This window comes from Pristiophorus japonicus, chromosome 3 (assembly GCF_044704955.1).
Source record: "Pristiophorus japonicus isolate sPriJap1 chromosome 3, sPriJap1.hap1, whole genome shotgun sequence".
Taxonomy (NCBI): Eukaryota; Metazoa; Chordata; class Chondrichthyes; family Pristiophoridae; genus Pristiophorus; species Pristiophorus japonicus.
Genome location: NC_091979.1, coordinates 269086274 through 270239706, shown reverse-complemented (window position 1 = coordinate 270239706; position 1153433 = coordinate 269086274). Strand labels below are relative to the sequence as shown.

Genomic DNA, 1153433 nt, shown 5'->3' with positions numbered 1-1153433 from the left:
CCAGAATGATTGTTTGGTAGTAATTAAGACATTACACTGAAATGAACAAGCCTTAATTTTTTTTTGCCGAGTTTAGTTCATATCTCTGAGGTAAGCACAGGAACTCCATGCCGTTCCATGTATTTCAATGGGGAGCCAGAAGATGCCATTTTCGCAAAGCTTATGGAGGAATATCGCATCTCGGACAGCAACTTTCAGATTTCCGCATTTAAGTGTGGTCGCCAGTAGTTACTGTCCGAGTTCCACGTAAATAACACTGAGCGCTGTTAGACTCATTGTTATTTGTACAGGAAAATCCAGACCTATATCTTTCTGCTTATCTTCCACACTTTCTTTTTCTGAAAGTTTCCGACACGCTTTCTCTCGGGTTGTCTCTGTTTTGCTCTATAGGATCCCAGCTGAAGTGGTACTAGGACTGCTATACACTCCCACGGTTTTGTACTACTGGAGTGGACAGTTAACCTCATTAGATTCAGCTAGGTCAGCTCATGGATTTCACTAGAAGCTTTTACCTGCATATTTGTCATGAGTCCAGGGATTTGTAGGGGATGGGATATTCAGACCGCAGCATCTTTTAAAGAGCTACTGTTCCCACTTCCGGCCAACTTTTCTATTGGCTGCAGGAAATAAAACTGTCCTCTTTACTGTAAACTGATGGATGTTTTGCCACACGAGGTACAGCAAAGCAGGGAGCATTTATAATGCTGAGGAGAACTGATCTTTGCACTATAATGTGCTGCAAGTATGGTGAAGCTGGCTCATCAATCCAACTCTATATTTCAGACCCATAGGTCATGGGAGCAGATGAGGGAAAAGATCTCTGGCTTGAAGGAGTGTGCCATGTTAAGTCTAATAACAGGTTTTCAATTCTGATTAAAACTATGGACATAGCATCTGGCCTAAAGCACTGATTGAAACATGGTGGAGTATCATGTGAAGGCTCTGTGCTGGAGGTGGAGCCAAACAAGATGCGACTGGTTTACAGATTGTTACTGGTCGTTCTACAAAGGTAGATATGAAACAATAGTGAGGAAACAGATACAGTGTATGTTAGGACTAGAGATATTCAAACTGTCTAGCATAGCAAAGGACTCGAGACTATGTCCCCTATGTTTTAGTTTCCCCTATGAGTGGAAATATCCTCTCTGCATCCACCTTGTCGAGCCCCCTCATTATCTTGTGTTTCAATAAGATCACCTTTCATTCTTCTGAACTCCAATGTGTATAGACCCAAACTATTCAACCTATCCTCATAAGTCAACCACCTTATCTCCGAAATCAACCAAGTGAACCTTCTCTGAACAACCTCCAATGCAAATGTATCCTTCCTTAAATACGGAGACCAAAATAGTATGCAGTACTCCAGGTGTGGCCTCACCAATACCCTGTAGAGTTGTAGCTGGACTTCTCTGCTTTTATACTCTATCCCTTGCAATAAAGACCAATATTCCATTTGCCTTTGTGATGACTTGCTGTACCTGCATACTAACTTTTTGTGTTTCATGCACAAGGACCCCAGGTTTCTCTGTACTGCAACATTTTGCAAATGTTCTCCATTTAAATTATAACTTGCTTTTCTATTATTTCTGCAAAAGTGGATAACCACATATTTTCCTACATTATACTCTATCTGGCAAATTTTAGCCCACTCACTTAGCCTGTCTATATCCCTTTGCAGATTTTTTGTGTCCTCCTCAAAATTTGCTTTCCCACCCATCTTTGTATCATCAGCAAACTTGGCTACATTACACACGGTCCCTTCATCCAAGTCATTAAAATAGATTGTATATAGTTGAGGCCACAACACCGATCCCTGCGGCACCCCACGAGTCACTGATTGCCAACCGGAAAATGACCCATTTATCCCGACTCTCTGTTTTCTGTTAGTTAGCCAATCCTCTATCCATGCTAATATATTACCCCCAAACCTGTGCGTTTTTATCTTGTGCAGTAACCCCTTATGTGGCACCTTATCGAATGCCTTCTGGAAATCCAAATACACCACATCCACTGGTTTCACCTTATCCACCCTGCTCGTTACATCCTCAAAGAATTCCAGCAAATTTGTTAAACATGATTTCCCTTTCATAAAACCATGCTGACTCTGCTTGATTGAATCATGCTTTTCCAAATGTCCTGCTACTGTTTCCCTAATAATGGACTCCAGCATTTTCCCAATGACAGATGTTCGGCTAACTGGTCTATATTTTCCTGCTTTTTGGCTACCTCCTTTTTTAAAATAGGGGCTTTACAGTTGCGGTTTTCCAATCCGCTGGGACCGTTCCAGAACCCAGGGAATTTTGATAGATTACAACCAATGCATCCACTATCTCTGCTGCCACTTCTCATAAGACCCTAGGATGTAAGCCATCAGGTCCAGGGGACTAATGCGCCTTTATTCCCATTATTTTACCTAGTACTACTTCATCAGTGATAGTGATAGTATTAAGTTCCTCCCTCCCTATAGCCACTTGATTATCTACTATTGGGATGTTTTTAGTGCCTTCTACGGTGAAGACTGATACAAAATATTTGTTCAACGTCTCTGCCATTTCCCTGTTCTTCATTATTAATTCCTCAGTCTCATCCTCCAGAGGACCAACATTTACTTCAGCCACTCTTTTCCTTTTTATGAACCCGTAGAAATGCTTACTATCTGTTTTTATATTTTGCTGCTGAATTCTTTGTCAAATTGGTTTCCGATCTCCTGGACTTCGGGGGACATCGCTAGACTACGTTTCTGCTTTGAACTATACTGGATTACATCAGTATATTTCTGCACCGGATTATACTGTAATGCATCTGCTATTTCTCCATCTCTGCTGCTGAAAGATTATTTTTTACCTTTTGACTGCGGCTGTGTCTCTGCTGAACTGTTGAACTGGTTCTACTGGTTTTTCAGCTCTGCTGGCTTCTAGAAGAAATAGGAGCAGGAGAAGGCCATATGGCCCCTCGAGCCTACTCCGCCATTTAATATGATCATGGCTGATCCGATCATGGACTCAGGTCCACTTCCCTGCCTGACGCAGTATTCCAGGTATGGCCTCACCAATAACCTGTACAACTGTAGCAAGACTTCCCTACTTTTATACTGTATTCCTTTTGCAATAAAGGTCAAGATTCCATTGGCTTTCCTGATCACTTGCTGTACCTGCATACTAACATTTTGTGTTTCATGCACAAATACCTCCAAGTTCCGCTGAACTGCAGCACTTTGCAATCTTTCTCCGTTTAAATAATAACTTGCTCTTTGAATTTTTTTCTGCCAAAGTGCATGACCTCACACTTTCCAACATAATACTCCATCTGCCAAATTTTTGCCCACTCACTTAGCCTGTCTATGTCCTTTTGCAGATTTTGTGTGTCCCCCTCACACATTGCTTTTCCTCCCATCTTTGTATCGTCGGCAAACTTGGCCACGTTACACTCAGTCCCTTCTTTCAAGTTATTAATATAGCTTATAAATAGTTGGGGTCCCAGCACTGATCCCTGTGGCACCCCACTGGTTACTGATTGCCAACGCGAGAATGAACCATTTATCCCTACTCTCTGTTTTCTGTTTGTTAGCCAATCCACTATCCATGTTAATATACTACCCCCAACGCTGTGAACTTTTATCTAGTGCAGTAATCTTCTTTGTGACACCTTGTCAAATGCCTTCTGGAAATCCAAATACACTACACCACTGGTTCCCTTTATCCACCCTGTTCATTACATCCGCAAAGAATTCTAGCAAATTTGTCAAACGTGACTTCCCCTTCATAAATCGTTGCTGACTCTGCCTGACCGAATTTTGCTTTTCCAAACGTCCTGCTACTGCTTCTTTAATAATGGACTCCAACATCTTTACAACCACAGATATTAGGCTAACTGGTCTATAGTTTCCTGCTTTTTGTCTGACTCCTTTTTTAAATAGGTGCATTACATTTGCAGTTTTCCAATCTGCTGAGACCTCCCCAGAAACCAAGGAATTTTGGTAGATTACAACCAATGCATCCACTATCCCTGTCGCTACTTCTCTCAAGACCCTACGAAGCAAGCCATCAGGTCCAGGGGATTTATCTGCCTTTAGTCCCATTATTTTACTGAGTACCACCTCCTTAGTGAAGTGATTGTGTTAAGTTCCTCCCTCCCCCCCATAGCCCCTTGACTATCCACTGTTGGAATATTATTAGTGTCCTCTACCGTAAAGACTGATACAAAATATTTGTTCAGAGTTTCTGCTATCTCCATGTTCCCCATTACTAATTCCCCGGTCTTGTCCTCCAAGGGACCAAAATTTACTCTAGCCACTCTTTACCTTTTTATATACCTATAGAAACTCTTGCTATCTGTTTTTATATTTTGTGCTAGTTTATTTTCATAGTCTATCTTCCCATTCTTAATCATTGTGGTTTAACTTTTTCTCCACTGCTTTGATCTACAGTGATCTCTCAATTTCGCCATCATCTTTCTGCACCACTACAACTCTTTCCTATGGCAACAACATCCATTCTCGAACTCTCTACACTTCAAATAGCTTATGGACTTCACTCGCCTGCTTTGCACAGCAGTCAATTGATGCTCCATGCCGGCCCCATCCTGCTTATGTTGGCTTTATCCTTCCATGGGACCTCTGACTTTGATCCTGGTCTCCCTACTATTGTATATGATTAATTACTACATTTAAACAGGCCTATGTAACCTGAGCATTTCCCTTGTGTCCATTGGTATGTCCACTTTGGCTGCCACTCTGGACCCGGGCTATTCAATACTTTTCCTTTTCTCTCTATCCTTCTGTGACCGCGCTCTCCTGTCGTCAAGCCTTCTTTCATCTCTCCTCTGTCGGACACTTAATCCTAACAAATCCCTACCCCAATCCATCATTATTCTTCGACCTTACTACTCTCCTGCCCCATCCCAGGCTTGATTCCCTCTTAGATAAGCCTACAGCTTCCCTCTGTGCCTCTCTTGGCATCCTCCAAACATGGTGCAGTATCAGCATAATTGAAAGAGCTTGCAAAGTATAGACACAGCTTTTCAAACCTTTGACACCTGCACTTCCATCTCCATAATTTTGCAGGCTGAACTTTGTGGCTGACATTCAATACTTTCCCCTAAGGTCACACAACACTTTTGCATGTGGTGGCACCAAAGCAAATTGATGCATGAAACTATTTTATGCCACTTTGTCATACATTCACACAAGATGTTGATTATGCAGGTAACAGCTCAGATAGATTCACCTTGGAGGATTCCGTTAGTTAAGGTCAGAGTCAGGCAGGAGCACCTGGTGAAACACCCAGAACCATTGAAGAGGAATCCGTATAAGTGGCAGCAGAGGAGCAGCTGAAAGGAGCCCAGACGGAAACATAATTCTGTTCCATAAATTCTTAGTTTATAGGGACTGCATAAACAAAGGAGCTGATTAATTAGCAGGAGTGCTTGAAGCTGTATTCATGTTGTTATTTTCATATCTGGTTATCTCTTGGTGATCTTCGCATTGTTTTTGTTTTTCTTTTCAGATAGGTGTAATGGGTGCTGTGGCAGGACAGGGTAGGGAACTAATGAAGGTCACAAGTCACATTTTGTGGTGGCAGCTGTGGGGAAAGTGTAGCTTGTAGGACTAGTGCATGCATTGAGATCATGCCACGAACCTTGTGTTGCTTTGATGGTATCGTCTTCCAGACTGGTCCTATTTTTAGTAACCCATGCCCATCACGGATTCTGTTTCCTATCACCATCTTGTTTGTACTGCATAACAAACCCTTCTGCTTCACACTATTGCTTCAAGTTCCCTAACATTGTCATGTTGCACCTCAATTCAAGGAGGAACTGCATGGATAAAGGAGGTCGGTAAAATTGCTGGAAGAGCAATTTGGGTCAGACCAGACCTGAAAAATTCTTATGACTTGTCCAGAAATGTTATTGATTCCGCTCAGAAAGCGGAAGAGCAAGGTAATTGTCCTTTGGAGAAAGATGGAGCCAAAGTATTGGAAGCTTTGGGGATATAACAATAGTGACAGGGAATCACCTCCTTGGGAGGTGCCTGGCATTTAGAGAGGCAAACCATAGGATTACATAGGATTGCATTGGGCATACAGCACAGAAACAGGACATTCGGCTCAAAAAGTACATGCCGGTGTTTATGCTCCACTCACGCCTCCTCCCGTCTTTCTTCCTCTAAATCTATCAGCATAACTCTCTATTCTCTTCTCCCTCATATGCATGTCTAGCCTCCCCTTGAATGCATCTATATTATTCGCATAAACCACTCCCTGTGGTAGCGAGTTCCACATTCACACCACTCTTTGACTAAAGAAATTTCAAGCCAATTAATAAAATTTATTCACTTTTTGTTTTTATGTTTCAAAATAATAGTATTCACTTTGAACCATAGCAGCCCAGTCAATCCTATTCTGGGAGAATCTGTAACAGGCCACGTGTGACTCTCTTGACTTTGAAAAAACAGACATAATGTTACTACAAGCATTACAATAGCCTAGAAATTGGATAAAGCCAGAAAACAGGCACGGGCAGGAACACAAAAGACAAACACTAAGGGAATGCAGAAAGGAGATTAGTTGACATTGTTGTTATGATTTGGAATTGATACATTTATAATTTATGTTTGGAATGTTTGTTTTGTCGTGGCTCTCATTTCAGCTCTGTGCCCAGGAGGACGCTGTGATGTTCCGTGATAGAGGGATGGTAAGGTGGGGAAGTGGTGAGCAATGTGGATCTGGGATTTTAACCATTGGAACTGATGAGGCGCTCACAGGCAGCCCATCTGGAACGGGGATCAGCTGCTTGCCACCTACCTCCCAGCCCCATCTCTTCCTCCGTCGCCTCCTCTTTATCCTCATCCTCTTCCTGATGTGACGAAGGGCGATTTGTTGCAAACATCCCTGACAATAAGAAGAACTTTAATACAGATGATAACTTTTAATGATGACCAAACATTACTTTAAAATGCAAGTTGAGAACAAAGAATGTGGAAGAACATTTTTTAACAGACATTATTTATACTAAAGAAGTTGTAGCCAAGGACAAATCTGGATTTGCTATGAAACCAGTGGAACCGGCCAGCATTGTCTTGAGATAAGATCCTCATTAAACTGCAACAAGTAACATGTATGATGAAGTAAGCCCACTATATTTTGATCCAATCATAAACAACAAGGCGAAAAGCCATGCTTGAAGGAACCAATCATTGGGGTATGCACGTGAATGCCACAAGAAGAATCGGAGCACAAAAAATATAAGTACAGACATAACATCTAGTTTTTTTTTACTACAGTCGATGAGGACAAACGTGTCCAGGTCTAAAGAAGAGAAGACGTCTAAAGAATTCCACGGACTTCAAGTGATCGGCTGTTTGGCCATCCGGGCACTTGAAGTCTCCAGTGCAGGGCTAGTTGTGTTTTTTTTTAAATCCTTATGTTAGTGTGTTTCTGTTCGAGTGCATTCATGTCTACAAACCCTACTCTAACACCTAAGGTGGGAGGTGTGAAAGTCATAAATAATTCCTATCGTGGTACTGGAACCAGTGTGGCAAGGACTGCGCCTCATGATGGCCAAGTTGTGGAGCATGCAGCAGACCACCATGAAATGGGACACCCGCCCCGGCAGATACTGGAGGGCTCCTGCTGAGCAGTGAAGGAAGCGGAACTATTACTTCAGCATCCCGATGGTCTGCTCCATGATGTTGTTCGTGGCAGCAGGGCTCTCATTATTGAGTGCTAGCCACAAATGATGGAGTTGCGGAGGGGAATCATTAACCAGGTGCAGAGCGGATAGCCCTTGTCTCTGAGCAGTCGCCCTCGAGTTTGCTGTGCTGGCTGGAAAATTGCTGGCACACCAGACTGACGCAGGATGAAGGCATCATGACTGCTGCCAGGATAGTGGGAATTCTGTCGTCGCACATCAACTGCGTGATAGCCTTTGTGTTTACTGACTATCTCAGGATAGGTATGCACCGCCCGTAAAGCTACATGTGTGCAGTCGTAGGCACACTGCACCATCCAGGCAATGCCACATGCATGTTTCTCCTGCTTCTCTCTTCAGAGAGAAGACAATGAAGTCCCATATCCTGGAAGGATCCGGTGGCGAAACAATTGAGGGCCACAGTGACCTTAAGGGCCACTGGCAATGCTGTCGTTGCCCTGCTCTGAGGCTGTAGGTCTGGTTACTGAAGTTGGCAGAATTCTGTGACCACCTCCTTGGTGATGCGGAGCCTCCTGAAACACTCCTCCTGGCTTAACTGCAGGTAGGAGAAATGCTCTCGGAAGCCCCATGGTGAGTAAAGCCTCCTGCTGAGAACCCTTCTGCCCCACCTTCTCCCTCTGTGGGCATCTTCTCTTTTTCGCTACCTTTGCTCCATCTCCCTATCATACTCGAGCGCGAGGGGGAATGTAAGTAGAGCCTCCATGACAGGGAGCAAGTGGTATGACCAGAACTATTTAAATGAGAGCAAGGCGTTCTCCACTTGCAACAATACTCTCTGTCAACTCACCAACTTTAAATAACTGTAGAAAACTCCAAACAGTTGCACAAACTTTCAGAGCCAGTAGAAATGAAAACACAAGTCAGCTGCAAGTTGTTGATGATCCCTGATGTTCAGCTGGTCGTGATTTGGAGAGGGCGCTGAATGGCCTGAGAAACAAGTGATTCCCAGGTGTTTCAAAGAGGAATATTTGGCAAATATGCCCATAATTTATTCATTTCAAGTTCTCCTTAAATGATGAGTGATCAAATTAAAACGAGATTTAATTAACGAGAAGCATAATAGCTGGAAGCCTGTATTGGCAATTTATAGGTTTGAACAATTAGTCATGTTTGTTTAATAATTTTCCTTCCATTCTCATATAAATTTAACACATACCTTTAGGCGCTTGCATGGAATAGTAATTTGCAGCAAAGCCACGTCTATTTCCAAGGTAATCAGATCTAAAATGAACGGTCATGGTGTTGGACGATGATGTAAACATCATGTTTGATTCTGTGCATATTTGTGCAATCAAAGCAGAATCTGTTGAATTCCCATCATATATTGCAACATAATCATATCGACAAACTGGTGTAAATTGAACCCTGGGGAGAGAATGATCATAGATTTAAAATATATTTTGCAGTATTCCTTTTTTTACATGATCAATTTACTTCATAAACCATGCAGTACATATGCTCGCACATACAATCATCATTAGGAGACACTGGACACCTATCCAAAACATAACGATGCAGGGATCAAGGATCGATCAGTCATCCAACCAAATATTTCCACAGATAATATACAATTTGCCTGAATATGGATGCTTACCAATTTATTTAATCTTCTGAGGGAATACTTCTGTAATATTTTTTTATGAGCTTTAATGTCATCAAGAAAGACACCAAAATATCTTTCTAGCTACAATTTCCGTTGTTCAAACCTGGCTTGTTTCTTTCTATTCTAGCATTGCACCTAGAATAAGATTTTTTCATTGATCATAACATTCTGTTTTGAAATCGGGCCTAAAGGGATTTCCACCTCATGCGAGGCTGTTGGAAATATGAAAGGTGGAATAATCTGCTACTTTTCTGAAACATTACATGAGGGGCCTTGTGGCAATTTACCTATAAAGCAACGATTACCCCACTCTCTCAAGAATCATTGAATTCAGAAAGATTGGTGTGGAGTTTGTCTTGGGCATTATAGTAAGTTCTGATGAAAGGTCATCGACCTGAAACATTAACTCTGTTTCTCTCTCCACAGATGCTGCCTGATCTGCTGAGTATTTCTGGAAATGTTCCGTTTTTATTTCAAATTTCCAGCATCAGCAGTATTTTGCTTTTATATTATATCAGGTTTAGTGTTTGGCTTTACAGGATTAAACAGCTGCTGATAACAGCTTATCTTCCTGTCTATTTCCAACTGGAGGCTGTATCTCAGTAATCGGCATCTTTCCTTACGTGGATTAATCAAAATCTCAACAGCCTGTAATTTGCGGTCAGCGATGAAGCAATGGCTTTAAATTGATTGTAGCACTGTCAAAAGGAGATCCCTAACATAGAGCAGCAGTGATCTAGCTGTCTAAGCAGTAAATTAAATTGGATAATTCTCACAGAACGCAAACCAGGAAATTAAACGCACATTTAAATGTTTTAAACTTTTGTTTACAGAGAGTAAAATAAAGATTTGGACATGGACATATCATAAACAAACATTTTTTTAAAGTTTAAAGTTTTTTTATGATGTTAAAAATCTAGATATTTTCTTTCAGAATGGAATGGAGAAATTTGAGATTCCACAAATATAAAATTTGTCTTTCAGGGGCAGAATGGTTGTACAGAAGTCAATACACAATTAAAACCCCAGTTACACCTATTCCAACAAGGCTTAACTTTTTATGGCGTGTTTACCAGTGATATTACAGCAGAAAAGCATAAGTTTTCGCCAGTTCAATTGATTTCACTGATTGCCAGCTCTGGGGAGATCCACAATTCAGCCTATGGAAGAGCAGGGAATGACTGACCGTAACTTCAGGATTTCCGTGTTTAGCTGCACATGCGTTAAATCCTGAGGTTTCAGTCAATGTCAGAGCAGTAATGATGGTGAATGCTGACAGTTTGCCATCATTACAGCCACAAAATCCAGGCCAATATTAATTAATTCTCCAGCCTTGACTGATACTGAGATGTTGTGTTCAGCTGGAGGACACAGTGAGAAGCTGAGTGACAGCTGGCCAGGGAGGAACTGATCTGATGCATCACTCAGCTGAGATAATTTTGCATCCTCAAAATTTGACATAATGCAAATCTCTGTGATAGTCCTTTTTCACTGACAAAACAGAAAATACCACCTCTTCTGTGGGGAGGGCTTCAGTTTAAAAGTACTCACCTGGAATATTGATGCCCCTTAAGTGAATCCATCAAGAAAATTATTTGGTAATAGCTGTCTCTGACGTTATCTACAGTTAAAATGTGGAAGTGGCAACACTGTTACTTACTGAAGCTCAATAAATTGCAAGATTATTATGCGTAAAATGTCCACACGTATGTGCCAGATGCATTGTATATTATTTGGATAGTTCTTTGGATAATTAGGGCTGTTAAAACTTCCACTTTCAGTGAGAAGATATCCTCCACATGCTCCTGCAGCTAGTAACAATGAAAAAATGAGTAGATGAGTAACAATAACAAACATTTTTAGTGCCCAAAATTTCACCTCCTCTCCTCTCCTGAGGATTTCCCCCCTCACTGGACTATAGTTCGATGGGCACTGGTGTCACTCTTGTACCTCACTCAACTAGCTGCTATTCTTATTTGAGTTTTGACAATGAATGCTGAGATGCCCCGTGACTGTTGCAGGCATTGAAGCTGAGCTTGATTTTGTTGTTTTCTAACATCCACACATCTGCAGTCCCAGCAGGGTTCATTGGATAGAGATCGAGAGGAAATCCTGAGTGATTTTCTTACATTACAACAGTGACTACACTTTTTTTTTAAGTACTTAAATGATTGTAAAGTGCTTTGAGGCATATTGAGGCCGTGAAAGGCTTTATATCAAAGCAAGTCTTTCTTTCTTATGTTGATTTTCCTCTTTTAACCCGGAGATGCCAATGTCATTTCGAGCAATCCTACTGCAGCCCTGATTGAGATCACCTAACTGGACATACACAAGCAAACCAACATACGTCATTCCAGGTCATTGCACGCTTAGACAGCTAAATACACTTTCAGGCATTAATTGCTCATGAGGTTAAACATTTGTTTGTTTCTTGTTCTGTAATTGTGGCTCCATTTGTCTTTCAACTTCTAAATTCTTTCCAGCTCCTCTTTGGGATGATTTTGCTCTCAGCGGCGAACGAACAATGTCAGCCATTTGTTATAATCGCACCCTCCCATAGACTTTCTACGGGGTTTTGCACTGAAATTTAATGGGGTGGATTTTTGGCTTTGTTCTGCGAAAACGGCAGCGATACGTGAATCTTACCGTTTTTGCTGCACTACCATTTTTAGGCCGAACTTTCAGGTTTTACATTTGCACCAGGGGCACATCGTTAAGGGGGCGTTGCACGAGGATTCGCGTTGCAAAAATGCGAGTTTCACCAAATTTAGTCCTGGACAAGGAGCACTGCGTGAGAGGCCTTGGGAGGGGGAAAAAAACATTCAAAAAACATTTACAAGACACTTATCTATCGAATCGCTGAAAAAAATAAAAACTTTAACTTACCTTTCTGCAGGTTTTCATACTTACCACTGCTGGTAGGGCTGCACCAACAGGTTTGACCTGTCAGTATTCTGAGCGTGGCATATGGGTCGGGAGAGAGCTGAAAGTCTGACCGTAACGCAATCCACAGCGTTGTACGTCAGCGCACCTCTCCCTGGCGGTACGTCCCATCGTCGCCACAAACAATAAGCCAAGGATCCCGCCCGGACTTTGTGACTGGGATTTCGCTACGGAGGGTCAAATCGCAGCGAAAACCCGGTTGTAAATTTCTGAAAAATCCGTCCCTATATAAATTGGATGTGCTTATTTGTACTGCAAAATTGGCCAACATGCTCCACCCTTTGTTTCTGAATGATCCCCTTGGAGGATAAGCCACACCCTGAAGTTTCACAGGAATGTGTCATTGGAACCCCCCTATCCCAAGGTCTCACTGACTTTGCAAATTGTAACTTGATCCACTTTGACTTCTTCAAGTCATAGAGGACAGAGCTCCCCAGAAGACAACAAGGGCCAGCCAAAGTCCTGTACCCCAGTTCAAGTACATCCCTCCTCCAGCCAGTGCCTTACCCCAGTCCAAGTACTTGCCTGCACCAGCTGAAGTTCCTTACCCCAGCGCAAGTGCATTCTCCCACCTCTGCCCCGCCGACCATTGATGGGGCATTGTGTACGGATTGTTAACAGGTTTATTGGGTATGAAGTGAATAGTGGCAGTGTGGTGACTTCTGGATATCATCCACTCCAACGATGTCCCTTGTAGGGGGTTGGAAGAACATGCTCCACCTTCCCTGAGTTCCCACTCTCCCCTCTGATCCCCCGCGCCCACCCCCACGTCTCTCTCTCTCTCTCTCCCCCCCGGTCTCTCACTCTCCATCTGCCCCTTCCCCCCCCCCCGCAGCTTCTCACACTCTCCCCCCTCCCCCAGCTTCTCACACTCGCCCCCCCCCCCCGCCACCAGTTTCTCATGCTCACCCCCCCAGTTTCTCACTCCCCCCCCCCCAGCTTCTCACTCTCCCCCCCCCAGCTTCTCACTTTCTCTCCCCCCCACCAGCTTCTCACTGTCCACACACCCCCAGCCTATCTCTTCCCCCCCAGCTTTTCTCTCTCCACCCCCCAGCCTCTCACTCTCTCCCCCCCCCAGCCTCTCACTGTTGCCCCCACCCCCAGCCTCTCACTGTTGCCCCCACCCCCAGCCTCTCATTCTCCCTCCCCACCCCCCAGCCTCTCACTCTCCCCCAACTCAGCCTTTCACTCCCCCCCAACTCAGCCTCTCACTCCCCCTGGGCTCTCACTTTTCCCAGCCCCTCACTATTCCCCCCCCCCCAGCCTCTCACTATCCCCCAGCCTCTCACTATCCCCCCCATCCACAGCCTCTCACTATCCCCCCACCCACAGCCTCATTATCACCTCCCCAGCCTCTCACGCTTCCCCCCACCAGCCTTTCACTGTCCCCCCAGGCTCTCACTGTTCCCCTCCCCCGCCTCTCACTCCCCCGAGCCTCTCACTGTCCCGAGCTGGCGCGAGGTCTGAGGCTGTCCTCCCGTTTCCACGGCGACCGCGTCTCTGGTCTCTATGGGAACCAGTATCACGTGCCGGCGGGGCGCCTGCTTCACATCGGCAAAGCAGGCCGAGTGAAGGCAACGTATTTGCCAGCACAGATGCTGGGGATGGTCCGGAGTCTTTAACAGTGAGGAGGAGCGAATAAAAACTAGTAGCGGTCAGGGGGAGAGGAGATTGAAGAAAGGCCGCGGCAGCATGGCGGACAGCCCCAGATACTCCAATGAAGCGTGCACGAAACTTGAGCGGCAGATTTCGGCGCTGCAGCTGACCTACAATCCCAGGCCGCCGCCCAAATCGCGCAAAACCGCGGCCAGGAGCTCAGCGATTCTCTTGTGTGGCGACAGAGCGGGACTTTGTTCTGTTCCAGCAGCTGCCTGAAGTTCTTCTCACGCTCCCAGCAAACCAGTCGGTGCTGGGGAGCTGCACACAGGGCCACCAACCCCAGTCACCAGTATAAAGCCAAATTACACACACAAATGCTAGTTCGTTCTTTCTAATGGAGAACTGCTTGGACACACCTTGTAACATCACAAATTTCACCAGTAATACAGAAGCAGAATACTGCGGATGCTGGAAATCTGAAGTAACAAAATCAACAGATGCTGCCTGAACTGCTGAGTGTTTCTAGCATTCTCTGTTATTTCAAATTAGACGTATATTTATCGACCTGAATGGTTTATTTTCTGGTAGAATTTTATGGTCAGTAGCTTGCAACAATACTACTACTAAATGCTCATGTATTTGATCTGCTATGTAAATATGAATGTATTGTAGTTTAAAATAAAAATTCCTAAAATTGATCTGCCTAGTTTTTCTGAGGAGGCCTGCTTCGTGGGATAGGTGCAATGTGATAGAGAACTTTTTAAAATTTCATTTCGGCAAAGACTTCACCCCTTAAGTAGCTATGTCACAACTCCTCCTGAGTGGTTATTCCCAATTGTGTATTTGCTTATTCCATACTTTAAGAACCACTACTTTTTCAATTTAGTAAAATAGTTACTTTTAATTATCATAACACAGTCAATTGATGATTTCTGTGATCTCATAATATTGTTTGTGAAAGCAAAGATGCTGTTATGAGGGATCGGTGTGATGCTTTCCACAGTTGAAGAGAAGGAGGGGAGAGGGGAGGCGGGGGAAGAGGAGGGGGGAGGAGGGAGTTGGAAGAGGAGCGTGAGGGAAGGGGAGATGGAGGTGAAGCACCTTGGGATTCTTTATTACATTAGAGGTGCTATATAGATACAAATTGTTGTATCAATTAAGTACATGGGGAAGCACTGACAACCTTTAGATTATTACTGCCCTTTACACTTTCATATCCATAATTTTCCAGTTTGTAGCAGACACTTAAAATTGCTTTTAAATTCATACATAACTTTGCATGTTGTGGTATCAGATGAAACTGATGCATGAAATTACTTGCATGTTGCTTTGACATACAATGATACAAAGTAGGATGTAGACTGGTCACTGGGTGGCACACATAGAAACATAGAAAATAGGTGCAGGAGTAGGCCATTCGGCCCTTCTAGCCTGCACCGCCATTCAATGAGTTCATGGCTGAACATGCAACTTCAGTACCCCATTCCTGCTTTCTCACCATACCCCTTGATTCCCCTAGTAGTAAGGACTTCATCTATAGAAACACAATACTCTTCAAAATGCTATCAGTCATACATCTTTTCTGGCATTAAAGTTAGTTACTTTCCCTGCTTAAACTGTTTTCCCAGGTTTCCATAGCTCTTCCGCTGAAGTTACAGTGGATCAGCAGGAGAATCCATGTGGAAATTTATCCCAAGGAGTTTGAAATTAAGAAAACTAGGAAGATAATAAGCTGATACTTATTTCACTTTATTTCCCCAATGCATTCAAGCAAAGTAATCAAAAATCATTTTTCTGTACAATAATGTTTTCAGATTTGATTCATAACATTCTCAGAATCGTTCCATGAATCACATCCAAGGACTATTCAAAAAGGACTGAGTGCCCACTGCAGAAAACTCAGTAATTTGATACAGAAATCTGAGTCAGGCGGATCTGCAGTACTCCAGGCCACTGTCGATGATTGACCAGCCAGTCTTGCTCATTAATGGGGCTCGGAGCAGCAGGCCTGTCACTTGGAGTTTGGATTCTCACCACTTGGCTCCAAGAAACCCTTCATGCCAATACCCTATTGGGTAGTGTGATCTTGGCTGGATAAGCAGAGAGCAGCTATTGAATACTGTGCTGTTAAGTTACATGGATTCAGCCAGTTAAACTACCATAATACCCCTGCATACACTGAGGCATCCCTGAGTCTTAGTTTTTGCCAACCTGTAATTACGTTCTCCAATTTAGGTAAGTTGGATGTGTCCCTCAGTGGGATATGCATTTCATATTGAGTAAACACAGTCTACCTGTATGAATTTCTCAATAGATTGGTTTGATCAGGTACTTGGCATGTGCCCTCTTTTGATTGGGCAGCATTTAGAAACTGGGCTGTGGTCAGAGGCACAACTTAAGAGTAAGCAGGAAACCCACTCCATCGCACCTGTGTTGCAACTGAGTGGAAGATCTAGCAGTTTACCAGCAACTGAAGCAAGGCTATCTGGCCTATAAATTTCTGGGGTTGTTCTTCTCTCCTTTCTCAAAGAGGGGAAATCACATTTCCCACCTTCCAGTTCTTGAGTATAATTTTTCTTTTCAAAAATTAGAGTCAATGTCTCCACTATTTCTTCCCTAGCTCGTGGAGTTTCCTTGACACTGAGGAGACAGAATGTAGATTAGGTGAGTGCTTCACTGAATGTCTTCATTTTGCCTGCAAATTTGATCCTAACCTTTGTTACGCAAATTTGTTAGACCCATCTATGAAATGCTATTCATTCATTAAAGGGGCACGGGCCATTCATTTATCTACAGTATATATTAAAGAGACTAACATGTTCACATTTCCAAACCAAATCTACAGGACACAAACCTATACAGGATCCTGCTTATCAGGACTTCAAATCCTGCCTTTCCATCTAATCCATCATATAAGCTTGTTTCATTTCTTAATATCACCTTAACACATGGAGACATTTAACATTTTAATAGCAATAAATATATCTCTTACCTTGTGCTGCACTTTTGTTATTGCCATGAAAAGCAAAAGTAATGAGAAAAACATTTAAAAGAACTGTTCCAACGGATGCCATTTTCTCATTTCAAATGTAAGATAAAGTTCTAACCTGTACCTTTTTATTTAAAGACAATTGTGTTGTCATTTGACTCATTGGGAAATGTTCTTTTCTTCACCACATGAAATATATGTACAATATGAATGAGCCATTGTTTGTGTATGTGAGCATCAAAATGGAAATTGTATTAGATTGTTAAATATTAATCTCACTGCTCATTGGCCATAATTGTTTACAGGGGAAACATCAAAAGGCTGCATCGATCAGTAATCTGAGCGGTGATGTTACTTTGAAAGGCATTCTTAATGTTGGCAAAGAAAGCACATCCTACTGGTGCAGGGTATGAGCTCAAACATTTTTTGTTAAACAGACTAAATGATCTGTACTGGGGCCTCAGCTTTTCATCATATATCTTAATGACTTGCAGGAAGAGAGAGGGAGGTGTTTATACAAGTTTACAGATGAAACTAAGTTAGGAGGCACAGTAGGTTGTGTAAATGCGAGCAGGAAATTGCAAAGGGACATAGCCTAAGTGAGGAGAAAACTATGACAGATAAAGCTCAGTGTGGGGAAGTGTAAGGTTTGGATCTAGAAAGACAAATCGTAATATTTTTTAGGAAGTGGGGAGGAGCAAAGGGATTTAGATGTCCAGGTACACAAATCACTAAAAGCTGATCCACAGGTTAAAAAAAAGTAATCCAGAGGCTAAATTAATGATGGCATTTACCTCAAGGGAATTGGAATTCAAATGTGAGTAAGTGATGCTTCAGTTGTACAAATCGATGGGTAAAGTTGGATAAACTAACTGTTGCACAGAAATATATATTTGTAGATAATATTATTGTAACTCAGACTCTTGTATAGTAGGTAAAATAACCTAAAAGCATCATTCTTACATATTTTAGCACTTTTCCGTGCCCTGAAATTACATTGTGGGATACTGAAATACAAATGCACATTGTGTTCACCTAAAGTTCCTCTTTCTGCTATTTTACTGGAGGTTTCAACCCATTTATTTTAAAATAGAATGTTTTAATGTTTGAACATTAATATCCCATGGACTCATTTCAGATTTCGGGTCCTTTTTTAAATTGGATACCTTAGAAAATTTCCTCTGGTTGCTATCTGTTTAGCACATTACAAATGGAGTAGGAAAATTTCCTGTGTGTTGGGTTTTCAATTGCATAGTCATTTATTCTTACCCTTAATACAAGGAAATATATGGGTGTCTGGTTAATATTTATTTAACAAATCAATGATGCATTTGATAATTGTGTTAACCATGGCTTAGTGGTAGTACTCTCACCACTGAGTCAGAAGTTTCTAGATTCAAGTTCCACTCCAGGGATTTGGGATTACAAAATCTCGGCTGACACTCCAATGCAGTACTGAAGGACTGCTGCACTGTCGAGGTGCCATCTTCCAGATGTAATGTTAAGCTGAGGCCGCATCTGTCGCCTCGGGTGGACATAAAAGAACATAAGAAATAGGGGCAGGAGTGGGCCATCCGGCCCCTCGAGCCTGTTCCGCCATTCAATACGATCATGGCTGATCTAATCTTGGCCTCAACTCCACTTTACTGCCTGTTCCCCACTACACTATAATTCAAAAATCTGTCTCTCTCAGCCTTGAATGTATTCAATTATTCAGCGTCCCACAGCTCTCTGGGGAAGAGAATTCCAAAGATTCACGACCTTCTGAGAGAAGAAATTCCTCATCTCTGTCTTAAATGGGCAACCACTTATTCTGAAACTATGCCCCCTCGTTCTAGATTCCCTCATGAGGGTAAAGATCCCATGGCACCTTTCAAAGAAGAGCAAGGGAACTTTCCCATGTGTCCTGGCAAATATTTAACTTTCAAACAGCATCACTAAAACAGGTTATCTGGTCATTAGGCGGGAGTCGAGAGAGGCAGCGGCCTATAAAAGGCTCAGCAGTCCGGGGAGCGTCGAGAGAGGCGGGAGTCGAGAGAGGCAGCGGCCTATAAAAGGCTCAGCAGTCCGGGGAGCGTCGAGAGAGGCGGGAGTCGAGAGAGGCAGCGGCCTATAAAAGGCTCAGCAGTCCGGGGAGCGTCGAGAGAGGCGGGAGTCGAGAGAGGCAGCGGCCTATAAAAGGCTCAGCAGTCCGGGGAGCGTCGAGAGAGGCAGCGGCCTATAAAAGGCTCAGCAGTCCGTGGAGCGTCGAGAGAGGCGGGAGTTGTGCAGCTCCAGCTGAGAGAAGTCAAAAAGAAGTAGAAAGAAATCAAAAGGTGACGTCACAGCCAACGTGGTAAGTGATTGGCTGCTGATTGGTGAGTAGTTTTTTTTTTCTTTATTAGTCAGTAACTTTTAACATTGTTGTCGGCAATTTAAGTGTATCTAAGGGTTAAGTCATGGCAGGACAGCTCGGTCACGTGATATGCTCCTCCTGTACCATGTGGGAACACGGGGACAACACCAGTGTCCCTGACGACTACATGTGCGGGAAGTGTGTCCACCTCCGGCTACTGACGGTCCGCGTTGCGGAGTTGGAGCTGAAGGTGGATTCACTCTGGAGCATCCACGATGCTGAGAATGACGTGAGTATCACGTGTAGCGAGTTGGTCTTACCGCAGGAGAAGGGTCCACAGCCAGCGAGGGAATGGAAGACCAGCAGGAAGAGTAGTGCAAGGAAGATAGTGCAGGGGTCCCCTGTGGTCATCCCACTGCAAAACAGATACACTGCTTTGAGTGCTGTTGAGGGGGATGACTCATCAGGAGTGGGCAGCAGCAGCCAAGTTCATGGCACCGTGGCTGGCTCTGTTGCACAGGAGGGCAGGAAAAAGAGTGGGCGAGCGATAGTGATAGGGGATTCAATTGTAAGGGGAATAGATAGGCGTTTCTGCGGCCGCAACCGAGACTCCAGGATGGTATGTTGCCTCCCTGGTGCAAGGGTCAAGGATGTCTCGGAGCGGGTGCAGGACATTCTAAAAAGGGAGGGAGAACAGCCAGTTGTCGTGGTGCACGTTGGTACCAATGACATAGGTAAAAAAAGGGATGAGTTCCTACGAAATGAATTTAAGGAGCTAGGAGCTAAATTAAAAAGTAGGACCTCAAAAGTAGTAATCTCAGGATTGCTACCAGTGCCACGTGCTAGTCAGAGTAGGAATCGCAGGATAGCTCAGATGAATACGTGGCTTGAGCAATGGTGCAGCAGGGAGGGATTCAAATTCCTGGGGCATTGGAACCGGTTCTGGGGGAGGTGGGACCAGTACAATCCGGACGGTCTGCACCTGGGCAGAATCGGAACCAATGTGCTCGGGGGAGTGTTTGCTAGTGCTGTTGGGGAGGAGTCAAACTAATATAGCAGGGGGATGGGAACCAATGCAGGGAGATAGAGGGAAACAAAAAGGAGGCAAAAACAAAAGACAGAAAGGAGATGAGGAAAAGTGGAGGGCAGAGAAACCCAAGGCAAAGAACAAAAAGGGCCATTGTACAGCAAAATTCTAAAAGGACAGAGGGTGTTAAAAAAACAAGCCTAAAGGCTTTGTGTCTTAATGCAAGGAGTATCCGCAATAAGGTGGATGAATTAACTGTGCAAATAGATGTTAACAAATATGATGTGATTGGGATTACGGAGACGTGGCTCCAGGATGAGCAGGGCTGGGAACTCAACATCCAGGGGTATTCAACATTCAGGAAGGATAGAATAAAAGGAAAAGGAGGTGGGGTAGCATTGCTGGTTAAGGAGGAGATTAAGGCAATAGTTAGGAAGGACATTAGCTTGGATGATGTGGAATCTATATGGGTAGAGCTGCAGAACACCAAAGGGCAAAAAACGTTAGTGGGAGTTGTGTACAGACCTCCAAACAGTAGTAGTGATGTTGGGGAGGGCATCAAACAGGAAATTAGGGGTGCGTGCAATAAAGGTGCAGCAGTTATAATGGGTGACTTTAATATGCACATAGATTGGGCTAACCAAACTGGAAGCAATACGGTGGAGGAGGATTTTCTGGAGTGCATAAGGGATGGTTTTTTAGACCAATATGTCGAGGAACCAACTAGGGGGGAGGCCATCTTAGACTGGGTGTTATGTAATGAGAGAGGATTAATTATCAATCTCGTTGTGCGAGGCCCCTTGGGGAAGAGTGACCATAATATGGTGGAATTCTGCATTGGGATGGAGAATGAAACAGTTAATTCAGAGACCATGGTCCAGAACTTAAAGAAGGCTAACTTTGAAGGTATGAGGCGTGAATTGGCTGGGATGGATTGGCGAATGATACTTAAGGGGTTGACTGTGGATGGGCAATGGCAGACATTTAGAGACCGCATGGATGAACTACAACAATTGTACATTCCTGTCTGGCATAAAAATAAAAAAGGGAAGGTGGCTCAACCGTGGCTATCAAGGGAAATCAGGGATAGTATTAAAGCCAAGGAAGTGGCATACAAATTGGCCAGAAATAGCAGCGAACCTGGGGACTGGGAGAAATTTAGAACTCAGCAGAGGAGGACAAAGGGTTTGATTAGGGCAGGGAAAATGGAGTATGAGAAGAAGCTTGCAGGGAACATTAAGACGGATTGCAAAAGTTTCTATAGATATGTAAAGAGAAAAAGGTTAGTAAAGACAAACGTAGGTCCCCTGCAGTCAGAATCAGGGGAAGTCATAACGGGGAACAAAGAAATGGTGGACCAATTGAACAAGTACTTTGGTTCGGTATTCATTAAGGAGGACACGAACAACCTTCCGCTTATAAAAGGGGTCGGGGGGTCTAGTAAGGAGGAGGAACTGAGGGAAATCCTTATTAGCCGGGAAATTGTGTTGGGGAAATTGATGGGATTGAAGGCCGATAAATCCCCAGGGCCTGATGGACTGCATCCCAGAGTACTTAAGGAGGTGGCCTTGGAAATAGTGGATGCGTTGACAGTCATTTTCCAACATTCCATTGACTCTGGATCAGTTCCTATGGAGTGGAGGTAGCCAATGTAACCCCACTTTTTAAAAAAGGAGGGAGAGAGAAAACAGGGAATTATAGACCGGTCAGCCTGACATCGGTAGTGGGTAAAATTATGGAATCAATTATTAAGGATGTCATAGCAGTGCATTTGGAAAGAGGTGACATGATAGGTCCAAGTCAGCATGGATTTGTGAAAGGGAAATCATGCTTGACAAATCTTCTGGAATTTTTTGAGGATGTTTCCAGTAGAGTGGATAGAAACATAGAAACATAGAAAATAGGTGCAGGAGCAGGCCATTCAGCCCTTCTAGCCTGCACCGCCATTCAACGAGTTCATGGCTGAACATGAAACTTCAGTACCCACTTCCTGCTTTCACGCCATACCCCTTGATCCCCCGAGTAGTAAGGACTTCATCTAACTCCCTTTTGAATATATTTAGTGAATTGGCCTCAACTACTTCCTGTGGTAGAGAATTCCACAGGTTCACCACTCTCTGGGTGAAGAAGTTTCTCCTTATCTCGGTCCTAAATGGCTTACCCCTTATCCTTAGACTGTGACCCCTGGTTCTGGACTTCCCCAACATTGGGAACATTCTTCCTGCATCCAACCTGTCCAAACCCGTCAGAATTTTAAACGTTTCTATGAGGTCCCCTCTCACTCTTCTGAACTCCAGTGAATACAAGCCCAGTTGATTCAGTCTTTCTTGATAGGTCAGTCCCACCATCCCGGGAATCAGTCTGGTGAATCTTCGCTGCACTCCCTCAACAGCAAGTATGTCCTTCCTCAAGTTAGGAGACCAAAACTGTACACAATACTCCAGGTGTGGCCTCACCAAGGCCCTGTACAACTGTAGCAACACCTCCCTGCCCCTGTACTCAAATCCCCTCGCTATGAAGGCCAACATGCCATTTGCTTTCTTAACCGCCTGCTGTACCTGCATGCCAACCTTCAATGACTGATGTACCATGACACCCAGGTCTCGTTGCACCTTCCCTTTTCCTAATCTGTCACCATTCAGATAATAGTCTGTCTCTCTGTTTTTACCACCAAAGTGGATAACCTCACATTTATCCACATTATACTTCATCTGCCACGCATTTGCCCACTCACCTAACCTATCCAAGTCACTCTGTAGCCTCATAGCATCCTCCTCGCAGCTCACACTGCCACCCAACTTAGTGTCATCAGCAAATTTGGAGATACTACATTTAATCCCCTCGTCTAAATCATTAATGTACAATGTAAACAGCTGGGGCCCCAGCACAGAACCCTGCGGTACCCCACTAGTCACTGCCTGCCATTCCGAAAAGTACCCATTTACTCCTACTCTTTGCTTCCTGTCTGACAACCAGTTCTCAATCCACGTCAGCACATTACCCCCAATCCCATGTGCTTTAACTTTGCACATTAATCTCCTGTGTGGGACCTTGTCGAAAGCCTTCTGAAAGTCCAAATATACCACATCAACTGGTACTCCTCTGTCCACTTTATTGGAAACATCCTCAAAAAATTCCAGAAGATTTGTCAAGCATGATCTCCCTTTTACAAATCCATGCTGACTTGGACCTATCATGTCACCATTTTCCAAATGCGCTGCTATGACATCCTTAATAATTGATTCCATCATTTTACCCACTACTGAGGTCAGGCTGACCGGTCTATAATTCCCTGCTTTCTCTCTCCCTCCTTTTTTAAAAAGTGGGGTTACATTGGCTACCCTCCACTCGATAGGAACTGATCCAGAGTCAATGGAATGTTGGAAAATGACTGTCAATGCGTCCGCTATTTCCAAGGCCACCTCCTTAAGTACTCTGGGATGCAGTCCATCAGGCCCTGGGGATTTATCGGCCCTCAATCCCATCAATTTCCCCAACACAATTTCCCGACTAATAAAGATTTCCCTCAGTTCCTCCTCCTTAATAGACCCTCTGACCACTTTTATATCCGGAAGGTTGTTTGTGTCCTCCTTAGTGAATACCGAACCAAAGTACTTGTTCAATTGGTCTGCCATTTCTTTGTTCCCCGTTATGACTTCCCCTGATTCTGACTGCAGGGGACCTACGTTTGTCTTTACTAACCTCTTTCTCTTTACATACCTATAGAAACTTTTGCAATCCGCCTTAATGTTCCCTGCAAGCTTCTTCTCGTACTCCATTTTCCCTACCCTAATCAAACCCTTTGTCCTCCTCTGCTGAGTTCTAAATTTCTCCCAGTCCCCAGGTTCGCTGCTATTTCTGGCCAATTTGTATGCCACTTCCTTGGCTTTAATACTATCCCTGATTTCCCTTGATAGCCACGGTTGAGCCAACTTCCCTTTTTTATTTTTATTTTTACGCCAGATAAGGGAGAACCAGTTGATGTGGTATATTTGAACTTTCAGAAGGCGTTCGACAAGGTCCCACACAAGAGATTGATGTGCAAAGTTAGAGCACATGGGATTGGGGGTAGTGTCCTGACATGGATTGAGAACTGGTTGTCAGACAGGAAGCAAAGAGTAGGAGTAAATGGGTACTTTTCAGAATGGCAGGCAGTGACTAGTGGGGTACCGCAAGGTTCTGTGCTGGGGCCCCAGCTGTTTACACTGTACACTAATGATTTAGATGAGGGGATTAAATGTAATATCTCCAAATTTGCGGATGACACTAAGTTGGGTGGCAGTGTGAGCTGCGAGGAGGATGCTGTGAGGCTGCAGAGCGACTTGGATAGGTTAGGTGAGTGGGCAAATGCATGGCAGATGAAGTATAATGTGGATAAATGTGAGGTTATCCACTTTGGTGGTAAAAACAGAGAGACAGACTATTATCTGAATGGTGACAGATTAGGAAAAGGGGAGGTGCAAAGAGACCTGGGTGTCATGGTACATCAGTCATTGAAGGTTGGCATGCAGGTGAGGCAGGCGGTTAAGAAAGCAAATGGCATGTTGGCCTTCATAGCAAGGGGATTTGAGTACAGGGGCAGGGAGGTGTTGCTACAGTTGTACAGGGCATTGGTGAGGCCACACCTGGAGTATTGTGTACAGTTTTGGTCTCCTAACCTGAGGAAGGACATTCTTGCTATTGAGGGAGTGCAGCGAAGGTTCACCAGACTGATTCCCGGGATGGCGGGACTGACCTATCAAGAAAGACTGGATCAACTGGGCTTGTATTCACTGGAGTTCAGAAGAATGAGAGGGGACCTCATAGAAACATTTAAAATTCTGACGGGGTTAGACAGGTTAGATGCAGGAAGAATGTTCCCAATGTTGGGGAAGTCCAGAACCAGAGGTCACAGTCTAAGGATAAGGGGTAAGCCATTTAGGACCGAGATGCGGAGGAACTTCTTCACCCAGAGAGTGGTAAACCTGTGGAATTCTCTACCACAGAAAGTTGTTGAGGCCAATTCACTAAATATATTCAAAAAGGAGTTAGATGAGGTCCTTACTACTAGGGGGTCAAGGGGTATGGCGAGAAAGCAGGAATGGGGTACTGAAGTTGAATGTTCAGCCATGAACTCATTGAATGGCGGTGCAGGCTAGAAGGGCCGAATGGCCTACTCCTGCACCTATTTTCTATGTTTCTATGTTTCTATTATCACATTGCTGTTTGTGGAGCTTGTTGTGTGCAAATTATCTGGTGCATTTCCTACACTACACTCCAAAAAGTACTTAATTGGCTGTAAAATGCTTTGTGACGTCCCAAGGTTGTGAAAGGCACAAGTGTTTCTTTCTTTATACAACACAACCCATTACATGCAGCACCCATGAGACTGGTACCAAAGATAACTGACGTGCAACGGACTCATCAGGATGTCAGAAGAACGTCACCTTGAAAGCTCACACTAGCCTCTGCAAGACTAAGCTGAAGTCGCTAAGGGTGTGTTGTAGCTTTTCATTAAATCATAGAATAGTACATCACAGAAGGTGGTCATTTGGCCAATCGAGTCTGCACCGGCTCTTTCAAAGAGTTAGTAACGTTCTATTATGTAAACATATTCTCCCTGTGGCTTGTTCATCTCTCTTTAATGTATCTGTGCAATACCATCTATCTTTTGTTCATTGTTCTCTCTGCATGAGGAACCATGGATATCAACCCATAGCCTTTTAGTTCCTTATCACTATATGCTGGATTGCACAACTAACTTATTCATAATGTTGCATTCTATCCTGTCTGTTGAATATCTGGCCTTATGCCCAGTACATTTCTTATCTCTTCCCTCGAACATTTAGTGAGTACTAAGTTATAAATCTGGCCTTACCTTGACCTGTGTGTCATCGCTTGCAACTGCTGCATAATTCGTTTTAGTATGTGTGTGTGTGTATATATATATGTCTTGTATTAGAAAATATCTATTAGGGATATTCGACCTGGTCTACCTATGCTAACACAATGGTCCCAATATTAATTGGGAGGCAAGGAGGATATGGGGGAAGCCGTAATGGGCCGACGAATGTGGCAAGGCCGGGGACATAGAGGCCCCGCTGATCTCAATGGTGGGGCCTCATTTAAATAAAAGAATGCATTCTCGCACGACACAACTGGCCAAAATGACAGTCCGGCTGGCAGGTGGAAGAACAAACAAGCGGATGGTCCCCAACAGTTAGTGGGGTTTGGGGTTTCAGGCTACAATAAAGGCTGGACGAAGTCTTGGAGCAATTGGGCTGGGGGATAGCCCGGTTCAAAGGAGGTCCAAGGCTTCCTTGTGAGCCCCGGTGGAGCACCCAATCCTGGCCCACAAGGAAACTTGAAAAATAAATTTCAAACTCACCTGCTGGCTCTCTTCTGGCCCAGGATTAAGCTCCTGGCAGTTTTGGCCTGACAGAGGAGCCTACACTGCCCTCACCCCCACTGAGGCCTCCGGTTGATATTGCAACTCGGGACCTGATGACATTGGGACCTGATGACCAGAACCGATTTGCATATTTAAAACAGGACCTGCCTTCCTTCCTGCAAGTGTCCTGCTCACCTGCTCAAAAGATCAGTTTAACATGGAACACACCAAAAAGGAAGCAGGGTCAGTGGGGGGGCAACTGACTGACATCTGTTATTTTAACTGCCCGCCACTAGGTTTCCATCAGGTGGGGACAGTTAAAGTCGGGGTCGGACTGGAAATTCAGTACTGTCCGTTTTGAGGTGTTGTTTCTGGCGGGGTGGTAAGTATATCGCCCTCAAAGTTTGTGCCTCCTACCGAGAAATTTGGTTGAATCACACCAAGAGGGAGAGGGGGCTGCTAAATCTGGTGTTCTACAACTCTCCTAGGGCGCTTCAACCAAAAATCTCAGCGCTAAAATGGAAGGCGAAATGGGCATGCTCCGGAGTCTGCTATAGATCCTGGGCCAAGCCGATTCTTAAAGGCTTGGCACGACAAGTATATGCATGCGCAGTTCCAATTGTGCGCTCAGAGCGGTAAATGGGAGGAGTAGGAAGGCCGCCAGTGTGCACACCGCTTCTCAGCCATGGCCATTCAGGCCTTGATAGATGCAATTGAACGGAGGTGGCATGTGCTGCAGCTACCAGGAGGGAGGAGGTCCATCCCATGAGTTTTCCGCAGACTTTGGACGGAGGTGAACCACTACGTTTCTGCAAGAGACACGGTGCCGAGAACTGTGACACAATGACCTCACTAGAGTTGTTGGGGTGAGTACCCTTTGTAATAATGTACCAATGTCATTATGTGAACCTCACTGTTTCACAGAATGTAAAGTCTTTGCAGTACCTGCCTCTTCTTTATGTATTCCAGGCCATGGTCTTGGTTGGAGAAGCCACCTGAAAAGTTGAGGCTCAGTTCACCAGCCATACCCTGTGCATGCAAGCGTCATGCACCTCCTTGTTCCCTACTCAGTCACACCCCTCCTTGTACTACCCTTTTACTCTCTTTATATGCGTTTGCAAAACGTCAGCCTGATCTGTAATCCTAGGTGGCTCTCCCCTCATCCCACCATTCCCAAAGGCACTATGCGCAGCCACTCTGATTCTAATGGACATCTGCACACTGCCAGACAGTAGGAGCTATTCTACTATGAAAGGCACATGTGCCACACTATGAGCTGCACACTCATTCACACCACCTTGTTTTCCTTATTGCAGACAAAATTGGCTCAAAATAGTAGAGAGCAGCAGCACACTGGAGGTGGGGAGCCTGATATACAGGACCTCACTGAGGTCTAGGAGCAAGTGTCCGCCCTCATGGGCACACCAGTTGACGCATGAGCGGGCAGCAAAGCAGAGCCCCCTGTGGATAGTGACGGTATGTGAATGGCATTTGTGATTTATGTGAGATCTGTGACCCTTGATAGCAAATGGCCTACCCCCTTTACATATAAATGTCCAATGTGCCCTGCCCTGTGCTAACCACACTTCTGTTGCTTTGTGCTTGCAGATGATGAGCTGGAAGCACGACAGCCTGCCCATGACCCGTCAACATCGTCCGACAGGGGAGATGACGAGGGAGGGGATAACCTGCTGCGGTCTACACCTGAGCCATCCGAGATTGCTGCCACTGATGCTGAGGTGCTGCCGTCCATAGCCGGGCCTTCCAGGCCCAGAGCTTGTCCAAGCGTCCTGCTAGACCGTCTGCATTGTCTCCACCACACACACAGCAGCCCTCAAGCAGCCCTGCTGCAGGCACCGAGGCAAAATTACAGAGGAGCACTCGGTGTGGGAGGGGAGTCAAGGCAAGGGGTGGCAAATGACACAGGAAGTCTGATTGAAAACTTTGGCCACCATGGATAGATGTCCTCATTGTGTAAATAATGGTTGAAAATATATCGTTGCATTGTTTCACACATCCTATTGTTGTAATATGCCACATGGATGCTGCTCTGGGATGACTAATGGAAGAGGCCTTTGTCCAGACATTGTTTAAGTTCATTGTGTTTGATGGTGTTCAACGGGACGTTGTTTTTTTTTCTCACTTGCTGGTGAGGGGTTTTGTTGTGTTGTTTGAGGTGACTATGTTGGTGACTGTTCACCACCTAAGTACTCAGTAGAAGCAAGTCTTCTGAAGGACTGCCTATGATGATGGTTACATAAGAACATAAGAATTAGGAACAGGAGTAGGCCATCTAGCCCCTCGAGCCTGCTCCGCCATTTAACAAGATCATGGCTGATCTGGCCGTGGACTCAGCTCCACTTACCCGCCCGCTCCCCGTAACCCTTAATTCCCTAATTGGTTAAAAATCTATCTATCTGTGACTTGAATACATTCAATGAGCTAGCCTCAACTGCTTCCTTGGGCAGAGAATTCCACAGATTCACAACCCTCTGGGAGAAGAAATTCCTTCTCAACTCTGTTTTAAATTGACTCCCCTGTATTTTGAGGCTGTGCCCCCTAGTTCTAGTCTCCCCGACCAGTGGAAACAACCTCTCCGCCTCTATCTTGTCTATCCCTTTCATTATTTTAAATGTTTCTATAAGATCACCCCTCAACCTTCTGAACTCCGAGTAAAGACCCAGTTTACTCAATCTATCATAAGGTAACCCCCTCATCTCTGGAATCAGCCTCGTGAATCGTCTCTGTACCCCTCCAAAGCTAGTATATCCTTCCTTAAGTAAGGTGACCAAAACTGCACGCAGTACTCCAGGTGCGGCCTCACCAAGACCCTATACAGTTGCAGAAGGACCTCCCTGCTTTTGTACTCCATCCCTCTCACAATGAAGGCCAACATTCCATTTGCCTTCCTGATTACCTGCAAACTAACTTTTTGGGATTCATGCACAAGGACCCCCAGGTCCCTCTGCACCGCAGCATGTTGTAATTTCTCCCCATTCAAATAATATTCCCTTTTACTGTTTTTTTTCCCAAGGTGGATGACCTCACAATTTCCGACATTGTATTCCATCTGGCAAACCTTAGCCCATTTGCTTAACCTATCTAAATCTCTTTGCAGCCTTTCTGTGTCCTCTACACAACCCGCTTTCCCACTAATCTTTGTGTCATTTGCAAATTTTGTTACACTACACTCTGTCTCCTCTTCCAGGTCATCTATGTATATTGTAAACAGTTGTGGTCCCAGCACCGATCCCTGTGGCACACCACTAACCACCGATTTCCAACCCGAAAAGGACCCATTTATCCCAACTCTCTGATTTCTGTTCGCCAGCCAATTCTCTATCCATGCTAATACATTTCCTCTGACTCCGCGTACCTCTATCTTCTGCAGTAACCTTTTGTGTGGCACCTTATCAAATGTCTTTTGAAAATCTAAATACACCACATCCATCGGTACACCTCTATCCACCATGCTCGTTATATCCTCAAAGAATTCCAGTAAATTAGTTAAACATGATTTCCCCTTCAAGAATCCATGCTGTGTCTGCTTGATTGCACTATTCCTATCTAGATGTCCCGCTATTTCTTCCTTAATGATAGTTTCAAGCATTTTCCCCACTACAGATGTTAAACTAACTGGCCGATAGTTACCTGTCTTTTGTCTGCCCCCTTTTTTTAAACAAAGGCGTTACATTAGCTGCTTTCCAATCCGCTGGTACCTCCCCAGAGTCCAGAGAATTTTGGTAGATTATAACGAATGCATCTGCTGTAACTTCCGTCATCTCTTTTAATACCCTGGGATGCATTTCATCAGGACCAGGGGACTTGTCTATCTTGAGTCCCATTAGCCTGTCCAGCACTACCCCCCTAGTGATAGTGATTGTCTCAAGGTCCTCCCTTCCCACATTCCTGTGACCAGCAATTTTTGGCATGGTTTTTGTGTCTTCCACTGTGAAGACCGAAGCAAAATAATTGTTTAAGGTCTCAGCCATTTCCACATTTCCCATTATTAAATCCCCCTTCTCATCTTCTAAGGGACCAACATTTACTTTAGTCACTCTTTTCCGTTTTATATATCTGTAAAAGCTTTTACTATCCGTTTTTATGTTTTGCGCAAGTTTACCTTCATAATCTATCTTTCCTTTCTTTATTGCTTTCTTAGTCATTCTTTGCTGTCGTTTAAAATTTTCCCAATCTTCTATTTTCCCATTAACCTTGGCCATCTTATACGCATTGGTTTTTAATTTGATACTCTCCTTTATTTCCTTGGTTATCCGCGGCTGGTTATCACTTCTCTTACCGCCCTTCTTTTTCACTGGAATATATTTTTGTTGAGCACTATGAAAGAGCTCCTTAAAAGTCCTCCACTGTTCCTCAATTGTGCCACCGTTTAGTCTGTGTTTCCAGCCTACTTTAGCCAACTCTGCCCTCATCCCACTGTAGTTTCCTTTGTTTAAGCATAGTACGCTCGTTTGAGACACTACTTCCTCATCCTCAATCTGTATTACAAATTCAACCATACTGTGATCACACATATCGAGAGGATCTTTTACGAGGGGATCATGTATTATTCCTGTCTCATTACACAGGACCAGATCTAAGATAGCTTGCTCCCTTGTAGGTTCTGTAACATACTGTTCTAATAAACAATCCCGTATGCATTCTATGAATTCCTCCTCTAGGCTACCCCTTGTGATTTGATTTGACCAATCGATATGTAGATTAAAATCCCCCATGATTACTGCCGTTCCTTTTTCACATACCTCCATTATTCCCTTGATTATTGCCCTCCCCACCGTGAAGTTATTATTTGGGGGCCTATAAGCTACACCCACCAGTGACTTTTTCCCCTTACTATCTCTAATCTCCACCCACAGTGATTCAACATTTTGTTCATTAGAGCCAATATCGTCTCTCACAACTGCCCTGATATCATCCTTTATTAACAGAGCTACCCCACCTCCTTTCCCTTCTTGTCTATCTTTCCGAATTGTCAGGTACCCCGGTATGTTTAATTCCAAGTCTTGGCCACCTTGCAACCACGTTTCTGTAATGGCCACCAAATCATACCCATTTGTAATGATTTGTGCCGTCAACTCATTTACTTTATTTCGAATGCTGCGTGCCTTTAGGTAGAGTGTTTTAATACTAGTTTTTAAACCATGATTTTTAGTTTTGACCCCTCCTGCAGCCCCTTTATATTCAGTGGCCCTTTTTATTTTTTGCCTTGGGTTTCTCTGCCCTCCACTTTTACTCATCTCCTTTCTGTCTTTTGCTTTTGTCTCCTTTTTGTTTCCCTCTGTCTCCCTGCATTGGTTCCCATCCCCCTGCCATATTAGTTTAACTCCTCTGTTAATGAAGTGTTAGTTTGATCGTTTTGCATTGGCATCTTGTGTACGATTGTGCACTTGTACGGAGATGTGCCATTATCGCAGTGCATAGTCAGTATAAGTTGCATTCCTCAACTTCCTCCATTCAAGAGAACCGGTGAATTATGAGCCGCTGACGTGTGGCACCCTTATTGTCTGCTCGATGATGTTGTGGGTGGCCAAATGGCTGTCATTGTAGCGATGCTCCGCTTGTGTGTTGGGGTTGCGGAAGGGTATCATTAGCCAGGTGACTAGGCTGTATTCTTTGTCCTCGAGCAGCCAGCCACGCCGCTACAATGGTGGCTGAAACAATTGTGGCACAGTGATCTTATGCAGGATGAACGCATCATGGGTGCTCCCTCGATAGTGGGCATTCACTGCGAGGATGCGCTGTGTGTGGTCGCACACCAGCTGCACGTTCAGGGAGTGGTATCCCTTTCGGTTTCTGAATACCTCGGAGTACTCGAATGGTGCTTGCAAGGCTATGTGTGTGCAGTTAATGGCTCCCCGAACCTTTGGGAAGCCTGAAATCCTGCCAAAACCACATGCCAACTCATTCTGGCTCTCCCTGCTCATTGGGAACGTCATGAAGTCCATTCTGTGGGCGTAGAGACCCTTTGTGATGTGGCGAATGCAACGATGGGCAGCGTATTGAGAGTCATTGCATATGACTGGATAAGGTCCGACAAGACGAATTTAGGGAGCTAGGAGCTAAATTTAAAACTTAGCACCTCAAAAGTAGTAGTCTCAGGATTGCTACCAGCGCCACCTGCTAGTCAGAGTAGGAATCGCAGGATAGCTCAGAGGAATACGTGGCTTGAGGAGTGGTGCAGAAGGGGGGGATTCAAATTCCTGGGACATTGGAACAGGTTCTGGGGGAGGTGGGACCAGTACAAACCAGATGGTCTGCACCTGGGAAGGACCAGAACCAATGTCCTAGGGGGAGTGTTTGCTAGTGCTATTGGGGAGGGGTTAAACTAATATGGCAAGGGGATGGGACCTTGTGCAGGTAGACAGAGGGAAGTAGAAGGGGGTGGAAGCAAAAGATAGAAAGAAGAAAAGTAAAAGTGGAGGGCAGAGAAACCCAAGGCAAAAAGGGCCACATTACAGCAAAATTCTAAAGGGGCAACGTGTGTTAAAAAGACAAGCCTGAAGGCTCTGTGCCTCAATGCAAGGAATATTCGTAATAAGGTGGACGCATTAACTGCGCAGATAGCAGTTAACGGATATGTTGTAATTGGTATCACGGAGACATGGCTCCAAGGTGACCAAGGCTGGGAACTCTACATCCAGGGGTATTCGACATTCAGGAAGGATAGACAGAAAGGAAAAGGAAGTGGGGTGGCGTTGCTGGTTAAAGAGGAAATTACTGCAATAGTAAGGAAGGACATTAGCTTGGATGACGTGGAATCGGTATGGCTGGAGCTACGGAATACCAAACAGCAGAAAACGCTAGTGGGAGTTGTGTACAGACCACCAAACAGTAGTAGTGAGGTTGGGGACAGCATCAAACAAGAAATTGGGGATTAGTGCAATAAAGGTACAGCAGTTATCATATCTACATATTGATTGGGCTAACCAAACTGGTAGCAATGCGGTGGAGGAGGATTTCCTGGAGTGTATTAGGGATGGTTTTCGAGACCAATATGTCGAGCAACCAACTAGAGAGCTGGCCATCCTAGACTGGGTGATGTGTAATGAGAAAGGACGAATTAGCAATCTTGTTGTGCGAGGCCCCTTGGGGAAGAGTGACCATAATATGGTAGAATTGTTTATTAAGATGGAGAGTGACACAGTTAATTCAGAAACTAGGGTCCTGAACTTGGGGAAAGGTAACTTCGATGGTATGAGACGTGAATTAGCTAGAATAGACGGGCGAGTGATATTTAAAGGGTTGACGGTGGATAGGCAATGGCAAACATTTAAAGATAACATGGATGAACTTCAACAATTGCACATCCCTGTCTGGAGTAAAAATAAAACGGGGAAGGTGGCTCAACCGTGGCTAACAAGGGAAATTAAGGATAGTGTTAAATCCAAGGAAGAGGCATATAAATTGGCCAGAAAAAGCAGGAAACCTGAGTACTGGGAGAATTTTATAATACAGCCGAGGAGGACAAAGGGTTTAATTAGGAGGGGGAAAATAGAGTATTAGAGGAAGCTTGCTGGGAACATAAAAACTGACTGCAAAAGCTTCTATAGATATGTGAAGAGAAAAAGATTAGTGAAAACAAACATAGGTCCCTTGCAGTCAGAGCCAGGTGAATTTATAATGGGGAACAAAGAAATGGTGGACCAGTTAAACAAATACTTTAGTTCTGTCTTCACGAAGGAAGAGACGAATAACCTTCCGGAAATACTAGGGGACCGAGGGTCTAGTGAGGAGAAACTGAAGGAAATCCTTATTAGGCAGGAAATTGTGTTAGGGAAATTGATGGAATTGAAGGCCGATAAATCCCCGGGGCCTGATAGTCTGCATCCCAGAGTACTTAAGGGAGTCGCCCTAGAAATAGTGAATGCATTGGTGATCATTTTCCAACAGTCTATCGACTCTGGATCAGTTCCTATGGACTGGCGGGAAGCTAATGTAACACCACTTTTTTAGAAAGGAGGGAGAGAGAAAATGGGTAGTTATAGACCGGTTAGCCTGACATCAGTAGTGGGGAAAATGTTGGAATCAATTATTAAAGATGAAATAGCAGAGCATTTGGAAAGCAGTGACGGGATCGGTCCAAGTCAGCATGGATTTATGAAAGGGAAATCCTGCTTGACAAATCTTCCAGAATTTTTTGAGGATGTAACTGGTAGAGTGGACAAGGGCGAACCAGTGGATGTGGTGTATTTGGGCTTTCAAAAGGTTTTTGACAAGGTCCCACACAAGAGATTGGTGTGCAAAATTAAAGCATGTGGTATTGGGGGTAATGTACTGACATGGATAGAGAACTGGTAGGCAGACAGGAAGCAGAGAGTCGGGATAAACGGGTCCTTTTCAGAATGGCAGGCAGTGACTAGTGGGGTGCTGCAGGGCTCAGTGCTGCGAACCCAGCTCTTTACAATATACATTAATGATTTAGATGAAGGAATTGAGTGTAATATCTCCAAGTTTGCAGAAGACAATAAGCTGGGTGGCGGTGTGAGCTGTGAGGACGACACTAAGGCTGCAGGGTGATTTTGGACAGGTGAGGTGAGTGGGCAAATGCATGGCAGATGCAGTTTAATGTGGATAAATGTGAGGTTATCCACTTTGGTGGCAAAAACACAAAGGCAGAATATTATCTGAATGGCAGCAGATTAGGAAAAGGGAATGTGCAATGAGACCTGGGTGTCATGGTACATTAGTCATTGAAAGTTGTCATGCAGGTACAGCAGGCAGTGAAGAAGGCAAATGGTATGTTGGCCTTCATAGCTAGGGGATTTGAGTATCGGAGCAGGGAGGTCTTACTACAGTTGTACAGGGCCTTAGTGAGGCCACACCTGGAGTATTGTGTTCAGTTTTGGTCTCCTAACTTCAGGAAGGACATTCTTGCTATTGAGGGAGTGCAGCAAAGGTTCATCAGACTGATTCCCGGGATGGCGGGACTGACCTATCAAGAAAGACTGGATCAACTGGGCTTGTATTCACTGGAGTTCAGAAGAATGAGAGGGGATCTCATTGAAATGTTTAAAATTGTGATGGGTTTAGATAGGTTAGATGCAGGAAGAATGTTCCCAATGTTGGGGAAGTCCAGAACCAGGGGACACAGTCTTAGGATAAGGGGTAGGCCATTTAGGACTGAGATGAGGAGAAACTTCTTCACTCAGAGAGTTGTTAACCTGTGGAATTCCCTACCGCAGAGTTTTGTTGATGCCAGTTCATTGGATATATTCAAGAGGGAGTTAGATATGGCCCTTGCGGCTAACTGGATCAAGGGGTATGGAAAGAAAGCAGGAAAGGGGTACTGAGGTGAATGATCAGCCATGATCTTATTGAATGGTGGTGCAGACTCAAAGGGATGAATGGCCTACTCCTGCACCTGTTTTCTATGTTTCTATGTCTCCTAATGCAGCCTAATGGAAGGAGCCGGAGGCATAGAAGGCCAGCGCCATAGTGACCCTCACTGCGACGGGCAGCACAGTCCTGGTGCCGATGTGGGACTGCAAGTCTGCCTGTAGGAGATGGCATATCTCTGTCAACACTTTCTTTTGGAAGCGCAGCCTTCTCACACACTGCGAGATGGCGATATGAGTGTTGATGCCTGTAAACCCATGGGGCTCCTGTCCAGATATCTACAGCCTTGACTCATTTGTGGCCCCACATGGCCAACAGCCCTTCTGTCTTGACGCCGCCTAACAAGAGCATGGAGTTGGCGATATTGGCAAACTAGTAATGCACCCATTAAATTATTTCACTCAAGTTGTTAGAACCCTGTAATGGCAGATAAATCTGCCGCTTTAAAGTCAGAGGTTCATGCAGTATACTTTGCTGAAACATTGCAATCCGTGGGAGCATGATTAATGCTCCTCCTCCCTCCCTTTAGAAGCTGCAGATAGCGCCAACGGAAAGTGGTACCGCCTCGTTTCTCGGACATGATTAGGGGCGGATGCAAATCCGGCACCAAATTTCCTGCTTACCAAAATGCAAGACGCATTACCGCCCCCTCCAGGGCACTAACAGAGGCGCTAAACATCTGAATTTTCAGCCCCATGTCTTATTTCTTACTAAATTATAAAAGCATCGTAAAATAATTACTTTATGATTTCACTAAAAGTAGCTATCAGAGAAAAATTTCCTGCTATGCTTACAATGTGATTAACATAGGGACAAGAGGAAAACTGCCCTTTGGGGAATTCCATTAAGTTCAATGTTGCCCTCAATCCTCAACCAACATCACTAAACAGATCAACTGGACATTTTGTAGAATCATAGAAATGTGCAGCACGGAAGGTGGCCATTCGGCCCATTGTAACCGTGCCGCCCGACAAAGAGCATTCCAGCCAAATCCCACTTTCCAACTCTTGGGCCGTAGCCTTGTAGCTTATGGCACTTCAAGTGCATATCCAAGTACTTTTTAAATGTGATGAGGGTTTCTACCTCTACTACCCTTTCAGCCAGTGAGTTCTAGACCCCAACCATCCTCTAGGTGAAAACATTTCCCCTTAAATCCCCTCTCAACCTCCTACCAATTACTTTAAATTTGACTCACTGCTGTTTGTGTAACCTTACTGTGCACAAATTGTCCGCCGCGTTTGTCTACAAACCAGGCCTACACTTCAAACGTAATTAATTGGCATGGCGTGCTAAATAAATGATGTTCTTTCCTTCTTTATTTTCTTTCCTATTTCCTTGTATGACAGATGTGACAACCTGGTAATAATGGTAGTCAGCTTCTTGCAAAAGCTTAATAAAGTGTGACTGTGCCATTCAGATGAAAATACTTTATTGATTTACTATTTATTTTAAGTAAAAAGGTTTTTTTTGCAACAGATTTAATGAAAACAGAAACAATTGGACAAATAAATTCAACCATTATTTGTGTTCTAATTATCAATTATTGAAACACGATGGATATGCTATTATTTATTTTAACTTGATCTTAGCAGCCAAGTTAGTTGCTTCAGATAATCTTTGAAGTAATTTTGATCAACTCTTGCAATAAGTTTGCTGAATGATTGGTAAGTAGTGTTGCATTTTGTAACATTAGTTCTGTAGTTTAGTGGAACTGAACTACAGAACCAGTGGGAAGCTGTTTAACCTTCGCCACCTCCAGGCCAGGTCCAAGATCAAGATTAACCCAACCTCTGTCGTTGAGCTACATCGACTTCTGCGTCTGCGCACATTCTGAGGCTGAACTCCAGGATATAGTCGACGTATTTACTGAGGCATACGAAAGCATAGGCCTTATGCTAAACATCCGTAAGGCAAAGGTCCTCCACCAGCCTGTCCTCGCCACACAGCACTGCCCCTCCCACCCCAGTCATCAAGATCCAAGGCGCGACCCTCGACAATGTGGACCATTTCCCATACCTCGGGAGCCTCTTATCAACAAAAGCAGACATTGATGAGATTCAACACCGCCTCCAGTACGCCAGTGCAGCCTTCGGCCGCCTGAGGAAAAGTGTGTTCAAAAACCAGGCCTTCAAATCTACCACCAAGCTCATGGTCTACAGAGCTGTAGTAATACCTGCCCTCCTGTATGGCTCAGAGACATGGACCATGTACAGTTGACACCTCAGGTCGCTGGAGATATATCACCAACGATGTCTCCACAAGATCCTACAAATCCCCTGGGAGGACAGGCGCACCAACATCAGCGTCCTCGTCCAGGCTAACATCCCCAGCATTGAAGCACTGACCGCACTCTATCAGCTCCGCTGGGCAGGCCACATAGTTCGCATGCCAGACACGAGACTCCCCAAGCAAGTGCTCTATGTGGAGCTCCTTCACGGCAAACGAGCTAAAGGTGGGCAGCTGAAACATTACAAGGACACCCTCAAAGCCTCCCTGATAAAGTGTGACATTCCCAATGACACCTGGGAATCCCTGGCCAAAGACCGTCCTGTGAAGAAAGTGCATCTGGGAGGGCGCTGAGCACTTTGAGTCTCAACACCGAGAGCGAGCAGAAATCAAGCGCAGGCAGTGGAAAGGGCGTGTGGCAAATCAGTCCCATCCACCCCTTCCCTCAACGACTATCTGTCCCACCCGTGACAGAGTCTCTGACTCTCGTATTGGACTGTTCGGCCACCAAAGAACTCATTTCAGGAGTGGAAGCAAGTCTTCCTCGATTCCGAGGGACTGCCTATGATGATTTGATCATCTTGAATATCGGCTGTTAGGACCACTTCAAAGCAGAATTCCACATACTATTCTATTTGGTGGGTGGTTACATTTGGAAAATTGCCTCACATCCGCTCACAAGCACATTCCCTTTGGCTCCTGCGTAGTTTTAGTGCCGTGATAACCAATCCTGAAACAGCGCAACCAGAACCAACAAAGACAGGGCAAATGGTAAACTAGATGGATAGTTGTCTCATCAGCTTCGTTCACTTCTTTATCCAGTCCTGAAAGACATTCAAAACACTCTCATTTTTGAAATAATCTTTTGAAGTAATGACCAGCCACATAAATACTGTGGCTACAAGAGCAGGAGGTGAGACAGAGGCTGGGTATTCTGTGGTGAGTGTCTCACCTCCTGACTTCCCAAAGGCTTTCCACCATCTACAAGGCATATGTCAGGAGTGTGATGGCATACTCTCCACGTGCCTAGATGAGTGCAGCTCCAGCAGCACTCAAGAATTTCAACAACATCCAGGACAAAAGCAAAATACTGCAGATGCTGGAATCTAAAATAAAAACAGAAAATGCTGGAAATCTCAGCGGGTCAGGCAGCATCTGTGGAGAGAAAAACAGAGTTAACGTTTCGGGTCAACGACCCTTTGTCAGAACTGGCCAGTGTTCAAAAATAACACATTCTTAAGAAGCACTGAAAGGGGGAGGGGAAGAAACAACAAGAGGAAATGTCTGTGATCGGGTGGAAAGCAGGAGAGTTTAGAGAGACAAAAGGGGTGATGGGCCGAATTGAAATGGTAATGCCAGGAATTAGAAAAAGATTAGTCAAGATAGGGTGTGAATGGTGGAATAATGACCGTTGGAGACAAGAAGAAAAACCGGCCCGGGGGGGAAAGGGAGCCAAAGATGGGCAGCGGTTATGCGCTGAAATTATTGAACTCAGTATTGGGTCCAGAAGGCTGTAAAGTGCCTAAACGAAAGATATGGTGCCATTCCTCGAGCATGCGTTGAGCTCATTAGAACAGTGTAAGAGGCCAAGGACGGAGAGGTCTGAGTGGAATGGAGTATTAAAGTGACAGACAACTGGAAGCTCAGGGTCACCCTTGTGGACTGAATGGAGATGCTCCGCAAAGCGGTCACCCAATCTACGCTTGGTCTCGAGGCAAATACAGTATACTAAATGAAAGAAATACAAGTAAATCGCTGTTTCACCTGGAAGGAGTATTTGGGGTCCTGGATAGTGGGAAGGGAGGAGGTAAAAAGGCAGATGTTGCATCCCCTGTGCTTGCACGGAAAGGTGCCGTGGCAAGGGGAGGGGATGCTAGGGATGACTGTGGAATGGACCTGGGTGGAGGGAGCGGTCCCTTCGGAATGCTGAGGGCGGGGTGGGAAAGTTGTGATTGGTGGTGGGATCACGCTGGAGGTGGCGGAGGATGATCCCCTGAACGTGGAGATTGGCGGGGTCTCATGGTGGACATTGGTATAAAGCGGTACAATAACAAATACAGGACAACTTGGCAGAAATGTTTTTTTTTTTTTGAAATTCGTAGCCAATCGTTCCAATTCTTTGTCAAATCACAAACGCCAGAGGTCACCTTGCACACATCAAGGATCACTCTGCGCCAATGCTCTTAGCTCTGCACCGTTCCTGGAAGTACTGCAATACCAGGTTCGTGCCATGGAGGTGGATGGGTCAGGTCCCCCACACACCTCCGTGGAGGTGGATGGGTCAAGCCACCCCACCCACCTCCCACAACTTGGAAGAATTTTTTTTTTTTTTTTTTTTAAATTCGTAGCCAATCGTTCCAATTCTTTGTCAAATCACAAACGCCAGAGGTCACCTTGTACATGCCAAGGATCACTCTGCGCCAATGCTCTTAGCCAAAAGGCCTAGAGCCACTGCACCGTTCCTGGAAGTACTGCAATACCAGGTTCGTGCCATGGAGGTGGATGGGTCAGGTCCCCCACACACCTCCGTGGAGGTGGATGGGTCAAACCTCCCCACCCACCTCCTGGCAGAAATAGCAAAACAAGGGCTAGTGCCAGGACAAAGCAGCCAGCTTGATTGGCACCCAATCCACCACCTTAAACATGTACTCCCTCCACCACCAGTGCAACGTGGCTGCAGTGTTTACCATCTACAAGATGCACTGCAACAACGCACCAAAGCATCTTTGACAGTACCTCCCAAACCCGCAACCTCTACCTTCTAGCTTGACACGGGCAGCAGGCGCATGGAAACACCATCACCTCCAAGTCACACCCTTTCCTGACTTGGAAATATATTGGCATTCCTTCATTGTTACTGGATCAAAATCCTGGAACTCCCTCCCTAACAGCATTATGGGAGTACCTACACCACGCGGACTGCAGCAGTTCAAGAAGTGGCTCACCACCAGCATCTCAACTGCAGTTAGGGATGGACAATAAATGCTGGCCCACATCCCAGGAATAAATAAAAAAAATTACTGTACCAGTTGCTGGAGCTACAAAATGAAGACCGTTACTGCATATTATTGAAACTCAATTTTACAATTTAGCTCTGCTTTTAGGTGATATATTCAGAAAATACAATGAATTGGCTCACCTGTCGCTTCATCATATTTTAGGACCCACTGAATTGAAAAAAGATCTATCAGAACATCAGTGCTTCCCTTTGAAGAACTTGTGGCCCTCTTTTGCCGAGACTTGAACCCACGATAACACCAAGAAGAATAATCATAAGCTTTACAGACCACAAGTTTACACTGCAGGTGGATTGAAGAATGAAGGTTCATGAATTTAAATCTTACAGCACTGTTGGATGGTGAGGGATATGCATTGTAAGTCTCAGCCCTTATACGCCTGTAAAACAAATATTTCAATATTAATTCCAGAACATAAAATCTCAATCCAAACTAGTGTTTCAATGAAAATATAAACGTATTGCTATATTACAGCTGTTTGAGACTGCCTAGTGTGGTACAAAGCCAGCAGACTCAAGTTATATTGCCCATCCCCAGGCCACTTCAGAGGGGAGTTAACAGTCAAACTAGGAGACATTTCATAATTTTTAAAAAAATTCATGTGTTGGACCCATTAGATGTTAATATGAAAAGCAACAAAAGGAGCACATTTTTAAACTTCAATTTCTAATAATTCACTATCAGCACATTAAACATCGTTGAAAAAGCTTTTTCACGTCTTGAAATGCTAACGATTTAATCATAAAATCCATTCATTTTAATTGAGAGTTTCAATTTGAAACTTTTGAACTGTTTTTATGACCTTACAGAGAAAAACACAGTTCTGATGCAATATCATATTTTGGATAAACTGCAATATTTCTAACTTAGTTAGAATATTCCATCTAATTTTGATGCAGGATTTAACACTTTTTACCCATTCTTGATTAGACCATAGGTCCTAGATGTCAAGTGGAATCTAGAAGGGGATGCTGTGCAGGTGTCCAGAAATACGACAAGATCAGTGTCAGAACTGTTCAGGTTAAGTTGCAGGAACATGTCCTGCCTCAGGTCCACATAGTAAGGTGGTTCTAGCACTGGCCTGGTGAATGATGACGTGTCGAAGAATGTCATGCTGACATTAAACATGCCAGATTCTGTCATCTTTTGTCACATACATTAAGTTAAACATTGTATCCTGTTGCATTTCACAGCCAATATTGATATGTAGGTTTCTTTCACAAGTTATAACTGGGTCAGAAGATGAAGATCGGATGGTGTTGGAATAAGTGATACTGCCATTGTTTCCCTGTGTGTAGAATTTACACTTTTTCAAAAATGAAATATTTAATGCACAGTAGATGGTAGCGACCACTGAACAAATTCATATTTTCAAAGTATTAAAAAAATCACAAAGTTGTGGTTTACGGTCTGAAATAAAATTAGTTCCAACTACAATTCTGCATTGACGAAGGATTTCAACATAGTGAGGCTTTAAGGAGGAGGATGATGTGTAGGTTAGCATATTTTCAGTTTAGGAGGAACAAGGGAAAAAATTCAAAGGGCACTGACAGTAGATAAAAAGAAAAATGAGACAGTTTGTGATAAAAGGATATTGGAGGCTCGGATTGAGGAAGGGATCACACTTTTTCATTTATCTTGTCCAGGAGTATGAGAGGGTTATCTGTCCAGATATTTGCAGTATTCAAGTCTTTGAAAAGCCCAAATTTGCCCGAGAGTTAAAAGCGGTTTCATTACACAAATGCAAAAGACATGGAGAATATCAAAATACATTGAGAGTGTGATGAAGGTTACTGGTGGCACATGTGATCCAGAGGAAATAGATGAATGCAGAGTGGAATCATCAGCAAAAAAGGTGGAGGATCTCATTGATATAAAGAAGGAATAGAGTAGGAGAGGATAGACCATGAGGATACAGGGGGTAATAGAATACAAGTCAAAGAATGAGCCATCAATGGCAGAAAAATAGATTGATTTAAGATGCAGTCAAGAACATAGGTAGGAAGGGCTTAGCACCAAACCCTCTCAGAAACTTTGAAGAATCCAAAACAATGACAAAAGATTCACCAAACTATCTGAGTGTAAAACGCTTGTGCCAAAACCATAGGTGGTAGATAATTTGAGCGCCAACAACAATATCTATAACTTTAGAAAGTATTTATGCAAGGGCAATAGTGCGAGAGTACGAGGGTTCATTTTGAACATTTTTACAATTATATCATGGGGAATGGAGGAATACTTGCTTTTCTTTTGCGAGTCAACCCTCCCAGCACTGTTTCTCTTACCTGCCATACTGTACCACATCTATTAAGTGATCTTTTGAACACCACATCATTCGCTGTTATAATTGATCTGCAGTTTCGATCATTCAGGTAAAGATAATGCTGATTAAAACCCAGAAGTTTGAGATAGGACCTACTAATTTTTGCTTCCATATAGTATGTTGAACAGGTTAACATATCTGGAAAATAAATTCGAATATATGAGAGCTGCATTTTTTTGCACTATCAAAATAAGTTACATTTTTAAAACTAAATGAGTGACAGTCACCCACGGTATTAAAAGAGATGGCGGAAGTTATAGCAGATGCATTCGTTATAATCTACCAAAATTCTCTGGACTCTGGGGAGGTACCAGCGGATTGGAAAGCAGCTAATGTAACGCCTCTGTTTAAAAAGGGGGGCAGACAAAAGGCAGGTAACTATAGGCCGGTTAGTTTAACATCTGTTGCGGGGAAAATGCTTGAAGCTATCATTAAGGAAGAAATAGCGAGACATCTAGATAGGAATAGTGCAATCAAGCAGACGCAACATGGATTCATGAAGGGGAAATCATGTTTAACTAATTAGAAATGAAAACTACTTGAAAAACACATAATCTGCACCGACCCCAGTATCTAAAAGTATCACTTTGCTGCATTTCTCTTCATCATTCGGCAGTACCATTTGTCAATACAAGATTGGAACTCCGGTTATAGAGACCTGTGTTCAACCATTGTTTCAAAAAGGAGCATACAGGCCCTGTGCCAATGCCTGCTAGTTCTGCCACTTATAGAACCACACTGAGAAGGGACGGATTTCTTTGAAGCCAAATAACCTTTAGATAGAGGAATGCCTTCTTTCAAAAAAAAAATGGTTTACTGCTGGAAAGATGATCTATAATGTCTGTAAACTCCATCACTCAGTATAGTGTTCAGCTAGTGTCTCTCAGTGTAAGTACACACGCGGGAACGAGAGACTACAATTGATAAGGTTGTCGATTATCAATATTATAAACTTCACCTCTTTGATTTAATGTTTCCACGTAGGATAAAAGCAAAAGATCGATTTAATACTCAATTAGCAACAGAATTTGTATCAAAAACAGAAAAATTGGAACTAAAATTCCTGCCTTTGCTAATTTTAGTAAGAAGTGTTATTTTTCACCAAAATTACCAAAGTTAGGAATTTCAGCCCCACTGAATGTAAACACACAAAATGACTTCTCTGCTGTAACATGAGGGTGGATTGTATTCATATGACATTTAATTTCAAAAACTTTTAAAGACTTATAAAAGGATTTGAGGTTTCAGTCAAGTTTCCCAGCTCCCCGATATGAAGCTTTGCTCTGTGTGTTTCATCCAAGTGGTCCCTGAGATTGGAAACAAAACTCTGATTCTTTCCTGTGATATATATTAAATATCATCTAAGTTATTTTTTGGCTCCTTATTTTCTCTTTCAACCCAGAGATTCATCACATTGTGCTGCATCTGACTGAACCTATTCCCCAAATTAAAAATAATTTGTTTTCAGAAGGTCTTCGTCACATTCAGTTGAACGTATTTCTCCTTTGCAGCCGCTCTTTCTATCGTACTCGGTGTTGCTGCAGGTTGTTCTCATATGTTTCTACTTTTATGAGATATTTGTAGTTAGTGAGCTGGAGGGACTTGGCGGCTGTTGTGTGTGTGTGTGTGTATGCGCGAGTTTTAAAGCTGTACAATCAGTCAAGGTTCTGCACCACCCGAGATTTAATTCCTTCAGCTGCATCAGAAGAAATACCACTTGGAGTGGGAGGAGGAAGATCCAGTTGTGGTCCATGTGGGCACCAATGACATAGATAGGATAGAGAAAGAGGTTCAGCTGAAAACGTATGCGCAGCTAGGGGCCAAATTAAAAAGTAGAACCACAAAGGTAATAATCTCTGGATTACTATCTGAGCCACGAGCAAATTTGCATCGGGTAAATAAGAACAGAGCGTTAAACTCAAAGACTGGTGTGGAAGAAATGGGTTTTGGTTCATGGGGCACTGGCACCAGTACTGGGATAAGAGGGAGCTGTTCTGATGGGATGGGCTTCACTTGAACCGTGCTGGGGCTATTGTCTTGGCGAATCAAATAACTAGGGCTGTAGAGAAGGCTTTAAACTAGTTAGTGGGGACGGGGTGGGGGTGGGGGTGGGGGAGGGGAGTGGAGTTCAGGTGAGTGGAAGTTTAAAATGTCAAAGAGCAAGGAGAAAGCAATAGAGTAGGTTAGCACTGGGGGAATTGATAAGCAAGTGTGACAGGAAAGGACAGAAAGTCTAAACATAAGAGTGTATCAGAAAGTAGGGTCAAAGCAGGGAATTTTAATAAAAAAACAAAATTAAAAGCTCTTTATCTGAATGCATGCAGCATTCGTAACAAAATAGATGAGTTGACGGATAGATATAAATGGGTATGATCTGATAGCCATTTCAGAGACGTGGTTGCAAGGTTACCAAGGCTTGGAACTAAATATTCAAGGGTATCTGACAATTCGGTAGGATAGGTAGAAAGGAAAAGGAGGTGGCTAGCATTGTTAATAAAGGATGCGTTCAGTGCAGTAGTGAGAAATAATATTGGCTCAGAAGTTCAAGGTGTAGAATCAGTTTGGGTGGAGACAAGGAATAATAAGGGGAAGAAGTCACTGGTGGGCATAGTCCAGAGGCCCCCTAACAGTAGCTACATTGTTGGATGGAGTATAAATCAAGAAATAATGGAGGCTTGTAAAAAAGGAATGGTAATAATCATAGGCGATTTTAATCTTCATATCGATTGAACAAATCAAATTAGCCAAAGTAGCCTTGAGAAAGAATTCATAATATCTGGGATAGTTTCCTTGAAAAGTACATTGCAGAATTAACCAGGGAGCAGGCTATCTTAGATCTGGTACTGTGTAATGAGACAGGATTGATAAATGATCTCCTAGTAAAGGATCTTCTAGGAAAGAGTGATTATAGCATGGTTGAATTTCAAATTCAGTTGGAGGGTGAGAAAGTCGGATTTCAAAACAGTGTCCTAAGCTTAAAAAAAGGAGACTACAAAGGTATGAGGGCAGAGTTGGCTAAAGTGGACTGGGAAAATAGATTAAAGTGTAAGACGGTTGATGAGCAGAGGCGGACATTAAAGGAGATATTTTATAACTCAACAAAAATATATTCCAACGAGAAGGAAAGACTTTCAGAGAAGGGATAACCATCCGTGGCTAACTAAGGAAATAAAGGATGGTATCAAATTGAAAACAATGGCATACAAAGTGGCCAAGATTAGTGGGAGGCCAGAGAATTGGGAAACTTAAAAAAAACAGCCAAGAGTGACTAAAAAAATAATAGAGGGAAGATAGAATATGAAAGTAAACTAGCAAGAAATATAACAGATTGGAAGAGTTTTTACAGGTATATAAAAAGAGAGTGGCTAAAGTAAATGTTGGTCCCTTAGAGGATGAGTCTGGGGACTTAATTATGGGAAACTGGAAAATGGCAGAGAATTTGAACAAATATTTTGTATCGGTCTTCATGGTAGAAGACACGATAAACGTCCCAATAATGGATAATCAAGGGGCTTTAGGGAGAGAGGAACTTAAAACAATCACTATCAATAAAGATGTAGTACTCAGTAAAATAATGGGATGAATGGTGGAAAAGACCCCTGGACTTGATGCCTTGCATCCTAGGGTCTTAAAAGAAGTGGCTGCAGAGATACTGGATTCATTGTAATCTACCAAAATTCCCTGGATTCTGGGGAGGTCCCAACAGATTGGAAAACCACAAATGTAATGCCGCTATTTAAAAAAAGGAGGAAGACAGGAAGCAGGAAACTATAGACCATTTAGTCGAACATCTGTCGTTAGGAAAATGCTGGCGTCCATTATTAAGGAACCAGTTGCAGGACATTTGGAAAAGCATAATGCAGTCAAGCAGAGTCAGCATGGTTTTATGAAAGGGAAATCATGTTTGACAAATTTACTGGAGTTCTTTTGAGGATGTAACGAGCAGGGTGGATAAGAAGGAACCAGTGGATGTGGTATATTTGGATTTCCAGAAGGCATTCGATAAGGTGCCTCATAAAAGGTTGCTGCATAAGATAAAAGTTCAAGGGGTTGGGGGTAATATATTAGCATGAATAGAGGATTGGCTAACTAACAGAAAACAGAGAGTCGGGATAAATGGGTAATTTCCCGGTTGACAAACTGTAACTAGTGGGGTGTCACAGAGATCGGTGCTGGGGCCTCAACTATTTACAATCTATATTAATGCTTTGGATGAAGAGACCGAGTGTAATGTAGCCAAGTTTGCTGATGATACAAAGATGGGTGGGAAAGCCAAGTTGTGAGGAGGGCACAGAAAATTTGCAAAGGGATATACATAGGCTAAGTGAGTGGGCAAAAATTTGGCAGATAGAGTATAATGTGGGAGAAAAAAATAAAGAAGCAAATTATTATTTAAATAGAGAAAAATTACAAAATGCTGCAGTACAGAGGGAGTTGGGGGTCCTTGTGCATGAAACACAACAAGTTAGTATGCAGGTACAGCAAGTAATCAGGAAGGCAAATGGAATGTTGGCCTTTATTGCAAGGGGGATAGAGTATAAAAGAAGAGAAGTCCTGCAACAACTGTACAGGGTATTGGTGAGGCCACACCTAGAGTACTACGCACAGTTTTGGTCTCCTTATTTAAGGAGGGATATACATGCGTAGGAAGCAGTTCAGAGATTGATTCCTGAGATGAAGGGGTTAACTTACGAAGAAAGGTTGAGTAGGTTGGGCCGATATTCATTGGCGTTCAGAAGAATGAGAGGTTATCTTATTGAAAGATATAAGACTATGAGGGACTCAACAAGGCAGATGCAGAGAGGATGTTTCCATTCATGGGAGCATCTAGAACTAGGAGACATCGTTTCAGAATAAGGGGTCGCCCATTTAAAACTGAGATGAGGAGGAATTTCTTCTCTGAGGGTTGTAAATCTGTGGAATTCTCTGACCCAGAGAGCTGTGGAGGCTGGGTCATTGAATAGACCAGGTGGAGATAGACAGATTTTTGAGCAATAAGGGAGTAAAGGGTTATGGGGAGTGGCAGGAAAATGGAGTTGAGTCTATGATAGATCAGCCATGATCTTATTGAATGGCGGAGCAGGTTCGAGGGGGCAAATGGCTTACTCCTGCTCTTATTTCTTATGTTCTTATTAAATAGAGCGTCTTCAAGTAAACATCAGGAAGACATTACTGAATTAGCCCTAATCACCATATTCTGGGCAAAAAGGAGGATGGTGAATGAAACGAGGAGAATAGAGGGTGTTGTAAGTAACACTGGGGACTCCAAAGCGACAAAGATTCCAAGAAATAAAATTGAAGCCAAGTTACTTTTTAAATACATTTTTTAAAATTAATTTGTCATTTTATTGTAACACAGCTCTTTGCATTTTAATTTGTGTTTTTATTACTTGTTCAGTTCCACGGCAATGAAAACAAACAAGCTCCCGGGAGCACCTGCTTTCACCAACCTTAAGAATTTGTCTGTAATTGTTGGCCAGTTGATGGGCAAATAGCCCAACATTGCAACAGCAATTGTGAGTTCCAAGGCGGTTCGGATTATGTGTTAAGCGCAAGCGGAAATCCTGAACTTGCAGTGTATTTCAAAGGCGGTATGACGGCGTACTCTGAGTACGCTATCATACCCACCGCAAAATCCACAATGTCAAAATATAAAACACATGTTCATAATTCAGCCTTTACTTGATGTGTATACCTTTTTAAATTAGTTTCCTGAGTAAAGCAAGAACCATCCCAGGAAGACTGTTCACATGTCAAGATAAAAAGTGATCACAACTACTTTGAAAGCATGGAGTAGATTTTCAACTTGCCGCCAGTGAGTAAAACTAGCATTGTGATTGCCTGAAATCAATGAAAATGCGAATCAGACGGTTTCTGTAATGGGCGCCGATCTATCTGCAAGGCCTGTTTTATGCCCGGGTGGTAAGTTGAAAATCTTCATCTTTAAACCTTTTGGCTTAATTTGTCATGAAACATAATGATAGGGCCTTTTTAATGGCAATTTAAATGTGAAGGATGCATTCATTCCTAATTTCTCTACAATTCTTCTAATTTAAAGTACATTATGCTTGCATTGGAGGCTGTTCAGAGAAGGTTCACTTGGTTGATTCCGGAGATGAGGGGGTTGACTTATTAGGATAGCTGGAGTAGGTTGAGCCTATACACACTGGAGTTCAAAAGAATGAGAGTTAATCGTATTGAAACTTATAAGATAATGAGGGGGCTCGGCAAGGTGGATGCAGAGAGGATATTTCATAGGGGAAACTAAAACTAGGGGACATAGTCTTAGAATAAATTGGCCTCCCATTTAAAACTAAGATGAGGAGGCTGGGTCATTGAATATATTTAAGATGGAGATAGACAGATTTTTGAGTGATAAGGGAGTAAAGGGTTATGGGGAGCAGGCAAGAAAGTGGAGCTGAGCCCATGATAGATCAGCCATGATATTGAATGGCGGAGCAGGCTCGAGGGGCCAAATGGCCTACTCTTGCTCCTAGTTCTTATGTTCTTGCAATTTTGAGGCAAGAAATGTAACCAACCTCACCATCATTGATTGGTAGAGAGTAGTAGTTTGCAGTAAATCCATGTCTAGTTGTACTGGAATCAGAGCTAAAAAATATTGTCATACTGTTGGACGATGATGTAAATATCTGATTTGATCCATGACAGATTTTTGAAAGCAAAGAAGAGTTTGTTGAAGGCCCATCGTATATTGCAATATAATCAAATAAGCAAGTTGATGTAACTTCCAGGCTGTCAAGAAAATCATAGTTTGAAAATGAATTTCATAGTAATCCTTTTTTTTTAATCAACTTACTTAATAAATCAGGCATTAATAAATGTGTCTGCATGTACAAACACCATTAGAAGGCATTTCAGGATCTAAACAAAGAACATAAGAAAATATTGGATAAGTATAGGCTACTCAATCCATCCACCCCATTCTTCAACCGATGTAGTCTAATTTGCCTTAGCATATACAAATTTATTTGTAAAATTTCTCTCTCAACTTTTCAAGGCTAGCAAGCATATACTTGAACATCTATCAATTTCCATTGTTCAACCCAGGATGCTTTCTTCCCACATATAATAATTTTGAACACTTTTCCTCAGCAAGTCTGCTCCCAATTCAAATTAAATAGCTTCCTTACATCCTGAATTGTGCCCCTTTGATATTTTTTCCAGAGACTTAGTTTGATTTTGTGAGTTCTCTTCATAACTTAAGAATTCTTCACTCATTGTAACTCTTTGGAACTCTCTGCCCCAGAGGGCTGTGGATGATTATCAAGGCTGAGATAGGTAGGTTTTTGGTCTCGAGGGGAATCAAGGGATATGAAGATCAGACGGAAAGTGGAGTTGAGGTTGATGATCAGCCATGATCTTATTGAATGGCGGGGCAGGCTCGAGGGGCTGTATGACCTACTCCTGCTCCTATTTCTCATGTTCTTAAGAATTACTGCCAGGGATTTCTGTAACTTCAACAGAAGATATGCAGGTATATCGGGTGGTCCGAACAAACAATTTTCCATCACAGTTATGGCAGCAAATTGGGAGACCCTGGAGGAATTTCTTCTCTGGCTCCTATACAATGTAACACTGTCATTGATACAAGGCAGAAATATAACTTGTTTTGCCTTATAATCAAATGTTTTTGAGATGTATCCTGGTATTTGATTGTCCTCGTAGATAATAGCTTCATATTGATGGAGCACTTTAAGTGAATGATTAATAATCACACCCAAATCTTTTGCATTTCCATTTTTGACAATGAACAATCCTTCATTGTACACACATAGATTACATTGCCTAAACCAATATTCATTAGCTTATGTTTATCTAGCTAAGATTTGTCTGTCTTTCTCTCTGCTATCTGATTAATTGGTCCATATACCTTTGAATATTTCCAGTCTCCCTTGTACTTGTTACATGATCACAAATCAGGCAATATTGCAGCAAAATTCTCAGGGCAATAATATTGCAAGGTCTACCATTGCATTCCTACCCCAATCTCTAATTTCATGTCTCCCCAACCGGTTTGAAATCTGACTGAGCAATAGTAAACAGAAGATAATCATTGAATAAAGTTTTGTCTAGGAGCATTGACCAACGCAGAACTGCAAGTGTCTGCTCTGGGTCTCTGCTGCTCCCACTATTCAGGACTGATACTGCAGAGGGTATTTGTACTGTTAGAACATTTACTGGCTACTGGACAGAAAGCAGAGTAGTGGTGAATGGTTGTTTTTCAGACTGAAGTGACCTTTCCAGTGGTTTTTCCAAAGGAGTCACTATTAGGACCATTGCTCTTTTTGATATATATCAATGACCTGGCATAATTTCAAAGTTTACAGATGATACAAAAGTTGGAAATGTAACCAATGAGGAGGATAGTAACAGACTTCAGGAGGCCATAGACAGCCTGGTGAGATGGGCAGACACATTGCAAATTAAATGAAATTGAGTGCAGAGAAGTGTGAAGTGATACATTTTGATAGAAAGAATGAGATGATCCAATATGAACTACGTGGTACAATTTTAAAGGGGGTGCAAGAACAGAGAGATCTGGGATGTATATACACAAATCTTTGAAGGTGACAGGACAAGTTGAGAAAGCTGTTAAAAAAGCATATGGGATCCTTGACTTTTTAAATAGAGATATGGGGGGTGATATTTTTTTTTAAATTAGCGCCAGGCACGAATGTTTTTCAGCTTTCAAACAATTTTGTGTTTGCACTTCAGGAAGGAAGTGGAGCACTAAATCAAGCGCTCCACTTCCTTCCTGGAGTGCTACAGGACGCTGCATAATGGGCCGTGCAGCCCTGCCGCGTTCCGAAGCTCCTTCCCTCCATTAAATAGAAATGCCATCGCTGCAGGATCTGCATTGGGACCAGTTAGCTGGACCCTGATGGCAGCATGTGATCCAGCCCCATGCACTCCAGCAGAGAGCCAGGCTGATCAATCGCAGCCGAAGAGGAATCAAAAATATTGAAATGCACTATTTTTGAGATATTATACTTCGCTCAGCCACCGCCCCTTGAACTTTCGCCCCTGAAGTGCCCAGCCCCCCAATCACCGCCTCCTGCAGGAGCCGGTGTTTTCGCCCAGCAATGCTGGAGGGGGATGGAACCGAAGTTCGGGTCTGGGGCGCTACTGGGGCGATGCACATGGCAATGATGTCACGATCTCCAGGCAAAGGAGATCGGGGCACAACATCCTACCATCGCTGCAAACCTCCCTCCGAAGTTAGCAGGAGTCGTTCATCTCGGCGCGCCCGGTTGGAAAGGCGTTAGTGCCCTGTTATCAACCAACAAAGGCGATAACAGGAGGCGCAAAGGAGGCCAATTTCTAGGCCATAGAGTACAAAAGCAAGGAAGTTATGCTAAACCTTTATAATACACTAATGCAGCTGAACCCTAAACAATGTATCAACTCTGGGCACCACACATTAGGAAGGTTGTCAAGGACTTGGAGGTGGTGCAGAAGAGATTTACGAGAATGGTACCAGGGATGAGGGACTTCAGTTATGTGGAGAAGCTGCGTTCTCCTTGGAGCAGAGCAGGTTCAAAATCATGAAGGGTATTGACAGAGTAAATAAGGAGAAATAGTTTCTAATGACAGAAGGATCAGTAACCTGAGGTTACAGATTTAGAGTGATTGGCAAAAGAACCAGAGGCGACATGGGGAAACATTTTTTTTACGCAGTAAGTTGTGATCTGGAATACTCTGCCTTAAAGGATGGAGGAAGCAGATTCAATAACAACATTAAAAAGATAATTGGATATATACTTGATTTACAGGGCTATGGGAAAAGAGCAGGGGAGCCAGGTTAATTGGATTTCTCTACCAAAGAACCGGTACAGCCACTATGGGTTGAATGGCCTCTTTCTATGCTGTGTCATTCTATGATTCTATGGGTTCCAGTCTTCATTACTTTTGATCCTTTGTAACTTTTTTTGATTCTGTGATCGAGGTATTGTATCTTTGAGAAGGAGATATGGGTAAAATTTAATCTATAGCATTCTCTGTACAGATCCATTCCACAAATTTCTCTCTGATAACCAGAAAAAACAATTCCTCCATCCATTAATGTAATAAAGTGCATTAAAAACGTGCAGTTAAAAATGAGAGAAATTACTCTATATTTGCAACAAACCCATTCCCACATCCCCATGAATTTCCTCTGTGCATGGGGGAATTGAGGCCCAGCAGCACTCGAGAAGGGCAGACTGAATTCTGGAGAGGGGTGGGTGCCAACCCCCCCAGAAAGAAGTAATGGTTTTCTCCAAGGGACTACTCTGGAATAATTCCTTTAAAAAATATATTTTTTCCTTCAGGGGTCCAGGCCACAATCCCAGGCTGGACCCCACGTCCACCGGTTCGACGAGGTATGCCAGATTAATTGGGTTCCCCTGAGGACTAGAAAAACAAGTCCTCCTAATGTAGCGAGCCCTGATCATAATTTTGTCCCTCCAAATGGACTTCCATTGAAGATATCGCAGCAATACACTGGATTGGTCACAGATTTTGGTGGCTTTGAATATTATATAACCAGTGTAAGGACGTTAGAAATAGGAAGATTGAAATAGTTTGCAATTTCTCCACAACATATGAGAGGGACTTGTGGAAAATTATGCAGTAAAAAAGTGACTTCTGAAAAATCTCTAAAATAATTGTAGTTTCTGGGAACACATTTAGGAAAGAATGCTCATTTAAACATGTGATGGTGAACTGACCCAAGACAAATTGTTATCTCTGTTTTGACATCCAAAAACATTGGTCATTGCTCCCAATCATTTCCCCATTTCACCCTGGAAAGGATTCAATGAAGAATTGGTATGGAGACTGAAATCAGGTATTATGTTGAACCTTTACAGGATTACATACTAAACCAATAACTGTTAGGCTTCCTGCCCATCAACAGCTGAAGCTGGGCAGGGACCTGCATTTCTTAACTGAATGTCGACTCTGGATGAAAAACAAAAGCTTAACATGGATGGATTTTTGAATCTTAACTGATGCTGAAGATTTGAGTTGTGATCAGGTGGCAGAATCAGCATCTGGGACCAGGAAGCATGTGATCTCTATTCAGCTGGGTATCAGCTGGCCAGAGAAAGAGCTATCTGATGCATTGGTTAGTTCTGGGAGTTTTTCCTGTGTAAACTGACATAACAGATTTCTATAATACTGTTTTTTGAAGACAAAATGGAGAATTCCTCCTTTCTGTCTTTCTGAGGGCTAAAGTTCAGTTTAAAAGTATTCACCTAGAGGCCAAGAATGTGATCCTAGCACAGCACTTTTGGCACTATTGGTCTCCCTCACTGTGTTGTAATTCAAGTGGCTCTATCAGCAATAGTTAATTGACAGCAAATTCTAAAACCATTATTTACATAAAAATGACAATGAAAACATTTATACTTAATGTCAGTAAATTCCAGCTTCATTGTTTGATTTCTGTTCACTTGTATGTACCAAGTGCACCATGCATTATTTAGATAGGAGTATGGATAACCTTGACTGATAACAGACCCATTGGCACCTCCAAGATACCCTCCACAAGAGCCACCTTTTAAGAGTCAGGAAGTGGATACGTTCAGGTGGATCAGTACATGGCAAAAGAACGACATTTTCTTTTTTTTGCCTCCCTACCAATATTCTTTGCCAATTTTCCTTTCCTCACTTTCTCTCTTGAACCCATTTAATCCTTGTTGGAATGAGGTTCCACAGCTGGCAGTCACCCTCCAGTACCTTGCTAAAGTGACTGTTGGTCTAATGTGAGCCTTGACAGTAAATATTCACAGGTTATCTGTTGGGCCATCACAGCTGAGCCTGATACTGATTCCACCAATGGTAGTTATTACTCTGCAATCAGAAGTGGGAACACTGATTGGACCTGTTCTTTACCTCCCTTTCTAATCTGGGTATTTCCTGTTTGTATGGCTCAGCTGCTTACTGAATAAACTTGCAGAGCGTTTGCTGGAGGCAGATATGTATCAATCAACAATAAAAGTTTACATAAGAATTTGATTCTGGAAGGCTGGTTGCAGAAAGTGGTCTAAATATCAATGTTTGGAATTCTTGCCCTTGTTCATAAAACGGTGAACTTTGTGATTATTAGGTGTGAATGTCAATATTGGACAATGGAAGATCTGAACTTCTGCAGCAGGGTGACATTTCTAATCAAATCCAATCTTCACCGACTTGCTTCCTTTTGTTACTTTTGTACAGACCATTTTGCTTCTGTAGTTTAAAGGGAATTTCAAAGACAATTCTAACATTTGCAACATTACTAGCATTTGAACTTTGGATATTTAATCTGCCCCCATTGTCAAATTTTCATTACACAATTATGTCAAACTGTTGACTATAATGGCCCTATTGTTGAGAAGCCCACCAACACTTCAGGCCCCAATCTCCTTCGCCCATAAGCAACTTCCTGTTCCCAGCCATGGTGCGTTCTCAAGACCAGCCCAAATCTGCACTTTAAGTGATGCTAATATGCTGACCTAAAGAAATTGGGTCCGAATAGCACAATTTCAGTTGAGTCTTTTTAAGCCTGCCAATAGCTATTCTAATGTAAAGGTCTTAGTGGTGTCCCGAGATTGGAGGATCTGTGAGCCATGGTGCAATAAAACTTAACACTGGTCATCGTCAGGGCACCAATTGGAGAAATGGAGCACGGTTTTTGCCAAGACCATCAGTATTACTTTTCCTAACTATAATATTTTGGTATAAAGTTTCCCATCTGCAGTCTTGGGCCTGAGTCCTGCGCCACTCTCAGGAAATTGGGGTTTTCACACATGCAATTTGCTGATACCGAAATATTCCGTGCTGGCACCACAGGATCAGAAAATTGACCCTTTCATCTTTCTCTTTTGAGGCTCCACAACTCCTCGCACTATGCCATACTACACTGGTGATCATTCTTGTATCACCGATAATTACCAGGGACATTTTATGATTAATTATCTAAGCTGGAAAATGATACAATGACATGGCATTTTTTCTCAGTTTTCTTGGATAATCTCATTTTAATTTTCCACGAGTTGAATGATCCTGTGCTTTCACAGTGGATATTTTGATAATCCGTGACAGAACACATCAACACAAACACCTAAAATCTTTGCCATTTTTTCCCATTTAAGATGATTGGATAAACATAAGAAATAGGAGTAGGCCATCTTGCTCCTCAAGCTTGCGCCGCCATTTATTAAGATCATGGCTGATCTGATCATGGACTCAGCTCCACAGCCCTGCCCGCTCCCCATAGCCCTTTATTCCCTTATTGCTCAAAAATCTGTCTATCGCCGCCTTAAATATATTCAATGACCCAACCTCCACAGCTCTCTGGGGCAGAGAATATCATAAATTTACAACCCTCTTTGGGAAGAAATTCCTCCTCATCTCAGTTTTAAATGGCCGGCCCCTTATTCTGAGACTGTCCCCTAGTTTTAATTTCCCCTATGAGTGGAAATATCCTCTCTGCATCCACCTTGTCGAGGCCCCTCATTATCTTACATGTTTCGATAAGATCACCTCTAATTCTTCTGAACTCTACTCAACCTCTCTTCGTAAGTCAACCCCCTCATCTCCGGAATCAACCTAGTGAACCTTCTCTAAACAGCCTTCAATGCAAGTATATCCTTCCTTAAATATGGAGCCCAAAACTACGCAGTACTCCAGGTGTGGACTCACCAATACCCTGTACAGTTGTTGCAGGACTTCTCTTCTTTTATACTCCATTCCCCTTGCAATAAAGGCCAACATTCCATTTGCCTTCCTGATGACTTGCTGTACCTGCATACAAACCTTTTGTGTTTCATGCACAAGGGCACCCCCAGGTCCCTCTGTACTGCAGCACTTTGCAATTTTTCTCCATTTAAATTATAATTTGCTTTTCTATTTTTTTTTGCCAAAGTGGATAACTTCACATTTTCCCACATTATACTCCATCTGCCAAATTTTTGCCCATTCACTTAACCTGTCTATATCCCTTTGCAGATTTTTTGTGTCCTCCAGAAAGATGAGTGGGAAAGCAAATTATATCATCAGCAAACTTGGCTACATTACCCTCGGTCTCTTCATCCAAGTCATTAATACAGATTATAAATAGTTGAGGACCCAGCATCAATCCCTGCGGCACCCCACTAGTCACTGTTTGCCAACCGAAAAATGACCCATTTATCCCGACTCTCTGTTTTCTGTTAGTTAGCCAATCCTCTCTCCATGCTAATATATTACCCCCAGCCCCGTGAACTTTTATCTTGTGCATTAACCATTTATGTGACACCTTATCAAATGCCTTCTGGAAACCCAAATACACCACATCCACTGGTTCCCCTTATCCACCCTGCTCATTATATCCTCAAAGAACTTGTCAAACGTGATTTCCTTATCACAAAACCATGCTGACTCTGCTTGATTGAATTATGCTTTTCCAAATGTCCTGCTACTGCTTCCTTAATAATGGACTGCAGCATTTTCCCAATGCCAGATGTTAGGCTAACTGGTCTATAGTTTCTTGCTTTTTGTCTGCCTCCTTTTTAAAATAGGGGCATTACATTTGCAGTTTTCCAATCCACTGGGACTGCCCCAGAATCCAGGGAATTTTGGTAGATTACAACCAATGCATCCACTATCTCCTCAGCCACTTCTTCTAAGACCCTAGGATGTAAGCCATCAGGTCCAGGGTACTTGTCTGCCTTTATTAGTCTCATTATTTTACTGAGTACTACTTCATTAGCGATAGTGATTGTATTGACTTCCTCCCTCCCTATAGCCCCTTGATTATCCACTATTGGAATGTTTTTAGTGTCTTCTACCGTGAAGACCGATACAAAATATTTGTTCAATGTCTCTGCCATTTCCCCGTTCTCCATTATTAATTCCCCAGTCTCATCCTCTATGGGACTAACATTTACTTTAGCCACTCTTCCTTTTTATGTACCCGTAGAAACTCTTTACTATCTGTTTTTATATTTCGTGCTAGTTTATTTTCATAATCTATCTTCCCTCTCTTTATCATTTTTTTAGTCATTCTTTGCAGGCTTTTAAAAGTTTCCCAATCCTCTGGCCTCCCACTAGTCTTGGCCACATTGTATGCTTGTGTGTATCACAAAATGATATAAAGATTATTTATTAATACAAAAGTAAAATACTGCGGAAGCTGAAATAAAAATTATGGAAATACTCAACAGGTCAGGCAGCATGTGTGGAGAGAGAAACACAAAATGGGGAAGGAGGGAGAGAGAGAAACACAAACTGGCGGAGAAAGAGTGAGAGAAATAAACTGAAGGGAGAGAAACGCAAAATGGGGTAGGGAGAGAGAGAAAGAAATACAAACTAGGGGAAGGAGAGAAACACAAAATGGCATCATGCCCAAGTAGGGGGATAGCGGAAAGGCTTCTCTTTCCACAAGCGAACCCCCTGATATAAGGGGTCGACACTCGTCCCAACCCATGTAGCAACCCTCGAAGTTAGTAGACGGAGATGGAAGGCAAGGTTCAACGATCTTTAATCACAAACGGTCCGGGAGCAATTTCTCAACACAGCCGCCTGTGAGTGGAAATGCTCTCCGAACAGCAAAATCATACATCTTTTATACAATATTCAAAGACCCCTTTGCTTCCCCAGTACAACCTCCCACGACTCCTGATTGGGTTATCTTATCAGTAATACCTTGGATTGACAGACCAGTGTCTTAAGGCAGTTTCAGGCCTTATCTAGGGTCTATGTGTAGTTCTTCAGTGTGTATCTAAAGTCTCCTTCACAGTGTCTTACCTTGTATTCCTTCCCCCTCTCCCCCCCGCCGAGAATGTACCTTGGCAGCCTTCGGCTCATGCATCAATATTATCAGGTCTGCCTTGAATTTAATTGAGTCAAATGTTAATCCTACATGTCTTTTCTCCTTGTCCTCACAGATTGTCCTTTGCCCTTTGTCCTCTGCACTGGAATGTGTGGGGTCAGCTATACACTTTTCTGGCTAACTAACCGGGTCGGTTTAGAAGTCTGCACTTAAAACATTTGTTTTGTATATACCCCTAATGCCAGATCTATTTTTCCTCTTGCACCCACCAGTGAGTTCTGCCACTGCCCCTGCTGAGGTAGGCGGGGTAGAAAAGCAGGCAAACCCCCGCCATGCTTCCACCCTTCCCTCCACTCCCCCGTTCCCTCCCTCCCTCCCTGCCAATCCCTGCCAAAGATGCTGCAAATGCTGACGGAAAATTGTCAGTGTAGGTGAGTGCCGGTTTACCCCCACAAACCGTGAAAGGGTAAGATATGTTCCCACCGACTCCTTTTGTCAGATGGCTAATGTAGTTCTGAAACAGCAAATACTTCATTTCAGTATTAATTTGGGGACCTGCTGGCCTTGTGCACCATCCCGCACTGTCCTGGTCAACAAGATGTAAAACATTAATTATACCCATTTGAAATGGGTCTACATAAGAACATAAGAAATAGGAGTAGGCCATACGGCCCCTCGAGCCTGCTCCGCCATTCAGTAACATCATATCTGATCATGAACTCAGCTCCACTTCCCTGCCCACTCCCCTTAGCCCATTATTGTTTAAGAAACTGTTTATTTCTGTCTTAAATTTATTCAATGTCCCAGCTTCCACAGCTCTCTGAGGCAGCAAATTCCACAGATCTACAACCTGCTGAGAGAAGAAATTTCTCCTCATCTCAGTTTTAAATGGGTGGCCCCTTATTCTGAGATTATGCTCTCTAGTTCTAGTCTCCCCCATCAGTGGAAACATCCTCTCTGCATCCACCTTGTCAAGCCCCCTCATAATCTTTATATGTTTTAAGATCACCTCTCATTTTTCTGAATTCCAATGAGTAGAGGCCCAACCTACTCAAGCTTTCCTCATAAGTCAACCCCCTCATTTCCGGAATCAACCTAGTGAACCTTCTCTGAACTGCCTCCAAAGCAAGTATATCCTTTCATAACTATGGAAACACAAACTGCACGCAGTATTCCAGGTGTGGCCTCACCAATTCCCTATATATCTGTAGCAAGACTTCCCTGCTTTTATACTCCATCCCCTTTGCAATAAAGACCAAGATTCCATTGGCCTTCCTGATCACTTGCTGTAGCTGCATACTATCCTTTTATGTTTCATGCACAAGTACCCCAAGGTCCCGTTGTACTGCAACACTTTGCAATCTTTCTCCAGTTAAATAATAACTTGGTTTTTGATTTTTTTTCTGCCAAATTGCATGACTTCACACTTTCTAACATACTCCATCTGCCAAATTTTTGACCACTCACTTAGCCTGTCTATGTCCTTTTGCATATTTTTTTGTGTCCTCACACATTGCTTTTCCTCCCATCTTTGTATTGGTTATGTTACACTCAGTCCCTTCTTTCCAGTTGTTAATATAGATTGTAAATAGTTGGGGTCCCAGCACTGATCCCTGTGGCACCCCACTAGTTACTGATTGCCTGCCAACCAGAGAATGAAACATTTATCCCGACACTCTGTTTTCTGTTAGTTAGCCAATCCTCTATCCGTGCTGATATATTACCCCCAACCATGTGAACTTTTATCTTGTGCAGTAACCTTTTATGTGGCACCTTGTCAAATGCCTTCTGGAAGTCCAAATACACCACATCCACTGGTTCCCCTTTATCCATCCTGTTCGTTACATCCTCAAAGAACTCCAGCAAATTTGTCAAACATGACTTCACCTTCATAAATCCATGCTGACTCTGCCTGACCGAATTTTGCTTTTCCAAATGTCCTGCTACTGCTTCTTTAATAATGGACTCCTCCCAACCACAGATGTTGATGCACCTTTGTGCCTCCAGCTGTAAATTGCATCTCCTTTTCACCAGCACCATTAGTGGCACCAACAGGGAATTCCCTTTGAAACCTATCAGACATGTTTGGAAGAAGAGGACCACCTACGGAGGCATGCCGAGCACTTCATGCTGCAGAAAAGATGCCCTATGCGACCTGCCAATACACAAACACCAGTATCTGCACACTGGAAAGGATTTAATGTTAGTTTGAGGTCATTTTGAGTAGCTTTTGATCTATTTAGTCTAACAGTGCTAGTCAAAATAATGGCCCGGATTCTGCAGTGGGTAATGACGATGCTGTCATTATCCCTCTGAAATTGACCGCAACTTCAGTATTTAGCGCATGCGTAGCGATTTTTAGGTTTGCTGTCTGTGAGAATTTGTCAATGTAATTAGCTGCTTAGACAGCTTGATGATGTCACCACTGCTCTAAGCTAAGAATCCGCTATTGACACCGCTACAATCAACTACACGTCAAGGAAGCTGAGGTTCTCGTCAGAGGTCACGGGATCGGCATCATATCACCGCTGACCGCAAATTAGGAGCCAACAAAAATAAAGCCATAGTTAATATTTGTCATAGTTATTCAAGCCTCAAGATTTGTGCAATACTTTTGAGAAGCTTAAAAAAATTATTGGGACCAATCTTCAAGAAGGTGACATCTGGCAGTTTCACTGAAATTGAATCTGCGGCACTCATTTCTACCGCTGACCTGCTAAAGTTCACGGGGTCAGGAATAGTGGGCAAGAGGAGACGCGCCCCCTGCTGGAAATGTAGGTGGAAGATTGTCAGACCAGGGGAGAGCTGGAGTGCCTCTCCTGGGCCCACAAAGATATTCTGGGCCGCTGTCACTCCGAGTACCCCGGAAATGTTCCCTGCTGGAACCACAGAAGCAGAAAATGACCCCTTTAATCTTACTCTTCTGCTCCACATCCCCTCAGACAATTCCACAGTACGCTGGTGATTATTCTTGTATCACCAATATTTACCAGAGAAATTTTGTGTGTGTTGAATTGGGCTAGAAATGGCATGACAGCTATTTTTGGAGAATCACGTTTTCATTTTCCGCACGAGCTGAATAATTCTGTGTTTTCACAATTAACATTTTGATAATCAGTGACAGAACACAGCAACACAACTGTCTGGAAGGAGAGAAGTCTTTGCTATTTTCTTCTATTGAAGGCCAAACAAAATACAATTTCTCATCAAATACAGCAATCCCTGTACCCCAAAATGATATAAAGATTATTCAAGTTCTGCACAAGGGAAAATATGTTGGCACCTAACAAACTGAATATTCAGGTAACTTGTTTGCTATCACTTTTGCCTTTATATGCAATGTTGTAATTTTAATATGCGATGAACAATAAAGATTACATTACAAGAATGATAGAGCTACTTAACATTGTAATAAAAGAGCATTAAAATAGTACAATGTGGAACACAGTACTTAGCTACGTCTATAATATGCAGTATACAAACTCTTTACCAAATTAATAATGTGATTTACCAAATATAGCCATTAAGATTCATTGTTGATTTAAAAAGGGTCAGCAAATGTACAAAGCAACAATTTTTTTTAAAACAATGTATTTAAATCTTACTGACCTGATGGAGTTGAATAAACACTGCAGTATCCTATAGAGGAACACATTCAGTTGATTTGCTTTATCAACCTCAGACAATTTCATTCACGCTGATAGAAATATTAAAATAACACATGACAAAAATGAAATTATCAGCTATGATTGACATTTACAAACATACAAACAATGATGAATGGGAAAAGGCCCAATAGTGCAGCCAGCCCGTCACACACAACATATAATATACACTCCCCCATCACACCCGGATACCATGTAATCTCTTGGGCGAGGTGAATAAAAATAATCAAAACTAATCCAGGAGATTACTCTGACTCTCATTAACGTGATACAGTTACCACCTTTTGTACAAAGTTATCCCCACCTCAGCTAGAAACAGAACTTGTTCTTGTTTGAAGGAATTCAGTGAATCAGTGTTCACTGCTCAAACCACCAGCCTGTTCCACAGGTCCACAATTCTCACTGGAAAAGACTATCTCCTAACATCTATCCTAGTTCTGCCTTCACATAACTTGAGATTGTGACCTCTGGTCCTCCCTATTCTACTTACTTGAAATAAACAGATTACACAAACACAATCTATTCCCATCATCATCTTATAAACCTCAATCACGTCACCCCTAAATCTAAGCTTCTCTGAAGTGCAGATTCCCAGCTCTTTTGAGCTTTTCGTGGTAACTAAATGCTTCAAACTGGGAATTAATCCATGGCCCTCCTCTGTACCCTATCCAAGGCCTCAACATCACCCACAATGTGAGGGGATCAAAACTGAATATAATATTCCATCCAGTGTTCATGCAACGGAAATAAAAACTATTGCTTCTTTGCACCAAGATTGTGTAGCACAAACCTGTCTGTTGCTTACATAAATCATATCTAAGTTACTTGTTTTGGAATGTACAATTGCATAAAGAGTGAAAGGCTTTTGTGTCAATTTAGCTCATCATAGCAAATATTTTCTCTGGTCACTATGTGTTAGTGACATTGAACACATAGCTGGAAAAATTCCTCTGATTACTATTTATAGCACAATAATAAACACCTTATTGGAGCATAGTTAGGATTTTACTACACATTTCAAGCATAGAAAATGTTTCCATCGTCTTTATGATATCATTAATTAAGTAGTGACTTGAATGAATCTTCCCCGTCTATCATTTCAGTCTCGGCCCAGGCCCTGTTTGTACAAGTTACATCTCCTTGTTTAATTTCAACTGTGTGTCTCTCCAGTCTTTGTTAAATCAGTAATATGTCCAGTTCAGCTTTGAATATTTCTAGCCAGTGAACTAGATGGTAGTCTATTCCTTAGGTTAATAGCCCAATCTCTGCTGTTATCCTTCATTCATAATTTAGTCGTGAGTCCCTTAGTTCTGATTCAAGCACTCCAGCTTTGTTCTCCAGGTACAACACACAAACAATTCCTCAACCACTATATTGAGTCCTTTTCAATTTTTAAAATGCTGAAATATGGTTTGCATAGACCAAAAACTATTTGGCTTTTTGTTTGAAAACTGTAATCACAACACATATGGCCAGGGATAGATTAACACATGGACCTACTGGGCCTGTAGACAAGGACCTCAACAAAGTATGGGACCCTTGCCAAAGGCTGCATGCAAATATGCTTAATATTGCTTAATACAATGTGATAGGATTTAAATTTCAGCGAAGTCCAGGGAACTAAAGACCAGTCAGCTTAACAGTGGTAGTAGGAAAAATAATGTAATCCCTACTGAAGGAGAAAATAGAAAAATATCAAGACATAGACATAGACATAGAAAATAGGTGCAGGAGTAGGCCATTCGGCCCTTCGAGCCTGCACCACTGTTCAATGAGTTCATGGCTGAACATGCAACTTCAGTACCCCATCCCTGCTTTCTCGCCATACCCTTGATTTCCCTAGTAGTAAGGACTATATCTAACTCCTTTTTGAATATATTTAGTGAATTGGCCTCAACAACTTTCTGTGGTAGAGAATTCCACAGGTTCACCACTCTCTGGGTGAAGAAGTTTCTCCTCATCTCGGTCCTAAATGGCTTACCCCTTATCCTTAGACTGTGACCCCTGGTTCTGGACTTCCCCAACATTGGGAACATTCTCCCTGCATCTAACCTGTCTAAACCCATCAGAATTTTAAACGTTTCTATGAGGTCCCCTCTCATTCTTCTGAACTCCATTAAATACAAGCCCAGTTGATCCAGTCTTTCTTGATATGTCAGTCCCGCTATCCCGGGAATCAGTCTGATGAACCTTTGCTGCACTCCCTCAATAGCAAGAATGTCCTTCCTCAAGTTAGGAGACCAAAACTGGACACAATACTCCAGGTGTGGCCTCACCAAGGCCCTGTACAATTGTAGTAACACATCCCTGCCCCTGTACTCAAATCCCCTCGCTATGAAGGCCAACATGCCATTTGCCTTCTTAACTGCTTGCTGTACCTGCATGCCAACTCTCAATGACTGATGTACCATGACACCCAGGTCTCGTTGCACCTTCCCTTTTCCTAATCTGTCACCATTCAAATAGTCTGTCTCTCTGTTTTTACCACCAAAGTGGATAACCTCACATTTATTCACATTATACTTCATCTGCCATGCATTTGCCCACTCCCCTAACCAATCCAAGTCACCTTGCTGCCTCATAGAATCCTCCTCGCAGCTCACACTGCCACCCAACTTAGTGTCATCCGCAAATTTGGAGATACTACATTTAATCACCTCGTCTAAATCATTAATATATAATATAAACAGCTGGGGCCTCAGCACAGAACCTTGCGGTACCCCATTAGTCACCATTCTGAAAAGCACCCATTTACTCCTACTCTTTGCTTCCTGTCTGCCAACCAGTTCTCAATCCATGTCAGCACACTACCCCCAATCCCATGTGCTTTAACTTTGCACATTAATCTCCTGTGTGGGACCTTGTTGAAAGCCTTCTGAAAGTCCAAATACACCACATCAACTGGTACTCCCTTGTCCACTCTACTGGAAACATCCTCAAAAAATTCCAGAAGATTTGTCATGCATGATTTCCCTTTCACAAATCCATGCTGACTTGGACCTATCATGTCACCTCTTTCCAAATGCGCTGCTATGACATCCTTAATAATTGATTCCATCATTTTACCCACTACCGATGTCAGGCTGACCGGTCTATGATTCCCTGTTTTCTCTCTCCCTCCTTTTTTTAAAGTGGGGTTACATTGGCTACCCTCCACTCCATAGGAACTGATCCAGAGTCTATGGAATGTTGGAAAATGACTGTCAATGCATCCGCTATTTCCAAGGCCACCTCCTTAAGTACTCTGGGATGCAGACCATCAGGCCCTGGGGATTTATCGGCCTTCAATCCCATCAATTTCCCCAACACAATTTCCCGACTAATAATGACTTCCGTCAGTTCCTCCTTCTTACTAGATCCTCTGACCCCTTTTATATCCGAAGGTTGTTTGTGTCCTCCTTAGTGAATACCAAACCAAATTACTTGTTCAATTGGTCTGCCATTTCTTTGTTCCCAGTTATGACTTCCCCTGTTTCTGACTGCAGGGGACCTACGTTTGTCTTTATTAACCTTTTTCTCTTTACATATCTATAGAAGCTTTTGCAGTCCATTTTAATGTTCCCTGCAAGCTTCCTCTCGTACTCTATTTTCCCTGCCCTAATCAAACCCTTTGTCCTCCTCTGCTGAGTTCTAAATGTCTCCCAGTCCCTGGGTTCGTTGCTATTTCTGGCCAATTTGTATGCCACTTCCTTGGCTTTAATACTTTCCCTGATTTCCCTTGATAGCCATGGTTGAGCCACCGTCCCTTTTTTTTTTACGCCAGACAGGGATGTACAATTTTTGTAGTTTATCCATGCGGTCTCTAAATGTCTGCCATTGCCCATCCACTGTCAACCCCTTAAGTATCATTCGCCAATCTATCCTAGCCAATTCACGCCTCATAGCTTCAAAGTTACCCTTCTTTAAGTTCTGGACCATGGTCTCTGAATTAAATGTTTCCTTCTCCATCCTAATGTAGCATTCCACTATATTATGGTCACTCTTCCCCAAGGGGCCTCGCACAACGAGATTGCTAATTAATCCTCTCTCATTACACAACACCCAGTCTAAGATGGCCTCCCCCCTAGTTGGTTCCTCGACATATTGGTCTAGAAAACCATCCCTTATGCACTCCAGGAAATCCTCCTCCGCCATATTGTTTCCAGGTTGGTTAGCCCAATCTATATGCATATTAAAGTCACTCATGATAACTGCTGCACATTTATTGCATGCACCCGTAATTTCCTGTTTGATGCCCTCCCCAACATCACTACTACTGTTTGGAGATCTGTACACAGCTACTGTTTGGAGGTCTGTACACAACTACTGTTTGGAGGTCTGTACACAGTGACCAAAAATATTAACATGCACAGTCAATATGGATTTCTAAAGGGTATGTTTTGCTTGACCAATCTCATTGAATTCTTTGAAAAGGTAACAGTGAAAGTAGACAAGGGTAATGTAATAGATGTAATATATCCAGATTTACAATAGGCTTTCGATAATGTACCACATTATAGACTAATGAATAAGGTCAGAGCATACGGCGTCATGGACAATTAGCAGAATGGATAGCTTGCTGGCTGAAAGACTGAAAGCTGAGAGTAGGTTAAAGGGTAGCTATTCAGAATGGCAGATGGTGGGTGCTGGTGTTCCACAAGGATGGACACTGTTCACAATTTATATTTAACGATTTAGACTTTGGAATCAAAAACACTTTCTAAATTTGAGGACGACACCAAATTGGGAGGGATAGTCAACACTGGGGATGATTGCCATTAATTACAAGACATGAATAACTTGAAGAATGGGCATATAATTGGTAAATTATTTTTAACATGGGTAAATGTGAGTTATTACATTTTGGTTAAAAAAATGAGGTCACCAATGCTACCCCTATTAACTGCACGGTCCATTAAATATACCATTGAAAAGCCGGTGATCGGCCTGCGTAAGTCATCCAGACAACTGCGTGGCCACGGAGCTCAAGGGGAACGTTGGAGATCATATATTACTTGGAAAATAAGAATCTAAATTGGGTAGTTGAGCAAAGGGATCTGGGAATACAATTACACAAATCACTAAAAGTTGTGACACAGGTCAATAAGGCCAAAACAAAAGCAAATCAAGCACAAGGGTTTATTTCTACAGGGATACAACTGAAAAGTAGAGAGGTTATGCTAAACTTTTATCAAACCTTGGTTAGACCACACTTGCAATATTCTGTGCAATTCTGGTCTCCATATTATAAAAAGGATATAGAAACAATGGCAAAAAAGATTTACAAGGATGATATCAGAACTGTGAGGTTATACCTATCAGGAAAGGATGAATAGGCTGGGTCTCTTTTCACTTGAAAAGGGGAAGCTGGGCAGTGATCTAATATAGGTTATTTAAAGGTTTTGATAGAGTGGATACAGAGAGAGTGTTTCTAATTGTGGGGAAGAGCAAAACTAGAAGTCATCAATATAAGATAGTCACCAAGAAATCAAATAGGGAATTCAGAAGTAACTTCTTTACCTAGAGAGTGATGGAAATGTGAAACTTGCTGCCACAGGGAGTGGCTGAGATGAATAGTATAGATACATTTAAGTGGAAGCTATATAATCTTATGAGGGTGAAGGAAATAGAGGATTATGCTGATAGTTAGATGAGTAAGGATGGGTGGCGTCACGAGTGCAGCATAAACGCCTGCATGGACTGATTGGGCCAAATTGGCAATTTCTACGCTGTATATTCTATGTCATTCTATAAGTGTAATATATTGTAATATTATATGCTTTTTATTAATGCATGTTCTGCTCAAGATAGGGGAATCAAGGGGTATAGTGAGAAAGCAGGAATGGGGTACTGAAGTTGCATGTTCAGCCATGAACTCATTGAATGGCGGTGCAGGCTAGAATGGCCGAATGGCCTACTCCTGCACCTATTTTCTATGTTTCTATGTTTTGGAACATAACAAATTGAAACCTAGTTGGAAACATTTACATGGATATACAATGTACAATACAGATTACATTAAAATAATGTTAGAACTACTTAACATTGTAATAAAATAGCATCAAACTAGTACAATGTAGATCACACTGCTCAGCTACGTGAATAACATGTAGACTTTAGACAGAAGCACACAAAGACTTTATCAAATCAACAACGTGATTTTCTGAGTACAGCCATTAAGATTAATCATTGATTTATAGAGGGTCAGCAAATGTACAATGCAACAAATTTTTAAAAGGATGAATTTGATTATGACTGACCTGTAGTAGGACCATCGCAGTATCCTGTAGAGGAACACATTCAGTTTATTTGCTTGGTCAAGTGTTTTTGAAGAATTGTTTACATTCATTCTCATTTAAATATTAATTTAATACATAATTAAAATGATTTATTTTTAATAAAAGGGAATCTCATTTAGGTTAGACACTCTAGGCTCATCCTCGGCAAAGATTTCCTCTACTCAATATGGGTTAGTGATATTTCATACAGAGCGGAAGAAATCCTCCGATTGCTATTTGTAGCAAAACAATAAACATCTTATTTTGGAACATGGATGGATTTTACTACAAATTGCAAACATATACAATATTTCCATTGTATTTATGGCATCACTAACAAGTAGCAATTTGAGGGAATCTTCCTCAAACATAATTTCAGTCTAAGCCCGGGACCTGTTCGGACAATTTGCATCTCCTTCTTGCTTAATCTCAAGCCTGTGTCCCTGTTAAATTATAATCTGTCCAGTTCAGTTTTGAATACTTCCAGCCAATGTACATTCTTTAAAGAGGTGATACTGTATTCTATATGCTATCAGCTAAACTCTGCTGTCATCCATCAGTCAGATTTTAGTTGCTTGTCTCTTTGACTTGATTCAAGCGCTTTAACTCTCTTCTCCAAGTATAACACAAAACAAAAAATCCCAGCAACCATACTGAATCCCTTATTATTTTTAAAATGCTGGAATATGGTCTGCATTGAAAGAAAATTGGTCTTATGTGCCCAAGGGCCTCAGCCGGTGATCAGGATGTCGTCTTGAAACACAATGGTGCGCGGAACAGATTTCAGCAAACTCTCCATGTCTCCATGTTTCTCTGGAAAATGGCTGCAGCCGAGCGAATCCCGACAGGGCACCTGTGGTATATAAACAGTCCTTTGTGTGTGTTGATGCACGTCCGTCATTTCAAAGATTCAGCCAGCTCTTGTGTCATGTAGGCGGCGGTTGGTCCAACTTGGTGAACGACTTCACCCATCCCCATCCCCCCCCCCGCCGCTAACGTTATGAACAAGTCATCTGACTTGGGCAGCGGGTACTGGTCCTGTAGTGAGACTCAGTCAATTGTTACCTTGTAGTCTCCGCAGATTCTGACCGTGCCATCGCTTTTCAACATGGGAACAATTGGACTGGACCATTCGTTGAACTAGACTGGCGTTATCATTCCTTCGCGTTGGAGTCTGTCCAGTTCGATCTCGACTTTCTCCCTCATCATGTACGGAACCACCCGAGCCTTGTGATGGACGGGCCGTGCATTGGGGCCTAGATGGATCTGTACCTTGGCGCCTGTGAAGTTGCCGCTGCCTGGTTCGAATAGCAAGGGAAACTTGCTCAGCACTTGAGCACACGAGGTGTCATCCACTGAAGAGAGTGCTTTGATGTCGTTCCAATTCCATCTAATCTTTTCGAGCCAGCTTCTGCCGAACAGCGTTGGGCCATTGTCTGGAGCAATCCACAATGATAGGACATGCACAGCTTCATCATACGATATCTTCGCTGCCGCACTTTCAATTACTGGTATGAGCTCTTTGGTGTAGGTACGCAGCTTTGCATTAATCGGGCTCAGTTTGGGCCTTTGTGCCTTATTGCCCCACAATTTCTCAAGCGTTCTGGCTCATTATTGACTGACTCGCACCCGTGTCCAACTCCATGGATACTGGAACTCCATTTAATTTGACTTTCAGCATTATAGGAGGGCTCTTGGTGCTGAAGGTGTACCCTATACACTTCTTCCTCGGGTTGAGTTGCCTGTGCTGTGTGATCTGCACCAGATAAATCATCCTCTGCCACGTGGTATGTCGCAGCACGTTTGCACATTCGCTGGCGGTGCCCCACACGTAGTGCTTGAATTGACATTGATGGGCCCGATAATTGCCCCCACAACATCAACACGGTGCTAATGGATTCACAATCACCCCCGATGGCAGACTCTGAGTCATCACCGGTCTTGCAGCCGCAGATGTATAGGCCCTGCCATATGCAGTTCGGCCTGCTAGCGACGTCATTTTATGCACAGTACTTGCCGGTGAGCTTCGATGTTGAGAAGATATCTGTTTGGTGTTATCGTCCGTGGTCATGCTTGCCTGGGCGATTGCAATGCCCCTGCTCTGGTCTAGGGTTTCGGCAACCAGTAGCTTTCGAAGAATGACTTCGTGGCTAATTCCAAGCACAAAGAAGTCCAGCAACATTTCCCCCAACGCAGCTCCAAAATTGCAAGATCCCGCGAGACATCTCAGGTCGGCGACATAATCCGCCACGTCCTCCATGGCTCCTGGAGCGATGGTGCGTGTAAAAATGATACCTGGCCATGAGGATACTCTCCTTCGGCTTGAGGTGGTCACGAACCAGCGTGCACAATTCTGTATATTCCTTCTCCGTTGGTTTTGTCGGTGTGAGCAGATTCTTCATGAGGTCGTATATTTTAGGCCCACAGATGATGAGGAGAACCGCCCCGTGCTTGACCACATTAGTGACTCCTTCCAGCTCATTGGCTATGGAGTACTGGTCGAGACACTCGACGAAGGCTTCCCAATCATCACCCTCTACAAATCTCTCTAATATTCCAACGGCAGCCATGGTTGTGTGAAGGTTCGTATTCTGTTACTCGTCGCCAATTGTTATGTATGAAAGAACTCCATGAGGCCGAGTACTGTGAGCTAAACGTAGTGTGACCTTAGTCCTTGATTACAACTCCAGAGTGCCTAAACAACATGGCAGCCAACCTTTTATACTGGCTCTGCACGTGTGTGCAGGTGACCATTAGGACTCTTAACAGTCGCGCCCTCTGGTGGCAAGTATTACATAGTTGCATACATAACAACATGGACCTACTGGGCCTGTGCACAAGGGCCTCAGCAAAGTATGGGACCCTTGCCAGAGGCTGCATGCAAATATGCTTAATATTGCTTAATACAATGTGATAGGATTTAAATTTCAGCTAAGTCCAGGGAACTAAAGACCAGTCAGCTTAACATCAGTAGTAGGAAAAATAATGTAATCCCTGCTGAAGGAGAAAATAGAAAAATATTTAGTGACCAAAAATATTAACGTGCATAGTCAATATGGATTTCAAAAGGGTAAGTCTTGCTTGACCAATCTCATTGAATTCTTTGAAAAGGTAACAGTGAGAGTAGACAAGGGTAATGTAATAGATGTAATATATCTAGATTTACAATAGGCCTTCGATAACGTACCACATTATAGATTAATGAATAAGGTCAGAGTATACAGTGTCATGGACAATTAGAAAAATGGATAGCTTGGTGGCTGAAAGACTGAAAGCTGAGTGTAGGATAAAGGGTAGCTATTCAGAATGGCAGATGACTGTTGTTCACAATTTATATTTAATGATTTAGACTTTGGAATCAAAAACACAATTTTAAAATTTGAGGACGACACCAAATTGGGAGGGTTAGTCAACACTGAGGTTGACTGCCATTAATTACAAGACATGAATAATTTGATAATTAGTAAATTAATTGGTAAATTATTTTTAACATTGGTGATTGTGAGTTACTACATTTTGATTTTAAAAAAATATGAAGGTCACCAATGCTACCCCTAATTTATTTTAGACATGTGCAGTCCCTTTAAAAGGCTGCACGGCCCATTAAAATTTCACACATGCGTGAAATATACCATTGAAAAGCCGGTGATCGGTCTGCATAGGTCATCCAGACAACTGCGTGGCCACGGAGCTCAAGGGGAATGTTGGAGATCATATATTACTTGGAAAATAAGAATCTAAATTGGGTAGTTGAGCAAAGGGATCTGGGAATACAATTACACAAATCACTAAAAATTGTGACACAGGTCAATAAGGCCATAACAAAAGCAAATCAAGCACAAGGGTTTATTTCTAGAGGGATACAACTGAAAAGTAGAGAGGTTATGCTAAACTTTTATCAAACCTTGGTTAGACCACACTTGGAATACTATGTGCAGTTCTGGTTGCCATATTATAAAAAGGATATAGAGGCAATGGTAAGAAAGATTTACAAGGATGATATCAGAACTGTGAGGTTATACCTATCAGGAAAGGATGAATAGGCTGGGTCTCTTTTCACTTGAAAAGAGAAGGCTGGGCAGTGACCTAATATAGGTCATTTAAAGGTTTTGATAGAGTGGATACAGAGAGTATATTTCCAATTGTGGGGAAGAGCAAAACTAGAGGCCATCAATATAAGATAGTCACCAAGAAATCAAATAGGGAATTCAGAAGTAACTTCTTTACCTAGAGAGTGATGGAAATGTGAAACTTGCTGCCACAGGGAGTGGCTGAGATGAATAGTATAGATGCATTTAAGTGGAAGCTATATAATCTTATGAGGGAGAAGATAATAGAGGGTTATATTCTACGTAATTCTATGTAAGTGTAATATATTGTAATATACGCTTTATTATTAATGCAGTATGCGATCATTCTATGGGCCTAATTTTTCATCTATTTTACTACACAAATGTATTTTAACAGATCGACTGGGACGGCGAGGGCAAGATTGTGTGGCACATGCAGGGGATTTCCGATTGTTCTTGATGTCCAGGACACCAAGAGCTAGATTTTAGTTGGGCTTGCGCTTCTATTGGCACCCCGGAGAGGCGGTAATATGTATGCAAATGATATCCGGCCGGGCAACCAGCTTCCAGTGCCTCGCCGGGAAATTTGGTGCCGGTTTTGCGGGGGCGCTGAGCAGTTACACCCGGGAGCATCGAGACGGTGTGCAACGCTCCTGGTTTTAAAAGCAATATGATTTTTGTTCCACGCTAACGCTGTAGTGTGCCGTAGTAGGACCACCTGGTAAAGCGGGCGGTCCGAGCTGTTCCAGCTGTGGTCACGGAAAGAAGGACTATTTTTGCAATTTATCTTTATGTGGGGTGAGCAAGATACTGGAATGTTTTTTTGTCTTTTTTAGGCAATTTTTTTCCTGCCAGGGAAGCCTCTCTTAGGACGCTCTGAGGCGAGCTCTTTAGCAACGAATTGTCCGCACCGGCCGACAAAGAGCCACACGGCCTTCGTTCAGCAGCCCTGAAGGTTACTTATAAACCAATGAACAATAGCAGACAGGTAAAGAGCATCCAACCAGTCTGCCCCACACAACTGCGATACCCCATGTATCCCAACATTTAACACTCCACCCCATCCGGAGCCATGTAATCCCCTGGGAAACGTAAAGAAACAGATATAAACCCAGGCCAATTGGGTAAAAAATCTGGAAAAATTTTCTCCGACCCATTCAGAAGATCGCAACTAGTCCAGGAGATCACTCTGGCTGTATTAGATTCCATCATGTACTTATCATCGTATCTGCGCCATTCAACAAGAGGTTATCCAGTCTAATCCCACTTACCAGTTCTAGGTCCGTAACCCTCAAGGTTATGGCACTTCAAGTGCACATCCAAGCACCTTTTAAATGTGGTGCGGGTTGTGGGGGTGTGGAACTCACTGCCTCCACCACCATTCCAGGCATGAGATCCACACCCCCACAACCCTCTGCATGAAGAAGCTTCCCCTCAAATCCCCTCTAACTCTTCCACCAACCACCTTAAACAAATGCGCCCTCATAATTGACCCCTCTACCAAGGGAAATAGGCCCTTGTTATCCACTATATTCAGGCCCCTCAAAATTTTATACATCTCAATGAGGTCTCCCCTCAGCCTCCTCTGTTCCAAGGAGAACAAATCCAGTCTATCCAATCTGTCCTCATAGCTAAGATTCTCCATTCCAGGCAGCATCCTCGTAAATCTCCTCTGCACCCTCTCTAGTGCAATCACGTCCTTCCTTTCATGCGGTGACCAGAACTGCTCGCAGTATTCCAGCTGTGGCCTAACCAGTGTATTATACAATTTAAGCATAACCTCACTGCTCTTGTATTCTATGCCTCGGCCAATAAAGGCAAGCATTCCGTATGCCTTCTGAACCACCTTATCCACCTGGCCTGCTACTTTCAGGGATCTGTGGACAAGTACTCCAAGGTCCCTTTGTTCATCTACACTATCATTTAATGTGTATACCCTTTCCTTATTAGCTCTTCCCCCCCCAAATGCATTACCTCATACTTCTCCGAATTAAATTCTATTTGCCACTGTTCTGCCCATCTGACGAGTAGATTGATATCCTCCTGTAGTCCATGACTTTTCTCTTCATTATTAACCACACAGCCATACAGCCAATTTTAGTGTAATCTGCAAACTTTTTAATCATACCCCCAACATTTAAATCTAGATCCTTGATGTATACCACAAAAAGTAAGGGACCCAGTACTAAGCCCTGCGGAACCCCACTGGAAACATCTATCCAGTCACAAAAACATCCATCAACCATTACCCTTTGCTTCCTACCTCTAAGCCAATGTTGGATTCAACTTGCCACTTTGCTCTGGATCCCATGGGCTTTTACTTTCATGACCAGTCTACCATGTGGGACCTTATCAAAAGCTTTGCTAAAGTCCATATACACTACATTGTACACACTACCCTCATTGACCTTCCTGGTTACCTCCTCGAAAAATTCAAACATGATCTTCCCTTAACAAATCCGTGCTGACGGTCCCTGATTAATCCTTGCCTTTCTAAAGGTAGATTTATCCTGCCCTTCAGGATTTTTTCTAATAATTTTCCCACCATGGAGATTAGGCTGACAGGCCTGTAATTACTCGGCCGATTCCCTTTCTCCCTTCTTAAATAATGTATTTGCTTTTACATACTTTTGCAGAATATTGACATGAATAAAATGAATCATTTTAAATATTGCAGCAATGATAATTTTTAAAAGCAGTGTTTTTGTAAATATTTCAGAATGTAACATTATGCCACAATGTATTGACCTGTGTCACAACTTTTAGTGATTTGTGACTTTAACATACATTATGACAGTGACTACACTCCAAAAAGTACTTCATTGGCTGTAAAGCGCTTTGAAACGTCTGGTGGTCGTGGAAGACGCTATATGAATCCAAGTCTTTTTTTGTGTATTTGTACTCCCAGATCCCTTTGCTCCACTACCCACTTGAGATTCTTATTTTCCAAGTGATACGTGGCCTCCATTTACCTCCTGGGACTCACAGGTATTCTCTCCTTTATCTGTGGAATTAACCCCAACACAAACACTTTCCAAAGCAGTGAAGCAGGAGAACAAACTCAACATGTCTGCTCTCTCAAAGGGATGTATTTCGAAGAAGAGCAGAGAAGTTATCCCTGGTGTCCTGGCCAATATTTACCCCTCAATCAACATAACAAAAAAAAAAGATTACCTGGTTATTATCACATTGCTGTTTATGGGAGCTCGCTTGTGCGCAAATTGGCTTCTGTGTTTCCTACATCATAACAGTGGCTACACTTCAAAAGTAGTCAAAAAGATAAATGCATTATTAACCAGAATATTTTTCATACCTGATCAAGACTCAAAGCTCGTTCAATCTTTTTGAATAGCATTACAGAGAGAAAAGTGACCAAGAAATGTTGTGGTGCGGTGATAATCGCCTGTTCCACTTGGATTGCGCCCACCAAAGATGCTGCAAATGCTGGTGGAAGATTGTCAGTCCAGGAGAATGCTGGTTTCCCCCCATCCCTAGAAAGGGTGAGAGGGAAGTCCCACTGGCTCCTTCTGACAGCTGGTCAATTGTAGTTCCCAAACGGTGAATGTTGCATTTAAATATTAATTTGGGGTTGTGCTCATCCCACACCAACTCCCACTGTCCTGGTCCACAGGATATAAAGCATTAATTATGCCCATTTAAAAGGGATCTGAAACATGTTTGTGCACCTATTGTAAATTACTTCTCCTTTCCCCCAGCGCCATTAGCGGTACTAAAATATTTCAAAGGGAAATCCCCTGTCTGACATGTTTTGTTGCTCCACAACCTCTCACACTGTGCGGTGGTACACTGGTGATTGTTCTTGTATCACCAATAATTACTGGAGAAATTATATGTTTGTTCAACTGGGATTAAAAATTATATAATGACATGACATTTTTTATCAAATGAAATCTCATTTAGATTATTCAATCTAGGCTCATCCTTTGCAAAGATTTCCTCTACTCAATATGAGTTAGTGACATTGCATACATTGTGAAAGAAATCCTCTGATTGCTATTTGTAGCAAAATAATTAACATCCTGTTTTGGAACATGGATGGATTTTACTACAAATTGCAAACATAGAAAATCTTTCCATTGTATTTATGACATCACTAACAAGTAGCAATTTGAGGGAATCTTCATCAAACATCACTTCAATCTAGGCCCAGGATCTGTTTGGACAAGTTGCATCTCTTTCTTGCTTAATCTCAAGCCTGTGTCTCTACTCCCTGTGAAACTAGTACTATTTCCAGTTCAGTTTTGAATACTTCCAGCCAGTGTGCATTCTGTAAACTAGGTGGTAGTCTATTCCATCTGCTATGAGCCCAAATTCTGCTCTCATCCATCAGTCAGATTTTAGTTTGATTCAAGCACTTTAACTCTACTCTCCAAGTATATAACAAAACAAAAAATCACAATAACTATACTGATTCCCTAAGTATTTTTAAAATGCTGGAATATGGTCTGTATTGGAAAAAAGTATTTGGTCTTTTGATTATAAACTGTACCTATTGTCGGGGCGGACTCACACACGGACCCACAGGGCTTGTGCCCAAGGACCACCGCCAAATGTAGGAGCTCCTGCCAAGGAACGCATGCAAATATGCTTCATTTAATTGTAGTATTTTGTGATATGACTCAAATTTAATTTAAGGTTACTACATTGTGATACACAATTTGCTTTATTATTAATGCATTGTGCAAATATCTCAGAATATAACAATAAGCCACACCCTGCAAAATGTTGCATGAAACTGTCAGCATTTACCTCCTCCCACTCACTGGGGATCTCTGCTTTCTTACTGGAATTAACCTCACCACAAACACTGTCCAAGTGAAGCATGAGAATAAACTCAACAAGTTGAAGCAAATGTCCCAAAGACTGGACACCTGTAACTGAACTGAGTTACTGTATTTCAGATTGACACGTTTCAATATTTGAAGTACTACAGGACAAGTCGGACCTTAATCTCATAGATCACATCATTTTCAACTTTTGTGCAGATCGCCCAAAAATGGGCGTTATTTCCGGCATGAGCGGTAAATATGGGTTTTCAGATCACCGGATTTTCACCCATTTTCAAAGCCCCTAGTTTCTATTTTAAAAATTGGGCGTTACCGCAAGTGATCTGAAATAAGCGTTAGCGTTAAATCTCTCTGACCTTCTGTCGTAAAGTGTCGCCGCCCTTAGCAACGGCATGGCAACGCTCGTTTCCCGCGATTCAGGAGGTCAGGGGTCATCATTACATGCGCATAAGAGGAGACAGAGAGAGAGGGAGCAGACAGGGAGTGGAGGTGTGTGTGGGGGTGTGTTGTGGGTGCTTGTTTGGCTGCTTTGGGAGGTAGGAGGGAGAATTTCGAGCTTTATAGCAAATTGTGCGAAAAAAGTTAACTGTTACCAGCCAGATATTTTCAGGAATTTGGTGCCTATAATGGAGGGAGTGGAGGAGGTGACACAGCATGCTGTGAAGACTGATGCTGGTGAGAGCAGTGAGCTGGGAGAGGAATCAAATTGGAGGACGAAAGAGGAGGTTCTCTGACGAAGCAAATGCCTCCCTCATGCAGGAGGTCGACTCAGGCTGGGGTGATTTGACCCAGTGAGGGCGTGGGAAGCCCTACCCAAAGGACTACCAGAAGATATGGGCCGAGATAGTCGAGGTAGTCTCGTCGGCGACCAATGAGGTTCATGAGAGCAATCAATGCCGCAAGCGATGGAACGACCTTGTCAGATCCACAAGAGTAAGTATTATATTTATTTACTTATATATTTAACTAATTTTGATTTGTAAGAGGCATGAGTGACTATAATCAAATGTGAGGTCTTTCACTTTTACTGGGAAGGTTGTACTCAAAGTCTGCGGTCACGGTGTACGCCCTTAGGTAAAGAATGATAATTATCATAGGATGAGGTCCTACGAAACGAATTTAAGGAGCTAGGAGCTAAATTAAAAAGTAGCACCTCAAAAGTAGTAATCTCGGGATTGCTACCAGTGCCACGTGCTAGTCAGAGTAGGAATTGCAGGCTAGCGCAGATGAATACGTGGCTTGAGCAGTGGTGCAGCAGGGAGGGATTCAAATTCCTGGGGCATTGGAACCGGCTCTGGGGGAGTTGGGACCAGTACAAAGCGGACGGTCTGCACCTGGGCAGGACCGGAACCAATGTCCTAGGGGGAGTGTTTGCTAGTGCTGTTGGGGAGGAGTTAAACTAATATGGCAGGGGGATGGGAACCTATGCAGGGAGACAGAGGGAAACAAAAAGGAGACAAAAGCAAAAGACAGAAAGGAGATGAGGAAAAGTGGAGGGCAGAGAAACCCAAGACAAAAAACAAAAAGGGCCACTGTACAGCAAAATCCTAAAAGGACAAGTGGTGTTAAAAAAACAAGCCTGAAGGCTTTGTGTCTTAATGCAAGGAGTATCCGTAATAAGGTGGATGAATTAACTGCAAATAGATGTTAATAAATATGATGTGATTGGGATTATGGAGACGTGGCTCCAGGATGATCAGGGCTGGGAACTCAACATCCAGGGGTATTCAACATTCAGGAAGGATAGAATAAAAGGAAAAGGAGGTGGGGTAGCATTGCTGGTTAAAGAGGAGATTAATGCAATAGTTAGAATGGACATTAGCTTGGATGATGTGGAATCTATATGGGTAGAGCTGCAGAACACCAAAGGGCAAAAAACGTTAGTGGGAGTTGTGTACAGACCTCCAAACAGTAGTAGTGATGTTGGGGAGGGCATCAAACAGAAAATTAGGGGTGCACGCAATAAAGGTGCAGCAGTTATCATGGGTGATTTTAATAAGCACATAGATTGGGCTAACCAAACTGGAAGCAATACGATGGAGGAGGATTTCCTGGAATGCATAAGGGATGGTTTTCTAGACCAATATGTCGAGGAACCAACTAGGGGGGAGGTCATCTTAGACTGGGTGTTGTGCAATGAGAAAGGATTAATTAGCAATCCCGTTGTGCGAGGCCCCTTGGGGAAGAGTGACCATAATATGGTGGAATTCTGGATTAGGATGGAGAATGAAACAGATAATTCAGAGACCATGGTCCAGAACGTAAAGAAGGGTAACTTTGAAGGTATGAGGCGTGAATTGGCTAGGATTGATTGGCGAATGATACTTAAGGGGTTGACTGTGGATGGGCAATGGCAGACATTTAGAGACCGCATGGATGAACTACAACTATTGTACATTCCTGTCTGTCGTAAAAATAAAAAAGGGAAGTTGGCTCAACCGTGGCTATCAAGGGAAATCAGGGATAGTATTAAAGCCAAGGAAGTGGCATACAAATTGGCCAGAAATAGGAGTGAACCTGGAGACTGGGAGAAATTTAGAACTCAGCAGAGGAGGACAAAGGGTTTGATAGGGCAGGGAAAATGGAGTACGAGAAGAAGCTTGCAGGGAACATTAAGACGGATTGCAAAAGCTTCTATAGATATGTAAAGAGAAAAAGGTTAGTAAAGCCAAACGTAGGTCCCCTGCAGTCAGAATCAGGGGAAGTCATAACGGGGAACAAAGAAATGGCGGACCAATTGAACAAGTACTTTGGTTCGGTATTCACGAAGGAGGACACTAACAACCTTCCGAATATAAGAGGGGTCAGAGGGTCTAGTAAGGAGGAGGAACTGAGGGAAATCCTTATTAGTCGGAAAATTGTGTTGGGGAAATTGATGGGATTGAAGGCCAATAAATCCCCAGGGCCTGATGGACTGCATTCCAGAGTACTTAAGGAGGTGGCCTTGGAAATAGCGGATGCATTGACAGTCATTTTCCAACATTCCATTGACTCTGGATCAGTTCCTATCGAGTGGAGGGTAGCCAATGCAACCCCACTTTTTAAAAAAGGAGGGAGAGAGAAAACAGGGAATTATAGACCGGTCAGCCTGACATCGGTAGTGGGTAAGATGATGGAATCAATTATTAAGGATGTCATAGCAGCGCATTTGGAAAGAGGTGACATGATAGGTCCAAGTCAGCATGGATTTGTGAAAGGGAAATCATGCTTGACAAATCTTCTAGAATTTTTTGAGGATCTTTCCAGTAGCGTGGACAAGAGAGAACCAGTTGATGTGGTATATTTGGACTTTCAGAAGGCTTTCGACAAGGTCCCACACAAGAGATTAATGTGCAAAGTTAAAGCACATGGGATTGGGGGTAGTGTGCAGACATGGATTGTGAACTGGTTGGCAGACAGGAAGCAAAGAGTAGGAGTAAATGGGTACTTTTCAGAATGGCAGGCGGTGACTAGTGGGGTACCGCAAGGTTCTTTGCTGGGGCCCCAGCTGTTTACACTGTACATTAATGATTTAGACGAGGGAATTAAATGTAGTATCTCCAAATTTGCGGATGACACTAAGTTAGGTGGCAGTGTGAGCTGCGAAGAGGATGCTATGAGGCTGCAGAGCGACTTGGACAGGTTAGGTGAGTGGGCAAATGCATGGCAGATGAAGTATAATGTGGATAAATGTGAGGTTATCCACTTTGGTGGTAAAAACAGAGAGACAGACTATTATCTGAATGGTGACAGATTAGGAAAAGGGGAGGTACAACGAGACCTGGGTATCATGGTACATCAGTCATTGAAGGTTGGCATGCAAGTACAGCAGGCGGTTAAGAAAGCAAATGGCATGTTGGCCTTCATAGCGAGGGGATTTGAGTACAGGGGCAGGGAGGTGTTGCTACAGTTGTACAGGGCCTTGGTGAGGCCACACCTGGAGTATTGTGTACAGTTTTGGTCTCCTAACCTGAGGAAGGACATTCTTGCTATTGAGGGAGTGCAGCGAAGGTTCACCAGACTGATTCCCGGGATGGCGGGACTGACCTATCAAGAAAGACTGGATCAACTGGGCTTGTATTCACTGGAGTTCAGAAGAATGAGAGGGGACCTCATAGAAACGTTTAAGATTCTGATGGGTTTGGACAGGTTAGATGCAGGAAGAATGTTCCCAATGTTGGGGAAGTCGAGAACCAGGGGTCACAGTCTAAGGATAAGGGGTAAGCCATTTAGGACCGAGATGAGGAGGAACTTCTTCACCCAGAGAGTGGTGAACCTGTGGAATTCTCTGCCACAGAAAGTTGTTGAGGCCAATTCACTAAATATATTCAAAAAGGAGTTAGATGTGGTCCTTTCTACTCGGGGGATCAAGGGGTATGGTGAGAAACCAGGAATGGGGTACTGAAGTTACATGTTCAGCCATGAACTCATTGAATGGCGGTGCAGGCTAGAAGGGCCGAATGGCCTACTCCTGCACCTATTTTCTATGTTTCTATGTTTCTATGTTTCTATAACTGACAGATGTAATCATGATTATTATGTGTTTTATCAGTCTCTGTGACAGTACCTAGCAAGGATATCACACAATGATCTCATGCCACATCGTCCTGTTTCCTTTTACAGAAGAAGCTTTCGAGGAATAGGACCGAGCAAAGGCGAACGGGTGGGGGCCCACCAGTCATCAGCGACTTCACTGACATCGAGGAAGGGGTGCTCTCACTAGTGGGGACCCACCCCCCGGACGGCCACGATGGCAGCTGCAGTGATGCCACGCGAGTAAAATATACACCATTGCGTGATGTGAAGTCAATAGGTGCCACACCCATTCATATCCGAACAATAATATATGATAATTGCTCAAAGTGTCCTGTAAATAATGCTGGCCTCGTGAGAATCATTGCAATGCAGAATGTGTTGATGGTCATGAAATGTGATGTCTGTGATGATTTTGATAGCGGTGGTGCTTTTGTCGTGCATATGCTGAGTGTAGCGCTGGACTCACCTTGTGACCCTAGCACCTCCTTCTCCTCGAATAACCTCATTTGTGTTTTGCAGCTCAGCCAGCAGCATGTCCCAAGGCAAGACCACTGAGCCCAGAAGGTGGGGGCGCAGGACCGCACTCGGCGGTCGATCGTACACCTGGTGCTGAGGAGCTACGATTCTCGCCCGTCAGTCTGCTGGGTCTGATCTCAACAGATAATAGCGCAGACTTTGAGGAGCCGGCATCGCCAGGCTCCAGAAGGCATTTGACCTCAAGATCATCGAGTGCTCCACCGGCCATTCCCACCTCCACTCTGGAGGTACTGGGCCCAAGCACCTCACCATAGGGCACCCCAGGTGTCCCCAGGACAGCGCCGATCCCGTGGAGGTTTTGTCGACGCTGCAGGTCTGCTCCACAAGTGCCAGATGAGAGGGGCGACATGGTAGAGTTGTCCAGGAGGGCTGTTGACATAGGTCACCAGATCCTCCAGCCATTGGGGGGCATATCCCGACAGCTGGCCAGCATCTCTGGCACCATGACGGAGTACGTTCCGCGGATGGCGGAGGCCCTGGAGGCGATAGCCAGGAACACTGGTGGCACAGGCCTCCCATTGGTCCTCGAGCGTGGCACTCCACCCCTAGGTTCTGCACCCCCAGTGCCAATGACATAAGAGGCAGGAGCAAGATCCTGCTTCTGGATCTGAGAATGTTCCCACCTCGGTACCCCCTGCTCCCATATCCGTGCAACCACTGGCTCTGCCTTCATCCCCCCCCCCCCCCCCCCCCGCAATGAGGCACCGCCTGAGGAGCGTCTCGGCCAGGCGGCGTGGAGCGAGGAGGGGAAGGTGTAGAGGTGTTGCGCATTGTCTCAGATAGCTGGACTGTTACGCACCGGTGATTCCTTAACATGAAAGGGTATAATTAAATTTAACTTCAATCAACTTAAACTTTAACTGGCACCAAGGTGATGCCCACCATTGATGTCTGAGCTGCACACACAGCTGTCCAACCCCTCTCCTCCTCTTCCTCTCTCTCCTGTGATGGACCATCAGTCCTTTCTGGCAATTCTTTCCCCCTCCTGAGTGGTCCAGGCATCTAAAGCACTGCTTAAGCACACCAATGGTTTTCTGGACCACATTGCGTGTGGCTCTTTGGCTCTTGTTGTATCGCTTCTCGGCCTCGGTGTGGGTAGTCACGCAGGGGGGTTATCAGCCAGGTGGCTAGGCCATATCGTTTGTCACCAAGCATCCAGCATTGACCTTGTGGCTGACTGGTAAACATGTCAGATACAGCGCTCTGACACAGGATGTGAGTCTCATCGATGCTGCCCGGAAATTTGGCATTCACTACTATCATTATCTTGTTGTGGTCGACAACTAGTTGGACCTTCAGGGAATGAAATCCTTTTCGGTTGCGAAAAACCTCTGCTTCCTGAGAAGGTGCCCGCATGGTGATGTGCGTACAGTGTATTGCTCCCTGCACCTTGGGGAAGTTTAGCAATTCTGTAGAATCCTAGCGCCCTGTCAGTCTGAGCCTCCGTGGTCATAGGGAAGCTGATAAAGTCCATCCTATGTGCATCCTGGGCTTCAGTGACCTGTCCAATGCAGCAACGTGAGGCATGCTGAGACATAGCGCAAATGTCGACCGCGGAGGCCTGAAAGGAACCGGACGTGTAGAACGACAGTACCGCGGTGACCTTGACCTCGATGGACAGTGATGTCCTGAAGGTGCTGGCAGGCTGCAGATCTGCCCTGATGAGCTGGCATATCTCACTGATAACCACTTTGTGGAAGCGCAGTCTCCGAAGGCAGGTGTTCTCTGATAAGTCGAGGTAAGACCGCTTCTCCTTGTAAGTGCGGGGGGTGTATGGTCTGGTCCACCTCATCAGTTTGGCACGTCTTCGATTGGGCGCATAATACTGTGGATTAGACGTTGTGCCATTTGCACTCTGCAGCATTTGCATTGTAATTGATGCAGGCTGAGAAATGGCTGGCCCCATTCCAATCACTGTAAATATAATGCTGATTGTTCACAAGCAATAAATTTCCCCACTAAGGCACCTAAAGTAAAATCCAATCGTCCACAGTATGATATAATGTCTGTTCAGATGGTCACATCACCTGAAAAGAACTCCAGAGTACATCCAAACTCCCCCGAAGTTGCAATGAAGCGATGTGTGATTTAAAAAATGGCGTCCACACCGCTGTGATTAGTTCAGATCAGCGAGATTGTGGGCGATATGTGTGCGAGGTGCTGAAAGTGACGCTGGGCGATATGCTGGGCGTTAGTTTCGGCAAATGTGATCTTTACGACAAAAAAAAGTGGGCGGTTGATATTAATGAATCTCGGCGTTAAGTACGTGCCGAAAATAACGCTGGGCTTTATTATGGGCGTTGGGTTCGCCCATTCTGATAATTCCGTCCAAAAAAAGTGGCGGGCGGTAGTATTTTTTCTCACTGTTACGTACATGCCGAATGTAACACTTGGCGATAAGTGACAGAGAAATGGGCATCAGTTTCCATTTTGTGCCTATATGGGTGTTACACCTCATTTCAGCGTTAAAATGGACATTAAGTGGGCGGTATGCATGCAAAAATAATGGAAAATCTAGCCCATGAACCAAATCACCCCTAATCTTTTATATTCCAGGGAATACAAGCCTAGTTTATGTAATCTCTCCTCATAATCTAACCCTTGGAACCCTGGTAATATTCTGGTGAATCTGTGCTGCACTCCTTCCAAGGCCAATATATCCTTCCTTGGGTGTGTGCCCAGAATTGTGCAAGTACTCCAGATGAGGTCTATCCAGGGCTTTGTACAGATGTAGCAAGACTACCTCGCCTTTACTTTCTAGATCTCTAATTATAAGCGCTAACAATACATTATTTTCTGCACCTAACTACTACATTTTAGTGATCTGTGCACACGGACCCCTAAATCTCTTGGGACCTCTACCATTTAAATAATACTCGGATTTATGCTTTTTTATTCCAAAATGGATGACCTCACACTTGCCTGCGTTGAAATCCACCTGCCACAGTTTCACCCTGTAGGATCTGTTTCTCCCCCGACCACCCCCAACTGTAAAATGGGCTGTGGAATGGAATATGTAAACCCACGGACATGGTGGGACTGCTTTATAAATCCCAAACCTCAGTACAAACACTCAGAGGGTGGGCTATACAGTAAGGGGTTAACTGAAACATTACAGCGAAACTGACTCATTGAGAGACTCCTGCCATCGATCTTTTCAACATAGATATCATCATAGGCAGTCCCTCGGAATCGAGGAAGACTTGCTTCCACATTTAAAATGAGTCCTTAGGTGGCTGAACAGTCCTATACGAGAACTACAGTCCCTGTCACAGGTGGGACAGATAGCCGTTGAGGGAAAGGGTGGGTGGGACTGGTTTGCCGCACGCTATTTCCGCTGCCTGCGTTTGATTTCTGCATGCTCTCGAGACTCGAGGTGTTCAGCGCCTTCCTGAATGCACTTCCTCCACTTAGGGCAGTCTTTGGCCAGGGACTCCCAGGTGTCAGTGGGGATGTTGCAGTTTATCAGGTAGATTTTGAGGGTGTCCTTGTAACGTTTCCTCTGCCCACCTTTGTCGTGAAGTTCCGAGTAGAGCGCTTGTTTTGGGAGTCTCGTGTCTGGCATGTATACCTCGAGAGCTTCTTATCAACAAACGCAGACATTGACGACGAGATTCAACACTGCCTCCAGTGCAGCCTTTGGCCGCCTGAGGAAAAGAGTGTTCGAAGACCAGGCTCTCAAATCTGCCACCAAGCTCGTGGTCTACAGGGTTGTAGTAATACCCGCAGGGAAGTGGAGCTGAGTCCATAATCAGATCAGCCATGATCTTATTGAATGGCGGAGCAGGCTTGAGGGGCAATATGGTCTACTCCTGTTCCTATTTCTTATGCTCTTATGTTCTCTCCCACAAATCCCCTTGGAGGACAGACGCACCAACATTAGCATCCTCGACCAGGCCAACATCCCCAGCATTGAAGCACTGACCACACTTGATCAGCTCCGCTGGGCAGGCCAACATAGATAATAGCACCAGATGATGGCCATTCATGCTTTCAATGGTCTCTGCCATTGCAGCGAAACTATGACTGATCGAGAGACAATGATACAGGATACGCTATCGATCTAATCAACACAGACAATAGCACCAGAAGTGGGACATTCACACCTTCACTGGTCCCTGTAAAAGAGGAAAAGAGGACATTCACACATTTCTCAACTGTAGAGCCAGCTTTTGCATTGTACTACACAACAGGAGAGCTGATCATGCCCCTGTCTGGGCCAGGGAGTGGAAGTAACCATCGGAAGTAATATGTCTCTACTTATCTGTAGAATAACTCTATGAGGCCTAGTGCTGTGCTTGAACTGCCGTGACCTTAGTCTCTTTATTGTCTGCAGAGTGCCTCCACCGCATGGTGACCAGCCTTTTATACAGCTCCTGCCTGGGCCTCCCACAGTTGCACCCTCTAGTGGTACCAGCATAGTATATACACAGCATATACATATATGACAACATTCCCCCCCCCCCCCCAAAGTCTTTGATGCGAGTTAGTTACAGGTTGAGGCAATCTGGAACTCTGCGCTCCCTGGTTGATTGTCTGAGTGTCACTTCTGGCATGGGTGAGTTGGTCAGGCCACTGCTGTCTTGCAGCACTGTTGGTCTGACTGGACTGTTGGAAATGGTGGGATTGTCCTTGTGGTTGGCAGCTAGGTCTGTTGCTGATTGGGTGTGTGTAGGTGGATCGCTGAAGGTAAGGTCCTCTTCCGGTAGTTCCTGGTTACCTGTAAATTGCAATTTGGTCTGGTCCAAATGCTTTCTGCACGTTTGTCCGTTAAGCAGTTTGACAACAAATACTCTATTCCCCTCCTTGGCGAAACAGTGCCAGCGACCCATTTGGGGCCATGACCGTGATTCAGCACAAACACTGGGTCATTTACAGTGATGTCACGTGATACAGTCGTGCGATCATGGTACATGTTTTGCCGACAATGCCTGGTTTTCACCTGATCGTTGAGGTCAGGGTGGACTAAGGAGAGCCTGGTTTTGAGTGCACGTTTCATTAGTAACTCCGCAGGGCGGACCCCGGTGGGCGAGTGGGGTCGTGTCCTGTAATTGATCAGCACCAGGGATAGGCGGGTTTATAAGGAGCCTTCTGTGACGCATTTCAAGCTCTGCTTTTAGGTTTGGACTGCCCGCTCCGCTTGGCCATTGGATGCGGGCTTGAATGGGGCAGACCTGACATGCTTGATGCCATTGCGGGTCATGAATTCATTGAATTCTGAGCTGGTGAAACACGGACTATTGTCGCTGACCAGAATGTCGGGCAAGCCATGGGTGGCGAACATGGCCCTGAGGCTTTCAATGGTGGCGGTGGACGTGCTGGATGCCATTATTACACATTCGATCCACCTAGAGTAGGCGTCCACTACAACGAAGAACATTTTTCCTAGAAAGGGGCCTGCATAATCTACGTGGATCCTGGTTTTGAGGGCTGGGACCTCAGACTGAGTGGAGCCTCCCAGGGGGCATTGCTCAATTGTGAGCAAGTGTTACAATGGCGCACGCACGACTCCAAGTCCAAGTCAATGCCGGGTCACCAGACGTGGGACCTGGCGATAGCCTTCATTATGACTATGCCTCGGTGGGCACTGTGTAGGTCGCGTATGAAGGTTGCCCTGCCTTTTTTTGGCAGGACGACGCAGTTGCCCCATAAGAGGCAATCCGATTGGATGGACATTTCGTCTTTATGATGGTGAAACGGCTTTATCTCGTCTTGCATTTCTCTTGGGACCGCTGACCAGCCGCCATTGAGGATGCAACTTTTTACAAGAGATAACACAAGGTCCTGGTTGGTCCAGGTCCTGATCAGGCGGGCTGTTACGGGTGACCCTTCGTTTTCGAAGATGTCCATGACCAGGCACAAGTTGGCAGACTGCGCCATTTCCACCCCGGTGGTGGGCAGCAGTAGCCGGCTGAGGGCATCGGCGCAGTTCTCAGTGCCTGGCCTGTGGCGAATCGTATAATTGTAGGCCGACCGTGTTAGTGGCCATCTTTGGATTCGTGACTAAGCATTGGTGTTTATGCCTTTGCTTTCCGAAAGCAGTGAGATTAGGGGCTTGTGGTCGGATTCTAACTCGAACCTGAATCCGAACAAATACTGGTGCCTTTTTTTTACTCCATAGACACAGGCCAAAGCCTCTTTCTCGACCATACTGTAGGCTCTTTCGGCCTTGGACAGACTTTTAGACGCATATGCAACCAGTTGGAGTTTGCCCGCTACATTTGCTTGCTGTAAAACACACCCGACACCGTACGACGACGTGTCACATGCTAAAACTAGACATTTACCTGGGTCATACAATACAAGCAACTTGTTCGAACACAGCAAGTTTCTGGCCTTTTTGAAGGCGGTCTCTTGATTTTGACCCCAAACCCAGTCATCTCCCGTGCGATGGTTCGAGCAAGATGTTCAACCCTGGAAGAAAGTTACTGAAATAGTTGAGGAGTCCCAGGAACGAGCGCAGCTCCGTTACATTTCATGGTCTGGGTGTATTCTTGATGGCCTCTGTCTTCGAGTCCGTGGGCCTGATGCCGTCTGCCGCAATCTTCCTCCCCAGGAATTTTACCTCTGGCGCCAGGAAGACACACTTGGATCGTTTCAACCGGAGTCCAACTCTGTTTAGTCGACTTAAAACCTCTTGCAGGTTGTGCAGGTGTTCGGTGGTGTCACGACCAGTGATTAGGATGTCATCCTGAAATACAACGGTGTGTGGAACCAATTTCAACAAACTCTCCATGTTCCTTTGGAAGATGGCTGCAGCTGAGCGGATCCCGAACGGGCACCTGTGATACAAAAACCGTCCCTTGTGTGTGTTGATGCACGTTAATTTTTTCGACGACTCAGCCAGCTTCTGGGTCAGGTTAGATCCAGCTTGGTGAATGCTTTTTCCCTGCTAATGTCGCTTTGGGTAGCGGGTACTGGTCCTGTAATGAAACTCGGTTGATCGTTACCTTGTAGTCGCCGCAGATTCTGACGTGCCATCGCTCTTAAGTACTGGAACAATCGGGTTGGCCACTCGTTGAATTCGACTGGTGATTGATTCCCTCACGTTGAAATCTGTCCAATTCGATCTCCACTTTCTCCGTCATCATGTAAGGGACCGCTCGAGCCGTGTGATGAACAGGCCGTGCCTCGGGGACCAAGTGGATCTGCACTTTAGCACCTGTGAAGTTGCCGATGCCTGTTTCAAATGGGGATGGGAACTTGCTCAGCACTTGAGCACAGGAAACATCGTCCGCTGAAGATAGTGCTCTGACATCTTCCCAGTTCCACCGAATCTTCCCCATTCAACTTCTGCCAAGCAGCGTTGGCCCGTCGCCTGGTACAACCCACAGTGGCAATTAGTGTATCTCTCCATCATAGGATTCTTTTACGTTCGCACTGCCGATAACTGGGATCAGTTCCTTGGTGTAAGTGCACAGCTTTGTCTGAATCGGCTCTGCTTGGGTCTTTGTTCTTTGTTGCCCCACAGCCTCTCAAATGCCTTCTGGCTCATAAGTGATTGACTCGCCCCCGTGTCCAATTCCATGGAAACAGGAATGCCATTTATCTTGACTTTCATCATCATTGGTAGTGAAGGTATGCACCCCGTGCACTGCTTCCTCGGGCTGAGTCGCCTCTCTAGCTTGTACGTTATGATCCTCAGAAACCTCCTGCCGACTCCTCTGCCATGTTTTGCGTCGCAGTTCTTCTGCACATTCGCTGTGGGTGGCCCTTTTGGCCGCAGTCTTTGCACACATAATGTCTGAATCAACACAGACGGACCCGATGGTTGCCCCTGCAACACCAGCATGTTAAATGATTCACATTTACACCCCTTGGCGGACTCTGAGACGGACTAATTCTTTGATCAACAGTTATTTTCTGCACAGTACTTGCCAGTGAGTTTTGATTCTGGGAGAATTTTAACATTGAGGTCATGAACATCTGGCTTGAGGTGATGGTCCCGTCCCGTCGCGAAAACGTCCCGCAGCACATTGTTGAGGCCTCTCTGCCTATCGTTTCATAATCTGCGCTAGATTCATGGCCATCTGCAGACTCTTCATTGACACAGTGAGTCATATTTCTCTTACACATTCGCTGGAGGTAGCCCTTTGTGCTGCAGCCCATACATAAATAAAGTGACACTGGTGAGCCCTGTGATTCCCTCCTTACTCGATTAGCCCCCCCCTCGGCGGACACTGAGTTAAGGGCTCGCGTTCTACAGTCCAGCCTCTAAAAGGCGCCACTCGGTGCATAGTACCTGCCAGGTTTGAGTCCTGAGGGTGAGTCATCCACCTAGAGCTGCAGGTCGAGGTCATGAATGCCTGGCTCACAGAGATGGCTTTCTGCAGTGTGACTGTGGTATCCGCCGACAGTAGCTTATGAAGAAGGCTCCCATGGCCAATTCCAATGACAAAAATGTCCCGCAGCGCTTCGTTGAGGTGGTCGCCGAAATCACACGGTGCCGCCAGCCTCCTGAGGTCTGCGGCGTATTTCGCGATTTCCTGGCCTTCGGGCCATCGCTGTGTGTAGAACCAGTGTCTGGCTGTGAGGTTGCTCTCCTTGGGCTTGAGTTGCTCTTGGATCAATGTTACGCGCTCCTCGTACATCTTGGTCATTGTCTTCGCTGGTGCCAGCAAGTCCCTGACGAGGCCATAGACGGTGGGCCCACAACTGGTTAGCAGGATAGCTCTGCGCTTATCAGCCAGTGTGGCCGGGTTGTCTCCTGCCAGGTCGCTTGCTGCGAAGAAATGGTCGAGCCTCTCCACAAGGGCGTCCCAATCAGCACCATCAGCGAACTGCTGCAACGTACCAAGGGTAGCCATTTTCGCGTGAAAGTCCGTAATCTCGTCGCCAATTGTTATATCCTTGGATGTTTCAATAATGACCCCATGAGGCAATGTGTTGAACTGTAGTGACCTTGGTCCTTTATTTGTTAACTCCAGAGTGAGCATCACACCTGGTGGCCTGCCTTTTATACTAGGCCTGGCACACCTGTACAGGTAACCTACAAGTCTCCCACTGCTGTGCTCTCTGGTGGCACACCTCATGATTGTACAAACAGCAGCCATGTAGGATACATGACAGCCAGGAAATTTCTCAAGAAGATCATATCAGTCAGTTTTCCTGGGACTGTGTCCCAATTGAAATCAACCACGCACCCTGTTAAAGTTCATGGCTGATTTCAATTGGGTCGTAGTCCCAGGAAAACTGACTGATATCATCTTCTTGAGGAATTTCCTGGCCATTGCTTTTCTTGAATGTTTCCCAAAAGGATTGTGCAAAGTTTGAGTAGTTGAGAAAAATAGTGAGAAAAACTGAAATATGTTTTTAAAAAAGGCTTCTAAACATTTGCGATATAAGTTTGAAATGAAACATCAGCGAGAGAGCAAAATGAACACAGTGGGGCATTCTGCACAAGCCCACGATGTTCCTTACCAGTAGAAGTGGTAGTATTCTTTCAACTCTACACATGGTACAGAGATCTGTGGGCATAGACGGGGTAATGTTGACTTTTAGCCTTATATCAGCTCGGCCTCTCTTTAAATGCCTCTCCTGATTTTTATTTGAATGGAAATGAAAATTGGGAGAGATGTTTAATCGGTGGTGGAGCCGTTATCGTGCATTTTATACTTTCACCAAAAGTTATAATTGCTACCAGAGTGTTTAACATGGGATGGCTACTGTTTGATAACATGGAAGCGATGTGGGCTAAAATACTATCGGATACCTTAGGGTATCTAGATAGTATTTTTGTCCCTGAACTGCCCTGTTTGCATCTGGAAATGGGGCATCAGTGGTTGGAAAATGGAGTGGGATTTGGTCCCAGCTCAATTTGCACCGCATTCTAGGGCCACACAATTTACCAGAGTGTGTCAGATTTTTCTGGTACATGGAGCTCCCATATGAAACAGGTGGGAGCTTCATTTTGCATGATTAAAAAGTGGCGTGGAAGGACACTGCCACATTTTAGGGCCCATGGGAGTGGTTGACACCGAGCATGTGATATGTTAACAAACATGGCTTCCGGGTAGAACTGTGCAGAGCATATGGCTTTATTGTTATTACATCATTAATCCACTAGGTTGCTCTACAACACTTCTCCCTCCTTATTGCAGAAGTTAGTCATAACAAATAATCATTGTACATGACTTGCATGGTATACACAACTCTTTTATACATTTCTCAAGTGGAACCCATTTTATGTTTACAAGTTCTATAGAATTCTGTAACACAAACAAAATATATGAACTTATTTTCCATATTTGCAGATTAAACTTAACCACTAGTTTTCTGTTTCAAAGAGCATACCTCATTTGTTGAACAGAACTTTCTGAACTTGTTGTAGGACTTTGACTCATTCTAGGCTGAGCCTGAGGAGAGCTTTTCTCCAAGGGCTGACCTTGATCTACATTTGGACTCTCTACATTTTCAGACTATTTTTCTGCCTGACTCGGACTCATACTTAAATTCAGACTTTCTCTTGGATTTGTTTCTGGTACATCTTGTTATGTCTTGAATAAAGAGTCAGACTAGATACTGCAAGCTCAAGGTAAGGTGTGACCGTAGTCCTTTATTACAGATCTCAGAGTGCCTCTCCAGCCTGTGAGGCCTCCTTATATACAGCTACTCCCAAGGGATTGTGGGATCCCTTGGGACTCCAGGGAATAAGCCCTCTGGTGGTTAGACATGGTATTTACAGGTTTACATACATAACAGCACTACCATCCCCCCCCCTCCACCCCCTGCCCCAAAGTCAATAGTGTAACTATTTACAATGTGAATCAATCTGGGGTCTTCCTTTCCGTGGTTGATCGTCTTGGTGCAAATGCTGGTTTTGGTGAGTCATTTGTTGGGTCCTCGCTGGGCTGCTGTGCAGCTGGCCTTGCTGGACTGATGAGGGTGATGGGTTCTGCTTCGTGGTCAACTGCTGGGTCGGTTGCCACTTGTGTGTGTGTTGGAGGGTCTATTGTGGGTTGTTCTGGATAGTCCATAAATCTGAGTTTGGTATGGTCCAGGTGTTTCCGGCAGGTGAGTCCATTTGAGAATTTGACCACAAGCACCCTACTCCCCTCTTTGGTCAAAACAGTGCCAGGAAGCCACTGTTGGGACCTTGTCCATAGTTCAAGACAAATACAGGATCATTTATCTCAATTTTGTGTGACACATATGCGCGATCATGATATGTATTCTGTTGAAGCCGCATGCTCTCCACCTGTTCGAGTAGATCAGGGTGTATTAACGAGAGTCTTGTCTTGAGTGCCCTTTTCATGAGCAGTTCAGCGGGAGGGACCCCAGTGAGCGAGTGGAGTCTTGTGCGGTAACTAAGCAGGACTCGGGATAAGCGAGTCTGCAGTGAGCCTTCAGTTATCCTTTTCAAGCTCTGCTTGATTGTTTGAACTGCTCGTTCTGCCTGACCGTTGGACGCTGGTTTAAACGGGGCAGATGTGACATGTTTGATCCCATTGCTGGTCATGAACTCCTTGAACTCGGCACTGGTAAAGCACGGCCCATTGTCACTTACAAGGACATCAGGCAGGCCATGCGTGGCAAACATGGCCCATAGGCTTTCAATGGTGATAGCGGACGTGCTTGCCAACATTAGCACACATTCAATCCATTTGGAGTACGCATCTACAACCACGAAGAACATTTTTCCCAAGAATGGGCCTGCATAGTCGACATGGACCCTGGACCACGGATTGGAGGGCCAAGACCATAAACTTAGTGGGGCCTCCCTGGGTGCATTGCTCAACTGTGAACATGTATTACATTTGTGCACGCAGGACTCTAAGTCTGCATCGATACAGGGGCACAATACGTGGGATCTGGCTATCGCATTCATCATTAATATGCCAGGGTGGGTACTGTGGAGGTCACTAATGAAGGTGTCCCTGCCCTTTTTTGGCACCACTACCCGATTACCCCATAGGAGGCAGTCTGCCTGTATAGACATTTCATCTCTGCGCCGCTGGTACGGCTTTATTTCTTCCTGCATCTCTAATGGGACACTAGACCAACTCCCGTGGAGCACACAGTTTTTTACTCAGGACAGTAAGGGGGCCTGGCTCGTCCAGGTTCTAATCTGTCGGGCGGTAACAGGTGATTGCTCACACTCGAATGCTTCCATTACCATGGCTAAATCTGTGGGCTGTGCCATCTCCACCCCTGTGGTGGGCAATGGCAGCCTACTGAGAGCATCGGCACAGTTTTCTGTGCCTGGCGTATGGCGGATGGCGTAGTTGTATGCGGACAACGTGAGCGCCCATCTCTGGATGAGGGCCGTGCATTCATATTTATCCCCTTACTTTCAGAAAAGAGGGATATAAGCGGCTTATGGTCGGTTTCCAATTCAAATTTGAGTCCGAACAGATATTGATGCATTTTCTTTACCCCGTAAACACACGCTGACGCTTCTTTTTCAATCATACTGTAGGCCCTCTCGACCTTAGACAGATTTCTGGATGCATAAGCAACCGGTTGCAATTTCCCAAATTCATTAGCTTGTTGCAATACACACCCGACCCCGTACGACGACGCATCACATGCTGGTACCAAACGTTTACATGGATCGTACAACACAAGCAATTTGTTTGAACATAACAGCTTCCTAGCTTTCTCAAAGGCATTTTCTCAGCTTTTGCCCCATACCCATTCATCTCCTTTACGCAGTAAAGAGTGCAGGGGTTCTAACAATGTGCTAAGACCCGGTAAGAAGTTATCAAAATAGTTTAGGGGTCCTAGAAACGACTGCAGCTCCGTCACGTTATGTGGGCTCGGTGTGTTCTTGATTGCCTCCGTCTTCGAATCGGTGGGCCTGATGCTGTCCGCCGCGATTCTTCTCCCCAGGAACTCCACTTCAGGCGCCAGGAAAACGCACTTCAAGTGTTTTAGCCTGAGCCCCACACGATTAAGCCAACTAAGAACCTCCTCCAGGTTCTGCGGGTGCTCGACGGTGTCCTGACCTGTAACCAAGATGTCGTCCTGGAAGACCACGGTGCGCAGGACCAACTTCAGCAAGCTTTCCATGTTCCTCTGGAATATCGCCACGGCTGATCGAATCCCAAACGGGCATCTGTTGTAAATGAAGAGACCTTTGTGCGTGTTGATGCAGGTGAGGCCTTTCGATGATTCTTCCAGCTCCTGCATCATGTAGGCCGAGGTCAAGTCCAGCTTCGTGAATGTTTTCCCTCCTGCCAGCGTCGCAAGTAGGTCGTCTGCCTTCGGTAGTGGGTATTGATCCTGCAGTGAGAAACGATTGATAGTTACTTTGTAATCACCACAGATTCTGACGGTGCCGCCTCCCTTGAGGACTGGAACAATCAGACTGGCCTATGCATTGAATTTGATCGGCGAAATGATGCCCTCTCATTGCAGCCGGTCCAGCTCGATCTCCACCCTCTCTCTTATCATGTAAGGTACCGCTCTCGCCTTGTGATGGATGGGTCATGCCCCCGGAATTAAATGGATCTGCACTTTTGCTCCTTGGAACTTCCTGATGCCTGGTTCGAACTGCGAGGGGAACTTGTTTAGGACCTGGGCACAGGAGGTGTCGCCGACGGATGAAAGCACTCAGACGTCGTCCCAGTTCCAGCTTATCTTTCCCAGCCAGCTCCTGCTGAACAGCGTGGGGCCATCGCCCGGTACCACCCAGAGTGGTAACTCATGCACCGCTCCATCGTAGGAGACCTTTACGGTAGCACTGCTGATTACAGGGATCAGTTCCTTTGTTCTCAGTTTAGTATGTTCTCAGTTTAGTATGAATAGGAGTCAGGACTGGCCTTGAGGCCTTGCTACACCACAATTTATCGTAAGTCTTTTTGCTCATTATGGACTGGCTTGCGCCCATGTCCAGCTCCATGGACACTGGGAGTCCATTTAATTCAACCTTCAGCATTATCGGGGGACACTTTGTGGTAAATGTGTGCACCCCATATACCTCTACCTCCTTGGTCTGAGGCTCTGGTTCATCGTGATCCACCATGGATCTGTCCTCCTCTGCAACATGGTGGTTTGCAGGATTAGCAGGGTTTGCAGCTCGCCTGCACATGCGTTGGAGGTGTCCCATTGTTCCACAGCCCTTGCAAACGTATCCTTTGAAGTGGCATGAATGGAATCGATGATCACCCCTGCAGTGCCAACAAGGTGTTAATGGCCTTGTATTCACCACCCTTGATGGTGGACTCTGAGTCACCTGCGGACGTGCAGCTGCAGGTGTGTAAGTCCTGCCCTGTACATTTCGATTCGAAAACAACGTTACTTTATTCACAGTACTTGCAGCAGCACTCATGTGCTGAGAAATTTGTTTGGTATTGTCACTGGTGGCGATAAACACCTGGGCTATCGCTATGGCTTTACTCAAGGTTGGGGTCTCTACAGTAAAAAGTTTGTGAAGTATTACTTCATGGCCAATGCCAAGTGCATGTGCTCCAAGTGTCCTTCAAATTCGCAATGTCCTGCAAGGTGCCTTAGCTCGTCGACGTAGCTCGCCACTTCCAACCTTCAGATCTCTTTACGTGTAAAACCGATACCTCACCATCAGAACACTTTCCTTCGGGTTTAGATGCTCCCAGACCAATGTGCACAACTCATCGTATGACTTATCTGTGGGTTTTGCTGGAGCGAGCAGATTTTTCATGAGGCCATACATTGGTGCCCCGCAAATGGTGAGGAGGATCGCCTTTCATTTGGCAGTGTTTGCTTCTCCTTCCAGCTCGTTGACCATGAAGTATTGGTTGAGTCGCTCCATGAAGGTTTCCCATTCATCTCCCTCCAAATATTTCTCCAGGATGCTCACGGCTCTTTGCATTGTTGCGGTGGGGTTAGTCATTTGTATCTTGTCGTCAGTTGTTATGTCTTGAATAAAGAGTCGGGCTAGATACTGCAAGCACAAAGTAAGGTGCGACCGTAGTCCTGTATTACAGATCTCAGAGTGCCTCTCCAGTCTGTGAGGCCTCTTTATATACAGGTGTTCCCAAGGGATTGTGGGATCCCTTGGGACTCCAGGGGATAAGCCCTCTGGTGGTTAGACATAGAATTTACAGGTTTACATACATAGCACATCTGATGTAGGATTTGCTACTGGTATTCTACTTGTAACAAGACTATCTAATTCATCAGAATAAATTGAATCATCCCAACTTTCAACTCCTTCCACATCTGTAGGTAAGATATGATCAATGTGAACAAACCTAACCTTTCCATGATCAAACATCTTGAACAAATATGTGCAAGAGGCGCTATCTTTGCTACTCTTCATGATAACCATTTTAAACATTTATGGTGAGGGTTCTTCACTCTAACCTTCTGGTTCAATTTCACACTTCTCTCACTTTCTTACTCTACCTTTCTCATTACTCTCTTTCTGCCTTGATTGCTTCTCTTCTACTGACTGTGCCAAGTTTGGCTTTAACAATGAAAACCTGGTTTGTGGCTGTCGTTTGAGAAACAACTCTGCTGTTTCTATACCAGTCTCTTCAGCTGTGACTGGCAGCTCATCAATGTATGAGAAATAGAACAGTTCTTCCCTATTGACTTGTGATGAGTATGGCAACCTGGACATAGTATCAACATTACTGTGATCAGCTGATCATCTATATTCAATGCCATACTTATATGCTGACAAAATCAAAAACCATCTCTTCATTCGGGCTGCAGCTAAGGTCGGAACTGGGGACTTTGGATGGAGGATTTCTGTCAGGAGCTTATGATCAGTAACTATGGTAAACTTATGACCAAACAAGTATTTGTGAACCTTCTTGACCCCAAAAATCAGTGCAAAAGCTTCCCTTTCGATTTGTGCATAATTCCACTCACTGGCACTGAGAGTGATTGAAGCAAAAGCAATTGGTCTCTCCTCCCAACTATCTGATACATGAGCGATCACTGCCCCAACTCAGTAGGAGAGGCATCACATGCTAGCTTGATCTCCTTAGATACGTCATAGTGAACTAACATGGTACTCTCTACCAACTGGCATTCTTTTTATCACTTCAATTTTTTCAACAGCTCATTCAGTGGATGTAACACAGTAGCCACATTTCTGTAATAATTCAAAAGATCCTAAAATTTCATAGTTCAGAGTCATTCTGATTGGGTGGGTGCATTTCTGATTGCATTCAGCTTTACTTTGTTTGGATGTAAACCATCTTTGTCTATTCTATGCCGTACGTACTCCACTGAGTTTTGAAACATCTCATACTTGTGAGCAGTCACTTGTACTCTGTGCTTCTCCAGCTGTTTGAGCACTTTGTTCAACATCTTATCATGGATTTAACTATTCGGTGCTGAAATGAGTATGACATCTAAATAACACACTACCCCTTCAATCCCTTGCAAAATTTGGTTCATCACCCCCTGGAATATGTCGGGGGCAGAAGACACTCCAAATGGTAGCTTATTGAACTGATATAGGCCGAGATGAGTATTTATTGTCAAGCAGAACTTGGACTCTACATCTAAGGTAGGCGTTTGTTAGATTTAACTTTGAAAAAATCTGGCCACCTGTCAGCGTGTGAACAAATCTTCCACATTTGGCAACATATTGGGTAGATTACATTCAAGAACCTGGTTTATGGTTACCTTATAATCACCACACAACCTTACCTTACCATCTGACTTAGGTGCAACAACAATGGGTGTAACTCAATTACTTAGATCTACCTTAGAGATAATGTCCTCAGTTTCTCGTCTTTTGAGTTCTTGCTCAACTTTCTCCTTTAGTGCCTATGATACAGGATGTGGCTTGCAGCCCTTCTGCACTCTGACACTCGCCTTGAAGTCTTGGATCAGACTGCCTGTTTCGCAGAACACCTTCGGGTACTGCTTGATGGCATCATCTTTTAATGCAAATTTTGTTTCCACAAATAAAAATCTCATTCCAATCCAGCTGCAGTGATCTTAATCAATTTCTACCGATCAAGGCAGGCTTGGCTCCTGCCATTACTATGAGAGGCAAGTTCTGATACTGATCCTTGTATTTCCCTGGTATGGTGACACTTCCTATCATCATCATTATCATCATAGGCGGTCCCTTGAACGAGGATGACTTGCTTCCATGAGTTCACAGGTGTTTTGATGAAGGAGCCGATGTTCCAGTCCTGAACTCCAATTGAGGGGGTGAAAGATGCCTGTGCGTGAATTTTTTTTAATGCGTGGTGACCGTTGCATATCAGCCACCACACGGGCTTGACAGAGCTAGGCCTTTATCCAGTGGCAAGGGTTAACTAGGACGACCGGATACAGGGATTAGCTCTCCTGATTAGCCTCGCAGTTATAGCTTTGATTTCTCGAGTCGATAATCATGCAACTTGTCGAGATATAGTGATTCTGGTACTACGCTCACGGATGCACCAGTGTCAATTTTCATGGGTATCCTGGTTCCTGCGATATCTACTTGGATGATGTTACTTTGCGAATTGCTGTTAGATAGCTTCATGCTCCTGATGACGTGAATCTCCAGAAGTTCCTTGTCCTGCTGCTTCTCTTCAATGCTATGTAGTGTCTGCCGATTTCTACTTCTAGCATTGGCAGTCAGTTTACTCTTCTGTTGGTATGCCTTCGCAAGATGTCTAGTTTTCATACAGTAGAAACACTCTGCCTTGACATATGGACAGCTTTAAATGAGGTGTTATACCAGGCACAAATAGCATGACTTCAATGCACTGTTACCTTGGCCAGTTTCTGAGGCCTTGGGGCCCAGCTGCCTTTTACTTTAGGCCTGCAGCAGATTCACTTCAGTTATCTGACGATTGGAAATGGCACGAAATTCTCAGGAGTATCGGTCGGATAGATCCATCGACATAGCTGTCCGACAAGCTAAATCAAAAGTCAAGTTAGGGGTTACATAGAAACATAGAAAATAGGTGCAGGAGTAGGCAATTCGGCCCTTCAAGCCTGCACCACCATTCAATAAGATCATGGTTGATCATTCCCTCAGTACCCCTTTCCTGCTTATCCCTTCTCCATACCCCTTGATCCATTTAGCCGTAAGGGCCATATCTAACTCTCTCTTGTATATATCTAATGAACTGGCGTTAACAACTCTCTGCGGTAGAGAATTCCACAGGTTAACAACTCTCTGAGTGAAGAAGTTTTTCCTCATCTCGGTCCTAAATGGCTTATCCCTTATCCTTAGACTGTGACCCCTGGTTCTGGACTTCTCCAACATCGGGAACATTCTTCCTGCATCTAACCTGTTCAGTCCCATCAGAATGTTATATGTTTCTACGAGATCCCCTCTCATTCTTCTAAGCTCCAGTGAATACAGGCCCAGTCGATCCAGTCTCTCCTCATATGACAGTCCAGCCATCCCAGGAATCAGTCTGGTGAACCTTCGCTGCACTCCCTCAATAGCAAGAACATCCTTCCTCAGATTAGGAGACCAAAACTGAACACAATATTCCAGATGAGGCCTCACCAAGGCCCTGTACAACTGCAGTAAGATCTCCCTGCTCCTATACTCAAATCCCCTAGCTATGAAGGCCAACATGCCATTTGCCTTCTTCACCGCCTGCTGTACCTGCATGCTAACTTTCAATGACTGATGTACAATGACACCAGGTCTCGTTGCACCTCCCCTTTTCCTAATCTGCCACCATTCAGATAATATTCTGCCCCCATGTTTTTGCCACCAAAGTGGATAACCTCACATTTATCCACATTATACTGCATCTGCCATGCATTTGCCCACTCACCTAACCTGGTCAAGTCATCCTGCAGCCTATTAGCATCCTCCTCACAGCTCACACCGCCACCCAGCTTAGTGTCATCTGCAAACTTGGCGATATTACACTCAATTCCTTCATCTAAATCATTGATGTATATTGTAAGTAGCTGGGGTCCCAGCACTGAGCCCTGCGGCACCCCACTAGTCACTGCCTGCCTTTCTGAAAAACGACCCGTTTATCCCGACTCTCTGCTTCCTGTCTGCCAACCAGTTCTCTATCCACGTCAATACATTACCCCCAATACCATGTGCTTTAATTTTGCACACCAATTTATTGTGTGGGACCTTGTCAAAAGCCTTTTGAAAGTCCAAATACACCACATCCACTGGTTCTCCCTTGTCCACTCTACCAGTTACATCCTCAAAAAATCTAGAAGATTTGTCAAGCATGATTTCCCTTTCATAAATCCATACTGACTTGGAACAATCCTGTCACTGCTTTCCAAATGTGCTACTATTTCATCTTTAATAATTGATTCCAACATTTTCCCCACTACTGATGTCAGGCTAACCGGTCTATAATTCCCCGTTTTCTCTCTGCCTCCTTTCTTAAAAAGTGGTGTTACATTAGCCACCCTCCAGTCCATAGGAACTGATCCTGAGTTGATAGACTGTTGGAAAATGATCACCGATGCATCCACTATTTACAGGGCCACTTCCTTAAGTACTCTGGGATGCAGACTATCAGGCCCTGGGGATTTATCGGCCTTCAATCCCATTAATTTCCCTAACACAATTTCCTGACTAATAAGGATTTCCTTCAGTTGCTCTTTCTCACTAGACCCTCGGTCCCCTAGTATTTCCGGAAGGTTATTTGTGTCTTCCTTCGTGAAAACAGAACCAAAGTATTTGTTCAATTGGTCTAACATTTCTTTGTTCCCCATTATAAATTCACCTGATTCTGACTGCAAGGGACCTATGTTTGTCTTCTTTAGGTTTGATGATGGTCCCGAATCAGAGCACACAATTCCTCATAGGTCTTTTCCGTTGGACGTGCACGTGGGAGCAGATTCTTTATGAGGCCATAGATTTTTGGACCACAAACCGTGTGGAAAACCGCCCTGCACCTCATTGCGTCAGTGTCTTCATCCATCTTGTTGGCCATGAAGTACTGGTCGAGGCGATCTGTAAAATCCTCCCAGTCTTCTCCCTCCACGAATCACTCCAGGATTCCAACGGTGCTCATTCTTTTTGTGTGCATAAAAGTTCGTATTGTGCCTTATCGCCAAATGTTGCGTATGCAATAACTCAATAGGCTTAGTACCATGAACTCAATCAGGTGCGACCTGACTCTGCTTTATTATCTCTCAAAGTGAGGATTAAACATGGAGGCTTTCTTTATTTGCAAGGGCTGCACGTGCGGGTCAGTGGCCCAACCACCTCCGACCGTTGCTCTCCCTGGTGGCAGATAAACCCAGGCATACACACATTACACCCCCAAAACAGTGAAGCAGGTTTTTAACCACATTTTTTCATTGAGCCAAATAAAATGTCAGGACACCAAACCATTTTGGACCTCAAGAAATGAAACCAACCATTAAAACAAGTACAGTTCAGTATGACTACCTTTCCTCTTGTCATAAAGTTTTCAGGGATTGGTAAGCAGCCATAGATTTAATGTTTCATTGAAAATGTCTCTGTTTCCATTTTCAGGTGTGTTGCAAGTACAAAGCACCTTCCTTCAATCTCCTAGAGTGTTCACCAAAGTGAATTTTGGAGGTAACTGCACACCTACAGATGTGCCAGCTCCAGGTATACCATAGCCTAGCAGACCATTGCCATGATGGCTTCAGAAGGGGGTGGTCTTTGTCATCCCATGTGGATGAAGAAAGGCCTCGGACATCGGCAACCTGGACTTCCAGAAAACTTTCAGTGAAATCCTGCAAGAAAGGCATGTACACAAATTTATGCATTGGATATCCTAGGTAAAACCTAGAGGTGGATAAAGAATTGAGTGAAAGAGAGGAAGTAGCAAGTACAAGCCAGGTGGTGTCAGGCTGGGGAAATGGACTAAGCGGATTGCCCAAACAATAAAGCAGAGGACCCTGTTTCTAATCTACTTAAATCAACTGGATGCAGAAATTCAATGCAAGTTGGTCAGATGTGGAGATGAAACTTAATTATGGAAACTACAGAATGATCTAGGCAAAAATGCAAATGGGCAGAGTTATGGTTGTTGAAACTCAATATAAATGTATGTAATGTGTTCCCCAATGAACACATGGGCATAGTTACTCAGTGGCTCAGTTGGTGGCACATTCATCCCTGAGTCAGAAGGTTGTGGGTTCAAGTCGCACTCCAGAGACATGAACACAAAAATCTTGACTGACACTCCAGGGCTCGTACTGAGGGAGTGCCGCACTGTCCGAGGTGTCGTCTTCAGATGAGACGTTAAATCGAGACCCCGTCTGCTCTCTCAGGTGGATGTAAAAGATCCCATGGCACTATTATGAAGAAGAGCAGGGGAGTTATCCCCGGTGTCCTGGTCTATATTTATCCCTCAACCAACATAACAAAAACAGATTATCTGTTCATTATCACATTGCTGTTTTGGGGAGCTTGCTGAGTGTTTTGGCTGCTGTGTTCCCTGCATTACAACAGTGACTGCATTTCAAAAAGTACTTCATTGGCTGTAAAGCACTTTGAGACGTCTTGTGGTCGTGGAAAGCGCTGTATAAATGTAAGTCTTAAACTGGCTCAGTCCATCAACTGCCGAATCCCTCCAGACTCAACTACACCAATGCTCTTCTGGCCGGCTTGAAATCCTTCATAAACTTCATCTCATCCAGGACTCTGCTGCCTGTATCATATTCCACACTAAGTTTCGCATATCTATCATCCCTGTGCTTCCTGACTTACATTGGCTCCTGGTGCCCCAATGATCCAAATTTAACATTCTCATCATAATGTTCAAATCTGTTCATGGGCTTGCCCCTTCTTACCTCTAACCTTCTTACACCCTCTGAGAACTCTGCATTCCTCCAACTCTAGTCTCTTGTGCATCCCCTGCTCCCTTCGCCCTACGATTGGCAGCCGTGCCTTCAGCCATCTGGGCCCTAAGCTTGGAATGCCCTCCCTAAATGTCTCTGCCTCTCTAAACTTTAAGACCCTCTTGAAAACCAAACCCAGTCTGATTGCACTTCTGTGAATATATATTCATAGAAGAGATTCATAATGAGAGACTGAGTAGGTTGGGGCCTATATTCTCTGGAGTCCAGAAGAATGAGATATGATCTCATTGAAACATATAAGATTCTGAAGGGAATTAGCAGGGTAGATGCTGAGAGGTTGTTTACCTTGGCTGGAGGGTTTAGAACTAGCAGGCATAGTCTCAGGATAAGGGGTCGGCCATTCAAGACTGAGACGAGGCGCAACCTCCTCACTCAGAGGGCTATGAATCACCGGAACTCTCGTCAACAATTTACTTCTGATTCGTTCATTTTTCAACCCACAAGCAAAGTGGTCACAGAAAGCTCGGACCTGAAAGTTTCCAAAATGACAGTGAATGGATAGCTTTTTTTAAAGCTACAATTTATTCACTGATACCTTCGTCATTTAATTGATCGCCTGTTTGAAAACGATAACTTTCAGCAATTTCATGGGGCTCAGGACTGTAGTGCTGTTATAACCTGGTTAGAATCTCCGTCAGTGGCGTGTTCTTCGGCTTGGTGGGAACAAGCAAATCTTTCAGGGTTTCATACACCTCGAGGCCTACTTCAGTCAAGAATATAGCCCATTTCATTTCTAAAACTGCTCGGTTACGGTTTATATCATCGGGGACTTTGACAATACTATTGCAGTGAAAAACATTTCTAGCCACTGGATATACACTCCACATACGCTCCAAAAGTCTCTCGGTCATGATGGAACTCACCCAAGCGCCCTCTTATTCCCATAGGCATGGCCATGTGGACTCTGGCAACGACAGTTCAACCACGTGTGCTCAAAATTTACCTCAGATTTTTAAGCTTTTCTGCAAAACGAAGAACCTTTAACAGGCCCTCCATCAGTTAGCGGGGTTATTCTCCAACAAAAATTTCAGCTAGGGAATCCAACAATTGTTTATACACACAATTGCACAACATGGCTCCCAGGTAGAACTATGCAGAGCACATGGCTTTATTGTTATTACATCAGTAGTCCACTAGGTGGCTCTACAACAGAGCAAGCCCATGGGGCTAGACTTTCCGCTATGGTCACTATTGCCCAAAAATGACCGCTATTTCCAGCCTTAGTGTTTTTTTTATTTTTCAGGATCGCTGGAATATCGCCTATTTTAAAAACCGGTCGTTTCACCTTTGTAATTTGGGCGATAGCCTTAGCGATGCGAAATGGACCTTAGCGATGTATTCAGTCATGCAAAGCTGGCGTCCATGGCAATGGCCATTCTGCGCAAGCGCGTTTTCTTTCAGGCAAAGAACTTTTCCCACAGGGGTTGACAGAGAGAACAGGGGACCTGGTCCCCATCAATAACATTATAGGATCTCTCTTTTATTCTAGCCCCTGTTGCTTTATAAAATAAAATCTATCAGCCAATTGAGGTGAACTCCATTTCCTTCCTCATGGGATGACATACCCTAGTTCTGCTTCTACTTGTACTGTGGACCAGAAGGGGGAGAAATCCATGATTAATATTAACCCTGACATTACAGCAATGTACTTGTATGTAACTTTTCACATTTTATTCTCCCATCTCTCTTCTGCAGCATGTGATTAGTGATCAATACTGGTTGAGAAATTACAGCCCCCGCCCCCCCCCCCATCACTATAAATCACTATAAATGCCCTTAATTTGTCCTCAACAAATACAAAGTGATTAGATGATTGGCAAGAGTCAAAAAGGCCCTTAAAATCACTCACAAATTGATTCTCCTGACAGCCTTTTATTACAAATCCTCCCTGTAGTGCCGAGTAATGCCAAGTTATTGCAGCTTTTCTTCAGCCAATTTTTGGGCCAGTGATCATTTGGGCGAATTGTGGGCGAAATGTCGAAAGTAGCACTCAGCGATAATCTGGGCCATTATGAGCACTATTCTCGGCCTTGTACGAGGGTGCTGTAAGGGTAAAAAGGAGGCTTCTCTCCCTCGGGTTGGATTAACTGATATAGTTAATCGACACCTCGCCCGTCTGTTGGGGTAAAAGGAAGGCTTCTCTCCCTCGGGGTGGATTAACTGATAGTTAATCGACACCTTGCCCAGCTCCCACTGTATAACGACCCCTGAACTAAACAAATGAAACCTCAGGTTTACCGGCTTTATTTCGAGCAATGCACGGGAAGGTTCAGTCTAAACCTTCGAAATACAAGAGTTTTCAAGTATAATTTATACAGATTTTGGAGAGGAGCTACCCTCCTACAAAATCATCGATAGGTCTATTGCTATCAGCGGAGTTACATTGATTTGTCAACTCTTATCAGACTGGCTCTGAGTGGTAGATACAACTGACCATCTCCCATCAATGTGTTGTTCCATTATTTGCCCTCTACCCCAGACTGCAAGTCGCCTGGAGTAACTGTACAAAAATACCGGCTTCCTTATCTCTTCCTCAGAGACTTCTAATCAAAAATTGCTGACTTCAGCTGTTTAAGTGTTACTAAGGTTAAGGATACAGTTTAAGTTATTGCTTTGTGCTATACCGACATAAGCAAGTGTTACATACATAGGCAATTTCTTAGACCCTCCTAATACTGATTAGTTCGCCATCTTCAGCATAATTCTGACCACCTATTTGTAACTCCTACAATTTATCCCTTACAGTGACGTCATATTTTTTTTTAATGTAGGCCGGGCGAAGCAGCTCATTCAGCAGTGCTGAAAGTTGGGCTGGCGATAAATGGGCTATAATCGGGTACTAGTTTCCACTCTTCAGCAAATATGGGCAATTGCCTGCATCTCAGCTCTTATATGGGCGCTAACTGGGCGATGATGTGCCGAAAGTCTAGCCCCAATTGGTAAGCTTGTAGGAAGGAAGCCTCTAATGGACCTGTTTTTTTTCACTCTCAGGATATGAGCTTCACTGGCAAGGTAAGCCTTTATTGCCCATCCCTAATTGTGCTGAACCTTCTTCATGAACCGCTGCTGTCCGTGTGGTGAAGGTATTCCCACAATGCTGTTAGGTAGGGAGTTCCAGGATTTTTGCCAGTGACGATGAAGGAACAGTGATATATGTCCAAGATAGTGTGTGACTGGGACTGAAACTTGAAGGTTCTGATGTTCCCTTGCACCACTGCCTTTGTCCTTCCAGGTGCTGGAAATCATAGTTTTTGAGAAATACTGCAGGTAGAAAAGTCTTTAAAAGGTCCACAATTTTACCAGGTACATGTTTCAAGCAATGTTCGCGTTGGTCTGGTGGTTCTGCGCAGACCGCTCAACAGCTTTGCAATTTAAATAACCGCGCATACTGCAAAGAATTTAATGTCTCACGTAGCCAGTTAAAGCGCCCGCGCAACAAAACGAAATTACAGGGAATATTGGTTTTAAGCCGTTTAAAGATACATCTTATAATTTTCAGAACAGTCACAACTATTCATAAAAGGCTTAGTGCCAGGAATTAAAAGTAAAATGAAAAGAAAATTATAAGATGTATCTTTAAACGGCTTAAAACCAATGTTCCCTGTAATTTAGTTTTGTTGCGTGGGCCCTTTAACTGGTTACGTGGGCCATCAGCTCAGAGGATCCTGCTTGGAAAACCCTCTGGTGCCATTGAAGGGAGCCAGTGCTAATAAACAAATAATCAGAACTGTCACAACTATCCATAAAAGGCTTAGTGCCAGGAATTAAAAGTAAAATGAAAAGAAAATTATACCCTTATCTCCACCCTGTCACCCCACACACATCTGCAGAGAGAGTTAACATACCTTGTATTGTGTTCCTAACACAGATGAGGCCGCACACAGGGAGGTTAAAGCAACAGTGACCTCAGTCTTTAATAAGACACTCCAGAGTGAGGAACAGGCCTGAGGGAGGGGCCGGCTTATGTAAAGTAAATGAGTTGACAGCACAAATCATTACAAATGGGTATGATTTGGTGGCCATTACAGAAACGTGGTTGCAGGGGGGCCAAAACTGGGAATTAAACATATAGGGGTATCTGACGATTCGGAAAGATAGACAAGAAGGGAAAGGAGGTGGGGTAGCTCTGTTAATAAAGGATGATATCAGGGCAGTTGTGAGAGACGATATTGGCTCTAATGAACAAAATGTTGAATCATTGTGGATGGAGATTAGAGATAGTAAGGGGAAAAAGTCACTGGTGGGCGTAGTTTATAGGCCCCCAAATAATAGCTTCACAGTGGGGCGGGCAATAATCAAGGGAATAATGGAGGCATGTGAAAAAGGAACGGCAGTAATCATGGGGGATTTTAACCCACATATCGATTGGTCAAATCAAATCGCACAGGGTAGCCTGGAGGAGGAATTCATAGAATGCATACGGGATTGTTTCTTAGAACAGTATGTTACAGAATCTACAAGGGAGTAAGCTATCTTAGATCTGGTCCTGTGTAATGAGACAGGACTAATAAACGATCTCCGAGTAAAAGATCCTCTCGGAATGAGTGATCACAGTATGGTTGAATTTGTAATACAGATTGAGGGTGAGGAAGTAGTGTCTCAAATGAGCGTACTATGTTCAAACAAAGGGGACTACAGTGGGATGAGGGCAGAGTTGGCTAAAGTAGACTGGAAACACAGACTAAATAGTGGCACAATTGAGGAACAGTGGAGGACTTTTAAGGAGCTCCTTGATAGTGCTCAACAAAAATATAGTCCAGTGAAAAAGAAGGGCGGTAAGAGAAGGGATAATCAGACGTGGATAACCAAGGAAATAAAGGAGAGTATCAAATTAAAAACCAATGCGTATAAGGTGGCCAAGGTTAGTGGGAAAATAGAAGATTGGGAAAATTTTAAACAACAGCAAAGAATGACTAAGAAAGCAATAAAGAAAGGAAAGATAGATTACGAAGGTAAACTTGCGCAAAACATAAAAACAGATAGTCAAAGCTTTTACAGATATATAAAACGGAAAAGAGTGACTAAAGTAAATGTTGGTAATCAGGAAGGCGAATGGAATGTTGGCCTTCATTGCAAGAGGGATGGAGTACAAAAGCAGAGAGGTCCTGCTGCAACTGTACAGGGTATTGGTGAGGCCGCACCTGGAGTACTGCGTGCAGTTTTGGTCACCTTACTTAAGGAAGGATATACTGGCTTTGGAGGGGGTACAGAGATGATTCACGAGGCTGATTCCGGAGATGAGGGGGTTACCTTATGATGATAGATTGAGCAGACTGGGTCTTTACTCGTTGGAGTTCAGAAGGATGAGAGGTGATCTTATAGAAACATTTAAAATAATGAAAGGGATAGACAAGATAGAGGCAGAGAGGTTGTTTCCACTGGTAGGGGAGACTAGAACTAGGGGGCACAGCCTCAAAATACGGGGGAGCAATTTTAAAACTGAGTTGAGAAGGAATTTCTTCTCCCAGAGGGTTGTGAATCTGTGGAATTCTCTGCCCAAGGAAGCAGTTGAGGTTAGCTCATTGAATGTATTCAAGTCACAGATAGATAGATTTTTAACCAATAAGGGAATTAAGGGTTACAGAGAGCGGGCGGGTAAGTGGAGCTGAGTCCACGGCCAGATCAACCATGATCTTGTTGAATGGCGGAGCAGGCTCGAGGGGCTAGATGACCTACTCCGGTTCCTAAATACAGTGCTCCCAAAGGATGCTGGAATTCCTTGGGACTTCAGGGGATGAGCTCCCTGGTGGCTGAACATGGGAGTGCATGCTTTACAGATGCACAACATCACTCCCCCCCGCCCCCCCCACCACACTCAAAGTGAAAACTATTTACAAGGTGAGGCGGTCAGGAGCCTTTCTTTCCCTGGTGGACTGCCTTGGTACAAATGTCTGTTCTGGTGTGTTGGCTGTGCCCTCGCTGTGCTGGCGTGTTGTTGGCCCTGCAGGGCTGCTGGGTGAGCCTGGCCTTGCTGGGCTGTTGGGCATGATGGGTTCGATTTCCTGGTCCGGTGTGGTGTCATTGATTCTTTGGGTGTGTGTTGTAGGCTCGAAAAAGGTGGTGTCTGCTGTGGGTTGTTCAGGACAGTCTGTGAACCGCAGCCTCGTTTGGTCCAGGTGCTTTCTGCAAATTTGTCCATTGTCTAGTTTGACTACATACACCCCACTCCCTTCTTTAGCTATCACCGTGCCCGCGATCCACTTGGGACCATGTCCATAGTTTAGCACATACACAGGGTCATTCAGATCAATTTCCCATGACACAGTGGCACGACCATTGTTTACATTTTGTTGCTGCCGCCTGCTCTCTACCTGATCATGCAGGTTGGGGTGAACCAACGAGAGTCTGGTTTTAAGTGTCCTTTTCATGAGTAGCTCAGCCGGGGGCACCCCTGTAAGCGAGTGGGGTCACGTGCGGTAGATGAGCAGTACTCGGGACAAGCGGGTTTGGAGTGAGCCTTCTGTGACTCATTTAAGGCTCTGTTGTACTGCCCGCTCTGCCTGCCCATTGGAGGCTGGTTTAAACAGGGCCGAGGTGACATGTTTGATCCCATTGCGGGTTATGAATTCTTTAAATTCGGCACTGGTGAAACATGGCCCGTTGACACTGACCACTATGTCAGGCAGGTCGTGGGTGGCAAACATGGCCCTCAGGCTTTCAATGGTGGCGGTGCTTCCCGACATTATTTCACATTCAATCCATTTTGAAAAAGCATCCACCACCACCAGGAACATTTTACCGAGGAACGGGCCCGCATAGTCGACATGGATCATCGACCATGGTCTGGAGGGCCAGGACCACAAACTTAGTGTTGCCTCAACTGAGCACATACGCTGCATTGCCGTACACAGGACTCTAAATTAGAGTTGATATCAGGCCACCACACGGGGGATCTGGCTATCGCTTTCATCATTACTATACCCGGGTGTGTGCTGTGGAGATCCGAGATGAATGTCTCCCTGCCCTTTTTTGGTAGCACTACGCGGTTACCCCACAACAGGCAGTCTGCCTGAATGGACAGCTCGTCCTTTTGCCGCTGGAACGGTTTGGTTGGCTCTTGCATTTCAATGGGGATGCTGGCCCAGCTCCCACACAGTACACAGTTTTTTACTAGGGACAGCAGAGGATCTTGGCTGGTCCAAGTCCTAATCTGGCGGGCCGTGACAGGTGATTTATCATTTTCAAACGCTTCCATGACCATCAACAAGTCTGAGGACTGCACCACCATCAACAAGTTTGCAGGCTGCGCTATTTATACCCCCGTGGTGGGCAATGGTAGCCGACTGAGAGCATCCGCACAATTTTCGGTGTCTGGCCTGTGGCGGTTGATATAGTTATACACTGATAGCGCGAGTGCCCATCTTTATATGCGGGCTGAGGCATTAGTATTTATCCCCTTGTTTTCAGTGAACAGTGATGTGAGGGGCTTGTGATCGGTTTCCAGCTCAAATTTGAGGCCAAACAGGTACTGATGCATTTTCTTTACTCCGAACACACACACACTAATGCCTCTTTCTCAATCATGCTGTCGGCCCTCTCGGCCTTAGACAAGCTCCTGGAAGCATAGGCGACAGGTTGCAACTTCCCCGCAACGTTAGCTTGTTGTAATACACACCCGACTCCATACGACGATGCGTCACATGCTAGCACAAGTCTTTTACCCACGGGTTATACAGTACAAGCAGCTTGTTGGAGCATAAAATGTTTCTGGCTTTCTCAAAAGCAATTACTTGATTTTTTTCCCCATACCCAGTTCTCACCTTTGCGCAATAACACATGTAGGGGCTCTAAAAGGGTGCTTAACCCCGGTAGGAAGTTACCAAAATAGTTGAGGAGTCCCAGGAATGACCGCAGCTCCATGGCGTTCTGTGGCCTGGGCGCATTCCTGTGGGCCGAATGCCTTCCGCTGTGATCTTTCTCCCCAAAAACTCCACTTCTGTTGCCATGAAGACGCATTTCAACTTCTTCAGCCACAGCCCTACGCGATCCAGGTTTTGTAGGTGCTCGGTGGTGTCCCAACCCGTGACCAATATTTCGTCCTGAAAGACCACCGTGTGTGGTACCGACTTGAGTAGGCTCTCCATGTTTCTCTGGAAGATCGCTGCAGCCGACCGAATTCCAAACAGGCATCTGTTGTAGATGAACAGTCCCCTGTGCGTGTTGATGCAGGTGAGTCCCTTCAAAGACTCCTCCAGCTCCTGCGTCATGTAGGCCGAAGTCAGGTCGAGCTTGGTGAATGTCTTGCCTCCTGCCAGCGTCGTAAATAGGTCGTCTGCCTTAGGTGGCGGGTATTGGTCCTGTAGCGAGAAACGATTAATAGTTACTTTATAATCGCCGCAAATCCTGACCGTGCCATCACTTTTGAGTACTGGAACAATCGGGCTGGCCCACTCGCTGAATTCCATTGGGGAGATGATGCTCTCGCGTTGCAGTCTGTCCAGCTCGATTTCCACTCTCTCCCTCATCATGTGAGGTACCGCTCGCACCTTGTGGTGAATGGATCGTGCCTCTGGGACCAAGTGGATCCGCACCTTCGCCCCGAAAAAGTTTCCAATGCCTGGCTCAAAAAGGGAAGGAAATTTGTTAAGAACCTGGATACATGAGGCCTCATCGACATGTGATAGCGCTCAGATATCATCCCAGTTCCAGCGGATTTTGCCCAGCCAGCTCCTTCCAAGCAGTGTGGGGCCATCGTCTGGGACAATCCAGAGTGGCAGTTCATGCACTGTGCCCTCGTAGGTGACCTTGACCATGGCGCTGCCCAGGACAGTGATAAGCACTTTGGTGTTCATTCTCAGTTTTGTGTGGATGGGGCTCAGGGCTGGTCTGAGTGCCTTGTTGCACCATAGTCTCTCAAACATCTTTTTACTCATGATGGATTGGCTAGCGCCTGTGTCCAGTTCCATGACTACGGGTAAGCCATTCAATTTTACGTTTAGCATTATAGGTGGACATTTCGTCGAAAATGTGTGCACCCCGTGTACTTCAGAATCTGCCTCCTCTCTCTGAGGCTCGAAATTGCTTTGATCCACCATGGACCGATCTTCCTCTGCCACGTGGTGGGTAGCAGGTTTTGCAGAGCTTGCAGCTTGTTTGCAAGCTTGTTGGAGGTGTCCCATTGTTCCACAGCTCTTGCAAATGTACCCTTTGAAGCGGCATGAATATGCTGAATGGAGGCCTCCACAACGCCAGCAAGGTGAGAATTGCCTTGCATTCATCCTTTGTTGGAGACTCTGAGTTATCTGGGTCACCTGAGGTCTGCTGGCAGTTGCAGACTCGTGGGTTCTGCCCTGTATATTTCTGCTCGCAAACACAGTTCCAGTTAATTTATGAACATTGCTAGCACTTGTGTGCTGAGAGATTTGTTTGGTGTTATCACTGATGGACATAAATGCCTGTGCTATCGCAATGGCCTTACCGAGGGTCGGTGTCTCTACAATCAAAAGTTTTCGTAGGATGGTCTCGTGGCCAATGCCCAGTACAACAAAGTCTCTGAGCATTTGCTCCAGGTAGCCATCAAACTCACATTGTCCTGCAAGTCGCCTTAGCTCAGCGACGTAGCTCACCACTTCCTGACCTTCAGACAGTGCTCCCAAGGGATGCTGGGATCGCTTGAGACTTCAGGGGATGAGCTCCCTGGTGGCGGAACATGGGAGTGCATGCTTTACAGATACACAACACTTTGCAGTAACAGACATTGTGCTGGGGAAGTCTTTTATGGACCTGGAAACGAGTGCATGTATCTCTAACTTTCTCCAATTGATTTTAAGACTCCCAAGGAACCAGAAACATCATGGCATTAATTCAAGAGTGTATTTTGCTATCTCACTGAATGTTTAATTTTGAATTTATTTCGCAAAGTTTTGTATGTCGTTTATAAACACATAATAAAAAATAGATCCAAGCAAATTCTGATTTTCAAAAATATTGGAAAAGTAGCTGTTTGAATATCACAGCTGGGCATATCCAAGGCAACAAATTAGCCAATATTTTGATATTAATAAGTTGTGTTATGAATCAACAACTGAGGGACCAAATATCTCACCACTGATAATGTGAAACTGTGTGAATAATGTAGATAATTTAAGATCTAATAAATAATCTGGTGTCACACTGAAAAACTTAATGTAGCTAATAGGAGGAGGGTGGATTACCGCTTTGACTGATTCCAGTGTAGTGCACATCTTTTCCCTTTGTTTCCAAGTTTGGATGGATTGTTAGATACAACACCATATATTAAAAAAAAGTTTACTGAGACTCAATCAGAGTGCAGGGTATCTGCAATTCTGCAAATGACTCAGACACTACATACTGAACTCCATTAGGATGATAAATGCAACCACACTTGTTTCAGTCAACCAAAGTGACTTGACTTGAATTAAATAATTTTATTTGCTGCACTACACATCCCAATTCACAGGTAAGCATGTTACTTTCTTGCACAACTTACACATTACTGACCCCAGTATCAGCACATGTTTGCTGGCTTCATACTGTGAGGCTAATAATCCAATTCTGGTGCACTGACACCATCTCAGATCACCCCAAGTTCAAGTGGTTCCAGCAGCCCCTTAAGAGGGAGAGAAATAGCTGCAGCAAGTGAATGGTTCCATTTAATGTATACAGCAGTTTCAGAGATGATGCTGGAGGAGGAGCTGCTCAGAAAAGTGGAGCTGAGGGCCATCCGTCATTGAAGAGTAACAGCACAGCAGCCTGGATGTAGCTGGCACGAAATATCAATGTTGTTCATACCTTGAACCGAGGAATAGGTGAAGAAGAAATGTTCTAGTCTCAGGAAGGTTGCAAGTTAGGTTCTGGTCATGTGTAGCTTAATTTTATGATAGTAGGAAAATACAACTGTTATCAACTGTTCAGTATTTTCCAAAGGTACAGGTTTTCCCTTGTTTTACCAGGGCACCATGTATGCTGCCATGACAATGCATTTGCCCAGGAGCATATTTCAACAGTCATCAAGCAAGCAGCCAACACAAAGGGGTTGAATTTCCATAGATGTTCTCCCGATTGTCCCCTGCAACTTTGCCGGAAGATCCGTGGAAACCCAGGAGACATTGTGAAAATGGTATTTATGCTATTTCTCTGAGGGTCCTTAGGGTCATTCACCAAAGTTACGATGGATGATCAGGAGAACTTCCACAGAAATTCAACCCCAAGTGCTTGCATTCACATAAAGTGTCTGCAGGTGAGGCCACTGAATGGCACACATTCTCCCTCAGGTTCTTCTTTCCAACATTTGTCCATTTTCTATCAGCATGTGGGAAATGGCCACACTTAATGATACATGCAGATTGAAAAGTACAGCTAACATGTGAACCTTGATGTGCAAGGAATGGGCTTGAGAGATTCTGTACATGGTAGCAATAGGGAAATTCAGGGTGGGCACACCTAATTCTGCTAAAGCACAATCTTAAAACTCAGGAGAAAAATTGCTAAGGGGTGAAATTCGATAAGGCCCAAAAACAGACACGGCACTGTGGGGCAAGATTGGCTCCTGTCTGTTTAGAAAGCACAGGCAGCACATTAAGTTGGTGCTGCCTGCTAATTTGAATGAATTTAGTGCACACGTAGCGACGCTGCATTTTCTTAAAGAAGGACTGTCAGTTTTGAAAGCAATCTCGAGCCCTTAAAGGTGAACTGCCTTCTACAAAAAAAATTAAATGTCATTCCAAACTAGGTAGTCAGCTCTTAAAGCTGAATGGTCTTCTGCACATAAAAATGCTAAAAGTGCTTCAGCAGTAACACAATGGCTCAACAGGCCAGGCAAAGGGTCTCGCTCACAACACTCCAGCTTTGTGCAGGGGCTTAGCACCGGAAGGGAGATACTCTACCCACAGAGCACCAGGAGGCCCTCCAGTAAATAGGATGTAGGACCAGATCGCTGAAGCGGTCACAGCCAGCAGTGTTGCTCCCAGGACCCAGCTCCTGTGCCCAAACAAGCTTCATTGCCTCAGACATGTGGTCAAGGTCAGTGAATGCATTTTGAAAAGCTGTCTCCTACTAACTGCACCACTAGCCTAAATGCACGACCCTCCCTCCCCATCACTCACCTACCAACAATCTCTGCCAAACACGAGGCACACCTCATATTCCTAGCTTCACCTCACCCCTTTGGAGGAGACAGTGCTGGTCATTTTGGCAGGGGCATGGCTGAGACCTTGGCCACCAGTGGAGCAAAAAGAATACAAGATGCTGGTATCCTCATACATTATACTCCTCCTCGCATCCCACTTCCCCCTCATCCCACAATCTCTTCTGAAGTACAAGCTGCACATGGTGTAAACATGTACCTCTTGTTTTCTTTCCATCCCCTCACCACAATCCCACCCTTCCTCATTTCAGACACTCAAGAAACCCACTCTACCCAACCAGCGATTGACCCAAGAAGAAGAAACACCGTCACTTGATCTGACACTCCCAGCCACCAGCTCCTCGAGGTTGTCCTGCAAGGCCATCTGTAGACTTCCCCACTGAAAGTCAGCAGCCTTTCCACCAGCCATGCTGCAGCCACTGGGGTAGCACTGCCTGACATCACTCGGCTAGGCAAAGGCACACACAATATACTCACTAAGGGAATGCACAATGGTGATTAGTTGATTTTTTGATGTAATAAAGTTGGATTGGAAAGTTTGCTTTGTGGTGACTTTTATTTCAGCATTGTGGCCAAGAGGATACTGTGATGGTCAGTAACAGAGAGAAGGTAAGGTGTGGGTCAAATATTGAAAGGGGAATTGGGGTTGTGGTCACTGGTACTGCAGGCAGATGATTTGATCCTCGATATCCCGGTCAGAAAGGGGTTGTCTGGGTTGCATCCTTCCACTGAGTCCTTTTCTGCTTCTTACATAGAAACATAGAAAATAGGAGCAGTAGTAGAGCATTTGATCATGGCCGATCCTCTATCTCAACATCATATTCCCACGTTTTCCCCATACCCCTTGATGCCTTTTGTGTTGAGAAATCTGTCTACCTCCTTCTTAAATATACTCAGTGACTTGGCCTCCGCCAAGTAGGGAATTCCACAGGTTCACGGCCCTCTGAGTGAAAAAATGTCTTCTTATCTCAGTCCTAAATTTCCTACCCCGTATCCTGAGACTGTGACCCCTTGTTCTAGACTTTCCAGCCAGGGGAAACATCCTCCCCGAATCCAGTCTGTCCAGCCCTGTCAGAATTTTATACGTTTCAATGAGATCCTCTCTCATTCTTCTAAATTCTTGTGAATACAGGCCTAGTCGACCCAATCTCTCCTCATACAACATTCCTGCCACCCCAGGAATCAGTCTGGTGAACCTTTGCTACACTCCCTCTATGGCAAGTATATCCTTTCTTAGGTAAGGAGACCAAAACTGCACAAAATGCTCCAGGTGTGGTCTCACCAAGGCCCTGTATAACTGTAGTAAGACATCCTTGCTCTTGTACTCAAACCCTCTTGCAATGAAGGCCAACATACCATTTGCCTTCCTAACTGCTTGCTGCACCTGCATGTTTGCTTTCAATGACTGGTGTACAAGGACACCCAGGTCCCTCTGTACATCGACATTTCCCAAGCTATCACAATTTAAATAATACTTTTAACTTGATGTTTTTTCTACCAAAGTGGATAACTTCACATTTATCCACATTATACTGCATCTGATGTGTTTGCCCACTCACTCAACCTATCTAAATCGCCTTGCAGTGTCTTTGCATTCTCCTCACAACTCACAATCCAACCTAGTTTTGTGTCATCAGCAAACTTGGAAATATTACATTTGGTTCCCTCATCCAAATCATTTAGATATATATATTGTGAATAGCTGGGGCCCAAGCACAGATCCCTGTGGTACACCACTAGTCACTGTCCGCCATCCCAAAAAAGACCTGTTTATTCCTACTCCCTGTTTCCTGTCAGTTAACCAATTTTCAATCCGTGCCAATATATTACCCCCAATCCTATGTGCTTTAATTTTAACCTCTTATGTGGGACTTTATCAAAGGCCTTCTAAACATTCAAATACACTACATCCACTTGTTCTCCCTTATCTATTCTATCAGTTACATCCTCAAAAAACTCCAGTAGGTTTATCAAACATGATTTTCCTTTCATAAATCCATGTTGACTTTGTCTAATCCCATTGTTTATTATCTAAGTGTGCCGTTATCACATCCTTTACAATAGACTAGCATTTTCCCTACTACTGATGTTAGGCTAACCGGTCTGTAGTTCCCTGTTTTCTCTCTCCCTCCTTTTTTAAATAGTGGGGTTACATTTGCCACCCTCCAATCTGCAGGAACTGTTCCACAATCTATAGAATTTTGGAAGATGACAACCAATGCATCCACTATTTCCATGGCTACCTCTTTAATACTTTGGGGTGCAGATCATCAAGCCCTGGGGATTTATCAGCCTTTAGTCGCATTTGTTTCTCCAGCACTATTTTCTTACTAATAATCATTTCCTTTAATTCCTCTTGCTCACTAGACTCTTGGTTCCCTAGCATTTCTGGGAGGCTATTTATGTCCTCTTCCGTGAAGACAGAACCAAAGTATTTATTTAATTGTTCTGCCATTTCCTTGTTCCCCATTATAAATTCTCCCATTTCTGCGTTTCTGTCTGTAAAGGACTTACATTTGTCTTCACTAATCTTTTTCTTTTTACGTACTTGTAGAAACTTTTGCAGTTGTTTTTTATGTTCCTTGCAAGTTTACTCTCATACTCTATTTTTCCCCTCTTAATCAATCTCTTGGTCCTTTTTTGCTGGATTCTAAACTGCTCCCAATCCTCAGGCTTGCTACTTTTTCTGGTAACTTTGTATACCTCCTTTTTGGATCTAATACTATCCTTAATTTCTTTTGTTAGCCATGGTTGGGCCACTTTTCCTTTTGTGTTTTTACACCAGAAAGGAATGTATAACTATTGCAATTCATGCATTTGTTCCTTAAATATTAGCCACTTCTTGCTCCTCTTCCCTCTGCGAGAAGCTTGTCCCCTTTGCTGCCTCTGCTTCATTTCCATGTGATGTTGCAATCCATGGGAGACTGCAACTAGAGCCCCCAGGATTGTGAGCAAGTTGTGTTCTCAGAGGTCTTCCTTTAACATCTAAAGCCTTGGAAGCATTCAGCAGTACTCCCTGCTCACTAATGTTTTAAATGTATTGCACCAAGTCATTAACTCCAATAAAACGTTAAAAAAAACCTCCAAAAGCTGAAATCGAAATTTACCTGAAAGATGTGTGTATCCCTTTAAGAAGCGCTGACAGTGTCTCTATCCAACTATTGCACGCACGTTGTTCCATGCATGCTTAGGAGAGGGTAGTATGGAGAGTGGTGATGTCCAAAATTGCAGTCATGCAACAATTCCGGCGTTGCACACCAATTGATGTCACGATCGGCATATTTAGATGGGAGAAGCAAGTGCAGGCAATGGCAACGCTGCCGACCTCTCAAAAATGGTGGCTGCCAGGTCCTGCGCCAGAAGTGAGCAGAAGTGAAGCAGCCACCGTTTTAAAAATAAAACCAGCCTTAATATCTGGCGCTACGACTTCAAATTTCTAGTGTCTCAGCGCCCAAACTACTATCACACTTTGCCGACGAGCTGCCCGTTTCTCTCCACAGCTCCAGGGTTTAATGGAAATGAGGCCCGAGGCCCAATATCAGGGCACAGAAATTTCTAGGTCACAGAAGCTGAGCCACATTAAGAGGGTTGGCCAACATTTTGGGTCAAAGAGATGGGTTTTTAAGGAGGGTGTTAAAGGAGGAGAGGGAGATGGTGAGGAATCGGGGTTTAGGGAGGTAGTTCTGGAGTGCAGTATGAGCATGGCTGAAGGCACAGCCACCGCCACCAATGTCAAAACAAATGGTTCACCCAGCCTAAGTTTTATGTAAAATAAAGTAGATAATAGTAATGGGTCATGCAACATATCATTTATTGTTTTACTAGTTGTAAAAGGTAACAATCTTATTTCAGTAACAAGTATTTTTTTGCGATTGGTGTTTTGATTCTCAGTAAAAGCCAACAATGGACCATTAAGGCAGCATCATCGAGACACTGCAACATCTGTAAATTATTCTCATTTGTTTAACTTAATTACAGCATTTTAGAATCATTATGAAACAGTTTTAAACAACTCATGTTTTAATTATGACCATTACATATTTTTGACCAGCTATCAGTTTTATCCATGTCATAAATTTGTAACATGATTGGTAATCGTGTTAAGTTTGATAATCGTTGTGATTGCTGATTGCGAGGATCACTTCATCAAAGTAAAGGGGCATGAATTTTACAAGAGCGGAATTCCATATATTCTTTTTTCATTAAAGACACTTGGTGATTGGTTTGCTGGGAATGATGCCTCACAGCTGTTGATAAGAATATCCTCTGTGCTGATCCTGTACGGTTTTAGTACCGTGACAACCAATATTGAAGTGACTCTGACCAGAACCATCAAAGACAGGACAAATGGCAAAGTGGATTCAATAAATTGTCTTCGAAATAACTTTCAGCTCTGCAAGATATTTAAAGAATTATATTTTCAATACAACTACCTAAGTATTTGATATTTATTTCTAACTTTCAAATAACTAAACTTAATGTGATACTATGCAATAAAGTCATGAAGCTAATTTATAATGACGAAACACACCAAATAATTACATACTAAAAGTTAAGTAAGTGAGGGTAATAATGCAATAAAATGCAAAGCATTACTGCACACACGGCAAACTTCATTTCTGAATATACAATGCTTTTTGATGACATCAGTCTGGAAGCTGATAACTGAGCAATCCTTGAGTCTTACAAATCAACCTGCTGAGCATATGATTTACTCAGTATGTAAAGTAAAAATTGGGCTTTAGTTCCCATTGAACAGTGGAGTCATCAGAGACACATTGCTCATCCCAACTTGGTGCTCTGCTGCTTTCGGGCACTTGCTCCACCCCAGCAGGCTCCAGATCGCTCCACCACCTCCCCCGCAACACTGCATCCCCCCCACCCCAAGTCTCTGAACTCCCCCCCCCCCCACCGTGCTCTGTCCAATCCGGACTCCGCCGCGTTTACTCCCCATCCCCGATGGCTGCCTGCCGCGGCTGTGTTTGGTGCTGGGCTCTTGGACCGAGCCTTTGGGGAAAGGCCGCGAGGAGGGTCCTGCAAGGTGAGAATTCGTGGAAAATCAGCGTCCCACCTATGGACATTGGTGACAACCTCACAAACCGGACATTCTCATTCCCCGTCAATATTCACGCTAATTTTTTAACTAAATATGATTTTTTTTTTGGTCTCACAGAGAGAGATTGATGATTGCACCAGAACCTGAGGGATGTTGATGAGACATTATGATGCTGAGCTCATATTTATGTTACAATAACAAATAAAACTGCTTTTCCCAAGAATACTGTGGGTACATAAGAAATAGGAGCAGGAGTAGGCCACCTGGCCCTTCGAGCCTATCTCCGCAATTTAATAAGATCCTGTCTGATCTGATCATGGACTCAGCTCCACTTCCCTGCCCGCTCCCCTTAACCCTTTCTTCCTTTATCGCTCAAAAATCTGTCTATCTCCGCCTTAAATATATTCAATGAGCCAGCCGCCACAGCTCTCTGGGGCAGAGAATTCCACAGATTTACAGCCCTCTGAGAACAGAAATTCCTCCTCATCTCAGTTTTAAATGGGCGGCCCCTTATTCAGAGACTATGTCCCCAAGTTTTAGTTTCTCCTATGAGTCTCTGCATGTACCTTGTTGAGCCCTCCCATTAGCTTACATGTTTCGATAAGATTACCTCTCATTCTTCTGAACTCCAATGTGTGTAGGCCCAACTTACTCAACCTATCTTCATAAGTCAACAATAAGTTACGGACTGAGTAAATGTGCCCACAATTCCTTTGATCTAAATTTCTCTTCAAATCTTTCGCGATTCAACTGAAAATGTGTTTAATTTTTGTAAAACATAATGGATAGAATCATTCTTCACATTGATAGTTCTTTTGTGCTGTCCAGGCACATTCAATAGACAGGGGCCAGATTTGCCAGACCCCCCCTCTGCTGAGATACTGAACAGCTGCCCAAAGCATAACTTTTTACACCTTTTTCTGGTGGTATCATAATATATTCAGTGCATCACATGACAACTGGGCTGAAATTTTGAAAATTAAATAATGTTCGGTGTGAACAACATGAATAAAAGTCCAAAATGATTTTTTCACATATTTTGGTGAGTTCCAATTCATGTTGACCAATTCTGTTACGTTCTAGTTTCATGCCTTCCTATAGTACTGGATTGCGGCTTGCCGCAATGCCTCTGACCTGAAAAATTTCTACGAATTCACCTGGTGGTCCCGGAGGTACGGAGACCTCTGGTCCTGGGCCTCTATGCGAAGGCCTGCAGGCACGTAAGCACATTGTACGCGTCCCTGGGATCACGTGGGCCGGCCCAAAACACACAAGCACGTAAAATATATATTTTTTAAAACACATATTTAAAATTTATAAAAATGGAATTTAATTAATTATTTAACACGGAAATATTTTTTGAAAAATAAATTTACATATTTTAAGGGATCTAAAATAAACTTACCTTATTTAATAAGATTTCAAATGTTTGAATTATTGAAAATCAATATCTTTTTCTGTCCTTCAAAAGTCTTAGGCTGATTGCAAGTTCCAGGTTTAGGCACTTGCGCTATGCATGCCTAAACCCGGAGCTTGCGAGGCCACTACGCGCGCGTGCGCACCTTGTACTTACCAGTAGGGGCCGCCAATTCAGGGCCATGAAGAGTGCATCACAACAACCCAAGTCACATGAGAATCAGGTGAAAAATTTATTTAGCCGAAAATTCTGGCCTCGCCGGGTCCGTACAAAGTGCGCACAGACACAGCGAGGTTTTGCAAAAGCCAGTTTTTGGGGCACAATGCACATGCATCAAAAACGGTCTTTTCCAAACTATCAAGATTTATCTGTCATTTATCTTGACAGATCCTCCGCATCCCCGGGAGAAGGACATCCGCGCGGGAAAGATTGGTCTATTTGCCCAACCCAGCGAATGTCCTTCAAACTTTTACGTCTGGTAAAAGCAGGCACATAGCTTACTTTTGCCAGCGTAAGACTTTTAAACATATAAAAATGTAATTTAATCATTAATTTTTATGTTAAAAACCCTGTCCATTAAGGTAAGTTTACTTTTAATCTATTAAAACACATTTAAAAAAATTCCAAAAAAGACATTTTTTTCTAAAACATTTAATTACATTTAATTTCAATTAATTTTAAATATGTGAGGTGTTTTTTAATTTATTATGCTGTGTTTCTTGTTAGGAGGGTTTTCTCATTGATAGTAATGGGAGACCATACAAACGGAGATCCCATTTTTATCAATGAGAATACTACCTAGTTTAAAAAAAGGAGGCAGACAAAAAGCAGGAAACTATAGACCAGTTAGCCTAACAGCTGTGGTTGGGAAAATGTTGTAGTCCATTATTAATGAAGCAGTAGCAGAACATTTGGAAAAGCAAAATTCGGTCAGGCAGAGTCAGCATGGACTTATGAAGGGGATGTCATATTTAACAAATTTGCTGGAGTTCTTCAAGGATGTAACGAACAGGATGGATAAAGGGGAACCAGTGGACGTGGTGTATTTGGACTTCCAGAAGGCATTTGACAAGGTGCCAAATAAAAGGTTACTGCACAAGATAAAAGTTTACGGGGTTGGGGGTAATATATTAGCATGGATAGAGGATTGGCTTACTAACAGAAAACAGAGAGTCGAGATAAATGGTTCATTCTCGGATTGGCAATCAGTAACTAGTGGGGTGCTGCAGGGATTAGTGCTGGGACCCCAACTATTTACAATCTATATTAACGACTTGAAAGAAGGGACCGAATGTAACGTAGCCAAGTTTGCTGACGATACAAAGATGGGAGGAAAAGCAATGTGTGAGGACACAAAAAATCTGCAAAAGGAAATAGACAGGCTAAGTGAGCGGGCAAAAATTTGGCAGATGGAGTATAATGTGGAAAGTGTGAGGTCATGCACTTTGGCAGAAAAAAATCAAAGAGCAAGTTATTATTTAAATGGAGAAAGATTGCAAAGTGCTGCAGTACAGCGGGACTTGGGGTTACGTGCATGAAACACAAAAGGATAGTATGCAGGTACAGCAAGTGATCAGGAAGGCCAATAGTATCTTGGCCTTTATTGCAAAGGAGATGGAGTATAAAAGCAGGGAAGTCTTGCTACAGTTATACAAGGTATTGGTGAGGCCACACCTGGAATAGTGCGTGCAGTTTTGGTTTCCATATTTACGAAAGGATATACTTGCTTTGGAGGCAGTTCAGAGAAGGTTCACTAGGTTGATTCTGGAGATGAGGGGGTTGACTTATGAGGAAAGGTTGAGTAGGTTGGATCTCTACTCATTGGAATTCAGAAGAATGAGAGGTGATCTTATCGAAATGCATAAGATTATGAGGGGGCTTGACAAGGTGGATGCAGAGAGAATGGTTCCATTGATAGGGAAGACTAGAACTAGAGGGCATAATCTTAGAATAAGGGGCCGCCCATTTAAAATTGAGAGGAGGAGAAATTTCTTCTCTCAGAGGGTTGTGAATCTGTGGAATTCGCTGCCTCAGAGCTGAAGAAGCTGGGACATTCAATAAATTTAAGGCGGAAATAGACTGTTTCTTAAACAATAAGGGGATAAGGGGTTATAGGGAGTGGGCAGGGAAATGGAGCTGAGTCCATGATCAGATCAACCATGATCGTATTAAATGGCGGAGCAGGCTCGAGGGGCCGTATGGCCTAATCCTGCTCCTATTTCTTATGTTCTTATGTTCTAGTGATTGGTGGTCCAGGCCCACGTGACTCTAGCATTTCCGCACATATAGGGAAGTCATCTCCCCGTACGCTGCACATCGAATGAAGGCCTCTGACCAGAATCGAAGGTGCCTCTGTGACCACCAGGTATTTTCGTAATTTTCTTTTCAGATCGGAGGCGTTCGTCCGAAGGAAGCCTCCAACCGCAATTTCCCCCCCATTAAAACCTGTGTGCTATGATTGGTAAAAATTTTTTTTAAAATGAATTACAATTTGCTCGACCATTATAGGGTTTAAGCTACTACATTACATTTTTAGATGAAAAGGTTATAATTTATTTGTCCCACAGAAAGAGATTGATGATTGCACTGGAAGCTGAGGGATGTGTATGAGGCATTTTGATGCTGATCTCAGAAATTTTAAATAGAGTCAGCTAGTCAAACAGACTTTTATTCAAGGTGATTGTCATTGATAAATCAATATTGCAATAATAAAATCAAGAAAAATTGTGTCCACTGTTGGAAATAAGAGGAAAAAGAAGCTTCTAAATAACTAAGAAAAATGGTTTGGTGGTAAAATGATGGATGAACAAATACTACAAATCCACCTAGCTTGGTAGGTCAATTTTTAAAAATAATGTAAATAACTTGCAATAATCAGTTTAGGGAAAGCAAGCAGGAAGTTACTTGCATCTTAATCAGGTTTCATCCAGTGGTTTGTAAAATTGTTTAAACCAGGAAAATAGTGTCACTAATTTTCAATTACCATTATTGTCAATTACAAAGTTCCTGTTTAGAGCATGTTAAGTGTGGCAGCTATTTTGGGCAGCAACAGGTGTTCAATAAATGGTTTGCACCTCATTAAGGTGCAATTACTTATTATACTTACATCTCTAAGTGGTATTAACTAATACCGAAGATATTTGATAGAAAATTGTGAACACAGTGATTGACCAGTGTGGTGAACAGGAGCAGTTTTCAAGCCTCAGTTGGATGTTCTTAATGACTCAATAATACAGGATTTCTCCTGTGATGCCCGAAAGTCATGTTTACTTTTGGTAATTTCCTATTTAAATAATTCTATGTCAAGAATTCATCCACTGACGGCAGTTTGCAATTAAAGCCATTCCTTCAGTTCCTCTTATTTACACATATCCATGTAACCATTGAAATAATTTGGTATCATTCAACACAATTGTTGAAAGCATTAAAACGTTGACGTGTTCATAACATCACTAACATGATTTTTAATTGCTATCAGTAAGTGAGAGGATGTTGTTTTATCACAGGAGCATTATATTATATATTGCACAATTTATTTTTATAAATATATATACAATCTGGCAAGTGTTTTTTTTAATTCAATCCTGGGAATCAAGGCCAGCATTTATTAGTGTGGGAGAAGTGGGTTTTGATTCATGGGGCATTGGCACCAGTACTGGGGTAACAGGAGCTGTTCCATTGGGACGCGCTTCATTTGAACCATGTTGGGACCAGTGTCCTGGTGAATCGAATAACTAGGGCTATAGCTAGGGCTTTAAACTAAATAATGTGGGGGGGGGGATTTAAAAAGTGAAAGAGAAAGGAGAAGGCAATAGTGCAGGGTAGCGATGGGGTAATGTTAACCAGAGTGTGACAGGAAGGGATGGAGCGTATAAACATGAGAATGCATCAGAAAGTGGGGTCAGAGTAGGGAAAAATAGTAAAATGACAAAATTAAAAGCTCTTTATCTGAATGCACGCAGCATTCGTAACAAGATAGATGAGTTGTCGGCACAAATAGAAATAAATGTGTATGATCTGATAGCCATTACAGAGATGTGGTTGCAAGATGACCAAGGCCGGGTACTGAATATTCAAGGGTATTTGACATTTCAAAAGGATAGGCAGAAAGGAAAAGCAGGTGGGCAGTTCTGTTAATAAAGGATGAGATCAGTGCAGTAGTGAGAAATGATATTGGCGCAGAAGATCAAGATGTAGAATCAGTTTGGGTGGATATAAGAAATAATAAGGGAAAGAAGTCACTGGTGGGAGTAGTCTATAGGCCCCCTAACAGTAACTACACTGTAGGACAGAGGATAAATCAAGAAATAATGGAGGCTCGTCAGAAAGGTACTGTAATAATCGTGGGCGATTTTAATCTTCATATAGATTGGACAAATCAAATTGGCCAAGGTAGCCTTGAGGAAGAGATCATAGAGTGTATTCGGGATGGTTTCTTAGAACAATACGTTGTGGAACCAACCAGGGAGCAGGCTATTCTAGATCTGGTAATGTGTAATGAGATAGGATTAATTAATGATCTCTTAGTAAAGGATCCTCTAGGGAAGAGTGATCAAAGCAGGTTAGAATTTCAACTTCAGTCTCATACTAGTGTCCTGAACTTAAATAAAGGCAATTACAAAGATATGAAGACAGAGTTGGCTAAAGTGGACTGGGAAAATAGATTAAAGTGTAAGACGGTAGATAAGCAGTGGCAGACATTTAAGGAGATATTTCAAAACTCTTAGCAAAGATATATTCCAGTGAGAAAGAAAGACTCTAAGAGAAGGATGAACCAGCCGTGGCTAACTAAGAAAGTTAAGGATGGTATCAAGTTGAAAATAAAGGCATACAATGATGTGAAGATTAGTGTTCGGCCAGAGGATTGGGAAATTTTTAGAAACCAACAAAGGATGACAAAAAAACAATAGAGAGAAGATAGATTGAGAGTAAACTAGCAAGAGATATAAAAACAGACAGTAGGAGCTTTTACATGTATATAAAAAGGAAGAGAATAGCTAAAGTAAGCATTGGTCCCTTAGAGGATGAGACTGGGGAATTAATAATGGGAAACAGGGAAATGGCAGAGACTTTGAACAAATATTTTGTATCAGTCTTCACAGTAGAAGACACTAAAAGCATCCGGATAATAGATAATCAAGGGGCTATAGGGAGGGGGGAACTTAAAACAATCACTATCACTAGAGAAAAAGTATTTGGCAAACTAATGGGACTAAAGGTTAACAAGTCCCCTGGAACTGATGGCCGGCATCCTAGGATCTTAAAAGAAGTGACTGCAGAGCTAGTGGATGCATTGGTTGTAATGTACCCAAATTCCCTGGATTATGGCGAGGTCCCAGTGGATTGGAAAACCGCAAATGTAACGCCCTATTTAAGAAAGGAGGGTGACAGAAAGTAGGAAATTATAGATCAGTTAGCCTAACATCTGCCATTGGTAAAATTATGGAGTTCATTATTAAGGAAGTAGTGGCAGGACATTTAGAAAATCATAATACAGTCAAGCAGAGTCAGCATGGTTTTATAAAAGGGAAATCATATTTGACAAATTTGCTGGAGTTCTTTGAAGATGTAACAATCAGGGTGGATAAGGGGGAACCAGTGGATGTAGTGTATTTGGATTTCCAGAAGGCATTCAATAACATGCCACATAAATGGTTGCTGCACAAGATAAGATCTCACAGGGTTGAGAGTAATATATTAATTATCATGGATAGAGGATTGACTAACTAACAGAAAACAGAGAGTCAGGATAAATGAGTCATTTTCCGGTTGGCAAACTGCAACTAGTGGGGTGCCACAGGGATTAGTGCTGGGACCTCAAGTATTTACAATCTATATTAATGACTTGGATGAAGGGACCGAGTGTAATGTAGCCAAGTTTGCTGATGATGCAAAGATGGGTGGGAAAGCAAGTTTTGAAGAGGACACAAAAAATCTGCAAAGTGATATAGATAGGCTAAGTGAGTGGCAAACATTTAGCAGATGGAGCATAATGTGGGAAAATATGGAGTTATCCACTTTGGTAGGAAAAATAAAAAAGCAAATTAATATTTAAATGGAGAGATTACAAAATGCTACGGTACAGGGGGTCCTTGTACATGAAACTCAAAAAGTTAGCATGCAGGTACAGCAAGTAATTAGGAAGGCAAATGGAATGTTGGCCTTTCTTGTAAGGGGGATGGAGTATAAAAGTAGGGTAGTCTTGCTACAACTGTACAAGGTGTTGGTGAGACCACACCTGGTGTATCACATACAGTTTTGGTCTCCTTATTTAAGGCGGGATATACTTGCATTGTAGATAGTTCAGAGAAGGTTCACTAGGTTAATGCCCGAGATGAAGAGGTTGTCTTATGAAGAGAGGTTGAACAGGTTGGGACTATACTCATTGGAGTTTTGAAGAATGAGAGGATAGAACTAGGGAGGCCGGACAGGAGTGCATTGAATGGTCAAATCTAGAGGTGATAAAGGCATATATGGGTTTTAGCAGCCAATAGTTGAGGCAGGGTGGAAAAAGGTGATACTACGAAGGTGGAAATGGGCCATTTTAGTGATAGAATGGATATGAGGTAGGAAGCTCAAATCGTGATCAAATTTGACACCAAGATTGCGAACAGACCTGGTCAGCCTTAGACATTTGGAGGGAAGAGATAGAATCAGTGGAAAGAGAATGGAGTTTCTTTGCCCTTGCTACCCTCAGTGCTTCTTCCAAGTAATGATCAACATGGAGCAGTACTGATTAATGAACTGAGGGAGGGCGATAATCAGCAAGAGGTTTCCTTGCCCATGTTTGACCTGATGCCATGAGTCCAGAGTCAATGTTGAGGACTCCCAGGGCCACTCTCTTCCAACTGTATAGCACTGTGCCGCCACCTCTGGTGGGTCTGCCCGTGGGACAACACATACCATTAATGGTGATGGAGGAATCTGGGTCGTTGCCTAAAATGTATGATTCTGTGAGTATGATTAGTCAAGGGAACCCTGCAGGGTTGACTGGGCAGGGAGTGCCTTTATCCGGTGCCAAGGTCGATGCCAGGTATTCCATCCAGTTTCATTCTTATTGTAGCTTTTTTGTAGCGGTTTGATACAATGTGATTGCTAGTCCATTTCAGAGAGAATCACATATAGGCTAGACCAGGTAACGACAGCAGATACTGTTGTCAAACTCATTCTGTTTCTTGATCATCGTCTTGTTTGGATTGTGTAAAAAATCCTTCTGCTTCACTCTATTGCTTCAAGTTCCCTAACATTGTCATGTTGCTCCTCAACTCAAGGAGGAACTGCATTGATAAAGAAGGGTGTGAAAATTGCTGGAAGACTCCGGTTGGGTCGGACCAGGCCTGAACAATTCTTATGACTTGTCCAGAAATGTTATTGATTCCGCTCAGATAGCAGAAGAGCAAGGTAATTGTCCTTTGGAGAAAGGTGGAGCCAAAGTATTGGGAGCTTTGGGGATATGACAGTAGTGATGGGGAGCAGAGCTGAATCACCTCCTTGGGAGGTGCCTGGTGTCTAGAGAGGATTACATAGGATTGCATTGGATATACAGCACAGAAACAGGACATTCGGTCCAACCAGTCAATGCCGACGCTTATGCCCTACTCGCGCCTCCTCCCGTCTTTCCTCATCTAACTCTATCAGCATAGCCCTCTATTCTCTTCTCACTCATATGCTTATCTAGCCCCCCCCCCTTAAATGCATCTATACTATTCGCTTCAATCACTCCCTGTGGTAGTGAGTTCCACATTCTCACCACTCATTGGGTAGGTGATAAACTAGTCACAAACAACAACTTTTCCCACTTTTATACCATCATTAATATAACAAAGTATTGCTGAGGTTCACCTAGGTGAGCAGTGGTGGAACAAGGATGAGCAGCAGCAACTGAAGGCATATTAACTTGCAGAGCAATGGCGGGGAAGACCTGGCGCAAAACATCTCCAACTCCTTTTTCTTTCTGTGTGGCTTGGGAAACAAGTGATTCCCAGGTGTTTCAAAGAGGAATATTTGGCAAATATGCCCATAATTTATTTATTTAAAGCTCTCCTTAAATGTTCAGTGATCAAATAAAAACTGGATTTAATTAACGAGAAGCATAATAGCTGGAAGCCTGTATTGGCACTTCATAGCTCTGTTCAATTAGTCATGTATGTGTAATAATTTTCCTTACCATTCTAATATAAATTTAACACTTACCTTTAGGCGCTTGCATGGAATAGTACTTTGCAACAAAGCCACGTCTATTTCCAAAGTGATCAGATCTAAAATTAACTATCATGGTGTTAGACGATGATGTAAACATCTTGTTTGATTTAATGCATATTTTTGCAATCAAAACAGAATGTGTTGTGTTCCCATCATATATTGTAATATAATCATGTTGACAACCTCTTGCAGGTGGAACCCTGGGGAAAGAATGATCATAGATTTAAAATATATTTTACAGTATTCCTTTTTTTACAGTACATATGCTCGCACATACAATCATCATTAGGAGACAGTGGACACCTATCCAAAACATAACGATGCAGGGATCAAGGATCGGCCATTCAGTCATCCAACCCAATATTTCCACAGATAATATACAATTTGCCTGAATATGGATGCTTACCAATTTATTTAATCTTCTGAGGGAATACTTCTGTAATATTTTTCACTAAGCTTTAATGTCATCAAGAAAGACACCAGAATATTTTTCTAGCTACAATTTCCGTTGTTCAAACCTGGCTTGTTTCTTTCTATTCTAGCATTGCACCTACAATAAGATTTTTTCATTGATCATAACATTCTGTTTTGAAATCGGGCCTAAAGGGATTTCCACCTCATGCGAGGCTGTTGGAAACATGAAAGGTGGAATAATCTGCTACTTTCCTGAAACATAACATGAGGGGCCTTGTGGCAATTTACCTATACTGCAACGATTACCCCACTCTCTCAAGAATCAATGAATTCAGAAAGATTGGTGTGGAGTTTGTCTTGGGCACTATAGTAAATTCTGATGAAAGGTCATCAACCTGAAACATTAACTCTGTTTCTCTCTCCACAGATGCTGCCTGACCTGCTGAGTATTTCTGGAAATGTTCTGTTTTTATTTCAGATTTCCAGCATTAGCAGTATTTTGCTTTTATATGATATCAGGTTTAGTGTTTGGCTTTACAGGATTAAACAGATGCTGAAAACAGCTTATTCCCAACTGCAGGCCGTATACTTACTTGGATTAATCAAAAACTCAACGGCCCTGGAATTTGCGGTCAGTGATGAAGCAATGGTTTTAAATTGATTGTAGCACTGTCAAAAGGAGATCCCTAGCAGAGAGCAGCAGTGATCTAGCTGTCTAAGCAGCCAATTACATTGAATAATTCTCACAGACAGAAAACCAGGAAATTAAACGCACATTTAAATGTTTTAACTTTTTTTTTACAAAGAGTAAAATAAAGATTGGGACTTGGATATATCATAAACAAACATTTTTTTTTAAGTTTAAAGTTTTTTTTATTATGTTAAAAATCTAGATATTTTCTTTCAGAATGGAATGGAGAAATTTGAGATTCCACAAATATAAAATTTGTCTTTCAGGGGCAGAACGGTTGTTCAGCAGTCAATACACAATTAAAACCCCAGTTACACCTATTCCAACAAGGCTTAACTTTTTATGGCATGTTTACCAGCGATATTACAGCAGAAAAGCATAAGTTTTTGCCAGTTCAATTGATTTCACTGATTGCCAGCTCTGGGGAGATCCACAATTCAGCCTGTGGAAGAGCAGGGAATTCTGACCGTAACTTCAGGATTTCTGTCTTTAGAAACATAGAAACATAGAAAATAGGTGCAGAAGCAGGCCATTCAGCCCTTCTAGTCTGCACCGCCATTCAATGAGTTCATGGCTGAACATGAAACTTCAGTACCCCCTTCCTGCTTTCTCGCCATAACCCTTGATCCCCCGAGTAGTAAGGACTTCATCTAACTCCCTTTTGAATATATTTAGTGAATTGGCCTCAACTACTTTCTGTGGTAGAGAATTCCACAGGTTCACCACTCTCTGGGTGAAGAAGTTTCTCCTCATCTCGGTCCTAAATGGCTTACCCCTTATCCTCAGACTGTGACCCCTGGTTCTGGACTTCCCCAACATTGGGAACATTCTTCCTGCTTCTAACCTGTCTAAACCCATCAGAATTTTAAACGTTTCTATGTGGTCCCCTCTCATTCTTCTGAACTCCAGTGAATACAAGCCCAGTTGATCCAGTCTTTCTTGATAGGTCAGTCCCACCATCCCGGGAATCAGTCTGGTGAATCTTCGCTGCACTCCCTCAATAGCAAGAATGTCCTTCCTCAAGTTAGGAGACCAAAACTATACACAATACTCCAGGTGTGGCCTCACCAAGGCCCTGTACAACTGTAGCAACACCTCCCTGCCCCTGTATTCAAATCCCCTCGCTATGAAGGCCAACATGCCATTTGCTTTCTTAACCGCCTGCTGTACCTGCATGCTAACCTTCAATGACTGATGTACCATGACACCCAGGTCTCGTTGCACCTTCCCATTTCCTAATCTGTCACCATTCAGATAATAGTCTGTCTCTCTGTTTTTACCACCAAATTGGATAACCTCATATTTATCCACATTATACTTCATCTGCCATGCATTTGCCCACTCACCTAACCTATCCAAGTCACTCTGCAGCCTAATAGCATCCTCCTCGCAGCTCAGACTGCCACCCAACTTAGTGTCATCCGCAAATTTGGAGATACTGCATTTAATCCCCTCGTCTAAATCATTAATGTACAATGTAAACAGCTGGGGCCCCAGCACAGAACCTTGCGGCACCCCACTAGTCACTGCCTGCCATTCTGAAAAGTACCCGTTTACTCCTACTCTTTGCTTCCTGTCTGACAACCAGTTCTCAATCCACGTCAGCACACTACCCCCAATCCCATGTGCTTTAACTTTGCACATTAATCTCTTGTGTGGGACCTTGTCGAAAGCCTTCTGAAAGTCCAAATATACCACATCAACTGGTTCTCCTTTGTCCACTTTACTGGAAACATCCTCAAAAAATTCCAGAAGATTTGTCAAGCATGATTTCCCTTTCACAAATCCATGCTGACTTGGACCTATCATGTCACCATTTTCCAGATGCACTGCTATGACATCCTTAATAATTGATTCCATCATTTTACCCACTACTGAGGTCAGGCTGACCGGTCTATAATTCCCTGTTTTCTCTCTCCCTCCTTTTTTAAAAAGTGGGGTTACATTGGCTACCCTCCACTCCATAGGAACTGATCCAGAGTCAATGGAATGTTGGAAAATGACTGTCAATGCATCCGCTATTTCCAAGGCCACCTCCTTAAGTACTCTGGGATGCAGTCCATCAGGCCCTGGGGATTTATCGGCCTTCAATCCCATCAATTTCCCCAACACAATTTCCCGACTAATAAAGATTTCCCTCAGTTCCCCCTCCTTACTAGACCCTCTGACCCCTTTTATATCCGGAAGGTTGTTTGTATCCTCCTTAGTGAATACCGAACCAAAGTACTTGTTCAATTGGTCTGCCATTTCTTTGTTCCCCGTTATGACTTCCCCTGATTCTGACTGCAGGGGACCTACGTTTGTCTTTACTAACCTTTTTCTCTTTACATACCGATAGAAACTTTTGCAATCCACCTTAATGTTCCCTGCAAGCTTCTTCTCGTACTCCATTTTCCCTGCCCTAATCAAACCCTTTGTCCTCCTCTGCTGAGTTCTAAATTTCTCCCAGTCCCCAGGTTCGCTGCTATTTCTGGCCAATTTGTATGCCACTTCCTTGGCTTTAATATTATCCCTGATTTCCCTAGATAGCCACGGTTGAGCCACCTTCCCTTTTTTATTTTTACGCCAGACAGGAATGTACAATTGTTGTAATTCATCCATGCGGTCTCTAAATGTCTGCCATTGCCCATCCACAGTCAACCCCCTAAGTATCATTCGCCAATCTATCCTAGCCAATTCACGCCTCATACCTTCAAAGTTACCCTTCTTTAAATTCTGGACCATGGTCTCTGAATTTACTGTTTCATTCTCCATCCTAATGCAGAATTCCACCAGATTATGGTCACTCTTCCCCAAGGGGCCTCGCACAATGAGATTGCTAATTAATCCTCTCTCATTACACAACACCCAGTCTAAGATGGCCTCCCCCCTAGTTGGTTCCTCAACATATTGGTCTAGAAAACCATCCCTTATGCACTCCAGGAAATCCTCCTCCACCGTATTGCTTCCAGTTTGGCTAGCCCAATCTATGTGCATATTAAAGTCACCCATTATAACTGCTACACCTTTATTGCATGCACCCCTAATTTCCTGTTTGATGCCCTCCCCAACATCCCTATTACTGTTTGGAGGTCTGTACACAACTCCTACTAACGTTTTTTGCCCTTTGGTGTTCTGCAGCTCTACCCATATAGATTCCACATCATCCAAGCTAATGTCTTTCCTAACTATTGCATTAATCTCCTCTTTAACCAACAATGCTACCCCACCTCCTTTTCCTTTTATTCTATCCTTCCTGAATGTTGAATACCCCTGAATGTTGAGTTCCCAGCCCTGATCATCCTGGAGCCACGTCTCCGTAATCCCAATCACATCATATTTATTAACATCTATTTGCACAATTAATTCATCCACCTTATTGCGGATACTCCTTGCATTAAGACACAAAGCCTTCAGGCTTGTTTTTTTAACACCCTTTGTCCTTTTAGAATTTTGCTGTACAATGGCCCTTTTTGTTCTTTGCCTTGGGTTTCTCCGCCCTCCACTTTTCCTCATCTCCTTTCTGTCTTTTGCTTTTGCCTCCTTTTTGTTTCCCTCTGTCTCCCTGCATTGGTTCCCATCCCCCTGCCATATTAGTTTAAATCCTCCCCAACAGCACTAGCAAACACTCCCCCTAGGACATTGGTTCCGGTCCTGCCCAGGTGCAGACCGTCCGGTTTGTACTGGTCCCACCTCCCCCAGAACCGGTCCCAATGCCCCAGGAATTTGAATCCCTCCCTGCTGCACCACTGCTCAAGCCACGTATTCATCTGCGCTATCCTGCGATTCCTACTCTGACTATCACGTGGCACTGGTAGCAATCCCGAGATTACTACTTTTGAGGTCCTACTTTTTAATTTAGCTCCTAGCTCCTTAAATTCGTTTCGTAGGACCTCATTCCTTTTTTTACCTGTGTCGTTGGTACCAATGTGCACCACGACAACTGGCTGTTCTCCCTCCCATTTCAGAATGTCCTGCACCCGCTCCGAGACATCCTTGACCCTTGCACCAGGGAGGCAACATATCATCCTGGAGTCTCGATCGCGGCCGCAGAAACGCCTATCTATTCCCCTCACCATTGAATCCCCTATCACTATTGCTGTCCCACTCTTTTTCTTGCCCTCCTGTGCAGCAGAGCCAGCCACGGTGCCATGAACTTGGCTGCTGCTGCCCTCCCCTGATGAGTCATCCCCCTCAACAGTACTCAAAACAGCGTTAAATCCTGAGGTTTCAGTCAATGTCAGAGCAGTAATAATGGTGAATGCTGACAGTTTGTCATTATTACAGCCACAAAATCTAGGCCAATATTAATTAATTCTCCATCCTTTACTGATACTGAGTTGTTGTGTTCAGCTGGAGGACCCAGTGAGAAGCTGAGTGACAGCTGGCCAGGGAGGAACTGATCGGATGCATCAGTCAGCTGAGATTATTTTGCATCCTCAAAAATTTGACGTAATGCAAATCTCCGTGATAGTCCTTTTTCACTGACAAAACAGAAAATACCAACTCTTCTGTGGGGAGAACTTCAGTTTAAAAGTACTCAACTGGAATATTGATGCCCCTTAAGTGAATCCATCAAGAATAGTTATTTGGTAATAGATGTCTCTGACATTATCTACAGTTAAAATGTGGAAGTGGCAACACTGTTACTTACTGAAGCTCAGTAAATTTCAACTTTATTACTTGTAACTTGTTCACACGTATGTGCCAGATGCATTGCATATTATTTGGATAGTTCTTTGGATAATTAGGGCTGTTAAAACTCCCATTTACAGCCAGAAGATACCCTCCACATGCTCTTGCAGCTAGTAACAATGAAGAAATGAGTAGATGAGTAACAATAACAAGCAATTTTACTGCCCAAAATTTCACCTCCTCTCCTCTCCTGAGGATTTCCCCCCTCGCTGGACAATAGTTTGATGGGGACTGGTGTCACTCTTGTACCTCACCCAACTAGCTGCTATTCTTATTTGAGTTTTGACGGTGAATGCTGAGATGCCCCGTGACTGTTGCGGGCATTGCAGCTGAGCTTGATTTTGTTCTTTTCCAACATCCACACATCTGCAGTCCCAGCAGGGTTCATTGGATAGAGATCGGGAGAGGAAATCCTCGGTGCTTGTGTTCTTTTAACCCAGAGATGCCCCTTATCTATTTTGATGGTGCTTCATTCCTCCTTAGGGTATGATTCAACAAGCATCAGTTGGCCTCCAATACCTCACTCAGGTGGTTGATAATTGTTAATTCTTGTGGGGTAGAAATTCATCTGGTCCATTTTCGTATAATGGAAAAATGAGGTCCAATTTCTAGCCCTCGATCAGAGTGAGTATTCAGACTATTTGAGGAAGGTTTCATTCACACACAGATTGCTGGAAGAACTCTAAATATTCATGTTTGTACTTTTTCCCTCTCTTAAGGAAGAAAAGATGAACTCTGTACTGATCAAGAGATGAATGCTAATAACGGAGTATGGATTATGTTCCAATTTCAAGAAAACGGAAATCCTGCAACAGTGACATATCTGATCAATCCATTCTTCATGACTTGTTTCCTTTTCATTATTCAAATCCATTTTCTTATTTACATTTGCAACATATTTATATCATTACCAGAAAATGGACTGGGGACATTTATATAACATTATCATGCATACATTAATATTCAGAAGCAATATATGTCAATCATCAACAACTAAAAATATTTTTGACAGATACAAGATGAATGATTTAATTCAAAGTTTTCCATTCAGGGCATCATAGTAGCATTACCATTTTCAGGTGTTCTGGATCTTAAAGCTCTCAGATGCCATAAAGTCATCCAATGAAAATTAGAAATCCTTTCAAGAAATTTCCACTGCATGGGCCTTTCCTTCTCTCCAGGGCCTGAGGCTAGAGTGCTGGTCTGTTCCCAGAGCTTGGATTAATCAACACTGAGTATCTAACTCCTGTTGACAAATTCTCTGGACATTGTAATTTTCACCTTGCTGTTGTCAAATATAATTTCTAGCATGTACCTCAAAAACCCACTTCACATGATAATCAGGATGGTAACTGGGCTGGAAAGTTTTATGCCCTGTTAACTATTTCTGTGTGAGAGAAAGATGCATCTTGGGAATTTGAGTGTTCACCCTTTCCTGATGAAGCATTAAATGCATCACAACAACTTAAATCACATTAAACCAGACAGAAAGTTTAGAAAATAACAATGGTATGTGTGAATGATAGGAAAAATTTCAAAAATGAAAACTTTTTTCAGTATTTTGTATAGCTTTCAATAAGCTCAACCATCTTCCTTTGTGCAATGTCTCTTCTCTTAGGTGATCCCTCGTATCGAGGATGACTTGCTTCCACACAAAAAAGGGATGAGTTCACAGGTGTTTCAATGAAGGACCTGACATTCCATTCCAGATCTACATTTTGAAGGGTAGAAGATGCCTGTGCATGGATTTTTTTAACGTGTGGTGGCCATTGCACCCCAGCCACCACATGGGCTTGACAGGTCTTGGTCCAGTGACAAGGATTAACCAAGATGACTGGAGACCAGCTCTGCTGCACGGACTGAGTGCACACACATATCGCAGTGTGGGCTGGCCTATGCTGCCCCTGGGCCCTCAGCTCTTCTGGGCATCGAACTCACACTTCTCCTGGGCCCTGACCACGTTGCTTTACAATCTCTCACTGCTCGTTTGCCCCAACCTCGCCGTTCATCTGCTGCTTGTCGCCTCTCCTGCTGTACCTGCCCACACTCCAATCAGCAATCTTGATTTTGGTGACGTACAATCCAGTCGCTTGTGATATATTCACAGAGCACAGCACACACAGCTTCCTAACATGGCAGGCAACTCTCTCGGAAGTCTCCAGAAATCTGCCTAGTTCTGTTTATTATTAACCCTGCACTTGCAGTACACAATATGTCCACATCCACAGTTTGGAGCTACAAACATTACAAGCTTACAGACATTACACTTCTCCCTCCTTAATGAAGAAGCCATCATAACAAACATCATACACTTTCATGTTTATACATAACACAGGATATAAACTTTTTTTTTCCATATTTACAAATTTAACTTTACCACTTGTTTTCTGTTTCGAAGAGAATACCTTCGCTCTCGAACAGAACCTTCCAAACATGGTCTCGAATCTAAACTCATTCGAGGCTCATCCTGAGGAACGTTTTCCTCCACGGAATTTCCTTGATTTTCATTTGAACTCACTCTAACTTCAGGCTCTATGTTTTCCTGACTCGGACTCAGACTTTCATTCTGATTCTCTCCTGGATTTGTTTCCAGTACATTGGATTTAGGATTTGCTACTAGTATATCAAAACTATCTGATGAGTCAGAAATAATTGAATCATTCCCACCTTCAACCCCTTCCATGTCTGGAAGTAAAATATGATCAATATGAACAAACCTAACCTGTCCATTATCAAACGTCTTTACCAAATATATGCGAGGATCACATATCTTCACCACTCTTCCTGGTAACCACTTTAACCATTTATGGTGATGGTTCTTCACTCTCACCTTCTGGTTTAATTTCACACTTCTCTCTTTTACTCGACCTTTATCATGATTCTCTTTCTGTCTTAATTGTGTCTCTTCTACTGACTGTGCCAAGTTTGGTTTTAACAACAAGAATCTGGTTCATGGCTGTCGTTTGAGAAACAACTCTGCTGGTGTTCTACCAGTAGTTGTATGAGGAGTATTCCGATATGTAATCAAAAAATTAGCCAATTTGTGATCCAATGACAACTGTCGTTTCCTTGGATTTGGATCGAACATTTGTTTTATGAGGGCACGTTTTACAATTTGTACAGTGCGCTCTGCTGTACCATTCAAAACAGGATGGTATGGTGGAACGTTGGTATGTTTCACACCATGTTTGCTCGTGAATTGTGCAAATTCTTCTGAACGAAATTGTGGTCCACTATCCGAAACAATCTCTTCAGGGAGGCTAAATGAAGAAAATAATTTTCGTAAAATGTCCAATGTTTTACTTGTTGTTATTTTCCACAGCAGAAACACCTCTACCCACTTCAAATGGCTATCAATCACAATGAACAATTTTTGACCTTCTAACTCAGCAAAATCAATATGTAGCCTTTGCCACACCCTGGGAGGCCATTTCCATGGCTGTAATGGTGCTGGTGGTGGTTGCTTGCTTACCGATTGACATGTCGTACACTGACTCACGATGTACTCTATATCTTTATATCTTTATCAAGATCTGGCCACCATAAATAACTGCGTGCAAAACTCTTGGTCAAGCACATTCCCAGGTGCTGGTCATGGAGGTCTCCTAATAATTTGGACCTGAATTTATTTGGTATAACCACTCTTGCACCCCACATGATACAATCTTTATCAACTGATAATTCATTCCTACAAATGAAGAATGGATGTGTATCTTTGTCTGTTACCTGATTTGGCCATCCATTTGCAATATACTCATACAGCTTTGACATCACTGGGTCACGTTTGGTTGCTCCACCAATCTCTTCAGCTGTGACTGGCAGTTCATCAATGTATGAAAAATAACACACTTCTTCCCTATCGGGTGTAACTTGTGATGGGGAAGGCAATCTATACAGCATCAGCATTACTGTGATCAGCTGATCGTCTGTATTCAATATCATATGTATATGCTGACAAAATCAAAGTCCATCTCTGCATTCGGGCTGCAGCTAATATTGGAATTGGGGACTTTGGAAGGTGGATTGCTGTTAGGGTCTTATGGTCCATAACGATGGTAAACTTACGACCATACAAGTATCTGTGAAACTTCTTGACCCCAAAAATTAATGCCAAAGCTTCCCTTTCAATTTGCGCATAATTACTCTCACTGGCACTGAGAGTGCGTGAAGCAAAAGCAATTGGTCTCTCCTCCCCACTACTTAATACATGAGAGATTACTGCCCCAACTCCATATGGAGAGGCATCACATGCTAGCTTAATCTCCTTAGATATGTCATAGTGAACTAACATGGTGCTCTCTACCAATTTGCTTTTACACTCCTTGAATGCTGTATCGCATTCTTTTGACCACTTCCAATGGACCTGTTTTTTCAAAAGTTCATTCAGTGGATGTAATACTGTAGCCAAATTTGGTAGGAACTTCCCATAATAGTTCAAAAGACCCAAGAATGAACAAAGTTCAGTGACATTCCTGGGAGTGGGTGCATTTCTGATCGCATCCAATTTTTCCATGGTTGGATGTAAACCATCTTTGTCTACTCTGTACCCTAAGTACTCAACTGACTTTTTAAATAACTCACACTTACAAGCAGACACTCTGTGCTTCTCTAGCCGTTTGAGGACTTCATTCAATATGTTATGAATTTGCCTATTTGGTGCTGAAATTAGTATTTCATCCAAATAACATACTACCCCTTCAATACCTTGCAAAATCTGGTTCATCACCCCTTGGAATATGGCAAAGGTGGAAGACACCCCAAACGGTAGCCTATTAAATTGATATAGGCCTAGATGAGTATTTATAGTCAAACATGACTTAGACTCCTCATCTAGTTCAAGCTGTAAGTAGGCATTTGTAAGATCCAGTTTTGAGAAGATCTGACCACCTGTCAGTCTTGTGAACAAATCTTCTATATTCAGCAATGTATTGGGGACATTACCCTCTACAACCTAGTTTACGGTTACTTTATAAGCACCACACAATCTTACCTTAACATCAGACTTAGGTACAACAACAATGGGTGTAGCCCAATTACATCGATCTATCTTACAAATAATGTTCTCAGTCTCTAATCTTTTGCGTTATGCTCAACTTTCTCCTTGAGTGCATATGGTATGGAACGTGGCTTGTAGTAAACCGATCTAGTGCCCTTCTGTACCCTGACACTCGCCTTGAAGCCTTGGATCGGACTGCCCGTTTCGCAGAACACCTTCGGATACTTCTTGATAACCTCATCCGTTGATGAAAATCTCGCTTCCACACAGAAAATCTTACTCCAATCCAGCTTCAGTGAGCTCAACCAATTTCTTCCTAGTAAGGCAGACTTATCTCCTTTCACTACTATTAGAGGCAAGTTCTGAAATTGATCTTTATATTTCACCGGTACAGTGATATGACCTACCACAGGAATTTTCTCTCCAAAGTAGCCTCGCAGCTCTCTCTTGGATTTCTCCAGTTAAAAATCATGCAATTTGCCGCGGTATAGTGACTCCGGTACTACACTCACGAATGCACCCGTGTCAATTTCCATTGGTATCTTGAATCCCGCAACATCTATGTGGATTTTGATGCTTTCCGAATCGCTGTCCGTTAACCTCGTGCTCCTGACGACGTGTAATCCAACATTTCCTCGTCCTGTTGTTGTTCTTCCATGCTATGTAGTCTCTTGGGATTTCTACTCATAGCTTTGAACGCTGGACTCATAACTTTAAAAGCTGGTTTACCCTTCAGTCGGCATGCCTTCGCAAGATGCCCAGTCTTCCTGCAGAGGAAACACTCTGCCTTCACGTATGGCCAACTTTGAGCAATGTGTTGTCCCAAGCACCTATAGCACGACTTCGCCGATCTGTTAGAATTTCCAGTTTCTGAGACTTTCGGCCATGCCCGTCTTTTACTTTGAACCTGCAGGTGATTTACCTCGGTTGACTGATGACCGTAATCATTATTTAATTCTCGGGAATATTGTTCGGCCATATCCATTGACCTCGCTATCTGACAAGCAACCTCAAAAGTCAAGTCATCCGTCGTCAATAACTTCCTTCTGATCGCATCATTTTTCATCCCACAAACAAAACGATCCCGTAATACTCGGTTTTGAAAGTTTCCAAAATTACAGTGCATCGATAGCTTTTTTAATGCTACGATGTAATCACTGATACTTTCAACGGCCTTTTGATTCCGAATCCTGAAACGATAGATTTCAGCAATTTCTAACAGTTTGGGGTTATAGTGCTGCTCCAGCTTCGTTAAAATCTCTTTAAGCGTTGTGTCCTTTGGCTCGTCAGGCACAAGCAGATTTACAAGGGTTTCGTATAATGTCGGACCTGCCTCCGATAAGAAGATCGCTTTCTTATGTTCCAACACAGCCTGGTTCTGGACTGCGTTGTCTGGAACTTCGATTATGTTATTTGCAGTGAAATACATTTCTAGCCGATCCACATACGCTTTAAAACGTTCCCGGTCGTGTCTATATTCTCCCAAATGTCCCATTACACCTGCCATTTTAATCTCTAGCTGTTCACACCGTGTGCTGTATTTTACCTCGGATTTTTGTAGCTTTTTCCAAAGACAGAAACTTCCAAAGTCTCTCTGTCGGCTGGCTGAATCCTTCACCAACAAAATTTAAGCTTTAAATCATCCGAAAAATCCCATCTTCCATCGCCAAATGTGATATATTCACAGAGCACAGCACACACAGCTTCCTAACATGGCAGGCAGCTCTCTCGGAAGTCTCTGGAAAACTGCCCAGTTCTGTTTATTATTAACCCTGCAGTTGCAGTACACAATACGTCCACATCCACAGTGTGGAGCTACAAACATTACAAGCTTACAGACATTACAGCCCTTCTCCAAGTCGTCGCCCTCCTGCACCAGCTCGTGCTGCTCCCTGAAGTGGCCTGCCTCCACACTGCTCCGGGTCGCCGCACCTCTGCTCGGTTTATGGCCCCGACCTGCGGCTGGTGGTTTGTCGCCGGTCAGAGGTGCGGTGGCCCGGGAGCAGCATGTGTTAAGTATGACTCCAGCCACTGGAGAAATTTCCCCAATTCCTATTCACCTCAGTTATACTAGGGCTCCTTGGTGACACACACACGGTTGAATACTGCCTTGATGTCAAGATCAGTCACTTTCACCTCATCTCTGGAATTCACTTTTGTCCATATTTGGAGCGAGACCCTAACAAGATCCGGAGCGAAGTGAACGTGATGGAACCCAAATTAAGCATCGGTGAGCAGGTTATTGGTGAATAAATGCCACTTGATAGCATTGTTGATAATTTCTTCCATCACTTTGCTGATGACTGATAATAGGCTGATTGGACGGGTTGGATTTGTCCTGCTTTTTGTGGACAGAAAATACCTGGGCAATTTTCCACATCGTCATGTCGATGCCACTGTTGTAGCTGTACTGGAACAGCTTGGCTAGAGGCGCGGCTAGTTCTGGAGCACAGATCTTCAGCACTACAGGGGGATGTTGTCAGGGTCCATAGCCTTTGCTGTATCCCAATGTGCTCAGCCCTTAAGTGAAATCACGTGGAGTGAATCGAATTGGCTGAAGACTGGCATCAGTGGTGGTGGGGACTGCAGGAGGAAGCTGAGAAGGATCATCCACTCGGCACTTCTGGCTGAAGATGGTTGCGAATGCTTTAGCATTCTCTTTCATGTTGACGTGCTGGGCTCTGCCATCGCTGAGGATGGAGATGTTCATGTCCTCCTTCTCCCATTATTTGCTTTATTGCCCACTACCATTCGTGACTTGATGTGGCAGGACTGCAGAGCTTTGATCTGATCCATTGGTTGTGGGAATGCGTAGCATGCTCCTTCTGCTGTTTAACATGCATGTTGTAGCTTTACCAGGTTGTCACCTCTTTGTCAGGTACACCTGTTGCTGCTCCTGGCATGCTCTTCCGCACACCTGAAGCCATGAGACTTCATGGGGTTCAGAGTCAATGTTGAGGACTCCCAGGGCCACTCCCACCCAACTGTATACCACTGTGCCTTAACCTCTGCTATGTCTGTCCAGTGGGACAGGGCATAACCAGGGATGGTGATAGAGGAGTCTGGAACATTGGCTGATAGATATGATTGTTTGAGTATGACTGTATCAGGCTGCTGCTTGACTAGTCTGTGGGACAGCTCTCCCAACTTTGGCACTAGACCCCATATGTTAATGAGGTGGACTTTGCAGGATCGACTGGGCTGGGAGTGCCTCCAAGTTCGAATCTGATGCCTATGTTGATGTTCATAGAACATAGATAAATTACGACACAGAAAGAGGCCATTTGGCCCATCATGTCCGTGCTCGTCGATAAAGAGCTACCCAGGCTAATCCCACCTTCCAGCTCCTGGTTCGTAGCCCTGTAGAGTATGGCTCTTTAAGTGCATATCCAGGTACTTTATAAATGCGCTGAGGATTTCTGCCTCCGCCACCCTTTCAGGCAGTGAGTTCCAGACTCCCATCACCCTCTTGGTGAAGAAATCTTTTTTCATCTCCCCTCTAATCCTTCTACCAACTACGTTAAATCTATGCCCCCTGGTTGACCCCTCTGCTAAGGGAAATAGGTTCTTCCTATCCAATCTATCTAGGTCCCTCATAATCCTCCTTTCCAAAGAAAACAACTCCGGCCTATCCAATCTTTCCTCATACCTAAAGTTTTCCAGTCCTGGCAACATCCTCGGAAATCCTCGTAAAGTTGTGGTCCATCTGGTTCTATTCTTCTTACTCATTATTCTAATGGCTTGTTAAACCGGAGCAGCTAATTGCACCATTTCAGACAGCAGTTTAGCATCAAACACATTGGTGTGGGACTGGATTCACATATAGATCAGGAGGGCAGATTTCCTTCCCTAAAGGACATGAGTGAACCACTAGAGTTCATGGACACGTTTACAGATATCAGCTTTTTATTCGAGATTGATTTTGTTTTATTTAAACCGGAATTAAAATTCACAAATTGCCATGGTGGTATTTGAACTCATGTCTCTGGATGACTGGTTCAGGCCTCTGGATTACTCAGTCACAAACATAATCATCATCATAGGCAGTCCCTTTAAATGAGGATGACTTGCTTCCACGCCAAAAAGGATGAGTTCACAGATGTTTCAACGAAGGACCTAATATTCCAGGTCCTGAACTACATCCTAAAGGGTGGAAGGTTCCTGTGCGTGGATTTTTTTTAACATGTGGTGGCCGTTGCACACCAGCCACCACACGGGCTTGACAGAGCTAGGTCTTGGTCCAGTGGCAAGGGTTATCCAGATGACTGGAGACCTGCTCTGCTGCACAGACCTAGTGCACACACATATCGCAGTGTGAGCTGGCCCGTGCTGCCCCTGGGCCCTCGCCTCTTCTGGCCCTGAACTCACGCCTCTCCCGGTCCCGATCACATCCCTCTACAATCTCTTGCCGTGACATCGCCACTCCTGCTGTGTCTGCCCATGCTCCAATCATCGACCTGGACCTTGATGACGTTCAGGGCACTTTGAATTTTGAAAGGCGTTCGAGCGCACTGAAGGATGTCTCTGTCAACTTCATGTGAAAGCCGGTGATTTTGCCGGTGCTCGCCTTCTCACATGACAACCCGTAATGCTGGTCCTCATCGAGTGCCGCCGCCATCTTGGACTGGCGCCTCCGTCCCTCGCATCGTCCACGTTCCCCCTCCCGTTCCTTCCCCGGGCTCAGAAGCAACAACACAGCAGAGTGACCGAGGAGGTAACTGTGGGGCAAGCAGCTGCCACTCAACTTCTTTGGACAACCACATAACCACTACACTACCGTATCCTGAATTAGAGTGGAAATCAGGAGCTAATTTTCCCAATTAATTTTGCAACTGACTGAGCACTGACACAGATAATAAACTAGTAGAGAACAACAATTTTTTCCACTTACGAAGCATGTTTAACATAATGGGGCAGATTTTACAATGGGTATGACATCGTACTCTGAGAGTGCACTGTCATACCGCCTTTGAAATATACCGCAGGTTCGGTATTTCTGCGTGTGCTTGCACATGCTCAAAATCCCAAACTTGGGATCTGTCAAGATACACCTTGACAGATGATCCGCACCAATGGGGAAATACTCAATGCTGACGCAGAGTTGGGCTAATTGCTCACCAATTGCCCAGCAATTACAGACGATTTTGTTACAGTGAGTGAAAGCAGGCATAGGAGCCTGTTTTACTGTGAAAGGAACCCGGAACATGTGCAGGCATTTTCTGTCGTGTTTCCTGACAGCGGGTGTACTTTGAGAGTTACCGAAAAAGTTGTTGGGGCAATAAAATGTTGCTGAGGTTCACAGAAGTGAGGAGTGGTGGAGCAAGGATTAGGCACAGTAACTAAATATATGTTAATATGCAGAGCAATGGCGGTAGAGACCTTGTGCAAAGGGTCTACAATTGCTTTTTCTCTCTGGGCCTGGGAAATCAGTGATCCCCAGGTGTTACAGAGAGGAATATTTGGTGAATATGTCCATAATTTATTCACTTAATATTCTGTTTGCATGTTTGATGATGAAATTATGAATGGAAGCCTTTGTTGACCCTTAATGGCTCTTTGAGACTAGTCATACATATTGAATCATTTCCTTCTATTCTAATTTAAACTGCATTGAACAAGACAATAAATTTAACAGACTTACATGGCTTGGAGACGTACTGTGCAGAAAAGCCTGTTCCAGAACTATTGAAACCAGTTATAAAATGAACCGTCATACTGTTGGAGGATGATTTAAATGTATCCTCTGATTGGGTACATATTTTTCCCAACAAAGGAGAAGTTATTGAATGCCCATCATATATTTCGATACGATCAATCTCACAATTTGGTGCAGTTACCACCCTGTGGACAGATGACCATAGATTGAAAATGTATTTTGCAGTAAACCTTTTTTACATTATCAATTTACATATTACCCATGAACCATATACATATACACAGGCAAAAACCATCAGGAGACATTGGACACCAATTCAAAACATAAAGAAGCATGGAATAAGGATCGGGCATTCAGTCATCCAGCCCAATTATGCCACATATCAAGTCTAATTTTCCTTAACATGATCCTAACTCCGTCTTTCGGCTGAGACATTAAACCAAGACCCCGTCTGCTCTCTCAGGTGGATGTATAAGATCCCATGGCACTATTCGTAGAAGAGCAGGGGAGTTATCCCTGGTGTCCTGACAGTATTTATCATTCAATCAACATTAAAAAAAAATTGATTATCTGGTCATTATCATATTGCTGTTCGTGGGAGCCTGCTGGGCACCAATTGGCTGCCATGTTTCCTACATTATAACACTTCAAAAAGTACTTGATTGGCTGTAAAGCCCTTTGTGATGCCCTGAGGTCATGAAAGGCACTGCATAAAGGTTGGGTCTATTTGCGCACCAGATTTCAGATTGGTTTCCTTGGAGGACAAGACACACCCAGCAGTTTATCTGGAATGTGTAATGTGAAAGAGATCCTGCTTGCCGAAGTAATCAAGTATTTTGCAATGTACCAAACCTTCACCCCACCCAAGCTTCTGATATTTTCCCTCCCCAACAAGTTCCCGACCTTCCCCCCCCCCCCCCATAGATGGGGCATTGTGTGTGTGTCACGGATTGTTGAGGTTCATTAGATATGAAGTGAATAGTGACAGTGGTTTCTGACCTTCTCCCGCTCCCGCCCCGCTCCACCCCAGGGTTCCTGACCTCTCCCCTCTAGTTCCTGACCTCCTCTCCCCCTTCCGATCCCCTCTTCCCACCAGTCTCTATCTCTCCCCAGTCTCTCGCACTCTCTCCCCCAGTCTCTCGCTCCCTCGATCCCTCTCTCTCTCACCCCAGTCTCTCTCTCTCACCCCAGTCTCTCTCTCTCACCCCAGTCTCTCTCTCTCTCTCTCCCGCACCCTCAGTTTTTCTCTCATTCTCTCTCCCTTTCTCCCACTGTTTCTCTCCCTCTCTCACCCTCCTTCGATTCTCGATCTTCCCCGCCCCCAACAAATGTTCTGACTGGTCTTCTCCGCACGGAGCCAAAGAAAGTGTGGCTCACGGTGCAGGCCGCAACTGGGTACCTTGCATGCACAGCTTCGGTATACCGCACGCATGGGTAGATGGTCGCAGAGGTATTCGTGCAACTAATCACAGCGCTATATAACTGCAAGTCTTTCTTTCTTATTTAATCAATCTTGAGAGGGAATATTGCTGTAATGTTTCTCAATGACATAAAGTCCTAGAAATTGGATATAGCCACGAAATGGTCATTGTTAAGTCCATACGATGTTATGCTGCACCACCTGAAAATGGTCCAGGTAGCGTACAAAATTTGTGCTCACGCCTCATTAACATGATTATAATCATGATTTCAGCACTAAAGCTGCTGCTCATTGGCTTAACACTCAACAGGTGGACCAATCAGAAGCAGAAGCAATGAATACATAGAAATGGCAACACTTTGTACCTGGGAGAAAGCCAGGAGGTTCTCTGACGAGTTCTGGAGGCACTTGGAGCCGTGGAGAGGAGGCAGGCTATCCATTATCCCCAAAGTGGCAGAAATACCTCGTCCTGTACCATGTGGCAGGAGATAGCGGACTATGTGATGGCCAGCACTGTGGTGCCACAATCCGCCATCCAGTGCAGGAAGAAGTTTAAGGACCTCACATGGTCAAGGTGAGTGAAGGCTTCAGCAAGTGCCATATACCTCCATCTGCACCACAAGCCCCACACACTGCTCACTACACCACATCCCGAGCATTCACCTACCAACAATCTCTACTTATCACCACTCCGATCTCACAATCACACCTCTACTTCACCCTCACAACCTTACCACTGCTGCAACACTCACACCCACATCTCACAGCTTGCGCACACTGACAGCTATTCAACTGGGGCAGGCACATCACCCAAAACACACTTCTCTTTCTCTTGCAGGTCAAGCTGACACATAATTGCCAGGAGCAGCAGCAGACGAGCAGGGACCAGGCTGAAATGCAGGACTTCAGCCAGCTAGAGGGACAAGTACTCCAGCTTATTGGTGGCATGTGGTGGAAGCCGTGGCAACCAGCAAGGTTCAACCCCTTGGGGGCAACAATGGTATGTTCACTATCCTGGCCAAGACACATGCCCACTCGTCCTGCTTCTCCCTGCTCAGAGAGAAGGTAACGTAGTCCCTTCTCCTGGCGTACAGAATCTCAGTGACCTCCTGGATGCAGCGATGGATGGTGAATGGGGATGTTAGCAATGTCTCCTGCTGAAGACTGGAAGGATCAACTGGTGAAGAATTTGAAGGACACAGTGGCTTTGACTGCCACTGGGAGAGCCGTGGTCACCCTGCTCTGAGGCTGCAGGTCTGATTGCAGGAGGTGGCAGCGTTCTGTGACCCCCTCCTTGGTGAAGTGTAGCCTCCTAATACAGTGCTTCTTAAGTGCAGGTAAGAGAAGTGCTGTCTGAATACCCTCAGAGGATAAGGCCTCCTGTTGAGACCCCTCAAGGCCCTCTTCCTCCATCTCCGTGCGCATGTTCCCATCTTCCTCAGTGCCTCTACTCCCTTTGCCGAAGATCCTGGAGCACAAGGTTTTAAATGGGCGGTCCCTTATTCTAAGATTATGCCCCTTAGTTCTATTCTCCCCTATCAGTGGAAACATCCTCTCTGCATCCACCTTGTCAAGCCCCCTCATAATCTTATACGTTTCGATAAGATCAACTCTCATTCTTCTGAATTCCAATGAGTAGAGGCCCAAACTACTCAACCTTTCCTCATAAGTCAACCCCCTCATCCCCGGAATCAACCTTGTAAACCTTCTCTGAACTGCCTCCTTTCGTAAATATGGAAACCAAAACTGCATGCAGTATTCTAGGTGTGGCCTCGCCTATACCCTGTATAACTGTAGCAAGACTTCCCTGCTTTTATATTCCATCCCCTTTGCAATAAAGGCCAAGATTACATTGGCCTCCCTGATTACTTGTAGTACCTGCATACTATGTGAGGCTGTTGGAAATAGGAAAGTTGAAAAAATCGGATACTTTTCCACACCGTTACATGAGGTGACTTGTGGAAAATTACCTATAAACCAACCATTACTCCATTTCTTCCTACAACCCCAAATCTCTCTGTTCCTACACCCAATTTAAAATTGTATAATTGAAATAACATTGTTCTCCTCATTCTTCCTACCAAAATATATCACTTCACATTTCTGTATTAACTTTCATCTACCATGTGTCTGCCCATTTCACTAGTCTGTCTGTCTTCCTGAAGTCTGTTACTATCCTCCTCATTGTTTACAAATTTCTGAGTTTTGTATCATCTGCAAACTTTGAAATTATACCCGTTATGCCCAAGTCCAGGTCACTAATAGATATCAAAAAGAGCAGTGGTCCTGTTGACCACTGCTAGGGAAAAGCACTGTATACTTCCTTCCATGCTGAAAACAACCATTCACCACTACTCTCTCTCTCTCCCTCAGCCAATTTTTTAACCATGCTGAAACTGTCGCTTTAATCCCATGGGCTTTAATTTTGCTAACCAGTCAATTTTGTGGTACTTTGTCAAACGCCTTTTGAACATCCATGGGCTGAAATTCCCCTGTTGTGTGCCTCCCGTTAGCAGCGTCGGGAGATGCCAATGGGGCACACCTGTTTTTGCCCAGGGGCGGGTGGGGGTGCTACTGACTCCCGCGAAATTGCACGGGAGTTACTGAAGACGCTGACATGGTAGCGCCGCGTAATGCTAGTAGCGCCTGGGGCTGCCGCCCAACCGCCGATGTCATCGCCATGCACAGCGACCCCTTAGTGACCCGTGGTGACCCCTTTGTGCCCCGCGGCTGAAATTGACCAACGCCCTATGAGGCTGCAGCAAGCGGTGTCAGCGGCAGTCTCGCGGGTCGCGAACCGGGCTGACATCTGCTCATGGAGCAGAAGTTAATGGGGAGGTGCGCTGCGCCGCACGCCGCCATTTTCTCGATTTGGCAGACTCACTGGTCAGCCCATCTTCAGTCTCCTTGGTATGATCCAAGCTGCCATCGTGCAGCCCGGCACTCCGTTTGGGTGTGGGGCTGTGGCCTCAGCACCATGCCACCCTGGTCACCCAGTGGAGGCCATCAGAGGCCCTGCAGAGTGTGCAGCGGCCCTCCCCTTTAACGGAAGGGGAGGTGCACTGAAACGCGTCAGCGCCATGAGGAGAAGCTGTGTAGCGCTGCCGATTGTGCCCAAATTGTGCCCCAGATACTGCCTCAACGGGAAATAGAGCACATGAAGTCCCTCCCTGACTGGATTGCCACCCCCAAATGAGGCACTAGGGAATTTCACCCCCCAGATACATAACCTCAACCGCACTACCCTCATCAACCCTCTCCGTTATTATCTACAGTTAAAATGTGTAAGTGGAAACGCTAGTACTTACTCAAGGTGAGTGATATTCAACTTTACTTTGTGCCTTTTGCTCACACGTATGTACCAGGTGCATTGGGCATAGTTTGGATATTGGTTTGGATAATTGGGGCTGGCAAAAGATCCAGTATTATGCACAAGATTCCCTCCACATGAGGATCCACCTTTAACAATGAAAAAAACAAGTAATTGAGTAACAATTAGACTGGACTTTTTTTCTCAGAATAATTTCACCTTCTGTCCTTTCCTGAAGATTCCACCCCCTCCCGCCCGCCCCCCCACCTCCCTTGATAGGAAATCCTGATTTATTTTCTACTATTAGCCCAGAGATGCTAGATGCTCCTCACCATCTTTTTGTGAACAAGCACCAGTGAGCCTCCACTACCTCATATGTGGCTCATAATTATTATGGGGTAGAACTTTATCTGGCCCATTTTTGTAAAACGGGAATACGAGATCCAATTTCTACTTTTCCATCACAGTGAGTCTTCACAAACTACTTGAGTGTGGGGGTGCAGGAAGGTTTCATTCAGACCTCTGGTTGCTGGGAGAACTCTAAATATCCATGTTTGCACTTTTGCCCTCAGTTAAAGGAACAATGATGAATTATATACTGATCAAGAGAGGAATGTTAATAGCGGAGTATAGATTATATTCCAATTTCAGAAAAAATAAATCCTGCAACAGTGTGACATATCTGATCAACCCAATCTAATGCTCACCCATTCTCCATGACTTGTTTCCTTTTCATTATTCAAATCCATTTTCTTATTTACATTTGCAACATATTTACATCATTACCAGCAGATGGACTGGGGATATTTACATCACATTGATAAATATCAAATCTTCATTGCATAAATATAGGTACAACAGCCCAAATCCGAAGTTCTAAAAACCGTAATTGTCTGAAAACCGGATATTGGGCAGATCGCAGAAGTCGGTGTCCGGAAGCAAGGAAATCTATTCCAAAAACCGCACATTTTTTTTAAACGCCGCAAATACAGACCTGCTCCTGAGCCTTTCTGAATGCCCTATGACCCTGACCCATGTGAGACCCGAGCCAACCCGACCTAACCCATGTGACCCGAGCCACCACCCACCTGACCCACGTACTCCCCTCGATCAGGCCCCACCCAAGCTGACTCAATCGCTGTGGTCTTCCCGGTTTTTAAAGGTCTATGCAGGTACAGGGTATTGTGAATTTGTGTTGTTTGCAAACATGTTAAAAAGGTCAACAGATACCCTAATGGGTAAAACAGATAGTACAAAGAGGAAGCATAATTCATTGTTAAATCTCAAGAAAGTGGCGTTATTCCTAGATTAGATAGAAATGGTTCAGTGAGAAGATTGAGTGAGGAGTATGGTATTGGAATCTCCACCATTTATAATATAAAAGAACAGATCATGAAGTTTTATGCAAAAAGTGACATTCAGAAAGAAATGAGTAAAACTATGCATACGCCTAAAAGTGATGAGTTGGATCGAGTAATAATGGAGTGGCGACAGAGGAGAAGTGAAAAGGTTGCTTTGTCTGACCCAATGGTGGTGCAACAAGCCAAGATATTCCATGCAGAACTGGAGATTGAAACTCCATGCGACTCTTCAGGTTGGCTAACCCAATTTAAAAGGCGTCATGGCAACAGGCAATTGAAAGCATGTGGTGAAAAAGCCTCAGCAGATCATGAGGCAGCTGAAGATTTTATCGATGAGTTTGTTAAACTAATTGCTGATAACCTTTCGGCTGAACAAATGTCTAATGCTGACGAGACAGCACAGTTTTGGCGCTGCGTACCGAGAAAGACATCAGCAACAGCAGAAGAATCGCAGCCATCAGATGTAAACGACGCCAAAGATAGAGTGACTGTGCTTGTGCAAATCCGGCTGGGACACACAAGTGTAAGCTTATGGTCACCAGGAAAATCCAGCGTCCAAGATGTTTCAAGGGCGTGAGAGTATTGGCAGTGCATTATTATGCTAATAAGAAAGCATGGGTAACCAGGGTAATCTTTCTGAACTGGTTAGAGAAGCATTTTGTTCCGCAGGCTCGTGCTCATTGCACGGCAGCTGGCCTTGAAGAAAACTGCAAAATATTCTTGCTGCTAGACAATTGCTCAGCACATCTAGTAAAGGATAATGTCCACGGAATCTATTTGCCTCCCAATGTAACAAATGGACCAAGGAAGTTTGAGATCGATGAAGTGTCTCTACAAAACAAATTCAGAGGTGTTTGCTTAGTGCTGTGAACAGAGGCATGGGTATAACCATGTTCTCAAAAGGTTTCTCTGAAGGACACCATATGGGCAGCTGCTGATGTGTGGAATGAGGTATCTAGAGACACCTTGGCCAATGCTTGGCATAAATCTCTGGCCAGCAACTATGTTTATTGAAGATGACATAGAAACATAGAAAATAGGTGCAGGAGTAGGCCATTCAACCCTTCGAGCCTGCACCACCATTCAATAAGATCATGGCTGATCATCCCCTCAGTACCACTTTCCTGCTTTCTCTCCATACCCCTTGATTCCCTTAGCCGTAAGGGCCATATCTAACTCCCTTTTGAATATATCCAATGAACTGACATCAACAACTCTCTGCGGTAGGGAATTCCACAGGTTAACAACTCTGAGTGAAGAAGTTTCTCCTCATCTCAGTCCTAAATGGCCTACCCCTTATTCTAGCACTGTGTCCCCTGGTTCTGGACTTTCCCAACATCGGGAACATTCTTCCTGCATCTAACCTGTCCCGTCCCGTCAGAATCTTATATGTTTCTATGAGATCCCCTCTCATCCTTCTAAACACCAGTGAATAAAGGCCCAGTTGATCCAGTCTCTCCTCATATGTCAGTCCTGCCATCCTGCCAAGGCCCTGTACAACTGCAGGAAAACCTCCCTGCTCCTATACTCAAATCCCCTAGCTATGAAGGCCAACATACCATTTGCCTTCTTCACCGCCTGCTGTACCTGTATGCCAACTTTCAAAGACTGATGAACCATGACACCCAGATCTCGTTGCACCTCCCCTTTTCCTAATCTGCTGCCATTCAGATAATATTCTGTCTTCGTGTTTTTGCCCCCAAAGTGGATAACCTCACATTTATCCACATTATACTGCATCTGCCATGCATTTGCCCATTCACCTAACCTGTCCAAGTCACCCTGCAGCCTCTTAGCAGCCCCCTCACAGCTCACACCGCCACCCAGTTTAATGTCATCTGCAAACTTGGAGATATTACTCTTAATTCCTTCATCCAAATCATTGATGTATATTGTAAAGAGCTGGGGTCCCAGCACTGAGCCCTGCAGCACTTCACTAGTCACTGCCTGCCATTCTGACGATGATGATGCCTTTGAAGACTTTCATGTGTCCAGGGAGAAGGAAATGATTGTTGAGCTCTTAGAATACGCAAAAGGGCTGACTTGTGAAGTTGCGCTAGAATTGAATGAAGAGGATGTCACAGAAGTCATGGACATAGACAATGATGCTCCCATTGTGCATGCAGTGACAGATGAAGAAATTATGGCCATGGTTTTGCATCCTTAGGAAAAGGATGACGATGCTGATGTTTATAATCAAGTCAAAAAAGTGTCCATTGACAAAGCAATCAATCTTTGTCAAGAATTAATTACCGCCCTAGAGCAACAAAACTGCATTAAGTGAAGAGGAAATAATGCAGGTGTATAAAATTTGGGGAAAAATTAATCAAACAAAAGCCCAAATTACTTAAACAATTAAAATTAGTCGATATGTTTCGAAGGGTAGCGCAGAAGAATGCCCAAGACCTACAGCCTGCAACTACACCAGTAATTGCCACATTTGTAAATCCTATTGCTGGCCCATCTTCAGCCCCAGACATCATAGCTGAGCCCTCTACCTCAAGCACATCCTCCAGCCAATTGTAACCTGTACCTATTTCTGAGCAGCTTACTTACGAAGAGGATCATAAGAAGGAAGATTATTCTTAAAACATTACAGGGTACCTGTATTCTGTTTCAAACCTGTATTCTGTTTAACAAAATAAAAACCTTATTTATTATATTTCATGCTTTGAGTACATTCCTTTTCATATTTTAAGTACAGTTTAAGCTGTACATACCTTTTCAAAGATAAATCCGGAAAAATACGCAGCGCCTCAACGTTGTTGGATTCGGGCCCTTGGATTTTCTACTCTGAAATCCGGAAATACACGAAACTAGGCCCAAGGGTTTCTGGGTTCGGGACGTCTGATTTCTTCTCCAAAATCCAGAAAACCGAAAAATGAAATGGCCTCAGTCCCGAAGTTTCCGGTTTCGGGATGTTCTACCTGCATGCTTAAATTGTACACTGTGATGCCCCTACAGTTGAGCAGCCGACTGACTACTGGTTCTCCTGGTCTCCCTCAGTACTTTCAATGGGAGATCAGCAGAAAGTCTGGAGATAAGGCATAAACAGCAATTTACACAATTTCTGCAGGATTTCCACCCAAGCTACAGCAAAAAATCAATTATCTCCAGATTTTCTGCTGACTTGTGGAAATTCTACCATACTGTCTAGCGGGACACTTTTATGGCATCTTAATATAATAAAATGTTGCTGAGATTCACTGAGGTTAACAAGTGAATCCCAGGCGTTAGAGAGGAACATTTGGGCGAGCAGGTCCATAAAATCTTTATTTAAAGTTCTCTCTTAATGTTTGGTGATGACATTGAAACTGAATTTAATTAACCTGAAGCTTAATGGATGGAAGCATGTGTTGATCCTTAATGGCTCTTTCAAACTAGTCACATATGCTAAATCATTATCCTCCATTCTAATTTAAACTGCATTGAACAAGAGAAGTCATTTAACATACTTACTATACTGCGATGACAGGATGTAGTAACTTGCAGAAAAGCCACGTAAGCTTTTATTACCATCAGATCTAAAAGTAACGGTCATGTTGTTTGATGATATAAACATATTGTTTGATGGAGTACATGCTGTTGCAATCAATTCAGAATCTGTTGAAGGCCCATCATATATTTTAATATAATCCTTCGTGCAACTTGGTGAAACTTCAAATCTGTGGAGAGAATGATCATAGATTGAAAATATATTTTGCAGAAATACCTTATTTCATTATTAATTTACTGCATAGAACATGCCAGAATATCTTGCTATCTGCTAGTTCCACTTTTAATCCTGCATGGTTCCTTTCTATTCTAATTTTGTAACCGCGTCCTCAGCATCATTACCCTCAGAATAAGATGTTTTCATTCGTCATAGATATTGGGTGTAAAGGAATTTCCACTACCATGTTAGGCTGTTGAAAATAGAAAAGGGGGAGAAATCTGCAATTTTTCTGCATCATAACATGAGGGAATTTGTGGCAAATTACCTATAAACCAACCATTGTCCCATTCCCTCTGAAAATGTGACTCAAGGATCAGTGAAGTCAAAAAGATTGGTGTGGAGTTTGACTCCGGCACTATATTGAGTTTAGCGTTTGGCTTTACAGGATTAAACAGAAGCTGATAACCGTTTATCTTTCTGTCTATCTCCAGCTGGGGGTGGGGGAGAGGGGAGAGGAGAGGAGTCCGGGGCACTAACCATCGCAAATTTTCCAGCACTACGCGGAGAGCTGCGTAGCACTGGCGGAAACACAGGGCCCTCCCTTTCCATTAAAGGAGAGGGCACGCTGCAGACTCTGCATTAGGGAAAAGGGGCCACTGCTAGACTACTAGGGAGCCGGATGTCGTGGCAGCAGCCTGGCACAGAAGCAGAGTGCTGGGCTGCAACATCGCGGCACGGACCCCGTGGTATGAAGATCAGAAGGCCGCAACTGGTAATTCGGCCATTTTAAAAAAGTTTCAGCGCCGCACCTCCCCTTTAATTTCCCCCCCCATGAGCGGCCTAAAGCACGGTATGTGCTATATCTATCGCGGGCATCGCCCGTAGCAGCCATTAGCGGTGCCATGCCGTGCCAAAGGTTGTTTGTGCCTCCTGTTGGGGGTGTGGGGGGTGCAGACAACCCTTTAATTCTCCAGCTTTGACTGATTCTGAGATGTTGAGTTGTGATCAGCTGGTAGAACCCAATGAGAAGCTGAGTGACGGCTGGCCAGAGAGGAACTGATCTGATGTATCACTAAGATGAGATTTTTTTCCAACCTTAAAATTTGTCAAATCGCAGATCTCCATGATGGTCCTTTTTCACTGACAAACAGAGAAATACCATCTCTTCTGTCGGGAAAACTGATCAAAAGTACTCACCTGAGGTATTGATGACCCTTAAGTGAATCCATCTGAGAGAATTATTTGGCAATAGGTACCTCTGACATTATCTACAGTTAAAATATGTAATTGGAAACACTGGTACTTACTCAAGCACACTGAAATCCAACCTTATTTTTCGGTCATTGGGTGCACTTAAGTACCAGGTGCAGTTTGCATTATTAGGATAGTGGTGTGGATAACTGGGGCTGGCAAAAGATCCATTGTCACCATGAAGATGCCCTCCACATCCGCTTCCAGCTAGTAACAATAAAGAAATAAGTAACAATAAAAGATTTTATTTCTCTTCCAAAATTTCACCTTCTCTCCTCTCCTGAGGATTTCCCCCCTCGCTGGATTATAATTCGATGGGCACTAGTCACACTTGTGTACCTCACTCAACTAGCTGTTATTCTTATTTGAGTTTTGACAGTGAATGCTGAGATGCCCCGTTGCAGGCATTGCAGCTGAGCTTGATTTTGTTATTTTCTAACATCCACACATCTGCAGTCCCAGCAGGATTCATTGGATAGTGATCGAGAGACAAAATCTTTGGTGATTTTCTTACATTACAAAGTGACTACACTTTCTTTTTTAAGAACTTGAATGATTGTAAAGTGCTTTGAGGCATACAGGCCATGAAAGGCTTTATATCAATGCAAGTCAGTCTTTCTTATGTTGATTTTCCTCTTTTAACCCAGAGATGCCAAGGTCATTTAGAGCAATCCTACTGCAGCCCTGATTGAGATCACCTAACTGGACATACACAAGCAAACCAACATATGTCATTCCAGGTCATTGCACGCTTAGACAGCTAAATATACTTTCAGGCATTAATTGCTCATGAGGTTAAACATTTGTTTGTTTCTTGTTCTGTAACTGTGTCTCTCAACTTCTAAATTCTTTCCATCACCTCTTTGGGCTGATTTTGCTCTCAGCAGCGAATGAACGATGCCAGCCATTTGTTACACTTGCACCCTCCCACAGACTTTCTATAGGGTTTTGCACAAGCTTAATGGGCCAGATTTTGGCCTTCGGCTTTTTTCTGTGAGAATGCTAGCGAAAGGTGCAACTTACTTTTTTTGCTGCGCTACCATTTTTAGGCCAAACTTTTGGGTTTTACGTTTGCGCCAGAGGCACATCGTTAAGGGGCAAATCTGCAAGTTTCACCAAATTTAGTCTGGGGCCGGGAGCACTGCGAGAGAGGTCTTGGGAGGGGAAAAACAAAATTCAAAAAAACATTTACAAGACACTTATCTATCGAATCGCTGAAAATTTTTAAAAAAATAAAACTTTAACTTATTTAAATTTATTTAAATCTTTTTTTTTTAATTCTCCAACAATAATTATGATCTGAAGGAATGAGACTGAACTCTTGTAAAAGTTAACTTTCAGTGCCAGAAAGATTATTTGGTAGTAATTAAGACATTCCACGCCATTACACTGGAATGAACAAGCCTTAATTTTTTTTTGCCGAGTTTAGTTCATATCTCTGAGGTAAGCACAGGAACTCCATGCCGTTCCATGTATTTCAATGGGGAGCCAGAAGTTGCCATTTAGGCGAAGCTTATGAAGGAATATCGCATCTCGGATAGCAACATTCAGATTTCCGCATTTAAGTGTGGTCGCCAGTAGTTGCTGTCCGAGTTCCACGTAAATAACACTGAGCGCTGTTAGCCTCATCGTTACTTGTAGAGGAAAATCCAGACCTATATCTTTCTACTTATATTCCACACTTACTTTCTTCTGAAAAGTTCCGACAGACTTTCTCTCGGGTTGTCTCTGTTTTGCTCTATAGGGTCAAATCAGTGATCCCGGCTGAAGTGGTACTGGGACTGCTATACACTCCCATGGTTTTGTACTACTGGAATGGACAGTTAACCTCATTGGATTCAGCTAGGTCAGCTCATGGATTTCACTAGAAGCTTTTACCTGCATATATGTCATGAGTCCAGGGATTTGTAGGGGATGGGATATTCAGACCGCAGTATCTTTTAAAGAGCTACTGTTCCCACTTCCGGCCAACTTTTCTATTGGCTGCAGCCAATAGATCATAATTAAAACTGTCCTCTTTACTGTAAACTGGTGGATGTTTTGCCGCACGAGGTACAGCAAAGCAGGGAGCATTTATAATGCTGAGGAGAACTGATCTTTGCACCATAATGTGCAGCAAGTATGATGGAGATGGCTCATCAATCTAACTCTATATTTTATAAGAACATAAGAAATAGAAACAGGAATATGCCATACGGCCCCTCGAGCCTGCTCCACCATTCAATAAGATCATGGCTGATCTGATCACGAACACAGCTCCACTTCCCCACCCGCTCCCCATAACCCCTTATCGTTTAAGAAACTGTCTATTTCTGTCTTAAATTTAGTCAATGTCCCAGATTCCATAGCTCTTTGAGGCAGTGAATTCCACAGATTTACAACCCTCTGAGAAAAGAAATTTCTCCTCATCTCAGTTTTAAATGGGTGGCCCTTATTCTAAGATCATTCCCTCTAGTTCTAGTCTCCCCCATCAGTAGAAACATCCTCTCTGCATCCACCCTGCCAAGCCCCCTCATAATCTTATACGTTTCGATAAGATCACCTCTCATTCTTCTGAATTCCAATGAGTAGAAGCCTAACCTACTCATCCTTTCCTCATAAGTCAACCCCACCATCTCCGGAATAAACCTAGTGAACCTTCTCTGAACTGGCTCCAAAGCAAGTATATCCTTTCATAAATATGGAAACCAAAACTACACGCAGTACTTGTCATGTATCCTACATGGTTACTGCTTGTACTATTACAAGGTGTGCCACTAGAGGGCACCGCAGTGGGAGACTTGCAGGTTACCTGTACAGGTGTGCCTGGCCTAGTATAAAAGGCAGGCCACCAGGTGTGATCCTCACTCTGGAGTTATCAATAAAAGGACTAAGGTCACTACAGTTCAAGTACAACACATTGCCTCGTGGAGTCATTATCAGAGCATCTAAAGACATAACAGTACTCCAGGTGCGGCCTCACCAATACCCTGTATAACTGTAGCAAGACTTCCCTGCTTTTATACTCCATCCCCTTTGCAATAAAGGCCAACATTCCATTGGCCTTCCTGATCAATTGCTGTATCTGCATACTTTCCTTTTGTGTTTCATACACAAGTACCCCCAGGTCCCCCTGTACTACAGCACTTTGCAATCTTTCTCCATTTAAATAATAACTTGCTCTTTGATTTTTTTCTGCCAAAGTGCATGACCTCACACTTTCCAACATTATACTGATTTCAGACCCATAGGTCATTGGAGCAGATGAGGGAAAAGATCTCTGGCTTGAAGGAGTGTACCATGTTGGAGTGTGCCAAGTTAAGTCTAACAACAGGTTTCCAATTCCGATTAAAACTATGGACATAGTATCTGGCCTCAAGCACTGATTGAAACATGGTGGAGTATCATGTGAAGGCTCTGTGCTGGAGGTGGAGCCAAACAAGATGCGATTGGTTTACAGATTGTTACTGGTCATTCTACAAAGATAGATGTGAAACAATAGTGAGGAAACAGATACAATGTATGTTAGGATGAGAGATATTCAAACTGTCAAGCATAACAAAGGACTAGAGTAATCAAGATGGCTCCTGGGCTGGCAGCTCCTTTCTGAGCTGCTCTTCGCTTCAACTATATCCGTGGTCATCCATTGTCATCTTTTGCCCTTTCTTCCCCAAATCTTCCTTCTTCCATTGCTTAAGATATCCTGCCTTTGATAGTGAGGGCATTTCAGCCCAAACTACAAGTTCAAACTAGAAGTTTAAAGCTATTCCTGCAGAGTCCACTGCCCATTCCCCAGTGCCTTTGTTCTCACTGGGCTCCTTCAATCGCTGGGTCTCTGAAGAAGCTTGATTTCCCACACTGAATTATTCACGAACAGGACTTTGTTGCTCTACTAACTACCTCGAGAACAGGACTCCGCGGCTATGGCTTTGCTCTGCTTTCAGTCGCTTCAAGTCTTTAAGAACATAAGAACATAAGAAATAGGAGCAGGTGTAGGCCATTTGCCCCCTCGAGCCTGCTCCACCATTCAATAAGATCATGGCTGATCTGATCAAGGACTCAGCTCCACTTCCCTGCCCACTCCCCATAACCCTTTATTCACTTATTGCTCAAAAATATGTCTATCTCCGCCTTAAATATATTCAATGACCCAGCCTCCACATTTCGCTGGGGCAGAGAATTCCATAGATTTACAACCCTCAGAGAGAAGAAATTTCTCCTCATCTCAGTTTTAAATGGGCGGCCCCTTTTTCTAAGACTATGTCCCCTAGTTTTAATTTCCCCGATGAGTGGAAATATCCTCTCGGCATCCACCTTGTCGAGCCCCCTCATTATCAAGTTTCAATAAGATCACCTCTCATTCTTCTGAACTCCAATGTGTATAGGCCCAACCTACTCAACTTATTCTCATGTCAACCCCCTCATCTCCGGAATCAACCTAGTGAACCTTCGTTGAACAGCCTCCAATGGAAGTATATCCTTCCTTTAAATGCGGAGACCAAAACTGTACGCAGTACTCCAGGTGTGGCCTCACCAATATCCTGTACAGTTGTAGCAGGACTTCTCTGCTTTTATACTCTATCCCCTCGCAATAAAGGCCAACATTCCATTTGCCTTTCTGATTACTTGCTGTACCTGCATACTAACCTTTTGTGTTTCATGTAAGAAACTCCCAGGTATCTCTGTACTGCAGCACTTTGCAATTTTTCTCCATTTAAATTATAATTTGCTTTTCTATTATTTCTGCCAAAGTGGATAACTTCACATTTTCCCACATTATACTCCATCTGCCAAATATTAGCCCACTCACTTACCCTGTCTATATCCCTTTGCAGATTTTTTGTGTCCTCCTCACAATTTGCTTTCCCACCCATCTTTGTATCATCAGCAAACTTGGCTACATTACACTCAGTCCCTTCATCCAATTCATTAATATAGACTGTAAATAGATGAGGCCCCAGCACCGATCCCTGCGGCACCCCACGAGTCACTGTTTGCCAACCGGAAAATTACTCATTTATCTCGACTCTTTGTTTTCTGTTAGTTAGCCAATCCTCTATCCATGCTAATATATTACCCCAACCCATGAGTTTTTATCTTGTGTAGTAACCTCTTATGTGGCACCTTATCGAATGCCTTCTGGAAATCCAAATACACCACATCCACTGGTTCCCCCTTATCCACCCTGCTCATTACATCCTCAAAGAATTCCAGCAAATTTGTCAAACATGATTTTCCTTTCATAAAACCATGCTGACTCTCCTTGATTGAATCATGCTTTTCCAAATGTCCCACTACTGCTTCCCTAATAATGGACGCTAGCATTTTCCCAATGACAGATGTTAGGCTAACTGGTCTATAGTTTTCTGCTTTTTGTCTACCTCCTTTTTTAAATAGGGGTGTTACATTTGCGGTTTTTCAATGGCCGGAACCGCCCCAGAATCCATGGAATTTTGATAGATTACAATCAATGCATCCACTATCTCTGCTGCCACTTCTCAAGACCCTAGGATGTAAACCATCAAATCCAGGGGACTTGTGTGCCTTTAGTCACATTATTTTACCTAGTACTATTTCATTAGTGATAGTATTAAGTTCCTCCCTCCCTATAGCCCCTTGATTATCCACTATTGGGATGTTTTTAGTGTCTTCTACCGTGAAGACCAATACAAAATGTTTGTTCAACACCTCTGCCATTTCCCTGTTCTCCATTATTAATTCCCCAGTCTCATCCTCCAGGGGACCAACATTTACTTTAGCCACACTTTTCCTTTTTATGTACCTGTAGAAACTCTTACTATCTGTGTTTATATTTTGCTGCTGAATTCTTTGTCATATTGGTTTCCGATCTCCTGGACTTTGGTGGACATCGCTAGACTACGTTTCTACTTTGAACTATACTGGATTACATCACTACATTTCTGCACTGGATTATACTGTAATACCTAGCTGCTATTTCTCCATCTTTGCTACTAAAAGATTATTTTTTACCTTTTGACTGTGGCTGTGTCTATGTTGAACTGGTTCTATTGGTTTTTCAGCTCTGCTGGTTTCTAGCTAACAGCCGCTGCTTCACTTGCTGTCCAATGACTCATTCCACCAGTTTTCAATTTTGCTGATAGCTGGCTTGTGGTTTTACTTCTTCTCCACTGCTTTGATCTACAGTGACCTCTCAATTTCGCCATCAGCTCTCTGCACCACTACCTATGGCAATATCCTCCATTCTCGAACTCTCTACACTTCAAATAGCTTATGCACTTCGCTCGCCTGCTTTGGACAGCAGTCCATCGATGCTCCATGCCGGCCCCATCCTGCTTATGTCGGCTTTGTCCTGCCACAGAAAGTTGTTGAGGCCAATTCACTAAATATATTCAAAAAGGAGTTAGATGAGGTCCTTACTACTAGGGGGATCAAGGGGTATGGCGAGAAAGCAGGAATGGGGTACTGAAGTTGAATGTTCAGCCATGAACTCATTGAATGGCGGTGCAGGCTAGAAGGACCGAATGGCCTACTCCTGCACCTATTTTCTATGTTTCTATGGGACCTCTGACTTTGACCCTGGTCCCCCTACTATTGTATCGATTAATTACTATGTAACCTGATCGTTTCCCCTGTGTCCATTTGCATGCGCACTTTGGCTGCCACTCTGGACCCGGGCTATTCAATACTTTTCCACTTTTCCCCCCATTTTCCTTTTCTCTTTATCCCTCTGTGACCCCCTCCCCTGCCTCCTTACGAGCAGCAACCCCAACTGTCCCATCCTCTCTCACCAACCTTCCTGCCCAGCTTGCCCACTGGGGGCTAATCTTGCCACTATCCTCCCTATCCAACTCATCCCCACACCCCCACCCCCAGCACTGACCCAGTGGACACTGGCAGAAAAGTAGCCATCACTGACGCGCTCCAAATTTCCCTCCAGAATGTCCATTCACTTGCTAACAAGACCCTTGCTATCCATGAGCTTATCGATGATTGCATCGACATCATGGCCCTGATGGAAACTTGGTTGAGGGGTGATGACACATTACCCTTCAATGAAGCCGCCTCACCTGGCTATACCTTCCACCACTTGCCCCACTCAAACTACCGTGTTAGCGGTGTGGCTCTCATTAGTAAATCACACCTTGGTCTGGCCTCCTACTCCTCAGGCACTTTCTCCTCCTTTGAGCATCTCTCCTTATTCCATTCCTCTCAACTCTCATTTAAAATTCTCATTTTGGAAATCCTGGTTGATCTTCTTTTACCTCAGAGATTCTGGATCCCCGCCACCTCTTTTTTTTGAGGGTAGTTCACTTCTCCCTGGGGTATGGCTCAACAAACACCAGTTGGCCTCCAGTACCTCATTCAAGTGGTTGATAATTTTTAATTCTTTTGGGACAAAAAATAGTATAGCCCATTTTTTTCAAAGTACCGAGTACCAATTTCTACCCCTCCTTCTGCGTGAGTATTGATAAGCTATTCCACTATGGAGGTCTTCACATTTGAGTAACAAAGTTGCAGTCAGACCTCAAGTTGAAGAAAGAACTCAAAATATCCAACTTTAGACTTCCACCTCTATTAAAGGATAAAAAGGTAAGTTCTGTCCTGATCGAGAGGAATGTTAACACTGAAGTATAGATTATGATCTAATGCCTTAAAAACTGAAATTCAGCAACAGTGTGCCATATCTGATCAACTCAATCTAATGCTCACCCATTCTCCATGTTATCTTTTCATTATTCAAATCCATTATCTTGTTTACATTCATAACATATTTATAACTTTAACAACATATTGATTGTGGACATTCTGTATCACACTGATAAATTTCTAATTTCATTGTTTAATTATGCTTAAATTGTACTCTGTGCAGTCGACCAACGCTCAGTGCTCAGGCTCCCACACGAAGAAAGGCCACTTGGGCAAAGTAGCAAAGGACTGGTGCTGTGTGAAAAACTGCAGCCCATCATAAATCCCTACTTTCAGAAATGTCCCAAGCACAGTGCTCCAAACATGGTGCAACATCAGCATCAGTGAAAGAGCTTGCAAAGTGCAGACACAGCCTTCCAAACCTTTGACACCTGCACTTCCATCTCCATAATTTTGCAGGCTGAACTTTGTGGCTGACATTCAATACTTTCCCCTGAGGTCACCAAAGCAAATTGATGCATTAAACTATTTTATGCCGCTTTGTCATATATTCACACAAGATGTTAATTATGCAGGTAACAGCTCAGATAGATTCACCTTGGAGGATTCAGTTAGTCAAGGTCAGAGTCAGGCAGGAGCACCTGGTGAAATACCCAGAACCATTGAAGAGGAATCCGTATAAGTGGCAGCAGAGGAGCAGCTGAAAGGAGCCCAGACGGAAACATCATTCTGTTCCATAAATTCTTAGTTTATAGGGACTGCCTAAACAAAGGAGCTGATTAATTAGCAGAAGTGCTTGAAGCTGTACTCATGTTGTTATTTTCATATCTGGTTATCTCTTGGTGATCTAATTGTAATGGGTGCTGTGGCAGGACAGGGTAAGGAACTAATGAAGGTCACAAGTCACATTTTGTGGTGGCAGGTGTGGGGTAAATGTAGATTGTAGGATGAGTGCCACGAATATTGTCGTGTTGCTTTGATGGTTTTGCCTTCCAGACTCATCCTCTTTTTAGTAACCCATGCCCATCATGGATTCTGTTTCCTATCACCATCTTGTTTGCACTGCATAACAAACCCTTCTGCTTCACACTATTGCTTCAAGTCCCCTAACATTGTCATGTTGCACTTCAATTCAAGGAGGAAATGCATGGATAAAGGAGGTCGATAAAATTGCTGGAAGATCAATTTGAGTCGGACCAGGCCTGAAAAATTCTTATGACTTGTTCAGAAATGTTATTGATTCCACTCAGATAGCGGAAGAACAAGTTAATTGTCCTTTGGAGAAAGGTGGAGCCAAAGTAGTGGGAGCTTTGGGGATATAACAGTAGTGACGGGGAGCAGAGCTGAATCACCTCCTTGGGAGGTGCCTGGTATCTAGAGTGGCAAATCATAGGGTTACATGGGGTTACATGGCATTGCATTGGATATACAGCACAGAAACAGGACATTAGGCTCAACCAGTCCATGCCGGCGTTTATGCTCCACTCATGCCTCCTCCCATCTTTCCTCATCTAAATCTATCAGCATAACCCTCTATTCTCTTCTCCCTCAAATGCATGTCTTGCTTCCCCTTAAATGCATCTACAGAGCGATGGTAAGATGCAGAAGTGGTGAGCAATGGGGATCTGGGATTTTAACCATTGGAACTGATGAGGCGCTCACAGGCAGCCCATCTGGAACAGGGATCAGCTGCTTGCCACCTACTGCCCAGCCCTATCTCTTCCTCCATCAACTTCTCTTTATCCTCAACCTCATGTTCTTTATCCTCATCCTCCTCCTGATGTGACGAAGGGCGATTTGTTGCAAACATCTCTGACAACAAGAAGAACTTTAATACAGCTGAGAACTTTTAATAATGACTATACCTTACTTTAAAATGCAAGTTGAGAAGAAAGAATGTGGAGGAACACTTTTTAACAGACATTACTCATACAAAAGAAATTGTAGCCAAGGACAAATCTGGATTTGTCATGGAAACATAGAAACATAGAAACATAGAAAATAGGTGCAGGAGGAGGCCATTCGGCCCTTCTAGCCTGCACCGCCATTCAATGAGTTCATGGCTGAACATTCAACTTCAGTACCCCATTCCTGCTTTCTCGCCATACCCCTTGATCCCCCTAGCAGTAAGGACCTCATCTAACTCCTTTTTGAATATATTTAGTGAATTGGCCTCAACAACTTTCTGTGGTAGAGAATTCCACAGGTTCACCACTCTCTGGGTGAAGAAGTTCCTCCGCATCTCGGTCCTAAATGGCTTACCCCTTATCCTTAGACTGTGACCCATGGTTCTGAACTTCCCCAACATTGGGAACATTCTTCCTGCATCTAACCTGTCTAACCCCGTCAGAATTTTATATGTTTCTATGAGGTCCCCTCTCATTCTTCTGAACTCCAGTGAATACAAGCCCAGTTGATCCAGTCTTTCTTGATAGGTCAGTCCCGCCATCCCGGGAATCAGTCTGGTGAACCTTCGCTGCACTCCCTCAATAGCAAGAATGTCCTTCCTCAGGTTAGGAGACCAAAACTGTACACAATACTCCAGGTGTGGCCTCACCAATGCCCTGTACAACTGTAGCAACACCTCCCTGCCCCTGTACTCAAATCCCCTTGCTATGAAGGCCAACATGCCATTTGCTTTCTTAACCGGTGGAACTGGCCAGCATTGTCCCTGTGGTAGTGAGTTCCACATTCACACCACTCTTTGACTAAAGAAATTTCAAACCAATTAATAAAATGAATTCACTTTTTGTTTTTATGTTTCAAAATAATAGTATTCACTGTAAACCATAACAGCCCAGTCAATCTTATTGTGGGAGAATCCGTGACAGGCCACGTGTGACTCACTTGATTTTGAAAAAACAGACATAATTGGTACTACAGGCATTACATTAGCCTAGAAATTGGATAAGGCCAGAAAACAGGCACGGGCGGGAACACGAAAGACAGACACTAAGCGAATGCACAAAGGAGATTAGTTGACGTTGTTATGATGACTTGGAATTGATAAATTTATAATTTATGTTTGGATCAGTTCCTGTGGACTGGAGGGTAGCTAATAGAAACATAGAAACAAAGAAAATAGGTGCAGGAGCAGGCCATTCAGCCCTTCTAGCCTGCACCGCCATTCAATGAGTTCATGGCTGAACATTCAACTTCAGTACCCCCTTCCTGCTTTCACGCCATACCCCTTGATCCCCCGAGTAGTAAGGACATCATCTAACTCCCTTTTGAATATATTTAGTGAATTGGCCTCAACTACTTTCTGTGGTAGAGAATTCCACAGGTTCACCACTCTCTGGGTGAAGAAGTTTCTCCTTATCTCGGTCCTAAATGGCTTACCCCTTATCCTTAGACTGTGACCCCTGGTTCTGGACTTCCCCAACATTGGGAACATTCTTCCTGCATCCAACCTGTCCAAACCCGTCAGAATTTTAAACGTTTCTATGAGGTCCCCTCTCACTCTTCTGAACTCCAGTGAATACAAGCCCAGTTGATCCAGTCTTTCTTGATAGGTCAGTCCCACCATCCCGGGAATCAGTCTGGTGAATCTTCGCTGCACTCCCTCAATAGCAAGAATGTCCTTCCTCAAGTTAGGAGACCAAAACTGTACACAATACTCCAGGTGTAGCCTCACCAAGGCCCTGTACAACTGTAGCAACACCTCCCTGCCCCTGTACTGAAATCTCCTCGCTATGAAGGCCAACATGCCATTTGCTTTCTTAACCGCCTGCTGTACCTGCATGCCAACCTTCAATGACTGATGTACCATGACACCCAGGTCTCGTTGCACCTTCCCTTTTCCTAATCTGTCACCATTCAGATAATAGTCTGTCTTTCTGTTTTTACCACCAAAGTGGATAACCTCACATTTATCCACATTATACTTCATCTGCCACGCATTTGCCCACTCACCTAACCTATCCAAGTCACTCTGCAGCCTCATAGCATCCTCCTCGCAGCTCACACTGCCACCCAACTTAGTGTCATCCGCAAATTTGGAGATACTACATTTAATCCCCTCGTCTAAATCATTAATGTACAATGTAAACAGCTGGGGCCCCAGCACAGAACCCTGCGGTACCCCACTAGTCACTGCCTGCCATTCCGAAAAGTACCCATTTACTCCTACTCTTTGCTTCCTGTCTGACAACCAGTTCTCAATCCACGTCAGCACACTACCCCCAATCCCATGTGCTTTAACTTTGCACATTAATCTTCTGTGTGGGACCTTGTCGAAAGCCTTCTGAAAGTCCAAATATACCACATCAACTGGTACTCCTTGGTCCACTTTATTGGAAACATCCTCAAAAAATTCCAGAAGATTTGTCAAGCATGATCTCCCTTTCACAAATCCATGCTGACTTGGACCTATCATGTCACCATTTTCCAAATGCGCTGCTATGACATCCTTAATAATTGATTCCATCATTTTACCCACTACTGAGGTCAGGCTGACCGGTCTATAATTCCCTGCTTTCTCTCTCCCTCCTTTTTTAAAAAGTGGGGTTACATTGGCTACCCTCCACTCCATAGGAACTGATCCAGAGTCAATGGAATGTTGGAAAATGACTGTCAATGCATCCGCTATTTCCAAGGCCACCTCCTTAAGTACTCTGGGATGCAGTCCATCAGGCCCTGGGGATTTATCGGACTTCAATCCCATCAATTTCCCCAACACAATTTCCCGACTAATAAAGATTTCCCTCAGTTCCTCCTCCTTACTAGACCCTCTGACCCCTTTTATATCCGGAAGGTTGTTTGTGTCCTCCTTAGTGAATACTGAACCAAAGTACTTGTTCAATTGGTCCGCCATTTCTTTGTTCCCCGTTATGACTTCCCCTGATTCTGACTGCAGGGGACCTACATTTGTCTTTACTAACCTTTTTCTCTTTACATACCTATAGAAACTTTTGCAATCCGCCTTAATGTTCCCTGCAAGCTTCTTCTCGTACTCCATTTTCCCTGCCCTAATCAAACCCTTTGTCCTCCTCTGCTGAGTTCTAAATTTCTCCCAGTCCCCAGGTTCGCTGCTATTTCTGGCCAATTTGTATGCCATTTCCTTGGCTTTAATACTATCCCTGATTTCCCTAGATAGCCACGGTTGAGCCACCTTCCCTTTTTTATTTTGACGCAAGACAGGAATGTACAATTGTTGTAATTCATCCATGCGGTCTCTAAATGTCTGCCATTGCACATTCACAGTCAACCCTTTAAGTATCATTAGCCAATCTATCTTAGCCAATTCATGCCTCATACCTTCAAAGTTACCCTTTTTTAAGTTCTGGACCATGGTCTCTGAATTAACTGTTTCATTCTCCATCCGAATGCAGAATTCCACCATATTATGGTCACTCTTCCCCAAGGGGCCTCGCACAATGAGATTGCTAATTAATCCTCTCTCATTACACAACACCCAGTCTAAGATGGCCTCCCCCCTAGTTGGTTCCTCGACATATTGGTCTAGAAAACCATCCCTTATGCACTCCAGGAAATCCTCCTCCACTGTATTGCTTCCAGTTTAATGTAACACCACTTTTTAAAAAGGGAGGGAGACAGAAAGTGGGTAATTATAGACCGGTTAGCCTGAACATCAGTAGTGGGGAAAATGTTGGAATCAATTATTAAGGATGAAATAGCAGTGCATTTGGAAAGTAGTGACAGGATCGGTCCAAGTCAGCATGGATTTATGAAGGGGAAATCATGCTTGACAAATCTTCTGGAATTTTTTGAGGATGCAACTAGTAGAGTGCACAAGGGATGTGGTATATTTCGATTTTCAAAAGGCTTTTGACAAGGTCCAACACAAGAGATTGGTGTGCAAAATCAAAGCACATGGTATTGGGGATAATGTACTGACGTGGATAGAGAACTGGTTGGCAGACAGGAAGCAGAGAGTCGGGATAAACGGGTCCTTTTCAGAATGGCAGGCAGTGATTAGTGGAGTGCCGCAGGGCTCAGTGCTGGGTCCCCAGCTCTTTACAATATACATCAATGATTTGGATGAAGGAATTGAGTGTAATATCTCCAAGTTTGCAGATGACACTAAAATGGGTGGTGGTGTGAGCTGTGAGGGGGATTCTAAGAGGCTGCAGGGTGACTTGGACAGGTTATTGGAGTGGGCAAATGCATGGCAGATGCAGTATAATGTGGATAAATGTGAGGTTATCCACTTTGGGGGCAAAAACACGAGGACAGAATGATACCTGAATGGCGGCAGATTAGGAAAAGGGGAGGTGCAACAAGACCTGTGTGTCATGGTTCATCAGTCTTTGAAAGTTGGCATACATGTACAGCAGGCAGTGAAGAAGGCAAATGGTATGTTGGCCTTCATAGCTAGGGGATTTGAGTATAGGAGCAGGGAGGTCTTACTACAGTTGTACAGGGCCTTGGTGAGGCCTCACCTGGAATATTGTGTTCAGTTTTGGTCTCCTAAACTGAGGAAGGACATTCTTGCTATTGAAGGAGTGCAGCGAAGGTTCACCAAACTGATTCCTGGGATAGCAGGACTGACATTTGAGGAGAGACTGGATCAACTGGGCCTTTATACATTGAAGTTTAGAAGGATGAGGGGGGATCTCATAGAAACATATAAGATTCTGACGGGACGGGACAGGTTAGATGCGGGTAGACTGTTCCTGATGTTGGGGAAGTCCAGAACCAGGGGACACAGTCTTAGAATAAGGGGTAGGCCATTTAGGACTGAAATGAGGAGAAACTTCTTCACTTAGAGAGTTGTTAACCTGTGGAATTCCCTGCCGCAGAGAGTTGTTGATGCCAGTTCATTGGATATAGTCAAAAGGGAGTTAGATATGGCCCTTACGGCTAAGGGGATCAAGGGGTATGGAGAGAAAGCAGGAAAGGGGTACTGAGGGAATGATCTTATTCAATTATGTTTTCTATGAATGTTTGTTTTGTTGCGGCTCACATTTCAGCTCTGTGCCCAGGAGGACGCTGTGATGTTCCATGATAGAGGGATGGTAAGGTGGGGAAGTGGTGAGCAATGTGGATCTGGGATTTTAACCATTGGAACAGATGAGGTGCTCACAGGCAGCCCATCTGGAATGGGAATCAGCTGCTTGCCACCTACCTTCCGGCCTCATCTCTTCCTCCGTCGCGTCCTCTTTATCCTCATCCTCCTTCTCTTTATCCTTATCCTCATGCTCTTTATCCTCATCCTCCTCCTCTTTATCTTCATCCTCCTCCTGATGTGACGAAGGGCGATTTGTTGCAAACACCTCTGACAACAAGAAGAACTTTAATACAGCTGAGAACTTTTAATGATGACTATACCTTACTTTAAAATGCAAGTTGAGAAGAAAGAATGTGGAGGAACACTTTTTAACAGACATTACTCAGACAAAAGAAATTGTAGCCAAGGACAAATCTGGATTTGTTATGGAACCAGTGGAACTGGCCAGCATTGTCCCTGTGGTAGTGAGTTCCACATTCACACCACTCTTTGACTAAAGAAATTTCAAACCAATTAATAAAATGTATTCACTTTGTTTTTATGTTTCAAAATAATAATATTCACTGTAAACCATAGCAGCCCAGTCAATCATATTCTGGGAGAATCCGTGACAGGCCACGAGTGACTCTCTTGACTTTGAAAAAAACAGATATAATTGGTATTACAGGCATTACAATAGCCTAGAAATTGGATAAGGCCAGAAAACAGGCACGGGCGGGAACACAAAAGACAGACACTAAGTGAATGCACAAAGGAGATTAGTTGACGTTGTTATGATGACTTGGAATTGATACATTTATAATTTATGTTTGGATCAGTTCCTGTGGACTGGAGGGTAGCTAATGTAACACCACTTTTTAAAAAGGGAGGGAGACAGAAAGCGGGTAATTATAGACCGGTTAGCCTGAACATCAGTAGTGGGGAAAATGTTGGAATCAATTATTAAGGATGAAATAGCAGTGCATTTGGAAAGCATTGACAGGATCGTCCAAGTCAGCGTGGATTTATGAAGGGGAAATCATGCTTGACAAATCTTCTGGAATTTTTTGAGGATGCAACTAGCAGAGTGCACAAGGGAGAACCAGTATATTTGGTATATTTGGATTTTCAAAAGGCTTTTGACAAGGTCCAACACAAGAGATTGGTGTGCAAAATCAAAGCACATGGTATTGGGGGTAATATACTGATGTGGATAGAGAACTGGTTGGCAGACAGGAAGCAGAGAGTCGGGATAAACGGGTCCTTTTCAGAATGACAGGCAGTGACTAGTGGATTGCCGCAGGGCTCAGTGCTGGGTCCCCAGCTCTTTACAATATACATCAATGATTTGGATGAAGGAATTGAGTGTAATATCTCCAAGTTTGCAGATGACACTAAAATGGGTGGCGGTGTGAGCTGTGAGGGGGACGCTAAGAGGCTGCAGGGTGACTTGGACAGGTTAGGGGAGTGGGCAAATGAATGGCAGATGCAGTATAATGTGGATAAATGTGAGGTTATCCACTTTGGGGGCAAAAACGCAAGGACATAGAAACATAGAAACATAGAAAATAGGTGCAGGAGTAGGCCATTCGGCCCTTCTAGCCTGCACTGCCATTCAATGAGTTCATGGCTGAACATTCAACTTTAGTACCCCATTCCTGCTTTCTCGCCATACCCCTTGATCCCCCTAGTAGTAAGGACCTCATCTAACTCCTTTTTGAATATATTTAGTGAATTGGCCTCAACATCTTTCTGTGGTAGAGAATTCCACAGGTTCACCACTCTCTGGGTGAAGAAGTTCCTCCGCATCTCGGTCCTAAATGGCTTACCCCTTATCCTTAGACTGTGACCTCTGGTTCTGAACTTCCCCAACATTGGGAACATTCTTCCTGCATCTAACCTGTCTAACCCCGTCAGAATTTTAAATGTTTCTATGAGGTCCCCTCTCATTCTTCTGAACTCCAGTGAATACAAGCCCAGTTGATCCAGTCTTTCTTGATAGGTCAGTCCCGCCATCCCGGGAATCAGTCTGGTGAACTTTCGCTGCACTCCCTCCACAGCAAGAATGTCCTTCCTCAGGTTAGGAGACCAAAACTGTACACAATACTCCAGGTGTGGCCTCACCAATGCCCTGTACAACTGTAGCAACACCTCCCTGCCCCTGTACTCAAATCCCCTTGCTATGAAGGCCAACATGCCATTTGCTTTCTTAACCGCCTGCTGCACCTGCATGCCAACCTTCAATGACTGATGTACCATGACACCCAGGTCTCTTTGCACCTCCCCTTTTCCTAATCTGTCACCATTCAGATAATAGTCTGTCTCTCTGTTTTTACCACCAAAGTGGATAACCTCACATTTATCCACATTATACTTCATCTGCCATGCATTTGCCCACTCACCTAACCTATCCAAGTCGCTCTGCAGCCTCACAGCATCCTCCTCGCAGCTCACACTGCCACCCAACTTAGTGTCATCCGCAAATTTGGAGATACTACATTTAATCCCCTCATCTAAATCATTAATGTACAGTGTAAACAGCTGGGGCCCCAGCACAGAACCTTGCGGTACCCCACTAGTCACTGCCTGCCATTCTGAAAAGTACCCATTTACTCCTACTCTTTGCTTCCTGTCTGACAACCAGTTCTCAATCCATGTCAGTACACTACCCCCAATCCCATGTGCTCTAACTTTGCACATCAATCTCTTGTGTGGGACCTTGTCGAACGCCTTCTGAAAGTCCAAATATACCACATCAACTGGTTCTCCCTTATCCACTCTACTGGAAACATCCTCCAAAAATTCCAGAAGATTTGTCAAGCATGATTTCCCTTTCACAAATCCATGCTGACTTGGACCTATCATGTCACCTCTTTCCAAATGCACTGCTATGACATCCTTAATAATTGATTCCATCATTTTACCCACTACCGATGTCAGGCTGACCGGTCTATAATTCCCTGTTTTCTCTCTCCCTCCTTTTTAAAAAGTGGGGTTACATTGGCTACCCTCCACTCCATAGGAACTGATCCAGAGTCAATGGAATGTTGGAAAATGACTGTCAACGCATCCACTATTTCCAAGGCCACCTCCTTAAGTACTCTGGGATGCAGTCCATCAGGCCCTGGGGATTTATCGGCCTTCAATCCCATCAATTTCCCCAACACAATTTCCCAGCTAATAAGGATTTCCCTCAGTTCCTTCTCCTTACTAGACCCCCCGACCCCTTTTATAACCGGAAGGTTGTTCGTGTCCTCCTTCGTGAATACCGAACCAAAGTACTTGTTCAATTGGTCCGCCATTTCTTTGTTCCCCGTTATGACTTCCCCTGATTCTGACTGCAAGGGACCTACATTTGTCTTTACTAACCTTTTTCTCTTTACATATCTATAGAATGATACCTGAATGGCGGCAGATTAGGAAAAGGGGAGGTGCAACGAGACCTGTGTATCATGGTTCATCAGTCTTTGAAAGTTGACATACAGGTACAGCAGGCAGTGAAGAAGGCAAATGGTATATTGGCCTTCATAGATGGGGGATTTGAGTATAGGAGCAGGGAGGTCTTACTACAGTTGTACAGGGCCTTGGTGAGGCCTCACCTGGAATATTGTGTTCAGTTTTGGTCTCCTAAACTGAGGAAGGACGTTCTTGCTATTGAAGGAGTGCAGCGAAGGTTCACCAAACTGATTCCTGGGATAGCAGGACTGACATTTGAGGAGAGACTGGATCAACTGGGCCTTTATACATTGGAGTTTAGAAGGATGAGGGGGGATCTCATAGAAACATATAAGATTCTGACGGGACGGGACAGGTTAGATGCGGGTAGACTGTTCCTGATGTTGGGGAAGTCCAGAACCAGGGGACACAGTCTTAGAATAAGGGGTAGGCCATTTAGGACTGAAATGAGGAGAAACTTCTTCACTTAGAGAGTTGTTAACCTGTGGAATTCCCTGCCGCAGAGAGTTGTTGATGCCAGTTCATTGGATATAGTCAAAAGGGAGTTAGATATGGCCCTTACGGCTAAGGGGATCAAGGGGTTTGGAGAGAAAGCAGGAAAGGGGTACTGAGGGAATGATCTTATTCAATTATGTTTTCTATGAATGTTTGTTTTGTTGCGGCTCACATTTCAGCTCTGTGCCCAGGAGGACGCTGTGATGTTCCATGATAGAGGGATGGTAAGGTGGGGAAGTGGTGAGCAATGTGGATCTGGGATTTTAACCATTGGAACAGATGAGGTGCTCACAGGCAGCCCATCTGGAATGGGAATCAGCTGCTTGCCACCTACCTTCCGGCCTCATCTCTTCCTCCGTCGCGTCCTCTTTATCCTCATCCTCCTTCTCTTTATCCTTATCCTCATGCTCTTTATCCTCATCCTCCTCCTCTTTATCTTCATCCTCCTCCTGATGTGACGAAGGGCGATTTGTTGCAAACACCTCTGACAACAAGAAGAACTTTAATACAGCTGAGAACTTTTAATGATGACTATACCTTACTTTAAAATGCAAGTTGAGAAGAAAGAATGTGGAGGAACACTTTTTAACAGACATTACTCAGACAAAAGAAATTGTAGCCAAGGACAAATCTGGATTTGTTATGGAACCAGTGGAACTGGCCAGCATTGTCCCTGTGGTAGTGAGTTCCACATTCACACCACTCTTTGACTAAAGAAATTTCAAACCAATTAATAAAATGTATTCACTTTGTTTTTATGTTTCAAAATAATAATATTCACTGTAAACCTTAGCAGCCCAGTCAATCATATTCTGGGAGAATCCGTGACAGGCCACGAGTGACTCTCTTGACTTTGAAAAAAACAGATATAATTGGTACTACAGGCATTACAATAGCCTAGAAATTGGATAAGGCCAGAAAACAGGCACGGGCGGGAACACAAAAGACAGACACTAAGTGAATGCGCAAAGGAGATTAGTTGACATTGTTATGATGATTTGGAATTGATACATTTATAATTTATGTTTGGATCAGTTCCTGTGGACTGGAGGGTAGCTAATGTAACACCACTTTTTAAAAAGGGAGGGAGACAGAAAGCGGGTAATTATAGACCGGTTAGCCTGAACATCAGTAGTGGGGAAAATGTTGGAATCAATTATTAAGGATGAAATAGCAGTGCATTTGGAAAGCTTTGACAGGATCGTCCAAGTCAGCGTGGATTTATGAAGGGGAAATCATGCTTGACAAATCTTCTGGAATTTTTTGAGGATGCAACTAGCAGAGTGCACAAGGGAGAACCAGTATATTTGGTATATTTGGATTTTCAAAAGGCTTTTGACAAGGTCCAACACAAGAGATTGGTGTGCAAAATCAAAGCACATGGTATTGGGGGTAATATACTGATGTGGATAGAGAACTGGTTGGCAGACAGGAAGCAGAGAGTCGGGATAAACGGGTCCTTTTCAGAATGACAGGCAGTGACTAGTGGATTGCCGCAGGGCTCAGTGCTGGGTCCCCAGCTCTTTACAATATACATCAATGATTTGGATGAAGGAATTGAGTGTAATATCTCCAAGTTTGCAGATGACACTAAAATGGGTGGCGGTGTGAGCTGTGAGGGGGACGCTAAGAGGCTGCAGGGTGACTTGGACAGGTTAGGGGAGTGGGCAAATGAATGGCAGATGCAGTATAATGTGGATAAATGTGAGGTTACCCACTTTGGGGGCAAAAACGCAAGGACATAGAAACATAGAAACATAGAAAATAGGTGCAGGAGTAGGCCATTCGGCCCTTCTAGCCTGCACCGCCATTCAATGAGTTCATGGCTGAACATTCAACTTCAGTACCCCATTCCTGCTTTCTCGCCATACCCCTTGATCCCCCTAGTAGTAAGGACCTCATCTAACTCCTTTTTGAATATATTTAGTGAATTGGCCTCAACAACTTTCTGTGGTAGAGAATTCCACAGGTTCACCACTCTCTGGGTGAAGAAGTTCCTCCACATCTCGGTCCTAAATGGCTTACCCCTTATCCTTAGACTGTGACCTCTGGTTCTGGACTTCCCCAACATTGGGAACATTCTTCCTGCATCTAACCTGTCTAACCCCGTCAGAATTTTAAATGTTTCTATGAGGTCCCCTCTCATTCTTCTGAACTCCAGTGAATACAAGCCCAGTTGATCCAGTCTTTCTTGATAGGTCAGTCCCGCCATCCCGGGAATCAGTCTGGTGAACTTTCGCTGCACTCCCTCCACAGCAAGAATGTCCTTCCTCAGGTTAGGAGACCAAAACTGTACACAATACTCCAGGTGTGGCCTCACCAATGCCCTGTACAACTGTAGCAACACCTCCCTGCCCCTGTACTCAAATCCCCTTGCTATGAAGGCCAACATGCCATTTGCTTTCTTAACCGCCTGCTGCACCTGCATGCCAACCTTCAATGACTGATGTACCATGACACCCAGGTCTCTTTGCAACTCCCCTTTTCCTAATCTGTCACCATTCAGATAATAGTCTGTCTCTCTGTTTTTACCACCAAAGTGGATAACCTCACATTTATCCATATTATACTTCATCTGCCATGCATTTGCCCACTCACCTAACCTATCCAAGTCGCTCTGCAGCCTCACAGCATCCTCCTTGCAGCTCACACTGCCACCCAACTTAGTGTCATCCGCAAATTTGGAGATACTACATTTAATCCCCTCATCTAAATCATTAATGTACAGTGTAAACAGCTGGGGCCCCAGCACAGAACCTTGCGGTACCCCACTAGTCACTGCCTGCCATTCTGAAAAGTACCCATTTACTCCTACTCTTTGCTTCCTGTCTGACGTCTGACAACCAGTTCTCAATCCATGTCAGTACACTACCCCCAATCCCATGTGCTCTAACTTTGCACATCAATCTCTTGTGTGGGACCTTGTCGAACGCCTTCTGAAAGTCCAAATATACCACATCAACTGGTTCTCCCTTATCCACTCTACTGGAAACATCCTCCAAAAATTCCAGAAGATTTGTCAAGCATGATTTCCCTTTCACAAATCCATGCTGACTTGGACCTATCATGTCACCTCTTTCCAAATGCACTGCTATGACATCCTTAATAATTGATTCCATCATTTTACCCACTACCGATGTCAGGCTGACCGGTCTATAATTCCCTGTTTTCTCTCTCCCTCCTTTTTAAAAAGTGGGGTTACATTGGCTACCCTCCACTCCATAGGAACTGATCCAGAGTCAATGGAATGTTGGAAAATGACTGTCAACGCATCCACTATTTCCAAGGCCACCTCCTTAAGTATTTTGGGATGCAGTCCATCAGGCCCTGGGGATTTATCGGCCTTCAATCCCATCAATTTCCCCAACACAATTTCCCGGCTAATAAGGATTTCCCTCAGTTCCTCCTCCTTACTAGACCCCCCGACCCCTTTTATAACCGGAAGGTTGTTCGTGTCCTCCTTCGTGAATACCGAACCAAAGTACTTGTTCAATTGGTCCGCCATTTCTTTGTTCCCCGTTATGTCTTCCCCTGATTCTGACTGCAGGGGACCTACGTTTGTCTTCACTAACCTTTTTCTCTTTACATATCTATAGAATGATACCTGAATGGCGGCAGATTAGGAAAAGGGGAGGTGCAACGAGACCTGTGTATCATGGTTCATCAGTCTTTGAAAGTTGGCATACAGGTACAGCAGGCAGTGAAGAAGGCAAATGGTATGTTGGCCTTCATAGCTAGGGGATTTGAGTATAGGAGCAGGGAGGTCTTACTACAGTTGTACAGGGCCTTGGTGAGGCCTCACCTGGAATATTGTGTTCAGTTTTGGTCTCCTAATCTGAGGAAGGACGTTCTTGCTATTGAAGGAGTGCAGCGAAGGTTCACCAAACTGATTCCTGGGATGGCAGGACTGACATATGAGGAGAGACTGGATCAACTGAGCCTTTATACATTGGAGTTTAGAAGGATGAGGGGGGATCTCATAGAAACATATAAGATTCTGACGGAACGGGACAGGTTAGATGCGGGTAGAATGTTCCCGATGTTGGGGAATTCCATAACCAGGGGACACAGTCTTAGAATAAGGGGTAGGCCATTTAGGACTGAAATGAGGAGAAACTTCTTCACTTAGAGAGTTGTTAACCTGTGGAATTCCCTGCCGCAGAGAGTTGTTGATGCCAGTTCATTGGATATAGTCAAAAGGGAGTTAGATATGGCCCTTACGGCTAAGGGGATCAAGGGGTATGGAGAGAAAGCAGGAAAGGGGTACTGAGGGAATGATCTTATTCAATTATGTTTTCTATGAATGTTTGTTTTGTTGCGGCTCACATTTCAGCTCTGTGCCCAGGAGGACGCTGTGATGTTCCATGATAGAGGGATGGTAAGGTGGGGAAGTGGTGAGCAATGTGGATCTGGGATTTTAACCATTGGAACAGATGAGGTGCTCACAGGCAGCCCATCTGGAATGGGAATCAGCTGCTTGCCACCTACCTTCCGGCCTCATCTCTTCCTCCGTCGCGTCCTCTTTATCCTCATCCTCCTTCTCTTTATCCTTATCCTCATGCTCTTTATCCTCATCCTCCTCCTCTTTATCTTCATCCTCCTCCTGATGTGACGAAGGGCGATTTGTTGCAAACACCTCTGACAACAAGAAGAACTTTAATACAGCTGAGAACTTTTAATGATGACTATACCTTACTTTAAAATGCAAGTTGAGAAGAAAGAATGTGGAGGAACACTTTTTAACAGACATTACTCAGACAAAAGAAATTGTAGCCAAGGACAAATCTGGATTTGTTATGGAACCAGTGGAACTGGCCAGCATTGTCCCTGTGGTAGTGAGTTCCACATTCACACCACTCTTTGACTAAAGAAATTTCAAACCAATTAATAAAATGTATTCACTTTGTTTTTATGTTTCAAAATAATAATATTCACTGTAAACCATAGCAGCCCAGTCAATCATATTCTGGGAGAATCCGTGACAGGCCACGAGTGACTCTCTTGACTTTGAAAAAAACAGATATAATTGGTATTACAGGCATTACAATAGCCTAGAAATTGGATAAGGCCAGAAAACAGGCACGGGCGGGAACACAAAAGACAGACACTAAGTGAATGCACAAAGGAGATTAGTTGACGTTGTTATGATGACTTGGAATTGATACATTTATAATTTATGTTTGGATCAGTTCCTGTGGACTGGAGGGTAGCTAATGTAACACCACTTTTTAAAAAGGGAGGGAGACAGAAAGCGGGTAATTATAGACCGGTTAGCCTGAACATCAGTAGTGGGGAAAATGTTGGAATCAATTATTAAGGATGAAATAGCAGTGCATTTGGAAAGCATTGACAGGATCGTCCAAGTCAGCGTGGATTTATGAAGGGGAAATCATGCTTGACAAATCTTCTGGAATTTTTTGAGGATGCAACTAGCAGAGTGCACAAGGGAGAACCAGTATATTTGGTATATTTGGATTTTCAAAAGGCTTTTGACAAGGTCCAACACAAGAGATTGGTGTGCAAAATCAAAGCACATGGTATTGGGGGTAATATACTGATGTGGATAGAGAACTGGTTGGCAGACAGGAAGCAGAGAGTCGGGATAAACGGGTCCTTTTCAGAATGACAGGCAGTGACTAGTGGATTGCCGCAGGGCTCAGTGCTGGGTCCCCAGCTCTTTACAATATACATCAATGATTTGGATGAAGGAATTGAGTGTAATATCTCCAAGTTTGCAGATGACACTAAAATGGGTGGCGGTGTGAGCTGTGAGGGGGACGCTAAGAGGCTGCAGGGTGACTTGGACAGGTTAGGGGAGTGGGCAAATGAATGGCAGATGCAGTATAATGTGGATAAATGTGAGGTTATCCACTTTGGGGGCAAAAACGCAAGGACATAGAAACATAGAAACATAGAAAATAGGTGCAGGAGTAGGCCATTCGGCCCTTCTAGCCTGCACTGCCATTCAATGAGTTCATGGCTGAACATTCAACTTTAGTACCCCATTCCTGCTTTCTCGCCATACCCCTTGATCCCCCTAGTAGTAAGGACCTCATCTAACTCCTTTTTGAATATATTTAGTGAATTGGCCTCAACATCTTTCTGTGGTAGAGAATTCCACAGGTTCACCACTCTCTGGGTGAAGAAGTTCCTCCGCATCTCGGTCCTAAATGGCTTACCCCTTATCCTTAGACTGTGACCTCTGGTTCTGGACTTCCCCAACATTGGGAACATTCTTCCTGCATCTAACCTGTCTAACCCCGTCAGAATTTTAAATGTTTCTATGAGGTCCCCTCTCATTCTTCTGAACTCCAGTGAATACAAGCCCAGTTGATCCAGTCTTTCTTGATAGGTCAGTCCCGCCATCCCGGGAATCAGTCTGGTGAACTTTCGCTGCACTCCCTCCACAGCAAGAATGTCCTTCCTCAGGTTAGGAGACCAAAACTGTACACAATACTCCAGGTGTGGCCTCACCAATGCCCTGTACAACTGTAGCAACACCTCCCTGCCCCTGTACTCAAATCCCCTTGCTATGAAGGCCAACATGCCATTTGCTTTCTTAACCGCCTGCTGCACCTGCATGCCAACCTTCAATGACTGATGTACCATGACACCCAGGTCTCTTTGCACCTCCCCTTTTCCTAATCTGTCACCATTCAGATAATAGTCTGTCTCTCTGTTTTTACCACCAAAGTGGATAACCTCACATTTATCCACATTATACTTCATCTGCCATGCATTTGCCCACTCACCTAACCTATCCAAGTCGCTCTGCAGCCTCACAGCATCCTCCTCGCAGCTCACACTGCCACCCAACTTAGTGTCATCCGCAAATTTGGAGATACTACATTTAATCCCCTCATCTAAATCATTAATGTACAGTGTAAACAGCTGGGGCCCCAGCACAGAACCTTGCGGTACCCCACTAGTCACTGCCTGCCATTCTGAAAAGTACCCATTTACTCCTACTCTTTGCTTCCTGTCTGACAACCAGTTCTCAATCCATGTCAGTACACTACCCCCAATCCCATGTGCTCTAACTTTGCACATCAATCTCTTGTGTGGGACCTTGTCGAACGCCTTCTGAAAGTCCAAATATACCACATCAACTGGTTCTCCCTTATCCACTCTACTGGAAACATCCTCAAAAAATTCCAGAAGATTTGTCAAGCATGATTTCCCTTTCACAAATCCATGCTGACTTGGACCTATCATGTCACCTCTTTCCAAATGCACTGCTATGACATCCTTAATAATTGATTCCATCATTTTACCCACTACCGATGTCAGGCTGACCGGTCTATAATTCCCTGTTTTCTCTCTCCCTCCTTTTTAAAAAGTGGGGTTACATTGGCTACCCTCCACTCCATAGGAACTGATCCAGAGTCAATGGAATGTTGGAAAATGACTGTCAACGCATCCACTATTTCCAAGGCCACCTCCTTAAGTACTCTGGGATGCAGTCCATCAGGCCCTGGGGATTTATCGGCCTTCAATCCCATCAATTTCCCCAACACAATTTCCCGGCTAATAAGGATTTCCCTCAGTTCCTCCTCCTTACTAGACCCCCCGACCCCTTTTATAACCGGAAGGTTGTTCGTGTCCTCCTTCGTGAATACCGAACCAAAGTACTTGTTCAATTGGTCCGCCATTTCTTTGTTCCCCGTTATGACTTCCCCTGATTCTGACTGCAGGGGACCTACATTTGTCTTTACTAACCTTTTTCTCTTTACATATCTATAGAATGATACCTGAATGGCGGCAGATTAGGAAAAGGGGAGGTGCAACGAGACCTGTGTATCATGGATCATCAGTCTTTGAAAGTTGACATACAGGTACAGCAGGCAGTGAAGAAGGCAAATGATATATTGGCCTTCATAGATGGGGGATTTGAGTATAGGAGCAGGGAGGTCTTACTACAGTTGTACAGGGCCTTGGTGAGGCCTCACCTGGAATATTGTGTTCAGTTTTGGTCTCCTAAACTGAGGAAGGACGTTCTTGCTATTGAAGGAGTGCAGCGAAGGTTCACCAAACTGATTCCTGGGATAGCAGGACTGACATTTGAGGAGAGACTGGATCAACTGGGCCTTTATACATTGGAGTTTAGAAGGATGAGGGGGGATCTCATAGAAACATATAAGATTCTGACGGGACGGGACAGGTTAGATGCGGGTAGAATGTTCCTGATGTTGGGGAAGTCCAGAACCAGGGGACACAGTCTTAGAATAAGGGGTAGGCCATTTAGGACTGAAATGTGGAGAAACTTCATCACTTAGAGAGTTGTTAACCTGTGGAATTCCCTGCCGCAGAGAGTTGTTGATGCCAGTTCATTGGATATAGTCAAAAGGGAGTTAGATATGGCCCTTACGGCTAAGGGGATCAAGGGGTATGGAGAGAAAGCAGGAAAGGGGTACTGAGGGAATGATCTTATTCAATTATGTTTTCTATGAATGTTTGTTTTGTTGCGGCTCACATTTCAGCTCTGTGCCCAGGAGGACGCTGTGATGTTCCATGATAGAGGGATGGTAAGGTGGGGAAGTGGTGAGCAATGTGGATCTGGGATTTTAACCATTGGAACAGATGAGGTGCTCACAGGCAGCCCATCTGGAATGGGAATCAGCTGCTTGCCACCTACCTTCCGGCCTCATCTCTTCCTCCGTCGCGTCCTCTTTATCCTCATCCTCCTTCTCTTTATCCTTATCCTCATGCTCTTTATCCTCATCCTCCTCCTCTTTATCTTCATCCTCCTCCTGATGTGACGAAGGGCGATTTGTTGCAAACACCTCTGACAACAAGAAGAACTTTAATACAGCTGAGAACTTTTAATGATGACTATACCTTACTTTAAAATGCAAGTTGAGAAGAAAGAATGTGGAGGAACACTTTTTAACAGACATTACTCAGACAAAAGAAATTGTAGCCAAGGACAAATCTGGATTTGTTATGGAACCAGTGGAACTGGCCAGCATTGTCCCTGTGGTAGTGAGTTCCACATTCACACCACTCTTTGACTAAAGAAATTTCAAACCAATTAATAAAATGTATTCACTTTGTTTTTATGTTTCAAAATAATAATATTCACTGTAAACCATAGCAGCCCAGTCAATCATATTCTGGGAGAATCCGTGACAGGCCACGAGTGACTCTCTTGACTTTGAAAAAAACAGATATAATTGGTACTACAGGCATTACAATAGCCTAGAAATTGGATAAGGCCAGAAAACAGGCACGGGCGGGAACACAAAAGACAGACACTAAGTGAATGCACAAAGGAGATTAGTTGACGTTGTTATGATGATTTGGAATTGATACATTTATAATTTATGTTTGGATCAGTTCCTGTGGACTGGAGGGTAGCTAATGTAACACCACTTTTTAAAAAGGGAGGGAGACAGAAAGCGGGTAATTATAGACCGGTTAGCCTGAACATCAGTAGTGGGGAAAATGTTGGAATCAATTATTAAGGATGAAATAGCAGTGCATTTGGAAAGCATTGACAGGATCGTCCAAGTCAGCGTGGATTTATGAAGGGGAAATCATGCTTGACAAATCTTCTGGAATTTTTTGAGGATGCAACTAGCAGAGTGCACAAGGGAGAACCAGTATATTTGGTATATTTGGATTTTCAAAAGGCTTTTGACAAGGTCCAACACAAGAGATTGGTGTGCAAAATCAAAGCACATGGTATTGGGGGTAATATACTGATGTGGATAGAGAACTGGTTGGCAGACAGGAAGCAGAGAGTCGGGATAAACGGGTCCTTTTCAGAATGACAGGCAGTGACTAGTGGATTGCCGCAGGGCTCAGTGCTGGGTCCCCAGCTCTTTACAATATACATCAATGATTTGGATGAAGGAATTGAGTGTAATATCTCCAAGTTTGCAGATGACACTAAAATGGGTGGCGGTGTGAGCTGTGAGGGGGACGCTAAGAGGCTGCAGGGTGACTTGGACAGGTTAGGGGAGTGGGCAAATGAATGGCAGATGCAGTATAATGTGGATAAATGTGAGGTTACCCACTTTGGGGGCAAAAACGCAAGGACATAGAAACATAGAAACATAGAAAATAGGTGCAGGAGTAGGCCATTCGGCCCTTCTAGCCTGCACCGCCATTCAATGAGTTCATGGCTGAACATTCAACTTTAGTACCCCATTCCTGCTTTCTCGCCATACCCCTTGATCCCCCTAGTAGTAAGGACCTCATCTAACTCCTTTTTGAATATATTTAGTGAATTGGCCTCAACAACTTTCTGTGGTAGAGAATTCCACAGGTTCACCACTCTCTGGATGAAGAAGTTCCTCCGCATCTCGGTCCTAAATGGCTTACCCCTTATCCTTAGACTGTGACCTCTGGTTCTGGACTTCCCCAACATTGGGAACATTCTTCCTGCATCTAACCTGTCTAACCCCGTCAAAATTTTAAATGTTTCTATGAGGTCCCCTCTCATTCTTCTGAACTCCAGTGAATACAAGCCCAGTTGATCCAGTCTTTCTTGATAGGTCAGTCCCGCCATCCCGGGAATCAGTCTGGTGAACTTTCGCTGCACTCCCTCAATAGCAAGAATGTCCTTCCTCAGGTTAGGAGACCAAAACTGTACACAATACTCCAGATGTGGCCTCACCAATGCCCTGTACAACTGTAGCAACACCTCCCTGCCCCTGTACTCAAATCCCCTTGCTATGAAGGCCAACATGCCATTTGCTTTCTTAACCGCCTGCTGCACCTGCATGCCAACCTTCAATGACTGATGTACCATGACACCCAGGTCTCTTTGCAACTCCCCTTTTCCTAATCTGTCACCATTCAGATAATAGTCTGTCTCTCTGTTTTTACCACCAAAGTGGATAACCTCACATTTATCCACATTATACTTCATCTGCCATGCATTTGCCCACTCACCTAACCTATCCAAGTCGCTCTGCAGCCTCACAGCATCCTCCTTGCAGCTCACACTGCCACCCAACTTAGTGTCATCCGCAAATTTGGAGATACTACATTTAATCCCCTCATCTAAATCATTAATGTACAGTGTAAACAGCTGGGGCCCCAGCACAGAACCTTGCGGTACCCCACTAGTCACTGCCTGCCATTCTGAAAAGTACCCATTTACTCCTACTCTTTGCTTCCTGTCTGACGTCTGACAACCAGTTCTCAATCCATGTCAGTACACTACCCCCAATCCCATGTGCTCTAACTTTGCACATCAATCTCTTGTGTGGGACCTTGTCGAACGCCTTCTGAAAGTCCAAATATACCACATCAACTGGTTCTCCCTTATCCACTCTACTGGAAACATCCTCCAAAAATTCCAGAAGATTTGTCAAGCATGATTTCCCTTTCACAAATCCATGCTGACTTGGACCTATCATGTCACCTCTTTCCAAATGCACTGCTATGACATCCTTAATAATTGATTCCATCATTTTACCCACTACCGATGTCAGGCTGACCGGTCTATAATTCCCTGTTTTCTCTCTCCCTCCTTTTTAAAAAGTGGGGTTACATTGGCTACCCTCCACTCCATAGGAACTGATCCAGAGTCAATGGAATGTTGGAAAATGACTGTCAACGCATCCACTATTTCCAAGGCCACCTCCTTAAGTATTTTGGGATGCAGTCCATCAGGCCCTGGGGATTTATCGGCCTTCAATCCCATCAATTTCCCCAACACAATTTCCCGGCTAATAAGGATTTCCCTCAGTTCCTCCTCCTTACTAGACCCCCCGACCCCTTTTATAACCGGAAGGTTGTTCGTGTCCTCCTTCGTGAATACCGAACCAAAGTACTTGTTCAATTGGTCCGCCATTTCTTTGTTCCCCGTTATGACTTCCCCTGATTCTGACTGCAGGGGACCTACGTTTGTCTTTACTAACCTTTTTCTCTTTACATATCTATAGAATGATACCTGAATGGCGGCAGATTAGGAAAAGGGGAGGTGCAACGAGACCTGTGTATCATGGTTCATCAGTCTTTGAAAGTTGGCATACAGGTACAGCAGGCAGTGAAGAAGGCAAATGGTATGTTGGCCTTCATAGCTAGGGGATTTGAGTATAGGAGCAGGGAGGTCTTACTACAGTTGTACAGGGCCTTGGTGAGGCCTCACCTGGAATATTGTGTTCAGTTTTGGTCTCCTAATCTGAGGAAGGACGTTCTTGCTATTGAAGGAGTGCAGCGAAGGTTCACCAAACTGATTCCTGGGATGGCAGGACTGACATATGAGGAGAGACTGGATCAACTGAGCCTTTATACATTGGAGTTTAGAAGGATGAGGGGGGATCTCATAGAAACATATAAGATTCTGACGGAACGGGACAGGTTAGATGCGGGTAGAATGTTCCCGATGTTGGGGAATTCCATAACCAGGGGACACAGTCTTAGAATAAGGGGTAGGCCATTTAGGACTGAAATGAGGAGAAACTTCTTCACTTAGAGAGTTGTTAACCTGTGGAATTCCCTGCCGCAGAGAGTTGTTGATGCCAGTTCATTGGATATAGTCAAAAGGGAGTTAGATATGGCCCTTACGGCTAAGGGGATCAAGGGGTATGGAGAGAAAGCAGGAAAGGGGTACTGAGGGAATGATCTTATTCAATTATGTTTTCTATGAATGTTTGTTTTGTTGCGGCTCACATTTCAGCTCTGTGCCCAGGAGGACGCTGTGATGTTCCATGATAGAGGGATGGTAAGGTGGGGAAGTGGTGAGCAATGTGGATCTGGGATTTTAACCATTGGAACAGATGAGGTGCTCACAGGCAGCCCATCTGGAATGGGAATCAGCTGCTTGCCACCTACCTTCCGGCCTCATCTCTTCCTCCGTCGCGTCCTCTTTATCCTCATCCTCCTTCTCTTTATCCTTATCCTCATGCTCTTTATCCTCATCCTCCTCCTCTTTATCTTCATCCTCCTCCTGATGTGACGAAGGGCGATTTGTTGCAAACACCTCTGACAACAAGAAGAACTTTAATACAGCTGAGAACTTTTAATGATGACTATACCTTACTTTAAAATGCAAGTTGAGAAGAAAGAATGTGGAGGAACACTTTTTAACAGACATTACTCAGACAAAAGAAATTGTAGCCAAGGACAAATCTGGATTTGTTATGGAACCAGTGGAACTGGCCAGCATTGTCCCTGTGGTAGTGAGTTCCACATTCACACCACTCTTTGACTAAAGAAATTTCAAACCAATTAATAAAATGTATTCACTTTGTTTTTATGTTTCAAAATAATAATATTCACTGTAAACCATAGCAGCCCAGTCAATCATATTCTGGGAGAATCCGTGACAGGCCACGAGTGACTCTCTTGACTTTGAAAAAAACAGATATAATTGGTATTACAGGCATTACAATAGCCTAGAAATTGGATAAGGCCAGAAAACAGGCACGGGCGGGAACACAAAAGACAGACACTAAGTGAATGCACAAAGGAGATTAGTTGACGTTGTTATGATGACTTGGAATTGATACATTTATAATTTATGTTTGGATCAGTTCCTGTGGACTGGAGGGTAGCTAATGTAACACCACTTTTTAAAAAGGGAGGGAGACAGAAAGCGGGTAATTATAGACCGGTTAGCCTGAACATCAGTAGTGGGGAAAATGTTGGAATCAATTATTAAGGATGAAATAGCAGTGCATTTGGAAAGCATTGACAGGATCGTCCAAGTCAGCGTGGATTTATGAAGGGGAAATCATGCTTGACAAATCTTCTGGAATTTTTTGAGGATGCAACTAGCAGAGTGCACAAGGGAGAACCAGTATATTTGGTATATTTGGATTTTCAAAAGGCTTTTGACAAGGTCCAACACAAGAGATTGGTGTGCAAAATCAAAGCACATGGTATTGGGGGTAATATACTGATGTGGATAGAGAACTGGTTGGCAGACAGGAAGCAGAGAGTCGGGATAAACGGGTCCTTTTCAGAATGACAGGCAGTGACTAGTGGATTGCCGCAGGGCTCAGTGCTGGGTCCCCAGCTCTTTACAATATACATCAATGATTTGGATGAAGGAATTGAGTGTAATATCTCCAAGTTTGCAGATGACACTAAAATGGGTGGCGGTGTGAGCTGTGAGGGGGACGCTAAGAGGCTGCAGGGTGACTTGGACAGGTTAGGGGAGTGGGCAAATGAATGGCAGATGCAGTATAATGTGGATAAATGTGAGGTTATCCACTTTGGGGGCAAAAACGCAAGGACATAGAAACATAGAAACATAGAAAATAGGTGCAGGAGTAGGCCATTCGGCCCTTCTAGCCTGCACTGCCATTCAATGAGTTCATGGCTGAACATTCAACTTTAGTACCCCATTCCTGCTTTCTCGCCATACCCCTTGATCCCCCTAGTAGTAAGGACCTCATCTAACTCCTTTTTGAATATATTTAGTGAATTGGCCTCAACATCTTTCTGTGGTAGAGAATTCCACAGGTTCACCACTCTCTGGGTGAAGAAGTTCCTCCGCATCTCGGTCCTAAATGGCTTACCCCTTATCCTTAGACTGTGACCTCTGGTTCTGGACTTCCCCAACATTGGGAACATTCTTCCTGCATCTAACCTGTCTAACCCCGTCAGAATTTTAAATGTTTCTATGAGGTCCCCTCTCATTCTTCTGAACTCCAGTGAATACAAGCCCAGTTGATCCAGTCTTTCTTGATAGGTCAGTCCCGCCATCCCGGGAATCAGTCTGGTGAACTTTCGCTGCACTCCCTCCACAGCAAGAATGTCCTTCCTCAGGTTAGGAGACCAAAACTGTACACAATACTCCAGGTGTGGCCTCACCAATGCCCTGTACAACTGTAGCAACACCTCCCTGCCCCTGTACTCAAATCCCCTTGCTATGAAGGCCAACATGCCATTTGCTTTCTTAACCGCCTGCTGCACCTGCATGCCAACCTTCAATGACTGATGTACCATGACACCCAGGTCTCTTTGCACCTCCCCTTTTCCTAATCTGTCACCATTCAGATAATAGTCTGTCTCTCTGTTTTTACCACCAAAGTGGATAACCTCACATTTATCCACATTATACTTCATCTGCCATGCATTTGCCCACTCACCTAACCTATCCAAGTCGCTCTGCAGCCTCACAGCATCCTCCTCGCAGCTCACACTGCCACCCAACTTAGTGTCATCCGCAAATTTGGAGATACTACATTTAATCCCCTCATCTAAATCATTAATGTACAGTGTAAACAGCTGGGGCCCCAGCACAGAACCTTGCGGTACCCCACTAGTCACTGCCTGCCATTCTGAAAAGTACCCATTTACTCCTACTCTTTGCTTCCTGTCTGACGTCTGACAACCAGTTCTCAATCCATGTCAGTACACTACCCCCAATCCCATGTGCTCTAACTTTGCACATCAATCTCTTGTGTGGGACCTTGTCGAACGCCTTCTGAAAGTCCAAATATACCACATCAACTGGTTCTCCCTTATCCACTCTACTGGAAACATCCTCCAAAAATTCCAGAAGATTTGTCAAGCATGATTTCCCTTTCACAAATCCATGCTGACTTGGACCTATCATGTCACCTCTTTCCAAATGCACTGCTATGACATCCTTAATAATTGATTCCATCATTTTACCCACTACCGATGTCAGGCTGACCGGTCTATAATTCCCTGTTTTCTCTCTCCCTCCTTTTTAAAAAGTGGGGTTACATTGGCTACCCTCCACTCCATAGGAACTGATCCAGAGTCAATGGAATGTTGGAAAATGACTGTCAACGCATCCACTATTTCCAAGGCCACCTCCTTAAGTATTTTGGGATGCAGTCCATCAGGCCCTGGGGATTTATCGGCCTTCAATCCCATCAATTTCCCCAACACAATTTCCCGGCTAATAAGGATTTCCCTCAGTTCCTCCTCCTTACTAGACCCCCCGACCCCTTTTATAACCGGAAGGTTGTTCGTGTCCTCCTTCGTGAATACCGAACCAAAGTACTTGTTCAATTGGTCCGCTATTTCTTTGTTCCCCGTTATGACTTCCCCTGATTCTGACTGCAGGGGACCTACGTTTGTCTTTACTAACCTTTTTCTCTTTACATATCTATAGAATGATACCTGAATGGCGGCAGATTAGGAAAAGGGGAGGTGCAACGAGACCTGTGTATCATGGTTCATCAGTCTTTGAAAGTTGGCATACAGGTACAGCAGGCAGTGAAGAAGGCAAATGGTATGTTGGCCTTCATAGCTAGGGGATTTGAGTATAGGAGCAGGGAGGTCTTACTACAGTTGTACAGGGCCTTGGTGAGGCCTCACCTGGAATATTGTGTTCAGTTTTGGTCTCCTAATCTGAGGAAGGACGTTCTTGCTATTGAAGGAGTGCAGCGAAGGTTCACCAAATTGATTCCTGGGATGGCAGGACTGACATATGAGGAGAGACTGGATCAACTGAGCCTTTATACATTGGAGTTTAGAAGGATGAGGGGGGATCTCATAGAAACATATAAGATTCTGACGGAACGGGACAGGTTAGATGCGGGTAGAATGTTCCCGATGTTGGGGAATTCCATAACCAGGGGACACAGTCTTAGAATAAGGGGTAGGCCATTTAGGACTGAAATGAGGAGAAACTTCTTCACTTAGAGAGTTGTTAACCTGTGAAAATCCCTGCCGCAGAGAGTTGTTGATGCCAGTTCATTGGATATAGTCAAAAGGGAGTTAGATATGGCCTTTACGGCTAAGGGGATCAAGGGGTATGGAGAGAAAAAAGGAAAGGGGTACTGAGGGAATGATCAGCCATGATCTTATTGAATGGTGGTGCAGGCTCGAAGGGCCAAATGGTCTATTCCTGCACCTATTTTTCTATGTTTCTATGTTTTCTATGAATGTTTGTTTTGTTGTGGCTCTCATTTCAGCTCTGTGCCCAGGAGGATGCTGTGATGTTCCGTGATAGAGGGATGATAAGGTGGCGAAGTGGTGGGCAATGGGAATCTGGGATTTTTATCATTGGAACTGATGAGGTGCTCACAGGCAGCCATCTGGAACAGGGAGCAGCTGCTTGCCACCTACCTCCCGGCCTCATCTCTTCCTCCGTCGCCTCCTCTTTATCCTTATCCTCCTTCTCTTTATCCTTATCATCATGCTCTTTATCCTCATCCTCCTCCTCTTTATTCTCATCCTCCTCCTGATGTGACGAAGGGCGATTTGTTGCTAACATCTCTGACAACAAGAAGAAACATAGAAACACAGAACATAGAAACATAGAAAATAGGTGCAGGAGCAGGCCATTCAGCCCTTCTAGCCTGCACCGCCATTCAATGAGTTCATGGCTGAACATGAAACTTCAGTACCCCCTTCCTGCTTTCTCACCATACCCCTTGATCCCCCGAGTAGTAAGGACTTCATCTAACTCCCTTTTGAATATATTTAGTGAATTGGCCTCAACTACTTTCTGTGGTAGAGAATTCCTCAGGTTCACCACTCTCTGGGTGAAGAAGTTTCTCCTCATCTCGGTCCTAAATGGCTTACCCCCTATCCTTAGACTGTGACCCCTGGTTCTGGACTTCCCCAACATTGGGAACATTCTTCCTGCATCTAACCTGTCTAAACCCGTCAGAATTTTAAACGTTTCTATGAGGTCCCCTCTCATTCTTCTGAACTCCAGTGAAGCACTGTTGATCCAGTCTTTCTTGATAGGTCAGTCCCCCATCCCGGGAATCAGTCTGGTGAATCTTCGCTGCACTCCCTCAATAGCAAGAATGTCCTTCCTCAAGTTAGGAGACCAAAACTGTACACAATACTCCAGGTGTGGCCTCACCAAGGCCCTGTACAACTGTAGCAACACCTCCCTGCCCCTGTACTCAAATCCCCTCGCTATGAAGGCCAACATGCCATTTGCTTTCTTAACCACCTGCTGTACCTGCATGCCAACCTTCAATGACTGATGTACCATGACACCCAGGTCTCGTTGCACCTTCCCTTTTCCTAATCTGTCACCATTCAGATAATAGTCTGTCTCTCTGTTTTTACCACCAAACTTCAATACAGCTGAGAACTTTTAATAATGATTATACCTTACTTTAAAATGCAAGTTGAGAAGAAAGAATGTGGAGTAACACTTTTTAACGGACATTACTCATACAAAAGAAATTGTAGCCAAGGACAAATCTGGATTTGTCATGGAACCAGTGGAACTGGCCAGCATTGTCCCTATGATAGTGAGTTCCACATTCACACCACTCTTTGACTAAAGAAATTTCAAACCAATTAATAAAATGTATTCACTTTTTGTTTTTATGTTTCAAAATAATAATATTCACTGTAAACCATAGCAGCCCAGCCAATCATATTCTGGGAGAATCCGTGACAGGCCACGAGTGACTCTCTTGACTTTGAAAAAAACAGATATAATTGGTACTACAGGCATTACAATAGCCTAGAAATTGGATAAGGCCAGAAAACAGGCACGGGCGGGAACACGAAAGACAGACACTAAGCGAATGCACAAAGGAGATTAGTTGACGTTGTTATGATGACTTGGAATTGATACATTTATAATTTATGTTTGGATCAGTTCCTGTGGACTGGGGGGTAGCTAATGTAACGCCACTTTTTAAAAAGGGAGGGAGACAGAAAGCGGGTAATTATAGACCGGTTAGCCTGAACATCAGTAGTGGGGAAAATGTTGGAATCAATTATTAAGGATGAAATAGCAGTGCATTTGGAAAGCATTGACAGGATCGTCCAAGTCAGCGTGGATTTATGAAGGGGAAATCATGCTTGACAAATCTTCTGGAATTTTTTGAGGATGCAACTAGCAGAGTGCACAAGGGAGAACCAGTGGATGTGATATATTTGGATTTTCAAAAGGCTTTTGACAAGGTCCAACACAAGAGATTCTGACGAGACGGGACAGGTTAGATGCGGGTAGAATGTTCCCGATGTTGGGAAAGTCCAGAACCAGGGGACACAGTCTTAAAATAAGGGGTAGGCCATTTAGGACTGAGAAGAGGAGAAATTCTTCACTCAGAGAGTTGTTAACCTGTGGAATTCCCTGCCGCAGAGAGTTTGTTGATGCCAGTTCATTGGATATATTCAAGGGGGAGTTCGATATGGCCCTTACGGCTGAAGGGATCAAGGGGTATGGAGAGAAAGCAGGAAAGGGGTACTGAGGGAATGATCAGCCATGATCTTATTGAATGGTGGTGCAGGCTCGAAGGGCCGAATGGCCTACTTCCGCACCTATTTTTCTATGTTTTCTATGAATGTTTGTTTTGTCGTGGCTCTCATCTCAGCTCTGTGCCCAGGAGGACGCTGTGATGTTCTGTGATAGAAGGATGATAAGGTGAGGAAGTGGTGAGCAATGGGGATGTGGGATTTTAACCATTGGAACGGATGAGGCGCTCAGAGGCAGCCCATCTGGAACGGTGATCAGCTGCTTGCCACCTACCTCCCAGCCCCATCTCTTCCCCTGTCACCTTCTCTTTATCCTCATCCTCCTTCTCTTTATCCTCATCCTCCTCCTGATGTGACGAAGGGCGATTTGTTGCAAACATCTCTGACAAAAAGAACTTTAATACAGCTGAGAACTTTTAATGATGACTATACCTTACTTTAAAATGCAAGTTGAGAAGAAAGAATGTGGAGGAACACTTTTTAACAGACATTACTCATACAAGAAAAGTTGCAGCCAAGGACAAATCAGGATTTGCTATGGAACCGACCAGTATTGTCTTGAGATAAGATCCTCATTAAACTGCAACAAGTAAAATGTATGATGAAGTAACCTCACTAAATGTTGATCCAATCATAAACAACAAGGAAAAAAGCCATGCTTGAATGAATCAATCATTGGGGTATGCACGTGAATGCCACAAGAAGAATCACAGCACAAAAAATATAAGAATGCACATGATATCTAGTGTTTTTACAACAGTCGACGAGAACAAACGTGTCCTGGTCTAAAGAAGAGAAGACGTCTAAAGAATTCAGCGGACTTCGAGTGATCGTCGGTTTGGACAACCGGGCAATTGAAGTCTCCAGGGCTGGTCTAGTTGTGTTTTTTATTCAATCCTTATGTTAGTGGTTAAATAAAAGATCTCTGTGCGAGAGATAGTATATGTGTATGTTTCTGTTAAAGTAGATTCAAGTCTACAAACCCTACTCTAACACTTAACGTGGGAGGTGTGAAAGTCATAAATAATTCCTATAGTGGTCCCGGAACCCGTGTGGCAAGGGCTGTGCCCTCACGATGGCCAAGTTGTGGAGCATGCAGCATAACACCATGAAATGGGACACCCGCTCCGGCAGATACTGGAGGGCTCCTGCTGAGCGGTGAAGGAAGCGGAACTGTTGCTTCAGCACCCCGATGGTCTGCTCCATGATGTTGTTCGTGGCAGCAGGGCTCTCATTATTGAGTGCTAGCCACAAATGTGGGATTGCGGAGGGGGATCATAAACCAGGAGCAGAGCGGATAGCCCTAGTCTCTGAGCAGCCGCCCTCGGGTTGGCTGTGATGGCTGTAACATTGCTGGCACACCAGACTGACGCAGGATGAAGGCATCATGAGTGCTGCCAGGATAGCGGGAATTCTGTCATCGCGCATCAACTGCGTGATATCCTTCGCGTTTACCGACTATCTCAGGATTGGTATGCGCCGCCCGTAAAACTACGTGTGTGCAGTCGTTCACGCCATGCACCATCCAGGCAATGCCACATGCATGTTTCTCCTGCTTCTCTCTGTTCAGAGAGAAGACAATGAAGTCCCATATCCTGGAATGATCGGTGGGGAAACAATTGAGAGCCACGGTGACATTAAGGGCCACTGGCGGTGCTGTCGTTGCCCTGCTCTGAGACTGTAGGTCTGGTCGCAGAAGGTGGCAGAGTTCTGTAACCACCTCCTTGGTGATGTGGAGCCTCCTAAAACACTCCTGCTGGCTTAACTGCAGGTAGGAGAAATGCTCTCGGAAGCCCCTTGATTAGTAAAGCCTCCTGCTGAGAACCCTTCTGCCCCACCTCCTCCCTCTGCGAGCATCTTCTCTTTTTCGCTACCTTTGCTCCATCTCTCTATCATACTCAAGCATGAGGGGGATTGCAAGTAGAACTCCCATGACAGGGAGCAAGAACTATATGACCAGGACTATTTAAATGAGACAAAGGCGTTCTCCACTTGCAACAATGCTCCCTGTCAATTCACCAAATTTAAATAACTGTAGAAAACTCCAAACAGTTGCACAAACTTTCAGAGCCAGTAAAAATGAAAACACAAGTCAGCTGCAAATTGTTGATGATCCCTGATGTTCAGCTGGTCGTGATTTGGAGAGGGCGCTGGATGGCCTGAGAAACAAGTGATTCCCAGGTGTTTCAAAGAGGAATATTTGGCAAATATGCCCATAATTTATTTATTTCAAGTTCTCCTTAAATGTTGAGTGATCAAATTAAAACGGGATTTAATTAACGAGAAGCATTAAGATCTATTGGTACTTAATAGGTCTGAACAATTAGTCATGTATGTTTAATAATTTTCCTTGCATTCTCATATAAATTTAACACATTTACCTTTCGGCGCTTGCATGGAATAGTAACTTGCAGCAAAGCCACGTCTATTTCCAAGGTAATCAGATCTAAAATGAACGGTCATGGTGTTGGACGATGATGTAAACATCAAGTTTGATTTTGTGCATATTTGTGCGATCAAAGCAGAATCTGTTGAATTCCCATCATATATTGCAACATAATCATATCGACAAACTGGTGTAAATTGAACCCTGGGGAGAGAATGATCATAGATTTAAAATATATTTTGCAGTATTCCTTTTTTTACATGATCAATTTACTTCATAAACCATGCAGTACATATGCTCGCACATACAATCATCATTAGGAGACACTGGACACCTATCCAAAACATAACGATGCAGGGATCAAGGATCGGCCATTCAGTCATCCAACCCAATATTTCCACAGATAATATACAATTTGCCTGAATATGGACACTTACCAATTTATTTAATCTTCTGAGGGAATACTTCTGTAATATTTTTCTCTGAGCTTTAATGTCATCAAGAAAGATACCAGAATATCTTTCTAGCTACAATTTCCATTGTTCAAACCTGGCTTGTTTCTTTCTATTCTAGCATTGCACCTAGAATAAGATTTTGTCATTGATCATAACATTCTGTTTTGAAATCGGGCCTAAAGGGATTTCCACCTCATGCGAGGCTGTTGGAAATATGAAAGGTGGAATAATCTGTTACTTTTCTGAAACATAACACGAGGGGCTTTGTGGCAATTTACCTATAAAGCAACGATTACCCCACTCTCTCAAGCATCATTGAATTCAGAAAGATTGGTGTGGAGTTTGTCTTGGGCATTATAGTAAGTTCTTATGAAAGGTCATCGACCTGAAACATTAACTCTGTTTCTCTCTCCACAGATGCTGCCTGATCTGCTGAGTATTTCTGGAAATGTTCTGTTTTTATTTCAGATTTCCAGCGTCAGCAGTATTTTGCTTTTATATTATATCAGGTTTAGTATTTGGCTTTACAAGATTAAACAGATGCTGATAACAGCTTATCTTCCTTTCTATTTCCAACTGGAGGCCGTATAGCTGAGCAGGAATCAGCATCTTTCCTTACGTGGATTAATCAAAAACTCAACAACCTTGGAATTTGCGGTCAGCGATGAAGCAATGGTTTTAAATTGATTATAGCGCTGTCAAAAGGAGATCCCCAGCATAGAGCAGCAGTGATCTAGCTGTCTAAGCAGTCAATTACATTGAATAATTCTCGCAGACAGCAAACCAGGAAATTAAACGCACATTTAAATGTTTTAAATGTTTTTTACAGAGAGTAAAATAAAGATTGGGACTTGGACATATCATAAGCAAACATTTTTTTAAAGTTTAAAGTTTTTTTATTATGTTAAAAATCTAGATATTTTCTTTCAGAATGGAATGGAAAAATTTGACATTCCACAAATATAACATTTGTTTTTCAGGGGCAGAATGGTTGTACAGCAGTCAATATACAATTAAAACCCCAGTTACACCTATTCCAACAAGGCTTAACTTTTTATGGCATGTTTACCAGTGATATTACAGCGGATAAGCATAAGTTTTTGCCAGTTCAATTGATTTCACTGATTGCCAGCTCTGGGGAGATCCACAATTCAGCCTGTGGAAGAGCAGGGAATGACTGACCGCAACTTCAGGATTTCCGTGTTTAGCTGCCCATGCGTTAAATCCTGAGGTTTCAGTCAATTTCAGAGCAGTAATGATGGTGAATGCTGACAGTTTGCCTTCATTACAGCCACAAAATCCAGGCCAATATTAATTAATTCTCCAGCCTTGACTGATTCTGAGATGTTGTGTTCAGCTGGAGGACCCAGTGAGAAGCTGAGTGACAGCTGGCCAGGGAGGAACTGATCGGATGCATCACTCAGCTGACATTATTTTGCGTCCTCAAAATTTGACATAATGCAAATCTCTGTGATAGTCCTTTTTCACTGACAAAACAGAAAATATCACCTCTTCTGTGGGGAGAACTTCAGTTTAAAAGTACTCACCTGGAATATGGATGCCCCTTAAGTGAATCCATCAAGAATAGTTATTTGGTAATAGATGTCTCTGACATTATCTACAGTTAAAATGTGGAAGTGGAAACACTGTTACTTACTGAAGCTCAGTAAATTGCAACTTTATTATTTGTAAAATGTCCACACGTATGTGCCAGATGCATTGTATATTATTTGGATAGTTCTTTGGATAATTAGGGCTACTAAAATTTCCATTTCCAGCGAGAAGATACCCTCCACATGCTCTTGCAGCTAGTAACAATGAAGAAATGAGTAGATGAGTAACAATAACAAGCATTTCTACTGCTCAAAATGTCACCTTCTCTCCTCTCCTGAGGATTTCACCCCTCACTGGACTATAGTTCGATGGGGACTGATGTCACTCTTGTACCTCACCCAACTAGCTGCTATTCTTATTTGAGTTTTGATGGTGAATGCTGAGATGCCCCGTGCCTGTTGCGGGCATTGCAGCTGAGCTTGATTTTGTTCTTTTCCAATATCCACACATCTGCAGTCCCAGCAGGGTTCATTGGATAGTGATCGAGAGAGGAAATCCTCGGTGCTTGTGTTCTTTTAACCCAGCGATGCTAGACGCCCCTCACCTATTTTCATTCCTCCCTGGGGTATGATTTAACAAGCACCAGTTGGCCTCCAATACCTCACCCATGTGGTTGATAATTGTTCATTCTTGTGGGGTAAAAATTCATCTGGTCTATTTTCGTATTATGGAAAAATGAGGACCAATTTCTAGCCCTCGATCAGAGTGAGTATTCAGACTATTTGAGGAAGGTTTCATTCACTCACAAATTGCTGGAAGAACTCTAAATATTCATGTTTGTACTTTTTCCCTCTCTTAAGGAAGAAAAGATGAACTCTGTACTGATCAAGAGATGAATGCTAATAACGGAGTATGGATTATGTTCCAATTTCAGGAAAACGGAAATCCTGCAACAGTGACATATCTGATCAACCCATTCTTCATGACTTGTTTCCTTTTCATTATTCAAATCCATTTTCTTATTTACATTTGCAACATGTTTATATCATTACAAGAAAATGGACTGGGGACATTTATATAACATTATCATGCATACATTAATATTCAGAAGCAATATTGGTCAATCAACAACTAAAAATATTTTTGACAGATACAAGATGAATGATATAATTCAAAGTTTTCCATTCAGGGCATCATAGTAGCATTACCACTTTCAGATATTCTGGATCTTAAAACCCTCAGATGCCATAAAGTCATCCAATGAAAATTAGAAATCCTTTCAAGAAGTTTTCACTGCATGGGCCTTTCCTTCTCTCCAGGGCCTGAGGTCTGTTCCCAGAGCTTGGATTAATCAACACTGAGTATCTAACGCCTGTTGACAAATTCTCTGGAAATTGTAATTTCATCTTGCTGTTGTCGAATAGCATTTCATAGCTAGGTCTAACAAATTTGTGTAGCAAAGGTAAGGATCAAATTTGTGGGCAAAATGAAGACGTTCAGTGAAGTGCTCACCTAATCTATGTTCTGTCTCCTCAGTATCAAGGAAACTCCACTGTAGCAGCAAAAACATCATTCTGAATTGGAGGAAATACACATAAATTGCTGTCTTAAATTGATGGAGTATTTGGGACTTTGAACTGGTGCAATTTAAAGTAAAGGTGAATACATGCAAAGTATTCTCATGACCACTGATCATTTATCTACATTATATATTTATTAAAGAGACTGCCATGTTCACATTTCCAAACCTACATCTACAGGACACAAACCTATGCAGGATCCTGCTTATCAGGACTTCAAATCCTGCCTTTCCATCTAATCCATCATATAAGCTTGTTTCATTTCTTAATATCACCTTAACACATGGAGATATTTAACATTTTAATCGCAATAAATATCTTTTTTACCTTGTACTGCACTGTTGTTGTTGCCATGAAAAGCAAAAGTAATGAGAAAAACATTTAAAAGAACTGTTCCAACAGATGCCATTTTCTCATTTCAAATGGAAGATAAAGTTCTAGCCCCGTACCTTTTTATTTAAAGACAATTGTGTTGTCATTTGACTCACCACATGAAATGTATGTACAATATGAATGAGCCATTGTTTGTGTATGTGAGCATCAAAATGGAAATTGTATTAGATTGTTAAATATTAATCTCACTGCTCATTGGCCATACTTGTCTACAGGGGAAACATCAAAAGGCTGCATAGATCAGTAATCTGAGCGGTGATGTTACTTTGAAAGGCACTCTTAATGTTGACAAAGAAAGCACATCCTACGGGTACAGGATTTGAGCACAAACATTTTTACTTAAACAGAGCAAATGATCTGTACTGGGGCCTCAGCTTTTCACCATATATATTTAATGACTTGAAGGAAGAGATAGAGAGGTATATATACAAGTTTACAGATGAAACTAAGTTAGGAGGCACAGTAAGTTGTGTAAATGCGAGCAGGAAATTGCAAAGGGACATAGACTAAGTGAGTGGGGAAAACTGACAGATAAAGCTCAATGTGGGGAATGTAAGGTTTGGATCTGAGGAAGACAAATCGTAATGTATTTTTTAGGAACTGGGGAGGAGCAAAGGGATTTAGATATCCATGTACACAAATCACTAAAAGCTGGTCCACAGGTAGAAAAAGTAATCAAGTGGCTAAATTAATGATGGCCTTTACCTCAAGGGAATTGGAATTCAAATGTGAGTAAGTGATGCTTCAGTTGTACAAATCGATGGGTAAAGTTGGATAAACTAACTGTTGCACAGTGTTACGTTTAGAATAACTCCACAAGACTGTAAATGTTCAGCTCAAACTGTTGTGACCTCGGTCTCTTTATTGTAACTCCAGAGTGAGGAGGCAGCATGGTAGTCTGCTTTTTATACCTGCTTGCCCAGGGTGTGTAGGTGACCCTTGGGTCTCCCACAGCTGCGTCCCTGGTAGCAAGTCTTACACTTTGGTAGTGTTTACATACATAACATCATCCCCCCCCCCCAAAGTCTTATGTACAAGTTATTCACATTTTGAAGTGATTCGGAGCTCTGCGTTCCCGGGTTGATTGCCTGAGTTGAATTCCTGGCATGGGTGAGTCAGTCGGATCAACAACTCTCCCTGCCACAGAGAGTCATTGATGCCAGTTCATTGGATATATTCAAGAGGGAGTTAGATCTGGCCTTTACGGCTAAAGGGATCAAGGGTATGGAGAGAAAGCGGGAAAGGGGTACTGAGGTGAATGATCAGCCATGATCATATTGAATGGTGGTGCAGGTTTGAAAGGCTGAATGACCTACTCCTGCACCTATTTTCTATGTTTCTATGTTTCTTGTATCATTGCTGTACTGCAGTCTGGCTGGTCTGATCGGACTGTCGGGCATGGTGTGTTCATCCTCGTGGTTGACGGCAAGGTCGATTGGGTGTGTGTGGGTGGATCAATGATAGTAATGTCCTCTTCAAACTGTTCTTGGTTGTCAGTGAACAATAGTTTGGTCTGATCCAAGTACTTTCTGCACGTTTGTCCATTCAAAAGTTTGACAACAAACAGTTTATTCTCCTCCTTGGCTAACACAGTGCCAGCAACCCATTTGGGACCATGACCATAATTAAGATCAAACACAGGGTCATTAGTCTCAATGTCGCGTGATAGAGCCGCGTGATCGTGGTACATGTTATGCCGGTGACGCCGGGTTTCGACATGATCATTGAGATCCGGGTGGACTAAGGAGAGCCTGGTTTTGAGTGCTCTCTTCATTAGCAATTCTGCAGAGGGAACCCTGATAAGTGAGTGGGGTCGCGTGCGGTAGCTGAGCAGAATCCAAGATAGCCGGGTCTGCAGGGAACAGTCCGTCACACATTTGAAGCTCTGCTTGAAGGTTTGGACTACCCGGTCCGCTTGACCATTGGATGCGGGTTTAAATGGCGCAGACCTGACATGCTTAATGCCATTGCAGGTCATGAACTCATTGAATTCCAAGCTGGTGAAACATGGTCCATTGTCACTAACAAGGACGTCGGGCAAACCATCGATGGCGAACATGGCCCGGAGGTTTTCAATGGTGGCAGTGGACGTACATGATGACATTATTGTACATTCAATCCATTTAGAGTAAGCGTCCACTGCTACTGGGAACATCTTTCCTGGAAAGGGGCCAGCGAAATCTACATGGACCCTGGACCACGGTTTGGAGGGCCATGACCACAGACTCAGTGGGGCCTCCCTTGGTGCATTGCTCAACTGTGAGCAAGTGTTACATTGGTGTACGCATGACTCCAATTCTGTGTCAATGCCGGGCCACCAAACGTGCGACCTGGTGATAGCCTTCATCATGACTATGCCTGGGTGGGTACTGTGATGGTCATGTATAAACATTTCCCTGCCTTTTTTTGGCAAAATTACACAATTCCCCCATAGGAGGCAGTCTGAATGGATGGGCATTTCGTCCTTGCGTCAGTGGAACGTCTTAATTTCGTCTTGCATTTTCCCTGGGACCGCCAACCAGCTCCCTTTGAAATCGCAGCTTTTTACTAGTGATAGCACCGGGTCCTGGCTAATCCACGTCCTGATCTGGGGAGCCGTGATGGGTGCCCCCTCGCTCTCAAATGCATCCATTACAAGGAACAAGTCTGCGGGTTGCGCCATTTCTACCCCGGTGCCTGGTCTGTGGCGGGTTACATAATCATAAGCAGATAACGTTAGTGCCCATCTTTGGATGTGGGACGAAGCATTGGTGAGAACAATGAAATGAACGGCTTGTGGTCGGTTTCGAGCTCGAACCGGAGCCCAAATAGGTAATGGTGCATTTTCTTAACCCTGTATACGCATGCTAATGTTTCTTTCTCAACCATACTGTAGGCTTTTACAGCCTTAAATAAGCTTCTGGACGCATATGCAACCGGTTGCAGTTTGCCTGGCACATTTGCTTGCTGTAACACACAACCGACCCCTTACGAAGGTGCATCACAAGCTAGTACTAAACGTTTACACGGATCATACAATACAAGTAACTTGTTAGAGCTTAGCAGGTTTCTGGCCTTATTAAAGGCTGTCGCTTGAGATTTACCCCACACCCAGTCGTCACCCTTGCGTAGCAATAAATGCAATGGTTCCAGCAAAGTGCTCAACCCCGGTAGAAAGTTATCAAAATAGTTGAGCAGTCCCAGGAACGAACGCAGCTCCGTCACGTTCTGTGGTCTGGGTGCATTCTTGATGGCCTCTGTCTTGGAGTCCGTGGGTCTGATGACGACCGCCGCAATCTTTCTCCCGAGAAATTCGACCTCTGGCGCCAGGAAAACACACTTGGAATGTTTCAGCCCAAGTCCCACTCTGTCCAGTCATTTGAGAACCTCTTCCAGTATTCAGTGGTGTTGCGGCCAGTGATCAAGATGTCACCTTGGAACACCACGGTGTGCGGAACTGATTCCAGCAGACTTTCCATGTTCCTATGGAAGAGGGCCACCGCCGAGTGAATCCCAAAGGGGCATCTGTGGTTTATGAACAGTTCTCTGTGCGTGTTGATGCAAGTCAATTTTTTTGAAGGTTCAGCCAGCTCCTGTGTCATGTAAGCAGAGGTTAGATCCAGCTTGGTGAATGATTTCCCACCTGCTAGTGTTGCAAACAGGTCATCTGCTTTGGGTAGTGGGTACTGGTCCTGTAACGAGACTCGGTTGATCGTTACCTTGCAATCCCTGCAGATTCTGACCGTCCCATCGCTCTTCAACACCGGCACAATTGGACTGGCCCACTCGTTGAACTCGACTGGCGATATGATCCCCTCTCGTTGAAGTCTGTCCAGCTCGATCTCGACTTTCTCTCGCATCATGTATGGAACCGCTCGGGCCTTGTGATGAACGGGTCGTGCATCAGGGAGTGGATGGATCTGCACTTTGGCGCCTGTGAAGTTGCCGATGCCTGGCTCGAACAATGATGAGAATTTGTTTAGCACTTGGGCGCACGAGGTGTCATCCTCCGAAGACAGTGCTTTGATGTCGTCCCAGTTCCATCGGATCTTTCCTATTCAGCATCTGCCGAACAGCGTTGGACCATCGCCTGGTACAATCCATAGTGGTAAATCATGCACAGCTCCATCATACAATACCTTCACTGCCGCACTGCCAATGACTGGTATGAGCTCTTTGGTATAAGTGCGCAGCTTGGTGTGGATTGGACTTAGTTTTGGCCTTTGTGCCTTGTTGCCCCACAGCTTCTCAAAAGCCTTCTGGCTCATAATTGACTGACTCACCCCCGTGTCCAATTCCATGGAAACTGGAATGCCATTTAATTTGACTTTTAACATTATCGGAGGGCTTTTGGTGGTGAATATACTTCCTCTTCAGCCTTCAGTTGAGTTCCCTCTCTTACTCGTTCAGTGTGATCCACGCCAGATCGGTCATCTTCTGCCGACTCTGCCACGTGGTGAGTCGCAGCACGTCTGCACATTCGCTGGAGGTGCCCCATTGTTCCACAGCCCTTGCACACGTAGTGCTTGAATTGACATTGATGAGCTCGATTACCCCCGCAGCGCCAAAATGGTGCTAATGGATTTACATTCACGCCCCACGGCGGGCTCTGAGTCATCCTAGGTCTGGCCTCTGCGGGCGTGTAGGCCCTGCCATGTACAGTTCTGCCTGCTGAAGGCGTTATTTTATGCACAGTACTTGCCGGTGAGTGCCGATGCTGCAGTGATATCTGTTTGGTGTTATTGTTCGTGGACATAAAAGCTGGGCTATCGTGATGGCCTTGCTCAGATCTAGGGATTCGGCAGACAGCAGTTTGCAAAGAATGACCTCGTGGCCGATTTCAAGCACGAAAAAGTCCCGCAACACTTCCCCCAAAAATCCAGCAAATATGCATGGTCTTGCAAGGCGTCTTAGGTCAGCGACATAGCTCGCCACGTCCTGGCCCTCGGAGCGGTGGTGCATATAAAAGCAATACCTGGCCATCAAGATGCTCTCCTTCGGCTTGAGATGTTCCAGAACCAGCGTGCACAGCTCTTATCCGTTGGTTTCATTGGTGCTAGCAGATTTTGATTAAACCATATATCGTGGACCCACAAACTGTAAGGAGAATTGCTCTCCACTTGATCGTGGTTTCTTCCTTTTCCAGCTCGTTGGCCATGAAGTACTCCAGGGGCTGGAGTACAAAATCTCGGCTGACACTCCAATGCAGCACTGAAGGAGTGCTGCACTGTTGAGGTGCCATCTTCCAGATGTAATATTAAACTGAGGCTACATCTGCGCTCTCAGGTGGACATATAAGAACATAAGAAATAGGGGCAGGAATGGGCAATGTGGCCCCTCGAGCCTGCTCCGCCATTCAATAAGATCATGACTGATCTGATCTTGGCCTCAACTCCACTTTATTGTCTGTTCCCCATAACCCTTGACTACCCTATAGTTCAAAAATCTGTCTATCTCAGCCTTGAATATATTCAATTACTCAGCTTTCCACAGCTCTCTGGGGAAGAGAATTCCAAAGATTCACGACCTTCTGAGAGAAGAAATTCCTCATCTACATCTTAAATGGGTGACCCCTTATTCTGAAGCTATGCCCCCTAGTTCTAGATTCCCTCATGAGGGTAAAGATCCCATGGCACCTTTCAAAGAAGAGCAAGGGAACTTTCCCCTGTGTCCTGGCAAATATTTATCTTTCAAACAGCATCACTAAAACAGGTTATCTGGTCATTATCACATTGCTGTTTGTGGAGCTTGCTGTGTCCAAATTGTCCACACTACACTCCAAAAAGTACTTAATTGGCTTAAAATGCTTTGTGACGTCCCAAGGTTGTTTCTTTCTTTATACAACACAACCCATTACATGCAGCACCCATGAGACTGGTACCAAAAATAACTGACGTGCAACGGACTCATCAGGATGTCAGAAGAACGTCACCTTGAAAGCTCACACTAGCCTCAGCAAGACTAAGCTGAAGTCGCTAAGGGTGTGTTGTAGCTTTTCATAGAATCATAGAATAGTACATCACAGAAGGTGGTCATTTGGCCAATCGAGTCTGCACCGGCTCTTTCAAAGGGTTAGTAATATTCTATTATGTAAACATATTCTCCCTGTGGCTTGTTCATCTCTGTTTAATGTATCCGTGCAATACCATCTATCTTTTGTTCATTGTTCTCTCTGCATGAGGAACCATGGATATCAACCCATAGTCTTTTAGTTCCTTATCACTTTTTGCTGCATTGCATAACTAACCTATTCATAATGTTGCATTCTATCCTGTCTGCTGACTATCTGGCCTTATGCCCAGTACATTTCTTATCTCTTCCCTCAAACATTTAGTGAGTACTAAGTTATAAACCTGTCCTTACCTTGACCTGTGTGTCACCTCTTGCAACTGCTGCAGAATTCGTTTTAGTATGTGTGTATATGTCTTGTATTAGAAAATACCTATTAGAGCTATTCTACCTGGTCGACCTATGCTAACACAATGGTCCCAATATTAACGGGGAGGCAAGGAGGGTATGGGGGATGCCGTAATGGCAAAGCCGGGGACATGGAGGCCCTGTTGATCTCAATGGTGGAGCCTCATTTAAATAAAATAATGCATTCTCGCACGACACAACTGGCCAAAATGACAGTCCGGAGGGCAGGTGGAAGAACAAACATGCGGATGGTCCCCAACATTTAGTGGAATTTGCAGCTTCAGACTACAATAAAGGCTGGACGAAGTCTTGGAGCAATTGGGCCTGGGCGTAACCCTGGTTCAAGGGAGGCCCAAGGCTTCCTCGTGAGCCCGATGGAGAACCCACTCCTGGCCCACAAGGAAACCTCACTTGCTGGCCCTCTTCTGGCACAGGATCAAGTTCCAGGCAGTTTTGGCCTGACAGAGGAGCTTACAGTGCCCTCACCCCCACTAAGGTTGATATTGCAGATCAGCACCTGATTACCAGACTCGATTTGCATATTTAAAACAGGACCCTGTTCATCTGTTCAAAAGATCAGGTTAACATGGAACACACCAGAAAGGAAGCAGGGTCAGTGGGGGCAACTGACTGACACCTGTTATTTTAACTGCCCACCGCTTGGCTTCCATCAGGTGGGGGCAGTTAAAATCAGGGTCGGGCTGGAAATTCAGTACTGCCCATTTTAAGGCATTATTCCTAGCGGGGCGGTAAGTATATCGCCCTCTAAAAGTTTGTGCCTCCTACCAAGAAATTTGGTTGAATCACACCAAGACGGAGCGAGGGTGTTAAATCTGGTGTTCTACAATTCTCCTCGGGCGCTTCAACCAAAAATCTCAGCGCTAAAATGGAAGGCGAAATGGGCATGTTCTGGAGTCTGCTATAGATCCTGGGCCAAGCCGATTCTTAAAGACTCGGCACGACAAGTATACGCATGCGCAGTTCCAAATGTGCACTCTGAGAGCGGTAAAATGGAGGAGTAGGAAGATCGCCAGTGTGCACACCGCTTCTCAACCACGGCCGTTCAGGCCTTGATAGATGCAATTGAAAGGAGGTGGCATGTGCTGCAGCTACCAGGAGGGAGGTGACCCATCCCATGAGTTTTCCGCAGGCTTTGGAGGGAGGTGGCCCAGGACGTTTCTGCAAGCGACACGGTGCCGAGAACTGCGATACAATGTCGGAAGAAGTTCAGCAACCTCACTAGGATTGTCAGGGTGAGTACCCTTTGTATTAATGTACCAATGCCATTATGTGAACCTCACTGTTTCACAGAATGTAAAGTCTTTGCTGTACCTGCCTCTTCTCTATGTATTCCAGGCCATGGTCTTGGTTGGTGAAGCCACCTGAAAAGTTGAGGCTCAGTTCGCCAGCCATGCCCTGTGCATGCAAGCGTCATGCACCTCCTTGTTCCCTACTCAGTCATATCCCTCCTTGCACTACCTTTTACTCGCTTGATATGCCTTTGCAAAACATCAGCCAGATCCGTAATCCTAGGTGGCTCTCACCTCATCCCACCGTTCCCACATGCACTATGTGCAGCCACGCAGATTCTAATGGACATCTGCACACTGCCAGACAGTAGGAGCTACTCTACACGATGAGTTGCACACTCATTCACACCTTGTTTTCCTTATTACAGGTGAAATTGGCTCACAATCGTAGAGAGTAGCAGCACACTGGAGGTGGGGAGCCTGATATATAGGACCTCACTGAGGTTGAGGAGCGAGTGTCCGCCCTCATTGGGCGCATCAGTTGGCACGTGAGCGGGCAGCAAAGCAGAGCCACCTATGGATAGTGACGGTATGTTAATGGTGTTTGTGATTTATGTGAGATCCATGACCCTTGATAGCAAATGGCCTACCCACTTTACATATAAATGTCAAATGCGCCCTCCCCTGCTGCTATCCACACTTCTGTTGTTTTGTGCTTACAGATGATGATCTAGAAGTGCGGCAGCCTACCCGTGATCCATCAACACCGGCCGGCGGATGGGGGAGATGACAAGGGAGGGGATAACAGTGACTTAGCGGGACACTCCATCAGTACCACCGAGTGGGGACACTACATTGGTCGAAGACTCTGAATTCTTGGGATTCAAAGAATCTTTGGCTCCTGGCCCCAAAGGCCTACAGCAACGCACAGCGCGAGAGAAAGCTCAGAGGCCAGCTCCCCAGAGGGTGAGTCAGCCCAGAAGTCCTGCTGAGACACAGGCAGCTATGTCCAGGGAGTCCATGCAAATGCACTGCAAGTCATGGGTGCATTGGAGAAGGTCCTGCAGAGCACGGATGCACTTGCTCTGAGGTTGGGGGAGGCCGCCTCAAGCATTGCCTATGCCTCTCAGGCGCCCACTGAGCCCATCCTTGCCCGCTTACAGAGGGAGATGGACTCAATGAGTGACAGTGGAGTCCCAGAGGGGATGGCGTGTGCCATGGTTGACGTGGGAGCAGCTATCGTATCACAGGCCCAAGCAATGCAAGGACTTTGTGATGTGATGTCAGTGATTGCTGGCATGAACTCGAAGGCTGCTGTGTTTCAGGCTCAGTATGCTCTGAGTCAGTCGCAGAATGATGTCATGCACACACTGACTGCTGCAATCCTCTCGGTGTTCACCACAGTCCAACAGGGAAGTGACGGTGCTGAAGCAGGCCAGCAATGTGTGCTCACACATATTGCTATGAATGCTGAAGCTCCACCCCGGGTGAGTGGCAGCGGAGCGCTGGAACTGGAAAGTTCTGTCCTTGCTCAAGGTGACAGCATTCCGGCTCCCACCAGTGCCACTCAGCCTTTGCACCTGTCACGGTCTAGACCTGAGCCATCCAAGAGTGCTGCCGCTGATGCTGAGGTGTTGGAGTCCACAGCCGAGCCTTCCAGGCCCAGAGCTGGTCCAGGCATCCTGCTAGACCGTCTGTATTGTCTCCACCACACACACAGCAGCCCTCAAGCAGCCTTGCTCCAGGCACTGAGGCAACATTACGGAGGAGCACTAGGCATGGGAAAGGGGTCAAGGTAAGGGATGGCAAATGCCACAGGAAGTCTGACTGAAGACTTTGGCCACCATGGACAATGTCCTAATCGTGTAAATAATGGTTGGAAATCTGTCGGTGCATTGTTCGACATATCCTATTGTTGTAAGTGTGTGTGCCTAATATGCCACATGGATGCTGCTCTGGGATGACTAACGGAAGGGGCCTTTGTCCAGACATTGTTTAAGTTCATTGTGTCTGATGGTGTTTCAATGGAACGTTGTTTTTTTTACTTATTGGTGAGGGGTTTTGTTGTGTTGTTTGAGGCGACTACGTTGGCATTGTTAATAAAATGTTAGTTTGATCATTTTGCATTGGCGTCTTGTGTATGATTGTGGACTTTTACTGAGATGTGCCATTATCGTAACGCATAGTTAGTATAAATTGCATTCCTCAGCTTCCTCCATTCAAGAGAACCTGATGAATTATGAGCTGCTGACGTGTGGCACCCTTATTGTCTGCTCGATGATGTTGCGGGTGGCCACATGGCTGTCATTGTAGCGATGCTCCGCTTGTGTGGTGGGATTGCGGAAAGGGATAATTAGCCAGGTGACTTGGCTGTATCCTTTGTCCTCGCGCAGCCAGCCACGCCACTCCCATGGTGGCTGAAACGATTGTGGCACAGTGATCTTATGCAGGATGAATGCATCATGGGTGCTCCCTGGATAGCGGGCATTCACTGCGAGGACACGCTGCGTGTGGCCGCACACCAGCTGCATGTTCAGGGAATGGTATCCCTTTCGGTTTCGGAATACCTCGGAGTACTCGAATGGTGCTTGCAAGGCCATGTGTGTGCAGTTGAACCTTCGGGAAGCTTGCAATCTATCCAAAACCACACGAAAAGTCATTCTGAATCCCACTGCTCATTGGGAACGTTATGAAGTCCAGTCTGTGGGCATAGAGAGCCTTGGTGACGTGGCGAATGCAGTGATGGGCAGCGTATTGAGAGACATTGCATATGTCCCCTAATGCAGCCTGGAAGGAGCCATTGGCATATTAGGCCAACACCACAGCGACCTTCACTTCGACGGACAGCGCAGTCCTGGTGCCGATGTGAGGCTGCAAGTCTGCCTGTAGGAGATGGCATATCTCTGTCAGCACTTCCTTTTGGAAGCGCAACCTTCTCACACACTGCGAGGTGGCGGTCTGAGCGTTGATGCCTGTAAACCCACGGGGGTAAGGCCTCCTGTCCAGACGTCTACAGCCTCAACTCATTTGTGGCCCAACATGGCCAACAGCTCTTCTGTTTTGACGCTGCCTAACAAGAGCATGCAGTAGGCGATAATGGCAAACTAGTAATGCACCCATTAAATTATTTCACTCAAGTTGTAATGGCAGATAAATCTGCCGCTTTAAAGTCAGAGGTTCATGTAGTGTGCTCTGCTGAAACACTGCACTCAATGTGACCTCCGATTAATGCTCCTTCTCCCTCCCTTTAAAGAGGCTGCAGATAGCACCAATGGAGGGTGGTACCGCCTCGTTTCTCGAACATGATTAGGAACGGACGCAAAACCAGCACCAAATTTCCCGGTTACCAAAATTCAAGACACATTACCGCCCCCTCCAGGGCACTAACAGAGGTGCTACACATCTGAATTTCCAGCCCTATGTTTCTTATTTCTTACCAAATTGTAAAAGCATTGTAAAAGAATGAATTTATGATTTCACTGCCATGCTTACAATGTGATTAACACATAGGGACTGGAGGAAAACTGCCCTTTGGGGAATTCCATTGGGTTCAATGTTGCCCTCCATCCTCAATCAACATCACTAAACAGATCAACTGGACATTTTGTAGAATCATAGAAATGTGCAGCACGGAAGGTGGCCATTTCGGCCCATTGTAACCGTGCCGCCCGACAAAGAGCATTCCAGCCTAATCCCACTTTCCAACTCTTGGTCCGTAGCCTTGTAGCTTATGGCACTTCAAGTGCATATCCAAGTACTTTTTAAATGTGATGAGGGTTTCTGCCTCTACTACCCTTTAAGGCAGTGAGTTCTGGACCCCAACCATCCTCTAGGTGAAAACATTTCCCCTCAAATCCCCTCTAAACCTCTTACCAATTACTTTAAATTTGACTCATTGCTGTTTGTGTAACCTTACTGTGCACAAATTATCCGCCACGTTTGTCTACAAACCAGGCCTACACTTCAAACATAATTAATTGGCATGACGTGCTAAATAAATGATGTTCTTTCCTTCTTTATTTTCTTTCCTATTTCCTTGTACGTTCCCATGTATGACAGATGTGACAACCTGGTAATAATGGTAGTCAGCTTCTTGCAAAAGCTTAATAAAATGCGACTGTGCCATTAGATGAAAATACTTTATTGATTTACTATTCATTTTAGGTAACAAGTTTTTTTTGCAACAGATTTAATGAAAACAGAAACAATTGGACAAATAAATTCAACCATTATTTGTGTTCTAATTATCAATTATTGAAACACGATGGATATGCTATTATTTATTTTAACTTGATCTTAGCAGCCAAGTTAGTTGCTTCAGATAATCTTTGAATTAATTTTGATCAACTCTTGTGTTTCGCTCTTGCAATAAGTTTGCTGAATGATTGGTAAGTAGTGTTACATGTGATCATCTTGAATATTGGTTGTTAGAGCACTTCAAAGCAGAACTCCACATACTATTCTATTTAGTGGGTGGTTACATTTGGAAAATTGCCTCACATCCGCTCACAAGCACATTCCTTTTGTTGGCTCCTATGTAGTTTTAGCGCCGTGACAACCAATCCTGAAACAGCCGCAACCAGAACCAACAAAGACAGGGCAAATGGTAAACTGGATTGGATAGTTGTCTCATCAGCTTCGTCCACTTCTTTATCCAGTCCTGAAAGACATTCAAAACACTTTCTTATTTCTAAAATAATCTTTTGAAGTAATGACCAGCCACATAAATACTGTGGCTACAAGAGCAGGTCAGAGGCTGGGTATTCTGTGGTGAGTGTCTCACCTCCTGACTTCCCAAAGGCTTTTCACCATCAACAAGGCATATGTCAGGAGTGTAATGCAATACTCTCCACGTGCCTAGATGAGTGCAGCTCCAGCAGCACTCAAGAAGTTCAACAACATCCAGGACAAAAGCAAAATGCTGCGGATGCTGGAATCTAAAATAAAACAGAAAATGCTGGCAATCTCAGCGGGTCAGGCAGCATCTGTGGAGAGAAAAACAGAGTTAACGTTTCGGGTCAACGACCCTTTATCAGAACTGGCACGTGTTCGAAGCACTGAAAGGGGAGGGGAAGAAAGAACAAGAGGAAATGTCTGTGATAGGGTGGAAGGCAGGAGAGATTAGAGAGACAAAAGGGATGATGGGCAGAATTTAAATGGTAATGCCAGGAGTTAGAAAAAGATTAGTCAAGATAGGGTGTAAATGGCGAAATAATGACCGTTGGAGACAAGAAGAAAAACATGGGCCCGGGGGGGGAGGGACGGGGAAAGGGAGCCAAAGATGGGCAGCGGTTATGCTTTGAAATTATTGAACTCAATGCCGAGTCCAGAAGGCTGTAAAGTGCCTAAATGAAAGATAAGGTACTGTTCTTCGAGCTTGCATTGAGCTCATTGGAACAGTGTAGGAGGCCAAGGACGGAGAGGTCAGAGTGGAGTGGAGAATTAAAGTGACAAATGACCGGAAGCTCAGGGTCACGCTTGTGGACTGAATGGAGGTGTTCCGCAAAGCGGTCACCCAATCTACGCTTGGTCTTGAGAAGACCACATCGTGAGCAGCGAATACAGTATACTAAAGTGAAAGAAGTACAAGTAAATCGCTGTTTCACCTGGAAGGAGTATTTGGGGCCCTGAATAGTGGGAAGGGAGAAGGAAAAAGGGCAGGTGTTGCATCTCCTGCACTTGCACGGAAAGGTGCCATGGGAAAGGGAGGGGGTGCTGGGGATGACTGCGGAATGGACCAGGGCATCGCGGAGGGAGCGGTCCCTTAAGAATGCTGAGAAGGGAGGGGAGGGAAAGTTGTGATTGGTAGTGGGATCATGCTGGAGGTGGCGGAAATGGCAGCGGATGATCCCTTGAATGTGGAGATTGGCGGGGTCTCATGGCGGATATTGGTATAAAGCGGTACAATAACTAACACAGGACAACTTGGCAGAAATAGCAAAACAAGGGACAAGGGCCAGTGCCAGGACAAAACAGCCTGCTTGATTGGTACCCCATCCACCACCTTAAACATGTACTCCCTCCACTACTGGTGCAACGTGGCTGCAGTGTTTACCATCTACAAGATGCACTGCAACAACTCGCCATAGCATCTTCTACAATACCTCTCAACCCGCAAGCTCTACCTTCTAGATTGACAAGGGCAGCAGGCGCATGGGAACATCACCAGCTCCAAGTTCCCCTCCAAGTCGCACACCTTCCTAATTTAGAAATATATTGGCGTTCCTTCATCGTCATTGGGTCAAAATCCTGGAACTCCCTCCCTAACAGTACTATGGGAGTACCTTCACCACGCGGACTGCAGCAGTTCAAGAAGTGGCTCACCACCACCTTCTCAACGGCAAGTAAGGATGAGCAATAAATGCTGGCCCACATCTCCGGAACTAATAAAAAAATTACTGTACCAGTTGCTGGAGCTACAAAATGAAGACTGTTGACAAATCTTCTGGAATTTTTTGAGGATGTAACTAGTAGAGTGGGCAAGGGAGAACCAGTGGATGTGGTGTATTTGGACTTTCAAAAGGCTTTTGACAAGGTCCCACACAAGAGATTGGTGTGCAAAATTAAAGCACATGATACTGGGGGTAATGTACTGACGTGGATAGAGAACTGGTTGGCAGACAGGAAGCAGAGAGTAGGGATAAATAGGTCCTTTTCAGAATGGCAGGCAGTGACTAGTGGGGTGTCGCAGGGCTCAGTGCTGGGACCCCAGCTATTTACAATATACATTAATGATTTAGATGAAGGAATTGAGTGTAATATCTCCAAGTTTGCAGATGACACTAAACTGGGTGGCGGTGTGAGCTGCGAGGAGGAGGCTAAGAGACTGCAGGGTGACGGACAGGTTAAGTGAGTGGGCAAATGCATGGCATATGCAGTCTAATGTGGATAAATATGAGGTTATCCACTTTGGGGGCAAAAACACGAAGGAAGAATATTATCTGAATGGTGGCAGATTTGGAAAAGGGGAGGTGCAATGAGACCTGGGTGTCATGGAACATCAGTCATTGAAAGGTGGCATGCAGGTACAGCAGGCGGTGAAGAAGGCAAATGGTATGTTGGCCTTCATAGCTAGAGGTTTTGAGTATAGGAGCAGGGAGGTCTTACTGCAGTTGTACAGGGCCTTGGTGGGGCCTCACCTGGAATAGTGTGTTCAGTTTAGTCTCCTAATCTGAGGAAGGACGTTCTTGCTATTGAAGGAGTGCAGCGAAGGTTCACCAGACTGATTCCCGGGATGGCTGGACTGACATATGAGGTGAGACTAGATTGACTGGGCCTTTATTCACTGGAGTTTAGAAGGATGAGAGGGGATCTTATAGAAACATATAAAATTCTGACGTGATTGGACAGATTAGATGCAGGAAGAATGTTCCCGATGTTGGGGAAGTCCAGAACCAGGGGACACAGTCTAAGGATAAGGGGTAAACCATTTAGGACTGAGATGAGGAGAAACTTCTTCACTCAGAGAGTTGTTAATCTGTGGAATTCCCTGCCGCAGAGAGTTGTTGATGCCAGTTCGTTGGATATATTCAAGAGGGAGTTAGATGTGGCCCTTACGGCTAAAGAGATCAAGGGGTATGGAAGAAAAGCAGGAAAGGGGTACTGAGGGAATGCTCAGCCATGATCTTATTGAATGGTGGTGCAGGCTCGAAGGGCCAAATGGCCTACTCCTGCACCTATTTTCTATGTTTCTATGTTTCTATGCACATTATTGAAACTCAATTTCACAATTTAGCTCTGCTTTTAGGTGATATATTCAGAAAATACCATGAATTGGCTCACCTGTCGCTTCATCATATTTTAGATTTTTTTTCAATTCAATAGGTCCTATCAGAACATTAGTGCTTCCCTTTGAAGAACTTGTGGCCCTCTTTTGCCGAGACAGGCATCCACGGTAACACCGAGAAGAGTAATCGTAAGCTTTACAGACCACAAGTTTACACTGCAGGTAGACTGAAGGATGAAGGTTCATGAATTTAAAGGCACTGAATTTAAATCGTGCAACACCGTTGGATGGTGAGGGATATGCATTGTAAGTCACATCTCTTTTACACCTATAAAACAAATATTTCAATATTAATTCCAAAACATAAAATTTCAGTCCAAACTAGTGTTTGCAGACCGCATTGCGGCACTGGAGCTGCGCATGGATTCACCCGCGATGCTGAGGATGTCATGAATAGCACATTTAGTGAGTTGGTGACACCACAGGTAAAGGCTACACAGGCAGATAGGGAAAGGGTGACCAGCAGGAAGAGCAGGGGAAGAAAGGTAGAGCAGGTGTCCCCTGCGGTCATCTCCCTCCAAAACAGATATACCGTTTTGGGTACTGTTGGGGGAGATGGCTCATCAGGGGAAGGCAGCAGCAGCCAAGTTCATGGCACCATGGGTGGCTCTGTTGCACGGGAGGGTAGGAAAAAGAGTGGGAGAGCTTTAGTGATAGGGGATTCTATTGTAAGAGGAGTAGATAGACATTACTGCAGCCGCAAACGAGACTCCTGGATGGTATGTTGCCTCCCTGGTGCAAGGGTCAAGGATGTCTCGGAACTGCTGCAGGTCATTTTGGAGGGGGAGGGTGAACATCCAGCTGTCGTGGTGTATATAGGTACCAACGATATAGGTAAAAAAACGGGATGAGGTCCTACAAGCTGAATTTAGGGAGGTGGAGTTAAATTAAAAAGTAGGGCCTCAAAAGGTAGTCATCTCAGGATTGCTACCAGTGCCATGTGCTATGTCAGAGTAGGAATAACAGGATAGTTCAGATGAATACGTGGCTTGAGGAGTGATACAAGGGGGAGGGATTCAAATTTCTGGGACCGGTTCTGGGCGAGGTGGGACCAGTACAAACCGGATGGTCTGCACCTGGGCAGGACTGCAACCGATGTCCTCGGCAGAGTGTTTGCTGGTGCTGTTGGGGAGGGTTTAAACTAATATGGCAGGGGGATGGGAATCTACACAGGGAGGCAGAGGGAAGTAAAAAGGGGGCAGAAGCAAAAAGTAGGAAGGAGAAAAACAAGAGTGGAGGGCAGAGAAATCAAGGGCAAAAATCAAAAAGGGTCACATTGCAACATAATTCTAAAAGGACAAAGAGTGTTAAAAAAACAAGCCTGAAGGCTCTGAGTCTCAATGCGAGGAGCATTCGTAATAAGATGGATGAATTAACTGCGCAGGTAGCTGTTAACGGATATGATGTAATTGGGATTACGGAGACATGGCTCCAGGGTAACCAAGGCTGGGAACTCAACATCCAGAGGTATTCAATATTCAGGAAGGATAGACAGGAAGGAAAAGGAGGTGGAATAGCGTTACTGGTTAAAAGAGGAGATTAACGCAATAGTAAGGAAGGACATTAGCTTGGATGATATGATCTATATGGGTAGAGCTGCGAAACATCAAATGGCAGAAAACGTTAGTGGGAGTTGTGTACATACCACCAAACAGTAGTAGGGAGGTTGGGGATGGCATCAAACAGGAAATTAGGGACGCGTGCAATAAGGGTACAGCAATTATCATGGGTGACTTTAATCTACATATAGATTGGGCTAACCAAACTGGTAACAGTACTGTGGAGGAGGATTTCCTGGAGTGTATAAAGGATGTTTTTCTAGACCAATATTAGTCGAGGAACCAACTAGAGAGCCGGCTATCCTTGACTGGGTCTTGTGTAATGAAAGAGGATTAATTAGCAATTTGGTTGTGCGAGGCCTCTTGGGGAAGAGTGACCATAATATGGAAGAATTCTTCATTAAGATGGAGAGTGATACAGTTAATTCTGAGACTAGGGTCCCGAACTTAAAGGTAACTTCGATGGTTTGAGACGTGAATTGGCTAGGATAGACTGGCAAATGATACTTAAAGGACTGACAGTGGATAGGCAATGGCAGACATTTAACGATCACATGGATGAATTACAGCAATTCTATATCACTGTCTGGAGTAAAAATAAAAAGGGGAAGGTGGCTCAACCGTGGCTAACAAGGGAAATTAGGGATAATGTTAAATCCAAGGAAGAGGCATATAAATTGGCCAGAAAAAGCAGCAAACCTGAGGACTGGGAGAAATTTAGAATCCAGCAGAGGAGGACTAAGGGTTTAATTAGGAGGGGGAAAATAGAGTACGAGAGTAAGCTTGCAGGGAACATAAAAACGGACTGCAAAAGCTTCTATAGATATGTGAAGAGAAAGAGATTAGTGAAGACTAATATAGGTCCCTTGCAGTCAGAATCAGGTGAATTCATAATGGGGAACAAAGAAATGGCAGACCAATTGATTAAAACCTTGGTTCTGTCTTCACTAAGGAAAAACAAATAACCTCCCGAAAATAATAGGGCTAGCGAGAAGGAGGAACTGAAGGAAATCCTTATTAGTCAGGAAATTGTGTTCGGGAAATTGATGGGATTGAAGGCCGATAAATCCTCAGGGCCTGATAGCCTGCATCCCAGAGTACTTAAGGAAGTGGCCCTAGAAATAGTGGATGCATTGGTGGTCATTTTCCAACATTCTATTGACTCTGGATCAGTTCCTATGGATTGGAGGGTAGCTAATGTAACCCCACTTTTTAAAAAAGGAGGGAGAGAGAAAACAGGGAATTATAGACCAGTTAGCCTGACATCAGTAGTGGGGAAAATGTTGGAATCAATTATTAAAGATGTAATAGCAGCGCATTTGGAAAGCAGTGACAGGATCGGTCCAAGTCAGCATGGATTTATGAAAGGGAAATCATGCTTGACAAATCGTCTAGAATTTTTTGAGGATGTAACTGGTAGAGTGGACAAGGGAGAACCAGTGGATGTGGTGTATTTGGACTTTCAAAAAGCTTTTGACAAGGTCCCACACAAGAGATCGGTGTGCAAAATTAAAGCACATGGTATTGGGGGTAATGTATTGACATGGATAGAGAACTGGTTGGCAGACAGGAAGCAAAGAGTAGGAATAAACAAGTTATTTTCAGAATGGCAGGCAGTGACTAATGGGGTACCGCAAGATTCAGTGCTGGGACCCCAGCTATTTACAATATACATTAATGACTTAGATGAAGGAATTGAATGTAATATCTCCAAGTTTGCAGATGACACTAAGCTGGGCGGCAGTGTGAGCTGTGAGGAGGATGCTAAGAGGCTGCAGGGTGACTTGGACAGGTTAGGTGAGTGGGCAAATGCATGGCAGATGCAGTATAATGTCAATAAATGTGAGGTTATCCACTTTTTGGTGGCAAAAGCAGGAAGTCAGACTAATATCTGAATGGTGACAGATTAGAAAAAGGGGAGGTGCAACGAGACCTGGGTGTCATGGTACATCAGTCATTGAAAGTTGGCATGCAGATACAGCTGGCGGTGAAGGCGACAAATGGCTTGTTGACCTTCATAGCTAGAGGTTTTGAGTATAGGAACAGGAGGTCTTACTGCAGTTGTTCAGGGCCTTGGTGAGGCCACACCTTGAATATTGTGTACAGTTTAGTCTCCTAATCTGAGGAAAGACATTCTTGCTATTGAGGAAGTGCAGCAAAGGTTCACCAGACTGATTCTCGGGATGGCAGGACTGACATATGAAGAAAGACTGGATCGACTAGGCTTATATTCAATGGAATTTAGAAGAATGAGAGGGGATCGCATAGAAACATATAAAATTCTGACAGGATTGGACAGGTTAGATGCAGGAAGAATGTCCCCGATGTTGAGGAAGTCCAGCACCAAGGGACACAGTCTAAGGATAAGGGGTAAGCCATTTAGGATCAAGATGAGGAGAAACTTCTTCACTCAGAGAATTGTGAACCTGTGGAATTCTCTACCAGAGAAAGTTGTTGAGGCCAGTTCATTAGATATATTCAAAAGGGAGTTAGATGTGACCTTTACAGCTAAAGGGATCAAGGGGTATGGAGAGAAAGCAGGAATGGGGTACTGAAGTTGCATGATCAGCCATAATCGTATTGAATGATGGTGCAGGCTCGAAGGGCCGAATGGCCTACTCCTGCACCTATTTTCTATCTTTCTATGTTTCAATGAAAATATAAATGTATTCCTATATTACAGCTGTTTGAGACTGCTTAGTGTGGTACAAAACCAAAAGTTATATTGCCCATCCCCAGGCCACCTCAGAGGGGAGTTAACAGTCAAACTAGGATACATTATATGATTTTTAAAAATTCATGTGTGGGACCCATTAGCTGTTAATATGAAGAGCAACAAAAGGAGCACATTTTTAAACTTAAATTTCTAATAATACATTATCAGCACAAATAAATGATTGAAAAAGCTTATTCACATCTTGAAATGCTAATGATTAAATCATAAAATCCATTCACTTTAATTGAGAAAGATTCAATTTGTAACTTTTGAACTGTTTTTATGACATATTACTTTACAGAGCAGAGCGCAATTCTGATCCAAATTATTTTGGATAAACTGCAATATTTCTAAATTAGTTAGGAATATTCCATCTAATTTTGATGTAGGATTTAACACTTCTTACCCATTCTTGATTAGATCATAGGTCCTAGATGTCCCGTTGAATCTATAAGGGGATGCTGTGCAGGTGTCCACAAATACGACAAGATCAGTGTCAGAACTGTGCAAGTTAACTTGCAGGAACATGTCCTGCCTCAGGTCCACATAGTAAGGTGATTCTAGCACTGGCCTGGTGAATGATGACGAGTGGAAGAATGTCATGCTGACATTAAACATGCCAGATTCTGTTATGTCATCTTTTGTGTCATCTTTTGTCACATACATTATCTTAAACATTGTATCCTGTTGCATTTCACAGCCAATATTGATCTGTAGGTTTCTTTCACGAGTTATAACTGAGTCAGAAGATGAAGATCGGATGGTATTGGAATAAGTGATACTGCCATTGTTTCCCTGCATGTAGAATGTACATTAGAATTTAAATTTTTTAGAAGATGAAATACTTAATGCACAAGAGATGGTAGCAACTACTGAACAAATTAATATTTTCAAAGTATTAAAAAAATCACAAAGTTGTGGTTTACAGTCTGAAATACAATTAGTTCTAGGAGAAAAACTACAATTCTGCATTGTCTAAAGATTTCAACATAGTGATGCTTTAAGGAGTAGGAAGGTGTGTAGGATAGCATATTTTCCATTTAGGAGGAACAAGGGAAAAAATTCAAAGGGCACTGACAGTAGATAAAGAGAAAAATATGAGACAGTTTGTTATTGTGTCTGTAAGCACTCTAGTAATGACTCCACGAGGTAAGGTATTGTACTTGAACTGTTGTGGCCTTAGTTCATTTATTGCAGCTCCTGAGTGAGAGTACAGCATGGTGAGCTTCCTTTTATACTTGGTTACCTGTAATGTACAGATGACCCCTAGGTCTCCACCAGTTGCACCCTCTGGTGGTGCAGGCATAGTGTAAACAGTGCGAAGAAACATCCAGTAGTCTTATGTTACTGTACATTGAATGTACAGTGTATATACTTACATTATACATACACAACATCACTCCCCCCTAAGTCTTGTGCCACTGGCCTTTGCACTGTGTGCTCTGGCCCTAGACTTGAGTGCCCAAAGCTCTTGCACCTTGTCTACGCTTTGGTTGGCTGTAGACCTCAAGTACTTATTGCCACGACATTGGGAAATGTTCTGCAGTGGACGGTTGGTGGTTGCAATGGGGGTTGAGTGGGTTCTGGGTGTGATCCATGTGTGTCCATGCCTACATACATCCATTTCCCCTCCCCCTCTCCCCCCCATACATAGACCATGTGTGTGGCTCAACACTTGCATGTGCATACATGTACAGAAGGAAAGAACCAAAAAAAAGAGAACATAGGATTAATTACCTCACTGTTTGGATTTTGCAGTAGTGGAACAAGTACATTTTACAGGTAAGGTACATACGTGGTATCACAGTCTTGCCCCTTGGGTGTAGGTGCAGGAGGATGAGGACGCTAGTTCCAGAGTAACCGGACTGTGTCCAAGTTGTCTGATGGCGGCGCTACACCCCCTGCCAGCTGGGTGGGCTCGGATTGCTCACCTGGCTAAGTCTCAGGGCCTTTGCCGTTGCCCAGTGGTGGCAGAGCTACAGGAATGTGTGGCCTCCTTGTCCTCCTTTGAGGGCTACATGTCTCCCTGTTGCCCTTCAGCGGTAGTGGGAGCCTGGTCATCCCAGGTCCCGTTGGGAGGGCTGGAGGGTGCTAGCCTCTTGCTCCCGGTATGGACCCTGGTGGCCAGAAAGGTAGAGCCGATCTGGGGCAGGGTACCAATAGTGGTGCCTTTGCTGTCCGCTGATTTCTGGCCCTGCAGCTGGTATGCTCCCTCTGTGCGTGGCCACACTTCCTGGGGCATCACATTGGTCCCGGAGGCGCAGGCTACATGATCGGGTAGCTCGCTGGACCTGGGTGCTTCCGACGGGAGGTTGCCCTTGGTTTTGTCAGCCTATATGTAGAACCCGGCATCACACATCATTTCTTCATTTAAGTAATGATGTTATATTGGCTCCGACCGCAATCGCCCGACTCGACACTGTTAGTTGCCTTTACATACTCACATTTGTCAATTACATCTTTTCCATGTGTATTACCGGAATCGCTGTACAAAATCACATTTACATACTTGCATTTGTCAATTACATCTTTTACATGTGTATTACCGGCATCGTTGTATAAAGAGTGGAACTGTCCCTTTAATTGTGATGGGTTGCCGGTCTCCTTTAAGAGGGCCTTGCAATCTTTACCCCAATCAGGTTCACTGCTCGGTATCACGTGTTGCTCCCTCAACGCTGCCCCTTGTGGTCTGGCCGCTGCCATCTTTACTTCAGGCGCTTCACCTCGTGGTGCGGGCGCCATCTTCTCTCTCTCCATGAGGTAGGCTGCAGTGATCCTTTTCTCCCCAGGTTCTGCCATGGAAACAGGGAAGTTACCTTCTCCGCTGATTTTCTTCCTCCGGAATCCTGCCACTGGAGCCTGGAAGATGAAGTCGGGTCGTTTGGGCTGGATCATCTCGCAGTTGGGTTGAGCGGTCTGTGTCATCTCCACGCAGTTGAGTTGGACGGTTGAATTTTTAGATGTTGTGCTGGATCCAAATTTGGAGCCGTGTAGGACGTCGCTCCAACAGATTTGGATTTGTTTCATCCATCTTCTTCCTAGCAAGTAATTTGTGCATCGCGCCGTCATGGGACACGCTGCCAATGACCGTGATGACGTCGTTTGTGTAGGTGAGCAGCTTCACCTGGATCGGGATCATTTTAGGTCGTTCGATTGGATTGTCCCAGAGTTTCTCAAAGGCTGCCCGATTCATCAGCGATTGGCTCGCCCATGTCCACCTCCATCGAGACTGGAACACCGTTGATCTCAACTTCCATTTTCAACGGAGAACTCTCGGTGGAGCAGGTAAACACACCGTACACCTCTTCGTGGGGCTGAACTGCCTCCTGGACTCTCTCTTCCTCTTCATCAGCGCTGAAGTCCGGATGATCAGCAAACTCGGTGCACATTCGCGAGAGGTGGCCCTTTGTGTTACAGCCTTTGCAACTATAGTCTTTGTAGTGGCACTGGTGGGCAATGTGATTCACTCCACAGTGCCAGCATGGGCCTGACCGGTTGGCTCCATGTGGCGGACTCAGGGTTGCGGGACTCGGGGTTCTGTTCTCTCCAGCCTGAGAGAGACCACTTGCAGCAGCCTTGCCTTTAAAAGGCGGCAGTTGTTTCACAGTACTTGCCGGGTTAGAGTCCTGGGGGTGAGTCATCATTCGTTTGGAATCACAGGCCGAGGCCATGAACGCCTGGCTGATGTTAATTGCCTTCTGCAGGATGACCGTGGTATCCGCAGAAAGCAGCCAGTGGAGAAGGCCCTCGTGGTCGATAACGAAGATGTCCCGCAGCGCTTCGGTGAGATGGTCGCCAAAATCACACGGTGCAGCCAATCGTCTCAGGTCTGCAGCATATTTTGCGATTTCTTGGCCTTCAGGCTGCTAGTGTGAGTAGAACCAGTGTCTGGCTGTGAGGATGCTCTCTTTAGGTTTGAGCTGTTCCTGTATCTTTGTTACGTGCTCCGCATATGTTTTGGGTGTTGTCTTCTCTGGGACTAGCAAGTCCCTGACAAGGCCATAGACTGTGGGCCCACAACTGCTGAGCAGGATAGCTCTGCACTTATCAGCCAGCGAGGTCGGTGTGTCTCCCACCAGGTCGTTCGCAATGAAAAAGTGTTTGAGCCTTTCCACAAAGGCATCCCAATCTTCCCCATCGGCGAATTGTTGAAAGTTGCCAAGGTTAGCCATTTTTTGCGTGGAAATTCGTAATCTCATCGCCAGTTATTGTGTCTGTAAGCACTCTAGTAATGATTCCATGAGGTAAGGTATTGTACTTGAACTGTGGTGACCTTAGTCCATTTATTGCAACTCCTGAGTGAGGGTACAGCATGATGAGCTCCCTTTTATACCTGGTTACCTGTAGTGTACAGGTTGACCCCTAGGTCTCCACCAGTTGCACCCTCTGGTGGTATAGGCATAGTGTATACAGTGTGAAGATACATCCAGTAGTCTTATGTAACTATACATTGAGTGTACAGGGTATATACTTATGTTATACATACACAACATTTGTGATAAAAGGATATCAGAGGCTCGGGATGAGGGAGGGATCACACTTTTTCATTTGTCCTGTCCAGGAATATGAGAGGGGTGCTGGAAAAATCTGCCCAGATATTTGCAGTATTCAAGTCTTGGGCAAATTTGGGCTTTTCAGAGAGATAAAAGCTGTTTCATTACACAAATACAAAAGACATGGAGAATATCAAAATACATTGCGAGTGTGGTGAAGGTTACATATACTGATGGCATGTGATCCAGAGGAAATAGATGAATGCAGAGTGGAATCATCAGCAAAAAGATGGTGGATCTCATTGATATAAAGAAGGAATAGAGTAGGAGAGGATAGACCATGGGGACACAGGGGGTAATAGAATACAAATCAAAGAATGAGCCATCAATGGCAGAAAAATAGATTGAGTTAAGATGCAGTCAAGAACATAGGTAGGAAGGGCTGAGCACCAAACCCTATCAGAAACTTTGAAGAATCCAACACAATGACAAAAGATTCACGAGAGCAGAACGGTTGTGCCAAAACCATAGGTGGTAGATAATTTGAGCACCAACAACAATATCTATAACTTTAGAAAGTATTTATGCAAGGGCAATAGTGCAATAGTTGAAAGGGTATGAGGGTTCACTTTGTACATTTTTACAATTATATCATGGGGAATGGAGGAATACTTGCTTTTCTTTTGCGAGCCAACCCTCCCAGCACTGTTTCTCTTACCTGCCATACTGTACCACATCTATTAAGTGGTATTTTGAACACCACATCATTCGCTGTTATTATTGGTCTGCAGCTTCGATCATTCAGGTAAAGATAATGCTGATTAAAACCCAGAAGTTTGAGATAGGACATAGTAATTTTTGCTTCCATATAGTATGTTGAACAGGTTAACATATCTGGAAAATAAATTAGAACATGACCTTATGAATCCTATACATTAGAAATGAAAACTACTTGAAAAACACATTATCTGCACCGACCCCAGTATCTAAAAGTATCACTTTGCCGCATTTCTCTTGATCATTCGGCAGTACCATTCGTCAATACAAGATTGGACCTCCGGTTATAGAGACCCGTGTTCAACCATTGTTTCAAAAAGGAGCATACAGGCCCTGTGCCAATGCCTGCTAGTTCTGCCATTTATAGAACCACACTGAGAAGGGACGGATTTCTTTGAAACCAAATAACCTTTAGATAGAGGAATGCTGCCTTTCTTCCAAAAAAAATGTTTTACTGCTGGAAAGATGATGATCTATAATGTCTGTAAACTCCATCACTCAGTATAGTGTTCAGCTAGTGTCTCTTAGTCTAAGTACACACACGGGAACTAGAGACTACAATTGATAAAGTTGTTGATTATCAATCGTATAAACTTCACCTCTTTGATTTAATGTTTCCATGTAGGATAAAAGCAAAAGATCGATTAATACTCAATTATCAACAGAATTTGTATTATCAAAATCTGAAATATTGGAGCTAAAGTTCCTGCTGTAAGGGGGTAAAGTATACAGCCAGATGGTCACCAGAGTGCGTACTGAAGGTAGTGAATTGATCTGATACGTAAAATGGTTCAGATTTAAAGGGCTTATCAGTATTAGAAGGTTGTGAGGAGTCGGGAGTTCCTCCACCTCAAGGTAGGGATTGTAAGATATCACCTATTGACAGATTGTATGTAAAACTTGTTTATAAATGATAGAAAATGGCAGTATAACATAAAATGAAAACTTTACATATTCAAGTCCCAAATAAGGGAATGGCATGGAATCAGGTTAAAGGGAATAGCTTTGCTTGTGTGTTTATCTTTAAAAACTGCAGACTAAGATGGAAATGCCAGAGCAAGGTTAAGACTGCGGAACAACACATTCCAAAGGGAAATGGAGAGGTTGTGAAACCACTCAGCAGCCAGTCTGATAAGGATTAATGAATCAATATAGCTTCGTAAATCAGCTGTAAACCAACCGGAACCTAGTGTTCACGAGGCCACCATGCCTTGAAAACTGTATAACTATGTGTGTAGAACCCTTGTTCTTTGAAGGTTCTGTTGGAAAGCTTCCCCTGCATATGCTTGAATATAGATCGGAATATTGAACCAAGGTTTCGTCTGAGTGATTCTGTAGTCGCTCTATGGGTGGGTGTCGAATACTTATTTCAAGGAATTCACCTTGAAGAAGAGAAGTCTTCTTTTTACCCCAACACCTGTCTTTGCTAATTTTAGCAAAAAGTGCACTTTAGTAAGAAGTGTTATTTTTCACCAAAATTATCAAAGTTAGGAATTTCAGACCCACTGAATGTAAACACACAAAGTGACTTCTCTATTGTAACGTGAGGGCAGATTGCATTCATGTGACATTTAATTTCAAAAACTTTTAAAGAATTTTAAAAACGTTTAAAGACTTGTAAAAAGATTTGCGGTTTCAGTCAAGTTTCCCAGCTCCCCGATGTGAAGCTTTGCTCTCTGTCTGTTTCATCCAAGTGGTCCCTGAGATTGAAAACAAAACTCTGATTCTTTCCTGTGATATACATTAAATATCTTCTAAGTTATTTTCTGGGCTCCTTATTTTCTCTTTCAACTCAGAGATTCATCACATTGTGCTGCATCTGACTGAACCTATTCCCCAAATTAAAAATAATTTGTCTTCAGAAGGTCTTCGTCACATTCAGTTGAATGTATTTCTCCTTTGCAGCCGCTCTCTCTATCGTACTCGGTGTTGCTGCAGGTTGTTCTCATATGTTTCTACTTTTATGAGATATTTGTAGTTAGCGAGCTTTCAGTGCAATGGCAGGGACTTGGCCGCTGTGTGTGTGTGTGTGTGTGTGTGTGTGTGTGTGCGTGCGAGTTTTAAAACTATACAATCAGTCGAGGTTCTGCACCACCCGAGATTTAATTCCTTTAGCTGCACAAAGAAAGCATCAAGAGAAATACCACTTGGAGTGGGAGGGGGAAGATCCAGTTGTCATAGTCCACGTGGGCACCAACGACATAGATAGGACAGAGAAAGAGGTTCCACTGAAAAAGTATGAGCAGCTAGGGGCCAAATTAAAAAGCAGAACCACAAAGGTAATAATCTCTGGATTACTACCTGAGCCACGAGCAAATTTGCATCGGGTAAATAAGATCGGAGAGTTAAACACGTGGCTCAAAGACTGGTGTGGAAGAAATGGGTTTTGGTTCCTGGGCACTGGTAAGAGGGAGCTGTTCCGATGCGACAGGGTTCACTTGAACCAAGCTGGGACTAGTGTCTTGGCGAATCAAATAACTAGGGCGGTAGAGAGGGCTTTAAACTAATTAGTGGGGTGGGGAATACGGGTGAGTGGAAGTTTAAAATGTCAAAGAGCAAGAAGGCAATACAGCAGAGTAGCACTGGGGGAAATGATAACCAAAGCGTGATAGCAAGGGACAGAATGTATAAACATAAGAGTGTATCAGAAAGTGGGGTCAAAACAGGGAAAAATGGTAAAAAAAGAACAAAATTAGAAGCTCTTTATCTGAATGCACGCAGCATTCGTAACAAAATAGATGAGTTGACGGCCTGAATGGGTATGATCTGATAGCCATTACAGAGACGTGGTTGCAAGGTGACCAAGGCTTGGAACTAAATATTCAGGGGTATCTGACAATTCAGAAGGATAGACAAAAAGGAAAAGGAGGTGGGGTAGCACTATTAATAAAGGATGAGATCAGTGCAGTAGTGAGAAATTATACTGGCTCAGAAGATCAAGATGTAGAATCAGTTTGGGTGGAGATAAGGAATAATAAGGGGACGACGTCACTGGTGGGCGCAGTCTATAGGCCCCCTAACAGTAGCTACACTATTGGATGGAGTATAAATCAAGAAATAATGGAGGCTTGTAAAAAAGGAACGGCAATAATCATGGACGATGTAATCTTCATATTGATTGGACAAATCAAATTGGCCAAGGTAGCCTTGAGGAAACATTCATACAATGTATACGGGATAGTTGCCATGAACAGTACATTGCGGGACCAACCAGTGAGCAGGCTATCTTAGATCTGGTACTGTATAATTAGACAGGATTAATAAATGATCTCCTAGTAAAGGATCCTCTAGGAAAGAGTGATCATAGCATGGTTGAATTTCAAATTCAGTTGGAGGGTGAGAAAGTTGGATCTCAAAACAGTGTCCTAAGCTTAAATAAAGGAGATTACAAAGGTATGAAGGCAGAGTTTGCTAAAGTGGACTTGGAAAATAGATTAAAGTGTAAGACGGTTGATGAGCAGTGGTGAACATTTAAGAAGATATTTCATAACTCTCAACAAAAATATATTCCAATGAGAAGGAATAACCATCCATTGGTTATTCTAAGGAAATAAAGGATGGTATCAAATTGAAAACAATGGCATACAAAGTGGCCAAGATTAGTGGGAGGCCAGAGGATTGAGAAACTTTAAAAAACCAGCAAAGAGCGACGAAAAAAATAATAAAGAGAGGGAAGATTGATTATGAAAGTAAACTAGCAAGAAATATAAAAACAGATAGTAAAAGTTTCTGCAGGTATATAAAAAGGGAGTGGCTGAAGTAAATGTTGGTCCCTTAGAGAATGAGTCTGGGGAATTAAGAATGGGGAACAGGGAAATGACAGAGACTTTGAACAAGTATTTTGTATCAGTCTTCACAGTAGAAGAGACAAAAAACATCCGAACAATGGATAATCAAGGGGCTATAGGGAGGGAGGAACTTAAAACAATCACAATCACTAAAGAAGAATACTCGGTAAAATAATGGGACGAAAGCTGGATAAGACCCCTGGACCTGATGGCTTGCATCCTAGGATCTTAAAAGAAGTGGCCGCAGAGATACTGGATTCATTGGTTGTGATCTACCAAAATTCCCTGGATTCTGGGGAGGTCCCAGCAGATTGGAAAACCACAATGTAACGCCCTTATTTAAAAAAGGAGAAGACAGAAAGTAGGAAACTATAGATCAGTTAGTCTAACACCTGTCGTTGGGAAAATGCTGGAGTCCATTATTAAGGAACCAGGACATTTAGAAAAACAAAATTCAGTCAAGCAGAGTCAGCAAAGTTATATGAAAGGGAAATCATGTTTGACAAATTTGTTGGAGTTCTTTCAGGATGTAACGAGCAGGGTGGATAAGGAGGAACGAGTGGATATGGTGCATTTGGATTTCCAGAAAGCATTCGATAAGGTGCCACATAAAAGGTTGTTGCACAAGATAAAAGTTCATGGGGTTGAGGGTAATATATTAGCATGGATAGAGGATTGACTAACTAACAGAAAACAGAGAGTCGGGATAAATGGGTAATTTTCCGGTTGGCAAACAGTAACTAGTGGTGTGTCACAGGGATCGGTGCTGAGGCCTCAACTATTTACAATCTATATTAATGCTTTGGATGAAGGGACCGAGTATAATGTAGCCAAGTTTGCTGATAATACAAAGATGGGTGGGAAAGCAAGTTGTGAGGGGGACACAGAAAATCTGCAAAGGAATATAGACAGGCTAAGTGAGTGGGCAAAAAATTGGCAGATGGGAGTATAATGTGGGAAATTGTGAGGTTATTCACTTTGGCAGAAAAAATAAAGAAGCAAATTATTATTTAAATAGAGAAAAATTACAAAATGCTGCAGTACAGAGGGACCTGGGGGTCCTTGTGCATGAAACACAAATAGTATGCACGTACAGCAAGTAATCAGGAAGGCAAATGGAATGCTGGCCTTTATTGCAAGGGGGATAGAGTATAAAAGAGGAGAAGTCCTACAACAACTGTACAGGGTATTGGTGAGGCTGCACCTAAAGTACTGCGTACAGTTTTGGTCTCCTTATTTAAGGAGGGATATATTTGCATTGGAGGCAGTTCAGAGAAGGTTCACGAGGTTGATTCCTGAGATGAAGCAGTTGACTAATGAAGAAAGGTTGAGTAGGTTAGGCCGATACTCATTGGAGTTCAGAAGAATGAGAGGTGATCTTATTGAAACATATAAGATAATGAGGGGGCTTGACAAGGTAGCTGCAGAGAGGATGGCCCCAAGTTTCCATATGATTTGCTCCTGATTTTTAGGAGCAACTGGTGTAGAACGGAGTATCTTAGAAATCGGAATTCTTGTCATTTAGTTTGCTCCAGTTCTAGTCAGTTAGAACAGTTTCACTTTGGAACAGAATTTTTTTTTCAAAAGGGGGCGTGTCCGGCCACTTACGCCTATTTTCAAAGTTTCGTCAGTGAAAACTTACTCCAAACTAACTTAGAATGGAGTAAGTGAAGATTTTTGTACGCTCGAAAAAACCTTGTCTACACTTTAGAAAATCAGGCGTAGGTTACAAATCAGGCGTAGGGAATGGGGGAGGGGGGTTTAAAGGGAAGATTACAAACATTAAACACTTCAGTTTTACAAATAAAGAGCCATCATCAATAATAAATGATAAATACATCAATAAATCAACCAATAAATCAATCAAAAAAAATTAATAAGAAATAATTTTTTTTTTAAATCAATAAATAAAACATTTTCTACTTACCGACTGCAGCACCGGGAGCCCTCCAACAGCGTGCTGGGATGCCCCCCGCAGTGTGTCTCTGTCAGTGCCTCTATCTCTCTGTCTGTCAGTGTGTGTCTCTCATTCTCTGTCTATCAGTATCTGTGTTTCTGATAGCGAGGGGAGGGGGAGGAGGGGGGTAGAGGGAGAGAGGGGGGTAGCAGAGGGAGGGAAGGGGAGAAGGGGGAGGGATGGGGGAGAAGGGGGAGAAGGGGGAGGGGGGAGAAGGGGGTGAGAAGGGGATAAAGGGGAGAAGGGGGAGAAAGGAGATGGGGGAAAGGAGATGGGGGGAAAGGAGATGGGGGGGAAGGAGATGGAGGGGGGAAAGGAGATGGGGGAAGGAGATGGGGGGGAGGAGATGGGGGGGAAGGAGATGGGGGGAAGGAGATGGGGGAAGGAGATGGGGGGAAAGGAGAAGGGGGGAAAGGAGAAAGGGGGGGGAAAAGAGAAGGGGGAGGGAGGCTGAACGGGCCGGGCCCGAGACTTCGGGCAGGGCCCGTCCCCAGCACCAGATTTACAGGTAGGTGGCGTTGGGTTGGGGGGGTGGTGGGAGGGAGGTCGGTTCGGTTTGGGTCGGGGGGAGGGAGGGAGAGGGAGGTCAGGTCGGGGGGAGGGAGGTCAGGTTGGATCCAGTCCGGGGGGGGGGGGAAGCGGGAGTCGGGTCGGGTCCGGTCCGGGGGCGGGGGAAGCGGGAGTCGAGTCGGGCCGGTTCCGGTCTGGAGGGGGGGGGGGGGGCGGGAAGCGGAAGTCGAATCGGATCGGGAGGAAGCAGGAGCTGGCCGTGGGAGGAGCCTTATTCACGCAGCCCAAGTGAGGCCATTCGGCCAGGGCTAGGGGCTGCGTGCTTCGGGCCCCTCCCACACAGTTTCGGGCACCTGGAGCTACTGCACTTGCGCGGCCACTGTAGCGCGCATGTGCAGAGGTCCCAGCACTGTTTTCAGCGCAGGGACCTGGCTCCGCCCCCTACAGCTCCTGCTGCGCTGCGCTGAGGGCCAGAGGACCTGCAGGGAGGTGGAGAATCTGGAGGGTTTTTTTAGGCGCACTTTGTGGCGCGAAAAACGGGCGTCCAGGTCGGGACTGCGCCGTTCTAGGCGTGGCTCGAAACTTGGGCCCGATGTTTCCACTCATGGGGGAAATCTAGAACTAAGTGGCATAGTTTCAGAATAAGAGGTCACCCATTTAAAACTGAGATGAGGAGGAATTTCTTCTCTCAGAGGGTTGTAAATCTGTGGAACTCTCGGCCCCAGAGAGCTGTGGAGGCTGTGTCATTGAATAGACCAGGTGGAGATAGACAGATTTTTGAGCGATAAGGGAGTAAAGGGTTATGGGGAGTGGGCAGGAATGTGGAGCTGAGCCCATGATAGATCAGCCATGATCTTATTGAATGGCGGAGCAGGTTCGAGGGGCCAAATGGCCTTCTACTGTTCCTATTTCTTGTGTTCTTATTAAATAGAGCGTCTTCAGGAAGACATTAGTGAATTAGTCCGAATCACCATATTGTGGGCAAAAAGGAGGATGGTGAACGAAACGAGGAAGGTAGAGAGTGTTATAAGGAATACATTATTTTTTAAATTAATTTGTCATCAGTTAATTTTATTGCAACACAACTCTTCGAATTTTAATTTGTGTTTTTATTACTCGTTCAGTTGCACGGCAATGAAAACAAACAAGTTCCTGCACCTGCTTTCACCAACCGTAAGAGTTTGTCTGTAATTGTTGGGAAGTTGGTGGGCAAATAGCCCAACACTGCACCAGCAATTGTGAGTTCCAAGGCGGTGCGGATGACGTGCTAGGCGCAAGTGGAAATCCTGAACTTACGGTGTAGTTCAAAGGCGGTATGACGGCGTACTCTCAGAGTACGCTGTCATACCAACCGCAAAATCCACAACGTCAAAATATAAAACACATGTTCGTAATTCAGCCTTTACCTGGTGTATATACCTTCTTAAACTAGCTTCCTGAGTAAACCATCCCAGGAAGACTGTTCACATGAAAAGATAAAACGTGACCACAACTACTATGAAAACATGGAGTAGATTTTCCACTTGCCGCCAGTGAGTAAAACTAACATTGCGATTGCCTGAAATCAATGAAAATGCAAATCAGGCGGTTTCTGTAATGGTCGCCGATCTGCAAGGCCTGTTTTATGCCCCGGTGGTAAGTTGAAAATCTTCATCTTTAATCCTTTTGGCTTAATTTGGCTTAATTTGTCTTGAAACATAGGGCCTTTTTAATGGCAATTTAAATGTGAAAGATGCATCAATTCCCAATTTCTCTACAATTCTTCTAGTTTAAAGTACATTCTACTTGCATTGTAGGCTGTTCAGAGAAGGTTCACTCGGTTGATTCTGGAGATGAGAGGGTTGACTTATTAGGATAGCTGGAGTAGGTTGGGCCTATACACACTGGTGTTCAGAAGAATGAGAGTTGATCGTATTGAAACTTATAAGATAATGAGGGGGCTCGACAAGGTGGATGCAGAGAGGATATTTCCACTCATAGGGGAAAGTAAAACTAGGGGACATAGTCTTAGAATAAGGGGCCGCCCATTTAAAACTGAGATGAGGAGAAATTTCTTCTCTCAGAGGGTTGTAAATCTATGGAATTCTCTGCCCCAGAGAGCTGTGGAGGCTGGGTCATTGAATATTTTTAAGGTGGAGATGAACAGATTTTTGAACAATAAGGCGTAAAGGGTTATGGCGAGCGGGCAGGGAGGTAGAGCTGAGCCCATGATAGATCAGCCATGATCTTATTGAATGGCGGAACAGGCTCGAGGGGCCAATTTCTTATGTTCTTATTACAATTTTGAGGCAAGAAATGTAACAAAGCTCACCATCATTGATTAGTAGAGAGTAGTAGTTTGCAGTAAATCCACGTCTAGTTATACTGGAATCAGAGCTAAAAAATATTGTCATACTGTTGGACGATGATGTAAATATCTGATTTGATCCATGACAGATTTTTGAAAGCAAAATAGAGTTTGTTGAAGGCCCATCGTATATTGCAATATAATCAAATGAGCAATTTGATGTAACTTCCAGGCTGTCAAGAAAATTATCATAGTTTGAAAATGAATTTCACAGTAATCCATTTTTCTTAATCAGCTTACTTAATAAATCAGGCATTAATAAATATGTCTGCATGTACAAACACCATTAGAAGGCATTTCAGGATCTAAACAAAACATCAGAAAATATTGGACAAGTATAGGCTACTCAATCCATCCACCCAATTCTTTCAACCGATGTAGTATAAGTTGCCTTAGCATATACAAATTTACTTGTAGAATTTCTCTCCCAACTTTTCAAGGTTAGAAAATATAGAAACATAGAAAATAGGTGTAGGAGTAGGCCATTCGGCTCTTCGAGCCTGCACCACCATTCAATAAGATCATGGCTGATCATTCACCTCAGTACCCCTTTCCTGCTTTCTCTCCATACCCCTTGATCCCTTTAGCCGTAAGGGCCATATCTAACACCCTCTTGAATATATCCAATGAACTGGCATCAACAACTCTCTGTGGCAGGGAATTCCACAGGTTAACAACTCTCTGAGTGAAGAAGTTTCTCCTTATCTCAGTCCTAAATGGCCCACCCCGTATCCTAAGACTATGTCCCCTGGTTCTGGACTTCCCCAACATCGGGAACATTCTTCCCACATCTAACCTGTCTCAAGCATATACTTGAACATCTATCAACTTCCATTGTTCAACCCAGGATGCTTTCTTCCCACATAATTTTGAACACTTTTCCTCAGCATTTCTGCTCCCAATTCAAATTAAATAGCTTCCTTACATCCTGAATTGTGCCCCTTTGATATTTTCTCCAGTAGGATCTAATTTGATTTTGGGAGTTCTCTTCATCACTTAAGAATTCTTCACTTATTGTAACTCTTTGGAATTCTCTGCTCCAGAGGGCTGTGGATGCTTAATCTTTGAGTATATTCAAGGCTGAGATAAGTAGATTTTTGGACTTTCGGGGAATCAAGGGAAATGGAGATCGGACGGGAAAGTGGAGTTGAGGTTGATGATCAGCCATGATCTTATTGCATGGTGGAGGAGGCCTATTCCTGCTCCTATTTCTTATGTTCTTAAGAATTACTGCCAGGAATTTCTGTAACTTCAGCAGAAGATATGTAGGTACATCGGATGGACCGAGCAAACAATTTTCCATCATAGTTATGGCAGCAAATTGGGAGACCCCGGAGGAATTTCTTCTCTGGCATTGTAACACTGTCATTGATACAAGGCAGAAATATAACTTGTTTTGCCTTATAATCAAATGTTTGTGAGATGTTTCCTGGTATTTGATTGTCCTCGTGGATAATAGCTTCAGTGAATGATTAATAATCACATCCAAATCTTTTTTCATTTCCATTTTTGACAATGAACAATCCTTCATTGTACACAAATAGATTACCTTTCCCGATCCAATATTAGCTTATGTTTATCTTGCTAAAATTTGTCTGTTTTTCTCTCTGCTATCTGATTAGTTGGTCCATCTACCTTTGAATATTTCCAGTCTCCCTTATACTTGTTACATGATCACAAATCAGGCAGTATTGTAGCAAAATTCTCAGGGCAATCATATTGCAAGGTCTACCATTGCATTCCTACCCCAATCTCTAATTTCACGTCTCCCCCAGCCAGTTTGAAATTTGACTGGGCAATAGTAAACAGAAGATAATCATTGAATAAAGGCTTTGTCTAGGAGCACTGACCAACGCAGAACTGCAAGTGGCTGCTCTGGGTCCCTGCTGCTTCCACTATTCATAACTGATACTGCAGAGGTATTTCTACTGTTAGAACATTTACTGGCTACTGGGCAGAAAGCAGAGAGTAGTGGTGAACAGTTGTTTTTCAGACTGGAGTGACATATACAATGGTGTTTCCTAAGGGTTGATATTAGGACCACTGCTCTTTTTGATATATATTAATGACCTGGCATAATTTCAAAGTTTGCAGACGATTCTGAAGTTGGAAATGAGAAGGATAGTAACAGACTTCAGAAGGAGACAGCCTGGTGAGCTGGGCAAACACATGGCAGATGCAATTTAAGGCAGAGAAGTGTGAAGTGATACATTTTGGTAGAGAGCATGAGAAGAGGCAATATGAACTAAATGGTCCAATTTTAAAGGGGGTGCAGGAACACAGAGACCTGGTGTGTATATACACTAATTTATAAAGGTGACAGGACAAGTTGAGAAGGCTGTTATAAAAGCATATGGGATCCTTGATTTTTTAATCGAGGCATAGAGAACAAAAGCAAGGAAGTTATGCCAAACCTTTCTAATACACTAGTTAGGCCGCATCTGCATTACTGTGTTCAATTCTGGGCACCACACCTTAGGAAGGTTATCAAGGTCTTGGAAACGGTGCAGAAGATATTTACTAGAATGGTACCAGGGATGAGGGACTTCAGTTATGTGGAGAAACTGGAGAAGCTGAGGTTGTTCTCCTTAAAGCAGAGCAGGTTCGAAATCATGAAGGGTTTTGACAGAGTAAATAAGGATAAACAGTTTCCAATGGCAGAAGGCTCGGTAACCAGAGGTCACAGATTTAGGGTGATTGGCAAAAGAACCAGAGGCGTCACGAGGAAACATTTTTTTTCATGCAATAGTCGTGATCTGTAATGCTCTGCCTAAAAGGATGGAATAAGCAGATTCAATAATAACATTAAAAAGAGAATTGGAAGTATTGGAGGGAAAAATTTACAGGGAAACAGTAAGGGAACTCGGTTAATTGGATAGCTCTACCAAAGAACTGGCACAGGCATGATGGGCCGAATGGCCTCCTTCTATACTGTATTATTCTGTGGGTTCGAGTCTTCATTACTTTTGATCCTTTGTAACTTTTTATGATACAGTGGTCGAGGTCTTGCTTATCTTTATGAGAAGGTGGTGATGTGGGTAAAATCTCATCTATGATGGTGAACGACCCAAGACTAGCTGCCATCTCTGTTTTGACATCCGAAAACATTGGTCATTGCTCCCAACCATTTCCCCATTTCACCCTGGAAAGGGTTCAATGACGTACTGTATGAAGAATTGGTGTGGAGACTGAATCAGGCATTATGTTGAATCTCTTTACCATTTTGACTTTACAGGATTACATACTAAACCGATAACTGTTAATCTTCCTACCCATCACAAGCTGAAGATCATTTAGCTGGGCAGGGACCTGCATTTCTTAACTGAATGTCAACTCTGGATGAAAAACAAAAGCTCAACATGGATTGATATTTGAACCTTGAAGATTTGAGTTATGATCAGGTGGCAGAATCTGCATCTGGGACCAGGAAGCATACTGATCTATATTCAGCTGGATATCAGTCAATCAGTGAAAGACCTATCTGATGCATTGGTTAGTTCTGGGAGTTTTTCCTGTGTAAACTGACGTAACAGATTTTTATACTACTGTTTTTTGTAGACAAAATGGAGAATCCATCCCCTCAGTGTTTCTGAGGGGTATACTTCAGTTTAAAAGTATTCACCTAGTGGCCATGGGGCCCAAGTTTCCCTAAAAAAAAATAATGGCGCTTACTTACCTGGATGTCCGTTTTGATTTAGCCCCTCATGCTGAAAATAAAAAAACAAAAGTTTCCTTCCACCACGCGCACCTTCTGGCACCGGCACTACCCGAGCTGAACTCGCAGGGCGGGGCTTCAAGTGTGCGCCGGAACTGCACAGTGCATGTGCTCCAGAAATAAAAACGGGCAAGTAATTGAAATAATTTTTTTTAAATATATAAGCGCGTTGCGCATGCTGAAAAAAAAACCAAACTGGCCTGAATGCAGTTTAACATCGCAGGAGCAACATTCGTACTAAGTTTTCATTTAACATTTTTATTTTTATATTTAGTTACTGGTAATGTAGAATTTTAAATTGTGCTAATAGTTAAAGTTTTAGCGAGGGAGTCCATTCGGCCGGGGATAGGAGCGGGCCAGCACGGATTTCTCCAACTGAAGGCAAGGTTTTTTCCTTCGGTGATTATAGGATCTGTGCGCCGGGTTAAAAATTTTCATAGGGTGGAAACCTGGTCTTAAGCCCAGAAATGGTGCGGGAACCTTCTTCACAGGTACACCAGCGCCAGAATGTATGGCGGCAAATATTCTGGCACTGGTAGTACACGCCGGCACGCCAAGACTGGGGAATCTTTGAACTGGCTTTCAGTGACAAAAAGCTCACTGGGCGCCGAATAAACAGCGCCCAGTGCTGGGGAAAATTTGGACCCATAAAAGTGATTCTACCACAGCACCTTTGACACTCAACATCAAATTATTGGTTGCCCCCAACTGTTGTAATTTAAGTGAATCTATCAGCAATAGTTAATTTACAGCAAATACCCCTGCCATTATTTACATTAAAAATGAAAGTGAAAACATTTTTACTTACTCAATGTCAGTAAATTTCAGCTTTATTCTTTGATTTCTGTCTACTCGAATGTACCAAGTGCATCGTGCATTATTTGGATAGGAGTATGGATAACCTTGACTGATAATAGATCCAAAGACACTTTCATGATACCCTCCACAAGAGCCATCTATGAACAGTAAGGAAATGGATAAGGTCAGGTGGGGAAATACATGGCAAAAGAACAACCATTTTCTTTTTCTTCTCCCTACCAATATTCTTTGGCAATTTTCCTTTCTTCACCTTTCTTTAACCCATTTAATCCTTGTTGGAATAAGGTTCCACAGCTGACAGTCACCTTCTAGTACCTTGCTTAAGTGACTGTTGGTCTCATGTGAGCCTTGACAGTGAATGTTCACAGGTTATCTGTTGGGCCATCACAGCTAAGCCTGATTCTGATTTCATCAATGGCAGTTACTAGGCTGCAATCAGAAGTAGGAACACTGATTGAACCTGTTCTTTATCTCCTATTTGAATCCGGGCTCTGAGGCCTATTGTAGCATCCTTATCATTGCCCTGGCTGAGACCAGCGAACCCAATTGGGAATCAAAGGCTGGGATTTTACTAACCTCGGCGAGTCCGTGGCGGGCACGCAGGTTGGGACCTCCCCATGAGATCATCATAGCCTAGTTGCACATTGCACATGAGCGCACAAGCAGTGATGTGGTCAGGAGGACCTGGGTGCAGTGCCACAAACGTTTCAATTATCTCAGTCGATCACGAAACATTAGTACAAAGCCACACGCAACCTTACCGGCTGTGCCTCATATCACATCCCCAACACTCTGCCTTCCCTACACTATTCCTGCACATCCTTACTCACACCAACTTACCTTGCACCTCAACCCATCCCTCTATCTATATTATCACAACTCCATCTCACTAACCACCCCTCACACTCACCCTCATCCTAGTGCAATCATACCAACTAACAACACACAAGGGTAGGCACTTGGGTGTTTTATGTAATGTTCATGTCAAATTTCTGTTAATGTGCTGTCAAACTTTGAAATCTTTATTTTCAACACTGCCTTCTTGGACACATCCGCATGCACTTTTGGAAGTGGCTTAATGAGTTGCAGTGAATGCTGAGACATAACCCTACTCCCGTAATGAAGATGAGTGTGAAAGGCTTGGGAATTGTAGGGATGCTTTATAGTGTTGGCGTGGGGTGGTACGACCTGGCGCATCATGTGGCAGCCAGGGTGTACAGTGCCAAGCGAAGTAAATCTGGCCATGGTGAGGTCATCCCTGGCCTCCCAGGCAGAAACGTGGTCGGGTGCTGGTGCCCTCTGTCCTGTGCAGCATCAGGTAATTGCGGAGAAGGTTGGTGTGTTGTAGGTGCTGCTGGTGTGAGGGCTCAGATCGTGGTGGGATTCTGAGGATCAAGCTGAGAGAATATAAAGGGCACCCATGCTGATGCAATACATGGCAGGTGAAGTAGAGATGACATAAGCTATCTGTCAACAGTGAGAGAGGTAATAAGGTCAGACTAGATGGAGTAAAGTCTGTTGTGGAAATGTCGTGAGGAAGAGCTTGTGGCTGAGGGAGCTTTTACTGTACATTTGGAACTGTCAACTCATCAGCTGATTCAAAGGCCATTGAAAATTTTCATTGCTCAATTATGTCAAGCTGTTGACTATAATGGTCTCATTGTTGAGTAACCCACCAACTGCTGCATATGTAACTGTACCCAATCACCAGTCATTGTTCTCATGAAATAGGAGGTCATGTAGAGATCATTGGAAGAAAAATATTGAAGCAAGCACATAAGTGCTCAGACCTCACTTAGAACTCAGCCCTGATATTTTCTTTGGAGAAACTGCTCAGTCTACAGTTTCTGTTTAAAGAAAGAGATGAGGAGCATTTAAAATTATTTACCTGATACTGGCGCTGAAAAGATTTTAAAAAAGTACAGATTAAAATTCAAAAAAGGTATTAGTTTACCATAAACAAATAATGATAAAATATTTTTGGCAGGAATAAGATTAACAGGTATGAAACATAGAATTTACAACATCTAATCAATACTAAATATCATTCAATTATTCATTCTCAGTTCTATCCATGTAGATTTTGGAAGTCAACAACATTGAATTTTTTCATAGCTATTCGCAGGGGCACCAATATACACAACTGCAAACATAGTAAAATTTTACTTACGAGTAGGCTTTGCAGTAAGATTACAGTGACCTATAAATAGAATAATTGGAAGCAGTAAGTTAGTGTATCAAATATTTTGAAAGTACAGGTTGTACCTCTCCAATCTGGGACTCTTTAATCTGGAAACATCCCTGGTCCGGCATCATTCCCGGCGGGGATGGCGTCCCACACTGTTCATGAAGGTAAGCGGGCAAGGAAAGGGAAGGCAGGCAGCTGACTGAGGTGCCAAAGATTGAAAAAAAATGGAGATCCTGAGTGACGAAATGTTGCGCAGTAGGCTTCTGCGCAGCAAATGCGCAGAACGCAGCTGGGTTGTTGTCAGCAGCGTTGTCAGCAGTTGCCTCCAGAAAAAGAGCTCCAAACCAGCACCGTGAGAGAGGGAGGCCCGAGATTTCAGCTGTGTTTTCCCGCGCTTCCTGGCTCTGTGCAGAGCTGTGGCTTTGTGTGGGTGGTGTCCTGGTTTCACGTGTTTCCTGGAGGCTAACTGAGGTGCCGAGGATTGAAAAAAATGGAGATTCTGAGCGATGAAATGATGCGCAGTAGCCTTCTGCGCATGCGCAAATCCAGCTTCAGGGTCGGGACTCCACCTTGTCTGGAAAAGATCAGCAAACTAACGCAGAGAAGGAGTGAGGCTGGAGCTTTGCAGCCGGAGCGTGGCGGAGGCGTTCAGGGGCCCGAGCGCTGTGATCAGGACATGATAAGTCTAGGATCGGCATGACCTCCCATGGTCCGGAAAATTCTCTGGTATGGCACCGGTCAGGTCCCAAGGTGTTGGACTGCAGAGGTACAGCCTGTGCCTCATTTATACTCAGATCCACATTAACATTAATCTTACTAAACTAAGAATTTGAGGTAATTTTTCAAATTTATGCTAACAACAGGCAGGCTTGTGCAGCAGCTGAAATTCAGTTATGCACAGCATGTGATTCTCTGTCCATTTCAGTTCATCCGTGGGATTCCTTACCACCACCCAGAAACATCTTTATTCCTGGCATCAACCCTCGGAACATCTTCACTCCTGATACTGATCCCAAGAACACCATCGCTCCCGATACTGACCCCAAGAACACCATCGCTTCTGATACTGACTCCAGTAACAGCTTTGCTCCCAACGTCGACCCCAGGAACAAATTAACTCCTGACCTTGGTGCCAGAAACACCTTTACTCCTGCCTTCAACCCCAGGAACATCTTAACTGCTGACATCAACTCCAGGAACACCTTAAATCCTGCTGTTGACTTCAGGAATGCGTTCATCTCTGACATCTACCCCAGGAATATCTTTGCTTGTTACTTTGACCCAAGCAACACTTTGGCTGCTGACACTGACCTCAGGAACATCTTCAGTCTTGACATCAATCTCAGGAACGCCTCTGTTGCTGGTCTCAGCCTCAGGAATGTCGCTGCTCCTGACCTCTGCCCCAAGCTATCTTTGTCCTCAGCCTCAGACACATTGGAGTAATTTAAACATTCACAGTTGCCCATTATACACCCAATCTATGATAAATGGGCGGACGATCCGATATCACCCATTTTACGCATTCGGCGAAAGTTAAAAATACCACTGAAAGGTCAATATGCCTCAGATTCCAGACTTCCCCATTCCCAGTTGGCAGGTATCAGGAAACCAATCCATATTCATCACTACTTCAACTTGGCCCTTTTCTTACACTTTGTCCGCCAGCTCTGTTGCCTGACATGGTGTTGTATTCTCTCTACCAACTCTTTGCTCTTGTCTTCAAGCTGCATCCCTCACCAGCTTGCTCCTCTTCCCAAACCATGGCCTCAACCCCTAATATATCACACTATGGGTGATCTACTAGTCTATAATAAAATGTTTTTCTTAATATGGAAGGTTTTTTTTATCATTTCATTTTTTTGTAAACTTTAACAAACATCTATGTGCCAGTTTCAGTTTTAATAGTTCTCTTACCGTTATTGATGTAAGAACAGTGGTCACAAAAGTCATAGCAACAGTTGCCATTATAGCCACAGTTGTAATCACAGGAACAGCCTGATGAATATTCCCCACAGTTGTATCTGCATGAGCCATATCCTGTTGTACAGTAAATATTAGGTTACAGCTTAAATTATTTTCTGATGTTAGAAAAAGATATGTAGATCTCTTCCTGTGTCTGAGGCTAGATGCACAGGGTTGCCTGAGCACACCGAACATCAGGAAATCTGGTAGATCCAAGCACACGACTATAAAGGAATCTGATATTCACTGTGCCCAGGCGACCCAGTGCAAAAGACAGCAAATCACAAATATTTTGGTTTTCATTGGAATAAAGCATTAACAGAGCAGCCGGCACCTGAACATTGAGATGCCTTCTGTGACTCTCCAAAGGGTTACAGAATTTCTGTCACCCTATCATGACACTCTCCTTTCATTGTCCCCACCCCTTAAAATTTTACTTATAAGCAACTTCCTGTTCCCATCCACGGTGCGTTCCCAAGACCAGTCCAAATCTGCACTTTAAGTGATGCTAATATGCTGATGTGGAGAAATTAGGTTCAAATAGCACAATTTCAGTTGAGTCTGTTTAGAGTCTGCCGCTAGATATTCTAATCTAAAGGGCTTAGTGGTGATCAGAGATTGCCAGAGATTACCAGTGTTACTTTTCGTACCTGTAATATTTTGGTATAAAGTTTCCCGACTGCACACTCGGGCCTGAGTCCTGCCCTACTATCGGTAATCAGGGATTACACATGCAAATTACTGCCATGCAAATCTTCCATGCTGGCACCACAGAAGCAGAAAATTTACCCTTTAATTTTTCTCTTTTGCTGCTCCACAACCTTGCGCACTGTGCCATGGTGCATTGGCGATTACTCTTGTGTCACTGATGATTATCAATGTAAAGGCAATAGCGCAGTCATTGGAGCAATAAGAGCAGTCAACTTCATGAGGGACTGCATGAACGAGGCTTATCAATGAGTAAAGAGAAACATGGAATGGGAATAACTGAGACTGAAAATGTAGCAAAGGAAAGGCGTAAGCTCAGAGGTACATATCTTGAGAATGGTGATAGGGATACTGTGTGGAACAGAGGTCTTAGGGGAGTCCAGATACTGGAGGATCCGAGTTCACATTAGGAAAGAACCAAATGGAGAAATGCAGAGCAATTCCTTGCCAAGAGCATCAATATTACTTTTCCTCACTTGGAGATTTTTGGTAAAAAGTTGCATTTTCCCATCTGCACTCTCAGAGTCTCGTCCACTAGGAGTATTTATCAAAAGCATGAAAAAAGGCGTTACTTTTAGTGTGAAAATATTACTCACCTTCAGTAGTTGTATTAGCACTGCAGTATCCTGTAGAAAAACACAATTATTTAGCTTTGGCCAGTGTTATTAAACAATCGTATTATATTCATACTCATAGAAACATTAATTTAACATATATTGAAAAGAAAATGAATATAGCTGTCATTGACATTATTATCAGCTATAATTGACATTTTCATCTAGGTTTCATGTATTAAGTCATTTATTTAGGAACACACAATGGTATGAAGATGAAAAGGCTTTTGTGTCAATCTAGCTCATTTTAGACATAGATTTTCCCTGGTTATATCAGTGACTTTGCATACATAATGTAAGAATTCCTCCGATTGCTATTGCTAGCAGATTAATAAACATCTTCTTTTGGAAAGTGGTTACAATTTTACTGCAAATTGCAAACATAGGAAATCTTTCCATCATGTTCATGACATCACTAACAAGTAGAAACTTGAGGGAATCTTCCCCATCCATCATTTCCATCTTCTACAAGTTGCATCTCCTTCCTTGTTCAATCTCAAGCCTGTGTCCTTCTGCTCCCTGTTAAGTCAGTAACCTGTCCAATTCGGTTTTGAATGCTTCTACTGAGTCTACATTCAGTTAACTAGGTGGCAGCTTATCCCATACGTTAGCAGGACAAACTCTGCTGTTATCCTTCAGTCAGAATTTAATTGTGGGTTCCTTAGGTTTGATTCATGAACATCGGCTCTGTTCTCCAAGTATAACATAATAAAAAACATGCGCACAACCACTATACTGTTCATCTTCCATTTTGAAATTGCTGAAATATGGGGCCCAAGTTTCCACACGAAAAAAAACGGGTGCCCCTCCGAGCTCGGCGCCCGTTTTTCGCGCCCACAACGGCGCCTAAAAAAAACCGCGCGATTCTGGAGCGTTCTGCAGCTCCTTGTCTGCCTGGCGCGGTGTGCAGGAGGGCGGAGCCTACACTCGCGCCGATTTTGTAAGTGGGAGGGGGCGGGTACTATTTAAATTAGTTTTATTCCTGCCGGCAACGCTGCTTGTGCACGTTGGAGCGTTCGCACATGCTCAGTGTGAAAAAAACATTGTCACTCGGCCATTTTTGTAGTTCTTTGCAGCTGTTTAATATTTGAACATTTTTTAATAAAAGCACATTGCCATCAGCACATCAGCACTGAGGCTTCCTGCAGCAGTGAGAAAGCCTCAGAAAGTTGAGGCAGCCGTTTCCCTCCCCACCCCCGCCCGCCGTCGGGAACGCACTGAATGGCTCTCCCCCCCGTCCCGTCCCCGCGGAAACGCACTGAACGGCCCTCCCGCCCCGGCGGGAACGCACTGAATGGCTCTCCCCACCCACCCCCCCCCCCCCCGCCCCGGCGGGAACGCACTGAATGGCTCTCCCCCCCGTCCCGTCCCCGCGGAAACGCACTGAACGGCTCTCACCCACCCCCCGCCCCAGCGGGAACGCACTGAACGGCTCTCCCCTCCCGCCCCGGCAGGAACGCACGGAACGGCTCCCTCCCCCGCGGGAACGAACGATGGCTGAAGCACTTTCACACAGGTAGGAAGATGGTTTATTTAATCTTTTCTTTGCTTATAAATGTTTATTCAGGTTGGATTTATTTGTATAATATTTGTAGAAGTATAAATAAGAATTTATTGTAGAATTTAATGACTTCCCTCTCCCCCCCTCCCCCCCCCCCCCCCCACTTCGTTCTAATTTGTAACCTGCGCCTGATTTTTTAATGTGTAGAACAGGTTTTTTCAGTTCTACAAAAATCTTCACTTGCTCCATTATACTTTAGTTTGGAGTACGTTTTCACTGTGGAAACTTTGAAATCAGGCGTCAGTGGCCGGACACGCTCCCTTTTGAAGAAAAAATTCTGTTCCAAAGTAGAACTGTTCTACCTCACTAGAACTGCAGAAAAAAAATGTGGAGAATTGCGATTTCTAAGATAGTTCGTTCTCCACCAGTTGCTCCTAAAAATCAGGCGCAAATCATGTGGAAACTTGGGCCCATGGTGCTCGTCTAAAATAGTGTTTAGCCTTTTGATTAAAAAATCTAATCACAACAGCTATTGCCCAGGTACAATGTATTTGCAGTTATCCTCTTTTGCAGAACTTAGACATGAATAAATTTAAAAGTTCAGTTTTTGTAAAAATGTTGCATGAAACTGTCAGGATTTACCTCCTCCCATTCACTGGCGATCTCTTCTTTCTTACTGCAATTAACCTCACCACAAACACTGTCCAAAGCAGCAAAGCATGAGAACAAACTCAACAAGTGGAAGGAAACATGCCAGTAGTAACCAAACTGAGTTATTGTATTTCAGACTGACCGGGTTTAACATTTGAAGGTTATAGGTCAGATCTGTCCTGACAATATCAGGAATCACATTATACACTGCAGAAAAATCTCTCACATCATCAGGATTCAGCTATACTGATTCTCAATATGAGCAATAATCTTCAATTATGTCCCATTGGTAATTCTGATAGACTTTTTATCATATTTTTTAACTATGACATATATTTGAATATTAGTTTATTTTCTGAAAGTTCTCTTACCGTTATTCATGTAAGAACAGTGGTCACAGAAATCAGGGCAACAGTTGCCATAATAATCACAGTTGTAATCACAGGAACAACCTGATGAATATTCCCCACAGTTGTATTTGCATGAGCCATATCCTGTATAGTACAGTAAATGTTAGATTAGATCTGAAATTATTTTATGTGAAACAAGTTTGCAGCTTACAATTTTAAAATAGATGTAAGGAACTTTTATCATTCTAAAATGGATCAATATATTCTCTGTATCTTAGCTCATCCTCTGTGGCCAGGGTCTAAAGTTCAATGCCAATTACTCAAACCTCATAAATTCAATTCTTATTTTTTGCTACAAACCAAATATCTATTGTTCACCCTTCCACGTGACGTCATAGTAGCTCACTCCATAAAGCACTTTGTGCCCAGAGATTTCTGCCCAGGCCGGTACTAATTCACAGCTGCAATCTGGGAGGGGGTGCTGAGTCCAGGGGAAGCACAGACCAGAGGCATCATTTGCAGCAACATGAAAGGATGGAAAATCAGAATGACGGTCACTCTGGGAGACTTTCCCACAACCCACAGCAGCCTGTAAGGGTGGTGTTGGCACAGACTGTGGGTTATAAATTCGCTTTGGGATATTGCAAAATGGACTGTATCACGTGGACTGCTTGTTAAAGGCCCCAAATGATATTCTGTTTCATTGAAGTCAATGGAACTGAGTATTGGGGGATGGAGGGGCATGTAACATCTACTCCAGAGCATCCTCTCAGCAAAGGATTAACGTGTCACGTGGAGAACATTTTTTGAATCTGTGCGGCGACCCCTCAGCACACGCGCCGACCACCTACCGCCCCGCGAGGCTGGCGCAAGCAGCTGTCAACGCCAGCGTCATGAGTCACGAAGCTGGCCGACATCTGCTCATGCAGTGGACGTTAAAGGGGAGGTCAGCAACGGCTGGTGCCACCATTTTACCATTTTTGCCAACTCTCGGGTCGGCTTCCCTACCTGTATTTTTGCGTGGTCCAGGCCGCCATCATGCAGCCCGGCACTCCGTTTTGGGTGCTGGTCTGTAGGCCCAGCACCATGCTGCCCTGGTAGCCTAGTGGAGGCCATCAGAGGCCTTACAGTGTGGGCAGTGGCCCTCCCCTTTAAGCAAAGGGGAGGAACGTTGAAGCACGTCATCCCGTTAGCGCCGCTGTCCTGCCCCTAAAAGAAGTGGAGCACGCAAGAGTGAGCTCCATTTCCTTTGAAGGGTGGTAAGCTCTATTCAGCAGCCGGGGCGGGACTTCTGCGCCGGGCGCAGGAAGTCCCAGCAGGCTACCGCCCGCAATTGGGGCACAGGGCAATTACGCCCCCTTTATCTTTAAACGTTTTGGCTTCATTTGTAGTGAAACATAATGATAGAGCCTTTTTAATGGCAAATTAAATGTGAAAGATGCATCAATAGCTAATTTCTCTACAATTCTTCTAGTTTGAAGCACATTGCAATTTTGAGACAAGAAATGTAATGAAGCTCACCATCATTGAGAGAGTAGTAGTTTGCAGTAAATCCACGTCTAGTTACACTGGAATCAGATCTAAAAAATATTGTCATACTGTTGGACGATGATTTAAATGTCTGATTTGATCCATGACAGATTTTTGAAAGCAAAATAGAGTTTGTTGAAGGCCCATCGTATATTGCAATATAATCATATGAGCAAGTTGATGTAACTTCCAGGCTGTCAAGAAAATGATCATAGTTTGAAAATGAAATTCATAGAAATACTTTTTTTTTTATCAGCATACTTAATAAATCGACATTAATAAATATGTCTGCATGTACAAACACTATTAGAAGGCATTTCAGGATCTAAACAAAAAACAGAAGAAAATATTGGACAAGTATAGGCTACTCATTCCATCCACCCCATTCTTTCAACTGAGGTACAGCCTGTAGTATAATTTGCCTTAGCACATACAAATTTACTTGTAGAATTTCTCTCCCAACTTTTCAAGGCTAGCAAGCATATACTTGAATATCTATCAACTTTCATTGTTCAACCCAGGATGCTTTCTTCCCACATATAATAATTTTGAACACTTTTCCTCAGAATTTCTGCTCTCAATTCAAATTAAATAGCTTCCTTACATCCTGAATTGTGCCTCTTTGGTATTTTCTCCAGTAAGACTTAGTTTGATTTTGCGAGTTCTCTTCATAACTTAAGAATTCTTCACTCATTGTAACTCTTTGGAATTCTCTGCCCCAGAGGGCTGTGGATGCTTATCAAGGCTGAGATAGGTAGATTTTTGGTCTCGAGGGGAATCAAGGGATATGAAGATCAGACGGAAAGTGGAGTTGAGGTTGATGATCAGCCATGATCTTATTGAATGGCGGAGCAGGCTCGAGGGGCTGTATGACCTACTCCTGCTCCTATTTCTCATGTTCTTAAGAATTACTGCCAGGAATTTCTGTAACTTCAACAGAAGATATGCAGGAACATCGGGTGGACCGAGCAAACAATTTTCCATCACAGTTATGGCAGAAAATTGGGAGACCCCGGAGGAATTTCTTCTCTGGTACCTTTACAATATAACACTGTCATTGATACAAGGCAGAAATATAACTTGTTTTGTCTTATAATCAAATCTTTTTGAGATGTAATCTGGTATTTGATTGTCCTCGTAGATAATAGCTTCATATTGATAGCGCACTTGCATGATTAATAATCACACCCAAATCTTTTTTGCATTTCCATTTTTGACAATGAACAATCCTTCATTGTACACACATAGATTACCTTTCCCGATCCAATATTCATTAGCTTATGTTTATCTAGCTAAGATTTGTCTGTCTTTCTCTCTGCTATCTGATTAATTGGTCCATATACCTTTGAATATTTCCAATCTCCCTTATACTTGTTACATGATCACAAATCAGGCAATATTGCAGCAAAATTCTCAGGGCAATCATATTGCAAGGTCTACCATTGCATTCCTACCCCAATCTCTAATTTCATGTCTCCCCCAGCCAGTTTGAAATCTGACTGAGCAATAGTAAACAGAAGATAATCATTGAATAAAGTTTTGTTGAAGAGCATTGACCACCGCAGAACTGCAAGTGTCTGCTCTGGGTCTCTGCTGCTCCCACTATTCAGAACTGATACTGCAGAGGGTATTTGTACTGTTAGAACATTTACTGGCTACTGGACAGAAAGCAGAGTAGTGGTGAACAGTTGTTTTTCAGACTGGAGTGACCTTTCCAGTGGTTTTTCCAAAGGGGTCGCTATTAGGACCATTGCTCTTTTTGATATATATCAATGACCTGGCATAATTTCAAAGTTTACAGATGATACAAAAGTTGGAAATGTAACCAATGAGGAGGATAGTAACAGATTTCAGGAAGCCATAGACAGCCTGGTGAGATGGACAGACACATTGCAAATGAAATTGAATGGAGATAAGTGTGAAGTGATACATTTTGATAGAAAGAATGAGATGATCCAATATGAACTACATGGCACAATTTTAAAGGGGGTGCAAGAACAGAGAGACCTGGGATGTATATACACAAATCTTTGAAGGTGACAGGACAAGTTGAAAAAGCTGTTAAACAAGCATATGGGATCCTTGACTTTTTAAATAGAGACGAGGGGGAGATATTCTGGAGCGCCCTATTTTTAAAACTTAGCGCCAGTCACTAATGTTTTTCAGCTTTCAAACAATTTTGTGTTTGCACTCCAGGAAGGAAGTGGAGCACTAAATCAAGCGCTCCACTTCCTTCCTGGAGCGCTACAGGATGCTGCATAATGGGCCGTGCAGCCCTGCCGCGTTCCGAAGCTCCTTCCCTCCATTAAAGGGAAGTGCCATCGCTGCAGGATCTGCATTGGGACCAGTTAGCTGGACCCCGACGGCAGCATGTGATCCAGCTCCACGCACTCCAGCAGAGAGCTAGTCTGATCGATCGCAGCCGAAGAGGAATCAAAAATATTGAAATGCACCATTTTTGACATATTATACTTACCTCAGCCACCGCCCCTTGAACTTTCGCTCCTGAAGTGCCCAGCCTCCCGGTCAACATCTCCTGCAGCTGCCGGCCTTTTCGCCCAGCAATGCTGCGGGGGGACGGAACCGAAGTGTTGGACTGGGGCGCAACTGGGACGATGCACATGGCAATGACGTCACGATCTCCAGGCGAAGGAGATTGGTGCGCAAAATCCTACCACCGCTGCAAACCTCCCGCCGAAGGTAGCGGGAGTCGTTCATCTCACCGCGCCCGGTTGAAAAGTCGTTACTGCCTTGTTATCACCCAACAAAGGCGATAACAGAAGTTGCTTCGGAGACCAATTTCTAGGCCATAGAGTACAAAAGCAAGGAAGTTATGCTAAACCTTTATAATACAATAATGCAGCTGAACTCTAAACAATGTATCAACTCTGGGCACCACACATTAGGAAGGTTGTCAAGGACTTGGAGATGGTGCAGAAGAGATTTACGAGAATGGTACCAAGGATGAGGGACTTCAGTTATGTGGAGAAGCTGGGTTCTCCTTAGAGCAGAGCAGGTTCAAAATCATGAAGGGTATTGACAGAGTAAATAAGGAGAAATAGTTTCTAATGACAGAAGGATCAGTAACCTGAGGTTACAGATTTAGAGTGATTGGCAAAAGAACCAGAGGAGATGTGAGGAAAAAAATTTTTTACGCAGTAAGTTGTGATCTGGAATACTCTGCCTTAAAGAATGGGGGAAGCAGATTCAATAACAACATTAAAAAGAGAATTGGATATATACTTGAAGGGAAAAATTTACAGGGCTATGGGAAAAGAGCAGGGGAGCCAGGTTAATTGGATTTCTCTACCAAAGAACCGGTACAGCCACTGTGGGCTGAATGGCCTCTTTCTATGCTGTGTCATTCTATGATTCTGTGGGTTCCAGTCTTCATTACTTTTGATCCTTTGTAACTTTTTATGATACTGTGGTCGAGGTATTGTATCTTTGAGAAGGAGATATGGGTAAAATTTAATCTACAGCATTCTCTGTGCAGATCCATTCGACAGATTTCTCTCTGATAAGCAGAAAAAACAATTCCTGCATCCATAAACATAATAAAGTGCATTAAAAAGGTGCAATTAAAATTATTTGAGAGAAATTACTCTATATTTGCAACAAACCCATTCCCACATCCCCATGAATTTCCTCTGTGCATGGGGGAATTGAGGCCCAGCAGCACTCGAGAAGGGCAGACTGAATTCTGGAGAGGGGTGGGTACCAACCCCCCCAGAAAGAAGTAATGGTTTTCTCCAAGGGGCTACTCTGGAATAATTCCTTTAAAAAAATATTTTTTCCTTCAGGGGTCCAGGCCACAATCCCAGGCTGGACCCTACATCCACCGGTTCAGCGAGGTATGCCAGGCCTCATCGATACTGGGTTCCTCTGAGGACTGGAAAAACAAGAAGTCCTAATGTAGCGAGCCCTGATCTTAATTTTGTCCCTCCCAATGGACTTCCATTGAAGATATCGCAGGAATACATTGGAATGGTCACAGATTTTTGTGGCTTTGAATATTATATAACCAGTTTAAGGATGTTAGAAATAGGAAGATTGGAATAGTTTGCAATTTCTCCACAACATATGAGAGGGACTTGTGGAAAATTATGCAGTAAAAAAGTGACTTCTGAAAAATCTCTAAAATGACTCTAGTTTCTGGGAACACATTTAGGAAAGAATGCTTATTTTAACATGTGATGGTGAACTGACCCAAGACAAATTGTCATCACTGTTTTGACATCCAAAAACATTGGTCATTGCTCCCAACCATTTCCCCATTTCACCCTGGAAAGGATTCAATGAAGAATTGGTATGGAGACTGAAATCAGGTATGATGTTGAACCTTTACAGGATTACATACTAAACCAATAACTGTTAGGCTTCCTGCCCATCAACAGCTGAAGCTGGGCAAGGACCTGGATTTCTTAACTGAATGTCGACTCTGGATGAAAAACAAAAGCTGAACATGGATGGATTTTTGAACCTTAACTGGTGCTGAAGATTTGAGTTGTGATCAGGTGGCAGAATCAGCATCTGGGACCAGGAAGCATGTGATCTCTATTCAGCTGGATATCAGTCGGCTGGGGAAAGAGCTATCTGATGCATTGGTTAGTTCTGGGAGTTTTTCCTGTGTAAACTGACAGAACAGATTTCTATAATACTGTTTTTTGTAGACAAAATGGAGAATTCCTCCTTGTTGTCTTTCTGAGGGCTATACTTCAGTTTAAAAGTATTCACCTTGAGGCCAAGAATGTGATCCTAGCACAGCACTTTTGGCACAACATTAAATTATTAGTCCCCCTCACTGTGTTGTAATTCAAATGACTATCAGCAATAGTTAATTGACAGCAAATACTACAGCCATTATTTACATTAAAATATGAAAATAAAAACATTTGTACTTACTCAATGTCAGTAAATTCCAGCTTTATTGTTTGATTTCTGTTCACTCGTATGTACCAAGTGCATCGTGCATTATTTAGATAGGAGTATGGATAACCTTGACTGATAACAGACCCATTGGCACCTCCAAGATACCCTCCACAAGAGCCACCTATTAAGAGTCAGGAAGTGGATATGTTCAGGTGGATCAATATATGGCAAAAGAACGACCATTTTCTTTTTTTGCCTCCCTACCAATATTCTTTGCCAATTTTCCTTTCCTCAATTTCTCTCGAACCCATTTAATCCTTGTTGGAATAAGGTTCCACAGCTGGCAGTCACCCTCTAGTACCTTGCTAAAGTGACTGTTGGTCTTATGTGAGCCTTGACAGGAAGTGAAAAAATTTCTAGCATGTTCTCAGTCAACTTTGTTTAATCATCTTTGCTCCCAATCGATCAGCCTAGCACTCTGCTGCAATACATTAGGCTGATTGGGCTGGATCGCAGCTGCCATCGGGGACCAGGTAAGATTTTGCCTTGCAGAGCCTGCAGCAATGGCGCTTCCCTAAAAGGGTGGGGAAGAGCCTTCCAACATGGCAGCACTGCACACCTACCACCCTGCCTGCTTCCTGATTTAGCACTCTACTTCCTTCCTTGAGCTACCATTAGGCCAACAGTTTGCTCCAGCCATTAGCTTATTCTGTTGAGCCCAGAGACCAATTTCCTCAGCTAGTTCACATCAACTATACTGATCACAAACACATGAAACTCATTGAATAAAATCTGTTTCAGAGTCATCTATCGCACTCTAAGAATGGCTTTAGCTCTAGCTTTGACTGGTGCAGGATATTATGGAAAGGGTTTAGTGTTAGTTTGAAAACAGTTTTAGTACCTGTTGCATTTGTTGTTCTTGCAGCATCACCTGTCACAATATTAAAAAGAAAGTCATAATTCAATGGAATTTCATTCATTAGTATTCAAGTCTCAAACTTTGCTGAAGATCTTTGAAAAGCACTCAACAAAAAACAGTGGCTATGAAATTCCTCAGCAATGTGATATCTGACTGGTGGAAGGTTGTACAGCCAGGTGTGTGCCTGTTTCTCCACACCCCCAGAAAGGATAAGATGCCGGGTCCACTGCCTCCTTTTGTCAAGGATGATCTGATTGTGTGCAGCTGGCAATAGGTTAGCAACTTTTTCTGCAGGCCCTGACACACCTACCTGGCAATGACCATGGACAACTGTCTTTTCAAGGTCTGGGTCAGCATAGAGGCAAATGCAGAGCTGTGTCATCAGCTGCAAAAACTCCCGCAGCTCCCAAGCCATATAACACTGTCACATTCAGTGACAGTAATGATCAGCCATGGTCTTAAATACTGCTCTATGACCTTGCAGATATGCTGCAAAGCTGATACATGAGGATAATGTCATGGACTGGCACAGGGATCCTTGTAACCATCTCACATGGCACCACCTCTAATTTAGCAGTCAAGCAGGGGTCAGATGTTGGGCTGGTTCCTCTTTTGTCAGTAGACTCATTCTGTGGATTGCCTATCGCTTCACCTTTCATTGTCTAGTTTAAGCTTCTTGCCCCTTCAGCCACGGCAAAGCCTGCTAGTGCATTGAGATGCCATCTGTGGTTCTCCAAAGGATTTCATGATTGTTGTCACCCTATCATGACACTCTCCTTTAGTTGTCCCCACCCTGTTAAACTTTACTTATAAGCAACTTCCTATTCCCAGCCATGGTGCATTCCCCAGACCAGCCCAAATCTGCACTTTATGTGATGCTAATATGCTGACCTACAGAAATTGAGTTCGAATAGCACAATTTCAGTTGAGTCTGTTTAAGCCTGCCAGTAGCTATTCTAATGTAAAGGTCTTCGTGGTGTCCTGAGATTGGAGGATCTGAGAGCCATGGTGCAATAAAACTTAACACTGGTCATCGTCAGGGTACCAAATGGAGAAATGGAGCACGGCTTTTGCCAAGACCATCAGTATTAATTTTCCTAACTATAATATTTTGGTATAAAGTTTCCCATCTGCAGTCTTGGGCCTGACTCCTGCCCCACTATTAGGAAATTGGGGTTTTCACACATACAATTTGCTGATATGCAAATATTCTGTGCTGGCAACACAGAAACACAAAATTTGCTCTTTAATCTTTCTGTTTTGATGCTCCACAACTCCTCACAATGTGCCATACTAAACTGGTGATCATTCTTGTATCACTGATAATTACCAGGGACATTTTATGATTAATTATCTAAGCTGGAAAATTATACAATGGCATAACATTTTTTCTCAATTTTCTTCGAGAATCTCATTTTCATTTTCCACATGAGCTGAAGGATTCTGTGTTTTCACAGTGGATATTTTGACAATCGTGGCAGAACACAGAAACACAAATACCTAAAATCTTTGCCATTTTTTCCTATTTAAGGTGATTGGATAAACATAAGAACATAAGAAATAGGAGCAGGAGTAAGCCATCTGGCCTCTCGAGCCTGCTCCACCACTTAATAAGATCATGGCTGATCTAATCATGGAGTCAGCTCCACATCGCTGCTCGCTTCCCATGACCCTTTATTTCCTTATCGCTCAAAAATCTGTCTATCTCCGCCATAAATATATTCAATGACCCAGCATCCACAGCTCTCTGGGGCAGAGATTCCCATAGATTTACAATTCTGAAAAAAGAAATTCCTCCTCATCTCAGTTTTAAATGGACGACCCCTTATTCTGAGACAATGGGCCCAAGTTTCCACAGGATAAAAAACGGGCGCCCCTCCGAGCTGGGCGCCCGTTTTCCGCGCCTAAAACGGCACCAGAAAAAAAACGCACTATTCTCGAGTGCTTTGCAGCTCCATGTCGGCCTGGCGTGGCGCCCAGGGGGGTAGAGCCTACACTCGCGCCGATTTTGTAAGTGGGAGGGGGCGGGTACTATTTAAATTCGTTTTTTTCCTGTCGGCAACGCTGCGCGTGCTCGTTGGAGCATTCGCGCACGCGCCGTGTGAAGGAAACATTGGCACTCAGCCATTTTTGTAGTTCTTTGTAGTTGTTTAATTTTTGAACATTTTTTAATAAAAGCACATTGCCATCAGCACATCAGCACTGAGGCTACCCTTCTCACTGTCTCCTTCCCCTCCCCACCCTCCACGGTAACAAACGGCAGTTTCCTCCCCCTCCCTCCCCTCCACGGCAACAAACCGCTGTCTCTTTCCCCTCCCTCCGCTCCACAGCAACAAACCGCTGTCTCCTTCCCCTCCCTCCCCTCCACGGCAACAAACGGCGGTTTCCTCCCCCTCCCTCCCCTCCACGGCAACAAACCGCTGTCTCCTTCCCCTCCCTCCCCTCCACGGCAACAAACGGCGGTTTCCTCTCCCTCCCTCCCCTCCACGGCAACAAACCACTGTCTCCTTCCCCTCCCTCCCCTCTGCGGCAACAAACGGCTCCCTCCCCCGCGGGAACGAACGATGGCTGAAGCACTTTCACACAGGTAGGAAGATGGTTTATTTAATCTTTTCTTTGCTTATAAATGTTTATTCAGGTTGGATTTATTTGTATAATATTTGTAGAAGTAAAATAAGGATTGATTGTAGAATTTAATGACTTTCCTTCCCCCCCCCCCTCCGCCCCCCACCTCGTTCTGGACGCCTAATTTGTAACCTGCGCCTGATTTTTTAATGTGTAGAACAGGTTTTTTCAGTTCAAAAAAATCTTCACTTGCTCCATTCTACTTTAGTTTGGAGTACATTTTCACTGTGGAAACTTTGAAATCAGGTGTCAGTGGCCGGACACGCCCCCTTTTGAAGAACAAATTCTGTTCCAAAGTAGAACTGTTCTACCTCACTAGAACTGCAGAAAAAAAAATGTGGAGAATTGCAATTTCTAAGATAGTCCGTTCTCCACCAGTTGCTCCTAAAAATCAGGCGCAAATCATGTGGAAACTTGGGCCCTATGTCCCCTAGTTTTAGTTTCCCCTATGAGTGGAAATATCCTCTCTGCATCCACCTTGTCATGGCCCCTCATTAACTTACATGTTTCGATAAGATCACCTCTCATTCTTCTGAACTCCAATGAATATAGGCCCAACCAACTCAACCTATTTTCACATTTCAACCCCCTCATCTCTGGAATCAACCTAGTGAACCTTCTCTGAAATGCCTCCAAAGCAAGTATATCCTTCCTTAAATACGGAGACCAAAACTCCACGCAGTACTCCAGCTGTGGCCTCACCACTACCCTGTACAGTTTTAGCAGGATTTCTCTGCTTTTATACTCTATCCCCCTTGCAATAAAAGCCAACATTGTATTTGCCTTCCTGATTACTTGCTGTACCTGCATACAAAGCTTTTGTGTTTCATGCACAAGAATCCCCAGGTCCCTCTGTACTGCAGCACTTTGCAAATTTTTCTCCATTTAAACTATAATTTGCTTTTCTATTTTTTCTGCCAAACTGGCTAACCTCACTTTTTCTCACACTATACTCCATCTGCCATCTTTTTGTCCACTCGCTTAGCCTGTCTATATCCCTTTGCAGATTTTTTGCATCCTCCTCAAAATTTGCTTTCCCACCCATCTTTGTATCATCAGCAAACTTGGCTACATTACACTCGGTCCCTTCATCCAAGTCATTAATATAGATTGTAAATAGTTGTGGATCCAGCACCGATCCCTGCGGCACCCCACAAGTCGCTGTTTGCCAACCGGAAAATGACCCATTTATCCCGTCTCTCTGTTTTCTGTTAGTTAGCCAATCCTCTATCCATGCTAATGTATTACCCCCAACCCCGTGAACTTTTATCTTGTGCAATAATCTTTTATGTGGCACCTTATCGAATGCCTTCTGGAAATCTAAATACACCACATCCACTAGTTCCACCCCGCTCGTTACATCCTCAAAGAATTCCAGCAAATTTGTCAAACGTGATTTCCTTTTCATAAAACCATGCTGACTCTGTTTGATTGAATCATGCTTTTCCAAATATCCAACTACTGCTTTCTTAACAATGGACTCCAGCATTTTCCCAATGACAGATGTTAGGCTAACTGGTCTATAGTTTTCTGCTTTTTGTCTGACTCTTTTTTTAAATCGTGGCATTACATTTGCGGTTTTCCAATCCGCTGGGACCGCCCCAGAATCCGGGAAATTTTGGTAGATTACAACCAATGCATCCACTATCTCTGCAGCCACTTCTTTTAAGACCGTAAGATGTAAGCCATCAGGTCCAGGGGGACTTGTCCGCCTTTAGTCTCATTATTTTATCAAGTACTACTTCATTAGTGATAGTGATTGTATTAAGTTCCTCCCTGCCCATAGCCCCTTGATTATCCACGATTGGGATGTTTTTAGTGTCTTCTACCATGAAGACCAATACAAAATATTTGTTCAATGTCTCTGCCATTTCCCTGTTCTCCATTATTAATACCCCAGTCTCATCCTTTCGGGGAACAACATTTACTTTAGCCATTCTTTTTCTTTTTAAGTACCTGTAGAAACTCTTATTATCTGTTTTTATATTTCGTGCTACTTTACTTTCATAATCTAGCTACCCTCTCTATCATTTTTTTAGTCGTTCTTTGCTAGCTTTTAAAAGTTTCCCAATCCTCTGGCCTCCCACTAGTCTTGGCCACATTGTATGCTTGTGTGTCATCACAAAATGATATAAAGATTATTCATTAATATAAAAGCAAAATACTTCGGATGCTGAAATAAAAATTATGGAAATACTCAACAGGTCAGGCAGCATGTGTGGAGAGAGAAACACAAAATGGGAGAGGGAGAGAGAGAAACACAAACTGGGGGAGAGAGAGAAACACAAACTGGCGAAGGGCGAGAGAAACACAAACTGGAGAGGAAGAGAGAGAAACACAAAATGGGGGAGGGAAGAGAGAAAGAAGCACAAACTAAGGGAGGAAGAGAGAGAAACGCAAAATGAGGGAGGGAGAGCGAGAGAGAAATACAAAGTAGGGGAAGGAGAGAAACACAGAATGGCATCATGCCCACCAGTGAGTTCTGCCCCTGACCCTGCTGAGGTAGGTGGGGTAGAAAAGCAGGCAAACTCCTGCCACGCTTCCACCCTTCCCTCCCCCGTCCACCCCCCCAACCCCCGCCAATGATGCTGCAAATGCTGACGGAAAATTGCCAATCTAGGTGAGTGCCAGTTTACCCCCACAAGCCCTAGAAAGGGTAAAATGGGTTCCCACCGACTCCTTTTCTCAGAGGGCCAATGTCGTTCTCAAACAGCAAATACTTCATTTCAGTATTAATTTGAAGACCTGCTGGTCTTGCACACCATCTCCCACTGTCCTCGTCAACAAGATGTAAAACATTAATTGTACCCATTTGAAATGGGTCTGAAACACCTTTGTGCCTCCAGCTGTAAATTACATCTTTTCGCCAGCACCATTAGTAGCACCAACAGGTTTCAAAGAGAATTCCCTATTTGGAAGAAGAGGACCACCTACGGAGGCATGCCAAGCACTTCATGCTGCAGAAAAGATGTCATGTGCGACCTGCCAATAGGTCACGGGATCGGCATCACAATGTTCCCTGCTGGAACTACAGAAGCAGAAAATGTCCCTTTGATATGTCCTTACTATACAGTATACATGCACACGAGGCCCATACTTGAGAGAAGGTCACTCTGTGACCAGTTACCTTTATTACCAAGACCTCAAGTCATGAAAGTGCGTAGAACTTCCACTTTTATACCTGAAAATCCAGTTTAGGAGTGTCTCCCACAAGTTCACCGCCTTGTGGTCAATGTTCTCAAGGTGCACAACTTAGGTCAGCTTATACATGGGTTACAATGATAGTTGAATACATGACACCCTTTAATCTTGCTCTTCTCCTGCTCCACATCCCCTCAGACAATGCCACAATACGCTGGTGATTATTTTTGTATCACCGTTATTTACCAGAAAAATTTTGTATGTGTTCAACTGAGCTAGAAATGGCATGACAGCTATTTTTGGGGAATCACGTTTTCATTTTACACGCGAGCTGAATAATTCTGTGTTTTCACAGTGAACATTTTGATAATCAGTGACAGAACACAGCAACACAACTGCCTGGAAGGAGAGAAGTCTTTGCTATTTTATTCTATTGAAGGCCAAAGAAAACACAATTTCTCATCAAATACAGCAATCCCTGTACCCCAAAATGATATAAAGATTATTTAAGTTCTGCTCAAGGAAAAATATGTTGGCACCTAACAAACTGAACATTCAGGTACCTTGTTTGCTTTCAGTTTCACCTTTATATGCAATGCTGTAATTTTAATCTCAGATGAACAATACAGATTGCATTAAAAGAATGTTAGAGCTACTTAACATCGTAATAAAAAAGCATCAAAATAGTACAATCTGGAACACAGTGCTTAGCTACGTCAATAATATGCAGTATACAAAGCCTTTACCAAATTAATAATGTGATTCGCTGAGTATAGCCATTAAGATTCATTGTTGATTTAAAAAGGGTCAGCAAATGTACAAAGCAACATTTTTTTTTAAACAATGTACTTAAATCTTACTGACCTGATGGAGTTGAATAAGCACTGCAGTATCCTATAGAGGAAAACATTCAGTTGATTTGCTTTATCAACTTCAGACAACTTCATTCACGCTCATAGAAATATTAAAATAACACATGACAATAATGAAATTATCAGCAATGATTGACATTTACAAACATACAAACTATGACGGACGGAAAAAGGCCCAATGGTGCAGCCAGCCCGTCACACACAACATATAATATCTACTCCCCCATCCCACCCGGATACCATGTAATCTCTTGGGCGAGGTGAATAAAAATAATCAAAACTAATCCAGGAGACTATTCTGACTCTCATTAATGTGATACAGTACCACATTTTGTACAAAGTCATCCCCACCTCAGCTAGAATCAGAATTTATTCTTGTTTGAAGGAATTCAGTGAATCGGTGTTCACTGCTCAAACCAGCAGCTGATCCACAGGTCCACAATTCTCAGGGAAAAGAACTACCTCCTAGTTCTGCCTTCACATAACTTGAGATTGTGACCCCTGGTCCTCCCTATTCTACTTACTTGAAACAAACAAATTACAAAAACACAATCTATTCCCTTCATCATCTTATAAACCTCAATCAAGTCACCCCTAAATTTAAGCTTCTCTGAAGTGCAGATTCCCAGCTCTTTTGAGCTTTTCGTGGTAACTAAATGCTTCAAACTGGGAATTAATCCGTGGCCCTCCTCTGTACCCTATCCAAAGCCTCAATATCACCCATCATGTGAGGGGATCAAAACTGGACATAGTATTCCATCCAGTGTTCATGCAACGGAAATAAAAACCATTGTTTCTTTGCACCAAGATTGTGTCGCACAAACCTTTCTGTTGCTTACATAAATCATATCTAAATTACTTGTTTTGGAATATACAATGGCGTAAAGAGGGAAAGGCTTTTGTGTCAATCTAGCTCATCATGGCAAAGATTTTCTCTGGTCACTATGTATTAGTGACATTGAACAAATAGCTGGAAAAATTCCTCTGATTACTAGTTATAGCACAATAATAAACACCTTATTGGAGCATCGTTAGGATTTTACTACACATTTCAAGTATAGAAAATGTTTCCATCGTCTTTATGATATCACTAATTAAGTAGTGACTTGAATTAATCTTCCCCGTCTATCATTTCAGTCTCGGCCCAGGCCCTGTTTGTACAAGTTACATCTCCTTGTTTAATCTCAACTGTGTGTCTCTCCAGTCTCTGTTAAATCAGTAATCTGTCCAGTTCAGCTTTGAATACTTCTAGCCAGTGAACTAAATGGTAGTCTATTCCTTAGGTTAATAGCCCAATCTCTGCTGTTATCCTTCATTCATAATTTAGTCATGAGTCCCTTAGTTCTGATTCAAGCACTCCAGCTTTGTTCTCCAGGTATAATACAAAAACAATTCCTCAACCACTATACTGAGTCCTTATCCATTTTTAAATTGCTGATAATATGGTCCGCATAGATCAAAAACTATTTGGCCTTTTGTTTGAAAACTGTAATCACAAAACATATGGCCAGGGATAGATTAACACATGGACCTACTGGGCCTGTGCACAAGGGCCTCAGCAAAGTATGAGACCCTTGCCAAAGGCTGCATGCAAATATGCTTAATATTGCTTAATACAATGTGATAGGATTTAAATTTCAGCTAAGTCCAAGGAACGAAAGACCAGTCAGCTTAACATCGGTACTAGGAAAAATAATGCAATCCCTCCTGAAGGAGGAAATAGAAAAATATCTAGTGACCAAAAATATTAACGTGAACAGTCAACATGGATTTCAAAAGGGTATGTCTTGTTTGACCAATCTCATTGAATTCTTTGAAAAGGTAACAGTGAGAGTGGACAAGGGTAATGTAATAGATGTAATATATCTATATTTACAATAAGCCTTCGATAACGTACCACATTATAGACTAATGAATAAGGTCAGAGCATACAGGGTCATGGACAATTAGCAGAATGGATAGCTTGCTGGCTGAAAAACTGAAAACTGAGAATAGGGTAAAGAGTAGCTATTCAGAATGGCAGATGGTGGGTAGTGGTATTCCACAAGGATGGGCCCTGTTGTTCACAATCTATATTTAATGATTTAGACTTTGGAATCAAAAACAATTTCTAAATTTGAGGACGACACCAAATTGGGACGGATAATCAACACTAAGGATGACTGCCATAAATTACAAGACATGAATAACTTAAAGAATGGGTATATGGTAAATTATTTTTAACATAGGTAAATGTGAGTTATTACATTTCGGTTAGAAAAAAATAAGGAGGTCACCAATGCTACCCCTAATTTATTTTAGGCATGCGCGGTCCCTTTAACAGACTGCACGGCCCATTAAAATTTCACACATGTGTGAAATATACCATTGAAAAGCCAGTGATCGGCTTGCATAGGTCATCCAGATAATTGCGTGGCCACGGAGCTCAAGGGGAATATTGGAGATCATATATTACTTGGAAAATAAGAATCTAAATTGGTAGTTGAGCAAAGGGATCTGGGAGTACAATTACACAAATCACTGACAGTTGTGACACAGGTCAATCAGGCCATAACAAAGGCAAATCAAGCACAAGGGTTTATTTCTAGAGGGATATAACTCAAAAGTAGAGAGGGTATGCTAAACTTTTATCGAATCTTGTTAGACCACACTTGGAGTACTGTGTGCAGTTCTGGTCGCTATATTATAAAAAGGATATAGAGGCAATGGCAAAAAAGATTTACGAGGATGATAACAACTGTAAGGTTATACCTATCAGAAAAGAATGAATAGGCAGGGTCTCTTTTCACTTGAAAAGAGAAGGCTGGGCAGTGACCTAATATAAGTCATTTAAAGGTTTTGATAAGAGTGGATAAAGAGAGTGTGTTTCCAATTGTGGGGAAGAGTAAAACTAGAGGCCATCAATATAAGATAGTCACCAAGAAATCAAATAGGGAATTCAGAAGTCACTTCTTTACATAGAAACCCAGAGAGTTGTGAGAATGTGAAACTTGCTGCCACGGGCAGTGGTTGAGGTAAATAATATAGATGCATTTAAGTGGAAGCTATATAATCTTATGAGGGAGAAGGAAATAGAGGGTTATGCTGATAGAGTTAGATGAGGAAGGATGGGTGGCGTCACGAGTGCAGCATAAATGCCTGCATGGACTGATTGGGCCAAATTGTCTTTTTCTGCACTGTATATTCTATGTAAGTGCAGTATGCAAACATTCTATGGGCCTAATTTTTCATCTATTTTACTACACAAATGTATTTTAATGGATCGGCTGGGCCGGCGAGGGCAGGATTGTGTGGCACATGCAGGGGATTTCCAATTGTTCTTGATGTTCAGGACACAAAGGGCTAGATTTTAGTTGGGCTTGCGCTACTATTGGCACCCCGAAGGGACGGTAATATGTATGCAAATGATATCCGGCCGGGCAGCCAGCTTCTGGTGCCGGTTTGGCGGAGGCGCTGAGTAGTACCACCCGGGAGCGTTGAGACGGTGTGCAATGCCCCTGGTTTCGACAGCACTATGATTTTTGTTCCGCGCTAACGCTGTAGCACCCCATAGTGCGCCGTAGTGGGACCGCCTGGGAAAGCGAGCGGTCTGAGCTGTTCCAGCGGCAGTCAGGGAAGGAATGACTATTTTTGCAATTTATCTTTATGTGTGGTGAGCAAGATATTGGGAATGTTTTTTGTGTTTTTTTAGGCAATGTTTTTTTTCCAGGGAAGCCACTCTTAGGGCGCTCCGAGGCCTGCTCTTTAGCAACGGAGTCTCAGTTGCTCATCCGGCCTTGCGCCCTAAGAGAGGTGTATAACACCTCCCTTAGCGTTCTGCAACACACTCAGGGCCTAGCTGCTGAATTTTGTGGCTGGAAACGCAAACCATTTCCTGGCGCAAACTTTACCACCCCGCCGTCATTATCATAGAAACACAGACATTTATAGCGCAGAAAGAGGGCATTCCGGCCCATCATGCCCGCACCGGCCACACGGCCCTCGTTCAGCAGCCCTGAGGGTTACGTATAAACCTATAAACAATGAACAATGGCGGACAGGTAAAGAGCATCCGGCCCAACCAGTCTGCCCCGCACAACTGCGATACCCCATGTATCGCAAAATTTTACACTCCACTCCACACAGAGCCATGCGATCTCCGGGGAGAGGTAAAAAATCATAAAAACCCAGGCCAATTGGGGAAAAAAATCTGGGAAAATTCTTTTCCGACCTATCCAGGCGATTGAAACTAGTCTAGGAGATCACTCTAGCCGTATCAGATTCCATGATGTACTTACCATTGTGTGTGGGCCAGTAAACAAGAGGTTATCCAGTCTCATCCCACTTACCAGCTCTAGGTCCATAACCCTGCAGGTTACGGCACTTCAAGTGCCCATCCAAGCACCTTTTAAATGTGGTGCGGGTTTCTGCATCCACCACCCTTCTAGGCAGTGAGTTCCAGACCCCACAACCCTCTGCGTGAAGAAGCTTCCCCTCAAAACCTTCCACCAATCATCTTAAACCTATTCCCCCTCGTAATTGACCCCTCCACCAAGGGAAATAGGCCCTTACTATCCTCGTAAATCTCCTCTGCACCCTCTCCAGTGCAATCACGTCCTTCCTATAATACGGCGACCAGAACTGCACGCAGTATTCCAGCTGTGGCCTAACCAATGTATTATACAATTTAAGCATAACCACCCAGCTCTTGCATTCTATGCCTCGGCCAATAAAGACAAGCATTCCGTATGCCTTCTTAACCACCTTATCCACTTGGCCTGCTACTTTCAGGAATCTGTGGACAAGCACCCAAAGGTCCCTTTGTTCATCTACACTTCTAAGTAGCCTACCGTTTAATGTGTATACCCTTTCCTTATTAGCTCTCCCCAAGTGCATTACCTCACACTTCTCTGAATTAAATTCCATATACCACTGTTCTGCCCACCTGACCAATAGATTGATATCCTCCTGCAGTCCATGACTTTCCTCTTCATTATTAACCACACAGCCAATTTTAGTGTCATCTGCAAACTTTTTAATCATACCCTCTATATTCAAATCTAGATCATTGATGTATACCACAAAAAGCAAGTGACCCAGTACTGAGCCCTGCGGAACCCCACTGGAAACATCCTTCCCGTCACAAAAACACCCATCAACCATTACCCTTTGCTTCCTACCTCTAAGCCAATTTTGGATCCAACTTGCCACTTTGCCCTGGATCCCATGGGCTTTTACCTTCGTGACCAGTCTGCCATGTGGGACCTTATCAAAAGCTTAGCTAAAGTCCAAATACACTACATCGTACGCACTACCCTTCATCGACCCTCGTGGTTACCTCGTCGAAAAATTCAATCAGCTTAGTCAAACACGATCTTCCCTTAATAAATCCTTGTCAACTGTCCCGGATTAATCTTTGCCTTTCTAAATGTAGATTTATCCTGTCCTTCAGCATTTTTTCCAATAATTTTCCCACCACGGAGATTAGGCTGACTGACCTATCGCTTTCTCCCTTTGAAACAAGGGTACCACATTAGCAGGCCTCCAGTCCTCCAGCACCATGCCTGAATCCAAAGAGGACTGCAAAATGATGGTCAAAACCTCTGCTATTTCCTCCCTTGCTTCGCTCAACAGCCTGGGATGCATTTCATCCGGGCTTGGGGAGTTATCGCCCGAAACAGCCTCCAATTGAAAATCCAGCCCCAAGAATCTTACTCCTGCTCTGCCTCTTTCCCAGATATAATGTATTTGTTTTTACCCACTTTTGCAGAATATTGACATGAATAAAATTAATCATCTTAAATATTGCAGCAATGATCATTTTTAAAAGCAGTGTTTTTATAAATATTTCAGAATGTAACATTATGCCACAATGTATTGACCTGTGTCACAACTTTTAGTGATTTGTGACTTTAACATACATTATAACAGAGACTACACTCCAAAAAGTACTTTCTTGGCTGTAAAGCGCTTTGAGATGTCTGGTGGTCGTGAAAGGCGCTATATAAATCCAAATCTTTTTTTTTTGTGTATTTGTACTCCCAGATCCCTTTGCTCCACTAACCCCTTGAGATTCTTATTTTCCAAGTAATATGTGACCTCCATTTACCTCCTGGGACTCATAGGTATTCTCTCCTTTATCTGTGGAATTAACCTCAACGCAAACACTTTCCAAAGCAGTGAAGCAGGAGAACAAACTCAAAAAGTCTGCTCTCTCAAGTGGGCATATTTCAAAGAAAAGCAGGGGAGTTATCCCTGTTGTCCTGGCCAATATTTATCCCTCAATCAACATAACAAAAAAAAGATTATCTGGTCATTATCACATCACTGTTTATGGGAGCTCGCTTGTGCGCAAATGGCTGCCGTGTTTCCTACATCATAACAGTGTCTACACTCCAAAAGTACTTCATTGGCAGTAAAGTGCATGGAAATATCCAGTGATCGTGAAAGGCGCTATATAAATTTAAGTCTTTCTTAAATCTTTTAAATGTCCCAAAGACCCGACATCAGTAATTGAACTGTGTTACTGTATTTTAGACCGACTCGTGCCAACATTCGAAGGAGTTGACCATAATCTCATGGATCACATTATAGACTGCTGAAAAAACATTTCACATCATCAGGACTCAGCTACACTGATTCTCAATATGAGCAATAATCTTCAATAAAGTCCCATTGGTAATTCTGCCAGTCATTTTATCATTTTAGTTTTTAACTTCAACACATTTTGTTTGTTTTCTAAAAACTCTCTTACCGTTATTAATGTAAGAACAGTGGTCACAGAAGTCATGACAGCAGTTGCCATTATAACGACAGTTGTAATCACAGGAACAACCTGATGAATATCCCCCACAGTTGTATCTACATGAGGTATATCCTGTTATACAGTAAATGTTAGGTTAGATCTGAAATTAATTTTATTGCAAACAAGATTGCAGCTTACAATTTTAAAATAACTGTAATTCATTTTTAGAATTATAAAGTGGACCAATATATATTCTTGAGGACATTTTCTATACCTGTTGTCCATGCTGGTTCAGGAATGTCTGTCAAAAAAAATAAAGATAAATGCATTATTAAACAGAATATTTTTCATACCTGATCAAGACTCAAAGCTCGTTCAATCTTTTTGAACAACAGAGAAAAGTGACCAGGAAATTTTGTGGTGCGGTGATAATCGCCTGTTCCGCTTGGATTGCACCCACCAAAGATCATTCATGTTCTGCTCAATATAGAATGCATTGGAATATAACAAATTGAAACCTATTTTGATTTCATTTTTCCATATATATATATAATGCTGGAATTTATTTTCCGATGAACAATACAGATTACATTATAAGAATGTTAGAGCTACTTAACATTGTAATAAAACAGCATCAAAATAGTACAATGTAGAACACACTGCTGAGCTATGTCAATAATATGTAGGGGCAGAAATTGGTCAAACACATGGTCCGCACGTTTTTCGGCGGTCCGTCGTTTTTTACTGCCCGGTATCTCTGGGGCTGAGTGGGCGGGAATTTCATCGAATTTTTCTCGGCGGTAAGTCGAGCAGAGTGCAGTGGGCAGGAATGGAGTGCAGTTGGCGAAATGCAGCGGAGAGGCCTTTGTACTCAGGAATCTTCGGCTCCTGAGTTGTGTGCACGCGCATGCTGCTGTGAAGCTCAGCCCCCCGAGAGGCACTGACAAGAGGCCAGAGACGGCCGGCTGGAGAGCATTGTGGCGCGGCCTGAGATCGCTGTGTTTGGTGGCTGGGGGGGGGGTGGCGAGAAGAGATCGCTGTGGGGTGTGGGTGGCGGAAGAGATCGCTGTGGGGGGGTGAAAGAGATCGCTGTGGGGGGAGAGAGGGAGAGAGATCGCTGTTGGGGGGTCGCAGAGATCGCTGTGAGGGGGGAAGGGATCACTGTGGGGGAGGGCAGGGAGAGATCGCTGTGGGGGAGGTAAGAGATGGCTGTTGGGGGGGGGAAGAGATCGCTGTGGGGGGAGAGAGATCGCTGTGGGGGGAGAGAGATTGCTGTGGGGGGAGAGAGATCGCTGTGGGGGGAGAGAGATCGCTGTGGGGGGGGAGAGATCGCTGTGGTTGGGGGGGGGAGAGATCGCTGTGGGTCGAGAGAGACCGCTTTGGGTCGAGAGAGATCGCTGTGGGAGGAGAGAGATCGCTGTGGGGGGAGAGAGATCGCTGTGGGGGGAAAGAGATCGCTGTGGGGAGAGAGAGATCGGTGTGGGGGAGAGAGATCGATGTGGGGGAGAAAGATCGCTGTGGGGGTGGGGAGAGAGATCGCTGTGGGGGGGAGGGGCGCGGGGAGAGAGTTTGTGGTGTGGAGGCGGGGGAAGAGATCGCTGTGGGGTGTGGGTGGCGGAAGAGATCGCTGTGGGGGGGTGAAAGAGATCGCTGTGGGGGGAGAGAGGGAGAGAGATCGCTGTTGGGGGGTCGCAGAGATCGCTGTGAGGGGGGAAGGGATCACTGTGGGGGAGGGCAGGAAGAGATCGCTGTGGGGGAGGTAAGAGATGGCTGTTGGGGGGGGGAAGAGATCGCTGTGGGGGGAGAGAGATCGCTGTGGGGGGAGAGAGATTGCTGTGGGGGGAGAGAGATCGCTGTGGGGGGGGAGAGATCGCTGTGGTTGGGGGGGGAGAGATCGGTGTGGGTCGAGAGAGACCGCTTTGGGTCGAGAGAGATCGCTGTGGGAGGAGAGAGATCGCTGTGGGGGGAGAGGGATCGCTGTGGGTGGTGAGGGGGGGGGGGGAAAGAGATCGCTGTGGGGAGAGAGAGATCGGTGTGGGGGAGAGAGATCGATGTGGGGGAGAAAGATCGCTGTGGGGGTGGGGAGAGAGATCGCTGTGGGGGGGGCGGAGAGAGAGATCGCTGTAGAGGGAGGGAAAGATCGCTGAAGGGGGGGGGAGAGAGATCGCTGTGGGGGGAGAGAGATCGCTGTGAGGGGGGGGGAAGAGAGATCGCTGTGGGGGGGGGGGGGAGAGAGATCGCTGTGGGAGGGGGGGAAGAGAGATCGCTCTGGGGGAGAGTGATCGCTGTGTGGGGGGGAGAGCGATCGCTGTGTGGGAGAGAGATCGTTGTGGGGGGGGGAGAGATCGCTGTCGGGGGGGAGAGAGATCGCTTTGGGGGGGGAGAGAGATCGCTGTGGGGGAGAGAGATCGCTATGGGGGAGAGAGATCGCTGTCGGCGGGGGGAGAGAGATCGCTGTGGGGGGAGAGAGATTGCTGTGGGGGAGAGAGAGATCGCTGTCGGGTGGGGGGAGAGAGATCGCTGTGGGGGGGGAGAGATCGCTGTGGGGGAGAGAGATCGCTGTAGTGGGGGGAGAGAGATCGCTGTGGGGGGGGAGAGATCGCTGTGGGGGAGAGAGATCGGTGTGGGGGGAGAGAGATCGCTGTGGGGGAGAGAGATCGCTGTGGGGGAGAGAGAGATCGCTGTGGGGGAGAGAGATCGCTGTGGGGGAAAGAGATCGCTGTGGGGGGGGGGAGAGATCGCTATGGGGGAGAGAGATCGCTGTGGGGGAGAGAGATCACTGTGGGGGGGGAGAGATCGCTGTGGGGGAGAGAGATCGCTGTGGGGGAGAGAGATCGCTGTGGGGGGGAGAGTGATCGCTGTGGGGGAGAGAGATCGCTGTGGGGGGGAGAGATCGCTGTGGGGGGGAGAGATCGCTGTGGGGGAGAGAGATCGCTGTGGGGGAGAGAGATCGCTGTGGGGGAGAGAGATCGCTGTGGGGGGAGAGAGATCGCTATGGGGGAGAGAGATCGCTGTGGGGGGAGAGAGATCGCTGTGGGGGAGAGAGATCGCTGTGGGGGAGAGAGATCGCTGTGGGGGAGAGAGATCGCTGTGGGGGAGAGAGATCGCTGTGGGGGAGAGAGATCGCTGTGGGGGAGAGAGATCGCTGTGGGGGAGAGAGATCGCTATGGGGGGGGAGATCGCTGTGGGGGAGAGAGATCGCTGTGGGGGGAGAGAGATCGCTGTGGGGGAGAGAGAGATCGCTGTGGGGGAGAGAGATCACTGTGGGGGAGAGAGAGATCGCTGTGGGGGAGAGAGATCACTGTGGGGGAGAGAGATCGCTGTGGGGGAGAGAGATCGCTATGGGGGAGAGAGATCGCTGTGGGGGAGAGAGATCGCTGTGGGGGAGAGAGATCGCTGTGGGGGAGAGAGATCGCTGTGGGGGAGAGAGATCGCTGTGGGGGAGAGAGATCGCTGTGGGGGAGAGAGATCGCTGTGGGGGGGGAGATCGCTGTGGGGGAGAGAGATCGCTGTGGGGGAGAGAGATCGCTGTGGGGGAGAGAGATCGCTGTGGGGGAGAGAGATCGCTGTGGGGGAGAGAGATCGCTGTGGGGGAGAGAGATCGCTGTGGGGGAGAGAGATCGCTGTGGGGGAGAGAGATCGCTGTGGGGGAGAGAGATCGCTATGGGGGGGGAGATCGCTGTGGGGGAGAGAGATCGCTGTGGGGGGAGAGAGATCGCTGTGGGGGAGAGAGAGATCGCTGTGGGGGAGAGAGATCACTGTGGGGGAGAGAGAGATCGCTGTGGGGGAGAGAGATCACTGTGGGGGGAGAGATCGCTGTGGGGGAGAGAGATCGCTGTGGGGGAGAGAGATCGCTGTGGGGGAGAGAGATCGCTGTGGGGGAGAGAGATCGCTATGGGGGAGAGAGATCGCTGTGGGGGGAGAGAGATCGCTGTGGGGGGAGAGAGATCGCTGTGGGGGAGAGAGAGATCGCTGTGGGGGAGAGAGATCACTGTGGGGGAGAGAGATCGCTGTGGCGGGGGGGAGAGATCGCTGTGGGGGAGAGAGATCACTGTGGGGAAGAGAAATCGCTGTGGGGGGGGAGAGATCGCTATGGGGGAGAGAGATCGCTGTGGGGGAGAGAGATCGCTGTGGGTAGGGGGGGGAGATCGCTGTGGGTGGGGGAGAGATCGCTGTGCGGGGGGAGAGAGATCGCTGTTGGGGGAGAGAGATCGCTGTGGGGGAGAGAGATCGCTGTGGGGGGGGGGAGAGAGATCGCTATGGGGGGGAGAGAGATCGCTGTGGGGGAGAGAGATCGCTGTGGGGGGAGAGAGATCGCTGTGGGGGAGAGAGATCACTGTGGGGGGGGAGAGATCGCTGTGGGGGAGAGAGATTGCTGTGGGGGAGAGAGATCGCTGTGGGGGAGAGAGATCGTTGTGGGGGGGAGAGATCTGTGTGGGGGGGAGAGAGATCGCTGTGGGGGGGGGAGAGATCGCTGTCGGGGGGGGAGAGATCGCTGTGAGGGGAGAGAGATCACTGTGGGGGGGGAGAGATCGCTGTGGGGGAGAGAGATCGCTGTGGGGGAGAGAGATCGCTGTGGGGGAGAGAGATCGTTGTGGGGGGGGAGAGATCTGTGTGGGGGGGAGAGAGATCGCTGTGGGGGGGGAGAGATCGCTGTCGGGGGGAGAGAGAGATCGCTGTGGGGGGGAGAGAGATCGTTGTGGGGGGGAGAGATCGGTGTGGGGGGGAGAGAGATCGCTGTGGGGGGGGAGAGATCTGTGTGGGGGGGAGAGAGATCGCTGTGGGGGGGGGAGAGATCGCTGTCGGGGGGGGAGAGAGATCGCTGTGGGGGGGAGAGAGATCGTTGTGGGGGGGAGAGATCGGTGTGAGGGGGAGAGAGATCAGTGTGAGGGGGAGAGATCGGTGTGGGGGGGAGAGAGATCGGTGTGGGGGGGAGAGATCAGTGTGGGGGGAGAGATCAGTGTGGGGGGAGAGATCGGTGTGGGGAGGAGAGAGATCGCTGTGGAAGGGAGAGAGATCGCTGTGGGGGGGGGAGAGAGAGATCGCTGTGGGGGGAGGAGAGAGATTGCTGTGGGGGGGGAGAGAGATCGCTGTGGGGGGGGGGAAGAGAGATCGCTGTGGGGGGGGGAGAGATCGCTGTGGGGGGGAGAGAGATCGCTGTGGGGGGGGAGAGAGATCGCTGTGGGGGGGGAAGAGAGATCGCTGTGGGGGGGAGAGAGATCACTGTAGGGGGGGAGAGATCGCTGTGGGGGGGGAAGAGAGATCGCTGTGGGGGGGAGAGAGATCACTGTAGGGGGGGAGAGATCGCTGTGGGGGAGAGAGATCGTTGTGGGGGGGAGAGAGATCGCTGTGGGGGAGAGAGATCGTTGTGGGGGGGAGAGAGATCGCTGTGGGTGAGAGAGATCGTTGTGGGGGGGGGAGAGATCTGTGTGGGGGGGAGAGAGATCGCTGTGGGGGGGGAGAGATCACTGTCGGGGGGGAGAGAGATCGCTGTGGGGGGGAGAGAGATCGTTGTGGGGGGGAGAGATCGGTGTGGGGGGAGAGATCGGTGTGGGGGGGAGAGAGATCGCTGTGGAGGGGAGAGAGATCGCTGTGGGGGGGGGGAGAGAGATCGCTGTGGGGGGGTGGAGAGATCGCTGTGGGGGGAGAGAGATCGCTGTGCGGGGAGAGAGATCGCTGTGGGTGGCGGAGGGGAGAGATTGCTGTTGGTGGGGGGAGGGGAGAGATCGCTGTGGGTGGGGGGAGAGATTGCTGTTGGTGGGGGGAGGGGAGCGATCGCTGTGGGTGGGGAGGTGAAATCGCTGTGGGTGGGGAGGGGGGAGATCGTGTGGTTGAGGGGGGGAGATCGCTGTGGGTGGGGGGGGGAAGATCGCTGTGGGTGGGGGGGGAGATCGCTGTGGGTAGGGTGGGGAGAGGAGATCGCTGTGGGTGGGGGGAGGGGAAATATCGCTGTGTGTGGGGTGGGGAGGGAGATCGCTGTGCGTGGGGGGAGAGATCGCTGTGGGTGGGGTGGGGGCGAGATCGCTGTGGGTGGGGTGGAGATCGCTGTGGGTGGGGGGGAGGGTTCGCTGTGGGGGCGGGAAGAGATCGCTGAGGGGGCGGGAAGAGATCGCTGTGGGGAGGGGGATCGCTGCGGGTCGGGGGGTAGAGATCTCTGTGGGGGGGAGATCCATGTTGTGGGGGGGGAGATCGCTGTGGGCTGGGGTGAGATTGCTGTGGGAGGTTGAGATCCATTTGGGGGGGAAGATCGCTGTGGGGTGGGGAAGGAGATCGCTGTGGGGTGGTTGAGATCCATGTGGGGGGGGGAGATCGCTGTGGGGGAAGGGGGAAGAGATCGCTGTGGAGAGAGGGAAGAGATCACTGGGGGCGTGGGGGGAAGAGATCACTGGAGGGGGGAAGAGATCGCTGTCGGGGGGGGGAGAGATACATGTGTGGTTGAGATTGCTGTGGGGTGAGATCCATGTGGGGTTGAGATTGCTGTGGGAGGGGGTGAGATCGCTGTTGGCGGGGGGAAGAGATCGCTGTGGGGGAGAGAGAGACTAGGGTGTGGGAGAGACTGGGGGCTGAGAGACACTAACATTTTTATTATAGTTAATTATTATAGTTAATTAATAAAGGAGTGAATAAGGCTTTATTGGAACAATTATATTATTGCCTTACTACCATCCATTTAAAAATACATTAAACTGTGGAGAACTATAAAGATCAAACAAGCCTGTCAGCTCTGTGTACATACCGCCCACTAAAGATCGACTTAAAAGCACCTTCTCCAGGATGGTATGCAGCTCCGGTGGTATGTCAGTGGTAAGTCACGAATTTTGCACTTTTGGGCAGTATGTTGGCGGTCTGCATCGACAGGTGGTGTGCGTACCGCCCGGCAGTATGTCGCTGATGAATTTTCCGCCAGGCGGTATGTCGGCGGTATGTAGGTGGTTTTTGACAAAAATTGCATTTTTGGGCTGTACGCCAGTGATATGTGGGCGGTATGTCCACCAATTTCGGGCAGTTTAGGCAGAAGCATACAAAGACTTTATCAAATCAACAATGTGATTCTCTGAGTACATCTATTAAGATTAATCATTGCTTTATAAAGGGTTAGCAAATGTACAAACCAACAATTTTTTTTAAAAGGATGAATTTGAGTATTACTCACCTGTAGTACTGTCACCACAGTATCCTGTAGAGGAACACGTTCAGTTTATTTGCTTTGTTAAGAGTTTTTGAAGAATTCTCATTGAAGTATTAATTTAACACATAATTAAAATGATTTTTTATCAAAGGAAACCTCATTTAGGTTATTCAATCTAGGCTCAACCTCTGCAAAGATTTCATCTACTCAATATGGGTTAGTGACATTGCATACATAGTGGAAGAAATCCTCTGACTGCTGTTTGTAGCAAAATAATTAACATCTCTTTTGGAACATGGATGGATTTTACTAAAAATTGCAAACATAGAATATCTTTCCATTGTATTTATGGCATCACTAACAAGTAGCAACTTGAGGGAATCTTCCCCGAACATAATTTCAGTCTAGGCTCGGGATCTGTTTGGACAAGTTGCATCTCCTTCTTGCTTAATCTCAAGCCTGTGTCTCTACTCCCTGTGAAACCAGTACTATTTCCAGCTCAGTTTTGAATACTTCCAGCCAGTGTGCATTCTGTAAACTAGGTGGTATTCTATTCCATCTGCTATGAGCCCAAACTCTGCTGTCATCCATCAGTCAGATTTTAGTTGCGTGTCCCTTTGATTTGATTCAAGCACTTTAACTCTATTCTCCAAGTATAACACAAAACAAAAATTCACAACAACTATACTGATTCCCTAAGTATTTTTAAAATGTTGGAATATGGTCTGCATTGAAAAAAGGTACTTGGTCTTTTGATTATAAACTGTACCTATTGTCGGGGCGGACTCACACACGGGCCCACAGGACCTGTGCCCAAGGACCACTCCCAAATGTAGGAGCTCCTGCCAAGGGACACATGCAAATATGCTTCATTTAATTTGTAGTATTTTGTGATATGAATCAAATTTAATTTATGGTTACGACATTGATACACAATTTGCTTTATTATTACTGTATCGTGTAAATATCTCAGAATATAACAATAAGCCACACCCTGCAAAATGTTGCATGAAACTGTCAGCATTTACCTCCTCCTACTCACTGGGGATCTCTGCTTTCTTCCTGGAATTAACCTCACCACAAACACTGTCCAAAGCAATGAAGCATGAGAACAAACTCAACAAGTTGAAGCAAATGACACCTGTAACTGAACTGAGTTACTGTATTTCAGACTGACACGTTTCAATATTCGAAGTAGTACAGGACAAGTCGGACCTTAATCTCATGGATCACATCATACACTGCTGAAAATCATTTCACATCATCAGGACTCAGCTACACTGATTCTCAATGATAGTCATTTTATCATTTTATTTGGTTAACTTTAACACATACTTAAATATTTGTTTATTTTCTGAAAATTCTCTTACCGTTATTAATGTAAGAACAGTGGTCACAGAAGTCATGACAGCAGTTGCCATTATAACGACAGTTGTAATCACAGGAACAACCTGATGAATATCCCCCACAGTTGTATCTGCATGAGCCTGTATACAGTAAATGTTAGGTTAGATCGGAAATTAACTTTATTACAAACAGGTTTGAATATTACAATTTTAAAATAAATGTAATGAACTTTTATCATTCTAAAGTGAACGATATATTCACTTGAGGACAGTTTCTCTACCTGTTGTCTGTGTTGGTGCACATCGGAAGATAGGAAGATAGGAACAGGGGTAGGGCATTCAGCCCTTCAAGTCTGTTCTGCCATACAATGAGATTGTGCCTGATCTATGTCTTAACTCCATTCACCTGCCTTGGCTCCATATCTTGTTATAACCTTGTCTAGCAAAAATCTAGATCTCAGTTTAAAATATATTAATTAGCCTCTACTGCTTTTTGTGGGAGAAAGTTCCCACCCTTGCATGAAGAAGTGTTTCCTAACTTCTCTCCTGAAAGGTCTGGCTCAGATTTTAAGGTCATGTCCCCTTGTCCTAGACACCCACCCCACCAGCAGAAAATGTGTCTCTCTACCCTATCAATTCTTTTCAAAATCCTAAAGACCTAAACCAAATCACCCCTAATCTTTTATATTCCAGGGAATACAAGCCTAGTTTATGTAATCTCTCCTCATAATCCAACCCTTGGAACTCTGGTAATATTCTGGTGAATCTGTGCTGCACTCCTTCCAAGGCCAATATATCCTTTCTAGGGTATGTGCCCAGAACTGTGCACATTACTCCAGATGAGGTCTAACCAGGGTTTTGTACAGCTGTAGCAAGTCTACCTCGCATTTACTTTCTAGATCTCTAATTATAAACACTAACATTACAATCTTTTCTGCACATAACTACTACATTTTAGTGATCTGTACAGACCCCTAAAATCTCTTTGGACCTCCACTGTTCCCAGTTTTTCACCATTTAAATAATACTCGGAGCTGTGCTTTTTTGGTCCAAAATGGGTGACGTCACACTTGCCTGCGTTGAAATCCATCTGCCACAGTTTAGCCCAGTAGGATCTATTTCCTCCCCCCACCTTCAACTGTAAAATGGGCTGTAGAATGCAATATGAAAAGCCACGGACATGGTGGGACTGTTTAATAGAACCCAAATCTCAGTACAAACACACATTACAGCGAAAATGACTCATTGAGAGACTCCTGCCATCGATGTAATCAACATAGACGATGGCCATTCACACATTCAATGGTCTCTGCCATTGCTGCGAAATTATGACTCATTGGGCCCAAGTTTCCACACACGCCTAGAATGGCGCAGTCCCGACCTGGACGCCCATTTTTCGCGCCACAAAGTGCGCCTCCACCTATTCTCCACCTACCTGCAGGTCCTCTGGCCCTCGGCGCAGCCAGCACGAGCTGAAGGGGGGCGGAGCCAGGTCCCTGTGCTGAAAACAGTGCCGGGACCTCTGCACATGTGCGCTACAGTGGGCACGCAAGTGCAGTAGCTCCAGGCGGCGAACTGTGTGGGAGGGGCCCGAAGCACGCAGCCCTTAGCCCTGGCCGAATGGCCTCACTGGGGCTGCGTGAATAAGGCTCCTCCTACGGCCAGCTCCTGCTCCCCCCCCCTCCCCCCGGATCAGACCCGACATCCGCTCTCCCCTGCCTCCGGACCAGACCCGACACCCGCTCCCCCCCCCCCCCCCCAGACCAGACCCGACACCCGCTCCCCCCCACCCGGACGAGACCCGACACCCACTCCCCCCATCCCCCGGACCAGACCTGACACTCGCTCCCCCCCTCCTCCCCCCCCGGACCAGACCCGACACCCGCTCCCCCCCCACCCGGACCAGACCCGACACCCGCTCCCCCCCCCCCGACTGACCCGACCCACGCTCCTGTTCCCGCTCCGCCGCCCCCCCCCCCCCCCCGACTGGACCCGACCCGCGCTCCTGTTCCCGCTCCCCGCCCCCCGACTGGACCCAACCCGACCCGCGCTCCTGCCCCCCGACCCGACTCCCGCTCCCGGACTGGATCCGACCTGACCTCTCCCCCCCCTCTCTCTCTCTCTCTCCATCTCTCCCTCCCCCCCTCCCTCTCTCTCTCCCTCCCCCCTCCCTCTCTCTCCCCCTCCCTCTCTCCCCCCCTCCCCCCCTCCCTCTCTCTCCCCCCCTCCCCATCCCTCTCTCTCTCTCTCTCTCTCCCCCTCCCTCTCTCTCTCTATCTCCCTTCCCCCCCGACCCCCCGACCCGAACCGAACCTCCCGACCCGACCCAACCCAACGCCACCTACCTGTAAATCTGGTGCTGGGGACGGGCCCTGCCCGAGGTCTCGGGCCGGCCCGTTCAGCCTTCGGTCCCGAAAGGCCTGCCTGAAGCACTTTCACACAGGTAGGAAGATGGTTTATTTAATCTTTTCTTTGCTTATAAATGTTTATTCAGGTTGGATTTATTTGTATAATATTTCTTTAAGTATAAATAAGGATTTATTATAGAATTTAATGACTTCCCTTCCCCCCACCTCATTCTGGACGCCTAATTTGTAACCTACGCCTGATTTTTTAATGTGTAGAACAGGTTTTTTCAGTTCTACAAAAATCTTCACTTGCTCCATTCTAACTTAGTTTGGAGTACGTTTTCACTGTGGAAACTTTCAAATCAGGCGTCAGTGGCCGGACACGCTCCCTTTTGAAGAAAAAATTCTGTTCCAAAGTAGAACTGTTCTACCTGACTAGAACTGCAGAAAAAAAAATGTGGAGAATTGCGATTTCTAAGATAGTCCGTTCTCCACCAGTTGCTCCTAAAAATCAGGCGCAAATCATGTGGAAACTTGGGCCCATTGAGAGACAAAGATACATAATACCTGCCATCGATCTAATCAACACAGACAATAGCATCAGAAGAGAGACATTCACACCATCACTGGTTTCTTTTAAGAAGGAAAAGAGGACATTCACACATTCCTCAACTGTGGAGCCAGATCTGTTACCAAGGAAGGTTTTGCATTGTATTACACAGCAGGAGAGATGATCATGCCCCTGTCTGGGCCAGGGAGTGGAAGTTACCATCGGAAGAGTCCACAGGGGAAGAGCAGGAAATATGTTTGTTGCTGTGATATGATGCCCCATAAAAGGAGGACCACTTCGGAGCGAGGGCACTGCAGTGAACAAGGATGCAGGGTGGTCACCTGGTCCCGGGCTACAATCAACACCAGAACAACCAGCTGTGAGTGATTGTAAGTTTCAGTCAAATCATAGGGGATTTTGTCTGAGTAGTTTTGTAATCGCAATCAAATCGCGGAAGGGTTTAAACTGATATTTCGTGTTAGGTTTCAGGTAACATAAGAACATAAATAGGAGCATAAGTAGGCCACTTGGCCCCTCGAGCCTGCTCCGCCATTCAATAAGATCATGGGCTCAGCTCCACTTCCCTGCCCACTCCCCATAACCCTTTACGCCCTTATCGTTCAAAAATCTGTCTATCTCCGCTTTAAATATATTCAATGACCCAGCCTTCAAAGCTCTCTAGGGCAGAGAATTCCACAGACTTACAACCCTCTAAGAGAAGGAATTCCTCCTCATCTCAGTTTTAAATGGGCGACCCCTTATTCTAAAACTATGTCCCCTAGTTCTAGATTCCCCTATAAGTGGAAACACCCTCTCTGCATCCAACTTGTCAAGCCCTTTCATTATCTTATATGTCTCAATAAGATCACCTCTCATTCTTCTGAAGTCCAATGAGTACAGGCCCAACCTGCTCAACCTTTCTTCATAAGTCAACCCTTTCATCTCAGGAATCAACCGAGTGAACCTTCTCTGAACTGCCATGGAGACCAAAACTGTACGCAGTACTCTAGTTGTGGCCTCACCAATACCCTGTGCAATTGTAGCAGATCTTCTCTGCTTTTATACTCTCTCCCTCTTGCACAAAAGGCCAACATTCCATTTGCCTTCCTGATTACTTGCTGTAATTGCATACTAACTTTTTGTGTTTCATGCACAAGGAACCCCAGGTCCCTCTGTACAGCAGCATTTTATAAATTTTCTTCATTTAAATAATAATTTGCTTTTGTATTATTTCTGCCAATGTGTAGGGGTTGTCTTCTGATCTGTGTTAGTACGGTCGAATCTCAGAAAGGTTGGGTACTGGGGAATAGCACAAGCTCAATAAACATAACTTCGTGTTAGGTTTCAGGTAACCTCGTGTAGGGGTTGTTTATTGTCGGTTCTGTGTTATTCCACTCTAATCTTGGGGAGGTTGGGTACTGGGAAATAGCGCAAGTTCAATAAACGTACAAGTTTAAGGTTGAGCCAAAACCCTGTGCCGTGTGTATTTTGTTCTTCGAAATCCTGAAGTCAAGAACTGTTGGTGAGGGGTTGTGGAATCTCTTACAACCAAGATATATGGCTGTCTATTATGTTATTATCTACATCATTAATAAATATAGTGAATAGCTGAGGCCCCAGCACAGATCCTTGTGGGACATCACGAGTAACTTCTTTTCAATTAGTGTACATACCAATTATCCCTACTCTCTATCTTCTACCGCCGAATCAATCTCTTAACCAGGTCAAAAATTTGCCTTCAATTTCAAGAGCTTTAATTTTAGCTAATAGTCTCTTATGTGGAACCTTCTCGAATGTCTTCTGCAATTTAATATATATTGGCCCTGTATTGAACTAAATTATTTTTTGAACAAACCCCAGAGTTCATCTGTCGTTTTACCCGATAACAGTTTTGATCATTTTACTGTTGTCAGTCTCTGCCTCATCCCATTGAAATTCACTTTACCAAAATCGAGAATTTTAGTAATCGTGTTAAGTTTCATCTTTTCAAACTCAGCACTGAATTTGATCATATTATGATCACTTTTAGATAAATGTTTCCTTACTGTTAGATTATTAATTACGTCTGGCTCATTACTAAATCTAGTATGGCCTGCTCTTATCATTTTTTTCATCTTTAAACTATCGTTTTTATAATTGTTTCTGATTAAACCCTCTCCCCTTATTTATTAGTTTAAAGTCCTTACAAAGGGTGAGAGGGAGGTCCCACAGGCTCCTTTTTTTCAGGTGGCCAATTGTAGTTTCCAATTGGCGAATGCTTTATTTCAGTATTATTTTGGGGACGTGCTCATCATACATAAGATCTCCCACTGTCCTGGTCAATAAGATGTAAAATAATGATAATGCCCACTTGAAATGGCTCTGATACTCCTTTGTGCCTCCAGCTGTATATTACTTATCCTTTCCCCAGCACCATTAGCAGCACCAACAGGTTTCAAACGCAATTCCCTATCAGACATGTTTGGAAGAAGAGGAGGACCTACAGAGGGATGCCAAACACTTTAAGAACATAACATAAGAAATAGAAGCAACAGTAAGCCATTCGGCCCCTCAAGCCTGCTCTTCCATTCAGTAAGATCTTGGCTGATCTTCTACCTCAACTCCACTTTCCTGCACTATCCCCATATCACTTGATTCCCTTAATATCCAAAAATGTATCGGTCTCTGTCTTCAATATACTCAAAGACTGAGCTTCCACTGCCCTCTGGGGTAGAGAATTCCAAAGATTTACCACCCTCTGAGTGAAGAAGTTTCTCCTCATCTCAGTCCTAAATGGCCGATCCCTAACTCTGAGACTGTGACCCCTGATTCTAGACTGCCCAGCCAGAGGAAACATCCCTCCTGTATCGTACCTGTCAAGCCCTGTAAGAATTTTGCATGTTTCAATTAGATCAGCTCTCATTACTCTAAATTCTAGAGAGTCCACTCATTCTCTCCTTATAGAACAAGCCCCCCATCCCAGGAATCAGTCTGCTGAACATTCGTTACACTCCTTCTATGGCAAGTATATCCTTCCTTCGGTAAAGTGACAAAGACTGTACACAATACTCCAGGTGCGTTCTCACCAGGACCCTATATAATTGCCGTAAGATGCCTTGACTCTTGTACTCACATCCTCTTGTAATAAAGGCCACATACCATTTGCTTTCTTAATTGCTTGCTATATCTGCATGTTATCTTTCAGTGATTCGTTTACAAGGACATCGATATCCCTCTGAACAATAACATTTCCCAATCTCTCACCATTTAAAAAATACTCTGCTTTTCTATTTTTTCTATCAAAGTGGATAACTTCACATTTCTCCACATTATATTCCATTTGCCATGTTCTTGCCCACTCACTTAGCCTGTCTATATCCCCTTGATGCCTCTTTGCAGCCTCCTCACAACTTACATTCCCACCGAGCTTTGTATCATCAGCAAACTTGGATATATTATATTTGGTCCCCTCATCCAAATCATTGATATCGATTGTGAATAGCACTGATCCTTGTGGTACCCCAGTTATAGCCTGCCAACTCGAAAATGACCCATTTATTCCTACTCTCTGTTTTCTGTCAGTTAACCAATCCTCAAATCCATGCTAGTATATTACTCCCAATCCCATGAGCCCTAATTTTATTTAATAACCTCTTGCGTGGCACCTTATCGAATGCCTTCTGAAAATCCAAATGCATCACCTTACCTGTTTTGCTAGATACAACCTCAAAGATTCACAAATATGTCAAACATGATTTCCCTTTCATAAATCCATGTTGACTCTGTCCAATCCTATTATCCTTTTCTAAGTGCCCTGTTACCACGTCCTTCATAATATTCTAGCATTTTCCCTACCACTGATGTCAGTTGCTACAGAAAAGATGCCCTGTGCTACCTGCCAATACACAAACACCAGCATCTGTAAACTGGAAAGGATTTAAGATTATTTTGAGGATATTTTTGGGTACCTGTTGTTGTTGATGGTTCAGTAGTAACAGCTGTCAAAATAATAAAAACAAAGCCATAATTAATATTTTTCTCAATGACTCAAACTTTGCACAATCATTTTGCAAAACATTCAAGAAAAAGCAACATCCTCAAGAAGATGATATCCGTCAGTTTCACTGGGACTACGGCGAGTGAAATTGGTCATGAACCCTGTTAACGTTCATGGGGTCTGGAAAGATGCTGGAAACGTAGGTGGATATTTGCCGGTCCAGGGGAGAGCTGGAGTCACTCTCTGGGGCCCACAAAGATATCCTCGGCTGCTGTTGCCCCGGGCTGGAATCACAGCAGTGGAAAATGTCACTTTAATATTTCTTTTTTGCTGCTCCACAACCTCTCACACAACCTCTCACACTGTGCCATACTACACTGGTGATCATTGTTGAATCACTGATAATTACCAGGGACATTTTAGGATTAATTATCGAGGCTAGAAAATTATACAATGACACGACATTTTTTTCTCAGTTATCTTGGAGAATCTCATTTTCATTTTCTGCACTAGTTGAATGATTCTGTGTTTACACGGTAAACATTTTGACAATCAGCAACATAAATGCCTAAAAGAGAAGTCTTTGCCATTTTCTTCTATTTAAGGCGATGGAAAAAACAATTTCACATCAAATGTAACAATGTTCGTAGTCACAAAATGATAAGGATGAATACAAAAGCAAAATACTGCGGATGCTCAAAATCTGAAATAAAAACAGAAAAATGAAGGAAATACTCAGCAGGTCAGGCAGCATCTCCAGAGAGAAAGCAACACGAACTAGAGAGGGAGAGAAACACAAACTGGAGGAGAGAGGGAGAGAAACAGAAAATGGGGGAGGGAGAGAGAGAAAGAAACACAAACTAAGGGAGGGAGGGGAGAGAAACACACACTAAGGGCTCAATTTTCCCCAGTATTTGCGCCATTTTTTTTTGAGTAGGCTGCTCTTCCTCGCATAACTCAAAAATCCCCAGTTTCCCCAATCAATTTGCACCAGCGTAACTCAGTTAGTTACGTTTTTTTTTTGTTAAGTTTTTTTTTCCTCAAAAGGGGGCGTTACCAGCCACCTACGCCAATTCTGGCCATTTAGGTAACTTTGACCAGCTAATAGTGACTCCATTTCTACTTAGGCCAGTGTATGTGGCCCCTCGAGAAAACCCTTGCGGAGAGTTTAAAAAATCGGCGCAGGTAAGTACATAGGAGGCCATTCGACCTGGGCTAGCGGCGGGAAGCAGAGCGGACCTGGACCAGCACAAATTCGAGGGCCACAGAGCGGCGGAAAGGCACCGGAGAAGCTCGGGGTGAAGGGAGCAAGCTGGCCAGCATGAAATCGGGAGCCACAGAGCGGCGGGAAGGGACCGGAAAGGCTTGGGGTAAAGGGAGCAAGCTGGCCGGCCAAAATCGTGGGCCACAGAGCGGCGGAAAGGCACCGGAGAGGATCGGCAAGGGTGGGTACGCACCGCAGCTGACCAGGAAGGCACCTCACTCGGAGCTCTGCTGCGCAAGCGCGGCCTTTCAGAACATCAAGAACGTCAGTTTTTCCCCCCACGCATGTGCAGCAGGCCCGGCTCCTTTTTCCAGCGCAGGCTGCAGACTCCACACACCGAGGCGACCGGCCACACTGCGCGGCTGCAGAATAGAGGCCAAACATCGGGGAAACTTCAGAGATTTTTTTCTGGAGCATCTTTTTACCGAATTAAGCGGCGCAATTCAGGCAATACACCAGAAAACAGGCTCAGGGAAAATTGAGCCCAAAGAGAGGGAGGGAGAGAGAAATAGGGGTTATGGGGAACGGGCAGGGAAGTGCAGCTGAGTCCATGATCAGATCAGCCATGATCTTATTGAATGGCGCAGCAGGCTCGAGGGAGCGTATGGCCTACTCTTGCTCCTATTTCTTATGTTCTTAACACAGACTGGGGAGGGGGGAAGAGAGAGAAACACAAACTGGGAGAGGGAGGGAGAGTGATCACAAAATGGGGGAGAGTGAACGAGAGGGAAATACAAACTAGGGAGAGGAAAGAAACACAAAATGGCATTGTGCCCACCACTGAGTTCTGCCGCTGACCCTGCTGAGGTTCACAGGATATAGGAAGGGGTAGAGAAGAAGCAGGCAATCAACTCCCATCCCTCTCCCAAACCCTCACCAAAGATGCTGCAAATGATGACAGAAAATTGCCAGCCGAGGTGAGTGCCGGTTTAACCCCACCAACCATAGAAAGGATAAGAGGAGATCAACTACACGTCGAGGAAGCTGAGGTTCTTGCCACAGAGATTGCGAGATCGGCATCGCATCGCCGCTGACCTCAAATTAAGGGCCAAATGAAGCCATAGTTAATACTTTTCATAGTTATTCAAGCCTCAAACTTTGTGCAACACTTTTGAGAAGCTTGAAAAAACAATACTGGAAACACTACTCAAGAAACTGACATCCGGCAGTTTCACTGAAATTGAATCTGCAGCAGTGAAATCTACTGCTGACCCTGCTAAAGTTCACGGGGTCAGGAATAGTGGGCAAGAGCAGACGCGCCCCCTGCAACGGGCTGGAAATGTAGGTCAAAGATTGCCAGACCAGGGGAGAGCTGGAGTGCCTCTCCCATGCCCACAAAAATATTCTGGGCCACTGTCACTACGGGTCCCACGGAAATGTTCCCTGCTGGAACCACAGAAGGAGAAAATGTCCCATTGAAACTTGCTCTTCTGCTCCACAACCCTTCTGGCAATGCCACGGTACACTGGTGATTATTCTTGGATCACCGATATTTACAGAATAAATTTTGTATGTATTCAACTGGGCTAGAAATGGCATGACAGCTATTGTTGGAGAATCTCGTTTTCATTTTCCGCACGAGCTGAATAATTCTGTGTTTTCACAGTGAACATTTTGATAATCAGTGACAGAACACAGCAACACAACCACATAGAAGGAGAGAAGACTTTGTGAGAGATATTAACATTGTAATAAAACAGCAACAAAATAGTACAATGTAGAACACCACTGCTTAGCTACGTCAATAATAGGGCTGGATTTTAGGCCCTTTCGAGAAATGCGGTGGGGCGCTGAAGACCTCACCGCCGCCTTTCACGCCGTTCCAGGGTGAAACCCGGAGCGCAAAATACCAGAAAATCCAGCCCATAGACTTTAGACACAAGCATACAAAGACTTTATCAAATCAACAATGTGATTCTCTGAGTACAGCCATTAAGATTAATCGTTAATTTATAAATGGTCAGCATATGTACAAACCAACAATTTTTTTAAAAGGATGAATTTGATTGTTACTGACCTGTAGTAGGACTACCGCAGTATCCTGGAGAGGAACACATTCAGTTTATTTGCTTTGTCAAGTGTTTTTGAAGAATTTGCTCACATTCATTCTCATTGAAATATTAATTTAACACATAATTAACATGATTTTTTAATAAAAGGCGCTCTCATTTAGATTATTTGCTCTAGGCTCATCCTCATCAAAGATTTCCTGTGCTCGATATGGGTTAGTGACATTGCACAGATAGCGGAAGAAATCCTCTGATTGCTATTTGTAGCAAAATAATATACATCTTCTTTTGGAACATGGATGGATTTTACTACAAATTGCAAACATAGAAAATTTTTCCATTGTATTTATGGCCTCACTAACAAGTAGCAACTTGAGGGAATCTTCCTCAAACATCACTTCAGTCTTGGCCCAGGACCTGTTTGGACAAGTGGCATCTCCTTCATCCTTAATCTCAAGCCTGTGTCTCTTTACTCCCTGTTACATTGTAATCTGTCCAGTTCAGTTTTGAATACTTCCAGCCAATGTACATTGTGTAAACAAGGTTATAATCCATTCCATCTGTTATCAGCCCAAACTCTGTTGTCATCCATCAGTCAGATTTTAGTTGGACCAAGACCGTGCAAAGTGGAGGAAAAACATCCGGGAAGGTGCTGAACACCTCAAGTTTCTTCGTCTAGAGCAAGCTGAAGCCAAGCATCGACAGCGGAAGGAGCGCGCGGTAACTGAGGCATCCCTCCTACCTGTTCCTTCAACCACCGTCTGCCCCACCTGTGACAGAGACTATCGGTCCCAGACTCTTCAGTCACCTGAGAACTCATTTTTAGTGCGGAAGCAAGTCATCCTCGACTCCGAGGGAATGCCTATGATGATAATTTAGTTGCAAGTTCCTTATATTTAATTCAAGCACTCTATATAACACAAAACAAAAGTTCGCAACTATACTGATTCCCTTCGTATTTTTAAAAACATAGGAACATAGAAAATAGGTGCAGGAGTAGGCCATTCAGCCCTTCGAGCCTGCACCACAATTCAATAAGATCATGGCTGATCATTCCCTCAGTATCCCATTCCTGCTTTCTCTCCATACCCCTTGATCCCCTGAGCCGTAAGGGCCATATCTAACTCCCTCTTAAATATTTCCAATGAACTGGCATTAACAACTCTCTGCGGCAGGGAATTGCACAGGTTAACAACTCTCTGAGTGAAGAAGCTTCTCCTCATCTCAGTCCTAAATAGCCTACCCCTTATCCTAAGACTGTCCCCTGGTTCTGGACTTCCCCAACATCGGGACATTCTACCCGCATCTAACCTGTCCCGTCCCATCAGAATCTTATATGTTTCTATGAGATCCCCTCTCATCCTTCTAAACTCCAGTGTCTAAAGGCCCAGTTGATCTATTCTCTCCTCATATGTCAGTCCTGCCATCCCGGGAATCAGTCTGGTGAACCTTCGCTGCACTCCCTCAATAGCAAGAACGTCCTTCCTCAGATTAGGAGACCAAAACTAAACACAATATTCCAGGTGAGGCCTCACTAAGGCCCTGTACAATTGCAGTAAGACCTCCCTGCTCCTATACTCAAATCCCCCAGCTATGAAGGCCAACATACCATTTGCCTTCTTCACCGCCTGCTGTACCTGCATGTCAGCTTTCAATGACTAATGAGCCATGACACCCAGGTCTCGTTGCACCTCCCCTTTTCCTAATCTTCTGCCATTTAGATAATATTCTGTCTTCGCGTTTTTGCCCCAAGAGTGGATAACCTCACATTTATCCACATTATACTGCATCTGCCATGCATTTGCCCACTCACCTAACCTGTCCAAGTCACCCTGCAGCCTCCAAGCGTCCCCTTCACAGCTCACACCGCAACCCACTTTAGTGTCATCTGCAAACTTGGAGATATTACACTCAATTCCTTCATCCAAATCATTGATGTATATTGTAAAGAGCTGGGGTCCCAGCACTGAGCCCTGCGGCACTCGACTAGTCACTGCCTGCCATTCTGAAAAGGACCCATTTATCCCTACTCTCTGCTTCCTGTCTACTAACCAGTTCCCTATCCACGTCAGTATATTAACCCCAATACCATGTGCTTTGATTTTGCACACCAATCTCTTGTGTGGGACCTTGTCAAAAGCCTTTTGAAAATCCAAATACACCACATCCACTGGTTCTCCCTTGTCCACTCTACTAGTTACATCCTCAAAAAATTCCAGAAGATTTGTCAAGCATGATTTCCCCTTCATAAATCCATGCTGACTTGGAACGATCCTGTCACTGCTTTCCAAATGTGCTGCTATTTCATTCTTAATAATTGATTCCAACATTTTCCCCACTACTGATGTCAGGCTAACCATCTATAATTACCCGCTTTCTCTCTCCCTCCCTTTTTAAAAAGTGGTGGTACGTTAGCTACCCTCCAGCCTATAGGAACTGATCCAGAGTCGATATACTGTTGAAATAGCATCCACTATTTCTAGGGCCACTACCTTAAATACTCTGGGATGCAGACTATCAGGCCCCGGGGATTTATCAGCCTTCAATCCCATCAATTTCCCTAATACAATTACCCGCCTAATAAGGATATCCTTCAGTTCCTCCTTCTCACTAGACCCTCGGTCCTCTAGTACTTCCGGAAGGTTATTTGTATCTTCCTTCGTGAAGACAGAACTAAAGTATTTGTTCAATTGGTCTGCCATTTCTTTGTTCCCCATTATCATTTCACCTGAATCAGACTGCAAGAGACCTACATTTGTCTTCACTAATCTTTTTCTGTTCACATATCTATAGAGGCTTTTGTAGTCAGTTACTGTGTTCCTGGCACGTTTCTTCTCGTACACTATATTCCCCCTCTTAATTAAACCCTTTTTCCTCCTCTGCTGAATTCTAAATTTCTCCTCGTCCTCAGGTTTGTTGCTTTTTCTGGCCAATTTATATGCCTCTTCCTTGGATTTAACACTATCCTTAATTTCCCTTGTTAGCCACGGTTGAGCCACCTTCCCTGTTTTATTTTTACTCCAGACAGGGATATACAATTGCTGAAGTTCATCCATGTGATCTTTAAAAGTTTGCCATTGCCTATCCACCTTCAACCCTTTAAGTATCATTTGCCAGTCTATTCTAGCCAATTCACGCCTCAAACCATTGAAGTTATCTTTCCTTAAGTTCAGGACTCTAGTTTCTGAATTAACTGTGTCACTCTCCATCTTAATAAAGAATTCTGCCATGTTATGGTCACTCTTCCCCAAGGGGCCTCATACAACAAGATTGCTAATTAGTCCTTTCTCATGACACATCACCCAGTTTAGGATGGCCAGCTCCCTAGTTGGTTCCTCGACGTATTGGTCCAGAAAACCATCCCTAATACATTCCAGGAAATCCTCTTCCACCGCATTGCTACCAGTTTGGTTAGCCAAATCAATATGTAGATTAAAGTCACCCATGATAACTGCTTAGGCATGCATCCCTAATTTCTTGTTTGATGCTGTCCCCAACCTTACTACTACTGTTTGGTCGTCTGTACACAACTCCCTCTAGCGTTTTCTGCCCCTTGGTATTCCGTAACTCCACCCATACTGATTCCACGTCACCCAAGCTAATGTCCTTTCTTACTATTGCATTAATTTCCTCTTTAACCGGCAATGCCACCCCGCCTCCTTTTCCTTTCTGTCTATCCTTCCTAAATGTTGAATACCCTTGGATGTTGAGTTCCCAGCCTTGGTCACCCTGGAGCCATGCCTCCGTGATGCCAATTACATCATAACCGTTAACTGCTATCTGCGCAGTTAATTCGTCCACCTTATTCCAAATACTCCTCGCATTGAGGCACAGAGCCTTCAGGCTTGTCTTCCTAACACACTTTGCCCTTTTAGAATTTTGGTTAATGTGGCCCTTTTTGCTTTTTGCCTTAGGTTTCTCTGCCCTCCACTTTTACTTTTCTTCTTTCTATCTTTTGCTTCTGCCCTCATTCTACTTCCCTCTCTCTCGTTGCTGGAATAAGATCTGCATTGGAAAAAAGTACTTTTTCATTATAAAATATACGTTTTGCTAGGCGGACTCACACACGGGTCCATAGGGCCTGTGCCCAAGGGCCTCAGCCAAATATGGGAGCTCCTGCCAAAAGACGCATGCAAATATGCTTCATTTAATTGTAGTATTTTGCGATTTGAATCAAATTTAATTTGAGCTTACTATATTGTGATACATTTGGCTTCATTATTAATGTAGTGTGTCAATATCTCAGAATATAACATCAAGCCGTACCCCTGCAAAATATTGCATAAAATTGTCAGTATTTATCTCCTCCCACTCACTGGTGATCTCTGCTTTCTTACTGGAATTAACCTCACCAGAAGCACTATCCAAAGCAGTGAAGCATGAGAACAAATTCAACAAGTTGAAGCAAATGTCCCAAAGCCGGACACCTGTAACTGAACTGAGTTATTGTATTTCAGACTGACCCGGTTTTAATATTGGAAGGTTACAGGACAGATGTGTTCTGACAATAATCTCTAGGATCACATTCTACACTGCAGAAAAATATCTCACATCATCAGGACTCAGCCACACTGATTCTCAATATGAGCAATAATCTTCAATCAAGTCCTATTGTTAATTCAGACATTATTCTTAGCAGTTTATTTCTTAACTTTTACATTTAAATATTAATTTATTTTCTAAAAGTTCTCTTACCGTAATTTATGTAAGAACACTGGTCACAGAAGTCAGGGCAACAGTTGCCATAATAACCACAGTTGTAATTACAGGAACAACCTGATGAATATCCCCCACAGTTGTATCTGCATGAGCCTGTATACAGTAAATGTTAGGTTAGATCGGAAATTAACTTTATTACAAACAGGGTTGAATATTTCAATTTTAAAATAAATATAATGAATTTTTATCATTCTAACGTGGATCAATATATTCACTTGAGGACAGTTTCACTACTTGTTGTCTGTGTTTGTCCACAGAGGAAGACAGTAAGATAGGAACAGGTGTTGGCCATTCAGCCCCTCAAGACTGCTCTGCCACACAATGAGATTGTGCCTGATCTGTGTCTTAACTCCATTCACCTGCCTTGGCTCCATATCTTGTTATAACCTTGTCCAGCAAAAATCGAGATCTCAGCTTAAAATATATTAATTGAGCTCGCCTCTACTGCTTTTTGTAGGAGAAAGGTTCACACTTCTTCCACCCTTGCGTGAAGAGATGTTTCCTAACTTCTCTCCTGAAAGGCCTGGCTCTGATTTTAAGGTCATGTCCCCTTGTCCCAGACACCCACCCCACCAGCAGAAAATGTTTCTCTCTCCCCTGTCAATTCTTTTTTAAATCCTAAAGACCTAAACCAAATCACCCCTAATCTTTTATATTCCAGGGAATACAAGCCTAGTTTATGTAACCTCTCCTCATAATCCAGCCCTTGGAACCCTGGTAATATTCTGGTGAATCTGTGCTGCATTCCTTCCAAGGCCAATATATCCTTCCTAGGGTGTGTGCCCAGAACTGTGCACAGTACTACAGACGAGGTCTAACCAGGGATTTGTATAGCTATAGCAAGACATCCTTGCCTTTACATTCTAGACCTCTAGTTATCAAGGCTAACATTACATTCTTTTCTTCACCTACCTACATTTTAGTGATCTGTGTACACGGACCCCTAAATCTCTTTGGACCTCTACTTTTCACCATTTAAATAATACTCGGAGCTATGCTTTTTTGGTCCAAAATGGATGACCTCACACTTGCTTGCATTGAAATTCATCTGCCACAGTTTTGTCCACTCATTTAATCTATAAATGTCAATTTGTAATTTTATGCTCCAGTCGACACTTACTATACAACTAATTTTAGCTAATAGTCTTTTATGAGGAACCTTATCGAATGTCTTGTGGAATTGAATATATATTGGCCCTGTATTGAACTAAATTATTTTTTGAACTCACCCTACTGTTCATCTGTAGTTTTACCCAATAATAGTTTTGAGCAGTTTACTGTAGTCAGTCTCTGTCTCATCCCATTGAAGTTCACTTTACCAAAATTTAGAATCAATTGTGTTAAGTTTCTTCTTTTCAAACCTAACATTAAATTCGTTCATATGATCACTTTTACATAAATGTTCCCTTATTGTTAGATTATTAACTAAGTCTGGTTCATTACTAAATCTCGTATGGCCTGCCCTCTTGTTGATTCTAGAACATATTGCTCCAGAAAACTATCTTGAATGCACTCGAGAACTCCATTACCTTTCTGACTTGGATTACTCTACTCTTCCCAATCTATATGATAATTAAAGTCTCCCATTAAAACAACTTTGCTTTTGCAAAAGCCTCTCAAATCTCCGAATTAAAACATTCTGCCATTTCTTTGGTGCTTTCAGGAGACCTGTAGACTACTCCCATTACAATTTTATGTCCTCCCTTATTCTTCAATTCCAGCCATAGTCTCTGCTGATTGCTTTCCATAACTTATATCCTCTCATACTAATATTGTAATAGTATCTTTAATCAATACGGCGACAACTCCTCCTCTTCCACTTTCCCTTTTATTCGAAAGACCTTATAGCCTGGAATATTTAACTCCCAATCATGACCAGCTTGCAGCCATGTCTCTGTAATGGCCACCCTGTCATACCCTCTAAGCTGTATTTTAGCCAATAAATTACTCCATTTATTTCTTAGACTCCCTGGGTTATAAAACTCCTATTTGGGCAAGAGACCTGTCCTTCTGGCCTGATGCTGCCTTTCTCACAACTTAACACATTTCTTATTTGTCACTCCTACTGCAACTAGTTTAGTTATTATAGTATTCACTTCACCTGGTGTATCTATATACTGTTTGTGACCTGATGTTTGCTCTTATCCTTTTGTTCATCTTTAAATTATCATTTATATAATTGTTTCTGATTAAGCCCTCTCCTCCTGTTTAAAGTCCTTACAAAGGGTGAGAGGGATGTTGCCAGGTGGCCAATTGTAGTTTCCAAATGGCGAATGCTTTATTTCAATATTATTTGGGGATGTTGCTCATCGTGCACAAGATCTCCAACTGTCTTCGTCGACAAGATGTAAAATAATGATAATGCCCATTTGAAATGGGTCTGGTACACCTTTGTGCCTCCAGCTGTAAATTACTTCTCCTTTCCCCAGCACCATTAGTGGCACCAACAGGTTTCAAAGCGAATCCCCTATCAGACATATTTGGAAGAGGAGGACCTATGGAGGGACGCCAAACACTTTAAGAACATAACAACTTAAGAACATAACAAATAAGAGCAGGAGTAGGTCATTCGGCCCCTTGAGCCTGCTCTGTCATTCAGTAAGATCTTGGCTGATCTTTTACCTCAACTCCACTTTCCTGCACTATTCCCCTATCACTTGATTCCCTTAATATACAAAAATCTATCAATCTCTGTCTTCAATATACTCAAAGACTAAGCCTCCACTGCCCTCTGTGTTAGAGAATTCCAAAGAGTTACCATCCTCTGAGTGAAGAAGTTTCTCCTCATTTCAGTCTTAAATGGCCCAGACCTTACTCTGAGACTGTGACACTGGCTCCAGACTCCCCAGCCAGAGGAAACATCCTCCCTGTATCATACCTGTCAAGCCCTGTAAGAATTTTGTATGTTTCAATTAGATCACCTCTCATTCTTCTAAACTCTAGAGAATATAGGCCTAGACTACTCAATCTCTCCTTATAGGACTATCCCACCATCCCAGGAATCAGTCTGCTGAACATTCATTTAACTCCCTCTATGACAAGTGTATCCTTCCTCAGGTAAGACCAAAACTCCACAGAACACTACAGGTGTGTTCTCACCAGGACCCTATATAATTGCAGTAAGATGCCTTGACTCTTATACTCAAATCCTCTTGTAATAAAGGGCAAATACCATTTGTTTTCTTAATTGCTTGCTTTACCTGCACGTTAACTTTCAGTGATTCGTGTACAAGGGCACCGAGGTCCCTCTGAACACCAACATTTCCCAATCTCTCACCATTTAAAAAATACTCTGCTTTTCTATTTTTCCGACCAAAGTGGATAACTTCACATTTCTCCACATTTGCCATGTTCTTGTCCACTCACCTAGCCTGTCTATATCTCCTTGACACCTCTTTGCAGCCTCCTCACAGCTTACTTTCCCACCTCGCTTTGTATCATCAGCAAACTTGGATATATTATATTTGGTCCTCTCATCCAAATCATTGATATAGATTGTGAATAGCTCAGATTACAAGCACCGATCCTTGTGGTACCATACTAGTTACAGCCTGCCAACCTGAAAATGACCTATTTATTCCTACTCTCTGTTTCCTGTCCATTAACCAATCCACAAATCCATGCTAGTATATTACCCCCAATCCCATGAGTCCTAATCTTATTTAATAACCTCTTGCGTGGCACCTTATCGAATGCCCTCTGAAAATCCAAATACACCACCTATTTACAATCTCAAAGATCTCAAAGATTTGTCAAACATGATTTCCCTTTCATAAGTCCGTGTTGACTCTGCCCAATCCTATTATTCTTTTCTAAGTGCCCTGTTACCACATCCTAAATAATAGATTCTAGCATTTTCCCAACGACTGATTTCAGTTGCTGTAGAAAAGATGCCTTGTGCTACCTACCAATACACAAACACCAGCATCTGCAAACTGGAAAGGAATTAAGGTTATTTTGAGGATATTTTTGAATACCTGTTGTTGTAGATGGTTCAGGAGTAACGGCTGTCAAAATAATAAACACAAAGCCATAATTAATATTTTTCTCAACTACTCAAACTTTGCACAATCCTTTTGCGAAACATTCAAGAAAAAGCAATGGCCAGGAAATTCCTCAAGAAGATGATATCAGTCAGTTTTCCTGGGACTACGCCCCAACTGAAATCCACCACGAACCCTGTTAAAGTGCACGCGGTCCAGGATAGTAGCCAAGAGGAGACAACACCCCTCCCCCGGACCCTCCCCCTCCACCCTCGCCCCCACCTGCAAAGATGCTGGAAATGTAGGCGGTAGTTTGCCAGACCAGTGGAGAGCTGGAGTCCCTTTCTGGGGCCCATAATTATATCCTGGGCCGCTGTCAGAAATGACTTGGGCTAGAATCACAGCAGTGGAAAATGTCCCTTTATTATTTCTTTTTTGCTGCTCCACAACCCGTCACACTGTGCCATGCTACACTGGTGATCATTCCTGAATCAGCAATACTTACCAGGAACATTTTATGATTAATTATCCAGGCTGGAAAATTATACAATCACACAACATATTTTCTCAGATATCTTGGAGAATCTCATTTTCATTTTCCGCACTAGTTGAATGATTCTCTGTTTACACGGTAAATATTTTGACAATCAGCAACATAAATGCCTAAAAGAAGAGAAGTCTTCGCCATCTTCTTCTATTTAAAGCGATGGGAAAAACAATTTCACATCAAATGCAACAATGTTTGTAGTGACAAAATGATATAAGGATTATTCATGAATACAAAAGCAAAATACTTCGGATGCTTGAAATCTTAAATAAAAACACAAAAAGGATGGAAGTCAGGCAGCATCTGCAGAGAGAAAACAACACGAACTGGAGAGGGAGCGAGAGAAAAACACCAACTGGGGAGGGAGGGAAAGAAACACACAATGGGGGAGTGAGAGAGAGAAAGAAACACAAAATAAGGGAAGGAGGGAGAGAGAAACACAAACTAAGGGACGGAGGGAGAGACAAACACAAACTGCGGCGAGGGGAAGAGAGAGAAAAACAAAATGGGGGAGAGTGAGCGAGAAAGAAATACAAACTAGGGGTTGGAAAGAAAGGCAAAATGGCATCGTGCCCACCACTGAGTTCTGCCGCTGACCCTGCTGAGGTTCGCGGGGTATAGGAAAGGGTAGAGAAGAAGCAGGCAAACCGCTCCCACCCCTCCCCGCAACCCTCACCAAAGATGCTGCAAATGATGACAGATGATTGTCAGCCTAGGTGAGTGTCGGTTTACTCCCACCACCCCTAGAAAGGGTAAGAGGGGACCCCACCGGCACCTTTTGTGAGATGGCCACGGTAGTTCTCAAGTGGCAAATGCTTCATTTCAATATTAATTTGGGGACCTGATGGTCTTGCACACCATCTCCCACTGTCCTGGCCAACAAGATGTAAAACATTAATTATACCCATTTGAAATCGGTCTGATGCAACTTTGCGCCACCAGCTGTGAATTACTTCTCCTTTCCCCAGCACCATTAGTGGCACCAACAGGTTTCAAAGGGCATCACCTATCGGACATGTTTAAAATAAGAGGACCTACAAATGGATATAAAGCACTTCATGCTGCTGAAAAGATGTTCTGTGTAACCTGCCAATACACAAACACCAGTATGTGCAGACTGGAAAGAATTTAACATTAGTTTGAGGTCATTTTGAGTAGCTGTTGATCTATTTCGTCTAGTAGGGACGGTCAAAATACTGGGCCGGATACAGCAATGGATAATGACGACGAACTGTCAGCATTCGCTGTCATTAACCCTCTGAAACTGACCATAACTTCAGGATTTAGCGCATGCGCAGCTAAACACAGAAATCCTGAAGTTGCAGTCAGTAATTCACTGATCCGACAGAGGCTGTGCTGTGACATCGCTGCCCCCCACCTAGCTGGCAATTAGTGAGATCAGTGAAACTGAAGAAAATTTGGGCTAAGCTCGCTGTTAAACGCCCCATTGAATGTTGAGCCTTTTAGGAATAGGTGTAATTGGGGTTTTAATAGCATATTGTGTGCTAAACAAATTTTCTGGCCCTGAAATACTAATCTTATATTTGTGGAATGTCAAATTTCTCTCTTATGATAAAGATTACGAGATTTAAAAATGTATATATATATATATATTTTTGAAGTTTGTTCATCATATTTCAGCTCATATCTTAAGTTCATGTGTATTTCCCAATCTTTATTTCACTCTTTGTAACATTTTTTAAAATAGTAGATAATCAGCGCTTTTGACTCAGATTTGCTGTCTTTGAGAATTCTTCAATGTCATTGGCTGCTTAAACAGCTTGATGACATCACTGCTGCTCTAAGCTGGCAATCCGCTATTGACAGCACTGCAATCAACTACACGTCGAGGAAGCTGAGGTTCTTGCCACAGAGATCGCGAGATCGGCATCGCATCGCCGCTGACTGCAAATTAGGGGCCGACAAAAATGAAGCCATAGTTAATACTTTTCATAGTTATTCAAGCCTCAAACTTTGTGCAATACTTTTGAGAAGCTTGAAAAAACAATACTGGGAACACTCCTCAAGAAAGTGACATGTGGCAGTTTCACTGAGACTGCGTCTGCAGTGAAATCTGCCGCTGACCCCACTGATCCGGGGCGAGGAATAGTGGGCAAGTGGAGACGCACACCCTGCAAGGTGCTGCAAATGTAGGTGGAAGATTGCCAGAGCAGGGTAGTGCCTCTCCCAGGCCCACAAAGATATTCTGGGCCGCTGTCACTCGGGTCCCCCGGAAATGTTCCCTGATGGAACCACAGAGGCAGAAAATGTCCCCTTTAATATCTTGCTCTTCTCCAGCTATACAACTCCTCAGACAATGCGACGGTACACTGGTGATTATTCTTGGATCACCGATATTTACTAAATAAATTGTGTGTGTTTTCATCTGGGCTAGAAATGGCATGACAGCTATTTTTGGAGAATCTCATTTTCATTTTCCGCACGAGCTGAATAATTCTGTGTTTTCACAGTGGACATTTTAATAATCAGTGACAGAACACAGCAACACAACCACATAGAAGGAGAGAAGACTTTGCTGGAGATATTAACATTGCAATAAAACAGCATCAAAATAGTACAATGTAGAACACACTGCTTAGCTACGTCAATAATAGGGCTGGATTTTAGGCCCTTTCGAGAAATACGGTGGGGCGCTGAAGACCTCACCGCTACCTTTCACGCCGTTCCAGGGTGAAACCCGGAGCGCAAAATACCAGAAAATCCAGTCCATAGACTTTAGACACAAGCATACAAAGACTTTATCAAATCAACAATGTGATTCTCTGAGTACAGCCATTAAGATTAATCGTTAATTTATAAATGGTCAGCATATGTACAACCCAACAATTTTTTTAAAAGGATGAATTTGATTGTTACTGACCTGTAGTAGGACTACCGCAGTATCCTGGAGAGGAACACATTCAGTTTATTTGCTTTGTCAAATGTTTTTGAAAAATTCGCTTACATTCATTCTAATTGAAATATTAATTTAACACATAATTAAAATGATTTTTTTATAAAAGGCGCTCTCATTTAGATTATTTGCTCTAGGCTCATCCTCATCAAAGATTTCCTCTACTCAATATTGATTAGTGACATTGCACACATAAGGGAAGAACTCCTCTGATTGCTATTTGTAGCAAAATAATAAACACCTTCTTTTGGAACATGGATGGATTTTACTACAAATTGCAAACATAGAAAATGTTTCCATTGTATTTATGGCCTCACTAACAAGTAGCAACTTGAGGGAATCTTCCTCAAGCATCACTTCAGTCTCGGCCCAGGACCTGTTTGGACAAGTGGCATCTCCTTCATCCTTAATCTCAAGCCTGTGTCTCTTTACTCCCTGTTACATTGTAATCTGTCCAGTTCAGTTTTGAATACTTCCAGCCAGTGTACGTTCTGTAAACAAGATTATAATCCATTCCATATGTTATCAGCCCAAACTCTGCTGTCATCCATCAGTCAGATTTTAGTTGGCCCAAGACCATGCAAAGTGGAGGAAAAGCATCCGGGAAGGCGCTTAATACCTCGAGTTTCTTCGTCGAGAGCAAGCTGAAGCCAAGCATCGACAGCGGAAGGAGTGCGCGGTAACCGAGCCACCTCACCTACCCGTTCCTTCAACCACCGTCTGCCCCACCTGTGACAGAGACTGTAGGTCCCACATTGGACTCTTCAGTCACCTGAGAACTCACTTTTAGTGCGGAAGCAAGTCATCCTCGACTCCAAGGGAATGCTTTTGATGATGATTTAGTTGTGAGTCACTTACATTTGATTCAAGCTCTCCATGTATAACACAAAACAAAAATTCACAACTATACTGATTCCCTTCGTATTTTTAAAATGCTGGAATAAGCTCTGCATTGAAATAAAGCACTTTTTTGATTATAAACTGTACCTTTTGCCGGGTGGACTCACACATGGGCCCACAGGGCCTGTGCCCAAGGGCCTCAGCCAAATATGGGAGCTCCTGCCAAGGGACACATGCAAATATGCTTAATTTAATTGGAATATTTTGTGGTTTGAATCAAACTTAATTTGAGCTTCCTATATTGTGATACAATTGGCTTTATTATTAATGTAGTGTGCAAATGTCTCAGAATATAACATCAAGCCACACCCCGACAAAATGTTGCATGAAACTGTCAGCATTTGTCTCCTCCCACTCAGTGGTGATCTCTGCTTTCTTACTGGAATTAACCTCACCAGAAGCACTATCCAAAGCAGTGAAGCATGAGAACAAACTCAACAAGTTGAAGCAAATGTCCCAAAGCCGGACACCTGTAACTGAACTGAGTTATTGTATTTCAGACTGACCCGGTTTTAATATTTGAAGATAACAGGAAAAGATGTGTTCTGACAATAATCTCAAGGATCACGTTCTACACTGCAGAAAAATATCTCACATCATCAGGACTCAGCTACACTGATTCTCAATATGAGCAATAATCTTCAATCAAGTCCTATTGTTAATTCAGACATTATTCTTATCAGTTTATTTCTTAACTTTTACATTTAAATATTAATTTATTTTCTAAAAGTTTTCTTACCGTAATTTATGTAAGAACACTGGTCACAGAAGTCAGGGCAACAGTTGCCATAATAACCACAATTGTAATTACAGGAACAACCTGATGAATATCCCCCACAGTTGTATCTGCATGAGCCTGTATACAGTAAATGTTAAGTTAGATCGGAAATTAACTTTATTACAAACAGGGTTGAATATTACAATTTTAAAATAAATGTAATGAACTTCTTTCATTCTAAAGTGATCAATATATTCACTTGAGGACAATTTCTTTTCCTGTTGTCTGTGTTTGTGCACATCGGAAGATAGGAACAGGAATACGCCATTCAGCAACTCAAGTCTGTTCCACCCATTCAATGAGATCATGGCTGATATGTGTCTTATCTACAGCCACCTGCCTTGTCTAGCAAAAATCTATCAATTTCAGGTTTAAAATTATTAATTGTGCTGGCCTCTACTGCTTTTTGTTGGAGAGAGTTCCACACTTCTCCCACCCTTTGCATGAAGAAGTATTTCCTAACTTCTCTCCTGAATTAGCTGGCTCTGATTTTAATTCATGTCCCCTTGTCCTAGACACCCCCCACTAGCTGAAAAAGTTCCTCTCTCCACTGTCAATTCTTTTCACGATCCTATAAACCTAAACCAAATCGCCCCTTGATCTTTTATATTCCAGGGAATAAAAGCCTCGTTTATGTCATCTTTATTCATAATCTAACCCTTGGAACCTTGCTAATATTTTGGTGAATCTGTGTTGCATTCCTTCCAAGGCCGATATATCCTTCCTAGGGTGTGTGCCCAGAACTGTGCACAGTACTCCAGACGAGGTCTAACCAGGGACTTGTACAGCTGTAGCAAGACTTTCTTGCCTTTACATTCTAGACCTCTAGTTATCCAGGCTAACATTAAATTTTTTTCTTAAACTACTTACATCGTAGTGATCTGTGTACACGGACCCCTAAATCTCTTTGGACCTCTACTTTTCACCATTTAAATAATACTCGGAGTTATCCTTTCTTGGTCCAAACTGGATGACCTCACACTTGCTTGCATTGAAATTCATCTGCCACAGTTTTGCCCACTCATTTAATCTATAAATGCCAATTTGTAATTTTATGCTCCAGTCGACACTTGCTATACAACTAATTTTAGCTAATAGTCTTTTATGTGGAACCTTATCGAATGTCTTCTGGAATTGAATATATATTGTCCTGTGTTGAACTAAATTATTTTTTGAACTCACCCCACTGGTCATCTGTAGTTTTACCCGATAACAGTTTTGAGCAGTTTACTGTAGTCAGTCTCTGTCTCATCCCATTGAAGTTCGCTTTACCAAAATTTAGAATCAATTGTGTTAAGTTTCTTCTTTTCAAACCTAACATTAAATTCGTTCATATTATGATCACTTTTACATAAATGTTCCCTTATTGTTAGATTATTAACTAAGTCTGGTTCATTACTAAATCTCGTATGGCCTGCCCTCTTGTTGATTCTAGAACATATTGCTCCAGAAAACTATCTTGAATGCACTCGAGAACTCCATTACCTTTCTGACTTGGATTACTCTACTCTTCCCAATCTATATGATAATTAAAGACTCCCATTAAAACAACTTTGCTTTTGCAAAAGCCTCTCAAATCTCCGAATTAAAACATTCTGCCATTTCTTTGGTGCTTTCAGGAGACCTGTAGACTACTCCCATTACAATTTTATGTCCTCCCTTATTCTTCAATTCCAGCCATAGTCTCTGCTGATTGCTTTCCATAACTTATATCCTCTCATACTAATATTGTAATAGTATCTTTAATCAATACGGCGACAACTCCTCCTCTTCCACTTTCCCTTTTATTCGAAAGACCTTATAGCCTGGAATATTTAACTCCCAATCATGACCAGCTTGCAGCCATGTCTCTGTAATGGTCACCCTGTCATACCCTCTAAGCTGTATTTTAGCCAATAAATTACTCCATTTATTTCTTAGACTCCCTGGGTTATAAAACTCCTATTTGGGCAAGAGACCTGTCCTTCTGGCCTGATGCTGCCTTTCTCACAACTTAACACATTTCTTATTTGTCACTCCTACTGCAACTAGTTTAGTTATTATAGTATTCACTTCACCTGGTGTATCTATGGCACTGTTTGTGACCTGATGTTTGCTCTTATCCTTTTGTTCATCTTTAAATTATCATTTATATAATTGTTTCTGATTAAGCCCTCTCCTCCTGTTTAAAGTCCTTACAAAGGGTGAGAGGGATGTTGCCAGGTGGCCAATTGTAGTTTCCAAACGGCGAATGCTTTATTTCAATATTATTTGGGGATGTTGCTCATCGTGCACAACATCTCCAACTGTCTTCGTCGACAAGATGTAAAATAATGATAATGCCCATTTGAAATGGGTCTGGTACACCTTTGTGCCTCCAGCTGTAAATTACTTCTCCTTTCCCCAGCACCATTAGTGGCACCAACAGGTTTCAAAGCGAATCCCCTATCAGACATATTTGGAAGAGGAGGACCTATGGAGGGACGCCAAACACTTTAAGAACATAACAACTTAAGAACATAACAAATAAGAGCAGGAGTAGGTCATTCGGCCCCTTGAGCCTGCTCTGTCATTCAGTAAGATCTTGGCTGATCTTTTACCTCAACTCCACTTTCCTGCACTATTCCCCTATCACTTGATTCCCTTAATATACAAAAATCTATCAATCTCTGTCTTCAATATACTCAAAGACTAAGCCTCCACTGCCCTCTGTGTTAGAGAATTCCAAAGAGTTACCATCCTCTGAGTGAAGAAGTTTCTCCTCATTTCAGTCTTAAATGGCCCAGACCTTACTCTGAGACTGTGACACTGGCTCCAGACTCCCCAGCCAGAGGAAACATCCTCCCTGTATCATACCTGTCAAGCCCTGTAAGAATTTTGTATGTTTCAATTAGATCACCTCTCATTCTTCTAAACTCTAGAGAATATAGGCCTAGACTACTCAATCTCTCCTTATAGGACAATCCCACCATCCCAGGAATCAGTCTGCTGAACATTCATTTAACTCCCTCTATGACAAGTGTATCCTTCCTCAGGTAAGACCAAAACTCCACAGAACACTACAGGTGTGTTCTCACCAGGACCCTATATAATTGCAGTAAGATGCCTTGACTCTTATACTCAAATCCTCTTGTAATAAAGGGCAAATACCATTTGTTTTCTTAATTGCTTGCTTTACCTGCACGTTAACTTTCAGTGATTCGTGTACAAGGGCACCGAGGTCCCTCTGAACACCAACATTTCCCAATCTCTCACCATTTAAAAAATACTCTGCTTTTCTATTTTTCCGACCAAAGTGGATAACTTCACATTTCTCCACATTTGCCATGTTCTTGTCCACTCACCTAGCCTGTCTATATCTCCTTGACACCTCTTTGCAGCCTCCTCACAGCTTACTTTCCCACCTCGCTTTGTATCATCAGCAAACTTGGATATATTATATTTGGTCCTCTCATCCAAATCATTGATATAGATTGTGAATAGCTCAGATTACAAGCACCGATCCTTGTGGTACCCTACTAGTTACAGCCTGCCAACCTGAAAATGACCTATTTATTCCTACTCTCTGTTTCCTGTCCATTAACCAATCCACAAATCCATGCTAGTATATTACCCCCAATCCCATGAGTCCTAATCTTATTTAATAACCTCTTGCGTGGCACCTTATCGAATGCCCTCTGAAAATCCAAATACACCACCTATTTACAATCTCAAAGATCTCAAAGATTTGTCAAACATGATTTCCCTTTCATAAGTCCGTGTTGACTCTGCCCAATCCTATTATTCTTTTCTAAGTGCCCTGTTACCACATCCTAAATAATAGATTCTAGCATTTTCCCAACGACTGATTTCAGTTGCTGTAGAAAAGATGCCTTGTGCTACCTACCAATACACAAACACCAGCATCTGCAAACTGGAAAGGAATTAAGGTTATTTTGAGGATATTTTTGAATACCTGTTGTTGTAGATGGTTCAGGAGTAACGGCTGTCAAAATAATAAACACAAAGCCATAATTAATATTTTTCTCAACTACTCAAACTTTGCACAATCCTTTTGCGAAACATTCAAGAAAAAGCAATGGCCAGGAAATTCCTCAAGAAGATGATATCAGTCAGTTTTCCTGGGACTACGCCCCAACTGAAATCCACCACGAACCCTGTTAAAGTGCACGCGGTCCAGGATAGTAGCCAAGAGGAGACAACACCCCTCCCCCGGACCCTCCCCCTCCACCCTCGCCCCCACCTGCAAAGATGCTGGAAATGTAGGCGGTAGTTTGCCAGACCAGTGGAGAGCTGGAGTCCCTTTCTGGGGCCCATAATTATATCCTGGGCCGCTGTCAGAAATGACTTGGGCTAGAATCACAGCAGTGGAAAATGTCCCTTTATTATTTCTTTTTTGCTGCTCCACAACCCGTCACACTGTGCCATGCTACACTGGTGATCATTCCTGAATCAGCAATACTTACCAGGAACATTTTATGATTAATTATCCAGGCTGGAAAATTATACAATCACACAACATATTTTCTCAGATATCTTGGAGAATCTCATTTTCATTTTCCGCACTAGTTGAATGATTCTCTGTTTACACGGTAAATATTTTGACAATCAGCAACATAAATGCCTAAAAGAAGAGAAGTCTTCGCCATCTTCTTCTATTTAAAGCGATGGGAAAAACAATTTCACATCAAATGCAACAATGTTTGTAGTGACAAAATGATATAAGGATTATTCATGAATACAAAAGCAAAATACTTCGGATGCTTGAAATCTTAAATAAAAACACAAAAAGGATGGAAGTCAGGCAGCATCTGCAGAGAGAAAACAACACGAACTGGAGAGGGAGCGAGAGAAAAACACCAACTGGGGAGGGAGGGAAAGAAACACACAATGGGGGAGTGAGAGAGAGAAAGAAACACAAAATAAGGGAAGGAGGGAGAGAGAAACACAAACTAAGGGACGGAGGGAGAGACAAACACAAACTGCGGCGAGGGGAAGAGAGAGAAAAACAAAATGGGGGAGAGTGAGCGAGAAAGAAATACAAACTAGGGGTTGGAAAGAAAGGCAAAATGGCATCGTGCCCACCACTGAGTTCTGCCGCTGACCCTGCTGAGGTTCGCGGGGTATAGGAAAGGGTAGAGAAGAAGCAGGCAAACCGCTCCCACCCCTCCCCGCAACCCTCACCAAAGATGCTGCAAATGATGACAGATGATTGTCAGCCTAGGTGAGTGTCGGTTTACTCCCACCACCCCTAGAAAGGGTAAGAGGGGACCCCACCGGCACCTTTTGTGAGATGGCCACGGTAGTTCTCAAGTGGCAAATGCTTCATTTCAATATTAATTTGGGGACCTGATGGTCTTGCACACCATCTCCCACTGTCCTGGCCAACAAGATGTAAAACATTAATTATACCCATTTGAAATCGGTCTGATGCAACTTTGCGCCACCAGCTGTGAATTACTTCTCCTTTCCCCAGCACCATTAGTGGCACCAACAGGTTTCAAAGGGCATCACCTATCGGACATGTTTAAAATAAGAGGACCTACAAATGGATATAAAGCACTTCATGCTGCTGAAAAGATGTTCTGTGTAACCTGCCAATACACAAACACCAGTATGTGCAGACTGGAAAGAATTTAACATTAGTTTGAGGTCATTTTGAGTAGCTGTTGATCTATTTCGTCTAGTAGGGACGGTCAAAATACTGGGCCGGATACAGCAATGGATAATGACGACGAACTGTCAGCATTCGCTGTCATTAACCCTCTGAAACTGACCATAACTTCAGGATTTAGCGCATGCGCAGCTAAACACAGAAATCCTGAAGTTGCAGTCAGTAATTCACTGATCCGACAGAGGCTGTGCTGTGACATCGCTGCCCCCCGCCTCCCCCCCCCACCTAGCTGGCAATTAGTGAGATCAGTGAAACTGAAGAAAATTTGGGCTAAGCTCGCTGTTAAACGCCCCATTGAATGTTGAGCCTTTTAGGAATAGGTGTAATTGGGGTTTTAATAGCATATTGTGTGCTAAACAAATTTTCTGGCCCTGAAATACTAATCTTATATTTGTGGAATGTCAAATTTCTCTCTTATGATAAAGATTACGAGATTTAAAAATGTATATATATATATATATTTTTGAAGTTTGTTCATCATATTTCAGCTCATATCTTAAGTTCATGTGTATTTCCCAATCTTTATTTCACTCTTTGTAACATTTTTTAAAATAGTAGATAATCAGCGCTTTTGACTCAGATTTGCTGTCTTTGAGAATTCTTCAATGTCATTGGCTGCTTAAACAGCTTGATGACATCACTGCTGCTCTAAGCTGGCAATCCGCTATTGACAGCACTGCAATCAACTACACGTCGAGGAAGCTGAGGTTCTTGCCACAGAGATCGCGAGATCGGCATCGCATCGCCGCTGACTGCAAATTAGGGGCCGACAAAAATGAAGCCATAGTTAATACTTTTCATAGTTATTCAAGCCTCAAACTTTGTGCAATACTTTTGAGAAGCTTGAAAAAACAATACTGGGAACACTCCTCAAGAAAGTGACATGTGGCAGTTTCACTGAGACTGCGTCTGCAGTGAAATCTGCCGCTGACCCCACTGATCCGGGGCGAGGAATAGTGGGCAAGTGGAGACGCACTGCAAATGTAGGTGGAAGATTGCCAGAGCAGGGTAGTGCCTCTCCCAGGCCCACAAAGATATTCTGGGCCGCTGTCACTCGGGTCCCCCGGAAATGTTCCCTGATGGAACCACAGAGGCAGAAAATGTCCCCTTTAATATCTTGCTCTTCTCCAGCTATACAACTCCTCAGACAATGCGACGGTACACTGGTGATTATTCTTGGATCACCGATATTTACTAAATAAATTGTGTGTGTTTTCATCTGGGCTAGAAATGGCATGACAGCTATTTTTGGAGAATCTCATTTTCATTTTCCGCACGAGCTGAATAATTCTGTGTTTTCACAGTGGACATTTTAATAATCAGTGACAGAACACAGCAACACAACCACATAGAAGGAGAGAAGACTTTGCTGGAGATATTAACATTGCAATAAAACAGCATCAAAATAGTACAATGTAGAACACACTGCTTAGCTACGTCAATAATAGGGCTGGATTTTAGGCCCTTTCGAGAAATACGGTGGGGCGCTGAAGACCTCACCGCTACCTTTCACGCCGTTCCAGGGTGAAACCCGGAGCGCAAAATACCAGAAAATCCAGTCCATAGACTTTAGACACAAGCATACAAAGACTTTATCAAATCAACAATGTGATTCTCTGAGTACAGCCATTAAGATTAATCGTTAATTTATAAATGGTCAGCATATGTACAACCCAACAATTTTTTTAAAAGGATGAATTTGATTGTTACTGACCTGTAGTAGGACTACCGCAGTATCCTGGAGAGGAACACATTCAGTTTATTTGCTTTGTCAAATGTTTTTGAAAAATTCGCTTACATTCATTCTAATTGAAATATTAATTTAACACATAATTAAAATGATTTTTTTATAAAAGGCGCTCTCATTTAGATTATTTGCTCTAGGCTCATCCTCATCAAAGATTTCCTCTACTCAATATTGATTAGTGACATTGCACACATAAGGGAAGAACTCCTCTGATTGCTATTTGTAGCAAAATAATAAACACCTTCTTTTGGAACATGGATGGATTTTACTACAAATTGCAAACATAGAAAATGTTTCCATTGTATTTATGGCCTCACTAACAAGTAGCAACTTGAGGGAATCTTCCTCAAGCATCACTTCAGTCTCGGCCCAGGACCTGTTTGGACAAGTGGCATCTCCTTCATCCTTAATCTCAAGCCTGTGTCTCTTTACTCCCTGTTACATTGTAATCTGTCCAGTTCAGTTTTGAATACTTCCAGCCAGTGTACGTTCTGTAAACAAGATTATAATCCATTCCATATGTTATCAGCCCAAACTCTGCTGTCATCCATCAGTCAGATTTTAGTTGGCCCAAGACCATGCAAAGTGGAGGAAAAGCATCCGGGAAGGCGCTTAATACCTCGAGTTTCTTCGTCGAGAGCAAGCTGAAGCCAAGCATCGACAGCGGAAGGAGTGCGCGGTAACCGAGCCACCTCACCTACCCGTTCCTTCAACCACCGTCTGCCCCACCTGTGACAGAGACTGTAGGTCCCACATTGGACTCTTCAGTCACCTGAGAACTCACTTTTAGTGCGGAAGCAAGTCATCCTCGACTCCAAGGGAATGCTTTTGATGATGATTTAGTTGTGAGTCACTTACATTTGATTCAAGCTCTCCATGTATAACACAAAACAAAAATTCACAACTATACTGATTCCCTTCGTATTTTTAAAATGCTGGAATAAGCTCTGCATTGAAATAAAGCACTTTTTTGATTATAAACTGTACCTTTTGCCGGGTGGACTCACACATGGGCCCACAGGGCCTGTGCCCAAGGGCCTCAGCCAAATATGGGAGCTCCTGCCAAGGGACACATGCAAATATGCTTAATTTAATTGGAATATTTTGTGGTTTGAATCAAACTTAATTTGAGCTTCCTATATTGTGATACAATTGGCTTTATTATTAATGTAGTGTGCAAATGTCTCAGAATATAACATCAAGCCACACCCCGACAAAATGTTGCATGAAACTGTCAGCATTTGTCTCCTCCCACTCAGTGGTGATCTCTGCTTTCTTACTGGAATTAACCTCACCAGAAGCACTATCCAAAGCAGTGAAGCATGAGAACAAACTCAACAAGTTGAAGCAAATGTCCCAAAGCCGGACACCTGTAACTGAACTGAGTTATTGTATTTCAGACTGACCCGGTTTTAATATTTGAAGATAACAGGAAAAGATGTGTTCTGACAATAATCTCAAGGATCACGTTCTACACTGCAGAAAAATATCTCACATCATCAGGACTCAGCTACACTGATTCTCAATATGAGCAATAATCTTCAATCAAGTCCTATTGTTAATTCAGACATTATTCTTATCAGTTTATTTCTTAACTTTTACATTTAAATATTAATTTATTTTCTAAAAGTTTTCTTACCGTAATTTATGTAAGAACACTGGTCACAGAAGTCAGGGCAACAGTTGCCATAATAACCACAATTGTAATTACAGGAACAACCTGATGAATATCCCCCACAGTTGTATCTGCATGAGCCTGTATACAGTAAATGTTAAGTTAGATCGGAAATTAACTTTATTACAAACAGGGTTGAATATTACAATTTTAAAATAAATGTAATGAACTTCTTTCATTCTAAAGTGATCAATATATTCACTTGAGGACAATTTCTTTTCCTGTTGTCTGTGTTTGTGCACATCGGAAGATAGGAACAGGAATACGCCATTCAGCAACTCAAGTCTGTTCCACCCATTCAATGAGATCATGGCTGATATGTGTCTTATCTACAGCCACCTGCCTTGTCTAGCAAAAATCTATCAATTTCAGGTTTAAAATTATTAATTGTGCTGGCCTCTACTGCTTTTTGTTGGAGAGAGTTCCACACTTCTCCCACCCTTTGCATGAAGAAGTATTTCCTAACTTCTCTCCTGAATTAGCTGGCTCTGATTTTAATTCATGTCCCCTTGTCCTAGACACCCCCCACTAGCTGAAAAAGTTCCTCTCTCCACTGTCAATTCTTTTCACGATCCTATAAACCTAAACCAAATCGCCCCTTGATCTTTTATATTCCAGGGAATAAAAGCCTCGTTTATGTCATCTTTATTCATAATCTAACCCTTGGAACCTTGCTAATATTTTGGTGAATCTGTGTTGCATTCCTTCCAAGGCCGATATATCCTTCCTAGGGTGTGTGCCCAGAACTGTGCACAGTACTCCAGACGAGGTCTAACCAGGGACTTGTACAGCTGTAGCAAGACTTTCTTGCCTTTACATTCTAGACCTCTAGTTATCCAGGCTAACATTAAATTTTTTTCTTAAACTACTTACATCGTAGTGATCTGTGTACACGGACCCCTAAATCTCTTTGGACCTCTACTTTTCACCATTTAAATAATACTCGGAGTTATCCTTTCTTGGTCCAAACTGGATGACCTCACACTTGCTTGCATTGAAATTCATCTGCCACAGTTTTGCCCACTCATTTAATCTATAAATGCCAATTTGTAATTTTATGCTCCAGTCGACACTTGCTATACAACTAATTTTAGCTAATAGTCTTTTATGTGGAACCTTATCGAATGTCTTCTGGAATTGAATATATATTGTCCTGTGTTGAACTAAATTATTTTTTGAACTCACCCCACTGGTCATCTGTAGTTTTACCCGATAACAGTTTTGAGCAGTTTACTGTAGTCAGTCTCTGTCTCATCCCATTGAAGTTCGCTTTACCAAAATTTAGAATCAATTGTGTTAAGTTTCTTCTTTTCAAACCTAACATTAAATTCGTTCATATTATGATCACTTTTACATAAATGTTCCCTTATTGTTAGATTATTAACTAAGTCTGGTTCATTACTAAATCTCGTATGGCCTGCCCTCTTGTTGATTCTAGAACATATTGCTCCAGAAAACTATCTTGAATGCACTCGAGAACTCCATTACCTTTCTGACTTGGATTACTCTACTCTTCCCAATCTATATGATAATTAAAGACTCCCATTAAAACAACTTTGCTTTTGCAAAAGCCTCTCAAATCTCCGAATTAAAACATTCTGCCATTTCTTTGGTGCTTTCAGGAGACCTGTAGACTACTCCCATTACAATTTTATGTCCTCCCTTATTCTTCAATTCCAGCCATAGTCTCTGCTGATTGCTTTCCATAACTTATATCCTCTCATACTAATATTGTAATAGTATCTTTAATCAATACGGCGACAACTCCTCCTCTTCCACTTTCCCTTTTATTCGAAAGACCTTATAGCCTGGAATATTTAACTCCCAATCATGACCAGCTTGCAGCCATGTCTCTGTAATGGTCACCCTGTCATACCCTCTAAGCTGTATTTTAGCCAATAAATTACTCCATTTATTTCTTAGACTCCCTGGGTTATAAAACTCCTATTTGGGCAAGAGACCTGTCCTTCTGGCCTGATGCTGCCTTTCTCACAACTTAACACATTTCTTATTTGTCACTCCTACTGCAACTAGTTTAGTTATTATAGTATTCACTTCACCTGGTGTATCTATGGCACTGTTTGTGACCTGATGTTTGCTCTTATCCTTTTGTTCATCTTTAAATTATCATTTATATAATTGTTTCTGATTAAGCCCTCTCCTCCTGTTTAAAGTCCTTACAAAGGGTGAGAGGGATGTTGCCAGGTGGCCAATTGTAGTTTCCAAACGGCGAATGCTTTATTTCAATATTATTTGGGGATGTTGCTCATCGTGCACAACATCTCCAACTGTCTTCGTCGACAAGATGTAAAATAATGATAATGCCCATTTGAAATGGGTCTGGTACACCTTTGTGCCTCCAGCTGTAAATTACTTCTCCTTTCCCCAGCACCATTAGTGGCACCAACAGGTTTCAAAGCGAATCCCCTATCAGACATATTTGGAAGAGGAGGACCTATGGAGGGACGCCAAACACTTTAAGAACATAACAACTTAAGAACATAACAAATAAGAGCAGGAGTAGGTCATTCGGCCCCTTGAGCCTGCTCTGTCATTCAGTAAGATCTTGGCTGATCTTTTACCTCAACTCCACTTTCCTGCACTATTCCCCTATCACTTGATTCCCTTAATATACAAAAATCTATCAATCTCTGTCTTCAATATACTCAAAGACTAAGCCTCCACTGCCCTCTGTGTTAGAGAATTCCAAAGAGTTACCATCCTCTGAGTGAAGAAGTTTCTCCTCATTTCAGTCTTAAATGGCCCAGACCTTACTCTGAGACTGTGACACTGGCTCCAGACTCCCCAGCCAGAGGAAACATCCTCCCTGTATCATACCTGTCAAGCCCTGTAAGAATTTTGTATGTTTCAATTAGATCACCTCTCATTCTTCTAAACTCTAGAGAATATAGGCCTAGACTACTCAATCTCTCCTTATAGGACAATCCCACCATCCCAGGAATCAGTCTGCTGAACATTCATTTAACTCCCTCTATGACAAGTGTATCCTTCCTCAGGTAAGACCAAAACTCCACAGAACACTACAGGTGTGTTCTCACCAGGACCCTATATAATTGCAGTAAGATGCCTTGACTCTTATACTCAAATCCTCTTGTAATAAAGGGCAAATACCATTTGTTTTCTTAATTGCTTGCTTTACCTGCACGTTAACTTTCAGTGATTCGTGTACAAGGGCACCGAGGTCCCTCTGAACACCAACATTTCCCAATCTCTCACCATTTAAAAAATACTCTGCTTTTCTATTTTTCCGACCAAAGTGGATAACTTCACATTTCTCCACATTTGCCATGTTCTTGTCCACTCACCTAGCCTGTCTATATCTCCTTGACACCTCTTTGCAGCCTCCTCACAGCTTACTTTCCCACCTCGCTTTGTATCATCAGCAAACTTGGATATATTATATTTGGTCCTCTCATCCAAATCATTGATATAGATTGTGAATAGCTCAGATTACAAGCACCGATCCTTGTGGTACCCTACTAGTTACAGCCTGCCAACCTGAAAATGACCTATTTATTCCTACTCTCTGTTTCCTGTCCATTAACCAATCCACAAATCCATGCTAGTATATTACCCCCAATCCCATGAGTCCTAATCTTATTTAATAACCTCTTGCGTGGCACCTTATCGAATGCCCTCTGAAAATCCAAATACACCACCTATTTACAATCTCAAAGATCTCAAAGATTTGTCAAACATGATTTCCCTTTCATAAGTCCGTGTTGACTCTGCCCAATCCTATTATTCTTTTCTAAGTGCCCTGTTACCACATCCTAAATAATAGATTCTAGCATTTTCCCAACGACTGATTTCAGTTGCTGTAGAAAAGATGCCTTGTGCTACCTACCAATACACAAACACCAGCATCTGCAAACTGGAAAGGAATTAAGGTTATTTTGAGGATATTTTTGAATACCTGTTGTTGTAGATGGTTCAGGAGTAACGGCTGTCAAAATAATAAACACAAAGCCATAATTAATATTTTTCTCAACTACTCAAACTTTGCACAATCCTTTTGCGAAACATTCAAGAAAAAGCAATGGCCAGGAAATTCCTCAAGAAGATGATATCAGTCAGTTTTCCTGGGACTACGCCCCAACTGAAATCCACCACGAACCCTGTTAAAGTGCACGCGGTCCAGGATAGTAGCCAAGAGGAGACAACACCCCTCCCCCGGACCCTCCCCCTCCACCCTCGCCCCCACCTGCAAAGATGCTGGAAATGTAGGCGGTAGTTTGCCAGACCAGTGGAGAGCTGGAGTCCCTTTCTGGGGCCCATAATTATATCCTGGGCCGCTGTCAGAAATGACTTGGGCTAGAATCACAGCAGTGGAAAATGTCCCTTTATTATTTCTTTTTTGCTGCTCCACAACCCGTCACACTGTGCCATGCTACACTGGTGATCATTCCTGAATCAGCAATACTTACCAGGAACATTTTATGATTAATTATCCAGGCTGGAAAATTATACAATCACACAACATATTTTCTCAGATATCTTGGAGAATCTCATTTTCATTTTCCGCACTAGTTGAATGATTCTCTGTTTACACGGTAAATATTTTGACAATCAGCAACATAAATGCCTAAAAGAAGAGAAGTCTTCGCCATCTTCTTCTATTTAAAGCGATGGGAAAAACAATTTCACATCAAATGCAACAATGTTTGTAGTGACAAAATGATATAAGGATTATTCATGAATACAAAAGCAAAATACTTCGGATGCTTGAAATCTTAAATAAAAACACAAAAAGGATGGAAATACTCAACAAGTCAGGCAGCATCTGCAGAGAGAAAACAACACAAACTGGAGAGGGAGCGAGAGAAAAACACCAACTGGGGAGGGAGGGAAAGAAACACACAATGGGGGAGTGAGAGAGAGAAAGAAACACAAAATAAGGGAAGGAGGGAGAGAGAAACACAAACTAAGGGACGGAGGGAGAGACAAACACAAACTGCGGCGAGGGGAAGAGAGAGAAAAACAAAATGGGGGAGAGTGAGCGAGAAAGAAATACAAACTAAGGGTTGGAAAGAAAGGCAAAATGGCATCGTGCCCACCACTGAGTTCTGCCGCTGACCCTGCTGAGGTTCGCGGGGTATAGGAAAGGGTAGAGAAGAAGCAGGCAAACCGCTCCCACCCCTCCCCGCAACCCTCACCAAAGATGCTGCAAATGATGACAGATGATTGTCAGCCTAGGTGAGTGTCGGTTTACTCCCACCACCCCTAGAAAGGGTAAGAGGGGACCCCACCGGCACCTTTTGTGAGATGGCCACGGTAGTTCTCAAGTGGCAAATGCTTCATTTCAATATTAATTTGGGGACCTGATGGTCTTGCACACCATCTCCCACTGTCCTGGCAAACAAGATGTAAAACATTAATTATATCCATTTGAAATCGGTCTGATGCAACTTTGCGCCACCAGCTGTGAATTACTTCTCCTTTCCCCAGCACCATTAGTGGCACCAACAGGTTTCAAAGGGCATCGCCTATCGGACATGTTTAAAATAAGAGGACCTACAAATGGATATAAAGCACTTCATGCTGCTGAAAAGATGTTCTGTGTAACCTGCCAATACACAAACACCAGTATGTGCAGACTGGAAAGAATTTAACATTAGTTTGAGGTCATTTTGAGTAGCTGTTGATCTATTTCGTCTAGTAGGGACGGTCAAAATACTGGGCCGGATACAGCAATGGATAATGACGACGAACTGTCAGCATTCGCTGTCATTAACCCTCTGAAACTGACCATAACTTCAGGATTTAGCGCATGCGCAGCTAAACACAGAAATCCTGAAGTTGCAGTCAGTAATTCACTGATCCGACAGAGGCTGTGCTGTGACATCGCTGCCCCCCGCCTCCCCCCCCACCGAGCTGGCAATTAGTGAGATCAGTGAAACTGAAGAAAATTTGGGCTAAGCTCGCTATTAAACGCCCCATTGAATGTTGAGCCTTTTAGGAATAGGTGTAATTGGGGTTTTAATAGCATATTGTGTGCTAAACAAATTTTCTGGCCCTGAAATACTAATCTTATATTTGTGGAATGTCAAATTTCTCTCTTATGATAAAGATTGCGAGATTTAAAAATGTATATATATATATATATTTTTGAAGTTTGTTCATCATATTTCAGCTCATATCTTAAGTTCATGTGTATTTCCCAATCTTTATTTCACTCTTTGTAACATTTTTTAAAATAGTAGATAATCAGCGCTTTTGACTCAGATTTGCTGTCTTTGAGAATTCTTCAATGTCATTGGCTGCTTAAACAGCTTGATGACATCACTGCTGCTCTAAGCTGGCAATCCGCTATTGACAGCACTGCAATCAACTACACGTCGAGGAAGCTGAGGTTCTTGCCACAGAGATCGCGAGATCGGCATCGCATCGCCGCTGACTGCAAATTAGGGGCTGACAAAAATGAAGCCATAGTTAATACTTTTCATAGTTATTCAAGCCTCAAACTTTGTGCAATACTTTTGAGAAGCTTGAAAAAACAATACTGGGAACACTCCTCAAGAAAGTGACATGTGGCAGTTTCACTGAGATTGCGTCTGCAGTGAAATCTGCCGCTGACCCCGCTGACCCGGGGCGAGGAATAGTGGGCAAGTGGAGACGCACACCCTGCAAGGTGCTGCAAAATGTAGGTGGAAGATTGCCAGACCAGGGGAGAGCTGGAGTGCCTCTCCCGGGCCCACAAAGATATTCTAGGCCGCTGTCACTCGGGTCCCCCGGAAATGTTCCCTGATGGAACCACAGAGGCAGAAAATGTCCCCTTTAATATCTTGCTCTTCTCCAGCTATACAACTCCTCAGACAATGCGACGGTACACTGGTGATTATTCTTGGATCACCGATATTTACCAAATAAATTGTGTGTGTGTTCATCTGGGCTAGAAATGGCATGACAGCTATTTTTGGAGAATCTCATTTTCATTTTCCGCACGAGCTGAATAATTCTGTGTTTTCACAGTGGACATTTTAATAATCAGTGACAGAACACAGCAACACAACCACATAGAAGGAGAGAAGACTTTGCTGGAGATATTAACATTGCAATAAAACAGCATCAAAATAGTACAATGTAGAACACACTGCTTAGCTACGTCAATAATAGGGCTGGATTTTAGGCCCTTTCGAGAAATGCGGTGGGGCGCTGAAGACCTCACCGCCGCCTTTCACGCCGTTCCAGGGTGAAAGCCGGAGCGCAAAATACCAGAAAATCCAGTCCATAGACTTTAGACACAAGCATACAAAGACTTTATCAAATCAACAATGTGATTCTCTGAGTACAGCCATTAAGATTAATCGTTAATTTATAAATGATCAGCATATGTACAACCCAACAATTTTTTTAAAAGGATGAATTTGCTTGTTACTGACCTGTAGTAGGACTACCGCAGTATCCTGGAGAGGAACACATTCAGTTTATTTGCTTTGTCAAGTGTTTTTGAAGAATTCGCTTACATTCATTCTCATTGAAATATTAATTTAACACATAATTAACATGATTTTTTTATAAAAGGCGCTCTCATTTAGATTATTTGCTCTAGGCTCATCCTCATCAAAGATTTCCTGTGCTCGATATGGGTTAGTGACATTGCACAGATAGCGGAAGAAATCCTCTGATTGCTATTTGTAGCAAAATAATATACATCTTCTTTTGGAACATGGATGGATTTTACTACAAATTGCAAACATAGAAAATGTTTCCATTGTATTTATGGCCTCACTAACAAGTAGCAACTTGAGGGAATCTTCCTCAAACATCACTTCAGTCTTGGCCCAGGACCTGTTTGGACAAGTGGCATCTCCTTCATCCTTAATCTCAAGCCTGTGTCTCTTTACTCCCTGTTACATTGTAATCTGTCCAGTTCAGTTTTGAATACTTCCAGCCAATGTACATTGTGTAAACAAGGTTATAATCCATTCCATCTGTTATCAGCCCAAACTCTGCTGTCATCCATCAGTCAGATTTTAGTTGGACCAAGACCGTGCAAAGTGGAGGAAAAACATCCGGGAAGGCACTGAACACCTCAAGTTTCTTCGTCGAGAGCAAGCTGAAGCCAAGCATCGACAGCGGAAGGAGCGCGCGGTAACTGAGGCATCCCCCCTACCTGTTCCTTCAACCACCGTCTGCCCCACCTGTGACAGAGACTATCGGTCCCAGACTCTTCAGTCACCTGAGAACTCATTTTTAGTGCGGAAGCAAGTCATCCTCGACTCCGAGGGAATGCCTATGATGATAATTTAGTTGCAAGTTCCTTACATTTAATTCAAGCACTCTATATAACACATAACAAAAGTTCGCAACTATACTGATTCCCTTCGTATTTTTAAAAACATAGGAACATAGAAAATAGGTGCAGGAGTAGGCCATTCAGCCCTTCGAGCCTGCACAACAATTCAATAAGATCATGGCTGATCATTCCCTCAGTATCCCATTCCTGCTTTCTCTCCATACCCCTTGATCCCCTGAGCTGTAAGGGCCATATCTAACTCCCTCTTAAATATTTCCAATGAACTGGCATTAACAACTCTCTGCGGCAGGGAATTGCACAGGTTAACAACTCTCTGAGTGAAGAAGCTTCTCCTCATCTCAGTCCTAAATGGCCTACCCCTTATCCTAAGACTGTGTCCCCTGGTTCTGGACTTCCCCAACATCGGGACATTCTACCCGCATCTAACCTGTCCCGTCCCATCAGAATCTTATATGTTTCTATGAGATCCCCTCTCATCCTTCTAAACTCCAGTGTCTAAAGGCCCAGTTGATCTATTCTCACCTCATATGTCAGTCCTGCCATCCCGGGAATCAGTCTGGTGAACCTTCGCTGCACTCCCTCAATAGCAAGAACGTCCTTCCTCAGATTAGGAGACCAAAACTAAACACAATATTCCAGGTGAGGCCTCACTAAGGCCCTGTACAATTGCAGTAAGACCTCCCTGCTCCTATACTCAAATCCCCCATCTATGAAGGCCAACATACCATTTGTCTTCTTCACCGCCTGCTGTACCTGCATGTCAGCTTTCAATGACTAATGAACCATGACACCCAGGTCTCGTTGTACCTCCCCTTTTCCTAATCTTCTGCCATTTAGATAATATTCTGTCTTCGCGTTTTTGCCCCAAGAGTGGATAACCTCACATTTATCCACATTATACTGCATCTGCCATGCATTTGCCCACTCACCTAACCTGTCCAAGTCACCCTGCAGCCTCCAAGCGTCCCCTTCACAGCTCACACCGCAACCCACTTTAGTGTCATCTGCAAACTTGGAGATATTACACTCAATTCCTTCATCCAAATCATTGATGTATATTGTAAAGAGCTGGGGTCCCAGCACTGAGCCCTGCAGCACGCCACTAGTCACTGCCTGCCATTCTGAAAAGGACCCATTTATCCCTACTCTCTGCTTCCTGTCTACTAACCAGTTCTCTATCCACGTCAGTATATTAACCCCAATACCATGTGCTTTGATTTTGCACACCAATCTCTTGTGTGGGACCTTGTCAAAAGCCTTTTGAAAATCCAAATACACCACATCCACTGGTCTCCCTTGTCCACTCTACTAGTTACATCCTCAAAAAATTCCAGAAGATTTGTCAAGCATGATTTCCCCTTCATAAATCCATGCTGACTTGGAACGATCCTGTCACTGCTTTCCAAATGTGCTGCTATTTCATTCTTAATAATTGATTCCAACATTTTCCCCACTACTGATGTCAGGCTAACCGTCTATAATTACCCGCTTTCTCTCTCCCTCCCTTTTTAAAAAGTGGTGGTACGTTAGCTACCCTCCAGCCTATAGGAACTGATCCAGAGTCGATATACTGTTGAAATAGCATCCACTATTTCTAGGGCCACTACCTTAAATACTCTGGGATGCAGACTATCAGGCCCCGGGGATTTATCAGCCTTCAATCCCATCAATTTCCCTAATACAATTACCCGCCTAATAAGGATATCCTTCAGTTCCTCCTTCTCACTAGTCCCTCGGTCCTCTAGTACTTCCGGAAGGTTATTTGTATCTTCCTTTGTGAAGACAGAACTAAAGTATTTGTTCAATTGGTCTGCCATTTCTTTGTTCCCCATTATCATTTCACCTGAATCAGACTGCAAGAGACCTACATTTGTCTTCACTAATCTTTTTCTGTTCACATATCTATAGAAGCTTTTGCAGTCAGTTTTTGTGTTCCTGGCACGTTTCTTCTCGTACACTATATTCCCCCTCTTAATTAAACCCTTTTTCCTCCTCTGCTGAATTCTAAATTTCTCCTCGTCCTCAGGTTTGTTGCTTTTTCTGGCCAATTTATATGCCTCTTCCTTGGATTTAACACTATCCTTAATTTCCCTTGTTAGCCACGGTTGAGCCACCTTCCCTATTTTATTTTTACTCCAGACAGGGATATACAATTGCTGAAGTTCATCCATGTGATCTTTAAAAGTTTGCCATTGCCTATCCACCTTCAACCCTTTAAGTATCATTTGCCAGTCTATTCTAGCCAATTCACGCCTCAAACCATTGAAGTTATCTTTCCTTAAGTTCAGGACTCTAGTTTCTGAATTAACTGTGTCACTCTCCATCTTAATAAAGAATTCTGCCATGTTATGGTCACTCTTCCCCAAGGGGCCTCATACAACAAGATTGCTAATTAGTCCTTTCTCATGACACATCACCCAGTTTAGGATGGCCAGCTCCCTAGTTGGTTCCTCGACGTATTGGTCCAGAAAACCATCCCTAATACATTCCAGGAAATCCTCTTCCACCGCATTGCTACCAGTTTGGTTAGCCAAATCAATATGTAGATTAAAGTCACCCATGATAACTGCTTAGGCATGCATCCCTAATTTCTTGTTTGATGCTGTCCCCAACCTTACTACTACTGTTTGGTCGTCTGTGCACAACTCCCTCTAGCGTTTTCTGCCCCTTGGTATTCCGTAACTCCACCCATACTGATTCCACGTCACCCAAGCTAATGTCCTTTCTTACTATTGCATTAATTTCCTCTTTAACCGGCAATGCCACCCCGCCTCCTTTTCCTTTCTGTCTATCCTTCCTAAATGTTGAATACCCTTGAATGTTGAGTTCCCAGCCTTGGTCACCCTGGAGCCATGCCTCCGTGATGCCAATTACATCATAACCGTTAACTGCTATCTGCGCAGTTAATTCGTCCACCTTATTCCAAATACTCCTCGCATTGAGGCACAGAGCCTTCAGGCTTGTCTTTCTAACACACTTTGCCCTTTTAGAATTTTGGTTAATGTGGCCCTTTTTGCTTTTTGCCTTAGGTTTCTCTGCCCTCCACTTTTACTTTTCTTCTTTCTATCTTTTGCTTCTGCCCTCATTCTACTTCCCTCTCTCTCGTTGCTGGAATAAGATCTGCATTGGAAAAAAGTACTTTTTCATTATAAAATATACGTTTTGCTAGGCGGACTCACACACGGGTCCATAGGGCCTGTGCCCAAGGGCCTCAGCCAAATATGGGAGCTCCTGCCAAAGGACGCATGCAAGTATGCTTCATTTAATTGTAGTATTTTGCGATTTGAATCAAATTTAATTTGAGCTTACTATATTGTGATACATTTGGCTTCATTATTAATGTAGTGTGTCAATATCTCAGAATATAACATCAAGCCGTACCCCTGCAAAATGTTGCATAAAATTGTCAGTATTTATCTCCTCCCACTCACTGGTGATCTCTGCTTTCTTACTGGAATTAACCTCACCAGAAGCACTATCCAAAGCAGTGAAGCATGAGAACAAATTCAACAAGTTGAAGCAAATGTCCCAAAGCCGGACACCTGTAACTGAACTGAGTTATTGTATTTCAGACTGACCCGGTTTTAATATTGGAAGGTTACAGGACAGATGTGTTCTGACAATAATCTCTAGGATCACATTCTACACTGCAGAAAAATATCTCACATCATCAGGACTCAGCCACACTGATTCTCAATATGAGCAATAATCTTCAATCAAGTCCTATTGTTAATTCAGACATTATTCTTAGCAGTTTATTTCTTAACTTTTACATTTAAATATTAATTTATTTTCTAAAAGTTCTCTTACCGTAATTTATGTAAGAACACTGGTCACAGAAGTCAGGGCAACAGTTGCCATAATAACCACAGTTGTAATTACAGGAACAACCTGATGAATATCCCCCACAGTTGTATCTGCATGAGCCTGTATACAGTAAATGTTAGGTTAGATCGGAAATTAACTTTATTACAAACAGGGTTGAATATTTCAATTTTAAAATAAATATAATGAATTTTTATCATTCTAACGTGGATCAATATATTCACTTGAGGACAGTTTCACTACTTGTTGTCTGTGTTTGTCCACAGAGGAAGACAGTAAGATAGGAACAGGTGTTGGCCATTCAGCCCCTCAAGACTGCTCTGCCACACAATGAGATTGTGCCTGATCTGTGTCTTAACTCCATTCACCTGCCTTGGCTCCATATCTTGTTATAACCTTGTCCAGCAAAAATCGAGATCTCAGCTTCAAATATATTAATTGAGCTCGCCTCTACTGCTTTTTGTAGGAGAAAGGTTCACACTTCTCGCACCCTTGCGTGAAGAGATGTTTCCTAACTTCTCTCCTGAAAGGCCTGGCTCTGATTTTAAGGTCATGTCCCCTTGTCCCAGACACCCACCCCACCAGCAGAAAATGTTTCTCTCTCCCCTGTCAATTCTTTTTAAAATCCTAAAGACCTAAACCAAATCACCCCTAATCTTTTATATTCCAGGGAATACAAGCCTAGTTTATGTAATCTCTCCTCATAATCCAACCCTTGGAACCCTGGTAATATTCTGGTGAATCTGTGCTGCATTCCTTCCAAGGCCAATATATCCTTCCTAGGGTGTGTGCCCAGAACTGTGCACAGTACTCCAGACGAGGTCTAACCAGGGATTTGTATAGCTATAGCAAGACATCCTTGCCTTTACATTCTAGACCTCTAGTTATCAAGGCTAACATTACATTCTTTTCTTCACCTACCTACATTTTAGTGATCTGTGTACACGGATCCCTAAATCTCTTTGGACCTCTACTTTTCACCATTTAAATAATACTCGGAGCTATGCTTTTTTGGTCCAAAATGGATGACCTCACACTTGCTTGCATTGAAATTCATCTGCCACAGTTTTGCCCACTCATTTAATCTATAAATGTCAATTTGTAATTTTATGCTCCAGTCGACACTTACTATACAACTAATTTTAGCTAATAGTCTTTTATGTGGAACCTTATCGAATGTCTTGTGGAATTGAATATATATTGGCCCTGTATTGAACTAAATTATTTTTTGAACTCACCCTACTGTTCATCTGTAGTTTTACCCAATAATAGTTTTGAGCAGTTTACTGTAGTCAGTCTCTGTCTCATCCCATTGAAGTTCACTTTACCAAAATTTAGAATCAATTGTGTTAAGTTTCTTCTTTTCAAACCTAACATTAAATTCGTTCATATGATCACTTTTACATAAATGTTCCCTTATTGTTAGATTATTAACTAAGTCTGGTTCATTACTAAATCTCGTATGGCCTGCCCTCTTGTTGATTCTAGAACATATTGCTCCAGAAAACTATCTTGAATGCACTCGAGAACTCCATTACCTTTCTGACTTGGATTACTCTACTCTTCCCAATCTATATGATAATTAAAGTCTCCCATTAAAACAACTTTGCTTTTGCAAAAGCCTCTCAAATCTCCGAATTAAAACATTCTGCCATTTCTTTGGTGCTTTCAGGAGACCTGTAGACTACTCCCATTACAATTTTATGTCCTCCCTTATTCTTCAATTCCAGCCAGGTCTCTGCTGATTGCTTTCCATAACTTATATCCTCTCATACTAATATTGTAATAGTATCTTTAATCAATACGGCGACAACTCCTCCTCTTCCACTTTCCCTTTTATTCGAAAGACCTTATAGCCTGGAATATTTAACTCCCAATCATGACCAGCTTGCAGCCATGTCTCTGTAATGGCCACCCTGTCATACCCTCTAAGCTGTATTTTAGCCAATAAATTACTCCATTTATTTCTTAGACTCCCTGGGTTATAAAACTCCTATTTGGGCAAGAGACCTGTCCTTCTGGCCTGATGCTGCCTTTCTCACAACTTAACACATTTCTTATTTGTCACTCCTACTGCAACTAGTTTAGTTATTATAATATTCACTTCACCTGGTGTATCTATAGCACTGTTTGTGACCTGATGTTTGCTCTTATCCTTTTGTTCATCTTTAAATTATCATTTATATAATTGTTTCTGATTAAGCCCTCTCCTCCTGTTTAAAGTCCTTACAAAGGGTGAGAGGGATGTTGCCAGGTGGCCAATTGTAGTTTCCAAACGGCGAATGCTTTATTTCAATATTATTTGGGGATGTTGCTCATCGTGCACAACATCTCCAACTGTCTTCGTCGACAAGATGTAAAATAATGATAATGCCCATTTGAAATGGGTCTGGTACACCTTTGTGCCTCCAGCTGTAAATTACTTCTCCTTTCCCCAGCACCATTAGTGGCACCAACAGGTTTCAAAGCGAATCTCCTATCAGACATATTTGGAAGAGGAGGACCTATGGAGGGACGCCAAACACTTTAAGAACATAACAACTTAAGAACATAACAAATAAGAGCAGGAGTAGGTCATTCGGCCCCTTGAGCCTGCTCTGTCATTCAGTAAGATCTTGGCTGATCTTTTACCTCAACTCCACTTTCCTGCACTATTCCCCTATCACTTGATTCCCTTAATATACAAAAATCTATCAATCTCTGTCTTCAATATACTCAAAGACTAAGCCTCCACTGCCCTCTGTGTTAGAGAATTCCAAAGAGTTACCATCCTCTGAGTGAAGAAGTTTCTCCTCATTTCAGTCTTAAATGGCCCAGACCTTACTCTGAGACTGTGACACTGGCTCCAGACTCCCCAGCCAGAGGAAACATCCTCCCTGTATCGTACCTGTCAAGCCCTGTAAGAATTTTGTATGTTTCAATTAGATCACCTCTCATTCTTCTAAACTCTAGAGAATATAGGCCTAGACTACTCAATCTCTCCTTATAGGACAATCCCACCATCCCAGGAATCAGTCTGCTGAACATTCATTTAACTCCCTCTATGACAAGTGTATCCTTCCTCAGGTAAGACCAAAACTCCACAGAACACTACAGGTGTGTTCTCACCAGGACCCTATATAATTGCAGTAAGATGCCTTGACTCTTATACTCAAATCCTCTTGTAATAAAGGGCAAATACCATTTGTTTTCTTAATTGCTTGCTTTACCTGCACGTTAACTTTCAGTGATTCGTGTACAAGGGCACCGAGGTCCCTCTGAACACCAACATTTCCCAATCTCTCACCATTTAAAAAATACTCTGCTTTTCTATTTTTCCGACCAAAGTGGATAACTTCACATTTCTCCACATTTGCCATGTTCTTGTCCACTCACCTAGCCTGTCTATATCCCCTTGACGCCTCTTTGCAGCCTCCTCACAGCTTACTTTCCCACCTCGTTTTGTATCATCAGCAAACTTGGATATATTATATTTGGTCCCCTCATCCAAATCATTGATATAGATTGTGATTAGCTCAGGTCTTAAGCACCGATCCTTGTGGTACCTTACTAGTTACAGCCTGCCAACCTGAAAATGACCTATTTATTCCTACTCTCTGTTTCCTGTCCATTAACCAATCCTCAAATCCATGCTAGTATATTACCCCCAATCCCATGAGTCCTAATCTTATTTAATAACCTCTTGCGTGGCACCTTATCGAATGCCCTCTGAAAATCCAAATACACCACCTATTTACAATCTCAAAGATCTCAAAGATTTGTCAAACATGATTTCCCTTTCATAAGTCCGTGTTGACTCTGCCCAATCCTATTATTCTTCCTGTCCATTAACCAATCCTCAAATCCATGCTAGTATATTACCCCCAATCCCATGAGTCCTAATCTTATTTAATAACCTCTTGCGTGGCACCTTATCGAATGCCCTCTGAAAATCCAAATACACCACCTATTTACAATCTCAAAGATCTCAAAGATTTGTCAAACATGATTTCCCTTTCATAAGTCCGTGTTGACTCTGCCCAATCCTATTATTCTTTTCTAAGTGCCCTGTTACCACATCCTAAATAATAGATTCTAGCATTTTCCCAACGACTGATTTCAGTTGCTGCAGAAAAGATGCCCTGTGCTACCTACCAATACACAAACACCAGCATCTGCAAACTGGAAAGGAATTAAGGTTATTTTGAGGATATTTTTGAATACCTGTTGTTGTAGATGGTTCAGGAGTAACGGCTGTCAAAATAATAAACACAAAGCCATAATTAATATTTTTCTCAACTACTCAAACTTTGCACAATCCTTTTGCGAAACATTCAAGAAAAAGCAATGGCCAGGAAATTCCTCAAGAAGATGATATCAGTCAGTTTTCCTGGGACTACGCCCCAACTGAAATCCACCACGAACCCTGTTAAAGTGCACGCGGTCCAGGATAGTAGCCAAGAGGAGACAACACCCCTCCCCCGGACCCTCCCCCTCCACCCTCGCCCCCACCTGCAAAGATGCTGGAAATGTAGGTGGTAGTTTGCCAGACCAGTGGAGAGCTGGAGTCCCTTTCTGGGGCCCATAATTATATCCTGGGCCGCTGTCAGAAATGACTTGGGCTAGAATCACAGCAGTGGAAAATGTCCCTTTATTATTTCTTTTTTGCTGCTCCACAACCCGTCACACTGTGCCATGCTACACTGGTGATCATTCCTGAATCAGCAATACTTACCAGGAACATTTTATGATTAATTATCCAGGCTGGAAAATTATACAATCACACAACATATTTTCTCAGATATCTTGGAGAATCTCATTTTCATTTTCCACACTAGTTGAATGATTCTCTGTTTACACGGTAAATATTTTGACAATCAGCAACATAAATGCCTAAAAGAAGAGAAGTCTTCGCCATCTTCTTCTATTTAAAGCGATGGGAAAAACAATTTCACATCAAATGCAACAATGTTTGTAGTGACAAAATGATATAAGGATTATTCATGAATACAAAAGCAAAATACTTCGGATGCTTGAAATCTTAAATAAAAACACAAAAAGGATGGAAATACTCAACAAGTCAGGCAGCATCTGCAGAGAGAAAACAACACAAACTGGAGAGGGAGCGAGAGAAAAACACCAACTGGGGAGGGAGGGAAAGAAACACACAATGGGGGAGTGAGAGAGAGAAAGAAACACAAAATAAGGGAAGGAGGGAGAGAGAAACACAAACTAAGGGACGGAGGGAGAGACAAACACAAACTGCGGCGAGGGGAAGAGAGAGAAAAACAAAATGGGGGAGAGTGAGCGAGAAAGAAATACAAACTAGGGGTTGGAAAGAAAGGCAAAATGGCATCGTGCCCACCACTGAGTTCTGCCGCTGACCCTGCTGAGGTTCGCGGGGTATAGGAAAGGGTAGAGAAGAAGCAGGCAAACCGCTCCCACCCCTCCCCGCAACCCTCACCAAAGATGCTGCAAATGATGACAGATGATTGTCAGCCTAGGTGAGTGTCGGTTTACTCCCACCACCCCTAGAAAGGGTAAGAGGGGACCCCACCGGCACCTTTTGTGAGATGGCCACGGTAGTTCTCAAGTGGCAAATGCTTCATTTCAATATTAATTTGGGGACCTGATGGTCTTGCACACCATCTCCCACTGTCCTGGCCAACAAGATGTAAAACATTAATTATATCCATTTGAAATCGGTCTGATGCAACTTTGCGCCACCAGCTGTGAATTACTTCTCCTTTCCCCAGCACCATTAGTGGCACCAACAGGTTTCAAAGGGCATCGCCTATCGGACATGTTTAAAATAAGAGGACCTACAAATGGATATAAAGCACTTCATGCTGCTGAAAAGATGTTCTGTGTAACCTGCCAATACACAAACACCAGTATGTGCAGACTGGAAAGAATTTAACATTAGTTTGAGGTCATTTTGAGTAGCTGTTGATCTATTTCGTCTAGTAGGGACGGTCAAAATACTGGGCCGGATACAGCAATGGATAATGACGACGAACTGTCAGCATTCGCTGTCATTAACCCTCTGAAACTGACCATAACTTCAGGATTTAGCGCATGCGCAGCTAAACACAGAAATCCTGAAGTTGCAGTCAGTAATTCACTGATCCGACAGAGGCTGTGCTGTGACATCGCTGCCCCCCACCTAGCTGGCAATTAGTGAGATCAGTGAAACTGAAGAAAATTTGGGCTAAGCTCGCTGTTAAACGCCCCATTGAATGTTGAGCCTTTTAGGAATAGGTGTAATTGGGGTTTTAATAGCATATTGTGTGCTAAACAAATTTTCTGGCCCTGAAATACTAATCTTATATTTGTGGAATGTCAAATTTCTCTCTTATGATAAAGATTACGAGATTTAAAAATGTATATATATATATATATTTTTGAAGTTTGTTCATCATATTTCAGCTCATATCTTAAGTTCATGTGTATTTCCCAATCTTTATTTCACTCTTTGTAACATTTTTTAAAATAGTAGATAATCAGCGCTTTTGTCTCAGATTTGCTGTCTTTGAGAATTCTTCAATGTCATTGGCTGCTTAAACAGCTTGATGACATCACTGCTGCTCTAAGCTGGCAATCCGCTATTGACAGCACTGCAATCAACTACACGTCGAGGAAGCTGAGGTTCTTGCCACAGAGATCGCGAGATCGGCATCGCATCGCCGCTGACTGCAAATTAGGGGCCGACAAAAATGAAGCCATAGTTAATACTTTTCATAGTTATTCAAGCCTCAAACTTTGTGCAATACTTTTGAGAAGCTTGAAAAAACAATACTGGGAACACTCCTCAAGAAAGTGACATGTGGCAGTTTCACTGAGATTGCGTCTGCAGTGAAATCTGCCGCTGACCCCGCTGACCCGGGGCGAGGAATAGTGGGCAAGTGGAGACGCACACCCTGCAAGGTGCTGCAAATGTAGGTGGAAGATTGCCAGACCAGGGGAGAGCTGGAGTGCCTCTCCCGGGCCCACAAAGATATTCTAGGCCGCTGTCACTCGGGTCCCCCGGAAATGTTCCCTGATGGAACCACAGAGGCAGAAAATGTCCCCTTTAATATCTTGCTCTTCTCCAGCTATACAACTCCTCAGACAATGCGACGGTACACTGGTGATTATTCTTGGATCACCGATATTTACCAAATAAATTGTGTGTGTGTTCATCTGGGCTAGAAATGGCATGACAGCTATTTTTGGAGAATCTCATTTTCATTTTCCGCACGAGCTGAATAATTCTGTGTTTTCACAGTGGACATTTTAATAATCAGTGACAGAACACAGCAACACAACCACATAGAAGGAGAGAAGACTTTGCTGGAGATATTAACATTGCAATAAAACAGCATCAAAATAGTACAATGTAGAACACACTGCTTAGCTACGTCAATAATAGGGCTGGATTTTAGGCCCTTTCGAGAAATGCGGTGGGGCGCTGAAGACCTCACCGCCGCCTTTCACGCCGTTCCAGGGTGAAACCCGGAGCGCAAAATACCAGAAAATCCAGTCCATAGACTTTAGACACAAGCATACAAAGACTTTATCAAATCAACAATGTGATTCTCTGAGTACAGCCATTAAGATTAATCGTTAATTTATAAATGGTCAGCATATGTACAACCCAACAATTTTTTTAAAAGGATGAATTTGATTGTTACTGACCTGTAGTAGGACTACCGCAGTATCCTGGAGAGGAACACATTCAGTTTATTTGCTTTGTCAAGTGTTTTTGAAGAATTCGCTTACATTCATTCTCATTGAAATATTAATTTAACACATAATTAACATGATTTTTTTATAAAAGGCGCTCTCATTTAGATTATTTGCTCTAGGCTCATCCTCATCAAAGATTTCCTGTGCTCGATATGGGTTAGTGACATTGCACAGATAGCGGAAGAAATCCTCTGATTGCTATTTGTAGCAAAATAATATACATCTTCTTTTGGAACATGGATGGATTTTACTACAAATTGCAAACATAGAAAATTTTTCCATTGTATTTATGGCCTCACTAACAAGTAGCAACTTGAGGGAATCTTCCTCAAACATCACTTCAGTCTTGGCCCAGGACCTGTTTGGACAAGTGACATCTCCTTCATCCTTAATCTCAAGCCTGTGTCTCTTTACTCCCTGTTACATTGTAATCTGTCCAGTTCAGTTTTGAATACTTCCAGCCAATGTACATTGTGTAAACAAGGTTATAATCCATTCCATCTGTTATCAGCCCAAACTCTGCTGTCATCCATCAGTCAGATTTTAGTTGGACCAAGACCGTGCAAAGTGGAGGAAAAACAGAAGGAAAAAAAAGAGCTGGGGTCCCAGCACTGAGCCCTGCGGCACTCCACTAGTCACTGCCTGCCATTCTGAAAAGGACCCATTTATCCCTACTCTCTGCTTCCTGTCTACTAACCAGTTCCCTATCCATGTCAGTATATTAACCCCAATACCATGTGCTTTGATTTTGCACACCAATCTCTTGTGTGGGACCTTGTCAAAAGCCTTTTGAAAATCCAAATACACCACATCCACTAGTTCTCCCTTGTCCACTCTACTAGTTACATCCTCAAAAAATTCCAGAAGATTTGTCAAGCATGATTTCCCCTTCATAAATCCATGCTGACTTGGAACGATCCTGTCACTGCTTTCCAAATGTGCTGCTATTTCATTCTTAATAATTGATTCCAACATTTTCCCCACTACTGATGTCAGGCTAACCGTCTATAATTACCCGCTTTCTCTCTCCCTCCCTTTTTAAAAAGTGGTGGTACGTTAGCTACCCTCCAGCCTATAGGAACTGATCCAGAGTCGATATACTGTTGAAATAGCATCCACTATTTCTAGGGCCACTACCTTAAATACTCTGGGATGCAGACTATCAGGCCCCGGGGATTTATCAGCCTTCAATCCCATCAATTTCCCTAATACAATTACCCACCTAATAAGGATATCCTTCAGTTCCTCCTTCTCACTAGTCCCTCGGTCCTCTAGTACTTCCGGAAGGTTATTTGTATCTTCCTTCGTGAAGACAGAACTAAAGTATTTGTTCAATTGGTCTGCCATTTCTTTGTTCCCCATTATCATTTCACCTGAATCAGACTGCAAGAGACCTACATTTGTCTTCACTAATCTTTTTCTGTTCACATATCTATAGAAGCTTTTGCAGTCAGTTTTCGTGTTCCTGACACGTTTCTTCTCGTACACTATATTCCCCCTCTTAATTAAACCCTTTTTCCTCCTCTGCTGAATTCTAAATTTCTCCTCGTCCTCAGGTTTGTTGCTTTTTCTGGCTAATTTATATGCCTCTTCCTTGGATTTAACACTATCCTTAATTTCCCTTGTTAGCCACGGTTGAGCCACCTTCCCTGTTTTATTTTTACTCCAGACAGGGATATACAATTGCTGAAGTTCATCCATGTGATCTTTAAAAGTTTGCCATTGCCTATCCACCTTCAACCCTTTAAGTATCATTTGCCAGTCTATTCTAGCCAATTCACGCCTCAAACCATTGAAGTTATCTTTCCTTAAGTTCAGGACTCTAGTTTCTGAATTAACTGTGTCACTCTCCATCTTAATAAAGAATTCTGCCATGTTATGGTCACTCTTCCCCAAGGGGCCTTATACAACAAGATTGCTAATTAGTCCTTTCTCATGACACATCACCCAGTTTAGGATGGCCAGCTCCCTAGTTGGTTCCTCGACGTATTGGTCCAGAAAACCATCCCTAATACATTCCAGGAAATCCTCTTCCACCGCATTGCTACCAGTTTGGTTAGCCAAATCAATATGTAGATTAAAGTCACCCATGATAACTGCTTAGGCATGCATCCCTAATTTCTTGTTTGATGCTGTCCCCAACCTTACTACTACTGTTTGGTCGTCTGTGCACAACTCCCTCTAGCGTTTTCTGCCCCTTGGTATTCCGTAACTCCACCCATACTGATTCCACGTCACCCAAGCTAATGTCCTTTCTTACTATTGCATTAATTTCCTCTTTAACCGGCAATGCCACCCCGCCTCCTTTTCCTTTCTGTCTATCCTTCCTAAATGTTGAATACCCTTGAATGTTGAGTTCCCAGCCTTGGTCACCCTGGAGCCATGCCTCCGTGATGCCAATTACATCATAACCGTTAACTGCTATCTGCGCAGTTAATTCGTCCACCTTATTCCAAATACTCCTCGCATTGAGGCACAGAGCCTTCAGGCTTGTCTTTCTAACACACTTTGCCCTTTTAGAATTTTGGTTAATGTGGCCCTTTTTGCTTTTTGCCTTAGGTTTCTCTGCCCTCCACTTTTACTTTTCTTCTTTCTATCTTTTGCTTCTGCCCTCATTCTACTTCCCTCTCTCTCGTTGCTGGAATAAGATCTGCATTGGAAAAAAGTATTTTTTCATTATAAAATATACGTTTTGCTAGGCGGACTCACACACGGGTCCATAGGGCCTGTGCCCAAGGGCCTCAGCCAAATATGGGAGTTCCTGCCAAAGGACGCATGCAAATATGCTTCATTTAATTGTAGTATTTTGCGATTTGAATCAAATTTAATTTGAGCTTACTATATTGTGATACATTTGGCTTCATTATTAATGTAGTGTGTCAATATCTCAGAATATAACATCAAGCCGTACCCCTGCAAAATGTTGCATAAAATTGTCAGTATTTATCTCCTCCCACTCACTGGTGATCTCTGCTTTCTTACTGGAATTAACCTCACCAGAAGCACTATCCAAAGCAGTGAAGCATGAGAACAAATTCAACAAGTTGAAGCAAATGTCCCAAAGCCGGACACCTGTAACTGAACTGAGTTATTGTATTTCAGACTGACCCGGTTTTAATATTGGAAGGTTACAGGACAGATGTGTTCTGACAATAATCTCTAGGATCACATTCTACACTGCAGAAAAATATCTCACATCATCAGGACTCAGCCACACTGATTCTCAATATGAGCAATAATCTTCAATCAAGTCCTATTGTTAATTCAGACATTATTCTTAGCAGTTTATTTCTTAACTTTTACATTTAAATATTAATTTATTTTCTAAAAGTTCTCTTACCGTAATTTATGTAAGAACACTGGTCACAGAAGTCAGGGCAACAGTTGCCATAATAACCACAGTTGTAATTACAGGAACAACCTGATGAATATCCCCCACAGTTGTATCTGCATGAGCCTGTATACAGTAAATGTTAGGTTAGATCGGAAATTAACTTTATTACAAACAGGGTTGAATATTTCAATTTTAAAATAAATATAATGAATTTTTATCATTCTAACGTGGATCAATATATTCACTTGAGGACAGTTTCACTACTTGTTGTCTGTGTTTGTCCACAGAGGAAGACAGTAAGATAGGAACAGGTGTTGGCCATTCAGCCCCTCAAGACTGCTCTGCCACACAATGAGATTGTGCCTGATCTGTGTCTTAACTCCATTCACCTGCCTTGGCTCCATATCTTGTTATAACCTTGTCCAGCAAAAATCGAGATCTCAGCTTCAAATATATTAATTGAGCTCGCCTCTACTGCTTTTTGTAGGAGAAAGGTTCACACTTCTCGCACCCTTGCGTGAAGAGATGTTTCCTAACTTCTCTCCTGAAAGGCCTGGCTCTGATTTTAAGGTCATGTCCCCTTGTCCCAGACACCCACCCCACCAGCAGAAAATGTTTCTCTCTCCCCTGTCAATTCTTTTTAAAATCCTAAAGACCTAAACCAAATCACCCCTAATCTTTTATATTCCAGGGAATACAAGCCTAGTTTATGTAATCTCTCCTCATAAGCCAACCCTTGGAACCCTGGTAATATTCTGGTGAATCTGTGCTGCATTCCTTCCAAGGCCAATATATCCTTCCTAGGGTGTGTGCCCAGAACTGTGCACAGTACTCCAGACGAGGTCTAACCAGGGATTTGTATAGCTATAGCAAGACATCCTTGCCTTTACATTCTAGACCTCTAGTTATCAAGGCTAACATTACATTCTTTTCTTCACCTACCTACATTTTAGTGATCTGTGTACACGGACCCCTAAATCTCTTTGGACCTCTACTTTTCACCATTTAAATAATACTCGGAGCTATGCTTTTTTGGTCCAAAATGGATGACCTCACACTTGCTTGCATTGAAATTCATCTGCCACAGTTTTGCCCACTCATTTAATCTATAAATGTCAATTTGTAATTTTATGCTCCAGTCGACACTTACTATACAACTAATTTTAGCTAATAGTCTTTTATGTGGAACCTTATCGAATGTCTTGTGGAATTGAATATATATTGGCCCTGTATTGAACTAAATTATTTTTTGAACTCACCCTACTGTTCATCTGTAGTTTTACCCAATAATAGTTTTGAGCAGTTTACTGTAGTCAGTCTCTGTCTCATCCCATTGAAGTTCACTTTACCAAAATTTAGAATCAATTGTGTTAAGTTTCTTCTTTTCAAACCTAACATTAAATTCGTTCATATGATCACTTTTACATAAATGTTCCCTTATTGTTAGATTATTAACTAAGTCTGGTTCATTACTAAATCTCGTATGGCCTGCCCTCTTGTTGATTCTAGAACATATTGCTCCAGAAAACTATCTTGAATGCACTCGAGAACTCCATTACCTTTCTGACTTGGATTACTCTACTCTTCCCAATCTATATGATAATTAAAGTCTCCCATTAAAACAACTTTGCTTTTGCAAAAGCCTCTCAAATCTCCGAATTAAAACATTCTGCCATTTCTTTGGTGCTTTCAGGAGACCTGTAGACTACTCCCATTACAATTTTATGTCCTCCCTTATTCTTCAATTCCAGCCATAGTCTCTGCTGATTGCTTTCCATAACTTATATTCTCTCATACTAATATTGTAATAGTATCTTTAATCAATACGGCGACAACTCCTCCTCTTCCACTTTCCCTTTTATTCGAAAAACCTTATAGCCTGGAATATTTAACTCCCAATCATGACCATCTTGCAGCCATGTCTCTGTAATGGCCACCCTGTCATACCCTCTAAGCTGTATTTTAGCCAATAAATTACTCCATTTATTTCTTAGACTCCCTGGGTTATAAAACTCCTATTTGGGCAAGAGACCCGTCCTTTGGCCTGATGCTGCCTTTCTCACAACTTAACACATTTCTTATTTGTCACTCCTACTGCAACTAGTTTAGTTATTATAGTATTCACTTCACCTGGTGTATCTATGGCACTGTTTGTGACCTGATGTTTGCTCTTATCCTTTTGTTCATCTTTAAATGATCATTTATATAATTGTTTCTGATTAAGCCCTCTCCTCCTGTTTAAAGTCCTTACAAAGGGTGAGAGGGATGTTGCCAGGTGGCCAATTGTAGTTTCCAAACGGCGAATGCTTTATTTCAATATTATTTGGGGATGTTGCTCATCGTGCACAACATCTCCAACTGTCTTCGTCGACAAGATGTAAAATAATGATAATGCCCATTTGAAATGGGTCTGGTACACCTTTGTGCCTCCAGCTGTAAATTACTTCTCCTTTCCCCAGCACCATTAGTGGCACCAACAGGTTTCAAAGCGAATCCCCTATCAGACATATTTGGAAGAGGAGGACCTATGGAGGGACGCCAAACACTTTAAGAACATAACAACTTAAGAACATAACAAATAAGAGCAGGAGTAGGTCATTCGGCCCCTTGAGCCTGCTCTGTCATTCAGTAAGATCTTGGCTGATCTTTTACCTCAACTCCACTTTCCTGCACTATTCCCCTATCACTTGATTCCCTTAATATACAAAAATCTATCAATCTCTGTCTTCAATATACTCAAAGACTAAGCCTCCACTGCCCTCTGTGTTAGAGAATTCCAAAGAGTTACCATCCTCTGAGTGAAGAAGTTTCTCCTCATTTCAGTCTTAAATGGCCCAGACCTTACTCTGAGACTGTGACACTGGCTCCAGACTCCCCAGCCAGAGGAAACATCCTCCCTGTATCGTACCTGTCAAGCCCTGTAAGAATTTTGTATGTTTCAATTAGATCACCTCTCATTCTTCTAAACTCTAAAGAATATAGGCCTAGACTACTCAATCTCTCCTTATAGGACAATCCCACCATCCCAGGAATCAGTCTGCTGAACATTCATTTAACTCCCTCTATGACAAGTGTATCCTTCCTCAGGTAAGACCAAAACTCCACAGAACACTACAGGTGTGTTCTCACCAGGACCCTATATAATTGCAGTAAGATGCCTTGACTCTTATACTCAAATCCTCTTGTAATAAAGGGCAAATACCATTTGTTTTCTTAATTGCTTGCTTTACCTGCACGTTAACTTTCAGTGATTCGTGTACAAGGGCACTGAGGTCCCTCTGAACACCAACATTTCCCAATCGCTCACCATTTAAAAAATACTCTGCTTTTCTATTTTTCCGACCAAAGTGGACAACTTCACATTTCTCCACATTTGCTATGTTCTTGTCCACTCACCTAGCCTGTCTATATCCCCTTGACGCCTCTTTGCAGCCTCCTCACAGCTTACTTTCCCACCTCGCTTTGTATCATCAGCAAACTTGGATATATTATATTTGGTCCCCTCATCCAAATCATTGATATAGATTGTGAATAGCTCAGGTCCCAAGCACCGATCCTTGTGGTACCCTACTAGTTACAGCCTGCCAACCTGAAAATGACCTATTTATTCCTACTCTCTGTTTCCTGTCCATTAACCAATCCTCAAATCCATGCTAGTATATTACCCCCAATCCCATGAGTCCTAATCTTATTTAATAACCTCTTGCGTGGCACCTTATCGAATGCCCTCTGAAAATCCAAAAACACCACCTATTTACAATCTCAAAGATCTCAAAGATTTGTCAAACATGATTTCCCTTTCATAAGTCCGTGTTGACTCTGCCCAATCCTATTATTCTTTTCTAAGTGCCCTGTTACCACATCCTAAATCATAGATTCTAGCATTTTCCCAACGACTGATTTCAGTTGCTGCAGAAAAGATGCCCTGTGCTACCTACCAATACACAAACACCAGCATCTGCAAACTGGAAAGGAATTAAGGTTATTTTGAGGATATTTTTGAATACCTGTTGTTGTAGATGGTTCAGGAGTAACGGCTGTCAAAATAATAAACACAAAGCCATAATTAATATTTTTCTCAATACTCAAACTTTGCACAATCCTTTTGCGAAACATTCAAGAAAAAGCAATGGCCAGGAAATTCCTCAAGAAGATGATATCAGTCAGTTTTCCTGGGACTACGCCCCAACTGAAATCCACCACGAACCCTGTTAAAGTGCACGCGGTCCAGGATAGTAGCCAAGAGGAGACAACACCCCTCCCCCGGACCCTCCCCCTCCACCCTCGCCCCCACCTGCAAAGATGCTGGAAATGTAGGTGGTAGTTTGCCAGACCAGTGGAGAGCTGGAGTCCCTTTCTGGGGCCCATAATTATATCCTGGGCCGCTGTCAGAAATGACTTGGGCTAGAATCACAGCAGTGGAAAATGTCCCTTTATTATTTCTTTTTTGCTGCTCCACAACCCGTCACACTGTGCCATGCTACACTGGTGATCATTCCTGAATCAGCAATACTTACCAGGAACATTTTATGATTAATTATCCAGGCTGGAAAATTATACAATCACACAACATATTTTCTCAGATATCTTGGAGAATCTCATTTTCATTTTCCGCACTAGTTGAATGATTCTCTGTTTACACGGTAAATATTTTGACAATCAGCAACATAAATGCCTAAAAGAAGAGAAGTCTTCGCCATCTTCTTCTATTTAAAGCGATGGGAAAAACAATTTCACATCAAATGCAACAATGTTTGTAGTGACAAAATGATATAAGGATTATTCATGAATACAAAAGCAAAATACTTCGGATGCTTGAAATCTTAAATAAAAACACAAAAAGGATGGAAATACTCAACAAGTCAGGCAGCATCTGCAGAGAGAAAACAACACAAACTGGAGAGGGAGCGAGAGAAAAACACCAACTGGGGAGGGAGGGAAAGAAACACAAAATAAGGGAAGGAGGGAGAGAGAAACACAAACTAAGGGACGGAGGGAGAGACAAACACAAACTGCGGCGAGGGGAAGAGAGAGAAAAACAAAATGGGGGAGAGTGAGCGAGAAAGAAATACAAACTAGGGGTTGGAAAGAAAGACAAAATGGCATCGTGCCCACCACTGAGTTCTGCCGCTGACCCTGCTGAGGTTCGCGGGGTATAGGAAAGGGTAGAGAAGAAGCAGGCAAACCGCTCCCACCCCTCCCCGCAACCCTCACCAAAGATGCTGCAAATGATGACAGATGATTGTCAGCCTAGGTGAGTGTCGGTTTACTCCCACCACCCCTAGAAAGGGTAAGAGGGGACCCCACCGGCACCTTTTGTGAGATGGCCACGGTAGTTCTCAAGTGGCAAATGCTTCATTTCAATATTAATTTGGGGACCTGATGGTCTTGCACACCATCTCCCACTGTCCTGGCCAACAAGATGTAAAACATTAATTATACCCATTCGAAATCGGTCTGATGCAACTTTGCGCCACCAGCTGTGAATTACTTCTCCTTTCCCCAGCACCATTAGTGGCACCAACAGGTTTCAAAGGGCATTGCCTATCGGACATGTTTAAAATAAGAGGACCTACAAATGGATATAAAGCACTTCATGCTGCTGAAAAGATGTTCTGTGTAACCTGCCAATACACAAACACCAGTATGTGCAGACTGGAAAGAATTTAACATTAGTTTGAGGTCATTTTGAGTAGCTGTTGATCTATTTCGTCTAGTAGGGACGGTCAAAATACTGGGCCGGATACAGCAATGGATAATGACGACGAACTGTCAGCATTCGCTGTCATTAACCCTCTGAAACTGACCATAACTTCAGGATTTAGCGCATGCGCAGCTAAACACAGAAATCCTGAAGTTGCAGTCAGTAATTCACTGATCCGACAGAGGCTGTGCTGTGACATCGCTGCCCCCCGCCTCCCCCCCCACCTAGCTGGCAATCAGTGAGATCAGTGAAACTGAAGAAAATTTGGGCTAAGCTCGCTGTTAAACGCCCCATTGAATGTTGAGCCTTTTAGGAATAGGTGTAATTGGGGTTTTAATAGCATATTGTGTGCTAAACAAATTTTCTGGCCCTGAAATACTAATCTTATATTTGTGGAATGTCAAATTTCTCTCTTATGATAAAGATTACGAGATTTAAAAATGTATATATATATATATTTTTGAAGTTTGTTCATCATATTTCAGCTCATATCTTAAGTTCATGTGTACTTCCCAATCTTTATTTCACTCTTTGTAACATTTTTTAAAATAGTAGATAATCAGCGCTTTTGACTCAGATTTGCTGTCTTTGAGAATTCTTCAATGTCATTGGCTGCTTAAACAGCTTGATGACATCACTGCTGCTCTAAGCTGGCAATCCGCTATTGACAGCACTGCAATCAACTACACGTCGAGGAAGCTGAGGTTCTTGCCACAGAGATCGCGAGATCGGCATCGCATCGCCGCTGACTGCAAATTAGGGGCCGACAAAAATGAAGCCATAGTTAATACTTTTCATAGTTATTCAAGCCTCAAACTTTGTGCAATACTTTTGAGAAGCTTGAAAAAACAATACTGGGAACACTCCTCAAGAAAGTGACATGTGGCAGTTTCACTGAGACTGCGTCTGCAGTGAAATCTGCCGCTGACCCCACTGATCCGGGGCGAGGAATAGTGGGCAAGTGGAGACGCACACCCTGCAAGGTGCTGCAAATGTAGGTGGAAGATTGCCAGAGCAGGGGAGTGCCTCTCCCAGGCCCACAAAGATATTCTGGGCCGCTGTCACTCGGGTCCCCCGGAAATGTTCCCTGATGGAACCACAGAGGCAGAAAATGTCCCCTTTAATATCTTGCTCTTCTCCAGCTATACAACTCCTCAGACAATGCGACGGTACACTGGTGATTATTCTTGGATCACCGATATTTACCAAATAAATTGTGTGTGTGTTCATCTGGGCTAGAAATGGCATGACAGCTATTTTTGGAGAATCTCATTTTCATTTTCCGCACGAGCTGAATAATTCTGTGTTTTCACAGTGGACATTTTAATAATCAGTGACAGAACACAGCAACACAACCACATAGAAGGAGAGAAGACTTTGCTGGAGATATTAACATTGCAATAAAACAGCATCAAAATAGTACAATGTAGAACACACTGCTTAGCTACGTCAATAATAGGGCTGGATTTTAGGCCCTTTCGAGAAATGCGGTGGGGCGCTGAAGACCTCACCGCCGCCTTTCACGCCGTTCCAGGGTGAAACCCGGAGCGCAAAATACCAGAAAATCCAGTCCATAGACTTTAGACACAAGCATACAAAGACTTTATCAAATCAACAATGTGATTCTCTGAATACAGCCATTAAGATTAATCGTTAATTTATAAATGGTCAGCATATGTACAACCCAACAATTTTTTTAAAAGGATGAATTTGATTGTTACTGACCTGTAGTAGGACTACCGCAGTATCCTGGAGAGGAACACATTCAGTTTATTTGCTTTGTCAAGTGTTTTTGAAGAATTCGCTTACATTCATTCTCATTGAAATATTAATTTAACACATAATTAACATGATTTTTTTATAAAAGGCGCTCTCATTTAGATTATTTGCTCTAGGCTCATCCTCATCAAAGATTTCCTCTACTCAATATTGATTAGTGACATTGCACACATAAGGGAAGAACTCCTCTGATTGCTATTTGTAGCAAAATAATAAACACCTTCTTTTGGAACATGGATGGATTTTACTACAAATTGCAAACATAGAAAATGTTTCCATTGTATTTATGGCCTCACTAACAAGTAGCAACTTGAGGGAATCTTCCTCAAGCATCACTTCAGTCTCGGCCCAGGACCTGTTTGGACAAGTGGCATCTCCTTCATCCTTAATCTCAAGCCTGTGTCTCTTTACTCCCTGTTACATTGTAATCTGTCCAGTTCAGTTTTGAATACTTCCAGCCAGTGTACGTTCTGTAAACAAGATTATAATCCATTCCATATGTTATCAGCCCAAACTCTGCTGTCATCCATCAGTCAGATTTTAGTTGGCCCAAGACCATGCAAAGTGGAGGAAAAGCATCCGGGAAGGCGCTTAATACCTCGAGTTTCTTCGTCGAGAGCAAGCTGAAGCCAAGCATCGACAGCGGAAGGAGTGCGCGGTAACCGAGCCACCTCACCTACCCGTTCCTTCAACCACCGTCTGCCCCATCTGTGACAGAGACTGTAGGTCCCACATTGGACTCTTCAGTCACCTGAGAACTCACTTTTAGTGCGGAAGCAAGTCATCCTCGACTCCAAGGGAATGCTTTTGATGATGATTTAGTTGTGAGTCACTTACATTTGATTCAAGCTCTCCATGTATAACACAAAACAAAAATTCACAACTATACTGATTCCCTTCGTATTTTTAAAATGCTGGAATAAGCTCTGCATTGAAATAAAGCACTTTTTTGATTATAAACTGTACCTTTTGCCGGGTGGACTCACACATGGGCCCACAGGGCCTGTGCCCAAGGGCCTCAGCCAAATATGGGAGCTCCTGCCAAGGGATACATGCAAATATGCTTAATTTAATTGGAATATTTTGTGGTTTGAATCAAACTTAATTTGAGCTTCCTATATTGTGATACAATTGGCTTTATTATTAATGTAGTGTGCAAATGTCTCAGAATATAACATCAAGCCACACCCCGACAAAATGTTGCATGAAACTGTCAGCATTTGTCTCCTCCCACTCAGTGGTGATCTCTGCTTTCTTACTGGAATTAACCTCACCAGAAGCACTATCCAAAGCAGTGAAGCATGAGAACAAACTCAACAAGTTGAAGCAAATGTCCCAAAGCCGGACACCTGTAACTGAACTGAGTTATTGTATTTCAGACTGACCCGGTTTTAATATTTGAAGATAACAGGAAAAGATGTGTTCTGACAATAATCTCAAGGATCACGTTCTACACTGCAGAAAAATATCTCACATCATCAGGACTCAGCTACACTGATTCTCAATATGAGCAATAATCTTCAATCAAGTCCTATTGTTAATTCAGACATTATTCTTATCAGTTTATTTCTTAACTTTTACATTTAAATATTAATTTATTTTCTAAAAGTTTTCTTACCGTAATTTATGTAAGAACACTGGTCACAGAAGTCAGGGCAACAGTTGCCATAATAACCACAATTGTAATTACAGGAACAACCTGATGAATATCCCCCACAGTTGTATCTGCATGAGCCTGTATACAGTAAATGTTAAGTTAGATCGGAAATTAACTTTATTACAAACAGGGTTGAATATTACAATTTTAAAATAAATGTAATGAACTTCTTTCATTCTAAAGTGATCAATATATTCACTTGAGGACAATTTCTTTTCCTGTTGTCTGTGTTTGTGCACATCGGAAGATAGGAACAGGAATACGCCATTCAGCAACTCAAGTCTGTTCCACCCATTCAATGAGATCATGGCTGATATGTGTCTTATCTACAGCCACCTGCCTTGTCTAGCAAAAATCTATCAATTTCAGGTTTAAAATTATTAATTGTGCTGGCCTCTACTGCTTTTTGTTGGAGAGAGTTCCACACTTCTCCCACCCTTTGCATGAAGAAGTATTTCCTAACTTCTCTCCTGAATTAGCTGGCTCTGATTTTAATTCATGTCCCCTTGTCCTAGACACCCCCCACTAGCTGAAAAAGTTCCTCTCTCCACTGTCAATTCTTTTCACGATCCTATAAACCTAAACCAAATCGCCCCTTGATCTTTTATATTCCAGGGAATAAAAGCCTCGTTTATGTCATCTTTATTCATAATCTAACCCTTGGAACCTTGCTAATATTTTGGTGAATCTGTGTTGCATTCCTTCCAAGGCCGATATATCCTTCCTAGGGTGTGTGCCCAGAACTGTGCACAGTACTCCAGACGAGGTCTAACCAGGGACTTGTACAGCTGTAGCAAGACTTTCTTGCCTTTACATTCTAGACCTCTAGTTATCCAGGCTAACATTAAATTTTTTTCTTAAACTACTTACATCGTAGTGATCTGTGTACACGGACCCCTAAATCTCTTTGGACCTCTACTTTTCACCATTTAAATAATACTCGGAGTTATCCTTTCTTGGTCCAAACTGGATGACCTCACACTTGCTTGCATTGAAATTCATCTGCCACAGTTTTGCCCACTCATTTAATCTATAAATGCCAATTTGTAATTTTATGCTCCAGTCGACACTTACTATACAACTAATTTTAGCTAATAGTCTTTTATGTGGAACCTTATCGAATGTCTTCTGGAATTGAATATATATTGTCCTGTGTTGAACTAAATTATTTTTTGAACTCACCCCACTGGTCATCTGTAGTTTTACCCGATAACAGTTTTGAGCAGTTTACTGTAGTCAGTCTCTGTCTCATCCCATTGAAGTTCACTTTACCAAAATTTAGAATCAATTGTGTAAAGTTTCTTCTTTTCAAACCTAACATTAAATTCGTTCATATTATGATCACTTTTACATAAATGTTCCCTTATTGTTAGATTATTAACTAAGTCTGGTTCATTACTAAATCTCGTATGGCCTGCCCTCTTGTTGATTCTAGAACATATTGCTCCAGAAAACTATCTTGAATGCACTCGAGAACTCCATTACCTTTCTGACTTGGATTACTCTACTCTTCCCAATCTATATGATAATTAAAGACTCCCATTAAAACAACTTTGCTTTTGCAAAAGCCTCTCAAATCTCCGAATTAAAACATTCTGCCATTTCTTTGGTGCTTTCAGGAGACCTGTAGACTACTCCCATTACAATTTTATGTCCTCCCTTATTCTTCAATTCCAGCCATAGTCTCTGCTGATTGCTTTCCATAACTTATATCCTCTCATACTAATATTGTAATAGTATCTTTAATCAATACGGCGACAACTCCTCCTCTTCCACTTTCCCTTTTATTCGAAAGACCTTATAGCCTGGAATATTTAACTCCCAATCATGACCAGCTTGCAGCCATGTCTCTGTAATGGCCACCCTGTCATACCCTCTAAGCTGTATTTTAGCCAATAAATTACTCCATTTATTTCTTAGTCTCCCTGGGTTATAAAACTCCTATTTGGGCAAGAGACCTGTCCTTCTGGCCTGATGCTGCCTTTCTCACAACTTAACACATTTCTTATTTGTCACTCCTACTGCAACTAGTTTAGTTATTATAGTATTCACTTCACCTGGTGTATCTATGGCACTGTTTGTGACCTGATGTTTGCTCTTATCCTTTTGTTCATCTTTAAATTATCATTTATATAATTGTTTCTGATTAAGCCCTCTCCTCCTGTTTAAAGTCCTTACAAAGGGTGAGAGGGATGTTGCCAGGTGGCCAATTGTAGTTTCCAAACGGCGAATGCTTTATTTCAATATTATTTGGGGATGTTGCTCATCGTGCACAACATCTCCAACTGTCTTCGTCGACAAGATGTAAAATAATGATAATGCCCATTTGAAATGGGTCTGGTACACCTTTGTGCCTCCAGCTGTAAATTACTTCTCCTTTCCCCAGCACCATTAGTGGCACCAACAGGTTTCAAAGCGAATCCCCTATCAGACATATTTGGAAGAGGAGGACCTATGGAGGGACGCCAAACACTTTAAGAACATAACAACTTAAGAACATAACAAATAAGAGCAGGAGTAGGTCATTCGGCCCCTTGAGCCTGCTCTGTCATTCAGTAAGATCTTGGCTGATCTTTTACCTCAACTCCACTTTCCTGCACTATTCCCCTATCACTTGATTCCCTTAATATACAAAAATCTATCAATCTCTGTCTTCAATATACTCAAAGACTAAGCCTCCACTGCCCTCTGTGTTAGAGAATTCCAAAGAGTTACCATCCTCTGAGTGAAGAAGTTTCTCCTCATTTCAGTCTTAAATGGCCCAGACCTTACTCTGAGACTGTGACACTGGCTCCAGACTCCCCAGCCAGAGGAAACATCCTCCCTGTATCATACCTGTCAAGCCCTGTAAGAATTTTGTATGTTTCAATTAGATCACCTCTCATTCTTCTAAACTCTAGAGAATATAGGCCTAGACTACTCAATCTCTCCTTATAGGACAATCCCACCATCCCAGGAATCAGTCTGCTGAACATTCATATAACTCCCTCTATGACAAGTGTATCCTTCCTCAGGTAAGACCAAAACTCCACAGAACACTACAGGTGTGTTCTCACCAGGACCCTATATAATTGCAGTAAGATGCCTTGACTCTTATACTCAAATCCTCTTGTAATAAAGGGCAAATACCATTTGTTTTCTTAATTGCTTGCTTTACCTGCACGTTAACTTTCAGTGATTCGTGTACAAGGGCACCGAGGTCCCTCTGAACACCAACATTTCCCAATCTCTCACCATTTAAAAAATACTCTGCTTTTCTATTTTTCCGACCAAAGTGGATAACTTCACATTTCTCCACATTTGCCATGTTCTTGTCCACTCACCTAGCCTGTCTATATCTCCTTGACACCTCTTTGCAGCCTCCTCACAGCTTACTTTCCCACCTCGCTTTGTATCATCAGCAAACTTGGATATATTATATTTGGTCCCCTCATCCAAATCATTGATATAGATTGTGAATAGCTCAGGTCCCAAGCACCGATCCTTGTGGTACCCTACTAGTTACAGCCTGCCAACCTGAAAATGACCTATTTATTCCTACTCTCTGTTTCCTGTCCATTAACCAATCCTCAAATCCATGCTAGTATATTACCCCCAATCCCATGAGTCCTAATCTTATTTAATAACCTCTTGCGTGGCACCTTATCGAATGCCTCTGAAAATCCAAATACACCACCTATTTACAATCTCAAAGATCTCAAAGATTTGTCAAACATGATTTCCCTTTCATAAGTCCGTGTTGACTCTGCCCAATCCTATTATTCTTCCTGTCCATTAACCAATCCTCAAATCCATGCTAGTATATTACCCCCAATCCCATGAGTCCTAATCTTATTTAATAACCTCTTGCGTGGCACCTTATCGAATGCCCTCTGAAAATCCAAATACACCACCTATTTACAATCTCAAGATCTCAAAGATTTGTCAAACATGATTTCCCTTTCATAAGTCCGTGTTGACTCTGCCCAATCCTATTATTCTTTTCTAAGTGCCCTGTTACCACATCCTAAATAATAGATTCTAGCATTTTCCCAACGACTGATTTCAGTTGCTGCAGAAAAGATGCCCTGTGCTACCTACCAATACACAAACACCAGCATCTGCAAACTGGAAAGGAATTAAGGTTATTTTGAGGATATTTTTGAATACCTGTTGTTGTAGATGGTTCAGGAGTAACGGCTGTCAAAATAATAAACACAAAGCCATAATTAATATTTTTCTCAACTACTCAAACTTTGCACAATCCTTTTGCGAAACATTCAAGAAAAAGCAATGGCCAGGAAATTCCTCAAGAAGATGATATCAGTCAGTTTTCCTGGGACTACGCCCCAACTGAAATCCACCACGAACCCTGTTAAAGTGCACGCGGTCCAGGATAGTAGCCAAGAGGAGACAACACCCCTCCCCCGGACCCTCCCCCTCCACCCTCGCCCCCACCTGCAAAGATGCTGGAAATGTAGGCGGTAGTTTGCCAGACCAGTGGAGAGCTGGAGTCCCTTTCTGGGGCCCATAATTATATCCTGGGCCGCTGTCAGAAATGACTTGGGCTAGAATCACAGCAGTGGAAAATGTCCCTTTATTATTTCTTTTTTGCTGCTCCACAACCCGTCACACTGTGCCATGCTACACTGGTGATCATTCCTGAATCAGCAATACTTACCAGGAACATTTTATGATTAATTATCCAGGCTGGAAAATTATACAATCACACAACATATTTTCTCAGATATCTTGGAGAATCTCATTTTCATTTTCCGCACTAGTTGAATGATTCTCTGTTTACACGGTAAATATTTTGACAATCAGCAACATAAATGCCTAAAAGAAGAGAAGTCTTCGCCATCTTCTTCTATTTAAAGCGATGGGAAAAACAATTTCACATCAAATGCAACAATGTTTGTAGTGACAAAATGATATAAGGATTATTCATGAATACAAAAGCAAAATACTTCGGATGCTTGAAATCTTAAATAAAAACACAAAAAGGATGGAAATACTCAACAAGTCAGGCAGCATCTGCAGAGAGAAAACAACACGAACTGGAGAGGGAGCGAGAGAAAAACACCAACTGGGGAGGGAGGGAAAGAAACACACAATGGGGGAGTGAGAGAGAGAAAGAAACACAAAATAAGGGAAGGAGGGAGAGAGAAACACAAACTAAGGGACGGAGGGAGAGACAAACACAAACTGCGGCGAGGGGAAGAGAGAGAAAAACAAAATGGGGGAGAGTGAGCGAGAAAGAAATACAAACTAGGGGTTGGAAAGAAAGGCAAAATGGCATCGTGCCCACCACTGAGTTCTGCCGCTGACCCTGCTGAGGTTCGCGGGGTATAGGAAAGGGTAGAGAAGAAGCAGGCAAACCGCTCCCACCCCTCCCCGCAACCTTCACCAAAGATGCTGCAAATGATGACAGATGATTGTCAGCCTAGGTGAGTGTCGGTTTACTCCCACCACCCCTAGAAAGGGTAAGAGGGGACCCCACCGGCACCTTTTGTGAGATGGTCACGGTAGTTCTCAAGTGGCAAATGCTTCATTTCAATATTAATTTGGGGACCTGATGGTCTTGCACACCATCTCCCACTGTCCTGGCCAACAAGATGTAAAACATTAATTATACCCATTTGAAATCGGTCTGATGCAACTTTGCGCCACCAGCTGTGAATTACTTCTCCTTTCCCCAGCACCATTAGTGGCACCAACAGGTTTCAAAGGGCATCGCCTATCGGACATGTTTAAAATAAGAGGACCTACAAATGGATATAAAGCACTTCATGCTGCTGAAAAGATGTTCTGTGTAACCTGCCAATACACAAACACCAGTATGTGCAGACTGGAAAGAATTTAACATTAGTTTGAGGTAATTTTGAGTAGCTGTTGATCTATTTCGTCTAGTAGGGACGGTCAAAATACTGGGCCGGATACAGCAATGGATAATGACGACGAACTGTCAGCATTCGCTGTCATTAACCCTCTGAAACTGACCATAACTTCAGGATTTAGCGCATGCGCAGCTAAACACAGAAATCCTGAAGTTGCAGTCAGTAATTCACTGATCCGACAGAGGCTGTGCTGTGACATCGCTGCCCCCGCCTCCCCCCCCCACCTAGCTGGCAATCAGTGAGATCAGTGAAACTGAAGAAAATTTGGGCTAAGCTCGCTGTTAAACGCCCCATTGAATGTTGAGCCTTTTAGGAATAGGTGTAATTGGGGTTTTAATAGCATATTGTGTGCTAAACAAATTTTCTGGCCCTGAAATACTAATCTTATATTTGTGGAATGTCAAATTTCTCTCTTATGATAAAGATTACGAGATTTAAAAATGTATATATATATATATATTTTTGAAGTTTGTTCATCATATTTCAGCTCATATCTTAAGTTCATGTGTATTTCCCAATCTTTATTTCACTCTTTGTAACATTTTTTTAAATAGTAGATAATCAGCGCTTTTGACTCAGATTTGCTGTCTTTGAGAATTCTTCAATGTCATTGGCTGCTTAAACAGCTTGATGACATCACTGCTGCTCTAAGCTGGCAATCCGCTATTGACAGCACTGCAATCAACTACACGTCGAGGAAGCTGAGGTTCTTGCCACAGAGATCGCGAGATCGGCATCGCATCGCCGCTGACTGCAAATTAGGGGCCGACAAAAATGAAGCCATAGTTAATACTTTTCATAGTTATTCAAGCCTCAAACTTTGTGCAATACTTTTGAAAAGCTTGAAAAAACAATACTGGGAACACTCCTCAAGAAAGTGACATGTGGCAGTTTCACTGAGATTGCGTCTGCAGTGAAATCTGCCGCTGACCCCGCTGACCCGGGGCGAGGAATAGTGGGCAAGTGGAGACGCACACCCTGCAAGGTGCTGCAAATGTAGGTGGAAGATTGCCAGACCAGGGGAGAGTTGGAGTGCCTCTCCCAGGCCCACAAAGATATTCTGGGCCGCTGTCACTCGGGTCCCCCGGAAATGTTCCCTGATGGAATCACAGAGGCAGAAAATGTCCCCTTTAATATCTTGCTCTTCTCCAGCTATACAACTCCTCAGACAATGCGACGGTACACTGGTGATTATTCTTGGATCACCGATATTTACCAAATAAATTGTGTGTGTGTTCATCTGGGCTAGAAATGGCATGACAGCTATTTTTGGAGAATCTCATTTTCATTTTCCGCACGAGCTGAATAATTCTGTGTTTTCACAGTGGACATTTTAATAATCAGTGACAGAACACAGCAACACAACCACATAGAAGGAGAGAAGACTTTGCTGGAGATATTAACATTGCAATAAAACAGCATCAAAATAGTACAATGTAGAACACACTGCTTAGCTACGTCAATAATAGGGCTGGATTTTAGGCCCTTTCGAGAAATACAGTGGGGCGCTGAAGACCTCACCGCCGCCTTTCACGCCGTTCCAGGGTGAAACCCGGAGCGCAAAATACCAGAAAATCCAGTCCATAGACTTTAGACACAAGCATACAAAGACTTTATCAAATCAACAATGTGATTCTCTGAGTACAGCCATTAAGATTAATCGTTAATTTATAAATGGTCAGCATATGTACAACCCAACAATTTTTTTAAAAGGATGAATTTGATTGTTACTGACCTGTAGTAGGACTACCGCAGTATCCTGGAGAGGAACACATTCAGTTTATTTGCTTTGTCAAATGTTTTTGAAAAATTCGCTTACATTCATTCTAATTGAAATATTAATTTAACACATAATTAAAATGATTTTTTTATAAAAGGCGCTCTCATTTAGATTATTTGCTCTAGGCTCCTGCTCAGGAAAGATTTCCTCTACTCAATATGGATTAGTGACATTGCACACATAAGGGAAGAACTCCTCTGATTGCTATTTGTAGCAAAATAATAAACACCTTCTTTTGGAACATGGATGGATTTTACTACAAATTGCAAACATAGAAAATGTTTCCATTGTATTTATGGCCTCACTAACAAGTAGCAACTTGAGGGAATCTTCCTCAAGCATCACTTCTGTCTCGGCCCAGGACCTGTTTGGACAAGTGGCATCTCCTTCATCCTTAATCTCAAGCCTGTGTCTCTTTACTCCCTGTTACATTGTAATCTGTCCAGTTCAGTTTTGAATACTTCCAGCCAGTGTACGTTCTGTAAACAAGATTATAATCCATTCCATATGTTATCAGCCCAAACTCTGCTGTCATCCATCAGTCAGATTTTCGTTGGCCCAAGACCATGCAAAGTGGAGGAAAAGCATCCGGGAAGGCGCTTAATACCTCGAGTTTCTTCGTCGAGAGCAAGCTGAAGCCAAGCATCGACAGCGGAAGGAGTGCGCGGTAACCGAGCCACCTCACCTACCCGTTCCTTCAACCACCGTCTGCCCCACCTGTGACAGAGACTGTAGGTCCCACATTGGACTCTTCAGTCACCTGAGAACTCACTTTTAGTGCGGAAGCAAGTCATCCTCGACTCCAAGGGAATGCTTTTGATGATGATTTAGTTGTGAGTCACTTACATTTGATTCAAGCTCTCCATGTATAACACAAAACAAAAATTCACAACTATACTGATTCCCTTCGTATTTTTAAAATGCTGGAATAAGCTCTGCATTGAAATAAAGCACTTTTTTGATTATAAACTGTACCTTTTGCCGGGTGGACTCACACATGGGCCCACAGGGCCTGTGCCCAAGGGCCTCAGCCAAATATGGGAGCTCCTGCCAAGGGACACATGCAAATATGCTTAATTTAATTGGAATATTTTGTGGTTTGAATCAAACTTAATTTGAGCTTCCTATATTGTGATACAATTGGCTTTATTATTAATGTAGTGTGCAAATGTCTCAGAATATAACATCAAGCCACACCCCGACAAAATGTTGCATGAAACTGTCTGTATTTATCTCCTCCCACTCAGTGGTGATCTCTGCTTTCTTACTGGAATTAACCTCACCAGAAGCACTATCCAAAGCAGTGAAGCATGAGAACAAACTCAACAAGTTGAAGCAAATGTCCCAAAGCCGGACACCTGTAACTGAACTGAGTTATTGTATTTCAGACTGACCCGGTTTTAATATTTGAAGATAACAGGAAAAGATGTGTTCTGACAATAATCTCAAGGATCACGTTCTACACTGCAGAAAAATATCTCACATCATCAGGACTCAGCTACACTGATTCTCAATATGAGCAATAATCTTCAATCAAGTCCTATTGTTAATTCAGACATTATTCTTATCAGTTTATTTCTTAACTTTTACATTTAAATACTAATTTATTTTCTAAAAGTTCTCTTACCGTAATTTATGTAAGAACACTGGTCACAGAAGTCAGGGCAACAGTTGCCATAATAACCACAATTGTAATTACAGGAACAACCTGATGAATATCCCCCACAGTTGTATCTGCATGAGCCTGTATACAGTAAATGTTAGGTTAGATCGGAAATTAACTTTATTACAAACAGGGTTGAATATTACAATTTTAAAATAAATGTAATGAACTTCTTTCATTCTAAAGTGATCAATATATTCACTTGAGGACAATTTCTTTTCCTGTTGTCTGTGTTTGTGCACATCGGAAGATAGGAACAGGAATACGCCATTCAGCAACTCAAGTCTGTTCCACCCATTCAATGAGATCATGGCTGATATGTGTCTTATCTACAGCCACCTGCCTTGTCTAGCAAAAATCTATCAATTTCAGGTTTAAAATTATTAATTGTGCTGGCCTCTACTGCTTTTTGTTGGAGAGAGTTCCACACTTCTCCCACCCTTTGCATGAAGAAGTATTTCCTAACTTCTCTCCTGAATTAGCTTGCTCTGATTTTAATTCATGTCCCCTTGTCCTAGACACCCCCCACTAGCTGAAAAAGTTCCTCTCTCCACTGTCAATTCTTTTCACAATCCTATAAACCTAAACCAAATCGCCCCTTGATCTTTTATATTCCAGGGAATAAAAGCCTCGTTTATGTCATCTTTATTCATAATCTAGCCCTTGGAACCTTGCTAATATTCTGGTGAATCTGTGTTGCATTCCTTCCAAGGCCGATATATCCTTCCTAGGGTGTGTGCCCAGAACTGTGCACAGTACTCCAGACGAGGTCTAACCAGGGACTTGTACAGCTGTAGCAAGACTTTCTTGCCTTTACATTCTAGACCTCTAGTTATCCAGGCTAACATTAAATTTTTTTCTTAAACTACCTACATCGTAGTGATCTGTGTACACGGACCCCTAAATCTCTTTGGACCTCTACTTTTCACCATTTAAATAATACTCGGAGTTATCCTTTCTTGGTCCAAACTGGATGACCTCACACTTGCTTGCATTGAAATTCATCTGCCACAGTTTTGCCCACTCATTTAATCTATAAATGCCAATTTGTAATTTTATGCTCCAGTCGACACTTACTATACAACTAATTTTAGCTAATAGTCTTTTATGTGGAACCTTATCGAATGTCTTCTGAAATTGAATATATATTGCCCTGTGTTGAACTAAATTATTTTTTGAACTCACCCCACTGGTCATCTGTAGTTTTACCCGATAACAGTTTTGAGCAGTTTACTGTAGTCAGTCTCTGTCTCATCCCATTGAAGTTCGCTTTACCAAAATTTAGAATCAATTGTGTTAAGTTTCTTCTTTTCAAACCTAACATTAAATTCGTTCATATTATGATCACTTTTACATAAATGTTCCCTTATTGTTAGATTATTAACTAAGTCTGGTTCATTACTAAATCTCGTATGGCCTGCCCTCTTGTTGATTCTACAACATATTGCTCCAGAAAACTATCTTGAATGCACTCGAGAACTCCATTACCTTTCTGATTTGGATTACTCTACTCTTCCCAATCTATATGATAATTAAAGACTCCCATTAAAACAACTTTGCTTTTGCAAAAGCCTCTCAAATCTCCGAATTAAAACATTCTGCCATTTCTTTGGTGCTTTCAGGAGACCTGTAGACTACTCCCATTACAATTTTATGTCCTCCCTTATTCTTCAATTCCAGCCATAGTCTCTGCTGATTGCTTTCCATAACTTATATCCTCTCATACTAATATTGTAATAGTATCTTTAATCAATACGGCGACAACTCCTCCTCTTCCACTTTCCCTTTTATTCGAAAGACCTTATAGCCTGGAATATTTAACTCCCAATCATGACCAGCTTGCAGCCATGTCTCTGTAATGGCCACCCTGTCATACCCTCTAAGCTGTATTTTAGCCAATAAATTACTCCATTTATTTCTTCGACTCCCTGGGTTATAAAACTCCTATTTGGGCAAGAGACCTGTCCTTCTGGCCTGATGCTGCCTTTCTCACAACTTAACACATTTCTTATTTGTCACTCCTACTGCAACTAGTTTAGTTATTATAGTATTCACTTCACCTGGTGTATCTATAGCACTGTTTGTGTCCTGATGTTTGCTCTTATCCTTTTGTTCATCTTTAAATTATCATTTATATAATTGTTTCTGATTAAGCCCTCTCCTCCTGTTTAAAGTCCTTACAAAGGGTGAGAGGGATGTTGCCAGGTGGCCAATTGTAGTTTCCAAACGGCGAATGCTTTATTTCAATATTATTTGGGGATGTTGCTCATCGTGCACAACATCTCCAACTGTCTTCGTCGACAAGATGTAAAATAATGATAATGCCCATTTGAAATGGGTCTGGTACACCTTTGTGCCTCCAGCTGTAAATTACTTCTCCTTTCCCCAGCACCATTAGTGGCACCAACAGGTTTCAAAGCGAATCCCCTATCAGACATATTTGGAAGAGGAGGACCTATGGAGGGACGCCAAACACTTTAAGAACATAACAACTTAAGAACATAACAAATAAGAGCAGGAGTAGGTCATTCGGCCCCTTGAGCCTGCTCTGTCATTCAGTAAGATCTTGGCTGATCTTTTACCTCAACTCCACTTTCCTGCACTATTCCCCTATCACTTGATTCCCTTAATATACAAAAATCTATCAATCTCTGTCTTCAATATACTCAAGGAGTAAGCCTCCACTGCCCTCTGTGTTAGAGAATTCCAAAGAGTTACCATCCTCTGAGTGAAGAAGTTTCTCCTCATTTCAGTCTTAAATGGCCCAGACCTTACTCTGAGACTGTGACACTGGCTCCAGACTCCCCAGCCAGAGGAAACATCCTCCCTGTATCGTACCTGTCAAGCCCTGTAAGAATTTTGTATGTTTCAATTAGATCACCTCTCATTCTTCTAAACTCTAGAGAATATAGGCCTAGACTACTCAATCTCTCCTTATAGGACAATCCCACCATCCCAGGGATCAGTCTGCTGAACATTCATTTAACTCCCTCTATGACAAGTGTATCCTTCCTCAGGTAAGACCAAAACTCCACAGAACACTACAGGTGTGTTCTCACCAGGACCCTATATAATTGCAGTAAGATGCCTTGACTCTTATACTCAAATCCTCTTGTAATAAAGGGCAAATACCATTTGTTTTCTTAATTGCTTGCTTTACCTGCACGTTAACTTTCAGTGATTCGTGTACAAGGGCACCGAGGTCCCTCTGAACACCAACATTTCCCAATCTCTCACCATTTAAAAAATACTCTGCTTTTCTATTTTTCCGACCAAAGTGGATAACTTCACATTTCTCCACATTTGCCATGTTCTTGTCCACTCACCTAGCCTGTCTATATCCCCTTGACGCCTCTTTGCAGCCTCCTCACAGCTTACTTTCCCACCTCGCTTTGTATCATCAGCAAACTTGGATATATTATATTTGGTCCCCTCATCCAAATCATTGATATAGATTGTGAATAGCTCAGGTCCCAAGCACCGATCCTTGTGGTACCCTACTAGTTACAGCCTGCCAACCTGAAAATGACCTATTTATTCCTACTCTCTGTTTTCTGTCCATTAACCAATCCTCAAATCCATGCTAGTATATTACCCCCAATCCCATGAGTCCTAATCTTATTTAATAACCTCTTGCGTGGCACCTTATCGAATGCCCTCTGAAAATCCAAAAACACCACCTATTTACAATCTCAAAGATCTCAAAGATTTGTCAAACATGATTTCCCTTTCATAAGTCTGTGTTGACTCTGCCCAATCCTATTATTCTTTTCTAAGTGCCCTGTTACCACATCCTAAATAATAGATTCTAGCATTTTCCCAACGATTGATTTCAGTTGCTGCAGAAAAGATGCCCTGTGCTACCTACCAATACACAAACACCAGCATCTGCAAACTGGAAAGGAATTAAGGTTATTTTGAGGATATTTTTGAATACCTGTTGTTGTAGATGGTTCAGGAGTAACGGCTGTCAAAATAATAAACACAAAGCCATAATTAATATTTTTCTCAACTACTCAAACTTTGCACAATCCTTTTGCGAAACATTCAAGAAAAAGCAATGGCCAGGAAATTCCTCAAGAAGATGATATCAGTCAGTTTTCCTGGGACTACGCCCCAACTGAAATCCACCACGAACCCTGTTAAAGTGCACGCGGTCCAGGATAGTAGCCAAGAGGAGACAACACCCCTCCCCCGGACCCTCCCCCTCCACCCTCGCCCCCACCTGCAAAGATGCTGGAAATGTAGGTGGTAGTTTGCCAGACCAGTGGAGAGCGGGAGTCCCTTTCTGGGGCCCATAATTATATCCTGGGCCGCTGTCAGAAATGACTTGGGCTAGAATCACAGCAGTGGAAAATGTCCCTTTATTATTTCTTTTTTGCTGCTCCACAACCCGTCACACTGTGCCATACTACACTGGTGATCATTCCTGAATCAGCAATACTTACCAGGAACATTTTATGATTAATTATCCAGGCTGGAAAATTATACAATCACACAACATATTTTCTCAGATATCTTGGAGAATCTCATTTTCATTTTCCACACTAGTTGAATGATTCTCTGTTTACACGGTAAATATTTTGACAATCAGCAACATAAATGCCTAAAAGAAGAGAAGTCTTCGCCATCTTCTTCTATTTAAAGCGATGGGAAAAACAATTTCACATCAAATGCAACAATGTTTGTAGTGACAAAATGATATAAGGATTATTCATGAATACAAAAGCAAAATACTTCGGATGCTTGAAATCTTAAATAAAAACACAAAAAGGATGGAAATACTCAACAAGTCAGGCAGCATCTGCAGAGAGAAAACAACACAAACTGGAGAGGGAGCGAGAGAAAAACACCAACTGGGGAGGGAGGGAAAGAAACACACAATGGGGGAGTGAGAGAGAGAAAGAAACACAAAATAAGGGAAGGAGGGAGAGAGAAACACAAACTAAGGGACGGAGGGAGAGACAAACACAAACTGCGGCGAGGGGAAGAGAGAGAAAAACAAAATGGGGGAGAGTGAGCGAGAAAGAAATACAAACTAGGGGTTGGAAAGAAAGGCAAAATGGCATCGTGCCCACCACTGAGTTCTGCCGCTGACCCTGCTGAGGTTCGCGGGGTATAGGAAAGGGTAGAGAAGAAGCAGGCAAACCGCTCCCACCCCTCCCCGCAACCCTCACCAAAGATGCTGCAAATGATGACAGATGATTGTCAGCCTAGGTGAGTGTCGGTTTACTCCCACCACCCCTAGAAAGGGTAAGAGGGGACCCCACCGGCACCTTTTGTGAGATGGCCACGGTAGTTCTCAAGTGGCAAATGCTTCATTTCAATATTAATTTGGGGACCTGATGGTCTTGCACACCATCTCCCACTGTCCTGGCCAACAAGATGTAAAACATTAATTATACCCATTTGAAATCGGTCTGATGCAACTTTGCGCCACCAGCTGTGAATTACTTCTCCTTTCCCCAGCACCATTAGTGGCACCAACAGGTTTCAAAGGGCATCGCCTATCGGACATGTTTAAAATAAGAGGACCTACAAATGGATATAAAGCACTTCATGCTGCTGAAAAGATGTTCTGTGTAACCTGCCAATACACAAACACCAGTATGTGCAGACTGGAAAGAATTTAACATTAGTTTGAGGTCATTTTGAGTAGCTGTTGATCTATTTCGTCTAGTAGGGACGGTCAAAATACTGGGCCGGATACAGCAATGGATAATGACGACGAACTGTCAGCATTCGCTGTCATTAACCCTCTGAAACTGACCATAACTTCAGGATTTAGCGCATGCGCAGCTAAACACAGAAATCCTGAAGTTGCAGTCAGTAATTCACTGATCCGACAGAGGCTGTGCTGTGACATCGCTGCCCCCCACCTAGCTGGCAATTAGTGAGATCAGTGAAACTGAAGAAAATTTGGGCTAAGCTCGCTGTTAAACGCCCCATTGAATGTTGAGCCTTTTAGGAATAGGTGTAATTGGGGTTTTAATAGCATATTGTGTGCTAAACAAATTTTCTGGCCCTGAAATACTAATCTTATATTTGTGGAATGTCAAATTTCTCTCTTATGATAAAGATTACGAGATTTAAAAATGTATATATATATATATATTTTTGAAGTTTGTTCATCATATTTCAGCTCATATCTTAAGTTCATGTGTATTTCCCAATCTTTATTTCACTCTTTGTAACATTTTTTAAAATAGTAGATAATCAGCGCTTTTGTCTCAGATTTGCTGTCTTTGAGAATTCTTCAATGTCATTGGCTGCTTAAACAGCTTGATGACATCACTGCTGCTCTAAGCTGGCAATCCGCTATTGACAGCACTGCAATCAACTACACGTCGAGGAAGCTGAGGTTCTTGCCACAGAGATCGCGAGATCGGCATCGCATCGCCGCTGACTGCAAATTAGGGGCCGACAAAAATGAAGCCATAGTTAATACTTTTCATAGTTATTCAAGCCTCAAACTTTGTGCAATACTTTTGAGAAGCTTGAAAAAACAATACTGGGAACACTCCTCAAGAAAGTGACATGTGGCAGTTTCACTGAGACTGCGTCTGCAGTGAAATCTGCCGCTGACCCCACTGACCCGGGGCGAGGAATAGTGGGCAAGTGGAGACGCACACCCTGCAAGGTGCTGCAAATGTAGGTGGAAGATTGCCAGAGCAGGGGAGAGCTGGACTGCCTCTCCCAGGCCCACAAAGATATTCTGGGCCGCTGTCACTCGGGTCCCCCGGAAATGTTCCCTGATGGAACCACAGAGGCAGAAAATGTCCCCTTTAATATCTTGCTCTTCTCCAGCTATACAACTCCTCAGACAATGCGACGGTACACTGGTGATTATTCTTGGATCACCGATATTTACCAAATAAATTGTGTGTGTGTTCATCTGGGCTAGAAATGGCATGACAGCTATTTTTGGAGAATCTCATTTTCATTTTCCGCACGAGCTGAATAATTCTGTGTTTTCACAGTGGACATTTTAATAATCAGTGACAGAACACAGCAACACAACCATATAGAAAGAGAGAAGACTGCTGGAGATATTAACATTGCAATAAAACAGCATCAAAATAGTACAATGTAGAACACACTGCTTAGCTACGTCAATAATAGGGCTGGATTTTAGGCCCTTTCGAGAAATGCGGTGGGGCGCTGAAGACCTCACCGCCGCCTTTCACGCCGTTCCAGGGTGAAACCCGGAGCGCAAAATACCAGAAAATCCAGTCCATAGACTTTAGACACAAGCATACAAAGACTTTATCAAATCAACAATGTGATTCTCTGAGTACAGCCATTAAGATTAATCGTTAATTTATAAATGGTCAGCATATGTACAACCCAACAATTTTTTTAAAAGGATGAATTTGATTGTTACTGACCTGTAGTAGGACTACCGCAGTATCCTGGAGAGGAACACATTCAGTTTATTTGCTTTGTCAAGTGTTTTTGAAGAATTCGCTTACATTCATTCTCATTGAAATATTAATTTAACACATAATTAACATGATTTTTTTATAAAAGGCGCTCTCATTTAGATTATTTGCTCTAGGCTCATCCTCATCAAAGATTTCCTGTGCTCGATATGGGTTAGTGACATTGCACAGATAGCGGAAGAAATCCTCTGATTGCTATTTGTAGCAAAATAATATACATCTTCTTTTGGAACATGGATGGATTTTACTACAAATTGCAAACATAGAAAATTTTTCCATTGTATTTATGGCCTCACTAACAAGTAGCAACTTGAGGGAATCTTCCTCAAACATCACTTCAGTCTTGGCCCAGGACCTGTTTGGACAAGTGACATCTCCTTCATCCTTAATCTCAAGCCTGTGTCTCTTTACTCCCTGTTAGATTGTAATCTGCCCAGTTCAGTTTTGAATACTTCCAGCCAATGTACATTGTGTAAACAAGGTTATAATCCATTCCATCTGTTATCAGCCCAAACTCTGCTGTCATCCATCAGTCAGATTTTAGTTGGACCAAGACCGTGCAAAGTGGAGGAAAAACATCCGGGAAGGCACTGAACACCTCAAGTTTTTTCGTCGAGAGCAAGCTGAAGCCAAGCATCGACAGCGGAAGGAGCGTGCGGTAACTGAGGCATCCCTCCTACCTGTTCCTTCAACCACCGTCTGCCCCACCTGTGACAGAGACTATCGGTCCCAGACTCTTCAGTCACCTGAGAACTCATTTTTAGTGCGGAAGCAAGTCATCCTCGACTCCGAGGGAATGCCTATGATGATAATTTAGTTGCAAGTTCCTTACATTTAATTCAAGCACTCTATATAACACAAAACAAAAGTTCGCAACTATACTGATTCCCTTCGTATTTTTAAAAACATAGGAACATAGAAAATAGGTGCAGGAGTAGGCCATTCGGCCCTTCGAGCCTGCACAACAATTCAATAAGATCATGGCTGATCATTCCCTCAGTATCCCATTCCTGCTTTCTCTCCATACCCCTTGATCCCCTGAGCTGTAAGGGCCATATCTAACTCCCTCTTAAATATTTCCAATGAACTGGCATTAACAACTCTCTGCGGCAGGGAATTTCACAGGTTAACAACTCTCTGAGTGAAGAAGCTTCTCCTCATCTCAGTCCTAAATGGCCTACCCCTTATCCTAAGACTGTGTCCCCTGGTTCTGGACTTCCCCAACATCGGGACATTCTACCCGCATCTAACCTGTCCCGTCCCATCAGAATCTTATATGTTTCTATGAGATCCCCTCTCATCCTTCTAAACTCCAGTGTCTAAAGGCCCAGTTGATCTATTCTCTCCTCATATGTCAGTCCTGCCATCCCGGGAATCAGTCTGGTGAACCTTCGCTGCACTCCCTCAATAGCAAGAACGTCCTTCCTCAGATTAGGAGACCAAAACTAAACACAATATTCCAGGTGAGGCCTCACTAAGGCCCTGTACAATTGCAGTAAGACCTCCCTGCTCCTATACTCAAATCCCCCAGCTATGAAGGCCAACATACCATTTGCCTTCTTCACCGCCTGCTGTACCTGCATGTCAGCTTTCAATGACTAATGAACCATGACACTCAGGTCTCGTTGCACCTCCCCTTTTCATAATCTTCTGCCATTTAGATAATATTCTGTCTTCACGTTTTTGCCCCAAGAGTGGATAACCTCACATTTATCCACATTATACTGCATCTGCCATGCATTTGCCCACTCACCTAACCTGTCCAAGTCACCCTGCAGCCTCCAAGCGTCCCCTTCACAGCTCACACTGCAACCCACTTTAGTGTCATCTGCAAACTTGGAGATATTACACTCAATTCCTTCATCCAAATCATTGATGTACATTGTAAAGAGCTGGGGTCCCAGCACTGAGCCCTGCAGCACTCCACTAGTCACTGCCTGCCATTCTGAAAAGGACCCATTTATCCCTACTCTCTGCTTCCTGTCTACTAACCAGTTCCCTATCCACGTCAGTATATTAACCCCAATACCATGTGCTTTGATTTTGCACACCAATCTCTTGTGTGGGACCTTGTCAAAAGCCTTTTGAAAATCCAAATACACCACATCCACTGGTTCTCCCTTGTCCACTCTACTAGTTACATCCTCAAAAAATTCCAGAAGATTTGTCAAGCATGATTTCCCCTTCATAAATCCATGCTGACTTGGAACGATCCTGTCACTGCTTTCCAAATGTGCTGCTATTTCATTCTTAATAATTGATTCCAACATTTTCCCCACTACTGATGTCAGGCTAACCGTCTATAATTACCCGCTTTCTCTCTCCCTCCCTTTTTAAAAAGTGGTGGTACGTTAGCTACCCTCCAGCCTATAGGAACTGATCCAGAGTCGATATACTGTTGAAATAGCATCCACTATTTCTAGGGCCACTACCTTAAATACTCTGGGATGCAGACTATCAGGCCCCGGGGATTTATCAGCCTTCAATCCCATCAATTTCCCTAATACAATTACCCGCCTAATAAGGATATCCTTCAGTTCCTCCTTCTCACTAGACCCTCGGTCCTCTAGTACTTCCGGAAGGTTATTTGTATCTTCCTTCGTGAAGACAGAACTAAAGTATTTGTTCAATTGGTCTGCCATTTCTTTGTTCCCCATTATCATTTCACCTGAATCAGACTGCAAGAGACCTACATTTGTCTTCACTAATCTTTTTCTGTTCACATATCTATAGAAGCTTTTGCAGTCAGTTTTTGTGTTCCTGGCACGTTTCTTCTCGTACACTATATTCCCCCTCTTAATTAAACCCATTTTCCTCCTCTGCTGAATTCTAAATTTCTCCTCGTCCTCAGGTTTGTTGCTTTTTCTGGCCAATTTATATGCCTCTTCCTTGGATTTAACACTATCCTTAATTTCCCTTGTTAGCCACGGTTGAGCCACCTTCCCTGTTTTATTTTTACTCCAGACAGGGATATACAATTGCTGAAGTTCATCCATGTGATCTTTAAAAGTTTGCCATTGCCTATCCACCTTCAACCCTTTAAGTATCATTTGCCAGTCTATTCTAGCCAATTCACGCCTCAAACCATTGAAGTTATCTTTCCTTAAGTTCAGGACTCTAGTTTCTGAATTAACTGTGTCACCTCCATCTTAATAAAGAATTCTGCCATGTTATGGTCACTCTTCCCCAAGGGGCCTCATACAACAAGATTGCTAATTAGTCCTTTCTCATGACACATCACCCAGTTTAGGATGGCCAGCTCCCTAGTTGGTTCCTCGACGTATTGGTCCAGAAAACCATCCCTAATACATTCCAGGAAATCCTCTTCCACCGCATTGCTACCAGTTTGGTTAGCCAAATCAATATGTAGATTAAAGTCACCCATGATAACTGCTTAGGCATGCATCCCTAATTTCTTGTTTGATGCTGTCCCCAACCTTACTACTACTGTTTGGTCGTCTGTGCACAACTCCCTCTAGCGTTTTCTGCCCCTTGGTATTCCGTAACTCCACCCATACTGATTCCACGTCACCCAAGCTAATGTCCTTTCTTACTATTGCATTAATTTCCTCTTTAACCGGCAATGCCACCCCGCCTCCTTTTCCTTTCTGTCTATCCTTCCTAAATGTTGAATACCCTTGAATGTTGAGTTCCCAGCCTTGGTCACCCTGGAGCCATGCCTCCGTGATGCCAATTACATCATAACCGTTAACTGCTATCTGCGCAGTTAATTCGTCCACCTTATTCCAAATACTCCTCGCATTGAGGCACAGAGCCTTCAGGCTTGTCTTTCTAACACACTTTGCCCTTTTAGAATTTTGGTTAATGTGGCCCTTTTTGCTTTTTGCCTTAGGTTTCTCTGCCCTCCACTTTTACTTTTCTTCTTTCTATCTTTTGCTTCTGCCCTCATTCTACTTCCCTCTCTCTCGTTGCTGGAATAAGATCTGCATTGGAAAAAAGTATTTTTTCATTATAAAATATACGTTTTGCTAGGCGGACTCACACACGGGTCCATAGGGCCTGTGCCCAAGGGCCTCAGCCAAATATGGGAGCTCCTGCCAAAGGACGCATGCAAATATGCTTCATTTAATTGTAGTATTTTGCGATTTGAATCAAATTTAATTTGAGCTTACTATATTGTGATACATTTGGCTTCATTATTAATGTAGTGTGTCAATATCTCAGAATATAACATCAAGCCGTACCCCTGCAAAATGTTGCATAAAATTGTCAGTATTTATCTCCTCCCACTCACTGGTGATCTCTGCTTTCTTACTGGAATTAACCTCACCAGAAGCACTATCCAAAGCAGTGAAGCATGAGAACAAATTCAACAAGTTGAAGCAAATGTCCCAAAGCCGGACACCTGTAACTGAACTGAGTTATTGTATTTCAGACTGACCCGGTTTTAATATTGGAAGGTTACAGGACAGATGTGTTCTGACAATAATCTCTAGGATCACATTCTACACTGCAGAAAAATATCTCACATCATCAGGACTCAGCCACACTGATTCTCAATATGAGCAATAATCTTCAATCAAGTCCTATTGTTAATTCAGACATTATTCTTAGCAGTTTATTTCTTAACTTTTACATTTAAATACTAATTTATTTTCTAAAAGTTCTCTTACCGTAATTTATGTAAGAACACTGGTCACAGAAGTCAGGGCAACAGTTGCCATAATAACCACAGTTGTAATTACAGGAACAACCTGATGAATATCCCCCACAGTTGTATCTGCATGAGCCTGTATACAGTAAATGTTAGGTTAGATCGGAAATTAACTTTATTACAAACAGGGTTGAATATTTCAATTTTAAAATAAATATAATGAATTTTTATCATTCTAACGTGGATCAATATATTCACTTGAGGACAGTTTCACTACTTGTTGTCTGTGTTTGTCCACAGAGGAAGACAGTAAGATAGGAACAGGTGTTGGCCATTCAGCCCCTCAAGACTGCTCTGCCACACAATGAGATTGTGCCTGATCTGTGTCTTAACTCCATTCACCTGCCTTGGCTCCATATCTTGTTATAACCTTGTCCAGCAAAAATCGAGATCTCAGCTTCAAATATATTAATTGAGCTCGCCTCTACTGCTTTTTGTAGGAGAAAGGTTCACACTTCTCGCACCCTTGCGTGAAGAGATGTTTCCTAACTTCTCTCCTGAAAGGCCTGGCTCTGATTTTAAGGTCATGTCCCCTTGTCCCAGACACCCACCCCACCAGCAGAAAATGTTTCTCTCTCCCCTGTCAATTCTTTTTAAAATCCTAAAGACCTAAACCAAATCACCCCTAATCTTTTATATTCCAGGGAATACAAGCCTAGTTTATGTAATCTCTCCTCATAATCCAACCCTTGGAACCCTGGTAATATTCTGGTGAATCTGTGCTGCATTCCTTCCAAGGCCAATATATCCTTCCTAGGGTGTGTGCCCAGAACTGTGCACAGTACTCCAGACGAGGTCTAACCAGGGATTTGTATAGCTATAGCAAGACATCCTTGCCTTTACATTCTAGACCTCTAGTTATCAAGGCTAACATTACATTCTTTTCTTCACCTACCTACATTTTAGTGATCTGTGTAAACGGACCCCTAAATCTCTTTGAACCTCTACTTTTCACTATTTAAATAATACTCGGAGCTATGCTTTTTTGGTCCAAAATGGATGACCTCACACTTGCTTGCATTGAAATTCATCTGCCACAGTTTTGCCCACTCATTTAATCTATAAATGTCAATTTGTAATTTTATGCTCCAGTCGACACTTACTATACAACTAATTTTAGCTAATAGTCTTTTATGTGGAACCTTATCGAATGTCTTGTGGAATTGAATATATATTGGCCCTGTATTGAACTAAATTATTTTTTGAACTCACCCTACTGTTCATCTGTAGTTTTACCCAATAATAGTTTTGAGCAGTTTACTGTAGTCAGTCTCTGTCTCATCCCATTGAAGTTCACTTTACCAAAATTTAGAATCAATTGTGTTAAGTTTCTTCTTTTCAAACCTAACATTAAATTCGTTCATATGATCACTTTTACACAAATGTTCCCTTATTGTTAGATTATTAATTAAGTCTGGTTCATTACTAAATCTCGTATGGCCTGCCCTCTTGTTGATTCTAGAACATATTGCTCCAGAAAACTATCTTGAATGCACTCGAGAACTCCATTACCTTTCTGACTTGGATTACTCTACTCTTCCCAATCTATATGATAATTAAAGTCTCCCATTAAAACAACTTTGCTTTTGCAAAAGCCTCTCAAATCTCCGAATTAAAACATTCTGCCATTTCTTTGGTGCTTTCAGGAGACCTGTAGACTACTCCCATTACAATTTTATGTCCTCCCTTATTCTTCAATTCCAGCCATAGTCTCTGCTGATTGCTTTCCATAACTTATATCCTCTCATACTAATATTGTAATAGTATCTTTAATCAATACGGCGACAACTCCTCCTCTTCCACTTTCCCTTTTATTCGAAAGACCTTATAGCCTGGAATATCTAACTCCCAATCATGACCAGCTTGCAGCCATGTCTCTGTAATGGCCACCATGTCATACCCTCTAAGCTGTATTTTAGCCAATAAATTACTCCATTTATTTCTTAGACTCCCTGGGTTATAAAACTCCTATTTGGGCAAGAGACCTGTCCTTCTGGCCTGATGCTGCCTTTCTCACAACTTAACACATTTCTTATTTGTCACTCCTACTGCAACTAGTTTAGTTATTATAGTATTCACTTCACCTGGTGTATCTATAGCACTGTTTGTGACCTGATGTTTGCTCTTATCCTTTTGTTCATCTTTAAATTATCATTTATATAATTGTTTCTGATTAAGCCCTCTCCTCCTGTTTAAAGTCCTTACAAAGGGTGAGAGGGATGTTGCCAGGTGGCCAATTGTAGTTTCCAAACGGCGAATGCTTTATTTCAATATTATTTGGGGATGTTGCTCATCGTGCACAACATCTCCAACTGTCTTCGTCGACAAGATGTAAAATAATGATAATGCCCATTTGAAATGGGTCTGGTACACCTTTGTGCCTCCAGCTGTAAATTACTTCTCCTTTCCCCAGCACCATTAGTGGCACCAACAGGTTTCAAAGCGAATCCCCTATCAGACATATTTGGAAGAGGAGGACCTATGGAGGGACGCCAAACACTTTAAGAACATAACAACTTAAGAACATAACAAATAAGAGCAAGAGTAGGTCATTCGGCCCCTTGAGCCTGCTCTGTCATTCAGTAAGATCTTGGCTGATCTTTTACCTCAACTCCACTTTCCTGCACTATTCCCCTATCACTTGATTCCCTTAATATACAAAAATCTATCAATCTCTGTCTTCAATATACTCAAAGAGTAAGCCTCCACTGCCCTCTGTGTTAGAGAATTCCAAAGAGTTACCATCCTCTGAGTGAAGAAGTTTCTCCTCATTTCAGTCTTAAATGGCCCAGACCTTACTCTGAGACTGTGACACTGGCTCCAGACTCCCCAGCCAGAGGAAACATCCTCCCTGTATCGTACCTGTCAAGCCCTGTAAGAATTTTGTATGTTTCAATTAGATCACCTCTCATTCTTCTAAACTCTAGAGAATATAGGCCTAGACTACTCAATCTCTCCTTATAGGACAATCCCACCATCCCAGGGATCAGTCTGCTGAACATTCATTTAACTCCCTCTATGACAAGTGTATCCTTCCTCAGGTAAGACCAAAACTCCACAGAACACTACAGGTGTGTTCTCACCAGGACCCTATATAATTGCAGTAAGATGCCTTGACTCTTATACTCAAATCCTCTTGTAATAAAGGGCAAATACCATTTGTTTTCTTAATTGCTTGCTTTACCTGCACGTTAACTTTCAGTGATTCGTGTACAAGGGCACCGAGGTCCCTCTGAACACCAACATTTCCCAATCTCTCACCATTTAAAAAATACTCTGCTTTTCTATTTTTCCGACCAAAGTGGATAACTTCACATTTCTCCACATTTGCCATGTTCTTGTCCACTCACCTAGCCTGTCTATATCCCCTTGACGCCTCTTTGCAGCCTCCTCACAGCTTACTTTCCCACCTCGCTTTGTATCATCAGCAAACTTGGATATATTATATTTGGTCCCCTCATCCAAATCATTGATATAGATTGTGAATAGCTCAGGTCCCAAGCACCGATCCTTGTGGTACCCTACTAGTTACAGCCTGCCAACCTGAAAATGACCTATTTATTCCTACTCTCTGTTTCCTGTCCATTAACCAATCCTCAAATCCATGCTAGTATATTACCCCCAATCCCATGAGTCCTAATCTTATTTAATAACCTCTTGCGTGGCACCTTATCGAATGCCCTCTGAAAATCCAAATACACCACCTATTTACAATCTCAAAGATCTCAAAGATTTGTCAAACATGATTTCCCTTTCATAAGTCCGTGTTGACTCTGCCCAATCCTATTATTCTTTTCTAAGTGCCCTGTTACCACATCCTAAATAATAGATTCTAGCATTTTCCCAACGACTGATTTCAGTTGCTGCAGAAAAGATGCCCTGTGCTACCTACCAATACACAAACACCAGCATCTGCAAACTGGAAAGGAATTAAGGTTATTTTGAGGATATTTTTGAATACCTGTTGTTGTAGATGGTTCAGGAGTAACGGCTGTCAAAATAATAAACACAAAGCCATAATTAATATTTTTCTCAACTACTCAAACTTTGCACAATCCTTTTGCGAAACATTCAAGAAAAAGCAATGGCCAGGAAATTCCTCAAGAAGATGATATCAGTCAGTTTTCCTGGGACTACGCCCCAACTGAAATCCACCACGAACCCTGTTAAAGTGCACGCGGTCCAGGATAGTAGCCAAGAGGAGACAACACCCCTCCCCCGGACCCCCCCCTCCACCCTCGCCCCCACCTGCAAAGATGCTGGAAATGTAGGTGGTAGTTTGCCAGACCAGTGGAGAGCTGGAGTCCCTTTCTGGGGCCCATAATTATATCCTGGGCCGCTGTCAGAAATGACTTGGGCTAGAATCACAGCAGTGGAAAATGTCCCTTTATTATTTCTTTTTTGCTGCTCCACAACCCGTCACACTGTGCCATGCTACACTGGTGATCATTCCTGAATCAGCAATACTTACCAGGAACATTTTATGATTAATTATCCAGGCTGGAAAATTATACAATCACACAACATATTTTCTCACTTGGAGAATCTCATTTTCATTTTCCGCACTAGTTGAATGATTCTCTGTTTACACGGTAAATATTTTGACAATCAGCAACATAAATGCCTAAAAGAAGAGAAGTCTTCGCCATCTTCTTCTATTTAAAGCGATGGGAAAAACAATTTCACATCAAATGCAACAATGTTTGTAGTGACAAAATGATATAAGGATTATTCATGAATACAAAAGCAAAATACTTCGGATGCTTGAAATCTTAAATAAAAACACAAAAAGGATGGAAATACTCAACAAGTCAGGCAGCATCTGCAGAGAGAAAACAACACGAACTGGAGAGGGAGCGAGAGAAAAACACCAACTGGGGAGGGAGGGAAAAAAACACACAATGGGGGAGTGAGAGAGAGAAAGAAACACAAAATAAGGGAAGGAGGGAGAGAGAAACACAAACTAAGGGACGGAGGGAGAGACAAACACAAACTGCGGCGAGGGGAAGAGAGAGAAAAACAAAATGGGGGAGAGTGAGCGAGAAAGAAATACAAACTAAGGGTTGGAAAGAAAGGCAAAATGGCATCGTGCCCACCACTGAGTTCTGCCGCTGACCCTGCTGAGGTTCGCGGGGTATAGGAAAGGGTAGAGAAGAAGCAGGCAAACCGCTCCCACCCCTCCCCGCAACCTTCACCAAAGATGCTGCAAATGATGACAGATGATTGTCAGCCTAGGTGAGTGTCGGTTTACTCCCACCACCCCTAGAAAGGGTAAGAGGGGACCCCACCGGCACCTTTTGTGAGATGGCCACGGTAGTTCTCAAGTGGCAAATGCTTCATTTCAATATTAATTTGGGGACCTGATGGTCTTGCACACCATCTCCCACTGTCCTGGCCAACAAGATTAAAACATTAATTATACCCATTTGAAATCGGTCTGATGCAACTTTGCGCCACCAGCTGTGAATTACTTCTCCTTTCCCCAGCACCATTAGTGGCACCAACAGGTTTCAAAGGGCATCGCCTATCGGACATGTTTAAAATAAGAGGACCTACAAATGGATATAAAGCACTTCATGCTGCTGAAAAGATGTTCTGTGTAACCTGCCAATACACAAACACCAGTATGTGCAGACTGGAAAGAATTTAACATTAGTTTAAGGTCATTTTGAGTAGCTGTTGATCTATTTCGTCTAGTAGGGACGGTCAAAATACTGGGCCGGATACAGCAATGGATAATGACGACGAACTGTCAGCATTCGCTGTCATTAACCCTCTGAAACTGACCATAACTTCAGGATTTAGCGCATGCGCAGCTAAACACAGAAATCCTGAAGTTGCAGTCAGTAATTCACTGATCCGACAGAGGCTGTGCTGTGACATCGCTGCCCCCCGCCTCCCCCCCCACCTAGCTGGCAATCAGTGAGATCAGTGAAACTGAAGAAAATTTGGGCTAAGCTCGCTGTTAAACGCCCCATTGAATGTTGAGCCTTTTAGGAATAGGTGTAATTGGGGTTTTAATAGCATATTGTGTGCTAAACAAATTTTCTGGCCCTGAAATACTAATCTTATATTTGTGGAATGTCAAATTTCTCTCTTATGATAAAGATTACGAGATTTAAAAATGTATATATATATATATATTTTTGAAGTTTGTTCATCATATTTCAGCTCATATCTTAAGTTCATGTGTATTTCCAAATCTTTATTTCACTCTTTGTAACATTTTTTAAAATAGTAGATAATCAGCGCTTTTGATTCAGATTTGCTGTCTTTGAGAATTCTTCAATGTCATTGGCTGCTTAAACAGCTTGATGACATCACTGCTGCTCTAAGCTGGCAATCCGCTATTGACAGCACTGCAATCAACTACACGTCGAGGAAGCTGAGGTTCTTGCCACAGAGATCGCGAGATCGGCATCGCATCGCCGCTGACTGCAAATTAGGGGCCGACAAAAATGAAGCCATAGTTAATACTTTTCATAGTTATTCAAGCCTCAAACTTTGTGCAATAATTTTGAGAAGCTTGAAAAAACAATACTGGGAACACTCCTCAAGAAAGTGACATGTGGCAGTTTCACTGAGATTGCGTCTGCAGTGAAATCTGCCGCTGACCCCGCTGACCCGGGGCGAGGAATAGTGGGCAAGTGGAGACGCACACCCTGCAAGGTGCTGCAAATGTAGGTGGAAGATTGCCAGACCAGGGGAGAGCTGGAGTGCCTCTCCTGGGCCCACAAAGATATTCTGGGCCGCTGTCACTTGGGTCCCCCGGAAATGTTCCCTGATGGAACCACAGAGGCAGAAAATGTCCCCTTTAATATCTTGCTCTTCTCCAGCTATACAACTCCTCAGACAATGCGACGGTACACTGGTGATTATTCTTGGATCACCGATATTTACCAAATAAATTGTGTGTGTGTTCATCTGGGCTAGAAATGGCATGACAGCTATTTTTGGAGAATCTCATTTTCATTTTCCGCACGAGCTTAATAATTCTGTGTTTTCACAGTGGACATTTTAATAATCAGTGACAGAACACAGCAACACAACCACATAGAAGGAGAGAAGACTTTGCTGGAGATATTAACATTGCAATAAAACAGCATCAAAATAGTACAATGTAGAACACACTGCTTAGCTACGTCAATAATAGGGCTGGATTTTAGGCCCTTTCGAGAAATACGGTGGGGCGCTGAAGACCTCACCGCTACCTTTCACGCCGTTCCAGGGTGAAACCCGGAGCGCAAAATACCAGAAAATCCAGTCCATAGACTTTAGACACAAGCATACAAAGACTTTATCAAATCAACAATGTGATTCTCTGAGTACAGCCATTAAGATTAATCGTTAATTTATAAATGGTCAGCATATGTACAACCCAACAATTTTTTTTAAAGTATGAATTTGATTGTTACTGACCTGTAGTAGGACTACCGCAGTATCCTGGAGAGGAACACATTCAGTTTATTTGCTTTGTCAAATGTTTTTGAAAAGTTCGCTTACATTCATTCTAATTGAAATATTAATTTAACACATAATTAAAATGATTTTTTTATAAAAGGCGCTCTCATTTAGATTATTTGCTCTAGGCTCCTCCTCAGAAAAGATTTCCTCTACTCAATATGGATTAGTGACATTGCACACATAAGGGAAGAACTCCTCTGATTGCTATTTGTTGCAAAATAATAAACACCTTCTTTTGGAACATGGATGGATTTTACTACAAATTGCAAACATAGAAAATTTTTCCATTGTATTTATGGCCTCACTAACAAGTAGCAACTTGAGGGAATCTTCCTCAAGCATCACTTCAGTCTTGGCCCAGGACCTGTTTGGACAAGTGGCATCTCCTTCATCCTTAATCTCAAGCCTGTGTCTCTTTACTCCCTGTTACATTGTAATCTGTCCAGTTCAGTTTTGAATACTTCCAGCCAGTGTACGTTCTGTAAACAAGATTATAATCCATTCCATATGTTATCAGCCCAAACTCTGCTGTCATCCATCAGTCAGATTTTAGTTGGCCCAAGACCATGCAAAGTGGAGGAAAAGCATCCGGGAAGGCGCTTAATACCTCGAGTTTCTTCGTCGAGAGCAAGCTGAAGCCAAGCATCGACAGCGGAAGGAGTGCGCGGTAACCGAGCCACCTCACCTACCCGTTCCTTCAACCACCGTCTGCCCCACCTGTGACAGAGACTGTAGGTCCCACATTGGACTCTTCAGTCACCTGAGAACTCACTTTTAGTGCGGAAGAAGTCATCCTCGACTCCAAGGGAATGCTTTTGATGATGATTTAGTTGTGAGTCACTTACATTTGATTCAAGCTCTCCATGTATAACACAAAACAAAAATTCACAACTATACTGATTCCCTTCGTATTTTTAAAATGCTGGAATAAGCTCTGCATTGAAATAAAGCACTTTTTTGATTATAAACTGTACCTTTTGCCGGGTGGACTCACACATGGGCCCACAGGGCCTGTGCCCAAGGGCCTCAGCCAAATATGGGAGCTCCTACCAAGGGACACATGCAAATATGCTTAATTTAATTGGAATATTTTGTGGTTTGAATCAAACTTAATTTGAGATTCCTATATTGTGATACAATTGGCTTTATTATTAATGTAGTGTGCAAATGTCTCAGAATATAACATCAAGCCACACCCCGACAAAATGTTGCATGAAACTGTCAGCATTTGTCTCCTCCCACTCAGTGCTGATCTCTGCTTTCTTACTGGAATTAACCTCACCAGAAGCACTATCCAAAGCAGTGAAGCATGAGAACAAACTCAACAAGTTGAAGCAAATGTCCCAAAGCCGGACACCTGTAACTGAACTGAGTTATTGTATTTCAGACTGACCCGGTTTTAATATTTGAAGATAACAGGAAAAGATGTGTTCTGACAATAATCTCAAGGATCACGTTCTACACTGCAGAAAAATATCTCACATCATCAGGACTCAGCTACACTGATTCTTAATATGAGCAATAATCTTCAATCAAGTCCTATTGTTAATTCAGACATTATTCTTATCAGTTTATTTCTTAACTTTTACATTTAAATACTAATTTATTTTCTAAAAGTTTTCTTACCGTAATTTATGTAAGAACACTGGTCACAGAAGTCAGGGCAACAGTTGCCATAATAACCACAATTGTAATTACAGGAACAACCTGATGAATATCCCCCACAGTTGTATCTGCATGAGCCTGTATACAGTAAATGTTAAGTTAGATCGGAAATTAACTTTATTACAAACAGGGTTGAATATTACAATTTTAAAATAAATGTAATGAACTTCTTTCATTCAAAAGTGATCAATATATTCACTTGAGGACAATTTCTTTTCCTGTTGTCTGTGTTTGTGCACATCGGAAGATAGGAACAGGAATACGCCATTCAGCAACTCAAGTCTGTTCCACCCATTCAATGAGATCATGGCTGATATGTGTCTTATCTATAGCCACCTGCCTTGGCTCCACCACACCTTTTTATAACCTTGTCTAGCAAAAATCTATCAATTTCAGGTTTAAAATTATTAATTGTGCTGGCCTCTACTGCTTTTTGTTGGAGAGAGTTCCACACTTCTCCCACCCTTTGCATGAAGAAGTATTTCCTAACTTCTCTCCTGAATTAGCTGGCTCTGATTTTAATTCATGTCCCCTTGTCCTAGACACCCCCCACTAGCTGAAAAAGTTCCTCTCTCCACTGTCAATTCTTTTCAAAATCCTATAAACCTAAACCAAATCGCCCCTTGATCTTTTATATTCCAGGGAATAAAAGCCTCGTTTATGTCATCTTTATTCATAATCTAACCCTTGGAACCTTGCTAATATTCTGGTGAATCTGTGTTGCATTCCTTCCAAGGCCGATATATCCTTCCTAGGGTGTGTGCCCAGAACTGTGCAAAGTACTCCAGACGAGGTCTAACCAGGGATTTGTATAGCTGTAGCAAGACTTTCTTGCCTTACATTCTAGACCTCTAGTTATCCAGGCTAACATTACATTTTTTTCTTAAACTACCTACATCGTAGTGATCCGTGTGCACGGACCCCTAAATTTCTTTGGACCTCTACTTTTCACCATTTAAATAATACTCGGAGTTATCCTTTCTTGGTCCAAACTGGATGACCTCACACTTGCTTGCATTGAAATTCATCTGCCACAGTTTTGCCCACTCATTTAATCTATAAATGCCAATTTGTAATTTTATGCTCCAGTCGACACTTACTATACAACTAATTTTAGCTAATAGTCTTTTATGTGGAACCTTATCGAATGTCTTCTGGAATTGAATATATATTGCCCTGTGTTGAACTAAATTATTTTTTGAACTCACCCCACTGGTCATCTGTAGTTTTACCCGATAACAGTTTTGAGCAGTTTACTGTAGTCAGTCTCTGTCTCATCCCATTGAAGTTCGTTTTATCAAAATTTAGAATCAATTGTGTTAAGTTTCTTCTTTTCAAACCTAACATTAAATTCGTTCATATTATGATCACTTTTACATAAATGTTCCCTTATTGTTAGATTATTAACTAACTCTGGTTCATTGCTAAATCTCGTATGGCCTGCTCTCTTGTTGATTCGAGAACATATTGCTCCAGAAAACTATCTTGAATGCACTCTTGAACTCCACTATCTTTCTGACTTGGGTTACTCTGCTCTTCCCAATCTGTATGAAAATTAAAGTCTCCCATTAAAACAACTTTGCTTTTGCAAAAGCCTCTCGAATCTCCGAATTAAAACATTCTGCCATTTCATTTCTGCTTTCAGGAGGCCTGTAGACTACTCCCATTACAATTTTAAATCCTCTCTTATTCCTCAATTACAGCCATAGTCTCCGCTGATTGCTTTCCGTTACTTATATCCTCTCATACTAATGTTGTAATAGTATCTTTAATCAATATGGCGACAACTCCTCCTCTTCCACTTTCCCTATTTATTCTAAAGACCTTATATCCTGGAATATTTAACTCCCAATCGTGACCAGCTTTCAGCGATGTCTCTGTTATGGCCACCCTGTCATACCCTCTAAACTGTATTTATTTCTTATACTTCCTGTGTAATAAAACCCTATTTGGGCAGGACACTTGTCCTTCTGGCCAGATGCTGCCTTTCTCACAACTTAACACATTTCTTATTTGTCACTCCTAATGCAACTAGTTTAGTTATTATAGTATTCCCTTCCTCTGGTGTAGCTATAGCACTGTTTGTGACCTGATCTTTGCTCTTAAACTTTTTTCATCTTTAAATTATAATTTTTATAATTGTTTTGATTAAGCCCTCTCCCCCTATTTATTAGTTTAAAGTCCCTACAAAGGGTGAGAGGGAAGCCCCAGCCTGCTCCTTTTGTCAGGTGGCCAATTGTAGTTTCCAAACGGCGAATGCTTTATTTCAATATTATTTTGGGAACGTGCTCATCGTGCACAAGATCTCCCACTGTCCTTTTCGACAAGATGTGAAATAATGATAATGCCCACTTGAAATGGGTCTGATACATCTTTGTGCCTCCAACCATAAATTACTTCTCCTTTCCCCAGCACCATTAGCGGCACCAACAGGTTTCAAAGCGAATCCCCGATCAGGCATCTTTGGAAGAGGAGGACCTACGAAGGGACGCCAAGCTTTTTAAGAACATAGCAACATAAAACATAACAAATAAGAGCAGGAGTAGGCCATTCGGCCCCTCGAGCCTGTTCTGCTATTCAGTAAGATCTTGGCTGATCTTCTACCTCAACTCCACTTTCCTGCACTATCCCTATATCACTTGATTCCCTTAATATACAAAAATCTATCGATCTCTGTTTTCAATATACTCAAAGACTGAGCCTCCGCTGCCGTCTGGGGTGGAGAATTCCAAAGATTTACCATCCTCTGAGTGAAGAAGTTTCTCCTCATTTCAGTCCTAAATGGCCCACCCTTTACTCTGAGACTGTGACACTGGTTCTAGATGCCCCAGCCAGAGGAAACATCCTCCCTGTATCGTACCTGTCAAGCCCTGTAAGAATTTTGTATGTTTCAATTAGATCAGCTCTCATTCTTCTAAAATCTAGAGAATATAGGCCTAGTCTACTCAATCTCTCCTTATAGGACAATCCCACCATCCCAGGAATTAGTCTGCTGAACATTCGTTACACTCCCTCCATGGCAAGTATATCCTTCCTCAGGTAAGAAGACCAAAACTCCACAGAACACTACAGGTGTGTTCTCACCAGGACCCTATATAATTGCAGTAAGATGCCTTGACTCTTATACTCAAATCCTCAATAATAAAGGCCAAATACCAGTTGTTTTCTTAATTGCTTGCTATACCTGCACATTAGCTTTCAGTGATTCGTGTACAAGGACACCGAGATCCCTCTGAACACCAACATTTCCTAATCTCTCACCATTTAAAAAAAAATACTCAGCTTTTCTATTTTTCCTACCAAAGTGGATAACTTCACATTTCTGCACATTATATTCCATGTGCCATGTTCTTGTCCACTCACCTAGCCTGTCTATATCCCCTTGACGCCTCTTTGCAGCCTCCTCACAGCTTACATTCCCATCTCACTTTGTATCATCAGCAAATTTGGATATATTATATTTGGTCCCCTCATCCAAATCATTGATATAGATTGTGAATAACTGAGGTCCCAAGCACTGATCCTTGTGGTAGCCCACTAATTACAGCCTGCCAACCCGAAAATGACTCATTTATTCCTACTCTCTGTTTTCTGTCCATTAACCAGTCCTCAAATCTATGCTAGTATATTACCCCCAATCCCATGAGTTCTAACATTTAATAACCTCTTGCGTGGCACCTTATCGAATACCTTCTGAAAATCCAAATACATCACCTAGTTACAATCTCAAAGACTCATAGATTTGTCAAACATGATTTCCCTTTCATAAATCCATGTTGACTCTGCCCAATCCTATTATTCTTTTCTAAGTGCCCTGTTACCACATCCTAAATAATAGATTCTAGCATTTTCCCTACTACTTTTGTCAGATGCTGCAGAAAAGATGCCCTGTGCTACCTGCCAATACACAAACACCAGCATCTGCAAACTGGAAAGGATTTAAGGTTATTTTGAGGATATTTTTGAGTACCTGTTGTTGTAGATGGTTCATGAGTAACAGCTGTCAAAATAATAAAAACAAAGCCATAATTAATATTTTTCTCAACTACTCAAACTTTGCACAATCTTTTTGCGAAACATTCAAGAAAAAGCAATGGCCAGGAAATTCCTCAAGAAGATGATATCAGTCAGTTTTCCTGGGACTACGCCCCAATTGAAATCCGCCACGAATCCTGTTAAAGTTCACGGGGTTCAGGATAGTAGCCAAGAGGAGACAACACCCCTTCCCCGGACCCTCCCACTCCGCAGCCCCCACCTGCAAAGATGCTGGAAATGTAGGTGGTAGTTTGCCAGACCAGTGGAGAGCTGGAGTCCCTCTCTGGGGCTCACAATGATATCCTTGGGCACTGTCACCAAGGACCCGTGTTGGAATCACAGCAGTGGAAAATATCCATTTATTATTTCTTTTTTGCTACTCCACAACCCCTTCTTGAATTCTTGAATCACCGATAATTACCAGGGACATTTTATGATTAATTATCCAGGCTGGAAAATTATACAATGACACAACATTTTTTTCTCAGTTATCTTAGAGCATCTCATTTTCCGCACTAGTTGAATGATTCACTGTTTACACCGTAAGTATTTTGACAATCAGCAACATAAATGCCTAAAAGAAGAGAAGTCTTCGCCATTTTCTTCTATTTAAGGCGATGGGAAAAACAATTTCACATCAAATGCAACAATGTTTGTAGTGACAATAAAAAAGCAAAATGCTGCAGATTCTCGAAATCTTAAATAAAAATACAAAAAGGATGGAAATACTCAGCAAGTCAGGTAGCATCTGCAGAGAGAAAGCAACACGAACTGGAGAGGGGGAGAGAGAAACAGCAACTGGGGATGGAGGGAGGGAGAGAGACACAAAATGGGGGAGTGAGAGAGAGAAACACAAACTAAGGGAGGGAGGGAGAGAGAAACACAAACTAAGGGAGGGAGGGAGAGAGAAACACAAACTAAGGGAGGGAGGGAGAGAGAAACACAAACTGAGGAGAGGGGAAGAGAGAGAAAAATAAAATGGGGGAGAGTGAGCGAGAGAGAAATACAAACTCGGGGTAGGAAAGAAACACAAAATGGCATTGTGCCTGCCACTGAGTTCTGCCATTGACCCTGCTGAGATTTGCGAGGTATAGGAAAGGGTAGAGAAGAAGCAGGCAAACTGCTCACACCCCTCTCCTCAACCCTCACCAAAGATGCTGCAAATGATGACAGATGATAGCCAGCCTAGATGAGTGCCGGTTTACTCCCACCACTCCTAGAAAGGCTAAGAGGGGATTCCACCTTTCGTGAGATGGCCAATGTAGTTCTCAAGTGGCAAATGCTTCATTTCAATATTAATTTGGGGACCTGATGGTCTTGCACACCATCTCCACTGTCCTGGCCAACAAGATGTAAAACATTAATTATACCCATTTGAAATCGGTCTGATGCAACTTTGCGCCACCAGCTGTAAATTACTTCTCCTTTCCCCAGCACCATTAGCGGCACCAACAGGTTTCAAAGGGAATCCCCTTTCAGACATGTTTAGATTAAGAAGAGAATCTATAAAGGGATATGAAGCACTTTATGCTGCAGAAAAGATGCCCTGTGCAAGCTGCCAATACACAAACATGAGCCTGTGCAGACTGGAAAGAATTTAACATTAGTTTGAGATCATTTTGAGTAGCTGTTGATCTATTTGGTCTAGTAAGGCCGGTCAAAATACTGGGCCAGATGCGGCAATGGGTAATGACGATGAACTGTCAGCGTTCGCTGTCATTAACCCTCTGAAACTGATCATAACTTCAGGATTTAGCGCATGCGCAGCTAAACACAGAAATCCTGAAGTTGCGGTCAGTAATTCACTGCTCCGACAGAGGCTGTGCTGTGACATCGCTGCCCCCGCCTCCCCCCCCACCTGGCTGGCAATCAGTGAGATCAATGGAACTGAAGAAAATTTGAGCTTTTCCACGCTAAGATCGCTGTTAAACACCCCATTGAATGTTGAGCCTTTTGGGAATAGGTGCAATTGGGGTTTTAATAGCATATTGTGTGCTAAACAAACTCTGGCACTGAAATACTAATCTTATATTGTGGAATTTCAAATTTCTCTCTTATGATAAAGATTACGAGATTTTTAAGAAATATATATATATTTTTAAAGTTTTTTCATCATATTTCAGCTAATATCTTAAGTTCATGTGTATTTCCCAATCTTTAATTTACTCTTTGTAATATTTTTTTAAATTGTAGATAATCAGCGCTTTTGACTCAGATTTGCTGTCTTTGAGAATTATACAATGTCATTGGCTGCTTAAACAGCTTGATGATGTCACTGCTGCTCTAAGCTGGGAATCCGCTATTGACAGCACTGCAATCAACTACATATTAAGGAAGCTGAGGTTCTTGCCACAGATCATGAGATCGGCATCGCATCGCCGCTGACCGCAAATTAGGGGCCAACAAAAATAAAGCCATAGTTAATACTTTTCATACTTATTCAAGCCTCAAACTTTGTGCAATACTTTTGAGAAGCTTGAAAAAACAATGTTGGGAACACTCCTCAAGAAAGTGACATCTGGCAGTTTAACTGAGATTGCGTCTGCAGCAGTGAAATCTGCCGCTGACCTACTAAAGTTCACGGGGTCAGAGATAGTGGGCAAGGTGATGGAAACGTAGGTGGAAGATTGCCAGACCACGAGAGAGCTGGAGTGCGTCTCCCGGGCTCACAAAGATATTCTGGGCTGCTGTCACCCTGGGTCCCCTGGACATGTTCCCTACTGGAACCACAGAAGCAGAAAATGTCCCCTTTAATCTTGCTCTTCTCCTGCTCCACGTCCTCTCAGATATTGCCACGGTACACTGGTGATTATTCTTGTATCACTGATATTTACCGGAGAAATTGTGTGTGTGTTTAACTGGGCTAGAAAAGGCATGACAGCTATTTTTCATTATCCGCACCAGCTGAATAATTCTGTGTTTTCACAGTGGACATTTCGATAATCTGTGATAGAACACAGCAACACAATTGCCTAGAAGGAGACAAGTGTATGCTATTTTTTTATATTGGAGGCCAAAGAAAACAATTTTTCATCAAATACAGCAATACCTGTACGTCAATAAAATAAACAAAGACTTTACCAAATCAATAATGTGATTCGCTGAGTACAGCCATTAAGATTCATTGTTGATTTAAAAAGGGTCAGCAAATGTACAAAACTATCACCGTCGCCTTTATATGCAATGCTGTAATTTTAATCTCCGATGAACAATACAGATTACATTAAAAGAATGTTAGAGCTACTTAATATTGTAATAAAAGAGCATCAAAATAGTACAATGTGGAACACAGTGCTTAGCTCCGTCTAAAATATGCAGTATATAAAAACTTTACAAAATTAATAATGTGATTTGCTGAGTATAGCCATTACGATTCATTGTTGATTTAAAAAGGGTCAGCAAATGTACAAAGCAACAATTTTTTTTAAATAATGTACTTAAATCTTACTGACCTGATGGAGTTGAATAAGCACTGCAGTATCCTATAGAGGAACACATTCAGTTGATTTGCTTTATCAACTTCAGATAATTTCATTCACATTCATAGAAATATTAAAATAACACATGACAAAAATGAAATTATCAGTTATGATTGACATTTACAAACATACAAACAATGACGGATGGGAAAAGGCCCAATGGTGCAGCCAGCCCGTCACACACAACACATAATATATACTCACCCATCCCACCCGGATACCATGTCATCTCTTGGGCGAGGTGAATAAAAATAATCAAAACTAATCCAGGAGACTAGTCTGACTTTCATTAATGTGATACCGTACCATCTTTTGTACAAAGTTATCCCCATCTCAGCTAGAATCAGAACTTGTTCTTGTTTGAAGGAATTCAGTGAATCGGTGTTCACTGCTCGAGCCAGCAGCCTGTTCCACAGGTCCACAATTCTATGGGAAAAGAACTACCGCCAAACATCTATCCTAGTTATGCCTTCATATAACTTGAGATTGTGACTCCTGCTCCTCCCTATTCTTTTTACTAGAAACAAACAGATCACATTAATACAATCTATTGCCTTCATCATCTTATAAACCTCAATCAAGTCACCCCTAAATCTAAGCTTCTCTGAGGAGCTTTTTGTGGTAACTAAATGTTTCAAACTGGGAATTCATCTGTGGCCCTCCTCTGTACCCTATCCAAGTCTCAATATCACCCATAATGTGAGGGGATCAAAACTGGACACAGTATTCCATCTAGTGTTCATACAACGAAAATAAAAAACATTGCTTCTTTGCACCAAGGTTGTGTAGCACAAACCTGTCCTTTGTTTACACAAATCGCATCCAAGTTATTTCTTTCGGAATAAACAATGGTGAAAAGAAGAAAAGGCTTTTGTGCCAATCAATTCATCCTCGGCAAAAATTTACTCTGGTGACTATGTGTTAGTGACATTGAATAAATAGCTGGAAAAATTCTTCTGATTGCTGTTAGAATAATAAACACCTTATTGGAGCACAGTCAGTGTAAAATCTTTCATCTTTCATGACATCACTAACAAGTAGCAATTTGAGGGAATCTTCCTCGTCTGTCATTTCAGTTTAGTTCCAGGACCTGTTTGGACAAGTTGCATTTCCTTCCTTGCTTAATCTCAACCGTATGTCTCTCAGTCCCTGGTAAATCAGTAATCTGTCTAGTTCAGTTTTGAATGCTTCACATTCAGTGAACTAGGTGGTAGTCTATTCTTTACGTTAATAGCCCAAACTCTGCTGTTATTCTTTATTCAGAATTTAGTCGCAAGCCCCTTAATTTTGATTCAAACACTCCAGCTCGGTTCTCCAGGTATAACACAAAAAACATTTCCTCAACCACTATATTGATTCCCTGTGAGGTTTTTAGCTGCTGGATTATGGCCTGCATAGAAAAAAAAGTTTCTGGCCTTTTGTTTGAAAACTATAATTACAACACATGGCCAGGTGTGGATTGACATATGGGCCCATAGGGCCTGTGCCCAAGAGCATCAGCAAAATATGGAAAACCTGCCAGAGTCTGCATGCAAATATGTGTAATACATTGTGATATGCTTTAAGATTCATTTAATTAGTATATTGTCATATTATATAGTTCGTTATTAATGCCATGTGCAAATTTTCTATGGGCCTTTTTTCATCCATTTTATTACACAAATGTGTTCTTATGGATCGGAACGGTGGGGGAGAAGGGGTGGCTGTGAGGCACATCAGAATCTTGGCCTTTATTGCAAAGGGGATGGAGTATAAAAGCAGGGAAGTCTTGCTACAGTTATACAGGGTATTGGTGAGGCCACACCTGGAATACTGCGTGCAGCTTTGGTTTCCATATTAACAAAAGGATATACTTGCATTGGAGGTAGTTCAGAAAAGGTTCACTAGGTTGATTCTGGAGATGAGGGGGTTGACTTACGAGGAAAGTGCCATATATGTAACCACAATGTAACACCACTGTATTACTGTATACACTCAACCTAGATGCACACCTTGGCCACAAGGAGTGAACTTGTGGGAGACACTCCTTACCTGATCACACAGGTATAAAAAGGGAGGTCCCACGCAGGGTCATCGTCTTTGGAGTCCTGTGAATAAAGAGTTAAGGTCACAGAGTGACCTTGTTCCCAGAACGTGCCTCGTGTGGTTTCATGCTATAGAGTAAGGACTTTACATTGGCAACGAGAAACGGGAATTCACGGCCCACGAGAATGGCCACCGGTATCACAGAGGAACGGTACTGTGTTGGGGAAGACTGGGATGATTTTGTCGAGAGGCTTCAGCAAAGCTTCGATACGAAAGAATGGCTGGGGGATGCAGCGGCCGACAAGTGAAGGGCTCATCTTTTGGCCAGCTGCGGACCTAAGACTTACGCGCTCATGAAGGACTTACTAGCACCCAAAAAGCCGGCGGACAAAACCTTTGAAGAACTTAGCAAATTGATTGGGGAGCACCTCAAACCGGCGAGTAGCATACATATGGCCCGACACAGATTCTACACCCACCGACGTCGTGAAAGACAGAGCATACCGGACTTCGTAGCGGACCTCCGGCGTTTGGCCAGCCTCTGTAAGTTCACAGACGCCTGCAGGGGGGAGATGCTAAGGGACTTCTTTATCGAGGGCATCGGTCATGTGGGAATTTTCCGCAAATTAATTGAGACCAAGGATTTGATCTTGGAAGCGGTGGCGTTGATGGCTCAAATTTTCATGGCGGGGGAGGAAGAGCCGAAAATAATATACGCGCACAATTCTGCCTCTAACGCATGATGGATCAGGGAGTCAAAATCATCAATGCAACTCAGAGCACCTATTTCTTATGTTCTTACGATACCCAAATGGTCTTGGTGCCCAGGTCCTCAAGCAATCTTATAAGAACATAAGAAATAGGAGTAGGAGTAGGCCTTTTGGCCCCTTGAGCCTGCTCCACCATTTAATAAGATCATGGCTGACCTGATCATGGGCTCAGCTCCATTTCCCTGCCCGCTCCCCATAACCCTTTATTCCCTTATTACTCAAAAATCTGTCTATCTCTGCCTTAAATATATTCAATGATCCAGCCTCCACAGATCTCTGGGGCAGAGAATTCCATAGATTTACAACCCTCAGAGAAGAAATTCCTCCTCTTAATCTTAATCCAGCTCTGCCTATTGCTCAGATATGTTTTTACCCAATTTTGCCGAATATTGGCATGAATAAAATGAATCACCTTAAATATTACAGCAATGAACATTTTAAAATTGTAAATATTTCAGAATATAACTTTATGCTCCACCACTGCAAAGTGAAGCATGACCATAAACTCAACAAGTTAAAGGAAATATCCCAAAGACCGGACACCTGGAACTGATCTGAGTTTTTGTATTTCAGACTGACCCGGTTTTAATATTTGAAGGCGTATAGGACAGATCTGTCCTGACAATCTCTCAGATCACATTATATACTGTAGAAAAATATATCATCATCAGGACTCAGCTACACTGATTCACAATTTGAGTAATAATTTTCAATAAAGTCCTATTGATAAATTTGACAGTCCTTTTATAATTTTCTATTTTAATTTTAACATATATTTAAATATTAGTTATTTTTGAAAGTTCTCTTACCGTAATTTATGTGAGAACAGTGGTCACAGAAGTCATGACAACATGTGCCATAATAACGGCAGTTGTAATCACAGGAACAACCTGATGAATGTCCCCCACAGTTGTATCTGCATGAGTCATATCCTGTACAGTACAGTAAATGTTAGGTTAGATCTAGTTTTTGTTAACAAGGTTGCCGATTACAATTTTGAAATAAATAGGATCATTTGTATTTTATTAAGGTGGTTTACTGCTTAATCCTCAGCTTAAGTTGTATTTTGTGGTCAGGATCTAAAGTTTAATTGTTGCCAATGGAGCAAACAGAAGTTAAACATTCTTGGCGCTAAATTCATTTGTGCCCATCAGTCACTCTTCCTACTGACCACACCAAAATAATTTCAATCTTACCTTTGCTGGGTCTCTTCTGCTCTATCGCCTATGGACCTAATTGGAGAGTGCACAGCGCACAATCTAATTAGTTCTCTCCTAAAATGGCAATCTAGTCCAATGGACTTTCAAGGACCCTGGTTTGCATATTGAAACTTGCCTACCTCCTGAAACAGGAAGGTGCTAGGCTACCGAGCAGAAAGCCCCATTCAAAATGGTGGCGGGCTGACTGTAGGGGTTAATGGGGTGGTAAGGCTACAGATCCCATTTTTAGGCCCTTACCAACCCGTTAACGCTGATTTTCCAGTGAAAGTCAGGCCAAACATATGAAGTATAATGGCTCTGTCATTTTCTTACTCATAAGAGAACAAGATTAACATTTTTGATCAGAATCCCGATAAACACACAATTTTCTTTACTCCTTAGAGAAGTGATGAAAAGTTATATTAAAGCAAGATATTGTTATTGATTATAATGGAAACTGTACATTTAGGCTTTAGGAGGAGGAAATAGATTCATCTCTCATTCCTGCTCCAAATGCAGGAATTGTCCTGGATGTACCCCAATCGCTTCATATGTGGTTGCGCCTCTGACTAAATCTTTTAATAGTTGCAATGAATATATACTTCAACAAGTTAATGAGCGACACAGAATTTTTTGGCTGACAGAACAGAATCAGCTCCTGTGACTTTAGGTTTAAAGCACAAGGACTGATACCAGTTCTGACTCTGGCTGACGCAGTATAATCAGGACAACATTTAATTTTTAGCTTGAGCACATTTTCATTACCTGTTGTTTCTGAACCTATTGTACGGTCTGTCAAAATAATGAAAACAAAGTCAATGGTTTGACATCCCCCATCATACACCAGAAACCCTGGAAATATCCTTAGAGATAGAGTGGGCTAAAATATAGCAGAAACTGTACTTTCAGGCAAGCAAGAGTAGCTTATGAGCAGATGCTCCCCTCATACCAGACAGACCGCTTTTGTTTTCGGAAGTCTTAATCTCCTGATAATCAGCTCAGACAACAGTACAAAAGTACTTACTATCATTACTAAATCATCATCAAAACATGCCCTGCATGATGTAAGGCTCATAGCTTAACCATGTGAAACCTAGGTGAACCACCAACGTCTATAATGCAGGACGCTGCCAGTGTTAAGAGTAGAAGAAAAGATAACCCTGGAAGAAATAATTCAGCTATTACCAATGTTGGGTGATAAAATGCAGAAAATTGTAAAAGGAAGGAAATATTGAATGAGATTAGGTGCGCCACAGTTTTAAGGTTCAAGGAAAAATGATTTAGGACATGTGCAAGGAATCCCAGAGCCAGAAATTGCGTAGCGCCCCGTTTGGAGTGATACATTTACACTCCTTCAAAAGTTATCACCAGGCCGAAAAGATTTCTTGGTTCCGGGAACTTCTACTTTAGCACTCCAAGAGGGAAATGGAGTGCTAAATCAAGCACCGTCACTTCCCTTAGAGCACTGAAGAGAATGAGGGGGCGGTAGCAGCAGAGCGCTGAACAATGTTCAGTTCAGCACTGCCGTCTTTAGAGGCTCCTTCCCTTGCTTAAAGGGAAGGGCCAATGATGGGTTCAATCACTCTTCATGCTCTGTCAGTTGGGCCATGAGACCTGCACTTCATGCATAGCAGCCCCAAGCACTCAGAGCACAGGGCTGAGGAATCGCAAAGTCAAAAGAAATCAGGATGCACCTGACTGGGGAGAGAAATCAATTTTACCCTACCTGACCAATATTGCCTTTAAATATCGCTCCCCAACCAGCCAGCTGAGGTGACAAGGCCTCCTGCAGCTACCTTTGTTGATGTCCGGCGATGCTGCAGCAGGCGGGAGCGGCTATCACATCCGGGGCACTAATGGGGCACTGCGCACCGGATGACGTCACAATCTATGGGGCGCAAGAGATCGAGGTGGTAAGTGTTAGCACCAGCGCAAAACCGCCAGGGAAATTTGTGGACGTCAGTGAATTCACCGCACCCGATTGGTAACCCCTTAGTGCCCTGTTACTGTCCCCCGCCCCCTGCAGGTGCTAATGGGGGGCGCAAACCAGGTAAATTTCTCCCGCCTAGAGTTCAACACAGTAAGGGTGAAGGACGACCTTTAATATGGAATATCCGCTGCTCAGCAAGAACAAAAAGGAAGGTTCAGAGGAACACTGACCATAGTAGCATCAATAAAATAGAGAGACACAGCAAAGGTTATGGTGGAGAGAGGCAATTTGGTGAGTGCAAGAATACCCAAGAGATGACCATTTCTTTTCTTGTATCCTATCCAGGAGTGTGATAAAGAATTTAGAAGAACCTCCTGAAATTTTGGACAGATTTGTGCTTTGCAGAGAGTTGAGAGTTGTTGAAAGGAAAGAAGCATGAAAGAGGAAACTAAATTTGAAGGCAGTATCTTTCAATTAAGATGTTAAACCAAGTCTGCCCTCTCATGTGGACATAAAAGATTCCACAGCACTATTCAAAGAAATTCGACACAGCCTTTGGTTATGGAATAGAACAAGCACACCTTGTAAAGTCATCAAGGGGAAACACAAGCATAAGGTACAGAGCACACTTGCAATACAAATACTACTAAATAAAATTAATCTTTTCATCTCTCCTCACTAAGGACAGTATTGTTGGCTATGTCCTGCTTAGTGTTAAAAGTTCTATGCCATCCCAGTTGGTGTCTTCATTCCACTGGAAAAGTAATAAAGGTGATTCCCCTGACAAACATGTCATGAGTCAATTACTTTATACAGGTATGTACTGTGGACTGGTTTCTCTGTCAGATGCCCCTACACTGGAATGGAAGAATCTTCTTGCATAGAAGCTTAATGCTATAGTGGCATTTACAATTACATGTAAAGCCACTCTCCCCTTGGTTAACAGATGCCATAGCCTGATTACTACTTCTACAGTCAAGTTCAGGCAACAAGTAAAAATACGGGGAAGGTGACTCAACTGTGGCTAACAAGGGAAATTAGGAATAGTGTTAAATCCAAGGAAGAGGCATATAAATTGGCCAGAAAAAGCAGTAAACCTGAGCACTGGGAGAAATTTAGAATTCAGCAGAGGAGGACAAAGGGTTTAATTAGGAGGGGGAAAATAGAGTATGAGAGGAAGCTTGCTGGGAACATAAAAACTGACTGCAAAAGCTTCTATAGATATGTGAAGAGAAAAAGATTAATGAAGACAAATGTAGGTCCCTTGCAGTCAGAATCAGGTGAATTCATAATGGGGAACAAGGAAATGGCAGACCAATTGAACAAATACTTTGGTTCTGTCTTCACTAAGGAAGACACAAATAACCTCCCGAAAATACTAGGGGACCGAGGGTCTAGCAAGAAGGAGGAACTGAAGGAAATCCTTATTAGTCAGGAAATTGTGTTAGGGAAATTGTTGGGGTTGAAGGCCAATAAATTCCCAGGGCCTGATAGTCTGCATCCCAGAGTACTTAAGGAAGTGGCCCTAGAAATAGTGGATGCATTGGTGATCATTTTCCAACACTCTATCGACTCTGGATCAGTTCCTATTGATTGGAGGGTAGCTAATGTAACATAACTTTTTAAAAAAGGAGGGAGAGAGAAAACGGGGAATTATAGACCGGTTAGCCTGACATCAATAGGAAAATGTTGGAATCAATTATTAAAGATGAAATAGCAGTGCATTTGGAAAGCAGTGACAGGATTGGTCCAAGTCAACATGGATTTATGAAAGGGAAATCATGCTTGACAAATCTTCTAGAAGTTTTTGAGGATGTAACGAGTAGAGTGGACAAAGGAGAACCAGTGGATGTGGTGTATTTGGATTTTCAAAATGCTTTTGACAAGGTCCCACACAAGAGATTGGTGTGCAAAATTAAAGCACATGGTATTGGGGGTAATGTATTGACATGGATAGAGAACTGGTGGACAGACAGGAAGCAGAGAGTTGGGATAAAAGGGGCCTTTTCAGAATGGCAGGCAGTGACTAGTGGGGTGCCGCAGGGCTCAGTGCTGGGACCCCAGCTATTTACAATATACATCAATGATTTAGATGAAGGAATTGAGTGTAATATCTCCAAGTTTGCAGGTGACACTAAGCTGAGTAGAGGTGTGAGCTGTGAGGAGGATGCTAAGAGGCTGCAGGGTGACTTGGACAGGTTCGGTGAGTGGGCAAATGCATGGCAGATGCAGTATAATGTGGATAAATGTGAGGTTATCCACTTTGGTGACAAAAACATGATGACAGAATATTATCTGATTGGCGGCAGATTAGGAAAAGGAGAGGTGCAACGAGACCTGGGTGTCATGGTACATCAGTCATTGAAGGTTGGCATGCAGGTACAGCAGGCAGTGAAGAAGGCAAATGGCATGTTGGCCTTCATAGCTAGGGGATTTGAGTATAGGAGTAGGGAGGTCTTACTGCAGTTGTACAGGGCCTTGGTGAGGCCTCAACTGGAATATTGTGTTCAATTTTGATCTCCTAATCTGAGGAAAGACGTTCTTGCTATTGAGGGCATGAAGCAAAGGTTAACCAGACTGATTCCCGGGATGGCAGGACTGACATATGAGGAGAGACTGGATCAACTGGTCCTGTATTCACTGGAGTTTAGAAGAATGAGAGGGGATCTCATAGAAACATATAAAATTCTGACGGGACTGCACAGGTTAAATGCAAGAAGAATGTTCCCAATGTTGGGGAAGTCCAGAACCAGGGGTCATAGTCTAAGGATAAGGGGTAAGCCATTTAGGACCGAGATGAGAAATTTCTTCACTCAGAGAGTTGTTAACCTGTGGAATTCTCTACCGCAGAGAGCTGTTGATGCCAGTTCGTTAGATATATTCAAGAGGGAGTTAGATATGGCCCTTACGGCTAAAAGGATCAAGGGGTATGGAGAGAAAGCAGGAAAGACGTACTGAGGTGAATGATCAGCCATGATCTTATTAAATGATGATGCAGGCTCGAAGGGCCGAATGGCCTACTCCTGCACCTATTTTCTATGTTTCTATGTTTCTATGTTTCTATCGATCTTCTTATTCAGATATGAGTCACTTGATCTGTAAAAACAGGTCCTTCGGTATTGACGGAAGTAAACATACTGCCTGAAGTCTCATTGGATCTGACAATGTCCTCTCATTAATTATTCCCCTCATCCTGCAGCTCTACGGGAATAGCCAGAGGGATTCACAGCCTCCCAACTTAGTTAGCTGCCTTGTACTCAGCAGCAATTGTCAAGACTTTAGGAAAGTGTGGCTTAACAGACTGAAGGCTTCAGCAAAAAGGAAGAAATATAGAAGTAAATAAAAATGTGCAGGATGTTTATTGTATAAGTAGATAAATGCTCACTGCCAAAAAACTAGACTTCAACAGCAACTGAAACAACAGCAATCTTTCTCTAAGAAGCACTCGAGAGTAGGCCAGGCCTATTTATCGATTGTCATTCATCTTATATGGGTCAAGTGCTTTGCTGAAATTTGTGAAATCTGCGTGAGACCTGATATACATAAAATTTTAATTTAAATGAGGTCTATAAAAACCTGAGGCGGGCTTGTTTGCTCACCCAAAAGTCCTAGCTGTCCTAGTTTGCCGTGAATTGGGCACATGAGCCCGAACCATGACCACCATCAGTGAGGTTTTGTGCTGTCAGCAGAGCCTGGTTAATTCTATCTTATAATGTAGTAAAAACAGAATTCCAACATCCTGGACATCTGCTTTCTTACTATGGATAAGACATAGACTGGCAAAACTTAATGTACCATCAGCTCTTCGATAGCGAGAAAATCTTAACATTTTCTTCCAGGGATGGTATATAACCGTAGGTCTTCCAGTGTGAAGTGCACAGACTGATTGTTTAGACAGAAATATTACTCAACCACCTTAATTTACCACTCTAATTACAGGTGTATCTTTGCTTCACACTGGACAGTCTTGAAAAAAATCAGCTTACAATTAAGAATATTTTCATTACCTGTTGTTGGAATAAAGTATCCTGTCAATATTAAAAAAGTGGCAGTTAGTAAAAAATATTTTCATACTTAATCAAATTTTAAAATATGTTTTTCATCTACTCGCTTATGTTCTTATCAACAAGAAGTGAAGCAGGCTTATTACTCGCTGCTGTGAAAGCCTGAACACAGAACTCTCCATTTCACTCTCACAATACAGTTCCTCGTCATTTCTACTTTTATCTCTCAAAAACATGATGACACTGATGCAAATCAAAGCGTGAAACCATATCATTTTTCGTTCTTCACTTTTTACTTAACGCTTTTTAAGAGGTTAAACATACTCAAATGACCAAACTCGTAATGACGTGAACTGCCCTTCCTTCAATTCAGTCACTTTAAGATAATAATTTATCAGTATCACTTTTAAACAATGCAACATTTAACATATCAATAACGAGTAATCTTTCGCTTACCGTAGCTCTTGGCATGGAAAGTCAAAGTAATGAGAAAGACATGTAAAAGCACTCTTGCTTTGGATGCCATTTTCTCATGTGGTGCAAGGTTATGAACAACTACTTTAATTTATAGCCAAACTGGTGGGCTGGGTGTGTTATAAGCTTCTATAAAATCAAGTCATATAATTTGTTATTCGCTGTTAAATGTATATACTTTCAAAATTGCTCCTAATAAACTCACAGCGCAAATTGCAATGTTTGTTAATATCAAACATAGCTGTGTAAATATCACAAATGGTATTTTATTGTATTCTTAGATGATGTCCACATTGGACTTTGGGCAAGTTAGTTTTATTAACTGTGAATATGAACACCTTAGGCAAATAACCCTTTAAACTTGCATTTCCTGGTTCATCAAAATAGACCCCACACCTGCTAACAAGTGCAGTTTAACGTTATCAAATCAAGTGAAGTCACCTGCTCTCCAGTGTACAGCTTGTTTATATTCTATATTATATTTGTAATATTATTTTCTGCTGACCGGTATAGTGTCAGCAAAATTTGTGCTATACTGCTATTTGAACTTATCTTAGAAAGCTGCATCACAATGTCACTCCACTTCTATTCTGTGTATAACATCATAATACAGTTCACTTGACTGAGTTCAAAGAACCGGTGGCAGGACCATGTCAAATTGATCCATCAGCCTCATAAAGTGCGTGCAGTGAGCGCTGCACCGGGATCTTGCCCTGATTCAGGCGCGATCCAATTTCTAGGCCATTAAACAAAATGGAGGACAAGTTGATAAAGGTGTTATAAAAAGCGTATCACATGTTTTATAAATAGGGGTATTGAATACAAATATAAATGAGGTAATACTAAACCTAAACAAATCATTGGTTAAGTCAAAGTTAGAGTATTCGTCAGAAATTTTATCCGCGACAACTTCTGGTTACCCATTTTATCTGGAGTTTCAACCGATCATCTACCAAAGTTATAGCAGCCGATTAGGAGAACCCCTGAGGAAATTGTGTCTATTTTAGATCCCCGACTTTAGGAACGCTGTCAAGGCCATGGAGAGAGTGCAGTAGACACTCACTAAGGTGACATCATGAATGAGAGGGATGAGGAGAAACCAGAGAGACTAGGGAACAAAGAAGGTGAACACAAGTCTGATGACTAAAGAAGGTTAACAGAAGTGGCCTTGGCACTTTATTCTCCTTGCATCGATGTTTTGCTATTCCTCCCCGCCCCCCCACCCTTCCATAATGATGGCATAGAGAGGTATGCCCATGGGGGGAATACCATACTCCAGTCATTCTGATTATGTTGGGAGGTTGCTGATTCAAAAACGTAGAGGTGGAGATGGTCCAAATACAGGTCTCAGTTTGAAAAATTGTGAAAAAATGGGTTGAAATTGTGTCTATAAAGTAAGAAGTCAGCAAGCAATGTTTAGAGACTGGACAGCAGCAATGCGTGTTTTATATGGATCTAACTTTCTCACAGTGGAGAAAGATTAGGAAATTCTGAGCACATCACTACTGAGTGAATGGTGCTCCTAGTGAAGTGAGCCCCATGGACCTTGGGCGGCTGGAACATCAAAGCTGCCAAAAAGATCGAGGAAACTCGCATTCAGCATTTCAACGGGATATAATGTGCTAAACGCGAGATTCCTTGATCTTTTTTAGTGCAATGTTGGTGTAATAACAGCCTAGGTTTGAAGACAGAGGAAATTCAGGCTCATGACTTTTATCTTGCTGATGTTAAGTTCGCTCATCCAATTACAGGAAGAATGCATGGTCGGAATTAGTTGCAGCAATCTCCAGGGCCTCGATATTAATCCCTGCATGATGGGCAAGAGAGAGTCGGAGGGGTAAGTAGCTAAATACGGGAAACGCATCCACAACACGTCACACAGTGCACGCACCTGCCGTCTTTTTTATGGCGGCAGATATTGGGGCGTCCAAGTGTGTAGGAGGCGGCGTACTTAATTAATATATTTAGCTCAGGCTCCCACAATGCAATTGGGAGTCCAATTTAAAATTGACTTGTGGTGCGAGTTTCCCAAAGATCTGATAACCCAGCTGCCGGCTCCACAAGATGTGCCTTTTTCAGCACTCCTTGTGGGCCAGGAAGAGCAGGAGTGCTTCCCCCCGGACTATTAAGGAAGTCTTCAGCCTCCCCCGCTCAACCCTCGCGACTGCCAACCCCGGGATGGTGGGACGGACCTACCAAGAAAGACTGGATCAACTGGGCTTGTATTCACTGGAGTTCAGAAGAATGAGAGGGGACCTCATAGAAACGTTTAAAATTCTGACGGGTTTAGACAGGTTAGATGCAGGAAGAATGTTCCCAATGTTGGGGAAGTCCAGAACCAGGGATCACAGTCTAAGGATAAGGGGTAAGCCATTTAGGACCGAGATGAGGAGAAACTTCTTCACCCAGAGAGTGGTGAACCTGTGGAATTCTCTACCAAAAGAAAGTAGTTGAGGCCAATTCACTAAATATATTCAAAAGGGAGTTAGATGAAGTCCTTACTACTCGGGGGATCAAGGGGTATGGCGAGAAAGCAGGAATGGGGTACTGAAGTTTCATGTTCAGCCATGAACTCATTGAATGGCGGTGCAGGCTAGAAGTCTGAATGGCCTGCTCCTGCACCTATTTTCTATGTTTCTATGTTTCTGTGACACAGCTGCACGATCGTGATACGCTTGCTGACTTTTTTTTCTATATTCAACACGATTATTCAAGTCAGGGTGTACAAGAGATAGCTTGGTCTTAAGATCTTTCATGATCATTAAGTCAGCAGGCAAGATCCCGGTAAGCATGTGTGGTCTTGTCCTGTAACTACGCAGTATGCATGACAGCCGGGTCTGCAGTGACCCTTGGGTTACTTGCTTCATACTGTGCTTTATGATTTGGAAAGCACCTTCTGCTTGCCCATTGGATGCAGGTTTGAATGGTGCTGACCTGACATGTTTGATACCATTGAGTTTCATGAACTCTTGAAACTCCTGACTAGTAAAGCACGATCTGTTGTCGCCAACAACGATGTCAGGCAGACCATGTGTCGCGAACATGACACTGAGATTCTCAATGGTAGCTGTGGATGTGCTGGATGACATGATTATACACTCTATCTGTTATCTATGCAGTAAAGGTTCAAACTGAGTACTGTTTAATGAAGCAAGGTACAACCTTGCTTCTGCTTTATTTAGGCCCAATGTGCCTGACTCACAAAATGACTGGCCTTTTATACCAGAGCAGCATCATGTGCGTGCAACAATGACACCATCTGGTGGCTACAAACAGCATATACATATATGACAATACCCTCCTCTGAGATCTTATCACAGTCTTTCACAGGTTGAGACGGTCCGGTGCTTTATGCTCCCGGGTTGACCGTCTCAGTTCGATTCCGGCCTTGGTGAATGTGCGGGGTCTTTTGTGGCTGGTGGCTGGATGGCTGACTTGTTGGGGGTGGCAGTGGCCATATCAGGAATTGCAAGTCCATTTTTATTGAACAAGTCTGTGATGGAAATTCCGGGTTCACTGATGACCCTCTAGTCCACTGAAGGCTGCTGGTAGGTTGGTTGGTCATCGGCGGTTTCTTCGTCTGACTGCTCTGGCTCGTCTGTGTGCCTCAGCTTTGTTTAATCCATGTGTTTCCTGCACGTTTGTCCATTCTTGAGCTTAATAATAAATAATCTGTTGCCCTCCTTGGCCATGACCGTACCAGCAATCCATTTGGGACCCTGACCGTAATTCAACACATATACCAGATCATTAACAGAAATCTCATGTGACACAGTTGAGCGATCGTGGTACCCTCATTGACTCTGTCTTCTGTATGCAACATGATTACTTAAATCCGGATGTACAAGAGATAATTTGGTCTCAAGACCTCTTTTCATCATGAGTTCAGCAGGCGAGACCCCTGTGTGTGTGTGTGGGGTCTTGTCCTGTAACTCAGCAGTATGCAAGACAAGCGGGTCTGCAGTGACCCTTGGGTTACTCTCCTGATGCTTTGCTTGATAATTTGTACTGCACTTTCTGCTTGCCCATTGGACGCAGGCTTGAATGGTGCTGACCTTACATGCCGTTAAATTTTCCAAACTCCTGAAACTCTTGACTGGTGAAGCACGACCCATTGTCGCTCACCACTATGTTAGGCAGACTATGTGTCGCGAACATGACATTGAGATTCTCTATGGTTGCCGTGGACGTACTGGATGACATGATTATGCATTCTATCCACTTCGAATCAGCATCCACCACCACTAAAAACACCTTGCCCAGGAAGGGACCTGCAAAATTTACATGGATCCTGAACCAACGTTTGGATGGCCATGACCATAGACTCAGCGGAGATTCTACTGGTCCCCTGCAGTCAGAATCAGGGGAAGTCATAACGGGGAAGAAAGAAATGGCAGACCAATTGAACAAGTACTTTGGTTCGGTATTCACTAAGGAGGACACAAACAACCTTCTGGATATAAAAGGGGTCAGAGGGTCTAGTAAGGAAGAGGAACTGAGGGAAATCTTTATTAGTCGGGAAATTGTGTTGGGGAAATTGATGGGACTGAAGGCCGATAAATCCCCAGGGCCTGATGGTCTGCATCCCAGAGTACTTAAGGAGGTGGTCTTGGAAATAGCGGATGCATTGACAGTCATTTTCCAACATTCCATTGACTCTGGATCAGTTCCTATGGAGTGGAGGGTAGCCAATGTAACCCCACTTTTTAAAAAAGGAGGGAGAGAGAAAACAGGGAATTATTGACCGGTCAGCCTGACATCGGTAGTGGGTAAAATGATGGAATCAATTATTAAGGTTGTCATAGCAGCGCATTTGGAAAGAGGTGACATGATAGGTCCAAGTTAGCATGGATTTGTGAAAGGGAAATCATGCTTGACAAATCTTCTGGAATTTTTTGAGGATGTTTCCAGTAGAGTGGACAAGGGAGAACCAGTTGATGTGGTGTATTTGGACTTTCAGAAGGCTTTCGACAAGGTCCCACACAAGAGATTAATGTGCAAAGTTAAAGCACATGGGATTGGGGGTAGTGTGCTGACGTGGATTGAGAACTGGTTGGCAGACAGAAAGCAAAGAGTAGGAGTAAATGGGTACTTTTCAGAATGGCAGGCAGTGACTAGTGGGGTACCGCAAGGTTCTGTGCTGGGGCCCCAGCTGTTTACATTGTACATTAATGATTTAGACGAAGAGATTAAATGTAGTATCTCCAAATTTGCGGATGACACTAAGTTGGGTGGCAGTGTGAGCAGCGAGGAGGATGCTATGAGGCTGCAGAGTGACTTGGATAGGTTAGGTGAGTGGGCAAATGCATGGCAGATGAAGTATAATGTGGATAAATGTGAGGTTATCCACTTTGGTGGTAAAAACAGAGAGACAGACTATTATCTGAATGGTGCCAGATTAGGAAAAGGGGAAGTGCAACGAGACCTGGGTGTCATGGTACATCAGTCATTGAAGGTTGGCATGCAGGTACAGCAGGCGGTTAAGAAAGCAAATGGCATGTTGGCCTTCATAGCGAGGGGATTTGAGTACAGGGGCAGGGAGGTGTTACTACAGTTGTACAGGGCCTTGGTGAGGCCACACCTGGAGTATTGTGTACAGTTTTGGTCTCCTAATTTGAGGAAGGACATTCTTGCTATTGAGGGAGTGCAACGAAGGTTCACCAGACTGATTCCCGGGATGGCGGGACTGATATCAAGAAAGACTGGATCAACTGGGCTTGTATCCACTGGAGTTCAGAAGAATGAGAGGGGACCTCATAGAAACGTTTAAAATTCTGATGGGTTTAGACAGGTTAGATGCAGGAAGAATGTTCTCAATGTTGGGGATGTCCAGAACCAGTGGTCACAGTCTAAGGATAAAGGGTAAGCCATTTAGGACCGAGATGAGGAGAAACTTCTTCACCCAGAGAGTGGTGAACCTGTGGAATTCTCTACCACAGAAAGTTGTTGAGGCCAATTCACTAAATATATTCAAAAAGGAGTTAGATGAAGTCCTTACTACTAGGGGGATCAAGGGGTATGGCGAGAAAGCAGGAATGGGGTACTGAAGTTGCATGTTCAGCCATGAACTCATTGAATGGCGGTGCAGACTCGATGGGCTGAATGGCCTACTCCTGCACCTATTTTCTATGTTTCTATGTTTGCTGAGCTGCATGCAGGTGTTGCACTGATGCACGTATGCTTCCAGCTCAGAATCAATGCCTGGCCACCATACGTGGGACCTAGCAATGGCCTTCATCATCACTATATCAGGATGTGTGCTGTGAAACTCACGCACAAACCTCTCTCTCCCTTTCTTAGGCATTACAACTCGATTGCCCCACAATATGCAATCTGCTTGAATACACAGTTCGTCCTTGCAACGAATGTACGGTTTGGCCTCCTCGCACATTAGCTTAGATATGGCAGACCAATCCCCTTTGAGGATGCAACCCTTTACCACCGATAATATCGGGTCCTGGGTGGTCCAGGTCTTAACTTGTTGAGATGTGACAGGGGTACCTTCACTCTCAAAAGCATCCATGATTAACATTAAATCTGCCGGTAGTGGCGTTTCCACCTCCGGTGTGGGCAACGGCAACCAGCTCAAAGCATCGGCACAATTCTCTGTGCCAGGTCTGTGGCGAATGACATAATCATAGTCAGATAATGTCAGCGCCCACCTTTGGATGTGGGATGAAGCGTTGGTATTGATACCTTTGCTCTCGGAAAACAACGAAATGAGCGTCTCGTGATAAGTCTCTAATTCAAACCTCAGACCGAGAAGGTATTGATGCATCTTTTTAACACCGTACACACATGCTAAAGCTTCTTTTTCTACCATACTGTAGGCTCTTTCTGCTTTAGACAAACTTTTGGATGCATACGTGACAGGTTGAAGTTTCCCCGACTCATTGGCTTGTTGTAACACGCAACCAATTCCAAATGACGATGCGTAACAGGACAAAACTAAACGTTTACATGGATCATAATGTACCAGCAGCTTGTTCGAGCAAAGCAGATTGGTGTCTTTCTCGAAAGCTCTGTCTTGCAATGCGCCTCACACCCAGTTGTTGCCTTTTCTCAATAGCATGTGCAGTGGTTCAAGTAAGGTGCTCAATTTAGGTAGGAAGTTACCAAAGTAGTTGAGTAGACCCAGGAACGAATGCAGCTCCATCATGTTCTGCGGCTTGGGTGCATTCTTGATGGCTTTGGTTTTCACATCAGCGGCGATTTTCCTCCCGAGGAATTCGAACTCTGGTGCTATGAAGACGCACTTCGAGCGTTTAAGTCTGAGTCCCTCTCTGTCCAAACGCAGTAGAACCTCTTCCAAGTTGTTCAGATGTTCCTTGGAGTCACGACCGGTAATCAGGATGTCATCTTGGAACACGACGCTTCTGGGAACGGACTTCAGTAGACTTTCCATATTCCTCTGGAATATTGCTGCAGCCGAGCGAATTCCAAATGGGCACCTGTGTTAAAATAAACAGTCCTTTGTGCATGTTAATGCACGTAAGTCTCTTCGACGTCTCGACCAACTCCTGTGTCATATAAGACGACGTCAAGTCCAGTTTTGTGAACGACTTTCCTCCAGCTAGCGTCGCAAACAAGTCATCAGACTTCGGTAACGGGTACTGATCTTGTTTTGAAACCCTGTTGATCGTAGCCTTGTAATCTCAACAGATTCTGACTGTGCCATCACTTTTCAGCACAGGAACAATGGGGCTGGCCCATTCATTACTTTCAACCGGTGATATGATCCCTTCATGCTGGAGTCTGTCCAGTTCAATTTCGACCTTCTCCCTCATAAAGCCCGAGCTTTATGATGGACGGGTCTTGCATTTGAGTCCACATGGATCTGCACCTTGGCTCCCGTAAAGTTGCTGATTCCTGGTTCGAACAGCGAGGTGAACTTGCTCAGTACTTAGGCACATGTATCTTTCTCCGATGACAATGCCTTGATGTCATTCCAATCGCATCTGATTTTTTCAAGTCAGTTCCTGCCGAACAGCGTTGGGTCATTGCCTGGGACAATCCATAGTGGTAACTCGTGAACCGCACCATCATACAACATTTTAATTGTGGCACTGCCAATCACCTTTATCAGTTCTTTGGTGTACGTGTGCAACTTGGCATTGACTAGACTCAGCCTGGGCCTCACAGCCTTAGTATCCCACAACTTATCGAATACCCTCTGGCTCATTATTAATTGACTCGCCCCTGTGTCCAGTTCCACCGATACAGGTACCCCATTAAATTTCATGTTGATCATTATTGGTTTGCTCTTAGTTAGGAACGAGTACAGTCCATACACTACCTCCTCTGGTATCTCAGATTGCATATCCGGATCCGCGCTAGTCTGACCATCATCCTCCACGTGGTGTGTCGCAGCATGCTTGCTCATCTGCGGACACTTGCGCTGGAGATGCGCAACTCTCAGACAGCCTGTGCAACTATATTGCTTAAATCGGCACTGCTGGTGCCAGTGATTTCCCCCACAATGCCAACACGGAGAAAGCGGATGCATTCCCGCTGGCAAACTTTGAGTAGCCACAGGTTTCGCGTACGCTGTCGGGTAGGATCTGCCGAACGCCGAATCAATCATATTTACAGTACTTGCCGAGTTTCGATTTTTCACTGATATTTGCTTTAGACTTCTATCCGTCGTCATGCAGGACTGAGCAATCGTGATGGCCCTGTTCATGCCCAACGTCTCCACCGCCAGTAGTTTACGCAGGATCACCTCGTGGTTGATGCCGGTTACAAAGAAGTCCTGTAACATGTCTGCCAACACAGCCCCGAATTTACATGGTCTCACTAGACGTCTCAGGTCGGCAATGAATTCCGCCGCATTCTGGCCCTCTGAGCGAACATGCGTGTAAAATCTGTATGTCGAGATGATGATGCCTTCGTCTGGCTTAAGGTGGTCTTGTACCAGTGTACACAATTCTTTATACGTTTTCTCTGTTGGACTCACAGGCAGGAGTAGATTCTTTATCAGACCATAAATTTTTGGACCACAAACCGTGAGGAACACCATCTGGCGCTGATCTGCATCACCGACCTCCTCCATTTTGTTGGCCACGAAGAACTGGCTCAAATGGCTCACAAAGTCTGCCCTCCTTCCACGAATCGCTCCAACAATCCAACTGTGCTCATTTTTGCATGCAATGGTTCTTGTTGTCTTGTCGCCAAATGTTGTGTATGCAATAACTGTTAGACTGAGTACTGTTTAACTCCAAGAGGTATGACCTTGGCTCTGCTTTATTAAGGCCCAAAGTGACTAATATACAAATGGTTGGCCTTTTATACTTGGGCTGCACACACATGCGTGCAGCCCAATGGTCTCCAACAGTGACGCCATCTAGTGGCTAGTGATCCCAAAAGTACATACATGACAGGATGAAAACCTTCAGAGGGCTAGCATGTGTTGCAGGATGTGAGGGAAAGTGAAATATAGAATTCCACGTGAACAAAAGACCTGCTGAGCAGGTCAGTAGCAGCAATGATCTTCTGGCAAGTAGAAGGCAGAACAGTGGCAGTTGGAAGTTGGAGCGGGTATTTTTAGAGGGGGAGCTGTGGTGGGGTTTTTCTCTTTACATAGCGCAGTTGCCTAATAAGATAGTCTTGTATGCTTGTATCTACAGAATATTATTGCATTATTTAATTGTATCTTTTTATAACTTTTGACCAACACACATGTTTTTGACATAATTCAGTATGGTACTCTTCCCAAGCTATTTTGTAATTTACTTTCATCTTGACTGTGTTGTGTATTCTCCATATCTGTTTGTATTTGTTCAAACAAACACAAAACCCACTCTGTGAATTCACCAAGTCATAAAATTGATAATTTGGAAGCAGCAGTCTTATTTAACTGGGCTGCTGACTCTATCACACCTTATTACACATTCCCCTCTCCATAATTATATACAGGCTTTCCCTCGCATATAATCGCTCCATCTTTCTCACACTCATGGTACAGATTTTTGTCTTTAGTTCCTGGTTGCAACACAGAGGCAAAAATCGGGTGAAGAGAATTACATATTCACAGCAGAGCCCACCCAATTAATGCCATTCATATCAAATATGTTTGTCTGTGTATTTTAAATGGGTAAGCACCTAAATTAATATAATGGACAAAATCATTTTGGACAAACATGGTAAGCATTTGTGCCTTAATATTCATGAATTATAAGTTCAACATCCAAAAATAAGCCCTTTAGCCCCATAATTCCATAGGGTAAATTTTCATCTTTGTCAACTGGGCAATAATCTGGTAGAAAAGATCGTCTGAAAACAAAAGAAGCCTCACATCTGAGCATAATCATTTCATTGAGTTGTTTAAAAGTGTACCAGTCATCTTGCAATGTCTGTTGGAAACTGGAAGTCTAGTATCCGCATCTGTGCAGTGGTCCATGACTGCTTAATGTAACTGCAGTAGGGCCTGTGGCATCTCTGTGACCATCTCCTGCAGAACGCCCCACAGACCAAAGTTCTAAGCTCACTGCAGTTTCTCTCATGAATTCTGTGGCTGGACTCTACTGTACAGGAATCTCCCATCTGGATTCAACATGCCAGGGGGATTGGATTGAGGAATTCTGGAGGCAGGCTTGCACAACACCTCACTGCTGCCAATGGTGTGTCCCACGCTGATCACAGGACATCCTGAGGCGTGCCCAGGAGCAGAGATGGCAAAGATGAGGGGCCTGCTCCCAGATCCATCCCACTCAATCACCCTGCTCAAATGGTTGTGCCAGATACCAATCAGGACCTTGGGATCAATTTTTCCCAAGCCCGTTTTCTGGTGTATTGCCAGAGTTACGCCGTGTTTTCTAGGCCAGAAATATTTTGGCAAACTTTCCCCGATGTATAATTCGAATTTGGCGCTGCGCAGCATGTCCAGTCTCCTCGGAGGGTGGAGTCTGCTGTCTGCGCCAAAAAACAATACCGTACCTTCTGCGCATGTGCAGAAAAAAACATTACGTTTTTGACATCGTTCCAATGGACGCGCATGCTCAGTACAGCTCGGATTTGGCAATCACCCATTTTTCAAGAGCCAGTTATGTGTGGGTGAGGAGTGCTGTGTGAGAGAGCATTGGAAAAATCACAGCTGGAGCAATACAAGATGCAACGCGGACCAAGGACCAAGAATTTCTTGCTGGAAGAAGTGGAGGCACTAGTTACTGTGATTGAGAACAGATGGCAGGAGCTGGATACCAGCAGAGGTCACATAAAAGTTCCACCGAAAGAAATGAAGAAACGCTGGAACCAAGTTGTAGAAGATTACTGCAATGGTGAACACCTCAAGATCTGGAAGCCAGTGTAAAAAGAAATGGCAGGACCTTGGTCAAGTAGTTAGTGTAAATAATATTTTCATTTATTCAATGCAATTGTAAATGTGACCCACTGTGTATGTCCCACCCAGCAAAGACATCCTGTCTAAAAAGTTGCATTTTCATCTTTGCAGAGGAAAGTGGCACACAACAAAACGGAAAGAACTCGAACAGGAGGAGGCCCGGCAAATCTGCACCCACTGAAACCCTTGGAAGAGAGGGTCGCTGCTTTGATGGGTCCAGCCTGGAGAAAAACAATCAGTACTGCACAAGCTGGGCCCACACTTGAGGGAGAGGGTAAGTCCTGCAAATTCATCGTGGCCCTTCAAATCAACCCACTGCCTGGCCTGCGATGTGTGAGCCTACTCATGCCACCCATCCTGCCCCCTCCTCTGCTGTTAACCATTTGTCTGTTCTGTTATATTTTGCAGAACTGGAGGCCAACCCTGACGATGCAGAAGATTATTCAGACGAGGATGAGCCTGAAGAGGAGAACATCTTACAATCCAACCGTCCAGACCAAGAACATGGGGGGGGGAGGGGGAGTGGACTGAGCTGGATGAAGCTCCCACTGTTGTAGTGAATATGGAGGATGTGCCACTCATGGAGGTGCCAGCCCCTTCCGTGACTAGTGGTTTGAGTGTTGGTGGGACATTCCACGGTTTCACTCCTTCCAAGGTTGCGGCTCCCTGTAGTGGGGTGCAGCGAGGCACACCCAAGGCCCCACCGTCCAAGGCTGCGGTCCCAGTGGGATGCAGTGAGCCACACCCAGGGTGAGGAGGGGAAGGAGAGCGCGACCATGCTCTCCTGAGATGCAGGATGTAACAGATGTGGTTCAGATGACGTCATTGAGTGAGGAGAGCATTGACCTTACCCGATCACTCCTGGACACTATCAGTGGGGTGAGTGATGAGGTAACGGGACTGTCGGGAGAAGTAACAACACTCGCCGGGACCATCAGTGAGGGAATAGTGGCCATGAGGGAGGGAATGTCAGAGGTAGTGCAAACCACGTCACTGGTCATGAGGGAGGGAATGTCAGAGGTAGTGTAAACCACATCACTGGCCATGAGGGAGGGAATGTCAGAGGTAGTGCAAACCACGGCACTGGCCATGAGGAAGGGAATGTCAGAGGTAGTGCAAACCACATCACTGGCCATGAGGGAGGGAATGTCAGAGATAGTGCAAACCACGTCACTGGCATTGAGTGAGGGAATGTCAGAGGTAGTGCAAACCACATCACTGGCCATGAGGGAGGGAATGTCAGAGGTAATGCAAACCACATCACTGGCTATGAGGGAGGGAATGTCAGAGGTAGTGCAAAGAACGGCACTGGCCACGAGGGAGAGAATGTCAGAGGTAGTGCAAACCATGACACTGGCATTGAGTGAGGGAATGTCAGAGGTAGGAATGGCCATTGGGGAGGGATTGTTGCAGTCCGCTAGACACTGTCAGGGTGCATGAGGGATGGCATGTTGGAGTTATCTGCTGCAATAAGGGAACACGCCCAGACCCCGCGTCCATTGACAGAATCAACTGCCATTCCCACTGCAATCCCCACACCAGCCTCTGAAGAGCCCCAAGCTGGGCCCTCCAATTTGCGGCCTGATGTTGAAACCCCCCACCCTCAAGGGGCGTGCAGTACCCGAGATGTTAGAAGAAGCTTGGTACCAAGCCCAAAAGCACTGCGCCACCGCCTGCGGGCAGGGGTGGTGGAGAATCGAAGACCAAGTGCAGTGGGCAGTCTTAGACTAAGGGGGATGAGAGATGGGTGCAGCCTTTCTTTGCTGCTGTTGTTGTTGTTATTATTGTTAATGTTGTAACTGTTCTCAAATTTAGTTTTTTGTAAGTTATGTAAATTTATATAAGTTTATAAGTGATTTTAAAGTTTTTAAGTGATCTTAAAGAATGATATTAAAGCAAAGTTTGATACAAGAATAATTTTATTAAAGTTAAGTACATTGTAAACTTTTGAATAAAATATTTCACATTAAAACTGAATCATGTTCCATTAACACAACACAACAACATTACGGAACAGCTCCAAACAATAAACATATCCATGTGGAATAGAAGCATTTACGGATGAACTGCTGGCGCAAGGCTTGAGCAATCGTTAAAGGGGCACGATGGCCCGCCCTCCTCCGCCATCGTGCTCTGGCCTCAGGCACTTGCATGGCTTCCTCATCCTCATCCTCCTCCTCCTCCTCCTGCTCGTCACCTGCATCTTCCACATCATTTTCATCAGCCACTCTCATCGCAGGTGCTGCTGCCTCATGATGGCTAAGTTATACAGAATGCAGCACACAACAGTGAACTGACCGACAGTCTCAGGGGAGTACAGCAAGTAGCCTCCAGAATGGTCTAGGCATCGGAAACGCTGTTTCAATAAGCTAATGGTTCTCTCAATGATGCTGCATGTCGCAATGTGCAACATGTTGTATTGACGGTCAGCTTCCGTCTGGGTTATGTGTAGTGGCATCATGAACCAGGTGGCAAGGCCGTACCCTTTGTCTCCCAGTAGCCAGCTCTGCCCTTCTGGCTGCTGCTCAAACATGGCAGATATAACGCTGTTGCATAGGATGAACGCATCATGGGTGCTGCCAAGGTATCTTGCATCGACTGACATTATGCGATGCATGTCGTCACACACGAGCTGCACATTAATGGAGTGGAAGCCTTTTCTATTCCGGTACATCTTGGAATCCTGCAAAGGTGCTCGCAAGGCAATGTGGGTACAATCAATGCAGCCCTGTACCTTTGGGAAGCCAGCAATCCCGGAGAAGCCCACAGCACTGTCATGGATTGCTTGGGCGGTCATAGGAAACTTGATGAAGTCATTCCTCCGCGCATACAGTGCAGCTGTGACCTGGCGAATGGAGACATGTGTTGCATGCTGAGAGATGGCGCACACATCCCCAGTTGTAGCTTGAAACGATCTGGAGGCATAGAATGAAAGTGCAGCTGTAACCTTCACTTCAACTGACAAAGCAGTCCTCCTGACGCTTCTCGGCTGCAGGTCTGGTTTCACCAACTCACGGATCTCACGGACAACTTCTTTGCGGAAACGCAGCCTTCTGACACAGACTGCATCACTCAGGTGCAGGACGAACGCCTGTCTCGATATACCCGAGGTGGGTAAGGCCTCCTGCCCAGCACCCTACGGGCTCTGATGTTCCTGATGCGACGAGCTCTAATCAATTTTCTCCTACATAGCACCATGATGCAGAAGGCTTGCACAAGGTATGGCATTGTCAGTATTGCCCCCATACTTAAAGTTAAACTTTCAAAGAAGCTCAAAACATCAGGAAAGCAGGCAGCAGATTCGCAGTTCTCTCTCTCCCCAACATCTGTATGGATGGACCAAACACAAAGGTCTTGTGACCTCTCCTCTCTCCGCTCCGCCCCCCCACCCCTGCCCTTGAGTCTTGTGACCTCTCTCTCCCTCCCCCTCCCCAGGCTACAAGCCATAAGATCGGCTATCTCTCTCCCTCCCCAGGCTACAAGCCATAAGATCGGCTATTTCTCTCCCTCCCCGGCTACAAGCAGTAAAATCGGCTATCCCTCTCCCTCCTCAGCTACAAGCCGTAAGATCAGCTATCTCTCTCCCTCCCCGGGTTACAAACCGTAAGATCCTCTCTCTCTCTCTCTCTCCCCGGGCTACAAGCCATAAAATCGGTTATCTCTCCCTCCTTTCCTCTCTTGCGCCCCCCCCCCTCCCTGGCCTCCCCACCAAGCTTATTTTGTAGCCGAACCCCGAGCCACTGTGTCTGGATGCAAGGTCAATTCTGCCGGCCAAACCTACAACCCTCCGGGCCTTCTTCAAGACGTTTGGTGGTGGCATGTGAGTGAGTTAAAAAAATGAGAAAACTTGTGAAATCTAACAAATTTACACTTCTACGTTGACAGGTAAAAAAAAAGTTGAACTTTATTATTGATTTTGATAGCGTTCTTGACTCCCTCCAAAATCTTCAATTTAAAAACAATGACATATTTCCAATGCAGATTTGTGAATGTGCGCTGGTTTCTTAAACTCACCAGAAAGGTTTTGGGGAGTGGCCAGATACGCCAACGTAATGGAGAAAAATGTTGGCCAAACTGCGAACAATTGAAAAAAACGGCAGATATAAGGGAACGCCCCCTCTGAGGTGAAAAAAAACTGTCCTAGAAAAATCGTAACTAAGTCCATTGCACCGGCGCAGATCGCAGAGGGAAAGTTTGAAAAAAAAAGTACGCAAAAAATTTAACCTAATACGCCTAAAAAGCAGCCTACTCCAAAAAAAACTGCGCAAATCACTGGGGAAAATTGAGCCCCATGTAAAGATCACCCTATCCAGTTCGTATAACAAGGTAGTCTCATTGTTACACTCCTCCGAATTACTCTATTGTAGCCTAGATATTGGGTAACAAAAGTAAACTCCTGATCGTAAGTGATGTAGGTCCGCTCACAAGAGTCACTGGCAACACGAGCCCAGCAGACTATCCAAGGCAGGTCCGAGATTTGTACCAATGGCCATTAGGTGAGAACATTGCTAGGCTAAGCTCTGATGGTGCCCTTGGTCAATTAGTCCACCAGAAATCACAAATGTAGACTGGCTTTTTGGACAAAGTAAAGTAGAGCTTTTGATGCCTATGGAACAGTTTTTATTACACCTGGGAGAGGAAAGAAAAGGGATGATTTTAAAGGTAATTAATATCCATAGAGCCTTTCTTCCTATGAGGGAAGAAGTTGGGGAAAATAAAACATTTCCAGCATGATAACCACTACCACTATTTTCAAATAATATTTTTTAATGCCAGATGCCAGATAATAACAGAAAACAGAGAGTCGGGATAAATGGCTCATTCTCTGGTTGGCAATCAGTAACTAGTGGGGTGCCGCAGGGATCAGTGCTGGGACCCCAACTATTTACAATCTATATTAACAACCTGGAAGAAGGGACCGAGTATAATGTAATCATTGGCCCTGAAATTCCGTTTTGTCCTTCTCACGGGCATTTTAGAGAAAAAATACGCACCTAAAGCTGCTGCCCACGTTTGACTTTCCGATGCTGAGGCCTCTGCTGACTGCGATTCGCAGCGCGTGCGTGCACAGGCCTGGAGCTGGAGTCACATGGCTCTGGGCAGCCAATCAGGTAAAGTATCATAGTAATAGGAGTTCCGCAAGGTCCTAAACTCCTATTACATTGATTGAGAAACAGCCCCAAACCCCCAAAACACAGCCCCAAACACCCAAAACACTAATTAAAAAATAGAAAATATACACCACATTAATTTAAATTAAAGTTATTAATGTCTTAAAAAATATATATTTTCCCGATTTAAAAAAATAAACTTACCGTTGTGGGGAGGGTTTTTAATGATAAAATGTTTTCATAACTTTATTTTTATATATTTTTGCGTTTTTTTAAAACACTTGCGCCTGTAAAAGTAGGCTATGCGCCTGCTTTTTCAGGCGCAAGATTTTTGAGGACATTTGTATGCGTAAATATCGGAAATTTGCACTTACAAATGTTCTCACTTCCGATCTACGGATGATCTGTCAAGCCAGAAACTTGACAGATCGGAAAAGCTGGTTTTCAGCGCATTGCGCGCCGAAAACTGGCTTTTCCAATGCTTTCCCAGATCCATACAAACTTCGTACGGACCCGGGAACGTCAGAATTTCAGGGCCTATATTAATGGCTTGGAAGAAGGGACTGAGTGTAACTGTCATGTATCCACCAGATGGTGTCATTGTTGGAGGCCACTGAGCAGCACGCACTTGGTGCTGCTCTGGTATAAAAGGCAAGTTGTTATTTAAGTGGAGAAAGATTGCAAAGTGCTGCAGTACAGCGGGACCTGGGGGTACTTGTGCATAAAACACAAAAAGGATAGTATGCAGGTACAGCAAGTGCTTTTATTGCAAAGGGGATGGAGTATAAAAGCAGGGAAGTCTTGCTACAGCTATATAAGGTATTGGTGAGGCCACATCTGGAATACTGCGTGGAGTTTTGGTTTCCATATTTATGAAAGGATATATTTGCTTTGGAGGCAGTTCAGAGAAGGTTCACTAGGTTGATTCCGGGGATGAGGGGGTTGGCTTATGAGGAAAGGTTGAGTAAGTTGGGTCTCTACTCATTGGAATTCAGAAGAATGAGAGGTGATCTTATAGAAACGTATAAGATTATGAGGGGACTTGATAAGGTGAATGCAGAGAGGATGATTTCACTGATGGGGGAGACTAGAACTAGAGGGCATGATCTTAGAATAAGGGGCCACCCATTTAAAACTGAGATAAGGAGATATTTCTTCTCTCAGAGGGTTGTGAATCTGTGAATTTGCTGCCTGAGAGAGCTGTGGAAGCTGGGACATTGAATAAATTTAAGACAGAAATAGACAATGTCTTAAACGATAAGGGACTAAGGGGTTATGGGGAACAAGCAGGAAAGCGGAGCCAGCTCCATGATCAGATCAGCCATGATCTTATTGAATGGTGGAACAGGCTTGAGGGGCCGTATGGCTTACTCCTCCTCCTATTTCTTATGTTCTTATGTCATCAGCACAGATGTTACACTATCATTTTTAACTTTAAATCAAAAAAACAGACCAACCCTCAAACCAGCAGGTCAGAGGTTACAAAAAGCTTGGGAGGGAAATTGGGGGCGGTAACAGCCACGAGGTGGGATTTCCTGAGACAGGCGCAAAATTCCTGCTCCACGACCTAAATTTGGGTTATCACCCCCGAGATCAAGTGGAGCGCAAAATAACGCACTCCACTTACTCTGTGGGGTGCGAGTGGGACAGAAAGAATCCGAGAGAGGCGCAGTGCTATGCGGTGGGACGCGTAACGCTGCCGCATAGAAAGTGCCCTCCCCTTCATTAAAGGGGAGGGCCAAGCTGCCGACTCTGCGGGTCCCTACCTGGACCACTGGGAAGCAGGGTGCCATGGCATTCGCCTGGCACTCAACCGGAGTGCCGGGCTGCAAGACTGTGCATGGACCCCGCGATCCAGCATTCAACGGGCCGTGACCTGTAAGTCAACCGATTTTTTTTTAAAGCGGCATCTCCCCTTTAACTAGCGCTCCGCGAGCAGCCATGCCCCCGAAGCTGTCGATGGCATCGCCTGGCACAGCTTCAGAGGGCACTCCCAAATTTTGCTCTGGGACGAAAACGGGTCGCTATGCACGGTGATGATGTCGCCATCACAGGGGCGCTACTGGTTACTGTCGCCGCTAAATTCCACTAGCCTGGGCAAAAAGCCATTTGTTTCCCATTAGCACCACTAACGGGAGGAGCAAATAACCCGAATTTCTCCCCCTTTGTCTTTGTTACATTTAACGGTATATCTTTTGTTTTTACTTCTTTACTTTAAGAAAGAATGTTCCCAATGTTGGGGAAGTCCAGAACCAGGGGACACAGTCTAAGGATAAGGGGTAAGCCATTTAGGACCGAGATGAGGAGAAACTTCTTCACCCAGAGAGTGGTGAACCTGTGGAATTCTCTACCACAGAAAGTAGTTGAGTCCAATTCACTAAATATATTCAAAAGGGAGTTAGATGAAGTCCTTACTACTCGGGGGATCAAGGGTTATGGCGAGAAAGCAGGAAGGGGGTACTGAAGTTTCATGTTCAGCCATGAACTCATTGAATGGCGGTGCAGGCTAGAAGGGCTGAATGGCCTGCTCCTGCACCTATTTTCTATGTTTCTATGTTTCTATGTTACCTGATGAAAAATCAATTTGCCTTTAAATTCCCAGTACTTTGTCAGGTCATTTCCTTCTGGGTCATATTTAATCTATATATATCTAAAATAGTTTTTATTTATCAACGTGGAAGCAAGTCATCCTCGATTCAAGGAACTGCCTATAATGATGATTTTATCAACTTCAACATTACTTAAATCTTGTTCTCTAACTTGGAAAACATTCAACATCTCAGCCACTAGATGGCACTACACTCAACATTTACATCTCAAAGATTGTGAACAAAATTAGTTCTGAAACAAAATAACTTGCATTTATTTATCACCTTTAACGTAGTAAAACATCCCAAGGTGCTTCACAGGAGCGTTATCAAGCAAAATTTGACACTGAGCCACATAAGGAGATATTAGGACAGGTGACCAAAAGCTTGGTCAAAGAAGTAGGTTTTAAGGAGGAGAGATAGAGAGGTGGAAAGGTTTAGGGAGGGAATTCCAGAGCTTAGGGCCTGGGCAGCTAAAGGCATGGCCATCAATGGTGGAGCAATGAAAATCTGGGATGCGCAAGAGGCCAGAATTGGAGGAACACAGAAGTTTCAGAGAGTTGTAGGGCTGGAAAAGGTAACAGAAATAGGGAGGGGTGAGGCCATGGAGGGATTTGAAAACAACGATGAGAATTTTGAAAATCGAGGCAGTGCCAGATCAGGAGCCAATGTAGGTCAGCGAGCACAAGGGTGATGGGTGAGCAGGACTTAGTGCAAGTTAGGATATGGGTAGCAGAGTTTTGGATGAGCTCAAGTTTACAGAGGGTGCAAGGTCGGCCAGGAGGGCTTTGGAATAGTCGATTCTAGAAGGAAAAGACTTGCATTTATATAACGTCTTTCATGACCACCGGACGTCTCAAAGCACTTTAGAGCCAATGAAGTACTTTTGGAATGCAGTCACTGTTGTAATGTGGGAAACGCGGAACCAATTTGTGCACAGCATGCTCCCACAAACAGTTATGTGCTAATGAGCAGATAATCTATTTTTGTTATGTTGATTGAGGGATAAATATTGGCCAGGACACCAGGGATAACTCCCCTGCTCTTCTTTGAAATAGTGCCATGGGATCTTATACGTCCACCTGCGAGAGCAGAAGGGGCCTCAATTTAACATCTCATCCAAAAGGCGGCACCTCCGACAGTGCAGTATTCCCTCAGCACTGCACTGGAGTGTCAACCGACTTGAACCCACAAGCTTCTGACTCAGAGGCGAGTGTGCTACCCACTAAGCCACAGCTGAATAGAGTCTAGAGATAACAAAGGCATGGATGATGGTTTCAGCAACAGATGAGCTGAGACAGGGGCAGAGACGGACGATGTCACGGTGTTGGGGGTAGGCCATCTTGGTGATGGAGAGAATATATAGCCAAAAGTTCAGCTCAGGGTGAAATAGGAGGTCAAGGTTGTGAACATTCGGGTTCAGCCTCAGACAGTGAGAGGGATGGATTCAGTGGCTAGGGGTTTGTGGCGGGCACCAAAGACAATAGCTTCAGTCTTCCCAATAGTTAATGCGATTATAAAAGTAGGTGAAAATTCAACCTTGCAATGTTTGGCAGATTGCAAATTGTTTTCAATTTATACAAAAAAATTTATGATTTAATATATCACGACTCCAAAAAATAAGCTGGAAACTATTACTTATCATAGAGAAAATTACCTTAATTCACTTCATAGAGGAGAAAAGACAGACACCGAGCACATGGGTTAAGGAGAGGGGAGAAAAGGTATGGGCAAACAGGTAGCTTTTGAGAAGGTATTTAAAGGCAGGAAGAAATTAAGTCAGGGGAAGGGGTTTAGGAAGTAAGTTCCAGAGGGTACAACTGAGACAGCTGAAAGCTCTGCCACCAATGATGGACTGGAGAGATGGGAGCGATGTAAAGAAGGCAAGAGTTAAAGGAAACAAAGGCTTAGTGTGGGTAATAACAATCTAGCATAGACATGAACGTAGAGTGAAGTGAGGCCTTCGAGGGATTTATAGAGAAGTACAAGGATTTTCAAATCGATGCAATTGGGGATATGGAGTCAGTGTAGGTCAGAGGGAATTGGAATGATGGGAAAGTGACAAACAATTGTACATCCCTGTCTGGAGTAAAAATAAAACGGGGAAGGTGGCTCAACCATGGCTAACAAGGGAAATTAAGGATAGTATTAAATCCAAGGAAGAGGCATACAAATTAGCCAGAAAAAGCAGCAAACTGGAGGTCTGGGAGAAATTTAGAATTCATCAGAGGAGGACAAAGGGTTTAATTAAGAAAGGGAAAATAGAGTACGAGAGGAAGCTTGCCGGAAATATAAAAACTAACTGCAAAAGCTTCTATAGACATGTGAAGAGAAAAAGATTAGTGAAGACAAACGTAGGTCTCTTTCAGACAGATTCGGGTGAATTTATAATGGGGAACAAAGAAATGGCAGACCAATTGAACAAGTACTTTGGTTCTGTCTTCAAAAAGGAAGACACAAATAACCTTCCGGATGTACTAGGCGACCGAGGGTCTATTGAGAAGGAGGAACTGAAGAATATCCTTATTAGGCGGGAAATTGTGTTAGGGAAATTGACGGGATTGAAGGCCGATAAATCCCCAGGGCCTTATAGTCTACATCCCAGAGTACTTAAAGAAGTGACCCTAGAAATAGTGGATGCATTGGTGATAATTTTCCAGCAGTTTATCATCTCTGGATCAGTTCCTATGGACTGGAGGGTTGCGAATGTAACACCACTTTTTTTAAAAAGGAGGGAGAGAAAACGGGTAATTATAGACCGGTTAGCCTGACATCAGTAGTGGGGAAAATGTTGCAATCAATCATTAAGGATGAAATAGCAGCGCATTTGTAAAGCAGTGATAGGATTAGTCCATGTCAGCATGGATTTATGAAAGGGAAATCATGCTTGACAAATCTTCTGGAATTTTTTGAGGATGTAACGAGTAGAGTGGACAAGGGAGAACCAGTGGATGTGGTGTATTTGGACTTTCAAAAGGCTTTTGACAAGGTCCCACACAAGAGATTGGTGTGCAAAATCAAAGCACATGGTATTGGGGGTAATGTACTGACGTGGATAGAGAACTGGCTGGCAGACTGGAAGCAGATAGTCGGGATATACGGGTCCTTTTCAGAATGGCAGGCAGTGACTAGCGGAGTGCCGCAGGTCTTGGTGCTGGGACCCCAGCTCTTTACAATATATATTAATGATTTAGATTGTAAAGTCCTCACTCTACAGCATGAAACTACACGAGGCACATTCCAGGGACAAGGCCACTCTGTGACCTTAACTCTTTATTACAGGACTCCATAGTGATGACCCTGCATGGGACCTCTCTTTATATACCTGTGTGATCAGGTAAGGAGTATCACCCACAAGTTCACCCCTGTGGTCAAGGTGTGCATCTAAGTTGAGTGTATACAGTAGTGCAGTGGTGTTACATTGTAGTTACAAACATGACATCACCTTCCCCCCCCCCCCCACAAAAGTCTTACTGGAATCACAGGTTTAGTCTTTCAGGTCGTCTACGCTCCCTCGTGGAGCGCCGCAGTTGGGGCTCTGGTTGTTGGACACTGACGTGAGTGTCTGTCACCTGTGGTGATTCCGGCCTGACCGCAGGGACTATGCATTCTTCTGTTTGCTCTTGTTGCACGTTCGCTGGCAGTAGTGTGAGCGCCATTTCATGGTCTTCTTCAGGTTCCTCCGTGTCCATGCTGAACCTTTTTTTTACTTGGTCCAGATGCTTACGGCATATCTGATCATTGTTGAGTTTTACCACGATGACCCTATTCCCCACTTTGCCAATTACAGTACCCTCAAGCCATTTGGGCCCTATGGCGTGATTGAGGATGAATACTGGATCATTTATTTCTATACATCTCCCCCTTGAATTACGGTCATGGTACTCATTTTGTGATTTGCGCTTGCCCTCAACGATGTCAGTCAGGACTGGGTGGATGAGGGACAACCGAGTTTTGTGTCCGTTTCATGAGTAACTCTGCGGGCGGGTCCCCCGTGAGCGAATGTGGGCGGGATCTATAGGCCAGCAGGAGGCGGGATAGGCGGCATTGTAGGGAGGGTCCTTGATTCCTGAGCATACCTTGCTTAATGATTTGGACTGCCCGTTCCACCTGGCCATTGGAGGCCGGCTTGAACGGCGCAGTCCTGACGTGGTTGATGCCATTGCCCGACATAAACTCACAGAATTCATAGCTCATGAAACATGGGCCATTATCACTAACCAGGATGTCCGGCATGCCATGGGTTGCAAAGATCGCACATAGTCTTTCCACGGTGGTGGATGACGTGCATGAATTCAGGATGATGCACTCGATCCATTTCGAGTACGCATCGAATACAATGAGGAACATCTTCTCCATGAACAGGCCCACATAGTCAACATGAATGCGTGACCATGGCTTGGTGGGCCAGGGCAATGGGCTGAGCGGGGCCTCCCTGGGGGCATTACCCAACTGGGCACAGGTCGTGCACCTGCGAACACAGTGTTCCAAGTCTGAATCAATCCCAGGCCACCAAACGTGTGACCGGGCAATGGCCTTCATCATCATATTGCCTGGGTGCTCGCTGTGGAGTTCCTTGATGAATGCCTCCCTGCCCTTCTGGGGCATGACTACCCGGCTGCCCCATAGTAGGCAGTCGGCTTGGATGGAGAGCTCATCCATCCGTCTGTGGAACGGTCTGACCTCCTCAGGGCATGCTCCGTGTGCGGGCGCCCAATCCCCAGTCAGGACACATTTCTTAATCAAGGATAGGAGGGGATCTCTGTTTGTCCAGATTTTGATCTGGCGGGCTGTGATGGGGGAGCCCGCACTGTCAAAGGCATCGACAGCCATGACCATCTCAGCGCTTTGCGCAGATGCCCCCTCAGTGGTGGCCAGTGGGAGCCTGCTGAGCGCATCAGCACAGTTTTCAGTGCCGGGCCGGGCGGATGGAGTAGTCATAAGCAACTAGCGTGAGAGCCCACCGCTGTATGCGAGCTGATGAGTTGGCATTGACAGCCTTGCTGTCTGACAACAGGGATGTGAGTGGCTTGTGGTCCGTCTCTAATTCAAACTTCCTACCGAAGAGGTACTGATGCATTTGTTTTACACCATCGACACATGCAAGCGCTTCCTTCTCGACCATCCCATAGCCCCGTTCTGCTTGAGCGTGCGACCTGGAGGCATAAGCCACAAGTTGTAGCTGACCCTCAGCATTACCCTGCTGCAACACGCACCCAACCCCATAGGACGATGCATCACATGTCAGAACTAAATGTTTATAGGGATCGTACAGGGTCAACAACTTGTTTGAACAAAGTAGGTTTCGCTTCCGATCAAAAGCCCGTTCCTGATAGTCCCCCAAAACCAATTGCAACTCTTATGCAGGAGCACGTGTAGCGGCTCCAACAACGTGCTCAATTTCAGCTGAAAGATCCCGAAATAGTTCAACAGTCCCCGGAATGATCGCAGCTCTGATGTGTTGCAGGGCCTGGGTGCTCGTCGAATCGCCTCTGTTTTGGATTCGGTGGGCCGAATCCCATCTGCAGCAACCCTCTTGCCCAGAAACTCAACCTCAGGAGCTAAGAACATGCATTTAGACTTCTTGAGTCACAGGCCTACCCGGTCCAGTCGGTGTAGCACCTCCTCCAGGTTGTGGAGGTGTTCCTCGGTGTCTCGACCCGTAATGAGGATGTCATTCTGGAATACGATCATTCCCGGAATGGATTTAAGCAGGCTTTCCATGTTACGTTGAAAAATCGTGGCCGCTGATCGAATGCCAAACGGGCACCTGTTATACGCAAACAGTCCCTTGTGCGTGGTGATGGTGGTCAGTAGTTTGGATTCGTCGGCCAGTTCCTGGGTCATATCGGCTGAAGTGAGGTCCAACTTGGTGAACAGCTTGCCACCTGCCAGCGTAGCGAAAAGGTCCTCCGCTCTTGGGAGCGGGTATTGGTCTTGTCGGGACACCCGATTGATGGTGGCCTTGTAGTCGCCACAGATCCAGACAGAGCCATCCGCTTTTAGAACGTGAACAATGGGGCTCGCCCAGTTGCTGAATTCAACAGGCAAGATGATGTCCTCTCGCAACAGCCGGTCCAATTCACTCTCCATTTTTTCCCGCATCACATACGGCACCGCTCTGGCTTTGTGGTGCACTGGCCTGGCATCTGGGGTGATGTGTATCACTACTTTAGTGCCTTTGAAAGTCCCGACACCCGGTTGGAATAGTGACTCGAATTGTTGTAGGACTTGTGAGCACGAACTTCGCTCCACCGAGGACATTGCGTGACCGTCCCCCCACTTCCAGATCATCTCGGCTAACCAGCTCCTCCCCAACAGTGCGGGACCATTGCCCGGGACAATCCAGAGTGGCAGCCGGTTCACTAACCCATTGTGTGTGACAGCCATCATTGCACTGCCTAACACCGGAATGATTTCTTTGGTGTAAGTCCGTAATTGTGTCTCAATACGTTCTAATTTGGGTCTGCTGGCTTTGAGTGGCAATAGCTTCTCAAATTGCTGAAGGCCCATGAGTGACTGGCTGGCCCCAGTGTCCAGCTCCATGCGTACTGGGATACCGTTCAACAAAACCCTCATCATCATTGGTGGCGTTTTGATGTATGAACTGTGAATATTCGCCGCATGGACCTCGGCGTCCATCGATTTGCCACAAAGGTCATCCTGCCTCACAGAACCCTCTTCTGGTCCATCCGCCTCATATGTTAATCTGATTGCAGGTTTTCTGCACATTCGAGCTAAATGGCCACTGAGATTGCAGTTTCTGCAGACAAACTATTGGAGTCTGCAAGATCTGGCTGAGTGTTTTCCCCCACACCTCCAGCATGAGTTAAAGTTTCCATTGTTGGGGACAAAGGGACTATGACCAGGAATTCCACGCTGACTGTCCCTTTGACTGCTCTTAAGTACCCTATTAGTGGGTGTCAATGGCCCCATCGCGGGCCGCATTGTCCAGTGATGGCATGCATGTCCGTTCAGCCTGCCATTGTCTCTGTTGAGGTCCTGTTCTGGGGCCTACTGCTGCTTGGTAAATGTCAGACTGCCCCTGCTTGCCTGCGGGGCTCTGAGTAACATTGACAATGTTGACTCCCTGATCCATCGCCGCAATGGAGGCAAAATTGCACGCGTAAATCATTTTAGTCTCTTCCTCCCCCGCCATGAAAGTTTGAGCTAACAACGCACCCGCTTCCAAGGTCAAGTCCTTGGTCTCAATTAATTTGCGAAAAATTCCCGCATGACCGATACTCTCGATAAAGAAGTCCCTTAGCATCTCCCCCCTGCAGGCGTCTGTGAACTTACAGAGGCTGGCCAAACGCCGGAGGTCCGCTACAAAGTCCGGTATGCTCTGTCCTTCACGACGTCAGTGGGTGTAGAATGTGTGTCGAGCCATGTGAATGCTGCTCACCAGTTTGAGGTGCTCCTCGATTAATTTGCTAAGCTCGTCAAAGGTTTTGTCCGACGGCTTTTCGGGTGCCAGTAAGTCCTTCATGAGCGGATAAGTCTTTGGCCCGCAGCTGGTCAGGAGATGAGCCCGTCGCTTGTTGGCCGCGGCATCCCCCAGCCAGTCTTTCGTAACGAAGCTTTGCTGAAGCCTCTTGACAAAATCGTCCCAGTCTTCCCCAACACAGTACCGTTCCTCGTGTGTCATGAATTCCCGTTCCTTGTCGCCAATGTAAAGTCCTTACTCGACAGCATGAAACCACGCGAGGCATATTCCAGGGACAAGGCCACTCTGTGACCTTAACTCTTTAGTCACAGGACTCCAGAAGTGAAGACCCTGCTTGGGACCTCCCTTTATATACCTGTGTGATCAGGTAAGGAGTGTCTCCCACAAGTTCATTCCCTGTGGTCAAGGTGTGCATCTAAGCTGAGTGTATACAGTAGTACAGTGGTGTTACATTGTAGTTACAAACATGACATAGATGATGGAATTGAGCATAATATCTCCAAGTTTGCAGATGACACTAAACTGGGTGGCGGTGTGAGCTGTGAGGAGGACGCTAACTTGGACAGGTTACTTGGACAGGTTAGGCGAATGGGCAAATACATGGCAGATGCAGTATAATGTGGATAAATGTGAGGTTATCCACTTTGGGGGCAAAAACACGAAGGCAGAATATTATCTGAATGGCGGCAGATTAGGAAAAGGGGAGGTGCAGCGAGACCTGGGTGTCATGGTTCATCAGTCCTTGAAAGTTGGCATGCAGGTACAGCAGGTGGTGAAGGCGGCAAATGGTATGTTGGCCTTCATAGCTAGGGGATTTGAGTATAGGAGCAGGAAGATCTTACTGCAGTTGTACAGGGCCTTGGTGAGGCCTCACCTGGAATATTGTGTTCAGTTTTAGTCTCCTAATCTGAGGAAGGACGTTCTTGCTATTGAGGGAGTGCAGCGAAGGTTCACCAGACTGATTCCAGGGATGGCTGGACTGACATATGAGGAGAGACTGCATCAACTGGGCCTTTATACACTGGAGTTTAGAAGGATGAGAGGGGATCTCATAGAAACATATAAGATTCTGACAGGACTGGGCAGGTTAGTTGCGGGAAGAATGTTCCCAATATTGGGGAAGTCCAGAACCAGGGAACACAGCCTTAGGATAAGGGGCAGGCCATTTAGGACTGAGATGAAGAGAAACTTCTTCACTCAGAGAATTGTTAACTTGTGGAATTCCCTGCTGCAGAGAGTTGTTGATGCCAGTTCATTGGATATATTCAAGAGGGAGTTAGATATGGCCCTTACAGCTAAAGAGATCAAGGGGTATGGAGAGAAAGCATGAAAGGGGTACTGAAGGTATGATCAGCCATGATCTTATTGAATGGTGGTGCAGGCTCGAAGGGCCGAATGGCCTACTCCTGCATCTATTTTCTATGTTTCTAACGAGAACAAGTTGGAGTTTGTGGAGGGTTGAGCTTGGGAGACTAGCGGAGTCTGCAGGTGGCAAAATCGTGGGCAAGGAGTGAGGCAGGCATTGGTCGTGGTGGGAGTGAGGCAGGCAATGGTGTCTTGGTGGTGGTTAGGATGTGGAATTTGAACCTGAACTGTGGACCGAGTAGGAAACCAATGTTGCAGATTGTCTGTTGCAGCATGGGTGAACAGGGGAAGAGAGTGAAGGAATCACTAGCAAGGTTATGGAGTTTGTACAATGCTTTGACATTCTTGATATTGAACTGAAGTAAAATTTGGTTCATCCATGTCCTAATATGTTGGAGAGGCATTCTGACATAATATGGGTAGTTGTGGAGTTTAAAGTAGTGGCAGACAGATAGAGTTGCATATGGAAACTGCTCCAGTGTCTATAGATGATGTAACTGAGAAGAAACATACAAATGACAAAAATAATAGGGCCAAGGATAGAGCCTTGGGAAACACCAGAGGTGGTCATGTGGGACAGGAGGAGAAAACCTTGCTGGAGATGGGCTGTTTGCAATGACACAAGTAGTAGCGTGACCTCACAAGGTCAGTCTAATGGAGGTGGACCAGAGAGGAGATATAGTGAAACAGAATGGCTTGGATGACCATGTTAAATGCCATGGAGAAGTCAAAGAGAACAATGCACTGTGGTTGCAACGCTCAGACTTTGACCAGGAAGGTCTTGATCCTGTGGATGGGGAGAAAACCAGGCTGGAAGGATCACTTTGTGGGAAGGGTCTTCACAGAATCACAACAATACCTTCAAGCATCTTGAAGAAAGGGAAGTTTTAGATAGGGCTTTTTTCAGGGTGGGGTGATAGTTTACGGTTTGAAGGGAACAGGGATAGACCCTGAACAGAAGGAACCATTCACAAAGTTGACAAGCATAGAGGAAGCACAGATGACTGGTCAGGAGCTGAGTAGAGACGGATCAAAGGAGTAGGAGGTGGGTCTCAAGGAGGAGATGAACTTGAAGAGGGCAGTGAGGAGATGGGAAGAAACGACAAAATAATACAGGCTTGGGTGGGGCAGCTGACGCAAAATCATCTCAAATCGTGAAAATGAAACAGTCCATAAGTTCTTCAAACTTGGAGCTAGAGGTGAGAGGGAGGGAATGGGAGAAAGGAGTTGGAGGAGATTCCAAAACTGAAAGGGATGCCACTCCATGATTGTACAGATCGTTTGCGACAATACTCAGCGCATCAGGTCTCCGATTTAATTGTGGTGCGCATCATGGCAGTAAATGCCGACTATCCAGGGAGCATCCATGATGCTTTCATCTTGCATGAGCAGTGTCTCATGCTTGTTCAAGCGTCAACCACAAGGCCAGAGCTGGATGCTGGAGGACAAAGGTTACAGCTTTGCCACCTGGCTCATGACCGCCCCCCACTCCGGAAACCTCAGACAGAAGCTGAGCATTGCTACGAGAGCCATATAGTCACACGCAACATCGTCGAACAGACAATTGGAGTGCTCAAGCAGCGCTTCCAATGCCTGGACCACTCTGGAGGCTACCTGCAATACTCCCTTCAGCAGGTCTCCGAGTTCATTGTGGTGTGCTGCATGCTACACAACTTAGCCATCATGAGGGAACAGGATTTGCCACTGGGGACTGCAGGACCTCAGGAGAAAGGGGAGGAGGAGGACGAGGACGAAGAGCCTGGCGAGGAACCCATGCCGCCACCACCACCATCACAGGGGAGGCCTCATAGAGCTTTCACCACTGCAAAACCCCTACGTCAGCAGTTCATAATTCAATGCTTTGCTTGAAGAGCTGGACCGTTGCCTGGCCACTCTATCTCACCATGTTGACTATTCCCCCTTATTCTTCAAATGAGTCACTACACAGGAATAGTTAAGGTGAACAAAATAATTTATTAAACATTGTAACTTGAATAACATTTATTAAACATTGTAAACATAATTTGGAAACTGGAATAAAATGTGTTTAACATTATTGTGAACTTTGATAACTTAACAGAATTGGTAAACTTTTAAAACTTTTATAAAATAACAAAACAACAACGAAACAACAACCCCTGCACCGAACATCTTTTACCTCCGGCCCCGCCTCCCCCCCCCCGCCCCCCTCACTCTAACATCCCCTCCCTCGTGTCATGACCCTACCCAAGGGGGCAACAAGATGTTGCGCAGCAAGGCGGACAGAGTCCTGCTGTATTAAGGGGAGTGACAATGGAGACGTCATGTGTGGATCCACTGGAGAAGTTCAGGGTGTGGAAGGCCCGGCTTCTGAGTGACGAGCCTCTTGCTCGGCCTCACCACTCACAGGTGATGTCGGTCTGGGTGTGACACTGAGGAGTGTAGTCTCAAAGAAGGAGGCCATCAATTGCGTGTGGGCATTGGCAGCCTCAGTGGTTTCTTGGCTCGCACGGACAATCTGTGACCCGACCTCCGTCCCGTTCGCAGATAGTGCCGCAATGCTTGCGGGAATCCTATCCAATACCTCTAGGAGTTGTCAGGTGAGCTGGACGCTCTCCCTGGACAGTCCCACCATGTCCAGGTGTGCATCTGCCTGTCTGTCAGCAGACCGGCTTTGCCGACTCACCCTCCAGAGACAGCATATGGGATTCAACCCCAGTAGTGCACTGCTGCATGCCACTTGTACTTGGGGCCTCGGATGGCTCAAAGCCCAAAAATGTTTCTTCCTCGGACGAAATGCTGTCCGGAGAAAAAAAGGTGTCGAGTGCATCAGCCACCACCCCCCCCTCCCCTGCCTCCGGAATAGCCTGCTCGGTCTGCTCCTCTCCTTGAAGTTCCTTGCCCTCCTCCTTCTGACGGCCTGAGGTAGAGGCTTCCATTGGAGAATGTGACTCATCATCTGGAAATAGAAAACAACAGACGAGTGGTTAGCAGCAGGGGAAGGGACATGGTGACATGAGTAAGATCACATAGCACAGGCTCATTTGAATGACCACCGCTAATCCATTAAATGTAGTCCAGAGACACTGCATCACATTGTCCCAACTCGAGTCCAGAGACACATCACATTGCCCCAACCCTGGTCCACAGACTCTGCATGACATTGCCCCAACCTTAGTCCACAGACACGACATAAAAATTGCCCCGACCCAGCCCGGGGATTTTGCAGGACTTGCCCTCAGTTTCGAACGGGGGCTCAGCACCCCATGGGCAATTGCCTTCCGAGGCACCGATCAGACCGGCCACTCATTCATCCAGGTATGTCAGAGGCATGGTTCTGGGTGTACCGCCACTGCTCCCGGTGGTTGTGGGACAGCTTTCCCTGCAAAGATGACAATGGGAATGGTTATCAGAGGGCCCATCTGCTCTTGTGGCACACAGACAGCCATCAAAGCACTTATACCATACTGTGTGCATTTAATACAGTCCTCTGTTTAATGGCCTTGGAAGTTGCACGTGGTTCGTGAGGAAGACATCGAAGTGCAGAAACATCTTTTAACATATCAGAAAGCAATCTTAATAATGTGTAAAGATCATTCATGGCAAATAAGGTGCAACACTAAGCCTACTATACCAGCATGTGCCAGATTTATAATTTAAGTAATGAAGGAGTGCATCAATAAAAATATTACTTACTCTAAGGACCCTACAATGGTCATTGAACCTCTTGCGGCACAGGGTGTGGGCCCTTTGGATGGCATCGATACAACACACCTCCTCAGCGATGCTGGTCTAAATGCGATGAAAAACTGCTGGGAGGGTTTACTTGCACAACTCCTGTTTAAATTCTGCCCATCTCCTTTCCACAGCAGTGACAAGGACCTGTTGGTCTCATTACTAAATTTTCTGGCTCGCTGCCTGCTCCCATCTCCTTCCATCGTGAATTTAATCTAAACATGGCTGATTCAGCCCTGGGTGTACTGCGCATGTGCGGGCGCTCCCCGACAGCTGACCAAAAACATGGGAGGAAGAAAAAAATGGCAAAAAAAAAATTCCAAAAAAAATTTCCACATGCGCAAAATCCGATTTTTTTTTTTCCGGTCGCAAATTTCACTTCCCGCGCACAAATTCAGCTGTACAATGCCGTATTTATCGCTATCGCTCTTCACCATTTGGCAAACTTTGAGAGCTCTGACGGCAACGGTACCCTACGCCCCCAAAAATTTTTTCACCATGATTATCGTCCAAAAATGGGCGAAATCGCTAAAACCCGAAATTCTAGCTCAAACTGTACAAAAGTTATAGAGAATCAATGTCAAAACACATCAAATATTTTATCTCCTGTTGGACCTGCCATGCTTACTCCTATCCATGAAGAAGGAAAAATCTACCAAAATGTAAAAATAAAAACAGGGGGGTATTTTTCTGTCTCCTGATCGTCCTATGATGTCAGGTAATGTCTATTTCTCACGTGCCTTACTTGTTGTTTGCTGATGCTGGGCATATTTCCAGCTGTTTTACATATTGTCAGCGAGGGCCAGGAAGGACTACTGCTTCAGATTTGATGCTTGCACGAAGGAGAGAGTGAGAAGTTGTGCACTGCAGTATACTTTAAAGGCCTGCACCAGCATAATGCGGAAAGGGACTTTGGCACCAGTGGCTACTGCTTGTGCCAGCAGTTAAGTCCCCTGTATCAGCACAGGGCAGTCCAACAGAAGCAAATAATTTTTCCTCTTGCTGAACCAATGTCTGAATATCTAAATAAAGGGAAAGTTGCTGGCTGCACCTTTAAGCATTCCTTGATCTAAAGCTGCAGCCTAGTAACTGCTTGAGACCAGTTTCCATGGGTTGATCTCCATTCTTGTGACTACGTCAGATAAATCCCATTTAATGCCTTTGCCTGCTTCATTTGGCCCCAGGAATTGTAATATGCAAGAGGGACAGAAACCTGCTATCCTAAGTCTCTGTCCCATTTCTTATCCACAATGCACAGGGTGTCAGCCGTAGCTCAGTCGTAGCGCTCTCACCTCTGAGTCAGGAGGTTGTGGGTTCAAGTCCCATTCCCAAGACTTGAAGCACAAGTGTACTACCGAGGGAATACTGCATTGTCTGGAGGTACCATCTTTCAGTTGAGATGTTACCTCCAGACAATGCAGCATTGTCAGTTAAACCGAGAACCCGTCTGCCCTCTCAGGTGGCCATAAAAGATCCCATGGCACAATTTCGAAGAAGTGCAGATGAGTTCTCCCCAGTCCTGACCCATATTTATCCCTCAACCCACATCACTGAAACAGATAATCTGGCTATTATCACATTGCTGTTTGTGAGACCTTGCTATGCTGCTGCATTTCCTACGTTACAACAGTGACTATGGGGGTGGAATTTTCCGGGGGGGGTCAGCGGGCGCGATCGGTGGTGGGTCCGGTCAGAAAGTGTTTTTTTTGACAACAGGTCGGGACCCCGCTGTCATGCGCCATTACCAAATATCGAATCTGCCAGCACTGAGCTGAGTGTCCTCCTGTTGTAGAGAGTAGAAATAATATATAGACTTAGGCATTAGGCACCTGCTGGATATTTAAAACTCACATAAGCTTAAATGGACACACACATAAAATGGCTGCCCAGGCATGATGGGAAACCAGGTAGTCAAGCTGTGAACTGTTGAACGTTCACTGACCGAGCAATAACCCTGTGAGGCCCACTGTAGGAATGCCTGGGAAGGCAGAGATAAGAAGGAAGCCATCTCCTGTGAACAAGGCCATAAACCAATTAATTCCCCAGGAAGAAAGATAAGAGGGAAACCATTTGCTGTAAACAAGGCTACAAACCAATTATTTCTCCCAGATGAAAGAACTAGGGAGAGAACATATAAAGTCATCGATCAACCCAAATTGACAATGGTTCCCTGGTTACTAGGAGAATTCTATTGGATTAAAAAACCTATATGTAATCTATAATCGTTATGATTGGCTTGTGTCCAGCCGTGATGAGCTGTGTAACTGCAGTAAGCTGTTTTTGTAACTGTTGTAAAACATATAAAGGTACATGTAACTCTTTGTTCTGTGAAGAGAAACCTGGATACGGTCCTGAGTTTTTCCTTCCCGCTGAGCGTAATAAAGCTGCTTCAGCATTGGAACCGACCCTGAGTGTTGAGTGATTCTTCAGAGAAAACACTAACGCTAACAATGGCGTAGTCGACGGGATTTCCCGGAGTCGCTGGACGCCCTTGGAAAAAAACCCGGGTGAGTATAAAAAACAATTTTTAAGTATAAAGGGTGCGGAAGGTGGAAGCTGGTTGATCGACATGAGGAGACGGTCTAATATCTCAAACGCCTAGCCTGAGCCTGAATTAAGAGGACTTTTGTCCCACGTGACGGCCAGGAACCAAGTAGGCGTAGGGAACACACTTAGACCGTGGGATCGTGATACCGAGAGACATCTTCCGGACCCAGTAGTGTAATTTGAAATACCCCGGGGTAGAACCAAGCGGTGTACAGCGGCTAACGGAATCCAAACCTGTGAACAGGGTCGGACCAACGGGCTGAGCGGTGGTAGGTAGTCGTTAAGGATACGTAGAGCACTGCGGGAATTGCTTAAACGCGTTTTTAAGAATTGTATAAGTTTGTGTAACAGCAGAACTTGTGACCTGACAGTAGCCAAGAGACAGTTTACTACAAGTCGCGCTAGAAAGAAAGCGGACCGCTGAGAGTAGATTCCTAACGATACCAGTCCTACCCAGGAATGGCCATGAAAACAAGTAAACTCGAGTGGGGACCAGAAGGGTCGCTTACCCGCCACCTGGCGGAAAAACAAAAGAAGCTAATTAGTTATGTGAGGAATTATTTAGATAAAACTACGAATTCCCTGAAAGGTCATGGATCCAAAAATAGAGCCGGCCAAAACAAGAAGAGAGACTGTTGTAAATGTCTGATCGTTGAGTGAGAAGTGTCTGTGTGATTTTTGACTGCAGAATGAATTTTTGTTTTATGTTTTCATGTTCCGAAAGCCTGGTTGGAAGAGGAATGCAAGTGTCTGTTTATTTTAGAAACAGAGTGAAAGTCTTTTTTTTTTAAACCCTTTGTAATGTTGTCCTGTATGTGGGAAGTTTTAAGACATTTAAGTTAGAAACGCAGGTGTGGATTTATTCGGATGATAAGTTACGGAGCTAGGAGAATAAACAAATAAAGAATAGGTTTGTTGAGCAAAATATTTATTTGACATGCTCACTTACTTGCCGAAAGAAAACATGCAATGATTGATTGGGTTGAAAGACATAAATTTAGTCTCGGAATGAGATAAAGAATGCTTTAAAAAAAAAGAGCTTCTAAAAAAAAAAAGTTTTAAATAAAGATTGAAATTACAAAGTTTGAATTGGGATTTTGAGATATTCAGAGAAGGCACAGGAAATACTGAGGTGGATTTTAAAAAAAAGATTAAATTAAATCTGATCAGGTCAAACTCCTGGGCAAGTGGCGAGCTATCTGCGAAGGTGTAAAAGGAACTTTTGGAAAATGTTAAAAAACAGCAAGCTTTAGTAACGGCTTTGAAACTGGAGCATTTTGAGATAACGAAAGGCAGCACTCAAACTCTCAAAGCTGGTCTCCATTCCAGTTATGGAGAAAAAGAAAAAGATAAAGACGCCACTTTGAAAGTAAACAAATTAACAACTTTATGGAGTTACGAACCCTCCGTGTAAAATACAAAACCTAATTTGAAGAAAGAAAAAAAGATGTAACGGACTAAATGGAAAAAGACATAACTTACTAAATACTAGTTGATGTTTGCTGTGAAAAAGATATTGGTTTAATTAGAAGAGAAAAAAAAATAATTGGAATAAGTAAAAAACACTCTACATGGATTCGAATTTTCAATTATGAAAAAGTTTCAATGCAGTTTGAAAAGATTTCCAAAATGTCCCGAACAGTCTAAACAAGCAGGAGGGTTTTGAAGATAACGAGGAGAAAGAGAGAAAAAAAAACAGAATTGAATTTCAGTAAACAAAATTGCTATTGTATGTGTGGTCTTGTTTTAAAACAATTTAAAAAAAAAAATTCTTTGGCAAGTACTTGAATTAGAAGTTAAGAAAACATTGGAGTTTACTCTAATGATTTATGCTGTTTAACGGATTCCTAATTTCGAAGCCAGTTTTGAAGGCACAAAGACTTTTTTTTCAGATGATTACGTGAAGTCACGTAATGACATCAGGTCTTCTTACAAACCTGGAAAGGAGTTAACCCTTTCCATTGACAGCCGTTTTATACTGAACATTATTAATTTGGATTTCTTAATAGGGAAAAAAAAGACTCACCTAACAGAGGAAACAAAAATAAAAACAGAACTAGCTTATGTAATAATACTTGCCTGATACAATAAAGAAATAGATATTCAATAAAACAAATTGAAGAGTTAAAAGCTAAGATAAACAGGCTGGAAGAGATAACGGGACTAGACGGATAGTGCAGTGCGCAGCCATAGCACCATCACCTCTGGCAATAGAGCCAATGTACCCCACGGTGGGTAGGTGTAGTCCACAAACCCAACCTAACGGTAAAGCAGACAGCGATGTTTGGAGGAATAGCTTTGGCCTTGGTCATAATAGGAGTTTGGGTAATATTTAAGTGGGTAAAGACACGGGCGCACGCCCTACAGATTCAGCTCGAAATGGTTCGATTATAACCTTGTCCTTCTGATTTTGCAGGGTGACAGGGACACTCGTAGAGCAAAAAAACTTAACCCCTGGTGACGACCAGGCCGTCTGTTTAAAATTACAGATAATACTTACCGGAATGGGAATACGAAAGGCGCTACTCGTAATATGGATAGCCCTGCGACATGCACGTACCCTGGGCAACACCGACGGACAGCAGAGCACGCTGGAAATAAACAACTATATGAACTATGGAGTCTTGTTTAATTTAACGGACGGAATGTGCATCCCAGCAACCAAGGACTGGAGCAAGGACAGGACTTATTTTAATGCATGGTTACAAGTGAATCCTAATAAGAATCCTAATAAGAATAAGAGTATGTGTACAGTGCTCCACGGGTATAAGGAGCAGATGCATTAAACGGAGGGATGTCAAAGGGCCTGATGAATGTACTTTCGGCATAATTTGCGCGCCTCCGGGACAATCCCAGCAATCAGTCATCCGCAAGAAGGGAATGGGGCTGTGTGGGTATTACGAGGAGGCGGGGGCGGCTGCAATATAATTGTATGTATGTTTCTCACCCCCTCCGACACCGCGCCCCATAAGAATCACTACATTGCCCGAAGAACTGCCTTGTCCCATAACTACTAAGGGACCAGAAAATGGGATTGCAATGTACAACGAAGGGGAATTATTGTATGATAATGTTAAACATGAAATTGTGCCTGTTCTGATCAATATTTCAGGCATCCAGATGCCGGAATATTGTACCGAACAGTCAAGGAAGATGTACAATGTATTAAGTAAAGTCGTAATGCAGCAGGCTGCCGATGCCATGGGTGCCAGTAAGTTCCGGGGACAGGGGTTAGCACCCAGGGTGAAGAGGGAAATAGTAAATGATGTTGCTACCGTTTTCAATACAGGAACCTCCGTAGTGAACTCGATAGACATACAAGGGCTAAATGAGAGGGTAGAACAGCTTAAAGGGGTGATGAAGGGGTTATTGGAGAGGGTGGAGCAAAACCAGGAAGACCAGGCCAACCTAGGAAAGGAGGGGGCCGAAATCCAGTTGGATGGCATCTCAGTCCTGGAAGCTCACGCTAAAACCATCAATCACCTCATTGATAGAGAACAAGAAGATACAATAAAGCAAAGACAGGGGCAACTCTGTCATGCTTATGGTCTGTGGATGGTGGGACAGATCCGCCACAACCTCAACCAGATCCAACGCGGGGAGGTACCCGATTGGATAGACAGTTCACATTTAGCTCAGTTGGCGAACCAAAGGGGGACACTGGATAATTGTACTCTGAAGGGACTGACCCGAGTATACCCCGCAATTCCAGATTGCCAGATGGGTAGGACTACCGGGATAGGGATAGTCCTGTTGATCCCTATAGCAACGCCGGACTCAGGGCCGTTCCCCTTATACCAACTAGAGAATATCGGAGTAATACGGGAAAATGTCTCCATACGCTACTACCTAACCACCACCTCTGCCGTTCGTTGAAACAACATATTTACCGGGATTTCCCTAGCAGATTGCAAGCAAAGGGGGGGAAATCACAGTATGCCCTCACCCGGTGGGCCGAGGCGAACTAGACGAGTGCGGGTTTAACCGAACCAATGGGTGTGTACTAGAAATAGTGCCCGCACACATGCACTTCGCGAGGGCAGGCTACGGAGGGAGGGGAAGATACTGCGTCTCTACCACAGAGCGTTCATACCAGTATAATGACCTACAGTGCCCTATACCGCAGCCAAACTTTTGCTTTACACCGCTACGACCTGTCGCGATCGGGCAAGCACATATCACCCAGGTTAGGCGCCGGAAGTCCGAAGTTATTGAAGTAACTGATCAGCTCCATGATCATTTGCAGGATTATGACGAGCCAGAGCAAGTCCCTATCCCACATCTAACCGAGGTATTACGGGAGTTAAGGCTCAGAGTGGGGCAATCCGTAAAACTCTATCACCAGATACAAACTAAAATCAAAGAACTGGAAGAAGATACCGAGGTAGACTTACAAAGTCAGAGTTGGTGGAGAAAAGTCTGGGACTGGGGAATAAATGTGAACATCCACCCATGGATCCGAATTATTTCACACACACTGGTCGGGATACAATTAATCTTAGCAATAACATGGGGCGTGATGGCCTGCCAGGTATGCAGGCGCCACAAACGGCGGAAACGGACCAATCACCGTTCCCTGGATATTAAACAAGCCTGTTTGATAAGGGGACGGGAGGAGCTAGCCTTTGTTAATTTGATCTAAGCAACCGGGACTCCTGAAACCGCGTGACTGGCCAGCACGTTGAGGCAAGGAGTACCGGGCAGTGCACAAATATCAGATAAAGGCAGTACGGTCGGTTAAAAGGGGACTAGGACTAGTCCCTTTACCGAAAGGGGGGAATTGTTGTAGAGAGTAGAAATAATATATAGACTTAGGCATTAGGCACCTGCTGGATATTTAAAACTCACATAAGCTTAAATGGACACACACATAAAATGGCTGCCCAGGCATGATGGGAAACCAGGTAGTCAAGCTGTGAACTGTTGAACGTTCACTGACCGAGCAATAACCCTGTGAGGCCCACTGTAGGAATGCCTGGGAAGGCAGAGATAAGAAGGAAGCCATCTCCTGTGAACAAGGCCATAAACCAATTAATTCCCCAGGAAGAAAGATAAGAGGGAAACCATTTGCTGTAAACAAGGCTACAAACCAATTATTTCTCCCAGATGAAAGAACTAGGGAGAGAACATATAAAGTCATCGATCAACCCAAATTGACAATGGTTCCCTGGTTACTAGGAGAATTCTATTGGATTAAAAAACCTATATGTAATCTATAATCGTTATGATTGGCTTGTGTCCAGCCGTGATGAGCTGTGTAACTGCAGTAAGCTGTTTTTGTAACTGTTGTAAAACATATAAAGGTACATGTAACTCTTTGTTCTGTGAAGAGAAACCTGGATACGGTCCTGAGTTTTTCCTTCCCGCTGAGCGTAATAAAGCTGCTTCAGCATTGGAACCGACCCTGAGTGTTGAGTGATTCTTCAGAGAAAACACTAACGCTAACACCTCCTGTGCAACCAGGCTACGTTGGTCTCCTGGGGAGATCTCTTGGAATGGAAGAGACCCTCCCTGTGTGCTGTGACTTCCTCTATAAGCGTGGGAGAGCACTATAGAACACGAACAGCACAAGTGTCAAAATAAGGTTGTGCATGGTCCCTTTAAGGAAACGGGCTGATGACGCGGGGAAACGTGTTAGGTGGGCTTAACAAGCCCAATCAGAGGAAAATCATTCTACATAGCGGGCTGGAGCCGGGACCTGCCACTGACATCGCCAGCCACAGACCCGCCGAGGTAGGGAAAATCTCGATCTATATTTCAGAAATACTTAATTGGTTAAGCATTTTGGGAGGTTCTGAGGTCATGAATAGTGTGATATAAATACATGTCTATGTATATAAAATGGTGCACAGCAGCTTCACGGATGGGAAAATCACTGCCATAATCTCTTATCCAGTGAATTCAACCAACCTACGTATGCAGCATGTTCAATCAGCTTGCAAACAAATTGCATCACTACTGGTTGAATATAAGTAGGCCCAAGTCATGCTGAAAAATCACTTACAGAAGGAAAAGATACAGCAACGAAAAGTCACATTCCCAATAATGAGAGAATTCAAAAGAAGTAACAGAATATCTTCAATACTAACAAATCCAAATTAATAAAACTAATAATTTGCTTTAAAAATAGTGAAATAATCACTCTGTACAAATCAGTGGAAAAGAAAGTCAGGCACAGAGAAGGACGGGAAGAACTTTGGCAAAGAAACAGAAAAAAAAAACTGTGGCTCCAGTTTATTTAATTAATTCTGCAATTTAATTTCTGCAGTTTAAATCAGAATGCTAATGGTTTCCATGGCATTTGGTAACAGTGGAAACCTATTCATGTAACACTTGTTTAGGCCAAGCAACTTGCACTTACAGCTGAATTACAGCTGAGCTGGCATAAAAATAATTGCAAGAAATATTAGAACATAAGTCAGGAAATACTTTCACACAGAATGCATATTCAGCTAAAACTGGTAATCACCTCCAAATAAATCTTCCCTGGTCCACGACCTTCCAAAATTGGGAATTGATATTTGAATACAGATAGTGAAATAGAACAATTCTCCAGTGTTTTTATAAACTCGTTATTGCATTATCAATTCGTTGTTACTGGCAATCACACAAAGCTACAGTATTAATGTGATGGTCAAAATAAAATATAGAGAGGGATACTTGAACTGATTTTACTTTGTATACTTATGCCTCGGTTTTTCTTGAGAGTTTGCTGTTTAATATTTCAGACCCAGGGAAACAAGTCCAAGCTTCCTGTGGGTAATTTTCTGACTTCACATTCAGACAGGGAGCCTTCATCGCTGAGAGTGCATAACTGAAGTGTGGGCTCACTGTACATGATTTCTGACCATTAATCTAAACATTTGGAAAATCGTGCACAGTGCACCCGAATTTCTCATATGTATTCCTAGCACCCCCTGAGAGCATTGTTTTTACTTGTTAGATTTGGAGCGGCTTCTGAATATATTTATAGACATTAGAGGCGAAACTGGTCTTTGGCAATAGCGAATCAGCAGCCCTTTTTACACCCTGCGATTGGAAAAGGAAATTGTGCGGGGTGTAAAACAGGCTGCCGATTTGTTAATGGCAAAAAAGCAATTTCCCACCATTCTCGGACGTGATACATTTATACTGCAGCTGCAGATTGGAGACCAACAATGATTGGTTGAAGCTAAGAAGTATCTTGTTTATACTGCCTAGCTCAAACTGCAATTTCCTGCCCTGGAGACAGCTGTTCACATGCTTGATTATATGTATACAGAGCTCCCTTCCCAGCAGTTAAAATTTAAAACTTATTAATTACTGTTGTTGATCTTTGTGGACTAATGTTTAAACATTTGTGTGGCATTCCTTGGTCTGCTATTTTGGTGACAACATTAACCTATTTAAAATAAATGGACTAAAAATAGTGGGCAGAGGAATATCACCAATAGCAACTACTGGGTTTAACTGTTTTGAGAGTGTTGCTGAGAATTGAATCAACTGCAGCACTGGACTTACTTACCTGGGACTGCCTCTTCCAAGACCATTAGGCTCTGGAGTCAGGCTTCAATTCAAAAGTTATACTGTAATGCAAGTTAGCATTGGCGAGAAGCAGAGAGCACTTTAAATCAGAGGTAAAGTTGCAGTATAAACACTGTAGCAAATGTAAGATTTAAAATCTTTGAAAAGTTTGGTAAACTCATAAGATGGACAGAAGGAACTTTATATATACTGCACAGAAATATAGTTGAAAAAACATAAAATTTTTCACTAAACCAAATTATTTACTCGTGTTTTGGAGACTGGGCATTTCAAAATGTAATTTGTAATTAATAATTGTAGAACACACAAAGAGCTGCACGTATTATTTAGAGTGTTGAACAATAAAGTAAAGGCTCAAATATATAACCGTTTCAACATTCCTTGCATCATTTATTTATTACACCACAAGAATAATTAAATTAATTGTTCAAAAGTCAGAAAATTAAGTAATAAATTACATTTTGGGTCAATTTTAATTTTCTGCACCTTTGTCTTTATAAATCTACAGATTTGATTTCATAAATGGGGTGAATTCTTGGGGCATCTCCAGCTCCGTCGCTGTAACTTTGGTGGAAACTCGGCTTATATGCTTAATAGGGGATTCCGCCGAAGTTACACTGGCGGAGCAGAAGTCCAGAGGAAATTCATCTCCACAGAATCTGATGCCTACAATTACTGGCATATGTATCTGTAGCATGAGTCAAAAGTCAACAAAATATGTTTTGTGTTGTATATTTAAATGTCCACATTGGAGTCTCTGACAAAAGGCAAAGAATATTATATTTATTGTGTGTAATTATTTTCAGCTGAATCAATAGAGGGAGAGGGAGACAGCTGTTTGGAAAAGTGAAATATCTGGCCAACTTGGAGCCATGACAAATAAATCATAATGTCTAAATTTGAATGAGTTATTGCTTTATAGACAGACCACAGTTAACTATTAGTTACTTAGCCACATCAGAATCCAATAGTCAGTTAAATTACAAATGTTCAACAAAATCACTTGTCTCAGTCTATTCAGAGTTGCACTGGTATACTCATGGGCATAGAAAATAAATTGTGGGAGAAAAGATGGTCGTCTTTGACTCTGACTACATTCCTATATATCCCACTCACTGGACTGCTGTAGTTCTTCACCTCTGAGAGGAAGAGAAATGAGGCAGTTCACCAAGACATTACAATGTGTGACAATGTCTTATTCAACAAATTAATCCCCTATTCTTTACTTTAAAAATATTATTTTCCAGTTACACAGAACATTGCACTCACAACCAGTTCAAAGTCGTTTTGAATGATGTTAAAGTTGGGCTTTGACTAGGCTGCCAAACTGATAAGTAGCGCACTTCACTGCTGGTGGAAAAAAAAACACCCAATCCTGTCCTATCCAGTAGGAACACACTTTTTGAGTAACAATTACAGTGGCAGATTTCAAGAAGTCCATAATCCAAACTGCACTGCTGCTGCTGCATGAAGGAGGAAGAATGGTAGCCAGAGACAACACTGATTGAATGAAGAAGGTGGCATGGACGAAGTACGTAGTCATTATCATTTAAGATCAATAACTAAATTGCAGATGTGACTGCCGGACTGGATAGCGAAAGGAAATGTAGTAGATGTAATGTGGAATTTCAGAAAGTGTTCAATAAGGTATCGCACAAGAAGCTTGTTATAAAACATTCAGATGCATGATATTGGAGGAAATGTAGCAGCATCAATAGAAAGTTGACTGATGGACAGGAAGCAAAGTTAGAGTGACTGGGGTTGGTGCTGGGTCCTTTTTTGTTCTTGACGGGTATATACAGATAATTTGGACTTTGGTACAAGGAACAGTTTTAGAATTTGCTGAGGGCACAAAAGTAGGGGGGTTGGCAGTGAGGTGGACTGTAAAAGGCTTCAGATGAGTAGAATAAGCAGACAATTAACTGATCCAATTTAATGTGAATATATGCGAGATAATATAGTTGAGGAGTAAAACAAAGATCAGGAATATACACTGAAATGGAAAGGTGCTGAAGGATATGGATGATCAGGGGTTCAAATATATAATGACTGGAAGTGCGAGTGTAGGTAAATAAAGCCATAAAAAAGTCAAAAACATTCTGGGTTTTATAAATAGGGGCATAGAGTACAAGAGTAAAGAAGTAACGATGAATTTGTACAAACTATTGATTCGGCCTCAGTTTTAGATACCTATTATGGACAGGACATCAAAGCCATATAGGATTTACAGTGTAGCTTAGCCAGGATGCTGCTAAGGATGGGAAACAGTAGTGATGAGGAGAGACTTGAAATACAGTGATTATTTCCACAGCAACAGAAAAGGCTAAGAAGGGATTTAATAGATCTTTTGGAAATGATAAAGGATTTTGAGAGAGTGAATAGGGGAAGATTATTTCATCTTATAGATCACATGGATGAACTTCAACAATTGTACATCCCTGTCTGGAGTAAAAATAAAACAGGAAAGGTGGCTCAACCATGGCTAATAAGGGAAATTAAGGATAGTGTTAGATCCAAGGAAGGGGCATAAAAATTGGCCAGAAAAAGCAGCAAACCTGAGGGCTAGGAGAAATTTAAAATTCAGCAGAGGAGGACAAAGAGTTTAATTAGGAGGGGGGAAATAGAGTACTAGAGGAAGCTTGCTGGGAACATAAAAACTGACTGCAAAAGTTTCTATAGATATGTGAAGAGAAAAAGATTAGTGAAGACAAACGTAGGACCCTTGCAGTCGGACTCAGGTGAATTTATAATGGGGAACAAAGAAATGGCAGACCAATTGAACAAATACTTTGGTTCTGTCTTCACGAAGGAAGACACAAATAACCTTCCGGATGTACTAGGGGACCGAGGGTCTAGTGAGAAGGAAGAACTGAAGGATATCATTATTAGGCGGGAAATTGTGTTGGGGAAATTGATGGGATTGAAGGCCAATAAATGCCCGGAGCCTGATTATCTGTATCCCAGAGTACTTAAGGAAGTGGCCTAGAAATAGTGGATGCATCGGTGATCATTTTCCAACAGTCTATCGACTCTGGACCAGTTCCTATGGACTGGAGGGTAGCTAATGTAAAACCATTTTTTAAAAAGGGAGGGAGGGAGAAAGCAGGTAATTATAGACCGGTTAGCCTGACATCGGTAGTGGGGAAAATGTTGGAATCAATTATTAAGGATGAAAAAGCAGCACCTTTGGAAAGCAGTGACAGGATCGGTCAAAGTCAGCATGGATTTATGAAGGGGAAATCATGCTTGACAAATCTTCTGGAATTTTTTGAGGATGTAACTAGTAGAGTGGACAAGGGAGAACCAGTGGATGTGGTGTATTTGGACTTTCTTTCAAAAGGCTTTTGACAAGGTCCCACAGAAGAGATTGGTGTGCAAAATCAAAGCACATGGTATTGGGGGTAATGTACTGGCGTGGATAGAGAATTTGTTGGCAGACAGGAAGCAGAGAGTCGGGATAAACGGGTCCCTTTTGAAATGGGAGGCAGTGACTAGTGGAGTGTCGCAGGGCTCAGTGCAGGGACCCCAGCTCTTTACAATATACATTAATGATTTGAATGAAGGAATTGAGTGTAATATCTCCAAGTTTGGAGATGACACTCAACTGGGTGGCGGTGTGAGCTGTGAGTAGGATGCTAAGAGGCTGCAGGGTGATTTGGACAGGTTAGGTGAGTGGGCAAATGCATGGCAGATGCATAATAATGTGGATAAATGTGAGGTTATCCACTTTGGTGGCAAAAACACGAAGGCAGAATATTATCTGAATGGTGGCAGATTAGGGAAAGGGGAGGTGCAACAAGACCTGGGTGTCATGGTTCATCAGTCGTTGAAAGTTGGCGTGCAAGTACAGCAGGCGATGAAGAAGGTTGGCCTTCATAGCGAGGGGATTTGATTATACGAGCAGAGAGGTCTTACTGCAGTTGTAGAGGGCCTTGGTGAGACCTTTCTTTCCAGTTGGAGCATGGAATGCTTTTCAATGGAAGTGGTTGAGGCAAAGACCATTGCATCTTTTAAAGGAAAATTGGATAAATATTTGAAATAGAATAAGATACATCATTATTATCATTGGCATACAGGGATATGAGGACAGCAGATCAACGGGTTTCATTTTTAGCAAGTGGTCTTCCTTGGAGCTGTAAACTTCGATGGTTTTATCCCACTATCCATTTGGATTCATTGTAACACAGATAATCTAAAAAAAATGGATCAAGTCCTGAGTTAAGTCAAGTGAAAATTAGAGTAAACATTCTTCCCTTCTTATTTGTTGGCTTTACACCTATTAATTGAGTGAATGAAGGCAAAGCCCTTTCTTTTTGGTACTCAAATGGCTTTTTTTGCTTTTAATTAATATTTTTATAAATTTTCTGTTAATCAAAATAAAGAAAATCAGCCCTAGGAAATGAAAGCCTTTCCCACTTTTGCCATCATGGAACTTTCCTAAGTGAGATAAAGCAAAGAAGTAAAACTCCAGGGGGGCAAAATTGGTCGTCCCCCCATCTCTCAGCGGTATGCCGGTGGTATGTCATTTCATATCGCCGGGTACCGCTGGGCAGAGTGTAAGTGATCTTCGTCACTTTTCTCTCGGCGGTATGTCGAGCTGAGTGCAGCGGGCGGAGCGGAGTGCATCCAGCAGTCTGCGGGCGGAGAGTCATTTTCACTTAGGAATCTTTGCCCAAGTCGTGCGTGACATGTCCTTACTATACAGTATAAATGCACACGAGGCCCATACTTGAGAGAAGGTCACTCTGTGACCAGTTACCTTTATTACCAAGACCTCAAGTGATGAAGGTGGGTGGAGCTTCCCCTTTTATACCTGAAATCCAGGTTAGGAGTGTCTCCCACAAGTTCACCACCTTGTGGTCAATGTTCTCAAGGTGTACAACTTAGGTCAGCTTATACATGGGTTACAATGATAGTTGAATACATGACATCACCTCCCCCCAAAGTCTTATTGGGGTCACAGGTTAAGTCTCTCTGGTGGTTTGCACTCCCTTGTGGAGCGCCTGAGTTGGGGCTCCGGTTGTTGGGCGCTGGCCTGAATGTCTGCTGTTTGCAGTGCCTCAGGCCTGTCCGGACTGCTCACAGTGACTGGGCTCTCCTCCACTTGGTTCCGGTGTTCGGTCACCTGTGGTGGAGTAAACTCTACGTCGTGTTCGTCCTCTGCTTCTTCTATGGGGTTGCTGAACCTCCTTTTAGTTTGATCCATGTGTTTGCGGCAGATTTGTCCATTGGTAAGTTTAACTACCAAAACCCTATTCCCCTCTTTGGCAATCACAGTGCCTGCAAGCCATTTGGGCCCTGCAGCGTAATTAAGGACAAAAGCAGGTTCATTGACATCAATACATCGCGCCCTCGCATTCCTGTCATGGTAGTCACATTGTGACTGACGCCTGCTCTCAACAATTTCTTTCATAGTAGGGTGTATAAGGGATAACCTGGTTTTGAGCGTCCTTTTCATTAGCAGCTCTGTAGGTGGAACCCCTGTGAGCGAATGTGGTCGGGATCTATTGGCCAACAGGAGGCGTGATAAGCGGCTTTAACAGGTGTTGATGGCCCCATTACTGGCCGCATTGTCCATTGCGATGGCATGAATCACCGTTCAGCTAGCCATTGTCTCTGTTGAATTCCCCCTTTGGGTTCGACTACATGCTGGGGCATGTCCGATTGCCCTTGTCTGCCTAGAGAACTGTGTGCCGCGTTAACAATGTTGACTCCCTGGTCGTTTGCCACATTTGAGCCAAGATTTTTGTCATACATCATTCTGGTCTCTTCCTCCCGAGATAAATGTCTGGGCTATCAGAGCCGTCGCTTCCAAGGTCAAGTCTTTGGTCTCAATCAGTTTCCTGAAAACCCCAGCGTGCCCGATGCCCTCAATAAAAAAGTCTTGCAGCATCTCCGCTCTGCATGCATCTGGGAACTTACATAGGCTTGTCAGTCGCTGGAGATCTGCCACGAAGTCTGGAACGCTTTGCCCTTCTCGGTGCCGGTGCGTGTAAAACCGGTGTCTCGCCATGTGCATGCTGCTCGCCAGTTTAAGGTGTTCCCCCGATCAACTTACTGAGCTCTTCAAACGTCTTGTCCGCTGGCTTCTCTGGCACTAGAAGGTCCTTCATCAGGGAATACGTTCTGGATCCACAAACCGTCAGATGAGCCCTGCGTTTATCGGTCGAATCCTGTCCCAACCATTCCTTAGTGACAAAACTTTGCTGTAGTCTCTCAATAAAGTCGTCCCAATCATCACCAACACAGTACCTCTCTTCTGTGCTGCTAGTGGCCATGCTCGCATGGTTTAAATCCCAGTTTCTCGTCGCCAATGATATGTCCTTACTATACAGTATAAATGCACACGAGGCCCATACTTGAGAGAAGGTCACTCTTTGACCAGTTACCTTTATTATCAAGACCTCAAGTGATGAAGGTGGGTGGAGCTTCCCCTTTTATACCTGAAAATCCAGGTTAGGAGTGTCTCCCACAGGTTCACCCCTTGTGGTCAATGTTCTCAAGGTGTACAACTTATACATGGATTACAATGATAGTTGAATACATGACAGTGCGCACGCGCATGCCGCTGCGAAGCTCCACCCCCCGAGAGGGACAGACGAGAATCCACAGAGACTGCCAGCCTGAGAGCAATGTGCAGATATGTGGGGTGGGGGGAAGATCGCTGCTTGGGGGCAGGGCGGGGGCGGAAGTGAGAGATAAAAACATATTCACAGATAAAGATGCATACCGTCGACTGAAGATCGACTTAAAACCACCTTTTCCAGGGCAGTCTGCCGGTGGTAAGTCATCAATTTGGCAATTTTGGGCGGTGTGCATGGGCGGACGGTGTGCATGGACGGATGCATACCACCCGGCGGTATATCGCTGATGACTTTTCCGCCGGGCGATATGTAGATACTTTTCGATCAATTTGGTTATTTTGGGCGGTAAGTCGGCGGTCTGTCCACCAATTTCGGGCCCCATTTGTTTTTCCCTATGTGCCTTGGCTGTAATCTAAGACCAACATCTGCTACTATACCTGTGAGAATGTCTCCATATGTTACACCAGCCATCATTATGTTCTCTCTGAATTAGATTGCCAGTGTAATGTTGTTGAGCTGCACCCAGCAGTTTTTTGTTGTGCTAAATAGGACCTGGATTAAAACCATGCAGTTTATTTACTTACTGCCCTTTCAGCCAAAGCGAAATGGCTGTCATCTTATCAGTCTGATGTCAAGATAGTGTGTCAACCCACTGAACTATACAGTTCTATAATGATGGGATGGAGAGAGGGGAGGAAGTACAAACAGGCAGAGTTGGAGGGTTGAAGGGTGCAGAAAGAGACACAGGGCCCTTGGGTCTATTTTGTCCAGAACAAGGTTAGAGATACGGATAGTGATTACTCTCCAGCAACAGATGAATAAAACAATGAGGTTTGAATCATAAAGGTGTAGATGTAGATAGATGCCGAGCAGTTTTGCTTGGTTATGCTTGGAGGTCCAAAATAAAGACTTGGATTTCGATAGTGCCTTTCACGACCACTGGACATCTCAAAGCGCTTTAGTCAATTAAGTACTTTTGGAGTGTAGTCACTGTTGTAATAAGAAACTCGGCAGCCAATTTGCGCACAGAATGCTCCCACACACAGTAATATGATGGTGCAGAACTTTCCCTTGTGATTAAGGTGGGTGAATTTGAAAAAAAGTTTTATTTAAGATGTGCGTTTGATGGGAAAAATGTCATTTTCTGATGTTTATCTCTAAACTATCAAAATTCAGCCACTATGAGATTTTAGTTGTGAAGAAGCCAGCTAAGTGTTTGGATTCTTGCCTGCAATCCTTGAACCCCCTCTCACACGCTTGGAAGATGACGCAATGTTAAAGATTGGAGCAATCATGGAGTCAGCAACACACCCAGCTGTCTTATTCTCCTAGGTAACTGTGTTCATACTGGGGAATTTTACCCTTGTTAAAGTTTTTCGCTAGCCTCTCCCACATCCCATTTAACTTGTGCATTCACATAGACATTCTTTCTTTCGAAGTATACTGGAAAGTGTGATTTATTTTCCGCACTGAATTGAAGGTGGATTTCCTGTAGGAACACAGCCTTAAATCCGTTTCAGCGTGAACTGAAATGTGGAAGATAATCTTAAAGAAAAAGATAGCTGAGATTATGTAGATGGATTGACAGGATCTGCTCTTTTCTGTCCAATCATTTATTAATTTAGTTCTAATGTAATACCTGTTGGAATCTTTGCACGACTTGCAAAACTCTTGAATCAATAAAAGTTAATGTTTTTTTGAAATTAAGATGACAAATCCAATATTTTGGGGATTCAATTATTGCTGTACAGTCAAACAATGCTAAAAAAAAACAGGTTAAGAGAGAGGGTCAATATATCAATCATGCACAAAAAATGACTTACTGTGCAGCTTATCTAAACAGTGTTTCAGTTAGTGGAAGGATTTGCTTAGGAAGGTTTGGGAGAAAACCGCAAACAATTGCAAATTAAATATTACCATTTGGATCAAATTCAGTCTTTGTTTATAGTTTGAACCCTATTTCCTCTTCCCCACCAGATGGTTGTTGCTGCTTTCTGTGATCATGTTTCATTTTCTGGCTGAGAAGGTTGGACAGTCTACATACATCTGGAGTGTCAAAGCTTTTTGTCTTTCTAGGCCAAACAGACATGTACCAAGGAGCCTCCAGAATCACATTTAAATCCATGCTTCCATTAACTTGCATACATCAAGTTGCAGGTACTAACCTTGCTGTTCTGATTAAGGATTTATTTACCAGTGAGGCAACATTGCTAATAACAGCCTTTTCTAAACCCAAGGCCTTCAAAATTTCAACAGCCTAAACCAGCAAAGAAGAAATATAAGTGCAAATGGGAATGACCTGACAAGTTTTTTAGGGCTGGATTCCCAGGGTCCAAGGGCCATATGTGACCTGAATACATTCAGTTTGCACATCCCTGGTCCAGAACACATGTATCTCCACAACCAATGACAATGTTGCTACATCATTCAATACTGGCCTTATTAGCTTTTCCTTCCCAGTAAGGTGAAGTGGCTCACCACTTTGAAGTCTATTATCCAGGGCCAGAAATTCTCACCCATTGAAAAGACTCAAGATTGAATGATGTTTGAGACTAGGATTTAAATTGAGTGCTCTGAATGGGAGGTACTGGATCACTGTTCAGATTAATATATTATATATATGTAGAATATCCTCGCCGTCACTAGGACTGCCTACTTCCACTTCTGTAACATCACCCAACTCCACTCCTGTCTCAGCTCATCTGCTGCTGAACCCTCATCCATGCCTTTGTTACCTTTAGATGTGAGTATTCCAACGCTCCTGGCCAGCTTCCTATCTTCCACCCTGTATAAAATTAGGGCTCAATTTTCCTCAAAGCTTTTTTTTGGCATACTTGAAGAGTTACGTCCGTTTTTTTGGGGCCCAAGTACGCCAAAAAAATGTTCTAAGTTTCCCAGTTGGATTTCTTCATTTTGGCGTGGCCTAACTGGTCCTTTAATTTTGAGGGCAGAGCCTTGATCTGCGCTAAAAAGATCGGGTTGCCACAGTAACCAGGCACACAATGCGAGCTGAGGCTGCAAAGTGAAACATACAGCCAGCTCCCAACACATTAAAACACATTGGATCAACTTAAAAACACATTAAAATATGTTGCAGCAACTTACCTCCAATTATTAAAGCCGACCGTTCCCCGCCCCGAGCTCTGGCCGAAGGGCTTGCAGGTCGTGTTGCCTCGCTCGCCCTGAGCCCCTTGCCGGTGCTGGTCCAGCTCCCCCAGTCCCGCTCCACCACCCCCCAGTCCCAAGTGCCTTGACGGTCCGCTCCTCCACACCTAGCCGTGGCTGAAGGGCTTGCCGGTCCGCTTGCCTACACCTAGCCGAAGGGCTTGCTGGTCCACTCGCTTGCACCTACCCCTGGCTGAAGGGCTTGCCGGTCCACTCCCCCACCCCTAGCCCTGGCTGAAGGGTTTGCCAGTCCGCTCCCCCGCTCCTAGCCCTGGCCAAAGGGCTTCCGGTACACTCCCCCGTCCCTATCCCAGGCCGAGTGGCCTCCCAGTCCGTTCCCGCACCCCTAGACCAGGCCAAATGCCCTCCTCCCGCCCAGTCCCCGCACTTATCTACATTGGAAAGGTTTCCCCCACACCCTCTCTCCCCCGCACTCTCCCTCTCTCTTCACACCCGTCCCTCCCTCTCTTATCTTTCCTGCTGCTGCTGTCCGGGCGTCTGCTGCACTTACCTGCGCCAACTTCTTTACCTGTGCCAATTTCTTTAGCTCTCCAAAAGGTTTTTCTGCAGAGGCCACATACGTTGGCCTAAGCAGAACTGGAGCAACTCTCATCTGGCCAAACGTGCCTAAATGGCCAGAATTGGCGTGGGTGGCAGGTTACGCCCCCTTTGGCTGAAAAAAACTTACTTAAAAAAATTGTAACTGAGTTAGGCTGGTGCAAACTGATTGGGGGAACTGTTTTTTTTAAACTAGGGCCAAAAAAAGCAGCCTGCTCCAAAAGACCAGCACAAATCACTCGGAAAAATTGAGCCTTTAAACTCATCCAGAAATCTGCTGCCCGTAGTCTAACTTGCACCAAGTCCCATTCACCCATCATTTCCGTGCTTGCTACATTGGCTCCCGGTTGAGCAATGCCTCGATTTTAAAATTCTCATCGTTGTTTTCAAATCCCTCCATGGCCACGCCCCTCCCTATCTCTGTAACCTCCTCCAGCTCTACAACCCTAAAAAGGGAACAGTAATAATCATGGGTGATTTCAACCTCCATATTGATGCAACAAATCAAATTGGTCAGGGTAGCCTTGAGGAGGAGTTCATAGAGTGCGTAAGGGACGGGTTCCTTGAGCAATATGTAACGGAACCAACCAGGGGGCAGGCTATCTTAGATCTGGTCCTGTGTAATGAGACAGGATTAATAAATTTGATCTCCTAGTAAAGGATCCTCTAAAAATGAGTGATCATAGCATGATTGAATTTCAAATTGAGATGGAGGGTGAGAAAGTTGGATCTCGAACCAGCGTACTAAGCTTAAATAAAGGAGACTATGAAGGTATGAGGGCAGAGTTAGGTAAAGTGGACTGGGAAAATAGATTAAAGTGTAGCACAGTTGATGAACAGTGGTGTATAGTTAAGGAGATATTTCACAACTCTCAAGAAAAATATATTCCAGTGAGGAGGAATGAGTGTAAGAGAAAAGATAGCCATCCGTGGCTCACTAAGGAAATAAAGGACGGTATCTTTTACAAAAGGCTTTTGACAAGGTCCCGCACAAAAGATTGGTGTACAAAATCAAAGCACATGGTATTGGGGGTAATGTACTGACGTGGATAGAGAACTGGTTGGCAGACAGGAAACAGAGAGTTGGGATAAACGGGTCCTTTTCAGAATCGCAGGCAGTTACTAGTGGGGTGCCGCAGGGCTCAGTGCTGGGAGACAGAGGGAAATGCAGGGAGACAGAGGGAAACAAATTGGAGACAGAAGAAAAAGATAGAAAGGAGATGAGTAAAAGTGGAGGGCAGAGAAACCCAAGGCAAAAAACAAAAAGGGCCACTTTGCAGCAAAATTCGAAAGAGTCTCAGTGTGTTAAAAAGGCAAGCCTGAAGGCTCTGTGCCTCAATGCGAGGAGTATTCGGAATAAGGTGGACGAATTAACTGTGCAGATAGCAGTTAATGTGGTTGGCATCACGGAGACATGGCTCCTGGGTGACCAAGGCTGGGAACTCAACATCCAAGGGTACTCAACATTTAGGAAGGATAGACAGAAAGGAAAAGGAGGCGGGGTGGCGTTGCTGGTTAAAGAGGAAATTAAGGCAATTGTAAGGAAAGACATTAGCTTGGATAATCGGTATGGGTGGAGATACGGAATACCAAGGGGCAGAAAACGCTAGTGGGAGTTGTGTACAGACCTCCAAACAATAGTAGTGATGTTGGGAGGGCATCAAACAGGAAATTAGGGGTGCATGCAATAAAGGTGCAGCAGTTATCATGGGCGACTTTAATATGCATATAGATTTGGCTAACCAAACTGGAAACAATACGGTGGAGAAGGATTTCCTGGAGTGCATAAGAGATGGTTTTTGAGACCAATATGTCGAGGAACCAACTAGGGGGGGGGGGAGGCCATCTTAGACTGGGTGTTGTGTAATGAGAGAGGATTAATTAGCAATCTCGTTGTGCGAGGCCCCTTGGGGAAGTGACCATAATATGGTGGAATTCTACATTAGGATGGAGAATGAAACAGTTAATTCAGAGACCATGGTCCAGAACTTAAAGAAGTGTAACTTTGAAGGTATGAGGCCTGAATTGGCTAGGATAGATTGGCGAATGATGCTTAAGGGGTTGACAGTGGATGGGCAATGGCAGACATTTAGAGATCGCATGGATGAACTACAACAATTGTACATCCCTGTCTGGCATAAAAATAAAAAAGGGAAGGTGGCTCAGCCGTGGCCATCAAGGGAAATCAGTGATAATATTAAAGCCAAGGAAGTGGCATACATATTGGCCAGAAATAGCAGCGACCCTAGGGACTGAGAGAAATTTAGAACTCAGCAGAGGAGGACGAAGAGTTTGATTAGAGCAGGGAAAATAGAGTACAAGGGGAAGCTTGCAGGGAACATTAAAATGGACTGCAAAAGCTTCGAGAGATATGTAAAGAGAAAAAGGTTAGTAAAGACAAACGTAGGTCCCCTGCAGTCAGATCAGGGGAAGTCATAACTGGGAACAAAGAAATGGCAGACCAATTGAACAAGTACTTTGGTTCGGTATTCATTAAGGAGGACACAAACAACCTTCCAGATATAAAGGGGGTCAGAGGGTCTAGTAAGAAGGAGGAACTGAGGGAAATCCTTATTAATCGGGAAATTATGTGGGGGGAATTGATGGGACTGAAGGCCGATAAATCACCAGGGCCTGATGGTCTGCATCCCAGAGTACTTAAGGAGGTGGCCTTGGAAATAGCGGATGCATTGACAGTCATTTTCCAACATTCCATAGACTCTGGATCAGTTCCTATCGAGTGGAGGGTAGCCAATGTAACCCCACTTTTTAAAAAAGGAGGGAGAGAGAAAACAGGGAATTATAGACCGGTCAGCCTGACATCGGTAGTGGGTAAAATGATGGAATCAATTATTAAGGATGTCATAGCAGCGCATTTGGAAAGAGGTGACATGATAGGTCCAAGTCAGCATGGATTTGTGAAAGGGAAATCATGCTTGACAAATCTTCTGGAATTTTTTGAGGATGTTTCCAGTAGAGTGGATAAGGGAGAACCAGTTGATGTGGTGTATTTGGACTTTCAGAAGGCTTTCGACAAGATCCCACACAAGAGATTAATGTGCAAAGTTAAAGCACATGGGATTGGGGGTAGTGTGGTGACGTGGATTGAGAACTGGTTGTCAGACAGGAAGCAAAGAGTAGGAGTAAATGGATACTTTTCAGAATGGCAGGCAGTGACTAGTGGGGTACCGCAAGGTTCTGTGCTGGGGCCCCAGCTGTTTACATTGTACATTAATGATTTAGATGAGGGGATTAAATGTAGTTTCTCCAAATTTGCAGGTGACACTAAGTTGGGTGGCAGTGTGAGCTGCGAGGAGGATGCTATGAGGCTGCAGAATGACTTGGATAGGTTAGGTGAGTGGGCAAATGCATGGCAGATGAAGTATAATGTGGATAAATGTGAGGTTATCCACTTTGGTGGTAAAAACAGAGAGACAGACTATTATCTGAATGGTGACAGGTTAGGAAAAGGGGAGGTGCAACAAGACCTGGGTGTCATGGTACATCAGTCATAGAAGGTTGGCATGCAGGTACAGCAGGCGGTTAAGAAAGCAAATGGCATGTTGGCCTTCATAGGGAGGGGATTTGAGTACAGGGGCAGGGAGGTGTTACTACAGTTGTACAGGGCCTTGGTGAGGCCACACCTGGAGTATTGTGTACAGTTTTGGTCTCCTAACTTGAGGAAGGACGTTCTTGCTGTTGAGGAAGTGCAGCGAAGGTTCATCAGACTATGATTCCCGAGATGGCGGGACTGACATATCAAGAAAGACTGGATCAACTGGGCTTGTATTCACTGGAATTCAGACAAATGAGAGGAGATCTCATAGAAATGTTTAAAATTCTGACAGGTTTAGACAGGGTAGATGCAGGAAGAATGTTCCCAATGTTGGGGAAGTCCAGAACCAGGAGTCACAGCCTAAGGATAAGGGGTAAGCCATTTAGATCATAGATCATAGAAAATAGGCGCAGGAGCAGGCCATTCAGCCCTTCTAGCCTGCACTGCCATTCAATGAGTTCATGGCTGAACATGAAACTTCAGTACCTCCTTCCTGCTTTCTCGCCATACCCCTTGATCCCCCGAGTAGTAAGGACTTCATCTAACTCCCTTTTGAATATATTTAGTGAATTGGCCTCAACAACTTTCTGTGGTAGAGAATTCCACAGGTTCACCACTCTCTGGGTGAAGAAGTTTCTCCTCATCTCGGTCCTAAATGGCTTACCCCTTATCCTTAGAATGTGACCCCTGGTTCTGGACTTCCCCAACATTGGGAACATTCTTCCTGCATCTAACCTGTCTAAACCCGTCAGAATTTTAAACGTTTCTATGAGGTCCCCTCTCATTCTTCTGAACTCCAGTGAATACAAGCCCAGTTGATCCAGTCTTTCTTGATAGGTCAGTCCCACCATCCCGGGAATCAGTCTGGTGAATCTTCGCTGCACTCCCTCAATAGCAAGAATGTCCTTCCTCAAGTTAGGAGACCAAAACTGTACACAATACTCCAGGTGTGGCCTCACCAAGGCCCTGTACAACTGTAGCAACGCCTCCCTGCCCCTGTACTCAAATACCCTCGCTATGAAGGCCAACATGCCATTTGCTTTCTTAACCGCCTGCTGTACCTGCATGCCAACCTTCAATGACTGATGCACCATGACACCCAGGTCTCGTTGCACCTTCCCTTTTCCTAATCTGTCACCATTCAGATAATAGTCTGTCTCTCTGTTTTTACCACCAAAGTGGATAACCTCACATTTATCCACATTATACTTCATCTGCCATTCATTTGCCCACTCACCTAACCTATCCAAGTCACTCTGCAGCCTCATAGCATCCTCCTCGCAGCTCACACTGCCACCCAACTTAGTGTCATCCGCAAATTTGGAGAAACTACATTTAATCCCCTCGTCTAAATCATTAATGTACAATGTAAACAGCTGGGGCCCCAGCACAGAACCTTGCGGTACCCCACTAGTCACTGCCTGCCATTCTGAAAAGTACCCATTTACTCCTACTCTTTGCTTCCTGTCTGACAACCAGTTCTCAATCCACGTCAGCACACTACCCCCAATCCCATGTGCTTTAACTTTGCACATTAATCTCTTGTGTGGGACCTTGTCGAAAGCCTTCTGAAAGTCCAAAAATACCACATCAACTGGTTCTCCTTTGTCCACTTTACTGGAAACATCCTCAAAAAATTCCAGAAGATTTGTCAAGCATGATTTCCCTTTTACAAATCCATGCTGACTTGGACCTATCATGTCACCATTTTCCAAATGCGCTGCTATGAGATCCTTAATAATTGATTCCATCATTTTACCCACTACTGAGGTCAGGCTGACCGGTCTATAATTCCCTGTTTTCTCTCTCCCTCCTTTTTTAAAAAGTGGGGTTACATTGGCTACCCTCCACTCCATAGGAACTGATCCAGAGTCAATGGAATGTTGGAAAATGACTGTCAATGCATCCGCTATTTCCAAGGCCACCTCCTTAAGTACTCTGGGATGCAGTCCATCAGGCCCTGGGGATTTAACGGCCTTCAATCCCATCAATTTCCCCAACACAATTTCCCGACTAATAAAGATTTCCCTCAGTTCCTCCTCCTTACTAGACCCTCTGACCCCTTTTATATCTGGAAAGTTGTTTGTGTCCTCCTTAGTGAATACCGAACCAAAGTACTTGTTCAATTGGTCTGCCATTTCTTTGTTCCCCGTTATGACTTCCCCTGATCTGACTGCAGGGGACCTACGTTTGTCTTTACTAACCTTTTTCTCTTTACATACCTATAGAAACTTTTGCAATCCGCCTTAATGTTCCCTGCAAGCTTCTTCTCGTACTCCATTTTCCCTGCCCTAATCAAACCCTTTGTCCTCCTCTGCTGAGTTCTAAATTTCTCCCAGTCCCCGGGTTCGCTGCTATTTCTGGCCAATTTGTATGCCACTTCCTTGGCTTTAATACTATCCCTGATTTCCCTAGATAGCCACGGTTGAGCCACCTTCCCTTTTTTATTTTTACGCCAGACAGGAATGTACAATTGTTGTAATTCATCCATGCGGTCTCTAAATGTCTGCCATTGCCCATCCACAGTCAACCCCTTCAGTATCATTCGCCAATCTATCCTAGCCAATTCACGCCTCATACCTTCAAAGTTACCCTTCTTTAAGTTCTGGACCATGGTCTCTGAATTAACTGTTTCATTCTCCATCCTAATGCAGAATTCCACCATATTATGGTCACTCTTCCCCAAGGGGCCTCGCACAATGAGATTGCTAATTAATCCTCTCTCATTACACAACACCCAGTCTAAGATGGCCTCCCCCCTAGTTGGTTCCTCGACATATTGGTCTCGAAAACCATCCCTTATGCACTCCAGGAAATCCTCCTCCACCGTATTGCTTCCAGTTTGGCTAGCCCAATCTATGTGCATATTAAAGTCATCCATTATAACTGCTGCACCTTTATTGCATGCACCCCATATTTCCTGTTTGATGCCCTCCCCAACATCACTACTGCTGTTTGGAGGTCTGTACACAACTCCCACTAACGTTTTTTGCCCTTTGGTGTTCTGCAGCTCTACCCATATAGATTCCACATCATCCAAGCTAATGTCTTTCCTAACTATTGCATTAATCTCCTCTTTAACCAGCAATGCTACCCCACCTCCTTTTCCTTTTATTCTATCCTTCCTGAATGTTGAATACCCCTGGATGTTGAGTTCCCAGCCCTGATCATCCTGGAGCCACGTCTCCGTAATCCCAATCACATCATATTTGTTAACATCTATTTGCACAGTTAAATCATCCACCTTATTGCGGATACTCCTTGCATTAAGACACAAAGCCTTCAGGTTTGTTTTTTTAACACCCTTTGTCCTTTTAGAATTTTGCTGTACAGTGGCCCTTTTTGTTCTTTGCCTTGGGTTTCTCTGCCCTCCACTTTTCCTCATCAGAGGACCGAGATGAGGAGAAACTTCTTCACCCAGAGTGGTGAACCTGTGGAATTCTCTACCACAGAAAGTTGTTGAGGCCAATTCACTCAAATATATTCAAAAAGGAGTTAGATAAATTCCTACTACTAGGGGGATCAAGGGGTATGGCGAGAAAGCAGGAATGGGGTACTGAAGTTGCATGTTCAGCCATGAACTTATTGAATGGCGGTGCAGGCTCGAAGGGCCGAATGGCCTACTCCTGCACCTATTTTCTATGTTTCTATGACCCCAGCTCTTTACAATATACATTAACAATTTGGATGAAGGAATAGAGTGTAATATCTCCAAGTTTGCGGATGACACGAAACTGGGTGGCGGTGTGAGCTGTGAGGAGGACGCTAAGAGGCTGCAGATTAGGTGAGTGGGCAAATGCATGGCAGATGCAGTGGATAAATGTGAGGTTATCCATTTTGGGGGCAAAAACATGAAGGCAGAATATTATCTGAATGGCGACAGACTAGAAAAAGGGGAGGTGCAACGAGACCTGGGTGTCATGGTTCATCAGTCACTGAAAGTGGGCACGCAGGTACAGCAGGCGGTAAAGAAGGCAAATGGTATGTTGGACTTCATAGCTAGCGGATTTGAATATAGGAGCAGGGAGGTCTTACTGCAGTTGCACAGGGTCTTAGTGAGGCCTCACCTGGAATATTGTGTTCAGATTTGGTCTCCTAGTCTGAGGAAGGACATTTTTGCTATTGAGGGAGTGCAGCGAAGGTTCACCAGACTGATTCCAGGGATGGCTGGGCTTTCATATGAGGAGATTGGATCAACTGGGCCTGTATTCACTGGCGTTTAGAAGGATGAGAGGGGATCTCATAGAAACATATAAGATTCTGATGGGACTGGACAGGTTAGATGCGGGAAGAATGTTCTCGATGTTGTGGAAGTCCAGAACCAGGGGACATAGTCTTAGGATAAGGGGTTGGCCATTTAGGACTGAGATGAGGAGAAACTTCTTCACTCAGAGAGTTGTTGACCTGTGGAATTCCCTGTCGCAGAGAGTTGTTGATGCCAGTTCATTGGATATATTCAAGAGGGAGTTAGATATGGCCCTTACGGTTAAGGGGATCGAGGGGTATGGAGAGAAAGCAGGAAAGGGGTCCTGAAGGAGTGATCAGCCATGATCTTATTGAATGGCGGTGCAGGCTCGAAGGGCCGAATGGCCCACTCCTGCACCTATTTTCTATGTTTCTATCCAATTAAAAACAAGGGCATACAATGTGGCCAAAACTAGTGGGAGGACAGAAGACTGGGAAGCTTTTAAAAGCCAGCAAAGAACGACTAATAAAATGGTTAAGAAAGGGAAGATAGACTATGAAAATGAACTAGCACGAAATATAAAAACAGATAGCATGAGTTTCTATAGGTTTATAAAAAGGAAAAGGGTGGCTAAAGTAAATGTTGGTCCCTCAGAGGACGAGACCGGAGAATTAGTAATGGGGAAGATGGAGATGGCAGAAACTCCGAACAAATATTTTGTATCAGTCTTTACAGTACAGGACACTAACAATATTCTGACAGTGGATAGTCTAGGGGCTATAGGGGGGGGAGGAACTTAACACAATCACAATCACGAAGGACGTAGTACTCAGTAAGATAATGGGACTAAAGGCAGATTAATCCCCTGGACCTGATGGCTTGCATCCTCGGGTCTTAAGAGAAGTAGCGGCAGGGACATTGGATGCATTGGTTGTAATTTGCCAAAATTCCCTGGATTCTGGGGAGGTCCCAGCTGACTGGAAAACTGCAAATGTAACGCCCCTATTTAAAAAAGGAGGCAGACAAAAAACAAGAAACAGTAGACCAGTTTGACTAACATCTGTGGTTCGGAAAATGTTGGAGTCCATTATTAAGGAAGCAGTAGCAGGACATTTGGAAAAAAAAAATTCGGTCAGGCAGAGTCAGCATGGATTTATGAAGGGGAAGTCATGTTTGACAAATTTGCTGGAGTTCTTTGATAATGTAACGAACAGGGTGGATAAAGGGGAACCAGTGAATGTTGTGTATTTGGACTTCCAGAAGGCATTTGACAAGGTGCCACATAAAAGGTTACTGCACAAGATAAAAGTTCACGAGGTTAGGGGTAATATATTAGCTTGGATAGAGGATTGGCTAACTCACAGAGAACAGAGAGTCAGGATAAATAGTTAATTCTCTGGTTGGCAACCAGTAACTAGTGGGGTGTCGCAGGGATCAGTGCTGGGACCCCAATTATTTACAATCTATATTAACAACTTGGAAGAAGGGACCGAGTGTAATGTAGCCAAGTTTGCTGACAATACAAAGATGGGAGGAAAAGCAATGTGAGGAGGAGGGGACACAAAATCTGCAAAAGGACATAGACAGGCTAAATGAGTGGGCAAAAAATTGGCAGATGGAGTACAATGTTGGAAAGTGTGAGGTCATGCACTTTGGCAGAAAAAAATCAAAGAGCATGTTATTATTTAAATGGAGAAAGATTGCAAAGTGCCGCAGTACAGCGGGACCTGGGGGTACTTGTGCATGAAACACAAAAGGATAATATGCAGGTACAGCAAGTGATCAGGAAGGCCAATGGTATCTTAGCCTTTATTGTAAAGGGGATGGAATATAAAAGCAGGGAAGTCTTGCTGCAGCTATAGAAGGTTTTGGTGAGGCCACACCTGGAATACTGCATGCAGTTTTGGTTTCCATATTTACGAAAGGATTCCGGGGATGACTTATGAGGAAAGGTTGAGTAGGTTGGGCCTCTACTCATTGGAGTTCAGAAGAATGAGTGGTGATCATATCGAAACGTATAAGATTATGAGGGGGTTTGACAAGGTGGATGCAGAGAGGATGTTTCCACTGATGGGGGAGACCAGAACTAGAGGGCACGATCTTAGAATAAGGGGCCACCCATTTAAAACAGAGATGAGGAGAAATTTCTTCTCAGTGTTGTAAATCTGTGGAATGTGCTGCCTCAGAGAGCTGTGGAAGCTGAAACATTGAATAAATTTAAGACAGAAATAGAGTTTCTTAAACGATAAGGGGATAAGGGGTTATGGGGAGCAGGCAGGGAAGTGGAGCTGAGTCCATGATCAGATCAGCCATGATTTTATTGAATGGCAGAGCAGGCTCGAAGGGCCGTATGACCTTATCCTGTTCCTATTTCTTATGTTCTTATGAGATATCTGCACTCCTCCAATTCTGGCCTCTTGTGCATCCCCGATTTTAATCGCCCCACCATTGGCGGCCTTGCCTTCAGCTGCCGGGGCCTTAATCTCTGGAAATCCTCCCTAAATCTCTCCAACTCTCTCCTCCTTCAAGATGTTCCTTAAAACCTACCTCATGTACTTATGTTCTTCTGTTCATCAGCCCTAATATCTCCTTATATGGCTCAGTGTCAAATTTAGTTTGACAACGTTCCTGTGAAGCACCTTGGGACATTTTATTATATTAAAAGATGCTATAAATTTAAGTTGTTGTTGTTGCTGTAGATGTTGTCTAGTACTAATGGAATAGAAAGATTTGCAAAGTCTATGCAGTATCAACAGAGTTAAATAGCCAGCAAGTTACACAACTTGCCCTAGATTTTTTTTTAGAGCTCTTTCTGAAGCCAGCTTGCTTTTTTGGCACAAAAAGTTGACCACAGAACCGTTTCTCAAGATGCTTTCAATTCTTTACCACTTTGTATGGTAATATCATTTCATAGCATTCCTGTTATTTCTCAAGATCGTTTTGGTGTGTTAACATAGTCAACACACCAAAACCATTTTTAATTTATATATTGCAAAACTTAATCCCTCATCCGACATTAAATCAAATTATTTTTTTAACATGAATGGCATTTATCTTTTGGTAGCTATAAACCTTTGAAATCTTTTCTGTTTTTCCATGTCTGTTTACTCCCTATTTTTATTGAATGTTGAAAACTGCATGACTTAATACCACAAGTTCGCTCACAATAACTGAATCACAACTGAGTCATGCAACAGCAGGCAAGAAAAACCAGATCATCAATTTGGTAGGATGGAACTATCAAACAATTTCAGCGTTTGTATTGCTGGAGAAAATTTAATAACTTTTATTTCTTTCACTAATTAATGTATGTTGAACATTTCTCTTTCAACAACAGCTTGTATTTATATAGCAGCTTTAACATAGTAAAGCGCCCCAAGGTGTTTCACAGAAGTATTATAAAACTGTCGAGCCACATAAGGAAAAATTAGTGCAGATGGCCTGGACATCTAATTAACTCTGTTGATATTGGATAGACTTTGCTAACCTTTCTATGCCAGTAGTGCGAGACAACATCGACAACAAAACATGCCTTTAACATAGTAAAACATCTCAAGGTGCTTCACAGGAGCGTTATCAAACTAAATTTGACACCAAGACACATAAGGAGATATGTAAATAAATGTAGTTTACAATTTTCCAACCTAACTTCAATTATTTTGGCTTATTTATAACAGTGTTTAATGTTTACAGTGATAGACAATTTCCATTTAGGAAAGCTATTGAAAATAATTGTCAATACCTGGGATATACTCCAATGCATGAGGATTAGTTTCCTTTAGTGCTAACCAAAACTGCTGCTAATGCATTAAGGGCTGGATTTTAGGCTTTTATGTTTTCAGGGCGATAATGGCGGCGGGGCGGGAAAATTAGCGGCCGAGAACAGTTTGCGTCTTAGTTGTTAAATTGGGGCATCTGGGCCCTGCGTCAGGAGGCTTAGCTCTAAGGGAGGCGTTGTACAGCTACCTCTCTTAGCGCTAGGATGGGAAACTCCCGAGCTAAACAGCCAGCCAGGGAGTGCTCCGAGGGAGGTCTGTTAGGGGGAGGAAACCTAAGAAAAACACTTTTTTCCCCAAAACATTGCCCACGCCACCGCAACACAAATCGCACAAAAAAAATTAAAAGAAAAAACAATCGCACTTACTTCTGGAGTACATAAGCTTCCTTTCCACTGCCGGGATTCTTGGGCCGCTCGGATTTCCCAGGCGGTCATTGTGCGCGTACTTCCGGGCGGACGGATCAGGCAAAACACAAAACAACTAGAGGCGTTGCACAGCGGGCGCAGTTTTTTAGGGCGCTCCTGTTCGCGCTACCGCAAAATCCGACCAGAGGATCACTGCGGGGTGCTGGAGACTTCACCGCTGCCTTTCTCGCTACTCCAGGGCAAACCCGGAGCGCAAAGGTCTGGAAAATCCAGGCCTTAGTTTTTGATCCTTCTGTTCAATTACTTTGAATACAAAAAATGATGACCACATGATAGTATCTACATTTATGCTTTTGCTAATTGCCAGATAAATGGTGACTTTATTTTATGATTCTGATATGTATTAATATCCCGTCTCCATTCTTGCTATTACAATATTAGCTTCTCTACGTATAAATAATTGAAGTTCAGGTGTTGCACAATAGGGTGGAGTGGCCACAGTGATAACCCTTCTTGTATCGTTTTTTTTAATTGTAACACCGATGGGGCTAGACTTTCCATTCGTAACTTTCGGTATATAATTAATGCCGGGAATTAGCTGAACCGCCCACCCATATTTTTTTAAGAAAGTTTGACATCCTCACTCATGCACCGCCCAGAAGACTGTTTATAATGGAAACTAACGCCCAAATACCGCAGATTATCGGCAAGCGCTACTTTCGACATCTCGCACATATACCGCCAAAATGATCACTCATCCAAAAAGACGCTCAAGAAAAGCTGCACTCACCTGACCTTAATTCAGCGGTATGGACGCCATTTTGTAATTCGGAGGACTTTTCATAAAAGGCTGCTTCAAGTTCATGGGAGCATTGAAGTAATTTGCGAGTGCTTTTAAAGTCATTTTAAAATCTCATGACAACCATCTAATCACATTGTGGTTAATTTTGAATATCTATTGCGTTTGTAGAGAACAATTTAATAATTTTGAAGACATAATAGGGCATTTATAGTAATGGGACCTGTAATTTCTCTACTGCAGAATAGAGATGGGAGAAGGTTTATTGAAGATAAAGAGGTAAGGAGGAGACCTTACACCCAAGACATTTACAGGGATAAGCGATCACATACCTGGACGTGTCCGATAACACTTGCATTAGGAGGCTGCGCTTCCAAAAGGAGGTCATCAGTGAGATATACCAGCTAATTAAGGGAGATCTGCAGCCTACCAGCACCATCAAGACCGCACAGCCCGTTGAGGTCAAGGCTACTGCGGCACATTCCTTCTATGCATCGGGCTCCTTTCAGGCCTCAGCTGGTGACATGTTCGGTATCTCTCAGCACACCACACATTGCTGCATTCGACAGGTGAGGGAAGCCCTTTACGCTCGCAGGATGGATTTTATAAACTTCCCTATGACTAGGGAGGCACAGACTGAGAGGGCTTTGGGTTTCTCGAAAATAGCAAACTTCCCCAAGGGAGCAATAGACTGTACGCACATTGCCCTGCGAGCACCTTTTCAGGATGCAGAGGTGTTTCAGATCCGAATGGGATTCCACTTCCTGTATGTGCAACTTGTTGTCGACCACAAGCAAATAATCATGGCAGTAAATACAAAATTTCCAGGGAGCATCCATGATGTGCACATCTTGAGTGAAAGCACTGTCACTGACCTGTTTAACAGTCAGCCACAAGGTCACAGTTGGATGCTGGGGGAGAAAGGATGTGGCCTTGCCACCTGGCTCATGACCCCTCTGCCCCAAACGGAAGCCGAAAAGCGCTACAACAAAAGCCATATAGCCACAGGCAATATCGTTGAAATATAATTGGAGTGCTTAAGCAGCGCTTCAGATGCCTGGACCACTCAGGAGGCGACTTACAATACCACCCATAGCAGGTCGCTGAGTTCATTGTGGTGTGCTGCATGTTGCATAACTTAGCTATCAAGAGGGGACAAGAATTGCCAGATGGAACTGCCGGTCCACCTCAGGAGGGGAGGTGGAAGAGGAGGACGAGGACCTCGGGGAGGACAATCAGGCTGGCGTTGAAGCCATGCCACTACCCCACCCTAGACCACAGGAAAAGCCCCGTGGTATTTACGCAGCTGCAAGATTGTTGCGTCAGCAGCTCATAAATGGTCGCTTTGAGTGGAATTACGTTGGTGACAGTTACAGTTGCGTTACGTTTCATCCTTGCCTGGTCTGGCCTCGTCATTGCTTGCAAACCTTGTATTGATGTTTAACCTTTCTGTTATAGGAAGACACTGCAGAACATTAAGTTAAATAAAAATATTTAATGATTACAAAATTTTTTAAGTCATTTTTTTAACAAATATATAAACATCCATCTACCCCCCACCCCAACAGTGAACATTTTTTAAATAACAGTAACAACAGCATAATATATAACAAACTTTCAAAAACAATTATAAATATAACAGCCACCCACCCACCCGTCAACAAATTTACTAATAATACAAAATACAAAAAAATACAGTCCCCCCTCTCCCACTACTTGCGGCCACGCCTCACCTTGCCTTTATCCCCCCCTGGTCTGAACCCCCCCCCTCTCAGACTTACACCTCCCCCTTCTACCCACACCAAGCAGCTTTGTAGCAGGACACCTCGAATGCTGCTGCTGTGTGGGGGCTGACGATGGCAGTCACAGTTGAGGCTGGAGAGGACGTTTCCAAAGAAACATCCTCTGAGTCAGAAGCAACTGCTTCCTCCTGACTTGCATCCGTCGACAATGGTGGTACGGCACCTTGGGTTGAGTGCCGTATCCTGAGACCACAGCCTGCCATCTGGCATCCATGGAATCGGCTATTCTCTATATTGCTGCAACCATCCGCGGCATCTCCTCAGAGACCAACGCAATCAGAGCGGCAACATGACCAGTTAACCTGCCCATTGCCTGGAGGAGCTCTCGACCAATGTCGACGCTCGTCTGAGACAGTTGTATCATGTCCAGGTTAACATCTGCCGGTCTGGGAGCAATCCGACCTCGCCGAACCAACCTCCGCAGGGTTGGCGTAGGCATTAAACCACTCGGGGTGCAAGGAGCTTGGCCCCACTGCTTCTTCATTGGAGGAGGACATGGCCGCAGGAACATTAGAAGAGCCTGCTACAGGCTCATCTTCCATCTCCTCACTGTCCTTGGTGGACAAAAGCACATGCAAGCAATGGAGAGGCTCTTGCCTCATCGCCTCCAGATACAGGATGGGGAGGCTGGGGCGCCTGCGAAGCCTGGGGACCTAGAAAACATAAATGAGTTTAGAAGAGCAGGGGATGCCAGGGTGATATGAGAATGCTTATGCTACGCAGGCATATGTACGAGGAGCAACACTACTGCTATAAATATCACTGACGGACGTCACATATAATTAACATCATAATAGTACAGAATCTGCATTGCATTATAATGATATTTCATGACCTCATCATTAATTACATAACATTACAACAATCATATATTATACTGAAATTACATTAAATTACTTTAAATCACCAATGGTTTATACATTACTCATGTGGCGCAAGAATGAGTTCAGCACCTCCACGGGCAGTGAGCTGGCACAGATTTGCCAGTCCTCCTCCAGACCGCCTCTGCTCGGCATGTTTTTTTTGACAGTTTCCTCTCCAAAGGTGACAAGAGCATGGCATAAGCTCATTCCCTAGGTACTAATACAGATATTACTAGATACTATTACTATTACACAACACACAGATAATCCACAATTAGTCATCGCCCTTGCTATTCATCATTAACATTATATGCTAATACACTTCGTATGCAAGTGAATTGAATGAAATTTATTCTACGGTCTAAGAATAAATTTAATAAGATCATGGTTAGGAACTAACGCATGACATCAAGATTACCAGCTGAGTTACAATCCAGCAGATCTACATTTGAATTAATGAGTCATTGCATCATTACAATTATAATTATAAATTTAATACTTATTCTTTCGGAACCAACAAGGTCGTTCCAGCGCTTGCGGCACTGGTTTGGCTCATGGACATTGTGTGCCGCTGATGAATTGACTTCGGCGATCTCTGCCCAAATTCTCTGATACACCCTGGGGGATGGTTTCCCACGACCATCCCAGGTCAATTGGGCCCAACAAGTTTCCACCTTGTGGACTAGGGCAGCATTTGCCTCTTCCGAAAACTGCTTGGCACGCCTTCTGCCACCTCACCAAGATCACTCCCTTCACCCACCTCCTCCATCTCTCCAGCATCACTTAACACAGCCTCCTCGACGTATTCCATTATTTATTTTTAATTACTCCCCTCAAAAAACAACAGGTCCTCAAACACTCGACTCTCTCTCTCTCTCTCTCTCTCTCTATTTCAATCGTTCTGCACATTGTTCTGACATCCCGAATCGCGGGACAAGTTAATCACCTAAAAAAAACACGCATGCACAGACCGGCCGTTGCTATGGACGCCGGCCTTGCACAACGGAATAAATCGCTAACATCCATTTCACATCGCTACGGCTAACGCCCAAATTAAAAAAGCGAAACTAGCAATTTTTAAAATGGACGATATTCCGGCGATCCTGAAAAATAATACCGCTAACGCCGGAAATTTTTGGGCGATATAGATGTCAATGGAAAGTCTAGCCCATAAAGTCTAAAAATTATAATTGCAAAAATCCTTTTGATGTTCAGCACAGTTGTAGATTAGGAATGAGGCTGCAAGCAGTCAGTATTACAATGAAATTCTAGCATCCTTCAATTACTGAAAAAAATACTAATATTGTTAGACTCACAACTTAAAACCTATGCTGCAGAAAATAACTTCAGACCTGCATCAAGTGCTATTTTAAAAAGCTGGTACTGACTTCTGTAGTGAGCATGCTACATAATTTCCAAACTGTATAAGGACACTGAACAACATGTTAAGTTCTTGGCAAATCCCCGACTAAAGGGTTGCCTGAGGGCATTTAGGAAGAAGTGTATATAAAGATAGAGACCCTTCTAGAGGACTGAGACCATGATGACCCCTATTGGACATCCTGGAGAGATACATGTTGGACATCTTGGGGAGTTAAGAGTTAACAGTCAAACTTCTTTGTATCTTAAAGCAACAGGCTTTCCAATATAAACAGGATGACTTTAAAGTGTTGTAAAAGGAATGTAATGCTTGTTTTCTGAGATGTAACGTGCTTTGTAAGGAAATCCATTAAATCCAGATAGCAGTTAGTAAAGCTTTTACTTTAAAGATGCTAGTAAATGTTACGTCAGGAAGTCTCATGTAGGGGAAGTGGTTCTGAGGTAAACTATTGCAAACTGTTTACATGGATATTCTGTTTTCAAAGGATTTGAGGAATGGATATTGTGTTCAAAGGATTTGGGGAATGGATATTCTGTGTTCAAAGGATTTGGGAAGTAGATACGTCATAGAGGCTTATCTATGACATTTTCCTTTGATGTAGTCAAAAGATGGCATTTAAACAATTTGTCAGAGTGTGCTCGAAAGATACAGAAATCAGGAAAAAGCCATCCTCTGTATAGTTAAAGATTGATCACCTTTACTGTATATCAATAGACTCTGTTCCATATACTCCACTATGAAGTCTCGTGCTTACTCAAAATGTGCTGTTGGGAACCTGAGGAGAAAGAAGATTGACTGCGAACAACCCCCTGAAAACAATGATCAGAAATTGCATATTAAATATGCATTCCCTTACTGTTTAAAGTAATTATTATTTGTAAGGAGGGAGCTCTTGTTCTTGGAGAGACAGCACATGAAAAATAACCTCCACATCCACATGTCATAACTTTTTGGGAAAAAAAGTGCAGGCATGTACTTACATTGCTACAGGCAAGCTGCACCCCCATCAAGTACCGAAACAAAATGTTCTGGAAAGGAGCCATACATGTGGGCGTGGAACTGCTATTAAACTATCAACTCCCAAACTTTTGGAACTAGTTAAAACTCTCAGCATTCTGTCTGCATATTGCAAAATAACCAACATAAAATAGTACTAAAAGGAGATTCTTCCAAAAATATTAGTAGAATAGAAAGAAATATACATTCAACATTGTCTTTAGGGAGTTTCATTCATATTTATTTTAACATTAACACTATCAGCTCCAACAAGAAACTTTTTATTTTAATGTTTAAAACAATATTGACGGATACTGTCTGTGTGCCCAATCTGTTCAAAAGTTAAACATGTGAAAATGGTGGTGCAATGCAGGTAGAAATTGCCGATGGATTACTTGGCCATGTTTAGTGCTGTTTTCAGGATTGCCACGATTCAAAGCTCGATTCAAGGAAATTAAACAGCTGTGAACACTTCTGTCTAGACATTTAGATTTTCCAATCAGAATCCAGCCTGTCCAGAGGTGGGGCAGAATGAGATTCACGCCCGTCCTATTAATGAGCGCTGACCTCACAATAATTCCCAGGGTTGGCAAGCTCATCTATTGTCAGGTGGAAAATAGTGAGCTGCTGCAGGATGGAAAGGCCTGCGGGGGCTTAAAGGGCTAGCCATCAACTCAGCAGTGTAGCAATGTCTATGAGATCACCTACAGGGCAGAAAGTCACCAGCTTTATGGACTCTGTTGTGGAAGTACTGCAGCTGGAGATCAGACAGAGAAGACAAGCTCTCTTTGGAACCGTGATGCAAGGCCTCAAAGAGATCTCTTCAGGCCTAATGATGGGCAGTGGCCAGGACAGACATTGCCAACTCCAACATCCCATGCACTGCCATTCAATGCCCCAAAACGTTTAATGACGTTACCAGATCAGGAAAGGTAAGAGAAGTCAACCACTGCTTCAATGCTTCTAATAAGCATGTCTACCACATAAAATGCTCCTCACACTGTATTAATGGCTGGAATTTTCCAGGTGGACATCGGGCGGGATCGGTGGTGGGTTGGGTGCGAAAGTGGATTTTTTTGACAGTGGGTCAGGACACCGCTATCAACCCGCTTTTCCCAATGTCAGGTCAGTCAGCGTGAGCAGATCCGACAAGCAGCGGTGTGGGACCCAATTAATCTCATTAACATCTAGTTGACAGATCAACAGGCTTTTTTAACTTACCTTTTCACTTTAACTTCATGGCTACGGGAACCACACTCTTCGGGGACCACGGCTGTCAACATGAGACGTGAGTTGAATGGCCATTGCTCCAGTTGATTACTTTGACAGCTTCAAATGTACAGTAAAAACTCCCACCTGACAGATCTTCACTTTCCTCAGCCACAAGTTGTATCTCAGTCCATTTCCAGCACAGATTCCAAATGCTTTCCACTTTCCACTCTCCATCCAGTATCACCTCATTGGAAGAACTCTCATCACTGACAGAATGCTTCTGTCATCTCTACTTCACCTGCCATCTATTCCATGACATGGGTGCCCTTTATACTATCTCACTTGGTCCTCAGAATCCAAACATGGTCAGCCATAACACCAGCATCACCAGAAACACCAGCACCACCAACAACACCAACCTTCTCCGCAATCAACTGACACTGCACAGGACAGATGACCACAGCCTGGGAGGCCACAGATGGCTTTACCATGGCAAGATTTACTTCACTTGATGCTGTACACCTTGGCTGCCACATGACGCTCCAGGTTGGCACCACCCTATGCCAGCATCATAAAGCATCCCTGCAATGCCCAAGCCGTTACTTTCACATGCATCACCATTGCGGGGAATACTGTTATGTCTCACCATTCACTGCAACTCACCAAGCCACTTCCAAAGGTGCACACAAATCTGTCCAAGAACACAAAATGTTCAAATAAAGATTTCAATGTTTGACACCACATCAACAGAAACTTTGCATGAACATTAGATAAAACACATAAGTGGCTACCCTCGTGTGGGTTAGTTGGTATGGTAGCACGAGGATGAGGGCGAGTGTGAGGGGTGGCTAGTGAGATGGGGATGTGATAATAGACACAGAAAGAGGGCTGTGTGGAGGTGCAACTTAATTGTTGTGAGTAAGGATGTGCAAGAGTAGGGTAGAGAAGGCAGAATGATGGGGATGTGATGAGAGGCACAGCAGCATGAAGGTAAGTGTAGCTTTGTACTAATGTTTGGTGATCCAATGAGATCATTGAAAGGTTTGCGCCACTGCACCCAGGTCCTCCTGATGACATCACTGCTTGTGCCCTCCTGTGCAATGTGCAACCAGGCAGCGTTGGTCTGCTAGAGAGGTGTCTTCCGCCCATCAGAAGGGAAGAGGACCGCACTGCGTGGTCTGACTCCCTCCATAAGCATGTGGGGGGGGGGGGGAAGTCATGGGAGAGCCTGGATGCAGCCCTGCATCTCTGTGCAGTTATTGGCAGTGTTTGCAGCACTCAATGCTGTAGAACACTGACAGCACAAATGTTAAAATAAAGTTGGCCATGGACCCTTAGAAACATAGAATCATAGAAAATAGGTGCAGGAGCAGGCCATTCAGCCCTTCTAGCCTGCACCGCCATTCAATGAGTTCATGGCTGAACATGAAACTTCAGTACCCCCTTCCTGCTTTCTCGCCATAACCCTTGATCCCCCGAGTAGTAAGGACTTCATCTAACTCCCTTTTGAATATATTTAGTGAATTGGCCTCAACTACTTTCTGTGGTAGAGAATTCCACAGGTTCACCACTCTCTGGGTGAAGAAGTTTCTCCTCATCTCGGTCCTAAATGGCTTACCCCTTATCCTCAGACTGTGACCCCTGGTTCTGGACTTCCCCAACATTGGGAACATTCTTCCTGCATCTAACCTGTCTAAACCCGTCAGAATTTTAAACGTTTCCATGAGGACCCCTCTCATTCTTCTGAACTCCAGTGAATACAAGCCCAGTTGATCCAGTCTTTCTTAACCGCCTGCTGTACCTGCATGCTAACCTTCAATGACTGATGTACCATGACACCCAGGTCTCGTTGCACCTTCCCTTTTCCTAATCTGTCACCATTCAGATAATAGTCTGTCTCTCTGTTTTTACCACCAAAGTGGATAACCTCACATTTATCCACATTATACTTCATCTGCCATGCATTTGCCCACTCACCTAACCTATCCAAGTCACTCTGCAGCCTAATAGCATCCTCCTCGCAGCTCACACTGCCACCCAACTTAGTGTCATCCGCAAATTTGGAGATACTGCATTTAATCCCCTCGTCTAAATCATTAATGTACAATGTAAACAGCTGGGGCCCCAGCACAGAACCTTGCGGCACCCCACTAGTCACTGCCTGCCATTCTGAAAAGTACCCGTTTACTCCTACTCTTTGCTTCCTGTCTGACAACCAGTTCTCAATCCACGTCAGCACACTACCCCCAATCCCATGTGCTTTAACTTTGCACATTAATCTCTTGTGTGGGACCTTGTCGAAAGCCTTTTGAAAGTCCAAATATACCACATCAACTGGTTCTCCTTTGTCCATTTTACTGGAAACATCCTCAAAAAATTCCAGAAGATTTGTCAAGCATGATTTCCCTTTCACAAATCCATGCTGACTTGGACCTATCATGTCACCATTTTCCAGGTACACTGCTATGACATCCTTAATAATTGATTCCATCATTTTACCCACTACTGAGGTCAGGCTGACCGGTCTATAATTCCCTGTTTTCTCTCTCCCTCCTTCAAGGAAACTGGCTGATGACGCGTCATGAAATGGCGTCATCAGATCCACTTCCTCTAATTGGACCGGCAAACGAGCTGGGCGGGGTCAACAAGCCCTACCAAGGGAAAATCATTTGGACAGCGGGATGGAGCCAGCAGTGGGGTGAGGACCTGCCACTGACGTCGCCCGCCACGGAGCCGCCGAGATGAGCAGAATCCCGGCCAAAATGTCTGAATTAATTACCATGAAAACTGGTAAGGTACTGCAGTACCCTTTGCCCCCACGCCTGCACCTGAAATGCTCCTTCATTCACATCCTACTTGCATTCATCCCAGAAATACCTGACCTGAAACATAATTGCTTTTTGCAATGTCCTGTCATTACACCCATTATGGCCTTTTATTGCCTAAGCCCCAAGCTCTGGAACTCCCTGCCTAAACCTCTCCGCTTCTCTATCTCTCCTTCCTCCTTCAAGATGCTCCTTAAAACCTACCTCTTTGATCAAGCTTTTGGTCATCTGCTCTAATTTCTCCTTATGCTGCTCAGTGTCAATTTTTTTGTCTCATAACACTCCTGTGAAGCACCTTGGGATGTTTCACTACGTTAAAGGCACTATATAAATACAAGTTGTTGTTGCTGTTGTTGTTGTATGCTGTTGTTGCCTGCATGTCATAGGAGCAAAGGGCAATTCCCACCTTTTGCTTTCTTTTTGCAAGGAGAAGACAGCCCATAATAGTTGAAAGAGATGTTCAAGACTGCTTAGACTGTCATCCAGCGCATTTCTCTTTGGGTCACTCCCTGTTTGGGCTGTCTGTGATCTGATGCTCGAGGAGTGTGAATAAAGGTGCATGCTGTGAAGTGCTGGTATCGTCAGGGGCTGAGGGAGCCTGTATGTTCTTGCCTCAGTACAATTAGAAGAGGAAAACAGTAAGAAAGATTAGAATGGTCTCCAGAGGAGTGCAGCTCACTTCGATACACCATCAATTCGAGAACACCCTCCACCCAAACCTCAGATCTCTAATCCTGTATGAGGAGTAGGTATTATTAATCCTGGAGAGCATGTGTTGACTGAATGTTCATCATGTCATTGTGCTTCTGTTGTACAGGAGCAGCCAAGAGGGTTTGAGGAGCGGCCCATAAAAGGGCATGACCGTTGGGGAGCAGCGACAGGAGCAGCCAGGAGTTCGAGGAGCTAGCTGGTGCAGGGGCAGGGGCAGAAGGTAAACAAAGAAATAAAAATAAATTGAAGTATGACGTCACAGCCAAGTGGGTAAGTGATTGGCTGGTGGATTGGTGAGTATTTGATCTTTTTCTTATTTTATCAGTTGGAAACCTTTGGCATTGTTGACAAATTAAGTCATTTAAGGGTTAAGTCATGGCAGGAGAGCCCAGACTCGTGTCATGCTCCTCCTGTGCTATGTGGGAAGTCAGGGATGCTACCAGTGTCCCTGACTACTAAGTGTGCAGGAAGTTTGTCCAGCTGCAGCTCCTGACAGACCGCATTGCGGCACTGGAGCTGCGCATGGACTCACTCTGGAGCATCCGCGATGCTGAGGATGTCGTGAATTGCACGTTTAGTGAGTTGGTCACACCGCAGGTAAAGGTTACTCAGGCAGACAGGGAATGGGTGACCATCAGGCAGAGCAGTGGAAGGAAGGTAGTGCAGAGGTCCCCTGCGGACTTCTCCCTACAAAACAGATACACTGTTTTGGATAGTGTTGGGGGAGATGACTCATTAGGGGAAGGCAGCAGCAGCCAAGTTCGTGGCACAATGGGTGGCTCTGCTGCACAGGAGGGCAGAAAAAAGAGTGGGAGAGCTATTGTGGTAGGGGATTCTAATGTAAGGGGAACAGATAGGCATTTCTGCGGCCGCAAACGAGACTCCAGGATAGTATGCTGCCTCCCTGGTGCAAGGATCAAGGATGTCTCGGAGCGGCTGCAGCGCATTCTGGAGGGGGAGGGGGAACAGCCGGCTGTCATGGTGCATATATGTACCAACGATATAGGTAAAAAACGGGATTAGGTCCTACAAGCTGAATTTAGGGAGCTAGGAGTTACATTAAAAAGGACCTCAAAGGTAGTTATCTCAGGACTGCTACCAGTGCCATGTGCTAATCAGAGTAGGAATTGCAGGATAGCTCAGATGAATACATGGCTTGAGGAATGGTGCAAGGGGAACGGATTCAAATTCCTGCGACAATGGAACCAGTTCGGGGGAGGTGGGACCAGTACAAACCGGACGGTCTGCACTTGGGCAGGACCGGATCCTATGTCCTAGGTGGAGTGTTTGCTAGTGCTGTTGGGGAAGGGTTAAATTAATATGGCAGGGGGATGGGAACCTATGCAGGGAGACAGAGGGAAGTAAAAAGGGCGAAGCAAAAGGTAGGAAGAAGAAAAGCAAGAGTGGAGGGCAGAGAAATTAAGGGCAAAAATCAAAAAGGGCCACATTACAACATAATTCTAAAAGGACAGTTAAAAGAAACAAGCCTGAAGGCTCCGAGTCTCAATGCAAGGAGCATTCGCAATAAGGTGGACGAAGTAACTGCGCAGATAGCTGTTAACGGATATGATGTAATTGGGATTACGGAGACATGGCTCCAGGGTAACCAAGGCTGGGAACTCAACATCCAGAGGTATTCAATATTCTGGAAGGATAGACAGGAAGGAAAAGGACGTGGGTAGCGTTAATGTTAAAGAGGTTAACGCAATAGTAAGGAAGGATATTAGCTTGGAAGATGTGGAATCTATATGGGTAGAGCTGTGAAACACTAAAGGGCAGAAAATGTTAGTAGGGGTTGTGTACAGACCATCAAACAGTAGTAGGGAGGTTGGGGATGGCATCAAACAGGAAATAAGGGACGCGTGCAATAAGGATACAGCAATTATCATGGGTGACTTTAACCTACATATTGATTGGGCTAACCAAACTGGTAGCAATACTGTGGAGGAGGATTTCCTGGAGTGTATAAGGGATGGTTTTCAAGACCAATATGTCGAGGAACCAACTAGAGAGCAGGCCATCCTAGACTGGGTCTTGTGTAACGAGAGAGGATTAATTAGCAATCTGGTCGTGCGTGGCCCCTTGGGGAAGACTGACCTATAATACAGTAGAATTCTTCATTAAGATGGAGAGCGACACAGTTAATTCAAAGACTAGGGTCCTGAACTTAAAGAAAGGAAACTTCGATGGTATGAGACGTGATTTGGCTAGGATAGACTGGCGAATGAAACTTGAAGGGTTGATGGTGGATAGGCAATGGCAGACATTTAAAGATCACATGGATGAATTACAACTATTGTACATCCCTGTCTGGCGTAAAAATAAAACAGGAAAGGTGGCTCAACCGTGGCTAACAAGGAAAATTAAGGATAGAGTTAAATCCAAGGAAGAGGCATATTAATTGGCCAGAAAAAGCAGCAAACCTGAGGACTGAGAGAAATTTAGAATTCAGCAGAGGAGGACTAAGGGCTTAATTGGAAGGGGGAAAATAGAGTATGAGAGTAAGCTTGCAGGGAACATAAAAACTGACTGCAAAAGCTTATGTGAAGAGAAAAAGATTAGTGAAGACAAATGTAGGTCCCTTGCAGTCAGAAGCAGGTGAATTCACAATGGGAAACAAGGAAATGGCAGACCAAATGAACAAATATTTTGGTTCTGTCTTCACTCAGGAAGACACGAATAACCTCCCGAAAATACTAGGGGACCGAGGGTCGAGCGGGAAGGAGGAACTGAGGGAAATCCTTATTAGTCAGGAAATGGTGTTAGGGAAATTGAAGGGACTGAAGGCCGATAAATCCTCAGGGCCTGATAGTCTGCATCCCAGAGTACTTAAGGAAGTGGCCCTACAAATAGTAGATGCATTGGTGGTTATTTTCCAAAATTCCATGGACTCTATGAATTGGAGGGTAGCTAATGTAACCGCACATTTTAAAAAAGGAGGGAGAGAAAACATGGAATTATAGACCGGTTAGCTTGAAAATGCTGGGGAAAATGCTGGAATCAATTATTAAAGATGTAATAGCAGCACATTTGGAAAGCAGCGACAGGATCGGTTCAAGTCAGCATGGATTTATGAAAGGGAAATTATGCTTGACAAATCTTCTAGAGTTTTTTGAGGATGTAACTAGTAGAGTGGATAAGGGAGAACCAGTGGATGTGGTGTATTTGGACTTTCAAAAGGCTTTTGACAAGGTCCCACATGAGAAATTAGTGTGCAAAATTAAGGCACATGGTATTGGGGGTAATGTATTGACGTGGATAGAGAACTGGTTGACAGACAGGAAGCAAAGAGTGGGAATAAACGGGTCCTTTTCAGAATGGCAGGCAGTGACTAGTGGGATGCCGCAAGGTTCAGTGTTGGGACCCCAGCTATTTACAATATATATTAATGATTTTGACAAAGCAATTGAATGTAATATCTCCAAGTTTGCAGATGACACTAAGCTGGGTGGCAGTGTGAGCTGTGAGGAGGATGCTAAGAGGCTGCAGAGTGACTTGGACAGGTTACGTGAATGGGCAAATGCACGGCAGATGCAGTATAATGTGGATAAGTGTGAGGTTATCTACTTTGGTGGCAAAAACAGGAAGGCAGATTATCAGCTGAATGGTGACAGATTAGTAAAAGGGGAGGTGCAAAGAGACCTGGGTGTCATGGTACATCAGTCACTGAAGGTACGCATGCAGGTACAGCAGGCAGTAAAGAAAGCAAATGGCATGCTGGCCTTCATAGCTAGAGGATTTGGGTATAGGACCAGGGAGGTCTTACTGCAGTTGTACAGGGCACATCTTGAGTATTGTGTGCAGTTTTGGTCTCCTAATCTGAGCAAGTACATGCTTGCTATTGAGGGAGTGCAGCGAAGGTTCACCAGACTAATTCCTGGGATGGCAGGACTGACATATGAAGAAAGAATGGATCAGCTAGGCTTATACTCACTGGAATTTAGAAGAATGAGAGGGGATCTCATAGAAACATATAAAATTTTGATGGGACTGGACAGGTTAGATGCAGGAAGAATGTTCGCGATGTCGGGGAAGTACGGAACCAGGGGTCACAGTCTAAGGATAAGGGGTAAGCCATATAGGACCGAGATGAGGAGAAACTTTTTCACCCAGAGAGTGGTGAACCTATGGAATTCTCTACCACAGAAAGTTGTTGAGTCCAGTTCGTTGGATATATTCAAAAAGGGAGTTAGATGTGGCCCTTACGGCTAAGGGATCAGAGGGTATGGAGAGAAAGCAGGAGTGGGGTACTGAAGTTGCATGATCAGCCGTGATCATATTGAATGGCGGTGCAGGCTCGAAGGGCCGAATGGCCTGCTCCTGCACCTATTTTCTATGTACCCAGCCTATGGTCAATGAACCATATTATAACCCTCGTGTCACTCCAACTGAAAGTGAAGTGAGCTGCACTCCTCTGGAGATCATTCTAATCTTTCTTACTGTTTTCCTCTTCTAATTGTACTGAGGCAAGAACATACAGGCTCCCTCAGCCCCTGACGATACCAGCACTTCACAGCATGCTCCTTCATTCACTCTATCCTTCTCGAGCATCAGATCACAGTTAGCCCAAACAGTTAGGAAATGACCCAAAGAGAAGCGCGCTGAATGACAGTCTAAGCAGAAATCTGAACAGTTGATGATGGTACATGAGTCGAGAAATATTATTGGCCAGAAGGTGAGAAGACATCACCCCTTGGCTGAAGAACATGGGGATCTGGAGTTTATGGATCCTGGTTTAAAAGAACGATGCTAGCAGAGCCACAAGCATTGGGGCTGCACATTGGTTGAACCTACTTGCAGGATGCGTAGTAGACTGGTGGATGGTTTAACAACACTGCAAGCCACCATAGGAGCAAGTGGCACTTCCAGCGATATCTGTAGCACAGGTGACAAAGGCACCAGGGAGTCTCGTTGCTCATACTGCTGTCATTAAGGCCCGGAATGCCAGACTGGAGAGGGTTGTCTCTTCCGGCTTAGACAGGCCACCAACCACTTTTGATAGCTGCACGTGGCCTGTGCTGGAGCTATGCTGTACCTCCAGCACAGGGCTATACGCAGGGCTGTAGCACGTGGCATAAGTCAGTGATGGCTTCCTTTGTAAAAGGATGCCCCTGGAGGGAGAAGCAGCTCTGCCTGTCTATTTCGGTGTGGTTTGGGCAGGGGAAGACCAGCTCAAAGAACAAGGTGGAGGTTACACCTTCTTCTGGAAAGGCAAACCAGAGGAAAAATGCCACCTCCACGGAGTCGGTTTCACCATCAAGAATGAGTTGGTCGACCGCCTCATAGACTCCCCCTGCGGGATTAGCGAACGTCTCATGACATTCCAACTCACCCTATCCCGGAACCAGTGTGACAGTTATCAGTGCGTACGCCCCAACACTTGACGCAACAGATGATGCCAAAGAGGGATTTTACGCCAGCCTCGAACAATCCCTGTCCCGCATCCCTACAAACTAATCCTCCTCGGCGACTTCAACGCCAGGGTCGGTAAGGACACAGACCTCTGGGGAGGCATGATCGGCAGAGAGGAGGTAGGGAAATCTCTCCAGCGGTACCCTGCTCCTGACAAAATGCCTGGAACACAACCTTGTCATCACCAACACCTTGTTCTGCCAGAGGGACAAGTACAAGGCATCGTGGCAACACGCTCGCTCCAAACACTGGCACCTGCTCGACTACGGTCATCGTTCAAGCCAGGGATCGTAAGGACATGCGCATTACCCGCGCCATGACTGGAGTCGACAGCTACTGGACGGACCACCGCCTAATCTGTCATCAACACCAATATAGCCCCAAAGCGGCAACGGCAGCAGAAGCAGTGCCGCAGAAAAATTAACGCCGGGGCACTCAAAGACCCAGCTAAGAGAGCCCTATGCAGCCAGCACCACTGCTAACCTGGTGACCCTTGATGACCCCGAAAGGCAGAGTGCCCACAGTTCTTGGTCTGCCCTCCGGGCCACCATAACCAGTGCCTGGAAAGAGACGCTCAGTCACTCAACCAAGAAACACCAGGACTGGTTTGATGAGAATGACCAGGCGATCCAAGAGTTAATAAATAGCAAGCGCATGGCATTTCTGAACCTAAAACAACCCAACTCGGGAGCAGCAAAGCAGCTTTACAGACGGCTTAAGGCTGAGGATCAGCAAAAAACCCGCAACCTAAAGAAGGTGGATGGAGAAAGCACAGGAGATTCAGCAGCTGGCCGACAGCCATGATATACGAGGATTCTTCACCGCAGTCAAGGCCACTACAGCCCAAGCACCCACGGCCCCACCCCACTGCTGGCCAAGAACGGGGAGACACTCAACAAGGACACCGAGGCAGTCAGGACCTGCTGGAAGGAGCACTTTGAAGATCTCCTTAATCGAGACCCTGCCTTTGACATGAGTATCTTCGACTCCATCCCGCAGCATGCTACCCACCACCACCTCAGCAATACCCCATCCCTGCATGAGGTAGAAAAGGCCATCCGTCAACTCAAGAACATCAAGGCATCAGGAGTGGATGGAATCCCCGCTGAGGCACGAAAATATGGTGGAGAGGCACTATTAGCATGAATGCATGACCTCATCTCTCTTATCTGGAAGGAGAGCATGTCGGGAGATCTCAGAGATGCAGTAATTGTGACCATCTTTTAAAAAAGTGACAAGTCCAACTGCAGCAACTACAGAGGAATCTCTTTGTTATCAGCCGCTGGGAAAGTCTCTAGAGTCCTCCTCAACCGCCTTCTCCCTGTGATTGAGAAGCTCCTCCCGGAGTCATAGTGCGGATTCCGTCCCCTATGGGGCACAACGGACATGATCTTTACGGCGTGACAACTACAAGAGAAATGCAGGAAACAGCACCAACCCCTTCTTTGACCTTACTCTGTTAACCACAAGGGACTATGGAGCGGCCTCCTCCATTTCGGCTGCCCCCAAAAGTTTGTCGCCATCCTCCGCCTGCTCCATGACGACATGCAAGCCGTGATCCTGATCAATGGATCCACCACAGACCCAATTCACATCCAGACCGGGGTCAAACAGGGCTGTATCATTGTGTCAACCCTCTTCTCGATCTTCCTCACTGCAATGCTCCACCTCACACTCAATAAGCTGGAGTGAAACTAAACTATAGAACCAGTGGGAACCCGTTCAACCTTCATCGCCTCGAGGCCAGATCCAAGACCGTCCCATCCTCTGTCGTCGAGCTACAATATGCGGATGACACTTGCGCCTGCGCACAGAGGCTGAACTCCAATTCATCGTCAACATCTTCACCAAGGCGTACGAAAGCATGGGCCTTACGCTAAACATCTGTAAGACAAAGGTCCTCTACCAACCTGGCCCCAGTCATCAAGATTCACGGCGTGCTCTGGACATCGTAAACCACTTTCCATACCTCGGGAGCCTATTATCAGCAAGGGCAGACAGAGACGACGAGGTTCAACACCGCCTCCAGTGCGCTAGCGCAGTCTTCGGCCGCCTGAGGAAGAGAGTGTTTGAAGATCAGACCCTCAAATCTGCCAACAAGCTTAAGGTCTACAAGGCTGTAATGATACCCGCCCTCCTGTATGGCTCAGAGTCGTGGGCCATAGACAGTAGACACCTCAAATCGCTGGAAAAATACCAATGATGTCTCCGCAAGATTCTGCAAATCCCCTGGGAGGACAGACGCACCAACGTTAGTGTTCTCCATTAGGCCAACATCCCCAGCATCAAAGCACTGACCATACTCGGCCAGCTCCGTTGGGCAGGCCACATTGTTCGCATGCCTGATACAAGACTCCCAAAGCAAGCGCTCTACTTGGAACTCCTACATGGCAAGCGAGCCTCAGGTGGGCAGAGAAAATGTTTCAAGGACACCCTCAAAGCCTCCATGATAAAGTGCAACATCCCCACCGACACCTGGGAGTCCCTGGCCAAATATCGCCCTAAGGGGAGGGTGCTGAGCACCTCGAGTCTTGTCGCCGAGAGCATGCAGAAAACAAGCGTAGGCAGCAGAAGGAGCGTGCGGCAAACCAGACTCCTCACCCACCCTTTCCTTCAATGACTGTCTGTACCACCTGTGACAGAGACTGTAATTCCCATATTGGACTGTTCAGTCACCTGAGAACTCACTTTTGAAGTGAAAGCAAGTCTTCTTCTATTTCAGGGGACTGTCTATGATGATGGTTTCAGCAGGTGTGTGTCTTGTGCCTGCAGGGGGGCCAGACCAGCCTGGGGTTCTTCTCCTTTACTTACAAAAAGGAAAGTTTTGCATTTATATAGCACCTTTCAGGACCACCCGGCGTCTCAAAGCACTTTACAGCCAATTAAGTACTTTTAGAGTGTAGTCACTGTAATGTGGGAAACGCGGGAGCCAATTTGTGCACAGCAAACTCCTATAAACAACATTCTGATAATGACCAGATAATCTGTTTTGTTATGTTGATTGAGGGATAAATATTGGCCAGGAGACCGGGGATAACTCCCATGCTCTTCTTCAAAATAGTGCCATGGGATCTTTTACAACCACCTGAGAGAACATACGGGACCTCGGTTTAACAACTCATCTGAAAGACGGCACCTCCGAAAGTGCAGCATTCCCTCAGCACTATACTGGAGAGTCAGCCTGGATTTATGTGCTCAAATCCCTGGATCGGGTCTTGAACCCACAACCTTCTGACTCAGAGGCAAGTGTGCTACCCATTGTGCCACAGCTGAAACATGAGAATTCCCAACGGGAAACCCTTAGTGCTCGGATTGAAATGGGGGTGGGGCAGCAGAAAAATGGCCGGCCCACACTAAATGGCATGGTCAGATGTAAAAGTAGTTTGGCGACAGCAAAAAACAAAAATGAAAAATTTAGCTGCTGGGTTGTGTAAATTATCTTTTGCACCTAACAAATCTGGACGTGGCTTTTACTCAAATGAACTGACACCAAGGCAGAAAGGATGGAAAATGAGGCATGCAACATTATCTTGTCATTACTGCCTCATTTTAATCCATCTGCTTCTCCCAGTTACTGGAAGTGATGATGGCAGAAAATAGGACGGGTGTTAAAGTGGGTGGAGTAGTAACAGAGCAGAACCGCGCCCATTCTGTGTTCCTCCTCAAGTGAATAACAGTTCATTGGGCCGCCAGCAATGGGAAATCCTGGTGACCTTTTCAAAACTTTCCAAAAGCATCCATAGTAACTAAAGTGACAATGGACTTGTATTTCACCAGCATTGTTGATGCATTACAGAATTGTTATATCTCAGATGATAATTAGAAATTTATATGATGAAATGGAATATTTTTATATAAATGTGCAATTGTTAAAAATGACTTTAAATTTGTCTTGGGTGTCAAGGTAGAAAACTGTTTAGTTAAGCATATGGGGCTCAATTTTCCCCCAGTGATTTGCGCTTTTTTTTGGCACACCGCTTTTTTTGGCATAAGTTAAAAATTTTAAGTTTCCCCAAGGAATGTGCGCCAGCGTAATTCAGTTAGTTACCATTTTTTTAAGTTAGTTTTTTTGCGTCATAGAGGGCATAACCTGATATCTGTGCCAGTTTTTGTCAATTATGTAAGTTTGCCCCCCAAAAAAATCTCCTGGGTCAGCGTATATGACCACTCCCGAACAACCTTCTGATGAGTTAAGACAAACCAGCGCGCATTGACAAAATTGGCACAGAAAGATGCCATTGTTTTTCAGCAAAGTTTTGGAGGGAGTCAAGAACAATTAAATATGCATAAAAGATTTTTTTTTACCTTATAACGCAGTAAAAGGAAGTTTGATGGAATTTTCTAAGTTTTCATTTTTTTTCAACTGACACGCCACCACCGAACATCTGCAAACAGGGCTCGAGGGTCGGAGTGTCGGCCGGCAGAATCGGTCCTGCGCCCGGACACAGGGCCTCGGGTGTAAAAGCCCGGGGGCAGGGGGTGGTGGGGGAAGCTGTGGAACACATACGGAAGGCATCAGAAGCCTGCACTGCGCATCAAATCAAACCCATATGGGAGGGGAGCTGTGGATGCCATATGGAAGGCATCAGAAGCCTGCACCACCCATCAAATCAAGCCCGGGTGGGTGGGGGGGGGAAAAGAGTGCTGAGGAAGGCATACAGAAGGCATCAGAAGCCTACACTATGCATCAACTGTAGCCCAGGGGGTTGGGGGGTGGGGTTTCCCGATCACTATGCCTGCTCAGACCTGGTTGTGGTCCATACAAACCATGTGGGGAGAGAGAACAAAGAATCTTGTCCTGCCTGCCTACCGTTTTGAGCTTCTTGCAAAGGTAAAATTTAAGCATGGGGGCAATACAGACAATGCCATACCTAGTGCAAGCCTTTTACATGATAGTGCTGCAGAGGACACAATTGATTGGACGTCATCGCATGAGGAACCTCAGAGCCCGTAGGGTGAAGGGCAGGAGGCCTTATCCACAGCGGGTATATCGAGACAGGCGTTCGTACCTACACCCGAGTGATGCAGACTGTGTCAGAAGGCTACGTTTCCGCAAAGAAATTGTAACTGAGATCTGAGAGTTAGTAAAAGCAGATCTGCAACCGAGAAGTGTCAAGAGGACTGCTTTGTCAGTTGAAGTGAAGGTTATAAGCTGCACGTTCATTCTATGCATCTGGATCGTTCCAGGCTACAATTGGGGATGTGTGCACCATTTCTCAACATGCAACATATATCTGCATTTGGCAGGTGATTGCTGCACTATATGGTGGGAGGAATGACTACATAAAATTCCCCATGACCGCCCAGGAAATGTGTGACAGGGCTGTGGGCTTCTCCAAGATTGCTGGCTTCCCAAATGTACAGGGTTGCATTGATTGTACTTGAGAGCACCTTTGGAGGATTCAGAGATGTACAGGAACAGAAAAGGCTTCCACTCCATGAATATGCAGCTCGTGTGTGACGACATGTATTGCATCATGTCAGTTGATGTAAGATACCCTGGGAGCACCCATGATGCGTTCATTCTACGCGAGAGCGCGAGAACTGCCATGTTTCAGCAGCAGCCAGAAGGGTACAGCCTTGCCACCTGGCTCATGTCGCCCCGACTTGTAAACCGGACGGAAGCTGACCGGGAATACAACATGTCGCACATTGCAATGCGCAGCATCATAGAGAGGACCGCTGGCATCTTGAACCAGCATTTCCAATGCCTGGACCATTCCGGAGGCTACTTGCAATACTCCCCTGAGATTGTCGGTCAGTTCACTGTTGTATGCTGCATGCTGCATAACTTAGCCATCATGAGGCAGCAGCAGCTGGTAGTAGAAGACCCACCTGAGGTGACAGTGGCTGATGATGATGAGGAAGATGCAGATGATGAGGAGGAGGAGGAGGAGGACGACAAGGAAGCCACGCAACTACCTAAACCCAGAGCACGACGGCGGAGGAGGACGGGCCGTCGTGCCCCTTTAACGATTGCTCGAGCCTTGTGCCAGCAGCTCATCCATGAACGCTTTGTTGCCTGAAGGCTCAGTGGCAACTATTCCACATGGACCATGTTTACTGTTTGGACCTGTTCCGTAATGTTGTGTTGATGGAATAATTGATGGAAATAATTCTTGTTTACTTCAAAAAGTTATGTTAATAATTTGTGTCGAACAAATAATGGAAATGATTCAGTTATAATTTAAATATATTTTATTCAAAAGTTTAACAAACATTTGTTTGTACTTCACTTAACTTTAATAAACATTCTTGTATCAAACTTTAAAGTTTTCACTTAAGATCACTTACAAACTCGAAGATCACTTACGAACTTTTACTAACTTGTAAATTTACATAACTTACAAAAAACTTTTAACATGAGAACAGTTACAACAGTAACAACAATAACAACAGCAGCAAAGAAAGGCTGCACCCATCTCTCCTCCACCTTATTCAAAGGGCGCAGCATTTCTTATCAAACTTATTCTTTCGAACATCTCGGGTAATGCGCCGGTAATATGGAAGGCCCGGCTTGGGCCTCTTCAGAGGCTGGTCTAGGGAGTGGCAGTTGATTCTGTCAATGAGCATGGGGTCTGAGTGTATTCCCTTATTGCAGCAGCTAACTCCAACATTCCCTTCCTCATGTGCCTTGACAAGTGTCTCAACTACCTCCAACATCCCCTCCCTCATGTTCACCGGCAGTTTCTCACCTACCTGTGACATGCCCTCCCTCATATTGAGCAAACGTGTGTCAACTACCTGCAATATTCCCACCCCCATGGTCAATGACAGTACATCAGTTACCTGCGATATTCCCTCCCTCACGTTCCCGGACAACGTTCTCATCTCTCATGAGTGTGTTACTTCTCCTGACAGTCCCAATACCTCAGCACCCACCCCACTGATGGTGTCCAGGAGTGATCGGTAAGGTCAATGCTCTCCGCACTCATTGCCATCATCCGAACCACATCTGTTAGATCCTGCACCTCAGGAGAGCATGGTCGAGCTCTCTTTCCCCTCCTCACCCTGGATGTGGCTCCAGCATCTCAGTGGGACCCGCAGCCTCGGACGGTGGGGCCCTGGGTGTGCCTTCCTGCATCCCACTGGAACCCGTAGCCTGGGACGGTGTGGCCCTGGGTGTGCCTCGCTGCATCCCACTGGGACCCACAGCCTTGGATGGTGGGAAACCATGGAATGTCCCATCACTCAAACCACTACTCAGAGAAGGGCCAAGTACCCCCTCCAAAGTGAGTACAACAGTGGGGACTTCATCCATCCCCTCCTCCTCACCCCCATGCTCTTGGTCTGGAAGGTGGGATTGGAAGATGTTTTCTTCAGGCTCGTCCTCATCTGAAACTTCTTCTGCATCGTCAGGGTTGGCCTCAAGTTCTGCAAAATATAACAGAACACAGACAAATGGTTAGCAGCAGAGGAGGGGGCAGAGTAGCATGAGTAGACACACACAGCGCAGGCAGCAGGCTGATTTGAAGGACCACAATGAATGATAGCACATTGCACCAACCAAAGCGTAGCTGACAGAGACATCCCCATGAACCGAATCTTGGTTAGCCAGCGCAGTACTTAACATTTAGCAAAGACAGACTGTGGAATTTGCAGGACTTATCCTCTCCCTCAAGTGTGGGCCCAGCTTGTGCAGTGGTGATTGCTTTTCTCCAGGCAGGACCCATCAAAGCAGCAACCCTCTCTTCCAAGGTTGTCAGTGGGTGCAGATTTGCCGGGCCTCCTGCTGTCCAAGTTCTTTCTCGTTTGTTGTGTGCCACTTTGCTCTGCAAAGATGAAAATATAGCTTTTTAGAGGGCATCTTTCTGCTGGGTGGGTCATATACAGATGGTCACATGTACAATTGCAATTCCTGTGAATAAATGAAAATATTACTTACACTAACTACTTGACCAAGGTCCTGCCACTTCTTTTTGCACTGGCCTCCAGACCTCGGGGTGGTCACCATTGCACAGTAATCTTCTGAAAGTTGGTTCCAGTATTTCTCCATTTCTTTGGGTGGAACTTTTATGTGACTTCTGCTGGTGTCCAGCTCCTGCCATCTGCCCTCAATCACAGTAACTAGTGCTTCCACTTCATCCTGTAAGAAATTCTTGGTCCTTGCGCCGCGTTGCATCTTGTATTGCAGCTCCGATTTTTCCTATGAGAATTAAAGTTCTTACACACAACTGGCTCTTTAAAAATAGCCGATTGCAGACCAGGAGCTGTACTGCGCATGCGCGCCCATAGGAATCATGTCAAAAACATCCTTTTTTTTCGCGCATGCGCAGAAGGGGCAGCATCGTTTTATCGGCGCAGACATTTGGTTCCACCCCTCTCCCGAGGCTAGAGGACAGGCTGCACGGAGCCAATTTAAAAAAGCAGAGCAGGGAAACTTGCCACATTTATTTATTGAGCAGTTGTGGTGTAACTCTGGCAATATGCCAAAAAACGGCTTTGGGTAAAATTGAGCCCATGAAGTGGAACAAGTGGGGCTAGGCTAACATTATAATAGCAATGCTTGAATTGTTAGTAAAGTGCATCTTTGAAATAAATGCTGTAGATGGTATGGTTCTTCACCTGGACTAAGACCTGGCTCGGTCAAGCCCGTGTTGTGTGCAACGGCCATCACACGTTAAAAAAAAATCCATGCACAGGCATCTTCCACCCTTCAAGATGTAGTTCTGGATCTGGAATACTAGGTCCTTCATTGAAACACCTGTGAACTCATCCGTTTTTGGCATGGAAGCAAGTCACCCTCGCTTCGAGGGACTGCCTATGATGATGATGATGATCTTCACCTCGGCATGATGGGATACTTGACCACGGGTATCTTTAGAGACAGCTAGCTCATTTAGAAGCTTGGGAAAATTACTCATCGTTATGTTCAGAACGAGACGATAGGGAGAATGAAGGCCAAATAGGAGTTGCCATGGGAATGGGAGGCTCAAGGCTTGGAGGAATTAAGATAACTCGATTGATGTGATACAAGCGTTGGAATAGTCTATATTGATTTATGACTGTCTCAAAAAACCCAAGTTACAGTAACTTGTGTACTATAAATGTATGCTGCAAACTTCGAGCGGGTGCGTCGAGGAGGCGGCCGATAAAAGTCCGGGGAGTCGGAGGCAGCGGGACTTCGAGCGGGTGCGTCGAGGAGGCGGCCGATAAAAGTCCGGGGAGTCGGAGGCAGCGGGACTTCGAGCGGGTGCGTCGAGGAGGCGGCCTATAAAAGTCCGGGGAGTCTGAGGCAGCGAGACTTCGAGCGGGTGCGTCGAGGAGGCAGCCTATAAAAGTCCGGGGAGTTGGAGAGGCCTACCGGTGCAGCTGCAGCAGGGAGGCAAAAAAGTAGAAAGAAATCGAAAGGTGACATCACAGCCAAGGGGGTAAGTGATTGGCTGGTGATTGGTAAGTAGTTTTTCTTTTTCTTTTCTATATCAGTAAGTAACCTTTTAGCATTGTTGTTGCCAAATTAAGTTAATCTAAGGGTTAAGTCATGGCAGGACAGCTCGGACACGTGTTGTGCTCCTCCTGTACTATGTGGAAAGTCAAGGACGCTTCTGGTGTCCCTGACGACTACGTGTGCGGGAAGTGTATCCGCCTCCAGCTCCTGACGGGCCGCATTGCGGCACTGCAGCTGCGGGTGGATGAACTCTGGAGCATCCACGATGCTGAGAATGACGTGAATAGCACATTTAGTGAGTTGGTTTTACCGCAGGTAAAGGATACATAGCCAGATAGGGGATGGGTGACCAACAGGAAGAGCAGTGAAAGGAAGATAGTGCAGGGGTCCCCTGCGGTCATCCCCCTGCAAAACAGATACACCGCTTTGGGTACTGTTGCAGGTGATGACTCATCAGGGGAGGGCAGCAGCAGCCAAGTTCATGGCACCGTGGGTGGCTCTGCTGCACAGGAGGGCAGGAAAAAGAGTGGGAGAGTTATAGTGGTAGGGGATTCTATTGTAAGGGGAATAGATAGGCGTTTCTGCGGCCACAAACGAGACTCCAGGATAGTATGTTGCCTCCCTGGTGCTAGGGTCAAGGATGTCTCAGAGCGGCTGTAGGACATTCTGAAAAGGGAGGGTGAACAGCTAGTTGTTGTCATGCATATAGGTATCAACGATATGGGTAAAAAAACAGGATGAGGTCCTATGAGACGAATTTAGGGAGCTAGGAGCTAAATTAAAAAGTAGGACCTCAAAAGTAGTAATCTCAGGATTGCTACCAGTGCCACGTGCTAGTCAGAGTAGGAATCACAAGATAGCTCAGATGAATACGTGGCTTGAGGAGTGGTGCAAGAGGGAGGGATTCAAATTGGAACCGGTTCTGGGGGAGGTGGGACCAGTACAAACCAGAAGGTCTGCACCTGGGCAGGACCGGAATCAATGTCCTAGGGGGAGTGTTTGCTAGTGCTGTTGCACAGGAGTTATGGCAGGGAGATGGGAACCTATGCAGGGAGACAGAGGGAAATAAAATGGAGACAGAAGCAAAAGACAGAAAGGAGAAGAGTAAAAGTGGAGGGCAGAGAAACTCAAGGCAAAAAACAAAAACAAAAAGGGCCACATTACAGCAAAACTCTAAAGGGGCAAAGTGTGTTAAAAGGCCAAGCCTGAAGGCTCTGTGCCTCAATGTGAGGAGTATTCGGAATAAGGTGGATGAATTAACTGCGCAGGTAGCAGTTAACGGATACGATGTGATTGGCATCACGGCGACATGGCTCCAGGGTGACCAAAGCTGGGAACTCAACATCCAGGGGTATTCAACATTTAGGAAGGATAGACAGAGAGGAAAAGGAGGCGGGGTGGCACTGCTGATTAAAGAGGAAATTAATGCAATAATAAGGAGGGACATTAGCCTGGATGATGTGGAATCGGTATGGGTGGAGCTGCAGAATACCAAAGGGCAGAAAAAGCTAGTGGGAGTTGTGTACAGACCACCAAACAAGTAGTAGTGAGGTTGGGGACAGCATCAAACAAGAAATAAGGGATGTGTGCAATAAAGGTACAGCAGTTATCGTGGGCGACTTTAATCTACATATTGATTGGGCTAACCTAACTGGTAGCAAAGCGGTGGAGGAGGATTTCCTGGAGTGTATTAGGGATGGTTTTCTGGACCAATATGTCGAGGAATCAACTAGACAGCTGGCCATCCTAGACTGGGTGATGTGTAATGAGAAGGGACTAATTAGCAATCTTGTTGTGCGAGGCCCCTTGAGGAAGAGTGACCATAATATGGTAGAATTCTTTATTAAGATGGAGAGTGACACAGTTAATTCGGAAACTAGGGTCCTGAACTTAAGGAAAGGTAACTTCGACGGTATGAGGCGTGAATTGGCTAGAATAGACTGGCAAAGGATACTTAAAGGGTTGACGGTGGATAGGCAATGGCAAACATTTAAAGATCACATGGATGAACTTCAACAATTGTACATCCCTATCTGGAGTAAAAATAAAATGGGGAAGGTGGCTCAACCGTGGCTAACAAGGGAAATTAAGGATAGTGTTAAATCCAAGGAAGAGGCATATAAATTGGCCAGAAAAAGCAGCAAACCTGAGGACTGGGAGAAATTTAGAATTCAGCATTGGAAGGTTTAATTAAGAGGGGGGAAAATAGAGTACAAGAGGAAGCTTGCCGGGAATTTAAAAACTGACTGCAAAAGCTTCTTTGGATATGTGAAGAGGAAAAGATTAGTGATTAGTGAAGTAGGTCCCTTGCAGTCGGATTCAGGTGAATTTATAATGGGGAACAAAGAAATGGCAGACCAACTGAACAAATACTTTGGTTGTGTCTTCACGAAGGAAGGCACAAATAACCTTCCGAATGTCTAGTGGGTCTAGTGAGAAGGAGGAACAGAAAGATATCCTTATTAATCAGGAACTTGTGTTAGGGAAATTGATGGAATTGAAGGCCGATAAATCCCCAGGGCCTGATAGTCTGCATCCCAGAGTACTTAAGGAAGTGGCCCTAGAAATAGGGGATGCATTGGTGATCATTTTCCAACAGACTATCGACTCTGGATCAGTTCCTATGGACCGGAGGATAGCTAATGTAACCCCACTTTTTAAAAAAGTAGGGAGAGAGAAAACAGGTAGTTATAGACTGATTAGCCTGACAGCAGTAGTGGGGAAAATGTTGGAATCAATCATAGCAGCGCATTTAGAAAGCAGTGACAGGATCGGTCCAAGTCAGCATGGATTTATGAAAGGGAAATTATGCTTGACGAATCTTCTGGAATTTTTTGAGGATGTAACAGCAGAGTGGACAAGGGAGAACCAGTGGATGTGGTGTATTTGGACTTTCAAAAGGCTTTTGACAAGGTCTCGCACAAGAGATTGGTGTGCAAAATCAAAGCACATGGTATTGGGGGTAATGTACTGACGTGGATAGTAAGCTGGTTGGCAGACAGGAAGCAGAGTGTCAGGATTAACGGGTCCTTTTCAGAATGGCAGGCAGTGACTAGTGGAGTGCCACAAGACTCGGTGCTGGGACCCCAGCTCTTTACAATATACATTAACGATTTAGATGAAGGAATTGAGCGTAATATCTCCAAGTTTGCAGATGACACTAAAACTGGGTGAGCTGTGAGGAGGACGCCAAGAGGCTGCAGGATGACTTGGACAGGTTAGGTGAGTGGGCAAATGCATGGCAGATGCAATATAATGTGGATAAATGTGAGGTTATCCATTTTGGGGGCAAAAACACGAAGGCAGAATATTATCTGAATGGCGGCAGATTAGGAAAAGGGGAGGTACAGCGAGACCTGGGTGTCATGGTTCATCAGTCTTTGAAAGTTGGCATGCAGGTACAGCAGGCGGTGAAGAAGGCAAATGGTATGTTGGCCTTCATAGCTAGGGGATTTGAGTCTAGGAGCAGGAAGGTCTTACTGCAGTTGTACAGGGCCTTGGTGAGGCCCCACCTGGTATATTGTGTTCAGTTTTGGTCGTCTAATCTGAGGAAGGACGTTCTTGCTATTGAGGGAGTGCAGCAAAGGTTCACCAGACTGATTCCTGGGATGGCAGGACTGACATACGAGGAGAGACTGGATCGACTGGGCCTGTATTCACTGGAGTTTAGAAGGATGAGAGGGGATCTCATAGAAACATATAAAATTCTGACAGGACTGGACAGGTTAGATGCAGGAAGAATGTTCCCGATGTTGGGGAAGTCCAGAACCAGGGGACATAGTCTAAGGGTAAGGGGTAAGCCACTTAGGACTGAGGTGAGGAAGAACTTCTTCACTCAGAGTTGTTAACCTATGGAATTCCCTACCGCAGAGAGTTGTTGATGCCAGTTCATTGGATATATTCAAGAGGGAGTTAGATATGGCCCTTGCGGCTAAAGGGATCAAGGGGTATGGAGAGAAAGCTGGAACGGGGTACTGAAGGAATGATCAGCCATGATCTTATTGAATGGTGGCGCAGGCTCGAAAGGCCGGATGGCCTACTCCTGCACCTATTTTCTATGTTTCTAAGTTTCATATTCAAGTGGAGAACAAGAACTGGCTATTTTGGTGTGCGTAAAGATTTCCCAGGAAAACTATATGAATGACAATTATTGAGAAGACAGACAATGTCTTAGCCCATATAAAACGATGTAAAATTATATTGGTATGATGAGAAAAGGGAAGTGATGGTGCTCATTGGGCAACTTGAAATTATTCAAATTCCCTTATTGCAACTGTTAAAAATGAACAGGGAACCCTCTATTAATAGTGGCTAATAATCAATCACTTTATACAAGTTTTACTTGAGATTACTTTACAATGAATCATTTTGCGAATGAACTAGATGGTTCTTTAAATTGTTGTCTCCTCCTTACCTGTTAGAAGAAGCAAAAAACACTATAATTGTGCTAACTAGGTTTACCTCCTTCCTTAATGTGGATCACAAATTATTAGGTAAAATACTTACAAAATTAAAATTAGAATTACGAACGTGTTCTGCTTTCCATTCACAATGACAGACAATTCTGTAATTTTACTTTGACTTGAGTGCAGGGTTTCTCAGTAACTGTTTTTTTTTCTCCTGGACGCAAAAGAAAGGTTTTTCTCCACTGTACTTCACAGAAAGTTGGCTGGATCCACCAGTTATAAAATGACTTGTACGTGCAGATATCCATATTGGTTACTTAACGGAATTCAATTTCATTTTTCATTAGTCCCAAGGAACTAGATATGTAAGCGCTCATTCTTCATTACTATTTATTCTGGCATTGAAAGTTTCATTGGAAATCAGTAGAATTCTCCAAGATACTGAGGAACAACATGAGAGAAACCAGATAGACAGAACTGCATAATATGCCGAGGATTAGTTATTGTCAAATTCAACAACTAGTGATTGGCCTCCCAATTCAAAACCAGCCAACCCTCTGTGGCAGACTTGGTAATCTGATACCTCAGCCAGGCAGGCCCACAGTATTACAATACACTGTTGATGATTGAAAAGCCAGCCTAGCACAATAATGGAACCTGGAGCATTGGACCCGTCACTGGAGGCTGGAATTTATTCGATTCAACTCCAAATAACCCTGGCAATCAAAGCAGCAATGAGTGATGGCCACCTTTGTGTGTGGCTGCATCAAGCTGTGCACCGACTCCCGGTACACAAACACCAAGTGTCACTACGTTCTGAGATTCTACCTGTCCCCGGTGTTGCGAAGGATGGGTCTGGCCACGCTGCCGCGAAACGCCCCCACCAGTTGCACCATGCCTGTCCACCTGTCCTTCGTGGAAAAGTTTTTCAGAAAAACCCCCTTGACCACAAGGCCATAAAGCAGTGGTCGGCACGCAACGTCCTGGACACCCTACGAAAGGAGAGGGTGGACCCTGTTGGGTAGTTCCCCGAGCAGACTGTCAAACTCGTCTGGCAGAACATCTCATCGCCAGAGCTTTCACACAAGCACCAAGACCTAGCTTGGTTGGTGGTGAGGAGGGCCCTACCCGTCAGATCCTTCAAGCACAGCCGGGGTTTCAGAGACACGGCACTCTGCCCCCGAGTTGGCTGTGGTGCGGACGAGACAGTCATCCATCTCCTTTGGGATTGCCCCTTTGCAAGGCAGGTCTGGATGGAGATGCAGTGGTTGCTGTCGAGGTTCATCCCAAGCAGCTCCGTAACACAGGACTCTGTGCTCTACGGGCTGTTCCCAGGGACACACACCGAGACAGACATCATCTGCTGCTGGAGGGCCATCAACTCGGTGAAAGGCGCACTTTGGTCTTGCTGAAACTTGCTGGTCTTCCAGAGCAAGGAGAAGTCCACGTCTGCATGTTGCAGACTGGCGCAATCCAAGATCCAGGAGTACGTGCTGAGGGATGCATTAAAAATTGGTACAGTCGTCGCAAAGGCACGGTGGGGAAGAGCCACAGTTTAAAGCCCTTCCGCCACGATAAACCCAGGGGCTGGAATCAGTATAAAACTCCCCTCGGGCTGTACTTGTAAACTTTCTGTATACCTAGAGCACCGTGATCTGAAAAAACCTATGCAGTGCCATGTATAATGCAAGTTCTGTTTAGTAATGTATGTCGCAAAGAAATGTAACTGGACCCTCATTCATTCCGTGTACCGTATAGTGTCACTAGTAAATGAATTTGATGACTGTATTACAATGTATCCTGGATTATACTGAAATGTACCTCGAAATGTAAAGCAAGCAAATGAATTGAACGGAACTGCTGTCAGCATCCAAATGTATTGCATGGAATTGCTGACCGCATCCAAATGTACTGAACTGTCTTCCAATGTATTGTGCAAATTTGTTATATGAATAAAGTATATTTTGAAATTTTTAAAAAAGCAATGAGGAGGGCGGTCCTGGACAAGCAGTGGGAGGTTACACATGTTCTGCGCTGGTTCACTTTTAACTGGTTATATATATTTTACAAATATTTTTCATTCTAACTTACCTTTAGAACTTTGGGAGTCTAAAACCAGGAAAGTCAGAGCTGCACTGCCAGGGCTCCTCATTATAAAATGCTGCCCACCACAATCTCTCACATTCTTCCTCGCAGTTTGCTATGCTCTCTAATTTGGTAGTAGCAGCATACTTTGAAATCATTCCTTTTGCGCCTCTGATCAAATCATTCTATAAATGGAAAGCAAGAGAGATTCCAGTACCGATATCTGGGGCAGATCACGACCCATATCCTACCAACTAAAATACATCTATTTACCTTTACTCTTTCTCAGTTGGACACTGACGATTACATGGCACTTTTCAAAGAGCAGGGAGCTGATCTTTTGACCAACATTCTTCTATCAACAAATACCAGCAAAAACAGATTAACAGGTCATTCATCTTATTGCTATTTGTGGAACATTGACGGAATAGAATAACTGTTTGAGTTTCTCGACATAATGGCCTGAAAATGGCGCAGCCCCGAGCTGCACGCCTGTTCTTCGCGCCTAAAAGTGCACAGGAAAAAAACTGTTTAATTCTCCAGCTCCTCGGAGCTCGAACTCAGCTTGGCGCGGCGCGCACATCACAGCGGGGGGCGGAGCCAGACACTCGCGCCGATTCTCTAAGCAGTGGGGGGCGGGTCTAATTCAAATGAGCCAACGTCGTGCCGGCAACCCTGCGCGTGCGCATTGGAGCTTGCGCGCACGCGCAGTGTGAAACAAACATTGGCACTTGGCCATTTTTAAAGGGACTGGAGAAAAAGTGAAGATTTGTCTCTTGGACCCCTGGAAAGGCTTGTAATTTGATTTTTGTGATATTGTTGTGTGTGAGGGAGTGCTTTTAGCAGCACTGTTGAATAAACCACCTGCTGAAATCAGTGAGTTCAGCTTTTCACTGCTAAACTTGCAGAACCGGTGCTGCATTGGTGCATGCAAATTAAGGACTGTGTGTTTTGAGAAATAAGAGTGCCAATTCAACTTTGCAATGGATCAACGTCCACGAAGAACAAAGAATTTCTTGCATGAGGAAGTAGAGATATTAGTCAACATAATTGAGCAGAGATGGCAGGAGCTTGATACCAGCAACAGAGGTCGCATAAAAGTGCCACCAAAAGAAATGAATAAACGGTGGAACCAAGTTGCAGAAGATTACTGCACAGTGGTGCATATCATGAGATCTGGAAGCCAGTGTAAAAAGAAATGGCATGACCTTGGTCAAGTAGTTAGTGCAAGTAATATTTCCCATTTTTAATTTAATCGTAATTGTAACCTGGCTATCTGTATGCCCCATCTTGCAGACTGACACACTCTGTAAAAAGTTATATTTTACTCTTTGCAGAAGAAATTGGCCCACAACAAAAGGGAGGCAACTTGGACAGGAGGAGGCATGCCCAATCTGCAACAACTGACACCCTTGGAACAAAGGGTAGCTGCTATGATGAGTCGTACATGGAGAAAAGCAATCAGTACAGCACAAGCTGGACCCGCACGCGAGGAAGAGAGTAAGTCCTGAAAATGCATCGTGGCCCTTTAAATCAACCTGCTGCCTAACCTGCTATTTGTGAGAGTACTCATGCCACCCATCCAGCCCCCTCCCTTGCTGTTAAACATTTGACTGTTCTGATGTATTTTTCAGGACATGATGATGATGATGATGATGCTGCTGCCAACCCTGAGGATCCTGAGGGTACAGAACAAAAACCAGTACAACTAGCTGCAGACGAACCAGACTGGATGATGGCACCGATGACTGAAATGTCTGCAGGGGAGAGCTTCCAAATTAATGTTTATGAGCCCCCATCAAGGGGCATCAGAGTTTCAACCCCTAGCATAGGTCTTGGTTCCACCTTCCATGGTTTTGCTTCCGATGTTGCGGGTCCCAGTGGTGCTGCTGGTATAATGCAGCATTCTACAGTCAGTGCACTACCATCCGAGTCTGCGCCTCCCTCTCGCATAGGTTCTGGTTCCACCTACTATGGTTTTGATTCCAACGCTGCAGGTCCCAGTGCTGCTGCTTCCGATATCATGGAGCAGTTTACACCCATTCGTCCAACATCCCAGCCCATAGCTCGCACTCGAGTGCTGTCGTCTGGAACACCGAGCTCCCCAACATCCCAGCCCGAGCCTCTCTCTCTAGTACTGCCGTCTGCAACACAGAGCGTCCCAGTCCCAGCCCGCGCCTCCGTGTAGTGGTGCCGCTTGCAACACAGAGCGTCCCACCGTCCGTGCCCGCGCCTCCCAGTGTCGTGGTGCCACGAGGCAGACCCAGGCAGAGGAGGAGATTGGAGACACGTTCTCCTGAGATGCAACGTGCAACAGATGCGGATCAGGTTGTGACATTGGGTATGGAGACCAATGAGTTTACCCGATCACTCATCGGTGGCGTCGGTGCAGTGGATGAAGAGTTGACGGTCCCGACGGGAGAAATAGCAGTAATGACACGGGAACTTAGAGAGGGAATGTCCGAGGGAGTGCAATCGACGGCACAGGCCGTCAGGGAGGGCATGCAAATGACGGCACAGGCCATCAGGGAGGGCATGCAAGTGTCGGCACAAGCTGTCAGGGAGGGCCTGGTTGAGGTAGCTGCTGCAATAAGGGCATACAGCCCAGCCAATCAAATGACACCCCCATGAGGAAGTGAACATTTACTGAGATATGGATGAGACATGGTTGCAGCCTTTCTTTGCTGCTTTTGTTCTTGTTCTTGATGTAGCTGTAGTAGCGTTTTTCAAATTGAAATTGTTTTGTAAGTTTTGTAACTTTACAACTTATAAGTGATCTTATGGGTTTTAAGTGATCTTATAGTATTTTTTTGTATCTTATTTAATTTTGCATCTAAAAATTGATCTTGAAGTTTAAGTGATCTTAGAGTGTAAAATTTTTCACCTAGAAATTATTTTGTAACTTTTGTAACTTTACAAGTTTTTAAGTGATCTTCAAGAGTCATATTAAAAAATATAGTTTGATACAACAAATATTTTATTACAGTGACGTTAACTTTTCAATAAAATATTTTTTCATTAAAACTGTTTCATGTTCCATTAACACAACACAACGTAGGAACAACTGCAAAGAATAAACATGTCCATGCGCAAAAGTGGTCGCAGAGCCCTCAGTCATCAGTAGTTGAAGCATTCACGGATGAGCTGCTGGCGCAAGGCTCGAGCAATCGTTAAAGGGGTACGATGGACGGCCCTCCTCCGACCTCGTGCTCCGGCATCAGGCACTTGCATGCTTTTCTGATCGTCGTTATCATCCACATCCTGGTCTTCCGTAATACTATCATCATGCACTGGACCCTCACGTAGGTCTTCTGGTTCCACTACCAGCTCCTGTTGCCTCATGATGGCCAAGTTATGAAGCATGCAGCACACAACAGTGAAGTGACCGACAATCTGAGGAGAGTATAGCAACTGTCCTCCGGAATGGTCCAGGCATCAGAATCGCTGTTTCAATATGCCAATGGTCCTCTCAATGATGCTGCGCGTCGCAATGTGCGCCATGTTGTATTGACGGTCAGCTTCTATCTGTGTCATGCGTAGGAGCGTCATGAGCCAGGTGGTCAGGCCGTGCCCTTTGTCTCCCAGTAGCCAGCTCTGCCCTTCTGGCTGCTGCGGAAACATGTCAGATAGAACGCTGTCACGTAGGATGAACGCATCGTGGGTGCTGCCAGGGTATCTCGCATTGACTGACATGATGCACTGCTTGTCGTCACACACGAGCTGCACATTGATAAGAGTGGAAACCTTTCCTATTTCGGTATTGCTCAGAATCCTCCACAGGTGCTCGCAAGGCTATGTGGGTACAATCAATGCAGCCCTGTACCTTTGGGAAGCCGGCAATCCTGAAGAAGCCCATAGCCCACATGGATCGCTTGTGCGGTCATTGGGAAATTGATTAAGTAATTCCTTCGCGCATACAGTGCAGCCGTGACCTGGTAAATGCAGGGATGTATTGCACGTTGAGAGATGGCACACACATCTCCAATTGTAGCCTGAAACGATCCCGAGGCATAGAAAGAAAGTGCAGCTGTTACCTTCACTGCAACAGACAGGGCAGTTGGCGTTCTGCTTCTGGGCTGCAAATCTGCTCTCACCATATCACAGATCTCAGTGACAACTTCTCTGCGAAAACGCAGCCTTTTCACACAATCAGCCTCGCTCATGTCCAGGTACGAGCGCCTGGCTCGATATTGTCGATGTGGGTAAGGTCTCCTGCCCATCAACCTACGGGCTACGACGTTCCTGGTGCGGTGAGCTCTAATCAATTCTCTCCTATGCAGTGAATTGATGGCGAACCATTGCATAATACGTGGTGTTGACAATGCAGCACCCATTCTGCAAATTTAAATATAAAACTGTCGATGTGGCTGCCTCTCCCTGTCCAAATGGCCTCAGTCCCCCTCACAGCTCGAAGGCTGCTTGATTGCTGTGTCTTTGCCTGCTGTCCAGTCACTGACGATGCCCCTATCCCGTGGTCAAATGGCCTCAGTCCCCTCACAGCTCGAAGGCTGCTGCTGTATCTTCGGCTGCCGTCGAGCCACTGACGCCGCCCCTATCGCATGGCCGAATGGCCTCAACCCCCTTGGAAAGCTGCGTGCGTCGGTGTTGATTCTTCGGCTGCTGGCCAGCCACTAACGGAATGAAGGCCTGCCTGAAGCACCGCAGCTCAGCTCGAAGGCTGCTTGCTGCCGCTGTTGGGGCTGCCGTTGAGACACTGACGCCACACCCCTACCTGTCGCCAACATGAAAGGCCTGCCTGAAGCACAGCAGCTCGAAGGCTGCTGCTGTTTCACACAGGTAGGAACATGGATTATTTAATCTTTTCTTTGCTTATAATTTTTTATTCAGGTTGGATTTATTTGTATAATATTTGTATAAGTATGACTAAGGATTGATTGTAGAATTTAATGACTTCCCTTCCCCCCCTTGTTCCCTATGCCTAATTTGTAACCTACGCCTGATTTTCTAAAGTGTAGACAAGGTTTTTTCGAACGTACAAAAATCTTCACTTACTCCATTCTAAGTTAGTTTGGAGTAAGTTTTCACAGGCGTAAGTGGCCGGACACGCCCCCTTTTGAAAAAAAAATTCTGTTCCAAAGTGAAACTGTTCTAACTGACTAGAACTGGAGCAAACTAAATGCCAAGAATTCAAATTTCTAAGATACTCCGTTCTAAACCAGTTGCTCCAAAAAAACAGGAGCAACTCAGGCCGAAACTTGGCCCCAATAAGTCACTGCACTTCAAAAGTGTGAACTACTTTCAGCTGTTTCAATGGCAAAGTGATTATGTAAATGTAAGTCTGAAGTTCCATTTTACTCCGTCATAACACCAACAGGAGTCTGGCAAACATCAGAAATGGCAGTAACAAAGCTGCACCAGGATCCTGCTGTTTTCATGAGTCTCTGAGTGTCCCCATAAGTGATGAGGCCTTCACCTACCCATTACAAGGCCACTGACATCAGGAGGTGGCCCCACAGGCAAAGCTGGGAACAGGAACTCACTGCCCTATAAGTTCCCATTTCCCTGGCTTAGTCAGGAGCCAGTGCAGGAGTGGAGGCTGGTACAAGGCACTCCAGCCTCCAGATGAATAAAAGCAAGGCCCACTCAAGAGAGGATGGGCCCAGGCAAGGAGGGTGTCTTGGGCCCCAAAGACATGGCCATAATATTTTAGAAAATATTTATTGGATTGGGCCACTTCCAAGGGGGCAAATGAAGAGATTTGGGGGGACCAAATGGGAGATTGCTCGTATGAAGGCTCAGGTGAAGGCTTGGGTCTGGGAAACCCTTCAGTCCTTAAATGGCAGGAGGGCATGGGAGAGGGCTCTCTACGAGCATGCCAGTCTCATGCAAATAAGGTGCCCTCCCACAAACACTGTCAACTCTGGTGGGCTCGGCACGGAGGTGCATGGGTGGGCACAATCCAAGCACACTGTTGGGTTCGTAGCCTGCAAACTTTAGCATCTCACAGCTCTCAAAGTTTACAAGGGTAACAGAAATCCAACAAGCCTTTTTGTTAAAGCAACTCATTTCCTCAGAAGAAAGAAACTTTGAACAACAATTATAGGATCAGCTTGTTTTAAATCTTACTTCAGATCAAAGTTCAAGTCCCTTTGCGAGTTATTATATATTTAAGAAAGATTCAATTAATTTTATATTTTTGAATTTTTTTTTATTCATCAGGCTAATTGTAGGCAGTTATAGAAAATGAAATACTTAGTACTTTTTATACATAAATCACGTAGAACACAGGTCAGATTCAGAATAATGTTCCCTCCACTTTGGTCCAGTATTTCCTCTGTGCACATTTGTAATAAAATAGTAAACATGTTCTTTTACAGATGTGTTTACAATTTCACGACACATCACACAAAAGAAAGCTTTTCCCAAATGCCTAAACCACAACTTCATCTAAGCATCCCCTCCTGCACCAGTGTTTATTTTTTAGTGAGTGTGAAACATTTTGATGTCTCCGAGTGCAATTTCCAATTAAGCAGCAACCTGTTTATAATTATGGTCAGATTTGTGCTGCGGACTCATAATTTAGGACTCCAATAATCAGCCAAGAGAAGAGACTCTCGGGCCATCGTTCTGCTGTGTTATACATTCTTCCAGAATTGAACTCAAATGCAGGACACTTTTGAAAATTAATTGTATTTACATTTTTTTTCCAGGAGCTTTCTATCTTCCAGCTAAGCCCTGAAAAATCTCCATGTACACGCCACTTCACTCTGGATTAGACCTACCCAGCTGTTCACCTCACATGTTGATTATCCTTTACTGTGAAGAATGTCCCATCGGTCTTAAATTTGCATTTTGCTATTTTGAACATATGCTTTTGTCCTAATGCTATGATTTACTTTGAAGTTTTCCAAATATACCTTTTCTGCATTGTTTGCCATTTTGCTGGTTAAATGTCTCAGCAGCCTATTTTCAAGGCTAAAAAAAAGCCCAAGCTTTTCCAATCGTTTCTCTTAACTCAGTCCGCTGATGTTCGAGATCAATCTGAGGACTCTTCTTTGAGCTGTCTCCAAGGCTTATATAGCGTCTAGAGTTAGACACAGTACTCAGTGTACACTGCACTATAAAACATAATTTCGCGTGTTTGCGTGAAGCATTTTGACATAAAGATTACAATATAAATGCAAGAAAACATTACTCACTGCACCACAGATTGAGCAGCATATCTGTACATTGTCCTACTGTCAAAGAAACTTGTTTGAAATTGTTCTTGTGGTGCCAGGAAGAGCAAGTGTGGATAATCTGGGCCGTAATCGCCCCGAGCATCCTCCCTCCACAATCATGACGCCCTCACCCTTGCCGAACGTATCTTGCTCCAAGGTGCCCGATTTTGCGACTGCCTGAATTGCATCGGGATCCCCATTTGGCGCTCACTGCTTTCGGCCCGGACCTCAAACTGACTCCCGCCTTTCTGTCCAGCAACGGCCCGACTGCCGGCGCGCGCCTCTCTGCCGTTGGCTCAAAAGTTTAAATTGGCCGCGTGACTGTAAGGTGCACCTTGAAAAGTATTCCTGACTGGAGATCTTCCCAAGGGCTCAGTAGTTGGTGGTGTGGTATTAAGCTGTATGAAACAAGAGTATGCAGATTCATTCCCAGGTGTGCAATAAATTACCTCATAGTAGAAACACAAAAATTGACTTCAGTATCCCTGGTCTGGGAAGAAGAGAGAAAATCGCCCAGTTACTGTTCAGTGTTCCCCGTTCGAAAAGCCATGCACGTAACGTACTGGCAGGCTCAACTGTTGAGATTCCCAAACATGCCGATTGGTATCAGGGTTACGGGCATATGTGTAACTACACAACTAGTTTTAGAGGAGAACATTAGAAAAGAATAAAAGTGCAGATAGCGCCTTTCACGACCTCAGGATGTCTCAAAGTGCTGTGCAGCCAATCAAGTACTTTTTTAAGTGTAGTCACAGCCAGTTGTCGTGGTGCACATTGGTACCAACGACATAGGTAAAAAAAGGGATGAGGTCCTACGAAACGAATTTAAGGAGCTAGGAGCTAAATTAAAAAGTAGGACCTCAAAAGTAGTAATCTCGGGATTGCTACCAGTGCCACGTGATAGTCAGAGTAGGAATCGCAGGATAGCGCAGATGAATACATGGCTTGAGCAGTGGTGCAGCAGGGAGGGATTCAAATTCCTGGGGCATTGGGACCGGTTCTGGGGGAAGGTGGGACCAGTACAAACCGGACGGTCTGCACCTGGGCAGGACCGGAACCAATGTCCTAGGGGGAGTGTTTGCTAGTGCTGTTGGGGAGGATTTAAACTAATATGGCAGGGGGATGGGAACCAATGCAGGGAGACAGAGGGAAACAAAAAGGAGACAAAAGCAAAAGACAGAAAGGAGATGAGGAAAAGTGGAGGGCAGAGAAACCCAAGGCAAAGAACAAAAAGGGCCACTGTACAGCAAAATTCTAAAAGGACAAAGGGTGTTAATAAAACAAGCCTGAAGGCTTTGTGTCTTAATGCAAGGAGTATCCGCAATAAGGTGGATGAATTAATTGTGCAAATAGATGTTAACAAATATGATGTGATTGGGATTACGGAGACGTGGCTCCAGGATGATCAGGGCTGGGAACTCAACATTCAGGGGTATTCAACATTCAGGAAGGATAGAATAAAAGGAAAAGGAGGTGGGGTAGCATTGCTGGTTAAAGAGGAGATTAATGCAATAGTTAGGAAAGACATTAGCTTGGATGATGTGGAATCTATATGGGTAGAGCTGCAGAACACCAAAGGGCAAAAAACGTTAGTAGGAGTTGTGTACAGACCTCCAAACAGTAATAGGGATGTTGGGGAGGGCATCAAACAGGAAATTAGGGGTGCATGCAATAAAGGTGTAGCAGTTATAATGGGTGACTTTAATATGCACATAGATTGGGCTAGCCAAACTGGAAGCAATACGGTGGAGGAGGATTTCCTGGAGTGCATAAGGGATGGTTTTCTAGACCAATATGTTGAGGAACCAACTAGGGGGGAGGCCATCTTAGACTGGGTGTTGTGTAATGAGAGAGGATTAATTAGCAATCTCATTGTGCGAGGCCCCTTGGGGAAGAGTGACCATAATATGGTGGAATTCTGCATTAGGATGGAGAATGAAACAGTAATTTCAGAGACCATGGTCCAGAACTTAAAGAAGGGTAACTTTGAAGGTATGAGGCGTGAATTGGCTAGGATAGATTGGCGAATGATACTTAGGGGGTTGACTGTGGATGGGCAATGGCAGACATTTAGAGACCGCATGGATGAATTACAACAATTATACATTCCTGTCTGGCGTAAAAATAAAAAAGGGAAGGCGGCTCAACCGTGGCTATCTAGGGAAATCAGGGATAGTATTAAAGCCAAGGAAGTGGCATACAAATTGGCCAGAAATAGCAGCGAACCTGGGGACTGGGAGAAATTTAGAACTCAGCAGAGGAGGACAAAGGGTTTGATTAGGGCAGGGAAAATGGAGTACGAGAAGAAGCTTGCAGGGAACATTAAGGCGGATTGCAAAAGTTTCTATAGGTATGTAAAGAGAAAAAGGTTGGTGAAGTCAAACGTAGGTCCCCTGCAGTCAGAATCAGGGGAAGTCATAACGGGGAACAAAGAAATGGCAGACCAATTGAATAAGTACTTTGGTTCGGTATTCACTAAGGAGGATACAAACAACCTTCCGGATATAAAAGGGGTCAGAGGGTCTAGTAAGGAGGGGGAACTGAGGGAAATCTTTATTAGTCGGGAAATTGTGTTGGGGAAATTGATGGGATTGAAGGCCGATAAATCCCCAGGGCCTGATGGACTGCATCCTAGAGTACTTAAGGAGGTGGCCTTGGAAATAGCGGATGCATTGACAGTCATTTTCCAACATTCCATTGACTCTGGATCAGTTCCTATGGAGTGGAGGGTAGCCAATGTAACCCCACTTTTTAAAAAAGGAGGGAGAGAGAAAACAGGGAATTATAGACCGGTCAGCCTGACCTCAGTAGTGGGTAAAATGATGGAATCAATTATTAAGGATGTCATAGCAGTGCATCTGGAAAATGGTGACATGATAGGTCCAAGTCAGCATGGATTTGTGAAAGGGAAATCATGCTTGACAAATCTTCTGGAATTTTTTGAGGATGTTTCCAGTAAAGTGGACAAAGGAGAACCAGTTGATGTGGTATATTTGGACTTTCAGAAGGCTTTCGACAAGGTCCCACACAAGAGATTAATGTGCAAAGTTAAAGCACATGGGATTGGGGGTAGTGTGCTGACGTGGATTGAGAACTGGTTGTCAGACAGGAAGCAAAGAGTAGGAGTAAACGGGTACTTTTCAGAATGGCAGGCAGTGACTAGTGGAGTGCCGCAAGGTTCTGTGCTGGGGCCCCAGCTGTTTACATTGTACATTAATGATTTAGACGAGGGGATTAAATGCAGTATCTCCAAATTTGCGGATGATACTAAGTTGGGTGGCAGTGTGAGCTGCGAGGAGGATGCTATTAGGCTGCAGAGTGACTTGGATAGGTTAGGTGAGTGGGCAAATGCATGGCAGATGAAGTATAATGTGGATAAATGTGAGGTTATCCACTTTGGTGGTAAAAACAGAGAGACAGACTATTATCTGAATGGTGACAGATTAGGAAAAGGGAAGGTGCAACGAGACCTGGGTGTCATGGTACATCAGTCATTGAAGGTTAGCATGCAGGTACAGCAGGCGGTTAAGAAAGCAAATGGCATGTTGGCCTTCATAGCGAGGGGATTTGAATACAGGGGCAGGGAGGTGTTGCTACAGTTGTACAGGGCCTTGGTGAGGCCACACCTGGAGTATTGTGTACAGTTTTGGTCTCCTAACTTGAGGAAGAACATTCTTGCTATTGAGGGAGTGCAGCGAAGGTTCACCAGACTGATTCCCGGGATGGCGGGACTGACCTATCAAGAAAGATTGGATCAACTGGGCTTGTATTCACTGGAGTTCAGAAGAATGAGAGGGGACCTCATAGAAACGTTTAAAATTCTGACGGGTTTAGACAGGTTAGATGCAGAAAGAATGTTCCCAATGTTGGGGAAGTCCAGAACCAGGGGTCACAGTCTGAGGATAAGGGGTAAGCCATTTAGGACCGAGATGAGGAGAAACTTCTTCACCCAGAGAGTGGTGAACCTGTGGAATTCTCTACCACAGAAAGTAGTTGAGGCCAATTCACTAAATATATTCAAAAGGGAGTTAGATGAAGTCCTTACTACTCGGGGGATCAAGGGTTATGGCGAGAAAGCAGGAAGGGGGTACTGAAGTTTCATGTTCAGCCATGAACTCATTGAATGGCGGTGCAGGCTAGAAGGGCTGAATGGCCTGCTCCTGCACCTATTTTCTATGTTTCTATGTTTCTATGTTGTAATGTAGGAAACACGACAGCCAAATTATGCACAACAAGGCCCCACAAACAGTAATGAGGTAATGACCAGATAATCTGTTGTAAGTGTTGGTTGAGGGCTACATATTGGATCCCAAACTACATCTTGAAGGGTGGAAGATGCCTGTGCGTGGATTTTTTTAAGGTGTGGTGGCCGTTGCACCCCAGCCACCACACGGGCTTGACAGAGCTAGGTCTTGGTCCAATGGCAAGGATTAACCAAGACGAGTGGAGACCAGCTTTGCTGCATGGACCTAGTGCGCACACATATCGCAGTGTGGGTTGGCCTGTGCTGCCCCTGGGCCCTCACCTCTTCTGGGCCTTGAACTCTCGCCCCGACCTCGCCGCTCCTGCTGTACCTGCCCGCACTGCAGTCAGCCGTCGCCCTCCTGTAGCAGCACGCGATATGTGTGAGCACTAGGTCCGTGCAGCACTAGGTCCGTGCATCCTTGTCACTGGACCAAGACCTAGCTCTGTCAAGCCCGTGTGGTGGCTGGGGTGCAACGGCCACCACACCTTAAAAAAATCCACGCACAGGTATCTTCCACCCTTCAAGATGTAGTTCGGGATCCGGAATATTAGGTCCTTCATTGAAACACCTGTGAACTCATCCCTTTTTGGCGTGGAAGCAAGTCATCCTCACTTCGAGGGACTGCTTATGATGATGATAATGACATATTGGCCAGGACAGTAGGGAGAACTTTGCTGCTCTTCCTTGAACAGTACCATGGGATATTTTACATCTACCTGAGAGGCCAGCTGAACATCTCATCCGAAAGATGACATTTCCAATAGTGCAGTACTCCTTCAGTATTTCACTGGTGTGCCAGCCGAAATTATGTGTTCAAGTCTCTGGTCTGGGATTCACAACCTCCTGACTCATAGAGATGAGAGTGATACCACTGAGCCAAGGCTGACACCAAAAGAAAAAAAATCCTGATGTTTAAAAAAATTATGAAGTATGAGAGATAACTTAATCCACATCGTAAAAAGTAATTTCAGGTTGAGCCCCGTGATCCCATCGTGATGAGATATGGTCATTGTTATGTATGCAAACCTCACCAATGTGTAAGACTTGCCATTAGGGGGCACACCTGTGGGAAATCTATGGGTCACCTGTGCACCCTGGGGCAAGCAGGTATAAAAGGCAATCCGCCATGCTGCTGCCTCACTTTGGAGTTAGATTAAAGAGATCAAGGACACAATGGTTTGAGCTTACAATACAGTCTCGTGGAGTTATTTTAAACTTAGCAACTGGCGACGAGTTACAGATCACGAACTTTCACGCGGTAATGGCTGCTGTTGGTATTCTTGAGAGATTTGTTGAGGATGATGATTGGGAAGCCTGCATTGAGCCTCTCGACCAGTACTTCATGGCCAACGAGCTGGACACGGGTGAGACGGTGGTCAAGCGCAGGGCGATTCTCCTCACCGTATGTGGGTCTTCGATATATGGCCTCGTCAAAAATCTGCTGGCACCAGTCAAACCAACGAACAAGACTTGCATAGAGCTGTGTAAGCTGGTTCGAGAACAACTCAAGCCGAAGGAGAGCATCCTAATGGCCAGGTATCGATTTTACACGCACCATCACTCTGAAGGCCAGAACGTGGCGAGCTTTGTCGCCGACCTAAGACGCCTTGCAGGACAGTGCGAATTTGCCGGATCTTTGAGGGAAATGTTGCGGGACTTTTTCATGCTTGGAATTGGCCACGAGATCATTCTTCGCAAACTGCTGTCTGCCGAATCCCTAGATCTGAGCAAGGCCATCACGATAGCCCAGGCTTGCATATCCACGAGCGACAACACGAAACAGCTACCTTCACAGCATCGAAGCTCGCTGGCAAGTACTGTGCATAAAATAATGCCTTCAGCAGGCAGAACTGTACATGGTAGGGCCTACACGACCGCAGAGGCCAGGCCTAGGGTGACTCAGAGGCCGCTGTGGGGTGTGAATGCATATCCATTAACACTATGCGGGCGCTGCGGGGGCAGTCATAGAGCCCATCAATGTCGATTCAAGCACTATGTGTGCAAGGGCTGTGGAACAATGAGGCACCTCCAGCGAATGTGCAAACGACCTCTGACTCACTAAGTGGCAGAGTCAGCAGAGGACGACCGATCCAGCGCAGCTCACACTGAACGAACAGGAGAGGCAACTCAACCGGAGGATGAAGAGGAAGTGTATGGGGTACACACCTTCACCACCAAAAGCCCTCCGATAATGTTAAAAGTTAAACTTAACGGCGTTCCAGTCTCCATGGAATTGGACACGGGAGCGAGTCAATCAATATGAGCCAGAAGGCTTTTGAGAAACTGGGGCAACAAGGCACAGAGGTCAAAACTGAGCCCGATTCACACAACGCTGCACACTTACACCAAAGAACTCATACCTGTTATCGGCAGTGCGGCAGTGAAAGTATCATACGACAGAATGGTGCATGAATTATCACTATGGATTGTACCAGGCGATGGCCCAACACTGTTCGGCAGAAGCTGGCTAGGAAAGATCCGATGGAACTGGGACAACATCAAAGCACTGTCTTTGGTGGATGACGCCCCGTGTGCCTAGGTGCTAAACAAATTCCTGGCGTTGTTTGAGCCAGGCATCGGCAACTTCACAGGCGCCAAGGTGCAGATCCATCTTGTTCCTGGGGCACGACCCATTCATCACAAGGCCCAAGCAGTCCCATATATGATGCGAGAGAAAGTCGAGATCGAGCTGGACAGACTGCTACGAGAGGGAATCATATCGCCAGTCGAGTTCAACGAGTGGGCCAGTCCAATCGTGCCGATGCTAAAGAACGATGGGACGGTCAGAATCTGCGGGGACTACAAGGTAACGATCAACCGAGTCTCGTTACAGGACCAGTACCCGCTACCTAAAGCGGTGGACCTATTCGCAACGCTAGCGGGGGGGAAAGTTGTTCACCAAGCTGGATCTAACCTCTGCTTACATGACACAGGAGCTGGCTGAACCGTCAAAGAAATTGACGTGCATCAACACACACAAAGGACTGTTCATATACCACAGATGCCCCTTTGGGACTCGCTCAGCTGCGGCCATCTTCCCAAGGAACAAGGAGAGTCAGCTGAAATCGGTTCCATGCACCGTGGTGTTCCAAGACGACATCTTGATCACTGGTCGCAACACCACCGAACACTTGCACAACCTGGAAGAGGTTCTCATGCGACTGGACAGAGTGACACTCAGGCTGAAACGCTCCAAGTGTCTTTTCCTGGCACCAGAGGTCGAATTTCTGGGGAGAAAGATTGCGGCAGACGGCATCAGATCCACTGACTCCAAGATGGAGGCCATCAAGAATGCACCCAGACCACAGAACGAGCTGCGTTCGTTCCTGGGACTCCTCAACTACTTTGGTAACTTTCTACCGTGGTAGAACACTTTGCTGGAACCCTTGCATTCATTGCTACGCAAGGGTGATGATTGGGTTTGGGGTAAATCTCAAGAGACAGCCTTTAATAAGGCCAGAAACCTGCTATGCTCTAACAAGTTACTTGTATTGTATGATCCGTGTAAACGTCTAGTACTAGCTTGTGATGCGTCGTCGTATGGAGTCGGTTGTGTGTTACAGCAAGTAAATGTGTCAGGCAAACTGCAACCGGTTGCACTTGCGTCCAGAAGTTTATCCAAGAAAGAGCTGACAATATGGTTGAGAAAGAAGCGTTAGCATGTGTATACGGGGTTAAGAAAATGCACCAAATCTATTTGGTCTCCAGTTCGAGCTCGAAACCGACCACAAACCGCTTACTTCACTGCTCTCAGAAAGCAAAGGTATCAACACCAATGCTTCGTCCCGCATCCAAAGATGGGCACTAACGTTATCTGCATATAACTATGTAATCCGCCGCAGACCAGGCACAGAGAACTGCGCTGACACCCTCAGTCGGCTACCATTACCCACCACTGGGGTGGAAATGGCGCAACCCGCAGACTTGCTTCTGGTAATGGATGCTTTTGAGAGCGAGGGGTCACCCGTCATGGCTCGCCAGATCAGGACCTGGACTAGCCAAGACCCTGTGCTATCACGAGTAAAAAGCTGCATCCTAAATGGGAGCTGGTCGGCAGTTCCCGGGGAAATGCAAGATGAAATTAAGCCATTCCACCGACATAAGGATGAATTGTCCATCCAATCGGATTGTCTCCTATGGGGGAAATCACGTGGTTTTGCCAAAAAAAGGCCGGGAAACGTTTATACGCGACCGACACAGTACCCACCCAGGCATAGTCATGATGAAGGCTATCGCCAGGTCGCACGTTTGGTGGCCCAGCACTGACTTCGAATTGGAGGCATGCGTACACCAATGCAACACTTGCTCACAGTTGAGCAATGCACCCAGGGAGGTCCCATTAAGCCTATGGTCATGGCCCTCAAACTGTGGTCCAGGATCCACGTAGATTTTGCTACCCCTTTTCTGGGAAAGATGTTTCTAGTAGCAGTAGACGCTTACTCTAAATGGATTGAATGTATAATAATGTCATCATATACATCCACTGCCACCATTGAAAGCCTCTGGGCCATGTTCGCCACCCATAGTTTGCCCAACGTCCTTGTTAGTAACAATGGACCATGTTTCACCAGCTCAGAATTTAACGTGTTCATGACCTGCAATGGCATTAAGCATGTCAGGTCTGCCCCATTCAAGCCCATATCCAATCGTCAAGCGAAACGAGCAGTCCAAACCATCAAGCAGAGCTTGAAACGCGTAACGGACGGTTCCTTGCAGACCCGGTTATCTTGGGTCCTGCTCAGCTACCGGACGCGCCCCCACTCGCTCACCGGGGCTCCCCCTGCAGACTTGTTAATGAAGAAAGCACTCCAAACCAGGCTCTCCTTAGACCACCCGGATCTCAATGATCATGTAGAAACCCAGTGGCACAGGCATAACGTGCACCATGATTGCGTGGCTGTATGGCATGACACTGAGGTTAATGATCCGGTGTTTGTTCTCTATTACGGTCATGGTTCCAAATGGATTGCCGGCACTGTTTTAGCCAAGGAGGGGAATAGAGTGTTTGTTGTTAAATTGTTGAATGGACAAATGTGCAGGAAGCACTTGGATCAGACCAAACTGTGATTCTCTGACAATCCAGAACAGTTTGAAGAAGACTTTACCATCTATGATCCACCAACACACACCCAACCAGCAATCGACCTCGCTGTCAACCGCGAGGATGAACCCACCATGCCCGACAGTCCGATCAGACCAGCCGCGCTGCTGTGCAGCAATCATCCGACCAACTCACCTATGCCAGGACTTCAACTCAGGCGATTGACCCGAGAACGCAGAACACCAGATCGCCCCAACCTGTAAATGACTTGAACATAAGACTTTGGGGGGAAGTGATGTTATGTGTGCAAATCTCACTAATGTGTAAGATTTGCCACTAGGGGGCACACCTGTGGTAGACCTAAGGGTCATCTGTGTACCCTGGGGCAAGCAGGTATAAAAGGCAGTCCACCATGCTGCTACCTCACTTTGCAGTTAGGTTAAAGAGACCAAGGTCACAATGATTTGAGCTTACAACACAGTCTTGTGGAGTTATTCTAAACTTAACAGTCATGAAGAAGCAATGTATTGGATTGGATACACTCGTTCATCACGCAAAGGAAGTGTATTAAGTAATCTTCTGCCAAATTCTAATCCATTGGGCTATGTTTTTTCAGCTGCAATGACTCAATGTAATGTACATGTTATTTTTATGTCATTCATCACAGAAATTAGCGATAATTACCACATTGGAAAATACTTAGAAAAAACTAAATATTTTCAGTGTTTTTTTCCAAGAAGGCAAATGTTTTTCATTTCCTACCCAAGAGGGCAGGCTTCTGAAAGTGCACGATAGTCGTCCAACTTGATTTGTTTTCCAATTTCCCATCTCTTCTGTCATCTAGGAAACATCTGACCTTTCCTTACCTTCTTCCTTTAAAAGGGCCAATTCATTTATGAAATTATTAAACTTCGTTCCTTTGTTTATAGAAACGTGACACAATTACATTACTCAAATTGAAATAATTGGGTTATATTATTGTGATGAAAATGAAACAAAAACAGAAAATATTGGAAACACACAGCAGGTTATTCAGCTTATATTGAGAAAACGGGCAGATTGAGATTTTGGGCCAGACCTTTCAGAACAGGCTTCCAAAAGAGGGATTGGCCCAAATCATTGATTTATCTCTCGCTCCATTTATGCTGACTGACCTACTGTGCCTTTCCAACAATACAGTTTTTGCTTTTTGCTTATGATAAAATTAGAATTTAAAAAAATAGATTTGGAAAATCTGATTAACCATATAACGGGAGAGAAATCTAATTACAAGGTTAACTGCCACATTTTATTAGTTCCAATCTATAGAAGGTCCTTAATATATTTGTACACAGATAACATGCTTCACTGTTCACTGTAAGCAAGAATTGACCCCTAACCCTACATTGAGATTTAGAACATAGAGGTCAGAGGTAAGAAAAGGTCAGCAGCCCATTACAGTTCATTCCTCCAGTAAACTAACCCTCTCATTATAGCATCCAGCTGAATGTTGAATGTTTCTGGGGCCGAACTGCTGGTGTAAGTCCCAAGATCTGTATTCTCCACTCCTGACCCTTCCAGAATATGCAGGGGCATTAAATATTTAAATATTGCCAGCAGGCATCCAGAACACTAGAAGTGTATTACGGACATCCGCCTGACTTGGGAGACCAGTAATTGTGGCAGAGGCTGGCCGCTCTAGAAATTACTTCCATAATGCCCCTTTGACACCCGCACCCACCACCCCCCCACCCCACCCCAACCCGCCATGCAATGCAAAAGGTTCTCATCTTTTCTTCATTAGTCCAGCCCACAGTCCAGGACTGCACCCCCAGCTGGGCCTCAGTTATGCCCTCTCCAACAAATGATGTATCTTCTTGCTTTCCCTCCCTCCAACATTGCCCTCTCTGTTGTGGGTGATCTTATTTGTGGAGGATGATGTTCTCCCTCAAAGAAGGTTCAGCAGAAACTCCCGGAAAAGGCTGGTGTTGTGCATCTGTAAAGAATGCACTCCCATGTTCCGCCACCAGGGAGCTCATCTCCTGAAGTCCCAAGCAATCCCAGCATCCCTTGGGAGCACTGTATATAAGCCGGCCCCTAAGGCCTGTTTCTCACTCTGGAGTGTCTTATTAAAGACTGAGATCACTGTTACTTTAAGCTCCCTGTGTGCAGCCTCATCTGTGTTAGGAACATAATAACTGGCGACGAGAATACGAATCCAACACAAAGATGCAGCAAACTGTGGGCATCCTAGAGAAGTTCTCGGAGGGTGAGGACTGGGATGCCTATGTCGAACTGCTAGACCAGTACTTTGTAGCCAACGAGCTGGACAGAGAAGGAAATGCTGCAAAAAGGGGAGCGGTCCTCCTCAGTCTGCGGGGCACCGACCTACAGCCTCATGAAGAATCTTCTGGCTCCGGTGAAACCCACAGATAAGTCGTATGAGGAGCTGTGTACACTGGTTCGGGAGCATCTTAACCCGAGGGAGAGCGTGCTGATGGTGAGGTATCGGTTCTACACGTGCCAGCGATCTGAAGGTCAGGAAGTGGCGAGCTACTTCACCGAGCTAAGGCGACTTGCAGGACAATGTGAGTTTGATGGCTACCTGGAGCAAATGCTCAGAGACCTTTTTGTACTGAGCATTGGCCACGAGACCATCCTACGAAAACCTTTGACTGTAGAGACACCGACCCTCAGTAAGGCCATTGCAATAGCACAGGCGTTTATGTCCACCAGTGATAACACCAAACAAATCTCTCAGCACACAAGTGCTAGCAATGTTCATAAATTAACTGGAACTGTGTTTGCGAGCAGAAATGTACAAGGCAGAACCTACGAGTCTGCAACTGCCAACAGGCCTCAGGTGACCCAAATGACTTAGAGTCCCCAATAAAGGATGAATGCAAGGCAATTCACACCTAGTTGGCGTTGTGGAGGCCTCCATTCAGCCTATTCATGCCGCTTCAAAGGGTATGTTTCCAAGAGCTGTGGAACAATGGGGCACCTCCAACGAGCTTGCAAACGAGCTGCAAGCTCTGCAAAACCTGCTAACCACCACGTGGCAGAGGAAGATTGGTCCATGGTGGATCAAAGCAATTTCGAGCATCAGAGAGAGGAGGCAGATGCTGAAGTACATGGCGTGCACACATTTTCGACAAAATGTCCACCTATAATGCTAAATGTAAAATTGAATGGCTTACCCGTAGCCATGGAACTAGACACTGGCGCTAGCCAATCCATCATGAGTGAGATGTTTGAGAGACTGTGGTGCAACAAGGCATTCAGACCAGCCCTGAGCCCCATCCACACGAAACTGAGAACGTACACCAAAGAGCTTATCACTGTCCTGGCAGCGCCATGGTCAAAGTCACCTACGAGGGCACGGTGCACGAACTGCCACTCTGGATTGTCCCGGGCGATGGCCCCACACTGCTTGGAAGGAGCTGGCTGGGCAAAATCCGCTGGAACTGGGATGACATCCGAGCACTATCACATGTTGATGAGGCCTCATGTACCCAGGTTCTTAACAAATTTCCTTCCCTTTTTGAGCCAGGCATTGGAAACTTTTCCGGGGCGAAGGTGCAGATCCACTTGGTCCCAGAGGCACGATACAGTCACCACAAGGCACGAGCGGTACCTCATATGATGAGGGAGAGAGTGGAAATCGAGCTGGACAGGCTGCAGCACGAGGGCATCATCTCCCCATTAATCGTTTCTCGCTACAGGACCAATACCCGCTACCTAAGGCAGACGACCTATTTGCGACACTGGCAGGAGGCAAGATGTTCACCAAGCTCGACCTGACTTCGGCCTACATGACGCAGGAGCTGGAGGAGTCTTCGAAGGGCCTCACCTGCATTAACACGCACAAGGGACTGTTCATCTACAACTGATGCCCGTTTGGAATTCAGTCGGCTGCAGCGATCTTCCAGAGAAACATGGAGAGCCTACTCAAGTCGGTACCACACACGGTGGTCTTTCAGGACGACATATTGGTCACGGGTCGGGACACCACCAAGCACCTACAAAACCTGGAGGAGGTTCTCCAGCGACTGGATCGCGTAGGGCTGCGGCTGAAGAGGTCGAAATGCGGCTTCATGGCAATAGAAGTGGAGTTTTTGGGGAGAAAGATCGCGGCGGACAGCATTCGGCCCACAGACACCAAGACAGAGGCTATCAGGAATGCGCCCAGGCCACAGAACGTCACGGAGCTGCTCAACTATTTTGGTAACTTCCTACCGGGGTTAAGCACCCTTTTAGAGCCCCGACATGTGTTATTGCGCAAAGGTGAGAACTGTGTATGGGGCAAAAAAACAAGTAATTGCTTTTGAGAAAGCCAGAAACATTTAATGCTCCAACAAGCTGCTTGTATTGTATAACCCGTGTAAAAGACTTGTGCTAGCATGTGACGCGTCGTCGTACAGAGTCGGGCATGTATTAAAACAAGCTAACGTTGCGGGGAAGCTGCAACCTGCCGCCTATGCTTCCAGGAGCTTGTCTAAGGCCGAGAGGGCCTACAGCATGATTGAGAAAGAGGCATTAGCTTGTGAGTTCGGGGTAAAGAAAATGCATCAGTACCTGTTTGGCATCAAATTTGAGCTGGAAATCGATCACAAGCCCCTCACATCCCTGTTCGCTGAAAACAAGGGGATAAATACTAATGCCTCAGCCCGCATACAAAGGTGGGCACTCGCGCTATCAGTGTATAACTATATCATCCGCCACAGGCCAGGCACTGAGAACTGTGTGGATGCTCTCAGTCGGCTACTATTGCCCACCACGGGGGTGGAAATGGTGCAGCCTGCAAACTTGTTGATGGTGACGCAGCCGGCAGACTTGTTGATGGTCATGGAAGCGTTTGAAAATGATAAATCACCTGTAATGGCCCGCCAGATTAGGACTTGGACTAGCCAAGATCCTCTGCTGTCCCTAGTAAAAAACTGTGTACTGCATGGGAGCTCGGCCAGCATCCCCATTGAAATACAAGAGCTAATCAAGCCGTTCCAGCAGCGAAAGGATGAGCTGCCCATTCAGGCAGACTGCCTGTTGTGGGGTAACCGCGTAGTGCTACCAAAAAAGGCCAGGGAGACGTTCATCTCGGATCTCCACAGCACACACCCGGGTATAGTAATGATGAAAGCAGTAGCCAGATCCCACGTGTGGTGGCTCGGTATCGACTCTGACTTAGAGTCCTGTGTACGGCAATGCAGCGTAAGTGCTCAGTTGAGCAACGCACCCAGAGAGGCATCACTAAATTTGTGGTCCTGGCCCTCCAGACCATGGTCGATGATCCATGTCGACTATGTGGGCCCGTTTCTCGGTAAAATGTTCCTGGTGGTGGTGGATGCTTTTTCAAAATGGATTGAATGTGAAATAATGTCGGGAAGCACCGCCACCGCCACCATTGAAAGCCTGAGGGCCATGTTTGCCACCCACGGCCTGCCTGACATACTGGTCAGTGACAACGGGCCATGTTTCATCAGTGCCAAATTTAAAGAATTCATGACCCGCAATGGGATCAAACATGTCACCTTGGCCCCGTTTAAACCAGCTCCAATGGGCAGGCAGAGCGGGCAGTACAAACCATCAAACAGAGCCTTAAACGAGTCACAGAAGGCTCACTCCAAACCTGCCTGTCCCGAGTACTGCTCAGCTACTGCACGAGACCCCACTCACTCACAGGGGTGCCCCCGGCTGAGCTACTCATGAAAAGGACACTTAAAACCAGACTCTCGCTGGTTCACCCCAACCTACATGATCAGGTAGAGAGCAGGCGGCAGCAACAAAATGTAAACGATGGTCGCGCCACTGTGTCATGGGAAATTGATCTGAATGACCGTGTGTATGTGCTAAAGTATGGACATGGTCCCAAGTGGATCGCGGGCACGGTGATAGCTAAAGAAGGGAATAGGGTGTTTGTAGTCAAACTAGACAATGGACAAATTTGCAGAAAGCACCTGGACCAAATGAGGCTGCGGTTCACAGACTGCCCTGAACAACCCACAGCAGACACCAGCTTTTTCGAGCCCACAACACACACCCAAAGGATCAACGACACCACACCGGACCAGGAAATCGAACCCATCATGCCCAACAGCCCAGCAAGGCCTGCCTCCCCTAGCAGTCCTGCAGGGCCAACAACACGCCAGCCCAGCGAGGGCACAGCCAACACACCAGAACAGACATTTGTACCGAGGCGGTCCACCAGGGAAAGAAAGGTTCCCGACCGCCTCACCTTGTAAATAGTTTTCACTTTGACTTTGGGGGAGGCGAAGTGATGTTGTATATCTGTAAAGCATGCACTCCCATGTTCCGCCACCAGGGAGCTCATCCTCTGAAGTCCCAAAGGATCTCAGCATCCCTTGGGAGCACTGTATATAAGCCGGCCCCTAAGGCCTGTTCTTCACTCTGGAGTGTCTTATTAAAGATTGAGGCCACTGTTACTTTAACCTCCCTGTGGGCAGCCTCATCTGTGTTAGGAACACAATAGCTGGGACCCAAATACTCCTACTTCCTTGGCCTCCTGCTGCACTCCCAACTTACAGTGGGAGTGCGTCAGGAGGCCCAACAGAAATCTGAGGCCTCTGCCACCACTACCCACCCTGGCAAATCATTGCAATCATTTGCCACCCATTGAATGAAAAAATGATCTCTAATATCAATTTGAAATTTACTTTTGTCCTCTGGTCCTACTTTCATAGAAACATAGAAATCCACAGTGCAGAAGGAGGCCATTTCGGCCCATCGTGTCCGCGCTGGCCTGCAAAAAGCAGCCCTGAAGGTTACATATAAACCTATGAACAATGAACAATGGCGGACAGGTAAAGAACATCCGGCCCAAGCAGTCCGCCCCACATAACTGCGACACCCTCTATATTAAAACATTCAACACTCCACCCCAACCGGAGCCATGTGATCTCTTGGGAGAGACAAAAACCAGATAAAAACCCTGGCCAATTGAGGAAAAAGAAATTGGGAAAATTCCTCTCCGACCCATCCAGACAATTGAAACTAGTCCAGGAGATCGCCCTGGCCATATTCAATTCCATGCCGTACTTACCTTCGTATCTGCGCTAGCCAACAAGAGGCTATCAGTCTAATCCCACTTACCAGCTCTAGGTCCATAACCCTGCAGGTTACGGCATTTCAAGTGCCCATCCATGCACATTTTAAATGTGGTGAGGGTTTCTGCATCCACCACCCTTCCAGACAATGAGTTCCAGACCCCCACAACCTTCTGTGTGAAGAAGCCTCCCCTCAAATCCCCTCAGAACCTTTCACCAACCACCTTAAAACTATGTCCCCTCATAACTGACCCCTTCACCAAGGGAACTAGGCCCTTGCTATCCACTATATCCAGGCCCCTCAAAATTTTGTACACCTCAATGAGGTCTCCTCTCAGCCTCCTCTGTTCCAATGAGAACAAACCCAGTCTATCCAATCTATACAGGAGCGGGAATTCGGGCAGTTGAACAGCTTATAAAGGCCCGAGAATTGGAGGAGGCTAGCTGGTGCAGGGGCAGGGGCAGAAGGTAAACAAAGAAGTAAAAAGAAATCGAAGTTGGACATCACAGCCAAGCGGGTAAGTGAGTATTAGATCTTTTATTTTTCTTAGCAGTAAGTAAGCTTTGGCATTGGTACAAATTAAATTAATCTAAGGGTTAAGTCATAGCAGGAGAGCCCAGACCCGTGTCATGCTCCTCTTGCGCTATGTGGGAAATCTACTACGTGTGCGGGAAGTGTACCCAGCTGCAGCTCCTGACAGGCCTCATTGCGGCACCGCAGCTGCGGATGGATTCACTCTGGAGCATCTGCAATGCTGAGGATGTCATGAATAGCACGTTTAGTGAATTGGTCACACCCAGGTTGCACAGCCAGATAGGGAATGGGTGACCATCAGGAAGAGCAAGGGAAGGCAGGTAGTGCAGGGGTCCCCTGCGGTCATCTCCCTCCAAAACAGATACACCGTTTTGGGTACTGTTGAGGGAGGCGGTTCATCAGGGGAAGGCAGCAGCAGCCAAGTCCATGGCACCAGAGGTGGCTCTGCTGCACAGGAGGGCAGGAAAAAGAGTGGGAGAGCTCTTGTTATAGGGGATTCTATTGTAAGGGGAATAGATAGGCGATTCTGCGGCCGCAAACGAGACTCCAGGATGGTATGTTGCCTCCCTGGTGCCAGGGTCAAGGATGTCTCGGAGCGGCTGCAGTGCATTCTGGAGAGGGAGGGTGAACAGCCAGCTGTTGTGGTGCATATAGGTACCAACGATATAGGTAAAAAACAGGATGAGGTCCAACAAGACAAATTTAGGAAGCTAGGAGTTAAATTAAAAAGTAGGACCTCAAAGATAGTAATCTCAGGATTGCTACCAGTGCCACGTGCTAGTCAGAGTAGAAATCGCAGGATAGCTCTGATGAATACATGGCTTGAGGAATGGTGCAAGGGGGAGGGATTCGAATTCCTGGGACATTGGAACCGGTTCTGGGGGAGATGGGACCAGTACAAACCTCTGGTGCCATGGACTTGACTGCTGCTGCCTTCCCCTGATGCACCTGGGCAGGACCAGAACCGATGTCCAAGGCAGAGTGTTTACTACTGCTGTTAGGGAGGGATGAAACTAAAATGGCAGGGGGATGGAATCAATTGAGGGAGGCAGAGGGAAGTGAAAAGGGGGCAGAAGCAAAATGTAGGATGGAGAAAAACAAGAGTGGAAAGCAGAGACATCAAGGGCAAAAATCAAAAAGGGCCACATTACAACATAATTCTAAAATGACAAAGAGTGTTAAAAAAACAACCTAAAAGCTTTGAGTGTCAATGCAAGGAGCATTTGTAATAAGGTGGATGAATTAACTGCGCAGATAGCTGTTAACGGATATGATGTAATTGGGATTACGGAGACATGGCTCGAAGGTAACCAAGGCTGGGAACTGAACATCCAGGGTATTCAATATTCAGGAAGGATAGACAGGAAGGAAAAGGAGGTGTGGTAGCATTAATGTTAAAGAGGAGCTTAACGCAATAATAAGGAAGGATATTAGCTTGGATGATGTGGAATCTATACGGGTAGAGCTGCGAAACACCAAAGGGCAGAAAACATTAGTGGGAGTTGTGTACAGACCACTAAACAGTAGTAGTGAGGTTGGGGGTGGCATCAAACAGGAAATTAGGGACGCGTGCAATAAGGGTACAGTAGTTATCATGGGTGACTTTAGTTTACATATTGATTGGGCTAACCAAACTGGTAGCAATACTGTGGAGGAGGATTTCCTGGAGTGTATAAGGGATGGTTTTCAAGACCAATATGTCGAGGAACCAACTAGAGAGCAGGCCATCCTAGACTGGGTCTTGTGTAACGAGAGAGGACTAATTAGCAATCTCCCTTGGCGAAGAGTGACCATAATATGGTGGAATTCTGCATTAGGATGGAGAATGAAACAGTTAATTCAGAGACCATGGTCCAGAACTTAAAGAAGGGTAACTTTGAAGGTATGAGGCGTGAATTGGCTAGGATAGATTGGCGAATGATACTTAAGGGGTTGACTGTGGATGGGCAATGGCAGACATTTAGAGACCGCATGGATGAATTACAACAATTGTACATTCCTGTCTGGCGTAAAAATAAAAAAGGGAAGGTGGCTCAACCGTGGCTATCTAGGGAATTCAGGGATAGTATTAAAGCCAAGGAAGTGCAATACAAATTGGCTAGAAATAGCAGCGAACCCGGGGACTGGGAGAAATTTAGAACTCAGCAGAGGAGGACAAAGGGTTTGATTAGGGCAGGGAAAATGGAGTACGAGAAGAAGCTTGCAGGGAACATTAAGGCGGATTGCAAAAGTTTCTATAGGTATGTAAAGAGAAAAAGGTTAGTAAAGACAAACGTAGGTCCCCTGCAGTCAGAATCAGGGGAAGTCATAACGGGGAACAAAGAAATGGCAGACCAATTGAACAAGTACTTTGGTTCGGTATTCACTAAGGAGGACACAAACAACCTTCCGGATATAAAAGGGGTCAGAGGGTCTAGGTCTAGTAAGGAGGAGGAACTGAGGGAAATCTTTATTAGTCGGGAAATTGTGTTGGGGAAATTGATGGGATTGGAGGCCGATAATCCCCAGGGCCTGATGGACTGCATCCCAGAGTACTTAAGGAGGTGGCCTTGGAAATAGCGGATGCATTGACAGTCATTTTCCAACATTCCATTGACTCTGGATCAGTTCCTATGGAGTGGAGGGTAGCCAATGTAACCCCACTTTTTAAAAAAGGAGGGAGAGAGAAAACAGGGAATTATAGACCAGTCAGCCTGACCTCAGGGGTTATTAAGGATGTCATAGCAGCGCATTTGGAAAATGATGACATGATAGGTCCAAGTCAGCATGGATTTGTGAAAGGGAAATCATGCTTGACAAATCTTCTGGAATTGTTTGAGGATGTTTCCGGTAAAGTGGACAAAGGAGAACCAGTTGATGTGGTATATTTGGACTTTCAGAAGGCTTTCGACAAGGTCCCACACAAGAGATTAATGTGCAAAGTTAAAGCACATGGGATTGGGGGTAGTGTGCTGACGTGGATTGAGAACTGGTTGTCAGACAGGAAGCAAAGAGTAGGAGTAAATGGGTACTTTTCAGAATGGCAGGCAGTGACTAGTGGGGTACCGCAAGGTTCTGTGCTGGGGCCCCAGCTGTTTACATTGTACATTAATGATTTAGATGAGGGGATTAAATGTAGTTTCTCCAAATTTGCGGATGACACTAAGTTGGGTGGCAGTGTGAGCTGCAAGGAGGATGCTATGAGACTGCAGAGTGACTTGGATAGGTTAGGTGAGTGGGCAAATGAATGGCAGATGAAGTATAATGTGGATAAATGTGAGGTTATCCACTTTGGTGGTAAAAACAGAGAGACAGACTATTATCTGAATGGTGACAGATTAGGAAAAGGGAAGGTGCAACGAGACCTGGGTGTCATGGTACATCAGTCATTGAAGGTTGGCATGCAGGTACAGCAGGCGGTTAAGAAAGCAAATGGCATGTTGGCCTTCATAGCGAGGGGATTTGAGTACAGGGGCAGGGAGGTGTTGCTACAGTTGTACAGGGCCTTGGTGAGGCCACACCTGGAGTATTGTGTACAGTTTTGGTCTCCTAACTTGAGGAAGGACATTCTTGCTATTGAGGGAGTGCAGCGAAGATTCACCAAACTGATTCCCGGGATGGTGGGACTGACCTATCAAGAAAGACTGGATCAACTGGGCTTGTATTCACTGGAGTTCAGAAGAATGAGAGGGGACCTCATAGAAACGTTTAAAATTCTGACGGGTTTAGACAGGTTAGATGCAGGAAGAATGTTCCCAATGTTGGGGAAGTCCAGAACCAGGGGTCACAGTCTAAGGATAAGGGGTAAGCCATTTAGGACCGAGATGAGGAGAAACTTCTTCACCCAGAGAGTGGTGAACCTGAGGAATTCTCTACCACAGAAAGTAGTTGAGGCCAATTCACTAAATATATTCAAAAGGAAGTTAGATGAAGTCCTTACTACTCGGGGGATCAAGGGGTATGGCGAGAAAGCAGGAAGGGGGTACTGAAGTTTCATGTTCAGCCATGAACTCATTGAATGGCGGTGCAGGCTAGAAGGGCTGAATGGCCTGCTCCTGCACCTATTTTCTATGTTTCTATGTTTCTAAGAGGCATATAAATTGGCCAGAAAAAGCAGCAAACCTGAGGACTGGGAGAAATTTAGAATTCAGCAGAGGAGGGATAAGGGTTTAATTAGGAGGGGGAAAATAGAGTATGAGAGTAAGCTTGCAGGGAACATAAAAGCTGACTGCAAAAGCTTCTATAGATATGTGAAGAGAAAAAGATTAGTGAAGACTAATGTAGATCCCTTGCAGTCAGAATCAGGTGAATTCATAATGGGGGACAAGGAAATGGCAGACCAATTGAACAAATACTTTGGTTCTGTCTTCACGAAAATACTAGGGGACCGAGGGTCTAGCGAGATGGGGGAACTGAGGGAAATCATTATTAGTCAGGAAATTGTGTCAGGGAAATTGAAGGGACTGAAGGCCGATAAATCCCCAGGGCCTGATAGTCTGCATCCCAGAGTACTTAAGGAAGTGGCCCTAGAACTAGTAGATGCATTGGTGGTCATTTTCCAACATTCCATGGACTCTGGATCAGTTCCTATGGATTGGAGGGTAGCTAATGTAACCTCACTTTTTAAAAAAGGAGGGAGAGAGAGAAAACAAGGAATTATAGACCGGTTAGCCTGACATCAGTGATGGGGAAAATGCTGGAGTCAATTATTAAAGATGTAATAGCAGCGCATTTGGAAAGCAGTGACAGGATCAGTCCAAGTCAGCATGGATTTATGAAAGGAAAATCATGCTTGACAAATCTTCTAGAGTTTTTTGAGGATGTAACTAGTAGAGTGGATAAGGGAGAACCAGTGGATGTGGTGTATTTGGACTTTCAAAAGGCTTTTGACAAGGTCCCACACAAGAGATTAGTGTGCAAAATTAAGGCACATGTTATTGGGGGTAATGTATTGATGTGGATAGAGAAATGGTTGGCAGACGGGAAGCAAAGAGTGGGAATAAACGGGTCCTTTTCAGAATGGCACACAGTGACTAGTGGGGTGCCGCAGGGTTCAGTGCTGGGACCCCAGCTATTTACAATATACATTAATGATTTAGATGAAGGAATTGAATGTGATATCTCCAAGTTTGCAGATGACACTAAGCTGGGTAGCAGTGCGAACTGCGAGAAGGATGCTAACAGTCTGCAGAGTGACTTGGACAGGTTAGGTGAATGGGCAACTGCAAGGCAAATGCAGTATTATGTGGATAAATGTGAGGTTATCCACTTTGGTGGCAAAAACAGGAAAGCAGATTATTATCTGAATGGTGACAGATTATTAAAAGGGGAGGTGCAACGAGACCTGGGCATTATGGTACATCAGTCATTAAAGGTAGGCATGCAGGTACAGCAGGCAGTAAAGAAAGCAAATGGCATGCTGGCCTTCATAGCGAGGGGATTTGAGTATCGAAGCAGCGAGGTCTTGCTGCAGTTGTACAGGGCCTTGGTGAGACCATACCTTGAATGTTGTGTGCAGTTTTGGTCTCCTAATCTGAGGAAGGACGTACTTGCTATTGAGGGAATGCAGCGGAGGTTCACCAGACTGATTCCCAGGAAGGCAGGACTGACATATAAGGAAAGACTGGATTGGCTAGGCTTATACTCACTGGAATTTAGAAGAATGAGAGGGGATCTCATAGAAACGTACAAAATTCTGACGGAATGGGACAGGTTAGATGCAGGAAGAATCTTCACGATGTTGGGGAAGTGCAGAACCAGGGGACATAGTCTAAGGATAAGGGGTAAGCCATAGAGGAGTGAGATAAGGAGATACTTTTTCACCCAGAGAGTTGTGAACCTGTGGAATTCTCTACCACAGAAAGTTGGTGAGTCCAGTTCGTTGGACATATTCAAAAGGGAGTTAGATGTGGTCAGGGATCAGGGGGTATGGAGAGAAGGCTGGGGTGGGGTACTGAGGTTGAATGATCAGCCATGATCATATTGAATAGCGGTGTAGGCTCGAAGGGCCGAATGGCCTGCTCCTGCACCTATTTTCTATGTTTCTATCCTCATAACTAAGATTCTCCATTCCAAGCAGCATGCTAGTAAATCTCCTCTGCACCTTCTCCAGTGCAATCATGTCCTTCCTATAATACGTCAACAAGAACTGCACGCAGTACTCCAGCTGTGGCCTAACCAGTGTATTATAAAATTTAAGCATAACCTCCCTGCTCTTGTATTCTATGCCTCGGCCAATAAAGGCAAGCATTCTGTATGCCTTCTTATCCACCTGGCCTGCTACTTTCAGAGATCTGCGGACAAGCACTCCAAGGTCCCTTTGTTCATCTACACTTTTAAGTGGCCTACCATTTAATGTGTATACCCTTTCCTTATTAGCTCTCCCAAAGTGCTTTACCTCACACTTCTCCGAATTAAATTCCATTTGCTACTGCTCTCCACACCTGATTAGTAGATTGATATCCTCCTGCAGTCCATGACTTTCTTCTTCATTAACAACGACGCAGCCAATTTTAGCATCATATGCAAACTTCTTAATCATACTCCCTATATTCAAATCTAGATCATTGATGTATACCACAAAAAGCAAGGAACCCAGTACTGAGCCTTGCGGACCCCCACTGGAAACATACTTCCAGTCACCATTACCCTTTGCTTCCTACCTCTAAGCCAATTTTGGATCCAACTTGCCACTTTGCCCTGGATTTCATGGGTTTTAACCTTCGTGAACAGTCTGCCATGTGAGACTTTATCAAAAGCTTTGCTAAAGTCCATATACACTACACTGTATGCACTACCCTCATCGACCCTCCTGGTTACCTCCTCAAAAAATTCAATCAGGTTAGTTAAACACGATCTTCCCTTAACAAATCCGTGCTGACTATCCCTAATTAATCCTTGCATTTCCAAATGTAAATTTATCCTGTCTTTCAGGATTTTTTCCAATAATTTTCCCACCACTGAGGTTAGGCTGGCAGGCCTATAATTACTTGGTCTATCCCTTTCTCCCTTCTTAAACAATGGTACCACATTAGTAGTCCTCTGGCACCATGCCCAAATCTAAAGAGGACTGGAAAATGATGGTCAAAGCCTGTGATATTTCGTCTTTTACTTTGCTCAACAGTCTGGGATGCATTTCATCCAGGCCTGGGGACTTAGCTACTTTCAAAGCTGCTAAACCCCTTAATACCTCCTCTCTCACTATGTTTATTTCATCCAGAATTTTACACTCCTCCTCGATAGCAGTATTTGCATTGCACCTTTCTTTTGTGAAAACAGACGCAAAGTATTCATTAAGAACCATACCAACATCTTCCGCCTCCACACAAAGATTACCCTCATTGTCTCTAATAGGCCCTACCCTTTCTTTAGTTATCCTCTTGCTTTTAATATATTTATAGAACATCTTTGGGTTTTCCTTAATTTTATTAGCCAAGAATGTTTCATGTTCTCTCTTAGCATTCCTAATATCCTTTTTAATTTTACCTCTTAACTTTCTATATTCCTCCAAAGATTCTACAGTATTTAGCCGTCAGTATATGACATAAGCGGCCCTTGTTTTCTTTACCCTCCCCTGTAAGTCTCTAGACATTAAGGAGGCTGCAGAATTGTTATTCCCAACCTTTTTCTTTAAGGCCACATGTTTGGCCTGAGCCTTCCGGATCTCCTCCTCGAATGCCTCCCACTGTTCCAACACTGATTTACCTACAAGTAGCTGTTTCCAGTCTACTGTGACCAAATCACTCCTCAACTTAGCAAAGTTGGCTTGTTCCCAATTTGGGACTTTTATTCCTGGTCTATCTTTGTCCGTATCCATAATTAACTTGAATCTGACTGAATTATGGTCACTGCCAAGCTAGTTTAAACTCCCCAACAGCACTAGCAAAAATCCCTGTGAGGATATTGGTCCTGGCACTGTTGAGGTGCAACCCATCCAGTTTGTACAGGTCCCGTCTCCCCCAGAGGCGGTCCCAATATCGGTTTGAAAGCAAGATGGACTCACGGGGGGACTCCTGCACTACCTGCCTAGTGTTCTTACTCCATCTGGTGGTCACCCACTTCCCTTCTACCTGCATGCATTTAAGCTGCGGGATGACTGTTATGTATGTGAACCTGTAAATACCATGTCTAACCACCAGAGGGCTCATTCCCTGGAGTCCCAAGGGATCCCACAATCCCTTGGGAGCACCTGTATACAAGGAGGCCTCACAGGCTGGAGAGGCACTCTGAGGTCTGTAATGAAGGACTACGGTCACACCTTACTTTGATCTTGCAGTATTTAGTTTGACTCTTTATTCAAGACATAACAACTGGCGACAAGATACAGATGATGAACCCCACCGCAACAATGCAGCGAACAGTGGGCATCCTGGAGAAATTTCCGAAGGGAGATGATTGGGAAACCTTCGTGGAGCGACTTGACCAATACTTCGTGGTCAACGAGCTGGAAGGAGAAGCGAACACTGCCAAACGAAGAGCGATCCTCCTCACCGTTTGTGGGGCATCAACGTATGGCCTCGTGAAAAACCTGCTCGCTTCAGCGAAACTGACAGACAAGTCATACGATGAGTTGTACACACTGGTCCAGGAGCATCTAAACCCAAAAGAAAGCATTCTGATGGCGAGGTAACGGTTCTACACGTGCAAGGGGTCTGAAGGACAGGAAGTGGCGAGCTACGTCTCCGAGCTAAGGCACCTGCAGGACATTGTGACTTTGAAGGACATGTGGAGCACATGCTCAGGGATTCTTTGTACTTGGCATTGGCCATAAAGTAATACTTCGCAAACTTTTGACTGTAGAGACCCCAACCTTGAGTAAAGCCATAGCAATAGCCCGGACGTTTATCGCCACCAGTGACAATGCCAAACAAATTTCTCAATACACTAGTGCTGCTGCAAGTACTGTGAATATAGTAACATTGTTTTCCAATTGAAATGAACATGGCAGGACTTACACGCCTGCAGCTGCACATCCGCAGATGACTGAGTCCACCATCAAGGGTGGTGAATACAAGACCATTAACACCTTGTTGGCGCTGCGGGGGTGATCATCGATTCCATTCATGCCGCTTCAAAGGATACGTTTGCAAGGGCTGTGGAACAATGGGACACCTCCAACGCATGTGCAGGCGAGCTGCAAACCCTGCTAATCCTGCAAACCACCATGTTGCAGAGGAGGACAGATCCACGGTGGATCACGATGAACCAGAGCCTCAGACCAAGGAGGCAGAGGTATATGGGGTACACGCATTTACCACAAAGTGTCCCCCGATAATGCTGAAGGTTGAATTAAATGGACTCCCGGTGTCCATGGAGCTGGACATGGCGCAAGCCAGTCCATAATGAGCAAAAAGACTTTTGATAAGTTGTGGTACAGCAAGGCTTCAAGGCCAGTCCTGACTCCCATTCGTACAAAACTGAGAACGTACACAAAGGAACTGATTCCCGTAATTGGCTGCGCTACCGTAAAGGTCTTCTATGATGGAGCGGTGCACGAGTTACCATTCTGGGTGGTACCGGGCGATGGGCCCACGCTGTTCGGTAGGAGTTGGCTGGAAAAGATACGCTGGAACTGGGATGACGTTCGAGCGCTTTCGTCCGTTGACGACACCTCATGTGCCCAGGTCTTAAGCAAGTTCCCCTCGCTGTTCAAACCAGGCATCGGGAAGTTCCAAGGAGCAAAAGTGCAGATCTGTTTGATTCCGGGGACCCAACCCATCTATCACAAGGCGAGAGCGGTACCGTACATGATGAGAGAGAGGGTGGAGATCAAGCTGGACAGGCTGCAACGAGAGGGCATCATTTCGCCGATTGAATTCAATGAGTGGGCCAGTCAGATTATTCCAGTCCTCAAGGGTGACGGCACCGTCAGAATCTGTGATGATTACAAAGTAACTATCAATCGTTTCTCACTGCAGGATCAATACCCGCTTCTGAAGGCAGACGACTGATTTGTGAAGCTGGTGGGAGGGAAATCGTTCACGAAGCTGGACCTCAACCTACATGACGCAGGAGCTGGAGGAATCATCGAAAGGCTGAACCTGCATCAACACACACAAAAGTCTCTTCCTTTCCAACAGATGCCCATTTGGGATTCGATCAGCCGCAGCGATATTCCAGAGGAACATGTAAAGCTTGCTGAACTCGGTCCCGCACCGTGGTCTTCCAGGACGACATCTTAGTTATAAGTCGGGACACCGTCGAGCACCTGCAGAACCTGGAGGATGTTCTTAGTCGGATTAATCGTGTGGGGCTCAGGCTAAAACACTCAAAGTGCATTTTCCTGGTGCCTGAATTGGAGTTCCTGGGGAGAAGAATCGCGGCGGACGTCATCAGGCCCACTGATTTGAAGACGGAGGCAATCAAGAAAGCATCGAGACCACAGAACGTGACGGAGCTGCGGTTATTTCTAGGACTCCTGAACTATTTTGGTAACTTCTTACCGGGTCTTAGCACATTGTTCGAACACCTGCACCCTTTACTGCGTAAAAGGAGATAAATGGGTATGGGGCAAAAGCCAAGAAAATGTCTTTGAGAAAGCTAGGAAGCTGTTATGTTCAAACAAATTGCTTGTGTTGTACAATCCATGTAAGCGTTTGGTACCAGCATGTGATGTACGGGGTCGGGTTTGTATTGCAACAAGCTAATGAATTTGGGAAATTGCAACTGGTTGCTTATGCATCGAGAAGTCTGTCTAAGGCTGAGAGGGCCTACAGTATGATTGAAAAAGAAGCGTTAGCCTGTGTTTACGGGGTAAAGAAAATGCATCAACATCTATTCGGGCTCAAATTTGAATTGGAAACCGATCATAAGCCGCTTATATCCCTCTTTTCTGAAAGTAAGGGGATAAATACGAATGCATCGGCCCGCATCCAGAGATGGGCGCTCACGTTGTCCGCATACAACTACGCCATCCGCCACAGGCCAGGCACAGAAAACTGTGCCGATGCTCTCAGTAGGCCGCCATTACCCACTACCGAGGTGGAGATGACACAGCCGGCAGATTTAGTTATGGTAATGGAAGCATTGGAGAGTGAGCAAACACCTGTTACTGCCCAACAGATTAGAACCTGGACGAGCCAGGCCCCCTTATTGTCCTTAGTAAAAAAAACTGCGTGCTCCACGGGAGTTGTTCTAGTGTCCCGTTAGAGATGCAGGAAGAAATAAAGCCGTACCAGCGGCGCAAAGATGAAATGTCTATACAGGCAGACTGCCTCCTATGTGATAATCGGGTAGTTGTGCGAAAAAAGGGCAGGGACACCTTCATTAGTGATCTCCACAGCACCCACCCAGGCATCGTAATGATGAAAGTGATAGCCAGATCCCACGTGTGATGGCCCGGTATCGATGCAGACTTAGAGTCCTGTGTGCACAAATGTATTACATGCTCCCAGTTGAGCAATGCACCCAGGGAGGCCCCATTAAATTTATGATCCTGGCCCTCCAAACCGTGGCCTAGGGTCCATGTCGACTATGCAGGACCATTCTTGGGAAAAATGTTTTTAGTGGTTGTGGATGCGTACTTCAAATGGATTGCATGTGTGACAATGTCAGCAAGCATGTCCGCTGCCACCATTGAAAGCCTACGGGCCATGTTTGCCACGCACGGCCTGCCGGATGTCCTTGTAAGTGACAATGGACCGTGCTTTACCAGTGCCGAATTCAAGGAGTTCTTGACCCGCAATGGGATCAAACATGTCACGTCTGCCCCCGTTTAAACCAGCATCCAATTGTCAGGCAGAAAGAGCAGTTCAAACAATCAAGCAGAGCTTGAAAAGGGTAACTGAAGGCTCACTGCAGACTCGCCTATCCCGAGTCCTGCTTAGTTACTGCACAAGACCCCACTTGCTCACTGGGGTTCCTCCCGCTGAACTGCTCATGAAAAGGGCACAAGACAAGGCTCTCGTTAGTCCATCCTGATCTACATGAACAGGTAGAGAGCAGGCGGCTTCAACAGAATATCTATCATGATCGTGCAAATGTGTCATGCAAAATTGAAATAAATGAACTTGTATTTGTGTTGAACTATGGACAAGGTCCCAAGTGGCTTGCTGGCACTGTTTTGGCCAAAGATGGGAGTAGGGTGTTTGTGGTCAAACTTGCAAATGGACTCACCTGCAGGAAACACTTGGACCAAACCAAACTCAGATTTACGGACTATCCAGAACAACCCACAATAGACTCTACCTTTTTCAACCCTCCAACACACACACAAGTGGCAATCGACTCAGCGGTTGACCACGAAGCAGAACCCATCACCCGCAGCAGCCCAGCAAGACTCACCACCCCCAGCAGCCCAGCAAGGCCAGCTGTGCAGCAGCCCAGCGAAGGCCCAAAAAACGACTCACCAACACTAGCATTTGCACCAAGACGATCAACCAAGGAAAAGAAGGCCCCAGATCGACTCACATTGTAAATAGTTACACTATTAACTTTGGGGGGGGGCGGGGTGGGGGCGGGAGTGTTGTTATGTATGTGAACCTGTAAATACCATGTCTAACCACCAGAGGGCTCATCCCCTGGAGTCCCAAGGAATCCCACAATCCCTTGGGACCACCTGTATATAAGGAGGCCTCACAGGTTGGAGAGGCACTCTGAGATCTGTAATAAAGGACTACGGTCACACCTTACTTTGAGCTTGCAGTATCCAGTCTGACTCTTTATTCAAGACATAACAGTGACCACCTCCAGAAATGTGCTATCCACATAGCACTCAGCCTCGCGGATGCACATAATTGACTCCAGCTGCCGCTCAAGCTCCGAAACGCGGTGCTCGAGCAGTTGAAGCTGGAGACACCTCCTGCACACATGGTTGTCTAGGCCGTGCGAAGCGTCCAGGACTTCCCACATAAGAACATAAGAATTAGGACCAGGAGTAGGCCATCTAGCCCCTCGAGCCTGCTCCGCCATTAAACAAGATCATGGCTGATCTGGCCGTGGACTCAGCTCCACTTACCCACCCGCTCCCCATAACCTTTAATTCCCTTATTGGTTAAAAATCTATCTATCTGTGATTTGAATACATTCAATGAGTTAGCCTCAACTGCTTCCTTGGGCAGAGAATTCCACAGATTCACAACCCTCTGGGAGAAGAAATTCCTTCTCAACTCAGTTTTAAATTGGCTCCCCCGTATTTTGAGGCTGTGGCCCCTAGTTCTAGTCTCCCCAACCAGTGGAAACAACCTCTCTGCCTCTATCCTGTCGATCCCTTTCATTATTTTAAATGTTTCTATAAGATCACCCCTCATCCTTCTGAACTCCAATGAGTAAAGACCCAGTCTACTCAATCTATCATCATAAGGTAACCCTCTCATCTCCGGAATAAGCCTAGTGAATCATCTCTGTACCCCCTCCAAAGCTAATATATCCTTCCTTAAGTAAGGTGACCAAAACTGCACACAGTACTCCAGGTGCGGCCACACCAATACCCTATACAGTTGCAGCAGGACCTCCCTGCTTTTGTACTCCATCCCTCTCGCAATGAAGGCCAACATTCCATTCGCCTTCCTGATTACCTGCTGCACCTGCAATCTAACTTTTTGGGATTCATGCACAAGGACCCCCAGGTCCCTCTGCACCACAGCATGTTGTAATTTCTCCCCATTCAAATAATATTCCCTTTTACTGTTTTTTTTTCCCAAGGTGGATGACCTCACATTTTCCGACATTGTATTCCATCTGCCAAACCTTAGCCCATTCGCTTAACCTATCTAAATCTCTTTGCAGCCTCTCTGTGTCCTCTACACAACCCGCTTTCCCACTAATCTTTGTGTCATCTGCAAATTTTATAACACTACACTCTGTCCCGTCTTCCAGGTCATCTATGTATATTGTAAACAGTTGTGGTCCCAGCACCGATCCCTGTGGCACACCACTAACCACCGATTTCCAACCCGAAAAGGACCCATTTATCCCGACTCTCTGTTTTCTGTTAGCGTATCTTTATCTTCTGCAGTAACCTTTTGTGTGGCACCTTATCGAATGCCTTTTGGAAATCTAAATACACTACATCCATCGGTACACCTCTATCCACCATGCTCATTACATCCTCAAAGAATTCCAGTAAATTCATTAAACATGATTTCCCCTTCATGAATCTATGTTGCGTCTGCTTGATTGCACTATTCCTATCTAGATGTCCCGCTATTTCTTCCTTAATGATAACTTCAAGCATCTTCCCCACTACAGATGTTAAACTAACCGACCTATTCTTACCTGCATTTTGTCTGCCCCCTTTTTTAAACAAAGGCGTTACATTAGCTGCTTTCCAATCTGCTGGTACCTCCCCAGAGTCCAGAGAATTTTGGTAGATTATAACGAATGCATCTGCTATAACTTCCGCCATCTCTTTTAATACCCTGGGATGCATTTCATCAGGACCAGGGGACTTGTCTACCTTGAGTCCCATTAGCCTGTCCAGCACTACCCCCCTAGTGATAGTGATTATCTCAAGGTCCTCCCTTCCCACATTCCCGTGACCAGCAATTTTTGACATTGTTTTTGTGTCTTCCTCTGTGAAGACTGAAGCAAAATAATTGTTTAAGGTCTCAGCCATTTCCACATTTTCCATTATTAAATCCCCCTTCTCATCTTCTAAGGGACCAACATTTACTTTAGTTACTCTTTTCCGTTTTATATATCGGTTAAAAACTTTTACTATCTGTTTTTATGTTTCGCGCAAGTTTACTTTCGTAATCTATCTTTCCTTTCTTTATTGCTTTCTTAGTCATTCTTTGTTGTCATTTAAAATTTTCCCAATCTTCTAGTTTCCCACTAACCTTGGCCACCTTATACGCATTGGTTTTTAATTTTATACTCTCCTTTATTTCCTTGGTTATTCACGGCTGGTTATCCCTTCTCTTACCACCCTTCTTTTTCACTGGAATATATTTTTGTTGCGCACTATGAAAGAGCTCCTTAAAAGTGCTCCACTGTTCCTCAATTGTGCCACCGTTTAGTCTGTGTTTCCAGTCTACTTTAGCCAACTCTGCCCTCATCCCACTGTAGTCCTCTTTGTTTAAGCATAGTACGCTCGTTTGAGACACTACTTCCTCACCCTCAATCTGTATTACAAATTCAACCATACTGTGATCATTCATTCCGAGAGGATCTTTTACTAGGAGATCGTTTATTATTCCTGTCTCATTACACAGGACCAGATCTAAGATAGCTTGCTCTCTTGTAGGTTCTGTAACATACTGTTCTAAGAAACAATCCCGTATGCATTCTATGAATTCCTCCTCAAGGCTACCCCGTGCAATTTGATTTGACCAATCGATATATAGGTTAAAATCCCCCATGATTACTGCCGTTCCTTTTTCACATGCCTCCATTATTCCCTTGATTATTGCCCGCCCCACCGTGAAGTTATTATTTGGGGGCCTATAAACTATGCCCACCAGTGACTTTTTCCCCTTACTATCTCTAATCTCCACCCACAATGATTCAACATTTTGTTCATTAGAGCCAATATCGTCTCTCACAACTGCCCTGATATCATCCTTTATTAACAGAGCTACCCCACCTCCTTTCCCTTCTTGTCTATATTTCCGAATTGTCAGATACCCCTGTATGTTTAATTCCCAGTCTTGGCCCCCCTGCAACCACGTTTCTGTAATGGCCACCAAATCATACCCATTTGTAATGATTTGTGCCGTCAACTCATTTACTTTATTTCGAATGCTGCGTGCGTTTCGGTAGAGTGTTTTAACACTAGTTTTTAAACCATGATTTTTAGTTTTGACCCCTCCTACGGCCCCTTTATTTCATATATATTATCCCTTCCTATCACCTTGTGGTTTACACTTACCCCAGTTCTACTCTGCTCTGTTGCCTCCTGCCTTTTGCATTCTTTCTTGGGGTCCTGGTCATCTGAGCTCTCACCCACTCTAACTAGCTCATAGCCCTCTCCTGGGTTCCGAATACTCCTTGCATTGAGGCACCGAGCTTTCATACTTGCCTTTTTATTACACTTTGACCCTTTAGAATTTTGCTGTACAGTGGCCCTTTTTGTTTTTTGCCTTGGGCTTCTCTGGCCTCCACTTTTACTCATCTCTTTTCTGTCTTTTGCTTTTGTCTCCATTTTGTTTCCCTCTGTCTCCCTGCATTGGTTCCCATCCCCCTGCCATATTAGTTTAACTCCCCCTCAACAGCACTAGCAAACACTCCCCCTCGGACATTGGTTCCGGTCCTGCCCAGGTGCAGACCGTCCAGTTTGTACTGGTCCCATCTCCCCCAGAACCGGTTCCAATGCCGCAGGAATTTGAATCCCTCCCTGCTGCACCACTGCTCAAGCCACGTATTCATCTGAGCTATCCTGCGATTCCTACTCTGACTTGTTCGTGGCACTGGTAGCAATCCCGAGATTACTACTTTTGAGGTCCTATGTTTTAATTTAGCTCCTAGCTCCTTAAATTCGTCTCGTAGGACCTCATCCCTTTTTTTACCTATATCGTTGGTACCAATGTGCACCACGACAACTGGCTGTTCACCCTCCCTTTTCAGAATGTTCTGCACCCGCTCCGAGACATCCTTGACCTTTGCACCAGGGAGGCAACATACCATCCTGGAGTCTCGGTTGTGGCCGCAGAAACGCCTATCTATTCCCCTTACCATTGAATCCCCTATCACTATTGCTCTCCCACTCTTTTCCCTGCCCTCCTGTGCAGCAGAGCCAGCCACGGTGCCATAAACTTGGCTGCTGCTGCTCTCCCCTGATGAGTCATCCCCCTCAACAGTACTCAAAGCAATGTATCTGTTTTGCAGGGGGATGACCGCAGGGGACCCCTGCACTACCTTCCTTGCACTGATCTTCCTGCTGGTCTTCCACTCCCTATCTGGCTGTGGACCCTTCACCTGCGGTAAGATCAACTCGCTACACGTGCTACCCACGTCATTCTCAGCATCGTGGATGCTCCAGAGTAAATCCACCCTCAGTTCCAATCTGCAGCAACTGTCCATAATCTATAGAATTTTGGAAGATGACACCCAATGTATCCACTATTTCCATGGCTACCTCTTTTAGTACTCTGGGACGCAGATTATCAGGCCCTGGGGATTTATCAGCTTTCAGTCCTATTAGTTTCTCCAGCACTATTATCTTCTAAAAGGACAAAGGGTGTTAAAAAAACAAGCCTGAAGGCTTTGTGTCTTAATGCAAGAAGTATCCGCAATAAGGTGGATGAATTAACTGTGCAAATCGATGTTAACAAATATGATGTGATTGGGATTACGGAGATGTGGCTCCAGGATGATCAGGGCTGGGAACTCAACATCCAGGGGTATTCAACATTCAGGAAAGATAGAATAAAAGGAAAAGGAGGTGGGGTAGCATTGCTGGTTAAGGAGGAAATTAAGGCAATAGTTCGGAAGGACATTAGCTTGGATGATGTGGAATCTATATGGGTAGAGCTGCAGAACACCAAAGGGCAAAAAACGTTAGTGGGAGTTGTGTACAGACCTCCAAACAGTAGTAGTGATGTTGGGGAGGGCATCAAACATGAAATTAGGAGTGCGTGCAATAAAGGTGCAGCAGTTATAATGGGTGACTTTAATATGCACATAGATTGGGCTAACCAAACTGGAAGCAATACGGTGGAGGAGGATTTCCTGGAGTGCATAAGGGATGATTTTTTAGACCAATATGTCGAGGAACCAACTAGAGGGGAGGCCATCTTAGACTGGGTGTTGTGTAATGAGAGAGGATTAATTAGCAATCTCGTTGTGCGAGGCCCCTTGGGGAAGAGTGACCATAATATGGTGGAATTCTGCATTAGGATGGAGAATGAAACAGTTAATTCAGAGACCATGGTCCAGAACTTAAAGAAGGCTAACTTTGAAGGTATGAGGCGTGAATTGGCTAGGATAGATTGGCGAATGATACTGAAGGGGTTGACTGTGGATGGGCAATGGCAGACATTTAGAGACCGCATGGATGAACTACAACAATTGTACATTCCTGTCTGGCGTAAAAATAAAAAAGGGAAGGTGGCTCAACCATGGCTATCAAGGGAAATCAGGGATAGTATTAAAGCCAAGGAAGTGGCATACAAATTGGCCAGAAATAGCAGCAAACCCGGGGACTGGGAGAAATTTAGAACTCAGCAGAGGAGGACAAAGGGTTTGATTAGGGCAGGGAAAATGGATTACGAGAAGAAGCTTGCAGGGAATATTAAGACGGATTGCAAAAGTTTCTATAGATATGTAAAGAGAAAAAGGTTAGTAAAGACAAATGTAGGTCCCCTGCAGTCAGAATCAGGGGAAGTCATAACGGGGAACAAAGAAATGGCGGACCAATTGAACAAGTACTTTGGTTCGGTATTCACTAAGGAGGACACAAACAACCTTCCGGATATAAAAGGGGTCGGAGGGTCTAGTAAGGAGGAGGAACTGAGGGAAATCCTTATTAGTCGGGAAATTGTGTTGGGGAAATTGATGGGATTGAAGGCCGATAAATCCCCAGGGCCTGATGGACTGCATCCCAGAGTACTTAAGGAGGTAGCCTTGGAAATAGTGGATGCATTGACAGTCATTTTCCAACATTCCATTGACTCTGGATCAGTTCCTATGGAGTGGAGGGTAGCCAATGTAACCCCACTTTTTAAAAACGAGGGAGAGAGATAACAGGGAATTATAGACCAGTCAGCCTGACATCGGTAATGGGTAAAATGATGGAATCAATTATTAAGGATGTCATAGCAGTGCATTTGGAAAGAGGTGACATGATAGGTCCAAGTCAGCATGGATTTGTGAAAGGGAAATCATGCTTGACAAATCTTCTGGAATTTTTTGAGGATGTTTCCAGTAGAGTGGACAAGGGAGAACCAGTTGATGTGGTATATTTGGACTTTCAGAAGGCTTTTGACAAGGTCCCACACAAGAGATTAATGTGCAAAGTTAAAGCACATGGGATTGGGGGTAGTGTGCTGACATGGATTGAGAACTGGTTGGCAGACAGGAAGCAAAGAGTAGGAGTAAATGGGTACTTTTCAGAATGGCAGGCAGTGACTAGTGGGGTACCGCAAGGTTCTGTGCTGGGGCCCCAGCTGTTTACACTGTACATTAATGATTTAGACGAGGGGATTAAATGTAGTATCTCCAAATTTGCGGATGACACTAAGTTGGGTGGCAGTGTGAGCTGCGAGGAGGATGCTATGAGGCTGCAGAGCGACTTGGATAGGTTAGGTGAGTGGGCAAATGCATGGCAGATGACGTATAATGTGGATAAATGTGAGGTTATCCACTTTGGTGGTAAAAACAGAGAGACAGACTATTATCTGAATGGTGACAGATTAGGAAAAGGGGAGGTGCAAAAAGACCTGGGTGTCATGGTACATCAGTCATTGAAGGTTGGCATGCAGGTACAGCAGGCGGTTAAGAAAGCAAATGGCATGTTGGCCTTCATAGCAAGGGGATTTGAGTACAGGGGCAGGGAGGTGTTGCTACAGTTGTACAGGGCCTTGGTGAGGCCACACCTGGAGTATTGTGTACAGTTTTGGTCTCCTAACCTGAGGAAGGACATTCTTGCTATTGAGGGAGTGCAGCGAAGGTTCACCAGACTGATTCCCGGGATGGCGGGACTGACCTATCAAGAAAGATTGGATCAACTGGGCTTGTATTCACTGGAGTTCAGAAGAATGAGAGGGGACCTCATAGAAACGTTTAAAATTCTGACGGGGTTAGACAGGTTAGATGCAGGAAGAATGTTCCCAATGTTGGAGAAGTCCAGAACCAGGGGACACAGTCTAAGGATAAGGGGTAAGCCATTTAGGACCGAGATGAGGAGGAATTTCTTCACCCAGAGAGTGGTGAACCTGTGGAATTCTCTACCACAGAAAGTTGTTGAGGCTAATTCACTAAATATATTCAAAAAGGAGTTAGATGAAGTCCTTACTACTAGGGGGATCAAGGGGTATGGTGAGAAAGCAGGAATGGGGTACTGAAGTTGCATGTTCAGCCATGAACTCATTGAATGGCGGTGCAGGCTAGAAGGGCCTAATGGCCTACTCCTGCACCTATTTTCTATGTTTCTATGTTTCTATGTTACTAATAATCATTTCCTTTAATTCCTCTTGGTCACTCGACCGGAAGTGTCCCTGAGTTCCCACATGGTACAGGCGGAGCATATCATGTGACCGAGCTCTCCTGCCATGACTTAACCCTTAGATACACTTAAATTGGCAACAACAATGCTAAAGTTTACTCACTGTTATAGAAGAGAAAAAAGAAAAACTACTTACCAATCACCAGCCAATCACTTACCCCCTTGGCTGTGACGTCACCTTTCTGTTTCTTTCTACTTCTTTTTTGCCTTCTCCCTGTCGCTGCACAAGCCAAGCCTCACCAACGGACTCACGCTGCTCCCGACTCAGCGACGCACCTCCCGACCTCGCGACCCTTTATAGGCCTCACCAACGGACTCACGCTGCTCCCGACTCAGCGACGCACCTCCCGACCTCGCAGCCTTTTATAGGCCTCACCAACGGACTCACGCTGCTCCCGACTCAGCGACGCACCTCCCAACCTCGCGGTCTTTTATAGGCCTCACCAACGGACTCACGCTGCTCCCGACTCAGCGACGCACCTCCCAACCTCGCGGTCTTTTATAGGCCTCACCAACGGACTCACGCTGCTCCCGACTCAGCGACGCACCTCCCGACCTCGCAGCCTTTTATAGGCCTCACCAACGGACTCACGCTGCTCCCGACTCAGCGGCGCACCTGCCGACCTCGCAGCCTTTTATAGGCCTCACCATGTGCCACAGGATGTGCAGTCCACAGGAATGAGCTGCCCTGCCATTTCTCTAATTAATCTTATCTAATTTAAAATCTAGATCAAAAGAAAAAGAGAGATAATTACCAATCAAACAGCCAACCACTTCCTTGCCTGGACGAGGCTGTGAACACTTTGCCAGGAGTGAACTCCTCACCTACCTCCGGCGCTCCTGCTCCTCAGACTCCCCAAGGTCTGAACTCACCAAGGTCGGGGCCGCTCTCGGAATCTCCCGACCTCTCCCGCTCTCATCAGAAATAGGAGCAGGAGTAGGCCATTTGGCCTCTCGAGCCTGCTCCGCCATTCAATAAATTCATGGCTAATCTAATCATGGACTCAGCTGCACTTCCCTGCTCGCTCCCCATAACCCTTTACTCCCTTATCGCTCAAAAATCTGTCTATCTCCGCCTTAAATATATTCAATGACCCAACCTCCACAGCTCCCTGGGGCAGAAAATTTCATAGATTTGCAACCCTTTGAGAGAAGAAATTTCTCCTCATCTCAGTTATAAATGGGTGGTCCCTTATTATCAGACTATGTCCCCTAGTTTTAGTTCCCCTATGAGTGGAAATATCCTCTCTGCATCCACCTTGTCGAGCCCCATTATCTTATAAGTTTCAATAAGATCACCTCTCATTCTTCTGAACTCCAATGAGTATAGGCCCAACCTATAAGTCAACCCCCTCATCTCCGGAATCAACCTAGTGAACCTTCTCTGAACAGCCTCCAATGTAAGTATAGCCTTCATTAAATATGGAGACCAAAATTGTATGCAGGAGTCCAGCTGTCGCCTCACCAATACCCTGTACAGTTGTAGCGGGACTTCTCTGCTTTTATACTCTATCCCCCTTGCAATGAAGGCCAACATTCCATTTACCTTCCTGATTACTTGCTGTACCTGTAGACTAACTTTTTGTGTTTCATGCACAAGGACCCCCAGGCCTCTCTGTACTGCAGCACTTTGCATTCCTTCTCCATTTAAATTATAATTTGCTTTTCTTTTATTTCTGCCAAAGTGGATAACCATTTTTCCATTTTATACTCCATCTGCCAAATTTTTGCCCACTCACTTAGCCTGTCTATATCCCTTTGCAGATTTTTTGTGTCCTAACAATTTGCTTTCCCTCCCATCTTTGTATCACCAGCAAACTTGGCTACATAATACTCAGTCCCTTCATCCAAGTCATTAATATAGATTGGAAATAGTTGAGAACCCTGCACCGATCCCTGCGGCACCACACTAGTCACTGTTTGCCAACCGGAAAGTGACCCATTTATCCCAACTCTTTTCTGTTCGTTATCCATGCTATTGTATTACTCCCAATCCTGTGAGCTTTTATCTTGTGCAGTAGTCTCTTATGTGGCACCTTATCGAATGCCTTCTCGAAATCCAAAAACACCACATCCCAATCATCTGGCCTCCCATTAGTCTTGGCCATATTGCATGCCTTTGTTTTCAATTTGATACCCTCCCTTATTTCCTTAGTTAGCCAGGGATGGTTATCCCTTCTCTTACAGTCTTTCCTTCTCATTGGGATATATTTTTGTTGCAAGTTATGAAATATCTCCTTAAATGTTTGCTACTGCTCATCAACCGTCCCCTACTTTAATCTATTTTCCCAGTCCACTTTAGCTAACTCTGCCCTCATACCTTTGTAGTCTCTTTTATTTAATCTTAGTACCCTGGTTTGAGAACCAATTTTCTCACCCTCCAACTGAATTTGAAATTCAACCATAATATGATCACTCATTCCTAGAAGATCTTTTACTCTGAGATCATTTATTAATCCTGCCTCATTACACAGTACCAGATCTAAGATAGCCTGCTCCCTGGTTGGTTCCACAACGTACTGTTCAAGGAAATTATCCCAGATATACTCTATGAACTCTTCCTCAAGGCTAACCTGACCAATTTGCTTTGTCCAATTAATATGAAGGTTCGAATCACCCATGATTATTGCCGTTCCTTTATTACAAGCCTCCATCATTTCTTGATTTATACTCCATCCAACAGTGTAGCTACTGTTAAGGGGCCTATAGACTACACCCACCAGCAATTTTTTCTCTTTATTATTCCTTATCTCCACCCAAACTGATTCAACATCTTGATCATCTGAGCCAATATCATTTCTCATTAATGCATTGATTCCTTCCTTTATTAACAGTGCAATCCCACCTCCTTTTCCTCTCGGACTCTCCTGGACTCTCCCGCTTCATGGTTTACTTTAAAATAAAATTCTGGGTTTCTCTTGCGTATCCCATTTAATATTCATATAAACTCAATTTAGTGAAACATTTTGACTGTATTTGTACAAAATGTTAGCTCCTTAAACGTATACATTTAAAAAGTGTTTAAATTACCGTCCCATGAACAACTGTAATTTAAGTAACCCTAATTTTGTACTTTTCCCACTCTTCTAACCTAAATATTACACGTGGAAATTCCATGTCCTCACAAATTCCCACTGGAGCTTTAGTGGATGGATACAGGATCTCCTCCCCCTCCCCATTAGAGAATAGAGGATCTGCATGAAAACACCAGCAGCAGGTCAGGGCCATAAAAGCAGCGGAGGTGCAGCGGCCCAGGAGCAGCGTGGAGGCATACCACTTCAGGGAGCAGCGCGAGCTGGTGCAGGAGGGCGATAGCCACGAAAAGTGACGTCAGTAAGGTCCAGGTCAGTGATTGGAGCGGGGGCAGATACAGCAGGAGCGGCGAGGTCAGGGCGAAGGAGCGGCGAGAGGCTGTCGGGGGACGTGATCGTGGCCCAGGGGAGGCGTGAGTTCGGGGCCAGGGGACCAGGGGCCCAGGAGCAGCACGGGCCAGCCCACACAGCGATATGTGTGCGCACTAGAACCGTGCCGCAGAGCTGGTCTCCACTAGTCTTGGGTAATCCTGGCCACTGGACCAAGACCTAACTCTGTCAAGCCCGTGTAGTGGCTGGTGTGCAACGGCCACCACGCATTAAAAAAATCCACGCGCAGGCATCTTCCACCCTTGAGGATATGGTTTGGGTCCTTCATTCGAAACACCTGTGAACTCATCCTTTTTTGGCATGGAAGCAAGTCATCCTCATTTCAAGGGACCGCCTATGATGATGAGAGGATCCCCCCCAGTGTAAATGGTTAAAAATGGCCATTTATGCTACTTCTCTCATGTTAGCCTAATATCTGTGGTTGGGAAAATGTTGGTGTCCATTATTAAAGAAGCAGTAGCAGGACATTTGGAAAAGCAAAATTCGGTCAGGCAGAGTCAGCATGGATTTATGAAGGGAAAGTCATATTTGACAAATTTGATGGAATTCTTTGAGGATGTAATGAACAGGGTGGATAAAGGGGAACCAGTGGATGTGGTGTATTTGGACTTCCAGAAGGCACAGACACGATTGGCTTACATGTCAATATATCAAGTAACAATGGAATGGGAATCATTACTTTCCCCTGGAGGTCCCCTAACTCAAGGCTTTACCTTGGAGTAATAGATCTTGTATTGCGAAGCCAGGAGGCGGTGAGGTTACAAAAAGAGGAGGCTCCTTTGACCAGTACATACTTGAGTCAGAGAAACTTCCACAATAGTCTGAAAAAAAACAGAACCCAGGAGAATTATTGTAATTTACCAAAATTCCCTGGATTCTGGGGAGGTCCCAGCAGATTGGAAAACTGCAAATGTAACGCCTCTATTTAAAAAAGGAGGCAGATAAAAAGTAGGAAACTATAGACCAGTTAGCCTAATATCTGTGGTTGGGAAAATGTTGGTGTCCATTATTAAAGAAGCAGTAGCAGGACATTTGGAAAAGCAAAATTTGGTCAGGCAGAGTCAGCATGGATTTATGAAGGGAAAGTCATATTTGACAAATTTGATGGAATTCTTTGAGGATGTAACGAACAGGGTGGATAAAGGGGAACCAGTGGATGTGGTGTATTTGGACTTCCAGAAGGCATTTGACAAGGTGCCACATAAAAGGTTACTGCACAAGATAAAAGTTCACGGGGTTGGGGGTCAAATATTAGCATGGATAGAGGATTGGCTAACTAACAGAAAACAGAGAGTCAGGATGAATGGTTCATTCTCGGGTTGACAATCAGTAACTAGTGGGGTGCTGCAGGGATCAGTGCTGGGACCCCAACTATTTACAATCTATATTAACGACTTTGAAGAAGGGACCAAGTGTAATGTAGCCAGGTTTGCTAACGATACAAAGATGGCAGGAAAAGCAATGTGTGAGGAGGACACACAAAATCTGCAAAAGGACATAGACAGGCTAAGAGAGTGGGCAATAATTTGGCAGATGGAGTATAATGTTGGAAAGTGTGAGGTCATGCACTTTGACAGAAAAAAAATCAAAGAGCAAGTTATTATTTAAATGGAGAAAGATTGCAAAGTGCTGCAGCACAGCGGGACCTGGGAGTACTTGTGCATGAAACACAAAAGGATAGTATGCAGGTACAGCAAGTGATATGGAAGGCCAAGGAATCGTTGCCTTTATTGCAAAGGGGATGGAGTATAAAAGCAGGGAAGTCTTGTTAGTTATACGGGGTATTGGTGAGACCACACCTGGAATACTGCGTGCAGTTTTGGTTTCCATATTTACAAAAGGATATACTTGCTTTGGAGGCAGTTCAGAGAAGGTTCACTAAGGTGATTCCGGAGATGAGGGGGTTGACATGAGGAAAGGTTGTTGGGCCTCTACTCATTGGAATTCAGAAGAATGACAGGTGATCTTATCGAAACGTATAAGATTATGAGGGGGCTTGACAAGGTGGATGCTGAGAGGATGTTTCCACTGATAGGGGAGACTAGAACTAGAGGGCATAATCTTAGAATAAGGGGCCGCCCATTTAAAACAGAGATGAGGAGAAATTTCTTCTGTGGAATTCGCTGCCTCAGAGAGCTGTGGAAGCTGGGACATTGAATAAATTTAAGACAGAAATAGATAGTTTCTTAAACAATAAGGGAATAAGGGGTTATGGGGAACGGGCAGGGAAGTGGACCTGAGTCCATGATCGGATCAGCCATGATTGTATTAAATGGCGGAGCAGGCTTGAGGGGCCGTATGGCCTACTGCTGTTCCTAATTCTTATGTTCTTATGTAACATATTGGCCCGGAATTTGCAGTTGGGATGACAGCGGACTATCATTCCGCCTTTGAAACTGACCTCAACTTAGGGATTTAGCGCATTCGTAGGCACATGCGGAAATCCTGAAGTTGCAGTCTGTCATTCACAGCTCCGACACTGGCTGCGCTGTGCCACCTTCATCCACCCCCGACCCCCCACACAGCACCAGCAATCCATGTAATCACTCATATTATGTATGCAACACCTTGTAACCAGCATTCTACCGCCACTAGAGGCCGCATATGTTGGAGTCCCAAGGGATCCCACCATCCCTTGGGAGCACTGCATATATGCAGGCCTCTCAAGCTGTGCCAGCACTCTGGATTCAGAATAAAGGGACTAAGGTCACACTTACTCAAGTCTACAGTACTCAGTCATATTGTTTTATTTGAGATATAACAACTGGCAACGAGTAATAGATAACAAACCATCATGCGAAAATGCAGAGAACTGTTGGTATCCTGGAGAAATTCTCAGTAGGTGATGATTGGGAAGCTTTCCTGGAGCGACTCGACCAATACTTCGTGACCAACGAGCTGGAAGGGAATGAGAACGCTGCCAAACGAAGGGTAACAACCTACGGCCTCATGAAGAATCTTCTTGCTCCGGTGAAACCAACAACCAAATCGTATGAAGAACTATGTACGCTGATCCGGGAGCACCTAAATCCGAAGGAGAGCATTCAGATGGCAAGATATCTATTTTATACATGTCAACGGTCTGAAGGCCAGGAAGTGGCGAGCTACGTCGCCGAAGTAATGCGCCTTGCAGGACATTGCGAATTCAGTGGATTCCTGGAGCAAACGCTGTGAGACATTTTTGTGCTTGGCATTGGCTATGAGGTTATCCTTTGCAAATTATTGACTGTTGAAACACCAAACCTGAGCAAAGCCATAACGATAGCCCAGGCATTTATGTCCACCAGTGATAACACCAAACAAATTTTGCAGCATAAAGATGCATCGGCAAGTACTGTACACAAAGTAACATCGTTTTCAGGCAGGAATGCATATGGCAGAACGTACATGCTTGCAGCTGCACGACCTCAGATGACTCGGAGTCCGCCATCAAGTGTGAATGCGAGGCAATTAACACCTTGTTGGCGCTGCGGAGGTGATCATCGAACTCCTGAATGCCACTTCAAACACTATGCGTGCAAAGGCTGTGGAACAATGGGACACCTTCAGCGAATGTGCAGACGAGCTGCAAACCCTGCAAACCACCACGTTGCAGAGGAAGACCGATTCATGGCGGATCAAATTGAACCAGAGACTCAAACCGAGGAGACAGGAGTGTACGGGGTACACACCTTCACGACAAAATGTCCATCGATCATGTTAAAAGTTGAACTGAACGGAATTCCAGTATCCATAGAATTGGACACGGGTGTGAGTCAGTCTATCATGAGCAAAAAGGCCTTCGAGAGGCTGTGGTGCAACAATGCACGAAGGCCCAAGCTGAGGCCTATTCATACCAAGCTGAGAACTTATACTAAAGAGCGGATTCCTGTAATTGGCTGTGCAGCAGTAAAAGTCTCCTATGATGGAGTGGTGCACGAACTACCACAATGGATTGTACCAGGAGATGGCCCCACACTGTTTGGCAGAAGCTGGCTGGGAATAATCCGCTGGAACTGGGACGACATCCGAACGCTTTCATCTGTCGACGATGCCTCATGTGCCCAGGTTTTGAGCAAGTTCCTGTTGTTGTTTGAGCCAGGCATCGGAAATTTCTCTGGGACGAAGGTGCAGATCCACTTAGTTCCCGGTGCACGACCCATCCACCACAAGGCACGTGCGGTGCCATGCATGATGCGAGAGAAATGGAGATCGAGCTGGACAGGCTGCAACGAGAGGGCATCATCGCGCCGATTGAGTTCAACGAGTGGGCCAGGCCGATTGTTCTGGTTCTGAAGGGCGATGGCACGGTCAGAATTTGCGGGGACTATAAAGTAACGATTAACCGTTTTTCGCTGCAGGACCAGTACCCGCTACCCAAGGCAGACGACCTATTTGCGACGCTGGCAGGAGGGAAGACATTCATCAAGTTGGACCTGACCTCGGCCTACATGACACAGGAGCTGGCGGAATCTTTGAAAGGCCTCACCTGCATCAACACGCACAAAGGTCTGTTCATCTACAATAGATGCCCGTTTGGGATTCGATTGGCCGTGGCTATTTTTCAAAGGAACATGGAGAAACTGCTAAAGTCGGTTCCGCGCACCATGATTTTCCAGGAAGACATATTGATCACAGGTCGGGACACCATCGAACACTTGCAGAACCTGGAAGAGGTTCTAAGTCGACTAGATCATGCGGGACTCAGGTTGAAACGCTCAAAGTGTGTTTTCCTGGCGCCAGAGGTCGAGTTCTTAAGGAGAAGAATCGCGGCAGATGGCATCAGACCCACCGACACCAAGACAGAAGCCATCAAGAACGTGCCGAGACCACAGAACGTGACAGAGCTGCAGTCATTCCTGGGATTCCTCAATTATTTTGATCATTTCCTACCCGGGTTAAGCACCTTGCTAGAACCTTTACATGTGTTGCTACGCAAGGCAGATGACTGGGTATGGGGGAAATCACAAGAGACTGCTTTTGAGAAAGCCAGAAATCTGTTATGTTCCAACAAACTGCTTGTTCTGTATGACCCATGTAAACGTTTAGTGCTAGCTTACGATGCTTCTTCGTATGGGGTCGGGTTACAACAAGCAAACGAATCGGGAACATTGCAACCGATCGCTTATGCGTTCAGGAGTTTGTCCAAGGCTGAAAAGGCCAACAGCATGATTGAAAATGAAGCTCTGGCATGTGATTACAGAGTGAAATAAATGTACCAGTATCTGTTTGGGCGCAAGTTTGAGTTCGAAACTGACCATATCGCTATTCTCAGAGAGCAAAGGTATTAATACCAATGCCTCTGCTCACATCCAAAGATATATAACTATGTAATTCGCCACAGGCCAGGCACAGAGAACTGCGCTGATGCTCTCAGTCGGCCACCACCGGGGTGGAAATGGCACAGCCTGCAGATTTGCTCTTGGTGATGGATGCATTTGAAAATGAAAAGTCACCCGTTACGGCCCGTCAGATCAGGACCTGGACCAGCCAGGATCCTTTACTGTCCCTTGTAAAAAACTGTATCCTCCATGGGAGTTGGTCCAGCGGCGCAAAGACGAAATGTCCATACAGGCGGACTGTCTTTTGCGGGGTAATCGTGTGGTTTTGCCTAAGAAAGGCAGGGAAACGTTCATAATCTACCTACACAGTACCCACCCAGGCATAGTAATGATGAAAGCTATAGTCAGATCCCATGTGTGGTGGCCCGGCATCGACTCAGACTTGGAGTCTTGCGTGTGCCAATGCAACATTTGCTCTCAACTGAGCAATGCATCCAGGGAGGCACCGCTAAGTTTGTGGTCATGGCCCTCTAAACCGTGGTCTAGGATCCACGTTGACTTCGTTGGCCCGTTTCTAGGCAAAATATTTTTGATTATTGTGGATGCTTATTCAAAATGGATTGAGTGTGCAATGTCTGTATGCATGTCCACCGCCACCATCAAAAGCCTATGAGCCATGTTTGCCACGCACTGACTGCCTGATGTCCTTGTCAGAGACAATGGGCCGTGCTTCACCAGCACTGTATTCAAGGAACTCATGACCCACAATGGAATCAAACACGTCACATCTGCCCCATTCAAGCCCGCATCTAATGCCAAGGCAGAACAGGCAGTCCAAGCCATCAAGCAAAGCTTGAAACGCGTGTCGGAAGGCTCCCTGCAGACCCGCCTGTCCTGAGTCCTGCTCAGCTACCACACAAGACCCCACTCGCTCACCGGGGTTCCCCCTGCCGAACTGCTCATGAAAAAGGCACTCAAAACAAGGCGCTCTCTAGTCCACCCTGATCTCCATGATCATGTCGAGGGCAGGCGGCATCAACAAAGCATGTACCATGATCGTGCAAATTTGTCATGCGATATTGAAGTCAATGACCCTGTATTTGTACTCAACTATGGACATGGTCCCAAATGGCTTGTTGGCACTGTCGTAGCCAAAGGGAGTAGGGTGTTTGAAATCAAACTTGCAAATTCACTAACAACTTGCAGAAAGCATTTGGACCAAACCAAACTGCGATTCACAGACAGCCACGAGCAACCTGAAGAGACCACCACCAACTTCGACCCTCCGATACACACACAAGTGGCAACCGATATCACGGTCAACCATGAAGCTGAACTCATCATCCCCAGCAGCCTAACAAGGCCAGCTGCGCAGCAGCCCAGCGAAGGCCCAAACAACTCACCTACACCTGTGTTTGTACCGAGACAATCGACTCGGGAGCGAAAAGGCCCAGATCGTCTCACCCTGTAAATAAGTGTACTATTGACTTTGTGGGGGGGCAGAAGTGATGTTATGTATGCAACACCTTGTAACCAGCATTCTACCGCCACCAGAGGGCGCATCTGTTGGAGTTCCAAGGGATCCCAACATTCCTTGGGAGCACTGCATGTAAGCAGGCCTCCCATGCTGTGCCAGCACTCGAGTCAGAATAAAGAGACTTAGGTCACACTTACTCAAGTCTACAGTACTCAGTCACATTGCTTTATTTGAGACATAACAACTTAAGTCAGGGAAACTGATGAAAACTTTGGCTCTTCCACAGTAAGTACGCTGTTAAATTCCTCATTAAAGGTTAGACCCAAAGGGCTTATGTGCAACTGGGAATTTAACAGAATATTGATTGCCAAAGGTTATGGGCCTGAAAAACTAATTTTAATTTTGTGCGGTGTGAATGTTTTCCATTTTCATAAAAATTAAAATGTTTAAGAAACTTTAAAAATTAAAGTTTGTTCATCTTTATTTCAGGTTTGCCTTTTTCTCATGCAAGAGCCCCAATCTTTGTTTTGCTCTCAGTACCATTTTTTTTTAATGTTGAATTTTAAGAGCTTACCCACTTCCTTGTTCACATTGAGAGAATTCTGCGATTTGATTGGCTGCTTAGGCAGCTTGTTAACGTCGCAGTAGCTCGCACACAGGGATGCCCACTAACCTCTGCCGATTTGAATTTAACGTCAGAAAACTCGAAGTTCTCGACACAGAGATCAGGAGATCTTTGTGCAAAGCCTGGTGCAGTAAAGTGCAGCACTGACACAGACTGTAACAGCGATGGGGAAAGTAGTGCAGGGGTGAATCACATGCTGATTTCCAAATCACAGCTATGAGTCAAGGCAGGAGTGCAAGCTTAGAAAAATAAATGTTGCCCATCTTTCCTTTTGGTGGGATTATGAATCAGAAATGGAAACTAGTATCAACCACAAACCATCCCACAATGCAGAACGGCACCATTAAATTAACAAAGTATGTGTATATAAAATATTCAGTAATGTTTTTCTTTGATTAGGAAAAGCTGTGCATAATTTTTATTACAATATTGCACACAAGCAATGGATAACTGCTTCACACACAATTTAATGTCTTGCATCATCTGTTTGTATAAAAGCTGGCATTAGTTTGACAAATATCTTAAGAACTCAGCAGGGTCAAAGATTTGTAGCTATTCCTACGGACACGAAACGGAACTTTGAAAGGAGACCACCTGAGTGGACACAAGCTTGGTTGGAACCCGGAGCTACCTTGCGCTGACATGTCCAAGATGGTGCTCAGAAATGAAGCCAATATCCACCTATACAAGGCCAGCAGCGGCAAGTCGAGAGCCCCCACATCCCAGCCCTCAGTCAGGACCCAGCTTAGGATCATCGTAGATATACCTAGTGAGACCAGCCATACCTCTTTGACAACAGACAGAGGTGGAGCTCACTGGAGGGTCCAGACTGTGATATGGGGAGAAATTTATAAGAGCTCAAAAATAAATGTTCTCTCTGAGACAATAAATTTGAAGCTGGAACCAGAGGTGTTCTGTAACTGGAATTTAGTCAGTTTCTGAATTAAACCACAATACCTTTATATTCCTCTCCCAGCATTGCTCCCAGGACCAATTTGAATGTAGCACACTGGAAGTGCCAGTGCTGCAACATCTTCAGCAACATCTTCCTATTGGGCCTAATTCCCATTGCTCAGGTGCGCACAGGATGCTGTATTCAAGCGACCAAGAGCAATTCTGGCGCTGGCTGTGTCTTAAAGACAACAGCAACCTTAAAAGGTAAGGTTAAATGAAAGCCTCATGAGAGCGCCTGAAGGATTTATAATTTGACAGGTACTGAGAACAGGATTTGAGCAGACAGCTTCTGAAGACTAATGGGAAGATTTTAAATCCACTGATGTCTGTTAGAAGCTGTGAGTTATTTGCCTGTGGTCTCCACATCTATTTAAAGGTGCTGTCTCCCGTGAATGGGTTTGTGCTGCTGCACCCTGACTAGGGTAGCAGCAGCCCAGATACCCCTGCAGTCGGCCTTAAAGGGAGTTGGTAAAGGGGCAACATCACAATGCCAAGTCGTAGATGTGGAAACAGGAAAGACAAATGTGGATATGATGAATGATGGAGCAGGAATGGGAGGAAGCTGCCGGATTAATCATGAGGGGTGAACATTGTCTCCACCACCAAGCGTAAAAGACAAACAACATTCTCCAACTAGCACTGAAGCAGAAAAATTAATATTTATTCAAAGAATAAACAATAAAGACCTTTCTTGACAATGCAAGTCTGACCCTTTATTCAGACATCATCGAAAGAGCAGATCAGGAGGCAGTAGCACCTGTTTTTATGGGACAGTATTCCCCTGATCTGCTCCCTGTACAATGAGAGAAATTCTGTGTGCAGAGCTATCCGACATTCATTTACATGTAATTTACATTTCTGCACACTTTTCAGATATAGTCAGGTGCAACCACCTGAAACACCAGAGAGGAAGTTCAGCTGCAGTGCTGTTCAGGACACAATGTGGAAAAGGATTAGCACCTATGTTTCCTGTGTTGCATGCATTTTTGAGGTGCTATTTGGGAGCAGGACAGAGAAAAATATACCGTGGTATAAAAGTGTTTTCCTTTAAAATATTTAATGGCATAGAAACCTTGGCCACACAAAGCCCAGCTTCAGTTATGTGTTATCATCAGTTACTTTTGGTCTTAGCCCTGGACCCTCTCCCAATCTGTACATCAAACTTCACCTGAAACGTTTTAACTAGAGGTGGGCAGTGTACACGCACACCACCCAGGATCTCACAGCAGAAGTAGGAAGTAGGACATAAAATCACTAAGCACTGAATCTGCCCCATTGGATGGGCAATCTCTCTGCCTCCCCACTCTCTGAATGTAAACCCCCAGCAAAATAATACTGGGATGTGCGTGGAGTATACCTGCCGACACCCATGTGTGGAAGGTAAAGTGCTCATCTACAAATGAGGGAGAAAATAAGAGGAAAATTCACCCTCAAGCCACTCTCATGCAAATGGCTAAAAATGGTTTTGACGGAGTGATGGAGGGTTCCTCAATATCTCAGCCTCATGGGATAGAGAAAACACAGACTGCGAGGGGGGGCGGAAATTAGAACGTTTTTGTGTGTATTCCCACATTTATTTCACAATCCACTTACCCATACGGTGGATAGCCTGGTCACTGCACTCTGGTATCTATTGGCAGAAAAGAGGCTGTGCCAACATTTAAAATCTGCCAGGCCCATACCAGCAATGTCACATTTCTTATTTGCTGTCACAGGGTGAAAATTATATAACTGCATTGCAAGAGATTTGGTGCCAATATCAATCATGATAATCCCCAATCTTATGAAGTGGAAATTCTAGCCGAGTGAATTGCTCACACTGACATTTTAAGGAAAATAGGTTACAATAAAATCAAGGTGCAAAAAACATGAAGATGCATCAAGGAAATGCATGAAGGAAACTGATTTCTAATTGACAATAGCTTCAGGATCATCTCAGCTTGTAATCACAACATAGAATTATATCCAAGCTGTAGATATTTCCTGATGGTGTTCTGCAGTAGAAATATCAACAGGTTTATAAGCGATTATCTAGAGAGTGCATTCATCCAGTAAACATCAAATGCTTTGTTGTTTTATTCACATAGGCAGGAGACCCAGCTCACTTTAAGGTTCAATTTCTTCAGACACAACATTTATTATCACATCTTCATTGCTTCGTCGGACAACTATTGTCAGGGATGAATCCTTTTTAATAGCTTCGCTGACATCACTGGCAGAAGTTACCAATTGATTATTGATACTAATAATCACGTCATTGTCCTTCAGGCCTCCACTGGGAAGAAGAAAAGTAGAGAATAATTAATTATTCTGGATTCATATTGCACATATACAGACTCAGTGACATTGGGCCCCAAGTTTCGGGCCGCGCCTAGAACGGCGCAGCCCCGACCTGGACGCCCGTTTTTCGCGCCACAAAGTGCGCCTAAAAAAAACTTAGGTTCTCCGGCTCTCTGCTGGTCCTCTTGAGTCAGGCGCGGCGCAGCACGAGCAGTTGGGGGCGGAGCTAGGTCCCTGCACTGAAAACAGTGCCGGGACCTCTGTACATGCGCGCTACAATGGGCGCGCATGTGCAGTAGCTCCAGGCGCCCAAAACTCTGTGGGAGGGGCCCGAAGCACGCAGCCCCTAAGCCTTGGCCGAATGACCTCACTGGGGCTGCGTGCATAAGGCTGCCTCCCACGCCCAGCTCCTGCTTCCTCCCGACCCGACTCCCGCTCCCCGCCCCCGGACCGGACCAGACCCGACCCCCTGGACTGGACCCGACCCGCGCTCTTTCCCCCCCCCCACCTGACCTTCCTCTCCTTCCTTCCCTCCCTCCCTCCCCCCCGCAACCTGAACCGACCTCCCTCCCACCATCCCCCCCCCCACCGACCCGACCCGCGCTCTCAACCCCCCCCCTCCCACACCCGACCTGACCTCCCTCCCTCCGACCAGAACCGAACCGACCTCCCTCCGCTCCCCCGACCTGCGCTCCCGACGCCACCTACCTGTAAATCTGGTGCTGGAGATGGGCCCTGCCCGAAGTCTTGAGCCTGGCCAGGCCTGGCCCTTTCAGCCTCCCCACCCCTCTTCTCCTGCCTCCCCACCCCTCTTCTCCTTCCCCCCCACCCCTTCTCCTTTCTCCTCCCCATCCCCTTCTCCTTTCTCCCCCCCCCTTCCCCTTCTCCTCCCCCTGCCCCCCCGCTCTCCCTCTACCCCCCTCCTCCCCCTCCCTCGCTGTCAGAAACACAGAGACTGACAGACAGAGAGTGAGAGACACTCACAGACAGACAGAGAGACAGAGACACTGACAGACACACTGGGGGGGGGGGGGGCAGTCCAGCACCCTGTTGGAGGGCTCCCGGTGCTGCAGTCGGTAAGTAGAAAATGTTTTATTTATTGATTTAAAAAAATTATTTCTTATTAATTTTTTTTGATTGATTTATTGGTTGATTTATTGATGTTTTTAATCATTTATTATTGATGATGGCTCTTTATTTGTAAAACTGAAGTGTTTAATGTTTGTAAACTTCCCTTTAACCCCCCCTCCACCATTCCCTACGCCTGATTTGTAACCTACGCCTGATTTTCTAAAGTGTAGACAAGGTTTTTTCAAGCATACAAAAATCTTCACTTACTCCATTCGAAGTTAGTTTGGAGTAAGTTTTCACTGACGAAACTTTGGAAACAGGCATAAGTGGCCGGACACGCCCCCTTTTGAAAAAAAAATTCTGTTCCAAAGTGAAACTGTTCTAACTGACTAGAACTGGAGCAAACTAAATGCCGAGAATTTGAATTTCTAAGATACTCCGTTCTACACCAGTTACTCCAAAAAATCAGGAGCAACTGAGGCCGAAACTTGGGCCCATTTTACTGTTCTCTACACACACATGTTTTTGTATCTACCTACACCACACAAGCTTTCTCCAGCCAATGGAAGGAAGAACTACACAAGAGCGTAAGATAAAGATGAGGAAGACCATTCGGCCCATCTTAGCTCATCCAAGCTAAAAATCTCTCCATCATGACCTCCAACTGTTCCTTAAATGATACTCGAGTTTTTTTTACTCCACTACACTACCGAGAAATTTATTCCATATGTCGATCACTCTTTGCACAAGTGAGATTCTTCTGGCATCAGTCCTAAATTGATAGAATTGAGAAGGTATTTTTTTCCTTTTCCTAGTTTGAGCCTGTATCTAATTTACATTAATTACAAACAATTCCAAACCAGGAGGGTAGCTGGCAATAAAAGAGCTGAAGAGTAACGGTCACTTAATATGGTGGAGGTGCATTGTCAACATGAAACATGATCCCCATAGGCAACTGGCCAATTAAGAGAAAAACCAAACAATCCTGCAGGTTTTTAAAGGCCTGTAGCATCTTACAGCGGAGGTGCTTTTTTGGTGGCAGAAGATGAAGCAACACTATGAAACTGCAAGAAAATGTCTGTGGGCAACACACGTTCCAGCAGAACCCGCGGGCCTTCGGATGTGGAGGAGCAAGTGAACAGAAGAGAGGAGGTCCTCTTCCCTATGGGATGATGGCAAATGGGTTTGAGAGAGGAGGCGCATGCATTAATGTCATCAGCATTTTTGACAGAACTTGGCTGTGGTGCCATAGGAAATCTGATGATCTTACTAAGAGTTCTGAGATAAGAACTCCTTTCACGTCTCTGGTACTTTCTGCACAGCCTTTGCATCAGCACTATGGGTCCTTCTCTTGCCCACTTGCCTTGAATCTCCAAGACAGCAGGGAACACTTCACCAAATATCCTTTCAGTATGCACTCAAAGCCCTCAAAAGTTGCTACTACCCTTGGAACTACTTCTCCCTCTTGAACTCACTTGTTGCTTCTTCCTGTCATCATGCACATTATAATAAGTTTGCTGATAAATGTTGGAAACCCTTACACTTTGTTCACAGAATAAACTGGCACACAACAGAAAGAAGACAACAGGAAGGAGGCCCTGCTACTCTGCAAACACTAACATCTATAGTAGTAGCTACCATCAAAATCATTGGGAGAGACAGAGCAGTCAGCATTGGAGATGGCGAGACTGGAGGCCTAGCATAGCACCTTCCCTTCCTTTTCTCTTTCTACACAACTCTTTCAGTCACACGGTTGGTTACACATTGAGTATGTCAACCCGATGGTGAATGCGTTACCACTGATCTGCTCGTGCTTACTCTCACAACTACACTTTAATGCTTGTCCCTCTTCAGATTTTTGAGGACAATCAGATGACTCAGACACGTCAGTTGCATTTGAGCAAATGGCTGCAAATGTAAAGGTCCAGAGAAAGTCAAAAATCCACCCTAATCACAGGAGCTGGTAACTAAATGACTAAATGGACAATTGTTAATAAGCTTTTTTTAATCAATTTCAGTTATGTTATTTTGTTTAACTATATTTATTTTTAATTAATCTTTTTGTCTTAATCTCCATACTTTTGTAAGTAAGAAACATTTCACAAGCTTTTATTGAATAGATAAATGCAGAAGGTATTAATATTAACTGTGGGAAATGGCTAACACTGCAAAAGATTACATTCTTTACGCATTCCAAGCATGCCAACTTGTTTTGATAAGTTTCAAGGGTAATGCTTAGTATTTATTGTAACATCTAGTGTCAAGTGGAAGTAGGTTTCATCCTAATCTTACTGGGAAAGAACAGTGGGCTAGAATTTCCCCGAGGATCACCCATTTAACGGCCAGTTACCACCCGTTTTGGTCAAAAATGTAAATTACTGCCCATTTCACCTCCGATTATCGCCTGCGGTAATTTTGGCCTGCGATTACCGCCGGCGTTGCTGAAAATTGTCCGCCCACATTTACTGCCCAGAACGCGCCCAAAATTCCCCCCCAGCATTAATTTCCACCAAAAAGTATTTTTTAAGGTTCGCTACCACCCGTTATCGCGCCGATCACAACGGCCCATTTTTAAAGTACCTACCTGACTTGGGTCCAGCATTATGCAAGATTGAGCATTGCTAGCTGGAATACAAACTTCATTCAGAGTGGAGATTGCTAGAAACTTTTCACCATCATAACAGGCTGGGTTGATCACTCCAACTGTTCCATCTTCTCCAATTTATTTTACATCACAAAGCGAGAAACTTTGGCCCCAAGTTTCCATATGATTTGCTCCTGATTTTTAGGAGCAACTGGTGGAGAACGGAGTATCTTAGAAATCGGAATTCTCCACATTTAAGTTTTCTGCAGTTCTAGTCAGGTAGAACAGTTTCACTTTTGAACAGAATTTTTTTTTCAAAAGGGGGCGTGTCCGGCCAATGATGCCTGATTTGAAAGTTTCCACAGTGAAAATGTACTCCAAACTAACTTAGAATGGAGCAAGTGAAGATTTTTGTAGGTTTGAAAAAACCTTGTCTACACATTAAAAAATCAGGCGCAGGTTACAAATTAGGCGTCCAGAACGAGGTTGGGGGGGGGGGGGGGGCAGGGAAGTCATTACATTCTACAATAAATCCTAAGTTATACTTATACAAATAATTCCAACCTGAATAAAAATTTATAAGCAAAGAAAAGATTAAATAAACCATGTTCCTACCTGTGTGAAAGTGCTTCAGGCAGGCCTTTCAGGCAGGGAGAAGGCTGCAGGAAGCCTCAGAAGTTGAGGCAGCCGTTCCCGATGGCAGGGGGCGGGGGGAAGGCAGTGAGGGCCTGACCGACGGCAGCTGGGGGGAGGCAGGGAGAAGGCTGCAGGAAGCCTCCCAAGTTGAGGCAGCCGTTCCCGATGGGCCCGACCGACGGCAGGGGGAGAAAGCTGCAAGAAGCCTCAGTGCTGATCATGGAAGGGCAATGTGGTTTTATTAAAAAATGTTAAAAATTGAACAGCGACAAAGAACTACAAAAATGGGCGAGTGTCAATATTCCCTTCACACTGCGCGTGCGCGAACGCTCCAACGCGCACGCGCAGGGTTGCCACAGCACGAAAAAAACTCATTTAAATGGTACCCGCTCCCTCCTACTTACAAAATCGGCGCGAGTGGTAGGCTCCGCCCCCTGGGCGCCGCGCCAAGCAGACATCGAGCTGCAAAGCGCTCGAGAATAGCGCGTTCTTTTTCAGGCACCGTTTTCGGCACGAAAAACGGCGCCCAGCTCGGAGGGGTGCCTGTTTTGCCGCGTGTGGAAACTTGGGGCAGTCATCTAGACACTAATCTGACCATAAATGGTCACCAATATCATGACCTGCAACAGCACAACTCAAACGAGGCACAGCTCCAACAGGGAAACTTCAGATACTTTTGTGTTTTATTCTTCCGTCCTACTCTTCTCTGTGCATGTGCAAGGTCACCCTTGACCCGAAATCGCAGGAGAATGACCGCGCATGCGCAGAGAAGATTTTCTGGCCGTTTCTGACTCCCTTACTAAAGGTAAGAAGATCGCTGAGTTTTATCCAGTTTTCGCCGCCCGCTCCTGTCATGTATTCAACTTTAATTGTAACCCATGTATAAGCTGACCTAAGTTGTACACCTTGAGAACATTGACCACAAGGGGGTGAACTTGTGGGAGACACTCCTAACCTGGGCTTTCAGGTATAAAAGGGGAAGCTCCACCCACCTTCATCACTCGAGGTCTTGGTAATAAAGGTAACTGGTCACAGAGTGACCTTCTCTCAAGTATGGGCCTCGTGTGCATTTATACTGTATAGTAAGGACTTATCAGCTCCAGTCCGCTATCGCTAGGCTTTGCCAACGTCAACATCGAGGACCCGAAAACCGTGGGAGCGCACACCAGTGGTATTCCGGCAGTTAAAAAGATGCAACCATCGGAATACCGCTAAGGATCCGCGCCAGTGATCGGAGGGGAAATTCTAGCCCTTTGATTCCATCACAAAAGGTGAATTTCAAATGACTATTTCCAGACGATTAAGTATAATTAGAGTGATTACATCTACTCCACAGAAAGCACAATGACCTAATGGAAATTAGGATTCATATATTTGCTTTAGAACTTATTAGAATCATAGAACATTAAGGACAGAAAGAGGCCATTTGCCCCATCAAGTCTCTGCCAACGTTTGTCTGCACTTGGTCTAATCCCTGTTTCCTGCTCACTCCCTGTACTCTTCAATATTCCTCTTTTTCAAAGAAAAATCAAATTGCCTTTTAAAAGTAGTTATGGTCTCTGCTTTAATAATGGTTATGGCACTTTCTAACCACCCTCAAGATTTTTTCTAATCTCCCATTAAATCTTTGTGATTATCTTAAGTTTGTGCCCTCTCGTTATGGTTATGGGAAACAGGCAGGAAAGTGGAGTTGAGGCCAAAATCAGATCAGCCATGATCTTATTGAATGGCAGAGCAGGCTCGAGGGGCCAAATGGCCTACTCCTTTTCCTATTTCTTATGTTCTTGTGGCTTGGTGTCAAATTCTGTTTGATAAATCGCTCCTTTGAAGTACCTTGGGATGTTTTACTATGTTAAAGATGCTGTATGGTACAAGACAGAAAGGAATGGAGTATCAGAAGTTGGATATGCTCACAATACACCATTGTGTTTTCCATTTATTATTGTTATTGAATATGATAGCATTCCCTTTTAATTCATACTGATATTAAAACTTACTCAAGTATGTGCATTTAGAAATGTGAAAAAGATTATTTTATATGGCATTGGAGTCATCATCGGAATTGAGGAAGACTTGCTTCCACTCTTAACATGAGTTCTTAGGCGGCTGTACAGTCCAATACGAGAACCACAGTCCCTGTCACAGGTGGGACAGAAATTTGTTGAGGGAAGGGGTGGGTGGGACTGGTTTGCCGCACGCTCTTTCTGCTGCCTGCGCTTGATTTCTGTATGCTCTCAGCGACAAGACTCGAGGAACTCAGCGTCCTCCTGGATGCACTTCCTCCACTTAGGGCGGTCTTTGGCCAGGGACTCCCAGGTGTCAGTGGGGATGTTGCACTTTATCAGGGAGGCTTTGAGGGTGTCCCTGTAATGTTTCCACTGCCCACCTTTGGCTCGTTTGCCGTGAAGGAGTTCTAAGTAGAGCGCTTGCTTTGGGAGTCTCGTGTCTGGCATACGAACTATGTGGCCTGCCTGATTGGAGTACAAGTATAATGGCTGTACTGCTGTTTCATAAACAGGCAAAATTGTTGTTTATGCAAAATTGAGACAGTTGAACAAACTTAAAAAAAAAATCTATTATACAATGTCCAAGAACTATCTGACAATATAACTAAGCTTGCACGTGCTCAATTGTTCCTAAATGTTTTAATGCTAACCTTTCTGATATGACACAGATGACTTTTACTGAAACTACAATGATGTACATAGCTGATTAGAATATCCATTATGCCAACCTCAAACTCCTACACACTCCCGGATATAAAAATGACATATTTCTCTCTGTACGAGTTTAATTTTCAATGATTCGTCGGAGGCACCAAGATAATTTGCTGTCATTCCAACACCCAAATCTTTGCTCAGCACTTGTCTAGTTTTAAATGGCTCCACGTATTTTAGCATCATCTGTTTCATTTCAATGTAACTTGGTCTATACACAAACCACTGAGATAGTTTCCAGAATGTTGATTGCGGTGATGGGACTCATCTGCCACCACATCAGTGTGATATACTATTGGGTAAGAGCTGGAAAAATCCAGAAGCTCAGCTTATTTTAAAGCTGCAGCAATAAGGGAAGAATTCCTTTGGTGACTACTTAAGAAGACACATAAACGTAGATAGGAATGTTTTTGCAATGTCATTCTGTATAGTGATCAGAACAATTGTTCCCTTTTATGTTGCTCAAGCAACTTCAGAAAATTCCTACGCACTGCAGAATTTTTAATCTACACATGCTCAAATTAGCAGAGGCTGGTTAATTTAGTGACAGGTGCCTAAAATATTTACACAACCTTCTCTGGAAGCTAATTTAAGACTGCTAGAACAGATTTATCTTAAAGCTTTTGAAAATTACCAAAATGAGACCTTCGGGCTGGATCAAGTTTTCAGAGATAAGCTATAGCTTTTTAAAAGAGGGAGTGTATTTTGTGCCACTCTTCCTCCCCACTTTTCATGTAAAGTATCAACTTCAAATACAAGTATGCATCATATAACATTGACATGATTGGTGCAAAGGCATCAAGTCCTTGAGTGCTTTCCACATTTTATTTATTTTAATTTTAAACTTAAGGAAAATTATGCAAAATGGTTAAGAATGTTTCTGGTTAGAAGTACATTTGAACCTAATCATTATTGGATAAAAGTTGATGCAACTCCATACTTTGCACATTGAATAGCTGTCTAGAAGGATTCAGAATGAGGACTCAGAAGTACTGTAAAATAAAACATACGGAAGTTATTTCCTTTACTTGCCTGGAAGCTGGTGTTCGTGGAAGGACTTCGATGATATAGGCTCCAGCATTGACATCCGGGAAATCTTTCTGGCGCAACTTCAGTTCCTTTGCAAGACTGAAAGACAATCAAGACTCAGCAAAACTTGTACGAATCCAAATAGAAATCTGCATCAAATTTCCTGAACCAATGACGACAGACAGTTTTATCTTTCCATGACCACAAAAAGAATTTCCACCATTATGAGATTAAATCCAGATGCTGAGATAGGATGGGTTATTATACATGAAGTTAATTTTTAGATGCTACACATTATATTGTGGTACTACTCAGGATCAATTTATTTCACAAATCAAAAGCCAATGAATATAATGCTAATGATCCTATATCTGCTATCGGCATCCCATTAATTTTGATTGGCCAGTCACATATACTTCTCTGATTGGACACTTGGTTTCACTCTGACCTATTCAATCGGAGATAGAGCATACCAAGCAATGATTGTTCTTCTCAGCACTATAATGTTTCCTCCAATCCATCTACTGGCCCTCTCCTCATCTACATGCTGCCCCTTGGTATAATCATCTGCAGACACAGGGTCAGCTTTCACATGTATGTTAATGACACCCCATTTCTACCTCTCCACCACTACCTCTGGTTTGTTAGATGACTGGTCAGACATCCAGACTTGGATGAACTGCAATTTCCTCCAGTTTAACATTGGGAAGACCGAAGCCATCATCTCCGTTCCCCCACAAACGCTGCACTCATGTCAGCTGTGGCTCAGTGGGTAGCACACTCGTCCGAGTCAGAAGGTTGTGGGTTCAAATCCCACTCCAGGAACTTGAGCACATAAACCTAGGCTGACACTCCAGTGCAGTGCTGAGTGGGTGCTGCACTGTCGGAGGTGCCGTCTTTCAGATGAGACGTTAAATCGGGATCCTGTCTGCCCTCTCAGGTGGACGTAAAAGGTCCCATGGCACTATTTAGAAGAGGAGCAGGGGAGTTATCCCTGGTGTCCTGGCCAATATTTATCCCTCAATCATCACAAAAACAGTTTATCTGGCCATTATCACATTTGTGTTTGTGGGAGTCGCTGTGCGCAATTTGGCTGCCACATTTCCCACATTACAACAGTGACTACACTAAAAAAAAAGTAGTTAATTGGCTATAAAGTGCTTTGAGACATCTGGTAGTTATGAAAGGCGCTATATAAATGCAAGACTTTCTTTCTTTTACTCTCACGACTGACTCCATCCCCCTCCCTGGCCACTGTCTTGGGTTGAAACAGATTGTTCACAACCTTGGCATCCCATTTAATTCTGAGCCCCATCCATCTCTATTACAATGACTGTTTACTTCCACCTCCATAACATCACCTGCCTCCAACCCTCCCTCAACCCATTTGATGAAACCCTGGTGGGCCAGGGTCACGGGCTGAGTGGGGCCTCCCGGGGGGCATTGCCCAGCTGGGCACACATCGTGCACCTGCGAACCCAGTGTTCCAGGTCTGAGTCAATCCCTGGCCACCATACATGTGATCGGGCAATGGCCTTCATTAACACGATGCCAGGGTGCTCGCTGTGGAGTTCCCTGATGAACGCTTCCCTTCCTTTCTGGGGCATGACTATCCGGCTGCCCCATAACAGGCAGTCGGCTTGGATGGAGAGTTCATCCATCCGTCTCGGAAACGGCCTGACTTCCTCGGGGCACGCCCTGTGTGCGGGCGCCCAATTCCCAATCAGGACACATTTCTTTATCATGGATAGGAGGGGGTCCCTGTTGGTCCAGAGTTTGATCTGTCGGGCTGTGATGGGGGAGCCCGCAGTGTCCAAAGCCTCAACGGCCATGACCATCTCGGCGCTCTGCTCCGACACCCCCTCGGTGGTGGCCAGTGGGAGCCTGCTAAGTGCGTCAGCGCAATTTTCGGTGCCTGGCTGGTGCCGTATGGTGTAGTCATACGCAGCCAGCGTGAGGGCCCATCGCTGTATGCGAGCTGACGCATTAGCGTTGACAGCCTTGCTATCGGACAACAGGGATGTTAACGGCTTGTGGTCAGTCTGTCTACCGAAAAGGTACTGGTGCATCTTTTTCACACCGTACACACACGCGAGTGCCTCCTTCTCGACCATGCTGTATCCACGCTCTGCCTGGGAGAGTGACCTGGAGGCGTAAGCCACCGGTTGGAGTCGGCCGTCATCGTTACCCTGCTGCAACACACACCCAAACCCATAGGATGACGCATCGCATGTTAAAACCAGTTTTTTTTACAGGGGTCATACAAAGTCAACAGTTTGTTGGAACACAGCAGGTTCCTCGCCTTATTGAAAGCCCGTTCTTGACAATCCCCCCAAGACCATTCACACCCTTTACGGAGGAGCATGTGTAACGGCTCCAACAATGTGCTTACGTTCGGCAGAAAGTTCCCAAAATAGTTCAAGAGTCCCAGGAATGATCGCAACTCCAACGTGTTGCCGGGCCCGGGCGCCCGGCGAATCGCCTCAGTTTTTGATTCAGTGGGCTGGATCCCATCTGCGGCAACCCTCCTGTCCAGGAACTTGACCTCTGGGGCCAAAAACACGCACTTGGCCTTTTTCAGCCAAAGCCTACCCGATCCAATCAGCGTAGTACCTCCTCCAGGTTGCGGAGGTGTTCCTCAGTGTCTCGACCCGTTATAAGGATGTCGTCTTGGAATACGACCGTTCCAGGGATAGACTTGAGCAAGCTTTCCATGTTTCGCTGAAAGATAGCCGCTGCCGAACGAATGCCAAACGGGCACCTGTAGTAGACAAATAACCCTTTGTGCGTCGTGATGGTGGTCAGAAGCTTGGAATCTTCCGCTAGTTCCTGAGTCATGTAGGCCGAAGTAAGGTCCGGCTTCGTGAACAGCTTTCCACCTGCCAGCATGGCAAAGAGGTCCTCCGCTCTCGGAAGCGGCTCTTGGTCTTGCAGCGACACTCGCTTGATGGTGGCTTTGTAATCGCCACAAATCCTAACCGAGCCATCTGCTTTGAGGACGGGAACGATGGGACTTGCCCCGTCACTGAATTCAACGGCCGAAATTATGCCCTATCTGAGCAGCCTGTCCAGTTCACTTTCAATTTTCTCACGCATCACGTACGGCACCGCTCTGGCTTTGTGGTGCACTGGTCTAGCGTTCAGAGTGATGCACTTTAGTGCCCTTGAATGTTCCGACACCGGGTTGAAAGAGTGATTCGAATTTTTGCAATACCTGCGAGCATGAACTTCGCTCCACGGACGAAATGGCGCGCACATCCCCCCACTTCCAATTCATCTCAGCTAGCCAACTCCTCCCCAAAAGCACGGGGCCATTTCCTGGAACAATCCAGAGTGGCAGCCGGTTCTGTAATCCATTATGCATTACCACCAAGTTTGCACTGCCCAGCACTGGGATTATCTCTTTGGTGTACGTACATAACTGCGTCTCAATGCATTCCAGTTTGGGCCTGCTAGCTCTGTGTGGTCATAGTCTCTCAAATTGTTGGGCGCTCATGAGTGACTAGCTTGCTCCCGTATCCAGCTCCATGTGCACCGGGATGCCATTCAGTAAGACTTTCATCATCATGGATGGCGTTTTAGTGTATGAGCTGTGGATGTCAGCCTCATGAACTCTCTGAACTTCAGCATCCGTGGTTGTTCCCCAGGCCTCATCCTGCATTGCAGACCCCTCGTCTGGTTCCTATGTCTCGCAGACTAGCATTGCTACTGCCTTTATGCACATCCTGGCGAAGTATCCACTGACATTACAAATTCTACAGGTATAAAGCTGGCATGATTAATGCCCTCGATGAAAAAGTCCCTTAACATCTCCCCGCTGCAGGCATCGGAGAACTTACAGATACTGGCCAAACGCCACAGTTCCGCCACGAAGTCCGAAACGTTTCGACCCTCCCCACGCCGATGAGAGTAGAACCGGTGCCGGGCCACGTGTACGCTACTTGCCGGCTTGAGATGCTCAGCTGGCTGAGCTCTTCGAAGGACTTGTCCACTGGCTTTTGGGGTGCGAGCAGGTCTTTCATCAGCGCATACTTCTGTGGACCACAGCTGGTCAGTAGATGCGCCCTCCGCTTCTCAGCCACTATCTCTTCCAGCCAGTCCTTTGTGACAAAGCTCTGCTGGAGTCTTTCCACAAAGTCGTCCCAGTCCTCACCCACACAGTAGCGTTCCTCTGTGCCACCGGGGGCCATCCTCGTGGTTCGGTGACTCCCGTTTCTCATCGCCAAGTGTAGTGTCTCTGCACCTTGTTACAAACTCACACGAGGCATGTATATATCAGACACGGTCACTCTGTGACTTTCACTTTATTCCCAGGACCAAAGAGTGCTGACCCTGGGTGGAACCTCCCCTTTTATATCTGGAAACCCAAGTGAGGAGTGTCTCCCGCAAGCTCACCCCCTGTGGTCAGGGTGTGCATTTCAAGGGTACAGGTACAGTGTGCATGAGTTACAGTTACATAACTATTGTCATTGCAAGATGGTGAAATACATGACACAATCCATGCTAATGTATGACCCCCAACCCTGTGAACTTTTATCTCATGCAGTAATCTTTTATGTGGCACTTTATCGAATGCCTTTTGGAAATCCAAATATACCACATCTACTGGTTCCCCCTTATCTACCCTGCTCATTGCATCCTCAAAGAGCTCCAGAAAATTTGTCAAACATGATTTCCCTTTTTAATACCATGCTGACTCTGCTTGATTGAATTATGCTTTTCCAAATGTCCTGCTACTTCTTTCTTAATAATGGACTCCAGCATTTTCCCAACGACAAATGTTAGGCCAACCGGTCTATAGTTCCTGCTTTTTGTCTGTCTCCTTTTTTTAAATAGGGGCATTACATTTGCAGTTTTCCAATCTGCTGGAACCTCCCCAGAATCCAGGGAATTTTGGAAGATTACAACCAATGCATACACTGTCTCTGCAGCCACTTCTTTTAGGATCCTATGATGCAAACCATCAGGTCCAGGGGACTTGTCCGTCAGTTAGTAATATTTTTATCCATTTTACATTCTGTTGCCATGATTTTCTGTTTCCAATCAGTCACCAATATAAATCAGGCTGCATTAGCACAGCATAGCAACAGTGAAGCGTAATTTAATCACTCAATTTTTTCCCCCACAAACCTTGTTTTGAAATTTTGTTCATTTGAATTGTATGCATTCATCACATCCTAAATCTCTGCAGTGAAGTGCCATTTTGTTATGCAAACCATACGATGTGCCTGTTTATCCAGCAGGGCAACTGTTAACCAATAATACACAACACACAATCAAATGAGCAGACTTCAGTGTCAGTCACTATGGGTCACGAAATCCTGAATATGCCAGGAGTGCTGAATGGCTATTCTGCCCCTTAGTGGCATCTTATCACATTGCCAACAGGAAGTAGCCCATCAATGGCAAGTATTCATACTTTGTCACACCAACCATTAGGATCTTACGTGGCTTGCAGCTGTGTATTCCAGAAGACAATTGTACTCTGTGTCTTGTTGACAATAAAGCAGGACAAAATACTTTAGGATTCAGATTATTAAACTCTGACATAATCATCGCCTTTAATACCTAGCTCATTGCAACAGCCCTACTTCTATACAGATAGAAGTCTATAGTTTACTTACCCAGGGGTAAGTGTAATCATTCTAACTCCCAGGTACCTCTTTTTTGTTGCCGTTTTTCCTGCAACAAAACAAATCAAACTTATTTGCAAAAGAACATTTCTCTGGTACACTCAATTATTTTTCTGAACACATCTCACATGACTATTGTCTGCCTGGATTTTCACATGACTATTGTCTGCCTGGATTTTCAATTTACCAATCAATCAGAAAATAAATGTGCTCTATTAAAATGTGTTTACAATTTCACTAGCAACACTAAACAGAGATAATGTTCACAAAAGCATTTACAATATTGCTACACATTGCAACTGAAGGAATTCTGGCACAATGGGCCCAAGTTTCCACATGATTCGCGCCTGATTTTTAGGAGCAAGTGGTGGAGAACGGACTATTTTAGAAATCGCAATTCTCCACATTTTTTTTTCTGCAGTTCTAGTCAGGTAGAACAGTTCTAGTTTAGAACAGAATTTTTTCTTCAAAAGGGGGCGTGTCCGGCCAATGTCGCCTGATTTGAAAGTTTCCACGGTGAAAATGTACTCCAAACTAAAGTAGAATGGAGCCAGTGAAGATTTTTGTAGAACTGAAAAAACCTGTTCTACACATTAAAAAATCAGGCGCAGGTTACAAATTAGGTGTCCAGAACGAGGTGGGGGGGGAGGGGAGGGGAGGGGGGGGGGGAAGGGAACTCATTAAATTCGACAATAAATCCTTATTTATACTTCTACAAATATTATACAAATAAATCCAACCTGAATAAACATTTATAAGCCAAGAAAAGATTAAATAAACCATCTTCCTACCTGTGTGAAAGTGCTTCAGCCAGGGAGAATTCTGCAGCCGTTCGTACCGCTGAGCGGGAGGGGGAGAGAGAGAGAGAGAGAGAGAGAGAGAGAGAGAGAGAGAGAGAGAGAGAGAGAGAGAGAGAGAGAGGGAGGGGGGGAGGGAGGAGAGAGAGAGAGAGAGGGGGGAGGGAGAGAGAGAGAGAGGGGGGGAGGGAGAGAGAGAGAGAGGGGGGGGGGAGGGAGAGAGAGAGAGGGGGGGAGCGGGTGTCGGGTCGGGGGGGGGGAGCAGGTCTCGGGTCGGGTCGGGGTGGGGGGGGGGGAGCGGGTGTCGGGTCGAGTGAGGCCATTGGGCCAGGTCTAGGGGCTGCGTGCTTCGGGCCCCTCCCACACAGTTCGGCTCATGGAGCTACTGCACTTGCGTGCCGACTGTAGCGCGCATGTGCAGAGGTCCCGGCACTGTTTTCAGCGCCGGGACCTGGCTCCGCCCCCCCACAGCTCGTGCTGGCTGCGCCGAGGGCCAGAGGACCTACAGGTAGGTGGAGAATACTGAGGATTTTTTTAGGCGCCGTTTTAGGCGCGAAAAACGGGCGCCCAGCTCGGAGGGGTGCCCGCTTTTTTCCTTGTGGAAACTTGGGCCCATAGTGTGCAATTGCGAAAGAAACTGTGTCACTCTTTCTCAAATCATCCCAGCCCAAACTGGGCACCCTTTGAGGTTAATATTAAAAGATGTTTGATTTGTTTAAGGTCTGTATTATGAACACAGCTCTTACTGAAAGTATCGGAGTCAGAATATATTCCCGCAGGGTAAACAGTTAGAGACATATTCTTGATCGCATATCTATTATTTTATATGTCTTTGTGCTGTCACTTTCAGTGTCACTATTATAGTAATGGAATAAGGAACAATGTGGCTTCCTGCTATTAATGAATTCCTGACAGCAATTTCAATCATTGCAAATGGGCAGGACCCCCCACTTACAATGTAGGTAAATCTAGGCCCCTTTTTTCAATTTATCTGAGCCATTAGGAACCAGATTTATTTGAAGGCATTTTTTTAAATTGGCAATGGATAGCATAATGCCACTAAAAGTGGGCTAAAGTTCATAGTTTATCATAGCCCATGAAACGAAAGTAGCCTTGTGCTCAAGCTTTGGCCACTGCACTCTGACATAAAATGAAAGCTCTAGCTCTAAACTGGATACCAATATCTCAGATAAAGACAGTTTCCAAACAACAACTGCACCAAATGAAACACAATTTAATGCCTGTCAGCACTTGCAAGTGATGAATAATCTCAGTAAATAGTTAATATTCTGATGTACAATTAATAAATGCTTATAGCAGAAGGGTGCTTCAATTTCAATGAGCTATCCTTTGTATTTGTTAATATAATTCTCGACGGAATCTAACCTAAGTAATGGTGTACTACATTTGTAACACTTAGTGCAGCGAGTCCCAACTAGGACTGTGTAAAGTTTGCAGAGCCGATTTATGAATTATTGAAGCTCTGGGCTCCAAGAACAGGCGGGGCCCCTCTGTACAACTCCCCCCCCGCGATCCATTAGAACACGAATCTCAAGACTCTGACTCGACCCCTTTTAATGGTATTTTTAAATGCTAGAATATTTTGATCCAGTGGTTGTATGCAGTTTTTCTGCGTTATTTGCGTGTTCCATCTGAGAGTTTTATACTGGGAGCCCCATATTTGTACAGGGACCCTGGCGAGGCCCCCATATTTGGCTGGGGCCACTTGGACCCATGTGTTAATCCGTCCCTGTAAATGGGGTTTTGAACTGTTACCGTACAGCTCCCTGTTAAACTGTTGCACAATAACAGCTCCTGCTTATTACACCATGCACTTCATTGTTGCACTATTACTGTCCATGCTTCCTTCATATTACTATTGCCTCCATTTCTGTCACACGATTACTGCTCCCACTTCACTGTTACATTATTACTGCCCTTACTTCCTGCAAACTATTGCTGCCACCACATCACTGTCACAACATCCTGAAGCCTGCTCTACTGTCTACCTTTCACAAATATCACTTCACTATCACAATATTATACGAGAGAACAGCTCCGCAGGTCGGGCTATAAAAGAGCTGGAGCAGCGGGCCCTGGGACATCGTGGCCCCCTGACCTGCGAGAGAACAGCTCCGCAGGTCAGGAAGTAAAAGAGCTGGAGCAGCGTACCACTTCAACCTCCAGCGCGAGCTGCTCCAAGTATGCGGCGTTTTTGAGATGGGCGACTGGGTGATGTCATCAAAACCCTGGTTGCCGTTTTGGAGCGTGGCCAGGAACATCGGCAGGACCCAGGTACAGAGGAGTGGGAAGGTCGGGGCGGATGAGCGATGAGTGTTTATGGCAAGATGTGGTGAATGTTTGTGGTGGAGGAGCGGCGAGAGATCGTGGCGGAGGTGCGACAGATGAGGGTACAGAGCCAGAAGAGCCCAGGGCCCAGGGGCAGCACGGGCCAGCCCACACTGCGATATGTGAGCGCACTAGGTCCATGCAGCAGAGCAGGTCTCCAGGCGTCTTGGTTAATCCTTGCCACTGGACCAAGACTTAGCTCTGCCAAGCCCGTGTGGTGGCTGGTGTGCAACGGTCACCACACATTAAAAAAAAATCATGCACAGGCATCTTCCACCCCTTCAATTGGAGTTCAGGACTGGAACATCTGTGAAACATCGTGGAAGCAAGTCATCCTCATTCAAGGGACCTCCTATGATGATTATAACTGTTAAAACTTCCATTTTTATACCAATCTGTTTTATTCCTTTAATACATCAAAAGTAATGCATAAAAAAGCCACTTATTAAGAAAAAACATTTACAGTCAATTTTGAACCCTGACATAAAAGAGAACTCCATTCATACACAGGAGTGCTTCGATTCATCAATCCTCTTTCGGAGGAAAGCTACTTTCAATTCATGCTTCCTACTGATGTTATCCATAAAATGCCTGCCCTGATGTTTATTCACTGACCGAGATATTGAATTTACACAAAGTCTCCACTCATAGGGGAAACTAAAACTAAGGGGCATAGTCTCAGAATAAGGGGCTGCCTATTTAAAACTGAGATGAGGAGGAATTTCTTCTCTCAGAGGGTTGTAAATCTGTGGAATTCTCTGCCCCAGAGAGTTGTGGAGGCTGGGTCATTGAAGATATTTAAGGCGTAGATAGACAGATTTTTGAGCGATAAGGGAATAAAGGATTATGGGGAGTGGGCAGGGAAGTGGAGCTGAGTCCATGATCAGATCAGCCATGATATTAAATGGTGGAGCAGGCCTCGAGGAGCCCAATGGCCTATTCCTGCTCCTATTTCTAATGTTCTTATGTTAAAGTCTTCAGTACCCAGTTTCTCCTTTGGCATCAGTGTGTTAATATAATCTTTGTCAGAGTAATCCAAAATGATTCTCACTATCCTGCTTCCTCCCCATATCTCTGAATCTTCCTCTGCTTCAAATCTTTATCTGCTTTTCCTTTCAAAAGATGCAAAAGTCTCTGCTTCAGCGACTCAAAAGGTGAGCAGCCTTGTGCCCAGTAGGAACTAGCTTGAGACTGGCCAAACGCATTGCATGGAGGAGCACTCACAGGTGATAAAAAGAACATTTTTACTTCCATCAGCCCATGCTGATTTGAATCCAGATCACAGACAGGAATAACCAATGTGATAACCCACTGAGGCCTCAAAGTATCCCATTTCAGAACCAATTTGTATTTTCTGGGGGTGGAACTGTCTTACTATTTCCCAATGCTTTTTGATATGGTTTCTTCATTGTACCCTGCCACGTACCATCCTCCGCCCTACTGGGTAAGCAGTGAGAGGTTCCCAGATCCCATCAGTAGCAATTTGCAACCAGTTGGTGAACAAGAATAACACATGTTACTCTTGTTTCCAATTTTCCTTCAGGAGAATTCTCTCCATGGGGAATCTCAGCTGCCAATCACTTCACAGCACAGAGTGCCAGCGCACGACCTCACTATAACTAGATGCTACAACTATGACGAGTTCAGGTTTTACAACTTTCAGTATATAGTATAAAATGTTAAAATCCCACTGGACTGCTACACGCAAAGCCTGATACAATTTATTAAAACAACAAAGCAAAGAATGAAAAATCTGTGCTATACTCAACATACCTTTCGCTTGTCGGTCATGAGATTCAACTAGAAACTGCCGAATTTTATCTGATGGAATTGCAAATGATATTCCAGCAGTCACCTTCAGGGTGTTAATTCCAACAACCTCACCGTCCTAAATGAAACAATGTACAAAAATGCAATAATCTAGTCATTTTATCAGCATGGAGAATATATGCAGTTTAAGAACAGTTTCAATTAGACAGAAATCCACACAAAGTTGACAAAAAGTGAAAAATATGCACTGGTATGAGATATTTTTCTTTAAGTGTTATTACATTTATTGAAAGTGAGAGCACCCATGAATGCATAGTGCCAAGTAGCTACATGCAACATTCAGAAGATATTACAGTTCCAACCCTTCAGGCTCAAATTGTAGCTTTGAACAGGAAGTGTTGCCCAGACACATTCTGCTGTGGGTGTGTTAGTACAGGGTTAGACTTGAGATCTCCATACTTATAAACAAAGCTACTTGTGGATAGAATTACAAAACGAGAACTAAAGAGAAAAATAATGGCCCTGAAATTGCGGTCGGAGGCATACCTCCAGAGAACACCTCTGACCCACAAAATAATACACAAAAGTACCTGCTGATGACCAGGCTACGAAAACTTGTAGTCTCAGGCCCCGAGGTAGAGGACAGCATAATGGCCCATGGATCCCAGGGACGCAGACAGTTCGGAAGCATACCTTAAGATCACGTGGGCCCGGTCCTTCAATCAATAAGCAGAATTCCATTTCAATCATTTACGAAGGGAATCCGCTGATGATATGCAATGAAATCCCAAAATGTAATAATTATACAATTAACAGAATTGGAATCTTATTCATAATTACCTTCATTCCACCAACCTCAATAAAAATTACATGAATTTGCATAAACGCATTTAATACAGTGTATGTGCATAATTTAGGATATGTTTAATTTAAGCCTCAGCTATAACCTTACGCTGATGCAAGCAGGCCCTGTGTCTGCTTGCATCAACCATAAGACTTACGTGGTCAATTGCTGGCCAGTCACTGGGCAAACAGCCCAACTCAATGCCAGCGATTGCTATTTTGGGGCTCCTGCAGCTGGCCTGTCAATGCGTACATTGACAGGCCGCAAGTTCCGGATTTTGCGCAAACAGAATTCCCAAACTCGTGGGGCACTTCAAAAGGAATACAATGGCATACACCATCACAGACACCGCAACTTCAGGGTCAATAAAGCTTTATGCAGATCAGCTTAGCATCACAGACAGCAGATAAAACATTCTTACCAAATTCACCAAAGGACCACCGGAGTTTCCGAACTATGAAAAAAAAACAGAAATCATTTTCAGATCAAAATATGGACTATGGAAATATTTATGAAAAAAAAACGTAACTCATGACAAGCGCATCGATGTCAAACATACATTGATAATAGCATCCGTCTGAATGTAGTCGATATCAGAGTTTCGAAGTCCCAGTTCCTTTCCTCCTCGCTGAGTCGTGCTCACTATTCCTGTAGTCACTGTGTTTTGTAGTGAAAATGGACTTCCAATGGCAACCACAAACTCTCCCGGTCTCAGGTCTGTGGAGCGACCAAGCAGCAGCACTGGCAATTTAACCTAGCAACAGATGGCAAAATCATTATGGTGCATGTGTGGTTATATCTCAGTGTAAGTACTGCAGTTATTGAGAAAAAAAATATATGATGACAGGTGTTTTTACAGTAAACTAATAAAAAAATGATGGAACTTTTCCAAGAGAATTTTATGCCTAATATTCTGTGAAATCTTTTTCAGTTAGTTTTTCAAAGTTAACAATCTGGAGGAGGTAGCTTGGTGGCAAAGTGCTCTAAACATGCTATGCCACAGAACGGTGGGACACTTTTCCCCATATAAATGCTAAGTTCCTGGCTTTGCCCACAGTGTCAGAGTTGAGGTGCAGACCAGAGGCTCTATAATGAGGGGAGAAAAATTAAGAGGTGAATCACTCAAAGCAATCTTATTCAGCTATCAATGATCAGTGGGCGAGTGGCCAAGGCAAAAGCTTGGATGCAGTTCACCTCCCTGCCCTCTCAACCCGAACTGAAACCTACATACTTGGTCACCTGGTTTTGAAAATGTCTACAAATAATTAGAATAGTGAAATATAAATGTAACTCACAGAGAAAATGTGAAAACATTAAAGATTAAAATATGCAATATCATGTTATTTTAATGTACAAAATTAAATTCTATATTTCCCTAGTTTCGACTCCTGGTCTTCCTTGCCTTACACTGCAGCTGAGAGGGAACGATAACAACAATTTGCACTTGTGAAGTGTTCCTTACATGCAGGAAGATATCTCAAAATGCAACATTAAGAACAGTGGATGCTGAATATTTTATGGATTTACAAAGGTTTTTGAAAGCACGGAGATGCCAAGTGAAGCCAATGGACAGGAGCATAGAGGCTGAATGAGCAGCCACTAATGGTGGAGTGGAGAGAGCAGGGGACAAGAAGTAAACTAGCAGTAAAAATTCTGCTGCAACTGCTCCAGACATGTGCTGGTAGTATATCTTACAAAAGTGTTCACTGCCAGCTCGTGCTTCCGGATGGCTTTTCCAAAGGGTAACATATAAATGATGGAGAGAAAGGGACCAATGTCTAGAGACATGAGTGGAACCGTGAGAGAACAGCATCATAAAGGTGGACTGCAGATGAAAGGTGTGAAAAGAATGGAGTGGTTGACAATGTTGAAGGTGGTAGACAGGTCAAGGAGGATGAGACAGTCATTAGTGACTTTGACTATTGCAGTTAGTGTGCTATGGATGAGGCAGACGCTAGATTAGAGGGTCTCAAACAGGAAGAAGTGGGAGTGCAATTGTGAAGTGGGAGTGCAATTGTGAAGTAAGAGCAGATTCCAAGGCTTTGGAAAGGGAAGGTTGGAGATAAAATGCTAATCTGACAGGATGTAGGGGTTCAATCTGCTCCTAGCCCTTCTGTGCCATCTTGAACTGCTAGGTGTACAAGACTGGTTTAGATGCAACTCTCCTCTCCCTGTTTAGGAGCGCCTCACGGTAATGCACCTGAGCTCCATAAATCTGCTGAATAGGGGACCAAACTTCTCTCCTGCCATTTTAAGGCACCTGATATTACATGGTGTGAAATTTTACAGTGGTCCTTATTAGCTTATACAAGACCCAGGGAAAAAGATGCATCAACTTACAGAAAATTATTTTCCTCACAATTCTATGTATTACACATCGATCAGTCATCGTTGCCTTAACTAAAAATCTTATGTACAGGAACTGGGTATACACTCTTTTCATCTATGAAACAGGATAGTCTCTGTCTTAGACAGCTGCAAAAATTCTATGAGTTTGGATAGTCTCATTCCAGTTACTTGTTGGTGCAAGAGGGCAACATAAAACTGCTTATAACTTGGCACACATTGGTAGTCTAATCTAGTCTAATTTAGAGTGGTCACAAGATTGGACAATGCAGATAATTAAAATGTCACTCTGGTACAATGGGAGATGTTCTTCTGAGATTTCAGTCAAAGTACATTGTTGGGACACAGTAGAAGGACATTAACCTTCATCTGAGCCATACTATGTCAAATTGGGTCAGACACCGAATGCAAAAGTAAATCGTATGTTTCCCTCACAAAATATGTAAATAAGTAGTTTCCTATTGGAAGCTATTTGTATTCAGAACTATCCCTGTTCAGTTCAAATCAGGTGTTGATCAGGATTTCCATTGTACCGCCAGATATGTTGACTAATACACCCATTACGTGGAAAGCTGTCATCAAAATTTCAGAGAGTGGATTAACTATTTTCAGCCACTGACATCCGGGATTAATAAGTATGCACAAGTATCAACTGATCTGACAGGCATGTTTATCTAAAATGTAAAGCCCGCTATTGATGGAAGCATTCAAAAATCTTTAGCCTGGGGTAAGACTCTGGAAAAAGCTCAGCTGGCATTTCATGGTTTAATTTGCGATTTTGTTCGTGATATTTTCAATAATCCAAATCAGAAGCTTAGCAGTAAGATCCAAGCCTTTTCTCTCAATGCATTTTTGTAAATTCATGAGGGCAAGATTTTATGAAAAAGTCAACTCAATCATCGACTTTTACAGAGTTTTTTTTGTTGCTAAAACTAGCAAATGGAGAAAAAAAATCATCCTCTGTTGTCTTATGTCTCTATGAACTGCAGTAAGTGAATGAAAAAATAAAGGATAGGTTTCATGATGTTATGAGTCAGAATGATTATTGTTGGTAACTGGGATAAGGAATTGTAGTGAAATAACTGTCAGGCCATTCTGAAACTAGCTCCAGGTTTCATAATCCACTTGTTTATTTAACAGATAACTTTAACTTTAGATGTTGATGCATTTGGTCTAACTTTACGAATAATTTGCTGCAAAGCTGCAGTACTTGTGCTTTATTTCTCAGAGCCCTTAGTGCTCGTATTCATCACTTGTCTAATTTCGAACTCTCGCCATGGAACTTCTATTTTCTTCATTTTGGCTCTCCTCCCAGTTCACTGCATAATGCCATCCTGCAATTACAGAATGGGAAAACAAGGAAAGGAGCCAAGGAAGCAATTGAAAGAAATGTCCAACAATAATTTATAGGATCAAGCTAGTTTAGTAGCTAAACATTATAAACATTTCCTAGACCTTGACCATTGCCATGGGATATCATAATGAAGCATAGGCCAATTGGAAAAAGACCAATTGGGGTTAGCATTAGATCCATGACTGCCAGTACTCAGTATCAGTTTGGCGAGTGCATGTCCAACTGAAACCATTTGTCAAAGCATGACATTGGCAGCAAAATAGAACAACATGTTTCAAATACTAAAAAAGTGGCTATGAAAAACCGGCTTCGAAATGTACTTAGCCTACACTGCAGACTTTTGAGTTATGGAAAGAGAAACAAATGCAGACATAAAAAGAACTGCAAAACCATATATAATGATTGTTTAAACCATTGAAATGGTTTACTATTAATTTTTACATTTTACCATGAACATGCTCCAACTTGCTCTGTATAAAATGTAACTCTCATTGACATAGCCTATAGTTAAGCTTCAATTACATGCATCTCCAATGCAGAAAATCATAATTCGGTTTGCATAACTGTCCTCTTTCATATAAATTATTTGAAAGAGCAGCAAATGATTCAAATAATTTTCTAAAAATATAACTAAAACCATGAAAAATGCCACAACATAACCAATTTATAATAAGCCCTCATGACAACCAGACTGCAGATATGGAACGATCAGAATAGGTAGACCCAGAGCTCAAGCTATTAATACAATAGACATACATTGAAAGGGGCTCTTCAAAGGCTTAGAGACCAGAGAGATTTCAGGTTCAATCCCAAGTCTGTGCTTAGTTAGCTAATCTCAACTCGGGAGGCAGGAAGAGTGCAATAAATGGCCACTGTGTTCCAGAGTTAGGGCAGGGAGAATCAACAAAAACCCCTGCTCCTGCCCCATAACGACTTTCTGTCCCACCTGTGACAGGGACTGTGGTTCTCGTATTGGACTGTTCAGCCACTTAAGGACTCATTTTAAGAGTGGAAGCAAGTCTTCCTCGATTCCGAGGGACTGCCTATGATGATAATGATGATGATGTTCAAAGTGCATACGTGTAGATGTCGAGTGAGGACAGAATCAGCTTCAATTGTAACAAACCCCATAGTCAAATAGCCTGCCACCACTCACTGCGTAGATGAACACATGAAGTGCGCCCACTTGGGTGAGGTACTAGAGAGTGGCTGGCACCTGTGGAACCATTCATCAGCTAGGAATCAATACTTTTCAGGTAAAGAGGGAAGAGGATTAAACGGAAGTAGGAAAGAATTGGAAAAATAAACTAATTAAGGAACATTCCTAAATAAGACTCTTTAATGGCTTTGTCCTTTATTATTTTTGGTAAAATACTCCAGTTAACAGTTATTTCAATTTTGTAACATATTTTAACTTGATTTAGAGTAAAAACTTAAGCAGCCACTATAATACAAGGGATTCAATTGGTGGATAATCAAGAATACTCAAGCTTGAAAATGCTTTTATATTGTTCAAGAGCTATACTAATGCTTCCAGTTTCCAAAATGCAGTTCAAGTGCAGCTGGCTGGAGGCTTATTTGAAAACCGATGGGACTCGCCAGTTTTGTGGACCTGGTAAGATCCATTAAAGACCAGCTTTACTCAGTCAATCTGAGCAAATCCTTGCAGATTTATAATTTCCTTGTTTACAGCTGCATGCTACTTGGCCATTCGGAGCTGGCAGTACAGCAGCTTCAGTATTACACAAAGGATACACCAACAGCCAAGGCTCAGGAGCGAAGACCATACAAACAACACAAATAGAAATGTAATTTTTTTTCTGTTGATTTATGTCAGAAATGTTGGGCTAGAATTTCCCCAACCTGTTTTTCTGGTGCCCTCGCTCGAGGTGCGCCACTTTTGTCTGCCCCCAAGTGCGCCGAAAAAAGACCTCCATATTCTGGCCGCTCCCCAGCCTCTCAGTCGTGGCGCAGCTTGGCCCAAAGGATTGGGGGCGGAGCCAGGTCCCAGCGCTGAAATCAGTGCCAGGACCTCTGCACATGCGCGCTAGAGTCTGCGCGCATGTGCAGTAGCTCCTGGCAGGCCATTTCTACAAACACATGCTGCAGGCTGTGTGGGAGGGGCCGAAGCACGCCGTCCCTAGCCCTGGCCGAATGGGCTCCCTCATCGGCGGCCAGAGTGTGCTCTGCAGGCTGTGTCATCTGATTGTTTTCTTCCCTTCATGTCAAAAGATGATTTGATTCCTTTCAGCCTTGGATTAGGGGATTTACAGATTAGAAACACTTTAAGAAAATCAAGATAGAACTTTGGCCTGGGAGGGGCCGGTGGTGATGGTTCTTGAATCCACCAGTGGCGATGCCTCTGACCTGATTGTAAAACTCCTGAAGAGTTTCTGGGGGTCTGGGTTTGTAACTCTCGACCAGATGAACCGGGGATTTATGCGGGTGTTTGATGCCATGTCGGGCATCAGTCTAGATGTGCTTCGCAAGAGGGTACTTCCACCTCCCCCCCACCCCCTCCCCTTCCACCTCCCCCTCACTCCTCCCCTCCCCTCCTAGCCCTGGCTGAATGGGCTCCCTCATCAGTGGCCCGCTGCGTTCCCTAAGGTAGGACTTCTACTTTTTAATTTGTTATTTACTGATTGATTTTGGTGCTTTAGGGGCAGGGTTCCTTCTATTTTATTTGTTAATGAATTGCTTATTACTTGTTGTGCTTTGTTTGGTGTTTGGAGGTGCTTTAAAAGTAGTTAGTTGCGCCAATTCCTTAACTGTAAGGTCTTTCTGTGCGGACAAAAATGGACACATACCCTGCCCTAAGTTAGTTTAGTACAACTTTTTTCTGGCCAAATTGGCATAAATAGTGTAAGTGGCTGGGAGCGCCCCCTTTTGAAAAAAAAACTGACCTAACAAAAAACCTAACTAACTCACTTACACTGGCGCAAATTAAATGGCCATATTTGCAACTAAAAAGATACACCAGAAAAATCAAGTTACACCAAAAGAAAAGGTGCAACTCATGGGGAAATTTGGGCCCGTTATTTGGCTGTGTAATGAAGCAACATTTTGATCAATATTTTTTCCTGTGAAAAATCTGGTAGATATTCAGAGGGGCAGAGAATTGGAATGCAGATAGCTGAAGTTCCACTGTAAAAATTTACTAGCGCACAGCTGGCCGCCCAGTCACAGCAGCCTTTCCATGTGTTTCTGCAACTCCACTGGTGAAATAAAATGGAGATTCACTCTCGAACGTGGTGACAAACTTATTCTCCAGTTGAACCAAAAACCATGGACATCTTTGAAAGATGTCAAGTAGTAAAACATGAACGACACACTTTCATTACAGTTTCCTGAATTCTTCACTTCTGTTATCGATGAAATTGGAAAAATGCCAAACTACTTTTCTGACAGATGTTTTTTTGATCAGGATCATTCTGAGTTCAGGATATGTTGAACATAGCAATTCAACTTTAATTGAGCGATTTGACTATTTAATCAAAGCAAATAAATGAAAATGTTAACATTATAAGAGAAAATGAAAACACAGTTCCCTGTCAGACTGCAACATGAAGCAGTGCAAATGTAGCAAGACTCTTCTTGAAAGAGTAACTGAGCACAGCCTGGAAGCCACAAGAGCGTTTAAATAATTGGCTCTCACAGTAGTAACCTTAAAACTAAATTGAATGTGTAATTATCAAAACTGGTATTAGCAGTGGGTTTTAAATGTCATAAAGTTGTGTGCATTGTGGTGGTGATGACATTAACTGCATCACATGCCAGTAATAAAGGTAATTCTGTATTTAATTTATTCAGAATCAGTGTATTTCAATGACCATCTATCAATATAAGTATATATATGTGGACTTGTATTTACTCTGTACAGCCACCAGAGGGCTCATCCCCTGGAGTCCCAAGGGATCCCATAATCCCTTGGGAGCACAGGTATTTAAGGAGGCTTCACACATTGGAGAGGCACTCTGGAAACCTGCAATAAAAGACTACGGTCACACTTTACTTTGAGCTCACATTATCCAGTCTGACTCTTTCTCCATACACAACAACTGGCGACGAGATACAGATAGCGAACCCAAAGATGCAGAGAACAGTGGGCATCCTGGAGAAATTTTCGGAGGGAGATGATTGGGAAACTTTTGTGGAGCGACCCGACCAATACTTCATAGCCAACGAACTAGATGGGGAAGAGAACGCTGCCAAATGAAGGGCAATCCTCCTCACCGTCTGTGGGACACCAACGTATGGCCTCATGAAGAATCTGCTCACTCCAGTGAAACCCACAGAGAAATTGTACGACAATTTGTGCACACTGGTCCGAGAGCATTTGAACCCGAAGGAAAGCATTCTGATGGTGAGGTACTGGTTCTACACCTACAAAAGGTCTGAAGGCCAGGGAGTGGTGAGTTATGTCGCCGAGCTGAGACGCCTTTGCGAATTTGAAGGACATTTGGAGCACATGCTCAGAGACTTTTGTGTACTTGGCATTGGCCATAAAACCATACTTCGCAAACTTTTGACTGACTGTAGAGATCCCAACCTTGAGTAAGGCCATAGCGATCGCCCAGGCATTCATTGCCACCAGTGACAATACGAAGCAAATCTCTGAGCACACAAGTGCTGCTACAAGTACTGTGAACAAATTGATGTTGTTTTCGAATCGTAACGTATAGGGCAGGTCACACATACCTGCAGCTACACGTCCGCAGATGTCGCAGAGTCCACCATCAAGGGTGATGAATGCAAGGCCATTAACACTTTGATGGCGCTGCGGGGCTGATCATCGTTTCCATTCATGCCGATTCAAAGAGTACTTTTTCAAGGGCTGTGGAACAATGGGACACCTCCGAGTGTGCAGGTGAGCTGCAAAACCTGTTAAACCTGCAAACCACCATGTTGCAGAGGAGGACAGATCCACGGTGGATCATGATGAACCAGAGCCTCAGATAGAGGTACATGGTGCACACATTCACCACGAAATGTCCCCCTATAATGCTGAATGTTGAACTAAATGGACTCCCGGTGTCAATGGAGCTGGATAGGAGCGCGGGCCAGTCCATCATGGGCAAAAAGACTTTCGAAAGTTTGTGGTGCAACAAGGCCTCAAGGCCAGTCTTAACTCCAGTTCGTATGAAACTAAGAACTTACACTAAAGAACTGATTCCTGTAATCATCAGTGCTACTGTAAAGGTCTCCTATGATGGAGCGGTGCCCAAGCTACCACTCTGGGTGGTACCGGGCGATGGTCCCAGGCTGCTCGGCAGGAGCTGGCTGGGAAAGATACGCTGGAACTGGGACGACGTCCGAGCGCTATCAGCCGCTGACGATACTTCGTGTTCCCAGGTCTTAAACAAATTTCCTTTGCTGTTCGAACCAGGCATCGGGAAATTCCAAGGAGCAAAAGTGCAGATCCACCTAAGTCCGAGGGCGTGACCCATCCATCACAAGGCGAGAGCAGTACCGTACATGATGAGAGAAAGGGGAGCGATCGAGCTAGACCGGCAACAAAGTGAGGGCATCGAGTAAGCCAGTCCTATTGTCCTAGTCCTCAAGGGAGACGGCACAGTCAGAATCAGTGGCTTTTACAAAGTAACTATTAATTGTTTCTCCCTGCAGGACCAATACCCACAACCAAAGGCCAACGAACTCTTTGCAATGCTGGCAGGAGGAAAGACGTTCACGAAGCTGGATCTGACTTCAGCCAACATGACGCAGGAACTGGGGGAATCATCGAAGGCCCTCACCTGCATCAACACGCACAAAGGTCTTTTTGTATACAATAGATGCCCGTTTGGAATCCGATCAGCAACGGCGATATTCCAGAGAAACATGGAAAGTTTACTGAAGTCAGTCCCGCACACCGTGGTCTTCCAGGACGACATCTTGGTCACAGATCGGAACACAGTCGAGCACCTGCAGAACCTGGAGGAGGTTCATAGTCGACTCAACATCGTGGGGCTCAGGTTAAAACGCTCGAAGTGTGTTTTCTTGGCGCCTGAAGTGGAGTTCTTGGGAAGGAGGATTGCGGCAGACGGCATCAGGCCCACCAACACGAAGACGGAGGCAATCAAGAATGGACAGAGGCCACAGAATGTGACGGAGCTTCGGTCGTTTCTGGGACTCTTGAACTACTTTGGTAATTTTTTACTGGGTCTCAGTACACATCTTACTACGAAAAGCGGGCGAATGGGTTTGGGCAAAAGCCAAGAAAATGCCTTTGTAAAAGCGAGAAAATTGTTATGCTCAAACAAATTGCTATGTTGTATGATCCATGTAAGCGTTTGGTACTAGCATGTGATGCGTCGTCATATGGTGTCAGGTGTGTATTGCAACAAGCTAATAATTTCGGGAAACTGCAACCGGTTGCTTATGCATCCAGGAGTCTGTCTAAGGCTGAGAGAGCCTACAGCATGATTGAGAAAGAAGCGTTAGCGTGTGTCTATGGGGTAAAGAAAATGCATCAATACCTGTTTGGGCTAAAATTCAATTTGGAAACTGACCATAAGCCACTTATATCCCTGTTTTCCAAGAGTAAAGGGATAAATACCAACGCATCGGCCCGCATCCAGAGATGGGCGCTTATGTTGTCCGCATACAACTACGCCATCCGCCACAAGCCAGGCACAGAAAACTGCGCCGATGCTCTCAGTAGGCTGCCATTGCCCACCACGGGGGTGGAAATGGCGCAGCCCGCAGATCTAGCCATGGTTATGGAAGCATTTGAGAGTGAACAATCACCCGTCACTGCCCGACAGATCAAAACCTGGACAAGCCAGGACCCCTTATTATCTCTAGTCAAAAGCTGTGTGCTTCACGGGAGCTGGTCCAGTGTCCCAGTGGAAACGCAGGAAGAGATAAAGCCATTCCAGCAGCGAAAAGATGAAATGTCTATACAGGCAGACTGCCTTCTGTGGGGCAATCGAGTAGTGGTCCCCAAGAAGGGCAGAGACATCTTCATCAATGACCTCCACAGTACCCACCCAGGCATCGTAATGATGAAAGCACTATTGACTTTGGTGCGGGGGAGGGGGCGGGGGCGGGGGGAGTGTTATTATATATGTGGGCTTGTATTTACTCTGTACAGCCACCAGAGAGCTCATCCCCTGGAGTCCCAAAGGATCCCATAATCCCTTGGGAGCACAGGTATTTAAGGAGGCTTCACAGGTTGGAGAGGCACTCTGGAGACCTGCAATAAAAGACTAAAGTCACACTTTACTTTGAGCTCAGAGTGTTCAGTCTGACTCTTTCTCCATACACAAGTGAAGTATCCATTACACACTATCTTGTCTCTTCAGCCAGTAGAAATGGGAGACATCATCATCATCATAGGCGGTCCCTCGAACGAGGATGACTTGCTTCCAGAAGAGTTCACAGATGTTTCAATGATGGATGCGATGGTCCAGTCCTGAACTCCAATTGAGGGGGTGGAAGATGCCTGTGCGTGGATTTTTTTAACGTGTGGTGACGGTTGCACATCAGCCACCACACAGGCTTGACAGAACTAGGCCGTTATCCAGTAGCAAGGGTTAACCAGGACGACTGGAGACCTACTCTGCTGCACGGACTGAGTGCGCACACATATTGCAGTGTGGGCAAGCCCGTGCTGCCCCTGGGCCCTCTGTTCTTCTGGGCCCCGTACCCTCATTCACCGCACCTTCGCCCGCGATGTTCCAGGGCCCGCGCTCCACCTCTATTTATAGCCCCGACCTGCGGTGGTGTTCTCACACAGGTCGGGGCAGCTAAACAATCATCAAATGGGAATGCTATAGTGTACAATAGTCAATTCTGTCTAGCATTTAAAATAGTGATCACATTTTGGCGCTGTAATTACTGCTGTGGAAAAGATTTCTCATTGTAAAAACAGTAAATTCAATGAACTCTAAAGTGTCTGTTTAATTAATTTTACAGACAAAATGTGTAGGCGTTTAGCTCCAACCAGTGTATCGTTTTCCTGCCACAAAACTGCTTGTACATTTCGTGAAAGACAAATGCACACATGTATTACACCTAGTTTGGGGTTGACAGCTTTTGAAATTCAGACCCCTCAAAATTTCTCAGTCATAGACAAAAAGAATCACAACAACATTAATTATTTAGTAACTCAATGGCTGCAATTTGTCTGGACCTGCCCTTGAACATGATCAAAGTCTGGCGTGAGAGAGATGCGAGACTGTGCTTTGGTGATTCAATGCAGAAACATTTTTTTGAAGACATACATGATCAAACTTGCTGGAACAGTGCATCCATTTTATGTTGAGCAATTATTCTGGATAAATTTAATGTAAAATTAATGACAAATATTCACCACAACTTGATATTATTTAATAATGGCACACAAAATTAGCATTTTTGTCAAAAGTTAAAAGGAACTCAACTGGACCCAGCTTGCTGATTTGGCTTTCACTGTGTCCAGTCACCTTTCTCAGTTTATCACACACTCTGAAAGAAATGGGCTCATTATGAGAATTAGTGCTATTCATGCCATTACCTTAATCTTCGACTCTGGTGAAAGGTCATCAACCTGAAACGTTAACTCTGTTTCTCTCTCCACAGATGCTGCCTGACCCGCTGAGTGTTTTACAGCATTTTTTTTTATTTCTAGCACCACAGTATTTTGCTTTTGTTCTTGCCTTTCTCTTTATTGGAAAGAACTAAGGAAAATGTCTTGTATCATTTTAATTGTAATAAATGACATCCATAAAGCCATAATCTGAGTATAACCCCAGTACAGTGCAGCCTTTTCACTGTCACTTGTATTTTCTCAGGTAAAGGCGATGATTGAAAATAATGCAACTTTACTCCAAAATTATTTATTGCTTAAAGGAAAATTCAATTCAATCAAGATAAACTAATTACATTACTCAGACAATATTATATTTTTTTAACCCACAGGCTCCTATGATTTGTGGGCCATTTAATTAAATTGCTTACTTTGAAAGAAAATGCACACTCTCGTGGTTGATGAGTCAACCTTCGGGAGAAATCCAATAAAACAAAATGTACAGACCATGATTGCATTATACAAAAAATATTATTCTGTACTCTTGCAGCTGTTAATTGTGTGATCTGCTTTTAATTGCAAATTGCTTCAGATACTTGAGAAAAATTATGTCTCAGTTAAATTCCCAAACAATAAACGGAACTATAGCCCTTTAAATCTTATGTCCTTGGGTGATTAGTTAACTTGAAAAAAATTAGAAAGGTAAAACAGTTAATATGTGCACAACTGACATTGGTTCTACTGTAGCTATACTAGTAATTTTTTCATTGCTGCGTTAACAAAACCAGTTTTTTTTCCCCAGTATCTCAAAGGCACCATAAAAATGAAATGTTATCAGATGAAAACTGATTTATGGAAAAGATTTGGGCCAACAGAAAAAAACCAATAAAGAGGAAGCAAAGTTGAAAGAAATTACAATAACAAATCTTCACAGAGTGCTCTGCTGTGTAAAAATGTCACAAAAACAAAATCGCTGGAGGCACCAGCAGGAGACACTTGAGAAAACACAAGTCAGTTGACCTTTCAGATATAAACTATTCCTCAGAACTGAAAAAGATTACAGATGAACAGCATTTAAGAAGGAAGAGAACAGGAAAAAGAAAAAAAAAATGACCGCATGTAGGAAAAGACATGGGTCGACCTGTAAAAGGCTATGGTAGGAGTCAGGAAATGGTAAGAGGGCAGAAGTGATATGTGCAGGAGACCTAATGAGAAAAGTCTAAATAATCAAGGCACTGAAAGTGTGAGAAGAGTTCAATGGAATAGGTAAGTGGGATGGGAAGCAGGCTCCAGGGGCTCTGGGAGAGTCTGAATAGGTCGACACCAAGGGTACAGACTACCTGGCCAGCATAGTGTTCCCACAGTGGGATGGGGGCTCCTACCCTGAGCATCAACCTGCTTGTCTCCCCCAAAAATTCTAGAGCTGTTTAATAAAGCAGAGTACAAAAGAAACAAAAAAGTGTGTCATAGTGACACTGCACACGTCATTTGAAGTATAGCTAAGTAACAGATATATAGATACAGATACAAAAGCAAAATACTACGGATGCTGGAATCTGAAATAAAAACAGAAAATGCTGGAAATCTCAGCAGGTCAGGTAGCATCTGTGGCGAGAAACAGAGTTAACGTTTCTGATGAAGGGTCACAGACCTGAAACATTAACTGTTTCTCTCCGCAGATGCTGCCTGACCTGCTGTGATTTCGAGCATTTTCTATAGTTACAGATAAATGGATTTAGATAACAGTTCACTATAGGTATATCACATCATTCAGCAGAAATAGAAAGAAAGACTTGCATTTATACAGCGCCTTTCACGACCACCAGACATCTCAAAGCGCTTTACAGCCAATGAAGTACTTTTGGAATCTAGTCACTGTTGTAATGTGGGAAACGCGGCAGCCAATTTATGCACAGCAAGTTCCCACAAACAGCAATGTGATAATGACCAGATAATCTGTTTTTGTTACGTTGATTGAGGGATAAATATTGGCCAGGGCACTGGGGATAATCCCTGCTCTTCTTCAAAATAGGATCGTTTAAGTCCATCTGAAAGAGCAGACAGGGCCTTGGTTTAACGTCTCATCCAAAAGAGGGCACCTGCGACAGTGCGGCACTCCCTCAGCATTGTACTGGAGTGTCAGTCTAGATTTGTGCGCTCAAGACCCTGGAGTGGGACTTGAACCCAGAGGCGAGTGTACTACCCACTGAGCCACAGCTGACAGTCAATAGTCACTCAACATACATTCACTTCAGTAAAATCAGCTGTAATCAGGGTCTCCAATGTAAGAACATCTGTTAAATTTCACCACAAATAAACACGTTTGAGCAAAGGCAGTGTGCTGTTTTTCGACATGGATCTCTGTTCGTTCAATGACTAGGAATAGTTGAACAGCAGGTTTTGTGGCCAGCTCCACAATTTATTTGCACAGATGTTAAGTGCTATTATACACTGGCTGCGGACTGAATGTTGGATTGAGTCCTAATGCTCTGGGGGTAGCTTTGTGCTGCTGGCAATGAATTTCCCTACGGTCTCAGCTGTTTTTCAATCAAAACATAGAGGTAAAAAAAAATCCATCCAGGAATTTAATGGGAAATCTATCCAACATATTTATTTCATATTCAAGTATGAAATAGTACAGTGGTAAGCAAGAGGTGAAGATTATTCCCACCCCTGAAAATATAAAGCTAATATAATGACTAATCATAGAATTTCATTATATAAATATAATGACTAATCATAGAATTTCAATTTTGACTCATATTTATAAAATATTTTGGATTTCACACATCCTGCCCAAACAAGTCATGTGCGTCAATTTATAGGCATCACAGTTTCCAAAACAAAAATCATAATATTGTTTAGCAATCACTAATACTAATGTCCTTTAATATATTAAATCAATGACCTCTGATACTAAAGTTCTTACTATTGGTGCGGCCCTGATAGCTCAATTGGTAAAATGTCAATCAACAGGGTGATTTTTATTTAAAACAATATTTCTGATGCATGATAAATCTCAACATTTTTTTTTAAAAAGATAATCAAAAAATTCAAATCAAATTACCCAACACATCTAAGCATGTTTGAAATTAGCAATCTAACCAACCATTCAGGACTTGCCATGAACCTGTGTAGTCCTTTGTCCATCCAAGCCAGAGTTCGAACTTCAATTAATATATAGTAGTTCCCTCTTTTTATTATGCTGAAAAGTACATGATAGAGGAAGACTGTCTAGTAATGGAGTGTTATAAACAGTGGCTGTTAAGTTGAAGCTTGTATGATATGATTCTTTTCAAGAGGACTTTTACCAATATTATTCAAGTAATATGATAATAGAATCTTGATCATACAAGATCAAGTTACACGTTTATAAAAGGATTCATAATATCTCAATAAGTACCTAAAAGTATGTGAAACATCAATTTTATATTATTTCTCTTAATAATAGGTCAATGTGAGTTTGGTTCAGTTGGTCGTATTCTTGAGCCAGAAGGGTGATGGTTCAAGCTCTTTCAAAAATTGAGCAATTAATTTAAGTCAACACTTTAAAGCAATACTGAGAGAGTACTGCATTGTCGGTAGTGCCAACCTTTGGACAAAATATTAAATGAAGAGCCATGTGCCTGTTTCAATGGTTCAGCTGGCCATGAAAGATCCTATGGCACTATTCAACTAAAAGTAGGGAGTTTCCCTGGTATCCTGGCCAACATTCCCTCCCGCAACTATCACTACCAAAAACAAATGAACTAATCATTAATTTCTTTGCTGTCTATGGAAACCTATTGTAATAGGTACAAGCTGCACCTTGAAACCACGGACACTCGCAAATTATGAACTACAGACAGACAGCCTTCAATGCACTAAGTCCATTTACAACTTAAAAACATGGGACACACAGTTAAGTGCGAGGCTGGAGCGCGTGAAATAAATGTTTTTTGTGGTATGCAGATCTCTTTAGCCAGAATTCATGGTGGCAGAGAACACACTATCTCTGGGATTGAACGCTTGTACGGCTCTCGGGGATAGAGGAGTTTCTCTGCTGCAGTGAATGCTGGGTAAAAAAACTCCCCATTCTACCTCACCTTAATTTACATTCAGGTGCCCATCCATTGCACTGGGCTGCATTGTGTAAGTTCCCGCCTCGGGCCCGGTGGCACCATTCCCACTGCTGCAGAGAACCAGGACCGGTCGTTCAAGACTCTGGGGAATAATGAGCTGCATGAGCACAGGTGTTGGGAACAATCAAGGGTCGGGAGTCAGGGAGAGCATCGGAATTGGAGGGCCTCGGGAATCGGGGCGGGGGGGGGGGGGGGAAGTGCTCTAGAGCTGGGGAGATATGGAGACAGCAAGCTAGGGGCTCAGGGCAGAAATGGAGACTGGGGAAGAGATGGAAAAACTAGTGGATGGGGTCTCATGGTCAGGCGTCACTAGGTCAGGCGTCCAGAAATGCCTCCAACCAGAGTTGACAACCCTAGACATCTCGCTCCACCAATACGTCAGCTACTGATGAACTGCTAACAGCCCCCTATCCACTCCCAGCACTTCAAAAATGCTACAGCACATGGAGGGAGGGGATCCCAGACAGGGATCAGCAGGACATTCATTCTCCCCGACCCCCAATGTGGCTGGGATCTCCCAGGATCTGCAATCCTACAGCAGTCACCTTGCCCTGTGCATGTGGCCAAAAGAGCAGATCTCAGCATCAGGATATGCCCCCTAAATGGAAAAGAACCCTGGGTTGGCAACGAACTGGGAAACCCAATGAACAGAAAATGAACAGAAAATGAACTGAAATCACATCGTGCTGGCAGGGCTCAGAATGAGTCACGATCCTAGGTAAGGGCGAAAAAAAAGGAACGTTGCAGGAGATACAACCAAGATATTTAGCTCATCCAGTTTACTGTACTTAGAATGATCATTTCAAAAATAAGGACACTGTAAATAAAAGACACCTGATGGAAGTCCCTTAGGTGCCCTAATTTATAGGTTCAACTTTGACCATTTCAATTTTAAAAAACATTAATCATGGAATAAATGATTGCTCTTTGTTACAATAATAACCAATCAACTGACAAAACTACATACAAAACCAATATGTAATTGAAGAATCATTTCTACATCAGCCCCATATTTATCTTGAAGTGGATATTTTAACCAGATGTTTTACAGTCTCTCAAATCTACTAGGTAAACAGGATTCTTGCGGTTTAACTTGCTTGCTCAACGTCTATCAAAACATTTTTCAATGTCAACAAACTGAACTTTACGAACTACACTATATCATATGCCTGTAGAAACAATGTGGAAATCGTGTTCACCAGAAAGTACAGTCTACCAATACCTTCCCAACTTTGTCAGCATTTGGTTACACAATACATTTTAAGTGTAAAACTAGGAATTCTTTGATGGTAATATTCACTTAATTTATAAGGAACTACTTGAAGCTGTATGAATTGATGTTGATGATGGTTATGTGGAGTTCAGAATGGGGGTAGGTTGTATTTAAACATGAAATGGGTCTCCAGAGTGATGTAGAGACAGCAGACTGATATTTATGCTTCTGATCTGCAGACTGGTCTATTGTTTTACTAAAGGCTCAGTATGAACTAAGTTACACTACTGGATAGTGATATAAATTGACTAAGTAAGCTAAGCCAAAACTAAGAGTAATTAATAGATTATTTACCAAAGTAATACATGTTTAAAAAACTGATATAGCGAGTATTTAATTAAAAAGAATGTTAAATCCACAACTTGTAATGAAGCATCAGATCAAATAGTTGCCAACATTTTATTCAAACGACTTTCAAGGCCAGAATGGTTGAGCCGTTATTGAAAGGGTCTAGGAACATACACGGACAGAATATGGTAGATTCAAGATATATGCAATGATTCTCTTCCTACTGTAGGTGCATCCTGTTATAATTTTGTCATAAGCGGCCCAGTGTGTGTCTCATCCTCAGAGACTTTTGTGGGAGATGGAATAAATGCAAAACAAAGGAAATATCCTGAGTAAAATAGGACAAGAAAGGGTCGAGTTTCTGCTAGTTACCTTTAGTTATATCAGTGCAATTCAGGCTGAATCAGCTGAACTAGCGCAGAAGATCGGGGAATTTTAAATGTGTGAATTATGTCCAAAACCACTTGCGCTCATTTTTTCACACGATCTTTTGCGCTGTTTCAAGATTTAATTCATCCGAATCATGCCTCGCCAACAAACTGCCACCACCCCCCCTCCCACACCCCACACCCCCCCCCCCCCCCACAGGTCAAAATTACAAGATCCTGCAGATTGCACTGGCTTGGGAAGACACTTCAAATTGCGGTCATTTTCTTAGGTGCACAGGCACTAGTAGGCACATTTTAAAGGTTTGTTTACATCAAAACATACTTAATTTGCTAAGAAATTGACTGGTGTACACCAAAGAAACAATGGGTTAGTATTTTTTTTAAAGTAACTTTCAGTGATTTTAAATCAAGTTACTCACAGGTGAAGAACTGGACACCCTAATCAAAAATCATTACTTTGGTGATAAACCCATTTTCATCTGCATTAATAAAATTGCACCAGGGTTACTACATAAAAGAATATTTTTTAATGAAAATAAAAGAACAATTAAATTTTATTACGCTGCCCGAATGTATTGGTTCAGGGAAGATTTTACGCATGTGACTATGCAAATGAATTTTAGCAGAAACTTCAAGTCTAATCTAACCAACACAATTTCAAGCATATTTTGGGCGCAATTTCCCGATTGCATCTAAAGCGGAAATGCTACCCCTTATTAGTTATGCAATCTAGCCAGAAAGTCATGTCCTAAGTGGCTTCTAAATTGTATTAAGTGGCTTCTAAATTGTATTATGTAACTCTAAGTGTATCATTACGGGCATAAACTTCAGGCCATTTGATGCGTGTTTTATAAACAGAACACCTATTCTATCGAGTTACACTGACCATCTGATGTAGTCGGACAATAAAACTGATAATTTATAGCTTTAACTCCTTAACCTACTGTTTTGAGCTTCTTGCAAAACTACAATTTAGTTATGGGGGCAATATTGACAATGCCATACCACGTGCAAGCCTTCTGCATGATGGTGCTACAGAGGAGATGACTGATTCTATGTAATCACATGAGGAACCTCAGAGCCCATAGGATGATGGGCAGGAGGCCTTATTCACGTCGGGTATATCGAGACACGCATTCATACCTGCACCTGAGTGATGCAGACTGTGTGAGAAGGCTGCGTTTCTGTAAAGAAGTTGTAACTGAGATCTGTGAGTTAGTAAAAGCATACCTGCAACCTAGAAGCGTCAGGAGGACTACTTTGTCAGTTGAAGTGAAGGTTACAGCTGCACTTTCATTTTATGCATCTGGATCATTCCAGGCCAAAACTGGGCATGTGTGCGCCATCTCTCAACATGCAACACATATCTGCATTTGGCAGGTGACTGATGCACTATATGCCTGGAGGAATGACGCCATAAAGTTCCCCATGATCACCCAGGCAATGCATGACAGAGCTGTGAGCTTCTCAGAGATTACTGGCTTCCCAAAGGCACAGGGCTGCATTGGTTGTACCCATATCGTCTTGCAAGCACTTTTGGAGGATTCAGAGATGTACAGGAACAGAAAAGGCGTCCACGCAATGAACGTGCATCTCGTGTGACGACATGCTACACATCATGTCAGCTGATGCAAAATACCCTGGGAGCACCCATAATGCATTCATCCTACGCGAGAGCACTATATCTGCCAGAATGGCAGAGCTGGCTGTTGGGAGACAAAGGGTAAGGACTTGCCACCTGGCTCATGATACCCCCACACGTAACCCGAATGGAAGCTGACCGGGAATATAATATGTCGCACATTGCGACGCGCAACATAAGAGAGAAGACCATTGGCATCTTGAAACAGCGTTTCCGATGCCTGGACCATTCCGGAAGCTACTTGCAATACTCCCCTGAGATTGTCGGTCAGTTCACTGTTGTGTGCTGCATGCTGCGTAACTTAGCCATCATGAGGCAGCAGCAGCTGGTAGTAGAAGACCCACCTGAGGTGACAGTGGCTGATGAGGAGGAAGTTGCAGATGATAAGGAGGAGGAGGAAGACGAGGAAACCTTGCAACTACCAGAACCCAGAGCACGATGGCGGAGGAGGGCGGGCCGTCGTGAACGCTTTGTTATCTGAAGACTCCACGGCAACTATTCCACATGGACCATGTTTACTGTTTGGACCTGTTCCATAATGTTGTGTTATGTTAATAGAACAAATAATGGAAATGATTCTTCTTTAGTTCCAAAAGTTGTATTAATAATGGAACAAATAATAGAAATGATTCAATTATAATTTAAAATATATTTTATTCAAAAGTTTAACACTTGTTTGTACTTAACTTAACATTAATAAAAATATTCTTGTACTAAACTTTAAAGTTTTCTGTTAAGATCAATTACAAACTTTTAAACTTGTAAATTTACATAACTTAAAAAATGTTTTTCATTTGAGAACAGTTACAACAGTAACAACAATAACAGCAGCAGCAAAGAAAGACCATCTCTTCTTCACCTTATTCTAAGATCACCCGCTGCACTCGGTCTTGGTGACGCCACCCCTGCCCGCAGGTGATGGCGCAGCGTTTCTCGGGTTGATACCAAGCTTATTCTTTTGAGCATCTCGGGTAATCAGCCTCCTCCTCCTACTTGTGCCTGCATCTTCCTCTTCCTCATCAGCCACTCTCACCTTGATGGGGGGGCAAGGGCAGGCGGTAATGTGGAAGGCCCAAATTCGGCCTCTTTAGAGGCCGGTCTGGGGATTGGAGTGAGAGTGGCAGTTGATTCTGTCAATGGCCGTAGGGTCTGGGCATGTTCCCTTATTGCAACAGCTAACTCCGACATTCCCTCTCTCATGTGCCCTAACAGTGTCTCAACAACCTGCAACATTCCCTCCCTCATGTTCGCCGACAGTGTATCAGTTACCTGCGACATTCCCTCCCTCATGTGCATCAACATTGTATCAGCTGCCTGCAACATTCCCTCCCTCACGTGCCCAGACAGTGTTCCCATTTCTCGTGAGAGTGTTGTTACTTCTCCCGACAGTCCCAATACCTCATCACCCTCCCCACTGATGGTGTCCAGGAGTGATCGGGTAAGGTCAGTGCTCTCTGCACTCATTACCATCATCTGAATCACATTGGTTTGATCCTGCACCTCAGGAGAACACTGTCGAGCTCTCCTTCCCTTCCTCCCCTGGGTGTGGCTCGCCGCATCCCACTGGAATTCCCAGCCTCGGACTGAGTGGCCCAACACTCGTAGCACTCAGGAAAGGGTCTGGCACCTCAATGAGCGGCACTTGCACCTCCTCCAGTGTGAGTACGACAGTGGGGGCTTCATCCATCCCCGCCCCCTGCCCCCCCCCCCTCTCCCCGCCCCCTGCCCCCACCCTGCTCTTGGTCTGGAGGGTGGGATTGGAAGATGTTCTCCTCTTCAGGCTCATCCTCGTCTGAATCATCTTCTGCATCAGCTTCAGCCTCCTTCGGGTTGGCCTCAAGTTCTGCAAAATATAACAGACCAGACAAATGGTTAGCAGCAGAGGAGGGGGCAGAGTGACATGAGTAGGCACACACAGCGCAGGCAGCAGGCTGATTTGAAGAAACACGATAAATGATAGCACATTGCATCAACCGAAGCGTAGCTGACGGAGACATCCCCATGAACCGAAGCATGGCTAGCTTAACTTAACATTACTTAACATTTAGCAAAGCCAGACTGTGGAATTTGCAGGACTTACCCTCTCCCTCGAGTGTGGGCCCAGCTTGTGCAGTACTGATTGCTTTTCTGCAGGCAGGACCCATCAAAGCAGCGACCCTCTCTTCCAAGGGTTTCAGTGGGTGCAGATTTGCCGGGCCTCCTGCTGTTTGAGTTCTTTCCCTTTTGTTGTGTGCCATCTTCCTCTGCAAAGATGAAAATATAACTTTTTAGAGAGGGTGTTTTTTTGCTGGGTGGGATATATATAGCTGGTCACATTTACATTTACAATTGCATAGAATAAATGAAAATATTACTTACACTAACTACTTGACCAAGGTCCTGCCACTTCTTTTTGCACTGGCCTCCAGACCTCGGGGTGGTCACCATTATACAGTAATCTTCTGCAAGTTGGTTCCAGCGTTTCTTCATTTCTTTTGGTGAAACTTTTGTGTGACCTCTGCTGGTGTCCAGCTCCTGCCATCTGCCCTCAATCACAGTAACTAGCGCCTCCACTTTATCCTGTGAGAAATTCTTGGTCCTTGAGCTGCGTTGCATCTTGTATTGCAGCTCCGATTTTTCCGCTGAGAATTAAAGTTCTCACACACAACTGGCTCTTTTAAAATGGCTGAATGCAGACTGGGAGCTGTACTGCACATGCGCACCCATAGGAATCACGTAAAAAATGTCCTTTTTTTCGCGCATGCGTAGAAGGGGGGGCCACATTTTTTCAGCGCAAACATTAGGCTCCACCCCCTGAAGCTAAAGGACAGGCTACGCGATGCCAATTTCAAAAATTAGAACGGGGAAACTTGCTAGTTGTTTTTTTTTGGAGTAGTTGGGACAAAAAAAACGGGCATAACTCTTGCAATACGCAAAAAAACGGCATTGGGGGAAATTGAGCCCATAATCTGTAAGATATTGGAATAATCTTTATTATTCGTCTGTATGCTAACTAGAATGTCACCAAACAAAAAACTTACCGAAGGCTCTATTTTAATTAAAGCAAGATCTGCTTTTTCATCTATGTCCTTTATTTTGGCATTGTACGTGGCTCCACTGCTGAGTTCCACTTTCACTCTCTGCTTGTTCGCAACCACATGTGCATTAGTCACTATCAAGCCATCCTCAGAGACAATGAACCCTGAGCCACTCGCAACTGCCAGTTCACGGTTGGAAAAAGCAGACCTAAAGTTAAAAAAAAAACAAATTACTTACAGAAATACATTGGCTTTACTCTGCATTGTGTACTTTGCATAAGTTAAGTGTGTCTGGATTGAAAACCTAACAAGATATCTGTACAAACATGTACTTTGAATACACATATAACAAAACACAAGAAACGTGGTATTAAATTTGTTACTGTTGTTCCAATAAATAGCAATATTTAAATGCAAAACTCATTTAATAGCATTAGCTTAGAAACTACCAATTTCTTCTCCATAATTTTTTTAATACAATTTTCTCCCACTTTACTGAATGCAATTAATTACTTAAACCTGTTTCGTTTCCGATACAGATTTCTGTCCATTTATTTGCATAGAAATGTGATTTCCACTATTAAATTATTTGCCGCAGTCAATCCTACAATACCAGTACATTTAATCAATATAAGTTTTCCCCATAATACTTTATTTTGATTTCTATTGAATTATTGCCTCTGCCTAGATTACCAGGAAGTGATAGCAACAACAATAACAACTTACATTTGTATAGTACCTTTAATGTATGAACACATCCCAAGGTGCTTTATCCAGGAGAGGCACATCACAGATATTAACAGAGGTCTTTAAATAATGGGCCTGAATCCATGACCCCTACAAGGTGCGCATGCGCCTGTAGGTGCTGCGCCCAAACCCGGAACTTGCAATCGGTCAAGAATCCTCTGGACCAATTAAATCTTTCAGAACTAGAAACAATGCTTTTACCATCTCTCTCATGTGACTTTTTTAGTATTGAGTTTAATTAGTATACCAATGGGCTGGATTTTCGCTTTTTTGCGATTTCACCTGTTTTCCGGCGCTAATTGCGGCGAAATCAAAATTTTAGCGCCGGGTTAGCGTTAGCGCAAGTGCCGCAACATTCGCCAAATGAAAGTTCACGATGGGCGTTAGCGCTAACTCCAGCGTTGCACGACAGAATTTGTGCGCCGCAGCTGAAACTTTCGACCGGAAAAAGAATAACGGCCATTCTGCACGTTTGAATTTTTTTTTTGCCGCGCTTCTGGTCTGCTCTCCGATCGCAAATGCTAACGCAGGCCGCGGCCACCATGCGCATGCTCAGTACACGCAGGGCTGAATCAGCCATTTTATTACTCGATTTTCATGATGATGGAGGAGGAGGCCACCAGGCAGCGTGCATGAAGATTCACAAAGGAGGTTAACAAAGCTCTTGTGGGGGCTGTGGAAAGGAGATGGCAAGAACTCCACAGGAGGGGTGGATCCAGATCCCTGCCAGAGATTTTAAACAAGATCTGGAGAGAGATTGCTGAGGAGGTCTCTGCCTCAGATACAGTAATAAGAACTGCAACACAGTGCCGAAAAAAGTTTAACAATCTATCGAGGGTCGTGAGTTAGTAAAATTTTTTATTCTTGCATTTTTTCATTACTTAAATTATAAACCTCACACACTATTCATTCTGATGCAGTTGCTGTCTCTCAGCGCTCTGTGGATTACCTCCTAAAATGCATGACACATAGGTAAGCTTAGTGTGGCACCTATTTGCCATGAATGATCTTTACACATTATTAAGATTGCTTTCTGAAATCTGATAAGCTGTTTCCACGTGCAACTTCCAAGGCTATTAAACAGAGGATTCTATTAAATTCAGACAGTATGGTATAAGTGCTTTGGTGGCGATCCTTGTGTGCCACAAGAGCAGATGGGCCCCTAACCATTCCCAGTGTCATTTTTGCAGGGAAAGAAGTTCCACAACCGCCGGGAACAGCAGTGGAAGAGCAAGTGGCAGGCCTCATCGGGATCTCAGGTCGGGCAACTGCCATTGGTGGCGCTGCCCCCTGCTTGCGTCCTGAGGGCAAGTCCTGCAGCCTCCCTGGGCTGGGCTGGGCTGGGGCAATGTGATGCAGTGTCTGTGGACTAGGGTTGGGGCAAAGTGATGCAGTATCTCTGGGCTAGATATAATGGAGTCGCGGCGGTCCTTCAAATGAGCCTGTGCTATGTGACCTTCCTCATGTCACCCTGCCCCCTCCCCTGTTGCTAACCACTCGTCTGTTGCTTTCTACTTCCAGATGACCTGTCACAGGCGCTAAATCCTTGGAATCAACCCTCCACGTCAGCTCAACATGTCATAGAATCATAGAAGTTTACAGCACGGAAGGAGGCCATTTCGGCCCATTATATCCGTGCCAGCCAACAAGAGGCTATCCAGCCTAATCCCACTTTCCAGCTCTTGGTCCGTAACCCTGCAGATTAGAGCATTTCAAGTGCACATCCAAGTAATGTGGTGAGAATTCCTGCCTCTACTGCCCTTTCAGGCAGTGAGTTCCAGACCCGCACAACACTCTGCGTGAAGAAATTTCCCCTTAAATCCCCTCTAAACCTTCTATCAATTAGTTTAAATTTATGCCCCTTGGTTGTTGACCCCTCTGCTAAGGGAAATAGGCCCTTTATATCCACTATATCAAGGCTCCTCATAATTTTATATACCTCAATGAGGTCTCCTCTTAGCCTCCTCTGTTTAAAGGAAAACAAATCCAGCCGATCCAATCTGTCCTCATAGCTAAGATTCTCCACTCCCGACAACATCCTCGTAAATCTCCTCTGTATCCTCTCCAGTGCAATCACGTCCTTCCTTTAATGTGGTGACCAGAACTGCACGCAATACTCCAGCTGTGGCATAACCCACATGCTCTTATATTCTATGCTTCGGTCAATAAAGGCAAGCATTCCTATGCCTTCTTAACCACCTGGCCTACTACTTTCAGGGATCTGTAGACATGCACTCCCAGGTCCATTTGTTCCTCTACACTTCTCAATGCCCTGCCATTTAATGTGTATTCCCTTTCCTTGTTATCCCTCCCCAAATGCATTACCTCACACTTGTCTGGATTAAATTCCATTTGCCACTGTTCTGCCCACCTGACCAGTTGATTTGTCCTGCAGTTCACAGCTTTCTTCTTCATTATCAACCACACAGCCTATTTTTGTATCAACTGCAAACTTCTTAATCATACCCCTATATTCAAGTCTAGGTCATTGATGTATATCACAAAAAGCAATGGACCTAGTACTGAGCCCTGCGGAACCCCACTGGAAACGTACTTCCAGTCACAAAAACATCCATCAACCATTACCCTTTGCTTCCTGCCTCTCAGCCAATTTTGGATCCAACTTGCCACTTTACCCTGGATCCCGTGGGCTTTTACTTTCGTGACCAGTCTACCATGTGGGACCTGATCGAAAGCTTTGCTAAAATCCGTATACATTACATCATACGCACTGCCCTCATCAACCCGCCTGGTTACCTCCTCAAAAAAAATCAAGTTAGTCAGACACGACCTTCCCTTAACGCCTGTCTCTGATTTAGAAAGACACAGATTAATGTAGAAAGACACGGATTAATCATGTGGAGGAGAAGGAGGAATTTGACAAAGAGTAGTTGATGGAGACCGATCAACTAACTCTGGGAAGGGTGGGGGCGGTACAGATGCAGTCTACACCTCTTAACACTGGTAAACGCGTCGTCCGAAGGTGATCAAACATTCCTGGGCTTTGACATCTCGAAGGCTTCTGGGACTAGTAGCGCGCACAAACGCAGTTCTGGGGTCAAATCCCGTATGCCATCTCTCTGGAGGGTGAGTCGGCAAAACTGGTCTGCTGACAGGTAGACGCACAACTGGACTTGGTGGCACTGTCCAGCTCCTTGAAGTCCTGGGTAGGATTCCTGCGAGCATTGACAGTCTGAAAACGACCATAACGGAGGAAGGGTCGCAGATTGTCAGTGCGAGCCGCGAAACCTGCGAGGACATCAACGCTCATGCGAGGCTGGTGGCCTCCACCAGTCACACTGGAGTCCCGGAGAGTGTTGGGAGCAGCCTTTCCGAGTTCCCCAGTGTGACACCCAGACACACCCCCACACCACCTGTGACTGGCGATGACGGTGAAGAGGCTCACCAGTCACAAGCCAGGCCATCCACGTCACGAGCTGGTCCAGTGTATCCCTAGGAGCCTCTCTCCCCAACACAGCAGCACTCTGACAATGTTGCTGCATGCTATTGTGGTGCCACTTTGGGTACAAGGAGCAGGCGAGGGAGGGGGGCAAGGGTAAGGGTAAGTGGGGATGGGGGGGGGGGGGGGGCAAAGCCGGTTAAAAGATCATGAGGCAGGGGTGTTTGTTATAATGTTGTTGTTTTTGTTGTAGTATCAGAGTTTGATCACAATTTATGTTATTTTATTAAAGTTTCAACATTTTCAAATTATGTTCACAAAGTTATAAAATTTTACAATGTTTGATAAATTATTTTGTTCACCTTAACCATTTCTGTGTAGTGTCGCATTTGCAGAATAAGAGGGGGAATAGTCAACATGGTGGGATAGAGTGGTCAGGCAATGGTCAAACGTGCCATTCACTCTTCAAGCAAAATGTTGAATTATGAGCTGCCAACGTAAGGATTTTGTCGCGGCAAAATTTCCACAATGCCTCCCCTGTTGTTGTGGTGTAGGTAGTGGTGCCATGGGTTCCTCGCCAGGCTCCTCTTCCTTGTCCTGCAATCCCCATTGGCAATTCCTGTCCCCTCATGATGGCTAAAGTTGTGTAGCATGCAGCACACCACAATGGACTCAGCAACCTGCTGAGGGGAGTATTGCAGGCAGCCTCCAAACTGGTCCAGACATCGGAAGCGCTGCTTGAACACTCCAATTGTCTGTTTGACAATGTTGCGTGTGGCTACATGGCTCTCAATTATTGCGATGCTCGGCTTCTGTCTGAGGTTTCCGGAGGGGGGGGGGGTCATGAGCCAGGTGGTGAGACCGTAACCTTTGTCCCCCAGTATCCAGCTCTGGCCTTGTGGTTGAAGCTGGAACAGGCATGAAACACTGGTCATACACAAGATGAAAGCATCATGGATACTCCCTGGATATTGGGCATTGACTGCCACGATGCACTGAGTATGGTTGCAGACGATCTGTACGTTCATGGAGTGGAATCCCTTTCGGTTTCGGGAAACCTCTGGATTATGTAAAGGTGCTCGCAGGGCGACGTGCGTACAGTCAAGGACACCCTGAATCTTGGGGAAGCCAGCAAATCATCCAAAACCTACAGCCCTCTCACTTTGGGCCTCCTTGGTCATTGGGAAGTTTATGAAGTCCATCCTGCATGAGTAAAATGCAGTAGTCACCTGGCGAATGCTGTGATGTGTAGCGTGCTGCGAGATGGAGCATATGTCCCCTGCTGATGCCTGATAGGAGCCGGAGGCATAGAAGGCAAGTGCCGGTCATCTTCACCTCGATGGGTAGTGCAGTCCTGAGGCTGCTGGTAGGTTGCAGGTCTGTCTGTACGAGCTGGCATATTTCTGTCAGCACTTGCTTTCAGAAGCGCAGCCTTCGAATGCACTGTGCCTCAGAGAGCTATAAAGTCGTTGGGGGTAAGGCTTCCTCCCCATCCGTCTGCGATCTCTTCGATTACGTTCAAAATGATCATCAATAAGCCTCTTGCAGCTCGATGCCATATAGATATAGCAGCCAGGAATAATTGCCGACATAGTATATAGACCCCATCTTTTAAAATGTCCTTAAATGTCCTTTAAAACTCACATAAAACTTCAGTATGAAAAACACAGCCGCCTTCTCCCAATAGGCACTGAACTTGTGCTCTGTTTTCAAAATGGCGGCGTTAGCGGCGGCTGCATCTGCCTTTTTGCTGGTGGGTTCCCGGGCGGACGCTAAATCGGGCGATATGGCCAATAGTTCCGCCCAGGCGTAAAATGTTGTGCGCCTTGTTTCACGCCAAAAAAAAAGTTTTTGCATCGCGCCCATGCACTAAACGGAACACAAATTAGCCTAAAATCCAGCCTATTATGCGAGTGCAGTCATACATAGTTTCGTTAAAGATCTTCAAGCATTTTCTGCATTTGTTAGCTTAGAAAACTTTCCTCTATAAATGACAGTATTTTTTTTCTAATCATCACTTGTCTGCAGAAATGCTGTTAATAAACTGAATTAGAGAGAGAGAAGCAACTCAATGAGGGGCTTACACCTACCTGCGAAAAAGTTCAATATGAACCACGGCAGGAGCAATCTTATCCACCACATCGGCAATAAAATTATATTTGTGTCGCAGGCTGTTTGGATCATTCTGACCTGCCAGCAAAGAATTAAACAAACGAGTTAAACAATGATCATTCTGAAGTAATTTTTTTAAATGTAGGTATACATTGTACAAGATTAATGACGCCATGTGAGAATGTGTGTCATTATTAACTATGGAAGATAATGGTGAAGCAGCAACATTTCAGTTAACCCAGAGCCAGCATTGCATTTCAGGCTTAATGAAACCAAATGTGTTCAAGAATACAGCACGCTTCAAAAATAAAACTTGTGCAAAGTTATTTTATACAACTGTTACAAAGACATTGAGTTTGATAAAGTAATATATCGGATACAAATATATTTCTCTGCAATATATAATATTGGATCCAGAATTATGCTTTCTTTCAAGGGCACAAAAAAACAAACAGCAGCCCACGTGTCCGCCAGCATTGCCCTGCCTCATGCTACTGCCTCCGCCAAAACGGACTGTAAAAACAAAAGCACTCCTTCAACTCTCTCTTCAAAATAAACCAGCTCAAACCTAAATGGATCTGGACAATCCCTGCTGATAGAAATGGCCAAACACCTACCACCACAACCATTGCCCAGAACAAGCCTGTCAGACTATTTGGTTCTCATTATACCACAAGAGGACTTTCGTGAAAAAGATTCTTAAAAAAAACCCACTATGCATTAGTAAAAACTGTATAGTGCAACTAACTTTTGAGAGAGGTCAAGAAGACAGATGAGGAAACTGAAAATAATGGATCCTCTTGCGAGTTTGGAACTAAAGTGCATTGTTGGGGTAGAACATAATATAAGAAATAAGAGCAGGAGTAGGCCATTTGGCCCCTTGAGTTTGCTCTGCCATTCAATAAAATCTGATCTTGGCCTCAACTCCACTTCCCTGCCTGCTCCCCATAATCCCTGACTTCCTTATTGTTCAAAAATCTGTCTATCTTCACCTTAAATATATTCAATGGCCAGCCTCCACAGCTCTCTGGGCTAGAGAATTCCAAAGATACACGAGCCTCTCTGAGAGAAGAAATTCCTCCCCATTTCCGTTTTAAATGGGCGACCCCTTATTCTGAAACTAGTTCTAGTTCTAGATTCTCCCACGAGGGGAAACATCCTCTCTGCATCTACCCTGTCAAGCCCCCTCAGAATCTTGTACGTTTCAAGATCACCTCTCATTTGGATTGAGAGAGGTTTACCTAATCTATAACTGATCTGGGAGTGTATTGTGGTATAATTGGATGGTATAACCAGCAAAGAAAAAGAAAGAACTTGCATTTTATAACGTGCCATTTATACCTCAAGATGCTTCACAGCCAATCAATTACATTTGAAGCATAGGCATTGTTGTTATGTAGGCAAATATGTACACAGCAAGATCCCACTGGAAGGAATGAAATAAATGTCCAGATAATTAGTTTTGAGTGGTGTTGGTTGAGGGATAAATGTTGGCCAGAACATCAGGAGCTATATTAGTGAGCACAATATTAATTTTAGAGTAGTTAAGGAAAGGGACAAGGAATAATCAAATGTGGAGATACTCAACTGGAGGATAGCTAATTTCAGTGAGCTAAAAAGGGTTCTGGCCCAGGTGGATTGGAAACAAAGTTGGCACGTAAAAATGTAAATAAACCTTCAAAGAGGAGATTGTTCGGGAAGAGAGTAGATACATTCCTATGAGGGGGGGAAAAGGACATCCAAAGCAAGGTAAATAGAGGCCATTGCGAGAGGGAGGGAGTTCGGGGCTGGGGCAGAAGTGGTCATCTCGAGAGGGAGGGAGCGAGAGATTGGGGCTTGGGAGGGGTTGGGGATGAAAGTCTGTAATCACGATAAGATGGAGAGAGAGACAGCGCCCGCGATCAGCAGAGGGAAGACCAAAGAGTTCCTTGAGATGCCGGGGTGAGCACTCCTGCTCCTCCTGGCCCACAAGGAGTGCTGTAAAAGACAGCAGCTCCTGCCACCCTTTTACTACCAGGTTTCCCGAGCCCTGGGAGATCCATGTGGCAACTGTTAAATTTAAATCAGCCTCCCAATTGCACTGTGGGAGCCTGATGTTAACGGCGGTTGGAGGCATATCTCTGGAGTATGCCTCCGACCCGTGAAAGATCTACGAACTTATCTCCTGGCACCAAAGTAACAGAGAGTTTGGGTCCTGGGCCTGCAGGCTTATGCCTGCGTAAAGGCCCACGGACGCAGGTGGTTCGGAAGCATCCCGAGCATCACATGGGTCAGGTCCTCCAATGAAAAAGGAGGATTCCATTTATGAACAGAATCCCTATAAATCCTGCTGGAATCCCCAAATAATTGAACAATTTAGACAACTGTAACAAAAAATAACTTCTGATTTTCAAATTTAATTAAAAGTCCCTTCATTACAGCAAATGTAACAAAAATTAAATTTTTTGAAAAATAATTTTAAACATTTTAATCCAGGCCAATATTTGTATAAACTAATTTTGTGTTTATGTTTCATTTTACATTTTTTAATTTAAGGTTTACAATAACCCTTACACTGGTGAAAGCAAACCCTACTTTAACCAGGTGTAAGAGTTTTGTGGGCAATTGCTGGGCAAATAGCCCAAATCTGCGCTAGCGAAAGTGAATTTCTAGTGTCGGTTTGGATCTGGCAAGGCGTACCTTTGCAGATTGCAAGTTCCGGGTTTTCGCGCATGCGCAGACCCGGAACTTACGGGACCTTTCAGAAGGTTTACCACTGCGTATGCTGAGTGTACGCCATCACAGTGACTGTAAATTCTGAGCAAACATGACACAAAACCCGCCATCGGGCACATATGCCGCAGATCGGGGGATTCGTTCCTCGTTTCTTAAGTTTGGACATCCCTGCTGATCGTGGAGGGGTTTTATCAAGGTCACAATATACAAAAGCAAGGGAGTTGTGCTAAACCTTTATAAATCATTTGTTAGGTCTCAACTAGAAGAGTGTGACAATTCTGGGCACCATGCTTCAGGAAGGATGTCAAGGCCTTAGGGAGGGTGCAGAAGAGATTTACTGGAATGGTACCAGGGATGAGGAACTTCAGTTATGTGGAGAGACTTGAGAATCTTGGATTGTTCTCCCTACAGCAAGAAGGTTAAGAGGACATTTAATAGAGGTGTTCAAAATTGAGGCGTTTTGATAGAGTAAATAAAGAGAAACTGTTTTCACTGGCAGTAAGGGTGGGAACCAGAGGACACAGATTTAAGGTAATTAGCAAAGGAACCAGAAGGAAGACCAGAATTTTTTTAATGTACCAAGTTATGATGATCTGGAATGCAGTGCCTGAGGGAGTGGTGGAAGCAGATTTAATAATAACTTTCAAAAGGGAATTGGATAAATACTTGAAGATGCGGAAACTGCAGGGCTGTGGGGAAAGAGCAGGGGAGTGGGACTAATTGGATAGCTCTTTGAAAGAGCCAACATAGACACAACTGGCCGAATGGCCTCCTCCTGTGCTTTATGATTCCATGTCCCCAGCTCTTTTTCAAATAGTGCCATGGGATCTGAGAACAGACAGGATGTCGGTTTAATGTCTCGTCCAACAAAAGACACCTCCCATAATGCAGTACTCCCTCAGTACTGCGCTGATGTGTCGCCCTAAATTATGTGCTCAAGTCTCTGGCTCAGCAGTGAGAGTGCTGCCACTGAGCCAAGGCAAAGACACCCCCATCTTGATGAACACAAAACTCTCTCACATCTCCATAGATACAATCTTAACAAAAGCTTTGAACTTTCCTTTTCGAATTCAATTTATATATCTATGCAGTTATTTATCATTTCTATTTATTATTAAAACCAAGAAATTCTACCAAACTCTCAAATTCTCTAATTAATTTCCATTAAAAGCATTATCTCTATCCAATGTTGTGTTTATTATCTGATGAGGAACAGCTGAAGGCTCAATTTCAGAAAAATGTTCATCGCTCCCCAGACAGAAAAGATATGCAAGTTCTCTGACTGCCTTTGGCCTGGCCATACGTCCAAGCCTCATCCTGACTTCGTTCCTACTGCCAAAGAAAGTTCAACACTTCGACAGTTGCTGCCTACCTTTCATTGTCAAAGTGGGACTGTGGCCTAACACTGCAAAGCACACAGTTATCTTACTGTAGGGATGGGCGTTAACCAGAATTTACAAAACAATCTGGAAAATACACAGCGTCAATTTGGCCACTTTGAAGTTTCTCACCAAAACATTTTAAAAACTTTAGTTAGCATTCCAAGTTAATGTATTTTTTGAATTTAGGCTGGATAATATAAATGTTTTTGTTGTTGTGGAGTTTCAACTTTAGAATGCGTTTCCCAATATGTATTCCTCTTCTTTAGGAATGTTGACTAAATAAAATATGAGCAACAACGAGGGAATTTTCACTTCACATGCTATAGGGTAGGTACAATTTATACCTCATGGATCATTTGCATGCCTTTTGGTCTGTATGCAGTAGTAATTTTGAAATCTAAATACTCACCTACCATTTCAGTAGCAACGTAATGAAAATTTACAAATTTACAGAAGTCAGACAGAAATGCACCTTACATCAGCAAAGTTGTCGCACCAATATGTAAAACAGTGCTAGATGTTTACTGCATTAATAACTTGATCGGTAGCCCATCCATCACCTTAAACATTTACTCCCTCCACCACGTGGCTGAAGTGTGCACCATCTACAAGATGCACTGCAGCAACTCGCCACAGCTTCTTCGACAGCACCTGCAAGTTCCCCTCCAAGTTATACACAATCCTGACTTGGAAAAATATCACCGTTCCTTCATCGCCGCTGGGTCAAAATCCTGGAATTCCCTCCCTAATAACACTGTAGGAGTACCTTCACCACACAGACTGCAGTGGTTCAAGAAGGTGGCTCACCATCACCTTCTCCAGGGAAAGTAAGGATGGGCAATAAATGCTGGCCTTACCAGCAACGTCCACATCCCAAGAACAATTTAAAAAAATATATATTGTCGCTATAAAAATGTAATTTGTTGTCATATTAGTAGTGGTGAGGATTTTAAATAATCTGATGTGTATGAATAATCTGGATGACCATGGTCAATGAAGATATTGATCATTACCAACCCACTTGAAGGTATCAGCAGTTGATCCAGAGTCCTGAACTTTTTTTTAAAAATATATTTTTTATTATTTTAAAAATCAAGTGGAACTTGTATCATAATGGAGAAATTTGACATTCCACAACTATAAAATTCATTTTTCAGGCTCAGAAAGGTTGTTCAGCAATAATGATGACTTAAAACGCTGTTAAAAACCCAGTTACACTTTATTCAACAAAGCTTTACCTTTTTGGGGGTTTTTACAGCGTGATTAGAGCATAAAAAGTGGAAGTTCGCGTCAATACATGTTATTTCTAAGATTTCCAACTGGGAGGACTTCAACAATGGAGAACTGTGGAGAAGCCAGGAATCACTGACAGCATCTTTTGGATTGCCACGTTTAACTGCTCATGTGCAGAATTTACTGTCAGTTTCACAGAGTAATAAGAACATAAGAAATAGGAACAGGAGTAGCCATACGGCCCCTCGAGCCTGCTCCGCCATTCAATAAGATTATGGCTGATCCGATCATGGACTCGGCTCCACTTCCCCGCCCGCTCCCCATAACCCCTTATCCCCTTATCATTTAAGAAACTGTATATTTTCTGTTTTAAATTTATTCAATGTCCCAGCTTCCACAGCTTTCTGAGGCAGCGAATTCCACAGATTTACAACCCTCAGAAGAAATTTCTCCTCATCTCTGTTTTAAATGGGCGGTCCCTTATTCTAAGATCATGTCTAGTTCTAGTCTCCCCAATCGGTGGAAACATGCTCTCTGCAGCCACCTTGTCAAGACCCCTCATAATCTTATATGTTTCGATAAGATCACCTCTCATTCTTCTGAACTCCAATGAGTAGAGGCCCAACCTACTCAACCTTTCCTCATAAGTCAACCCCCTCATCCCTGGAATCAACCTAGTGAACCTTCTCTGAACTGCCTCCAAAGCAAGTATATCCTTTCATAAATATGGAAACTAAAACTGCACGCAATATTCCAGGTGTGGCCTCACCAATACCTTATATAGCTGCAGCAAGACTTACTTGTTTATATACTGCATCCCCTTTGCAATAAAGGACAGGATACCATTGGCCTTCCTGAGCACTTGCTGTACCTGCATGCTATAATTTTGTGTTTCATGCATAAGTACCCCCAGGTCCCGCTGTACTGCGGCACTTTGCAATGTTTCTCCATTTAAATAATAACTTGCTCTTTGATTTTTTTCTGCCAAAGTGCATGACCTCACATTTTCCCAACATTATACTCCATCTGCCAAATTTTTGCCCACTCACTTAGCCTGTCTATGACCGTTTGCAGATTTTGTGTGTCCTCCTTCACACATTGTTTTTCCTCCCATCTTTGTATCATCAGCAAACTTGGCTACATTACACTCAGTCCCTTCTTCCAAGTCTTTAATATAGATTGTAAATAGTTGGGGTCCCAGCACTGATCCCTGCAGCACTCCACTAGTTACTGGTTGCCAACCAGAGAATGAACCATTTATCCCGACTCTCTGTTTTCTGTTAGTTAGCCAATCCTCTATCCATGCTAATATATGACCCCCAACCCCATGAACTTTTATCTTGTGCAGTAACCTTTTTATGTGGCACCTTGTCAAATGCCTTCTGAAAGTCCAAATACACCACATCCACTGGTTCCCTTTTATCCACCCTGTTTGTTACATCCTCAAAGAACTCCAGCAAATTTGTCAAACATGACTTCCCCTTCATAAATCCATGCTGACTCTGCCTGACCGAATTTTTCTTTTCCAAATGTCCTGCTACTGCTTCTTTAATAATGGACTCCAACATTTTCCCAACCACAGATGTTAGGCTAACTGGTCTATAGTTTCCTGCTTTTTATCTGCCTCCTTTTTTAAATAGGGGCTTTACATTTGCAGTTTTCCAATCTGCTGGGAGCTCCCCAGAATCCTGGGAATTTTGGTAAATTACAACCAATGCATCCACAATCCCTGCCACTATTTCTCTTCAGACCCTAGGATGCAAACCATCAGGTCCAGGGGATTTATCTGTCTTTAGTCCCATTATCTTACTGAGTACCACCTCCTCAGTGATTGTGATTGTGTTAAGTTCCTCCCCCCCCACCCCGCTATAGTAATAATGGCGAACACTGCCAGTTTCGCCACCAGTACAACCGCAAATTCTGGCCATGGTGACTTATTGGCCAAGGCAGCACCCTTCATCCACCCACTAAAAAAAACCGAATCTTCATAACAATACTAGCTGTACACGCGTTAATAGAAAAAAAACATTATACTGAAAGCTGCATGAATTTTTTTTACTGAAAACACAACACATACTCTGTTACTTAATGTGTTTCTATTTACTCCAGCTTTGTGAAAGCTGATGTTTGGTTCGCAGTTGCTTCAACATGTATTATCCTCATGATCTTTGGGCTGAGTGCAGAAGTTCAACATACCTTAATACTGCTGATGTTATCTTCAAAACTATGTAAAATTAATTGAAGTATTATATTTAAAAAAAAACATGAGGGATTTTGTAAACCAGGCTTCTCATGATCTTAAATGACAACAATGTAACCATTCAGCAGAAATAACAAATAGTCTACTGAAAAAATGCTGGAACATACCCCAATACTGGGATGAGGTTTGGCTGCAAAGAACACTATGACACAGAAGATCAGCAATTACTGCCCTCCAAAACATGTTTTCAAATAGCACGAGTCATCCATCCAGCCATTGCAAAGAGCAAAGTAATTTTTAAAGTCTCTTGGATTGTTTCCACCTCACCATTTTCCATTGGCTCTTATCCAATAGTAGTCATTTTAAATTAGAATGCTGCTGAATCAGCCTGAAGAAAATTAACGGTCATTTAATATTTGGCAAATTTATCAAGTTTCACTCAGACATCCCATATTCAGTATTTATGAGTTATCAACCAAAATGTAGATTGTATTTGTGAATATTAAATATTTCTGATATTGCCCAATACATCTTGAGATGTCAGTGATGCATCTTAGTCAATCCATGTGGCTCAATTAATTTACAAACTGGGGGAATGAATTCCTCTGTGCACTTGGGGCAGCAAAATCATAAACCATTTGTAAAGATCAGGCTTACAATGCCACTACACACAATGCACAGAGAAGATCTTCCCCTCGACTTCCAAGACACCATTAACCTGACTAACTGGTTGGCATTTGCTCGATTATGTTTTGGCACAGCTGCTTGTCAGATTTCTGTAAAGAAAACCTGTGAAAGATAAATTAGCAGTTTTGATTCCTTTTGGAAATGCAATCCTTTAAATTATAACCAAGACTGCCGCAAAACATACTTAAAAAAAATAAATAATGTTTACATACTTTGTTAAATTATGGTATGTTGTCAGTTACGTGCAATCTATTTATGGAGAAATGTAGTGAGGGTTTGACTTAGCTTTGTGGATTTTGTTAACACAACATATTGAGAGTCAGCAAGGTTAGAGTGCATACTTGGTAGTCATAGGGCTTGGATCAGGTAGAGTTGAGTGGGTCAGAAACTTGTTGGGTGTGATCTAATGTGCAGTATCTTGGGGTTGCCATAAGAACTTAAGAATTAGGAGCAGGAGTAGGTTATTTGACCCCTCGAGCCTGCTCCGCCATTTAATATCATGGCTGTCTGATCTTGCGCTCAGCTCCACTTCCCTGTCCGCTCCTCATAACCCTTCGATTCATGTCAGCAATAGACCAAGTATTATTGTCTCCCCAGTCATCTGCAAGTCCAAAAGACTATGCTCAGGTTTGCAATTAGGGAGATTCTGGGAATGATGATGGTGGATGGATCTCTGGAAAAAGGCCATATCCTAGTTCCATTTGATGCTCATGTTATCACTCAGATTGGTAAATATCCCAGGTAATGTATCCATCTGTTGGGTTATAGCACATTTGGTGAAGTCATCTTCGTATTGCTAAAAGCATACTAGTGTGTCAGCAGGTTACAGGGGACCTTTCCCGTTTTGGAAAGAGGACAATAAAGAAAGATCTGAGAGGATGATGGGGCCTTCAGGATATCTATCAACAACACTCAAGACAGAGAGATGATCAAAACGTATGGTTACAGTGCCTGGTTAGCTGCAGTTAATCAGCATTGTCAGGGCAAGGTACTTCCAATTCTAAGATTAGAATATGTGCTTCAATCTAGGTAGATGATTATCACAAAAATAGGGTAGAAATAGGTGACAAAATCTCATGTCACATACACACAATCTTTCCATTCAGCATGTAGGTTTCAATAGCACTGAGTTCTCTCTCTCTCACAATAACCTATTTTAACAAATTGGTAATTGAACTTATAAATGAGACTTTACTTTATATTTTGTCCAAGTTAAATAATGAATCTGGAGAGAAAGCCAACGTAAGATATTCAAACATTCAGAAGTTTCAATTCATCTGCTCAGCAAATTTACTATTTCAAACTCCAGCTTTAAATGTCAAGCCAAAAATGAATAGATGCTTTCTGGCAAAAAACACTTACTTGAGGTTTATTGTCTTATTTATCTATACCTCATTAATTTTGGGCCATAAGAGATACAGCTCTGATTCTGATACACTTGGTAGATTTTCACCTTCACCATCAGGGAGTGAATCTGGTGGGAGTGGATCACCTGCCCTGTTTCAGTTTTATTGAAATCAATGGAATGAAAATGACATAGAAATACATAGTGTACAGCACACTAGAAAGAGGCCATTTGGCCCAACAGATCGATGCTTGTGTTTATGCTCCACACAAGCCTCCCCCCATCTTACATAATTTCACCCTATCAACATATCCTTCTATTCCTTTCTCCCTCATACACTTATCTAGCTTTCCCCTTAGACAGGTTATATAACGGGCAGGCAAATCCATTCTGTCACATTACCATCCAGGCAGTGAAAGCAAAAATCTAGCCTCCTGTGTGCACCTTCATGTCTCGATATTTACTAGCTGTAACACAAACATTCTAAGACAACGGCATAATTAAACTTGCAGAACCTGTGCATATACAAGATTCCATTGTGAATTTCTTCTGCTCAGAATGGTATCAAAGCACGTAATCCCAATATATGCACTGTACAGTGCTGGGATTTGGAAGTAAACGTAGGCTCATTCCCATAGAAAATGTTTATTTTGCAACACAAACATTCTGAATAACATGCAAATGAGGGACACACACACACACACACAGACAACTCCTCTTAATTCAAAGACATTTAATTCAAATAACTGGATAACTCGACTTTTAGCAAAGATAGGACTGAATTATCAGGAGAAATGTACATTTGAAGCAGCCTCACACTTCAACAGCACTGACCAAGGGTCACAGACCTGAACCAATAACTCTGTTTCTCTCCACAGATGCTGCTTGACCTGCTGAGATTTCCAGCATTTTCTGTTTTTATTCGACATCACTGGGATTTGGTGCCATAAGCATAATCATTTACATACACACAAATAACAAAACCGACCACAGTACAGTGCACATTTCCAAACTTGATTTTGTTTTATGAAATTACATATAGAATATCAGATTATGGCATATCAGATAAAGTATGGGGCCATTCTTGCAGCTATACAGATTGTGCATTCATCTTTCTTGACTACAAATCTACATAAGAAATAGGAGGAGTAGACCATACGGTCCCTCGAGCCTGCTCCGCCATTTAATATGATCATGGCTGATCCGATCATGGACTTGTGTCCACTTCCCTGCCCGCTCCCCATAACTCTTTATTCCCTTATCGATTAAGAAACTGTCCATCTCGGTCTTAAATCTATTCAATGTCCCAGCTTCCAGATATCTCTGAGGCAGCGAATTCCACAGATTTACAACCCTCAGAGAGAAGAAATTCCTCCTTATCTCAGTTTTAAATGGGCAGCCCCTTATTCTAAGATTATGCCCCCTAATTCTAGTCTCCATCAGTGGAAACATCTTCCCTGCATCCACGTTGTCAAGCCCCCTCATAATCTTATATGTTTTGATAAGATCACCTCTCATTCTTCTGAATTCCAATGAGTAGAGGCCCAACCTCCTCAACCTTTCCTCATAAGTCAACTCCCTCATCTCCGGAATCAACCTAGTGAACCTTCTCTAAACTGCCTCCAAAGCAAGTATATCCTTTCTTAAATATGGAAACCAAAACTGCATGCAGTATTCCAGGTGTGGCCTCACCAATGCCCTGTATAACTGTAGCACGACTTCCCTCCTTTTAAATTCCATCCCCTTTGCAATAAAGGCCAACATTCCATTGACCTTCCTGATGACTTGCTGTACCTGCATACTAACCTTTTGTGTTTCATGCACCATTACCCCCAGGTCCCGCTGTACTGCAGCACTTTGCAATGTTTCTCCATTTAAATAATAACTTGCTCTTTGATTTTTTTTCTGCCAAAGTGCATAACCTCACACTTTACAATATTATACTCCATCTGCCAAATTTTTGCCCACTCACTTAGCCTGTCTATGTCCTTTTGATGATTTTTTGTGTCCTCCTCACACATTGCTTTTCCTCCCATCTTTATATCGTTAACAAACTTGGTGATGTTACACTTGGTCCCTTCATCCAAGTCGTTTATATAGATTGTAAATAGTTGGGGTCCCGGCACCAATCCCTGCGGCACCTCACTAGTTACTGATTGCCAACCCAAGAATGAACCATTTATCCTGACTCTGTTTTCTGTTAGGTAGCTAATCCTCTATCCATGCTAATATATTACCCCCAACCCCGTGAACTTTTATCTTATGCAGTAATCTTTTATGTGGCACCTTGTCAAATGCCTTCTGGAAGTCCAAATACACCACATCCGCTGGTTCCCCTTTATCCTTCCTGTTCATTACATCCTCAAAGAATTCCAGCAAATTTGTCAAACATGACTTCCCTTTCATAAATCCATGCTGACTCTGCCTGACTGAATTATGCTTTTCCAAATGTCCTGCAACTGCTTCTTTAATAATGGACTCCAACATTTTCCCAACCACAGAGGTTAGACGAACTGGTCTATAGTTTCCTGCTTTTTGTCTGCCTCCTTTTTTAAATAGGGGCATTACATTTGCAGTTTTCCAATCTGCTGGGACCTCCCCAGAATCCTGGGAATTTTGGTAAATTACAACCAATGCATCAACAATCCCTGCCGCTACTTCTCTTAAGACCCAAGGATGCAAGCCATCAGGTCCAGGGGATTTATCTGCCTTTAGTCCCATTATCTTACTGAGTACCACTTCCTTAGTGATTGTGATTGTGTTAAGTTCTTCCCCCCATAGCCCCTTGGCTATCCACTGTTGGGATATTTTTAGTGTCCTCTATCGGAAAGACTGATACAAAACATTTGTACAGAGTTTCTGCCATCTCCATGTTCCCCATCACTAATTACGCGATCTTGTCCTCTAAGGGACCAACATTTACTTTAGCCACTCTTTTCCTTTTTATATATCTGTAGTAACTCTTGCTATCTGTTTTTATATTTTATGCTTGTTTTCATAGTCCATCTTCCCTTTCTTAATCATTTTTTTAGTCGTTCTTTGCTGGCTTTTAAAAGCTTTCCAATCTTCTGTCCTCCCACGAGTTTTGGCCACTTTGTATCCCTGGTTTTTAATTGGCTACCATCCTTTCTTGAGTTAGTCACGGATGGCTATCTTTTCTCTTACACCCTTTCCTCCTCACTGGAATATATTTTTCTTGAGAGTTATGAAATATCTCCTTAAATGTACACCACTGTTCATCAACCGTCCTACACTTTAATCTATTTTCCCAGTCCACTTTAGCCAACTCTGCCCTCATACCTTTGTAGTCTCCTTTATTTAAGCTTAGTACGCTGGTTTGAGATCCAACTTTCTCACCCTCCATCTGAATTTGAAATTCAATCATGCTATGATCACTCATTCCAAGGGGATCCTTTACGAGGAGATTGTTTATTAATCCTGTCTCATTACACAGGACCAGATCTAAGATAGCCTGCCCCCTGGTTGGTTCCGTTACATACTGCTCAAGAAACCCGTCCCTTACGCACTCTATGAACTCTTCCTCAAGGCTACCCTGACCAATTTGATTTGTCCAATCAATATGGAGGTTAAAATCAACTATGATTATTGCTGTTCTCTTTTTACAAGCCCCCACTATTTCCTGGTTTATACTCCGACCAACAGAGTTGCTACTGGTAGGGGACCTATAGACTACGCCCACCAGTGACTTTTCCCCCTTATTATTCCTTATCCCCACCTAGTTTCAACATCCTGATCATTTGAGCCAACATCGTTTCTCATTATTGCAGTGATTCCATCCTTTATCAACAGAGCTTTCCCATCTCCTTTTCCTTTCTGTCTTTCAAAAGGTCAACTCATAATTATGAACATAAAATACGTGAGTGGAGCAGATGAGCTCATGCAATCTGTGTTAAAACACTAATGATGCAATATAGGGATATGCATACATATTACTTACTTACTTATTTGCACACACTATCGTACACAGGTCCATGCAGTTATTGTATAATATTCAGTGCATTTTCAGATATGCGAATTAAGTTTTAAAAATAAGCACAGCTGTGCCCACCCATCCATCCCTGGTGCTCTTACCCAGTCCGCAGGCTCCCCTCTGGATGAAGATGACGGGCGGCTGGTTGAGACTCTGAGCCCGCCGGTTCACCGCCTTCAGCTCGCACACGTTGCGGTAGGTGCTGCCGTCGCTGCCGCACACCGGCTCGCCGCTGGCGCACACGCAAACGCCCTTGATCCGCCGCTTGCCCGGGTTGGCCGCCGGCGGCACCGAGCACTTGAGCCCCTCGCCACACCTGGCCTCGTCGCCCCGGCCGCCGCACGACTCGCCCTCGCCCGCTCCGCACAGCTGGCAGCAGCCGCAGGAGTCGTTGACCGGGCCGGCCCAGCACCCCGAGGGCAGCTCGGGGCAGCTGGACAGCTCACACAGCTGGGGGCAGCTAGGGGAGCGCCGGACGATCCTGCTCTCGGCCAGCAGCCAGCAGGCACACAGCACCGCGGGGAACAACAGCATCTTCAGCAACACCAAACAACCTCACAAATACTACTCTTCTCCAAATCACAGTTCATTTAAAAACAATCAACTTTTATTAATAAATGTCTTTGACACGCCTTCCAGAAGCTTGTCAAACAATAGTATCGCAATAAATTAAAAAAAATAACTCCCCCCTCCCGCAAATCTGCTCAAAAACTTATTCGGGCGTGGAAAACGTAAGTTTTGAAATTAATGTTCTTTCCAGTCGTCTCCCACTCAGACAAGGGACCGTCGCACTTTATCCGCAAGTTCGAGTTCATTCGTGCGATGCGGCTTCTTTATATAAGCCGCCCGATGGATCAAACTCACCCACTGTCAGACACAACAGCCGCCCGCAACCATTGGTCTGCTCCGGCTGACAAGCGCCCCGCCCCAACCCGCCTCCTGCACACAGACTGCTGCCCGGGGCGTCCCATCACTCCGTTTTGTTCCCCCTTTTCCAGTCTCCCCGTTACAGGATAGATTGGTAAACTGCAGCTTGTCGAGTTGTCACGATGAGCATCGCACGACACACTGAAACAGGCAACCTTACCCTGTCAGACCGCCGCCTTTTTTTTTAATCGCCTAAAAGGTTTCCAGTAATTGATTATTGAACATAACTTTCCTGTAGAGTTCAAATGTTCACTGTGATGGTAATTGGGCTACATTTTGTTTGTGGGCAAAATTCCAGCTTTCTTCTCTAGGTCAGTTAGATGTCAACTGACAGTAAAAATAATCCTTCAAAATAAAGGACTGTATAAAAACGAACTACCCATCTTCATATAACATTATAATTATTCAATTTCTAAGAAATTTGAGAGATATGCTGGTAAATGTAAATCTGTACCAGACCCCTAGCATGCCAGTGAATAAACTTTTTATGCCTTTTAATTCTCCCTTCTAATTTAAAATATATTTAAAGCAAAGAAATTCCTCCCCAAATAATCCCATTAATGTTGGCCTGAAACCCACACAGACTCTACTGCACAACATATTCCTCAAGAACTTTGTTATAGATGCAAATTAATTAACTGTATAAGATAATGCCAAGAAACACCTATACATTTCTTGCACTAATATCTTTAAAAAAATCTCAATCTCTTTTGCGCCACAGAAAGGAATTACTGCACAACACTTCAGCAGATCTGGCTAATTCCAGGGTGGTACATTTTAAACGAAATAGTCAACCTCACACAAAATGACCAATAGTTGCAGTAACACTTGCAACATGTTCCAGCAGTTGTGCCAGACTCCTGCTGTGAATGGCTCCTTTTGATCATCTTTAGTAATAGGCACAGGCTGATTTAATAAGTTAACAATACAAATTATGTTTCCTCTTCTAAATGCTCATGTTTAAAAATTACTCAAGACTCTTCTATGTAAATAGCAGTGCCAGCCTATATTTCTTCTAACAGCCATGCTCTGAAATATTTTAATCCTTGCTGCATATGCAGCTTGTAGCTAACATTATCTGTTCCATTGACTGTAAATGCCTTCTTCTATTCACATTGGAGAAGGAATTTACCTCTTATTAATTTCAAATGAGGTGGAAGTTATTGCAGCTTATTTGACATTTGTTCTGTCAGAAAATTTGCATATTTAAAGTGTTCTGATCTTGCTTGAGAGACGTTTGACTGGCAGTACCTCCCTAGATTTTATAAAGTGTGATATGGCTTTGCTGTAGAAGTGTGTCGAAACTGGAGGGATCAGTTTCTAAACGTGAGTGAGCTCATATGTAACCTATTTTAATGTGTACTCTTATGTTCTCATTAATGTTTGTAATGCATACATGAAGGTTATTGAAGAGTTTTTTTTTAAACTTTTGTTCAAAATCCAAGTTATACTTAAGATAGTTTTACATTACACAAACAATCTGTAGTAGCAAAATCCTTAATCAGGGGGAAAGTACTTTGGTAAAATTAAAACCTAAAGCAAGAAAGGCTGAAATAAAGTTTTACTGTGTTCATGGTAGAATAGCTCAGTCCAACATTCCAGCAATTGGGCTGTAACACAGAACAACGGGTCTCACAAGGGCTATGACTAAGGTCATAGAAATTCTCTGAAAAGATAACACTCCCGAGAGCGCAAACAAGATTAATGTAGACAGCTCATAGAAATAATGAAATGAGGCCGTCATGTTCAAGTCACACAAGATAGCAGAAACAAAACCCCTTTGAGGTGAGGATAGCCAGATGTATTTGTGAAGGACACAGTTTGAGTGTTAGCCTGGGAACAAGTTCACAGAAATGTAACACGTAACCTATAGGGGGCTTTTCTCCAGCAACAGTGGCCATAACTGAATGCACCAATGAAATCATTAGAAATTGCTGTAAACTGTAGTAACCAATGAAATTGCTGCAAACTGTATCAACCAATGTATTAGTAGCAGATGGTTGGGGACTGGTGGCAAATAACCAATGGAACACTTCCCCGCGTAGTTTCACCATTTTTGACTGTATTTCGACTGTATAAAATGTGACTGCGCAATCTGTCCAATGAGACCAGCAATTAGATCATCCAGGAAGGGCACTGATGCAACCGGTTCTCCCTTGATTAATCAGGTTTTAACAATTATTTTCTCTATATACGGACCTTTGTGTCGAGTGTTATATTTTTAATACACCACAACACAATCCATTAAGTTTGAAAGGAAGAAAAAGTACAAGATGAGTATCCAAAGAGAACGAAGGTGGTAACTCTGACCCTAATGCTAACCCTAAGCACAAGTCATGAAGTTGATTACTGAGCAGCACAGTTGGGGATGAGTGGTGTGAAATCTTTTCTTGTTGCTATCAGCACGTAGTAAGGAAACATTTCAAATACTCTTTATATTGTTTTTTGTATCAATTTCTGGAGAAAGATGGCCCTCAGTGCTATGTGAAATAAAATTCTGGAAAGAGTATGAATGACATAAAATCATAGAATCTTACAGCACAGAAGGAGGCCATTTGGCTCATAATGTGTGCCTGCTCTTTGAAAGAGCAATCCAGTTAGTCCCACTCCCTTGCTCTTTCCCCATAGCCCTTCAAATTTCTCCCCTTCAAGTATTTATCCAATTCCCTTTTGAAAGTTACTGTTGAATCGACCCTTACCACCATCAGGCAATGCATTTCAGATCATCATAGCTCACTGCATAAAAAATGTTCTTCTCTGGCTCTTTTGCCAATTACCTTAAATCTGTGGCCTTTGGTTACTGACCCTTCTGCCACTGGAAACAGTTTCTCCTTATTTACTCTCATCAAAACCGTTCATGATTTGGAACACCTCTCATAAATCTCCTCTGAATCTTCTCTGCTCCACAGAGAACAATCAAAGATTCTCTAATCGTTCCACATAACTGAAGTCCTTCATCCCTGGTATAATTCCAGCAAATCTCCTCTGCACCCTCTCGAAGGCTTTGGCATCCTTCCTAAAGTGTGAAACATAGAAACATAGAAAATAGGTGCAGCAGTAGGCCATTCGGCCCTTCGAGCCTGCACCACCATTGAATAAGATCATCGCTGATCATTTCCTCAGCATCCCTTTCCTGCTTTCTCTCCATACACCTTGATCCCTTTAGCCGTAAGGGCCATATCCAGCTGCCTCTTGAATATATCCAATGAACTGGCATCAACAACTCTCTGCGGCAGGGAATTCCACAGGTTAACAACTCTGAGTGAAGAAGTTTCTCCTCATCTCAGTCGTAAATGGCCTACCCCTTATCCTAAAACTGTGTCCCCTGGTTCTGGACTTTCCTAACATCAGGAACATTCTTCCTGCATCTAACCTGTACAGCCCTGTCAGAATCTTATACGTTTCTATGAAATCCCCTCTAATCCTTCTAAAATCCAGTGTATAAAGGCCCAGTTGATCCAGTCTCTCCTCATATGTCAGTCCAGCCATCCCTGGAATCAGTCTGGTGAACCTTCGCTGCACTCCCTCAATAGCAAGAACGTCCTTCCTCAGATTAGGAGACCAAAACTGAACATAATATTCCAGGTGGGGCCTCACCAAGGCCCTGTACAACTGCAGTACGACCTCCCTGCTCCTATACTCAAATTCCCTAGCTATGAAGGCCAACATACCATTTGCCTTCTTCACCGCCTGCTGTACCTGCATGCCAACTTTCAATGACTGATGAACCATGACACCCAGGTCACGTTGCACCTCCCCTTTTCCTAATCTGCTACCATTCAGATAATATTGTCTTCGTGTTTTTGCCCCCCAAAGTGGATAACCTCACATTTATCCACATTATTATGCATCTGCCATGCATTTGTCCATTCACCTAACCTGTCCAAGTCACCCTGCAGCCTCTTAGCATCCTCCTCACAGCTCACACCGCCACCCAGTTTAGTGCCATCTGCAAACTTGGAGATATTACACTCAATTCCTTCATCTAAATCATGAATGTATATTGTAAAGAGCTGGGGTCCCAGCACCGAGCCCTGCGGCACTCCACTAGTCACTGCCTGCCATTCAGAAAAGGACCCGTTTATCCCGACTCTCTGCTTCCTGTCTGCCAACCAGTTCTCTATCCATGACAGTACTTTACCCCCAAAACCATGTGCTTTGATTTTGCACAGCAATCTCTTGTGTGTGACCTTGTCAAAAGCCTTTTGAAAGTCCCAAGACACCACATCCACTGGTTCTCTCTTGTCCACTCTGCTAGTTACATCCCCCAAAAATTCCAGAAGATTCGTCAAGCATGATTTCCCTTTCATAAATCCATGCTGACTTGGACCGATCCTGTCACTGCTTTCCAAATGCGCTGCTATTTCATCCTTAATGATTGATTCCAATATTTTCCTCACTACTGATGTCAGGCTAACCGGTCTATAATTACCCGTTTTCTCTCTCCCTCCTTTTTTAAAAAGTGGTGTTACATTAGCTACCCTCCAGTCCATGGGAACTGATCCAGAGTTGATAGACTGTTGGAAAATGATCACCAATGCATCCACTATTTCTAGGGCCACTTCCTTAAGTACTCTGGGATGCAGACTATCAGGTCCTGGGGATTTATCGGGCTTTAATCCCATCAATTTCCCAACACAATTTCCTATCTAATAAGGATATCCTTCAATTCCTCCTTCTCACTAGACCCTCTGTCCCCTAGTACATCCGGAAGGTTATTTGTGTCTTCCTTCGTGAAGACAGAACCAAAGTATTTCTTCAATTGGTCTGCCATTTCTTTGTTCCCCATTATAAATTCACCTGAATTCGACTGCAAGGGACCTACATTTGTTTTCACTAATCTTTTTCTCTTCACATATCTATAGAAACTTTTGCAGTCAGTTTTTATGTTCCCGGTAGGCTTCCTCTCGTACTCTATTTTCTCCCTCTTAATTAAACCCTTAGTTCTCCTCTGCTGAATTCTAAATTTCTCCCAGTCCTCAGGTTTGCTGCTTTTTGTGGCCAATTTATATGCCTCTTTCTTGGATTTAACACTATCCTTAATTTCCCTTGTAGCCACGGTTGAGCCATCTTCCCCGTTTTATTTTTACTCCAGACAGGTTTATAAATTGTTGAAGTTCATCCATGTAATTTTTAAATGTTTGCCATTGCCTATCCACCGTCAACCCTTTAAGTATCTTTTGCCAGTCTATTCTAGCCAAATCACGCCTCATACCATCGAAGTTACCGTTCCTTAAGTTCAGGACCCTAGTTTCTGAATTAATTGTGTCACTCTCCATCTTAATAAAGAATTCTACCATGTTATGGTCACTCTTCCCCAAGGGGCCTCGCACAACAAGATTGTCAATTAGTCCCTTCTCATTACACATCACCCAGTCAAGGATGGCCAGTTCTCTAATTGGTTCCTCGGCATATTGGTCAAGAAAACCATCCCTAATACACTCCAGGAAGTCATCCTCCACCGCATTGCTACCAGTTTGGTTAGCCCAATCAATATGTAGATTAAAGTCGCCCATGATAACTGCTGTACCTTTATTGCACATATCCCTTATTTCTTGTGTGATGCTGTCCCCAACCTCACTACTACGGTATGGTGGTCTGTACACAACTCCCACTAACGTTTTCTGCCCTTTGGTATTCCGCAGCTCCACCCATACCGATTCCACATCATCCAAGCTAATGACCCACCTTACTATTGCATTAATTTCCTCTTTAACCAGCAACGCCACCCCGCCTCCTTTTCCTTTTTGTCTATCCTTCCTAAATGTTGAATACCCCTGGATGTTGAGTTCCCAGCCTTGGTCAGCCTGGGGCTACGTCTCCGTGATGCCAATTACATCATATCCGTTATCTGCGCAGTTAATTCGTCCACCTTATTCCGAATACTCCTTGCATTGAGGCACAGAGCCTTCAGGCTTGCCTTTTTAACACACTTTGCCCCTTTAGAATTTTGCTGTCATGTGGCCCTTTTTGTTTTTTGCCTTGGGTTTTCCTGCTCTCCACTTTTACGATTCTCCTTTCTATCTTTTGCTTCTGCCTCCATTTTATTTCCCTCTGTCTCCCTGCAGAGGTTCCCATCCCCCTGCCATATTAGTTTAACTCCTCCCCAACAGCACTAGCAAACACTCCCCCCTAGAACATTGGTTCCAGTCCTGCCCAGGTGCAGACCGTCCAGTTTGTACTGATCCCACCTCCCCCAGAACCGGTTTCAATGCCCCAGAAATTTGAATCCCTCCCTTCTGCACCACTCCTCAAGCCACGTATTCATCTGAGCTATCCTGCGATTCCTTCTCTGACTAGCACGTGGCATTGGTCGCAATCCTGAGGTTACTACTTTTGAGGTCTTACATTTTAATTTAGCTCCTAACTCCCTAAATTCGTCTCTTAGGACCTCATCCCATTTTTTACCTATATCGTTGGTACCTATATGCACCACGACAACTGGCTGTTCACCCTCCCTTTTCAGAATGTCCTGCACCGCTCCGAGACATCCTTGACCCTTGCACCAGGGAGGCAACATACCATCCTGGAGTCTCGGTTGCGGCTGCAGAAATGCCTATCTATTCCCCTTACAGTCGAATCCCCTATCATTATAGCTTTCCCACTCTTTTTCCTGCACTCCTGTGCAGCAGAGCCACCCACGGTGCCATGAACTTGGCTGCTGCTGCTCTCCCCTGATGAGTCATCCCCCCCCCCCCCCCCAACAGTACCCAAAGCGGTGTATCTGTTTTGCAGGGGGATGACCGCAGGGGACCCCTGCACTACCTTCCTTGCACTGCTCCACCTGTTGGTCAAGCATTCCTTATCTGGCTGTGTATCTTTTACACCAACTCGCTAAACGTGATATTGACATCATTTTCAGCATCGTGGATGCTCCAGAGTAAATCCACCTGCAGCTCCAGTGCCGCAATGCGGTCTGTCAGGAACTGCAGGCGGATAGACTTCCCGCACACGTAGTCGTCAGGGACACCGGAAGCGTCTCAGAGTTCCCACATAGTACAGGAGGAGCATAACACGTGTCCAAGCTCTCCTGCCGTGACTTAACCCCTAGATTAACTGAATTTGGCAACAACAATGCTAAAAGGTTACTTGCTGATAAAGAAAAAGAAAAAGAAAAAGAAAAAAAGAAAAACTACTCACCAATCATCAGCCAATCACTTACCCCCTTGGCTGTGATGTCACCTTTTGATTTCTTTCTACTTCTTTTTTGCCTCCCTGCTGCAGCTGCACCAGCTGGGCCTCTCCGACGCTCCTCGAACTCCCACCGACTGATGGACCTTTTGTAGGCCTCCCTGGACACCCGCTCCACCTCTCCGATGCTCCTCCAAAATGGTGCCTAAAATCGGACTCAATACTCCATCTGAGGCCTAGCTGGTGATTTATAAAGGTTCAGCACTATTACCTTGCTTTTGTACTCTATGCCTATATGCCCCTTTACAACTTACTGAAATTAGCCCTCCTTCAGCTGAGAATTTTTAAGTAAGGTTCCCAAGATTATTGCCGGTGAAAACTTCCCCCCAAAAAAGAAAAAAATCCGCTCAGCGAAATAAAAATGGGTGTTGCACCCCGATTCTTGACAAAAAAGTAGAATTTAGGGTTGATTGGGCGATAATTTAAAAATTCACTAAAAATTTGCCCCGGGGCTGCGGGTTGGGCCTAGGAGGAGAAAAACAAAATATTTGTTCAAAAACATTAAAAAAAAAATCATAAAAACATTCTCAAAAACCTTTTAACCTAAATCACCACAACAGAATTTTAAAATAATGAGTAAAAAACCAACGACTAACCTTTTTCTTGCAACCGCCCAGCTCTGCTGGTTCTTGTGGGCGTTTTATTTGAATACTTACCTACGGGTCACCGCTGAGCCAAATATTACGCCATGGGGATCTGAGGATGGTGCACACCGGCAGCCTGCGCCCCAGTGGTACTTCGAAACTGCCGGCATAATTCAGCTGGGCCATTCTCGCCAACCTGGTTATCGTCCAAAACGGCAAATACTGCCGAGAAACCGGGCAGTGAGCCACTGCAATTTCTAGCCCTCTACTCTAAACCTAACAATAGCGATCACTGTATCCCAAATGCTCTCCCACTCATCATCATAGGCAGTCCCTCGAGTCAAGGATGACTTGCTTCCATGCCAAAAAGTTCAAAAGTGTTTCAACTAAGGATCTAATATTCCAGGTCACGAACTAAATCTTGAAGGGTGGAAACTTAGACATGCTCCAAGTGCCCCACTTCATTCCCCAGAACTACCGTATATACTCGCGTATCCTGCGATCTCGCGTATCATGCGACCCCTAAATTTTCGTCCCCAAAACATGATTTTACCATATATCTCATGTATCATGCGAGTCACTTTTTTGAGATCGAATACAGACCTTAACATGAAACATCGAGTGGATTCTGCTGTGAAAGCTGTTCGCGAATCGAACACCGATACAGCAATCGTTCCAGCTGGCTTGACTAGCATCGTTCAGCCACAGCCTCTACTGTGTTTGGGAGTTGTGGGTGGCGGAGGTCGGGTCGGGTCACCGGGGGGAAGCGGAGGTCGGGTTGCCGGGTGGGGGGGGGGGGGGGGGGGAAGTTGGGGGAGCGGAGGTCGGGTCGCCGGGGGGAAGCGGAGGTCGGGTCGCCGGGGTAGGGAGAGCGGGGGTCAGGTCGGATCCGGTCCGGTCTCTTTCCTCCCCCCCCCCCGACCTCCGCGACTCTCTCTCATCCCCCCCGATACAGTACAAGCGACAATAGAGGCTGCAATCCAGCCCAGGAGATACCTGCCGAGATTCAGCGTGGATACGGTCTGCTTAACAGCCTAATCTTGGCCAGCACTTCACACCCGCAAATTTTGTATCTCGCGTATCATGCGACCCCCCAAATTTAGGTTACAATTTAGGTCTTCAAAAGTCGCATGATACGCGAGTATATACGGTAGATCCAGCACTGCTTCCTTTGTTGTTGGGACAGAAATACACTGATCAAGAAAGTTCTCTTGTGCATATTTCAGGAATTCCTCCCCCTCTTTGTCCCTTACACTGTTATTTTCCCAGTTTATATTAATATAATTCAAGTCCCTCACTACTCTATTGTTCTTGTACCTTTCTAAAATTTGCCGGCAAATTTTCTCCTCTGTCTCCTTCCGACTATTTGGTGGCCTATAGTATACACACAACAGCATAATAGATCGTCTTCTGTTCCTTAACTCAGAGATTCCATCTTTGAACCCTCAAGATCATCCCTTTTCAGGGCTGTAACAATATATTTGATCAATATAGCTCCTACCCCACACCATCCTACCCCCCCTCCCTCCGTTTATTCCTTCCCTATTTTTCCTTAATACATTGTTTCCATTCCTCCCCTTGTTCAAGCCAGATGTGTTACTGCCACAATATCATCATCCCATGTAACTATTTGTACCTGCAGCTCACCAACCTTATTTACCACGATCTGTGCATTTACGCACATGCACTCCAAACCCACCTTACTCTGCCTTGTATTTCTCTCCTGCTGGATCCCTCCTATTTCTGAACTACTTTTTAATCTAATGCGATTTTGTCTCTGTGCACCTTGATTCTCCTCTCTGATGCATTGGCCTAGTGCCCCTCCCAAATTAGTTTGAAACTCTAACACAGCACTCGTTAACCTCCCTGTGAGGATGTTGATCCCAGCCCGGTTGAGATGCAGCCTGTCCATCTTGTACAGGTTCCGTGCCCCAGGAACATGAACCCTTTCCCTCCTGCACCATTTCTCCAGCCATACATTAACCTGTTTTATTTTACTATTCCTATATTCGCTTGCACGTGGCAGTGGGAAGTAATCCAGAGATTACTACCTTTAAGGTCCTGCTCTTCAACTTCCTCCCTAGCTCCTCAAACTCTGTCTGTAGAACCTCAACCATTTTCGCAATCATTTCATTGGTTCCAATATGGACCATGACTTCTGGCCGTTGCCCTTTCCCCAGCAAATTGTTCTGCGCCTGTCCTCTACCCCAACACCAGGGTGGCAACACGCCATGCAGTATACTGTGTCCCACCCCACCACCGCCCATGCAGTTATTTGCCCCACAATACAATGTGATCTGACAAAGGGTCATCGACCTGAAACGTCAACTTTCTTTCTCTCCACAGATGCTTCCTGACCCGCTGAATATTTCCAGCATTTTCTGTTTTTATTTCAGATTCCAGCATCTGCAGTTTTTCGCTTTTGTGTATTGTCAGTGGTGGCACTACTTGGCTACTCTTGGTGGTGGATATTGAAGTCCTTCACCCAGAGTACATTCTGTGTCCTAGCTGCTCTCAGAGCTTATTCCAAGTGGTGTTTAATATGGAGGAATAGAGCCTTCCAATACTTGCAATGCCATGTGAGAGAGTCAGCATGTCTGGCTGCTATCATGAGGATCTGGAAATTAAGAGAAAATGACTAGAAAACTCTCAAAGTCCATGTGAAAGTATACCGACATCGATTGCTCAAAGGTAGCCAGCAGTAAAATGTAGATTGGGTATGTGCAAACGTTGGGCACTAACATTGGCCATGAGGTTTGTGTATGTGTGCCGAGCTCACCTGGACAGAACTGAAACTTCGGCCAAGTAGTGTAAATGAAGGACTGCCTATCTAAAACCCAATCTACAGTTACTTGTACAAGATCAGTAGTTTAGGTCACATGGCTGCATTCTCGAGTCAGTTTGGGTTTCGACTCCGGATAATGAAGTGTTGCATTTAGAGGGAGGAGATGTAAGATAATAACTTATTTTAAAATTAAGACGGGAAGATAAAGGTATTAAACCCACATTATAAAATCCACATTTTTATAGGCAATATATAGCAGGCAATACAGTGGTACCACAGTGATCCTTTCACTGGAAATTCTCCCTGGCTGCTTTGGGAACAGAGTCTTGTCAGAAAGATCTTGTTATGTCTTTGGATGCTCGGATAATGACTTCATGAGGCAATGTACTGCACTTGAACTTGGTCTATTTAATATAATTCCAGAGTGAGGATCACACATGGTGGCCTGCCTTTTATACTAAACCTGGCACACCTGTACAGGTAACCTACAAGTCTCCCACTGCAGTGCGCTCTGGTGTCACACCTTAGAGCCAAACAGCTGGTGTACAAGTTTCCCATAATACAGCCCTCTGGTGGCACATCATCTGTAATAGTACAAGCAGTAAACATGTCTGGATACATGACATCACTCTCCCCCAAGTCCTTAGTGCAAATCTCCTTCAAGCATTGATTATACTGTGGGCTTAGCTCTATCTGGTTGGCCCTTGGAGGGTCTTTTCCATCTTGGGTGAGTAGGTGATGTTTCATTGGCAGTAGAGGTGCTGGTGGTTTCTGTTTGTGCGTCATTGATCACTCCATTCTCTCCCCCCCACATATAGATTATGCCGGTGGCTCATTACATTCATATACATTCAAGTCCAGAAAAACAAATTTGCATTTACATCATTACATTTGTGGTACAGTTGTGAGGCAAGTACATTTGACTGGTGAGGTACATACTTGATACATACTTGGACTCAGTGCTGGTGTCAGCACCGGTGCGTGAGGACAATCTAGTACCAGAACTGCTGGATGGTGTCCAGGCAGCCTGGTGGTGGCGCGGTGCCCAGTGCTGGCAGTGGGAACCCGGTTGGCTCAAGTTGCCTGCTCTCGGGGACTTTGCCGTTGTTCCTAGCGTCAGGCAGGTTCACAGATGCCTGTGACCTCCCTGTCCTTTCCTTGCGCCCCGGGTTGCTGCTGCTCCCAGAGGGGCAGTCGTCTGGCAGTGCACAGGGAACTGCTGACTCGCTTGCCTGGGCTTTATTTGGTTTTGGATCCTGGCTGGTCCCGGTCCCATTTGGGAGAACTGTTGTGGGTGACCCTTCGTTTCCGGGTGTAGCCTTGGTGGTGATAGGGTCCAGGGGCTGCACCTTAGCATGGTTTGCTCTTTCAGGCTCGTGGCGTTTGGTGCCATCAAATGCCTGAAAGGTAGAGCCGATCAGGGGCAGGGTATCGATACCAGTGCCGTTGCCCTCCTGAGATCGTTTGCTCTGCAGCTTGTCTATATTAGCTGCTTGTGGCCATACTCCGTGGTGCATCACTCTGGTCCCAGGGACGTAGGCTACAGCATTGGGTAGCCCGCTGGACCTGTGTGCTCCCGATGGGTGTTTGCCCGCTACATTAACTGAATGCAGTTGAAATCCGACATCGCACAACATTTCATTACTCATTGTAGATAAACTGTAGTTCCGATCGCAATCGCACGACTTTTCTCTGATCATCAATTACAAGCTTTACATTTAACTCACAGTTGCTATTACAATTGATTGAGAATGTGGACCACTTAAGTGTGGTGGGTTTCTGGCCTCCTTTAAGCGAGCCTTGCTATCTTTACACCAACCATCTTCTTCGCTTGGTGCCACGTGTTGCTCCTTCAGCGCTGCACCTCGTGGTCTGGCCGCCGCCATCTTTTTCTTCAGCGCTTCACCTCATGGTTTGGGTGCCATCTTTCTTCCATTTACGATGTCGACTGCTGTGATTCTATTCTCCCCGGGTTCTGCCATCGAGGCTAGGAAGTCGCCTTTGGATCTGATTTTCTTCCTCCGGAGTCCTGCCACTGGAACCTGGAAGGTGCGTTCGGGTTGTCTCAGCTGGATCCTCTCCACGCAGTCGTACTGAGCGGTCTGTGCCTCGGGTGCTGTGCTGGTCTGCTCTCTGGCGCCGGATCCAACCTCAGGTGAGCACTTGCTTTACCTCTGAGCGTGGGTATGTCGATCGCTGGAGGGGTGAAGTCTTCCCACTTCCAATGGATCTTCTCCATCCACTGTCTTCCTAGTAGCATTGGTCCATCACCTGCAACAATCCACAGAGGTAACTTGTGCACCGCGCCATCATGGAGTACCTTTACATTCGCACTACCAACGACTGGGATATGTTCATTGGTGTAGGTGAGCAGCTTTGCCTGAACTGGGACCAACTTGGGTCGTTCAGTTTGATTGTCCCAAAGCCTCTCAAAGGCTTCTTGATTCATTACTGACTGGTTCACCCCTGTGTCCACTTCCACGAAGACTGGAATGCCATTTATCTCGACTTCCATCCTCAACGGGGAATATTCGGTGGTGCAGGTAAACATACCTTACACCTCATTGTGGGGCTAAGCTGCCTCTCTATCGCTTCATAATCCGCGCTGGATTCATGCCCATCTGCAGAGTCTTCATCAACACAGTGAGTCATATTTCTTTTATACATTCGCTGGAGGTGGCCCTTTGTGCTGCAGCCTTTACACATAGTCCTTAAAATGGCACTGGTGAGCCCTGTGATTCCCTCTGCAACGCCAGCATGGTGCTACTCGATTAGCTCCCTTCGGCGGACTCTGAATTAAGGGACTCGGGGGCCTGTTCTCTCCTGAGGAGATTCACGTTCGACAGTCCAGCCTCTAAAAGGTGCCAGTTTGTGTACAGTACTTGCCGGGTTTGAGTCCTGAGGGTGAGTCATCCGCCTAGAGCCGCAGGCAGAGGTCATGAATGCCTGGATCATGGTGATGGCCTTCTGCAGTGTTACTGTGGTATCCGCAGATAGTAGCCTGTGAAGAAGGCCCCCGTGGTCAATTCCAATGACAAAGATATCCCGCAGCGCTTCGGTGAGGTGTTCACCGAAACCATACAGTGCCGCCAGCCTCCTGAGGTCTGCGACGTATTTGGCAATTTCCTGGCCTTCGGTGGGTATAAAACCGATGTCTGGCTGTGAGGATGCTCTCTTTGGGCTTGAGCTGTTCTTGGATCAGCATTACAAGCTCCTCGTAAGTCTTGGTCGTTGTCTTCGCTGGTGTCATCAAGGCCCTGACGAGGCCATAGACGGTGGGCCCACAACTGGTTAGCAGGATAGCTCTGCGCTTATCAGCCAGTGTGGCCAGGCTGTCGCCTGCCAGGTCATTTGCTGTGAAGAAATGGTAGAGTCTCTCTGCAAAGGAATCCCAATCATGACCATCGGCGAAGTGCTGCAACGTAACAAGGTTAGCCATTTTCGCATGAAAGTCCGTAATCTTGTCGCCAATTGTTATGTCTTTGGATGCTCTGATAATAACTCCACGAGGCAATGTATTGCACTTGAACTGTAGTGGCCTTAGTCCATTTAATATAACTCCAGAGTGAGGATCACACATAGTGGTCTGCCTTTTATACTAGACCTGACCCACCTGTACAGGTAACCTACAAGTCTCCCACTGCAGTGCCCTCTGGTGGCACACCTTAGTGACCAAACAGCTGGTGTACAAGTTTCACACAGTAGTGCCCTCTGGTGGCACATCATATGTAATAGTACAAGCAGTAAACATGTCTGGATACATGACAGATCTCAGAAGATAAAACACACAAATTCCCTATAGAATAAAGTTATTCATTGCTTGCATTTAAGGAGCTTGCATTGTCACCAAATGACTACCAAGCAGGAATGAACTTGGTAACATTTTCCCAAAAACCAAATCTTCCATTTAATGAGATAGAAACTAGATCATAAAATAAGAACAGAAGAATTAGGAACAGGAGGCGGCCATACAACCCCTCAAAACTGTTCCACCACTCAATTAGATCATGGCTGATCTTCGAGCTCAACTCCATTTTCCCGCCTGATCTCCATTTTCTTTAATTCCTCTAGAGTCAAAAAGTCTCTCTCTCTCAGCCTTGAATATACTCAATGACGGAACCTTTGTTGCACCGCCTCTAAGGCAAGTTTTTCCTTGCTTAGATAAGGAGATCGAAGCTGTGCACAGTACTCCAGGTGTAGTGTCACCAAACCCCTGAACAATTGTAGCAAGACTTCATTACACTTGTACTCCAATCCTCCAGCAATAAAGGCCAACATGCCATTTTTAAAAATTAATTCTGCGATGTGGGCATCACTGGCAATGTCAACCGTTATTGCCCATCCATAATTGACCTAGAGAAGGTGATGGTAAGTCACCTTCTTGAACAGCTGCAGTCCGCTTGATGAAGGTACTCCCATAGTACTGCTCGGGAGGAAGTTCCAGGATTCTGGCCCAATGAAGAAAGAACGGTGATTTCCAAGTCAGGATGGTGTGTGACATGGAGGGGAACTTGTAGGTGATGGTGTTTCCATGCGCCTGCTGCCCTTGTCCTTCAAGATAGTAGAGGTTGCAGGTTTGGGAGGTGCTGTCAAAGAAGCATTGGTGAGTTGCTGCAGTGCATCTTGTAGATGGTACACACTGAAGCCATGGTGCGCTGGTAGTGGAGGGAGTGAATGTTTAAGGTAGTGAATGTTTAAGGTGGTGAATGCATTGCCAATCAAGCGGGCTGCTTTGTCCTGGATGGTGTTGAGCTTCGAGTGTTGTTGGAGCTGCATTCATCCAGGTAAGTGGAGAGTATTCCATCACACTCCTGACTTGTACCTTGTAGATAGTGGAAAGGCTTTGGGGAGTCAGGGGGTGAGACACTTACCTCAGAATGCCCAACCTCTGAACTGCTCGTGTAGCCATAGTATTTGTGGTCCAGTTTGTCTTCCTAATTGCTTGCTGAACTGTATGCTAACGTTCTGTGCTTCCTGTGTGAGGACACCAAAATCTCTCAACACCAACATTTGATAGTTTCTCATTACCATCCAAAAAAGATTGTGTTTTTCTATTCTTCCTACCGAAGTTAATAACCTCACATTTCCCGACATTATCCTCCATCTGCCACCTTATTGTCCACTCACATAACCTGTCTATATCTCTTTGCAGGCTCTTTGCATTCTCCTCACAGCTTACTTTCCCACCTAGCTTTGAACCGTCAGCAAACTTGGATACATTCCATTTGGTCCCTTCATCTAAATCATTAATATAGATTTTAAATAGCTGAGGCCCAAGTACTGATCCTTGCAGCACCCCTGTACCCTGTGATACAGCCTGCCAATCTCAAAATGACTCATTTATCCCTACTCTCTGTTTTCTGTCATTAACCAATCCTTTATCCATGCTAATACATTAACCCCAACCCCATGTGCCCTTATCTTGTGTAACAACCTTTTATGTGGCGCCTTACAGAATCCCTTTTGGAAGTCCAAATATACTACATCCACTGGTCCCCTTTATCTACCCTGCTAGTTACATTCTCAAATTTCCCTTTCATAAAACCATGTTGATTCTGCCTAATCGTATCCCAATTTTCTAAGTACGCTGTTACCACTTCCTTAATACTTTATGGGAAGAATTAGGAAATAGGAAAGGATTTAAGATTGTAGTGGGAGTTACGTATCGACTCCCAGTTGCAGCTGTGAAGTGCTAGATTGCATAAGTGTAGAGTGTAGCAAAGTTGGAGTGGTTTTAATAGCAGATATTAACTGTCATCAAGATTGGAATTAGCAGACTAGCACCCGTCAGAAAGGTAGCGAATTTCTTGAATGTGTCTGGGATAGTTTTGTACAACATGTCCGAGAGGCAACAAGGGGGCAAGCCATGTTAGATTTAGTAATGAGCAATGAGCCAGATTTAGTTAACAGCCCAATTGTGCATGAACATTTATACAATAGCGATCATAACATGATCGAGTTCAACGTAGCATTTGAAAGGGAGAAACACGAAACAGCTACTAAGATTCTAGATTTGGGCAAGGCTAACTTCAATAGGATGAGACAGAGAGTGCCCACAGGAAACTGAGTAAATCTGTTAATGGGTAAAACGATAGATGATCAGTGGGAGAGGTTCAAAAAAGAACTTAGTGAGACAGAACCATTTTATACCCTTGAGGGGCAAGAGCTCTACTTGCCAAAAAAACAGCCATGGACAACTAAGGAGTTAAGGGACAGCATAATTTTTTTTTTAAGTATACAAAAATGCAAAAAAAAACACAGATCGTGACGAATGGAAAAAATACAAAGAACAACAAAGGGTCACAAAACAGATAATAAGATCTACAAAATGGGAGTATCAAAAGAAACTTGCAAGGAATATCAAAATCAACAAAGAATTTAAAAATATATATTAATAAAAAGAGGATAGTCAGGAGCAAAGTTGGCCTCTTAAAACCTGAAAGTGGTGATATGGTCAATGACAAGGAATGGCGGATATGTTACGTCAGTATTTACAGTAGAGGCATGCCAGAAAACCCAAGGAAATTATTAAATCAGGGACATGGACTTAATAAAATCAACATAAGTAAAATAACAGTAATGAATAAAATATTGACACTGAAGAGTGACAAATCCCCAGGACCAGATGGCTTCCACCCCAGGTTTTGAGAAAATAGATAAGCACATTGCATATGCCCCAACTATAATTTTCCATCGTTCTCCTGATTCAGGAACTGTTCATTTAGATTGGAATATTGTGTACATCACTCCACTATTTAAGAATGTCGAGAGAGGGAAACCAGGCAATTATAGACCAGTTACCCCAATATCTGTTGTTGGGAAATTACTAGAGTATATAATTAAGGATAGGGTGACTGAAGACCTCAAAATGTTCAGTTGATCAGAGAGCCAGCATGGATTTGTGAAAGGTAGGTCATGCCTGACAAACCTGACTGAATTTTTTTGAGGAGGTGACTAAAGTAATGGACTAAGGAATGTCTATGAATGTTATTTATACGGACTACCAGAAGGCATTTGATAAACTCTTACATAAGAGACTGTTAACTATTGTGTTCCTAACACAGATGAGGCTGCAAACAGGGAGGTTAAAGTAACAGTGACCTCAGTCTTTAATAAGACACTCCAGAGTGAGGAACAGGCCTTAGGGGCCGGCTTATATACAGTGCTCCCAAGGGATGTTGGGATCTCTTGGGACCTCAGGGGATGAGCTCCCTGGTGGTGGAACATGGGAATGCATGCTTTACCGATACACAACATCACTGTCGCCCCCCGCCCCCCCCCCCCCCCCACCTTAAAGTCAAAGTCAAAACTATTTACAAGATGAGGCGGTCGGGAGCCTTTCTTTCCCTGGTGGACCGCCTCGGTACAAATGTCCATTCTGGTGTGTTGGCTGTGCCCTCGCTGGGCTGGCGTGTTGTTGGCCCTGCAGGGCTGCTAGGTGAGCCTGGCCTTGCAGGGCTGTTGGGCGTATTGGGTTAGATTTCCTGGTCCGGCGTGGTGTCGTTGATCCTTTGGGTGTGTGTTGTGGGCTCGAAAAAGGTGATGTCTGCTGTGGGTTGTTCAGGGCAGTCTGTGAACCGCAGCCTCGTTTGGTCCAGGTGCTTTCTGCAAATTTGTCCATTGTCTAGTTTGACTACAAACACTCCATTCCCTTCTTTAGCTATCACCGTGCCCGCAATCCACTTGGGACCATGTCCATACTTTATAGCACATTCACAGGGCCGTTCAGATCAATTTCCCGTGATACAGTGGCGCGACCATCGTTCACATTTTGTTGCTGCCGCCTGCTCTCTACCTGATCATGCAGGTTGGGGTGAACCAGCGAGAGTCTGGTTTTAAGTGTCCTTTTCATGAGTAGCTCAGCCGGGGGCACAGTGGGGTCTCGTGCGGTAGCTAAGCAGTACTCTGGACAGGCGGGTTTGGAGTGAGCCTTCTGTGACTCGTTTAAGGCTCTGTTTGATGGTTTGTACTGCCCGCTCTGCCTGCCCATTGGAGGCTGGTTTAAACGGGGCCGTGGTGACATGTTTGATCCCATTGCGGGTCATGAATTCTTTAAATTCGGCACTGGTGAAACATAGCCCAGTCGCTGACCAGTATGTCAGGCAGGCCGTGGGTGGCAAACATGGCCCTCAGGCTTTCAATGGTGGCGGTGGCGGTGCTTCCCGAAATTATTTCACATTCAATCCATTTTGAAAAAGCATCCATCACCACCAGGAACATTTTACCGAGAAACGGGCCCGCATAGTCGACATGGATCCTTGACCATGGTCTGGAGGGCCAGGACCACAAACTTAGTGGTGCCTCTCTGGGCGCGTTGCCCAACTGAGCACATACGCTGCATTGCCGAACACAAGACTGTAAGTCAAAGGCGATACCGGGCCACCACACATGGGATCTGGCTATCGCTTTCATCATTACTATACCCGGGTGTGTGTTGTGAAGATCCGAGATGAATGTCTCCCTGCCCTTTTTTGGTAGCACTACACGGTTACCCCACAATAGGCAGTCTGCCTGAATGGACAGCTCGTCCTTTCGCCGCTGGAACGGCTTGATTGGCTCTTGCATTTCAACGGGGATGCTGGCCCAGCTCCCATGCAGTACACATTTTTTTTTTTTTTTACTAGGGATAGCAGAGGATCTTGGCTGGTCCAAGTCCTTATCTGGCAGGCTGTGACAGGTGATTTATCATTTTCAAACGCTTCCATGACCATCAACAAGTTTGCGGGCTGCGCCACCATCAACAAGTTTGCAGGCTGCGCCATTTCCACCCCCGTGGTGGGCAATGGTAGCCGACTGAAAGCATCCGCACAGTTCTCGGTGCCTGGCCTGTGGCGGATGGTATAGTTATACGCTGATAGCGCAAGTGCCCACCTTTGTATGCGGGCTGAGGCATTAGTATTTATCCCCTTGTTTTCAGCGAACAGGGATGTGCGGGGCTTGTGATCGGTTTCCAGCTCAAATTTGAGGCCAAACAGGGACTGATGCATTTTCTTTACCCCGAACACACACGCTAATGCCTCTTCCTCAATCATGCTGTAGGCCCTCTCGGCCTTAGACAAGCTCCTGGAAGCATAGGCGACAGGTTGCAACTTCCCCACAATGTTAGCTTGTTGTAATACACACCCGACTCCGTAGGACAACGCATCACATGCTAGCACAAGTCTTTTACATGGGTTATACAATACAAGCAGCTTGTTGGAGCATAAAATGTTTCTGGCTTTCTCAAAAGCAATTACTTGGTTTTTTTCCCCCATACCCAATTCTCACCTTTGCGCAATAACATATGTAGGGGCTCTAAAAGAGTGCTTAACCCCGGTAGGAAGTTACCAAAATAGTTGAGGAGTCCCAGGAACGACTGCAGCTCCGTGACGTTCTGTGGCCTGGGCACGTTCCCGATAGCCTCTGTCTCGGTGTCTGTGGGCCGAATGCCGTCCGCTGCGATCTTTCTCCCCAAAAACTCCACTTCTGTTGCCATGAAAATGCATTTCGAACTCTTCAGCCGCAGCCCTACGCGATCCAGTCGCTGGAGGACCTCCTCCAGGTTTTGTAGGTGCTCGGCGGTGTCCCGACTCGTATCCAATATGTCGTCCTGAAAGACCACCATGTGTGGTACCGACTTGAGTAGGCTCTCCATGTTTCTCTGGAAGATCGCTGCAGCCGACCAAATTCCAAAGGGGCATCTGTTGTAGATGAACAGTCCCCTTGTGCGTGTTGATGCAGGTGAGGCCCTTCGAAGACTCCTCCAGCTCCTGCGTCATGTAGGCTGAAGTCAGGTCGAGCTTGGTGAACGTCTTGCCTCCTGCCAGCATCGCAAATAGGTCGTCTGCCTTAGGTAGCGGGAATTGGTCCTGTAACGAGAAACGATTAAGTTATTTTATAATCACTGCGAATCCTAACTGTGCCATCACTTTTGAGTACTGGAACAATCAGGCTGGCCCACTCGCTGAATTCCATTGGGGAGATGATGCCCTCACGTTGCAGCCTGTCCAGCTCGCTTTCCACTCTCTCCCTCATCATGTGAGGTACCGCTCGTGCCTTGTGGTGAATGAGTCATGCCTCTGGGACCAAGTGGATCTGCACCTTCGCCCCAGAAAAGTTTCCAATGCCTGGCTCAAAGAGGGAAGGAAATTTGTTAAGAACCTGGGTACATGAGGTCTCATCGACATGTGATAGCGCTCGGATGTCATCCCAGTTCCAGCGGATTTTGCCCAGCCAGCTCCTTCCAAGCAGTGTGGGGCCATCGCCCAGGACAATCCAGAGTGGCAGTTCATGCACCGTGCCCTCATAGGTGACCTTGACCATAACGCTGCCCAGGACAGTGATAAGTTCTTTGGTGTACGTTCTCAGTTTCGTGTGGATGGGGCTCAGGGTTGGTCTGAGTGCCTTGCTTTATCACAGTCTCTGAAACATCTTTTTACTCATGATGGATTGGCTAGCGCCAGTGTCCAGTTCCATGGCTACGGGTAAGCCATTCAATTTTACGTTTAGCATTATAGGTGGATATTTCATTGAAAATGTGTGCACCCAGTGCACTTCAGCATTTGCCTCCTCTCTCGGAGGCTCAAAATTGTTTTGATCCACCATGGACCAATCTTCCTCTGCCACGTGGTGGTTAGCAGGTTTTGCAGAGCTTGCAGCTCGTTGGAGGTGCCCCATTGTTCCACAGCTCTTGCAAACATACCCTTTGAAGCAGCATGAATAGGCTGAATGGAAGCCTCCACAACGCCAGCAAGATGTGAATTGCGTTGCATTCATCCTTTGTTGGGGACTCAGTCATGTGGGTCACCTGAGGCCTGCTGGCAGTTGCAGAGTCGTGGATTCTGCCCTGTACATTTCTGCTCGCAAACACAGTTCCAGTTAATTTATGAACATTGCTAGCACTTGTGTGCGGAGAGATTTGTTTGGTGTTATCAGTGGTGGACATAAACGCCTGTACTATCGCAATGGCCTTACTGAGGGTCGGTGTTTCTACAGTCAAAAGTTTTTGTAGGATGGTCTCGTGGCCAGTGCCCAGTACAAAAAAGTCTCTGAGCATTTGCTCCAGGTAGCCATCAAACTCACATTGTCCTGCAAGTCGCCTTAGCTCGGCGACGTAGCTCGCCACTTCCTGACCTTCAGATCGCTGGCACATGTAGAACTGATACCTCGCCATCAGCACGCTCTCCCTCGGGTTAAGATACTCCAGAACCAGTGTACACAGCTCCTCATACGACTTATCTGTGGCTTTCACCGGAGCCAGAAGATTCTTCATGAGGCTGTAGGCCGGTGCCCCGCAGACTGTGAGGAGGACTGCTCTCCTTTTTGCAGTGCTTCCTTCTCTGTCCAGCTCGTTGGCTGCAAAGTACTGGTCTAGCCATTCGACATCGGCTTCCCAGTCCTCACCCTTCGAGAACTTCTCTCGGATGCCCACAGTTTGCTGCATCTTTGCGTTGGATTCGTATTCTCGTCGCCAGTTATTTTGTTCCTAACACAGATGAGGCTGCACACATGGAGGTTAAAGTAACAGTGACCTCAGTCTTTAATAAGACACTCCAGAGTGAGGAACAGGCCTTCGGGGCTGGCTTATATACAGTGCTCCCAAGGGATGCTGGGATCCCTTGGGACTTCAGGGGTTGAGCTCCCTGGTGGCGGAACATGGGAGTGCATGCTTTACAGATACACATCATTAACTAAGGTAGAATTCTATGGAATTGAGGGGAAATTATTGACCAGTTAGGAAATTGGCTGAGGGACAGGGAGAGTAGGGATATGGGTAGGTATTCAAATTGGTAGGATGTGACTAGAGGTGTCCTGCGGGGATCTGTGTTGGAGTCTCAACTATTCATAGCATTTATTAACAACTTAGATGATGGCATACAAAGTCATATATCCAAATTTGCCCATGACACAAAGATAGGTGGCATTGTAGGGCAGTGTAGATGAACGCATAACATTACAAAAGGATATCATTACAGGCAGTCCCTTGAAATCGAGAATGACTTGCTTCCACTCTTCAATCACCTGAGAACTCACTTTAACAGTCCAATATGGGCATTACTCCTTCCGCTGCCTGCGCTTGCTTTCGTCATGCTCTCAGCGATGAGACTAGAGGTGCTCAGTGCCCTCCCGGATGCAATTGCTTCACTTAGGGCGGTCTTTGGCCAGAGACACCCAGGTGTCAGCAGCGGGGGGATGTTGCATTTTATCAAGGAGGCTTTGAGGGTGTCCTTGAAACGTTTCCTCTGCCCACCTTGGGCTCGTTTGCCATGTAGGAGTTCCGAATAGAGCGCTTGCTTTGGGAGTGTGTCAGACATGTGAACAATGTGGCCCGCCCAGCGGAACTGATCAAATGTGGTCAGTGCTTCGATGCTGGAGATGTTGGCCTGGTCAAGGACGCCAACGTTGGTGCGTCTGGCCTTCCAGGGGATTTGCAGGATCTTGCGGAGACATCATTGGTGGTATTTTTCTAGTGAATTGAGTTATCTACTGTATATGGTCCACATCTCTGAGCCATACAGGAGGGTGGGTATCACTACAGCCCTGTAGACCATGAGCTTGCTGGCAGATTTGAGGGCCTGATCTTCAAACATTCTTGTCCTCAGGTGGCCGAAGGCTGCGCTAGAGCACTGGAGGCGGTGTTGAATCTCGTTGTCGATGTCTGCCCTTGTTGATAATCGGTCCACGTTGTCCAGGGCCGCGCCGTGGATCTTGATGACTGGGGGCGGGGGGGTAGTATTGTGTGGCGGAGACAGGCTGGTGAAGTACCTTTGTCTTCCGGATGTTTAGTGTAAGGCCCATGCTTTCGTACGCCTCAGTGAAGATGTTGACAATGACTTGGAGTTCAGTCCCTGAATGTGCACAGACGCATGCGTCATCCGCGTATTGTAGCTCGACGAGAGAGGTTTGGATGGTCTTGGGTCTGGTCTGGAGACAACGATGGTTGAACAAGTTCCCACTGGTTCTGTAGTTTAGTTCCACTCCAGCAGGGAGCTTGTTGAGTGTGAGGTGGAACATTGCAGTGAGGAAGCTTGAGAAAAGGGTTGGCGTGATGATACAGCCCCGCTTGACCCCTGTCCAGATGTGGATTGGGTCTGTAATGGATCCGTTGATCAGGATCACTGTTTGCATGTCATTGTGGAGCAGACGGAGGATGGTGACGATCTTTTGGGGGCATCTGAAATGGAGGAGGATGCTCCATAGCCCCTCTCGGTTGACAATGTCAAAGGCCTGTGTAAGGTCAAAGGCGGCCATGTATAATGGTTAGTGCTGTTCCCTGCATTTTTCTTGCAGGGAACAGCACTAACCCTTATACATGGCCATCCAGCTGTCACGCTGTAAAAATCGTGTTCATTGTACCCCGAAGAGGACAAAATCCGCACCGTGACTCTGGGAGGAGCTCCTCAGCCATGGGGAGAAGACGGTTGAGGAGGATTCTAGCGACGACTTTCCCAGTGGCTGATAACAGCGAGATCCTCTGTAGTTGCCGCAGTCGGACTGATCCAGCTTTTTTAAAGCTAGTCACAATTACTGCATCTCAGATCTCCCGGCATGCTCTCCTCCCTCCAGATGAGAGAGATGAGGTCATGCCCAATAGTGCCTCCCCACCATACTTTAGTGCCTCAGTGGGGATTCCACCCACTCCCGTTGCCTTGTTATTCTTAAGCTGGCGGATGGCCTTTTCTACCTCGTGCAGGGTTGGGGTTTTGCTGAGATGGTGGCGGGTAGCATGCTGCAGGATTTATTAGCTCTTGGATCTCCTGGTCATTCTCATCAAACCAGTCCTGGTGTTTCCTGGTTGACTGACTGAACGTTTCGTTTGCAGGCATTGGTTATGCAGGCCTAGAGGGCAGACCAAGCACTGTGGGCATTCTGCGTCTCAGGGTCATCAAGGGATGCCAGGTTAGCAGCGAGGCACTGGCTATACAGGGCTCTCTTAGCTCGGTCTTTGAGTGCCCTGGCATTGAATTTTTTGCGGTACTGCTTCTGCTTCTGCTGCCGTCGCCGTTTTGGGACTACATTGATGATGATGATTGAACGGATTAGGCGTCGGTCTGTCCAGCAGTCATCAGCTTCTGTCATGGCGCCTGTGATGCGCACATCCTTGTGATCCCTGGCTCGGTCGATGACATAGTTGAGCAGGTGCCAGTGTTTGCAGCGAGGGTGTTGCCACGATGCCTTATACTTGTCCCTCTGGTGGAACATGGCATTAGTGATGACAAGGTCATGCTCTTGGCATTTTGTCAGGAGCAGGGTACCGCTGGAATTTCTTTTCCCTACCTCCTCTCTGCCGATCACGCCTCCACAGAGGGCTGCGTCCTTGCCGACCCTGGTGTTGAAGTCACCGAGGAGGATCAGTTTGTCGTTTGTAGGGACGCGGGACAGGGATTTTGAGCGGCTGGAGTAAAAACCCTTTTTGGTCTCATCTGTTGCATTGAGTGTTGGGGCGTACGCACTGATGACTGTGGCGCATTGATTCCGGGATAGGGTGAGTGGGAGAGTTTGTTAATCCCGCAGTGGGGAGTCTCTGAGGCAGTCGACCAGCTCGTTTTTGATCGTGAAACTGACTCTGTGGAGGCGCCTTTCTTCTGGTTTGCCTTTCCAGAAGGTGGTGTAACCTCCACCTTGTTCCTTGAGCTGGCTTTCCCCTGCCTGTCGGGTCTTGGTGGGGAGGGAAAGGCCGGGAAAGGGAAGGCCGGGGTGGGGGGGGGAAAAGAGGGAGGAAAGCCGGGGTGGGGGGCCAAGGGTTTGGGGTGGGGGGGGGGGGGAAGGAGGAGGCTCGCGCGTGAGGTGGGCCCAAACCTCTTTTTGAACCTGGTTGAAGGCTCACCACTGCTGAGATCACCTGGGGTCGTCGCGGGTCGCTTGAAGCAGTTGAGTCGACCGCTGCAAGTTGGTCAAGAGCTCCCCGGACCTCGACGGTGCCTGCGAGAAGTAGCTGAGTCAGCCACAAGTGGTGGGGGAGCGAAGTCTTGGCAGCAGGAAAGTCCAGTGGTTAGCAGATTAAGTGAATGGGCAAAACTGTGGCAAATGGATTTCAATGTCGGCAAATGTGAGGTCATCCACTTGGGAGCTAAAAAAATAAGAACAGGGTACTCTCTAAATAGTGAAAAGCTAGAAACAGTGGAGGTCCAAAGAGACTTGGGGGTCCAGGTACATAGATCATTAAAATTTCATAAATAGATACAGAAAATAATTAAAAAAGGTGAATGGAATGCTGGCCTTTATATCTAGAGGACTAGAATACAAAGGGAGTAGAAGTTATGCTGCAGCTGTACAAAACCCTGGTTAGACCACACCTGGAGTAACGTGGGCAGTTCTGGGCACCACACCTGAGGGAGGAGGGAATGAAGTGTTGGTTTACTAGAATGATACCCAGACTTCAAGGGCTAAATTATGAGATTTTACACAAATCAGGGTTGTATTCTCTATAATTTAGAAGGTTAAGGAGTGATCTGATTGAAGTTTAGATATTAAGCGGAACAGATAGGGTAGATAGAGGGAAACTATTTCCACTGATTCGGGAGTCTTGGACTAGCAGACATTATCTAAAAATTGGAGCCAGACCTTTCAGGAGTGAAATTAAGAAAAACTTCTACACACAAAGGGCATTAGAAGTTTGGAACTCTCCTGCAAATGGCAATTGATGCGAGATCAATTGTTAATTTTAAATCGGAGTTTGATAGCTTTTTGTTAGCTAAAGGTATTAAGGGATATGGGACAAAGGCAAGTATATTGAGTTAGGATGCAGATCAACCATGATCTCATTGAATGGCGAAACAGGCTCAAGGGGCCCAATGGCCTCCTCCTATTTCAATGTTTCTAATGCATTCTAGCATTTCCCCGATAACTGATATCAGGCCAACAGGTTTCCTGTTTTCTCTCTTCCTCCTTTCTTGAACAGAGGTGTTTGTTACATTTGCTACCTTCCAATCCGCTGAGACCGTTCCTGAATCGAGGGAATTTTGGAAGATCACAACCAATGCATCTACTATCTCTGCAGCCATCTCTTTTAGAACTCTAGGATATAGGCCAGGGGAATTGTTGGTTTTTCGTCCCATTAGTTTGTTAAGTACTCTTTCTCTACTGATATTAATTACTTTAAGTTCCTCACTCGCATTATCCCCTTGGTTCCCTATTTTTAGTATACTTTGTGCCTTCTACTGTGAAGACAGGTACAAAATATTTGTTTAAAGTTTCTGCCATTTCCTTGTTCCGCAACATAATTTCTCCTGCCTCAGCCTCTAAGGGGCCAACACTTGCTTTTGCTACTCTTCCTTTTTACATGTTTGTAGAAGCTCTTGCAATGTTTTTATATTTCTTGCAAATTTACTCATTCTATTTTCTCCCTCGTCAATATTTTGGTCATCCTTTGCTGCTTTCCAAATCTCTCCCAATCCTCAAGCTTTCTACTATTCTTTACAACATTGTAAGCCTCTTTTAATCTAATACTCTCCTTAACTTCTTTAGTTAGCCACGGGTAGATTGCTTTTCCTGTAGAGTTTCGCATGAGATTTGTATTGTTAGGCCAGATCCTGGCTTATTTGAGTCCCATCAAAATTTCCTGCCTTTCAGGTGCACTCGTGAGATTTATAGCAGTGCACCAGGACTACAGATTTTCATCCACCATGTTCTTTTGAATTTAGTCAATGTACTGTACAAGTAACATATCCCAAAAGGACTTGCATTTGTATAAAGCTTTAGGACATGCCAAAGTGTTATACATTTCAATGGACTGTTTTTGTAGTCACTGTTGCCATGTAGACAAACACAGCTGCTAGTTTGCACACATCAGTGTCGCATGAACCTGCTTCTAGTTGTGTTGGAAGAGAGGTGCTCAGCCAGGATAGCAGGATCTTTTACATCCAGTTGAACTGGCAGACAGGGTATTGATTTAACATCCCATGTGAAAGAAAGCTGTCAATGCAGCACGCCCTCAGTATTGCACTGAAGTATGCCTATATAATCAGCATAATTTAGTGAGGCTTGAATTAGATGAGAAAGTGCTACCAACTGAGCCAAGCTGATACTTAATATAGGACGGGAGCTATTCCTGCTTCCATTCACAATGTATTTTGTCAACTAGGTATTGGTGTCAACAGTACTAGCTGAAAAGCAGAGTTTAATCAGCATGTTCAACCATATGAAGTTGATGGACATGGTTTGATTATCCATTGAAACAAAAGTGCAAACAGAAATCTGTAGCAAATAAAACAAAGATAGCTACACCCAGTACAACTGTGGTCGAACATCTTCAGCCTGTGTATTCCTATAATTAACAACCAATGGCCACATCGGAGTCTCCTGTTAATATGAAGGAGCTTGTCATTATACTGATTTCAATGATCAATAACAGTTACTTTATGTAGCAACCTATAGAAGACTATTTGGTTTCCAATTAAAAATGCATCAATTCTCAAATAAGCATCAAGCCTAGTAGCATTAAGAACTGGTAACTTTTTATAATAATGATTTTACACATTGTCTCAACAATTTTTTGTTTAAGTCTAAACATTGTTTAAAAATATGGTCAGTTTATACTGCAATACCTTTCTGGCACAGGGCTAGTTGCTACCTAACAGTGTTAATTACCAGAAAAATCATTCGGTAAAATGTTATCACACTGTATAATCAATACAAATCCTACAGTTTAAGGGCTCAATTTTCCCCAAAGCTGTTTTTTGGTGTACTTGAAGAGTTACGCCCGTTTTTTTGGGGCCCCATCTACGCCAAAAATAAAATGAAAGTTTCCCCATTTGAATTGCTCATTTTGGCGCCGCCTAGCTTGTCCTTTAGCTTTGAGCCTAAGATCTGCGCCAAAAAGATCAGATTGCCAGGGTAACCAGGGACACTGCGGGCTGAAGCTGGTAAGCGACACATACAACAGCCAGCTCACGGCAACCTGCACAAGCACATTGCAGCAACTTACCATTAAATTATTGAAGTGTTTGACAAAAGTCTATCTCCCCCACCCCTTCCCCCGATGCCGGTACCCACTACTATCCCAGGCCAAAGGGCCTCCTCCCTCGGTACCCGCTACTATCCCAGGCCAAAGGGCCTCCTGATGCTGGTACCCGCTAATATCCCAGGCTGAAGGGCCTCCTCCCTCCAGATATCCGCTCCTAACTCTGGCCGAAAGGCCTCCCCGCCGCTGCTTTCTGGGCCCTGGAAGTGCATCTGCTGCGCTGATTTCCTTACCTGCGCTGCCAGAAAGGAGGTTTTTCCACAGCAGTCACATACGACGTCCAAAGAAAAATTGGATTAAATCGGAGCTGGCCAAACTTGCTTAAATGGCCAGAATTGGCGCGGGTAGCAGGTTACGCCTCCAATGAGGTAAAAAAAAACTACCCTAAAAAACAAATCGTAACTGAGTTACATTGGCGCACAATCTTTGGGGAAACTTGGATATTTTAATTTAGGTCAAATAAACAGTGCAAATAACTGGGATACAAATAACTGGGATAAATGAGCCCTATAACTCTGTAGTACTGTATTATGCTCATATTAACACGGACTGCTAATTTCTTTAAATATATTGGACCATAAATAGAAAGATAAATGGTAAATCTCAATACAATGTCCCCCAATAGTTATATCCAAATATAGATCAGATTTTTGATTTTAGAAATGTTTTCTACATGTAATTTGTAACATCTTTTCCAAGTTGGAAAATATTCATAAATTTCTATTCAGATCCTAACACCTGAGAGTGTAAAACTTAAAGACAACTCAAATTGTATTAATGGCAGAGTTGTGAAAACATAATTAAAAAAAAATCTATTGATACAAAATATGAAGTAATCAAGTCAGAGAGTTACTATGTTCCTTGTCTAGCCACAAGATGTCACTGCTGCTTTCTTTGATATGTTAAACACGGCAAGGACTCTAAGGGCCCAAGTTTGGGGCTGCGCCGCCTGGACGCCCGTTTTTCACGCCACAAAGTGCGCCTAAAAAAAACTTAGATTCTCCGGCCCCCTGCTGGTCCTCTTGAGTCGGGCGCGGCACAGCACGAGCTGTAGGGGGCGGAGCTAGGTCCCTGCGCTGAAAACAGTCCCGGGACCTCTGCACATGCGCGCTACAATGGGCGCGCATGCGCAGTAGCTCCAGGCGCCCAAAACTGTGTGGGAGGGGCCCGAAGCACGCAGTCCCCAGTCCTGGCCGAATGGCCTCACTGGGGCTGCGTGCATAAGGCTGCCTCCCACGCCCAGCTCCTGCTTCCTCCCAACCAGACTCCCGCTTCCCCCCCCAGACCCGCGATCTCCCACCGCCCCACCCTCCTTCCCCCCCGACCCACCCTCCCTCCCCACCCGACCGACCTCCTCCCCCCTCCCCGACCTGTACCCCCGACCCACCCCCCCACCCGGACCTGACCCGCGCTCCTGACCCGACGCCACCTATCTGTAAATCTGGTGCTGAGGACGGGCCCTGCCCGAAGTCTTGGGTCCGGCCGGGCCCAGCCTGTTCAGCCTCCCTCCCCCTTTTCCTTCTCCTTTTCCCCCCCTTCTCCTCTCCCTCTCCTTTCCCCCTTCTCCTCTCCCTCCTCCCTCTTCTCCTCCTCCCCCTTTCCCCTTCTGCTCCTTCCCCACCATTTCCCCTTCTCCTCTCCCCCCTTCCCTTCTCTGCCCCCTTCCCCTTCTCTCTCCCTCTACCCCCCTCCTCTCACTGTCAGAAACACAGACACTGACAGACAGAGAGTGAGAGACACAGACACTGACAGACAGAGAGTGAGAGACACACACAGACAGACATAGAGATAGAGACACTGACATACACACACTGGTGGGGGGAAATATCCCAGCACGCTGTTGGAGGGCTCCCGGTGCTGCAGTCGGTAAGTAGAAAATTTTTTATTTATTGATTTAAAAAAAAATTATTTCTTATTAATTTTTTTTTTGATTTATTGGTTGATTTATTGATGTTTTTCATCATTTATTATTGATGATGGCTCTTTATTTGTAAAACTGAAGTGTTTAATGATTGTAAACTTCCCTTTAAACCCCCCCCATTCCCTACGCCTGATTTGTAACCTACTCCTGATTTTCTAAAGTGTAGGTAAGGTTTTTTCGGGCGTACAAAAATCTTCACTTACTCCATTCTAAGTTAGTTTGGAGTAAGCTTTCACTGCCGAAACTTTGAAAACAGGCGTAAGTGGCCGGACACACCCCCTTTTGAAAAAAAATTCTGTTCCAAAGTGAAACTGTTCTAACTGACTAGAACTGGAGCAAACTAAATGCCGAGATTTTAATTTCTAACGTACTCCGTTCTACACCAGTTGCTCCAGAAAATCAGGAGCAACTAAGGCCGAAACTTGGGCCCTAAATATGTACATAGTGCGCCCACTTTAATTTCCACCAATGGCTTGGTACATCTTAATTGTTCATTTTCAACCTCTGAGCACTTTAATCAGTATTGACCGTTGTTATTAAAAGCAGCTGAAAATAACCTCAATGCAGAACTGGCTTGATGCACGTTTGTAAAACTATCATAGAACACAACACAACAGAAATATGAAGTATGCGATGAGAAAAGGCCACGAGGTCTATTGGGCGACTTCTTCCAACAGACCATGCATAATTTATATTGCTGTGAAGGAAGTGAAAGACATGCACGCTAACCTAGAAAACTGCTACAAGCTTAACAACTTAGGTACAATGAAAGATTATATGCAAAAGGGCAATGGTTGTGCATAGTGCTTCAAATAGTACATTAGTGCCAAAGTTGATGAACCTACAAGTAATTAATGCACAAGTGAAAAGTACACACACCTTTTCCTTGCTCCCATACCAGCAAACTTCTTCATTTGCATCCAGTTATGAAGGACCTGGTGACTTCATTTACTCAGTCAATGACTTGCCTCCATGCAGCTGAAACCTGTGCTTTTACTTCAGGGTGGTCTTCAGCCTCAAATGGAACAATCATCCTTTGATACACCTCTTGCAGCAAGACCTCCAAATCTTCAGCTTCAGGGTAGTGTTGCCCACATCTCTGCTATGCCATTATGAATAATTACTCCATCTTTCTGCCCTCATGACTTTCCTTTTATGATGAGCTGCAGCCCTTTAAGAGCTGATGTCTAATTGGATTTACTCTTCCTAGCCATGTGTGCCACAGGATAAGTTTTCTGGGCAAGCTTTTACTGTCAGTAACCTCTTTTTTAAAAAAAAGAGGGATTCCCATTGCAAAATCCAGCATGGACCTACAACTCCACAGCATGGGTACAGATGAGACATGGGCATGTGCTGCCCAAATTTTGGTAACATTGCAAAGTCAGGGCTGCAGTTACACTAAAAGGGCCATGGGATACAAGCTTACCATAACTTAAGCCTCATGTATACCTGACATTCCATAACTTGTACTGCAGAAATAAACCTAAAGTAAATGAAAACCCAAAGGATGATGCTGTTAAAGGTGGAGATTTATTTTCTGGGGTCTGAGGGCACGCACCCTTAATAAAATTTGATCGTTGGCACTATTTGGTTCAATTCTACCTTTCAAGCTAAAAATAATTTATATTAAATATGAAAATAAAATAGCAATCCAGACTTCACTACAATTTTATTGATCCGGCTTCCTTCCACTGCAACTTAACCTCACAATCTTTATAAATGTTTTGTTAACTTAATTAACACTATTGTTATCATTGCTTTATTTTTAAAGTTGATCCGAAAGCTCCTGCTTCTTTCATCCTCATCTGTTGAATACAGCAAGGTTCTCTTTAATTCCATTTAACAGCAATAAATGTCTGCAGATTGATTAAAAGGTCAACATTTTTGGACAAATAGCCCACAAATCCAACTTGATCTGGGGCAAATTTGTGCACTGTCAGTATACTCAGCAGTTCACATTATGGGGAGAAAAGCACTTTAGTGCAGTCTTTAGCTTCCTACCATTGGTTTGACCTATATTCTGTCTCCAAATAACAAGCCTGTGTTGCATATCAACTGAGAGATTCCTTGAATATTTCTCACTCTATACTTACGCTTTTTAACCCATCACGGTGCTCCACCTAATGATGTATATGGTATCCATGCAGATTGTAAGGTCTTCCTTCTGTGAATGATATGCATTTGCCACACACTAGCTAAAGACTAGCTCAGTTGGTTTTGCAAAAACTACATGCTTAGTGTGCACATAAAATACAACATTTACATAGATGGTACCTCCTTATCTTTACTCTTCTTTCATGTGAAGCCACAGGGCCTGCTCCGATGCATCGGCTCATTTTGACCGAAGCCAGTACCCCTAACTCTAATCTATCATTGAAGTTGCAGAGCCTGCACAAATAGTTGGGTAGGATTCATGGTGCGTGGGTCATGCATCCTCCACGTAACATAGGAACAATTTAGGAGAGGTGGCTCCTGCAAGGGGAGTCATAACACCAGTTGGCCAGACGTATCCGCCAAAGATTTTATAGTCTGATGCAATCAAATCGAGACAATGTGTGGAAGCTTATTCCACAAAGAAATTTTGTAAATACCATCAATTAAAATCTGATTAAGAAATGCCCTGGATGGAGTCGTGGAACAAGTGGTGTGCTATTTAATCTGTTGCTGGGTTTCTTCCTTGGGGGAATGCATTCAACCACTCACTTAACTGTCTAATGGTTTGCCTTGGGTCTTTGCACCATAGGAAACAAATAAACGAGGAGTGTTCTGAAAATGGACTGCATGAATAATCCTACACTTAGCATGTTCAATTCTTCTGTTTGCTCTTATTTTTTTTAAAAAGGCATTAACCAGGTTATATTAATACAAATGTCTTAAGTATTTATACAATAATAACTTATAAAATGAGACAAAATGTTCAAATGTTCCAAGCTGGAACAGTTATCCCGGTGTCCTGGACAATATTTATCTCAATCAGCATAACAAAAACAGATTATTTGGTCATTATTACATTGCTGAGAGTTTGCTATTCGCGCTTCCTACATTACTTTAGTAACTACCCTTCAAAAGTACTTCATTGGCTGTAAAGCTGTTTTGGGATGTCCTGAGGTCATGAAAGGCACGACATAAGTGCAAGTCTTTCTTTCTATAACATGTGTGCTTCAGATATAAATAGAAATTATTCAATGGCTGAGCATTCTAACACCTTGTTTAGAAAGAAAACAAAAAGGTATAAAAATCATCATGTAGTTTTTTATTGTCTTAGATGACAAACATCGTTCAGGACAGACCTTACATAACCGTCAAAAATAATTTAAACATTTTTATAGAATTATATAAAAAGTTCAGCAAAGATAAATAAAAGCTTTTGTTAGCAGACTAAATCAGAAAAACACATTTTTCCAACTCAACAAATTAGATATTTTCAGTTCACCAGTAATTGAATATAGTCCCCCACGATAGTGTAAATGCAATCAATACTTTCACCCAATCCATACATTTGCAAAGAATGTTTTCAAGTACACAGCAGTAGCACATGCAATGTCAGAAGCAGTACCAGTGCCAATAAGCTTAGCAAATTTACAATTACAAAAATAAAAATATTGAACTAAATATATCAAGATTTTACAGGTTCAACAGGTAATTTCTCCCACAGGTTTTTGAAATAGTTCCAGCTAGGCACACACAATACATCTCCATATGTGGAAAAGAAAAATAAGCAGATAAGAAATCATCTCTATTCTTTCTATCGAGTTTTTTTTGTTCCTTTTTGGTGGAAAAATTCTGGTCTAAAAATTACTTAATTTTCCGTGTCACAGTGAAAAAAAGACAGGAGAAAGAGACTTTAGTGTTCAAAAGGTAATGTCAAGAGCGCTTTCATTCTCAGCTTAAAAAGTGGTCATCCGAGAGATTTGTACTGTGCTACAAGCTTCGATGAATCTATTTAACAATAGCTATTTATTCTGCAACACAAACTGTAGACGACCATTAACAGAAAATATGTTACTATTATAGAGCCACAACTACACTGACAAAGCCAAAGCCCTGCATTAATGTATTTTACTCCTTTTTTGCCAAATATAAACTTAAGCAAACTGTAGAACTAAGACATGTATGAATAAAAGAAACCCGATATACTTATACAAAAAAATTACGCTGCTGCATATGAAACTATCCACGTCAGTAAATATATTCAAGTGCTATAACATCACAGTTATCAAAACAATTTATCTTGCTCTATGAATTAGGCAAACCCTAACATTCTTTAGAGATCCTCCACATTGGTTAATGACTCTGTACACAAATCGTTTAAGCAATTCTATTATGCACTTTGTTTAAAAACTATAGTAAATAAATTGCAGTCAATTATAGCATTAAAATCATTCAAGCTACCATTATTTTTGTTTATCAAAATACACCAGGATGTTAATTAATTGATTAAAAGGAACAGGGTAGGATGAGGTCCAACAACGCTTTATCTTCAAGAATTTGTAAAATTACAAGTACCCTCCAGGAATCCCAATCGTTTTTCATAAAAAGTTACAATTAGTCAGCCTCCCACTGGGGCTGCTATCTTCCTGATAATTCCCAGGTTGGATTGCTGAAACATAGACGTTTCTTAGCTGAGCCTTTGCATCCAGGACTCTTCCCCACTCATCACTTTCAGTGGAGCAGCAGGAAGCGATGTTGGCGGAAGGTAAATCAGAAAACAATCACATTTCCAGCACCCAAGGCTCAACAAGTGACCCCAAATTGGACGCAAACTATTTTACACAAATGCACAAGGATAAGACATTGTAGGGTCATGCAAAGGAGTATTCCTTTATGCTGTGCTATCCAAAGGACATTAGGGTCAATTCATTCCTATCCAGATAGCTCATCAATATTTGGCACAAATAAGCAAACTGGTAAGAGACAGATGTAAAAGTAGAAAAAGGTTATCAGTACAAAAACAAAGCTAATTTTCCATAGAAAATAATGAAACTTAATGCCAACTCTTACGGTATGAATATGTATACAGTATGTATGAAATAAATATTTTTATCCAAACATTCTGATGGAAATTATGCTAAGTATGTCCTATAAGATAAAAACTGCAGAAATACTAGGGGTTTAATAAGGGTGAAAACTTGAGATTTCCATACATATTGATTAAATAGGATTTAACAGATGTATAAAATTCATCTCTGCAAATGACCACCACATTTTCAGCAAAAATTAAAAATATCTTTATGAACTCAACCTGTGCACAATGGCCCTATTGCCATTGATGCTCAAACCAGGAGTCCCTTCAAGACTTTCCAGCTATTCAAGTTCCAATTAGAAGCATCAATCAGTTAAGCTGAACGTTCTGTGTGCGAGACATTCTCTCCCCCCGCCCTCCCCAACCACCAAAGATTTTACGGTGAAATATATTTGGTAGATACACAGCTGGAAAATACATCTGCATATCTTTAATTCTGTCTATGGGTACATAATTACACTAATAAAAAAAAAATCACAAGATTCAATGCAGCACTGTTACACCCAGTGACCGTATCAAAAGCCTCCAATAACTTCTGCAGTTCACAAATAGTGAAATAAGTATTGCACAGGAAACCTTTGGAAAAGATCAGCAATATTCTAACAATTTAAACTTGAATTGTGTCCAAACAGTTACATTTACTATTTCCTCCATCAGTTGAACTCAAAAGGTGAAGAACTTAAGGAAACAAAATGTAATGTCGTGCAATATAGATCAAATATTGATACACATGAAAACAATTTGGTTCCAGAGAGTAAAGACAGGCACTTTAAGCTATATGGGATTTTGGTGCATTAAAACACGCAGGCCACAAGTTAAGGATCATACACAGTACAACCTGGAACTTACAAGGCTGAGGAAAACAAGGTTTAAGATTTTCACAATGGAACCCTCATTGACCTGAATATATAAAAGAACAACTGTATGTTTAGTGACAAGGTGCAATATCTTTGGGACCAGGACGGTACACCACACTGTTCTTCAGGCACAAACAAAGTTTTTAAAAATAAAAGATTGGCAGATAACCGAACACCAAATCGATCCAGATTTCTCCATGGATGCCGCAGCACGGAATCTGCTACAGAAAGATCTCAATAGAAGCACTTCACTACGTAGACTAATGAGGTGAATCTAGAAGCAAAGTTTTGAATGTGAGAATAGAACAATCCTTTTCCTGTCTTATCTACTCCCATCAGAGATCTCAAATGTGCGATACAGATCTGGAAGATTTTTATTTTCAACTTCCACCATTAGATGTCACTGACAGGAAGACTGGCATCATCCAGATCCACAGGAGCAGGATAACTGTCCTGCATGCCATTATTACCTTGAGGGACTGAATCATCCTTTGTCATTTTGGCAGCTGTTTTTCGGGTAGAGACAGCCTGGATCTTGTGCTGCCCTGGCTGAGCCATGGTAGAAGACTTGTGAAGTCCTCGCTTCTCCTGGTTATGTTGGGGATTGTGGTCTGCAGTGCTGCTGGCGGTGGCAATGAGGGGATTATAGGTGGCTGGTATTTTTGAGGAAGATGAGACAGTACTGGATTCTGCTGTGGAAGTGTCAGAAGGCTCCTGTAAAGAGGATTGTCGGTCAGACACACAAGGTCATTAGTGGCATGTCAGTATTTCAGAGTCAGATTTTACTCTCTGTAAAACAAAAGCAGAAAACCACAAAAGCAAAGCATCAGCAATGATGTTAATAAGCATATATGCTGTCAAAGGAGAAGCAAAGCATTTTAGGCAGCAAGAGGACCAGAGCCTACAACACATGAAAAAATACGCTAGATGGTACACAAACTTGCATGTGTTTAAATATCTATGGCAATGCTAAAATAAAGTTATTAAAAAAATTGTAAAGGCAGGATCCCCAAAATTATGTTGACCTGTGATGCTAATTTTGCAAAATTGACATGCCATGCGATTCACAACCTTCACCTGACCTGTCGAACTGGCTCAGAGATTCCTCAAAATTTCTAGTGTAAAATATAAGCAAAACAAAAATTAATCATATTGTCTAATCTATATCATGGTATTGGCTTCTTTCTTTCATGGTATCCAAAGGGTCAAAAAAGTTTCACTCCGTGAAAATAAAATGTTGTAGCTTATTGTATTACAATAGCTACAATCAATTGTTGTTTGACTCAGGTATCAGACAGAACCAAGCCATTCAATTCAAACATATAATGGGATTAATATGAATATACATTTAATTGGCAGCTCTTTGAAACTTGCATGCTCCTAGTTGTTTTTTTGGAAAGTATTTCTCAGCAATTCTGGTTCAAACTGAAGAGTTTGTTTAAAGCCTTCAAAGAAACAATCATCCTGCATTCTTGGTGAGGGGAAAAAAATAATTGCCATACAAGAATAATGGGCCATCATTTGCTATAGGAATGATACCAACCGCATCTGTCGTTAGTCAGATTTGCACTTGCATGCTTAGGTTTTTTAATTTTTTTGAATGGCAAGCTGCTGAAAGTGTGAGTTGATGACTTCGTGGGAGGGAATCAGGTCATCTGGGACCTGAGTGACCAGGCCAAGCAATTGTGTATCTCCTTAACAAATTAGATTGAAGGATTAAGAAATTAAAAGCACAAGGACCGAGAAGGAAGTATAAATCAGAGTGGGTGAATTCAATGCCAAATCAGGTACAGAAAGAAAAATAAAGAATGAGAAAGATAGATTGGATGGAGAGAATGGAAAATGAAATTGGAAAAGTAAAAAAAATTTTTTTAATTTTATATTGTTAAAATCTCCAACAGCAATTAAAACCTGAAGGAATGAAACTCCACATTTGCAATAGTTAATTTTCAGTCCCAGAGAGTTTGATTGACAGTAGTTAACACATAATTTTGTTAAAAAGGATACTTAGACTGAAAAGAACAAGATTAACTTTCTGTGACAAGTTTAGTTTGTACCTACCGTGCAAGTTCAGCGACTTCACGGCGTTCAATACATTTCAATAGTGAGCTAGACAGCGAGATGCCGTTCTCACGAAGCTAATGGTGGGGTGGCGCATCTCAGACAGCAACTTTGGGATGTGTGTTTAACTGCGCATCTGCCCTCGCCTGAAGTCGTTGTAGCATTTGCGCATAAATAACGGCCATTAGCCTCATCATTATTTTGACAGCAGATTGACCATTTATGTGCATTTTACTTCAGTGCAACAGTTGCAATTATTTGTTACTTTCAATTTACTCAAGGAGTCTGTTGAACTTAAAGACGACTACAAAATACTGTGCGTTTCTGCTCCCTTCAGATTCTTTTACTCTTTAATACATTTGTTTAATAGTTAAAGCTCAAGTCACAGTCTATTCTGTGTTATTCTGCCTTCTGAAGTCAAGGAAGATCATGCGAAAGCAAGTGATAAAATAAATAAACCAGAATAAAATGAAGAGGGTTATTTGTATGACCCCTGGACACAAAACAAATCACCAAAATATCTAAATAAAAGCATGCTCTGGGACTCGGGGAGGGAAGTCTCTAGGAGTGGTCTGAACTGAACTCAAACCAGACCATCATTTATATTCTCTACAGCTTGATGAGTCAGCTAATAGAGTTTAATTTTAATCCTGCGTGTACTGTGACAATCAAGAAAGAATCAGATAAACAATCCATCATAGACAGAAATGCTTCATTTTTGTCACATAGCTAGGTTCAAACAAACTATTTAGATCCAATATATATGGAACATGAAATAAATTGTGATAGAATACGGTGAAGATAGAAATGAGACTCATCATGTGTGTTCAAATGCAATCTAATTTCTAGGTATCAAATAAAAAAACTAACTACATTCCAAACCCCACAGAAGTACTGCAGATAAAACTTACAATTAAATTCTGAAGAAAGAAAAGTTTAATTTCCAAATTCACTCATGCTGATAAAGACTATACTATTGCTGAACTCTGTTCACTAACCATTTCTGTTTGAGGTTCTGATTTTAAAAACTGAGCAACGTTCCAAATACAACATTTTATGAGCGATCACGGCTCCCTTGATAAAACTGTCCTTCTGAATAATTATATTGACCATGAAAACGTAAATGGCATTCTCAATATTTTGTCTGAACAAATGTTATAATCTGAACAAATATCAGCATAACTTGTGTTAAATTCTGCAATCAGTAAAATATGCATTTCACAGGAATTCAGCTAGATTGTCTTTAAGGTATCTGTTCTAATGAACCTTATTGACAAGTACAGATTAAACAATTCAGTATTTGGTAATCCATTACTAGTAGGTTGTTAAATAGTGTTCATATAAGCACTTACAACCAGCTATGAACATGAAATACTAAGTCCTTTTGTCTCACAAGAAGCACAGCAACTTACAGTTCCAAAGACACTTATGGATATTGGTAATAGCACGAAACATCAATTAGAAATAAGCTGATAGCACACTTATACATACATATATTAACATACACATTTCATACATACATGCACGTACAGTCTTATTGACCCTTTAGTTGTATTTAAAAAGTTATTGCAAGGAAATTTTACAATAAATTTCAGAAAGAATCACTAATTGTAAGGCATGCAAATGTCTATTCAATTATACAGAAAACAGCAAGCCTTCAGAATTGAAGCAGCAAAAGAAAGTGTTGTTTCAAATTCAACATAGACTGCTAATGTGCTCAAATGCTACTAGGAAATTGTGAATAGTGCAGCATCAATTCACCTCTCGTGTTCACCCGATGAAGCAAAGAAAACCAATAAGCAACAGCAGAGATGTTTTTGTAAGATCAGTCCTTGCAGACCATTCTTTAAAAAAATACCTTAGGTACCAATTATGTGTTTTGGTAACACATTTCTGAGCTATCATTCAAAATATAGGAGGACCAAGTTACCCTATTTGCAGCAAATTAAATAAGTGATCACGAACAAAGCTTACAAAATCTTAAGACAATTATGTCATGTATTTTAAAAGAAAGCTAATACTACTAGTATAAAAAGCATTATGTAACTTTTAATGAGGCCTAAAAGAGGGTTCTGAATCAGTTTATTTTGAGAACAAAAGCTATATTTAGAATGTTTTATTAAAATACAACAGTATACCAATTCTGTAAAATTAGTTCAAATTGCTAACAAAGCACCAATGTATGACCAAGATAAATAAGACAGAACAAAGTTACCAAAATAGTGGATGCAAAGATTCGATGAAATCAGCAGGTTGCTATGAAAAGAACTTAGTGTGCATCATGATACATGCCAAGTAATTTTTTGGTATCTGCTAAATAATGGGGGGAAAATTGTGGTTGGAGGCTTCCTTCATATGAATGCCTCCGATCCGAAAAATATCTACTAAAGTACCTGGTGGTCCCGGAGGAACGCAAGATCCAGGTCGGAGGCCTAGATTCGCTGTGCAGCACATGGGGAGATGACTTAGAAGTACATATGCACGTACATGCTGGAGTCACATGGGCCTGGACCACCAATCACTATGCAGTATTCTCATTGATAAAAATGGGAACTCCGTTTGTACGAGTTCCCATTACTATCAATGAGAAAGCTCCTAAAACACCGAAACACAGCATAATAAAACAAAACACCTCACAATAAAACAAAACACCTCACATATTTAAAAGTCATTAAATGCAATTAAATGTTTTAGACAAAATATATATTTCGGGGAATTTTTTTTAATGTGTTTTAATAGTGTTAAAAATAAACTGACCTTAATGGACAAGGTTTTTAATATAATTAGTGTTTAAATTTAATTTTTAGATGTTTTAAAACTCTTGCGCTGGTAAAAGTAAGCTATGCACTTGCTTTTACCAGGCGTAAAAGTTTGAAGGACATTCACTGGGAAGGAGTTGGGCAAATAGCCCAATCTCTCCCGCGCGAATGTCCTTCTCCCGGGAATGCGGAGGATCTGCCTTTAGAAATCTCAACAAATCGAAAAAGCTGGTTTTCAGCTCATACGCATTGCACCCCGAAAACCGGCTTTTGCGAGGCTGGAATTTTTGGCCCATTAACTGTTAAGAGTGGGATACAGCACTGCTGTGAAGTGAATATGATGGAAGAATGTCATAGACAACTGTGAGGAATGGAAAGAGAAGCAAACCTCATATTTTGTACATTAAATAAATCTGCCCAGATAAAGGAGCAGTTTAAATGAAAATAAAATTCTAGTATATACTACCCTGAAATTGTCGAAGTCACACAAAATAGGCAGCTCTAACCAAATCCAAAACATCTGTCCTTGAAGTAAAATAGTTACTAAATTATTCTATCTTTTTATATATAAAGATAAAATGTTTTCACACATACACATCCACACAAAAGTATGCTCATGCAATGCAATTCTACCACTATGGTGACATGCTTTAGACTCATACATTCCAAAACATTTGACATGCAAAGACATGAATACAAATTGTACTCAAGGTCAGTGATCAATCTGTTGTAAGAATTGTTAACAAAGCATTAATATATGGTCTTTGCTATTGCAGAGATAAAAGATCAGCTGTGCCATAAATAAAAATGAGGAAATATGAACTCTCATGCAAATTAATCAAAATGGCAATACACCATGGAGGATTATAAGCAAAGGGAACTCTCTAGCTTTTTCTTGTTGGCTATGTGGTCCCACAAAGTGGACTATCCCTTTTGTCTCTGTTTCTATAGGCATTCAAGAAACCTTGCACCCATAGCATCAATTGTGGGCATGTTGTAACAGCTACCAACATTTATAAATTTGTTTTAAGTTGCAAACTATACGATAGTTTTCTTTTTTCCACATTTCTCTGCTATTTAACATTTCCTCCCCATGATTACTGCAACATAGACACAGCCTTGCTAAGTCATGAAGATATTGTACTAAGTTACGAAGATGCAAAGTTCAGGCCATATTTCGCTAGTGTTATTTTTTTCTTTCTTGTCAGATGAAATGCTCTTCCATTACGCAGAGCTCCACCTAGAGCCCCAGTTAATGGATTGGAATGAAAGTAATCCTATAACCAACCCCATGACTATCTGACTGGGCAGCCAACACACTTGCTGCTGGGCCAAAGAAACACAATATCCTTGTATTTTCTATTTAGATTTGACAGCATATTCCTAGTTCTACTTGTGGCACATGTTAGAAAGGAATCATTATGGTAGCAATGAATTGCATGGATTTCAAATCAACACGAAAAGTATTTCAATTAACTTGTAGCAGCAAGGAGAAAGTTAAAATTATATAAACTGTTGCGTTCAGCAAGGGATAAAAGTATTAGTTTAAATTTCTGATGATAAATCAGCAACTGAACCAATAGTTTAATGTCCATTATTTTATGCCAACCACAGGACAAAATTACTTCAGGCACATTCAGCAATTGCTCGATTCTAATCCTCCTTAAAAAAAAGCTTGCTTTACATGAGAGCTCACATACGTGCCGCATTCACCAGTTCTTGATGTATACCTCTGTATACAAGGATTCGACAGCCGTCTGGCTTGCCGCATCTGGAAGAACACAGTGCAAAGCTCAGATTAGAGTATCCTACACTCGTATAAAGAGAGCAGAGAAATAATAGAAAACACAGCCATATACTTGCATGTCAAGATATGTCTTTAATAGCCAATCAAATCAACATATTTCCCAGTTCCATATTTGAATTCACCAACTTCATTTAATTGAATTATAAATCCTTTGCATTTTTCTAACATTGTAATATTTCTTTTGGAATCTGGAAACAGATGAACAATCTGAGAAATATGACTGTGTAATCTGTAGAAGAAAGTAAAACCAAGAAAGCTACCTCAAGTACAGGGATTAATGGGAAGAAATACTGTAATCCATGTACAGTATAGTTTGTCTACAGAAAACAAACTTGCAAAAAGCAAATTCAACTACTGAAGCTTTTCTGGCAAAACAGCTTGACATTCAATGTTAAAATGGTGTAAATTGACAATTGAAAACCCATTTAGAATGCACAATGCATGCTGGAAGAAACACACTCAATCACTGTTATGATACAGATTTTTGAGGTTTCCATGTGAACAGAAAACACTTATTTAACTTGTAGTACTAAAAGTGACCATAGCAAAAACTAAACTCCTGTATTTATCAAACTTATTCTAGCCAGTCCTCTAAATCTCTCAATTTTCATTCTACACAAATGTGAATTATAATAGTAATCACATTCTTGAATGAGCATCTTACTTTTAAATAACACATTAAAAAAAATATAGCTGACTAACTAAGTAACTGAGGATTCTATAAAATCATATGACCTAATGCAGGACAACAGATAAGATGAATCAGAAGCTATATAAAATAATTTGCTGAAAATTTATATAATAGGTATTAGCTTTCCAGGCATTATAAATTCTTGTGAAACAGAACAAAACGGCATATCTGCGCATATGTGGAGAGAAACAAAGGAACCGTCATGATTATGTAATAACCTTGCATTTTATGGGGTGGGGGTGGGGGAAGAGTAAGAAAGAGTGAAAGGAAGATCAACTTGAAATAAATTGTTAAATCATTCACTACAGAATAAAATAACACTTAATCCTAGTGATTTTAAGCATCTGTGCAAGATATTAATGTATAGACATACAGAAGCTGCTGATCTTCCGGGGCCTCGCTGTGCTACTATTGCCCCAGATATTGCCTTGATCCAGTTGTGCATATCTTCGGGACTGTCAGCCTGAAACACAATCAAGAATCGCAACAGATTTTAAGCATATAGTATATTTATACTATATTGTAAGCAGAGTAACACCTTGTAGCATTCACCATCTTACCAGTATAAACCATTCAATAGATAGAGTTTACTTCCAAACTGGAGCCTATAATGCCCACAATGTAAAAGATAACTGCATTCAGGGATAGTTTTATCCAGGGACACAGAATGGAGTTACTCATTAAATGGGAATTTTCCAGTTTGCCTTCAGTTGGATACCAGGAAACCTACAATACAATTTGCAAACAGAGCCCCAGCTAAGTTTTTGGGCATTGTCACATTTCAGGATCATTTGACCATTTTTCCACAGAAAGGATTTGGAAAAATAATTCCTTTAACTATGGGCTTTTAAAGATGCTCATGAGATAGTGTTGATGTTTCATCATAGACTGTAAAAGCAATTAAGACAGATTGCCACAGCAATCAAAAAACACCTACCAACTGCGTTGAAAACTCTTACAGCCCCTTTCTAATGCTAAACAGCAAAAGAAAAAGACAGCCATGGCAGAAAGTTTTTGAAACAGAATACTGTGCGGCAGTCAGGTTACAAAGATTGTGAGAAGGTTGGAGTACAGGAGAGAAGAGTCAGAAATGACCTTGTTTCAGTTAAATAGATCACCCATTGATGTCAGGAAATGTGACTTTAAGAATTGCATGTAGAAAAGTTGTACTGATTGAATTATGATCATAACTGCTGTTCTGCATATTATCTTATGAAATAAAGTTTCTAATTGCTTCATCTCATGCTTTTATCTCACAAACTCTGCCTTTGGAGAGATTGAAGAAATATAAATGTGAAAGACATTAATATCTGATTCAGGCATAAGCCCAGGACATGCTATCATACAAACTGTTATAGAGCAAAGAATGTGCTCCCACAGAAGTAAAATGTTCAGACCCAGTAAATGAACAAGTGACATCACTGAACCGGAGGAGGTATCTACAGAAGACCTGAACTTGTAACAGCTTTCCACTGTTCATTAGAACGTAATTAGTTGGATGAATGTGGTTATCAATAGAAACAAAAACTTTGATTATTAAATATATCATGGTTTGCTCTTCCCTGCTCTCGTGAGGTAGATTGTCTTGGGCTGATGCAAGGTAGAATAGTATGAAAAAGTGCTTCCATGGATGGGACAGATTGGAGGAAAGGATTTTCTTTTGACAAAAGTGACTATCTGGTTTCTCTCACCAACACACAAGAGATAAATACACCATCAGCTGTTGGAATTCAAGGAGGTTCTACTGATCATAAAAATATTTATCATGTCGAACATGATCCCCAAAATGTAATTTGACTTTGGCCTTCTCCACTCCTTTCTTTCAAGCATCGCAAGTCAATGCTTGGCAAATCGATGAGTGCCCAACAGCTGCAATGATTCCATTGTCAACTCCCAATATTTCAGATTTCTAAGTCTTCCTGGGTGCCATCTGTATGTACACGAATCTGGAAAGTCTCATGCTGCTGTGGCCAATGATGATTGGTGAATGCAGACACAAGTCCCCAGTCTACTGTCTAGGGCAGAAGTGAGTGTTGATCACAGTTTTCCTCAATCCCTAAAAAATATCTAAAAGCAGAATTACAAGATGAGAATTAGTCTGACCACAAATATGACTTGTATTTCTGGATCTTTTTATGACAGCCTCATGGGGAAAGAGTTCTTGTGACTGACCATCTGCCAGTCTGAGGGTAGGTATATGGGTAAAGAAACATAGAAAATAGGTGCAGGAGTAGGCCATTCGGCCCTTCGAGCCTGCACCACCATTCAATATAATCATGGCTGATCATGCAACTTCAGTACCCCATTCCTGCTTTCACTCCATACCCCTTGATCCCTTTAGCCGTAAGGGCCACATCTAACTTCCTTATGAATATATCTAACGAACTGGCCTCAACAACTTTCTGTAGTAGAGAATTCCATAGGTTCACAATTCTCTGAGTGAAGAAGTTTCTCCTCATCTCGGTCCTAAATGGCTTACCCCTTATCCTGAGACTGTGACCCCTGGTTTTGAACTTTCCCAACATCGGGAACATTCTTCCTGCATCTAACCTGTCCCGTCCCATCAGAATTTTATATGTTTTTGAGGTCCCCTCTCATTCTTCTAAATTCCAGTGAATATAAGCCTAGGCATTCGATAAGGTGCCACACAAAAGGTTACTGCAGAAGATAAAGGTATGCGGAGTCAGAGGAAATGTATTAGCATGGATCGAGAATTGGCTGGCTAACAGAAAACAGAGAGTCGGGATAAATGGGTCCTTTTCGGGTTGGAAATCGGTGGTTAGTGGTGTGCCACAGGGATCGGTGCTGAGACCACAACTGTTGGATAACCTGGAAGAGGGGACAGAGTGTAGTGTAACAAAATTTGCAGATGACACAAAGATTAGTGGGAAAGCGGGTTGTGTAGAGGATACAGAGAGGCTGCAAAGAGATTTAGATCGGTTAAGCGAATGGGCTAAGGTTTGGCAGATGGAATACAATGTCGGAAAATGTGAGGTCATCCACCTTAAGAAAAAAAAACAGTAAAAAAGGGATTATTATTCGAATGGGGAGAAATTACAACATGCTGCGGTGCAGAGGGACCTGGGGGTCCTTGTGCATAAATCCCAAAAAGTCAGTTTGCAGGTGCAGCAGGTAATCAGGAAGGCGAATGGAATGTTGGCCTTCATTGCGAGAGGGATGGAGTACAAAAGCAGGGAGGTCCTGCTGCAACTGTATAGGGTATTGTTGAGGCCGCACCTGGAGTACTGCGTGCAGTTTTGGTCACTTTACTTAAGGAAGGATATACTAGCTTTGGAGGGGGTACAGAGACGATTCACTAGGCTGATTCCGGAGATGAGGGGGTTACCTTATGATGATAGATTGAATAGACTGTGTCTTTACTCGTTGGAGTTCAGAAGGATGAGGGGTGATCTTATAGAAACATTTAAGATAATGAAAGGGATAGACAAGATAGAGGCAGAGAGTTTGTTTCCACTGGTCGGGGAGACTAGAACTAGGGAGCACAGCCTCAAAATACGGGGAAGCCAATTTAAAACTGAGTTGAGAGGGAATTTCTTCTCCCAGAGGGTTGTGAATCTGTAGAATTCTCTGCCCAAGGAAGCAGTTGAGGCTAGCTCATTGAATGTATTCAAATCACAGATAGATAGATTTTTAACCAATAAGGGAATTAAGGGTTACGGGGAGCGGGCGGGTAAGTGGAGCTGAGTCCACGGCCAGATCAGCCATGATCTTGTTGAATGGCGGAACAGGCTCGAGGGGCTAGATGGCCTGCTCCTGTTCCTAATTCTTCTGTTCTTATGTTCTAGTCGATCCAGTCTTTCTTCATATGTATGATCGTGTAGAGGCTATGGTACCCAGAAATCATGAGTTTACATCCCATTATATTTATTTACAAATAAAATTACTCATAGAAATAGAAACATAACTAAAACATTACAGTTTGTAGCTTGTAAAACATACAACTGAGATAATCAGTTAAACTTTCAGGTTCTTATGCCACTAGACTGAAAATGTGTCACAGTAAAGTAGTGGAAAAAGATTCTTGAATGCAGAAAATTGTAGGTAATTAATTGGTGCTGATGGAAAAACTAATGATAGGTCAGTGTTATCAATACTGGTTTCTAAACACAATCTTGAAAATGAGTTTCAATATTGCACACATGGATCAGTCGTCAACACCTGATAAAACATCTAGTATTTAAAAGTTGCACTTAATTATCATCTTTCTTGAAGCAATAAAGTCAGGTAATATTACATACAGCTTTAGATCACAATTTCATCCTGTAATGATGTGATCTTTCACTGACAGTTTTACTTTATCTGCAAAAGAGGTTTAAGCTAACTGTATTTGTTCATTTAAAAACAGATGCGTTAACTTTTACTCAATGCAAATAATGCACTTACCTGGACATAAAATGTCCTAAAATTAGTAACTATTTCAAACAAGTTGTCACGCATCAGAATTTCTCTGCAACAGAACAAAAATGTTATAAGTAATCATGTTTTATTCTTGTACCCATATCATTCTTTACTTGAGATGATAGTCAAATTGGTCCATTCCCAGGCATTTACCAACCTCAGCTGAGCTAGCTAACAGGAGATGCACAAAAGCAGCATTAGATGATTCATTATTACTTTCCCCTTTTGAGGGGGAAGTACCTAGCTTTTCTTGCTCTAACAACTGGCGAAATTCAGAACTTCGTATGTGGTAACTATATGTATAAACCTACAACATCCTACCACTCTGCAGCACATTTTAAACAGAAAAACACATTTTAAATGGCCTCCCACATTCTACTGTATGTAAACTAACTCGCACCAAGTCTCACTCACTCATCACCCCTGTGCTGGCTTCCGGTTGAGCATCGCCTCGATTTCAAAATTCTTATCCTTATTTTCAAATTTCTATCCAATCCCTGTAATCTCAAGCCCCACAATCACCACCGCCCCCCCCGCCAACCAAGATGTCTGCACTCCTCGATTTCTGCCCCTGAGCATCCCCGATTATAATCGCTCAACCATTCGGGCCGTGCCTTCTGTTGCCTAGGACTCAAGCTCTGGAACTCTCTGCCTAAACCTCCATCTCTCTGCCCTCCATCAAGATGCTCTTTAAAACATACCTCTTTGACCAAGCTTTTGGTCACCTACGCTAATTTCTACTTAAGCGGCTCGGTGTCAAATTTTTCATCGCATAATATTCCTGTGAAGCGCCTTGGAATGTTTCACTACATTAAAGGCGCTATATAAATACAAGTTGTTGTTATTGTTGATGATGAGTATAAATAAATCTGCTTAGGTTAAGATAACATGTGTTATTTTATAAACAGATCTTGTAGGTGACTTAATATCCTATTCATTTCCTTAACCTCTAAATACAATGTCATTCAGCAAATCAGATGGTGGAGCAAGCCGAGCAAACTCCACAGTGAGGCGACTCCCTGGCCATAAAGAGAAGAGAACATTGCGCAGTCAGTACATTTTTTCTTAAAAATCTTTGGGGCTATCCCAGTCTGCACTCAGTTCTATATCAGACCTGAAGCTGGCCGCGTGCTAGAAACTGAGGTGTCTACACCTGAAAAGTCAAATTTGAGGCTATGTCTCCGACATCAAGGCAGACGTCATTAAACAAAATAGGCCCCAATACAGAGAGTCTGGAACAGCTTCAGACCTCAAAGTCATGCAATATCAGGAAACATTAAACAGCCATCATAGCTTCTGGTCAATGGAAATGATCAAAGACATTTAATGTAAGTTATTAAACTATTACAGGATCAATCTACAATACATGGATTTGTATTGAAAAAAAGATTGTTTTCTGCGCAGTAGAAAAAAATATTAAGATTACTATCGATCACAGAAAAATTAGGATTTAGTTCAGAGCAAGGGCTTGTATACAAGTGAGTTGGGTGAAGATCAGCTGATCAAAATGGCAATGCAATAATTAGACAGTGTATAGATGAATTTTCCAAGACAGCAATTTCTATGTCGAAGTTGAACAAATGAGGAAGAATGGTTGATAACATTCCTAATGAATTCTCAAAATCAACTTGTTCTATTGCTCACCTCGAATTTCACAAATTTCTCTTTACATAGCTTTACTGAGTACATACTCAGTACAGAACTCAGACTAGAACCTGCAATATAATCGAACTGGTTTATGGATTCCGAATAAACATGCCTTCCCCTTTCCAACTGGGTATCTTGACTGCAGTTTGAACTGAACTGGGGTTTTCAATACAAGTCAAAAAGAAAGCAGTAAAAATTCATTTAGTTGTCAATATTTGACTTGTGTTAATCATTCAGCTTTATTCAGAACACATGAAGGACAGTAAAATAGCAGTAACCTCGACATTTATGCACGTGAAAATTGAAGGACAATCTTCAGTTGTGTTCTTCAATAAGCAGGAGATTCCACTGTGCAGTATATGTGCATACATACTGCAGAGGCAATACTTAGAGTTGTCATTTAACATTAGTTCTACCACCATATATTATACAAGTCACTTCTGAAGAGTGACATTAACATTAAATATTTAGAAAGAGCTTTTGTTTTAAAAGTTAATGCTAATTTTTAAACTAGGTCATTGAATATTTAACTTGAAACTTTAGCCTTTGATACTGTAGGGCAAAGTGATTGGCTAACTACTAAGTGGTTGGTTAGCATGTAAACCACGTGACTGCATTTAAGGAGATTTTAACTTGCAGAATTTAAATTTCAGACAGAAATCCCAATATCCTACCACTGCAGTTAAAGGCTACGCCACTGTTACTCCCATTTGATTTCCTTCACCATTCTTTAATAATGAAATATTGATTTTGAAAATGTTACCAGTATGTTGAGTATACCTTGCAACTGTCATAGCCTCATCCCTGTATTAACTGTTGTGTTGGTTACGGATTAAACGTACTTCACACAATCTGCCGACAGTCAAGTAAGCAGAATCCATCAAGAGGGTGGATTACTTGAAATTTAAAGGTTTTGCAACAGCTTAATGTATGTTCAATCAAGCTATGTAAATACAACTGTTTCATCAAACATGGGCTACTTCCTGATTTAAAGTATAAGAATAATTCTAACCTTTGTTTACATTCCTGAACCTTATTAACTTCTTTAAGTGGTATACCACGAAGTGGCTCCTTATCCTGCAAGAGAAAAAAATAATTTTAGTTTCATAAAGACAGAAACCATCCTGCCAACCTATCACACACCCAAAAATTTCAGAATAATTTTTCATTTAAGGAAGCAAACCATCGTTTACATATATAACAATTACTGTTGAGTAAGGACTTTTGTATCTTTGTTAAACCAATTTAAAATACAAGTCAGTAAGTTTTCATTGAGCAATCAAAAACAGGTGTCGTTCATAGCTTTCAAGGTGCCAGGAAGTGGTTAGATTAGCAGACTTCATACAGTGCATTGTGCAAAGTAGAACCCAAGTAAAGGGACTGTGCAAACTTGCAAGGCAAATTGTTCCATTTATATTTGCAGTACACACAATATTAGCCCCTGATGTAGACATCGAGTTAAAGTCTGAAAACTATTAATCCAAGCCATTCTGGAGAAATAAGTGCTGACGTATCTGAGCTGCAATCCTTTCAGGCAACAGCAAATTTACAGGGATAGAAAAAAGGTACATAATGATCAGCATTTATTTTGTTTGAAATATAATTAGAATTAACTTCACCATTCCTTTCACATTTATATGTGCAGTTTTATCTTAATATTTTTGTAGAGTTCTGGTGACATCATGAGGAACAGGTGCAACTAGGTGGCAGTACATCACTAAGGTTAAGAACAGTATACCCGCAGACATTAACCTGTGGTGATTCTGTTTGTTCCGCCTTTGCTCTTTCAGACTCATTACTGAATTCAGAAAGGTGCACTTTTAAAAATTAAATGAACCGGAAAACAAAAAAGTTGATCAATTCTTTTTAGCTGTCACTACACTCAAATGTTTATTTTATTGCTACCCAAGATAGAGATTTGACAAACTAGAATTTAAATAAACCTTTCATTCTACAAATTTAAATATTTGAGATGTTAATCACAATTGTATTACTTGGCTTCTTTAAAAATATTGCAATAGATTGTTATGATTTCACCTTGGAAAGCAAATAATATTGTAGTTTCTCTTCTTATTGTCGTAATCATGTGAATTTCATAACAAGCTCGACAGGTTTGAACTGGTTGAGCTAATCTGAGGCAGCAGTTTAATGTTCTTGTATAAAGAGGAAAAGGAATGATATTTTTTCACAACTAAACATGTCTCAACAGTAGTGTCAGACTCTCGAGTAACAACAGCTGTACATGCATTCCATCTTTCAAGTTGAAATTAAACAATCAAGCTGCATGCTAAAAATTAAAGATAGGAGTTACCATTAATTAAAACCAACTTCCCTATATGGCAAAAAAATTCTACTTTTGTCAAGTTGCTTTTTAAAAGCTATGCTCTGTATAGCTGGTTTCTACAGAGATTAGCACTATTAGAAAGAAAGAACTTGCAGTTATACAGCGCATTTCACGACCTCAGGATGTCTCAAAGTGCTTTATAGTGGCATTGAAGTACTTTTAAAATGTAGTCATTGTTGTAACGGAGGGAAATGTAGCAGCCAAACTGTGCACAGGAAGGTACCACAAACAGCAACGATATAAGACATCAGATAACCTGTTTTATAATGTTGATTAAGGGATAAAAATTGGTCAGGACACAGGAAGAACTTCCCTATTAGGTCCATCTCACGAGAAACACTAAAATAGTCTGAATAACGTGTCAGTATCGTCAAATCATTTTTTCTCCAATAGGAGTCATGGGAAGCTTCCCAAGTTATGGCAAAGTCATGTATATGGCACACTGAGCATTATTTTCTCATTTAAGTACTCAGGCTATTACTGAAAAGTTAACCAGCATATTTTGCACTGTACCTTATCCAGAAGCTTGTTCAGATCAACTACAGGCACATTATGTTGCAGCTACAAATGTATCTTATTAATGTAGTTAAGCAGTTATGAAAATAGCCTTTTTCAAGTAACTATGGATTTGCTTATTTAAATATAACTTGTGTTGTCTTTTATTTAAAAATGTAATTATTTATTCTCTCACATCTTAACAAGTGGTTTTCAAGATTATTGCTGTCAATAATATTTTTTTTTTTTACAGGGCACCAAAAGGCTCAAGACAAGTCTCACTAAGTAAATATTTAATCAATGTTAAATTGGTTTACTGATGTCAATGAGAGAGATAACAGCTTTTAGCCATTATATATTGTTTATATGGGCTCTCTTACTAAAAATGTAGGGCTAGAGTTTACAAAAAATCCATCACTGTCGGATTGCCGCCTAAAATACCGCTAAGATTTTAAAATTACCGCGGGTGAAAAATTCCACAAAAAAAGGGAAAAAATTCCACCCAGCGGGAAGAAAAATGGACCTTGCACCCGGATTCTCGGTGGAAAACGCGATCCTTGATAGATTGGGCGGAACTTAATCTAATTGGGCGGTACTTAATAAAATTTAGACCGAGGCTACGGATTGGGCCTAGGGTGGAGGGGGGGAAAACACAAACTAATTTTTTCAAAATACAAAAAATAAATAATACATTCTCAGGACCCTTTTACACATAATCGTTGAAAAAGAAAATAAAAGAAAACTTTAACTTACCTTTTTTTGCAGGGATTCATACCCTACCGCCCAGCTCTGGCTGGTTTCTTGTGGGTGTTTTTAAAAAAAAAACTTACCTACAGGTCACCGTTGGGACAAGACTCCGCTCCCCAGCGGTATTTTGAAACCGCTGGCGAAACTGTTTTCCGAAATTTCCGCCGGGTGATTTTCCGCCCAAACTAACCAATACCGCCGAGAAATCGGGCAGAGATGCCATGGAAAATCCAGCCAGTAGAGACCAACAAATGCTGGATAAATGCTCTTTTACATACTGTGAGGAAACACGAACCATTATTTTACGAGTAATGTTCATGAAACCCGCATTAGGCTACATTTGTGCCCCCATGCTACCTGCATGCGTTTCCTGGTTCAATATTTTATGCAACTCTATTACTGAAAATTCATCAATACAGCCACTTCTCAGTGATTTTGTTCAAACATTAATTTTGTAACTATCTGAACTTATCAAGGAACAATCTACAGTGATGTAAATAAGTAAATTAGTCAAAATTAAAAATGACATACCAGATCAGATTTGTAATAACTTATGGAATTTTCATCCAATATGAAATATCTTCTTTTCCAGTTTTTCATCTGTAATGATAAAGATTGTAATTAAAAATAAAGCAACTAAGTTATAGCAAAATGCATAGTCGTTTAGGTAATTTTCAGTTGACTAACCATTTGGCTAAAGGATCACCTTTATTGGGTTGAATAATCACTTGCAAATGCTTACATGTAGTCTTACAAATAGGTCAATAAATATTCTTAATGCTTTTGTGCACATTTGGATTATACTTTCCTTAACCAGCCCAAATGGTTTAGCAGGTCACACTTCCTTTAATGTGCCTGTCGTAACAGCTGAACACCAATTATTTTGTCGTCCCAATTCAGATTATGAATTGTCCAGAAAAAAATGTAAAAGAAATAGAAGGGGAGTGAAGTGTGCAAATAAATGAGAAGAACTTGCAATAGTATTTAAGTCTTTCATATCTATGTCTGTAAAAGCTTACAGGATAAACTTGGGTGCATAAATAGAACCAAACTAAAATATGTTGAGATAACAAAACCTGCCAAAGATTCTAAAGGTGAAGCCAAATACAAAACTGCCGAAGCAAAGGAGAAAAAATACATCAGGTTAATAAGTTAATACGGCAATGATCTACAAACAGGTGGACTTTAGAGTAAGCTAACAAATACTCAGTAAAATTTTGGCACAAGACAGGGTCACCAACCCGTCCATTCAGCACCTCCCCTAATCCACTGTTTGATGCTGGATGCACCCTGCTGTATAGAAACAGAAACAATGACACCCAATAGCTCTTTGTTTAATTCCGTTAATATGTACTTGGAAAAGCCAGAAAGAGACACAAGCGTATTTATTCAGTTCAGAGAATGTAACATTTATTGGCTGCAGTAGCTGCTCTTTCCCAAAGCTATGATGCTCATTAATTGATTTCCTCTAAAGTACTGTCCTTCTTTATCCCTTTCAAAAATGCCAATACCTCAAAAAAATCCACCTTTCAACACTTTGACCTTGCAAATTGCCATCCCATCTCCAAAGTCCATGAACCTGTTATCACTATCAAATCCGCATTCACGATTCCTGCAATTACCCATGTGAATTTCTCCAATCAAGTTTCCAGCCACAGCACCAAAAAAGTCATAATCAGTCACAAATGACATCCTCTGCATTCATGGTGCTTTATCCCTCCTCTTCACCTCTGCAGTGTTTGACATGGTCCATCAGACAATCTACCTCCAATGCCTCTCTTCCACTGCCCTACTCAGTGGGGCTACCTCACTTGGTTCCATTCTTGCCTATCCAATCATAGCCAGAGAATTTCCAGCAACAGCTTCTCTTCCTGCTCCCTCAACGTTAACTCGAATTTCCCAAAGATCTATCTTTAAGCATCGCCTCTACCTGATCTACATACCACCAACTGGGACATCATCTGCAGACTTTGGGTCAGTTCCAAAATGTTGACTGACTACACTCAGCTTCATCTCTGCATTATCTTACTAGACTCCTCCTCTGCCTCAGTGGTGTTAGATCGCTTGTCTGACATTGGATGAGCCACAATTTCCTCCAACTAAATATTAAGACTAAAACCTATTATCTCCAGCCTGTCACAAACTCCATACCCTTGCACCAATTCCTTTCCATTATTACAAAGACTGCCTACTTCCACCATTGTAACAGCACCTTCCTCTGCCCCTGCCTCAAACCATCTGCTGCTAAAAACTCTCATCTATACCACTGACTATTCCAATACTCTCCTGACCTTTCTCCTATCTTTCACGTTACAAAAACTTCAACTCATCTAAAACTCTGCTGTCCGTATTCTATCTTGCACCAAGTTCCGCTCGTCCATCACCCCAATTCCTGCAGACCTACTTTGGCTTCTCATCCCCCAATGCCTCAAATTTAAAATTCTCATTCTTGTGTTTGAATTCCTTCATGGTCTTGTCCATTCCCATCTTTGTAACCTCCTCCAGCTCTACAATTCCCCTGACCTTCTGTTCCCCAGACTCTGGAGTCTTGTGCATCCCCGCCTCCCTTCATCCCACATTCCCTAAACCCCTCCACCTTCCTCTCTTCTTCCAATACCTTCCTTGAAACCGACCTCGTCGACTAAACATTTGGTCTTCCCTCCTAATATCATAGTCTTCAAATCCATTTTTGTCCGAATACAACTTTGCTATGCTCCTTGGGACAAATATCAACATTAATGGCACTGTTGTTGGCTATACTTGTTTCTGAAGTTTCATGAGAAGGAACCATATCTGAACAGAATCTCTAGGTTCTTTTTCAAATGAAGGCATACTGCCTAGTGCCAAAGCTCAGTAAGAGGTTTTCCTTGAGTTCTTGTACTGACAAATTTCACATGCCATATGAAGAGAACTTTCTCCTATTGTTGTAAGGCACAAACTCATCTTTTGTGAAATAATGTTCTGAATATACAAACTCAGTAAAATGGCAATGGGGGCAAGGCACACTGTCCTTGTATCTGCCATTGGTTTAAATCCAGCACATACGACACAATTAAAATGTTGTTCCTCTGTTGCAAGAGTCCTACACAACAGGAGTTGTGGCAGTCACAATCTTGAGATTCGTGTGCAAAATTAAGGCACGTGGTATTGGGGGTAATGTATTGACGTGGATAGAGAACTGGTTGGCAGACAGGAAGCAAAGAGTGGGAATAAACAGGTCCTTTTCAGAATGGCAGGCAGTGACTAGTGGGGTGCCGCAAGGTTCAGTGCTGGGACCCCAGCTATTTACAATATATATTAATGATTAAGACTAAGGAATTGAATGTAATATCTCCAAGTTTGCAGATGACACTAAGCTGGGTGGCAGTGTGAGCTGTGAGGAGGATGCTAAGAGGCTGCAGGGTGACTTGGACAGGTTAGGTGAGTGGACAAATGCATGGCAGATGCAGTATAATGTGGATAAATGTGAGGTTATCCACTTTGGTGACAAAAACAGGAAGGCAGATTATCTGAATGGTGACAGATTAGTAAAAGAGGAGGTGCAACGAGACCTGGGTGTCATGGTACATCGGTCATTGAAAGTAGGCAAGCAGGTACATCAGGCAGTAAAGAAAGCAAATAGCATGTTGACCTTCATAGCGACAGGATTTGAGTATAGGAGCAGGGAGGTCTTACTGCAGTTGTACAGGGCCTTGGTGAGGCCTCATCTGGAATATTGTGTTCAGTTTTGGTCTCCTAAACTGAGGAAGGACGTTCTTGCTATTGAGGGAGTACAGCGAAGGTTCACCAGACTGATTCCCGGGATGGCAGGACTGACATATGAGAGAGACTGGATCGACTAGGCTTATATTCACTGGAACTTAGAAGAATGAGAGGGGATCTCATAGAAGCATATAAAATTCTGACGGGATTGAACAGGTTAGATACAGGAAGAATGTTCCCGATGTTGGGGAAGTCCAGAACAGTCTAAGGATAAGGGGTAAGCCATCTAGGACCGAGATGAGGAGAAACTTTTTCACCCAGAGAATTGTGAACCTATGGAATTCTCTACCACAGAAAGTTGTTGAATCCAGTTCGTTGGATATATTCAAAAGGGAGTTAGATGTGGCCCTTACGGCTAGAGGGATCAGGGGGTATGGAGAGAAGGCTGGAGTGGGGTACTGAAGTTGCATGATCAGCCATGATCATATTGAATGGTGGTGCAGGCTCGAAGGGCCGAATGGCCTGCTCCTGCACCTATTTTCTATGTTTCTATGTTCTTGATGGATAAGGACACATATAACTTCGAGTAAGTTGGAACCTCAGGTTGGCATGGCACATCCTGTTGATGCACAGTACACTTGAGCATGCTATACCAAACCTAGGAGTGTTTGAAGGGGAGCGAGGATGCTCAATATGTGGCTAAATGTTCGACTTCTAAGCTTTATAACTATCAATCAAAGGGGAAAAAAATGGCCAAGTTAGTACCTGTAAATTTTTTAACCTCTCGAATGAAGAAAATTTATGAAAACAGTAATGGAAGGCATGCAGGTGCCTGATGAGTCGTTCGCACTTCTATAACTGTGTGCAAAGTTTAAATAATTGTAATTATATTGTGAAGCTTCTAGTACGGTTAGCACTTCTCCAGGCTCTAGTTACTCACCACTGCTCCTTGTTTAACACAGTAACCACTTTTAATGACTGCTTGATCAGATGTAGGTTTGCCAATAAAATAAGCTAACTGACTTTGGGAACGTTTCAAATTACTTTTCTCGATTCCTTCCAGAGATTCCATGCCCTCCTATTAAACAAAGATATAAAGCCATTAAAGACAAAAGAAATTAGAACTAAAATCCATTTTTACGTTATCAAACAACACAGAGGCATGCAAAATACATAATACTTTCCAGATGGCTGATCAGTCATACATGCATGTAACATTTGGTAGATTGTAGAGTTAACGGGTTAAGAATTTGGTCAACATTTGAAAGCAGCCTTCCAGATGAAACTGGCTTCAATAAATTGCAAGTCTAGACTCCAAGTTTGGTCTGACCAGGACGATTAACATAATTATACAGGCTGTATAACATTTCAAGAAATATTTTTAATTCTGTAAATTATTCCCGTGGATAGAAATAATTTAATTGTTGAGAAGAACCTAATTTTGATTATAAAAGTTTCCTTTTTGAAAAAAATGCAGAATGAGCCATCAGGATCACATCAATAACATTGACATAACTGTGGTACTAGGAATTACTTCCACATGTTTTCAACCTATAAATGTGGAAAAGGTTGAGGGAAGACCACTTCTGATGAAAAACTTTTGAATGATATCGAACACGTAACTGCAGTAATCCAAGTACCCCTGTACAAACAGATCCACCCTCAACTGTACTTAGTGTTTCAACACTTACCAGTAATTTAAATATACTGTATAAAGAGTCACATTCATAGCTGGGATACCAAATCTCGGATTAAAATTTGATAACTAAAATATTATAGCTTCTTTAACTTGCAAATTTACTAATTAATTCGGATAGCAAACAAGACTGCAGCATTTCCCAGCAAGAAGAGGGAAGATAATCATAGAGGATAATCATGCTCAAATGGTCCTACAGTTCCACAGCATCTAGCTACAGAGACATTTTAAATTGCCTAGGGGCAGGGTGTTGAACTGGCGTCTCAGCTACAGAAATGTCAGACAAGGCAGACAGTAAAAAAACATTAAAAGAAGGCAGAAAAAAGGGGAATCTTACTCAACAAATATAACACAAAGTTGAGCCTGACTCTCAAATCCATCCTGCATTCATGTTTTACCCCAACTGCACAAGTAAAAGCAAAATATGAATGAAAAACATTAAGTTTGTGAAGGCAAGGGATGTTAGCCCACTTTACAATTTATTCAACGCAAGAATCAAGCAATCACACATTTGGTATGTCATGGGTTGAGTTCTTAGTTTTTAAATTGACTGGATCTTGCAGTCAGCGGCAAACGAAAGGCACTTGTTCATTACACTTGTACTTGCCCATAGACTTTCTATGGGCTTTTGCACTGAAAGTTCCCGTCAGTCAATTATTCAAAAAGCGTAGCAACCTCTACAGAGCATCTGGGACCTAGGCAAACAGGACACGCAACTGAATATCTCCTTAACCAATCGGACTGAAGAATCGTAAATGAGCAGCGCTGAATTTGAGCCAGTTAGAATATGTCAAATCAGGTACGGAAAGCAAAATAAAAAGAGATGGAAAGAAAGATTGGATTAAAAGATAGAGACAAATCTCCAACAATAATTAGGATTTTAAGGAATGCGACTTCACACTTGTAAAAGTTAATTTTCAGTGCCAGAGAGGTTGTTTGGCAGTAATTAAGACTTACGATGCTGCTAAAAGGTACTTATATTGGAATGGACAAGCCCTAACTTTTTCTGGCGAGTTCAGCTCGGATCTCTGAAGCAAGTACAAGAACTTCGTGCCATTCAATGAATTTGAATGGGAAGCCAGACGGCAAGGCTGGTTTTGGGAAGCACGCCGCATTTGGATAACAACTTACAGATTTCTGTGTTTAACTACACATGTGCAGTCACTAAAAGTTACTGTCCGACTTCCACGTAAATGATGGTGAGCTGTGTTAGCCTCACTTATTTCTACACTTATTTCTAATTCCAGCCTGTTATTTATCCAATTGTGTTTTAAAATTATGCTAATTCAGTTTTTACTAGCTTATTTGAAAAAAGACTCACACCACCACAAGGACTGCAATACTCAAGACGATTGGGAATGGGCAATGAACACGGTCTTGTAGTGTCAGCTGTGGCTCAGTGGGTACCACCTGCCTCTGGGTCAGAAGGTTGTGGGTTCAAGTCCCACTCCAGGGACTTGAGCACATAAATCTAGGTTGATACTCCAGTGCAGTGCTGAGGGAGTGCTGCACTGTCGGAGGTGCTATCTTTCAGATGAGACATTAAACCAAGGCCACATCTGCTCACTCAGGTGGATGCAAAAGATCCCATGGCATTATTTCGAAGAAGAACACGAGAGTTATCCCTGGTGTCCTGGCCAATATTTATCCTTCAATCAATATAACAAAAACAGATTATCTGGTCATTATCATATTGCTGTTTGTGGGAGTTTGCTGTGTACAAATTGGCTCCCGCATTTCCCACATTACAGCAGTGACTACACTCCAAAAGTACGTCATTGGCTGAAAAGCACTTTGAGACATCCGGTGGTCGTGAAAGGCGCTATATAAATCCAAGTCTTTTTTTTTATTCGTGTCGTCAACATTCTGAGAGTAATTAAAAAAATAACTGCCAACTGTCTCACGATTAAATTTCAGGAGAATTAGCTGTACATCAATGGCACATGAAGAGAATATGGTATTTTTGCTGATTTGAGACAGAAACGTTTTTTCTAACCAGAAAACATAGAATTTATGTTTTGTTACCTTAGACTTTAGTTTTAAACCCTCAAAAGTGAAAATTAAAAAACAGCACCGATGGCAGACTCACAAGGCAGTTGCCGTAAGTCCTACATCCCACAGGGGCCCCAAGTTCAATCCCAGATAAATTAGCAGTTCTCCACAGGAGCACTACAATTAGCTTCAATGCCCTACGTTTTGGGTACGGGTTGGAGAAAGTGAATCAGTTGTAATCAGTGTGAGGATGTTTGGAGGTTCAATTATGATGTCTATAAATACTTCAACATAAAAGAGCCTGTTGGACATGGTATCATACATTCAAGAGAGGACAATGGCAGGGCGGGGGGTGGGGGAGTGCGGGTGGTGAGGTGGTGTAAGTACTGGTTGAAATCAAACAACACTCAGCAGAAGCTTGATGCAATATAAAGCTCTTGCTTTACTGGCCCTCAGCATTATGCCTCAACCTCAGTCAGATGATCACTTCTTCTTCCCTAGTTCAATCAATGTCATATTTGTATTTCCCACATCACCATCTCATTGACTTAGTGGAATATTGATCATTTTCAGCGAAGTTATAATCGCTTTGTGCTGTGATGTGACCTATACCCCCTGGAACTGGATTAAAATTGTTAAAATAAATGTTATTTACAGCCACAGAAGATTCAGCATCCAATTATTTTAGTGTAGACTATTTTATATAATTTTTAAAAAATCTATCGGTTTCTATACATTTTATAAATGAAGTCTGAACTGTTAGCCAGCCATAAGGTTGTCAAGTATGTTGCACAAATACATTTTACTTCACTATCACTGTAATTTTCCAGGTATATTAGTACATCATTTTGTTTTTCACCTGATTAGTCTGTGTAATAATTGGAACACCACCAATAATTTCTGTCTTGTATGGCCCTGGTTTCCTCCCACATGGTCCCTCCACAAGACAATTTTGGTTATCCGTGTTCAGTTGAACATCTGATGGTTTTGGTACCTGTTTTAAAACAAATAGTAAAGATAGCAATACAACTAGTAACATGTATATTGTATGACTCATTACAATTTTTACCTGGTACTTTAGAAATTAACAGGAAGATTATCCAAGGCCAGTTGCATTAACATGTAATTTTATTTAATTAAACCATCCCATAAAAATCAATGTAGATGTGGCCTCTTACTCGTCACTGAATTTTGTCCCGGTGTGCCTCAATAGGAAATAGTAAACAATGTACTGTTAACAATAGTAAAAAGCATTTAAACATATTTCAGCACAATTTAATCAATCAGATCATATTCATAAAAAATAATTTTGAAATATTTAATTACAAATGCTAATGGCAAAGTGGAAAATTCAGGGTGCCAAGACTGTTGTTTTGTTGTGCAACTTGCTTGTAGTTAATGATGAGAGTAAAGTTTCAGTCACAGTAGAAAAATATCCAAAAAGCCCAAATGAAACTCTATTCTAGGCCACTTCAAGAGTCAACCATATTGGTGTAGGTCTGGAGTCACATGCAGACCAGACCAGGTAAAGGTGGCAGGATTCCATCTGTAAGGGACATTGGTGACCCAGTTGAGTTTTTACAGATTCACGATCATTTTTACGGATACCAGCTTTTAATTTATTTATTTATCATTATTATTTTTAAACTGAATTCAAATTCTCAAACTTCCTTAGTGGTATTTGAACTTTTTCTGGATTATTGCCATTTGTCAATGGTGGGATGAAGGGAGGAGGGCTGGACAAAATGCCAGAGTCAATAGAACGAAGAGTTCAGGGGAGGATTTGTAACATTGGAGGAGGTTGCCGAGATATGACGGGGCAAGGCCACGAAGCGATTTAAACAAGAGGATAAGATTTTAAACTTGTAAGAAAACCAATAATTTCAAAGTTCACGACTTCTCTTCTAGCTAGGAAGAGAAGTAATGTAGGGACAGACAGCTGTGATGTATGAAAGAGCTCTGTTGTCAATTTTGAACAAATGAGAGACTAGGAGCCAACATACATCAGCAATTTCAACGAAAGAGTGTGAGTGTGACCTGGTGCTGGTTACAATACAAGTAGCAGAGTTTTGGATGAGCTGAATTTATAGAGGTGGAGGATGGGAGGCTGGCCTGCACGACAGAGGTCATTCTATTTTTTCCCCCCCAGTGTATTTATTTTCCCTTTTCTCTTCCACCATTCCACTGTTCTCTTCATTTTTAAATAAATGCTGTTCATCTATAATATCTTCCAGTCTGAGAAAGTGTCTTAGACCTGTATCAACTACCTGACTTTGTTTCCACACATGCTGCCAGACTTGGAGTATTTCCATTTTTTTCTGTTTTAGTTATCAGATTCCAATATTTTCAGTGTTTGGTTTGCATCTTATACCATTCTGAAGTCCATGTAAAGAAGCTTTGTGTGCATTTCAATGCAAAAGTGGCAGTATAATTCAGCAACCAAGTCGGTAATTTGAGTGCTGCGTATTTTTAATTTTAGGAGAAATGCAGGCATTCCCAACAGTTTTTAATATTAATAACCAAGAAATTATATAACAAAGGCCTTAAGATGCCAAAAGAGCATTACTTGTTAAGAGTGGTAGTATGATTTTCTGCTGACCCTAGACCTATGACACTCCATATTTTAATGGGAATATGAAAATATAATGGAGTCCTTGGATATTTGTGAAGTCTGTATACTGTGTCAGCTGTGTCGATCCCTAAAGAATTTAGATAGGAGTCTTGAGAGTTTGGGTCAGGGGGTTTAGAATCATTGTATATGATCACACCCTCACTCAGGCGAACATCCCCAGCATTGAAGCACTGACCACACTCGATCAGCTCCGCTGGGCAGACCACATAGTCCGCATGCCAGACACGAGACACCCAAAGCAAGTGCTCTACTCGGAGTTCCTTCATGGCAAATGAGCCAAAGGTGGGCAGCGGAAACGCTACAAGGACACCCTGAAACCCTCCCTGATAAAGTGCTACATCCCCACTGACACCTGGGAGTCCCTGGCCCAAGACTGCCCTAAGTGGAGGAAGTGCATCTGAGAGGGTGCTGAGCACCTCAAGTCTCAACGCCGAGAGCATGCAGAAATCAAGCGCAGGCAGCGAAAAGAGTGTGCGGTGAACCAGTCCCATCCACCCCTTCCCTCAACGACTATCTGTCCCACCTGTGACAGAGTCTGTGGCTCTCGTATTGGAATGTTCAGCCACCAAAGAACTCACTTCAGGAGTGGAAGCAAGTCTTCCTCGATTCCGAGGGACTGCCGATGATGATGATGATGATGATATGATCACAACCAATTAAAAGCACACATTTTAGACATCAGGAATCTACAAAACTTAGGAATCCTCCTCAATAATATTCACAATTGAAACGAGTAAAATAGATCAATTCTCCCCTCTAATAAGAGTTGAATTCTTGAACATGTCACTCCAAAATGTAAAAGCTTAGGTCATTTGCTGAAACTTGCTTTGTTAATATGTCTAACATTGAAAACCCACACCACTTAGCATACACACAAAAAATGTATTAACAGAAATGTGTTTGCTTTTTTAATGAAAATAAAACATCTCCCGGAGTTGGAAGCCCTCAAGTCAGATCTCTTTCCCGGATAAGGCACTCAGATGATGAATGTCGGGACACTGATATCTATGATGTATAAAAGAGGTCTGCTAACAATTTTGAGCCAATGGAGAATCAGCAGCCAGTGTACGTCAGCAATTTCAGGGATGGCAAAGAGAATATATTGTATTCAACCAACATCTAAATTCAAGTGTGGGGGCGTTGTCCTCTTTTTTGCTGAGACAGCAAGCCTATCTTTTCCCATGTGTGACAAAAATTCAAATCATTTGTATGGTAAGTTATTTTGGATTCATACCTCATCTGTTATTTCTAACATTAATTAAAGTAACATTGGCACAACTACCTTAAATTCAACAGCTGAGGTCATGTGTCTTTCAAAATTTCAGAGGAAAACAATGCAGAAAATGAATAAATTTCCAAAACAATATTGAATACAAAAAGTTGCTGTCTCTCTAAAATTAACCCCTAAAGCAAACATAAATTTAACAAACATCATAAAACCGATCAGGTTTATTTTACTCTAAACCCTTCACAGCTTGAAGTTCCAATCCCTTCTACTTATCCATTTAAATAAGTTTACCTTGAATTGTGAGTTGTTATTAAATAGACTGAGAAACAAAGGAAACCTCAACAAAATCTAACTTCCCTGCAATTAAGTGACTTGAAATATTCACAGTTACAAAGAAAAGGATATCAGCAAATACATGATCTGTACTGCATCAGTCAAATTCCACCCCAACACTCTTGGCAGGATTCAAACCAAGAAGTAAAAGAATAATTTTCTAACTTGCCCAGCCTTTGCAAAATGCCAAAGATACATATTTCCTAAAAATAAATACCAAATTGAACTGGAAAGCTAAAGTGTTGTATATCTGACTATTTCAGGTGTGTTTGCAAACACTGAAATTTGTTCAATTTAGATCTCTGAGGAACAACATAATTGACATCATTTGAATTACATAGCAGGGAAAGAGACCAGACTTAAGGTTTGTAACTCTGGTATAAAATTGACATTTTTACAATTTATAAAAACAAACAAGTTTCTGTTAAGTTATTTTTTTTCCATATACAGCTGGATAGTTTTGGACAAAAATTATTCTTTCTAAACTTTACTTGTTCTTTAATTGCCCTGAAGATTTTGATTTTACTTACATTTTTCAGAAGACATTTATAAATCGGAGCCTCTTTACAGCAGAGGTTGTGTGATACTGGATACTTAAATTGCAACCATTTAACTCAATTCCAAATCATTGATAATTATAAGAAGATACTGGAGATGAAGACCAATATGTAACACCTTTCTTTCATTGCTTCATTCTCTAACATCTGCTGATTTGTATTTATCCCGTCTCTTCCACTGTTCTAGGGCTTTGTTTGTAATCATGTTATTTAAGAACATAAGAAATAGGAGCAGGAGTAGGCCATAAGGCCCCTTGAGCCTCTTCTGCAATTCAGTAAGATCATGGCTGATCTGATCTTGGTCTCAACACTTTCCTGCCTGCTCTCCATAGCCCTTGACTCCTCTATAGTTCAAGAAACGATCTCAGCCTTGAATATATTCAATGACACAGCCTCCACAGCTCTCTGGGGTAGAGAATTCCAAAGATTTACAACTCTCAAAGAAATTCCTCCTCATCTCTGTCTTAAATGTGCGGCCCTTATTCTGAAACTATGCCCCCCCACCGGTTCTAGATTTCCCCCACGAGGGGAACACCCTCAACATCCACCCTGTCAAGCCCTCTTAGAATCTTGTATGCATCAATCGGATCACCTTTCATTCGTCTAAACTCCAATGAGTATAGGCCTAGCCTTTCCTCATCACCAGACCAATGTACCATGTAACTAAAACCAGCTATGAACAGAAATAAGTTAATCCTGTGGAGTGGCCAATTCTTGACTCAGTCATGAAATAGTGAATCATCAAAAATGTTTTACAGATCAATATTTAGACTTCGGAGAGGTGGAAATGTAATCTTCTTCACTGGCTCAGGCATAGCACAAGGAAAAATAACAGTATCTCAATTTTTTTTTAAAGTTTTATTTAATTAACTAATTCTTTGAAATTCAATAATTTTTGTTACGTTTTCTTGTGAATTTTTAGGTGAGGAACAATGAAGCACTTTACAGTTCAAGCATCCTGTATGAGTATCAGGTTTAGCATTGTTAGATGCCAAGTAAGACTCTTGCTACTCTCCCTAACAATGTGCCCTAACCTCTGTATAGCACAACTGTGTAATGATTTCTATCGCTCAGATTTTGGCAGGCAAATACTGTAACATTAAATCTTCAGGTTCCAAAGATCTAAATTTACAGATCAGAGGTGAAACCATCCTCAAAAGATGTTTTAGGGGAAGTCCAGATAATACAATACACACCAGTTACCACTTACATTTATGTCTCTCTCTGCCAAAAATAATTACTTGCCTTCGATAACAAATTTGCCTTTTATCTCACCTTCATGTGAATGAACAGTGAATATTGCTGATGCTGCAAGGGGCACGCTTAAACAAATGAATCATCTGGTTAGTACTTAAAACAGCATGCTACTGTACTGCCATTAAGCCAAATTTAAAGCCTCACAAATGGAATAAGTATTTTGCTGTTACTTCCAAGAATTAATACATTTAGTTTGGCATACGGTCTTTCAAAGAGATAAAAACACAAACCACACAAGAGTTACACTTTAGTTCAAGAACATGAGCAAATGTTAGCAAAGACAAATAAAAAAGATTACATTTCTACAAAATATTCCTAACAATAGTTAAATACTTCTTAAAATTCTAACATTGCAAAGAAAGGAAGGAATTGAGGTTAAAGTAGAATATGTAAACAACTGTTTATATTTGATCCTCATTTACTGACTGCATTATAGTGACAATTGGATGAGCTTTACTTACTGTGATCTTGGTAGCTTTGTTCAGTATATTCACCCACTCAACCAAGTCCTGTTGATCATTGGCTTGCAGAAAATACTTTCTCATTCCTGCATTAATGACTGTTAAGACACAGGTTGATAAAAATCATGATTTTAGACTCATTAATGAAGCACTGCAACTATTAAAACATTCGCCACTGACCAAATGCATTTTTTTTGTTTTAAAAAAGCACAATTTTTTTTCTGAGAATAGTCATGTTTGAAACGACAGCCTCATTTATCTGCATGTGTTTAAAAAAAGCTGAAGAAAATACATGCTTTAGACTTGATAAATATATGTGACCAGGTTAGACATAATACAGAGATTGAGTTTACCATTTGGGCCATTCTCTTTTGCACAATCACTGCAAATACCTCCATCACATAATTAAGAGATTGTGGTAAGTTCTGAACAGAAAATTTTAGATCATCTTACTGGAGAGCCTATTATTGTGGTTCCCTCAATGACTGAAGTAAGTAAATGCAACATGTGATGTGTGGAGGTCTAAAATACAAGAACGGTCCATGTTTCACCCCCGGTCTGTGCTGAGTTAATAGATCTAAACTAGGGTAAAGGGAGAACATCTGGCCTCTATCTTCAGGAAACAGGAGGTGCGGCGGGGAGAAAAAGAATAAGCCACTGCACCCGAATTCCTGTGCCTAGCTGCCGGCTGCAGAATCGTGTTGAATGTGTGCCCGAAGGGCTCCCCTCCACGTATTATTTATAACTACATGGAACCATAGTGTAGCATCATCCTCATGTCTACACAAAACACATTTAAATATGTGTATTTAATTTTACATCCTTCATCAAAAAAATTTTCAAGATTCTGCAAGCTAAAAAAAGAAATCTCAAATACATATATAACCCATCTGTATACAACTTTATGGTGCTCTGACACCAATGTTAAAGTTAAAACAGCAAGTACAATGGTATGGAATCATGGAGTCAAACGTTTTTCCATCTAAAATACCATGTAAACACTAGATAGTGTATGACGTATGCAGTCACATACATTATCAGAAATGTTCGGCCATTCTAGTAATACTTTTGACTTTGATACACTTTACCACATACAATAATCCTCCAAAGAGTTGAAAGCAAATCATTTGACATCATAAACTGTAACGTTTGTGTGGTTGATGAGGATAGTGTTGATAGACAAGAAGAATTTAGGCTTGACATTAAAACTGTAGCTTTCCTAGCAATTATATAAGAACAAATAATTCTGTCATGTTTTTAAACTATGAAGTATTTCTAATTCAGGCAATGCTGAAAATGGATTTTTGAATGTTAAGCTAACATCCAGTTAGATGTAGGGAGATTTCCATGAAAAACAAAAATTATAACTTGACTTACTTACAGATCACTGTAGTTCTTCCTAGATTTGTTGTGTGCCTGTCCATATACATTGTAAGCCAGTTTATTTCAACAATTCCACCAAGAGAAAATAACTACAAGTCTCAAACTCTAACAACCGATTAAACATCCCCAGTCAGGAGCAAGTCATTTTTACATCTGGGCTAACTAACTGAATTTGTTTAATTGCAGGCAAAATATGACATGCTTGCACAATTTATAGGATATGTGTTACATCCGTGAATTATCACTGTTCAATGCAGCCACAGATCGCATGATAGCTTGTCATTTCCAATCTCCCAAACCCGAGTATGATCGCCTCAGGAGTGCCCCTTGGTTCCATCCTTGCCCCCAACCCCCACTGCTCGTCTACAAGGTGGCCACAAGGACTTCCACACACATTCTAATTACATTCAGTTTCATCCTCCACCACCAAAATCCTTTTACATATACACACAACATACACTTGCATAGGCATATACGTATATATCTCAACTAAAGATCATACTGGTGCACCAACACACTGTATCCAAGTAGCACGTTACATGCTCATATTCATGAGCCTCCAAACCTACCCAAGTTCCAAATGTCAGTTCTGAGCCTATGTTGCCACATAGCAGAGGAAAGGAATATTTACAAGATTTACCAAGGGCCACACTTGCATGTTATAGCTATAATTTTCAGATCATTGGTGGTGGCATGGGAATAAATTACCAACGACTTAGCCAAAAATAAGATACATGGAAAACTTTATACCCGTTTGCTATCATAATAATACTGCCAACGTTTAGTTTAGCAAAATACAAACCATCTATTGGACACCAGCACTGTCTTTATGAATTAGCTGTTTACTCATAATATATCTGATATTCTACTCAAGCACAGATCAAATCCTCAGAACACCACACCATAATGCACAAAATATTCCATCATTACCCTGAGCACAAATTTCATCCCAAAACATTTTTTAAATTATCCATTTGCTAAAAGTCAAGAACCACCCAAAAAATCTGTATTTACCAATATTGATAACTAATTGAATTGCTCAGAGCGAGTTTCATTTCGATAGTCACCTTACTTGCAGCGTTTAAACCAAGCTAATTATAGTACATAATTTCTGCAATTGTCCCAGCAATTTAAGTTCCTTATCTTCAGAGGAAAAAATACAGAATCTTCCTTCAGAGTGCCAGCTGCTTGAAAGGAGTGACACAAGAAATATGGGGGTCGAAATTCAGGGTCTCGGAAAGACCCGTTACTGCCCCGTTTGCGGCGGCCATGCAGCGGAATCCCGTGGCCGGCACTTTGTGGTCAACTAGCCGCCCCAAGTCAAATTCAGGTTGGGGAATTTTCGGCCTTTCCCACTTCCGCCCCGCTGCTGCTGACCGCTGCAAGCGCGTCATAAAAGCGGACACCGTCGCTATCCCTCACCTCCATTTTATCCCGATCCAAATTCAGCAAATAAAATCGATGCCCAATTGCGCGGTGCCCCAGACAGCTTTTTCTGTCTATGCACCTTGTCTCCTCTCTCGGCCCTGGCATTGCGGCGGAAATTAAGGGGGAGAGCCGAATGCCGCGGCTGCCATATAATTTTTTTTTTTGCTGGCCGACTTCTATGTCGGCCGGACTATTCTGTACCCGGGTTCGGCCGGGCCATCAACATGCAGCCTGGCACCCCTTCTTGGGTGCCAGGCCTCTGGCCCGGCCGAAACCCTCCCTGGTGGCCCAGTGGCCGAAGTTAAAAAGTGCCCGATTCTCTCCCCTTTAATGGAGGGGAGAGCGTGGTGACGCATACGTGCTGTGATGTCACTACCGCTCCGCTGCTGATTGACAGCGGCAGAGTCCTGAGTCCGCGTCAACTTCCGCCCCTCAGCCTCACTTACCGCAGCACTTCCACCCACTTTATGACCGGCTTCCGGTCCAACGTTAAAAAAAACTTCAGAGTCCCGAAAATGGATCGGACAACCGCCTCCACACTCCCAGCGGTAAAAACAGGTAAGAAATTATAGGTGCGCCAGCTTTCTGGCGTGCCTGAATTTCAGCCTCATGATGTCTTGCTCGGTTTCACAACAATTATAAATTAAACTCAGTGGCTATAGGTTTCAAAATTATGAAATACTGTTTAAATTCCATGTTTTTCTATTTCAAAACAAAGATTCTTTACTATAAAATCTCTAATGGGCAATTTCTGCTTCAGAGAAAATAGATTGCTTAGCACAGCTTCATACCGTACAACTATGAGTTTCCACAACTTGAGTGTAACACAACCGTGTAACATTTTACCATTGTAATTTTGCTAATTACATATTAGATTTGCTGTTTGCTTATAGCTATACTTATAGCTCTTAGAATTCCAATGATCATAATAACTTCCAGATCCAGAAAAATGTTTTGCTCAATTTTTAAACTGCATTTTGTTCCCACAAACATACTACAATTATGTCCTTACATCACACCTTATGGCATCATCATGATTATAATCCTGTTGGTCAGAATGCCCCATATTGGCTACCGAGTTTATTAATTGTAAAATTAATCGAAAAAAAATCAAGAAAAATATAGAGTGGAATATGAAGAAATTTGAATGCCTACTTAGCAAACCAATGCTTGAATCATTCTCTTCCTTCCAAAGCCAAGATACTGAATTTTTAAAAAAAATTGCACAGAAGCTGACTGCACATGCACAACAGTTTTTGTGTTACTGTTAAGTGTTCTGAAATATAAAATGGGACTGAAAGGGTTGTGGGAAAAAAAAAAGAAACATTTTTGCTGAATCTATATAATGGTATCTTTTTCTTTTTGTCATAGCTCTGTCATTATCACAGAAAAACATGCCCTAGTTTATTTTAATACAATAGTTGCAGAATTCGTCATTTTGTTTGATAGCCAAAAGAGAGGCCACACCACTCAACTCAAATACAAACATATTATAGGATTTTGGAACGTATGCCTCAGCCAGTCTTGGTCAAATCGGAGAGTCCATCTGAAACTGTACACTTACTTTGTTTATTAATTCTGTTTGCCAGTTTAGCCTAAGCCACTGTCTAGTAAAGGACATGACAAAACCAGTAAGATGAAATACAGTGAAGAAGGCTCTTTGTTCAATCTCAGGTCATACTACAAACTTCCTGGATATTTGGGGAAGTAAAAGTGGTCTGAGGCACTGAACCCAAATATAGTGTAAAAATTACCAAAATACAACAGGGGAATCTCGGACTCTCATAGTAAATCTGCTGGTCTCGATCTTAGCTTCTGTATGGCTGTCATAACTTTTTGGAATGTGGCCGTCGCTGGCAAGGCCAACATTAATTGCCCATCCATAATTGCCCTCAAGAAGGCAGTGGTGAGCCGGCTTCTTGAGCCTCTGCAGTCCGTATTTGCTTCCAACTTGTTGTCACTTTCAAGCTTCTCGTTCAAATATCCTTCCTTTTGTAGGTAGCCCAATCCCCATGATGCTTCACAAATATTCCTTTATTTACTCAATTTGTATCTTTTACACTTTTTAAATCTTGAGATGTACAGCAAGATGTCAAAAATGGGCTTGGGGGAGGAAGAAAATATTAAACTGGTTAATTAAACTACACATCAGAATCCCTAAGGTACAAGGTGTGAAGCAGCTGCTGCGTACTGATTGACTAGTTTGGGCAGGGAACATTGTGACGTTTTCTACTATGGTTCACAAAAACATTTTCCAATCAGTTATTAATACTTAAAAATTAGCAAATATTTTGATGGAAATATGTTGCAGCAGTTATACATGAAATTTGGGACACTGTTTTGTGCTGAATAAGTTAAAATCTATTTTGTTATATGGGATTAAAGGGCTTTCAAAAACAGCTACCTCTATTTTGTGCATCAGAATTTACAATTCAATCCATTGTTTCCATGAAAACCATAAATTTGTGGCTTTACTCATTTACAATGGCATTGTATGGAGAAGGGTCCATTCATATGTGATACTACCACAGACAACTAAAATGATATCAGCACCAAGCACAATTAAAACAATGTAAATTTAGAAAAAAATCTAATTTAATAAGGTAAAGTACATGTGTATTTATCTGTTCCCATTTCTCCCTTCCCCTTTTAGTTTGATTGCAGTGACATAAATCAGGGAGTGCCATGTGCAGCCTAATCTCTCCTGAGTGGCTTACCTTCATGATATCACTGGAAAGGAATGTCATTACAAGGAAGTTTACTGCATAAAGATTTCTTTCCAAGTTGCCTGTAACCAGCTGCTTCAAAACATGATATATATTTTTTTTAAAGACTCAAAACACAAACGTACAGATTGTCTTCATAATGTTTACAATTATGTCAATTCCAATGAACACAGTTCCCCTCAAAATAAGGACTTAAATCTTACTTTACAATCAATAATTTGGTTTAAGACTGAAGTTTGTACTGTCCTATGCAGGATGGTGAAAGCCACAGTGTACCATAATTAGCCTCCATACAGGCACAAGTTAAAGAAATCTGCCCAATTGTGAATGGGGAAGAAAAAGAGGAAAACACTCAGTGCTAAAAGCTTTTTCATAAAGGGGTCAACATGCAACATGTTAAACTAATGCACAGCACAATCAACAAAGTCAATAAAATGCTAAATTAATTAGCCAAAACCGTGGAATACAAGTCAGAGGAAGTCATGATCAAATTGAATAGTGCTCTCATCAGACTACACCTTGAGGACTGTATTAGGTTCTGGTTATCAAGAAACAAAGGAGACAGTCAAGTGCGAGAGACAGTGCAGAAGAGTCATAAGCAATGTTCCTTCAAAGCTGCGTGGCTGCGCATTGAGAGAGGTCCCTGGCAAGCCGCTCACCGGCTTTTACATTGTAAAAACCCACATACACAAAATTTGAGTGGGCCACACAGCAATTTAAAGGGACCACACATGGAAAAAAAATTAAAGAGAACATTGGTCAAGGCTGATCAGTAGTGTCAGAGGATCAAGTTGTGAGGAAAGACGGCAGAAATTAGGGCTTTTTAGCCAAGAAAGGAGCCTCAGAGATCATGATAGTTAAGGGAATAGAAAAAATAAATCCAGAGTATTTTCTTCAATTAAATGGCAAGAAAGCAAAACAGGTTGATACGAACAGAAACTTGAACACAAAATCTAGGCTGACACTCCAGTGCAGTACTGAGGGAGTGCTGCACTGTTGAAGGTGCGGTCTTTCAGTTGGACGTAAAATATTCCTTGCACTATATTGAAGAAGCGTAGGGGAGTTTTCCCAGTCCTGGTCAATATTTATCCTTCAACCAACATCACTAAAAAAAAATGATCTGTTCACAATCACATTGCGGTTTGTGGGACCTTGCTGTATGCAAATTGGCAAGTGCATTTCCTACATTACAACAGTGGTTTTACTGCAAAAGTAATTTGCTGGCTGTAAAGTGCTTTGCAGCATCCTGAGGTCATGAAAGGCACTATAAAAATGCAAGTCAGTCTTCTTTAATATTGACTACACTTTAAAAGTAATTCAACTTATGTGCTTTGGGCTGTCTTGAGGTGGTGATAAGGTGTTACATGAGCACAAGTTTTTTCTCTATCAATGCTTTAGGATAGAGTAAGTGTGTTATACCACACAGTAAATATATCTATCTACAGTATAATGAAATCATTAGTAGAACCGAATAATAATTAATTTAGACTGAATAAAATCAGTTTTGGAAAATACTTACCAAAACAATACTCTGCTTTTGGTCGTTGCTTTGTTGCATCACTGACCTAGCAAATCACAGGAGTTAAATCAATGTATGAGAGAAATGTTACATGTTTTATTTTCCATAAATGTTGGCAAATAGATCTACACAAGTTAAGATGATATTAGTTGTAAATAGTTATTAGATATGAATGAACATGCAGGAAAATAAATCTGGATTATAAAGCACCCCTCAGACGAAGTACCCACAACAGAGTGATGCTATGATGAAATCAGCATATTTAAACTCAGAAAACGAGTTTCCAGCAGAACTGTGTACTTCTTTTCCGCTATATTGGATTCCAAATATGGCTGCTTATTGCATATACCAGTATCTTGCAAATGGACATAAATTACTTATAGGTATTAATTATTAGCAATTACAAGGAAAATTTAGGACCATGTAAAATGAACTCCATTTGGCAAAGTGTATATATAACACATACTTTTTCTCTAACTTGCTTTGACTCAGTTGATAGTACACTTGTCTCTGAGCCAGAAAATTGTGGTTTCAAGGGCCACTAGGACTTCAGCACATAATCTAGGCTGGGACTTCAGTGCAGATCCAAAGGAGGTGTCTTTTTTCGGAAAGCGGAGATGCTTTCTTCGGCGGTCGTAAAAGATCCAAAAGCACTATTTGAAAAGGAGGAGGAGGGACTTCTTCCAGCGTTCTGCCCAAAATCCCTGCCTCAACCAACACTACCAAAACAAACACACATGATGTGGTCATTCATTTATGTGCTGTCTGTGGGATCTTGCTGCATATAATTTGGCTGCCACTAGTGAACACGTGCAGATTAAAATAAGGCAGCATGGAAAGTCATTGAAACCACTGTTTCTCAACAAGCAGCACTGGCATTCACCCAAGCACGAGTCACAGAATGGCACAGAAGACAGATAAGAAGAGAATTGGAGAAATGAGCCAATGCTATGCAAAACATACCAAAAAGTTATATAATTTATGTCATGGCTTAAATAATCAATAAACAACTTGGATTTATATAGTGCCTTTAACGTAGTAAAACGTCCCAAGGCGCTTCACAGGAGTGTTATAAAACAAACTAAGAGCAGGGAGTTACTGAAGTAAAAAGTTAGTACAGCACGATGACTTCAATTCTTGACTTGAGCACACCGTAGCACCACACCACACCAATAGGTTAGGGAGGACCAGGGGTGACAATTTTAAACCAGGTTGTACAGCCAGATCTAGGTTAGATGTTAAGAGATGATTCTATTCCCAGAGAATAGTGGACCTCTGGAACAGGCTGCCGTCTCATGCGGTTCCTTCCTTCAAGCGAGAGCTGGACCAGTTTCTGGTTGGGGCGGACATTAGCTCTTGCAAAAGGTAGGGACTGCAGGGAATTCAGGGCAATATCCAATGTGAAATTCTAAGTTTTATTCTAATTATAGTTCAATGCCGCACTCCTTCGGTTCTGCACTGAAGTCCCAGTCTAGATTATATGCTAAAGTCCTAGATCTCTAAAGGTACATGAGCAATGCCGTAAAGCAATCGCAAGAGCAAATATAGTGTGTTGGGGTGCATTCATCGGACAATTAATTATAAGATGAGGCACACTATTTTGTCCTCGTACAAGACCTTGGTCAGGCCTCACTTGAAATACTGCGTCCAGTTCTGGTCTCCTCATATGGTGGGCGATATTGAGGCTTTGGAAAGGGTGCGTTGGAGGGCTACTAGACTAATTCCCAGTATAAAGCATCTTAGTTGTCAAGATAGACTAAAAGAGTTGGGACTCTACACTTTAGAGAAGCGTAGACTTGGGAATGATCTGATTGAGGTTTATAAGATAACGAAGGGAATAGGTTGTGCTCCGGTTAACAGTTTGTTCCAATTAAATAGATTAGGGAGGACCAGGGGTCACAATTTTAAGTTGTGCAAGGCCAGATCTAGGTTAGAAGTCAGGAGAATAATGGAACTTTGGAAAAGGCTGCCATCTCGTACGGTGGACGCCGAATTGCTAAATTCCTTCAAGTGAGAGCTAGATCCGCTTCTGGCTGGGGCGGACATCACCTCTTACAATATATAGGTAATGCGGGGATTCAGAGACAGTGATCGGACTAGTTTCGATCACCTAGATGGGTCGGAGAGGAATTTCCCAAATTTGTTTCCTCCCCAAGTTGGCTGAGTATTTAATCTGGTTTTTTACCTCTCCTTGGAGATGTTTTGGATGGGGTGGGAATGTATATACAGGTATTGTGATACACAAGGTATCACAGGCTGGATGGACCAGAGGGTCGTTACCTGTCCGTCATTGTTTGTATGTTCACAAATCCTGATCAGTAAAAAAAAAAATCAATATATAGTCTTCAAAAAATGCTTCTGATACAAATTCATATTTTGGTTCAAAGAGTAGAAATGGGGGAAAAAAAATACTGGATTTTAGAACACAAAGCCTGGATTACATCTCAACACAGATTCAAAATCTGTGGGTTTGCACCTAGCCATTGAAGTTTTCTTGTAAGGCTCTGCAACACATGGATGATATCGAATTATCTCATTGACAGAAATGCAATCTTGAGTTACCTGTCTGGTATCCTGATTTCTTGGGTCTCTTTTTTTCTGCACTGCTAAACGCTAATATTCTGATTTTTCCGTTTATTAGGACAAACAAATTCCATCAAAGCCCGTAATTACCTTAGAAATGTAAGTAAGCTTAAGCGCCCCAACATGTGATGCTCCTGACGGCAGGTTCTGAAAATTAAGCAAATAAAGATGCAACAGTAAAAATGATATAAGATTAGCTGCAGCACATATCTTTTTAGGTAACATATTTATTTTGGTTTAAAAGGCCTGCTACATCCAGCTATAAATAAGTTTCTAAAAAGATTTTCTTCAATCAGCTGATAACGTATGATCAATTAGAAATCAAATTACTAAGACGAATCAGCATTTTGCAATATGCAAGCCAGTATGAATGGAGACCATACCATCTTCAAATCACTGATCGGGAAAGCAATATTGGCCTGGATTCTGCAGTGGTCAGCGACAGGGAACTGTCAGCGTTTTCCATCATTACTCCTCTGAAAATGACTGCAACTTCAGGATTTATTACATGTGCATCTAAACGCAGAAATCCTGAAGTTGCGGTCAGTCATTCACGATTCTGACAAAGGCTGCGCTGTGGATTCCTCCCCCTACCCCGGGCACACATAGCCAGTAATCAGTGGAATCAGTGAAACTGATGAAATTATAATATCGCTGTTAAATACCCCATTAAATGTAAAAGATTGCTGGAAATAACTGGGGTTTTATGTCCAGCGCACATACAGATGCTGAATTCCAGGCCATAGTTGATGTATTTACTGAGGCGTACGAAAGCTTAGGCCTTACGCTAAACATCCGTGAGACAAAGGTCCTCCACCAGCCTGTCCTTGCCACACAGCACTGCCCTCCAGTCATCAAGATCCACGGCGGGCCCTGGACAAAGTGGACCATTTCCCATACCTCACGAGCCTCTTATCAACAAGAGCAGACATCGATGATGAGATTCAACACCGCCTCCAGTGCAGCCTTTGGCTGCCTGAGGAAAAGAGTGTTCGAAGACCAGGCCCTCAAATCTACCACCAAGCTCATGGTCTACAGGGCTATAGTAGTCCCCGCCCTCCTGTATGGCTCAGAGACATGGACCATGTACAGTAGACACCTCAAGTCGCTGGAGAAATACCACCAACGATGTCTCCGCAAGATCCTACAAATCCCCTGGGAGGACAGACGCACCACCATTAGCATCCTCGACCAGGCCAACATCCACAGCACTGAAGCACTGACCACACTTGATTAGCTCCGCTGAGCAGGCCATAATGTCTGCATGCCAGACACGAGACTCCCAAAGTAAGCGCTCTACTCGGAACTCCTTCATGGCAAACGAGCCAAAGGTGGGCAGAGGAAACATTACAAGGACACCTTCAAAGCCTCCCTGATAAAGTGCAACATCCCCACTGACACCTGGGAATCCTTAGCCAAAGACCGCCCTAAATCGAGGAAGTGCATCCGGGAGGGCGCTGAGTACCTCGAGTCTCATCGCCGAGAGCATGCAGAAATCAAGCGCAGGCAGTGGAAAGAGCGTGCGGCAAATCTGTCCCACCTCCCTCACCTGTGACAGGGACTGTGGCTCTTGTATTGGGACTGTTCAGCCACCTAAGGACTCGTTTTAGGTGTGGAAGCAAGTCTTCCTTGATTCAGAGGGATTGCCTATGATGAACAGCGTACTGATTGCTAGGCAAATGTTCTGGCCCTCAAAAACTAATTCTTATATTTGTGGAGTGTCAAATTTCTCCATTATAACAAAAAAATAATTTTTTTAATCTTGTTTTCTTGAAGTTTGAGCATGATATTTAAGCTTCTATCTTATTCCCAATATTTATTTTACTTTAACATTTTTTTTAAAAGTGGGGATAAAAGCAGCTTTTCATTTGCTATCTGAGAATTCTTCAATGTGACTTAGACAGCTTGTTGACATCATTGCAGCACTTCAATGGGGATCCTCATTACACAGCACTCCAATGAATTGCACATCGAGAAAGGCAAACATCTTGCGACAGAGATCACGAGATCTCGGTGGGGAGCTTTCTTCAGGGCCAACGGCAACCACATTGGTTCACCACTGACTGCAAATTGTGGACCAGTGTTTTCAGAATGTTACATGAAGCAAATCAAGATAGTGGGTTTGTGCAAGAAATATTCATGGGATAAAACCAATATTTTTTTTTAAGTGTACAAAATAAATGTCATATATGCAAATACATACTTTTAACTGCTCCAAAGATGCATACAATTTTGAAATACTGTTGTCAATGCTCATCAAAATGCGAATTGTGCATGAGTAAATGTAGATAATCAATCTGTCCTTTATCATTATCAAAAAATACGGATTCAAAAAAATCTGCATAGAACTACTATATAAATAGCTTTGTTTCTGCTACTGAACAAGATGCTGTCGCAAGAGAAGCACTCGACGGATTCTTGAAGAAATGAACTGTTAAGATGTACGGCATATTCGCACGTCATTAAAATAAAATCCAGAATAGTACCATATCTGCCATTTACATCACATTTTACCAAGAATTTTAACGATATCGAGTGCAGAACCACTTCCAATATAGAACTGTATAATACACACTTTATGACAACAGTATGACTTTAACCAGCAGGTTATCATCAATGTAAAACAAAGCGACTGACCTGTGGATTGTCCATATACCACAGCAAACTGTCTGCCCGAGTGTCCAGTATAAAGTATCGACGCAGAAATTTTCCACTGTTTTCATTTTCTTCAATGTCGAGGAATCCACAAATGCGATTCTGTCGATCCACATAAGGCATTTCTGATCCTCCACATCACACTGTAAGGGAAATAAACTGGTCTCAACTAATGCTGCACATAAACTGGCATCATTTGAAATGGATTCCAAAATGTATAGTACCACTTTGTATTTCCCTTTCGTAAAATGTTATGACCTCAAATGCAAATGACTCAGTTGTGGAGTGGAACGCCAAATATCTCAGAAGTTGCTCAATGCACTTTGCATTGTATGATACATTTGTTAAAGTAATTGAACCCAGTAAGAAAGCACATCTACAATAAAGGGATATAGCTGGCATAAAACCATCTTATTGACTGTATTGCTGTAGATATTTAACATCTGTTCTCAAGAATGTGAATGAGTGTACAACCCCAAAGCTGAAAGTACAAATCATAGTGGAATTTTTTTTTTGCAATTGGATGAGGGTTTTTTTTGGGGGGGGGGGTGGCGCGAAGTAATAGAATGGAATTATGTGGAATTTACAGGACAGAAACAAGCCATTCGGTCCAATAGGTCTATGCCAGTGTTTATACTCATGAGCATCTCCCACCTTATTTCATCTCATCCTATCAAACTATCCTTCTATTCCTTTCTTTCTCATGTACTTATCTAGCTTCCTCTTTTCAGTGTGAAAGGAATAGAAAAAAGACTCATAGCATATACACATATACAAACTTGAAGAAAACAGATAATAAACTGCACCCCCACCTTTTTCTGCCCGATGTCTGCTGGGAGTTGTGTACCCTCAATTGTTGAGGGATCAGGTGAATTGATACTTCTCTGAACCAGCTTGTTGGGTGATTCAAAGGGAGCCTGAAGATCACTCTTTCTCTTCCCCCTCACGTCCACAGAAGCACATGGGCTTCTGCTCAGCAATTCCCCATATCAAATAACACAACATTGGGAACTCAGAGTGGGTAACTAAAACCATGGCCTACCATTCCATTTGCACCACATTGGTGCTCCAACAGATGAATATTTGTGTTTTCCCATTCTACCAGCCAAGGTTGAAGAAACAAATCACTATGACTTGGTTTATGTCTTAATGCAAGGCAAGCAAAGGAAATTCTTGATGTTACAGCATCATTGGTATAAAGTTCAGGTGAAAAAATTAAACTGCATGCATGCTTTAAGATTCTGCAGTTGCCTCGTGTACAGATAATTTTAACTGCTTCAGAAGATAACAGAAGATCAGGAAGGCCAATGGTATCTTGGTCTTTATTGCAAAGGGGATGGAGTATAAAAGCAGGGAAGTCTTGCCACAGCTATACAAGGTATTGGTGAGGCCACATCTGGAATACTGCGTGCAGTTTTGGTTTCCGTATTTAAGAAAGGATATACTTGCTTTGGAGGCAGGTCAAAGGTGGTTCACTAGGTTGATTCCGGGGATGAGGGGGTTGACTTATGAGGAAAGGTTGAGTGGGTTGGGCCTCTACTCATTGGAATTCAGAAGAATGAGAGGTGATCTTATCGAAACGTATAAGATTATGAGGGGGCTTGACAAGGTGGATGCAGAGAGGATGTTTCCACTGATAGGGGAGACTAGAACTAGAGGGCATGATCTTAGAATACGGGGCCACCCATTTAAAACAGAGATGAGGAGGAATTTCTTCTCTGAGGGTTGTAAATCTGTGGAATTTGCTGCCGTGGAGAGCTGTGGAAGCTGGGACATTGAATAAATTTAAGACAGAGAGAGACAATTTCTTGAGCGATAAGGGGATAAGGGGTTATGGGGAGCAGGCGGGGAAGTGGAGCTGAGTCCATGATCAGATGGCAGAGCAGGCTCGAAGGGCTGTATGGCCTACTCCTGTTCCTATTTCTTATGTTCTTATGTAAGATAACTTTTACAGTGCATCATAAGCATTTCAAAACTGCAACTCAGCACTTAAAAACATCTAAAATGAATGGCTTTGCCAAATGCTACTACATATAGTTCAAAATCTAATTTTTATAACAGGCTTGGATATTTATAAGTAAAGAATGCCACCTTAGTGGCAGAAAAAATATTTGTACTACATTACCCTTTTAACAGTCACATCAGACAGCTTGCTTTCATTTAGATCATGGTTAGTGCCTTGAAGTCTGAGGTTACAGTACAGGATCCCAGAGAGTTCATGCATTCATTGGATTTTAATTGTATTCACCAAAGTAAAACTTTATGGGCTGAGCCTTATTCCACTCATTACCGCCAACTCATTATTCATTTCAACCTTGATTAATGACACAAGGAATGCTTGTATAGGTTACCACCATGCATTGTAAATTCCTACATTCAGAGATTCAAATTCAAGGATCTGAATGTCACTATACACGAGGCCAAACAGTAAACATGTGTGATTCAAACTACCACTTATCAACTAAGATCAGGAACAGTTTTGTTTTTGCATTCATTCAATAAAAAAAAGTAGAGACTGCAAATGTCCCATCCAGTGGGTGCTGGGAGGTGAGAGGAGAGAAGCTATACGTATTTTGTACTAGATTAAAATGTGCACCCATATAATCAAGTGGTCAAAATTCACATTCCAAAGTTTGCAGGTTGTAGAAACCTGCATGGATCCAAGTTATACATCAGATGTTGAAGTATTACATATATAAGATACTTAAAGCAATCATTTACTCAAGTATAAGGTTTCTACTCAGGTTGAATCCTGTACATGCAGAAGTGGTTCAGCCACTCATTTATTTACACATTAACTTCGGACTAATAACTCAGAAAAAAAAGTGTCACTCAAAAGTTATTCTAATTGCTGTATTCACAACTGTTTTGAGCAGAGCTTCAAATTAAAACTTTTCTATAGAGAATTATTAAAAAAGCCAGTCAACAAATGCACAATTTTTCCAGCAAGGACTAATCTACAAAGTATCAAATTCCGTGTGTGAATTTTGAAAACTTGGGTTTTCACATTTTAAAAGTTCTGCACATTACCAGTTTAAGTCATTTATGGGCCTACCTACCCTTACAAATCTTCTAATAAAATCAAATTGCAAGCTTCTGATATTTCATTTATAATGTGAAAACCTCCATAGTCTCAAAGTGTTAACCAGGATCTTATTTATTTCAACTTTACGGGAATTCTGTGACTAATTCTATGAGCGAAATGGAATAGTTTCCAGTAATAATCAACTGCCCACCAGTTTTTTTGTGGTAGTGCGCCATACACACCAAAAGGAAATAATAAATTACTTTGTCAGTCATTCACTAAGCTTTGAAAACTACATCTCCTCATGCAAATGAGCTTTAAAAATGCAGTAACATGCCTGGAGAAATGATAACAGGACTGAAAAAGTATGCCCAACAATTTATGCAATATACAGCACAGAAACACCTTCTGCCCAACTAGTAGGTGCTTGTGTTTATACTCCACTCGAATCTCCTCCCATTCCATCTACCTCATCTCAGCCTTTCAGCATATCTTTCTATTCACTTTTCTCTCATGTACTCATCTAGTTTCCTTTTGAGCATCCAAGCTATTTACCTCAACTACTTCCTGTGGTAGCAAGTTCCTCAGTTTAACCACTCTGAGCAAATAAATTTATCTTTATTTCCTTAATGGATTTATTAGTATTTTGCATTTCTGACCCCTAGTTTTGGATTCTCTCAAGCAGAAACATCCTCTCCACATCTACCCTCTCCAAACTATTCATAATTTTAAAAACCTCAATCAGGTCTCCTCTTACACTCTTTCCTAAAGAAAAAAAAGCCCTAACCGGTTCAACTTTCCTGATAGCTGTTCTGGTACCATCCTTGTAAATCTTGTTTGCACTTTCTCCAGTGTTTCTATGTAATTTGTATAGTATAGAGACCAGAATTGTTCACAGTACTCTAAGTTAAGCCTGGCCAGAGTCCGATACAAGTTTAACATAACTTCGCCTAGAAATAAATCTCAGAACAAAAGCAAAATACTGTGGATGCTGGAAATCTTAAATAAATGCAGAAAATGCTGCTGAGGCCCTAATCTGTGGTATTCCCTCCCTAAACCTCTCTTTCCTCCTTAAATCCTACCTCTTTCTGCCTTAATATCTCCTTACATGGCTCAGTGTCAAAACGCTCCTGTGAAGCACCTGGAGGCGTTAAAGGGGCTATATAAATACAAGTTGTTGCTGTTAGCACATCTGAGGAGAAACAGTTAACATTTCAGGTTCATTACCCGTCATCAGAGATTTAACAGGTTTTAAGCAAGTACAGAGGCAGGGAAGGATGTGTTGGGGAGGAAAGAACAACGGGAATGGTCTGCGATAGGGTCGAAGGCAGTAGTGATTAAATGACAAAAAGGATGGTGAAGGCAAAAGAGGGTGCGAATGGGACAAGAAAAAGATGGATCTAGAGGAGCTGTAAATTGCAACACTGGAATCATTACCAGCAGTAGTCATCGACCGGTTTCTCTCTCCACAGATGCTGCTTGACCAGCATTTTCAGTTATTATATTAAATAAATCCCAATTTAACATTTTTAATTGCTTTGCTGACCAGTGATGCTGTTTTGAATGATTTGTTCACCTGTATCCCTAGATCTCTTTGCTCTTCTACTCCATTCAGTTTCTTCGGGCTCAAGTTTCGGCCCGAGTTGCTCCCATTTTTTTGGAGCAACTAGTTTAGTATGAAGTATTTTAGAAATTGCAATTCTCGGCATTTAGTTTGCTCCAATTCTAGTTAGTTATAATAGTTTTGTTTTAAAAGTTTTTTTTCCAAAAGGGGACGTTACCAGCCACTTACGCCTGTTTTGCAAGTTTAGGCAGTGAAAACTTACTCCAAAGTAACTTAGAATGGAGTAAGTGTAGATTTTTGTATGCTCAGAAAAACCTTGCGTACATTTTAGGAATTAGGCGCAGTGAGCGAGAGATTGGGGGGGGGGGGGGAGGGGGGAGGGAAGTTAGGGGATTTTACAAGCATTAAACACTTCACTTTTACCAATAAAGAGCCATCAATAATAAATGATAAATCAATTAAAAAATCAATTAAATATTTCTACCTCTCCGAAGCAGTGGCAGCAGGCACCGAGCGTTTAGCTAGGGAATAAGGTCAGCGTGAAAAGCACCGGGAGAGAAGGAGACGCCCACAGAGACCGGCCGCAACAAAGCGAGCTGCGATATTTCGGCCGTTAGGCCAGGGGATAGGGTCGGCGTGCAAAGCACCGGGAGGGAGAGCGACGTTAGCAGAGACCGGCCCGCAGCAAAGCGAGCTGTGATATTTCGGCTGTTCGGCCAGGGTATAACGGAGGCCTGAAAAACACCGGGAGGGAGGGAGAGCCAGCCAGCAAGTTTGAAAGTTTAATTTGTACTTCAAGTATGGGGGCTACATTATCAACATCATGGATTATGCAATGGTTCTCCATCAACTTGCTGCATAGGAGAGAATAGATTAGAGCTCACCGCACTAGGAACGTCATAGCCCGTAGGCTGATGGGCAGGAGGCCTTACCCACGACGGCAATATCGAGCCAGGCGTTCGTACCTGGACATCAGCGAGGCCGATTGTGTCAAAAGGCTGCGTGTTTCCGCAGAGAAGTTGTCGTTGAGATCTGTGATATGCTGAGAGCAGATTTACAGCCGAGAAGCAGAATGCCGACTGCCTTGTCTGTTGAAGTGAAGGTTACAGTTGCACTTTCCTTCTATGCCTCAGGATCGTTTCAAGCTGCAACTGGAGATGTGTGCGCCATCTCTCAATGTGAAATACATGCCTGCATTTACCAGGTCACGGCTGCACTGTATGCGCGGAAGAATGACTTCATCAAGTTCCCAATGACCGGCCAAGCAATGCATGACAGGGCGATGGGCTTCTCCAGGATTGCTGGCTTCCCGGCTTCCCAAAAAGGTACAGGGTTGCAATGATTGTACCCACATTGCCTTATGAGCACCTGTGGAGGATGACGAGCAGTACAGGAATAGGTTTTCACTGCATTAATGTGCAGCTCGTGTGTGACAATAAGCAGCGCATCATGTCAGTCGATGCAAGATACTCTGGCAGCACCCATAATGCGTTCACCCTACATGACAGCGTTATATCTGACATGTTTCAGCAGCAGCCAGATGGGCAGAGCTGGCTACTGAGAAACAAAGGATACGGCCTCGCCACTTGGCTCATGACGCCCCTATGCGTAACATGGACGGAAGCTGACCATCATTACAACATGCTGCACATTGCGACGCGCAGCATCATAGAGAGGATCATTGGCATCTTGAAACAGCGTTTCCGATGCCTGGACCATTCCAGAGGCCACTTGTAATACTCCCGAGATTGTCGGTCAGTTCACTGCTGTGTGCTGCATGCTCCATAACTTAGCCATCATGAGGCAGCAGGAGCTGGTAGTGGAACCAGAAGACCCACATGAGGGGAGAGTGCCTGATGATAGTAATTTGGAAGAGCAGGATGAGGAGGATCAGGAAAACATGAAAGTGCCTGATGCTGGGGCACGAGGTCGGAGGAGGGCCATCCATCGTGTTCCTTTAACGATTGCTCGAACCCTGCGCCAGCAGCTCATCCGTGAACGCTTCAATTACTGATGCCTGAGGGCTCAGCGACAACAGTTGCGCATGGACATGTTTATTTTTTGGAGTTGTTTCTATGTTGTGGTGTGTTAATGGAACATGATTCAGTTTTAATGTAAAAATATTTTATTGAAAAGTTCTTTAGTGTAATAAAATATTTCTTGTATCAAACTTTACTTTAATATGACTCATTAAGATCACTTATAAACATGTAAAGTTACAAAACAATTTCAATGTGAAAAATCTTACACTCAAGATCACTCAAACTTCAAGATCACTTTTTAGATGCAAAATTAAATAACTTACAAAATGTGAGAGCATTTACACTATAAGATCACTTAAAAACCCCAAGATCACTTATAAGTTGTAAAGTTACAAAACTTACAAAACAATTTCAATTTGAAAAAAGTTACGACAGTTACATCAAGAACAAGAACAAAAGCAGCATCACGGTAAATGTTCACTTCTTTATGGCGGTGTAATTTGAATGGCCGGGCTGTGTGCCCTTATTGTAGCAGCCTCACCCAGGTCCTCCCTGGTGGCCTGTGCCATCACCTGCATGCCCTCCCTGATGGCCTGTGCCGTCACTTGCACTCCCTCTGACATTCCCTCCCTCATTACTGCTATTTCTCCCGTCACCTCTTCACCCACTGCACTAACGCTGCCCACGAGTGATCGGGTAAGGTCACTGCTCTCCACACACAATGCCGCAACCTGACCCACATCTGTTGCACGCTGCATCTCAGGAGAGCGTGCTTTGATTCTCCTCCTCCTCTGCCTGGGTCTCCTCGTGGCACCACTCCAATGGGAGCCGCGGGCTGGGACGGTGGGGCCCTGGGTCTTGCATCCGGCACCACTCCAGTGGGATCTGTGGGCTGGGATAGTGGGGCCTTGGGTCTTGTAAGCGGCACCACTCCAGTGGGAGGCGCAGACTGGGACGGTGAGGCAGTGGGTGTAAACTGCTGCATAACACCAGCAGCACCACTGGGACCCACAGCGTCGGAATCTGTGAAACCCATAGAATATCGGACCAGAACCGATGGAAGTGGGAGGCGCAGGCTGGGACGGTGGGGCACTGGGTGTAAACTGCTGCATTACACCAGCAGCACCACTGGGACCCGCAACGTCGGAATCTGTGAAACCATAGAATGTGGGACCAGAACCTATGCAAGGGCTTGAAACACTGATGTCTGTTGATGCGGGCTCATAAATATTAAGTTCCAAGGTCTCCCCTGAAGACATTTCAGTCAACCCCTGCAGCCACCCTGGATCGTCTGCATCTGGTTCTTCTTCTGTGTGTTCAGGATCTTCAGGATTGGCATCATCTTGGCAAAATATATCAGAACAGTCAAATGGCTAGCAGCACAGGAGTGGGCAGGATGGGTGGCATGCGTACTCGCACACATAGCAGGCCAGGCAGCGGGTTGATTTGAAGGGCCACGATGCATTTTCAGGGTTTACCCTCTCCCGCGCGTGTGGGCCCAACTTGTGCTGTACTGATTGCGTTTCTCCATGTATGACTCATCATAGCAGCTACCCTCTGTTCCAAGGGTGTCAGTGGATGCAGATTTAGCACACCTCCTCCTCTTCGAGTTCTTTCCTTTTTGTTGTGGGCCAATTTCTTCTGCAAAGATTAAAATATAACTTTTTACAGAGTGCGTCTTTCTGTAGGGTGGGACATATACAGATAGTCACATTTACAATTTAGATGCCATTGAAAAATGAAAATATTACTTACACTAACTACTTGACCAAGGTCGTGCCATTTATTTTTACACTGGCTTCCAGATCTCTTGGTATGCACCACTGTGCAGTAATCTTCTGCAACTAGGTTCCAACGTTTCTTCATTTCTTTGGGTGGCACTTTTGTGCGACCTCTGGTATCCAACATCTGCCATCTCTGCTCAATGACATGAACTAATGTCTCCACTTCCACATGCAAGAAATTCTTCATTCTTGGTGGACGTTGTTCCATTGCTGTATTGAATTGACACTGATTTTTCAAAACAGTCCTTATTTTGCATGCACCTATGCAGCACTTGTTCAGGAAGTTTAGCAGCAACAAACAGCACTCACTGATTCCAGCAGCTGATTTCTTCCACAGTACTGCTAAAAGCACTCCTTCAGGCACAAAAAAAGTCAGAAGGCTTTGCACAGCTCCACAAAACCAAAAATCACTCTCTGCATGTACCTTTAAAGCTGGCCGGCTGCCAATGTTTGTGTGCCACTGTGCATGCGCGCGCACTCCAACGCGCATGTGCAACGCTGCCAGCACTAAAAATGACGCTGGGCCCTAGCCCCGCCAGCAGTTCTTGCTCGCAACGCCTTTACCCCACCCCCAGCAGCTCCTGCTGTGCCGCGCCGAGCTGGAAATGGCCCGACATATATCGGAGAATCGCGTGGCAAGTATTCGGTGCCTTTTTCTATCCAACAAATTAGGCTGGCCTCTCTGAGGTGCGTCGTTCGAACAGGGGTCCGAAACTTGAGCCCTTATTTTCTACAGTGTGAAACGCTTTCTACCTTCCTCCAATCTGAATAACTAACTTTTATCCTAACTCTCTGCTTCTATATTTAGCCAGTTTGCTGTCCATTGTCTGCTGACACCACATGTCCAAACCTTAATCATAACCCTTCTGTGGCATCATAGATCATCCCGCGAATGACTTGCTTCCACGCTGAAAAGGGATGAGTTCCCAGGTGTTTCAATGAAGGACCTAATATTCCGGATCCAGAACTACATCTTGAAGGTGGAAGATGTCTGTGTGTGGATTGCTTTAACGTGTGGTGGCCGTGGCACCCCAGCCACCACATGAGCTTTAACAGAGCTAGGTTTTGGTCCAGTGGCAGGAATTAACCAAGATGACTGGAGACCAGCTCTGCTGCACAGACCTAGTGCGCACACATATCGCAGTGTGGGCTGGCCCATGCTATCCCTGGGCCCTTGCCTCTCCTGGGCTGTATCACATCCCTCTACGAACTCTTGCCGCTCCTCCGCCCCGACCTCACCATTCCTGCTGTACCTGCCCGCACTGTCGACGGCAATTCTATCAGGTTAGTTAAGCATGACTTAGCCTTTCGGAATCCACGCTGGCTCATTATTATTACCTAGTTTCTATGTCTCTAGATGCTCTTCTATCCTTTTCTTCTCAGGCAGTCCCTCGGAGTTGAGGATGTCTTGCTTCCGCACTATAAAATGAGTTCTTAGGTGACTGAAGAATCCAATGTGGGACCTATAGTCTCTGTCACAGGTGGGGCAGATAGTGGTTGAAGGGATGGGTGGGTGGGGTGCTTTGGGTCGTTGTGCCCTCCTTCCGCTGTTTGTGCTTGGCTTCTGCTTACTCCCAGCGAAGAGATTAGAAGTGTTCAGTGCCTTCGCGGATGCTTCTCCTCCACTTTGAGTGGTCTTGGGCCAGGGATCGGTGGGGATGTTGCACTTTTTCCAAGGTGGTTTTGAGGGTGCCCTCGAAGCATTTCCTCTGCCCACCTGGGGCTCGCTTGCCATGTCAGAGCTTAGAGTAGAGCGCTTGTTTTGGGAGTCTCGTATTGGGCATGCGAACAATGTGGCCTGTCCATCGGAGCTGATATGGAGCTGATCGAATGTGGTTAATGCTTCGATGCTGGGGATGTTGGCCTGAGTGAGAACACTTACGTTGGTGCATCTACCCTGCCAATGGATTTGCAGGATCTTGCAGAGGCAGTGTTGGGTGGTACTTCTCCAGTGCTTTGAGGTGCTTGCTGTACATGGTCTATGTTTCTGAAGTGGAGAGGAGAGTGGGTATCACTACTGCTCTGTAGGCCATGAGCTTGGTGCCGAGTTTGAGTTCCTGGTCTTCAAACGCTCTTCAGGCAACCAAAGGCTGCACTGGCACACTGATGGCGGTGTTGGACTTTGTCATCAATGTCTGCCCTTGTTGACAGTATGCTCCCGAAGTATGAGAAATGGTCCACATGGTCCAAGGCCTCGTCGTGGATTTTGATAATTGGGGGAGCAGTACTGTGTGGCCATGGTAGGTTGGTAGAGGACCTTTGTCTTATGGATGTTTAGTGTAAGGCCCATGCTCTCGTATGCTTCGGTGAAGGTGTTGATGGTTTGGAGTTCGACCGCCGAGTGTGCGCAGATGCAAGCGTCGTCTGCATACTGCAGTTCAATGACTGAGGATGGGACGACCTTGGATTTGGACTGGAGGCGGCAGAGATTGAACAGTTTCCCATTTGTTCTGTATATTAGTGGAGCTGAGGGCTAGATGGAGCATTGCAGCAAGGAAGATTGAGAAAAGCGTTGGTGTGATGACACAGCCTTGCTCGACACCGGTCCGTATGTGAATTGGGTCTGTGGTGGAACCATTGGTCAGGATCACGGCTGACAGGTCACCATGAAGCAGGCGGAGAATGGTGACAAACTTTTGAGGGCAGCTGAATTTGAGGAGGACACTCCATAATCCCTCACGGTTGACAGCATCGAAGGCCTTTGTGAGGTCAAAGGCGGCCACGTACCCCAAAGGGGTTGGTGCTGTTCCCTGCATTTCTCTTGGATTTGACGCGCGGTGAAGATCATGTCCGTTGTACCCCATAGTGGGCGGAATCCGCATTGCGACTCTGGGAGGAGCTCCTCAGCCACTGGGAGAAGCCAATCGAAGAGGATTCTTGCAATGACTTTCCCTGTGGCAGACAGCAGGGAAACTCCTCTGTAATTACCGCAATCGGACTGGTCACCTTTCTTGAAGATGGTCATGATTACAGCGACTGAGATCCCCTGGCATGCTCTCCTCCTTCCAAATGAGTTCATGCATTTGCACCAATATAGTGCTTCTCCACCATGCTTTAGTGCCTCGGCGGGGATTCCATCTGCTCGAGGCCTTGCTGTTCTTCAGTTGTCGGATGGCCTTTTCAACCTCATGTTGGGCTGGAGTTGTGCTGATGTGGTGGAGGGTAGCATACTGCGGATGAAGTAGAGGACACTCGTGTCGAAAACAGAGTCTCGGTTTAAAGAGATCTTCAAACTGCTCCTTTCAGCGGGCACTGACTGCCTCTCTGTCCTTGATGAGTACGTCGCTGTTCTTGGCCCACAGTGGGGTAGGATCTTGGTTGCTTAGGCCGTAGGTGGCCTTGATTGTGCGAAATAATCCATGCCGTCATGGTTGTCGGCTCGTTGCTGGGCTCTGATCACTTCTTTTAGTATAGAATTGTATCAAATTATCGGTACAGTGTTAAGTATGGAAGAACTCCACAAGACTGAGTACTGTGAGCTAAAACTGATGCGACCTTAGTCCCTTTAATACAACTCGAGTGCCTAAGCAGCATGGCAGACAACCTTTTATATTCCCTTGCACGGGGTGTGGTGACCCTTGGGCCTCCAACAGTTGCACCCTCTGGTGGCAAGTCTTACACAGTTACAATGTTTAAATACATAACATCACCACCCCATCCCCCCAAAGTCTTTGATACAAATTATTTACAAGTAGAGACAATCCGGAGCCCTACGCTCCCTGGTTGATTGTCCGAGTTCAAACTCTGGCATGAGTGAGAGTTGGTTGGACCATTGCTGCACTGCGGCGAGGCTGGTCTGACAGGACTGTTGGGAATGGCGGGCTCATCCTCTTGATTGACAGCGAGGTCGATTGCTGGTTGGGTGTGTGTTGGTGGATAGATGATGGTGGTGTCCTCTTCAGGTTGTTCCTGGTCATCGGTGAACTGCAGTTTGGTCTGATCCAAATGCTTTCTGCACGTTTAGCCATTCAATAGTTTGACTATAAAGACTATTCCCCTCCTTGGCCAAGACAGTGCCAGCGACCCATTTAGGACCATGACCGTAATTAAGGACAAACACACGGTCGTTATCAATATCATGCAATACAACCGTGCGATCGTGGTACATGTTTTGCCAGTGATGCCGGATTTCCACATGATCATTTAGATCCGGGTGCACTAGGGGAGAGCCTAGTTTTCAGTGCTCTCTATTCTGCAGGGGGAACCTCAGTGTGGGATCGCGTTCGGTAGCTAAGCAGAACCAGAGATAAGCGGGTCTGCAAGGAGCCTTCGGTCACACGTTTCAAGCTCTGCTTCATAGTTTGGACTGCCCGTTCCGCTTGACCATTGGATGCGGGCTTAAACGGGCAGACCCGAAATGCTTGATGCCATTGCGGGTCATAAACTCAATGAATTCCGAGCTGGTGAAACACGGTCCATTGTCATTGAGAAGGATGTCAGGCAAGCCATGGGTGGCAAACATAGCCCAGAGGCTTTCAATGGCGGCAATGGATGTGCTGGATGACATGATTACGCATTCATTCCATCTAGATTAAGCATCCACTACAAATAAAAACATCTTTCCGAGAAAGGGGCCAGCAAAATCTACGTGAATCCTGGACTACGGTTTGGCGGGCCGTGACCACAGACTCAATGGAGCCTCCCTTGGTGCATTGCTCAATTGTGAGCACGTGTTGCACTGGTGTACACATGACTAAGTCGGAGTCAATGCCAGGCCACCAAACATGCGATCTGGCTATAGCCTTCATCATGACTATGCCTGGGTGGGTATTGTGTCGGTTGCCTTTTTTTAACAAAACCACGTGATTACCCCATAAGAGACAATCTGGCTGGATGGACATTTCATCCTTGCGTCGGTGAAACGGCTTAATTTCATCTTGCATTTTCCCGGGAACGGCCGACCAGCTTCCATTGAGGACACAATTTTTAAAAAAAGTGATAGCACAGGATCCTGGCTGGTCCAGATCCTGATCTGGCGAGCAGTGACGGGTGACCCCTCACTCTCAAAAGCATCCATGACCAGAAGCAAGTCTGCGGGCTGCACCATTTCCACCCCGGTAGTAGGCAATGGTAGCCGACTGAGGGCATCAGCACAGTTCTCCGTGCCTGGTCTGTGGCGGATAACAGTCATAGGCGGTCAATGTTAGTGCCCATCTTTGGCTGCGGGACAAAGCATTGGTGTTTATACCTTTGCTTTCTGAAAACAGCGAAATGAGCGGTTTGTGGTCGATTTCAAGCTCAAACTGAAGTCCAAATAGGTATTGGTGCATTTTGTTAACCCCATATACACATGCTAACACCTCTTTCTCGACCATACTGTAGGCTCTTGCAGCCTTAGACAGACTTCTAGATGCGTATGCAACCGGTTGAAGTTTGCCCGATACATTGGTTTACTGCAGCACACAGCCGACCCCATACGAAGATGCATCACAAGCTAGCACTAATCGTTTACACAGGTCATACAGTACAAGTAATTTATTAGAACAAAGTAGGTTTCTGGCCTTGTCAAAGATTTACCCCAAACCCAGTCGTCACCCTTACGAAGCAACATGTGCAACGGTTCCTGCAAAGTTCTTAACCCGGGTAGAAAGTTACCAAAATAGTTGGGAGTCCCAGGAACGAACGCAACGCTGTCACATTCTGTGGTCTGGGTGCATTCTTGATGGCCTCTGTCTAAGTCCGTGGGTCTGATGCCATCTGCCGCAAACTTTCTCCCCAAAAATTCGACCTCTGGCACCAGGAAAACACACTTGGAGCATTGCGGCCCGAGTCCCACTCTGTCTAGTCGACATAGAAAATAGGTGCAGGAGAAGGCCATTCGGCCCTTGGAGCCTGCACCACCATTCAATATCATAGCTGATCATTCCCTCAGTACCCCTTTCCTGCTTTCTCTCCATACCCCTTGATCCCTTTAGCCGTAAGGGCCATATCTAACTCTCTCTTGAATATATCCAATGAACTGGCATCAACAACTCTCTGCGGTCGGGAATTCCACAGGTTAACAACTCTGGGTGAAAAAGTTTCTCCTCATCTCAGTCCTAAATGGCTTACCCCTTATTCTAAGACCGTGTTCCCTGGTTCTGGACTTCCCAATCATCGGAAACATTCTTCCCACATCAAACCTGTCCAGTCCCGTCAGAATCTTATACGTTTCTGAGATCCCCTTTCATCCTTCTAAACTCCAGTGTATAAAGGTCCAGTTGATCCAGTCTCTCCTCATATGTCAGTCCTGCCATCCCGGGAATCAGTCTGGTGAACCTTCGCTGCACTCCCTCAATACCAAGAACGTCCTTCCTCAGATTAGGAGACCAAAACTGAACACAATATTCCAGGTGAGACATCACCAAGGCCCTGTACAACTGCAGTAACACCTCTCGGCTCCTATACTCAAATCCCCTATGAAGGCCAACATATCATTTGCCTTCTTCACTGCCTGCTATACCTGCATGCCAACTTTCAACGACTGATGAACCATGACACCCAGGTCTCGTTGCACCTTCCCCTTTCTTAATCTGCCGCCATTCAGATAATATTCTGCCGTCGTGTTTTTGCCCCCAAAGTGTATAAGTTCACACTTATCCACATTATACTGCATCTGCCATGCATTTGTCCACTCATCTAACCTGTCCATGTCACCCTGCAGCCTTTTAGCATCCTCCTCACAGCTCACACTGCCACCCAGTTTAGTGTCAGCTGCAAACTTGGAAATATTACACTCAATTCCTTCATCTAAATCATTGATGTATATTGTAAAGGGCTGGGGTCCCAGCATTGAGCCCTGCGGCACTCCACCAGTCACTGCCTGCCATTCTGAAAAGGACCCGTTTATCTCGACTCTCTGTTTCCTGTCTGCCAACCAGTTCTCTATCCACGTCAGCACATTACCCCCAATACCATGTGCTTTGATTTTGCACACCAATCTCGTGTGGGACCTTGTCAAAAGCCTTTTGAAAGTCCAAATACACCACATCCACTGGTTTTCCCTTGTCCACTCTACTAGTTACATCCTCAAAAAATTCCAGAAGATTTGTCAAGCATGATTTCCCTTTCAAAAATCCTTGTTGACTTGGACCGATACTATCACTGCTTTCCAAAGACGCTGCTATGTCATCTTTAACAATTGATTCCAACATTTTCCCCACTTGTGGTGTCTATAATTACCCGTTTTCTCTCTCCCTCCTTTTTTAAAGAGTGGTTTTACATTAGCTACCCTCCAGTCTATACGAACTGATCCAGAGTCGATAGACTGTTGGAAAGTGATCACCAATGTACCCACTATTTCTAGGGCCACTTCCTTAAGTACTCTGGGATGCAGACCATCAGACCCCGGGGATTTATTGGCCTTCAATCCCATCAATTTTCCAAACACAATTTCCCACTTTGTAAGGATATCCTTCAGTTCCTCCTCACTAGACCCTCGGTCCCCTAGTATTTCAGAAAGGTTATTTGTGTCTTCCTTCGTGAAAACAGAACCGAAATATTTGTTTAACTGGTCTGCTATTTCTTTGTGCCCCATTATAAATTCACCTGAATCTGACTGCAAGGGACCTACGTTTGTTTTCACTAATCTTTTTCTCTTCACCTATCTATAGAAGCTTTTGCAGTCAGTTTTTATGTTCCCAGCAAGCTTCCTCTCATACACTATTTTCCCCCTTTTAATTAAACCCTTTGTCCTCCTCTGCTGTATTAGAAAATTCTCCCAGTCCTCAGGTTTGCTGCTTTTTCTGGCCAATTTATATGCCTTTTCCTTGGATTTAACACTATCCTTAATTTCCCTTGTTAGCCACGGTTGAGCCACCTTCCCCATTTTATTTTTACTCCAGACAGGGATGTACAATTGTTGAAGTTCATCCATGTGACCTTTAAAGGTTTGCCATTGCCTATCCACCGTCAACCCTTTAAGTGTCACTCGCCAGTCTATTCTGGCCAGATCATGTCTCATACCATCGAAGTTACCTTTCCCCAAGTTCAGGACCCTAGTCTCTGAATTAACTGTGTCACTCTCCATCTTAATAAAGAATTCTATTATGTTATGGTCACTCTTCCCCAAGGGGCCTCATACAACAAGATTGCTAATTAGTCCCTTCTCATTACACATCACCCAGTCTAGGATGGCCAGCCCTCTAGTTTGTTCCTCGTCGTATTGGTCTAGAAAACCATCCCTAATACACTCCAGGTAATCCTCCTCCACCGCATTGCTACCAGTTTGGTTAGCCCAATCTATATGTAAATTAAAGTTGCCCATGATAACTGCTGTACCTTTATTGCATGCATTCCTAATTTCTTGTTTGATGCGGTCCCCATCCTCATTACTACTATTTGGTGGTCTGTACACAACTCCCACTAGCGTTTTCTTTGATATTCCGTAGCTCCACCCATACAGATTCCACATCATCCAAGCTAATGTCCTTCCTTACTATTGCATTAATTTCCTCTTTAACCAGCAACGCCATCCCATCTCCTTTTCCTTTCTGTCTAGCCTTCCGAAATGTTGAATACCCCTGGATGTTGAGTTCCCAGCCTTGGTCACCCTGGACCCATATCTCCATGATGCCAATTACTTCATACCAGTTGACAACTATCTGCACAGTTAATTCGTCCACCTTATTCCGAATACTCCTCGCATTGAGGCACAGAGCCTTCAGGCTTGTCTTTTTAACACCCTTTGCCCCTTTAGGATTTTGCTGTGATGTGGCTCTTTTTGCTTTGGGTTTCTCCACCCTCCATGTTTACATTTCTTCTTTCTATCTTTTGCTTCTGTCCCCATTCTACTACCCTCTGTCTCCCTGCATCGGTTCCCATCCCCTGCCATATTAGTTTAACCCCTCCCCAACAGCACTAGCAAACACTCCTCCTAGGACATTGGTTCCAGTTCTGCCCAGGTGCAGACCGTCCAGTTTGTACTAGTCCCACCTCCCCCAGAACCGGTTCCAATTTCCCAGGAATTTGAATCCCTCCCTTCTGCACCACTCCTCAAGCCACGTATTCATCTGAGCTATCCTACGATTCCTATCTGACTAGCCCGTGGCACTGGTAACAATCCTGAGATTACTACTTTTTGAGATCCTATTTAATTTAGCTCCTAGCTCCCTAAAGTCATCTTGTAGGACCTCATCCCGTTTTTTTTAAACCTATATCAGGGTTTCCCCCCCCTCCCCCGCTAACATTGCGAACATGTCTTCCAGGTTGTGCAGGTGTTCGGTGGTGATCAGGATGTCATCTTGAAACACAACGGTGCGCGGAACCGATTTCAGCAGACTCTCCATGTTCCTCTGGAAAATGGCAGCAGCCGAGCGAATCCCAAAAAGGCACCTGTGGCATATGTATGTCAATCTTTTTGAAGATTCAGCCAACTCGTGTGTCATGTAGGCGGAGGTTAGGTCCAACTTGGTGAACGACTCCCCCCCCCCCCCCTCCCCGCTAACGTTGCCAACAGGTCATCCGCCTTGGGTAGCTGGTACTGGTCTTGTAACGAGATTCATCGTTACCTTGTGGTCTCCGCAGATTCTGACCGCGCCATCGCTTTTCAATACCGGAACAATCGGACTGGCCCACTCGTTGAACTCGACTGGCGATGATCCCCTCTCGTTGAAGTCTGTCCAGTTCGATCTCAACTTTCTTCCTCAGCATATATGGAACTGCTCGAGCCTTGTGATGAACGGGCCTTGCATCGAGGACTAGATGGATCTGCACCTTGGCACTTGTGAAATTGCCAATGCCTGGCTCAAATAGCGACGGAAACTTGCTCAGCACTTGGGCGCACGAAGCATCAACCACCGAAGATAGTGCTTTGATGTCGTCCCAGTTCCATCAAATCTTTCCCGCCAGCTTCTGCCGAATAGCATTGGGCGATCGCCTGGTACAATCCAGTGATAAATCATGCACAGCTTCATCGTACGATACCTTAACTGCCGCTCTGCCAATGACTGGTATGAGCTCTTTGGCGCAGCTTTGTCTAAACCGGGCTCAGTTTGGGCCTTCGTGCCTTGTTGCCCCAGTTTCTCAAAAGTCTTCTGGCTTATAATTGATTGACTCGCCTCCCTGTCCATCTTCATTGATACCAGAATACCGTTCAAATTGACTTTCAGCATGATAGGAGGGCTCTTGGTGGTGAAGGTGTGTGCCCCATATACTTCTTCCTCAGATTGAGTTGCCTCGTTTGTTCTGCGTGATCCGCGCCGGATCGATCATCCTCTGCCGACTCTGCCACATGGTGAGTCGCAGCACTCTTGCACATTCGCTGGAGGTGCCCCATTGTTTCGCAGCCTTTGCACACATCGTGCTTGAATCATAATTGATGGCCTCGATGATAACCCCCGCAGCGCCAACATGGTGCAAATGGATTTACATTCACGCCCGATGGCGGACTCAGTCATCCTAGGTCTTGCAGCTGCAGACGTGTAGGCCCTGCCATATGCAGTTCTGCCTGCTAGCGACATTATTTTTATGCACAGTACTTGCCGGTGAGCTTCGATGCTGGGACGATATCGGTCTGGTATTATCGCTCGTGGATATGAATGCCTGGGCTATCGTGATGTCCTTGCTCAGGTGTAGGGATTTGGTGGACAGCTGCTTGCGAAGAATGACCTCGTGGCCGATGCTAAGCACAATAAAGTCCCGCTTCATTTCCCCCCAAAATCTAGCAAATTCCCGCAAGGCGTCTCAGGTCGGCGACATAGCTCACCACGTCCTGGGCCTCAGAGTGGTGGTGCGTGTAGAAGCGATACCTGGTCATTATGACACTCTCCTTTGGCTTGAGGTGGTTCCGAACCAGTGTACACATCTCTGTATATGTGCTCTCCGCTAGTTTCTCTGGTGCTAGCAGATTCTTGATGAGACCATATATTGTGGACCTACACACGGTGACGAGAATCGCCCTGCGCTTGATCGCTTTATCGTCCCCATCCAGCTCGTTGGCCACGAAGTACTGGTTGAGACACGCAACGAAAGTTTCCCAATCATCACCCTCTACTAATGTCTCTAAAATGCCAACGGCAACCATGACCGCGTGAAAGTTCGTGATCTGTTACTCGTCGCCAATTGTTACGTACGTTAGAACTCCACAAGACTGAGTACTGTGAGCTAAAACTGATGTGACCTTAGTCTTTTTAATACAACTCCAGAGTGCCGAAGCAGCATGGCAGACTTTTTATACTCCCTTGCACAGGGTATGCAGGTGACCCTTAGGCCTCCAACAGTTGCGCCCTCTGGTGGCAAGTCTTACAAAGTTACAATGTTTACATACATAATCATAAGGTGTTGAGGCATTTAGAAATTTGCAGATGACAATAATTGGAAGTATAGTGAACAGTGAGGAGGATAGTGATAGACTTGAAGACAGACAGGTGAAATGGGCAGATACGTGGCAGATGAAATTTAACACAGAAAAGTGCGGAGTGGTACATTTTGGTAGGAAGAACGAGAAGAGACAATATAAACTAAAGGATACAATCCTAAAAGGGGTTTGTGAACAGAGTGGCCTGGGGGTCTATCTGCACAAATCGTTGAAGGTGGCAGGGCAGGTTGAGAAAGCGTTTAAATAAAGCATATGGGATACTGGGCTTCATAAATAGAGGCAGAGAGTGCAAATGCAAGGAAGTTATGATGAACCTTTATAAAACACTGGTTCAGCCTCAACTGGAGTATTGTGTCCAACACTGGGCAATGCACTTTAGGAAGGATGCGAAGGCCTTAGAGAGGGTGCAGAAAAGATTTACGAGAATGAGTCCAGGAATGAGGGACTTCAGTTACGTGGATAGACTGGAGAAACTGGGGTTATCTCCTTAGAGCAGAGAAGGTTGAGGGGAAATTTAATAGAGGTGTTCAAAATCATGATGGGTTCAGACAGAGTAGATAGAAACTGTTCCCGGAAGGGTCGCGAACCAGAGGATGCAGATTAAAGGTGATTGGTAGAAGAACCAAAGGCGACATGAGGAAAAAAATTTTTACGCAGTGAGTGGTGAGGATCTGGAATACGCTGCCTGAAAGAGTGGTGGAGGCAGTCTCAATCATGGCTTTCAAAAGGCAATTAGATAAGTACCTGAAGGGGAAAAAAAAGGGCGATGGGGAAAGAGTGGGGGAGTGGGACTAGTTGAAGTGTTCTTGCAGAGTGCCGATCGGCATGGGCTTGATGGGTCAAATAGCTGCCTCCTGTGGTGTAACCATTCTATGATTCTATTTACACAAATGTTTCAGACACCTACTTTATCAGAATGAATTATGTTTGAAGATTTTGACGATAAAAAAGTTAATCTGAATGACCTAATAATGAAAATTAAAATGCTTGGCAATGATCGGCCTAGACATCCCAGCCTCCCAGGTTCATACTGAGTGTACACGGACGGACCCTGGAAGCTCTATGACAGATTCTCCGTAGCTCAGGAGCCAGGATATTTGCATGGGGAAGATTGCGGAATTTACCCATCTCTTGCCCAGCGGATGTCCTGAAAACTCTTGCGCCTGATAAAAGCAGGCACATAACCTACTTTTACAGGTATAAAAGAGTTTTAAAACATATAAAAACATAACAAAATAAAATTTTAAAAACACATTTTATCGTTATGAACCCTGCCCACTGTGGCGTTCATTTTAAACCATAATTAAAAAAACTTTATAAAAATCGGAAAATGTATTTTTTTTAAATAAGACATAACTAATTTAAATAAATCCTAAATATGTCATGTTTTTTTTCTATTTTTTTTAAACTAGTGTTTTGGTGTCTGGGGACTGTTTCTCAATCATAATAATGATAACTCCAACTTGCGACATTCCCATTATTATGAATGAGAAAATACTGTACCTTGATTGACTGCCCAGTCATGTGACTGCAGCTCCAAATTACGTCCATCCAGACGTGCATGCACTCTGACGCGCAGAGAGTGGAGGCCTCAGGAACGGGATCTCTCGTGGGCGCAGCAGGAACAGAAAAGTGCACATCTTTTTCCCCCTTTTTCAGTCGTTCGCCTACGGGAAGACCTTGACCGGGATTTCTAGACCGATGTTTACATATCCAGTGACACGGTTTCAAGTCAAATCAGTATCCAAAACATATCCAGGACACTTGGGACTTACAACTGGAAAAAAGGTACCTAAAAATCTTGCAAATGAACTGCATTCAATAAGAATTAATAAAATAGTATTCATCTATGCCAACCATCAGTACTTAACCAGCCCTGGCAGTGGCAGGCCTCAGAAATCAGTGCTTCACAGTCTTGCCCCTCAATTTTATTCTGCACATGAAATCCAAAGTCCACGCAGGCGTGAATCTATATAGCCCACTCTCAAATGCCAACAACTTGTGCAGAATAGTGTTTTGGTTTATTTTAAGCACTTTATGCTTCACAATTAACTTGTGTTTTCCATCAGCTGTTACGTTAATTTCGATGTTCCCCTTTGTCTTTCCTTTTACTGGTTCTCTAAATTTACTTATAATCGTCCAACTGCTCTCCTCAACTTTATCCCCATGGGAGCTGTAGCTTTTCTTCCGATTCCTATTGTTGATCCATTTGAGTAATGCAAGTTTATGCTACATTTACGACACTTGCAGTCATCCGATATGCTCATCAGTATGCCTTTAAAAATACTCCATTTGTCTTCGACTGAAATGCTGCTAACCAATCCCTCTTAGTTTAATTAACTTAGTTCAACCTCTTTCCTCATTATGGTGAAATTGGCATGTTTTGAAATAAATTGTATATAACGGACTACTGGTTTTTAATATTGCTGAATCCCAAATCAAGCTGAACTTAATCATTCATTCATCATCATCATAGGCTGTCCCTCAAAATTGCTTCCACTCTCAAAGTGAGTTCTCAGGTACAGTCCAATGCGGGAATTACAGTCTCTGTCACAGGTGGGACAGACAGTGGTTGAAGGAAAGGGTGGGTGGGGAGTCTGGTTTGCCGCATGCTCCTTCCGCTGACTTCGCTTCGTTTCTGCATGATCTCGGTGACGAGACTGGAGGTGCTCAGCGCTCTCCCGGATACGCTTCCTCCACTTAGGGCGGTCTTGGGCCAGGGATTCCCAGGTGCCGGTGGGGATGTTGCACTTTATCATCGTTATGTGGTTGCTGTCACCCAATGATTTCTATTCCTGGTATGTTACTTGGGTTACTTACAATAACTAAGTCAAGATGTGCACTGCCGCTCAGATCCCTGATTCACCATGTCATGAGGCAGTCACGCATTAAGTCGACAACTACATTATTTGGATATCCATTTATATTAGTTTATTGAAGCTAAAATAACCACTCTGTTTTCACACATACCTTTTACCTTCATAAAGAAAATTTTCATGTAAAATGTGCCCAACATAGTTCTGCAGCTTTCCCACAAGATCAACTTCTTTAAACTGCCACCTATCACCATCAAACGGGGCAGAAATACCTCCCTTCCTGTCCATCTATTTTGCTTCCATATCTGTTTATGTTGTAATCATTACTATCTTCTAGATCAGCCAGATTTCAGGTCTCATTTCTAATGCTTTCAGCAGTCATCTTATTAAAATTTGCCTCTTCGAATATCCCTTAACGTCTGCTGCAGAATATCACTGAGAACTGTGTGCATGCCTCCCTGTTTGCCAATACCCATTCTTTCATTCAATTTGTTTGGGATCCAATTTCCTCCGCGCCTCTTGTTTACTCTCTCCTAAACTAGCTTAAATAATTCTCAGGAGCCGCTTCACTAACGCTCAAAATTCTTATGGTCCTTGCCCACAAGCTTCATAGTTCTGGCTCTGTGTGGATGCACTCTATCTATCCTATGCCAGGTATTTTTATCTTGAAAACAGAAAACCATTATATATAAATGTGGCATCAACAGATACACGTACACTGACCTGGACATTGTCTATTAAACAGAAAAGGAAAGTTTGCAACCAAGGATTTTTTCCTTTGATGCTAAGACCAAGAAAAGGATCTTACCACATTTAGTGTTTTTAAACGCTCAGAATTTTTCAGAATGCGTTTGATTGTTCCTCCAATATAAAATGCACTATCTTCAAAGTCACAACTTATGAAGGGTGGAGAAGGGCAAGAATGTTATTTATTCATAAAGCCAGAAACTCCTGCATAGGGGTGTAATGCAGTTTTTCAGAGTTCTTCAACTACGACCCTCCTGTGACACAAAGTTCCTGATCTGGAATGTAGCCATTGTAAAAATGTGGTTTCATCTGAAAGAATTAATCTGCAGCTGAAGTGTGCATTTCACTGTCTCCATTTTAGCCCAGTGGTGACATGCAAGCCAAAGACTTGGTACATGCCCCTCCATATGCATTTAAACAACAGGAAAATGTCAAATCCTAGCAATCGACAGACAAGAAATGGACCTGCCACATAAATCACACAAAAAGCAGATACAACATGGCTGTTTTCCATTAGTCACTTTGGACTCTCAACAATGTAAATAGTGGACCAGATTCTGCTGTCGAATTAACAGTGAGGCCATCAGCACTCGTGATTTATGCGGAAATCGGACAGCAACTTCCAGCAATCACACATGCGCAGTTAAGCACTGTTCGTCCAAAAGCTGCCCAATAACAGCATCCTCCGGAAGACTCACTGTTAAAATACATTAGCCCGGATTTTGCCGTCAGCGGCGAAAGAATGGCGCTTACCCCTCAGTACCCTTACAGGTGCTCACAGATTTCTAGCAGGCTTTTGTGCGGCAATTTTGGGTTAACAGGGGATCTCAGTCAGCAGAGGAATCAACAGTGTGTCTCTACAACCAGATTGAAGAATCCAATGTCAAATTATGTACAGAAAGCGAAATAAAGAGGGGAAGAAAGATGAGATTATTGGTCAGTTTTGCACCTCCCATTATTGCGCCCTAGTGTTTTTGCTGGGGGGGGGGGGGGGGGGAAACGCTACTGGCTTCCACGAAATTGCACTAAAGCAGTAGCGCGGCCCCGCTGGTAGCGCCCCAGGGCGCTGCGCCTCTGCCGATGACTTCATCGCCGTGCGCAGCGACTCCTTTGCGTCCTGCGACGGTCCGTTTATGCCCCACAGCAGAAATTGGGCAGTGTCATGACAGGTTGCCGTGGGCCATGTCAGCGGCAGTCTTTCAGGTCACGAACTGGGCCACTCTTCAGGCGAAATATAAAGGGGAGGTGTGCACCGCCACACGCCACATTTTTTTGCCGACTTACCAGTCAGGCCTTTCTCTGTTGGTTTTGCAGGGTCGGTGCAGTGATCATGCAGCCAGGCACTCTGTTTCAATGCCGGGCAGCCCGGCACCCCGCAACCCCTGTGGCCGAGTGGAGGCCCATAAAGAGCCGTGTTGAGCTCGTAGCGTTCCTCAACTTCAACAGAAGAGGAGGGCCCGTGGAATCAAAGGGCAGAAAATGCTAGTGGGAGTTGTGTACAGACCACCAAACAATAGCAGTGAGATTGGGGACAGCATCAAACAAGAAATTAGGGATGCATGCAATGCAATAAAGGTACAGCAGTTATCATGGGCGACTTTAATCTACAGAGATTGGGCTAACCAAACTGGAAGTAATACGGTGGAGGAGGATTTCCTTGAGCGTATTAGGGATGGTTTTCTAGACCAATATGTCGAGGAACCAACTAGAAGGCTGGCCATTCTCGACTGGGTGATGTGTAATGAGAAAGGACTAATTAGCAATCTTGTTGTGTGAAGCCCCTTGGGGAAGAGTGACCATAATATGGTAGAATTCTTTATTAAGATGGAGAGTGACAGTTAATTCAGAAACTCGGGTCCTGAACTTAAGGAAAGTGTGATATTTTCACAGAGCACAGCACACACACAGCTTCCAACATGGCAGGTAGCTCTCTCGGAAACCTCCGGAAATCTGCCTGGTTCTGTTTATTATTAACTACGCAGTTGCAGTACACAATACATCCACATCCACAATGTGGAGCTACAAACATTACAAGCTTACAGACATTACACTTCTCCCTCTTTAATGAAGAAGCCATCATAACAAACATCATACATAACTTTCATGTTTATACATAACACAGGATATAAACATTTTTTTTTCCATATTTACAAATTTAACTTTACCACTTGTTTTCTGTTTTGAAGAGGATACCTGCGCTCTCGAACAGAACCTTCCAAACATGGTGTTGATTTCACATTCATTCAAGGCTCACCCTGAGGAATGTTTTCCTACACGGAATTTCCTTGATTTTCATTTGAATTCACTCAAACTCCAGGCTCTTTGTTTTCCTGACTCGGACTGAGACTTTCATTCAGATTCTATCCTGGATTTGTTTCCAGTACATTGGATTTAGGATTTGCGACTGGTGTATCAAAACTATCTGATGAGTCAGAAATAATTGAATCATTCCCACCTTCAACTCCTTCCATGTCTGTAGGTAAAATATCAATATGAACAAACATAACCTGTCCATCATCAAACATCTTTACCAAATATGTGCGAGGACCACATATCTTCACCACTCTTCCTGGTAACCACTTTACCCATTTATGGTGATGGTTCTTCACTCTCACCTTCTGGTTTAATTTCACATTTCTCTCTTTTACTCTACCTCCATCATGATTCTCTTTCTGTCTTAATTGTGTCTCTTCTACGGACTGTGCCAAATTTGGCTTTAACGAGAATCTGGTTCATGGCTGTCGTTTGAGAAACAACTCTGCTGGTGTTCTACCAGTAGTTGTATGAGGAGTATTTTGATATGTAATCAAAAAATTAGTCAATTTGTGATCCAATGACAACTGTCGTTTCCTTGGATTTGGATCTAACATGTGTTTTATGAGGGCACGTTTTACAATTTGTACTGTGCGGTCTGCTGTACCATTCGAAGCAGGATGGTATGGTGGAACCTTGGTATGTTTCACACCATTTTTGCTCGTGAATTGTGCAAATTCTTCTGAACGAAATTGTGGTCCATTATCCGAAACAATCTCTTCAGGGAGGCCAAATGAATAAAAGGATTTTCACAAAATGTCCAATGTTTTACTTGTTGTTATTTTCCACATTGGAAACACCTCAACCCACTTCGAATGGCTATCAATCATAATGAACAATTGTCCTTCTAACTCAGCAAAATCAATATTGTAGCCTTTGCCACACCCTGGGAGGCCATTTCCATGGCTGTAATGGTACTGGTGGTGGTTGTTTGCTTACCGATTGACAGGTCGTACACTGCCTCACGATGTACTCTATAGCTTAATCAAGACCTGGCCACCATAAATAACTGCGTGCAAAACTCTTGGTCAAGCACATTCCCAGGTCTCCTAATAATTTGGAGCTGAATTTATTTGGTATAACCACTCTTGCACCCGACATGATACAATCTTTATCGACTGATAATTCATTCCTACGAATGAAGAATGGATGTGTATCTTTGTCTGTTACCTGGTTTGGCCATCCATTTGCAATATACTCATACACCTTTGACATCACTGGGTCACGTTTGGTTGCTCGACCAATCTCTTCAGCTGTGACTGGCAGTTCATCAATGTATGAAAAATAAAACACTTCTTCCCTATCGGGTGTAACTTGTGATGGGGAAGGCAATCTAGACATTGCATCAGCATTACTGTGATCAGCTGATCGTCTGTATTCATTATCATATGTATATGCTGACAAAATCAAAGCCCATCTCTGCATTTGGGCTGCAGCTAATGTTGGAACTGGGGACTTTGGATGGAGGATTGCTGTTAGGGGCTTATGGTCTGGAACGATGGTAAACTTACAACCATACAAGTATTTGTGAAACTTCTTGACCCCAAAAATTAATGCCAAAACTTCCCTTTCAATTTGCGCATAATTACTCTCACAGGCACTGAGAGTGCATGAAGCAAAAGCAATTGGTCTCTCCTCCCCACTACGTGATACATGAGAGATTACTGCCCCAACTCCATACGGAGAGGCATCACATGCTAGCTTAATCTCCTTAGATATGTCATAGTGAACTAACATGGTGCTCTCTACCAATTTGCTTTTACACTCCTTGAATGCTGTATTGCATTTTTTTGACCACTTCCAATGGACCTGTTTTTTCAAAAGTTCATTCAGTGGATGCAATACTGTAGCCAAATTTGGTAGGAACTTCCCATAATAGTTCAAAAGACCCAAGAATGAACGAAGTTCAGTGACATTCCTGGGAGTGGGTGCATTTCTAATAGCATCCAATTTTTCCATGGTTGGATGTAAACCATCTTTGTCTATTCTGTGCCCTAAGTACTCCACTGAGTTTTGAAATAACTCACACTTACGAGCAGACACTCGTACTCCGTGCTTCTCTAGCCGTTTAAGGACTTCATTCAAGATGGTATTATGAATTTGTCTATTTGGTGCTGAAATTAGTATGTCATCCAAATAACATACTACCCCTTCAATACCTTGCAAAATCTGGTTCATCACCCCTTAGAATATGGCAGGGGCGGAAGACACTCCAAACGGTAGCCTATTAAATTGATATAGGCCTAGATGAGTATTTATAGTCAAACATGACTTGGACTCCTCATCTAGTTCAAGCTGTAAGTAGGCATTTGTGAGATCCAGTTTTGAGAAGATCTGACCACCTGTCAGTGTTGTGAACAAATCTTCTACATTCGGCAATGTATTGGGGACATTACCCTCTAGAACCTGGTTTATGGTTACTTGAAAATCACCACACAATCTTACCTTACCATCGGACTTAGGTACAACAACAATGGGTGTAGCCCAATTACATCGATCTATCTTACAAATAATGTTCCCAGTCTCTAGTCTTTTGAGTTCTTGCTCAACTTTCTCCTAGAGTGCATATGGTACGGAACGTGGCTTGTAGTAAACCAATCTAGCGTCCTTCTGTACCCTGACACTCGCCTTGAAGCCTTGGATCGGACTGCCCGTTTCGCAGAACACCTTCGGATACCTCATCAGTTGATGAAAATCTCGCTTCCATAAGAAAATCTTACTCCAATCCAGCTTCAGTGAGCTCAACCAATTTCTTCCTGGTAAGGCAGACTTGTCTCCTTTCACTACTATTAGAGGCAAGTTCTGAAATAGATTTTTACATTTCACCGGTACGGTGATACGACCTACCACAGGAATTTGCTCTCCCGAGTAGCCTGGCAGCTCTCTCTTGTATTTCTCCAGTTGAAAATCACTCAATTTGTCGCGGTACAGTGACTCCGCTACTACACTCATGGATGCACCTATGTCAATTTCCATTGGTATCTTGAATCCCGCAACATCCATGTGGATTTTGATGCTTTCCGAATCGCTGTCCGTTAACCTCGTGCTCCTGACGACGTGTAACTCCAACATTTCCTCGTCCTGTTGTTGTTCTTCCATGCTATGTAGTCTCTTCGGATTTCTACTCATAGCTTTGAACGCTGGACTCATAGCTTTAAAAGCTGGTTTACCCTTCAGTCGGCATGCCTTCGCAAGATGCCCAGTCTTCCTGCAGAAGAAACACTCTGCCTTCACGTATGGCCAACTTTGAGCAAGGGGTTGTCCCAGGCACCTATAGAATGACTTCGACGCTCTGTTAGAATTTCCACTTTCTGGGACTTTGGGCCCCCACCGTCTTTTACTTTGAACCTGCAGGTGATTTACCTCAGTTGACTGACGACCGTAATTATTATTTAATTCTCGGGAATATTGTTCGGCCATGCCCATCGACCTTGCTGTCTGACAAGCAATCTCAAAAGTCAAGTCATCTGTCGTCAATAACTTCCTTCTGATCGCATCATTTTTCACCCCACAAAACAAAACGATCACGTAATGCTCGGTTTTGAAAGTTTCCAAAATTACAGTGCATCGATAACTTTTTTAATGCTATGATGTAATCACTGATACGTTCATCAGCCTTTTGATTCAGAATCCCGAAACGATACCTTCAAGCAATTTCTAACGGTTTGGGGTTATAGTGCTGCTCCAGCTTCGTTAAAATCTCTTTAAGCGTTGTGTCCTTTGGTTCGTCAGGTACAAGCAGATTTACAAGGGTTTCGTATAATGCCGGACCTGCCTCCGATAAGAAGATCGCTTTCTTATGTTCCAAATCAACCCGGTTCTGGACTTCATTGTTTGGAACTTCGATTATGTTATTTGCAGTGAAATACATTTCTAGCCGATCCACATACGCTTTAAAACGTTCCCGATCGTGTCTATATTCCCCCAAATGTCCGATTACACCTGCCATTTTAATCTCTAGCTGCTCACACCGTGTGCTGTATTTTACTTCGGATTTTTGCAGCTTTTTTCCAAAGACAGAAACTTCCAAAGTCTCTCTGTCGGCTGGCTGAATCCTTCAACAAAATTTAAGCTTTAAATCATCCGAAAAATCCCATCTCAATCGCCAAATGTGATATCTTCACAGAGCACAGCACACACACAGTTTCCAACATAGCAGGCAGCTCTCTCAGAAACCTCCGGAAATCTGCCTGGTTCTGTTTATCATTAACTATGTAGTTGCAGTACACAATACGTCCACATCCACAGGGTGGAGCTACAAACATTACAAGCTTACAGACATGACAGAAAGGTAACTTCAATGGTATGAGACGTGAATTGGCTAGAATAGACTGGCGAATGCAACATAAAAACATAGAAAATAGGTGCAGGAATAGGCCATTCGGCCCTTCGAGTCTGCACCACCATTCAATAAGATCATGGCTGATCATTCCTTTAGTACCCCTTTCCTGCTTTCTCTCCATACCCCTTGATCCCTTTAGCCTCAAGGGCCATATCTAAATCCCTCTTGAATATATCCAATGAACTGGCATCAACAACTCTCTGTGGTAGGGAATTCCACAGGTTAACAACTCTGAGTGAAGAAGTTTCTCCTCATCTCAGAACTAAATGGCTTACCCCTTATCCTAAGACTGTGTCCCCTGGTTCTGGACTTTCCCAACATCAGGAACATTCTTCCCGCATCTAACCTGTCCAGTCCCATCAGAATCTTATACGTTTCTATGAGATCCCCTCTCATCCTTCTCAACTCCAGTGTATAAATGCCCAGTTGATCCAGTCTCTCCTCATATGTCAGTCCAGCCATCCCTGGAATCAGTCTGGTGAACCTTCGCTGCATTCCCTCAATAGCAAGAACGTCCTTCCTCAGATTAGGAGACCATAAACTGAACACAATATTCCAGGTGAGGTCTCACCATGGCCCTGTACAACTGCAGTAAGACCTCCCTGTTTCTATACTCAAAACCGCTAGCTATGAAGGCCAACATACCATTTGCCTTCTTCACTGCCTACTGTACCTGCATACCAACTTTCAATGACTGATGTATCATAACACCCAGGTCTCGTTGCACCTCCCCTTTTCCTAATCTGCCGCCATTCAGATAATATTCTGCCTTCGTGTTTTTGCCCCCAAAGTGGAAAACATCACATTTATCCACATTATACTGCATCTGCCATGCATTTGCCCACTCACTTAACCTGTCCAAGTCACCCTGCAGCCTCTTAGCGTCCTCCTCACGGCTCACACCACCACCCAGTTTAGTGTCATCTGCAAACTTGCAGATATTACACTCAATTCCTTCATCTAAATCATTAATGTATATTGTAAAGAGCTGGGGCCCCAGCACGGAGCCCTGCGGCACTCCACTGGTCATTGCCTGCCATTCTGAAAAGGACCCGTTTATCCCAACTCTCTGCTTCCTGTCTGCCAACCAGCTTACTATCCACGTCAGTACATTACCCCAATACCATGTGCTTTGATTTTGTACACCAATCTCTTGTGTGGGACCTCGTCAAAAGCCTTTTGAAAGTCCAAATACATCACATCCACTGGTTCTCCCTTGTCCACTCTGCTAGTTACATCCTCAAAAAATTCTAGAAGATTCGTCAAAAATGATTCCCTTTCATAAATCCATGCTGACTTGGGCCGATCCATGCTTTCCAAATGCGCTGCTATTTCATCCTTAATGATTGATTCCAACATTTTCCCCACTACTGATGTCAGGCAAACCGGTCTATAATTACCTGTTTTCTCTCTCCCTCCTTTTTTTAAAAAGGAGTGTTACATTAGCTACCCTCAGTCCATGGGAACTGATCCAGAGTCGATAGACAGTTGGAATATGATCACCAATGCATCCACTTTTCCTAGGGCAACCTGCTTAAGTACTCTGGGATGCAGACAATCAGGCCCCGGGGATTTGTCGGCCTTCAATCCCATCAATTTCCCGCCTAATAAGGATATCCTTCAGTTCCTCCTTCTCACTAGACCCTCGGTCCCCTAGTACATCCGGAAGGTTATTTGTGTCTTCCTTCGTGAAAACAGAAGCAAAGTATTTATTCAATTGGTCTGCCATTTCTTTGTTCTCCATTATAAGTTCACCTGAATCCGACTGCAAGGGACCAACCTGTCTTCACTAATCTTTTCCTCTTCACATATCCAAAGAAGCTTTTGCAGTCAGTTTTTAAATTCCCGGCAAGCTTCCTCTCGTACTCTATTTTCTCCCCCTCTTAATTAAACCCTTAGTCCTCCTATGCTGAATTCTAAATTTCTCCCAGTTGGCCAATTTATATGCCTCTTCCTTGGATTTAACACTATCCTTAATTTCCCTTGTTAGCCACGGTTGAGCCACCTTCCCCATTTTATTTTTACTCCAGATAGGGATGTATGTTTGCCATTGCCTATCCACCGTCAACCCTTTAAGTATCTTTTGCCAGTCTATTCTAGCCAATTCACACCTCATACCGTCGTAATTACCTTTCCCTAAGTTCAGGACCCTAGTTTCTGAATTAACTGTGTCACGCTCCATCTTAATAAAGAATTCTACCATATTATGGTCACTCTTCCCCAATGAGCCTCGCAGAACAAGATTGCCAATTAGTCCCTTCTCATTATACATCACCCAGTCTAGGATGGCCAGCCCACTAGTTGGTTCCTCGATATATTGGTCTCGAAAACCATCCCTAATACACTCCAGGAAATCCTCCTCCACCACATTGCTACCAGTTTGGTTAGCCCATCAATATGTAGATTAAAGTCACCCATGATAACTGCTGTACCTTTATTGCACACATCCCTTATTTCTTGTTTGCTGCTGTCTCCAACCTGTCTACTACTGTTTGGTGGTCTGTACACAACTCCACTAGCGTTTTCTACCCTTTGGTATTCCGCAGCTCCACCCATACCGATTCCACATCATCCAAGCTAATGTCCCTCCTTACTATTGCATTAATTTCCTCTTTAACCAGCAACGCCATGCCGCCTCCTTTTCCTTTCTGTCTATCCTTCCTAAATGTTGAATACCCCTGGATGTTGAGTTCCCAGCCTTGGTCACCCTGGACCCATGTCTCGGTGCTGCCAATTACATCATATCCGTTAACTGCAACCTGCGCAGTTAATTCGTCCACCTTATTCCGAATACTCCTCGTATTGAGGCACAGAGACTTCAGACTTGCCTTTTTAACACACTTTGCCCCTTTAGAATTTTGCTGTAATGTGGCCCTTTTTGTTTTCTGCCTTGGGTTTCTCTGCCCTCCACTTTTATTATTGTCCTTTTTATCTTATGCTTCTGCCTCCATTTTATTTCCCTCTGTCTCCCTGCACAGGTTCCCGTCCCCCTGCCATATTAGTTTAACTCCTCCCCAACAGCACTGGCAAACACTCCCCCAAGGACACTGGTGCCGGTCCTGCCCAGGTGCAGACCGTCCGGTTTGTACTGGTCCCACCTCCCCAGATAGTTAATGGGTTGACGGTGGATAGGCAATGGCAAATATTTAAGATCACATGGATGAACTTCAACAATTGTGCATCCCTATCTGGAGTAAAAATAAAACGGGGAAGGTAGCTCAACTGTCGCTAACAAGGGAAATTAGGGATAGTGTTAAATCCAAGGAAGAGGCATATAAATTGGCCAGAAAAAGCAGCAAACCTGAGGAATGGGAGAAATTTAGAATTCAGCAGAGGAGGACAAAGGGTTTATTTAGGAAAGGGGAAAGGAGAGTATGAGGGGAAGCTTGCTCGGAACATAAAAATTGACTGCAAAAGCTTCTATAGATATGTGAAGAGAAAAAGATTAGTGAAGACAAACATAGGTCCCTTGCAGTCAGAATCAGGTGAATTTATAATGGTTAACAAAGAAATGGCAGACCAAATTGAACAAATACTTTGGTTCTGTCTTCACGAAGGAAGACACAAATAACCTTCCGGATGTACTAGGGGACTGAGGGTCTAGTGAGAAGGAGGAACTGAAGGATATCCTTATTCGGTGGGAAATTGTGTTAGGGAAATTGATGGGATTGAAGGCCGATAAATCCCCGGGGCCTGATAGTCTGCATCCCAGAGTACTTAAGGAAGTGGCCCTGGAAATAGTGGATGCATTGGTGATCATTTTCCAACAGTCTATCGACTCTGGATCAGTTCCTATGGACTGGAGGGTAGCTAATGGAACACCACTTTTTAAAAAAAAGGACGGAGAGAGAAAACAGGGAATTATGGACCGGTTAGCCTGACATCAGTAGTGGAGAAAATGTTGGAATCAATTATTAAAGATGAAATAGCAGCGCATTTGGAAAGCAGTGACAGGATCGGTCCAAGTCAGCATGGATTTATGAAAGGGAAATCATGCTTAACAAATCTTCTCGAATTTTTTGAGGATGTAACTAGTAGAGTGGACAAGGGAGAACTGGTGGATGTGGTGTATTTGGACTTTCAAAAAGCTTTTGACAAGATCCCACACAAGAGATTGGTGTGCAAAATTAAAGCACATAGTATTGGGGGTAATGTATTGACGTGGAGAGAGAACTGGTTGGCAGACAGGAAGCAGAGAAGTCGGGATAAACAGGTCCTTTTCAGAATGGCAGGCAGTGACTAGTGGATTGCCACAGGGCTCAGTGCTGGGACCCCAGCTATTTACAATATACAATGATTTAGATGAAAGAATTGAGTGTAACATCTTCAAGTTTGCAGATGACACTCAGCTGTGCGGTGGTGTGAGCTGTGAGGAGGATGCCAAGAGGCTGCAGGGTGACTTGGACAGGTTACGAGAGTGGGCAAATGCATGGCAAATGCAGTATAATGTGGATAAATGTGAGGTTATCCACTTTGGCGGCAAAAACATGAAGGCAGACTATCTGAATGGCGGCAGATTAGGAAAAGGGGAGGTGCAACGAGACCTGGGTACCATGGTACATCAGTCATTGAAAGTTGGCATGCAGGTACAGGAGATGGTGAAGGCAGCAAATGGCATGTTGGCCTTCATAGCTAGGAGATTTGAGTATAGGAGCAGGGCGGCCTTCCTGCAGTTGTACAGGGCCTTGGTGAGGTCTCACCTGGAATATTGTGCTCAGTTTTGGTCTCCTAATCTGAGGAAGGACGTCCTTGCTATTGAGAGAGTGCAGCGTAGGTTCACCAGACTGATTTCCAGGATGGCAGGACTGACATACGAGGAGAGACTGGATCGACTGGGCCTGTATTCACTGGAGTTTAGAAGGATGAGAGAAATATATAAAATTCTGACGGGATTGGACTGGTTAGATGCAGGAAGAATGTTCCCGATATTGGGGAAGTCCAGAACCAGCGGTCACAGTCTAAGGATAAGGGGTAACCCATTTAGGACCGAGATGAGGAGAAACTTCTTCACTCAGATTGGTTAACCAGTGGAAATTTCTACCGTAGAGAGTTGTTCATGCCAGTTCGTTCGATGTATTCAAGAGTGAGATATGGCCCTTACAGCTAACGGGATCAAGGGGTATGGAAAGAAAGCAGGAAAAGGGTACTGAGATAAATGATCAGCCATGATCTTACTGAATGGTGGTGCAGGCTCGAAGGGCCGAATGGCCTACTCCTGCACCTATTTTCTATGTTTCTGTCAGCACTATGCGGAGAGGCCGGATAGCACTCTGCTTTGCACGCACTTAATGACCCCGAGCCCGCCCTGGGAGGAAGTGGAGTGCCCGACATTGCGCTCTACTTCCTGTGAGAGATGGTGGCGCCAATTTAGGTCACGGGGCCGGACTTCTGCGCTGGGCACACAAAGTCCCGCCTCGTGAGGTTTACTGCCCCCAAACGGGGCGCTGCAGAATTTCACGGCCTACGAGAGATAAGAGAGACAAACGTAATGAACAGCGCTGATTGCAAAATCTGGCCCACTTTATACTGCACAGAAAGAAATAATTTGCACTTAATATAACGCCTTTCACAACCTCAGCACATCCCAAGGCGTGTCAATCAATTAAGTACTTTTGCAATGCTATGTATCTCAGTAAGGATTCTTCAACCTGCTTGTAGAGATACACCGTTGCTTCTCCTGCTCACCGGTCCCACAATTATAACAGAGGGAAAACACATATGTAACAAACTTTCCAAATAGGATGCAAGAAACTACTCTTGACATTGGAAGTATTACCCCTGCCTACATTCCCTTTTACATTAATCCACTAGCTCTAAAACCTCCCATAAAGCCAACCCTGGCCTCATGTGCATCCCCTCCCCTCCCCTCGGCCCACCATTGGTGGCCGGGCCTTCAGCCACTCAGGTCCCAGAGGTCTGGAATTCATTCCTAAATTCCTCTGCTACTCCACCTCCAAGATCCACCTTAAAATCCATTTCTTTGACTAAGCTTTTTTTCACTACTCTGAATACCTCCTTCTTTGGCTCAACTTTCACTTTTATTATACCTTGCGGAGTGCCGTGCAACCTTTTTTTTAAAAAAAGGCACCACATAAATGCAAGATGCTGCTGTGGTGTACTGCAGATCAAAATTCTGTGTTTCTTTCCTGCCTAACAGAAATAGAACAGATCAGTGGTCAGAATTACACTTGCATAACACATCGGAAGCTGGAAATCTTACACAAGGCAGCTGCAGGTAGCAATCCTAGTGTTAATATTTGAATCAAGCGATTTGACTGCTCTGCAGTCAAGTCAAATAGGTGTTGAGCTTACTTCCATCATCCAGTGTACTGTATCCTCAGTTAGTAATGCTAAAATATATGGATAATAAATTAATAAGGCTGACTGCTCAATATAAAAGATCTTAGGGTTAATTTCGGATCCACTGCCCATTATACACAGTGTCCAATTTTCTTCACACTGAAGTCAATAGAAAGGAATGAATAGGTAGGGTGTATAACAAGATCAGATATCACCTATTTTACACTATTGTCAAAAAGTTTAAATTATCTCAGATTTCGGGTTTGACCATTCACCCGTGTGTGTCATAGAAAACCTCTGTTGTATTGAAGTACTGAAGATAGCCAGTACGGCAGGGCTATGTATAGCATTGGAAAGGGAAGTCAGGAATTAAGGGAGCCTGGTATAACAATACCGCATGTGCAATTAAGGCACAAGGTGCACAAACTTCCCCCAGTGGGAATTGCTGATTTGGAGTATGACCAACAATATGAGGAAGATCTTTTTCCCCTTCCCAAAATAACTTTGCTCTACACTTGAAGTTTAGGTGGTTGATTCTGAAAATAATTAAATTAACTGTGAAGGCGTTTTCTTCGTTTGCTTAAATATCACAGATAGCTTTAATATCCAAAAATGGAGCGCAAGGATACTATATAAATCACAAATATAGCAGGAACATGCGTTATAGGACTTCTTAAAAAATGTATCATTTTGTAGCACTTTAAAGATCTCCTTAATTAAGACTCTGCCTTTAACTCGAGTGTTCTCAACTCCATCCCGCAGCATACAACCCGCCACCACCTCAGTGAAACCCCAACGCTGCACGAGGTAGGCAAAGCCATAAAACAGCTCAAGAATAACAAGGCTACGGGTGCGGATGGAATTCCTGCTGAGGTGCAAAAATATGGCGGAGAGGCGCTGTTGGCGCGGTAGACGACTGCATCTCTCTCATTTGGAGGGAGGAGAGCATGCCGGGAGATCTCAGAGATGCAGTGATAGTGTCCATTTTTAAAAAGGGGAACAAATCCGACTGCAGCAACTGCAGGGGAATCTCCCTATTAACCACTGGGAAGGTTGTCGCGAGAGTTCTCCGCAATCATCTTCTCCCTGTGGCCGAGGAGCTCCTCCCGGAGTCGCAGTGCAGATTTCGTCCCCTACGGAGAACAATGGACATGATCTTTGTCGCAAGACAACTGCAGGAAAATTGCCAGGAGCAGCGCTAGCCCTTAACATGGTCTTTTTCGATCTCACAAAGGTCTTTGACACTGTCAACACTGAGGGTTTATGGAGCGTCCTCCTCAGTTTTGGATGCCCCCGAAAGTTTGTCAACATCCTTCGCCTGCTCCACGATGACATGCAGGCCATGATCCTTACCAGCGGATCCATTACAGACCCATTCCATGTCCGGACCGGGGTCAAACAGGGCTGAGTCATCGCTCCAACTCTCTTCTCAATCTTCCTCGCTGCCATGTTTCACCTGCCAACAAGCTCCCCGCTGGAGTGGAACTAAACTACAGAACCAGTGGGAAGCTGTTTTAACCTACGCCGCCTCCAGGCCAGGTCCAAGGTCACCCAAACCGTTCTTGTTGAACTGCAGTACGTGGACAATGCCTGCGTCTGCGCACATTCTGAGGCTGAACTCCAGGATATAGTCGATGTATTCACCGAGGCATATGAAAGCATTGGCCTTATGTTTAACATCTGTAAGACAAAGGTCCTACACCAGCCTGTCCTCGCCTCACAGCACTGCCCTCCCAGTCATCAAGATTCATGGCGCGGCCCTAGACAACGTGGACCACTTCCCATACCTCGGGAGCCTCTCGTCAACAAAGGCAGACATTGATGCGGAGATTCAACATCGCCTCCAGTGCGCTAGTGCAGCCTTCGGCCGCCTGAGGAAAAGAGTGTTCGAATCTGCCCTCAAATCTGCTACCAAGCTCATGGTCTGCAGGGCTGTAATAATACCCACTCTTTTGTATGGATCAGAGGCATGGACGATGTATATAAGACACTTCAAGTCGCTGGAGATATATCACCAACGATGTCTCTGCACGATCCTGCAATTCCCTTGGAAGGACAGATGCATCAACATCATTGTCCTCATCCAGGCTAACATAGAAACATAGACATAGAAACAGAAAATAGGTGCAGGAGTAGGCAATTCGGCCCTTCTAGCCTGCACCGCCATTCAATGAGTTCATGGCTGAACATGCAACTTCAGTACCTCATTCCTGCTTTCTCGCCATACCCCTTGATCCCCCTAGTAGTAAGGACTTCATCTAACTCCTTTTTGAATATATTTAGTGAATTGGTCTCAACAACTTTGTGATCGAGAATTCCACAGGTTCACCACTCTCTGGGTGAAGAAGTTCCTCCTCATCTCGGTCCTAAATGGCTTACCCCTTATCCTTAGACTGGTTCTGGACTTCCCCAACATTGGGAACATTCTTCCTGCATCTAACCTGTCTAACCCAGTCAGAATTTTAAACATTTCTATGAGGTCCCCTCTCATTCTTCTGAACTCCAGTGAATACAAGCCCAGTTGATCCAGTCTTTCTTGATAGGACAGTCCCGCCATCCCGGGAATCAGTCTGGTGAACCTTCGCTGCACTCCCCCAATAGCAAGAATGTCCTTCCTCAGGTTAGACGACCAAAACTGCACACAATACTCCAGGTGTGGCCTCACCAAGGCCCTGTACAACTGTAGCAACACCTCCCTGCCCTCGTACTGAAATCCCCTCGCTATGAAGGCCAACATGCCATTTGCTTTCTTAACCGCCTGCTGTACCTGCATGCCAACCTTCAATGACTGATGTACCATGACACCCAGGTCTCGTTGCACCTCCCCTTTTCCTAATCTGTCACCATTCAGATAATAGTCTGTCTCTCTGTTTTTACCACCAAAGTGGATAACCTCACATTTATCCACATTATACTTCATCTGCCATGCATTTGTCCACTCACCTAACCTATCCAAGTCACTCTGCAGCCTCATAGCATCCTCCTCGCAGCTCACACTGCCACCCAACTTAGTGTCATCCGCAAATTTGGAGATACTACATTTAATCCCCTCGTCTAAATCATTAATGTACAGTGTAAACAGCTGGGGCCCCAGCACAGAACCTTGCGGTACCCCATTAGTCACCGCCTGCCATTCTGAAAAGTCCCTATTTACTCCTACTCTTTGCTTCCTGTCTGACAACCAGTTCTCAATCCATGTCAGCACACTACCCCCAATCCCATGTGCTTTAACTTTGCACATTAATCTCTTGTGTGGGACCTTGTCGAAAGCGTTCTGAAAGTCCAAATATACCACATCAACTGGTTCTCCCTTGTCCACTCGACTGGAAACATCGTCACAAAATTCCAGAAGATTTGTCAAGCATGATTTCCCTTTCACAAATCTATGCTGACTTGGACCTATCATGTCACCTCTTTCCAAATGCACAGCTATGACATCCTTAATAATTGATTCCATCATTTTACCCACTACCGATGTCAGGCTGACCGATCGATAATTCCCTGTTATCTCCCTCCCTCCTTTTTTAAAAAGTGGGGTTACATTGGCTACCCTCCACTCCATAGGAACTGATCTAGAGTCAATGAAATGTTGGAAAATGACTGTCAATGCATCCGCTATTTCCAAGGCCACCTCCTTAAGTACTCTGGGATGCAGTCCATCAGGCCCTGGGGATTTATCGGCCTTCAATCCCATCAATTTCCCCAACACAATTTCCCGACGAATAAGGATTACCCTCAGTTCCTTCTCCTTACTAGAGCCTCCGACCCCTCTTATATCCCCAGCATTGAAGCACTAACTACACTCGATCAGCTTCGCTGGGCAAGCCACTTAGTTCGCATGCCAGACACGAGACTCCCTAAGCAATCGCTCTACGTGGCGCTCCTCCATGGCAAACGAGCTGAAGGTGGTCAGCGGCAACATTGCAAGGACACCCTCAAAGCCTCCCTGAAGTGCGAAATCACCACTGACACCTGGGAGACCCTGGCCAAAGACCGCCCTAGGTGGAGAAAGTGCATCCGGGAGGGGGTTGAGCTCTTCCAATCTCAACGCTGCGAGCGTGAAGATACCAGGCGCAGGCAGCGGAAGGAGTGTGCGGCAAATCAGTCGTCCCACCCCCCCCTTCCCCCGACGAATGTCTGTGGCTCTCGTATTGGACTGTTCAGCCACCAAAAAAATCACTTCAATAGTGGAGGCAAGTCTTCCTCGATTCGAGGGACTGCATATGATGATGATTATTTTGTATTACTTACAAGTCTGGATCAGTCACTTGAGTGGGGAGTGTGATTTTCTTACCGTTTTTGACATGGTGGCTAGGAATAGCCTATTGGCCATATGTTGTAATCAGCAAAAATTACATCTTCTAGTCAAATGCTTATACACATTAGTACTCGCAATCCAAATGTATATTTTTAGTCTGTATCTAAGGGTAGTGAAAATTTTAGTTCATATTTAAAAACCTTTGCAATAACAAGGAATTTAAACTTAACTTTCAAGAGTGCATCTAACAAACAAATCACAAGGCATAGATCTTGGAGAGACAAGAAAACTTCTATTTTAAAAAAGGGGAGTGAACGATATTTTTAGCCACCAATGAAAACCTTGTCGCAAGTCCAGAGCTCGCCAGGCACTCATTCATTCTTTACATTCATTTATTGTAGACCAATTAAAGTAATTAATCTTTTGAACTTGCAAAAGGCACTAAAAATCATGTACAACAAAGAATATATCTCTGGACTTCATAAAATTTTTAGGAAAACTTCAATGCCGTTGGTGGAAATTTATAGCATATTCCATGGGAGCACATTGGGTACACTTGTGATCGAAGAAGAGTTTGAGCATGAAGTTCATATCTTAACTTCTTTCCCTCCCAAAATGTAGAACGTCAGCTGTGGCTCAGTGGGAGCATACTCGCTTGAGTCAGAAGATTGTGGGTTATATGTAACAAAATAGATGACTTGGTGGCACAAATTGAGACAAATGGGTATGATCTGATAGCCATTGCAGAGACGTGGTTGCAAGGTGACCAGGACTGGGAATTAAATATTCAGGGGTACTTGACAATCCGGAAGGACAGACAGAAAGGAAAAGGAGGTGGGGTAGCTCTATTGATAAAGGATGAAATCACTGAATTCGTAAGAAACGATATTGGCTCAAATGATAAGGGTGTTGAAATAGTTTGGGTGGAGATAAGGAACAATAAGGGGGAAGAGTCACTGGTGGGCATAGTCTATAGGCTCCCTAACAGTAGCAACTCTGTTGGTCGGAGCATAAACCAGGAAATAGTGGGGGCTTGTAAAAAGGGAACAGCAATAATCATGGGTGATTTTAACCTCCATATTGATTGGACAAATCAAATTGGTCAGGGTAGCCTTGAGGAAGAGTTCATAGAGTGCATAAGGGATGGGTTCCTTGAGCGGTATGTAATGGAACCAACCAGGGGCAGGCTATCTTGGATCTGGTCCTGTGTAATGAGACAGGATTAATAAACAATCTCCTAGTAAAAGATCCCCTTGGAATGAGTGATCATAGCATGATTGAATTTCAAATCCAGATGGAGGGTGAGAAAGTTGGATCTCTAACCAGCGTACTAAGCTTAAATAAAGGAGACTATGAAGGTATGAGGGCAGAGTTGGGTAAAGTAGACTGGGAAAATAGATTAAAGTGTAGACGGTTGATGAACAGTTGTGTACATTTAAAGAGATATCTCACAACTCTCAAGAAAAATATATTCCAGTGAAGAGGAAAGGGTGTAAGAGAAAAGATAGCCATCTGCGGCTGACTAAGGAAATCAAGGACAGTATCCAATTAAAAACAAGGGCATACAAAGTGGCCAAAACTAGAGGGAGGACAGAAGACTGGGAAGCTTTTAAAAGCCAGGGTGGTAGCTTATGGCTTTGATCAGGTGGATGAGTCACTGTCTATGCAGTATCATGAGACGATTTACTCCCTCCTGGACTCACTCAGCCCCGCGTATTGTGAAGCATTTGGAAACACACTTCTCCAGAGACTGGAAGCGTTGAAAGAAGGGCAGGAGTAAAGGGCCCTGACTCCAGCTCCTGGTGATGGCATGTTTCTCAACACGCTTTCTTTGGCTGCAAAAACTTCATGGCCAAACATAAATGACTACGCACATCCGACAGAAAGTTAGCGAATGGTTTGTTTTCTATTCATGTTCACACAGCGGTACAGTTGGAATTCAGTGACTTGCAGAATTTCATCTCTGCCTCTCACCCCTAGACAGAGAGGCAGGGTGATGTGCAAGTCCCCTTGCTGTGATAGAGCTGGAAATGGCACAGCCCCTTCAGAAATGTTCACTCAGTCTGTGTAATTGCAGCGGTGACGCACGAGCACAGCAAGGAGGGTGTGTTTGACCCATTACGCGTGTAGAGGAAAGGGGGCAATGGACAGTGTCCAGAGCACATTTCTCGGTGAAAGAGATGAAAGGTCATGCCATCAAGCATCTGGTAACTTTTAGCTTCTCCCAGCTTTCTCATTAATGTTGCTTCATTTTATACGTTACGCTTTGAATTGTTAACTTGTTAATTTAAAAAAACATTTCTGTCCTCTTAAATTGTGAAGTACAGAAAGTCAAACCTCTGGTGTAACTAGCATATTCCAAGGTGAGGAAAAATCCAATTTTTTAAAATGTTAATGTATGTTTTACAAAAGGAATAAAATATTTTGAACACCGGAAAAAAAAGCCAGCAAAGAACGACTAAAAAAAATTAAGAAAGGGAAGATAGACTATGAAAGTAAACTAGCATGAAATATAAAAACAGATAGCAAGAGTTTCTACAGATGTATAAAAAGGAAAAGAGTGGCTAAAGTAAATGTTGGTCCCTTAGAGGACGAGACCGGGGATTTAGTAATGGGGAACATGGATATGGCAGAAACTCTGAACAAATATTTTGTATCAGTTTTTACGGTAGAGGACACTAACAATATTCCAACAGTAGATAGCCAAGGGGCGATAGGGGTGGGGGGCGGGAAGAGGAACTTAACAATCACAATCACTAAGGAGGTGGTACTCAGTAAGATAATGGGACTAAAGGCGGATAAATCCTCTGGACCTGATGGTTTGCACCCTAGGGTCTTAAGAGAAGTAGCGGCAGGGATTGTGGATACATTGCTGGTAATTTACCAAAATTCCCTCGATTCTGGGAAGATCCCAGCAGACTGGAAAACTGCAAATGTAACGCCCCTATTTAAAAAAGGAGGCAGACAAAAAGCAGGAAACTATAGACCAGTTAGCCTAACATCTGTGGTTGGGAAAATGTTGGAGTCCATTATTAAAGAAGAAATAGGAAAAGAACATTTGGAAAAGCAAAATTTGGTCAAGCAAAGTCAGCATGGATTTATGAAGGGGAAGTCATGTTTGAAAAATTTGCTGGAGTTCTTCAAGGATGTAACGAACAGGGTGGATAAAGGGGAACCAGTGGATGTGGTGCATTTGGACTTCCAGAAGGCATTTGACAAGGTGCCACATAAAAGGTTGCTGCACAAGATAAAAGTTCACAGGGTTGGGGGTAATATATTAGCTTGGATAGAGGATTGGCTAACAGAGAGTTGGGATAAATGATTCATTCTTTGGTTGGCAACCAATAACTAATGGGGTGCCGCAGGGATCAGTGCTAGGACCCCAACTACTTACAATCTATATTAATGACTTGGAAGAAGGGACTGAGTGTAACGTAGCCAAGTTTGCTGACGATACAAAGATGGGAGGAAAAGCAGTGTGAGGAGGACACAAAAAATCTGCAAAAGGACATAGACAGGCTAAGTGAATGGGCAAAGATCCAGATGGAGTATAATGTTGGAAAGTGTGAGGTCATGCACTTTGGCAGAAAAAAAATCAAAGAGCAAGTTATTATTTAAATGGAGAAAGATTGCAAAGTGCCACAGTCCAGCAGGACCTGGAGGTACTTGTGCATGAAATGCAAAAGGTTAGTATGCAGGTACAGCAGGTGATCAGGAAGGCCAATGGTATCTTGCCTTTATTGCAAAGGGGATGGAGTAGAAAAGCAGGGAAGTCTTGCTACAGCTATATAAGGTATTGGTAAGGCCGCACCTGGAATACTGTGTGCAGTTTTGGTTTCCATATTTACGAAAGGATATACTTGCTTCGGAGACAGTTCAGAAAAGGTTCACTCGGTTGATTCTAAGAGATGAGGGGGTTGACTTATGAGGAAAGGTTGAGTAGGTTGGGCCTCTACTCATTGGAATTCAGAAGAATGAGAGGTGATCTTATCGAAACGTATAAGATTATGAGGGGGCTTGACAAGGTGGATTCAGAGAGGATGTTTCCATTGATAGGGGAGACTAGAACTGGAGGGCATGATCTTAAAACAAGGGGCCACCCATTTACAACCGAGATGAGGAGAAATTTCTTCTCTGAAGGTTGTAAATCTGCAGAATTCACTGCCTCAGAGAGCTGTGAAAGCTGGGACATTGAATAAATGCAAGACAGAAATAGACAGTTTCTTAAATGATACGGGGATAAGGGGTTTTGGTGAGCGGGTGGGGAAGTGGAGCTGAATCCATGATCAGATCAGCCATGATCTTATTGAATGGCGGAGCAGGCTCAAGGGGCCGTATGACCGACTCCTGTTCCTATTTCTTATGTTCTGATGTTTATATTAAGTCCCACTCCAGAAACTTGAGCACAAAAATCTAGGCCGACACTCCAGTGCAGTACTGAGGGAGTGCTGTCTTTCAGAGGAGCCCTCTCGGGTGGACAGAAAAGATCCTATTGCTCTATTTGAAGACGAGCAGGGGAATTCTTCCCAGTGTCCTGGTCAATTTTTATTCTTCAACCAACGTCACTAAAACAGATTATTTGGTCATTATCACATTATTGTTTCTGGGAGCTTGCTGCGTGCAAATTGGCTACTGCATTTCCTACATTTTAACAGTGAATACAGTTCAAAAGTACTTCATTGGCTGTAAAGCACTTTGGGACGTCTCAAGGTAGTGACAGCACAAAAAAATGCAATTTCTTTCTTTCGTTATCTTACATATTTTCTTAACTCACAAAGAGCTGGTGAATATAAATAATTTTTCAGCCCTTGGGCAGCATTATCTTTAGTAATTTGCTGCATCACTTATAGAATCACAGAATCATACAGCACAGAAGGGGGCCATTTGGCCCATCATACCAACTTGTGTTACTATTTTAGAAAATAGCAGCAAGCATAGCCATAGTCATTATTATTCTCTATTGTTGCTAATGGAAACCTGTAACTATGCCAATGAAGTCTGATATAATTTTATATAGACCATTAATCTTAATGTTCAGTATCTTAGCTAATTCCTCCTGTGGCTCTAGAGTTTCAAGGGGCATAAAAGGAAATCAATAATAAGCAAGTTGTTCTCAGATAACTTTTATGAGGCGATTAGCATAGATGCACTTAAGGGGAAGCTGGATAAACACGAGAGAGAAAGGAATGGAAGGATTTGCTAATGGAGTTAGATGAAGTCGTGTTGGAGAAGACCCATGTGGAGTACAAACACCTGCACAGGCCAGTTGGGCCGAATGGCCAGTTTCTGCAGTCTAAATTCTAAGTAATAAATCTCAATATATCACCATTTCCCAAAAGTCTGCACACTCTACTACATGGAAAAACTAACTGTTCCAAACTATTACTGCTGTATTGTTGTACAAAGCATTTTGTTTTCAAATACTTTTACAGCTAGAACATGTACTTACATTTATTAAAAAATTGAATTTTGTAATCAAATGAGTTGCCACAGTAATGCTCAGGTTTAACATCTTTGGCACCTCTCAAAACATAAGTCTTTTGAGGTCAGAAAATAGCACTATTAATTGGTCAGGCGTGCAGAGACAATTTGATCATTGAATAGCAGTTTGCTTACTTTTCTGAATTTGTTATGGAATTCTAACAAGTGAACTACAGCACATGGCTAAGAGCTGTAGCACATACTGTAACTTGTTAATCTGCTCATTTATCTCCTTCATGCTTTCTATTTCAGTGTTCTGCTACCCATATCATAAAAACGTCCCCACAATCAGTCCCACGTTGCGGCTCCTCATATTCAGTATTCCCATTACCCAAGCTATTTGTGTACTTTAAAGTCAAAGATCTGCAACAAAACAAATTAATTGTTGTTCTACAACCCAGAAATACAAGACAATTAATTTGACAATGGTATGATCAGGCTTCTATTTTCAAGACACCAAACACTACAACAACTGCTTAAATTTATATTGAACTTTTAAATGTAAACAAATTGTTCCAAGACACTTCACAGATACAGGTAGACAAAGCAGCTTAAAAGGAAAAGATTCGATGGGAAATAAAGCTTGGTCAAATTGAAGTGCTTTGAGAACAATTTTAAAAGATGTGAATGGGCGGAAGAGTTTAAGCAGAGTATGGCTGAGGTTGCTGAAGGCTCTGCCACCAATGGTGGGACAAAGGGAGAGCAGGATGCAAACAGGGCCAGAGTCTAAAGGACTGAGGATGTGCGAATAGCAGGGAAAGGTTGAAAGTGTGATTTTGCATTAAGGGCTTCGCAAACACTGTGGTAATTTAGGCAGGGCCAGTAATGAAATATATAGCTCGACATCAAATACTTTAGGAAGGGGGACGGAAATACCACCCTGAAGTCATGTTTTTGTTAGTGGCAGGATATCAATAGTTTAATCCACTGTGAGGTCATGGATGGCAAGGGCCTTTGCCACGAAGAGTAAATATGCTGGAGGGCTACATGGGAAGAAAAACTGATTGTTAATCTGTTGGCGTTGGAAGCAGTAAGCAGGATTGGAAGGTTAGAGAAGTTAACTCATCCCTACAGAGTGACTAGGGCAAGATGGTTGCTAAGAACTAAGGATGAGACAATTTGACTTACTGCTCCAGGGGATGCAGTGACAGTGAAGAATGTCAAGGGAAGCAGAGGGCTCATTCAAGAGAATGAAGCAGGAGAGAAAAATAGTACCATGTGGAAGGATCAAAGGAGGCACAATGCTCAAGAAGGGGACACAGTCAAATGAAAGGACGAGGAAAAGAGAGCACAGCAGGATTTGAAAATTACCAAAATGAAAAGATAGGAGGTTTTATGTCCAGAATGGCTGCCAATATGCACATGCAAATGCACAGAGAAATTGAAGTAATTTAAATTCATAAACATGGTTATTAGAGTTCTAATTTTGATACCTATATTTAGGTAAGGGAATTCAAATCTAAACATCATTTGGCAAGTTATGGCCTTTTGAGAAAATCCTGTTATATTTTCAATTGTAAATGTTTCTTACCAAACACCATCATGGGAACACCATCAAAGGACTGCAGCAGTTCAAGAAGGCCCATCCCCTTCTCAAGGCAACTGGGGAAGGGCAATAAATGTGGCTCTGGCAGCATTGCCCACATCCCAAGAATAAATAAAAATATTAAGTCTTCAACCAGCTATCAAGAGGAGTGTAAGAGCAGTGTTCTGATTTTCTCTCTCCACTCGTGGCAAAGCCCTTGGGCCTCTACTCATCTCATCTCTCTCACCAGCACGGCTAGGATAAAAGACTTGCCACATGAAAAATCCTGGACAAAACTCTACAATGTAGAAAGGAGCTGGAGCACCAATCTAGTGTTCTATTCAGGGAAGTATCTTGTTGAAGTGCTACATAGACCAATTTTAGCAATAATTTAAATAAAAGTTTCCTTTGAAACCAACATTCCTTGAATCCCTGATATCTAACTAATCTGTATTAGACCAACAATGCACAATTGGAGAATGAGAGTCCAAATATAAACAGACGTATGGCAAGAATCTGATAATTACAAACCTTGGAAAGGCTTAATGTCATATTCCATCAATTTATTTATAGTCGGTTTCTCTACACTGCCTCAAATACTACATAACACACGCGATGAACTGTTCCAAAAATATCTCTGCTGCTTAACTAAGTATGACAGCTTATTCAATAACAGATTATAGTGCAATGTTTCAATGCAGAATAGTCACAGATAAGATTAGTCATGCCCACACAAATTTAATTATGCATCCTCAGTAGCCACTGGTAAAATAAAATCAGGATCTTTGTGTCACAATTGTAGGCAAAGTGGAACTCAAGTAACCCAATCTTTGTAGAAGCAGATGTTACCACAAAATAGCAAAATGCCAATCGATTGTAATTCGATCTATTCTTTCATTCTAAGAAATCTTACAATTTGTGATTCAGCTCAGAGGACAGGGTAGTTTTTGTTCTCAAAGGAGACTGCTCAATCTCCTCTCGTCTCCTTCTCTTCTCCACTCGTCTCCACTCCAAAGTTAAAGTTAACGACCCTACTACAATTTTCTTACTAATTTTGAAAACTGCATTGGGAAGATTCTATAAGCACAGAACAACAAAGGCAGCTTCAAATCTTTTTTGACATGGTAAAGAAAGCTCATGTGCGAGTTGGTCTCACCGCAGGTAAAGGGTACACAGCCAGATAGTAAATGGGTGACCAAGAAGAGCAGTGCAAGGAAGGTAGTGCAGGGTCCCCTGTGGTCATCCCCCTGAAAAACAGATACACCGCTTTGGATACTGTTGAGGGGGATGACTCATCAGGGGAGGGCAGCAGCAGCCAAGTTCATGGCGCCGTGGGTGGCTCTGCTGCACAGGAGGGCAGGAAAAAGAGTGGGAGAGCGATAGTGATAGGGGATTCGATTGTAAGGGGAATAGATAGGTGTTTCTGCGGCCGCAACCGAGACTCCAGGATGGTATGTTGCCTCCCTGGTGCAAGGGTCAAGGATGTCTCGGAGCGGCTGCACGACATTCTGAAAAGGGAGGGTGAACAGCCAGTTGTCTTGGTGCACATAGGTACCAACGATATAGGCAAAAAATGGGATGAGGTCCTACGAGACGAATTTAGGAGCTAAATTAAAAAGTAGGACCTCAAAAGTAGTAATCTCAGGATTGCTACCAGTGTCACATGCTAGTCAGAGAAGGAATCACAGGATAGCTCAGATGAATACGTGGCTTGAGGAGTGGTGCAGAAGGGAGGGATTCAAATTCCTGGGGCATTGGAACCAGTTCTGGGGGAGGTGGGACCAGTACAAACCAGACGGTCTGAACCTGGGCAGGACCTGAAAGGGGAGTGTTTGCTAGTGCTGTTGGGGAGGAGTTAAACTAATATGGCAGGGGGACGGGAACCTATGCAGGGAGGCAGAGGGAAATAAAAGGGAGACAGAGGCAAAAGAGAGAAAGGAGAATAGTAAAAGTGGAGGGCAGGGAATCCCAAGGCAAAAAACAAAAAGGGCCACATTACAGCAAAATTCTAAAGAGGCAAGGTATGTCAAAAAGACAAGCCTGAAGGCTCTGTGCCTCAATGCGAGGAGTATTCGGAATAAGGTGGACGAATTAACTGCGCAGATAACAGTTAATGGATATGATGTCATTGGCATCAGAGAGACATGGCTCCAAGGTGACCAAGGATGGGAACTCAACAGCCAGGGGTAGTCAACATTTAGAAAGGATAGACAGAGGAAAAGTAGGCGGGGTGGCATTGCTGGTTAAAGAGGAAATTAATTCAATAGTAAGGAAGGACATTGGCTTGGATGATGTGGAATCGGTATGGGTGGAGCTGCAGAATACCAAAGGGCAGAAAACTCTGGTGGGAGTTGTGTACCGGCCACCAAACAGTAGTAGTGAGGTTGGGGACAGCATCAAACAAGAAATAAGGGATGTGTGCAATAAAGGTACAGCAGTTATCATGGGCGACTTTAATTTACATACAGATTGGGCTAACCAAACCGGTAGCAATGCGGTAGAGGAGGATTTCCTGGAGTATATTAGGGATGGGTTTTTTTGACTAATATGTCGAGGAATCAACTAGAGAGCTGGCCATCCTAGACTGGGTGATGTGCAAGGAGAAGGGACTGATGAGCAATCTTGTTGTGCGAGGCCCCTTAGGGAAGAGTGACCATAATATGGCAGAATTCTTTATTAAGATGGGAGTGACACAATTAATTCGGAAACTAGGGTCCTAAACTTGAGGAAAGCTAACTTCGACGGCATGAGGTGTGAATTGGCTAGAATAGACTGGCAAATGATACTTAAAGGGTTGATGGTGGATAAGTAATGGCAAACATTTATGGATCACATGGATGAACTTCAGCAGTTGTACATCCCTGTCTGGAGTAAAGATAAAATGGGAAGGTGGCTCAACCGTGGTTAACAAGGGAAATTAAGGATAGTATTAGATCCAAGGAAGAGGCATATAAATTGGCCAGAAAAAGCAGCAAACCTGAGGACTTGGAGAAATTTAGAATTCAGCAGAGGGCAAAGGGTTTAATTAGGAGGGGGAAAATAGAGTACGAGAGGAAGCTTGCAGGGAACATAAAAACTTACTGCAAAAGCTTCGATAGATACGTGAAGACAAAAAGATTAGTGAAAACAAACATAGGTCCCTTGCAGTCGGACTCAGGTGAATTAATAATGGGGAACAAAGAAATGGCAGACCAATTGAACAAATACTTTGGTTCTGTCTTCACGAAGGCAGACACAAATGACCTGCCGGATGTACTAGGCGACCGAGGGTCGAGTGAGGAGGAGGAAGTGTAGGATATCCTTATTAGGTGGGAAATTGTGTTTGGGAAATTGATGGGATTGAAGGCCGACAAATCCCGGGGCCTGATTGTCTGCATCCCAGAGTACTTAAGGAGGTGGCCCTAGAAATAGTGGATGCATTGGTGATCATTTTCCAACAGTCTATCGACTCTGGATCAGTTCCTATGGACTGGAGGGTAGCTAATGTAAGACCACTTTTTAAAGAAGGAGGGAGAGAGAAAACAGGAAATTATAGACCGGTTAGCCTGACATCAGTAGTAGGGAAAATGTTGGAATCAATGATTAAGGATGAAATAGCAGCACATTTGGAAAGCAGTGACAGGATCGGTCCAAACCAGCATGGATTTGTGAAAGGGAAATCATGCTTGACAAATCTTCTGGAATTTTTTGAGGATGTAACTAGTAGAGTGGACAAGGGAGAACTAGTGGATGTGGTGTATTTGGACTTTCAAAAGGTTTTTGACAAGGTTCCACATAAGAGATTGGTGTGCAAAATCAAAGCACATGGTATTGGGGTAATGTACTGACGTGGATAGTAAGCTGGTTGGCAGACAGGAAGCAGAGAGTCAGGATATCCCTTTTCGGAATGGGAGGCAGTGACTAGTGGAGTGCCGCAGGGCTCAGTGCTGGGACCCCAGCTCTTTACAATATACATTAAAGATTTGGATGAAGGAATTGAGTGTAATATGTCAAAGTTTGCAGGTGACACTAAACTGGGTGGCAGTGTGAGCTGTGAGGAGGATGCCAAGAGGCTGCAGGGTGATTTGGACAGGTTAGGTGAGTGGGCAAATGCATGGTAGATGCAGTATAATGTGGATAAAGCGAGATTATCCATTTTGGGGGCAAAAACACAGAGGCAGATTATCATCTGAATGGTGGCAGATTAGGAAAAAGGGGAGGTGCAACGAGACCTGGATGTCATGGTTGATCAGTCACTGAAAGTTGGCATGCAGGTGCAGCAGGCGGTGAAGGCGGCAAATGGCATGTTGGCCTTCATAGCTAGGGGATTTGAGTATCGAAGCAGGGAGGTCTTGCTGCAATTGTACAGGGCCTTGGTGAGGCCTCACCTGGAATATTGTGTTCAGTTGTGGTCTCCTAATCTGAGGAAGGACGCTTCTGCTATTGAGCGAGTGCAACGAAGGTTCACCAGACTGATTCCAGGGATGGCTGGACTGACATATGAGGAGAGACTGGATCAACTGGGTTTTTATACACTAGAGTTTAGAAGGATGAGAGGGGATCTGATAGAAACGTACAAGATTCTGACGGTACGGGACAGGTTAGATGCGGGAAGAATGTTCCCAATGTTGGGGAAGTCCAGAACCAGGGGACATAGGATAGAGGGTAGGCCATTTTGGACTGAGATGAGGAGAAACTTCTTCACTCAGAGTTGTTAACCTGTGGAATTCCCTGCCGCAGAGTCGTTGATGCCAGTTCACTGGAAATATTCAAGAGGCAGTTAGGTATGGCGCTTACGGCTAAAGGGATCAAGGGGTATGGAGAGAAAGTGGGAAAGGGGTACTGAGGTGAACGATCAGCCATGACCATATTGAATGGTGGTGCAGGCTCGAAGGGCCGAATGGCCGACTCCTGCACCTGTTTTCTATATCTATGTTTTCTATGTGTAAATTGGCTATAACATTTTGACTTAATGGTTCAGCACATAAAAACATTTTCTCTTTTTAGTTCTTAAAAATGATCAGATAACTGAACAAACAAGCTAAAATTGTTTGAAGATTGTAGGCATAATTGTTTAATTGAACCGCAGTATTTTTACATTGTACATTGGCATTGAACTTGTTAATTCACTAGATTTTTAAAATGTATGCAGTTTTAAATGTATGTTACATTTCCTGATTATAATAAACTTTTTCATGTCGTTTGTAGAATCACTGCAAAAACAAGTAACATTTTTCGAACCTTTTTCGAAAACGCCTAAAACTTTAGACAAGAGTGCTGTGATGGAGGCAACATTGCACTTTATTATTTCTAACTCCACTTTTGCAAGCTGGCCACCTTCTTTCAATTGCAAAAAGTAATCATGATGCCAACCGCTGAGCTAACGTGTATTTTTGTTTCACCCATCCCAGAAATGTCCAAAGCTTTCAGCAATTCTTGATGTTCAGCACTGCCTTCACAAACATGTCAAGCATTTGAATAGACATGAACACAGTTCTAGCAGCCAACAGTCATTCCAAAGCAGCTCACGTTACCCTTTCATATATGTTCAGGAAAATGCCAGACTACACACAACTGAAGTGAAATCACGTGTGACATTAATACAAATACTGCGGATGCTGGAAATCTGAAATAAAACAGAAAATGCTGGAAATGCTCAGCAGGTCAAGCAGCATCTATGGAGAAAGAAACAGAATTAACGTTTCAGGTTGATGACCTTTCATCAGAATTGGGAAAAGTTAGAGATGAAGGTGGTTTTAAGGAAGTACAGATGCAGGGAAATGTGGGCGGTGAGGAAAGAATAAAAGGAAAGGTCTGTGATAGAGTGAAGGCAGGCGTGATTCAATGGCAAAAGGGGGTGGTAATGGGACAATAAAAAGAAACAAAACATGGGTCGGGCGGAGCTGAACCTGACAAAAGCACGATCATTACCAGCAAATTCTGTTCAAAAAAAATCGGAGCAGTGGTGAAGATTTGAAATTGTTGAACTCAATGTTGAGTCTGGAAGGCTGTAAAGTGCCTAATCAAAAGATGAGGTGCTGTTCCTCAAGCTTAATTTGAACAGTGTAGATGGTGCTGAGCACCTCACGTCTCATCGGCGAGAGCAAGCTGAAGCCAAGCGTAGACAGTGGAAGGAGCATGTGGCAATCCAGGCACCCCACCCACCCGTTCCTTCAACCACTGCCTGCCCCACCCGTGACAGAGACTGTGGGTCCCTCATTGGACTCTTGAGTCATCCGAGAACTCCGAGGGACTGCCGAAGAAGAAGTAGGAGTCCAAGGACAGAGAGGTTAGAGTGAGGTGGAGTGACAAGCAACCAGAAGCTCAAGGTCACACTTGTGAACTGAATGGTGGTGTTCTGCAAAGCGATCACCCAATCTGTATTTGGTCTCCCCAATGTAGGAGACCACAGTGAATACAGTACAGGAAATTGAAAGTACAAGTAAATTGCTGTTGCACCTGGAGTGTTTGGGGCCCTGGACAGTGGCAAGGAAGAAGATAAAGGGCAGGTGTTGCATCTCCAGCACTTGCACAGGAAGGTACCATGAGATGGGGAGGGGGTGTTGAAGGTTGAAGAGTGGACCAGGGGTCACAGAGGGAATGGTCCCTTCAGAATGCTGAAAGGGGAGATGATGTGTTCAGTAGAAGCATCACGCTGGAGGTGGCTGAAATGATCTATTGAATGTGGAGGCTGGTGGGGTGGAAGGTAAGGACAAGGGGAACCCTATTGTGGTTCGAGAAGGGAGGGAAAGGGGTGATAGCAGAAGTGCGGGAAATAGGATGGACACGGTCGAGGGCCCATCAACCATGCTAGAGGGGAGTCAATGGCTGTGGAAAATGGAAGAGATATTGCAAGCACTAGTATGGAAGGTGACATCATCAGAACAGGTGTGATGGAGACAGAGAAACTGGGAGAATGGAATTGAGTAATTACAGGAAGCTGGGTGGGAGGAAGTGTAATCAAGATAGCTGTGGGCTTCTAGTAGATAGTGGTCGACAGCCTATCCCCAGAAATAAGAACATAAGAAATAGGAGCAGGAGTAGGTCATTTGGCCCAGAGAGCCTGCTCCGCCGTTCAATAAGATCATGGCTGATCTGATCATGGACTCAGCTCAACTTCCCTGCCCGCTCCCCAGAACCCTTTATTCCCTTATCGCTCAAAAATATGTCTATCTCCGAAATGGAGATAGAGAAGTTGAGGAAGGGAAGGTAAGAGTTGGAGGAATCATGTGAAGGCAAGGTTGGAAATTGGAAGCAAAGTGGCCCGTCCCACCATCCACCAACTCCGCCCACACAATTATAAAATACCAGTCCACACACAAAAAACTCAAGCGAGTTGGCTTCAAAATCACTAATGTTCCAGGGTCGTTCCTTGCTCCAAGTTCGGGACAAGAGCAGGAAGCTTCATCAATACAGTCAGCAATGTACAGGAAAATGAGATGAGGGAGGAGACCAGAGTAGGACTGGAACAAAGCATGTCCCACGTATCCCACAAAAAAGCAGGCATAGCTCGGACCCACACAGGTTCCCATAACAACACATACTACTTTGAAAGATTTTCAGCTTCCTTTATATTTGAGTGTTTATTTGGGTAGACTGCATTGGATCAGGCATGTAACCGATGCAGTGAGTATTTACTGACATGCGAGTATGTGACATTGGTTTACATGTTTTCCATTTTATTTTAAAAGGTTATCTTTTTGGAAAGATAATTTAACTGGGTAAGACAGCACCATTTTTGCAACATTCTTCACTTGATTACACAGATGAACCACAAAGTGATCAAAGTTTAAAATTTACTATCCACCAAAGTAATACCAGCAGTCATACCACAAAACATGCAAGCAAGAAAATCAGCAAGAAATCCTATCCACAACTCTCCAGTGTTTGACTCCAACCAGTGATTATGACATTCCACTCCCACTGTAAATGGAACACGTTGCAAGGTTATTGGCTAAATACTCATTGCATAGGTTACATGCCAAATCCTATGCAGTCTACCCAAATAAGCACTCAAATATAAAGGAAGTTGAAAATCTCTCAAAGCTTTTATCCTCTAGTGTTTCAAATGCAGTTTCAGGATTTTTGTTTTATTGCTGTCTTTCAGTTAAAACCAGGAATCAAATATTTATTTATTTCATCAGGACATGCTCCACTTGGTTGTGTGTCACATATTAATCTGCTTCCGAAGTTTTAAAACTTCTTTTGCCTTGAAACCTTGCACAGCAAGTATTTACTTTTGAGGCACATACTCGATTACTTCACTTCGGCTTGGATTTCAATCTACAACAACTTGCATTTATATCGCACTTTTATTATAGGAAAACATCTCGAGGCACATTTTGCAGCAGCTTAATCAGACAAAAATCAGCAGAGAGCCAATGGGGGATTATGGGCCCAAGTTTCCCGAATAAAAAATAATGGCGCTCACTTACCTGGACGCCCATTTTATTTTGGCCCCTCAGCGCTAGACAATAAAAATCCCAAGTTTTCTTCCACCATGCGCACCTTCTGGTGCCAGCACTGCCCAAGCTGATCTCGCAGGGTTGGGCTTCCAGTGTGCGCCTGAACTGCACAGCGCATGCACTCAAAAAAAAAAGGTAACTAATTGCGCATGAACAAATTTTTTTTTATAAACGCACTGGGCATGCGCAAAAGATTGTGTGTGCAGACCTTCAGCCTGGGATAGCAGCAGGCTGCGTGGATCGAGGGCCTTCGGCCGGGGGCTAACAGCAGCTGCAGTCGACGTCGAGGAGAATCGGGAGAAGGCGTACTGGATGGCAAAAGACGACTCCGATCTATCTGCTGTTTTTTCAAACTTGGAGATTTTAAAAGGTTTCCCTGCACTTTTTGGTCGATTTTGGGCAGTGAGAACATCGATGGAAAAAGGTAAAGATTTTCTTTTTGCCAGCATTCATTTATCATCGCAGGAGCATCAGTATTGGTAAGTTTATATATATATTTATACTTGCATATATAGTTAGTATTCGCTTTTTAAATTACTGAAAAGTTTATTTATGAGAGACAGGGAGTCCCTTTGGCCAGGGATAAGAGCAGGCCAGCGAGGATTTCTGTAACTGCAAGTAAGGGTTTTTCCTACAGTACTTCTTGGGTCTCTGCGCCGGTTTGAAAAATGTTGTTCTTGTGCAGTTTGTCGTATGCACAGAAATGGCGCGCAACCTACTTTTACAGGTACGTCAGCGCCAGAATGTATGGCAGCAAACATTCTGGCGCTGGTAGTAGACGTCGGCGCCCCAACATTGGGGAATCTTTGAACTGAGCTTCGGCACCAAAAAATTCACTGGGCGCCGAAAAATCTGCGAAATTGGGGCCGATGATAGATGACCAAAAGCTTGGTTGAAGAGGTAGGTTTAATGAGGGATGAAAAAGTGGGGGATGCACAAGAAGCCAAGATTGGAGAAACGCAGACTTCTTGGAGGGTTGCAGAAGATTACAGATATTGGAAGGATTGAGGCCTTGGATGGATGGATATGAACACAAGGATAACAATTTTAAATTTGAGGCACTAGCAGTCTGGGAGCTTTCTGTCCACTTGATGAATTAGCCTTACTAAAAAATGTACCATCCTTCCATCCTTTTCCACCATAACTGTTGACTTTAATCAAGATGTACTTATTCAAAACAGGAGCAACAAAAACAGAGGGTAGCCAGCACCTGCGGCACAACAGCTCAGCAAGGAATCAATACTTTTAGAATAGATGAGATGAGGATACAACAGGAGATGGTTAAATCTCCACATAAGCACCTTTGAACTTCAAACAAGAAATAAGGGATGTGTGCAATAAAGGTACAGCAGTTAGCATGGGCGACTTTAATCTACATATTGATTGGGCTAACCAAACTGGTAGCAATGCGGTGGAGGAGGATTTCCTGGAGTGTATTAGGGATGGTTTGCGAGACCAATATGTCGAGGAACCAACTAGAGAGCTGGCCATCCTCGACTGGGTGATGTGTAATGAGAAGGGACTAATTAACAATCTTGTTGTGCGAGGCCCCTTGGAGAAGAGTGACCATAATAGGGTAGAATTCAACATTAGGATGGAGAATGAAACAGTTAATTCAGAGACCATGGTCCAGAACTTAAAGAAGGGTAACTTTGAAGGTATGAGGCGTGAATTGGCTAGAATAGACTGGCAAAGGATACTTAAGGGGTTGACAGTGGATGGGCAATGGCAGACATTTAGAGACCGCATGAATGAACTACAACAATTGTACATCCCTGTCTGGCGTAAAAATAAAAAAAGGAAGGTGGCTCAACTGTGGCTATCAAGGGAAATCAGGGATAATATTAAAGCCAAGGAAGTGGCAGACAAATTGGCCAGAAATAGCAGCGAACCCGGGGACTGGGAGAAATTTAGAACTCAGCAGAGGAGGACAAAAAGTTTGATTAGGGCAGAGAAAATAGAGTACGAGAGGAAGCTTGCAGGTAACATTAAGACGGACTGCAAAAGCTTCTATAGATAAGTAAAGAGAAAAAGGTTAGAAAAGACAAACGTAGGTCCCCTGCAGTCAGAATCAGGGGAAGTCATAACGGGGAACAAAGTAATGGCAGACCAATTGAACAAGTACTTTGGTTCGGTATTCACTAAGGAGGACACAAGCAACCTTCCAGATATAAAAGGGGTCAGAGGGTCTAGTAAGGAGGAGGAACTGAGGGAAATCCTTATTAGTCGGGAAATTATGTTGGGGGAATTGATGGGATTGAAGGCCGATAAATCACCGGGGCCTGATAGTCTGCATCCCAGAGTACTTAAGGAAGTGGCCCTGGAAATAGTGGATGCATTGGTGATCATTTTCCAACAGTCTATCGAATCTGGATCAGTTCCTATGGATTGGAGGGGAGCTAATGTAACCCCACTTTTTAAAAAAGGAGAGAGAAAACAGGGAATTATAGACCGGTCAGCCTCACATCGGTAAAATGATGGAATCAATTATTAAGGATGTCATAGCAGCGCATTTGGAAAGAGGTGACATGATAGGTCCAAGTCAGCATGGATTTGTGAAAGGGAAATCATGCTTGACAAATGGAATTTTGTGAGGATGTTTCCAGTCGAGTGGACAAGGGAGAACTAGTTGATGTGGTGCATTTGGACTTTCAGAAGGCTTTCGACTTCGACAAGGTCCCACACAAGAGATTAATGTGCAAAGTTAAAGCACATGGGATTGGGGGTAGTGTGCTGACGTGGATTGAGAACTGGTTGGCAGACAGAAAGCAAAGAGTAGGAGTAAGTGGGTACTTTTCAGAATGGCAGGCAGTGACTAGTGGGGTACCGCAAGGTTCTGTGCTGGGGCCCCAGCTGTTTACATTGTACATTAATGATTTAGACGAGGGGATTAAATGTAGTATCTCCAAATTTGCGGATGACACTAAGTTGGGTGGCAGTGTGAGCTGCGAGGAGGATGCTATGAGGCTGCAGAGTTACTTGGATAGGTTAGGTGAGTGGGCAAATGCATGGCAGATGAATTATAATGTGGATAAATGTGAGGTTATCCACTTTGGTGGTAAAAATAGAGAGACAGACAATTATCTGAATGGTGACAGATTAGGAAAAGGGGAGGTGCAACGAGAACGAGACCTGGGTGTCATGGTACATCAGTCGTTGAAGGTTGGCATGCAGGTGCAGCAGGCGGTTAAGAAAGCAAATGGCATGTTGGCCTTGATAGCGAGGGGATTTGAGTACAGGGGCAGGGAGGTGTTACTACAGTTGTACAGGGTCTTGGTGAGGACACACTGGAGTAGTGTACAGTTTTGGTTTCCTAACTTGAGGAAGGACATTCTTGCTATTGAGGGAGTGCAGCAAAGGTTCACCAGACTGATTCCCAGGATGGCGGGACTGACATATCAAGAAAGACTGGATCAACTGGGCTTGTATCCACTGGAGTTCAGAAGAATGAGAGGGGATCTCATAGAAACGTTTAAAATTCTGACGGGTTTAGACAGGTTAGATGCAGGAAGAATGTTCCCAATGTTGGGGAAGTCCAGAACCAGGGGTCAGTCGAAGAATAAGGGGTAAGCCATTTAGGACAGAGATGAGGAGAAACTTCTTCACCCAGAGAGTGGTGAACCTGTGGAATTCTCTACCACAGAAAGTAGTTGAGGCCAATTCACTAAATATATTCAAAAAGGAGTTAGATGTAGTCCTTACTACTCGGGGGAATCAAGGGGTATGGCAAGAAAGCAGGAAGGGGGTACTGAAGTTGCATGTTCAGCCATTAACTCATTGAATGGCGGTGCAGGCTCGAAGGGCCGAATGGCCTACTCCTGCACCTATTTTCTATGTTTCTAACAAAGGAAGACTAAGGGTTTAATCAAGTGGGGGGAAATAGAGTACGAGGGGAAGCTTGCAGGGAACATAAAAACTGACTGCAAGAGCTTCTATAAATAAGCGAAGAGAAAAAGATTAGTGAAGACAAACGTAGGTCCCTTGCAGTCGGATTCTGGTGAATTTATAATGGGGAACAAAGAAATGGCAGACCAATTGAACAAATACTTCGGTTCTGTCTTCACGAAGGAAGACACAAGTAACCTTCTGAATGTACTAGGGGACAGTGGGTCTAGTGAGAAGGAGGAACTGAAGGATATCCTTATTAGGTGGGAAATTGTGTTTGGGAAATTGATGGGATTGAAGGCCGATAAATCCCCGGGGCCTGATAGTCTGCATCCCAGAGTACTTAAGGAAGTGGCCCTGGAAATAGTGGATGCATTGGTGATCATTTTCCAACAGTCTATCGAATCTGGATCAGTTCCTATGGACTGGAGGGTAGCTAATGTAACACCACTTTTTAAAAAACTGGGAAGAGACAAAAAGGGTAATTATCGACCGGGTAGCCTGACATCAGTAGTGGGGAAAATGTTGGAATCAATCATTAAGGATGAAATAGCAGCACATTTGGAAAGCAGTGACATGATAGGTCCAAGTCAGCATGGATTTATGAAAGGGAAATCATGCTTGACAAATCTTCTGGAATTTTTTGAGGATGTAACTAGCAGAGTGGACAATGGAGAACCAGTGGATGTGGTGTATTTGGACTTTCAAAAGGTTTTTGACAAGGTCCCGCACAAAAGATTGGTGTGCAAAATCAAAGCACATGGTATTGGGGGCAATGTACTAACGTGGATAGAGAACTGATTGGCAGACAGGAAGCAGAGAGTCGGGATAAATGGGTGCTTTTCAGAATGGCAGGCAGTGACTAGTGGAATGCCGCAGGGCTCAGTGCTGGCACCCCAGGTCTTCACAATATACATCAATGATTTAGATGAAGGAATTGAGTGTAATATCTTCAAGTTTGCAGACGACACTAAACTGGGTGGCGGTGTGAGCTGTGAGGAGGACGCTAAGAGGCTGCAGGGTGACTTGGACAGGTTAGGTGAGTGGGAAAATGCATGGCAGATGCAGTATAATGTGGATAAATGTGAGGTTATCCATTTTGGGAGCAAAAACTCGAAGGCAGATTATCTGAATGGCGGCAGATTAGGAAAAGGGGAGTTGCAACGAGACCTGGGTGTCATGGTTCATCAGTCATTGAAAGCTGACATGCAGGTACAGCAGGCAGCGAAGAAGGCAAATGGTATATTGGCCTTAATAGCTAGGGGATTTGAGTATAGGAGCAGGGAGGTCTTACTGCAGTTGTACAGGGCCTTAGTGAGTGATAGAGTATTCAAACAGGCTCATTTAGACAGACTGTGAAAATTCGCAGACCCCCAAGTCAAGGCTGCTACGTGCTGCTCAGCATGTTGCATTAACTCATCAATCAACTTGACATTTTCGAACCTTGAGTAGCGAGCCAATAAAACGTTAAAAGATTTTCAATTGAGCCAATAAGGTCAAAGAAGGCAAGTTCTTTTCTGTAAACTAATCCAGGTATAAAGTACAGCCATTTTGACCATGTGTCTCAGTAAGAACAAAGACCTGGCTTGAAACCAAGCAGTTTGTTGCTCCCTGCCAGTATTAAAAAGTTAAAACTACCATCGGAGTTCGTATTTCATTGGAAATTAAGAGATCTAACAATTTTGGCGCTGCGAGCAGGGTCGCTGAGGAAAGAAACTGAATTTTGGACATCGGACCTATATCTAGAGGCAAGGACTCCTCTTTTTAAAAAAAAAAAGTCCTCGGTCAAAAGTCTAAATTCGCCTCTCCTTCTACGCGATTCCGAAAGCCTCCGGTTTGCGAACCCACCGGTTGGTAGTCGGCTCGAGGTCCCATAGACATCTAAACTTCGGCGGTGTTAGTTAATTAATCACCGACCTATTGATCAGTTAGAAAGCTTACGACTCGAGACCCCAGTAAACAACTCAATATAATGGCAGCAGGAGATAACAACAAAGAATTGCCTACAACCTCAAAGTTTCTTTAGATTTAATTCTCGAACAGTTGAAAGAATACATAGAGCAACAATTCAACTTATCTAAAACCTGTATTAAGATCGAACAAAAGTACGGAACCTCCAAAGGACAATGGTCCTTGGACGAGATTAAAAGGGTCTGGGGAAAAACGACCCGTATGAAAAATAAAGAGCAAACTAGATGGTCCCTAGTGGTTATGGGCCAGATTCGAAACCGGGATGAAATTATAATGCGTTCCCAACATGATCGAGAACTGACCAGTACAAAGGATTAATTGCAAGCAGATTGTGCACAGCTGCGACAGAAAAAGCTTGAACTTGAAAAGCTGGAAACGGAAGTTAAAGGTGAAATTAAAGAATGGAAAAAATCATTAGGTCAAGGGACAGTAATAGGAAAAGGAAAATGTATTGATCAATTCCCAGGGTACCCATGTTTGGATAAATTAAAAGCGCAAACCCGAAGGCACGACCGAGGAATAGATACGGTTTCTGAATCCTCCGACAATACAGTGTCGGAGGATGATGAAGAATTAGGGGTGCGCTTTGCCCCGTTTAAAAAAAGACGAGTTGGAGTCAAATCAGAAGAGACTGCGGATGAGGGCGGAACCAAAAAAACAAAGAGAAGGGTGTATGCAGAATACTTAGTTCATGCTCCGGCAGACCCAGAGAAAATTGATAAATGGTCCAAGGAATTGCCCGATCCAAAGAAAGGGGGAGTAAAAACGTGTGACCAATTGGACCGCTTAAGAAATATATATCAACTTCATCCCTGGGACGGAGTGCAAATTTTGACCATAATGGTGCCAAAAACACAGGGAAGAAAATTGCACGACAAGGTAGATGAAGCTTTGGGGCAGAATGAGCAAGAATTAGACGCAGGATGGGAGGCGATTAAACACTGGCTGCAAGCCTTCAGTCCAGCTAAAACAGACTGGGGAAAAATTGCAGCCTGCCAACAGAAAGGAACAGAGGAGGTCCTGGAGTATGACGAGCGGTTTAGATGCACGTGGCTAGAACATTCGGGTATGAATAATACGGATGAGGAAATGGATGAATAAGTGTTTGGACCCCTGAAAGCAGCTTTCGTGGCAGGTCTAAAGCCAGAACTGTCCAAAATACTTAAGGTAGTGTTACCGGACTGGGAAGGTGGAGGAACTACCTTTGCAGCATTGGTGGATCGATGTAACCAATTAGATCAGGATATGGGAGCTAAAGTCCGAGCTGTACAGGCTATGGGATGGAAATCCCAGGATTCCGATAAACAGTCATTTGGAAAATTACCCGGAAAATGTCATTATTGTGGGAAAGAAGGTCACTGGGCCAAGACGTGCAGGGCAAAACAGAAAGGTCGTGGCTGGGGAAGAGGACGCAGCCAGGGATATAATTCAGCCAACAAGCCAGGCTTGTCACAAGATAACGACCTCATAGAAGCATTTAAGCGACCGACAATACAACAACAGAAGGAGTTACTTGGGATAGCAAAAAACGATCAGAAGAAGCAGCCTTAGCAGCAGAGGAGCCTCTGCACAACCCAGACCTCATCCTGTTTACAGATGGTTCCTCCTTTGTTGACAATGGTACCAGAAAAGCAGGATGGGCAGTTACAACCTTATATGAGGTAGTGGCAAAAGGACGTTTACCCTCAGGAACGTCAGCACAACAGGCCGAGTTACGGGCCCTGTCAGAAGCATATCGAATAGCAGAAGGACAGACAGCTAATGTCAACACAGATTCGCGTTATGCTTTTGGAGTCGCTCACGACTTTGGTGTGTTATGGCGGAAAAGAGGATTCCTCACTGCTGCTGGTACACCTATCCGAAATGGAAAAGAATTCCGAGACTTACTGGAGGCCATACAATTACCTCAGGAAGTGTCCATCCTGAAGTGTAAGGCCCATACCAAGGAAAATACCACGGAAGCACATGGAAATGCCCTAGCCGACCAGGCAGCTAAAGATGCCGCCTCACAGGGCGTTCCTCCAGAAGAATCAACACAGATGTGCAGATTGAAAGCACTCAGGACTCTGACACGAGACCTTCAAACAATGCAAGGCGAGTGCTCCCGAGAGGAAAAACGGACATGGATTAAGGCAGGAATTAAGCTATGCGAAGATGGTGTCTGGAGACAAAAAGTTACCGACAAGCCAGTCGCGCCACAAGCGCTTATGCCTTTTTAAGCCCAACAGATCCACTCGTGGGGACACTTGGCCTCACAACAGATGACGGCACGGTTCCAGAAAAGCTGGTGGGGTCGGGGATTTAAAAAACATGCCCAGCTGGTAACAGACCGCTGTGTGGTCTGCCAGAAAAATAATTCTGGACCCATCACGGTAATGCCCCAACTGAGGCCCCCTGCCCCTGTCGGACCATTCCAGCATCTGCAGATTGATTATATATCTCTTCCTTCATGCCAAGGATACACTAACATTCTTGTCATGGTCGACAGATTCTCTAGATGGGTAGAAGCTGTCCCAACTAAAAGAGCTACAGCCAATCACACTGCAAAGGTCTTGTGTAAGGATTACATTCCCCGATGGGGAGCCCCGAGTAGCATTGACTCAGATCAGGGAACACACTTCACAGGTGCTGTCTGCCAAGAAGTCTGTAGGTTACTGAACATTACGTGGGATTTACACTGTCCTTATCATCCACAATCATCAGGACAAGTAGAACGAATGAATCGAACTCTGAAACAACGGCTTGCCAAATATCACCAAGAAGGAACACCATGGCCCCAGGCACTACCAATAGTGCTATGTAGCATTAGGGCAACCCCGAACAGAACTAAGCCCATTTGAAATTATAACAGGAAGACCCATGTCGCTGCCAGGAACTATCGATTTACGGAAAGCTGATGTTCACTTAATGAGTGACACTTTGTTATCATACTGTCAGAACTTAACCAATGCTATTAGTTCTGTTTCCCGACAGGTATCGGCAGCTTGGGGTAATCCACCCGAAGGAGGACACGACATCATCCCGGGAGTCTGGGTCTATGTGAAAAAGTTGCATAAAGAACCTTTGGGTGCCAAGTGGGAGGGACCTTATCAAGTGTTATTGACCACCCAGGCAGCTGTTAAAGTCCAAGGAAAGAAAGCCTGGATCCACCCTTCACACGTTAAACGAGCACCCGTAACTGAAATCGAAATCTAATAAGGACAATTACTTTTTGCGAAAATGTATAAATTTACTGTAGTATTGATTGTAGGTATTCTAGGCATAGGCCTACTTCTTACTATACGACCCTCTGCACCAAAGGGAAATAGTAGGGTAGCAAGGGAATTACATGTAAATACCTTTTACTTTTATATTGCTTGTTTATGTTATGCTTAAGGAAAGGTTGTTTACTGGTTGAATTAAGATATTGATTTGGATTAAATTGGAATAAGGTTAATTAACCTACTAAAACCAGACTTCCATTGTGGCCACGATGGAACTCGGGTTGGTGTAAATTTGTGTGGAAGCTACTAGTCCTGACATGTGGCGAAACAAATCAACAAATTTTAGAAGGAAACTCTATTAACATTATTTTGTAGAATGTTTAACCAGTGATACCTGAAGTTTTATGATTCAGTTTGTGAAAGAATCAAAGGGGGGATTGATAGAGTATTCAAACAGACTCATTTAGACAGACTGTGAAAATTCACAGACCCCCAAGTCAAGGCTGCTACGTGCTGCTCAGCATGTTGCATTAACTCATCAATCAACTTGACATTTTCGGACCTTGGGTGGCGAGCCAATAAAACGTTAAAAGATTTTCAATTGAGCCAATAAGGTCAAAGAAGGCGAGTTCTTTTCTGTAAATTGATCCAGGTATAAAGTACAGCCATTTTGACCATGTGTCTCAGTAAGAACAAAGACCTGGCTTGAAGCCAAGCAGTTTGTTGCTCTCTGCCAGTATTAAAAAGTTAAAACCATCGGAGTTCGTATTTCATTGGAAATTAAGAGATCTAACAGTGAGGTCTCACCTGGAATATTGTGTTCAGTTTTGGTCTCCTAATCTGAGGAAGGACGATCTTGCTATTGAGAGTGCAGCGAAGATTCACCAGACTGATTCCAGGGATGGCTGGACTGTCATATGAGAGACTGGATCAACTGGGCCTTTATTCACTGGAGTTTAGAAGGATGAGGGGATCTTATAGTAACGTATAAGATTCTGACGGGACTGGACAGGTTAGATGCGGGAAGAATGTTCCCAACGTTAGGGAAGTCCAGAACCAGGGGACATAGGCTTAGGATAAGGGGTAGACCATTTAGGACTGAGATGAGGAGAAACTTCTTCACTCAGAGTTGTTAACCTGTGGAATTCCCTGCCACAGAGTTAATGATGCCAGTTCATTGGATCTATTCAAGAAGGAGTTAGATATGGCCCTTACAGCTAAAGGGATCAAGGGGTATGGAGAGAAAGCAGGAAAGGGGTACTGAGGGAATGATCAGCCATGATCTTATTGAATGACAGTGCAGGCCCGAAGAGCCAAATGGCCTACTTCTGCACCTATTTTCTATGTTTGAGATCATTCCAGTTTTTTTTCTGTGTTCCATTGTGGGTTTTATTCTCTTTCATTCCTTATTCTGTATCTTTTTAAATGCAGTTCATCCGTAATATATTCCAGTTCTGAGGAAGGCACTATACTCAAAATATTAACTTTTATTCTCTTTATAGATGCTGCTTGACTTGTAGGGCTAAAAATTCGCTAACCTTGCGATCGTTTTTTTCAGCGATATTTCATCGTTTTTGGCGAGAAACGGCGAACCAGAAAATTCAGAGAAGTCTTGAACTGGCGCTTTCCAAATACCACTGGAGAGAGGAGCGCCGCCGTGCAAGACTCGAAATATTGCTTTGGCCAAAAATTTGGCTCTTGAACACACCCGTATTTAGGACGGAAAAAACCACCATGGAAAAAGCTGTGTTGCAGCCCTTGGATCAGCAGTAAGTATGAAGACCTGCTAAAAAGGCAAGTTAAATTTTTTAATTCTTTTGCAGTGATTTGCTGGTTAAGTATCTTGTGAATATTTCATGATTTATTTTTTGCAATTTATCTTTAGGTGTTTTCACCCCCCACCCCCCAGGCCCAACTCGCAGCGGTATCAGCCTCGGAATAAAGTTGCTGAGGATCGCGGTTTGCACCATGAATTCTTGTGCAACGCCATTTTTACCGCTGTGCAAATTGAAGCTCGAATTTACTGTCTCATAGTCATTGCGTTGCCATTAATGATAATTTGGGCGCAAAAATGCAATTATGGCCGAGAAACAAATTTCTAGCCAATGGTGTTTCCAGCAAATTCTGGTTCACGAGTTTTAACTACTGTTAACCAGATGCCTTAGGTGAAGACACAATTAAAATCCCAGTATTTTAAACTGATCTATATTATTAAATGTTTGGTTTTGTGTGAATGCTTGTGATATCGTGCTGTACTACTGTCGAATCCCTTCAACCAATTAGAGAGTCAGCTGTGCCTCAGTTGGTAGCACCCACAATTGAGTCATCAGGTGCTTCTAAACTGCGCGCCGATGCAGTAATGGGAAAGGTCCCGCACAGGCCACTCATCGGCTTCTCCACTGTAAATACCGCACATGCACGGAAATTCAAAGGAACCACACACCAAAAGAAACAGGCTGCACAGAACGAAGCGCAGCTTACAGGGAACATTGGTCAAAAGGTTGTGGGCTCATGTCCCACTCCAGAGACTTGAACACAAAAATCTAGCCGGTCACTCCAGTGCAGTACTGAGGGAATGCTGCACTGTTGGAGGTGCCGCCTTTCGGATGAGCTGTTAAACCAAGGCCCCGCCAGCTCTCTCAGGTGGACGTAAAAGTTCCCAAGGCGCGATTTCAAAGAGGAACAGGGGAGTTATCCCTGGTGCCCTGGCTAATATTTATCCCTCAATCAACATAACAAAAAACAATGATCTCATTGCTGTTTGTGGGAGCTTGTTGTGCGCAAATTGGTTGCCACGTTTCCTACATTGCAACTGTAACTACACTTCAAATTTTAAAAAGTACTTCAATGGCTGTAAAGCGCTTTGGGACGTCCGGTGGTCATGAAATGCAAATCTTCGTTTTCTTTTAAGAGATCCAAGTGTTCTTTTCCTCAAAAATGAGCACTGAGCACTACTAAAGCTTCTCATTTGTACTTTGGTATATATCTTTGACTCACTGAGGAACACCATGGGAATTCAAGTATTTGAAAATTCAGAATTAAATTAAGAATTTATTCACCAAACCTACAGAATATGGAATTAAATATTAAATTCTTATTCCCTCACCCAGTCATATTTTGAGGTCTTTTTTTTAAAAAAAATTGAAGTTGGAATTTTTAATGCTATATTCAAAATATACTCATTAAAATATCATTCCAAAAATTTAAAAAAGGGCAGCAAGCTTTAATAAATCTCAACTTCAAAACATAATCAAATATGGATGATTCAAAAAGTATTGAAATATTCTATATGTAAAAAAAGTAATACATTATTACCAATTTTATGTTTAAAGACTACTTTCAGGTTGCTATGCTTTCCGCAAAAATAGCCAATTTTTCCTGGGGACACTTTATTTCCCCACCCCCCATTGTTCTGTTAGCTCCCTCACACCTTCACATATACCAGTGCATCTCCAGGAATGGCTTCTCTTCTCACCAACATACTGCCTACCTCTGGAGTCCCCCAAGAATCTATCCTTGGCCCCTTGCTCATTTACAGTCTGCCCCTGGCAATATCATCCAAAGACATTCAAGAGAATTTTTTTTCGTCAATATGTAACAAGCCCAACACGAGAGGGGGCGGTTTTGGATTTAGTTTTGGGGAATGAAGCTGGGCAGGTTGAAGGGGTATTAGTGGGAGAGGACTTGGGTGCAAGTGACCATAATTCAGTTAGATTCAAGTTAGTTATGGATAAGGACAAGGATAGACCTGGAATAAAAGTCCCAAATTGGGGAAACGCTAACTTTGCTAAGTTGAGAAGTGATTTGGCCTGGAAACAGCTACTTGTAGGTCAATCAGTGTTGGAACAGTGGGAGGCATTCAAGGAAGAGATCCAGAAGGCTCAGGCCAGAAATGTGCCCTTACAGAAAAAGGGTGGGAATAACAATTCTAGAGCCCCTGGATGTCTAGGGACTTACAAGGGAGGATAAAGAATAAAAAGAAAGCTTATAACATAAACCAACAACTAAATACTATAGAATCTTTGGAGGAATATAGAAAGTTAAGAGGTAAAATTAAAAAGGATATTAGGAATGCTAAAAGAGCATGAAAAATTCTTGGCTAGTAAAATTAAGGAAAACCCAAAGATGTTCTAAAAATATATTAAGAACAAGAGGGTAACTAAAGAAAGGGTAGGGCCTATTAGAGACCCACGAGGGTAATGTGTGTGTGTGGAGGTGGAAGATGTTGGTATGATTCTTAATACTTTGCATCTGTTTTCACAAAAGGGGCAATGCAGATACTGCTATCAAGAAGGAGTGTGAAATTCTGGATAAAATAAACAGTGAGAGAGGAAGTATTAAGGAGTTTAGCAGCTTTGAAAGTAGATAAGTCCCCAGGCCTGGATGAAATGCATCCCAGGCTGTTGAGTGAAAGAAAAGAGGAAATAGCAGAGGCCTTGACCATCATTTCCCAGTCCTCTTTGGATTTGGGCATGGTGCTGGAGGACTGCTAATGTATAAGGTACCCTTATTTAAGAAGGGGAAAAGGGATAGGCTGAGTAATTACAGGCCCGACAGCCTAACCTCAGTGGTGGGAAAATTATTGGAAAGAATCCTGAAAGACAGGATAAATCTACATTTGGAAAGGCAAGGATTAATTAGGGACAGTCAGCATGGATTTGTTAAGGGAAGATCGTGTTTGACTAATCTGATTGAATTTTTTGAGGGGGTAACCAGGAGGGTCGATGAGGGTAGTGCTTACAATATATGTGCGTGTATGGACTTTAGCAAAGCTTTTGATAAGGTCCCACATGGTAGACTGGTCACGATTAAAGCCCATGGGATCCAGGGCAAAGTGGCTAGTTAGATCCAAAATTGGCTTCGAGGTAGGAAGCAAAGGGTCATGGTTGATGGATGTTTTTGTGACTGGAAGGATGTTTCCAGTGGGGTTCCGCAGAGCTCAGTACTGGGTCCCTTGCTTTTTGTGGTATACATCAATTATCTAGATTTGAATATAGGGAGAATGGTTAAGAAGTTTGCAGACAACACTAAAATTGGCTGTGTGGTTGATAATGAAAAGGAAAGTCATGGACTGCAGGAGGATATCAATCTACTGGTCAGGTGGGCAGAGCAATGGCAAATGGAATTTAATTTGGAGAAGTGTGAGGTAATGCACTTTGGGAGTGCTTATAAGGAAAGGGTATTCACATTAAGCGGCAAGTCACTTAAAAGTGTACATGAACAAAGGGACCTTGGAGTGTTTGTCCACAGATCCCTGAAAGTAGTAGGTCAGGTGGATAAGGTGGTTAAGAAGGCAGACGGAATGCTTGCCTTTATTGGCCGAGGCATAGAATACAAGAGCAGGGAGGTTATGCTTAAATTGTATAATACTCTTGTTCGGCCACAGCTGGAGTACTGCGTGCAGTTCTGGTCACCATATTATAGGAAGGACGTGATTTCACTCTAGAGAATGCAGAGGAGATTTACTAGGATGCTGCCTGGAATCTGGAATGGAGAATCTTAGCTATGAGGATAGGCTGGGTTTGTTCTCATTGGAACAGAGGAGGTCGAGAGGAGACCTCATTGAGGTGTACAACATTTTGAGCGCCTGGATATCGTAGCTAGCAAGGGCCTATTTCCCTTGGTAGAGGGGTCAATTGCGAGGGGGCATAGTTTTCAGGTTGTTGGTGGAAGGTTCAGAGGGGAGGCTTCTTCACGCAGTGGGTTGTGGGAGTCTGGAACTCACTGCCTGGAAGGGTGGTGGATGTAGAAAGCCTCACCACATTTAAAAGGTGCTTGGATGGGCACCTGAAGTGCCGTAACCCGCAGGGTTACAGACCTCGAGCTGGTAAGTGGGATTAGACTGGATAACCTCTTGTTGGCTGGCGCAGATACGATCGTTAAGTACTGCAGGGCATCAAATATGGTCAAGGTGATCTCCTAGACTAGTTTTGATCGCCTGGATGGGTCGGAGAGGAATTTTCCCAGATTTTTTCTCCCCCAATTGGCCTGGGTTTTTAAATCTGGTTTTTGCCTCTCCCAGATCACATGGTTCTGGTTGGGGTGGAGTGTAGAATGTTTGGTGCAAGGGGTGTCGCAGTTGTGTGGGGTGGACTAGTTGGGTTGGGTGCTCTTTCCCTTTCCACCATCGTTCATCGATTTACATGTAACCTTCAGTGCTGCTGACCGAGGGCTGTGTGGCTCTTTGTCGGCTGGCGCGGACACGATGGTTGAAATGGCCTCCTTCTGCGCTGTAGATTTCTGTGTTTCTACATGGTCAGGTTCCGCACATCGCTGATGCCCAACTCTACCCCTACCCCCACCCCCCTCTCGATCCCTCTACTGCGTCTGTTGTCAGACTGCTTGTCCGACATCCAGTCCCGAACGAGCGGCAATTTACATACAATTTTACAGTACAGAAACAAGCGATTCAGCCCAACAGGTCTACGCAGGTGCTTATACTCCATATGAGCCTACTCCCACCCTACTTCACCTCACCCTCCAAGATCACAAGAAATCGGAGCAGGACTAGATCATACAGCCCTTCAAGCCTGTTCCGCCATTCAGTAAGGCCATAGCTGAACTTGTATCTCAACTCAACCTTCCCGCACTATCCTCATGTCCCTCAATGCCCTTAGTATCCAAAAATCTATCAATCTCAGTCTTGAATATACTAACGACTGAACATCAACAGCCCTCTGAGGTAGAGAATTCCAAAGATTCACAACCTTTGAATGAATAAATTTTTCCTCATCATCAATCCTAAATTGCCAACCCCTTATTCTGAGACTGTGACCCCCCCCCTATTGATGGCTGTCAGTTTTGGGCTCCCTAAAGTGGAAACATCCTCTCTGTCAACCCTGTTGAACCCCTTCATAATTTTAAAGATTGCTATCAAGTCTTCTCTTTGAGAGAAAAGAGCCCTACCCTGTTCTTCTTTCCTGACTGTTGTACCCTCAGTTCTGGTATCAAGCTTGTAAATATTTTTTGCTCTTTCTCCAGTGCCTCTATATCCTTTTTGTAATATGGAGACCAGAACTATGCATAGTACTCCAAGTGTGATCTCACCAAGGTTTTACACAAGTGTAACATAACTTCTCTACTTCTGAATTCCATTCCTCTAGAAATGAACCTAGTTTGCACTTTTTATGGCTTTCTTAGCCTGCATTGCTACTTTTGATGATTTGTGAATCTGTAACCCCTAGATCCCTTCACCTCTACCTCATTTAGACTTTTATTTTCCAAGGAGTAGGTGGCCTCCTTACTTTTCCTACCAAAATGCACCACCTCATAGTAATGTTTATCAAAATGTATTCACACACTCATTCTGCAAGTTTGTTAATGTCTTCTTGTATTTTGTCTCCATCTTCCTCAGTATTAACTAGACGCCCCCCCACCACTCCTCCCCCCCCCCCCCTTTGGTGCAATCCGCATTTCCTCCAGTAAAGCATTGGAAATACCAAATTCACCTTCAGTCTCCATCCCAAACTCCATACCCCGCCACCAGTACATTTTATTAGAATTAAGAGTTATATTAAAAGTAGCTATTAGTATAATAAAAATATGAAATCCTTTAAAAAGTGATGGTCAGGGAAATTTGTTGACCTTATTCATTCAAAAAAGTTCCAGCCCAACCATATATAGTTATTGAAATTACACGTGTCTAATCAAAATGAGAATTCTGTCATTTTGAACGAGGTCAGAAGGAAATGATTAGCATTTTATGGCATCAATCTTAACATTCACTTTCCAACACAATCGGTCTTTTTTGACGAGAAACAGCTTTATCACCAGGGAGTGAAATGTTGCGCACTTCATAATGTTTTTAAAATGCACACTGGCAAGATTTACATCATGTCTATGTTAAAATGAGAAAGAGAGGTTTGGCAAAAACTTCTTTATAAATATAAGTAGTTAAGGAAGCATTGTTAAGAATTCATGAAATGTGCTAATTTCATTAACTGTTTCAACTAAATTAGTATAGGACTTCTGATAGTGGTACTTTTGTGCAGTAAGCTTTTATGAACAGTAAATTTAGGTTCTCATGATGAAATTCCCTTCGAAATGCAATATACAATTCTCTTCAGTAATGGCAAACATACAATAAGCACAATTAACATGAGCATCAGAAAACACTACTGTACATGTTTTGATTTAAGAATGCCCGTACTAATTATTTTTGTAATAAAATATTCTCTCCTGAAATAATTCACTGAACTTGGGCTAGTTCCAAATTCCAAGACGGCACAAGATATTGAACACATACTTAACTAGGAAGTGGTTTAAACAAGTCCAAGCTCGTTTGGATTTTATTTTTCAAACAACAATGTTCAGAGGGTCAATGGCCCCACCAGAAGATTTAAAAAACAGATCTCAGCATATGTCTGTGTTGGTTCTCTAACCACCACCATCCTGTGAAACCAAATTATCACAAAGTTCCATCTAATGGCACTTAATTTAAAAAAGTTAAGAAACTCAATAAAAAATATATAAACAAGGCTCAAAATTAAATCTGCTCGGAGATACTGTATGTCAAAGCAAACCATCGACATTGGGCGTGTAACTGATCTGATGTATAGGAATGCAAATGAAGACAGACTCATGGAATGCAATATACAGGAAATTTCTTCAGCAAATTTGTTGCTAACTATACTAAATACTTGTGCGCTGAACGTACAAGTCAGCAAACATATTTGCAGTTTGTGCAATGCTGACAGAATAGTAGCTGCTGTTAACTGGACTTATTACTTGCCCTGCAACTTGAAAACCAATTGTTGCACAAATGCCATCTCCACAGAATTCAATATGCAAAAAGTACATCATGACAAAATTTGGAACTTGTACATCTCACATTGTATTTTTTTTTTTAAATTCGTAGCCAATCGTTCCAATTCTTTGTCAAATCACAAACGCCAGAGGTCACCTTGCACATGCCAAGGATCACTCTGCGCCAATGCTCTTAGCCAAAAGGCCTAGAGCCACTGCACCGTTCCTGGAAGTACTGCAATACCAGGTTCGTGCCATGGAGGTGGATGGGTCAGGTCCCCCACACACCTCCGTGGAGGTGGATGGATCAAACCTCCCCACCCACCTCCTGTTTCCAAAAATGCAAGCATATACCTTCCTGACCAGGGAGGAACCACCCTGGGGTCATGGTGGCTGGTCAGAAACGGTACTACACTTGATCTTAGCCAAAAGTATTTGTGGGATTCCACGGGAGCAGATGTTTCAGAAAATAAACTTAAAAGAAGGAAAATTAATTTGCCTAATTTTGCAATCAAGTATGCATTACCCTTAACCTTGCGAGTGCACTGCACTTTCTGATACTCATATTGCACCGAGACTGAGCATGCAGAAGGTCCATTTTCACACCTTTCAAAGAGGATATTCTATCTAGTGGTCTGAGTAAAAACAGATGAAGTCCTTGCCCGACTGAGAATCGAACACAAAACCGCTAAAGCAAGCACTGCAGCTGCTATCCAAATATACTTACTATTCCTGACATCCTAACTGGAAATATTTACACTAGTACATCATATCTGTACATAACATTTCAAGCACACCTCCATGTTTACTAACTGTAAACAACCATATCACAAACCAATACCATCTTTTATTCCCCTGCTTCATATGACCACATATTCATATATGTAACATGCAGTTTCTCACCGACAAAAATAGTCTTTCCATCTGGGAAGGAAAATAAACGGATTATGGATACCTCCAACACTTCTAATTATAAGAGGTCACTGTGATTGAGAAATCTGGGGTTTTATGGTAGCTTCTCAGCAATTGAGCTGAAGATTATTGGGCTTTAGATGTCAAGAACTACCCATTTCAAATCTCTAGCTAAACCCTTATGTAACAACCACGATGCCTCCTGCAAAATGAAGCTGTTTACATCAATTCCTCCTCCCACTCTTCTGCCAGAGTGTCCTACAAAGCAATATGGTGAAACTTATCACAAACATGCCCAGATGGATTGTTGTCTGACAGCTGCACAACTAACACTGGCAATTACAGGCTCAAGAAAAAAAAACATAAATTAGTAAACTACAAAGCCATAAGTCTAGCCTGTTTTTCCCAACCCAACTTAACATTTTGTAAATTGTAACCCAACAAGGTATTACCAACAAAAAGCAAAAAGAAACTGCAGACACTGGGAACATAGGTAAGGAGCAAGACATTCAACCCTGTTCCACTGTTTAATTAGATCATGGCTAATCTGCACATCAACTATATTCACCTGACTTTCCTCCATTCTCCCTTGATCCCTTTACAAAACAGAAATCTAGCAATCTTAGTCTTCAATTGACCCAGCACCCAGAGTCTTTTGGGGGAATGAATGTTGCAAATTTTCCATCTTCATTTGCAAAACTTGCTTCCTCAATTCTCTTCTAAATGACCGATCTCCAATTTTATTGGGGCTGAAATTCCAGTCGGAGGCTTCCCGCGGGCAATTGTCTCCGACCTGAAACATTTCTACGAATTTACCTGGTGGTCCGGGAGGAGCCTGCGATTCCAGTGGGGAGGCCTTCTCTTCCCGCGCTGCGAAGCGCGCTCCTGTCCTCGAAGTTCCAACGCAGAAGGTGCAGTCACGTGACTGATCAGCCAATCAGGTACAGTATTCCACAGTTTTCTCATTAATAGCAATGAGAACTCCTTATCTACGAGTTCTCATTGTTTTTTTTCTAATTAATAGCAAAGACACTAAACACGTAATAAAAACACACCTCACATAATAAAAATGAAAGTTAATAAATTAGAGACATTTTTTTTCCGAGTTTTTAAAATTTTTTACAAATTAGTTAATTATGTAACGCAGTGGGCAGTGTTTTTAAAAATAATGTGTTTTTAAAATTTAATTTAATTATATTTTTGTATATTTTAAAACTCTTACGCCTGTAAAAGTAGGCTACGCGCCTGCTTTTATCAGGCGCAAGAATTTTGAGGATACTTGCTGGGCACTGTGCGCATTGTGTGCTGAAAACCGGCTTTTGCGATGCCTTCCCTGATCCGTAGACACTCAGTACGGACCGGGGGAGGCCAGAATTTCCAGGCTATTATGTCCCCTCATTCTGAATTCCACTCGAGGAAATAGTTTCTCGGTACCTGCCCTATTGAATTCCTTTATTATTTTAAATCCCTCAATTAGATCACATCTCAACCTTCAAAGATCATGGGAATATGAGGTGGGTTTATACAATGTATACAGATAATTTAACCCTAAAATCCCTGGTATAATTCTGGTGAATCCCCATTGTATCCCTTGCAAGGTCAATACATCTTTCCTGAGGTTCTGTGCCCCAAAAAACAGCTCTGTACAACTGAAGCATCACTTCTTCACTTTTGAATTTCAACTTCCTTGAGATAATGTCCAACATTCTAATAACCTTTCTGATTACCTTTTGGATCAGTGATTTATATACATGGACACACAACAGCTCCTGCCCTCTAACCATTAATATTCTGCTTTGTCTTTCTCCGATCCAATATTGATGATCTCACACTTCACCATAATGAACTCCATCTGCCATAGTTTTGCCCACTCATTTAATCTGTCTCCTGCAAATACTCTAATTGGCAGGATGAGATAAGTGGCGTCCCACAAGGCCTCAACTATTCACTGTATTTATTAACGACTTAGATGATAGGATTGAGAGCCACATATCCAAGTTTGCCGATGACACAAGGATAGGCGGCATTGTAAGCAGTGTAGACAGAAGCATAAAATTACAGAGCTATTAATAGATTAAGTGAATGGGCAAAACTGTGGCAAATGGATTTCAATATAGGAAAAAGTGTGAGGCCATCCACTTTGGACCTAAAAAGGATAGATCAGAGTACTTTCTAAATGGCGAAAAGCTAGAAACAGTGGAGGTCCAAAGAGATTTAGGGGTCTATGTACATAGATCATTAAAATGTTATGGACAGGTACAAAAAATAATCAAAAACGCCAATGGAATACTGGCCTTCATATCTAAAGGACTACAACACAAGACGTTAGAAGTCATGCTGCAGCTATACAAAGTCCAGTTTAGACGACACCTGGGGTACTGTGTTCAGTTCTGGACATCACACCTTGGAAAGAATATATTGGCCTTGGAGAGAGTGCAGGGTAAATTTACGAGAATGATACCTGGACTCTAAGGGTTAAATTACAGAGAGATTACACAAAAGAGTGTATTCTCTGGAATAGAGGTTAAGGGCTGATTTGATCAAAGTTTTCAAGATATTAAAGGGGAACTGATAGGGTAGATACAGACAAACTATTTCGGCTGGTTGGGGAAATCTAGGACTAGGGAACAGCCTAAAAATTAAGAGCCAGGCCTTTCAGGAGTGAAGTTAGGAAACACATCTACACGCAAAGAGTGGTAGAAATTTGGAACTCTCTTCTGCAAATGGCAGTTGATACTGGGTTAATTATTAATTTTAAATCTGAAATTAATAGATTTCTATTAACCAAAGGTATTAAGAGATATGGAGCAAAGGCGTTTTATATGCCGTTGTCACAGATCAGCCATGATCTCATAAATGGCAAAACTGGCTCAATGGCCCACTCTTGGTTCCTATGTCCCTTTGTAACGTCCTGCTCCCATGCACAAAACTTGCAAATAGAACAGTACCAGCACAGGAGGCCATCTGGCCCATCGAGTCTGTGCAGGCTCTTTCGAAGAGCAGTCCAGTTAGTCTCACTCTCCCGTTCTTTCCATATATCCCTGCAATTTTTTCCTCCTTCAAGTATTTATCCAATTCCCTTTTGAAGGCTATTATTCTATCTATATCTACCAACCTATCAGGCAGTGCATTCCAAATCCTAACCACTCATTGCATAAAAAGGTTTTCCCCATGTCGCCTCTGGTTCTTTTGCTAATCACCTTAAATCTGTGCCCTCCAGTTATCGACCGTTCAGCCATTGGAAGTAATTTCCCTTCATTTACCCAAACTAAACTGTTCATGATTTTAAACTCTCTATCCCTTCATCCAAGTCATTAATATATATATAATATATATGTATGGTGAAAAGCTGAGGCCCCTGTATAGATCACTGGAGACCACTTGTCACATTCTACCAATTAGAGAATGTCCCCTTGATCCGACTCTGTTACCTCCCAACCAATTACAGACCCATGCCACAAGGTTACTTCCAATTCCATGCACTCAGCTTTGCTAATAATCTCTTCTGCAATGCCATATCCATATAGACAATATCCATACATCCATAGACACAGCCCTTCACCATGGTAGTGACCTCCTCAAAAAATGCAATTACATTAGTCATGCATGACCTGCACAACCCAGCCTCTCATCACCTCATACTAGTAAGTGCTCAGATTTTTCAATCCAAAAAGGCACAATTCCTAAATCTAGAGAGTGCTTTCGAAAATTATGACCAACGCATCTGCAATTTCCTCAGCTATTTCTTTCAATATCCTGGGGTGGAAACCAGCAGATCCTGGAGATTTGTCTATCTTAAGTCCCATTATTCTCTCCATTGCCTTATTAAAAAGACTAGAGTCCAAAATTGCCCCTTTCCTCAAAGTCTGTTACCGCCGTTTCGGCGGCCACACTGCAGAGTAGAATGGATATTTTGAAAATTGCCCTCCTACGGTATCCCGGCAGTGACCCTCCCCCCCCCCCACTTCTGCCGATCCATCCGAAGTGCATCATCAGAGCGCGCACCGCCGACGTCCCCCCCAACCCGATGCGAAATTCCACCGAGAAAATCTTGATGCCGCCAGCAGATTTTTCTCTGCCGGTGCACGGTTTGTAAAATGGTGGTATGGCCGCATTTAAAGTGGAAGGTGCACTGCCGCAGCCGCCATCTTATTTTTTTTTGTCGGCCAACTGCCAGGTCGGGCCGACAATTATGGCCCCGGGTTCAGTCGGGCCACCAACAGGCAGCCTGGCACCCCCACTTGGGTGCCAGGCCACTGGCCCGGCCGAAACACTCCCTGATGGCCTAGTGGACCTAACTAAAATAAACAGAGTTTGCAGCGGCCCTCCCCTTTAAGTGAAGGGGAGAGGCGTGGTGACGCGCCAGCTCGATGACGTTATCAGCACTACGCTAATGAATGACAGCGGCAGACAGTCCGCCCGCACCCTATTTCCACCCTCCAGTGTGCGAACTTCCGCCCGCATTACGACTGATATCCGGGGGAAAAAAGCCAAAGAGCGGAATTTCACTCGAGGCCACCGCATCCTTTGCAATGGTGAAAACAGCTCAAACAGGATAGGTGCGCCGCTTTTCTGGCAGTGGACAATTTCGGCCCCATAGTACAGGTGTATCACCAAGTTCCTCCCTTTGACTTATTTTTAGGTTTCCTTGTACTGCTGGTATCTTCCTCTACTGTGAAAATGGATACACATTACTCATTTAACAAATCTGTCATTCCTTTATTATCCATTAATAGTCTCCCTGCATCCATCTTTAATGCACATTCCTCTTTACCACTCTCTTTTTCCTCTTATTATACAAGAACTTCTGCTGTTAACTATGATATCAGTTGCACGTTTCTCATATTCCTTTTTGCACTTCTGACTATCTTTGTTTCGGTGATGTTTTTTTTAAATAGCTCTCCTGCTCTGCTGAATTTCCAATTTTTCTTGCATTTGGCTGATGCAGTCTATTACCTCATTTGTTGACCATGGTTACTTAACTAAACAAGTGGAGCCTTTGCCTTTCAGAGGCATGCAGTGGTTTGTATCGTACCAAATACTTCTTTGAATACCTCCCACTGTTTGTCTGCAGGTTTACTATTCATATTTCAGCCCAGTCTACCATGGTTAATTCATTTCTCATCCCTGCAAGGTTTGCCTAACTAATCTCTTCTCCCTCTCAAACTCAATCATATTTTGGTCACTATTTGCAAGATGCTTTCTCACCATCAGATTAACTAATTCTGGTTTGTTACTCATCACTAAATCCAGCATGGCCTGTTCTGCTGTCAGTTCTAAAGCATAATTGTTCGAGAAAAATGTCCCAGATACATTCTGTAATTCATTGCCTTTACTACTTAAGCTATTCTTCTCCCAGTCTGTGTGAAAATTAAAATCTTCCATTATAACCACATTGTCTTTGTTTCATGGTCCCTTGATCTCGACTATCAGTTCTATAGACAACTCCTGCCAGAGTATTGCATCCTTTGCTGTTCCCTTAACTCTACTCAGTGTTTTCACTGCCCGCATCAATACTGAAATCGCTTTTATTATGGCAAGTGTGTCTTTTATCAATATTGTTGCTCCCCCTTTTTCAACTTCCCTATCCTTTCTAAAGATCCTGCAGCCTGGAACATTTCACTCCCAATCATGCTCAGATTGTATCCAGAGCTCTGTAAATTCTTATCAGGTCAGGCAGCACCTGTTGAGAGAACAGTTTGACAAAGGCTTTGCATCCTAAACGTTAATGCTTGTGTTCTTTCTGCAGACGTTGCCTGACCTGCTGTGGGCTTCCAGTATTTTCTGTTTTGTTTAATGTATTGCCAACCATCCCCGAAGAATTACATTCGCTTTATCAGATTTGTTTTTTTTTAAAACCATGAAGAAATGTAACTTTTTTTTAAAGCTCTTCGCTTACAATGTAACATTTAGACGAGCAAAAGCTGTGGAATTCAATGTGAACCTAGCTTCCAACCAAGCAATCTGATGCAAGATAAGTTCCAGCTCCAATTATCCATTCCTTACAGTAGATGGAAATATTTTACAATGCCTCTAATATACCAGGTGGCGGAATAAACTACAGTTGAAGCAACAACAAAAAAATAACCATAGTGACAAACCACCTGTCTCTACAATCCCAAGTATAACAAGATAGAAACATCCTACAAAGTAGACGCACAATTTCCCGAGCAGCGTCCTTGTACGAAAGACCCGTTTTGCTGGGACCATTTCTTGGTGCAGGCTGTGATTTGGTGCTGTCGAGAGACGTGTAAGCGGCGCTTCCCCGGCACAATATTGCCTGCTCTCGCTCCCTCCCGGGAAAAGGAGGGAGAAAAGGAAGGAATGCTTCGGTCCATCAGGACAGCGATAGCCGTCCGCCAGGGTGCGACGGCGCTCCGTCTCTCGCCCCAGCAGCGCCCGCACCACACTAACTTCCAATCGGCGGAAAAAACAAGCACCCACTGCCCGCGGTGCGGCTCCCAAGGGGAGTCGGGAATCGGAGCCGCACGCCCGGCCGCTGTCACACTCACCCGAGCGTCACCCGTGGGGAAAAAGAAAACCCAAACCGGTCCCCTGTTTACCGACGCTCCCCGCCGAGCTCGACCCACCAGAACATTGCCCAACTGCCCCCGCCTCCTGCTCATTCACGTTGTTTCCGGGTCAAACACCCCCTCTCTCCACAGGTCACTGGCATACCGGATGTTCCGTCACCTGCCCCGCAAAGGTTTCTGGGGATTGTGGTTCGCTGGGGAACAAGATGCTGCTGAAGTGCCACTCTTGTCCTGATGTCGACGCAATGAATGGAACTAATTGGTCCAAAGCACAGCTCAAATCGAACTTGGAAAATTAGGAAAAGCTGACAACTCAAAAAAAGCCGATGCTGGAAGTCTGAAATAAAAAGACTCGCATTTATATTGCGCCTTTCACGACCACCGGACGTCCCAAGCGCTTTAAAACCAATGAAGTACTTTTGGAGTGTAATCACTGTTGTAATGTAGGAATCACAGCAGCAATGTGCACACAGCAAGCTCCCACAAACAGCAGTGTGATAATGACCAGATAATCTGTTTTTGTGATGTTGATTGAGAGATAAATACTGACCAGGACACGGGGATAACTCACCTGCTCTTCTTCGAAACAGTGCCACGGGGTCTTTAACGTTCACCTGAGAGGGCAGACAGAGCCTCAGTTTAACGTCTCATCCAAAAGATGGCACTTCCGATAGTGCAGCACTCCCTCAGCACCACATTGGAATGTCAGCCTAGATTTTTGTGCTCCAGTCTCTAGAGTGGGACTTCAACCCACAACCTTCTGACTCAGAGGTGAGAGTGCTACCAACTGAGCCACGGCTGAAAACAGAAAATGTTGGAAAACAATCAGCATCTATGGAGAGAGAAACAGAGTTAACATTTCAGGTCGATGACCTTTCTCATCGGCCAGAAGTGTTAATTCTGTTTCTATCTCTATAGATGCTGCCTGACCTGCTGAGTAAATTCAGCATTTTCTGTTTTTTCATAGAAAAACACCCCTGAATATAAATATGTGACTTGTAGTTGTACTGAAAGTAAAGTTGGGTGTAGGCTTGTCATAACTTATGTTGCACCTGTACCAAACATTCCATTAATAGTATAATTGAGTGTGGCAAAAATTGTGGGGTTTGTCCCTCATTTCTTCTGGGGAAATATGGGCTGATGTGGATCTATATTAATCCTCAATGTTGCTGAGTGCCAGCTTGAACGGGGGAATTGGGAAAAGAGTGCCAGCTTGAAATACGTGTCAACAGGCAGAAGAGTAGAAACCTGAACTGGTTGGGGGTGTTTGGGGGGAGGAGGAGGGTGGGGTGTTGTGACCTGAGTACGTCTCTCTCCCCCCGCCCCAGTTCACAGAGGCACTACTCCTTCTCAAATGTTAGCTTCGCTAAATTGATGGGATTCTGAATGTGAAGGTGTGTGTTTAAGGTCATTCGAGGACTCGATCACATAATGTAAGACGATACATCAGTGCAGTCATGAGGCTATGCCGCATTTTTGCAGATGCTTTCTCTCACATGAGATATTAAGCCAATGTTCCATCTGCCTATTCCAGTAATTCAGATGGACATTAAAGATCTCATTGTACTGTTCAACGAACAGGCAGATCTCCCAGTATCCTGGCCAAAAGTCCTCTCTCAGCTAGTCACCAAAGAAAGATTAACTAGTTATTCCCCAGGGCCAGATAGTCTGCATCCCAGAGTACTTAAGGAAGTGGCCCTAGAAATAGTGGATGCATTGGTAGTCATTTTCCAACCTTCGAGAGACTCTGTATCAGTTCCTATGGACTGGAGGGTAGCTAATGTAACCCACTTTTTAAAAAAGGAGAGAGAAAACAGGGAATTATAGACCGGTCAGCCTGACATCGGTGGTGGGGAAAATGTTGGAATCAATTATTAAAGATGTAATAGCAGCGCATTTGGAAAGCAGTGACAGGATCGGTCCAAGTCAGCATGGATTTATGAAAGGGAAGTCATACTTGACAAATCTACTAGAATTTTTTGAGGATGTAACTAGTAGAGTGGACAAGGGGAAGCCAGTGGATGTGGTGTATTTAGACTTTCAAAAGGCTTTTGACAAGGTCCCACACAAGAGATTAGTGTGCAAAATTAAAGCACATGGTATTGGGGGTAATGTATTGACGTGGATAGAGAACTGGTTGGCAGACAGGAAGCAAAGAGTAGGAATAAACAGGTCCTTTTCAGAATGGCAGGCAGTGACTAGTGGGGTACCACAAGGTTCAGTGCTGGGACCTGAGCTATTTACAATATACATTAATGATTCAGACGAAGGAATTGAATGTAATATCTCCAAGTTTGCAGATGACGCTAAGCTGGGTAGCAGTGTGAGCTAAGGGGCTGCAGGGTGACTTGGACAGGTTAGATGCATGGGCAAATACATGACAGATGCGGTATAATGTAGATAAATGTGAGGTTATTCACTTTGGTGCTAAAAACAGGAAGGCAGATTATTATCTGAATGGTGACAGATTAGTAAAAGGGGAGGTGCAACGAGACCTGGGAGTCATGGTACATCAGTCATTGAAAGTTGGCATACAGGTACAGCAGGCGGTGAAGAAGGCAAATAGCATGTTGGCCTTCATAGCGAGAGGATTTGATATAGGAGCAGGGAGGTCTTACTACAGTTGTACAGGGCCTTGGTGCGGCCACAGCTTGAATATTGTGTACAGTTCTCCTAATCTGAGGAAGGACATTCTTGCTATTGAGGGAGTGCAGCGAAGATTCACCAGACTGATTCACAGGATGACAGGACTGATATATGAAGAAAGACTGGATCGACTAGGTTTATTTTCAATGGAATTTAGAAGAATGAGAGGGGATCTCATAAAAACATATAAAATTCTGACAGGATTGGACAGGTTAGATGCAGGAAGAATGTTCCCGATGTTGGGGAAGTCCAGAACCAGGGGTCACTGTCTAAGGATAAGAGGTAAGCCATTTAGGACCGAGATAAGGAGAAACTTCTTCACTCAGAGAGTTGTGAGCATATGGAATTCTCTACCACAGAAAGTTGTTGAAGCCAGTTCGTTAGATATGTTCAAAAGGGAGTTAGATGTGGCCCTTACGGCTAAAGGGATCAAGAGGTATGGAGAGAAAGCAGGAATCGGATACTGAAGTGAATGATCAGCCATGATCATATTGAATGGTGGTGCAGGCTCGAAGGGCCGAATGGCCTACTCCTGCACCTATTTTCTATGTTTCATTTCAAAGCTGTTGTCGGATTTGGCTATATACAAAATGGTTGCTCTTCAGTATCCTTTTGAGGGTATTGTTTTGTCCTCTGTCGTGTTGTTAATAAACAATTTCCGCAAGTCAGCCTGTAACTCTTTCTCATAGCCTTGAAGTTTGCCTTCTGCAGGGAGTCTCACTTCACTTTTATCCATTGTCAGGTCAGACCCTGACTGCAGATTCATTTTGGAGTCATACAATAACTGTTGTTTCAGTGAGAAGCAAAACCTCTATGCAGCAATACTACAGTAGTGATAGAAATGCACCCTAAAACTACAATAGGAGTTGTTAGCCCTCAATAATGCTGAATTCTAGGTCACATCAAACTTAATCGTGTTGTGGTCACTATCACCCACATTGTGCAAAAGCCACCATTCTCTGAATGATATAATTCTAACTATTATCAAATCAAGCTGAGAGCTGCGACTTATAGTTTCACTTATGGATTGAGTCATGAAGCAATCATGCATATGATTTACTTGCTCAGATTCCTTGGGCATTACAATTTATATTTGATTGGTTAATATAACCTTCCTGTTTTCACATAAGCTCTTTATTTCCTCAAGCATAACACATCCCCCTTCTTGTTCTGACTCGGTGATCTGTAACAAATTCCAAATGTCATTTATGTTTTCTTAGCAATAGAAACATTCTGCCAGAGTAGTTTGTTGTCACTTTCCATAGGATCTATTTTCTTAACCTCTCAATTGTCCCTGACATATAGAGGTTAAAATTGCTGTCAGGCTCGATGGCATCATCGAACCCTGATTAGCATCTGTGAATTAGGACCCGAATGATGGGATCGCTTACTCTGAAAAATGCATGCTGGCGATATGAGCAGATAAATGTTTAATGCGTTCTTATGTCATTCCTGTCTGCTATTTTAATGTTGCATTAACCTGTTTATCTTCAATGGAATAATACCTCCAACAAAGGGATATCACACAATGTGTTCAGCATTCACCAACTAACATCACCAACAGTAATGTCCAGGTTAAGGAGCAGATTTGGAATACTGTGAGGATTTGTTTTTGTCTGTGTTAAGAAAAAATAGATACCTGTTGCTCTCAAAATTAGATGTGTACACAGGTTAGAAATTCCATGTGATTATGAAATGTTGGAGTTTCAGAACAGATCTATCAGTTCAAAACTGGACATCCATGGCGCTGTGGGCCATCAGCATGAGCAGAAATGTACACCACAATCTGTAATCTCATCACCCGGCATATCCCTCACTCTACCATTTCCATCAAACCAGGCGACCAATCCTGGTTCAATGAAGAATGTAGAAGAGCATGCACAAGGCGTACCTAAAATCTAGTGACGCTACATGCTAAACAGCAGAACTGGTATGCTAAAGACAGAGCCATACAACTGCCAGGCAATGATCATCTCCAACAAGAGAGAGGCTAACCACCACCCCTTGACATTCAATGGTATTACTATAATTGAATCCCCCACCATCAACAACCTGGGGGTCGCCATTGACCCGAAACTTAACTGGACCAGCCACATAAATACTGTGGTTGCAAGAGCAGGTCAGAGGCTGGGTATTTTGTGGCAAGTGACTCATCATATATAGTGACTCATCTCCTGACTCCCCAAAGCCTTTCCACCATTTATAAGTCACAAGTCAGCAGTGTGATGGAATACTCTCCACTGCTTGGATGGGTGCAGCTCCAACAACACTCAAGGAGCTCAACAACATCCAGGACAAGCAACCTGTTTGATTGGCACCACATCCACCACCTTAAACATTCACTCCTTGCACCACAAGCATAATGTGGCTGCAGTGTGTACCATCTATAAGATGCACTGCAGCAACTTGGCAAGGCTTCTTCAATAGCGCCTCCCAAACCCGCAACCTCTACCTATCACTGCCAATTTAACTTGAAAATATGTCTAAAGGCCAAACTACCTCAGAACCCATTATGCAGTTTTAGATAATGGAAACCTACTTTTAAGATTTCTTACTTTGAGATTTTTTTCAATGAATAGAACAGCAAAAACCTAAAAGAGTAATAAGTAGTTGCTGGCAGAAAAGCATCAATTCTTGTGCCGTAAAACCTTCAGTTTCATTATACAAGCTAATAATGCTTAAACACCTAGACATAGAAATTCGATATGAGTGTACGGTGCAAAACTAACGAGAGCAAATCAGCAGCCCGTTTTACAGTCGGCCTGATTTTCTTATTGAACTCACATTGCAACCTTGATTTATAATGCTCTATATTCAAGTCTCTGGTAGCTATTCATTATACTTTAGAGTTTAATACTGGCCTCATAACCTTTTCATTACTGAAAACATTTTGCTTTCAAAATATGCACAACATTTATTTCCAAAACAAAGACTTTCTGTACATCTTAATACTTAGGGAAACTAAACAATGTTTCTTGATTGAGAATATAGTAAACAAACATATATGGCTGAACTTCAGTGGAAAAGAAAATTGGGTGGGGTGTATAAGAGGTGACCAATTTTCTAACACTAAAGTTGAAAGTCCTGCCCATTTTATATATACAATTATGTTATTCCCATGGTCCCTACCACTGGCAGTGCACAGCAGTATTAAAAGACAATACATTTGAAAATATCAATCATTACTCTTACTTTGCACTGCATCACTCTTGCACTCTTGGATAGGATATTAAAAAGGAACTGTCATCTGTTGGATGATCCCTTACCCTCCAACCTGTCTCTCCTTGTTACAGCATTTCTTGTCTTTCTTTATTTTGTAGACATGACCGGTGCTTTTCTGAACATTCCTCCTTTGCTGCTCATTAGCTGCAAAAAAATGTTGTCCTGCATGGTCTTCATCCTTCCTTTATCCTCACTCTGTTGAAATCAAAATTTATGATGCAATCTATCACTCTAACTCATTCATTGCCAGTACCTAACAACTATAGAGCTTATTAATTCCCTCAGTCTTTATTTTCCCTGACAATATTCAAGCTTTTAAATTCCAAGTTTGGCATCATCTATTCACTATTTCCTGATTTACCTTACCTCCTCTTTTATTCTTTCTGACCTCGGTGATGTCCTGCACTATCAAGCCTGGTCTTCCATCTTGGTTTCTTAATGAAAAAAATGCAGCTCTCTAATTCACTCAAACTACTGTCTGATGTCATGCAAGAGATCACACAGGGGCTTGATATCTTGTAAATATGTGGGCCTCCTGTCAGTTTCTGTAAAAATGGAGAATCCACCTGATTCCAATATGTGTTAGAAACATTAATGCAAGTGTATTCTTGAACAGAATCCTTTAACACCATTTATGAATTATGGTTCTTTGACAATCAAGAAATGAGTACATTTGTAAAAGTGTAATAATTTTGGCATAAAATGCCATTTAAGTTGCCAAAAGGATCACAGAGACAACAATGATTGATATGTCAAATATATTGGAATTTAGTGGTGCTGATTTCAGGCAAAGAACAAAAAAAATGTTTCTGCAATGATTTGTTTCTCAAGCAGTGACATGCCTATCTAGTTTGAGTAACAAGAATGCATAACAGCTATACAGTTCTGCAGGATAACTTTTAAAATAGTTCCCAAAAAACATTTTGATTTATAAAAAAAGTTGGACTAAAACTCAAGAGTTTGCCAAAAATCATGCAGTCATATAATAAAGACAATCAAAATGCTAAACTCAATGGGCTAGTATTTCTACTATTTAAATGGTATAAGTGATTTGCAATCTACAGAAAGTTCTAAATCAGCATTGCATGATCCAGCATAATTTTCACACTTTAATACTAAATACTTAACGATTTACTACCAAAGTTATATTAAAAATAACAATTTTGAAAAGTTATTTCCTCACCTTCAGGAATTATTCACAGGTGATCCAGGACTTGCCTCTGTATCTGTGATTCTCTGAAAATGTATATTATACAGTGTTCTCTGTTTCGGCTTTCTGTACCTGTTACTTTTTTTTCCCTTTGCTGGATCTGTTTGTTAATTTATCTGTTTCCTTGTGCCCCCCCGACCCCCGCTCAATATATTTTATCTCTGCCAATGTAGTCACTACCTTTGTGTTTGTGTGTTTCCTTTTGTAGCTGTCGGCATTTTTGCAAGAACTAGTTGATCCATAGTATTACACAAAGGATGTCAAGGCCAATTTTAATTTTTCAGGTGAAGCAAGGTTAAAGGTGTCTGCAAGAATGGAATCAATGTGGGGGAATGTAAAGAGGAGGAAGTAAATAGGAAAGGGAGAAGAGGAGGTGAGGTGAAAGAGAGGAGAGGCGGGAGGGGAGTGGGAGAGGGAGAGTGTTGTGTATCTGTAAAGCATGCACTCCCATGTTCCACCACCAGGGAGCGCATGCCCTGAAGTCCCAAGAGATCCCAGCATCCCTTGGGAGCACTGGATATAAGCCGGCCCCTAAGGCCTGTTACTGACTCTGGAGTGTCTTAATAAAGACTGAGGTCATTGTTACTTTAACCTCCCTATGTGCAGTCTCATCTGTGTTAGGAACACAACAACTGGCGATGAGTATACGAATCCAACGCAAAGATGCAGCAAACTGTGGGCACCCTGGAGAAGTTCTCTGAGGGTGAGGATTGGGCAGCCTATGTCGAACGGTTAGACGAGTACTTTGTAGCCAACAAGCTGGACGGAGAAGGAAGCGCTGTAAAAAGGAGAGCGGTCCTCCTCACGGTCTGCGGGGCACCGACCTACAGCCTCATGAAGAATCTTCTGGCTCCAGTGAAATCCACAGATAAGTCGTATGAGGAGCTGTGTACACTGGTTCGGGAGCATCTTAGCCCGAGGGAGAGTGTGCTGATGGCGAGGTATCGGCTGTATATGTACCAGCGATCTGAAGGTCAAGAAGTGGCGAGCTACGTCACCGATCGAAGGCGACTTTCAGGACAATGTGAGTTTGATGGCTACCTTTTTTGTACTGGGCATTGGCCACGAGACCATCCTACAAAAATATTTGACTGTAGAGACACCGACCCTCAGTAAGGCCATTGCGATAGCACAGGCGTTTATGTCCACCAGTGATAACACCAAACAAATCTCTTAGCACACAAGTGCTAGCAATGTTCATAAATTTACTGGAACTGTGTTTGCGAGCAGAAATATACAGGGTAGAAACCACGAGTCTGCAACTGCCAGCTGGCCTCAGGTGACCCAAATGACTCAGAGTCCGCAACAAAGGATGAATGCAAGGCAATTCACACCTTGTTGGCGTTGTGGAGGCTTCCATTCAACCTATTCATGCCGCTTCAAAGGGTATGTTTGCAAGAGCTGTGGAACAATGGGACACCTCCAACGAGCTTGCAGACGAGCTGCAAGCTCTGCAAAACCTGCTAACCACCACGTGGCAGAGGAAGATCGGTCCATGGTGGATCAAAGCAATTTCGAGCCTCAAAGAGAGGCAGATGCTGAAGTGCATGGGGTGCACACATTTTCGACGAAATGTCCACCTATAATGCTAAACATAAAATTGAATGGCTTACCCGTAGCCATGGAACTGGACACTGGCGGTAGCCAATCCATCATGAGTAAAAAGATGTTTGAGAGACTGTGGTGCAACAAGTCACTCAGACCAGCCCTGAGCCCCATCCACACGAAACTGAGAACGTACAACAAAGAGCTTATCACTGTCCTGGGCAGCACAATGGTCAAGGTCACCTACAAGGGCACGGTGCACGAACTGCCACTCTGGATTGTCCCAGGCGATAGCCCCACACTGCTTAGAAGGAGCTGGCTGGGCAAAATCCGCTGGAACTGGGATGAAATCCGAGCGTTATCACGTGTCAATGAAGCCTCATGTACTCAGGTCCTTAACAAATTTCCTTCTCTTTTTGAGCCAGGCATTGGAAACTTTTCCGGGGCGAAGGTGCGGATCCACTTGGTCCCAGAGGCACGACCCATTCACCACAAGGTGCGAGCGGTACCTCATGATGAGGGAGAGTGGAAATCGAGCTGGACAGGCTGCAACGTGAGGGCACCATCTCCCCAGTGGAATTCAGCGAGTGGGCCAGCCCGATTGTTCCAGTACTCAAAAGTGATGGCACGGTCAGGATTTGCGGCGATTATAAAGTAACTATTAATCGTTTCTCGCTACAGGACCAATACCCGCAACCTAAGGCAGACAACCTATTTACGACGCTGGCAGGAGGCAAGATGTTCACCAAGCTCGACCTGACTTCGGCCTACATGACGCAGGAGCTGGAGGATTCTTCGAAGGGCCTCACCTGCATCAACACGCACAAGGGACTGTTCATCTACAACAGATGCCCGTTTGGAATTCGGTCGGCTGCAGCGATCTTCCAGAGAAACATGGAGAGCCTACTCAAGTTGGTGCCACGCATGGTGGTTTTTCAGGACGACATATTGGTCACAGGTCGGGACACCGTCGAGCACCAACAAAACCCGGAGGAGGTCCTCCAGCGACTGGATCGTATAGGGCTGCGGCTGAAGCGGTCAAAATGCGTCTTCATGGCAACAGAAGTGGAGTTTTTGGGGAGAAAGATCGCATTCGGACCACAGACGCCAAGACAGAGGCTATCAGGAACGCGCCCAGGCCACAGAACGTCACGGAGCTGTGGTCGTTGCTGGAACTCAACTATTTTGGTAACTTCCTACCGGGGTTAAGTACCCTCTTAGAGCCCCTATATGTGTTATTGCGTAAAGGTGAGAACTGGGTATGGGGAAAAAAAACCAAGTAATTGCTTTTGAGAAAGCCAGAAACATTTTATGCTCCAACAAGCTGCTTGTATTGTATAACTCTTGTAAAAGACTCGTGCTAGCATGTGATGCGTCGTGGTACGGAGTCGGGTGTGTATTACAACAAGCTAACGTTGCGGGGAAGTTGCAACCTGTCGCCATGCTTCCAGGAGCTTGTCGAAGGCCGAGAGGGCCTACAGCATGATTGAGAAAGAGGCAATAACGTGTGTGTTTGAGGTAAAGAAAATGCATCAGCACCTGTTTGACCTCAAATTTGAGCTGGAAACCGATCACAAGCCCCGCACATCCCTGTTCGCTGAAAACAAGGGGATAAATACTAATGCCTCAGCCCACATACAAAGGTGGGCACTCGCGCTATCAGCGTATAACTATACCATCCGCCACAGGCCAGGCACCGAGAACTGTGCGGATGCTCTCAGTCGGCTACCATTGCCCACCACGGGGGTGGAAATGGCGCAGCCTGCAAACTTGTTGATGGTGGCGCAGCCCGCAGACTTATTGATGGTCATGGAAGTGCCCGCCAGATTAGGACTTGGACCAGCCAAGATCCTCTGCTGTCCCTAGTAAAAAACTGTGTACTGCATGGGAGCTGGGCTCCGTTGAAATGCAAGAGCTAATCAAGCCATTCCAGCGGCAAAAGGACGAGCTGTCCATTCAGGCACACTGCCTGTTGTGGGGTAACCGCGTAGTGCTACCCAAAAAGGGCAGGGAGACGTTCATCTCGGATTTTCACAGCACACACCCAGATATAGTAATGATGAAAGCGATAGCCAGTTCCCACATATGGTGGCCCGCTATCGACATTCCTGTGTATGGCAATGCAGTGTGTGTGCTCAGTTGAGCAACGCGCCCAGAGAGGCAACACTAAGTTTGTGGTCCTGGCCCTCCAGACTATGGTCGAGGATCCATGTCGACTATGTGGGCTCGTTTCTCGGTAAAATGTTCCTGGTGGTGGTGGATGCTTTTTCAAAATGGATTGAATGTGAAATAATGTCGGGAAGCACCGCCACCATTGAAAGCCTGAGGGCCATGTTTGCCACCCACGGCCTGTCTGACATACTGGTTAGTGACAACGGGCCATGTTTCACCAGTGCCGAATTTAAAGAATTCATGACCCGCAATGGGATCAAACATGTCACCTCGGTCCCGTTTAAACCAGCCTCCAATGGGCAGGCAGAGCGGGAAGTACAAACAATCAAAGAAAGCCTCAAAACGAGTCACAGAAGGCTCACTCCAAACCCGCCTGTCCCGAATACTCCTCAGCTACCGCACGAGACCCCACTCGCTCACAGGGGTGCCCCTGGCTGAGCTACTCATGAAAAGGACACTTAAAACCAGACTCTCGCTGGTTCACCCCAACCTGCATGATCAGGTAGAGAGCAGGCGGCAGTAACAAAATGTAAATGATGGTCGCGCCACTGTGTCACGGGAAATTGATCTGAATGACCCTGTGTATGTGCTAAACTATGGACATGGTTCCAAGTGGATCGCGGGCACAGTGATAGCTAAAGAAGGGAGTAGGATGTTTGTAGTCAAACTAGACAATGGAGAAATTTTCAGAAATCACCTGGACCAAATGAGGCTGCGGTTCACAGACTGCCCTGAACAACCCACAGCAGACACCACCTTTTTCGAGCCCACAACACACACCCAAAGGATCAACGACACCACGCCGGACCAGGAAATCGAACCCATCACGCCCAACAGCCCAGCAAGGCCAGGCTCACCCAGCAGCCTTGCAGGGCCAACAACACGCCAGCCCAGCGAGGGCACAGCCAAACACACCAGAACAGACATTTGTACCGAGGCGGTCCACCAGGGAAAGAAAGGCTCCCGACTGCCTCACCTTGTAAATAGTTTTCACTTTGACTTTGTGGGGGGGAGTGATGTTGTGTATCTGTAAAGCATGCACTCACATGTTCCGCCACCAGGGAGCGCATCCCCTGAAGTCCCAAGGAATCCTAGCATCCCTTGGGAACACTGTATATAAGCCAGCCCCTAAAGCCTGTTACTGACTCTGGAGTGTCTTAATAAAGACTGAGGTCACTGTTACTTTAACCTCCCTGTGTGCAATCTCATCTGTGTTAGGAACACAACAGAGAGCTGGAAAAGGATGCAGGGAGGGGAGGAAGAAGACAGTGGGGGAGGGCTGAGGAAGGGAATGGAGAGGTGATAGGGAGGGGGAAACAGAGGGGAAGGGGAGGAATGGATTGCTGAGGGAGATTGAGAAGTGGGATTGAGGTATACAACAGCCAGCCTTTGGGGAGGAAAATACAGCCAGTGGGGGAGATGGGAAATGCAATTGAGGGGTTCACAGTAATAACAGAAATGAAGTACGGTAGGGGTAGCCTGTGAGGAGTAACTGCTGCCAATGGATTGTGGGGAGAGGGAATTGGCAAACAATGGGTGGGATTTGAACAGGAAATACGTAATGCGAGAGGGATTGAAATCTATTTCATCAGAAGGAGCCAAACATTACTTTAGAATTTGGATTAAGACTGGCCACCTGAAAATCATTTGGTCCTTAAAAAATAATGTTGCATATAAATTGCCTGAAAAATGTTCTATCTTGCAGCTTTGAAGGTATAATCAGTGTTAATTGTTAATATTTTCCCATGAATAACGTGGCTTACAGATAGTTCACGTTTTGAAAACTGATAATGAAACAAAATATATTCTGTGAGAGAGCATTTTTTTAATAATTAATTTACTTGTAATTTTATTACTGTGGAGAATGAACTGACGAGAAGTACATTTTTTATTTTATGAATGTTGAAAGAAGAGATTCCATATGCATCTATATAACTTGTATTTCAAATCAGATGGGTAAGCCAGTAAAAAGACATATCCACATCTCTTCAGGTAGAACTTCAACCGGTCAGAGCAGAGTTCTCGGTGAGCCCGAAGGAACAGCACAATCGTTCCGTCACATGAGTGGATGTATCCACTACGAAGATATTAAAGCAAAATGTGAGTGTTTAAAAGTAAGAATTTTATACCACCTGAAGTCATGGGTTCAAATCATCAGGGGATGTATGAATTTGTGTAGGGTGAAGTTAAGGTCATAGGCTAGACATTGAGGTCTTTCTTTTCTATGTATCACTCAAACCTTAAGCCCTGGGATTTCTGCCCTATCGGTAGGCAGAAGATTTACGTGGTTGCAATATGGCCTCTGGTACACCTCAGCTTGAGGTTTGAATTCAGCATTTTTTTCCTAGGTCTTACTTGAAGATTCTTTCTCTGACCTTGAGTATTTATATTTCAATTTTTTTTTTGCTGTTGGTGTGATTACTATTCTTGAGGTTTACTCCTGGTCCCTGAATGGTGTTGGTCAAGTGAAGTCATCCTGTTCTGAGGATAATCTTCAGAATTTATTCTGCAGACTGTTAGCTTTTTGAAAAGTGGAAACAAAATTTGGAATCCTCATGCCTGATATGAATTGTAATGAAGCCACATAAAGGTCATGTCTATTAGTAGCTGGACGCAGTTCTTCAGAACAAAACTAAAAACTCATTGAGTGTTAACTGAAGACAGTGGAACAGTGCCATTCTGAAGAACAATAAAATACTCCTAAGCGAAGGTTTGGCAATATGTACCAAAGCAAGACGAACAAACTACTTTTAAGCTTTGAAAAAAGATGGTGGAGAAAAATAACTCTTGCGCAGGAAGGTACTACATTAGAAAAGAGTAAAATAGAGGTACTGTGTCAATGGAACTCACAGAGACAGACTTCAATGTGATTTGACATTAATCTAGTTTGCCAGACTGTTCAAATGGAACCTTCTGTCAGACTTTCCTATGAACTGCTGCTTGTCCAGTTTGTTGATTATTTCAAAAATCAAAAATGTTAACAGTCCTGGAAAATACTATGTATGAATCCATTTTTTTTCTTTCCCAACTTAGGCAATTTCTAATGAAAATCTTGAAAGACAGCTGATTAAATATGTTAAGTTTTTATCAGCTTTTTTCTTCCACAATGCAACTACAAGAGATGCAGACCTTTAGACCACCCCCACATCTTTCATCAGCAGGAACCATTGTGTTCTCAAACTTATGAACTAAGATAAAGGTTTCATTGTACAGCTGAGTCAGTTCACTTGTTAAGAACTCAACAGTCCTTTATGACATGAATACCAGAATAATCTGTATTCAGAATATTTCTGGTTGCTTTTATTACACAAAAATATAAAAGGCTGTATTGTTCTCTACTTTTATTCATGTGAAAAATAGATGTAAAATTCTTCAACTTTGAGCCTAATTAAGGAAAATGTTCTAAAAACAGTAAACAGCCTTGAAATATAGTGTTAAGTAGGGTTCAGCTTTGAAACTTATGCTTCAGTTTGCTAAAATGGATTCTTGAGTTTCTGATGATTTGAACTTTGTTATTCAAATGCCAAGCCAATTGAGAAAACAAGGTTCAGATTATATTTGTCTGCAGATCATCTGAATTGCACCCAAAGACAACCTTCAAGTTCCCAAGTGTCCTGGTTCCTCCATTTTTTCAATGTAATTTGCTTCTTAGTGCTTCGAAAGGTACTGTAACAACATTATATAATGTTATTCTGCAAGCCGCAAAGCACAATATGTAAACACAGAAATGTTTAGGTTTTCATCTTGGCAAGTTACTGAAGGTTTACCTGGACTGCCTCTGTTGGTTAACTCACTGCCACTGAAATTCTTCACCTTCTGTGATAGTACAAATCAACAAATTAAAATATTTCAATATGTGTTCCCAGTTATTTGATCCACAAGTGAAGAACAGTGGGCTTACCTGTTTAATCAAGGACGAAGTGAGCATTTACTGGTTTTCATTTTTGACAAAATTCAAGGTTGGAATCCTGAACAGCTGATTACAAGGCTGTTTTCACATAGTTGAGCATGGGACAGGGAATGCCATCATGTTGGAAACCAGCTTCTAACCAATCGGATAGCTATTGCCAGTACACATTACGAGGACTATAATCCTTTCCCAACACACTCATGGTCGCCCATGTTGAAAGAAGAGAAACGAATTACTTGATGTGACCATTATTGTCAGGTGAAGAATCAGAATCTCTCAATTACCTTCAGCGTGAAAATTAGTTCAACATGTTAATAAGTTTGACATAAAATCAGATAATGTTGGCAATATATAGCAGATGAATCAATTCCAGAATTCTCTGGGGCCAAAAGTCGGTACCACCTGGTTTGGGGGCGTAACTGAGGTGAGGCGAAACTTCCTGCGCCAGGTGTGGAAGTCCCACCCCGGCAGCGAAATTGGGGTTACCGCCCCCGAGAAGAAGTGGAGCGCAATGTCGCGCACTTCACTTCCTCTTGGGGGCAGGACTGAGGCGCTAACCGCAGGAACTTAAGTAGCGCTACGCGGAGCGCCGCATTGCGCTGGTGGGAGCACAGGGCCCTCCCCTTCCGTTAAAAGTGTGCTGGGCTGCAACATCGCGCACGGACCTCACAAATTCGACAAGGCAAGGCCGTGACCGGTAAGTAGGTCATTGTAAAAAAAATTGCGCACCACATCTCCCTTCCATTTACTCCTGGGCAAAAACGGGTCACTGCATACGGTTTTTATCTGGTTTTTGCCTTTCCCAGGAGATCACATGGGTCCGGTTGGGGTGGAGTGTAGAATGTTTCAGTGTAAGGGGTGTCGCAGTTGTTTGGGGCGGACTGGTTGGGCTGGGTACTCTTTACCTTTCCGCCATTGTTCATTGTTCATAGGTTTATATGTAACCTTCAGGGCTGCTGACCAAGGGCCGCGCGGCTCTTTGTCAGCCGGTGCAGACATGATGGGCCGAAATAGCCTCCTTCTGCGCTGTAAATTTCTATGTTTCTATTACCGGCAGGAGTGAGGCACTTCCGGTTTTCACCTCCACTAACTCCCATGGAATTTTGCGGGAGGCGGCAGCGCCCCGGGTGAGAAGTTATTTGTCCCAGGGAGCGTCAACAGGAGGTGCAAACAACGCAATTTTCCCCCCTCTGTTTTAAGTTAATATTTCTAGCATCTGGAGATTTTATATATCTATGTTATAAGGTTTCTGACAAAGGGTCCACACCTGAAATATTAATTATTTTGTTCTCTCCAAGATGCCGTCTGACATGCTGAGTGTTTAGCATTTCCTGTTTTTGTTTAAGGTTTCTCATGTTTCTACCTGGCACTTCACATTACTGCCTTCTGCAATTAAAATGCTTTACCATTTAAGTTTGGTGTCTTGGCAAAAAAGAAAGTTCACAACAGTTTTGCAGATACACTTTTACTAACAGAAAACACTCAAAGACAAAGAGGAATTTACATCCCCTCGAAACCAAACAATTGTTACTTAAATAGTGGTGTTCTATTCACTCAAATTTTTCAACGCATTTCTAAATAGTTTGATTTCTGTCTCTTTAAGTTACAGGAAAAAGAAGAGCAAAGGTCACATAAACAGGCATTGTCAGTCCATCCACCAACAGGACCTGAGGAAAACATAAGGATCATTAATCTTGTTTGACAGAAATAGGATGATAAGAATAAGACATTTATAAGAGAACACAAAAGCTGCTTTTACAATGCGGCCTGAGTTTTGCAATATTCAGCCAAACTTCCTGTTAGCAGGTTGCACTGCAAGGTTCAACATTCCATGCATGCACAGGCTGGCTGTGACATTTTGTCCAGTACATGTGCTTGGATCAGTGACATCATGATGTTATAGACTTTGTGTGTCACAACACATCATCAAGATGCCACCACCAAAACACAATGTGCCCAAGTTTCCACATGATTTGCGCCTGATTTTTAGGAGCAACTGGTGGAGAACGGACTATCTTAGAAATCGTAATTCTCCACATTTTTTTTTCTGCAGTTCTAGTCAGGTAGAACAGTTCTACTTTGGAACAGAATTTTTTCTTCAAAAGGGGGCGTGTCCGGCCACTGACGCCTGATTTCAAAGTTTCCACAGTGAAAACGTACTCCAAACTAACTTAGAATGGAGCAAGTGAAGATTTTTGTAGAACTGAAAAAACCTGTTCTACACATTAAAAAATCAGGCGCAGGTTACAAATTAGGCGTCCGGAACGAGGTGAGGGGGGGGGGGGAGGGGGGGGAAGGGAAGTCATTAAATTCTACAATAAATCCTTATTTATACTTCTACAAATATTATACAAATAAATCCAACCTGAATAAAAATTTATAAGTAAAGAAAAGATTAAATAAACCACTTCCTACCTGCGTGAAAGTGCTTCAGCCAGCCTCACAAGTTCGTTCGTTCGTTCCCGACGGCAGGGGGGGAGGAGGAGGAAGCCGTTGCCGACAGCGGGCGGGCGGGAGGGAGGGAGTGCGGGCCCAGCCAACCGCCCGCCCGCCCGCACGCAGCACGGGGGGGGGGGGGAGGAAGACGTTCCCGACGGCGGGCAGGCGGGAGGGAGGGAGTGCGGGCCTGACTGACCGACCGCCCGAACGCAGCGGGGGGGGGGGAGGAAGACGTTCCAGACGGCGGGAGGGAGGGAGTGCGGGACCGACCGACCGCCCGCCCGCCCGCCTGAACGTAGCAGGGGGGGGAGGAAGACATTCCAGACGGCGGGCGGGCGGGAATGCGGGCCCGATCAACCGAACGCAGCGGGGGGGGGGGGAGGAAGCCGTTCTAGACGGCGGGTGGGAAGGAGACAGTGAGAAGGCTGCAAGAAGCCTCAGTGCTGATGTGCTGATGGCAATGTGGTTTTATTAAAAAATGTTCAAAAATTAAACAGCTACAAAGAACTACAAAAATGACCGAGTGCCAATGTTTCCTTCACACTGCGCGTGCGCAAACGCTCCAACGCGCAGGGTTGCCGGCAGGAAAAAAACTAATTTAAATAGTACCCGCCCCCTCCCACTTACAAAATCGGCACGATTGTAGGCTCCGCCCCCCTAAGCGCCGCGCCAAACAGACAAGGAGCTGCAGGGCTCTCCAGAATCGCGAGTTTTTTTTCCGGCGCCGTTTTAGGCGCGAAAAACGGGTTCCCAGCTCGGAGGGGCGTCCGTTTTTTATCGTGTGGAAACTTGGGCCCACCGTTGCTGCAGCAGAGCATTTATTGGTCCCATTAAGACCAGCAGTAGCTCGGAAGACCCAGTGAAAAATAGATCTTCCTTGCAGCTAGTTAAAAGAATTGTCAGGTTTACATGTGCTATGATGGTCTCTGCTGTAGGTGCGGATTGTCAAAGAACATAAAAACAGCTCCATAAATCACGTACCAGAGCAATGTGTCTATGCTCAGTAAATTTTTAAAAATAACATTTATTGTTGTTGCTATATCTGGTTTCACCATCATCATTCACAATGCCCCCGATTGCACAATTAACATTATAATTGAATTGGCAATGACTGCATCCACATTATAGGGTATTGGTTTGTAAATTGTTAATGATTAGGTTAAATTTCTACAATGGTCGGTAGGATAAAAAAAAAACCTGTGGAAAATCATTGTTTAAGACATTGAAATAATAACTTACCTCACTTTGGCAGGTCTTTTTGGTAACACCAAATTTCTGGCATATATAACCAGTACTAAAGACTTTCCATTCTTCATCTATCATTGTCTGCACTTGAATCTGATATTTCACTTCACGTTCCTGTCGTAAGCTGACAGCATTGTGTTCAGTAATTCCAAAAGGGATACTTGAATTTGTATGATTTAGTCTCTGGAAATATCAATGAATTTGTTGATTTAATATAAGTGAAACCAGGAGGATTTTCAATGAAGGTACAGTGATTATTGATATTATTCAATGCCACACTTGTGGATTATTTTACCACTTTTATTGACTGCTATATTCCACTGCTTGAACTATTTTAGATCACTATCTAATAAAAACTGAGAAGGAAAGGGATGGAAGGGAAGAAAGGAAAAGAGGCAAGGGAGTGAAATTTGTTTTTTTATCAAACACAAATGAGATTTTCTGTTTCCTCTGTATTTAATGGCCTGCGAATGAAAATGCAGAAACAGGTGGAATTGAAATGTGTGATTTCTGGAAATGCGATTTTGTCACTAACATTTTCGCCCCGATTTTCATCAATTTGTATAATAAATGCCAATGTTAGCCATAGCCAACAAACAATACAAGGCAATTCCATTAATGGTCCCAATAGTAAATGTTTTTGGTTCGATCTTTTTGTGTGTTAAGGTGCTACAATTATATGCAATGCTGACTACGGGTACTAATATTTTTCTCTCTCCTTTATATTGTTTTATTTTTGCAAAATTCAACTGCCTGCCCTTGACTTTTCAGATGTAATTCTTCTGTGAATTGCAAGCATCTGTGCCAAAATAAATATTCAGTAAGGAAGGCCAAAGATCTCTAGTAACGAGAGCAAGTCAATATTGCTTCCAGGCAAGTGCAGTCCAACATTTATGCACTCAGGAAAGTGCACAATGGTCAACCAAGGACCCAAACTGTTGCCATTTTCTGTCATATAAAAAACTGAGACACAAATTTCTCTGCTCCACTTCAGTGTACAAATGAAGTATGTAGACAAGACCAAACTGAACTGAAGTGTATATAATCTGTTACAGCTGAATGGATTCAGCCACCTAAGCATGACAGAGGAGCAGGGTATCTGAAGGCTTAGGTCCACCATGAAAGCTTTGACAGAGGAGTACCATCTGGCCATGAAGAATTCCATTGGGGACATCACATGTCAGTCACTTTTTTATTCTGCGTTTCCTTCTTGGACAGTGAAAAATATGTTGAAAGTAAATTCATTTTATTGTGTTTTTTTAGCACTTTTGGTGAATGTATTTAATTGTTGTGCTAGCTCCTTGTGGCGTGAACCTCTCCATGTTGCTTGTTGATGTATACTATGCTAAGTCTCCCTTAGCCAAAGGAGTAGTACTGGTGTGTAGCTGAACAGCCATTTGTTGAGCTGCAGGGGATACAGAAGCTCTGTGATCGGTAAGGGTGATTAATCCTGATAAAGCAGCATCAGTGCCAGAGGTTTCCTTTTCTCTGTGGGGGTCACTGTTTTCAGTGGTGGGCCTCATGGTCAATTGTACAGGGCTACATGATAACACAGAATCCGTGCTAACATGAGTGCCAGCTAGCTTTTTATGTGCCACACAATGCCACGTGCTCAATTGCACATTGCAGTAAAGACAACTATGCATCCATCCAAATTATACCATCTTTCATTGGTCACGTGTATGGAGACAAGTGATTCTTCAACATGGGGCTGGTGCTGCATCATCTTCCACTGAAAAACAGTCCCAGCCAGATCTCGATGAAATTCAAGAGAGCTACTCAGCATGGTGGATCTCACCCTGCCCCAGCTGGATCCTTATTAACCCATGGCGGTCCCAGGGTACTCCTTACTCACCAGTGACTCACCCTGTGACTCTTCCTCAACTTGACTATGATCTTCGCTTGCAATGCGTGCATCTGTGCAAGTGGCTGTTTCAAGTTGGAGTGATGAAGATGTTTAGGTTAGCAGTGTTCTTCAGGTGTCCCTTGTGGACCACTAAGTTCCCCTTGCTCTGGGCTAATGGTACAATGAATATGTAAGCACACTAATCTTTTTGGGTACTGTAGTGTCATTATATACAGCACTGTGCACTTTTGCACAGTGTGTATGAACAAATTGATGTAACATATCTTGCAAATTAAAGAATAGATGATTACATAGCAGAACTTTTATGCACCTTTCCAATCTCCATAATCCAATCGTCTTCTGGATTCTCCAAACAATTCAACTGCTGTTCTCTCCTTCATATTGAGTTGTATGGTCCACCGTTTGTTCCATACTACAGACCTGATTATGTGCCAGCTTTGTCTTTCAGCATCAGAGTTGTGGGGATTGAGACAGGATGATTTGGACCACAGAGATTCCTTCATGCAGCACATTCTCTTACCCATCATAGCATATATGTTTTCACTTCGGCAACCTTACTTGCTATCTCCTTATCAATCTTTCTTCATCAGTGCTGTATTTTTACATGTTTATCTTTAACCGACTGTTTTCCTTCATGTCCATAGATTATTTGTGCTCCTACCTTATGCTTTACATATGCCCACTTTTTTCAAGTTGCACAACTTCTTCTGGATCTCCAGCCAAGTTCTCCAAGTTAACAAGAAGTTCTGTCTTCTTGTATCAAATTGCCATGCTAAGTTGCCTGTTGCCTTCTTTGAGCGGAGGCTACCCTCAACGAAATCTGTTTATGATGGTTCATTACATTGGTTACGACTGCATCCAGGGCTTGGTGTGAAAACCTGAAAATTGACAAACTTTGCCACATATTTGGACAATTAGCTGCTTGAGAAGCATTAAAGTTCGTATTACAGATACATTGCATAGGGTAAATAAGATCAGAGAAATAAACACATGGCTCAAAGACTGGTGCGGGAGAAATGGGTTTCGGTTCATGGGGCACTGGCACCAGTACTGGGGTAAAAGGGAGCTGTTCCATTGGGACGGGCTTCACTTGAACCGTGCTGGGACTAGTGTCCTGGTGAATCGAATAACAACGGCTGTAGAGAGGGCTTTAAACTAAATAGTGGGGGGAAGGGTTCAGATGAGCGGAAATTTAAAAAGTCAAAGAGCATGGAGAAGGCAATAGAGCAGGGTAGCACTGGGAGAAATGATAACCAGAGTGTGACAGGAAGGGACAGAATGTATAAACATAAGAGTGTATCAGAAGATGGGGTCAAAGCAGGCAAAAATGGTAAAAAAAACAAAATTAAAAGCTCTTTATCTGAATGCACGCGGCATTCGTAACAAAATAATTGAGTTGATGGCACAAATAGATATGAATGGGTATGATCTGATAGCCATTAGAGAGATATGGTTGCAAGGTGACCAAGGCTGGGAACCGAATATTCAGGGGTATTTGACAATTCGGAAGGATAGATAGAAAGGAAAAGGAGGTGGGGTAGCTCTGTTAATAAAGTATGAGATCAGTGCAGTAGTGAGAAATGATATTGGCTCAGAAGATCAAAATGGAGTTAAGAAATATTAAGGGGAAGAAGTCACTGGTGGGCATAGTCCATAAGCCCCCTAACAGTAACCACATGGTTGGACGGAGTATAAATCAATAAATAATGGAGTCTTGTAAAAAAGGAATAACAATAATCATGGGCGATTTTAATCTTCGTATTGATTGGACAAATCAAATTGGCTAAGGTAGTCTTGAGGAAGAGTTCAGAGTGTATCCGGGATGGTTTCCTTGAACAGTACATTGTGGAACCAACCAGGGAGCAGGCTATCTTAGATCTGGTACTGTGTAATGAGGCAGGATTAATAAATGATTTCCTAGTAAAGGATCCTTTCGGAAAGCGTGATCATAACATGGTTGAATTTCAAATTCAGTTGGAGGGTAAGAAAGTTGGATCTCAAACCAGTATCCTGAGCTTAAATAAAGGAGACTACAAAGGTATGAAGGCAGAGTTGACTAAAGTGGACTGGGAAAATAGATTAAAGTGTAAGATGGTTGATGAGTAGTGACAGATATTTCATAACTCTCAACAAAAATATATTCCAGTGAAAAGGAAAGACTAAGAGAAGGGAGAACCATCCGTGGCTAACTAAGGAAATAAAGGATGGTATCAAATTGAAAACAATGGCATACAAAGTGGCCAAGATTAGTGGGAGGCCAGAGGATTGGGAAACTTTGAAAAAAAACAGCAAAGGACGACGAAAAAAATAATAAAGAGAGGGAAGATAGATTATGAGAGTAAACTAGCAAAAAATATAAAAACAGATAGTAAGAGTTTCTACAGGTATATAAAAAGGAAGAGAGTGGCTAAAGTAATTGTTGGTCCCTTAGAGGATGAGACTGGGGAATTAATAATGGGGAACAGGAAAATGACAGAGACTTTGAACTAATAATTTGTATCGGACTTCACGGTAGAAGACACTAAAAACATTCCAATAATGGATAATCAAGCGGCTATAGGGAGGGAGGAAGGATCTTAATCACTATCACTAAAGAAAAAGTACTTGGTAAAATAATGGGACTAAAGGTGGACAAGTCCCCTGCACCTGATGGCTTGCATCCTAGAGTCTTAAAAGAAGTAGCTGTAGAGATAGTGGATGTATTGGTTGTAATCAACCAAAATTCCTGGATTCTGGGGAGGTCCCAATGGATTGGAAAAACGCAAATGTAACGCCCCTATTTAAAAAAGGAGGCAGACAGAAAGTAGGAAACTATAGACCAGTTAGCCTAACATCTGTCATTGGGAAAATGCTGGAGTCCATTATTAAGGAAGCTGTCGCAGGACATTTGGAAAAGCATTATACAGTCAAGCAGAGTCAGCATGGTTTTATGAAAGGGAAATCATGTTTGACAAATTTGCTGGAGTTCTTTGAGGATGTAACAAGCAGGGTGGATAAGGGGGAACCAGTGGATGAGATGTATTTGAATTTCCAGATGGCATTTGATAAGGTGCCACATAAAAGGTTACTGCACAAGATAAAAGGTCATGGGGTTGGGGGTAATCATCATAGGCAGTCCCTCGAAATCAAGGAAGACTTGCTTCCACTTTAAAAGTGAGTTCTCAGGTGACCTACTGTACAGTCCAATACGGGCATTACAGTCTCTGTCACAGGTGGGACAGTGTTTGAAGGAAAAGGTGGATGGGGAGTTTGGTTTGCTGCACACTCTGTCCGCTGTCGGCGCTTGATTTCTGCATGCTTTTGGCAATGAGTCTCGAGGTGCTCAGTGCCCTCCTGGATGCTCTTCCTCCACTTAGGACGGTCTTGGGCCAGGGATTCCCAGGTGCTGGTGGGGATGTTGCACTTTATCAAGGAGGATTTGAGGGTGTCCTTGAAACGTGGGGCTCGTTTGCCGTGTGGGAGTTCCGAGTAGACCTGTTGCTTTGGGAGTCTCGTGTCGGGCATGCAGACGATGTGGTCGAATGTGATCACTGCTCCGATGCTGGGGATGTTAGCCTGAGCGACAACAGGGATGTTGTTGCATCTATCCTCCCAGTGGATTTGCAGAATCTTGCATACATTAGCATGGAGAGCGGATTGGCTAACAGAAGAGAGTCGGGATAAATGGGTCATTTTCCGGTTGACAAACAGTAACTAGTGCGATGCCACAGGGATAGGTGTTGGGGCCTCAACTATTTACAATTTATATTAATGACTTGGATGAAGGGACTGAGTGTAATGTAGCCAAGTTTGCTAATGATACAAAGATGGGTGTGAAAGCAAGTTGTGAGGAGGACACAAAACATCTTCAAAGGGATATAGACAGGCTAAGTGAGTGGGCAAACATTTAGCAGATGGAGTATAATGTGGGAAAGTGTGAGGTTATCCACTTTGGCAGGAAAAATAAAAAAGCAAATTATTATTTAAATGTAGAGAAATTACAAAATGCTGCAGTAGAGGGACCTGGGGGTCCTTGTACATGAAACACAAAAAGTTAGTATGCAGGTACAGCAAGTAATCAGGAAGGCAAATGGAATGTTGGCCTTTATTGCAAAGGGGATGGAGTATAAAAGCAGAGAAGTCCTGCTACAACTGTACAGGGTATTGGTGAGGCCACAACGAGAGTACTGCGTACAGTTTTGGTCTCCTTATTTAAGGAGGGATATACTTGCATTGGAGGCAGTTCAGAGAAGGTTCGCTAGGTTGATTCCTGAGATGAAGTGGTTGACTTATGAGGAAAGGCTGATTAGGTTGGGCCTCTATTCATTGGAGTTTCAAGAATAAGAGGTGATCTTATTGAATCATATAAGATACTGAGGGAGCTCGACAAGGTAGATGCAGAGAGGATGTTTCCCCTTGTGGGGGAATCCAGAACTAGGGGGCATAGATGAAGAGAAATTTCTTCCCTCAGAGGATTATAAATCTGTGGAATTCTCTGCTCCAGAGAGCTGTGGAGGCTGAGTCATTGAATATATTTAAGGTGAAGATGGACAGATGGTTGAGCAATATGGGAGTGAAGGGTTATGGGGAGCGGGCAGGGAAGTGGAGCTGAGCCCATGATCAGATCAGCTATGATCTTATTGAATGGCGGAGCAGGCTCGAGGAGCCAAATGGCCTACTCCTGCTCCTATTTCTTATGTTCTTCTATTTTTCATTATTGCTAATAAAGTGACATTCTCCAGAATCAAACAGCACAAAAGTATGCATTCCTCTGGTTTTATTAGAGATCATAAGCTGCAAAGAAAAGTGGGCATTTTTCCTCGTATTTTTTTCAAAGAGTAAAATATAGGGCAATGTGGCACTGCTTTATTTCTGCAATGAGATGCAGTAACAATACATCCAAAGAAAACAAGAACAAATCAGTAATCATAAACCAGAATATGCACTGAAAGCAGAGGTTAGTAAATTATGTCTTTAGGTTTTGTTTTCTCTACATTCAAATAACTTGGCACAACCAATTCAAAATTAATGTTTGACTAACCTTGATATTAAAAAGCAACTAGAATTAGGCCCCCTTACAAATTCAATTTGCCAATTGTTTTCTGTGCAAGCAGATTTAATGATGCATAATATTTGTCTGTTTGCTTAGGAAGTGCATTCAACTTTTCCTGCAGTTGCTTCTAAAGGAAGTTCTGCAATGTTTTGAAGGTGACTTTGGACAAGCTGCCACTGTTACTATCGGCCTGATTTGGTCACCTGTGAGGACTTCATGATTGGTGGGGAGAATGCAAGTTCCAGACCTACCTCTGGAGAGAAGCTTAAGAAACCATTGTTGCTTCTTCAAGTAAGATGGCATATTGTGACTTGGTTTCTTCCAACAGCTTTCATAAATGGAAATTGTTGTTGCATGACTTCTCGTGATTTTTTTTAGGCTTTACTGTATTTTGCTATGTGCATTATTTTTTTTGGGTGGAACGTTTTCCATTTTGGCACTTCTGGGTTATTTTCTGTCAAGAATTTCCTCCAATATTGTTGGCTTCCCCTGCCATGCAAATAGCACTATACAATGCGAAGAGGAGGAAAAATGTTGTGAGGATTTTGATAATGCTGCATGATTTAGATGAGGCTGGCATGTCCATGAGGAAATCATGTTTAACAAATTTGTTGGAGTTCTTTGAGGATGTAATGCACAGGATAGATAAGGGGGAACCAGTGGATGTGGTGTATTTGGATTTCCAGAAGGCATTCGATAAGGTGGCACATAAAAGGTTACTGCACAAAATAAAAGTTCACGGGTTTGGGGGTAATATATTAGCATGGATAGAGGATTATCTAAGTAATAGAAAACAGAGAGTCGGGATAAATGGGTCATTTTCCAATTGGCAAACCGTAACTAGTGGGGTGCCACGGGGATCGGTGCTAGAGCCTCAACTATTTACAATCTATATTAATGACTTGGATGAAGGGACAGAGTGTAATGTAGCCAAGTTTGCTGATGATACAAAGATGGGTGGGAAAGCAAATTGCGAGGAGGACACAAAAAATCTGCAAAGGGATATAGACAGGCTAAGTGAGTGAACAAAAATTTGTCAGATGGAGTATAATGTAGGAAAATGTGAGGCTATCCACTTTGGCAGAAAAAATAGAAAAGCAAATTATAATTTAAATGGAGAAAAATTGCAAAGTGCTGCAGTACAGAAGAACCTTGGGGGGGGGGGGGTCCTTGTGCATGAAGCATAAAAAGTTAGTATGCAGGTACAGCAAGTAATCAGGAAGGCAAATGGAATGTTGGCCTTTATTGCAAGGGGGATAGAGTATAAAAGCAGAGAAGTCCTGCCACAACTGTACAGGGTGTTGATGAGGCCACACCTAGAGTAGTGTGTACAGTTTTGGCCTCCGTATTTAAGGATGGATATACTTGCATTGGAGGCTGTTCAGAGAAGGTTCAACTAGGTTGATTCTGGAGATGAGGGGTTGACGTATGAAGATAGGTTGAGTAGGTTGGACCTATACTCATTGGAATTCAGAATAATGAGAAGTGATCTTATCGAAACATATAGGGCTAGACTTTCCGCTTTTATGCAGATCAGCCAAAAATGGGCGTTATTTCCAGCGTGGGCGGTAAAAATGGGTTTTGAGATCGGCGGATTATCGCCCATTTTCAAAACCGTAACTTTCCGTAAAATTTTTTTGACCTTCTGCCATAAAGTGTCGCCGACCATAGCAACGCTCGATTCCCGCATTTCAGGAGGTCAGGTGGCATCATTACATGCGCAGAAGAGGAGACAGAGAATGAGTGAGCAGAGAGGGACTGAATGCGTATGGGTGTGTGGTGTGTGCTTCTTTGGCTTTTGTGGGAGGCACGAGGGAGATTCACCAACAACAAAACGCCTACTAAGCACAAAGAAGGTAGTTGGCACCGAGCTTTTGTGGGGAAAAAAATATTTAACATGGAAGGGATGGAGGAGGCGACCCAGCACGCTGTGGAGACTGAAGACACTGGCGAAAGCAGTGAGCTGTGAAAGGAACAATTGGGAGGACGCAAAAGAGCAAGGAGGTTCTCAGACGAGGCAAATGCCTCCCTCATGCAGGAGGTTGAGTCACGTGGGGGTCAATTGACCCAGGGAGGGCATGGAAAGCCCACCCCAAAGGCCTACCAGAAGATATCGGCCGAGATAGCCAAGGTGGTCCCCGTCGGCGACTAACGAGGTGCATGAGGACAACCAATGCCGCCAGCGCTGGAACGATCTTGTCAGATACGCCAGAGCAAATATTACATTTATTTACATGTACTTATATATTTATATAATTGGAATTGTAAGTGTAATGATGAATAAAATCAGATGTGATGTCTTGCACTTAAACCAGGAAGGTTGTACTCATAGCCTGTGGTCACAGTGTATGTCTTTTGGTAAAGAATGATAATTTTCATTATAATCATGATTACATCTGTCGGTTATGTGTTGTATCAGTCTCTGTGACAGTACTTAGCAATGATATCACGCAATGATCTCATGCCAAGTTGTGCTGTTGTTACCTTTTACAGAAAAAGCTTTCGAGGAATAGGGCTGAGCAGAGACGAACGGGTGGGGGGCTACCAGTCATTGTTGACCTCACCGACATCGAGGAGCGGGCGCTGGCACTAGTGGGGACTCACTCCCGGTTGGCCACGATGGCAGCAGCAGAGCCACGTGAGTAAAGTATACACCATTGCATGATGTAAAGTCAATAGAGGCCACACCCACTCATATCCGACCAATATTATATGATAGATGAATCATTAAATTCTTCTCTAAATAATGATGTCCTCATGAGAATCATTGCAATGCAGAATTTGGTGATAGTCATGAAATGTGATGTCTGTGATGATCGTGATAGCAGTGTTGCTTTTGTCGTGCATATGCTGTGTGTAGCGCTGGACTCACCTTGTGACCCAAGCACCCCCTTCTCCTCTAATAACCTCATTTATGTTTTGCAGCTCAGCCAGCTGCACGGCCCCATGCAAGGACACCGAGCCCAGAAGGTGGGGGCGCAGGGACAGACTCGCCGGACTCTCATCGATCTGGTGCTGAGGAGCATCGATTCTGGTATCTGCTGGGTCCCTTCTCAACAGACGACAATGTCGACTTCGAGGAGTCTGCATCCCCAATCTCCTTAATCCATTCGACACCGATGATATCTAGTGCTCCTGTGGCCATTCCCACATCAACTGTGGCGGTACCAGGCCCAAACACCTTGCCACAGGGCACCCCAGGTGTCTCCAGGACAACGTCGACCAAGCGAAAGTTGCTTCAACGCAGCAGGTCTGCTCCACGAGCGGAAGATTTGAGCGGGGACATGGTACACTTGTCCAGGAGGAGTGTTGACATAGGTCAGCAGATCCAACAGACAATGGGGGGCATATCCCTCCAGCTGGCCAGCATGTCTGCCACCATGACGGAGTACGTGCCGCGGCTGGCGGAGGTCCTGGAGCTGATAGCCAGGAACACTGGTGGCAGAGGCCTCCCAGTGGTCCCGGAATGCGGCACTGCACCCCAAGGTGCCACATCCCCATTGCCAATGACACATGAAAGCCAGGAGGAAGATCTTGCTTCTGACCCGGAGGACGTTCCCACCTCGGGACCGTCCTCTCCCGTATCCGTCCAAGCAGCGGTTCTGCCGTCATCCCCCCCAATGAAGCAGCGCCTGAGGAGCTCCTCGGCCAGGCGGCTTGGAGTCAGGAGGGGAAGAGGAAGGGGTAGAGGTGGGGAGAAGAAGCGGGGGGGAAAGAAAAATGAGGTGCAAGGCCGCAGGTGTTGTCTTGGGCATATTTTTATGTTGTTGGTGCTATTTTGGTGGGAGGGTCGGGGGAAGGGGCAAAGGGGCTACCTTGCTGGTTTGCATTTGTGTTATGTGTTGCTGGAAATGGTGACCAATCGAATGATGTAAATGTGATAAATCTGTTGTGGGGTGGGGTGGTTTTTACAGTTATAATTATGATTTCACACAAATGGTCGGATTAAATGTTTTTTATTTAACATAACCTTGTTGCGCATTGTCTCAGATAGCTGCACCGTTACACACTGATTCCTTAACATGAAAGGGTATAATTACACTTAACTTGAATCAACTTAAACTTTAACTGTCACCAAGGTGATGCATACCATTGATGTATGACCTGCACACCCAGCAGTGTTGTATCTTTGTAAATAACAACAACGTTCTTTCAAGCAAAGCGCTCATTTATGAGCTGCTGACGTAAGAGTCTTGCAGCTACGTAGCCACCACAGGCCCTTTCCTGCGGTCTAGAGGGGGGCCCGGGGGCATGGTTTCAGCATCAGCCTGACTGTCTGGCCCGAGGTCAGCATCCACCTCCTTGTCCTTCTCTTCCTCTCTCTCCCGAGGTGGACCATCCAGTCCCTTCTGGCAATTCTTGTCCCCTCCTGATAGCCAAGTTGTGCAGCATTGAGCACACCACCACGAATTGAGCTACCTGCTCAGGGTGGTATTGGAGCTCGCCTCCTGAGTGTTCCAGGCATCTAAAGCACTGTTTAAGCACTCTAATGGTTTTCTTGACAATATTGTGAGATGCTCTGTGGCTCTCGTATCGCTTCTCGGCTTCGTTGTGGGTGTCACGCAGGGGGGACATCAGTCAGGTGGCGAGGCCATATCCTTTGTCGCCAAGCACCCAGCATTGACCTTGTGGCTGACTGGTAAACATGTCAGATACAGCACTGTCACGCAGGATGTGAGTATCATGGATGCTGCCCGAAAATTTGGCCTTCACTGCCATAATGATTTGTTGGTGGTCGACAACAAGTTGCACATTCAGGGAGTGGAATTCCTTGCGGTTCCTAAAAATCTCTGAATCCTGAAAAGGTGCCCGCATTGCAATGTGCATACTGTCTATTGCTCCCTGCACCTTGGGGAAGTTAGCAATTCGGTGGAATCCTAAAGCCCTCTCAGTCTGAGTCTCCCTGGTCATGGGGAGGCTGATAAAGTCCATCCTGCGTGTGTAAGGGACTACAGTGACCTGTCTAATGCAGTAATGTGTGGCATGCTGAGATATAGCGCAAATGTCGCCAGCTGAGGCCTGAAAGGAACCCGACTCGTAGAACGAAAATGCCGCGGTGACCTTGACCTCGACGGACAGTGCGGTCCCAATGGTGCTGGCAGGCTGCAGATTTCCCCTGATGAGCTGGCATATCTCACTGATAACCTCCTTGTGGAAGCGCAGTCTCCTAAGGCAGGTGTTATCGGACAAGTTGAGGTAAGACCGCTTCTCCCTGTAAGTGCGGAGGGTGTAAGATCTGGTCCTCCTCATTAGTCTGGCACATCTTAGATTGGGCACATAATACTGTCGAATATATCTTCTGCCATCTCTAGTCTGCAGCATGAGCGCACTCATCAAGACAGGCTGCAAAATGACAGGCCCCATTCCAATAACTATCAGTATTAAACCGATTGTTCACAAACAATAAGTGTCCCCACTAAGAAACCTAAAGTAAATTCCAATCGTCCACAGTATGATAAGATGTCTGTTCAGATGTTCACATCACCTTAAAAGACCTCCAGAGTACATCCAAACACCCCCGAAGTTGAAGTAGAGCAGCCTTTTAAATGAAGCGACCTGTGATTTAGAAAATGGTGTCCATACCACCGTGATTAGTTCAGGTGAGAGCAACTTTTTCACAGCGTTTTTTTCGGCGAGCGATAAGTAACGCTGGGAGATTTTCTGGGCGTTAGTTTCGGCAAATGTGATCTTTGCGACAAAAAACAGTGGCCGGGCGGTAATATTAAATCTCGGCGTTAATTACGTGCCGAAAGTAACACTGGCCGATATTATGGGCTAAAAACAGTGGAGGTCCAATGAGATTTGGGGGTCCATGTACATAGATCATTAAAATATCATAGACAGGTGCAGAAAATAATCAAAAAGGCTAATGGAATGCTGGTTTTTATATCAAGAGGACGAGAATACAAGGGGGCAGAAGTTATACTACAGCTATACAAAGCCATGGTTAGACCGCACCTGGAGTACTGTGAGCAGTTCTAGGCACCACACCTTAGGAAGGATATATTGGCCTTGGAAGGAGTGCAGCGTAGATTTACTAGAATGATACCTGGACTCCGGGGGTTAAATTAGGAGAGATTACACAAAATTGGAGTGTATTCCCTGGAATATAGAAGTTAAGGGCTGATTTGATCAAAGTTTTCAAGATATTAAGGGGAACTGATAGGGTAGATAGAGAGAAACTATTTCAGCTGGTTGGGGGGGGGGGGGCGGTGTAGGGCGAGGGTCCAAGTCTAAAAATTAGAGCCAGGCCTTTCAGGAGTGAAGTTAAGAAACATTTCTACACACAAAGGGTGGTAGAAGTTTGGAACTCTCTTCCGCAAATGGCAACTGATGTTAGGTCAATTGTTCATTTTTAATCTGAGATTGATAAGATTTTTGTTAACCAAACGTATTAAGGGATCTGGGGCAACGACGGTTATATGGAGTTAGGTCACATATCAGCCATGATCTCCCTGAATGGCATAACAGGCTCAAGTAACTAAATGGCCTACTCCTGTTCCTATGTTACTGATTCCTTCTAAGCTGTAATGCAGTTTGGAGTTTTCACAGGAGTGTGGCCTTCATGTATCAAGCAAGTAACAAATACTACGTTTTGGAAAGAGCAACACCTTCATCACTGTCTTGTGGAGAGAAGCAACAGGTGAACAGGCACAAAACTTTCACCAGCTGGCAGGGTTTCTCGAATGCAGAACATCATACAGGTATTTGACACTCATGGGGAATCACATCACCTCATCTTAACACAATAGCCAACATTAATAGAAAGAATTTCCACTCAATTAATATTCAAGCACTATGTGACTGCATCATTATGCATGTCAATAGGCATTATCCAGGAAGCAGTAATTACTTCATCATAACATGGTGGTCCACAATTCCTGCATTATTTGAAGAATGGACGGATAGCTTTTGGAAGACCAGGGCTATCCAGGGTTATCCTCTGCAGGCATGGCAGTCACCCCCACTGAGAAACCCTTTAACGGAGGAATGCCTTAGCAGCTGCTTCCTGTTTCTCAGCAGCCACTTCCACTTACAAGACAAGTATGCCATGCAGCTTTGGCATAATGAAAGTGTGTATGCACCGCCACAACCTCCCCTTTAAATGGTGAGCTGCGGCCCTTTAAGAGCTGTTGCCTTGCTGGCTTGACTGTCCCCCAGCAAAGCTGGGAATCTATTCAAATTAGGAGTAAGTACAATCTTTGTAAAATTAGACCAAGCCAGGTCTCTTGAGCTGTTGGTATAAGTACATGGACGCGCACACACACAGCATGGTCCAGTTTAAACACAATTTTGCTGTCATCTCAAAATTAGGACTCGGAAGTAGTATTTAAATTCTAGCTCTTTTCTAATACAAGGGCCCAGAATTTTCAGGAAAGTTTCAGTGTAATGACCTCATAAGAGCGGAGTTTTGCCATTTTTTTGAGGAAATTTGTACGTAACCAATTTACGCTATATTTACGCCTAAACACCGATGTGTGCAAATTTCCTCGATTGTTTGCGCTGCTTCCAAGACCCTCTGTCACTCATTTACATAGCTCCATCACTCATGCAAAAGACCAGATTATGCAAGTATCCTGGATGTATGTAAATAATGTGCTGGTGTAGATTTACACCTTAAAGTTTAGACACGTCATGGCCCAGTCACCGGATACTGGCATAACTGAGATTTCTGGAGTTCAATAGCCATTTTCTATTGGAAGAGGAAGAGGAGCAACACAGGCAAGAGATTCTGAGAATGAGGTGCTACTGCAAAAGACAGTGGACCAATACATTTCCCCTATTGGTGGCACTGCACTTGCACTTGCTTGAATGCTGGATGTTATGTTCCGGCGTAGGCAAATGAGCTCCGCAGGAAATTTGGACGTCAGCACGAAAACCAATCTAAATTTCAGCATAATATCTGCCTTGATGCAATCCAGGAAATTCCAGACCAAGGTGTTTAGGGTGTCACCCCTATTGCAATAGATTCTCCTTCAAAGTTTTATTACCAGTCATTAACAATTTCATCTTTTTTATCAACAACCATACTCTCCTAAAACCTCACCTTGCTTTTTGCACTTTTTACCGACCATTTTTTCTTTTGCATAGGTCTATCATGACAAAGTTTATTTGTAAAGGGTAGGGGAAGAAATTGATGCAAATTTATGCAGCATACTGTACCCAAAGTACTAAATCATGGTTTTAACATTAGAAAACATGGGAAATATCATTCAGCCCATCAAGCCTGTTTTCTTCACAAAAAAAACAGGCATGAGTTTCTGCAAAGATACTCCCTGGCCCCAAATGCAGTCAAACAAAACTACAGAACATTTATCCAGCTTTAAAACCCACACTATGGGATCAAAATTGTTTTGGCCGTTTTTGAGACGGTGTCACCGCCAGAGTTCTGATTTTAGCGCCGGACGTTCGGCGCAGCCTCAAAGTCCTAAATTCAGTTTGTATGCCCAAAGATGAGAGAGCAGCGCTAAAAAGTGGCGTTGCACAATCATTCTCAGGTGGCAGCTCAGGAGGCCTACTGAATTTCCCGACAGGAGGCTGCCGCCATGCTGGAAATAAAACGTTAAGAGTGCTTGGGGCTGATCGGCGTGGATCGCGCGGTGCCGTCGGTGAACAGGGAATTAGAATTATTGCAGAGCCTGCAGCAATGGCCCTTCCATTTCAGGGAGGGAAGGAGCCTCTGATCCCGGCAGCGCTGCAAGGAATATTGTGCAGTGCTCTGCCGCTACCGCCCCTCTTGCCTGGTTTAGCGTGCCAAGGTAAGTAGTAGCGCTTGATTTAGCGCTCCACTTCCCTCCTGGAGTGCTAAACTGGAAGTTTGCGTCTGCTAGAATTGAATAGTGCCCGCCTATACTTTTGTGCTCCTGTAAAAGTTAGCGGCACAAACGGAGCGCTATGCAATTTCTAGCCCTTGCTTTCCAATGAGATGAGAGTTACAGACCCCAGCAGCTCATGTTCAGCAAATCATCTCTATGTACACTCATCCTCACAATCTTGAATTGCATCCCTAAACAGATAGTTATCCAGTTCTTTAAATTAGTGAATTGCCACAGGATCAACTACTTTTGCTGGAAGTGTTCCATATATCCACTAATCTCAGAGACTAAAAATTCCTCTGCTGCCTAGTTTCGCCTGAAGGTGATCAATTTTATGTAATAATCTGTCTACTTCTATGCTCAGATTATGTAGTCTGTTAGTATTTACATCATCCAGAGCTCTCTGCTTATTGAAGACCCATAAAACGACACAGAGAAAATAAAATAAAATAGATTGCCAGGAGCTTTCCCTTCAGTAGGATGAATAGTTTTTCCTCTGCCATAGTGGTATTGCTAATCTGGGAACAAACACTGCAATACAACTAAGCAAGTTCCACACTGGGCCAGTGCCAAATTTGGAATTACCATCAGAGGTTCTCAGAGGTGCTGAGATCGATAGATTTTTGAATATTAAGGGAACAATAGATATGGGGATAGTGCAGGAAGGTGGAGTTGAGGTAGAAGATCAGCCATTATCTTATTGAATGGGGGAGCAGGCTCGAGGGGCTGAATAGCATATCCTGCTCCTAATTCTTATGTTCCAATACCACTGCTTGTGAAAAATGCTACTTTTCTTTCAACGTGCTGGTGAGCAGACACTGAGCTAAACTGCAGTTTAGTTGCATGTGAAACATAGCCACAATGTGAAGAAGGGGGTGGATTGGACATGAATCTAATCAATTGATCACCTATTTCTGTTGCACTTCTCTAAATGCTACATGCTGGACAGTGATTCTAAAATGCAATTGTGATGGAAGAAATCTGGTACTATAAGTTACAGTGGAAACACGGATCCCTTATTATTCTGCCAGCTTACTTCATTACAAGCAGCTGATGCAGTAATTTTACTTCATATCAGATTCATCTGTTCCTGCAGTTTCCATCCCATAATTTAATTTGAAAATAATACTGCTCTAAAAGGAAAACATTCCATAAATGGACTAAGCACAATCCATTGAGTTGCAGGCTAAAATAATGCGACTGTTAACTTACCTGCATTAAAAAACAGTAACTGAAACCTTTCTTTTCTGGAACAGCTTTGAGTTCAAAATAAAATCCACAAAGTGAAATCATTTCTGAATGGTACCAAGGCTCCTGTTTACACACAAGAATCAAAACAAATTGGTACTGAATATAAAAGCATCCGAGTCATTTCAAGTAGCATCAAAGTAGCATAAAGAATAGACAACACCAATATAAAACATTTCACAAATGTTCCTTGCCGTTGCTGTTTTCAAGTCACAGCTGCTCACACGATCAAGCCGAATTTCAACTTGCTTACATTCAGTTAGAGAACAGAAAAGCTGCCCACTGCTTGAAGTTCTAAAAGAACAGCCTATCCCTAACACTGGTGGCAAATATGTCAGGTGTGCGTTTTAAGGCCCGGTTCCCAACTGTAACAAAATTACTGAACAAAGAATTTTTACTTTGAGTACTCAATTTGTGCGGTACACCAATTAACCCAACAGATGGGCCACTTTATAGTCCAGCGTCCCATATTGCAGTAATAACACATCACTGAAGTATTAATTTCTCTCAAATGGACACTGAAAGAGAGGCTGCAATAGAATGCTGGAGTTTTCATTTCAAGGTGAGTTGCTTCAAATTTTCTTTCCATATTTGATGTTTCTATATACTATGCTCATCCAGCCCCTTCGTCACATTGTGGCTATTTTCCACAAGCAACCAAAATGCAGTTTAGCACAGTGTCTGCTCATCAGCACATTGAAAGCCTTCAATGCTCAATAGCAGAAAAAGAGTACCCATGATGTCAGGTGGCATGCAAAGTGTACCAAGAAGTCCTGTCGCTCTGCTACACAGATAATCATACTTTATAATGAGGAGTAGTAACACGGTGAAATTGTTAAAGAGGAGAATTCCAGAGGGATTCTATTAAGGGCAGGCACTGCGGAGGGGGTGGGGGGATTGTGTGGGAAATTGTCGTTTCAATGCCTGTCCACAGGTTGTGGGGCAGTCCAGGTTCCAGTCTATTCCCTGAAATTGGGCTGCCTGAAATTTGGAATGGTTAAAAGTTTGAGGAGTTGCAGGCATCTGAGTATATTCATAACTTCTCAGAAACCCAGAGGTGTGAAAGTCAAGGTCCGATGCTGGAATAACTGAACTGGGACCCTGATTGACAGCATCTGGAATAGGTAGAAGAGACTGGGAGCAGATTAATGCTGCGCTTGTCTCGTCAGGAGAGATTATAGGTTGATGTTTTAGATGTTTCAATCTTCCAGTATGTATTTTTTTGTACAGGTCAGTGAATTACTGTTATACTTGAGTATCTGAAGCTCGATCATAGATTTGATCTGATGAGTCACCATCCCTATTTATAAAATCCTCTGGAAATATACTTTCCTGCCCCAAGCATCTGATTTAGTGGATTATTTTCAGTTACGGGGTGCTTCCTGTCATTTGTCTCAGAATATCACAAAGGAATTCATGACAGACTAAATAAAATGGACTCCCTCAGTAGTCTAAGTGAGTCAGATGCAATCCATTTCTAGGACAGCCCACGCACCTGTGAGGGATAACTTCCACCAGATGATTATATTAGCAGGTAGCAAAACCACTTTAACATGCTAATATTATTTATGTAGAGATGTGTGCTGCAGCCCACTGTGTCCTGTTCCATGTCCTGTTTCTCAATCCTGGCCAGAGCTGAGGAAAATTCTCTTGGACCTTTCAAAATCAATTTTGTCCCTGGACAGTAAATTCCACACAACCACTCTCTGCAAAGTAGTTAAATCTACAACATCTGTTTTACCTTCCCTCTTCTGAGCTCGAGTAAGGATGTCAAAAAATGTATTAAGGTTTGGTTTATTCATGTATTCTTACTGTATATCCTCACTGTTTCAAATAGATATATATGCTGTATAAGCAAGATAGATAAAAACTCCCATTCAACGCATACACATTAAACCTCCCTTATCCGGCACCCTCAGGACCTGGCCTGGGTAAAATAAGGGATTTTGCCGGATAAAGGGATAAAGGAAGGTTAGCCCGAATGGGGGGGGGGGGGGGAGGGCAAGGCCCGAGGTCGGGGAGGTGATCGGTGCCCTGGGCAGGCCCGAAGTGTTGGCGGGCCCTTGGTGGGCCGAGTGTCGGCGCTGCCCCCAGCGGGCCGAGTGTCGGTGAGCCCTGGTGGTCCGAGTGCCGGCAGGCTCCGGGGGGCCAAGTGTCGGCGGGCCATGGGGGGGGGGGGGGGCCGAGTGTCGGCGGGCCACGGGGGGGCCAAATGTCGGCGGGCCCTGGGGGTCCGAGTGTCGGCAGGCCACGGGGGGGCTGAGTGTCGGCAGGCCATGGGGGGGCCGAGTGTCGGCGGGCACTGGGGGGGCCGAGTGTCGGCGGGCCCTGGGGGGCCGAGTGTCGGCGGGCCCTGGGGGGGCCGAGTGTCGGCGGGCCCTGGGGGGGGGGGGGGGGGGGGCCCCAAGTGTCGGCGGGCCCCGGGGTGGCCGAAAGTCGGCTGGCTCCCAGCGGGCCAAGAATCAGCAGCCCCCAGTGGGCCGACTATCGGCGGGTCACGGAGGGCCGAGTGTCGGCGGGCCCCAATGGGTTGAGTGTCGGCGCGGCCCCCCGGTGGGTCAAATGTTGGCAGGCCCCCCGGCGGGCTGAGCGTCAGCGGGCCCCAAAGTCGGGGTGGAGGTTGGCCGCGTTCTGCGCAAGCACCCTCCGGCCACCAGAATCATGCTGGACCAGGGGTGGTAACGGATAAGGGAGTCCCAGATAAGGTAGGTCCAACCTGTAGTTATAATACTATAATGCATCTAATAAAATGAATGATAACATGTTTGCAGCATGTTTCTCCTTTATAAACTGAGTTTAATGCTAGAATTTGGTCAAGTTATCTTAGTAGCATGCTATATGAAGAGCAGCATTATTTCTCAGTAATTCACTCAAGATTAACTCTTGCTGTGACTTTATCTGAAGTTTATTCTTCCAGTGAGGACATGATTCAGCAACTGAATATGAAATAGTATATTTAGATTTCGTGAAAGTTTTCAATCAAGTTCCCATGAAAGCAATATAAAGTCAAGTAAAACCTGGATGTTGATAAGAAATTGGCCAAAGGAAAGAAAGCAGTGAGGTCAGGGAAAGGACTATGTGGAGTACCCCCAGCAATTGATTCCTGGGGACGACTGCTCCTAATCTACATGAACGACATAGATTCTGAAACTCAATGGGGTAGATTTTCAACTCCAGGCATAAAACTGGCATTGTGGATTGGCTGCACGTAATGGAAACCGCCCAGGTTTTATTTCCAATTTCATTGGAAGTGAAAATGGGTGGTTTTCTATAACAGGCGGCCATCTGCAACGCCAAATGTAAACTGGGCAGGTTTATAATGATAATAAAGTGGGGGAGGGGGGAGGGCAGTTGAGTGAAAGGAAGGACAATTTGGGACTGATGTCAGAAAGAAACTTGTTATGCTAAGAATGACCAACATTTGAAATGGTCTGCCAGAGATGTTAGTGGAGATGAGAACCTTTCGGTTTATTCAAAATGCAGTTAGATGACCTGAAGAGGTGCCTGCATATTGTAATGGATGAATTAACAACGGCCAAATATTAATCTTGTGAGCTTGAGGAGAGCATCTAATTGGCAGCTAGATTTGCCCATAGGGCAACTGAATGTCAGACTTGATTTTTGTAGTATAAATAATATTGCTTTGTATAGTATAAAAATAAGAGTGATTACAATAAAAATATCTTGGGTTCAGATAACAATAAACCACTCAAGCCTCACTTTTCCAGTTTATGATATCATCTGAACCGCTCAGACAGCTTTCTTGCACTTGTTCCCATCTGCCCATTATTGCCTATATAATGGTCCCAGAAAATTAGTAAAGTTAATGCAACATTCAATGAAAATGACCAAACAATAGTTTTGAAAATGGTCATCACGTGGAATTGTTATAATGACGCTATTGAGTCATTACTGGGTTAAAATTCCAGTAAATGTGTGTCCCAGTTCCGCGACAATAAGTGATGCCTTTTTTTTAAGCAATACAACAGGTCAGCAATGGTAACCCTGCTTGCTCACATCATTGTTGAATGGGAAGCAGAGCTCTCCACATGTGCGGAGCACTGATTACCAGCTTCTGACTGATGTCTAATGATTGGAAAGAGCTGATGCGATCTAAGCTTTTGTATGGTGAAATTTAACTAGTTAATTATACACTGACCACAGTTATACCACAGCCATTGCACAACACTAAAAGACCTAACTGATGTTAAATGTTCAACATATACAAAATATCAGCATTCTATTCTACGTTTGGCATTAGTGTGACAGCAAAGATGCAGTATAAATGCGCTATTATATTCTACAGATTTTGAAAAGGAAATCAAAACGACAAGTAAATAATACTCTTGTTTCATCAACTTTGCTCATTTTCTGGGACCATTATGTAGACAATAAATGGTTGATGGGGGCAATTGCAAGAAAGCTGCCTGAGAGTTTCAGATATCAAAAACTGGAGGAGCAAGGTTTGAGCTTTTATTGTTAGCTGAACCCAAGATTACATTATTATTGTAACATTCAACAAGCTAAATTGTAGGAAAAAATAAATATTTATTTTTTAGAAATGTACATAATTTTGGATTGTCTTGATTATGACAACTCATCTTTATACCTCTGTAATGATGAAACCAAATCGGACTGCTTCAGAGCGAAAGTATTTCAGACATGGCATGTCTCCCCCATGTTGTAGCTGGAAAGTGAATGAAAACATTCAGACATTACAATATTGTCTTTCACAATATAATTATAAATAATTCTATGATCTTTTACAGTGAATCAACAGTGTCTGTTGTTTCAGACACATTCCTATTGTTCAAACACAAATTATCACAAATATTTTTGTTGAATAAAAATTTCAGCTGGACATTTGGTATTCCCGACAGCACAATTTGAAGATCATTTAAGATTCATAATGGGGGAAAATTGCGGTCGGAGGCTTCCTTCATACGAACTGAAAAAAATCTATGGAAGTACCTGGTGGTCCCGGAGGAACGTAAGATCCCGGTCAGAGGCCTAGATTCATTGTGCAGCACATGGGGAGATGACTTCGAGGTACGGACATGCTGGAGTCATGTGGGCCTGAACCACCAATCACTATGCAGTATTCTCATTGATAAAAATGGGAACTCTGTTTGTACGAGTTCCCATTATTATCAATGAGAAAAACCCTAAAACACCAAAACACAGCATAAAAAATAAAACACAACACATATTTAAAATTAATTGAAATTAAATGTAATTAAATGTTTTAAGAAAAAAAAATATATGGGGGAATTTTTTTTAATGGGGCAGAAATTATGGCCTGAGTGTGTACAGACCCAGGTCAGTGCACAATGCTCATGTGCTCAAAACCGGCTTTTTCAATTTGTCAAGCTTGACAGATCTTCCGTATCTCGGGAGCGAGGACATTTGCAAGGGTAACATTGTGGGATTTATCCATATCTTGCGCAGCAAATGTCCTCAAAACTCTTGAGTCTGATAAAAGCAGGCGCATAGCCTACTTTTACAGGCGTCAGAGTTTTGAAATGCACAAAAGCATTTTAAAATAAAATTATAAAAACATTTTATTGTTAAAAACCCTCCCCATTATGGTAAGTTTATTTTTAACCATAATTAAATTTAAAAAAAAATTTTAAATCGGAAAAATATATACTTTTTATACATAAATAACTCTAATTTAAATTAATAAAAATATGTGGTGTATACTGTGTTCCTAACACAGATGAGACTGCACACAGGGAGGTTAAAGTAACAGTGACCTCAGTCTTTAATAAGACACTCCAGCGTGAGGAACAGGCCTTAGGGGCCGGCTTATATACAGTGCTCCCAAGGGATGCTGGGATCCCTGAGACTCCAGGGGATGAGCTCCCTGGTGGCGGAACATGGGAGTGCATGCTTTACAGATGCACAACATCACTCCCCGCCCCCGCAAAGTCAAAGTGAAAACTATTTACAAGGTGAGGCGGTTGGGAGCCTTTCTTTCCCTGGTGGACCGCCTCGGTACAAATGTCTGTTCTGGTGTGTTGGCTGTGCCCTCGCTGGGCTGACGTGTTGTTGGCCTTGCAGGGCTGCAAGGTGAGCCTGGCCTTGCTGGGCTGTTGGGCGTGATGGGTTCGATTTCCTGGTCTGATGTGGTATCGTTGATCCTTTGGGTGTGTGTTGTGGGCTCGAAAAAGGTGGTGTCTGCTGTGGGTTGTTCAGGGCAGTCTGTGAACAGCAGCCTCGTTTGGTCCAGGTGCTTTCTGCAAATTTCTCCATTGTCTAGTTTGACGACAAACACCCTATTCCTTCTTTAGCTATCACTGTGCCCGCGATCCACTTGGGACCATGTCCACAGCTTAGCACATACACAGGGTCATTCAGATCAATTTCCCGTGACACAGTGGCGCGACCATCGTTTACATTTTGTTGCTGCCGCCTGCTCTCTACCTGATCATGCAGGTTGGGGTGAACCAGCGAGAGTCTGGTTTTAAGTGTCCTTTTCATGAGTAGCTCAGCCGGGGGCACCCCTATGAGCGAGTGGGGCCTCGTGCAGTAGCTGAGCAGTACTCAGGATAGGCGGGTTTGGCCAGTATGTCAGGCAGGCCATGGGTGGCAAACATGGCCTTCAGGCTTTCAATGGTGGCGGTGCTTCCCAATATTATTTCACATTCAATCCATTTTTGAAAAAGCATCCACCACCACCAGGAACATTTTACCAAAAAATGGGCCCGCATCGTCGACATGGATCCTCGACCATAGTCTGGAGGGCCAGGACCACAAACTTAGTGGTGCCTCTCTGGGCGCATTGCTCAACTGAGCACACATGCTGCATTGCCGTACACAGGACTCTAAGTCAGAGTCGATACCGGGCCACCACACGTGGGATCTGGCTATTGCTTTCATCATTACTATGTGTGCTGTGGAGATCCGAGATGAACGTCTCCCTGCCCTTTTTTGGTAGCACTACGCGGTTACCCCACAGCAGGCAGTCTGCCTGAATGGACAGCTCGTCCTTTCGACGGAGATGCTGGCCCAGCTCCCATGCAGTACACAGTTTTTTACGAGGGAAAGCAGAGGATCTTGGCTGGTCCAAGTCCTAATCTGGCGGGCTGTGACAGGTGATTTATCATTTTCAAACGCTTCCATGACCATTAACAAGCCAGCGGGCTGCGCCACCATCAAAAGTTTGCAGGCTGCGCCATTTCCACCCCTGTGGTGGGCAATGGTAGCCGACTGAGAGCATCCGCATAGTTCTCGGTGCCTGGCCTGTGGCGGATGGTATAGTTATACGCTGATAGCGCAAGTGCCCACCTTTGTATGCGGGCTGAGGCATTAGTATTTATCCCCTTGTTTTCGGCGAACAGGGATGTGAGGGGCTTGTGATCGGTTTCCAGCTCAAATTTGAGGCCAAACAGGTACCAATGCATTTTCTTTACCCCGAACACACACGCTAATGCCTCTTTCTCAATCATGCTGTAGGTCCTCTCGGTCTTAGACAAGCTCCTGGAAGCATAGGCGACTGGTTGCGACTTCCCCACAAATGTTAGCTTGTTGTAATACAGACCAGACTCCGTACGACAATGCGTCACATGCTAGCACAAGTCTTTTACATGGGTTATACAATACAAGCAGCTTGTTGGAGCATAAAATGTTTCTGGCTTTCTCAAAAGTAATTACTTGTTTTTTTTTTCCCCATACCCAGTTCTCACCTTTGCGCAATAACACATGTAGGGGCTCTAAAAGGGTGCTTAACCCCGGTAGGAAGTTACCAAAATTGTTGAGGAGTCCCAGGAACGACCGCAGCTCCGTGACATTCTGTGGCCTGGGCGCGTTCCTGATAGCCTCTGTCTTGGCATCTGTGGGCCGAATGCCGTCCGCCGCGATCTTTCTCCCCAAAAACTCCACTTCTGTTTTCACGAAGACGCATTTCGACCTCTTCAGCCACAGCCCCACGTGATCCAGTCGCTGGAGGACCTCCTCCAGGTTTTGTAGGTGCTCGGCGGTGTCCCGACCCGTGACCAATATGTCGTCCTAAAAGACCACCGTGTGTGGTACCGACATGAGTAGGCTCTCCATGTTTGTCTGGAAGATCGCTGCAGCCGACTGAATTCCAAATGGGCATCTGTTGTAGATGAACAGTCCCTTGTGCATGTTGATGCAAGTGAGGCCCTTCGAAGACTCCTCCAGCTCCTGCGTCATGTAGGCTGAAGTCAGGTCGAGCTTGGTGAATGTCTTGCCTCCTGCCAGCGTCGCAAATAGGTCGTCTGCCTTAGGTAGCGGGTATTGGTCCTGTAGCGAGAAACGATTAATAGTTACTTTATAATCGCTGCAAATCCTGACCGTGCCATCACTTTTGAGTACTGGAACAATCGGGCTGGCCCACTCGCTGAATTCCACTGGGGAGATGATGCCCTCACGTTGCAGCCTGTCCAGCTCGATTTCCACTCACTCCCTCATCATGTGAGGTACCGCTCGCGCCTTGTGGAGAATGGGTCGTGCCTCTGGGACCAAGTGGATCCGCACCTTCGCCCCGGAAAAGTTTCCAATGCCTGGCACTAAAAACATCCCAATAGTGGATAATCAAGGAGCTATAGGGAGGAAGGAACTTAATACAATCACTATCACTAATGAAGTAGTACTCAGTAAAATAATGGGATGAAAGGCGGACAAGTCCCCTGGACCTGATGGCTTACATCCTAGGGTCTTAAAAGAAGTGGCTGCAGAGATAGTGGATGCATTCGTTGTATTCTAACAAAATTGCCTGGATTCTGGGGTGGTCCCAAAAGATTGGAAAAACGCAAATGTAACGCCCCTATTTAAAAAAGGAGGCAGACAGAAAGTAGAAAACTATAGACCAGTTAGCCTAACATCTGTCATTGGGAAAATGCTGGAGTCCATTATTAAGGAAGCAGTAGCGGGACATTTGGAAAAACATAATTCAATCAAGCAGAGTCAGCATGGTTTTATGAAAAGGAAATCATGTTTGACAAATTTGCTGGAGTTCTTTGAGGATGTACCGAGCAGGGTGGATAAGAGGGAACCAGTGGATATGGTGTATTTGGATTTCCAGAAGAGATTCGATAAGGTGCCAGATAAAAGGTTACTGCACAAGATAAAAGTTCACGGGGTTGGGGGTAATATATTAGCTTGGATAGAGGATTGGCTAACTCACAGAAAACAGAGAGTCGGGATAAATGGGTCATTTTCCAATTGGCAAACAGTGACTAGTGGGGTGCCGCAGGGATTGGTGCTGGGTCATCAACTATCTACAATCTATATTAATGACATGGATGAAGAGACAGAGTGTAATATAGCCAAGTTTGCTAATGATACAAAGATGGGTGTGAAAGCAAGTTGTGAGGAGAACACAAAACATCTTCAAAGGGATATAGACAGGCTAAGTGAGTGGGCAAACATTTAGCAGATGGAGTATAATGTGGGAAAGTGTGAGGTTATCCACTTTGGCAGGAAAAATAAAAAAGCAAATTATTATTTAAATGTAGAGAAATTACAAAATGCTGCAGTACAGAGGGACCTGGGGGTCCTTGTGCATGAAACACAAAAAGTTAGTATGCGGGTACAGCAATTAATCAGGAAGGCAAATGGAATGTTTGCTTTTATTGCAAGGGGGATAGAGTATAAAAGCAGAGAAGCCCTGCTACAACTGTACAGGGTAATGGTGAGGCCACACCTACAGTACTGCGTACAGTTTTGGTCTCCGTATTTAAGGAAGGATATACTTGCATTGGAGGCTGTTCAGAGAAGATTCACTAGATTGATTCTGGAGATGAGGGGGTTGACTTATGAAGATAGGTTGAGTAGGTTGGGCCTATACACATTGGAGTTCAGAAGAATGAGAGGTGATCTTATCAAAACATAAGATAATGAGGGGGCTGGACAAGGTGGATGCAGAGAGTATATTTCCACTCATGGGGGAAACTAAAACTAGGGGACCGAGTCTCAGAATAAGGGGCCGCCCATTTAAAACTGAGATGAGGAGGAATTTGTTCTCTCAGAGGGTTGTAAATCTATTGAATTCTCTGCCCCAGAGGCTGGGTCATTGAATATCTTTAAGGCAGAGATAGACAGATTTTTGAGCAATAAGGGAATAAAGGTTTATAGGAAGCAGGCAGGGAAGTGGAGCTGAGTCCATGATCAGATCAGCCATGATATTAAATGGCGGAGCGGGCTCGAAGGGCTAGGTGGCCTACTCCTGCTCCTATTTCTTATGTTCTTATCACAGACCTTCCCTTTTCTTCCTGCCTCCCCTCCCGCCTTTGCCTGCCTCTGCACTTGCTTAAAATCTGTTACATCTCTAACTTTTTCCAGTTTTGAGGATAGGTCATCAACCTGAAATGTTAACTCTGCTTCTGTCGCCACAGGTGCTGCCTGACCTGCTGAGTATTTCCAGCATTTCCTGTTTTTATATTATATATTTCCTGAGGTTCAGTGCCTAAAACTGAACGCAGCACTTCAGATAGGGTCTGACCAAGGCTTTGTACAACTGAAGCATCACTTTCTCACTTTTGAATTCCAATCCTCTTCCGAGAAGGCCAACATTCTATTAATCTTTTTGATTACATTTTGTACCTGTGCACTAGCTTTTAATGATTTGTGTACTTGGACACCTGAATCCCTTTGCTCTCGACAGCTCTTAGTCTCCCACCGCTAAGACAATATTCCAATTTGTCTTTCTCCAATCCAAAGTGGATAACATTGAGTGATTGATTTCTGAAATGAACTTGTCACCTCTAGATAGTAATTACAAAAGGAGCACTAGCTTAAAGCTTTTAACCATTCCTGACTGTGATTGGAGTTTCACTTTGAAGACTGACATACTAACTCACTGCATAGTAGTTGCGGGTGACAACGTGCAACAGCCAGTCCCGTGGCAGCAAATCGATCTGCTGCAGCTCCTCAATCTGCCAAGCTGATTAAGAGGAAAAAGAGTCGGTTTTTAGAACATGTGTCAATAATCAAGCACCTACTTAATGCTGAAGCAAATGATTTTAACAGCACTGAATATGAATCATTTCCTTAGTGAAATTCCTGTGTTATTCATACATGCTGCATTATACAGTAATATGTCAACTAATGACATTTTGTGGCTAAATAATAGTTTTGCCTGGCAAGAAGTCAGACAGGAAATATGAAATTATCATATTTTTCCCTTAGAATAGTTTGTGACTTGCTATATTATCTCCATATACACTGAAATATTTTTGAGGTTATCTCCTAAATTGTAAGAGACCAGATTTTGCTGAAAAAATAATGGTGTCTGAATGACACTCACCATTATTAATTCACAAATCAACCAACAACTTGTAGTGTGAAAGACATACCCTGTGAATTGCGGATCACCACAAGCTTCTTGCCCCGTGTTCCACCATTAGCTTCATGAAAACGGCATTTCGCCTTTAACCTCCCTGTGATTTTCATGAAGTTGCTATATTTGCATATTAGTTATCCATGAAACTCATCACAGAAAGTTACGTCTAGTAATTAACAGCATAAGTATCCTTTCTATCATTTTTTTCTCTCTCTTAATCCACTCGTTCATACCCTCTCTCTGTACCTGATTTGACATTGAATTCACCCACTCTAATTCACCCTCCTTCTCAGTCCTTCCTCTGTTTCTTTCTCAATCCTTTAAACTCATTGGAGATATACTTTTTCCCGTTGTTCACCAAGGTCCCAGATGTCCTTTGTTACCAACTCATAATTCCAGCAACTTCATGGGCAACAATTCTAAGTCTAACAAGATGCCCCACTCCAGCAAAATCTGGCCCTCTATGTTGTAATTCAGAGCTGTACAGTTGATTATATAATGGGGCAGAATTCACCTGTGTAGTGGATCTAACAGAATGCCATTAGTTAGACTTGCCCCTGCACTCTTCAGCCCAAATAATTGTTGCCCACAAGTTGCTGAAAGTGCAAGCTGATAATGGTGCAGCAAGTAAGACAGGGCATCCGGGACCTGGGTGAACAGGGCAACCAACAGTGTATTTCCTTAAACAATCTGATTCCTGTATTTATTTACCAAAGACTGAGAAGGACGGTTAATTAGATTGAATTCAATGCCAAATCAGGTACAGAAAGGGAATTAAAGAGAGGAAAGAAAGATTGGATTAAGCGAGAGAGAAAAATAGAGACAGATAGAAAAAATAAGGAAAAACATTTTTAATCTCGCTGAAAATGTCAAAGCCTGAAAGAATGAGAATTCACACTTGTAATAGTTAATTTTGGTACCAGAGAGGCTGATTGGCAGTTGCTAACATTTATCATGTCATTAAAAGGGTACTTACGCTTGTAATGACAAGACCTACATTTCTGCAGCGAGTTTAATGGTTAATTAATGGCCAAATACAACAAGTTTCTAAAAAAAATGGGGAGGCTAAGGACGAGATGCCGTTTTCGCAAAGATAATGGTGGAGCAGTGCAATTCTGACAACTTTTTGATATTCACATTTAACCACGCATCTGCTCCTCGCCTGAAGTAGCGTCAGTGAGGAGGAGAGAGTCCAGGGTCGGAGGCCGATAAAAAGATCGCGAGATCAGGAGTCGGGCAGCGTCGGTGAGGAGGCGAGAGTACGGGGTCAGAGGCCTATAAAAAGATCGCGAGATCAGGAGTTGGGCAGTGTCGGTGAGGAGGCGAGAGTCCGGGGTCGGAGGCCTATAAAAAGATCGCGAGATCAGGAGTCGGGCAGCATCGGTAAGGAGGTGTGCTTGTGTAGCTGCAGGAAGAAGGCAATAAAGAAGTAGAAAGAAAGCGAAAGGTGATGTCACAGCCAAGGGGGTAAGTGATTGGTAAGTAGCTTTTATTTTTCTTTCTTTATCAGTAAGTAACCTTTAGCATTGTTGTTGCCAAATTAAGTTTATCTAAGGGTTAAGTCATGGCAGGACAGCTCGGACACGTGTTATGCTCCTCCTGTACTATGTGGGAACTTGGGGACGCTTCCGGTGTCCCTGATGACTACGTGTGCGGGAAGTGTATCCGCCTGCAGATCCTGACAGACCGCATTGCGGCACTGGAGCTGCGGGTGGATTGACTCTGGAGCATGCACGATGCTGAGAATGACGTGAATAGCATGTTTAGCGAGTTGGTCTCACCGCAGGTAAAGGGTACACAGCCAGATAGTAAATGGGTGACCAACAGGAAGAGCAGTGCAAGGAAGGTAGTGCAGGGGTCCCCTGCGGTCATCCCCCTGCAAAACAGATACACCGCTTTGGGTACTGTTGAGGGGGATGACTCATCAAGGGAGGGCAGCAGCAGCCAAGTTCATGGCACCGTGGGTGGCTCTGCTGCACAGGAGGGCAGGAAAAAGAGTGGGAGAGCGATAGTGATAGGGGATTCGATTGTAAGGGGAACAGATAGGCGTTTCTGCGGCCGCAACCGAGACTCCAGGATGGTATGTTGCCTCCTTGGTGCAAGGGTCAAGGATGTCTCAGAGCGGGTGCAGGACATTCTGAAAAGGGAGGGTGAACAGCCAGTTGTCGTGGTGCACATAGGTACCAACGATATAGATAAAAAACAGGATGAGGTCCTACGAGACGAATTTAGGGAGCGAGGAGCTAAATTAAAAAGTAGGACCTCAAAGGTAGTAATCTCAGGATTGCTACCATTGCCAGGTGCTAGTCAGAGTAGGAATCGCAGGATAGCTCAGAGGAATTCATGGCATGAGTGGTGCAGAAGGGAGGGATTCAAATTCCTGGGGCACTGGAACCGGTTCTGGAGGAGGTGGGATCCGTACAAACCGGACAGTCTGCACCTGAGCAGGACCGGAATCAATGTCCTCGGGGGAGTATTTGCTAGTGCTGTTGAGGAGGAGTTAAACTAATATGGCAGGGGAATGGGAAACTATGCAGGGAGGCAGAAGGAAACAAAAGGGAGACAGAGGAAAAAGATAGAAAGGAGAAGAGTAAAAGTGGAGGGCAGAGAATCCCAAGGCAAAAAACAAAAAGGGCCACATTACAACAAAATTCTAAAGGGGGAAAGTGTGTTAAAAAGACAAGCCTAAAGGCTCTGTGCCTCAATGCGAGGAGTATTCGGGATAAGGTGGATGAATTAACTGCGCAGATAGCAGTTAATGGATATGATGTAATTGGCATCACAGAGACATGGTTCCAAGGTGACCAAGGCTGGGAACTCAACAGCCAGGGATATTCAACATTTAGGAAAGATAGACAGAGAGGAAAAGTAGACGGGGTGGCGTTGCTGGTTAAAGAGGAAATTAATGCAATAGTAAGGAAGGACATTGGCTTGGATGATGTGGAATCGGTATGGGTGGAGCTGCGTAATACCAAAGGGAAGAAAACGCTGGTGGGAGTTGTGTACAGGCCGCCCAACAATAGTAGTGAGGTTGGGAACAGCAGCAAACAAGAAATAAGGGATGTGTGCAATAAAGGTACAACAGTTATCATGGGCGACTTTAATTTACATATAGATTGGGCTAACCAAACTGGTAGCAATACGGTAGAGGAGGATTTCCTGAAGTGTATTCGGGATGGTTTTCTTAACCAATATGTCGAGAAACCAACTAGAGAGCTGGCCATCCTAGACTGGGTGATGTGTAATGAGAAGGGACTAATTAGCAATTTTGTTGTGCAAGGCCCCTTGGGGAAGAGTGATCATAATATGGTAGAATTCTTTATTAAGATGAAGAGTGACACAGTTAATTCAGAAACTAGGGTCCTGAACTTAAGGAAAGCTAACTTCGATGGCATGAAGCGTGAATTGGCTAGAATAGACTGGCAAATGATACTTAAAGGGTTGACGGTGGCTAGGCAATGGCAAACATTTAAAGATCATATGGATGAACTTCACCAATTGGACATCCCTGTCTGGAGTAAAAATAAAACAGGGAAGGTGGCTCAACCTTGGCTAACAAGGGAAATTAAGGATAGTGTTAAATCCAAGGAAGAGGCATATAAATTGGCCAGAAAAAGCTGCATACCCCAGGACTGGGAGAAATTTAGAATTCAGCAGAGGAGGACAAAGGTTTTAATTAGGAGGGGGAAAATAGAGTACGAGAGGAAGCTTGCCGGGAACATAAAAACTGACTGCAAAAAAGCTTCTATAGATATGTGAATAGAAAAAGATTAGTGAAGACAAACGTAGGTCCCTTGCAGTCGGACTCAGGTGAATTAATAATGGGGAACAAAGAAATGGCAGACCAATTGAACAAATACTTTGGTTCTGTCTTCACGAAGGAAGACACAAATAACCTTCCGGATGTACTAGGGGACCGAGGGTCTAGTGAGAAGGTGGAACTGAAGGATATCCTTATTAGGCGGGAAATTGTGTTGGGAAATTGATGGGATTGAAGGCCAATAAATCCCCGGGGCCTGATTATCTGCATCCCAGAGTATTTAAGGAGGTGGCCCTAGAAATAGTGGATGCATTGGTGTTCATTTTCCAACAGCCAATCGACTCTGGATCAGTTCCTATGGACTGGAGGGTTGCTAATGTAACACCACTTTTTAAAAAAGGAGGGAGAGAGAAAACAGGTAACTGTAGACCGGTTAGCCTGACATCAGTAGTGGGGAAAATGTTGGAATCAATTATTAAGGATGAAATAGCAGCGCATTTGGAAACCGGTGACAGGATCGGTCCAAGTCAGCATGGATTTATGAAGGGGAAAGCATGCTTGACCAATCTTCTGGAATTTTTTGAGGATGTAACTAGTAGAGTGGACAAGGGAGAACCAGTGGATGTGGAGTATTTGGACTTCCAAAAGGCCTTTGACAAGGTCCCACATAAGAGATTGGTGTGCAAGATCAAGGCACATGGTATTGGGGGTAATGTACTGACATAGATAGAGAATTGGTTGGCAGGCAGGAAGCAGAGAGTCGGGATAAACGGGTCCTTTTCAGAATGGAAGGCAGTGACTAGTGGAATACCGCAGGGCTCAGTGCTGGGACCCCAGCTCTTTACAATATACATTAATGATTTGGATGAAAGAATTGAGTGTAATATCTCCAAGTTTGCAGATGACACTAAACTGGTGGCAGTGTGAGCTGTGAGGAGGATGCTAAGAGGCTGCAGGGTGATTTGGACAGGTTAGGTGAGTGGGCAAATGCATGGCAGATGCAGTATAATGTGGATAAATGTGAGGTTATCCACTTTGGTGACAAAAACACAAAGGCAGAATATTATCTGAATGGTGGCAGATTAGGAAAAGGGGAGGTGCAACGAGACCTGGGTGTCATGGTTCATCAGCCATTGAAAGTTGGCATGCAGGTACAGCAGGCGGTGAAGAAGCAAATGGCATGTTGGCCTTCATAGCTACGGGATTTGAGTATAGGAGCAGGGAGGTCTTACTGCAATTATACAGGGCCTTGGTGAGGCCTCACCTGGAATATTGTGTACAGTTTTGGTCTCCTAATCTGAGGAAGGATGTTGTTGCTATTGAGAGAGTGCAGCGAAGGTTCACTAGACTGATTCCAGGGATGGCTGGACTGTCATATGAGGAGAGACTGGATCAATTGGGCCTTTATACACTGGAGTTTAGAAGAATAAGAGGGGATCTCATAGAAACGTATAAGATTCTGACGGGACGGGACAGGTTAGATGCAGGAAGAATGTTCCCGATGTTGGGGAAGTCCAGAACTGGGGGACACAGTCTTAGGATAAGGGGTAAGCCATTTAGGACTGAGATGAGGAGAAACTTCTTCACTCAGAGAGTTGTTAACCTGTGGAATTCCCTGCCGCAGAGAGTCGTTGATGCCAGTTCATTGGATATATTCAAGAGGGAGTTGATATGGCCCTTATGGCTAAAGAGATCAAGGGGTATGGGGAGAAAGCGGGAAAGGGGTACTGAGGTGAATGATCAGCCATGATCATATTGAATGGTGGTGCAGGCTCGAAGGGCCAAATGGCCGACTCCTGCACCTATTTTCTATGTCCCATTTATCTGTCAGTAATGGTGTGTGCCATTTGCCTTGCTGTTATTTTGACAGCAAATTCTGGCCCAATAATCATATACTGTTATATCAAGTATAGTTAAACCTTAGGAAAAACAGTTATATTGGGTCAAGTCCCCACCGCCCCCCTCCCCCGCAAAAACGGCGTAGCTCCATGAGGTGTGCCGACTTTCTGGAAGAAAAAGTGCGCCGAAAAGTTCACTTGCAATTCTGGACGATCCTCGGGTCTTCTTCAGCCACAACGTAGTGCAGCAGGATGAGAGAGCGGCGGAACTAGGGCCGTGCTGAGTAAACAAAGTCAGCGGGGGGGGGGAGGGGGGAGGCGCTAGGGTCCAAGGTCTTTTGAGTGCCGGCAGCGTTGCGCATGCGCGTTGGAGCGGCCATGCATGCGCAATGGCTTATTAACATTGGCAATCGGCCCCTCCCCCCCTTCAGATGCCGCGTTCACAACCCACCACCCTCAGCCATAACCCCCCCCCCCCCCAGCCTGCCGTGTTAAGCCTTCTCCCTCCCTTCGTTCAGATGCCATCAGCCTAGCCTCCTCCTGCACCTAGCCCTGGCTGGGGCGGGCCCGCTGTGGATCTCTTCCCTCCTCCCCCCCCCACCGCCGTTAAGATGCCGCGTTCACCACCTACCAACCCCCCCCCCCCCACTCCAAGCCTGCCGCGTTGAGCTTTCTCCCTCCCTCCCTCCCCCCCCATTCAAATGCTGCCTTCACCACCCATCACCCCCAGCCCTGCCCCCCCAGCCTGCCGGATTGAGCCTTCTCCCTCCCTCCCCCTCCCCCTCCCTTCAGATGCCGTGTTCTCCCGCCCCTTTCCCAGGCTGAAGGGACTCCCACACGGCCAGTCACTGCGAAGTTTAGTTGAAGGTAGGATTTACTTCAGTTCTTTATTTGTTAATTTAATTATTTACTTCAGTTCTTTATTTTTTATTGAACGCTTCTTACTTTTTGTGCTTTGTTTGGTGCATGATGGTGCTTTAAATATAATTAATTGTGCCGATTCCTTAACTCTAGGTAAGCTTTTTGTGTGTGGACAGAAGTGGCAACATATGCTGGCCTAAGTTAGTTTGGAGCAACTGTTTGCTGGCCAAACTCGCGTAAATGGCCAAAACAGGCGTAAGTGGCTGGGAACGCCCCCTTTTGAAAAAAAAAAATGAAACTAAAAAATAACCTAATTAACTCACTTACACTGGCGCAAAATAAATGGCCAGACTTGCAACTAAAAAGATACTCCAGAAAAATCAAGTTGCTCCAAAAAAAACGGAGCAATTCCTGGGGAAATTTGGGCCCGTTATGTGCAACAATTAGTTTAATGGCAGTACAATATAAGGTAGGGGGGTGATTAAAGATATACAATGAAAACTAATTGAAAAAGTTTATTACTACGGAGCCTCTAGTTATAACAAATTTCTTCCCTACCCTAGCAATAGTCCCATTAAAGTTCATGGGGGTACTCTCAATAGGATGAAGTCATATTTAGAACTACTTGTACAGGCTCTGTGAATTTATAATAAAGAGATTTGGCTGCACAAGTATTGAAGTGTAGCTGAATGAATGAGTGATTGCATAGCGGATCTTTCACAAGTAATTGAAGATTCCTGCTTTCCCACCCTGAAATACAAAATATCCACAAACAAGTAAATGTTGAAGAGGACAATGAGACAAACAATATTGGAAACACATTTCAATGATGTCAATATAAAAATCAATGTTGAGAATGCAATAGTTGAAAAAGATCAACAATTTATTTTCTTTTCATAAAGACTGGCAGCTTATGTATTCATGTCAATAGGTATAACAAGGTCAGGCAGCAACTGTGGAGAGAAACAGAATTAATGTTTTGGGTCTGTGACCCTTCATCAGAACTGGAAAAGTTCGAGATGTAACTGACTTTTTAGGAAGTGCTGGGGCACTGAAAGGGAGAGGGGAGGAAAGAACTAAAAGGGAAGGTCTGTGATCGGGTGGAAGGCAGGAGAGATTAAGAGACAAAATTGATGCTGGGCAAAAATGAGATGGTAATGGCACAAGTTAAGAAACAAAAGATGAGTCTAGATGGGGTGTGAATGGCGGAATGATCACCAGCTGCCATGGGAAATAGAAAAAAAGGGGGGGTTTGTAAAAAAAAAGGGAGGAAAGGGAATAAAAATATGGGCAGAGTTAATGCTCTGAAGTTGTTGAACTCAATGTTGAATCCAGAAGGCTGTAAAGTATCGAAACAAAAGATGAGATGCTGTTCTTTGAGCTTCATTGGAGCTGTGTAAGAGATCAGAGTGGGAGTGGAGCAGAGAATTAAAGTGACAGGCGACCGGAAGCTCGGGGTCACGCTTATGATTGAACGAAGGTATTCTGCAAAGTGGTCACCCAATCTGCGTTTGGTTTCCCCAATGTAGAGGAGACCACATCGTGAGCAGCGAATATAGTATACTCCGACCTGAGAGAGGACACCACAGCAGGTCGGGAGGATAAAACAGCGAGCGTGGGCCCTTCAACATCGTGGGCATACCAATACAACTTCCAGCATGAGTCGATCGAAGTGTGCGACAACTTCGAGGTGAGCGACTGGGTGACGTCATCAAGGCCCAGGTCGCCGGTTAGAGCGTGGGCAGGAACATCGGCGGGGTCCAGGCACAATGGAGGAGCGGGAAGGTCGGGGCGGATGAGTGGCAAGAGATCGTGGTGGAAGAGCGGTGAATGTTTTGAGGCGGAGGAGCGGTGAGAGATCGTGGCTGAGATGTGACAAGAGATGAGCAGTGAGAGATCGTGGTGGAGGTGCGGCAAATATTTGGTGTGGAGGTGCGGTGAGGGATCGTGGCCGAAGTGCGGCAAATGTTTTGTGATGAAGGAGCGGTAAGAGATCATGGCGGAGGAGCGGTGAAATCAGCGACGAGAGATCATGGTGGCGGAACAGTGAGAGATCGTGGCAGAGGTGCGGCAAATGAGGGTGCGGGGCCCAGAAGAGCCGAGGGCCCAGGGGCAGCACGGGCCAGCTCACACTGCGATGTGTGTGTGCACTAGGTCTGTGCAGGTCTCCAGTCGTCCTGGTTTACCCTTGCCACTGGAGAAAGGTCTAGCTCTGTCAAGCCCGTGTGGTGGCTCCACACGTTAAAAAAATCCACGCACAGGCATCTTCCACCTCTGGAGTTCAGGACTGGAATATCAGGTCCTCCATTGAAACATCTGTGAACTAATTTCTTTTGGTGTGGAAGCAAGTCATCCTCATTCGAGGGCCTACGATGATGATACTAAATTGAAAGAAGTACAAGTAAATCGTTGTTTCACCTGGAAGGAGTGTTTGGGGCCCTGGATAGTGGGAAGGGAGGAGGTAAAAGGGCAGGTGTTGCATCTCCTGCGCTTGCACGGGAAGGTGCCAGGGGAGGGGGTGCTGAGGATGACTGCGGAATGGATCAGGGTGTCGTGGAGGGAGCAGTCCCTTCGGAATACTGAGAGGGGAGGGGAAAGGAAGATGTGATTGATGGTGGGATCACACTGGAGGTAGCGGAAATGGCGGAGGATGATCCGTTGAACGTGGAGGTTGGTGGAGTGAAAGGTGAGGACAAGGGGAACCCTGTTGTGGTTCTGGGAGGGAGGGGAAGGGGTGAGAGCAGAAGTGCGGGAAATAGAACGCATATGGTCGAGGGCCATGTTAACCACGGTGGAGGGGAATCCTCAACTGAGGAAAAAGGAAGACACATCAAAGGCATTAATGTGGAAAGTGGCGACATCAGAGCAGACGCCACAGAGACGGAGAAACTGGGAAAATGGAATGGAGTCCTTACAGAATGTGGGATGGGAGGAAGTGTAGTCCAGGTAGCTGTGGGAGTCAATGGGCTTATAGTGAATGTTAGTCAACAGGCTATCCCCAGCAATAGATAAAGGGAAGCAAGGAGTCAGAGATGGACCATGTGAAGGTGGGGGAAGGGTGGAAATTGGATGCAAAGTGAATGAAATTTTCTAGTTCAGGACAAGAGCAGGAAACGGCACTGATACAGTCATCAACGTACTGGAAAAAGAGGTGAGGGAGGGGACCCGAGTAAGACTGGAACAAAGAATGTTCCACGTATTCCACGAATAGGCAGGCATAGCTAGGACCCATGCGGGTTCCCATAGCAACACCTTTAATTTGAAGGAAGCGAGTGGTGTCAAAGGAGAAGTTGTTCAATGTGAGAACAAGTTCAGCCAGGTGGACGAGGGTGGTGTTCCTCTGCTCAAGGAACAAGCGGAGTACCCTTAGGCTTTCCTGGTGGAGGATGGAAGTGTAGAGGGATTGGACGTCCATAGTGAAAAGGAGACGGTTGGGGCCAGGAAACTATTAATTATGATCTTAAACATAATGTTGTTAATCATAATTATGATGTTAATCATAATGTTAATTATGATGTAAGCTGGTGCAGAATTTTCTTGACTAATGATAGGAGCACAACAGTAAAAATGCATCTTGCCTCAGGCATAATGATGCTCACATGCTCACTTATTAACTTGAAGCAGACCATAAAACCAAGAAATTCCTTTTGACAAGCAATTTAAGATCAATTGTGGTTGACCAAAGTTTTTGGGGCAAAATCTCAACTACCCGTTAACCCTGGATATTGCTGTTTTTACTGCTGCATTTGCAAACTATATAATCTTCCACCTTCACAGCAGGCTGTCTAGTGGAACAATGCAGAGCAGAGAGCATGAATGGCAAAATTAAATGACCAAGTGCTGGAACATCTAACTAACACAATGTGCAGGAAAGGAGAGCTGTTGTGTCTGTGACGTTCTCAAATATCTTTCTCAAATAAAATTATTTCAGCAAGTTAGGGAGCAGATAGCTGACAGAGTGAATGCTCGATAAAGGAACCAGATGACACAATATACATTAGGAAGAAAATGACTGACCTGAAGAAAGTTGCTAAAGTAAAGTTAAAGTAGAACGTTCAACGGCAAATATTTGCTCCAAGTATGCATGCCACAAAGCATACCCCCATAACATGAAAATTATTTTGTGTTGAACCAATCTTGACATTAATTGAAGTCTATCCTGTGTATTGCTGCCACAAGAGAACCAGCTCAACGAATGCTTTCCATGCAAGGCCATACTGCAGCGTGTGACGAATACAAGCAACAACTTATAATCCAAACTTTGTTCACAGGGAAATTTTAAAGTAGCATGACACAGGAAATTTTTCCAAGAGAACCTAACGGCATGATTCATGTTCATTTAGTGTCAGGCAGGATGGCTAGGTGTCATTGTTGATGCTAACATTGGGTGTATTATAATCAACGGAGAAAGGGAGGAAGGAGGCTGAGGCCTTCTCGAAGCTTAGAGCTCGTCGCATCCTGGTGTTACATTTTGTCCCTCCTACTCTGTGACTTATGGACAGACATGCACTCAATCTCAAAAGCAGCACGCACAGTATATAGCAATGCAACAGCTGCTTGAAGGTCTTCAAGTATTTTGATATATATTCCTATTCTGTTATTGTAGATCTGGAAGAATAGATGGCCAGCATAGCCAGTGGCGGTGAGCAAACTACATCCTGCTGCATTATCTTTTCCAAACAGCAATGAACACTGGAGATGCAGATAATGAGCTTGCAAAAATAGTACCAGTTGAGCCACAGTACACATCTAATGAGGAGCAACTGCTGCCAAGTGAGAGCAGACAACTGTTGCCTGGAGGGGCTAGGACAGCTCCATTCTCTACTGCAGTGCTGAGAGACTCCGATCTCGCAGAGACTTTTTATGGCTTTCTAAGTGGGATTGTATACAGGAACCGCATGAGACCATGTAAAATACCCTGCAAGGTCTGGCTGGGAGTAAGGAGAAGTCTAGTATTTTTATCTGTGCAGTCATAGATAAATGATCGGCCCTGAAATTCCGGCCGCCCCGGGTCCATCCAGAGTGTGTACGGACGGGAAGGCCTTGCAAAATCCAGTTTTTGCCGCGCAATGCGCATTGCCGAAAACCGGCTTTTCCGATCTGTCAAGTTTCTGGCTTGACAGATCGCACGCATCTCGGGGAGAAGAACATTCCCACGTCAGAGATTGGGCTCTTTGCCCATCTCCTGCCCTGCGAATGTCCTTAAAACCCTTGCGCCTGGTAAAAGCAGGCGCATTGCCTACTTTTACCAGTGTAAGAGTTTTAAAACATATCAAAAAAATATTAAAATAAAATTTAAAAATACATAGTTGTTAAAAACCCTGCCCAGGTAATTTTATTTTAAACCATAATTAAAGCTTTTTTTAAAAAATCGGTAAATATATATTTTTTTCAAAAACATTTCTATCAACGTTAATTTCTATAACGTTTTTATGTGAGTTTAAAAAAAAATTTATGTAGTGTTTGGGTGTGTTTCTCATTCATAGTAATAGGAGTTTCGGACTTACGAAACTCCTATTACTAGGAATGAGAAAATACTTTACTGTGATTGGGTGTCCAGGCCTATGTGACTCTGACGGACATCCCAACGTGAATGCGCTCCGTTGCGCAAGAGGAGGAGGCCTCAAGTCTGGTTTCTCTGGTGAGCATTCGACCAAAAGGTAAATGCGCAATTTTTCTCCGATTTTTAGTCGAACGCCCGCAGGAAGAAGAAACCAGAATTTCAGGCCCATCATTTGCACTGCAGTCTACCGTGGAGCGTGTGGTAATCCATGGGCATCTGCAGCAGAGCCGTTAGTGACATAGGTCCTGAGCTCAATGGAAACATATCTCATAAATGCTCACACAACTTCTATAGACTCCTTAGATTTCAATCTACAAAAGGCTTGCTTGTCTGACTTCAATATTCTGGGTGATAGGATGGATAGATCCTTGAAGCAAGCATTCCAAGACCTCTCCCTGCTTACCTCTTCCAGAGATGAATGGACATGCTAGAGGAATGCTCAGCCGTAGCACAGTGGAAGTAGGCTGAGATCAGTCTGCTATTTCTCAGGGCAATGTCACATCCAACCGATCTAGAATACCAGTGAAAATGACAGTTGTAACAGAAAATGGTCTGTATCAACCAGCCATAGCAGCAATGGATGTGACTGAATTAGTTGCAGGACCATATCAGGAACTGGCCCAAGAAAGTACAGGGCCACCTGAATCCCAAGTACCTGCCCCTGGATCCCTACATACTCCAGCATTCTTACTCCTTCCACAGGGGAGAACTTACATGAAGTCATAGGTTAGGGGTTAGTCAGTATGCACAATCCATCAGCACGAATTTGGGAGAAGGCTGTATCAGTCACACATGACACATAATAGGGGAATAAGTTGATTGCACTGTATTTGAACATATTTAAAGATGTTGTTTCTGACCGTGCAGATTTAGGTAGCAGCACAGCAAGGGCTGGGCTTGTTGTGGAGGGAAAACAGATACTGTTGTTGAAGATGTTTTGGACAACTTTACTGTGCACATGTGAACAGGTGGCTTCCTTAAAGGGGCATTGCAGGCACTTAGCTATCTTGTGTGAGCAACTGCAGCACCTGTTTTCCTGGCTGCATTGATGTTTCATGAGCTGCACCAAATTCAAGGCTTAAACTTAAGGTTAGCATCCTCCACTAAAAGATAACATTGCTCTTTTCACATCAGGTATATGTATTGGCTTTGTTTACAATACATTCTATTCCAAGGTAAAAAAAAGGAAACAAGCTGAAACTTCAAACTTTTGAAGGGCTTTACAAATCTCAATCCTAATCCTGTAGCATGTCCTCAGTCACTAACAGTGGATAGTGCAGCAATCAGATGGCTGAACCAGTTGTCAGGTTGGAACCAAATATAACCCTTTTTGTTAAGTTAAGAAAATATCTAAAAGTCAAGAAGCTGAACTGAGTTGAAACAGAATGTAAAATGAAGCTGAAAAACTATTGTTGGGTGCTTTAAAAGGAAACAAGGGAGTTCAATGAGGAAGCAGATGCATGTGGTTGTAAACAAGACGTATTTACCTAAAATACCTAAGGGTGTGAACACTTTATATTGCATGTCACATATCATTTTATTTTTCCTTGGATAAACTAAATTTTCAATCAAAATTTCAAATTTCTGATTATTCTTCAACATCAGTTTGAAACAAATGATTTAAGTGATGCTCTGGTGGTGAATGACGAATTCCCAGCTGGGACATTAAGTGGAAATGGCAAACGAAGATCAGGGGCTAGAAATTCCGCATTGAAAAATCGCTCCGTTTTTTGGCGTTATTTCCAATTGACAGCCGATTTTTTAATGCCGAAATAATGGCAAAAAAAATCAGGCCTAAGTTTCGCCAAGTTTTTTAAATTTTGCCATAGCCTTAAAATACCTCTGTTTTTAAGGACGGAGCTAAATTGTTTTGCCTTAAAAATAATGCCCGTTCTGCGCATGCCCAACACAGCATATACTTGAGGCTCTAAAGTTAAAATGCAGGCGGCGACATTACTCTGACCGAAAAATTCCCTATTCTCTGCTTTGATGCTGGTGAATGGATATTTCGGCATCTTTTAGTGAAACTTGCTCTGTAAAATAAACATGGCCTGACCGCATAGAGTTTTGAGTTCAATTTCTCTTTGTCTTGTTTCATTCTCTCTCTGTTTCTTTCCATTCTCTCTCTTTCTCTCTATCTCGTTTCATTCATTCTCTCTCTCGTAAACACGGCCCCATAACCCCTTTAACAAGTCTGCCTCGGTTGGAAATGAGACTGAAATGTCCATGTAGATTCATATCCTTGGGCTGCTGCACTTTATCTCCCTGCTGTTGGTGGTGGTGTTGCCTCCCAGGTCGGGTGGCGACAGTGCGCTGGTTCCTTGGGCTAGAAATAGGATCCCAAATACGGGCACAGATAGAGAAATCGGAGGTTTTATTTCAACCCTGGCTATGGTACTGTAATAGAGAATCATTCTTTCCCACTCTTGTTCAACAAATAATGAAATCATCACGATAGGTTTCCTGGGGTTTGTATCATAACACTGCCTCTGTTGGCATGGCAAATGAACCAGCTGAAGACACAGAATAGAGAGTATTTATCATTCCTATATAGAATATAGGTTTTGTTCCCTCCCAAAGCTTTAACTTTTAGCTCCATTTCCCAAGATGGTCCCGTTATCGCCGACTCCACCAGGTAAGGCAAGCTTTCTAAAAATGGTATTTAGCACTGTCCTTAAAAATATCCTTATTGGGGAAACTCGCAAAAAATGGCGTTATTGTTGGGTTTGACCCTCAGCAACGTCACAAAAATGGTTCTCAAAAAAAATCGGCCCTTATTTTTTTTTTAAAGACGTGTTACACCACTGGCGAAACTTAGGGCCCGAAATTCACGGCCGCCCATTTCTCAGCGGCCACCAGGTGGGAGGTCTGTTTTTGGCGCCCGCTGCTGCTGGGTCCCGTCGGGAGCCACTTTGGTCGCCATTGCATGGGCGGCAGCCGGAGTAGACGTCAATTGGCTAGCGGGAGCCGGACTCAGTGGCAAGCATCATCAGAATGTGTCAGGTGGAGGCTACTCCCCGGGTTTTTTCGGTGGGCCTCCATTACGCATGCGCGGGATTTAGGCGGTTTTTTTGTTGCAATTCTGTGTAGCCTGTTGTAGTCCTTTTGTGGCCCTTGCACGCTAATTGAGTAAGTGCTCAGGGCCATAAAAGGACACCGCTCATTTCACCTGCGAGGGGAGAGCAGAGGAGAGGAGAGGAGAGGAGAGGAGAGGAGAGGATACGATACAATACAATACAAAGAAGAGAACAGAGGATACAATACAAAGAAGAGAACAGAGGATACAAAGGAGAGGATACAGAAAAGAGAGGAGAGGGGAGAGAGAAGAGAGAGAGAGGAGAGAGAATGCAGAGAAAGGAGAGAGGAGAGGAGAGACAGAGAGAGGGAGGAGAGGAGAGGAGAGACAGAGGAGAGGAGAGACAGAGAGAGAGAGAATACAGAGGAGAGAGGAGAGAGATGGAGGTTAGAGAGCAGAGGTGGCATTGGAGAGAGGCCAGTCTGAGTTGCAGAGGGGGCATTGTGACAAATTTATAACCAGACTGTTCAGCCGCCATTCCTCTCATCATAGAGGATGAATGGCCAGAAAGCATTAATGAAGACGACCGGAACCAGGCCCAGAGCTCCGTGTTTCAATGAGCAGGAGTTGGCGGAGCTATTGACAAGAAGTGGCGCACAGGTACGGCGAACTCACCCGGTATGGGCGTGGCAAGCCTCCACCAGCCCAATACCGACGTCTTTGGACGGACATAGGTGAGATGGTCAGTGCAGCGGGCAACGTGGAGCGGGATGGGGACCAATGCCGCAACCGGTGGAATGTAAGCACAAATTTATTCGGCCCCTCCTGTCCAAGACCAAAAAGGTTGTGCGCGTGATGTGTGTGTGTGGGGGGCATAAGCAAAAGGGGTAAAGGCTGCAACGTTTCTTTGTGCAGAGAAAACAAGAAGCCAAACAGGCAAGCCTGCGTGTGACCGGAGGGGGCCCACAAGATGTGGTGGAATTGACCAGGCTGGAGGAGCATACGTTGGCATTGGTGGGACATCGCTGCATTCCAAGCACAAATGTTTCTGCAGATCTGGTGCTACCACAGGGTAAGGCTATACTCATCTCTGGTGTTAGCGACGCTCATGGCAAGAAACTACTTGCAATGTTAAGGCACCCGCAGTTGAACGCAGACTTTATCACCCATTATTGGTGTGGACATGTAAAGATGGGACTCCTTGCTAGCATAATGTGAGATGCAACGGCTCACAATTCACTTTCACCCCCACCCCCAAACTACAGACTGAAATTTTATCCTCTACTTGCCGTTGCTGACTCGGACACCACAGATCTGGAGAGACCATTGACCTCTGGCCTTCACAGATCCCTTCACACCCCAGCATCTCTCACCCCGACGTTCTCCACATCCGAGGACACCGGATCCTTCCTGCACCACCAGCCCATATCACCCATGTCCATCGCTCACACCTCCACCACCTGGGCCATGAAGAAGAGGAGAGAGAGGAGGGAGAAGGGCCCATATTTGTGCCCCTTCACCTGGAGGATCCGGAAGTGCCGGACCTCAGCCCCCTTGCCAAGTCAGCCAAGTGTCCGCAGAACCTCGGCGTTGGGCTCAGATTTTCTGGGGTTTCCAACAGACTTCACTCAAACAAGCTCAAGCAAGCGCAGAGTCTGTGGCGCAAAGGGAAGCAAGGCCCCAGCACAAAGTAGCATTGAGCAACCACCTGCCGGTGCAGGACGGCTCGTTCTATTGAGTCAGATGGTAGGCTGCGAGATGCAGCAGACCATGGCTGGGATAGCAGCTAGCATCGCCACATTCACCCAGCAGCACGATGAAAGGATGGAGCGCCTCCTCGGTGTTGGAGCTCATCAGAAAGCGTCGAGGCCATGAGGCAGCAGATGGCTTCTGCAAGCCCCCAACCCCACACCCTCAAGGCACACAGATGCGGAGGAGCAGGAGATTTTGGCGCCTTTGCGCACATGTCTACACACATCACGCTGCCCTCCTGCACAACCTCCTGAACCAGAGGCAGTGAGGGACAGGGGAGGGCCACTCCATCATGTATGCATGACAAGGAACAGGAAAGCAGGCATGGCTGCAAGCAGGGGGGAAGAGAGGTGGTGGTGCCAGTTAGAGGGGTGGGTGTTGCTTCCTCATCTAAATGTATGTATATGTGATATTATGTAACGTTTGTCATTGTGCACTTGTAAATACACTCACATTGTTGACCCTCTATTTATGCACGTGTCATTTTAACGTCATATGTGTGGTGTGTTACGTCATATGTGTGGTGCGTTGCTCCAACCACACATCTGTCCCTCAGGTCATCTGCTTCATCAGGAATATTTTCCCATCCACATCTGACTGCAGTGTATAATGGGTCCTGTCATCAGGCCATCGCAAGACGATACTGAATGCAGGAAGGCTGTCATTCAATTACTCCAGTTTACCAAGTTGCAGTGCTGACCTTAAGGCTTGCACTTCAACCCTCTTTTTGTGAGGCCAAAGATGGAGGAGTGCCACCCCTGAAATGACATGGTCATCAGTTACATTGCAGTACATTGTGCGAGACAATTAATGAATCAGCTTGGATGTACAACATGTGAGATGCTGAACACTTGTCAGTCACTCATAATAATTTTCACTTTGCCATTGGCCTTCTCAATGAAGGACTTTCAACAAAGTGCAACAAAAAAGCCTCCATTAGCTTACACACATTTCAGTCGGTTTTATCACATCCAATTTAAATACCACCATCAGCAAGAAAGTAATGCAACATTGACCTAACTTCTTTCCAGCAGTCCCATTCATATGGTGCAGAATCCAACTAGCTGCCATAATGTGATGGCCACCAGCAATCCCTCCCAGTCGATGTGCCAGAGCTGCCCCAATACACTCCACTTCTCACTTCTCCCTCCCTCCCAGTCGATGTGCCAGAGCTGCCCCAATGCACTCCACTTCTCACTTCTCCCTCCCTCCCAGCCGATGTGCCAGAGCTGCACTAATGCACTCCATCTCTCCCTCCCTCCCTCCCAGCCGATGTGCAATTGCTGCCCGCTCACACTCCCTTCCTTCCCGATTGACGCCGCTCACACTGCTCCCGCCCTCCCTTCTTCCCGCCCTCCCGATTGATGCCGAAATAGTGCTGCCTTCTTCCCGACCTCCTGATTGATGCCGAAATAGTGCTGCCTCCCTCCCGATTAAAGCCGCTAATAGTGTTGCCTCCTGCCCGATGTGCGAGTGCTGGCCCACTGCCGCCCAGCTCAGACCTGCCTTTCCAGAGCGGTCCTTCTGGCAGGCGGCAGGTTAGCGGGAGTGCAGCAAAAGTGATCAAAATGGCGATTATCTGACATCCAGCATGGGCGGGCAGGACACTGTGATGTGGGCGGAACCCTTCCCTGCCAATCTTCCACCTGTGGATCCTTGACGGGAGATGGGCGGCTCCAGAGGAATCACCCAGAAAATGGCCATTTCCGGCGGAACTTTGGCGACAGCGGGCAGTGGGCTACTGAAAATCGTCCCGAGCTCCAAAAAAAAACTTTTAGCTCCAAAAAATGACACATTTTTATGGTGGCGAATTTCGGGCCCCAAATGTTTTCCCATGGGGATTAAGGAAAACCAGATTCAAAATGATAATACTTGCACACATCCTAGGATCTAGTTACTAATTATGGGAAACCAAAATCAGTAGTAAAATCACCACATATTAGAAGGAAAATATGAGTAACAAAACAAAATAATTCAGAAAAATACAAATTGATTCACAATTGTACATATACCTTTTGTCATATTTGTAAAACGTGCATTACTAAATACATACTGTAACTTAAGACATGACAAGAAACATTGTTTCTCCCAGTGGTCTAGCTGAGAACTGACAACGATCACACACATGACTATCACTTGGTATTAACAAGTTTGCATTCTTTCCAAAGGTAGTAATATTTTGTGTCATAATTTATTTTTTCCTTTTCTTTTTCTGCCAGTTTTCTCCTCTCACCTGTATTAGCTGACAGTTTACTGAAGCATAATTCCTCTGTTATCTCACCCAAGTGGTCATTCTTCATGTATGATCCTCCGTAACATTGCCTGCCTCCGCCCCTGCCTCAGCACTTCTGCTGAAAGCCTCATTCATGCTTTTACCTCTAGACTTGACTACTCCAACTCACTCCTGGCTGGCCTCCCACATTCTACATGACCTAAACTTGAGGTCATCCAAAACTCAGCAGCCCGTGTCCTAACTCGCACCAAATCACGACCACCCATCCCTGTGCTTTCTGACCTACATTGGCTCCCGGTTAAATAATGTCTCAATTTCAAAATTCTCATCCTTGTTTACAAATCACTCCATGGCCTTGACCCTCCCTGTCTTTGTAATCTTTTTCAGCCTCACAACCCCACAAGATGTCTGCGCTCCTCAAATTCTGCCCCTTTGAACATTCCTCATTATAACTGCTCAATCATCGGTGGCCGTGCCTTCAGCGGTTTGAGCCCTAGGCTCTGGAACTCCCTCCCTAAACCTGTCCGCCTCTCTTTCCTCCTTTAAGACGATCCTTAACACCTACTTCTTTAACCAAGCTTTTGGTCATCTGCCTTAATTGCTTCTTTTGTGGCTCGGTGTCAAATTTATCTGTTTTATCTTGTAACACTGCTGTGAAGCACCTTGGGATGTTTTACTATGTTAAAGGCGCTATATAAAAGTTATTATTATTAAACTGTCAATACTAGACTATTCATCTGCAGAGATCCTGTCTGTTACGCTCATAATAAAGGATGAAACTGAGTACTGTAAGCAATGAGTAAATATGACCTAAGCTCCTTTAATTGGACTCCAGAGTGCAGGTATCGCGTGGGTGGCCTGTTTATATACAGTGCTCCCAAGGGATGCTGGGATCCCTTGGGACTCCAACATGTAGGCCCTCTGGTGGTGGTGTGATACAGGTTGCCAAGGGTTAAATACATAACATCACTCCCTCGTAAAGTCAACAGTACTCTTATTTACAGGGTGAGACGATCTGGGGGCTTTTCGCTCCCTTGTCGATCGTCTCAGTACAAGTGCAGGTGTGGGTGGGTTGGTCAGTTCTTCACTGGGCTGCTGGGCAGCTGGCCTTGCCGGGCTGCTGGGGATGGGGAGCTCGGCTTCATGGTCAACCATGATGTCGGTTGCCACTTGTGTGTGTGTTGGAGGATCGAAGTTGGTGGTGTCCTCGTCGGGTTGCTCGTACCTGTTAGTGAACTGCAATTTGATTTGGTCCAAATGCTTTCTACACGTTTGTCCATTGCCCAATTTGACCTGAAACACCCTACTCCCTTCTTTGGCTAGAACCGTGCCAGCGAGCCATTTGGGACCATGTCCATAATTGAGTACAAACACAGGATCATGGACCTCAATACCGCATGACAAATTTGCGCGGTCATGGTACATACTTTGTTGATGCCGCCTGCCCTCGATGTGATCACGGAGATCGGGGTGGACAAAAGAGAGCCTTGTTTTGAGCGCTCTTTTCATGAGCAGCTCGGCTGGGGGAACCCCGGTGTGCGAGTGGGGTCTGGTGCGGTAGCTGAGCAGGACTCGGGATAGTCGGGTCTGCAGGGAGCCTTCCGACATGCGTTTCAAGCTTTGCTTGATGGTCTCAACTGCCCGTTCTGCCTGGCCTTTGGATGCGGGCTTGAACGGGGCAGATGTGACGTGCTTGATCCCATTGTGGGTCATGAATTCCTTGAATTCAGCACTGGTGAATCACGGCCCATTGTCGCTGACTAGGACATCAGGCAGGCTGTGTGTGGCAAACATGCCTCGTAGGCTTTCGATGGTGGCAGTGGACGTGCTTACAGACATTATTACACATTCAATCCATTTTGAATAAGCATCGACGACAACCAATAACATTTTGCCTTGGAATGGGCCCGCATAGTCAACGTGGATCCTAGACCACGGTTTGGAGGGCCACGACCACAAACTTAGCGGTGCCTCTCTGGGTGCATTGCTCAGTTGAGAGCAAGTGTTGCACTGGTGCACGCATGACTCTAAATTTGAGTCGATGCCGAGCCACCACACATGGGATCTGGCTATGGCTTTCATTATTATAATGCCTGGGTGGGTGCTGTGTGGGTCACATATGAACATTTCTCTGCCATGGAGGACACAGTTTTTTTTTTACCAGCGACAGTAAAGGATCCTGGCTGGTCCAGGTCCTGATCTGGCGGGCTGCAACGGGTGACTTTTCGTTTTCAAATGCATCCATCACTATGAGCAAGTCTGCAGGCTGTGCCATTTCCACCCTGGTGGTAGGCAACGGTAGCCGATTGAGAGCATCAGCGCAGTTCTCTGTGCCTGGTCTGTGGCGGATTATATAGTTGTATGCCGACACCGTGAGCGCCCATCTTTGGATGCGGGCAGAGGCATTGGTGTTAAACCCTTTGCTCTCTAAGAATAACGATATGAGCGGCTTATGGTCAGTTTCAAGCTCAAACTTGAGACCAAACAAATACTGGTGCATTTTTTTCATCCCGTAAATGCACGCCAAAACTTCTTTTTCAATCCCTTTCGGCTTTGGACAGACTCCTGGACACATAAGTGACCGGTTGCAAAATCCCCGATTCGTTAGCCTGTTGTAACACACACCCGACCCCGTATGACGACGCTTCGCAAGCTAGCACTAATCGTTTACATGGGTTATACAGAACAAGCAATTTGTTTGAACATAACAGATTTCTGGTTTTCTCAAAGGCAGCCTCTTGTGAATTCTCCCATACCCAGTCGTCTCCCTTGCGCAGTAGCACATGTAGGGGTTCGAGCAAGGTGCTTAACCCGGGGAGGAAATTGCCGAAATAGTTGAGGAATCCCAGGAACTTCCACAGCTCTGTCAGGTTCTGTGGTCTCGGCGCATTCTTGATGGCCTCCGTCTTGACATCGGTGGGTCTGATGCCGTTTGCTGAGATTCTTCTTTCCAAAAACTCGACCTCTGGTGCCAAGAAAACACACTTCGCGTGTTTCTACCTGAGTCCCACACGATCTAGCCGATTTAGAATCTCTTCCAGATTCTTCAAGTGTTCGATGGTGTTCCGACCTGTGACCAGTATGTCATCCTGAAAAACCACGGTGTGAGGAACCTACTTTAGCAGACTCTCCATGTTCCATTGGAAAATTGCCACGGCCGACCGAATCCCAAAAGGGCATCTGTAATAGATGAACAGACCTTTGTGCGTGTTGATGCAGGTGAGGCCTTTCGAAGATTCCTCCAGCTCCTGCGTCATGCAGGTCCAACTTGGTGAACGTCTTTCCTCCAGCCAGGGTCGCAAATAGGTCGTCTGCCTTGGGTAGCGAGTACTGGTCCTGTAGCAAAAAACGGTTAATCGTTACTTTATAGTCCCCACAAATTCTGACCGTGCCATCATCTTTGAGTACAGGAACAATTGGACTGGCCCACTCGTTGAATTCCACCGGCGCGATGATGCCTTCTCGCTGCAGCCTGTCCAGCTCAATTTCCACTTTCTCTCGCATCATATGGGGCACTGCCCGTGCCTTGTGGTGGATGGGTCGTGTACCGGGAACCAAATGGATCTGCACTTTCGCCCCCGAGAAACTTCCAATGCTTGGCTCAAACAACGATGGAAATCTGCTCAGAACCTGGGCACGAGGCGTCGTCGACGGACGAAAGCGCTCGGATGTCGTCCCAGTTCCAGTGGATTTTTCCCAGCCAGCTTCTGCCAAAGAGTGTGGGGCCATCCCCTGGCACGATTCATAGTGGGAATTCATGCACTGCTCCATCATAGGAGACTTTGACTTCTGCACTGCCAATTACAGGGATCAGTTCTTTGGTGTAAGTTCTGAGCATCGTGTGAATGGGGCCTGTGTGCCTTGCTGCACCACAGCTTGTCGAAGGCCTTTTTGCTCATTGTGGACTGACTCGCACCCATGTCCAGTTCCGTGGATACTGGAATTCTATTCAGTTCAACTTTTAGCATTATTGGTGGACATTCCGTGGTGAAGGCGTGTACCCCGTACACTTCTGCCTCCTGGGTTCGAGTCTCTAGTTCAGCCAGATGCACTGTGGATTGATCTTCCTTTGCAACGTGGTGGTTTGCAGCTCGCCTGCACATTCGCTGGAGGTGTCCCATTGTTCTGCAGCTATTGCACGCATAGTGCTTGAAGCGGCATTGATGGACCCGATGATCACCTCCACAACGCCAACAAGGTGCCTCGCATTAACGATTGATGGTGGACTCTGGGTCATCTGAGGTCGTGCAGCAGCCGGCATGTACGTTCTGCCATGTGTATTCCTGCTTGAAAACTACGTTACTTTGTGCACAGCACTGGCCGAAACCTCTTTATGCTGCAAAATTTGTTTGGTCTTATCGCTGGTGGACATAAATGCCTGGGCTATCGTTATGGCTTTGCTCAGATTCGGTGTTTCAACAGTCAATAGTTTGCGAAGGATTACCTCATGGTTAACAGCAAGCACAAAAATGTCTCTCAGCATTTGTTCAAGGAATCCATCAAATTCGCAATGTCCTACGTCGCCATTTCCTGGCCCTCCGACCGTTGACACGTATAGAACCGATACCTCGCCATCAAAACGTTTTCCTTTGGATTTAGGTCCTCCCGGACCAGCGTACACAATTCTTCGTAGGATTTGGTTGTTGGTTTTACCGGAGCTAGAAGATTCTTCATGCGGCCATAGGTCGTTGCCACACAGACGGTAAGGAGGATCGCCCTTCATTTAGCAGCGTTTTCGTCCCCTTCCAGCTCGTTGGCCACGAAGTATTGGTCGAGTCTCTCCACGAAGGCCTCCCAATCGTCCCCTTCTGAAAACTGCTCCAGGATACCAACTGTTCTTTGTATTTTCGCGCGGTTGTTCGTTATCTCGTCACCAATTGTCACGTTCATAATAAAGGATGAAACAGTATTGTAAGCAATGAGTAAGTGTAACCTTAGCTCCTTTAATTAGACTCCAGAGTGCAGGTACAGCGTGGATGGCCTGCTTATATACAGTGCTCCCAAGAGATGCTGGGATCCCTTGGGACTCCAACAGGTAGGCCCTCTGGTGGTAGTATAATACAGGTTGCCAAGGGTTAAATACTGTCTGTACTTGATGTTCACATACACGCATTTCCAGCAGCGTTTTGTGGCTAATGATGAGATGCAGGAACCTTAGTTGATTTTTCTTTGCTTAAGCCAGTGGTACAAAGGTCCACACTCGAACCTTTACTGCAGGCCTGGCTGAGATCAACTAATAGAGGCTGTTAATAAATCCTGGGATCTTCTTTAGCCTATATTCTCTTTAAATGTTTTTATTAAGATATCAAGCGAATGGATCGAAGACCATTGTATACAGCATCACCAAGGCCGAGATGAGTAAAAAAGTAAAGGTAAATCAGGAGTGATTAGACTACAATGGCCCTGAAATTGCGGCCAGCGGCGTAACTAAGGAGTGTGCTGCCAACCTCCAAAAGAAATCCGCATTTACCTGGTGTGAGGCCTTCTTACGAAAACCTGTGTTGTTTTGCTGAGGAGTTGAGCGCAACGTAGTGGCCCACAGATTCTGGGGCGCACCGTGTGCATAAGCGTACCTGGGATCACGTAGGGTGATGCTCCAATTGGGAAACAGAAATCTCTGATGCCCATTCATGATTGTTTAGTCACACACACCCCGATAAATTAATAAATAAATCAGTCTCTCATTCTTGGTAGAGTTGTGTTGGGATCAGGAGATAGTTAGGTGGATATAGATATTTATTTTGAAGAATTTTTATCATAACTATATTTCAAGCTGCTGCATATCTGCCCCCCCACTCCCCTCCCCTTACGCTATGCAAACAAACTCCTGCGCCTGTTTGCATCAGTCATAAAATTTTCATGCGTATTTGCTGGGCAATTAGCCCAACTCCACGCCAACAATAAGGATTTCACAGTCGGAGCAGATGATTTATCAAGTCGGAACTTGACAGATCGCAAGGTCAGGATTGAGCGCATGTGCAAGCGCAAATCCTGGACTTGCTGTCCATTTCTGAGAGTACGCCATCATACCGATCACAAATTCTGTCCCCAATTATTCTGTATGGCTTATGTCATATTTTCTTCGTAGCGGCTATTAACGGTGAGTATAATGCCAAACTGAAATTTTGCAAGGCAAATCAAGTACCCTCACAATACCAGCCTGAAGCTGACGACAATAGTAACTTCAAGATGATTTTCACCTCATTTAGAATATGTAAAGGACTAAATAATGTGGCATATGAAAGTAGATGCTCCATCCTTTTGTTTGCAGAAGTGACAGAATTTATAGACTGAAGACATAGCTATCAACTCTAATGTAAATCCTCAGGTCCCCGCAGAAAAGTATGAGAACCAAGTATATTCCAAAATGGATGTCTTTCTTATGGCTCGGATACTTAAAATGTACTTCATAAGAACATAAGAAATAGGAGGAGAAGTAGGCCACATGGACCCTCGAGCCTGCTCCGCCATTTAATGCGATCATGGCTGATCCAATCATGGACTCAGGTCCACTTCCCCACCCGCTCTCCATAACCCCTTATTCCCTTATCATTTAAGAAACTGTCTATTTCTGTCTTAAATTTATTCAATGTCCCAACTTCCACAGTTCTCTGAGGCAGCGAATTCCACAGATTCACAACCCTCAGAGAAGAAATTTCTCCTCATCTCAGTTTTAAATGGGCGGCCCCTTATTCTAAGATTATGCCCTCTAGTTCTAGTCTCCCTCTATCAGTGGAAACATCCTCTCTGCATCCACTTTGTCAAACCCCCTCATAATCTTATACGTTTCGATAAGATCACCTCTCATTCTTCTGAATTCCAATTAGTAGAGGCCCAACCTACTCAACCTTTCCTCATAAGTCAACCCCCTCATCTCTTGAATCAACCTTGTGACCCTTCTCTGAACTGCCTCCAAAGCAAGCATATACTTTCTTAAATATGGAAACCAAAATTGTACGCATCCGTTGAGACAAGTCAAATGCCGAATGACTATATTCACCTCAGGACATTTTCTGCATCGTTGCGACAAATATTGTTTCATCCATAATATTGGCAAAGGCTGTGGGATGATGGCTGATTTTCCCACAAAAGAGATTACATGCTTCAGCACTGAAACCAATGGCCTACATTCATCAGAGAAGGCCTCGAAGGAGCCAGAGCTAGGAGCAGAACATAATAAAGCATCACTTAACTCTAAGTAAACAGCACTTAGACAATATTTATAACATATTCATGCTATAAATCTGCATTCAATGCACAGAATTAGTGTAAATTGTCCCCAGGCACCTGTGTATATGATTCTGTGTAGTTTAATTATGTTTCCTCTGCGAGGTGCATTGTCTAATTTAATATGTTGGTTTGGAATGATGAGTCAGCAAAATTATTCTGCAATGATGTCTGCATATTTACAACAACAAATACAAAGGGCAACTTGTGTTGAAGTTAAACAAGAAACTTCACTGATCTTTATTCAACTGCTGTGGTATTCGATTTGCATTTCCATTTATGTTCTTTTGTGGATTCAGCACTGTTCCTGCTAAGAACTGCTTTGTTCTTGCTGCAGACTGGCATGGTGCAATCAAGGAAACATTCATTTGTTGTTGGAATGTATAGAGCTTGATTCTACATCACACATGCTAAGCGATGAGAGGACTTTCTGAGTCAGCCTGGTGTAGCAATATCTATGCACGCTGAGCTGTGGTGTCCGGAGAGGTCTTCGTAGAAAAATCACTGAAAGCTCTGGAGGAGAGAGCTCATTCAACAAAGATCTGAGTGGCAAGTTAATCAAAATCAAGCTGAAGAATTTTGTTCTTGAGGCGAGCATAAATTTTCCATGATTTGGCGTTATCGCACTCAAATTGATCGATATCTGGGATAATCCCTCACCCTTCACTATCAAAATAAATTCTTTATGACAAGAATTCCTCCTGCTGTCTTGACCAACACTATCTTGTTCAAGCTGGTGGGAGTTGTGTATAGGCCACCAAACAGTAATAGTGAGGTTGGGAACAGCATCAAACAAGAAATAAGGGATGTGTGCAATAAAGGTACAGCAGTTATCATGGGCGACTTTAATCTACCTATTGATTGGGCTAACCAAACTAGTAGCAATGCGGTGGAGGAGGATTTCTTGGCATGTATTAGGGACGGTTTTCTAGACCAATATGTCGAGGAACCAACGAGAGAGCTGGCCATCATAGACTGAGTGATGTGTAATGAGAAGGGACTAATTAGCAATCTTGGTGTGCGAGGCCCCTTGGGGAAGAGTGACCATAATATGGTAGAATTCTTTACTAAGATGGAGAGTGACACAGTTAATTCAGAAACTCGGGTCCTGAACTTAAGGAAAGCTAACTTCAACGGCATGAGGTGTGAATTGGCTAGAATAGACTGGCAAATGATACTTAAAGGGTTGACAGAGGATAGGCAATAGTAAACATTTATAGAGCACATGGATGAACTTCAACAGTTGCACATCCCTGTCTGGAGTAAAAATAAAACAGGGAAGGTGGCTCAACCGTGGCTAACAAGGGAAATTAAGGATAGTGTTAAATCCAAGGAAGAGGCATATAAATTGGCCAGAAAAAGCAGAAAACCTGAGGACTAGGAGAAATTTAGAATTCAGCAGAGGAGGACAAAGGGTTTAATTAGGAGGGGGAAAATAGAGTACGAGAGGAAGCTTGCCGGAAACATAAAAACTGACTGCAAAAGCTTCGATACATATGTGAAGAGAAAAAGATTAGTGAAGACAAACGTAGGTCCCTTGCAGTCGGACTCAGGTGAATTTATAAATAGGGAACAAAGAAATGGCAGACTAATTGAACAAATACTTTGGTTCTGTCTTCACGAAGGAAGACACAAATAACCTTCCCAATGTACTAGGGGACCGAGGGTCGAGTGAGGAGGAGGAACTGAAGGATATCCTTATTAGGCGGGAAATTGTGTTGGAGAAATTGCTGGGATTGAAGGCCAATAAATCCCCGGGGCCTGATTGTCTGCATCCCAGAGTACTTAAGGAAGTGGCCCTAGAAATAGTGGATGTATTAGTGATCATTTTCCAACAGTCTATCGACTCTGGATCAGTTCCTATAGACTGGAGGGTAGCTAATGTAACACCACTTTAAAAAAGGAGGGAGAGAGAAGGTGGGTAATTATCGACCGGTTAGCCTGACATCAGTAGTGGGGAAAATGTTGGAATCAATTATTAAGGCTGAAATAGCAGCGCATTTGGAAAGCAGTGACATGATCAGTCCAAGTCAGCATGGATTTATGAAAGGGAAATCATGCTTGACAAATCTTCTGGAATTTTTTGAGGATGTAACTAGTAGAGTGGACAAGGGAGAACCAGTGGATGTGGTATATTTGGACTTTCTTTCAAAAGGCTTTTGACAAGGTCCCACATAAGAGATTGGTGTGCAAAATCAAAGCACATGGTATTGGGGGTAATGTACTGACATGGATAGAGAATTGATTGGCAGACAGGAAGCAGAGAGTTGGGATAAACGGGTCCTTTTCGGAATGGGAGGCAGTGACTAGTGTAGTGCCAGAGGGCTCAGTGCTGGGACCCCAGCTTTTTACAATATACATTAATGATTTGGATGAAGGAATTGAGTGTAATATCTCCAAGTTTGCAGATGACACTAAACTGGGTGGCCGTGTGAGCTGTGAGGAGGATGCTAAGAGGCTGCAGGGTGATTTGGACAGGTTAGGTGAGTGGGCAAATACATGGCAGATGCAGTATAATGTGGATAAATGTGAGGTTATCCACTTTGGTGGCAAAAACACAAAGACAGAATATTATCTGAATGACGGCAGATTAGGAAAAGGGGAGGTGCAACGGGACCTGGGTGTCATGGTTCATCAGTCATTGAAAGTTGGCATGCAGGTACAGCAGGTGGTGAAGGCGGCAATTGGCATGTTGGCCTTCATAGCTAGGGGATTTGAGTATAGGAGCAGGGAGGTCTTACTGCAATTGTACAGGGCCTTGGTGAGGCCTCACCTGGAATAGTGTGTTCAGTTTTGGTCTCCTAATCTGAGGAAGGACGTTCTTGCTATTAAGTGCAGCGAAGGTTCACCAGACTGATTCCAGGGATGGCTAGACTGACATACGAGGAGAGACTGGATCAACTGGGACTTTATACACTGGAGTGTAGAAGAATGAGAGTGAATCTCATAGAAACGTATAAGATTCTGACGGGACAGGACAGGTTAGATGCGGGAAGAATGTTCCCAATGTTGGGGAAGTCCAGAACCAGGGGACACAGTCTTAGGATACAGGGGTAGACCATTTAGGACTGAGAGGAGGAGAAACTTCTTCACTCAGAGTTGTTAACCTGTGGAATTCCCTACCGCAGAGAGTTGTTGATGCCAGTTCATTGGATATATTCAAAAGGGAGTTAGATATGGCCCTTACGACTAAAGGGATCAAGGGGTATGGAGAGAAAGCAGGAAAGGGGTACTGAGGTGAATGATCAGCCATGATCTTATTGAATGGTGGTGCAGGCTCGAAGAGCCGAATGGCCTACTCCTGCACCTATTTTCTATGTTTCTAAGCAATTCTGGGGCGATTTAATTAAAAAAACATGTTAAGTTATTCGCCTAAAAATTGGTCTGCCTGACACCTGATGGGAAGGAAGGGAAGGAAAGGAATGGGAGGGACGGACAGACAGACAGACAGAAAGATTGTATTTATATACTGCCTTTCACAACCACGGGACGTCTCAAAGCGCTTTACAGCCAATGAAGTACTTTTGGAGTGCAGTCACTGTTGTAAATTAGGAGAAGTCTTGCAGCGGCGGTGGTTTCTAAGTACCGCTGGGGAGAGCACTGCTGCCGTGCAAGACTTGAAATAGTGCTTTCACCAAAAATTTGGCTCAGCCGCACCGGTATTCTGCACGAAAAAAACCCCCAGGGAAAAACCAGCGTTGCAACAGTAAGTATGAAGACCTGTAAAAAAGGTAAGTTGAAGTTTTTATTTTTTAATTCTTTTGCAGCAATTGGCCAGTTAAGTGTCTTGTGAATGTTTTGTGATTTTTTTTATTTTTTGGAATTTTTTGGGGGTTGTTTTCCCCCCTCCCAAGGTATCGGCCTCGGAGTAAAATTACAGAAAATTTGCAGTTTGCGCCACGAATCCTCGTGCAACGCCGATTTTTACCGCTGCGCAAATTGAAGCTTGAATTTTAGGTCTCGTAGTGGTAGCGGAGCGTAGGTAGTACTTTTGGTGAAAAAAGCACCGTTTTTGCAATAAAACAAATTTCTAGCCCTTGCAAGTTTGTTTAACTTGTTCTCAGAACACAATCCTTTGACTTCAATGGAAAGGGAAACTGGGAGAGCTGTATATATTAATACAAAAGCAAAATACTGCAGATGCTGGAATCTGTATATATTGCCCGTTTTACACTATCACCAAGTTAAAATGGCCCACTATGGATTTGACTCACTTCTGGACTGTTGACTCGACTTGGATGATTCCTTCAGTGACCAGAATTGAATGCAGTATTCAAGGTTTGGCCTGGACAGAGCACGATGCAGCTTCAGCATGAGATGCAGATTTAAAAGCTACTAATTTGACAATTTAGCTTAGCATTTTGTTGATTGATGTTCTGCAATGGTTAGAATGGAGTCTACCACCATCCTTAGATCTCTTTCACCCACTCCCTCAGGTCAAGTGTGTAAGATCTTGCACTTGTCTGCATTGCATTTCATCTGACAGTTGTGTTTTTGCAAATCTTGTCTAACTCCCTCTGTGATAGTGTGTCTGCATCATCAGACTCCACTGCCCTGCCTGCTTTCCAGTCACTTGAAGATTTGACAAATTCATATTGAGTTTCTGAACCCAGGTTATTTTACATAGATCAGAAACAGTAGGCGCCCCATCATTAAACAAATGAGTACATCTTCCCCGCCCAACATCATTCCACTAACTTGTAACTGCTGCTTTTTCTTTTATAGCCAATTGATTATTAGCCTGCAAGTATTTGTTGGGATATCTACTGCCTTAACTTATGTAGCAATTCATGTGCAACTTATTTGAGGGCTTTCTGAAAGTCGAGGCATGTTATATTATGCCCCATTTTCAAAACAGAAGAATGAACACAGAACTTTGAACGATAAGCAGTGGTAAGCACCCTGCGAAAAGGTGGAAGAGATTAAGTAAAAACAAAAGAGCTAAAAGGAGTCAGACAAGACTAAAATAATATGCTGAATCTGCAGAAAAAAATGATATGCTTTTCATATGGGAGAAATGTCTCATTCTTTTGGTCGATGAGTCACAAGTCAGTCCCTCTTCCTGCTCCACAGTAGTTTCAATATGAGTTTTATGGTTCATGATCTTTTAATGAACAACCAATTTTGGTCTGTATTTTACAAATAACACGACTGAAAATTGCTCAATGTTTCTTCATCAATGAACAAAAGCTTACAGCAAATTGGCATTTAGATTCTAAAAATATGAAATAATTGCAAGGGAATAGACCAAGACGTGATATTACCAATGCAATGTGCAAGAGAGTAACGTCAGGGAGTCATATCCACAATTCTTCAAATTCCAAATACTCAATCTCCATTTTCCCATCATGGGAATGTGGTAAGTGTAGCCCATGAGTTTTACCACTGAGAGGAAAACTCACAGGTAGAGCCATTGCTCCAAGCCAGCTGTCTGCACATTCAGCCACTGTGTGTGTACTGTAAAAAAAGAAATGGACATTGGAAAAAAAAACTAGTCTCACTAACAAAAAATGATAAACGTAAAGCATAAATATAGCAGTCACAAAATTCCAGAGATTTTTATTTGAAATCACAATTACCGAAATGAAGATTGACCTAACATACGAATTGACCAGAATGTTTTTTTTTGTATTACGGTGCTCATTTTAGTTAGAAGACAATTCTTTGGGTGACAATAGCCCTCTCTCAAATGCCTATTCAATTGTGAGCTTTGCCACTGAGTTGCAGCAAGCTATTCAAACACGGAAGGCTGTCAAAGTCAATCGTGTCCTCACCCAAATTCACACCGAGGCAATTTCCATCAGGGAGCGCTGGATATGGATCAGGAGCAGGAATTGTGGCTGATTTTTCCCTTCCCGAATTATTCTTCAGATCTGATTGATCCATGCTGATAATTTCACATAGTTAGCACTTAGTAGTGAAAATGCTGTCAATTTTACAGTCTTACAGATGCAATGACCACCCCACGTTAAAAGAATCCACATACAGGCATCTTCCACCCTTCAATATGTAGTTTGGGACCTAGAATGTCAGGTCCCTCATTGAAACACTTGTGAACGCATCCCTTTTTGGTGTGGAAGTGGGTCATCCTCGATAGGAGGGACTGCCTAATACTATACTTAGACACAATTATACAGATAGATTTAACCAAAATATGGGTAAACAGTTACTTCTTGGGTATTTTCTGCAACACATTAGGCTGAGTGGCCTTCCCGAGTGCTGCAAACTTCTATGTCTCAAAGGAATCTATGACTCTTGGTAATAAACAATGTTTATCAGGTAAGTAAAAACATGTGTGCTCTGACAAATACTCCACTGAGAACATTATCAAATCCTCCAGCTCAACACTTAGAGATGATTCAATAGTGAGGCATGAACAGTTTGTAACTTAGCAATTGTTGGGTTTCATGGCCTTAAACAACCTTAAGTACAAAACTGGGACTGTAAAAGAGAAAGTTAAATTCTACGTGCAAGCAATTTGATGGTGGCATAGTCAAAGAGCAAAGTATAAGTTATTTACTGATACATGCAGAGCTTCAAGATTAATTTGTTGCTTTATTCACACTGCCAGCTTTTTGCCATTCTTTATAATACATTGCAGAACTTTAAAGTTTCTTTTTATATTTTTCTAACAGATGTAGGAGTGTGTTGCAGTGTATATTAAAGGGCTTGTAGAGGGAAGTGATCGGGGCCCAGGAGAGGCACCAGTTCGGGGCCCAGAAGAGGCGAGGGTTCGGGGGCAGCACGGGCCAGCCCACACTGCGATGTGTGTGTGCACTAGGTCCGTGCAGCAGAGCTGGTCTCCAGTCGTCTTGGTTAATCCTTGCCACTGGACCAAGACCTTGCTCGGTCAAGTCCGTGTGGTGGCTGGTATGCAACGGCCACCACGTTTAAAAAAAAAATCCACGCACAGGCATCTTCCACCCTTCAAGATTTAGTTCGGGACCTGGAATTTTAGGTCCTTCATTGAAACACCTGTGAACTTTTTGACGTGGAAGCAAGTCATCATTGATTCGAGGGATTGCCTATGATGCTATGAATAAAGGGCACTTCAGTGTAGGGCACGAACCAACTGACACTCATTCATATTTCTCAACAACATATTATCAGGAAATAAATTATTACAAGCGAAAAGAACAGAAGACAGCAAAATAAAAACATTTAAAATTAGGACGAATAAATAAAATAGAATAACCATTCAATTGTGATGACACACAGCAAAATCTAAATGTTGGAAATGTTTTAATTAAATTAATAATTCAGTATGGCCAGGTTGATGCCTTAATGGTTACAATGCTGGCATATCAATATATTTGGCAAGAGCTGAGACTTTGCAACTGGTAGAGAATCCTACAATAGCTATTCATTCCATCTTAAGTAGTGATGGAGTCCTTTTCACACAACTCCAAGGGCTGCTTGTTTTGGCTAATCATTGAGTAGCACTCACTGCAGATACATTAGTCCTGAATTTGCGGTAGAAGGCTTCCCGTGGGGAAATGGCTCCAATCCTCAAATAAAATGCCCATGTACCTGGTGGTCCAGGAGGTAGAGAGACTCGCGGTCCTGGACCACGCCGGGTACCTGCGGGTAAAGGCCCACGTATCCCAGGGGCGCACGCGGTTCGCAAGTGCCCCTCAGATCACGTGGTCCAGCCCAAAGAATGACAGAAGGGGATCCCTGTTCATCCTTATTTCTATGTTTCTTATGCGGAAACCTTATAAGTATGAATGGGAATACTGCAAAAATACATCTACACTTCAAAGTTGGGTGGCAGTGTGAGCTGCGAGGAGGATGCTATGAGGCTGCAGAGTGACTTGGATAGGTTAGGTGAGTGGGCAAAAGCATGGCAGATGAAGTATAATGTGGATAAATGTGAGGTTATCCACTTTGGTGGTAAAAACAGAGAGACAGACTATTATCTGAATGGTGACAGATTAGGAAAAGGGGAGGTGCAACGAGACCTGGGTGTCATGGTACATCAGTCATTGAAGGTTGGCATGCAGGTACAGCAGGCGGTTGGGAAGGCAAATGGCATGTTGGCCTTCATAGCAAGGGGATTTGAGTACAGGGGCAGGGAGGTGTTGCTACAGTTGTACAGGGCCTTGGTGAGGCCACACCTGGAGTATTGTGTACAGTTTTGGTCTCCTAACTTGAGGAAGGACATTCTTGCTATTGAGGGAGTGCAGCGAAGGTTCACCAGACTGATTCCCGGGATGGTGGGACTGACCTATCAAGAAAGACTGGATCAACTGGGCTTGTATTCACTGAAGTTCAGAAGAATGAGAGGGGACCTCATAGAAACGTTTAAAATTCTGACGGGTTTAGACAGGTTGGATGCAGGAAGAATGTTCCCAATGTTGGGGAAGTCCAGAACCAGGGGTCACAGTCTAAGGACAAGGGGTAAGCCATTTAGGACCGAGATGAGGAGAAACTTCTTCACCCAGAGAGTGGTGAACCTGTGGAATTCTCTACCACAGAAAGTAGTTGAGGCCAATTCACTAAGTATATTCAAAAGGGAGTTAGATGAAGTCTTTACTACTAGGGGGATCAAGGGGTATGGCGAGAAAGCAGGAATGAGGTACTGAAGTTGCATGTTCAGCCATGAACTCATTGAATGGTGGTGCAGGCTAGAAGGCCCGAATGGCCGACTCCTGCACCTATTTTCTATGTTTCTAAATTTAAAAAAATTCACACATATAAAATGATTTAAAATTGCATTTAATTAAATATTGAAAACAAAAAGTAAACTTTTTGAAAAATAAATTTACATGTTTTAAAGGGGCTAAAATAAACATATCTTATTTCACAGGTTTTTAAATGTATAAATTATTGACAACATTTTATTTTTCTGTTTTTTAAAACCTTTATTGCGAGTAAAAGCAGGTCTTAAGCCAGACGTAAGAATTTCATGGGCATTCGCTGGGCAGAAGTTGGACAAATAGCCCAACTCTCTGCTGGCAGAGGCCCTTTTCCCCGGGATGCGTTGGGGATGTCAAAAAAATTATTGACAGATTGCAAGTTCCGGGTTTTAGCGCACGTACACACCTCATAAGCGCCTGTAGGGGCTACAAATTACGGCCCATCGGATCAGATCTGTCAACTGATATAGCTCAAGTGGGAGAAAATGATTGGTGTCATAAAAACATAAGAATTAGGAACAGGAGTAGGCCATCTAGCCCCTCGAGCCTGCTCCGCCATTCAACAAGATCATGGCTGATCTGGCCGTGGACTCAGCTCCACTTACCCGCCCTCTCCCCATAACCCTTAATTCCCTTATTGGTTAAAAATCTATCTATCTGTGATTTGAATACCTTCAATGAGCTAGCCTCAACTGCTTCCTTGGGCTAGAATTCCACAGATTCACAACCCCCTGGGAGAAGAAATTCCTTCTCAACTCGGTTTTAAATTGGCTCCCCCGTATTTTGAGGCTGTGCCCCCTAGTTCTAGTCTCCCTGACCAGTGGAAACAACCTCTCTGCCTCTATCTTGTCTATCCCTTTCATTATTTTAAATGTTTCAATAAGATCACCCCTCATCCTTCTGAACTCCAATGAGTAAAGACCCAGTCTACTCAATCTATCATCATAAGGTAACCCCCTCATCTCCAGAATCAGCCGAGTGAATCGTCTCTGTACCCCCTCCAAAGCTGGTATATCCTTCCCAAATAAGATGACCAAAACTGCATGCAGTACTCCAGGTGCGGCCTCACCAATACCCTGTACAGTTGCAGCAGGACCTCCCTGCTTTTGTACTCCATTCCTCTCGCAATGAAGGCCAACATTCCATTCGCCTTCCTGATTACCTGCTGCACCTGCAAACTAACTTTTTGGGATTCATGCACAAGGTCCCTCTGCACCGCAGCATGTTGTAATTTCTCCCCATTCAAATAATATTCCCTTTTACTGTTTTTTTTCCCCCAAGGTGGATGACCTCACATTTTCCGACATTGTATTCCATCTGCCAAACCTTAGCCTAGTCGCTTAACCTATCCAAATCTCTTTGCAGCCTCTCTGTGTCCTCTACACAACCCGCTTTCCCACTAATCTTTGTGTCATCTGCAAATTTTGTTACACTACACTCTGTCCCCTCTTCCAGGTCATCTATGTATTTTGTAAACAGTTGTGGTCCCAGCACCGATCCCTGTGGCACACCACTAACCACCGATTTCCAACCCGAAAAGGACCCATTTATCCCGACTCTCTGCTTTCTGTTAGCCAGCCAATTCTCGATCCATGCTAATACATTCCCTCTGACTCCACATACCTTTATCTTCTGCAGTAACCTTTTGTGTGGCACCTTATCGAATGCCTTTTGGAAATCTAAATACACCACATCCATCGGTACACCTCTATCCACCATGCTCGTTATAACATAAGAAATAGGAGCAAGAGTAGGCCATTTGGCCCCTCGAGCCTGCTCCGGCATTCAATAAAATCATGGCTTATCTAATGATGGACTCAGCTCCACTTCCCTGCCCGCTCCTCGTAACCCTTCACGCCCGTTTCACTCAAAAATCTATCTATTTGCACCTTAAATATATTCAATGACCCAGCCCTCCACAGCACTCTGGAGCAGAGAATTCCACAGATCTACAACTCTCAGAAGAAATTCCTCATCTCAGTTTGAAATGGGCAGCCCCTTATTCTGAGACTATGTCCTCAAGTTCTCGATTTTCCCATGTGGAAACATCCTCTCTGCATCTTCCTTGTCGAGCCCCCTCATTATCTTATATGTTTCAATTTGATCACCTCTCATTCTTCTGAACTCCAGTGAGTACAGGCCCAATCTGCTCAACCTTTCTTCATAAGTCAACCCCTTCATCTCAGGAATCATCGGAGTGAACCTTCGTTGAACTGCCTCCATTGCAAGTATATCAACAGTGGTCAGCCTTCAATCAGCAACAAAAACAGGTTTGGGCTTACCTCACGCGCGAGCCTTCCGTTCGGCGACGCTCGGGCCTCCATCCATCGGTGACGCTCGGGCCTCCATCCATCGGTGACGCTCGGGCCTCCATCCATCGGTGACGCTCGGGCCTCCATCCATCGGTGACGCTCGGGCCTCCATCCATCGGCGATGCTCGGGCCTCCATCCATCGGTGACGCTCGGGCCTCCATCCATCGGTGATGCTCGGGCCTCCATCCATCGGCGATGCTCGGGCCTCCATCCATCGGTGACGCTCGGGCCTCCATCCATCGGTGACGCTCGGGCCTCCATCCATCGGTGACGCTCGGGCCTCCATCCATCGGTGACGCTCGGGCCTCCATCCATCGGTGACGCTCGGGCCTCCATCCATCGGCGACGTCCTGGCCTTCATCTATTGGCAACGTCCTGGCCTCCCTTCCTCCAACAATGTTCTGGCCTCCCACTGGGTGCTGGCCCCACTCAACGGCAGAATCTCTATTGAGCACGTGGTGTGCACAATGGCTGTCGTCACTTTGACCTCTCCTCCTTCCACAAAATGGACCTCTGACCTTCCCAATGCCTGCCCTCAGCTAGACCTCAGATCTCTTACCATTTCACCGAAGGGCGCTGCTTAGCACCAAGCTTACGGCCCGCATCTCGCCGTAGACAATTAGGCTCATACAGCAGTGCTTAGTCTCCAGTCATCTTGGACTCCCTTGCCACTAGACCAAGACATTGCTCAGCTAAGCCATGTTATGTTCAGAAAAATACAAAATAGGTGCAGGACTAGGCCATTCGGCCCTTCGAGTGTGCACCACCATTCAATAAGATCATGGCTGATCATTCCCTTCGTACCCCTTTCCTGCTTTCTCTCCATACCCCTTGATCCCCTTAGCCGTAAGGCCATATCTGAATCCCTCTTGAATATATCCAATAAACTGGCATCAACAACTCTCTGCGGCAGGGAATTCCACAGGTTAACAGAGTGAAGAAGTTTCTCCTCATCTCAGTCCTAAATGGCCTTCCCCTTATTCTAAGACTGTGTCCCATGGTTCTGGACTTCCCCAACATCGGGAACATTCTACCCACATCTAACCTGTCCTGTCCCGTCAGAATCTTATATGTTTCTATGAGATCCCCTCTCATCCTTCTAAACTCCAATGTATAAAGGCCCAGTTGATCCAGTCTCTCCTCATATGACAGTCCAGCCATCCTGGGAATCAGTCTGGTGAACCTTCGCTGCAGTCCCTCAATAGCAAGAACGTCCTTCCTCAGATTAGACGACCAAAACTGAACACAATATTCCAGGTGAGGCCTCACCAAGGCCCTGTACAACTGCAGTAAGACCTCCCTGCTCTGATACTCAAATCCCTTAGCTAGGAAGGCCAACATACCATTTGCCTTCTTCACCGCCTGCTGTACCTGAATGCCAACTTTCAATGACTGATGAACCATGACACCCAGGTCTCGTTGCACCTCCCCTTTTCCTGATCTGCCGCCATTCAGATAATATTCTGCCTTCATGTTTTTGCCCTCAAAATGGATAACCTCACATTTATCCACATTATACTGCATCTGCCATGCATTTGCCCACTCACCTAGCCTGTCCAAGTCACCCTGCAGCCTCTTAGCGTCCCCCTCACAGCTTACACGGCCACCCAGTTTAGTGTCATCTGCAAACTTGGAGATATTACTCTCAATTCCTTCATCTAAATCATTAATGTATATTGTAAAGAGCTGGGGTCCCAGCACTCAGCCCTGCAGCACTCCACTAGTCACTGCCTGCCATTCTGAAAAGGACCCGTTTATCCCAACTCTCTGCTTCCTGTCTGCCAACCAGTTCTCTATCCACGTCAATACATTATCCCCAATACCATGTGCTTTGATTTTACACACTAATCTCCTGTGTGGGACCTTGTCAAAAGCTTTTTGAAAGTCCAAATACACCACATTCACTATTTCTCCCTTGTCCACTCTACTAGTTACATCCTCAAAAAATACCAGAAAGTTTGTCAAGCATGATTTCCCCTTCATAAATCCATGCTGACTTGGCCCGATCCTGTCACTGCTTTCCAAATGCGTTGCTATTTCATCCTGAATAAATTGATTCCAACATTTTCCCCACTACTGGTGTCAGGCTAACCGGTCTGTAATTACCCGCTTTCTCTCTCCCTCCCTTTTTAAAAAGTGGTGTTACATTAGCGACCCTCCAGTCCATAGGAACTGATCCAGAGTCAATAGACAGTTGGAAAATTATCACCAATGCATTCACTATTTCTCGGGCCACTTCCTTAAGTACTCTGGGAAGTAGACTATCAGGCCCTGGGGATTTATCGGCCTTCCATCCCATCAATTTCCGTAACACAATTTCATGCCGAATAAAGATATCCTTCAGTTCCTCCTTCTCACTAGACCCTAGGTCCCTTAGTACTTCCAGAAGGTTATTTGTGTCTTCCTTCGTGAAGACAGAACCAAAGTATTTGTTCAATTGGTCTGCCATTTCTTTGTTCCCCATTATAAATTCACCTGAATCCGACTGCAAGGGACCTACGTTTGTCTTCACTAATCTTTTTCTCTTCACATATGTATCGAAGCTTTTGCAGTCAGTTTTTATGTTTCCGGCAAGCTTCCTCTCGTACTCTATTTTCCCCCTCCAAATTAAACCCTTTGTCCTCCTCTGCTGAATTCTAAATTTCTCCTAGTCCTCAGGTTTTCTGCTTTTTCTGGCCAATTTATATGCCTCTTCCTTGGATTTAACACTATCCTTAATTTCCCTTGTTAGCCACGGTTGAGCCACCTTCCCTGTTTTATTTTTACTCCAGACAGGGATGTGCAACTGTTGAAGTTCACCCATGTGATCTTTAAATGTTTGCCATTGCCTATCCATCGTCAACCTTCAAGTATCATTTGCCAGTCTATTCTAGCCAATTCACACCTCAAACCATCAAAGTTCAGGACCCGAGTTTCTGAATTAACTGTGTCACTCTCCATCTTAATAAAGAATTCTGCCATGTTATGGTCACTCTTCCCCAAGGGGCCTCGCACACCAAGATTGCTAATTAGTCCCTTCTCATTACACATCAGCCAATCTAGGATGGCCAGCTCTCTCGTTGGTTCCTCGACATATTGGTCGAGAAAACCATCCCTAATACACTCCAGGGAATTCTCCTCCACCGCATTGCTCCCAGTTTGGTTAGCCCAATCAATATGTTGATTAAAGTCACCCATGATAACTGCTGTACCTTTATTGCATGCATCCCTAATTTCTTGTTTGATGTTGTCCCCAACCTCACTACGACTGTTTCGTGGTCAGCACACAACTTCCACTCGCGTTTTCTGCCCTTTGGTATTCCGTAGCTCCACCCAAACCGATTCCACATCATCCAGGCTAATGTCCTTTCTTACTATTGCATTAATTTCCTCTTTAACAAGCAATGCCACCCCGCCTCCTTTTCCTTTCTGTCTATCCTTCCTAAATGTTGAATACCCCTGGATGTTGAGTTCCCAGCCTTGGTCACCCTGGAGCCATGTCTCCGTGATGCCAATTACATCATAACCATTAACTGCTATCTGCGCAATTAATTCGTCCACTTTATTCCGAATACTCCTTGCATTGAGGCACAGAGCCTTCAGGCTTGTCTTTCTAACACACTTTGCCCCTTTAGAATTTTGCTGTAAAGTGGCCCTTTTTGCCTTACACTTCAACTTTTCTTCTTTCTATCTTTTGCTTCTTTCTATTCTTTTGCAGAATAAATCCACAGGACTATATCGTTGTGACCTTGGTCTCTTTATTTGAGACTCTGGAATGAGGAAGCAGCGTGGTGAGTCACCTTTTATACCTGCTTGCCCCAGGGTGCACAGGTGACCCTTCAGTCTCCCACAGGTGTGCCCCCTGGTGGCAAGTCTTACATTTGGGTGAGGTCTACATACATACATAACATCACTGCCCCCCCCCCCCCAAAGTCTTATTGTGCAAGTTATTTGCAAGTTGAAGCGATCTGGCGCCCAGCGCCTAGGCTGAAGTCTTGACATGATGGGTTCATCCTTGATCGTGCTGGTGGGTCGCTGGGGGCCAGGTCCTTACAATGTGGTTCCTAGTTAGCTGTCGTTCACCGTTTGGTCTCGTCCCACTGCTTTACTCGTTAGCCCGGTACATGGTTTCACAATCAAACACACTGTTTTCATCACATACACTCCATTCACCGCACCCCCCACCTTGGCTAATGTAGTGCTAGCGGCCCTGAACATGGTCTACATCACTTATTCTGATGTCGCGTGGAGGGGCCGTGCACTTATGGTGCATTCTCTGCTGATGGCATGCGGAAAGCTCGGTTCTGAGTGATTCAGTCTGGTGATTGCGTAACACCCAGGAGAGCTGGGTCTATAGGGAGTCTACCGTGGCATGCGTGGTGATCGGTTTAGTGATTTGGGCGCTGACCCTGAGGTCTGGCAAGCCCAGGATGGCCGCAATGGCCTTGAGACTTTCGGTAGTGGCGGGAGGCCTAGTGGTCCCTGTAGACATTGGGCCGGAGTAGCCGCCCTGCTTTGTTTTGCAACGTTGGGATGGGTCTATCGTCTTTTTGGCTGATAGGTTTCCACATCCCGTCTAGCAGTTCACCTTTGGCAGGTGGTAATATGGGATCCTGGCTGGTCCAGGTCCTAAGCTGGGGGGCCGTTACGGTTGACCCCTCGCTTTCTAGCACTTCCACGACCACAAGTGAGTCTGCAGGCTGCGCCATTTCCACCCCAGGGGTAGGCAACAGTGGCCAACTGAGAGCATGGGTGCCGCTCTCTGTGCCTGGCCCGTGGCGGATCATGTTACAATGCACAGACAGTGTTAGACATTCTCGAAACAACGCATCGATAATGGTGCCTCTGCTCTCCTAAGCTCGTGGGATGAGCAGCTTGTCTGACTCGAGCACATATTGGGACACTCTTTGATACATCTCTTTAGTCCCGTGAACACAGGCTGCTGCTCCGTTTAACTTATTTGATACATGTTCAATCGTTTGGGGCTCGCCCGCTACTTTTGCTTGTTGCACAACACTCCCAACCCCGTTCAGTAACATTTCACTTGCTACGAATGCTTTGTTAGATACATGTACAACTAGTTGGGGTTTTCCCGCTACTTTGGCTTGCTGTACAACACACCCGACCCCGTGTGATAACACATCACTTGTTTCAAGTCCTTTGTCAGATACACCTCCGACCGTTTGCCGTTCGCCCGCTACTTTGGCTTGTTGTAAGGTACCCCCAACCCCATACAATGGTACATCATTGGCTGCAAAAGACTGCTCGCACGGGTTACATGGTGCACACAATTTATTTCAGCGTGGTGGGTTCCTGGCCTTCACCACAGCTGCCCCTTTACCTTTGCCCCAAACCCAATCGTCTTTCTTGCTGGGCGACACATTCCTCCGTTCCGTTGCGGCGAACTTCCGTGGCCTGGACGCTCTCTCGTCCCGTGGCCTGGACGCACTCTCGTCCCGCGGCCGTGATGCCGACTGCCATGATCTTCCTCCCCAGGTATTTCTCCTCTGGCGTCGGGAAGACGCGTTCGGATCGTTTCGGCCGGAGTCCCACTCTGCATGGTCGACCAGGAGCCTCTTCCATCGCCCCAAAGGGGTTGTCGGCTTTGGGTGGTGGGTACCGCGCCTGTATCTCTGCTCGGTTGAACTTTACCTCCTCGTGGTTGTGATGAGCGGCCTGTGCCTCGGGGATCCGCACTTCGATGCCTGGTTCAGCTAGAAGAGGGGGTTTGCTTCGCCTTTGGGAAAGGGAGGCCTCGTTCGCCGGCGAGGGTACGCAGAGGTCTTTCCAGTTCCATCGAATCTTCCCGATCCACCTCCTGCCAAGCAGCGTTGGCCCATCACCTCAAACAATCCAGTGGTAATTTGTGCACTGCTCCCTCATGGAATACTCTTATGTCCGCACTGCCAATAACTGGTATCAGTTCCTTGGTGTAGGCGTGCAACTTTGCCTGAATCGGTATCAGTTCGGGTCGTTTGGCTTCGTCGCTTCACAGCTTCTCGAAAGCCTTCTGGCTCATAACTGATTGACTCGCCCCCGTGTCTAGTTCCATGGAGACTGGAGTGCCGTTAAGTTCAATTTTTAACATTATTGGAGGACTTTTGGTGGTGAAGGTGTGTATTCCATATACTACCTCTTCATCCTCAAGTTCAACTGCTCGTTCATCGTGATCCTCCCTGGTTTGGTCGTCCTCTCCTGACTCTGCCACGTGGTGAGTCAGAGATCGTTTGCACATTCGCTGGAGGTGCCCCATTGTTCCACAGCCCTTGCACACATAGGGCTTGAATCGACATTGGTGAGCTCTGTGGCTGCCCCCACAGCGCCAACATGGTGCTAATTGATACGCATTCACACCCCATGGCGGACTCGGAGTCATTCTAGGCCTAGGTCTGGCCTCTGCAACCATGTCGGCCCTGCCCTGTGCCGTTCTGCCTGCTGCAAACATTATTTTGTGCACGGTTCTTGCCGGTGAGCTTTGATTCTGTGAATATATCTGTTTCATGTTATCGCTCATGGATATGAAGGCCTGGGCTATCGTGATGGCCTTGCTCAGATTTAGGGATTTGGCAGACAGCAGTTTGCGAAGGATGACCTCGTGGCCAATTCCAAGCACGAAAAAGTCCCGCAATATTTCCCCCAAGGATCCTGCAAAGTCGCACTGCCCCGCAAGGCGTCTTAGGTCAGCGACAAAAATCGCCACGTTCTGGCCCTCAGAGCGACGGTGCGTGTAAAAGCGGTACCTGGCCATCAGGATGCTCTCCTTTGGCTTGAGATGTGCCTTAGCCAGTGTACACAGCTCTGCGTAAGATTTGTCCGTTATTTTGACCGGTGCCAGCAAGTTTTTTAGGAGGCCATATACCAATGACCCACAAATGGTGAGGAGAATCGCCCTGCGTTTGGCCTCTGTTGCAGCCGTGTCCAATTCGTTGGCCACAAAATACTGATGGAGGCGCTCAACGAAGGCTTCCCAATCATCACCCTCAACAAATCTCTCAAAAACACCAACGGCAGCCATTACCGCGTGAAAGTTCGTGATCCATTACTCGTCGCCAATTTGTTATGTTCAGAATAAATCCACAGGACTATATCACAAGCTCAAACTGTTGTGATCTTGGTGTCTATTTCAGACTCTAGAGTGAGGAATCAGCATGGTGAGTTACCTTTTATACCTGCTTGCCCAGGGTGCACAGGTGACTCTTAGGTCTCCCACAGGTGTGCCCCCTGGTGGCAAGACTTACATTTGGGTAAGGTCTACATACATAAACATCAGCCAGTGTGCAATGGCCACCCCATGTTAAAAGAACTCACACAAAGACATCTTCCACTCTTCAAAATGAAGTTAGGGACCTGGAACGTCAGGACCCTCATGGACAACTCCAAGAGCGACAGACCAGAACGCCGCACCGCCATAGTTGCCCGGGAACTTAGACGCTTCGATGTCGACATCACCGCCATAAGGCGAGACCCGGCGGGCAGGGGAAGGTCAGCTCAAGGAACAAGGTGGAGGTTACACCTTCTTCTGGAAAGGCAAACCAGAGGAAGAACGCCGTCTCCACGGAGTCAGTTTCACTATCAAGCCCAACTCAGAGATGCCCTCTGCAGGATTAACGAACATCTCATAACTCTCCTACTCACCCTATCTCAGTACCAGTGCACCACAGTTATCAGTGCGTATGCCCCAACACTCGACGCAACAGATGAGACCAAAGAAGGATTTTACTCAAGCCTCGAACAATCCCTGTCCTGCGTCCCTGCAGACGGCAAACTGATCCTCCTCGGCGACTTCAATGCCAGGGTCAGCAAGGACACAGACCTCTGGGGAGGCGTGATCAGCAGAGAGGGAGTAGGGAAAACCAACTCCAGCGGCACCCTATTCCTGACAAAATGCCTAGAACACGACCTTGTCATCACTATCACCTTGTTCCGCCAGAGCGACAAGTACAAGGCATGGTAGCAATACCCTCGCTCCAAACACTGGCACCTGCTCGACTATGCCATCATTCGAGCCAGGGATCGCAAGAATGTGCGCATCACCCGCGCCTTGACAGGAGCGGACAACTGCTGGATGGACCTAATCCATTCCATCATCAATATCAATATAGCCCCAAAGCGGCGACGGCAGCATAAACAGTGTCGCAAAAAAATCAATGCCGGGGCACTCAAAGATCCAGCTAAGAAGGCCCTGTACAGCCAGCGCGCCTCACTGATAACCTGGCGACCCTTGATGACCCCCGAGACGCAGAATGCCCACAGCGCTTGGTCTGCCCTCCAGGCCACCATAACCAGTGCCTGTGAAGAGACACTTGGTCACTCAACCAGGAAACACCAGGATTGGTTTGATGAGAATGACCAGGAGATCCAAGAGCTAATAAATAGCAAGCACAGGGCATTTCTAAACCTAAAACAACCCAACTCAGGAGCAGCAAAGCAGCATTACAGACGGCTTAAGTCAGAGGTCCAACAAAAAACCCGCAGGTACAGCAGGCGGTTAAGAAAGCAAATGGCATGTTGGCCTTCATAGCGAGGGGATTTGAATACAGGGGCAGGGAGGTGTTGCTACAGTTGTACAGGGCCTTGGTGAGGCCACACCTGGAGTATTGTGTACAGTTTTGGTCTCCTAACTTGAGGAAGGACATTCTTGCTATTGAGGGAGTGCAGCGAAGGTTCACCAGACTGATTCCCGGGATGGCGGGACTGACCTATCAAGAAAGATTGGATCAATTGGGCTTGTATTCACTGGAGTTCAGAAGAATGAGAGGGGACCTCATAGAAACGTTTAAAATTCTGACGGGTTTAGACAGGTTAGATGCAGAAAGAATGTTCCCAATGTTGGGGAAGTCCAGAACCAGGGGTCACAGTCTGAGGATAAGGGGTAAGCCATTTAGGACCGAGATGAGGAGAAACTTCTTCACCCAGAGAGTGGTGAACCTGTGGAATTCTCTACCACAGAAAGTAGTTGAGGCCAATTCACTAAATATATTCAAAAGGGAGTTAGATGAAGTCCTTACTACTCGGGGGATCAAGGGTTATGGCGAGAAAGCAGGAAGGGGGTACTGAAGTTTCATGTTCAGCCATGAACTCATTGAATGGCGGTGCAGGCTAGAAGGGCTGAATGGCCTGCTCCTGCACCTATTTTCTATGTTTCTATGTTTCTATGTTAAAGAATAAATGGTGGGTGGAAAAAGCACAGGTGATTCAGCAGCTGGCCAACAGCCATGATGTACAAGGATTCATCACCGCAGTCAAGGCCACCCAAGGCCCCACCCCACTGCTGGCCAAGAACGGGGAGACACTCATCAAGGACACCGAGGCAGTCAGGACCCACTGGAAGGAACAATTTGAAGATCTCCTTAACCGAGACTCCCTGCCTTTGATTTGAGTGCCCTTGACTCCATCCCGCAGCATGCTACCCGCCACCACCTCAGCAAAATCCCAGCCCTGCACGAGGTAGAAAAGGCCATCCGCCAGCTCAAGAATAAGGCAACGTGAGCGGATGGAATCTCCGCTGAAGCAATAAAGTATGGCAGAGAAGCACGATTGGCACGAATGCATGACCTCATCTCTCTCATCTGGAAGAAGGAGCGCATGCCGGGAGATCTGAGAGATGCAGTAATCGTGACCATCTTTAAAAAAGGGGATAAGTCCGACTGTGGCAACTACAGAGGAATCTCTTTGTTATCAGCCACTGGCAAAATCATCGCTAGAATCCTCCTGAACCGCCTTCTCCCTGCGGCTGAGGAGCTCCTCCAGGAGTCACGGTGTGGATTTCGTCCACTATGGAGTACAACGGACATGATCTTTACAGCGTGACAGCTGCAAGAGAAATGCAGGGAACAGCACCAACCCTTGTACATGGCCTTCTTTGATCTTACAAAGCCCTTTGACACTGTCAACAGCAAGGGACTATGGAGCGTCCTCCTCCGTTTCGGCGGCCCCCAAAAGTTTGTTGCCATCCTCCGTCTGCTCCACGACGACATGCAAGCTGTGATCCTGACCAACGGATCCATCACAGACCAAATCCACATCCGGACTGGGTTCAAGCAAGGCTGCGTCATCACGCCAACCCTCTTCTCGATCTTCCTCGCTGCAATGCTCCACCTCACACCCACAGTCGAACTAAACTACAGAACCAGTGGGAACCTGTTCAACCTTTGTCATCTCCAGGCCAGATCCAAGACTGACCCAATCTCTGTCATCGAGCTACAGTACGTGGACAATGCTTGCGTCTGCGCACATTCAGAGACTGACTTCCAAGTCATCGTCAACATCTTCACTGAGGCGTACGAAAGTATGGGCCTTACACTAAACATCCGTAAGACAAAGGTCCTCCACCAACCTGACCCCGCCACACAGCACTGCCCCTCAGTCATCAAGATCCACAATGTGGACCACTTTCCAGACCTCGGGAGCCGATTATCAACAAGGGCAGACACTTGAGGAAGAGAGTGTTTGAAGATCAGGCCCTCAAATCTGGCACCAAGCTCATGGTCTACAGGGCTATAGTGATACCCGCCCTCCTGTATGGCTCAGAGAACATATACAGTAGACACCTCAAATCGCTGGAGAAATACCACCACCGATGTCTCCGCAAGATCCTGCAAATCCCCTGGGAGGACAGACGCACCAATGTTAGCATCCTCGATCAGGTCAACATCCCCAGCATCGAAGCACTGACCACACTGACCTCCGTTGGGCGGGCCACATTGTTCGCATGCCTGACACAAGACTCCCAAAGCAAGCGCTCCACTCCTAACTCCTACACGGCAAGCGAGACCCAGGTGGGCAGAGGAAATGTTTCAAGGACACCCTCAAAGCCTCCTTGATAAAATGCAACATCCCCACTGACACCTGGGAGTCCCTGGCCAAAGACCGCCCTAAGTGGAGGAAGAACATCCAGGAGGGCGCTGCGCATCTCGAGTCTCGTCGCCGAGAGCATGCAGAAAGCAAGCACAAGCAGCGGAAAGAGCGTACGGCAAACCAGTCTTCCCACCAACCTTTTCCTTCAACGACTGTCTGCCCCACCAGTGACAGAGACTGTAATTCCATATTGGACTGTTCAGTCACCTAAGAACTCACTTTTAGAATGGAAGCAAGTCTTCCTCGATTTCGAGGGACTGCCTATGATAATGATGAAAATATTTTTTCTATCATTTTTGTTTGAAGACATGTTCACATTCTTCTGCTTAACTCACTGGGCAGTAATTTGCGGGCCCTACGGGTATGTACGAGGTGTGCACATGTTAACAGGGGCCTTGCAAATTCCAGGTTTAGGCATGCGAGGAGCATGTGCTAAAACCCAGAATTTGCGATCTGTCAATAATCTTCTTGAGAGATCACATGCATTCCTGGGAAAAGGGCCTCTGCGGGTGGAGAGTTGGACTATTTGCCCAACTTCTGCCCAGTGAATGCCCATGAAATTCTTACGCCTGCCTGCTTTTACCAGTGTAAGACTTTTAAAGGACAGAAAAATAAAACATTTTCAATAATTTATACTTCTACAAACCTGTGATATAAAGTTTATTTTTAGACCCTTTAAAATATGTAAATTTATTTTTCAAAATATTTAATTTTTGTTTTAAATATTTAATTAATGCCATTTTGATTAATTTTAAATATGTGATTTAAAAAATATATATTTTAAGTGTGCGTCTATTTTTGGGGGTATTCCCATTCATACTTATGGTAATTGTGCCGGCCTACGTGATCCCAAGGGCACTTGCAAACCGCATGCGTCCCTAGGATACGTGGGCCTCTATCCATGGGTACCCGGAGAGGCCCAGGAGCGCAAGTGTCCGAACCTCCGGGACCATCAGGTAAGTGGGTAGATTTTTTGCAGGTTGGAGGCATCCGCTTGCGGGAAGCCTCTGACCGCAATTTCAGGCCCATTGCTTTATGGAAATGATTGGTTCACATTAAAAGATACAAGCCAGAAATAAATTACTATTTAAGAATGTGGCCTTAAATGATCATTCAATTGTGATGACATATGACAAAATCTAAGGCCGTAATTTTCACATTGGCGAGCAGTTTTGGGGGCGGGGCGGGTCAGTGGTTTAAGGCGCAGAAAGTGACTGTGTGTCAGGAACCGGTCGTCATCCTGTCGACTTCCGCCTTTCAATGGAGCGTGTTTCAAGGCATGTCACGGACCCTCTCGGGAGAGGCCGGCGACCTCATTACTTAACTGCTTGTTTACAGACCCTTAACTGTCTTTTTAACATCAGATTTGGACTTGGTTGCACACGTGATTCACGCCTGTGAAGGGAAGGCGGAAGCTCAGTGGCAACTGTGCGAGTTCATGAAGTGACATCTGGAAAAAGCACATAAATACTCAGACCTTACACCTGCTTCCCTGTCGAAGGGAAAGGCTTCAACGGACACCATTTTGTGCAGAGATTTAGCTTTCAGGAATTTGCAGGTGATTTCTGAAACATCTGAAGCCACTCTCACTACAGTGGAGGATTGTGCCTCGGTTCTCCAATTTAACTGGCATCTATTAGATCAGCATGGGTGCCGCTTATGCTGTCTCACCTTGGACTTCAGAATCGGACCAAGATGAGCCCAGCATCAACAACACCAGCAGCAGCATCAACACCAGCAGCCTCCTCCTCACTGACCTGATGCTCCACAGGAGAGGGGAAATCAGCACAGGGGTAAACTGTGCTGGAGGCAATACTCCGAATATAGGGTATACAGGCAGAGGTTTAGCAGACCTGCTACCTGGAGACCTGGTGGACACACTCTACCAGTGGCTGTCAAAGTCACCATAGCCCTCAAGTTCTTCGCCTCAGACTCCTTCCAGGGATCTGCAGCTAAACATTTGCAGGATCTCGCAGTTGGTTGTCCACAGATTCACAGATTCGTCACCCAGATGACCAATGCCGTGTTTCATAAGTCAGCCGATTATGTGAACTTTGCTACTGATGAAGCCAGCGTTACTAAGGGGGTGCTCGGTTTTGCAACTCTAGCTCGGACTCTGGCTAACTTCCCACAGGTGCAGTGAGTCATCGACTGCACACGTGGCCATGAAGTCATCCCCACATCATCCAGGAGTGTTTGTGAACCGCAAAGGCTTCCACTCCCTCAATGTGAAGCTCGTCTGCAACCATAAAAAGATCATGCATGTGTGTGCCAGATTCCCTGGCAGCTGTCATGATTCTTGCTGTCATGCTGCACCAGCCAACCCTCCTTCAGTTCTTTGCGCCTCCAAACAGACTTACCAACTGGCTGCTTGGAGACAAGGGCTATCCACTGAAGGTGTGGTTGATGAAACCGTTGAGGAGGCCAAGCAATGAGGCTAAGGAGCGCGATAATGACAGTCACGGTGTCCACCAGATGCGTCATAGAGCAAGCGATTGACATGCTGAAGATGTGCTTCAATTGCCTTGACAGATCTGGAGGAGCCCTTCAGTACGCACCAGCCAGGGTCTCCAAAATCATCGTTGTCTGCTCCTCACTGCACAACATAACGTAGCAGCAAGGATTGGAACTACAGGAGGACAAGGTAGAGCGCACAGCCTCTTCGGAGGAGGAACAGGTGGAATACAAGGAGGAGGAACCGGAGGTGGAGATGGCACCACCAGCACATTGCTGCCCGGGAGGCATGGGATGGCCTCATCATAGCCCGATTTACTCAATATGCACCAGTGCACCCATATGACTCCTCGATGCTGTATCAACTTCACTCCCGCCAACACCACCATAAAGCAGTCCGACAATGACCAAGCCATTCCTGTCGCTCAAATCCCTATTCCTCGAGGTTAATTAATGTCTCATCATTCACTCTAAGTGATAAAGCCACTTCCCAGGTTGCAGGCAAAAATTGACAGGTTGAGAAAGTAGTGCAAGGAAATTCATTGATGTGCATCATAAATAGAACTGAAACTTAACATTAACATTTTGGCAAACACCCATGTGCATCTATGATTGCGATATTTTTCTTTTCCACTTTTTTTATGAGATGCAAACCCTGTGGCTTCTGATACTCAGTTTCATCCTTTATTATGAGTGTAAGTGTGACCTTAGCTCCTTTAATAAGACTCCAGAGTGCAGGTACCTCGTGGGTGGTCTGATTATGTACATTGCTCCCAAGGGATGCTGGGATCCCTTGGGACTCCAACAGGTAGGCCCTCTGGTGGTGGTGTGATACAGGTTACCAAGGGCTAAATACACAACAGCTTCAGTAGAGGCAGTTGCAGGCTGCTCACTTCCCTGCAGTGAATGCTTTGCACTTTTGGCGGACGTTCTCTGGGTTTTGGAGCCTGTGAGGGCCCTGCCAGAGACTGCTCCTCCTGCACCTGTGCAAGGGCAGACTTGGCCATCGGGATCCGAGGAAGCATGTGGGGCATTGACTGAGGGGGAGGCAACATGGTAGAAGTGGGAGGGTTTTGAGACAAGCCCCCACTTCCACGTCTCCTGTCACCATCATTCCTTTCATAGGCCACTCGCATTTCCCTGCTAGCAAAGAGCTGGAAAGCACCCGGAAGGTGCTTAAGGCGAAGAAGTTGAGGGTGGCGGTGACTTTGACAGCTACTGGTAAGGAGTGTCCACTTGGATCTCTGAGCAGCAGGTCTTGTTCCAGCAAGTTGCAAATGTTTGTGACAACCTGGCGCAATAGCCCAAGCCTCCTGAAGCACTGCTGCTCAGTCATGTTGAGCAAGATCATCCTCTGCCTGTATACCCTGTGTTGGGGGTATCAGCACCAGCACGCTGCAACCTTGTGGTGCCCCCCCCTCTCTCCTGTGGAGCATCAGGTCGTTGAGAAGGCTTTGCTCCTGCTGCTGGTGGTGGTGGGGCACATCTTGGTCTGATTCTGAGGACCAAGGTGAGACAGTATAAGCGGCACCCATGCTGATGTAGTAGATGGCAGGTAAAGTGGAGATGAGAGGGCCAATCCCTTAATGTTGTGCTGAGTAGCAATGTGGTAAGAGTAACTTCTGAGCTCAGAAATTACTTGCAAGCTGCTGACACCTAAATCTGTGGACAAAATGGTGTCACAGCAAGAACCTTTCCATAAGGCAAGTAATGAGGTGTAGTTATGTGCTTTTCCCAACAATGAATGGACATGTCAATGGCCACTGAGTTTCTGCTTCCCCTTCACAGGTGAGGTACCCGAGCACTGTGAATCCCATGCTACTGCAGTAAAAGTCAAAAGCTGGCATTAAAAACCCTCTTAAAAGCTCTCTTAGCAAGCAGTTAATGACTTGAATGAGGTTGCCCGCCTCTGCCGGTCGGGTCCATGTCGTGCCTTCAAAGCCGCCCAAGTTAAATGCGCGAGACGGCGGGATGATGATGGGTTCCCGACGTGTTTGCAATTTCCGGGATTTTTACTGCCGACCCGCCCCCAAACCCACCACTCAGCAACTGGAAAATTCCAGCCTATGATTGTGGCCAGCTTGTGAGTGACTACCTGAAAATGGATACCAAAATGAGATATATGGTGTTATTTGATGGTACTGGCCCAACTTGTCTGATGAATCAATCTCTAATATTAATTAGATAGATTGCTGAGATTTTCCAAAGATTCACTGAGTTATTAACAGATTCAAAAATTAATAGAAATATTATTTGCACTATGTCCAGGGCTTATGGCTGGAAGTGAGAAGTGGGTTACTAGGTAACGATAACAGGAATTGCTTTTTTGTCTTATCCTATAAAACATTGCAAATATAGCCCTTTATATATTATGTTTATTACTGTTATGTAATTTCCGAATAAAAATTATCTTTAGATTTAAGGTCAGTTAGGATAATACCATCAGCAGATGAACTTTAAAGCATGTTTCCCTTGGCATGCTACAGCATATAATATATATTATATATATATATTAGTAGATCTGCAAGTTATTTTGCAGTTATTCTCTAAAGCCCAATGAAACAATTAAAACTATTGCAAAAGCAAAATACCTGTACTGTGGATGTTGGAATTTGAAATATAAACAGAAAATGCTGGAAATCGCGGCAGGTCAGGCAGCATCTGCGGAGAGAAACAGAGTTAATGTTTCGGGTCTGTGGCCCTTCGTCAGAACTGGAAAAGTTCGAGATATAATAGATGGTTCCGCCATTCACACCCCATCTAGACTCATCTTTTGTTACTTAACTTGTGCCATTACTATCTCATTTTTGCCCATCATCCCTTTTGTCTCTTAAATCTCTTCCGCCTTCCACCCTATCACAGACCCTTCCTTTTGTTCTATCCTCCCCTCCCCCTTTCACTGCCCCATGCAGTTCCTTAAGAATCTGTTACATCTCGAACTTTTCCAGTTCTGATGAAGGGTCACAGACCTGAAACGTTAACTCTGTTTCTCCCCACAGATGCTGCTTGATCTGCTGAGATTTCCAGCATTTTCTGTTTTAATTAAAATTATTGTTGGAAAACAGTGGAACAAGCCAATTCACAGTAGTATATGGAACATTCATGTAGAATAATAAAATAATTGTTTGAATAAACAAGACATTGAAATATTCTAGCTGTATGGTGCTGTCAATATTTCCAAAGCCTGGGTTTGGTTTAAAATTATATGTGGCATTCCACAATAATGAACATAACAGCACTGTTTGACATTTAAAACTCAGCAGTTTAGAGAACGAGCTTACTTTCAGTTATTCCATGTAATCGGACAGTCTGAAACAGTCCAAAGTACTTTTGTCGAATATTCTTTTCCAGGTAGACGGTCAGCTTATGTAAACTGTTGAGAAAAAGTGTCACGTAAAGCAATGCGGTTAGATTTTCTTGTCATTGCCTATGAGAGCTTTACTTCATGGTTTAATATAGGTGCAACAGGAAGAATGTGGCAAAATAAGGAAAGAGGAATTCTTCAGGCAGCTGCAAAATATTATACGGAGAGAGGGTGTGCAGCAAATTCCCATGCCTTTCTTATGGGAAGAACCCTCTGAAACCCCATTGTTTGTTTTCTCTGGTTTCTAGCTTTAACAAAACTTTGGATATGTGGAAACAGTAGTGCAGTAGAAGTGGAAAATGTGCATGGATTATTCATCCATGTTGCGCTCTGCTCTGAAGATTGCCCCTATCCAATAATGGGCTGAGGAAAATCAGCAAAAAGTTTTAAAACAAAGCAACTGTTTGCCCGCTAAGGCTTCATTAAATGCCAATTATCAACAACTCATGCAGAATTCATGGGGGGTGCGGGGGCAGATTAGCAGGGAAATAATTGAAAAGTAGGTATAGAACTCCTGGTCAAACCTGCCATTGAGAGCTCAAAAAACTGAAAGATTTCTTAGTATCAACATGTCAGAGGCAGAATGAATACTGTGAAAGTGGAAACATTGGGCCCAAGTTTCCACATGATTTGCGCCTGATTTTTAGGAGCAACTGGTGGAGAACGGACTATCTTAGAAATCGCAATTCTCCACATTTTGTTTTCTGCAGTTCTACTTTGGAACAGAATTTTTTCTTCAAAAGGGGGCGTGATCGGCCACTGACGCCTGATTTGAAAGTTTCCACAGTGAAAACGTACTCCAAACTAAAGTAGAATGGAGCCAGTGAAGATTTTTGTAGAACTGAAAAAACCTGTTCTACACATTAAAAAAATCAGGCGCAGGTTACAAATTAGGCGCCCAGAACGAGGTGGGGGGAAGGGAACTCATTAAATTCTACAATAAATCCTTATTTATACTTCTACAAATATTATACAAATAAATCCAACCTGAATAAACATTTATAAGCCAAGAAAAGATTAAATAAACCATCTTCCTACCTGTGTGAAAGTGCTTCAGCCAGGGAGAATTCTGCAGCCGTTCGTGCCGCTGAGCGGGAGGGGGGCGGGGGGGGGGGGAGAAAGCCGTTCGTGTCGCTGAGCGGGAGGGGGAGAGAGAGAGAGAGAGAGAGAGAGAGAGAGAGGGGGAGGGAGGGAGAGAGAGGGGGAGGGAGAGAGGGGGGGGGGAGCAGGTGTCGGGTCGGGTCTGGTCGGCGGGGGGGGGGGGGGGGGGGGGAAGCGGGTGTCGGGTCTGGTCCGGAGGCCGGGGGGGGGGGGGGGGTGGGTGTCGGGTCCGGTCGGGGGCGGGGGGGGGGGAAAGCAGGAGCTGGCCGTGGGAGGAGCCTTATTCACGCAGCCCCAGTGAGGCCATTCAGCCAGGGCTAGGGGCTGCGTGCTTCGGGCCCCTCCCACACAGTTCGGCGCCTGGAGCTACTGCACTTGCGTGCCGACTGTAGCGCACATGTGCAGAGGTCCCGGCACTGTTTTCAGCGCAGGGACCTGGCTCCGCCCCCCCCACAGCTCGTGCTGGCTGCGCCAAGGGCCAGAGGACCTACAGGTAGGTGGAGAATACCGAGGATTTTTTTAGGCGCCGTTTTAGGCGCGAAAAACAGGCGCCCAGCTCGGAGGGGCACCCGTTTTTTTTCTTGTGGAAACTTGGGCCCAAAGTATGCATTCCAATCCAATTTATTTACCTGATTTAGGTTACTCTGTACACTATCTTTATTTTAACACACTGCAGTGGAACAACTATCACCAGAATGATGCTCGCAATTAGTTTATTGAAGGATATTGGGCAGTAATATATTGCCTCCCCTTTAAGTGTGTGCAGTTGTTTACATGCTTCCATGCAACTTATTGGTTCAGAATTTGCTAGGAAAATAATGGCGAGTTTAATGCATCATCATCATAGGCAGTCCCTCGAAACGAGGATGACTTGCTTCCATGCCAAAAAAGGATAAGTTCACAGGTGTTCCAATCAAGGACCTAAATTCCAGATGCTGAACTACATCCTGAAGGGTGGAAGATGCCTGTGCGTTGATTTTTTTTAAACATGTGGTGGCCGTTGCACACCAGTCACCACACGGGCTTGACAGAGCTAGATCTTGGTCCAGTGGCAAGGATTACCCAAGACGAATGGAGACCTGTTCTGCTGCACGGACCTAGTGCGCACACATATCGCAGTGTGGGCTGGACCATGCTTCCCCTGGGCCCCGAACTCTTACCTCTCCTGGGCCCCGATCATGTCCCTCGCCGTTCCTTCGCCCCGACCTCGCCGTTCCTGCTGTATCTGTCCCCGCTCCAATCACCGACCTGGACCTTGATGACGTCACTACGCTGCCATCGCAGCCCTTGCTGCTCCCTGATTAATGCTTATGCTGTTGCAAGTGTGTAAATCATCCAGCAATCTGTAGCGAGGAAGAGATACCCCGTGAGTTACAAATCGCCACAAATTGCTGGATGATTTGCACTGCTCCACCATTAGCCTGGTGAAAACAGCAGCTTGCTGTCAACCTCCCCATGAGTTTCAAGAAATTGCTGTATTTATGCAGTAAATATGAATTAAACTCGCCACAAAAAGTTAGGGCTGGTACTTCACAGCGCAAGAACCCTTTTAATGACAAGATTTATGTTGCTGCAATGCCACTCAATCTCTCCGACCAGTTGAAACTGTGGCATCTCATTCCTGCAAGTAGTAAATTGCTCTTAAGAGTTTAAAAAATTTTACATTTGAAATGTTTTAATTTTTTCTTACTTTTCTGTCTCTTTATCGAATCTTTCTTTCTCTCACTTTATTTTTTCTCTCTACCTAATCTGACTTTAACTCTTCTATTTCCTTCTCAGTCATTCCTCTGTATCTTTATCCTCAAATCTCATTAGTAAAGGAGATAGACTGTTGGTCCAGTCGGTCACCAAGGTCCCAAATGCCCCATTGACCTCGCAGCACTGTTATCAGCTCACACTTCCAGCAATTTGCGGGTTAAAACATTTTTCGACCCGAGGGGTGAGGGAATTCTGGTCCAATGTTAAAAGTATTCCAGTTGAAACACAAAAGAAACAATTAATTGGTTAATTTCTGGATAAAATCTTGATGTGAAATTAAGTAGAGTACAAAGAAAGGGAACCTGTACCTGTCCAGACACTGGGAATTTAAAAAAAGCTTATTTTTATTATTTAAAAAAACACCCCCAAAATACTGGAACATTTTTAACCTCATTCAATATGAAACCACTATATCCTCTTTTGCCTTCTAAGGCAAAGTTGCGCTGGATTTTGGGGCATTAATCGCGGTGGGGCATTAAAGTTAGCGCCCAAAAATAGTTTGCGCCTCCTACTGCAAGTTTCGGCGAAAATGTAAGTTGGAGGAGCGTTGGTGTTAAGTCAGGCGTTACACAGCGGACTTTGTGCGCCCAAGCCGGAATTTGTGGCGGTAAAAAAGTTTCATTGTTGTTTCGTGCCCTGCAACATAACGTTGTATATTGTAAGGTTTTATTTTGGAGAGGGGTGTTTTTTGAGAATTTGTGGCAGTAAAATTTGTGACTCATCATTTGTCACTGTTGTCTTGTGCATCATTCCAACGTTCACCGGAGATGTGTCTTTATGGGGGCACATAGCATGTCCAGCATTAGCTCCACCCCTCAGTTTCCTCCATTTAGGAAAGCCGGTCCATTACGAGCTGGCGAGGTGCGAGTGTTGGTCTGACAGCATCCCCCATGGATGGGATGACTATCCAATGGGGGCCTCGCCAGGCTCCTCTTCATCATCCTCCTCCTCCTGAGGTGGGCATGCAATCCCCGCTGGCTATGACTGGCCCCACATGATGGCCAAGCTGTGCAACATGCAGCACACCACAATGAATTCGGATACCTGTTGAGGGGAGTATTGAAGGCTGCCTCCAGATCGGTGCAGGCATTGGTCTGCCTGTAGGAGTTGGCATATCTCTGTCAGCACTTCCTTTCGGAAGTGCAGCCTTCTCACACTGCACCTCAGAAAGCTAGAGGTCTGAGCGTTGGTGCCTGTAAACACATGGGGGGTAAGCGCGCCTCCCCAGACGTCTTCGGCCTATCATCCGTGGGCCGACATAGCCAAGAGTCCTTCTTCTAGCTTGACACTGCCTAGCAAAAGCATGGAGCAGGATACGCTGGCGAACTATTAATGCCCCCATTAAATTCTCTCACTGAAGTTGTAAGGTCATTGTAATGGCAGATAAAAGTGAAGTTTGCAAGTTGGAGCTTCACACAGCATTATGTGCGCAACCGTTGTAGTCAATATGACCTACGATGTAGGACCCTCATCCCTCCATTTAAAAATGGTGCCGATACTGCCTGCCGCACCCTGGGACCGCCTGGTTATTTCAGGCTTTTCCTGGTGCAGGCGTTAAATGAGGCGTTAAGGCCAAATGTTCCATCCCGGGCGCTAGCGCAGCGTTGCACGACGATTGACGTCATCATCACGCTAAAAACGGAAGGCGGGTCGGTAAGTTTTTGCGCCGGCACAAACCAATAGTTGAATCTTCCGGCTGGGTGGTAAATCCCTGGCGTTCGGCATAATGCCCAAAAGCAGCATTTAATGCCTCGCGCAAACCGAGGCACAAATGAACCCAAAATCCAGCCCTTAAAAGCTTTTAAAAATATATATATGGGCCAGATTTTGCTGGAGTGGGGCATTTTGCAGCGTGCACCAATAGATTTACAATTGCACGTTTAGGTTTTTAAATATTTTGCCACAAAGTTGCTGCAAGTGCGCGTTGATAATAGCGCAGTGAGGGCAACAAGACATTTAAGGCATTGGTGAACAACAGGACAGTGTGTCTCCTTAACCAATGAGATTAAATGATTGAGAAATAAACAGAGGAAGGACTGAGAAGGAGGGTGAATTAAAGAGGGTGAAGTCAATGTTAAATAAGGTACAGAAAGAGAAATAAAGAGGGTAAGAAAGATTGGATTAAGAAAGAGAAAAAAAGAACCAGAAAGGTAAAGTAAGAAAAAAAAAATTTAAATTCAAAATTTAAAATGTTTTTACAACCTGAAGGAATGAGACACCACACTTACAATGATTTATTTTCTGGGCTAGAGAGGTTGATTGGTAGTCATCAACAATAATCATGTTAATCATCATCATAGGCAGTCTCTCGGGATCGAGGAAGACTTGCTTCCACTCTTAGCATGAGTTCTTAGGCGGCTGTACAGTCCAATACGAGAACCACAGTTTCTGTCACAGGTGGGACAGACAGTGGTTGAAGGGAAGGGTGGGCAGGGAGCCTGGTTTGCCGCACGCTCCTTCCGCTGCCTGCGCTTGATTTCTGCATGCTCTCGGTGACGATACTCGAGGAGCTCAGCACCCTCCCAAATGCACTTCCTCCACTTAGGGCGGTCTATGGCCAAGGACTCCCAGGTGTCAGTGGGGATGTCGCACTTTATCAGGGAGGCTTTGAGTGTGTCCTTGTAACGTTTCCTCTTCCCGCCTTTGGTTCGTTTGCCGTGGACGAGTGCAGAGTAGAGCGCTTGCTTTGAGAGTCTCGTGTTTGGCATGCGAACTATGTGGCCTGCCCAGCGGAGCTGATCAAGTGTGGTCAGTGCTTCAATGCTGGGAATGTTGGTCTGGACGAGGACGCTAATGTTTGTGCGTCTGTCCTCCCAGGGGATTTGCAGGATCTTGCGGAGACATCGCTGGTGGTATTTCTCCAGCGACTTGAGGTGACTACTGTACATGGTCCACGTCTCTGAGCTATACAGGAGGGCAGGTATTACTATGGCCCTGTAGACCATGACCTTGGTGACAGTTTTGAGGGACTGATCTTCAAACACTCTTTTCCTCAGGCGGCCAAAGGCTGCACTGGCGCACTGGAGGCGTTGTTGGATCTCATCATCAATGCCTGCTCTTGTTGATAGGAGGCTTCCGAAATCGGGGAAGTGGTCCACGTTGTCCAGGGCCACACCGTGGATCTTGATGTTTGGGGGGCAGTGTTGTGCGGTGAGCACAGGCTGGTGTAGGCCTTTGTCTTACTAATGTTTAGCATAAGGCCCATGCTTTCATACGCCTCGGTAAATATGTCGACTAGAGTGGAGCTAAACTACAGAACCAGTGGGAAGCTGTTCAACCTTCGCCGTCTCCAGGCCAGGTCCAAGACCAATCCAACCTCTGTCGTCGAGCTACAGTATGCGGACGACGCCTGCGTCTGTGCACACACAGAGGCTGAACTCCAATCATGTTAAAAGGGTACTTACGCTGACAATTACTAGACTTAACTTTCAGTAGTGAGTTTAATGTGCAAATGCAGCAACTTCATGAAAATCACAGGTCATTTTCAAGACGCTAACGTTGGAGCGGTGCAAATCAGCCAGCAACTTTTGCAGCGATTTACAATTCACGGGGTATATCTTTCGCACTACAAGTTGTTGGCCAATTTGCACATTAATAATGCCGTTGTTTTTTCAGCAAAAGCTGGCCCAACCAGTTTCTTTGTAAATCATTTAAAAAGGGGAAAAACAGTTGCACGATGCTTGTACTCAAATTCAACTCAAAGTATTGGGATGAATGTCTACTTTCTGCTGATTGTGCAAGTCCTACATGAAATAGTTTGTGTAGTTTTAATCCAATTCTTAGTATGCACAGGTCCAATGCACAAAACAGGGAATAGAAAAAGTAGTATAGAAAAAAATAGTATAATAAAAAAAATATTCTTCTGAGGATGGAGCTAAGATGGATTGTGGGGCTGTTTTTAGGGAGCTCAATTCTACAACTGTTGTACTTGATGTTGATTTTCAGTGGGAAAGTAATGCAAAGGAATGAGTGATTTTGCAGGAAGATGAGAGCATGAGTTCCAGCAGAGCCTGGAGGATTTTGCATGCAGCCGTGGAGATTCTGGTGAAGCAAGTGAATATAGATGGACGGTAGATGGGTGCCGTGACGGGAATTGATGAATGGATACAGTGAGAGTGGCACAACACATTAATGCCACCAGTATTTTTTGCTCAAAGCTTACTACAGTGCTATAGGAGATTTAATAATCTCTTCAAGAGTACCAAAGTTTGACTTCCCTTCAAATCGCTCATACTTGCTGCTCAGAACATCAAGAACGTCTATTTCAAGTCTGTACATTTGTTAAGATGGTAGAAAAGCTATGGTTCATACCATCAGCTCAGCCCACTATCTGTTTAGCTATCAGGAAACACCATGGAATTTCCATAGCAGAATTATATGATTCACAGGAACTGAGAACTTCCTTAAGAGTTCATGTGGATAACATTCTTGGTTTTTGACTGCTTGCACAAAGGATATGATGAAGATATGTGTCATTGCTCCTTAAGTTATTCTGAAGTGTAAAATAACTTTCTCTTTACTTATGATTTTAATACTTCACATGCGCACAAGAATCTGAAATTAACACCATCAAAAATTTTCAAGATTCTAATGTTGTTAGACCTTAAAGCAGTGTATTATGGAAAATGTAATCCCATTTCCTAAGTAACCCTCTCAGAGGAAAATACAATATTTTGTTTTGCTCTCAGGAGCTTTCTTTTAAAGTAGATTTTAGCAGTTATAAATAACTTGCCTTCATCTTTGTGTCAAAGGACAAAGATATTCTAATTTTAGTGTATAAAAACATATTGCAGCATACATAGATAAAAATGTTAAATTACATATTTAATTTACCAATACAGGCCACAAATTAATGAACACTAGTTATGTCCATCATAGGAGCTTGTACCACTAAACCTAACTTTGATATCACTTGCTTGAATGTCCTAGACAGGCACACAGGACTCAAAACCAATAAATCCTTATAGACAGATCCTATCAATCCAAGGGTAGAAGTCAGAATAGGGTTGAAATCCATGAAGTGCTGACAATCATCCTGAAGCTAATAAATACAGGCCAGGTCCTAATGGGTTGGAAACAAGCCAATGTGGTGCCTATTTTCAAGAAACACAACAAAATAAACCCATGTATCTAGAGACCCACTCGTCCTTCATCAGTAACCAGCCAAATAATGGAATTGATCATTGGGAAGAAAGTTGAGAATTACCAACATGAAAATAACCGAGTGTCAGACAATACTTTGTGAAGGGCAGAAATCCTATCTGACCAACATTTTAAACTTTTTTTTTAAAGGAAGTGCCATCACAAGTGTACATTTGAAAGCCCAATGATATAGTGGGGGAAAATTCAACAACATAATTCACCCCTTTTACAGACATAAAACAAGCGTAACGATGACGAATTTAGCAGAGCAAAGGCAAGTGCCCAATTTGCCGACCATTTGGGGAACCACAAAATTTTGTCAAAGCCATTTTTTTTTAGGCAGCCCTAAAGCCCATCTGAAATGAGCACAGGTCTCATTTCAATATTGAAATGAGAATCCTGTGCCCATTTCAGGACCTATTTGCTAAATTTGTTTAAACTAGTCACTGCTTGCTCTGGTTCTACAGCGGCCTAACCAACGGTCCCCGCTGGAGGCCTCTGACTGCAAGCAATTTCTTTTTCAATTTACTTTAATGCAGAGCCAGGTTGAGCTGGAATACACTTTCCTGCATTTACATTAATACTGTGGCCGCAGCTGGCCTGCGCTCCAGTTTCCTCTCTGGGCTTATCTGCGGCCTGGCTCAGCATCCAAGCCATCTGGAGCTCTTTTGGCCCAGACCACCAAGCTGCATGGGTCGGCCAATTGGCAGCAGTAGCTCACCTGATTTATTCCAATGAGGCCCGAGGACAAATTTAGGACGGTCCTCAGGCTTCTTTCTTCTGCAGCGAGAGTACAACGGAATCAGGCGCCATCAAATGTATGTCTCCGTACACCTAGCCTCCCAGAAAGCCTGAGAAAAGTTCCACATCAAATGCTGCTACACAAATGGATCATCATCATCATAGGCAGTCCCTCAAAATCCAAGGAAGATTTGCTTCCACTCTAAAAGTGAGTTCTCAGGTGTCTGTACAGTCCAATTCAGGAACTGCAGTCTCTGTCACAGGTGGGGGAAAGGGTGAATGGGGCATCTGGTTTGCCACACGTTCCTTCTGCTGCATGCGCTGGTTTTCTGCATGCTCTCAGCGACACGACTCGGGCGCCCTCCCGGATGCTCTTCCTCCACTTAGGGCAGTCTTTGGCCAGGGACCCCCAGATGTCGATGGGGAAATTTTTTGACCTTACAAAGGCCTTTGATACTGTTAAACGCGAGGGACTATGGAGCGTCCTCCTCCGTTTCGGTTGCCCCCAAAAGTTCGGCACCATCCTCCGCCTGCTCTACGACGACATGCAAGCCATGATCCTGACCAACGGATCAACCACAGACCCAATCAACATCCGGACCGGGGTCAAGCAGGGTTGTGTCATCACATCAACCCTCTTCTCGATCTTCCTCACTGCAATGCTCCACCTCACACTCAACAAGCTCCTGGCTGAAGTGGAACTAAACTATAGAACCAGTGGGAACCTGTTCAACCTTCGTCGCCTCCAGGCCAGATCCAAGACAGTTCCATCCTCTGTTGTCGAACCACAGTAGGTGGACGAGGTTTGCGTCTGCGCGCATTCAAATGGATATTGTAGGCAACACTTGCAGGTGGATAAGGAACTGGCTGAAAGTGAGGAAGCAGTGAGTGTTAGTTCGGGGAATGATGTCAAGTTGGGATGATATACTGCTTGATGTGCCCTAGCTGCTGGAGTTGTTACTGTTTCTGATAAATTATCTGGATTTAGAAACAGTGTAAAATGTACAGATGATACTAAACTTGGAGAAGGAGGCAGTAAAAAGTTTAATGAAGTATCCAAGAAATTACAAAAAGGCCTAGACAATATTTGCAAATGGGCAGAATGGGAAAAAAAAAAAATCACAATCAGATGATTGCTTATATTCTATTTCACTGGTAAAATATAGATTCCAGACTTCATGGTATTAGGTGGAGGGTGGGGATGGGAATGCTGAACATTTTATTTGTGATTTAACAAATTGAACACAAATATTCATCTTTCAGAGTCATTTATTTAAACTAAAACTGTCTTACAATGAGTAATGATAAGCAGAGTAATAAGGTAGTCACCTGATAAAATAGGCTACGATTGTGCTGTACGGTGGCACTATCCGTACCTCGGTATTCACCTGAAGGAAAACCCAGCAGAGGATAGTTTGTAGTACGTGATATTCAGTAAAAGTAAACAATCTGCAATAGCAGAACATCACAATGTAAATTTCAACATATAACATCATAGTTATTAAAGGGGAACTATAATAATGTGAATTGCAACATAATGATAAATGTTATAAAGAGTGGCACACAAACTCAACTACATCATTCAGTCATCCCTGTTTCTGTTTCATGCTTTGATCGGAGTGCTATTCAAGCACACCTTCACTGATATCACAAATGAGGATTATCGGCCAGTTGTCGCCATTTACTTTGTAATTAAACTTCATTGGAATTAAACTTCATAATGTCACTGAAGGAAGGACAAAATTCGTACATGCCAACCATGCGCATTTCACGTTGTCAGTGTTTTGAAGTGTCTGCTTAACCACAAGCAAAAATAAGGGCAGCTCCTGATGCTGTTACACCAGGGGTGAAACTCTGTTGCACTCTGTGGGTGAAAATTCTCATGGTAGCGGTGATTGGAATTCCTGCCCACAGCATGCAGGAGGGTTCCATGCCCTGGAAGTAGCATCATACAGGAGGTGTGAAGGGCAGTGAGGGAAGAGTGGAGAAGAGTACAAACTTGTACTAGGGAAGGGGAGAGGAATGGCAGCGTGAACTGAGGGGAAGAGAAAAAGGTCCCCATTGTGAAATGGGGAAAGTGAGAAAAGTGCCAGCATAATCAGAAGGGAGAAGTGAAGGGCAACAAGACTGAAAGGTTGAGGGGAGAAGAGTGCCTCCATGTAACACTGACAACTGTATAAACAATTTAACAACCCAATTTAGCAACAAAAGGCAACAAAATATTCCAAACAGCCCCCAATTTCTCCATAAAAATATTAAGGAAAAACCCTGCAATTGTTATCACTATCTTGTGCTGTACAAATGAGGAATGTTGAACCACCATGCACGCTCAGTTATGACAAGCCCAGGCCTCACTGCATGTTCAGTGACTGCATGCTTTGCCTTGCCAGCTCTGCCTTGCCAGCTTTTTCAAGCTCGTGTCAGCCTTTTGGAAACTGTTGGTCAGGTTTTGTTAGTGTTCCAGCTTGGCGTGAATGTAGAATTATATATAATTCCAGGATACCTCTGACATGCTGCTTAAAATAGTAAAACAAGGATGATTGAAAGTATATAGGTATCTCTGTTTATAATGTTTAGGATTAGGTAGTAACTCAGATGAATCCGTCTTTACGAAACAAATATCAATTTGAAATAGTATTCCATTTCAATAAATCATAAGGAAATAATTTCATATTATTAAACGAGTTTGCTTTATACTTTTTTTTTTAAAACAGTAATTATGAACCAGATTGCCAACTAAGCATATCTTTAATCAATTCCAGATCAAGCTAATGTTAAGCACTCTTTCCACCCATGAATTACGATCATAATTTTAATTTTGTCTGTAAACATAATTCAACATTTAATATTTCCTTTAATATGCATTTTCCAGTTAACAATATTGGCCAGACAGTTAATTGACAAACAATTCGATTTCAAAAATCAAAGTATCTTGCAAACTCTGTCAATATCTATATATCTACAATGATTAAAATTTAGAATATTACATTCAGACATGCATTGTATAATAAAGCAAGTACATTTTTCTTCCATTTTCTCCCTTACTTTCCTGATGACAATAACTCATGCTGGGGTGCAGCTCCACAAGCACCAGCAGCCTTTAGTTGCCCATGATTCTGAACCTAATTGATGTTCACTGGCACTGCTATTGACCACAGAGGACTTCACAACTGAGCTGATGTGTATGCACAAACTCACAGCATGAGTCATTGGGGTCTAATCAGAAGGAACATTGAATTATTTTATATTTGGGCACCGAGGTCAATTTCCCCACCCACTTGAGGTGCTGCAATGAATGCCACCGACAGCAATTTGACATTTTCCTTCCCTGCAGAGGTGGGCTCCCTCTGAAAAGTGAAAATGCCGCTGGAAGCACATCCTGTATAAGTAATTGGCCCGTACCCAGAAAAATGGGTTAAAGCTACAAGGGGTTATGTTGTCGGGTAAAAGACCTGCTCCACAGCAGTTCCAGCAAGTAAAATGCAGCATAGGAAAATCCAGGCCTTTAAACATGTTAATATCACCAACTGAAATTTACAAACTTGAAATTCTTCAGGACGTGATCCCAATGATTGCGTTTGGATCACAGTCGCCATTGTTCTCGAAAGCTGAATCACTGGAGTTTGCAAGGGCCAGTGGGAGGGAACCTAATCAGCATGAGAAGACAGGTGGGCACAAGTGCCACTACGGGTGCATCTCCAATGCCCCATGCGACTAGAAACTATGATAGATATTAACAGAGGGAATACTCAATGTATCTACCAAGGACAAGGAGAATCATATGTGGCATGTGAATACATTCCAGCAAGCTGGCATGTAGTGGCAAGAGTTTACTGTTCGATCCCTGGATTCACAATTGATATTAAGCATGTTAAGACAGACTCCAAATCATTGGGCATTTGAGGTTCACATACAGGTCTGGTCTGTGATTCCCAAACCTAAATAGAATATCCAGGCTAAGACCCAAAAACTTAACAGCTACTAATCGTGATATCCGAGTGCTATTTCAAGACAGAATTAGCTCACAATAATTATACATTGTAATTATGCAGGAAGTAGCACACCAATAATTTTACGACACAGCTAAATCAGGAGTGAACTATTAAAGCTAAGTTGTTATTTTACATATACCTAAACAGTTCTTCTCCTGTAACATGGACTACTGACCTTGGCGACAATAAGATTTTCTGCAGGACCTCCATTTGCAGATCTCGGAACGTGGCCTCGTATCTTAGATGCACAAGATTTAACTCCAACCATCTCTCACAGGCCTGTACCAGCTTCTCCTGGTTATACTGAATCAAAAACAGCAAATCAACAGTTGATTCATAAACCTCATCAAGCAACAGCTCCATCTAGAGCCCCGAGAGTAATACACACTCATCTGAAAACAAAGTGATCAAGAAATTCAAAAGCAATTTGTTCCTTGTAAACAGATTTAGATTTTTGTTCCACGTAGTGCACAGAGGAAATTTTCCCTTGAGACTCAAACCTGATTTACTGCATTCGTCACTCCATATTGATAAATAGGATTCCCAGTTTTACATATGGGGCCTTGACTACAAAAACAAAAAGATGATGATGAATCTATGGAAGGCTTTGGTTACTTGGAGAACTGTGTGCAATTTTGAGCACCCCATTGTAGAAAAGATAATGCTGCCATAACAAAGGTGCAATGTAGATTTACTAAGAGGCTACAGGGATTATTTTGGGGAAAGGGTGAAAACAGGCTCCAAGTGAGTGCTGTGCTAATAAAAAACAGCTGTATAAAGGTCTGGATTTAGGCCACAACCTGTTGATTACCATGATTTAAATGTGCCTGAAGGCGCTAAAATGGAGACCTGCAGGTTTAGCCTCCACGCCCACACTTCTACTGAAGGTCTGGAGTGTTGGCTGACAGTGAAACTAAAGGAGCATGACAACGGCACTTCTCACGACAGCTCAGGGACCAAGGAGGAGGGCTCACAGATTCTCAGAGGCGGCACTGGAGGTCTTTATGGAGGAGGTACAGTAGAGGAGGGATGTCCTGTACCCGCAAAGGGAGGGGGGGGGGGGGGGAGGTGGGACGAGGCCACAGAGGAAACTAATCCGGTGGAGGTGGGAGATCATCACAATCAAGAGCATTGCCCCCCGAGGACATGGCTCCAGTGCTGCAAAAAATGCAATGATTTGACATGAGTGATCAAGGTAAAATCCGATCTCACAAACACACTTCTCAATAACTGCACCACCACCATCATCATAATATCAAAACACTGCATCCGCCTCTATACACTGACATTGCATCTTTCATAGGCACTACTCACATCTCAGAGCTTCTATAACCACGTGAGACATCTCACACACACACACACACAAACACAGACACACCTGCCAATACACTCATTCACAATCACCACTTTTTCTCTTCCAGGGCAAGATAGCACATAGCAGGCACCAGCAGCACCTGATTAGGGGAGGAGAAGCACGACTCCGTGACATCACTCCCCTTGAGGAAGCAGTGCTGGCGGTAATCGGTAGGGGAGTGGCAGACGCCGTGGCCACAGGAAGAGCAGGGGACATATCACCTAGAGTATGTGGCCACTTGGAACAAGAATATACTTGCCTTAGAGGTGGTGCAACAAAAGTTCACTAGATTTATTCCTGGGATGAGGGGCTCTTCCTATGAGGAGAAATTGAGTAGATTGGGTCGATACTCTCTGGCGTTTAGAAAAATGAGAGGTGATCTCATTGAAACATAAAAGATTCTGATTCTGAGGAGGATTGATGCTGAGAGGTTGTTTCCCCTAGCTGGAGTCTGGAACTAGGGGCATAGTCTGAGGATAAGGGGTTGGCCATTTAAGATTGAGATGAGGAGGAATTTCTTCACTCAGATGGTTGTGAATCTTTTGGAATTATCTACCCCAAAGGGTTGTGGATGCTATATTGTTGAGTATATTTAATGCTGCAATAGACAGATTTTTGGACTCTAGGGGAATCAAGGAATACAGAGATCAGGCGGGAAAGTGGAGTTGAGGTTGAAGATCAGCCATGATTTTATTGAATGGTGGAGCAGGATCGAGGGGCTGAATGGCCTACTCCTGCTCCTAACTCTTATCTTCTTTGGTTCGTTCCAGCTTCCTTACATATCTGCAACTATTCCTGATCCCTAATCCCCCAAACCTATGCTCACTGGCAAGCTCCATATGGTTTCATCACAAACATGCTCCAAAAGTGGCTACATGCTTCACCCGAACCCTTCGAGCATCATTCCCGGTTCCCAGCAGCAAGACCCAGCTTACCCCACTAGAGGAACTGGAAGACAAGGAAGAGCCACCTTGCCAGATTGATTCCATTGCAGACATTGCAGCTTCCATGGAACGGCAAAGTGCTGCAATGGAACTTCAGGTAGCTGTTGAAAGGGACTCGCAGAGTGTCTCAGCTGTCCAGAGATCTATCCTCCAGTAGATCACTGGGCTGGCTGAATGGATGCCCTGAGGTAATAGCATGGGAATCATGGAGCAGGAACCTACTGGTCTCTTTCCGGATGGCAGCATTCCTGCTCCCTCCCCTACCTCTGCCCTTGCAGTTGCCTGTCAGCCAGGCAAACCAGTCTGCTCAAGCCCATGCTGAAATGGTGCAGTCTGAGGCATGGCAACCACGCGCACAGCCTCTCGAGGGTGTCCCATGAGGACATCGGAAATGCCTGCTTCAGATTCTCAGCAGCCATCCACCTTCGCTTGCTGCTGCCACTCGGATTGCACTACACAGAAGCACCAGAGTAGGCAAGAGCACTTATAGGATAGCCACTAAGGGTAAGCACCAAGGTGAATAGTTTAATTTTTCTAAGTGCTGTAGGTTGTTGTAATGTTTTCATTGATTGTTTTTGGTATAAATAAAGGGTGATTATGTTAATTGGGTAGTGGAAGGCATGTAGCAACCGTGCTCCAAAATCTGATAGTGGAGGACGTCTTTCAAAAACGGTCTTCAATTAGATGGCGGTGAGCGTCCCTCCTAGGTGCAGACCTTCTACCTGGAACACTCTGGTGCTCCCCCAGTTCCCCTCATCCTCCTCCTCTTGTGGCTGCTGAGCTTGACCTTCTGGCACAATTTTCTGGTGGTAACGGCTGATCTCTCATGATCGCCAGATTGAGGAGCATGCCAGAAGTCAGCACGAATCTGGAGACCTTCTTGGCCGAGTACTGCAGGGCATCTCCTGACCAGTCGAGGCATCTAAATCTCTGCTAGAGGACCCCAATTGTTTGCTCAATGATATTCCTGGTGGCAGAGTGGCTCTTATTGCATGAGTGCTCAGCTGGTGTCTGAGGCTCTCTCAGGGCTTATGAGCTTTGTCACCGAGTAGCCAGCCATGCACATTGCATTGGGGCTCAAAGATCTGTGGGACGGATGACTGTCTCATTATAAAAGCATCATGGCAGCAGCCTGGACAGCAGGCAAGAACCAGCATGATGCACTGCCATTGGTCGCACATTGAGGTAATGGAATTCCTTCCTGTTCCTGAACACCTCCGATTTTAAATGAGGGGCTTGCATGGCCACATGTGTGGAGTCAATGGCTCCCTGGACTATGGGGAATCCCACAATGCTGTTGAATCAGAGAGCACTCTGCCTTTGGTCTTCTCTGGCAATAGGGAATGACATATAGACATTCCTCAGAGTGTATAGAGCCTTAGCAACCTCCCTTATGCAGAAGTGCCCAGAAGATTGAGATATGTGACTGTGGCAGCCTGGAAGGTGTCAGCAGTATAAAAGTTAAGTGCTACTGTGACCTTGTGCTGTGAGGTCTGAGTCTTCCATCCACAAGGCCACAAATTTCTGTGTCAATCTTCTTGGTAAAGTGCAGCCGACTCATGCACTATTCTTGGGTTATGTGAATGTAGGAGTAGTGTTCTCTGAAGATCTTGGGTGGATAGGAACTCATAGAATGTGCAGCACAGAAACAGGCTATTCAGCCCAATGGTCTATGCAGATATTTATACTCCACACGATCCACACGACCTTGGATCTAGCCTGGAGGCGGCTGAGGTGGAACAGATTCCCATTTGTTACCGCTCAGAATGCTGAGCTCAGGCGACGTTTCCAGTCTGAGAGCCCCTGGATTGAGATTTCAGTTTTCTCTCCGTGAATCTCGGGATCTCTATATTTCTCTCCCTCTCTCTCTCTAGTTTTCCCCCCTTTTCTCTTGCTCTATTCCTATTTCTCTATTTCCCTCTTCCCCAATCAAATTTTCTCATTCTGTTTCTCATTCCCTTTCCTCACTTTTATCTCTTTCTCCTTTGCTCCCTTTCCCCCTCTCCCTCCCCTTCCCACCCTCTCTCCCCTTGAGTGCGGATTCTGTGCTGAACATCCTCAGATCTGGATTTTAACTTCTTGTCTCTCTCCACTCCCACGGCTCCGAGATCTCTGCCACTCTGCACCGGCCCTAAAAGCTGGCAGGGGCACCGTCAGCTAAAGGGCTGGCTTTTTCACGCTGAAAATGGGTCCGGGGTGGAGCGGCAGTGGTGCGCACATTTAGCGTGTCACTACTGCCACAAGCCCCACACCGCCATGAGAGTCGGCGGTGGCGCACACCGCTGCAAGATCTCCCGGGCCAAATCTATGTCAGGGCAGCCAGTTGAGCCCAAAGTGGCAGCCATTCAATTTTGACGAATGGTCGCTGCAAACGAGCAGTAACAGTCCTTCCTGGGACCGCGAATTTCGGAGCCACTCGATTTAGGTGAAGTCCTCAGAATTTCCAGAAAAAATTTCGATAAAATGTTCGTGAATTCTTGACAAAAGTCTCCCAGAAAGTCGACCGATGTGCCTCAAAAGTCCTCTTCAAACACCGTGTAGTCAGTCGATTTGAATCAGCAAGTGAACAGTGAAAGCTAAGTATGGCTTTAATAGGAATATAGGAACAGGAGTAGGCCACATAGCCACTCGAGCCTGTTCCGCTATTCAATGAAATCATGGCTGATTTGTGACTTAACACCATATACCCACCTTTGCCGCATATCTAGCGCTCGCAATCCTCACGAGCAACTTCTTTACTCCGGTTGAGCTGGTCACTCTTAGGAGAGGTCATCAACTGCAGCACCAACCAACAAAATGTATAGCCTTTAATAAGCGTTAAAGACATGGATGAGGGGGAATTTCTTCACACAGAGGGTTGTGAATCTTTGGAATTCACTGCCCCAGAGGACTGTGAATGCTGAGTCTCTGAATATATTCAAGGCTGAGATAGATCTATTTTTGAAGTCCAGGGAAAATCAAGAGATATGGAGGTTATGTCCTTGGATGCTCTAATAATGACTCCATGAGGCAGTGTGTTGTACTTGAACTGTAGTGACCTTTGTCCTTTATTTGTTAACTCGAGTGAGGATCACATCTGGTGGCCTGCCTTTTATACTGGACCAGGCACACCTGTACAGGTAACCTACAACTCTCCCACTGCTGTGCCCTGGTGGCACACCTTGTGATGTAACCAACAGTAGTCATGTAGGATACATGACATCACTCTCCCCTAAGCCTTTCGTGCAAATCGCCTTTGCATTGACTGTGCTCTGGGCTTAGCTCTATCTGGGCTCTATCTGGTTGACCCGTGGCAGGTAGTTTCAATCTTGGGTGAGTGGTTGGTGCAGTAGAGTGCTGGTGGTTGCTGTTTGCGTGTGTCCCTGACCACTCCATTCTCTCTCTTACTCCCTCTCCCCCCCACCCCCCCCGACATATAGATTATGTCGGAGGCTCATTGCATTCATATACATTTAAGTTCAGAAAAACAAGTTTGCATTACATTTGTGGTTCCGTTGTGAGACAAGTATGTTAGACTGGTGAGATACAGTATCGATGCGGTGACCGGTGCGAAAGGACAAACTAGTTCCAGAATTGCTGGATAGTGTCCCTGCCGTCTGGTGGCGGCGCAGTGCCCAGTGCTGGCAGTGGGAACCCAGTTGGCTCAAGTTGCCTGCTCTTGGGGTTGTTGCCGTGGTTCCGAGCGTCGCGCAGGTTCACAGATGCCTGTGACCTCCCTGTCCTTTCCTTGCGCCCTGGGTTGCTGCTGCTCGGAGGAGCTGTCGTCTAGCAGTGCACAGGGAATTGCTGACTCGCTAGTCTAGGCGTTGTTTGGTTTGGGATCCTGGCTGGTCCCGGTCCCCTTTGGGGGGACTGTAGCAGGTGACCCTTCGTTTCCGGGTATGACCTTGGTGGCGATAGGGTCTGGGGGCTGCGCCTTAGCACAGTCTGCTCTTTCAGGCTCGTGGCAGGTGGTGCCATCGGGTGCCTGAGAGGTGGAGCCGATCAGGGGCATGGTATCGATACCGGTGCTGTTGCCCTCCTGAGATCTCTTGCTTTGCAGCTCGGGTGTATTGGCTGCTTGTAATTGAAATCCTACATTGCACAACTTTTCATTACTTGTTGTGGATACTGTGTAGCTCCGATTGCGATCGCGCGATTTTTCCTCGCTGGTTGCATGGACACAATTCTGATCATCACTTACACATTTTATCTCTAACTTACAGTTGCTATTACATTGCTCGAGTGTGTGGAACTGTCCCTTTAATGGTAGTGGGTAGTGGGCTCCTTTAAGAGAGCCTTGCTTTCTTTATCCCAATCCTTTTCTCCATTTGGTGCCACGTGTTGCTCCATCAGCGCTGCACCTCGTAGTCTGGCAGCGGCCATCTTTTTCTTCAGCGCCTCACCTCGTGGTTTGGGCGCCATCTTTCCTCCATCCATGATGTCGACTGCTGTGATCCTCTTCTCCCCGGGTTCTGCCACCGAAGCTGGGAAGTCGCCTTTGGATCCGATTTTCTTCCTCCGGAGTCCTGCCACTGGAGCCTGGCAGGTGCGTTCGGGTCGTATCAGCTGGATCATCTCCACGCAGTCGTGCTGAGCAGTCTGTGCCTCGGATGCTGTGCTGGTCTGCTCTCTGGTGCCGGGTCCACCCTCAAGTGAGGGCTTGCTGTGCCTCCGAACGCAGAGGACGTCAATCGCTGGAGAGGTGAAGTCTTCCCACTTCCAATGGATCTTCTTCCGAGTAGCGTTGGTCCATCACCTGCAACAATCCACAGAGGTAACTTGTATACCGCGCCATCATGGAGTACCTTTACATTCGCACTACCAACGACTGGGATAAGTTCATCGGTGTAGATGCGCAGCTTTGCCTGAACCGGGTCCAACTTGGGTCGTTCAGCTGGATTGTCCCATAGCGTCTCAAAGGCTTCTTGATTCGTTACTGACTGGCTCGACCCCGTGTTCACTTCCATGAAGACTGGAACGCCATCTATCTTGACTTCCATCCTCAATGGGAAACACTCGGTGGTGCAGGTAAACATGCAATATACCTCATCGTGGGGCTGAACTGCCTCTCTGCCTATCGTTTCATAATCCGCGCTGGATTCATGGCCATCTGCAGACTCCTCATCGATACAGTGAGTCATATTTCTCTTACACATTCGCTGAAGGTGGCCGTTTGTGCTGCAGCCCTTGCATACATAGTCTTTAAAGTGGCACTGGTGAGCCCTGTGATTCCCTCCACAACGCCAGCATGGAGCTACTCGATTAGCCCACCTCGGCGGACACTGAGTTAAGGGATTCGGGGGCCTGTTCTCTCTCCCCTGAGAGGGTTCGCGTTCTACAGTCCAGCCTCTAAAAGGTGCCACTCGGTGTACATTACCTGCCGGGTTCGAGTCCTGAGGGTGAGTCAGCTGCCGAGAACCGCAGATCGAGGTCGTGAATGACTGGCTCACAGAGCTGGCCTTCCGCAGTGTGACTGTGGTATACGCCGACAGTAGCTTATGAAGAAAGCCCTCATGGCCGATTCCAATGACAAAAATGTCCCGCGGCGCTTCATTGAGGTGGTTGCTGAAATCACACGATGCTGCCAGCCTCCTGAGGTCTGCGGCGTATTTCGCGATTTCCTGGCCTTCAGTCCGTCGGTGGGTGTAGAAACGGTGTCTGGCTGTGAGGATGCTCTCCTTGAGCTTGAGGTGCTCATGGATCAGGGTTACGAGTTGCTCGGACGTCTTGGTCATTGTCTTCGCTGGGGCCAGCAAGTCCCTGATGAGGCCATAGACCGTGGGCCCACAACTGGTTAGCAGGATAGCTCTGCGCTTATCAGCCAGTGTGGCCGGGTCGTCTCCTGCCAGGTCGTTTGCTGTGAAGAAATGGTCGAGCCTCTCCACAAAGGCATCCTAATCATCACCATCAGCGAACAGCTGCAACGTACCAAGGGTAGCCATTTTCGCGTGAAAGTCCATATAAAAGGCCTAGCAGTCAGTCGGGGAGCGAGGTGCGTCGAGGAGAGGCTCGGGAGTACGGAGGAGAGGCCGACCGGTGCAGCTGCAGCAGGGAGAAAAGGCAAAAAAGTAGAAAGAAATCGAAAGGTGACGTCACAGCCAAGGGGGTAAGTGATTGGCTGGTGATTTATTTTTCTTTCCTTTATCAGTAAGTAACCTTTTAGCATTGTTGTTGCCAAATTAAGTTAATCTAAGGGTTAAGTCATGGCAGGCGAGCTCGGACACGTGTTATGCTCCTCCTGCACTATGTGGGAAGTCAGGGACGCTTCCAGTGCCCCTGATGACTACATGTGCGGGAAGTGCATCCGCCTGCAGCTCCTGACGGACCGCACTGCGGCACTGGAGCTGCGGGTGGATTTACTCTGGAGCATCCACGATGCTGAGAATGACGTGAATAGCATGTTTAGTGAGTTGATCTTACCGCAGGAGAAGGGTAAACAGCCAGATAGGGAATGGGTGATCAACAGGAAGAGCAGTGCAAGGAAGGTAGTGCAAGGGTCCCTTGCGGTCATTCCCCTGCAAAACAGATACACTGCTTTGGGTACTGTTGCAGGGGGGGGATGACTCATCAGGGGAGGGCAGCAATAGCCAAGTTCATGGCACGGTAGGTGGCTCTGCTGCACAGGAGGGCAGGAAAAAGAGTGGGAGAGCGATAGTGATAGGGGATTCAATTGTAAGGGGAATAGATAGACGTTTCTGCAGCCACAACCGAAACTCCAGGATGGTATGTTGCCTTCCTGGTGCAAGGGTCAAGGATGTCTCAGAGCGGGTGCAGGGCATTCTGAAAAAAGAGGGTGAACAGCCAGCTGTCGTGGTGCATATAGATACCAACGATATAGGTAAAAAAAAAGGGATGAGGTCCTTCGAGACGAATTTAGGGAGCTAGGCGCTAAATTAAAAGGTAGGACCTCAAAAGTAGTAATCTCGGGATTGCTACCAGTGCCACGTGCTAGTCAGAGTAGGAATCGCAGGATAGCTCAGATGAATACGTGGCTTGAGGAGTGGTGCAGAAGGGAGGGATTCAAATTCCTGGGACATTGGAACCGGTTCTGGGGGAGGTGGGACCAGTACAAACCGGACGGTCTGCACCTGGGCAGGACCGGAACCAATGTCCTAGGGGGAGTGTTTGCTAGTGCTATTGCGGAGGAGTTAAACTAATATGGCAGGGGGATGGGAACCTATGCAGGGAGACAGAGGGAAGTAGAATGGGGGCAGAAGCAAAAGATAGAAAGAAGAAAAGTAAAAGTGGAGGGCAGAGAAACCGAAGGCAAAAAGCAAACAGGGCCACATTACAGCAAAATTCTAAAGGGGCAAAGTGTGTTAGAAACACAAGCCTGAAGGATCTGTGCCTCAATGCGAGGAGTATTCGGAATAAGGTGGACGAATTAACTGCGCAGATAGCAGTTAACAGTCAGGATGCAATTGGCATCACGGAGACATGGCTCCAGGGTGACCAAGGCTGGGAACTCAACATCCAGAGGTATTCAACATTTAGGAAGAATAGACAGAAAGAAAAAGGAGGCGGGGTGGCATTGCTGGTTAAAGAGGAAATTAATGCAATAGTAAGAAAGGACATTAGCTGGGATGATGTGGAATTGGTATGGGTGGAGCTACGGAATACCAAATGGTAGAAAACGCTCGTGGGAGTTGTGCACAGACCACCAAACAGTAGCAGCAAGGTTGGGGACAGCATCAAACAAGAAATTAGGGATGCGTGCAATAAAGGTACAGCAGTTATCATGGGTGACTTTAATCTACATATCGATTGGACTAACCAAACTGGTAGCAATATGATGGAGGAGGATTCCCTGGAGTGTATTAGGGATGGTTTTCTTGACCAATATGTCGAGGACCCAACTAGAGAGCTGGCCATCCTAGACTGGGTGATGTGTAACGAGAAAGGACTAATTAGCAATCTTGTTGTGCGAGGCCCCTTGGGGAAGAGTGACCATAACATGGTAAAATTCTTTAAGATGGAGAGTGGCACAGTTAATTCAGAAACTAGGGTCCTGAATTTAAGGAAAGGTAACTTCGATGGTTTGAGGCGTGAATTGGCTAGAATAGACAGGCAAATGATACTTAAAGGGTTGACGGTGGATACGCAATGGCAAACATTTAAAGATCACATGGATGAACTTCACCAATTGGACATCCCTGTCTGGAATAAAAATAAAACGGGGAAGGTGACTCAACCGTGGCTAACAAGGGAAATTAAGGATTGTGTTAAATCCAAGGAGGAGGCATATAAATTGGCCAGAAAAAGCAGCAAACCTGAGGACTGGGAGAAATTTAGAATTCAGCAAAGGAGGACCAAGGGTTTAATTAAGAGGGGAAAAATAGAGTACGAGAAGCAGCTTGCCGGGAACATAAAAACTGACTGCAAAAGCTTCTATAGATATGTAAAGTGAAAAAGATTAGTGAAGACGAACGTAGGTCCCTTGCAGTCGGATTCAGGTGAATTTATAATGGGGATCAAAGAAATGGCAGACCAATTGAATAAATACTTTGGTTCTGTCTTCATGAAGGAAGACACAAATAACCTTCCGGAAGTACTAGGGGACCGAGGGTCTAGTGAGAAGGAGGAACTGAAGGATATCCTTATTAGGCGGGAAATTGTGTTCGGGAAATTGATGGGATTGACAGCTGATAAATCCCCGGGGCCTGATAGTCTGCATCCCAGAGTACTTAAGGAAGTGGCCCGAGAAATAGTGAATGCATTGGTGATCATTTTCCAACAGTCTATCGACTCTGGATCAGTTCCTATGGACTGGAGGGTAGCTAATGTAACGCCACTTTTTAAAAAGGGAGGGAGAGAGAAAGTGGGTAATTATGGACCGGTTAGCCTGACATCAGTAGTGGGGAAATTGTTGGAATCAATTATTAAGGATGAAATAGCAGTTCATTTGGAAAGCAGTGACAGGATCGGTCTAAGTCAACATGGATTTATGAAGGGGAAATCATGCTTGACGAATCTTCTAGAATTTTGTGAGCATATAACGAGTAGAGTGGACAAGGGAGAACCAGTGGATGTGGTGTATTTGGACTTTCAAAAGGCTTTTGACAAGGTCCCACACAAAAGATTGGTGTGCAAAATCAAAGCACATGGTATTGCGGCTAATATACTGACGTGGATAGAGAACTTGTTGGCAAACAGGAAGCAGAGAGTCGGGATAAACAGATCCTTTTCAGGCTGGAAGGCAGTGACTAGTGGAGTGCCGCAGGGCTCAGTGCTGGGACCCCAGCTCTTTACAATATACATCAATGATTTAGATGAAGGAATTGAGTGTAATATCTCCAAGTTTGCAGATGACACTAAACTGGGTGGCCGTGTGAGCTGAGAGGGGGACACTAAGAGGCTACACGATGACTTGGACAGGTTCGGTGAGTGGGCAAATGCATGGCAGATGCAGTCTTGTGGATAAATGTGAGTTTATCCACGTTGGGGGCAAAAACGCAAAGACAGAATATTATCTGAATGGCGGCAGATTAGGAAAAGGGGAGGTGCAACGAGACCTGGGTGTCATGGTTCATCAGTCATTGAAAGTTGGCATACAGGTACAGCAGGCGGTGAAGACGACAAATGGTATGTTGGCCTTCATAGCTAGGGGATTTGAGTATAAGAGCAGTGAGGTCTTACTGCAGTTGTACAGGGCCTTGGTGAGGCCTCACCTGGAATATTGTGTTCAGTTTTGGTCTCCTAATCTGAGGAAGGACGTTCTTGCTATTGAGGGAGTGCAGCGAAGGTTCACCAGACTGATTCCCGGGATGGCTGGACTGACAAAGGAGGAGAGACTGGATCAACTGGGCCTTTCTACATTGGAGTTTAGAAGGATGAGAGTGAATCTCATAGAAACATATAAGATTCTGACGGGATGGGACAGTGCAGGTTAGATGCGGTGTAGAATATTCCCTATGTTGGAGAAATCCAGAACCAGGGGACACAGTCTTAGGATGAGAGGTCGGCCATTGAGGACTGAGACGAGGAGAAACTTCTTCATTCAGAGAGTTGTTAACCTGTGGAATTACCTGCTGCAGAGAGTTGTTGATGCCAGTTCATTGGATATATTCAAGAGTGAGTTAGATGTGGCCCTTACGGCTAAGGGGATCAAGGGGTATGGAGAGAAAGCAGGAAAGGGGTACTGAAGGAATGATCAGCCATGATCTTATTGAATGTTGGTGCAGGCCCGAAGGGCCGAATGGCATACTCCTGCACCTATTTTCTATGTTTCTGTGTAATCTCGTCGCCAATTTTTATCTCTTTGAATGCTCTAATAATGACTCCACGAAGCAGTGTGGTGTACTTGAACTGCAGTGACCCTAGTCCTTTATTTGTTAACTCAAGAGTGAGGATCACACCTGGTGGCCTGCCTTTTATACTGGGCCAGGCACACCTGTACAGGTAACCTACAAGTCTCCCACTGCTGTGCCCTCTGGTGGCACACCTTGTGATAGTACCAACAGTAGCCATGTCAGATACATCACAATGGAGATCGTGCAGGAAAGTGCAGTTGAAGTCGATGATCAGCCATGATCTTATTGAATGCCTTTGACTCGAGTGTTCTCAACTCCATCCCGCAGCATGCAACCCGCCACCACCTCAGTGAAACTCCAACGCTGCACGAGGTCGAAAAAGCCATAAAACAGCTCAAGAACAACAAGGCTACAGGAGCAGATGGAATCCCTGCTGAGGCACTAAAATATGGCGGAGAGGCGCTGCTGGCGCGGATGCATGACGTTATCTCTCTCATTTGGAGGGAGGAGAGCATGCCGGGAGATCACAGAGATGCAGTGATCGTGTCCATTTTTAAAAAAGGGAACAAATCTGACTGCAGCAACTACAGGGGAGTCTCCCTGCTATCAACCACTGGGAAGGTCGTCGCTAGAGTTCTCCTCAACCATCTTCTCCCTGTGGCCGAGGAGCTCCTCCCAGAGTCTCAGTACGGATTTCGCCCCCGACAGGGAACAACGGGCATGATCTTTGCAGCATGACAACTGCAGGAAAAATGTCGGGAGCAGCGCCAGCCCTTATACATCGCCAGCCCTTTTCCATCGCCTTTTTCGATCTTACAAAGGCCTTTGACACTGTCGACCTTGAGGGGCTATGGAGCATCCTCCTCAGTTTTGGATGCCCCCGAAAGTTTGTCACCATCCTTCGCCTGCTCCACGACGACATGCAGGCCGTGATCCTTACCAGCGGATCCGTTACAGACCTATTCCACGTCCGGACCGGGGTCAAACAGATTGCGTCATTGCTCCAACCCTCTTCTCAATCTTCCTCGCTGCCATGCTCCACCTCACTGTCAATAAGCTCCCCGCAAGAGTGGAACTAAACTACAGAACTAGTGGGAAGCTATTTAACCTACGCCGCCTCTAGGCCAGGTCCAAGGTCACCCAAACATCGGTCGTTGAACTGCAGTAAGCAAACGACGCCTGCGTCTGCGCACATTCTGAGGCGGAACTCCAGGATATAGTCGATGTATTCACTGAAGTATATGAAAGCATAGGCCTCACGCTTAACATTCGTTAGACAAAAGTCCTCCACCAGCCTGTCCTCGCTGCACAGCATTGCCCCCCAGTCATCCAGATTCACGACGTGGACCACTTCCCATACCTCGTGAGCCTCTGGTCAACAAAGACAGACATTGATGCGGAGATTCAACATCACCTCCAGTGCGCCAGTGCAGCCTTCGGCCGCCTGAGGAAAAGAGTGTTCGAAGACCAGGCCCTCAAACTTAACACCAAGCTCATGGTCTACAGAGCTGTAGTAATACCCGCCCCTCCTGTATGGATCAGACGCATGGACGATGTACAGAAGACACATCAAGTCGCTGGAGATATATCACCAACGATGTCTCCGCAAGATCCTGCAAATCCCTGGGAGGACAGATGCACCAACATCAGTGTCCTTGCCCAGGCTAACATCCCCAGCATTGAAGCACTAACCACTCTCGATCAGCTTCGCTGGGCAGGCCACTTAGTTCGCATGCCAGACATGAGACTCCTTAAGCAATTGCTCTACGCGGAGCTCCTTCATGGCAAACGAGCCAAAGATGGGCAGCGGAAACGTTACAAGGACACCCCCAAAGCCTCCCTGGTGAAGTGCGACATCACCACTGACACCTGGGAGACTCTGGCCGAAGACCGCCCAAGGTAGAGAAAGGACATCCGGAAGGGCGTTGAGCTCCTTGAATTTCAACGCTGCGAGCGTGAAGAGGTCAGACAGAGGCAACGGAAGGAGCGTGTGGTAAATCAGTGCCACCCGCCTCCCCTTCCCCCGACGAATATCTGTCCCACCTGTGACAAGGGTCTGTGGTTCTCGTGTTGCACTGTTCAGCCACCAAAGAACTCACTTTAAGAGTGGCAGCAAGACTTCCTCGATTTCGAGGGACCGCCTATGATGATGATGACGATATTGAATGGTGGAGCAGGCTCGAGGGACTGTATGGACTATTCCTGTGCCTATTTCTTATGTTTTATAATATCAGTGGCAGATGAGCTGAGGCAGCGGCAGAGTTGGGTGATGTTTTGGAGGTGGAAATAGACGGTCTCGGTGATGGCGCAGATATGTGGTTGGAAACTCATTTCGGGACAGATATGACACCAAGGTTGCGAACTATCTGGTTCGCCTCAGACAGTTGCCGGGGAGAGGGATGGAGTTGGTGGCTCGGGAACGGAGTTTGTGGTGGGGACCGAAAACAATGGATTTGGTCTTCCTAATATTTAACTGGAGGAAATTTCTGCTCATTCAGTACTGGATGCTGGACAAGCAATCTGACAATTTAGAGACAGTGAAAGGGTCAAGAAAGGTGGTGGTGAGGTAGAGCTAGGTGTCATCAGCGTACATGTGGAAACGAATGCTGTGTTTTCGGATGATGTCACCAGGTGGCAGCATGTACATGAGAAATAGGAGGGGGCCAAGGATAGATCTTTGGGGGACACCAGAGGTAACGGTGTGGGAGCGGGACTGTGTTCACTGGAGCAAAGAAGGTTCAGGGAAATCTAATAATAGTTAAACATTTGGGTAGGACTCAAGGGAGTAAATCATGAATCAGAGTAAATAATGAATCTGCTACAAGGAGATACAAACTGAGATTTAGTGCTACGAACATAGAGGTGAAGGTTAGAAGATTTTTTTCCCCCACACAGAGGATTAATAGAATACTGAATTCATTGTTGCAAGTGGCTATTGAACCAAATCAAGCATGGCATTTAAGCAGCAATTAGATAAACATTTGAAAGTAAAAATATTTAAAAAGTACAGGGAAAGAGGGAAATGTAATTAAAGTTCTGTTGTGGGCCTAGCACTGGCTCAGTGGGCAGAATGACCTCCTTCTGTGCTGTAATTTCGATGATTCCTAGAGGTTTTATGCCCTGTAGACATGAGTGCAGTTAATTTGCTGCTGGCCATTTCACTTAAAAGTGAATTTGCATTTCTGTAAATGATTTTAACACTAAATCAAAACACATACTCTATTCCCCTTTTACTTTACAATTTGCCTTGATATCATTGCTGAATGGTTGTGTTAGCACTGCATGCTACCAGTTTACACTATTTTTGTGGTATCGCATCCAATATTTAAAATATATATATTATTAATGGTAATTCCAGATTATTCGATAACCAATAGGAACTGTTCAGACATGAGACAAAACAAGCACATTAAATGCACAGATGACGTACTGCTGATCAATTGCTTCATAAACCAATTCCATCTATGGGGAGAACAAAGGCCTCTTTTTACCAGTTAATTTTCTTTCCTTTTCCCAGTCCCCACAGTCCATTCATGAACTACAGTGAGAGAGCCACTTAGAGTACCTCAGGGTCAACCCAGCAATGACCTGTCGTTATATTATTTCCCTTCAATGAATACTTGGCTTCTTTTAGTGCCTTCCTGCAGGGTTTGGTATCTCTCACGATTGTGTCATGGGGCCCAAGTTTCGGCCTCAGTTGCTCCTGATTTTTTGGAGCGCCTGGTGTAGAACGGAGTATCTTAGAAATTCAAATTCTCGGCATTTAGTTTGCTCCAGTTCTAGTCAGTTAGAACAGTTTCACTTTGGAACAGAATTTTTTTTTCAAAAGGGGGCATGTCCGACCACACTTACGCCTGTTTTCAAAGTTTCGGCAGTGAAAACTTACTCCAAACTAACTTAGAATGGAGTAAGTGAAGATTTTTGTACGCTCGAAAAAACCTTGTCTACACTTTCGAAAATCAGGCGTAGGTGACAAATCAGGCGTAGGGAATGGGGGGGGGGGGGGGTTTTAAAGGGAAGTTTACAAACATTAAACACTTCAGTTTTACAAATAAAGAGCCATCATCAATAATAAATGATAAAAACATCAATAAATCAACCAATAAATCAATAAAAAAAATTAATAAGAAATAATTTTTTTTTTTAAATCAATAAATAAACATTTTCTACTGACCGACTGCAGCACCGGGAGCCCTCCAACAGTGTGCTGGGATGCCCCCCCCCCCCCCCGGCCCCCAGTGTGTCTCTGTCAGTGTCTCTATCTCTCTGTCTGTCAGTGTCTATGTTTCTGACAGCGAGGGGAGGGGGAGGAGGGGAAGGGGGGGCGGGTGGGGAAAGGAGGGGAAGGGGGGGCGGGTGGGGAAAGGAGGGGAAGGGGGGGCGGGTGGGGAAAGGAGGGGAAGGGGGGGCGGGTGGGGAAAGGAGGGGAAGGGGGGGCGGGTGGGGAAAGGAGGGGAAGGGGGGCGGGTGGGGAAAGGAGGGGAAGGGGGGGCGGGTGGGGAAAGGAGGGGAAGGGGGGGCGGGTGGGGAAAGGAGAGGAAGGGGGGGCGGGTGGGGAAAGGAGGGGAAGGGGGGGCGGGTGGGGAAAGGAGGGGAAGGGGGGGCAGGGAAAGGAGGAGAAGGGCGGGCGGGGAAAGTAGAAGGGCGGGCGGGGAAAGGAGAAGGGCGGGCGGGGAAAGGAGAAGGGCGGGTGGGGAAAGGAGAAGGGCGGGTGGGGGTGGTGGGGTGTGAGGCTGAACAGGCCGGGCCCAAGACTTCGGGCAGGGCCTGTCCCCAGCACCAGATTTACAGGTAGGTGGCGTTGGGTCGGGTCGGGTCCGGGGGTCGGAGTCGGGAGCGCGGGTCGGGTCGGGGGGGGCGGAGGGAGGTCGGTTCGGTTCGGGTCGGAGGGAGGGAGGTCAGGTCGGGTGGGGGAGCCCGGGTCGGGTCGGGTGGTGGGAGGAGGGAGGTGAGGTCAGGTGGGGGGGGGGGGAAGCGCGGGTCCGGTCCGGGGGCAGGGGAGGGGGGGAGCGGGAGTCGGGTCGGTGTCGGGGGGGGGGGGGGGTGGGGGGAAGCGGGAGTCGAGTCGGAAGGAAGGAAGCAGGAGCTGGATGTGGGAGGCAGCCTTTTGCACGCAGCCCCAGTGACGTTATTCAGCCAGGGCTCGGGGCTGCGTGTTTCGGGCACCTCCCACACAGTTTTGGGCACCTGGAGCTACTGCACATGCGTGCCCACTGTAGCACGCATGTGCAGAGGTCCCGGCACTGTTTCCAGCGAAGGGACCTAGCTCTGGCCCCCACAGCTCGTGCTGCGCCGCGCCTGACTCAAGAGGACCAGCAGGGAGCCGGAGAATCTGTAAAAAATCTTTTAGGCGCACTTTGTGGCGCGAAAAACGGGCGTCCAGGTCGGGGCTGCGGCGTTCTAGGCGCGGCCTGAAACTTGGGCCCATGGAGAATAACAAAGATGATGCTGAAGTACCGCATCTCCAGCTGCTGGAACTACTGTTTGATGGGATATGGTGTGTGACCATGCTGTGGTCGGGAGTGTGACGAGAGCAGGGATTTTGTCCTGCATCAAAGAGAGACATTTCTGATTTTGGTACACACAGTTTTGCAATTCCAAATTGGTACCCATCTTTCCTGGAACAGTGTTTGAATCTCTCCAATCAGGTTTCCACCCCTGCCACAGTACTGAAACGGTTCTTAACAAAGTCACAAATGACATCCTTTGTGACTGCGACAAAGGTAAACTATCCCTCCTCGTCCTTCTCAACCTGTCTGCAGCCTTTGACACGGTTGATCACATCATCTTCCTCCAATGCCTCTGCACCATTGTCCAGATGGGTGGGACTGCACGCATGCGGTTCCATTCCTATCTATCTAATTTTAGCCAGAGAATCACCTGCAATGAGTTCTCTTCCTGCTCCTGCACCGTTACCTCTGGTGTCCCCCAAAGAGCTATCCTTGGCCCCTTCCTATTTCTCATCGACATGCTGGCCCTCGGCGACATCATCCGAAAACACAGCATCAGTTTCCACATGTATGCTGATGACACCCACCACCACCTTTCTCGACCCCTCCACTGTCTCTAAATTGTCAGACTGCTTGTCCAATATCCAGTACTGAAAAAGGAGAAATTTCTTCCAAGTAAATAATGGGAAGACCAATTCCATTGTCTTCGGTCCCCACCACAAACTCCGTTCCCTCGCCACCAATTCCATCCCTCTTCCCGGCAACTGTCTGAGACAAACCAGATTGTTCGCAACCTTGGTGTCATATCTGACCCCGAAATGAGTTTCCAACCACATATCTGCGCCATCAAGACCATCTATTCCACCTCCGGAGCATCGCCCTTCTCCGTCCCTGCCTCAGCTCATCTGCTACTTATATCATAAGAACATAAGAAATAGAAACAGGAGTAGGCCATACGGCCCCTCGAGCCTGCTCCGCCATTCAATAAGATCATGACTGATCATCGTCCTCAACTCCACTTTCCCACCCGATCTCCATATCCCTTGATTCCCCGAGACTTCAAAAATATATCTATCTCAGCCTTGAATATATTCAGAGGCTCAGCATTTACAGCCCTCTGCAGCAGAGGATTCAAAAGATTCACAACCCTCCGAGTGAAAAAATTCCTCATCTCTGTCTTAAATGGCCTACCCCTTATCCTGAGACTGTGCCCCCTAGTTCTCGACACTCCAGCCAGGGTAAACAACCTTTCAGCATCTACGCTGTCAATCTCCTTCAGAATCTTGTATGTTTCAATTAGATCACCTCTCATTCTTCTAAACTCCAGGCAGTATAGACCCATTATATACTACCTCTTATTCCAGGAATCAAATGCTAAAACCAATTGGAATCTATCTGGTGAACCTCCGTTGCACTGCCTCCAAGACAAGTATATCCTTCCTTGGATAAGGAGACCAAAACTGTGCGGAGTACTCCAGGTGTGGACTCACCAAGGACTGTACAATTGTAGCAAGACTTCCTGACTCTTGTACTCCAACCCCCTTACAATAAAGGACAACATGCCATTTGCCTTTTCTATTGCTTGGTGTACCTGCATGCTAGCTTTTAGTGTTTCTAGCACAAGGACACCCGGAATCTCTCTGAACACCAACATTTAAAAGTTTCTCACCATTTAAAAAATATTCTGTCTCCTATTCTTCCTACCAAAGTGAATAACATCACATTTTCCAACATTATACTCTATCTGCCACGTTACTGCCCACTCATTGGGCCCAAGTTTCGGGCCGCGCCTAGAACGGCGCAGCCCCGACCTGGACGCCCGTTTTTCGCGCCACAAAGTGCGCCTAAAAAAAAAACTTAGATTCCCCGGCTCCCTGCTGGTCCTCTTGAGTCGGGCGCGGTGCAGCACGAGCTGTGGAGGGCGGAGCCAGGTCCTTGCGCTGAAAACAGTGCCGGGACCTCTGCACATGCGCGCTACAGTGGGCGCGCATGTGCAGTAGCTCCAGGCACCCAAAACTTTGTGGGAGGGGCCCGAAGCACACAGCCCCTAGCCCTGGCTGAATGGCCTCACTGGAGCTGCGTGCATAAGGCTGCCTCCCACGCCCAGCTCCTGCTTCCTCCCGACCCGACTCGACTCCCGCTCCCCCCCCTACCCCCCCGCCGCCCCCGACCCGACTCCTGCTCCCCCCCACTCCCGGACCGGACCCGACCTAACCCACCCCGGACTGGACCCGACCCGCGCTCCCCCGCCCCTACACCCGACCTGATCTCCCTCTCCCTCCTCCCCCCGACTTCCCTCCCACCACCCCCCCCGACCTGAATTGCGCTCCCGACCTCACCCCCCACCCCGCCCCCGGACCGGACCCGACCCGACTCCCGCGCTTCCCCCCACCCGACCTGACCTCCCCTCCCTCCCTCCCCCGCAACCCGAACCTCCCTCCCGACCCGCACTCCCGACCCACCCACCCCGGCCCCCAACCGGACCCAACTCAACCTGACCTCCCTCCCCCCTTCCCCCCCCACCCCCCGACCCGAACCGAACCGACCTCCCTCCGCCCCCTCCAACCCGACCCAACCCGCGCTCCCGACCCGACCCAACGCCACCCACCTGTGAATCTGGTGCTGGGGACAGGCCCTGCCCGAAGTTTTGGGCCCGGCCCGTTCAGCCCCCCCCCCTGCCCCCCACCTTCTCCTTTTCCCCCGCCTTTCTCCTTTCCCCCCCCTCCTTCCCCTTCCCCTCCTCCCCCCGTCCCCCCTCTCATCCTCTCATCCCCCCCTCCCCCTTCCCTCCCCTCCCCCTGCCCCTCCCTCTCCCTCTCCCCCCCTCGCTGTCAGAAACAGACACTGACAGACAGGGAGTGAGAGACACAGACAGAGAGACAGACAGACAGAGAAATAGAGACACTGACAGAGACACACTGGGGAGGGGGGGGGGGAGGGGAGGGGCATCCCAGCACGCTGTTGGAGGGCTCCCGGTGCTGCAGTCGGTAAGTAGAAAATGTTTTATTTATTGATTTTTTTTGATTGATTTATTGGTTGATTTATTGATGTTTTTATCATTTATTATTGATGATGGCTCTTTATTTGTAAAACTGAAGTGTTTAATGTTTGTAAACTTCCCTTTAAACCCGCCCCCCCCCCCATTCCCTACGCCTGATTTGTAACCTACGCCTGATTTTCTAAAGTGTAGACAAGGTTTTTTCGAGCGTACAAAAATTTTCACTTACTCCATTCTAAGTTAGTTTGGAGTAAGTTTTCACTGCCGAAACTTTGAAAACAGGCGTAAGTGGCCGGACACGCCCCCTTTTGAAAAAAAAAATTCTGTTCCAAAGTGAAACTGTTCTAACTGACGAGAACTGGAGCAAACTAAATGCCGAGAATTTGAATTTCTAAGATACTCCGTTCTACACCAGGCGCTCCAAAAAATCAGGAGCAACTGAGGCCGAAACTTGGGCCCATTTAGTCTATCTATATCACTCTGCAGACACTTTGGCTGGAATTTGATGAAAAACCGTCACCGCCAGTATACTGCCCGACGGAAAATTAATCAAAAAATGGAAAAATGTCCGCTCGGCAGGAAAAGAAATTGCCAATGTTCGTTGATTCTTGGCGGAAAACCCGAGCCTCGTCAAATTTAGACAGAGTCTGCAAGTTGGGCCTAGGGAGGTGGAAAAAACACACAAAATATTTTTCAGTAAAACAAAAAAAAATTGGAACACATTCTCAGGACCCTTTTCCACTGAATCGCTGTAAAATAATTTTTTTTTAAAACTTCAACTTGCCTTTTTTTGAAGGTTTTCATACCTACCTCCCAGCTCCGGCTGGTTTCTCAAGGGCGTTTTTTCCTGCTCACCTACGGGACACCGCAATGACCAAACTTGGGCGGTTGCTTTTTTTTCGGTGGTGCACACCGACAGTCCACTCCCCAGCGGTATTTTGAAACTGCCGGCGGAACACTTTGACCAAACTAGCACCGGGTGGTATTCCGACAAAAACAAAGAATACCGCCGAAAAACCTGGCGGAAATGCTCACCAAATTCCAGCCCTTTGTGTTCTCCTCACAGTTACTGTCCCACCTAGCTTTGTATCGTCAGCAAACTTGGATACATTACACTCGGCCCTTTCATCTAAGTCATTAATATAGATTGTAAATAGCTGGGACCCCAGCATTCATCCTTGCAGCACCCCACGAGTTACAGCCTACCAACCTGAAAAAGACCCATTTATCCCTACTCTCTGTTTTCTGTCCATTAACCAATCGTCTATCCATGCTAATAAATTACCTCCAATCCCAATAAGCCCTTATCTTGTGTTATAATCTTTTATGTGGCACCTCAGAAAATGTCTTTTGGAAATCCAAATATACTACATCCACTGGTTCCCCTTTATCTACCCTGTTAATTACATCCTCAAAAAACTACAATAAATTTTTCAAACATGATTTCCCTTTCATTAAACCATGTTGACTCTGCCTAATCATGTTATGATTATCTAAGTGCCCTGATACTACTTCCTTAACAATGGATTCCAGCATTTCCCCGATGACTGTTATCAGGCTCATCATCATCATAGGCTCTCGGAATCAAGGAAGACTTGCTTCCACTCTAAAAATGAGTCCTTCGGTGGCTGAGCAGTCCAATACGAGAACCACAATGCCTGTCACAGGTGGGACAGATAGTCATTGAGGGAAAGATTGGGTGGGGCAGGTTTGCCGCACGCGATTTCCGCTGCCTGCTCTTGATTTCTGCATGCTCTCGGCAATGAGACCCGACGTGCTCAGCGCCCTGCCGGATGCATTTCCCCCGCTTAGGGCAGTCTTTGGCCAGGGACTCCAAGGTGTCAGTGGGGATGTTGCACTTTATCAGGGAGGCTTCGAGAGTGTCCGTGTAACGTTTCCTCTGCCCACCTTTGGCTCGTTTGCCATGAAGGGGCTCAGAGTAGAGCGCATGCTTTGGGAGTCTCATGACTGGCAAGCAAACAATGTGGCCTGCCCAGCGGAGCTGATCAAGTGCGGTCAGTGCTTCAATGCTGGGGATGTTAGCCTGGTTGAGGACGCTAACGTTGGTGCGTCTGTCTTCCCAGGGAATTTGTAGGATCTTGTGGAGACATGTCAGGCTAACTGACATTAAGTTCCTCTCAGACCCTTGGTTTCCCACCATTTTAGGTATGCTTTTTGTGTCTTCTACTGTGAAGATAGATACAAAATATTTGTATAACGTTCTGCCATTTCCTTATTTCCCCATTATAATTTCTCCTGCCTCATCCTCTAAGGGACCAATGTTTACTTTTGCTACTCTCTTCCTTTCTACATACTTGTAGAAGCTCTTGCCGTTTTTATATTTTTTACTAGTTTTCTCTCAACGCCTATTTTTTTTCCTTTTTATCAATAGCGATGAATTATTGTTCTACGAAACTGTCCCGAATGCATTCCATGAACTCGTCCTCCAGACTACCTTTGGCAATTTGATTTGTTCAGTCTATATTAAAGTTCCCCACGATTATTGCATTAACTCTGCTATAAGCGCCTAATATTTCTTCATTAATATTCTGTCCAACAGTATAGCTACTGTTAGGGGGCCCACCAATGTTTTCTGCCCCTTATTATTCCTTATCTCCATCCATACTGATTCTACTTCCTGATCTTCCGAGCCAAGATCCTTTCTCTTCACTATCCTTAAGTCATCTTTTATGATCATAGAAACATAGAAAATAGGTGCAGGAGTAGGCCATTCGGCCCTTCTAGCCTGCACCGCCATTCAATGAGTTCATGGCTGAACATGCAACTTCAGTACCCCATTCCTGCTTTCTCACCATACCCCTTGATCCCCTTAGTAGTAAGGACCACATCTAACTCCGTTTTGAATATATTTAGTGAATTGGCCTCAACAACTTTCTGTGGTAGAGAATTCCACAGGTTCACCACTCTCTGGGTGAAGAAGTTCCTCCTCATCTCGGTCCTAAATGGGTTACCCCTTATCCTTAGACTGTGACCCTGGTTCTGGACTTCCCCAACATTGGGAACATTCTTCCTGCATGCATCTAACCTGTCTAAACCCATCAGAATTTTAAACGTTTCTATGAGGTCCCCTCTCATTCTTCTGAACTCCAGTGAATACAAGCCCAGTTGATCCAGTCTTTCTTGATAGGTCAGTCCCGCCATCCCGGGAATCAGTCTGGTGAACCTTCGCTGCACTCCCTCAATAGCAAGAATGTCCTTCCTCAGGTTAGGAGACCAATACTGTACACGATACTCCAGAGGTGTGGCCTCACCAAGGCCCTGTACAACTGTAGCAACACCTCCCTGCCCCTGTACTCAAATCCCCTCGCTATGAAGACCAACATGCCATTTGCTTTCTTAACCGCCTGCTGTACCTGCATGCCAACCTTCAATGACTGATGTACCATGACACCCAGGTCTCGTTGCACCTCCCCTTTTCCTAATCTGTCACCATTCAGATAATAGTCTGTCTCTCTGTTTTTACCACCAAAGTGGATAACCTCACATTTATCCACATTATACTTCATCTGCCATGCATTTGCCCACTCGCCTAACCTATCCAAGTCGCTCTGCAGCCTCATAGCATCCTCCTCGCAGCTCATACTGCCACCTAACTTAGTGTCATCCGCAAATTTGGAGATACTACATTTAATCCCCTCGTCTAAATCATTAATGTACAGTGTAAACAGCTGGGGCCCCAGCACAGAATCTTGCGGTACCCCATTAGTCACCGCCTGCCATTCTGAAAAGTACCCATTTGCTCCTACTCTTTGCTTCCTGTCTGACAACCAGTTCTCAATCCATGTCAGCACACTACCCCCAATCCCATGTGCTTTAACTTTGCACATTAATCTCTTGTGTGGGACCTTGTCGAAAGCCTTCTGAAAGTCCAAATATACCACATCAACTGGTTCTCCCTTGTCCACTCTACTGGAAACATGCTCAAAAAATTCTAGAAGATTTGTCAAGCATGATTTCCCTTTCACAAATCCATGTTGACTTGGACCGATCATGTCACCTCTTTCCAAATGCGCTGCTATGACATCCTTAATAAATTGATTCCATCATCTTACCCACTACCGATGTCAGGCTTACCGGTCTATAATTCCCTGTTTTCTCTCTCCCTCCTTTTTTAAAAAGTGGGGTTACATTGGCTACCCTCCACTCGATAGGAACTGATCCAGAGTCAATGGAATGTAGGAAAATGACTGTCAATGCATCCGCTATTTCCAAGGCCACCTCATTAAATACTCTGGGATGCAGTCCATCAGGCCCTGGGGATTTATCGGCCTTCAATCCCATTAATTTCCCCAACACAATTTCCCGACTAATAAGGATTTCCCTCAGTTCCTCCTCCTTACTAGACCCTTTGACCCCTTTTATATCCGGAAGGTTGTTTGTGTCCTCCTTAGTGAATACCAAACCAAAGTACTTGTTCAATTGGTCCGCCATTTCTTTGTTCCCCGTTATGACTTCCCCTGATTCTGACTGCAGGGGACCTACGTTTGGCTTTACTAACCTTTTTCTCTTTACATATCTATAGAAACTTTTGAAATCCGTCTTAATGTTCCCTGCATGCTTCTTCTCGTACTCCATTTTCCCTGCCCTAATCAAACCCTTTGTCCTCCTCTGCTGAGTTCTAAATTTCTCCCAGTCTCCGGGTTCACTGCTATTTCTGGCCAATTTGTATGCCACTTCCTTGGCTTTAATACGATCCCTGATTTCCCTTAATAGCCACGGTTGATCCACCTTCCCTTTTTTATTTTTACGACAGACAGGAATGTACAATTGTTGTAGTTCATCCATGCGGTCTCTAAATGTCTGCCACTGCCCATCCACAGTCAACCCCTTAAGTATCATTCGCCAATCAATCCTAGCCAATTCACGCCTCATACCTTCAAAGTTACCCTTCTTTAAGTTCTGGACCATGGTCTCTGAATTAACTGTTTCATTTTCCATCCTAATGCAGAATTCCACCATATTATGGTCACTCTTCCCCAAGGGGCCTCGCACAACGAGATTGCTAATTAATCCTCTCTCATTACACAACACCCAGTCTAAGATGGCCTCCCCTCTAGTTGGTTCCTCGACATATTGGTCTAGAAAACCATTCCTTATGCACTCCAGGAAATCCTCCTCCACCATATTGCTTCCAGTTTGGTTAGCCCAATCTATGTGCATATTAAAGTCACCCATTATAACTGCTGCACCTTTATTGCATGTACCCCTAATTTCCTGTTTGATGCCCTCCCCAACATTACTACTACTGTTTGGAGGTCTGTACACAACTCCCACTAATGTTTTTTGCCCTTTGGTGTTCTGCAGTTCTACCCATATAGATTCCACATCATCCAAACTAATGTCCATTCTAGCTATTGCATTAATCTCTTCTTTAACCAGCAATGCTACCCCACCTCCTTTTCCTTTTATTCTATCCTTCCTGAATGTTGAATACCCCTGGATGTTGAGTTCCCAGCCTGATCATCCTGGAGCCACGTCTCCGTAATCCCAATCACATCATATTTGTTAACATCTATTTGCACAGTTAATTCATCCACCTTATTACGGATACTCCTTGCATTAAGACACAAAGCCATCAGGCTTGTTTTTTTAACATCCTTTTTCCTTTTAAAATTTTGCTGTACAGTGGCCCTTTTTGTTTTTTGTCTTGGGTTTCTCTGCCCTCCACTTTTCCTCATCTCCTTTCTGTCTTTTGCTTTTGTCTCCTTTTTATTTCCCTCTGTCTCTCTGCATTGATTCCCATCCCCCTGCCATATTAGTTTAACTCCTCCCCAACAGCACTTGCAAACACTCCCCCCAGGACATTGGTTCCGGTCCTGCCCAGGTGCAGACCGTCCGCTTTGTACTGGTCCCACCTCCCCCAGAACCGGCTCCAAGGGAATTTGAATCCCTCCCTGCTGCACCACTGCTCAAGCCATATATTCATCTGCACTATCCTGCGATTCCTACTCTGACTAGCACATGGCACTGGTAGCAATCCCGAGATTACTGCTTTTGAGGTCCTACTTTTTAATTTAGCTCCTAGCTCCTTAAATTCGTTTCGTAGGACCTCATCCCTTTTTTTTACCAATGTCGTTGGTACCAATGTGCACCACGACAACTGGCTGTTCTCCCTCCTTTTTTAGAATGTCCTGCACCCGCTCAGAGACATCCTTGACCCTTGCACCAGGGAGGCAACATACCATCCTGGAGTCTCGGTTGCGGCCGCAGAAACGCCTATTTATTCCCCTTACAATTGAATCCCCTATCACTATCGCTCTCCCACTCTTTTTCCTCCCCTCCTGTTCAACAGAGCCAGCCACGGTGCCATGAACTTGGCTGCTGCTGCCCTCCCCTGATGAGTCATCCCCCTCAACAGTACTCAAAGCAGTGTATCTGTTTTGCAGGGGGATGACCACAGGGGACCCCTGCACTACCTTCCTTGCACTGTTCTTCCTGCTGGTCTTCCATTCCCTATCTGGCTGTGGACCCTTCACCTGCGGTAAGACCAACTCGCTACACGTGCTACTCACATCATTCTGAGCATCGTGGATGCTCCAGAGTGAATCCATCCTCAGTTCCAACTCCGCAACACGGTCCGTCAGGAGCTGGAGGCGGATACACTTCCCGCACACGTAGTCGTCAGGAACACTGGAGTCGTCCCCGAGTTCCCACATGGTACAGGAGGAGCATAACACGCGACCGAGCTCTCCTGTCATGACTTAACCCTTAGATAGGCAACAACAATGCTAAAGTTTACTCACTGTTATCGAAGAGAAAAAAGAAAAACTACTCACCAATCACCAGGCAATCACTTACCCCCTTGGCTGTGACATCACCTTTCTGTTTCTTTCTACTTCTTTTTTGCCTTCTCTCTGTTGCTGCACAAGTACGCCTTTTATAGGCCTCCGACCCCGGACTCGCGCCTCACCAACTGCCGCCGCCTCTCAGGCTCCTCCCTCCCGCCGCCTCTCAGGGCACCCCCCTCCCTCCCTCCCCCTCTCCTCCCTCCTCACCCCCCCCTCTCTCTCCCTCCCTACCCCCTCCCCCCTCCTCTCTCCCTCTCTCCCCCTCTCCCCCTCTCTTCCGCCCTCCCTCTCTCACACCCCCCCATCTCCTTTCTCACACCCCCCCCCCATCTCCTCTCACACACCCCCCTCCTCTCTCACACCCCCCCCCTCCTCTCTCACACCCCCCCCTCCTCTCACACCCTCCCCCCTCCTCTCTCACACCCTCCCCCCTCCTCTCACACCCTCCCCCTCTCCTCTCTCACACCCCCCCCTCTCCTCTCTCACACCCCCCCCTCTCCTCTCTCACACTCCCCCCTCTCCTCTCTCACACCCCCCCCTCTCCTCTCTCACACCCCCCCCCTCCTCTCTCACACCCCCCCCTCTCCCCTCTCACACCCCCCCCTCTCCCCTCTCACACCCTCCCCTCTCCCCTCTCACACACCCCCCCCTCCCCTCTCACACACCCCCCCCTCTCCTCTCACACACCCCCCCCTCTCCTCTCACACACCCCCCCCTCTCCTCTCACACACCCCCCCCTCTCCTCTCACACACCCCCCCCCTCTCCTCTCTCACACACCCCCCTCTCCTCTCTCACACACCCCCCTCTCCTCTCTCACACCCCCCCTCTCCTCTCTCACACCCCCCCCTCTCCTCTCTCACACCCCCCCCTCTCCTCTCTCACACCCCCCTCTCCTCTCTCTCTCACACCCCCCCCTCTCCTCTCTCACACCCCCCTCCCCTCCCTCCCCCCCTTCCACACCACTCTTTGAGCCACGCATTTAACTCTCTGATCTGCTTGACCCTATGCCATTTTGCACGTGGCTCAGGAAGCAATCCAAAGATTATTACCCTTGAGGTTGTACTTATTAATTTAGATCCTAGCTCCTCAAACTCCTTTAGCAGAACCTCATTCATGCCCTTGTTAGCTGTAGACTTAACTATTCCAACACGTTCCTGGCCGGTCCAATATGTTCGACCTTCAAAACATAAGGTCATCCAAAACTCTTCTCCCCTTGTCCTAATTCACACCAAGTCCCGTTCACCCACAACACAAACCAGGTTTATTGTGAATAAGACAACAGGGGCAAGGATTCGTCAGGCCAAACATTCAATCCTTGTGGCATTAATCTCGTGAGAGGGAGTGTTAGTTTAAATTATTCGATAGTGTCTCTTAAGTACACCAAGATGCCGAAAGGGGATCTTTGGCAGGAAGTACTTTTGGAGGCTGCAGTCCAAAAGCAGGTTAAGGCTAAGAAATGGAAGCCGGATAAAGCAATAAGTTTGATTGTGTATCCAGCGACGCACATTGCCCGAGATCTTCCCGAATCACAGCTTCTGAAATGGCTTCAGTTTCAGAGATTGTGCTGTCGTCCTCAACCAGGATGATGGAATGTATGAACAACAGAATCTTGACGAAGCTAGGTGTCAGATAGGTACCCGAACAAAAGATAATAACCACCTCACTAAACAATTCGATGATTCACAGGGAGCCTTAATGGGTGACCCTTATTAAATAACGGCCTGGAATTTGATGAATCTGGTGGAAAATTGCAAGCAGTTGGATGAGATAGTATCCCAAATGAATGAAAAAAAAAATAAACTTAAAGAAGCCGGTTAGAAACTGGCCAACACAAACCACCTCTGCACGAAGCATGGAGACTTGAGAAACAGGATAAGCATAAAGTGCAGGAGAGGAGGAGATCGTGTGGGAAGATCTAAGAACTCAGCAAAGAAAGAAAAAAAAACAGGGAACTAGAAAATAGGTTGCTGAGAAAACTAAAAAAGAGAGACAATAAAACCGACACAGAAGCTTCAGCTTTTGTACCAAGATAAGCTTTGTTGAGTGAAAAATTGGTGTGAATGTTTGCCTTTAAAAGAAAGTGTTTGTTATGTTTGTTTAAGCTCCACCCACTTTTCTGTGCAGAAGCAAGCTGGTAAACCCTTTTGTCGTAAATGTGGGAAGTTTTACGAAAGTGTAGATAAATTGTGTGTTAAAATGTAGTGTGTACCTAGAATTGAATTGCCTTTTAAGATAGAAACGCAGGTGTGGATTTATTTTGATTATGAGTAACAGAGATACGAAATGCACAAAAGACAGTTTGCTTTACTAAAGGTAAACTTCATTCAGCCTTGAAGTTACAGTTGAGATGATGTCTGCTAAAAAAAAAAATGAATTTGAATGTTTTAATTGGATTACAGAAACAAAACTGCAATTGTCTTATATAGTTTAAATTAAAAATGTGTGGTCTTGTTTTAAATCAATTCGAATCGTAATGAAGCGCTGTCGTTGCAATTTGGATATTGCAAGCCTGAGACATCCACATACTTGTCAAAACTAAAAACTTCATCATTAATTACATTGGGTTGAAAGATACTAAAATTTAGTCTATGAATGAGATAAAGAAAGAAGGGAGAGATTCTGTCCCTTTCAGTGTAATGCCTTTTTTAAAAAAAAATAAAGCCTGCATGAATTTCTCGAAGCTACAAGCTAAGGGAAGCTCCGCCCTTTTTTTCCTTTTGTGCAGAATGTGTGCGATGTTTGTTAAATACAAAAACTAATGTTTCGCTAGCTATATTCAGTATTTTTTTTTTTTACAGTCAATTGGAAAGGCATCTGAAGAAAGAAGAATATGGAAAGTGATGTAACTTACTGTGTGATTTTGTTTTATTTTGTCTGCTCTGTATTGTGTTTAGTTAATAACATATTGGCGAAGAAAAAAAATACATTGGTCTGAATTTGATGGGAATTATTGAGGTTAATTAACCTATGAAAACCCGACTTTCATTGTGGCCACGGTGAAATTCTGGTTAATTCAAAGTGTGAATGTCCCGAGTTCTGGACATGATACTTTCACATTTAAAAAAATAAATGAAGATACCCTATGTTGATAATGATTTATGTGAGGAAAAATAAAAGTTGCCGTTTGGTTGTTTGGAAAAATTTTTATTTTAAATTACGTGAAAGCTTCTAGTTCAGTAAAAGAGATTTAAATAAAAAGATGGCAGTATTTGAATTGGAATTTTGAGATATTTTAGGGATTCTCCTTGATAAACATTTTGGTTGTATTGGAAAATCTTGGGTTTGAAAATCTTTAAAAAAAATACTAAACAGTTTGGAAGCAATCTAAAAATGACGTTTTCTCTGATGAAAGACAGAAATGCCATTTTGTGGAGTCGACATAAGATATGGAAGCCTTGTAAATGAATTACAAGCACTTGAATTGAGAGCACTTGTGTCTCTAATGTTAAGACACTTCGTTTACAAACTATCACTTGTTTTTGAAATTAAAATTGAATTTGATGTGTAAACTTGAGAGGGGACGTTTTGAAGGTAAAAGACTTGGAAAAAAATATCGGGAAAGGTCTTTTTTTTTAAAAAAAAAAGATATTACAGGGTCTGAAGGTAAACAAAGAAGTAAAAAGAAATCGAAGAGTGACATCACAGCCAAGCGGGTAAGTGATTGGCTGGTGGATTGCTGAGTATTTGATCTTTTTCTTCTTTTCTTATCTGTAGGAAACCTTTGGCATTGTTGCCAAATTAAGTTAATCTAAGGGTTAAGTCATGGCAGGAGAGCCCAGACCCGTGTCATGCTCCTCCTGTGCTATGTGGGAAATCAGGGACGCTGACAGTGTCCCTGACTACGATGTGTGCAAGAAGTGTGTCCAGTTGCAGTTCCTGACAGACCGCATTGCAGCACTGGAGCTGCGCATGGATTCACTCTGGAGCATCCGCGATGCTGAGGATATCGTGAATAGCACATTTCGTGAGTTGGTCACAACACAGGTAAAGGTTACTCAGGCAGATAGGGAATAGGCGACCATCAGACAGAGCAGTGGAAGGAAGATAGTGCAGGAGCCCCCGGCGGTCATCTCCCTCCAAAACTGATACACCGTTTTGGGTACTGTTGTGGGGAGATGACTCATCAGGGGAAGGCACCAGCAGCCAAGTTCATGGCACTACAGGTGGCTCTGCTGTACAGGAGGGCGGGAAAAAGAATGGGAGATCTATAGTGGTCGGGGATTCTGTTATAAGGGGAACAGATAGGCGATTCTGCGGCCGCAAACGAGACTCCAGGATGGTATGTTGCCTCCCTGGTGCAAGTGTCAAGGATGTCTCTGAGCGGCCGCAGCGCATTCTGGAGGGGGAGGGGGAACAGCCGGCTGTCATGGTGCATATAGATACCAACGATATAAGTAAAAAATGGCATGAGGTCCTACAAGCTGAACTTAGGGAGCTAGGCATTAAATTAAAAATTAGGACCTCAGGATTGCTACCAGTGCCATGTGCTAGTCAGAGTAGGAATTGCAGGATAGTTCAGATGAATACATGGCTTGAGGAATGGTGCAAGGAGGGATTCAAATTCCTGGGGCATTGGAACCAGTTCTGAGGGAGGTGGGACCAATACAAACCGGACGGTCTGCACCCGAGCAGGACTGGAACCTATGTCCAAGGTGGAGTGTTTGCCAGTGCTGTTGGGGAGGGGTTAAACTAATATGGCAGGGGATGGGAACCTATGCAGGGAGGCAGAGGGAAATAAAAAAGGGGGCAGAAGCAAAAGGTAGGAAGGAGAAAAGCAAGAGTGGAGGGCAGAAAAATCAAAAGGCAAAAATCAAAAAGGGCCACATTACAACATAATTCTAAAAGGACAAAGTGTTAAAAAAACAAGCATGAAGGCTCTGAGTCTCAATGAGAGGAGCATTCGTAATAAGGTGGACGAATTAACTGTGCAGATAGCTGTTAACGGGTATGATGTAATTGGGATTACGGAGACATGGCTGCAGGTTAACCAAGGCTGGGAACTCAACATCCAGGGGTATTCAATATTCAGGAAGGATAGACAGGAAGAAAAAGGAGGTGGGGTAGCGTTAATGGTTAAAGAGGACATTAACGCAATTGTAAGGAAGGACATTTGTTTGGATGATGTGGAATCTTTATGGGTCGAGCTGCGAAACGCCAAATGGCAGAAAACGTTAGTGGGAGTTGTGTACAGACAACCAAACAGTAATAGGGAGGTTGGAGATAGCAAATTAGGGACGCGTGCAATAAGGGTACAGCAGTTATCATGGGTGACTTTAACCTACCCTACCTATTGATTGGGCTAACCAAACTAGTAGCAATACTGTGGAGGAGGATTTCCTGGAGTGTATAAGGGATGGTTTTCGAGACCAATATGTCAAGGAACCAACGAGAGAGCAGGCCATCCGAGACTAGGTCTTGTGTAATGAGAGAAGATTAATTAGCAATCTGGTCGTGAGTGGCCCCTAGGAGAAGACTGACCATAATATGGGAGAATTCTTCATTAAAATGGAGAGCGACCCAGTTAATTCAGAGACTCGGGTTCTGAACTTAAAGAAAGGAAACTTCGATGGTATGAGACGTGATTTGGCTAGGATAGACTGGCGAATGAAACTTGAAGGGTTGATGGTGGATAGGCAATGGCAGACATTTAAAGATCACATGGATGAATTACAACTATTGTACATTCCTGACTGGCGTAAAAATAAAACAGGAAAGGTGGCTCAACTGTGGCTAACAAGGGAAATTAGGATTAGTGTTAAATCCAAGGAAGAGGCATATAAATTGGCCAGAAAAACCAACAAATCTGAGGACTGGGAGAAATTTATAATTCAGCAGAGGAGGAATAAAGGTTCAATTAGGAGGGGGAAAATAGAGTGTGAGAGTAAGCTTGCAGGGAACATAAAAACTGACTGCAAAAGCTTCTATAGATATGTGAAGAGAAAAAGATTAGTGAAGACTAATGTAGGTCCCTTGCAGTTAGAATCAGGTGAATTCATAATGGGGAACAAAGAAATGGCAGGCCAATTGAAGAAATACTTCTGTTCTGTCTTCACTAAGCAAGACATGAATAACCCCCTGAAAATACTACGGTACCGAAGGTCTAGCGAGAAGGAGGAACTGAGGGAAACCCTTATTAGTCAGGAAATGGTGTTATGGAAACTGAGGAGACTGAAGGCCGATAAATCCCCAGGGCCTGATAGTCTGCATCCCAGAGTACTTAAGGAAGTGGTCCGAGAAATAGTTGATGCATTGATGGTCATTTTCCAAAATTCCATGGACTCTGGATCGGTATCTATGGATTGGAGGATAGCTAATGTAACCCCACTTTTTAAAAAAGAGGGAGCGAGAAAACAGGGAATTATAGACCGGTTAGCCTGACATCGGCGGTGGGGAAAATGCTGGAATCAATTATTAAAGATGTAATAGCAGCGCATTTGGAAAGCAGTGACAGAATCGGTCCAGGCTTAAACAGCTGCAGACTCTTACAGCATTTGAGAAAAGGTATAAGAGTAACAGCTATTGAACCCGAGAAGCAGCGCAAACACAGAAGACTGGAAAAGAACTATAGTCAACAGAACACAGCAAGAGACAGTGCCACAGTCACTCAGTGGTTTTCCGTTGAGGTTTCAAGGAACAAACAGTCTGTCGCCTGGTTAAATATTATTTCTTTGTACTGGAAGTAAACCACTTAGTAAAATCTGTTGTGCTTATTTACAATACACTTGTACCCAGCGTGGTTTGTTGTGGTCACAGACATGTCTCCTCTGACAGATCTTATAAACCTTACATATTCCTGGCTGGCCTGACTCTCTGTAAACTTAAGGTCATCCAAAACTCTTCTCCCCTTGTCCTAACTCACACCAAGTCCCGTTCACCCATCACCTGCTGACCTGCATTGGCTCCCAGTTAAGCAATACCTGAATTTTAAAATTCTCGTCGCAGTTTTAAAATCCTTCCATGGCCTCGCCCCTCCCCATCACTGTAATCTCCTGCAGCCCCACAACCGTCCGAGGTAGCTGCGCTCCGCCAATTCTGGCCTCTTGAGCATCACCGATTTTACTCGCTCACCGTGTGGTCGTGTCTTCAGCTGCCAAGGCCCTAAGCTATGGAATTCCCTCCCTAAACCTCTCCGCCTCCTTTCTCCTTTAAGATGCTCCTTAAACCTATCTGTTTCTGCCCTAATATGTCTGTCAAATTTTGTTTTATACCGCTCCAGTAAACACCTTGGGACATTTCACTATGTTAAATACAAGTTGCTGTTGTTGTTGTTGAAATAACGAGTTAAAATGGAAGATGTCTTTCACGACCAAACTTCAAAATGGAGCCGAGTTGTCTATCCATGAAGTTGTTCAAGCTCTAATTTAGTCAAGATACAATTTTGCCTTACGTGCAAATCAAATTATACATTATTAAAACATTAATAGATATGGGCAATCTGGACAAGATGGAAACATCTGCTTGTCGAATATCTCTGTGCACAGTATGCTCCATTGTATCTTTGAACACGATTGATTGACGGCTCTTTATTCAAAGGTGTTTTTTTTTCTCAGTATCTTAAGTTCATTGTACTTATGAAGTTGAACTCCGTAAGATCAAAATATAAATCACATTGCTTACATATAATAATGCATCGAGAATTCTATGAGCTTAAAATGACTTTCAAATTATCGGACTGTGCAAGAAATACATTCGAAAGATCACATTTAGTGGGAAGATTTTCTGAGTCCTCATCCACCGGTACATATTGGAAAAATGTGGTACTGTCCCTATGATTTCACAATATGTGTTGGCAACAGGTGAGGTTTCTCGCCATGAGGACATACTCATAAAGTTACCATTCTGGAGTATAATAAGAGATCATTAGGTATTTATAATTTAGGTACTTACCTTCAATGCAGCCTCATGGAAGTGACACACTGTGGTAGAATTTATGTTATTCATCATAACAGATGCACACCTACAATAAAACCATATTATTTATACTTATTCTAACTAAAATCATGATCAATTTGATTGTTGCCATTAGCAAAGTAATGCATTCTTCTATATCATAGCATTTGATGCAAAAATTATAAATATCTACCTGAATACAACTGTCAGGTACAGCTGTACAGGCACCATAGCTTAAGGGAAACAATACTCAAGTGTCAGTCCTTCTGATCATGCTCACACACAAATGTTACTAAAACTCTGCTACATTCTGGATAGAAGTTTGGGCTCAAAATTGGCCCCTGCCGATTTTTGGCACACTCACCCGAGGTGCGCCGCTTTTCCATGACTCCAAGTGCGCCGAAAATCTTCCTCCCGACTTTGGCCACTGTCCGGCCTCTCCTCGGTAGTGGCGTAGCGTGGCCAGTGGATTGGGAGCGAAGCCAGTGTCCCGGCGCCGAAAACAGTGACGGGACTTCTGCACATGCGCGTTCGAGTGTGCGCCAGTGCTTACTGCAGCCTGTGTTACTCGCAGTTGCCGCCCCTATACCTGGCTGAATGGTCTCCCGTACCAGCCTGCTGTATAAGTAGCTGCTTGTGTTCGTGGTTTAAACTACTGTGATTAAGATGGCCAGGGTCAATGTCAGGAAGAGTAGTGTTAAATAGGTTTTAATTAAGCTTGCTGAGGTTGAGTAGAAAGTTTAATCATCGGTGTTTGATGAATAAGAGTGCTTTTTGGTCCAATTTTTTCATTTCAGGTTTGGTCGGGCGGGACCTCTTATAATAGTAAAGCAAGAGGCGATGTCTTTGGTAAACTGGCGGAGTTTATGTTTGCCGAGTTCGTTTATTTTCTTTTATCTTTCCTTAAAACTTTGTAAGTCTTGGTGCTTTAGGTGCAGGTCCTCTCCACTTCCTTCTATTTTTTATTTGTTATTGAAGGCTTATTATTTTTTGTGCATTGTTGAGTGCTTTCTAAGTCTTGGTGCTTTAGAATGCACTAACCTGCGCCGATTTCTTAACTCTCCGCAAGGGTTTTCTGAAGTGGCCACATACGTTGGCCTAAGTAGATTTGGAGTATCTATTAGCTGGCCAAAGTTGCCTAAATGGCCAAAACTGGCATAGGTGACTGGGAATGCCCACTTTTGAGAAAAAAAAACGAAACTAAAAAAATCCTAAGTAACTCAGTTACTCTGGAGCAAGTTTATTGGGGAAAGTGGGGATTTTTAAACTTACGGCAGAAAAATCAAGTTACTCCAAAAAAAACTCCTGGCAAATTTTGAGCCCATTGTGAGGCTATGAAAGATAGTTGTGTAAATACAGACAGGGTAAGGAGAAAGTTTGCAAACATTTACAGGGCATAAACTTTATTTGACAAATGTAACTATGCCGAAAAACAGAGAGGGAGTGTAGGAAAACATGAAATCAAAAGAAATTGTGAATTATAAAAGAAATAGCGATTTCATAAAATAAATGGAGTATGCCAGCTCAAAGGATAAATTGATGACACAAGAGACTTCTAATCACATCAGATAAGGAGTTGAACAGAGAGCTAAGGTCGTTACAAGGTCATAATGCAAAAACAGGCCTTGGTAAGGGGTTTGGCAAGCAGCCTTAGGAGAAACAAGCTGTCCTCTGGAATTGGACAATTGAATGGGTATAAAAGTGACTAAACAAATGATCGATGCGAGGTATCCACCGGCCCACCAAAATAAGGTATATAAACAGGCAGTTGAAAGCAAGAAACAGGCAGTGTTAGAGTTTCTTCTGGGGCGGATCTCGGCCCTACACCTCCGCCAGCTCGGGATCTGTTCCGTGACCACCATTCTGCCTCAATGTCCATCCGTCCGTCCGTCCATTCCATTCCATTCCAGGGCCGGTAAATCCTTCTCATCTGTTACAGGTTGTATGTTTACTATGTCTATCCTAATTGTGCATTTTATCTGATTATATTTAAAACTGCCGCTATTTAATAAAATGCCTTATAACTCCCAAGACCCATTGGGTAATCTGTGTGTGACCTGTGATCCAAATGTTACGCGAGTTATTTCTGATCACAACCTTGTTGGCATGCAATATCACCGGACACCCTTACCATTTCTATTATACAATGGGAGTACGGGTATTAAATATTATGAATGAATGAAAAAAAATATATACCACTCGACTTTTTAATCTCACTAAAACTTCCCTACATTTTATATAGAAATAACGTGTGTGAGCATGACAAAAGGGAATGGCAGTTGGAGTACTTAATACAATTTTAGTCATGACACTTCAAAAGGCTTCAAAGGGGATAAAATGCTTGCATTGAAGAGGGTCAGAAAAGAGGAACAAGTGTAAAAAGAACAAATTTGAAGGAAGATTAGAGAAAACTAAGCTCTTCGAGATAATAGGATTACATGTAATTAATTAAACCTTTGCTGACCTATGAAAATATATTGTTCTGTGATCATTGCATAAATTGGGATTGTTTTCCCTTCAAACAGTATTGCAGCAAAATCTTGTGAATAGGAGCTATTGTCATATCATATCAAATTGATTCAAGCCAAAATATCTGGCTTGTATGTTCAGGCTCGTATCAGAAAGATTGAGCCACATGTCCGAATTTTCTCAATCTAATTACGCCAAAATTTAGGCAAGAGTTTTTATACCGATCTTGCCACAGGCTCTATACCCGAATGTAAAAACTGACGTAAACCAAGCAGAAATCAGCTGAGGAAGGCATAATATATGCCATCTATTTTCCCTCTTTATCTAATTAACGGTATGTAAATTAAAGTTTATAGCAGGAAACTTGTGCCTTGTGAATGAGGGCGGAGCTGTGTTAATAAGCTAAGCAGGATTTCTGCAGACATCGACACATAGAAAATAGGTGCGGGAGTAGGCCATTCGGCCCTTCGAGCCTGCACCACCATTCAATAAGATCATGGCTGATCATTACCTTAGTACCCCTTTCCTGCTTTCTCTCCATACCCCTTGATCCCTTTAGCCGTAAGGGCCATATCTAACTCCCTCTTGAATATATCCAATGAACTGGCAACAACTCTCTGCGGCAGGGAATTCCACAGGTTAACAACTCTGAGTGAAGAAGCTTCTCCTCATCTCAGTCCTAAATGGCCTACACCTTATCCTAAGACTGTGTCTCCTGGTTCTGGACTTCCCCAACATCGGGAACATTCTTCCCACATCTAATCTGTCCTGTCCCGTCAGAATCTTATATGTTTCTATGAGATCCCCTCTCATCCTTCAAAACTCCAGTGTATAAAGGCCCAGTTGATCCAGTCTCTCCTTATATGTCAATCCAGCCATCCCTGGAATCAGTCTGGTGAACTTTCGCAGCACTTCCTCAATAGCAAGAAAGTCCTTCCTCAGATTAGGAGACCAAAACTGAACACAATATTCCAGGTGGGGCCTCAGCAAGGCGCTGCACAACTGCAGTAAGACTTCCCTGCTCCTATACTCAAATCCCCTTGCTATGAAGGCCAGCATACCATTTGCCTTCTTCACCGCCTGCTGTACCTGCATGCCAACTGTCAATGACTGATGAACCATGACACCCAGGTCTCGTTGCACCTCCCCTTTTCCTAATCTGCCGCCATTCAGATAATATTCTGCCTTCGTGTTTTTGCCTCCAAAATGGATAACCTCACATTTATCCACATTATACTGCATCTGCCATGTACTTGCCCACTCGCCTAACCTGTCCAAGTCACCCTGCAGCCTCTTAGCGTCTTCCTCACAGCTCACACCGCCACCCAGTTTAGTGTCATCTGCAAACTTGGGAGATATTACACTCAATTCCTTCATCTAAATCATTAATATATTGTAGAGAGCTGGGGTCCCAGCACTGAACCCTCCACGAGTCACTGCCTGCCATTCTGAAAAGGACCCGTTTATCCCGACTCTCTGCTTCCTGTCTGCCAACCAGTTCTCTATCCACGTCAGTACATTACCCCCAATACCACGTGCTTTGATTTTGCACACCAATCTCTTGTGTAGGACCTTGTCAAAAGCCTTTTGAAAGTCCAAATACACCACATCCACTGGTTCTCCCTTGTCCACTCTACTTGTTTCATCCTCAAAAAATTCCAGAAGATTTGTCAAGCATGATTTCCCTTTCATAAATCCATGCTGACTTAGGCCAATCCTATCACTGCTATTTCATCTTTAATGATTGATTCCAACATTTTCCCCACTACTGACGTCAGGCTAACTGGTTTATAATTACCCGTTTTCTCTCTCCCTCCTTTTTTAAAAAGGGGTGTTACATTCGCAACCCTCCAGTCCATAGGAACTGATCCAGAGTAGATAGACTATTGGAAAATGATCACCAATACATCTACTATTTCTAGGGGCACTTCCTTAAGTACTCTGGGATATAGACCATCAGGCCCTGGGGATTTATCGGCCTTCAATCCCGTCAATTTCCCTAACACAATTTCACGCCTAATAAGGATAATCTTCAGTTCCTCCTTCTCACTAGACCCTCGGTCCCCTTGTACATCCGGAAGGTTTTTTGCATCTTCCTTTGTGAAGACAGAACCAAAGTACTTGTTCAATTGGTCTGCCATTTCTTTGTTCCCCATTAAAAATTCACCCGAATCCGACTGCAAGGAACCTACGTTTGTCTTCACTAATCTTTTTCTCTTCACATATCTATAGAAGCTTTTGCAGTCATTTTTTGTGTTTCCGGCAAGCTTCCTCTCATACTCTATTTTCCCCCTCTTAATTAAACCCTTTGTCCTCCTCTGCTGATTTCTAAATTTCTCCCAGTCCTCCGGTTTGCTGCTTTTTCTGGCCAACCATACCTCGTCCTTGGATTTAACACTATCCTTAATTTCACTTGTTAGCCACGATTGAGCCACCTTCCCCGTTTTATTTTTACTCCAGACAGGGATGTACAATTGTTGAAGTTCGTCCATATGATCTTTAAAGGTTTGCCATTGCCTATCCACCGTCAACCCTTTAAGTATCATTTGCCAGTCTATTCCAGCCAATTCACGCCTCATACTGTCAAAGTTACCTTTCCTTAAGTTCAGGACCCTAGTTTCTGAATTAACTGTGTCACTCTCCATCTTAATAAAGAATTCTACCATATTATGGTCACTCTTCCCCAAGGGGCCTCGCACAAGATTGCTAATTAGTCCCTTCTCATTACACATCATCCAGTCTAGGATGGCCAGCTCTCTGGTTGGTTCCTCAACATATTGGTCGAGACAACCATCCCTAATTCCAGGAAATCCTCCTCCACCACATTGCTACCAGTTAGATTAGCCCAATCAATATGTAGATTAAAGTCGCTCATGATTACTGCTGTACCTTTATTGCACACATCCCTTATTTCTTGTTAGATGCTGTCCCCAACCTCACAACTACTATTTGGTGGCCTGTACACAACTCCCACTAGCGTTTTCTGCCCTTTGGTATTCCATAGCTCCACCCATACCAATTCCACATCATCCAAGCTAATGTCCTTCCTTACAATTGCATTAATTTCCTCTTTAACCAGCAACGCCACCCCGCCTCCTTTTCCTTTCTGTCGATCCTTTCTAAATGCTGAATACTCTTGGATGTTGAGCTCCCAGCCTTGGTCACCCTGGAGCCATGTCTCCGTGATGCCAATCACATCGTATCCGTTAACTGCTATCTGCACAGTTAATTCGTCCACCTTATTCCGAATGCACCTCGCATTGAGGCACAGAGCCTTCAGGCTTATCTTTTTAACACACTTTGACTCTTTAGAATTTTGCTGTAAAGTGGCCCTTTTTGTTTTTTGCCTTGGGTTTCTCTGCCCTCCATTTTTACTATTCTCATTTCTATCGATTGCTTCTGTCTCCATTTTATTTCCTTCGGTCTCCCTGCATAGGTTCCCATCCCTCTGCCATATTAGTTTAACTCCTCCCAATCAACACTTGCAAAAACTCCTCCTAGGACATTGGTTCCGGTCCTGCCCAGGTGCAGACCATCCGGTTTGTACTGGTCCCACCTTCCCCCAGAACCAGTTCCAATGCCCCAGGAATTTGAATCCCTCCCTGCTGCACCACTGCTCAAACCACGTATTCATCGGAGCTATCCTGCGATTCCTACTCTGACTAGCATGTGGCACTGGTAGCAAGCCTGAGATTACTCCTTTTGAGGTTCTACTTTTTAATTTAACTCCTAGCTCCCCAAGTTCGTCTCATAGGACCTCATCCCATTTTTTACCTATATCGTTGGTACCTATATGTACCACGACAACTGGCTGTTCACCCTCCCTTTTTAGAATGTTCTGCACCCGCTCAGAGACATCCTTGACCCTTGCACCAGGGAGGCAACATACCATCCTGGAGTCTCGGTTGCGGCCACAGAAACGCCTATCTATTCCCCTTACAATTGAATCCCCTATCATTATCGCTCTCCCAATCTTTTTCCTGCCCTCCTGTGCAGCAGAGCCACCCACGGTGCAATGGACTTGGCTGCTGCTGCTCTCCCCTGATGAGTCATCCCCCTCAACTGTACCCAAAGCAGTGTATCTGTTTTGCAGGGGGATGACCACAGGAGACCCCTCACTACCTTCCTTGCACTGCTCTTCCTGTTGGTCTTCCATTCCCTATCTGGCTGTGTACCCTTTTTCCTGCGGTAAGACCAACTCGCTACACGTGCTATTCACGTCATTCTCAGCATTGTGGATGCTCCAGAGTTCATCCACCCACAGCTCCAGTGCCGCAATGCGGTCCGTCAGGAGCTGGAGGTGGATACACTTCCCGCACACGTAGCCGTCAGGGACACCGGAAGCGTCCCTGACTTCCCACGTAGTACAGGAGGAGCATAACACGTGTCCAAGCTCTCCTGCCATGACTTAACCCTTAGATAAACTTAATTTGGCAACAATAATGCTAAAGGTTACTTACTGATAAAGAAAAGAAAAAGTAAAACTACTTACCAATCACCAGCCAGTCACTTACCCCCTTGGCTATGACGTCACCTTTCGATTTCTTTCTACTTCTTTTTTGCCTCCCTGCTGCAGCTATACTGGCTGGCCTCTCCGACGCACCACGCTGGTCCCCGAACTGCTGGGCCTTTTATAGGCCGCTGCCGCTCCGACTCCCGCCTCTCCGACGCACCACGCTGGTCCCCGAACTGCTGGCCTTTTATAGGCCACTGCCGCTCCGACTCCCGCCTCTCTGACTCACCACGCTGGTCCCCGAACTGCTGGGCCTTTTATTGGCCGCTGCCGCTCCGACTCCCGCCTCGCCGACGCACCACGCTGGTCCCCGAACTGCTGGGCCTTTTATAGGCCACTGCCGCTCCGACTCCCGCCTTCCGACGCACCACGCTGGTCCCCGAACTGCTGGGCCTTTTATAGGCCGCTGCCGCTCCGACTCCCGCCTCTCTGACTCACCTCGTTGGTCCCCGAACTGCTGGGCCTTTTATAGGCCGCTGCCGCACCGACTCCCGCCTCTCCGACTCACCACGCTGGTCCCCGAACTGCTGGGCCTTTTATAGGCCGCTGCCACTCCAACTCCAGCCCTCCGATGCAACTGCGAAGTGATGCAAATGACCATGGAAGTTCATGCATAACGATCTTTCGGACTAAATCAGTTACAGCAAATTTCCTCAGCAAAAACCGACTCATGTCCACTTTTAGGTATTAGTTATGCCTAAATTTTTCAGGAAATTTTGGGCCACTGTAATCAAGCCGAACAGGGCTCTGTACCAGATCAGTGGTTCTCCAACATTACCTTGCTAAACTAGGATTCATTTTTAGAAGTCAGAATGATGTTTAGCTACAGCTGTATATGCACCACAATTTTAGGGAAACAGTATCTCAAGTATTGTTTTCGTTACTACAAGAACTAAAAACAATTCTTCAAAGTTCTACATGTAATAGAGATATACTTACTTATGAAACAAAGTCATGAATTTCAGAACTGAAGCAGCAGCAAAGACACCCAGAATATATTCTGCGTCCACATCTGGTTTATTATAATACAGATTTCCCAGTGCAACAGCAAAACCTATACCGATAAAATATAAAGTGCCAGAACACATCAGAGATTCACTATATTGTACAGTATTTCAATAACATGATTGATAAATGTTGTTTCTGATCAATGAATGGAACTGCATGGAGGACAGTTATTTATAGGGCTTGCTAAGAACAACAATTGATTTCATACACTATCTTACTAGTTCAAAATAGATTAGTTCAACCAAGAATAAGTTCAACAGAATCCCCTCAATTTGTAGTATTCTCTTTATTACATCAGCAAGTACATACTTTTTAATGTTAGATTTTAAGCATATTATGAGAACAATCCTTAAAATGGACAAACTAATGCTTGGCTCCCAAAAGCCCCCATTATAAATGAGTGCCGAATGCAGAATCTCTCAAAATCGAAAGTCTAGTTCACTTTTTGATACAAACATTGCATGGTAGACAGCAATACCAGCTCCAGTGTGTCAGATATGAAGATAGTTTACTGGGACTTTTTTTTCCCCCCAAGCACAATTTAGCACTGAGTTTATCAACTCACAGAGAACAATATAATTATAGTGCAGTGTATTTATAACAATGAATATCATGTTCATGCACTGCAAAACAGAAAATAAATTAAACACAATGTCCAAAGGTTGATATCACTTATAATTACCTTCTTTAGTAACAAGTGGGTCTTTCACATCAAGCGTCAAATTGATTATTCTCTTCAGATCTTTAATTGGCGTTGGGTCCCAGTGGTTCTCCTTATTTTGCAAACTGCACAGATTACACCTTTTTAACTTGTAAAGTTGGGATTCACAACATGCATCTTTAGGGCCGCAATAAAATAAGCTACCTATAAATAAAATATTGCAATTGTTAATTAAACACTACCTTCAATGAAACATTGAGAATTAAATCTATGCAAACAATATTCCTTCTTACAAGCAAACAGAACAGAATTTTCTAATTTAAGTGAAAAATGTAAGAATAAAATGGGCATAGACATTCCAACAGAAACCAGGTAACAAAATATGAAGAACTGGGATCTCTTCCAATTAACAGGAATTGATTTGTTGCTTTTCTTTCTACATTACAACAGTGACTACACTTCAATAGTGCTTCACTGGCTGTAACCCACTTTTGGACATGTTGAGGCTGTGAAAGGTACTATATAAATGCAATTCTTTCTTTGACGTTGCTATGAGTAGAATCAATGAATTTCCTCATTGGTTGTGGGCAGCTGGCTGCATTGTCCTTACATACTTAAAAAATTGAGTCATGAACACCGGCTGTCATGTTTTGGGATTTTTAAATTTTTGTTCTTCACAGAAAGAATTCTAGGAGTAGGTTATGTTTAGGTGTTATGTTTTAAAATAGTGAATTTGCACAGCTTAAGAGGACAGCCACAGGGTGATGGTATTGAATATGTGCACAGAAGCTAATCAGGCTGGTGTGTGTAACTCACAACTGAGGCAATGAGGATCAATTGTCTCATTCCAGGCCTATTAGCCAGATGGCTCCCATTCATCTTGAGAATTGCAGAATTCTCTCCCGAAAGGGGAGGAGAGGTATCTATTTTTAATAATAAACCTGCTAGTGAATCACTACTAGAGAAAAAAAAAGACAGCGTCACAGTCCACAAAAAGGACAAAGGGACACATGAACGGTCAGGTTTTGACTGAATGGACTGTGAGGCACAGCTCTTGGTCTGCAATTAGAAACTAAAAATGCAGGAGATCAGATCTTGTGCTTAGAAGACGGAGAGAGAAAGAAATGCCAAAAACACATGACTCAGCTCATGAAAGGAACAAAATTTTAAATTTTTCAAGGAGTGGAGTGAGAATTAGTGAAGTAAATGGAATTTGCTGTGATTATTACTCTGTATCTTCATTTATGGTCTGTAAAGTAAAGTAGCTTCATGATTCGTATCTGCCATCTTCCCAAGATTGAGGGTCTTAGAAATTGTTGGGGTAAAAAGACTTATCTTCTTCAAGGTGGACTCCCTGATATAAGGAGTCGACACCCGCCATATAGCGACCACGGATTCACTTAGACGAAACATTGGTTCAACCGATCTTTATTCAAGCATATGAGGGGGAAGAGTTCAGGAATGAACCTTCAAAGTACAAAATTACCTGCAGTTATCCAGTTTTTCGAGGTCTGCAACCCTTCTACAAAACTTCTATGACCACCGGTTGGCCTACAGCTTATCAGTGAAGCTTCATTGATTCGCTGACCCTTATCAGACTGGTTGCTGAGTGGTTTCCCCAACCCTTCTGTAGTAGGGTAAGGAATTATTAACAGATTGTATGTAAAATTCGCTTAGGAAAATGAACTTTAGATTTTGAAGGAATACATAGAACAGTTGTGTGTTTAATTTTTAAAGAATGTGAAGCAGGCTGAGAAAGCCCATAAAGTCAAACCTGTAGAAACAAACACATTCCGAGAGGCAGAGATAACACGTTCAAAGAAGCCAAAAGGTTTGCCATACTAAAGATGAAAGGATAGAGGCCACACAGCAGGCAGTCTTGATAAGGGTTAACAAATGTTTCTGTGCTGTGATCAAACTAAATTCCCGTCTTTCATGTTGACAAATGTTTCTGTGCTTTGTGAACTAAATGTTTCCTATTGAACCAAATGCTGTAACAAATTTGTCTCCATCTTACATCTGTTATTTGTGGCAGTTAAATCATTGTCACTTCAAAAGATCCGTTATAGGCCAGCCCAATAAAAATCTGTATAAAGATCAGCGAGATCTTTGGATTTTTGAAGAGTTCGGTCTTAGGCAGCTAAGAACAGACCTTCTCCTGCATATGCCGGAATAAAAATTTTACGAATCTATCTCTTCGAGTCTGTCATCCATTAAGAGCGTCGATCCATTATTTCAGTGGATCCACTCAGGAGGACGGGAGATTTCGCCACAACACCTTCCATCTCCCATCACATGTCAGCCTTCTGGAATGTGTTGTTCTACAGTGTCACCCTTGCCTCAGTTTCCCATGACGTGTTGTTTAATTTCGCTTCCCAGGGCTTGTTGTGCACCTGGTTTCTTATCAGCCAAAACTATCCCTTTCCCCTGAGCTCGAGCCAAAACTATCTCTTTCCCATGAATACAGCTGCTGCTACAATGTGTGTTTCCAGACAGCTTACGCCCTACTGTCCTTGGTAGGTGTTGTTCCCTAAAATGTACTGAATATGTAAGTTTCCATTCTGTACTAAAGTTCAACACATTGTTTTGTTTACTTAGGATGGTTCATTTACCATCAAGCTTTGCTTCTTAGCCTCTCTCCATTGTAAAACCCATTTGTAAGCGAGTTTTAAATACATAAGCGAATTTTATATACAATAGGCGATATATTACAATTCCTACCTTGAGGTGGAGGAACTCCCGACTCCTCACAATCTCCTAATACTGATAAGCCCTTTAATCTGGACCATTTTAATGTCAGATCAATTCACTTTAGTGACCATCTATGTCTACTTCCACTTTGGTGACAATACTTTATCCCCTTACAGAAATGAAATGCTAAGTTACTGACTTCCATTTCTCCACAGATGCTGCTCGATTTTCTGAGGATTTCCAGCTTTTATCTGTTTGTGTTGCCATTATACAACCACCCTAGCATTATGAAGCACACAGACTTAAGCACAAGTGGTTGGTTTTCAAATTTTTCAATGAGACATCCAAAAGGTTTTGCAAAGGTCTTTCCTCTCACAAAGAATCCAGGCTTGATATGGTAACTTCTGTTCTTTCAACAGACGCTGCCTGATCTGCCGAGTGTTTCCAGCATTTTCTGCTTTTGTTTCAGATTTCAAACAGCCACAGTTTTTTTGCTTTTGTTTCCACCAAAAACGATACTGGATAAAAGACTAGCAAATTACTTTTGTTCGTGTTCTCACCTGTTTGACAGATGTCTGCTGTTCCTTTGGACTTCTTCCTACACAAATCTGTCTGATCTGAAGCAATTAGTAGTTTATACAATGTATCTGATTTTGATAAAAATTGACTGTGTAGCTCCCACAAAGTATCCATACTCTCCAGGATCACATCTGATGAAATAAGGCCATTATTATTATGATGGAAGCACTCATCATGAAGCACTGGCTATGATTTGAGATTTGCATGACTTAAATGATGATACAAAACAATGCCAAAATAATTACTGAAACTCCTGTTAAAAGATTTCAATCATAGATTAAAAAATACAAAAATATACTTTTCAATTTATTATAAACAAAATGGCATCGTAATGTGCATGATATTTGACTGATATCATCAGCCTAATTTTAATATAATTAAATGCAAACTGGCAGGTGTTTTAGGCGTCAGTACAAAACCTGACCAGAAAATTGAATGGGTGGAAATCAAGCATAAATTACCTCCATCCATTTTTTTCAATAGGTTATACTCCCTTTTAACGCCTGATAATTTAGCATAACCGAATGGAAAATTTACACTGTGATTTTCCACATTAACTACTCTTAGACTGGTAGGGATTAGTCTACTAACCCTGAGAAAAAAAAATGAGTAAGTTAGCCACTTCCATATCCATTCTAACAAACATTTTAAATCTTAAACTACATAATAAATATGCTAATGGCAGATATAACTACAGTGGCAATTAAATAAAACCAACCTGGAATCATGCCATCTCTCAGCTTTCTTGAATAGCAACATGAGATTTCCTTGGGTCTAATGGCTTCAGGCAGCCTACAGGCAATCAAGAAACAGAAGTCATCCAAGAACCTTGAAAATTCTTACCTCAAAAAGGGAAGGAATCCATGTAAAAATATACCATTAAAATGTACGAGGTGCTGTAATCATCATAATAAGATAAATTTTGCATACAATTTTTATGTCAGCTGTTGCTCTGAGTCAGAAGGTTGTGGGTTCAAGTCCCACTCCAGGAACTTGAGCACATAAATCGAGGCTGACACTCCAGTGTAGTGCTGAGGAATGCTGCAGTGTCGGAGGTGCCGTCTTTCGGATGAGACATTAAACCGAGGCCCCGTCTGTCCTCTCAGGTGGATGGAAAAGATCCCATTGCACCATTTCGAAGAGCAGGGGGAGTTATCTCTGGTGTCCTGGCCAATATTGATCCCTCAATCAACATAACAAAAATAGATTTATCTGGTCATTATCACATTACTGTTTATGGGAGCTTGCTGTGCGCAAGTTGGCTGCTGCGTTTCCTACATTATAATAGTTGACTACAAAAGTACTTTATTGGCTGTAAAGCACTTTGAGATGTCCGGTGGTCGTGAAAGGAACTATATAAATGCAAGTCTTTCTTTCTTTATGCCATGGGTAGGTCAGCTATCCAATTGGGAAATATATCGGCGTACGGTAACATAGTGGAGGCTGTTCAGAGAAGGTTCACTAGGTTGATTCCGGAGATGAGGGGGGTGACTTATGAAGACAGGTTGAGTAGGTTGGGCCAATACTCATTGGAGTTCAGAAGAATGAGGGGTGATCTTATCGAAACATACAAGATAAGATAATGAGGGGGCTCGATAAGGTGGATGCAGAGAGGATGTTTCCACTGATGGGGGAGACTAGAACTAGGGGGCATAATCTTAGAATAAGGGGCCGCCCGTTTAAAACTGAGATGAGGAGGAATTTCTTCTCTGAGGGTTGTAAATCTGTGGAATTCTCTGCCCCAGAGAGCTGTGGATGCTGGGTCATTGAATATATTTAAGGCGGAAATGGACAGATTTTTGAGCGATAAAGGAATAAAGGGTTATGGTGAGCGGGCAGGGAAGTGGAGCTGAGTCCATGATCAGATCAGCCATGATCTTATGTTACTGGACTAGTAATCCAGAAGCCTGGACTAGATCCAGAGACATGAGTTAAAATCCCACCATGGCTGCGAAAGAATTTAGATTCAAACTGGTGACCTTGAAACTAATGGGTTGTCGTGAAAAGCCATCTGGTTCATTTCAGCGTGAGCCTGGAGCAGCTGGAGGGAGATTACGGAGGCAGCTCGAGTGAGATTTAAACATCAGCGTCTCCCTGACCAAGGAAGCAGCTAGAGCCTGGAGCTATTACAGGTCCTATCAAGAGGATATTGGCTCTAATGAATATTGATTCCGGAGATGAGGGGGTTACCTTATGATGATAGATTGAGTAGACTGGGTTTTTACTCGTTGGAGTTCAGAAGGATGAGGGGTGATCTTATTGAAACATTTAAAATAATGAAAGGGACAGACAAGATAGAGGCAGAGAAGTTATTTCTACTGGTCGAGACTAGAACTAGGGGGCACAGCCTCAAAATATGGGGGAGCCAATTTAAAACCGAGTTGAGAAGGAATTTCTTCTCCCAGAGGGTTGTGAATCTGTGGAATTCTTTGCCCAAGGAAGCAGTTGAGGCTAGCTCATTGAATATATTCAAATCACAGATAGATAGATTTTTAACCAATAAGGGAATTAAGGGTTATGGGGAGCGGGCGGGCAAGTGGAGCTGAGTTCATGGCCAGATCAGCCGTGATCTTGTTGGGTGGCGGAGCAGGCTCGAGGGGCTAGATGGCCTACTCCGGTTCCTAATTCTTCTGTTCTTATGTTCTTATTAATGTTGGGGAAGTCCAGAACCAGGGGTCACAGTCTAAGGATAAGGGGTAAGCCATTTAGGACCGAGATGAGGAGAAACTTCTTCACCCAGAGAGTGGTGAACCTGTGAAATTCTCTACCACAGAAAGTTGTTGAGGCCAATTCACTAAAATATATTCAAAAAGGAGCTAAATGTCGTCCTTACTACTAGGGGGATCAAGGGGTATGGCGAGAAAGCAGGAATGGGGTACTGAAGTTGCATGTTCAGCCATGAACTCATTGAATGGCGGTGCAGGCTCGAAGGGCCAAATGGCCTACTCCTGCACCTATTTTCTATGTTTCTATGACAAAAATGAGAAATAAAAAGTAATAAAATTATGACATCACAAGGCTGGAGGACAGTGATTGGTTCTTCCATATTAATTGAATCACTGGACAGGGAATGAATCTTAAAGACAGCTAATAAATGATTTAATTTGCTTCATTTGCTGATTTTCTCATCTTAACTTAATTTATAATTATGGTATATATTATTTAATTTTGTTTAATTATTATTAATCGTTATTATACTGATTGTACTATTGTATACTCCTTATTGTATTACTTACAATGTAATTTGAATTTTTTTTTCGCCTGTGTCTATCTGCGTGAGCATTTTTGGCTGCCACTTCGGACCTGAGCCTTTCACCTCTTTTTACACTTCCTTCTCATGCTTTTTCTCTCTTTCCCTCAATGGTCAATATCTAACGTGTTGTAAAATTGTTGTGAAACGCCTTGGGACGTTTTACTATGTTAAAGGCGCGATATAAATAAAAGTTATTACAGTAATTATTACTGCCCTTTAGGGAAGGAATTCTGCCGTCCTTACCCAGTCTGGCCTTAATGTGACTCCAGATCCACAGCAATGTGATTGACTCTGAACTGCCGTGAAATGGCAGCTCACCACTACCTTCTCAAGGGCAACTAAGGATGGGCAATAAATAACTGACAAAAAAAACGATGCCCGAATGTATTTAAAAAAAAAACAGAAAAACAGTTTCTTTCAGGCACTTCTGACAGGTGACAAAGATAGGGAAACAGCAGTGGTGCTCAGCTACACAAGTAAGTAAGTGCAGGCCTTCAGTCTCGGGGCATTTTTTGCCCACAGAAATATGTTTTAAATGTTAAAAGCAATTACGACCCCACTGTATTTGTCAGTAGTAAACTCTCCAGTGTGGCTGCGAGGGAAAATATCCAGGAATGATAGCTAAGTAAAGTAATATTTGTGAATGTGTGTGCATATTTTTAAAATAAACCTTTACAGCAATGTCCATCACTGTTGTTACAGCAATTTAAACTGGATCACAAGATCATATATGCATTTATTTAAAGGGGAACATTTCCTTATTTTTCTTACATGGAGGGAGAGAGAAAGACCTAGGAAAACTCTAGAAGCCATAGATGACAGTGACATAAGTGTGTTACAACCACATGAGAGAGAAAAAAAAATATCAGAAAGATAGAGGGGATGACTAAAAGACTCAGAGGGCCCAAGTTTCGGGCCGTGCCTAGAACGGCGCAGCCCCGACCTGGACGCCCGTTTTTCGCGTCACAAAGTGTGCCTAAAAAAAACTTCCAGATTCTCCGGCTCCCTGCTGGACCTCGAGCCAGGCGCGGCGCAGCAAGAGGTATAGGGGGCGGAGCCAGGTCCCTGCACTGAAAACAGTGCCGGGTCCTCTGCACATGCGCGCTACAGTGGGCGCACATGTGCAGAAGATCCAGGCGCCCAAAACTGTGTTGGAGGGGCCCGAAGCACGGAGCCCCAAGCACGGAGCCCCTAGCCCTGGCCCAATGGCCTCACTGGGGCTGCGTGCATAAGGCTCCTCCCCACGCCCAGCTCCTGCTTCCGCCCCCGCCCCCGACCCCCTGGACTGGACCCGACCCGCACTCCCCCCGCCTGACCTGACCTCCCTCTCCCTCTCCCCCGACCCGAACCAAACCGACCTCCCTCCCACCTCCCACCACCCCCCCGACCCGCGCTCCCGACCGCGCCCACCCCCCCGGACCAGACCTCTTCCAACCTGACCTCCCTCCCCCGCCCCCGACACGAACCGACCCGCGCTCCCTCCCACCACCCCCTACCCGAACCAACCTGACCTCCATCCTCCCTCCCCCCGACCCGACGCGTGCTCCCGACCGCCATCCGCCCCCTCCCCCGGACCAGACCCGACCCGTGCTCCCCCCGACCTCATCCACGCTCCCGACCCCGGACCCGACCCAACGCCACCTACCTGTAAATCTGGTGCTGGGGACGGATCCTGCCCGAAGTCTTGGGCCCGGCCCGTTCAGCCTTCTCCTTTCCACCCCCCTCTTCTCCTTCCCCCCCCCCCCTTTCCCCTTCTCCTCCCCCCCTTTCCCCTTCTCCTCCTCCTCCTTCTCATCCCAGCACGCTGTTGGAGGGCTCCCGGTGCTGCAGTCGGTAAGTAGAAAATGTTTATTTATTGATTTTTAAAAAAAAGTTATTTCTTATTAATTTTTTTTGACTGATTTATTGATGTTTTTATCATTTATTATTGATGATGGCTCTTTATTTGTAAAACTGAAGTGTTTAATGTTTGTAAACTTCCCTTTAAACCCCCCCCACCCCCCATTCCCTACGCCTGATTTGTAACCTACGCCTGATTTTCTAAAGTGTAGACAAGATTTTCGAGCGTACAAAAATCTTCACTTACTCCATTCTAAGTTAGTTTGGAGTAAGTTTTCACTGCCGAAACTTTGAAAACAGGCGTAAAGTGGCCGGACACGCCCCCTTTTGAAAAGAAAATTCTGTTCCAAAGTGAAACTGTTCTAACTGACGAGAACTGGAGCAAACTAAATGCCGAGAATTTGAATTTCTAAGATACTCCGTTCTACACCAGTTACTCCAAAAAATCAGGAGCAACTGAGGCCGAAACTTGGGCCCAGAGAGGGGAGACAATCAAAGACAATTTTTACTTCTGTTTGTGAGCTTTAATTAAGAAAATAGAATTCGTTTTTAACAGCTTACTGAGTTTTTCAAAGAGCCGTGTATTCGTATAGCCTAATAAGGTTGCAGTTTGTGCTCAGTTAGCTTATCAGACAGAGTTGTGCTTCAAGCAATTGGTGTTGGTCCCTCTGGGCTGGCAAGATCAGTCAATGAGTATTGGCCACTTAGATGAGATACTGAGGGGAAATTGGTGAGAAGAAGCCAAACTATTTATATACAGGGCGAGAGCGCCCTGTGCACCTTACACAACCTCAGGATGTCCCAAAACGCTTTACAGCCAATTATTTTTTTTGAAGACTAGTCATTGTTGCACTGTAATAGATTGGTGGCCTGGAAAGAGCTGAAGACAGAGGGCAAAATTATTCAAAAATGGCTGCTGTAATGCTCGGAATGGCCCAAACTTGGAGTCCTCCTCACCGGTGGGCTTTTGACACTTCGCTGGTTCCACTGGAATGAGTGACTGAGCCAATGAATATTGCTCGGCTATTTGAATGTGAGGGAACAAAGTCGCTGAACACAATTTTGTCCTCGCTCAATGTCCATATACTCCCACTTCCAGCAAGTGTCACTGCACAGTAATAAAGGATGAGAACCGTGACTGAGCTTTACCCTTGCTAACCCAGAGAGACCAACACCAATTGCTTGAACCACGACTCTGTCTGAGATAAGTTAACTGAGCACAAACTGGAACCTTATTAGGCTATATGACTACACTCTTTGAAAAACTGAGTCAGTTATTAGGAGAAATATCTGGAGAGTCTCGAGACTCACCATTCGAGGCAGGGAAGCGAGCTACCTCTCCCTGCGAGCCCAGAAATGGTTGCAACCCAATTTGTAGGAAATTACTGATTTTATTTTTTAAATCCAGCCCTAGTACAAGATTCTTACCTCTTTTTATAGTAGACTGGTTTCTTTGAAGCTTTAGAACTAGGAGAGCACTTTGGCAGATAGGGCATACAACTGAAAACTTGAGTTGGAGAAGCACATGGATCATTTTCACTATACCAATTGGTAGCAGGAACATCAGCTGAATACACAGAAGAATTGTGGGTTACAATTTTCAGACACTGGTATACATTCTATATAAACGTAGTATAACATTTTACATGAAGCAGCATGTCTTAACAGAACAGGTTGTGTGCACATTCAATTCTATGTATTTTTCATCCATGTACATAAGGCATGTCAGTACATCATGTGAGTAGACGCATAGAACATAAGAATTAGGAACAGGAGTAGGCCATCTAGCCCCTCGAGCCTGCTCCGCCACTCAACAAGATCATGGCTGATCTGGCCGTGGACTCGGCTCCACTTACCCACCCGCTCCCCATAACCCTTAATTCCCTTATTGGTTAATAATCTTTCTATCTGTGATTTGAATACATTCAATGAGCAAGCCTCAACTACTTCCCTGGGCAGAGAATTCCAAAGATTCACAACCCCCTGGGAGAAGAAATTTCTTCTCAACTCGGTTTTAAATTGGCTCCCCCTGTGCCCCCTAGTTCTAGTCTCCTCGACCAGTGGAAACAACCTCTCTGCCTCTATCTTGTCTATCCCTTTCATTATTTTAAATGTTTCTATAAGATCACTCCTCATCCTTCTGAACTCCAACGAGTAAAGACCCAGTCTACTCAATCTATCATAAGGTAACCCCCTCATCTCCGGTATCAGCCTAGTGAATCGTCTCTGTACCCCCTCCAAAGCCTTAAGTAAGGTGACCAAAACTGCACGAAGTACTCCAGGTGTGGCCTCACCAATACCCTGTGTTGCAGCAGGACCTCCTTGCTTTTGTACTCCATCCCTCTCGCAATGAAGGCCAACATTCCATTCGCCTTCCAGATTACCTGCTGCACCTGCAAACTAACTTTTTGGGATTCATGCACAAAGACCCCCAGGTCCCTCTGCACCGCAGCATGTTGTAATTTCTCCCCATTCAAATAATAATCCCCTTTACTGTTTTTTTTCCCCCAAAGTGGATGACCTCACATTTTCCGACATTGTATTCCATCTGCCAAACCTTAGCCCATTCGCTTAACCTATCTAAATCTCTTTGCAGCCTCTCTGTGTCCTCTACACAACCCGCTTTCCCACAAATCTTTGTGCCATCTGCAAATTTTGTTACACTACACTCTGTCCCATCTTCCAGGTCATCTATGTATAGTGTAAACAGTTGTGGTCCCAGCACCGATCACAGATTTCCAACCCGAAAAGGACCCATTTATCCCAACTCTCTGCTTTCTGTTAGCCAGCCAATTCTCTATCCATGCTAATACATTTCCTCTGACTCCGCGTACCTTTATCTTCTGCAGTAACCTTTTGTGTGGCACCTTATCAAATGCCTTTTGGAAATCTAAATACACCACATCCATCGGTACACCTCTATCCACCATGCTCGCATAAACAATTCACTTCACATTGAACGTACTCTCTATATACCAATCACCTTTAAAGGTAACTGATTTCTGCATTATTTATAATACTACTGTATTCTATAATATGATTGTCATAGTCACTTTTTTTTTTTTTAATTCATTCATGGGGATATGGGAGTTGCTCATGCCTAATATCCCTTGAGAAGGTGGTGGTGAGCCACCTTCTTGAACCGCTGCAATCCATGTGGTGAAGGTACTCCCACAGTGCTGTTAGGGAGGGAGTTCCAAGATTTTGACCCATTGACGATGAAGGAACAGCAATATATTTCCAAGTCAGGATGGTGTATCACTTGGAGGGGAACTTGCAGGTGGTCGTGTTCCCATGCACCTGCTGCCCTTGTCCTTCTAGGTGTTAGAGGTTGCAGGTTTTGGAAGTGCTGTCGAAGAAACCTTGGCGAGTTGCTGTAGTGCATTTTGTCGATGGTACACACTGCAGCCACGGTGTGTCAGTGCTGGAGGGAGTGAATGTTTAAGGTGGTGGATGTAGTGCCAATCAAGCTGACTGTTTAATCTTGGTGTTGAGCTTCTTGAGTGTTGTTGGATCTGCACCCATCCAGGCAAGTGGAGAGTATTCTATCACAATTGCTTAATTGCTGATTTCAGAATGGATGTTGGTGGTACAGGAAGCTCATTGTGAACTTTCAGCTATCACATTAGTTTTACCAACTCTGATCAATACAGTTTTGGAGATCTAGATTTAGTATGTAAGTGCTGCATAAGATGGATGAAGAATTACTAGATTTTGAGTTGCAGCTTCACACTAACTATGAGCTGCACTAACAAAGCAAGTACATGGTGCTCACATATGCTAGCAGCCCCTTTCAAATCTCAGCCAGTACAATAATGAGCATTAACTAACATTAAAAAGGGAAGTAGATATATACTTAAAAAGGAAAAATTGACAGGACTACAGGGAGAGAGCAGGTGAGTGGGACTAATTTCAAAGAGTCGGCACAGGCACGATTGGCCAAATGGTCTCCTTCTGTGCTTTTATGTATGATTTTATGATAAAGGGTTTATCAATATTTTGATAGAAATCAGGTCAAACACATATAATAATCTCTCAGAACAGAAGCATACAGAAGCTTCTCACTCCAGGGCTGTCTTACCTGTCAATATTCTTTGTAATGACTCATTGAAGCAGACTTGAACTGCTTTCGTAGCCTGTGCTCTTCCCAGCAAATCAGATCCCAAATGCATTGTTTTCTGATAACGATTAGTGTTGCCAGCTTGTGTACGTAATTTGTCAGTTAGTGAAAGCTGGATAGTAAGGGAAAAATAGTCATCTTTTAGAGCAGGATGCTATTTATGTACAACATTGTAAAATAATTATTCTGACATTATTGCATAAACTGAAAGTAACAAATTTTATTTGGTTAGGAAAGAAAATAAAACTTGGGAGCTTTTTTTTGTAGATTAACCTTTTCTGCCAGCAATTCCCATGTATTGCTGAACAATAAACACAAAGTTCCCAACTCATGGCGAAAGGAATTGGATTCCCCTAGTGGCTCAAGGGTAAAAGCAATACCTGGAGTGGCACAGATTCACATGGACCAAGAATGTTTCTGGTTTGATCTGTGGACAATGTTGCATTACCTCAGCTGGGACTGCAGTTGGAACGATGCATTTGGTATTAGTGCTCCGATGTAGGGAAAGAAAAAAATCCTGGGTTCCTGCTACTGATGGCAATCAAGTGACCCTTCCTAGAAAGTGCACGTCTGTTGATTTCATGCTTCCCATGATTAAACAGACTGCGGACACTTCCTGTGTAGGCTTAAACGTAAGGACTGGCCAATTACCCGTTACTCAAGAGCTACCAGCATTCTATGAAACAAGGTCCTCAAGTTTTAAGAAAAGGAGTAGATGTAAATTTGTTGTATGTCATTTGTTATCAGACCCAATGGGCTCCAAGTGTGATTTCCAAAAATGTATTACTGAATTAGAAAGGGATAGAAAATAGCAGTAAAGGAATTCGAGCACTCAATCCATGAGCTACAACGTAGAAAGAAATATTGGTGAATCTCCTGTCTCATTGCTCAGAAGTAAAAAAATACATATTTTAAAAGGACACAAATAAAAGTAGATGGGTAGAATCCAGAAAATGACACTAAGCAGCTAGAGATAGATATAGATCGGGTAAGGAGCTGTTGGAAGCTGCTGCTGCATTATTCCTCGTTTTGCCTTGCTTCCCCACTTTTTCTTCTTTCCTTCTCTGCTTTTTTCTAGCCTCTCTTCTGGCCCTTTAAGTTTTTGACTTTTATCTTTTTCCCCTTCCCTCCTTAGTTTGATTTTTAACTTTCTCCTGTTCTTTTCCCTTTATGCTTTCTGTCGTTCTTCTTACACTGCTTTTATTTTCTAAATTGACTATTAAATCTTCTGTGGCACTGCCCATAGCATTTTAAGAGTGCGGCTTGGGTGAAGATCAGAGTTTCAGAGAAAACTCAAAGGAGCAAAGTTGAAGGAGATAGATGTCGATATATTAAAAATCAGCCACACAAAAGTTCAAAAAGTGGTTCTAAAAGTTCAAAATTTACAGGAACTTCAAAAGGAGATGATGCAACAGGATGGAGGAGATTCGCAGGTCTCAATTGTAAAATCTAAGATCCTGTGATATGGACAAAGGAACTGCAACAACGTCATCTAGTGGACAGAGACCTGAATCCTGTTAGCCCGCTGTTCACCAACATAGACAGAGACTTAGTATTATCAGTGTTGACTGGAATGTTGCTATAATCATGCTAAAAATCATGACAAGCACGTTCAGGACAGGAAATGTATACACAACTGCACTATATGCCTCTGCTGCCATGATTCTGTTCTGCTCACATTATATACTAATGTTCTGTTGCTTTTCAAGTTTAAGGAAACCTGTTCCAGCCTAAAACCCATCCTCCACCTGCTGCTGCTACTGATTGAGCTTTAGGAATATACTTCAGCGCACTTTTGACATGTTGGGTCCTAGAATCTGCTTTCTGCTGGGGCAAGTTCCATTTCTACATTGGCTTCTGGGCTTTACTTTGATCTCCAACTTCGCTACTGCTTTCTATTGAGACTAATTCTGGATTGCCTCTATTCCCGTACCTGGCCATCTTCGGGTTCAGTTTTCTGCTCCTCCGCTCGGACTTTTCACTCTCTGCTAAACTCGCTTTGATCCGTCTGAGCTGGTTCCCATTCTGGTCTGGGTTATGCTCTCATGCTGCTGAATAGCTTCTGCTGCTTCATCTGTTTTGCTGCTTTCTACTTGCTTCACATGGTCACTGCACTGGGCTAGACCGGCTCCTCAAATTCCTGTCGCTGCGCTTAATCTTATGTGCTCCTCACCTCCATACTGCTGGTCCTTGTATTGGTTTGCTCGTCTGCACTCTGCCTTGGCTCCCTGAACTTAACTGTTCTTGCTCCAAAGGTTTTCACTCCCACTGCTCCTCGTTTATCTGCTAGTGCACATTGGTAACATCTGCAGCCATTATGAATGTCCGGTGAATCCCTAGATCAACCTTGGCTGGCTCATGGTAGACTCTCCACTGTTCCTTGACCCGCTGATGGACAGTACAGTGCTCGACTGGCTAACCTTCAGCAGCACACCCATTAATACTCTGCCCCTCAATGAATCCTAGATTCATTCCCTTTCCACAACTGCCTCTAAACCGGACAAAGTCGTGGATATTCCATGCTGACTCCACCCTGTCGACATGTCAACTTCATCCCACCAAAGGATCTTAGCCTTGAAATTTGGACACTTTGCAAAATCAAGCGTACCACATGGTATGTTGCCTACCTGGTGCCAGGGGACATCTCGAACTGGCTTGAACGGATATTGGAGAGGGAGGGGGAGGATCCTGTCATTGTAATCCATGTTGGAACCAACAAGATGATGGAGAAGGCTAGAGGTTCTGTTTGGGGATTACCAGGAACTAGGAGCTAAATTAAAGAAAAGGACCTCATGTGTAATTGACATACGGATAAGCTGATCGGGGAAGTTGCTAAAAGGAGTGGTGTGGGAAAGAGGGGTTCCATTTCATGGGGCACTGGCACCACTATTGGGACAGGAAGGAACGGTATCATTGGGACGGGCTCCACCTGAACCGGCCTGAGACCAGGATCCGAGCAGAAAGGATAAATAGGGCAGTCACAAGGACTTTAAATAGGAAATGGGGTTGGGGGAGGGCTCATGTGGAAACTGTAGTAAAATAGTAGTTCAAAAACCATCGAAATGGAAGAGAATGTAGCAGTCAGAAATTGTGCTTTAGGCATGACAGGTAAAAGGAAAACTAAAAGATGCAATGTGATTAAAGCAGGAGAGAGAAATAAGAAACATGTGAGTAATATATTAGAACTGAAGGACAGGCTAGGGTGCGTGGCCAAAATAAGCATTCTTTATACAAATGGACAGAAAATCAGGAATAAACTAAATGAACTGCAGGCGTGAATTCAAATTGGAGGGTATGACATGGTAGCCACTATTGAGACATGACTTCAAGACGGTCCAGACTGGGAACTAAATATACCAGGTTAAAACATCCAGAGGAAATATAGGGAAAATGGAAGAGAGTGGGGAGTTACATTAGTGATTAAGGATGAAATAATTTTAATGGTGAGTATATAAAAAGAGATATGTCGGCAGTGGAGACCCCAACTATTTACAATCTAGATTAACGACTTGGAAGAAGGGACTGAGTGTAACGTAGCCAAGTTTGCTGACGATACAAAGATGGGAGGAAAAGCAATATGTGAAGAGGACACAAAAAATCTGAAAAAGGACATAGACAGGCTAAGTGAGTGGGCACAAATTTGGCAGATGGAGTATAATGTTGGAAAGTGTGAGGTCATGCACTTTGGCAGAAAAAAATCAAAGAGCAAGTTATTATTTAAATGGAGAAAGATTGCAAAGTGCCGCAGTACAGCGAAACCCGGGGGTACTTGTGCATGAAACACAAAAAGATAGTTTGCAGGTACAGCAAGTGATCAGGAAGGCCAATGGAATCTTGGCTTTTATTGCAAAGGAGATGTAGTATAAAAGCAGGGAAGTCTTGCTACAGCTATATAAGGCATTGGTGAGGCCACACCTGGAAAACTGCATGCAGTTTTGGTTTCCATATTTATGAAAGGATATACTTGCTTTGGAGGCAGTTCAGAGAAGGTTCACTAGGTTGATTCTGGAGATGAGGGGGTTGACTTATGAGGAAAGGTTGAGTAGGTTGGGCCTCTACCCATTGGAATTCAGAAGAATGAGAGGTGATCTTATCGAAACGTATAAGATTATGAGGGGGCTTGACAAGGTGGATGCAGAGAAGATGTTTCCACTGATTGGGGAGACTAGAACTAGAGGGCACGAGCTTAGAATAAGGGGCCGCCCATTTAAAACAGAGATAAGGAGAAATTTCTTCTCTCAGAAGGTTGTAAATCTGTGGATTTCGCTGCCTCAGAGAGCTGTGGAAGTTGAGACATTGAATAAATTTAAGACAGAAATAGACAGTTTCTTAAACGATAAGGGGTTATGGGGAGCGGGCGGTGAAGTGGAGCTGAGTCCATGATCAGATCAGCCATGATCTTATTGAATGGCGGAGCAGGCTCGAGGGGCCGTATGGCCTACTCCTGTTGCTATTTCTTATGTTCTTATGGATAGAATTGAGAAATAGGAAAGGATTTAAGACTGTAGCAGGAGTTGTGTATAAGCCCCGTGTGAAGTGCTAGATTGTATAAATGCAGAGATTAGACAAGCATGTAGCAAAGGCAGAGTGGTTTTAATGGGGGATTTTTACTTTCATATAGATTGGGATAAGCAAATGAGCACCTGTCAGAAAGGTAGTGAATTTCTGGCATGTGTCCGGGAGAGTTTTCTACAACAATATGGTCCTAGAGGCAACAAGGGGTCATGTGATATTAGATTTAGTACTGAGTAATGAGCCAGATTTAGTTAGCAGCCGAAATGTGTGTGAACATTTATCCAATATCGATCATAACATGATTGAGTTCAATGTAGTGTTTGAAACACGAAACAGCTACAAAGATTCTAGATTTAGGTAAGACTGACTTCAATGGGATGAGACAGAGACTGTCCACAGTAAACGGTGCAAATCTGTTAATGGGTAAAACGACAGATGATCAGTGGGAGATGTTCAAAAAATAATTTACGGTGATACAGAATCAGTTTAAACCCAAGTGGCAAGCGCTCTACTTGCCAAAAGAAAACAGCCGTGGACGACTAAAACTAAAAGAAATAGCATACAAAAATGCAAAACATAGCACAGATCCTGGTAAATGGGAAAGATACAAAGAACAGCAGAGTCAACAAAGCAGATAATAAGAGCTACAAAAAGGGAGTACGAAAAGAAATTTGCAAAGCATTTTTACAATTATATTAGGAAAAAGAGGGTAGTCAGGAGTAATATTGGCCACTTAAAAACTGAAAGCTGTGATATTTGTCAATGATAATAAGTAAATGGCAGATATGTTGAATAATTACTTTGCGTCAGTATTTGCAGTAGGAGAGGATAGCATGCCGGAAATTCCAAGGAAACTAATATTGAATCAGGGACAGGGACTCAATAAAATTAAGTAAAATAACAGTAATGAAGAAAATAATGACACTAAAGAGTGACAAATCCCCAGGACCAGATGGTTTCCATCCCAGGGTTTTAAAGGAAGTAGGTGAGCACATTGCAGATGCCCCAACTATAATCTTTAAACATTTTCTCGATTCAGGAACCGTTCCTTTAGATTGGGAAATTATGCATGTCATTCCGCTATTTAAGAATGGCGATGAGGGAAACCAGGGAATTATAGACCAGTTAGCCTAACATCTGTTGTTGGGAAACTGCTAGAGTCTGAATACACTAGTGACTGAACACCTCAGAAATTTTCAGTTGATCAGCATGGATTTGTGCAAGGTAGACCTGACAAACCTGATTGAACTTTTTGAAGAGATGAATAAAGTAGTGGACAGGAGAATGTCTATGGATGTTTTTTAGATGGACTTCCAGAAGGCATTTGATAAGAGACCATTAACGAAGATAGAAGCCCACGGAATTGATGGCAAATTATTGACCTGGTTAGGAAATTAGCTGAGTGGCAGGAGACAAAGAATAGGGATAATGGGGAGGTACACAAATTGGCATGATGTGACTAGTGGTGTCCCGCAGGGATCGGTGTTGAGGCCTCAACAATTCAGATTACAGAATTTGCCGGTAACACAAAGATAGGCAGCACTGTAGGCAGTGTAAATGAAAGCATAAAATTACAAAGGGAAATTGATAGATTAAATGAATGGGCAAAACTGTGACAAATGGATTTCAACGTATGCAAATGTGGGGTCACCACTTTGGACCTAAAAAGATTGAACAGAGTACTTTCTAAATGGTGAAAAGCTAAAAACAGTGGCGGTCCAAAGACATTTAGGAGTCCAGGTACATATATCATTAAAATGTTATGAACAGGTACAGAAAATAATCAAAACAGCTAATGGAATGCTGGTCTTTATATCGAGAGGACTAGAATACAAGGAGGTAGAATTTATGCTGCAGCCAAAGATAGCCCTGGGTCGACCACACCTGGAGTACTGTGAGCAGTTCTGGGCACCACACCTTAGGAAGGATATATTGGTCTTGGAGGGAGTGCAGCATAGGTTTACCAGAATGATATCCAGAATTCAAGGGTTAAGTTACGAGGAGAGATTACACAAATTAAGGTTGTATGCCTTAGAATTTAGAAGGTTAAGAGGGTGATCTGATTGAAGTTTTCAGGATATTAAGGGGAACAGATAGGATAGATAGAGAGAAACTATTTTCACTGGATGGGGATTCTAGAACTAGGTATAGTCTAAAAATTAGAGCCAGACCTTTCAGGAGTGAAATTATGACACAAAGGGTGATAAAAGTTTGGAACTCTCTTCTGCAAACAGCAATTGATGCTAGATCAATTGATAATTTTAAATCGGGGATTGATAGCTTTCTGTTAACCAAAAGGTATTAAGGGATATAGGCCAAAGGCAGGTATATGGAGTTAGGTCGCAGATCAGCGATGATCTCATTGAATGGTGAAACAGGCTCGATGGGCTGAATGGCCTACTCCTGTTCCTATGTTGACACGGTTTCCTCCCTGACCTCTATTCATCACCAGGACATGTCTCTCCTAAATTTCTGCTATACCTACTTAAGCTGAAATCCCTGTGTCCATTTGTGTGTGCACTTTAGCTGCCACACTGGACCAAAGTCCATTATTTCTCGTGTCTTTTTTTTTCTATTGATTCCTTTCAGATTGTTTATCTCTTGTCGTCTCCTTTTCTGTTGCCCAGTCATGCCTCATTTAATTTCTGTCCTCTCAAGAACTTTGCGCCGAATGCCACCACCCCACCAAACTTCTCATTTCTCCACTGTTTTACGACTCTCTAGCCGCCATCCAAGGTTTGAATCTCCCCGATAAGCTCAAAGATACCCTCGTTGCTTCTCTTGGAATTCTCTGAAAGGTCCATTGAGGCAGTTATCTGTCTCTTTACGAGCAGCTATCCAAACTGTCCCATCCTCCTTTTCCCCAACTTCCCACCGAGCGCACCCACTGGGAACCAACCAAACCAATCTCCATCGCACCGGTTCATCCCACCCACTGCTTAACTCTGCTAATGGATCAACAATCACTGCATCTCTCTGCATTTTGTTCCAGAATGTCTGTTCACTTACAAACGTGGCTCTTTCCATCCGTAACCTTATTATGACAGACTGCATTGACATCCTGACTTTGACTGAAACGTGGCTCAAGGATGGCAACATCTTGTCGATTAATGATGCCTCTCTGCCTGGCTATACTTTCCACCACCTGTCCCAGCCAAATCATCATAGTGGGCAATGTGGCCCTTATCACCAAATTACACTTTGGTCTCTCCCAGTATTCCGCCAATATCATCTTCTCCTTCGAGCATCTCATTATGTTCCACCCATCCAGCCTCTCCTTTAAAATCCTCGCTGTCTATGGCCTCTCCAAGCCCCAGCCAAGTTAGTCTCCTTCTCTTGGCCTCTACATTCAGTAACTCCTCAACTGTGATAATTTCAGTCTCCATCTTAAAGCCCTTTGCTATCTCTCCTCTAAATTCACTGCCCTTCTGTCCTCTATAAACCACTCCCTGTATACAAACCCTCCTACCCATATTCATGATCACCACCTTGACCCTAGCTATCATAGACAAGGCCATCTCTGATCACTTTATTATATCCCTCACCACCCACAACCCCCTACCAACCCACTTCCTTCTGATGCTACCCCTGAATAATAGTCTCCCACAAGTTATTTACGACTGCTCTTTCAAACTCCCAACTGCCTAGCCTTTAGCCCTCCATTGGCGATGATAGTTCTGCAGCTGCCAGTATGCTCAACCATTCCATCACCTCCACCTTTGATGCCCTTGTCTCCAAGGAAACCTTTCATTCTCCTATCCCAGTCACTCCCCCGAGTATGGCCTCCTCTCAGGTTTCTGCTTGCTCTCGTCCTGAATCTGCATTTTTCTCTAGTTTCTCTCCTATCTCCTCTCATGCTCTCTTAAAAGTTCATCTCACACACGAGACCCATCTCACGCTCCTTGGACTTTATTCCCACTAAACTGCGGATCACTGAACTTCCCTTCCTGTGCCCCATGTTAGCTGACATTGTAAACAGTTCACTCTCCTTGGGTATGTCCCGTTCCTTTTTAAAACGACCATCATCACCCCTCTCCTCAAAAACCCACCCTTAAAGCTGCAATTGTAAATGGTTCCCTCTCCTCAGGTACTGTCTCGCCTTTCAAAACCACCAACATCAGCCCTCTCCTGAGACAGTCTTCAGCCACCAAACTCGACTATTTCCATTAATTTCATCAATAAGGTTATGTTTTGGTTCATAGTCCAGTTATGAAAACTGCCTTGCTACTATGAGCTCAGATACATAGTATTAGGAGAAAGCACAAGAGTAAGCCATGGTAAAGATTTACTTATTTTAGGAATGTGTGTATAATAGCTTTGAATTTGGTGGAATTAACTATAACTTGTTTAATTTAAAGCATGAGCTTTCAAACCTTTATCCAGTCAAATTAAATGACAAACATAAATTTTTCTGGGAAGACAAAGTTTTTCTATAACATTTGAATTAAGTATGAGTACATACCTCACTCAGAATTTGGTATGGATTTTGCTGTATAAAATCTGATAGTGCTATATAAGGGGCTTTCAGTAAGGCTCTGCAACAAGAATAGTAACATGTGATTTTTGGAAGGTAATATATTGACATTAACAATTATTGAAGTCTGTTTACTTGAGGAGATATACATTATATTCTATCTAGATCATTAATCTACAATAGGCTTAGTACAAATATATTATTCTAATATTAACTGTCTTTCTACTGATCCAGTATTAGATAAAGCAATGAAACAACTATTCCTTCAAGTTTGCTTTATAAAAAAAAAATAAAGTAAGGCTTTTTTAAGTCTGTTCCCCCACCTTATGCGCTCGCCCCACTCCTGAAAAGCACCATCTACTGCATTACTGTGTAGTTTTCTATTTCTCACACCCAGTAAGCTTTTAGCATCTCAATTTGCTGTCAGATTACAGATAGCACTTTGTGATGGCCACATAACTGCTATGAATTGGGCTGAGTTGTCAAATCTTATCTTAACAGCTATAGGATTCTTCTGGCTATCAAACAGAAATAAGACTTTTGTTCTTGATATTAGAGGTATTTGATCCCAAAAAGGTGAAAATCCAATGTGCTAACTATGTGCCATCTATTCTCTGTGATACAAACTTGGATTGCAATTTCTCACATATAGTTTGTCGTTATTCTGGCCATAAACAGATGAACAAAACAACTATTGAATGGGGATCATAAAAAGAACACATTAACGTAACATATATTTTTAAATTACTTATTTAAAAATTTTAAAAATATATAATTAAACATTTAAAACAAAAATGTAATTATTTGAAAAATAAATAATTGTCTTAAAGGGGCTAAAAGAGATTCTTGACAGATCGCAAGTTATGGGGCTTCACGCGCAAAACCCCAGAACTTGCGCGGCCCTTGCAGGTACGTACACACCTGGTACGCACCCATAGGTTGTCCACATTTATGTTGGAAATTGTTACTGTAAACTAGTCATTCTGTAATTACACCTTTCTACCAGGTATAAGTCTTCAATTTCACCTCCTACTTCAGCTGCCTGCACTGCAGAGAAAGTGTAACATCCCCATCGACTCCTGGGAATCCCTGGCCCAATATCACCCAAAGTGGAGGAAAAGCATCCGGGAAGGCGCTGAACACCTCGAATCTCTTCGGCGAGAGCAAGCTGAAGCCAAGCATCGACAGTGGAAGGAGCGCGTGGCAACCCAGGCACCCCAACTTCCCGTTCCTCCAACCACCATCTACCCCACCCGAGACAGAGACCGTAGGTTTTGCATTGGACTCTACAGTCACCTGAGAACTCATTTTTAGTGTGGAAGCAAGTCATCCTTGACTCCGAAGGACTGCCTATGATGATATGATGCACTGCAGAGAAACTCCTATGCTCCAATCAACTCTACTTCTTTGCTTCCCAAATGCAAGGGTTATTTATATGTGCAACATATTTTAAATCTATATGTGCAACATATTTAAAATCTTACGTCTGTGCGTACTTCCAGTCAACTTTTTCCATTATAAATTCCTACGTCCACATTTATAATGGGAACTGCTGGTGTAAACTTGTTATATTGTAATTACACCCTTCCACTAATGGTGGCACAGCAGAGCATCAGTTTTGTATCTCTTGGCTCCTCAGGCTACATTGCAGAGAAATTCACATAACTCTGATTCACCTTGAAGACTTCACTTGGTATCAAATCCTATTGTGTAAAATCACAGGAGATCAACTAGTAATAATATAAAATCGAAGTATTCTTTAAGAAAAGTACAGAACAGAGGACTTAAGAGGACTGCATTACATTTGCATAACTTGGACTAATTATCCCCTGCGCACTAACCCGGCTTTACTTGAGGACTCTTGCTTTGCAATGCGCAACACCACAGAAGATCAACTAGTAGTTCTAATTATTCTTTTACTATAGTGGTTTTCAAAATGTCCTGGCCCTCTGCAAATATTGCACACCAAAAAGGTATGTTACAGAGAGAAAAAAAAGTGCTTTCATTTCAAAAAATGTTTTATTAGTACACAGCAATAGAAATAACAAAGCAAAAAAATAAAGTAAAATACAAAAATCTGATAAAATATCAGCAAGAAACAGTTTGAAAGCTATGCTATAAATGACAAATATAATGGGTTCAAGACACAATGAAAAAATTAACATATACAGAAAAGAGTCTTCATACTGCCGATTTAACTTTCTAGTTAATTACAGTATAAGACATTATTTATACAGAACATTCAATAAAGCAAACCACAATTTAACTTAAGATGGTTAACACTGACACTTTGCTTTTTTTCACCTTTTCAAAAGACTATACCCACATGATTACAAAACATTGTACTACCATTTCTAGCGTTATATGAACATAAGAAATAGGAGCAGGAGTAGGCCATACGGACCCTTGAGCCTGCTCCGCCATTTAATACGATCATGGCTGATCCGATCATGGACTCAGGTCCACTTCCCTGCCTGCTCCCCATAACCCCTTATTCCCTTATCAGTTAAGAAACTGTCGATCTCGGTCGTAAATTTATTCAATGACCCAGCTTCCACAGCTCTCTGAGACAGCGAATTCCACAGATTTACAACCCTCAGAGGGTTATGCTATGTACCACTCAACAATTTATCCACAAATTAACATGAACAAAAAATAAACTTTGCTAAAGGTGGTGTTCAAACACTCAATGGAGCCTCGAGCTATAAATTGGTAGGACATTAATCCCATTTGTATTGTAATAAAAACATGCAATAATTGTTGTTACCCAATCCAAGGACACTTTCTTCCAAATTTGGCAAAGAAAATTAGATGTGATAAAACTACCAAATACGCTTTGACAGTCTATTCTCCTTAGTGCTGATCGGAATTGAAAACCTCAAGAGTTTTGAGTTTGGTCACTTTTAACATAACAGGAGTAGGTCATTCAGCCCCTCGAGACTATTCCGCCATTCAATGAGATCATGGCTGATCTGTATTTTAACCAATCTCCCTACCTTGGTTCCATAACTCTCAATACCCTTCCTAACAAAAATCTATCAATCATGGTTTTGAAATTTTTCAATTGGCCTAGCCTCAACAGCTTTTTGAGAGAGAAAATTTCAGATTCCTACTACCCTGTGTGTGAAGAAGTGCTTCCTGACATCACCCCTTAACATCCTAGCTCTAATTATTATGCCCCTTTGCTCTAGACTCCCCCATCGGAAGAAATAGTTTCTCTTTATCTACCCTATCAAATCCTTAGTGTTTTGGAACATTAACTTTTGTCTTTTTTGGACTTTCAGATACCTTGACACTTTTTACAACACTATACATCCAAAAAAAGACAAGGTTCTAGTCCGAGAGGGGTAGCTATTATTTGTCGATGGAATCCCAGCAATAAATGAAGATAATTCTTAAGGCAGTAATGCATTTCTCACAGAATTATTCAGTAACAAATCAAACTTCAGGAACAAATCACATTTCTTCCCTCGCAACTGCTTCTGGTGCTCATCCTGAGGAGAAAGACCTGGGACCAAAATGGTGACTATCTCTTTTACAATTAGCTAAGGTTTGAGTCAGGTGGTGAACTGTTAGGGTGGGTGTCTCTCAATTTTTGTGCATATGTTTGGCAAGATAATCAGTTAAAAAGCAGAAAAGTGAGGCCATGCAAACATTGAACCAATCATAAAGCAGAAAATTACAGACTTAAAAAAATATAAAGACTGGGTTGCCTGATACTGATTGCCTGTATTAGGACAAATATTTGGTATATATTTTGTGTCATACAGGACACCATAGTTCTCATAGATAAGTATACTTTTCTGTTTATTCTTGCTAGCAAAGGAGGTGGGGAAGGGTTAGTGATAGGAGATGTGCATAAGATTCATGAGGATCTTGTATTTTGGAATGACTCCATGTTTTCTACCAATCTAGGGATTATGTTACATTGGTCTGGATTTATAGGATCATCATTTGGCTTCCAGATCTTGGAAGCAAAATCCCAAATAACCCGAAAAGCCATTCTCAATGGCAACTACATAATAACTCAGTAAGTTAAAGAAAACCTGCAGCAATTACTGTGAATCATGTTGTGCTTCATGTATGCCACAATTACAATTAATCAATTCATTATTTTAGTTAAGGCAAGCTTATATAATTTCTACAAGTTTACACGCATCTGTTAGACCAACTATCAATATGTCCCCAAAGAAATCCCAAAGCAGCCAATTATTCAAGTAGCTTCCAAAAAGACTGCAGAATCATCAAGAGTTAGCATACAGTTGTATATTAATGTCCTCCAACCACTTCTTAGTTATTCCCTCAGGGAAACTGAACATTGGTACTATAGATCAGTGATGGATAGTTAGGAACATAGGGGTCAAGTTTCAGCCTGAGTTGCTCCTATTTTTTTGGAGCAACTGGTTTAGAATGTTGTATCTTAGAAATTGCAATTCTCGGCATTTAGTTTGCTCCAGTTCTAGTCAGTGAGAACAGTTTCATTTTGGAACATATTTCTTTTTCTCAAAAGGGGGCGTGTCTGGCCACTTATGCCTGTTTTGAAAGTTTAGGCAGTGAAAACTTACTCCAAACTAATTTAGAATGGAGTAAGTGTAGATTTTTGTACGCTCAGAAAAACCTTGCCTACACTTTAGAAATCAGGCGTAGGTTACAAATCAGGCGTAGGGAACGAGGGGCGGGGAGGGGGGAGGGAAGTAATTTAAATTCTACAAGTATTCAACAGTCTCATATACAAATAAAGAGCCATCCTGAATAAAAAATTATAAACAAAGCAAATACAAAATATTGAATATTCCTACCTGTGTGAAGCTTCGAGCTACGGCGCTTCAGGCAGGCCTTCCTTCCATGTAGGAGACAGGGGCGGCATCAGTGGCTCGACGGCAGCCGAAGACACAGCAAGCAGCCTTCAAACTGTGAGGGTAACTGAAGCCATTCGGCCACGGGATAGGGGCGGTGGCAGTGGTTGACGGCAGCCGAAGACACAGCAAGCAGCCTTCGAGCTGTGAGGGAGGCTGAGGCCATTCGGCCAGGGACAGGGAGAGGCAGCCAGATAGCCAGTTTGAAACTTAAATTTGTAATTGCAGAATGGGTGCTGCATTGTCAACACCACGGATTATGCAATGGTTCACCAGCAATTCACTGCATAGGAGAGAATTGATTAGAGCTCACCGCACCAGGAACGTCATAGCCCGTAGGCTGATGGACAGGAGACCTTACCCACGTTGGCAATATAGAGCCAGGCGCTCGTACCTGGAGATGAGCGAGGCTGATTGTGTTAAAAGGCTGCATTTCCGCAGAGAAGTTGTCATTGAGATCTGTGATATGCTGAGAGCAGATTTGCATTCCGGAAGCAGAACGCCAACTGCCTTGTATGTTGAAGTGAAGGTAACAGCTGCACTTGCCTTCTATGCCTCGGGATCGTTTCAGGCTACAACTGGAGATGTGTGCACCATCTCTCAACGTTCAATTCATGCCTGCCTTTACCAGGTCACGGCTGCACTGTATGCATGGAGGAATGACTTCATCAATTTCCCAATGGCCGCACAGGCGATCCATGAGAGAGCTGTGGGCTTCTTCAGGATTATTGGCTTCCCAAAGGTACAGGTCTGCATTGATTGTACCCACATAGCCTTGCGAGCACCTGTGGAGGATTCAGAGCAGTACCGGAATAGAAAAGGTTTCCACTCCATCAACGTGCAGCTCGTGTGTGACGACAAGCAGCACATCATGTCAGTCGATGCGAGATACCCTGGCAGCACCCATGATGCGTTCATCCTACGCGACAGTGTTTGAGCAGCAGTCGGAAGGGCAGAGCTGGCGACTGGGAGACAAAGAGTACGGCTGACCACCTGGCTCATGACGCACCTATGCGTGACACAGACGGAAGCTGACTGTCAATGCAACATGGTGCACATTGCGACGTGCAGCATCATTGAGAGGACCATTGGCATAATGAAACAGCGTTTCCGATGCCTGGACCATTCCGGAGACCACTTGCAATACTCTCCTCAGATTGTCGGTCACTTCACTGTTGTGTGCTGCATGCTCCATAACTTAGCCATCATGAGGCAGCAGGAGCTGGTAGTGGAACCAGAAGACACACGTGAGAGTCCAGTGCCTGATGATAGTATTTTGGAAGAGCAGGATGAGGATGATGATGACGACGATCAGGAAAGCATGCAAATACCTGATGCCGGAGCAAGAGGTCGGAGGAGGGCCGTCCATCGTGCTCCTTTAACGATTGCTCGAGCCATGCGCCACCAGCTCATCCGTGAACGCTTCAATTACTGATGCCTGAGGGCTCTGCGACCACTGTTGCGCATGGACATGTTTATTCTTTGGAGTTGTTCCATTAACACAACACAACGTAGGAACATGATACAGTTTTAATGAAAAAATATTTTATTGAAAAGTTAACGTCACTGTAATAAAATATTTGTTGTATCAAACTTCACTTTTTAATATGACCCTTGAAGATCGCTTAAAAACTTTAAGATCACTTACAAGTTGTAAAGTTACAAAACAATTTCAAGGTGAAAAATCTTATACACTTAAGATCACTTGGAATTCAGGATCACTTTTTAGGTGCAAAATTAAATAAGATACAAAATGTGAGAGCATTTACATTATAAGATCACTTAAAAACCCTAAAATCACTTACAAGTTGTAAAGTTACAAAACTTACTAAACAATTTCAATTTGAAAAACGCTACTATAGCTACATCAAGAACAAGAACAAAAGCAGCAAAGAAAGGCTGCAACCATCTCTCACCTCTCATCCACATCTGTGAATGTTCACTTCTTCATGGGGGTGTCATTTGATTGATGGGGCTGTGTGCCCTTATTGCAGCAGCTACCTTCATGATGGCCTGTGCCATCATTTGCATGCCCTCCCTGACGGCCTGTGCCATCGATTGCACTCCCTCGGACATTCCCTCCCTAAGTTCCAGTGTCATTCCTGCTATTTTTCCCGTCAGGACTGTCACCTCTTCACCCACTGCACTGACGCTACCGATGAGTGATCGGGTAAGCTCATTGGTCTCCATACCCAATGCCACAACCTGAGCTGCATCTGTTGCACGCTGCATCTCAGGAGAGCGTGTCTCCAATCTCTTTCTCCTCTGCCTGGGTCTGCCTCGCGGCACCACTACACTGGGAGGCGTGGGCTGGGACGGTGGGGTGCTCTGTGTTCCAGACAACAGTACTCGAGTGCAAGCCTTGGGCCTGGATGGTGGGTGAATGGGTGTAAACTGCTCCATTATATCACCAGCACCACTGGGACCCGCAACGTCGGAATCAAAACCATGGAAGGTGGAACCAGAACCTATGCGAGTGGGAAGCGCAGGCTCGGACGGTGGTGCACTGGCTGTAAACTGCTGAATTACACCAGCAGCACCACTGGGACCCACAACATCGGAATGAAAACCATGGAAGGTGGAACCAGAACCTATGCAAGGGGTTGAAACTCTGATGCCCCTTAATGGGGGCTCATAAACATTAATTTGGAAGCTTTCCCCATAGACAGTCAGTCATCGCCGCCATCATCCAGTTTGGATCGTCCGCATCTGGTTGTACGGGTTCTTGTTCTGTATCTTCAGGATCCTCAGGGTTGGCAGCATCATCATGTTCTGCAAGATACATCAGAGCAGTCAAATGTTTAACAGCAAGGGAGGGGGCAGGATGGGTGGCATGAGTATTCTCACACATAGCAGGTCAGGCAGCAGGTTGATTTGAAGGGCCACGATACATTTTCAGGACTTACCCTCTTCCTCGCGTGCGGGCCCAGCTTGTGCTGTACTAATTGCTTTTCTCCATGTACGACTCTTCATAGCAACTACCCTCTGTTCCAAGGGTGTCAGTGGATGCAGATTGGGCGTGCCTCTTCCTGTTCGAGTTGCTTCCCTTTTGTTGTGAGCCAATTTCTTCTGCAAAGAGTAAAATATAACTTTTTACAGAGTGCGTCTTTCTGCAGGGTGGGACATACAGATAGTCACGTTACAATTACGATTACATTAAAAAATGAAAATATTACTTACACTAACTACTTGACCAAGGTCGTGCCATTTCTTTTTACACTGGCTTCCAGATCTCATGGTATGCACCACTGCGCAGTAATCTTCTGGAACTTGGTTCCAACGTTTCTTCATTTCTTTAGGTGGCACTTTTATGCAACCTCTGTTGCTGGTATCTAGCTCCTGCCATCTCTGCTCAATGAAGTTGACTAATATCTCCACTTCCTCATGCAAGAAATTCTTTGTTCTCGGTGGACGTTGTTCCATTGCTGTATTGAATTGACACTCTTATTTTTCAAAACACAGAGTCCTTAATTTGCATGCACCTATGCAGCATCTGTTCTTGAAGGTTAGCAGTGAAAAGCAGCACTCACTGATTTCAGCAGGTGATTTCTTCATCAGTGCTGCTAAAAGCACTTCTTCAAACACCAAAAAATCACCAAAATTCAATCCCAAGCCTTTCCAGAGGTCCACGAGACAAATTCTTTAAAAATGGCCGAGTGCCAATATTTATGGGCTCCAACGCGCACGGCTGCCGGCATGACGTTCTCTCATTTGACTTAGCCTCGCCCCCCTGCACTTGCAGAATTGGCACGACTCTGTGGCTCTGCTCCCCACTGATGTCTGCGCGCCGCGCTGAGCTCCGAGGGACCTGCAGGGAGCCCGAGAATTGCAAGGTACATTTTTGTCGCGCTAAAACGGGCGTCCATGTCGGGGCTGCGCCATTCTAGGTACGGCCTGAAACTTGACCCCATAGGAAGAAGAGTAGGCTATTTAGCCCCTCGAGCCTGTTCCGTCTTTGAATGAGATCATGGCTGATCTTCCTTTGTGTACAACCTTCAGAGTCCAGGGAGGAGTGGTGCATTCCTTTAGATGTGCGCTTATCAGGTCTAGCATCAGCAATTGGATTGATTGCTCCATGTCAGAATATTTCTTTCACAGGTAGATTCCCGGAGTTCTTTTTCCTTCATGCCTGCTGTGTCTTTGCTTCCGGAGGCAACATCTGTCATTTTAAGCTTAATAATGTTATTGAGTCTCAGGATTTTTTTTATCTTTAAGAATATTTTACAAATTTGGCAGGTCATAAAATTGCCAAAACATGTTGGGATTGCATGGAAAAGCTTTCTGTAACCTATGTAGGATTTAAAAAGCAGTTAATGTCATAAAATTAAGAAAATAAATCCAACTTTACTTCAAATGCTTTCCTAAAATTTAATTACAAAAAGGCAAAGTGCAGCTATTTTGGAATCTTCATTAATATATTACAACAGTTCAGAATGCATCTGATCTGGCAGGTGGAGTAAAAGAATACCAGATAACATAGCAAGGGGACAGTCAAATTACATAGATGTGAGTTCTGGTCTAAAATTTCTGACAGACATTCCTGATTTTCTCAGTGACATATTGCAACTGATTCATTGAATATGGGTGTAATTAAAAATCATGGCACCTATTTGTTTTCCAGCCCTTTCTTGGTTACATGCTCATAGAAACTTGTGCTGCGGCATTGTAGAATAGTGATGTGTGCTTTACTGTCAAATGCCTGAGAGAAGTGGGGTTTTCTTTTGGAAGTGTTCTGATCAGGCCGAGCATTTGTCTTCCAATAATCTATTGAATTACAGCTTTATAACTCCTTCTACAGCATTTATTACTCGACGTTATTGAGTTGAAATCAAACAGCTTTCCTAGATTGTCAAAACATCATCATCATAGGCAGTCCCTCGTATCAAGGATGACTTGCTTCCACGCCAAAAAGGATGAGTTCACGTGTTTCAATGAAGGATCTAATATTCCAGTTCCCAAACTACATCTTGAAGGGTGGAAGATGCCTGTGCGTGGATTTTTTTAACATGTGGTGGCCGTTGCACACCAGCCACCATAGGCTTGACAGAGCTAGGTCTTGTTCCAGTGGCCAGGATTAACCAGGAGACCAGCTCTGCTGCACGGAGCCCCGAACTAACTAACTCACTCACCCCTCCTCCTTCCAACCTTCCCTCTTCCCCCCCCGCCCCTCCTCACCCTTTCTCCTCTTCCCCCTCTCCCCTTCCCTCAATCTCCAAGTGAGGGCTCCCTCTCTCTCCCCACCGAGCCTCGGTCCCTCAGTGCGGCTGCGCTCGGTTGACGGCGCCATGGATTTTGACTTCAAGCCCAGCTGGGTCGACCAGGTGGAAGAGGAGGGAGACGAGGGTAAGAACTAGGCCACCGGCGGCGCCAGTTCCCCGGGCACACATGGCCATCCAGGGCTGGGCTCACTTCCGCAGCGGGCCCGGCTCATATCATATTCTCAACTTTATGGTCACCGAGTGGACCGGCGGGCTATTCAACTGTGGAAAGCATCGCGCCGATCCCTCATAACAGCATCTTTGCTTTCACAAACAATATTATATCACAGAAATGATCAATTGACTGTGTTTCAAGATAATTAAAAGTAATTATTTTACGAAATTGAAAAAGTAGTGGTTCTTAAAGTATGAAATAAGCAAATACACAATTGGGAATAACCCCTCTGGAGGAGTTGTGACATAGCTGCTAAAGGGGTGAAGTCTTTAACTATATGAATTTTTTTTAAAGTTCTCTATCACATTCCAACTATCCCACGAAACAAGCCTTCTCAGAAAAACGACAGATCAATTTTAGGAATAAAAAAAAAACTACAATACATTCATATTTACTTGGCAGATCAAATACATGAGCATTTAGTAGTAGTATTGTTGCAAGCTACTGACCATAAAATTCTACCAGAAAATAAACCATTCAGGTCGATAAATATACGTTGAAAGAACAGAAAATGCTAGAAACACTCAGCAGTTCAGGCAGCATCTGTTGATTTTCTGTTATTTCAGATTTCCAGCATCCGCAGTATTCTGCTTCTGTATTATTGGTGAAATTTGTGATGTTACAAGGTGTGTCCAAGCAGTTCTCCATTAGAAAGAACGAACTAGCATTTGTGTGTGTAATTTGGCTTTATACTGGTGACTGGGATTGGTGGCCCTGTGTGCAGCTCCCCAGCACCGACCGGTTTGCTGGGAGCGTGAGAAGAACTTCAGGCAGCTGCTGGAACAGAACAAAGTCCCGCTCTGTCGCCACACAAGAGAATCGCTTGACTTACGCTGAGCTCCTGGCCGCGGTTTTGCGAGATTTGGGCGGCGGCCTGGGATTGTAGGTCAGCTGCAGCGCCGAAATCTGCCGCTCAAGTTTCGTGCACGTTTCATTGGAGTATCTGGGGCTGTCCGCCATGCTGCTGCTGCCGCCGCCGCCGCCGCCTTTCTTCAATCCCCTCTCCCCCCTGACCGCTACTAATTTTTATTCGCTCCCTCCTCCTCACTGTTAAAGACTCCAGACCATCCCCAGCAGCTGTGTTGGCACCTTCACTCGGCCTGCTTTGCCGATGTGAAACAAGCGCCCCGTCGGCACGTGATACTGGTTTCCATAGAGACTAGAGACGCGGTCGCCGTGGAAACGAGAAGACAGCCTCAAACCTCGCGCCAGCTCCTGGAACCGCGCCCCGGGCACCGACACCTGAGGCCAGCGCTACTTCCTGCCATAAGCAAAGCGCGTTATGCATTACCAAATGTTCTCACTTCTGCATTCTCTTCGACCAATGCACATGCACACGGCCGCAACATTTCTTACTAGATTTACAATCAGGAAAGGAAGAACAGGCTGAGGGGTGACCGCATGGAGGTCTTTGACATTATGAAAGGTTCTGATAGAGTAGATACAGCGGGAGTGTTTCCACTTGTGGGGAAGAGCAAAACTAGAGGCCATCAATATAGGCTGGTCACCAAGATATCAAATAGGCAATTCAGAAAGACCTTCTTTACCTAGAGTGGTGAGAATATTGAAGCGAATAGTATAGATGCATCTAAGGGAAGGCTAGACAAGCTATAAAGGAGAAGGGAAACAATCTGTTCACCACCAAGTTTCTGGTAAAAATAATTTTTTTTTTAAACACCCCCTTCCCCGTGCCCATGGTGACTGCTATGAGTTGGCTTTCTCCAACCACTTTTTAATCGAGTTAACAGCATGAGCCAGTTTTCCATAAGCAGATTGTGTCCAATAAACCGAGACTTGCAACCTTGTGCAAGTCATGAATGGGTGCTGTGCCGAAAGATTAACATTTACCTTTTCTCTACAGTATTGTGCACCAGAGATCGAGGGAGGTGCCCACCGTGCTCTCCTGATAACTGCATGCCCTTACACCAGTTATCCATTGAGTACCCCTTCTCTGAATTTTTGCTCGGACCTTCATTTGCCCCCCCGCTCCCCCAGCAAATTGTTGCCGTCTCTCCAAACATTTTGCCATGTATCTATGCAAATTACTGTTCTGAACAGTGCACATCACCTCTTCATTGCAGGTGCAATTGTGCCTTGCCTAAAGGCCAAGAACCATGTCATCTACCCCCTCCCTACCACAAGACGTATGAAGTAACTTAGTAACAGAAACATTCATTACATTAGTTGCTACCCTTTTGCTTCTTTGGAAAACTTTAATGCCTGTACACAGTTCTCCTGTTAAGCCCAGGTCATCATCATCATAGCCAGTCCCTCGAATCGAGGATGACTTGCTTCCATGTCAAAAAGTTCACAGGTGTTGAAGGACCTAATATTCCAGGTCCCGAACTACATCCTGAAGGGTGGAAGATGCCTGTGCCTGGATTTTTTTTAACGTGAGGTGACGTTGCACACCAGCCACCACACGGGCTTGACCACTCGGTCTTGGTCCAGTGGCAAGGATTAACCAACGTGACTGGAGACCTGCTCTGCTGCACAGACCTAGTGTGCACACATATCATAGTGTGGGCTGGCCCGTGCTGCCCCTGGGCCCCGAACTCACGCCTCTCCTGGGCCCCGATCATGTCCCTCTGCAATCTCTCGCCGCTCCTTCGCCCGACCTCGCAGCTCCTGCTGTACCTGTCCACGCTCCAATCACTGACCTGGATCTTGGTTTCGTCCCTCTTCACTGCCGTTGCTCTCCTGCTCCAGCACGTGCTGCTCCCTAGAGTGGTACGCCGCCACGCTGCTCCTTCCGCTCCCCGGCCTGCTTCGGTCGTGGTCACAGGCCGGGGGCCACTCAGCCTGCTGGGCCAGGCCGCCATGCTGCTCCTTCCGCTCCCCGGCCTGCTCCATCAGAACACCATCGGAACACAGTGCACGTTGCAATAAATAAACACTCTCGGTTATGGCAACTGGGGTTTTTCCCTTAAATGCACTCTTCTCCCAATAGTCCTTTACTGGACACCTACAATTCCTCTCCTGGAGGATGTTGGCCCCAGGATAGCAACAAATGGCATATTTCTATTCTCTCACTGAGTTTACCTCTTTATGTATCCAGTTTAGTGTTGCTTTGACTGATTTATATGTCTGTCAGCTTTTCAAAAGTGTTACTTGACAAAAATTAATTTAGCCCAATATGACTTTATTTGCAATTTTTCACCAATAGAAATGCTACCACAATATTAAAACTGTGGGAAAGGTATACTGCAACTGAGACTTGTATGTCTAGAATTCTGATATATACATGGCAGTAAGTGTCAAAAACACCAACAGGTGGAAATCAATTGAGATGTTCTAACATTTTTATTGCTAGAGGAACTGGGCTACTGACGAGACTTGTGCAGCAACATTGAGATAGGTGTGGTGGAAAAGAGAACCGCCCAAACCCAATGTCAGCATGATTATCTATCACATTATTTTTTAAGGTCCAACATCTGAAAAAAAAATCAACCGCAATCTGAATAGGTGTCAGTATCACAGCAAAAACCTTTGCAGAGTCTGAAAAGTTGCAGCTATCTCAAACACTGCAATAGGTTTCCCGAGGAGTGAATGTTGCATAGACTGCTCCAAAATAAAATTAAAAAGCATTCATTTAAAAAAAATAACACAGCAATTGTGATTTTAAACTAAATTTTATTTACAATATAGAGAACTTCATTGACACACATGCATTTTTACAAATCCATAATGCAAATCAAGTCTAGACTCTTAAGGCTTCACTGAAAATTGGCAAGAGTTCTCTTGCAGTAATGTAATGTACAGTAAATTGAAACTTTGAAGACACAATGCATGGGAGCCCATAAAAAGAACAAAATAAAAATCAGTCTCAATATCTAACGCATCTCATCTAATCATTAAAGAACCAATCTCCCTGATACAGGAACTCATATCAACTTGTCATGTGCCATACTACAATACAGCAGACAGTAAAAGGAAAACCTCCATGGGCCATTTGAATGCTACATACATTAAACAGTCCTCAGTGGAAAGAGAAATAGTGCATTGAAAATGTGGTGTAAACCCCAATGTCCACATAGGTCAGCCAACATTACTGCACCACTGGCTTTATTGCACTCAGTATTTTCCCCCGATTAAAAAACATTAGGCAACATTAACTCTTCCCCATTTTGGCAATCAGTTCATCACAGATTTTTGTCAGTTCTTCTACTTCCTTATTCTGAAAAGGAATGAGAAACATTGAATGTACACTTTCCAGGCTTAAGAGGAGGCACAACTTACGCTGCTTTTAAATTACCACCCTGAAGACGACACACACAAGTATATCTATTCACAGCTATTCTCAGAAATCTATGCAGCGTTCATTAAGAAAACAAATTGTGCAGCAATAAACAGGTTAAAAAATCTTTGCTCAGGAGAGCCCTATTTTCTAGAGCACCCACTCAGGGAATCCTGCAGCTGATGGCACCACGGTGTATTTGCCGCACGGTTGCTGCTTGAAATGCATATTTACAGGATTCTATTTAGTCCTGTGAATGAGGTTAATTAAAAAGGCAAAACTCCAAATGAAAAGAACAGGAGCCTCCATGTAAATATCTCACTAATAAGCTCGATGAATGAAAAGTTCCTTTAAGATTTCTGACTGTTATGTGCGGACCATATTTCAGCAGATAAGTGGACCCCAGAAAGCACTTCAGTAGACTCCTGGCTACCCATGGGCCACCCAATACAAGATTCACTCTGAGTATTTGGTTTTAAAATTGGGATTAGGTTGTGCTTATCTGCTTTCGCAGAAAGATTAGGGCATAATAAGGACAGGATTTTCATTTTTGCTTCGACCAGACCATTGTATTAAAATAAAATATACTTTAATGCTGGTTACTCATTAATGCCTTTAAATTTGAAAATGATAAACTTCATAGATTTTATAAAATAACCCATCCCCCTGCCCCCTGAACTATGTACAACTAGAACAAAATACAGGCAATAAAGAGAAAGCTTATACTCCAAATAAAGCTTACACTGCATTGCAGCAAAATGATTTATTTGATGTTGAAATTGGGAGTATGGATCAGTGATCTGACTCCTCTGCACACTCAGTATCTGAAAATGAAACCTTCAGTAGCTGAGGATCTTATGCAAGTGCAAAATCCCCTTTTACAATCAAAATGCAGACTTTAAACAGCTAGGTTTAAAGCTGAAATTTCCGTTAACATGCAATGTTGTGAAGTCATGTGGGAACCATGCGTGGAGATGAAAACTGATGACAGATTCACGGACTGATGGCCACCTTAGGGCACTTATATAAATTGGCTCTCCATACTTACATTTAACTCAAGATTGAATACTTCTCAATTCCCTTTGCTCAGTATAACTGTACCCATAGATTTCAAAGAAAACCAAGAATAGAAATACAATTTGGCAACACAAATGCGGGCATCTCAGAAGATAAGTGTAGTGGCCAACTGGGATTTAGCTACACACCAACATGATAAAGTTCTGCCAACAGCAGAAGTTACATTTCAAAATATTGCTCAAAAGTTAAATGTTGAAAAGGCATTCACTCCAAATACATAGTTAATTACCTTCTGTTCTAAGGTTTTCTCCAGTGACTCAACTTTCATCTGTTCTTTCCGTAAACTGGCTTGAAAAGCTGTCTGCTCTGATTTGGACTTGGCTCGTACTTGGGCGATCTCAGCATTGGCTCTAAAATTCAAATGGTTTTTCAGTGAATTTGTGTATCGCTGTCAGTTTTAAAAAATATCAACATTGTTCCATCAATTGCTAACTCCAAGTCATTTATGTATATAGTCAATAATAGTATACACAAAGAGATAATTAAAAGAAAGGTTTTAATGAGGGTTATAATAAGTAAAATATGTGTTAATCTGCTTCAGTATTTAATGCGAGTTGGTTCCAATTATTAATTAAAATTTGAGACAGGGAATATGAATGTATTGCTCTGCAATTTGTAAAATACAAAACATTTAAAATTTGCTGTGGGTCACTAGGCTACAAATTGCACTTAACAATTTATACACATCATAGTATTACTGCTGTAAGATATCTGAAGACCAGAGATTCAACAGTAACTTCATAATTAATGTTATTGTATAGAATACTTTTCATATCACACTTGTTTTCAATGTTATACAGACAAGGGCAAAAACAAAAATAAATGCAAGAATGTAAATTCCTCACATTGTCTCAAAATCTATACGTCAATGCCAGCCCAAGTGGTTAGATAGTCAGCTCGATTATATAAATTTTTCATCCATTTGCACCGACATAATGCGGTTCAATTGTGCGTACTGAAGCCAACATAAATTATTTAATCTCTCCTAGTTTCAACTGTTGTGTACTACCCCTAAATGGAGTACAAAATATAACAGGAGGAAAGAGTATTTACTTGTCGAGTTTCTCCTCTGCATGGATTTTGAGAGCATGGTACCGCTGTTCTTCTTTCTTTACTCGGGCAAGGTACTCTTGGGCACATTTCTTCAACACTTCCTCATTCTGCCAAAAATAAGTAATTGGCCTGAAGATCACAATAGATACAACAAGAAAATACATTTCCTCAAAGTAGCCTTTTAGGCAGACCTTGGAAAGTAACTACTTTCAGCACACACTGTGCATATTGTTTTGCATGTTGATCTGAGTGAAGTCACTTACAGGAACATAAGAACATATACCAGCAGTAGGCCATTCGGCCCTTTGAGGCTGCTCCATCACCTTCCCGATTCCCTTAGTATACATAAATCTATTGACCTCTGTCTTGAATATACTCAACGCCTAAGCATCCTCAGCTCTCTTGGGTGGAGAATTCCAAAAATTCGCAACACTTTGAGTGAAGAAATTTCTCCTCATCTCAGTCCTAAATGGCCGACCCCTTATTCTGAGACCGTGATCCCCAAGTCTAGACTCCCCAACTAGAGAAGAATCCTCCCAGCATCCACTCTGTCAAACCCTTCAAGAATTTTATATATTCAATGAGGTCACCTTGAATTCTTCTAAACTCTAGAGAATATATAGGAAATCTATACTTCAGTCAGAAATCAGTGGCAAAATTAGTAAACAGCATGAAAGCTAAAATTGTCTTTGGTTTCATATCCAATGTTTTGTAAACTCCAAAGTGAAGAGTTCTAGAAATATGAACTTTGGCATTCCTATTGGCCTGGATTTTGCGGCCAGCAGCAAATGAACGGTGCTCGCCATTCATTATGCTAACACTTGCCCACAGAATTTCCACAGGCTTTTACATTGTAATTTGTGGTCATCAACAGACAAAGCAACACGTCACCCTCTACAGGAGATCTGAGACCTGTGTGAACAGAGCAAGCAACAGCGTGTTTCTTCAACCAATCAGATTGAAGAATCCTTACTGAGACATGCAGAGGCTAAATCAGGATGTGGAGGTTAGATTACTTAATTCAATGTCAAATCATGTACAGAAAAATAGGGTTAAGGGAGAGGGAGAGAGATGAAAGCGACAAAGAAAAAGTTAAAAAAGACATTTAATTTAAAAAAACCTCCAACAATAATTAAAATCTGAAGGAATGAGACTCCACACTTGTGTTAAAGTAAATTTTCAGTGAATTCACTTACACTTGAATGCACAAGTTCTAACTTTTTCTTGCATGTTTAGTGGGTAAATACTGCAATATCACTCTCCTTCATGTATTTGAATGTCAAGTCTCTTGGCGAGAAACTGTTAAAAGTGAAGCTTGTGGAAGAGCAGGGGAAATCTGACATTTTCCTAATTTCCGCTATTAACTGCGCATGTGTGGAAGTTGCTGTCTGATTTACTCCTTAACATCAGTGAGCGCTAATAAGAACATAAGAAATAGGAACAGGAATAGGCCATTTGACCCCTCGAGCCTGCTCCGTCATTTAATAAAATCATGGCTGATCTGATCATGGACTCAGCTCCACTTCTCTGCCTGCTCCCCATAACCCTTAACGCTCAAAAATCTGTCTATCTCCGCCTTAAATATATTCAATGACCCAGGCTCCACAGCTCTCTGGGGCAGAGAATTCCACAAATTTACAACCCACAGAGAAGAAATTCCTCCTCATCTCAGTTTTAAATGGGCGGCCCCTTATTCTGAGACTGTGCCCCCTAGTTTTAGTTTCCCCTATGAGTGGAAATATCCTCTCTGCATCCACCTTGTCCAGCCCCCTCATTATCTTATATGTTTTGATAAGACCATGTCTCATTCTTCTGAACTCCAATGAGTATAAGCTCAACCTACTCAACCTCTCTTCATAAGTCAACCCCCTCATCTCCAAAATCAACCGAGTGAACCTTCTCTGAACAGCCTCCAATGCAAGTATATCCTTACTTAAATACGGAGACCAAAACTGTACGCAGTACTGTAGGTGTGGCCTCACCAATACCCTGTACAGTTGTAGCAGGACTTCTCTGCTTTTATCCTCTAACCCCTTGCAATTAAGGCCAACATTCCATTTGCCTTCCTGAATACTTGCTGTACCTACATACTAACTTTTTGTGTTTCATGCACAAGGGCCCCCAAGTCCCTCTGTACTACAGCACTTTGCAATTATTCTCCATTTAAATTATAATTTGCTTTTCTATTTTTTTCTGCCAAAGTGGATAACCTCACATTTTCCCACATTGTACTCCATCTGCCAAATTTTTGCTCACTCACTTAGCCTGTCTATATCCCTTTGCAGATTTTTTGTCTCTTCCTCACAATTTGCTTTCCCACCCATCTTTGTGTTATCAGCAAACTTGGCTACATTACACTCGGTCCCTTAATCCAAGTCTTTAATATAGATTGTAAATAGTTGAGACCACAGCACCGATCCCTGCGGCACCCCACTAGTTACGGTTTGCCAACCGGAAAATGACCCGTTTATCCCAACTCTCTGTTTTCTATTAGTTAGCCAATCCTCTATCCATGCTAATATATTACCCCCAACCCCATGAACGTTTATCTTGTGCAGTAACCTTTCATGTGGTGCCTTATCGAATGTCTTCTGGAAATCCAAATACACCACATCCACTGGTTCCCCCTTATCCACCCTGCTCGTTACATCCTCAAAGAATTCCAGCAAATTTCTCCTTCATAAAACAATGCTGTCATTGATTTACCAAGTACTACTTCTTTAGTGACTGATTGTATTTGTAGTGTATGTAGACATCTTTAGTAATGACTCCACAAGGTAGGGTATGATACTAAAACTGTGTAGACCTGTAGTCCTTTATTTGCAGCTTCTCGAGTGAGGACACCAAGCTGTGAGCTCCTTTTTATACTGGGTTACCAACAGTGTACATCACACAATAAACAAGCATGCATATATAACAACACTCCCCCCTAAGCATTTTTAATATCCTTATTGTCATGACCTGGGGAGGTGATCAGTAATGGGCTATGGGAAGTTTTGGTGAGGTTGTGTGGGTGCCAGGTGTGACTCCTGTGCTTGAGGCTGGCCTCATATGTTTCCCCTCCTTCACACACAGACCATGTGGGTGTCACTGTCCCTCAGGGGGATAGCCACAGCAGCAGTAGGTGGGGTGTATACACTGTGATGTGGGTAATTGTGTGGTGGTGGGCAGGGCTACAGGACTGGGTGGGCTCCTTGTCCATCAATTGGGATGAGGGTCAGATCATCCTAGGGTTTGCCAGGGCAGCTGGAGGGTATTGACCTCATGCTCCTGATGTTGGCCCTCGTGGCCAGGGGGTGCAGGGCTGGTCTGGTGCAGGTTGCCATTGGTGGTGGCTGTGCTGCCCATTGACCACTGTCCCTGTAGTGGGTCTGCTCCCACTGGGTGTGTGTGTGTCCTTCAAGGAGCATCACATTTGTTCCAAAGGTCCAGGCTACATGGTCAGGTAGCCTGCTGGACCTGGGGGTCTCCTACAGGGGGATTCCATTAGCATCAGCATGGTCCCTGTAGGACCCAATGTCCTTTAACAGTGTCCTACCAGTATACATGGCACCTTGGCTCTGATCACACATAGTCAAGCCTGCATTATAGCATTTGCATCACTTTTGGGTGTCATGGTCTCACCAGACATATTTACATTGGGCATTTCAAACTCTGTCATAATTATCAAGCATAACAAACTTGTTCTTAACCTTACTGACACATGCATTCATCTCATTTGTCACATTAGTTACACCAGCATCACAATGCATGGTTACATTGCATACATTTTCATACTTGCACCCTTTTATTGCATCTTTAGCTTTAAAGTCCTTGTCCTCATTTAGTTGAAATTGTCCCTTTAAATTTCTTTGGTTTCCGGTCTTCTTTAAGGGAGCCTTCCAATCCGATTGGCCGCTCGGTGCCACATGTTGCTCCTCCAACGCTGCCCCTCGTGGTAAGGCTGTGGCCATTTTGATTGCAGGTTCTTCTCCTCATCTTCTGGCTCTCCTTCAGGTAGGCTGTGGTGGTCTTTTCTTCCACAGGTTCGGCCCTGGATGTCGGGAATCCACTTCTTTCGACGATGTTCAACTCATGGAGTCCTGCCCTGGCCTGGAAAGTGGAGTTTATATCTTTGGTCCTGGAGATTTCGCCGTGGTGTTGTGGAGTCGTCACCGCGCAGTCGAGCTGGACGGTGGGATCTCTGGATGCAGCGATGGATCCATGTCCGATGTCGATTGCTGGAGCCCAGAGGCCGTTGCCACTTCAACTGATTTGGACCAGGTTCATCCAATTCCTTCCCAGTAGCGTGGGACCATCACCGGCAACGATCCACAGGGGGAGTTTGTTCAACATGCCGCCCTGGGAGACCTGGACGTCCGCGCTGCCAACGATTTGGATTTTACCTTTGTTGTAGGTGAGCAGCTGCGCTTGAACAGGAGACAGTTTTGGTCGATTGGCGGGATTTATCCAAAGTTTTTCAAAGGTCGTTTGGCTCATCACAGACTGGCTCACCCGTGTCGATCTCCATGGAAACTGGGACCCTGTCGATGACTACTTCCATCGTCCACGGAGAACTTTCGGTGGATCAGGTATAGACTCCATACTCTTCTTCCAGGGTTTGAGCAACTTCACCTTCATCGGTGTCGCAGCCCAGGTGATCAGCCAACTAATCGGAGACGTGGTGAGTACAGCTTTTTCTGCACATTCTTTGAAGGTGCCCTTTCTCTTTGCATGCATAGTGTTTGTAGTGGCACTGGTGGGCCCTGTGGTTTTCTGCACAGTGCCAGCACAGGGCCATCCGGTTTGCCCCATGTGGCGGATTCAGGGTTGCTGGACTCTGGGAAGCCTTCCTGCCTTTCGAAGTATCCATGTGGTACACTGCGCTCGTCGGTTTAGAGTCCTGGGTCAGTATTCGCCTGGAGTCGCCGGCCGAAACTATGAAAGCCTGGCTCACTTGAATTGTTTTCTGCAGGGTGACCGAGATGTCGGCAGAGAGCAACTTGTGCAGAATTGTGTCTGATTCCAATGACAAATATGTCGCTTAGTGCCTCATTAAGGTGGTCACCAAAATCACACGGTGCAGCTAGTCTTCTTAGGTGTGCAGCATACTTAGCAATTTCTTGGCCTTCAGGTCACCAGTAAGTGTAGAACCGGTGCCTGGCTGTGAGGATGCTTTCTTTCGGTTTTAGTTGTTCCTGTATGAGTGTTATCAGTTCCTCATAGCTTTTGGTGGTTGTCTTCGCTGGGGCTAGCAAGTCCCTGACGAGACAATGGATGGTGGGCCCACAACTGCGAAACAGAATGGCCCTGCGCTTGTTCGGTCGTGTAGCCAGTGTGTCCCCATCCAGGTCGTTGGCTTTAAAGAAATGTTCCAATCTTTCTACAAAAGTGTCCCAATCTTCCCCCTCTGTAAATTGCTGAAATTAGACATGCTGAGCGTGTAGTTCGTGATCTCGTATCCTCGTCGCCAGTTGTAGTCTATGTAGACACCTTTAGTAATGACTCCACGAGGCAGGGTATGATACTAAAACTGTGTAGACCTGTAGTCCTTTATTTGCAGCTCCTCGAGTGAGGACACCAAGCTGTGAGCTCCTTTTTATACTCTCCAGCAGCAGCACCCTCTGGTGTACAGGTAAGGTGTGTACAGTGTAAGGGTACATTCAGTGTTGCATAACAGTGTTACAGACATCACACAATAAACAAACATGCATATATAACACTATTAAGTTCCTCCCTCCCTATAGCACCTTGATTATCCACTATTGGGATGTTTTTAGTGTTTTCTACCATGAAGACCGATACAAAATATTTGTTCAAAGTCTCTGCCATTTCCCTATACCCCATTATTAATTCCCCAGTCTCATCCTCTAGGGGACCAACATTTACTTTAGCCACTCTTTTCCTTTTTATGTACCTGTAGAAACTTTTACTATCTATTTTTATATTTCGTGCTAGTTTACTTTCATAATCTATCTTCCCCCTCTATTATTTTTTTTAGTTGTTTTTTGCTGGCTTTTAACCCCAGCATCACCAGGCACACCAGCAGCACCAACATCCACACCAACCTTCTCCGCAATCAACTGGTGCTGCACTGGACAGAGGGCATCATCACCCGTGCACATTGTTGCCTGGGACGCCAGCAATGGCCTCACCATGTCCAGATTTGCTTCACTTAACACTGTAGATCCTGGCTGCCTCAGGTTGGCACCACCCCATACCAGCACCATAAAGCATCCTTGCAAGGAGATTCCAAGCCATTCCTTTCACACTCATCACCATTGGGGGGTGTGAATACCATTCACTGGGACTCACTAAGACACTTTCAAAGGTGCACACAAATCTGCCCAAGAAGGCAAAGTGTTGAAAATAAAGATTTAAATGCTTGACAACACATTAACAAAAACTTTACACAAACATTCGCTAAAACACCCTTGTGTGTTGTTACTTTGAATGATTGGACAAGGATGAGGGTGAGTGTGAGGGGTGGCGAGTGAGATGGGGAAGGGATAACGTAGATACAGAGGGATGGGTGGAATTGTAAGGTAAGTTTGTGTGAATATGGATGTGCAGGATTAGGGTAGGGAAGGCAGAGTGATGGGGATGTGATGAGAGGCACAGGAGGATGAGGTTGAGTGTGGCTTTGCTGTAATGTTTCGTGATCTACTGTAATAATTGAAAGGTTTGCGCCACTGCAGCCTGGTCCTCCTGACCACATCCCTGCTTGTGTCCTCCTGTGCAATACGCAATCAGGCTGCATTGGTCTCCTGGGGAGGTCTCTTGCGCCCATTGAAAGGGAAAAGAACATCCCTGCGTGCTGTGACTCCCTCCATAAACATATGGATGGATTCATGGGAGAGCGTGAGTGTAGCCATGCACCTTTGAGCAGTGCTCGTCAGTGTTTACAGCACCTCAATGCTGCAGAACACGGATAGCACAACTGTCAAAATGAATGTGGATCTGGCCTCTTTAAGGAAACCAGCTGATGTCATCAGACCGGCTTTCTTTTAATTGGCTGGGAACCTCGCAGGTCGGGCTTAACAAGCCTAATCAGGGCAAAATCACTTGGCGGAGGCAGGATGAAGACAGGAGCGGGGTTTGAGGCCGCTGCCAACTCCGGCCACACCGGGCTCGCCACAGGTGGCAAAATCATGGCTTAGGTTTCTATAGTAGGAACATAGGAACAGAAGTAGGCCATTGAGCCCCTCAAGCCTGCTCTGCCATTCAATGAGATCATGGCTGATCTGTGATCTAACTCCATATACCTGCCTTTGGCCCATATCCATTAAGACATTTGGTTAACAGAAAGCTATCAATCCCCGATTTAAAATTAACAATTGATCTAGCATCAATTGCCGTTTGTGGAAGAGAGTTCCAACTTCTACCACCCTTTGTGTGTAGAAGTGTTCCCTGATTTTATTCCTGAAAGATCTGGCTCTAATTTTTAGACTATGCCCCCGAGTCAAAGAATCCCCAACCAGTGGAAATAGTTTCTTTCTATCTACCCTATCTGTTCCCCTTAATATCTTGAAAATTTTGATCAGTTCATCCCTTAACCTTCTAAATTCTAGGGAATACAATTTGTGTAATCTCTCCTCGTAACTTAACCCTTGAAGTCCGGGTATCATTCTGGTAAACCTACGCTGCACTCCCTCCAAGGCCAATATATCCTTCCTAAGGTGTGGTGCAGAACTGCTCACAGTACTCCAGGTGTGGTCTCACCAGGGTTTCGTATAACTGCAGCATAACTTCTACCCCCTTGTATTCTAGTCCTCCAGATATAAAGCTCAGCATTCCATTAGCCTTTTTGATTATTCTTTGTACCTGTTCATGACATTTTAATGATCTATGTATCTGGTCCTCCACTATTTTTAGCCTTTCGCCATTTAGAAAGTACCTTTTTAGGTCCAAAGTGGATTACCTCACATTTGCCAACATTGAAATCCATTTGCCACAGGTTTGCTCATTCACTTAATCTGTCGATATCCCTTTGTAATTTTATGCTTTCATCTGCGCTGCCTACAATTCTATCTATCTTTGTGTCATCATCAAATTTGGATATATGATTTTCTATGCCATCATCTAAGTCATTAATAAATACTGTGAATAGCTGAGGCTCCAACACATATCCCTGCTGGATAGTCACATACTGCCAATCTGAGTATGTACCTATTATCCCTCCTGCCTGTCACCTATCCACTACTTTAGACACCTCTTCGAAAAAGTCAATCAGGTTTGTCAGGCATGACCTACCTTTCACAAATTCATGCTAGCTCTCTCTGATCAACTGAAAATTTTAGGTGTTTAGTCACCCTATGCTTAATAATAGACTAGCAGTTTCCAAACAACAGATTTTAGGCAAACTGGTCTACAATTCCCTGGTTTCCCCCTCTCACCATTTTTAATAGCGGAGTGACATGCAAAATTTACCAATTTAAAGAAATGGTTGCTGAATTGAGAGAACTTTATGGTTGAAGGTTAAAAATAGTGGATGACTTGAGGGTCCAGGTACATAGATCATTAAAATGTCATGAGCAGGTACAGAAGATAATCAAAAAGGCTAATGGAATGCTTGGAAGTTTATAGCTAGGCATTTGCAATGTGCTCACCTACTTCCTTTAAAACCCTGGGATGGAAACCATCTGGTCCTGGGGATTTGTCGCTCTTTAGTGCCATTATTTTCTTCATTACTGTTATTTTCTTACATTAATTTTATTGAGTCCCTGTCCCTGCTTTAGTTTCATAGAAAATAGGTGCAGGAGTAGGCCATTCGGCCCTTCTAGCCTGCACCGCCATTCAATGAGTTCATGGGATTTCTGGCATGCTATCTTTTTCCTCTATGGTAAATACTGATGCGAAGTAATTATTCAACATGTCCGCCATTTACTTATCATTAATATCACCGCTCTCAGTTAAGGGGCCAACATTGCTCCTAACTACTTTCCAAATATAATTGTAAAAGAAAATTGTGTTGCTTTTGATATTCCTTGCAAGTTTCCTTTCAAACACACTTTTTTGTAGCTCTTACTATCTGTTTTGTGACCGTTTGCTATTCTTTGTATTTTTCTCATTTGTCAGGATCTGTGCTATTTTTTGCATTTATGTCTGCTTTTTCTTTTATACTGTCTCTTACATTTAGTTGTCCATGGATGTTTTTTTTTGGTAATCTCTTGTCCCTCAGAGGTATAAACTAGTTCCATATCACATTAAATTCTTTTTTGAACATCTCCCACTGATCTTCTGTCATTTTACCCATTAACAGATTTGCTCCATTTACTGTGGACAGTCTCTGGCTCATCCCTTTGAAGTCGACCTTACACAAATCTAGAAACTTAGTAGTTATTTTGCGTTTCTCCCTTTCAAACGCAACGTTAAACTCGATCATGTTATGATCACCATTGGATAAATGTTCACGCACAGTTGGGCTGTTAACTAAATCTGGCTCATTACTCATTGCTAAATCTAATATGGCATGCCCCCTTGTTGTCTCTTGTCATGTATGTACATGCTGTTTGTAGCCACCAGATGGTGTCATTGTTGGAGGCCACTGAGCAGCATGCACATGGTGCTGCTCTGGTATAAAAGGCCAGCCATTTTGTGAGTCAGGCACTTTGGGCCCAAATAAAGCAGAACAAGGTTGTACCTTGCTTAGTTCAACAGTACTCAGTTTGAACCTTTATTGCATACATAACACCTCTTGGACATATTGTTCTAGAAAACTATCATGGACACACTCAAGAAATTCACTATCTTTCTGACAGATGCAAGTTGCCTGCTTATCCCAATCTATATGAAAGTTAAAATCCCTGATTAAAATCACTCTGCCTTTACTGCATATGTCTAATCTCTGCATTTATATAATCGAGCACTTCACATGAGACCCATGCACAACTCCTTTTACAGTCTTAAATCATTTCTATTTCTGAATTCCACCCATAAAGTCTCCACTGCCTGCATACCTCTTGTTATATCTTCTTTTCTCTGCATTTATACAATCTACAGTGTATAGAAATAGCCTCCTAGACTAGCTGGGATTTAGGCTAAAAGTGCAGCAACTCTCAGTATACCTCTCTAATCTTGGATTTTTATTTTGAGATATAGTAAATTAAAGTTTGTCATATTGGTTTACTTTCACAAGCAACAATCAGTTATGTGGATAGGGATAGCAACACATGGTGCTGTTACCCTGACAATCCAAATCACGACCATGGGCCTAAGGATAAACACCTCTGATATTGTATCTAACTAACAAAGTGCAATGGGAAGCAAAGTTTAATAAAATGTTTAATTTTAAAATTCTTAATTTGTGGGGTTATGCAGCTTGAAGTTTCCTGCATTCTTTTTTGAAATGCCAACTAATTTCATCAGCTGAAATTATTGCAATTCTCATTATGGAAACAATTGCCACTTTGATATTGAATTTGAAATCGTTTTTTTTATCTTTTTAGGAACTAGATTGGAAAATAACTTTCTCAATGTACCTACCTTTCGGAACCCCTCTAACACCTCCTTCATCTTCTCGTATCTCCTGAAGAGTTCTGCAAGTGATTTCTCCACAGAGTTCAGATCAGACAAGGCCTGGTCCTTTTCCATTATTATCTGTTGCAATGTGTGGTGGGAGATGGACTTTTCTCTGTGATCATCCTCTGTAGAAAACAAAACTCCGATTACAAGCTATTTTAAGGACTACATTCTAAACTACATCGCCATAAATGTTCAGTAACACAATTGTGAGCTCGAAATATGCAGGATTTCTTTTGCAACTTGCTCCAGAAGAAGTGCATGAAACTGGAATGCTGGATATTAGTCATAAATGTAAATGTTCTTCTCAGCATTATTTTCTAAAATGATCATACTTCTAATAGAATGCCAGATACCTTAATATGGTAATGGTACAATCCATTGCAGGTTGTGTATTGAAATAAGGGACAGCAGACACATTAAGGCACAAAGCAAAAGGCACGTGCTGAAAAACTCATATCAACTGAATCACAAAAAGGCAAAGGGACAGGGAATTAGACAGTGAGCAGACAAATCATGTTGGCCCGGATTTTACAGTGGGTAATGACGGTGGACTGTCAGGGTTCGCCATCATTACCCCTTTGAAACTGGCCGTAACTTCAGGATTTAACGCATGCACATCTAAAGACAGAAATATTGACGTTGTGGTCAGTCATTAACTGCTCCCACACAGGCTGCACTGCGGACCCCACATAACCGCAACCCCTCCCTCACTGCATAGCTGGCAATCAGTATAAGCAGTGAAATCAGTGGAACTGATGAAAACTTGAGCTTTTTTACGGTAATATCGCTGTTAAGTACCCCATTAAATGTTAAGCCTGTTTAGAATAGGTGGAACTGAGGTTTTAGCAGCCTGGTAACTGCTAAACAACCATTCTGGCCCTGAAAAACTATTTTTTTTAATATTTGTGTAATGTCAAATTTCTCCATTATGATAAAAATGACAATTTTATGTTAAAAAAAAGTTTGTTCATGATATTTCAGCTTTGACCTTATCCCCATGTGAAAGCCTTGGTGTGCATTTCGCTCTCTAACATTTTTTTTAAAGTGAGGATAAAAGCTGCTTTTTATTTCCTGGTTTGGCTGTGTGAGAATTCTTCAATGTGATTGGCTGCTTCGACAGCTTGTTAACGTCACTGCAGCATCACCACAGGAATCCCCTATTCATAGCACTACAATTATACATTGAGAAACTTGTTTTGTGGGCAGCTTTCTTAGAGGTCAGTGGCGATGTTTTTGCTTCACTGCTGACTGCAAATTATGAGCTGTTACGTTCAGCATGAAAGAGACTAATTCATTGCTAATCTACAAGGCAACAATCTCTCTTCAATTGCACTCTTCGCCTCTTGATAACCAACTCCAAACAATGGTAAATAATAAAGATAGCTAGATGATTGACAGTAGAGTGGGACATCTTGGTCAAAGTTTCATGTATTAAAAAAACCGACATCTGAGCAGTGATAGAATTTGGAAAACCTGTTCAACAGGCTGCAGAGAAAAACCTTTCTTTTGTTCTTGAAGTCACTGCAATCCAAAATCATACAGCGCAATAATGAGGTTGGCATATTGCATGTCAGAGACCATCTTCTGCAACAGGAAGATGTGGCTGAAGGACAACAGCAAGACCACAAGACTTTCTAGTATTCATTATTGCCAAAATTAAAACTACTACTCCACATTCTGCATCAAACAAAAGGTTCACGAAGCATACCATAGAAAAGCCTCACACAATGTTTGCTCCTGCCTGTGGAATCTCTCTCAAAAATGAGATTGCCTGGAACTCTGTCCTGCCGATGCAGAAGCGGAAATGCAGAACTAATTTAAATTTGCTGAACTAGAATATGTGGAAGAAAAATTATAATCCCTTTATTTTCGCAGCTGTGAGCCAAATCAACCGTTAAGGTGGTTCCTACCTCCTGGTGTAAAAATGGCAATTTTGATTTACCTTGCTTACCTTTGCAGTGAGTATCTGTATGTCAAAGGTTTAAAGCAGACTGCCTCTATAAAATGAATTGCTGAAAATATATCCGCATTGGGCATTTTCGGTGACTTTTCCTCCTTAACCCAGAGGCACCAAGGCCAATTAGAACATCATAGATGGCCTCAAATGCAGCACCTTCTACACAAGACATGAGAACGAGGAGAAGGAGTAGGCCATGTGACCTTTCGACGCTGCTCCGCCATTCAATATCATGGCTGATCTTTGACCTCAACTCCACTTTCCTGCCCAATCCCCATATCCCTTGACTCTACTCGAGTCCAAATGTCTGTCGCTCTCTGCCTTGAATATACTCAATGACTGAGCGTTGACAGTCCTCCAGGATAGAGAATTCCGAAGATTCACAAGCCTCTGAGTGACACAATTTCTCTTCATTTCAATCCTAAATGGCTGATCCTTTATCCTTAGACTATGCATCCTAGTTCTACTCTCCAGCCATGGGGAACAACCTCTCATCATCTACCCTGTCAATCCACCTCACAATCTTATATGTTTCAATAAGATCACCTCTCATTTTTCTAAACATCAGAGTATAGGCCCAATCCAATTGATATTTCCTCATAGGACAACCATCTCATCCCAGAGATCAATCTAGTGAACCTTCATTGCACTGCCTCTAAGGCATGTATGTCCTTTTTTCAGATAAGGAGTCCAAAACTGTGCACAGTAAATTGAATATATTTAAGGTGGAAATAGATTTTTGAACGATAAGGGAGTGAAGGGTTATGGGGAGCATGCAGGGAAGTGGAGCTGAGCCCAAGATCAGATCAGCCATGATCTTAATAAATGGCAGAGCAAGCTCGAGGGGCTAAATGGCCTACTCTTGCTCCTATTTCTAAAGTTTCTTATGTTAGTACTCTAGGTGTGGTCTCACCAAAGCCTTGTACAATTGTTATAAGACTTCCTTACTCTTGTACTCCAACCCTCTTGCAATAAAGGCCAACATGCCATTTGCCTTCCTAATTGCTTGCTGTACCTGCATGCTAACTTTCTGTGTTTCCTGTACGAGGACACCTCAATCTCTCTGAACACCAACATTTAATAGTTTCTCACCATTTATAAAAGATTTTGTTTTTCTATTCTTCCTACCAAAGTGAATAACCTCACATTTCCTCACATTATACTCCATCTGCCCACTCACTTAACCAGTCTATATCCCTTTGCAGGCTATTTGCATTCTCATCACAGCTTACTGTCCCATCTTGCTCTGTATTGTCAGCAAACTTGGATACATTGCACTCAGTCCCTTCATTTAAGTCATTAATATACATTGTAAATAGCTGAGGGCCAAGCACTGATCCTTGCGGCATCCCACTAGGTACAGCCTGCTAACCTGAAAATTACTCGTTTATGCTTACTCTCTTAGTTTTCTGTGCGTTAACCAATCCTCTATCCATGCTTACATTACCCCCATTTGCCTGTGTGGTTCAGCTACTCACTGCCTTAAACAGCTGACCCATTAGAGTAAGTAATAATATACTTAAAAACAAAACATTCCACATGTATAAAATAACTTCTCATGACTTTCCTGGCTCCAAAGCATCATCTCGGTTAACCCTGTAGTAAAACCACATTGCGACATGCAAAGGGAGAAACAGAAGGCTATTTACCACCTCACTGCCATAACATCCTGCAATTTAAATTGGGCATCTTACCACAAAGTTGAACATTTTAAATAACAGAACTATATTTTGAAGCAATAGGGTATTCTAAAAGCCCCATTAGATTACGGGGAACCTGTGACTTGTCGAAGGACACCCAACTACAATTTATCAACATTTTTATATTCCAGCAATCACCAAGGTCAAACTTATGAAACAGCCATTCTTATCACAGTTGCATCAAGCTGTCAGTATTCCATCTAATACACAAAAGAAAAAACCCACCACAGCACACAGCTTAAGGCACCTTAATACAGCATGAAGCCATCTGGTGGCTGCACAACTGCGATTATTTCATTAATACACTCCTGAATCAAATTTGAAAACATGAGCTACTATTATAATGTCTGGTCCCCAAATTTAAAAATAAAATTTAACTTTAGATTAATATTAGTTCTTTGTACATGATTTTACAAATTATTTTCTAAACCCATATCACAAGTCTTTGTAAGACCTACGTAAAATAACACCATTCAAAATATATGCTGTTGTAAGCCCTCTGGTTTATAATCAATCTCCTCAGTGGGCAGCCTGTCAACAGTTTCAGATGTGATTTGGAAATATTATGTGGATGGTATTTTTTTCAACTCTATTAGCCAACTCCCTTATAAAGAAAATTTGTAGTACCAGGCTATGAAACGCAAAATAAACACTTAGCTGAACTTAATTTATGCCCTTGCAGCATAACATGATTAGCACTCAGCAATATACATTAAAATAAAATGGTTAACAGAAAACCCCCATGTAGTTTCCAATATCTGGGCCTTGAATGAAGCGTTTTTCCTGTGAAATCCTGAACCTGTCAGCCAGGCCTGGGAATAGAACAGAATGAAGAGGAGAAATAGGGATAATATAATGACAAAGAAATAAAGAATCTGGGTAGCAAAGCATACATTTGTGTTTCAATATTCAAAGGTTAGGGTTCCCATTCCTGATTGTTATCCAGTGTCTATTGTTGAATTTGTACATATGTTTTGTACGTGTGTTTATTGTGCGTTGGGACAAGATCAGTCTCAGCTGTGACATTCCTTCACCATCAAACACGTGAAAATTGTTTGAGGCATCAGGGTTTGTGGAATCATACCTCAGCAATAGGATGGTGTCTTCAGGAGAAGTGGAATTAAAATTGACAAAACGAAAGGAAAACGTAGAGGTATAATTTGGAGAAAATTAGTAAAAAAAAAAAGAGCAGGAAAATATCAGCACTGGTCAAAGGGGGAAAAAGAAATAAAAAAGAAAGAACGAAAGGAGGGAAAACTGGAGAGAGGATACTGCATTAAGCTGAACTGGTTAGGCAGATCATTGAAGAGGAGAAATAAGGAAACAGGAAAGGGAAGAACACCAGAGGCTTCCAAGCAGATTTTCCACAAGAAAGGGATATTTTTAAAAAAGAGACGCTAAGAAAGGAAGTAGTGCCCTGAATAGATAGGCAAACTGCTTCCTCCACTCCAAAAAAATAAGCGAATGGCTCAGTCAATTAGTAAGTATTTAGCACTTCAATATTTGAAGCTTGCAATCTGGACAAGTAGATCAACTGAGACAAACAAACAATGACCAACAAAATGAAGAGTTCACAGTCCTCCTTGACATTTATTTTCAAATATTGTGTTTTGTTTCAGCCACTATCATGTATTCTGGAGAGGTCATATTTGTAGTGCCCAATTAAATGCTCCCAGCAATTTTACATAGGAAGTAAAAATTACATCCTGCAAAAAGAAAACTCTACGAGGAGAGTTGTAGTTCCTCTCCAATCATGAGGGTGGAAGCAGGCAGAACTGATGGAGGCCATTTTATTAGGTGTGTGGAATTTGAGATGGGTTGTGTTTAATGTCTCAGGCTTTGAATTGTTTAACACCACAGCATTTATGTCTGAGGTAAATCCAGTGATCTGGAATTCGCAACATTTAATTTTCCAAAGCAGAATTAAAATGGAAGTCTTTTCTAATTACAATAGGCTGCCAAGGTGGTCATTGAATGGAGGTATGAAGGAAGGGGGGAAAATTACAGGAATATAAAGCTAAGTTGCTCTCATGCAGCTCCATATATCTGGACAGAATGCATGTCACCCTTCTTAGTTAAGGAATAGTAAGCAATCAGAACTGTTTAATGAAGGAAACAAATTTAAGAAAAGGAGGGATTAGAAGTGAAGCAGATGTATATTTTGTAACTTGCTGTCCATAGAATTTAGGGGCTAATGTTTGAGATTCAGAGCCTTCAGCTTTGTCCAGGGAAATTTTGATGGAATTTTGACTTCAGAAGTTCTTTCATAAATTTGATTGTTTTTGTTATTTAGGAGATTGTAGGTTTACAATAAACTTAACAAAAATAGTATGAATTATTGTATGTAGAATGGAGGGAATGGGATGGTGGTGTTGAACACTGGCTCCAATGTACCATACCAGTGATAGCATGCAGGCTCCTCACAGCCTAACTTATTGATCTCAGCAATGCTGCAACAGGGAAGCAGCAAAGAGAAGCCAGGTATTTGCCACGAGTGGAGGGAAAACTCAGCGCTGGTCTCACAAACCTATCAGTAGCCAGCTATAAAGTGGAAACTCACCTGTTCACCATCTTGGTGTGGGAAATCCATTGAAGGGGAATAAAAGAAGAAAGTAAAAAAAAAAGGATAAAAAAAAATCAATCTGCTTTTTGCAAGTATATGTCTCTATGGTTACAAAGCTGGTTAATGGCAGGATGGGACAAAATGAGACAGATTAGTGATGTTGTGAAATGTAACAATCTTTTTGCTGCAATGCAAGTAGAACAGAATGCAAGAAAGATGTAAAGGCCTTAGAACGGGTACAGAGGAGGTTTACCAGGATGTTACCTCGGATGAAGGACTTCAGTTATTCAGAAAGGTTGGAAAAGTTAGGACTGTTCTCCTTGGAACAGACAAGGTTAAGAGATGACCTAATTGAGGTTTTCAAGGTGATGAGAGGTTTTTATAGAGAAGATGTAGAAAAATGATTCACTCGGGCGAATGGGTCAATAACTTGAAGTCACAGATTTAAAATCATTGGCAAAAGATTTGGAGGGTCGATGAGGAGAATTCACTCAGAGTTGTCGGGATCTGGAATGCTCTACCTGAATAGGTGGTGGAAGCTGATTCCATAAATAATTTCAAAAGGGAGTTGGACAGTTATTTGAGGATGAAGAACCTATAGGATTATGGACAAAAACTGTGTTGTGGGACATAGAAACATAGAAAGTAGGTGCAGGAGTAGGCCATTCAGCCCTTCGAGCCTGCACCACCATTCAATATGATCATGGCTGATCATGCAACTTCAGTACCTCATTCCTGCTTTCTCTCCATACCCCTTGATCCCTTTAGCCATAAGGGCCACATCTAACTCCCTTTTGAATATATCTAACGAACTGGCCTCAACAACTTTCTGTGGTAGAGAATTCCACAGGTTCACAATTCTCTGAGTGAAGGGACTAGGCACAGCAGCTCTTTCAAAGACGCAGTACAGCCACAATGGGCCGAATGGCCTCCTTCTGTGCTGTACGTTTCTATGATTTTATAAAACAGTACAAATAGATTTGAAAACGATTAGCAGTAATAAAGTGATTCACTAAAACATGTGAGCAGATGTTTTGAAATAATGAATTATAATGAACGTAACAATCTGCACTTGGAAGAGCTAGCAATTGGGTTCGAAACAAACAATTGAATTTCTAGCAGATCAGGCTGCCATTAGGTCTTAAACAGGCATTCATCATTGAGGGAATCATGCCCCACATGTTCGATGCATTTTCACAAAAGGAAATAGCTGTAGAAGAAAAATGAAGCCCCCCTACAAATCTGCATGGAATTGGTGATGAAAGTGTCTAAAAGCATTACTTACCAGGCTTGCCTTATTTGCATTACAAGCAAATGACCAGAAGCAAAGTGACAGCATAATGGAAAAAGGCAACTAGTTAGATAAGCAGAAAAAAAGCACTCAAAACCTGTTAGAAAGGACCAGAAAAATCACTCTCTGACAAGTCTTATTTTTTTTAATTTAAAATAAAAAAAAAACAGCTATTGCAAAAGTGGGAAGAGTGGAAGAAAAACTAAAGCAGATTGTTGAAAAAAGCAAAAAAAAACAGCAATAGCGTTATATAGCAGTGAAGGAAGACTGAAAACCTCAAAAAGAAAAGTTGAGAAATTATGTAAATTTCAATTTGGTTTTTGAAGAATTCAAGCAGTTTGTAGAATTTGAATACAAGTTACAACATAAGGAAACAACCAAGATAACTCAACATTAAGCTTACTGGCTTATGGTGATCGACTAGCATTCGGTTGTGCTAAAAACTTTGGAACATTTATGCTCTATGACAGCAGCTTTTGGGAGCTATTTGTCAGTCCGCAAAAGTCACAATGACTACAGCTTCCTCCTTCGTTTGCTGTTCCTTCTTTTTCCTGTCCCCTAACCAAAAGTAGAAACTCAATCAGGAGCTAACTGCTCATAGAAAGCCTTCTAATTTTTATATCTACAATGTATCGAAAGTTTTAATGCTTCCTTTGTTGGCTACCTTTAACTTCCTATATCACAATTTAGCTGTTCCGTTTAAACTGTTTTAAGCAGCAAAAGTATATTTACCATTATACTAATCTTTCAGCCTTCTGGACGCTAGTGGTGCTATATGCTCCATAGTGTCACCCATTTTTGTGCCTTGGTCTAAAGGAAAGAAGATGTCTAAAGATTCAATAGACTTCAAGTGATCGTCGGTTTGGCCACTGGGCACTTGAAGACTCCAGGACAGGTTAAGTTGGGTTCTTACTTAATCCGTGTGTTCGTGATTAAATGGAGGCAGGCGAACAACCTGCTCCCAGGGGGCGAAATGTCAATTTAATTTCAATGAGGCTTGAAGCATCTTTTGTAACCACCATTTTGTTTTTAACTGCATGTGGATAGGTTTCACACAATTCATGAAATTCGACAGTTAAGTAAGACGGTGACTGCTGGATCCAGGAGGTAAGTACCTAACTCCTGGATCCAGGGTTCCTACCTAACCCACTCCCCGCGATGGGAGACCTCCTCATGAGGCCCCCAATCAACTCCCTGCCCCCGGCATTCCCACCCACTCTCCCAGCGGTGATGCTGATGCCATCCACAATCCTCTGGTGGCCGGCCACGATCTTCCCTTCACCACCCCAATCCTCTGGTGGTCAGCCAGATCCTCCAGTGGCCAGCCACTATCTTCTCTCTCCCCGCACCGATCCTCCGGTGGCTGGCCATGATCTTCTCTTCAGACCCCGCACTCAATCATCCGGTCCTGATCCGCTCTTCCCTGCGCACCCCGCCTCACCCTCCCTCCCCACCCCGATCCACTGCCTAACATCCTAATTTATTTAGTGGCCTGGCCCGACCCCCGATCCTCTACCCCACCCCCCAGTTCGTTTAACAGCCCGGCCCAATCCTCGACCACCAACCCGCCAATTCATCTAACAGCCCAGACCCGACCCCTGATCCTCTACCTACCCCCCTCCCCAATTCATTTAGCGGCCCAGCCCGATCTTCAACCCACTCCCTCCACTTCCCCTATTCATTTAACGGCCCAACCTCCGATCCTCTACCTCCCACTCCTGAGCCATTCAATGACCCAACCCCCCGATCCTCTACCCGCCCGCCCACCCCCCCAATCCATCCATTTAACGGCCCGGCCCCCACGTGAACCCTCCCTCTCTCCTCTGTGTGACCGCAGGCCTAACCATCCGTAGCCAGCCAGCCTCTCAATCTGGCTGGCTGCAGGCGGGAAACTGAGACCTCACATGCAAATCAGGTGCTGCCGTGAAAATCGGCAGGGCCTGCAACCACCTTGGGGCCACTCAATCCACCTTCCTTCTCAAAACTCCGGCCAGTGTGTCTGCGTGTGTTTTCTGGTAAGGTGGATTTAGGTCTATGAACCTCACTCTAACAATTAACAGGGAGGTGTGTAAGTCATGAATAGTTCCTACAGGTACCTGTATTAGAAGATGAGACCGAGAGAAGCAAAACAGGAGATAGAGAGAGAGAGAGACAGGGCGAGAAAGAGGAGAGAGAAAACGAAAAAGAGGAAAATAGAAAAATGAGAGAAAGAAATAGGAAAGAGGAAAAGGAGAGAAAGTAAAAAAGAGAGAAAGGAAGTGAGAAAGAAAGAAATAAAATATGATGGAGACAGGCAAGAGAAAGACTCTGGACTCACTGTGAAGAGTGTCATAGGAGAGCCACTAAAACAAAATGAGCAGGTTACAGAGTGAGCCCTCAAACCTGATATCCATGGCACTGAATGGAGAATACTCTGGTCCTCATAGCTAACTGCAAGTTACCTCTGGATAAATTTATAGCAATGATACTGTAATCACTAATACTCAAGTATAAACATCACCAACAAATGACCAGGAACATCAATAGTTGTTAATGCTGACAGCCACCGACAATTAAAAAACCCCACAGCTCACATAAAATTAAAACCAAATTATAAAAACATTAATGGGCCTAAGGGCAATTTCAGACCACAATCCTCTCAGTGCTTTTCTTTTCTGGATTAAGGCATTAGCCCTATCAACTCAGGTCTCCATATATTGATCTGTTAGGATCACTTTGTAAAATATTGGGTATGTCACAGGAATTATGCAATATAAAAGTACACATTTGAACAGCTGCAACATGCCCAGGATAGGAGCAGCCTAATGCAAAAGGAGTGAGTTTTCATGGTTTGAGATTAACCTGTCATGGATGAAGCGACACAAACGGAAAGCTTTCTTACTCCTTTGTGGAAATGTACCCAGATGCAAAACTAGAATAACTCATTTTGGATTTTGGTTAAACACTAAGCTGCTTTTCGTTCTTAACTTAACCTGCTCACCATGTTTAACAAAGTAAGAAACAAGTTTTACCTATCATTTGAGCAATGGTCTTCTCATACTCAGCAACAATCCGCCTGTAGACAAGAAAAGCTACAATGAAAAGAATGTGAACACAAACATCCCAATTTTACAATGACTGATGTGCAATACATCTTTTAATATGGTACAGCACCATATTAAAAGATTCCAAGCCAAGCATTTACAGAGATGTGGTGAGGAAATCATTCTGAAAGAATACTTGCCTTGATACTATTAAATATTAAGCAACAAAATCTTAAAAGGCTGTTTTTTTCTATATGTGCATGATCTTGATGTAATTTTATTCAAAACAATTATGAAAAGCAGATTCAATGGCAATTGTCTGATCTTTTTTGGAGTGAACAAGCTCAGAATCTTCAATAAACTCTACATGCTCTTTGATGTGTTTGAGCTAAATATTTAATACAATATGCTGCCTCTGAAATGTGATTTCATGACAAAAGTATGGACCAAATGGTTCATGAATAATAAACAGAACAGAGAAAAACCATAAATGCTACCACAAAACCAAATCCTTATCGTATTTCTTTTTTCCTGGTGGGGTCTATAGACCTGCATTCTTGGAAAATGGCAGTCCCATGTAGACCACCCTCAGATGCAAACTGACCTGCTTTTGATCATTTCTCTGCAACTCTTCCTCCTCCTCAAGCTTTCTGAGGGTGAGGAATTCACATCCTCACAATGTAGGATGCTTAACATGTGTTTTGAGCTCCCTGAAATGCTGATATGAAAAGAAACCCAACCCTACCTTTTTTTTGGAAAGTGCAAAAAAGTGTCAAGAGACAAAATAAATACATTGAACAAAATGCTGGGAAAAAAAAAAAGAGCCCAAATAGTAAAAACTGCAAAGTGGGTCAAGATCCAGCTACCTTTTAGAAACTCACTGCCAGAGTCCACAAAATATTTTTTCAATGATTCTATTTTATGTGGATCCACGATGATGGTGCATTTCCCACACAATTCTCGGGAATTTGCACGAAAGTAACTTTTATGCAAATATAATTTTTTTAAAAACACCCTTAATGAACCTGTGACTATAGTCGCCTGTAGCAAGAGTCGCCTAGCTTAGCCGAGGTAGAAAATACCAAGCTTGGCAGATCATGCACAGAGGAGGCCTAAACCACCCCCAACGTCCTGCTGATTTCAGTGATTGTGTAACATTGCCATGCTCAAACCCAGTGGGGATAATGAGGAGGCCGGCGGATGGGAGTGCGATTTCGGGCGGCAGGAGGCTGTCGCTGGGGGCTACAGGAAATGGTGATCATGGTTGGGGGAAGGCGATGGAAGCCTGGAACAGGGGTGGCACAAGGTGTCCTTGAGGGGCACAGAGGAGTACTTTGGTTCGGTATTCACTAAGGAGGATACAAACAACCTTCCGGATATAAAAGGGGTCAGAGGGTCTAGTAAGGAGGGGGAACTGAGGGAAATCTTTATTAGTCGGGAAATTGTGTTGGGGAAATTGATGGGATTGAAGGCCGATAAATCCCCAGGGCCTGATGGACTGCATCCCAAAGTACTTAAGGAGGTGGCCTTGGAAATAGCGGATGCATTGACAGTCATTTTCCAACATTCCATTGACTCTGGATCAGTTCCTATGGAGTGGAGGGTAGCCAATGTAACCCCACTTTTTAAAAAAGGAGGGAGAGAGAAAACAGGGAATTATAGACCGGTCAGTCTGACCTCAGTAGTGGGTAAAATGATGGAATCAATTAATAAGGATGTCATAGCAGTGCATCTGGAAAATGGTGACATGATAGGTCCAAGTCAGCATGGATTTGTGAAAGGGAAATCATGCTTGACAAATCTTCTGGAATTTTTTGAGGATGTTTCCAGTAAAGTGGACAAAGGAGAACCAGTTGATGTGGTATATTTGGACTTTCAGAAGGCTTTCGACAAGGTCCCACACAAGAGATTAATGTGCAACGTTAAAGCACATGGGATTGGGGGTAGTGTGCTGACGTGGATTGAGAACTGGTTGTCAGACAGGAAGCAAAGAGTAGGAGTAAACGGGTACTTTTCAGAATGGCAGGCAGTGACTAGTGGGGTGCCGCAAGGTTCTGTGCTGGGGCCCCAGCTGTTTACATTGTACATTAATGATTTAGACGAGGGGATTAAATGCAGTATCTCCAAATTTGCGGATGACACTAAGTTGGGTGGCAGTGTGAGCTGTGAGGAGGATGCTATTAGGCTGCAGAGTGACTTGGATAGGTTAGGTGAGTGGGCAAATGCATGGCAGATGAAGTATAATGTGGATAAATGTGAGGTTATCCACTTTGGTGGTAAAAACAGAGAGACAGACTATTATCTGAATGGTGACAGATTAGGAAAAGGGAAGGTGCAACGAGACCTGGGTGTCATGGTACATCAGTCATTGAAGGTTAGCATGCAGGTACAGCAGGCGGTTAAGAAAGCAAATGGCATGTTGGCCTTCATAGCGAGGGGATTTGAATACAGGGGCAGGGAGGTGTTGCTACAGTTGTACAGGGCCTTGGTGAGGCCACACCTGGAGTATTGTGTACAGTTTTGGTCTCCTAACTTGAGGAAGGACATTCTTGCTATTGAGGGAGTGCAGCGAAGATTCACCAGACTGATTCCCGGGATGGCGGGACTGACCTATCAAGAAAGACTGGATCAACTGGGCTTGTATTCACTGGAGTTCAGAAGAATGAGAGGGGACCTCATAGAAACGTTTAAAATTCTGACGGGTTTAGACAGGTTAGATGCAGGAAGAATGTTCCCAATGTTGGGGAAGTCCAGAACCAGAGGTCACAGTCTAAGGATAAGGGGTAAGCCATTTAGGACCGAGATGAGGAGAAACTTCTTCACCCAGAGAGTGGTGAACCTGTGGAATTCTCTACCACAGAAAGTAGTTGATGCCAATTCACTAAATATATTCAAAAGGGAGTTAGATGAAGTCCTTACTACTCGGGGGATCAAGGGTTATGGCGAGAAAGCAGGAATGGGGTACTGAAGTTTCATGTTCAGCCATGAACTCATTGAATGGCGGTGCAGGCTAGAAGGGCTGAATGGCCTGCTCCTGCACCTATTTTCTACGTTTCTATGTTACTCCTGCTCCTCTTGGCCCACGAGGAAGCTACAAAAAATATTAAAAATCTACCTCTTTAAAATTTCATCTGGCCCCAACTTTTATTCCCGGGAAGCCACAAGGACAACCCCAAAATTGGTTTAATATTGCAGTCAGGTTCCAATGATGTGATTGGGATCTAATCTGCAAATTTAAACAGTTTCGGGATGGAAGGCCAGCGGGTAAATATCTTTCTCCATTTTAATTGTACCCCACCCCCCCGCCTGGATTCTGCCAGGTGTGGAGGGCAGTTAAAATTCCCTCCATACAGTGAGAATCTCAAGATAAACTGCAAATTAGTTCAACCTAGATCATGAAGCTCAGTGTCACAGAGATTGAATTTCCAAACATGGCGGACGGATGTACAACGCTTTTTATCTCTTCATTTTGAATTGTATATCCTCTCAGATTTCTGCTCCTTGCTCATCATTTTCTGCTACCACTGTGTTTCATTTAAAACAGCCATCAGAGAAGGTGACAAGCAGAAGTTAGCCATCTCTCCACATAGAGGAATTTTTTTTTTTTTTTAAATGGGCGCTCTTCTGAGATTCAGGGTAGCCAGCTCAAGAACAGCATTGGCTGTTGGCAATCTATGAGGCTTTGACTGCTGTTTGGATTTTCTTGAGATGTTTGATATGAAACAAAAATCTTATATTAAAAAATTCTTAACTACAGTATATAATGTACACTTCGTGGTTGCTGCAAGATATTCTCCAGTTCTTGGTTCAGAACAGTATAAAGCATTCATTGGGCCTAAGTTTCAGCTGGAGTTGCTCCTATTTTTTTGGAGCAACTAGTTTAGTTTGGAGTATCTTAGAAATTGCAATTCTCGGCATTTAGTTTGCTCCAGTTCTAGTGAGTTAGTTTAATTTCATTTTAGTTCAGTATTTTTTTCAAAAGGGGGCTTACCAGCCACTTAGGCCTGTTTTGCAAGTTTAGGCCATGAAAGGTTACTCCAAACTAACTTAGAACGGAGCAAGTGTCGACTTTTATAGGCTCAGAAAAACCTTGCGTACACTTTAGAATTAGGCGCAGGTAGCCAGAGGTGGGTGGGGGAAGGGAAGTTAGAGGGAAGTTAGGGAATTTTCCAAAGCATTAAACACTTCACTTTTATCAATAAAGAGCCATCATCAATAATAAATAAATCAATAAAATCAAAAAATCAAAATCAAAATCAAAAAATAATTTTAAAAAATCAATCAATAAATAAAAAATGTAAAGTTTGTGCTCAGCTACTGCAGCACCTATCAGTTCGGGAGCCCTCCAACAGCTTGCTGAAGAGCTGGTCGGGCAGGCCCTGCTGCCAAGGAGGTGTTTGGGTGGGGCCCACCACCAGGGAGGAGTTCAGGCGGGCCCTACTGCCGAAGGCTGCCTTTTCATTTAAGCTGTCGTTAGTCTACCCAAATCTTAGATTGACACTATGGTTTTACGTAGTTTGGGGTAAGGGCTTTCCAGTGTTAAATCACATTTACAATGAGGAATGTTACTTAATTCTTCTCCAGAAGGCATTATTTACTCAACCCCAGTCTCAAATTTCACTGAGAAGCCCTCTATTGTTAACCTGGGCTATTAGAATGCAGGATTATAATTAACTAGAACATTTGACAATTGAATGAAATAATGGACTTGTTTTTATTAAATTGGCCAGTATATCTTCCCAAAAAGTAACAGCATTACATAATGTGTACTTCCATTACAATACAACACAGCCTAAAAGCTCACCATTGCTCTTTTAAGCTTCACAGTGTTAGAAAGATCTATCAGGTTATGTTACTCTTGCACATAACAGTATTGTCTTAATCCCTCAGCTATGTTACCGTTTTTATATATACAGAAGCACTACTTGTAAAGTGTTCTACTCTCTGTAAATATCCACTCTTGTTAACAGATTGCATTATAATCCTGAATAACTATCGTAAAATACCCCATCTTCCCATCACGTTACGCAGAGACATAGGGAAAACCTGGTGCCTATGACAGTTAGTAAACGATATAGACTCAACCAGTAAACTTTTTCTCGCTTCATATTTGAAATTTATAGCATTATTTAACGACTTCAAGTATATTATAATCTGGTTAACATGCCTAACCATGTTTGCCCACAGAAGATGCTCAATTTAATTCTCTACATATTCACTTCTGCAGTTATCTTTACAGAGTTGGCATTAGACTCTCAGATCTATATCAACCTACCTCATCTCAACAACCTCTTGCCGACTTTCATCATATTTCCTCTTCCAATCTGCCGCTTCTCTTTCCTTAGCAACAATCTGGAACAATGAGAGGAAACATAAACAACTGAGGAACCTATGTGAAAAGAATCGGAGCATGTCTAGGTTAAAACAAAAGTTGGAGCTATAGTAGAAATGCATAGAATCAAGGTAAAAAGGGTCAAAAATCAAATAAAATTGATTTTATTTAAGAAAACCCAAGACAAAAAATAACTTTTTGGAAATTATTCAGATTTTTTTTAACATTTGTTGAAAATATAAAAACAGCTCTTCATTAAAATAGTTATTAAAACTAAACTTATCCAACACACTGTGGAAGCTGGGACATTGAATAAATTTAAGACAGAAATAGACAGTTTCCTAAATGATATGGGGTTATGGGGTTATGGGGAGCGGGCAGGGAAGTGGAGCTGAGTCCATGATCAGATCAGCCATGATCTTATTGAATAGCGGAGCCGTATGGCCTGCTCTTATGGCTCCTATTTCTTATGTTCTTACATGTACAGACAGACACAGACACTCTCATCGAAGCTTAATTTAAGGTGAATGAGCTACCTCCTCTCTAGCTGCTCTCAGAGCAGAATCCAAATCTCTTTGGTTGTAGTGATGTCCATCTACTTGAGTGTCATCAATCTCACTGTCACTACTTCTAGAGTACAGCGCACCCTTTGTGATAGGAGTGTCCATTGATGATGTACAGTCTCTTTGCTGCAACAAATGCAAAACATTAAAAAAAACATCAGTTTACATGGAGTGCATATAGTATTACCTTTGACTTAAAAGCTGTGAAAAAAACCAGACACTGCCTTGCAAATTTCCAGAACGCTCTATTAAAGTTAAGTTAATCACGAGGTTTAAATTAGCATTGGGTCAAAGTGCCATTCTAATGTTGTAGCAAAACTCTTCTGAATTACATTCACAAAAGTAAAACATGATGGGTAATGCATAATGAAATGTCAAAAGTTATATTGCACGAAGAGTGTAAACTTCAATTTCATCCAAAATAACCTTGGAGCCAAATGTTTGCTGAAATTATCTAAAAGAATAGTGGCACCAACCTTCCAAATTTAGACAGTCTAACTAAAAGGGACCATCTCAATATATCTGTACCTCATCCTATTTAAATATTTGTTTAACAAATCTAAAAATAGAATAGTTCACTTTTAGTACTTCTACAAGTAGCAGATTCTGCATATATTGAGGTGTCGAATCATTGCTGCTGAACTGACAACGGTCAAGCAATACTTACTGATAAGCAGCAACAGGATCTATTTTATTCTACGAAGCAACAGGGTCTGGTTTATTCTACTAAGCAGGAGTGACTGGAAAGCAATGTGGCACATAACCATTTTCCACTTGAATTGGAATTAGCAATAAGTTACTCATTAATTGAGAGTCCACTGGAAAGTGTTAAACCCTTTCGGTACCAAACATCCTTTGTTAAACTTTTCTGGTACAGCAGATGGGACGATGGAATTTCCTGTTTTCTACTTTGGCTGCAGATCTCGAGAAGTCAGCAGCAACATAATTGTTTTATAGTTTTAAATTACATTTATAAAATAGTATAAGTACAATTTTTGACTGCATGTAAACATACTATTGGTCATTAAAGGATAACGATCAAATGTTGTCTTCATTGAAAATTCATGAAATGATACAAATCTGATTATATTTACTCTATACAAGTACATCATAAACAATTTTGAACAAGAAATAAAAGGACTACAAGCAAGATGAATAATAAATTCAGTAGACAATACCAAAAACGTAATTTGACAAATTCTAATTTTACAGATAGACAACAGAACAACAAAAGAAAACACCATTTTATTTTAAAACAGTGTTTTATATTTTATTTCACCATTGGTTTAGAAAGCCACGAGGCAGTAGCTACATGTAATAGCTGAATTACAAATGAAATGTGAAATGAAAGAATTAGTATTAAAAAATGCAGCTGGCTTCTGTCAATCTTTGCTACAAATATTGTGTACTAAATCAATTTTCTGACAGCGAGTACAATTAGGAATACTTAAGCGATGCCACAATCAGAAAGACTTAAGTAACGTAAGGTTGTTTTCTGTAGGGAGCATTACCTTCTACTACTGGCATGAGAAGACAGCATGAAGGCAAGGTTGAGGAGGAAGAAGTTATTGGACTCAAATGTGTCTTATCCCACAAAGAGAGAGGAATACAAACTCAAGAATTAATCTTATAATGAATTAAAATGACTTTGGAAGATCAAAGCAGAATCAGGTTACGGGTGTCATGATGAAGTCAAGTGCCTTTGCATTCCTTTAGCTTTGACTTTCACAGATTAAATTTAAAAAAAAAAAAAAACAGACTAATAATAAATAAGAAAATCTCTTCCATTATTGCCATATCAAGTACCATGACGATGAATGATGCATTTTTTTTAGTTGTAGAGCATACTGTATTTTAAAAAAATCTATAAATATATACAAATTATAAGGTGTGCAATTATTTAAAATGCTCTAATTATAACATCAAATACATCTTTGGGTTTTGTACCAACATAGATGGTCTATGTCTTGTTTTCACATGTAGAGCTTTATTGCAACATTAGGCACTGTCCTTTGAAAATTAAATAAAACTCTCACAGATATCCAATTTTACACAAGTTGGCAAGTTTAGCCAAACCATTACCATTATACTGAGACTTCCAACTCCAAATTAAGCCAAATGAGAATTGCGTCATAACTAAAACTAATTTCTATATTCTAATAAAATTGCTACAATCTAGTTTGCTTGGGAAAACATTCAGCTAGTTAAGACGTTTGGACCCAAAGTGGTTCTTGGGAAATATTTAGCTTCGATCTTTACTGGAATTCCAGATGCAGTCTATCAGGCAGCCATTTTAAGAATTCAAACACAATTTTACTACATACACTTCGTTTAAGAAAAATAGATAGTTACGTCCAAATGCGATAAGCATTGATTGTGATATTGTTGTACAGTGTTATAAAACAGATTATTGATATTGGGGAAAGGTCCTAATCTAACTCTTACTTGTAAGTGTGAACCAAAACTGGCCCATTGTCTTCGGGCTGTACTCCTCCCTCTGATCTGTGAGCATGCAGACAAGTGAAAGAAACTGAAGAAAGTGACATGGTAACTAAACTTTCAACAAACCTGGATAATAACTGTACCTCTGCTATTCCTAACATGTAAAAATACAATTTTCACTTCATTTACATTTCATTCTAAATCATGTATTAGCCAGTCAGGGAAAGAAAGCATCGATTTCTGCCACATATTCAGGTGATTTAAAAAATGTTTTTATGACTATTGCAAAGGTAATTGAATCTAGTGTATTTTGAATGTTACCCCTTTACCACAACATTTAAAAAAGGATAAGTGATACTGAAAATGAGAATGAAAGGCCTGATTACTTAATGAGTTCTTAATTTGGCACAAAAGGAATAAAATGATGATTGGATTTCTTGCACATTATTTTTGGCATATATCAGTCACTGATTGAATGATCTAATTCATTAATTATACATCCTACATCAGGTACTCTGGTGAATATAGTGGTGTTTTTGTACTGGGTTATGCCTGAAATTACTTATAAATTTATCATGTGACAGAAATGAAAGCTGTCACCGTTGTAAATTACTTTCTTTTAACTATCACATTTTTTGGTCCAGTTTAAATTGAAGTAATCGACCTTAAATTAGATTTAATTTACAGTTTTGCGTTCAATACCATTTATGCTGACAAATTGAAAGCATCAGACACAATGCTGTTTCGTTCCAAGTTTCTCAGTAACTGGGGCCTCTTGTTCCTGTTTTCCCCCTAATCTTGCTGTCAGCCAATTTCACTGACTTCAACTTCCGTCACTATTATTCAACTATTTAACTAGTGTTCATGAGTTATCCCCACTTTTCTTTACAGACAAAAAGTGAAGAGGTAAGTATGCTGAGGAGTCACGGTGCCTTCACTTTAGACAAGAACTTCCATCAGTCATCATCATGAGTGAGATGACCTTAGTATGAAAAAGAATGCATGCCAGAGTTGTTTATATGCATTTCAGCACCATTTCTTTCTCCCTTCAACTGTCTCATCAATAGCCTCTTACAATTTGAGTTCTGCACATTTTTACTTTGCTCCCTGCATGATGTATGGCCAAAGAATGAACAATGATACAAACTGAAGGACTGCTACCTCACTAAGAATAGCTTTATACTATTGATCCCACACACACCTCGGACCTGCAGAAAGTGGTACGCACAGACTGAAGATTCAACAGGTTAAAATAACTAATCCAATTTATCTCTAAATCACAGAAATAATGTACCAAATTGTACAAATCGTATCAAAGGGGTATGTTTCAAAGTTTGGATTTAATCTATCAAAAAACAATCAAAATGTTATTGGACCAATACCGTAGGACACAATAATTATGACTTATACAGCTCATAAGAGCTCGCACCAGCCCTCCTTCAGCAGTTAGAACAGACCCTTGACATTACTGTAGTCTAATGGAATAATGTAGGACTGGGACAGTGAATATTAACAATCCAATCTTGTGTTCCTAACTACTGGGTGTCATTTCAACAAAGCAGCCTGGGCAGTAACATGGTGGAGCACATTACCCACTCATTCATTTCAATGGAATAAAAATTGGGCAGGTTCTACAATGGGCGTGCTATCTGCTCTGCCAGGTTACTATCCAGGCAGCTTTGTTGAAGATTATCTCCATTATTCCAAACCATATCCTTCAGGTAGAAAATTTCACAGGAGACATGTAGCTAAGTGTTCAATGAAGTCTTTATCCTCAGCAGCTTTTAGAATCTAGCAAGATCTGAAGAATCTACAGATAGACCCTGTTTTTAGTTCACTTAAATCTGTTTGAAGAAGGAACTATAAAGATATGAAAACAAATAAAGAATTGCCACTTTAAAACAGCTCACTTGCCATTTTTAAGGTACCACACAATCAGTTTTTAAACGCAGAGCCAAACTAAACCACATTTGAGTCTGATGTCATGCAGTGATGACATTTATATAAATAATTTCAGATTTTGAAATAAAGAGTTGAGAATAAATTGCAGAGTCCCAAACCACCGACATTTAGTGCAATAACTCTTGGGTTATATTTGATGAAAATACTTTCTTGCTGTCATCTTAAACAATTGACTCAATTTTCTCTTCCTTGAGGATTTCATTATTTAAGCTGGTTTCCGAAGAACAAAGATTTAAAAAATTCCTTTTAGAAGAAAAGAAAAATGTGTTCACTTGATTTAACCCTAGTTTGAAAGACCATAATGGATAACTGATGTACTAATCAGGCTAGGACCTGTTCCTTTAAAAAAATGCATTTTTATAATCTTAGAAGGCTATTATTCAACTTATCAGCATATCAGAATGACTACAGGAAACCTTTAAAATAAATTAGATTACCACTTTACTATTTAACCCTCAGACAACAAACCTGTCAAACCTGCCAATAACTGAACTACTTAATGCAGCATCATTGGTATTGATTGTTGCAAAATTTTAGTTCTTGGAAAGCCTAAAATTAACAAAAATATTCAGATATTTGACACCAATTGACAAGAAAAACCAGGACTTGTTTGAAGCCTTTCTCATCTGACGTATTTGAACATTGCTGGAAGCAACAGATATTTTCATAACGGCAGATAAATCTATTAAACATAGCAGTACAAAGTCAGTCATAAATTTACCATGCCTGACAATCACATATCCATTCCTCATTCAGTTGGCAAATTGCCAGAAGTTGGTGTGACAGATGGGCTTCTTAGCCACAAGATATTAGTCTTTCCATTCCATAAAATAAGTATTCTCTCCATTTCATCAAGTGGCTACTTATACTGTTTCAGTGCCTTGCCCTGAGGGAGAGGTGTTGCAGTACTCCAGAATATTGGAAAATGATGCAATAAAACCCATTTATTATAAATTTCTCTCAGATGCTCCCTTACGGAAAAACATATTTCTTTTAACCGTGGGGAAGATGGATACTCTAATCTTTTGAATCTGTGGACTATTTTTGCCACATGCTTACAACCAATTATAGTCTACGCCCCAACAAAAGTGTGGTGAATAGGAAGTTTTATCACGTTTCAGATCAGAAGCAAGTGTCCTTATTTTTATGATTATCTGGGAACTGGCCTGTCCATTTTAAATTTTGCTGACTGAAAAAGTCAATCCAGCTGAATTCACAACAGGACCAGGATACTAGGAACAAAATGTTACAGGAGTTTAGGAAGGTGTTAATACATTAATGTTTTAATTATAACTTTGTCCATCTACTTGCTTTACTGCATGGAGGGCCCACGGAGTCCAAAGTGGATTTATAACTAAGTGCAGAATTGATATTGTGCTGCTATCAGGTAGGCAATGGCCTGTTTTGGGTGTTTGAATAAGTGCTTTTGGAAATATTACCTGTTAGCTATCTAAATAATTATCAGTCTATTGAACTAGGCAGATGTCATACAAGTATCCAATGAGTAACAGCTGTATGATTTGACAGACAACTTGATGGTGCCTTGCATTTGTGGTTTGAACTTCAAAGGATACCAGGGATATATTTCAGGGAGCATTGCTCCCAGTAAGAACAGAAGAAATAGAAGCAGGAGTAGGCCATTTGGCCCCTCGAGCCTGCTCTGTCATTCAATAAGATCATGGCTGATCTTCTATCTCAACTCCACTGTCCTGAACGATCTCCATATCCCTTGATATCCAAATATCTATTGATCTCTGTCTTGAATATACACTAACTGAGCATCCACAGCCCTCTGGGGTAGAGAATTCCAAAAATTCACCACCCTCTGAGTGAAGAAGTTTCTCCTCATCTCAGTCCTAAATTGACTACCCCTTATTCTGAAACTGTGACTCCTGGTTCTAGACTCCCCAGCCAGGAGAAAGATCCTCCCTGCATCTACCCTGTCAAACCCTGCAAGAATTTTGTATGATTCAATGAGATCACCGCTCATTCTTCTAAACTCTAGCGAATATAGGCTTAGACTACTCAATCTCTTCTCAGAGGACAATCCCCCCATCCTTAGAATCTGTCTGGTGAACCTTTGTTGCACTCCCACTATGGCTGGTATATCCTCCCTTAGGTAAGGAGACCAAAACTGTACACAATACTCCAGGCGTGGTCTCACCAGGGCCCTATATAATTGCAGTAAGACATCTTGGGGCCTAAATTGCCCACCACTGGAAACGGGGTGCACCCCGTTTCTACTGTTTTTACCGCCGCGGTGGTTGAGGTCGCCTCGAGTGAAATTCCGCTCTTTTGCATTTTTTTCAGACTGAAAGTCGCTCATAATGGGGGCAGAAGTGGGGCGGTGAGTACACTGCAGGGGTGGAGGTTGGGGTGGTGCGGAGCGGCCGCTGCACTGATGTCGTCATCAGGGCGCCACGTCACCATGGCTCCCCCCTTCACTTAAAGGGGAGAGCCGGCGCGATTTCTAAACTTCGGTCCACTGGGCCACCAGGGAGGGCTTCGGCCCGGTCAGTGGCCTAGCACCCAAGAGGGGGTGCCAGGCTGCCCGGCCGAACCCGGGGGTATAACTGTCGGCTGGCAGTGCATCCTCCCCTTTAATGGGAGCGGCACCGCCAATGCAGAAGGCCACAGCCTCACTACACCGTCAGGAAAAAGCAGGTTTTGGCACCGCCCGGCGGGAGAAAGATTTTCACGGCGGAATTTCGCCGTCGGGGTGGAACATCCGTAGTGCGCGCTCTGATGACACACTTAGCATGAATTGGCAGCAGCGGAGTAGTGGGGGGGGGCGCGCGGAGGGGAGAGTGGGTCACCGGCGGGATATCGCAGGAGTGAAATTTTGATTATGGCGGCCATTATACGAAACTTTGGCGGCCATTGCACTCTGCAGCGTAGCCGCCGGTTTCCGGTGTTAAGAGGCCTTAAGGAAAGGAGGAATTTTGGCCCCTTTTACTCAAACTCAAATCCTCTTGTAATAAAGACCACAATACCATTTGCTTTCTTAATTGCTTGTTATACCTGCATGTTAACTTTCAGTGATTGGAGTCCCTCTGAACACCAACACTTCCCAATCTCTCACCGTTTAAAAAACACTCTGCTTTTCTATTTTTCCTACCGAAGTGGATAATTTCATATTTCTCCACATTATATTTCATTTGCCATGTTCTTGCCCACTCACTTAGCCTGTCTAAATTCCCTTGCAGCCCCTTTGCATCCTCCTCACAACTTATATTCCCATTTAGCATTGTATCGTCAGCAAACTTGGATATATTGCTTTGGTCCCCTCATCCAAATCATTGATATAGATTGTGAATCGCTGAGGCCCAAGCACTGGTTTTGTTGTACCCCACTAGTTACAGTCTGCCAACCTGAAAATTAACCTTTATTCCTACTCTGTTTTCTGTCCATTAACCAATCCTCAATCCATGCTTGTAGATTTAACACCAATCTCATTAGTCCCAATTTTGTTTAATAACCTCTTGTGTGGCACCTTACCAAATGCCTTCTGAAAATTCAAATACAGGTGTGACGTCTGAAATCCAGAAACCTCGGGATTTCCGGATTTCGGAACGTCTTTGCCTGGGTCGAGGAAGGTAGGTGGGGGCGTTGGTTGGGCCGCTGGAGTTCTGGGGGTTGGTCGGGCCGGGTGGGAGGGTGATGTTGGCCGGGCCGAGGACGGGGAGGTCGGCCGGGCCAAGGACGGGTGGATGGTCGGGCTGGGGCCGGGACATGGTTGGAGGGAGGTCTGGCCGAGGAGAGGTCGGGCAAAGTCAGGCCGAGGCAGGGGAGTCTGGATTTTGGAACATTTTCCGGTTTCCGGACAACCCCGCCATGGATCAGTCCGGTGTCCAGATTCTGGAACATTCCTGATTCTGGAACTCCGGATTTTGGACGTCGCATCTGTACACCATATCCACTGGTCCTCCCATATCTATTCTGCTAGTTACAACCTCAAAAAACTAAGATTTGTCAAACATGATTTCCCTTTCATAAATCAGCGTTGACTCGGCCCAATCCTATTATTATTTTCTAACACGTCCTTAATAATAGATTCTAGCTTTTTCCCCACTACTGATGTTAGGCTAACTGTTCTATAGTTCCCCATTTTCTCTTTCCCTCCTTTCTTAAATAGTTCTTCTGAGCCCATTGAGATAGGGCAAGGGACTCAGTAGGTTTGACAAAATCCCATATAAGTTAAGTTATGCATGCTGATTCAGGTAGATTTCTACTGAAAAAATTAGTAGCGAGTTGCGTCATTTGTTATTTTTGTATCTCGGAGGTTATAGATGAAGTCATGTAAATTACTGCATTGTCCATTTATCCATTTTCTATAGAAACAAAATAATTCTGCAAGCAATTATCTATCACTTTTCAAAGTATAGGAATCACAAGGGAGTTTGGGACAAATCCAACAAAGGGAATGAAGGTTTCTGTTTGACCCCTAGGCTTGCTACAGTGCTATATATTGTGCATGTAAAATCACACTCCAGTTACTATGGCACCAAACACAAGAACAATATCAGACTAAAATCCAAAAAGGGAACAAAAGGTAACACTGTATTCAAACATGCAGTCAACAAGGTAACATTTAAAACCAGTATATATTTAAGTGTCTCGTTTGAAAAGAAGATAAAATCACAAAGACATGCTTTGAACAGGATAAAGCTTTTGACCAAATTCGTACACACACTAGCCAGTGCACTACAAACATAACACTCCAGGCATTGTGGGATACCTCATTATCTAAGGAGCTGCTGGGTAAGTTGGAAAGCTGTTTGGCTAGCTTCAGTGCTTCTATCCTCATGGCTGCATACACTAGCTCTTCCTGGCATTGAATTTGCAGGGAGCAATCCATAGAAAAGCAGTATTGGGAAAAAAAATAGTGTAAGACTTTGACTGTGATCAATGGTTGGTGAACAAACAGAAATAAATATGAAAATGAATACAAACATTAATCGAGGTGATTAACAATGAAATGACTTTCTGTACAAACCTGTAACTTGTACGCAAATGCCGAAGGGTTCTTTTCAGCTGTGTCAGGCTGCAGATAATCAGGCTCACCATCTACTTCTGTGTGTCCTATAATCCTACTTAACAAGGCATCTGCAGAGGCAACTGGTTCCTCAGGAGTTGCCTGCGCAGAAGGGTAGGGAAGGTGCAATGTTTCAGGAATAAGGCATTTTGGTAACCTAATCCTGTAAACCTACCTTAACATAGGTGAATTATAATTAAGTTAATAAATTATATTTTCTTGAATGTCGTAATTAATTGAGCTTTTCCAAACGTCTCTTCACGAGTTTGATTTAACCACTGGTAACGTTTTAAGGCAACTCCAATGGAAATAGTAATCCAATATTTTCTTTTAAATTGACAGGCCACTTATATTTTTCAGTTCTGAATGCAAATTAGTCGACCTTAAGAAATAAAATATGAAACTTATGCTTCCACTGACAAGATTAATGGGCCGAAACTTGTTGTAAAAAAATGACGACGTATAAACGATGTACGCCGTTATTAACGTGCAAATTGGCCATCAAATTCAGGGGATTAAGAGATGCAGCGTGAGTTGCGAACCTCCAGAACTTGCTGGTCGATTCTGCCATTTGTTTCACACAAACAGTATCTCGCCCTTCATCGCCCCATTATTATTAAGAACTTGCAGGATTTGCACATTAATCGCTCGTTAAATTTGCCACAGAAAGTTAAGTCAGATAATTAACAGCACAAGTATCTTTTTAATGATGTGATAATTGTTGATGCAGTGTCAATCAACCTCTCTGGCCCAGGTATTGAACAATTTAAACTGTGGTGCCTCATTCCTTCAGATGGTGAACTGGTCTCAGAGATTTGAAAAATTTTATATTTTTTTCTTATTTTTCCGCTCTCTTTTCTCTCTCTCTCTCTTAATCCAATCCTTCTTTCTTTCTCTTTTTGTACCTGATTTGACTCTAATTCACCCTTCCTATCTAACCCTCCGTTTTAGCCGTTCTTCTGTTTCTTTCTCAATCCTTACATCTCATTGGTTAAGGAGATACACGGTTGATCCCACAAGCCTGAAGGCTCTGTGCCTCAATGCAAGGAGAGTATTCGTAATAAGGTGGATGAATTAACTGCGCATGCAGCTATTAATGATTATGATATAATTGGGATTACGGAGACATGGCTCCAGGGTGACCAAGGCTGGGAACTCAACATTCAGGAAGGATAGACAGAAAGGTAAAGGAGGTGGGGTAGCGCTGCTGGTTAAAGAGGAAATGAACGCAATAATAAGAAAGGACATTAGCTTGGATGATGTGGAATCTGTATGGGTAGAGCTGCGAATACCAAAAGGCAGAAAATGCTAGTGGGAGTTGTGTACAGACCACCAAACAGTAGTAGTGAGATTGGGGATGGCATCAAACAAGAAATTAAGGATGCATGCAATAAAGGTACAGCAGTTATCATGGGCGACTTTAATCTACATATAGATTGGGCTAACCAAGCTGGTAGCAATGCGGTGGAGGAGGATTTTCTGGAGTGTATTAGTGATGGTTTTCTAGACCAATATGTCGAGGAACCAACTAGAGTGCTGGCCATTCAAGAGAGAGGACTCAACAGCAATCTTGTTGTGCGAGGCCCCCTGGGGAAGAGTAACCATAATATGGTAGAATTCTTTATTAAGATGGAGAGTGACAGTGTTAATTCAGAGACTAGGGTCCTGAACTTAAGGAAAGATAACTTCGATGGTATGAGACGTGAATTGGCTAGGATAAACTGGCAAATGATACTTAAAGGGTTGACAGTGGATAGGCAATGACAGACATTTAAAGATCACATGGATGAATTTCAACAATTGTACATCCCTGTCTGGAGTAAAAATAAAAAGGGGAAGGTAGCTCAACTGTGGCTAACAAGGGAAATTAGGGATAGTCTTAAATCCAAGGAAGAGGTATATAAATTGGCCAGAAACAACAGCAAACCTGAGGGCTGGGAGAAATTTAGAATTCAGCAGAGGAGGACAAAGGGTTTAATTAGGAGAGGGACAATAAAGTATGAGAGTATGCTTGCAGGGAACATAAAAACTGACTGCAAAAGCTTCGATAGATAAGTGAACAGAAAAAGATTAGTGAAGACCAACGTCGGTCCTTTGCAGTCAGAATCAGGTGAATTTATAATGGGGAACAAAGAAATGGCAGACCAATTGAACAAATACTTTGGATCCGTCTTCACTAAGGAAGACACAAATAACCTTCCGGAAATACCAGGGGTTTGAGGGTCTAGCGAAACGGAGGAACTGAAGGAAATCCTTATTAGTCAGGGAATTGTGTTAGAGAAATTGATGGGATTGAAGGCCGATAAATCCCCAGGGCCTGATCGGCTGCATCCCAGAGTACTTAAGGAAGTGGCCCTAGAAATAGTGGATGCACTGGTGATCATTTTCCAACATTCTATTGACTCTGGATCAGTTCCTATGGACTGGAGGGTAGCTAATGTAACACCACTTTTAAAAAAAAAAAGGAGGGAGAGAGAAAACAGGGAATTATAGACTGGTTAGGCTGACATCGGTGGTGGGGAAAATGTTGGAATCAATTATTAAAGGTGAATTGGCAGTGTATTTGGAAAGGAGTGACAGGATCGGTCCAAGTCAGCATGGATTTATGAAAGGGAAATCATACTTGACAAATCTTGTAGAATTTTTTGAGGATGTAACTAGTGGAGTGGACAAGGGAGAACCAGTGGAAGTGGTGTATTTGGACTTTCACAAGGCTTTTGACAAGGTCCCACACAAGAGATTAGTGTGCAAAATTAAAGCACATGGTATTGGGGGTAAGATATTGACGTGGATAGAGAACTTGTTGGCAGAAAGGAAGCAGAGAGTCGGAATAAATGGGTCCTTTTCAGAATGGCAGGCAGTGACCAGTGGGGTGCTGCAGGGTTCAGTGCTGGGACCCCAGCTATTTACAATATACATCAATGATTTAGATGAAGGAATTGAATGTAATATCTCCAAGTTTGCAGATGACACTAAGCTGGGTGGCAGTGTGAGCTGTGAGGAGGATGCTCAGAGACTGCAGGGTGACTTGGACAAGTTTGATGAGTGGGCAAATGCATGGCAGATGCAGTATAATGTGGATAAATGTGAGGTTATCCACTTTGGTGGCAAAAACAGGAAGACAGAATATTATCTGAATGGTGACAGATTAGGAAAAGGGGAGGTGCAACGAGATTTGGGTGTCAAGGTACATCAGTCATTGAAGTTTGGCATGCAGGTACAGCAGGCGGTGAAGGAGGCAAATGGCATGTTGGTCTTCATCGCTAGAGGATTTGAGTATAGGAGCAGAGAGGTCTTACTGCAGTTGTACAGAGCCTTGGTGAGGCCTCACCTGGAATATTGTGTTCAATTTTGGTCTCCTAAACTGAGGAAGGACGTTCTTGCTATTGAGGGAGTACAGCGAAGGTTCACCAGGTGATTTCCGGGATGGCAGGACTTACATATGAGGAGAGATTGGATCGACTGGGCTTGTATTCACTGGAGTTTAGAAGAATGAGAGGGGATCTCATAGAAACATATAAAATTCTGATGGGATTGGACAGGTTTGAGGCAGGAAGAATGTTTCCTTTGCTGGGGAGTTCCAGAACCAGGGGTCACAGTCTAAGAATAAGTGGTAAGCCATTTAGGACCGAGATGAGGAGAAACTTCTTCACATGAGAGTGGTTAACCTGTGGAATTCTCTACTGCAGAAAATTGTTGAGGCCAGTTCGTTAGATATATTCAAAATGGAGTTAGATATGGCCTTTATGGCCGAAGGGATCAAGGGGTATGGAGAGAAAGCATGAAAGGGGTACTGAGGTTGAATGATCAGCCATGATCTTACTGAATGGCAGTGCAGGCTTGAAGGGCCGAATGGCCTACTCCTGCACCTAGTTTCTATGTTTCTGTGTTTCTATGAATGTAAAAGATCCCAATGCACTATTTTGAAGAAGAGCAGTGAAGTTATCCCCGGTGACCTGGCCAATATCTATCCCTCAATCAACATAACAAAACAGCTTATCTGGTCATGATCACATTGCTGTTTGTGGGAGCTTGCTGTGCGCAAATTGGCTGTCACGTTTCCCACATTACAACAGTGACTACATGCAAAGAACTTCTTTGGCTGTAAAGCGCTTTGAGACATCCGGTGGTCGTGAAAGACGCTATATAAATCCAAGTCTTTCTTTCTTATCATTCAAAAATCTGTCTATCTCCACCTTAAATATATTCAATGACCCAGCCTCCATGCTCTGTGGGGTAGAGAATTCCAAAGATTCACATGACCCTGTGAGAGAAGAAATTCCCCCTCATTTCCATTCTAAATGGGTGACCCCTTATTCTGAAACATGTCCCCAGTTCTAGATTCCCCACAAGGAGGAATATCCTCTCTGCATCTACCATTTTAACCTATACGTTTGTTATATGCAACTGGTCATACACAGTACCTGCTGTACCAATAGCTCTGGGCCAATGAGTAGGTTATAAGGAAACTTACTTTATGCATTACATAAATCTCCTTTAATTAAAGCGGTTAGAATATGGAACTTGCTACCAAATAGAGTAGTAGAGGCGAATAGCATAAATGCATTTAAGGAGAAAGCTAGATAAATACATAATGGAACAAAAAATAGAAATATATGCTGATAGAGTTACATGAAGTAGGATGGGAGGAGGCTCATGTGGAGCATAAACATTAGCATAGACGAGTTAGGCCAAATGGCATACTCTGTGCTAACAGGGGTGGCAGACGTCTGAAAATCCAGCCCAAAATGCTTCTGGATCCAAACTGACAATCTTGTTTTAAGTTTAATGACTACATTCCAAAAGTACTGCATTGGCTGTAAAGCACGTGAAAGTCGATATATAAATGCAATCTTTCTTCAACTGTTCCACAAACTCCTCTCAATCACAGAACACCAATGTCAGTCAGTGTTTCCTTTAAAGTCTTGTACTTAACACAACAAAAATTGCAAATGAAGCCTCAGAGCTAGCACAGCCTCTATGGTCACAAAAATGCGACCAGGATGAAGATGAGAAGGTGAGTGACAATCAAGGAACATTTGGATCAAAGGTCTTTGTTCCTCAATATTGATCTGTACGCTCAAAGTCAATAAGCTACATTGATGCCTTGCTGAGTAACCCGACTGAAATAGAGTAAAGATCACTTGTGGGGTGCAACCCCAAGCCCTGCCAGTCTGTACCAGTGCATTGGTACACAGCTGAGAATGCATCATTCATTTTGTGTTGACCTTTATTCAATGTTTGCATTGAATTTGAGTCTCTCAAAGATACCAAAAAAGTAACTCAATTTAGGAGAAATATTAACTCATTAATGACTTGCTGTGTTGAGAAAATTACTCACCAGGTCAGATTTTGCTGGAGATGTGTTCAGGGAATCCATGTCTTTCAGTTTATCAGGTGACTGTAAATGTGCCTCTTGGCTGGGAGCCAAGGGTCGTGTGATCGAATGTTTATTTGCAGCAGAAGACACACCATCATCTGCATCATCGAAACTGGATCTGAAAAATAATTTATAATCCATTCGTAGAAGCATCATTAATTATACAATTAATTAAATGTTAATTAAATCAGCATCTGCGATAGACAATCAATATGCAAACAGTAAGTTTCAACGACATTACGCATTTTTAATGTGGACATACACAGAAAATTAGATATTGTAGATAGAAAAACATAATAGCAGAATAATGGCACTTGAAGCATAAATCTTGATCTTTCTCAGGAGTGAGTCAAATTCCATATTATTCAGCAAATAATATAACATTTATAAATGACAGAAAAGAGAGATAATTTCCTTAATCACAAAATGAATGAGCAGATCTCCTGTGGTATGACGTTAGGTTCCATACGTAAGCTGATGACACCCAGCTCTACCTCACTTCTACCTCCCGCAACCTGTCCATTGCCTCAGTCCTGGATGAGCCATAATTTCCTTCAATTACACATGGGGAAGACCAAAGTTACTGTCTTCGACCCCAGTCGCAAACTCTGTTCCTGCTCCACTAATTCCATCCCCTCCCTGGCTACTGTCTCAGGTAGAACCAGATTGTTTGCAACCTTGGCATCCTATTTGATCTTGAGCTGAGCTTCCGACCCGACATCCTCTCCATCACAAAGACCACCTACTTCCACCTTTGTCACGTCACCCGTTTTATCTACAGCCTTAGTCTATCAGTTGCTGAAAACCCCATCCATGTTTCTGTTAATCCAGACGCGACTATTCCTCTAACCGGCCTGCCAATTTCATGCTCTATAAACCCGAGTTCATCCATAACTCTGCTGACCCGGATTAAGGTCACTTAGATAGGAAAGAGTACAGAGCTTCTCACTAATTTAAAAACACATACAATTAATATTGTTTTAAAAAAAAATAACACATTAATAAGGATGCATTACCAAACTCGACTGAAAAAAATCCAACAGTTACGAAGAATATTAATTTGTTGATTTGAAAAATATTCTTGATACAACAGTGAGAAGTTAACTCACTCCTGAGAAAGATCAAGATTCAGGCTTCTCTGGTGCTACTATTCTGCTATTATATGTTTTTCTCTCTACAATATCGAATTTCAGGTCCGGCTGGGCAATGGGTGGAGTGATTGATCTGCCCGCCATGGCATCAGTGGGAAACCCAAACCATTTTCGTGGTCAAGCTTCGGCTACATAGTTTTGGCAAGCTGCCAGCCCTCAATGAGCAGTGACAGACAGTCCGATTGGACGGTGTCAGAAATCAGAGCCAGTTAAAACGTCTGGGTGAGGCAATCTAAGCAGCCGTCAAAGGGCGGGAAGATTTTTGCGGGGCTGGGAGAAGCATTCAAATCGATCCCACAGGCTTTTTGGAAGAGATTTCGGAGTGGCCTGCGGCAGTCCCTTTACCGATCGCTGGTTCGGCTATTGTCTGTTCAATAACAACGGGCAGAGCATGCACATGTACACTCTGCCCATCGGTATCTGAAAATAGTTTGAGGGCCCTGGATCCAGCATTGGATCCAATTTGCATATTTGAATAACCCTTTTGGGTGGGAGCACGAGTGGCTCATTTCAAGGCTCACTCAAAAAACCGGTTGGGAGGCCAGCGGGCAGTACTTCTGCTTTTAAAAAAAATCATCCGACTATCACAGAACTTTATAGTATCAATGGGACAGTTGGCAGATGAAAATCAACCCCGAGTATTCACAGTCAACCTTTAGAATTTCTCAAGCCATTTTACTTCAATGATGTTATCAGCAAAACAATTTTGAAGAAAAAAACAAAAAAAAAGTGACCAGGATTTTTTGTACCTAATCATTTAAACAAAAGGTCACTCTGGACTTGAATCAAAATATTAATCTGCGGGAAAAATGAGTAAGCAATTCTAAAGATCCACGCGTTCAAAAAATGAACAAATCTCAAAGTTACTTTTCATTTTCCTCTTAAAGCATACCAGTTTATTCAAAGGAAAACTGAATACAAACCCTGAACAAGGAGTGGTTGAATCAGACAATCGAACGGGAGGACATTTTATTGGACTGTCTTTCGGTGAATCGATTTTTAAGTACATGGACAGTTTTTTTGCATTTGTGTCATGATGCTAAAAGAAAATAAAAACAGAACAACATTACTTTCAGAATTGAGTCTTGCAAATTACCCAACAGTAATTCCACCAAAGTTACAGCGAGAAAGTGGAAGAATCGCGCCCCCAACCCCTCCCCGGGGAAATTCAGACCCCGACGCTTCCCACCATCTTGAAAAATGGGCTAAGGTGGTGAGTGCCCCAAGTACAATATTATCTTTGACACTAAGCTGGGTGGCGGTGTGAGGAGGATGCTAAAAGGTTGCAGGGTGACTTGGACAGGTTAGGTGAATGGGCAAATGCAGTATAATGTAGATAAATGTGAGGTTATCCACTTTGATGGCAAAAACGTGAAGGCAGAATATTATCTGAATGGCGGCAGATTAGGAAAAGGGGAGGTGCAACAAGACCTGGATGTCATGGTACATCAGTCATTGAAAGTTGGCATGCAGGTACAGCAGGCAGTTAAGAAGGCAAATGGCATGTTGGCCTTCATAGCTAGGGGATTTGAGTATCGGAGCAGGGAAGTCTTACTGCAGGTGTATAGGACCTTGGTGAAGCTTCACCTGGAATATTGTGTTCAGTTTTGGTCTCCTAATCTGAGGAAGGATGTTCTTGCTATTGAGGGAGTGCAGCAAAGGTTCACCAGACTGATTCCGGATGGCAGGACTGACATATGAGGAGAGATCGACTGGGCCTGTATTCACTGGAGTTGAGAAGAATGAGAGGGGATCTCATAGAAACATAGAAAATTCTGAGGGGATGCAGGTTAGATGCAGGAAGAATGTTCCTGATGTTGGGGAGGTCCAGAACCAGGGGTCACAGCCTAAGGATAAGGGGTAAGCCATTTAGGACTGAGATGAGGAGAAACTTCTTCACTCAGAGAGTTGTGAACCTGTGGAATTATCTACCGCAGAGAATTGTTGATGCCAGTTGGTTAGATATATTCAAGAGGGAGTTAGATATGGCCCTTATGGCTAAAGGATCAAGAGAGAAAGCAGGAAAGGGGTACTGAGGTGAATGATCAGCCATGATCTTATTGAATGGTGGTGCAGGCCTACTCCTGCATCTATTTTCTAAATTTTTATGTTTGTAAGCAGACGATAAATAGTTTCAATAAGTGGATAAGTTCTGCATTTCGGTCAAATCATTAAACCAAGTAATACTCAAGCTCAATTTTGAGTAGATTTGATTGTAAAACAACCATCTTTGGGTTGGGGTTTACCATGAAATTGATACTCACAGGTGATGATGAACCAAGTTTTTCCATGTACTCTATTTCTAATGATGGCTCATACCCCAACACTGTAAAATAAGGCATATAAAAAACAAAGTTACACAACAGAACAGAGCAGGCTTCCCAAGTAAGTTCTGAATAAGGGATTCTGTGTGAGGCCAACATATTGCAGCTGTGTCCATGGAAAGTACTATGTACTAAATCATCGTGGCTTCAGCACACGTTTGTTTTTCCATAAGCACCATGCCATAAATACACATAGTCATGGTGGTATTTTTTGGCAAGCTGTGCAAACTGCAAAAGTGGCCAATGTGATTATTTGTCATATTATCCAAGATCTACTTGAAAGCAATCATGTGACAGCAAGCTGAATAAGGGAAATAAAACATGGCCATGAAAAGCGAGGTGAGAAATAATGCACAATAAGGGGACCATTTGATTTTATAGAAATACTATAAAATGAGGCCTTTTAGAGCAGTGTGCACATTTAAGTACAGACATGAGTTCCATTCAAAAGGGTATATGACTGATTACTTTGTGGTGTAAAAACCTTTTCACAGACAACCCCAATTACACTGCAATTAGTAAGTAGGGATTGTTGAAATAAGTTTTTTTTGAGATGTGCAATGTAAATTCCGAGATTCTTTTCAGATGATCAATCAGTAAAAACTGATTTCCTCCTTAATTTGAGACCCGGGGGGCTCTAATAGGGCGCAAAAGATTTTGCAACTGGGCGCCGCTAACGACTCCCTAAATTCGGCGGGAGTTTAGCGGCGGCACTACGTACCCCGATCTCGTGCGCCCGGAGATCGTGACGCATCGCTATGTGCATCACCCCAGCCCCTAAATTAGGTTTCGCCCCTTGCAGGAGCGCTGGGCGATGACAGCGACAGCTTCAGGAGACGCGTACCAGGCGGCCAGCCGCTCGCGGGCCGAAACTTAAAGGGGAAGTGGCTGGCTGCTGAGGAAAAGAAAAATGTGCCATTTTCGTTGCCGCGCGGCCGCGTTTTGGTCACAGGGTCGTTTCAAAGATTGTTCAGCCAGGCACTCTTCTCAAGTGCCGGGCTGATCGCGTGATACCCCCGCTACCCCGTGGTCTCGGTAGGTTGCTTCTTCTTGAGCAAAGTATGCAACTTGGGCCCTTCCCTTTAATTGGGGGAAACGCCCCTCTTACGCGGCAGCGCTACACGGCCCAGTGCGTAGCGCTGCTGAGGCGTGCAACCTGTTACCGCTCCACTTCCTTCCGGGGGCAGTAAACCGAATTTACCGCGAGGGGCGAGACTTCTGTGCCTGGCCCAAACGGGGCGATACCCAATTTCTAGGCCTTAATCTTTCAGCAATTCAGATCTGGCCCAACTTCACTGATCCTTGCTATCGTTTTATTGTTTAAATTCAGATAACTATTTTATATTTGACTTCAAACAAAATTCTCTTATAAGCAAACATATAACGTAGAAATCTTACTGGCACTGGATTAAGTTAAACTGCAATGTTTTGTTACAGTAAAATCCTAACGTTCAGATATTAGAATTATTACAAAAATCTCTTCATTGAAAGCTTTGATCTTGTTCTGAATAGTTAGTTTTTATATGTATGATTTGTTTGCACTTGCCCGATTTATTGCCTCCAATTGCCAGCTTATTAAAATCTGTCTCCTGCCCAACTCCAGCTTCCCATTAAAATGTCAAAATTGCATTTACTTTCCTCCTTGCATAGCCAGACCATTATTTTATTCAGCTTCTTACTCCTTCGAACACTGCATGTAATGTCTTCAATGACAACTTACTAGTAAATCTTGCCTGCTGCCTTACGTCGAGTGCTTCAACAGCTTTCTTCAAAAATCACTGTTTATTTTTAAAATTAAAAATAAATCAATCTCTCTCTTCAAATTAACAGCCAAGATTTGTTGTACGAACACCTCCTGCAAGTCCAGAATGGTTAAGCTGTGTCCCTCTTTCCGAGTTAAGAATCATACATTATATTAATATAATTATTCAATAGAACAGCTAGAAACACATTGAATTGAATCAGCAAGTACAAGAAAGAAAGTTTATATAGCAAATAAAATGGGGAAGGTGGCTCAACCGTGGCTAACAAGAAATTAAGGATAGTGTTAAATCCAAGGAAGAGGCATATAAATTGGCCAGAAAAAGCAGCAAACCTGAGGACTGGGAGAAATTTAGAATTCAGCAGAGGAGGACAAAGGGTTTAATTAGGAGGGGGGGAAATAGAGTATGAGAGGAAGCTTGCCGGGAACATAAAAGCTGACTGCAAAAGCTTCTATGGATATGTGAAGAGAAAAAGATTAGTGAAGACAAACGTAGGTCTCTTGCAGGTCAGATTCAGGTGAATTTATAATGGGGAACAAAGAAATGGCAGACCAGTTGAACAAATACTTTGGTTCGGTCTTCACGAAGGAAGACACAATTAACCTTCCGGAAATACTAGGGGACTGAAGGTCTAGAGAGAGGGAGGAACTGAAGGAATTCCTTATTAGGTGGGAAATTGTGTTCAGAAAATTGATGGGATTGAAGGCCAATTAATGCATCCCAGAGTACTGAAGGAAGTGGTCCTAGAAATAGTGGATGCATTGGTGATCATTTTCCAACAGTTTATCGACTCTGGATTAGTTCCTATGGACTGGAAGGTAGCTAATGTTAGAGCACTTTTTTAAAAAGGAGGGAGAGAGAAAACGGGTAATTATAGACCGGTTAGCCTGACATCAATCGTGGGGAAAATGTTGGAATCAATTATTAAAGATCAAATAGCAGCGCATTTGGAAAGCAGTGACAGGATCGGTCCAAGTCAGCATGGATTTATGAAAGGGAAATCATGCTTGAGAAAACTTCTAGAATTTTTGGAGGCTGTAACTAGTAGAGTGGACAAGGGAGAACCAGTGGATGTGGTGTATTTGGACTTTCAAAAGGCTTTTGACAAGGTCCCACACAAGTGATTGGTGTGCAAAATTAAAGCACATGGCACTGGGGGTAATGTACTGACGTGGATAGAGAACTTGTTGGAAGACAGGAAGCAGAGAGTCGAGATAAACGGGTCCTTGCCGGAATGGCAGGCAGTGACTAGTGGGTTGCCGCAGAGCTCAGTGCTGGAACCCCAGCTATTTACAATATACATCAATGATTTAGATGAAGGAATTGAATGTAATATCTCCAAGTTTGCAGATGACACTAAGTTGGGTGGTGGTGTGAGCTGTGAGGATAATGCTAAGAGGCTGCAGGGTGACTTGGACAGGTTAGGTGAGTGGGCAAATGCTTGGCAGATGCAGTATAATGTGGATAAATGTGAGATTATCCACTTTGGTGGCAAAAACAGGGAGGCAGAATATTATCTGAATGGCGGCAGATTAGGAAAAGGGGAGATGCAACGAGACCTGGGTGTCATGGTACATCAGTCATTGAAAGTTGGCATGCAGGTACAACAGGCGGTGAACACGGCAAATGGTATGTTGACCTTCATAACTAGAGGATTTGAGTATAGGAGCAGGGAGGTCTTACTGCAGTTGTACAGGGCCTTGGTGAGGCCTCACCTAGAATATTGTGTTCAGTTTTGGTCTCCTTATCTGAGGAAGGACGTTCTTGATATTGAGGGAGTGCAGCGAAGGTTCACCAGACTGATTCCCCGGATGGCAGGAGTGACATATGAGGAGTGACTGGATTGACTGGGCCTGTATTCACCGGAGTTTAGAAGGATGAGATGGAATCTCATAGAAACATATAAAATACTGAGGGGACTGGACAGGTTAGATGCAGGAAGAATGTTCTCGATGTTGGGGAAGTCCAGAACCAGGGGACACAGTCTAAGGATAAGGGGTAGGCCATTTAGGACTGAGATGAGAAGAAACTTCACTCAGTGAGTTGTTAACCTGTGGAATTCTCTACCGCAGAGAGTTTTTGATGCCAGCTCATTGGATATATTCAAGAGGGAGTTAGATATGGCCCTTATGGCTTAAGGGATCAAGGGGTATGGAGAGAAAGCAGGAAAGTGGTGCTGAGGTGAATGATCAGCCATGATCATATTGAATGGTGGTGCAGGCTCGAAGGGCCGAATGGTTTACTCCTGCACCTAATTTCTATGTTTCCATCTTTCGTGGCTACAGGATGTCCCAGAGCACTGTAAAGCCAATGAAGTGCTTTCAAAATGTAGCCAATGTTGCAATGTAGGAAAACAATGTTATAAGTTGTCCCTACGTCCAACAAATTTGTTAAATTTAATGTTACTTTTCAATTCTTTAGCCATCACAAAAGGAGGCTAGAAACGCAAACTTGAACATGTTAATCTGATTTCACATTTTCCCAGCTGTTCTTAGTTCTGCATCAGCGACATGTGAAATAAAAGTCTTCAGTATGAAGGACATTGAAGGCACAATTGCGCATGTATACTTCTTTAGAGTAGCAATTATATCATAAAATGACTCCTTCAATGCAAAAAAACTACTCCTTGGGCCGGATCTTCGGCTTTTGTTTTTTTTTTGCCAAAAACGGTCGTGATACATGAATTTTAGCGTTTTCACTGCGCTACTGTTTTTAGGCCGAACTTTCGGGTTTTACGTTTGCACAGGGAGCGCATCGGTAAGGGGGGTGTTTCACAAGGATTCGCAGCACAAAAACACGAGTTTCGCCAAATTTAGTCCGGGGCCGAGAGTGCTGCGAGAGGCACCTTGGGAGGGGGGGAAAAAAAAATCCCAAAAAACATTTACACTTTTCTAACGAATCACTGAAAAAAAATGTAAAAATAAAAACTTTAACTTACCTTTTTTTGCAGGTTTTTATACTGACCGCTGCTGGCAGGGCTGCACAGACAGACCTGTTGGTATTCTGGGCGTGGCGTACAAGTCGGGAGAGAACCCAAAGTCCGACGGTAAGGCAATCCACGGCGTTGCACATCGGCGCTCCTCTCCCCGGCGGTACATCCCATCGCCATCGCAAACAATGAGCAGAGGATCCCATCCGGGCTGAGCAACCGGGTTTTCGCTGCGGAGGGTCAAATCGCGACGAAAATCCGGTCGCAAAAGTCTCAAAAATCCGGCCTCTTATCTGTACTCTGTGAAGTCAGTTTGATTAATCTCATCAAATTCAGGGATAATATACATCAGATTTGAGGGACATGCCTTCTCTTTCAATACCATATGTCCCAGAGATGATGTTTGCAGAGGAATCTTGGAACAAACTCAATTTAATAGCTTAATCTAAAAAGGATCAGATATTTTCAAACCTTAACTAATAAAGTTCAATATCATTGTATTCTAAGAAAGTTGAATATTTCCCAATCCATTCAAAGTTCAAGATTTGACATCTGTTATTTCCTGATCAGTGTTAAATGGCAATTTTAAAAGCAAGTTACACGGGATCATTGTATATGGGATTTCATTTCCAGTGGACTTTGGGGGAATGCCAGCTCCCGTCAACAATTTGAACTTTAATTTTTACATGGTGCATTTTCTAGCATTTTGAATAGACTTTTTATACATACAAATATTTTTCAATATGTATACTACTTCACACAAAATAATGCAACTATGACAGTGAATCGTGTAGATTGTAGTAATCTATTAGTAAAAATATACCTAGCTCTTGACTCTTGTTTCTTGAAGGTCAGCTCTACCTCTGCAGCACATGTCTAACAAACCTCGTCCAATTTTTTGAGGAAGTAGATAAGGGACTGTCTATGGATGTTAATTATATGGATTTCCAGAGGGCATTCGACAAGGTTCCACTTAAGAGATTGTTCACAAAAATGAGAGCGAATGGAATTGGAGACTACCTAATGGCTTGGATAAGGAACTGGTTAGGAGGTAGAAGACAGAGTGTAGGGATAATGGGTATGTACTCAAGTTGACAGGAGTTGCCTAGTGGAGTCTCTCGGGGATCTGTACTGAGGCTGCAGCTTTTCACTATATTTATAAATGAATTGGATGAAGAAAGAGAGAGTCGTATATCTGAGTTTGCCAACAACACTAAATTAGGTGGTACTGTTCGTGTAGATGGGAGCAGGTGGTTACAACGGGACATTGGTAGATTAAGTGAGTGGACAAAACTGTGGCAGATGGAGTTCAATGTGGAAAAGTGTGAGGTCATCCACTTTGGGCCTCAGCAAGACAGATCGGAATACTTTCTAAATAGCGAGAAGCCAGGAACTGTGGCTAAGCAGAGAGATTTCGGGGTCCAAATACAGAAATCACTAAAAACTAGTGGACAGGTACAAAAAATAATTTAAAAGGTAATGGAATGTTGATTTTTATCTCGAGGGCTGGGAATGCAAAGGGGTAAAAATTATATTACAGCTGTTAAACCCCATTTACAATACTGCTTTCAGTTATGGGCATGCATCTCAGGAAGGATATATTTTCCTTGGCGGGGATGTCACGCAGATTTATCAGAATGACACCAGGACTAAAAAGGTTAAGTTATGCGGATAGCTTACGTACACTAGGCTTGTATTCTCTTGAATATAGAAGATTAAGATGATTAATTGAGCTGGTTATGATGATTAAAGGATTTGATATAGCAGATAGAGAGAATCTACTTCCTCTGATGGGAGAGTCCAGAACTAGGAGATTAAACCTTAAAATTAGAGGTAGGCCACTTGGGGTGATGTCAGAAAGCACTTCTTCACACAAAGGGTAGTGGAAATTGGGAACTCTCTCCTCCAAAAAGTTGTTGAGGCTGGGTCAATGTAAATTCAGCAGAGTGGAACAACCAGACACCAAGACACAATGGGGATAAAATTAAACCACACTTCGCCCTCTTTTTCGGCGCAAAAAGCACCAATTCTGTATTGCAGAGACCCTCAACCAACATGTGCTGGAAGTACGTTCATATTGGTTCATGCGATATTGAGGCAGCTATAGTGGCTGGTTGCAAGTGGCGTAACATCCGTTTTGTGACCCTGCCACAAAATTGACAGCTCCATGCCACTCCAAGAACAGAAGAGTGGCCCAAGGAGGGCGGACAAACAAGGTGGTTAATAGATCTCCTCTGGGATTGACAGCCTTTGTCTTCTAGGGGTTTAGGACATTTTTTGCTGGGCCTCAGCTGGTGACAGTTCCATTGAGGCCGACTGAGGGCACAATGGGTAGAATTCCTGGGGCAGCCCAGGAACTCCCCAGCCTTGATGCAGGGGAGGATGGGCACAAGATTCACCCACATCTCCTCCCATTCGAATTTCTCGTAATGGCACGAACAGATGGAAACCCAGCAGAACTGAACTTGATCCTGTCCCATTTTCTAAGCCCCGCTCCGAGATCTGCCTGACTGATGTCTTGGCCTGGACCATAAATTCGAATGTAGTGTGCATGTGGAAGATTGTTGATGAGGGCTCGGCATAAGACACCGTTTAATCTTCATTTATATCTTCACCTTCAAAAATGAAAAGTTGGTATGCACTGTCTTCCCTCAATTATATTCTATCAGAACGTTTGCTTATCTTGCTTTCAAAAATGAAAAGTGGGAATACTTAGCATACGCTCCACAACATCACACATGCTGATATGTCGTAATAGATCTATTATACAAGAGGTTTTTCAATTACATCACAGCATAGAGGATGCTGTATAATTCTGGTTTTACAAAATATATCTAATGATAAATGACATAACTACCTGATTATATATGCTCAGATTTGTTGCAAAATGAAATCATAAATTTGTACAGCAGTTACATAAAAGGAATGCCAGCACTTTGGAAACTTACCCGCTGAAGAAAACTTCTCATTTACAAACTCAGAATTCTCATTCACAAATGCAGAAAGATCTGAGGGCTGAGGATAATCAGGTTTATCTTCTTCTAATTCGGTTTGTATTCCAGAGTAGGACCATTTCTGATTTGTCACTGAAGAGGCCAGTTTCTCTTCATCAGTGGCATGTTCCACTGTACCAATTACCGGTGGTGTCTCAGGGGTAGTCAATGGGGTTGAATCCTAAAATGTGAGCATCAAAAATATGAATCTTGAAATCAAACTCTGAAGCAGTATTACCAGCCTAAAACATGTCTGACGGAAGACATACTTGGTCTGTCAGGGACTTACAGCATAGCCAAAGAATTATAAACAGGACACAAGCATTGATTTCCCAAATACTCTTGTGCCTTCAGGAAAATGTTTATATCAAGCTTTTAGATCAGAAATGTTGGCTTCCAAACTAGAATTTCCTCCATGTAAACAGGGGCCATATCAGGGCTAACAAACATGTTATGCATTGCACCACTGAAATTGATAAAGCTGTCAAATAAAGGCCAACTGTTTTGCTATCCCTGAATTAGCCTTTCTGACAGTTACTGCCCTCCACCAACTCCCCCTCCTTTCCCCTTCCATTTGTCCATAAAGTCAATGTAATAGTAAGAGGCTCTCGAATTCATTTGAATCTATGTTTACTGACCTGTGAGGATGCTTCAGATAGTGAGGACCGCTTCGGGGATCTCTTCACCCGAAAAGTATTTCTGCAGATAGAAGCAATGCATTTAAAATCTTCAAATGCACCAGCTATTAATTCACAGAATGGAGCCAAAAATATTTAAGAGCTCCTGATTAGCAGAATTTTAGATTGACAAGTGTACTTCGAATGCAAGTGCCATATAACAGCTTTAAGCCCCACAACCACTGAAACATGGTGAATATTTCTTTCTAGGATGTTGTATGGTGTTTCATTATAGATTGCACCCTTTCATAAATGGCCATTTAACAACACAACCAGCCAGTGTTGCTGAAGGAATGTGCTCACTGCTTTGTGCACCAAAGCTCACAAATCTTGAATTGCATATCTAGATCTATCGCACAGACTCAGCAAGGAGTCTACCTATCGAAAAAATCATAACCTATCCTGTGTAATGAGTCTGTCAAGGAGTCCAACTTGAAATTAAGTGAAATTCCCAGCAAAGTTAGTCACAGTTTTATTTATTTCTGAATAAACTGCTGCTTTGAAGCCTAAGAAATTGGTGGGTCAGAATTGCAACATAAATAGAAATCAGAATGATCATCTGATCCAAACAACACCTTGCCGGGTCCACACAACGCAAGTCCAGTTAGAACATTTTTTTCCAGGTGCCATGAGGCAACTTGAAAGAACATTTCTGGCCAAGGTGCAGCACAGGGGAAAATTTAAAAAAAAAACTTAGTTCTCTTATGCTAGTTTTTTTTTAAACAATGACAGTATTAGGTAATAGATAAAAACAGTCAAGTGCATCAGCAGCTCTGAAAGGGCAGCAGCAGGCCACGCACATGGAGCAGCTGCAAGCAAGCTGTGCACAGAGATTTAGATGTACTTACAACAGAGAACATAATAGCTTCACTCCTTCTACAGTCCTGCGACATTGAGATAGATACATGGAAAAGAGACAGACAGCCAAAAGGAATTGACCAGGAGAATGTAAACACACACAGGAAAGGTTTGCTAGGAAGTTGGACAGATCCTCCTAATGATAGGCATGTACTGTACTGTACTTGTGAACTGATGAGACCAGGGGCGGATTAACTATGGGGCGGATGGGGCTGCAGGCCCAGGCCCACCAAAGAACATATGCAGCCTCCCAAATAGGCTGAATAGAATAGACAATGAGAGGAAAAACAAGACCAAGAAAAATAGACTCACTTGTTTATACCTATACACAGAAGTACCAAAATACACTGGTGTACCTATATACGGAGCAAAATATGTACTTGCTTGTTTTATTTCACATGTTATTGAGAGAAATTTGCATATATATATATATAGGAATCTAGTATTGCAATGTTACCAAAACCAGAATATATACCTACTTGATACAGAATATATGCTTTAATTGTTGAATATACTGGCCTATGTTTTCATACTCAGAATCAGAATCATATACGTAATGTAACAAACATAACCACAGGCCCATTTGGATCAGTTTGTCCCAGGCCCATCAGGCCCTTAATCCAGCCCTGGATGAGACAGGGAAATCTAAAAAATGAGAATGTCGGCAAGAGTCCTTCGATTGGCCCACCGATGTGCAAAGTTCCCATGTAAAAAGGTGGAGCCCATCATCACTTTTTAATGCCAGTCCTTACAACTGTTTGAATTACTGCAAAGTTCTACCAGATCATTTGTAGCGTTGAAAATGGCTATACACGCTCGAACATTTGCTGTGGGCACAGTGAAGAACATAAGAAATAGGAGCAGGAGCAGGCCATTTGACCCCTCGAGCCTGCTCCGCCATTCAATATCATGGCTGATCTGATCATGGACTCAGCTCCACTTCCCTGCCCACTCCCCATACCCTTTACTCCCTTATTGCTCAAAAATCTGTCTATCTCCGCCTTAAATATATTCAATGACCCAGCCTCCACAGCTCTCTGGGGCAGAGAATTCCATAGATTTACAACCCCGAGAAGAAATTTCTCCTCATCTCAATTTTAAATCAATAGCCAATTGCATGTTTTGAAAGGATACAACTTTTACATATATTGGGGGGGGGGGGGGGGGGGCAAGGTTGATTTTGGGTATGTTCGTTAATTGGACTGGAGGTGGGTGGAGGGTATATGGCAACAACCCAATGCATTCAGCGTGGGACCCAATCTATTTTTGTGGCGGGTCCTCCTTATAATGCGATTGGCGAGCAGCCAGCGCAAAACATGCTCCCCACTAGACATTTTGACGATACATAGGTGCAAAATCGTGCAAAATGTTCACTTGAAAAATGCCTGCTGTAGCAGCTTAAAGGGGAGCTGTAGTTAGCATTGGGATCAAAAAGCAGCAGCACTGGAGCAGTAGGCAATGAGTGCAGAACCCATGGCAGCAACTACATCAAATCTCAATTGCATTAAGGTGCAAAACCCATACCAAGTGCCAGAAAATGTCTCCTAAAGCTTTACCCAATAGCATACAAGGATCCCTTATCACTGGACATTGTCCAGAGAGGAAAATGGCATTGGGGTCTGAATTGCATCACTTGACCCCTATATGCACATGCATAAAGCCACCGGCGGTTTCTGATGGGAGCTCTGGGAGATGGGTTGCTTGACCACCCGAAAATCAGAATGGCTGTCACCTCAGCAGTAAATTGTTGTGACTGCTTGCTGCTTCATTCTGTTTCCGCCACTATTTTTTTAGTGCAAATGGGTGGTAATGAAAGGAAAATTGCCACCACAGTGATCACAGCCAGTTAAATTATTCGGACTAAATCTAGAGTCTTCAGTGGTCAGCATCGAGTGATAAAACTAAGGCCTAGAAATGGGAAACCGCCCCGTTTGGCGAGAGACTTTGCGCTAGGCACAGAAGTCTCGCCCCTCGCGATAAATTGGGTTTACTGCCCCCAAAAGGAAGTGGAGCACTAAATCAAGCACTCCACTTCCTTCCTGGGGTGGGAGTGGGGCGCACGGCTCAGCAGCTCTACGCACTGGGCCGCATAGCGCCGCCGCGTGCGAGGGGCTCTTCCCTGAATTAAATGGTAGGGCCCAAGCTGCAAACTCTGCATACGAGGAGCCCACCTACGTGGACCAAGAACGGGAGTGTCACACGATCAGAATGGCACTCAAGCAGAGTGCCGGGCTGAGCGATTGCAGCACCCACTCTGCAACAAAACAGCACCGGAACGGGAAGCGAAACGGGAGTTTTTTTTTTTCCAGCAGCAGCCAGGCACCACCTCTTTAAATTTCGCCTCAGTAACGTCCGGCCGTCGGGTACGCATCCCCTGAAGCTGTTGCTGTTATTGCCCGGCGCAGCTTCAGGGGACGAAACCCAATTTAGGTGCCGGGGCGCTAACGGGGCGATGCGCACGGCGATGACGTCATGCTCTATGGGCGTAGGAGATTGGGGCGCTACGCCCTAGCGCCACTGCTAAACTCCCGCCAAATTTAGCGGGAGTCGTTAGCACTGCCGTGCCTGGTCGCAAAGTCATTTGCACCACATTAGCACCCCCCATGGGCGCTAACGAGAGGCACCAATACACCTAATTTTTCCCCCAAGATTTAATTGAGAGCTTCAAATACCAAGTGTAAACTTGGAACTTTTTATAGATGCTCTGTGAACCCAGAAATAAAATGGAAGACTTGAACTTGTCTGTTATTTTTTGAAACCTCCATTATGGTTAGTAACATAACAATTGAAATGTCAGTCAAAAGAACCAGCAAAAGTCATTGCTTGGAGACTGAGCCTATTGTGATGTCTTTGTGACAGTTTGGTAATTGTTTCAGTGTTCACAGGAGGGCTAAATAAGGGAAATCATTTTGAAGATGGAAAAGAAAGTTATGAATATGTTGGCATTATTGCATTAAAATAATTGTCAGTCTTACTGCAGTTTATTTCCTATTAGCATTATTCTCAAATCAAATATTGTAACTTAATAAGTTTCCTGTGAGAACGATGTCTTTATACAAATAAATTAGAATACTTTCTACTGAATTCTGAATCTATGTTGGCACCAGGTTTACGCAGTTTAGTGAACGCAGTCTTTGAATGACAGAGGCGATACAGAATATGGTGCACAGTGTAAATCAAATTCATCATTTCTTCCTGACACAAACATTTAAAAAAATGAATTGGTAATTTTTAAAAAAATGTTATTGGGTTACACAGGACATAAGAACATAAGAAATAGGAGCAGCAGTAAGCCATTTGGCCCCTCAAGCCTGCTCGGCCATTTAATAAGATCACAGCTGATCTGATCTTGGGCTCAGCTCCACTTCCATGCCCGCTCCCCATAACCCTTCACTGCCTTATCATTCAAAAATCTGTCTATTTCCACCTTAAATATATTCAATGATCCAGCCTCCACAGCTCTCTGGGGCGGTGAATTCCACAGATTTACAACCCTCAGAAGAAATTCCTCCTCATCTCAGTTCTAAATGAGCAAACCCTTATTCTGAAACTATGGCCCTCTAGTTCTAGATTCCCCCATGAGAGGAAACATCCTCTCTGCATCCGCCTTGTCAAGCCCCCTCAGTGTCTTATATGTTTCAATAAGATCACCTCTCATTCTGCTAAACTCCAATGAGTATAGGCCCAACCTGCTCAACTTTTCTTCATGTCAACCCCTTCATCTCAGGAATCACACTAGTGAACCTTCTCTGAACTGCCTCCAATGTAAGTATATCATTCCTTAAATACGGAGGACAATGGATTGGTGAATACTGTAGAGAAAGAATGGGCGAGATTTTCTTTACCGAGTCAGGTCGGGTGAGGGCAGGCTGCGTGGAAGGTCGGAACTGTGTTGTTCTGATGATCCTGCTCCTCAGAGCGGCTTTTAGTTAGTGGAGCCTCCCAAGGCAGACATGCACGTTTCCCACCCCTATTAAATGGTGCGGGTCTGATGACATCATCGCTGACTCATTTCCAGTGGGGATATTTAAAGCAGCCTTGGCCACATCGCATTTAAAGGTTTATCTAGGAGTGTGCAGGGAGGATATTGCAGGATCTTATTGCTCACATTTCAAAACGTGACTTCACAAAGACACAGGGCTTCACCCAGGTTTTCAGATGACTCCCTGCATATTCTTGTGGAGGGAGTCAGAGCACGTAGGGAGGTCCTCTTCTCTGCTGATGGGCGGAAGAGACCGCCCCAAGAGACAAAAAGAGCTTGGCTCCAAATAGCGGAGGAGGTGAACAGCAAGAATGTGGTGAGGCAGATATAGGCGCCGGAAGTGCTTCAATGATCTCAAGAGATCAGGAAAGGTGAGTGCAAAGCCGCACTCACCTTCATCCTGTTGTGCCTGTCGCCACATCCCTATCACTCTGCCTTCCCAAGCCTACTCCTGACCGTCCTTACTCACACCAACCCTCTCTTTGTGTACATACTCATATCCCCCTCTGACTAACCACCCGTCACACACACCCTCATCCTAATTAAGGAGCAGCAGACTTTGACAGGGCTAACAGGCTCCAAAACTCAGAACGTCCGCCAAAAGTGTCTACGCAGTCGCAGCAGGGAAGTGAGCAGGCTGCCACTACTTCTGCTGAAGCCTCAGGGGTTGCACCTCGGAGAAGCACACGTAAAAGAAAAATGACACAGAAGTAAATGCACAAGGGTAAGCACATGGGTGCTTAAAGAAGTATTATTGTTAAGGTTCCATTAATGTTATGACACATTTTAAAGTATTTATCCACCACTTTCCATTCATGGCCATTTCTGGCTGCTACTTTGGAAGTGGCTTCGTGAGTTGCAGTGAATTGTGAGCCATAACGTTACCTCCAGTAATAAGGCCCAGTGTGAAAGGAACGGCTTGGTGATTGTAGGGATGCTTTATTGTGTTGTTGGGGGGTAACCTGATACAGCATGTGGCAGCGATATTAAGTAAATCTGGCCATGATGGGGGCCATCCCTGGCCTCCTGGGCAGCAATGTGCTTGGGTGCTGCTGGTATCTGGACCTCACGTTCCTCCTGCTCCTCCACGTCGACTTTCAGCTGATGCTCCTCCTCCTCCAAAGAGGCTGTGCGCTCAAGGCTTGCTCTAATCCTTGTTGCTGCGTTATGTTGTATAACACGCAGCAGACCACGACGATTCTGGAGATCCAGGCAAGTGCGTACTGAAGGGCTCCTCCAGATCTATCAAGGCATCTGAAGCGCATCTTCAGCATGCCTATTGTTTGCTCTGTGACACATCTGGTGGAAATGTGGCTTTCATTATAGTGCTCCTGAGCCTCATTGCTTGGGCTCCTCAAGGGTATTATGAGCCACATCTTCAGTGAATAGCCCTCGTCTCCAAGCAGCCAACCGGATGGGAGTTTGGTGGTGCGAAGAGCTGAGGGAGGGTGGATTAGCGTAGGACAAGAGTCATGCTAGCTGTCAGGGAATTTGGCGGAGACATGCATGATTATCTTCCTATCGTTACAGACAAGCTGCACATTGAGGGAGTGGAAGCACTTGTGGTTCACAAACACTCCTGAGTAATGTGGGGGGTGGCTTGATTGCCACGTGTGCATTGGACGACACCCTCCAACCAGCGTGGCAAAGCTGAGCGCCCACTCAGTAACACTGCCGTCATCAGTGGCAAAGTTCACATAATTGGCTGACTTGTGAAACATGGCATCGGTGACCTGTGTGATACATCTGTGGCCGGCCAACTGCGTAATATCGCAAATGTCTGGTGGGTCGATGGCGCGCTGGCAAATGTGCCCGAGTTAAAGGAGCGAGGAGGCGGGATGACGGCAGGTTCCTGATGAACTCCCATTTTCTGTGACTTTCACTACTGACCTGCCTCCAAACCTGCACAGCAGTCTGAGGCGAAGAAGTTGAGGGCGCTGGTGACTTCGACAGCCATTCGCAAGGCATGTCCACCAGGTCCTCTGGGCTACAGGTCTTGCTCCAGCAAGCTGCAAATTTCAGTGACGGCCTGGCGCAATAGCCTGAGCCTCCTTTGCCACTGCTGCTCAGTCATGTTCAGGAGGTTCAAACATTGCCTGTATACCCGGTGTTGGGGGTGTCGCCTCCGGCACGCTGCAGCCCTGCACTGATGCCCTCTGTCCTGTGGAGCATCAGGTCGTTGGGGAGAAGGTTGTTGGTGGTGTTGTTGCTGCTGCTGGTGTGCCTGGTGCTGCTGGTGTTGGGCTCATCCCAGTATGATTCTGAGGACTAAGGTGAGACAGTATAGATGGCAGGTCAAGTAGCGATCAGAGGAGCAATCTGTTATGGTGTGATAGGTAGTAGCAGTGTGATGTGAAAGGCTTGCAAGGTTGCAGAAAAGACTTGAAAATTCTAGACACCGAATTCTGTGCTCAAAATGGAGTCAGCAAGAGCCTTTCTCTTCGGCAAGTAATGGGGTTTCATGTGGGAGTACTTAGTAGGATTTCCATGCTCTGCATTAATGACCTTAATCAATGGCCACTGAGTTTCCACCTCAGTGTTGACAGACGTGGTTCCCGAGCTGCGTGGTTATCCAGTGAAATTCAAAAGGTCTGCTTAAAATCCCTGTTCAGAGTCTGACAACAAGATTTTAATCAGATTAATTAGGTTGTTCGCCTCTGCCGTTTGGGTCAGTGGCGCACTGACAAATGTGCCCGAGTTAAAGGCGAAGGAGGCGGGTTGACGGCAGGTTCCTGACCCACTCCCATTTTCTGCGACTTTCACTACTGACCCACCTCCAAACCCGCCCGCACTGCAGCGGCAAACTTCCGGCCAATGAGTTTTAGAAGCAGACGCTTTGTCCTCAACAATAATAAGGACAACTTGTAATTGTATAGCGCCTTTAACATAGTAAAATGTCCCAAGGTGTTTCACAGGAGCATTATGAAACAAAATTTGACACTGAGCCATGTAAGGAGATATTAGGGTAGATGGGTAGGTTTTAAGGAGTGTCTTAAAGGAGGAAAGAGAGGTAGAGAGGCAGAAAGGTTTAGGGAGGGCATTCCAGAGCTTCGAGCCTTGGCAGCTAAAGGCACAGCCACCAATGGTGGAGTGATTAAAATTGGAGCTGCTCAAGAGGGCAGAGTTAGAGCTGCACAGATATTGTGGAGGGTTGTATGCTGGAAGAGATTACAGAGATAGGGGAGGGGGGCGAGGCCATGGAGGGATTTGAAAATGAGGTTGAGAATTTTTTAATCGAGGCATTGCTTAATCAGTAATAAGTTAAAAATTAAATGATAGAGGCAGTTATATTCATACAGCACTTATTGGTCTGGGAATAGGTCTGCTGACTGCCCATTGGTTGGGGGTGGGTAAATAAGGTGGGATCAAAAATAAGGCAGAACAAATGAAGCAGGTATTAAAATAAAGATTTTGCGTATGAAGATGAATTCTGAATTAGAGCAGGCACGACCAAAATGTTTGAGACTTTGATTCTTGGTCTGTGCCAAAAGTTAGCTGATCACAGCCAAGCTGACAGTAGGGCCACAATAGTTGACCTCGACTTCCCTGGGCTAGGGAGCGATGGGGAGGGGAAGTCAGCCAGGATTTCTGCTCTTTACTGCTGTCTAATAGCCTCTGGTGGAAGATGCATGTACATGGACGTTCGGTGACGACAGGACAACCTAATACAAAAGCAAAATACTGCGGATGGTGGAATCTGGAATAAAAACAGAAAATACTGGAAATCTCAGCAGGTCAGGCAGCATCTGTGAAGAGGAAGCAGAGTTAATGTTTCAGGTCGATTATTATACAGGACAATCTAATTTTGGTACCCTCCATGATAAAATAGCTTGCTGACACACTGAATAATGGCCACGTAGGCAAGGTAGCAGACTTAGCCTGTATACCAGCATGAGTCAGCATCTTCAGAGTGGGGGTGGAGGGGGAGGTGGCTATCAATTGATGGATAATTTAAAAAAAATTACATGCAACTTACAATTTCGGTTTATGCCTTTTATCTTAATAAGGCGGCCATTTAAAAAAATGGTAGCAGCCTTATTTGAAGTGAAGAGATACAGCATGCTGTGCATAATGTATTTGTATTGCTTTTACTGATTTGGGAATCGCTGTGGCGCCATTTTAAAGGAGTGCTTGGTTGGTCAGTTTTTACAACATTTATTGGTAGCCAAATTGTTGAAGGTTTCTTATTTAGCATGTTATTTATAGTATGAAGCAGCTAATTTGTGTTCAAATTCAGTGAGGTATAGAATGTCGATATGGAACAAAAGTAGTTCTGTAAAATCTATACCTAATGAAAGCTTTATTGGGCTGGGTAATGCAAAGTGTTAATAAAGCACAATGGAAAGAGAGGGCAATATATTACTGATGAAATAATAGCAGCAATCTTATTGACTATCACAGCAATATAAAACTCCCTGGTACATGCACTCAGATATTAATTTGAAGTTTCCATTGTTACATCAGTGTTACAGTCCTAACTCAGGTTACCAATACACTAACCTCATTCATCATTATTATTACTTCAAGGGGAAATATATTCTACTGAATCCTGTGTTTTAAGACATCCAAACTATAAGTGACATCTGTACGTTGTCCCTTATTAGTGCTAGATTTTCACTGTAGGTTGGTTAGAAGACTCTAAGGAACAGATATTTTGCAATGCCCTCTGATTTATTGTAATATTATTTTCCACTTAAAAAGCAAGAAAGACTTGGATTTATACAGCACCTTTCACGACTACTGGAAGTCTCAAAACGCTTTACAGTCAATGAAGTACTTTTTGGAGTGTAGTCATTGTTGTAATGTAATTTCAAGTGAGATTATGAACAGGAATAATTGGTTGTGAGCAATTCCCTCCATTCATAATGTCTGTGGAGCTGAGCTTTATGCCATCAGATAACAGGCTGTAGAAAATGTCTGCCTCCAGACTGCCTCTTGTGTATAGTTTAATATGTTAACAAGTGATTGCTGAAAGACAGGAGCAAGTGTACAGGTATCTATAAAAGTCAACAACATTCTTTAATATCTTACAGTTCTGCTTTAAACATTCTAAAATATATCTCAGCTTCACACTTCCTGCTGTTAATCAGATGACAACACTCTACAGTGAAGTTATCACATCACAATAATTTCAAACATTGCAATTCAACACGACATTTTTTTGCATTCTCAGAAGACACTATGATATCAGTGCATTGTGGCCAAAACAATTCTCACAGCTGCTCCCGCTCCGCTGCTGTAACTTTGCTGGAGGTGCTCCGAGGAAAATCCTGGCCAATATTTCCAAACCCAAAAACTGAAGAATGCCAATTAAAACATTGGTCATGTAATCACATTCACCACTAACTCCTTTTTTTTTGAGAAAACTCCCTTCACACTGCTGACCAGGAGTAAATTACATTAAATCACAGAGATATTATTTTAGCTTAGGGCAGGAGTCATGAGGTTGGGGACCAAGGGGAGTGAAAAACCATCCTGACCTCGGCAGCATGAGACCCAGGCAATATTAACTCCCGGGCCTCATCTGCACGCCCCTGGTCAATATCTGACCCAAAACCGGTGAGAAGTGGCAGCTAGCCAGCGGGTGGAAGTGACATGTTGAGCAGCAGGAGGGCGCCTGATCTAAGGAGCAGTGCCTGGGACTTGAATAAGTGGTGGGAAGTGACTTTTGTTATCTATGTATACTTGTATTTACTCTGTACAGTCACCAGAGGGTTCATCCCCTGGAGTCCCAAGGGATACAATAATCTCTTGGGAACACAGGTATTTAAGGAGGCTTCACAGGTTGGAGAGGCGCTCTGGAGACCTGCAATAAAAGACGAAGGTCACACTTTCCTTTGAGCTCACAGTGTTCAGTTTGATTCTTTCTCCATACACAACAACTTTTAAAGGGCCTTGCGAATAGGAGGATGGGGGTGGGGGGGGGGATGTGCCCCAGGGCAGTGGAGGCCTAAACTTTCCTTATTGGGACCAGAGGACTGGGGGAATTGAGTGGCACATTGACGGGTAAGTATCTCAGACACTTTTAACCACCAGCCAGTTTCTGTCGGGAAGGTAGGGTTAAAATCGTTCTAGTTTCTTAGATTGAATTGCCTCACACTTAGCATCTAATAAAATTAACTTCTTCCGAAATGTTCAGGACTTTTCTTTGACGTTCTCAAAACAGACAAGTCACTCTACAGAAAATCACAGTCTGTCAGTTACAGGTTGTTTGAACTTTATTTTAAATATTATTTCTAAAGATCAGTGTTTCTATTCTGTAATTAATTAGACAGTCAAGGGAAAATAATGACTAACTTGATAAGGAAAGAAGCCTAATATGCTACGGTACTGTGTAAATAAGGTAATTGATTCTATAACCTTCCCTCTCTATGTTCTGAACACACTCTCTCCTCCCGATATCCTTACTGCATTAAAACTAATGCTCGACAGAATCTCCTACTCAAATTCATTCTCTCAAAACTCAACAGCTCAATCAAAGATAACACATAAGAACATAAGAACATCAGAATTAGGAACAGGAGTAGGCCATCTAGCCCCTCGAGCCTGCTCCGCCATTCAACAAGATCATGGCTGATCTGGCCGTGGACTCAGCTCCACTTACCCGCCCGCTCCCCATAACCCTTAATTCCCTTATTGGTTAAAAATCTATCTATCTGTGATTTGAATACATTCAATGAGCTAGCCTCAACTGCTTCCTTGGGCAGAGAATTCCACAGATTCACAATCCTCTGGGAGAAGAAATTCCTTCTCAACTCGGTTTTAAATTGGCTCCCCCGTATTTTAAGGCTGTGCCCCCGAGTTCTAGTCTCCCCGACCAGTGGAAACAACCTCTCTGCCTCTATCTTGTCTATCCCTTTCATTATTTGAAATGTTTCTATAAGATCACCCCCCTCATCCTTCTGAACTCCAATGAGTAAAGACCCAGTCTATTCAATCTATCATCATAAGGTAACCCCCTCATATCCGGAATCAGCCTAGTGAATCGTCTCTGTACCCCCTCCAAAGCTAGTATATCCTTCCTTAAGTAAGGTGACCAAAACTGCATGCAGTACTCCAGGTGCGGCCTCACCAATACCCTGTACAGTTGCAGCAGGACCTCCCTGCTTTTGTACTCCATCCCTCTTGCAATGAAGGCCAACAATCCATTCACCTTCCTGATTACACTTTTAAATATAGATTGTATTGTCACAAAAATTCCAATTCCATATTGAGCTTTTATTTCTTAACAGGTAACATTCTCCTTCCTAGACTGCTTGTGCTGTCTAAAATATAAATTAAAGTCAAAAATTGTATTTACTTTAGGTCTTATTTTTACTAATTCCAGGTTATTTAATAATATATTATTAAACTAGTTTAATGTCATAACACTAAGCAAGCTGAATCGCATAGGATAGGAGATCAACAATGATTAAGTCAAGAATCAGAACTGGTTCCACTCATTTTCCTGCTTTGTACAGATATGTAAAAAAAAATGTAAGCATCAGAATATTTGTCAGGCTTTCTAAATCTGTAAAAAAAAAACGCAGTAATCGCTACACTTTACCATCTGACTGATCAATGCCCATTGTGACATCACAGAACATTGCATCAGGAATGTGCTTTCCTGGATATAGTAATCAGCTGAAAGTGGGTGTGGTGGGAGAAAGAGGTGTAATGATTAGTGTTTGTGGTTACGGAGTGACTGCTGCCAACGAACTGGAAGCTGCGCAGTGGTTATTAGAAATAGTTTTGAATACTTCGATATAAAATAGCAAGGATAATGCGCAATCAGGGGAACGAACATACAAGTTTCGTGTGACGGAAATGAGGGAGGGAAAGTGATGGACAGACATAAGAAAGATCAGGACACAAGCAGAGCATCAGTTGCACAAAGAGATGCGCAAAAAAAACCTCCCCCCGCACCCCCCCGTCCCCCATGAGTGATACTATAGGACTGGTTTCTTCCAGAATTCGCTTGCTTTCTGTTATACTTTGGAACTTCATCAATTTCTGAGACTGCTCATTAAGAAAAACTTTACCACTTTACCTCTGGATTCTTGTGGAGAAATAAAAATATTCCAGGCAAATAAATGTCCAAGTTATCTTTTCTAAAGATTTTGGAACTGGACTAAAATTTCTACTAAGAACTTCAATTTCCTCTTTTGTGCCAAATACTTATTTTCCCCTCAACAACTCTGAATTCTATATAAAACTCAGGTTTTTACAAAATTTTAATATTGTAGTGCAAGTGTAGCCTTAATGTCCAAATGATTACTCCGGATATTCTACCTATAATGTAAACATTATTTTAGGATACTTTGAATTACATCAAATCATTGAATTGATTAAAATATCACACTGTGTCATCAAACAAGGCAATACACTGATCATGATCTAAACAAAATGGTGGCAGCTTAAGAATAATTTCAGATAATTCTTCAGTATACCCACAACAGGATAGAAGAAAATTAAATATTCATGAGTAATTTGTCTATTGATCTAATCACTGAGCTTAAAATATTACAATTACATAGTTCGAGACCAACAAAGCCCCTTTTATGTCTGTTCTGATGTTCACTGAAGATGTAGACACGTTTTGTCTATGTTTACTTTCATTTAGAAGCTGCAGCAAGTGACAGCAAAACCATTTGGCCCATTAAGGTTGTCGAGTTAAGTTAACTCGTGTCCTGCTGCAAGATACATTTGTTGTAAAAGTGATATTCCTCATGTGACAGTTTTTGACAAAAGGTTAAATTGGATGTTCCTGAATGTCAGGAACTGACAGTTTCAAAAAGAAATGGCATTCATATCTATTGCAGTTTTTGCCCAATATTAAATCAAATCTGAAGCAATTTGATAGTGTGACAAGTGACACTCTTTGGCCACCTGGTGATAAAGGTACTCAATCTGCATCCTTGAAATCACAGGTTCAAATGCATATGCCAAACCCACAATCACGTTTTGGGTTTCAGTAGTTCTCACCTGGATAACTGGAGGGAGATCGCAAGAATGAGGGAAGAAAAGCCCCTGTGAAACCAACCACTGTGTGATAGTCACACTTCCTGTTGGTTGAGCAGCAGGGGCAGACTGGCTTCCATGAACGGGCACGGGTGCTTCAGGATTCTCACAGAAAAAGGGGAACACCATGGAGCCATTCACGGGGGCATTTGTGAAATCTCCCAATTTCTCATCTGGCCAGTCTATCTCTGCTTAGCAGCATCAATACTGGAGTGAAGTCCAGGATGAAATGTCTACAATCTGCTCATCTACCCTTCCCGCTATAACAGGTGTGGAGCCAACTTCCTTTAAGTGGATTCGCTCCTTATCTCAAGAAAAAGGGGAAGATGGAACATGCAAATAAAAAAGGCATTATTACAACTCGGCTAGGAGAGTAAAATGTTCACAATATCATAACCAGGGAAGTTGAAATGGTCTGGAGTGTCCAAAATAAAATGGTTAAAGGGGCATTGCTTTCATGTAAAAGTATTTGGACAGAACAAAATTAACGTTTGACAAACACATACACACGTGGACTATACTCACGAATGAGAACCTATTCTAATAGTCCCCTCCCTAATCTAATCTATGGGTGCTGACACCAATTGTAGTGCTCGCGACTACTGCCCGGCAGAGATCAGCTAACTCAGCACTGATTATTGACCGACAAACACAGACTCTTATTGGGGAGGGCAAGTATGCCTCAGTTTACAGGGAAACGTGCACTCATTTTTTCCTTCTTCTAGCTTGGCCTCCCTGGCCACACACTGGGCAGGGATCAGCTCCCAGGACTTTGCAAATCACACTTTAAATAGTTGCCAGGAAGAGCAAAAAAGTGGTGGACAGGAGTAAAGAATTAACCTGTCTCCCTTCACTTCATGCCATTTTGTATCAGTGCCACCATCACACCTTCAGACGGCTATGTTTTTTTTAATACAAAGTATTTCCTACTGACGTTATCAGCACAAAATGCAGATTGCCATAAGCAGTATGCTGGTATTTTCTAAAACATTCACGGTCTTTTTTAACACAACAGCCTGCAATCAGACAATTCATGACTTTGGAAAACTGCAACGCACAATAATGGTTGGTAAGACAATATATATTTATACATTTTGTGACAAGTATCTATTTTATTACTTACGTCTTTAAAGGTAGCCTCTTCTTCTTCGATGATTTATTATTAATATCCCCCTCACTTGCACCAGTGTCATCATTCACCTCAAATGAAGCAGGGGAATGGGAAGGGGATCCTGAGATTTTTGTACAAGGTTTCAATGGGTCCACAGAGTTATCACAGTTGTCCTGGTTAAAACCGGACGAAGCATGAGGCAATTTGGGAGAATTTGGGACCTGCACATTAGTGCCAAATGGATTGAAATTAGGATCATCCCATTTAGCAGGGTCAAACGAATATGTGGTCTTTGGAATAGGGATATCATCAGGATCAACAGTTGAATGAGATGGTGTGGCAGGAGCACTCTCTGCCTTTTCAACTGTTGGGACCTTCTTGATTCCGATCTTTGGCTTTCGAAGTGGCATCTTTCCACCAGATTTTTTGCCAAATTTCTTCGGAACAGGTTTTTTTTCTTGTTCAGTTTCAAAACTGTCTTTATCCTCAGAATAATCAAATTCGAGCCTCACTGCATGGCCCACGGCTGGAGGATCAGAAACTGGTCCAGACTCTGGTGCTATTTTATCTGATTCTTCTAGCACGACAGAAACACTCTCGCTTTCACTCTGCGCTACTGGTACGTTTTGTAGTTCATCGCCACTGGCAAATGGATTAAACTCAGAAAGGTGATCCGGATCCAAGCTGCAGGAAGCCAGACGAGGAATGGGAGAATCCTGTTGGTTTGCGGCACGTTGTAAACTACTGCAGGATGATTCCAATATAGTCTCTTCTTTGTTAGTCTCGGGGACCGTGGGGCTTGCTTGGGTTTGTGTTGCAGTTGGGGTCTCTGTTAGTTTATCTGTTTGTGTCTCTGCTGGTTTCTCTGATTTAGTCTTCTTTTTTAAAGATAGTGGTCTAGGTTTCTTTTTCTTAACACTGGGAGCGTTATCTGAGGCTATGCTAAAGGCCTCTGCCTGCAAGGTTTTTGCCACATCATCTGTACTATGAACATCTGTAGTTCCATCAGACTTTCGTGTGAATGGTGGAGATTGTGGTGGTGGGCTGGAACTGCTTGCAGCGGGCAGAGACTTCTCACAGGCTTGTCCACAAATTTTGGAATCTTCTGACTTCACAGGCGAGCTTGGTTCCAAAGAGGAGGGAAGCTGGATAGTGTCTAAAACATCAAGACTATCAAAATCAATTTTATAAGCTCCACTGCTGGCTATTGGTTTATCTTCATCAAAGACAATTGAAGCTGACTCAGAGAGAGGTCTGAAGGAATCGGTTTCCTGCAACGAGTTTTCAGGGGCATCAACAATCTGATTATCATCAGGAAAAAACACTGAAAAAGAAAATAAAGAAGTGATTACTATACATTACTCGTGAAAAAAATGTGTTCGTCCTTGCCATTTAAATTCAGATCAGTTCTTCTACCCCAACACCCAACTTTAAATAACCAAATCCTTTAGTAAAGATGGTGTAAACATGTGTAGGTTTACAAAAGAATTGTGATTTTTTTTCCTAAAAGGTGAGTCCACCCATTCTGGCATTGAAGCCAACAAGAGGATTTTATCTGCTGTGGCAGTAATAACCTAAATCATAAAATATAAAGGTTATACTTGTTTGCGGAAATGGGGTCAAAAGCAACATTCAGACAGATAACATTCAACTCGGCCTTTCCGCCGCAAATAAACACTAATAATGATCCCTTCTCTGTGGTGTCAGACTGACAAGTGCTCTTGGATGAGTCTGCACTTTCTCCAGCTAAACATTGCAAAAACGAAAGCCATCATTTTTATCCACTCCCCATTCCTGGCCATCTTGGCTTTCTGTTCAATCCTGTGCTTAGCCCCATATTCTCTCCGTCAATAAGGCCACTTTTATTAACCTTTGTAACATTGCCAGCCTCCAACCCGACTTTAGCCTTTCCTCCACGAAGTGTCTTTGTCACCTCAAGACTATCACTCCAATGCTGGCCTCCAATCTGCCACCCGCTATAAACTCCAGCTCATCCAAAACTCATGCAACTGGTTCCATTACTCTGGTGGTAATCTTTCTCCTACCAGGATAATATTAGTAGGGGAGGAAGGGGAAAATGAGGGGAAGTCGTACTGCCTACATCTCCTCCCCCAGTGTGTTTGCTCATGCTAATAGCAAAACATTGCGAATTTTGGTACTATTCAGTGTCTTCACCAGTTTGAAACTATTACCCATTACGTAGTGAGTTATATTTGGGATTCTTGACTGGCAGTCCCTTCATGCTCATTGTCATCTTTGTGTGAATAACAAAATCAGTGTCTGTGCCCATTTTGTGTATGGATTTCCTTTTGCACCATCCAAACAACTTCAGCATCTCAAATAATATTCTATTAATGTCGCTCCAACTCATTCCAGCAATTGCAGTGCCCCTAAGTTTAGGGTTAGAATATTCCATGTTCCAATGTCCAGCTCTTTGTTATTTTCCAATGTGCTACAGGACAGCTCATCCTCCTTCGGCTTACCTCTCAACGGTTATCTCGTTGGGTAGGAATTATTATATCATGTTTATTTACCGTCCAAATAAATTCGGTTTCCTGTTCCGGTTTGTTTTGGCACCATGAAATTCTTACAGACGTAGATAAAACCTTTGTCTGTGTGTGAAAAGATCCAGAGTAACTGATTTTTGACTGTGCATTGGTAAAGCTTGGGTGATAAACGCAGGTGGTATCTATCTTCCTGTAATGTATTTGCTTCATGGGTTCTTTGCTTAAGAATTCATAGCAACACATTGCTATGAAGAACAGTTTAACAATCACACTACTGGCGACCCCAACCTGCGGGAGACCATCAGCGGCAGGTCGGGGCCTTAAAAGGAGTGTACCATTACAGGGTGCAGCGCGAGTCGGTCCGGGAGGGCGACGGCTCTGAAGAGGATGACTGGATTGGACGTCACCATAACCTAGGTCAGTGATTGGAGTGTGGGCAGGTATAGCAGGAGCGGCGAGAGATTACAGAGCGATGTGATCGGGGCCCTGGAGAGGCGTGAGTTCGGGGCACAGGGGCAGCATGGGCCAGCCCACACTGTGATGTGTGCGCACTCAGTCCGTGCAGCAGAGCTGGTCTCCAGTTGTCTTGGTTCATCCTTGCCACTGGACCAAGACCTATAGCTCTAGCAAGCCCATGTGGTGACTGATGTGCAACAGCCACCACACGTTAAAAAAATCCATGCGCAGGTGTTATATTTGAATCAAAAGTCTGACTGGATACTGTGAGCTCAAAGTAAAGTGTGATCTTCGTCTTTTATTGCAGGTCTCCAGAGTGCCTCTCCAGCCTGTGAGGCCTCCTTAAGTACCTGTGCTCCCAAGGGATTGTGGGATCCCTTGGGACTCCAGGAAATGAGCCCTCTGGTGGTTATACAAGGAATATACAAGTTTACATACATACCACTCCCCCCCCCCCCAAAGTCAACAGTGTAACTATTTACAAGGTGAGTCGATCTGGGACCTTTCTTTCCCTGGTTGATCGTCTTGGTGCAAATGCTGGTTTTGGTGAATCGTTTGTTGGGCCCTCGCTGGACTGCTGTGCAGCTGGCCTTGCTGGGCTGCCTGGTGTGGTGAGTCCTGCTGGGCTGCTGCGGGTGATGGGTTCTGCTTCGTGGCCAACCGCGGTGTCGGTTGCCACTGGTGTGTATGTTGGGGAGTCAAAGAAGATAGGATCCTATTGTGTTCCGAACACAGATGAGGCTGCACACAGGGAGGTTAAAGTAACAGTGATCTCAGTCTTTAATAAGACACTCCAGAGTGAGGAACAGGCCTTAGTGGCCGGCTTATATACAGTGCTCCCAAGGGATGCTGGGATCCCTTGGGACTTCAGGGGATGAGCTCCCTGGTGGCGGAACATGGGAGTGCATGCTTTACAGATACACAACAGATCCAAATTGGGTTGCTCAGGATAGTCCGTAAATCTGAGTTTGATTTGGTCCAAGTGTTTCCGGTGAATGAGTCCATTTGAAAGTTTGACCCGAAACACCCTGCTCCCCTCTTTGGCCACAACAGTGCCAGGAAGCCACTTGGGACCTTGTCCATAATTCAATACAAATACAGGATCATTGATTTAAATTTCGAGTGACACATTTGCGCTATCATGATATGTACTTTGTTGAAGCCGCCTGCTCACTACCTGTTCATGTAGATCAGGGTGAACTAACGAGAACCTTGTCTTAAGTGCTCTTTTCATGAGCAGTTCAGCAGGTGGAATCCCAATGAGCGAGTGGGGTCTCGTGCGACAGCTAAGCAGGACTCGGGATAGGCGAGTCTGCAGTGAGCCTTCAGTTACCCTCTTCAAGCCCTGCTTGATAGTTTGCACTGCTCTCTCTGTCTGACGGTTGGATGCTGCTTTGAGCGGTGCAGATGTAACATGTTTGATCCCATTATGGGTTATGAATTCTTTGAACTCGGCACTGGTAAAACTTGGCCCGTTGTCGCTCACAAGGACATCAGGTCCGTGCGTGGCAAACATGGCTCACAGGCTTTCAGTGGTGGCAGCGGACGTGCTTGCCGACATTATCTCACATTCAATCCATTTGGAGTATGCATCTACAATCACAAGGGACATTTTATCCAAAAACGGGCCTGCATAGTCGGCATGGACCCTGGACCACGGTTTGGAGGGCCAAGACAATAAACTTAGTGGCGCCTCCCTGGGTGCATTGCTTAACTGCGAGCATGTGTTACATCTGTGCACGCAGGACTCTAAGCCCGCATCGATATCGAGCCACTGCATGTGGGATCTGGTTATCGCTTTCATCATTGCGATGCCTGGGTGGGTACTGTGGAGGTCACTGATGAAAGTTTCTCTACCCTCCTTGGGGACCACTACCCGATTGCCCCACAGAAGGCAGTCTGTATAATTTCATCGTTGTGCACCTGGTACGGCTTTATCTCTTCCTGCATTTCCACTGGGACACTGGACCAGCTCCCGTGAAGCATACAATTTTTTACTAGGGACAGTAAGGGATCCTGGCTCATCCAGGTACTAATCTGTCGGGCTGTGATGGGTGATTGCTCACTCTCAAATGCTTCCATAACCATGACTAAATCTGTGGGCTGTGCCATTTCCACCCCCGTGGCGGGCAATGGCAGCCTACTGAGAGCATCGGCACAGTTTTCTGTGCCTGGCCAGTGGCAGATGGCGTAGTTGAATGCGGACGTGAGCGCACATCTCTGGATGCGGGCCGATGTATTCATATTTATCCCCTTACTCACGGAAAACAGGGATATTAGTGGCATATGGTCCGTTTCCAATTCAAATTTTAGCCCAAACAGATATTGATGTATTTTCTTCACCCCATAGACACATGCTAATGCTTCTTTTTCAATCATGTCGTAGGCCCTCTCAGCTTTAGACAGACTTCTGGATGCATAAGCAACCGGTTGCAATTTCCCAGATTCATTAGCTTGTTGCAATACACACCCGATGCCATATGACGACGCAACACATGCTAGTACCAAACACTTACATGGATCATACAACACAAGCAATTTGTTTGAGCATAACAATTTTCTAGCTGTTACAAAGGCATTTTCTTGGTTTTTGCCCCATACTCACTCGTCTCCTTTATGCAGTAAGGCGTGCAATGGTTTTAAGCTGAGACCCGGTAAGAAGTTACCTAAGTAGTTTAGGAGTCCTAGAAATGACCGCAGCTCCGTCACGTTCTGTGGCCTCAGTGTGTTCTCGATTGCCTCAGTCTTCAAATCGGTAGGCCTGATGCCGTCCGCCGCAATTCTTTTCCCCAGGAACTCCACTTCAGAGGCCAGGAAAACGCACTTTGAGCATTTCAACTTGAGCCCCACGCAGTTGAGTCGACTAAAAACCTCCTCCTGGTTCTGCAGATGCTTGACTGTGTCTCGACCTGCAACCAAGATATCGTCCTGGAAGACCACCATATGCGAGACCGACTTAAATAAGCTTTCCATGTTTCTCTGGAATATCGCCCCGGCTGATCGAATTCCAAACGGGCATCTGTTATAAATGAAGGGACCTTTGTATGTGTTGATGCAGGTGAGGCCCTTCAATAATTCCTCCAGCTCCTGCATTATGTAGGCCGAGGTCAAGTCCAGTTTCGTGAACGTCTTTCCTCCCGCCAGCGTAGCAAAAAGGTCATCAGCCTTTGGTAGTGGGTATTGATCCTGCAGGGAGAAACGATTGACAGTTACTTTATAATCACCACAGATTCTGACGGTGCTGTCTCCCTTAAGGACTGGAACACTCGTTGAATTTGATTGGTGAAATGATGCCCTCTCGTTGCAGCCTGTCCAGCTCGATCTCCACCCTTTCTCTCATCATGTACGGTACTGCTCTCGCCTTGTGATGGATGGGTTGCGCGCCCGGAATCAGGTGCATCTGCACTTTTGCTCCTTGGAACTTCCCAATGCCTGGTTCGAACAGTGAAGGGAACTTGTTTAAGACCTGGGCACACGAAGTGTCGTCACCGGATGAGAGTGTTTGGACGTCGTCCCAGTTCCAACATATTTTTCCCAGCTAGCTCTTGCCGAGCAGCATGGGACCATCGCCCAGTACCACCCAGAGTGGTAGCTTCTGCACCACTCCATCGTAGGAGACCTTTACAGTAGCACTGCCGATTACGGGAATCAGTTCCTTTGTGTAAGTTCTCAGTTTCGTGCGAATGGGAATCAAGACTGGCCTTGAGATCTTGCTGCACCACAATTTATCGAAAGTCTTTTTGCTTATTATGGACTGGCTCGCACCTGTGTCCAGCTCCATTGACACCAGGAGTCCATTTAATTCAACCTTCAGCATTATCGGGGGACACTTTGTGGTAAATGTGTGCACCCCATATACCTCTGCCTCCTCGGTCTGAGGCTCTGGTTCGTTGTGATCTGCCGTGGATCTGTCCTCCTCTGCAACATGGTGGTTTGCAGGATTAACAGGGTTTGCAGCTCGCCTGCACATACATTGGAGATGTCCCATTGTTCCACAGCCCTTGCAAACGTATCCTATGAAGCGGCATGAATGGAAACGATGATCACCCCCGCAGCGCCAACAAGGTGTTAATGGCCTTGTATTCATCACCCTTGATGGTGGACTCAGACATCTGCGGACGTATAGCTGCAGGTATGTGTGACCTGCCCTGTATGTTGTGATTTGAAAACATCATCACTTTGTTCACAGTACTTGTAGCAGCACTTGTGTGCTGAGAGATTTGCTTCGTATTGTCACTGGTGGCAATGAACGCCTGGGCTATCGCTATGGCCTTATTCAAGATTGGGGTCTCTACAGTCAAAAGTTTGCGAATAATCACTTCATGGCCAATGCCAAGTACGAAAAAGTCTCTGAGCATGTGCTCCAAATGTCCTTCAAATTCGCAATGTCCTGCAAGGCGTCTTAGTTCGGCGACATAACTCGCCACTTCCTGGCCTTCAGACCTTTTGTAGGTGTAGAACCAGTACCTCGCCATCAGAACGCTTTTCTTTGGATTCAGGTGCTCCCAGACCAGTGTGCACAAATCATCGTACGATTTCTCTGTGGGTTTCGCTGGAGCAAGCAGATTTTTCATGAGGCCATACGTTGGTGCCCCGCAGACGGCGAGGAGGATCGCACTTCGTTTGGCAGCGTTCGCTTCTCCTTCCAGCTCGTTGGCCATGAAGTATTGGTCGAGTCGTTCCACGAAGGATTCCCAATCATCTCCCTCAGAAAATTTCTCCAGGATGCCCACTTTTCTCTGCATTGTTCATCATCTGTATCTCGTTGCCAGTTGTTATATATGAATAAAAAGTCTGACTGGAGACTGTGTGCTCAAAGTAAAGTGTGACCGTAGTCTTTTATTGCAGGTCTCCAGAGTGCCTCTTCAGCCTGTGAGGTCTCCTTAAGTACCTGTGCTCACAAGGGATTGTGGGATCCCTTGGGACTCCAAGGGATGAGCCCTCTGGTGGCTGTACAAGGTATATACAAGTTTACATACGTAACAAGCAGCATTTTCCACCCTTCAATATGTAGTTCAGGATCTGGAATATTAGGTCCTTCATTGAAACACCTGTGAACTCATCCCTTTTTGTCGTGGAAGCAAGTCATCCTAGATTCAAGGGACCACCTGAGACGTCATTTTACCAGTTCATCCACTCGGCTCACAACTGCATGCCTCATCATGGATGACCTAGACCTAACTGACTGGGGTTTTATTGAGTATTGTGAACATCACGTGACTGGCTAAGCCACTCTCAATGCAACAGCTCTATAAACCTGTGAGCATCCTCACAGGAGCATACATTACACTTGCCTCCTGAAAAATTGCTATAATTCTAATCGGAAGATGAGTTCATGACCACAATATATTTCAAAATAAAATTCAAATCATAGACAGAAGTTGCAATCAAATAATCACAAAATATAAGATTCATCATGAAACTTGCCATAACAGCTTCTGGAAAGCGCTAAAGGTTCTAGAATGTAAACAATATTAACTATGAAGCTGAAATACCCCGCTTAGGGCGCTAACTTTTAAAAGTTGGAAAGATAACATCAGGCACAAATGTTTCCTAACTAAAAAAATTTGACGTTTGCGCTCCAGGAAGGAAGTGGAGCGCTAAAATCAAGTGCTCCACTTCCTTCCTGGAGTGCAAGAGGCAGCAGGCAGGGCGGTAAGTGTGCAGCGCTGCACAATGGGCCGCGTTGGAAGGCTCCTTCCCTCCCTTAAAGGGAAGGGCCATCACTGCAGGCTCTGTAAAAGACCTTACCTGGACTCTGACAGCAGTCGCAATCCAGCCCGATCAACCCGATGCACTGCAACAGAGTGCCAAGATGATCGATCGCGGGGGAGAAACTTGAATAAAAAAAATCAGAGAACAATGCAAATTTTTCATGCTTACCTTGGCCACCTCGCCTTTAAGCAGCATCCCTGAAGCGCCCAGACTCCCAATGAACAGCTCCTGCAGCTGTTGGTGTTTTCGCCCGGCGATGCTGCAGGGTCGGAACCGAAGTTCGGGTCCGGGGCGCTACCGGGGCGATGCGCACGTCGATAACGTCACAATCTCCAGGCAAGCGAGATTGGGGCGCAACGCCATATCGCCGCGGCAAATCTCCCGCTGAACATGGCGGGAGTTGATTTTCTCACCAGTCGGTAAATGCTTAGCGCCCCGTTATCGCCCCCTGGAGGCGAAAGTGGGAGGCGCTAAGGAGGCCAATTTCTAATGCAAACTTGCTTTTGCAATGGTTCGACAGAGGCTAAGATATGCCCTCTCAAATGGCTTTGTAAGCCACTCAGTTGTATTAAAGGCCAGATCGGGTAAGTGTGGCAGATTTCCTTCCCTAAAGCCATTAAGTGAACCAGATGGGTTTTTAATGACAATTCGGGAGTTTCATAGCTGCTATTACTGAAACTAGTTTTTTATTCCAGATTTATTTTTAATTGAATTCCCCAGCTGCCGTGGTGGGATTTAAACTCATGACTCCGAATCATTAGTCCAGGCCTCCAATTACAACAACAAAAACTTGCATTTATATAGTGCCTTTAATGTAGTAAAACATCCCAAGGTGCTTCACTGCAGTGTTATAAGACAACAACAACAAAAAAGTGACACTGAGCCACATAAGAAATAACGGCAGATGACCAAAAGCTTAGTCAAAGAGGTAGGTTTTACGGAACGTCTTAAAGGAGGATACAGAAGTAGAGAGGCAGAGGGGTTTAGGGAGGGAGTTCCAGAGCTTATGGCCCAGGCAGCTGAAGGCAAGGCCACCAATGGTTGAGCAGTTACAATCAGGGATGCTCAAGAGGGCAGAATTTGAGGAGCACAGGTATCTTAGGGGGTTGTGAGGCTGGAGGAGATTACAGAGAATGGGAGGGGCGAGGCCATGGAGAGATTTATAAACAAGGATGAAAATTTTAAAATTGAGGAGTTGCTTAACTGGGAGCTAATGTAGGTCAGTGAGCACAGGGGTAATGGGTGAACGGGACTTGGAGCGAGTTAGGACACAGAGTTTTGGATGACCTCAAGTTTACGTCAGGTAGAATGTGGGAGGCCAACCAGGAGTGCATTGGAGTAGTCAAATCTAGAGGTAACAAAAGCATGAATGAGGGTTTCAGCAGCAGATGAGCTGAGACAGGGGCGGAGACAGGCAATGTTACGGAGTTGAAAATAGGTGGTTTTTGTTATGCCGTGGATGTGTGGCCAGAAGCTCATTTCAGAGTCAAATATGACACCCAAGTTGCGAACAGTCTGGTTCAGCCTCAGACAGTTGCCAGGGAGAGGGATGAGTTGGTGGCTAGGGAACGCAGTTTGTGGTGGGACCAAAGACAATGGCTTTGGTCTTCCCAATTCCAGTATCATAACCAGTATGTTACCGCACCCTTGTTACTGACATCAAGCCTGACATAAGGGCCAATACAGGGAATTATAAATTCGAACTTCATCTCAGGAAGTGGAATCCATCATGGGGCAATCGATTCATTCCTTCCAGTCGCGATTTTAAGATTTTAGGCACATATCGTGCCCCGCAGGCTGGTCCCGCTCAGCTTTTGCAGGAACCTGAGGCTGCAGGTGCCATTTTCCACCCCCACCCCAAGAACTCCCTCCCCAGTGAAGCTGGGAATAATGCAGTGAGCCCACCTGAAATCTGTAAGCTGGCCTAGCCTAAAGGAGTTCACCAAGGTTAATAATCAGGTGTGGGAATGCACCCCACTGAACTTAGTAATGTTGCCACCAACGAAAATTCAAAGGCCAGGAAATTGCGTTGCGCCCTGTTTAGGGGCAGTAACATCTGTGTGTTCCTGCACCAGGTGCAGAAGTCCCGCCCCGCTCGCAAAATTGGGGTTACCACCCCCGAGAGGAAGTGGAGCGCAAAGAAATGCGCTCCAGTTCTTCTCTGGGGCACTGTCGCATGGAAGGGGCCCTCTCCTTCATTAAAGAGGAGGGCCAAGCTGCCGACTCTGCAGGGCCCTACCTTGACCACCGGAGAGCGGGGTGTCGTGGTATCAAGCGGAGTGCCGGGCCGCCAAATCGCGGCACGGACCCCGCGTTCAAGAGGCAATGGGCCATGACAGGTAAGTCGGCCGAATATTTTATTTATGCGCATGCCACATTCCCTTTAACTAGGTCCCCGAATGCAGCCGGCTGCCATTTATGCACCCCCTGAAACTGTCGCTGGCATCGCCCGGCACAGCTTCAGGGTGCAATACTGAATTTTTACTCATTGACGAAAATGGGTCACTGCGCACGATGATGATGTTGCCATCGCCGGCATGGCGGAGCAGGGCAGGGTGCTTCCAGTTCCCGCCGCCGCCGCCAAACTCCCGCGGAATTTAGCCGGAGTTGTTAATGGTGCCGCACTCTGGGGCCATTAACGGGAGGCGCAAACCACCCCAATTTTGCCCAACATTGATCGACCTGTAAAGGGCTACAGTGGGGATCAGGAAATGGTAAGAGGACAGAAATGATTTGTGCAGGAGCCATAATGACAAAAGTCTAAATAATCGAGACACAAAGCACGAGAGTTCAAAGGGATAGGTAAGTGGGATGGGAAGGGGGCTCCAGGAGCTCAGGAATCTGAAGAAAGAAAGAAGTAGGTCGACACCAAGGGTATAGACTACCCGGCCAGTGCAGTGTTTCGACCCGCTTGCCTCTCTGGGCCGCTAACAGGAGGCACAAACGACTCCAATTTTCCCCCCCAAAAGATTTTAGATGAGTTAGATACTTTGTTCAATTTTTTTCTTTAATTTTTTTTTGGAGTATATTCTTTCTGCCCAAATAGGAAAATCTCAAGTCACAGTAATGGAAGCTTATGAGATCATTTAGGATCTTTCTACATTAGGATTTGAAATGTAGCCGACTAGTCCATGCAATATGGCAAGATGTTGAAGCAGGTGAGTTTCTGTTCTAAACTGTTCTGACGAAGGGTCATTGACCCAAAACGTTGACTCTGTTTTCTCTCCACAGATGCTGCTTGACCGGCTGAGCTTACCAGCATTTTCTGTTCTAAATTAAGGTTTCTGTTCTTTGATCGAAAACAATTTTGTGGACATCAGGTTATTTCAATGATGGAACAGAGAGTGAAAGAAGCAATTAGTGACAAACTTACACAGAACAGAATTGCAACTTATTCTATCAGAACTAGTAGGTTTCAATTATGAATTACAAATCACAGGAAATGGTACCACGAATTGCAGTAACACAGTCCCATGAACGGAGAAGAAAGAGCTGGTGTTAATACATCGCTGCTATCTCTTCCTCTCCCATCCACTGTTATAATTGAATTTATGCGATGCATACACACCGTTTCAATCATAAATGTGTATGACAAGCCCTGTAAGGAATTGAATTTCATAATGATTCTGATTATCATTTCTATCAAGATCACTCAGCTACTTCTGACTTTAAGTAGGGATGCAATTCTAAAATCCGAACATTTACATTTCAAATGCGAGATACTCTCAAAGACACAACACGGCTTCCCTAATCACATTGTGATCAGAAAATCTCAGACTTAGTTCTCCAGGCCCCATAACTACATTTAAAATAAGGAGAGATGATAGACACTAAATGACCATCTCTAAAGCCTTCCTTCCACAGATCATTGAAACAGTACAGGAGAGGCATCAGCCGAGTTACTTTTATGAAACTCATATTATATCTAGATACAATAGTTCATTAAACTATTTATTTTGCCAAACCACTAATTACAGAATACAACATTTATTTTTCTTTGGGTATGCACAGAATTTTACCATCATTCAGGATGCTATAGAATAGAACATTTTTGTACTTTTTCTAGTTTCAGCATCAAGCACTCCCAGGTATGATGTCGCACAAGTCAGATGATGATATAGGGCTGAGTTTTCGAGTTCTTGCGATTTCGCCAGTTTTTGGGCAATAGTTGCAGAGATAATCTTTTTTAATCGCAGGGTTACTGTTAACACCAGAGCACGCAACTTTCGGCAAATGGTGAGGATCGTTCGCGATAACTCCGGCAAAATGTGTGTGGCGGGAATAAAAGTTGTGATCCCCACAAAAAAAAAATCGGACCTTCTGCGCATGCGCAAATTTTTTTGGGGGGGGGAATTATTTTTTCTTCTTCCCGCATTTCTGGTCAGCTGTCGATCACAAACGCTAATGCAGGCAAGGAGCGCCCGCACATGCGCAGTACACCCAGGGCTGAATCAGCCATTTTACAATTTGATTTGCACAATGGAGGACGAAGAGAGTAGACAGAGAGCCACAGAAGGTTCAGTCCAGAGGCAAGCGAGGCCCTTGTCAGTGCAGTGGAATGAAGATGGGCCGAATTAAACAGGAGGGGTGGAACTCGATCCCTCCCAGCAGTCTTTAGAAAAATTTGGTGTGGAATAGCTGAGGGCGACTCTTCCATTGACACCGTCTGAAGAACCCCCACATCGTGCCGGAAGCGCTTCAATGATCATTGCAGGGTCACTAGACTAAGTACAATTTTTATTGATGCACTCCTTCATTACTTCAATTATAAATCTGACACACTATTTGTTCTCATGCTGTTGGTATAGGTAGGTGTAGTGTTGTACACTATTTGCCATGAATGATCTTTACACATTATTAAGACTGCTTTCTGAGATCTTAAAAGATGTTTCTGCACTTCGATGTCTTCCTCATGAACCATTTCCAGGGCCATTAAACAGAGGACTGTATTAAATGCACACAGCAGGGTATAAGTGCTTTGATGGCTATCTGTGTGTGCCACAAGAGCAGATGAGGAGAGGCTTCTTCACCCAGGGAGTGGTGGGCCTGTGGGATTCTCTGCCACGGAGAGTTGTTGAGGCCAGTTCACTAGATGTATTCAGGAGGGAGTTAGATGTAGTCCTTACTACTAGGGGGATCAAGGGGTATGGCGAGAAAGCAGGAATGGGGTACTGAAGTTGCATGTTCAGCCATGAACTCATTGAATGGCGGTGCAGGCTCGAAGGGCCGAATGGCCTACTCCTGCACCTATTTTCTATGTCCTATGTTTCTATAGATGGGCCCTTTGGTAATCATTCCCATTGTCATCTTTGCAGGGAAAGATGTCCCACAACCGCCGGGAGCAGCGACGGACAGACGGCAGTCGTACTGAACCATGTCTTTAACAGACCTTGAGGAGCAGTGCCTCAGGGAGGGCAACTGTCCGTGAGGGTGCTGACCCCCTGTTGGATAGTGAGGGTAAGTCCTGCACACTCCCCGGGCTGGGTTGGGGCAATGTGATGTAGTGTCTGTGGACTAGATAGGATGGAGTAGCGGCGGTCCTTCAAATGAGCCTGTGCTATGTGACCTTCCTCATGTCACCTTGCCCCCTCCTCTGCTGCTAACCACTCGTCTGTTGTTTTCTACTTCCAGATGAGGAGTCGCAAGTGCCAAATCCTTCACTGCAAGCCTCCACCTCAGGCTGTCATGTGGGGGAGGAGGAGGAGGAATTTGAGGGAGACGAATGGACGGAGCAGCCTACTCCGGGCAGGGTGGGAGGGCCGATGCACTCGACATTTCTTATACCACTGGTCAACACCTCGTCCGAGGATGAAACATTCCAGGGCTTTGAGCCATCCGAGGCCGAGTATGAGTGGTATGCAGCAACACACTTCTGGGGTTGAATCCCATATGCCGTCTCTCCAGAGGGGGAGTCGGCAAAGTCGGTCTGCTCACAGACAGGCGGACGCACACCTGGACATGGTAGGACATGATGTCAGGCAGTGACTAGTGGGGTACTGCAAGGTTCAGTGCTGCGACCCCAGCTATTTACAATATACATTAATGATTTAGACAAAGGAATTGAATGTAATATCTCCAAGTTTGCAGATGACACTAAGCTGTGTGGCGGTGTGAGCTGTGAGGGGGATGCTAAGAGGCTGCAGGGTGACTTGGACAGATTAGGTGAGTGAGCGAATGCATGGCAGATGCAGTATAATGTGGATAAATGTGAGGTTATCCACTTTGGTGGCAAAAACAGGAAGGCAGAATATTATCTGAATGGTGACAGATTAGGAAAAGGGGAGGTGCAACGAGACCCGAGTGTCATGGTACATCAGTCATTGAAAGCTGGCATGCAGGTACAGCAGGCAGTGAAGGCGGCAAATGGAATGTTGGCCTTCATAGCTAGAGGATTTGAGTATAGGAGCAGGGAGGTCTTACTGCATTTGTACAGGGTCTTAGTGAGGCCTCACCTGGAATATTGTGTACAGTTTTGTCTCCTAATCTGAGGAAGGACATTCTTGCTATTGAGGGAGTGCAGTGAAGGTTCATCCCGGGGGATGTCAGGACTGACATAAGAAATCTGGATCGACTAGGCTTATATTCACTGCCATTTAGAAGAATGAGAGGGGACCTCATAGAAACATATAAAATTCTGACGGGACTGGACAGGTTAGATGCAGGAAGAATGTTCCCGATGTTGGGGAAGTCCAGAACCAAGGGTCACAGTCTAAGGATAAGGGGTAAGTTATTTAGGACCGAGATAAGGAGAAACTTCTTCACTCAGAGAATTGTAAACCTGTGGAATTCTCTACCACAGAAAGTTGTTGAGGCCAGTTCATTAGATATATTCAAAAGGGAGTTAGATGTGGCCCTTACGGCTAAAGGGATCAAAGGGTATTGAGAGAAAGCAGGAATGGGGTACTGAAGTTGCATGATCAGCCATGATCATATTGAATGGTGGTGCAGGCTCAAAGGACCAAATGGCCTACTCCTGCACCGATTTTCTACGTTTCTATGTTTCCTCTGCTCTATCCCCAAATTATACTTAAACCCCAGCCACTGAAGAAGACAGTCAATGCACCAGATTAACATATACAACAACGAACACACAAATAATGGGTATTCAGAAGTGATTATCGAGACTGCAATTAACTCCCCCAGAGCACTGGATAACATTACAAGAGCAGTTCACATGGTTTGTCAATGTCATCTGAACCCTAAGATTAAATATAAAAACATACACTATGCTGGAATAAGAAAAAGCTGTTTGGCCTATCAAACCTGCTCCTCTAATGTACTCCATATATGCTACTTTAAGCTACTTTATAAAAACATAAGAAATAGAAACATGAATAGGCCATACGGCCCCTCAAGCCTGCTCCGCCATTCAATAATATTATGGCTGATCTGATCATGGATTCCCCGCCCGCTCCCCATAACCCCTTATCGCTCAAGAAACTGTCTATTTCTGTCTTAAATTTATTCAATGTCCCAGCTTCCACAGCTCTCCGAGACAGCAAATTCCACAGATTTACAACCCTCAGAGAAGAAATTCCTCCTCATCTCTGTTTTAAATGGGCAGCCCCTTATTCTAAGATCATGCCCTCTAGTTCTAGTCTCCCCCACCAGTGGAAACATCCTCTCTGCATCCACCTTGTCAAACCCCCTCATAACCTTATACGTTTCGATAAGATCACCTCTCATTCTTCTGAATTCCAATGAGTAGAGGCCCAACCTACTCAACCTTTCCTCATACATCAACCCCCTCATCCCCGGAATCAACCTAGTGAACCTTCTCTGAACTGCCTCCAAAGCAAGTATATCCTTTTGTAAATATGGAAACCAAAACTGCACGCAGTATTCCAGATGTGGCCTCATCAATACCTTGTATAGCTGTAGCAAGACTTCCCTGCTTTTATACTCCATCTCCTTTGCAATCAAGGCCAAGATACCATTGGCCTTCCTGATCACTTGCTGTACCTGCATACTATCCTTTTGTGTTTCATGCACAAGTACCCCCAGGTCCCGGTGTACTGCGGCACTTTGCAATCTTTTTCCATTTAAATAATAAATTGCTCTTTGATTTTTTTCTGCCAAAAACCTCACACTTTACAACATTGTACTCCATCTGCCAAATTTTTGCTCACTCATTTAGCTTGTCTGTGTCCTTTTGCAGATTTTTTTTTGTCCTCCTCACACATTGCTTTTCCTCCCATCTTTGTATCATCAGCAAACTTGGCTACGTTACACTCGGTCCCTTCTTCCAAGTCGCTAATATAGATTGTAAATAGTTGGGGTCCTAGCACTGATCCCTGCGGCACCCCACTAGTTATTGGTTGCCAACTAGAGAATTAACCATTTATCCCGAGTCTCTGTTCTCTGTTCGTTAGCCAATCCACTATCCATGCTATTACCCCCAACCCCGTGAACTTTTATCTTGTGCAGTAACCTTTTATGTGGCACCTTGTCAAATGCCCTCTGGAAGTCCAAATACACCACATTCAATGTTCCCCTTTATCCACCCTATTCGTTACATCCTTAAAGAACTCCAGCAAATGTGTCAAACATGACTTCCCCTTCATAAATCCATGCTGACTCTGCCTGACCGAATTTTGCTTGTCCAAATGTCCTGCTACTGCTTCTTTAATAATGGACTCCAACATTTTCCCAACCACAGATGTTAGACTAACTGGTCTATAGTTTCCTACATTTTGTCTGCCTCCTTTTTTAAATGGGGTGTTATATTTGCAGTTTTCCAATCTGCTGGGACCTCCCCAGAATCCAGGGAATTTTGGTAAATTACAACCAATGCATCCACAATTCCTGCTGCTACTTCTCTTAAGACCCAAGGATGCAAGCCATCAGGCCCAGGAGATTTATCTGCCTTTAGTCCCATTATCTTACTGAGTACCACCTCCTTAGTGATTGTGATTGTGTTAAGTTCCTTCCCCCCATAGCCCCTTGATTATCCACTGTTGGAATATTGTTAGTGTCCTCTACCGTAAAGACTGATACAAAATATTTGTTCAGAGTTTCTGCCATCTCTATGTTCCCCATTACTAGTTCCCTGGTCTTGTCCTCTAAGGGACCAACATTTACTTTAGCCATTCTTTTCCTTTTTATATACCTATAGAAACTCTTGCTATCTGTTTTTATATTTTGTGCTTGTTTACTTTCATAGTCTATTTCCCTTTCTTAATCATTTTTTTAGTCGTTCTTTGCTGGCTTTTAAAAGCTTCCCACTCTATTCTCATGTACCATATATTTAAGTTCCTGTTTGCAACTAAAAAGTGGCAGGGGATTCACCTTCTGCATGGCTAACATCTATCCTGCTGGGCTGTCTGCAAAGTTAAATCAACAACAGGCGCTTGGACAGAAGCACGAGAGGAGCAGAGGTACTGCTGACAGCAACAGCCAATAGGTACATCTTTTGCTCCCCCAACACGTGATATTTAAATGGCTGGCTGTCAGGCAGGTAACCTGCAGAAAAAAAATGAAAAGTCATCTTGCTGTTAATTTCAGCAGGACATTGGGAAAACCCATACTTCCGGGTTTCCCGTCTGGAAATCTTGCCCCACCCCATTCTCTCCATGGCCTGAGTAACTATCAGGGTCAATAAGTTTATAAAAATGTTAGAAATGTGAGATTTAGACATAGCGCTGTTAATGACAATTTCACTTTGGGAAGCTTTGACGTAACTTGCAAAAATCGCAAACGATATAAGTTTTCACTTATCTTGCTCACATTGCAGATGTAGGGCCGAGATCGCAGGCCAATTTTCTCTGGAACAAATGGGAAAGGAGACAGGAAATAGCTGCTGTGTGTTCAGAGACACTCCTGATGATTTATCATCCACAGTCACCCAGCACACACAGGAAAGATGTGATTGCACGAAAGAGGGTACAGAGGAGATTTACGAGGATGTTGCCTGGACTGGAGAATTTTAGCTATGAGGAAAGATTGTGTAGGCTGGGGCTGTTTTCTTTGGAACAGAGCAGGCTGGGGGGAGATTTAATTGAGATGTATAAAATTATGAGGGGTCTGGATAAGAGTGGATAGGAAGGATCTATTTCCCTTCGCAGAGAGGTCAATAACCAGGGAGCATAGATTTAAAGTAATTGGTAGAAGGATCAAAGTGGAGTGAGGAGAAAGTTTTTCATCCAGAGGGGGTATGAATTAAAATATCTTCCATGTTCTTCTGTTTTTCTGTTATGTGCCTCTGTGTCAATGTTGCTTCTGCTGCTGCATTTGACAGGCTTAGAATAGGCAACTGAAAATGTCAAAATTCTCTGCCCTCATGACCTATCCTCACTTGATGATCCACTTTTCCCATAATGCAATATGGGCAACATTCAAATTCATTAGAAAATGTGTGCGAAGTTCCAGAAGGTCACGATGGTGCTATGGCCACATGACTGGAATAGGTTGAATCCAATTTTTACCATGGTCGAAGGCTGTCTGACTCGATTAAAATAACTTAGATCCCTTCTAGCTTGAGAACCAGAAAATAAACATTTTAGACAATGTAAATGTTTTCCTCCTTCTGTCCCGTTTTCATTTTGGGACGAAATTAGTGTGAATCATAGAATCATGGAAGTGTACAGCATAGAAGGAGGCCATTCGGCCATCGTGTCTGTGCCGGCCGACAAAGAGGTATCCAGCCTAATCCCACTTTCCATCCTCATCATAGGCAGGCCCTCAGAGTTGAGGATGACATGCTTCCACACTAGAAACGAGTTCTCAGGTGACTGAAGTGTCCAATGCAGGACCTACAGTCTCTGTCACAGGTGAGGCAGACGGTGGTTGAAGGAACGGGTGGGTGGGGTGCCTGGGTTGCTGCGCACTCCTTCCGCTGTCGACGCTTGGCTTCAGCTTGCCCTCAGTGAAAAGACTCGAGGTGTTCAGCACCTTCCCGGATGTTTTTCCCCCACATTGGGCAGTCTTGGGCCAGGGATTCCCAAGTGTCCATTGTTCCCAACCCAATTCTTCAATTGTGTGAAAAATCTGACCCCAGATGTTATAAGTATTTTGAATACAAATTGAAGCAAAGACGTGTTCTAATATGCAGGTACTGCACATGTAGATCAAGATTCTATCTTCCAACGTTAATATTTCCACCACTGCAGTAGCCATTGTCCTGCTCTACACAGAGGGAGTAGGTCGCAGAGATAATTCAAGTGCCACTGTTTCCATTCGAATGTTCCAGCAATATAATTGTATCTGCGGTTTCAGAAAACATGCTTTACTCCACACTATCATGCCCTGGCTGAACCCACGTCTGGTGTGTACACAGTTTGTGAGAAAACTCTTCTCCAAATAACTTGCAACTGCACTTTCAAACTTCCAATTTGCAAACTAAATTACGTCAAAATTAGCTCACAGGGGATTAAATTCCCAAAACAACCTGTGCTGGGGGAATGTTTTAGAACCCAAAGAACTAGTTTGTGAAATTGTGCTTCTTGGGTACCACTTCAGCTTCTGACAATGGAAGTTCAACTTTCCTCTGTGGAACATTCAAACTTGTTATGTTGGCAGTGTCTATTTATTGGCACTCAGGGACTGGGGGCAGGGGCCAAACTGATTGGCTATCTGACCGGTCTATTCACAGACAGATAGATGTGGTGGAGGCTCAGAAGTCAAGCTGCTGTGTTTACAGCTAAGGATCAAAGAAAGAAAGGACACGTGAGCACATTTCCATTAGTTGTGAAGATCCGATGAGGGTGACAAAGGATGAGCTGATCCTCTTTTAGACAGAGTATGAATCGATCATAGTTATATTTAGCCTGCTGACAAGATATTTGTGGCATGTTTTGTTTTCCTGTTACAAAGAAGTGTTGGTGAATTAAGTTGAAGGAAGATGAGATTTATGATAAATGTTACTCTGTTCGCTCACGAATGCACTGTAATATAAAGCAGCTCAGTGATTTGTATCTGGCCGTGTCTCACTAAAGTCCACATTTCGGAAGATTGGAGCAGTCCACGTGGCAGCATGAGCAGGATTAGTGTCCAGTTCATATAACAAGTGGTTTGAATGTCACAGTCTCCGGAGGTCACACTATCATATGAATTGTTATTCGACAGTAAGGGTAAACTTTTGATCACAAGGGCAGGGATCCGCTTACGGAAGAGACAAGTGAGGCTAAACCCGAGAGAGTATCTAGTTTGAAACCAAAATCTGCAACAGTATCATCCACAGACAGCTTCCACATGTATGCTGATGACAAGCCAGGTATACCTCTCCCCCAGCACTCGTGATCCCTCCACTGCTTCTGTGCTTGTCAAACTGCTTGGCCCTGAATTTCTATAGAGTTGTTCCAATTTTCAGTGGGAGATCAACAGAATCCCTGGAGAAGCAGCATTAATAACCATTTTCGGTCATTTCTCCAGGAGTTCTGCTGATCTCTCACTGAAGTTGCCACAGGAGATGAGGAGAATCCCTTTGGAAATTTAGGATCCTTGCCTGAAATCCAGTTCTGGATGAGTCTGCACTTCCACAAATTAAACATTGGGAAGAACTCCACAAACTCCACTCCCTCACTCTTCCTAGTCCTACCTCAGGCTGAACCTTGGCATCCTCTTCAACCCTGAGCTGAGTTTACAACCACATATTCTTTCCATCAGAAAGATTACCTACTTGCACCTGCGTAACATCACCTGCTTCTGACCGACCTCAGCCTATGTGGTACTGAAACCCTCATCCATGTTTTTGTCTCTGCACTATTCTAAGTTTCTCTCTGCCAGTCTCCCATCCTTCAATCGCCATGAAATGCAGCTCATCCAAAACTCTTGACCATTTCATACCCCATCCCAGGTCCTGCTTGCCCATCACCCTTGTCCTCACTGAAATACGTTGGCTTCCGTTCCTCAACATCTCAAATTAAAATTTTTATTGCCGTCTTTAAATCACTCCTTCCTATCTCCAATCTTACCCCCAACACTTGTTCCTCTCACTCCATCCTCTTGTGCATCCCTTCCCCTCCCTTCACCCCACCCCATTGGTGACGATGCCTTCAACTGACTACATCCTATTCCCTGAAAATCCCTCTCTAAACCCTTGTAACTCTCCACCTCCCTCCCTTGCTTTAAGGCATTCAATAAAACAAATCTCTTTGACCAAGATTTTAGTCATCCTTCCTAATTTCTCCTTCTTTGGCATGGTATCTGTTTCCTGACAATGCTGACATGCCTTGGAACATTTTTCTACATTGTGCATTATATAATTGCAAGTTGTTGCTCACATTAAGAGGTGAAAATGAACTGAGCAAACAAAGGCAAAATTAAAGTCCTTTCTCCACATTCTTAAGTGCAGTAAGTGAAGAGAAATCCAAAAATTTAACATATATATGTACATGTGTAAAAAGAAAAGTTTGGCAGGGACACACGGTCAATACACAGTAGCCCCAGTAGATAAATAGAAGCATTACCTTTAGATTGGGGAACAAGATTTATTTCTCAAATGGAAATCAAATAAATAATTTGAGTATTTTACATCATCTCACAAAATTATTTGAAAACCACCAACAAACCACTTTAATTGGCAAAGTATGATTTGTCATGAATAAAGTCATAAGGGAACAATAGAGTACATAGTCAGCAGGGGAGTGTGTGATAAGGGAAAATACTAAGAGATTAGGAGAGAACTCAAAAAACAATTAGGAAGGCAAAGGGGAACTATGAAATTAAATGATCAAGGAACATCAAATAAAATAGCAAAATATTTTACAGGCACATCAGTAAAAAAGAAAGGTTGGAATTGGAATAAGGGCTATAAGGGATAGACAGGATAATACCACAAGTAATGAGAGAGATAATAGAAATATTAAACAATTATTTCGCTTCAGTATTTACCAGGGAGATAGAACAGGTGAACATGACATTGAATGATGAGATTAGTAATGAGATGAGTGGATTTGAAATAATAAAGGAGATATATTAAATAAACTAATCAAACTTAAAGAGGATAAAACCCCTGGTCCAGATGGATTGCATCCACGCATTTTAAAAGAATCTCGGGAAGAGACAGCAGAGGCATTATGACACATATTTAATAATTTGTTAGAAAAAGGTGTAGTGCCAGAGGACTGGCAGATAGCCAATGTAATATCTATATTTAAGAAGGGGGATAGAGCACGTACAAGGAATTATAGACCAGTCAGCTTAACATCAGTGGTAGGAAAAACAATGGAATCCCACGAAAGGTGGAAATAGAAGAACATCTCAAAATGAAAAATATAACAATGAATAGTCAGCATGGATTTCATTTGATTAAGGGGCCAAAATTGCTCCTTTCTTTCAGAGCCGTGACCGCCTCAAAGAAGCAGCCATGGGTCGGTAAGGACTCACCGCCTAGTCGGCGCAGAATCACCGACATTTAAGAGATTGTTTTCCAGCGGTGATCGTCACAGCACCGCCCATGTTGCCGCTCCATCAAGCACGCGCCAACCCCCTATGACCGGCGGCGACTCCTTTCTGCCCCGCGGGAAATTGTCCTGGGGGAGAGGATCGGCCGCCGCTTGGTGCCCCCGACAGCTTTCCCCTGCGGGAAGCTGTGTGTGGCTGGGCGGTGCATCCGCCCTTAAAGGGGAGGGCGCTCTGCTGCGGCCACCATTTTATTTTAATTGTCGGTCGACTCAGAGGTCGGCCCGACAATGGCGCCCACAGGTTAGGCTGGGCCTCCAAAGGCAGCCCGGCACCCCCTCTTGGGTACCGGGCCACTCGCCCGTCGAAACCCTCCCTGGTAACCCAGTGGGCCAAACTAAACTAAATACGGAGTTCGCAGCGGCCCTCCCCTTTAACTGAAGGCTGCAGAGAAGATTTACAGGGATGATACCAGAAATGCGAGGGTATATATATCAGGAAAGGATGAACAGGCTGGGTCTCCCTTCTCTTGAAAAAAGGCTGAGCAGTGACCTAATACAGGTTTTTAAAATTACGAAAGATTTTGATAAAGTGGATACAGAGAGAATGTTTCCACTTTTGGGGAAGAGCATAACTAGAGAAATCCAATAGGGAATTCAGAAGAAACTTCTTTATCCAGAGAGTGGTGAGAATGTGGAACTCACTATCACAGGGAGAGGTTGAAGTAAATAGTATAGATGCATTTAAGGGGAGGCTAGACAAACACATGAGGGAGAAGGGAATAGAGGGTTATGCTGATAGATTTAGATGAGGAAAGACTGGAAGAGGCTCGAGTGGAACATAAATGCCAGCATGGACTGGTTGGACCAAACGGCCCGTTTCTGTGCCGTATATCCTATGTTATCCTATGCAGTCACACTGAACTGCCTCACGCGCAGTTATTTTTCTCTGTGCTGGGTTTAAACATTACTTTCACAGCTGAAGTAAAATGTCAAAAAAATAAAACGCCCAATATAGTTTTAATTTACAGAATAAAATGAAAGTTATGTAGCAATCCAGCTTGACAGAGTTTCACCCAGACTGGTTTCCCCGTTACCCTCCACTGTATTTGACAGAAATCTAGTATAGTATGATTTTCTTGATACACCCTCATACAAATGAACAAAATAGACCTTTTCACATCAACTGGAGTGCCAGATGTTCTCCATAAATGGTTGCCTACCAGCAAGATCAGCTTTAATAACAGATTGCAGGTTTCTACGACTACTCCAATTACAATTTCTCGGACAATTTTTTCTGAATATTCATAGAGAACCCTTGTACTTTGTCACCACAATTAACAATACTTTCATTCACTGAGGCAATGGGGGGAAAAATCTACAGAAAAACCTTTCATCGCAATATTCTCGACATAATATCCAATTAATAAACCCCTTCCTGCTAATTACTCGAACTTTCAAGAGACATGCTCCTGAAAGATGCTGAAATAGCTTTTACCTCAAAAACTCAGTTGATCCGCAATTAATAATATTGTGACAGGTGTTTTTTTTGTCTCTATAAAAGTAACACATTCAATGCTCATAACCCCGGCTATTAATTTTCAATTTAAGCTTTCAATTTTGAGTAACCATTTCAAGACCCCATGTTTATTTCTACTGGGAACAAGAGAAACAGGGGAGTTGCCAAAATGAATCTTTAGATCTCTTATCATACTCTCAACTACACCAGCTGTTGACCTGGATAATAGTAGTAGCTGCCCTCAGCAAACTAATTAGCAGATCCCAATTTTTCTTTTCTCATCAAATATGCCCTGCTCTGCATACTCAGTGTTTTCAATTCACTAAAGGCCATGACTGCATCATCTGTGCAGAACTGCCGTTTCCCTCCCCATTTCCTACAATATGTGACAAGTAGTGTTGTTCAAATTCTATTGAGGGAAATACAAATTGATCTCTTGGATACAATATGTTCTACATACAGTTTTAAAATTAATACATAATTGAAGACACAATGAGTGTTTTGGAATCACAGCTGCCAGGGTCAGCGATGTACAGGTTCAACTTGCTCAGCACGTGGAGGGTTGAGACATTTGATGCATTCAGTGCTAATAACATCCCAAATCTTTCATGATAGTACCCCCATTGCCAAATAGTATTCTTATATTGAAAGTCTTACAGGCATGCAATCAGGGTTTTCTATGTGCAAGGAATGCTTGGGTGTTTCTTCTCCTGGCTGCCTTTTCTGAATAATTAAAAGTACATTGAGAGCCAGAGTAAATGATTCATTCAGTCTTGTGTTGTGCAACAGTGCCCTAATATGCCAGTATTGGCAAGGAGTGATTCTTTCACACCATGCTCAATTTCAGCCCCTGTGAGCAAAGAGTAGCAATGACACCATCTGTGTGGGAAAGTTTGTAGAGGCAGAGAAAATACATTGATACGTTGAAGACTTTGCATGAACAGGTACTTTTAAAAAGCAATAAGAAAAACTATGCATATTGGAGATCCAAAATAAAACAAAAAAGTGCTGGCAATGGACAGCTGGTCGATAAGAATCTAAGACACAAGAACATAAGAACTATAACGTATGTATGCCTGGGTTTACCTGCCACCAGGGGGAGCGACTGTCAGAGGTCATTGAGCCACAGACACACATGTGCAGCCCTTGTATATAAAGAAAGCCTCCATGTTTAATCCTCCTTTTGAGAGCTAATAAAGTAGTCAGATCACACTTGATTAAGTTCACGGTAATAAGCCTATTGAGTTATTGCATACGCCACATTTGGCGATGAGGCACAATATGAACTTACACGCACAAAAAAAATGAGCACCGTTGGAATCCTGGAGCGATTCGTGGAGGGAGAAGGCTGGGAGGATTTTACAGATTGCCTCGACCAGTACTTCGTGGCCAACAAGATGGATGACGACACTGATACAGTTAGACGCAGGGCGGTTTTCCTCACCGGTTTGTGGTCCAAAAATCTATGGCCTCATAAAGAATCTGCTCTCACCTGCACGACCAATGGAAAAGACCTATGAGGAATTGTATGCTCTGATTCAGGACCATCTCAAACCTAAAGAAGGCATCATTATTGCAAGATATCGCTTTTACAAGTATGTTCATTCTGAGGGTCAGGATGTGGCGGAATTTGTTGCCGACCCGAGACGTCTCGCTGGGCTGTGTAAGTTTGGAACCATGTTGGAAGGCATGCTGTGCGACGTCTTTGTAATAGGCACAAACCACGAGGTGATCCTGCGGTAGCTGCTGGCTGCGGAGATGCTGGATCTGAGCAGGGCCATCACGATTGCCCAGGCTTGCCTGACCACGGTCGATAGTACAAAGCAGATATCCTCGCAGAGTCGGAACTCCACGGCAAGTATTGTGCACCAAATTGTGTCATCGGTTGGCAGAGCTGCACCTGGCAGGGCTTACCCGACTGTGTTTGCGAAACCTGTAGCTGCTCAAAGTCCGCCATTGGACACAAATCCGATTTCATCCTGTTGGCGTTGTGGGGGCAATCATCGGCCTCATCAGTGCCATTTCAGACAATGTATTTGTAGGGGCTGTGCGAAAATGGGGCACCTTCAGCGGATGTGTCCGCAGCTCAGCAAGCGTGCTGCAACACACCACATGGATGATGATGACCGATCCGGAGCGGATCCGGCAATGCAACCCGAGATACCCGAGGAGGAAGTATATAGTGTACATTCGTTCCTGACAAAGAGCCAACCGATAATGATTGAAGTAAAATTGAACGGCGTGCCGGTATCTATGGAATTAGACACGGGTACGAGTCAGTCAATTATGAGCCAGAGGACTTTTGAAAAGCTGTGGGACACCAAGGCCGTGAAACCCAAGCTGAGTCCAGTAAATGCAAAATTGCATACCTACACCAAAGAGCTCAAACCAGTGATTGGCAGTGCAGCAGTCAAGGTGTCGTACGATGGGGTGGTTCATGATCTATCGCTGTGGATCCAATGGTCCAACGCTGTTCGGCAGGAGTTGGCTCGAAAAAATTAAGTGGAACTGGAAAGCTTTGTCATCGGTGGATGATGCTTCGGGTGCTCAAGTGCTGAGCAAATTTCCGGGCATCGGCAACTTCATGGGAGCCAAGGTGCAGATCCACATGGACTCGGATGCAAGACCCATCCATCACAAAGCCTGGGCGGTCCCGTACATGATCAGGGACAAGGTCGAAATCGAACTGGACAGACTCCAACGTGAAGGGATCATTTCACCGGTCAAATTTAACGAATGGGCTAGTCCCATTGTTCCTGTGCTGAAGAGTGATGCCACTGCCAGGATTTGCGGAGACTACAAAGTTACGATCAACCGAGTTTCGAAACAGGATCAGTTCCTGTCAACAAAGGGTGATGACCTGTTTGCAACACTGGCCAGGGGAAAGTCGTTCACTAAATTGGATCTGACGTCGGCCGATATGACACAGGAGCTTGTCGAATCGTCGAAGAAACTTACATGCATCAATACGCATAAAGGGCTGTTCATTTACAGCAGGTGTCCTTTTGGAATTCGCTCGGCTGCAGCCATATTTCAGAGAAACATGGAAAGTTTACTGAAGTCCGTCCCGAGAACCGTGGTGTTCCAAGATGACATTCTAGTTACAGGTCGTGACACTGCCGAACACCTGCACAACCTGGAAAAGGTTCTACGTTGTCTGGACAAAGTGGGGCTCAGGCTGAAATGTGCAAAGTGCGACTTTATGGCACTGGAAGTCGAATTCCTGGGAAGGAAGATTGCTGCAGAGGGCATCAGGCCTACGGACTCAGAAACAGAGGCCATCAAAAATGCACCCAGACCCCAGAAAGTGACGGAGCTGCGTTCGTTCTTTGGTCTTCTCAACTACTTCAGTAACTTCTTATCTAAATTGAGCACATTATTGGAGCCACTGCATATGCTGCTCAGAAAAGGCTGCAGCTGGGTTTGGGGTGTATCTCAAGACAGGACCTTTGAGAAGGCTAGAAATCTGCTTTGTTCCAAAAAATTGCTGGTACATTATGACCCGTGCAAGCGTTTAGTATTGGCCTGTGACGCTTCATCGCATGGGGTTGGTTGCGTGCTTCAACAATCCAATGAGTCGGGCAAACTACAACCCATTGCATATGTCGAGAAGCATGTCTAAAGCGGAAAGAGCCTACGGCATGGTAGAGAAAGAAGCTTTAACCTGCGTATTTGGGGTTAAAAAGATGCACCAGTATCTGCTTGGGCTTCGTTTTGAGCTTGAAACTGATCACAAGCTGCTCATATCTTTGTTTTCAGAGCATAGAGGTATCAATACCAACGCGTCGTCCCACATCCAGAGGTGGGCGCTGACATTATCTGCCTATGATTATGTCATTCACCATAGACTTGGCACCAAGAATTGTGCGAATTGTAGCACTGAGCCGTTTACCGTTGCCCACACCGGAGGTGGAAACGCCACAGCCCGCAGACCTATTGTTGGTCATGGATGCTTTTGAGGGTGAAGGGTCGCCTGTCACTGCTCAACAAGTTAGGACCTGGACCAGCCAGGATCCGATCTTATCAGTTGTAAAACGTTGTGTCCTTAGTGGTGATTGGTCAGCCATTCCCAGGAAAGTGTGTGATGAGACCAAACCTTACAACCATTGCAGAGATGAACTATCCATTCAATCTGATTGTTTGCTATGGGATAATTGTGTTGTTGTGCCCAAGAAAGGCAGGGAGATTTGTACAGGATTTACACAGTACCCATCCCGATATTGTGATGATGAAGGCCATTGCCAGGTCTCACATTTGGTGGCCTGGCATTGACTCTGATTTGGAGCCATGTTGCATCAGTGCAACACTTGCATGCAGTTAAGCAATGCAGTTAAGCAGTGGAATCTCCGCTATGTCTGTGGTCGTGGCCATCCAAACCATGATCAAGGATCCACATCGATGATGCGGTTCCTTTCCTGGGCAAAATGTTTTTGGAAGTGGTGGATGCATATTCCAAATGGATAGAATGTGTAATCATGTCAGCTAGCACATCCGCAGCCACCATTGAGCGCCTTCATGCCATGTTCGTCACTCATGGTCTGCCCGACATCGTTGTGAGCGACAATGGATCGTGCTTCATGAGTTTGGAGTTTCAAAAGTTTATGAAACTCAATGGTATCAAGCACGTTAGGTCAGCACCATTCAAACCCGAGTTCAATGGTCAAGCAGAGCGGGCCATCCAAACCATCAAGCAGAGCCTGAAACGCGTAACTCACGGTTCTTTGCAGACTCGCTTGTCACGCATACTGCTTAGTTACAGGACGAGACCCCACATGCTTACCGGGGTCCGCCCTGCTGAACTGTTGATGGAGAGGTCGCAAGACCAGGCTCTTGCTTGTCCACCCTGATCTTAATGATCATGTCGAAAACAAACGTCAACATCAGCAGTGGTATCATGATCGCACTGCTGTGTCACGCGACATCTCTATTAATGATCCTGTGTATGTGCTAAATTATGGTCAAGGCCCCAAGTGGGTCACTGGCACTGTTACGGCCAAGGAGGGTAACAGGGTGCTTATTGTCAGTGTTATGTCTCAAATAAAACAATGTGACTGAGTACTGTAGATTTCAGTATGTGTGACCTTAATCTCTTTATTCTGACTCCAGACTACTGGCACAGCATGGGAGGCCTGCTTTTATGCAGTGCTCCCAAGCGATGCTGGGATCCCTTGGGACTCCAACTGCTACACCCTCTGGTGGCGGTAGAATGCTGGTTACAAGGTGTTGCATACATAACAGTCAGGCTCACTAATGGGCTAACATGCAGGAGGCACATTGATCAGACGAAATTGCGGCACACAGACGAACCGGAACAGCTTGAAGAAGACACCATCAATGACCAACCGATTCATATTCAGCCATCAGAAGACCCTGCTGTTGTCAATGAATCTGGACCTTCAATCCCCGACTTGGACACTGCCGCTCCCATTAGATCGGCTACCCAGCCTCAAGTCGTGGATGACTTGGAGAGCTCACCCAGATCTGGAATTGAACTGAGGCGATCAACTAGGGAGTGGAAAGCTCCGGACCGTCTCAATTTGTAAATAGGACTGATACCAAGATCTTGGGGTGGAATGATGTCATGTATGTATGCCTGGGTTTACCTGCCACCAGGGGGAGCGACCGTCGGAGGTCATTGGGCCACAGACACACACACGTGCAGCCCTTGTATATAAAGAAAGCCTCCATGTTCAATCCTCCTTTTGAGAGCGAATAAAGTAAAGTCAGTCGCACCTGATTTAGTAGCGTGAACTCAGCCCATTGAGTTATTGCATACGCAACAAGAATACAATAGGAACTCTTCATTACTTGGGTCATATCCAAAAATGTTGAGTACCAATGAAGGGTTTCATTCCAAAATGCTAACGAGCATTTCATTTCCAGATATTAATTGATCTATCAGGTTCAAGCCGCATTCCACGACTAAAGCACATAATCTGGGCCGCCACATGATGGCAGTACTGAGGGAGTACTACAAAGTCAGAGCACCCATCTTTCAGATGATATGTTTGTTTGCTTAAAAGACCCCACGGCACTATTCAAAAAAGAGCATGGGCTATCTTTCAGTATCCAAACCAACATTTGTCCCTCAACTATCGCCACCAGAAACAGATTAACCTGTCATTTATTTCATTGCTGTTTGTGGGGCCTTGCTGTGTCCCAATCAGCTGCCTTCTTTGCCTGCAAAATAGTGACTACACTTCAAAGGTAATTCATTGGCTGTGGAGTGTTTTAGGATGTCCGGACGATGTCAACGGCACGATATAAATACAATAAATAAGCCAGGGTTATGAATTTCCTTGTTTTTCTTCACTTAAAAATGAGCTGTTCTGTTCAATTCTGCATTAATTGAAAGCTTGATCTGCAGCCTTTGTACTTTTGATGCTGTAGGTTATTATTCATTTTTATATATTAACAATGAGATGTCTTGACATTTAATAAAAAAATAATCAGACCAAATTCCCATTAAGCATGTGGTAATATTAGTCAGATTAACATCATTCAGCCACAACGCGGCAAGGATCAGATGTTCCCTTGATGAAATCAAACACCTTCATTAGAGAGTAGGGTAATTAATTGCTGCCAGGTAGGTCAAACTCTCTCTTTGACAGAGTTGTTTTTCATTATTCTGAATGGAAACATTCAAAGAGCAGTTTCCTGAAAGGTTGTTGTTCTGGAAACAACACAGAGGTTTGCTTGTCTGCGTTGACACTCGACCAAATTGAATACAGGTACAGGCTTTTAAAAAAATCTTGTATGCACACCGTACATTGAACATTAGTTAATTGTTTAATTATTAGAGATGCCCGTGTTGAGAGGAATAAAACAAACTTTTAAATGTTTTAATGGATGTCCACTGGGAAACGAAAAATCTAGAAATAACTATGTGAAACTTTGTTTTCTCGAAAAATATTCAGGTTTGGATATTGTATTGCGAGAATGACAACCAGCCACATTGTTCTGTTCAGCAATTATATTCCAAATGGAAGAATTCCATTGAGTTGGAGGAAAATGTACAATTGCCGAGTTTAAATTCAATGTTTTTTTCTGCAGACCTACCAGAATTTCAAGTTTTGACTACGTTAATCTACGAGTATGAAACAAAGTGCTTTCCAGGTCAATGGAGTCTATCTCATTTTTAGTGCTATTTTGCTTTCCAATCCTCATTGCAATTCAGAAATATTGGGCTCAATTTTCCCCAGGGACTTGCACTGTTTTTTGGCGAAGGTCGCTTTTGTTGGCCCAAGTTAAAAAAAATACAAGTCTCCCCAATCAATTCGCAACAGCATAACTTAGTTAGTTACAATTTTTTTTAGGTTGTTTTTTTTTCAGTCAAAGGGGGCGTAACCTGCGACCAGTGCCAATTCTAGCCAGTTAGGCAAGTTTGACCAGCTCAGAGTTATTCCAGTTCTTTTTCGGCCAGCGTATGTGGCCTCTGTAGAAAAACCTCCTGGTGAGTTAAGAAATCGGCGCAGGTAAGTAAATCAGCGCAGCAGATGCCCGGACAGCAGCAGCAGGAGAGGCAAGAGGGAGTGGGAAAGAGGGGGCGGGGGAAGTCTTTCGGGTATAGTTAGGAGGGAGGGAAACCATTCAGCCTGGGATAGGTGCGGGGTCCGGCATCGGAAGGCCATTCAACCAGGAATAGGAACGGGGACTGACCGGGAGGCCATTCGGCGAGGATAAGTGTGGGGACCGGGACCTGGAGGCCATGCAGCCAGGGATAGGTGCGGGGATCGGCATTGGGAGGGGGTGGGGGGGGGGGCCCTTTAATAATTTAATGGAGGTCGGTTGCTGTAACGTGCTTGTGCTTGGTAAGTTGCTGCAATGTATTTTAATGTGCTTGTGCAGGTTGTGAGCTGGCTGTATGTTTCACTTTCCAGCCTCAGCCCACATTGTGTTCCTGGTTACCGTGGCAACCCGATCTTTTTGGCACATATCAACGCTTCACCCCCAAAACTAAACAACAGGTTAGGTGGCACCAAAATGAAGAAATCAAATGGGGAAACTTAGAAGATTTTTTTTGCCGTACTTGGGGCCCCCCAAAAAACGGCATAACTCTTCAAGTACACCAAAAAATAGTTTTGGGGAAAATTGAGCCCATTGTTGTATTCATAAAAACCATAAGCATTGTATGTCGTTGCCAAACTTCACAAGAAATATTAGTGAAATACATAGCTGACTGATCATTTTGAATTAAGGAAGTTCATTTCAGTACTTCATGTAATCAGCCAGTGGCTCAGTGAGTAGCACACTCGCGTCTGAGTCAGAAGGTAGTGGGTTCAAGTACCACTTCCGGGACTTGAGCACATAAATCTAGGCTGATGCTCCAGTGCAGTGCTGAGGGAGTGTTGCATTTTAGGAGGTGCCGTCTTTCGGATGAGATGTGAAACTGAGGCCCCGTCTGCGCTCTCAGGTGGACATAAAAGATCCCATGGCATTATTTCGAAGAGCAGGGGAGTTATCCCCGGTGTCCTGTCCAATATTTTTCCCTCAATCAACATCACAAAATCAGATTATCTCGTCATCATCACATTGCTGTTTATGGGAGCTTGCTGTGTTTCCCACATTACAACAGTGACTACATTCCAAAAGTACTTCATTGGCTGTAAAGCGCTTTGAGACGTCCGGTGGTTGTGAAAGGCACTATAAATATGTAAGTCTTTCTTTCTAAAAGAAAAGGCTTATTATTTATATAGTGCCTTTTACGACCTCAGGATTTCCCATAGCAGTTCATAGCTGATGAATTACCTTGTGAACTGTGGTCACTGTTATATAGATTAAAATGAAGCTCGCCAAAAAATTGAGTCACCCAAGACCTCACGAACAATGTGTGCAGAAGACATTTGTTTGTCATATTTGGTGGCATCAATTATTCTTTAAATCTCTACTCACTGTTTGACCGATTCGCTACCGAAATAAATGCAAACCAATCAATCCAGAGTTATTTTAAATAATCAATGCAATACTTTTCAAATAAAACATCCTGGGACCAAAATTGCCCCCCGTGCGAAATGGGGCGCACGCTTCCCATTTCTATGGTTTTAATCTCCGCGGTGGTTGAGGTTGCCTCTTGAACGAAATTCCGCTCTTTGTTTTTTTTTCCACTCGGATCTGGAAGTCGCTCTTAATGGAGACAGATATGTGGGGGTGACAACACTAGAGGGGCGGAAGTTGGGGGGAGGGTACGGAGTGGCTGCCGCGATGGGGCATAATTGTCGAACCAATATGGCAGTCGGTCGACAAAAAAAAACATGGCGGCAGCGGCAGTAGGTCCTCCCCTTTAAGGGGAGCCGTCCCGTAATTACAGAAGGCCTCAGCCTCACTGGACCACCACAAAATAGCTTGTTTTGGCACTGCCGGGTGGGCCGAAGGATTTTCACAGCAGAATTTTGCCATCGCGGGTGGGGGGGTGGGAAGTGGGGGTAGATCGTCGATGCGCGGCGGAGCGGTGGGGGGGGGGGGGGGGGGGGGAGAGAATCGGGGCACCGCCGGGATAACACAGAAGCGGAATTTTGATAATGGCAGCCATTACACAAAAAGTCGCCGGCCATTGCACTCCGTAGTATGGCCACTGATTTCCGGTGTTGAGAGACTTTAAGGAAAGGGGCAATTTCAGCCCCTCTGTGCCAATAGCATCTCCAATAATAAAATATGAACAGGATGGAGTGGGTTAAAAGAAAAACTGCCCGAGAAAGATCTGCTAGACTTGATTCTATTTTTAAAGAGTAACATAAATTTATACACCAAGATTTATACATAACCCCCTGCTGACTTGAAATTAGTTCAACGCCAGAAAATCCATCCAGCACAAAGTGACCTTTCACTCAGTCATAATGAACATTTGTTCTCCTTGTAAAAACTTCATATAAAGCAAAGGTTAGTAACTGGAGATGGCTCCATATCATTAGGATAACAATGCTAATATGTCTGACAAATATATGAACTGTTAACTTCTAACCAAATCCAGCTCCATTTTGGATTCAGATGCCGCATATGGTCAAATGGAATAAGTGCAGCCTCTGATTTATTTTTAGCACGCAAGTAAAGGTTCTAAAAACCTTACACTGCACTGTGGGAAGCTGCTACAGGGATCCAAATGAGAAGTGTGCATTCAGGTTACCTTTAAGGACTGAAGATTAAAGATCTGCTGAAGATCTGCTCAAATACCCTGCAATGTTGTTATTCGATCACTTACTGCCTCCACACAACCAAATATGTAAATGCAGACAATTTAAAAAAATGCAAAGTCTGACAAAATCTCTGCTGCAGTGCAAAGCTATAATTACAGCAAACAAACCGTGAAAGCACTGTGCACAGGTTTTACAGAAGATTGTTCCAGGAATGAAGGCTGCCTGAGCGACACCTTGATATGGCAACAATGCCTGATTCAAAGTCAGCAGCGTGATAGATTTCAGTGACTTGGACTCCAACACTGAATTCACTCTGCAGGTTGTAAACATGCAGCCACCCTCTTAGTAACCTTTTAAAAAAGGACTGTTAGCACATACTGGGGTCACTTTTCACTTGATTTGCCTGATGTTAACAGTGCGGTGAAAGCCTCAAAATGGGGTCAGTAGCCTTACCGTTGTGTTAAGGCTGATAGTGTAAGCTTGCTTCATACCAAAAGGGGCCTGACACCAGGTGGTAGGCCCCTTTTAATATGCAAAGCAGGGTCCTTTGATGGAAATAGGATCCCAATTACCATTTAGGTCAGAGCCTGTGAAATGCAGGTTCCAATTAGTTCCATTGGCGCTGAAGAGGCCCAGCAAAGGTGGGCTTCTAATTATTTTGGGGTTCACGAAGGAACAGAAATGCTCCTTCGGGCTCTGCAAAAATAATTTCGACAAATGAGGCCCTGGGATCCACCTACTACGACCATCCTCTCATCCTGAACTTACCTTGCTGAAGGCCAGAGCAGCCAATATTGACAGGCTCGAGCGCCCAAAGTCAATATCAACCCCACTGTTTCAATGTAAGACTGCTTTCGTATCCCACCAGTTTAGTGTTATTAGAATCCAATTAGTCCTTACAAACACATCTCTTTATGGATCTCTTTTATAACAGAACAGAAAAGGGTAAAGAAAGGATTTCACAAAACAGGAAGACACTACCTCCCCATTTTGCAGAAATAACTGTTGCAGAGATCAAATTAATCAATACAATTTCTCGATTATGAGACTCATACTTTAAGATTTAATTTAAATAGAAAGAGAGGTGGGGACACCACTTGGGAAATACCATGAGGTCACAATTGCCCTGTTCCCCGATTGGGGACGGTAACCTTGAGCTGGGACTTTTAGCGAAGTCGCGCCCACGCCGCGGAATTGCCCTTACCGCCTCTCAAAGGAAGCGGAATCTCCCGCACGCCATTTCCTTTGGGGGACGGTAATTGGATCGCTGAAGGAAGCGCTACGCAGATGCTCCAACATAAACGCCCCTCCTCTTCGATTAAAGGGGAAGGCCGCTGCGCACTCTGCACGGCCTCTGATGACCGCCACTCGGCCACCAGGGCAGCGTGTGACCGGACCAGCAGCCCGGCACCCAAGACGGAGTGCTGGGCTGCACAATGGTGGCCCAGACCATGCTAGGGCCGCCATCGTTGACCCAACCAGAGAGTCAGCCAACAAAAAAAGATGGTGGCCGGAGCGCTGGCATCCTCCCCTTTAAGCACTGCCTGAGTTCACATCTACTCGCGCCAGCTTCGCAGCCTGCGGGACAATTTCCCCCGCGGGGTGCGCCACATGGCAATGATGTCATCACCGGTTGTGCAGCGGCCCAGGGCAGCACCTCCATAAACTCCCAGGCAATTTGCCGGGAGGTGGTAGCGCCCCCATCCCCGGGCAAAAATGGGGCTATAGAAAGGGGCAATTTCGCTCCCCATGGCTTTACGTCAGCAACAAACCTTTTGCATTCACGAAGGAATTGTTTGGCCACACATTTGTATTTTGAGAGAACGGTTAGCAATTATAAAAATATATTGAAGTTATTGCTTAATTTTATTGACCATTTTGAAAGACTAAATTATTTTATATTTTCACTTGGTTCAATACATCTTGAGATATGCTCCACATCTTGGAATGGCTTGGTGCATGAATTATATAGAAAGCCACTCGGAAACACTAAATGCCACCCTGTTTAAAATTTCCATCTTGCATCTGTACCGCTGTACGCTTTTGTCTCTCCACTTTATCAATTTGACCTTCAGCCAGCCCTCATTAATCATACTTGGCTTTCTTTACCTGAATCTTCTGAAGGCAGCTGCTCTTGGCTTTCCTTTTCAGCAGCAGTGGGAGAGATCTGCGGAGGGACTTTGACAGGTGTCGTCTCTTCAGGTGTCTCGAACGCTCCTTCTGAGTCTGAGCTCCTAAAACAAAATGAACACATCCTGTGAAAAGTCCATCCAATTCCATTGAGAATATAACCCCATTAGTTTTGAACCTCTTACTCTCCTATAACACCAAAAGAACTTGCCTAGCTCCCGTTATTTTCTGCATGAATTGGAGACTATAGTCTCCTCCACCACACACGGCAGACCATGTCCATCGAGCCCATTGTACTGGAGACAGAATACGCCACGGACTAAAAGCCATTTCTTTCCTAATACTGTCGACAAGATATGCTGTAGTTTAGTTCAAAGCAAAAGAGAAACTAAAGGACTCCTGTTCCGTTGAGTGAATGTAAGTCACTGCAGGCTGGGTATCCTTTATGCTCCCAATAACAGATGTTCTTTAACAATCTCCTTGTATGGCATAAAGTCGCTGCCTTTACACTCGTTTCCATCAGTCGTTCTCCATTCACAGTGTAACTCCATTGCTGGCACTGCATAGGCTGATACAGAAGTACTTCAGTGTTGTATCTGACGGCACCAGCCATTTGATTGACCAGATCTGATTCTGTTATTTTCACTGAATTTCAATGAGATCTCAACCCCCAATCTCGCTTTCACAGCACCAGTGCCTGGAGCGTACCACTAGCATGGAGGTATTCTGTTACCAGGAACACCTACACATGCAAAGGGATCCTCCATCCCTGCACCAACACAACCCCTTCATTCTATTGCACTAAACCCCTGTCTTATCGAGTGTCTTAATGGCTCTGTTTCAAGGGGATAAGAATAGATTTCATAAATTAACTCTTCGCTCTCACTGAACTTCTCTTTTCAGCAGGTTTTTTTAAATTAATCTCAACAGAAGGAGATTGTGACGTAGATAATGGAGCTAAAATTTCAGTTGTTGGCAATAAGTCTACAATTGCAGCAGCTCCAAAATAATAACATAAGGTGATTGGCAATATAGTGGCACCAGAGTGCGTCAATCAAGTATCTCATACAATATCTCATAAGTGACGACCAGTTTTCCACAACATTTTGAGTTTCACAGTAAAATCTAACTAAGAATAGGAACAGGAGTAGGCTACTCAGCCCTTCAAGCCTGGTCCGCCATTCAGTTAGATCATTGCTGACCTATATCTTAACTCCATCTACCCGCCTTGGTCCTGTACCCCTTAATACCCTTGTCTAACAAAATTAAGAATTTTTTATACATTTTTCTAAATTTAAAATATTAACCCCAGCAGCTATGATATCCTCAGTTGAGAGTCAGGGCAGGAATCATCCTTGCATATCTCTAGGGAGGAAGTCTATTCTTGTCCATAGCTCCTTCAGTGGGAAAGTTCTTGCATAAATCTGGGAAGAAATCCATATCCAGTTTCCTTCCTCCCAAGGAAAAATGTATTTTGTGACTTTGGTGCCGCATAATTTCTTCAATACCAGTTATAATGGCAGCTCTCCAAAAATGTAAATTCTTTAATGTGGTTATGATTTTTGAAGCTTATTATAATTTGGCAAATTGCAGGAGAAAGAATTCTATTTTCTTTGTTGTCAATGCATGGTTTAGGGGAGCGGGGCTCAAATCCAACCTAATCAAAGAACTTAATCTGACTGACCAGAAATTCTATGGTCATTTAATTTGTGATCAAATGTTTCTGTATAATGTGTAGATTTCCCTTGTATGTGTATAATCATTTTCCTATTTAATCTCAAAATGCTAATAGTTGTAATTATATTAGCCAATTGTTAAATCAAATTTCACAACAATCGTTTAACTGCATCCAAAATCTGCTTTCATTTGGCTTGTGTCCAGTGCGTGTGGTGTCACTGTCGATTTTGGAAAAACACTTGGGAACAAGACAAACAACAAAAGAAGCCCAAAATCTTGTTGTTTTAGCTTGTTATACACTCATCCTTCCTGCAGTGAACTTGTATACATTTTCCCTGTAAAATACAGAAATCCTGTAGACATGGGAAAACATTATCGTCTTGAGAAATGGTGTCCCAAGATTGACAAGAAATAAAAGGTGCATTTCTTCTGCAACCATACCACGAAGTAAAATACAAACACACATCTCTGCAGCAGAGGAATGTGTAGCTTTAAACCACTGATGGCAGCACTTCACCACCAGCTGGTGCAGCAGTGAGAAGATTCTGCGCATGTGCGCCCGAGCTTAAAACAGAAAGACTAGCCCAAACTCAGGGATGTTAGTTGAGTAAAATTCCTGCATTTGAAAATGAACCCTAATTTGCCAAATTTGGGTCACAAATGCACCAAGTACTGCAGTATTTAAATAGCACTGTGAACAGACAGCTGTGGTTACACTGCCTGTGGGCATTGCTGTGAAGTGGGGGAGGGCAAAACTACGCACATACCTTCACAGATTTCATCCACTGAGCAGTGACTATCAGCCTTTGACTGCCAGCGAAATTTTTAGTCTTGGAAAAGAGCTGACGAGACATTCCTTCTCGTGTTCAGTTATTCAAACTGACAGTTTAAAAAAAAAACTTGTGATAGTACAAGACTTTTCAGCTAAGCTCACTACCACATCAAAAGCATCAATGTTATACAAGTTGATAAGCTGCAAAAGATCATGGCACGCCAATACCAAAGATGCAGGGCATTACATTTTAGTACTGGATTAAGATTTCAATGCTGATGCACAGTTAAAATATGTAGCAGCAAGTAATTTGGGTGGTGCACTTGGCAATCTGGACAACAAAGTATTCACCTAACTAAAGCAAACAGTTAAAATGATTAAAATAAGACATCCAGTTTCCTTCCTCCCAAAAATAATCGTAATTTGAGACTTTGGAACTGCATCATTTCTTGAATACTCAGTTATAATGGCAGCACTCCAGAATGTAAACTCTTTAACGTGGTTATGATTTCTGAAGCTTGTTACAATTTGGCTAATTGTGAGAGAATTCATTCTATTTTCTTTATCGTCAATGTATGGCTGAGGAGGCCCAAAATTTGAGTACTTAAACCAAACCAAAGGGGCAGAAATCGCAGCCTCCGTACGGAGTGTGTACGGACCCAGGAAGGCATCGCAAAAGCTGGTTTTGGCTTGCAATGCACACGCGCAGAAAACTGGCTTTTCCGATCTGGCTTGACAGATCCTCCGTATCCCCACAGCCAGGACATTTGCATGGGCGATTGCAGTATTTACCCATCTCTTGCCCAGCATAGCCTACTTTTACAGGCGTAAGAGTTTTAAAACATACAAAAACATAGTAAAATAAAAATTTTAAAACACATTAATGGTAAAAACCCTGCCCACTAAGGTAAATTTATTTTAAACCATAAGTTAAAAAAAAAAATTTTAAATCTGAAAAAATATGTATTTATGACATTTATTAACTTTAATTTAAATTAATTTTAAATATGTGGTGTATTTTTTCTATTTTTGTGTTAAGGTGTTGGGAGGTGTTTCTCAATCATAATTATAGGAACTCCTACTTACGGAGTTCCCATTATGATGAATGAGAAAATACTATACCTGGATTGGCTGCCCAGTGCCAAGTGACTCCAGCTCCAGCATACAGACATCCCAACGTGCACACGCTCCGATGCGCAGGGAGAGGAGGCGGCCTCAGGACCGAGATCGCTAGTGGGCGCAGCAGGATCAGGTGTGCATCTTTTTTATCTTTTTCTGTCGAGTGCCCGCAGGAAGCAGATGACCAGGATTTCAGGGCTTTTATCTGACAGACCAGAAATTCTGTGGTCCCACATTTGTGATCAGATTTTCTTGTATAGTGTGCAGTTTTCCCCTATAAGTTTGTGATTGTTTCCCTATATATTCTCAAAATAGAAAGAGTGTGATTATATTGCTCTACTGTTAAATACAGTTTCACAGCAATCTTGTAACTGTATCCAAAGATTGCTATCATTTGACGTGTGTCCAGAATGGGTGTGGATAGAAAAGTTATGCTGAATTATCAATTTCTATTCACAACATAAATGTTCATTTACCATGGCAGTATCAAAGATTAATATAAAAGTAGAACCAGGGTAGCAGAACATCAAGGCTGCAGCTTGAGATAATTGTGCTATCAATACATCTGCATACAACACAAAAAGAACTCGTCTGGAACAAACATGGTTAATTATTTGTTTAAGGTTGAATTGTTGGCTACATTACACTGCACAGCCAATGGAAGAATTGCTACTATAGATTTGAAGCACATGTTATCTGATAAAATACCTCATTAATATACATGGACTTACAAAAGATCTACGATAAAGGTACTGCATAGTATACTCATGACTGTCAGAGCTTGTGGAGTCAGGGAAAAAGTAGCAGAATGGACAGAAAACTGGCTACAAAACAGAAACCAGCGAGATGGGGTTAACGGTGTTTACTCAGAGTGGCAGAAGGTGGGAAGTGGTGTTCCACAGCAATCGGTGCTGGGACCGCTATGGTTTACCATTTATACTTGATTTGGACTTGGGAATCGGAGGTATAAATACAAAATTTGCAGATGGCACCAAATTGGGGGCTACAGTTAATACTGAGGAAGACTGACAAAATACAAGAACACATTAATAAATTTGCCGAATGGGCGTGTAAATGGCTGTGAGGAGGATGCTAAGAGGCTGCAGGGTGACTTGGACAGGTTAGGTGAGTGGGCAAATGCATGGCAGATGCAGTTTAATGTAGATAAATGTGAGGTTATCCACTTTGGTGGCAAAAACACAAAGGCAGAATATTATCTGAATGGCGGCAGATTAGGAAAAGGGGAGGTGCAATGGGACCTGGGTGTCATGGTTCATCAGTCATTGAAAGTTGGCATGCAGGTACAGCAGGCGGTGAAGGCAGCAAACGGCATGTTTGCTAAGGGATTTGAGTATAGGAGCAGGGAGGTCTTACTGCAGTTGTACAGGGCCTTGGTGAGGCCTCATCTGGAATATTGTGTTCAGTTTTGGTCTCCTAATCTGAGGAAGGACATTCTTGCTATTGAGGGAGTGCAGCGAAGGTTCACCAGACTGATTCCCGGGATGGTAGGACTGACATATGAAGAAAGACTGGATCAACTAGACTTATATTCACTGGAATTTAGAAGAATGAGAGGGGATCTCATAGAAACATATAAAATTCTGACGGGACTGGACAGGTTAAATGCAGGAAGAATGTTCCCGATCTTGGGGAAATCCAGAACCAGGGGTCACAGTCTAAGGATAAGGGGTAAGCCATTTAGGACCGAGATGAGGAGAAATTTCTTCACGCAGAGAGTTGTTAACCTGTGGAATTCTCTACCACAGAAAGTTGTTGAGGCCAGTTCATTCGGTATATTCAAAGGGGAGTTAGATGTGGCCCTTACGGCTAAAGGGGTATGGAGAGAAAGCAGGAATGGGGTACTAAAGTTGCTTGATCAGCCATGATCATATTGAATGGTGGTGCAGGCTCGAAGGGCCGAATGGCCTACTCCTGCACCTATTTTCTATGTTTCTATGTAAACAAGGCACTGGGATTAAGTTCCAGAAGACTAGAATTCAAAAGCATTGAAGTTATGTTAAACACATATAGAACTGTGGTGAGACCACACTTGGCAGTACTATTCACAGTTCTGTTCTCCATATTACAAAAAGGATATAGAAGCATTGGAGAATGTGAAAAATAGATTTACAAGTACAATACCAGAACTGCGAGGGTAGAACTGTCAGGAAAGACTGAACAGGCAGGGGCTCTTTTCTCTAGAAAAGAGAAGAGTGAGACGTGGCCTGATAGAGATCTTTAAAATTATGAAGGTGTTGACAGAGAAGACGTTTCCACTTGTGAATGGGAGTCCAAAACTGGGAGCCATCAATATAAGATAGTCACTAATAAATCAGTAAGGAATTCAGGAGAAACTTCTTTATTCAGAGAGTGGTGAGAGTATGGAACTTGCTACTGCATAGAATGGTTGAGGTGAACAGCATTGATGAATTTAATGGGAATATAGATTAGTACTTGAGGGAGAAAGGAACAGAAGGATATGTTGATAGGGTGAGATGTAGTAAGGTGGGAGGAGGCTCGTGTGGAGCATAAACACAACAGACCTGTTGGCCAAAAGGCCTGATTCTGTGTTGTAAATTCTGTGGATGTAACTTTTCTTTGGGGCAATTTCTAACACTAAGTATTATGTGGTAGAATTTCAGGAATTAAGGATGTGCATATTCTTTCTACATTCAGACACCAGTCTAGCCGAAGTCATGAATGACATTGTCCGTGACTGTGATCGCAGTGCATTATCACTCCTTGTCATCCTCGTTTCCACAACTGCAATTGATACAGCCCACGATGGGATCCTCCGACATCACCTCTCCACTGTTATCCAGATGTGGCTCTCCTCACAATCCATTCCTACCTGAATGCAACCAGTGCCTCTTCGACAAAGGCTTTCTTCCTGCACCAGCACAGTCTTCTGGAGTTTTTAAAGAATCTTATCATTGACCTGCTCCTCTTTCCCATCTACATGCATCCTCTCAGTGACATGATCTCTGCTGAGGACACCTGGCTCTGCTCATCCACCAATTCCCTTGAACCTATCACCATCTCTCTGCTGGTAAACTCCCTCTCTGACATCAAGTCACAGACAATTTCCTTTCAACTGAATATAGGGGAAAAGAAGCCATAGTTTTCTGCCATAATTCCACTCTAATTCCATCACTGACACCATCCCTCTACCTGGCCCCTAACTCTGGCTGAACCAAATCATGCAAAACCTTGCCACCCTGTCCAATAAATCCCACGTATTATCACCAAGTCCACATCCATCTTCGCAACATTACTTATCTCTGCCCTATCTCACCCTCATGGGCACCAGAATCCTTTTATCCATTTTTTTGACACCACTAGACATGATTTCTAAAACATCCTCCTTGTTGGCCTTCGAACCCTCAACAAAATTCAATTTGTTCAGAACTCAGCTGTACTTACCCTGCCTTACACTCACTGAATTCCTGTTCCCCCAATTAAAATTTTTCTCGTCTTCAAATCCCTTTGCAGCTCAATTATATCACTTAGCAGGCTCAGGTCATCCTTCACACATTTAAGAAATGTATTAAGGTCTGCACAGTTTAATCATCTGCACAGAGATGGGTAAATGCTGACCATTCATACCTGATATGACCATCTGTGTCAATTCCTGCTGATGTTACCCACCGCAAAAGAGGAGCTATTATTGAGAAAGATGAGTTCGAATTTGAACCATGTTTGGTTTATTCATGAATTAGTAAGATAGGTGTGAACAATAGTTTCTGCTCTTGATATTTTATACAAGTAATAAATTTTGTCCATTTGAAATAGAGACGGATCAATTGTAAAAATGTTGAGCTTATACAACTAGAATATAGAGCATCCTGTAATCAGGGATGAAATGGCCATTTATAGAATCCTTATAGGAGGAGCGCGGAGATCTCGGAGGGTTGTAGGGCTGGAAGAGGTTACAGAGATAGGGAGGGGCTCTGCATAAAGAAAGATTGTTAAACCACATCCATGCTGGCATCTCAATATACTGAGAACTTAAGTTTTATGAAAATGAAATGTTCTATCACAGGCTCATGCTCATAAAATTATATCAAAATAGGCTTTAAGTGGGAGTGGGAGCATATTGCACGCTTTGTATTTCCTGTCTATCTTCTTCCAGTGGTGGTGGATGGCGATTGTGTGGTTGGGGCATAATTATGGGGAGCGGACAGGGAAGTGGAGTTGAGGCCAAGATCAGATCAGCCATGATCTTATTGAATGGTGGAGCAGGCTCGAGGGGCTGAATGGCCTGCTCCTATTTCTTATGCTCTTATGTTCATAAAGGTAATATATGTCTTCTGTTTTAAAAAAAGCCTTGCCACGAATCTCCTTTTTAAAAATAAAACTAAGAAAACGAATTAATTTTGCCTTAAAAAAATTAATTGTAGGAACTGGATGGGCATAGACACCAATGGCCCTTTTACATTGCAGCTCCACATGACGGTAACCTCCACCCTCAACTTCAGTAGCTGTGCTGTAATGTAAATAAAGTGACAATGCTGCCTCCAACATCACCCACCCCACTACAAACACACTTGAGGCCATCAGGTATCTCTGGGTCACAAATGGAGGCCACAACTCCCTGGTACTATCCTAATGAGGTCAGGGACCAATTTTCTGGACTCGCCACCCAATTTGGGCTCTATCCAATTTCTCGGCCAGTATCAGGATCACTCACACACGGTGTGACATTGCCCGAAATTTGCGGTTACTGGCAGGTAATAAACAATGTTCTTGGTCCCTTTGGTTCAACGTAATGTATTTTGGGAACGCTAGATAAAGCAATTAGTTTCAATAATGTTTAAACAAATGCTGAGCAGCATATTTGTAACACCTGAAAGGCTAGTGATAGAAAATCAGCAATCTGGCTCCCGATATTTACGGGGAGAAGGGGAGAGTGCAGGCGGAGGAACCTGCTGATCTTAATGGCAAGGCCACAATTACATCTTGCAGCTCCATCTCCCGCTTGGCCATCGGCCAAATGAACAGCCTTGCCAGCGGGCGAGGAAGAACATTAGTGGCAGAAGTCCTTGGGGACATTCACTGGCAATCGGAGCTGGAGGGGGGGGGGGGGTGGGTGCGGTAACTGGCCACAAGGGGGGAGGGGGAAGATCAGCAGTTGGGAGGGGCTGGTGCAAGGTGGAGGTCGCCAATTGGATGGTGAGGGAGAGGCCTGCGATCAGGAGGGTTGGGGGGGCGGGTGGTGGGAGGGGATGGGGGTAAGCCGAAGGCTTTCTTGAGGGATCTCGGTGAAGCACTGCGGCTCCTCCTGGCCCACAAGGAGTGCTGAAAGGGTCACTTACCTTGGGGAGGTGGCAGCTCCCGCCTCTGTTTGACTGTTGGGAGTTTCTTGACCTCTGGGACACCCGTGCAGCAGCAGTTAACTTCAAATCAGACTCCCAATTGCACTGTAGGAGCCCGATTTAAATATGTCAATAAGCATCCCACTTCTCCACGGTGGGACACTCGTACACCCTGAAATCCGTCGGTATGAGAATGGAAGTGGGCACGTGGTAAATGGGGAAGTAGCTTGGGGTCACATTCCAATCCTCACCGTGGGGTATTAATATTGAGGCCGAGATCTTTACCAATAAGAACGGACTCATTTAATCAGGAGGAAAGAAGGACAAAATGAAGGAAGAAATAACTTTATGTAGCGCCTTTCACAATCTCAGGACATCCCAAAGCGCTTTGCAGCCAATGAACGACTTTATGAAGTGTAGTCACTGTGATGTGGCAACCAATTTTGGGTCCTTGTTCTTCTGTGATTAGTGCTTTGGAATCTTTTACACCTCACCCAAGAGGGCAGATGGGGCCTCGGTTTAATATCTCATCTGAAATACAGCAGTTTTGACAGTGCAGTGCCCCCTCAGAATATGAAAAAAAATCAAGAAATTGCAATGCCTCCTGCAACCAAATAGGGTGGCCACGATCAGCAAGAATAATAAAGCCAATTCAACATATGTTGGACAGCCTTCCTTTAAAAGAGCTTCATTTTTGCAATTTGGTGGTAGGATCACTCATAATTTAAATCTACTGCTCATTGTGACCAACATCATTTTAAAAAGATTACTAAATCAACTCCTGGATCTCTGCCAATTTTTTCATCTTCAGACCCCAGTAACGAAGCAGACGGTAGCTGAGCTCTTTGCCACCAACCTGCAGGCTGACCCGTTTCCTAGGCAGCAAATGGCCCAGGGACAAATCCCATAAACTCCCCATCATACCTCATCACTGTCCTTATCCAGACACAGCACAAAGAGGCACTAGGCCGGCTGGGTTGTGCTGCGATAACGAGATTATTTATTTTTTTTAATTTAGGTTGGATAAGTGTTCATTAGAATTAAATAGGATGTTGTCTCTCCCCCTTTAATTATATATATATATATTTTTTAAATGCAGTTTTAAATAAAATTGAAATGGTGAAGCTGGTAAAAAAAATAATGAATGGGCATGCAATGTGGCTTACATGTGGATATGTTGAACCGAATGGAATTTATTTACATATCATTTTATAATTTTGACAAGTTGCCTGTTCTGTAAAATGTCCTCTGACATGCTCAATGCTGACCTTTTTACTACAGTGATAACATCAGTTATCAAAGCCTCAATTCCAATGTTGTCCTCTATATCTTGTTTTAACTAGTGCACAATAATAGTAAATTAGCAGCATGATCTGGGAATTGCAGATAATTTAAAAATAAATCAACCACAGCTCCCGGTTTCACAGACTCTAGAGATCATTTCAGTGTAAAAAAATATTCAGCAAGTCACACCATTATCGCAGTGCCTCCAATTCTCATTACTGAGCTAAAAATCACACATTCTCAGGCTGTGATGCAAGATTCTTGCCACTTTCAGCATCTGTGAAATCTCCGAATGACTAGGCTCACGTGACGGAGATAAAGGCATAAAATGGTCAGCAAGCTTTCTGCAGAGATTGATGAAATGGAATAAAAAATGCCCTTCTGAAATAAAATGTCTCTAATCAATTCTGTTGGATACTAAGAGCCCAAGTTTTCCCAGGAGTTGCTCCTTTTTTTTGGAGCAACTTGATTTTTTTGTTGCAAGTCTGGCCATTTAATTTGTGCCAGTGTAAGTGAGTTAGTTGGGTTCTTTTTTCAAAACGGGGCGTTCCCAGCCACTTACCCCTGTTTTAGGCGTTTGGCCAGCAAATAGTTGCTCCAAACTAACTTAGGCCAGCGTATGTTGCCACTTCTGTCCGCACAGAAAAACCTTACCTAGAATTACGGAATCGGCGCAAGTAACTACATTTAACGCACCACCAAACAAAGCACAAAAAGTAATAAACAATTAATTAATAAAATAGAAGGAAACCTGCTCCTAAAGCACCAAGACCAAAATAATAAGCAATCAATAAATAAAAAATACAAAAATAGAAGGAACCCTGCACCTAAAGCACCAAAATCAATCAGTAAATAACAAATAAAAAATAGAAGTCCGACCTTAGGGAGCGCAGTGGGCCACCGATGAGGGAGCCCATTTGGCCAGGGCTAGGGACGGCGTGCTTCGGGCCCCTCCCACACAGCCTACAGCGTGTACTCACAGATTCGGCCTGGTAGGAGCTACTGCACATGCGCGCAGACTCTAGCGTGCATGCGAGGAGGTCCCGGCACTGTTTTCAGCGCCAGGATCTGACTCCAACCCCAATCCATTGGGCCACGCTGCGCCATGACCGAAGAAAGGCTGGGGAGCGGCCAGAATGCCAACATCTTTTTTCGGCGTGCTTGGAGGCAGACAAAAACGGCGCACCTCGGGTGAGGGCGCCAGAAAAAACAGGTTAGGGAAACTCTAGCCCCATGAAACACCGCTTCATCAAACAAAATGCAGCTATTGCCAAATGTGGTCATCAGTGAGCTTTGAAATATGCATATTAAAGGGAACATTTTCTTCTCAACTGCCCGAGTTATTACTGGGTTCTCATCAGTGATGATATTGTTATAGTGCATTATTAGAAGAAGCTAATATTCAATATTTGTGTAAAGGTGTTAAAATCAATTTCCGAAAGTCCTCCTCTGGCTACAGTCAAACATTACCAATCAGCTTGCACTGAAAAAATCATCACTGTGCCAACATTGTGTTGTGGTACTATCTCTGGAGCCATAAGATGATGTTGGACCAACTGCTGATGAAGGCGAAATCTGGTGGAATGCGAAACACTTTCTAACTGATAGTGTTGCTGACTTCCACTCTACTACACAATCCATGAAAATTGTTACCACTCCTCTGTCTCATCTGCCTGCCTCCTAACACACAATAGTAAGGACCTTTGCATTTTCTCCTCATTCATTGTGTTAAAGTTTTTGGAATGGAGATTATCCTGTCATGTGTACAACATTAGGGTCACTTTGAACAACAGACTCTTTTTTTTGATTAGGTTGGGGCTACTCAGATTCAGACTGAAACTATAATCCTTCAGAACAAAGTAGACAGGTTTCAACTCTTTAACCTGAACTCAGACGCTAGAAGTGAAAATCAGTGGCTGAAGCCTCGTATTCTATTTACCTCTTTATTCTCTTTAAATAATCAATTCTAATGAGTCAATCATTGTTGAAATAAAATATCATAAGCATCTATTAATTAATAACTATTTGCAACTGGCTATAATGGAACTTATGAAATGAGTCACCTGGATGGCTTAAAAATAACTTGTAGAGTGGAATATATATATAATAATTCCTTTTTTTCCAAAGTAAAATCATGATCAGCTAGTTGAATAGCTAACTGCTGGGTGCTTGCATGTATATCTTCAAAATAGCTTTGAAAGGAAATTAATATTTTCTGGCTTTATCACAAAATGTATCTTACAATAACTGATTACAACAATAGCTCGAGGCCAGAGCAACAACCTAATTTCAGGTTCAAGTAGTTCAAACTGCTAAATGGGATGAAAGAATGGTTATGGTGGGTGAGGGGTGGTGGAAAAGGCTTGTGTCACCCACGTCTTTTTAAAAATAGCTATGAATTCAGTATTTTAGTCTTCTCAGGGACTCTGCAGACATTTTTACATTTGGCACTTCTGTAGTTTAGGTCACGGGAGAGCAGTATCTGTATACTGGCTCCCGTGTTTACCAGCTCAATTATCGTAATGGCTGAATCACATACCTGTATTTTTGTAAATTCAGAATAAATAATAGACACCAGGTGCTAAAACTGTATAAACAAAGTCATCTAGTGATCTCTTGTTTAATGCACGGGAAGCTTTAGGTCAAAGATTGCCTGGGAACAGACATTATTGTGCCCAACCCCCACTTTCCCAGTGGACAGAATGAATAAGGAAAGTGCTGCTGTTCCCATTCACATCACTGCAGGGGACTGGGGTTAATAATCTACAGGACATAACTGTTCTCGGGCTACCTCTAACCTTCACTGTTAAAGAAACACAGAAATAATTAAATACTAGTGACCCGAGTGTTTGTAGCTATCTACTTGCATTTTAGATGACTGTAGTTTCCTTTAAGTGACATGTATAAGGGACCATAATATGCACAAAGCATGGGAATGGAAAGCAAGAATCACAATGAAACGAATAATATTCTGACTCATTTCAATGAAGGAGATTATCGCACAGCAAATTATGAATGAGAGAGAAGCTGTTAAATCCATCTCTTTGTTTCTTGCAACTCTCTCCCTCTCCCTAAATACACTGGACTTAACATTTAGAGGGTCAGAGGTGCCTTGACCCTGTCCCAAATCCCAGGAGCAAACACAATAAGCACCCACACCCGCTCCCATCCAAATCTTTCATGATGCAAAAAAAGAGGCAGACACCCAGTAGACCCAGGCCTCCAACCCAAATTCCACACCCAGCCCTTAACACAAGTTACATGTTAGAAATGCCCAGGAATTCCAGGACAAGTACCTGGAGCTTTTTAAAATGTAATGCATGGTGGGACGCATAGCGTTGCATAACCACTATGCGACCGTACCCTGCAATTAAGGCTCACTCCGTGTATAAAGCCCACTCTAGGGAGGTAACAAAGTGTGGCTGTTACCTGTGGATAGGATGCCAATAACAGCATCAATATCTTAGAGGAGGAGGAGAGAAAAAAACAAATAAAAATACAACATGTTGGAATACTGATTACTGTGTGCCTAAAAGTTCTTTATCTAGCCCAATTTCAGAGTACCATTGATGAAGGCCTCAGGACAAATTACCCACTTATCCTCTCACTATAGTTCGTGTGTGACCTGGAGAGATTGGGAAATGTGGAAACAAATAAAGAAGATACGTCTTAAAGAACCTTCTTAATACAGCTACAATAGAATACACTATCTAACCTAAATGCACTGTGAGATCATTATCATCATCATCGGCAGTCCCTCAGAATCGAGGAAGACTTGCTTCCACTCCGAAAGTGAGTCCTTTGGTGGTTGAACAGTCCAATGCGAGAGCCACAGACCCTGTCACAGGTGGGACAGACATTTGTCGGGGGGCGGGGGGTGGGACTGATTTGCCGCACGCTCCTTCCGTTGCCTGCGTCTGACCTCTTCACACTCGCGGCGTTGAGATTCGAAGAGCTCAGCGCCCTCCCGGATGCACTTTCTCCACCTGGGGCGGTCTTCGGCCAGGGACTCCCAGGTATCAATGGTGATGTTGCACATTACCAGGGAGGTTTTGAGGGTGTCCTTGTAATGTTTCCGCTGCCCACCTTTGACTCGTTTACCCCATGCAGTAAATACATTCACCTATACTATTAAAAGCTCCATATAATGCAAAGACGACATGGCAGGCCCACCAAAACAGTGCTTCCCGAACCTTGTGATTCATAAACACTCCAGTTTTCATTTTAATCAGAGCCAGGTGTTAGAATCACACACTATCTGCAGCCATTTTTTTTTAACCAAACCAGTATTTGTATTTTGACTCACAATAAAGGTGCCTATTTGCACAATAGCAGCAGATGGCAGCAAATGCTTTAATAACCATTTGCTAAGCCTATCACTTAATTTGATTATTTTTGATGATAATATTGCAAAGGATTGCTTTGAATACCGGCTGCACTATTTGGCTCAAGCGATAACACTGAACTATTTGGTTCTTTACATGGACAACTCAAACCAAAGTCAATTTTTGAAGTGAAAGCAGCTGTTCCCTTCCATCCACATACTGCACAAAACCTTATGCTAAGCAACAAACATTTCCTTGGAAACCACACTGCCAAGAATGTGCTGAAGACCAGAGACCTGAACAACCAATTGAATTGTTCCCACAACTGCAGCCATGACAACAACGGCACTTTGCTCTATGGAAGCATACCTCTTATGATATCCTGATGCCACGATGAACTGTATCACCTCCATTCATGGTAAATCTCTTCCCAGTTTTGTTATAATTCTTACTTTTTTCTCAGATAGTTTCAGAAATTATGTCACCATGACTGAAATCTTAACAGATAGGGTGAGTTGACCCAAAATGAATAGTGCTGTATACAATCAGCCTCTTAATCTTGTAGCACACTCATCTAAATAGAATTTTGCAAATTTCTGTTAAACAACAACTTATATACCGTCCTTAACATAGAAAAAAATCTCAAGGTGCATAATGGCAAAAATCGACACCGAGCCTAAGAAGGAGATAGAAGTTGTGATTAAAAGCTGGATAAAGAAATGGGTTTTAAGGAGGAGATGGATCTAGCGAGGCAGCTGAAGGCACAGCCACCAATGGTGGTGCAAAGGGAGTTAGGGATGCACAAGAGACCAGAGTTAGAGGAGCTGGCAGTTTGCAGAGGTTGTAAGGCTGGAGAAGATTATAGAGATTGGCATGAGTGAAGCCATGATGCGATTTAAACATGAAGATGAACATTTTAAATTTGAAGGATTGGAGGGACCAGGTCAGCGTGAACAGGAGTGATGGCTGAGACTTGGTGTGGGATAGTATACAGGCAGCAGAGTTTTTGATGAGCTCAGATTCATCATGAGTGGAGAATGGGAAGCCAGCCAGGAGAGCATTAGAATTGTTGAGTTTGGAGATGACAAAGGTAATGATGAGGGTTTTGGCAGCAGATGGGATGAGGCAGGGGTGGAGACAGATGATGTTACGGAGCTGGAAGTAGGCAGTCTTTGTGATGGAAAGGATATAGGACGCCGAGTTTGTAAAAAAGCTGATTCATCTAACAGTGGCTGAAGAAGGGGATGGTACTGAGTGGTGAAGGGGCAGAGTTTGTGGCATTTGACCACTGATAATAGCAGTAATAGGATACCATCTTTAAACTGAAAAGCATTTGGCAAACCTTTGTTTGGGAACAGAGAAGATCTGTGCAACATTCTTGTCATAATTAAACCATGTGTCTATGGTAAATATAGTAGTGCATATTTAAACAAATCAGAAAAAAAATAGAAAACAATATTTTCATGAGAACATTCTCTCATTAATACCTTTGAAGAAAAACCTCCAAGTAATCTTTATGGTATTGTGTAATACTATAGAAAGAACAAAGGTCATGGTGAAACGCATGTAGTAACTGGGGCCACATCAGCAAAATAATTGTCACCTGGTTCAGGTTTGACTTTTGCATTCAGTATTTCTAAACATGTGGACTGACTTCTTACTTGCGCTTAGGTGGCTATACCGGCTCCCTTATCTCAAGGACAAAAGTTTTGTAGGTCTACGATTCTGCCAGCGTGATGACATGGCCAGCTGTAGCAATGTAGATGCTGGGAACTCCACATGAACATTTGCCTACTGTGGTCTGAACGACAGAAGCCCCAAATGTAAAAGCACATTTCATCACATACTTTTCTGATTTTATCTGTACTCTGGATGTTGGAACAACTTTAAGTTTAGCAATATATCAAATGATGACAAAATACCAGATATATATATATAAATAAATGAGGTTGATTGGGGAATAGTTTACATTAGCCAACTTAGGGTGAAATTCCTTAAAAGAAAATGAAGAATGGTCCTTTGTTCTGTAATTAGCAACCCGCTGAAGAAATAAAGGAATGTATAGCTTTGATAAATACTCAGAATAATCTGTGAGGTAGAGTAGTTCAGATAAACAAATAGTCGTGGTGTTCAAATGCAGCTGGATGCTTTAATGGAATATATAGGATACTGGAAGAATGAGCTTCGAAAAATTTATTCTAACTTTTCCTTTTGTTCTCAGAGTGATATTCTTGAGCCTAACCGCTCCCCGCCCCCCCCCCCACCTTGTTACAACCAGTGCAAACAGTCTTTCAAAACCATTCAGAATTTTGAGAATCTCTCTTAACCATCTCAATTTGAGTGAAAAAGCCCCAATTTTTCAAGTCCGTTTCTCATGAATATAATAATTTATTCCTGGTATCATTCTAGTGAATCCTCACTGAATCCTTTCCATGGCTCTAAGATCCTTTCTATGCCCAGAACTCCATGCAAGACTACCCATTATCTATAAACCCAGAATCCTATTTCTCTTTGCCGCACTTACACCCTGAAAGAACTATGTATCTGCATCACTAGGTTATCCATGTTCCTCCCCTCTGTTAAGAATCTTATTATTTAGGGTATATCTCCTTTTACTGCTTTTTATCAAAAGCTCCTGCTTCTTATTTCTCTACATTGAATGACATCCGCCAATTCCTCCAACAATCTTCCTGACTGTGAAGTCCTTTCCCCTCAGTACAGATTCACACGAGGCATATAGTGAAGTCAAGGTCACTCTGGACCTGCACCTTTATTTCACAGCTCTGGAATGCTGCACTTGCCTGAGACTTGTCCTTATATACCTGTCTCTTGCAAGTGCACCCCTGGTGGTAAGGTATGCTGGTGGTTACAGGTCATTTCTTATTACAGTCATGTATAGCATGTTAGGATACAGTTATATATAATAATGTAAGATACATGACACTTACAGTTTGACATGGCCCCGAATTTGTTATTGGCAAACTTTGATATCATCTTGTGTACATGTGCAAATCATTTCCATAAATAGAAAACATGATTTTATAAATGGTACAACTGTATGGTTTCAATTTAAAGTCTAGGTTTACCTTCTCAATACCATTTTATATACGTCAATGAGGCTTTCCCTTAATCACTTTCTTTCCAGAGTGCAGCTCGAGTTTCTCTGCATTTTCAGCACAGCTCATCTCATTCACACTTGGGATCAGTTTTATTGCACTTCTCCAATGCATAATTTTTATGATGTGGTCACCAGAACTAAGCATGGTACTCTAAGTGAAGTCTGTAAAGCCTTAGCACACCTTAGGAAACCTATTTGCTACTATTTTGGCCATACATCCCTACATTATATATTATTTTTAATTCATCATATTTTCTATACATTGAAAGAGAAAGTTTATTATTACTCCCCGCTCCTTTCTACTACTCCCTCCACCAATTCAATTCCATGAATTGTGGTGTTAGCCCTGGCTCACTGGTAGCACTCTCGCCTCTGAATGAAGTAGGATAGATTTTAACTTGGCCGACCCAGCCGAACCAGTGGAGTCAATATCACTGTGCACCACTTAATGCTTCACTGCCATACTTACTGAGGTCTTCCGCTGGGCAGGAGCCTCATCGCTATATGTAAATTGGGGTCGTATGGTGTGCATGAGGTCCCGATTCAATTTTGAGTGACAACTGAGCAGAGTGTGTGCTGTGAACAATACACCCAGTTCAACTATAGGGTGAAGAGGAAGAGGCCCCAAATACTGAACAAACAATTATTTTGTAAGGCCAGGAGGAGCAGGAGTTCTATGCTGGGCTCCAGAAGAATAATGAGAGTTGCTGCCACCCCTGGCTCACGTTACTTCTTCAATCGACCCCACCTCTGCTCCCCCACACCAAAATCTATCTTCCTGCTGGCTAGGTTGGTCTCCAGGTAGGCATTCCACCTGCTGCTCACTCATTCCATGCCTGGAGTTAAATTCTACTCCAGAAGGTCATGGGTTCAAGCCCCACTCCAGAGAATTGAGAACATGATCTAGACTGATACTTCAATGCAATACTAAGGAAGTGGTGTACTGTCAGAGGTAGCGTCCTTCGGATGAGACATTACGCCGAGGTCCCACCTGCCCTCTCAGGTGGACGTATAGATTCCAATGCACTATTCAAAGAAGAGCAGGGGAGTTCTCTGGGTGTCCTGGGCCATATTTATTCCTCAACCAACACCACCAAAACCAAATTATTTGGTCTTTATTTCGTTGCTGTTTGCAGGACCTGGCTGTGCACAAATTGGCTGCCCTATTTCCCTACATTACAGCAGTGACTGCAGTTCAAAAGCACTTAATTGGCTGCAAAGCACTTTGGGATGTCCCAAGGCCATGATAGGAAATATAAATGCAAGATATTTCTTACTCATGATGCACACTACAGATTTTGAACAATGTACGTTTATCAATGAGTTTGATTTGCCACTAGTCTGCTCCATTCCCCAACTGACCTAAATCCTTTTGTAATTATTTTGCTGTGTTCACAGTCTCTACTGTTCTCTCTATTTTGGTATGATCATCAAATTTGATGAACCTACATTTGGTTTTGACATCTAAATCATTAATATAGATTGAAAACCGGGTTCCAGGCACTGACCACTCTCTGGATCTTTATTCCCTTCCATTACATTTCTCACAAGTACTCTTTGACTTCAATTCATTTTTTGATCCAACTTCTAAGCTATATTTTTGTTTGAATTAAATTTCATTGCCAGTGGCCTGGAACAATTAACCTGCAATTTCCGCTCGGAATATAGTATGGAATGAGAACATACCCTGGTTTGAGAAATGGAATTAGTCACATTGGTGAGAGGTTAAGGAATATTATCCCAACTTCAAAATTGATGTAGCATTTCTATGGCTCTCTGGATAAGAAAGCTAAGGGATCTCTGTGTTTGAAGTCATGCCATGTTTGTGTTCCAAACATGAACCGAAAATTACAGGGTAAACTAGATTGGCAGACTGGCCCTTTTTCATTTCTACCTTAATATTTCAAATAATTTATTTTATTATTTTTGTTACGATTTAAAAAAAAAACACATCCTTCATTTAGGCAATGGATATTTGACTGGGTAGGACTCACCCTTATTTCACATAATGTCACTGAAGCATATGGAATACATGCAATGGCTTCCTCTGTCCCCTTCAGGTCTAAATGCACACACAAGTGCCTTTCTGGAAACAATTCATGACTATTTGTCTTCTAATATAAATCCAAACATTTATTCACTGGTACAATCTGTAGTAGAATCCTCACATCGAGCAATGAAATATTTAAATTGTCCCCACAGTTCTCATTAGCTCACCAAACTAGAAAGTGCAGAGGTCATGTGTGCTTGGTTGAATTGAACAGAAAGCATCCTCGGTCCCTATCCACATGCATGCAGTCATTACATCATAGGTCATAAAAGTCAGGGTATTTTGAAGTGGTTAACTGTAGCTGTTTGCAGTACAAAGAAACCTGAATAATTTAATAAAAAATGCATTTATCCTGCTGGAGAATGCCATTTATTTAAACATTGTATAGTCCTGTTTAGAATTAATCATTAATTATATTTCTAAATGTTATTTAAACTGGCTTTGCATGCCTTAGAGCAAATCTGCCAATAATAAAGATGGTCAAAGGGAGAGAATCGATATATGCAAGGCCTAGTTCTGCAGGGTGGCAATCAGTCGCTGTATTATCTCACTCAATAAATAGAGCACAAGTGTCCAGAGTAAGACAATAGAGAATAAAACAGTACAGATATGATTCAGTGCCAGTAATTGCAAGAGTGTTAATGGACTGGAATCAGCATATTGTGCCTCACACAGCTCTGATTATTCTTGCATTAATTACACCCAGTCTCGGGGGTGGTTCTGTTCGTTAGTCTCTTCACTTGCCGCTGCAATAAAGAAATCATATGGCACAACACCACACAAATATTCTTTCATATCGTCATACTCACCAAGATTGGAAGTCAATCATCACCTGCTCAACATAAAGCCCAGAAGAAGACAATGACGTTTCCATATTTATTTCAGATTTCAAGTCACCCATTGAACAAGCAGCTGCTGCTAGCTGTGCTTCTGCTGCAAGTGCAGCAGCACCAGAGTCTTAAATAGGCAGCATGGAGATTTTCAGTTAACTTTGCATAGGGTGAAACTTGCTATATGTGAATGTACTGAGAAAAGAAAACCCGAAAGATGTTTTTCAAGGCCTTTTGAGTGGATCTATATAGCTATGTATACAACCAGATTACTGTTACATTCCTACTATGCAGTCGGAAAAAAACCTGTGCATTTAGTCAGCATCACAATTACTAAAGAAAGGCAGTGTCTTGATTCTAAACAATCCTATTCAAAAAGCACCATTGAAAGGGAGAGTCCCCATCTCAGCTTTTAAAGAGAATTCCTACTGCATGAACCTGCAGCTCCACAAAAGAAAAGGACAGATCTCTTGGAAGTACTACTATGGTAAATATGAATTTCAAAACCTAAGCATCACTAAATCATACTCAGATCATTGAGCATTTCTTACATACATGTAATAAATATTGTTCATGGTTACAGCAATCTAATTTGTATTTTAATACCAGTTCAGATATTAGAATAATGCCATTGAAAATATTAAATATTGTCCTTTTGGGATAGCACAGGCTTGACAAAAAGCTAGGGCCAATAGGTGGCTGCCACTACCAGCTACACTGTGATGGCTGATGATACTGCTGACCTAGTGAATGAGGTGGGAATCATGGTGTATAAACAAAACAAAAAATGATGCAGGACTCACATAGCCTCTGAAGCTTCCCGATTCAGGCTGCTTGCCTGCCTCTGCTGCACAGACTGGGAGCCTCCCATCCTTGGCTTGCCCCTGTACAGAAGCTCCAAGCAGGGCCAGCCTCCTTGTTAGCTCCACCAGCGAAAAGCCCGGAGAGGTCTGAGTGTCGGGCTGCGATGCTGCACTGCAGATGGGAACAGCTGCTTGCATCAGTGACAGCAGTACTGTAATGGCCGGTTCTGATCTCTGAACTGCTGCCAGCTCCTGGATGCATCAATATTACTAGAGACTTTCCTGGCTATCGTGGAGTACACAACAATGACATGCTCAGTCATCAACAAAAGCTAGCACAACTAGTACCGCAACAAACCCACACATAAAAAACAATTGATAAGATGGCAAAACACAGGATAAGATGACTCCTCCCTAGAAGCACACAGCCAGCTCCCTGAAGAGCTGCAAAATGCTGGGCAGGTACATTGTTCATTGTCTACCTATTTGTATATTAAACTGATTAAATCCAGCGCCAATGTAACATTTCTTTCGTTTTTCCAGTGCTATAAATTATATATTAAATATTTATTCACGCAAGCATAGGAGAGTGGCGATATTTTTTCCACAAACATGCATCCCTTTTCAAAATGGAATATTCCAACAAGGGAAGCAGACAGCACTTCAACAGGAGCCAACAGGCATACTGAGAGAACTGGAGGTATTTCATCTGTCGTATTTAACTCATTGACTGCTGTTGCCAAGGAAACACAATTAACAAGTCCTGCATGAAGAATCCCAGATTATTGTTGAGTTTTAAAGGGCCACTGTTTGAAAATACGTTTGGCAAATGTTTTTTCCCCCCCATCAGGGAAGGAAAGCTTGGCAATTCTACTACAATGACTTCACACACAAATAATGCAATGAATACAATTTAGATTATTGCTTTGAAGAAGAAATTGCTTTTTAATATGCCGCAAATAACCCAAAAAAAAGGTACAAAACCACTTTACCTGCCATTATAAAGAAACTAAAACCAGATGATATTATGATAGGAAAAACTCCTCTGATGGCTTATGGTTAATGCTACAATTGTAGATTTTTCTGATTGGTGTTCAAGATAATGCCTGTGTAAAAATTGCGCATAGGGATGCAGTATGAGTATATTAAGCATTTAACTTTAACATTTGTACATGAACTTCACCAATCTGAATTTCTATCGTACAGTCTTAAAGCTCCAAGATTAATCCCCCGTCTGTCCGGAGTTAACTGATCTCAACCAGGGCTGTGGTAAGAATGCTGCAACTGGCCACAGCATCCCGGGCAAGGGAAGGACTCACACTGAAGAGTGGCCATTTAGGAGACAAGGCTGCTCTTCCCAATCAAACATGAGTTCAGCATCCCAGCATGAGTCACCATCTTTGGCAGATGAGGAGAGTAAATTGGTGCCTGGTGGGAGGGGGAAGAAGTCCAGAATGCAGGACACAATCCTGCCAGTTATGCAATAACTATATCCAGGTAAATATTGGTTCTCATCACAAAAGTTAGTGGTTGGTTACTAAGGCAATAAATTAATCCCAACTCATAGGATAATTTATATTTAACTTTAATAATATACACTAATCCTCACTGGTGTAACAACTGTAACTACTATAAGCCATTTTAATTATTTATGCATATCAGAAAATTCCAGGGCAGAAGCTACCATATTAAAGGCATGCTAACTGTGATTGTTAACAGATAGACTCTCTGTTCCACATAGCCCGTGGCACATGAAAGGTGTAGATAGGGACGAGGAAATCAGGCAGAGATCGCTCCTGTTGGATCTTGGCCCATTGTGTGCTAAAAGTCTTATCCCAGCCAAGCCTACAGTACACTCACACAAAGCAGGTGATAGCTTCCTTTCAATATGAAAATCAGTGCTAACAATATTGGACAATAACGCAAGAGAATGTAGATGTTCTCGTGGGGAATTCACTGGGTGCTCAGATCACCTGAATAAGATGGGCGATCCGGATCGGGCACATTCGGGGTGATGAAATCAATTTATGCACCTCTGAGTATGTTCACAGGTTTGTAGAGCTGTTGGAAGTCCATGCTCCACATCTATTGTAGAGTGTGCCAGGTTGTAGTCACTCTTCAATTATTTAAAGCGGCTGCTCCTTAAATTTTGGCTGCACTTGAGTCCCACGCTTCTGGTCTTTGGGCACCCGGTGCAGAGGGGAGCGGGCAGGTCGGAAGGCCTCCTCGTAGGACTGCTCCTGGGCCTGGCCAAGGTGGCCATTAACCAGTCCAGGCAGCAGGCGGTTGAGGGGGCCTGCCTCTCTTCCGTGGCTACATTCACGCCAGGGTGTCCCTGGAGATGGAGCACGAGGTGTCCACCGGTACGCTTGCAGTCTTCCACGAGAGGTAGGCACCGGAGGGACTGGAGTGCATCATTTCAACAGGGAACAGAATTTTAATTTGATTTGGTTTGACAAAAGTTCCCTTAATGTTCAATTATTAATTTGTGTTTTTTGGTGCCCTCAATAAAAAGGGGGCACTTGATTGAAAGTTACTTTAAAATAGTTGTCGAGCTGTTGCATTGTGAGTGGCTTAACCAGTCACGTGATGTTCACAAGACTCAATAAAACCCCAGCCAGTTGGGTCTAGGTCATTCACGATGAGGTACGTCGTTGTGAGCCTAGTGGATGAACTGGTAATGTGTAGTGTGATTGTTAAACCTTTGTTAATAAATCAACTGGCTCTTTATCGTAATGTGTTGCTTTGAATTCTTAAGCAAGAACCCATGAAGCAAATACATTACAGAAGCAGTTTGTTTTAACCACATTGGAAAGTACTCTTCAACTCTGATTTTGTGAATGCTGAATACTTCATACAGTTTTTGATTTTTTTTTTGCCTCATATTTGCCAGGAACAATCAAAATTCTGGATATAGAAGTTCCGGTGAAGTTTCCTTGTGTTATTTGGAAGAAGAGATGGATAAAAGAGGGGTGGGGCACGGGGTGAGACAGGTTCGACTGCACCAGAGGCAGAATGCCTACATTCGTCTTTGGCCACCCAGCTGTGTCTATAGATCCAGGCACACCTACCTGGGAATGTCTGGAGAAAGCTGTCTTTGCAGGCTCCGTTTCACCAGGAAAGCAGTGATGGATTTGTGTCACCTATTATGAGGTGACCTGCAGACAATTTTCACCACAAGGACAACACTACTCATGGCAGTCAAAGTCATTACAGCCCTGAACCTTTGTGCCTCAGTCCCATTATAAAAAGGTAGCTCAGGGGACATTAGCAACATCAGACAATTCTAGTACATAGTACACTGATGCATCAAGCAAGTCACTGCTTTGTTTGTTCACTTTGGCAAACAACTTCATAATTCTTCCCATAACAAAACAAGCAGCAGAAGGAAAGACGAAAGGGGACATCCCAAAGTGCTTTACAACCAATGAAGTACTTTTGAAATGTAATCACTATTGTGATGTAGGAAACCCTACACTTTTTTCACATTGAAGGCTTCCTCAGACTCCCACACACAACCCCACAAGGGGCTTCTGTGAATGTCCAGGTCAATGAGCAGCAACTCAGAATCGTGTAGGCCAATGCTTGCTTCCCAGGCAGCATTTATCTTCAAAAAATCCTTTGTGCCGTAGGTATTTGATGATGGCAGAAATCAAGGATAGCTTCAGAGTCCAAGGCTATCATCTTCAGCCCTGACTCTTGATCCAGCATGGAGATAACCATGAACAGCAGCAGACTGAAAGTTATGGTTTCAGGTCCTAAAATATTGAGCATGGCTTGTTGAAACTTCAAAGGTCTAAAATTAGGGGTCCCTTCTCAAGTTCAGATTATCTCACTCCTGTTATGCACCATTACTTTCTGCAAATACAGTACTGAAATGCTGCAAGTTTCAAGAGCAGGTAAAGAGTGACATCCAAGTGTCTAACTTGCATCGCAGCTTGTGTGTGATTGGTCACGCAACATGCAGGTAACTCCATGGCTTCGCCTCCCCACCCCCCTCATCTCTAATCCCCTTCAGCCTCACAACCACCGAGATCTACAATCCCCTCTATGCTTCTCAAATTCTGCCCTCTTGAGCATCCCTGATTATAACTGCTCAACCATCAGTGGCCATGCCTTCAACTGCCTAGGCCCCAAGTTCTGGATCTCCCTCCCTAAACCTCTCTTTCCTCCTTTAAGATTCTCCTTAAAACATATCTCTTTGACCAAACTTTTGGTCATCTGCCGTAATTTCTTACGTGGCTCGGTGTCAAATTTTTCTCTTATAATACCCCTGTGAAGTGCCTTGGGACGTTTTACTAGTTTAAAGGTGCTATATTGTTGTTGTTGTTATAGCTTAGCATGCAGCATCAGTCATGGTTTGACAGGGTGAGACGAAGCTCTATGTGGAATACTGGGATAGTGAAATACTGGATAGCCTTATCTTGGCAGATTTCCTCGAGCTGTTAAACTTGTTTGTCATGTGTTCTTCGGCTGTCAGACAACATTTTTTGTCTGTCTGTCACCTCAAGCTGAGTGGATGCAGTTCTTGTTGGGAGTGCACCTTGGGGTCCCAAACGAGGCAAATCTCCTTTATTGCATCTACACAGCAGCACCAGGAAATGGAAGTGCTCTGCAACCTTGGTCAGCCCGATCCAGATTTGTGGCCAGAAGAACTGAGGCTCCTCTGAAAAGTGATAGTTCTTGCCCCCTGTTGAAAGCGAGCTCCTGTTTCGAGCTGGAAATGCATTATGCATAAATGAGGCCAACCGTGCGAAATCTGGTGAGTTCAGCTCAGCGCAACTACAGCAAGTACAACGTTTGCTGCGCTCCCGTCCCAGCACTAAACAGGGAGCTCCAGAAACTTGGCCCCTACAGGATTTGAGCTCTTGTCCAATCAACTCACAACTACCTCGTTTTGCCATTCATTTTTCACTACAGCGTGATGTAATCTTTGTTTTTGTGTAAAGCTGAAGATATACTTAGCAACAAAATGTTATACCCTACAACTGGCATAATCCAGTTAGGGTTAAAAATATTGGTTTCCATGAGCACCAGACATGCACTTCATGTGAAAAAACAAATGCGGTTACATATCCACGTAACCATGGTGAGGTGATACTCCGCCTCACAACAAAATAATGGCAAGAGTGTAAACATTAAGTTACATTTGTCATCTCACCCATTCACTGATTCAGCAGATCAACTTTAAAAGCTGCCGTTAGAATAGCTAGACTTAAAAGCAATTCCATGTTAAAGAAAGCTGTTCCTTAAAACGGAAGTGTTTCAATCATTGTTAGGTAACAGTATGGAGGTCGATCACGATTGAATTAATTCTTTGAAACTAATTTATAAAAACAAAATCCTTTATTGCTGATCTTTTATAAGCACTGTGTGTGTCATGAAGGCATGCGGCCAGCCCTGCATATTTGATGGTTTAGGCTTCTTGGTGATGGCGAATGGCAATAAATTAGGTCGGATTTTCCATTAAGCCAGGAAGGTAATCATTAATGGTAATAGTTATTTTTTCTTTGAAGATTTTTGCTCGAGATCCTGCTGGAAAATGTATTTATTGATCATATTTGTGAAAAAAACATGTCTCTCTCGCTGTATGTCATGCAAAAAAAAAATCAATGGAGCTGCAGGACGAAACAATTGCCCAATTCATTGGATCTATTCAGATTCATGCAGCACTTTTGATATCGGGGCGAATATAGACTCCTTTAAAACCATTTAGATTTGTTTCTAAACATGAGTTCGTCTATTTAATGCGAACCAAAGTATTTGCAAAAAAACACATTAAAAAGCGCAGTGCAATTTGTAGATAAATCACAGACTACTGAAATATATTCCAAGACAGAATAAAGAAGTGAATTGAGGTTATTGTGCACACAGGCTGTTTGGCTGCTGCTGCCTCACCTCGGGGGTCTGGGTTTGTCCAGATTGTACAAAGGATGTCTTTTTAACCCTTTAATGACATCAGCTATGTTTCTGGGCTGAATTTTTTTCACTCTATTCACATAAAAAGCCATCTTGACCTGCGGTTTTAAACATCTCATTCTCATCGTTCGCAAGCTATTTTACACACTTCGAGAAGCTTACTTGCATCTGCTACAGCCAAAAGCCTGAATCTTAAAAGCTGTAAAACTGTATTCTGAACAAAGTTCAAGGTCCTATGTGAAATGAGGCCATACTGTTTCCCAGTGCCTAGCACAACAACTGTTCAGTTTGGCACTGATTACACTCATTTTCACAGACAGTATATTACTGGGGTAGCAGGTGCTCTTTGGTGTGTGCATGCTTGTGCGGAGAGAGAGAGCGAGAGAGAGAGAGAGAGAGAGAAAAGCTGATTGGTCAGGTAGATTCTCAGCCTCATCAAACCTGACCTAGTGGTGCTGTGTGTCAGTACAAAAGCAGAGGGTATGTTATTCTCTTCCCTCTTTGAATTTAATTTAAACAGTTCAACCAGATTGATTGATATATATATATATATACATATATCGATTGTTACAAAATAAAAAATAATATGCTAATGAGGCATCAATTTTTTGATTGATTTTAAAAATTGAAAACAATATTACAGCATCTCATCAGACTTGCTTTTTCTTTCTTACTTCCCCTCCTTGTCTGAAGGAAGTGATTCAGCGAAATATGGTTCAACAGACAAAGGCAGTCCTTCAGTACCTTGCCCAGGTGGCCATTTTTCAAGAGCAAACTTGAGCAATAATCATTGACTAGCTACTCGATTCCAGGAATCAATACAGCCAAGCCGGATGCTGTCCTTGCACACATGCTCCCTGCACTGGGTCATGAGACACTAATCAGGAGCACGAACTTTAGTTGTTCCCAATCTTTGCCTCGGAACACAGAGGCTGGCCAGTTCTAGCATCCTTAATGCAACTTAATCAGAGGGGGTAACTCACCACAAACGAGGCAGCGAATGTGGGACCTTCTTGGTCAGTATGGCTGAGTACCATAATGAGCGGTGCATCTTTCCACTGAGTCACCACACTACTCCTGAGATGTATATATTAAAAACCCTATCCAATAAGGTAAGTTTATTTTTAGCCCCTTTAATTTTTTATGTAGTTTCAAATAATTTTAAATGTAATTTGTTTTTGTTTATTTCATGTGTTTGTTTATTTTTTAAATTGATCCCCATTCATACTTTATGGGAGTTCCGTACAAACGGAATCCCAAAAAGTATCAATGGGGATTCCCTTCTTTCATTGGTTGGGCTGGCCCACGTGATCCCTGCGCCCCTCAGGATACATGGGCGTCCACCTATGGGTACCCAGAGAGGCCCAGAAGTGCAAACCTATGAACCTCCTGGACCACCCAGTAAATTCGTAGATTTTGTTGCCCGTCGGAGGCATCCACCCACGGGAAGCCTCCAACCGCAAATTTTCCCTCATTAAGAACCTAAACGTGCAAGGGCAAGTCTAACTAACGGCAGACACCGTCAGGTGCCCTGCTACGGCAAATTATGGCCCATTATACTTCACCTTTTAAGAGAAAGAAAATAGAATGTTACAAAATAGTTTATACTGCTTGTGGAAAGAAGCCTGGGGTAATGCTTCTAATTCAAGGTACAAGTTGGAGCTCCCTTATCTGGGACTCCCTTATCTGCACCACCCCTCGTCCGGCATGATTCTGGTGGCTAGGGGTGCATGTGCAGAACACGGCTGATCTCCACCCCGTCTTTGGGGCCACACCAACACTCGACCCGCCGGGGGCCAGGCTGGCACTTGATGGGGCCGCGTTGACACTCGGCCCGCTGGGGCCGTGCCGACATTTCGGGCCCTCCCACCGCCTCTGGCTGACCTCCCTTCATCCGGCAAAATCCCTTATTCAGCACAGGCCAGGTCCCGAGGGTGCCGGATTAGGGAGGTTCAACCTGTATTGCTCAACTTTGTACTAAATTATTTAACTTGTTTAAAAAAAACAGCAATTTCCTCATCTCTGAAAATTGCCCTTCCCTTTTCATCATTCAATTAAAAAAAAATATAAAGCACTTCTTTGCCACACTCTAACTTTCAATCTTGCAGCCCATGTAAAGTTGGGCCTTGAGAGTTCCTGCACTTCCCTTTCTAAATCTCTCTGATCAGGATTCCGCCCCTCCCAAAACTTAACCAAAGTCATAAATAACATACTCTGTAGCTGTGACCATTGTGTATTATCTCTCCTTTTGCAGCCTTAGACATGGTCGACCACACCACCCTCCACCAATGGCGGTCCTTGGTTATGTTCAATGGAACTGCTCTTACCTATCTAATCATTGGTATTTCATTAGATGTAAAGCACTTTGATCATGAAAGGCACTATTTAAATGCAAGTCTTTCTTTCTTCATCACTGTCAAAGCATCTCCAGCAATGGCTTACTTCCCTCCCCTGCACGGTTACCTCCAGAGTCCTTTTAAAATCTATCCTTGGTCCCTCATCTGCATGCTGCCCCCGAACATCATCTGCAGATATGTCGTCATGTCTGCTGCAACACCCAGCTCCACCTCTCCACCCGCTCTCGCAACACCACTCTTGCCTCTCTTGTTAGACTGCTTGTCCAACATATATCCTGGGACAAGCTGTAATTTCCTCCAGCTAAACATTGGGGAGACCAAAGCCATCATCCTCAGCCCTCACAAAGAACCTGGTACCTTTGTAGGGCTATGGGGAAAGATGGGGGCGTGGTGCTAATTGGATAGGTCCTTAAAAAGAAACAGCACAGGCACGATGGGCTCAAATGACCTTCTTCGGTACTTGTACTCTAGGTTGTTTGCTTTAGTTTGGCTGCTCAAGAATGTCAGCATGATACTTCAAAAATGATGGCATGTCACTCACACCGGGAACAGCTTCACCAGTATATGAGAATCCTACTTCTTTGTTCCAAACCATAGTCTTCAGCTACTAAGCCCCTACACCCTTTGTTTGATCAGCCCAGTGTCCGACATGCATAGAAACACAATGGCCTGGAATTTGTGGCGAGGCTGTCAAAGCTCGCTGTTATTAATGGGTTAAATTGACAGCAACTTCTGTCATCCGCACATGCGCAGTTAACGCGGAAATGCAGCGTGGTAGACTTCACCAATGGAATCTTCACATTTATCACTATAATGGCATAAACTTGTAGTACTTACCCACTCGTCTGGCACTACGGTCCGATGAAAAAGTTAGGGCTTGTACAATCAGGAGTAAATGAGTTTTAGATGGTATAATAAGTGATAGTTACTGTTGAACAATCTCTCTGGCTCTGAAAACATAATTTTATATTTGTGGAGTCTCATTCCCTCAGAAGAAATTTTGGGGCCAAAATTGAACTGCTCTGGGTTTGGGACGGTCAATTCGCTGTAGGAGATTTTTTTTGCGCCGGCACAGAATTGCCGCCTTCAAAATGCTGGGGGCGGTAACAAAGTACTCGTGAGCTCTGCAGCCTCTTTAGTGGCACCCACTAGGCCTCCAGGGAGGGCACGGCCAGGCCCGCGGCCTGGCACCCAAGAGGATACGTCGGTCTGTGTGTTGGCGGCACAGCCACACCAGCAGCTGCCATCGTCAAGCTGACTGAAAAGTCAGACGACAGAAATAAGATGGCAGCCGCCATGCTACCCTGTCCCCTTTAAGGGTGGCTGGGGCGCCACAGCCACCACAGCTTCTTGCACCGAGAAGCTGTCGGTGGCATCGCCCCTCGTTGGCCTCGTGTTCCATGGGGCAATTTCCCCCAAGGGGTGCACGGGGCGATAAGGGGATGGCGTGCAGGGCAATGACATCATCAGCATCGGCATGTGCGCGTCGTGCTGGTGCGCTGCTCAAACCACTTTTTGCCGGCGGAGCCCCAGGGGCAATTCTGGTGGGTGGGGGGAGGCTCTGGCTGCCTTGCCCAGGTGAAAATCCTTTAGCACATCCCAGTGGCACCAATGAGACTGTTTGAGGGGGGGGGGGGGGGGGGAATCTATGGCCCCTCAATGTTGCAGATTTAAAAAAAGACTAAAATAAAATATTTGTTTTTTTTTTAGTTTTTCTATTTCTCTCTAATATCTCTCCCTGAATCCCATTTGTATGTGTGCCTACAGACACACGATGGAGGGGAGAGGGTAGTATTTGATGAGTTAGTGTCTTTTGCCATACTGCTTTTTATTCCTCGCCTCCACGGGCTGCTGTTCCTCCTCCTCTTGCTCCATATGGATGAGAGAGAAAGTTACGTCTGTATCTTCTCCGGGGCATTCTGAGATTTTTGGGAGTGGGGTAGGGGGTGGGGCAAGGGGTGCATTGGGGTGGGGCGAGACTGTTGCACATGAGAGAGGGGAGTCAAGTGCAGGTCTCCGTGAAAAAAAAACTGTGGCAAAAAGCAGGTTGGAAAAATGTTTGTGAAGCCAGAAATCAGAAAGCAAAGTTTGGATTCTCTTCAAAGCTCTGAAACTCCTCACTTCCACCTGAGTGTAATGTAGCCAAGTTTGCTGATGATACAAAGATGGGTGGGAAAGCAAATTGTGAGGAGGACACACAAAATCTGCAAAAGGATATAGACAGGTTAAGTGAATGGGCAAAAATTTGGCAGATGGAGTATAATGTGGGAAAATTGCAAAGTGCTGCAGTACAGAGAGACCTGGGGGTCCTTGTGCATGAAACACAAAAAGTTAGTATGCAGGTAGAGAAAGTAATCAGGAAGGCAAATGGAATGTTGGCCTTTATTGCAAGGGGGATAGAGTACAAAAGCAGAGAAGTCCTGCTACAACTGTACAGGATATTGGTGAGGCCTCACCTGGAGTACTGCGTACAGTTTTGGTCTCTGTATTTAAGGAAGGATAGACTTGCATTGGAGGCTGTTCAGAGATGGTTCACGAGGTTGATTCCGGAGATGATGGGGTTGACTTATGAGGATAGTTTGAGTAGGTTGGGCCTATACACATTGGAGTTCAGAAGAATGAGAGGTGATCTTATCGAAACATATAAGATAATGAGGGGGCTCAATAAGGTGGATGCAGAGAGGATATTTCCACTCATAGGGGAAACTAAAACTAAGGGACATAGTCAGAATAAGGGATTGCCCATTTAAAACTGAGATAAGGAGGAATTTCTTCTCTGAGGGTTGTAAATCTATGGAATTCTCTGCCCCAGAGAGATGTGAAGGCTGCGTCATTGAATATATTTAAGGTGGAGATCGATTTTTGAGCGATAAGGGAGTAAAGGGTTATGGGGAGCGGGCAGGGAAGTGGAGCTGAGTCCATGATCAGATCAGCCATGATTTTATTGAATGGCGGAGCAGGCTCGAGGGGCCAAATGGCCTACTCCTGCTCCTATTTCGTATGTTTTTATGTTCTTAATCATGTGATGGGGAGCAACTGTGGCTGTTTCATATCGGTCTAGCTTTCCTAGAGTGCAGTAATGGAGTACGAACAAGAAATCCGTGGCCACAGTATCACCAGGTGTGTGGATTCCCATGAAAACGAGTACTTTGGTGCTGAGGTAGGCAGATCATCAAAAGTGCCATAAATATTGAGGAAAGTAGCATCTCGCGCATCAACCAAGTGGCAAAATCCATTTAATGCAAATTTACACGTTTTTTTTAATCACAATAATGGCATAAGTGTTAAAGATAGTGAGGAAATTCACGTCCATTGTCTTTGATTCCTTTAACACAAGGAGCTGAAACAACCAGAGGCAGACAAGAAAAGTCGCTGTTCTTGTGATGGCAAAATTTATCCACTAGAGTGCGTTCAAGTGTTTCCTCAGCTCACAATCAAATTCAAAACACACCTCTCAATCACACCCAGCACCAAAGTAAGCCAATTGGAAACCAGTTCTCATCCTCAATTAATACCACCTCAATTATAAAATAGAAAACAAATACAGTCTCAGGATAAAAAATTTAGAAATAAGAATTTTACACCGCATACCTCACAAGTTCTTGCAGATCTGTCGTATCAAGCTGTGCTTTGTCAATGCCTTCAAGTGAAAGAGGAGGTGGTACAGATGGAAGAGGAAGAACTATTGGCTCTTCACAATCACGAGGCACAGAAACACTGGAAAATGCAAAACATGGCAAGGCATCTCTAAACATGTTCCCTTTTAGTTTCATAAAAAAAGTAAATTGACAGCAGACTTTTTGCAAATAGTTGCTGAACTAAATAGTAAAACAGTAATTTATGTACTGACAGCCAAATCACCCCGATAAAATAGAATGACTTCAACTTGGGTGTCTTTATTCACATATTTCCACATCTCAAAATATTTCCATAGTGTAAAATTGAAGATGTACATTGGTTCCCTCCACTTTCTCTCTACCTTCATAACACCAATGCACACTGGGAAGCCCCATCTTCCTGTTGACGCTTAAAGCAGTTTGGCTCTGTTCACATTTTATCCGAATCTAAATAAATTCTTTGAATGTCAGAAAGCTGGTGAAAAGAAAGGCACTGAAACTTTAAAAAACCTTTAAAATATTAGTACAGGTGGCTTTCTTAAAGAAAGTCAAAAAGTAACTTTCTACTAAATATTGTTCTTCAGGGGACAGGGAAACGTCTATGGATGTCCCACATAAGAGCCTGTTAACTAAGGTAGAAGCCTACGGAACTGAGGGCAAATTATTGACCTGGTTAGGAAACTGGCTGAGCGGCAGCAGACAGAGAGAGTAGGGATAATAGGTTGATATACTGGCAGGATGTGATTAGTGGTGTCCCGCAGGGATCAGTGTTGGAGCCTCAGCTATTCACAGTATTTATTAACGACTTAGATGATGGCATAGAAAGTCAGATATCCAAATTTACAGATGACACAAAGACAGGCGGCATTGTAGGCAGTGTAGATGAAAGCATAAAATTAAAAAAGGGTATCGATAGATTAAATGAATGGGCAAAATTGTGGTCAATGGATTTCAATGTATGCAAATGTGAGATCATCCACATTGGACCTAAAAAGAATAGAACAGGGTACTTTCTAAATGGTGAAGAACTAAAAACAGTGGAGGTCCAAAGAGACTTGGTGGCCCAGGTACATAGATCATTAAAATGTCATGAACAGGTACAGGAAATAATCAAAACGGCTAATGGAATGTTGAGCTTTATATCTGGAGGACTAGAATACAAGGGGGTAGAAGTTATGCTGCAGTTATACGAAACCCTGGTGACACTACACCTGGAGTACTGTGAGCAGTTCTGGGCACCACACTTTAGGAAGGATATATTGGTCTTTGGAAGGAGTGCAGCGTAGGTTTACCAAAATGATACCCTGACTCCAAGGGTTAAGTTACGAGGAGAGATTACACAAATTAGGGTTGTATTCCCTAAAATTTAGAAGGTTAAAGGGTGATCTGATTGAAGTTTTCAGGATACTAAGGGGAACAGATAGGGTAGATAGAGAGAAACTATTTCCACTGGTTGGGGATTCTAGGACTCGGGGCTTAGTCTAAAAATTAGAGCCAGACCTTTCAGATGTGAAATTAGGAAATACTTCTACACACAAAGTGTGGAAGAAGTTTGGAACTCTCTTCTGCAAATGGTAACTGATGCCAAATGGTCAATGGTTAATTTTAAATCTGATCGATAGCTTTTTGTTAACCAAAGGTATTAAGGGAAACGGGCCAAAGGCGGGTACATGGAGTTAGGTCGCAGATCAGCCATGATCTCATTGAATGGCAGAATAGGCTCGAGGGGCTCAATGGCCCACTCCTGTTCCAGTGATCCGTAAAGATCCTAAATATATTAATGTTTTCAGGGATTACCCGAGAGGCATTTAGGTGCATAGTGACTATCTGTAAACAATGTGGGGCTGTAAACGCAAGGGTTATGATCCCAGTGTTGTGTTGGGGTCACATTCACGTGTGCCCTCCACTAATGACCCCACCAGAGTGTGTGGGGTCAGTAGGAGGGCACTTAATCAGCATGGGGCCAGTGAGCAAAAGTGCCACTCTGTGAGTTGGATTCCGATTTCCAACGGAAACTAACATTGGGTAACTGTGGCCTGATAAGTCACAAGGATAGGAGGACAATAGAAATAACAAACTGATGCAACAGGAGATTCCCAGCTAAGGTTAAATTAAATGAACATTCTTAGGGTACGGAGATGAATCTTTTCTGTTTTGGCCGTCCTATTGCCGAGGATACCTTGTAGATGAATGTAGGATAGAAACATTCAAGCAAAATTTCTGCCCAATCTCTGTATGCCAATTAATCTACAAGGCACCTCCGCAATGAATTGGCTGACTTTCACGCATCTCAATATTATAGACCACAGTACCACAGCTACCAGTTAATAGTACCAGAGATAATTCTATTAATTATGGTCATTTTGCATCTGAATAGAAATATAGACACACGGAGAGAGATTTTGAACTTGATTGCCTGTGCACATAGCATTTCCTGGGCAGAATGCAGAGGAAAATCAGGCGGAGAGGATCACACAGCCGTAATCAGGTCGGCTCCGTGATGGGCAAGCAATCCTCCCTGTCTCTTTATCCTCTCTGTGCTCAGGTGATGCTTAATGCCGAGACATAATAAAAACAGAAAATGCTGGAAATTTCAGCGGATCAGGCAGCATCTGTGGAGAGAAAAACAGAGTTAGCGTTTCAGGTCGACGACCCTTCGTCAGAACTGGCGAATGTTCAAAAAGAACGGATCTTAAGAAGCAATGAAAGGGGGCGGGGAAGATAGACCTTCCCTTTTGTTCTTTCTTCCCCTCCCTCTTTCATTGCTTCTTAAGATCCATTCTTTTTGAACATTCGCCAGTTCTGACGAAGGGTCGACCTGAAACGTTAACTCTGTTTTTCACTCCACAGATGCAGCCCGACCCGCTGGGATTTCCAGCATTTCTGTTTTTATTTCAGATTCCAGCATCCGCAGTATTTTGCTTTTGTAGTAAATACCATAAGTTATCCTGTGATCTTGTTAAAAAAAACACTTTAGCACCACATACCTTGCCAGTTGCTTTTGCAGACCTGTTGTATCAATAGTTGGCTTTCCTACATCATCAGATTGCAGTGGTGGAAGTGAAGGAGGTAGAAAGGGAAAAGGAGGAACTTCTGTTTTTTCACTATCAGAAGACACAGAAACACTGGAAAATAACATAATGAACAACATTTCTCAGAACATATTCTTTAACAAAACAATAATGTTGCAGATTTTATAGTTGTGCTTCCACAAAACATAAATGACAAATAGCTAAAATATCAGCATACATTTTGGAAATTTGAATCACAACTGTTTGAACTAATACCTCTCACTTTTTGAAACTGACACAACTTAAACTCAAACTTTGGTTTTGGTCTCCATATTTAGGGCCCAAGTTTCGGCCTCAGTTGCTCCTGATTTTTTGGAGCAACTGGTGTAGAACGGAGTATCTTAAAAATTCAAATTCTCGGCATTTAGTTTGCTCCAGTTCTAGTCAGTTCGAACAGTTTCACTTTGGAAAATAATTTTTTTTTCAAAAGGGGGCATGTCCGGCCACTTACGCCTGTTTTCAAAGTTTCGGCAGTGAAAACTTACTCCAAACTAACTTAGAATGGAGTAAGTGAAGATTTTTGTACGTTCGAAAAAACCTTGACTACACTTTAGAAAATCAGGCGTAGGTTACAAATTAGGCGTAGGGAATGGGGGGGTGGCTAGGGTTGAAAGGGAAGTTTACAAACATTAAACACTTCAGTTTTACAAATAAAGAGCCATCATCAATAATAAATGATAAATACATCAATAAATCAACCAATAAATCAATCAAAAAAAATGAATAAGAAATAAAAAATGTTTTTTTTTAAAATCAATAAATAAAACATTTTCTACTAACCGACTGCATCACCGGGAGTCCTCCAACAGCATGCTGGGACAGTCCCCCCAGTGTGTCTTTGTCAGTGTCTCTTTCTGTCTGTCTGTGTGTGTGTCTCTCACTCTCTGTTTGTCAGTGTCTGTGTTTCTGACAGCGAGGGAAGAGGAGAAGGGGGAGAGGGGAAGGGAGAGGGGGGGAAGGGAGAGGGGGAGAAGGGGCTGGGGGGGGGGCAGGAGGGAGGGGGAGAAGGGGGGGAGAAGGGGGAGGGGGAGAAGGGGGGAGAAGGGGGGGGGGAGAAGGGGGGAGAAGGGGGAGGGAGAAGGGGGAGAAGGTGGGAGGGGAGGGGGAGAAGCGTGGGGGGGGAGGGGGAGAAGGGGGGGATGTCGGGAGGGAAGGAGAGAGGATGTAGGGAGGGAAGGAGAGAGGAGGGAGGGAGGGAAGGAGAGAGGAGGGGAGGGAGGGAAGGAGAGAGGAGGGGAGGGAGGGAAGGAGAGAGGAGGGAGGGAGGGAGGGGAGGAGGGAGGGAGGGAGGGAAGGAGAGAGGGAAGGAGAGAGGGAGGGAGGGAGGGAAGGAGGGAAGGAGGGAAGGAGAGAGGGAGAGAGGGAAGGAGAGAGGGAGGGAGGGAAGGAGAGAGGGAGGGAGGGAAGGAGAGAGGGAGGGAGGGAAGGAGAGAGGGAGGGAGGGAAGGAGGAAAGGAGAGAGGAGCGAGGGAGGAAGGGAAGGAGAGAGGAGGGAGGGAGGGAAGGAGAGAGGAGGGAGGGAGGGAAGGAGAGAGGAGGGAGGGAGGGAAGGAGAGAGGAGGGAGGGAGGGAAGGAGAGAGGAGGGAGGGAGGGAAGGAGAGAGGAGGAAGGGAGGGAAGGAGAGAGGAGGGAGGGAGGGAAGGAGAGAGGAGGGAGGGAGGGAAGGAGAGAGGAGGGAGGGAGGGAAGGAGAGAGAAGGAGTGAAGGAGAGGGGAGGGAGGGAGGGAGGGAAGGAGAGAGGAGGGAGGGAGGGAGGGAAGGAGGGAAGGAGAGAGGAGGGAGGGAAGGAGGGAAGGAGAGAGGGGGGGGAAGGAGAGAAGGAGGCTGAACGGCCGGGCCCAAGACCTTGGGCTGGATTTACAGGTAGGTGGCGTCGGGTCGTGGAGGTCCGGGGGGGGGGGGGGGCGGGAGAGAGAGTCGTGGAGGTCCGGGGGGGGGGGGCGGAGAAAGAGAAAGTCGCGGAGGTCCAGTGGGGGGTGGGGGGGGGGCGGGGGAGAGCGGAGGTCGGGTCCGGTCGGTGGGAGGAGCCTTATTCACGCAGCACCAGTGAGGCCATTCGGCCAGGGCTCGGGGCTACGTGCTTCGGGCCCCTCCCACAGTTTTGGGCGCCTGGAGCTACTGCACATGCGCGCCCACTGTTGTGCGCATGTGCAGAGATCCCGGCACTGTTTTCAGCGCAGGGACCTGGCTCCGCCCCCTAAATCTTGTGCTGCGCCGCGCCCAGCTGCAGAAGACCTGCAGGGAGCTGGAGAATAGGTAAGTTTTTTTTAGGCCCACTTTCTGGCGCGAAAAACGGGCGTTCAGGTCCAGGCTGCGCCGTTTTAGGCCCAGTCCGCAACTTGGGCCCTTAAGGAGGGATATACTTGCATTGGAGGCAGTTGAGAGAATGTTAACGAGGTTGATTCCTGCGATGAGGGGTTTGACTTATGAAGAAAGGTTGAGCCTATACACATTGGAGTTCAGAAGAATGAGAGGTGATCTTATCAAAACAATTTGGTCTGGTGCTCAAGGCCCTTGGTTATTCTATAGTGTGAAAGGAAGTACAGTCCCCGCTACTTCAGTCGGACAAATAGCACAAAGCATTTCCATTATTGTCAATGACAAAATTGACTCTTACAGTGTATTAAGCGTTCTAACCATTTCGGGCAATTGCTTTACTATACTTAATGTACTCCAAGGGACAGCTTGTACTGAGTGCAGTAAGAAATATGTTCAGTGAGTAGTTCGCACCTCATTAAGGTGCAATTACTTTGCATACTTAACCCTCTTCTGAATTGAACGGGATTTATTGAAGCTCTGAAGTTTGGCTTGAATTGTGAAACAGCGAATGTTCAAATGCAGTAGAATCTCATTACATTTAATAACTTGGGCAAACAAAAATATTGAAAATAACTAAATTCATATCAATCGTCCAAAGTGTATCGTGGTAAAATCGATTTAGTACGAACGGATCCTCATATACGACGGGGACTGTGGTAATCATAATTTAGAAACATAGAAACATAGAAATTAGGTGCAGGAGCAGGCCATTCAGCCCTTCAAGGCTGCACTACCATTCAATAAGATCATGGCTAATCATTCAACCTCAGTACCCCTTTCCTGCTTTCTCTCCATACCCCTTGATCCCTTTGGCCATAAGGGCCAGATCTAACGAACTGGCCTCAACAACTCTCTGCGGTAGGTAATTCCATAGGTTAACCACTCTCTGAGTGAAGAAGTTTCTCCTCATCTCGGTCATTATTGGCTTACCCCTTATCCTTAGACTGTGACCCCTGGTTCTGGAACTCCCCAGCAACAGGAACATTCTTCCTGCCTCTAACCTGTCCAATCACATCAGAATTTTATATGTTTCTATGAGATCCCGTCTCATTCTTCTAAACTCCATTGGATACCAGCCCAATTGATCCAGTCTTTCCTCATATGTCAGTCCCGCCATCCCAGGAATCAGTATGGTGAACCTTCAATGTCAAGAATGTCCTTCCTCAGATTAGGAGACCAAAACTGAGCACAATATTCCAGGTGTGGCCTCACCAAGGCTCGATACAACTGCAGTAAGATCTCCCTACTCCTATACTCAAATCCCCTAGCTATGAAGGCCAACATGCCATTAGCCTTCTTCACCGCCTGCTGTACCTGCATGCCAAACTTCAATGACTGATGTACCATGACACCCTCGTTGCACCTCCCCTTTTCCTAATGTCACCATTCAGATAATATTGTCTTCCTGTTTTTGCCACCAAAGTGGATAACCTCACTTTTATCCACATTATACTGCATCTGCCATGCATTTGTCCACTCACCTAACTTATCCAAGTCACTCTGCAGCCTCTTAGCATCCTCCTCACAGTTCACACCGCCACCCAGCTTAGTATCATCTGCAAACTTGGGAGATATTACATTCAATTCCTTCATCTAAATCATTGATGTATATTGTAAATAGCTTGGGTCCCAGCACTGAATCCTGCAGCACCCCACTGGTCATTGCCTGCCATTCTGAAAAGGACCCGTTTATTCCGAGTCTCTGCTTCCTGTCTGCCAACCAGTTCTCTATCCACGTCAGTACACGACCCCCAATACCGTGTGCTTTAATTTTGCACACCAATCTCTTGTGTGGGACCTTGTCAAAAGCCTTTTGAAAGTCCAAATACACCACATCCACTGGTTCTCCCTTGTCCACTCTGCTAGTTACATCCTCAAAAAATTCCAGAAGATTTGTCAAGCATGATTTCCCTTTCATAAATCCATGCTGATTTGGACCGATCCTGTCACTGCTTTCCAAATGCGCTGCTATTACATCTTTAATAATTGATTCCAACATTTTCCTCACTACTGATGTCAGGCTAACCAGTTTATAGTTCCTCGTTTTCTCTCTCCCTCTTTTTAAAAAAGTGGTGTTACATTACAGCAAGTATTCTTCAACGTTGCAGCACATTGGATACAGAGTCACAGGAACTACAATCCATGTGTCACCTACCTGGATCTCAGAAAGGAAAAAAGTGTGTAAGATGGCTGCACTTGAAAGCAATCGCACTTAAGATGCGAATGAGTGCAATAAGAGCAAATTAAACCCGGATATATATATATATTTATCTAGTTACCTAGGCTACGGTTCATTAATAACCCTGTACGTAGCAACATCATACATTGGAAAATTCTGCTATACTAATGTAATATATGCATCTGTCATTTAAAGAGTGGAATTGATGCAAATTATAGGGGAAAACGTCACAAACTTCAGGGAGAACTATTGTATCCCAGAGGATTATGTTCTTGTCCAGCTCGTAACACATCTGAGCTATACTTGTGCTTTGCTCTTGCACTCAATACCACCCAAGCTCACAGACCATTAGCCTGGATGATGGCAGCCTACTCCATGTCAGGGTCCAGAAATTTTAGATTTGTGAGTTGGAGAAACAGCACGAGAATCATTAGCAATAAAAGCCAGACCTCTATATTTATGCCAGGTTGCTGCAGCTGCAGTTCTTTTTCAATCCAACGCCGCCCCCCGCCTCCCAAAATGCCCAAACACACACCTCTTCTTCTGTCTCCTAAACAGATATCATTGTGTGGAACTGTGGAACTGGCCTGAATGCAGATGTTTAAGGGAAAAGTTAACATCCACAGGCTGCACTAGGATTACATGAGCATCCATTAGCCTATGACATAGAAACATAGACATAGAAAATAGGTGCAGGAGTAGGCCATTCGGCCCTTCTAGCCTGCACCGCCATTCAATGAGTTCATGGCTGAACATGCAACTTCAGTACCCCATTCCTGCTTTCTCACCAACAGAAACATATGTCTTCCTTTTCGGTATCAAGTATCCCTGTGCTCCCAGAAACCAGAAGGATCAATTTTGTGAGGTATGTCATCATTTTATACCACCTTATAATAATCTGCAGAAAAAAATCAAACATCTTTATGTCAAGGCTGGCCCCGAGATATACTCATGGTGATCTTTCTCCATATCTCAGCTTCTCCTGTTTCCTAGTATGCAGCAGTTCACATCATAACATGATAACTCTTTTCTTTTTGGGGTCCTTTCTTCTGAATCACACCATTGTAAGGCTAAGATGTTGCCAATGGTGATTGCAGTTCCTAAAATAGACTCAGGCTGGCAATTCAGCTACTGATGTGAAAAGCTCAAACAATGGTATCTTCAAATAGAAATTTATGTATGAGGGTTGCACTGATTAACTTCTTCAGAAACACCACATGGAAAAAGACTGCAGTAAAACCACTGTCCTGCACAATGCAAGTGGATGGTTTGACTGTATGAAAAATGTTGGAGGGTCATTGAATTATAACCTCTCCTTTCAAGGTACAGCGATGGTACTTTTACTTATGGATTTGTAGATGGCTTGTTTTGAATCATGATTCCACAAACAGTTATATAAACTTACTCAAAGTATTTCAAACAACTCATCAGATTCACAGTTTGTTACTTCTTTCAAACACAGTATCACAAATATCTTAATTTTGCTTCAGCCAGAGGCTCACTGGTTGCAAATATATTTCCTGTTCTTCTCCACCAACTATATGGAGTAGTATCACAAATCCTCTATAAAAGTACTGTATGGTAATGAAACCTTCACTGACTTAAACAAACTGGATATAATTTCTTACATTTCTGCAACAAACTATGGCCCAGAAATCACAGCCTTCCCGGTTCCGTACTGAGTGTGTACGGACCTGGGAAGCCATCACAAAAGCCGGTTTTCAGTGTACAATGTGCATCCACTGAAAACCAGCTTTTCTCATCTGTCATATGCCCTCTTTAGACATCTTTTCAGCAGTTAGGATAGACTGGAGAGCATGGGTAGCAATTAATTCTCTATCCAACAGAGGAAAGTGAATTGATTCATATTGCGAATGTGAGTATACACTCGCCACAATTCTCCATCCATAATAGACAGAAAATCAGGGGAGTGGGTTCCTAAATTCTTTGTTTGTGCTTCTGGCTGTCAAATCCAGGAGCGCAAATCCATAAAATTACCCTCTTTACATATACCTACAGATTGAAATATATGGAGAGCAACATGTATTTTACCAGAGCAATTGAAAATCTGGTCACTTGACCTCAAATTTATATGTCTTATTGTTCCCAATCCGTTACATCTAAAACTTTATTACTGAACAAAAGTTCAACTTCGGGCGAGTCGAAGGGTGCAGTTCTACTGCCATTTTCTTGCTGATGCATTGTTGTTTTGATTTTGAGTGCACATCAACACGAAAGTGACAAGATAATTTACCCAGATTTACTCAGTATGTAAAAAGCCCAATAAGAGAGGGAGCACTGCTGGATCTAGTAATGGGAAGTGAACTGGAACAGATAGAGAGGTAGCTATAGAAGAACATCTAGGCAATAATGATCAAAACACAATTAGGTTTATGATAAAGATTGAGAAGGACATAAGTGAGACAAAGACAAAAGTAATAAATTGGAAAAAAGCTGATTTTAAGGGAATGAGAATACAACGAGGGAAAGTAAACTGGAAATATTTACTGACAAAGAAATAGAACAGTAGTGTGAAACATTTAAAATAATGATCAATAGAGTTCAGAAAAAAATATATCCTATTAAAAAGCAAGAAGAAACTAGCCAGTATTGACACACCATGGAGGAAGAAAGAAATAAGGGTAAAATTGAAACGAAAGAAAAAGGCATACACTAAATACATAGGCAATAAAGCCGAGGATGACAAAAGGGATTACAAAATGGTTAAGAATTAAGTCAAAAAACCATCAGGAAAGCAAAGAGAAACTATGAAATTAAATTATCAAGGAATAAAAAAAAACTTTGCTACAGACACATAAGTAACAAAAGCAAAATCAGGAGAGGGATAGGGCCACGAAGGGATATACATGATAAACTCACAGATAATGACAGTGAGATGGCAGATATATGAAATAATTACTTTGCCTCGGTATTTACCAGGGAGACTAACATGGTGGGTATGCCATTACAAGAAGAGATCAAGAAAGATAAAAACATTTAAGATAGAAAGGGGGAGGGAGATCATTGAAAAACTAAACAATCTTAGAGAGGATGAAACCCTCAACCGGATAGATCGTATCCGTGCATATTAGCAGAAGTTTGGGAAGAAATAGAAGAGGCATTATTACATATTTATCAAATACATTAGAAATTCATCCGAGAGCTGACAAGACAGCTAATGAGATTCCTATATATAAAAAGAGAGACTGAACAAGTCTTGGGAACTATGGACCAATTAGCTTATCAGTTGTAGGAAAGATAATGGAAACCTTACTCAAAGATGAAATAGAAAAACATCAAGAAACAGAAAATATAATAAAGATTAGTCAACATGGATTCCAAAAGGGAAGATCCTGCTTGACCAACCTGATTGAATTCTTTGAGGAAGTAACAGAAAGGGTAGATAAGAGTAATGCAGTTGACGTTATATATTGGAATTTCCAAAATGCCTTTGATAAAGTACCACATAGTAGACTCATGACTAAGGTTAGAACGTGTGAAGTCAGGAGACAAGTAGCAGAATGGATAGCAAGCGGGCTACAAGTCAGAAAACAGAGAGAGTAGTACTCAGATTGGCAAATGCTGGGAAGTGGTGTTCCACAAGGATTGGTGTTGTTCACCATTAACATAAATGAATCAAAAGTACAATTTCAAAATTTGAGGATGACAGCAAATTAGGGGAAGTAGTTCACACAGAGGAGGACTGCAATAATCAGTAATGGTGACCATGAAACTACCGGATTGTTGTAAAAACCCATCTGGTTCACCAATGTCCTTTAGGGAAGAAATCTGCCATGCACACCTGGTCTGGCAAAGTGGTTGACTTAACTGCCCTCTGAAATTGTGGCTCACCACCACCTTCTCAAGGACAATTAGGGATGGGCAATAAATGTTCAACTTGCCAGCGGCGCCCACATCCCGTGAATGATTTTTTTTTAAAGCATATTTTGGTAAGGAAGCCAAATACACCTTTGAAAATAAATGTCTAAATGGCATAGAGGAACAGATAGAGCTGGGATTACAGATACACAAATCACTAAAAGTAGCAATGCACATTAATAAAGCCATAAAAAAAGCAAACCAGCACCAGGGTTCACTTCTGGAGAAAACTTGTACAGAACCTCGGTTAGACTACACTTTGGAGTACTGTTAACAGTTCTGGTCTCCATAATAGAAAAAGGACATAGAAGCACTGGCAAAGGTGCAAAAAAGACTGACAAGGATGATATGTGGGCTGAAAAGTTATAGCTATCAGAAAAGATTGAACAGGCTGGGGCTCTTTTCTCTAGAAAAGAGAAAGCTGAGGGTGATCTGATAGAGGTCTTTACGTCCACTCTATCAAACCCTTTTATAATCTTAAAGAAGATGTTTTCACTTGCGGGCGAGGCCTGAACTCGGGCCATAAATATAAGATAGCCACTAATAAATCCAGGAGGGAATTCAGGAGAAACTTTTTTACCTAGAGAGTGGTTAGAAGGTGGAACTCGTGACCACAGGGAGGAGTTGAGCGAACAGCATAGGTGCATTTAAGGGGAAGCTAGATAAGCACATGAGGGAGAAAGAAATAGAAGGATATGTGATGGGGTTAAAAAAAGGGTGGGAGGAGGTCCGTGTGGAACATAACCAGCAGCATATGGACCAGTAGGGCCGAATGGCCTGTTTTTGTGCTGCATATACTTTTTAATAGTTTGTAATGCAGGTACAACGTTGAGAATCCGGAGTTCCGGAATCCGTACCGTTCTGGAATGCGGACACCGGGACGATCAGTGGTGGGGTCGTCCAGAATCCGGAAAATGTTTCAGAATCCGGATCCCTGCCTTGGGCCACCGCCGACCTCTTAACTGCCTCGGGCCGCCACCAACCTCTTAACTGCCTCGGGCCGCCACCAACCTCTTAACTGCCTCGGGCCGCCACCAACCTCTTAACTGCCTCGGGCCACCACCAACCTCTTAACTGCCTCGGGCCGCCACCAACCTCTTAACTGCCTCGGGCCGCCACCAACCTCTTAACTGCCTCGGGCCGCCACCAACCTCTTAACTGCCTCGGGACGCCACCAACCTCTCCCCTGCCGCCGCTCGACACCCCCCCACCCCACCGCCGCTCAACAACCCCCCCCCCGCCCCCGTTCGAACCCCACTCCCCTACCTACCTACCTTGGCCCAGGTGTTTCTGGACTTGGGATGTCGAAAAGACGTTCCGAAGTCCAGAAATACACAGAATCCAGAGCGGCATCGGTCCCGAGGCTTCCAGATTCTCGACATTGTACCTGTACTCTAATAAATCAGAAGATTATCCAATGCGAAATAAAACCCTGAGGTATGAAAACCCCGCCTGGAGCTCGCCACGCACCAGTTTAAAAAAAACATGTTTTGATATTTAGTAATTAACATTTAAGGAAAAATAATGTGTGTATTCCCATAAATTGTATCAGTATTAAAGTTACAAGTCACGAAAAAATAAAAATGTAATATCAACTGGCTATCAACTATAACCAACTGGTTGATGCAGTCAGTTGAACTTTGGACTTTCACCTCGAGGACCTGGGTTCAAAACTAGACCACACTTTTAAAACGAAAGTCACATGTCTACTTGCTTTGAACCCAATTTTAACCCTATTCAATGGGCAGTTAAAATCGGAGATTTAATCTCTCCGATGCCATTGCCTTCCAATGTAATTTTAGTTGGGAGGTGGAGCAGCGAGCGGCGAGAGGTGAGAGGCCTACTAAAGGCACTGCAGCGTCGGGAGCAGCAGTTGGGAGGTGGAGTAGCGAGCGGCGAGAGGTGAGAGGTGAGAGGCCTACTAAAGGCACAGCAGCGTCGGGAGCAGCAGTTGGGAGGTGGAGCAACGAGAGGCGAGAGGTGAGAGGCCTACTAAAGGCACAGCAGCGTCGGGAGCAGCAGTTGGGAGGTGGAGCAGCGAGCGGCGAGAGGTGAGAGGCCTACTAAAGGATAAGCAGCGTCGGGAGCAGCAGTTGGGAGGTGGAGCAGCGAGCGGCGAGAGGTGAGAGGCCTACTAAAGGCACAGCAGCAAGCTGCTGCAGGGAGAAAGAGCAAAAAAAGAAGTAAAAAGAAATCGAAAGGTGACATCACAGCCAAGGGAGTAAGTGATTGGCTGGTGATTGGTGAGTAGTTTTTCCTTATCTTTATCTTTTTCTTTTTTTTAAATAAGTAAGTAACCTTTGACATAGTTGCCAAATTAAATTAATTTAAGGGTTAAGTCATGGCAGGAGAGCCCAGTCCCATGTCATGCGGGAAATCAGGGATAGTGTCCCTGATGATTATGTATGCAGGAAGTGTATCCAGTTGCAGCTCCTGACAGACCACATAGCGGCACTGGAGCTGCACATGGATTCACTGTGGAGCATCCGCGATGCTGAGGATGTCGTGAATAGCACGTTTAGTGAGTTGGTCACACCGCAGGTAAAGGTTACAAAGGCAGATCGGGAATGGGTGACCATCAAGCAGAACAGGAATAGGAAGGCAGTGCAGGAGTCCCATGCGGTCATCTCCCTCCAAAACAGATACACCTTTTTGTTGGGGGAGATGGCTCATCAGGGGAAGACAGCAGCAGCCGAGTTCATGACACCGTGGGTGGCTCTGCTGCACGGGAGGGCAGGAAAAAGAATGGGAGAGCTATAGTGGTCGGGGATTCTATTGTAAGGGGAATAGATAGGCGTTTCTGCGGTTGCAACTGAGATTCCAGGATGGTATGTTGCCTCCCTGGTGCAAGGGTCAAGAATGTCTCCGAGCAGCTGCAGGGCATTCTGGAGGGGGAGGGTGAACAGACAGTTTTTGTGATGCATATAGGTACCAACGTTATAGGTAAAAAAAACGGGATGAGGTCCTACAAACTGAATTTAGGGAGCTAAGGGTTAAATTAAAAAGTAGGACCTCAAAAGGTAGTAATCTCAGGATTGTTGCCAGTGCCACGTGCTAGTCAGAGTAGAAATAGCAGGACAGCTAAGATGAATAAGTGACTTGAGGAGTGGTGCAGGAGGGAGGGATTCAAATTCCTGGGACATTGGAACTGGTTCTGGGAGAAGTGGGACCAGTACAAACGGGACGGTCTGCACCTGGGCAGGACCAGAACCAATGTCCTAGGGGGAGTGTTTGCTAGCTAGTGCTGTTGCGGAGGGGTTAAACGAATATGGCAAGGGGATGGGAACCTCTGCAGGGAGACAGGGGGATGTAAAATGGGGGCAGAAGCAAAAGATAGAAACAAGAAAAGTAAAAGTGGAGGACAGAGAAACCCAAGGCAAAAATCAAAAAGGGCCACATTACAGCAAAATTCTAAAGGGACAAAGTGTGTTCAAAAGACAAGCCTGAAGGCTCTGTGCATCAATGCGAGGAGTATTCGTAATAAGGTGAACGAATTAACTGCGCAGGCAGCTATTAACAAATATGATATAATTGGGATAATGGAGACATGGCTCCAGGGTGACCAAGGCTGGGAACTCAACATCCAGGGGTATTCAACATTCAGGAAGGATAGACAGAAAGGAAAAGGAGGTGGGGCAGCATTGCTGGTTAAAGAGGAAATTAACGCAATAATAAGGAAGGACATTCGCTTAGATGATGTGGAATCTGTATGGGTAGAGCTGCGGAATACCAAAGGGCAGAAAACGCGAGTGGGAGTAGTAGTGAGGTTGGGGACAGCGTCAAACAAAAAATTAGGGATGCGTGCAATAAAGGTACAGCAGTTATCATGAGCGATTTTAATCTACAGAAAGATTGGGCTAACCAAACTGGTAGCAATATGGTGGAGGAGGATTTTCTGGAGTGTATTAGGGACGGTTTTCTGGACCAGTATGTCGAGGAACCAACTAGAGGGCTGGTCATCCTAGACTGGGTGATGTGTAATGAGAAAGGACTAATTAGCAATCTTGTTTGTGAGGCCCCTTCGGGAAGAGTGACCATAATGTGGTAGAATTCTTTATTAAGATGGAGAGTGAAACAGTTAATTCAGAGACTAGGGTCCTGAACTTAAGGAAAGGTAACTTCGATTATATGGGACGTAAATTGGCTAGAATAGACTGGCGAATGATACTTAAAGGGTTGACGGTGGATAGGCAATGGCAGACATTTAAAGATCACATGGATCAACTTCAACAATTGTACATCCCTGTCTGGAGTAAAAATAAAACGGGGAAGGTGGCTCAACCGTGGCTAACAAGGGAAATTAGGGATAGTGTTAAATCCAAGGAAGAGGCATATAAATTAGCCACAAAAAGCAGCAAAGCGGAGGACTGGGAGAAATTTAGAATTCAGCAGAGGAGGGCAAAGGGTTTAATTAAGAGGGGGAAAATAGAGTATGAGAGGAAGCTTGCTGGGAACATAAAAACTGATTGCAATAGCTTCTATAGATGTGAAGAGAAAAGGATTAGTGAAGACAAACGTAGGTCCCTTGCAGTCAGAATCAGGTGAATTTATAATGGGGAACAAAGAGATGGCAGACCAATTGAGCAAATACTTCGGTTCTGTCTTCACAAAGGAAGACACAAATAACCTTCTGGAAATACTAGGGAACCGAAGGTCTAGCGAGAAGGAGGAACTGAAGGAAATCCTTATTAATCAGGAACTTGTGTTAGGGAAATTGATGGAATTGAAGGCCGATAAAGCCCCACGGCCTATAGTCTGCATCCCAGAGTACCTAAGGAAGTGGCCCTAGAAATAGTGGATGCATTAGTGATCATTTTCCAACAGTCTATCGACTCTGGATCAGTTCCTATGGACTGGAGGGTAGCTAATGTAACACCACTTTTTAAAAAAGGAGGGAAAGAGAAAACGGGGAATTATAGACCGGTTAAACCTGACATCGGTAGTGGGGAAAATGTTGGAATCAATTATTGAAGATGAAATAGCAGCGCATTTGGAAAGCAGTGACAGGATCGGTCCAAGTCAGCATGGATTTATGAAAGGGAAATCATGCTTGACAAATCTTCTGGAAGTTTTTGAGGATGTAACTAGCAGAGTGGACAAGGGAGAACCAGTGGATGTGGTGTATTTCGACTTTCAAAAGGCTTTTGACAAAGTCCCACACAAGAGATTAGTGTGCAAAATTAAAGCACATGGTATTGGGGGTAATGTACTGACATGGATAGAGAACTGGTTGGCAGACAGGAAGCAGAGAGAGTCGGGATAAACGGGTCCTTTTCAGAATGGCAGGCAGTGACTAGTGGGGTGCCGCAGGGTTCAGTGCTGGGACCCCAGCGGTTTACAATATGCATCAATGATTTAGATGAAGGAATTGAGTGTAATATCTCCAAGTTTGCAGATGACACTAAGCTGGATGGCGGTGTGAACTGTGAGGAGGATGCTAAGAGGCTGCAGGGTGACTTGGACAGGTTAGGTGAGTGGGCAAATGCATGGCAGATGCAGTATAATGTGGATAAATGTGAGGTTATCCACTTTGGTGGCAAAAACAGGAAGGCAGAATATTATCTGAATGGTGGCAGATTAGGAAAAGGGGAGGTGCAACGAGACCTGGGTGTCATGGTTCATCAGTCATTGAAAGTTGGCATGCAGGTATAGCAGGCGGTGAAGGCGGCAAATGGCATGTTGGCCTTCATAGCTAGGGGGTTTGACTATAGGAACAGGGAGGTCTTACTGCAGTTGTACAGGGCCTTGGTGAGGCCTCATCTGGAATATTGTGTTCAATTATGGTCTCCTAATCTGAGGAAGGATGTTCTTACTATTGAGGGAGTGCAGCGAAGGTTCACCAGACTGATTCCTGGGATGGCCTGACTGACATATGAGGAGAGACTGGATCGATTGGGCCTGTATTCACTGGAGTTTAGAAGAATGAGAGGGGATCTCATAGAAACATATAAAATTCTGACGGGATTGGACAGGTTAGAGGCAGGAAGAATGTTCCTGATACTGGGGAAGTCCAGAACCAGGGGTAAGGATAAGGGGTAAGCCATTTAGGACCGAGATGAGGAGAAGCTACTTCGCTCAGAGTTGTTAACCTGTGGAATTCTTTACCGCAGAAAGTTATTGAGGCCAGTTCGTTAGATATATTCAAGAGGGAGTTAGATATGGTCCTTACGGCTAAAGAGATCAAGGGGTATGGAGAGAAAGCAGGAAAGGGATATTGAGGTTGAATGATCGGCCATGATCTTATTGAATGGTGGTGCAGGCTCGAAGATCCGAATGGCCTACTCCTGCGCCTATTTTCTATGTTTCTATGTTTAACCTGCTGTTTTTAATAGACAGGTGGGACATTCAGGCTTCAGGAAAACTGTAGTAGTGTACTGATGATGTGATCGGAGCCAGATCTACATATTTAAAGCAGGACTCCACACTGTTTTTGCTACATGCTTCCCTGATCTCTCTATTTATACATTATCCCATTGCATCACAGCTATCAGGGGGTCTGTAGACAACTCCTACCAGAATCTTTATTGTTCCTTAGTTCCACTGCCTGATCACCCTTACTGTTGTAATTGTGTTTTTTTAATCAATATTGCTGCTAATCCTCCTTTCCTAATTTTATCGTCTTTTCTAAAGATCTTATAACCTGGAATATTTAACTCCCAATCATACCCAACTTGCAACCAGGTCATTGTAATGGCCACTACATCATACTCTTTAAGCTGAATTTGTGCTCCTAACTGACTTGTTTTATTTCTTATGCCACGTATATTCATGTACAGAACTTTTATTTGGATAAGTACCCCTCATCTTGCCCAAAAAATAATTATCTTTTTTTTCTCACACTTTTTGACTTAGTGTAGATTTTCCCTTCCGACCTCCCTAACTAATTTAAATCTTTTGCCACTGTTCTCATTACTCTTTATGCAAGGACATGGGTGCTTCTCCAGTTTAGCTGAAGGACATCTCGTGTCCCAGAAATCTGAAACTCTCCCCTCTACACCATCCATCTGCCACGTTGACAATCCTAATCTTGCTCTCCCTGTCTGGTCACACACATTGCAGATAGAGTAATCCAGAAACTACTGCGCTGGAGGTTCTGCTCTTTAATCCACAATTTAACATTAAAATCCCTTTCCTTGAACCTACTCCTATCGATGCCCTTGGTTCCCACATAAACCACGACTTCTGGCTACTTGCCCTCCCATTCCAGAACCTTTTGTATTGACTCTGATATCTGGAACCCTGGCACCTGAGAAGCAACATACGATTCGGGACTCTGGATCACATCTGCAAAAGGACCTATCTACTCCCCTGACTGCAGAATTCCCCACAATCAGCACTTGCCTATCCTTACTAACTGCACTGTTTCCCCCGTGGGATAACGCTTGCTCCCCAGTGCCTTGCAGCCGCTCATACGCATCAGGAAAATACTCATCACTGCCAGTGATCTCATCACATACTCCATGCTGCCAAGGTTACTTTCCAGGTTTTGCTGATAATCGAATTTTCCAACATTAGAGAAATTCTGTTTTATATGTTGATGCAATGTTACATCAGTTTAACAATGTTCTGTCAACACTTCAAATCACCATTGCTGCAAAGATTACAACAGAAAGTTACGACTTTTATCATGGTATATTCTGCTATTCCCATAGCAACTGTGTATTGTTGAAAGGATTGTCACAGCCAAACCATTCACTTGTGCTTCAAAGTAACAATAGTTTTTTTGTTAATTCTTTATTTGCAATGCAATTGTCTGAAGTTATATGCATGTAATGTGTTTCTACCCTCTTTCCACAAGTAGAACCAGATTGAAGATGCAAGGTTTGGTAATATCCTTAGTATCCTGGCCGATTGCTATGGTTCTGCCACAGTGTTTGCATTCATAGTTGATGACTGTACCCTAGCAATGATTCACTTTGCATTTATTTGTCAAAAGCTTTATGAGAAGCATGGGGCCAATATGACTGGACCCCTATTATGAGGTGCAGAAGCCGGAGGACTGCTCGGTGCCCAATGTACTGAGCAGAACGCAAGTCAGGCTGTAGGACCCTGGGCATCAATTGTGCACAAAGCCCCCAAAATTATGAAGTTAGTTGGCCTCCCCATAATATGGCTGGACTGTCTGAGCAACATGTGTTGCAGGAGAGGCCCACTTCAAAACATTTTAATTCAGTCAAGGGTGCCTCTCTCCTTGTTATAGGACCACTCTTACTTTGCTGATTACCTCTGAGGAGGCCTTCAATAGCTCATACTTCAATAGGCAAATATTGGCCCACAGCTGGACAAAAAAAAAAGTACTTTTTCAGCAGATAGCAGCCCTTCACTGGCTGCTGGCACCTGACATTCTGGTCACTTACACGCACGCAGCTTTTGCTATGCGTCAGGTGTGTTAATAAGTGAACCTCACAATATTGAGCAATGCGAGTTGATTTGGGCACAGCTGTGGCCAGTGACTAAGGAGCAGGATAAGTGTAAATGTTTATTTAACAAGAATATAACCTCGTCATCGTTTGACCTTGAAACAAATTAACTTTCTATTGTCTTATTGCACAGGAGTTGTGATACTTCTGAATATTTGCTACCGAACTAAAATCCAACTTTGAGCAGGTCGTAGCATCGTAATACGCAGTAATGAACATTAAAAGGGATAAGAGATATGTTGCCACATAATGAAGTCAACAATAAAGCTAAGGATTCTACACAATTACAGGAAATCTTTATGTTGGAAAATGTGATTATCAGCAAAACCTGGAAAGTAACCTTGGCAAATCCACCTGTGAATTAACCCCAACACAATCTGCATCACTATTTACAGCAGGAGGAATAGGTCTGTGGTGTCACAAGGCACAGTATTGCTAGTAACAAATGATGAATACATTTATGACTGAAGAAAGCACAAATGGTGATACAGGGTAAAAAAAATATCATAACCACATAACAGTGGCAAAGTTACAAACCCTAAACAATTAAACATTCTATTTCATAAGTGAGGCTGAATGCCACAGAACACACCTTTTTATACATTTGCAATACCTTATTAAAATGTGTTCAACCCCAAGAGTATCTGTATCACTGCATAGAGGAGGAGGAGGAGAAGGAGGAATCGATTCTGCGATGTCGCTATCCACAGTATTGCTGGAAAAAAGATCGCTAAACATGAGTGGAACAGCATCTGCTGTGGCAGATCCACAGATTTAAATATGCAGGTCCAGTACTTTACTCATCGTGTGAACTAGTTCATAATCTATCAATAAGCAAAAGCAAAACATAATGGCCCAGAATTTGTGATTGTAATGACGGCGAAACTGTCAGCGTTCGCCGTCATTACTGGCGTCCACACATGCACAGGGAAACACGGAAATTCAGAAGTTGCTGCCAGTGATTACCTGCTCCTCCACAGGGTGCGCTGGTGAAGTCCTCGCAGATGAAAAATCTTACAAATTACTTGAATTGACTTGACATTTTATATGCTCTAATCTTGCTGTTAAAAAACCCCCAAAAAGTTAAGCCTTGTTGAATGAGGTGCAACTGGGTTTCTAACGGCGAAGTAAGTCATAACTATTACTGAACAATTGGTTTGGCCCTGAAAAACTAATTTTATATTTGTGGAATGTCAAAATTCTCCATGATACAAATTCCTATAGATTTTTAAAATAATTTTTTTAAAGTTTTTTTTAATGATATTTCAGCTTCTACCTTAATCCCATGTATATGTCCCAATTTTTATTTCACTTTCTGTAAAATGATTTTTTTTACAGAGACAGACTATTATCTGAATGGTGACAGATTAGGAAAAGGGGAGGTGCAACGAGACGTGGGTGTCATGGTACATCAGTCATTGAAGGTTGGCATGCAGGTACAGCAGGCGGTTAAGAAAACAAATGGCATGTTGGCCTTCATCGCGAGGGGATTTGAGTACAGGGGCAGGGAGGTGTTCCTACAGTTGTACAGGGCCTTGGTGAGGCCACACCTGGAGTATTGTGTACAGTTTTGGTCTCCTAACTTGAGGAAGGACATTCTTGCTATTGAGGGAGTGCAGCGAAGGTTCACCAGACTGATTCCCGGGATGGCGGGACTGACATATCAAGAAAGACTGGATCAACTGGACTTGTATTCACTGGAGTTCAGAAGAATGAGAGGGGATCTCATAGAAATGTTTAAAATTCTGCAGGGTTTAGACAGGTTAGATGCAGGAAGAATGTTCCCAATGTTGGGAAGTCCAGAACCAGGGGTCACAGTCTAAGGATAAGGGGTAAGCCATTTAGGACCGAGATGAGGAGAAACTTCTTCACCCAGAGAGTGGTGAACCTGTGGAATTCTCTACCACAGAAAGTTGTTGAGGCCAATTCACTTAATATATTCAAAAAGGAGTTAGATGTAGTCCTTACTACTAGGGGGATCAAGGGGTATGGTGAGAAAGCAGGAATGGGGTACTGAAGTTGCATGTTCAGCCATGAACTCATTGAATGGCGGTGCAGGCTAGAAGGGCCGAATGGTCTACTCCTGCACCTATTTTCTATGTTTCTATGTTAACAAGTAAAGGATAATCAGTGCTTTTTATTTCCTGGTTTGCTATCTTGAGATTGGCTGTTTAGCTTACTTAATGACATCACTGTTGCTGGATGCTGGAGGTCCTCTACACGCAGCGCCAAAATGAAATTAACACCAGGAAAGGTGAAATCCACACCACAGCGCTCGCTAAATCTTTGTGGGCAGCTTCATTCGAGGTCAGTGCCGAGCACCGTCAGCTTGCCACTGACTGCAAAATCCAGGACCTTGTTCTTCAAAACATCTTAATTGTTTAAATTGTATGAAATCTGGTTCACTGGGAAGCTATTGTACTTGAATTTCTCTCCAGCCAGGCAGATGGAATCCATGTATCCCTCTGTCTAATGTCTTCACATATATACTCAATGAAAGCTTTTACATGCAGATACCGTCAAAGGCTGAAATGAACAGTATCTCTAAATTGTTACAAGATTTAAGTCAGGCAGGGCAGTGAATTGTGGCTGCATGTCTGAACATGATCATAGTCAGCTTCAGTTTTTTAAATTCTAGAAACATGACAATAAAAAGATTACCCTGTGTCACATAAATCATGTGTCACATATATGTAACAAATGATTCCTTTATTTTAATAGCTCTTTTTCCCTGTTAAAAACACAAAAGTACACAACAATCCTCACTCAGAATAATAAAATTGTTGATAAGAATTTTGCACCACTTACTTTAGTTCTTTCTGGAAATGTGTTGCCTCAGTGGGTGGCTCAGCTGTACCAGCAGATTGCAGGGGTGAAGGAGTCGTCGCAGATGGGAGAGGACCAACCCGTTCTCCACAATCACAAGGCTCAGAAACACTGAAAAATAAAAACACATGATCAACAACACATCTCAATACATGCTTTAACTTCCTAAAAACCTGCTGGTTACAATTTACCACGCTATTAATTACTCAATGTAGCAATCAAAAATAGTTAAAACCTTAAAAGACACCACTGTACCATTAAAATGACTGACAAGTGAATAACTAAATTTGTAAGCAAGAGGAATCAATTGTACAGTGATGCCTTTATTTCCTTGGTGAATGCTAAAAGCTACCAATGGACCTCAGCAGGTGTAGCATACTTGTGACTTAAAAGAAAGACTTGGATTTATATAGCGCCTTTCACGACCACCGGAAGTCTCAAAGTGCTTTCCAGCCAATTAAGTACTTTTGGAGTGTAGTCACTGTTGTGTACTATGCAGGTATGCCATTTTGCTATTTAAATATTAAATTGCAGAAGGACCCATAATGTAAACTGTTTTGTGTAAAAATGTTAGAGGAATCCTATCCACGATTATTTGGATTAATAACTTTCCCTATCCAATTTCGTTACCATTTCTCCTTTTCTCTCGTGAAGGTGCTGACTCTCAGACACATTTGATTCCTCAGTCACCAGCAGCCCTTTGGTATCTCAACTAAACGTCACATCTTCATGCGTGAATCGAGACAGTGAATTTCGGCAGGCGATTCAACTGTGAAGGCTACCCCCACTCAGCTGGATCCAGTTCTCATCTGACATCCATAAATGCACAGGGGTAGATTTTTGTCTTCACTGCCGGGGCAGTCATTGAGCTGGACAGATTTCACGTCCTTTATGGAACCCACCTAATTTTCATTCTATTAATTTTGATGGAATGCAAATCAAGCAGGACACACACCCGCCCAGCCAGTCAAGTCAAAAATCTACCCCATAGATTTTCCAGCAGTGAATACAGGCAAGAGACCACAAGCAGGAACAATGGCAAAATTTTTACCTTTCTACTTTCAGGGCCCTGGAGACTAATTGTTGCTCTCCCAGTTTGGATCATTTTTCTTAGCACAGGAATCAAGCCTGGAACCTTCTGCTTATATGAGTTGGCGCTACATTAGGGGGTTTACCAATGAACCATCAATAGAGATCGATTCGGAACTTTTCTCTATGCACACATTGGAGTCTCATGCAGGAAATGCCACCTAAAAAGCATACCAAAATTTACCAAGACCCGATGATGTGACGTTTGATAAGCACAGGTAATGTCAACCACTCCAAACTGTGAACAGATATGGCATAACAGCAATAATCTTTATAATGATCATCAACAACAATAACCTGTATTTATTTAAAGGAGGAATGAAAGGTAAAGAGGCGGAGAGCATTAGGGGCAGAGCAGACCTTTCGTCCAGGGCTGGGGGCACTGCCAGCTCCCGGGAAATTGACTGGGAATTTGCAGATGCGCTGCCATCGCGGTTAGTGCCCCGGGCCCCCACACGATCGGCGATGACATCATTGCCGTGCGCAGCAACCAGTCACTGCCCTCGCCGACCCCCTACCGCCCTGTGGGGAGAAATTGCCCCACGGGCCGCAAGGCTGGCGTGAGCTGTTGTCAGCGTCAGCTTCACCGGTTGCAAAGCTGGCCGAAATCCGCTCACGAGCGCTACTTAAAGGGGAGCCATCTTTTTTGGCTCCAGGATGGTGGCCCGAGTGTGGAGCCCGGCACTCTCTTTTGGGTGAAGGGATTTAAGCGAAGGGGAGGGGCTTTGAAGCGCATCAGCACTACGCGGAGCATCCGCGTAGCACTTCACTCACCGCCCCTGCAGCATCCCAGGAACCACCCCAAAGGAAGTGGAGCGCACAAGATTGCATCCACTTCCTTTGAGGGGCGGTAAGCCCAATTCAGCGGTGGGGGCAGGACTTCTGCGCAGGGCACCGAAAGTCCCGACCCCAGCTGGTTAATGCACCCAATCGGGGCGCAGGGCAATTTCACCCCCATGATGTTCCTTAACTATACTGGATATTAATTGGTTCAAATCAATGACAATCGCAACAATATTAAGTCAAGTATGTTTATTTCACAAAAAGGGATGCGTCAGTTGAATTTTACTTGATTTATTTCTGATTGTGCTCTCCTTCCCCATGTGTGCTCAATTGGCTGTCTTTCTAACTCTTGTGTGTTTCAATTTGGAAATGTTTGAGGGCTAGCGTTAGACATGTCCAATTTCCCAGTGAGAGACTGAGATCCAGATTGTACAGTGCCACTAACTGCTGTTTCTACCTCAGGGACACTGAAGCCTTTGGTCATCTCAATAGAGAACACCCAGAATCCCGCTGTCACTCCAAAGGATGTTAAGCTTACATTTGACAACACCGATGTCATGATGCTAACCAAAGAACGGCTCAGTGGATAACTGTGCAAGGTGTGAGTCCAGTTTCTCCATGTTTTGCTGCACGGAGAATTGGCGGTCTCTAATGCCGATTTCCACATTAAATAATGGACTTCCTTCCCGAACCTTCTTTGTTCTGCGAGCAGTCTCATTTTCTGTGAGTTTGGGAAGAAAAGCAACAAATGGTTCCTCTTCTGACAGTGACACTTTCTTCAGCAGCAGTGCGTTGCTCATACCAGAGAGTGCTTGAGCTGATGCTGGTGCTATTGACGAGAATAATCCATTTACCAATGCTGTTTGGGGCTCGTGCTAGTGGATCTTCAGAGTGACTTCACTGAAAATGATGCCCTTGGAATCTCAACTGGACATTCTAGGCTTGATAGAGAATGCAAGCTACTTACAGAATATATTGAAGAAAAATGAGAAGCTGCATATTTCTAATGTGCATATCGCATAAATATATTGTTCAGAAATAAATATATTTTTGATACTTGATAGAGAATTCAAACAGGCTGCATTTAGACAGACTGTGAAAATTCACAGACACCCAAGTCAAGGCTGCTACATGCAGTTCAGCATGTTGCATTAAGTCATCAATCAACTTGACATTTTAGGACTTTGGGTAGCGAGCCAATTAAAAGGTTAAAAGACTATTAATTGAGCCAATAAGGTCAAAGAAGGCGAGTACTTTTCTGTAAATTGATCCAGGTATAAGTACAGCCATTTTGACCATGTGGTCTCAGAAGGACAAAGACCTGGCTTAAAGCCAAGAGCTTGTTGCTGTCTGCCAAGAAATAAAGTGACATTAAAACTACAATCGGAGTTCGTATTTCATTGGAAATTAAGAGATCTAACAATTTTGGCGTCACGAACACGATCACTGAGGAAAGAAACTGAAGTTTGGACATCGGACCTTCATACTGAGGTAAGGAATCCTCTTTATAAAAGTCCTCGGTCAAAAGTCTAAATTCGCCTCTCCTTCTACGCGATTCCGAAAGCCTCCAGTTTGCGAACCCTCCGGTTGGTAGTCGGCTCGAGGTCCCATAGACATCTAAACTTTGGCGGTGTGTTAGTTAATTAATCACCGACCTATTGATCGGCGAGAAAGCCGACGACTCGAGACCCCAGTAAAGAAATCAATATTATGGCAGCAGGAGATAAGAGCAAAGAATTGCCTACAACTGTTAAAGGTGGGCAAGCACTACCTGAGGTTTCACGAGATTTAATTCTCGAACAGTTGAAAGAATACATAGAGCAAGAATTCAACTTATCTAAAACCTGTATTAAGATCGAACAAAAGTATGGAACCTCCAAAGGACAATGGTCCTTGGACGAGATTAAAAGGGTCTGGGGAAAAACAACCCGTATGAAAAATAAAGAGCGAACTAGATGGTCCCTAGCGGTTATGGGCCAGATCCGAAAGCGGAATGAAATTATAATGCGTTCCCAACATGATCGAGAACTGACCAGTACAAAGGATCAATTGCAAGCTGTTTGTGCACAGCTGCGACAGAAAAAACTTGAACTTGAAAAGCTGGAAGCGGAAGTTAAAGATCTTAAAGGTGAAATTAAAGAATGGAAAAAATCATTCGGTCAAGAGACAGTAATAGGAAAAGGAAAATGTATCGGTCAATTCCCAGGGTGCCCATGTTTGGATAAATTAAAAGCGCAAACCCGAAGACACGACCGAGGAATAGATACGGATTCTGAATCCTCCGACGATACAGGGTCGGAGGATGAAGAATTAGGGGTGTGCTTTGCCCCGTTTAAAAAAAGACGAGTTGTAGTCAAATCAGAAGAGACTGCGGATGAGGGCGGAACCAAAAAAACGAGGAAAAGGGTGTACGAAAAATACTTAGTTCATGATCCGGCAGACCCCAAAAAAATTGATAAATGGTCCAATGAATTGCCCGATCCAAAGAAAGGGGGAGTGAAAACGTGGGACCAATTGGACCGCTTAAGAAATATATATCAACTTCATCCCTGGGATGGAGTGCAAATTTTGACCATAATGGTGCCAAAAACACAGGGAAGAAAATTGCACGACAAGGTAGAAGAAGCTTTGGGGCAGGATGAGCAAGAATTAGACGCAGGATGGGAGGCGATTAAACACTGGCTGCAAGCCTTCAGTCCAGCTAAGACAGACTGGGGAAAAATTGCAGCCTGCCAACAGAAAGGAACAGAGGAGGTCCTGGAGTATGACGAGCGGTTTAGATGCACGTGGCTAGAACATTCGGGTATGAATAATACGGATGAGGAAATGGATGAACAAGTGTTTGGACCCCTAAAAGCAGCTTTCGTGGCAGGTCTAAAGCCAGAACTGTCCAAAATGCTTAAGGTAGTGTTACCGGACTGGGAAGGTGGAGGAACTACCTTTGCAGCATTGGTGGATCGATGTAACCAATTAGATCGGGATATGGGAGCTAAAGTCTGAGCTGTACAGGCTATGGGATGGAAATCCCAGGATTCCAATAAACAGTCATTTGGAAAATTACCCGGAAAATGTCATTATTGTGGGAAAGAAGGTAACTGGGCCAAGACGCGCAGGGCAAAACAGAAAGGTCGTGGCTGGGGAAGAGGACGCAGCCAGGGATACAATTCAGCCAACAAACCAGGCTTGTCACAAGATAACGACCTCATAGAAGCATTTAAGCGACTGACAATACAACAACAGAAGGAGTTACTTGAGATAGCAAAAAACGATTAGAGCCCACCCTGGCCCCCCTCCTCGCACTAATACAACAGAGGGGAGATGGGCTATATATAACTGTGAGGGTGGGCGATAAGGATGTGGACTGTCTTTTAGACACAGGGGCGGAATTAACATGCTTACCCCTACAATATGGAGACTTTTTGCCGTTGGATGGTAGGGCACGTACAGCCTATGGAGTTGGGGGCCATAAAATGGAAATTAAAAGGATAACACCGGTACTTAAAGGGCTGCGTCCACATGAACTAACCACACCAGTCTGGATAGGCCCAGTAGATCAACCCCTTTTGGGAATGGACGTTCTAATCCAAATAGATTCATCGTTGCATTTCAAGGATGGTCAGGTGACATGGTCAATTAGAACTTTGAAGAAAGAAGAATTGAAGGAACACCCGATATGGGCTAAAGATAAGAACGATTGTGGCCTACTCCAGATGGAGCCTGCGTCATTTACCGGGACCAAGCCTCCATGTACTAAACAGTATCCCATCAGTCCAACTGCCATCGCGGGAATCTTACCGGTTATTCAGCAATTGGAGAAACAGGGGGTGCTTATTAAAACGCATAGCTCCTCCAATAGCCCCATGTGGCCGGTACAGAAATCTAATGAGACTTGGCGTTTGACTGTCGATTATAGGAAAGCTAACCAGTGTATTGATCAAAAAGCTCCTTTGGTCGCAGATCCCTCCACCATTTTTAATGCCCTCAAACCAGAACATAAATATTTCTTGGTTATAGATATGGCCAACGGATTTTGGTCGGTGCCTCTGGCACCGGAGGTTCGACAGTGGTTTGCTTTCACGGTCCAAGGACAACAGTATACTTGGACCCGGTTACCGCAGGGTTTCCACAACAGCCCTACGGTATTCCACATGGCTTGACAAAGCCATTTGCGAGAATTACCTCCCCTGTCATCCAATATGTAGACGATATCTTGCTAGCTTCAAACATGGAGGAACAGCATGAACAAGATTTACGAGCTTTGCTGGACCACCTTCGACTGAAAGGACATAAAGCCAGCATCGACAAAGCACAAATATCCCAAGAAGAGGTTGTATACCTGGGACAAAAGATTTCACAAGGAAAGAGAGAACTTACCCAGGATAGAACTGCAGCCATGCGGGCTGCTAAAAACCCCACCACTATTCAGGAACGAAGGTCTTTTTTGGGATTGTGTAACTTTAACAGAAATTGGATTGACTCCTTCACACAGCTTGCTCAGCTATTGAATGATATTTTAAAGGGGAAACGTGCCTCTAAAGAAGCCATCACCCTCACTAAGGAACAGCAAGAGGCCTTCCTGAGTTTGAAAAAGGCTTTGTGTTCGGCACCAGCTCTGGGAATCCCCGACAGTGGTAAGTCATTTACCCTGTTTATCCATGAGAAAGAAGGATATATGACAGCTATACTGACACAAGAACATGGGGATCGGCAAAGACCTATTGGCTATTATTCGGCAAAACTGGATGCGGTAGCCCTCGGATGGGGAAGTTGCCTAAGGGCCATGGAAGCTACATGTCGAGCGGTAATGACCACTGCGGGTCTAGTCCTCGACCAAAAGCTGATTGTCAAGTGTCCCCACACCGTACATGCTTTGCTGTCTATGACTAGAATGTCTCAGGTGACGGCAGCTAGATGGACCCGCTGGACAGCAGTTTTGGAAGCTCCTAATCTCCATATTGTCCGGGCCAGCCCGGTTAATCCCGCAACTATGCTCCCGATGTCAGAATCGAGGGAGCAAGAGGGGGGAGAATGTGAAGAGCATGACTGCGTGGAGATTTTAAAAGAAACAGAAGAAGCAGCCTAAGCAGCAGAGGAGCCTCTGCACAACCCAGACCTCATCCTGTTTACAGATGGTTCCTCCTTTGTTGACAATGGTACTAGAAAAGCAGGATGGGCAGTTACAACCTTATATGAGGTAGTGGCAAAAGAATGTTTACCCTCAGGAACGTCAGCACAACAGGCCGAGTTACGGGCCCTGTCAGAAGCATGTCGAATAGCAGAAGGACAGACAGCTAATGTCTACACAGATTCGCGTTATGCTTTTGGAGTCGCTCACGACTTTGGTCTGTTATGGCGTAAAAGAGGATTCCTCACTGCTGCTGCTACACCTATCCGAAATGGAAAAGAAGTCCGAGACTTACTAGAGGCCATACAATTACCTCAGGAAGTGTCCATCCTGAAGTGTAAGGCCCATACCAAGGAAAATACCACGGAAGCACATGGAAATGCCCTAGCCGACCAGGCAGCTAAAGATGCCGCCTCACAGGGCGTTCCTCCAGAAGAATCAACACAGATGTGCAGATTGAAAGCACTCAGGACTCTGACACGAGACCTTCAAACAATGCAAGGCGAGTGCTCCCGAGAGGAAAAATGGACATGGATTGAGGCAGGGATTAAGCTATGTGAAGATGGTGTCTGGAGACAAAGAGTTACCGACAAGCCAGTCGCGCCACAAGCACTTATGCCTTTTTTAGCCCAACAGATCCACTCGTGGGGACACTTGGCCTCACAACAGATGACGGCACGGTTCCAGAAAAGCTGGTGGGGTCGGGGATTTAAAAAACATGCCCAGCTGGTAACAGACCGCTGTGTGGTCTGCCAGAAAAATAATTCTGGACCCATCACGGTAATGCCCCAACTGAGGCCTCCTGCCCCTGTCGGACCATTCCAGCATCTGCAGGTTGATTATACATCTCTTCCTTCATGCCAAGGATACACTAACATTCTTGTCATGGTCGACAGATTCTCTAGATGGGTAGAAGCTGTCCCAACTAAAAGAGCCACAGCCAATCACACTGCAAAGGTCCCGAGTAGCATTGACTCAGATCAGGGAACACACTTCACAGGTGCTGTCTGCCAAGAAGTCTGTAGGTTACTGAACATTACGTGGGATTTACACTGTCCTTATCATCCACAATCATCAGGACAAGTAGAGCAAATGAATCGAACTCTGAAACAACGGCTTGCCAAATATCACCAAGAAGGAATACCATGGCCCCAGGCACTACCAATAGTGCTATGTAGTATTAGAGCAACCCCGAACAGAACTACAGGTCTAAGCCCATTTGAAATTATAACAGGAAGACCCATGTCGCTGTCAGGAACTATCGAGTTACGGAAAGCTGATGTTCACTTAATGAGTGACACTTTGTTATCATACTGTCAGAACTTAACCAATGCTATTAGTTCTGTTTCCCGACAGGTATCGGAAGCTTGGGGTAATCCACCCGAAGAAGGACACCACATCATCCCGGGAGTCTGGGTGTATGTGAAAAAGTTGCATAAAGAACCTTTGGGTGCCAAGTGGGAGGAACCGTATCAAGTGTTATTGACCACCCAGGCAGCTGTTAAAGTCCAAGAAAAAAAAGCCTGGATCCACGCATCACACGTTAAACGAGCACCCGTAACTGAAGCTGAAATCTAATAAGGACAATAACTTTTTGCGAAAATGTATAAATTTACTGTATTACTGACTGTAGGTATTCTAGGCATATGCCTACTTCTTACTAGCCGACCCTCTGCACCAAAGGGAAATAGTAGGGTAGCAAGGGAATTACCTTTTTATATATGTCATACATTTATGCCAAACAAGGTAACATTTCTAGGTGTTGGGTGTGTGCGCATATTCCTATTCACTCAAAGGGAGGAATTCTCTTGAGGCCAGTTCCCTTGAATATCTCGGAAATGGCTGAGTGGATAATTAATCAAAACAAAACAGCAATGCGTTTCAGGATACGGAAAACTGGGCACGGAAATGGAAGTCAGCAGGTTACAATCTGACTACCTTTGAAGGGGGATACCAACCGTGCTACAATAATTCCAAACGGCCCCCATTTTTTGTTATCACGAATACAACAGGAATAGGAATACCGGGGGAAATCGGTCTGTCTGATTAGAAACATCAAAGGAGGCCAAAATATGGGGTATAGTAACTGCTCCCGGAATTATAATATAATCAAACCACGGAACCGTCCAAACTGGGCCGATGTGGGAATTCTTAACGTAACGGGGATTCTGAATAAAACAGATGGAAAAGCCTGGACAGGCCCCGGAGTGTTGCTGACAAAGAAACAACTAACCTTCATTGCCTATAATGCCACCTATTGGGTGTGTGGCCACAAGGCCTACCCTTGGCTGCCCCAGAATTGGATGGGATCTTGCTATTTAGCCTACATTATGCCTTATATGTATCATATAAAGTCACTGTCGGAACATTTACACCGTCCTAAGAGAGCTATCACAGGAACAGAGAGGTTCTTTGCCATTCTGATCCCCAGGTATGGGACCGCCAGACTGGCAAGGGAATCCATTAACATGGCATCCGTTGTGGAACGGGTAGCCAATGATACCTCAGAGGCCCTAGTTAAAATCAATGCAGAAATAGTAGCAATCCGCACAGTAACCCTACAGAATAGATTGGCCCTTGATTACATCCTGGCTGAAAAGGGAGGTACTTGCACCCTACTCGGAACTGAGTGTTGCACATATATCCCAGATAGCTCTGAAGAAATTGCCCACTTAGCGGAGCATATCCAAAAGGAGGTAGAAAAACTTAAGCAACCCCCATCATTCACTTTGTGGAGTGGAGCCACTGAATGGCTAGGTTCAATAGGAACTTCATTGGTGGAAGGTTTAATTCTATTTGTTGTAAGTGTTTTATTTTTATATTGTTTGTTTATGTTGATTAAATGTTGTTGCGACCAGGCGGCTGTAGCTGCTGTCCCGCATGTGAGACATCTTGCAGGTCCCAGCAGACCGTCTGTACGTGGCACAGGGGTATGTCATGCTTAAGGGAAGGTTGTTTACTGGTTGAACTAAGATATTGATTTGGATTAAATTGGAATAAGGCTAATTAACCTACTAAAACCAGACTTCCATTGTGGCCACGATGGAACTCGGATTGGTGTAAATTTGTGTGGAAGCTACTAGTCCGGACATGTGACGAAACACATCAACAAATTTTAGAAGGAAACTCTATTAACATGTATGAAATTATTTTGTAGAATGTTTAACCAGTGATACCTGATGTTTTATGATTCAGTTTGTGAAAGAATCAAAGGGGGGAGTGATAGAGAATTCAAACAGGCTGCATTTAGACAGACTCTGAAAATTCACAGACCCCCAAGTCAAGACTGCTGCATGCAGTTCAGCATGTTGCATTAAGTAATTAATCAACTTGACATTTTAGGACTTTGGGTAGCGAGCCAATTAAAAGGTTAAAAGACTATTAATTGAGCCAATAAGGTCAAAGAAGGCGAGTTCTTTTCTGTAAATTGATTCAGGTATAAGTACAGCCATTTTGACCATGTGGTCTCAGAAGGACAAAGACCTGGCTTAAAGCCAAGAGCTTGTTGCTGTCTGCCAAGAAATAAAGTGACATTAAAACTACAATCGGAGTTCGTATTTCATTGGAAATTAAGAGATCTAACAATACTCATTTTGTGAATATTTTGTACACTACAGATAGTCACTTACCAGAGTCAGTCGTACCCCCACCCACATCATAGCTACCCGCACCCTCCAAGCACGTGACAGATAAGAACGCAGACACTGTGACCTCAGCAGATGTCTGCTTCAGATTAACTTGAATATGATCTTCTCCTTGGCTGTTTTCTTTCCGTCACTTGCTCCTTGACATCCATCCAGATGCCTCTGATCCAGAAACTGCATCTAACTGCTCAGTAACCTCATGTCAGCCCTCGTGGCTGGGGGAATTGTTACTTATGGCTGCACTCACCTTCATCCACAATAAGATCAAGCTCCTACTCTGTGAATCAAGGCCTTCTTTGTGTCTCGTGTCAGAATGCTGCTTTTGTGTACGCTGGTTGTGGTGCACTGCAACGTATTGCCTTGTAAAGCTAATTGAAAAAAATATTCCGGCTGTTTTCTGACTTCCTTTGACTTATTCTAAAGTACCTGCAGTACATTACCATCATCATCATAGGCAGTACATCGAAATCGAGGAAGACTTGCTTCCACTCAAAGTGAGTTCTCAGGTGGCTGTTCAGTCCGATGAGGTGGGGCAGACAGTGGTTGAAGGAAAGGGTGATCGGGGAGCCTGGTTTGCCACACGCTCCTTCCACTGTCTGCGCTTGGTTTCTGCATGCTCTCGTTGACAAGTCTTGAGGTGCTCAGCGCCCTACCGTATGCTCTAACATTACCAAACAGGATACATTGTTAATTTGGATGAGTGGCAAGTTGCTGCCAAAAATCCATTGGAATGTGTCGCGGGTGATTCTTCCTGTAATCTGTAAGGACACACTGTGCCCGTTATCTAGCTGAAGAAGTTTGAGCAGAGCTACAACATCACAGTCAGACTTGCAACAGTTATTCAAGTTAGAGAAACTCCCCAATAAACTGTCTGGCAGCTGTTCCCACTAAAGTTAATTTTGGAATGCAGCAGTGAATAACAAGGCATTTAAAAACACAAGGCATTCCCTTGGTATGATGGCATCTGTAGTAAAAGGCTTCCGGACTGACAACGTAATGTGTATTATCAGTCTTTCAGTCCTGAAAATACAGCCAACGGAATAAACTCTGCACAGCTCAGGATTAACTCATCTCTCTTGTATTTCTGGTCTTTATGCTATATATGGCTTTTATCATAACCACATTCGTATGCTTGATGCAATCTTTACCAGCGTCCAACTGTTTATATTAGAAGCAAAAGTTTGGAATTAAAGTTGGAATTACTTTCGGAAGCCCTCTAATTCCCCGAATACAAACTAAAAGGAAAAATGGAGACAAATTTTCCAACTGTTTTGGGAATTAAACACCATTTTTGACTGTCAGGAATCTACATATACTAGATGGCAAGCATAAATTATAAATATACAAGAAAAAGACTGACCTTTTGTTTCTTGTGTTGCAGTGACTGATTGCAGCTGCTCAGCGACTAAAAAAGAAAAATAACCCTGCCCATGTATATTGCCCTTGATTTAAAGAGCAAGCCAAAATAAAAGCAATGATCCAAATTAGATTAACCGTTAATTAATCCAAAGTGGCCAAATTCTGATGACACGGGGTGTTCAATTTGGTTTTGATTTCACCCTTAATTCATAACAGCGCTTCTTCAAATTGTCGCTGGAAGCTGGAAGCATCGCAGTGTCACTGTATCAATTCGCCTAGAAGGGCTCGAAGTTTGTTTGTAGTGAAAAGTGCTCACAGTCTTTTGGGTGGAAGTGAATGGAAAGCCATCTGTCACCTGACTGAAAGGAAGTAGCTATTTGTCTAACAGTAATGTGTTTTACATCAAGCAACCATCCAGCTGAGAGCTTTGAAAAATGTCGCACATATTCAGCCAAGCTACTGATGTAAATATAGATGAATAAGATGCTTTTTCAAAAATAGTAAGATTGTACCTTTACACATAAATGTGCAGTACCTTAAAACAGACTGTTCAGCATCATCCTGGAGAAATATAGCATCCTTCTGGAGAGAAGGCGGCAGTGGAAGATCCGATCGCAGAGTAGAACAGCCCGTATCTTTGACGTCACAAGGCACAGAAGTACTGGTAACACAGAAATGACAATAAAACAATAAAGTCGCTATTAAAGTGATGCAATCGAGATAAAATATGTTGAACCTTGTGAACAAATATCCAGCCTCGAACCATTTCAGCCGGGAAATCTCCAATAGATGGATTGATTGAAAGTGGAGAGGACTTCTACTGAGTTTAAATAAAGGCTGGGGGAAAAAGGACAAGTGGTGGGTTTAACTAAAGGCTGGGTTTCAGGAACCTTAAACCTTGTAAGAGCAACAGTTTGAAACTGAAAAGCAGAAAGGAAAATTGGTTCATGATGGTGGTAAGAATGTTAATCATCATCATCATAGGCAGTCCTTCGAAGCGAGGATGACTTTCTTCCACGCCAAAAAAGGAGTTCACAGGTGTTTCAATGAAGGACCTAATATTCCAGATCCCGAACTACATCCTGAAGATGCCTGTGCGTGGATTTTTTTAACGTGCAGTGGCCGTTGTACACCAGCCATCACACAGGCTTGACAGAGCCTGGTCGTGGTCCGGTGGCAAGACGACTGGAGACCAGCTCTGCTGCATGGACCTAGTGCGCACACATACCGTAGTGTGGGGCTGGGCCGTACTGCCCCTGGGCCCTCGCCGCTTCTTGGCCCCAAAGAATGTTAAAATCAGAATGAAGAGTTCCAACTTTAAGGTTCAAGTTGTATGGTTACCACATACTCAAAATGACTGACCTCAACTGTAATGAATTTCATCAGCTGTCGCTTGGCTTCCAACTGAAGGAATTAACAGTACAGTTACCTAGTAACAGTAAAATTTTACACGGGAAAAGAAATCCTGACCTTATCCTTCTCAGCCAACTGCAGGTAGAGATCAACCTATTATTGGCCCAATTTTGAAAATCCTTTAAATGCTAGCGACAGAGATTAATATATTCTAAAATCCATTTTATTAACTGTAATTATAATTGGGTCTACAATCAAACCTGGCTCACTTTGTATTTACTGTAATAATATAATCAATGCATTATTCTATTCAACAGCACAAAGCACGATTGGAATGAGCTTGCTTGGATTAGTTTTTAAAAGAGCTTTTGTCGGAATTTTGTTTGGATGTCAAGAACATAGGCGTATTAAAATATAGAGGTAAGTTTTTCCTGAGGTTAGAGGAAGAGCACAGTTGCAAACAAAGAAGAAACATCACAAAATCTGTTGGTGAAATCTCACCCACTGAGATAAACATTTTACTGAGCCATCGTAAATTATAATTTTGTTGAAACATTTTGTGACAAAGCGGTATTATACTCCGCTACATATTACCATGGTCATGGCTGATGTCTCACCAAAGATGTTACTGAATGGTGCAGTGGACACCTTAGGTACAGCATCCCTGCTGGGTCTGCCATCTTCTATGTATACATAAAGCACAGTGGAAAATATCGTCAAAATGTGATGCTCGATAAAATGGCATCTGAGATGATGTGAAGCAAACACGTTTTCGCCATAAAGAAAGAAAGACTTGCATTTATATAGCACCTTTCATGACCAGCGGATGTCTCAAAGCACTTGATAGCCAATGAAGTACAGAAATACGATCCTGGTGTGAGTGCTGGGATCCGTCTACTGGAGCCCTCTACCACTGGCCTTGTCAAAGTATCCACAGAGTGGGGGAGCTTCCCTATTTTAGATCTTCCTGTGTCATTGTGGGTGCCAGGGCTATGGTCACAGCAGGGGCACGGGAGAAGCAGTCCAGGGCAGCACTCGTGGCAACCTCAACAGCCCTGGCACTGGGAAAAAGTTTCAAATACCCAGCAATCTGCTGGCAGAATCTTCAAAGTTACTTTGAAGGTTCAGGCCAAAAAGCCTAGAACACCAGTTAGAACTGTCTTCCAATGGCCGGGAGATTGGTATACCACCTTTCATCTCGTGTGCTAAATGTCCATCGGATCCCAGGCTGGTTCCAAGGAAACCCCTAGCCTACAAGTCCTTTCTGTCCAGCCATGAACCCCCTGATGCAGGGAACAAAATTTAGGGTAGACAGAGGTTTTGCCTCAAAATGATCCCATGGACATTCGCAGCAAAGGACTAGACATTGATTATCCAAGTTCCAGCCTAATTTGCCAGTCTTCAGCCATGTTCCTGCCCAATGTACAGTGGTAGTGCACTGGAAGGCCCATGGACATTTGGAACTTGTATTTTGTCTGTATTAACACTTAGACTGTTGCTCAGTCGAGGAAATATCTGTCTTTTGGAGCAAACTTTTATTTTAAGCTCAAGTACTGTGACAGTGAAATACATTTTGGTTACAGTTACGAGTGGCTTATCACTGTGACATCAACTCTAAAGAAATAAAATCAGTCGAAATACAAGTTAATTAAAAAAGTAAATTTTCAACACTATTTCTGTTTGTGTGCCCAGTTATTCTCTTTTAATTTTACTTGTTTTCTGGCTGACTTATCTTTTCGCAACCTTTCAAAATGGTTAAACCCTTTACTTACCTGGTGCCTGTTTCCTTCATGCTCCCGCTGACCAGCACAGAAATGGGAACAATTGAAATAAAAAATAGGTTTTCAATGCCTGAAAACTGGCTCCAAAGGCTGGTTGTTCGGCAATTAACCGCCCACACACTGATGCTTTGTCATGTCATAGATATGTGTAAAAATGTGTGGACAGGAAGAGGCTGCTGATAAACAGCAACCCCAGCAGACAACACCCAGAAGAGTCAACGTATCCGTGACACACTAATACTTAACTAAGCTAAATGAACTGAAGTATTTTGTGGTGGAATCAATTATATATAGGTGGAGATTAATGGAGCCCGCCAGACAGGAAAAACCTGTGGTGCTGCAGCACAGCATTCGCATCAGAACCTCAAAATGAAGCAAAAACTGTACTGCAGCAGGAAGACAGAGAAAACAGACGGTTTGCCAAGCCCCATCACCTCAGTGTCATTTAAATTTGGTGGGATAGTCAATGGGCGGCATCCCTTCTGGTGGGGGGGTGGGGGATTTTGTTTGGACGATTTAGGGGCAAGGATTCAGTAGTAGGCATCCCCACCAAATTTTCTGTGCTGCGCCATTCTGGGACTGCCCTAGAGCAGGTGATTTGACAAAAGAAAATCCAGGCTAATTTTTCCACTATACTTACAATTCATAGGAGGGAGTTGTAATATGGAATCGACAATGTGTGTTTGCTATTGACATGCAAAGAATGTTTGCCAGTTCATTGCGGTTCATGTTTTTTTCAGAATTATCTATTAAATATAGTGACAATACCGGCAGAGATGGACTGGTCAGTAGAAATAAGTTGTGCAAAAATGAGTGGGGTCTGAGTACCCCAAGGTAAATCTTTCTCCATGTTCTTCTCGGGCCATGCACCAACTCGGGACAGGTTCCACCCAGGCCTGCAGCAATGCTGCTCCGACCCAACTGCCACTAAGTCAAAAAAGAAGCCCAAGTGTGATTCTCCTTCTGGTTTTCCTTTCTTCCCTGTGAATAAAATTCACTGCTTCAACCCAAATATCCCTGCAATGACTGGGATGAGGATCTCAGCAGCATGGGGGTCTGAACCTGCAGCACTGCACTGTGGGATAGATTTCTGTCTTTTGCACTCCTGTTGCGGAGGTTCGTGAGCCAGGAGAGGATGTTGGGAATTTGCTGCAGAGGTCCGCGGACCCCGCAATATCTTCTGTCTGTAAAATTAATGGCGTTGAGGCTTTGAGCTGACTCTGGAATGAAGAGACGTCAGACTCTCTCGTCCAGGGAATCCCATTCCACTTTGTTCTGGTGTTGGGTCGAGCCAATGCTGCAGTTATAGTTCAAATGCAGTCTGCGTTTGTACTATAACTGCAGCATTGCTGTGAGGTAAATCCGCTTCACACCAACACCACAGTTCGAGTGTACATACACTCGGTCTTTACAAGTTGCAGGGTAAAAAAGCTAATTAATTGAGTTTTAAAAAAAAAATCAAATAATGATTAGATAGCAAGCCAGGATTAAAAAATTGTGATGATGTCATCTGAGGAGTTATCGTTGTTCAACATTATGGGTGAGGCCATAAATCCCTAGACAGCTCTATAATGATTAGCAAACACTCTAAATAGTGTATTATGCGGTTTGCTAATAAGGTTCATGTGTGAGTCTTAAAGCTCCTAGGTCACACTGTGCAGCAGCAAACAGGAATGTGCAAAAGTATAAACAAGAGTTTGAAATATTCATCGATGTAGCTTTAATCATTATGGTGTCCAATTGTTATGTTAGCATAGGTGTGTTCCAATATGCAACACTGAAAAACACGTTCCTGTTTTTTTTGTAATGAGTGCATTGTGATTAGTCACCAGTCTCTAACAGGGCTGCCGACATGTTCCAGTCTCACTGCAGACATATGCAGATATGAGATCGTAGCTGGAACGAGAAAGATTTGAAGTATTTTAGAACAGTTGTCACATTAGATTAGACTATGCAATTAAAATGTCTCACTTTAGGCCTCAGCACTTAACCCTTTCTTGTGAATGATGTTCACTTCTTTCCAGTTGAAAATGTGTTTGATTCTTAACTAATTTGTCATTTTACTTTCTTCGTGTTTAACGTCACTACATATCTGTAGTTTGTGCACAAAATGTAATTTAAATACTATGCAAAAATATCTAATTATTCCTATATCAGTGGTTGGATTACTTGTAAAAAAAATAATGCAAGTAACATGTTTAGAATTAAATCCTGTATTCTGAGCAAAAATGCAAGGTATACTTTCCATATTACATGTTTCTAAGGGATATGTGGATTCTCAGCATAAGCAGATAATGTAGTGTTGCCAACAGTCCCAGATTGTTCGGGAGTCTCCTGCAATTGCAGATCGATCTCTTGGGCGCTGATGCTGGCAACACGGGAGATAAGTAATTTCTAAGTGTGGTTTGTGACTGTGCACCTTGGGGTAGAAATTGCCCTCCGCCCGAAACGGAGCGCATTCTCCGTTTTTTAAAGTTTTCTCCATCGCAACCCATGCGGTGGAGATGCCGTCCATATTCGTCACTTTGAATTTTTTTTGGCTCAGGGCGGAAGTCGTGGCGGCTGAGGGGCAGAAGTGGCTTGCAGCGGGTGCGCCGCCCCGACCAGTAATCAGCTCCTTGCTGATGATGATAGCACGACGCGGATGTGCCACATTGCGCTGACTCGTCACAACGTCTCTCCTCTTCAGTTATAGGGGAGAGCCACTGCGAGCTCTGCATACTTTTAAGTTCGGTCCACTGGGTCGCCAGCGAGGGTTTCAGCAGGACTAGTGGCCTGTCACCCAAGAAGGATGTAACGAACAGGGTGGATAAATGGTAACCAGTAGATGTGATATATTTGAACTTCCAGAAGGCATTTGACAAGGTGCCACATAAAAGGTTACTGCTCAAGATAAAAGTTCACGGGCTGGGGGTGATATATTAGCATGGATAGAGGATTAGCTAACTAACAGAAAACAGAGAACATAAGAACATAAGAATTAGGAACAAGAGTAGGCTATCTAGCCCCTCGAGCCTGCACCGCCACTCACCAAGATCATGGCTGATCTCGCCGTGGACTCAGCTCCACTTACCCGCTCGCTCCCCATAACCCTTAATTCCCTTATTGGTTAAAAATCTATCTATCTGTGATTTGAATACATTCAATGAGCTAGCCTCAACTGCTTCCCTGGGCAGAGAATTCCACAGATTCACAACCCTCTGGGAGAAGAAATTCCTTCTCAACTCGCTTTTAAATTGGCTTCCCCGTATTTTGAGGCTGTGCCCCCTAGTTCTAGTCTCCCCGACCAGTGGAAACAACCTCTCTGCCTCTATCTTGTCTATCCCTTTCATTATTTTAAATGTTTCTATAAGATCACCCCTCATCCTTCTGAACTCCAACGAGTAAAGACCCAATCTACTCAATCTATCATCATAAGGTAACCCCCTCATCTCCGGAATCAGCCTAGTGAACCGTCTCTGTACCCCTTCCAAAGCTAGTATATCCTTCCTTAAGTAAGGTGACCAAAACTGCATGCAGTACTCCAGGTGCGGCCTCACCAATACCCTGTACAGTTGCAGCAGGACCTCCCTGCTTTTGTACTCCATCCCTCTCGCAATGAAGGCCAACATTCCATTCGCCTTCCTGATTACCTGCTGCACCTGCAAACTAACTTTTTGGGATTCATGCACAAGGACCCCCAGGTCCCTCTGCACCGCAGCATGTTGTAATTTCTCCCCATTCAAATAATATTCCCTTTTACTGTTTTTTTTTCCCCCAAGGTGGATGACCTCACATTTTCCGACATTGTATTCCATCTGCCAAACCTTAGCCCATTCGCTTAACCTATCTAAATCTCTTTGCAGCCTCTCTGTGTCCTCTACACAACCCGCTTTCCCACTAATCTTTGTGCCATCTGCAAATTTTGTTACACTACACTCTGTTCCCTCTTCCAGGTCATCTATGTATATTGTAAACAGTTGTGGTCCCAGCACCGATCCCTGTGGCGCACCACTAACCACCGATTTCCAACCCGAAAAGGACCCATTTATCCCGACTCTCTGCTTTCTGTTAGCCAGCCAATTCTCGATCCATGCTAATACATTTCCTCTGACTCCGCGTACTTTTATCTTCTGCAGTAACCTTTTGTGTGGCACCTTATTGAATGCCTTTTAGAAATCTAAATACACCACATCCATCGGTACACCTCTATCCACCATGCTCGTTATATCCTCAAAGAATTCCAGTAAATTCGTTAAACATGATTTCCCCTTCATGAATCCATGTTGCGTCTGCTTGATTGCACTATTCCTCTCTAGATGTCCCGCTATTTCTTCCTTAATGATAGCTTCAAGCATTTTCCCCACTACAGATGTTAAACTAACCGGCCTATAGTTACCTGCCTTTTGTCTTCCCCCTTTTTTAAACAGAGGCGCTACATTAGCTGCTTTCCAATCCGCTGGTACCTCCCCAGAGTCTAGAGAATTTTGGTAGATTATAACGAATGCATCTCCTATAACTTCTGCCATCTCTTTTAATACCCTGGGATGCATTTCATCAGGACCAGGCGACTTGTCTACCTTAAGATCCATTAGCCTGTCCAGCACTATCCCCCTAGTGATAGTGATTGTCTCAAGGTCCTTCCTTCCCCCATTCCCGTGACCAGCAATTTTTGGCTGGATAAATGGTTCATTCTCGGATTGGCAATCAGTAACTAGTGAGGTGCCGCAGGGATCAATGCTGGAACCCCAACTATTTACAATCTGTATAAACAACTTGGAAGAAGGGACAGAGTGTAATAAGGCCAAGTTTGCTGACGATACAAAGATTGGAGGAAAAGTAGTGTGTGAGGAGGACACAAAAAATCTGCAAAAGGACATAGACAAATGAAGTGAGTGGGCAAAAATTTGGCAGATGGAGTAAAATGTTGGAAAGTGTGAACAGAAAGTGCTGCAGTACAGCAGGACCTGGGAGTACTTGTGCATGAAACACAAAAGGTTAGTATGCAGGTACAGCAAGTGATCAGGAAGGCCAATGTAATATTGGCCTTTATTGCAAAGGGGATGGAGTACAAAAGCAGGGAAGTCTTGCTACAGTTATACAGGGTATTGATGAGGCCACACCTGGAATACTGCAGTTTTGGTTTCCATATTTACGAAAGGATATACTTGCTTTGGAGGCAGTTCAGAGAAGATTCACTCAGTTGATTTCGGAGATAAGGGCTTGATTTATGAGGAAAGGTTGAGTAGGTTGGGCCTCTACTCATTGGAATTCAGAAGAATGAGAGGTGATCTTATCAAAACATTTAAGATTTTGAGGGGGCTTGACAAGGTGGATACAGAGAGGATGTTTCCACTGATGAGGGAGACTAGAACTAGGGGGCATAATCTTAGAATAATGGGCCGCCCATTTAAAACAGACAAGAGGAGAAATTTCTTCTCTCAGAGGGTTGTAAATCTGTGGAATTTGCTGCCTCAGAGAGCTGTGGAAGCTGGGACATTGAATAAATTTAAGACAGAAATAGACAGTTTTTTAACCAATAAGGGAATAAAGCGTTATGGGGAGCGGGCAGGGAAGTGGACCTGAGTCCATGATCGGATCAGCCATGATCGTATTAAATGGCGGAGCAGGCTCGAGGGGCCGTATGGTCTACTCCTGCTCCTATTTCTTATGTTCTTATTGCGCGCCGCCCCCTGGCCAGTGGCCTCATCGGGAGAGGCAATTTCAGCCCCCTTGACTGCCACTGTAAAATGTTAAGATTATAGCCTTCAATGGCAGTCAATGGCACCCTCAGCAAAGCAGATATCAATCCATTAAATGAAAGCATCATCATTTGCAGTCTGCATTGAATGTCCTGTGACCAAATGTCATGTGGAATAGGTCCAACCAGAGTTGACAAACCAAAGATAATGCCATGTTATAAGAGCATAAGAATTAGGAGCAGAGTAGGCCATTTAGCCCCTCGAGCCTGCTCCGCCATTCAGTAAGATCATGGCTAATCTTCTAGCTCAACTCCACTTTCCTGCACTGTCCCCATATCCCTTGATTCCCTTAATATTCAAAAATCTATCGATTTCTGTCTTGAATATACTCAAACACTGAGTATCCACAGCCCTCTGGGGTAGAAAATTCCAAAGATTCACCACTCTGAGTGAAGAAATTTCTCCTCATCTCGGTACTAAATGGCCGACCCCTTATTCTGAAACCGTGATCCCTGGTTCTCGACTCCTCAGCCGGGGAAACATCCTCCCTAACCTGTGAAGCCCTGCAAGAATTTGTATGTTTCAATGAGATCACCTTTCATTCTTCTAAACTCTCGCGAATATAGGCCTAATCTACTCAATCTCTTCTCGTAGGACAATCCCCCCCCATCCCAGGAATTAGTCTGGTGAACCTTCGTTGCACTCCCTCTATGGCAAGTATACCCTTCCTTTAGTAAGGAGACCAAAACTATACACAATACACCAGGTGTGGTCGCACCAGGGTCCTATATAATTGCAGTAAGACATCTTTACTCTTATACTCAAATCCTCTTGTAATAAGGGCCAACAAACCATTTGCTTTCTTAATTGCTTGCTGTACATGCATGTTAACTTTCAGTGATTCGTGTACAAGGACACCCAGGTCCCTCTGAACACCAACAGTTCCCAATCTCTCACCGCTTACAAAATACTCTGGGCTGGAATTTGGTCAGCATTTCCGTCTGGTTTCTCCGCAGTATTCCTATTTTTTGGTTGAAAGTTTTGTTTAAGTGTTCCTCCGGCGGTTTCGAAATACCACTGGGGAGGGGACCACCGGCGTGCAACACAGAAAAAACTGCTTCCGCCCGAGTTTGGTGGTAGCGGTGTTCCGTAGTTGCTGAAAAAAACACCGCCCAGGAGAAACCAGCTGGAGCAGCGACGGTGGGTATGAAACCCTGCAAAAAAAGGTAAGTGAAAGGTTTTTTTTATATTCTTTTGCAGCAATTCACTGGCAAAGGGACCTGTGAATGTTTTCCGATTTTTGTTTTTTGGAAAAATATTTTGTGTGTTTCCTCCCCCTCCCCCAGGCCCAACTCGCAGCCTCGGACTAAATTTTGACTAAATACTGCCCAATTTGACCAGGATTGCGTTTTGCGCCGAGAATCCACGTGGAACACTGATTTTTCCCGCCGGGATGAATTTTTTCAATTTTTTGATCAATTTTCCACCGGCCTTAATTGAATAATCATAGCGGTTTTTTGGGCGGCAATCCGGCGGTGGCAGTTTTTGATCAAATTCCAGCCCTCTGTGTTTACATTTTTCCTACCAGAGTGGATAACTTCACATTTCTCCACATTATGTTCCATTTGCCACGTCTTGCCCACTCACTTAGCCTGTCTATATCCCCTTGAAGCCTCTTTGCATCCTCCTCACAACTTACATTCCAACCTAGCTTTGTATCATCAGCAAACTTGGATATAGTACATTGGTCCCCTCATCCAAATCATCGATATAGATTGTGAATAGCTGAGGTCCAAGTACCAATCCTTGCAGTACCCCACTAGTTTCAGTCTGCCAACCTGAAAATTGTTATGTCTGTAACTATGTAATACTTGCCACCAGAGGGCGCGACTGTTGGGAGTCCTAATGGTCACCTGCACACATGTGCAGGGCCAGTATAAAAGATTGGCTGGAGATGTAATAAAGACGACTAAAGTCACACTAAGTTTAGCTCACAGTACTCAGCCTCGTGGAGTTCTTCTATACACAACAAAAATGACCCGTTTATTCCTACTCTCTGTTTTCTGTCCGTTAACCAATCCTCAATCCATGCAACTATATTACCCTCAATCGCATGAGCCCTAATTTTGTTTTACAACCTCTTGTGTGGCACCTTATCGAATGCCTTTTCAAAATCCAAATAAAGCACATCCACTGGTTCCCCCTTATCTATTCTGCTAATTACAACCAGAAAAAAACGAATAGATTTATCAAACATGATTTCCCTTTCATAAGACCGTGTTGCCTCTGCACAATCTTAGTATTATCTGTGAGGGAGTTCTGCACTATTCGATATGCTCTCCTTCACTTGTGATGTTAAACTGGAACCCTCTCTGCCCTCTCAGGTGGATGTAAAAGATCCCATGGCACTAGTTGAAGAGCAGAGGGGTTTACCTGGCATCCCTCAACCAACATCGCAAACAAATTGTCTGCTCATTTATCTCATCACTTTTGTCTCTTAATCGCTCCTGCCTTCCACCCTATCACAGACCTTCCCTTTTGTTCTTTCCTCCCCTCCCCCCTTTCCCTGCCCCCACATTTGCTTAAAAACTTGTTACATCTCTAATTTTTTTCCAGTTCTGACGAAGAGTTATCGACCTGAAACGTTGACTTGGTTTCTCTCTCCACAGATACTGCCTGACCTGCTGAGTACTTCCAGCATTTTCTGTTTGTATTTCAGATTTCCAGCATCCGCAATATTTTGCTTTTGTATTACTGTTTGTGGGACCTTGCTTGTGAAAATTGGCTGCTGTTTTTTCCTATACTACAACTGTGATTACACTTTAAAAGTGCGTCATTAGCTGTAAAGCACTTTGGAACATCATAACAGGTTTTATGAAAGTGCAAGTTCTTTCTTTAAATTTGCATCCCATTGTTACTCTGTCACCGTCCAATAGAAGCAGTCTGTTGGACGCTTTACACTGGATCAACATGTCGCAACACAGTGTGCGAAAAAGCGTAAGTAATTATCTGCCCCATTCAATTTTTAATCTGGGAAGCATCAAGCAGAAGCATGCCAGCCTTCCGTAAAGGGAAAAAGGGAAAATTAGATGTGAATCAACTCGTTGGGCTACTGTTACACACTTCCAAGCTGCTGGCTGAGAAACACAACGTAATGATCTTAAAGCAGGCCAACCCTTAGAGCTCCATGACTTGTTCGGACCGAGACATACAAACTGAGAAAATTAAGGATGCATTAGGGTTGTGCACATTTTGTTGGAGTGTACGTTCATTCCGTATACTATTGCAGCTGTTGAACTTTTTCACACCTGACAGGAAGCGGTGAATTTACATTATGTGGCAGCATTAGCGCGTAATGCGGTTTGCTGACAGGAAAGATGCTTTTACAGTGGGATATCTACTGTCACTCACAAAATATTTGGTTGAAGTATTTAGACTGAAATTCTGTGGGGGTTCCGTAACTCTCGCAGGAGACCAGTGGAACTCCTGTGGAACTTCAGCCCCAGTGTTTGCCTAATACTTATCCCTCAACCAACATCACGAAAACAAATTATCTGGTCTTTATCACATTGCTGTTTGTGGGAGCTTGCTGTGCGCAAATTGGCTGCCGTGTTTCCCACGTTACAACAGTGGCTACACTCCAAAAAAGTATTTCATTGGCTGTAAAATACTTTGAGATGTCCGGTGGTCATGAAAGGTGCTATATAAATGCAAGTCTTTCTGTCTTTTTTGTAGCAATTTAAATGGGCAGTGGTTTCAGGAACATGACCATGCAATTTACAGTATTACATTGTGTGTCCGTTAGAAGATGAAAAATTTATGCCAAACACTTTTTCTTGAGGCAGTCCATGAAGGCATTAAATGGGTCAGATTACACAAAGAAAAATACAGTGACTATTGCAAAAAAACAACAAAAAGGACTAGATTGGGGCTGGTGAAAACAAAATCCAAATCTGGAGGCTACAACATTGGAAGCAGGTGCTGGAATCTAAACTGAAGATTAAGGGATCTGAAAACAAGGTCCAGATGCATGGCTGAAGCACAGGCTTGTACTGTCCCAATGTGTTCAAGCTCAGTGTGGTTCCACTGAATCATTTGTACGTCCAAATGATTACACAGGTAGTAAAGTGGATGAAAATCACAATGAAATCACCTGTTAATAGTTTGCTCAGAGGACTCTTCTACAGCCTCAGCAGGAACATTGTGAGGAGTAACTGCAAACAGCGGATGTGAGGAATCTTCTTGCTTTTCACAAGATGACAATACACTAGCAGAGAAAGAACAAATAATTTGTGATTTTACAGAACTAACTGCTTCATAAAGTTATCCAGCACTACTCTCCACTTTACCTAATTTGTGACTGAAAAATTTAACTTGCTAGATGACTCAATGAGTAAATGCACCAGACATGCAATACATGATCCCAGGTTCAATCATTTGTTCTGTACTGGTGCATATTTCCTTCCGTTCATTAACATTTTCAAAAAAGGTCATCATGAGTACTTCACACTCATACTGCTAAATTAGCAAATGAGAAAATATACCTTCCCAACTGTTGTGGCAGTGGGATACTACAACTGGCTTCAGCATCCCTTCATTAGGGAGGGGAAAAGTTGGTGTAATGTATTTGCTTCATGGATTCTTTGCTTAGGAATTCATAGCAACACATTGCTACTGAGAACGAGTTGGTTTATTAACAAAGGTTTAACAATCACATTACACATGACCAGTTCATCCACTAGGTTCACAATTGCAGACCTCATCGTGGATGACCTAGACCCAACTGACTGGGGTTTTATTGAGTCTCGTCATCATAGGCAGTCCCTCGGAATCGAGGAAGATTTGCTTCCACTCTTAAAAATTAGTCCTTCGGTGGCTGAACAGTCCAATACGAGAACCACAGTCCCTGTCACAGGTGGGACAGATAGTCGTTGAGGGTAAGGGAGGGCGGGACAGGTTTGCCGCATGCTTTTTCCGCTGCCTGCGCTTGATTTCTGCATGCTCTTGGCGATGAGACTCGAGGTGTTCAGCGCCCTCCCAGATGCACTTCCTCCACTTAGGGCGATCTTTGGCCAGGGACTCCCAGGTGTCAGTGGAGATGTTGCACTTTATCTGGGGAGGCTTTAAGGGTGTCCTTGCAATGTTTCCTCTGCCCACCTTTGGCTCGTTTGCCGCGAAGGAGTTCCGAATAGAACGCTTGCTTTGGGAGTCTCGTGTCTGGCAAGCGGACAATGTGGCCCAGTGGAGCTGATTAAGTGAGGTCAATGCTTCAATGCTGGGGATGTTGGCCTGGTCGAGGACGCTAATGTTGGTGTGTCTGTACTCCTAGGGGATTTGTAGGATCTTGCGGAGACATCGTTGGTGGTATTTCTCCAACGACTTGAGGTGTCTACTGTACATGGTCCATGTCTCTGAGCCATACAGGAGGGTGGGTATTATTACAGCCCTGTAGACCATGAGCTTGGTGGCAGATTTGAGGGCCTGGTCTTCAAAAACTCTTTTCCTCAGGCGTACCAAAGCATGGGCCTTACGCAAAACATCCATAAGACAAAGGTCCTCCACCAGCCTGTCCTCATCGCAAAGCACTGCCCCCCAAGTTATCAAGATCCATGGCATGGCCCTGGACAATGTGGACCATTCCCATACCTCAGGAGCCTCTTATCAACAAGAGCAGATTTTGACGGTGAGATTCAACACCGCCTCCAGTGCACCAGTGCAACCTTCGGCCGCCAGAGGAAAAGAGTGTTCGAAGACCAGACCCTCAAATCTGCCACCAAGCTGCGTCTTGTAAACATCCTGTGACTGGCTAAGCCATACAATACAACAGCTCTACAAACCTGTGAGCATACGCACAGGTGAATACATTACAATTGGCCACACTGTCTGTTCTTCATCATTGGCTGGCATCCTCTGCTTCCCACTCCTTCACCACCAAGGGAAAATCAGATAAAATGCTTGCCCACATTGCCCACATCCATAAAACACACACTGCTGGCAGGACTTGTGAATAGATGATCACCTGCCTAACCTCTCAGT

The 1153433-nt window shown here is 43.8% G+C and overlaps 6 protein-coding genes and 1 pseudogene across 27 annotated transcripts; 1 reads left to right on the top strand and 6 right to left on the bottom strand.

Annotated features, from left to right (window-relative positions):
* Positions 1 to 214959: 214959 nt before the first annotated feature.
* Positions 214960 to 495301, bottom strand: LOC139260284 (scavenger receptor cysteine-rich domain-containing protein DMBT1-like). Of its 5 annotated transcripts, none has more exons than XM_070876709.1 (53): positions 495018 to 495301; positions 487864 to 488042; positions 459532 to 459658; positions 391680 to 391700; positions 386508 to 386534; positions 385353 to 385475; positions 381722 to 381751; positions 378205 to 378234; positions 374196 to 374312; positions 372525 to 372548; positions 369067 to 369096; positions 365065 to 365181; positions 360377 to 360400; positions 356926 to 356955; positions 352953 to 353069; positions 351281 to 351304; positions 347816 to 347845; positions 343628 to 343744; positions 341956 to 341979; positions 338534 to 338563; positions 334533 to 334649; positions 331142 to 331165; positions 327689 to 327718; positions 323471 to 323587; positions 318783 to 318806; positions 315317 to 315346; positions 311344 to 311460; positions 309672 to 309695; positions 306239 to 306268; positions 302266 to 302382; positions 300594 to 300617; positions 297160 to 297189; positions 293159 to 293275; positions 288472 to 288495; positions 285162 to 285191; positions 278341 to 278457; positions 276995 to 277018; positions 270116 to 270142; positions 269851 to 269973; positions 263110 to 263139; positions 256462 to 256491; positions 255594 to 255741; positions 250680 to 250882; positions 249180 to 249302; positions 246639 to 246668; positions 245287 to 245409; positions 243355 to 243384; positions 241174 to 241321; positions 236615 to 236823; positions 227990 to 228165; positions 223185 to 223573; positions 218500 to 218771; positions 214960 to 215377 (listed from the first exon to the last, which is right to left on the bottom strand). In XM_070876709.1, exons 3-53 carry the CDS (start codon positions 459638 to 459640, stop codon positions 215214 to 215216), a joined length of 4245 nt encoding a protein of 1414 aa, XP_070732810.1. In that variant the 5' UTR covers positions 459641 to 459658; positions 487864 to 488042; positions 495018 to 495301; the 3' UTR covers positions 214960 to 215213. The 5 variants fall into 5 exon arrangements, with proteins under 5 accessions (XP_070732810.1, XP_070732808.1, XP_070732811.1 ...); XM_070876707.1 differs by lacking the exon at positions 487864 to 488042 and adding an exon at positions 473889 to 474031; XM_070876710.1 differs by lacking the exons at positions 269851 to 269973; positions 487864 to 488042 and adding an exon at positions 473889 to 474031.
* Positions 495302 to 544362: 49061 nt separating this feature from the next.
* htra1b (HtrA serine peptidase 1b) lies at positions 544363 to 608987 on the bottom strand. The gene is made up of 9 exons (XM_070876705.1): positions 608285 to 608987; positions 594609 to 594708; positions 588375 to 588579; positions 565992 to 566186; positions 565854 to 565886; positions 564592 to 564706; positions 559664 to 559721; positions 554043 to 554138; positions 544363 to 545997 (listed from the first exon to the last, which is right to left on the bottom strand). The coding sequence occupies exons 1-9, from the start codon at positions 608715 to 608717 to the stop codon at positions 545829 to 545831; spliced, it is 1404 nt and encodes a 467-aa protein (XP_070732806.1). The 5' UTR covers positions 608718 to 608987; the 3' UTR covers positions 544363 to 545828.
* A 33802-nt stretch (positions 608988 to 642789) lies between these two features.
* Positions 642790 to 769754, bottom strand: plekha1b (pleckstrin homology domain containing, family A (phosphoinositide binding specific) member 1b). 8 transcript variants are annotated; one of them, XM_070876698.1, is made up of 14 exons: positions 769640 to 769754; positions 688517 to 688677; positions 685970 to 686026; positions 683297 to 683342; positions 676241 to 676338; positions 670632 to 670766; positions 667025 to 667162; positions 662914 to 662982; positions 659809 to 659873; positions 657135 to 657198; positions 653104 to 653193; positions 651933 to 652003; positions 646495 to 646527; positions 645816 to 646126 (listed from the first exon to the last, which is right to left on the bottom strand). In XM_070876698.1, exons 2-14 carry the CDS (start codon positions 688655 to 688657, stop codon positions 645907 to 645909), a joined length of 1227 nt encoding a protein of 408 aa, XP_070732799.1. In that variant the 5' UTR covers positions 688658 to 688677; positions 769640 to 769754; the 3' UTR covers positions 645816 to 645906. The 8 variants fall into 8 exon arrangements, with proteins under 8 accessions (XP_070732798.1, XP_070732800.1, XP_070732799.1 ...); XM_070876697.1 differs by lacking the exon at positions 646495 to 646527 and having other exon boundaries at positions 642790 to 646126; positions 651917 to 652003; XM_070876700.1 differs by lacking the exon at positions 646495 to 646527.
* LOC139260626 (U2 spliceosomal RNA) lies at positions 762426 to 762652 on the bottom strand (annotated as a pseudogene).
* A 6871-nt stretch (positions 769755 to 776625) lies between the features above and the next one.
* On the bottom strand, positions 776626 to 960095 carry btbd16 (BTB (POZ) domain containing 16). Of its 8 annotated transcripts, none has more exons than XR_011592757.1 (19): positions 959832 to 960095; positions 948699 to 948771; positions 939683 to 939833; positions 937030 to 937168; positions 931228 to 931301; positions 930491 to 930640; positions 927261 to 927443; positions 926510 to 926624; positions 918586 to 918655; positions 883086 to 883213; positions 880248 to 880367; positions 870094 to 870185; positions 815839 to 815921; positions 809622 to 809699; positions 804977 to 805078; positions 788044 to 788232; positions 784357 to 786032; positions 784223 to 784271; positions 776626 to 776764 (listed from the first exon to the last, which is right to left on the bottom strand). XR_011592757.1 is itself a non-coding variant. In XM_070876693.1 (17 exons), the coding sequence occupies exons 1-17, from the start codon at positions 959957 to 959959 to the stop codon at positions 785964 to 785966; spliced, it is 1944 nt and encodes a 647-aa protein (XP_070732794.1). In that variant the 5' UTR covers positions 959960 to 960095; the 3' UTR covers positions 782219 to 785963. The 8 variants fall into 8 exon arrangements, 5 of the variants coding, with proteins under 5 accessions (XP_070732794.1, XP_070732793.1, XP_070732795.1 ...); XR_011592758.1 differs by lacking the exon at positions 776626 to 776764 and adding an exon at positions 782219 to 784121; XM_070876693.1 differs by lacking the exon at positions 776626 to 776764 and having other exon boundaries at positions 782219 to 786032.
* Positions 782538 to 804874, top strand: LOC139260426 (uncharacterized). Its single transcript, XM_070876991.1, has 6 exons — positions 782538 to 782555; positions 795045 to 795239; positions 797442 to 797586; positions 797874 to 798632; positions 801485 to 801652; positions 804861 to 804874. The coding sequence occupies exons 2-6, from the start codon at positions 795165 to 795167 to the stop codon at positions 804872 to 804874; spliced, it is 1161 nt and encodes a 386-aa protein (XP_070733092.1). The 5' UTR covers positions 782538 to 782555; positions 795045 to 795164.
* Positions 960096 to 962612: 2517 nt separating the features above from the next.
* On the bottom strand, positions 962613 to 1141816 carry LOC139260279 (transforming acidic coiled-coil-containing protein 2-like). Of its 4 annotated transcripts, XM_070876688.1 has the most exons (23): positions 1141708 to 1141816; positions 1139118 to 1139243; positions 1126565 to 1126693; positions 1124370 to 1124471; positions 1106875 to 1107012; positions 1103862 to 1103987; positions 1070681 to 1070805; positions 1033918 to 1035229; positions 1018916 to 1018976; positions 1018233 to 1018458; positions 1010533 to 1010594; positions 1009192 to 1009307; positions 1007079 to 1007235; positions 1001699 to 1001839; positions 1001441 to 1001530; positions 994744 to 994800; positions 992272 to 992424; positions 991679 to 991755; positions 986392 to 986435; positions 975831 to 975991; positions 965367 to 965473; positions 964543 to 964663; positions 962613 to 963176 (listed from the first exon to the last, which is right to left on the bottom strand). In XM_070876688.1, the coding sequence occupies exons 1-23, from the start codon at positions 1141725 to 1141727 to the stop codon at positions 963111 to 963113; spliced, it is 3717 nt and encodes a 1238-aa protein (XP_070732789.1). In that variant the 5' UTR covers positions 1141728 to 1141816; the 3' UTR covers positions 962613 to 963110. The 4 variants fall into 4 exon arrangements, with proteins under 4 accessions (XP_070732789.1, XP_070732790.1, XP_070732791.1 ...); XM_070876689.1 differs by lacking the exon at positions 994744 to 994800; XM_070876690.1 differs by lacking the exons at positions 994744 to 994800; positions 1001441 to 1001530.
* Positions 1141817 to 1153433: the final 11617 nt, after the last annotated feature.

Bases quoted from the DNA above. Each gene is read 5' to 3' on its own strand.
- LOC139260284 (XM_070876707.1), bottom strand. From the start codon at position 473,945: ATGGAAAGTGGTTTACGATGTCCAGAGCACGCCGTGAATCTTGATGAC. The intron at 302,383-306,238 runs GTATTCAAAAAT...TACTGTATACAG, and splicing joins TGAACCATCTACAACAACAG to GCTCATGCAGATACAACTGT. The intron at 255,742-256,461 runs GTACTAAAACTG...GACTCTTAATAG, and splicing joins AAGAACAACAAATGCAACAG to GTGGCTCTTGTGGAGGGTAT.
- LOC139260279 (XM_070876688.1), bottom strand. From the start codon at position 1,141,727: ATGAAGGAAACAGGCACCAG. The intron at 1,018,977-1,033,917 runs GTAAGTAATAAA...TTCTATCTGCAG, and splicing joins AAGAGGCTACCTTTAAAGAC to AAATACTTTTCGGGTGAAGA. The intron at 1,009,308-1,010,532 runs GTGAGTATCAAT...ATTTTCTTTTAG, and splicing joins AACTTGGTTCATCATCACCT to CATCATGACACAAATGCAAA.
- plekha1b (XM_070876697.1), bottom strand. From the start codon at position 688,657: ATGCCTTATGTGGATCGACAGAATCGCATTTGTGGATTCCTCGACATT. The intron at 667,163-670,631 runs GTGAAAAACAAA...TTTGTTTAATAG, and splicing joins TTATTACACAGACTAATCAG to GAGGGCATGGAATCTCTGGA. The intron at 652,004-653,103 runs GTATGTCTATAC...GTGTTCTTCCAG, and splicing joins CCGGAAGATCAGCAGCTTCT to ATGCGGCAAGCCAGACGGCT.
- btbd16 (XM_070876692.1), bottom strand. From the start codon at position 959,959: ATGGCGGACAGCCCCAGATACTCCAATGAAACGTGCACGAAACTTGAG. The intron at 918,656-926,509 runs GTAAGTATATCT...GTTTTATTGTAG, and splicing joins TTCATGACTTTGTTTCATAA to GTGTGCATCTGTTATGATGA. The intron at 815,922-870,093 runs GTAAGCTCGTTC...CCTCTTAATCAG, and splicing joins ATTACATGGAATAACTGAAA to CTTGGCAGATTGAGGAGCTG.
- htra1b (XM_070876705.1), bottom strand. From the start codon at position 608,717: ATGCTGTTGTTCCCCGCGGTGCTGTGTGCCTGCTGGCTGCTGGCCGAG. The intron at 564,707-565,853 runs GTAAGAATGTTT...TGTTTCATTTAG, and splicing joins GTGGTCCTTTGGTGAATTTG to GACGGTGAGGTTGTTGGAAT. The intron at 554,139-559,663 runs GTAAGTAAACTA...ATTGTCTTTCAG, and splicing joins ATGATTACACTTACCCCTGG to TCTTGCAAAGGAACTGAAGT.
- LOC139260426 (XM_070876991.1), top strand. From the start codon at position 795,165: ATGATTGGTGGGGAGAATGCAAGTTCCAGACCTACCTCTGGAGAGAAG. The intron at 795,240-797,441 runs GTAAGATGGCAT...TACCTTTTACAG, and splicing joins AACCATTGTTGCTTCTTCAA to AAAAAGCTTTCGAGGAATAG. The intron at 797,587-797,873 runs GTGAGTAAAGTA...TATGTTTTGCAG, and splicing joins GATGGCAGCAGCAGAGCCAC to CTCAGCCAGCTGCACGGCCC.